This window comes from Ceratotherium simum, chromosome 9 (assembly GCF_057802395.1).
Source record: "Ceratotherium simum simum isolate JZ-2026a chromosome 9, ASM5780239v1, whole genome shotgun sequence".
Taxonomy (NCBI): domain Eukaryota; kingdom Metazoa; phylum Chordata; class Mammalia; order Perissodactyla; family Rhinocerotidae; genus Ceratotherium; species Ceratotherium simum.
In genome coordinates, this window is record NC_141908.1 from 14,257,318 (window position 1) to 15,410,750 (window position 1,153,433).

The 1,153,433-nt window shown below is 36.2% G+C and overlaps 1 protein-coding gene and 3 pseudogenes across 5 annotated transcripts; 2 read left to right on the plus strand and 2 right to left on the minus strand.

Annotated features, from left to right (window-relative positions):
- Nucleotides 1–92,062: 92,062 nt before the first annotated feature.
- DPP10 (dipeptidyl peptidase like 10) lies at nt 92,063–922,579 on the minus strand. Of its 5 annotated transcripts, none has more exons than XM_087435067.1 (26): nt 921,810–922,579; nt 585,643–585,757; nt 562,779–562,874; nt 422,397–422,491; nt 389,547–389,621; nt 233,048–233,100; nt 232,866–232,947; nt 203,387–203,507; nt 192,861–193,015; nt 186,176–186,273; nt 178,440–178,563; nt 162,142–162,180; nt 156,881–156,988; nt 141,207–141,298; nt 140,758–140,805; nt 137,362–137,483; nt 135,970–136,017; nt 127,337–127,435; nt 127,161–127,230; nt 110,008–110,202; nt 109,275–109,329; nt 98,966–99,065; nt 98,654–98,712; nt 98,469–98,541; nt 94,708–94,781; nt 92,063–93,090 (listed from the first exon to the last, which is right to left on the minus strand). In XM_087435067.1, the coding sequence occupies exons 2-26, from the start codon at nt 585,665–585,667 to the stop codon at nt 92,956–92,958; spliced, it is 2,241 nt and encodes a 746-aa protein (XP_087291193.1). In that variant the 5' UTR covers nt 585,668–585,757; nt 921,810–922,579; the 3' UTR covers nt 92,063–92,955. The 5 variants fall into 5 exon arrangements, with proteins under 5 accessions (XP_087291193.1, XP_087291190.1, XP_087291192.1 ...); XM_087435064.1 differs by lacking the exon at nt 921,810–922,579 and adding an exon at nt 727,284–727,521; XM_087435066.1 differs by lacking the exons at nt 156,881–156,988; nt 921,810–922,579 and adding an exon at nt 727,284–727,521.
- LOC106800812 (protein FosB-like) lies at nt 436,228–464,944 on the plus strand (annotated as a pseudogene).
- On the minus strand, nt 504,308–507,241 carry LOC106800811 (small ribosomal subunit protein eS4, X isoform-like; annotated as a pseudogene).
- A 167,197-nt stretch (nt 922,580–1,089,776) lies between the features above and the next one.
- On the plus strand, nt 1,089,777–1,089,877 carry LOC147916240 (U6 spliceosomal RNA; annotated as a pseudogene).
- The last annotated feature ends 63,556 nt before the right edge of the window (nt 1,089,878–1,153,433 follow it).

Here is a 1,153,433-nt window from a genome sequence, read left to right on the forward strand (position 1 = left end):
TCCTCTACTATCCCATGAGGAGGATCATATACTAACTTTGAGGTTTCTATACCATCCTATGATAAGGATCATATACTATAATTGATGATTCTTCTCCCAACATATGATCGTCTCTTTAGGCATGTGCTGGGAGCATATAAAATTCTACTGCAGACTTAGCAGTACTATCTCATGAGCATTCCCATCCATCACTCACTTACTCTGAAACTTCTTTCTCTTAGTTTCCCCTGTTTTGTTTTACTTCATTTTTAACCTACCTTTATCCATCTCCGTATCTCCACCTTTTTCTGGACCTCTGATCTCTCTGGTTTGGATTCAGCATCTATATGTTAAGCCAGCACAGCCTCTGTATCACACCATTAAATGCTTGGGGTCCAATTGCATCTCTGTTCTCCACAAGTACGAAGAACTCCGCAACCAGTCTGACCTTAGGTCTCAGGGGGCTCACGGGTGGGGCCTAGTTTTCATCTCTCCTCCATTGCCACAGTTTTACATATTTGTAAACATTGTTTTTAATTATATCTTCTTGTTAAGCTCACTTACTCTATCATGTGCTATGAGAATTAGTCTCAGAAATGTTTAGTGCACAGAATTAAGGCATCTGGGCTTAATAAGAACTCTGCAACTGATTTGCATGCTAACTCAGATAAGCATGGCCTTCTTGGTCTGTCTCTCTCAAATGAAGCAAGGAATGCTTGTCCTACCTGTCTGCAGGTACCGTTTGGTTCAAGTGACACAACATATGAAAGGTCATATTGAAAACATCTTTTAGGCTCAAGGTGAAAAATAAAATCAGAATATTCAAGTACCTTATTCCCATGAATTGAAGCAAGCTCATCTTCTTTTATATACAGAAAATGCATCTTTAATTAATAATGTGATCAATGTTGAAGTCTTTATAGGTCAATTATAGAATTAAATAAAATAATAAAATAAGTATAGGTTAAAAAAAGAGTGAAGGAGGGGCCTCCCAGTGGCGCAAGCGGTTAAGTGCATGCACTCTGCTGCAGCGGCCCAGGGTTTGCCAGTTCGGATCCTGGGCACGCACCAATGCACCACTTATCAAGCCACGCTGTGGCAGTGTCTCATATAAAGTGGAAGATGATGGACACGGATGTTAGCCCAGGGCCAGTCTTCCTCAGAAAAAGAGGAGGATGGGCAGATGTTAGCACAGGGTTGATCTTCCTCCCACAAAAAAAAAAAAAAAAAATGAGTGAACGGGGCCACCCGGTGGCATAGTGGTTAAGTTTGTGCATTCCGCTTCAGCAGCATGGGGTTCGCTGGTTCGGATCCTGGGCACGGACATACTCACCGCTCATCAAGCCATGTTGAGATGGTATCCCACGTAGAAGAGCTGCAACTGTACAACTATGATACACAACTATGTACTGCGCATTTGGGGAAAAAAGGAAAAAGAGGAAGATTGGGAACAGATGTTAGCTCAGGGCCAATCTTCCTCAAAAAAAAAAAAAAACAGTGAAAGAGACTCTCCCATATTAAATTTCAACTCTTAAGGAATTTGTTTTTCTTATAGAGCCCTTGAAACCAAAGATATTTTTTGGTACCTCTCACTACTGATTGGAATTAGCCTTAACCTAACGGGAACATTGAGAACTGAAAGCATTTATTAATTTTTCTCTTTTAATTGATAGAAATAATGAATGTAACTTTATACTAGTATTTATATACTTACAACTGTCTCTTTAGTGTAGTATAATTTACCTTTTCCTTTTTATTAAATGTAGCGCATTATTAAAAGGGAATTATTATCAGGTAAAGACTAGGAATTCTAATAGCTGGAGTTCAAGTTTTATGGCTTAGAGCTTAGTGGCTCAAAGCTTGGTAAATAAGCACCTCTCTGAGCCTTTTAAATAGTATTTGAGCTGAATTAAGTTTATGAGTTAGCTATAAAATTATAATTTGCTTCTGAAAAGGAAACCTCATTTAGTGGCACTCAACAAACTAATATAGTGACCCTAAATCCCAACCTGACTGTTTAGTTATTACCACATACCACTATGAAGACTATTAACAGGCCTAATTAAGGCATCAATCACCTATCAGAACTTCAATAACTCTACAGTAACTCTTTTTATGGCATTTTTAGCAATTTGCTGTAATGCACGGGGGCCATATACAAATGAATTGGATATTAGGGACCCTGATAAGACGAGGGCATTTGGCAAGCATTCCCAGCCTCTGCACTTTCACAAGCTGGCTGAGAAACAGACCAAGTAACTTCTAAGAAGAAGGGAGTGGAGCCTGAATTGGTATCCATTTAACACAACCCAATATGCTGCCAGGTTTTTAGACTCATGTAGGCATTCAAAGAGAATAATATAGGCCATTGGGCATTTCCAGGTTTATAGACTCTTTTTTGTTCAAACTGCACTATCCAGAACAACCATCTATGTGGAACAAATCACCTACACAATAGCCACTTTGTATGCGGCTGTGTGGGCAAACTTTCTGAAGAGCACATTAACACTTCTGACCTACTGTGTTAATGGACCTGACTTTCTCAACTGAATACCTCTCTAATAAATCAAGTATGGTTTAGTAAGACAGGTTTAAGGGCAGGGCATTATATGGTAAATCTCCATGAAGTCACATACTTTGGTTTATTCTAACGTAGGCTTTAGTATTTTCTAACTAATTGGTAAGCTAGGAAATTCACAGAAGATGAATCCACATCCCCCAATAAAATCACCCCGGCTTCCTGTTTCATGAGTCAGTAAGGTATCAGTGAGGGGGGAGGAAACAAGTTGGGAGCTAATTTTCACACAGGAAGAGTACCAATTTCAAAATCTCCAGAGAATGTAAATTTCATGACTGGGCAGGCAGTGGAGTGACTAGATTGGAGGATGATAGCAGAGAGGAAATGATTGATATAGTGAGGATACATTCCCTAACCTGGTACCACCAACTGAGTGCTAGGCTGAGGGGTCACTGTGCACACTGTTAGATAGGAAACACACTATGAGATGTGATAGGAAGGACCAAAAATCTTCCTAAATTAGTATGTCTTCCAAGAGTTGGTCACTTGGTTTATCTTCCTAATATTAGTCACTCATTTAAATTAGTGTATTGAAGCTCTTAAAATATAAAGGTGTCAGCATTTGAGGAGCAATGTTTAAGTCACATTAGGTATTTACACATTTGAGTGAATTAGTTAATTATTTTTCAAAGAAAAAAGTCCATGAACACATGAGGCAGGGATAGGTCAGTTTTGAAAGAGGGAATAAGTTGGGGTTATTGGAAAAGGTGTAAAAATCTTGATCATAGGCAAACATGGGTGGGGGCCGATTTAATATATATAACTAAGAAATGAAGAGACAGGTTGCCTAGAGAGAACTTCAAAATGAAGAGGATATCACTGAGATAAAGGAATACTAATGATTCTTTTTCTGCTCACTTAGTTAAAGTAATTTTAACCCGTATAACAAACAAATCCCCACAAGTGTAAAGGCTCAAACATAACTGTTCATTTCTTAAACACATTAAGTCCAAAATGGTTGCTCTGAATTGGTGGGCAGCTTTCCTCCAATTGTTAATTTAGGGACTCGGTTTTCTTCTAGCTCATGTCTTCATCGTCTTTGAAAACATGACTTCCAAGTTTACCAAACCCATCTGCATCAAGTTTGTGGAAAGGGAAGGATGTGTTAACACCTCTAACTGCAAAGAAGTCTGCAAAATGGGCTTAAAGAAAGCCAACTGATCTCTGACACACTGGCATTTTCCTGAGCACTGCTCCTGGCTCTGTGATTCACAGTCTCCAGCTCACTAAAGTTGGTCATAATAAGACAGAAAGAGCCGTATGAAAAGTGAGGGACAAAAAGAGAGAAAAGTTTTTGTAGTTGTTCAACTTTGGTGAAAATAAAAACAAAAACATGCCTGTTAATGTAGGAGAAATTGATATTTGGGTAAAGAGGGCTGGCAGAACCAGATTGGAGTCTTCTGCTTCGTGGACATTCATATAGTTACTACGGGTGGAACTAAGGCTACATAATCCTATCAAACAAGTAGAAGATGGCAAAACAGTCTTGGCACTCCTGGTCCTCCCCCTGTCCCCAGCTATGCTGAGTTCATCAGTAACAAAATTTAATCAGTGGTTTTCCTAGTTAAAACATCAAAAATATTGTCTACTTCTATCCTAATCCAAAATATCATGGAAGTTATTGTGGAATTCCTTAATTTACTTTTCGTTTGGGGGACTTGCCCAGGATTTGGGCTCAGTAGTGTATTCGAATTGCAATGGTCTTTAAAGACTAAATAATAATCTGGAAAATGTGTCCCAAAGTATAGAGAGAGATAACCAAACTGAATTTTCACTAAGTTCTTAAAAAATGTTCTGTGTTGGCTGCAGCCCCAAGTTTACACGTCTGCTTTTAGCAAAGGCATTTTTGAATATTGTCAAGCTAGGATCTCATAGCTGCACTACAGACCCACAATATGCCCCCAATATCTTAATTTAAGAACCCTAAACTCTTGTGTCCACATCCTCCAGGTATTCCTGGGATTGAGAGCTATACCAAAACACCAGAGTCACCATAAAATATTGTTCTGTATTAGAGGAAACAATGGGAAAAATAACATTTCTTCTATGGCTAATTCCTTTTCTTTGTTAATAGAAATTGCTTTTTGTTGATATTGTTTTCCTTGAGCACTCAATCTCTATAGTGGGATATCGTTACTGTTGAGTAATGTTAGATCAGGGCCTAATGTTGCATCCCTAAACGCTTGCGGAAAACATTATTGTAAAGTTGATCATTAGAGCATGAGGATCATCATTAATTTTAAAACAAAGTGATAAAAAGAATGAAATGTCCACAATGATGATTAGGTCCTTAAAAAGATGTGAGGATAATTGTGGAGATTTCTTGCAATTGCTCAGTCAATTTTAAAGGAGAAACATTGTTCGTATTTTTCTCATTCTTCTTCATAAGGGACATGTCTATGCTCATAGCATAAGGTGACTCATCACAACTTTGTCACAGTGAGTGGGCAGAAGGCATAAGCCAGAACTCCAGCATTATCCAGCAGCTGTCACTTCCATTTAAGGGACAGACTCATCCTTTTATGGACACTTCCTGGGGCAGTCTTTTGCAAATTGCTCACCTAATAATTGGGAAAACCTGGAAGGAATTTTCTCCTAAATAATTTTGGGAGTGGACATAATGTGAAATGGTAAGCTAGTCTTATTAGCACTGTGAAATAATGAGGTTTTTCTCTTACTTAAAGAATTAGTTCAGGTTTTGAGGATATTGTAATGCTACTTCTTCCTTTAGGTTCTAAAGAGTGCTTTTTCCGGCTGTTGCTTGGTCTGCAGTTTGGTGCAGCATACATTTATGAGTCAAAAGACTTTATTGGCTGTCATTAAGGAAAAAGAAAAGTACTTACACCTCCATGCCAAACTTTTGTCTTGCCTTATAGAAAAGGGAACATACTTTTTTTATTTCTTCCCTTGTGGAAGAGAGTGTCAGTTAGGAATTACAATTCTCCTCCAAGTAGAAGAGATACCACCACTACCTCTAAAAAAAAAAAGTAGTTTAAACAAACGAGGGAATTTATGCTTCCCTCCAGTAAGGATAAGTCTCAAGATAGACTATCCAGTCCAGGTACCATGCTTCATATCGTTGTGCATAACTCAGGCCACCAACCCTCATCCTCGTTCTCATGAGATGGTTGCTGTACCTGCAACCATCACATCTGAGTTCCAGGAGAGTAGAAACAGCAAGGCCAAGTATAAAAGCTGGTTTGTCCTTAAAGTAGGCCACTCTTTTATGGAAACTTCCTATAAGCTCTGCCCCACAACTGTCAATAACGTCACACAGGTCAGAATTCTGTCGCATAGACATCAACAGGTCAAATGGGTCTGGTAAATGTTGCTTCTAAACTGCACACATGTCACTCTCAACAAAATCCGGGTTACGTTATCAAGGAAGTAGAGAATGAACATCAATAAGGAGCTGGTGGTCTTTGTCACAGGAGAACTGGGAGAGAAATCTCAACTCTTCTCCCTCTTCTCTGCCCCATCACCCACTTTCAATCAGTTTCCCGAAGAAGAAGGATTGGCCAACCTGGTTGATCAGAGATTAAAATTAATCACATCCTGTTTTACTCCGAGGCAGAGCTGCTGGTCCTAAAAGATGCAGACTTGCTTCTTGAATCCTCTTGTGTGTCCCATGCCAGACTAATAGACCTTTACGCGTATACTCTAGTAGTCAGAGCTCCAAAGGGGAGGAGGGCGAGGGGCATCATGAAGTCCCCAGGGAAAGCGGATTACGTCTTGGGTAAATCTTGACATTTGCACGATTTCGAATATTGCCTACTCCTAGTTAGTTTGCCCTTTTCTTACCTCTCTAACACACTCCTTTTCTGTCTTGGGCCACCCAGAGTCTGCTCCTTATCTCTTCCGTCAAGGAAACTTTCCCGCCTGGTTTCTTTGGGCAGCGTTGTTGACCTTCTTCCTGCCTGCGCTAGCACAGTATGATCCACCCAGCTTTATCAGAGCACTTAGCCACGGCGTTGTAATTATTTACTTGTTTTTCCGCCACCAGGTGGTGGCTCTTTAAGGACTAGGACCATGGCTTGGCTCTTTTTGAGTCTTCAGGGACTAGCAGTATCTTTTCACACAGCTCTTAATGAATGGTAACTAGAGTTATTGTTTACTACAGAGATAGAAACTAACAGCGCTAAATCATAAGTCCTAAGCAGGACAAAGTATTTTCTTTCATAAGAAGCTTGGGAACTCAACAGAAGTCAAAATCTTATTTGCACTGGTAGTTTATAAAGTATATATTAGGGAGACTCATGGCAGTGTTTTTTAAACAGGAATGTGTATCAGAATTACTTAGGCTCTGTGCTACCTTCAACACTCAGATTCCTATTCAATAGATTTGGGGTAGAACTGAGGCTTCTGTACTTTTGTAAGTATCCCCCAGAGATTCGGTTTCACGAACTAGACTGAACTGGTGCAGAGACAAGCAGTGGTCCATAGGTTCTTCTACTCCCCTCCCCTCTGAGCAGCTCCACTGTGGTCAGCTTTACATATGCAGAGTTCTCAACCTGGGCTAGCAGAATCGCCTGGGGAGTGTCCAGAACTCCAGATGCCCAGACTACACTCAGGAGAGTTAATTTGGAATCTTGGAGAAGCAGTTGGTTATCAGTCAATTTTAAAGCTCCTCAGGTCATTCATATGAGTAGCCAAAGTTGAGAGCAGTGACATAGAGAGATTCTGTAAGAATTTTCACCTGCTGCTACAAAACAACAACAACAAAATAAAATATGAGCAAATAAATTAAACCCTACAGCGACATTTCAGTCATTAGTTTATGCATGCCTAAATTCATACCAGCTTGGCATTGCCTGGGCTTTAAGTTACTATTTCATTCCAGGTGCCTCCTCCTGGCTTTCTCTGCTCTTTGCATACGTGTTTCCCTGGTCTTTGAACTGCTCATCCTTCCTCTGCACTCCAGAATTTGTGAACCTCTGCATTTTGTTCTCAAATGGATTCTGACCCACTTCTTTCTCTGATCCTTGTACATTACCATCTCTCTGGCTATTGCCTGATTCTTTGATTCTTGATTTTTTCCTGGATTCTTTCCTGTGACTTGCTTTACCTCTGCTACTTATCCGATCCCTTGAGAATTTCATCTTTACCATGTTCAGCTCTTTCTCCACATTCTCAATCTTGATCTCAATGTTATATGTGATATAACATCACATTTTGATGAATATTCACCAAAAATCTATACGATCCCAAGACCAGATGCAAGTAAAGTAAAGGAAATTAGAGTGAATTTTAAAAGAATTAGAACTCATTCTGATTTTTAACACATTCCATTCCTTTGTCTTGTTTTGCTTTCATGCACATAACCAGCCAGAGCACAGATGGGATTTGTGCCTCTTGATGTCTCATCTTCTTGTATTTGTCATTGTCACTGTGGTCAGCCCTCCCAATGCTTAAGAATGCTACAACATCAGTGAATGTTTACTTACGAAATATAGTGCTTAAATAAATAAAGACTTACATCTCGAATGGCCCAGATCACTCCTGTGTGATAGTTCTCATTTTTTCTAGCCCATTAGACATCTGCACATCCACGTTTCAGTCTCTACTTTGTCATTAAATTATCTTTCCTCTCATAAAGTAGCTCCTCCCTCAGCCTCTCATTCTCTTTTTAGAGATTTTACCAGCCTCTCAGAATGGACATTTGATTTTTCCTGCTCCTATATGACAAACATTTGGTTGATTTTTTTTTCACAATGTCTTTTGCATCCTTCACAAGCTTTCCCTCACCTTAACATGGCACTACCATCAGTCTTCTTCCAATAATCATACAGTACTGTGCCCCTCCAAGAACACTATTCTGTGATGTGATTTTTGTGTTCAAACATTGTGAATGATCCACCTCAACCAAGGACTAACTCCTGGATCCTTTAAGGCCCTTCACAAAAAGAGGGTGCCCCTAGCGCAGGAGGCCCTCCTCACAATGGGCATCATTTCCTGCATCCAGTGGGGACTTTCCCAAATCTGAACTATTGCTCTCATTGGCTGTGGCACTCTATGTTTAAGTCTTATTCTTTTTTTGTGTTTTTCTAATATTTCACTTACTGCATGAAATCTCCAATCATCACAGCTGAGTGCATTCTCTCTCCTCTGAGTACAAAACACTTTTGTCCTTTCTTGTGGTACTTACTACTTTCTTCCTTGTCCTATAGTTATTTATGTATAGCTTGTCTTCATTAATAGCTTAAACTTTCCTTAATATCACAAAGCTTACTCATTTTTACGTCCCCCTTCCCTGCACCTTAATCACTAGCTCATTGGCCTTGTCCATAGTAGTTTCTGAATAATTATTGAATTATTTTCAACAATTGAATATTTAATTAACTCACTAATTAGTTCAATTAATTAGTGAACAAAAATATATCCTCTGAACAGAGTTACATGTTTGTATTAGAAAAAAAGTACTTCTATTTTATAGGGTATTTTCATCTCTTTTTATAGTCTCTCAAATATAGAACTGTTTGAAAACTGAATCAAATGCTAGCCTCCCAGCAGGAAATTATGGGGTTGCAATGGCATAAAAGTGAGGCTATTTAAACATTGAAGTTCTATAGAGTCAAATAGAACTTCTAGACAACAGCAATTAGCTGTGAGACACATTTAAATATGAGTGTACTTGGAATATTTGTGCAAAAATAATTCAGACTGAATGCTGATTTCTAGGTAGGATCAATATGGAAGCATTAAATGCATCATATTAAAGAAAGCAAGATGTGCCTTTGGCAGGAACTTTGGGATTCTGGTATGAATATAATATCTTGGGGCCAGATTTTTTTCTAAAACAAAAATGTGTTGCCTATATTATAAGGGATGACAACTGGAAAATATGGTGCAAATACACATTAAATAATCAGTGCAGAGCCAAGTAGTTGAAGTAAGTAAAACTCTCTATGGTAAGAAAAACAATTTTGAAAAACTTAAGTTCTTATGGGAAAATACAATTTGAGAAAGATTTCACGTGAACCTATTGAAAACCACACATACACATTTACACTAAAAAGAACCAACAATATACTTTAAATTACTTAAAATTTGTGACACTCTGGTCAATTTCTGTTTTTTCATCGCTGCTGATTTCAAGTAGATTTTTTTTCTTATATAATATGCATTTTCAGTGGCTATGTTTCTGGCAATGGGCCATCACCCAAAGATGAAATCCCTTTTTCCCATTTTAGGAAAACATTTTCCTAATGCATGTTAGGTTTTAGAACATTCCCAAAAGCACACATTTTTCCAAACTGTTTCTACTAACAAGAGTTCAATATTAGATTTGATTTAATATTCTCCAGCTTTTAAAAATAATAATTTTTCAATATTATCTCCTCCTTATCAACTTTTAACATTCCTTCCTATTCTTTTTTATCATATCATGTTTCTAACAATTCATAGGTGATGTGACTTCACTTATTCTGAATTTGCAATTCTTCCAATAGAACCACATATTCCAGAACTTTGTGAAAGGAAGATCCCATTGTCGTGGATAGATTTCTGAATCTGCTTTATACCTGAGTTAAAATCTCATGTCTGTAGATAAAATTAGGCAAAACTCTAGTGCTAACTCCATTTTAAATCTATCATGATTCAATTAGAAATAGAACCCACTATTTTCCTAGAGTTCTTGTAGAGAAAAGTTTTTACTTTTCCTGAGTTATTACAAATACCTTTGGTATTTGACTTAGGGCTTAGCAAGAAGGTTATATACAATTTGCAAAAAACTGAGATACTTTAATATAGAACATTTGTCACCATAAAATGTTTTCCTGTAGTTGAGATTTTATTGATTAATTCTTGCAGGTCCTGTTAAGCTAAGTAGATATTGACAAATAGAAGTCCCAATTATATTTTCTATTGAAACAAAGGTAGTGGAAACATTCCTGGGCAGGATAATAAAATTTGTTTTGTTGAGCAAAACCTTTTAAGAAATATGAAGAAAGAATTCAAGGGGTCAGACAGAAACACTAGATTACTCCAAAAAGAGGAAAGAAATCTTAGCTTTATATTAGTTTCACGTTTAACTGCCAATAGCCAGAAATATATATATTGTATTAAAGCCTTGACAAGGAAAATGTTTTATGTCTCTATAAGCATTACAGGAACTAGCGTTCTAGTTTCAAATGTTTTGTTGGTGCTTCATGGCTATCTAGGATTAACTGGGAATGATCTCTTCTCAGGATATAGAGCAGAACAGTTTCATGCCCAGGGCATCCAAATTGAAGTCAATGCACTTCTTCTGCGTTCCTTGCAGCAGGCAGTGAGAGGAGAAACAACAGCTAAAGTGGTGCCATTAAAATGGCCTCTATTTTCTTTTTTAACTGATTATAAAGGCAACTTGGTAGAGGAGAGGATGCCCTACCAAATAACTTTGTAGCATTCTTTGCAGCCATAATGCTATCTCAACCAACTATTCTACTATGGAGGAAAAAAAAAGAACTTACTCTGTTCTCATTCTAAAAACTCCCAAATATACACTGCAAACGTCCCTTAATATTTGTGCCTTTTATATATTTTTTGCCATTGTTTACCTATCAAATGCCAAACAAATTATGTCCTAGAAGCAATAAAAGTCATTGTGTCCTGCAGAAACCAAGGAATAGGTTGAGACGATTTCAAGACATACAGTGCTGAGCAATAGGTCTAATTCTTAAATGTAAGCAATTTGTTTTGGGAAAAGGCATTGTCTGCTCTGAGTTTTCATCACTGTATTATATAAGTTCTCTTCTTTCTCAAAAATACCATCAGAGCAGTGAATGTTTTACTGGGCTAGAAAGTAGTAGCATTTTTCTTGGATTTTGTATCTAGATATGGTGTAGACCTACTAGACACATGCAGCTATCAAGCCCTTTAAATGTGGCTAGTCCAAATTGGGATGTGCTATATTTATAAATTATACTCCAGATTTCAAAGGCTTAATACAAAAAATAATGTAAAATATCTCACTAATAATTTTTATATTGTTTAAGTCTTGAAATAAAAAATTTGGATGTGCTGGGGTAAATATATCATTGAAATTAATTTTACCTGTTTTTTTTTTAATGTGGCAACTAGAACATTTGAAATCACATATGTGCCTTGCATTGTATTTCTACTGAATGTTGTGGAGAGAAATTGAGCTATCCTTCCAAGAGGTTCTCTTTCTCAAACTGATATACACAGACATTTATAAACAACTCCTGATGGGAGCTATCATCAAAAGAGCTATAGCAAGGTATTGGCAAAATCTAAGTTGGCACAATTTACAAAAATCTCCATAATTACCTCATGGCTAGATTTCATTAATATTATTATTAATTGTCACATAATTTGTCACTTCTCCCTTGGTCTGAATTTAACAAATCGCTCTTAACTTTGTCCATATGAGGGAGAGGGAACATTGTTATGTAGTGACTTCTTTGAGATTAACACAAGATCCCTAGAAAAAACTGAGAGCCTTTCTCCTCCCTGTTTGGTTTTCCATCTTGTGTGAACTGCAGCCATGTTCTATCCAAATGTGCCCTATGTTTTCCTCATGGTAAACCAAGTTTGTGGGTCAAATGAAAATCAGAATACCTAGGAGTCAAGAAGAAACAGCTACAGGAAATAGAAAGAACTCAAGTTTAGTCTTCCTGTAAATACCAAATCCTGCAGTGCACGTATCAGAGTGAATGTGTAAGAGGAAAAGGTAGCGGCCTCTACTAAGGTAGGGGCATTAGGCTAGCTATTGGGAAGATGCTCCAGCAGAGAAAAAGATGGAAATGGAGAGAAGGGGGAAGGGGGCTTACTAACCCAGAGCTATCTTAGGGATATGGTCTCTGTCCTCTGTCCTAACTCTGTTTGTTCTGGCTCATAAGAGACAGTGACTCTGAATAACAGCTTCTAACACACCGTGAAACAATGCATTTATTAGAAATGCTTACAGCAGGCAAAATTTACATACTTATTCAAGAACCATTTTGCCTTCTTGAGTGGTAATTTCTGATTCTTGAATCTACAGACAGAAAATGCGCAAGAAAAAAGAATCTGGGAGATGCTGAACCACAGAGAATGCACTGTTGGCTGTATTATTTTAATTTTTCATAGGTGGAAATACTGCTTTAGGATACTCTTAATTTTAAGTAGACTGGTGACCTACTTATACAGTAATTAAAGTTTCCAGTAGGTCTTCCTAACGTCTTTGCTTGGAGGATCTCAATATCAAGCCATGTAACTGGCAGTGGACTGTTGAAACCAAATGCAAATCTGTGGTCCTTTGAGAATTGAGCTTATTTTTCTCTTAAAAGTCTTTTCAGGATTGTGGATGTCTCAGTAATGCTAGTGGGTATAAAACCAATATAAATTGGCAGATACAACTCTCTTTTTGCCTGAAATAATGTCCTATCAACTTTTCTCTGTGGATTCTGCCTTTTTTTTTTAGTCTGGCACCCACTGCCTGCTGTATTCCCGTAACTGAGCCCAGTGTTGAAAAAGAGATGATCTCGTTTAGCATAGAGGAAGCAATGAAGAGCAGGTGTGTTTTGTCTCAAGCCCAGTGGGCTGTCCTTCTACAGTGGGCTCCTCCAGCAACCTGGCCAGCTATGCAGTGCATGTGGAGAGGAGGCCAGAACTATGGCTCAGCACATGTGCCCATATCACTAACTTCAACTATGAGCTACTGCTCACAGCATCACTTGCTTCTTGAAAATGGCTGCACCAGAATGAGTCTTATTTTGTTATATCCACTGAAACACCCAAGCATTCCCTACCCAGCTCAAGCAGAGATTTCAGAGATCCATTCACCAGACTAACAGGTTATTTTGTGGTAGCATCTTGTAATAAGAGGATTTAACCGAGATATATTTACAGTGTATAAAATAACTTGCTCAGTTGATTTTTGCCTTAGTTTGAGTTCCCTAGTGGTAGACTTTGAAACCAGGATCTCTTACAACTAGTTTATTTGAAAGGTGAAGGAGACACCTGGTAGGGGTTGGGAAATGAGACAAGGAAGGGAAGTCACATTATTAAGCCAGCTACCACTGGGGATCACTGAAACTTAATTCTACATGGGAAACCATAGAAGCCAGTGTAAAGATCATGCCTCTGTGGGAGATCAAAATTGGCCATCCTGAAATATATCTCTTTACCTTGATTATTTTCTGACAGACATTTGACCTCCACCACTAACTGCCTAAAGGAATTTAACTCTGGGTATGGACAGACTGGCAGGGTCCTCGCTAAGCCCATTCTTAACAAAGTTCTGTTTACCAAATATTTACATTTGTAAAGGTATCTCCCTCTGTGTGCTGGGAAGGGGGAGCATGGCCTTGTCTCTGGAAACTCTTATCAGTACAGAAGGAGAAGACTTAAATCTACATACTCTTGATTACTATAATTCCTGTCTCTCCGGCCACATTCTCTATAGGTGGCCTTGCAAAGCATTGTCTGACAAACATTTACATTTCCCTCTTCATGTAAATTGTCTTCTTCACCTATGAAATCCCAAAACACCACCCACCCCCAACATCCTCCTTTGTCTTTAGCTGAGGATGGTATTTAAGACGAGAATCTCTGCTATTGTGTTGAGAACCTCAGTTTCCCTGGTTTCTCCCATGTATACATGTTATTAAACTTGGTATTATTTTCTCCTGCTAACCTGTCTTGTCAATTATTTGGCCAGCCAGAAGAACCTTAAGGGAAAGGATGGAGGGGGATTCTCCCTCTTCCCTGACAACTTCAAGTTATCCCACACAAGGGACAAGGAGATTGGGTTATTTTTTCACCAGCTCCCTTTAGTCATTGGTTAAGCACTGCTCCCAAAGGGTCCTAATTCCTCAGCACTGCTGGCCCCATGCTTAGTTTGATGAAGCTTGCTCACTAGCCAGAGAAAGACCTCAGTAAAAGAATGCAGGCTCTAGCAGCTACATGTCAGGTGAGCTTGCACCAAATTAGTAAAGATAAGGGGACATAGGTGGGCACATACAACATCTGTGACAGTCTATTCAGGAAACATATGGCTTAAGATTGTTTAATTTTTTAAACTTGACTTTGCTGCCAAAGTTCTCACCTTTTCAGGATCAAATTAAGTAGCCTTTGGTTTCTTTTAGAATCTGATTCAAAACTAATAGCAACATACTCTTAATTCTTATAGCCGGAGCTATATTTTGTGAAATTTATCTGGTATCTCTCATTTAACTATTCTGCCACTTCCTCCCCTCCTTGATCTCATTAAAGATGCCCATATTTTGGCCTTGACTATTCATTACAATGCTTTTATAAAATTTTTTTCATCTTAAAATTCCCCATTTTTTGGAGCTCTACTGATCTAAAACAAACAAAAAAACACTCTCCATGTGCAAAACTTAATGATGCACAGATGCTTACACAATTTCTCCCATATATGCTTGAGGATTCGAATATATATATGGTATACTTTAATATTTAAACTTTGTAGTCACATATCTTGGGGAGACAGGAAGCTTCTCTAGCATCTTTCAAATTGTGTTATGTAAGTGTTCCCTTTCACACGAGGGACGCCAGAATATACTTCTTTGATCCATTCATCTCATACTTCACCTTCACATGACCTTGTATTGTCCACTAGCTGTTTCATGCCACACATTTTATATCTCACATTTCTAAATAAGATTTTTGCAAAATTAAATTTTTAGAATGCTGCTTCCTATATGAAAATCTTTGTTTCCTTTTTTGAATTCCTTTTCCAAAATGATTTATGGCTCAATTTTGAAAGCTTCACATCGAATTAAGATTGAAATGGGTTGATAGGTGCATACTGCTCTGATATAGATTAAGCAGTGAGACAGCAACAATAGAATGCCACCATCTAATTTATTTCACTTTCAGGTGATCAAAGATATGTCCACACAAACAAGGCAATCACACTGTTTTAAACAGCTCTTTCAAGTTTCCTGAGGCACTTCCATTGAATCATTATGGCCACATGGAGTTAAATATAAAGAAATCTATGAGAGTGATAATAAACAATCCTATGAATGAATCTTTTCTGTATGTCTTTTTAGCTCTGAATTATAATGCAACCTTGGTAGATCCTAAAGTACAGTGTCTGTTATATTTGTTCCAAGCACTGTTCCCCGAAGGTTTACAAATCCGTGGCAGAGCAGTCATAGAACCTAAGAGTTGAATAAAAAGATGTCTGAGCCCTTAGCACTAAGGGTAGGGGGAGCAATGCCTGAGGAATCACATGTATGGTCAACATAGGATAAGATACACATTAATCTCAGTGTCATGGAAAGGAGTCTTTATATTCATGATGACCTGAAGCACATTCTCAAACTTAAAATGAAAGAAACCTCATTAGGTAAATAACATTTTCTAAACTTCCTCAAATGCCCCATTAATGTATCATTGGGAAGGAACAACGAAAAGCCCTAGGCATGCTCTGGAATCTTTAATCTCTTTCTCAAAAAATAAACACACAAACAAAAGACTCAAAATGAAATATTTTATCTTTTGAGACAGCAAAATTAAAAATATATTATAAATATGTTCAGATTAACTTCTGCAAGGTGTTTACGTCCATAATTAACATGCCTATACCTATCCACATATTATAGCATAGATATGGCAGTATAAATAATGTCAGAAGAAAAGTTGAATTTTACCTGAGCCCTAAGAGCCTGGAAAGCAGTGAAGATTGAGAAATCCTCCCACCTTTTTGTGTTCCTAGAAATGACTTACTGCAAAGAACCATGTTTTGCCATATGACTTAGATAAGATTCTTGGATGTCTCTCTTGTATAGCTATGACGAGCTCAGACACAGACCCTCTGAATTCCCGTTCTTGTCCTAGCAAATGATTAGCTGAATTGTTTTGTCCTTACCGATTCATTAGAAGAACATGCTTTGAGACGAGGAATATATGAACTAACAATGGCTGGCCCTTTTATAAAAATAGAACCTTTGACCCACAACTCGCAGCAACCTGCTCAGAAGACCAACCTCTGATCTACAACAAACAATCCAGGAAGCCAGCCTGCTCTAAATCAGAATTGCAGGAAGCCAGATTTCTATCTCTAGTGACAATCCAGGAAACTAAACAATAACTTCTCTAACAATCAGCCCTAAAATGGCCAAGGCTTGATTAATAACTGACAGCTTTCCTAATTTTTGTTCCTGCTTTCAATTTAAGACCAACGAGAGGAAACAAAATATGCACCCTTCACCAATCACATAGGACACCCCACTTCTAGTTAGCCTACCTACAGCTTCCCCAGGGCAACAGCCTTCAATGAGGGCATGCCAGAAACCTTTCCTTTTTCCAGTATAAAGCTTTCTCACTCCTTGGCTGTTTTTGAATCTCTGCCAAACTCAAGTGATAGTGGCTGACTCCCTTGCTATAGCAAGCTCTTGAAGCCGGGTACTTGAGGGTTACTGTAGATATTCAATAAGAACACGATTGCCTTTTGACCTTGTTCCCAACACAGACATAGATGAATCTTGTCAATTTGCTATTTTCTTGTTTAACTTGAGGAGTGACTCAGGGGTCAAGAGGATTTTTGAGCTTGTTTTGGAAAAGAGAATGCCTTTAGGGAAGTTGTGATGGCCGGCCCCCAGCTGCAATTGATGCCCAGGAGTCAGATTGCCTAGGAGCTTGTAGGGAGTGACCCTTTTGTTTCTCTAAAACTCCTCCTGCCAAGTCCCTTTACTCTATAAAACCCCCTCTTTTTGCTCTGGTGAAGGCAGATTTGGAGAACCTATGCTCCCACCTCCTCATTTTGGCCAATTTGAATAAATCTTTCTCCATCTCCAAGCATTGATGTTTCAGTGTTTGGCTTACTGTGCATCAGGCACACGAACTTGACATTAAGGGCTTCAGTACCACTCTGAATAAATAACCTTTGCTTATCTCATTTAGTTGGTCTTTGTTTATTTCCACAGCTTGTTAATGAAACTTTGGTTAACCTTCTGTCTTTCCCCAGGTCTCTGAACTTTGGCCCAACCTCAGCCTGAGCCAGCATCCAGCCCCTCTTAGCAGCCCCTCTTGAGAATACTGGCCTCAGAGGAAAACATTCTCTGATGTACTTTTGTACAAAACACCTTTTCATCCCACTTTCCCACACCCAGTTCTTTCTAGCCTTATTCACTCCTCTGTATAAAAGAAAAACTGTCTTTGCCTAACCTTTGAGACGCTTGCACATCTTATGGCCAGATTGCTCTCCCTATTGCAGTGGTTCCCCTCTCCCATTTCTTTTTTTATCATATCATGTTTCTAACAGTTCCTAGGTGATGTGACTTCACTTATTCTGAATTTGCAATTCTTCCAAAAGAGCCACATATTCCAGAACTGCTGTTGAGACCTACGTTCACAAAAAAAGATTTATTTCAAAATATTGACAATGCACCTCATCACCCGAGAGCTCTGATGGAGATGTACAATGAATTCAATGTTGGTTTAATGCCTGCTAACACAACATTCATTCTGCAGCTAATGGATCAAGAAGTAATTTTGACTTTCAAGTATTATTATTCAAGAAATTCATTTTGTAAGGCTATAGCTGTCTTAGATAGTGATTCTTTTGATGGAGTTGGGCCAAGTAAATTGAAAACCTTCTGGAAAGGATTCACCATTCTGGACGCTATAGAAACCAAGGACAAAGGAGTTACAGTTTCCCTGGATTAGGATGAAACTGTGCCTGTGCCCACAAGGTTAACGTGGGAAACAAAGTAACCAAAGCTTCTGAGCTTGCCTTGCATAACAGCAAGAGGACCACGGATGAAGAGAGTGCTTGCTGACAGCCCCCCACCTGACTAAGCATCTCCCAAGAGTATTGAGAAGCTAAAATGACTGATTGTAAGCTTTACATGTCACAGACTGAAAATCCACCACATGCAACATACAGAACCCGCCCTGAATTTGCACGTGACCCATGAAGAAATGTGAAAGACAGTCACCCTTGCGCAGAGGAATCTTAGAACTTCAGCCCATGATGCCACATGCTCCCTCTCCCTGTCTTAGTCTCACAATGTGCTTTGGAAAAAGACTTAGAACTGCACATAGGCAAGCTAATCTGTAACCAGTAGAAAGAATAACCTGTTAGCCAAAAATTTATGTCCTCTACCCAAACAGTTCCTTCTGTCCCAGATAAGGAAGTAACTGAGGGTTTCTTAGATTTCAAAGGAATGTTGCATTCAGCAGATCTGCTTAGGAGAGGCACCCAACATTCTGCAGTCATCCATCACCTGACATTTCTGAGCCCCCCAACCCCATTTGCCTTATATAAGTCATTTCCAAGTCAGTGGCCCTTTAGAATGGATTTTTTTTGGATGATAGTCCACCATCTTCTGATTTGCTAGCTTATTGTTTATTGGAGTTCTTTCTCTACCACCACCTGCTTGGCCTTTTGTCTTGCGATGAGTAGATCGAGCCCTTGCTCAGTATCACTATTAAGATCATTCGTGATTCATGGGAACAGCTCAAAATATCAAGATTAACAGGGGTTTGGAAGAAGTTGATTCCAGCCCTCATGGATGACTTGTGAGAGTTCAAGACTTCAGTGGAGCAAGTAACTACAGATGTGGTGGAAATAGCAAGAGAACTAGAATTAGATGTGGAGCCTGACGATGTGACTGAATTGCTGCAATCTCATGGGATAAAACTTTGACAGACAAGGCGTTGCTTCTTGCGGATGAGCAAAGAAAGTGGTTTCTTGAGATGGAAACTACTCCTGGTGAAGATGCTGTGAAGATTGTTGAAATGACAACAAAAGATTTAAAATATTACATAAACTTAGTTGATAAAGCAGAGGCAGAGTTGGAGAGGATTGATTACGACTTTACAAGAAGTTTTATTGTGGGCAAAGTGCTGTCCAACAGCATCACATGCTGCAGAGAAATCGTTCATGAAAGGAAGACTCAATCAAGGTGGCAAATTTCATTGTTGTCTTATTTTAAGAAATTGCCACAGCCACCCCAGCCTTCAGCAACCACCACCCCGACCAGTCAGCAGCTGTCAACATCGAGGCAACACCCTCCACCAGCAAACAGCTTACAACTTGCTGAAGACTCAGATGATGGTTAGCATTTTTTAGCAATAAAATATTTTTCAATTAAGGTATGTACATTGTTTTTTTAGACATAATGATTTTGCATACTTAGTAGACAATAGTATAATGTAAACATAACTTTTATATGCACTGCGAAACCAAAAATTTTGTGTGATATTCATTTTATTACCACGATCTGGAACCAAACCCACAATATCTCCAAGATATGCCTGTATACTAATGAAGAGGCAGTCAGGATATAAAACTACATTATAACATAAAGATGGGAAAGTGCTTTTTTTCCGTTATGTATTACTGTCGTCCTAAAATTTTTGAAGTCATTGCACACAGTGGAGTGAGGGCAGTAATAAGAACATTAATTCAGGAAGTAGGTAATGTGTGATTTAAAGTAGAGTAAAATGAGAAAATAAGGGTTAGAATTGAAGAAGGTCAAAAGAATAGAGTAATTTATAACAGACAATAAGGGGAAATTCAGAATATTTGAAGTATCACCAAGATACTAAGTGCCAAGTCAAGTGGGATCAACCATTGAGCAAGCAGGTACCAGGTGCCCTTCACTGTGGTAATAAAGCAAAAATTATCAGGAAAATTCTCTTCTTTCAGGCAACTTATACCCATACACTAAAATTCTTCTAACAAATATTCAGTGGTTTTAACTTGGGGAAATATATACCTATACGAAGCAGCAGCAAAAGTATTGAGAATTCTACAATTTATCCTGTCCACCAGATAGGATATGCATTTATTTTCAAATACTTACTGCTTGCCTTCTGTGTGTGAAGTACAATGCAATTCTCATTCTAGTAAAAAGTGAGACAATTAAATAATAATGTATACATGTAGTAGTGGCTGGATTAATTCAACCTAATCTACTTTCCACGTGTTAGTGATAAAGGAAATAGAATTATGCAAGTAAGTACAGCAGAATATATAACAGTTTCAAGAAATTAAAGAGTTAGTGCATTTGTCTTCAGAGATTATATACTACAAATGCATACAAATACACACACACGCCATTAACAGTTGGAATAAATTTCCTTGGATAGGCTGAATTTTTTATTAGTCCTCATTGATGACGTGAATGCTCAATGTAAATAGTTGCATTGTTACAAAGCAACATTATGAAAGAACAAGCTTTTTGCCCTGGCCTTCGTTAATAAAAATAATTTGGTTCATACCACCGTGTTTGGACTTTCTATTGCCAAGCATTTAGATAGCTATACTTAACACATGTGTATCAGAGTCCGGTCAGAAGATATAACCATACTGGGAATTTGAAGAAGGAAAATTTTACCTACAGAATTATAAAGTAAGTGATTGAAGGTTAAAATAAAATTACAAGGTGTACAGAAGTAGAAAAGGCATAAATCAACTACTGCTATCCTGAGAGCTGAGGGAATGAAAACAAAGAAGGAACATACTTAGTATATCTCCCTGCCCCCTTCTTAATTTCAGACCTCTTTAAAGAGTATGTGGCCTCCACAAGAACACCAGCCTCCCGGGGGTGAAGAAACTTGCCAGAGAGAGCAAGCAGGAGCTCTATATGCAAGAGTGACCTGCCAGGTGGGACAAACTTGCTGGCTGGGGAGAGCCATAGCTAGTCTAAAGGTCCCTGAAGTGAGTACTATTAGGCCTCCCATAGACTGATTTTCTGGCTTTCGTGCCCTCAAACACAGTACACCAGAGGCAGGAAACTCCTTTTTCCTGCAGTGTCCCTTCAGCTCTTTCTAATGACAAAGCCTAACATTGAGACAGCTGCAAAGAAGACATGTCTACAGGGTAGAGTTTCAGTATTGCAAAGTAGGACAAAGAAAGGAGATTTGGGGCTGAGGCAATGAACTATAAGTGGCATGGTCTATATCAGGTGGATCAGACATGCCCCAGGGTATATTTCCCACTTCCAATGTTCTCTTGTTTGGAACAGAATCAAATGTAGCCTCTTCTGTTTCACTGTCATATTTTAAACAAGTCAAAATTCCATGGAGAAAAAAAGAGAGAAGTCAAAAATCCTGTCAAAACTTGGCTGAGAGGCAACTCCAGCAGTCTCATTTAGTCCTCCTGCCTACAGCAACTTCATAGCGATGTCTCCCATTATAGGGGGTGTGAGCCTAATTAGTTGAATAACTTTCCGTGAAGTTATCAGAAAGACAAGGTGACATGAATGTCTTATTTAGCCACATATTTCAGGAAATAGTGACACTTGAATTTAATTATACACATCTCCATAACGAGCAAGATGAACGAAGAGAGATGGGGTATGTGTCAGTGTTCTTCAGCCTGCTTTCACGGAATAGGGAACATTTCAAATAATTTAATGTCAAATTAACTTTCTGTTTGCCTTATTTCCCTATGATTAATTGTATGATTCTTCGCTAGAACAGTTTATGCTATATATCATGCCACAAGAATCAATATAGATATCCAACTAATCAAGGTAATAAACACTTTTTCAGTAACTTAGATTTTAAAAAATTGTTTTCAAATTCAGTTCAGCTCAACAAAAGTACTCCTTTTTTTATTTTCAAATTAATAAACTTTGTTTTTTAGAGCGTTTTTAGGTTCACAGCAAAACTGAGCAAAAAGTTCAGAGAGTTCCCATGTACACCCTGTCCCCACACACACAAAACCTACCCCACTACAGACATCCTGCATCACAGTGGTACATTTGTTACAACTGATAAACCTACATTGACATATCATTATCACCAAAAGTCCATAGTTTACGTTAGGGTTCACTCTCGGTATTCTACATTCTATAGGCTTAGACAAATGTATAATGACAATTCTCCACCCCTGTAATATTATATAGAGTATTTTCACTGCCCTAAAAATCCTCTGTGCTCTGCCTATTCATCTCTCCCTCCCCATAACCCCTGGAAACCACTGATCCTTTTACTATCTCCATAGTTTTGCCTTTTCCAGAATTTCATCTAGTTGGAACCACACAGTATGTAGTCTTTTCAGATTGGCTTTTTTCATTTAGTAATATAAATTTAACGTTCTTCCATGTCTTTTCGTGGCTTGATAGATCATTTATTTTTACCACTGAATAATAATATTCCATTGTCTGGATATACAATTTATTTATCCGTTTACCTACTGAAGGACATCTTGGTTGCTTCCAAGTTTTGGTAATTATGAATAAAGCTGCTATAAACATCCATGAGAAGATTTTTGTGAGGATAGAAGTGTTCAACTCAGGCGGATAAATACCAGGGAGTGTGATTGTTGGGTTGTATGGCAAGAGTATGTTTAGTTATGTAAGAAACGGCCAAGCTGTCTTCCAAAGTGGCTGCACCATTTTGCATTCCCACCAGCAATTAATGAGAGTTCCTGTTGCTTCACGTTCTTACCAACATTTGGTGTTGTCAGTGTTCTGGATTTTGGCCATTCTAATGGGTTTATAGCGGTATCTTCACTGTTTTATTATTTTTGAGTTTTATCAATCATAGCACTTTTGTATAATTAAATAATTGTCTCTGGTGTGTTCTACAAAAGTGTAATTTCCTTTTTATTTCTCCTGCTTTTCACAAGTATGTAGACAAAAAGAAAATAAGGAATAGATAGGGATAAAATACATAGTGTATCAGATCAGTCAACCCAAACATTTACAGACTTTTGCAGAGACCATATTAGTAAACACATACTAAGCATCAGGTACAATGATTAGTAATAATAACAATAATACTATTAATGATAATAATGGCAGCTGCTGCTGTTTATTGAATAGTTATCTTGTGCCAGGCATCATACCAGGTGCTTCTTAATCATCAACTCATAAAGTAAGTGAATATTAGTATCCCTAGTTTTACAGATCTAATAAAGATTCAGATACTGTTAAATTACTTTCCTGAGGTCACATATATAGTAAGCAGCAAAATTGATATTCCACTACAGGTTTGTCTAATCTCAAACAAGTTCATTTTTTCACTATGCTACACTGCCTAGTCAAGCGTGAGATTCTGTTGTGTAGATTATTCAGGCCCGATGAGTGACATGAAGAGTTTATAGCAGCCACACTTGGCCCCTGCCCCTATTTTTCAGGGAACCATTTGAAAGAGGTACATAATGCCTTTTCTCATATCAACTCCTAAGCTCCCTGTTATCATCAACTCCTTGCTCCTTAGCTTATCTTTCTCCGTTTCCAAATATCTATCTTATTTTTCTTTCTCTGTTTAAGTGTTCTGCTCAGGCTTTGGGTGTGATGCATGTCTTGATACTCCCTTGGCATCGGTGGCAGAAGCAGCAATATTACAGCAGCAGGATTCAGCTAACATTTAGTCTGATCAAGTGACAGAATGTACCCACCAATATTTGTGTGTCCTCAAGCCTAGGGTGCCATTCTGAAAGGAGATAGGTTACTGGACTTACTAGATTTAACCTCCTGCCACTTCTCCTCTTTCATTGTGAAGTGAATACCCAGGTAACCACTTACCAGATGAAGACACAGAACTTGCTGGGACTTTGGAAGAACCTCCTATAGTATACTGCTCCTACATCACATGCTTTTTCTTCCCCACTCAGAGGAAACATCTCAACTTTTATGACTATTATTTTCTATCTTTTATTTCTAATTTTCCAATTACGAATGAATCCTTAAAATTAATGTTTTACTTTTGCTTGCTTTTGAACTATATATAAATGAAACATACCATATGCATTCATACTTTTAACTTGTTTCTTTTGCTCAATATTTTGTTTATGACCTTCATTTGTGTTACTCTACATAACTTTGGTTTATTTTTGTAGATTATTTTTATTTATTTATCCATTATACTATTAACTGGTATTTAAACTGTACTCAGTTTTATTTCTGTTTGTTTGTTTGTTTTTACTATTTATTAACAATGAGATTATTAACATTCTTGAACGTATATTCCGATATAAATAAATGAGTTTCTCTAGGGCAAGATTTTTCAGCCTCAGCACTATTGAAATTTTGGGCTAGATAATTTTTTGTTGGGAGTGGGAGCTGCCATGTGCACTGTAGGATGTTTAGCTATATCCCTGGCCTCCATCTACTAGGTGTTAGTAGAATAGCCCCCTTCTACTGTGACAACCAAAAATATCTCCACACGTTGCTAAATATCCCCTGAGAGGTGAAATCACTCCAAGTGAGAACCACTGCTGCAGGGTACTGTGATTATCATTAATTTTGCTGACCAGATATTTCAGAATGGTCATCATCTAGATACATGGGCCAATGGTACTTGCTAACCCCATATGGTTGAGTGAGGTATGTGACTAGTTATGACCATAAGTTGTAAGAACAAATGTGTCTCCCCTGGGTTAGAACATTTAATTGCCTGTGCCAGACCCCCAACCCCCAACTTTTTTCTTCTTTTAGCTCAGTGTCCAGCGACATCCAAAATGGTGGCTGATTTGTCTGCCTAGTTGTGAAGAGATCACTGGAAACAGAGCACCCCTACCAACACTCAATAGACATATATGATGTATGAGAAAGGAATCTTTGCTTTAAATAACTGAGATTTTGAAGATTGCTTGTTGTAGAAACTGTTACAGAGTGTGTTATATAAACTGGTACCTAGAATTAGGGCACTATCATAATAAAAAAACCTAAAATATATGACTGGCTGCAAGGAGAAAGAAAACCATTATTGGGAACTGGAAACATGGCAATCCATGGAATGGAGAGGCAAAATATTAGATAATAGTTTTGCCTGTGGTTTGAAAGGCAGATAATATACCTAATAAATATTATGGCTTTAGGGATAGAGGTTGGAAAATAGAATGGTAATAGAGTGTGTGTATTAGCTTCTGTTTGGATGTGTTGGATACAGTTGCTCTAAAAAAAAAGATAAATCTCCCATTTACAAGAAGGAATTAAAGGGAACAGAAAGAATTCAGGAATTTAGAGGCTTTAAGAGTTGGGTGTAGCAACTTATTAATCCTAAACAGTAAAAGATAAAATAGAGAAATGCTATGAGGAACAAAGGCCAATTAGAGTTCAGCATAATGGCAAATATCAAATCTAGAGAAAATCCAGACACCAATGGTTAAAATATCTGAATGGGTTGAGACACCCAGGGAATCTTAACAGTAGAACAAATTTTTTCAGGGTAAGGATATTGCTCTCTTTCCAAACTGATAGGCTCAGAATATCCACATTAAATCCAGAAAAAGAGATCTATGCATATGGCTAATGACACACGGAACTATATAGGATCAAATAGGTAAGAAGCTACGTTTTTGAAACTGAGTTTTGAAGAGTTTGTCTGCCAAAGACACAATAGTCCTAAACTAAAAATGGTTCTGATTGTATGAGATTTACAAAAATTCTTAGGAAACTAAATCTTTTTCAAACAGGAAACAAGCTAAAAACTCTCCCCAACTCCCTGTCCTATCCATCCTCCCCCCGACGCCCGCCCTGAGGACTTATTCTTCAATGCCTACTTCAGAAGTAGCCAAGGAGGAGGATGAAAATGCAAGAATTAGGTGACAATTCTCTACAGGTTTCTCATGTTTCAGTCTGTCTTGCTAGCAGAGGCATTAACTTGTTTTGTTCTGGACTATCTTTGCAAAAATGTTTGTATAGTGAACAGCTTTGGAGGATAGAAATAATGTCTCTTCAGGCCAAAGTCTGGAATGTTACTCTCCGGTATAATAAAGATAATATTTCCCTCTGAATGAGGTATTCTTACTCCCTATTATAAAAGACTTGAGTTCCCTAAGTTCATATTTTGTCTTCTATAATGCAACCCACTGTGTGTTAAAGTATCATCTGGCCCTCTTTGCAACACTCTGTGGGAATTGGGGCTTGGGAGACAGACACAAGAAAATGCTGAGATTCTGACTGGTCCTATAGCTGCAAATAATAAAATTCTTTGTCTCTGTCTCAGGAGTCTCAGGTTCTCTGCAAGTATCTATAGAACTGTGGCAGGCTAACTTGTTAAGTTGCAAGTATGGTAGAATCTCAGACCCTTCACGGTTTTTGATAGGCAAGACTACAGAGGATGATGTCAATACAACACACACACACACACACACACACGCTATACTAGGGAATTTTTTTTTTTTTTTTTGTGAGGAAGATCAGCCCTGAGCTAACATATGATGCCAATCCTCCTCTTTTTTCTGAGGAAGACTGGCCCTGGACTAACATCCTTGCCCATCTTCCTCTACCTTATATAGGACGCCGCCACAGCATGGCCTGAGAAGCGGTGCGTCAGTGCGCGCCGGGGATCCGAACTGGTGAACCCCGGGCCGCCGCAGCGGAGCACACGCACTTAACTGGTTGCGCCACCGGGGTGGCCCGGGATTTTCTTAAATGGAGTGGAATTCAGACCTTAAAAGTTTATTCCTAACCAGTAATCTCAGGGTAGAGGGTCCCTTGGAATGTCTGCTCAACATGATTTTAGAATTGTTACAAACTAATGAATTTTGTATATTCTCTATTTTTCTCTTTCCCAAATAGCAGTGTTTGTTGCAGTTAGACTTTTCCTAAACTACAATTGTATTTTAGGTGTATGGAGAGTACCTAACTTGTCCTTTTAGTTCAATAGGATCCATACCTGAAATTAAAGTTATAGCCTACTGTACCTCACCCAGACAGAGATAATGGTGCTTGAGTTTGTTGCTATGACTGAACATTTGGAGTGAGTATATTTTGTCACTGAGAGAGACAGCATGTCAAATATTTGGTGACTTGAACAGAGACTGTGATAGACTTATCAAGTGTCTGTATTTATGTCAGTCAGCTTCTATGTCCTGTTTTGTTACATTTTTCTGTTTATATTCCTTCATAAGTCCATTTTATCTTACTTACTATAGCTTTATGATAAGTTTTGCAACTAGTAAATTCTCCCGTTTTTTTTTCCTTCAAATATATCTTGATAGTAGTGGTCCTTCCCACTTTATAAAAATGTTGGAATTAAGATTGTTGATTTAAAAACATACACACATACACAAACAGACACTCTCCCCCCACAGATGACCCCCAATTGTTGGAATTTTTATTGTGATTGCTTTGTATCCAGAGATCAAAGTTGGAGAACAGTCATCTTTATACTATTGAGTTTTCCAGCCTAGAAACGTTGTATATTCCTTCATTTATTTAGATCTTCTTTAATGATCCTCGATAGTTTTATATTTTTTCCATACAATTCTTTTGTATCTTTGTTTAGATTTATTCTTAGGTATTTTTATTTTGATGTTATTGAAAATCAGATATTTAAATTTTTGTTTATTCCTTTTATATGGAAACACGATAATTTTTTTAAATATTGCTTTAATATTTTTCATGAACTTTCTTACTAAAAAGAATATTTAACTATAGAATCCTTTAGATATTCTTTCATCCATATCATATTATATGTGAATAATGACTTGTTTTTCTCTTTCTAATTCCTTTACCTATATTTGGTTTTCTTGCCTTTTTCTACCTATTAGTGACTCAAAAATGTTAGTTGGAAAATGTTTACAGTTATAATAGTAGGTCAGTTTATATTGTTCATTTTCTCAAATGGAATATTTTTAACATTTCGCCTTTAAGTAAGACAGTTGTTGTAGATTTTTATACTGCTAAATTGTTACATCCCAATCAAGGAGGAATAGATGCCTTCGAGTTTGTATGAATAAAGCATAATTTAACTAAATAATTTGGTCAAAATTAATTAAAATAATATAGAAATACTTCTTGGCTAAAGCCATATCTAGAAAACTACCTCTAGCAAAGCTCTCTGATAAAACTTTCTATGATGACGGTAATGTTCTATACTTGCTGTCTATACTGTGGGTATTGAGCCCTTGAAATGTTGCCAGTGCAATCGAGGAACCAAATTTTTAATTTTATTTATGTTCAATTAATGTAAATAGTCACACGTGGCTATTGGTTTTTGTCTATTGGTCATCACAGTTTTAGAAAAATTATCATTGCCAAATAGAGGCCATATCTAGCACAAACTTACATCTGGTGCCAAGATTTAAGAAAACTAAGAGTAAAAAGAAAAAGTCAGGACATGTTTTAAATCTCTTCACTATTCTCACATAAATTCCAAAATTTTTGATCACTGCAAAAGTAGGAGGGAAAAGTCTATTATTATTTTTAATAGAACAAGACATTGCTTATTTCCACGGTGTGCCAAAGACCCCAAAATGCTTTTCTTCTTAAGTGATTTTATGTGGCCATGCTTTCACCCAATATAAAATATTTCTTCCCTCTCACACATTCCATTAGAAAAACCTCCAGATTTTTTAGGTGACAACTAGGGAATCTGATAAACTGATGTGTTCACGAGTTTTAATATTTATTGTGGTATAAAAGGATGCCACTCCAGATTTATTTCTATTGGTTGGAACTCCTAGAAATATTATCTTTTTTTTTTTTTTTTTTTGGTGAGAAAGATTAGCCCTGAACTAACATCTGTTGCCAATCCTCCTCTTTTTTGCTCAGGAAGATTAGCCCTGGGCTAACATCTGTGTCCATCTTCCTCTACTTTATATGGGATGCTGCCACACATGGCTTGATAAGCAGTGCATAGGCCCATGCCCAGGATCCGAACCTGCAAACCCCAGGCCGCCGAAGTGGAGTGCGTGAACTTAACCACTACGCCACTAGGCCAGCCCCCAGAAATATTATCTTTTAACGAAAAAGGATGGATTTCAGATGGCCTTCAGATAAATAAAATTCATTTATAAAAGGCTAATCATATAAAATGCTGTAAGCCCTACCAAGTGCTTGGGGCCCTTGGCAACCTGACCTTGAGTATCAGAAAGGCCGCATTAAGCATGGTCTTAGTTCACGCTGCTGTAATGAAATACCATAGACTAAGTGGCTTAAATAATAAACATCTATTTCTCTTGATTCTAGGGGTCAGGGTGCCAGCATGGCCAGGTCCTTGGTGAGGACCCTCTTCCTGGTAACGTTCTCACAAGACCTTCCCTGGTTCAAGCATGCAGATAGATCTCGCATCTCTTTCTCCTTTTATAAAGGCACTAACTCCATTGTGGAGGCTCCACCCTCATGACCTCATCTAACCCTAACTACTTCTCAAAGGTCCACCTACAAATATCATCGCGTTGGTGATAGGGGCTTCAACGTCTGAATTTCAGGGGGACACAAACATTCAGTCCATAGCAGAAATAAATCATATATTGAGAAAGGCCCTGAGAGGTGGAAGAAAACAAAAAGAAAGGGAGGCAAAATCATACACATTTGCCAATATCCAAAATTCAATGTGGTGTACCACACACTGAATTCTGTTTAAAAAGGGGAATACGGTGAAACAATAAGATTAAGCCTCATGTAGATATTGATGACTGAACGTTCACTCACCTCTGACTCTCGAGTATGATTTCTAGTGTCTTTTGATCTCCGTGATATTTGTTCTCCATTAATTTCCCATTTTGGACTTCCACTTTTAATAAGATCAAATTAATGGGTCATATCTTATTCTCGTTAAAATCACTTTTATTAAAATTTGATTTACTATCTTGTTTTCTTCTGCCGCTTGCTATGGTAGAAAGGGAGCTTTACACTGTCCATCAAATTAAGTATGAAAATAATGCTCTACAGAAATTTTGTGGGTTCTTGGCATTTAGCACTTTGCCAGTTAGCATTTTGGCAGAAACGTATACAAACCACTCAGTCTAGTCAAGACTTTCTTTGAAAGGCTATATAGTGAAGGAATATAAAATTTGATTTGATTGTTCAATCTCCTTTTAGTTTTCCTCACCACACCCATTTGCTTGTAGGATACTAAACGTGTATTTAAGATAAGAAGAGATCTACAGTGACACCAAGTATAGCCTGTCTTCAGAAAAAAAGGAAAAAGTCTAGAAGATATTTCTATTAAAGTAGTTATTCATTTTTATAAGTTAATTGAAAAATAGAAAAGAGAAGTCATGATACTGTGCAAGAGTTAACCCATTTTCACTACAATGTTTCCATTTCCACACTGAAAGTGGTACTTTTTTACTGCCTGAAAGATTGAAGGAGGCATGTAGTACACTGTAATGTCCTTGAAATATTTTGACTACATCTTGGATTCCAGATATTTCATGACTGCAGTGGGTGATTCTTAAAGCAATGCTTTTATTCTCTTCATAAATTAGGTAAAATCATACTGAGTAGAGATCGGGATGGGGGGTGGCAGGTGAGGAAGGGGGAAGGAAGTGGTTTGACTTTTTAAAAGAAGTTTGGAAAGAAAAATGGATGTTTGCTGACACCAGAGTAACAGCCAGGCCTCCATCAAGCACTTCTGATTATATTTCGTAGGCAAGAATCAGACAAGCCCAGACAATCTAATGGAAGACAGACAGTAATAATAGTTTGTTCACAGGTATGGAATATGGCAAGCAAAGATGCATGTGACACAGACAACATATTGAATCTCCTTGTACTTAGATGCTACATTTTCCAAAAATACTTTTAATGATTAAAAAATGAATCTAATGATGATGACTGAAGAAAAAAAGTCAGGTGAACGTATGTTCTTGAATGGGGATTAAAACCTTGGCAACAATATCAGGAATTTCGGTATGGTGTTAGAAAAGAATGAGTGGTGAAGTCTCTTCTTGGCTCTGTTTTGCTTCACTTTGTTTAGGGGAAGAATGACCTTGGTTTCTCAATGCTTTTGAATAAGTAAAGAATAAAAAATGTCTTACGTGAATTAATGAGACAAGATCAAAAGTTATTCTGAATGTTGTTGAAGGAAGAACGACCTAAACTTAACTTATCATTACAGTGTATGCCATGAAACTGCTAACTATTCAAGGCTGCCAGCGAGTAACCCTGCTACATGAGGGAAGGATATAGTGGTTGTAACAGCTAGTAGGCACCTGGCTGCAAACAAAACAACTGATAAAAGTTTAGCTAAGACAATGAAAGTATAATAACAGCTGTCATTTACTGAGTGCTTGGTATAATAAGCATTTTTATAAGTGTTTTCCCTGTTTTATTTTACTCATCCTCACAATAACTCTCTAAGGTAGATACTTTTTTGTGTGTGTGTGAGGAAGTTTGGCCTTGCGCTGACATCTGCCAATCCTCCTCTTTTTGCTGAGGAAGACTGGCCATGGGCTGACATCCATGCCCATCTTCCTCCACTTTATACGGGACACCACCACAGCATGGCTTGACAAGCGGTGCGTCAATGTGCGCCCGGGATCCGAACCAGCGAACCCTGGGCTGCCGCAGCGGAGCACATGCACCTAACCACTTGCGCCACCAGGCCAGCCCCTAAGGTAGGTACTTTTATTATCCCACTTTACAGATGAGAAAACTGAGGCCAAGAAGAAGTCAAAGTCCATGGGACAGAAAATCTTCACATAACACGAAGACCACAGGTAGATTTTCAAGGGTTGGTTAGTTGAGCAATTAAATGATTTCAAGGCAGTTGGCCAGCTTCTCTGCAATTTTCTTGGATTTCCTCATATGGTAACAGGATGGCTTCCATAGCTCTAAAAATTGGGTTATCACTCAATCCAACAACAAAAAAGGCCATGAAGTTAGTTGAGGGTGTTTGTGGGATGGGGCTCCTCCTCAAAGGTCTATTTATTTGAATCAAGGAGGAAAATTTTTCCTAGAATTGAGCAAGCAAATTCTTCTTTTCATCTCATTTGGAAAACTGGGTCACATGACGGTCCCGAAAGCTTACTGGCAAAAGAGAATGGGCTTACCGTAGTTGATTTAGATCAACTACAACGCATTCTCTGGGAATGGACACTTTATTTCCTGACTCTTGACAGTATCTAGATTATTTTAGCAAGGAAGAAGGGTGGGATATCTGTGGTTTGGCAACCAACATATCTACCACGTTTGTCATACATAAACATTATTAACTGGATAAATTAAATAAAACTAATAATGAGATTAACTTGTCATTAATAGTGTTGAAAATAGCATCTATGAAAAGATATTTTAGCTAAATGCAGTAAAGAAAGCACAACTATAGCAAAATCAAATTCAATAAAAAATTACCCTGGTCAAAGAGTGTCTTGTCTTCTGATGTTCATAACTTTATGAATCCTTATGAAAAATTCTAAAAATTTGTAAAAGAATTATTAACATGCAATGTTTTGCAGATTTTACCATACTTCTTTGAGATGGTTTAGATAGATGACACACATAGATGAATGGATGATAGACAGATATAAATTGATCTTTCTGAAAGATAATACAAATTTATTTTAAAACATCATCAAACATTTACAAAATAGACTATATATTATGCTATAGTGCATATAAATAATCTGTAAAAAAGAGATGTCATGTTATCTAAACACAGTTTATAAACAGATTGTGCATTAAATTAAAGCATTTTGAAATGACAACAACAACAAAAACTCTAACGGAAGCAGAATGAATTAATAATGTTAAAATCATATTTACATGCATTGGGGCAGGGGTAGGGGGATGGCAGAACCAATGAATAAAACCAAGACTAGTTGCTTAAAACTGGAAATCCCTCATTTCAAATCAAAAAACCTGTGATATAAACCAACTATGTTTTCTTATGTAGTGATAGAGAATACCACAGAGATAAATCTGAAAAGGTTTTGTTTGAGAGGAAATGAGCATGTTTTTATTGGTTTGTTGACTTACGGTTTGGGCTCAGAAGTTCATAGGACAGAATTACAGAACTAGGGTGTGACTTCGGCTAGATGAATTTCTTAAGGTGATTAACACCAGAAGAGAAGTTCTGGGTGAAGCATTATGTGGGTCACAAAACATTCTGCAGTTGTAATTCCATAATTGATAGGGTTGTGGTGCCAGTTTTCAGTCTTTAGCATCCGATGGAAAGAGTTGTTCAGGGGCACATGAAACTACCACAATGCTTGGGGTGTGGGGCACAGGTGCACGGGCTGCAGTGGCGATGCCAGAGCCTAAGGCACAGCGTACGCAGACAGCCCACGGTGCTGGGTAGGGACTCTGGGTTTTACTGGGATGATTCAGGCTGGGGTGAGGGGGGTGGCGAGGAGGAGTGGTAGGCAGCAGCAGCACAGGCCAAGGATGACAGGTTGCAGTGCTGCCTGGACCCCAGGGGTCAGGGGCAGAGGCAGCATGCGCAGCCCTGGGAATGGCAGGTCAAGACCAGACTCAGGCCCCAGGGAGCGGGGTGCAGAGCAGTGGCAGCTCTGGGCCCATCGATGGTGAGGTGCTGTGGTACCTTGAGCCCACAGAGCAGAGTGCAGTGGTGACTTGAGTCCATGGGGCAGTTCTCAGCACAGCAACAACACCAGCCCTGGGGAGGGGACACACTGGTGGGGGCTCTGGGCAGCTTTGACGGCTATGTTCAGTATCAGTGAAGACTGCAGGGGTCCTCAGTAGCAAAGACTGCTGATGTCCATGACAGCGAGGAGGATTTCTGAATCCTACTGCTCTCCTTTTCCCTGTGATGTGAAATCTCTCTAAGGGGATCCCTGTTAGCACTGAGCTGCTCTGGACTGGGGGCTGGGGTGATCCAGGTAAAATGCTTCCTATTCTTTTCTATGTGGCCATCCCATTTTTTTATGCTTCACAGGGTTTCTGCTGCTTCTTCATTGTTTTCTGGAGTTTTCCCAGACGTATTTTTATTGGCCTGTAGTTGTTTATTAGTTGTATTTGTTGTTTTCGGGGGGGTGAGACTGGCATTGGGAAGTTGAGATCGGCCATTTTACTCTTCTTCCTCCAATTCTACTATATCTTAAGGATCAAGAATAATCTTCTTTGTCTAGATGCTCTGCCTTCCGTGTCCACTGGGACAGCAGTCACCCCCATGACCCTAGCAGTGGCGCCACATCCACAGCTATTTGGGGTGTGACTCTGCAGGCCCCATCACCATGACTCCGCAGGGTGGCCCACCCACTGAATCCAAGGAGGAAACAGCCTTACACCCTGGGCCTGTGTTCGGAGTGGCATCCCCGATGATTTCTGACTCGCCTTTGGAGTCATTCTTCCTTTTTATTGAAGAATAATGCATGTTTGCAGCCACATAGCTCTATTGTCCCTTCCTGTAGAATTCTAGAATTCCGACAGCCTTTCTTCGTTCTGTTCTATTTTATCTGTCCCCTTTAGTTCCAGCTGGCAGTATTCCTGCTGGTATAATCCCATCTATATTCCTGGCTTCAGCTGAAATGAGTGATTAAATCTGTGGGTAATTTCTTTATGGAGAGATTGTGCAGCCCCGTCCTTGGTGTTCTCTCCAGAATGTACTTTCTCATTTTCTGCAATATTGATAGGCTGAGAATTTTCCAATTGTACAAGTTCTGGTTCCTTTTGGCTTAACAATTCCTTCAATTTATTTCTCTCCTCTTACATTTTACTATTGGCAATAAGGAGAAATCTCCTTCAACATTTTTCTTAGAAATACTCTCAGTTAAATATCCAAGTTCATCACAGAGTCTACTTTCCCCACATCACTAGAACACAATTTGGCTCAGTTCTTTGCCACTTTATAACAAAGGTCGCCTTTCCTCCAGTTTCCAATAACGCGTTTCTCATTTCCGTCTGAGACTTCAACAGAAGCACCTTTGAATTTCATATTTCTACCAGCATCTGTTCATAATGATATGTGTATTTTCTAAGATGATAAAATCCTTATCTACAGCTCATCACTTTTCTTTCTGAGCTTTTACCAGAAGCGCCTTTTACATTCTTATTTCTACCGACAGTGCCTTCAAGTCAGCTTTTTCTAACATGTGCTTCAAAATTTTTTCAGTCTCTACCCTTTACCCAGATGCAAAGCCACTGCCACGTTTTTAGATATTTGGTACAGCACCCACGTCTCACTACAATCCGTGTTAGTGTACTTGGGCTCTGTATACACACACACAGAGGAAAGGCCACATGAGGACACAGTGAGAAGGCAGCCATCTGCAAGCCAGGAAGAGAGACCTCACTGGAAACCAAATCTGCTGTCACTTTGATCTTGGATTTCCAGCCTCCAGAACCTGGAAAATTAATTGTATCTTGTTTAAGCCACTCAGTCTATGGTATTTTGTTATGGAAGCCAAAGCAGACTAATACACCAAGTATAACACAAATTTTGACAATAGTACATATGCTGTCTTGGCTAGCTAACAGAAACCCTAAAGTTATTGAAATATCCATTATCACTTGATCCAAAAAGTTTAAACTTGTCCGTCACTTCTTGAGAATGGTAAAATTATCATTTATAAAATTCTAAGGTTAATGATAAATTTCTTACCATATTTTTCAGTTCTATTACTTTTATTATAGGAATCACTGCTTGGATGATGTGCATAAAATTCAATTAATTACATCTTTGGGTAATTCTCCTGACTAGCTTATGCTGTTTCATCTTTAAATCTCTGAGTACACAACTATGTTTCTCAAGGAATGTGGAGTTCTTGTTTACCTGAAAATCTCTAACAATTACTCCAAAGTTACCAATAAGGTTTTTTGAGTGGAAAATAAACGAAGACTTGTAGCTCCCTTATAAAATAGGATTTTAATAGAGGTATGGAGTCAGTTGAAGTATACATGTCATTAAACATCAAAGTATGCCCGTTTTCTCTTTGTTGGGGAAGACAAATTACTTGGATGTAATTGATAACTCATATAAAGCAGGTTGAGGATTCTCTGGGCATTACAAGTGGACTGCTGACAATACAATCGCCCTAAATATTGTATTTAACATTGTTGTGTCCCCAAATGCCATGGGCAGTGCTGTATTTATTCTTGCATAAACATTTTCCCTTTCTGAGTCCAGTTTTTACATGACTGGAGTTTAGAGTTAATGATGTCGTTATTTCAAGTACCAGAAAAGTCCAGAACAAGCTAATGTCAATTCGATTTTCATCCAAAGATTTAGGTAATGAGTATAAAATTCAGTGTCTGTAAGGTATAGCAATGTGGCCACAGTCAGTGAGACTCTAATAAGAGAGTTGTATAATAACTTAAAACCCTTTTGGAAATAATAAAGAAGAGTGTAACAATGGTTTAAGGAAAGTGTCTTCAACAAAGTCATACCGCAGGTGCTGTCTATCAGCAATCTATGAATGTAAACTGGCAAAAGTGGAAAGAAGTATGCAAAAATAAAATTGGAGGGTAGGAAGAGGAGAATATGTTAATCTGGGACTCCAGACATTTGTCTTGTTTTGAAGATCTTTGATGTAATCTGTTAGTTTTGTGTCATTATGTACTTGATTAGGAGGAGAACCATCTAGAAGTTTTTGGGCTACAGGCAGAGGATTGTCACAATTCTATTTGGGACCTCTGTTTCTGACTTCCATAACTGTTATTCAAGTATGACATGTGTCTCTTTAGTCGGGAGACATGGATCCAAGGATCAATTCTTCGGAGTTTTATTGGTATGTCAATTGTTAAAAGTACCTTTCAAGGTCCTTTCTATCAAGGATCAAGGACTGAACTTCTCTGATATCTTTTCCAGAAAACCAAGTCTCCAGGTTTTAGGTTTTACAAAGTTTGCTTAGGAGGATGTCAAGGAAAAGATGCTCATACCTCTTGATGATAAGGCCGGGGGTATTGCAGAGTCCCTTGCAGTCTTTGGCCATTCTTGCAACATGGCAGTGTGCAAGACCAGGGATGATATTCCTAGTTGCAAGGCTGGGCCAGTTACTAACTCAGAAGGAGAAAATCAATGAGCTCCAAAAAGAATTGACATTACTTCCCTTAAAGTCAAGGGCAGGAACTTGAGCCAGAGAAGTTCAAGTTTTCTGAAAGCTAGGCTAATTTTGAGAATTCCATTTGTTCTTTCTTCTTTGCCTGAATATCAGTGATGTTATGAACAGTGGAGTTTTTGAGTAAGTGGCAATACGTTGCAGAACTATTTAATGATAGTCTCAGTACAATGAATACCTTTATCACTAGAAAGACAGTTTGGGATCCCCAAGTAGAAAACACAAAATTTAATAGCTGTTCTGTGTCTGTAAGAATTGTAACTCATTGACAGGGAAAGTCTTTGTTCTACCGTTAAAAGCATCTAACAACACAATAAAAATCCTCCAGCATGGGTTAATTATATAAAGATCTTTTGATGTGTTTAAATTGGCCTTGATATGCTGGCCCGGTGGCTTAGTGGTTAAGTGCGTGCGCTCCGCTACTGGCGGCCCAGGTTCGGATCCCGGGCGTGTACCAACGCACCACTTCTCTGGCCATGCTGAGGGGGCGTCCCACATACAGCAACCAGAGGGATGTGCAACTATGACATACAACTATCTACTGGGGCTTTGGGGAGAAAAGGGGGAAAAAAAGGAGGAAGATTGGCAATGGATGTTAGCTCAGGGCTGATCTTCCTCACAAAGAAATAAAAAAATTAAATAAATAAATAAATAAATAAATTGGCCCTGATATTTTGGCTGTCACTCATGTCTCGTGTTATAGTTTTACAAGAATTAAATTGTTGGCAGATAACGTTACAGGCTGAAGTCTGTCTTAGAGATTTTGTCAAAAGTATCCACTAGTGTGGGTCAAGAATGCTGACCAATTTATCTTTGTTGGGTGGGTGATTTCATGTAAGAACTTGAGATACTTTTGCACTACCAGGTAGCCATCAAATGATCACTAGAGATGGTCTTCCCGTAATTTACATCCAGACTTTTTCTGAGAATTTTGTTTGTTTTTATTTTGAGGCCAATTTTGGCTTCTATAGAGGGCGTTATGAATGGCCAGCGTCAATATTTGGGGCAGGGGGTGCATATCATGGGGCAAAAGCCTTTGGCCACCTGCTGGTCACAATAAGTAAATGGGAACATTCTCTTAGTCTCTATGTCACTCTTTCTTTGAGTGAGCTTCAATCTTTAAAATAGATGCTTCCTTTGCCCAGCATTAGGGCATCCAGACATCCTTAACCAGATGCCCATTTTGAATTTTATTTCTAATTAAATAGTCATTTTTTCAATCATTTAAGCATTGTACATTTGTTTATATTTTATATAATATTCATATTGCTACACGTTTTCTTTTATCTCCATTGCCTAGTATGTTGTTTTTCCTTTCCCTTTATTTTCAAATTTTGCTGTCATTTAGCGTCACATGTCTCTGTATTACTGTGTAGCTGCGTCTTAAAAAAAAATGTGTATCTCATCTTTTAAATCTTTTGACTACTGATAGATTTAAACATTTTGCCACCTTCTTCCTATACTTTTTTATTGCTTCCCTCCTCTTACTTTCCTGTTTTTAGTTACATTGACATGTGCGGAGTTTTTTCCACTTTTTGTATGTAAATTTTTCTCCTGTATAAGCTTTTATGGTTACCATTAAATTCTGAATATATCCATTAAAATTTTGGTAACATCTCTGTAATAGTATAAACTTTATCTTCTTTCATCCCAAAGTACATAAAAAATACCTCTGTCTTGTCCTTAAAATTGAATGCTATTTGGGCTGAACCTAGGACTCTAGGTTTATAACTTTCTTCCTAGAGAACTTCCTGATATTGTCTTATTTACTTCTAACATCTAGTGTGTCCAATGAAAGGTCTATTACCAATATGATTCTTGTTTCTTTGTAAGTTTCCTCTCCTCTTCTCTCTCTCTCTCTGGAAGCCTTTATTACTTTCTCTTTTATCTTGAAGTTCAAAATTTCACCAACATCTGTCTAGAAGTGTCTAGAAGTGAGTATCTCTACATCCATCTTACTTGTTACTCTGTAGGTACTTTAAATCTCAAGATTCAAATTTTTCTATAGCTTTGGATTTTTTCTTTAATTATTTCCTTCTCTCCATTTTCTTTTTTTTTTTCTGGATTCCTATTAGACAGATGTTGAAGGTTCTAAAACTATTCTTTATATCTTTTAAACTCTTTTTATTGGTTCTGTTTAGCCATTTATATTGTGTTATAAGATAATTCTTCCATTTGATCTTCTCTCTTGTTAGTTCTCTCTTCAACTATGCCCATTCTACTACTCAGAGAAACTTTTGAGTTTTTGATTCCCAAGAGCATTGGTTGGTTATCTTTTGTTGTAGCAATCTTCTTTTGTATCTCTATGAAGATATTAATTACGATTCTCAAGTTTTCTGTTTCCTGTAGTAACTCTGCTTCTTTAGGTGTTGGTTCTTTTATTTACTGAATTTCATGTCTCTCATTTTTTTTAAAGTTTGGCATGGTAAACCCAAATTTGTACATAGAAGGTCTTTATGTATACCATAGCTGATATCCAGTGATTGTGAGGGAAAGACCAAACGGGAAGTAGGAGAAAGTATGCTACGTCCTCGTATTTTGGGTCTGGCTGCCCCCTGTTTCTTCTGGGTTTGCTAGCCATTTGGGAATCTGCTCTGTTGATCCTATGAATGTTCTAAAAATCATGGTGCTAACTTAGCACAGTTTCCTGATTTTGAAGTTAGGCTTCTTATTTCTCAGACTGCATATCATCTCTACTCCTTCTACCTCAGAGGCCTCACTCTTTCTTAACTCTGAAGCTTCTTCCTTCTCTAGTTCTGGGGCCTCTTGCTCTTAGGCATCTGAGATCTCCTCCTGGCCTAGCATCCTTAACTTCTTAAATGGAAAAAAACCCAAAACTTGTAAGTCATATTTGTTGTTTCCTTAACTCCACGCTCTGTGTCCACTACCTTGTATCCCTGTGAGTTTGAGGCCTTTTCCCAATCTACAACTGAAGTCTGACCTTCCAATAATGAAGCCTGATACTTACTCCTAACTCCGAGGCATTTCTGCTTCCTCAGGGGCTACTTCTTTATCCTTCCACTACGAAAAGTGTGCCCGCTGAAACTCTAAGATTTTTCACCTGTCAGTCACAAATTTTACTCCTAAAAAGAAAACTTAATCACTGGTTGTTTCCTCAGCTTCATGCCTTCCATCTGTTAGAGTTTGACTTTCAGGAAGAAGAGACTCAGGGAGATAAGGACTTAAGCGTGGAGAAATGATTCTATTTCAGATAGAGTTTTCAGCTTTGGTTTTTGCAAAGCATCCCAAAGTCATAAGCAAAGGCTTAGCTATTTTCTGTGTATATATAAATTTTCTTTTCTTTGGCCAAGTGACCAGCTCTAATGAGAGCAATCAATTCTGCCATCTGGGCTGTGTTAGCCTCCTTTAGTGAAGATATCCTAAGGGTGAATTGAGACCTATTATGGCAGAACCAGCCTGATAATTTCCTAAATTTCCATATGCTCATGTATATACCCCATAATGTTGTTTATTAGTGTTGAAAATATGTTGTTAAAATATCCAGTGAATATATCCTTTCTTAAGATTACAAGTCCAATCAATCTTTATTGGAAACTTAACATGTGTAACCATCAGCAAAGATTTTCCCACATCTTGGGCTTTCTTTAGCTCCTGTTCTGTTCATTGTACCTCAGGAAAAGCTACATTATGTTCCAAGTCTTTTATTTATGTTTTGCTTTATTTTTTTTCTAATCCAGGCTTTAGAATCAGAAGGACTTATTTATACAGTATTAATTGATATTGGTCAGGTAAATTGGGATTTTAGATTCCCAGTACTATCCAAATCCATCAGTAAATTTATGCCCCTCACGTAGGGGTTCAAAGAAATCTTAATAATTGTCTGTAACTCAGACCAAGATCATGTCTTAGAATCTGCCTACCAAGGCTAGTATCCTTTTCTTTGGCAGTCCAATTTTAAAGGAAATTGTAATTTGGGAACATAATCAGAGGAGGAGGATGGTTGAGGTATCGTGGTATTGTGGGATAAAGACGATGTTAGGAGAAACAAGAATGGCAAATTAATAAATGAGATAGTCTTTAAATTTTCATATTTTTAAAAATAACCATGGCCAAAGAGTCCTTTAATAGTTATTTTAGAGTCAGAATTGTATTTAAAATCTTCTTATACCATTTAAAAAATACATACCATTGACTAAGAAGTTTATTTTTCTCCAAGTTACTTCTAAGATGAACATTTGTGCTTGTATTGAAAGTTTTCAAATTGGCCCCTAGAATTCCAAATTATTTTTATATAATTGCTACATATTGTAGGATATATGAATAAGTTCTATGTTAAGGATATATATATGAAGCAGATGTCTAGCCTGGCAGAGACAAGACTTGGACCAAAAAGTACCGTTGAAAGGTTATAACTCTCTGTTGAAATTGTTGCTTCTGCACTTTGTTATCTCTTATCCCTGTCTAGAGATTTTGCCATCTATGACCTGAGTCCCAACAATCCATGATTCACAGAAGATAGATTTGTGAGTGTGTGTATGTGTGGGCGGTGGGATTTTGTTTCCCAAATCAGCTCTCAGGGACACAAAACCAGGATAAAATCAATAGAAGTCATATAAGGTTGTTGGATGGTGACCTAGAGAAAAGTTCATCCACTAAAGGATGCTGGCCTGACAAAACCTGAAACTTGTTAGCACTCAGGGATGGTTTTAGTCACAGATTTGTTAGGACTCTCTCTCTGTTGTTTGTTCTATAGTCGTTTTCTTTCTTAGGCAAACAATATTTTTGACAAAATAGGATGAGGCAAATATGAGGTTAGATGAAGAAGATAATATCACCAAGAGTTTTTAGACAGACAATTCTGATGAGAATAACAAGTACTCTGACAGGTGAATCTCAAGAGATATTCCTAGAAGTTGTCTTGATAAAATGTCCTAGCCCATGTATTAAGATTTCTTGCTGACTCTCAAGGCCTCCTCCAAATTGTAAAAATCTCCCTCCTCTAGTAAGGTATCCTGTTATGTTACAATAACACCGAGGTTTATTGACTTCCCATAGCATGGAAAACACCACACAGACAATTCAGAAATTGTGTTGTGTTAGGGAAGTGAATATAAAGTTTTTCTTGCTTATGAGTTGGGCTCAGAATTTCTTCAAGTAAAATAACATAAGAAGGGATTGGTTGATTTCCTAAGATGAGGGTATTTGCAAGTGAGGAGAGGTTCTGAGAGAAGAAAGTTTAGGCAAGTGAAAGGCATTCTATAGTTGGGATTGCATAGCATATGATCACACTTCTTCAGTCTTGCATTACTGGTGAGGGTGTTTGCTTTGGTATTCAAAACAAAGATATCATACAAGTCATATCAAGAGGTAGCCAAACTGTAAAAACAGTTACAAAATCTAAAAAGGAAGGGCAGAAGAAAGGAAGGAAACAAGGAAGGAAAAAAGGAAAGGAAGGATGGAAGGAAAAATAAATTAGAATAGAGAGATTAAAAAATATATAAAATAATAATTTGTCCTGGATGAGTTCTAGAAAAATATAAATTACTAATATTTATTTCAAAAAGAATGAATGAGAAAAATAAATACACCAATATTTGTGAAATAAAGTTAGAAATTTATAGAATGGCCAGTCCAGATGGTGTCTTAGGAGAATTCTTTCATACTGTGAGAATAAATAATCCTTACGTTGATGAAGATTATAAGTGATAAAGAAAAAGGGATCTCCATTTTTCAAAAGTCAATGTAACTCTGATTCCAAAAGCTGAAAAATAAAGCATTATAATGTACTATAGAGAAAACTTTTTCTGAATATATATTAAAAATATGTGTTAGAAAAACAGTATTTCCCCTTTGGGATGTCATATAATCACATATGTTTATTTGTTCTTTTCCAAATTTCACTGAAACAATAGGAGTATCAAGATAAAAGCAAATGTAGAACATTATTTAAAAAGCTGGAAAAAAAATAAACTAGATGTTTAGAAACATTGAGAAACTGAATATAGAAGGCAACAGAAAAATCCAAAAGGGCCATTATTAACTTCTAAGTATACACAGTCTTTCCCCAACCGTCATTGCTTTGAAGGATTCTGCCTGCGTTCTGACTGCTACACGTCATTAAATTTTTTTTTTTTACCTGACCAATAATGTATAGCAAAGATAATTGGAGGAAGGTGGGAAAGCTAAATAAATATGTTTGAGAAATGAAATGGAACTATTCTCAAAAGAAAAGAAGTGTCTTGGAGGAAAGGGAGCAGAGGGCTGGAACGTTTTGGCTGGGGGTACATTGGTGGCTGGTGGTAAAACTTCAGTTTGTTCCTTATCACAGAGCACATTATCAAATTTTTTTGCTTTTTTCCTAAACTAAGTTTTATTTACTTTATATTCAGCTCTTTTGAAGACAAAGGAGAACTAGACAAAGGACTTTGTCTAGGACTGCTGGGCTATGGAAAAAAAGAGGATAAGAGGCATGTAATAATATGTACCAGATACTTTGCTTGACACTTTATAAACATATATATTGTCCTGTTTAGTTTTTATAGGATCACTGCTAAACAGCTATGTATTTTTAACTTTTTATTAAGGTTTAACATATATGCAGTAAAGTACATAAATCTTCAATGTACACAAAGTAAACATATCCATGTAACCATCACCTAAATCAAAGAACAAAATATAACCAGCACCAGAGACCCCACTTCACATTGCTATCCTTGACTGATTACAATGAATACATAATCTTTGTTGATTTCACAGGTAAGAAACATGAGATCCAAAGAGATAATCCAATGTCACAAAATTATTGAACAAGATATCTAAATATTGGTGAGCATTGTATGTAGTCAAGTTTCATGTCCTTCTGTGATCTAGCCAATGGCTACCCCTTATCCAACCTTATTTGCCCCCAAATCCTTTCTGTTTTCCAAAATAATCAGCAAAGACTCTTACCTAGAGTCTTTCTAATTGAGTTCTTTCTGCCTGGAATATATTGAGGTATTTGTGTGGCTCACTGACTATTCTCACATGGGTCTTTCATCAGTTGTTGTTTCCTCAGAGACCTCTGTATATAAAACTGCATAACCTATTGTTCTCAGTCTATCTTCTAAAACTAGTTTCTTTCTTCAAAGTACTTATCACTTCCCGACATTGTATTATATTTGTATGTGTTTGTTTATTGTCTGCTACCTCCCTAAAACGTAAAGTCCCTTATGGACAGTTTGGGCAATTTGGACAATTTGGCAGTCTTGTTACCGATCTAGCATTTTGTAGAATATTGCCTGGTGCAGAGTGAGCTGCTCAATAAATATTAGTTAATTGAATTTCTTAGGAAAGAAGAGTGGCAGCTACAGATCAAATCAAAGTCAAGGCAAATGAGAAGAAATCATGTAAAACTGCTTATAAAATTTTGGCTCTAAGCAATTACCTAAATTCAAGAATGGGACCTGAGTGTGACCCTTAGAATCTCAACCTAATATGATCCTGAGGCTAAATAGCAAAAGAAAAAAAAATTATGCTTAAGCATCATCGTAAAGAAAGCAAATACAATAGCATTCTTTGTTTATAAAAGTCTTTCAGTACACCCAATGTTGTTTCTGCTTAGCATACATTAATGTAAACATGGCAAAAGTCCAGAGAATATAAAGGAAATCTCCAAGGAACGGCAATGGAAAACAAAATACCTAAGCCTGGAAGGATGTAATTTAGGTTAATATAATTCAGACTGCTTTTTTCTGCCCTGTTGGAAACTAATCATCATGTTAAAGGAAAATTACAGGGGAACACACAGTTTCATAGACCTTATAAGAAGACCTAATTCAAATTTGTGATCTAGTGACATGGCTTGAATGCAAGGACCAGCAAAAATCTCTGTCCTCGCTGTTCTCTTGAGGCACTGGACTCTTCCAATTCTCCAGAGCAAATATTCCCAGTATGGAAACCTACTATGAACAGAGGGAATATTACACACAGGTGAGGATGGTGAAGGAGCATGGCACCTTCAAAATCAATGTATTGAGGGGTCAGCCCCATGGCTTAGCGGTTAAGTGCGTGCGCTCCGTTACTGGCGGCCCGGTTCCAATCCCCGGCGCGCACCAACGCAGCGCTTCTCCGGCCATGCTGAGGCCGTGTCCCACATACAGCAACTAGCAGGATGTGCAACTATCACATACAACTATCTACTGGGGCTTTGGGGAAAAATAAAGGAGGAGGATTGGCAATAGATGTTAGCTCAGATCAGTTCTTCCTCAGCAAAAAGAGGAGGATTGGCATGGATGTTAGCTCAGGGCTGATCTTCCTCACACACAAAAAAATAAAATAAAAAAATATTAAAAAATCGATGTATTGAGGACATAGAAGAAAAGGTGAAAAAGTAAGAAATGGGCTGACTGTAATGCTTGCATTTGTCTCCTTCTTTTGGACTTTTCTGTTATGTCTGCCCTCAGGGTGTGTTTTTAGTTCTTTGTGAAAAGCTGACTTAAGGAGCATCATCGAACTTTCCAAGACTGACCAATGACTAAAAAGAAGAGAAGCATTTCCACTACTAGTGTCAGATTAACTCATATCTTTCCCTAAAGCAACTGCGTTTTACTCCAAAAAAGAATGGTTCATTTCTCGTGTGTGTTTTATAAATAGTCTGGGTTTTTTTTAGTTTAGATTGACAGAAAAATTGAGCAGGTAGTGCAGAAAGTTCCAATATATCACTCACATATAGTTTCCTCTATTATTAACGTCATATATTAGAATGGTACATTTCTAACAATTAATTAACCAATATTGATACATTATAATTAAAGTCTTTAGTTTATTCAGATTTCCTTAGTTTTTACCCAGTGTCTTTTTTCTATTCTAGGATCTTTCTAGGATACCACATTACATTTAGTCATCATCTTTCCTTAGACCCCTCTGGGTGTGACAGTTTCTCAGACTTGTTTTGTTTTTGATGGCCTTGACAGTTTTGAATAGTACAGAATACTGGTCAGGTATATTGCAAGATGTTTATTAGAATTTGTCTGATGTTTTTCTCCTGACTAAACTAGGGTTATGGGTTTGGGGAGGAAGAACACAGAGGCAAAGTGCCATTTACATCACATTATATCAAGGGTACCTACAATCAACATGATTTATGACTGTTGATGTTGACTTTGATCACCTGGCTGAAGTAGTATTTGTCAGATTTCCCTACTGTAAAGTTATTTTTTTCCTCACTTCCTATACTGTACTCTTTGGAAGAAAGTCACTGTACACAGCTCACACTTCAAGTACAGAGTTATGCTTCCCCTTCTTTAGAGTGGAGTATCTACATCATTAATTTGGGACACTTCTGCATGGGAGATTTCTCCCTTCTTCCCTATTTATTAATTTATTCAATGGTTGGTACTATTTTCCTACCTCTATATTCAACAAAAATTACCATGAATTTTTAAATTTATTGAAGTTTAACTCAAAAACAATAAATAGTTAAACACATAGCTGAACTCAAAAGAAAGACAAAGCCTGATTCCAGGAATAAAAGACAAAAAAAAAAATGTCCCTTAACATGTTGAGGAAGTTCTCTTCTATTCCTAGTTTTCTGAGTGTTTTTATTATAGAAGAGTGTTGGATTTTGGCAAATGCCTGTTCTATATCAATTGAGATGATCATGGTTGTTTGTTTTGTTTTAATTTGTTCTGTTAAAGTAGTGTATCACATTGTTTTTCTTATGTTGAATGACCCTTGCATTCCTGGGATAAATCTCACTAGGTCATGATATATAATCCTTTTAATATGCTGTTGGAGTCAGTTTTCTGGTATTTTGTTGAAGATTTTTTCATTTATATTTATAAAGAATATTGCCTCACAATATTCTTTTCTTGTGCTGTCTTTATTTGGTTTTGATATCAGAATAATTCTATGCTAATAGATGAGTTATGAAGTGTTCCTTCCCCTCTATTTTTTTATTTTGAAGATTTTGAGAAGGATTGGTGTTAATTTCTCTTTAAATATTTGAATTGTTTAATAAAATTCATCAATGAAACCAGTTGGTCCTGGACTTTTCTTTGTTGAGACCATTTGATTACTGATTCAATATCTTTACTTCTTTTAGATCTGTTGAGATTTTGTATTTCCTCTTGGGTTAGTTTAAGTAATTTATGTGCCTAGGAATGTTTCCATTTTATCTAGGTTATATAATTTGTTGGCCTGTCACTGTTCATAGTATTGTCTTATAATTATTTTTATTACTGTAAGGTTAGCAATAATATTACCACTTTAACTTCTAATTTTAGTTACTTGTGTCTTCACTCTTTTTTTCTTTGTCACTCTAGCAAAACGTTTGTCAGTTTTGTTAATCTTTTTAAAGAACAACTTTTGGTTTTGTTTGATTCTTGACATTACTTTTCTATTCTTTATATTTTCTGTAATATTTATTTTTCTTTCCTTTTGCTAGCTTTGAGTTTAATTTGCTCTTCTTTTTTCTAGTTCCTCATGGTTTAAAGTTAGGTTATTGATTTGAGATCTTTCTTCTCTTTTAATGTCAGAATTCACAGCTCTAAACTTCACACTGTACACTCTCTTGGCTGCATCCCATAAATTGTGGTATATTATGTTACTGTTTTAATTTATCCCTAAGTACTTTCTAATATTCATGTGATATCTTCTTCTGCCCAATTGTTGTTTGTGGGTATGTAGTTCAATTTTTAGATGTTTGTGAATTTTCTAGTTTTCCTTCTTTTATTCATTTCTAGCTTTATTCCATTGTGATCGTAAAAGATACTTTGCATGAATTCAAACTTTTTAAATTTATGAGAATTTTTTTGTGACCTAACGTATGGTCTATACTGAAGAATATTTCTGTGTACTTGAGATGAATGTGTATTCTGATGTTGTTGGGTGGAATTTTCTTTACATGTCTACTAGGCCTAGAACACTTCTAGTGTGGATTATGACCTCTGTTTTCTTTCAATCTTCTGTGTAGATGTTTTATCCATTATTTAAGGTAATGTATTGAAGTTTCCAACTATTATTCTAGAAACATGGCTCCTTTCAATTCGGTCAGCTGTTGCTTCATATATTTTGGGGTTCCATTGTTTGTTGCATATGTGTTTATAATTGTTGTATCTTCTTGATGAATTGACACTTTTATCAGTATATAATGTCCTTCTTGTCTCTTACAACAGTTTTTGACTTATAATCTATTTGTCTGATATTGATTTAGCCACCTCATCTCTCTTTTGTTACTATTTGCATGGAATATCTTTTTGCATCCATTCTCTTGCAATTTATCTGTGTCCTTGGATCTAAAGTGAGTGTCTTATAGACAGCATATAATTGGATCATGATTTTTTTGTCTTCTGCCAATATTCACTTTTTGATTGGAGAATGTTCATTTAAATTACACGTGAAGTAATTACTAATAAGGAAGAAATTACTTCTGCCATTTTACTGTTTGTTTTCTGTATGCCTTATATACTTTTTTTTTATTTTAATTTTCTCCATTGCTTTCTTTTGTGTTTAGTGGATTTTTTGTAGAGAATTATTTTCATTCCCTTCTCATTTCTTTTGTGCATATTTTTAGACATATTTTTGATTACCATGAAGATTATATTTAGCACCCTAAATTTATAACAACCTAGTCTGAATTGATACCAACTTAACTTCAATAGCATACAATAACTCTGCTCCTATACAGGTCCTTCCACACCCTACTTATGTTGTTGCTGTCAAAAATGACATCTTTATATGTTTCATGCCCAATTACATCAATTTGTAATTATTTTTATATACTTGTCTTTTAAATACTGTAGTAAACAAAAAGTGGAATTACAAACCCAAAATACAATCATATGTGACTTTATAGTCTCCCATGTATTTATCTGTAATGGAGATCTTTATTTCTTCATATGGCTTTGAGTTATGGTAAGGTGTTTTTACATTTCAATCTGGAGGATTCATTTTAGAATTTCTTGTAGGACAGGTATAGTTCTAGCAATCTGTCTCCTTTATTTATCTTAGAATGTCTTCAATTCTCCCTCATTTTTCATGGACAGTTTTGCCTATATAGACATAGAATTCTCGGTTGACCGATTTTCATTCAGCACTTGAAATATGTCATCCTATTCTCTTCTGGCTTCCATAGTTTCTGATGAAAAATCAGCAATTTTTCTTATTGATAATTTCTTGTATAAGACAAGAAACTTCTCTCCTGCTGATCTCAACATTTTCTATATGTCTTTGCCTTTCAACAATTTGATTGTAATGTATCCGGATAAGGGTGAGTTTATCCTACTTGGAGTTGGTTGAGCTTCTTGGATGTGCAGATTCATGTCTGTCATCAAATTTGGGAAATTTTTGGCCATTATTTCTTCAAATATTTGTTTTGCTCCTTTCTTTGTCTCCTTTCTTTCTGAGACTGAATAATGTGTATGTTGGCATGCTTGTTGGTGTCTTACACGCCCCTTAAGTGTGCTCTTTACTTTTCTTAATTTTTCTTTCTGCTCCTCAGACTAAATAACTTCAGTCATCCTATCTTCAAATTTGTTGATTCTTTTTTCTACTTGCTCAAATCTGCTGTTGAACTCCTCTAATTTTTCATTTCAGTTATTGTATTTTTTTAACTACAGAATTTCTTCTTGGTTCCTTTTTATAATTTCTCTCTCTTTTTTGATATTCTTATGTGGTTCATATATCATTTTTCAGATCTTCATGTTTTTTATCCATGTTTTCCTTTAGCACTTTGAACATATTTAAGACAGTTATTTTAGATTCTTTGTCTAGTAAATCTGATGTTTGGACTTCCTCAAGTACAGTATTTATCAATTTATGTTGTTTCTTTGAACAAGCCATATTTTCCCATTTCTCTTTATGACTTGTTAATTTTTGTTGAGAACTGAACATTTGAATATTATAAAGTGGTACCTCTGGAAATTAGATTCTTCCCCTTCCCTAGTGTGCTTTGCTGTTTGGATTGCTGAAGGTAGTAGTAGTCCATTTGTTTGGTGACTTTCTCCAACTATTTTTGCAAAAACTATAGTCCTTTTCATGTGTGGTCACTTAAGTCTCTTTTATTTAGCTTCTGTTCAGCTAATGTTGTTGTACTTTTACAAAGTTGCATTTTTACAGAGATTGACTTGAACACCAGGAACTAAAATTAAAAAAAAAATCCCCACCATTTTTGGTAGATATTCTGTATTAAGTTAAGTAAATTTCTCTTTATTCATAGTTTGCTGAGCTTTTTTACCATGAATGAGTGTTGGGTTTTGGCAAAAGCTTTTTCTGCATCCATTGATACGATCATATGATTTAGCTTGTTATTGTGAAGAATTATGTAATTTATTTTTGAATGTTGAAATAGACTTGCAAATCTGGAATAAATTCCAATGATACTTGGGTATATTGCTGTTTATACATCCATGGATTTGATTTGCAAATATTTTGCTGAGAATTTTGCAAGTACATTCATAGGAGATATTGATCTGTAGCCTAGTTTTCTTGTCATTTTTTTAATCTGATTATACACTATGGCAATTTTGGCCTCATAGAATGAGTTAGGAGGTGTTCTTCAGCTTATATTTTCTTGAAGAGATTATGGAAAATTGGAATAATTTCTTTCTTACATATTTGATAGAATTCACTATCTTGGCCTGGTGCTTTCATTTTTGGAAAATTATTCCTTTTTGATTAAATTTCTATAATAGTTATGAAATTATTCAGATTATCTATTTCACTTTGTTTGGGTTTTGGTAGTTTGTTTCTTTCAAGAAATTAGTCCTGTTCATCTAATTTGTGACATAGAATTATTCATAATACTACTTTATTATCCTTTAATGTCCATGGGCTCAGCAGTGATTACCTCTCTTTCATTTTTGATGTTACTTATGATGATTAATATCATAACTCAACTTGACTGGGCCACAGGATGCCCAGACATTTGGTCAAACATTATTCAGTGTGTGTCTGTAAGGGTGTTTCTGGGTGTGATTAACTTTTGCATTGGTAGATTGAGTAAAGTAGATTGTCTTCCCTAATGTGGATGGGCCCCATTCAATTAACTGGAAATTGAAATAGAACTGGATAAAGGCTGAGTAAGAGATAACTGCTGCTTGATTGCTTTGAGCTGGGACATCAGTCTTTTTCTGCTTTGGATCCAAACTGGACATAAAGTCTGCTGGCTTTTGGACTGGAACTTATGCCACTGGCTCTCCTGGTTATTAGACCTTTGATTTTGTGTTTTCTTTTTTTTGCTTGGCTAGAAGTTTGTCAAGATTATTGATCTATTCAAAAAGCAAGGTTTTGATTTTATTGACTTTATCAATCATTTTCCTATTTTCAATTTTATTGATTTTTGTCCTTATTTTTGTTAATTTCATTCTGATTCCTTTACGCTAAATTGCTATTTTATTCTGGTTTTCTAAAGTAGAAGCTTAGATTATTGATTTTAGACTTTTCTTCTTTTGTAGTATATATTTTTAATGCTATAATTTCCCTCACATTTTGCTGTTCCAGTAGCCACTGCCCAAGAAGCCAAAGAAATAAAGCTGGCTAGCCACTTTTTAGCCTCAAGCTTTATACAGCTGTCCTTACTTGCTAACATTTTTTTGTTTGTTTTTTTGCTGAGGAAGATTAGCCCTGAGCTAACATCTGCTGCCAATCTTCCCTTTTTTTTTATGTGAGCCACTGTCACAGCATGGCTACTGACAAACGAGTGGTGTGGTTCCACACCCAGGAACCGAACCCAGGTTGCCAAAGCAGAGCATGCCGAATTTTAACTACTAGTCAATCAGGGATGGCCTTGCATCTTTCTGATAAAATTATTATGTTGTCTTCTTGTTTCTCATTTTGATCTTTAAAGGATGTTCAATATATTGTTTGAATGTGCTGGTGACTGCTTTGCTTTTGAGCAGAGCCAACACCACCACAGCCCAGCCAGATGAGTGCTCTTTGGGCTGTAGCCTTGGTTGAGTGTGACTCCAGAAGCCATGGTGAGCTCTGTATCCAGCAGAACACAGAGGGAGGAAGCATCTGAGAATAAGACCATGGTTGTTACAGGGATTGTGTAATCCTGCTGTATTGTGTTTTCCTGCCAGGTGTTGCATGTATGGTGATTTATATTTCAATGTATTGGAAACTTTCCATATATTCAATAAATCTGTTCCATGTTAAAACCTGGATTAAAGAGGAAGTTTTCATAATCTAAAATAAAAGCAGTGCTTTCTTTGAATCCCACAAATTTTGGTAAGATATATTTACATTATAATTTAACTCAAAAAGTTTTTATTTCCTCTTAAGATTTTTTCTTTGACCTATGTGTTATTAAAAAGTGTGTTTTATAATTTCTAAGTATTTTTATGATTTTCCAGCTATTTTTCTTTTATTGATTTCTGGTTTAATTCCATTGTGGTCTGTGAGCATATATTGTTTGAATTCTATTCTTTTAAAATTTAAAGTATATTTTATGATCCAGAATCTGGTCTGACTTGATAAATGTTCCATGAGAATTTGAGAAGAACGTATATTCTGCTGTTGTTTAGTGAAATCTTCTATAAATGCTAATTAGATCCAGTTGATTGACAGTGTTATTCAATTTCAACTATATCCTTACTGGTTTTCTGACTACTGGATCTGTCCATTACTGATAGACGGATGTTGAAGTCTTCAGCTATATTAGTTGTCTATTTCCTCTTGCAATTCTATTAGATTTTGCCCCACATATTTTGATGCTCTGGTGTTAGGCACATACACATTAAGGATTGTTTGTCTTCTTGGAGAATTGACCTGTTTATCATTATGTAATGCCCCTCTTTGTCTCTGATAATTTTCCTACTCTGTAGTCTGCTTTGTCTAAAATAGTTACTCCACCTTTCTTTTGATTAGTGTTAGCATGGTATATCTTTCACAACATGTCTTTACTTTTAACATAGCTGAGTTCTTATATTTAAAGTGTGGTGTTTTTTTGGATAGTATATAGGTGGATATTATTTTTTATCCCTCTCTGACAATCTCTATCTTTTAAATGGTGTATTTAGACTATTCACATTTAAAGTGATTATTGATATAGTTGGCTTAATATCTACTGTATTTGTAACTGGCTACTATTTGTTGCAATTTTTCTTTTTTTTTCCTTGTCATGCCTTCTTTACTTGCTTTCTAGAGTTTTAATTGAATATTTTATATTATTCCATTTCTATTCTCTTACCGTTTCAATTAGACTTGTTTGTAATTCTTTTTTAGTTGTTGTCTTAGAGTTTGCACTCTTGGCTGCTGGTGATGAAGTCGATGCAAGACCATTGACTCTGCATCTAGGTCTGAAGACACTACAAGTCAGCAAGATTAGCAGACAGAAAGAAGAGCTGGATATGAAGCGGAGGAGAGGGGGGAAAAATGGAATCCATAAAGATAAACTGAAACTCATGAGGACAAATTGAAATGTGCATCTGTCTCCACTTTGATTACTCTGATGACCTACGGGAAGAGTTGCTACCTTTCATTAAAGAACTGCACTTGTGCCTGGCACAGAACTAGGAGAAGGAAGAGGTTGTGTGGGAATTACAAGGACTAGCCGCCAGGGTGCTTCCCCATACAAGCAAAATGAGCCAGAAGATTAGCAACATGCCTGAGTCACAACAGTACCTGCAACTTATACCAACCTCCAGAACACACAATGGCTGCTGCTTCCTTTTCACCTTTCATATCTTACACACATTTCTCCTGCGGGAAACTCTAAAGTGGGACTATAAAGGAAGGTAATACTAGGAAATGCAGTTTCTGTTCAGCAAGGTCAGATATGTATAAAACTACAACACCTTAGCCTTCCAAAATACATATGGAGAAATAACTAACCATGTAAACCAGCAAATAAAGGATGAGAAGAACAGCACAGATAATAATTCTTACAGGTGTTGAGGGATGGAAAGTTTCTTTGGGTTGGGGCAATATAAGAAGGAGAAACATAGAAACACTTTTAAATTGAAGATTAATGCTTGACACAGTTTTGATAGGGAAATGGGAACGGAGTGGGGAAGAAGCTTTGGTTACATTTATAATGGGTAGGAAAACTAATGTGAACAGAGACGCGGACATGAGAAATAGGACTATGAGTAGAGGGACATAAATAGACTAGTTTAACTAGAGTTGAAGAACCACATATGGGAGCAATAGAAAATAAACCTGAAAAGGAAATGCAAGGCAGTTTGATAATTGACTGGAATTTCCATATAGAAATTTAGACAGTTTTCAGTAGATGGCAGTGTTTTGAGCAGTGGTAAAAGCAGTATCTTCAGAAAATTATTCTAAACAGTAATTTTCAATAAGTTTTTTTTTTTTTTTTTTTTTTAAAGATTTTATTTATTTATTTTTCCCCCAAAGCCCCAGTACATAGTTGTCTGTCATAGCTGCACATCCTTCTAGTTGCTGTATGTGGGATGCGGCCTCAGCATGGCTGGAGGAGTGGTGCCTCGGTGCGCACCCAGGATCCGAACCCGGGCCGCCGGCAGCGGAGAGCACGCAGTTAACCGCTAAGCCACGGGGCCGGCCCCAATAAGTTTTAAAAGGAGATAAGTGTAGAAATAAGGGCTTTTACAATATTTCAGAAATGAGGGTAGATTGCTCCAGCAATAATTCCAGAATGAATTTTTAAAAAGTGAGAATGAGCCAACAAAAGAAATTTTTCTAAGCAGGAAAAATAGGATTTATGGACTAAAGGCTATCAGGATGGGAGGGAAGAAGTCAGAAATAAACTCCAGTGTATGGCTGGAAAATGATAGTTTTGGAAGAAAGAATGAGTTCTACTTGCTATGTAAAGTGTAAGGAGAAGGTGCAAAACCAAGTCTCCTGCTAGCCAGATCCCAGCAACTTCCACTAGACTGCAGAGGTGGAGTAAATCTGAGTCTTTTTAACTGTAAGCCTGCTCGACTATTGAGAAAGTAACCAAGTTGCTGGGATAAAATCTCCCAAGCTGCACTCTGCAAACAACATCATGAAACCATTTTTCTTAAAAGCTCAATACTCTACAATATGCTCCAATTAGAAATGAATGCCCAGTAAATTATCCTGTGAGTTTTTTTCATCTAGGTGATAAGTTTATCATAAAATATATTACCTGATTTTCAAAAATGCCAATCTTCCTGGACAAGTAACATAAATCATTTCTACTGTCTCTACTCCAAGAGATCTTGGATGGAGTATTTCCTTGGAGATTTTCATGAACACTGCATTTAACCTTGTGACTAAAGCCAAAAGAAATAATTTGAAATTTCTTGATTAAATTATTTTCTTTTATATCATTACTGTAAATGTCACTACCTTCACTTGAAAGAAGTGCAGAAATTAGATGAATCTACTCTTCTGAAAGAAAGGAAAGAAAGAGAGAGAGAGAAAGAGAGAAAGAGAGAGAGAAGGAAGAAAGAAAATATAGGAAATAGTGCATAGAAAGGATTTTTAAACCTCTTATGACATAGGGTTAACTCATTACTGCTTTTATTAGTGTGTTTCTTGTAAGAAAAATGAAAGAATTTTTGTAAAAGGACAGAACTTATGAAGATGTTGAACCCAAATATATGCCAAGATCAGTTTTCATTGAAATGGAAGTGATCTTGTCCAGTTTAAAGTTGATTAGAGTTTGAATTTAAGTAAACAATTTATTTAGGCAGCAAGAAAATAAATATTTAACAAAGGTAGAAAGAGTGTAAGGAAGAAACATAAGAATTATTAGAGAAAAAAATGCAATCAGTTAGAATGAAAGTCAGATTCAGATGTCCCCAGAACATATGATATCAAATCTATTAATTTGGAATTTTTCATGTAAACTTAGTCCATTGTGAAAAAAAGAGGGGTGTGTGTGTGTGTAAAGTACAATTTTTGAAAGGTGGGACTTAGTCTTATTTAATTTCCATTTTTTTTTCTTTTCCTGTTGAAGACATGATATCAAGAATAGAACAAACAATTGCTAACTGTCATATGCCCTTTAGAACAAAAGTACCTCATACTAAATTTGGAGGTCCTGTCCCTCTAGTTTCCTTTACTCCGGAATAGTTTCTCAGTCTTTTTCTTGATTTCCATGAAAGAATTCTCCACGTTTTCAAAAGTTAGAGACCAGTAATTTCATAGAATATTCCTCAGTGTGAGTTTGTCTAATACCTTCAGTTCCAATCCAACACCATAGTCTTCATTCTATCTTCCCCTTCCATTTTGCACTTCACTTCTCCAACAAACGAGAAACCTGGCTCCTATTATTCGTGTGTTTAATTGTTTGACCAATCCCCTTCACTGCAGTCAATCTCTAGTACGCCTTCTTGCTCTGCTCTGAAGTCGTCCTTCTGTGGGTCCCAGCTGCCACTGCTGCCTTGTCCTAACATTCTCCCTGCTTGCGTTTTGGCCACCATTAGGTACCCTGTTTGAGCTGAATAATGGCTTTTAAAAGATCTCCTAAACTTTTTTTCATTTTACAATAGATTTGGATTTAAAAAATAAAATTTTGAGGATAGTAAAGAGTTCCCATATACCTCACACCCCATTTCCCTATTACTAATATCTTACATTAGTATGGTCCATATGTAACAATTAATGAACTAATATTGATACATTACTATTAAGTCCATACTTTATTTAGATTCCCTTAGTTTTTATCCAGTGTCCTTTTCTTGCTGTTGTTGTTCTAGAATCTCACCTAAGATGTCATATTCCATTTAGTCATCAGTCATGTCTCCTTAGATTCCTCTTGGCTGTAACAGTTTCTCAGATGTCCCTTGTTTTTGATGAAATTGGTAATTTTAGAGTATTGGTCAGGTATATTGTTGAATGTTCCTCAACTGAGATATATCTGATGTTTTTCTCATGATTATATTGGAGTTATGATTTTGGGGGGGAGATCATAGAAATAAAGTGCCATTACCATCACATCATATCGAAGGGTACATACTGTCAACACAACTTACTGTTGTTGATGTTGACCTTGATCACCTGGTGGAAATAGTGTTTGTCAGGCTTCTCCACTGTAAAGTTACTCTTCCCCCACCCCCTTTCCATATTGTACTCTTTGGAAAGAGTTCACTATGTGCAGCCCACATTTCAGGGGTGGGGAGTTATGAACCACCTCCTTGAGGATGGAGTATCAGTATAAATTACCTAATGGCATTTTGCTTGAATAGAAATGAAAGAAGGAAGGAAGGATGAAGGAAATTCTCTTAAAACAATTATTAACAACATAACAAATGTGGTAACTGGAAACAACTTATTTCAGTTATCTATTAGAATAGTGTGTATTGATCCTTACATCATGAAAAGCATGCTAAGTTACTTAAAATATGCAACCTGCTTTAAATAATTTCTCAACTACTAAAGGAAAGAAGGTACATGCTCACATGTCTAAAATACAAGCTAAGACATTAAAAATTATGAAAGCAATTCAGATAAAATGTTTTGGGAGTTAACAATTTGAAGTTTATTTCACTGGCAAATTTGAAATACTGCAGACTTTTGAGTAGTGTTGCCTTATTAAGGAAAATATCCATTAAATTTGAAGCCAATAATACCCCTGGCCTAGAATCTTGATGAGACTGGACTATAATTCAGAGAAAGGAGGTCACTGCACTGGCCAGGATATTGATCATGATCCCAAGAGGACGGTTGTGTTCTGATACACAATGGTGGGAAGGAGGACTATATGTGGACCCAGGGGATTTGCAAAGGATCCCCTTATACCTCTCTAACCAATATTTCTGGTGAAGAAAACAGTAGCTTCCCAATAAAAACAGAACCTATCAAGGACTTGGATCATTACGTATGGAGTATTTTGTTAAAATGTTGGATATTTGCCAATATGGCAGTTGAGAAACAAAATTTTAGAGTCAGTTCTAGTATAAGCAGAATGGAAATCAGATTTCAAGGGGCTATAGGGTAAGTAGATATTGAAAAAATTTGGAAAGGGACAATAAACAGTACTTTCTAAAAAAGAGTCGCAAGTTTGAAAAGTTTGCCCATTCATGAGGCTGGATAACAAGAAATCATCAGGCGTGAGGTCTCGATGCTGCTTGTTTTCCTTCTGCCTCCTAATTCAGCTGTTTACTTCTCCTGAACAATGAGATCATGAAAACTACTGCAGTCAATGTGTCAGAAAAAGGCTTGGGCTCTTTGGGGTCCCCAACAAAAATACTAGAAAGAATGTATTAAAAGTGTAGAAACTACATGAGGTTCAAAGTATACAGGAAGTAGAAGGGGAATAAAATGAATGGCAAAGGGCACCAATCTCCTATCATGGAAGTAACTGAACACAGAAAAGATTTCACAGAGTGTGTAGATCCTGGCATAATGCATATAAATAAGGACAAATAGCAGAAGGGCACAGAGAAAGCAGGAGTAGAACTGAGACAATGGCTTAGCTATTCCTAATGAGCATGAGACTTGTGCTTAATGAAGAAAAACTGCTGTTCAACACCCAACTCACACTTCCTTTTACTTATGGTGATTAATTGTTGATATTGAATATTAAAGCTTGGTAAGAATGCTCGTTAGGGGCCAGCCCAGTGGCATAGTGGTTAAGTTCACGTGCTCTGCTTTGGCAGCCACAAGGTTCACCGGTTTGGATCCCGGGTGCAGGCCTAAGCACCATTCATCAAGCCACGCTGTGACAGCATCCCGTGTACAAAATAGAGGAATATTAACTCTAATATTAATAGAGCTAACAGATGTTAGCTCAGGGCCAATCTTTCTCAGCAAAAAAAGAGAATGTTCATTAGACCAATAGACAATAAGATCTTCAAGAATTGGGACTATATTATTTGAATTATAGCATCTAGCAGTTATTATGTAGATGTTTACTTAAAATGTTCGCTTAAAAACCTTACTTGTTTTTCGGGCCGGCCCCATGGCTTAGCAGTCAAGGGTGCGCGCTCCGCTACTGGCGGCCCGGGATTCGGATCCAGGGCATGCACCCACGCACCGCTTCTCCAGCCATGCCGAGGCCACGTCCCACATACAGCAACTAGAAGGATGTGCAGCTATGACATACAACTATCTACTGGGGCTTTGGGGGAAAAAAAAAAAAGGAGGAGGATTGGCAATAGATGTTAGCTCAGAGCCGGTCTTCCTCAGCAAAAAGAGGAGGATTGGCATGGATGTTAGCTCAGGGTTGATCTTCCTCACAAAAAAAAAAAAAAAAACTTACTTGTTTTATTTAAAATGAGCACATACATTTATTACAACTGCTGTTCTCTTTCTCTGCAACAATCTTCCATGTTACTTGTGTATGTGTTTGTGTGTGTGTGTGTACCCTAGATCTTTTTCATCATTCAGCTCATTGTTCAAATAGCTTCTTAGAGAGGTCTTTTTTGATCTCTACATAAAACGGGTTTCCTGTCACCCACTGCTGTCGCTCTCTATCCTTTTACCCTTTTGTATTTTCTTTTAACACGCAACATATCTGGAATTATTTATTTATATGTTTCTTTATTTATTGCCAACTAACACGTTAGCTTCTTGAAGACAGGGATCCTGTATGTCTTATTCACTGCTGAGTCCTTAGCATCTATTGAGCACACAGAAGGCACTCAATAAAAATTTGATGGATAAATTAATTAATGAATCCATGGTATTTTAGTGATATTTCCAATTATTTGGCAGGATAATGTGTATAGCATTAAGTTTGACCCTGGCTAGACTTTGTTACCAAATAAGCATTAGACTAAAGCCTGGTCAGAAGAAGGTTATCCCAGATTTTCTCTCCACCTTCACTCTACATATGTGAGAAAAAAATATAGGGCTATATATTTATTCTCCTGAATAGAAGCACTTATAATGTTACCATATTGCAAATTATTTCATACACAAGTATTAATAGAAAGGATTTTTCTTTAAACACCAACTTAAATTAAATCTTGACTAATTCAGGCTCTTCTCTTCCAAGTAATCCTAGTTAGATTAAAAAAAAAAAAACCTCCTACCAGCTCTGTTCATTCCCTTATTCATTGAGTCTTTCTTCCTTTTCATCTTGCTCTATTCATTTAACAAGGATATTTATGTCCCTATTATGAACAAGCACTCTTTTTATTGCTTGTTTTATAGTGATGCAAAGATGGACTCTCTTGCTTCAAAGAATTAGAATATGGACCCTCTTCACTTATATTTTGTTTTGAAAACTGCAGTCATCTTGGCTTATCACAAAATGGTATTCAGAAATATCAACAAAATTGACTTGATAATCTGGAATTATAAGATTGAAAAAGTGCTAAACAAACATGATTCAGAAAGTCCATAAAATCAGTAAAGTTAAGGATTTAAAAATTCACCAACACCTAAAAGGGAGATATGCTATAATTGACTTAGCCTTAAAGTGCACTTTTTGGTGCAATAAATAAAGATGTAGTTTACAAGTAAGGAAATAAATGTCCAGAGTTTTTCTATAGGGTAGTTTGGGTTCAATATATGAATAGAATCAAAAGCATTGAAGTAATAGAATTGACAATAACTTCATAAAGTTGCTGCATCTAATCAGAATCTCCAATTGTGCCACATGGCTCATCCCCTGAATTTTTCCTCTTACCTATCTACACATCCTTCTTTTGTGGTATCATCTTTTGTGGTTGCTTTAACTATCTTCTATTTACTGACAACTCTCAAATATTACGTCCCATCCTCTCAATTCCAGACTCAAATATCTAGCTACCCACCCAACATCTCAACATAGATACATATTAGATATTTGAAACTCAACATGGTCAAAAGGGAACTGCTTATTCTCTGAATTGCCTCCAACATGTGTGTTCCTTCCCACCTAGTTCATCTCAGTTAACGACAAGTCATCTTTACATTTGTTCAGATAAAAAATCTTGGAGTCACTCTTAACTCCTCTCTTTCTGTCATCCTTTATATCCAACATGTCAGCACATCCTAATTACTCTATCTTCAAAATATATCCAGAACCTGACAACTTCTCAATACCTCCACTACTATGCTCCTGATGCAAGCCACCCTCACCTCTCTTGTTGGTTACTGAGGTAGCCTCCGAACTGGTCTCAATGTCTATTCCCTTGCCTTCGTTCAGTCTATTTTCAAAGCAGCAGCCAGAGTGATCTTGTTAAAATGTGTCAGAGCATGTCACTGCTTTCCTCAACACTTCAATTGTTTCCGTCTCTCTGAGGGCAAAAGCCAAGTCCTTCAGAAGACAAGGACCCACATGATTGCCTTTCTTATCTCATCTCCTACTGCTTTCCCCTTCATTACACTCCTCCAGCCACATCTACATCCTCGCTACTTCTTAAATACACCCAACACGCTCTCAGTTCAGATTTTGCATTTGCTGTTCCCTCTGTGTAGAATAATCTTCCCCTCAGATATGTGCATGACTCTCTCATACTTATCAGGTTTTCTACTCAAATGTCACCTTTGGTTAAGTTGGAATTCTTCCCACCAAAATCTCCTTTCCAATGTGATAGTGTATGTCACCATGTAGCATATTAGATATTTAGCTTATTTATAATGTTTATTGCCTGCCTTATCTTACAAAGCTCCATGAGGGCAGGGATTTGTGTTCATTTTGTTGAATAACCACTCCTCAGCACCTACAACTGTGTGTGACATGGTAAGTGCTCAAAATTTGTTGGATAAATTTAGTAACTACTATTAAAATAGGAAAAATTTTATTATTTAATAAAACATACATAGTTTTAGACAAAAGCTTTCCAAAAAAATGAAGCAGTGAACAAATAATTATTACATATATTGCAAATAGCAGGGGCCATTGGTCCATGTAATTACCTCAATTTTCCACATCAGCATCCATGAGGATTATTAAAATACTGATAACATTCACATTTGCTTAGTGTTTTTAATTTGTAAAGTCCATGGATTGTCTTTGTTGATCTTCTAACCATTACACTAACACAAGCTGTGAAATCAAAGCAAAAAGAAATAAAGCGGTAATTATTTTGTGAAACAAAAAAATTGGGTCTTAAGACAAAAGAAAAAAAGAAACAGGAGGCATAGTGTGTTGATACCAAGACATATCCATCATAAATACACACCATATTAGTCTGCTCAGTCTGTCATTAGAAGATACCACAGACTGGATGGTTTAAACAATAGAAACTTATTTTCTCACAGTTCTGGAGGTAGAAGTCCAAGATCAAGGTGTTGCCAGGGCTGGTTCTTTCTGAGGCCTCTCTTCCCGGCTTGTAAATAGCCGACTTCTCACAGCGTCCTCACATGGCCTTTCTTCTGTGTGTGTGCAGAGAGAGAGAGCTCTGGGGTCTCTCCCTCTTCTTATAAAGGCACCTATCCTATTGAATTAAGGCCCCAACCTTCTGACTTTATTTAATTACCTTCTTATTGGCTCCATTTCCAAATATAGTCACATTTGGAATTATGGCTTCAACATATGAATTTTGGAGGGACACAACTCAGTCTATAACATGCACATACTTACTCTTTGCATGAGTCACGGTCTTTCATGTTGCAAGGAATAGAGACACTTTACCTCAGTAAATGGAGATTTATTATAAAATACATCTCAGCATAATAGTGACCTTGTTGTCTTTTAATGTTTTGAACATGAACATATTTATTCCTTACTCTAGAGTTTTGTCAATCAGCTCACTAGGTCACCCTTTTTATCTACCTATCTATTTATATATTTTTGCTTCTGTGTTTCCTGGTGATAGGCTCTATCTCTTTGTCTTATATTCAAAAGTCCCAAGAGGAAATAAGATTGGGCTGGCGTCGCAATACAGCACTGAGGGTCCTGTTGGACAGAGCTATTTTATAGGAGCTTCTTTTACTGAATGATCCACCTATAAATATCTACCTTTTCAGCTTGAACTGTTCTCTGTCCAAAAGGCTATGATCTTTTTATAAGGGACATGTACTAAAATACTATTCCAAATGAGAGGATTTCCTTGCTTTATTCTCTTTCAAGACATTCCCGATAGCAAGCTGATTCTAGCTGATGAGCTATGAATACAGTTTATCTACTATACTATATCTAGTTGTTAAATAGGATTCAAAGTTCCCTAGCCACATGACCATGACCACATGCCTTCTGACTCTTAAAAGACACCACATGAGTCCCCTGAGAGAGAGACTGTAATGCTTACCAAATATTCCATTTGCATCCCTAAATTTTCAACCTCCTGGGAGAGCAATGAGACTTGGCCCTTGGTCTGTGTAGGAAAGCAAAACATATGGCTGAGTCAGTAAAATTAAACCTACAGACAGATGTGCGTTGTTCTCTAGTTTCTTTTCCCTTTTATGACAAGGAGGTCAAATACGTTTTGCTTGTGTGTGTGTCTGCGTGCGTGTTTTGATGGTGGAGGCATAAAATGGCGGCGTATATAGCACAAGCAGGGGGAAGTCCCCTTGCTGGCCATAAATGCCATGTATCAATTTGTTTGTAAAGCTTCCGATATTTGGGGGTTATTTGTTATCACCCTGGTCGCTTAAAAAAATCAAAGAAGAATAATTTGCAGAAATAAACAAACAAAAGCCTAAAATGTATGGCTTTAATTTAATAGTTAGGCTTAGTCGTTGGGAGTAAGAGAGAAAAAACTAATGTAAGAATCTGAAAAGGTAGTGACCCAGGTAATGAAATGGCAAAATATTAGGTAATATTTGTAGTAACCTGGAAGGTAAGTCACACATTAATGAACTTTTAGCTCTGGACAAGGAGGTTGGCAAAGTGGTGGTGAACCTGAGGGTTACCGTAAATATTCAACAACATGACTACCCTTCGACATTTTTCCCGACATAGAGATGAAGAGAAGTTAATCTTGTTAATTTGCTGTTTTCTTGTTTAACCTGAGGATTGACTCAAGGGTCACAAGAATTTTTACAGAGGAAAGAGAATGCCTTCAAGGATCACCAGATAACCAGCCCCCAGCTGCTGTTAACGCCCAGAAGTCAGATTGCCCAGGGGCTTATTGGGAGTGAAAGAAACATGGATTACCCCTTTGTTTCTCTGAAACTCTTCCTGCCTTACCCCTTAGCTCTATAAAATCCCCTGCCTTCTTCTCTTGTTAAGCTGATTTTGAGAGAACCTATGCTCCCACATTCTTGTTTTGGCCAACTCACATAAACGTTTCTCCATCTCCAAGCACCAATGTCTCAGTGATTGGTTTACTGTGCATTGGGCGCATGAACTTGAGATTAAGAGATTCAGTATCAGTGGGCTTTGCTTGTTTTCAGTTGCCTCAGGAAGACACTGCAGGATAGAGCTGAGCTCAGGAAAGGGCTATATTGATTTTGTGAGAAGAAATGAAAGGGAATGGAGAAATCTCAGAAATTTGGGAAGTTGCAATGTTAGAAAAGCCAATTTTCAGCTATAAACAAATACTAGAATGAGAAGGGAATGGAGTAGCAAATATCTAGCAAAACCTTTCAATTGATTAAATTGCCTGAGGGCAAAGATTAGACTAAGGTGTGGCACCCAACAAATCCTTTCAGTTTATAAAATGATTAAAGGAAAAGCTTATAATAGTGATGTCACTCAACTAATCATATAAACTCAAGGTACTCATTATTAAATTCATTAAGTGAGTAAGAAGAGAAGGGGGAAGAAGGAGGAAGAGGATAATAAAAACAGCAATGAATTATATTCATTATGAGAAATATATTTGGAATAGAACTGTGGGCAGGGTAACTGTCACATGATTCAGATGAAATACAATACATAAGATGCACAGGAACCAGGTTTTAGAGTCTAGATTAAAAGAGACTGTAACTTATATTCTTCTTGACTTAAATCTTTCCTGGTTTCTTTCAGAAGAGTCTATAAAATCCCTCATAATCCATATCATTTTGTGTTAATTCGATTTTTTTGACATCGTTCCTAGGTCCACAGGGCATTCTGATAGCATTTGATTTACTTGTAGAAATAAAGTAAGAGCTGATTTATATGGTTTTGGAGTGTTGGGATTCTCCTCAGGCACTTTCAATTCTTCCCAAATAATCCCATTCAAATTCCTGGGTGCTGACTTTTGACTATTGGGGTCCTGATCTTGACCATGAAATTCTATCATGTTTAGACTTCAGTTTTTCTTTAAAATACACTGTAAATATCTCAAGATCTAGGTTTAAGTTATGTCAGAGCATCAATTACAAGGAGAAAATATCACTTAAAATAAATTTATATGATTTTTTTTTTGTCTTTTTTTCCCCTTTTGTGTTTTTCCTATTGTAGTCATTTACAGGTATGAGAAGCAAACCTTTACTTCTACCGTGCCTACGTTGCTTAACACATTTAAATAGAAAATGTTTAAATTCTTAAAACACAATGACAGTTTCACAAGTTGTTTAAGCAAGGATCTTGAATTGGAAACTTATTCAGGTCACAATGTCCCTAGCAGTCCTCTATCCCAGGAATGCAATGTCTTAACTTATTTTCTCTTTCTTTCTTAACAGTCACATCTACTTATATACTTCACACACACACACACACGCGTGTGCACGCACAAACTTCTCCTGCTCTGTAGCTTCTTATTTCATTTTTTGTGTGTGTGTGAAGTTGCCTAGATTCTGTTGCCTCTATTCTTGACTTTCTAGCTGTCACTTTTACAGTAAACTCAGTGAGTCGTGATTATGTTAGCCAAGGCTGTCACGATCAAATATAGAGTACTTTTATTAAGCAGAAATGTTAAGACACCTCTTAATTTAATTCCTGGCCCAAGTATGAAAATAGCTGATTTAGGATTACTATCATGTGATGCAAAATATGACGATCAATACAAAACGAACCATGGAGACTGCTTTCCTTAGACGTAACACGTTGAGAGGATAAAAGTGAAAGAAGAGAGGTCTTCTTAAAGTGGTAAAAGTGAAGGTGGTGAAAAGTCACTACATTGTAGATATATTTTGGGATCTTGCTGGTGAATTAAATGAGAAATATGAACTAAAGAGAAAATTAAAAGATGAATGACAGATTTTTGACCTGAACAACTGGTGATTTACAATTCTCTTTATTGCAAGGGAGAACAGGAGTAGAAAAAGATTGGAGGAACAGCATCAGATTTTACTTTGGGCATATTAAGTATGAGAGGCCCATCAGATGTCTTAGTGGATCTGTTAAATCAGCAGTTGTACGCATCTGAAGATCTGAAGAGAATTTTGGACTGAAGATATAAACTTATGGGTTATCAGTATTCATTTAGAGGCTGTGGAGTGGAATTTATGACTATTAAGATTGTAAGAAACAGGTATGTGTTATATAGAGAGAAATGTGGTAAAATTGTATAAAGTAATAGCAAGAATAATAAAATGCTACTTTAGATTTGTATAATACTTTATCATTTTTCAATGAGTGCTCACGGTGATAGTCTACTCTTATAAGAATCATGTCATAGAGATAGGGGAGTTATCATCTTTTAGTATGAAGAGACTGAAATACCAATGGTTAAAGTTACTTGTACAGGGGTACCTGTGTAGACCATAGGAGATAGGAGACTAGTGTTTGGATTGTCCTCACAAGCCTACACTTGCTACCTCTACATCCTTTGTTATTAGTGTCGTTGAGTTGATTCTGACTCCTAGCGACCCTGTGTACAGCAGAGGGGAACCCAGTCTTTTTGCACTGCTGTCTCAACTTCCAGCACTATATCAGACAATGCTCCATTGCTTTTTATAGGGTTTTCATGGCCACTTTTTGTAAGTGAGTGGCCAGGTCCTTCTTCCTAGTCTGTCTAGTCTGGAAGCCCTGCTGAGACCTGTCCCCCATGGGTGACTCTGCTGGTATTTGAAATACCAGTGGCATAACTTTCAGCATCCCAGCAACACGCAGCCACCACAGTATGACAACAGACAGACAGGGGGTGTGGTTCCCTTACCGGAAAACGAACCTGCGCCACGGAGAGGAGAGCCAAATCTTAAACACTAGACCACCACCTCCACAACTTACACTTAGAGAAAAATTGACATTAAGGGAGGAGACAAATAAATCTCCAAACCTTATCAAGACTTCATAATCTATAAACTTGACAAAAATGATTTTCCTAGCAGTTTTCTAGTAAAAGTAATGAAGATAACATGGGAAACCCCCTCAAAACACTTAACCTAGAAGAAGATTTCTATGAGGAAGAGGTGTCTATTTATCATGCAGCTTCAGAAGGTGTGATATTTGCTTAGATATTAAGGTAACACGTTGAGGTTATATTCTATTTTGTTTCTAGAATTGATTCTCCACCAACACACATTACCAGGTTTCCTTTTCTTTGCAAATGGCCAATCCAATTCCTGTAACATTTACACTGATGTTACAAAGACACAGGCCAAAAGCTGGGAAAGGTGAAAACATATTTATTGAAATTATGCATGGGCCTTCTCAAAGGCAATGCAAAGGACGGTCTAGGTCCCAGGGATAGGAATTGAAAAAATCTTATAAGTAGAAATTTAAAATTTCTTTTTTCTTTATTTTCTTATTTTTCCTTTTTCTCCCCTATCTATTAATAAGACAATGCCTTGACTAGTAAAGGTAAAGATGAAGACACTGCCCAAGGGTTTTTATCAATACTGGTGAAAATAGGTTGCCTACCATGCCTTACTACTTTTTTTGGTATGTGTGTACCTTGGTTTTCCAGTGAGAATAACTTTTTCCTCTCTCTCAGCTCACGTGGAACTCCTACTGATTTAAGGAGAATCAGGCCTACTCAGTCAGGACTTATCCTTCCTCTGGCCACAACAGTTGACCCATGGCTGACCAAATAACCCGAAAAGGCCAATGGTACTCATTGTCAGGTCTTTGCTGGAATTACTAGGAAAGAGGAATTCTATTCTCATTGAAATTGCTCAACTGGTAGGATATAAGCTTTGAGATGAGGCCCACAATGTTGAGAGATGCTATCAGAGAATGAAGCCAGGATAGAAGATAGAAAGTCCATCCTGTAAAGAGATGGACTGTATCCCAATGACTTTGCTTGAATCTCTGCGCATTGCAATTACACAGCCTTTGTTTTCCCCTGAAGTCTGCTTAAGTAGTTTCTATGTCACTTGCAACTGAAATATTCTTTTCTAACAAATTGATACCCAACTGTAGTTAGTTGTTTTTGTAGCAAGGTCTCCTAGCTGTGCCAATACTGAAAGGCAAAGTTTGCCTATTTATAAAATAGTGGAGATTTTTGCAAGAGATTGTCATGAAGGCTTTCACTTTGAAAGAAAGAAGGATAAAGGAATTGGTAGGGGATTGGGTTTGGGGAAAATCAGTGAATAGAGTGAGTTTCGTTCCTTACCAGATCTCATGGAATGGTTTCAGGCTATCATGAACTAAGAGGTCAGAGATCTAAGAGGAAGAAACTGTTTCCATCGGCATAGCTATGGCAGTGTGTGTGTTTACATGCATGTATGAGGAAGATAGGAGTAAATATTGAGGATTGCATGATAAAATGTGGCCAGAGACTCTACACTTACTTACACAACTGTTGGCAACTTTTGGGTAATTGGGAGGAAGCACAATCGGTGGTCATAGGTTGTCCTTCGGAGAGCACTAATGGCAGTGAGAGCAATGAGGCGTCGTCTTTGTTTTCTGAGTCAAAGGCATCAACAAGAGGAAACCAGAACTAGAAAGGAAAGCCTGTAGGTGCCTCTTGGTTTCTGTATCTGATGGATATTTGTTAACATAAGTCTGGAAATTTCAAAAAATAGTAAGTTGAGAGTACAGATTTTAGGCTGTATGCTAGCATCTTGGGGAAGGATCATGAAATTTAGATTGTTAGTATCAATTTGAGTTTACCTCGGCTAAGTGTTTGACATGAGGACATCATGATGACATTTATTTGAATTCCCTTTTCTTTAACCCAACAGTATAACTTTTCTTTGCTCTTAGAAAGATTTGTTTCTGTTCTGCTGATATTTAAAAATATTCTATTTCTTAGAACTCTGGAATTTAAGGGTTGGAAAAGATCTCAAAAATACCTCTAGAGTTCTATTTACTTTATCCTTATTTGGAAAGGGTAGGGCCATTTTAGAGATTCAATGGTCCTCAGAAATTACCTCTATAATCTTAATATCTGCTTTATTTTACATGGTTAGGTAATGGGTATGTTTTGTGGATTTAGCCTTCTCAGGGGTTACTTTTATAATACTAACATTTTTATCTAGAATGTTTGGGGAATGAGATATTATAGTTAAACAAGTGTTATGGGAAATTGTTACTAAATACTTGTATTATCCAAGTGTAAGGATTTGCTTACTTACGTATTCCAGGAGCCCTCTATATGCTCACTTTTAAATAAAAGTCACTATAAAATTAACCATTCTGTATAAACTCCCAGAACCTCTTAATGTCAAAGATTTCTTTACTGAAGATTCTTCTTTACCTACTGAAGATTTCTTTACCTGTGACTTCCTATCATTTTGGGCTTCCTGTCATACTTGACCCAACTATGAAGTTAAACTCTCATCTTATTCATCTCAACTCCAGTCTTACCTATAGCTAACAATGCCTTAGTTACCAAATCTAAAAAGTCAGGAGTAATAAAACATGTATTAGCACTAAACACTTTTTGAAAAAGTATAGCTTAGATTTCAAAATACTATGGAAATAATTTTAGCAGTGGCCATTCTTTGCTTTTATCCTTTTTAATTTTTTTAACCTTATTTCTATTTTTTTAGCACTTAAATCTTACTAGTTCTTATTAACTTCAAATGTTTACATCATTTTCCCAGGGATCTTGGACAGACGGCATTAGGAATATTCAGCATATGACATTAATAGATGATAGGAAAAATTAAAACATATTAAGACCCTACAGAAATTGATATCTTGCTCAGAAAACCAATACAAAAAAATCTATGATGTTTTTGAATACACCTGATCAGCCTACATATACTCTTTACCTTTTATATTTGCCAGGTATTATCTTAAATCCTAGAGACATTCAATAGACGCATCAAAATCCATGCTAATCTCAAAATCAAAAATGAAGACTTTTGGCTGAAGAGATCAAAAATATAATAAACAATCATATAGAGAATTATTTATTTCACCACTTCGTAACTGATTTCCTGGATCACTTATATAAGAGTAAAAAACAACACCCCAATCACTGTGCTAAATCCTTTGCATGTCATATCTTATCTCTTTTAGTATTACTGGAATTCTTATTATCAGATCACTAAAATGTTGTATTGTACCATTTATCACTGAACATTATACCTTCGGTTCATTTATTCAACAAATGTATATTGAATGAGATAATATATAAGGTCCATTGCTCAACACCAAAAGATCTGGTAACAAGAAATAGATAGAAAGAAGTTATTGCAAATCCTGGGAAAATTTTTATGACAAAGGAGTTGGCTCCTAGGTAGGTAAAATATTTACAAAGTAGCCTCACGTGTTTGGAAGGAAAGAGAAGAGTTCTGTTCTCGGCAGTAGGAAATCTTCAAAGTTGAACTGAAGGAATTTAGAAGAGAGGTGAAGGAGAGAAAAATAGCTAAGGAGACTGTTAGCAATGGATAGCCAGAGCAACTAGACACTTAATAATCTCTATCCTCTAATAAATGAATGCTAGATAAACCCAGATTTTTGTTTTCTTCTGTTTTCAAAGCACTCCATTTCTTCTTGCTGTCATAAAGTCTATCATCTGACACCAGCTGGGCCTTTCCTGCCCAGACAGACTAGTTTTATTGCAATTTTCTGGCAGTCTCTTGCCACATATTCTTGCTCTATTTCCTATTACCTTTCTATTATATATATAGAAATATCAATGCTTTCATGTTAATGTAAATGTGTTATCTTTTATAATTATGTTTTTCCTTTCAGTAGAGGTCTTCTAGAGACAATGACAATCTAAATGAAGTTTCAATGGGAGGAATTTTAAGCATCATTCCAGAGAAGCCAAAGAGACATTTTTATCAGGACGGCCTTTAGCATTCTTCAAACCACACTGAACAATCATCTGCCTACTCTTCTTCAGTTGATATTGGCTTTCTTTTCAGAGCCTTCCACTCTAAGACAGCATCTGGACACACATATGGAAGTTCTAAAGAGTACTTTTAACCATTAAGATAAGATAATCACACTCATTATTCACCACAAGTTCAGACAATAGGAAAACATGTTCACATTGGTTAATATAGTTTGGCAAGATCACAGAGATGGTTGGTCTAGACGTGGATGAAGAACCCAGTTTTCACAACACCAAACACTTTTCCCTGCACACTCCCAAAAGGTTTCCACAAACTTATGATCTTCTTTTGCCATCCTGGTCCATAAAGTTACATTGTCTATGCCAATAATGTGTCTTTGTATTACTCTGATAAGGAAAAGAGATACTTTTGGCATCAGTTTATCTTTTCAGAAGCACTATACTGTAGGAGATCAGAATATGTCACCCGAAAATATGCCACTTTGGCGTAAGGATTATTTTGAGCTGAAGACAATTGAAAAGCAACAGATGCCAAAAAAAAGCTCTCTGCCCACCCCACCCCACCCTCAAATTTCATAAAAACAGGCTTGACTCTTAATCACTGGAGAATCTTAGTACCCCAGAGAAGGCACAAAGAGGAATCTATGTAACAAACCTAGCTAAAACAACTCTTGTCTTCCATTAGTTTTCCATATTTACCTTCTCTCAGTTTGCCTCTCTTAGAGGCCTAAAACCCTTTCTTTCGTCTTGTCATTTCTTTACAAATGTTTTGTTCTTTGTTAAGATGCTGTATAAGCCCAAGTTCTAACCACTTCTTTGAGTTACTCATCATTGAGTTTCTTCTGTATGTATGCACACTGCATGTATTAATAAATTGCTTGTTTTTCTCTTGTTAATCTGTCTTTTGTCAACCTAATTTGCAGGTCCCCAGGCAGAGACCCTAGAAGAGTAGAGGAAAAAAGTTTGTTTCCTCCCTTACAATGCAAAATACAGAGTTTAAATGAGATCATAGTGAATTGGTTAACCTTATTAACAGAAAAATCTTACCCAGATTATCAGTAACTCTCATTTGTGTAAAGTAAAATTCGAATCTCTTCCATAAAGCTGGTCTCCTAAAATATCTATTTGGATATATTTTTCAAGTATAGTTGAATATAATCCCTATTTATGTTTGAAAGGAATATGATTTGGTAAAAAAAAATCTGTGGTAGTTAAAATGGTTTCTGTGAAGGAGTAAAAGTGAATGGAAAAGACTTTGTTTTCAGGTAACTTTTTGTGGAGATACGCTAAGAGGAGGTTAAGGTATAGGATAAACCATAGATTTTGGACTTTATTTTTTTCTTTTTGTAAATATTTTTAAGGGTTTATCTGGCCAATCTCTGAGATCTCTTATATTCCATCTCACTTATGGCTTATTTTTGCTGCTTTTTCTTCAATCTCCATCCTTTCCTTTACTTATTAACCTATGAAACATTTTCATTTTATTTTTGCTTCATTTGACTGAAATATTTTCTTTTCTTCCTTCCTTCCTTCCTTCCTTCCTTCCTTCCTTCCTTCCTCCCTTCCTTCCTTCCTTTCTTTCTTTCCTTCACATTTTGCACTTATTTAAAAATTTAGACATATGAATATGCATATAAAATGTAAATTAAATCAGGTACAGCCTCAACTAGAAGGTACTAGTACTATTTACTCATTCCTTTAATATTTTAGATTCACAATGATGAATGTTTGTTTTATAAAAACTTGGACTTAAATAATTGCCTTTGACACCTGATCTGTTTTTGTAAATTCTGTGCTTTTACAGATCTATTTTTTAAAAGAAAGCTTGCTCACATAACACATCACATTTTCCAAACTAAAGTGTTCCATTTGGAAACTAGGAAAATAGAGCATCTACTCTTTTCACATGCAATCAATCAATGAGCTCAGTTGCATTTCCAATGACGTTTTTAAGAGGTGGGATAAAGCTATCCTGCTGCAAATCACAAATTTTACTGCAATTCTAAACTTTCAGCTGCACATGAAAGTATAAATCATATTTTTAGTTTGTATGTTTGAATGTAGTTTTCACTAATTCAAGTAGGTCTCTCACTTTAGAAAATCAAGACATCTTTTTGGAGTGTCTTCTAAATGTCATTTTCTGCTAAATCTCAGGGGTTCAAAGATATACAAAGATGATGTCTTTACTCAAGGATTGTATTTGCATATTTAAGTTTTCTTTTGGGCTCTAGGGGAAAATAGGCTCTCACAATTTAAGATTTATGTTGCAAATTGAGTAGTCTTTTCATAATGTCTGATTGGATAACGCTATTTCTTTTCCAAACAAATTTTTTTGCTTGAATAGGGAAATTTGTGGATGAGGCAGCATTCTGATAATAATTTAATCTCATTAATAATGAAGGAAAATACTCATTTATAGATAGCAACAAGTCAGGCTGCTTTCAATCCTTTTATCCTGTCTTTTCATGCCCCCTTCTGGGAGTTAAACTTATCAAACTTAAAAAGAATAACATAAAGGCAGGTTTTTACAGGAATAATATTAAGAATATTTAATCACAAGTAAGGTATGCTCACTAACTAGTCAGAAATTTCTCCTAACCAAAAGAGCAGATATCATGTATAACTAGTAGTAATTATCAGCTAAACATTAGCTCTAGTTTTAATAAATAGAGTTTGGGCTATCAATATATCATCACTAACAACAAGCGGCAGAGTCGCATAACAAGTTATTTCTTCTAATCAATGTTACTTTGGGAAGGAAAATTTTGGGAAGATGGCAGTAACAGTTTTCGAATGTTGCTGAACATATGCACAAAAAGGAACATATTTGTCAGGACAGCAAAATAATAAACATATGGACAACATCTAGAACAAAATTAAGTGGCAAGGTACATCCATAGTTCCCAAAATACAAGTGGAACAAATAACCAACAACAAAGACCTGTGTAGTATTAGCAGTAGAATAGAAGGAAGCAGAAGGTAGAAAAAGAGGATTGGGAAGTTTCTTTGGACAGCTTAAGAGATCAACATGAGAACAGTTGCAGACAATGGGAAGTGGTTTTAAATCTTTAATGAGTGGGTAAATTGACTGTTCTGAGGTAAAAGCAAATGGTGCTGGAGTATTTTGGGATCTCTGAACTCTTGAAATGACTCACTAAAAATTTCCTTTCAAGACAAAGCCCCCTAAAAAGAGAAACTGTTGGGATCTACCAGAAATGGATCTTTTACCCATGTATGATTTTGCAACAACATGAATTGATCATTTTGGAAATATTGGTTCACTAAATTATGCAATTCTTCCAGATATTGACACATTTCATCATAAAATATCAAAATATCACATTTTTATATACTAATAATCTCACCCCAAAATTCTTAAATGTTGGGAAGCCCTCAAGATCAGTCACAGATACTAAGTTCTCCTATTTTTAAGGTTCACTTGAAAGTACAGATTTTTATGGGTAACAAATACAATCATTTTTCTTGAAATTAGGGGCTGACTTTTTAATTTTCAAAAATATTTTTTTCAAATATCCAAGTCTGAATAACTGTAATTTATCTGTCAGTCATTTTATTTTTCAAGTAAAAATGGTGTGCCAGTAAAAAAGTAACTAGTTCAGCTTTCAAATCACACAATGGAATAAGACAAATACTTTTCCTCAAGACAACCATTATTCTTTGGTATGCAGGAAAAGTGGTTATATGCATAGTGCTTATTTTATCACGTTGAGTATTAAAAAGGAATGTACTCATTGGCGGACATTTAATAAAGTTAATATTTTTGTTGCTTCATCAAAAACAGTCTTAAGTGAAATTGGTTTTGTTTGTTTGTTTGTTTTCCTATAAGTGTACGGCAATGGAGAATAAAATGATTACTAGTTGGGAGTTGAAGCCAGGCACTTGAGGGTTACTGTAAATATTCGATAAGATGACCTTTTGACCTTGTTATGAAAAGAAGTTAATCTTGTCAATTTGCTGTTTTCCTGAACCTGTGGGGTAACTCAAGGGTCACAAGGATTTATGAGCTTGTTTTACAGAAGAAAGAGAATGCCTTCAAGGATCACCAGATAACCAGCCCCCAGTTGCTGTTGACACTCAAAAGTCAAATTGCCCAGGGGTTTATTGGGAGTAAAAGAAACATGGATTACCCCTTTGTTCCTCCAAAACTCCTCCTGCCCCACCCCTTAGCTCTATAAAACCCCTGCCTTCTTCTCCTGTTAAGCTGAGTTTGAGAGAACCTATGCTCCCACCTTCTTGTTTTGGCCAACTTACGAAAACCTTTCTTCATCTCCAAGCACCAATGTTTCAGTGATTGGCTTACTGTGCATTGGGCACACAAATTTGAGGTTAAGAGGTTTAGTATCAGTGTCACAGCCTTGATTGTTGCTAAAATGCCAGTGCTTTTAATGCCTCAAGCCCATTGATTTTGCATCATCAGTATAAATGTTACCATGGTTATTCTTGGATAAATCATGAGATGAATATATATAGAGAGAGAATATATATATAAGAAAATTATATATATATATATATGAAAATATATATATACTTCAGCACTACTTGTGTTTGTTGCCAAGCATTCACATAAAAGAATTCTTCTAAAACTAGTTAGTGCTGATATTAGAAGAATATAAGCAAAATAAAAACAAAGTAGATTAAGGCTACAATATAACATTTTTAAACAGGTTTCAAGAAATAAAGAAAATAACAAAAATAGAATTATATAAACTTATAATGAGATGATTGGAGAAAAGGAAGAATTATTGTAAAGGGTACTGAATTTAAGAAAGTTTGAGAAAGAATTTAAGAAAGTTTTAAAAATTAAAAAGAAGTTGTTTCAGAAATGAATAAATGAAACACAAAAGTGAATAAACAACATGAATAGCTGCTTAAGATAAATAGATGATGTAAAAGAGGGAAATTTCAAAAATAGATTAAAAATATAAAAATAATTTGAATAATAATATAAGCAAAGAATATTCACTTTGTGTTTAATAATAATCCAGGAAGAAGAAAACTAAAGCAATAGAAATTTACTGAAATTACACTACAATTGATAATTCAAAAAGACTTTACTGAAATAAATATGAAAAATGGTTTTAAACTATTAGTTGAAAAGATACGCTGTGTATCTGGAAAACATCAATTCTGAATGGCCAACATACAGACACAAATTCTAATTAAATTATTAAACTTTAAATATATAAAAGGAAAAAATATAGTGTGGACTTTCAGGCCCCCAGTAACCTAGGAAAAACTTTTATAAAGCAGAAATTACAGAAGATGTAAGAAAAAATAGACATACAGACTAATAATAGGAGACTTTAATACATCCCTCTAAACTCAAGACTGAGGAAGTAGACAAAATATTACTTATAAAAAAATGTAAGAACTGTGGAGTAGCAGAATGTGTCACCCCAAAATACGCCACTTTCACATAAGGATTATTTTGAGCTGAAGGCAATCGATAAGAAACAGATACAAGAAAAGCTCTCTCTTGTCCCCCTATTTGCCTAAAACAGGACTACACTTGAAAAGGTCTCCTCCCCTCCTCTCTACCAGGGAAAACAAATGCTAATCACTGGCTACAGCTTTAGACCCTTATCAGCCTTGAGACAGAACCAGAGGAATCTGCTTAACAAACTTTACTAACTAGCCCTTATCTTCCATTAGTTTTCTCATATATTTGCTTTCCCATAATTTGTTGCCTTTAGAAACTTAAAAGTCCTGTTCCTTTGTCTTGTCACTTATCTAAAAATTGATCGTTCCTTTGCTTAGATGCTATATAAGCCCAAACTCTAACCAACCCTTTAAATTACTCATCTCTTGGTATTCCCATGTGCATGTGCAGTGCACATGTTCATAAATTTCTGTTTGTTTTTCTCTTATTAATCCATCTTTTGTTAGTCCAATTCATAAGACCTCAGCCAGAGAACCTAGGAGGGTAGTAGGAAAAAGAATCTTTCCCTCCCTTAAACAACATAATCAACAAAGTTATATATATATTTATATATTATATATACATAATATTTATATATAAAACACTGAACTCCAGTTCTAGAAGTTGAACCTTATTTTATAAATGCAAGTGAAACACTCATTAGAAAAAAATGACCTTAGACTATATCTTAGACTACAAAGAATATCTCAAATCCCAAAAAATAGAAATAATTCAAATCGTGTTCAATCACTATAGCATAATAATGCCAGAAATTATTGTAAAACAGGTTTTTTCTATTTGTAAATTAAAAAAACTTTACACATTCTATTCAACAATACATTGGTTCAAGAATAAATTAAAATTCTGAAATTTATTGATAATAATAATTAAAACTTGACATAGAAGCAAAGAGTTAGAGCAAAAGGGCTTAGAAGAGAAAAATTATCAGCATTAAAACCAAACAAAAATGAATGAATGGAAGAGTCAACTCAAAAGTCAGAGAAGAATAATGAAGTCTACAGAAATAAAGTACAGGAAATAATTTAATAAAATAAAGAGATAAATTAATGAGTTAGAAAACAGAAAAGCAACAGGAGAAAAAAATAAATCCAGGGGCTGGCCCAGTGGCTTAGTGGTCAAGTTTGCATGCTCCACTTCCGCGGCCCGGGGTTCACAGGTTGGGATCCCAGCTGCGGACCTATGCATTACTCATCAAGCCATGCTATAGCGGCATCCCACATACAAAATAGAAGAAGATGGGCACAGATGTTAGCTCAGGGCCAATCTTCCTCAGCAAAAAAAAAATTAAAAGAAAATCCAAATACTGCTTCTTAAGGGGGGAGAAAAACTAAAAAATATCATAAGTAATATAATTAAAAAAAAAATGACAGGGGCCGGCCCTGTGGCATAGCGGTTAAGTGCGTGTGCTCTGCTGCTGGTGGCCCAGGTTCGGATCCCAGGCGTGCACTGACACACCTCTTGTCAGGCCATGCTGTGGTGGCGTCCCACATAAAGTGGAGGAAGATGGGCACGGATGTTAGCTCAGGGCCAGTCTTCCTCAGCAAAAAGAGGAGGATTGGTATGGATATTAGGACAGGGCTGATCTTCCTCACCAAAAAAAAAAAAAAAAAGACAAACACAAAATCAGAAATAATAAATGTACTGTCAAAATTATGGAAATTAAAACAAAACAACAACAAAAATGTAAGAAGCTATTTGAACAAATTTATCCAAATAAATTTTAAGTCCTCAGATGAAATAGATAATTTTAAAAATAACAGGTTATAAAAATTTGACTTGAATTAGAGAGAAAGACTAGAGACCAATGGCTATAAATAAAATAAAGAACCCCACACAAACATGTGCAAATAAAAAACAAAAATAAAGTATAAGTCTTAGCTGTGTTCACGAGGAATTTCCAAAAAACTTTTTAAGATCAGTATTTCCAGTGCTACTTAAACCATTTCAGAACATAGAAACATAAGAAAAAAGGTCCACCATTTTTTTATGAAGCAAGTATAATATTGATTCAAAATGCAGAAAAAAAAATAAGACCCAGGAAAGAAAACTATGTACCAATCTCATTTTCAAAGATCAATACCAAAAGCCTAAATAAAATATTAGTAAAAAGAATTTGATATTATATTTGAAAATTACATAGCGTTATTCCAGCATTGCAAGTATGCTCAATATTAGGAAATTTGTTCATATAATTCATCGTATTAAAATATCTAAGAAGAAAAAAAATGATCTTCTTAATAGGTGCCACAAAAAGATATGACAAAATTCAACACCCATGCATGCTAAAAATACTCAATAAAATATCTTAACCCAATAGCCATCCTCTTTCTTAATGGGGAAAAACCAAGTGCTTTCCCATTAGAATTAAGAACAAGACAGGGACCTCTATCCTCAACCAATGCAAATAGGCTAGCAAAAGCAATGAGAGGCATAAGAATTAGAGGGAAAGAGGTAAAAGTATCTCTATTTGTATATGATATATCTGATAATTTCCTGAAAGAATCAAAGAAAACCTATCCTGAAAACTAAGTGAATTTTGCAAAGGAACTGGTTCAGAAAACAACATACAAAAATCAATAGCCTTCACATATAAAAAGAAAAATTAGGGGCCTGATCAGTGGTGTAGTGGTTAAGTTTGCTCACTCTGCTTTGATGGCCCAGGGTTCGTGGGTTTGGATCCCAGGCACAGACCTACGCACCACTCATCAAGCCATGCTGTGGCAGTGTCCCTCGTACACAATAGAAGAAGATTGGCACAGATGTTAGCTCAGGGCCAATCTTCCTCACCAAAACAAAAAGAAAAAAGAAAAATCAATTATAAGAAAGAGAAAAGCCTATTTATTATGACAAATGAAAAGAGTAAAAATAAAAATATCTAGGTTAAAATGAGACGTGTCAAGCCATATGAGATAAACTAAGAAATGTTTCCGAATGAAACATAAATCCAATGACATGCTGTGTTCTTACGTAGAGAGGATCAGCGTTATAAGAATATTTCTTCTCCTGAAGTTAATTTATAAATTTAATACCATACCTCAAAATAGTAGGTATTATTACTATTACATTATTGTAATATGCATCAGTAATATAGTGTGAAGAATACATCTTGATAATCCTATGGAGTGATCTCTAGAATTAATTTTGAGTGAAACATTTACATGGAGAAATGTGTCTTAATATAGCACTATTTATTTAAGAAGCTAGAGGTGAGTACCAATATATGCATATTATGCCAAACCATACTATTTAAAATGAATACATAAATCATATGTTTAAGTGCTATGTGGGGGAGGAGAAGAAGCAGAGGGAAGAAGAATAAGATTTAGTTTTTATTCCTTTTTGTATAGATTTAATTTTTGAATCATGAAAGCATTTTAGATTATTATACAACAAAGTTGAGTCTAATAAGTAGATCTTAAACATTGAAAGAAAAATAAAACTAATAATTCTAACTTTATATTGAGTATAAAGTATAAGCATATTGAGATGATTTTTTTTCCTCCAAATTATTATTATTATTTTTTTTTTTTGTGAGGAAGATCAGCCCTGAGCTAACATCTGATGCCAATCCTCCTCTTTTTTTTCTGAGGAAGATTGGCCCTGAGCTAACATCTGTGCCCATCCTCCTCTACTTTATATGAGACGCTGCCACAGCATGGCTCAACAAGCATTGCGTCTGTGCATGCCCGGGATCCGAACCTGCGGACCCCGGGCCGCCGCAGTGGAGCACGCGCGCTTAACCACTTGCGCCACCGGGCGGGCCCTTCCAAATTATTTTTAAATACAGTAATTTGTCTCTATACACCAAGGATTGGAAAAAAGAAAAAAAATCTTTAAATAATATAATTTAATAATTATATTAGTGATGGTAAGGTTGGCATGTTGTCCCTGAGATTATAATGTTGAAATATGGGTTAAAATAATTGATAATTATTTAGTTTTATTAAGAACTGAAATAAGTAAAGAATTCATGACATATTTTAATTTTTTTTTACAAAAACATATTTTCTAGCTCTTTCCACTGAAAAAGCCTTGAAACAATCATCAACCCAGTAGCAGTGAGTACTTCTATTCTTCAAATTATAACCTATAAATACAATTTTACACCATAAAGGACCAGAGCTCCAAGTCTGGGGCAAGAAATGCAAAGGAAGCACAGAATATTTTGTCACTCCACAAAGAGAAGAAGCCACCATGCGCCACCTGCATCGTGCCAGAAGGGCTCAGGAACAGCTTGAAGAGGCTGGAACTGTATAACAAAGGCACGCATTGAGTGTCAGTTAGGATGATAACTGCAACGGATTAAAACCCATAGAATAGGGCCGGCCCCGTGGCTTAGCAGTTAAGTGCGCACACTCCACTACTGGCGGCCTGGGTTCGGATCCCCCGGCGCGCACGGACGCACTGCTTCTCCGGCCACGCTGATGCCGCGTCCCACGTACAGCAACTAGAAGGATGTGCAGCTAATGACATACAACTATCTACTGGGGCTTTGGGGGAAAAATAAATAAATAAAATTATTTAAAAATAAATAAATAAATAAAACCCATAGAATACATTTAAATTCATAAATTCATAATACTTTTAAAAATTAAAAAATTCCTTACTAAATTTGGAGAATGATAGGGAATCAATTCATCATTTTTGAATATTCTTAAATGCAGAGGAAAACTGAGGCCTTTGCCCTGCCTTTCTTACAAGTACTAAAGGAAAATGTTAGATGGCAATCATTTTTCTTTACAGAAATTTTTAAGTTAACAAAGAAGGAAGAGATTAAGAATTTCAAACTTTGAAACACCTAATAAACAAATGGATCTAGCAAAGGTTCATAAAAAGTCTGTAAGAGCACAAAGAAACAATATCTTATATGCCTTCTGTGAAAAGACCCATATAATGGGAGAAATTATTTGCAAATCATATATCTGATAAAAGATTAGTATCCAGAATATAAAAAAAGACTCTTAAAAAGCCAAATAACTCAGTAAAAAAAAGAGGCAAAGATTTTGATTGGACACTTCTCTAAAGACGATATACAAATGGCTGGTAACTACATGAAAAGATGCTCAATATTGTTAGCTATTAGGGGAATGAAAATCAAAACCACAAGATACATCACAACCCACTACTATAATTATAATTAAAAAAACATGAAAAATATCAAGCATTGGCAGGATGTGGAGAAATTGAAACCCTCTCACACTGCTGGTAGGAATGTAAAATAGTGCAGCCACTTTGGAAAACAATTTGGCAGTTTCTCAAACGTTAAACATAGAGTTTCCATGTGACCAAGTAACTCCCCTCTAAGGTACATAGCCAGGAGAGTTGAAAACATATCCATATAAAAACTTGTACATGAATGTTTATAGCAGCATTATTGATAACAGCCCCAAAGTGACAAAACCCCAAATGCCCACCAACTGATGAACAAATAAAGAAAATGTGGTACATCCATACAATGGGATATCATTTAGCCACAAAAAAGAATGAAATATTGATACATGCGAAAACATGGGTCAACCTTGAAAACGTTATGCTAAGTGAAAGAAGACAATCATTAAAGTCCACAAATTGTATGATTCTATTTATATTAAAAATCCAGAATAGGGGCTGGCCCCATGGCTTGGCGGTTGGGTTCACGCGCTCTGCTACTGGCGGCCCGGGTTCGGATCCTGGGTCTACACCGATGCACTGCTTCTCCAGCCATGCTGAGGCTGCGTCCCACATACAGCAACTAGAAGGATGTGCAACTGTGACATACAACTATCTACTGGGGCTTTGGGGAAAAAAAAAAAAAGGAGGAGGATTGGCAATAGATGTTAGCTCGGAGCCGGTCTTCCTCAGCAAATAGAGGAGGATTAGCATGGATGTTAGCTCAGGGCTGATCTTCCTCACACACAAAAAAACCCAGAATAGGTAAATTCACAGAAAAAGAAAATAGGTTAGTGGTTGTCAGGAGCTAGGGAAAGGGAGGCATAGAGTGTGACGGCAGAAGATTTCTTTCTGGGGTGGTAGAAATATTCTGAAAATAGATAGTGGTAATTTTTGCATAACTTTGTGAATATACTAAAAATCACTGAATTGTACACTTTAAAATAGTGAATTGTGTCATTATGTGAATTATAGCTCTTTAAAAGATAAATTTAAGAAGGTCACAGAAAAAGTCTAGATACCTGGATCTTTTCAGTCTTCAAAACGTCACAGTTTATTGATCATAAATAGAAAGTGACAGGATTAAATAAGGCTCAGAACCACAAACATCTAGTAAAATCTTTCTTTTGAATAGAAGATCAAGGTCAAGATCAGATTAAGGATGTGATCTTCTACTACTACAGATGATTTTAAATTAGCTACCAATATTTTGAGTGATAGGGAAAGAAGCTCTCATATTCTATCTCTCAAAAGAGTGTGTGCATTCTTAAATTATGCTTTAAAAAGTAAATAAATAAGAAACCTACTAATTTTTTAATATTAAAAATAAATGAGTTTATTAACGTAGTATTGGAAGTTCTAGCCAGAGCAATCAGGCAAGAAAAAGAAATAAAAGGCATCCAAATTGGAAAGGAAGAAGTAAAGCTATCACTATTTGCCAATGACATGATTTTATATATAGAAAACCCTAAAGAATCCACCAAAAAACTTTTAGAAATAGTAAATGAGCACAGTAAAGTTGCAGGATACAAATCAAAATACAAAATTAAGTTGTGTTTCTAAATGCTAACAACAACTTAGCAGAAAGAGAAGTTAAGAATACAATCCTATTTACAATTGCAACAAAAAGAATAAAATACCTAGGAATAAATTTAACCAAAGAGGAGAAAGATCTGCACACTGAAAACTACAAAACATTGTTGAAAGAAATTGAAGAAGACACAAAGAAATGGAAAGATATTCTGTATTCTTGGACTGGAAGAATTAACATGGTTAAAATGTTCTTACTTCCTAAGAAATCTACAGATTCAATGCAATCCCTATCAAAGTTCCAACAACATTTTTCACAGAAATAGAACAAAGAATCTTAAAATTTATATGGAACAACGAAAGACCCTGAATAGCCAAAGGAATCCTGAGAAAAAAGAACAAAGCTGGAGGTGTCACACTCCCTGATTTCAAAATATACTACAAAGCTATAGTAATCAAAACAGCATAGTACTGGCACAAAAACAGACATATGAACAGATCAATGGAATAGAATTGAGAGCCCAGAAATAAACCCACACATCTATGGACAGCTAATTCGCAACAAAAGAGCCAAGAACACACCAATGGAGAAAGGAAATTATCCTCAACAAATGATGTTGGGAAAACTGGACAGCCACATGCAAAAAAAAAAATAAATAAAAGTAGACCATACTCAAAACCCATAAAACTCCTAGAAGGAAATAGGCAATATGCGCTTTGACATTGGCCTTAGCAGTATCTTTTTAAATATCATGTCTCCCCCGTCAAAGGCAAGAAAAGAAAAATAAACAAAGGGAACTACATCAAACTAAAAAGCTTCTGCACAGCAAAGGAAACCATCAATAAAACGAAAAGACAACCTAACAATTGGTAGAAGACATTTGCAAATCATATATTCGGTCAGGGGTTAATATCCAAAATACATAAAGAACTCATACAACTCAACAATAAAAAAACAAACAACTCAATTAAAAAATGGGCAGAGAATCTGAACATACATTTCTTCAAAGAAGATATACAGATGGCCAAAAGGCATATGAAAATATATTCAACATCACTAATTATTAGGGAAATGCAAATCAAAACCACGAGATATCACTTCATGCCCATCAGAATGGCTATTATTAAAAAGACAAGAAATAACAAGTATTGGAGAGGCTGTGGAGAAAAGGGAACTCTCATACACTGCTGGTGGGAATGTAAACTGATGCAGCCACTATAGAAAATAGTATGGAGATTTCTCAAAAAATTAAGAATAGAACTACCACATAATCCAGCTATACTAATTCTGGGTATTTATCCAAAGAACACAAAAACACTAACTCGGAAAGATATATACGCCCCTATGTTCATTTCAGCGTTATTCCCAATAGCAAAGACTTGGAAACAACCTAAGTGCCCATCAATGCATGAATGGATAAAGAAGATGTGGTATGTGTACACAATGGAATACGACTCAGCCACGGAAGAGATGAAATCTTACCATGTGACAACATGGATGTACCTGGAGGGTATTATGCTAAGTGGAATACATCAGACGGAGAAAGCCAAATACCATATTATTTCACACATGAGGAAACAACAACAAACAAACACATAGACACACACAGACACAGACTGGTGGTTACCAGAGGGGAAAGGGGGAGGGGGGAGGGCAAAAGGGATAAAAAGGCACACACACAAAAAATGTGAGCCTATATTAAACAGCATTTGACTGTTTAAGACTTAAGAAGATATTTGGATTCTCAACTTCTGTAAACAAGAGACAGGTGAAGAAAGCTGTGTTACTCCCCAAAGCAGACTTATCCATTCTTCCCCTTTCCAAATAGGACTATTCGTTTTGGTTATCCCATCCTTGTTCCACTGTTGTGTATTAAGAGCCTGGAGGACAGAAAACTGATTGTTTTAAATTTCAAATGTCTTCAGACCAGAAGGAAGCTTATATGGACTTACTTTAAAGACTACTGCACAATACTCAGAAATCCTGGTTTGAGCTGAAAGAGAGTGGTGTTGTGTCTCTTAGGATGGGCCGGTTGTGCTCTGTGTACAGGGGAATCAGAGGAGCAAGTGAAATATTTGAGGTCCAGAATGACGTATTGTGTCAGTGACAGCTAGTGCTCCCTAATTCTCCATTTGTTCCCCTGCATTTTCCAATCTCTTTGCTATTAGGTTGGGACGCTGAGAACCGTCCTGAAGAATGGACTACAAGCGGATGTGACGGGTGTCACTTCAGAGAGATGGGAGTTGAAAGCTGGTATTGTGTGTCTCGATGAATCTTCTCGTCCCTCGAGGTTACAGCATAGAGGCACACATTCCAGATGGCAGGTGAGAGGAAAACAGCTCTCACCCGCCCATATATGACATCATGTGAGCGAGAAAAAAAAGCTCTATTTCCTTAACAATCCTGAAATTTATTTATTTTTTTTGTGACACTAACTAGTATGTCTTACTGTGACTAATCCACTGACTTTCAGTAACTCATTTAACTTTGTGAAGCTTATAGTTTCCTCATGTAACAATTGGGATAGTGATCATACTTAATTCATGTAGCTGTTCTGAAGGTTAAATAAATGTCTATTAATGAGCTTATCCTAGATCCTGGTACAAATTAAAGAACTAGTTAGTGTTAGCTATAATTATAATAATTATTATTATTATCTTTCATTTCCCTAGCAAATTACAAACAGGTTAGAGTAGAAAATAAATTATACACATCAAAAAGTGTACACGAATGAGGCATTAATTCAATGAAATAGAATAATGAGAGACAGTTTGGTGTTTGATGAGAATTGAAAATAATTGGGAGAAATATTAAAATTTGATATAAAAGTGAAGGATAAACTAAAGAAAGTTTCCAAATACTGTACCAAGTCCAGATGAAGTTAAAAAATATAATTTCATACACCCAAACTTTTAACTCCCTTCACTAATACCTATCAACCTGGGGACAAAAGAAAAGCATGCAAATTATGTGATTTCCTGGATTGGGGAAAATGAGAAAGCACGCTGAAAGAAAGCTAGTAAATTACAGAGAAAAAGACTGGATCTGGGTCCAAGCTGACTAGAGACTCAGCTGAGATCCCAAGGCAGGTAGTGAGCTAAGGGCAGCAGATCTTTTATTTATTACTTTTTAGTCCCTGGAAATATTTATCTTTCCATACGATGTGAATTCGGTCCTTCAGTTAAAACAAAGCTAACACACCACTGAAGAAGAAAACTTAACTAAACCACATGTTTTTAATCAATGTCCCTCTGCCATGGTGATTTGGATTGAGAAATAACTGTGAGAAAATGGCAGGGCTTTACTACCAATTTCTCTAAAATTGAGAGTGGGATAGGAAGTTGCATACAGACCAACTGCTGTTCAGTGTGACAATGGGCTATGGAGCCCTTTTGACTTGGATAAAACAAGTAGATTATTATGGGATATCTTTTCAAAAGGGGTGGGTCCAAGGGAATAGCATGAGCAGTAAGGGAAGCATTACAAATGGCTCAACAAAAATCAAAATATGATTGAATAAGTCTATACTTTTTAGTAAATGATGACCCATTTAGCTATAACATTTGAACTAAAATATCTGTTTATATATCGGATATGTTAATTAGATTAAGTGTTAGAAAGGATCTTAATGCTGTATCAAACAGTACAGTATTTGGCACACAGTAGGCACAAAATGTCTTTGAGATATTGCATGATTTGAAGTCAACTTTGAAGCTGAAATTTTCCATTTATCTGGGCAAGTGAATTTACAATTTGTTCTCCCCAAAGGCTCAAAATCCAATTACGCCATACAGCTAGTTAAAAGTCACACAGGGTGTCCCAAAGGGATAGAGAGTTGGAGTGTAATGAGAATTACACCCATTAAGAGTGCATATGAATGAGAAGCCTGTGTTACCTGTGTTTCCATGTCGGGCCTTTTCTTTTCCCATTGGAATATGCCTTATGTAATCCATCAATCAGGACAATTAATGGTATGACTAGCAATTCAGGCCATACGAAGATAATCTAGGCATCATAAATCGTGTTAGAGCAAATAAAGCCTGCAAAATGGGGCTGCTAGCACAGTAATCAAATTTCCAAGCTGCCTGCCAGCACTAGAAAATATGTTAACGATAAAGAACAGAGGGGAAAAGAAAAAATGTTGGCCAGGGAAGAATGTACTAACTTGTAGGAACGGAGGGTGGAGCAGATGGTTGGAGTCTTCTGGGAGGAAAAATGAGACACCTTCAAATGAAGGGTCTTCAAATAAAACACCCAGCCGTCAATATTCAGTGCCTTGAGCTATGTCTCTAGCTGAAACGCCAGCATTCCGGACCGTATCACCATTGGCAGGCTATACCTATCTCTTCCGTGCCGCACATTGGGCACCTATCTTACATGCATTCTCTACCATTCTTACTTGTTGCACCCTCACTAAGGAGATTGCGATTTCAGATACATAACTTCCCAGCCTCCTTTATATCTACGTTAGGGGCTTGCAACCAAAGCCTGGACAAAGGGACTTGAGGGGAATTCTGCTTAAGATTTCTGGAGAAAATTATCATTCCTGATTAAAAAAAAATCACTCTTTGCCTCTCTCTCTTTGGATATTGCTGTGAAAGGACACAAGGCGTGAGGCAGCTGCCGTTAACTCGAAGCCAAGGAAAGGGACAAAGAACAGACTGAAGCCGGAGAAGTGGAAAGGTGTGAGCAGACGGGGATTTGATTCCCTCATTGATCTGTGAAACTACCCTAGAAGCACTCAACTTGAGCTCTCCTGTGATGTGGGTAAATAAAGGCTTTTGGCTTTTAAGCCAATTTACTGAACATGCAAATCACTTGGGGATCTTGTTGACATTCAGATTCTCATTTAGGAGGGCCAGGGTGGTGCCTGAGAGTCTGCATTTCTGACAATCTCTCAGATGATGTCCAGACATGCCTCCATATTGAGTCACAAGTCTTTAAGCAACTTTTAAGTTTGCTTTCAGTTACTTGAACTCAGATGCATATTAAATGGCAACATTGAACAGAGAGGGACTTGAAAGTTGAATTCAGTCTAAAGACTGCATGATGAACGTTAGAAATTCACCACCCAAAAAATGCATAAATAAGATAATCCATATGAGGGCTTTGAACTCCTCATGATCTGTGTTCAAATCCTGGTTCTGTCATTCGCACACTGTGTGACCCTATTGGAAAATTGTTTACCTCTCTGAATCTTGATTTCTTTATCAGAGTACAAACCATCTATCGCACATGGTTGATTTGAGGATTACTGGAGATTATGCGATTAAAAAGACTAAGTGTTTAACAAATGTGAGTTCCTTTTCTATGATGCTATTGGCACATGTGATTCTGTATTGTCAAGCTTCACTCACACCAAAGATTACTTAGCTAAAATGGTGCTCGGCCTGATAGAAAAGGACAGATTATGGCAATCAGCACAGAGACTTTCTTTGTAACCAAGTTGCTGTATGAAAAGCCTATGATGCTTGTATCACACTATCTTAAACTTAATTAAAAGTCTAAAAGAAAAATAATCAAAATTATACTTTGATATAACGTGTTTCTTCTTTACAACCCGTCTGCCTTGTCTTCGAAGAAAGGGAATTTTTGAATTCACAGACTCTCTCCCAAAACTGCTGGAATATTGCCAAATGAAATGAAAGTGTTGTTAGCAGATCTGATCAGTGGTAAGTAAAATCTATTGCCTGTAGTGATAGAAAAGTGGGGGGTAATGCAATTTTCCTCAGTCAGATTGCAAATAGGACTGTGGATGCCAGCTATGACTCAATGTCTCGATTTGTAGTGTTTGAAGACTAGGTGGTGGTTTCATGTTTGCAAGCCTGGGTGCTTTGATACACATAATGCTTTGAATGGCTCTTAGAATGTTTTGGGATGTTCTTGGCTTAATGCCAGAGCAAGGGAATTTACTAATGACTTCCCAGGCATATAGTCATGATCTTCTGGGCAAGGATTTCCATGGACAGGAATAACTCCTCTATATCTCCAACAGAAAAAGAAAACACATTTTAATATTACATACGTCCTCGACACTAGGGAATCCATGTAACTTCAAACATGGCTACAGCGGTACACTGGGCTATTGTTTACCTTTCAGTATTATTGCTATCAAATTATTCCCCAAATGTCCAGAACTATATGTTTAAATATTCAGAATCCTCTCTCAGATGGGGTGTACACGGGTTAAACCTCTCCTTATTTCAGGAGCACTGTAGAGCAGAATGGCTGAGAACATGGGCTTCTACGTTGGCTGGAGCTGGGTTCTAGGCTATTTACTCACTAGTTATGTAAATTTGGGCAAGTTATATACTGCCTTGAGACTCAATTTTCTTATCTGTAAAATGGGAATCATAATACCTATTGCACGGCATGTTGAGAGAGTCAATTTACTAATGAATGTAGAGCACTTAGCACTCAGTAAGAGTCTAATAAATTTTAGGTAGAAACACCTTATTCAAACCTGAAAAGAGACCACTTCTTTATTCTCATTTTATTTCTTCATCCTGTAACATTCACCGTGGTAAGCTCATGCGAGAAGAAAGGGTTTCCCCAGAAAGTAGAGCCTGAGTCAACAGCTGGGGTATGTGCAGTTTATTGGGGGAAGTGATTCTAGGGAAAAGGAGTCAGGGACAACGAAGAGTGAAAGGGAAAGAGGAAAATAGAAAGGTACGCGGCTGTGTGCAGCTGAGGCCCATGGAGCCTTCCAAGGACCACGGAGAATATCTGAGGGAAGAAAAAGGGGAACATATAGTCACCTGCTCCTGTCTTCCATTAACAGGGTTTCAATAGGGGTATTAAGGTCATCATATAGGTTTGTAGTGGATAAGGGATGAGCCTATTGGTTCTAGCAGATAGCCAACGTTAGTATCAGAGAATCCCCGGAGTAGAAAGTAAACGACAAAGTGCAGTTGAGGGGTCAAGTTTTACTTATGCAATGCTGGTTGCTGCAAGATGTGAAGGTAGTCAGAGCATTTGAGAAGGGACAAAAGAGGTATTTCACATGATTCTTTATAAAAGCCACGTACCCTCAATGACCCTTGAGACTTGAAAGCAATTCAGTCCCACGCACCTCTGTTTCAAAGCCCACCATTTGAGGAGAATGGCGTAAATAATTGTCTGTATGGTAAAGACCGATGTTTAAGTCACCTCATTCTAGTAGACCTACAACTGGCATCTGCAAGATCCTCAGTGGTGATTTCTATGCTAAACATCCAGTCAAAAAAGATACATTCTCAAGGTGAGCTGAGATTCATGTTTTGAAGAGTACGCTCTTTCCTTCGTTATGTCAGAAAACTCAAACAGATCAGCATAGTCTCTTAGGTCTCTAAGTGTTGAGTTAGAGACCTCCGTGGAGGCAATTAAAGTGAAAAAATACTTTTCCCTTTTAAAATAGTTTTAAAAGGTTATGTGCTTATCTCTAGATGATTTAATACTGCTTACCTGTTTTATTATAGAATTTTTAGTTTATCTTGAGTTTTTTTTAACTTTAGGGGGGAAATAACACTTGGAAATCTTGCTACTGGAGTTCCAGGAAACTCTAAGACTGCATAAATACATAGGAAATATTGGAATTATGACCAAGGGCAAATGTTTGTATAAAGGAGAAAATCCACTTACATGATTCCTTTAATAATTGGTGTCTATGTGTTGGTGAACATTCCCTTTATCTAAAATGGCCCAATTATTAACACTCAAAGAATCATGAAGATGAAAATTTTCTACCTTTCTATTAAACAGTTGTCTTCATTTGAGATCTATTTACCCTTTATGGTGAAAGCGGGTTGCAGACAAATGTCTTTCACATTAGAAACTGTATTAAATTAATTGAAAAATAGATAAACATTGATAATAACAATAAAGCAAGAGAAATGATGAACAGTAAAAGGTAAATACTTTTTAAATGTTACTCAGACATTCAATAAAACTACATCTTTCAGACAACATAATTATCTGCATCATAAAAAAACTCTAGTGATTGAAATTTAAAATATTGATGAAAAAGCTTCAGTTGGACTTCAAATCAGCCTAAAAAGAAATTTCCATCTTAATAAAATAGGCAAAACTTTCCTTTTAAACATTACACTTATTTTTTTAAAAAATGTGTTTACTATTCTTGAAAAAGACCTGAAATGGGTCTTTCAGAAAAGAGAGCCTTTCCCATTTTAAATTGAATCCATCAGAGCAGTGAAGACACAATTGCAAAGCATCCAGAAGAAAAGCAGAATATCTAAAATATGACTCAAACATTTCCAAATACCCAGATTTTGAGGTTGATCCTTCGACAAAACAAGAGGGTTACTGAGCAATTTCGTGATGTTTTTAAGTTTCCTCCTAGTGTTCTGATGTCATGATAATCCAGCTTGTCCTAAGGAATTTTTAAAAACACAGTGTACTGCTTAGATTCATCTGAACTTGTAAGCTTGATTACAGACTTTTAGATATCTTCTAGAAGATCCCTCAAGTGAAGTGAGAAGATACTCTTTGACTTTAGTTGCGAAAGTTAATATTCTCATGACTTAAATTGACTTCACATAGTCAAATGTATGTTACACTCTCAGTTGCTTACTACTGCAAATCAACACAGCACAGGAATTAATGCATTTTGTGCCTTCAACTCAAAGTAAATAGCAAACACTGCTGTTTGTGAGCTTTTCGGCCAATGAATAAAAAATGTTTCATTTCTAATTCTCACCAGAAGGATTTAAATTAAACAGTAACAGAGGAATTGGGCAGGATCAGAATACTAAACAGGAACTGGCAAATGAAATAATCCAGCTTTTTGCTTTTACAATGAAAATGAGAATTGCTTCTCCATTGAGAGAGAGAAGTCAAATACCGACCAAGTGTTTTAAAAAAAGCCTTCTCCACCAAAAGAGCAAAATAGCACTCAGTGGCATTGCATTGTTAACAAAATTTCTTTATCAGAAACTATAATTTAATATTTAAGTATCTAATTTACATGTGACAAGGTATCATATTCAAAAAATTAAATTGCAACTAGAAAACTATTAACCACTAAAAACAATACCAAACACAACCCAAACATTTATAGGAAAGCAATAGCTAGAATTTGAATTGGAAAAAATGTTTCATATTTGGCTCATTAAACAAAGTATCCATTATAGCCTGTAAAAGAGCATCTCTTCTAACTCATCAGAAGTTTATCCTTTGTAGCATGAATAACATGTAAAGATAGTGACTGTATATGCACACGTGTGTATATATATATTGTGAGACATACACAGGTGTGTTGATTTAAAGATATTGTATCTACTGATAACTGGCTCAACTTTGGAAGGTGCTGAAATCCATATTTCTACATGACCTTTGACCCACTTAACAATTTCTTTTTATAAACAGAAATTACATAAAATACTCTGTTTTTATTAACTGAATATTTTCTTAAGCATAATAATAGACAATGAAGGAATTGCACTTATCGTAAAGGTACAGTAAGGTGTTAGATTGCAGCTCAGCCATCAAAGACCAGGGACAGTAGTACTGACAAGTTGTGCATTATATGCAGATGATGATGGTCATTGAAATTAAAACGAGAGCAACTAGTTACAGAACAAATAAGGGTGTAACCGAAGAAAACATGCACTACTCCTACTTGAATGCAAAACTAATTTCTCCCAGGAAACCACCCATTTGACCTTCCTTACACAAAGAAACAGGTTCTGCACCCTTGGCAACACAGTAGACTTGGACTTCTGTATTCAAATTCTAGTTCATTGTCTCTGAGTGTGCTGTTCCAGTGTCATTTCCCTAAACCACCCTTGAAATCTGGAGCATCTACAATATTACAGTCTCTTGGTTAGGTTTCATTGAGCCTCAGTATACCCTTCAGTTCTATATAAATAGGGTCCATTATTCATCTTCTTCTGGTTCCTGTGGTAACACGGATATTTCTTCCTTTAAACAATCACTGAAGAATCTGAGGATTGTGCTATAGAGATGATACTTGCTCTTCTCAGATACATTATGACCTTCATCTGGGTAGACCTAAGATATTGAAGGGAAAGGAGATTTAAAGTTACCAAAGCAAGTACTGCCCCTTGGAGTTCATTCTTTTAGCTCCAATAGCAAGAGAACTTTGGAAAATAATATCTAACCCAAATCTCATCTAATTCAACTCTGAGTTCTTTATGCTAACCTTTTCTTTTTTATAATAATCATATCATAATCAACATTTGAGACAAAATACAATTTTTATGTATTTAAATTAGGATTTGTTAGCCAAAAGAAGTAGAGCTTTCCATGTTCATGATGACCAAGACGGCATTAACATTCCCCCTAGCTTGACTAAATTTTAGACAGTTTCTTCCTGACTATAGGACTCTGACCTCACTTTTCTTAGAGAATTTAATTTAGAAAACTTGCATTCTAAATTCATTCTCTGCATCTTTGAAATATAGGTGAATCTTCTTCCAGCCTCTCGCCAGTTGCCAGTTTTACAACTCAGGAAATGTCTTTCTCAAAGACCTGGGAATCATCTCTTTGAAATGTATACACGAATGAGATAGCACGGCTATCTCCCAGTCTCTGTGGGAAAGCAGGAGCCTTGCTCCAAGTTGTAAAATTATCTCCTCTCATAAAGATACAAGAGGCCAATTACCTTTTGGTCCTTTTGGTAAGGCCAGTTACCAAACACAGGTGGACTATGAGTCCTTCCACCTCAGCTCTTAAAAACTCTCCAGCACTGTTTCAAAAGAATTGAACTTAGTCTCTCTTCCTTATTGCAATAGTCTTGACTAAAATCTTCCTTGTCTGTTTAATCCTGTGTGGTACAATTTTTACTTTCACAATGTCCTTTCCAATATAAAGGACATTAGTTATTTTTCTAAAATACAAATACAAATATTGTCATGTCAATTTCTGGGTGTAAAGTTTTTAAATGGTGCCTCATTGCCCTCTGAGTAAAGCCCCATACTCCTTCGCATGGTTTATGACATGACCCACCATCTGTTTATCTCTGCATCTTCATCTTTCATCATCCTAACCGTGGTTCCTGTGTTTTAGATATGTTGAACTATTTTAGTTTTTCCAAATGCTGAGAAATTAAAACTACCTTTTTTCCCTTCTATGACTCTTCCCTCAGACTGAAAGTTCCTTGATGGTATAAAGTATGTCTTATTGACACATCTAGCATAGTGACCACTGTAAATTAAGTCCTTGATAAATGTTTATTAAACGTGGTTGAATGCATAGATGTAAATGATATTGTGCTGTCTCCTTTTTTTCTCATAATATTTACACAAACAACTTTTTTCCCCCACTTTTTGGGATAAGAGTGATGGAAAATGAGAAAAAGACAAAGAGACTAGGAGGGAAATAGGAAACTATTCTTTCAAAAGAATTAATTATCAGTGATATGAATAAAAGTCTGAGAAGAAAAAGACATTTTTGAAAGAGTTTATGCAGTTCACTTGTAAAGCATGAGCTGATCCAGGATGAATACACTAATTGGTGTAACTGGAAAAAAGAACACAATCATTGGTACCTAAAAAACACAGTAAAAAATAATAGCGTGGAGTATGGAGTAGTAGAGAGGCTGTGTTCTGTATGTGACAACTAAAAAACCAAGATAGGAAAACACGTTCTTCTGAAAAAGTGGCTTACCTGCATAGTATAATTCACTCCAGCTTTTATTAGGTGTTTGATTAATTCTGCTGAATGCTGGAAATGAATTTTTGCTGCAAGAAATTCAATTATGATATTTGAAGGAAATACGTTTATTAGGATCAGAACTTTTCTATACCATTTTTTCAAAGAGATTGAGGATTGTACTTTACATACACCGCACATTTAAAAGACTGATACCTGGCTTTAACTAGGAAACAGGTAGATACAACGGTAATAAAACTTTGAGCTTCACATTATAAAAAAATAAACTGAAACAGGAGTACTACTAAGGCTTTATTTATTACACAGGATGGTATTCAGATTTACTTTACTGGTTATCATTTATCGTTTCTCATTCACATATTTTATACGGTTATAACGATTGTAACATAGTGAATACCTGTCTGGATAGTAACACAGCAAACCAGCTTTCTATTCATTTCTGAGGATTACTAGGGCCTGGTCTCAGATAAAACAGATGTTCTGTTTTATTTTGAATTAGAAAAGAATACCCCACGTTGAGAAAATAGAGTACAATCTCATTTTTCAAGGGCTAAATATTTAATGTGGATCATACGTTTCCCCTGTTTCCTTCTAGCCTGCTTCTGCCTGAACCTAAGGTCCAAAACTCTGAAAGAAGCAGCATGGTAGACCGGGGTTGGGTGACAGCATTGGTCCTAACTAACTGTGAGGATTTGGACAAATCACTCAGATCTCTTTGTATAGCTCTTTGCTCATATGCTGCCTGGGCTATTCATTCCTATCTATGTGCATATTCAAATTTCTGTAAATAACTTTCAAGCTAACTTTTTTAAACTGTCTTTATAAAACTAGGGCAGCCTTATCAATAATTTAAGCTTGTTCATTGCTGTAATTCTATGATACTGATTAGTCCTACTACATAGCAGACAATAAGAGATTCCAAATGATTATTCAAATCTTTTTAAAATCCACCCTAGATCTTTTTCAACATCTTCCTATTGTACTTAATGGCAAAATTACCAGATCCTCTTTAAATAAGTTACAAATTGCTCTGTAAATTTAAGCCATTAGAAATGCTGGTTAATAGGGGCAATGAATGAGGCAAATGATCCCTTTTATAACTCATTTGTTTATTGTAGGAAAAAATTTGAAAAGAATCCCATCATTTCTCTGCATGGATATAGCTGAAAAGACAAATATATAACTAGATTTTCCAGCTGGGTTTTTTTCTGTTTAGTTTCTAGTACAAACTCTATTGATATTTGCCATTGTCCCCTTCCTAAAATTAAACAGGGACATTAAAGTGAACTGATTTGCTGATAATTTTGGAAGATAATATTAATAATGGTAATATTATAGTGTCATTGATTGAGCACCTATAATCCACCAGTCCCATATGGGGTGTGTGGTGTGTGTGTACGTGCAAACACACAGGTGTGCTTCCTGTGATCTGAAGTGACAAGTGCTGAACCTCTGTTTGTACTTGATCAAGTGGGTGAAGCCAGGCCCATCACTGAGTGAGTCAGATAGGAACAACATGATTTGCCTTAATAGCTACAATATATTGACAGAGAAATTTGAATAGCACTAATACATTCTAGGGTGATGGCTAGACATAAAACAGTTTAACCTCGAACATAATTTCTTCCCACAATTAAAGCTTCAGAGCACAGTGAATAAGGGCCTCGATGCTGAATTCAAATCCCCTTTCTACAAATCAACATTTATGTCTTTTTCCGCAAGTTATATAAATTTCATAATATTTACTTTCCCAATCTGCTAAATAAGAACAGCAATAATAATAATACCTACTGCACAGTATTTTTGTGAAAAACAGATAATATAAAATTAAAAGCTTTTGGCACATTTTCTGACATATAGTCAGTACTAAATAATTGCTACTTAATGTTATTACTTTAATATACATGAAAGATCTTAATACCTTAGAACAAAATTGTAATGTCCTTTAAAATGTTTATGCTCTCTTTCATCATGTTTCACCCAACACAGGTATTGTATCATCTAAGTCTTTTTGAAAATTTTATAATGGTTTTAGATTTTCAGAAAACTTGCAAAGACAGTACAGAAAGTTCCTCTATATCCCTTACCCAGTTTTCCCTCTTGTTAGCATCTTACACTATTATTGTACATTGGTCACAACTAAAAAGCATTTACCTTTTTTTTTTTTGCTGGGAAAGATTCGCCCTGAGCTGACACCTGTTGCCAATCTTTCTCTCTCTCTTTTCTTTTCTTCCCCAAAGCCCCAGTAAATAGTTGTATATTCTAGTTGAAAGTCCCTCTAGTTCTTCTATGTGAGCCACCACCACAGCATGGCTACTGATAGACGAGTGGTGTGGTTCTGTGCCCAGGATCTGAACCTAGGCCACCAAAGCGGAGTGAGCTGAACTCAAACTATCAGGCCATCAGGGCTGGCCCGACAACTAAGAAACATTTAGACATCATGTCTCCTTAACTTCTTTTGGTCTATGAGAATTTTTCAGACTTTCTTTGTTTTTGATGACCTTGACAGTTTTGAGGAGTACTGGTCAGGTATTTGGTAGAATGTTCCTCATTGGGGTGTGTCTGATATTTTTCTCATGGTTAGACTGGGGTTATGGGATTCTGGGCTAAGACCATAGCCATAGAATGCCACTCATGAAATCGTATCAAGGGAGCATCCTAGCAACATGACCTGTCGCTTGCAACCCACTCTACAGGGGAAGGGAGGAGAGGTAAGTTTTGCCTCCTAGAGGGGGAATATCTACATAAATTATTTGGAATTCCACCTAAGGAAGATTTTTCTCTTCTCCCCATTTACCTATATATCAGTATTGATCTGAGTTCTAATTTAACCATGGCCTGACATGCTCAAAAGTTAAATTCAAGACCTGGTATGATCTTTGCTGTAAGATCTCTTTAGTTATAGTCTTTGTAAAATGGGGTAAAAATACTGAGGCAGGGCAGGGTGGACCAACAAAAACAATTTCAAGATGTAGGAAATATTGATTCAAGGCTTTCACTCTCTTCACTCACTTGCCAGGTAGCCTTGGATAAATCAGTTTCCTCCTTGAAACTGATTTTTGTCATCTGTGAATGAGGCTATAAATACTCAGCCCTCTGTTATAAAGTTTCACATAGAATAATAAAAAAAATATAAATTCTCTGAGCCCTGAACAGTTCATGTGAATATAAAATGATATTATTTATTACTAGTAATATCAGCCACATCCATGTCCAACATTTAAAGTGATGAAAAAACTAGAGGTGATATGAAAGTGTTTTTTTAAAAGTTTTTGTTTTAATTTAAGTGGGTAATCTCATCAGAATTTCATCTCAGGGCTGGCACCTTTCTGCTGTCCTATTGTTTTCCAGGTTATTTTCCATTTGAGGCATGCCGAATAGCATCGTAGTAGCAGTCACTAGCCACAAGTGGTTATTTAAATTTAAATTAATTAAAAGTATTTAATGAAATAAAAAATTCAGTTTCTCAGTCATACTAAACACATTCCAAGTGCTTAAGAGCCACATGTGGCCAGTGGCTACTGTGTTTAACACCAAGAACATTTCCATCACCCCAGAAAATTTTATTGGACACTGCTGCCATTGAGGCTTATAATTCCCTCTCCTATTAGTCCTGACTTCCTTCTTCCCACTTCCCATCATGCATTGTCTTCTTTGTGCCACTGTTCTTGCTCTCTTCCTCAGCAGGTCCTTGGATGTACCCCTTTGTTCAACATCAGACCCCATTAACCAGCAGCAGCAAATATAATACTTACTGTCGGCAGTCCCATGAATTATTAATATATTTTCTTCTTTTAAGCCATGAACATTATGTAGCACACTGGATGCCTATAAAGGAAAACACAAAAATCTGAATATATAGATCTACCTGTATGTGCATTTTGACTGCATTTTTAGAACAAAAATATTCTTTTTTCTTCATTATTTTTAAATTAGTTACCTGGTATGTGCTTTCTTCTTTAGATGGCATACCAAGGTATCTTTCAGAGAAAGCTGAGGCTGTGACCCAAGAAAGCAGAAATTTAAGAATAAACTAAAAACCATTGAAGTAGCATATTCCATTATTTAATTTCCACATTTCACATTTAACTGTCATGCTCCAGTAAAATTGATTGAATCAGGGAGATGATAAACAGGGGAAAACATCTCCGATAACACATGATAAATGAGCTCAGTTGACCTCCTCTGCATTGGCATTTTCTTCTCTACAAATCAATATGTTATATTAGGTCAGTCTATAGGAAGTACTCACCATACAACTTCAAGTCTGTGATGGGTGCAATCACTGATCCACATTTAAAAAGCTTTTCATCTGATTTTAAAATCATTCCTGCAATATAGCCACCATACCCCTGGCAAAATAAAAAAATTTGTATCAATTATTCTTGGAGATATTTTTAGCTTTTGATCACTATTTGGTAATATGCATATCAGAATGTCTCATCATGTCCCAGGTTTAAGCAAAGAATACACTAAGATCACTTTGTACAGATGAAAATGTTGAAGAGTTGTTTAAATTTTTATATAACAAGCTATTTTAATAACTTTAGGTAAAATATAAAATGAATTAAATATCACCGTGTCAAATATTTGCTCTATGATTTCATACAGTGTATCTGCAAACAGCCACAAATAATTTGAAGCTACAGAAATACAGCACTTATTAAATTATATATCATTTTAGGAAAATTACATATATATATTTAATAAAACATTTAATAATGATTACGTAGAATTGGGAAAGGAGAATTAAATATTTAAAATCTATCATCACAAATATGGATTCTGTTTTCAATTCAACACAACTAAATATTTGCAGGATATGGGAATATGATAAATAATGTTGCTAGTTAGAGGAGCTGGATTATTGTTTAAATTTAATTTTTAAATATCCTCTTGCAATGTTTTCAAACTAATTTAATTATAAATTCTTAAAAAATAAGTCAAAGTGTCAGTTTTCTTTTGAAGCCTACAAGCTGACCAGAAAACTTCCAGAGGAAATTTTAACAATTATAGTAATACAAGGCTCAGGGAATGACCTACTGAGTTATCCATTCATTGTAGAAATTAACATTTAGCTGTGCCCTTCAGCTTGCTAGACATCAGAGTATCCTGGGAGATATTAAAAAATATTAACACTCAGATCTTAGCCCCAGAAATTCTGATGCAATTGGTTCACAATGAGGTCTACATTTGAAAGACTTCCAGATGATTCTAGTGAGGTCCAGTGCTATAGGAATCTGTTATTCTCACTAAACTCTTGAGATGAGAAATACAAAATTTCATTTATGTTTATTTGAAGCATCATTTAAAAATTGGTACATGGAAGTCCAAAATGCCATCAGACATTACTGATGTGGCTGAGAGAACATATGTGAAGAGTAGCAGAATATGCCACCCTAAAATAAGCCACTTTGGCATATTGATTATTTTGAGCTGCAGGCACTTGAAATACAGCAAATGCAGGGAGACGCTTTTTCTGAATTCCCCTTATTTGTCTAAAGACAAATCTTCCAAAAGGAACTCAGTTGCCATAGATCCCCTCCCCAGGAATTGCGTCAACCAGGAAAGATTGACTCTTGTCACAGGAGAGGAGACTAGAAGTCAACACCACATGCAGACAAACTTTGTCACGAATTGTATCTCCCATCTATTCTTCAAAGGTCCCATTCATCTTTCCCAACAACCATTTACTCTCTCCTAAAAGGCCTACATTCCTCTTTGTTTTCCCTATTAAAATGGAATTTAATCTTGAATTCTAAGCCACTTCAGAGAGTTACTCAGTTTCCCTGAGTATCTCTCGCTTATACATGAGGTATACACGTCAATAAACTTCTGTTGGTTTTTCTTGTTAATCTGTCTACTATAGGGAGTCTCAGCCAAGAACTCAGAAGGGTGAAGGGAAAATTATTTTTCCTCTCCTACATATGCCAATTTTGTACTGGTATATTTAGCTAGTACCCAGAAGCTTGAACAAAGCTTCTCCAACAATTAGGAACTGATGGAAAGAAAATTACCCTTTATAGAGTTAAGCCACCACAGAGTGCCTTTGCTCTGTCTCTTCGGGAGAGACAAAAATAGCCCTAGGTCAGCAAAATTTGAAAGGAACAGGCTTAAATTTGTTAACACTTCTAAAGAAAGAAGTGGAGGGGAGGAAAAATAATTTCCTTCTACCCTTCTGGGTTCTTGGCTGAGATGCCTTGTAGTAAAAGACAGATTAACAAGAGAAAAATAAACAGAAGTTTATTAACATGTATACCTCACACACACGGAAGATACCCTGGTAAACTGAGTAATTCCCTGAAATGACCCAAGCCACCACATTAAATACCATGTTCAGTTAAAGACAAAGAAAGATGTTAGAGGGAGGACAGTTATGAGAGGTTACCAGAAAAAGAATCATAAACAAGGGGGCTTGTTATACAAATTTAAGTCAGTGCCCTCTCCACTGATGAGTTTCTTATGATTTAGAGTCATCCTTCTCTTCTTGGTACAGAGGTACAGAGAGAGAAACAAATGGAGATTTCTTTTATAAATGTAAATGTCCCTTACAAAAGAGTAGCATCTATGTTTTCAAAGCTTCCCCTGTGTCTGCTCTTTCTTAAAATAATCAGTTCAAAATAATCCTTATACCAAAGTGGCATATTCTGGGCTGGCATATTGTGCTTCCCTTCAGAAGTATGAAGTGGTGGGGTGAGTCATGCAAAGCAAGCAAATAAATAACTGTTATAAAGCAAAAGTGGAGAATGCCCTTGAAAGTTCTGTCCCTAGAGGGAGCTTTTCTAGTGTATTATTTCTAGTTCTCTGTTGGGGAGATGAGATCAAGGTGTTCCAGCCAAGAGGTTTCAAATAGTTCCCATTGGGCACTACTATTCCCATGGTGAGAAATGCATTTTAGTTGATGTACATCTTGGTTGATAACTTTTCCAGTTCTAATTCCACCATGACCAAGCAAACTTTCAACTGATTATGATTTGTTTGTTTATATAACCTGACTGCTTTGAGAGAATAGTTGAATATTCCAATCCACGGAAAAACCGTATGTCACACTTAAATAATATAAATTAATAAATTGGTATTATTGGTAAAATGTTTTTTACCTCAGTTTCACATGATTCTCAGTCTGATTATCTCCAGGAACCAAGAAGAATGGTGCCTTCCAAAGGAGAGGCAGATCCTAAAACAGTGCTTCTCAAGTTGAACGTTCATTCAAACCACTTGGGAATGTTGTTAAAATGCATATTCTAATTCAGTAGATCTGGGGTGGGCCCCAAGATTTTGTACTTTTAACAAACTCCCAGAGAAGGCCTATGATGCTGGTCTACATTTTAAATAGCAAGCTTTTATAGCATAATACTATAATAAAGATACCTACCAGAACATCTTCCTAGCTTCGGCCAGCATTCCCTAGACCAGTGGAGCTTTAAAAACATACATCAGTGCCCACAAAAACAATTCAGTCAATCTGTGGAGAATGGGCTGTGGAGCTCTCCATATGATTCTAAAGTGAAGCTAGGGTTATAAATCATTGCTGCTGCGCAGGAGTTGTATTTTACCATTTTTTTTAATGTGAAAATTTAGGATTAATGAAGCTAAATACTCTTTAAGACTTAATGATAGTGAAAGCTGTTGAATAAAATTCTCTACAGCATTTAAAAACCTAATCCAAAATGCTGCTTTAATTTGATTTATTTCAGAGAAATAACTTCTATTTTTAAAAGAAAATCAACACTGGCAGGAATTAGAATAAATTAAATTTTAATTGCTCACCTTCCTCTCTATTATTTCATAATTATTCACTGAATGTAAGAGTAGATCATGAAAAAGTTCTTGGAAAATTATTCCAGAAGAGGGTAGAAATCAGATATAAGTTCTAGCTAGATATAAAGATGGGGATTTTAATTTTCAAAACAACTCATAACTATGAGGAAGATGCCAAAAACTGGGGGTCATCATGTTAACTCTGTATTCAATTACAGGATATTTTTTATTTGATTTAGATAAAAAAGAGTCAATAGTTAGCATAGGCTACTCTGTTTCAATTGTGCCGTGATTTCACTGGTTTCTCAGTGATCAGACTTTTTCATTCATTACAATTGTTATGTCATTTCCATTTGCAAAGAATTTTAGCATTACTTATAAACTTTTAATGAATTTATCTTATTTTTTTAAAAAATCTTGTTTACTTGTAGAATACTTGTGAAATATTGGAAGGAAATTGGATATAAAAAGTCAAAAGTTGTCTTCTATGCTAACTGTAGTTCCTCTCTTCTATTTTCCTCTAGTATCCATGTGATAATTTAAAAAGGTCATACATTCATTTAATCAGTGCTTTCCTGGTGTTCATAGGCCTATCATTTCAATAAGTGGAAAACAGGTAGTATTGTCTACAAATTTGTATTATTTGACACAAAAAGCATTCTTAGAAATACTATCATTCTCTTCCTTAATCAGCTTCCAGGGTCAGAGAGCATAGATTAGAATTGCTTTCTAAGTTCTGAAAGATTAAGCTAGAATAAATAATGGACAACACAAAAAGTATTGGCCAGTTTCTTGGAGTTCACTCTTTCAGCTTCATGGAGACCAACAGTGCAATGTACCTCAGCACTTCTAAGCAAATTTAGTTTCTCCTGGCAAAGTCAATTATAATGGATGAAACAAGTTAGTTAGCTAGAAAGATGTAGATGTAGATGTACCTGTGGATATAGATATGTAGACCATAAAAAACAGGATGAATTTGAGACCAAAAGGAGAAAAAGCAGGAACTGGAAATTCAATCAAATATTGATGAATGTAAAGAAAAGAAGTTGATCAGAGATGGTCAATTCCCGGCTATAGTGCTGCCATTCATCCTTCTTTTCCCAGAGGGAATATCTCAAATGAATCATAACACTTTTCACTTTGAATTCTAACTCAGCCTGGAGTCTTACAAGGTAGCCCTGCTTTAGCCTCACTGATTGTGAAAACAGGTGTGGCAATTCCATGCCTAGCAGTTCACGAAACTGATAATCCAGTTGACTCCTCAACTGAAAACAAAAATAAAACTAAGCAAAAACAAAAACGTAAATACAAAGTGCTGGTTTAAAAAAAAAAAGAAAGAGAACAACTAAAACTACAACTAAAAATAATTTTAAATACAATACTGAACTGGTACAAAGATAATGAATCCACAGAGGCCAGACATAAACTGAAAACTGGAAACCGGAGAGATAAACAAGCATAAAGCCTGGGTTTTTTTCAAATGCAAGTGATTCTAGCTTTCTGCTATGATGGCTCCTTCAGTGGATGGGGAATACAAAATGCATAGATTCCCCACAGTGGGTCTAAAAAGAGACTGCACAAAGCTAGACCTCTAAAGGGCTATCTAAAGATGACAAGAAATGAATATACTGCACAAAAAGGATTGGTGAAAATGTTTTTGTTTTTTCTTCCTGTCACGAACTTTTACAGAGCTAATAAAAAAAATTAATCTTGACTGAAAATTTGAGCCATAAGTCCACACTGGGGTTTGCAGACCCGTTGTACCATACCTGTGTGATTAAAAGAAAAACAAAACAAAATACAAAAATGCAAATGCAACATGAGCCTAAAAGAATTTCCATAGATAAAATTCCAATTGTGATGGAAGACAATAAATCACAGATTCAGAGAACCCATCAAAATTCATATATGATTAATAAAAAGATATCCCTAACTATACACATATTGGAGAAACTATAGAACACCAAAGAAAAATATCTTAATACAAATGTGAAAGATTCAATATTTCTTAGATGTCAATTCTCTCCATGTGATCTACAGATTCAGCACAATTCCCACGAAAATCTCTATGGGCTATTTTGTAGAAATTACAAAAGTTGAGTCTAAAATTTACAAAGAAATACAATGCATCTAGATGAGATAAAACAACTCTGAAAAAGAACAAGATGGAAGAACTTCTATCTCATTTCAAGATATAATACAAGGATGATTTGCAGTTTTTTAATTATATCTCAATTTAAAAAATGAAAGAAAAGGGAGGAATAGGTTTGTGGTTATAACATGCTTCCTGTGATTTAGTAAGCCTTAATATGAAAGTGTCTGTTGCACAACCTGAATGGTCAATAAATCAGTTGTGTTAAAAATGTATATATGTATGAATATATATGTACGTGTATATATGTATGAATATATATGTACACATATATATATATATGAATGGCAATAAACACATGAAAAAATGCTCAATATCATTAATCATCAGTGAACTGAAAATGAAAATAAAATGACTACCTCTATTCACCCATTAAAACGGTTTAAATTAAAAAGACTGATAATACTAAGTCTTCGGTGAGGAAGTAGGGCACCTGGAACTCTCATACATTGCTGTTGGTAAAATAAAATGATATAACTACTTTGGAAAAAGTTTGGCAATTCCTTGTAAAAGTAAACATGGACTTATCATACAATCTAACAATTTTACTCCTAGATTTTTACCAAGAAAAATGAAAATATATTTCTACTCAAAAACTTGCACACAAATGTTTATACCAACTTTACTCATAATAAGCAAAAATTAAAAACAACACAAATGTTCAACAATAGGTAAGTGGCTAAACAAATTATTTGGTAGTCATACAATGAAATACTGTTCAGAAATATAAATGAACAAAACAAAAAATATATTTACAAAAAGGAAAAAAGGGAAAGAAAACAAAAAACAACTCAATCAAAATGAATGGAAGAAAGAAGGAAAAATAGAAAAAATAAGATAGTCACAAATAATGAAAACAATAACATTTAAATATGTCAGTAATCACAATTAATATAAATGGATACAGACTTCAATTAAAATATAGAAATTGGCAAAAAATAAAAAATATTCACCTTTCTTCTCTTTAAAGGGGCATACCCAAAACACGAGGACAAGATTTGGAAATAATAAGATGGAAAAGTGAAAAACAAGCGTGTACTAATCAAAAGAATGCTGGTGCTGTTATTTTAATATCAAAAAACCATCATCTCTAATGCAAAAAAAATTAATAGAGATAAAAACTGGATCAGTGCAAAACAATAAGAGATTCAGTTCACCCAGAAGATATAATAATTCTGAACTTGGAGGGCCTAAATATAAATAGCCCTAAAATACACAGAGCAAATATTAACCTAACAAAGAGAAATTGAAGAATTCACCATTATAACGGGATATTTTAACCTGCCTCTCTTGGAAATTAGAGACAAAATAAATCAATAAGTAAATTTATGATTTGAATACCACAATGAACAGTTTGATTAAATGAACATGTATATAACACAACCTTTTAAGCACATATGAAAGTTTTACAAAGTATGGCCTTCCTTGGTCATAAATCAACTGATATTTCAAAGGATTTCTGTTATTCAATTCAAAGGATTTCTGTGGCCAATTCTTTCACCACAACTCTGCTCTAATCAAAGTCAATAACAGAAAACTACCAAAAAAATTTTTATTTTATTTTGAATAAAAATAATTCAGAGGGCATAGACTTATCTTGGAAATCGAGAAGTACTTATAAGTTTTTAAGAAGTACTACATACAAGTACTAGGGTGAAGTACCTAAGGGAGTATTTCAAAGAGATTTTATAACAAATGCTTACATTTGAAAGGAAGAATGCTAAAAATTAATAAGCTAGACATTTAACTTAAGAATTAAAACAAATTTAAAAAGTAGAAGAATAAAATAATGGTAAGAGTAGAAATTAGCGAAATACAAAACAAAGATAAACAGAGAAGAACTAAGCCAAAATACAGTTCACTAAAAAAGAGGGAGGGATGGAGGGATGGAGGGATGGAAGGGAGACGAGCAGAGAGAGCATCAAGAGAGAGCAAGCATGCAACCAAGGGCAAGAGAGTGCTCCAGCCAAAGGAGAAGGGCCCTCATAAGTCACACCGGGAGTCAAAATGAGACATTACCACCACCAGTGGAATGATTCGACATACAATAATAGGACATTATATGTTACGCTTTGAAAATATTCTTAAAAAATATATGATATGGAAAAAATCCTTTTCAAAGTACTAAAACTGACTCCAGAAGAAATGGAAAAAATCTTAATAGCTGTGCATTGATTAAATATGTTTAAACATTAATTAAAATTTTTCCAACAAAGAAAGCAAGAGCTCCAGATACCTTTACAACCTAAGTCCAATTCTAAAGAAGCTCTTCCAGACAATAGAAAAAGCAGGAACATTAGTCCCAAGCCCATTTTACGAGTTTAGCAGAAACTAATTTGATACTAAAAGGAAACATTTCAAGAAAAAAACATTACAAGACCTACTGAGTCATAAAGCTAATAGCATTCTTTGTATACTCAGAAAGCCACTTTCTAATTTATAATTCACTCACAGATATGCATATTTGTTTAATTGAAATGGAATATTTTTTCCCACTTAAAATAAATCCATTTATGTCTTCATTTGTTTATATCCTTTGTCAGTCTGTTTATATTTAGATTGCCAGAGTCAGTTGCCCTGAGGCTCATCAGCCCCCAATACAATGATAAATATGAGATTTTGAACTTCTAAATATGAGGCTTAGAGTTTTATTTTCCCATATTTTTAGTCTAACATCCAAATTTCCTAGTTAATATGGAGGACCCTTTAAGGTCTGTGCCCAGCCTTCCTCCCAGTCTTATTGTCTATCATTCCCTTATGTGAGCCTTAACTACAGTGACTTTATTTCACTGTATCTTCCCTTCACTGTATCATATTTATCTCTAAACATGCTCCCCTTACTGAAACGGCATTTACATGAGAGTATTCTCCTTGCTTTCTACTCGCTGAATGATTTTCACCATCCACTTCATGTTCCACTTTCTCCATGAGGCTTTTTACAACTTTCTGAATCTTTTCCAAATTTCCACAGTAACGAATGTTTGTATAACTCATTTGGTCCTTTATGCGTATTTGTGTGTACAGTAGGTAGAGCACTGAAATACATAAGCCCTGAGTCCTTTGTAAATTGTTATCAGGACCATTAAGGAATAAAATGTGCTCCACCATAAGCACTTTTTTTGTGGTAAAAAACACACAACATAAAATTTACTATCTTAACCACGTTTAAGTGTACAGTTCAGTAGTGTCAAGTGTATTCACATTGTTGTGAAACTGATCTGCAGAACTTTTTCATCTTGTGAATCTGAAACTCTATACCCATGAAATATCTTCTTTCCCCCTGCCCCAGGCCCTAGCAATTACCATTCCACTCTGTTTCCATGAACTTGACCACTATAGACACCTCATAGAAGTGGAATTACACAGTATTTGTCCCTCTGCGACTGGCTTACTTCATCAAGCACAATATCCTAAAGGTTCATCCATGCTGCAGCATGTGACAAGATTTCACTATACGCACTTTTGTAATGTATCTAGTTTCCACTTCTTTGGAATGATCACTTTCTTAGATATTTTCATTTTTTCACTAATATTTTTATCACTAATTATGGACTTTCATTTATTTATTTGCTTGCATTTATGTTGGATGAGCATTGCTCCCAAATATTTTTATTGATCTGTTGAATACTATTGACAACAAGAAATAATTACAACAAAGACATGGTGCGCTGCAGATATCTGAAGTAGGAGGAGAATAGTAGTGATTTATGCTGATTTTTATTTTACTCATTTGTTAAGTAGTTTCTCGTGTACCTACTCGTCAGTGTACACCACTAACATTTATGCCCCAGTCAAATTACCAGTTATTTCATGTCATGTAGCTCTGTGTTCACTTATGAATACCGGAAAATACTTCATGTTTAAATCCATGAGCACCAAGAATTTGCTTTGTCTAAATAGTGCAAAATCTCCTTCCTTTTATCTTAGTATCCTTGCCGTGTCTAGCCCAGTGATATTTATCAAGTAGGTGCTTAATAAATATCTATATGAGGTCTATATTTCTACTATGAAAATGATGTTGAACCCGACAAAAATTATTGCAATAAGAAGTAAATATCCTGCAGAAAGCAGAGAAGATATAATTATGCATATGGATATCTTTCTGTTTCTAAGCCATGTCCATCTTCCCAAAGGCTGTGGGAGTTGCTGTTCCTGCTGTGCCTTGAGAGATCTGTATGATTTGCTCCCTTTTGTTATGTAGGTATCAGCTTAGATATCACTAATCAGAGGGGAATTACTTGACCACTCAATCTAATAACATTGGCCCTTCCTGCAGTTAACTTTTATCCATCGATTTTGTTTGTTTGTTTTCCTTCTAAGATTTGTTATCATATGAAACTATGTTTTTCATTTATTGTTTACTATCTGTTTCTCCTCTCTAGAAGATAAGCTTCACAAAAACAGAGTCCTATTGTTGCTCTATTTCTAATACCAGGCACCATTTAGATACTCAATAAATAGTTGCTCAATTAATAAATAACTATATATAATATTAATTATAATATTACATTTTAAGGGATAAGACAGAGAAATTATAGTAAAATGAGGAAAGTAATTATATATGTACACATATAAATACATACTACACACACACACACACACATATATACACATACATATATGTACACACAACATTTCTACTATTTACCTTTCCGAAAATGCTTAATCTTTTGGAATCAATGTATGGCTGTTTCAGTAGAAATCTGCAATGAGAAAAAAATATACACTTATATCTTTTTGAGTCAAATGCACATGGAATTCATTCTTGGCACCAGAGTAACCAGAAATCAGACTAGAAATACTTCATTGGTTTCAGCTCTTTTCACGTAGAAAGGTCACGTGTCACCAAATCTTGCTAGTCAAAGTGAGAGTCCAGTAGTTTGAGTATTACCTGGTAGCTTCATACAAATGCAGAATCGTGGGCCTCATTCCAGGCCTCCTGAATCAACATCTACATTTTAACACTATCCTAGCCAATTTCTATGCACTGTTTTAAAGAACTGAATAGCTTTCTAAGGTCATTCTTTCATGGCAGTGTGGTAATGGTATCTGTGAAGCTCAAGAACTGTTAATTAACTAGGGAAATAATAGAATTGTGGATTATTGTAAATAAATAATGCAGTGGTATAATCAAGGTCTCTGTCATTTTCATAAATCCAAAGTGAATTCCAGTTCCACAGAGGACGTAAAATAATTCTTTTATTATGGCACTAAGAGAAAAAGGTACTTGAAAAAAAATGCAACAGACTATATGATTAACTTAGAAAATTGTCCAATCCCTAAAATACAAATCTCTGAGTCAGCATTGAGTAGTAGTATATATCATACACCTAGCTTCTGTCATTATAGGAAAAACAATAGGAAAATGTGCTCCCACTTACTTCACAGCTGCTATTTGGTCCTTTACTTCCACTGAACCTAACCTTCGATGAATTTCCTGCAAAATTTTCAGGCCCTGGAATCCGCTTCCTCTACCATCAAATCGTGCTAGGATGACATTATCTGTGTCGACAAGTACTGAATCCCAGTCAATATGGAATTTATCTGTAACAAGCTGGCCTCCTGGTTCTTCATCCCTGCAAATACCAACACGTTGGACCAAAACAAGAGCATTGACAATCCGGTAGAAATTTTAGCTTTCACACTTATTAGTTAATAAAATATATAGAAAAGATCTATGTTGGCTAATACAATTTCCGTTAATTCTTGATGATAACCTGAAACTTTAAATGCCATTTTTCTTTGTAGAATTTTAAATGACAATTTCTCTGAATTAAATGAAAATATGAAACAAGATTTAAAACTGTGCATGAGAGATTAAGTTAACTCATTTTTCAAAAGGGAAACATGAAGAAAAATGCATGCATTTTCCATAGGTATTTCTAAAGAATGACTGTCAAGTTGACACACAGGCTCATTTCTATTGGATTTCTTCCAGACAGTGTGTTTTAGAAATGTCTTGCATATGGTATACAAGGGCTAAAGGATCTGATAGAAAGCAGAATCAGTTATGGAGTCTTAGTAATAATTTATCAAGAAATGTACAATACTAAAGAATGTCAGACTCAACAAGAAAAACTGCATTAATATTTCCTGAATTGTTTTTTGGGGGATGGAATTCTCGCTGAAGGGAATTTAAGCAAATAGTGAAGAAACATTCTTTTTCATCACTAAAGCTGACAGCAAGAAAAGGAAGCAGAAACACATATGTTTGAAAAATTTGAAAGCTAGAAGTAAAGGACACACAAATTATAAAGCCTGAATATTCTCTCTAGAGGGAAAAGGTGATACAATTTTCAAATGTCAGATTTCCATGGCATTTATTATTTTATTTTCCAGAATATAGAAAAGGTAAAAAAGTTGACTCATAAGTCACACAGATTAGCTAGGTCCACACCTAGGTATATAGGTATAGTTCAAACATGCAGCTGTCCATGTGACAGACTTGAAGAGCATCAACACATCTCACACTCTGAAAAGATCTCCATTTTTATTTAGCCTACCTACCAGAAATCTTGACCTTACTCACTCTCCTGTAAAGACACTAAACTCTCTTGCGTTCATGTTTATCCAAATGTGTTACCTAGAAGCACCAATAAACAAACTCATCCACATTAACAAGCTTTTAGGTTCTCAGATTTGCTAAAGAAAATGACTTCTGGGAAGCAAATGGAACTGAGCAGATACAGGTGTTGAGAGGGGTCAGTGAGTCAGATAAAGGAGGAAGTAGGTAATAGGGCAAGACTTGAGACAACTGAAATGTATTGAATGCTGTTATGGGCTGAATTCTGTCTCCAAAATTCATGTGCTGAATCTCTAACGTCCAGCACTTCAGAATGTGCCTGTATTTAGAGAGAGGGCCTTTACAGTGGTGAGGAAGTTCAAATGAGGCCATTAGGGTAGGCCCTAATCCAATCTGACTGGAGTCCTTACAAGAAGAGGAAATTAGGACACACAGAGAGACTCCAGGAGCATGCATGCAGAGGAAAGACATTGTGAATAGGCAGCAACTGCAAGCTAAGGAGAGAAGGCTCAGCAGAAGCCAAACCTGCTGATACCTTGATCTTGGGCTTCTGGCCTTCAGAACTGTGAAAAAATAAATTTCTGTTGTTTAAGATACCCAGTCTATGGTATTGTGTTATGTCAGCCCTAGTAAACTAATACAAATGCCTTCTGTGGTCTAAGCACTTAAAATCTATTATCTTATTTACTACCAAATTCATTTAACCCTTTTGGGGAGGAATCTGTCTGTTGCGTGGCTTATTACATCTATTATTATTCCTACATCATAAATAGAGAAACTATGCCATGAAAGTGTTTTAATCATGACTCCTCTCCATGCCCTCCTAAATCACACATTTAATGGTGATCCTGTGATCCAGATCCAAATCTGCTTTGTTCTTCCAACATGTTTGCAATCTTAGATCTTTTTTTAATTTTATTTTTTAATTTATTTTAGTTTTTGCAACCTTAGGTCTTGATCAGATTATTGAGAATTGTTACTACACATATCCACGTGTCTAACCTAGAATTCTAATTGCCTAGTCCAGAATGACGTCTGGAATTGCTAGTTTTGTCCAGTTTTTCAGGTGATACAGATATAAATTGTCTAGCATTTGAGAAATAGCATTATGCCTAGCACTGTTTCTGGTGCATGGAGAGCACAGCAAATGCTTGTTGAACTAGACCATTTCAGAGAAAGTAGGCCCAGGTGATGTTTGAAATGGAAAGACCTTAAAAAGCCTTGAGTTTAAATAGAGACACTATTTTGAAGCTTGGGGATTTATTGCAAATATTAGAAAGCAAAACATGATGCATAGAGGATGAGCTACAAGGATTGACTTCATCCTTTAAGCTGAGTAAAAACATGACAGTTTGAGTCCCAACTTCACTACGAACATAGGCAAGATACTAAAACACTAAGATGCAGTTTCCCTATCTTTAATAATAGTAAAATACTGCTTGTATCCCTCAAAGAATTTTGTAAGCATTAAATGGCATAATGTATTTGAAAATACTGTATGAAATGTAGTAAGCGGTATAAAACCACTGTTAGATTCATCAAACAACAGAAACTGTTATTACTCTTTTTGTTTGAAACTACTTTTGCTTATATTCAGCATATTTCCTTAGAGTTCAAAATTGAGAATTATATAAAGGATTCTGGCCAGTTGTGCAGAAATTAAACTGGGAAATATTTATGGATAAAGGTATTATGCCATGTCATATGACCTGTTATATCAGGAGGACTTCCATTTTCTAGATGGACCAATGATTTGTAAAGCCTGACAAGAAAATAAAAAAGTGCAATCAGCGGATGCTTTGGAGCGATTATCAGAGTGTTGTTAATTATTCAGGCAGAATTTTCCAACTTGAAACACTGGCAGCAGCTCTAAGGTAAGTAAGATTTTAAAATGTTTTGTTAATTGGAAGGTATAATTTTCCAACTTACATACGACCCATTGCATTGTTCACAGCTATTTTAGGAGTTCACAGCTAAGTGAAGTTTAGACAAAATGTAAATAAGTCACAGACATTTTAAGGCAGGCAAATAAATTATTTTAAATTATAGTTTAAAAAAAGGCACATTTTTCAAACTTAAGATTAATAAGTGGTTACAGATTTTTCAAAACAAAAACCTTCAATCCTTTACTCATGCTTGCAATACCCAGGAGAAAAAACACAATTTCACTTCTCTGCTCTTTTCTCTTAAATTACCATTTTTAACATAGCCTTTACAAGGTTTCAATATTAGAACATAAAATATCAGTACAATATTAGCCAATAATTTTAACACATTTCTCCGTCTAGCTGGGTGTTTTGTTATTTCTTTTTTGGTGCATAATACAGGAATATCTATTTCAAGATGAGTTATAAAAGAACACGGATTATGATGGTAAGCATTGCTATTATAAGCGACAAGCCAGACACTTGCAGGAGCAGGGAGGAGATTCTTCACAAACTGTGGAGCAGAAAATAGTAGATTTTTTTCCTGCAAATAAAGGAAAGAATAGGCTACTTATTAGGTGAGGTAGGAATAGCAAGACACTTGGTGGTAGAGAGGACAACAAGGAATATACCATACACCAAATCATCCACCATAGAATAAGTGGGCCCCAAGACTCGTGTGAATACTGGCTGTGCAGAATTCATGAGGTCCAATTCATTTGGTTCCTTTTCGCTTTTCTGAGTGTCTTCCCTATCTTTTTTCCTACACTGTTTTGCTTTACTCTCTCTGTCTCAGAAATCTCTGGGGATCCATAAACAAAAGGATGTTTCAAGGTTCAGAATAGGGACACACAATTTTGTTGAAAGTTGTGGTGAAAGGAACAATTCCATCTGTTTTAAGCAGTGGAAAAGTCAGCAATATGAATTTTGTCTATTTCCTAACACAGGCAGTGAAATCAAACTAAGACTGTAAACTTTTCTTAGAAGTTCCAGTCTTTGAGGGAAGAATCCTCATCTGTTCCAATACCTTCAACACTGAACATGTCTATATGGATGAAGAGTTCAGGATATGAGTGTATAATAAAACAGAGAAAGAGATGAGTAAAACGCACAATATCCCTTAGATCTTTAAAATGACAAAACAAACCACCTTTTTATGACATAGCAAAACATCTATACCGAAACCGAGTTAAAACAAAGAGATTTATTCAGACTTCTTGTTTGGTCAGGTTCACAAAGTGGTATTTAATTTCATGAAAAGAAGGTTGAATTCATGTTCAGACGACGGTCCTGATTTTGTTATTAACATGCTGAGTTCCTTTGAGCAATTATATGCTCTTTTTATCTTCATTTATTTTTTTCATTATTAAATAAGATTTTGTAAATAGTTAAGATCATGTACATATAGTACATTTTTAAAAGCCCTTTTCCTTACCAGTAAAGTTTTGATTACAATAAATGGAAGGAAAACACTTTCTAATGAGAGCACTTTCCATGACTGATCTATTGCATGGCATAATTTTTTTTTCCTACATGGTAGAATTTAAAAACTGCTATATATCTGTGTACATTGAAGTGTGGAAGGAGGGGACATAGAGAGAATTGGTTATATTCATCTTAATTCTTTGCTCTTTCTTGGCCTAGAATAGATCAACTTTAGCTGCATGAGTGCTAGAAGAGAGCTAGAATCAATTTAGAACCAGGTGTTGCAATTTTATTTTGGATGTAATAAACTAAAAAAAAGTATGAAAGGAAGGGTGAAGAACAGAATGGAAGGCAAGATAAGGGAAAGGAAGCTGATGCTGCAAAGAGCCATGTCACCCTAAATTCTTAAGGAAAATCAATTGTCAATGCTTCTGATTTTGTTCTCTTGGAGAGAATTCATTTCATGATAGAATATGAGTTTGACATAGGATGGTAGCTTTAAACAATATTCGTCTTGCCTGAATCTGAAACTTACTTTGTAGAAATTTACAGTCAGTGATGATTTAGTTGTAACATATGTACATCTAAGCTTTAATGAAGCTTGCCCTCTTTCAAGCAGTATATACATACAGTTACATATGTTGGCTAAGGGCCTCAGGCAAATTGCTTCTATTTCTCATTGTATCATCCTTCGATTTCTTCTCATGAATTGATTGTCCTACATGCGGAATGGCAGAATGAGTTTTCTCATATATTGACTACATCATATGAGAAATAACATTATTTTTTCTGTCAGAGAACTATTTTTTTGTCCATATCTTCATCTTCTTTCATTAAGAATATTATAAATATAATCTGCAAACTTCTGATTCATGGTTTGTTTACAATATAATTTTTGGCCAAATTACTTTTCTTCTGAGTTATAACTAGGAAAGTGTTTGATATGGTCGAGATTGTTTATGCCTCTACCCAGACCCTATCTTATAGTTCCTAAGCCTATACCACATAATACATAGAAAATTAGGCTTATCAACCAAATTCTCAAATTTTATTACTCTCCATCACTTGTGTTCATATACTTGCATTCATAGATCTTGCCCATTAAAATCTTTTAGAATAATTGCCTGTATTAATGACCTGAACCTTATAGGGATGTGGGAGTGTCATCGTGGAAAGGGTACAGGTGATATGTTGATAAAACTAAACTGAGTTGAGCCCAGGTCCAATGGCTTTAGACAAGTCACTTCCCTTCCCTATGCCTAAGTTTGCTTATGTTTGGTGTGGAGGATGATAATAATAGTGTCTACCTAGTAGATTATGGCAAGGATTAAGTGAGATAATACACATAAATTGTTTAGCAAAGTGTTTGGTTCTTGGTAGATGTTAATATAACTAACCCAGTTCTGGCCAATGCTATGGGACTTGACCTTTTCATCTTCCATTCCTCTCATAGAAGCTGAGCTCCCAAATTTGGCTAACCCTAGGCAACTCTGCACTGATGATTCCTAAGCCTTTATATAATAACAGTCAAGTTTTCCTGTTTGGCTTAGTCTAAAGGAAGGAAAATTCAGTTGCACTAAAAATGTTCTACTTTTCACAGTGGGTAGGTCTTTCAATTAACTTCGAATGAAAAGATGTATATATGTATATATTTGTTTTTTTTGGTGTGTACTTGATCTTTCCACACATAGTTATGTGTGTTTGTGCATTTGAGTGTAATTTGTATGTCTCTGTATGTGTAAGTTCTCTCTTCTGCTTCCACAGATATATCTTCCTTCTGGTACCATAAAACAAAAAAATCTTACTTTGATACACCTTTCTGGATTATGGAACTTTGAGATAGAAATTAGGTCTTTTTTTTTCCAAGACATTATTTTTTTAAAGTTTTCTTTATACTCAAAAAGCTGCTTCGACAATAAATTCAATGTTTTTTTCTTGATCAGAATTTGGATCTCTGAATTTCGGAGGATATTTCGCAATAAAGCTGATTTTTTTTAATCCTTCCTCTACTTTTCTCACTTCTCCCCTTGTCCTCCTCTTTATAATAGAGTAGGCTTCACATAACAGGGTCCATTTCTGTCTACTAAAGGCACTCTTCCTTGTCCTGAAGGGAATGAAACCCTATTTTGGTCTTTGGTTTCTCTTGAATAGAAGCCAGAGATTGTCTCCTTAGTGTGATACAAAAAAATGTATAATAACCATCATTAGAGCAATGAAGAAAAGCAGAAGCCAGTTCTTTAAATCAAGTTATTTATATTGTCATAGGAAGCCACGAGATGAAAAGCTTATCAGAAGACAGGTAGAAATACTGAACAGCATGGATATTAATGAGACGGCTATAAAACTCAAAAATGGACTGTTAGTATTATCCACACAAAATTAACCTCATGATAAACATCATAGCACATGAAAACATCAGAAGAGAACAACAGAAAAAGACCTCAGGGATCTCTCACAGAGAGAAATTGTGCAATAAAACGGGAGGATGCGCCAATCTTCTAATCATCTCTGCTGTCAAAGTCTTACTACATTAATTCTTATCCATTGGCCAATTTCCATTTGGGATCATTTCAAACAGAGTGGATGAGGAAGTAGAAAGAGAAGGAGGTTTGGTGATCTTTATTTTCAGGTCCTGGGAATGGCTATATCATCACAGAGCTAGAATAACACTTGATCCATTCTCTTGCCTTTAGAGAGGGTCATGCCTAAATCACCCACAGTCAAAAGGAAGTTTAGCATATTGTATAAACAGATCAGTAATGGGAGAATCTACCTCATTCTTTACGTGTATATAACTGTTATGTAAATCCCTTATATAGCAGGTCTGCTTTAGATATTACAATGGATATTATATTACCTATGTATAATGGATATCTATAATGGATATTATGTTATATGGATATAATGAATATCATAATAGACACTGTAATGGAAAATATTCTACATGCTGGCTTAAAGAATATGGGAGTATTTCTAGATAAAAATAGAACAAAGTATGTGTGCCTTACAAAAGCAACTGATGACAATCTTCACAATGATCTTATATTTCTGCATATTTATCATATTTCTCTAGTAAAATTCAGCATGGGAATGTTGTGAGTATAATATCGAAGCATGCAATAATACATGGGATATATATCAAGGATTGCAACAGATTTATAATATAAGAATGGAAGCTAATTATATACAAACTTTGAATCTGCATTTCATCTTAGTAGGGCATCATTCACTTTCCATAACGCATGGTGGTGAACACTTTTTTCCTAACTACAGAATCTTTAGCTGGACTCTAGAAGTCAGTTAATCAACTGGAAAATGTGGCTATATAAACACGGAAATTTTAATCTTAGCTTACTTTGTTGTTTCAATTAAATAGCAATAATAATTATAGTGCTAACAATGGACAAGTATTAGCAGAACTATTTTACAGTTTAATAAACTGAGACATGCAAGGTAAAGCATACCAAAGTAAAGTGTATACCATAGATGAATAAAAAACCTCGCTCTTTGAGAGAACACAATCATGAGCTGATCTCAACAAAATTTAGTGTCTTTGCCATATAAGCAATTATATCCCCAAAGCAAAAGGAAATTGGAATTCTTAGCCAGAATAGCATCAAGAATTTAAGGTTTTCAAAGTCTCTTTTATTTTTTTACTAAATTCTAATTCCAAGCCTTTTCTTGAATTTACATCATATCATTCCAATGACTTTATCCCTAGAATTTTTTAAGTACAAAGTAAAGTAAAGATACACGTCTAAAAATGTACCTTTCTGTGAAGTTTTCACCTCTTAGTAGATATCTGACAAGTGGCACATTACCTAGCACTTCTGATTACAATATCTGCCCTGTTGTACCCCTGGGAATGTGAGAAAAAAGTAAAATAATGTATACAAAGTGTCTTGTAAACTGCATGTTATGTAGATAACTTTTTTAAGAGTATCCTTATACATTAAGACATATATATGTACATATATATATATATATATATAACTTTTTACAATTTTATTTCTCAAAGATGCGGTATGTTCTGTTCAACATGTATTCATTTGGTATGATATATTTCATATGTGATGGATTAGGAGGGAAATGACGTGAGTATAGACATCATGGTGGTTCTTGCACAGCTTTTTCCAAGACATTAATGTTTGGAAGTAGTTGGGGACACACTTTCTCACAATTAAAGCCTTAGCACCATATTAAGACCACAAGAAAAAAGCTGAAAATCAGCAGAAGCACCTTGCTTTAGGGCAAGTTATGGCTGCTTTAGTATCTTCCAAAATCATTGGGTCCCTCCAATGTTAGGCTGTTTAGTGACAACTGAGAGTTTTGATTGTAAAGCCTGCAAAGACATGGACTAGAGTAAAACAGTAGAATAATGAAGAAGGCTACACCTAGATCAGGTTTATAATTTTGATAAAAATGATATGATAAAAGTAGCTGAAAGAGAATGCCCTGAAGGAGGAAGCGCAAATGCCCATTTCCAGGTAGAAAAAAACTAATTATAGATGAAAATGTTATTTAAGATTTAACCCTACTAGTATTTTAATAGAAGTATTATTGTTTGAATTGTGGTTTTGTTTAAAAAGTTAGTTTTGAGTTTCTTCCTCAGTCTCATTTCTCCTAGATACCTTGTAATTTTCAGTGTGATTTTGCATAATACTCGTTTCTCAGGAATATACATATGATGTTATAAGAGAAAAGCCTTACTTCTAGCATAGTTTCTCATCATCACTGACGTCCCTTAACTCTTCTTTGTTTTGCCTACATGCTACATAGCCTGATATGATTCCTAAAATAATTTTTCTATATACAAGGAAAGGGGAAGAAGATAGAAGAGAATCCTGAAATAACATAGTCACTGATGTTCTCCTTTAACTTGGGGAGTTAACACCATATCTTAGTATCTTTAGTTTAACCTTTCAGAGAAATGTTAAATTAGTAACATAGTTAATATTCTCTTCTATCATGGATTTTAGAAAAAAATAAATCACTAAAACAGGAAAAAAAGAATGATTTAAATATAGGTAAACCCTTACTTTTATGACCCAATATATGATCATCCAAACCTAAAAAACAGAGCAAATTGAGAAGTATTTCTCATGAAAAGCATTCAGTAGCATAACCTTAAACATAGAGTATACTTGTATGTTTTAAATGGGTCAGTAATCAATCAATATCATTCTTATGAAACCAGTCATATCTGAGACCTGTATTAACAGAGGAAAAGAGCTAAAATAGTATAAATACGTAAGTCATAGAAGTAATTTTACAGATTTCTCTACTATATCTACATAAATCTGTCAATTTAAAAGAATCATCAAAGAGAATATTATAACATATGCATTATATACACATTTGTTGTAAATTTAGAATTTTTTTCCTGTTACACTTTCTCAGTTCATCAAATTTGAGTTTATATAATTTTAAATAGTACTAAGAAATTCACGCTGACATTTAAGATGCATTATCTCTAATTTGTAAAAGAACAAAGTCTAATTTGTTCAAGAAAAATATGAAAAGCAATGATCACCTTCTCCCCTTCTATGACCTAGATTAAATGCCACTGTCTTTTCTATTCTGAATCATTTCTTATGTATTACAGTGTGGATACATTTTCCATCCACTGGAAATGAGGAAGATTAACAGAAACGAGAGAAATCGGAAACTTAAAATTTAAGTTTTGACCCTCGTTACAATGGCAAAGCAATAATAATCCCTCTTTGAGGCAAGTACTAACTCTCTCTCTTGTCCATATCAGACAGTATATGTGTTAATTATTTAAGAAATTGAGAGTGAAATAGATATATATTTGGCATGAACACATGGAGGATTTAATAAGGTTAGAGAAGTTTTGGAATATATGTGTCTTTAGTCTTGGGAAACGAAATAAACTTACCATCGATAATCTGATCCGCTCAAAAGTCAATGAATCCACAGAATAAATGAAGAGGGTAAAGACTTCCCATAAAGTGAACATTTTGATTAGAATTTGAAATTTTATGAAATAGTCCGGGCTGAGAATTTTATCTCTCATATGGAATATCTAGGACCTTACTCATGATATCTATAATCATTATTTTACAACAAAGCATTAATGTTACGTTCTAGAGGTTATTGCAAACTGCTTAGTGAGAAAAACAAAGGTCATAAAAATTTGGTTATAGAGAAGTCTCTACTGATTCTGGTCAGCATTTTTGATAATTTGCCAATAATAATTCTCATGCAATGGGCTAGGTAGGCAGACAGTATTGGGTAATGGAAAGAGCAGAGCTTTTTGATCTAAAAATAAATAAATGAAACTTGAGTTCAAATCCTAACTGTGCTCCGCTCATGATCTTGGAGGTAACACACATGACATATTTTAGTCAGAATTTCCTTGTGTAAAAATGAGGACAATGATATTTATCCTGCATGGTTTCTGTAAGGATTAAAGATGGTATCTATACATCCTTAGCATGATGTCCCTTATACAAGAAACACTCAATAAATGGTAGTTATTATTAGATCTTATTATTTTAACATGATAAACTCAATAATCAAATGTAAAAGAGAAACAGCATGAAAATCAATCATTATTTAGCATTATCCAGAAAAACTGTAAGAGAAATGAGAATCTTACCTCACATTTTTCTAAGTGGGAAAGTAAACTGCAGAGAAATGGACTCATCCAAAAGGCTGAATTTAAATACATTATAAACTCTCAATCATTTATTTCTCTTTTTCCCACATCTTGGCTTAATTCACTCCTGATGACTAATTTAGGGCTGATTGATTTCTTTGCTTACTCATTCACGTAACCAATATTTCATTCATTCATTCAACCAATATTTACTGAACACAAATAATGCTCTAGTCACCGTGTTAAGGCACAACCATACATAAGGAGTTCTTACAGACAAGGAGTTCACAGTTTAACAGAAGAGACAGCAAAGGAAATACTGTAATCGAGTGTGGTTACATGTTACAACAGAGGTGTGCATGGAATTATGTGAAAATACGTCTTGAAGAATTAATAGAATTTTTCCAGTTGGAAAAGGAAAATAAAGGAACTGTAAGACTGTGTAAAAAGACACAGACGAATGATTGAGAAGCTGATGTTTCCCATAATAAAGCAGTTTTCCAAATTTTCTAGAGCACCGAATCTCTCTTTAGGGGATAGATGGAGTCAGATGAAGAAGAGATAAGTAGGAGAGAGAAGGAGAAAAGAGATGACGACTTTTGTGTGCCGTGCTAGAGAATGTGACTTTTCAATCAATTGAAGAAAAATTAATCAAAGCATTTTAGCCAGGAAAGCCACATTTTCAAATATGAATATCATGCAGTTTACCTAGTGGCAGAGTGAAAAAGCAACTAAAAGAGAGAGAAGAGAGCAATAAACTAAGAAAAAGAAGAGTAGGTAGAGAGCAGGGTGGCAGATTAGAATTGACTCATTCGGAGATTCAGATATGATGTTTGCCTGGTATGGAGCTTGAAGAAGGAAATCGTCGTGGGCTCTTGGATAACCCCATTGGTTCAAAGATCAAGGCAAGATATTATGGTCCCAGGAGCATGATGCCATTCACAATTTTAAACAACATCCATATTGTTTGTTGACAGGAATGTGTACGTGTGAACAAAAGTGATGATGCTATCTTGACTGTTGGAGATGAATAGCTGGCTAATTTCACTCTCCGTGAATGTATCAGTTAATTATATCCTGCCATTTAACAGAATAATTATACAGAAACGAGCTGGTAAACAGCTCACTTCCATAAGATAACCAAGTTGTAGGACTCTGACATGAACAACATTGATTGAATGATGAAAACATCTAGATAAAAATGAATAATGCTTTCCAGTTAGAATGGCTTAGTACAGAACTGTAATAGTAACCAGGTTCATCTGGTTTCTGAACATCATTCATTTATTCATTCATTCATTCAACATATATTTGTGGAATTAATCATTGCAAAAGCTAGTTGTTATTAGGAATACACAAATAAATTGTTTAATATATGGAATGCATAAAATAAAGATTTTAACATCTCTATTTTCTTGAAATGCTGAAATATTCCATAAGCCATTCTATAAATTATTTCTGTAAATACTCACTTCTAGACTATGCATTTGCCTTCAGAAACATTGGTCCAAATTCTAGTGGAAGTCAGAAATTCCCTACATAGCACATAAAAACATCCTCACAAAAATTAGGGTGAAGTGGAAAAGTGACGATATGATTGATATGGTTCAAGATATATGGAGAACCTTTGGACGGAAGGCTGTAGCTGTAGGAGGAGGCATGGATTTGGGATTGTAATAGGATATAGATGGACTGATGAGGAGGGTGAAAGAAAGCTTCAGGAAGATAAGACTTGATGGATGACCACAAATTCATTAGGATTTCAAGGAAGATGAATTCAGGAAGCGGGAACGAAGTCATAGGGGCATGATAGATAATGTTGCCTTCTGGAAATCAATGTAGTTTGTTGAACAGTTACTGACTCCCTGAGTTGGACCTTTATCAAGTGTGGCTTGAATAAGCTGGACATGAAAGAGTAGAAAATGGGAAAAGGTAATTCCTTGGCACTGAACAAACCTCCTCAGCTTGATATTGCATCTGTTCCTGGATACAGCAAACAAACAAACAAAAAATCTTTTATTTTTAATACTAGTACATCTGTCTGGATTGCTTCATACCAGGGTCTAGCCACTTAGATGCATATTTATTTATTTATCAAATAAACATCTGTAAGTGTAGGCTATCTCCCACATAATCTTCAGTCTTGCACTACTAAAAGAATTACAGGCTAGTCAGGAAGTTTTCATAAGGTTCCTCTATGTGCGCTAGGCATTGTGGAGATACACTTAACAAATCTAAAAAATGATTACAGATTTCAAGACGCTTGTAATCTTTTTATCTCCCGACTCCATTAGCTCAGCTTCTTGCACATAAAAGCAACATGGTAAATGTGTATTGTACTAAACTACACATAATGAGCAGAAAATAAGAATAACATAAAAAACAACTCTTCAAAGTGATAAATGTTCAAATGGATATAGATGTATATAGTACAGGTATAAAGATGAATATAGACTCCTGGGATTATATTCCTAGAATCTTAAGGATTCCCTGTAATGTTAAAGAGAAAGACTGGAGAAAGACAATTAGGCATCTGGAAGGAGAATAGGATGAGTAGGAAAGGATAAGGGGGTCATGATCCCATAGAGACCACTGTAACTCGAGGCCACTGAGGTACAATTGTAGTTGCAATGCTCCTCAGATTTTCTATTACAGTAAAATATTCTGTCACCACTGATTCACTTGTACTTTCGATATCTTGGAATTAGGTTTGGGTTTCAGAAAATGTGGCCACAGAGAGGTCCTCAGAGGCCCATTTCTTCTGAGGTTTCCTAATGAAAGTTTAGCAGAAAGGGGATTCCAAATTGCCAGAGGCTGCTTTCTTCAAGGACCGTCTTCCTTCCAGCTGCTCAGGTATTTGCTGCAGCCTGCCTCCAGCTCCTGACTTCATCACAGAATTTCCTGGACGTAAACCCATCTGCGTAGGTGAAGAAACGACTCCCAGTCTGTCAGGTACTAGATACACTGCACAGAATAGCAATAAAGTAGTGATGCCAAAATCACCAAATCATCTCTTAGCCTCATTTAAATAATAGTCACTTTATTTATTATTCCTCACTGTCTAATTGCTGATTTAGGGAAAAAAAATTCAATTACCATTATTTTCTTTTTTACAGTGGGGAGTCTACTTGTCGCTGAAAACAAGGTTTAATCTTAAGAAAAAAAATATGCCTTAACATTATAAGTAATGTAAAAAAACACTTAAAAACACTTTATCCTTAAACCATTCTGAGCCATATAGGTTTCCAAGCATAAATATTTCAGGAATGATCATGCAGCTTAAAGCAATAGATCATTTTACAAATATAAAATCAAAAAAGAAAAAAATCCTCAGTTTGGTTTTGTAAAGGATACTCTGCAGAACTTCTGAATACTTATCTCTGAAAACCAAGGAGTTTGGATAAAGTAAATTAATACTTAGTATAGTCAGCATACCAAAACTAATGAAAACTAACATATTAATACTCATTTTCCTTCAAGTACCAAAGTAAATTCTATGGACCTGACTACATTATTTTATCTGCTTTCATAATGAGTGCCTATTAAATAACTTTATGGATGTTAAATTACATATTACATATATATACTGACAATTTTAAATATTACTTTAATTAATATTTAAATATTAATTTTAAAAATACTACTACTAATAATAATAACTATGATTATGGTTACAATTTATTAAACACTAAGTGCAAATGTTTATGCTCTATCAAGCACTATGCTGACATGTTTATATAAATTATCCCATGATATTATTTCCAATTTATTTACAAGGAAACTGAAGTTTAGAAAAACTAAACAACATATTAGTAAACCTTGGAGCTGAGATTTGAAGCCGGGCCTACCTGACTCCTAAGCCAGTACGTTTACTCTACTATCCTGCCTCTAAAAGACCTGATTATCCCTTTCTAACAAGGGAAAATGAGTCTTGTGCCAGTTCTTACATTCCTCTTATGAACTAAAAATTAGCCAGACCAAAACACAAATCTGATGCCAAGATAAGCCAGTTGGCTTCTCTGACTCAAGCCTACAGACAGAATCTGTAACTCTTCTCTACTTTTTCCCCCAAAGTGTGACACTCCTCTGGAGCCAGTGGGTATGCAAGTGAGAATTACTGTCTACACATCCATCTGTGTAAGTAGTGAGTAGTGCTTCAAGGAAAGATGCCTAATAAGGTTCCTCTCCCTGAGAAACTTATTTTTCAGTGAATAAAAAGAACAATCAATCCCTTTTCCCAAAGGGAGATATGACTGAGACAGAAAATGACACTGAAGTTTTTTTTTCCTCTTTTGTCTCATTTTAGCACCTTAAATATTTTCCTGATTAAATCACACATATAGCTCAAAAAGGAATTGAAGAAAACTAGGTGAAAGAGAAGAGACAAAACCAGGAGTTAAGAAAGAGCAAATAAGAACTGCCTCAGGAAGACACCAAGAACTTTCTGTCTATTAGGGACAAAGGAGAAAGGTCTGGGCATGAGAAACTAAGTGAGGTCAAGGCATTGGAGTTAGGAATAAACACTGGAGTGAGGAAAAATATTAAGTATTATATTTTCTGTATTATTTGGCTTGTTAAAATAAAGTGACAAATTGCTTCTATATATTAAAATATCTAAATAAAATTAATGCAATATATATAAAAAATAATGAACTATAATCACAAAATTGTAAAGTGCTGGGCACTTGAGATGTTGTATTTCATTTATCCTAAAAAGTAACCTTAAAATCTAGGCTGTGTTTGTAATGCTCATTTTATATTTGAGGACACTTAGCCTTACAAGAGGTTAAGTACCTTGCTAAAGGACACACAGCTAGCAAATGACAAAACTGGAATTTGAAGCCAGGCAGTTTGATTCCACGGACTAAATACTTATCCTCCACATTCAGTAGTCACAACAAGTAACGTTATTTTAATTTCTACTGTTCCTGCTAAGGCTCAGTAATAAGTCTAGACAATTCAAAGCACTGTCATAGCAATATGCTAGCTGGGTTCTTAATAAGAAAAATAACTAATAACTCTCAGGAGTACAATGTTACACCAATATCCAGTTAGTTAACCACTAGATGGTAGGGGCCTCTGTGCCCAATACTATGTAGTCACAATATAGTTTCACAGAAAGTATGAGTGAATCCAATTCCAAGTTGGAAAAATCTGACAGTCAGGTTTTCTGAGCATGGGAGCTACTTCCTGCTAGACGTGAATCCAGGAAGGAAAATTGATAGGAGTGATATACATATAACCAATTGTTTCAGCAATGGAGATAAATGTTTCCTCAAGTTGCATAAACAACTGAAAAAGAGCATAGAGCTTACATGTGACAACACAGATGTACCTAAAGACATTATGCTAAGTGAAATAAACCAGTCACAAGAGGACAAACACTGCATGATTTCACTTATATGAGACATCTACAATAGTTGAACTCATAGAAGCAGAGAGTAGAATGGTGGTTGCCAGAGGCTGGGAGGAGTGGGGAATGAGGAGTTGCTATTCAGTAGGTATGAAGTTTCAGTCATGCAAGATGAATTAGTTCTAGAGATCTGCTGTACAACACTGTACCTATAGTTAATGATACAGTATTGTGTGCTTAAAATTTATTAAGAGGATAGATCTCATGTTAAGTGTTCTTAACACAATAAAAAATTGCTTTTATAAACCTAGCATAACTTTGATATGACAAATATATCCCCCAAAAAGAAAATTATAAACCAATACCATTTATGGGGGGAAAAAAAAGGGCATAGGGCTTGAGTAATTGCTAAGCAGACATCCATAAACCAAACTATATGTGTCACTATTCCCAGTAGTAACACTGAGTTCTGTTTGGGATACAACAAGTACAAAAAATTACACATCCCTCAGTATTATTTAGTGGTGGTATCCTTGAGGAACTCATAAAACAGACAGTTGCCCGGGTTAACTACACACAATGAACTTCTTCTGTTGTGTTTTTAATCAGAATGTTGTCATGTGAGGCATAAGAAAAATTATGAAATCTTTAGATTCCTTTATTTCAAAAACAAATAAAATACTTACATTAATAACAGAAGAGCATACTGGTTTCGGTCCGTAAAATCTTTGGGAAAGGACAACTGTAAAGGAAGTTCTTTTAAAGAAAGAGCAAAATATTAAAGATGGAAAGTCATTTACATGTAAAAATATAAGATGAGAGAAAGTTGTTCTTAAATAACGTAGCATGCACAGAACTTTACCATAGTCGTCAATATGAAGCATTTTAATTTCTGACTTTGCTATCTTCTTCTTCAGGATAGCTTCCTTCAGCATAGAATTGTTTTCCAATATAAAATATTCTATAAATCAAAAAGAGTAGTGTAAATGACTAACTGCTATGTGTTGATCAAGAATCAATGCAACACAACAAATAATTATCCAGCTGCTACCATTTGGCGGGCACTGTGCTGGGCACTGATGAAACTCTCATAATTTCTCTCCTGAATTACTACAGCAGTTTTCTAACTGGGCTTCCTTATCCCAGTGACATTTTCTCCAGTTGCCCCTATACTGGGAATTAGCATTTACACTTTCAAGATGAAATCTGATCATGTTCCTACTCTGCTTAAGAATATGTAGCATCCGATGAGATGAAATTCACAATGCCTGGATTCCAATAAGAAATTACCAGGCAAGCAAAAAATCAGGAAAATATCACTCATGCTGAGCACAAATTTAATCAATAGAAATAACCCAGAAATGACACAGGTGTTATAATGGATAGATAATGACATTAAAATACAGATTATTATATTATATCCCATAAGTTCATTAAGGTAAAAAAAAAAAAAAGCATGAGTGCATTAAGAAGAAATATGAAAGAAATTTAAAAAAAAGACCAGTTAAAATTCTAAAAATAAAAACTTCAAAATCTGAGATACATTAACACTTTAAGGTTTAAGATGAAAAAATACTGGGGGAGATTTATAGCATATTAGATACTGCAGAAGAAAAGATGAATGAATTTGACAATATAGCAATAGATAAGATAAAAAATGAAACAAACACACAAAAAAGAGAAAGAATTGACAAAACATGAAGGCAGCAACAGTACCTTGCTGGAATTTTGATTGATATATTAAATCAATAGATTTATTGGGGAGATTTCACATACTAAAAATAGTGAGCCTTCTAATTCATAAATATGTATGGGTGCATATATATCCATTTGACTCTTTAATCTCTCCCAGGAATGTTTGCTTTTATTAGGGGATTTATACATTTTTATTAGATTTATTATTGGATATTGTATGATTTCTATGTTATTTTAAATATCATTTTGAACTACTTTCAAATTTTTCATTGCATTGTAGTTTACAAAACAGTTGATTTTTGTATATGGACCTACACCTGTAATGGGCGATAAATTCACTCATTATTTCTAATAGTTTTGTGAGTGTGTATGGATTCCATATTTTTGTTTGTTTGTTTTCTGTTTTATTTACAAGTATGTCCTCTTCTAATAAAGACAGTTTTTCTACTTTTATATTTCTTTTTCTTGCCTCATTTCACTGGCTATGTCCTCTAATATAATATTGTCTAGAGGGGGTGAAAGAAGACATTCTTTACTTTTTCCCAATCTTGAGGGAAAAGCACTCAGTCTTTCAATATTAAGTATGATGTCAGTTGTAGTATTTTCACACCTACCATTCATTAAGTTAAGGAATTTCCCTTCTATTCTTGCTGAGTTATGATTATTAATTTATTATAATTATTGTTCAAATTTATCAAATGCTTTTTTCTGAATCCTTTGAGTTGACAGTATAATGTAGTGAATTACATTGATAGTTGAATATTGTAGCAATCATGGATTTCTCAGGGAAACACCGCATAGTCATAATACACTATCCTTTTATAAATTGTTAAATTTTACTTGCTAGTATTTAGTTAAGGAATTTTGCATCTATATTCATTAAAATATGGAATTTTTTTTGTCCTTGTAATGTCTGTGTTGGATTTGGAATCTAGTTAATGCTGGCTTTATATATTCTGAGAGTTTATGTAAACTTGGTATTAATACATTAAATATTGCACAGAATGCACCAGTGAAGCTAACTGAAGCTGGAGTTTTCTCTGTGGGAAGAACGTTTATTGTGAATTAAAATTTTTAGTAGATAATGGGATATTTATATATTGTATTTCTTCCTGTTTGAATGTTTAGCAATTTATGTCTTTTAAGGAATTTACTGATTTTATCTAAATGTCAAATTTACTGCCCTAAAATTACTTATAATATTCCATTCCATTGCATCATTGATCAATGTTACATTACATCAAATGTTACATCTGATTAAACATTTGATCAACTGTTACATGACATCAATGTTCATTGATGAACATTACATCATTCTAATGCCTGTAGAATCTGTTATTAACATCATTTATTTCATTAATGAAAATGGTAACGATAGTGTACTTTTTCTTTTATGACTTTATCTAGAATTTTGTCAATTTTATTTATCTTTTCAAAGAAAAATCTTTTGATTTTTATATATTTTCTCTATTGCTAGTCCATTTTCTATATCATTCCCACTTTTTAAAAATTTGATTTAATTAATTAATTTATTTTTTCTCACCCTAAGCTAACATCTGCTGCCAATCCTCCTCGTTTTGTATGTGAGCCCACCACCACAACATTGTCAATGACAGAAGAGTTGTGTAGGTCGGTGCCTGGGAATCGAACCTGGGCCACTGAAGCAGAGCATGCCACACTTAACCACTATGCCACCAAGGCTGGCCCCATTTCCACTCTCTCTATATTATTTCCTTCCTTCAATTTACTTTGTGCTAATTTGCTCTTCTTTTTCTAGCTTCTTAAGGTGAAAGCTTAGATTATTGATTTTAAAGTTTTCCTTTTTTACAAAGTAATAATTTAGAGCCATAAATTTCTTTCTAATCACAGTTAGGTATTCCCAAATTTGGATTAGTTGTGTTTTCATTTTCATTTGGTTCAAAATATTTTCTAACTATTTTTCTAATTTCTTCTTTGATCTATGTGCTACTTAGAAGTGCAAGTCTGAGGCAAAACATTCTTAGCTTCTTTTCCTCTTGATTCTTTATGTTAGCTTCACTTTTGAAGGATATTTTCTAAGTTTGTTCTAGGTTGAGGGTTTTGCTTTGTTTTCCATCAGTATTTTAAAGATTTTGCTCTATTGTCTTTTGGTTTGCATTCTTGGCTTTGTTACTATGTGAGTAATGTGTCGATGTAATGTGTCTTTTTATTTTTGATAATTTGTTTGTTTTTTTTTCCCCTTTATCACTGTTTTCCTATTGGGATTTATCCTGCTTGAGGTTTGTTGAGCTATTTTGTATTTTTCACCAGATTTGGATCTGGCCATTATTTTACTAAAGATTTTTTATGCCACCTCTTTCTGGCTCCAATTAAAATTATTATAGATATAGAGACTGGCATAAATTATCTTAAGCTCTGTTCATTTCTTTCATTCTTTTTCTCTCTGGGTCTGGAAGTTTCTATTGATAATGTTTCAAGTTCACTGATCTTTTCTTCTGCAGTGTCAAATTTGCTTTTAGTATTTTCCAGTAGTTTTAATTTTATTTTAAGTTCATGAAGTTCCTTTTAAAAAGATTATACTCTATTTTCTCCCTATATTCACTTTTTCTTGATTTTTTAAGTATATTTATAATCATTGATTTATTGTATTTGTCAGTGGTTTTCATCATCTTTGTCATTTCTGAGTTTGTCTCTATTCACTGGCTTTTTTCCTGGTTATGAGTCATATTTTCTGGCTTCTTCACATAATCAGTAATGTTTTATTGGATTCTGACCATTGTGATATTTACACTGTTGAGTTCTGGATTTTGTTCTGTTCTTTTAAAAATTGTTGGACTTTGTTCAGGCAGATGTTGAAGCTAATTGCAGGTCAGCTTCATGTTCATGAATTCAAAGCTTATCAAAATATCTTATTCAGTGTAGGATTGAGTGACCTTTGCTGTATGGCTAGTTTAGCTCTACTCCTAAGGCATGACTGTTCTGAGATCTCTCCTAAATGTTCCAGTATTCTACTTGGCTGGAACTTTATCATATCCCAGCACTGTGTGAGCTCTGGCTTTTCCCAGGCTCAAAAAGTGTCTCCCTACACGTGCTCAGCTAAGTATTTTCAGCAACTGATTCAAGACGATCCCTTGCAGCCCTATGCAGATTTCTGGGGTCCTTTTTCCATGTCTCTTCTTCCTCTTCAATATCTGTCCACTGTCCCAATATTCCAAAAGTTTCAATCTTTCTGAACTCAATTTCTATCTCCATTCTGACTCTGAGATACCATTATACTCTTTTTGAATTGTTCCTCATTGCACTAGAATTCAAAATGATTCCAGCGAGAAAACCCGAGCAATTACATCATTAATCTCACTTGTTTCCCTTCTTTAAGGGATCAGAGACCTATTCTGACTGTTGTCCCATGCTTGAAAATTGTCGTTTCATATATTTTGTCTAGTTTTCCTTTTTTTCTTTTCTCTTTCTTTCTTTCTTTTTGGCAAGAGGCCATGTCCACTTCCAGTTACTCCATGACCAGAATAAGATTTTTTTTTTTAAATTGTCAATGGTTTATCATTGATACTTTATTGTTAAATCCAAACTCCTTAGAATGAAACATAAGACTTTTATGATCTGCCTCTAGCCTGCCCCTATAACCTATATCTTTTTACCTTATTTTTAAAATGTTTTATTCCAGCCATGTTGAACAACTTTTATCTTGCCAGTATAAAGATTTTCATTCTTTCTTATGTTTGTACATTCACACTCCTTCTTCCTGAAATGTCTTTCCATTGATTTCCTCTTTTTCGAACTGTGTCTACTTCTACCAAAGAAATTATCATATTCTATTATAATCATTCAATTTTCTGTTTCCTGCATTGGACTATGAATTCTATGTGTGATTTCAGGCACACCAATCCACCTCTCTTGTAAATAAATGTTATCCTCTATAATATAAATTTGGAAAATTAGATGTTCTCAGAGATTATTTTTATACCCAAAATGTAATAAATTTTAGGTTACTTAAATAGTAGTATATTTACTATAAATAAAAAAGTGTTAAGACATGATTTTAAGTGTGGAATTGAGGAGGAAAAGAAGAAAAAGAGAACAGAATATTGGGAAGAAGGACAAAAGGGAGAAATAAGAACGTAGAAGAGAAACATAAAGAGGGGTGAGAAGAAAGAGATGGACTGGAGAGAAAGGAAAAAGGAAGGAAAGAGAGATGAAAAAATAATTAAAGTAAAAGAAAAGAAACATCATATAAGCAAAAGATGAAAATATAAGAAGAGGAAAAGGAATGATGATAACATGAGATCAAGGACTTTAGAAATATTAACTAAGTAAAATTTTACATATTTGTACTGTCTCAAGTCACTGAACATTTTAATGATGGGTTTCTTTTTCATTATAAAAGTAATATATGTTCTTTGTAGAGCATTAGGAAAATACTAAAGAAGAAAGAACAAAAAAAATCACCCGAAGGCAGCCAGGCAAATGTAAGAATTTTAATTTTTGCGAGTATTGTCTCCTTGAATTTTTATATGCATTTTCAAATAGTTTTGTTCAAATGACATAAACATTTGGACTCCTTAATCACTTAGAAATATAGCTTAAACATTTTTGAGTAATTGGCTTTTGTAAACATTTTTATTTTTAATCCTAGCGAGAAACTGATGGAAATTTTATTAGAATAATTTGATGCAATTTTAATAAAGGACTATTTACAAATATATGGACAATTGGTAGGGGAATGATAAGCGATAGTACAGGATCCCTTGGCTGGTGACAGTGGCTAGGCCTGCAGGTCAAGGGGAGAGAGCAGTTACTTGAAGATGGTTGTGTGAGAGCTCCACAGCGACATCCAGCCAAGAGTCACAGCGAACTGGGGTAACTTCACAGGGACGGGGCTGGAGGAATAGATACTCCCAAATCACTTTTCTCCCTCTCTTCAGTCACCTACGGGATTCACTCTAGGTGACTCCAATTGGCAGCCAAATGGCGACAGAACCTAAGTCATCTATATAATCTACTTCTGGAGCAGAGCCATGGGAGAAAAAAACTGAGAGTTCAAAGTGGTTCTGGAAGGACAAATGGAAGACATTCAGTGCATAATTAATACCATTAAAGTGTATTTACAAATTCCCCTCTTTTGTTATTCATATTATATTTTTTCACTATTATCAATAGCGCTGTTATGATTTTCTCTATTTAAAATTATTTCCTCAGTATAAACCATTAAAAGAAAAAATACTCGGTAAAGAGATATAAAAGATTTAAGGCTTATGACTGAGTTGTTTTTTCCAAAAGATTTGCTATAATTTATATTTCTACCAGCAAGTTATGGGAGCCTCATTATATCCTCATTAGCCATGTAAATTTTTTAATGTTATTAATCTGTTAAGAAGAATTACATGGCAGTGTTTTACTCTCCATTTCTTTGATAACCAGTGACTTTAAAGGTTTTCCATGTTAAATAATTTCATTTTTCTTTTTTCAATTTTCTTTTCATGCTCTATTCTACTTCATGTTGCCCCAAAATGAGTATGACTGATTCATTAGTATAACAAAGATTAATCCAAGGATCCATTAACCCAAAGATTTACTTACAATTGAATATAGATTTTATCTCAATAAATAATTGTCTTTTGAAAAGAAAATTAAGCACCTGACCACTGTTTACAGCCCTCTTTTGTTTTTTCTAAACCCTGAGATGATCAAAATTGGCTTAAAAATGTGAAAATCAAAAAGATTTTCCTTAGACAAAAATGTTTCCCGATTTGCCGCAGAAGTTAGAAAAGAACATTGTCTTATTGCAGTAGAATAAAATTAATTAAAATCAGATTGGAAATTTAAAAAAAAAATCATCATTTTGGCAGAATATGCAATATAACACAAATAATTGTTTATTGAGTACATCCCATGTTGCAAATATATCTCATCCTCACAAAAAATTCATTTGCTAATTTGCCTGCAAGGAAATCGATCCTATGAGATATTAACTTGTCTGAGATCCCACAAAAGGTATGTGATGGACTCATTTTATACACTGATTTTTCTATCTATGAAATTCAACCTTCTTTCTATTTTATCAAATATACTATCTTTATTATCATTATTGTTTCTGTGAGTGTTAATACTGAACAGATTTCCTTTGCTTACCATAACCTTTTTAAGGTTTATACTAATAAGTAGAAACTAAAAGCCATGCTAATCTATTTCCAACCACACAAAGCTTCATTGCAAATTTAGAAATTTTGTCTTTTTCTATACAAGGAAGGAAGTCTCCATATGGTGGTATTTTTAAAGATTTTATTTATTTATTTTTCCTCCAAAGCCCCAGTACATAGTTGTCTGTCATAGCTGCACATCCTTCTAGTTGCTGTATGTGGGACGCGGCCTCAGCATGGCTGGAGGAGTGGTGCCTCGGTGCGCACCCGGGATCCGAACCCGGGCCGCCGGCAGGGGAGCGCACGCACTTAACCGCTAAGCCACAGGGCCGGCCCATATGGTGGTATTTGAAGAGTATAAAAGGTCTTTTTCTGATCTCTAAAAATGACGTTTGTTATTCAACAGTACACTTTTATGCCAGCATCTCCTTTAAGTCAAGGCATCCTACCTAAACATAGGCATGTGATGCGAGAGACGAAAACACAATAGAATAAGGTGCCTTCATACAGTAGTGATTACAAACTCTATTCTGGAGTCAGATTGTTCCATTTGATTCCTGGCTCTGCCACCTGTTAGTATGACTCTCACCATGTTATTTAACCTCTCTGTGACTCAATTGCCTCATCTGTCAAAGAGGATAACAAAATTAACTATCTCAGGGCGTATTCTGAGGATTAAATGAGGTAATAAATGTCTCATTGATTAGATTATAGTATCCTATGTAAATCATTATAGCATGAGTATTGATTAAATAAGTTTTTAAAATTGAAAGAAGGAAAAAAACATGGAAGAAAGCAAGCAATCTGATTATTCTTTTTTAAAATTAGCTCAACCATGTATTTACTTATGCACTCTACTATAAATTCTTTTTTTTTAAATTTTATTTATTTATTTTTTCCCCCAAAGCCCCAGTAGATAGTTGTATGTCATAGCTGCACATCCTTCTAGTTGCTGTATGTGGGACGAGGCCTCAGCATGGCCGGAGAAGCGGTGCGTCAGTGCGCGCCCGGGATCCGAACCAGGGCCGCCAGCAGTGGAGCGTGTGCACCTAACCGCTAAGCAACGGGCCGGCCCTAGTATAAATTCTTAAACACGTTGATCAGATCTTACTAGCAACGTACACCCAGCCTCTGCTATATGCTTGATAAATTAAGTGCTCACTCAAGAGATGATAGACAGTTGAATAAATATATAAAAGAATAAATAAATACATAAAACTAGAAGCCCTAGATGTCTGGAACAAACACGATATAAAATACATAAATTAATATATTTTTCATAATTTTCCCACAAATTCATAAAATCTGTTGCTCTGGAGGAATAATCCATACAAGACCCAGAAAAGAGTGAACTAGAGCACTAAGGGGCCAATAGTCTGAAATGTACTTAAATGAACCTCATCAATCACTCTTCATTCAATTTAGATACTGTAGACATCCTATTTCAGGCATATGTGATTCAACTCCAGCGGTAACGTGGCTCAAACCACTTGTTTTACTGTGTCTTTTACATATACGAGGTCAAGTTGATGGTGCCTACACAGCTTTCCCCATGCTGGGCACTCTTTCTAAGAAGGTACTACAGAGTACAACACTCAGAATAAATAATATAATACCTAAGACGAATGCCAACCATGACTATTCTGCATTGTCTTGCTTGTGTACTTACTCGCTGGATTGTCCATGCTATGTAGGCTGACCACAGGGACCCCTGGACCTGGATTTTAAAAATATATATATAGAAATATTTTAAAGACATCTAAGTAATCATTACTGGAAAAGCTACATGACAAAGTTTTGTTTTATTTTTCCAAATGGAAGCATTTTACAGGTAAAACATAATGAAACAGAAACCAGATATCTAGATTTCATTCCTTTCATGCACATTTTATTCAGAAAAGTAAGAATATATGGGGAAAAATCTATTCAGAAAGATTACTGTTACAATCCCCCCTTCTCCAAAGTGCCCTATACTTCTGTATTTCTATAGTTTTAGTCAATCTTATGTGCCTTACTCTCTGTAGTCTTTTATAGAATAGTCACTGATGTTCAGTAAGCTGATTCACTACCTGGGACCTCTCATCTGCTCATCCAAGATCAAATTCTGTTTACCTCTCAGTCAAGAAAAAAAGAATGCATGCATATTAGAAATATTTCATCCATGAGATAAATAAGAATTGAGGGCTAAAGATATATTAACTTAAAATATACATATTAACTGGACTCTCCAGTTATTTCAAATATACTGGTTAATGCAGATGTAACCAAAGATGTTATCTTGAAACTTCATTTCTCGAAGGAACTCTATCTGGAGGTCGAATGGTTTTTCCCTGCTGTCAGCAAACAAATACTTCTCATTTTTGGTTACTTCATTTCAGATATCAAGAGAAAAAATAACTAAAAAGAGCAAGTGTTGGTCTATTCGTGGTGTCTTAAAATAAGAAAGTTTGAGGTAGTAGCACTTCAATCCATCACATTATATGAGGGCACATGAATCCCATTTCATCTCTGGGAATTACAATATCCTATTAAAGGGACAATGATTCTTATCAACATAACCTAGAGATCCCATACAACCATATAAGACCGCAGCATACTGCGGTCATACTGTTACCAGATAGAAAAAGTAATTGGGGTGAATGTAATTTCTCAGAATTGAAGAGGACTATACCCAGGGATTAAATTTCTGTAGATCCTAAATCTCTTAACAACCAAGCCATTACTTTAATAAGAGGATTATTGCTTATCCTAAAGACTAGGTAAATTAGTTTATTATTGTAGCATGACTTTGCTAATGTAAATATGTTTATTCACTTTTTTAAAAGGTCCATTTCACATAGCCCTTATTAATTGTGTACATGTTAACTTACTCCCAATTCTATTTCTAAATGAAGTATATGAACAAAATTTATATCTCAGTAAATCCATAATTTATAATTTTTTAACAAAGACATAAAATAAAGAGTATCAAATCATATAGCTAGAGAGTAATAGTTACTAATGATAGCAATAGGTTCTGATCAAATAAAATGAATAAATTTCATCAGAAATCATCTATTACCTTTGCAGAATAATATGAAATGTTGATTCATGGGACTAAAACTGGCACCAAAATATGTACATTGTTCTTTCATAAAATTACATGAAATGCATTGACGATTCAATAATCCTTCAGTAGAAGCACTGGGGAAAGAAAAAGTAAGTTAGAAATGTTACCATCCCAGATACCTGAAGATGTGGCATCTATAGTTAAAAAGAGGAGCTACAGCATTCTTACATTGAGGTTCCTTGTAAATTATGACTTACCATACAAACGCAAAGTTAATTTCCGTTACTGAAGTTAAGACATACAGGTTTCTCTTCTCTGTAATAATATTAAAATTATGTACACCTGTATGTATAGTAATATGTACAAATGTATGCTCAAAAATAAAGAAATTGATTTCCATGGGACCCAATATAATTTATCTATATTTTATTTATAGATATTTCTTTGTAAAGTCTTAAAAGGAATTGACCTCAGAGACTATCATAAAGTCACCCTCAAAAAATATTAGTTGAAAGAACTAATAAATGTTTTCACAAGTCACACAAAAAATCAAGCTTATGATTTCCTAAATTCAACATTCTAAATATTAAAATTTAATATCAAGGCCAAATTTTTCTCAGTAAATACTTGCACTGAAATTTTTGGTAAAGAAAAATTATTTTTGTATGATAATATATATAATGTTGACGATCATACCTACTCTGAGATATTGGCGAGGTAGGTAAACAGAAAAGCAATGATCTCTTTATTTTACAAATAATGGTGCTTAAGGTCAGAGGGGTTGAGATATTTACCCAAGGTTACATTTCATGTATAGAATCATTTATTTTATAAATAATGATGAATCATAAATTATCTATGCTGATAGATGAAAACACTGTTGATGATACATTTAATAAAACTTGATTGGACAAAATAGTCTCAACTTCATTTTGGAACGACACATGATTTTGGCTATACATTCATAAATGAATCATAGTAAGGTTCATTTTGATGTGCAAGATGCTACAGGGATGGGGATGGGAACAGGGGTGTTGATGTGGGCATCAGAAGCACAAGAAGCAATTGAGAAGAAATGTGAAGTAGAGTTCACAAAGTCACAATTTCACATATGAAACATTTTGAGCCGATTATAAATCAAACTTTTGCTTTACTAGTCAAGGCAATTAATATACACTCGACACTTAAACACTTTACCCTCCCCTTATGAAAACTTACAAGGTAATCATACTCAATTGTTTTCTCTTTTAAATTATCTATAAATTTCTTTTTTAAGTTATGATACATATAAAAACCATAATATTTGTTACTGTAATCTTTTTTTGTTTTTTTTGGTGAGGAAGATTGGCCCTGAGCTAACTTCTGTGCTGCTCTTCCTCTATTTTTTTATGTGTGGGTTGCCACCACAGCATGGTTTGGATGAGTGTGTAGGTCCACACCTGGGATCCGAACTGTGAACCCCAGGCCGCCAAAGCGGAGCACGCTGAACTTAAACATTACCAGGCTGACCTCAACCATTTTTATGGAATATCGTTCAATGTCATTAACTACATTCAGAATGTTGTGCAACCATCACCAGAGAGAGACTAAGAATGCATGCCAGTTGCACACAGCTATTTAGTAACATAACTAGAATTTAAAACCTCTTGTCTCTCTACTCCTTCAAATAACTTTTCAGATCCAAGTTTCCTAGGGATTTATGATGATATTTTCTTATCATTTAGATTATGAAATTGCTGAAATAAAGAGATGCAAATTTTGAGACAAAATTGTAACCCTGAATATGGCAACAGTTCCGATTCTGGAGGGGTATCTAATTCCATAAATTAAGTCAACTAATGATTTTTTTATGGCCTGGGCAAGACATGAGTTTTCTGTGTTTAACACTAACATTATCTTACAGTCAAGCCAACTGGCATTTGATGAGCTATTTAAGGGGAAATGTATCGGTACTACATTTTCTTTATAACACAGCCTGCTACACTCGTACAAGTCATAGCTATATTGACTGTTCTGCCTCAGTCACTAGAGAGATAAGTCAAGCATACAAATCTAAGGAGTCATTGTGATTCAAATCACATTTTAGGTAATAAAGGGAAGAGATCTCGAAACAGTTCCGCTGGCTGAACTTGGCCCAGTCTAATCTTCTGACATTGTCATTCTTCTTTAAGACTTTTATAAAATGAGAGAAATAAAACATTGATCGAGTGTTTCCATGTCTCTAAAGTATTGTTAACAACTGCAAATACCAATTATAGTATATGTTTCAAGAAAAATAAGCTTCAGGTCGCCAAAAAGAAAAAGTAACCAGTACTTTAGTCAAGATCTCTAAACCAAAATTAGAATCAGTTTCTCTAAATAAACAGCTGTTCTTCCTTTGGAAGTCATTACCATTGAGATTATGGGTTCCAGGCTCCAAGAGAAAAAACAAAGAACATGAAAATGACATATTGGAAGAGGTGATAAAAAGGAGAGGCTTGCTCTAGATGAAAGCAATTTACTCATAAATAAGTGTGTGGGTGAATTAGAGGGAGTTAGGGTACTTTAAACATGCATTTTTACTCTCAAAGAAAAGTCTAGGCTACTTGGTAAGAATCAATGGTGACACTTCTTCAAACATGAATTTCCACTGAGACTATGCCATGGCAGTTTTGACACATTAAAAATGGATCTGTGAAATGAAAATTAGAAAGTGTATGTAAAGTCTAGAATTAATAAGTTGCTTGCCAGACAAAAATAAAAGTCATTCTTGTGAGGTTGTGGTGCAAGTTTTCTGAGTAGAGACATTTTAATACTAAACAGGTGTGACCTTAGCCCCTTTTGTGAATATAACTTTCCACCTGGGAAAATTGGGAAATAGGAAAATATTTCCTATCCATTGCTTTATTTCAGTAAGGAATGAGCATGCCAGGCTTAAACAACAATCGTAGTGGATTTCACAAACTATAAGGAGAGAAAGAGAAACTTCTACTTTACCCACTCTACTAAGTATTCACAATGCTTTTATTTTGTTTAGGAATAAATTATATGGACATGACATTAATGCACTGAAAATTCAAAATGAGGCTCAGCAGAGGAAAAGGCCACAAGGGAAAATATGTAAATGCCTGTGATGTGGGTAGTTGAGAGAAGCAAGCCTTAAAAAAAAAATTTGAGACTGCAAAAGCAGGTGAGGAAAAAAAATAAGGAAAGAGCAACAAGACGGTCTTCACTCTGGTTCCAGCGTTCGGCTCACAAAGGTCCAGAGCCAAGGGACTGGACCAAGAGTGTGAGGTTTTGTCACATAGACGTGGCTCTCCCTTAGCCGTGTCAAAGATGAAATTTCAGACTTTTCCATCCGATCATTGTGCTGTGTAGATAGCCACTGAGAAATCAACTTGTGTAGGGAGATCCTTGCACGTTGCTTACCTGTACAACTGCCTCCCTCTGGGAGAAGTCTCTGTGCTCAGAAAGTAACTGCTCAGGGAAGAAAACAACACAAATATCAGGCACAGATCAATTTTTGGCACTCTGAGATTTCGCTGGAATTTTCAAACCGTCAAAGAACAGGCAAGAGCTGTTCTGTTATTCAACCACAGGACTTTGATCCATTTGGGAAATATGTGTTTTTTTCTTAAAATATCATCACACTTTTCCAAGATCTCTCTCAATTTATCTGGGTGTGCATGTGTCTAAGTGTGTCTGTGTAAGTGTGTCTCTGGGTGAAATATAGGGAGAGTCTTTAAAAAAAAAGATTGTTCTTTACATGGCCAGGTTGTTTGGACTAGGACCGTGGTAAGCAAAACATAAATCTGGCGGAAAAGATTGCATTTGACAACCCTGAATTCCAATCTGACTAGAGAACCAAAAACGCTCACATTTTTTGCGTCGTTTCATCGTATGCCAAGATCTTTATCACTTCCCAGTTTCCTGATGTCAGATGCCGCACGGTAACCTGCTCACTTTTACTCTGCAAAGAAATAGAAAATATTGATTTTCTTTTTATTTAAACAGCATCTCTCTGGTCAACACGACAGTACTAACTGCCTGTGTCACTTTTAATTCTTTAATTCTCAGCTAACATTAGGTTTCTCATTTTCAATTTTAAGAATGCACACACATTCACATAAGCATAGATCCAGGTAGGAGGGTGTCTTTATTCCTGTGTAGGAAAACCATGCAGAAAAACACCTCTGGGTAAGGATGACCTGTGAATCACCTTGACATAGGATGTTGTCTTGGCATTTGGTACAGACATAGGACTTTGATAACTCTCACATAAAGAATCAACAGCTGTGTAGCTTGGACATCTTTAAACAAGACATTTCAGAATAAATTTTATTCCAAATAAACACTAAGTGGTATATACTTTTAACCTTTACAGCATGTGCATTACTGTAAGATTTGCTATTTTCACTCAATAATTTATTTCTGAGATTAATCCATGTTGATGCTTGTAGCCATAGTTTATTTTCATTGCTAAATGGCATTTAGTTGAATGAATAGAGCATAATTTATCTGTTTTTTTGACAGCTGAGTTGTTTCCAAATTTTTGTTCTTAAAAACATGTTGCCTATGAACAGTTTTCTTAATGTCTCCTGATGCACATGGCAGTGTTTTTCTGAGACAAACGCCAAGAATGGGAATGCTTGGTCAGAGGATGTACGTGTATTCTACTTAACCAGATAGAGACAAAGTATTTCCCTAGGTTGTCCCAACTTTTAGTCTACTAGCAATATGAGTTTCTGGTGCTTCACATCTCCCCCACTTCCTCACCAACAGTTAATATCCTCAGACTATTTAATGTTTTGTGGAACTAATGAGTATGAAATTGTATCTCATTTATTTTCTTTTTATTGAGACAATGTTCAAACCTACAGAAGGGTTGAATGAATAGTGCAATGAATACTTATACAATCTTTACTTGGATTCAACATTTCAAATGTCAACATTTTGAATATTTGCCCTCATCAATTTTTTGTTTGCTGAATCATTTCCAAGTAAGTTGCAAACATCAGGCTATTACAGCCCTAAATACTTCAATATATCTTATCCAAGATTAAGAATATTTTCTCCCATAAGCAAATTGCATGTCACACCTGTGAATATTAACATTAATATCATCTAAATACATAGTCTCTATTCCAATTTCCACAACTGCCCCAAGTAACCCAAGTAACTCTCTCTCTCTATATATAAATATATATTACATATGTCTTATATATTTTTTAAATACAGAACCCAATCAGCTTTACATATTGCATTGGGCTGCCTCAGTCTCTTTTAAAGTAAAACAGTTATCCTATCTTTTTTGATTTCTATGACATTGACCATTTTTAAGCCTCTTGGTCCAGTGTTCTTACAGAATGTCCTGCATTTTGGAGTTATATGATTGCTTTCTTATGATTTAATATAGGCTAAACATTTTTGGCAAGAATATTATATAGGTGATATTAGGAAGCACATATAGGAAGCACATAATTTCACATCTTCCCACTCATGACAATGTTGTTTACATGGTAACTGTGAGATATATTTCTTGTAAAAGTACATTATGCCTTGTAATTAAAAGTGCAATGATACTTGCAGTGTATGTGAATAACTTTTTTCCGTGAACTTTTCACTCAGTAGTTTTGGCATCCATTCACAACCTTTCCCTGAATAAATTATCATTTCAAAGTGATTTTATAATTCTAACATCTCTTCTATATTTATTAGGTGGCATTCGTCTGTAAAAAGCACTTCCCCTACTTTTTCCCTTCACATATGTTCACTCTCTCCCTCTCCTCCTCATATTACTATAGACATAAACATTTTTAATGAAATATGTTATATTCCATTACTGTTGATATTCTTTATGATGCTGAAATTGTCAAATTTTGGTTAGTGGGAACCCCTTCAAGGCAATCCCTTTATTCTTTGGATGTGATTACATTAGTCTTTGAGCACTTCCTTGTTTTCTGCACAATAAAATGTTCTAAGGTCATTTTACTTCCTCTGTCCCATATCTGTAATCAATCACTTCTCCAAGGACTTTTTCCTACCCGATTATGGTACTAGGATCAAGATCTAGGGTTAGATGTGCTCATTGCTACTCTGTTATTAGTTCTGGGCCTTTTCAGAAGAGGTAGATAGATAAATAGATAGATAGATAGACAGATAGATAGATAGATAGGGAGATAGATTTCCATACGTTCTCTCTTTGTGTGTGCATGTGTATGTACACACATGTATGTGTGTGTGTTCTTAGTAATATCTCCAATTTAAATTTATATCATTTGATTTACATTTAGGTGCATTTCCTTCTCTTAATATTTCAATTTAGACTTTGATGTCCTCATTCTTTTTATTTAATTTTCTTTTAAAAATACGTACAAGTTTCAAAAATATACTATATATATGTATATGTACACTGAGAGAAGACTTGGTCTCATCCCATTTTCACTCATCACTTACAGAAAATAAGAACCTAATGAGGTTCTTATTTATTCTTCTTTTCTAGGGGAGAACTTTTTTCGTGTGTGTGTGAGGAAGATTGGCCCTGAGCTGACATCTGCCAATCCTCCTCTTTTTATGCTGAGGAAGACTGGCTCTGGGCTAACATCCATGCCCATCCTCCTCCACTTTATATGGGACGCCACCACAGCATGGCTCGACAAGCAGTGCGTCGGTGCGCGCCCGGGATCCGAACTGGAAACCCCGGGCTGCCGCAGCAGAGCATGCGCACTCAATCGCTTGCGCCATAGGGCCAGTCCAAGGAGAAATTTTTATAACTAAAATAATTAATATTTTATCGCTGTAAACATAAGTGTAAACCTAATCACACACATATATATATATAATTTAGAGAGAGTGTGAGATATGCTTTATATCCATTGTTATAGATCTTCTTCCATCTTTTTTATTCTTACATATTTCTCCGTTGTGTGGATGTCCCAAACTAGCCTCCAATGATGCCCGTCTCAAATCATGCTGCAGCGATTAACCCTGTGTATATGTTTGTTGTTTAATGTGCAGGGAAATATCTTCGGGATATACTCCTCCATAAAGAAAGTACCATTTTGCACATCTACCAGCAGTGTATAAGGTGCCTCTCTTCCCATGGACATGTTACAGAATATGTTGTTCAGTGTTTGAATTTTTGCCAGTGTGGTAGGTGAGAAATGGTGCTGTGGTAGACACTGTGATATGCCAACCAGAACTCCCTACTGGAAGGAAGCACCTACTTGGCCAGTAACTAGAAGTTCTGCTGGAAGAAGGTGCCCAGCTGTCAGTCTTCTTGGGGTATTGCCTGGACTGAAGACAACGTCCTCGCCAAAGATCATATACCTCCTTTCAGAGGCAACTCCAGTCCAAGGACACCCTGGTCTATGTTGTAGTATAGAAGCCCAGGCCTCTTACACTAACTTGGGACTTCTCTGAAGGGCCACCCCAGTCCAGAACTCTCTGTGGGGTCAGCTGAAGCCTTCACTCAGATGGCATTGCAGCTCAAACTCTTCTGGCCAATCTTGCTACCTTCCCCTCCTTTCCAAAGCCATTGATCTCCTCTGTAATAGTTGTCCTGCAGGCCAATCTTCATTTCACAGTTGGCTTCCTGTGAAACTCAACTTGTGACAGGTACATTGTCTAATTTCATTTTGCATTTCTTTTAGAAGAAAAGTTGAGCATCTTTATATGTGTATAATATAACATATATATAATATGTCATTTACATAGTTGTTTTAGCTTACTCTCTGTTAATGTTTGTCTACATTATCAAATTTTTTTGTCTTTTGGTCTTCTTTTGTTTATTTTGGTTCTTTTTTTGCTGAGGAAGATTGGCCCTGGGCTAACATCTGTGCCATTCTTCCTCTACTTTATGTGGGACGCCACTACAGCATGGCTTGACAAGTGGTGCATTGGTCTGTGCCCGGGATTTGAACCTGTGATCCCCGGGCCTCTGAAACGGAGCGCACAAACATAACCACTATGCCACCAGGCCTGCCCCGGTCTTCTTTTATTTTTTAAGAGTTATTTATGTCTTTGTATCCATTTATATGAGCTATAAGCTGCAGATAGCGTCTCCTGGTTTGTCATTTTATATTGACACCAGTTGTGGTACTATTCTTCCTCCCGCATCCAATTTTTTTCTAATCTTTTTCTAATCAAATTTACCAACATATACTTACTGGTTTCTAGGTATTGACGCATAGTTTAAAGGGTTTCTTCAAACTAAGGTTACAAAGCATTTACTGATGTTTTCTCCTAGTACATTCAGGTTTTATTTTTTAAAGTTAGAGCTCTGATGGTAGTATGGAACTACTTTTATCTTTTTCCTAATGGATATTCAGTTTTCCCAAAATTATTTTATAAAACATTTCATTTTTTCCAGTGGTTTGAAATGCCATCTTTATTATATATTAAATTTCCATATGTACCTGAGTCTATTTCTGTACTGTCTATGCTGTTCCGTTAGTCTCTGTTAATTCATGTCCCAATATCACACATTTTTAGTTATAGATTTTATTTTTTTATTTTTTATTTATTTATTTATTTTTATTTTTTTGTGAGGAAGATCAGCCCGGAGCTAACATCCATGCTAATCCTTCTCTTTTTGCTGGGGAAGACCAGCTCTGAGCTAATATCTATTGCCAGTCCTCCACCTTTTTTTTCCCCCAAAGCCCTAGTAGATAGTTGTATGTCATAGTTGCACAACCTTCTAGTTGCTGTATGTGGGACGCGGCCTCAGCATGGCGGGAGAAGCAGTGCGTCGGTACGCACCTGGGATCCGAACCCAGGCCGCCAGTAGTGGAGTGCACGCACTTAACCACTAAGCCACGGGGCGGACCCCTATTTTTTTTTAACATCTATATTATTTAGGACTCATCCCTGCTCATTGCTTTTTTTTCAGGATTTCCCTAGATATTACTACATATTTATTTTTCCAAAGGAAATTTAAAAATAAGCCTATCTAGTTCAAGTAAATAAAAACTTGTTGGACTTTCTTATTGGGATAATATTAAGTTTGTAATTAATACTGACCTCTTTATGATCTTCAGTCATTCTATCCAAGAACAGGGAGATTTTTCCATTTGCTCAAGTCTACTTTTTGTCTTTCAGGGATGTTTTATCACCGTCTTCATATAGGTTTTGTACATTTCATTTCATATATATTCAATTTTCAAATTAATTATTAAGTATTTTATATTTTTTGCTATTGTCTATAGGGTTTTCTCTTCCATTATACCTTCTAACTGGTTAATGTTTGCATATATGAAAACTATTGATTTCTGCATGCTAAATATATATCCTGCTGTCTCACTGAATACTTTTGCAAATCTTATGGCTGGTTGTTTATTCTTGTCTGGTTAACATTGACCAATACCTCCCAAACAATACTACATAGTAGTGGAGATATTGTGCATCCTTCCTTGTTCCTAACCTTAAATGGGAAGGCCACTAGATTGGCTTTTGGGCTAAGGTATGTGTATTTTATCATGTTAAGAAATTATTGACCAATTTCATATATTTTTTTAAACCAGGAGTTGGTATTAAATTTTATAAAAGGCTTTTACAGCAACTATAAGGAAAATCCATGCTGTAGAATGATTTAAATTATCTTGGCATTACCTCTGAAAGTCTGGTTAGATTCTCCTACGAAATCGTGTGAGACTGGTGCTCATTTGTGGTGTAGTTCTGAGATAACATTCTATTTCTTCTATGTCATTAGTCAGATTAAGCTCTCTATCTCTCCTGAGACAGCTTTGGCGAAGTGTATTTCCTCATGAAATTGTTCATTTCATCTAAATTTTCAAACTAACTGGCATGGAGTTCTGCAAAATACTCTTTTATGATTTATTAAAATGTCCTTTGTTTATTTCTCACTACTCATTTCTAATTTTGTATGTTTGTTTTTTCCCTCTTTTTCTTTGATTGGATGAGCTGGTGCTTTGTTTCATTTGTGTGTGCCTTGTGTGTGTGTGTGTGTTTTCAAAAGGTAAGCGTTATTTTTTTCATTTATTAGTTCTACATTTTTCTGCTTATAACCTACTTCATTTTGCTTCACATTTAGTTATTTCCATCTTTCTGATTTATGTTGCATTTTGCTGATAATTTTCTGTCTGAGTTGGGAATTCAACTCATTTCATTCTTCTATTTTCATTTTTATAAGTTGGTAGAGTTATGACATTTTTTCTGACAACTGATTCTCATATAGAGTGTTGTAATTATTATTATTATTTTATAAATTTTGCAGTTTTCATTTGAATTCTACAAGGAATTGTTTAATTGGATTTACTTTTTAAAAATTTCTAGTTGAAAACCCATTAAAATGTATTATTGATTTCTAGGCTTATTACATTGTGATTATAGCATATTTTTATATAATTTCTAATTTGTAGAAATTATTGAGCTTTTTTAATGACCTGATCCAATGTATGTTCAAGTTTTGTCAATATTCTATATGCATATTATCTCTTATTTGGGTATGTTAAACATTATATATTATAAGTCAAACACATATATATATGTGTGTGTTCAAACATTATATATACATAATATTATATATATATATAATTTATCTGTCTACCTATCGCCTTAATTTTTTGTCCATTTGATTTGGTTTGGACAGAGAATGGTACAATAAGGTTACCACACATTAAGTAGTTTCTGTGCATTTCTGCCTTAGGAAGGTGGCTACTTCACTCTCTGGGGCATAGATATAGACATTTTTAACTATTATATCTTCCTTGTGATTTGGGGCATGAAAGCTCTTCTTGTCTGGTATCAGAATTTTAGCCTTTCTGAATCATCTTATTTTAGATGTGTAATTTGTATAAAAGTTTGAATTGGATTCTATCTGTTTCATGAACCAATCTGAAAAACCTTTGTTTTAATTTTAGTACATAAGTTAAGCCAATTTACATTTATTGGTATGACTGAAACCTTTTAAAAAAGTCTATCATATTTTGGGGCTGGCCCAGTGGTGTAGTGGTTAAGTTCCCGCTCTCTGCCTTAGCGGCCAGGGGTTTGCAGTTTCGGATCCTCGGTGCGGACCTACACACCAGTTATCAAGCCATGCTGTGGCAGGTGTCCCACATATAAAGTAGAGGAAGATGGGCATGGATGTTAGCCTGGGGCCAATCTTCCTCAGCAGAAAGAGGAGGATTGGCAACAGATGTTAGCTCAGGGCTAATCTTCCTCACCAAAAAAAAAAAAAAATCTATCATATTTTGTATATTTATTACAGATATTATGGTTAATTAGGTTTTTTTGTAGGTAGTTTTTTAGTAATTTTTTCTGTAGTATTTTGAAATCTGGTGCTAGGTTTTTATTTTAGTTTTACATGTTATCTTTATATTAATAACTTCAATAATGTTCTTACCATCTCCCAAAGGTATCTTTTGTTTCTAGAACATTTTGGCTTTTCTGGTTTGTTCTTAGATTATGGTTTTAAATGCTGCTTCTCCTCCATTATTTTGCTTGTTTTCTTTAAGACGTCCAGTTACATATCAGGTGATTTTTATTTCCCTGTCTGTCTAACTGTCTAACTCTGATCTGTTCTCCTTCTTTATTTCATTTCTTTCCATTGGCTGTTTTCATTTCTCTTCTTGATACTTATTAGTAGATTTTCAGCAATATCTATTTACCCTTTGTCATCTTTCAATTAATTGATTTGTTATTATTTTGTATTATTTTTTCAATTTCCTTCCTGAAATCTGTCACTTTTCGGTTATTTTTCTTTCTACTTTATGAGGACTTTTCTAGGTTTTGAATTTCTTATTTGATGAATTTTATATCTAAAAATGCTTATTTAATGATAATTAATTCTTGTTGGAGTATTGTTTTTACAGTATTCCTCTGTTTCATGGTTGTTTTCTGGAGAGGAGTATCTTTATCTATTGGAAATTTTTTATTCTACTTTCTGTTTTCTTCATATGGTCATTTTGTAACTCTATTGTCAGCCATATTCTGTTCTTTATAAATATCTTGGATTTGCCAGGATATAGATGCATAAGAATGGTGAAAGATTAGGTGACTCACTAGATTTCTATTACTAGTACCCTAAGGAGGTGTCCCTAAAGAGTACTATTACTAGTTCCCTAAAAACTCCTCAGTACCCCAAGAAGCACACTAAGGTGGCACCATTAGGAGTGGATCCGTGTATTCTCATAGTTCACAAACTTTTTTTTATTATGTAGAGTTCTTAATTTATGTCACTAGTTTTCACCTTTCCCTTTACCAGCAATATTCCAAGACATACCTCTCCCTATCAAACTTTTTTCCTCTCCTTCTTAGGTGATAATTTTTTTGAACTGTCATGTCTGCTTTGTGCATATTTAAGCTACTTCATTTTGCTTCCTTGTCTCAATGCTGATTATTAAAAGGAATGTAACTAACATTCCACTATAGATTATGTATATTACCTAAGCTTTTGGTGAATGCCTTTGTCAGCTTAAAGAAGTTCTCTTCATTCCTAAATTTCTAAGATTTTGGAATATGGATTTTGTTGAATTTATTGGGTCCTTTTTCTACATAAATTAAGACGATTAAAATTTTTTTACATACATGAAAATGTAGTGACTCATATTATAGATACTCAAGTAGTAAGCAAATTTACCAGTACAGTGTGGAAAATAACTTAGTAAATTTTTTAATCTATTGAAACATTAGATTTGTCAATATTTGGTTTAGGAGTTTTTAACGGACCTGTAATTTTCATTTCTCATACAGTCTTTCTTTGGTTTAGGTTACAAGATGATACCTGTATTATAAAATGTATTAGAAAATATTCTATCTTTTTCTCTTTATTGAATATGTTTCTACAAAATTGTGTGTGCTTCTTGAATATCTGGTAGAACTCAACTTTAAAAACCACCTGTGCCTAAAACCACCTGTGCTTGATGTGCCGAAATTTGAAAACACTGATTTCATTTCCTTAATATTATGGGACAATTAAGATTTTCTGTTTCTTAGATTTGGATTGTTTTCTAGAATTTATCCATTTCACTCAAGTTTTCAGATTTATTGACATAAATTATTCATGGTATTTTAAAATATATTTTTAAATGTGCAGTTATGCCTCTTTCCCACTATTTATACTTTGGAGGCTTGCCCACTTTTTAAATTAACCTTTATAAATAGTATAGATTTCATTATTTTTTCCAAAGAACTGATTATTTATTTTGCCAAACCTCTTTATTCTATTTTTGCTTTCTAGTTCATTAAATTCTACTATTGCATTTCTCATGTCCTTCTTCTACATTTGAATTTATTATACTCTTTTTTTAAATACTAACATTAGATGCTTATATACATATATATATATATATATATTTCTTATTGAACTCATGAATAATGTAGAAATTATATTTTACTACAAATGTATGGTTTTTAAAGAGTTATAACTGTTGTTATTCATTTCTAATTCAATTGCATTGTTTTCAGAAAACATAATCCATTAGCTGAGCAACACTTCAAATGCATTTTTGGTATAAATATATTCAGAATTTAGGGTTTTTGGTGTGGGAGAGTTTTATTAAAATATCTACTTTCCCATGTTACTGGAAGCAGATACTAAGAGGCCATTCTATACTCCACATTTGTATAAACAGTATTAGAATCTTCCCTCAAAAAATCCTCAATATCTTATTGGTACACATCTGTATTTCGACATCTCCCTAAATCATCTATGCCTTATTCTTAAAGGGAGTTCACTAGCCGTCTAGCTGTGTAAGGTCAACAACAAGCATATGACTTCTTTATTTTAACTTCTTTGTATACTGTCTGATGCATTATAGCTCTTTACAAGTATTTGCTGAATAAAAGTATAAATGCAAAGATGAAACTGAATTTTTGAGCTTTGAGACCGGCACAGACTACAGGCTGACATGGATTTCTGAAGTCACATACTTTATTGCCAAATTCCCACAGGCCAGTGGATGGTTTCCCTTACTCATTTCCAGATTCTGCTTTGAATTAGCCAAAGACAAGATACTAAGATCTCAAGGTTTTAGCGCATTTTTGGTGCCCAATTTCAAGATGAATAAAATCTCAAAACATTAAAAAGTAAAGAAACTTTACTCAATATTTGTACATATCTGGAGATGCTTTTTCTAGGTTAATTATATTTTCTCTGTTTTTCAGAGATTTCTGTCGTTTGTGTGCGTGTGTGTTTTAAGGACAGAAGAGTGGCTGCATTAAAAGTGATCATGAGCAAAAATCCAATGCTTTGAAAAATGTTTGAACACAGTGTACACAAAAACAAAAATTGCACATTATTCACTTCAATGATGAATCTGGAATCAAAATATTATGCTTCTAAATGTAGAACCAAAAGATCTCTTGTTGGAAGCCGTAAAAACAAACCTTTCGAGTTTACTTCAAACATCTGTAATGGCCCTGCTTGCTTTATGTCTACCAAGGCAAATCTGGGCTGGGGAGTAAGTTGAACCCCCCTTTCACATATAACAGCATAGAGTATCTTTTATAGTTACATAGTTATAGATATAAGACTCTTAAGCTATTATCCAAAAATATCTATCAGATTATTTCGTAGTAGTGAGCATATTAAGTTTTATCTGGACTCTAGGTAAGTAATCCCAATGCCAATCAGAATACGGTAGATGACTATACAGTAAGTGCAAAATAAATATCAAGGGACTTGACTAGGTTTCACGAGGGGATTTCTGTACTTCAATTGGTTTTCCATCCACCTTCAAGCAGAAATGCGATCAGAGGCAAGTTAACTTAACAAGGCAGGAAAGAATAATCATTTTTACTCCACAGTAATAATTCTTTCTTTCTGTGAAACCAATGATCTCTATTCTATTAGCTTGGTAGAATAGAAACAATGATTATGAACATGAAACCATAATGGACTTTGACAAGGGTGATATGGCAATATACTTTAAATTGAGGTCATATTTTACTTTTAATTTTAGAATAAACAGCAATAAAACTAGTGATTTCATTCATTCTCATAGGAGGGCTGAAAATCTAGGATGCAGATAGAGTATTTTTATTTGGGACATTAGACATCAGACACCTCTCCTTGACTTGGTGAAGATTTTATTATACTCAAGAAAGTTAAATATTAATTTTACATTTCTATTTGCAAAGTGGAAACATTGGTATCAGTAAAAGTTTAATGACACACATGCTTTTTACCTGATTACACACTGTTCACTCAAATTTCTTATATTCAATTCTGTTTAACTTTTATAGCTTCTAAATAAGGGAAATATTGTAGCACTTAAAAATAGCATGCTTTCATTTACCGTCTATTCATCACATGAGGTGAGCTAATTGTTTTCAAACAATGTCCTAATCAGATACAGCAGTGAAATGTAATGAAAAATTTTATTGGGTTGATTAGGTGATAGAATTGTGAATTGGGGGCATGCTATTTTCTACAGTATTTGTAATGAATAATGACATTCAAAATTGTTCCCAGTGAAATCATCAGCTCTCATGAGCAAAACTTTGTACTGCTGAATAGAGAAAGTGAGTGGATTCACCAACATACATAATTTTTCATTTAACACAAGATGACAGGGCAATTGCTTATGTTTATGAATCTGAACCACTTAATATGATTAAAACTCTGTTTATCCCATATTTGAGAGAAAAAGATGGCCATGTCTTTGACAAAAACCCTTCTCTTAACTGCATCCTGCATTGTCGGATATGAGATGTTATAGTTCCAGAAATGGGAATTCAGAAGTTAGAAATCTACAGAAGGAATGTTGTGGGAGAGGCAGAGGGAGAAATATGTGGAGTAAACAAAAGTTTAATGGTTTGAGGTAAAAGAAGTTTTGCATGATTGTTTGATTCAGGAATTATATAAACTGATATTAATACTGCATACTGCTCACTCTACTCAGAAGAACAATTATTTTAGCTATATAAATTTTTGGACAAGTCAGTTTTTATTTTTATTAATATTATCTTTAATGAAATATATAAAAGTAGAGAAAATTCTTACAAATTCTGTTTTCACATATTCCTATTGAAAGTAATCTGGAAATATATATATACAAGGGCTTAGAAATATTTTACTTTTGACGCAGGAATTCCAGATCTGTTAATCAAAACTGAAAAAATAATCCAAAATAGTATAAATAAGCTTTCTGCACAGTGACATCTATAATTACAACACATTGTCACTAAATTAAACATTGAACCATAATGGTTAACTATGTACATCCAGTCAACTAAATATTAACCTTCTAAAGAATTGTTTTTCAAAATTATTTAGCATTATGGGAAAAGTATGCTTTAAAATTTAAACTTAAGATATCAGGACATAATGCTGTAGTTTGACTAAAATTATAATCATGTTTAAAAGGAGAAAAATGGAGGAAAGCATATGAATTATTTCTACCTTTATTTTTTGGAATTATTTTAACAAGGATCGCTTTTGTAAATGAGAAAAACAACACTAAAATATTTGTAATGACAATGATCACTTTCTATATATGAAAATGGCCTGAAAGCATTAATTTTGTAGCCTGGTCTCTAATTACTGGGTTTTATCTACATACTGATTATGTAAGAGAGCAAAATGTTTGCAAAAATTTACTAATCCCATTTAATAAGATACTTCAAATGAATGCATATATTCTCAGTCAATGGGGAAGTTCTCAAGTAGCTAAGCATCAAGTACAGCAAAGGTGGTCTTCCTGACTGTCGCCTGCCAAGCTCTCTCTGCCTGTCATTTCTCACTTTCCAGGCACGCCAATTTTAAATGGAATCCTCTAGCATGTCAAGGGAAGAAAGAGAGGGTAAAAAGTCATCAATGTTGGAATGCATTACTGTTTAGACTGTAAATTATTATACTATTTTTGGAAAGCCAATTTGGCACTCCATATCAAAATCTAAACAAATACATACTTACACGTATGCTTTGCAAAGATTTCTAGGTATCTTTTGAGATCTAGAAATATATTTTAGTGATAATAATCATAAATAAAATAAGTATGCATGGGGTGTTTATCTGTGAACAATTTCTAGTATCAAAAAATAGAAATAACTTTAATGATTGATGAAAACTGATTCACTTAACTACAGTATAGTATATCTACCTGAACAGAATGTTGAACAGCTATTAAAATCAAATTTTAACATAATATTAAATATTAAGAATGCAGTTAAATTATGTGAGAAAATGCTCATTAATTATTCTTTAAATGTTACAGATCTATGTATGTGCTTTGATGGCAATCTTTGAGAAAATGACATATTTTTAACATAAAAAGGAATTGGAAATATATACAGTAATATATTTATAGTGTGAGAGTGTGGGGTGATGAGATTGTGTTTGATTTTATATACTCCTTTATTCAGTTTAGAATTTTACAAATTTTTATAGTATATATATGTCAGTATGGCAATTATAAACAATTCATAAAAGAGCTTTTTTGTTAGCTGTTAAAAAATTGAGGCAAGGGGACTGAAACTATTTACTAAAGTCGTGGGTGTGTGTAAACTTAGGTATAAATTGTATTTATCTAAGCACTGCCCTCTGACTCATTAACAAGGTAAATTAATTTTAGCCACATTGCCAAAATATCCATAAGTAATCAGTCATGTTTATTTCTCACAAGTTCTCTGAACTGCAACCAGAAAAGATCAAAATGTTTTCTACTTCAATGAAAGCTTTGTTAGTCTCCATATAGAAGAGGAACAAAGTAAACACATCTGCTCTACAAAGTTGTTCTTCCGAACATTTCAGAAGTAATGAACTACTGCATGTCAAGAGCTGATTTCATTGAGGGACAGAAGGTTTTTCTTCCCAAGACTTATAAGGAAACTTTTGTTAGGTGCATAAATATCTCAATTCCTACATGCCAACATCATCACCTCCTCGCTCCGCCCGGGCCAATCCCACTTTGAAAGACACATTTAATTGTTGACTACATTGTCTTACTCTTGGAATTGTATATATAAAGATGTACTCTACATCCTTCCCTATCCTTCACTATCTTATAAATATTCACAATTTGTATGTAATTTTGACGACCTGGGTTTTTACACAGCTTCCTGAATATAAAATAGTGGGATTCAAAAATTCAGTAGAATGTCACAGTCAATTGTAAGATTTGGAAAGTGTGGTTTATTTTTTTGGCCAACGTATCTCCCTAGTATTTATGATAACAAAGTTTACTATTAACTAGCAAAAGTTAATCAGAAAAGCAATTTGCTGGTGAAGTTTCCTCCAGTTCAGATTAAAAAAAAAAAAATTCCCTCAATCCCCCCTGTCTGATATAATAATTTTAATAGTTGGATATCGAATTACAAAAAAATTTTATCCATATAGAAATGCATAAATCTATTTATAACATAAATGAGATCATGCTATACATTGGTCTATAACCTGCTGTTCCAACTTAATGATATACTATGAGAATTAAGCTACATCTCTATTGTGGAAATTATATATGTTCCAAATAATTTATTTTAGCTTTGATTAAAATTAAAGTTATAATCATGACAATTATTTTAATAGTACAGAACTTGGACAAATGTTAAATTTTAAGCTATTGATATAAGATTTTGAGAATTCAAGGCACTGAGCTGCCCAATATAAATAAGTATATAGATAATGATACAAGTTTGAGAATATGCGCAAGACTTGAAAGTTCTCAGAACATAAAAAGTAGCCAGGCTGCTTTGGGACATTTTGCCAATTCATATTTACTCTATATTTTGTAATGAAATTGATTCTTGACTAGTTTGTTTGTAAAACTCGCATAGAAGATTCTAATTTATTCACAATGCTTTGTCTTTATAAATGGTCTCCTACCTGTGAGACTAAGATGTTTACTTATTTGATTTTGAATAAAACTTCATTTCTCATGAATACTTGTTATTGGCAATTAGATTCAAATTAACTCATTAACCTTGTCAAATTTAAACTACTTATTGTGAATTTACTGATTTTTTATAATGAGACAAACTGTATAAACTGCTAACATAATCTGAAGTTTAGAGAAATAATAACCTTTTCCCCTATTTTTATCAGCAAGTCCATAAAAATATAATACAGACACTGTGTCTTTGAAAACACACAAAAAAATCTATTTTATCTTGGTTTTTAAAATCTGCATTGTATTTCCTTGTGTCGGTATATCATGCTTTATTCAACTATTCAGTTTTTGATGGACATTTAGGTTGCTTCAAGCATTTAAAACTTTTATAACACCTCAAAAATATTACTTGTACGAAATAGGTAATACGTATTTGTTGAATGAAAAACCTTCTCTATATTGCCCTCATGTCCTTGAAAGTAGGGGTCAGGTACTTTTCATTTATTAAATTCTATATCCCAAGGCCTTCAACTCATAGCACACATGTGAGGCTCACTAAATTTTATTAAGTGTTGAGACTGTTTTGTGGGAAGGTACACCTTGAATTTACGGCTATGGATAGAGATCCTCTTCCTAAAATGTCCCTGAGTTGGATACATGACTGGACTTCACCGGCATTAACTGTAGGTTCAGAATGCACAAGACTGAACCTTCATGAGCACGATGGCAATGAAACCAAATCACAGGAAGAAGCCAGTACTTACCTGGACAAGAAACATAGCTATGTGGTGAAATTCTCCACGGCCCCCTTGCTTAACAGGAACTGTCATAAAGAATTTGCTGCCATCTCTAGAAAATACAGGCTCCTCATTCTAAAATACAGAAGTGCATATAACAATCTCAAAATGGCATGTGAAATTTGTGCTGTAAACTACTGCTAATTCATGCATGGATTGGATTAACTATTGATTTAGAATTTGTTTGGAAAATAGTCAAATTATTTAAAAAATAAATGTATGATAGTATTTTTTTAAAGTAAATTCAGTGCTGCATTGCATGTATGTGTGTGTTTGAGTGGTGGGAGGGATGGGGAAGTTTCTTAAAGACTGGATAGGAACAACTCACAATTAGACTAAAGACACTTTTTAAATTGGTTCAAAAAAGAACTTTCGTTATCTTTACAGAAGATATGATTGTGTTTAGCAATTTAGCCTTCAAAGATAGGAAAACTGTGAACATCTGTACCAGTTTATCAACAGAAATTTTTTTCAAATTTAGAAAATTTTATAACACACAATATTTAATATATTTTTCTGAAATATTGCACTCAGCAATTCTAGTTACTTGAAGATACATTTCTGATGACGTATACATAAATTTACTGAACATACAAAAGCCAAAAGGCCACAAAATTGTAAGGAATCCATTGAAAATCATTTAATTAAAACTTCCCATCCTCACTGCTCACCCCTCCACAAACACACAAACACAAATGTCCATTTGATGATTTTCTAAATTAAACTCTAGTGGTATATTAAATCAACAGGATTATTTTTGAAAATTATATGGAAGCCACACATATAGCTTGCTTTCTCTTGCTCCAGGGGAAACATTAAGAAAATGGATTTACCTAACAAAACATTGAGGTTTTTCCTATTGGATTAGTGATAGTGATTACACATATGGTATAAAGAAAGGCTTTGATACGGTTTGCTCTATAGGTCTTTAAATGGCTTACAAGTCTTTTTAGATGATCTGGCCCTCCACTCTCTTTCTGATATCATCGTCTTCCTTTCTCCTGCTTCCTCATTGCACATGTTTCTGCTCCAGGGCCTGTGCACTTTTTATTCCCTCTGTCTGGCTCTTTCGTTTATCTCTTTCATATCTCTGCTCTATGTCACCTTATCAGTGAGGTCTTACCTGATTGCCCCATGTAAAGGGTGATCAGAGAAGCCAGATCATCCAACTCTATCTGAATCCCTCATCCTCTTTTACTTACTTTCTATTTTTTTCCATAGCAACTAACACTATCCAACATACTATTTCTTATGTAAGTATACATTTGTTTGTATATGAATGAATGCATGTATATATGTATGTAGGTAGGTAGGTAGATAGGTACGTAGGTAGTGTTCCTCTAGAATGTAAGCTCCAGGAGGCAGGAATCTTGTATTCTTCATGGCTGTATCTCCAACACCTGGACAGTGCCTGTCACATCAATTGTGTTTAATAATTATTTACTGAATGAATAAGTAAATTAATAACTATTTTAATAATCTCACATCTGATACTAGCTTCATTAGTGAGAATGTCCTTTGACAGAAATATAAGGATAATATTTTCCTTGTCTACTTCATGGACACTCATGAAAATATAAAATGACATATGTAATAAATTTAAAACTCTAAAGTAACACAATTCAAGGATGGGAAAATTGCATTACTGGGCATATAATAAATACTGACAAGATTCTTGACTGAAGGAATCACATCTTTCACCTATGATAGAGTCAATAATTCTCTATGTTCCATTTCTTGCCCCTCTGGGATATCTCTTTCTTTACTTTTGCACATGGGGTTTCTTCTTTTTTTTTTTTTCCAGAAGCATTTTATTTATTTATTTAATTTTTTTCTTAATTTTTTGTTTATTGCAGTAACATTGGTTTATAACATTGTAAAAATTTCAGGTGTACATCATTGTACTTCTATTTCTGCATGGACCACATCATGTTCACCACCAAAATACTAATTACAACCCATCACCACACACATGCACCGAATTATCCCTTTCATCCTCCTCCCTCCCCCCTCCCCTCTGGCAACCACCAATCCAATCTCTGTCCCTATGTATCCGTCCATTGTTGTCACTATCTACTACTTAATGAAGGAAATCATACGGTATTTGACCTTCTCATGGGGTTTCTTCTGTCTGGACCAATCTTTCTGTTTTCCTGTTTGTGCCAAATCCTATCAACTTTTTTAATTGTTTAAGTAAAAAACATTTCCAAATTTCCCTAGTTAGAAGAATCTCTCCTAGTTAGGAAATCTCTCCTCAGAGATTCTAAAAAGTACGCTGTATTTATCTCTATCACGGCTTTCAATGCACTCTATTATATGGTCGACTTCCTTCAGTAGGCAAGGAATAATTAAACTGTTTGCAATTTTATCTTTTCAGCTCTATTTTCTAGGACACAGTAGGTGTCCTACTCATAATTGAATAGATGAATGCATATGTACAATTGGCAAAAATAGTTGTTATATGTATCAATTTAGCCACCACATTCACTCTAGCTATTGGCTCCTCCTTTACTCAACATTCTCCCCTGTGCTTTGCTCTAAAAATAAATTGCTTTTCTGTGGTGTGAGGACATCGGAGCATTCTAATTTTTATATTAGTTTCCCCTCCTCCAATTCTGGTACCTTAGAAATGGTTCATTTAAGGGGCAGATGGGGGGAATATAATCTCAAATGCATAGCAGGGCTTAAAAACGTTCACCACTAGACCATAACTGGCTATGAACATGCAGCTCTAATCAGACGCTTTCCTACAATCACAGAAGGTGGGCCAATCTCACTGCCCACTTTCATGACCTTAAGCACGTCAGTGTTTGTGACACACAGGGCCATGAATTGGGGCTACCGAAGTTTAGCCCTTGACCAAACATTTTGTACATGGTTATCCTTCTCTCTTTTCTTCCTATTATCCAGAAAGTGAGCATATGATGATTATATTAAATTTCTAATTGTCAGAAATTTGCTTCAACTCATTACTACTACCACTCTCATCCTTCAACTTTTATCAAATTCTGAGTATTTCATGAAATTCTCTTAGAGCTGCTGGCGAAAAAGTCAACTGTGACAAACCACCATCTGCATTTTCTTACTGAATAATTGATAACTGGTTTCTTTGCTTAAAAAAATTCTATTAAACATTCATAAAGTTGGGATTTAAAATATAGAGAGCATAATCATAAAAGAGCATGCATTATGTTGATATATGTTAGACTATTATGAATGTCACTGGCAACAAAAATGATAGCAAAATAGGTTTACACATGCAGGACAATTCAGAATACATCAATATCTATTACGCTGTTGTTTTTCATTGTTTTCATTTTCATATGTAACCTAATTTTTGAGAATCCATTATTGGCTATGAAATCAAGGGTTTTTTTCCCAAATTCATCTTGCACATTGACTAAGATTAAATAGTTCATATTAAAATGTATTGATAGATAGATAGATACATAGATACATAGATATGCCTATACTTCAAACAAGCAAAGGTTTAGCCTATTCACCATCCTTCTTACTCTTTTTCTTTATTTATTCAACAAGTATTTATGGAGCTTTTCTTATAACCAGACTCTATATTAGGCATTTGGTTTACAATGGAGAACAGAAAAATAAATATACTTCCTGCCTTTGTAAATTAGTAAAAAAACACAGAAATAATTGTATAAATGTTACTCAAAGATTCCACTTGATTTTAAAATAACTTTTATTTGAGGATGTGATTTGGTTAGAGTGGTTGGAGGAATTGACTTCTTCAGTAGGTGATTTAAGCTGAGGTTTGAAAAATGAGCAAGCTTCACCTAAGAAAGTAGTTGAGAGAATTCTGTTCAGGAGGAACAGTTCATACAAAGGCCCTGTGAATATGAGTGCTAATGTGCCTAGAATGGAGAAAACTGGTGAAAGGATGGTATGGCACACAGCTGGAAAAGCTTTCAATTTAATTCCTTGTAGACCCTTAAAGAATGTTGGTCCCTATCTGTAGAACAAAAGGATAGATAAAAATTGTTCTAGTCATAAGAGTGGAGTGTGAGGGTGATGTGGGTAGTGACAATCAAATACATATCTCGAAAAGGTCACTCAGCCAGCCTGCAGTGTGGAGAACGAGCAGACTGGCCGGTGCCTAAGGCGTTAAGAGTTCACCAGATGAGGAGGAACTGCAGCCCCTGTAGTTTGATCCTGTGCGGCGTTTGTGAACTGGAGAAAAGTAAATTGACTTGAGATCTTTGAAAGTAAAATCAAAGAACTTGGTGATGAATAATATATGCAGATAAAGATGAGAAAAAGTTCAAGAATGACCACTAGATTTATGATTTTAATAGCTGGATGGATAAGTATGGCCTTGACTCCTATGATAAGAAGATATAAAACTAACTAGAAGAGGGATATGTTCAGTTTGGACCTGTGGACCGTGCAGTTACTTTTAAAAATTTAGGAGGAGATGCCAAGCATGAATTTGGATGTTTCAGAACTCAGAGAAGTGGGTTGCCTGGGCTATACATTTGGAGGTCTCAATACATGAGTGGTAATTGAAACCCCGGAGGCGCACGACACCTAGGCAGAGAATATAAAATAAAGGATAACTGCAAAGAACAGAACAAATCACAACCAAACAAACCAAACAAAACACTTCCCATTGTGAAAAGTAATGATGAGTTAGTAATAAAATGGGTTCAGCTGTATTTGGATAATCCACTTGTGCGTCCTAAAATGTCCAGTATGAGACCATGTTGTGGAGATGTTTGGTAGTTATTCTATTGTGATCGCCTGTATTCCAGCAACGTTTATGTCACAAACTAACATGAAGAGCTAGGATATATCTAAAGAAAGAAGTGTTCATCTGAATAATCTCCACATAATCAATTTACGTGGAGGTTTGGTCAATTTTCTGGGCAATTTGAGCAATGCTGATGGTTTCTAGTTTTACAGGTCACAAATTTTTCTCTTGCATCTACACACGAGTTTACTTATATGAATGATCCTGAAAATGGATCCTGGTGGTTATTTTGCAACTTATGTCCTATTAAAACCAAAAGTAATCTTTTCACCAATGTTGTCACAAAAAGCCCAAGTCATAAATACTTTAACGGAAAAGACTCACTTAGTCAAACATACCAAAGCCTTAAAGTCATATTACTGAAATAGCTTTTGAGAGAAAGTTATACATAACAAATGGGTGAATTTGTTGGGCACAATGGCCAAAATGTGACATAAAGAGACCACATATACTATACCTGTTTAGAGAGCCATGTATCTGATGTCATCTCGTATTTCTGAAACAAAACAATTAGCTCCATGAAGCATCTAAAGACCAAAATGAGCATGCATCAATTTAACTTTTTTTACATTGTTATCCTTCAAGCATTTTTTTTCTGTCTTTGCTGGTGAAATACCACCACGAGAGAGCCCATTGTCATTATTGATTTAAACTGAATGAATAAGTAGAGAATTGGGATTAAATGATAATTTAATTACAAAGTCTTTTCTTCAGTGAACTCCCTCAGAATTCCCCGTAGTACGTCACCAGGGATAGAAGATCATTTTCCAGCTCTGTTTGATTACCTCATTCAAACTGTTCTGAACAACTAGACATTGTCTCTTTTCACCTCTAAGCATTGTCAGGAACAAAAATATTAGGTCCTTCAAAAGAACTGGGCAAACAGCCATGAATAAAATTAAAAGGTGAACATTCTGTCAACATTCAATTACTCTTCATCATAGTTATTTTTTTTCCTTTGGGAGAAAGAATTAAAAATTTGAAATGACAAAATTTTATATTTCTTTAATCTTGCAAAGGATAGGACGAAAATTATATTTCAGAAAGCAAAATTAGACTAATTTAATCTCCAGTTAAATGTATGCAGATAAAATAAATTTTAGTCTAAAATTAGGCTAAAAACTAAAAGTAATAGTTTTAGTAATAACTTTACATGTAGTAATTTTTGGAATATCTTGTAGTTTTCTGGAAAAAAATGATTCTATAGTAAAAGTATCAAATGAAGAAACCAGTTTTCCTTTTTAAAGCCATATTATTATTACATTATAATTGACCACTTTCTCTTTTCTGGATCTTTTTTTTTTAAATAAATTTTCTCTATATGTAGACATCAGGGAAACATCTAACTAAATCATTCCTTGATTTTCAGTTCACACCTCAGCAGTGACCATCCTTGATGTCTATACAACACAGACACAAAAAACATATTGATGCTACTGCTCATTAGTATCACTAAGTTTTGTTAGAATCCATGAGAGTCCAAAATTTCACACGCAATTATTTGTCTTGTTACTTCAATTTTAACAGAAAGTAAAATCTTTTTAACTTCATAAATGGAATAGAAATATGGTAGAATATCAATAAGGTATCAAATCAAGAATATGATAGAGTTCCTATATCTATTTTCTATTGAAGCATTTTAATATATCAATGCAGTTACCTATACAGATTATCGTTATAAAGAGAAGATCACAGGCTTTCTCTAACTAGAACATACATATGCCAATTTTTAGACATCAGAATAATCAGCTCAATAAGAAACCACCCAGAACACTTTAACAAATAAATGGTGAAATCCTAGTCAGTTTATAAGCTGGCCAGATGAAAGAGGATGATGGAAATAAATTTTCTAACAATACAAACTAAATGTGAAGAGTATCAGTCAAACCCAATAAGTAAATGGCTGACTCATCTGTCCATTTCCATGTGATTCCAATCAAAGAGAAATTTTTTCCTCCATACTTCTTTTATAGGCCATTTAAAAACTATGTTTTAAAAACATTGAAGTATAATCTGCATATAGTGAAACGTACAGATCTTAAGTGTATGTGATGATTTTTCACAAATTTATTAACATTCTATCAAATATAAGACCTTTCCATTTCCTCACCCGTTTCCTCACAGCCATTCCCAGAAGTTCCAAAAAGGCAACCACTCTTCTGAACTCTTTCCCCATGGATTAGTTCTGCCTGTTTTAGCAATTCAGATTACTGAAATCATGTATTATGTACTCTTTTGTGTGGGGTTTCTTTCACACCACATGTTTTTGAGTTCCACTCATATTGCTGAGTATATCAGTATTCTCTTTCTTTTTAAATTGCTGAGTAGAATTCCATTGTATAGATAGGCCTCATTTTGTTCATCCATTCCTTGCTAATATACATTTGGATAGTTTCCAGTTTTTAGCTATTGTGAATAAAGTTTCTCTAAAGATATTTTTAAAAATTCTTTGGTGGACACAGGTTTTTATTTCTTGCGCAAATGTCAAGGCACATAAGGTTATTGGGTATATATATAATTCATATATATATATAAAATATGTTTATATATGTGTTTAACTTTATTTGAAACTGCAAAATCATTTTTTAAAGTAGTTGTATCACTTTATACTTCTACCCACAAAGAATGGGAATTGCAACTCTCCACATCTTCATCAACAGCTAATAGTCACCCTTTTTGTTGTTGTTGTTTTAATTTTAGTCATTTTAATGGGGTAGTTCATTTATGAGATAGTGTTACCTCATTATGATTTAATCTATATTTTCCTAATGTCTAATGATGCTGAATACTTTTTCCTGCATTTATTACTTCCTTAAAAGAATCTTTTCACATTTTGACTTTTTTATTGGATTGTCTTCTATTATTGAGTTATATATATTTCTTTGTCAGATACACATTTTGCAGAATATTTTTTCCCAGTCTGTGGTTAGCTGGTCAGTTTCCTAACAGTGACTTTGATGAGAAGTTTCTAATTTTGATGATGCCTAATATATTGATTTTTCCTTTAAGATAAATGATTTTTTGCCTATTCAATATAGTGAAGTTATATCCCACATCTTCATCTAGAAGATTGACAGTATTAGCCCTTAGATTTAGGGCTGTAATTTATTTAAAATTAATTTTAGAATAGTATATGAGATAGATGTCAACCATCCTTGTATTTTTCACTTGGTTATTGACTGTTCCAGCACCATTTTCCTCCACTGAATTGTTTTGGCACCTATGTTGAAAATCAATTGATTATATAAATATGGATCTATTTCTGGAAACTCTACTCAGTTCAATCGATCTATTTACATGTCTTCGTGCCTCCACTACAATCTCTGAGTTTTTGTGGCTTTCTAGTTATTGTTGAAATCGTTTAGTGCAACTCCTCCAACATTTTTTTTTTACAAGATTGTTTTGGCTCATCAGATCTTTTGCATTTCCACATACATTGCAGAACCAGCTGATCTGTTTCTACCAAAAGAAGTCTGCTGGGATTTTAATTGGTATTGTATTGAAACTATAGTTCAATTTGAGTAGAATTGACATCTATTATATCAAGCTTTTCAATTCAAGAAATAAATTCTATTTATTTAGATCTCCTTTAATGCCTTTCAGCAATGTTGTAGTTTTCAATATTGAAATTTTGCACATTATTTGTTAAATTTATCCCTATGTATTTAATGTTTTAAAGATTTTAATGGTATTTTTATTTTCCATCATAATATTGTGAGTATATAGAAATATATTTTTTCTTGCCATTGAGTTATATGAGCTCTTTATATTTTGGATATTAACCACTTATGAGGTATATGATGTGCAAATATTTTCTTCCATTCCATAGGTTGACTTTCCACTTTGCTGACTGTTTCTTTTACTGTGCAGCAGCTTTGTGGTTTGATGTAGTTTATTTTTGATTTTGCTGCTTGTGCTTTAGGTGTCATATCCAAAAATTCATTGCCAAGACCAAATCAAGAAGCTTTTCCCCTATGTTTTCTTCCAGGAGTTTTATGATTTCAGGTCTTATATTTAAGTCTTTAATCCATTTCGAGTTAAATTCTGTGAGTCGTGTAAGATATGGGTCCAATTTCATTTTTCTGCATATAATTATCCAGTTTACCCCAAACCATTTGTTGAAGAGACTATCCTTTTCCCATTTGATGTTCTTGGCTCCCTTATCAAATATTTATTGACCATATATGTGACCGTATTATTTCTGGGCTCCTATGCTGTTCCATGGGCCTATGTGTCTATTTTTATGCCAGTGTCATAATGTTTTTTTTTTGTTTGTTTTGTGTTTTTTTTAATTTTTTGTTTATTGCAGTAACATTGGTTTATAACATTGCAAAAATTTCAGGTGTACATCATTGTACTTCTATTTCTGCATGGACTACATCATGTTCACCACCAAAATACTAATTACAACCCATCACCACACACATGTACCGAATTATCCCTTTCACCCTCCTCCCTCCCCCCTTCCCCTCTGGTAACCACCAATCCAATCTCTGTCTCTATGTGTTTGTTTATTGTTGTTATTATCTACTACTTAATGAAGGAAATCATACGGTATTTGACCTTCTCCCTCTGACTTATTTCACTTTGCATTATACCCTCAATGTCCATCCATGTTGTCACAAATGGCTGGATTTCGTCGTTTCTTATGGCTGAGTAGTATTCCATTGTGTATATATACCACAGCTTCTTTATCCATTCATCCCTTGATGGGCACTTAGGTTGCTTCCAAGTCTTGGCTATCGTGAATAAGGCTGCAATGAACACAGGGGTGCATGTACCTTTGCAAATTGGTGTTTTCAAGTTCTGTGGATAAATACCCAACAGAGGAATAGCTGGATCATATGGTAGTTCTATCGTTGATTTTTTGAGGAATCTCCATACTGTTTTCCATAGTGGCTGCACCAGTTTGCACTCCCACCAGCAGTGTATGAGAGTTCCCTTCTCTCCACATCCTCTCCAACACATGTTGTTTCCTGTCTTGTTAATTATAGCCATTCTGACGGGCATGAGGTGATATCTCATTGTAGTTTTGATTTGCATTTCCCTGATAATTAGTGATTTTGAACATCTTTTCATGTGTCTGTTGGCCATCTGTATATCTTCTTTGGAGAAATGTCTGTTCAGGTCTTTTGCCCATTTTTTAATTGGGTTGGTAGTTTTTTTGTTGTTGAGATGCATGAGTTCTTTATATATTTTGGAGATTAAGCCCTTATCAGATGTATGGTTTGCAAATATCTTCTCCCAATTGTTAGGTTGTCTTTTCGTTTTGTTGATGGTTTCCCTTGCTGTGCAGAAGCTTTTTAGTTTGATGTAGTCCCGTTTGTTTATTTTTTCTATTGTTTCTCTTGCCCAGTCAGATGTGGTGCTTGAAAATATGTTGCTAAGACCGATGTCAAAGAGCGTACTGCCTATGTTTTCTTCTAGAACTTTCACAGTTTCAGGTCTTACATTGAAGTCTTTAATCCATTTGGAGTTAATTTTTGTGTATGGTGTAAGGTAAGGATCTACTTTCATTTTTTTGCATATGGCTATCCAGTTTTCCCAACACCATTTGTTGAAGAGACTTTCTTTTGCCCATTGTATGTTCTTGGCTCCTTTGTCAAAGATTAGCTGTCCATAGATGTGTGGGTTTATTTCTGGGCTTTCGATACTATTCCCTTGATCTGTGTGCCTGTTTTTGTGCCAGTACCATGCTATTTTGGTTACTATAGCTTTGTAGTACATTTTGAAATCAGGGAGTGTGATACCTCCAGCTTTGTTCTTTTTTCTCAGGATTCCTTTAGCTATTCGGGGTCTTTTGTTGTTCCATATAAATTTTAGAATTCTTTGTTCTATTTCTGTGAAAAATGTTGTTGGAACTTTGATAGGGATTGCATTGAATCTATAGATGGCTTTAGGAAGTATGGACATCTTAACTATGTTAATTCTTCCAATCCAAGAGCACGGAATATCTTTCCATTTCTTTGTGTCTTCTTCAATTTCTTTCAGAAATGTTTTATAGTTTTCGGTGTACAGATCTTTCACTTCTTTGGTTAAGTTTATTCCTAGGTATTTAATTCTTTTTGTTGCAATTGTAAATGGGATGGTATTCTTAATTTCTCTTTCTGCTACTTCGTTGTTAGTGTACAGAAATGCAACTGATTTTTGTATGTTGATTTTGTATCCTGCAACTTTACCATATTCGTTTATTACTTCTAAAAGTTTTCTGGTGGATTCTTTAGGGTTTTCTACATATAAAATCATGTCATCTGCAAATAGTGACAGTTTCACTTCTTCCTTTCCAATTTGGATCCCTTTTATTTCTTTCTCTTGCCTGATTGCTCTGGCTAGGACTTCCAATACTATGTTAAACAGGAGTGGTGACAGTGGGCATCCTTGTCTGGTTCCTGTTCTTAGAGGGATAGCTTTCAGTTTTTCACCATTGAGGATGATATTAGCTGTGGGTTTCTCATATATGGTCTTTATTATGTTGAGGTACTTTCCTTCTATACCCATTTTATTCAGAGTTTTTATCATAAATGGATGCTGGATCTTGTCAAATGCTTTCTCTGCATCTATTGAGATGATCATGTGATTTTTGTTCTTCATTTTATTAATGTGGTGTATTACGTTGATTGATTTGCGAATGTTAAACCATCCCTGCATCCCTGGAATAAATCCCACTTGATCATGGTGTATAATCTTTTAACGTATTGTTGTATGCGATTTGCTAGTATTTTGTTGAGGATTTTCGCATCGATGTTCATCAGTGATATTGGCCTGTAATTTTCTTTTTTTGTGTTGTCCTTGTCTGGTTTTGGTATCAGGGTAATGTCGGCGTCCTAGAATGAGTTAGGGAGCTTCCCCCCCTCCTCAATTTTTGGAAGAGTTTGAGAAGGATAGGTATTAAGTCTTCTTTGAATGTTTGGTAGAATTCACCCAGGGAAGCCGTCTGGTCCTGGACTTTTATTTTTGGGGAGGTTTTTGATTACTGTTTCGATCTCCTTACTGGTGATTGGTCTATTCAAATTCTCTACTTCTTCTTGATCCAGTTTTGGAAGGTTGTATGATTCTAAGAATTTATCCATTTCTTCCAGATTGTCGAATTGGTTGGCATATAGTTTTTCATAGTATTCTCTTATAATCTTTTGTATTTCTGAGGTGTCTGTTGTAACCTCTCCTCTTTCATTTCTGATTTTACTTATTTGTGCCTTCTCTCTTTTTTTCTTGGTGAGTCTAGCTAAAGGTTTGTCTGTTTTGTTGATCTTTTCAAAGAACCAGCTCTTGGTTTTATTAATTTTTTCTATTGTTTTTTTGGTCTCCATTTCATTTATTTCTGCTCTGATTTTTATTATTTCCTTTCTTCTACTGATTTGGGGCTTTGTTTGTTCTTCTTTATCCACTTCCTTTAGGTGCATTGTTAGATTGTTTATTTGAGATTTTTCTTGTTTGTTGAGATAGGCCTGTATTGCTATAAACTTCCCTCTTAGAACCGCTTTTGCTGTATCCCATAAATTCTGGCATGTCTCATTTTCATTTTCATTTGTCTCCAGGTATTTTTTGATTTCTTCTTTGATTTCTTCATTAACCCAGTCGTTGTTCAGTAGCATTTTGTTTAATCTCCATGTATTTGTGGCTTTTCTGATTTTCTTCCTATAGTTGATTTCTAGTTTCATACCGTTGTGGTCAGAAAAGATGCTTGGTATTATTTCAATCTTCTTAAATTTATGGAGACTTGTTTTGTGGCCTAATATGTGATCAATCCTGGAGAATGTTCCATGTGCATTTGAAAAGAACGTGTATTCTTCGGTTTTTGGATGCAATGCTCTGTATATATCTACTAGGTCCATCTGTTGTAGTGTGTCGTTTAAGGCCAATGTTTCCTTATTGATCTTCTGTTTGGATGATCTATCTGTTGGTGTAAGTGGAGTGTTCAAGTCCCCTACTAGTATTGTGTTATTGTCTATTTCTGTTTTTATGTCTGTTAATAATTGCTTTATATATTTAGGTGCACCTACATTGGGTGCGTAGATATTTACAAGTGTTATATCCTCGTGTTGGATTGTTCCCTTGATCACTATGTAATGCCCTTCTTTGTCTCTTTTTACAGTTTTTGTTTGAAAGTCTATTTTGTCTGATATGGGTACTGCTACCCCAGCTTTCTTTTCATTGCCATTTGCGTGGAGTATCTTTTTCCATCCCTTCACTTTCAGTTTGTGAGTGTCTTTAGGTCTGAAGTGTGTCTCTTGTATGCAGCATATATATGGGTCTTGTTTTTTTATCCAGTCAGCCACCCTATGCCTTTTAATTGGAGCATTTAGTCCATTGGTCATAATGTTTTAACTACTATATCTTTGTAAAATAGTTTGAAATCCAACGGTGTGATGTCTTCAATTTTGTTCTTCTTTCTCATGATTGCGTAGGCTATTCAGAGTCTTTTCTGGTTCCATACAAATTTCAGGATTCTTATTTCTATGTCTGTAAAAAGTGCCTTTGGAATCTTGATAGGGATTGCATTGAATCTGCACATGGCCTTGGGTAGTATGGACATTCCAACAATATTAATTTTTGCAATCCATGAACACAGGATATCTTTCCATTTTTTTTGTGTCTTCTATTTTTTTCATCAATGTCATATAGTTCTCAGCGTTCATATCTTTCACCTCCGAAGTTAAATTCATTCCTAAGTATTTTATTGTTTTAGATGCTCTTGTAAATGGAATCATTTTCAAATAATTTGTTGTTAGTGTATAGAAACACTACTGATTTTTGTATGTTGATTTTGTATCTTGCAACTTCGCTGAATTCATTGACTAGATCTAAAGGTTTTTGGTGGTCTTTAGTATTTTCTATATACAAAAATCATGTAACCTGCAAATAGAGACAGTTTTACTTCTTCCTTTCCAATTGTGATGCCTTTTACTTCTTTTTCTTCTCTGATTGCTCTGGTTGTGACTTCCAGTACTATGTTGAATAGGAGTAGAGTGGGAACCCTTATCTTGTTCCTGAACTTAGAGGAAAAGCTTTCAACTTTTCACCATTGAGTATGAAGTTAGCTGTGGATTTGTCATGTATGGACTTTATTACGTTGAGGTATGTTCTTTATTCACTTTGTTGAGTATTTTTATTATAAATGGATGTTGAATTTTGTCAAATTCTTTTTCTGCATCCATTGAGATACATTTTATGTTTCATTCTGTTAATGTGGTATAACATTTTTATTGATTTGCACATGTTGAACCATCCTTGCATACCGAGGGATGAATCTCACTTGATCATGGTGTATATGATTCTTTTAATGTGTTGCTGAATTCTGTTTGATGGTATTTGTTGAGAATTTTTACATCTATATTCATCAGGGATATTGGCCTGTAGTTTTCTTTTCCTGTAGTGTTCTCATCTGGCTTTGGTATTAGGGTAATGCTGGCCTCATAAAATGAGTTTGGGAGTGTCCCCTTATCTTTGATTTTTGGGAAGAGTTTGAGAAGTATTGGTGTTAATTCTTCTTTAAACAGTTGTAAATATTCACTAGTGAAGCCATCTAGTCTTGGGCTTTTCTTTACAGGGACGTTTTTGATTACTGATTCAGTCTCCTTACCAGTAATTAGTCTGTTCAGATTTTCTATTTTTTCATGACTCAGTCTTGGCAGGTGGTATGTTTCTAGGAATTTGTCCATTTATTCTAGGTTGCCCAATTTGTTGGCATATAATTGTTCATAGTAATCTCTGATGAACCTTTGTATTTCTGTGGTATCAGTTGATATATCTCCTCTTTCATTTATAGTTTTTATAAAGTTTTAGTCCTGTGTCTTTTTTTCTAGGTCAGTCTAGCTAAAAGTTTGTCAATTTTATTTATCTTTTCAAAGAACCAGCTCTTGGTTTTATTAATTGTTTCTATTGTTTTCCAGTTCTCTATTTCATTTATTTCTGTCTAATCTTTATTATTTCCTTCCTTCTGCTAATTTTAGGCTCAGTTTGTTCTTCTTTTTCTAGTTCCTTGAGGTGTAAAGTTAGGTGGCTTTTTTGAGATATTTGCATTTTCTTGACATATGTGTTAACAGCTATAAAGTTCTCTTTTAGAATTGTTTTTAATGATTCCCATAAATTTTGGCATATCGTGTTTCCATTTTTTTTTTGGCTCAAGATATTTTTTTATTTTCCTTTAATTTCTTCTTTGATTCATTGGCTGTTGAATCAATGAATTGCTTAATTTCCAAGTATTTGTGAATTTTCCAATTCTCCTCCAGTTATTGATGTGTAGTTTCATACTATTGTGGTCAGAGAAGATACATGGTATGATTTCAATCGTCTTCAATTTGTTAAGATTTGTTTTGTGGCCTATAACATATGACCTATCCTAGAAACAGTTCCATATGTGTTTGAGAAGAATGCGTATTCTGCTGCTGTAGGGTGGAATGTTCTGTTTATGTCTGTTAGGTCCATTTGGTTTATAGTGTTGTTAAAATGAACTGTTTCTTTAATTCTCCCTCTGGATGCTCTACCTATTGGTGAGACCATCAAAGTCTCCCAACTATTATTGTATTGCTGTTTATTTCTCCTTTTAGTTCTGATAGTATTTGCTTTATATATTTAGGTGCTCTGATGTTCGGTGCATAATATTTACAACTGTTATATCTTCTTGATGGATTGACCTCTTTATCTTTATATAGTGACCTTTTTTGTCTCTTATTGCCATTTTTAGCTTAAAGTCTATTTTGTCTGATATAAGTACAGTTTCCCTGCTTTCTTTACTATTTGCTTGAAATATCTTTTTTGTTCCCTTCACTCTCAGTCCGCATATTGTTGGATCTTGTTTTTTTCCATCCATTCAGCTATTCTATTTCTTTCTTTCTTTCTTTTTTTTTTTGTGAGGAAGATTGGCCCTGAGCTAACATCCATTGCCAATCTCCCTCTTTTTCCTTGAGGAAGATTGTCCCTGAGCTAACATCAGTGCCAATCTCCCTCCATTTTGTATGTGGGATGCCGCCACAGCATAGCTTGATGAGCAGTGTATAGGTCCAAGTCCAGGATCCAAACCCACAAACCCAGGGCCACCAAAGAGTAGCGTGCAAACTTAACCACTACACCATTGGGCTGGCCCCATTCTATTTCTTTTGATTGGAGAATTTAATACATTTCCATTTAAGGAGTTACTATTGTCATTTTTTTAATTGTTCTCTGACTGTTTTATAGATCTATTGTTCCTTGCTTCTTGTCTTGCTGTCTTCTTTTGTGATTTGATGAATTTTTGTAGTGGTATGCTTTGACTCCTTTTTTATAATCTCTTATGTAACTGCTACAGGTTTTTCATTTGTGGTTACCATGAGGTTTACATAAAATATCTTATATTTACAACATTGACTTTTAAGCTGATAAAAATTTAACTTCAATAGATCTCTGTTTCTTTAGGCTCAGTTACTGGAGCTTTATTAATTTCCTTTGGTGGTGTCATGCTTATCTGACTATTTTGCAATCCTTGTTCCTTACATTGGTATCTGGGCATTTGAGCAAGGGGTCTCCTCTTCCAAACTTTACAGGTTTGGTTTGGCAGAGACAGTCCTTCACTAGTCAGGGGTTCTAGACAGGTCAGCAGGTCAGCTGGTAGGGTCCTTAAGAAGGTGGGGCTTGCTACTGGGGTCTATTTTTGGGTGAAACTTCTGCCTGAGCTCTGAGGTGGGGGAGGGTGCCATTGACAGAGAATAGTTAGGACTGGCTTGGTTCTTTGCCCAAGCATGGCTATAGAATAGGCTCCACTATTTCCTGGATTCTCTGTTCAGGCTTCTTAGTTGGGTGGGACTGTGTAGCATCTTCAGCAGTAGGCAGGACTATGAATTAGCTTCCCCACCTGAGCAGCGTGGCAGAATGGGCCCCAAGCCCAGCACAGCTCATTGTTTGGGGACTGAATCAGGCAGAACTGCACACTGAGTTCCTTGGCAAGATGGGCCACCAAATTTGCTCTGCAGATGGGCAGAGCCACTGGCCAGGCTCTCTACTCAAGAGCCACTGTTAGTGAGGATGTAGGATGAGTTACACAGCATCCTGGATGCTCTGGTTAGGTTTCCTGTTTGGGCTCTGGTTAGGTTTCCTGCTTGGGCAGCCCTGGAGGCAGTGTATTCAGCAGTGAGTGGGGCCATCATTTAGCTTCCCTGCCTGGGTGGGGCCACAGAACAGGTACCAAGGTTGGCAAGGCTTTTCATTTAAAGACTGAATCAAGACAAACTACACACCAAGCTCCTTGGCCAGACGGAGATGTTGGATTTGTTCTGCCGAAGGGGAAAGCCACTGGCTGGGCTCTCTGCTCAAGTGTTGCTGGGCTACGCAGCTTCCTGGGTGATCTGGCCAGCTTTCCTGGTGGGGCAGTGCTGATGGCTGTACTCAGCAGTAGGCAGGGCTATCGATTAGCTTCCTTGTCTGGGCAGGGCTGCAGAACAGGCTCCAGTGCTGGTCAGGCTCACCTTTGGGGTCTTGTCTCTGGCGGACTACATATTTAGTTCTCTGACCACATGGGGCCACTGTCAATGGCAAAGCTACTGGTTTGAATTTCCACTCTGGTACCACTGGAGGATGAACTCTGTCTGCCAAGATCAAGCACTGGTTGCTATAAGCTCTGTCCTCCTTCTCCATCACAATCTGATCTCCCGTGGATAAACCTGGCAGATTTCCTCCATGATCCAGGATGTGAGACCCTAGTGGGCCTCCCAGGAAGCGACCCACAATGCTGGGGGAGCTGGATGGTCATCTTGGGTTTTCTTTTTCTCACTGGAGAAACTGTAGGTCCTCTTGTTGTGGCACTGTGCTGGCCTGGGGGAGGGGCAACGTGGTCAGAGTGTACCTGCTCCTCTTACCCTTCTAATGGGATTCTTCTCAGTCTCTGTGGTCTAGAGGATGCTTCAGTTTCATTCCGGAGTTCTAGGCTTTTCACAATGGTGTCTTGTCTATGAATAGTTGCTAGTTGGTCTTCTTGTGAGAGATCTGAAGCCTGGAATGACCTATGTTGCCATCTTGTCACTGCTTTTATTCCTTAAATTGCTGATAGAACTCATCATGGAAGCCACTGGATCCTGGTGTTTTCTTTGTGGGAAGATTTCTAATTATGAATTCAATTTCCCCAATTGGTATAGAATTATTCAAGTGTTCTTTCTCTTCATACTTTAGTTTTGGTATTTGTGTCTTTCAAAGAATTTTTTCATGTCTACTTGAGAATTTATTGGCATACTACTCCCTTACTAACATTTAAATAATTATAAACTCTACAGCAATGTCCCCTGTCATTCTTGATATTGGTGATTGGAGGGTTTTTTTTTTCTTCATTAGTATAAATAAGGATTTATCAATTTTATTTATCTTTTAAAGAAATAATTTTTGCCTTCATTGATTTTCTCTATAGATTGTTTTGTGTTTTATTAATTTGTGCTCTTATTTTTATTTCATTCCTTCTAATTACTTTGAGTTAAATTTGCACTTCTTTCTCTAGCTTTATAATTTAGAGATTTATCATTGATTTAATACCTTTTTTCTTTTTCTAATATTAAGCATTTAAAGATATAAATTTCATTTTAAGCACCATTTTGCTTCATCCATATATTTTGACATGTTATATTTTCATTATGTTTGAGTTTAACATAGTTTTTAATTTCTCTCAAGACTTGTTCTTTGACTTATGAGTAATTTAGGAGCATTTTTATTCTCCAAATATTTGTTGATTTCCCAAATATCTTTTAGTTACCGATTTCTAATTTAATTCCCTTGTGGTCAAATAATATATTCTGCTTGATTTCAATTTTTTGTACTTTTAGACTTGTGAATATCCCCTTTGCACTTCAAAAGATTGTTTATTTTGAAGTTGTTGGATGAAATGTCTTCTAAATATCAGTTTAGTTAAGTTGTTGATAGTATTGCCCAAATCTTTTGTATTCTTACTGATTTTTTGATTACTTATTTCATCAAGTACATTAAAAAGAACACAAGTCTCCAAGTATAATTGTTTCTATTTCTTCCTTAATTTTGTCAGCTTTCGCTTATGCTTTTGCTTAAGTATTCTGAAGCTTTACTATTAGACGCATGGGTATTTAGAATTGTTATATCTTCCTAAACAATAGATACTGTATCTTTATGAAATGACTCTATTAATATCTCTACTATATATTGCTTTAGTTTGTTTATCAATTACCTTTTAGAAAAATTAAAAACTAGAAAGTATTTTATTTTACTCACATAGCATTTGTGGTACCTTTCTTTCCTTCCTTTAGTCTGAGTTTTCATCTGTCATTTTTTTCAGTATGAATAATTTCATTTCAGGTGTGTGATACATTATCTTAGTTTTCATTTATCTAAAAATATTTTTTGTCTTCATTTTTGAAATATATTTTCACAGGATATAGACTTCTAGTTTGACATTGTTTTCCTTTCTGTCCTTTAAAAATGTCCTTCCATTGTTTTCTAGCTTACATTGTTTCTGATGAGACACAGACTGTAATTCTCATCATTACATTCTCCTATATGTAACTTATTTTTCTCTCAGCCTTCTTAAAATTTTTTCTCTTAATCTTTGATTTGCAATAATTTGAGTATTATGTGCCTAGGTATTTTTTCTTTGTCTTTATCCTATTTTAGATTTGCTAACTTCTTGGATATATGGGTTAATGGCTTTGCATCAAATTTGGGATATTTTAAGTCATTATTTTGTAACTTTTTCCTGCCTCAATATCTCAAACCTTGTCTTCTGTGAACATAAGTTCACATATATACTGGTTCATGTTATTCTACAGGTAATTGAGGCTTTTATAAATTTTTCCCCCTCAGGACTTCAATTTGGATTGTTTCTATTTCCCTGACTACAACAGTGTCCAATTTGTTGTTAAGCCCATCCAACGTTTCATTTCAGAGACTCTATTTTTCAGTTTCTGAAATTACATTGTTTTGTGTTTATAATTTATATTTATTTACTAAAATTTCTCATCTCTTTCTTAATTAGAGCCTGTTAAATATCTTTCTAATAGCTTTAAAGAAAATTCTGTGTCTGTTAATTCTTATATCTCTACGCTGTGTAAGTTTTCTTCTATGGACTATTTTTGGGGATGTGAGTGGGTTATATTTTCTATATCTCTACATATATAGTATGTTCTTTTTGTTTTTTTTTTTTTGTGAGGAGGACCAGCTCTGAGCTAACATCCGATGCCAATCCTCTTCTTTTTTCTTGAGGAAAATTGGCCCTGGCTAACTTCCCTGTCCATCTTCCTCTACTTTATATGGGACGCCGCCACAGCATGGCTTGACAAGTGGTGTATTGGTGCACGCCCCGGGTCCAAACCTGCGAACTCCAGACTACCGCAGCAGGGCGCACGCACTTAACCACTGTGCCACTGGGCTGGCCCCCTACATATATAGTATGTTTTGATTATTGATTGATATAATAAATGCTACATTTTTGAGAGTTAATTTTTTAATTTTTCTTTTAAAAAGGTAAACTTTCTTCCTGCAGGCAGCTAATTTACAAGCAGATGAACTGGATTCCTTCAAGGTTTGATTTAAAGGTTTATTTGAAGGAGCCTAGAACAGCTCTATTCCTAATACAATTTTTTTCTGGGCTCTGAGCTGAATTCACAGGATTTTCAGTGAGAGCACTCTATTTTTGCAATGCAGAACTCCAAAGTCTCCAAGCTTTATGCAACCCACAGATTCTCTGTTTGCTTCTCTCTCTCTGTGGCATGTCCAGTACTTGCACAGCTAAGCATTGAGCTAAACCCTTAAGAGGTCCTGTATATAGATTGCTGAGATTCTTCTCTTTATAGCTCCAAATCCTGTAGTACTTGTGCTGCAAATTTCAGCCCACAATAGCCTCAAATCCTGATTCTTGCTGCCTTCTTGGATTAGTGGTACCACTGTGCTTTTCTTGGGCTCCGACTCCTTGCACTGTGGTCTCAAAAATATCACCAATAGGAAGTCACAAATAGGCTCATCTTGTGCATTTACTTTATTTCATCATTTATGTCCTGATCCTTCTGTTTTCCAACATCTGAAGATAGTTGTTTAATATGTTTTGTACAGTTTTATAGTTGATTATAGCAGAGATGCTCGTCTAGTAACATTTATTCCATCTTGTCCAGAAGCAGAAGTTTTAAAATTCTGTTGTTAAATAATCGAGACTCCTTTACCAAGTACCAAGTATATAATATAACAATGTAAACTTATTACAGTATTTCCTCTACTAAGAACCTTAAATATGGCATATATAGAATTTATTGCAGAGTTTATAAAAACCGGTTATAGAAATCAAAATACAACCTGCTTTCAAAACACAGTGGTTCAGGAACCAATTTTTTCTTACTGTTTTTACTTAATTTAAGGACTGAGACGCAGTTTGTTATTTTAGAAGACTAGTCTGAACTACAGAAAAAAATTGAACTTTTGGAATGTGTTTAAAGAAGATAGGAAAGAAGCATTCCATATCCACAAGTTAATCAAAGTCAAAATACATAGAGCAAGCTCACGTTTTAGAATATAATTAACGTGGCTTGGATTACCTTCTGTAATACATAAGAATTCATTTTTTTAAAGCTCAATTTGTTTTCTTCTGTTTATCCTCTATATTCTTACTTCAAAGTTTGGAAGCTTTATGGATTGAAGTATATACTCCTAACATAATGACTCTTTTTCTACTACCTTTGGAAGTTAAATATCAAAGTCTTTGCACAAAAGATTGCCTGACTTCCCTTTGAAAGGTAGCATAAACTACTTCATTTTAAGCATAAAAAGAAAGTAAATTATACTCACTCTACTGCAAGCACCAGTAGTGGTCTCACAGACTGTGAGGACGGAGATGTTCTGAGGTCGATTTAACCATCTGACCACTGTCTTGGTATTGCTTACCCATTTAACCATTGTGATATAGTATTCTCTAGTTTGGAAACAAAATTAAAATTTACATTTTAATGTAAATTTTGCAGACATAGAACCTGTATAGTACCAATAACATACACTTGTTATTTTACATGCAAGAATAAATGAAAAACTCTTAGGATGTCACATCATATTAATTTCTACTTATGTATATACACACACCTGTTTTTTCAAATATAAACACAAATATATGTGTATGTATATATGTAAAACACATGCAAATATACATACATATACAAATATACAAAAAATTTGAGAATAAATTTGAAAGTGAATAATTTCCCAGAAAGAGGATTCTCGGAAAAATAAAAATAATCAAGATGCTGGATATTTATGAATAATTTGTTATTTTCTATTAATTAGTACTAACACATGTGCAAAATAAGTATAAATTTCCTAAGCGTACTCTATTTTACATATTTAAAAATACATTCAATAATCAATTAAAAGGCAAAGTTTATTCTAGACAATATTTATGTCTTATGCATGACTTCCATGTCATTTCACTTCACCCATAGGGACTTCTGCTACAGAGCTATGAGTGGTTTGTTTTTGTGTTTGTCAGTTGTGGGCCAAGGGCCAGTCTCAATCTTATTAACAATATTTTTTTAAATCTTGTTTATTTGGAGATCATTTAAAACAAAGAAGGAATTAAACTGAAGGAAACGAGGGGCTACTGAGTGTTTGGTATAGTAAGGATGCTAATTAATGGGCCTATGATGTCCCCAGGCTGCTTGTAGATCGGGAAAGTTTATATTTTTTCTTTATAGTTTTTATTTCTTTCATTGTAGATTCTATGTTTGGAAATTTACATAATATATCACAAGCCCCCACCCCGACCCACACAGGGCAAAATGTATTTATCAATTTTGATTCACTTTATGATAAAAAGAGAAAACAATGTCTCAACAAATTTGCCCAGTTTTGGAATAGATGAAATGCTTTAGAAATGGCTTGAAAAACACCATCCCTGAGTATTGTCTTAAAATTAATTCACCCAGTTTTTATGTGACTTAGAGAAAATCACCTATGGAAGGAGAACCTTGTGATACAAATCACCTGTCCTTAGACACATCTGGATTAGACATTCAGCTACATGAATCTCACATTTCTAACATGACTGAGTAGCCACCACTTCCTCTAGGAAACCCGGTAGCCTGTCAAAGTGAAGATGTCAGTAGAAGGGCAAGCATAGCTTCTCATACAGTCATCCTGCCATATTTTCTTCAACAATGTTATCTAGACATCTGGCAGCTTTCACAACCAGCTGAGTCCCACTTGACAATTTCCCAGAAACTCAGTGAAAATCATAGCATAAAGTTCTCTAAACAGAGTTAACAAGGCAGCTGTGAATCAAATATGCAACTGGTTTAGGATTAATCTTTGGCCAAATCAATGAGCCTCTTGATTCTTCAAAGAACAGTGTCCTGTTCACTTTCACAGTGTTTTGTTTAAGCTGATTTATTTTGCATTCTTATCATATTTGGCCGTATGAATAGTAAAAAGAAGAAAATACAAGTATTAACCATCAATAGATTTGTCTAGAGGATTAGCGTGGAGAAAAATGATAGTGAGTACTATAACTAATCTGGAAAAAAGTGCTGAATTCTGACAATACACATTTTTGATAAATTGGTATAAATGTTGTTCAAAATTGAAGTAAAACATAATTTGATTATTGTAAACAACTGACCAAAGACTGCAAAATTAAGTAGGTCATAGTTATGGAAAAAATCTAGATAGAACTGGTATACAGAAGATTTTCAATCCCAATCAGAAATTTGTCTCAATTAGCTAAAATGAGAAATACTATATTTGTTCCAAGTGAGATGAAAAACTAATCTGAATGATTTTTAAAATAAATAACAACAACAGCAACAACAAATAGAATATAAATACTCATCTTGAGTGTTTTCCCTTTCAAAGTAGCCCTCAAGTAAAATGTTGTAAGAACATCTTCTTTGCAATGCCTTTACAGACATTGACACATTTATTACCTATGATGGAAAATCTTGACTTTTAAAAAGTATTTTATATTTGAAAACAATTAAAATTCAATCAGGCAAACTGGTGAATAAATGATCTTTTATAGGGAATACCAACTCAGGTGTAAAATGAAGTCAAAAATCATTAATTTATAGTCATACCACATACATTTATCTTTGACTAAATAATGTGATTATTTTGTGTTTGTGCATAATGTATTTTACGTTCATAAGCAAAATTTAGTCTTATATGAAATATCTTAGTATATATCTTATTTATAAGAATGAGAGTTCTTCCCAAAATTGAATTTGTAAAGTCTTTCAAGGGTAATTTCAAATCGTTGAAATTTCCATGATAAAGTGTTGAAAATATCCAAAATGAAAGTTAAAGTACAGCCTGACACATAAAAAGGGAAGAAGGATACATTCACTAACTAAATCACATCCTGTATTCTTTCTCTGTTCCAGGATCCTAGGCGCACATCTCCTTATGATTCATATTTATTCAGTTTGCTCATAAGTATTCAGGCTTCCTCTGAATGAGGGAGTGGGGAAGTGCCCTTACCTGGAAATGTCCCACTCCTTGGCCTGCCTGCTGCAGATGTGGTTGTCCTCCTGGAACTCCATCTCATGAACACATTAGATCTGGTGTTCCACGACCAGTGGCCAGCGAAAGTGTCCCTTCCTTATAACTGGCTTTCCTGCTTGTTCCTAGTCTCCATGGCTCTGGATTACCCAGGAAGTCCTCGAGGATCTGGTCCTCTTGAGCCACAGAGACAGAGACAAGCGGGTTAGAAGGATTGCACTCAAGAAAGACTTTCTATTAGCTGGGTGGTCTGGCACATGAGATCTAATTGTTCACAAGGCTATGTGGAATGGAGGTCTCAGCATCACCAGCAGATAGGTATGTTAGCAGTTACACTTGTGTTTTCACTGGCTTCCTGTCCAATCACTACTGTTTGTTCACAACAATTTTTGCACACATATAGTTACTCTGAGCTCATTCTCTTCCAGATATCTTCTGCTAAGTGTATTGTGATGGCATCCATGATGAACTCATAGCTAGTGTTCTCCAAAGACCTCTGTTAACAACTCTGCATTACTTGTAAGAAGGGTCATTTAGGACAGTCCCATGAACACAGATAAATTTGTTAATTAGATTTTATTAGAAGGCACAGATATTCCTTGGCAGAATAAGAGATGTAGACTAGACATATTTCAATGAAATAGGCAGAAGAAGCATAGCAATGTCAAGCCCAGAGTGACAGGGGCAATATGACAATGTTGCATCAATGATACAGGCTGAGAACTATGGATCACAAAGGGTGGATGACTAAAGAAAGATATATAAAATAATGTCAAAGACACAGAGTAAGGAGAAACCAAAGACAAATCACTACCTCTACTCCTCAGCCTGGAGAAGTATGAGCACAAAGGATACTCACTTCCCCAAAACAATATGACAATTGCCTGGCTATGAAAAAATCTGCATAATTCATTATCATTAAAAAAATCTTTCCTCTAGAACTTAACTATGTATTTTTAAGTTCATATCTAAGTTTTCCAGTAAAGGTAATGAATGCTTGCAATACCTTAGACTCATAGTGTAACAGTTTGCAAAATGATCCTTCTCCCTAAAATGAGATGAGTCATCTAATTCTCACTAGGTCTGGGGATATTCAAGAAGGGCCATTATCTTAGTTCCTACCTTGCTACATTCTGAAGAATCAACACAGACCATAATTTGAATAAAGATAAGAATGGCAAATAAAAGTTGCATTCATAATCTGAACTTCTTTGATGAAGGATCTTTGGCTGAATCATGAATATATATTTTTTCAAATGAAGGGGATGTGGAAGAAGGAATTAGGAAAGAAATCATGCCTTTCTCCAAGTTAGTTACCTTATTCTTTTAATTTGTTTTTAAAAGAATATAAATGAATTGAAATTTACTTTACAGGCTTTGGCTAGAGTATAAGTATCTGATTGAACAGAAGTTCTACCAAATATGAGACTAGTTTGGGGATCTTTATCTATTATAATTATGAACACGAGTTGTTATAAATAAATAAATCAACCAATCAAATAAACAATCAACAGACTGAAACAAATGACTAACATCTTCAAATTCAGAACAAATCTTGTTCTCTAGTATGAGGGTCAGGGAATACAGTTTATAAAGTAGCTCAAGTCATAAGAGAATATTTTTCTATATTTATCTTATTAATCTTCCTCCCTGTACAGTCATGCACTGCATAACAATGTTTTGGTCATTGAAGAACCATGTAAACAATGGTGGTCCCATAGGATTGGTACCATATAGCCTAGGTGTGTAGTAGGCTATACCTTCTAGGTTTGTGTAAGTACACTCTATGATTGCACATTGATGAAATTACTTAATGATGCATTTCTCAAAACATATCCCCGTCATTATGTGATGCATGACTGTGGTTACATGATCTACAATGCACATGAGAAAAATATAACAGGTTTTCAGGAGAAGCACAAATATTACTTAGATAAATCATAGATGTGTGTTTGTGTGTGTATAGAGAGAGAGAGACAGAAGATTGAAAGACACACACACACACACACACACACACACAAGAAAGAGACAAAAACAGAACCAGAAACAGAGACACAATGCTTCTCACATGGCTTCAGAAAAATCAACAGGAGGTCTTGTGGACATCTCCAACACATCCCAAAGGAATAACAATGATATATTTCTTAAGGCAAATATTATCCTTAAATTATTTGTGTTGAATATTCTCCATTTGCCAGCTCCATTCTTCAACTCGCCTCCCAGCAGTTTCTAGAGGCCGGACTCTACAATGAGGCTACTTCGCCAAAAGTAGGCCTCTGCAGGAACTCAGAGCTTGAGAGGAGAGAGCTCAAGGTATTGATTCCCAGGACCCACTCCCTACTAGGGCATGGTTTGGCAATGACTGAATTGCTCTATTTGTGGACAGGTCATACTGGTCCATTCTGTTGTTCAGCTACAAGCCTCTTCAGGTTTTGTAAGTGAGCGTGCCCCTTGCTCCTTCAGTCCTCAGTCAGTAATAGCTTTCTGCTGTTGCAAACTCTATGTTGCTTTTCCATCCCTTGTGAGTGCACCCTTAATCCTGCCCACACCTTTGTTAATAGTCCCTTAACTAACGGCATTTCAATTACCCCTCTTGAGTGTGTCATCTCTTTAATTTCCAGGACCCTGACCAATAAATTATGAAATATTATATGCTCTTTTAGATCTCAAGCATCTATCTAACTAGAGAGAGCACAACAGTTTTCCAGCAAATTTCCATATGGTTAAAGTACTAAGCATTAAATATTAGAGATACGGATAATCCTAAAATAAAATCAAGGAAAAAAAAGAGTTTAGCTTCCATCTGATGTGCAGCTATATGAATGCAGCTTTCTTTGATTCACACCATAGCTATTTCTACTTTTTTCATGTTTGTGTGTTTCTGGACCCATGCAGATAATACCTGTGCTCAGAGTTGCTAAATGCACATGATATAAAATTCATTGATTATCCTTCTTTTCTGTGAACTGGACTAAAGCTTTCACCAGGAACAAATGAGGGAGGAAATGTATTGCTGTAAAACTGAAGCATGGGGAATATTTCAAAATATCAGTTTTGAAGTAAACTTTGCTCCTGAGTTTTCCAACAAAAAGAGTAAGTCATACACTTTGGTGCATTTCACATACCACAGTTGGAACTTACATAAGACCACAAGGCAGAAGAAGCAAAATTGTCAGGTACATTGTGTAGATAAAGTATTACATGACTTTCTCCAAATTGAGGACCAAGTTCATTGCTAAACCAACACACCTGTATTACATTTAGGGGCTTTTTCTTTATAGGAGTCTTCCTTACTCTCAGTGGAATCCATTACATTGTTTTGTGTACTGGACTTCCAACACCCAATGATATGTGATATCTTTTTGCAATGAGTGACTAATTTTATCATATTTCAAATATTAAAGAGATACATACTTAACTAATATTATAATAAATGACAATTGATTCTGTCTTTAGAAATTTTTGTGTTTGATGACAGTCTGCTATATATTAACTGTTGAACTCATTAGAAATCCTTTTTGGTAACAAAATCAAGGTCAGGAATCACTACTTTCTGTTAGAAAGAAACCGAGATATTGTAAAATGGACCTCCATTTAAAAGATTTTAAAAAACTGATGAAAATTAGAAATTGTTATTTCAAGATTAGGGTATTCAGGCCCAGAGAGAAGTAAAGTGACTTGTCCAAGGTCACATAATGAAATGGTAGTAGAGATATGATTCAAACATTCTAGTCTAGTGCCCTTTCCTGTTAATTCTGAGCATGGAAAAAATCAGGGAAAAAGATAAGAGCTAAGGACCACATAAAGTATCAATAGTTTCCATAATTGCTTTATTTGTGACTAAATCTTTCAGGGCTGGCAGAACGAGGGCAGATACTGCATTATATATGTCAATTCTGATGTCCCTCAAGGTCTTCCATCACAACCGGGGAGAAATGTTCTGTCGCTTGAAACAGGCTCTACCTGATTTTCTATCTCTGCTATCAACTAACCCTGAGGTTCTATCTCAACCATTTTTTTCTCTCTGGGCCTCATCTTTTCCATCAATAAAAGGAGCAGTTTACATTAGGTAGTCAATGGAGGCTCTTCCACTGTAAGCAGTCCATATATTTTTATTGCTTTGTCAAGAAGGAAAAATTTCCACACATTGCAGGCTACACTATCTGTGAAAATCTCCCACTGTGATGAAATTTTCCCAAATATATCAATGAAACAACATATGAATGAGATTTCTATTTGTTTTGGTCACCTTGTGTTGATTGCTTACGTCATCAAAACAAACGTTGAGCTTAGCCCCATATCATTCAATATAGTGTGAAACTATTTTCTTAAATGAGCTGCCTATCTCATGTCCAGGACTGCTGTAAATTTTCAAAGGGCTGTAATAGTTGAAAGAATCACCCTTGAAGTTTGACACCACTCTGAATTTCAAAATCCACATGGTTTTTTGATTAGTTGTTCATTACTGGAGATTTTTCCAATATTAAAATTATGTTTCGGACACACAAAATGTGTTTCTTTTGTCCCCTCTCAAACTTCTTTGATAAGAAGGCTTCTTATATAGGATATTTTAAAACAAAATCTCATTAAATTTCCCTGCCCGGGGAAGTTAACGAGGGAATCATTGGCAAGATGCGGAGAGAAAGTTGGGAAAACTTCACAAATTTTAGGAAGATTGTACTATTTTAAAGAGGACCATTCAAAAAAATGGAGTGACTATTTTCAGGCAGAAAATTCAACAGAAAATTATCCTTTGCCCCCATCTCTCTGTCACATCTCCTGCAAAAGGTCCAGTTCTCAGTATCAGTACATTAGTCATTTTGTGGTGCTTCTGATCACCTTGAAAATTTAAATGGTTCCTAGGAACAACAAGACATCAAGAATGAGTTCACTCCTTCACTAATGTAGGCAACCTCAGCTTTACTTTCAAGTGGATTTGTTGAGCTAATCACGTCTCACATCTCTCTCTAAATTGCAACTAAAGGATAATTGGAGTTAAAATATCTATTGCCTGTAAAAGTGAAATTGAAATTGCATACCTTGATTTAAAGCTGTCGGGTGGCATGAGTTCCAATGTATGAGTCGGTCCATATAGGTTTACAACATATAATTTGATTGTTGGGTTCACTTGACCTGCCTTTGAGAAAATGAACGTTGTAATGCAATTACACTAAGCACTAGAATATATTGAGAAAAAAAGAAAATGCATTTCGATTCTTTTACAATTTTGTGTTAGACTGGGGAAAAAAGTTTAATTTCTCTGAAGCAGAAATGATTTTAAATTCAACAACTTGATTGCTTTCAATTGTTTTTGTAGATTGCTGCTTCTCAAGCATTTTAGTCAGACAATTAAAGGTGATAGAAAATCATGATGACTTTATTCATTAGGCAGTGCTACAGTTTTCTTTCCCCAGAATGACACCAGAAGGGCTGGCTTTACAAAACAACTAGTATATCAAGCAGCTACTCACATTATAGGATATAAATGCAATGGGAATAGAGTTTGGCTAATTAAAAAATAAAAAAGAAGAAGAAATAAGAAAAAAAATCAACCCAATTCAGGTGCCACACACTTAAAATTTCACAATACTTAATGTTCTCCACTGCATTAATCATCCTAGGCTTTCTTTTAAATTTTAATGAATACTAGATAGGGTGTAAGTGATCCTTGGGAGGTGGGCCATGAAGTGGACTGCCCTCACTAAGTTCCTGGCATGAAGAGTAGAAAGATAGTAGTAAGAACATGTAATTTGAACTTAGTAAATCAAAATTTATGAAATAACAACTAGCCTGTATAGCAGTTAATATGTTTTTGGCTCGTAGTATGTGTTACAGGCATTACATGAACTATATTGTTAAATGTTTCTACTACAGTCCTAAGATATAATTAAAACAATTTTCCAGATGAAAATGGAGAAGCTAAGCAAACTGTGCAAGATGAAATATCCAATAATTGAGGGATCCAGTATTTAAACCCGGGATGCTCTTAACTACTGTAGTTTTGCTTCAGTTCATTCCTAGGCAATGGCCTCCAAAGTTTTTCTAAATATACTGTGAACTCTTAGGGGGCAGAAATGGAAACTTTCACAATGTATCTCAAGGAGTTTGAATGAATGAATGAAAGAATGTTTACGTGATAAATGATTTACAGAATCAGTTGACTCCTTGTGGCTCAACGTGTTTCTAAATAATACACTGGTATCATTGTGGTGTGGCTGATGCTTTAAGAGAGGACTATATGAGACATACAAAAGAGAACAAGGAAATTAAAAGTGAGTTGAATTAAAAGACCTGACAAAAATCTAGATAATGATAAAACTGATTTAAAAATGACAAAGAGGGGCCAGCCCGGTGGCGCAAGCGGTTAAGTGCGCGCGCTCCGCTGCGGCGGCCCGGGGTTCGCTGGTTCAGATCCCGGGCGCGCACCGAGGCACTGCTTGGCGAGCCATGCTGTGGCGGCGTCCCATATAAAGTGGAGGAAGATGGGCACAGATGTTAGCCCAGGGCCGTCTTCCTCAGCAAAAAAAAAAAGAGGAGGATTGGCGGATGTTAGCACAGGGCTGATCTCCTCACAAAAAAAAAAAATGACAAAGAAAGATCCATGTTTAAGGAATTGGCATTGATACAACCCAGAGTTCAATCAGGACCAGAAGCAACATAATAAACTCCATCAATAGTCAGTAATAGCTCCCCATGACCTGTTTTCTTAGGTTATTAAAAACGGCTAGCACAGAGAGGAGGGAAGAGGGATGAATGGGCAGAGCACAGAGGATTTTTAAGGCTGTCAAAAATACTCTGTATGATACTATAATGCGTTTGTCCAAACCCATAGAATGTAAACACAAAGAATGAACTGTAGTGCAAACTATGGACTTTGGTTGATTATGAGGTGTCAATGTAGGTTCATCAATTGTAACAAATGTATGATTCTGGTGGAGGATGGTGATAATGGGGGAGGCTATGCATGTGTGGGGGCAGGAGGCATGTGGGAAATCTCTGTACCTTTTTCTCAATTTTGCTGTGAACCTTAAAATGCACTAAAAAATAAAGTTAATAAAAAAAAAATGACTAGCACATCTATGGAAGTGCATCACACACAGTCAGAGATTTTGAGCCAATGAAAGGAGTCCGACAGGCTTTCACTACAGAAATGCAGTGGATCTTAAGAGAGATTATAAAAATGTTCATAGAGTAAAGGCTTCCTGGAAGCTAAGCTATGAGCTTGACTCACAGAGAAGGCTCTGGTGTCAGATTTTGTAAAGCTTTTCATCGCTCTAAAACCTGCAAGTGCCTGAGCACATTCTCGGGCAATTTAGCCTTCTACTACACGTAGTAGTAGAAGGCTACTTTTACTTTCACATCACTCTTGTTTTAATTTAATTGCCATGTTCCACCCTGAAAATATTCGCTTTATCTATATTTTTTTAGTCGAACGATTTCTCTAACTGGATCAGGTATGTTAAAATTTAGAGCTGGGACGTAGTATTTAGTAGTGCCATTCAAAGTGTTGTTCTTTGAGAAGCAGCATCATTTGGAACCTTAGAAACACAAATTCATGGGCCCCACTCAGACCTACATTCAGATTCAGAATCATTCTGCATGTGGGCCTAAGAATCTGTGTTTTAACAAGATTCCCAGGTTAACTATAATTAGTATGCAAATTTTGGTAACACACTGATATTTATATACATTTATGGTGCAGCTAAGTGGTTATCAAAGGTTAACCTGCACCAGAATCCCCCAGCGGGCCCGGAGGGTTTATTTAACCACTGATTGCGGAGGCCCACGTTCAGCTTTTCTAATGTCTAGATGTGACGTCAGAATTTGTGTTTCTAACAATTTCCCAGATGAGCCTGACACCGCTGGCAAAAGGACCACATCTTGAGAACCGGTTTAGTTTAATCTGTGACTCAGAGAAACCTCAGTTCAAATTGTAACTGTTATTTACTGGATATAGACCATAGACAGGATGCTAAGGATCCTCAAGTATTATTTTATTTGATTAGCAAAAATGAGACAACACTTCTCTGAGAGTATGTCACAAGTCACAAATATCCCATAGTTTTGTTATATGGACTAACAAAAATGATGATTTATAGAAGTGCCATTATTCATGTCCAATGCACTGTAAGTTGATATGTGTACACCATCACTGATATCCCAATTAGCTTCTACATGAAAACAAATTAAAAGTTGTGTACCCATGTGGTCAGTTTTAGACAAAAACCAAACATCAGGCTGTTTCCAAAATTCAGCTGTCCGGCATTCTATAATCTCAATTAGATTTTTATCTTTCCATGGAGTTCTGAAATTAAGTGCATTTTGCAAGTTCATTTGTACCTTTTAACATTTGAATCATTTCAATAGTTTGCAAATTAGAAGAGTTCATCTATTTCCTTTTTACAGTCTCACTTGCCACAAAGACTACAAATCCACAAAATCCTTCCTCTATGATTCTGAAACACAAGCCTCCAATAATAATTAACCTTATTTTACTGGCAACTAAATTGTCATTAAGTGAGATAATGTTTTAATTAAGAAGATTAACCTGAGGTTAGTGACATAGAACTGTGCATCTTTTTTGTGCTGAATTGCTAATGATAGGGTATTTTATGAGTTCTGAATCAAGCTGAATTAAGTAAAATACAAATATATTTGTTTGGTGTAAGTATTTCATTAGCAAATCTGACCACATTGGGTATTTGCAGCACTCATTTTAATCTAGTTTAATTTGAAGCACAATTTAGTGTGAACTCTATGCATTACTTCAATGTCTAAAGTACCACTTTTTAAAAGTTTATTGCATAAGAACAAATCAAAACAATCCATTTGTTAGTGGAATAACAAATTTTTTTTTAAAACCAGAGTAGAAAATAATGAGACTTTGAAAATTAAAGTAATATACCCAAAATGATACTGAAATTTACTCTAGGAACAAGGACCAAAACCCATACCTAGTTTCTTTGAGTCCTGTTGTCTTAAGTATCTGGGCAGGTATTCCTACTGAAAACCACCTGAAGACTAGGGATTCTTTCTATCGGTTTTGGCCACTAGACTATCTGTCTTTTCTGTATTTTTAATAACAAAGAAATAACAATAAACTCCTCAATGGTAGTCATTAGCACACATTTAGGACTTTCATCATGTATTACATACATCACATATTACACATAGACATATATACACATATATGCATATATGGCAGATGTGAGGCTAAGAATGCTACTCATACACAGCTAGGTGATTAGCAGTAAATGGAGCAAACAGAGCTCCACATATATTTGTTAACTTGACAAAAAGATGTTTTGATCCCAGCTGTGTCTTCTAAGATACAAGTTAACCTCTGATGGTTTTATAGAGAGGGACAGAATCAATAAATTTGAGTTATTTCCCTGCTCTTAAAATCACCATGACTTTTATAAAAGGATTTAGCCTTTTAGAAGCTCAGTTTGTCCATCTGTAAAATAAAGGCAATTGTGAAGAGAACCAAATGAGAAAGAAAAAAGTGAGAAGTCTCTTCCTAAACATAAAGTGTATTATTAGCACACCTAATTTATACAATTAATAAATAAATATTATTATGACTTTATGTCTAGCTTTACTATTAAGAAATATTAATTAATTAATAACATTAAATAATAACAAAGTGTCTAGGTTTGTCAACCTAGTATCTTCTAAATTATTGCTGACATATTTAAATTTTCTCAGGTGCTTCTATTTGTCCATTTGTTTGTGTCAGTCTTGTTAAAATTATGAGGCCTAGGAGTGTCCAAGTTCAAGCATCAAGAGTCATAACTGAGAAGGCAACTTGAAGATGCAGCTATTGCATATGGCTCTTCTATGGGAATCCTAAAATTCCCACTCCTCTTGGAGAGTGAATTACAAAAAGTTGTCGCCTCCCTGGGGCTGATTTTATTTCCTTTGTGCAGTGCACAAACTGAACAGTCGTGTTTGAATATCTTGCCTACTGACATGCGCTTTCCACAATATGCCATTAGTTGTTCATTTTGTATTTAAATTGTCAAGTGAACTAACATTACAATAAATACATCAAATGATGTGAGAATTAATATATTGGAGAAGTCTTTTCAGTTTTTCTCTGCAAAAAAATAGGTGCAGGTATGCTGTACAGGCACAAATTATCATCTGTAAAACATGGCTAAATCTATAATTGGAGAAGTCATAAGTACTTTTTTGGAGTACAATAAAAATCTCTTGATGAATATGATTATTTTGTTGTTAGGTCAAATTGCCATTTCCTCCTGAAGAGCACTGAGTATATGTGCCTTCTAATGTATGTCCAGAGAAGACCTCAAAAGTAATATTTCAAAATCATGGAATCAGATTCCTCTCAATTTGTCCAGTACTTGCCCCAGTTACATTAAGGCACAAATTGAAGGGTATAAAACCTATTGTGCTTGATAAACACAAAGTACAACTCACTAAACGAAGGGCTTCAAAACAGCTTTTAAATGAAAGCAGCAGCCAGCCATCTCTTACCTAATTAAGAGCTAAAATGTGTAAAGTGGAATTTAAAAAGTTTTCTATAAGACATCTTTACATGATTAATGCATAGGGGGCTTCAGTTATCATGAGCCTTTTTCTTTGTTACGTAAACATGGGGAAAATAAATTTTAAAAAAGACAACTAAAGTAATTAAAAATGGCATACAATAGAAAAACCAATACACACCAGATGTTTTTGCAACCTGTTCCCAGAGGGCTCACCCAACATTTGAAGATAGTTTTCTATCCAGGCAGGATTTTCACATTTGCTTCACTCACTAAAACAATTCTATCTATTCTAGTTATGCCTGGCTGTGGCTATTCCCCAGCATTTTATAAAGTATGTTCTAGAGTATGCTCTGCCAAAATAATACTGATAAAATACTGATGTTAATACTAGTACTAATAAATTTTTTATGCTTAGTCTATTCTTTATTGGTGATTCCTTATGTTTAGTGTATTCTTTATTGAGATTCTTTATGCTAAGTCTATTCCTTACTGGAGCTTCTTTATGCTTAGTTTATTTTTTATAGCAGATTTATAATACACATTAACATATAGCATATTAAGTGCTCTAAGAAATCACCTAAAAGAAGTCAGATTTTTTTTTTAACTAAGAATTTCTGGTCCAGCCCCAGTGGCCTAGTGGTTAACGTCGGCATGCTCCACTTTGGCGGCCTGGGTTTGCTTCCCGGGAGTGGACCTACACCGCTCATCTGACAGTAGCCATGCTGTGGTGGTGGTTCACATACAAAAAGAGGAAGATCGGCAACAGATGTTAGCTCAGGACAAATCTTCCTCAGCAAAAAAAAAAAAAAAAAAAAAAAATTTCCAACTTTATTCGACCTTGGCCCTTTTTGCTCCTTTATAACACCTATTAACAACTCAAAGACTATACCTTAGAGAAACTCTTGCCCTGGATTCAATGCTGATCCTTATCTCTTCTTCCCCTCTTTTTAGCTGGGAAGGTGAGCATAAACAAGAATGAGATCATCAAAGGGGAAAAAGTACACCAAAAGTGAAAGTTCCCACACCACCGAATCATCTTTACCTCTTCCTACTCGAGCACTGTGTACAGACTACTGCAAGCTTTAAAATGATAAGTCTGTCAGCAAGTAAGGGGAGCTTCTTTTTTTCTCCAGACAATTGTTCACAATACTATCAATCAATTCACGGGTGCACAGAGAGAGGGAACAACTAGCACTTCCACATTACTTACCTTAGGATATGGATACTGCTTTCCTTTGGGATACAATGCTCCAGTAAACCGAGGGATAACCATGTTAGGCACCAATGAGTCATTTATCATCAGGAAGGCAAGTCTTTCTCCATCTGGTGACCACCAGTGGGCGATGTGAGAATGTAGAAGTTCCTCTAGAATAAATGAGTGTTATTTGAAACCAACTGTAGAGCTGTGGGCTCAGTCACCCACAAACATCTGTCCTTGAAATCTCCATTGTACATATATATTTTCTATACAGTATGTTGGTTTTAATCAACTTCATGGATAATTCTCTATCTCTGAGTTACCGTTTTAACCCCGGGAAAAGCAGATGCAAAGAAAGGAAAGAATGAAGCAATGAAGTCAGGGTTTCATGGACTGTCAGCGACATGAACAGAGATGAAAGCACTATCAGAGTAAGAAGAATAAGAACATTAAAAGAAGACTGAAATGCGGCATAAAACCATATTCATGTCGCCATTCACTCATATTTGCATTCAATCATATTTCCATCCTTTCATCATCAAACAAGTTCAATATCCACTAGATTCATTAAACTATTTTAAGCTCTATGGAAATAGAATAAGAAATATACTAGATATCTTTCATGTGACCCCAGACCCACTAACCACTTTTCTACACCTGCTTTCTGGCCCAGAAAATTAACCTGTATGAACTACATTAAAAGGACTGCCCTGCCCTCTAAAATATGGCCATTATGATAATTTGGCATGAGATTAGAAGGAGAGTAAAGTCTAATTATTTATTGCCTTGGTTCTATCCCAAAATATCACCTCAAGTTTGCTGTGTGCTTCAAATGATGTCACTACTCCTGTCAATGCAGCCTCCTCTACACAATTTTCTCCTTTTGTATCTGGTAATGGTTCATCTCTGTGGTCATAGGGGTGGTAATAGCTTGGTTGCTACTAGTCTAGATTATAGCTCTGTCCTTTGTGGTTCCCCTATACCTTCACCTTTGTAAATGGTCTCTTTGTAAATAAATCCTCTTTAAATTATTGACTGCATGAACTCTTTCATTTTGGGATCCTAACTGATATAGTGATTAATATCCACAGTAGACTCAGAAAAGAGACCCTCAAAATTAGACTTTGAGATTAAATTAGAGATATATCTATTATATCTATATCTATATCACCTTTGATGTAATAATAGCCTTTACGGGGGGAATTGGAGCATATATAATACATAGCAAGGGATGTAATCATGAGTAATCAATTGTCACTGGTGGTGACACAGAATGAAATGTAGATAGAGAGGAGAGGCGTTGGGAGGACAAGTGGTTGTGGCACTTTGTTGCTACAACAATGGCAACTGTAAAGATTCTAAAGTGAAGTTCCCGTAGTTCTTATGACAACTTGGAGAGATTACTTAGGAATAAACAGAAACTGAAACCACGACCGCAAAATTAGAAACACACACAAGGCTACCATGGCATCCTTGAAGGAGTCCCTCCCGCCTGTAGTTGCGGGGCAGATATGGCTGAGTCCAAGAGAACACAGAAGGGGCTGCAGAGCTGGGACACAAATTAGCGGCTCGACTCCACTTGCTTTTTAAAGCTAAGGTAGAGATATTGGTGGACAAGTACTGCAACCCTGACACAAAGGCTAAAGATGCTTGGGTAAACACGTGCAGTATACTCATGCTTTCTGGACCAGTCTCATAGACAACACATTATATGTGGAAAGTCGCTATATGTGTCTAATTTTATGGCTGAAGATTTTGAACCTCAAAATTCCCACATATCTTCATACGGATAGAGGCAACCTTCATCCAAAGAGCTAGATCTCCTTTGCATAAAGCAAACTATAAGATGAATTTGTGTAAAATTTAAGAGTCTGCATTCCTAAGGAAGAGTTTAAAGATCTAGAAGCCTGGGATACACTGGGATATTTCTTCTAAAGTGAAAGAAAATTTGTTGGGACTGTACTTATATAAAAGGGAGACTGGATTCTTTGGATTTTGAAGAATGACATAAACCACATTCACGTGTGCTGCCCTATTCTATTTCCCAGGTAACCTGTAAAGCTGCCAGTTCTGAGTAGAACCTGAGCAGGAGAGGGCTATGCAGCAGATCAAGGCCATGGTACAACCTTCCTTACCATCTTTATCTTGTGACCCAGCAGATACGATGGTAATGTAAGTATCGCCGCCAACAGAGATGCTATGTGGAGCTTCTGACACTCTCCATATGACAATCAAAGCACAGGCATTAGAAGCTTTAGAGATAGGCTGCTTACTCCTGTGCTAATAAATATTCTCTGTTTCAAAAGCAGCTCTCTACTGTTTCTGGCAGAAACAATTAGCCTGACCATGGGATACCAAGTGACTATACAAGTGAAACTGTCCATCATGAACTGATTGTTATCCGATTCATTGACCATAAAACTAAACACATACAGCAACATTCCACTGTAAAATAGAAGTGGTATATATAGGATTGGGCCAGAGCCCATAAGTGAACTGCTCATAGTATTGCATTCTCTGCTTTATCCTCTCCTTCATCTCACATCTATGCTTCAAGATAACACAAGTTGGCAGAGGAAGAACAAATGCAGGTCTGGTCTGTGGGCAGGTTTGCATCATGTACTTGAACACGCTGGAACTGGATAGGGTTTGCACTACAATCTGACTTGGGAGTGGCACTAAAAGACTACAATAAATGTAAATCTTCTAAGTTGGCAGAATTTTGAACAAGATATTTAGTTTTCCACTACTTGTGGAAAGAGCCTTGGCTGGAAGCATGGATTCACCTTGACTCATGCACAGTAACAAATAAATGACCATCTGATCAAGGATATGGGAAAAGTAAAATTAGAAAATTAGTGACAAGGGAGTTTAGGGAAAGGTATGTGCATGGACTTAACAGAAGAGGTAAAAATGTGAAGACATTAGTGTCCTACTTAATGACCACCAGAGCACATCCACAGCAGAGGAGGCTCTCAATAATCAGATGGACAATATGGCTACTGAGTGCATGTCAGTTTGCAGCTCCCACCATTACTTGATAATAATAGTGATTGTCACTAAACTCTTGATATGGCATTATTTCCCAGCAGGACCAGCTGACTGCCTGCTGGCAGGTGAATTACATGGGAACCCTTCCATCAAAAAAGGGTAGCATTTTGTGATTACAGAGATAGACATATATTCTAGTTATAGATCTGTCTTTGCTGCCTGCAGTCCTATCAGCATGCTACTCATGGACTTACAGAATAACTTATCCATTACCATGGTAACCCACACTATTTCACTCCAAACAGGAAATATTTTATAGCAAAAGCAAGGGCAGTGGGCTCAGATCCATGGAATTCACTGGTCTCATCATATTCCCCATGTACCTGGCTTGATAGAAGAGTGAAATAACCTGTTCTACCCCAGTTTTGGCACTATTTGACAACAGCCTTGAAGTTGGTATGTCATCCCAAAGCATGCATGTGTCCCTCCTGCATAGCCAGGAAGCACAAATTTAGGAACGAAGGGGTGGAAGGTAGTGTTCTCTTTCACTATTGCACCATTGACTCACTGAACACATTTTGTTTCTTGTCCTCATGATAATGAGCTTGGTGTGTTTAGAAGTCCTAATGCCTAAGGGAGGATTGCCTCCAACAGGGAATATGGTCAAAATTCTGTTCCTCTGAATTGGAAATTGAAATCTCCCCCTGACCATTTTAGGCTCAACATGACTGGGAAAAAAAAAAAAACTGATAGAAAACGTCATCACTGTGCTGGGTCTAATGATTAATCTCATCTGCCAGGAAGAAAATGTATCTTTGCTATACAAAGGAAGGCAGGGAGAATATATTTGGCACTCAGAAGATTCAAATTCTGCTTTGTCCAATTCCATCTCATTTTCCAATTCCACATTTCTACATTCCAATTTCCATTTCAATGGAAAACTGAAATTGTAGCAACTTAATTAAGAAAAAGAAGCAAAGAGATAAGATTTGGAGGAATAAAGGTTTGGTTTGATCCACCAGGTAAATAACCTGTGTAGTCAAAATGCTGGCAGAAGGTAAAGGGAAAAAAGAATGAGCAGTTGACAAGGGAGCTATGATTACCAATTAAGGCCACATAAACTTATTTCTTCTCTTAATGAGGGCATTTTCCCTAAAACCTTATATGAAAAACACAAGTTATAGTTATAGTTATAAATTTAAGACAGGTATATAACTGGACTAATACCACTCTACAATGAAACAGTAGCAGATGGGACTTTGTGTGCTTTTCTTTTGGGGACACAAACTTTTTATTTGAATAATAAGAATACTTTTCTTGAATAATAAGAATTTCTTGAATAAAAAGAATACTTTCATGGTGTCTGAGTTTTTGCTCACTATGATCAATATGAAACCAGCTAATCAAATGAAGGGAAGAAAGTTAGTGCATGGTATTTATTTTCTTAGTTCCCACTTGAAATCATGTTTCTTAGTTCCCACTTGAAATCATGTAGGACTGGCTGTGTTCCTCAACCCAAACTCACTGCTTCTATTACTGTGAAAATTACAGGATTCCCTCCTTCTAGGTTCTAGTAACAGCTGCCTCCCCTTCCCATTTCAGATGTTAATGGCTAAACTATTACTATCCACAGGTTGCTGCATATTCCTTGTCTTTGGTAAGTGGCTCTTTCATATATAAAACTTTGAATACTATTTTGAATGTGTCATTTTTTTCCCAGTTGTGATCCTGACCCTGATTTATACAAGTAACTTACAATTCAGATCAGGAGACACATGTTATCCACATGACACACAGAGGGAAAAAATGCTAGATGCCAATTGAGTGTAAACTCTAAGTCTTATGAGATTTGAAGGTACAGAGAGATTGTATCACCCAAAATGAACATTCAGGGATTCTAAGAAGTGGGTTCTATCCTAGGTGCTGAAGAATGTGTGCACAAGTACTTCCCAAGATTAAGAATGGCCCAGATTTGAGGGCACCATTCAATAGAAACTAGATATCATATACTCTCATTTATCTTAGAGGGATCTATGCCTCAAGTTTTTCTCTCAAAAATACTAAAATAGCAAAGTAATACATATAAAGAGTTAGTGACTTCCTTCAGCTACAAAAATTAAGCTAACTGAAATGGGAAGGAGATAAATAAAACAATTTTTAATATGTATTTGCTTAGGGGCCGGCCCCTTGGCTTAGCGGTTAAGTGCTCGCGCTCCGCTGCTGGCGGCCCGGGTTCAGATCCCGGGCGCACACCGACGCACCACTTCTCCGGCCATGCTGAGGCCGCGTCCCACATACAGCAACTAGAAGGATGTGCAGCTGTGACATACAACTATCTACTGGGGCTTTGGGGGAAAAATAAATAAATAAAATTATTAAAAAAAAAATATGTATTTGCTTAAAAGTCCTCTTGGATAAGGCACATGCTTCTTTAATTGCAACCGACAGAAACTTTTACTCATGGATTGAAACTTCCTGTGTTAATTATATTATTTACAATGTATTTTTATAAATTGCATTCCATTTCACTTTAATGTAGGTTTGGCCCTTCATCGTCTTTATTACACTGATTTAGAAAATCTAACCTTAGAGCAGATGGTTTTCAACAGGTTGTTTTATATCACAGACATTTAAAAACACAGCCTCAACACAAAGCACTTAGAGAAAACTATCTAATATGCAACCTTTGTGTTCATATTAACACACTATTCTGAAAAGTAAGCTGATTTTATCATCGATTTGTAGCTTATCAACTTAGAAAGGATTTACTGAGGATGCTGCTGTGGGTCTGTGGTTGATTTTTTTCCCCTTATTTTCTGTATCTCACTGTCAACTTTTTTGAAAGAACTGTCTGTATTTATAACCTTCTCACTTCCCATTTACACCTTCACCCACTGCAATCTTGCTTCTGAAACCACCAATTGACTGATTTTTCTCTTGCCAAGTTCTAGTAGCAAATCCCACAGTAACTTTGGAATCCTTATCTTGTTTGACCTCCAGAGACTCGGCATTGTTGATTTTCCTGTCTTCTTCTGGCTTCCATGGCTGCATCTCTAATATTTTTTAACTGTCACAGTACAGTTTTACTGGAATTTAGTAAGAGCTCAATAAATATTTGTTGAATCAATGAACAGACGAATGTGACTTCCTATGTCCAAGAGAAGGCAAAAAATAGAGAGAAAACAGGTATTTTGCATTGCTGCCATTAAACAACAAAAAGTAACAACCCCAATCTGTTGATAAGGATATTGTTTATCCTGTAAATTTTTTCTCTCACTTCTTTACTGTTGCCATTCTTAAAGCTTAAGGCAAAGCCTATTTCTTCTACGGAGCCACCCTATATTCCATCAGAATTAATTCTATTTACACTTCTATTTAGTATGCTGACATGTAGTTCTATTTATATTTCTCTTTACCATGCTTGAAATTGTTCCTTATATAATAGTTGCTTACAGTTTTTCACTCCACTAAGTTAGAAACACCCAAAACATAGAAACCCTTATTCCTCATTGTATTACTCTCAGATAATGCCTGACAGATATATGTGCTCAATAACTGTTGGATTGAATTTCAAAGAAAAATTCCTTAAAAATATGAAGTTCTAAAATATATTTATAAATCATTTAGGCACATTAGTTCCATTATTCCGTATGCTCAAATAATTAAAAGTGACAGTCATTTTTTGTTTCTGTTTAATAGAGTCAACACTTCATGGAAATTTTCAAAGTTGTAAACTTGACAAAACATTGATCTAATATTTTTTAACAAAACAATGATCTAATATTTAGTTAAGCAACCATGTTAAATTTATATGAAAATATATAAATTTATATTTACATCAATTTATATGAATAACATTGGGTGTGCTTTGTGTGAATTATATTTAGAATGATGTTTCATTTTGAACATGATGTTTTACATTTCTTTTGAACTTCACCAACTCTTTAAAACATATTTTATTTGCTGTTACTTTCCTTAGGAATTGAATAATGCTAGAAATAGAGACAAAGAGGCTTTAAAATGACACTTTTAAAGACTTTTAAAGACTCGACATTAGTGACTGTGATTGGGAGCAATAGCCAACATCACAAATTGGCCTGGTACTAAAAAGATTAAGCCATGCCCTTAAAATTTGCCATAAAAACATTTTATTATCTTTTATGTGACTTCTCTAATCTTTTTTTTCTATGACATTTACAGAAGGGAAATTTCAATAAAAAAAGTAAGTGGAAATGTTACATGTTACGTCTTGAGTCTCCCACACATACTAATTCAGATCGTAATTGATTTCTGTGAAGTAATAAAAAGGAAATCTCCACACATAGAGTACTACACACATAGTGTTGAAGGCTATATGCATTCCTAGTAGGTGCTGCTGTGTTTTGGTAAGTATATTGAAGGGAAAAGAGAAAGTCTGGAATCTGGGAGCCATTGGCACATTGAACAAGCAAAGTGATAGTAGGAGATTAAGGTATCTGTGGGACACTTGAAACATAGGTTGGGGATGGCAGGCAAAATGTTGAGAGAAATTCAATGACATCTGAATTGTCTAAATCTCTCTGCCAAACGTTAACATTGATTCCCTTGGTAGGATCCCTTCTCTTGGAAATGAAGCAAGAATTGATGTAAGCCCCTGGATGGTAGGATTCAGAGTCTTTGGCTAAGGAAACAGACCAGAGGAACCTGACAGCTTAGGTTCATGATGTATGTCATCCCTTAGGGAACAATGAAGGGCACTGTTCTGCAATAGGTAAGAGTAGACTAGGACTAAGCACTGGCTTTGAAGACACACATTCAAGTGCCAGCTCTGCTGCTCATGAGCTCTGAGGCCATGTCCAAGTCACCTATAATCCCTGAGTCTTGGTTTCTTCAGTAAGTGATATACTAGCATTGTGAGGATTAAATCACATAACACATCTGGAATTTCCTAGTATATCTAGAACTTAAGAGCCCAAAGGATTGAGTTTAATTTGAGTACAAAAACTATAATTTTTCCATTTTTCCTTTGGAATGTGTCAGACCTAGAGTGTCATTACAAAAATTCTTGTTACTTGTTTGTTCTGCCTATTCCTCAATACAGTGTTCACTCTCTGCCCCAATATATAGATTTTTATTGCTTAATTAAGAAAATATTCTTACTCGTCAGATAATGGTCTCTAACTTCTCCCTTAAAATTTCCTTAAAAATGTAATGCCATAAACTATATGAAGCCTTCCCTAAAGGACAGATGCTCAAGTCATCTTAATCAGTGGTCAAGCCAGCACATTCTACATTGAGTATACCCCTAGTTGACTTAAAAATTCATCGGTGTTAATGATCACATTTTGTTCACCCAACGTGGCATGCCAGCTCACTGTGAAGCTCCAATGTTCCCACTAAATTATTTTTCACCTCCCTGAAATCCTCTACTCCTTGGGAATGCCTGCTCACAAAGTTTGCCACCACTATTTATTAGTGACCCAAACCAGAAGCCAAGAGTCATTCTCAACTTCTTCTCATCCACCCCATTCATTTAACCACTAAGATCTGTCTATTTTACTGCCTCATCAATTTTAGACTCTTCCCTCCTTCTTACTGCTTTAACCCTGTCCTATTGCTCATTATCTCTTGATAGAACATAGAAAAAGCCTTATCACTGCTCACCAGTTCTTTCTGTTGTTCCGTCCCAGCTTCACACTGTAGCCAAAATGATCTATTTATATGGAAGATCTATAATCTTGACACTCCTATACCTGAAAAGCTCTATTAGTTTCCCCATTTACTGGTGAAAAAATAATCAGAATCCCAGATTATTTTTAGAGTTACTATCACTTGGTTCTTGCTGTCTTCCTTTTTCTCAAATTTTATGCCTCAATAATACCAAGCAGATTTTAGTTCCCTTGGCACACACCATGCTATTTAACCCTTCTACACTCTTTGCAAGCTCTTAACTCTTGCTTAGATTTTCCTTTCTAGTTTCTTCTCATGTGTAACACATCTTAATCTTTCAGGCTTAACTCAGAAGGTCTCTCCTTTAGGAAAATGTTTGCAAATCTCTAGAATCTCACTCCTTTCTTCTTTCATAGAAACTTGTGTTTACTGTGATTTGACTACTTACCACACTGCATTGACGTGGTTTCTTCACCTGTCAGGGTCTCACATAGTACCAACAATATTTTGAAGATAAAGGGCATATCTTACCTAGCTCCTCTAGGTAGAGATGGTTAGCTACTGTCACCTAGATTCCCAGAACTACCCAGGTTCAACTTTGTTTCCTATTTGTCTCTTCAATTAATTGGGCCACCCAAGAACCCTCCAATAATTTATTTTTTTGAAATAAGAAAGTCAGAGTTATCTTCTGACACTCTTAACCAAAGAACCCTACTATTTCAGTATTTTAAAATTTCATAGGATAATTTATGCTGATATTTCCACAGTAGCTCCCACTATGCCCCAGAATTAACTATGGTCTCTAAAGTCTTCTATTATTTGATGCTGGCATATACACAAAAATATATTATAGATATAAATATACATGCACACATATACATATAAATGTCAAAATCTTTTCCTCAATAAAATAGCTCCATCTGGCAAAATTTCTCTCTTAATGTAAGGTCCTGAAAGCAGTATTGTGTTTTGTTCCCTGATGTATCTCAGCATCTAGACAAGTACTTAGAACATAGTAGGTCTTCAATAATATCTGTTGAATGAGAGAATAAATTAATGAATGAGCTGAATGATTTACTTTTCTTACAGAATTAAAAATATCAACTCTGAGGACAAAAGATTGCATTCACCAATATTGCTCAAGAAATAAAATTTATTTTCTAGATGATTCTTAGTTTTATAATTTCTAATCAAATAGACTAACTTAGTTTAAGTCTTGACATATTTTGCCAAGATCAGTTGCAGAATCTGAAACCCAGGTATTAAACTGAAGCTTTCAGTCCTTCCCAGGCAATCTGTACCTATAACTCAGCTGACAATTGATACATGATCAAACTGGACAGAGGTTTTCATCACCTGATTCTTTTTATATTCTCAGCTATTATAAAACTTGATTCAATAAATACTATAAATAACTCTTTAGGTAGGTTTTATTTTACTTCCTATGCAATGGTTTTAACAATGTGATGGAATGTTCTTAACAGGAATGACTAAAATCATGTGGCTTTCGTACACTTTTTGAACAGTCAACGTTTTTATTTCTTATTTCCAGAGAGTCAGAATAATTCAGCGTCTAATTCCAGAGTGAAATAAGGTAATCATTCACTTTCATTAGTTAAGCATCACCAAAAATAAAGTCTATCTAGCCCGAACAAAATGTGTGTGCGTGTGTGTGTGTGTGTGTATACCAAATGTGGAATCATACAAATAGATGTAAATGACAACCAGTTGAAATATGAGCACATGCAAGGATGTGAAAGCATGAAGGCAATTTTGAGAGGAAATGAGGAGAAGAAATAGTGCTATAAGTATTGTTCTGGAATGAACAGATTTTTCTTATAGATTTTGTATAAAATATATCGTTTGTGTTCTTTCGAAATCAAATCTATTCAACTCACCTTCATATAACCAGTCAGCAATCCCATTAAAAATAATTCCTTCTTTTCCAGAAGATGTCAGTCTCAATGAACTGCTCTTTATATCAGGTTGATAGTAGATATTATTTTCAAAAATATAAATCTGGATCAGGAAACATGTAAAACAAACAAACCAAAAAATCTGACATGTTAGGAAGCCTTTTATTTTTAACTTTCATATCACAGAATAATAGCTGAAGAGCTCAGTGTTTTATTATTTGCCTGCTTTCAATTTGTTTTTATTTAATGCATATATTTGTATTGCTTTCAATCATTAATGGTTGTTTTTTTCCCTATTATATCAATACCAAGTTGTCATTTGGAAATTACATGGTACTCAGTATTGAAGTTTTTAAATTCATATTTTTAACAACAATTTTTTATCTACTTAATCTCTTTCTCATACCACAAAATTGGTTTGGGTTTTAGATAACATTTTGCATACTTAAGAGACTGATAACTATCCTAGATACCATTTTAGTAACTGCCAAGTGACTGCTTGAAAAGCTTCAATTTGGGGTCTTTACTTTTACGAAAATGTATTTAGTGATCAATAAATCTAAAGATCTAATCTTTAGAGAATCTCTCTGATTCTATCCAGCTCATCTCACAGATTTACTGATGAAAGAAAAGAATGGAAAATCCTTTAATTTGATAAGTGGAACACACTTCCCTATGCCCCAGTCTTCTCTGGCAATTCTTTCCTAAATAGCATGGCAGTAATGATAACCTTGTGCCTGAGGGTTCAAGAAAGAGTTTTAATTTGAACATATCACAGAGTCTTCCAAAATAATATCAACAATAGCTCCAACAACAGGAACATAGTGGAAATTAAGCTAAAATGTCTGTCTACACAAAAGGATGTGTCTTTAATAGAGATAATTCAAGATAACATCATGTATAATCCACTTTAAAATATTTTTAAGGCCAAACATTTTAAACTGCTGGCCTGTGTGATAATATAACTTTCACAGAACCACATTTTATCCACATGTTTGGAGAAGTATAATATTGTCCAGTGCAAGCCAAATAGCTACTTAGATTGAACATTCTACTAAGAAGGTGAAAGATGGACTAGTGCCCATGTGTTCCAGCATGTTACAGGATCATTACACAATAGCAAATAGAGCAAATACAAAAACTTCTGAGATAATTTGCTGATTAACTATGAGGTCCTAGATTTTAAATCTTGGTGTACAGTGATGAAAGCAATCTTAATATCTAGAAAATTTCACTGATATTCTATTTTGATTCTGGTGACTTGGCAAGCATTTAACAGTGAGTGTATCTAATAAATAATTCCACCACTACTTGTCATTTACATTACAGGTGAGAACGCAATACAAGAATAAGAATTTTGTGGGAAAAAAACAGAAAGATATAGCAGGATGTTTAAAAGCATGAGCTTTATAATCAGGCAGCCTATGTTTAAAATCTGAGTGACTGATAATTTTCTTAACCTTTCTAAATCTCAGTCTTCTCATTTATAAAATGTGGATAAGTCTCACACCTACCTTAGAGATCTGTTGTGAAGAATAAGTGAGAGGATGAATATAGAACATAGAGCACATGTGGCTATTACTAGAAGTGGTGCTGAGCTCACATAAGATAATTTGGTTCAAAATCCTAAGCTTTTAGGATGCTACAAACTCTAAATCAAAATAAAATCTCTACGGTTTCAGCCGATGTGTAAACTATCCCCAACTACTGAGCAGCAGTACATATACTGTTGGTTAAATATATATTAGGAGGACAAGTAGAATAGTAATAGCCGTAGTGGTAGTACTAGGAGGAGGTGCAGGAGAGGTATTAACAAACGACATTTACTGCTTTCACTTCACTTAGCAAGTTTTCAAGTGATAATAGGAAATAAGCTTATTATTGAAAGTATGGGGGTTGCACTTTGGCAAAAGTTTGAGAACTATATCTCAGGTGTCTTAAAACTGAATGGAAGTTGGGGTGGGCCTGGTGGCATAGTGGTTAAGTTCGTGCACTCTGTTTCGGCGGCCCAGGGTTCGCGAGTTGCGATCCCAGGCACAGACCTACATACCACTCATCAAGCCATGCTGTGGCGGTGTCCCACATACAAAATAGAGGAAGACTGGCACAGATGTTAGCTCAGGGACAATCTTCCTCAAGCAGAAAGAGGAAGATTGGCAACAGATGTTAGCTCAGGGCTGATCTTCCTCACCAATAAAATAAACAAATAAAAACTGGATGGAAGTTGGTTTTAATGACTTTCACAGGCCCTCATAACTGAGAAAAAATATTAACTTTATTCTAACCATCTAAAGCTTAAGCTTTACATTTTTTGTATATTACCTCCTTTTGCCTTTCACAAACAGTATATGAAATAGGCACACGGAGTCTTCCTTACTTGAAGGGAATCCCCTCTTCTACCTGAATCTTCTATTAGGATTTGTGAGGAATAACAGTTCAGGTCATCCACACCCAGGCTACTTAAGCACATGTGGCTATCATTAGGAGTAGAGGTGACTTAACGCAAAGTAATATTGTTCCAAATCCTTAGCTTCCTGAAGGGAAAAAAATTCTAAGTCAAAGTGATTAATAAAACCTCCACGACTTCAGCAGATGTATAAATTATCCAAAACCATTGACCAGTAATTACATTTATATTTGAAGAACAGATTGGGTGGTATTCAGAATCCATATGAATCTGACATCTGCTTCAATATAAAAGAACAAGCAATATGGAATCAGAATTTTAATGCCATTCACTGAAAACTGCAATGCCAGGAAATGTCCACAAGATATTTCTTCTATAGACAAAGAATTAGTGGCTGCCTTCACGAAAATGTACATTTATAGTCTCCTAATCCTTTTTCAATTACCAAGGTTTTTCCTTGAATTATATGAGTTTCAAATAATAATCACAAACTATAAGCACTATGTTAACAATATGAGAGCTGCAAATATTCCCGAGTACTATCTGGGCACTTTGATGAAATTAAACTGGATCCAAATGGCAATCATCAAGGCCTGCAACTAGATTTAAATCACATTGAAATTATGGCAAATACTAATGCCATTTACCCTAATCTTACTGATTAAACTACCATTACCATTAATCAATTCCTTCAATGAGCTATGTAAACAGTATAACAAATAGAAATGGATAGCTATTTGACCATTTAACTATTCAATTTATACAGCAAGCCAAAGACCCAGTTTTTCAAAATCAATGGTCTTAATACACTCATGAAATAATTCAAAATTGGTAAAGTCATCTCAAAGGGAACAGGAAGACAAGTGAAATATTATGTGCTGAATTATGACAAGCTGAGAAATATGTAAAAAATGTTCCAAGAAATTATTCTAATCAATGTGTTAGTCGATATTGCTCATTACCAAGGGATTGAACACAACGTATGTCATTGCTGGGCAGGAGTCTTCCAACTGCCACAACCACCAGCAATGCTTCAGATGGTCGACACCCCAGCAGCCTGGACTGCTGGATGAAGAGACGTGAGGCACACTCCCTCCCCACCCCAGCCAACTTGTGATGGACATATAGCAAGAAGTGAACGTTTGATGTTAAAAGTCATTCAGATTTTGCGGTTGAGAGTAATCACAATGTAAATTAGCCTGCTGTGACTGATTCAACCAGAGACAATGCCTGATACAAACTTATAATAGCAGTCTCTCGTGAACTTTTAGCTAGCTTAAAAGAAAAAGAACAGCAAAATAAAACAGAAATATGATTGAATATTAGATCTATTTTAGCTGAAATATTACTGAAAAGCTATTCCATCTTCAGTGGTTTGAGTGATTTTCATTTTAATATTAAATTAGAAAATTGTGAATGATTCAAAAATCCCTGCACATTCTAATGATGTAGATCTGTAAAGTTATAGTCGAGTTAGGATAGTATTTGGATTGCCTTCCCCTGTGGCTTGCTTTCTGGGAAAAAAATATTGTAATTAAGAAACTATCCCAGGTAACATGCATTGCTGGCAGGGATGTGGTGAAAGGGGTTCTTTCCCATGTTGACTGTAAAAATGTAAAGTGTTATGATCATATGGGAAAGCAAGATGGCAATTGAAAACAAAACATATTCCACCCCACCAGCAATCCCAAACGTAGGACCTTGTCTTGTAAGAAAGAAACAAAAGCACCAATATGTGGAGAATGATGAAGAATGGTATTTATTTCAGCAGTGTTAATGATGGACAAAAAGGAGTCAAAGTGAAAATCCATCAAAGTGAATGTCTAGATTATGATTCACCTGCCTTATGTAATAACATTCACGCTTTGAGGAGAATAAATTAGTGCCACGTAAGTTGACTTGGAGGAGTTTCATTGAGATATTGTCGAGTGACAAGAGACCCAAAACAAAAAAAATGATTTCAACGTAAACCCATTTTTGAGCACCAGATAATGGTAATACGAATACAAACTTATATTAGCAGGAATCTCACCAACAGATATGCATTGGATACTGTCTGTTGGTACTCAACCTCACACCCGCCCATCTATAGTCTTTTATTACTATGGGTCGTTAGAAGCCTGTAATCTACATTTCCGAGACTCGCTTGCAAACTAGTCATCTCAGCTTCTTTGCTAGATGGATTCTAGTTACTTTCTGCAAAAAGGAGAGAGTTGCTAGTTAGGAATTGGAAGACATTTGCCACTGGCAGTGGCTCTAGCATGCCAGCTTGAGCAATAGTGTCTCGGTAGTAGTTTAAAATATAGATAAACATGAGGAAACTATAGTAATACATATATATATATGCATGTGTATATATACATATATATATACATAAACAATGACTATAGAAGGATATATGCTTGCCTTTTAATACGGGTGTATGTGTTGGAAGGTGAATGTACAGTGAGATAGAGAAGAGTGAAAAACAGATAGTCAAATAGAAAAGATTATGATAAAACACCAAAAAGGCTTGATTACATCTATGCTTGTGTGTAAATTACACAGGTTAGTACATGTATAATTAAAGTACCAACATTAACTTCAGTGATAATAAAAATAACCACAGTGATTCAGAAATTAGTATGGCATGTGGGCTACACGAACACAAAGTGCTTAATTTTTTTTTTTAATTTGAAACTAACGGTAATAGGTTGTTTTCTTAACCTAGAGCAGGGTTTTTCAACTTTGGCACTACTGACATTTACAGCCGGATATTTCTTTGTTGTGGAGGATGGTCCTGACACCGTAGGATGATTAGCAGCATCTCTCGCTTCTACAGACGACATACCAGTAGCAGCCCCTTCCCTCAGTTGTGACAACCAAAAATGTCTCCAGACATTACTCAATGTCCCCTGGAGGGAGGGGCAAAATCACCCCCAGTTAAGAACTACTGATTTTGAGTAAGTTTTTTGCGTTTATATGCTTCATAAATGAAATAATTTAATTCCCCAAACTTTTAAAAGCTAATTTGCAATTTAGCTTTTGTTGTTAGAAAGTACTCTGGGGTTATAAAGATTTTTAATGTGTAGTCTCCATCTTCAGAAAGATTATAATTTTATGTGAAACACAGGTAGGTAAACTTCTAAAACCCAATGAAGAAAAAACACATAATACAGGGCTTAGCCATGAGTGGCAGGTGTCAGGATGGTTCATGGAGACTTTTAAAAGATCCTGAGTTTAACTAGTGTCATAAAGGACAAGGAGTGTGTCCATGGGATTAGGAAGGGGGAGAGGAAGAAACGCCAGGCTGAGGGAACAGAATGAGCTAAAGCAAAAGCTGAACAACTATGGAAATATTAGAACAGTTCTATCAGATTCTGGACCTTCTATATACTTATCGCTGCTCTGAAAGTTATGATGGTGTCAAACCATACAGCAGCCTGAATGCTAGACCAAACAGTTTGAACCCCATTTTTTCAGTAATTGACAGCTTTAAGTTGTTTATGAGCAGGTGAGTGATTAGGAAAATAATTGGTGGCAATAAAAGAAGGGAAGGTGGAAATTGGAGACTGCCGGCAGAGGGAAAATTCAAATATTCTGCTTAATAGTGACGATAATTGTCAAAATGGAATCATTATTCCTAACGTATGACTTCCTGCTTGTGTCTAAAACATTTGCAAATTCTAATGCCGATGTTTTATTATCTCTCACTTGGATCCTTTTAAGCTTCACTCTCCAGAATCAATCATTGCAGTGTTTAACACTAGTATCATACTCTTCAAATCATATGCAAATCTCACCTTTTGCCCTGCCTAATAGCATTTGGGCTTTCAGACAACCATTGCCTTGGCTCCTTTTGGCTCCTGACCCATCAACCATACTCCGATCTCATCACACTCCCTGGTCCAACATTGGCTCCAAAATTTGTGTGGAACCTTTGCTTTTGCTTTACCAGGATCAAATTTTAATTTTCAATCATGCCAACTTATCAATTTCTTAAATAAATTAAGAAATAAATATTTGTTATTAAATGTAACCAAATATTTATTATTAAAATGAATTTAATGTAATATTATTTTGGAAATAAGTGACACCAAAGAAGATTTTGCATTGATTTAGAACCATTATTAGGGACAGATGTTATCATTTTTCCATAAACAAGAAAGTTTCATCATACGGACAGTTAAGACATACAATTATGGGGCTGGGCAAATGGCCAAATGGCATAGTGGTTGGGTTTCTGTGGTCTGCTTTGGCAGCCTGTGGTTTGCGGGTTCAATCCCCGGCCCAGACATACACACTGCTCATCGAGCTATGCTTTGGCGGCATCCCACATACAAAGTAAAGGAAGGTTGGCACAGATGTTAGCTCAGGTCCAATCTTCCTCAGCAAAATAAAAAACAAAACATATAATTATGTATATAATTTTTTTTAACAAGAGAAAGAAAGATTGTATGAATAAGCTCCCTTGTACTTCATCACACACATAAGATGTTGCAAGACATTTAAAATTTTTTAATAAATAAAAATGTTTGAAATATTGAAAGCATATTCCATTAATGGGCCTGGTTCCATGGAATTTGGTAAAATTTTCCCCTTTAAGCCATACGCTATATTTCAATCCAGGAAACATTTTGAGGAATAATTCTTTAAAGCCTTTAAGTATAAACTTATAAATAAAAGTCCTTGTTTTGATTTATAGGTTAGATTCTTTTGGTAATGTGAAAGAATATAAGCAGACAAAAAAAATCTGAGTATTTTGGCTTTATAATTAGAATGGCTAAAATGAAAATGGGCGCCAGAATAAATGTTGCCAGGGATGTAAAGCAACTATAACTTTCACGGACTTCTGGTGGAGAGTAAATTAGTGTAATCACTTTGTAAATTTCTGTAAGAGCATTTACCAAAGCAGAACATACGCATAACTATATGATTGAGCAACTCCATCCAAGGTATATATCTAACAGAAATATATATGGATAGATAGAGAAATTTATATATATATAATATATATAAATTGTAAATATATTTATAATAAATATTTATATTTACTTATCCATTATTATATATTTATTACTTGTAATATAAATATTTATAATAAATATTATTATGAATATAAATATATAATTATATATATGAGACAGATTTATATAGAAATAAATAAATATAAATATATAAATATATATATATATATATATATAAAACTCAAGGAACATATACAAGAATGCTCACAGCAGTGCTATTTATAATATACAACAGTGATGTTGCAAGTCAGGATAGTGATTACCCTTGGAGGGGAAGAGTGACTGGTAAAGCACAGAATAGCGATCTTCTGGGATATGAACTATGTTGTGTTTCTGCTCTGGGCACTGTGTAGATGGGAGTGTTCACAAGGATCAGCTCTGCATGTATGTTAAACTTAAAGAAAAAATGTTATGCAGGACTTTTATTAGTAATCATAACTCATTTAAAATATTACCATAAAGAATATCAATATTTCACTGAAAGCCTCAGTGCATTATTCAACTTTATAAAAATTGTTTCCTTAATTTGCCAGTATGTAATAAACTCTGAATGTCCATTTATATAATGCAAAGTAAGCTTTGAGCACAAATTAAATAGTCTGATTACCTCTGACATTTTGGCTCTGAATAAATCTCTCTGTGGTTTATAGAGGACGGTTTTCATTTCCCTGCAGGACCATCTCTGGGATATAGAACAACTCACTCAAATCATTCATGTCACCTTTGTACCAGTACCTGACATTCTAGAAATAGAATCATTATCAGAGAACTCCATCCTTGACATTTGCAATTATTCATATCAGGAAGCCTTTTAAAAGAGTTTTTATTTCTTAAAACCTTTAAAGAACATTACGCATTTTCAAAGAAGTGAAATATATCCCTTTGTCTGAAATTCATAATTATGTAAGTCACTTCCCAGTTCCAAAGCCCTTTTTTCCATGCTTTTTTAGGAGAAAAATGGATACCAGATTAAAGCTAGAAAACAGATAACTGAAGACTAACTCCAATCAATGAAATGTAACAGCAGACTACTTTTGGCTACATCAGTTCAAAAAAACATATTTAGGGTAAGAGAAGATCTTATGATAAATAGATCATTTTGATAATTGAAAAAATTTACAAAAAGATCTATGAGCCTCAAGTAATAAACTGGGACCCATAGAAGACAGTCATCAACATTGTTATATTATTAAAAAATATCCTTATGTACTGACTTATGTGTGTCAAAATGCTAGAGGATGGTATTATCTAGTCATTGTATATCCATTTCCTCCTGTACTCCACCGTCTTCTCTTGAATTTTTCCTTCAGTACCCCATCTTCTTGCCTTATTTCCCTTCTTCTAGTCCTCCATCATAAACCAAATACGTACCTAGCACCATTTATATGTTAGGCACTGTGCTAAGCCTTGGATGTATAAAGATAAGATCTTATGATCTAATGTGACTTTCCAATACAAGCACACACAAATTAATGTAGCTGTGGCAGGTAAAAAAATAAAACCAATGTATAAGGACATTAATTGAGGGGAAAATGTTACTGTCTCATATGTGTCATGGCAGTAGAACTTGAAATGGAAAATAAAAATAAAAGCAAAAATGTGAAAAATGGGATTTCTATTAGAAAGACATGGGATCTAATCCTGGCAGTGCTCTTTGTAAGACTGGACAGTTAAGTTACTTTACCCCTCTGATACTTAGTTTCCTCATCTACAACGTGGTGATATTAACACTTCTCCTTGTGGTATACAGGATTAAAGAAACCAAAATCAGTTCATGGATGTAAGGTCTATGAATCTATACAGAGATGCTCAATTTCTAAAAAATTAATTGAAGCTAGTAAGTAATTTGCCATAAAAGATATTATCATAATTTGAGGAGAATCAAATATTCTTATCAAGTTGTCCTAAAAAGAAGCTTAAGCATCTGAAGATGGTAAGTTAATGACTTTACTCCCTGTTTCTCTATATCAGCTACATAGCGTACATTTTTTCTCTTATTTGGCCACTCAGATCTGACTTCCTTTCTTCTTTTGGAGGATTCTTGCATTACGTGAGTACTGGGGGGAAATAGACCCTCGTCTCCAATCATAAAAACAAAAGCCAGATGAAACATCCCTAAGTCATGACCCCGCCATAACTATGAATCTTGAAGGAATGGAGTTGCAGTTGAGAAATTATTCACAAGAGGAACAGTGAACCCTCAAAAGTCCAGCAAGGGCTGAGGTGAAATGCTGACTGATGTAGCTGCCAGCTGAAGCATCCTAATCCTATTTTCCTGTAGCACTCTAATCAAATTTTCCTGAATATATTCAACAATGTGTGGCTCCTCATGACTCCTGTTCATTTTCCAGTCCTGGAGTTCCAATCTTCTCATTGATTCTGAGAGCTTTCAGAAATCTTTTTAATGAATTCATTTTCTCTTGAAATGAACCTGAGCCAGTTCTTTTGCTAACTTCCAGGAATCCTAATTGCCAGGCGGCATGCAACTGTTTAACCTTCAAACCTTCATGGGTAAGAAAGTCCTTCACTGTCATTTATGTTGGGAGCAAGCTGAATTAACCCCTCTTTTTTCCCAGCTAGCTGTCCTCCCTCCCATCCATCCAAAGACTAGCAAAAAGCACGGTGCAGATGCACTTTAGCCTCTGATGTTAAAACAATTTGTTTTTATATTTGTATCGTAACTCCTTCTATTTAAAATAGGGACTCCAAAATTCTTAAAAGAGATTCCATGAAGACGGGTTGATGGAGACTGTAAGAAATTCTCATATGCTTATCAATGAGTCTGTGCCTAATGCTTTCCAGTTTATAGGCAAGCTGATAGGAAAACAAATTGAAAAATGCAGAAGGTGGAACCAGCCTTGGCTATCTCCCATGCACATTTTCCCCACAGCTCTAGACTCTTTATTCCACTTCATGCAATTTCAAGGCATCCGTGGCCACAAATGAAGAAATATAGGTTTTTTTTTCAATACAAAGACATCCAAACATTTTTTACTATATCCTCCAATAATACTGGATATCAGTAAAATAACCATAGAAAAGTGGACTTAGTAATGAAATGTCTATGTCTAGAATTAATTTGTCTATTCTAGTTAATGTTCTTATGAACTTAAATTTACTTGAGCCAATGATGAACTGAGGATGAGAAGCATTTAAATTCAAGCATAACTTGGAATCCAGAATAAACAGCACTTGAAATATTTCCCTGTTTGTTTTTTCCCTGTAGGAGTCTATAGAAATGGCATTCCCTTGTGCTTTAGTTGGTCTGTCTGCTACAATGGGGTACAATTAAACCCTACCTATGATGTACGTGTAACTGCAACACAATATGCCCTAATAACTTTTTATTTTGTGGATGAAAGCATGTGAGAGGATGAGAGTAATTTCTGATTCTCAGTAATTCATGTTCGGATGTTTGCAGTAGATTATTCACTGCCATCCCCCGATCAGTTCTCACTTGTATCCATCCAAGAAAATGACAAAATAGAATCTTTCTGTCAGTGCTTTGACTGTGACTTTGCCCAATTAAAGAAGTATTCTATTACTCAGCATTCCATAAAGAGTAAATGCTACTAAATTCTGTAGGCTAAAATTCTAAGCAAAGTGCACTGTTTAGGTCTTATGTATTAATCCACCTATAAGGCAACCTCTGCCTTAGCAAATCTCATCCACTTGCCATCACATATTTATGTATTTTGTCTGTATTTGTTTAATTTGCTTCTTCCTTGGAGAGGTATTGACACATAACAGAAAAATCTACCTTCGACAAAACAATTTTATGGACTTCCTGTGAAATAATACTTTTTTCAAATGCTGATGTCAGATGATATTGTACATTTAATATTATTATTATTATTTTATTTTGTGAGGAAGATGAGCCCTGAACTAACATCCATGCCAATCCTCCTCTTTTTGCTGAGGAAGACTGGCCCTGGGCTAACATCTGTGCCCATCTTCCTCCACTTTATTTGGGACGCCACCACAGCATGGCCTGACAAGCAGGATGTGGCTGCATGCCCAGGATCCGAACCCAGGCCGCCAGCAGCGGAGCGCACGCGCACTTAACCGCTACGCCATGGGGCCGGCCCCCTAATATTATTTTTAAAAATATGTAAATATATATTTACTATTGGGGAAAATATTTTTAAATTTTTAATGAAGAAAGTTTAAAGATGAAAAAAGATGGCAAGTTATGTGTGTGGGGGTATACATGGAGGTGTGATAGTTACACAGTTAACTCATTCATTTACAATTCTACTTCATGCCTAATATGTACCATGTCCATGAGACAGCATTGTCTAAATCTTAGCTCCTGTTGTTCATGAATTCACAGTTTAAAATAAGAAAGATAAGGGAAAAGCTAATTATTTACAAAATATGGTATTTCTATGATATAGTGGTGACAAGGCATTATTGGCGTGTGAGTGAAAGATATGAGATAGTCTGAACCTGATTGAAGAATAGGAGGGTCAAAAAAGGCTTCAGATGAGACATGAAATTCCAGCTGAGCCTATAAGTTCCAGGAGATTTTGCTAGACAGAGAAAAGAAAAACAATATTCCGGGCAGAGGAAATAGCATAGGCAAAGGCAAATTTAGATGATCAGATGCTGGACACAGAGTGCATAGAAAAAACAGACAGGAAAAGAGGAGAAATGACAAGGCAAAGAGATGTGTGTGAGACAGTGAATGGGGCCAGACCATAGATATAAAAGAGTTATTGGACAACTGGGAAGAAGTGGGGGAAACAAACAGAGATAAGAAGAAGACGCTTTCTTAATAATTTTCCTTTTACTGGTTTGAATGATCATTCTGAAAACCAGTTTCATCCAGAAATTGACTAGAATAACATTAATCAATTTGTGGAGAAACAAAGATGGATAAAGTGTCTTGAAAAATTTGTAGTCATGATCTTAGAATCTTTCATTTCACTTTGAATTAATCTGAACGACTATTTTCCGTGCCCTTGGTTCTAGCTGAGAAGCAGGGAGTGAAATGGGATTTCAAGGATACTGTAGTTTTAGCAACGAAGGCAAAGGACATCTCAGACTGAAAGCTCCACCTTTCCTATGTGGGTCTCCTGATTCTACAGGTATTAATATAGTAAACAAATAATATGCCCTCTGTTAAAATTGACTGCTTTTCACATTAGCCTTTGGTGGGAGGTGGGTGTGTTTCCAAGTTTGATGCATATAATACATTAATGTTAGAACAGACAACACGAGATTAAAAGAAATAGAAAAACAGATGTTTAGACAGATAGCAAGATGCTGTTGGGGAAAGTCCAAATTCAGCCTCCACTGATGACTTGGTATCATAAGTCTTAAAGAGATATAATATGATCAAGGAGCAAATGAACAGCGGGATCCTGGGGTGGATATCGCCGTTGCATACACATTTATACATGGAGGAAGGGATAAGAAAAGATGAAAAGAGATGCTTGATTTGAGCTAACTTTCAGAACAGTTTCCTTGAAAAGACTTTTCTGGGAATTTAAAAGTAATAAGAAGAAGGATGAAAAAGAGAAGGAGGGCAAAGAAGAGGAGGAGAATGAGAATTGAGAAAATACACCCAGAGTTTATTTCCTCAAAATCATTTAGGCTGCATAGGCTGCAAATCTGCTGTCCAGAATCCTTTGTCACACAATCTAAGCAACAGGATATCTTATAATAGCATTTATCCTACCAAAGGAGACCATCAAGCTTCCTATGGATCCCATCATCGCAGCGATTAAGTCTCCTTGCCCTGGCCTAGGGATCACCTCCCTCACATAGACTTTATTGACTAAATCTATGTCACTTATTCCTATTTGCATCAGTCATCTCAAGATTATAACTATTTCCACTAACAACTGATCCTCCACCATGCCATCGGCCCTATAATAGTGCTCGGTACCCCCTGGCCCTTTACCAGCTCAACTTTCCTTATTCTTTCCCCCTACACATGAAAACTGGTACTCTGAAACCAACCAGCTTCCCTCTACTCTGTTTCTTCCCTCAAGGTTCCTTCTCCCTCTTCACCATAACTGAACCCCAGTCTCCCTTGAGGACATCACTACCCAGCAGCCCTCTGTAGTGACTTCTGCTTATTATCTCATACCTCATGATGCTAATTGCTCCCTATTATTCCTTTAGAACATAATTTTTCCACCTCATTATAAAAAATCCTTGTCATATGAGTCATGCCAATCAGCTTTACCGTTCTCTGGCTCTTCAACGTAGAGAAGTGATATTCTAAAACACTAGTTCTAGTAATAGGGGGGCATTATATGAAAAAAAGAGTTCCATGTTCTAGGGCAAGGCTTAACAAACTGTGGTGAATGAGCAAAGTCTAGTTTGCCCCTGTTATCGTATGGCCCACGAGCTAAGAATGGTTTTTGCAGACCAACATGTGTAATCCATTTGATGAGAGGGAACACTTACTTGGAAACTCAATTAAGTAAAAAGTTTTCCCACAAATCATAATTTCATTCTTCTCTTTAGTAGGCATGTATTACAAAACAGTGTACTTAATTATTATTTTATTTTGAATTACCTCAATAAAATTTTGTGGCAATTTGTTTTGTCTTGTTATATAAGTGCCTACATAATACCCTCAATTTTGCCTCTTGTCCTGCAAAACCAACAATATTAACTATCTGGCCCCATTCAGGAAAAGTTCACTGACCTTTGTTCTACGGTAAAACAACTAAGAAATACTGAATTAAACAAAATTAGAGAGTTTCTTTCTTTCTTTCTTTTTTGTAAATTCAGGATTCTTCAAAGCTTTTGCTAATTTCATCGTGAATCATTGATATCCATGATATTATATTGCATTTCCTAAATCATTTGACCACGACATTTTTTAAATCAGAACAGCTTGCAGGCCAAATACTTTAAGAAAAACTTTCATAAATGCATTTTAAAATAGGTCCTATCGCTTAAAACATAGGAACTGGTTTATGGATCATTATATGCATCCTTAAGGACCAATTATTTCCACAGCTGTCAAATTGCATAACACTTCCCCAAGGTGTGGGTCAACCCTATGTCAGTAACGTTCAGTAGCAATAACGAAACACTTCTTGAAGAATTAAATATTAAGGATTAACTGGAACTAATGTGATCAACTTAGAGCAATATTTTCATATTTTCCTTAAAAACAGGGGTGAGGATCTCTCAAATCAACTGATCCATATTTACACATTATCTTTACTTTAAGTGTATGTCTACTCAAATACATGATACTTAATAGGGAAGCCTTTTTCCAGACTGGCTTCACCTGTCAGCTTTCCATCCTTTTCCCCCTGGATCCACCATTTTCTTATTGCTTTAGAGTCATACATAAGAAGTTAACTCTCATCCTTGTTATTTTTGGGGCCTCCTCACATGCCCATGTTTTAATAAAAAGCCACAGAAATAATTCTTATCCATACTATTTACAACCTATGCAGCTTTTTTTTCAGACCCATAAGTGTAACGGGTTAGCATTTCAATCTTTATTAGTGGGCTTGTCACTTCAGTGGATTCCATACCACTCCATCTTCCCCCACTGGGACAAATTCATCTTACATCCTACATACACCTGCTGGAGTAATCTTAAACTCCATTTGAAATGCATAAGAATCCAGACTGACTCTCAGTTTACAATTCCATCAAATATTTACCCCGCATAGCATTCCAGGCCAATCAAGCCAACCCCATTCTGTCCTAGAGTATCCCTCATTGTTTTTCATCTTTTAGATTCTTTGATATAACAAGCCAAACATCCAGCATAAATATATCAAATCTTCCCCAAAAGTCTTTGCAAGTAATGTTTTTCTTTTGTAAAGTCTCTTTTTATTTCCTGCAAACAGACACATATCACATTCAAACCTCAACTCAAGAAACCATGATTCAAGAAAACAAACCCACTACCCTCCCCTAAAAAAAATATGCATTCAATTAGCCTTATGTGCATGTTATTGTGCTATATCCGTTGCAAGTTTGCCCAAAGTATTTCTTTAATTATCCCCTTCTGCTTCTAGATTTTAAATGTCTCAGTAGTTCTTTAATTTCACTCTAACTGAATTCTCTAGAGTGACTAACACATAGCAGATTTTAAAAATAAACATTATTCTTTAAAACTCAAGTGCCTATTTTTTTTTACAGAAAATATTTTCCACATTTTACTAACTAAATTCTTGAAGGTCATGACCTTTGGGAGTAATATATGCTACCAGGAAAACTGAATACTTAATAAATATTTTATTAACTGTATGATTAAAACTGGATCAGCTACCAAGAGAATACATCTTAGGTTTAGAAATAAGACTAAAAAGAACCAAAATCTCAGAAGTTTACAATGTTCTAGAAAAAAGTTAAAATAATTATATATCATTAATCATTTAGGAGGCACTTTCAGAATGACTTGTTTCAACTTTTCAAATGTATTAGGAACAAAATGTTAAAAAATAAACATTTTTATGAATGCATCATTCCACCTCTTGTTTCACTGATGAAAATAAACCACTATATACCCTTAAATTCTAAAATTATTTAACAATTTGATTTTTATTAGTCATCTGATAACTTGAAGTGCCTTATATGTTATCATTAAGAAAGTTAATATGCTCATGTAAAATATAGAAATGTTGTAAATGTACAGTTCTCGTACTCCACTATTTTTATTGTTAGAGTTGTCAATAGCACCACACATAACTACATTATAAGCCCTGAAAGCCATATTATCACTTTTGCTTTTAATAGCAGTATGTTTTACACAGAAATTAAGAGAAAATTTAATGCTTGGTGTTTACGCATATATTTAACATTTCTAATGTTCTTTTTTCCTTCGTGAAGATCTGAGTTTTCCTCTGGGATCATTTTCCTTCAGACTGAAGAGTATTTCTTATAGCATGGGTTTGGTGGAGACAAATTTCTTTATTTTTCTTTTATCTGAAATTGTCTTTATTTCACCTTGATTCTCCATGGTTTCTGACAAGAAGTCTGTAGGCATTCTAATTGTTGTCCCTTTGTATGTAATATGTTATGGTGTTTCTCTGGCAGCCTCAACATTTTATCTTTATCGTTAGTTTTCAACAGTTTGACTAATATGTGCTCAGGAGTGATTCTCCTGGAACTCACTGTTTTTTTGGAGGGGGGGAAGGGGTGTCACAGAACATCTTGAATATGTAGACATATGTCTTTTATTAAATTTTAGAATTTCTGGCTATCATTTCTTCAAATATTTTTCCTGTCCCATTTTCTCCTCTCCTTTTAAAATTCCAGTTACCATAATATTAGATTTTTTTCAGTTTTCCTACTAGTCCAAGGGGCTCTATTTTTTTCTTTTTTTAACTTTCTCACTATTTTTTCAAAGTGAATGATATGTATGGATCTGTGTATCAATGACTGCTTTGTCATTTCCATTCTGCTCTGAATCTCATCCAGTTACTTTTTATTTTAGATATTGTTTTGCAATTCTAAAAATGTCCATTTTGTTCTTTTTATTATTTTTGCATATACATATATAAAATATAGTGTGTATAGCGTGTGTATATCTATCTATATATAGGATAGATAACTAAATAGATAAATGGAAAGCTGGAGCTAGTTGGATATACATATATTTCTATGTGATATATCCTATCTTTTCATTCCTTCATGCATTTATTTTCCTGACTCTCAAGAAAGACAGAATAGCAACGTTAAAGACCTTGCTTGAAAACTCAAGCATCTGTAGTTCAGGTTCAGTCTGAGACTCGGCTGAATTTATTCAGACAACTGATTATACTTCTTCTCTGACTCTCTCAGGGTTGCCCCCGCACTCTCTGGCAGTCATGGTCAACCAGGTGCTCTTCTTCTTGCTCCTGTCTGAAAGACAGTGAGTTTTCCTTTCAGAGATTCAGTTTCCTACACATCCACCTCCGTCTCAAATACAGCAGCCCTTAGGGAAAAACGCTCAACCAAACAAAAAACAAAATGGAGGACTCACCCCTTGCTGGTCACTTTACCACTAATTTTTACTCTCTCCCATAATCCACCTGCTTTTGTTCAGGCTCCAGAATCCTTAGGTAGTTTTGTTTGTTTTTGTTTTTTAAAATATTTTGCCCAGAGTTTATAGCTGAATTTGCATGAAGACTGCTTTGTTAGCAGTTGACTCTTCCGTATCAGAGTTGAGAAACCATTTATTCAAATTTAGTCAAAGTTTTTTTTTAATCACAGAATGCCCTGGAAGTGGAAGGTTATTTTCTAGTATGAGATTTATTATCCTGGTGTAATCTTCTTTTTCTTTTTCAAATTGAATTTCTTGATATCAGGCAAATGGCATAATTTCAAAAAGTGATAGTGGTTTAAATCTGAGGATAACTTGAGTTCTAAGAATCCGCTTACGATCTGATATATCAGTAGATATATGTCATTATGATTCTGGGAATAGGATAGGACTTTTTTAGAGACATAAAACTGGTTAGAAGATGGCATAAGTTTTCCAAGGGAAAGTTCTTTTGGAAGACATTGAATTTGGATAACATAAGAAATTAGTGAATGAGTTTTTTTACTCTTAAATAAACAGCGGAACTTAGGTATGTTCAGCCCATGTTCTAGTTTACTTCTGGGACATAAAATGCAATTATTAGGATTATTTTGAATGAATAAAGTTTCAGGTACCAATTTTTAATATAATTATCTTCATTCTACTTTACATATAGCAGCATATTAGAAACAAACAAGATACTGACCAAGATTTTTTAACATTCATCTTCAATATCAGCAACTTTTTTATAACAAGTAGAAGTGAAGTTCTGAGCCATGGTTATTTTCTATTTAGCTTTAAATATGTAATTCTTTATGTCCCTTGTTCCTTCTCAAACTATAACTCCTCTTCTATCATTCAAACAATATAATAACATCAAATTTTTTTAAAGACTAAATTACCAATTATCCTACTACTCTAAATCAGCAATTATTTTTACTTTAATATATTCCCTCCCCATCTTTGTCCCTGATTATGTTTCACTTTTGTAGCACAGGTAAAATTTCATGCCATTTTATATGACCATTGCTGACACATACGTCAGAGAACAAGATGTGTATATATTTATATACATAAACTGGTCGCCTTTTCTCCATTTTGGAAGGTCCTGGGGTACTTCGGCTTCCACATGCTGCGTTACAAGTAATCAATTTTGTCTTTTAAACTTTTGTTTGTTATTTATGATGATTTTTTAAATATATTTTATTTAAAATATAAGACATGCTCGTGAAAAATTATTAAATTAGGTAATATGAAAAATCTCTCTCAAATCTGTTCTCTCCCGGGGGACAACTACTCCTAACAGTGTCTTGTGAATTCTGGAAACATTTAAATTATATATATATGTAGTTGCTGTTTTGATTATTACTATAATGAGAGCATACTGATTGATGACATGAACTATTATTGCCGGAAGGCATTGCATATCTGCACATGTAGAAGAATCATATTAATTTTAATGGCTTCTTAATATTTTATTATTTTATGCACTCTGATTTACTTTTCTAGTCTCATAATGATGATTTATTTACGTTGTTTCTCTTCTTTTATTTTGCTTTTTAAATTATAAATAATATTCCAATGAATTTTCTTTTTATATGTCTTTAGCCACATGTGTAATATATCTATAGGATAAATTCTACATTTGGAATTGCTAGGTATATAATACAATATTTCTTATTGGATATATTCTTAGTCCAATAAAAATGTGCATGTGTGTGTGTTTATATGTGTGTGTGTAATTTATGTTTGTTTTTGATTTCTAATTTAATTCCTTTGTGGTCCAAGAACATACTCTGTATGGTTCCCATTCTTTTATACTTATTGAGACTTGTTTTATGGCCCAGTGGGTACTTAATATGCCATGTATTCTGTAATTGTCAGGTATAGCGTTCTATAAATGTCAATTACATTGGTTGATTATGTTGATCAAATCTTTTATATCCTTACTGATTTTCTATCTACTCCTTCAATCTTTTACTGTAAGACAAGTGTTGAAATTACCAGCTAAAATTGTCAATTTGTCTATTTCCCTATGTTTCCCCAATTCTGCTAAAGTACATATTGTTTTCTATCTTTTCTTGGCTCCAGGGAATTACTACTTCATGTTCCTTAGAGATTACAGTTTAGGCTGTGGTTGATTAATAGTATCATAAAAGATAGTTTCTTTTCACATTTTCATTTTCTCTGTTGTTCTTAAGAAAGAGATCAAGGGGAGAGCTCCTCTACCACACTGTCTGAAGGATGTCTGGAGTTATTTCTGACATGAAGAATCTTGACATTAATGCAGACCACAGTTACCCTCAGGGCGTTCTCTTCATGCCATTTAATAAAACACAGTAAATCACTAAAATGCTGAACTTTTCCTAATTGGGATCTTTTTACCTCAGGGATTGTGTAGGATGGTTCACATCTTGCAATAAACATTATGTCTTATTTTTTAAGTTTTTATTTAGACTGCTGATGAAATATGACTTGACATCACTGTAAGAAAACCCTGTATGGTCAAAAGTAAGAATAATTGATAGGCAAAAGCTTAGTAACAAGGAAACAGAACGAGTCTAATATTTAGGAACTTTCACTGATTATCATTTACGTTGTTATTCGATTCAAATGGTTTGCTTAGCAGGAACTGTCCAAAGTGTTCAGTACATTGGATTATGCATGACCTAGATTTGTAGTTAAAAATCTGCAATCCTGGGACCCTGATGGCTTTTACTCCACAATTTATTGCTTAATTTAACCTTAGGAGTAACATGAGACAAGAAGTACCACAGAAATTGCTATTTATGTTGGAAAACGAACAAACGGGAAAAAAGATATAGTTGCATTTACTCATTATTACTAAATAACTCAAAATTGTGTAAATATAAGTTAAAAAATATAATGAGTTTTTATTAGAACTAGGAAATAATGGTTATTCTTTCTAATATAAATCTGCTGACATTTTATATTCCTGGTTTAGTTGATTCTTTTTATCTTTTCACATTTGGAAGTAATATCTAAGTTATAGTTTTCTGTTATTAAAAATATAAACAAAAAGATTAAAGCATGTGATTCCATATAAGTCTATTCTATTTCTTTTCATATTGAGAACTTCCTTATAGTCCAGAGGGATGTCTTTAAATGAAGGTCCACATCTTGCCCCGATATGTAACTCCAAAACTCAGTTTACAGGTCACATCCTCCAGGAAACTGTCCCGTCACCTCAGAGAGAGATCCCCCTGCAAGGCGAGGTACATGTTAGGATCCTCCTATCCTCCTATTTTAGGTGTTCTAAGAGGTGGGTATCCTCACCTTTAACTCTATTTTCTATGAGTTCGTAGAATACAGAGATTGAGCCTTTTATATCCCTAATGAGTAACATGTTCATAACACATAGTTAGAACATCTATAACATTGTATCATTCATTCTGGATAAACCAATTGAAACATTTTAAATAATGATAAAGACTATCCCCTCCCCCCAAAATAGATAAGTAAATCAGATGTCCCATCATTAATATTGGTACTTTTTATGATAAGGTATTAATTTCCATTTGATTTTTCTAAATGTTGAATAAAACATCACAAACATAGTATAGGTAAAAGGTTTTCTCAAATAGCGTACAGTGGATTGATGGATTTCTTTCTTTTTTTGGATATAAGCCTGGCAATATTTCTACTCACTCTCTAAATCTCTGGGGCTGACCTGAGCTAGAAACTGTCAGCATCTAAATATCTTCCACCTTCACATGCTGGCATAGGTTGCAACATCTTTCCTGAGCAGCTCGTCTGTTGTTACTTTCAAGGGAAAACCCATGCCTGCTACCCCCATATCTCAGTATGCAGTTATAAATGCTGTGAGGATTACAGAATTCGAGCTCCTGCCTTTGGAAAGTTTATAGTCCAAGGCAGTCAGCAAGATCAAGTCAACACTTATTTACCAAGTGACTTATAACAAGGCCAGTGCAAACACTTGAAAAGCAATATAAGTATAGCTAACAGTCTGCAAGTTTCTTAGTTTTCTCCTTACATTGAAATATGCAACCCTTAAGTGAAGGGAAATAATCTGAAACGTGCGCTTCTAAAGGATCAGAATTTCATTTTCTATTTCTTTTGAAAATCTCTGAAATTAGGTAGAAAATTTGCAAATATGCTATTTAAATAATTACAAGACACTAAGGGGTTTATGGGAGTGCTTACCTGATGTGTGGGTGATTTTCACACAGCAATGCAAATTAATTTTCCTTTAAATTGTACATTGTAATTACATGTTTTTTTTTCTTCTCGACATATATATATGTACACTGTTATAGTATTCTATTTACGTGAGATTTTATTTTCTGTCACATTTGCATACATAACATATTAATGTAAATATATACTTGAATACATTGCAAATTTATCAGTCAAAATGGTTGAAATATTTTAAAAATGTTTTTGTTAAACCCAAACATGGTTATCCTATTATGGTTCATCAGGTATTTCCAGTCTAAATATTAAATAAAGAAATTATATGAGCTTCTTGATATTGATTTTCCTGATGTCAAATTTGAAGTGAGACCCATTAGACCTTAAGTGTGCCTAGTACTAGAATGTAGTAAGAGAGATTGCTTTTATTTTCTGGAACTAAAACACAAACATTAGATTTTGTTACAGATGAAATGAAAAGGTAACCTGTTTCCAATTCTCTCCATTAATGAAGATGAATGAGATAAAAAAAAAATATATTTACGTGGGAAACAGTCATCACTTCAAGCACTTGAGGATCTAACGGTGTAAATTTCCTGGCGTCACTCCCTAGCGGTTTTCCTGCACCAACGTACTAGCTAGAAACGAGCGCCACACACACTACACTGAAGAACTGACTTGAACTAGAACTTGACTTATACTGGCCCCTTTTCTTTATGTACTTCTTGACACCTCTGGTGTGCTAGGACTCTAAGCCCAAGGCTTTCATCCCAAAATGTTCATGACACCATCAGCAGGGTGTGAGTGTGTGGTGTATGTGACTATGTGTGTATGTGTGTAACTGTGTGTGTGTGAGTGTATGTGGCATGTGTATCAGTATATGCATATCTTACTTTTGCATATGTTTATAATATTTTTCTTGAATATATCAAAGATAATTAATTTCTTTTATACTGAAAAAATATGGATACTTAATGGAATGTGAAGCAAAGTCATATTGATTTTTAGCAGGAAATGAGATTTCAACATGTTTCAAAAATGCTACCTTAAAACATCTACCTTAGACCAACAAGGACTAAGGTCATGTTGGAAAAGTCAAAGAAATTGTTCAAAATTTCCGTTAACGAAAATGTAAGCAATTGCTTTAAGGAAATTGAAAACTTCCTAGAGATATTGTACCTAATCACTTGAGATTTTAATACAATTTTAAAGTAAATTGCTAATCATTTAAGATTTTAATACAGTTTTAAGGTAAATCTCTAGTTAGAGTAAAAATGCAAGTGATAGGAAAATTTGATAATTTTATTTGTATTTGGAGAATTACCTAAATGTTACATTTTCTTGAAAATATACATAATAAAATGTAGAAAAGTGATTTCTCCAACCACCTAGATTGTGAGAAGTTAAACACTGGATATTTTTAAAGCTTTATGCCACTGGAAGGATGGGTATAGTGATTTTATTTTGATCTGAATAGACTGAAAAAAAATTAGCAATATCAAAGAAGAAGTGTATCTTATGTTAAGTATTCTTATTACACAAAAATAAAGAGGTCAGTATGAAACTTTTGGAGGTAATGGATATGTTTACAGCATTGAATGTGATGATGTTTTCACAGGTGTACTTATCTCTACCTCATCAAGTTTTATACATTAAATATGTACAGTCTTTTGTACGTAATGCAAAGTACAGCCATTTTTATGTATGAGTCTTTTATTTGTACTCAATAAAATGGTTTAAAAATGAGTCTAAAATGAGATTGTTTATTAAAAAGATTGCAGAAATACATTGATATAATATTTGCATTATTTAATTTACTTGCATGAGTATTTATAAGATAATTTTTATTGTTGGACTGCAATCAAATTTTAGATCTGTTTAAAATGATTTATCTCTTACATATATTATTTATCAATTCATTTCTAGATTATAATAATAGCCTCTACACCTAGCTCTCTGCCTCTAGACTCAATTGCTTGCAGTCTATCATGAACTCCCCTACCATATCTGTCTTTACATCCATGATTTCTTTTTCATATTATGCCATCCTCAAAATCTTCTTTGGTATCTAATTATGGTCAGAAATAACAGCCTTTCATTAATTTCTCAATGCATCCAGATATTTATTAAACTTACATTTTTCCTTGTGGTAAAATGAGTTTTATGAAGAAAAAGGAAGTGAGAGGAAGAGGAGGAGGAGGGGAAGAGGAGGGAAAGACAGAAAGAGAGAGACAGAGATGTTTAGCATATTCTGTTTTCTGCCTGCTGTGGAAATGACTGTAGGTCAGTGGCGGAGGATAGCAATGTAAATAAATAATATAAAACACCCAATAATTTGAGATAAAATAGAAGAATGTTAGAATCCTAAGAGGTAAGCAATTCAGTTAACAGGAAGAAATGTTGGGAATAAACTATTAGAGAAGAGGACGGAAAGTATGTGACAAAAAGTTATGAGGAAGAGAAAACAATGACTGGGTATACAAAGGGGAAGACTCAGAGGCAAAGGAGCAGCGTGTCACTCTCTGGAAATTGCAAAGAGTTTGGTTCAAGTAGAGAAAAATCTGTGCTTCTACTCTGCAATGGAGTGGCAGGAGCTAGATGATGTGTCACTTCAGTCACATCTTGTGTGTCACATCAATGACATTGTGTGTCACTTCAATGACATTTCATAACCTTGTGAGAGCAGTTAAGGATCTGTATTTTTTACACGTCTCTGCAGACAGTGGATGGATTAGAGTGGCTAGGAATTGGATACTTCTAATATTCATTAGCAATTGTCTTGCAATTTCTAATATTCATTTAGAAAATAAGCTGCAAAAATATTTAGTGAAAGATGATGAGACTGAATTAAGTATGTTATTATAGGAAAAGACAAGTGGAAATCAAATCAATAGCTATCACTTATTGAATGCTTACTATGCTGTGATGGTTAATTTGTGTGTTAATTTGGCTAGGTTATGGTGCCTGACTATTTGATTTAAAACTAATCTTGTCATGAAAGTAGTTTGCAGATGCAACTGACATTTATAATCAGTTGATTTTAAGTAAAGAATAATGTGGGTGGTCCTTATCAAATCAGGTAAATTCCTTAACAACAAAAACAGGTTTCCCGAAGAAGAATGACTTCTGCCCCAAGACTGTAGCTCAAGATTGCAACATTAACTCCTATCTGAGTTTCCAGCCTGCTAGACTGTCCCCATAATTGCATGAGCCAATTCCTCAAAATCTCCCGCGCTCTCTCTCTCTCTCTCTCTCTCTCTCTCTCTCTCGAGAGAGAGAGAGAGAGAGAGAGAGAACACACATATATACATACATACACTATTGGTTCTGTTTTCTGGAGAATCTTGACTTGTGTATATGCCCTATCTCATTTAAACCTCAAACAAAACTGGGAGTAGTTATGATTTTCTTTCATCTTCAATATACTTAAGCTTAGAGCTGTCAGCCTTCCCTAAGTCACAAAACAAAAAAAGAATCTGGGCTTGAGCTGAGGTTTTTCTGATTCTAGATATCATGTTGTAATCAGTGAAATGTTTTTCCCTTCTCAAGCTCCAACTTCTTCATCTGATTTTCAAAATCTTTTAATTCTTGTGGTAGAATTATAGATGAGTATATTTTATTTTTTATATATGAATTTATATAACTATATGAATTTTCAATATGTCCTACGAGTGATTTTTACTTTTATATGACAAAGTTAATTTTAAAAAGAAAAAAGACATACCATCTTAAACCAGAAGCCTTTTCAATTCAATTACTAATATATTTTTCCTGTTTTAGGACCCACTGTGTCTTTTTATAATACATTTACCACAGCTAAAGTGGTCCACTCACCACCTTCTCTAAATAATGCATGTTGTATCGTGTCAGAGATTTTTCCCACAGTTTGCCACATCCAAATCACCTTCCCCCGCACCTAGTGTTACTGAAACATTCTCCATTCTTTGTGTTCTAATTCAACCCTCTTTACCCAGAAATTATGTCAATCTCTTACCTCTCTTCTCTACAGCCAGGGATCTTTTACAGCAAATAAAATTAGAAACTGAAAATTAAGGACGAGAAATTAATTGTCCTTAGTTTGTAAACGCTACAGGACTCTTTAATCAATGTAATGCAAAACTAATTAAAGTATTGTAATGACTCATCTCTAATAAAATCATATTGCTGACTTTGCTGATGGCTTCAAATATGGATAAAGCCTGTCATATTCACATAAAATGGACCATTAGCCATTCGTAAAGAAGTGTGCTTAATTTATATTGAATTTATGTTTACAGGCACACAAAAGATAACCTTGAAAAATATGGAATTTACCCCAAAACTTTCCCAAAGGACTTTGGAAAATGCGATTACAAAGAATTTAGGATTAGTTCTTCCCAAAACTGAAATTAAAATTCAGGCTTTTTAAAATCTTTTTTAAAATAATAAAAATTAACACCCTAAAATACTATATGCCAAATACTTTTCAAAGTGCTTTATATTTATACATTAAACACCAGAATAGCACTATTAGTAAAGTACTGCTATTGTCGCCACTTTAAAGATAAGGAAATTTAGGCACATAGAGACTAAATAATATACTCAAGGTCAAAAGCTAGTAAGTAGTGGATTCAGGATTCAATCACCTGCAAAATGACTGCTGTGAGAGGACTTATGATTTTTGTAAACTTTAAGTATTTTTATAATTTTCTAAAATATATTGAAAAACAGGAAATCAATAGCAAATAGGAATCATTAAAGAAAATGCAAGCAACTGATACTACTTCCTTGAGTGTATTAAACTATTATTTTGGCATAGGTGTAGGTTCCTCTCAAGCTTGAAGAATAAGAATGTCATTTAAAACCAACCAAAGTTTTAAAGATTTTCTTGAGCACTCTCTAGTGTCATAAACATGAAGTTATCTCGGGTTTCCGGGTTCTGGAATTTTGTGTGTTTCCAATTTGCCTCTGCCCCAATGGACTAGCTGTCCTGTCGACAGCATCAGAGTGAAACAGGTAGGCTAGAGCACCCGCCCACCTCTTGGTGCCCACTCACCACTGTCCGTGGACACATTGACTGGTGCCTTCTCTGAACCAAACCTGCCATCTTAATATCTAGCATATCCTATGCAGCTTCTGCTGTCAATCTTCAGGAATATCATAATGCAATGGATCTAGACACAGTCCTACATAAGTATATTAAATACACCATTTTAAAATTTCTCTAAATATACATATGATAAAGGCAAACATATCATTTATAATCTATAGTATCTGAACCATTGCCTTATTTTTTCATTTTAAATCACTGTCTTGTTTTCGTCATAATTATTTAATCAACTATTCAACCAGTTAGTGCGGATATGGCAGTGAAAACAGGGTATTACGTCAGATTTCTTTGTGAAACACAACCATAAAGATGTTTAAGCAGCTTCACGTCTAATGTCTGGCAACTTTGTATACACTTCTTTCAATATTTCTGGGTAAACCTTTGTTTTCTCAATGTCTGTTTTGTCTGAGTCCATAAAACCATGTTAAACATGTGGAGAATTAAAGACCAGGGATAAGAATTTATTTTACTCTTGAATCTTTTCTATATTATAAGTAGTTTTTCCTTTAATCCTTTCATGTTCTCCCTTCTTCTCTGTCCCAATCATTTTGAAAATAAAAATTTTAAAATAATTTCAATATTTAAAAAAATATAATATAATATATTATATAAATGAGGCCAATAAGCAGAGTCAAATGCCCTCATGTTACTGATGATGAAAATGAAGTACCAAAAGGAAAAATGCCTTGGCCAGGGTCACTTGACCAACCACTGGCAAAGACCTTATCTCAGGTGTATTCACTTCCAGAATATTTCAGGGTCCAGAAGTTTTTCCAGTGAAAAGAAGCACTGTTTAGTAACAGTATATTATTCTACATCCTTCTTGTGATATGAAATATCTAGTACTACTTCCTTATTTCATCAATCAGCTTATGAAAGTATTTCTTAGATTTACAAAATGAAATAAAAATAATAATTTTATGCTCCTTCTTAAGGGAAATATTTATACTTCCCAAATTAATTATCATAATGAAAGAATAGTAGAGATATTTCTATTTTATATCTGAGGAACTTGAGGTCCATGGGAAATAAGAGACACACCTCAGCCCATCCAGCTGTTGTTGAAGCAGCAATTCTAATTTAAAAAAAACATCTAGAGGATTCTAACTTCTGTTAAAGGATTCTGTTAAGAGTTAGAGTTAGGGTTGGTCAATCAGAATTATTATAGGTAAATAGGGTAAACATATTGAGAAGAGTTTCAAGAATTTCAATTTCAATTCAATTCAAAACTGACAGAACTCTAAAGAAAAAGATCACATACGCATCATCACTAGAAGAAATAAAAATCTTCAAAATATAATTATTAAGGCTGATCTAAAGGACACATGTAGAACACTGTGCCTATCACATGCAAAACATTTATAAAAGTTTATATTAAGCCATAAACAAGTCTTATCAATTTCAAAGTCACTATTACAAACATTTGTTTTTGAACTCTACAAATTAGTTTTAAAGCCAATTCCATATTTTTACAAATTTAAAAACAAATACCAAAATAACCCACCTGAAATAAGAACATACAATAAAAATTGAAAAAAAAATTCAAATTAAATTCTATTAAAATATTACCATCAAATTTGTTGAATGAAGTTTAAGCAAAATTTAGAGAAAAATATATAGTCTTCAGTATTTATATTAGAAAAGAAAAATAAAACACTAATATTATTATAGAAAGTATCAAATAAATTTAAAATTTGGCTTTTTGAGGAGACAAATGTGAAATTTACAAATATCAAACAAAATTGATCAGGAAAAAAGAGAGAAAGTACTTACAAATAATATTAGGAAGGAAGAAAAATACAACAAATGCCAAGATTAAAAGAATACTTTTTAAGTTATTACAATATCATGCTAAAAATTGGAAATTTAAGTAAGATGGATTTTTAGAAATGTACAGATTACCAATACTAATTCAAATGTAAAACTTAATCTTATAGCCATAATAGAATAAGTTTTTTAAAATATTCCCACAATAGACCCCACATCATACCTACATACATTCGTCAGGTAGCTAGGGTAAGAAGATTTTAATAAAATAGAAAGTATAAAAATTGAAATGGAAGTAATAATGTCATTATTAACAAGTAATATGATAATCTGGAAAAATTAGGTGTTGGTGATGCTATGGAACAAAGGGAACTCTCACAATGTTGCTGGTAGGAGTATAAACACAAACAATTTAGAAATCCATTTGGCAATGCTTACAACGTTTCATCACGCACATGTCATATGAGCAAGCAGTACCTCTTCCTGAGCAGTATTCCCTTGAAGTCCTTATATGGGCACCATGAGACATGTACAAGAGCATAGTGTTGCTCAAACTTCTTTTATATATCAATAATTCTCTTTTTGAGCTTGTGATAATTTCAAAATATGATGAAAAATCCTCTTAAGAGAATATTGTCAAGTGTAAACTTCTGTCTTAAATTTTTACCCTGAACAATGCTTTAAAAATGCATAGTCTGTTTTTTGAGTTTTGCATGACAAGCGACATTATTATGTAATGGAAATTTCACAAAACTAGGTCCTAGTATTCTTGGATCTCTTCAAGCTTTCATTATTAACTAGCAGTTTAATCATACATTACTCTATAAACTTGTTTTGTGTTTTAATTAATTTATAATACTAGTATTATTGGACACATTCTTCAGTTAGAATACCAAATAAAAGATATAGAGTTAAATTTAAAAATATCAAGTATAATAGGGCAATTTTTAGAACAAAGTAGTTTCCGTAAACATGTTCCATAGGGCCATGGTGGAGAGTACTTGGTGCCCATCAATGTCTGTCCTTACCAGCTGCTGCCCTTGGACTCCCCAGGCTGCATACTGCAAGACGGAGTCCTCTACTTCTGGAGGATTTAACTCCCAAACTTCCCTTGAAAAAAGGTAAATATTTTTACATGAACAAATTGACATCTACACCAACAATTTAGTTCAACAATTGCTCATGAAAACCAGAAAATCAAAGAACTTACCTAGTGTGTATGTTGTAAATCACATATGAAGCAGTATACGAATAATGAAAAATCTGAAATTTAAAAAAAAGAAGAGTCATCAACTCTAGTTTGGAATACAGGCTGTATCTTAATGTGTATATATGTTCTTGACAAAATCCAGGAAATCCGAGAATTGGTTTTAGAGAAAAATTAAAATGTGAAATATTCCAGTCCTGGAGTTTATTATCTTCTCTGAGCCTTACTGGAATACCCTCCTAACTCTTCTTCCACCCTCAATCCCATGCCTTCTTCAATCCACTCTATACTTAGTATAATTGTACTATATTGATTTCTAGTTCACAGTTTTCAGTGATTCCTCATTGCCTATAAAATAAAGTTTAAACTGCTTCAGTGTTCCAGAATTTTGGTATTTTGGGTCTACATGCTTTTCCACCCTTATCATCCACTACTTCCCTTTACCTAGTCTATATTTCAGTCACAGATGAATTTCCCTTGTATATCCTGAACTTCTTCTGTGTTATTTTCCTAGGACATCTTACCGTAACTCAGGTGGAAATTTTCCCTCTTTCTAATACAGCTTCTGAATAAAGCTCATATTCATCCTCTCAATTGAAATCCACCTCTCTCGCAGTTTACTCTTTGATTCTTAGGACTCTTCTCACCCTGTAGTATGAGCTATATAAATATTTTAACTATATGTCTCCTTTTCCCACCAGAATGTCGTCAGGTCCAGATGAGTATGACCTTTGCATCCTCCACATTACCTAGTACAGTGTCGCGTTTGGATGCAACACATCACAGATATTTGTTGAGTAATGATTTTGATGGGGAAAAACTCTTGCAGCTTGAAGTGTTTGTTGGTGGAGACAAAGAAAGATAACACTCTCTACTCATCCATAGTAATAGTTGAAAACCATATATTACATAGTTGGTTGCAAGTATGTGATCTTCAAGAGATTTTAGTACTATCTTATAAAGAACTCTGTTTCTGTCTAAAGGCCGTCTTCCCAAGGATCACAGCACCCGTGACAGGGTGACATTAAATCCCAAACATAGGACCACAGTGGATAATGCAAAAAAATCTCTATAATTTGGTTCTTACTAGGTAGAGACAATGAAATAGTGGAATATAGAAGAACTGAGGAAAACTGCAAAAGATGGTTTAGGGAAAAAGATGATGAGTATGTTATATTTCAGTGAAAATTATTTTACTCTAAGCTATGTGGATATAGTGAAAAAAATTCTCTTTCTAGCTATAATAAGTTATAATATTATTTCTGGGATTTACAGAACATATATTGATATTTTCATTTTTCAGTATGCAATTATAAAGTTTCTTTTATTCCTGTAGTGGATGTACATTATACAAATATTATAATACTGTCAATTAAAACTCCCTAGAAGTCAACTTGTTATTTCTTCTCACTGCAATAACAGCTTCAATTAAACATGATTAGCCACATATTTGGTAAAGCAATACTAGCGTTCTCTCTTTGTATTGAAATTACAATCCTTTCCCCATTTGTTATAGTATTGTGTTTTACAATGCAGCTTTATTCTCCCATTCCTTTTGGAATAACAATTAAATCAGAGATTGCCTTCACTATAGAGATATAGAAGCAAAAATAATTTTTCCTGGTGTCTATTTTAGTATTCACATTTTATTCTACAAAATTCCATATTTGACTACAAATTTTAAAGCTTGAATTTACTACTCTAACTGACAAAGAGGTGAGAAATGTGATCACTTCTATAAACATTTTTCTTTTTTATCTCAGAAAGTTCTGTTGCCAAAGGAAACTGCCAAGTGAGCACTTGGTCTTCAAAGCAGACGAATGTGTCAATGATGTTATGGGTAAAAGGAGATTATTCTTTCCATCTGTTAATCACCTAACACACTGTACCTGACTTCTAGGCTTACATCCATCTTTAGAGAAAGAGTTCCTGTGCATTACTCTTTTGGTCAAAGCAGGCCAAAACAACCACTGAGACAAAGCCAGATATAAGCATTGAACTTTGTTCTCTTTCTATAATATTTGTTATAGAAGTTGCTGGCTCTTCTCAGTCTATAAACCAAAGAACTTAGATGTCCTCCAAATGGTGTGATTTGGAAAGGGGGATATAGAAATCCACTTTCTGTTTTTTTAGTTCTTAGCTTGATAAAGCATTTGCTTCTCTCACCTGGTGTGTTGAAGTGGAAGACCACAATAATGAGTTAACCTTGACGTGCCTCAAACCCGTGGCAGGCTGAAGTGACAAGTTAGAGGGCTTCTTCCTCATCTATAGGTGTCCTACAGAGCCAGCAGTTTGCCATCTACAGATAATTAGAATCTAGCTCTTTTTCCTAGCTTAGCACTCTTTCCTCTAAATCCATTGTCCTTTGATGTGTGTGTGTGTGTGTTTGCGTGTGTGTGAGCGCGCGTGAACTCCCAGCAGATCTCAAATATTTCTTGTTTTGTAACTTTCCATAATTAAAATAGCATTCTATGCCCACAACAGAACATAAAGAGTACTGGGTAGGAGGTATCTTGAACAGGGTTAGAGGTAGAGGTTTCTCTTTGTGTGTTTACATAGTGTTGCAGAGATTTTAAAAGGGGGATTTTTCAATGAGAATTGGATTTAGCTTTACTGAACATCTGTATTAAGGTAGACTGGTCTAAATTCACTCTGTGTTAATCTGTATCTCTCTCTCTCTCTCTCTCTCTCTCTCTCTCTTTCCCTGAGTAGCATTTTTATTCTGCTTTAATATTTCTCATTTCCTTTTATCTTAGGATCCTCTTCTACATTGCCTAGGTAGGTCTGGTTTCATGTCCCTAAGGCTGAATAGTCTTTTTCCTGTAATGATTGGCTGCTGCATAATGAGAGTCAAACTGAGCATCTGATGAGATCCTTGGGGAAAAAAACATTTCACAGTCAAAAGTTACATATTCATCCCATCCTTGCAAATGATGTTCCACTGCTTGTTACAGAGTATGAATAGTTATGGCCAAGGTAGTGGGAGTGGGGCAAAACTGAGCTACACTGTATAAAACTTGATCCAAGCTTACTCCTGGAAGCGGGTCTTGAGATGTCCAATCACTCAATCCCATGATGTCAAAAGGTATTGGGAGGTACAGAGAGCATCATAAGATCCTGCAACCCAATCTGATCCTCATCATCTCTACATTATTTTGGGAATCCCAAAAAGAGGTTGATTATTAAACGTTGATTACCAAGACTGGTATAATCAATTCTCATTACTTGCTATAGTTATGTTACATAAAGTCATTATAAATACTGAATTAGCAAATACTGAACCATTGCTCCTAGGAGGAATACAGGATTAGGTTCCTGTGAGTCTCCAGTCACAACGTCTCCATCAACTGATCAATATATAACCTTGTTTCATATGTGTTTCTTTTTGAATACATTATATTTAATATTTAATATTGTTGATTCATTAACATTGAGCTCACGGCCAACAGCATTATAACTCATGCCTGAACGAAGCTTATCTAACATGTGTACTTTCCCTGCAAAGCACATCACAGCCTTCTCGCACCTAGGAACACGAGACAGCCTTTTCAGCACTATGCTTGGGAGGCATTTTAAAGAGCAAAACCATCAAGAAAAAGCACAAACGTGAAAAACATAGTGCTAAAAGGATCATGATAAGGACACTAATTTACAACACGAAAGCTGAAACAAGAAGGCAGAGTGTCGCTTTGTTTGATCTTAGCCGGGAAAGTGTACACCAGGAACTCAACTGTTCTGCTGCTCTGTACTCGTCTGTGCATGACTGAGAAGGAGCAGTGAGTATAGATTTTAAGGTTACAACTAAATTTTAGAAAGTAGGCAAACTTGTAAATCCAGAATCTACAAATAATGAAGTTCGACTGTACTAGTCACACAGACAGAGCATGAGATATTACTGGAAGAAAGAAAAAGCAGGCATATTTAAGGTCTGCCAGAACTGGAACACAAGAAAACTATAGAAGTTATCCAGAATGATGGCATTCATGCTCTGTAAATGAAAACTAGCTACATCCATTCATTGATCAAATGTCTGTTAAGCAACATCTTTGACACAGGCACTGCAACAAGTACCATTTAAAAAAATTGAGATAATAAAAATTATTTTTAAAATAGGATAAAATACAAAAGAGAATCAATTGACAATTTTTACTTACTCCTATATATTGTCTATCTCTCGTTTTATAAACATTTATTGAATACTAATCGTGTTCAAGCTCATAAGTTAAGTACCTTGCCAAATGCAAAGATCGTAATAAACATGATCCCTGTCCCCAAGGAGCTCTTGATCCAGTCAAGGTGACAAGGTTAAGAAACAGTACATTAGTATAGACCGCTCTGTTACAGGTCATGGTTAAATTAAGACTTGAAGATTATAAATCTATAGGATTTCAAAGAAGCAATTAATATTTTTGGTTTCAAGATTGCATTATAGAGAAGGTAACAGTTGACTTAGGCATTGAAGGGACTGATATAGTTGAGAAAAATGCAGCTAGTGTATCAAATTTAAGGTAATGCTACATACAACACTAACAATTCTTGAATTGAGCATTTACTGTATATCAAACTCTGCTGAGTGCTTTACATATATTTTAACATTTACTGTTTAAATCAACTTGAAGAAGTAGATACGATCATTCATAATTCACATGATAGGTTCTGGAAGCACTGTGGGGAGACAGACCCACAGTCTGAGCTCAAGTCTGCCTGATTACAACCCATATTGTGACTTAATCTCTGAGCACATTCTCTTTCAGGGAGCTGGGGCGGGAAGTATGACTCCAGGTTTGCAAAAGATTCATTTCTGAAAGACCTGTTACACCACCATCCGAAGATTTATTGACAGGAGTAGGCAGGAATTAATTGTGATTACCACAGTTAAGAGAGCTTTCATTTTGGAAAGATGATCTACTATATCGGATTAAAAATGCAAATCCCCTTCTTCTTTAGCTGTTTTTCACAATTTTTTCTTGGAATATCAGTTATTACCTAAGACATCTATGGGGATTCATGTCAAGGAGAGTTATACTTACAAGAAAAAAGAACAGGGTATTTTAGTAGTTTATGTTTAAACAAGAGGTTTATATCTCTGGGTGCCAAACCTTTTCTGCACTGCAATTCATCTGCCGAATTGGTACAAATAGCATGCATTTTCACAGCCTGGAAAACATTTAAAATAGGACTATGGATTTTCTATTGTCTCAAACTGTTAGAAAAACTAAACTTTGAGGAAGTAAGTCTCTGAGTAAATAGCATTTACGAAAGAATGCCGATGAGAGAAAAGACAATAGAGGCAAGGCTGTTAGTTTCTCTGGGAAGTAAGTGGTACGATGAGGCCAAGTTTGTTCTAGGATAATGGAATACCTTTTAAGATGAGTGAGTAATGATTCTATTGTTGGAAAAATTTTATCTTTATTATGCAGTGAATAACTAGACTATCAGGTAAGATACTCTACATAGTAAATACAATTCACAAAATTACAAGCTGCAGCTCTATAAAAATCCTTTTAAAACATTGCAAAAAAAAGGCTTTGTGAACGCTTGAACAACAATTATTGGTTGAAAGGGAAAATAAATATGGGAGGGAATTAAAGGTATAAGTAATATTTGTCAGTAACTGGCCTGCCTATTAACAACAGCCAGCATGAGAAGAATACACGTTATTATATCACAGGAGATCTTAGACTGAGCAGAATAAATCATTTTCTGACATATTCCTTGTTAGATAAATTAACTGATCATGGTAGACAACCCCTCCCCCCAAGTTGTTCTTGAATTCAGTTCATGAGATGTTGTCTACGATGCAAAATTTCATTTCAAAGACACTTCGTAGCATCAGTTTTTCAATTATTCACATTTAACATGTAACTTTCACCATAATATACAGCCTCATTGAGAATGCCATTATTTGTAATAAAATGTTTTCATGTACCAGTCTTTTCTCTATTTTTTTTTTTTTTTCGAGGAAGATCAGCCTTGAGCTAACATCCATGCCAATCCTCCTCTTTTTGCTGAGGAAGACCGGCTCTGAGCTAACATCTGTTGCCAGTCCTCCCCCTTTTTTTCCCCAAAGCCCCAGCAGATAGTTGTATGTCATAGTTGTACATCCTTCTAGTTGCTGTATGTGGGACGTGGCCTCAGCATGGCCAGAGAAGTCGGTGTGCGCTGGGGATCTGAACCCGGGCCGCCAGTAGCAGAGCGCACGCACTTAACCGCTAAACCACGGGGCCGGCCTCAGACCTTTCTCTATTAATTAATGCAAATGAGCTACTTACCAATTGGCATTCAACTATTTCCTATGTACCATCATTGAAAATATCTGATTTGATAATCTGAATAGCACTTAAACGTTGATTTCTGACAGTGGGGCAAGTAGGTTTTCAATTTGCACTGAAATAAGTTTAAACATCATCTAACAAACTATAAGCTAGTTTTCTTTCTAGCACGTCAAAGCAGAAATATGTTCCAATAGGACAGAGTGAGAGACAAACTCTCAACCCTGTTTCTAGTTAGTGCTAGAACTAGAAAGTAGAAAGGCAAGGACGAAAATTACTGTTTCAACCTACAGGTGTTTGCAGGCCCTCTAACTGAGCCAAGAGTGTAAATTAGGAAAGTGGTCATTTCACTCCACAACTCTGAGGGAAAGGTGCTTTCTTCACCTCAATGGCATCAAGCCCTAGCTTGTGCTTTCTCAAGCAGGTTACTTAAAATTTTTAATTTACTCATCAAGAAAATCAGAAAAAGCCAAATATATCCAACTGTTTTGTTATAACGATTAGAGGACAAATTATATGGAAATTATTTGGTTATTATATGAGGCTAGGCCAAGAAAATGGTGTCAGGAAAACTCAAATCTATTTCAACTGTAACTTGTTAACTTCTTTAATAAAAGTCCTACTATCAAGCAGGAAAATAAAAAAAAGCAACTTAAAATTAGTTGTATGGATTTTGTATTAGTCACTTTTCACAACACTATACTCCCATAGATAATTAAAACACACCTGTGTTGAATGATTTTTTAAATTTTAGAAAAATTATAATAAATATAATTTTCAAAAATGTATGATAATTTATGTGAATATTTACATATTAAGAGCTATTTAGGATGATCGTATTTTTCACATATTATACAAAATTCATTGCATATTTATGCATATCCTTAGAATATATTCCCAGAAGTAAAATTTATAGCAGAAGATACGCACATTTTACATTTTGATTCATATTACCAAGTCATTTTCCAGAAAGGATAAAAACAATTTATACTGCTATGTGCTACACAAGTATCTTTTTTTCTTTAATGCCACAATAAAATAATGTTACTTGTTGTGCTGATTTGAATTGTTTGAATAGCAAAAACAAAAACAAAACATCATCATTTAGACTTGCCGTTTGATTGTGATTAAGCTTGCATATCTTGTTATAAGCTTTTAATGCTTTGTATTTCTTCATCTGTGACCTGTCTATCAATGTCTTTTCTATGGGATTATTCATCTTTTTCTTGTTGATCTCTAAAAACTCTTTTTATCTTATGAATTGTAACTTGGTTTTCATGAATGCAACAAGTATTTTACCCAATTAATATCTGCCATTTCACTTTGTGTGTGTATGTATTCTATAAAGAAATTTTAAATCTTTATATGATTATTTCTAAAAGTTATTTCCTATTTCAGACCCTAGTTGCATGTCAAGAGAATGTTCACTAACTCAACCTTATAAACTTTAAACAATCATTTTTTCTAGGATTTTTTAAATCCATAATCTCTTCAATCCATCTAAAATTATTTTTTGTTTAAGGTGTGAAGTATAAACCCAGTTTTATTTTTTATTTCCCAAATAACTTGGCAGTTTTCTAACACAATTTGTTCAGTAACTTATCTGTTTTGCTTATTTTAAGGTTACTCCTAAATCCCATATAGAACTTCGATCTTTTTCTGGACTATTTTGGTTTTATTCATTTATTTGCCTTTTTCTGACTAGAATCACCACAACATAACTTTAAAATATATTTTAACATCTGAGAAAATTAATACATTTTCATCTTTTTTGTGATATATACACTCTAAATCTTGTCTATTTAAGCACAGGTCTTAATATGCTGATTAAATTCTAGTTAAACTGTGAAAAGGATTAAATATTGTCAAATGAAAATTTTATTGTGTGTTATCTTAAAAAACTCTTGAGTCATTTCTTAAAACATATTTTTATTGGTGATGAACATCATTTACTTGTTTATGTTTTTATTTAATATCCTCCATTAATGTATTAATCTAAGTCTGCAGGGTAGTGTCATAGTGAAGACTATGGGTTGAGTGTTAAAATGTCTCTGTGGATTATTTGTCTGGCTCAATATGGGCAAACTTGGACACGTGACATAACTTTGCCTCAGTTTTCTGGTGAGGATGACATTGTCAAGGAAAATCAATGATTTTCTTTTAAAGGAAGGGAGGTTACTGGAAGAGTTAATAAAGAAGAACTTTTACTAAGGGCAAGTGTTGTGGGTTGAAAATGTCTGAGAATAATTAACTTTTTTTGGAGACCTGATAATATTTTTAAATTCAAATACAACCAACTATGATAAGTGTTCTACAGTATGGCATAAATTAAACATCAAATATATACATATCATATCAGAGACTTAGCTTGAAAAACCAAAAATTACTCTAAATACAGTAGTGAGGATGAACAATGCTCAATAGTGGCTGTGGGAGAAAAAAAATAATAAATAAAAAACAAAGATCTCCCAAGAAAGTCTTCAAAGACAACCCCAAGGATTTCATGGAAAGTGTTTTCTGGAGTTTTATGTAAAAGTTCACTTCAAAATAACTGGATATATACATGTATGAATTTCTAACAAATATACACATGAATATATACTGATATATATATATATACATATATATATATATATATATATATGGATATACATGGATATTTCTAACAAAGGTTCCACGGCAATTCAATGGAGAAAGGAGAGTCAGACTTTTCAACAAATGGTGCTAGAATAATTGACTACGTAAATGTAAAATAATAAACATTTATCTATTTTTTGCAGTATACATTAAAATGAACCAAAATGAATCAGAGACCTCAATGTAAAATCTAAAACTTCTAGAAGAAAGTCTTTGTGACTTTTGGTTAGGCAAAATTTCTTAGATAAAAAGCCAAAAGCACCATGAATTAAAAAAAAAAAACAGAATTTGATTAATTCAAAATTAAGACTATCTGATTTCCAAATAAATCACTTATTTTAAAATGAAAGGTCAGCCACAGACTTGGAGAAAAATATTTGAAAATCAAATTTGATAAAAGGTTTGTATCCAAAATAAAGAACTCATAATTCAACAATAATAAAACTAACACCCCCCCCCAAAATAGTGAAAGATTTGAACAAGCATTTATCCAAAGATGATATATGGATAGCAATTAAGCACATGAAACCATTTTCAAGATGATTAGTCATTAGAAAAATTCAAATACCACCACACAGTTATTAGAATGGCAAAATAGGAGCTGGCTTGGTGGCGCAGCATTTAAGTGTGCGTGCTCGGCTTCGGCGGCCAGAGGCTTCGCTGGTTCTGATCCTGGGCGCGCACCAACGCACGGCTCATCAAGCCATGCTGTGGCAGCGTCCCATATAAAGTAGAGGAAGATGGGCATGGATGTTAGCCCAGCGCCGATCTTCCTCGGCAAAAAGAGGAGGATTGGCATGGGATGTTAGCTCGGGGCTGGTCTTCCTCACAAAAAAAAAAAAAAAAAAGAATGGCAAAATAATAATAATAATAATATTGATGATACAAAGTGATGATTAAATGGAGCAACTGGAAGTTTCAAACACTTCTGTTGGGATAGTCAAATGATACTCCAGAAAATAGTTTCACAGTTTCTTATAGAAAAGTTAGATTCATACTTAACCATATGATTCAGCAATTCCTACTCTTAAGTATTTATCAAAGTGAAATGTAAATCTATCTTCATACAAAAACCTATCTCCAGATGTATACTAGCTTTTTAGATAACCATCAACAACTTGAAACCACCCAAATGTACCTCAACTGGGGAATGAATAAATAAATTGTGGTATATCGATACAATTAAATACTATTCTGCAATAAAAAGAAATGAACTACTGATACACACAACAACATGAATGAACCTCAAATGCATTATGTAAAGTAAAAGAAATAAAATTCAAAGGGCTACATAACTGTATGATTTCATTTATATGACATTCTAGAAAATGCAAAACTGTGGAAACAGAAAACAAATCAATAGTTGCCATGGGTTGGGATTAAAGAGAAGGGTTGAATACAAAGTGACATGGCGCAATTTTTAGATGTGAAAGCGCTATTCTATATCTTGATTGTTGTAATGGTTCCGTGACTATATGCAGTTGTTAAAACTCACAGACCTGTACACTAAAAAGGATAAGTTTTCTTGTATTTAAATTATATCTTAACGTTTTTTAAAAAAGATGAACTACTTGTCATTTGAGATAAAGTAAGATTCATAAAATAAATTAAGGAATGGAGGGATATTTTAAGAAACGTCTCAATCCATTAAGACACTACCAAGTATAATTTTCTGTATTTAATTTGTCTTATTTTCTCCATGTTGCAAGATATAATTTTGTAAATGAATGAAGAATTGGCTTTTAATTTTACCATATTTTAATAAATTTAAGATGTGCATTTTTTTTCACATTTTAGTATCTCCAAAATTAAGATGACTTAAACAAATAGAAGATCATAATTTAATTGCTTAGTGGAACACAAAACAATGGTACATCATTCAATTGAGGATATCTCAGGTTGGATGAAATACAGTAATTATTCTACTTTAGCAAACAAGTTGTGATAAAGGGAAGACTATCCTTCTCAAAAGGGCTAAAGGCTGAAATGCTGTGACCGCTGTGCTATGCTGCCCTTCATCCTACAAGACGCTGTTAATTACCTAGAGGCAACTACTAAATGGAAAGAACACGGTCAATATGGGAGTGAGACTTTTAGAGGGTCATTGGCGTATTCAAAGCAAGATTCCAGGGAACTGTAAGCTAAAAATGAAAATTAATTTCTAAGTAAGTGCTGAGGCCAGCATGGTCAATAGAACTTTCTTCAGTGTTGGAAATGTTCAGTCTACACTGGCCATAAGCCACACGTGAGTGTAGAGTACTTGAAATGTGGCTAGTGCAACTGAGGAAACAAACATGTATTTTTATTTAGTATTAATTTAAATTTAAATGACTACATGTGCCTAGTGGCCTTGTATTGGACAGCACAGGCTTAGACATTGGGTTGGAGCCTTTTTAGGATTAGGATAGAAGGACTGGCAGGTGGTGGCCCTACCCCACATCTCTGAAAATATCAGAGCTGCTTTGGCCTCCATGGTCCTGCATCATAGTTGGGAAAACTAAAAAACCCAAGATGGGGGCTAAGTGTCTAGCTATGTTGGCTGAAGCTACGTCATGAAACTTGCTGGTGAAGACAAAGAACATTGCTGCTGCATGGAGCCCTGTAGAAACTTCCATCTCCTTCACCCAGCAAAAGCCATTTCAGTGCTGGGAATGTGACTTGTAACAACTGACACCAGTGAAAGCCTCTGAGGCCACCGACATAGCAAAACTTAGAGACACCACAGAAAGCCTTCTCCCTCATGCTGATCAATTCAGTTAATCCGTGGTTACATGCCTACATTCTAACTCTAGATTTCCAGGTTGAGAACATAAAAATATGGGAGCTATAGAAAGGCTAATCGAAAGATGATGGGAAGCTAATTGAATTATGTTACTCAGTACAGAGCCAATTAGAAATATAACATTTCATGTAAAAAAATAGTTAGAGTCTATAGCAAATGAATTATTAACTGAATGCACACTTATTAATCATTATGATTATTCTTGACTTTGCTATGAAGACACAGAAAACTCTTGGTTTTAGGAACTGTCTCAGAACTCATGTTGGCCCAATAATTAGTCAAGAAATTGGTATAAACATGGTACAAAAAGGATATTCTTATTTATAAGGTACATTTTATTAATTCCAAAAATATATAAAGACTCTCATGATTAAAACAAAGCAAAACAGAACAGAACAAAAACCATACATCTATGCAACTATGAAAATAAAATTAGAAAAAGATATACAACCAGACAGAGAAAATGAAAGGAAAACATAAGAACAAGAATTATGATGGGATCTGGGATAAGATGGTAATTTCAATTAGGCTATTGAACTTTAAACAGATTGAAGAGCTGTTTTCCAAGGGATTTAGATTATATAAACAAGCAATCTGAATTATTAGGCTCCAAATACTTTATTTATAACTAAATGAATCCTCATCGCCCAGAGACATTTGTATAATGAAATTTTAGACTCAGAAATAAGTTTATAACTTATTTAGCCTAAGCCTCTCATTTTACATCCAAATATTTGATTTATTACTTTATTTTAAAATGACTGTAGAAATGGTCACAGAAATGTGAAAAACGAGGCAAGTATCTCAAAAACAATTAGCCTTGACCGTGCTAAACACTGGGGAGATGAAAGAGAAAAAAAGGCACAACAATTAACCGTAGCTGGTTTTTATGGTCCAGAAATCTGTAATGTAGCTGTGAACATGAGAAACATACATCTGGAGTAGATGATGTAAGAAACACAAAATTAAATAATAAAGCGAAAGGTACTGATTCAGAGAAAAACGAGATGAATATAGGCTACAGAAAGCAGAGAAGGCCTCATGGAACTCTTGCTCCGGGCCCACCCTTAAATAGACCTCTAAAATACACTCCTGATTTCTCCTTGAAAATTTTTCTGTTTCTAGGATAGCTTTCTCTTTGGTCTGATTCTTTCCTTGCAATTTTGAACAGCTCATCAAGAAATCTCAGGGGTTTTTTTCCCCCCAACTTTCTGTATTTTATCTTCAGTGGCATTTTCAAAGGCTCCAATACATATTGCCCTGATTTTGATTTATCTTCCAAAATTATTTTTTAAGACACATAATATATTAATAAGGAGATTTTTCCTCAAGTGTTGTAGAATATCTCCAAAATGTAAAAACACTTAGCTATAATCTATAAAATGTCTATTGTGTCAAATGCCATATTCATCTGAGAACCATGATTAGAACCCTCTCTTTGTTATCAGAGTTGGTTTTCACAAAACTCCAAGAGATGGGTACAATCATCCACATTTTATATATGAGGTTACATAATTTACCTGTTACATATTTAGCATGTAGAAGTATAGATTTTCTGATTCTAAAGCCTGTGTTTTCTCCCAAGACTAATACAGCCTAAATTCCAATCTATCTTAGAGATATTGGAGCCGCCCAACAAAAGGATGCTATAATTAGCACATTGTTAAATGTAGCAGGTATTCTCTTAACAATTTCCTGACTTCCTAAAATTTCTCAAATTTCAAAGGGATATTCTTGCAGAAAAAAAAAATCTCCTGAATGGAAAAGTCTTTCCTTAACTCCCCTTTACATAACAAGTATTCCGACGATGTAGCATGTTCTTACCTTTTGAGGGTACTGCTAGCTGAATTGGCTTTATTGGCATGTGACCTGAGTCCCATATATAGAAAGGCCCTGTGCTTGGTTTTCACCATCTTGAAATTTTTAACAGTTTTAGTTATTTAAACTTATCTTTTGTAATTGACGTCCATTAGGACAGCAGAGCATGCATGTGAGCAGAGAAGATATGCACAACAGGCATGTCCATCATTGCTTGCCATCCTATTCATACATAGTATTTATGATGCTCCATAAGCACAGAATTCTGGTAAACCCATAATGTGTGGGAGTTCAGTAATACTCAAATTGAGCACAAGATAAGTGTGTCATGTTTACAACTAAGTGGGGATGCTGACAGCTCCAAGAGGCCATGTTCTCAGTTTGAAACAGAACTTATTCGAGTAAATAAAGAAACATGAGTGACCAAGGACCCACATTGTATTCTTTTTGCTTGCATTACTTCTCTGTGGTAGTCAACCATTTACATTGAAAATGACGTCATTGAAAGAAAGGGAAAGAGGGAAACCCATAACTCCTTTTCATTTTAAGTCCTGTCTTACTCATCATTAAGCCAAAGGCAGAGATTGCTGGCAGAATATGTGCGTATCAAAAAGTGAAAAAAAAAAAACGCTGAATTAATTTTGTTCAGCATTTCCATTGTCCACTAAGAAAGAATTACGTATGCATATATGAGCTAAGAAATATGAGTTGTATAACTTCAGCAACTCAACTATAAGATCTCTTATATTTTCATTTAAACTTGGCCTAGTACAATACAAGTACAAATGGTAAAATTCATGCTAATAATTAAAATTTTAATTTTTCTTTATTTAGAATCACATTAAATGGCAAATATTAATAATAATAAAAACCCAACACCATGACATGTTGAGAGAAAGAGAGATCATGGAAGAAAGAAAGCACTTTCTTCCTGCTTCTTGAACAAGGGATCTCACATTCTCATTGAGAATGAATGGGCCCCACAATTTTTGTAGCTGGTCTGATTACCACCTTGACAGTTAGACTGCTGGCATTATTTACTTTGGTGTATTTCTCACATCATATTTTCTTCAGACATTTATTTAATTAAGTTCCATTTCAAACCACGTGAATAGAAAACCAGCTTTGGTGTCAAAATATTTGCAACAATAAAGTAATCTGCTATTCAGGAATGACCAAATTATCTACTGAAATGGTTTTTGATTAGTCCAATTATTTCCATCAACTGATGATGACTTAAAAGGCCAAAGTCACTACCTCTAAATTCTCAGATCTGTAAAATCAGACTGGGGAAGAAGTGAGAATACAAGACCCGGAATCCAGAGACCAAGAACTAACGTTGGCTTTTCCACTCCCCAATCGTTTAACCTTTGGCAATATGCTCAGATTTGCTGAGCCTCAGTTTCTCATTGTATAAAGGAAGAGATTTTAATTAGATAATGCTTAGGAAGTTGCCAGTAAGAAATTGGAAATGATATATGAAAAATGCCCAGGACATTGACTGTCACGTAGCTGGGCTTCAATAAATACAAGCTATTATAAAATTTTAGGACAACCTATTTCTTAAATTAACCTTGACGTCATGGATTTATATCCTTAGATGATATAATGATTAATCCATTTGTGGCTTGTTTGTGAGTACAAAGTGGCAAAACTAGAAATGATGACATACAAAAAACCGAATTTTAAAAATGACACATTGCTTTTAGCACTTAGGATATGGTTAATTAATAATAAGTCAAAACAGAAGGAAATTTGCCTGGGGCTGGTAGAACTGATAAATGAATGAAAACTGAAGAATTCTTCCTGGCTACAGTTACTGACTGAATTCTTTACATCAAACAGACAAAGACTCAATATCTTTGGAAATTTCTCTGTATAGTAGACATATAAGAACTTATTATTACAATTATATTATTATTAATTATTAAGGTCATCATCTTACACTTGCATGCATGCTATAGAAGTACTGTCTCAACATCAAATTCATAGTCATTTGGGAAAAAAGTGGTGAAATCAACACAACTGACGCAAATTTTATTTTTTCCCATATTTGAATACAGCCTTAGGGCCTTGGCTGAAAGCAGCTTTTTACAGATATATATTAAAATGGACTCTGTTTGCATTTTTAAGCTAATTGGAAATAGATTTAATCCTAAACTATGTTTTCTAAATCACTTTCAGTGTAGAAAAAAGAAAAAGCACTTCATAAGAGATGGCCTGGGTAGCCGGTCAGGAAAACAGGACTCTGGTCTCATGTTTGCTGAAGGTTCACTGTATGACCTGGGACAATTCCTCCTTTCTGGTCCTCGCATTTATATAGTTTATTCATAAAATGGGAAGTTGGACAGTTTCTTTCACGTCTAATATTTCCAGCAACTTTAACTTAGTCTGTGATTCCACAAAAGGAAGACTAGTAATGATTCTTTGCAGAGCTTTTAGACCATCCCATGTTATGAAGAAAGGACTATTCAAAGACAAAAGTCATTTTTATTTTTCTGAATTAATGAAAATCTGCCTTCTTCAGTTATCTTTAAGATTCATTTCCTACAGATCTAACAGATTCGTTGCACCCGAGTTAACTGACAAGGTCATAGCTTTGCGAACATCACATTTATTTGATTCAGTGGGCATCAGTTCCTCCCTGGTGATTGATAACAACCAGTGCCTACCATGGGTCATAATTTATAGGCGATATTAACACTTTGGGGAGTGAAATATAGCAAATCGTAACTAACATTTTCTGCCAAACTAAAATAAATATAAAGAGAGAGAGAGACATGGTAAGACACGTAATTCATCCTTAAGAAAAAGGGTTGCCGGGGCGGGCCCAGCGGCACAGGCCGTTAAGTGCGCACGCTCCGCTGCGGCTGCCCGGGGTTCACTGGTTCGGATCCCGGGCGTGCACCGATGCACCACTTGTCAAGCCATGCCGTGGTGGCGTCCCATATAAAGTAGAGGAAGACGGGCATGGATGTTCGCCCAGGGCCAGTCTTCCTCAGCAAAAAGAGGAGGATTGGCAGATGTTAGCTTAGGGCAGATCTTCCTTACCAAAAAAAAGAAAGAAAAAAAAAAGAAAAAGCATTGTCAAGTAGACCTAAACTTGTTGGGGAAAGATTTGGGCAGAGAAAGGACAAGTGAACGGGTCAAACCCCAGAGCATTATGCAGGATTAACAAAAAGATGCTGATGAGATGGTGGAAAGGAACCTCTGTAGAGTGCATATCAATTATTAATCAATTATGTTCATTTTAAGCAGCTACAGTTGCCTTTTTAAGACTGCTGCTGCATTTACTAAACATTATTGATAGGGATACATTGCTAGCATTTGGATATGTGCTTATAAACACAGCACAGCAATCCAGGACAGGTGAATTCTTTCCAAAAAAATAGTTTATACAATTTATCTTGAAAGATTAATATATCATTGTCACATAAAATATCATTATTTTACTATCTTGGGATAACACAACAATTTAGATATCACATATTATGCATCCAATATTAAAAGAAAAAAGGGCACCATGAACATATGCTCTACTGAGAGCTGCTGAAGAGGGTTCTCTTCAGACATGCAGCCCTAAATATTATTTTTGGAAAAGTTGTTCCCTATATTTAAAGTCTTCAAGATAATTGTTTAGTCTTATTTATTTCTGGTAGCCATTAACATGGGAAGAACATAGACATTAAGCACCTAACGCAAATTAAAACATATCTATCATTTTTATTTTTAAAATCTTGGGATTATATATCTTTTGTACATTTAGATTGTTCAAAAACATTAGAAAACCAAGAACTTCGAAAACTAATAATCAATAACCACCCACAGTATTAATGTAAGTCCTGAAGAGGCCTTTTTGGGATGGTGGTGGAGAATTAGAGGCAGAACATAAAGCAGAGCAAGTGGATAAGATTGGGGGAAAAGGAGAGAGAATGTAGACTGAAAAGGGAAAAAAAAGAAGAAAAATAGAGATAAAGATCAAATAATGTGTTGAAAAAAGAACTAGAGAAAATAACCATATTTTTTAAGTTTCATAAATTGAAAGATACGTACTCTTGTTGATTTCAGGTTCACATGCTGCAATAAATACTGAATTTGACATGTGATTGCATATTTTGAAATGGCTGGTTGGAAAGTCATGCGAAGTTTGTTTCAACATTGTTATCATCATCTGTTAAGCAGGTTTGCATGTAATTTTCCCAGAAAATCCATTGCTGCCATTGTTTTATCTACTTTTGGGTTTGTATAAATGTTAACTTTTTAAAATAAACAAACAAAAGAGGTTTACCTTAAATTCATTTCTGATACATAATTATGTTTTAATGCCAATCGGAGCAAAAAATGTTAATTTAATTTTCTGGGATGGACAAACATAATTTAAGATAAATCTAGCACTATTATCACGGAAAGATGGTCATGATAAATTATACGAAAAAAGAACTTTGTAAATTTTACATAGAATGATTACATTTCTATAAGGTAAATAAATATGTCAACATTGTAATTGTGCTTATATATATTTTTATGTATGTTCTTGAGGAATATATGCCAAATATAATTGCCATTTTCTTCAACTGGTGCATTTCAGCTAATTTTAAATTTCTTCTTTATAACATTCTATATAATCTGAATTTTTAATATAAACATCTCAAATCATAATAAAGATTTTTTTTGCAATATTGAAATAAAAACCAAATGAAAAATAAATCCCTAATTAGAATTTATAATTTCCCTCTCTCATAACCACAGATTTATTTTTTTCTCCTTTTTTATGCAAAGACGCAAGAGAAGGGGAAAGCAAGATTCTTTCCTACATTTTGCCTGCATCACTGTCTTACTGACTCTTCCCTAGTAATTAGCACTCAATTGCCAAGGCTCTCCTCTCTCAGCCTTCTCTCCCAGTCTTCTCCTAGAAACTTAGAGCTAATCAACTTAGTAGAAAGACGTTGAGCAATTATGTGATCAACCTCTTAATAATTTGTATGTTTATTAATTTTTCTTTTGTTATTGATTTAAGTAAGTGATAAGAATTGTAAATTTGAAAGAAATTTACCAAAGGAAAAAAAGGATAAGAATCCATGTTATTTGACAATTTACGTCTTTGTCTCTGAACCAATCACTCAATAGAGCCATCTAGAAGGAAACAAGATGGAGTAGACGAGGTGTCAATAATTATAATCAATGAGCACAGTAAGAATTATGACTCTCACAGATTCCAAATTTATATAATATGATTTAATTTTTACATCATTTGATGTGAAAAGTTTTCTAAAGGACTTGGTATACTCTGATTAAAGCAAAAAAAGTTTATTCTGATACAGATAAACCTTCCATAAGTGCTTTTTAAACATACAGCACACAAAGAATACATATTATAGGGGTACTGAGTAGTTGTTGTTTTTTCAAATCTGGGCCCCAGAATCTCAATTAAAACTTTCAACTGTACTTATTTGGTGAAATATTTATAATTAAAGACACAAAGAAATTATTTATTTAGAACACTGTAACATTACAAGAAAGGCACTCTATACTTTAGTATGAAGTGATAATGATGTTCAAATTTCAACCCACCTCTTTCTTCGGTTGAATGCATTTACAATACAACTACATGGTGAAGTTCCAAAAAAGCATTAGTTGCCCTCCAATATTGGAGGGAATATTTACAAAGAAATCCTGAAAAAGACAAGGGAAACTAGAGAATAAACATAGAATTTTTAAAAATTAGAAAAGTCAGGCTGAATTCCATGAAGAAACCCATTCTAAAGGTCAAAGTTGTGGGAATTAATATTGGGAGACAGCTTTCTCTCTCCTTGATAATTACTCCAATGAGTCTATCAGCTACTTCGTCTTGTCCATGCTAACATTTATTGCATCTCCTTTGCTCTCTGCTGTCTTAATGGTGACAAAGAGGTTACATATTGGGACTGAACGATATTGATTGGTCTATAAACAATAAAGACCATTATCCTGCTTCTTAATGGGCAACCGCACAAGGGATTCATTTAAAAAAAAGAAAAGAAGCATGCTCTGTTTCCTTATGACAGGATTATTTAGAGCAAATTATTTAATTTTTGTGCTTTCTGTCACTAATGCAAGAACACCCCCACCCCAAAATAATGATTTATAGACTGTTCTGTTTGCTTAGATAATTATTGCCAATTTAGTACATTTTTTTCTTGGTCTTTCTGTTTTTATATCCTTTGGTACTTCTCTTTCCAAAGACTTCCCCCAAATAAAAATTAGGAAGAAAACCCTAACTTCTGTGCTCATTTTCATTCAATGCATGTATCTGTTGACATTCTGGTAGAGGGGAATTTTAATAAGGTTTTCCCTCTCCTAAATTTAAAACAGCAAAGGCAGTTTGCTTTGATATCTTTTTTTTACTATTGGGTTTGTAGCCTTCATTTGGGTATATTTAGCATTTGTTTTCTTAAATATTTCTTTATGTTAATAAAAGGTTATAAAGTGCTTATCATGAACTTAACATTGTGGACAGCATGGGGGAGGCAGGCTGGATGGAACTCATTCCTAGATTCAAGGAAATCAAATCAAGTATACTGATGTGTAAATCATTCTAATATAATTAGGTACAATATAAAGAGAACTTACTGGAGGACTTTATGAATTTTTAAATTTTATTATTAATAAAAGGGTTCTTAGAAAAATCCATTTTGATAGTTTGCTGAGTAGATTTGGTATTCAGACTGAATTAAAATTGTTCATTAAGTGAGTGACCTTGAACAAGTCATTCAATCTCTCTACGCTATAATTTCCACAACAATAAACTGTGAATAACAGAACCTAGGTTTGTTGTAAGAATTAAATGAAATAATGCAGTTAAAACATTCTCTACGGGGCTTGGCTAGAAATAGATAATAAAAGAGAGCTATAGTCACCAAAACTCCTCTTCTTCCTCATGATATTATCATTTCCATTATTGTCATTATCAACATAGACTTGTCTTTCAAGGAACAGGGCTCATCAGTTGGAAAAGGGGAGATAGAGTCATCTAGGCAAGAGAAGGACATAAGTAGTGACTTGTGGATACCATTTAGTGTATATCTGGGGAACAGTGACAGAAAATGAGGCTGGAAATGAAAAGTAAGACAAATTGTTAGGAGCATTTATGGGATACAAAGGAGTTGGAATTTCATTTAGATAGTGGGGATTCCCCAAGACATTTTTAAGCACATGGATAACAGATTTATAGTTTTAAAAGCAAACTACGGATACTAGTGAGGATGGATTGAAATAGAGCACAGCAGGAGAAGCTAGAGCTTGAGATTCTTCTCTGTAATAATTATTTGAAATTATTTTTTCAATTTCTATTAGACAAATTCTACTTTATGTTTTGGCCAGCTGTCTGATTCCTAATATCTGTATCTGGACTGTAGTTATCTCAAATACTTGAGCTCAGTGGATATACACTCTGCCTCATTTCCCTTGCTCTGCTTTTCCTATATTGTCTTCTCTTTGGACTTCCTTTTGTACTTTGTCCTTTCAATTACCTGTAACAAAATTCTAAATTTAGCATATCCACCTCTAACTAACTGATGATCTCAATTGATCACTGAATAAACATTACTGTGTGTGAAATACAGCCCAGACTCCACTCTGATTTGTGCTTCCCTCCCTTCCTGTGTCCCTTATAAACATAATTATAACCTTCATTTTGAGAATTCATTTTTAAGAGAGTCCACAAATGTTTCCTTCTTTTGAAATTTATTGTGATGGTTAATTTCTTGTATTAACTTGACTGGACCATGGGGTGCCTGGTCATTTGGTTAAAGATTAATCTGGGTGTGTCTGTGAGGGTGTTTCTGGAAGAGATTAACATTTGAATCAACAGACTGAGTAAAGCAGATTGCCCTCCTTATTGCGAGTGGACCTCATCCACTCCATTGAGGGCCTGAATAGAACAAAAGGCAGAATGAGAGAGAATTTGAGATTTCTGCCTGTCATCAACCTAGGACATTGGTTTTCTCTTGGCTTCATACTCAGACTTGGACTGGAACGACACCGTTGGCTCTCCTGGGTCTTCAGTGGCCAACTGCAGATCTTGGACTTCTCAGCCTCTATAACGGTGTAAGCCAATTTCTTATAATGAATCAATCTCTCTCTCTCCCTCGCTCTCCATATGTATATTTGCATGAACACAGGAATAATAGAAATAGAATAACATATGAATAATAGAAATGAGCAATATCTGTTTCCAGCTACTAGCTACCTATTATACGTCACGCCCTGTGCTATACACTTTATTTACCAAATAAGTCATAATTTCCTTGGTTCTCAGTTTCTTCATCTGTAAAAATGGGTACAATAATTATACATAAATTATAAATTTATTGGGATAATTAAATGTATTAATTTGTATAAAGCACTTGGAAGAGTGCCTGGCACATAATATGCACTGAATTAATATTAGCTATTTTTATTACCCATTTTATCCTCATAAGATTCCACCTCTATATTATAGCTGACAAAACAAGGCCTTGAAGATAGAAAATAACCTGTCCAACATCATAGACAAAGTCAATTCTGGGGTCTGGATTTGAATTCACATACATCTGAGTCTCAGGGCACACTCAACCTACAGATGTCAGTAAACCAACGTATTTCAGAGAGGCTTTGAGAAAGGATCATTATTATTTATAGCTAGCAGAGCCCTAAAATTCAATTCAGTTTGACTCTGATAGCTCAAAGATTTGGGTATGCCACTATTTGTTGGTAGAAAGACTGAAAATTTGCTTAAAGAACTTAAAGGCTGTTCAACCATGGAAGCTATATGTTCATTCCCTTTACAGTAAAATTTTCAGTATAAATGGAAGCTAGAGAATATGATTAAAAGAATGCACCATATCTCTCTTTTTTCCAACCCCTATGTAGTCTGATCAAAGTTGATGTAGCAGATCCATATCTCCTTACCCTACTGCCAATATTGCATTACCACGTGGATCATCCTCGTCATATTCATCCTTTTACCTTGGTATATGTACGACACCTTTTGGCCTTTAAAATAGCCATTCCTAAAAATCAGTCAGTTCTTCTCTCTCTTTCCAATTATTTGACTTGAAAGTGAAAATTACTTTTCTTCCTCTAATTGCTTAATAAAAATTAATTCACTTTCTACTTGGGTGAACCATTTTAGAAGATAATTCATGGCAGACAGCGAAAGGAGGACAACAGAAAGAATGGAAAGTTATGTTCTTAGCTCATAGTGTGGCACTCTACCTTTCATTTTCAGGATCATTAATTTTCTTCCAATTTATCCACTAGAAAGACTAATTTAGATGTCTACTTCTTTTATACAAATAGAGTTGGGCGAATCAATCTGTTTTGTTGGTTTGTTTGTCTGTTTCCTCTTTTTTTAAAAAATATAAACTTGTAGTTTCTATTCACTCTTTCTTTCAAAAAAAAAAAAATGTTTAGCCCTAGTTACTACTAAGTGATAGGGGCCACAGAGATAGACAAGACGACTCAGACCTTTCCCTCAAGTGTCTAATCATCCACAAAGGAGGAAAAAAATGTGAAAATACTTTACAATATCATTTGAATTTGCTAGGTGGTGATGCAATACAGGGTATGGTGGAATAGGGCCACCTGTCAGGGGGTTGTGGGAGGCCTGAGGAGGAGGGGACGCTTGAGGTGAGTCTTGAGAAATGAGTAGGAGTTCTTCCTTTTTCATTCTTCCTTTTCTTCTTTTTTTTTAAAGTGCTGCTAAAAAATAAAGACTATGGACAAAATCACGGGCACCCAGGTGATCAGGGAATGTCTGAGGATTAACTTAGATCAATATTGCCACAGCAGAAAATACCATGGGGAGAGGAGGGTAGACGAGGTGGCAGCCAAGGAAGCACCACAAGGTGAAAGAACTTGTGTGTCATTCTAAGAGAAAAAAAAATCCAAACAGTGGAAAGATACTCCTTTTTTTTCAGCAAATGGGTTATATGCCAAAATATATGAGATACAACAATCACTTTGGCAGCAATGTGTAGAAGGGATTAAAAGGAGAAACTATGGTCATAATAGGCTTATAAGTTAACACTTCATTTATTAAAAAGCAGGAAAACTACAACTATCCTTACTGGAAGCCAAGTGCACTACGCCCTCATCACCCTATGCCAGTGAAGAGGTTCAGCACAGGCCTCCCCGAGATGTGCCCCTTTAGCATGTGGACTATTTTGAGATAAAGGCAATCAAGACCCTGTAGGCTCAAGAGAAACTTTTACCTCTCCCTTAAAGAATTTAAACTGGGGCCTTGTCTGTAATAAGAGTTACTACCAGAAATAAATTTTTATGACCAATCTGTACAGCAGGGCAAACCTCCAATTACCGAACATCTGTTCTTCTTGTTGTCCTGTGAATTACCCTCCTCCCCTGTGAAGCCTCAGGCCCCTATCCCTTTCCTTAGCCCAAGATGGCATGTACTCCTCATCCTACCTTTATATCTCTGAACCTCTCATGTATGTGGGGTTTCTGACCTTCTCGTGTATGTGGGGTTTCCCTATATAGGAAATTAAACTTGATTTTCTCCTATTAATCTGTCTCAGTTTAATTCTTATACCAGCCAGAAAAACCTAGAAGAGTAGAGGAAAATTTCTTCCTCCCCCACAGTTGGTGTAGTCAACAGGATAAACTTCCCTGGCTGGACTCTGTTTCCTCCGAGGCTGCTGCTGCTGAGAGATCTGGGGACATTTGACAAGTGGTGGTAGAAGGTAAGAGTTCTTGCCCCATAGTCTCCTGGATCTCTGCCTACGGCAAGGTCTATTGGAAGTGAGAATGGAAGAGTCTTTTTTTCTCTTTCCTAAATTTAGATTAGCAGGAGAAAATACTTGTGAAGTTACTTTCTTAGGCAAAAGCAACTGTGGTAAAGATTTGGGACTAGTACTCTTGTTTTCTATTGATCCCATTCCTCCCCGAGATGGTCATTATTTTCTCTTGCCTCAGCCAGCCAGAGGATGCATATGCATCTGGTGGGCAGCCAAGTACAAAGTGGATCTGAGCTTAGGGAACCTAAAAAACCACCCTATTCTGTTTAAAAGGGAAGAAACACATGATTCCCTGTGTTTTGGAATGGCTGTTTAAAAACAGGGCCCCACAAAGTTACTACCTTTACTTTCTTAGGCTAACTCTGGGAGTGAACTTGTTGGATCTTGGGAGAACTGCATCCTTAGCACTCTCCTTTGGGGATGGCTCTTGCATCCATTGTTAAGCCATAGAAAGGCTTATTGCTTTGAATCACTATTAAGATCCTACTTGTCAATGGCCAAATGATGCATCCTTTAAATTGGAAACAAAAATTTTTTAGAGAGCTTTCATATTGGTAAAATGGCTAGCCATTGAGAGTCCCTTAATAATATGGAGGGACAGAAATCAGAACAAAACTCAAAGTTCACTCAGACCCTTTTCTTTTTTTTTTTTTTTTATAATTTTATTTATTTATTTATTTTTTCCCCCAAAGCCCCAGTAGACAGTTGCATGTCATAGCTGCACATCTCTCTAGTTGCTGTATGTGGGATGCCGCCCCAGCACAGCCGGAGAAGCGGTGCGTTGGTGCGCGCCTGGGATCCGAACCCGGGCCGCCAGCAGCGGAGCGCGCGCACTCAACCGCTAAGCCACGGGGCCAGCCCCTACTCAGACCCTTTTCTATTTGCCTTCAGACATTCACAGACGTCATAAAAAATCAGGACATTGGAAATACGATTGTCGGACACTTAAGAAGAAAAAGAGAAGAAAACATAACAGATAGACTTAGGGACTCCCTAACAAGACGAAAGAACAAAAATTTAGATTTAAAACAAAAATCCAGTATAAAACCCTCTTCTCAAAATCTGGCCCCATTTGCCTGTTCTAGCTTCCCTTTTTCTACAAGATTTACAGAGAGCACTCCAGCCTAATCTCTAAGATTATGTAGGTTTCTCATGTAAATACTGAAGGTCGGAAGATGAATTTAGCAGAAGCACCTGGGACAGGCACTAGGGCTCACTTTGCTGGATTCTGTAATCAGGCTCTGCCAGCTTTGGGCCTTCCTATACAATGTCTTCTGCACACATATCCTGGATGTCCACCCAGGGATTTGTGTCCCTAGGACAACAACAGATCTTTTGAATTATAAAGTCTTTTTACCTCCACTTTCAGAAGATCCAACCAAATGTAGAAAAAAATCAGAAAGATCAATGGCCATTCTGTAGTGCCCAGTCAAGAGACGAAAATAAAATTTCTGGTCGTCCATTCCTTTCCAAAGCCAGACCCATTTGTTATTGACCCTTTTTCTCCCAGAGATCGCTATTGCCTTCTGGCTTGTCCCAGTTTGTGCCCTAAGTGCTTGGCTTGGCTTTCTGCCTGCCGGGGACATGCAGGCTCTTGGTTCTTTCTTTTAGCTATCTTTGGAGTGACTCTGGATCTCGGGAAGGTAGTAACCTTTAAGGATGCCTCTTGGTTCCATGGAGTTGTTTAATACTTTCAAAAATATTTACATGTTTGTCACGGCTGAAAACTGGCAAGATATTTAGAAGGATTTTTTTAGTAGCTCTATGGTGAAAAATTGGCCAAATTGGAAGCTGATATTCAGAGCCTGACAGGAATTTTTTATAGGCCTTTTTCTCTAAGATAAAATAGAACTACACACCCAGAGGGAAAGAAGTAAATTAGGACTTGGATTTGGACAAGTACATCAACCCATGATGTCATTTAAATCACAACCCGGTTTCTGGGGAATTGAGAGCAACTATCTTTATCCTACAAACCTTTGCAAAACTGGAAATGCAGCTCTAGAGGCAGTTCAGATTCCATCCATTCCCTTTCTTCAATCCCCAAAACCTCCTCTATTTATCTCAAAAGACTTGTAACCTCTCCAGTAACTCTTATCTAGACCAACCCCAATTCCTAAGACTAAAGGGAAAAAAAAAAAAAGAGGCAAACGGCTATAGAAGCACCCTTGCTCAAAATCTAGGATCTTAAGTGTCCTCTCCACAAATACTAGTGAAAAAAAAAAAAGGCTTCAGCCATCTAAGCAGGTGACCTTAATTTATTCCATCTGCCAAACACACAATTTGGATCCAGCTATTCTTTCATAACTAGTTAGCTTCGTATTATCGCACCTGATCCATGGCAGTAATTTAAAATAATAGCTATGGGGTCTCCATGTATGTGTGTCTATATATATATATATTTTGTAAATGTGTGATATTTTTTCTACCTCCAGATGGTATTATCAAATTTAATTTATAATAGAGCTCTATTTAACTGGCTTAAAAACAAACAAGCACTGTATAAATTGAGTATACTCTCAAAAATGTAACAGAAACTAACCAAATGTTTTCAAGTTAACATGATATAAAATAATCTTTGGTAATAAAAGCTTGTTTAAGTTTGCTGGTTTAATTAAAATAGGTATGTCGTCAGAGTTATCAGCATTGGATATAACTTTTATTATGCAACTTTTATTCTACCTAGGTTATTAGTCAAGTAAGTTCATGTTATCTCTGTTACAAAATGTCAGAAAAAAATCACTTAAGATGACAGTTAACTGTTTTAATGTCTCATGAAATTTTCATGAAAAATCTAAGTATGATTGTTAAAAACAAATGAATTGTATAGATTTTAATGAAATAAGAATTTTTAGGTTCAATAATTATATTTTATGGTATATGTACTTAAAAATAGCTTACAAAATCTTTTTGGTAACTTGAAACCTAAGAGTTTTGCTAAATTAAGCTAAATGATGGGAATTAATTGCATGTCTAGATTATTTCCAAACAAGATAAAATACTAAAACATTAATTGCTAAGCAAGGCAAAGTTTACCTACTTTTGACCTCTTATTACAGAGAAACTAAAAGAAAAATTTGAGTCTGTTAGTAAACATATATTGTGCTTTATTGAAAGATAATATTAATGAAGAAACACATATATTTCTAGAAATTATGAAATGAATTCATAAATTTGCCTATCTAAAGACTGCTGGTATGGCAGAGAGTTCACAATTGCTTACTTCTTAGTTTTTACTGGAAATTAACATTTCTGAGGGTTAAAAATTCTAATTAATGTGTGTAATTAAAACACTAAAATAATAAGGGAAAAATCTTAGTATAAGATGTATGTTTTCAGCAAAAAAAAAGAGAGAGAGAGGGAAAGCACAGGATAAAATCTGAATGCAAAAAAAAAAAGTTATAGAAAGTTTATGGAAAAGGAACTCTGAGAATAAAGTTTTATGCATAGTCAAGCTGGCTAAAATTGGAATGAATTTAATTAAGTAAATGAGTTTTAATATCAAAAGTAAGCTGATGCAAAATTAGAATTTGGTTTTCTCTCTGTTCAAAGGACAAAGTTTCTTGAGCTTTTAGTCTGCTCTTTATAAAGAGATTATCAAAACTTTTTCTTTACCTTTCAGTAGTCTACCTAAAAGGCAAGGATTTTATGTTTTATCAAAATAATTTTCTGTATTGTTTTTATCAAGTCTTTAATTACAAGTGCTAAGGTTTTTCTTATAACTATTTAAGTTACCATATTCGCATGGCAGTCTTTAGTTGTCACCACTGTTAAATGGATAACTAAGAATTGTTTCACAGGTCAAATATGATCCCATTTGATCAAGTGTTTTAAAACTTTTTGATATTTTTGACAAAATTCCAAAATAAGATTCTAAATGAAGTATTTTTGATCTGGAAATAACTTTGAGGTTTTTCAGAAGACTCCCAGAGCACCTCAAAAGATTTGTTTTCTTTGTAAAAAGAGGGATGTTAATCAATTAGGCTTATTTGATATGTTAAATTACATGGTAAACATTGTCAAATAAATGATGATAAACCTTCTTAGGTGAAAATGGGTGAAAATTATTAATATAAGTGTTATAGAAATTATGTGAAATTCTTAAAATCTGATATGTTCTGGTATAACATTATCAGTCATAATTCTAGTTATTATCTTAAAATGTTGTATGTCACAGAAATAACCAAGTTTCTTTGTCAACTGTATTATAATGTCTTTTGTCATTAATAGATAGCTATTATTTTACTCTGACACTTCATCTTCAAAAAGATTCATAGAAAGGACTTTTTGATAAGTATAGGTTTCTGATAACTTTCAGATAATACCACTAAAACTAGGTAAAAAAATTACAGAACTAATGGAAAAACTGATGGTTTCATAAAACTGCTAACAAAACATCAAGATCAATTAGAATTAATTACATAGGACTGAATAAACCGATAAATATGATTATAATTGTTATGAATTTTTGTCTGAAATATTACTTTTTTAAATCCTTTTTATCAGATATAAAGAAATCTTTTTCTCCTAAGCTAACTATGACTGCAGCAATTGGTAAATTGTACCTTTGTAAGCAGAATTGAAACATTTCTCTTTTTCTCTGTACCTAATCCCTCCAGACTTCAGAAATTTAGCAAGTATTCTTATTTTCATGGCAATATAGTTATTTTCATAAGTTCAATAAAAATCTGTTCTCCTTGTAGCAGGGCACAATTGGCAACCAGTTATATTAACAAGGCTTTGACTGGAATGTCATATTTGAGAGAGAAAGTGCATTGACTCAGATATGACCAGACAGCTTTAAGAAACCAAGATTGACTTTATGGAGCCAATAAATCCCTTTGGAGATATCAGCCTGGTACCTTGCTTGTAGGGATCCCAGAAGCCTTATCAGGTGTGTTAGGAAGGTCACTTCCTGGCAGGTGCAGAAACCTCGGGATATCTTGGGAACATTCAGAAGAGATGAATTCAACCACATCTATAGGTACTGCAGGCAAGTCTGATGGCAAATCCTTGGCTTGGTTTCCTGGCCTCAAGAGGCCTTTAAAAGTTCAAGCTGAAGATTCCTTATGAAAGATGCCAGTAAAGCAGATGTAAAAGAGCCTACATGATCAATTGATATTTTTGCTGCTCTTTTGAAAATAACAGGCAGAAGTAGTTGAAATAAGACTTATTTTACAAACAAATTAGTTTCACTGTGATTATCTTTGATAGAAATGGGGATAGTTTTAGAGACAAAAATTATGTTTGAATAGAAACTATAATACACCTTTGTGGACATTAGATTCTAGTGTTCTTTGTCTTTTAAGGTTTTGTTTACTATCAGTAAACTGGACTGGATCCTGAATTCTTCCAGTTTTCTCCAATGCCTGGCTACAACCCTCCAAACTAACATATCCAATTTTATCCCATCTTTTGACTTGCAATCATTGAGAACTAAAACTGCCCTTTTTCCTGGAACTTTGCAAACTGAAGCTGAACAACTTGATATAAATTTCAGACAAATCACCACAACAGCTTATGTATGGATAATCTTTATACCTGTTGCTGTATGGGCCACTCAGAAAGATCATCAGAGACACTGGAACTGCAAAGTAGGAAAATCTGTCAGATTGCCACTGCCTGCCATCACTCCATCTGAAAATGCCTCAAACTGGACATCTAGAAATCTCCTCGACTGACCGCTTTCAGAACTCAGAAGCTGGGATTATAGTCTGTTCCAATCATAAACCACTGTTTTTCTTTGTTTCCATAGAAACGCCTCTTATTAAATACATGATTGCTTCTACCATAGGCCTAACTGTAGGAGCCCACCTGCATTATTGCCTCCTGAAACTGGACACGACTGTTTAATTGTACTGACCTGTTCTCTAAACCAAAAGACTGGTTCATTGAGATGGAGCACTCTACCAACCCAACTTCTGGAATGTGAAACTTCTCAGGAAGTTACAAAGGTAGGACTGAAGGGGTTCAGAACAGGCCTCCCCAAGATGTGTCACTTTAGCATGTGGACTATTTTGAGCTAAAGGCAATCGAGACCCTGCAGGTTCAAGAGAAACTTTTACCTCTCCCTTAAAGAATGTAAATTGGGGGCTTGGCCCATAATAAGAGTTATTACCAGAAATAAATTTTTATGACCTGTGTGGCAGAGCAAACCTCCAATTACTGAATATCTGTTCTTCTTATTGTCCTGTGAATTACCCTCCTCCCTTCTGAAGCCTCAGACTCCTATCCCATTCCTTAGCTCAAGATGGCATATATACCCCATTTTACCTTTTTGTCGCTGAACCTTTCACGTACGTGGTGTCTCTGACCCTCTCATGTTTGTGGGGGTCCCATTAATACGTACAAAATTAAATTTGATTTTCTCCTATTAATCTGTCTCAATTTAATTATTAGAAAAGCCAGAAGAACCTAGAAGGGTAGAGGAAAATTTCTTCCTCCCCCACACCAGCATGCACCTTTATCTTGACACGGATTTTTCAAGATCAAGGAGATACAAGTTGTCATGTCAAAAAAGTTACTCAGTGAAAACTTTAAGATATTCCCTGCAATGATCGCATTAATAGGAAATCTTTCAGCAGCACATGGATTCAAGCTGAAATGAATAATAGCCACTTTTAAATAGCTAATAATTTCTGAAAAAAAAAAAAGAACACCTGAACGACTGAAATTCTGTGTGGCTGAGAGCTCTTGATTCAAAATATATTCTAAATGTGAGGCCATCAAAGAAGAAACTGAATATCATTCATACTATAGAAATTCTTCGTGCCAACAAATTACTATTGGTCACATGGGAAATACACACTCTTCTTTTTTTTTTTTTTTTTGGTGAGGAAGATTGGCCCTGAGCTAACACCTGTTGCCAATCTTCCTCTTTTTTCGCTTGAGAAAGAGTAGCCCTGGGCTAGCATCTGTGCCAATATTCCTCTACTTTGTATGTGGGCCGCCGCTTCAGTGTGGCTTGATGAGCCATGTGTAGGTCTGTGGCCGAGATCTGAACCTGCAAACCACAGGCTGCCATAGCGGAGTGTGCGAACTTAACCACTATGCCACCGGGCCAGCCCGTCATATACTCTTTTTCAATCTCTGTTTTCTGCCAACAAATCCAGAAGTTCATTGAATTGACACATCTGTCACACTGTAAACAAAAAATATGTCTTAGGTCTTCCATATTAGAAGAAAGGTGATATTTGCCAGATGACCTTAGTAGCAGCCAACCTTCTTACTAGGTATTAAAGGAGGAAACAAAGTCTGGTGGCTGCTTAGAAGCCAAATATAAGGAAAAGATGTAGAGGAACGGTGGAGTTATATTTATTTTCTCACTATTTGAATTAATATGGAAAACTAAGGGAGTCCATATCTGAAAATATGGGGCAAGTTTCCATTTTGATTAAATAGGATAGGGCATAAAAGACAGCACATGGTACTTTAAAATCCACATGGTGAGGGAATGTAAAATTTAATTGAATTCTCTCTTTTTTCATCATTGAAAGTAGAACATTGTTAATCCCAAAGATTATTTTCAAGTATTCTAAAAGCAACTTAATCTTATTTTAAAAGGTAATACAAAATAATGAAAATATTAGTAGGACTTGGATCAATGGCTTCCTAAAAATCATTTTCCTATATAAAGAGCATTTTGAAGGAGGAATAAAGATTGAAATACAAAAATATGAGTAGAGATAAATTTAATCTTCAGTTTCCAAAATGTATTTTGTGAAATTAATATTGACCATGGAATATAATATTTTACATAATAAACTCCCATCTTACTTTGTTGATTGTCACTTAATCCTGTCGAAGTCCATTATAATCTTTTTGGTTGTTAATGAACTCAGAAAAAGTAACATAAGAATAGCTCCCCTAATCTATATTGAACGTTTGACCCAAGCACTCTGGTCATATATAAGCATTAATTCACTAATCCTTCCAAGGAAAGATTCATTATTTCCTGTCATTAATGCTCTCATTCTTGCTGTTGCACTGTTTCCTCTCTTCTCTCCCCATGCCATTGAATTCTCTTTAGGTTTCACTCTTTTCTTCCCACCAATGCTGGGAAGACACATTTTTAGGAGAATAATAAGATGGACTCACCTTTACCAGTACCTCTGCCTGGTCTCAATTATTGCTTTGCTCTGCTTTCCAACTGGGTTTGTGTCTCTACTCCATTAATCTATTAAGTCCTGGCTCATTCTACCTTTGCTAGGTGCTAAGAGAATAAAGATGAATGGTGAGGATCCTCCACGTGATTTCAATTATTGTGCTTTCCAACTGGGTTGGAATCTCAACTCCATTAATCTGTGAATTCTCGCTTTTCTCTATCTTTGCTTCTATAGGTTCATTCCTTGGTATAATTGATGTAAATGTTAGGACATCCTAGGCTACACAAAATTGCTATGGAGTACTTTTAAATAAAAAAATTGTAAAGGCTCATCGTTCTTCTTGCTTTGGTGGATCCTTTTCATTGTCCCTTAAGTGAGAAATTGCTTTTACTTCTCTGGGTAAGCTAGAGTGGGGGAGGGAGGTCATACAGACAAAGTAACAGTATAAAATAAATTCTTCCTCCTTACCACAGAATAATAGTCATGAGAGAGTTTTACTGGGTGTATTTAATCATATTTTTACCCAAGTTATCACAGTCCTTTGTTTATTAATTTATTTTTTGTCACGTACTATTTCTAACACAGCACTTATCCTGTTATATTTTAATTATTTGTACCCTCTATAGAAAATGTATTGCGTTGCATAATTCTATATCTGAGTACAATTATTTGCACTCTCTATAGCAAGTGTATTGCTTTGTGTAATTCTATATCTATTCTATATCTGAAGTCCTTATCACAGCGCCTGGCAAATACTAGCCACCAAATTATTGTCTGTAGAAAGAACTAACGAATGAGTATAATCGAATAGCTGCTTGGAGAGGTTTAGAAAGCTTCCTATATGCCGGTATTTCATCCTCAACTGTCTACTTCAATGTCTGAAATTCTAGCATTAGGAATACATTTCTGTGTAACGCCTAGAGGGATGCTCATTAAATCGGTTGTACCCACGAGACAAGCAGTCTTCCTCCTCCGACTGCTCCACACTAAGGAAAGGAAAGGTCCTGATATGCCTTCAAATTTCTGTGTTCCCTTCTTCCTTCTTTCTGTCCATGCATTTGGAGCTCATAGGAATTGCAAATATATAGATAAATCTCTAGTCTTCAGAGTGAGGTGACATCATTTTCCTTCATCTCAATTTGATGGGGATAATTTTTTACATTTACTATAAAAGGAATACGTCTGTCTTACTTCCTATTCATGACCTGACCTACAACTTCTGATTAATTTACATACAATGATCTCCTTCATCTGTTGAGACTGATCCAGGAGCAAGCAATGTGCACAGGGTGGCAGAAAAAAAAATACCCTGTGTTAGGAAGTGACTTTATAGAATTTTAAAAGTGCTAGATCTGAAAGGAATTTAGTAATGGCACAATTCAATATCTTCAATTTAGAGAGGAGCAAGTTGAGGCTCAAGGTTGTCATTTTCTCAGAACTTGTTTGAAAACAATTTTCTAACCTGCCAAAGTGAAATATTTTGAAAATAAAATGCTTCAGAAGACCTAAGAATATTTTAAACTGGTGTAAAACAAAATCTTTCAGTATAACCACCTACACAATATTCTCCTACTTATTAGTCAAGGTTGGCAAAGGAAATATCTAAATGTATGCTAAACACACACACATATGCATAAAAACACACATACAGACATACACTCGCCCTATGTCTTAATGGTACTGCATCTTACATCCAATATATGGGACACTGGTGTTTCAGCACAAATAGTAGTGCAGATGGGACTGACTGAACTACCACAGCCCCCCTGAGAATCAATTTTATTTTTTGTTTGTAGATGTTTGTTCCCTTATTTCTTAGTTTTGTTTATGTATTACAGAATCTCCCATATGTTAAGTCCTCAATTGTTTTCTTAGCAAGAGTCAGGCTATGCTTCCATTCACAGTGCTAATAGCCCCACTGTAATGATCTTTAAAGATCTAAGTAGGATGTGCTATTTTGTCTGATCTTCTAGGTCTTCATAAGCATATTAGACCCAGGAGTAATATGCCGTTGTCTGATCTCCATTACTCCCAGACAGAAGAGGGACTGGTATAGTGACGACTTATAACACACACTCAGTAAGTCCCTGTTGAATAAAGTAATAAATAGGAAGAGGAAAAGAAAGTAAAATGTATTTGTGTGTTTGTGTGTGTGTGTGTGTGTGTGTGTGTGTGTGTGATGAGAAGGGAAATATATATGTCTATCACTTATCAGTTAGGGTTATAATTGGTCCAGTTGACAAAAGCCAACCATAATGGCTTAACATATTCAAGCTTTTATTTTTCCTAACTATGATACTTATATTTTGCCTTTTATCCCAATAATTGTTGCCTCATGATCATAATATAGCTGCTCCAGCTTCACCTTAATGTTTTATGTAGGGCAAAGGAAAAGGAAGTAGAAAGAGTTGTCAAAACTTTCCCAGAAATCCCCAATAGATTTCTGCTTAGGTAATATTGGAACACAATATGTCACAGGGCCAACCATCTTTGCAAGAGAGGCTGGAAACTTAAGGGTTTTGTTTATTATTAATTTTTTAAATTAGACATATAGTCCCCTGAATGATATAAAGTTCTTATAGTAAGGAAGAAAAGCATATGACATGATGGCTTAGTACAAGTGAGTTTCATTTTCCACAATGTCAAACAAATTATTTCCCCTTCATAACCAAAATGTTTACATGGGGAAAAGAAAGGGTTTACACTAAATAAGGGATGGCAAACCCATATGATTACAGAGTCCAGGCAGGTGACATAAAAAGAAAGTGGCTGGTAGTGATCGTGAAGCCCTGGGGATCACAGGACTCATCTAAAAGGGGATGAAATTTCTCAGCTTCAGCTGATCATGGTCATGCAGGAATCTGCATGAGATCTTCTAAATTTTCCAAATTAATTGAAAATTACCATCTTTGTGTCAAAAGTCACCATTTTCAATGTTGGTGACTAATACAAAAGTTTTAAAACACAGTGCAACGAAGCAAGACATATCTTGGAATGGGACTTGGCCTACCAGAAAAAGTTTTAGACTTTAAGACAGTATCAATTCTCAGGGATCTTTTAGCTAAAATAATCTGTGCCTTGGCTTCCTATCTGATTCCATTACAGGATACTTTCCACAGGACACCAAAGTGAACACTTAAAATAACGGGAGGCAATACTGTAAACCCAAAAGGCAGATTCCTGTGCAATTTGCCTTTGGAATCTGACTTTGCTACTGTGTAGATTTTCCTCTGACTTGTTCACCATTGCGAAGAAACACAGAACCTAATTATGTTGTTGGACATGTTTATGTTTCAACATAAATAATTACATCTTTGTGACATACTTTCCACAAATGCATTAAATTATAGGGATTATTTATACTGGCTGCTAAACTCCACCCCACACAAACACTCCTAATAATGAATAACTATCCTAAGAAAATACTTCTTTCCTATTGGTTAGACACGGTTAAATTTTTCTAATTTACAGGATGGTTAACCATGGTTGGTGTACAGTGTGCAACTGGATTTAGAAATGTTAAGTGGATCACAGAGAATCAAATTCAACTGACCTGGTTGGCTAGTCAGGTGCTGATGGTGCCAATGATTATGACAATGACAGGAGAATGCCAACAAAGATGAGCACAAGAACTACATGAAGCTTCTCTAGGACTTCTAATACATGTTTTCACCAAATATTCCAAACTGGAGTGTTTAGAAGATGACTTGACTTGTCCTGAGCTAACTGTGACCACATACAAAATAACTGACTAAGCACATCAGTACCTGGTACATAGTAGGAACTCATAAGTGTTTGTTAATTTAAGGGCTACCTTAACAGAAGCAAAAACCTGGGGGCTTGGGGACAGGACTGATGGCATTTTATGGGGATGCACACAAAAAACCCCTGTTATCAGGTTTCTAAAACTATCCTGAATATGGCTTCATTTGCAAGAAAAAGTAATGCTACTAAGAGTACAAGTAATTCTTGTAACTTAAAAAGGGCCTTGGAGAACAATCCTGTGGATAAACTTCATATGTGCCCTATCCCCTCAATGTCGCCCAGTGTTCTGAGTCAGACACCTTACTTTTTATACTAAACCATCATATCATGGGCTCATATTTGTTCACCTTTTCAAATCATTGTGCACAATATGTATTTTACAATCTGCACAGGTAGACCCCTTGAGCCTTCAGTTTTACTGTCTCTGCAATTTTTCATGTTACCACTGTTCTTTATTAGCAATCATGTTAACTATAAAGTACAATGACTTGATTCTTTAAATTCTCTATGCAGCCAAAATAGCCAATGTCACAGTGGAGTGTCTTGAGCAATTAAGAAGAAAAATTGTGCTGAGCATAACTTTGAACTACAGCGACAAGTTGTGCGTATTATAACAGCTTGTATGAGACTAACCCACTAAGGCCAGCAATTTCACTGAATACTAATATTGTCATACTTGCTTGCTTATCTTTCTATTGCTAAGGCCAAGACTGACTTTAATTGCTAACCCAGAAGAAATGAACTAAGTTGAGTTTATTCCTTCATTTTTCTTTCTTAATGAATGTTAAAAAATTTAAATGACATCATTTTTCTTGGGGCATTACTTATCATCTTTTGATTCTTAGTAGTAACTTACTGATAGCCTTTCAAAGCAACAGATGGGGCCAATATGTTTAATTGAATTAATAACCAAATAAATATTTGGACAGGTTATGTAAAATTTTCTCAATAGAATACTTTAAATCTATAATCAGAAACATATCTGTATTAGTCAGAGTTTTCCAGAGAAACAGAACTAACAGAATGTTGATGAGACGTTTATTTTAAGGAATTGGCTCACACAATTGTGGAGGTCTGGCAAGTCCAAAATCTGATGGACTAGGCCGGCAATCTAGGAACTCAGGGGAGAGATGTAGTTCAAGTCCAAAGCAGTCTTCTGGCACAATTCCTTCCTGATCAGGGGAAGCCAGTCTTTTTTCTATTATGGTCGTCCACTGATTGGATAAGGTCCACCCACATTACTGAAGGCAATTTACTTTCTCAAAGTGCACTGATTTAAATACTAATCTCATCCAAAAAAATACCTTCACAGAAACATCCAGAATAATGTTTGACCAAATATCTGGGCACTGTGGTCCAGCCAAGCTGACACATAAAATTAAACATCATAGTGTCTTAGCTGTTGAATATCACCAAATTGCATTTACAAGGCATTGCCTCATTTCTATTTAAATTTGTACCCACTTTGAAAACAGAAACCATATTTTGATTAGAGTTATAGTAATGTATAACATGTAAATAATATATTTATAATTCTTTTATCTAACCATTGCAAATCCAATGACTTGGAAACTAATGTCCTATCCATCCTTTCTCTATGTGTTGAAGAGAATTTTTTTAAGTGATCAACTTAAATTCTGCATGAACTCTCTGCTCATTACTTCATCTACCTAAGGGAGGAGTTGGTTCTAAGACCAACTAGAAGGCTCTGTTTCATCATTTCAGACCCTGTGACTAAGAAGTATGATACTTTGTAAGACTATGAGATATGGAATTACATAAAAAGGTTTACTTTGGAGCCAACCACATCCCATAATTTCCTTCAATCTGGCCAATTACTGAGCTATCATACATAAGTGAATCCCTCCCATCTGTTCATTCATTTATTCAACACGTGCATTGAACCCAGTATATGACAGACACTCTTTTAGGAGCTAGGGATACATGACAAAGACATCATCCCTATTAAGCTTACATTTTGGTAGCAGGAAACGAATAATAAACATATAAACCAGTTTGTAAATAAATTCAGATAGTGATAAGTACCATGAAGAGAACAAAACAGGATAATGGTAGAGGGAGGGAGTTTCTGCTGGTTTAAGGAGGTTTCTCTGATGAGGTGATATTTGAACAAAATGGGAAGAGCAAAGGCAAAGGTGAGAATGTGTTGGGCACATTTGATGATTAGAAAGCAAGTCTATGATGTTGGAATGTAGAGAACTACAGGAACACTGTCAGCAGATGTGGCATGGTAAAACAGGTGAGGACAAATCACGTAGGGCCTTGAAGCCATGGCAAAACTCATCTGAGGTACTCTCATTGCAGGGAATCACAGGATGTAAATTACTCTGCATAGATAATGGACTTTTGAGGAAGCAGGCAGGACACAGTGAGCTTGTTTAGGAGACTGCGTAGTAAGCCAATGAGAGAGACGATGGCTTCGGATAGCAGAGATGGTAAAGAGCAGCTGGATTTGGGATATTGGAACCCATAGAATTGTTGCTGATAAAGGAATGTTTCCCTACATGCTGTATGTACATCATATAATATCTATTACCTATTTTCAAAGCTATTTTGCAATTTTTATCTTGCTAATCTTAACAAGAATTCAGCAAGATATGGGAAGATAGCTTTACTACCATTTGGTGACTGAATAGCTAATAGAATGAAATTAAGGTTGAGGGACTAAAACTTTGTATTTTGTAAATTAATGGTTTATAAAATCCTTGTATAAAGACCAACCCCTGCAAAATCATCTTTCATATAGAAGAATCATCTAATTCCCAAGGCAACTCAAAGCCAACTGGGCCACCTCTGATTGTTAGAAAGGGACCCAGCAGTCTAGCAGTCCTTGTATGGCTTCCCAGTAGAGCCCAAATTAGAATGCAAGGATTCTAGGTACATTTCAGCTGCAATCTGATTCCACAGCTTTCTCACTCACACTCAGCTACTCCTTTGAAAACATGATTAAATGAACTTGACAAAAGTCCTCAGTGTTGCTCTCAAAAAGATAGGAAAAGAAAGTTAGGTTTCATTTATTAACCATAAAATAAATATTATATACACAAGCCAGAGATTTTTTTCTGAGAAGAACTGTGAACACTCAGTGTGCTAACGACACACCACATTCAGCAGCCCAAGGATACACTTTGGAGACAAACAGATCTGAATTGGAATATGGACCCGATCACTTGCTAGATATGTGACATGAATAATTTATTTGCCATCACTATCTTCAATTTTCTCTTCTCTAAAAAATAGGAACATCTACTTTATTCATTAGTTTTGTTTTGTTTTTTTAATTTTCATTTATTTCTCTGTGCTTCTAATGCAGCCTCTGGTCTCAGTGCTGAAATATAGCAGCGCCTCTAAAGGACCTGACATGCCTTTGGCATGAATTAGCCACTCCACAAGCTGAAAGTTTCCAAACTATATTGCACAGAGAACCATCTGACAATCTTGTTAAAAATGTAGATCCTTGAGTCCAAATCCCAGAGATTCTGATTCCTAGGTCTGCAACGAGGTTCCAAAAATCTACATTTTTAACAAGCACCACAAAAGTTGTTGAAATTAATTTACTGCTAATTATTTTTCGACAAAAAAGAAAACTGCAATAAATTTGAGCTTCCTTCATCTATGACCCCTTGTCTTCTCAGAAGTAAGTCTCGCTTGACTTTGGCTCCTAGCATAAACCTTCTGACCCTGGACCTCCTACATACTGGCAAGATGGATAAGGGCAGAAGTCATCTGTCGGGACTCTTTTCTTTCCTGTCTGCCCTCTTCTGGGGGATTGACTCTTTGTATACAGCGCCTGACTTATTTCTTTGTTACTCTTATTTGTCTCTTTCTTCCTAGTTTGTCTGCTGCTTTAGATTCCTAATTGTCCTAAGTTACATGGAAATCACCAGCTTCTCACTAGAGTTTCTGGGTTATATGTCAGGCTAATACTGTGTATTACATATCCCAAATACCCTTTTACTTAGAGTTCCAAGTTAGAGTTGGCCAGGAGAGAAAATTTTGTTAGATATGGAAGGTAGAAGAAAAACAGAAGCCACTACTTTTAGGTGATCAAAGAAAAGACACATTGATGGATAGACACAGAGGCGCAGGCCCATCTCAGCTTATCTACATTATTCTCTTCTTTGAATCCAGCGCATCTTTCCAACTGCTGGCCCTCATGACCGATGGCAGCCCCAGACCTACCACTGAGTACATGGCTGTGGACCCTTAGAGGTGGTAGCTCCCAAAGGCACCGTTTTCTTATAGATCTTGACTCAGGTTCCCCATTAGAGTTCCACTTTGGTAGTTGACATGTTTGGTTTTCTGCATTTTCCTGCAAGCTCTTACCTGTCTACCTGGGCCAGTGCTTCAGACAAATCTGTTAGATTCTTTTTCTAATCCTTCCACTCCCCCTTAAAGACTTTCACTTCGTCTGCTGCTCCCATATTTCTGTAAGGTCTAATTCCTCTAATAAATCTCTATGCCCATGGTGATTTAAGTAGCTCTGTTCTGTTGATTGAAATCAGAGGCGTACACTCACCAAACAAACTCAACTCAGTCCAGACCCTTCATATTTTACAGTCCAGAGGGGGATAGCAAAGCCAAACTCAGTAGGACAATTGAGACCTAACCTATTTTTTAAATAGCATTCCGGGTTATTTTGAGTGATCTATGGGGAAAATATACAGAATCCTTCAAGCATTCTTATTCTATTTCTAGAAATCAACATTGACATTTTAGCCACAAAACTTTTACCTGACATTTTGACCTAGAATCCAAGAATTAAGGGAGGAAAAGCGAAACTCTCTCTCCTGAACTTCTGGTTTACATGCACTTGCATCTGGCCTTAGAGATAAATGCCAAGGCTGATTGAATTGTATAGATGAAAGAGAGATTACCATTGCAAATTGTGTTAACCTTCTTACTGCATGGTTGGTCATCACCAAAGGAGTTCAGCCTTCCAGATTGCAATCACACATAATATCAGAGAATTAAATCACCCATTACCAACCCTTCAAGTACAGTCTTAGTAAATGTACACTTAGAATTCTAAGTAAGTTTTGACTGAACAAGATATGTGCAATCAACTGATAGATTTCAAAGTCTCATGATACTTCTCTTTCCCAAGAATCACAAGTAGTACCCATTAAAATTAAGCAGAACCACAGATGCATTTGAAACTGCATACATCAGAGGTTTTCACAAGACTTATTCAGAGAAGGAGTGATCTCTGCATTCCAACGATTTTATTAACCCTCAGATTCTCTTCTTGGTCCTATTGTTAAACCTAACATGGAATCATATTTCTGGCTATTATTCTACACGCCACCCTCTTACTTTACACGATTCAGTGCCTTCACTCTTAACTTACATTTGAGTTATACCAACTGAATGTCATATATGCAAGGGTCACACGAATTATACTAGAGGTCACAGACTTGTAATGTTCAGGCTTAACCAGACTTCACAGAAGTTTGGTTTGACTGGCACCGTCGCCATTCACGTCAATCAGTGAAAGCTATGCAAAGACTTGCCTTAGGTAAGAAATATGGGCCTCCCTCCCTCCAGAAAAGGAAAATTTACTCAAAGCCTTATGCCTATGAAACATGTTCTATTTCTGGGGTCACTAGTAAATTCAATGACATTTTTAGTCTCAATTCTCAGGAAATAAACTTTATTCATAATTTGGAGCTGCTAAATTTCTTCAGCTCTTAGAAATTCTCTTGATGATATACTGCATTGATTCTTCTAAATGCCCCAATCTTGATTCTGTCATTGGTACACCATCTTTCTCCATCAATTGTATTGTATTTTTGATGTTTCTTGAGGCTCAGTTTTCCACCTCTTGTTTTCTTATTCCATTTTTCTCCTCTAGTTTTGGATGTTTGTGCTTTACGTCTATCTTTTTAGTAGTTATCCTAATTTAACTGAATGAATTTAAAGATAATTAAATTACCCACTTTCCATAAAAAGACTATGGTATATTACTACTTTACTCAACTTCCTGTAGGTGATTTTATGAGCAGGTTTTATTTATTTATTTACTTATTCATTTTTAAGTTCTAAGAAGTTTTTCTCATCTTCACAAAATTTCAAATTATTATTGTTTTATACAGTCATTTGTTTAGCTTTAACTACATATTTACCAATATAATTGCTCATAATTTCTTTTTGCATCTCTGCCTTTCCATATGGGTACCATTTTCCTTCTGCCTATATTATAACTTCAGAATTGCTTTTATTGAGTTTTTTTCATTTATCTCAGCTTGTATGTTTCAAAATATCTTTTTTTCACCCTTGCTTATGAAAGGTATATTGCTGGGTATAGAATTTTAAGCTATCTCAGCTCACTGAAGATATTTTTCCAGTATATTTGCGTTTCTCCTGGTTGTTGGTGAGAGATCTGTTTAACTAATTGTCCATCTTCAGTAGTCTGTCATTCCTCTAGAATCTTTTGATTTTTTCAATTTTATTATGATATATATGACATGGGAATAGAAATTTGTCTCCTCTTTATGTTATTTCTCTACAATAATTGATCTGTTTTCACAGTCAGGTATGCCGTAAGTTAATTACGAGTTTTAATTTTAAGAACTTCAATCTTAAAGAAAATTTGTAAGAACAGTATAATGAAGACCTGAATAATCTTCACTTTGATCAACATCTTGCCATATCTGCTTCATCTCTATGTCTGTTTCTACACACAAACATACCAAAGCTGTTTTGTCAATCTAAAGTAGATTGCATACATCATGGTATTTCATTATGTCTCTCTCAAGAACAGATGACCACAACACCATTGCCATACCTGAGAAAAATCAATCTTAACTTCATAACATTCTCTAACACACAAGCTATTTCAAATTTCACCAGTAGTCATATAGACATTCTTTATTTTTTTAAACCATAATGCAATAAAAGTTCACACATTGCACTTGACTGTTATGTCACTTTAGTCTTCTCTAATTTAGAATAGTTGATCTGATTTCCTCTATTCTTCCTTTATTGAATCCTTTGAAAAGTCCAGGCCAGCTGTCCTGAAAAACACATTATTCTATTAAAAGTGAGCCCTTTCCCCCATTTTTTTTTTTTCTTCTTTTTTATCTCTTATGTCACTACGGGCAGATGCATGGATTTTTTTTTTTAATTTAACATGTTATTTTGTATTTTTCTAGTGGATGCTACATATCCCAAATTAGGTCAATAAATTTCCTATACACAATAACTGTACCCTTTTAAGCCTACCCTATTAATCTTTGAGCATTCCTTTTCTTTCTGGTATAATAAGATTTTCCAGACTCACCTTGTTCTTTCCTGTTTCAGACCTAAAATCAGCCATTTCTTTAAGCTTCCCAGTTTTTAATATGTGTGTGGTGAACTATATTTAGAAGTCACGATATTTGGGCATTAGATGCACAAACAGATATCCTTTAACCAAGAGGAAAAATATATGATTGGAACATAGAGTAGTAAGATAGATTCAAGATGGATGAACACGTGCTTGTGTTTGAAGGATATATTAAGTATATGTGTATGTCTGTATGTGTGTGTGTGTATGTGTATAATGGGGTTGTATTGATTGTTCTAAATAAAATCCAATACTACAGTGTTTTTCTACACTATCTCATTCCATGTTTGTGTCTCCCTTCTCCCAACAATATCTATGTATTTACTCATTTGTTCTTTCCTACAACACAGACACAAATGGTTTCAGAATGACCATACCAATACAACTACCAACAACAAACCTACCAAAAAAGTTCATATTTGTGCAGTTCTTTGGGACTTCATAATACATCTTTCCAGGCATGTGTTTTATGAATAACATTATGTGAATTAAATATTTTAATTAATTAGTATGTTCATTAGTAAAATAATTCAAGTACAAAAGTTAATTGAATTAATTATTTTCTCTGCATGGTATTTATTAATTTGATAATCAGTTAGGATCATTTATTTCTATTTGAGTCAATTGCTTTTGCCATCTTTTTTAATTTAGTTTTTTTAATATACAAAATATTTTCATAACTCAAACATCAAGCTATATAAAGAGGGATTTTTAGAGGAGTCATACTCCCATTCCTATTACCTCCCCCCCATTTTCATCTACTTCTCACAGGTAACAATTTTTATTAGTTTCTATTTAGTCTTCCGGTGTTTCTTTTTACCAAAAACGTATAAACAGATAGACAGATAGATAGACAGGTATAGAGATATTGAGAAAGAGAGAGAGAGAGTAAGAATCATATTTTCTTATTTCCCCTTATTTGTTACACAAAATTTAGCATACTATAATTATTCTTTACACAAACTATCCCGGAAATCACTTCACATCGGTTCACAGAAAACTTCTTCATCCTTTTTTATGGCAAAATACTGTTCCATTGAGTGGTTGTACATAAATTATTCAACCAGCACCTTAAGTTGTTTGCAGTATTTTGTGGTTACAACTAATGGTGATATTTAAAACCTTGAGTATACGTTGCTTTTGGGTGTGGAGGACTATCTTCAGGATAAATTCCTAGACATGGGGTTGTTGGAGCAAAGGTAATTTTGTTAGATATTGATATTTCCAGTTATATAATTTTTGCAGTTGATTTTCAAATCTACATCACTACTCCTAATGTCTTAATCCTTTTATCAACAACTGCCACCAACTACTTAACTTTTCTTGAATACATTAACATTTATCTTTATCCCTCAGAGTGGAGTGACTACAATTGAATCCAACACTCTAAAATCAAGTCCAAGTTTAAGGAGGCAATAATCACTATTGTTGCAGAGATTTTGTATCTATTTGGGCTAGCCCTCATAATCATAATTATGTTGGCCTGTTTTGGCGCATGCATCTCTTTATCACATCATTAACCCTTATTTTGCTTTTGTAGTCATTTTAAATCCCTTAGTATTTTCCACACTTACATCTTCCATTTCATAACTTATAAGATGGCATTTTTGATCCCAACAAGAGTGTGTCTCACATTTCTTTATTTTAAATTATTATCTCATAAATTGGACACATCATGCCATCTGTCATTAGGGTATGGTCATCATTCTGTTATCCAGTATATTATCAAACCCTTTCAGCTTTAAATCTGTGACAAATTTGGTTAAATTGCCTTCATATCATTGACTAAGACACTGATGAAAGTACTCACTGAACCAGACTGAGGACACTAACTAACCCTCAGTGGACCCAGAGGAACTTCCTTCTAAATATTAAACATGTCTTTCAAGTGTAGGTTTATTGAGTTTTGAATCTTTCTAAGTCTTCTAGGCTCTGGTCCATTTTTCCTTCATAGTCATAACAATGTCAGGATACCTGTATTCATTAAGTCCTTTCATTGCACTGATTTATCCAGCAGATAACTGACACAATAAGGCAGACAAATCTTTCTTCAGGACAATATTAGTGTTTTCACCAAAAAAAGTTGTCTTTCTAACAGATGTTTCTTCACTTGCTAGACCAATGTTATGGATTAGTAATCCAATGTTATGGATTAGTAATTACATTTACTGCATGCCAACTATCTACTTGGTGTCTTACGATAGGCTGAGATAAGTATTATTAACTCTCTTGATTATACAACTGAGGAAACTGAGTCAGGGAGGAAGGCAGTTATTCACACAAAGTACACAAGTACCAAATGGCAGTGTGGGTATTTGAGCTCGAGCTTCCCACAGTCCAGAACTGTAATTGGCTACGCACAGCAGAAGCTAGGATACTCTCATAGATGGCTTGCTCTCGGCACTTCAAATCCCTCTAATCCTGCTAAACTGAACCTCTCTGACAGCGCTTCCTTTTGCCTTTTCAGGTGCTGTTTCTGAGGAGTTTGACAAAAGATTGGCAAGGAGATTGATAGTATTTTTGAGACTGTTATCCAGCCATGAATTCAAGAAAGAAAAGTATTAGAAAGGAAAAAAGGGGATAAGAAGATATTCCTAGCCTTTGACAGCTAAACACTTCACTTTGAAAAATTTATCTAAGTCAATTTAACAAAAAGGTAAGGAATAATCTTTTTAAAAGTGTTATAGCCCAAGGAAGAATAATCTATTATATTATATTTCCCTGAACTTTCTTCTCCATGATCTTAAAGTGCTTTAGAAAAACTCATATGAAAGACAGGTATTTAATAAAGGAAAAACTTAACTTCAAAGACCCTTTGAAGGAGGCATTACCATAACTAATTTACAGGCCTAATACCTACACAAGGGAAGGTTCCAAGATCTAAAAGGTCACACTGTCTAGGAAACCAAAGGTGTTGAGTATATGATTTCATTTTGCTTCTAGGAGCTTTTACGAATCTTTTCCATATTCAACTCAATTCTTGAACAGCGAAGTTCTAAATCGTTTTTTTTTCCAGAAAATGTTTCATGGAACCCTGACTCCTGTAAAATACTCTACCAAACTAAAAGGTGATAGGTAATTTTTGGAAATCCTACTAGAGATCTGTGATGCACATTTCACACATTAAAGCTATGAGAAATGATATAGAAAGAGAAATCTATTCCTCAGACCCAGAGATATTGTACCAGAGAATTTTTTTTCTTTCACACACTGAGAAATCTTCTCACACTTTGGGAAACACTGTTGTAACAGTTCCTGCCATTAATCCTTATCCAGTCTCACTCTCCATCTTCCCTCAGGCCCTCAGCTCCATGTGCACCCTGCACCTCATCACTTCCACCCCATAAGAGGCAGACATGCCATAAATTGTGAGCTCTGTTAGGGCAGTGGCCTTGTGCATCTTCACTGCAATATCTCCAGAGTGTAACACAGCTATAGGCACATAGTAAGACTTTAATAAGTCTAAGGAATAAGAATAGTTGATAAGGGGCTGGCCCGGTGGCACAAGCGGTTAAGTGCGCGCACTCTGCTGCGGCGGCCCGGGGTTCGCCGGTTCGGATCCTGGGCGCACACCGACGCACCGCTTGTCGAGCCATGCTGTGGTGGCGTCCCATATAAAGTAGAGGAAGAAGGGCATGGATCTTCCTCAGTAAAAAAAAAAGAGGAGGATTGGCAGATGCTAGCTCAGGGCTGATCTTCCTCACACACAAAAAAAATAGTTGATAAACATGTTGAATGAATGTGAGTGGATGAATAAATAGAAACTGAACACCAATCACAGGTTCATAAGTGTATCCAAACAAAGTTATTTCCACTGTCCCCTCCATATATAATTGGATATATATATACTTGGATTGTATCTCTCATTAAGTACTCTGATGTATGGAAATTCACTTGTAAACAAAACATAGTTGAGGATGTGAATTTTTGATTTGCTAAAGCAGGGGTTGGCAAACTCCTTCTGTACAGAGCCAAGTAAATATTTTAGGCTTTGCACACCATACATCCTGTGTTGCAACTACTCAGCTTTGCCATTATACTGCAAAAACAGCCATAGATGATAAGAATAAATAAATGAGTATGGGTGTGTTCCAAGAAAATGTTATTTATCCAAACAGGCAGAGGTGCTCAATATCATTAGGTCAGCCACTAAAATGCCTATATTAAAAAAGGATGGACAAATGTGGGCAAAGATATGGAGAAATTAGAACCCTCATCCGTTGCTGATGGGAACATAAAATGGTGCCACCAGTTTGGAAAACAGCCTGATAGTTTCTTAGAAGGTTAAATAAAGAACTACCATATGACCCAGAAATTCCACTTATAGGTAGAATTCTACCAAAGAGAAATAAAAACATATGTCCAAAACAAACAAACAAAGAACATTTGCATTAATAGCAGCATTAATGATCAAAAGTAGAAACAACCCAAATTTCTACAAACTAATGAATTGATAAATAAAATGTGGTATATACATGCAATGGATTATTAGATAATAAAAAGGAATAAAGTATAGATACACGATACAACAAAGATAAACCTCAAAAACATTATGCTAAGTGAAAGAAGCAGACACAAAGGACCACATATTGTATAATGTCATTTATATGAAATATACAGAATAGGCAAATATATAGAGACATAAAGTAGATGAGCTTTGTCTATGTCTGGGTGCCTGGATGAGGGGTGGACAGTGGAGGGAATGGGGAATGATTGCTGGTATGCTCAAGGTTCCTTTTTGGGGGGATGACGAAAATGTTGTAAAATTAGATTATAGTGATGAATGCACAAGTCCGTAAATAGACAACTATTGAATTGTGTCCTTTAAATGAATGAACTTTATGGTATGTAAATTATATTTAAATAAAGTTGTTAAAAAACACAGAATTTTTTTAAAAGTAGGAGAGTGTTTCCTACCCTTACTCTAATTGATTTATAAGACTTTCTTCTACTAGAGAAATAATTCAACTTGCCAAAATCCGAGTTATGCCTAATTTTTCAGAACCCATATATTTTATGAGAATGCATACCTGCATGGACAAGGAAGCAGATGAAAAGTTTTTGGTCCACATTTCAGGCAAATCATTGACATGAATTTAGGAAAATATCTGGATGCAAATTAGCGTGTCATTCTGCTCCTTGACAATAGGGAAACTGGTGTAACTCTGTTAGCCTGAATTAGCCATTGCCTCTGATAGGCATTGTACACTTTCTTGTTTGAGTCCTTCCTGTGATTTCTGGATTGATTCCACCAGTTTCTAAGCTTGAAGAATTCCCACTCTTCATCGATGCAGTCTCTAGAGCTTGGCCCAGTACCTTTCAAAAATTTCATGCTCAACTGTTATACTTTGCAACTAGGGAAGTAACAAGTGCTTAGTATTCAGAATTAGAAAGAGCAACTTTAAAACTTCTAGGATCCTGACCTTTGGCATGTGGCTGATCCCTTCTGAGCCTCAGTCAGAGAAAACGGAATGGAATGATAAAAATCTTCCTACCCAACTCACAAAATACATGTGAAGGTCTGTGTAAACTCTAAAAAAAGTGCTATATAAATATCCAACATAATGATTACCATGATTATTTTAGACAGATGTGTCTTTGTTCATTTCTCTTTGCATCTTTTAGGTTTATTTTTCTTGGAACTTACGAGTGACGTATGTGAGTATACACACATAAAAGTAAAATAAATGCATTCAAGAGTAATTATAGACACACCTGAATGTGACTGGGAAATCTAATTATGTAGAAAAATTCAGTTATATTTAGATTATGGTTATATATAGATTGTGAGCTGCCAAAGGCAGGTGTTATATCATAGTAATCTTTGTAACCAGATTGCTAGAACAATGCTTGACATTTGGTTGATGTTCCATAAACATATCCTGAATTGAAGAGTTTGCTCTCTGGTATTAAAATAAGTGTATTTTAAAAAAAATGACAAACTCCTTGTATATTGATTTAAAAAGAGAAAAAATTAGAGCATGTCACTGGTTCATAAAGTATATTTAATCAGAGATGACAAACTTGATAATATCAGATCCTATAAAACAAATGAAAATCATTTTTATGAAATTCCAAGTTGAGGTAATGATTTATAGCCATTTAATAGCAAGAATTCTTGAAAGAAGAAACTCAAGCCTCATAGTAGCTGGGTCTTAATTTGGAGACCATGGACCCAAGGATAAATTACAGGAGTTGTTAGCTCTGGAATTATGTGCAAATATGTGTGTTTATGTGCTTATTTACATTTTCCGGGTCATTCATTTGATCAGATTCTCAAAATGGCCTATGGCTACCCACAATGTTAAGAATCATTTTACCCAACTGTTATAACCTCATCAACTTCAGGAAAAAAAATACAACATTCTTGGAGCACAGGGAACTCATCTTATCCTTTTCTGATACTAATTACAACATAAAGACTAAACCCAAGGAAAGTAATCACTACACACTTACTGGATGATGGTAGATCATGTACACTCCACACATAAAAAGCAAGCTCTTATAATCAACACCTACTGGACAACTTTTTTCCTCTAGTGGGAATAGATTTTCCTTCAGTTGACTTGAAGATCAATGGGATACATTTGCTAGCAGCTAGTCTGGAATGACTTACGTAAAGGATTCAAGAAAGGCCTGAATCCATTATCTCAAAACTCACTGACATTTGGCTGTAAACAGCTTTTATAAAGCCTCATGTGCTAACTTAACAGTAGGAGTAACAGTAGGAGTAATTATTTGGTTCATTTATTAGAGTTTCCTTTATGAGATATTTTTGAAAATGCTCCTGGTCCCTTTAAATCAGCATTTCCCAAAAAGTGTTGTGTTTTACACCAGTTCCAGACAATGCTAATATGAAAAACACATTTAACATTTCCTAAAGGTGATTGTTCTTGGAATCCTTGAGAGCCAGTTGTTTTTGTATTATACTGTACTTTGAAATGCACAGCCCTAATTCAAAGGTGAGAAATGCAAAATTATTCATAAGTCAACCAAGAAAGTTAAAATTAATTTGCTCTTAATAGAAATAAGAAAGAAATGTCGTGAAAGTCTTCTTAATACAAAAAAGAAAAAAATAATAACAAAAAATATCGAAAATTTAAAGAAATCACTCATTCTTAGAAGCATTCATTATCTTTGGCAACGATCTTTTTTTCTCTAGAATAAAGTTTACAGAGTAGAAAGGAAAATATCCCAGAACAAATAGAGTATATTCTGTTTTCTTCCAAAGAGGGCCAAGGCCATGCATCTTAGAGGTGTAAAGGAATATGAGGAAAATAATCATGCATGCTCAAGAGGCAATCCAGAGAGAAAAATATGAGTCAATTGATCTCTAGTGTTTACCAAATGACTGCAGGTAGATGGCACTCCATATGGTACTAATGCACTTAAGAAACCATGTTGAGGTTGGGACTATACCCTCAGAATTATTTTTTCCATTCTGAAATTTACATTATAGATTTTACATTATGGAATTCCATTATAGAAATATCCCTTACATGTTTAAAATCCTGCTTACACCATCCATGAAGCTTACAACCTACAGAAACAGAAAGTAAAGTCAAGGAAAAACAATCTATCTCTAAAGTTAATGGAGTTCATCTTGTCTTTTTTCCTATTTAGATATGTTCCATGTCAACTGTGTATCACAAAGTATTGCCTATTTATTATCAAAGATAAGTAAAACATCATGCATTTGAATATTTATAGCTAGAAATAATTACTATAATTAAAAATGTAATATTTTATAATAGAAGGGTAAACATAATTGCAGTATTTATGCTTATTTCCACTTCTCTGAACACTAGCATTTAAGTTAAAAGATGCCCAAAATAAAAAGTGTTGGAAATGGTATCTAAAATAGTTTAAAAGTTAATTGTTACTCTATGATCCAAAAAGAGATACTCGAGGGCTACAGTTCTCTGTATGTTTTTTTTTTTTTTTCTGCATTTGGTGTTTGGACCCAACAATCGGAAGTAAATACAGAAAGGATTTCATGTCATACATCAGTGTTGTCACCATCTCTCTATCCTTGGATGATAATCATGTCATTTTGAAATATAAAGGGCAAACTATGTTTTCAGAATGGGCTTTAAATCTCTAGAAGTGTTTAAGATTTGTGTTATTTGGAAATATTTCCTTCTATAAGAAATGACCCCCATACAGTAAGTTGACCATATATTCCAATTTATGCTTGCCATACTGACATAATTATGAATAGAGCTTGCTTTATTCTCAAAAAGTCACCTGACTTGGACAATAAATTATAGGGTCACTCTACCCTAATACTATATTTCTCATGGAAATTATCTAAATAACTGGGCAAAGAACTATTAGAGTAGAAGTTTCTGGGAGAGAAGACATTGCTGATCTTTATTATATATGAAGATATGAAAATTTTAAAAAGACATACTCTTAAGAATAATGGATAGAGGATTATGACTTTCTAAGCAGTCCAAAAGTATCAGTTTAACAAGAATTGCTAGTATAGACGAGCAAGAATTATGGTTTCTCTATAAAATATGACAAACTTTCTGTCTAGTTGACAGTGTTTTACATGCTTGATTTCTAACCATAACATTTTATCTTTGTTTTGCTTTATTCTTCTAGGTGACAATGTAAGATTTTTTAATCTGAAAAGAGTGACAAACTAATGTTCTATAAATCCTACTCCACATTTCCAGTGGTGGAACTAAAATTGGTAGCTACAAGCTTCTGAATCTGGACCGTCTTAGCTCTCTAAACTGAAATGTTCCTATGTATGCTAAGACTTAAACATAACATTATTCTTTTCAACATAAATAATGTGTGGACGTGTATGCAGAAAGTGAAGAGAGATAAAGTGGAAAGGCAGGCTAGTACAGAACACAATGGGTGACTAGATTCCAAGTTCAAATCTGGCCCAGTGTTCTGTTTGGGAAGCAAGGCTTCATTTTCAGGTTGTACCAGCCATTCTCCTGAAGGATAGTTGATGTACATCAATGGTAGTGAGCAAAGAATTCAGAAGATGAGAACGCCCATCAGTAAGGCAAGAGTGGCAGAACATTCCAGCATGAAATATAAAGCTGCTTCACTTTGAGGGCAAAACTGAAGTCAAAGAAGAGTTCTTCCTTAATTTATGCTTATTAAGAATATGGTTTCAACTATGAGCTCATTTCAATATCCTCTCCAAATTTTTAAAATTGATCGTTCATCTACTCAATCACATAGTAACCAACTCTCAGGTGTCTGCTCTATCCATTGTTGAAAAGCAAAGTTAGCACAAAGTCCCATCTTCAGAGAGTTTATTGAAAAAAATAGAATAGTAATAGTATTAGTAATAGTTATCAATAAATGATAACAGCTGTTGTCATAGAGGTTCCCACAGAGTAGAGCAAGGGCACTGGGAAAGTCAGTTATATGCATGGGCCAGAAAAAGGCTCCCAGTGTAAGTGACATTGGACTGAGTCTTGAGAGGAGAGCAGTGACTAGAATAGCAGAGGATACACAGAGGAATCAGCAGGGGTAATGGAAGGAGTATTAGAAACAGCTGGGTCTATTCAGAAAATTGTGTCTACACTTGAATATTGATCTTTTATAAAAAGGATGAGAGAATATAAGGAGATATGAAGCACAGACAATGCCTTGCTAAGGATATTAGACTTTTTATTATAAATAATAGGGACACGTGAAGTATTTTAAGCAGGGAACTAATATGTCCAGACCTGAATTTTAGAACTAGAAATAGTATGAACAATTGAAATACAAATGAGCAGGGTTGCAATGCAGGTATTTAATCTAGACTTGGGAAGGCTATTCCACGTAGGTGATATCTGAGCTAAAGTTCAAAGAATGAACAGGAGCCAACCAGACAAAGAAGTCGTTACAGAGAGGAGGAAGGATATCAGAGGTACAGAAACATAAATATCATGATGGAACTTAAAGTTAGTGGTAGGAAAATGTGAGAAATAGAACTGCAGGAAAAGATACAACAAGAAAAAGACTGAAAAATAATCTGCACTAATACTGCAAATTGTGACTAATATTTTTTTTTAGATGAATAACTGCTGTTTTAACATTAGCAATGTGCTTTAAGAGGGTTTTTGTTTGTTTGTTTCTTTGTTTGTTTGTTTTGAGGTTGAAATATATTTGTGCTGATCAGAATATCTATAGTCTGACTGAGGTTAAAGCAGGGACACTAGAGAGTTAAAGTGGGTCCCTTACATATCAGCTACACAGCCATGGTCATGATACTTAATTCTCTGTGCCTCAGTTATCTGTATATAGGAATAGGAATTCAGGATGAAATTTCTAATTCCATGTTAAATAGTTGACTGTTCTATTTTTCCAAAATGTTAGGTTTGGCATTAATTTTCTTAATCCCTGTAAAAAATTGCGATGATCTTAAAAAGGTCTGACTATCCAATTTCAAGCAGTGGTTTCTAGATTTTTGTTTAAAATAAAGTTAGCTGTTTTCACCTTTTATTTATATTTTTAAATATATTGTACCACCCTTTTTCTCTAACAGTTATCCTTCTGCTTGAGTTTATATTTTTATAGATCAATCAGATGAGATAAATAGTCTTTTTTTTTTTCAAAACGTGTGCTTCTATTTTAGAGGTAGAGCAGTCTGAAATGAAAAAAAAGCACACGTGTGTGTGTGCGTGCATGCATATGCACGTGTTTAAAATGACTGAATTAATATAATAATTGGTCAGCAAATTTTCAGGTATAATAAAAATATAACCAGTTTTACAACTGTGATGTTACTATTAAATATTTGTTTACTTTTGCATTGCTGTCTTGCTAGTTTTTATAAATTTCAGTATTTGCTAAAATTATTTAATTTGGTTTATTCCTTTTTACAGGGGAAAAGAAAACGTTTAAATTTTTATTCTCATTTTTCTCATTTGTTTAACATCAGAGTTATTCAATTTTATTTTTTTCTGATCCTGATATCTTCTCAATTTCTCCTTTAAAATTTTATTTATTCCTAATTTTCCCCAGCCATTTTGGGGTTATTTATCCTGATGGCTCTTGGCCTTTTTTTTGAATTTTTACAGATCTAATAGAATACCACCTCTTCTTAGGACCAGTGATCATTCTGAAAGCATCTATCTATAGAAGGGATAGAGAACACAATAAGCCATGAGGAGGGAGAAATATAATCTGCACTAAGAGGGGAGGGATGTGTTGTTTTAAAATGCCCTTATTCCCAGTATCTCACTTCTTTCTCAACTAGATTCCATACACTTAAGAATCCATGAACAGAAAGATCACCCACTCATTCAGCTGGACAGCACTAAGCACTTGGAGAGTGTATGACTGAAGAAATGAAGCTACTCAAGAGAGCAAGCATTTTGTTTGTGATGACATCCTGGAATTACAGCAGGTATCATGTAAGATTCACTGGTCACAATAAAAAGGTTGTTCCAACAAAATATATGTTTTTTAATATGCAAATATTTTTGTTGACTTGGAATAATTTTAAATGGATTCTCTCATTTTCTCTGCCTCTGCCTCTGTGCATATACAATAATTATTTATACTTAAGAAAAGAGGTGAAAAATATCAGATAGAGAATTGCAGGGCTATTGGACTAGTCCACATAATAATTTAATATTTGTAATCCACTCACACTATTTTACACTTGTATGTATCCAGTATTCACTGTTACTCAGGTACAAAAAGATCTCAGACATTGGTCTCCTTCTAAGAGATGACCTCTGTCCTGCAGCACTGACATTCAGGAGACTTGCACTGGTTGCCAAGTGCCTTTAGCAAGTCATTTAACCTCTCCAAGACAGAATTCTCCTGTAAAATTGTGATGTTCAGAGAAATTGTTAACCAACAATCACACTACTGTCAGGAGGTACTTGAAAACGTGTGAAAGTGATTCCTGCGGTCAGAATAACTGTGGGCCTGTTTGGCACTAAATGGGTAGGTCCTGCCATGTGCATGACAGCTCCACCCAATGAAGAATTGCCCCACCTAAAATATTCTCAACAACCTTCTTGAGAGACATAAGCTGGGAACTGATCTCTAAAGTTGTATCCAATTCTAAAATTGCATAAGGGGTAAGTTTTAAAAGTGATTGTGGTCAACACTTCCATTCTCTGCTCATAGCCCTTTGGCCCTTATTTCAGTGCATGCTCTGAATTCCAGCTGATAATACGTGTTTTGCTCTGCCACAACAATTTATTGAACCTCCCCTAAGCAGTCTTTAGAAGCGCTTCTAACTAACGTCCCTGAGGTCACCTTTAAATCAAGGACTGAGTCCACCCTTCTCCCTCCTGTGGGCAGGCATGGCAGTAACTCTGAAATTTGTGTTCTATACCATTTCTCACAGTTTCTCAGAGGGATTAAACTCCAGTTGAGCATAGTGCTAACATGCTAGACAATGTACCCTTTATTGTACCTTTCCTCCCTGTCCTACTTTCTCACTGGGGTTTCTTAAGATCATCTCCCAAATAATCTACTTCTACTCAAATCCCTGCCTCAGAATCTGCTTTTGTGGGAATGCAAAGTGAGACAGTTACGTACTGGCTCTAGGTGTTAAAGTGGCTCAGAGAAGGAATGTATCTTAGCAGTATTTGTTCAAGCTATCAGGAAAGGATCTGCTGAAGATGGAGGCTTATGTTAGGGAACCAAAGTGAAAAAGAGAGGAGAATTTTGGAAGATTGAGCCTGCTCTATGCAGGGGGTGCTTTTGAACCACAGTGCAGATTTTACATCACGGAGAGGCAATAGTTATGTTGGATAAACAAGCTGGAGGCACTCAGCCATAAATAACTCATGGACACTGAGGCACAGAACTGAGCTCATGAATCAATAATATAAGAATTTGTATATACCAAGAACCAAAAGACATTCTATCAACATATATAAATCAGAAACCGCAGATACCTTATGGCAATGTTAGTGCTTATTAAATAAATACTGGGCTAAGCATTGAAATTTTCTAAACTTCATTCATGAATATGATACTCCCACCTAGTCAACCACCAAATTAGAAAATACCATGCCAAGAACTTCAAATAAATGGAGAAAATCCCTTTCTGTCTGTATGAAAATAGCATCCAAGCATCTGGATTTCCTCGAAATCACTTCAGCAGCAAGTCACAGAAACAAGTCACTGAACACCATGAGAATGTAATTCCTTGAGCTCTTGGCTAAACATGCATTCTCTCAGCAGGGAAGTACGAAAGTCATGTAACAGTTATGGTTACAATCATTAAAAAAAAATCACATTTTTTGTTTTATGTCCCATTTTATGCAATTGATTCATCAACTCTGCCTAGTGGTAAGATTATTCCTAAAATTACCAGTTGTGATACTTTTGTTGTGATGGAATGGAAAGTGATAGAAGTGGTAAAAAAAAACAAGATATATGTGTCCCCGCATTTTTAATGCACCTAACTGTGCTAGGCATACCAATACCTCTATTTCAAAATTTTATATAATTTAACATATATAGTTAGAATATATATCAATACACACAGCTTTATGAGAGAAGTATTATTAGTCCCATTTTACAGAGAAGGAAACAGGGGCTCAGAGACATTACGTAACTTTCCCAGGATCACTATCACTATGAAGTGCAGAAATGAGATTCCAACCCAGGTCTCTCTGCCTGCAAAGCATGTGCTTCCCACTTGCTATACTTTGGCAGAAGCATATTAGAATTTTAGCATATTAGAAGTTTGTTGGTGAGAACTAAAGACATACATTCTACTTCAGCATACATGTGGAAGAAATATATAAATGAAATTATGGTGTAATGATGCATTTTCTGGTGGATTTCAAAGAAAAATATAACTTTAGACTTGAGGTCATTTCGTCAAATTACATTTGTAAAATAATCCTGCAAGTAGTTAACTAGAAACTCATAAAGATAATCATCCTACTAAACTACAGCACTGCTATATTCTAATCAAATTCTCTTGATTTCCAGAATGGCTTTCCATCTTTAGTCCAGGGGAAAAGATCCTGGCAAATAGTCACCTAATACTTATAGTACTGGGTCTTATTTTTGTAAATGAGATTCTGTTTGGAATATTTCATGCTTCATCAAGATGTTAATTTGGTCATATCAAGAAGAAGTTAAGTCAAGTACATAGAAGCTGTTGGGGATGTAAAAATACAAATCTTGGTTAGACATGTCCCACTATTTTTGCACACGTAGTTCCCTGATGAAGGCTATAAGGAAGCGTCACAAGTGGGTATCATTTTCCTTCCATATTGTAATATATCTCATCTGCCTGGAAATATGTTTTGAATAGTTATGTTTTCTCTACCATATGATACAGCAATCTCACTTCTGGGTATTTATCCAAAAGAATTGAAATCAGGATCTCAAAGAGATATTAGCATTCCCATGTTTATAATAACCAAGATGTGGAAACAACCTAAATGTCCACTGATGGACAAACGGATAAAGAAAATGTGGTATACATACAATGGAATATTTGTCAGCCTTAAAAAAAAAAGAAGGAAATTCTGCAGTATTTGACATGGATGCACCTTGAGGACATTATGCTAAGTGAAATAAGCCAGTCAGAGAAAGACACTGCAGGATTCCACTTATGCGTGGTATCTAAAACAGTTAAACTCTTAGAATCAGAGTGGAATGGTGGTTGTCAGAGGCTAAGGGTTGGAGGAAATGAGGAGTTACCAACCAATGGGCATCAAGTTTCAGTGAAGCACGATGAATAAGTGCTACAGATCTGCTGTACAACATTGTACCTATAGTCAACAACACCCAATTCATACACTTAAACATTTAAGAGGGTAGATCTCGTGATAAGTGTTATCATAATAAAATAAAATTAATGAAGTGAAAAAGTAAAGACAAAAAAGAAAAAAACATCATAAATCTAATATCTGTGAAGATACGAAACTGAGGGTCATGAGATATGTATGCTAGATTTGGTTCAAACTTAACTCTGTATTGAACCTTGAGTAATGTTAGAGCCCAGAGAGAGTAGAGGCCATCAAGTTCAGTGTTCTCATTTTACAGACTGAAAAAAAAATTACAGACTCCTGAAAGTGAAGTGACTGATTCGAGGCAACTCTACCAATAAGTAGCTAGGCTAACACAGGGTTTCTGAGTTTAAGACTAACGCTTTTTAGACATCTATGGGCTGCTTCCCCCATATGATATGGCTTCAGCAACATGATTGCAAAGTTGGGTTCCAAAATTCAATCATTCTATGATATTCTCATATTTGAAAACTACGATAGATGAAGCATGAGAGAAATCTGGAACCATATATATTTTCTTTGAAGAAGTTAGAAAGTCATATTGTTATAAAGGAATTTCACTGGAAGAATAAAAAAATAGGTCAGCTTTGTATTCAAAGCCTGGATAGACACTAAATTCTGTCATCAACCAGGCTGGGAGGGTAGGAAACAAAGTTTCAGATCAGGCTTTGCGCAGAAATGTTAGCAAAGTCGTAATTACAGTGGTGTTGGACTCGGCTCCCCTAGCATGCTATATTTCATTCCCTTGAAGATATTAATTTACTTTTTGAAATGTTCATTGCTTAGATTAAGATTGGGTTTTTGAAATGTGTTCCCACATAATTTATGCAGGAGAAAAATATGCTCTTCCCCTGAAGTGCAGAATTCTAATTTGAAAATGATCTATTTTCTATAATCATTTTACATTTCATTCCCCTACTGAAAAGTTAGGATCTCAGTTATTTTTTTTCTCTTTCATTTCCTGCATGAAGATTTTTTATGCACTACAATTCAAGAATATTAGTCACACAATCCAGCTTTTACTAAAATTCTATTTCCTTTTTACTGTGAGAATGTAAGCTACATCAATCTGATATAATATAGATATTAGGGGAAAAGACCTATGTTAAGACACTAATTTCCAACCATTATCAAGGGATGGATTAATTTCCTGACATGCTCAGGAATATCAATGTTCTACTAAGAAGTATGCTTTCTAAAGATATTCATTTTGGCCACTATTGTTGTTGTTGTTTTTTTTTCTCTTTCTTTGTATCTTTTCTTCTTTTTTTTCCTAGTAGCTTTTCTCTACCATTGTACTAGTACTTGCAGTTTTGCAGTTCTCTTAAAGACATTAATACAAAACAGTCAATTCCAACTACTAATATCCTGCTTGCACCACTGTAGTGGTGCTGGGGAGAAATATACAAATATACAGAATGTAAAGGAAGCATATAGCTTATTTTCAGGTAACTCAAGATCTCCTTCAATAATTAAGCTGCTAAATAATTACAAGCATTTCAGAAAAAGAAGATCCAAGACGTAGTTTCATTCACACAGATAATTAAAAAATTTGTTCTTTTTCAAATTCTGGGGTCTCTATGTCACTCTTTTTTAGGGGTATTATAGTTGGTTCCAGAATTTACCTAGATCCTTGAGCACCAGTCAAGCCTTCATAACTGCAGCCCTGGCTATCATTTTAATTCTGACCTCATGAAAGACTCCATCCACACAGTTAAGCCACTCCCACATTCCTGATCCACAGAAACTATGAGATGATAAATCTTTAATGTTGTTTTAGGCTACTAAATTTGTGAATAATTGGTTATGCAGCAATTGATGACTATTACACAGCATTTTCTTGATTTTAAAATTTACATATACTCTATCGACTTCCCACTAAAGAAGATGAGGGTGTAGCTCTCAGATATTCACCCTCATCTCCACCAAGAATCACTTATTATTCCCCATCCATCCATCCATTCAATATAGCATATTATAATTTTTTTATAAGTCAATATTCAGTAGTTTCACTACTAATGACTACACAAATATTATCCAGAGCTGAGCCATTGATTACATTTTTTTTTTTACTTAAAACAACTTTGGTTTCACTAAAGCAAATAATTCCCTCTTTAAATTTTTTTTTTTTTTTTACTATTCTATGTAATGAAAGCTAATTTAGCCCCCAACTCTCCAGATGGATTGTGAATGTCACAAGAGGCTCTGGTAGCCTATTAGAGTGTCTCCTTATTTACTTATTTATTTATTATTATCTCATCATCTCTGAATCATTCACATTTAAGAAAGAGACACTAAAGGCTGATTGAAAATTCTTATCACAGACATAGTTTGAGGAATGGCGATCCTCACTGTAGAGTGACCAGAGTCATTTTATTTGGGATAACTGTGGAAATATCTGTGTATCTTTTCTCTTGGATTCCTCCATTTTCAGATAAGAGCCTTCCAAATTCCTTCATGAGACAGGACAGTTAGCAGGCAGGGGTTTTGGACCTCAACTGAGGAAAGGAGTTGGAGATGTCTCATCATTTGAGACACAGACTCTAACCATCACTTCCTCCCCATTCAGTAAGCAATTGTGCCCTCAGCTGATGTGGCATCTCTAAGCCCAGAGATACAAATGTGTTTTTTATTCTATCATCTTTAATCAGAAGTCCAGGCTGCTCCATTTTGGAATATGTCTAAGCTTTAGAATAGTTACAATAAAATATATTGAATTTAAATTAATCTCTCCATGATTTCTCCATATTGATTCTGGGCCTGTTTCCTGGGCTGCAATATATGATATATCCACCTGGGCCCCAAATTTTCTACATTACACCCATTAAATTGTCCTCAAATACCATATATCAGACATTTTGAATATATACCTTGAGCCATGTACTATACTAGGCATAGGATGAGCATGTATTAGTGAATAAAACAGGTGTGATGTGGAGATTACAATCTTGTGGAAAAGGTACATATTAAACAAGTAAGGAAATGAATTCATAATATTAAGTTGTAACAAACACTGAAGGATATAAGAAAGGAGGAATGCAATGGAAGCATTATCTACTTTTATTTTTATACATTGCTTCTGAACATGCTACCTAAAATGACTTGAGAATATTTTTAACAGTCACATCAAGCTGTTGGCTCATGTTGTGCTAAAGCTAATCCACTAAAATGTTTGTGTGTTTTTTCAAATAGCAACTGTTAAATAATATCTCTCCCTATATAGTTGTGTAAATCTGTTTGCTTCCGTTTGTTTTTACTAAATGTGAGCTTCTATATCTATCTACATTAAATTCCTTTAGTGAGGAAACATCTAATTTCCTATACTATTGAGATATGTATTTGAAATAATTTTTTTTTAAATATAGTAGCCAAGACTCCCACAGTTATGTTGTCTCCAAACATGATGAGCATACCTTCTAGGACATTTAAAGCCCTAAGAGTACTTCATCTGGGCTAACATCATTTCGTTAATCAGCTTTGGGCTTTATTTTTTTAATTTTCTGTGTATCTTTGGTTTTCCTTCTTGGGACTCTTTTCTTCCCCACTTTTAGAGAGTTTGGAGTCACAGACTACTTCAGAGCCATCTTATCTTGAGATGTTCAGGGGCACTGGATTGCATTTGACCAGTTCTAATCGACACAGAAGGGGGAAATTAAAATCTCTCATTCTTTCTCTTCTTTTTGCCTGACATGCTTTTCACCACTTCTTAACTCCCAAAGTAGCAAAGCACAAGGATTTTTATAGGCTAATAAAATAGGAACACAGCTTCTATTTTTGTTGTAGGAACACTTACATCGTCAGGCAAGTGGAAACCTCCTTGAGAACCCGCCCAGGAAATCAGCACTAGCATTCACATCCTGTGTTGTTAACTTTGGCTTTTGCGATAACTTTATAACAAGAATGAGTCTAACAAACAGGCGAACCATCTTTCCTCACTGCTTGAAGGATATTCCTTCAGAAATCCTAGGTTCATTTGAACTCAAAGTCCTTTGCTACAAGAGAGGTTGAGAGTCCTTCAGCCAAGTGTTTATGAGTAGCTGTGATCTTCTGCCAGATCCAACAATCCAGCTCTTAAGAGGAAAGTGAGAGAAACAATTCAAAGGAAATTAATCAGTACTCAGTGACAAGTTACACAGGATGAAGCAGATAAGAAAAGATAAGAACACGTTTTGGCTTACTTATATTATTAAGTAGTGCTATTTGATTCAGCTTCCAGATGCACAGTTTCAATTTGAATCTATTCTTTGAGATAAAATAATGCTTGAGATGCTAATGAAAACTTCTATTAATTATATTTCTTTTCTTTGTAGTTTTCAAAAGTAAAAAAAGTGTGTGAAAGTGCATATTGAGAAGTAAATGTCTAATGCTTGAGTTTCCCCTGTAGAATCTTTTTTTTTTTTTTTTTTTGTGAGGAAGATGAGCCCTGAGCTAACATGCCAATTCTCCTCTTTTTGCTGAGGAAGACTGGCCCTGGGCTAACATCTGTGCCCACCTTCCTCCACTCTATATGGGATGCCGCCACAGTATGGCTTGACAAGTGGTGCGTTGGTGCGCGCCCGGGATCCAAACCTGGGCCGCTGCAGCAGAGCGTGCACACTTAACCGCTACGCCACGGGGCGAGCCCCTCCCCTGTAGAATCTTAAAAAATCATTTTTTCTTTCAGGAATTAAGATTGCATCTCAAATTGTTATCAATGCTTAAAAATAAACTTGATTGAACAATTCTTTCTTAGACAACAGAATTTTAGTTTTGTGAGCTAACATCAATAGGAATATGTTAATTAAAAATACTTAATCAAATTTTGCATTAGGAATCAGTACATTTTTTTAACTTGTATGTCAATTTAAATATTAGCCAGAGATCATCATATTACCAATGACTCTACACCAAGAATTTGAGAGACACAATATCATCTAATGCCATATAAAATAGCAAAGGCATTGAACTTGGAAGTCATGAAGTCAGGGTTTAAATCTCTGTGTGACTTTTAATCGGCTACTTAACCTGTCAGAGCTTAGCTGCTGATTCTGCATATTACGCATAATAATTTCCATTTGCAGTGTTGGGCAGATGAAAGAGAAGGGGATGCTATGATATAGCAGGTACTCCACAAGCGTGGATTGAATTTGAGTTTAAAAGGCAAGGCAAAAGTTCCTATTTTTAAAATAATTTACTTGGGTAAATTTTACTTTCTTTGATCACAAGATGGGAATATTCTTGGCTGGATTATGAAATGATTTGACAATAGGTAGAAATTTTGCTTATCTGTTGGTTTTCTCTCCCTCTTCTTTCCTTCAATTTCTCACATCCGCAGTTGATTCTACACTGAGAAAAAGGGAAACTAAGCTCAAATGCCAAGTCCTTCACTTAAATTTGAGAGGAAAATACACTTCTGCTCAGCGTAGACAGAATCTGGATATGAGAAAGCTAGAAAACATGCAAAACCACGGAAATATTTACAAAAAAATTTTTAAAAGCCTGGCGTTAGAAGCTTTTGGTTAAAGCAAAAAAGCTGAAGTCATAATTTGGAAGGTTATTCAATTGCTACATAGTGTCATTAAGTGACTGGATTTTGTAGAACTTCAATCATAGTCACATTAATTACCAATAGAAGTATAATGATGTACACCTGAAATTTATACAATGTTATAAACCAATGTTACTGCGATAAACAAAAAATTTAAAAAAAAATCAAGGGAAAAAAATAAATAATTACCAATATGGGTGAAGAGCCTTCTAGAAACCATGGGTTAAACAAATGGCAAATCAAGTAATATACATCCTAATTCCTAGAAGCAAAAGATGACTAAGAAATATCTAGACACAAGGTGATAGTCACAATGTATTACAAATTCTGTAACATTTATGAAGATTCTTGGCAAGAAAAATGGGTTTAGGAAATAATAAATCCCAAATCAAGTATTTTTCAATAAATTTCAATTACATACATGCCAACTTCAATTTCTATGAAGATATTTAGAAAAGAAATAAAAAATGGTATTTTATTCTAGGAGCACGGAGCATGTGAGAGGATGTCACGTGTAGTTTTCTTTGTTTTTTGATTTGTTTGTTTCCTTTCACAGATACCTTGCACAGCTGGTCAGTCAGGACTCACCATGCTTACCTCTGGATATTTGAGAGTGGAATAATTTCCTCCTCCCATTTCTCCCCTTCTAACTCTTCCTCATCTCTGTTTTATTTCTTGAGTTATGAAATTTATTTATTTATTTATTTTTTAAAATTTATTTATTTATTTTTTCCCCCAAAGCCCCAGTAGATAGTTGTATGTCATAGCTGCACATCCTTCTAGTTGCTGTATGTGGGACGCAGCCTCAGCATGGCCGGAGAAGCGTTGCCTTGGTGCGCTCCCGGGATCCGAACCCGGGCCGCCAGCAGCAGAATGTGCGCACTTAACCGCTAAGCCACGGGGCCGGCCCAAATTATGAAATTTAAATGTAAGAAAGAACTGCTCCTCTCTGGAACATCACAGGAGCAGTTCCACAGAAGATTACCCAGGTGCTAATAGAACTTATTTCCCGTGACTCAATAAGTTTGTAAATACTGAAGTATATACTATATGGTTAAATGCATACTGAGACAAAAATAGAAATGCTTTGGATTCCACGAATGGGCAATTAACGAGGATTTGGGTAAACTAGAAAATATAAATTGAGTTTATTTGAGAAGTGATGACTTTTTAAAACTTTTATCTTCAACATTCAGGGAGATAGAGTGGGATGATAGAAAAGTTTTAAATTTTGACCCTCCAGCTCACAAATTGTGTTACCTTAGAAAAGTTATGATACATAATCTCTCTAACTCATAGTGTTTTCAATTTCAAAATAGGAGAAACAATGTAACTAGTATGTTTCTTATCAGCATTAAATGATATCAAATATGTGGGGTCTCAGACACTGATTACACCCAATAAATGCCTGTTACTCATCTTCTTCCCCAGAATACAATCTCTAAATTCCTTTATTTTCCAAAAGTATAACTACGACCTAGTTCTTCTGCAAAGCAGATGAATATTGGTGATTATTCTTCTCTGCAACTTTGTTATCACCTACACATCCCCATATTCTCTTGTAAGATCATGGAAAACTCTATACCACTCATTTTTAAGCAATAAGTTATAAAAAATTAGTAGTGGGTCATAAAGTCGCTTATTGAATTACAAAAAGCATTTTAAAAATTAGAATGAAATGCAACAGAAAATATCATAATTCATTGGCTAATTAATGCTTCCTGAAATTTTTGTGGTAAGAATCAGAGAGGAAATAGGAGACTTTCAGATTATAAATGACCTTAAGAGTCTCATAAAGGACAATGTGGTAGAAAAGAGGTGGTTACTTAATATTTTCAAAAAATAAATGACCTGATGAAAAGCATAATGGACAACAGTATTGATATTGGCACACTGGAAGAGAGTGAGAAAATAGTTAAGAGACTCTTGCACATGTAGGGTCACGAAATGAAAAAGGCTTGGATTTAGGTGATGGTATTCAAGGTGAAGGAGGTAGGATAAATCTGAGTGACGTTTCCCCGGGGGAAAGAGAGAGTGGTTGTGAATCATGATAGCAATTACCTTGACAGAACAGAACTACGGTGGTTGACCAGTTCAGGCTCAGAGGGTGTAGTTTAGTTGCATTGAGTGGACAAGTAGTCTAAGTTGAGAGAGTTACTCTGGGGTCAGAGAAGAAATGGCAGGTATGAGAATTGCTCTTAGGCAGCTTGATTCTAAATCAGAAGCTGGATAGTTCCTTATATAAGATCTATTGTTTTAAGACTGATGCCAGGAGACTAAAGTTTCTGGGGGATGTACAGGGAAGGCTAGAATGTTGAGAAATTCTGAAAATGGAGCCCAGGCTACCGTCTCAGGAGGACAACCTTGAGAATCAGCTGTCATCACCCCATTTTACAAAAAAAGCAGTTGGGTCACAGAATATCAATTTGTTAGAAAGGGCATCTGTAATATCCTGAAAGATTGTACTGTTTCAAAAGCTACGATCGTCAAATAAAATAGCTTGAATTTTATTAAAATTGTGGCTTGTCTCTTTTTTGGTGTTTTCTCCATCAACCTAAGATACATTTACTTCTGCTTTTATAAACCAAGTCTTTATAATTTATGTTCTTATTCAGCATTCAGTTGCTGATGCACTTTATATCTTTTTTAAGAAGTAAAATCCTGGGTGTTTACCTTAGTTTAAGTTTGTATAGATAGCTCTACACCAAGCATAGAGTCTATAAAGACTGTTGCTTAATAAGTGCCTCCTGATAAAAATCACCTCATAAATATTTTACCTTACAGAAAAAATGAACCCTGTGTTTATGCCACCTCTTGGACAGTGGACTAAATTCATTCAGAGATCCAAATTCTGATGAAGAAATATCACTGCTCTGAAAAAGTTAACATTTATTTTCACAAAATGCAGCTTTAAAAATACGGCAGCATTGCACATAGCAGGACACTGATGCCTTTTCTCCTTTTCCTGTTCTTAGGCTGACATGGTAATACCTGTCAGGAAAACCAAAGAAAAACATCACTGACAGGAAGCCAAGTTCTTCCAGCCAAGCTTTGTTATGCGTAAACATTACACAGGAGCCTGAGCCAACACCCTATCTTACCTGCCTCCTCAGACACTGGGGGGAGCACAGAAAGCTGAGAAACACATCTGTTCTATTTTCCTGGGCCAAGCCACTGTCAGAGTCGAGACTGGATTCCTTTTTGTGCCTTTTCCAAGTCACAATTTGCAGACAATAATGTACCCTTGTCACCAACTAAAGAAAGTATAAAACAATGACAGGCTGTATCTTGACCAGTAAATTTTGATGTGACTCTAGACTTTTTTCCAGTAGAATATATCTGATCATCAGATGGGAAAATTTATATATGGATTTATTATTTTTTAAGTGACAATAGCTAGAATGTTGACAAAAATGAAGGCAAATACGACTCAGACATTCGAGGTAGAATAGCCAAAGTAACACTTTTCTGAAAGGTAATACGTCAATGTATATCAAGAACCTTAATAATAATCATTTTTCTTAAATTATTTACTTTTAAGGTAGTTAATAATAATTATATTTCATGGAGAGAAGAGAGCCATATGCCAATTTATATATATGTATATTCATTGTAATATTATTTACAATAGCCAGTGACTAAGAGGTTTTTTTAGGGCTCTAACCAAATCCCTGGCAGATACCTATGATTAAAGCAATTTGCAAAGCTCTGACTTCCCCGCAGCCATTGTTATATGATCTATGTACCTGGGCTGTGTAATGGGTGACCCCTGGGAGAGCTGTCACTTTGCAAACAGATGCATTTGTTTTTCTCATATAGAATATCTGCCTGTGAGGAAACCCTCTTTTCCTTTCATAAAAATCCCAGTCTCTTAAGATCAGCAACTTCACATGAAAAAATAGAAATAAAAGTAAAGACAAAATTTATATGGCTCAAAAGGGCAAATAGAAATGCTAAAGAAAGTACTTTTGAAGAGATGCTTTTAGATACTGAATGAGATCATCTCTTTCCCTAGACACAGAAGTAACGATAAACAGAAAATAAGGGGTTGAAATGAACTATTTAATGTGACATAAATTTGATTATAAGGTTTTTATAGAAGTCTGTATTAAAAACACACAGTGACTTTGGAAACGTATACACTCCTGTAGGACTTTTTAAAACATTCATTATGTTTCCATATGCATAGCATTGTCATTCCATAAAAATAGTCAGCTCCGTCAGACAGAGACCATGTCTAATAGATATTTGAGTCCTCAAAATATATACAGGTGAACAAGATTATGAGAAGCATCGTTGCTTGGAGCCTTCTATCCTATCTACAAACAGACTTTTACCTAGAGACTGTTAAATTCTTGCCTGCACTCAGGGGTGTTACTCATGGAAATGCTAAATTTTGAGAAAAAAGAAAACTAAGAGGTGATTTAATATAAAATAAGTCTAATTTCACAGTTGAAGAAACAGAGTCTTTGAGAGGTCAAATGATTTGCCTAACGTTATACAATTAGTTAGTATTATCCAACCAGTTAGAAATTAGGCCTTCAGTCTCCTATCTAATGCTTATTAACCCAAGTAATAATTCTTTCTTTTGCCTCTATAGATTCCTATTTAATGAGATAGAACTTCTGCTAAATGGTCAGATTTTACCATTATGATTAACTTTAATAGGAATGCACTTAACATTATTTATCTGCATTACAGATTTCAGGAAGTAAATCCCAGACTTGACTGTATTAAGTAAAAAAGACATAGCCTTTAATCATTGATTTATACTTAGGTAGTTGGTGTTTGTATTGCTGCTCTTACCAGAGTGATAGGGCTGCTAAAAGAGGAAAAATTAAATCTTAGAATATGTTAATAACATTTTGATGCCCAGATAACAGGAGAAGTAAAATCCATCATATTTTACACTGAACCCATTCTATTCGAATAAGTTCTGTGTTCAGTGCTAGTCAACACTTTAAAATGGTCTTTGACCAATTAGAACACTTCCCATCGATATCAGCCATAGTTCAAAGAGTTCAAATGAATGAATGATTTTCTCTTTTAAGAAGTAGGTAAGTAGGCCAAAATTGAAAAATATTCTAGCCTCATAAGTGCCTAGAAAGGACATGGAGAAGATAAGTGAATGAGGGTAAAACAGAATGGCTTAAAGTAAAGCTTTTATTGTTTTCTCTATTCACTAGGCATTAATATCTAAAAAGGCCAGTTCAAATCCAGGTGACTACAGGTTTTGCCTATACACAGAGGATAGGGGGTAAAGAGACCAGGATTGGTGTCACTGTTAAATTGTAGCAATTTTTCAACAGCAGTTAGGCTTTTGTGTAAATTTAAATTAGATGGTATCTGCTCATAGATTATTAATCAAACAGAAATATTCAACTGAAGGTTCCCCTCATAATTAAACTTTTATTTTGCATAATATGCCATTTGCACTTCATCTGAAATTGCAATCTCATTGATATAAAAGAAATGTCAACTTCAAAGTTGCCATCTTTTACAAATTATAAATTCAGCTTTGTGGATTTATGTTATAAGTGGCCTACTCTCATAATTAAATGTGAATGAACCATGCTTTAGAGGCAATCAAGCAGAAATCATTTCCCCAAAGATGAACAAAAATAGATTACCTGAGCAATTTAGTCCTATGCATTTCAATAAATATATTGAAATCAACTAACACATTTAACAGGATTGATATGTAAATAAAAATTTCAGGAAAGCACCATTGTTATTGTTCTTTTTCAAAATATAAGTTAATGTATCTGAAAAAATTTATGAAAATCTGTGTCATTCACTTGAGAAAAAATTTATTTCATTACTCTTTTAGTTAAAAAATTATTGAACATGAAGTTTGTACATTTGAGATGGAGAAGTGGGCTCCTAACCAACCTATCCTCACACAAATAACAGCTGTAAGTGTTGAATAAAATACAAAAAGTAAGTAGCTGAGGGCTTCAGAGACTGAAAGAAGCAGAGAATTTCTAGAAGGGAGTCAAAACTTGGAGAAAATGATGAGCATATAGTAGATCCCCATTTTATTGTTGCTTTACCCTTAGAGTAGATGGAGTTTCAGCAGAGGCAGGCTAACATGATTTCCGGTCTAGGGGACGAAGCTCTGGGGTAACAAGGGCTGCCAAAGAGGAAGGGGCAAAAAAGAGAGAGCCAGGGAATGGGAACCATTAATTTGGTGCATAAACTCAGCCCAAGTTCCTGGTTGACCACTGAATCACTGATGTGGGGAGTGGGGGATGGTGAGCAGAACTGGAGCAATTACAACCGAGTTACTCAACAAGGAAGATGTGAATCACTCTGCGCTGCGGCTGTGCGATCTGAGCCTAAACAAGAAAATTGCCTGCTGAAATCAAAAGCATAAACAATATTTGGGAAAAATTAGAACAGAATCCACAGTCTATGCAGCATAACACTTACAATGTCCATGATACAATCCAAAATTACTAGATAGAGGAAGGCCAAGAATATGACCCAATTTCAAGGTAAAATATAATCAACAAATGACAACCTGGATGGCTCAGAGGCTAGAATTATCAGACGAAGAGGGTAAAGCAGCTATTTTAATTATGTTTTGTAAGGTAAATGAAAACACATTCATAATGAATGAAAATAGGAAATCTCAGCAAATATATAGAAAACCAAAAAATAAATAAAAGGAAATGTTAGAACTGAAATAAATAAACATCTGAAATAAAATCACTGGATGAGCTTAATGGAATAGGGATGGCAGAGAAAAGGGCCAGTGCACTTGAAGACCTATCAATATATTTCATTTAATCAAAAGATAAGGAAAAAAAAACATGCAAAGAAAATGAACTGAGCCTGAGGGAACTATGGGATAATTTGTAGCTCTAAAAGCCACCTAAGGATACAGAAAAAGAAGAGCAATGTAAACCCATAATAAATAGAAAAAAAGTATATATTAATAATGATAGAAAAATTAACAAAATAGAAAACACAAACAGTAGAGAAAATTAATGTTGCCAAATCTTGTTCACTGAAAAAATTAAGACCAAATATTCAACAAAAAATAGAGAGGCTACAAATCACCAGTATAAAAAATGAAAGGTCCTTCAGATATTAAAAGAATAATGAAGTAATATTACAAACAACTTTATGCCAAAAAATTGACATCGTAAGTGTAATGAAAAATTCCTTGAAAGATAAGAATTGTGAAAGCTCACTGAAAAAGAAGTAGATAATTTGGATAATCCTATATTAATTATATAAATTGAACTAATAAACACCTTCCTACAAGAAATATTACAGGTTCAGATGGCTTCATGAGTAAATTCTGTAAAACATGTAAGGAAGAAATAAAATCAATTATTTGCAAACACCTGCGTAAAATAGAAAAGAATACTTCTTAACTCATTTTGTAACTTTGACATTACCTGTACAATGAAAATAGACCAAGATATTACAAAAAACAAACAAACAACAACAATAACACACACATACAAATAGTGTACATGAACATATGTGTACATATCCTTAACAAATTATTAACAAATCAATCTTGGGGAATGAAATATTGATTTAATATGTGATGATTAATCGTCATTTATCATGTTTATAAAATAGAGAAGAATAACCATATGATCTTTTCAACAGATGCAGAAAAAACATTTGTCAAAATCTAACATCATGATGAAAAGTTACAGCAAACTATATATAGAGGAAAGCATCTTCAATCTGATAAATAGTATCTATTAAAATAAAACTTCTACAGCTAAAATCATATTTAATGATGAAATACTAAACACTTTCCTCCTAAGAACAGAAACAAGGCATGGATGTCTACTCTTACAGTTTGTGTTCATTATTATATTAGAAATTCTAGCCATTGCAATGAGACAAGGAAAAAAAGAAGTAAAACTCCCTTTATTTTCAGATGACATGATTATTTACATAGAAAATCCTCAGGAATCTACAAAACAACTTTGACAGTTAGTAAATTTAGCAAAGTCAGTGGCCATAAAGTTAATATACAAAAATCTATTTTTATATACTAGTAGCAAAAAATAAAATAAAATTTAAGAACAGTTCTGCTTACAAGACCACCAAAAATAATATATATAGGAATACATTTAACAAAAGCTGTGCAAGACCTTTATGCTGAATTCTATATAAAATTGCTGAAAGATTAAAGAAAATCTAAATAAATAGATATACCATGTTTATAGGTTGGAAAACTCAATACTCTTAGGACGTCAGTTCCTGAAAATTGAAATATAAATGTACTACAAACAAAATTAAAATTCCAACAGACTATTTTAGATTTTGAGAAATGATTCTAAAATTTTATGGAAATGTAAATTACCTAGAATAGCTGAAGTAATTTTTTTAAAAAAGCAAAGTTTGAAAACTAACACTATCAATTCTAATAGTTACCATAAAGTTATAGTAGTCAAGGCGGTGTATTTAAAAAAAAAATTCCCCCAAGCTTTATTGAGATATGATGGACAAATAAAAATTGTACATATTTAGGTTGTACTATATGATTTTTTTAAGGTATACAATGTGGTAACTTAATATACCATGAACTGATTACTACAATCAAGTTAATTAACACACCCATCACCTCACATAGTTACCATTTTTCATGTCATGAGAACACTTAAGATCTATTCTTTTAGAATATTCAAAGTATACAATATAGTATTATTAACTACAATCACTATGCTGTACATTAGATCCCAAGAGCTTATACATCTTACAACTGAAAGTTTGCACCCATTGACCAACATCTCATTTCTCTACCCTCAGCCCCTGGCAACCACCACTCAACTCTGGTTCTGTGAGTTTGACTTTTTTAAATTCCACATATAAGCGTGATCATACACTGTCTTACTGTGTCTTTCTTATTTCACTTAGCTTAATGTCCTCCGGATACACCCATGTTTTTGCAAATAACAGGATTTCCTTCTTTCTCATGGCTGAATAATATTCTCTCGTGTATATATGTGTACCACATTTTCTTTATCCATTTATCTGTCAACAGATGTTGGATATATTCTTTCTATATCTTAGAAACTGTGAATAATGCTTCAATGAACATGGGAATGCAGATATCTTGAGATACCAATTTCATTTTGTTTGGATATGTACTCAGAAGTGGGATAGATCATATGATAGTTCTGTTTTTAATTTTTTGAGGAACTTCCATACCATTTTCCATAATGGCTGTACTAATTTACATTCCCACTAACAGTGTACAAGTGTTCCATTTTCTCCATATCCTTGCCAACACTTATCTCTTGTCCTTTTGATAACAGCCTTCCTAACAGAAGTGAAGTGATATCTCATTATGGTTTTGATTTGCATTTCCCTAATGATTAGTGATGCTGAGCACCTTTTCATGAACCTGTTGTCCATTTGTATGTCTTCTTTGGAAAAATTTCTACATAAGCATAGAAAAATAGATCAATGGAATAGAATAAAGAGCTCAGAAAAAAAGTTATTATGAATAAGGGATTCAGGTGTCAAGGTAATTCAGTGAAGAAAGAATTTTTTAAGATGGTGCCGAATAGCTATATAGAAAACAAAAAATGATCCTTGATCCCTACCTAACACCACACACAAAAAATTAACTGAAAGTATATCATAGACCAAAATGTAAAACCTAAAATTATAAACCCTTTAAAAACATTTTAAAGAAACTATTTAAGATCTTGTGATTAGTAATAATTTAATAGATAGGACACAAAGAATCAAACAATAAAAGAAAAATGAGATAAAATGAAATCTGTAAGAATTAAAATCTTTTTTTTTTCTGTGAGGAAGATCAGCCCTGAGCTAACATCCATGCCAATCCTCCCCTTTTTGCTGAGGAAGACTGGCCCTGAACTAACATTCGTGCCTATCTTCCTCCAATTTATGTGGGAAGCTGCCACAGCATGGCCTGACAAACGATGTGTCAGTGCGTGCCTGGGATCCGAACCTGGGCTGCCTGCAGCGGAGCACGTGCGCTTAACCGCTACGCCACGGGGCCGGCCCCAGAATTAAAATCTTTTGATTTTTAAACACTATTAAGAAAACAAAACGGCAAGCCACATAATTGGAGAAAATTTTTGCAATGTATATATAGTCAGAAAAGGGCCAGTATAAGGAAAAAATACTCTTACAACTAATAATAATAGTACAACTTGTGCAAGAAGATGTGAACAGACACTTCACAAAAGAAGATATATGGATGACCAATAAGCAAATGAAAAGATGTTCAACATCATTAGTCATGAGGGAAAAGCAAGTTAAAGCCACATTGAGATACTAACGCATACACATTTGAATGGCTAAAATTAAAAAGACTGAAAATTCCAAACAGTAGCATGAATTTGGAGGAACTGGAATATATATAAACTACTTCTGCAAATGTAAAACTGTACAACAGCTTTGAAAAATTTTAGTGGTTTTTTTTAAAAATGAAAAATGCAATTACTATATAATCCAGCCCTTCCACTCCTAAGTGTTTACTCAAAATAAATGAAAATACATCTCCATCAAGGACTTATACATGAATATTCATAGCAGCTTTGCTCAGAATAGTCCACATCTGGAAACAACTCAGATGTCCATCAACTAGTGAACAGATAGATTGTGTTACATCCAAACAATGGAATACTACTCAACAATACAAAAGAATAAACCACTGATGCATACCACATGAATGAATCTCATAAATCAATATTCTAAGTAAAAGAAACCAGGCACAATAGAGTGTATTCTGAGTGATTCCATTTATATAAAATGCAAACTAATTTATAGTGATAAAAAGCATACTACTGGTTGCCTTGGGCCAGGGATAGAAGAATGCATAGGCTGCAAAGGAACCCTAGAAATCTTTTGGGGTGTAGGAAGTGTTTTGTATGTTGATTGTGGTAATTGTTTCAGGAGTGTATATAAACTGTCAAAATTCAGAAAATTGTACACTTTTAAAGAAAAGCTACTTACTCTGTGTAAATTATTCCACAATAACAAGTAGTTATACACGTTGTAATTCTATAGAATAGAAGGATCACTTTCAGTATAGGGAGCATGGCACACTTCTTACAAGAAAGGACCGTGCTTGGATGGTACTTGAGTAGGCAGAGGGAACAAAGCAAGAACATAGAGTATTTCAGATAAAAGGAAAGACTGAGCAGATACCCTGGGAAGAAATTAGCATCCAAGTTATCATTTTCCTAAGTTGATAGTTTCTTCTTGATTACAGCTATGTGGAACTGTGATTATATTTATTAGGGTGCCAGCAACGGACAGAATGTAAGGTCTAACCTTTTGGGATAGTTCCAACCCCCTTTAGTAGGTAGGATTAGAAGATCAGGGGAGCTGCTTTTGCACTGTATGCTACTTATCTTACCTTACCTGTGAGGAATGGCAGAGAGAGTAGCTCACTCTAATCTAAGACTCTGCAATACACTACTGCTCCCATAGCTATCTAAGGTAAATGAGAATGAGAGAGAGACTGAGAGCAGGAAGAAGAAAACAATTAATTTAGTCCACAGTGAAGAGTGTTACAGTACAGGGGAAAGTATCACGCTTTATAGGATATACCTTCTGACCTGCTGAATAAAGGAGCATATAAAAGTAAAGACACTCACTTGCATATATGTCTGTTGAGTGAAGCATTTGGCAGAAATAGTCAGGATACTGGTAAATATTTTGGCAATTACGAATGGAACTCTCAGGAAATTACTTACACCTGGAAATTGAGAGTACCAGCACAACTTGAGATTTTGTTTGATTAAACATTTTTCCTGAGCTTCTGCTATTCTCTGACTCCCTGCACGTGTACTTTTAGAATTGCTTTCCTAAAACATGCAATGCCAACCAGTCAGATTTGGGTTGGATTTCATTTTGTTAGATTTAATGTGACATTTCAGTCTTTTGAATCTGAGTATTGATTCTAGAATTCATCATATTTGCTTCCTCTTCTAGATTTAAATTGTCTATCAATTATATTTTTAAAAGCTATTTCGGTGTTATTAAAGTTATTGACAGAGAGTAAAGAAGACAGAATTCTGAAAATGATCTCAAGAGTTCTCCCTCTGCATTGACCTCAGACTTTAATCAGTATTTCTGTCGTGGTTGTCCACCTTGCTGCACATTAACCCAACAATTTTAAAGTCATTGCTCATCTCATTTATCCCCCAAACACCACAGAAGACTTTGAATCATGCACTACCAGAATAAAAATGTATTATACAGTAATATTTGATTTCTGTGAATGAACTAATAAAGCAATCATCAAAAGAGAAGACAGGGTTGTTTGGGATTTCATGGTTTCAGTGACTTCAAGTGGGAGCTTCCGGATTATTAAATTATTATTCCTTGAGTGCTCAAAGAATTTTTTTCATTTAGAGAATTCTCCATAGACTTTTGCCTACTATGTAGCAAGTATAACATGCACATTGGTTGGTCAAATGGGAATGTCATTTTACAATTTGGAATGTCATTTTAAAATCTCTTTAATACTTAATATTCAACTGTAAAGTCTCTTCCTCACATCTTTCGTTTCATAAATATTAATTTATTTTATTTAATAATCATATTTGGACATTTTTCCAGTTCAATCCAGTCTGAATCATTTTTTGGGACTAGACATATCTGAATATGTTTTCTTATTGTTAGTTGCCCAAATTACAACTGTACAGAAAAATATTATGCAAATTTGAGTGCATAAGTCCCTTCCATGGTTCACGGAGTTCATTCTTTTATTCATTTATGTATACAGCAAATATATACTGAGTTCCTGAAATGCATCTTTCCTCCACCTCCCAAATAAGAATTTTGAGAAAAAACATCAAATTAAAAAATCAAGTTCTGCTACTGGAAGCATTACCTTTGTGTCTTCTGATGTGAGGTTGATATTTCAAAGTACTTTTTGTTTCTTGTGTGTGCAACATACTTATTCCATGTGGCGTGTCCTAGTTATTTGGGACTCTTGCTTGTCTCAGCTTCATCTGCTCTGAAAGATGATTTCTATGTCCCCTAGACATCCTCTTCATGATTATATTCTCATATTTTACATTAGATCCCAAATTTATCTCTGAGTTTGGTGAAAATTTGCTCTCAGTTTTAGCTGAGCTGAAGGAAAGCTGCTTATCTCCCTCCCTGTGATGCCCACTATAATTCCCAACTCTAGCTGAATTTTACAACATAGAGCATATATTTCAAATCATATCACACCACTCCAAAATTGGTAGATATCCAGCCAATCATTTTTATTAAAGGTAAGAACATGGGAATATACAAATAAAGATTTTATTTTAGATAATAGCTAGATAATCAACTAATCATATATATGTATATGTACATAGAGACACAGTTAATCAGGGTAGAAATATATTCTTCCAACAACCCTAAATCATTGGTATGTTTTCCTCCATTCTGCAAGTGGAAAAACTGAGGCTCAGACAGTTGAAATGACTTGTAAAAGTCACTCATCTAGACAAATCCAGGTCTGGCTGCATGTGGAATTGTAATTGGATAGATTTTAGGAAAGTTTCAATGGTAGTCTAGGCAAATACACTCTCTTAACATAGATGGTTGTTATTGGTAGATTATGTCAAATATAGCTATTATAGATCTCCTTCCAAGTGGACTACAGTATCGCCCATATAGCCATCTTCTAAGAAAGTTTTTGGTGCCAAAATATTAGAACACCGCCAACTGCTTATGGTTATGTGTATTATTTTGGTGTTTAAAGAACACTGATGAGTAAAACATGCTCATATGTGTCTAAAAAATATTTCCTTTCAAATGTCAAAAAAACAAACACTGCAACGGGATGTCAATTTTGTAAACTACTCATTTTGCAGAATATCTAGTTTGTGTAAGAGAAATAAAAATTCTATCATTCCCATGATGTAAAATATAATGTTTAACAAATTTTTTTAATGGTAAAGTTCTAGATCAGAAAATGACATATTGAAAAGTGGCAAAAGAATAATTTTGGCAGAGTTTGAAGTTCACATTCATATATGATATGAGTTATTATTAGTAGTATTATGTATTCAATATATTTAACTATAGTAGTTATTCACTGTGGCTCCATTGTTGATATACAACATATTTTGAGAAGGACAGAGTTAGCAGCATGCTCTCAATGCATTCTCTCCCTTTACTAAGGCATGATTGGGAAAGTAAGGTGACCTGTCAATGTCCTTGTAATCATGATAACGACATAACTGCTGGCCAACTCACTAATGATATGTACTAGCAGGAGATCTTTATCTACGAAATGCTTTTATCAGGATGTACCTGGTCTGACTAGCATTGTTTATGGAAAACAAACCTGGAATCAATTGCACTCAGTATATAGTTGTTAAATAAAGACAGACATTTAAAATATATATTATATATTTTTTCCAAAAGGTCAGCATCTGACTTATTGGGGAAATGCTTGGGATATTATTGTTTAAGTAATAGGAAAGGATGCTGAATATCTCCACAACTACCGCAACTAAGTAGCCATGCAGTAACAGTGTCAGCCAACACAAATAGGGGGAAAAAAGCAACTGGAAGCAAAAAAATTGGTTGTGAGGGAGTAAAACTATCTCTGTCTGCAGATCATATAATTATACATCTGGAAAACACCAAAGAATCAATGAGAAAAATCTGCAACAAAACATAAGAAAATTAATAAAGAGAAAAAGATAAGAATATAAAAATAACACACAAAAATCAATAACGTTTTTAAAAACAAATACGATGTTGGAAACTATAATAGAAATATCCATTTAAAGCAGTATAAAATAATTATAATAACATAAAACCTAGGAATAAAATTAGAAAGAAATATATAAAACCTATGTGAGGAAAATATAAAATGATCCTCAAAGACATGAACCAGTGGAAAGGCATACCATGTTCTGGTATGTCTTCACTAACTGAATTTATAAATTTAATGTAATCCTAAAATTAGCTTTAGTTTTCCCCCTAAGCTAGCCAAGTCAATTATAGAATTTAGTTTGAAGAAGCAAGACTAAGAAAAAAAGCAAGACTAGCTAAGAAGAGCAATGGTATTTATATATATTTAATATATTTATATATATATATTTATTATATATTAAATAAAACATTATAAAAGCCCTGTGTTTAAAAAATGAAACAAAACTGAAGTATTGGTTCAGGAATAGGTAGGCCAACTTTTGAACCCGAAAGGATCACTAGAAGGAAAGATATAATGTATCAATGAATGATAAATGTGGTTTTGCAAATTGCTAAAAAATACATGGTAGGAACAACTGGTTAACCAAATTAAAAATTGAAAAAACATAAACTACTCCTTACACTGCATACCAGAATGAATTCCCGATGAGTCAGAGATCTAAAACAAAGATGAAATTATTCAAGTATTAAAGAAACAGTGGTTATTTTCTGTATATCCTTAGATATGAGAAATTCCATATGCCTAAAATTCCAAAAGCATTAATGGAAAAGATCAATAAATCTGATTATATAATTTTTAAAACTCTTATACGTTTTAAAACCTAACCCCCCCAAAACCACCCCCCCAAAAAACCTTCAGCAAAACATGACAAACTGGGACAAATATTTTTATTTTATATCATAGTTTAATAATTGCAACATATTTCAGAAAATACAGATGGAAAGCAGACAAAAGTTTAATATACCTAATACATGAAGAGCTTCAAAGAATTGAGAAAAATAAAGTCAGCAAACTGAAAGAAAGATGGGCACCAAATATGAGCAGACAGTTTACAGAAAAAAAAATTAAAGTGTCCTTCAGATGTATGAAAAGATGTTCAAGTTCCTTATAAGACCAGGGCAATTAAAACTACCCTAAGAATCATTTTTCCCCTATGAGAATAACCAAAATTCTATGTTGGGCAACTTGATAAGCCTATGGGAAGACAGGCACTTTCTTCCATAACTGTTGGGTATGCAACATGAAACAGAATTAGACATTTCTCAAACACATTGTATATGTATTTACCTTTTGACTCAGTAACCCTATATCTGAGAATCTTTAAAAAATATGCAGAAGAATATGAGATAATGTATGGCAATGGCTATTTTTTTTTTAAATGTGATATTATTTTTAAGAGCAGAAGATTGAAACAACACAAATGTATATCAAGAGGTGATTGTTTTGTAAACGATATTACATCCTCATGATGGTTAATAAGTGATCGTAAAAAAGCATGAAGGTATCTTTATATATTGCTATGCAGTAATCTCCTGGATTTATAGTTAGGTAGAAAATCAACAAGCAAAAACAAGATGTGGAACAGTGTTTAGAGTGCTATCTTTTGTGTAAGGAAGTGAGGACATGGACAGATAGGTGGATTTATACACATATATTTATTTATGTTGAAAAAAGGAAGCCACTAGACTAGAATTATAACCAAAAATGAATTAAAAGGTTAATCAATTTGGGGAGAGAATGAAAAGGATGAGGAAGACAGTAATGAAAGCTAGAATTTCTCACTTGACTCTGGATAAGATACTTTACAGCACTGCATCTTTGTTGCTTTGAAGAAAGAAAGAAGGAAGGAAGGAAGGAAGAAAGGAAAGAAGGAGGGGGAAAAGAAGAGTGGAAGAAAACTGGATAAAATTTATTTACCTAGTTTCTTGTGAGGCTTAAGCGATATCACACATGAGAAACTGCAGTGTTTTGCACAAGGAAGTCACTGCAATTAGCAATAATAAGCAAGAATCTTGACGAATTGGCTAAGTAATAAAACATATTCTTATTTTTTTCAGTACTGCTTAGGTTATTTTCTATTATATCTCTTCAAGATGTTATTTGTCTGGATTATTCACTGCAACTGAAATTAATGTCTGGGTTAATCATGCACTTTATTAAAATGAAAATCATTGGAATTTTGGTTAATAGTAATCCTAACTGATTAATTTACTTTTCAGTTCACACCTGCTTTTGGGACTTAGGAAATATTCCCTGAATGAATTTGATAACCAATATGTTGCCCCCATAGTTCTCAAAGGAATATTTTTCTTAACTGAATTCTGTAGCATATAGGCCCATTTAACAGTTACTCTGTAACAATGCTATTGCTACTATATCTCTGCCAGTGTAGCTATTTTGGTATAATTATGGCCATTGGGACATAATAAAAATTAACGGCCATGTGTTTATAAAGCTGAAAACTGTTGATCAGATCCCATACTACAGGCTGAAAAATCTCTTATTTTCTTAAACAAAGCATCAGACAAAAGCAATTGGCAGACAAAGGCAAGAGATGAAAAAGATTGTGGAGGATCAGGTGACCAGCAATTAACCACCTTGAACCCAAAATGAACATCCATCACTTTTATTCCCTAAAGGAAGCCATAGGCATGAGTCTACAGAAGCTGAGTAGGGCTGTTGAGGACAGGATCTTGTGGACATCACTCATTCATAGGGTCACCAAGAGTTGGAGTTAACTTGGCACGTAACATAACAACAACACTTTTGCTTATCTTCCATTAGTGAGAACTATTCTCATAGCCTCACTAGATGCCAGGGCGTGAGGCAAGGCTCAGAGTTATGATCCCTAGCCTGGACAGCTGCTGATTAGCAACAACTCTATACCATGGAATGGGGCCATGGTTTTTAGTTGGTTACCAAGCAGTCTCAAATGTAGCTTTCTCAGCAGGCAGCAAACACAGCTCATAATACTACATTGGAAAGACAAACAAGAAGAAAGCTGTGGGCTCTAGACTGAGGGTCAGAAAACTTCCTCTGTAAAGGGCCAGATAGTAAATATTTTAGGTTCTGCACTTAATATATGGTCTCTTTCTTTCTTCCTCCCTCTCTACCTTCCTCCCTCCCTTCTCTCCTTCCCTCTTTTCTTTCTCCCTCTCTCTCCTTCTTTCTCTCTTTCTTTCATCCTTTACAAAAATTAATATTCTTAGTTTGCAAGTCATGCAAAAATAGGCTACTTTGGCCAATGGTCCATAATTTGCTAACTCCTGATTCAGAGCAAGTCTGTCTAATAGAAGTTTCTGTGCAATGAAAGGGTTTTATTCTACACTATTCATTACAGTAGCCATAGCAACATATGGCCACTGAGTACTTGAAAGGTGACTAGTACAAAGGAGGCACTGAATTTTTACATTTACTTAATTTTAATGGTTTAAATTTAAATAGCCACATATGGTTAGCAGTTACTGTATTGGACAGCATAGGCACCCCAACATTTTCCAAAGCAGTGTCCCCATCTTATTTCTTGAAACTACATGTAGCCTCTGGGTTACACCAAAATAAGTTGTTTCTCATCTAGCTGCTTGATCCTGACTAACTTAGATCTCCAAATAATATATATTTATGTAATACTCAGTATGAGTATGTTTTCTTCTTAAGATTTTCATTCTTAGTATATTTATCTTGGTTGTATGGTCATGTGGGTAATATTTGGCTCTCCCACTGCCTTGTAAGATCTTTGAGGCTAACATCTGCTTTGCTCACTGCTCTGATCCCAAGGTTTAGCACAGGACTTGGCACAACAGAGGCATGTAATAAATATTTGTTGAATGAAACTTGGGAAATCCACGATAAAAGCATTCTAGGATCAAACAGTCTGGGAAACACTGAGTAAAACTGGTTTTCTTAAGACTTTTATATTTTAACAAGACATTGTGAAGTTTCAAAATTTGTTGTCAATTACAGCATTCCCCAGAATAAAGGAAGTTTTTGTACTTGTTTTCAGAATATTTATTAACACCTTGATGAACACTAATTCTTCATAAACTACAACTTGAAAAATGCTTTTCTAGGTCTTACACTAGAGGAATAAAAGTAGTTCTTGCAACTCACATATGTTCTAGCCCAGTTCTGGGCTTGCACTCAAAGCCTTATAATGGTAAATAGTGTGTGTTTTTCTAAAACTGACTCAAAGTTAAAAATAGGCAAAAAAAATACTACAAGGAGGACCCTGATATGATTAAAAAAAGAAAGTCAGCATGATAGAGAATTATAGCAATTTAGAAACCATTGACTTAGGAAACCTCCTAGATAAGGCTGTAGCAGGGATTGGTTGCTGGAAAAGAATTCAGTGATTGAGTATATTTGCCAAAACCTTCACCCCACAGACAAGATTAACACCAAAAATGTTAGGAGAATAGCAAAGACCAACTTTAACCACTTCTACTTTTTTGCCTAGGGAGATCTTTCTCCTCAGAGACAAGAAGCAACTTCTAATGCTTACCACTCTCCATATTTCATCTACCCCCTTCCCTATTCTGAATAGCCTAGAGTGCCCAGGTCAGATGCTGGCCTGCTCATCATCTCGGGCTAGAAACATACAAAATGTGAAGACTAAAGAAGGCCTCAAATTCTGTGACATTTTTCTCATTGAGAGGTGATGTTTATATCTCTAACCCTTGAACCTGTATAGGCCCTGACTGCTTTGACTGAGAGTATACAGCAGAAGTGATGCTACTAGTTTTGCTCCCAGACCCTAAGGCACTAGGAGCTTCCTGTCTCTTGGAACACTCTCTATGGGAGCCCTGAGCTACTAGGTAAGAAATCCAATTACTCTGAGACTGCCATGTTGTAGAGGCCATGGGTGGCATAGCCCCAGCTGAACCCAGCCTCCTAGCCATCTACTCCAAGGCACCAACCACTCCAAGAGACTATCTCCTCCAAGACACCAAAGAGAAGCTTTCTTGGACCTTCCAACCAGCACATTTGCAATTGAATAACATCAAGTAATCTCTGTTGATGTCCAACGGAAGAGAATAATCTCCTTACACAAATTCCTGACCCATAAAACCATGATGTATAACGTAATCCTGTTGTTTTATGCTAGTAACCTTGGAGGTGGTTTTGTCGTGCAACAATAAATAACTGGAATAGTATGAAAGAATTAAGTGCAAATAATTCTAAAAGGGCCAAAAAGGAAGTAATTTCCTAGTAATTCTGACAACTAATTCAGAAATCTAAGAGGAAGGTCACTTTGTTTGGAGTGCAACATTGAACATGTAAAACCTAATGCAAGTACTCAGTGTACTATGTCCCATTCTTGGTTTGTTGGACTTAAATCTCTCTTCTACTTAGGATCAGTTACTGTCTGAAGCTTTCTGAGCCTCAGTTTCTCATTCATAAAAATGGAGATTACAATGCCTGATCATCTCACAGAGTTGCAAGATGGTAAGATAATTTAATTACAGAGCAAGGAGAAAAAGAAAGAGGAAACTAATGTTGACTGAGTGCCTAGTATAAATGGCAGGCATATACCAGTTATTTTCTGTCCCCATTGCAGATTGGTGACAAGAGGACAGACTTGGCATCAGGAGATTGAGTAATATTAACTGGGAGATATTAGATAAACCATTAATGTCTCTGAGAAATTCTGTTACAATTTGACAATGAGGGAGATTGTTAAACTATCTAATAACCTCACTGGGTGATTTATACTGGAATTCAAAAATGGCAATTGCTATTAACAGAGTTTATGAAGTTAAAATCTGCTAGGAAATATGAAATATTAATATTGGCCACTGAGGATGACAAGGAGTCTATTATTTTCCTGTACTGAAAAATTCCAGATCCATGTTTCAGATTCAAGTCCGTGTGATTTGTGGTGAGCACAATGGTGGCACCTACAGGGAAGATGTTCCTTGAATTCCACTTCCCCTTAGTCACTCAAGAAGCCAGGTTCTGGGGTCACAGTAAGATTCAAGCCCTAATTACCACTAAGTACCTATCTTCACATGACCAGAAGGTCTTGCTCAGCTTCCTAGAACCTTTTAGCACCATCTAGTAAAATTAACTCCAAATAATGCAGTCATCTGCAGGAACCATTGAGAACCTCCTTCTTACCATGCCTATAATTTTGTACAGATCCGTGGTTTGTTTATTCTGATTTGCAAGGTTATTTTGTACAACAGAACTTAGTAGTATGTGTGGTTGAGCAAAAAAACTTAATAGTGAAAAGATCAGGTCAGAAATTGGGAACCTGGGCTCTAGTTCTGACTCAATCACATTTTTGTTGTGTGACCTTGAGGAAATCACTCACTCTTTGAGCTTCGACTTCTTCATCCATAGAAAGGTAATAATAAGCCCTGATTCACTGGCCCATTATGAAGTAAAAGGACATAATGTATAACAGTACCAGGAAAATAGGAAAAAGGCACCTGCAAATGAAAGACACTTTTATAATACTACTACCAAGAGTACTTATTGAGTCAAATTTTTTTTTGCAGTGGAGCTGGGCACCGTGACCGTAGGAAGACAGAGACATTCATGTGTGAACATTGAGCTTTTCCACTAGGAAGATAGAAGCTCCACTACTTAAAACTCAAAAACATGAGCCTTAGTCCTTATGTTTCTCCCAGGTGATTAGACGCATAGTAAACAAAAATTCAGGCTCTACAACCAACTACCTCCATACCCATCTTTGCTTTGCCACTTTTCAGATCTGACTTTGGTTAAGTGATTTAACCTCTTTGGGCTGCCTTTTACTTATCTGTATGATGGATATTTGTTCAACAAATATTTATTGAGGACTTCCATATGTCAGGTACACTTCTCAGGGCTGGGAGACAGGAGTGCACCAAGGGAGAGAGGGAGGGAAGAAAGAAGGGAGGAAGTTACTGTACAAACATCAAAACTAATGAGGTAAAATGTTAATCATGGGCAATCTTGGGTGGAGGATATATGAAGGAGAGTCCTTTATAATATTCCTTATTCTTGCAACATCTCTGTGAGTTTGAAATTGTTTCCAATTTTGTTAAAGATAAAGAAAAAAATAAGTGCCAATTCATGTCATGTGCTGGATGGAGCAGAAGTTGTATCCAGTATCAGATGGAGCATCTGGAAACAGAAACTTTGGCTTTCGCTTTGCTACATGGTTGGAGTCACTCATTAGAACCACAGAAAGACTCAGTGGGGTTGAGCAATGTTAACCGAGACTTCTTTAGGATTTTTTTCTGTTTTTAGCATTTCTCTTGTAACATTTTAAAAACCTGTCTGGCTACCAGAGCTCCTGACATGAAGTAGGTATTCAATAAATGTTTGTGTTTTCCTTTTGCTCCAACAAATATACATTATTGATAGGAATCGTTTACTTCATGAGGTCAGTTATTATATCTGTGTCAATACTCTTTACTGTGGCGTTTCTCAATGTGCGACTGCTAGAAAATTTGCTTCAAAATGAGGTGGCAACATAACATAGTGGCCAAGAGTACGGACTCTGGAACAAAACTGCTTGAGTTCACATCCCAGCCCTGTCACTTACTAGCACTATGTCCTTGGGTAAACAACTTTGCCTCCATTTCTGTCTTGTAAAATAGAGATAAAAAAAATGTAGTGTCTTGTGACTTTGAAGAAGTTATTTATAAAATGCTTATAACAGTGTCTGGCACGTAACAAACACTACATAATTGTTTGTTAGAAAAATTACCTCAGGGAAGGAAGACTTGATACAGGGCAGGTTTCTGGGTCCGACTCATCAGTGGATGAATCAGAATCTCTTGAGCCTGTGGAATTTTAAGAAGCTCTCCAGATAATTCTTAAAGACATCAAAGTTTGAAAGCTGCTGCTATGGTTATTACGAGCCTTGATGAACTGATTCCACGGGGGCAGCTAATATAGCAAAATCCAACTTTACTTTTTATGTCAGTGTGTTAGGTCTGAAAAATCCCCAAATCCTTATGGGAGATTTCTCCTCAAATCAAATTAAATGGACCAAGAAAACACACTTCTGGAATGATTAGCATCTCAAATCACGATTCTGAGGATGCAGGTTTCCTTGACTAGTTTTTCCAGGTGGCTTCTCTTCCTTGATCAATTTCCCCAGGATAAATGTTGCTCACTCTCCATGTCTTTGCTTGTCTGAGGACTGGATATAAATGGGGCTCCTGGGAATTTGGGATACAGACCTTCTCCCCAAATTACTCAGTGCAGTCTCTGTGCCTACTCAGAGAGAAGCTGTAATAGGAAATGCCAATTAAGCATGACAATTTTTGTGGTGATTTTTTTTCCCCAGAAGGGAATTTAAAGTTGCAGCAGAAAACTTGCTACTTCTATATTTATTTTGTCATTGGAGTCAATTTCTATGGTCAAACTGGATGCCCTTATGTAGTACAAAAATGGGAACATTGTTTGAGGACAGTCTTTTATGACAAAGCTCACAGAGGCCAAGGTATTGGCTTCAATGGCTTTTTGAACAAAGGGGAGGCACTAGAGCCATGCTACCCATTTTTATTGTCCCTAAGAAGCAGTGACTTTGTGACCCTAAGGCTTCAAAGGGACCTGAAATAGGCATTCACTACTTTTATAGACAAAGTTCATAACTGACATAATATAAAAAATATTATTTAATTAATCTTCACCATCATCATCATCATCATCATCATCAAATAATAACTGTTATAGGCTGGACTGTGTTCCCCCTCCAAATTCCATGTGTTGAAGTCCTAACCCCTGGCACCTCAGAAAGTGACTGTGTTTAGAGATAGGGTTTTAAAGAGGTAAATAAGTCAAAATGAAGTCATTAGTGTAGGCCCTAATCCAATATGCCTGGAGTCCTTATAATGGAGAGGAAATATGAACACACAAGAACAGAGAGAGGACCATGGGAAGATACATGGAGAAGAGGGCCATCTACAAGTCAATGACAGAGGCTTCAGAAGAAACCAACCCTGCTGACACATTGATCTGGGACTTCTAGCTTCCAGGACTGTGAGGGATTAAATTTCTGCCCTACATTGCTTTCTTGGGCCACCTGCTCTTCAGTGTCTTTGCTCTATAGGTCCCCAGGTAGGAAGAGATACTAGATGCAGTGTCTGCCTCTAGACTGCCTACCTTTATGTCTAAAAGTTAGTGAGCAGCTGGGGCATCTTCAGGGATAATTTCTTATAGGTGGGGGCCCTCCACTGCCTTGATCATCATCCCTGTTGGGGCAGAGGGTGCATTAGGGGTTGTTCCAAGAATTGTGTTTGTCCATCATAAAATCTCCTTGTTCCTTTAGTACTTTCACATTTGGCTGGAAAGGTGGCATCACCTGAGGGTTTCTCCTAACTTTCAATGACCTGTTTTGGGTTCCAACTTGAAAGATGTTAGGAACCAAAATGATAGTGGCTCCTTTTCCTAAATTTCTTACAACTCAGGCTCTGTGTCTGTTGGGTTAATGGAGGATGCATAAAAGATTCCTCTCTATTCTCTCTCATTTTCAGAAACTGCGTATTCTCAACTGCTCAGGTGAGGGAGATATATGTGTGTGATTGCGTGTGTACCCAGAGTGGGAGGATGCAATCAGATTTTTTGGGTGGTTTTCAGCAAATGTGCATTATCCTTAACATCTCCTGAGGTAATGCAGACAGACCTTGTCCACTCTGAAATGCTGATCAATTTGTTCTCTCCTGGAAAGCCTCTTTCTGTCTTCTCTCTCCAAATCAATTCTCCCTAAACATTCATGATTGGTTCCTATTCAGTCTCCTCAATATTTTCCTGAAAATGTCAATTGAATACTCTGAATACCTATATTCAGTATCATAAAATGTTCAACTTAATTATATAATGTAATTTTACATTAAATAAAGCAATGTTTGTCAAGTTATCTATCAACTCTGTGCTTAGCCTCTAGTATATACTTGAAACCACGAACCTGAAACTCATTTCTTTTGACCTCTTCATTAAGACTCTGCTAAAAGCTTAGAAGAATTGATTTGGCAATTTATCATGCACTTCTATATGTCACTAAACCAATTACTGTCTCAAAATATTGCCTTGTTCTCTCATTGCTGTTGAGATTTCCGTGTATTTATACATTTCCTGGCAATTAAATTGCAATCTTCTTGAAGGCATTTGTGTCTCTATCAAGAATAAGGTGATCAATATTTTTCATAGATAATTGTATTGCTTTTCCATGCTGCAGTATCAAATTGTCACAAACATAGTGGCTTAAAACAAAACAAATTTTTTATTTTACACTTTGGTAGGTCAAAAGTCCAACACAGGTTTCACAAGAATAAAACCAAGGTGTGAGCAGGGAGACTTTCTGGAGGTTCTAGGGAAGAATCCAGTTCCCTGCTCATTCACGTTGTAGGCAGAATTCAGCTCATTGCAGTTGTAGGGCTATAGTCTATGTGTCCTTTCTAGCTGTCAGTTGAGGGCATTTCTTGCTTCTAGAGGTTTCTAGGAAGCCTGCATTTTCTGGCTCATGTCCTTTCTCTATCTTTGTGGTATCTCTTTGAATGACTTTTCTTTCTTCCTCTTCTGCTTTGAAGGGTCCATGTAATTACATTAGATCCACCTGGATAATCCAATATGATCTCTGTTTTAAGATCAACTGATTTGCAACCTTAATTCCCTTTTGCCATGTAATACAATACATTCACAAATGTGGATTAGGATGTGGACATTTTGGGGGACCATTATTCTGCCTACCACAGTCACCAACCATGGCTAACCACAGGGATAAGATCCTGTGCTACTGAGGTCTGAAATTCTGTTTTAGGCAGTTCTGAAAGCAATTTTTTTCAGCCGCAGAACTGGCTCTTTCTGAGGACTTGGCAAGGTCCTCGCTATTGTATGTAAAAGGAAAAACTACTTTTGATCCATTAGGAACAAGAACATAAGTGCAAAGGAGCCCACCGGGCTGCTCCCCTTGACACTAATGATGGTGCCGATGAAATCTCTCCAGAGGACACTGACTCCTCACACTTGAAATCCTTTTCAAGTTGAAGCTCTAAAATATACCAAACTCTCATCTCCTTATGATGCTGTTTGAAGATATATTTTATCTAAAAAATCAAACTAAATCTAGTAAAGTAAGAGTAAGCATTTATTATTATTTATTTTTACCCCAAACCTGAGTATGCAGTCTGATCCCTGCTGTGCCTCTTGTTTCTCTGCACTTTGTCCTAGCTGCTCAGCCCCTTCTGTTAGTAGCAAAACATATCTTCCTAAAAGAGCAGATTTTCTTATCTCGGGGCAAAGGTAACAAACAGGAACTGAAGAGTTCTAGATGCATGGCCAATCACAGGAAAGTAAAGGTGAAGTGCTTTAAAATAAAACCGAGAAGGAAAAAGATGATTTTAGTAAAACCAGCTCTCAGGGAAACCATAAGGGTTTTCAATTATCCTACAAAGGCTTCTTTCTAAGCCTCTCTGAGGCACAGTGCCAGCCACAAACTGGGTTTGGCATAGCAGGTAAACAAGCTGCCATTGACAATCCTGCTGCAGACAAGAGTGAGATCATGTGGACAGTGAGAAGGCTCTGGAGGCCATTTAATCTAAGGGACTGCAAGGCCTAGGATAAGTTTATTCAAAAAAAGTGTATTGGTCACTGGCATATTTCAGGCATCGTTCCAGGTTTTGGGTGTAATATAAGCAGTTCTCACCATCGACAAGCTTACAGCTTAGTGAAAAACTAGACAATTAATTTATTTACTCAGCAGACAACGATACGTGCTAAGTTGGAGGTAGCATAGCTATGGAAGCTCAGAGGAAGGTCCAACCAGCATGTTATAAAAGTCTTCCCGGAGAAAACGATCATTCAGTTCAGTGTTGAAGAACAAATGGGAGATACCCAGGCAAATAAAAATGGGACAGGCATTTAACTCAGAGGCAATGGGGCAGGAAGTATTGTAGGAGGTAAAGCTGGAGAGGAAGAAAGAACCAAGTCATAGAGATGTTAGTATAAGAGGTCAAGAAGCTTACGACAGGGCTCTAATCAGAAAAGCAAATAGTCATATTTACGTCTCACATCAATTACTCTAAATAAAATGTGGAGGATGATAAAGAAACTAGATCAGTGGGAGGGAAACAGGCTCTCACAATAGTTCAGGGAAGAGACATTACTCTGGTGAGAGAGTAGTATTAAGCAGGAAGAGGGTTAATTAATCCTGAGAATTGTCTTGAGCAGGACAGGGAGGTGAAGTGGAGATGGAGGAAGGGAGGAAGTGGGTGAAGAGAAGAGAAGAGTGAAGTATGACTTCCAGGCTCTTAGATTATGTGGATGAATGGACGGCTGGTGACAGAATTAGCTTACAGTACCTCAAGAAAATTATGGTTCCTGGTATAAATTGTGTTTAGGAAAGACAGTTTTAGTTAAACTTCAATGGTTCAAGATGTAGAAACTCAGGCTAGCTCAAGTAAAAGGAGGGGTTACTATAAGATATAGAAAGCAATAAGAAGATGAGAATCACACTGGAAAGCGAGGAGTTTAAAAGTCCGAGGAGGCCTGGGCTTCATGCAGGCCGTATGTCAGGCACGGCTAGCACGCAGCAGTAAGAGTTTACAGATCTTCACTTTACAGCTCTGCTCACTACACAACTCCACCATACTTTGACGACTGGTCTATTTCCCATTTGCTACTAACAGGTTCTCTCACTCTCTACCTTGCGTACCATTTCAGCATTCTAATATTTCTGCTTTCTTGGGAATCTGGCTAACAAATTCTGTTGAAAGTACCTCCAAAGGACCATGAGTACAATGCCGGCCTTTTTTTCAAGACTCTAACACAGCATTTAAGTGTAGCTTAAGCAAGAATGCATATACCTTCAATACGCTGTTATTACAGATGGAATTCTAGACCCACTCTCTTCTTCTCTCTCTTTCCCGCCAATGGCAACATGAAATAGTCATGACTAACACAAGTCAGTTATTTCCCATAAGACCCAAAGTTACCCTCAAAGCTTTCCAAAGACAGTTTAAGAAAACAGAATAATAATGGTAAACTTTGGTCTCACTAATAATTGAGTGATTTCTTAAGGACTATCAAATCAACAACCCAATGCTAAGGTTCTAGGTCCCTGGAGAAATATCCTCTTCAAACTCTCAGGCAATTTCAAAAAAATGAATCTGTATAATGGTTCTTATGCTGATCAGATGACCTTGATTCTGTCCCATGAACACTATAAGAATCTTCATGCTAGTGCTATGTTCACACATACACAGAGACAGAAGAAACAGAGATATGAATTAACAAACACATTTGCATGCACATATCACATCTGTATGTATTTATATATGCATGTATGTGTGTGTGTGTTTATTCTCCACTCTTCACACTATCAGTTTGGCAGGTCAAGATTGGAAAGTTTGAAGAATATAACTTTTTCACTGATAATTCTAAACTGAGGAAACATGTCAGTGGAGAGGATGCATCAGAAGACTAAAAGACATGAGATTGGAAAATGTAGCTAATTAAAAGGCACGTAATATCTTGCACCTGCATTTTTCCCACAAAACTGATGCAAGAAATGTTTGTGGGTGTTTAAGTTATGATAAGTCTTTAGCATACTTATAAAACAAATGCATTGTTAATTTTTTTAATCTTGATAAAATTTAGACATTTCTATAGCAAGCCAGGTGTTCTGTTACATGCTTTGACCTGTAAATATATCAAGCTTTTTACACAGTACAATATATAATAGTGTAATTAGACAGCTTTGGTTTGTTCAGACAATAGGTGGGTAAAATAGTTTCTATTTAAATTGAGTGATATGATTGTCCAATAGAAGAATGACCCTTAACAATTTAGTTTGGAATGGTGAAAATGATTTACTTTGTTTCCCCTCTAGGAGTGCACAATTTTCCTTATAAAACACACATACACACGTGTGCACATGTAGACACAAAGATATTGGAGGAAAATACATCAATGGCCATTCAAGGAGTTCTTTTTGGGTTTTGAAATTATGAGGGATTTTTTTCTTCTTTTTAAATTTTTCTCCATTTTTCATGTTTTCCATAATGAGTATATATTTCTTCTAAAATCAGAAAAAACAACAAACAACTATACAGGTTGTTTTGAAACAAAAGAAAGCTAAGCTCTCTTAGGCAGGGTCCTTGTGATTAAGGGAGAGCAAAGTGAGACAGTACACTGCTATTCTTAGCATATTTCTACACATTGCGTGTTTGATTAAAGATATTAGCAAGAATCAAGGCGATATAGTGACTGAATATTTTGATAGATTTTGCATTTCACTGAGTCACACTTACTGTCATCACAGATCTAATTATTTTGCTTCCTTAGTGAACTGAGTAAAAAGAACTAGTCTGAGAGTATAGTGACTTGGGAACTAGTCCTGGCTTCCTCAAACATTAAGTAGGTGTGTGAGTGCCCAGGGCAAATGACTGACTCTGAATCTTCACATTGGGATTTACACTGTGGCTGACACCCACAACTCTTCTCTCAACTGGGGGGTCAGTGAGTCAGCACAGGCCGTGTGAAATGCTGCAGTAACTGCGAAGCACGATACTAGGCAGTATGCGAGACACTAATATTCTGAGGGAAAATTTTATCTCATTATTATGTTACTATATTTACATTTATGATATCTGTTTCCTCAAATTATTGTCTTCAGTCATGCAGAATTAATGCATCCACTTCAGTAGCTTGATCAAGCAGTATACTTAAGAGAAAAGCATTTCTAAATCTACGCTTTTAACATAAGAACTTTATTATCGGGTCCTTTTCTCCTTTAATTGGCATTTTCCTGTTAGGAGATTGGAATAACTATACCACAGCATTAACACAGAGCAAATATTTGGCATACACTTGAAGATGACAAAGCAAGTTGGCAGATGGATTAGCAGTGACTTCTTTAAGTTATAACCTCTACAATAGATTCTGAACTTCTCATGAAACATGTAGGCATAGAAGGAGAATTGTAGGTACAGATTCTAGGTGTGATCTGAAGTGTAGACTCCATTTGAAATACCAAAACATTTAATACTAGAAGTTCCAATCAAATACTTGACTCCTGATGAAATATATGGAAAATGTTGAGTACAGTAGAGAATGACTTTATTTTTTATTTTTGTGAGGAAGATCAGCCCTGTACTAACATCTGCCAATCCTCTTCTATTTTTGCTGAGGAAGACTGGCCCTAGGCTAACATCCATGCCCATCTTCCTCTACTTTATATGGGATGTCTCTACAGCATGGCTTGCCAAGCCGTGCGTTGGTGTGCACCCGGGATCCGAACCGGCGAACCCCTGGCCACAGCAGCGGAGCACGTGCACTTAACGGCTTGAGCCACAGGGCTGGCCCCGAGAATGACTTTTTACAAGTGTATCATTGAAACTGTTAGGCCAGTTTAGATAAATGTGGATTTCAGATTTTCTTCCTTTATTCTATTTGGCTATACTGAGTTCATGGGATTATTTTAAGGCCTCTTGCTTATTTTGGTTCTGCAGATGTAGTTTCAGAATCTCTTTTATTGCTCAGTTTCTATCAACTAACCTATGATGAATGTCACTCGTATAAAACAAGAAAACAGCAGGCAAGAAAGGCAAAAGTTTTCCAGTTGTCTTGATTTCTCCACAGGAATAAAGACTCCAGAAAGCAACGCTTCAATGCTAAAAGAACTATATCACATAAAATTTTCTCCTGAGACTGCTGACCTTAGTTCCTGTTTCACACAGATCACGGTAAGGTAATTTCAACCGCAATGAGCCTGATTTAAATAAAATTTGGTGATGTGAAAATTCATTTTCTGATTATCTTACTTTAAGTTAATTTTGAATAATTAATACTTGCGCATGATACATTATCATTTATTTCAAATTAATTTTAGTTGATATTTATGTTAAAATTAATTCGTAATAATAATAAACTGGGTCATGATCATTAGCCAATATCAATTGAGCCATTTAGGTTTTCCTTGATTTCTGACTCAGATGACTTCACAGTGTCCCCAGCCTGGGTTGGTGTTTATTCAGTATGCAGTCTGCACATAAGTGTAGCTATGAATGCATATTCACAGTGGTCTACGCCAGATATAATTATTTCGGTTAAGTAAATTCACCAGGTGAAAGTGAACTTCCCCACTGATCATTTCTTGTTGGATCATGTAACTCTTGCACCAAATAAACCAAAAATATCCCTCAATCATGTAGACATGATCTAAATACACCTTAAAATAAATCAATGCAATCTCCTATTAATGAATTCTGTATTAATCCCTCTCCCTCTACAAAGTTTAATTAATATTTGGATATACCTCATTAAGTATAAATTAATTTTCAAAATCACTGACAGTACAGAACTATAATTATTTAATATATGAACTACAGCATACTATAGCCATTTAATTAAAATCAGATACCTCATCTACCGACTTATTATAAAGTAAACTTTGTCATTTTAAAACGTAGGATACAGTATTATATTTCTTCAAATTTTCAAAATCAATGAAATACATTCATCCTATGTAACATATGGATTATCGGTTTTGAGTTCAGCTCTGAAACCAGGCTACTTGGGTCCAAAACCTGGTTGTATCAATTACCAGCTATGTGAACTCTGTTACTTCATCTGTCTATAACTTGGTTTCTCTTTTTTATCTGTAAACTAAGTGTTAGTGAAAGTACATACCTCATATTGTTGTTGCAAAGTATAAGTGATATAGTACAAAAAGAGGATTTAGAATATTGCTTGAACACATCTAGCAAATGAAGGACCTTTACAGCGTGGACAGAAGAAAGAAACCAAGGAAGACGGCTAAGTATCCACATTAAAATATTGATTCTCAATAAAGAGAAACACAGCATAAGAAAGGACTAAAATGTCACAAAAGGATTAACGGGGCTTCTTATTAACCAATGCGGCCAGTGCGGAGTCAGTTTACTTGGCAATGCTCACTCAAGGTTATTCTTGAAAACTGCTTTCTAGGTGACAAGGTAACAATGCTAGCAGAAAGGTAGCAGAACGGAATGAATTGACTGACGGCTTAGTCTGGGTGAAATATAAGTGGAGAACACACCCAGGTTAGCTTCATGGGAATAAGCAGAAATAGGGAAAAAAAGTAGGCAACCTGGGATCCCACAAAACTCATGTGCAGAATTTTAAGTTTATTTGAAGATGAACAGTGATACCACTGAGGACTTCAGAGTAGGGAAGTGATATTACTAAAATGAGCTTTCTCTAGTAGGACTGAAGGGGAGAAGTTAAGGGATTACAGACAGGGAGTTCAGTTAAAAATATTATTTTAAGCAGTTTTGCAAACTCATGTTTTCATGAGTTATTGGAAAAATAAATTAAATGACAGCCAAACGTATGTGTGTATGTATTTTTTAGACTTTCAAATAGCAAAGAATAATGACTTTTCCCACATATTCTCCAGAAATAATACACAACAACAAGAAAAACAAAAAAACTATAGAAAAATCCCAACCTGCACATGATTAAAAGATAGGAAAAAACTCAAACCCAAATTACCTCTACGTAAAAAAGAAAAAGAAAAAGACCAAATCCAGTGAGCTGTCTATTATGCTCTTACAGTAAACCTTTGCTAGGAGTGAAGATGTCAGGAAAGAAAGAAGAGAGGAGCCACTGGCATATAAAATTGATCTAAAATCATGGCCAAAAAGAGAAAGAAAGTTCACTCTGAGTGTACAAAGCCCAGAAAAGAGTCATGGTGGTTGAGAAACTTACTACAGGAAAACGCATGCTATTTGAGGTCTCAATCTGAAAGCAATACCTCTGGGACAGAAGGTAAAGAGGAAGGGAGAAGTGCTTTTAGAGGTTGTTGATGAAGAGAAAAATAAGCAAACGGGAAATTTAGGGTCCTATTGTAAAAAAGAGAGGGAACAAATTAGAGGTTACACAATCCCTCTCCCTCTCTAAAAAATAAAAACAAAACAAAAGTAAATATGAGAGTACCATTAAACACTGAATCTCATAAAACAGCAAAAATCTTCCAAATGACTACCTGAAAACTACATACACACCTACACAGCACAATTATAATAAAACAGAAAATCATGGAGCCTGCCCCGTGGCGTAGTGGTTAAGTGCGCGCACTCTGCTGCTGGCAGCCCGGGGTTCGATCCCGGGTGCACGCCAACGCACCGCTTGTCAGGCCATGCTGTGGCAGCATCCCACATAAAGTGGAGGAAGATTGGCACGGATGTTAGCCCAGGGCCAGTATTCCTCAGCAAAAAGAGGAGGATTGGCATGGATGTTAGCTCAGGGCTGATCTTTCTCACAAAAAAATAAATAAATAAATAAATAGTAAAATAAAATTAAAAAATGAAAATCAGAACCAAGGCACCTGAGCTGATGAAATCCCACTTCCTCACATAAGACTACAAAAATTAACCACAAAGCAAAAGAAAACTAAAACTCAACACCTCAAAATGAGTTAAACATTTGAAGATATGAAAAAACACCTTAATTCAGAAATTAAAATGTAAAAACTAATCAGACAATAAACAGGAAGACATTTGTGAAAAGAGAGATAGTTGATGAAATGAAGGAAAAAACAAAAATCATCTCAGACATGAAGATTAAATTTCATAAATGTCAAGCGAGAATAGACTCAAATGAAAATCTAATAAGGAGTTGAAAAAAGGCAGAGAAAAATGCCAACAAAATAAAATGAGATAAAGATATAAATGAAAAGATCAAGAGAAAGTAGCTGAACACAGGCAAAGAAATATAATATGGAACATTACTAATATTTAAAACTGAAATCTAAGAAAAGTTTTAGAAAAAAATAAATCTGAATTTGCATACTGAATAGCTGGAAAAATTGACTGAGAATGAGCAACTAAGTGCAAGACATATGTGAGTAAATGTGCTAGACTTAATTAATAAAGAAAATATCCTTAATGTTTAAGGCTTTTTAGATGATATAACTTACAAGAGCAAAAGGAATTAACTAGGCATTATACTTCTCCAAAATATATAAAGTAAGGCAACAATGGAGCAGGATTAAAAAAAAAAGAAAAACTCATGGAACAAAATATACACTAGATAGGAAATCTAATATATGATAAAGAGGATATCTCAAATAACTGGGAAAGATAGATTTTTTTCCCCCTAAGGGAGATTGGCCCTGGGCTAACATCCGTGCCCATCTTCCTCTACTTTATATGTGGGATGCCTACCACAGCATGGCTTAGTGAGTGGTGCATACGTCCGCACCTGGGATCAAAAGCAGCCAACCCCAGGCAGTGGAAGCAGAGTGTGTGAACCTAACCACTGTGCCACTGGGCTGGCCCCTAAAGATGGACTTGTTAACAAATAGTTCTAAAACAACTGGGCAGCCATTTGTCAAAAGGGATCAAATTAGATCCGTACTTCACAATATATACAAGGATAAACTTCAAACGGACTAGAGGTCTAAATGTAAAAAAGGAAACCATATGACAAGAAAACATGTGTGAATTCTGCTATAACCTGTTTGTCCTGTTTGTACAGAAAGGTTTTAAAACTATAATTCAAAAGCCAGATACAGTAAAAGAAAATATTGATATATGTGACTACATTTTAAAAAATTAAACGCCATAAACAAATTCAAAAGACAACTGACAAACTGAATACAAATATTTATAAACTATATTACAGATAAAGGGTTAATATCACACACACACATATATATATATATATATATATATATATATATATATATGTAGTTTTACCAATTGATTGGGTTTGAAATAATGACCAACTACATGATAAAAAATGAGCAAAAGACAAAATCAGTTCACAAGAAAGATCCAAAATGGCCTTTAAACATAAGGAGAGTGTTCAGCCTTACTAGTGTAATTAGAGAAATGCAAATACCCTGAGAGCCCATTTCTTACCAATCATACCGGCAAAAATTCGAAGTATGACAACACATTCTCTGGGTGAATTTCAAGAGAAACAGGCAATATCAAACATTGCTATTGTGAACGTAAATTGGTGCAACCTTTTTAGGGGAGAATTTGGCAACATTTAATTAATAAAACTGCATGTGCATTTATCCTTGTCCCAGAAAGTCAACATCTAAAAACTTTTCTTGAAGATTTGTTTCCAATTGCTAAAAACTGAAATCAAGCCAAATGCCTATATATAACATTGAAAATAAGCCAAACACCTATAAATGAGAGAAGATGGGTAAACTTGCATACTTCCACACTATGAAGTTGTGGAAAAAAATGAGAAAATCTTTAAGAAGTGATATAGGGTGATATCCAAGATACAGTGTTAAGTGAAAAAAGCAAAGGACAAAAAGGTATCTAAGGTATGCCATGCTTCACGTAAGAGAGAAGAGGATATAATATACCGGTGTCTGTGCATTTGTGAAAAAAGACACTGGAAAGATACACCAGAAATGCATGAGGTTGGTTATGTATAAGAGCTGAGTGAGAACTAGAGGGAAGAATGGGGGTTTAAGAATGGGTACAGAGAAGCAGGGGCAATGAGAATTCCTTGGATATATCTTTTTGTATAATTTTAACTTTCAGAATTATTTTAATGTTGGACATACAAAAAATACATAAAATCTACAAACTGTATTTCAAATTAATAACCTAGATGTGCTGAAGGAAAAAAATTAATCCAATTAACAAATTGCTAATCCAAATAACATTGGAAATTGGTATTTTGACAAATGTCCTTAGATTAAAGTAAAAAACATACACATATATTTGAATCTTAGTGAGTTGATTTCCTGTTTGCAATGGCATAATTTAGCAATTTAAAACTATCTTATGCATATTCTAAGGCCGAGGAAATAGCAAATATATTATGGATAATAAAATCTAGGTTTCTCTCTGTCCAAGCAAGAATATAAAAACATATAAAGGGGAATATAAAAACATAGAAATATTAAAAAAAAAATTTAAAAACCTGTAGTGTTAAATTGAAATTGGAATATCAGTATAAATTAATGGACTTTAATATAAAGCTAGAAACAGATATAGGACAGTGTCTATAAATATATATGTGTAGATGCAAGTATTTGTCATTCCAGTAGTAATGAGCAAACCTAAAGCTCGGATCTTGTTTCCTAAATATCATTCTTCACTAAAAGGAGGTAAACTGGATAAATGATTCATTCTTGAATTGGAGCATAAAACATTCAAGATGAGCCTGGAATAATTTGCACTGCCAAAAAGTAAGGAAATGTCTGTAGAATGATAGAGATTTTTTGAAAGGACACAAGCGCCAGCTTGAAGTGGATCTCATCGGCAAAACCTGGAAAATTGGATCACGAAAATAATCATAATGGCAATATGTTATAACCCATAACATAAAATAGAATCGGTAAGTCTACAGTAATATAAACAAATAAACAAATAAATGGAGACAAACGGAAGGTACTTCCTTATAGTAGAATTCAAAGTAATAAATATAGAAGAAATAAAGGAAAAAATCACCATTTAGAAATACCACAGTAATAATTGTTTCAGGTAAAAAAAGTCAATAGACACTAAAACATTAGATAAATTTGACAGAGAATAAACCATTTATATAGAGTCAAAGTATTCCCCTATATAAAATTATTAATACTTATAAATTACAAAGTGACACTAGTTTAACTAAATTATTAAAGTGACTGCCACCATGAAAGGGGCAAACACACACTAGGTGGTTCCTGATTTGTTATACTATGAAGGACACAAAATCACTTCCATGCTATTATTGCCAAAAATGTATAACCTGATCTTAAACATGAGAAAACATCAGACAAACCCAAATGGAGGAATATCTATAAAATAACTGACCTGTGCTCCATAAAAATGTCAACTCCATAAAAGACAAAGAAAGATTGAGGAAATATTACAGATAAAAGAATACAAAACAGACATGGCAAGTAAAAGTAATGTGTGATCCTGGATTGCATCCTAGACCAGGATTTCTTTTCCCCACGCTGAAGGACATTAGCAAAACAATTGGAAAAATTTGAATATGATCTGTAGATTTGCTGATAACACTGTATCTATATTAATTTCCTGATTTGATCATTGTAATTTGGTTTTCTGAGAATGTCCTTTTTTTGTAGAAATAAAGATTAAGGAACTTGAGGATAAAGGGAGATCACCACTTACTCTCAAATGGTTCAGAGAAAAATATCTAGGGGGCAGGCCTGGTGGTGTAGTGATTAAGTTTGCATGCTCCACTTCGGCGGCCCAAGGTTTGCACATTTGGATCCGAGGTACAGTCCTATACACTGCTCATTGAGCCATGCTATGGTGGCCTCCCACATACAAAATAGAGGAAGATTGGCAACAGATGTTAGCTCAGGGCCAATCTTCCTCACCAAAAAAAGAGTCTTTCTCTGCTCCTTAGAGAGAATAAAAACAAAAAAATCTATGTATGTGTGTATGTAAGTGTGTATGTACATACATATGTAGTGTAAGAAAATCTGGGTGAAGAGTTTATAGTATTTTTAAAAATAATTTTGTGAGTTTCTTATAATCTGAAATTATTTCAAATTCAACAAAAATTAAGTATTTTCAGGGATATTTGCATGTATCACGCATGCACACGTACACACACTCACAAATTTCAGTGCTCGCTACCTTCTTTTCAGAGGGTAGGCAAGAGTTTTCAGCTTTCTGCTTCTAGTATACAGCATTTTCATGGTTTTTCTCACAGTATCATAGGAAATAAGTAGGTCATTTGTTATTAAATTACCAAAATTCAGGTTGTCACTCACCCTGTCTCAAAGAAGACAGGGAAATACAGTTAGTTTCTCAAAATCAAGCATCATAGACCGTCTGCTTCTAGACCAGAACCTGCTTGTAGAATTCCAGCTCTTCTCCCTTTAACCCAACTGACTAAGACTCTTGATTCTTCTAGAAATAAAAGACAAATTAATACAAAATGTTATTTAAATTGGGAGTTAAAATTGCAAAAGAAACTAAATCAATATTTTTCATATGGGAAACTGGTTCAAAAGGACGTTTTACCATATGATGGGCTTTTCAAAATTTCTCTGAGTAAAACACTAGTGTGTGCTAAGTGTTTAAAGAGTTATGACTAAAAATTCATTTGATTTGAATCATTTCATCTCAAAGTTTGCCAAGAACATTAGTGAAATAAATTATATTATTTTATATATTATTTTATAGATTATATATGATATATAATATAAAATTATATAATATATAATTATAAATATATTATATATTATTATATATACTATTTTATATATATTTATTTATATATTATATATATTATAGAGTATTTATATCCCGGAATATTACAAGGTCATTAGAAAAGAATGATGACATATATATATGCTAATATATACATATATGTATAGACATAGAACTCTGTGATTTATCAATTAAAAAATATGGGTACAATTAGCATAAATAACATGATTTTATTCAAGTGAAAGTGCATTTGCATATGGAAAATATTCTGGAACGATGTTCCCTATGTTAACAGTTATTAATAGTTTATCTTTAAACATGCTTTACTGTCATAATTTTCTACCTGAGCATGCAAGTTCAGTAGAATCAGAAGAAAAACATTTGAAAGCCAATTAAAAAAACACATGAATGTCTATATGATGAAATTTGAGTGAAAAAATTTCAAGGAGCTCATTTAATTAAATTTATTATGTCCCATGTTTTTCCATGAATGGAGATGTACTTATTTGAATATTGAAGGCTTTGTATTTTTGAACAAGTACAATTTATGTTTCAAAAAAGTGATTGAAAGAAGTTTCCAGAGTGGGGCACAGATAGATGCTTGGAGTCAAGAAGAAAGACCAAATACTTGAAGGAAAATTAACAAATATAAACTTCACCTATTTTAAAATTTTGTCAAGTTCCATGTCTAGAAGTCACAACAACAAACATGTTTTATGTCAATCTTAGGCATTTAGATAGAAACTTGAACACAGAAGAGTAGCTTTATTTCATCATCTTAGAGTTTCGGATTGGATCACTCGGTTTTAGGGAAAATTTGTACTCTTGTTCTAGCTCTGCCATGGATAAGATGTCTCGAGTACATTTCCCTTGACCTATATAATTCAGACATTTTGCTATATCTTCTTGACATTTGCTATTTTTTGTCAAAATATCTCAAGCATTTTATTATTTGGATTCTGAATTTGATTCTATCTCAGGAATATTTACTAACAAAGGGGTAGGAAAAGGGAAAGAGAGAGAGACCAAAATAATTCGAGTGCCTACTATGTTTCAGATCTGTCTTTTTAATTATCTTAGAGAAGTTTAGTGTTTTTTTTTAACACTGTTACACAAGCATTAAACAGTAGAGACAAGACGAGAGCCCTCATCTGGCCAAAAAGCCAGCATATTTTTCACATCACTATTCATATCTGTAACAGAATCACATCCTTTTTTTTTTTAATTTCAATTTTTTCATTTTTTTTATTTTTGAGGAATAATTGACAAATATAATTGTATATATTTAAAGTGTACAACGTGATGATTTGATATCCATATACATTGTAGAATGATTACCAAAATCAAGATAATTAATATATCCATCACCTCACATAGTTAACCCTTTGTTTTTTTCTTCTTGTGGTGAGAATGGTTAAGATCTATTCTCAACCACTTTCAAGTAAACAATTCACAAATATTAGCTATAGTCACCATGCTGTATATTAGATACTTGGGACTGAATCTTCTCATAACTGAAAGTTTTTATCCTTTAACCAGCATCTCCCCATTTCCCCCCCGCCCCGGCTCAGCACCTGACAACCACCATTCTACCATCTGTTTCTATGAGTTCGGCTTTTTAGATTCAACACATAAGTGAAACCATGCAGTATTTGTCTTCTGTCTGGCTTATGTCACTTAATATAATGCCCTCAAGGTCAACAAGGTCCATCATGTTATAAATGGCAGGATATCCTTCTTTTTATGGCTGAATAATATTCCATTGTGTGTGTGTGTGTGTGTGTGTGTGTGTGTGTGTTTCCTTATCCATTCATTGATCTGTTAAAAGACGCTTAGATTGTTTCCGTATCTTGACTATTGTAAATAATGCTGCAATAAACATGGGTGTGCAAATATCTCTTCAAGAGAGTGATCTCATTTCCTTTGGACATATACCCAGAAGTGACATTGCTGGAACACAGGGTAATTCTATTCTTTTAATTTTTTGAGAAACTGCCATATATTGTTTGCCATGATGTCTGCACCAATTTACATTTGCACCAACAGCGTGAAAGGGTTCTCTTTTCTCCACATCATTGCCTACACTTGTTATCTCTTGTCTTTTTGATAATAGCCATTCTAACAGATGTGAGGTGATATCTCATTGTGGTTTTGATTTGTGTTTCCTGGATGATTAATGATACTGAGCACCTTTTCAATACCTGTTGGCCATTTTAATATCATCTTTGGAAAAATTTCTATTCAGGTCCTTTGCCCATTTTTTGACATTTGCTATTTTTTGTCAAAAAAATGTATTATTTGCTTTTTTGCTATTGTATTCTATGAGTTCTTTATACATATTGGTTATTAACCTCTTATCAAATATAAAGTTTGCAAATATTTTCTCACATTCTTTAGTTTGTCTTTTCAATTTACTGATTGTTTTCTCTGCTGTGCAGAAGACCTTCAGTTGGATATAGTTTCATTGTTTATTTTAGCTTTTGTTGCCTGGGCTTTTGGTGTCTTATCTAAGAAATCATTGCCAAGACCAATATTAAGGATCTTTTTCCCTATCTTTTATTCTGGGAGTTTTATGGTTTCAAGTACATTTAAGTCGTCAATTCATTTCTCATTAGTTTTTGTGAGTGCTATAAGACAGGGGTCCAGTATCACTCTTTTCCATGTGACAATCCACTTATCCCCACACTGTTTATTAAAGAGACTATCCTTTCCCCATTGAGTGTTCTTGGTGCCCTTGTGAAAAATTAGTTTATCACATATGCATGGGTTTATATCTGGGATGTGTATTCTGTTCACTCATCTAGGTGCCTGTTTTTATGCCAGTACCATATTGTTTTGATTACTATAGTTTTGTAATATAGCTTGAAAACAGGAAGTATTATGCCTCCAACTTTGTTCTTTCTTAAGGTTACTTTGGCTATTCAGGGTATTTTATGGTACCATACAAATTTTAGGATAGTTTTTTCTATTTCTGTGAAAAATATCATTGGAATTTTCATAGGGATTGTATTGAATTTGTAGAGCACTTTGGGTAAGATGGAAATTTTCATAATATTCATTCTTCCAATCCAAGAACACAGGATGTCTTTACATTTATTTGTGTCTTCTTCAGTTTCTTTCATCAACGTCTTGTAGTTCTCAGTGTACAGGTCTTTCACATTATTGGATAAATTTATTCCTAAGTATTTTATTATTTTTGATGCTATTGTAAACAGAATTACTTTCCTAATTTCTCTTTGAGATAGTTTGTTGTTAGTGTATAAAAATGCAACTGGTTTTTATATGTTGATTTTGTATCATGCAACTTTACTGAATTCATTTATTAGTACTAACATTTTTTGAGTCTTTAGAGTTTTTATATATAATATCATGTCGTCTGCAAATAGAGACAGTTTTACATCTTCCTTCTGAGTTGATGCCTTTTATTTCTTTTTTCTTGCCTAATTTCTCCGGTGAGGACTTCCAGTATTATGTTGAATAGAAATGGTGAAAGTGGGCATCCTTGTGTTGTTACTAATATTAGAGGAAAGGTGTTTAACATTTTACTATTGAGTATGACGTTAGCTGTGGGCTTATCATTTATGACCTTTCTTGTGTTGTGGTACATATCTAATTTGTTGAGAGTTTTCATCACGAAAGATGTTGAATTTTGTCAAATATTTTTTCTGCAGCGAAAAAATCGGGAGTCAAGATGGCGGCGTAGGCAGACTCTGAACTCACCTCCTCCCATGGACACAGCCAATTTACAACTACTCGTGGAAAAATTACCCCTGAGACAGAACTGAAAACTGGATAAGAGGAACTCCTGAAACAACGGACAATCCTAACTGGGGTAGAAGAGGCAGAGACCCCCTTCCGGAGAGGAAAAACGCCGCCTTCACAAGCCGCCAGCTTCACGGCCGCCGGGAGCAGCTCACAGGTACGCAGCCTCCCTGGAGGCGCGGGGCCCTGAGCCGGGGAGCGCCCCGGCTGTGGGCATTTTGTGGACCCAGCACAATTGAGACCAGCAGCATAATATCTGACTTTGCCTGCTACTAAAGCATTGGGGAGCACCCCCAGAAAACCCGGTTCACAAAGAAACTAAAACTGGCTCTTAAAGGGCCCGCGCACAAACTCACCCGTTCCAGAAAGCATCCTAAAATCACCAGAAAGAAAGGTGCACAGTGCTTCGGTGACAAGAGACTCACCTAATAGGCCCTGAGTGCATCTCGGTGAGGGGTGAGACCTCTCCAGGGACTGGGACATTGGCGGCGGCCATTGTTGTGGCCTGGTGTGAGCGTGCTGACACAGACGCCATTGGAGTTCTCCCTGAGACCTGCTAGCCCAGGGTCTGCTCCACCCGCTAGAGCACCGATTTAATCCAGCTCAGCCATGGCAGGCAGCCCATCCTAGAGACTAGCCCCACCCAACAACAAGCCCTCAGGCAACGTGTGGGCCTGCATAGATTGGTGACTGGATTCTCTGCAGCCTGGCAACTGAGCTGACTTGAGCAGGGCAGGGTGTGCACAAGGAGCGGGTGGAGAGTGTGGGGCGGTGGCAGAGTGTGTGGGGCTCCCGCCGTGGAGAGACTGGGTCCACTTGGGGAGGTCGGGGTGCTCACACGGGGCAGGACTGTGTTGACTGTGTGTGTGGACCTGTGGGCAACAGGGCTTGTCAGCTGCAGAAGACTTGTGCTTCTCAAAGACCCACATAGGAGGTTTGCCCCACCTTCCAAAGCCTGAAACCATTGGGTGCTCCTGTGACTGAGGCCAGCCCCACCCAGCTGCAATCCTCAGAGAGCTGACAAGAGACCTAATAGGCTAGAGGCTTACAGCAATTGTAAGGCCCTGAGCCTAACAACCTGCCAGGTGGGGGCCTACTCACTTAAAAGAAATACTGCAACACAAATGTGGTATTAGAACTTGCAGCCAACTGTGCTGGGGCTCCCCACAGCTGATAAAGAGACTGAAGGGCCCACAACAACTACAAGCAGCTGAGCATTACAACAGCTGGCCAGGAGCATAACTCAGCCTCCCTGGGTGCCTACAGGGAGAGCAAACAGGCCACAGCAGAAGGATACACGTAGCCCACATAGGGGTCACCCCTGGAACATTGAGAACTGAGGGAAGCACACTGGAAGCCTCCTAAGCCATCACTTACATAAGGTCACCTATCCAAGAGCAGGAGACGTAGCTGACCTACCTAATACGTAGACACAAGCACAGGGAAAGAGGCAAAATGAAGAGGCAAAAGAATACATTCCAAGTAAGGGAACAGGACAAAACCCCAGAAAACGAACGGAGTGAAACAGAAATGAGCAACCTACCCAACAGAGAGTTCAAACTAAGAGTGTTAAGGATGCTCACTGATCTGGGGAGAAGAATAGATGGACTCAGTGAGAATGTCAACAAAGAAATGGAAGATATAAAAAAGAACCAATCAGAAATGAAGAATACAATACTGGAAATGAAAAACTCATTAGAGGGACTCAAAAGCAGAGTAGAGGATACAGAAGAACGGATCTGTGAGCTGGAAGAAAGACTAGAAGAAATTACCCAAGGTGAACAGGTAAAAGAGAAAAGAATTAAAAAGAGTGAGGACAGTCTAAGGGACCTCTGGGACAACATCAAGCGCACTAACATCCGTGTTATAGGTGTCCCGGAAGGAGAAGAGCGAGACAAGTGGGCAGAGAATCTATTTCAAGAAATAATAGATGAAAACTTCCCTAACCTAAGGAAGGAAACAGACATCCAGGTACAGGAGGCACAGAGAGCCCCAAACAAGATAAACCCAAAGAGGCCCACCCCAAGACACATCATAATCAAAATGTCCAGAATTAAAGATAAAGAGAGAATCCTAAAAGCCGCAAGAGAATGTCAAGTTACATACAAAGGAAACCCCATAAGGCTATCAGCTGACTTCTCAGCAGAAACCTTACAGGCTAGAAGAGAATGGCATGATATATTTAAAGTGCTAAAAGGAAAAAACTTACAGCCAAGAATACTCTACCCAGCAAGGTTATCGTTCAAAATGGAAGGAGAGATCAAAATTTTCCCAGATAAGCAAAAATTAAAGGAGTTTGTCACCAAGAAACCAGTGTTCCAAGAAATGTTAAAGGGACTGATTTAAGGGGAAAAGAGAAGACCACAAATAGGAAAAATTATCTATTTCCACGATTAGAACGTAATGGATACAAATGCACAAAAAAGAGGTTGGATAAGATATCAAAAACATAAAAGGAGGGAGGAGGGTAGTTAAAGAGTACAGCTTTCAGACAGAGGTCAAACTAAAGTGACCATCAATTCTGTATAGAAGAAGTAAGGAATAGAGAAGGACTACTAAAACACTGAGGAAAAAAAAAAAAGTTAAAAAATGGCAGTAAGTACATACTTATCAATAGCTACTTTAAACGTCAATGGACTAAATGCTCCAATTAAAAGGCATAGGGTGGCTGACTGGATAAAAAAACAAGACCCATATATATGCTGCATACAAGAGACACACTTCAGACCTAAAGACACTCACAAACTGAAAGTGAAGGGATGGAAAAAGATACTCCACGCAAATGGCAATGAAAAGAAAGCTGGGGTAGCAGTACTCATATCAGACAAAATAGACTTTAAAACAAAAACTGTAAAAGCGAGACAAAGAAGGGCATTACATAATGATCAAGGGAACAATCCAACAAGAGGATATAACACTTGTAAATATCTACGCACCCAATGTAGGTGCACCTAAATATATAAAGCAACTATTAACAGACATAAAAACAGAAATAGACAGTAACACAATAATAGTAGGGGACTTTAACACTCCACTTACACCAACGGATAGATCATCCAAACAGAAGATCAATAAGGAAACATTGGCCTTAAACGACACACTAGAACAGATGGACCTAGTAGATATATACAGAGCATTCCATCCAAAAACCGAAGAATACACGTTCTTTTCAAATGCACATGGAACGTTCTCCAGGATTGATCACATATTAGGCCACAAAACAAGTCTCCAAAAATTTAAGAAGATTGAAATAATACCAAGCGTCTTTTCTGACCACAAAGGTATGAAACTAGAAATCAACTATAGGAAGAAAATCAGAAAAGCCACAAATACATGGAGATTAAACAAAATGCTACTGAACAACGACTGGGTTAATGAAGAAATCAAAGAAGAAATCAAAAAATACCTGGAGACAAATGAAAATGAAAATACGACATGCCACAATTTATGGGATACAGAAGAAGCGGTTCTAAGAGGGAAGTTTATAGCAATACAGGCCTATCTCAACAAACAAGAAAAATCTCAAATAAACAATCTAACAATGCACCTAAAGGAACTGGAAAAAGAAGAACAAACAAAGCCCAAAATCAGTAGAAGAAGGGAAATAATAAAAATCAGAGCAGAAATAAATGAAATAGAGACCAAAAAAACAATAGAAAAAATTAATAAAACCAAGAGCTGGTTCTTTGAAAAGATCAACAAAATAGACAAACCTTTAGCTAGACTCACCAAGAAAAAAGAGAGAAGGCACAAATAAGTAAAATCAGAAATGAAAGAGGAGAGGTTACAACAGACACCTCAGAAATACAAAAGATTATAAGAGAATACTATGAAAAACTATATGCCAACCAATTCGACAATCTGGAAGAAATGGATAAATTCTTAGAATCATACAACCTTCCAAAACTGGATCAAGAAGAAGTAGAGAATTTGAATAGACCAATCACCAGTAAGGAGATCGAAACAGTAATCAAAAACCTCCCCAAAAATAAAAGTCCAGGACCAGACGGCTTCCCTGGTGAATTCTACCAAACATTCAAAGAAGTCTTAATACCTATTCTTCTCAAACTCTTCCAAAAAATTGAGGAGGGGAAGCTCCTAACTCATTCTACGAAGCTGACATTACCCTGATACCAAAACCAGACAAGGACAACACAAAAAAAGAAAATTACAGGCCAATATCACTGATGAACATCGATGCAAAAATCCTCAACAAAATACTGGCAAATCGCATACAACAATACGTTAAAAAGATTATACACCATGATCAAGTGGGATTTATTCCAGGTATGCAGGGATGGTTTAACATTCGCAAATCAATCAACGTAATACACCACATTAATAAAATGAAGAACAAAAATCACATGATCATCTCAATAGATGCAGAGAAAGCATTTGACAAGATCCAGCATCCATTTATGATAAAAACTCTGAATAAAATGGGTATAGAAGGAAAGTACCTCAACATAATAAAGAACATATATGAGAAACCCACAGCTAATATCATCCTCAATGGTGAAAAACTGAAAGCTATCCCTCTAAGAACAGGAACCAGACAAGGATGCCCACTGTCACCACTCCTATTTAACATAGTATTGGAAGTCCTAGCCAGAGCAATCAGGCAAGAGAAAGAAATAAAAGGGATCCAAATTGGAAAGGAAGAAGTGAAACTGTCACTATTTGCAGATGACATGATTTTATATATAGAAAACCCTAAAGAATCCACCAGAAAACTTTTAGAAGTAATAAATGAATATGGTAAAGTTGCAGGATACAAAATCAACATACAAAAATCAGTTGCATTTCTGTACACTAACAACGAAGTAGCAGAAAGAGAAATTAAGAATACCATCCCATTTACAATTGCAACAAAAAGAATAAAATACCTAGGAATAAACTTAACCAAAGAGGTGAAAGATCTGTACACGAAAACTATAAAACATTTCTGAAAGAAATTGAAGAAGACACAAAGAAATGGAAAGATATTCCGTGCTCTTGGATTGGAAGAATTAACATAGTTAAGATGTCCATACTTCCTAAAGCCATCTATAGATTCAATGCAATCCCTATCAAAGTTCCAACAACATTTTTCACAGAAATAGAACAAAGAATCCTAAAATTTATATGGAACAACAAAAGACCCCGAATAGCTAAAGGAATCCTAAGAAAAAAGAACAAAGCTGGAGGTATCACACTCCCTGATTTCAAAATATACTACAAAGCTATAGTAACCAAAACAGCATGGTACTGGCACAAAAACAGACACACAGATCAATGGAATAGAATCGAAAGCCCAGAAATAAACCCACACATCTATGGACAGCTAATCTTTGACAAAGGAGCCAAGAACATACAATGGGCAAAAGAAACTCTCTTCAACAAATGGTGTTGGGAAAACTGGATAGCCATATGCAAAAAAATGAAAGTAGACTCTTACCTTACACCATACACAAAAATTAACTCCAAATGGATTAAAGACTTGAATGTAAGACCTGAAACTGTGAAAGTTCTAGAAGAAAACATAGGCAGTACGCTCTTCGACATCAGTCTTAGCAACATCTTTTCAAACACCACATCTGACCGGGCAAGAGAAACAATAGAAAAAATCAACAAATGGGACTACATCAAACTAAAAAGCTTCTGCACAGCAAAGGAAACCATCAACAAAACGAAAAGACAACCTAACAATTGGGAGAAGATATTTGCAAACCATACATCTGATAAGGGCTTAATCTCCAAAATATATAAAGAACTCATGCATCTCAACAACAAAAACTACCAACCCAATTAAAAAATGGGCAAAAGACCTGAACAGACATTTCTCCAAAGAAGATATACAGATGGCCAACAGACACATGAAAAGATGTTCAAAATCACTAACTATCAGGGAAATGCAAATCAAAACTACAATGAGATATCACCTCACGCCCGTCAGAATGGCTATAATTAACAAGACAGGAAACAACATGTGTTGGAGAGGTTGTGGAGAGAAGGGAACTCTCATACACTGCTGGTGGGAGTGCAAACTGGTGCAGCCGCTATGGAAAACAGTATGGAGATTCCTCAAAAAATCAAGGATAGAACTACCATATGATCCAGCTATTCCACTGTTGGGTATTTATCCAAAGAACTTAAAAACACCAATTTGCAAAGGTACATGAACCCCTGTGTTCATTGCAGCCTTATTCACAATAGCCAAGACTTGGAAGCAACCTAAGTGCCCATCAAGGGACGAATGGATAAAGAAGCTGTGGTATATATACACAATGGAATACTACTCAGCCATAAGAAACGATGAAATCCAGCCATTTGTGACAACATGGATGGACATTGAGGGCATGATGCAAAGTGAAATAAGTCAGAGGGAGAAGGTCAAATACCGTATGATTTCCTTCATTAAGTAGTAGATAATAACAACAATAAACAAACACATAGGGACAGAGATTGGATTGGTGGTTACCAGAGGGGAAGGGGGGAGGGAGGAGGGTGAAAGGGATAATTGGGTACATGTATGTGGTGATGGGTTGTAATTAGTATTTTGGTGGTGAACATGATGTAATCTATGCAGAAATAGAAGTACAATGATGTACACCTGAAATTTTTACAATGTTATAAACCAATGTTACTGCAATAAACAAAAAATTAAAAAAATATATATATATATATTTTTTCTGCAGCTATTGAAATGATCATGTGATTTTTATCTATCATTCTGTTAATATGGTGTGTCACATTTATTGATTTGCATTTGTTGACACACCCTCGTGTCACAAGGATGAATCTCACTTAATCTCACTTAATGATCCTTTTAATGTGCTCTTGAATTCAGTTTGCTGGTATTTTGTTGAGGACATCTGCATTTATGTTCATCAGAGATATTGGCCTGTAATTTTCTTTTCTTGCAATGTCCTTGTCTGGCTTCCGTATCAGGGTAATGCTGGTCTCATAGAATGAGTTTGAAAGTGTTCCTTCCTCTTTAATATTTTGGAAGAGGTTGAGAAGGATAAGTATTAATTTTTCTTTAAGTATTCGGTAGAATTCACCAGTGAAGCCATCTGTCCTGGGCTTTTACTTGTTGGGAGGATTTGATTTAATCTCCTTGCTTATTATTGGTCTGTTCAGATTTTCTATTACTTCATGATTCTGTCTTGGTAAGTTGTTTTGTTTCTAGGAATTTATTCATTTCTTCTCAGTTATCTAATTTGTTAGCATATAATTGTTCATAGTGGTCTCTTATGATCCTTTGTATTTCTGTGGTATCATTTGTAATATCTCTTCCTTCATTTATAATTTTATTAATTGAGTCATCGCTCTTCTTGTTTTTAGTTAATCTAGCTAAAGGTTTGTCAATTTTGTTTATTTTTTCAAAAAACCAATTCTTAGTTTCATTGATCTTTTCTGCTGTTTTCCTATTCTCTATTTTCCTATTCTCTATTTTCCTATTCTCTATTTATTTCTGCTCTGATCTTTGTTATTTCCTTCCTTCTGCTAACCTTAGGCTTAGTTTGTTCTTTCTATATAGTTCCTTGAGCTGTAAGATTAATTTGTTTCTTTGAGATCTTTCTTTTTCTTAATGTAGACATTTATCATATATATTTCCTTCTTAGAACTACTTTTGCTTCCTCCCATGTTTGGTATGTTGCACTTCCATTTTCATTTGTCTCATGGTATTTTTTGACTTCTCTTTTGATTTCTTTTTTGACGCATTGGTTCTTCTGATGTGTGTTGTTTAATTTCTACATATTTGTGAATTTCCCAGCTTTCCTTCTGTTACTGACTTCTCGTTTCACACCACTGTGGTCAGAAAAGACATTTGGTATGATTATAATCTTCTTAAATTTGTTAAGACTTGTTTTGTTGCCTAACATATGATCTATACCGGAGAATGTTTCATGTGCATTTGAAAAGAATGTGTATTCTGTTGTTGTTTGATGGAATGTTCTATATATGTCTGTTAGGTCCGTTTGGTTTAAAGTATAGTTCAAGTCCATTATTTCCATATTGATTTTCTGTCTGGATGATCTATCTATTGTTGAAAGTGGGGTACTGAAGTCCCCCACTATTATTGCATTGTTGTCTATTTTTGCCTTCAGATCTTTTAGTAATTGTTTAACATATTTAGGTGCTCCAATATTGGGTGTGTGTAGATTTATAATTGTTATATCCTCTTAATAAATGACATTTTTATCATTATATTATATCCTACTTTATCTTTTGTTACAGCTTTTGACTTGAAGTCTATTTGGTCTGATATAAGTATAGCTACTCTTGCTCTCTTTTGGTTTCCATTCGCATGGACTATCTTTTTCCATCCTTTCACGTTCAGCTATGAGTATTCTTAAAGCTTAAGTATGTCTCTTGCCCTGTTCATTTGCCTTTCCATACTCTCATTTGATTGTACCTGCAGTCGGGGGTCTGAAAGGGCTTTTGCTTTTTCCTATCACAAAACATATATGATATATTTCTCTTAGATATGTACCAAAAATTTAATAAACATGAAGTCAGACTTTTGTAGAGTCACCTCTTAGAATTCTGACATAGACTAATATTTATAAGACCTAACAGCAAAATAAAACATATATTTCAAATAAATACATATTGAGGACATCTACCATGAGTCAGGAATAGAAAAAATGCCCATGGTATAATGATGAATAACAAATAGTTCCTGCTCCAGAAACAGTTATAATGCCATAGTTTACATGTGTGTCATAACTGATTGACATGTGTAAGAGATGGTTGTTCTAAGTTTTCATGTTTTGCTTACCATATTCATTAAGAGAGAAATAAGTTAGTCCTGATACATACTCACATATTATATTCTAGGAAAGGTGTTGAATATTTCATGCCTTTATGCATGAATAACTGTCATATAGAAAGAGAGAGAGGTAAGTGACTTCAAACATTCATGAGAGGGAAGATTTTATTAGCTTATCTCTGATCACTCAGCTTTCTCATAGTCAACAAGTACTAATGAGTTGAAATGGACAGCTATGGAACTTATTTGACTGATATTCAGATCAAAAGGCTTTTTAGAAAGAGAACTTAAAGTTGTATAGACAATAGAAGGTATAAAATAATCTTAGAATGTGGGAAATTGAGTTAATTCTGGTCAATAATATGAGTGTACATTTGGGGAGATGTTATTTAAGGTGAAACTAAGCAAATGATTAAGTAACACTCAGATCTGACAGACGGACTATGATTCAGCAAGAAAGAGACAAAATAATTGAGGTTGTTTGCAAAGAAGGGGTTATTATTTTGGACTTGGGAACCTATGTTGATTAAAGAGAGAGGTAAAAACAGAGAAGGATGATGGAGAGTGAAAGGAATAGAAATAATTATAATAGGGGAGCAATCTAGAGGGATAAAAAATGTTAGAGTGTGGAATTTTTGGAATCATGATTGATCATAGAGGGGTGTTATTAACAGTGATGAAAAAGTGTAGGGTTCGAGCCTTGATAAGCTGAGTTAGGGAGAGGAAAAGATTTTGGACAGAAGTAAATCATGGGTTTGAAAGACCAAGGTTTTAGAAGCATTTTGATGGAGAAGTCAAGTAGAATAGAGGCAGGAGTGGAGACGAAGAGAAAGAGTGAGTCAGAATCTAAAGCCATAAATTAATGTCAGTGAAAGGCAAAAATGTTAAAAGATAATGACTACGAGGAGGGGGATGAATTTGTGTAACGAGGTGACTTGAGCTTTAAAAAAATCTGGGTTCTTGAAAGAAGAAAGGTGAGATATGATTTTGAAGTGGCAGCAAGGAGCAAGTAAAATGCCTACTCTATATCCTGGCCCCATAACATGGGAAGTAGAAGAAAAATTGTCATTCCCCATAGAGGCTTTAGAGATTGTGTTTTCAAAAAAACAACTGTCAGATTTCACAAAACGGAAGGAGATGAGAGATATATTCAGAGAATAGCTTAAAAATGTAGGGCAGTTTTAGGGATCAAAGAAGAATAATTCTAAAAGACACCACAGAAGTGTTTTGGTTTTTTTGTAATTTTGTTTTGCTTTGGGGAAGGTTGAAAAGTGGTATATTGATTCAGAGTATATATTTAAACTCCCAAAATGTAAGAAAACCTACATATAAACATTTATTTTTTCCAAATTATTCCCTTAAAACTTTAAAAGATTGAGAAAGAGATCAGTAATATGCATTTGTATATTTTCTTTCCATAAGAAAATTTAATATCCTTTGCATAATTTAGACAATTGTTATCTCAAATAGTTTAACAATTTTATTTCTAAAAGTGCTTTATTTTATATAAAATAATTATTTCTCTAATTTATTCCTTCATTTAAATACTTCTTATGCATACTAGAATAACTTTCTCATAAAATTATCTTATTTCCCTCAAAGCAATATATGAATATGCCCACTGTTTTGGACATGATAACTTGGCAATGGGGAGTCCATCAATCCTTGAGATTTCAGTAGGAAAATTCTATCAGCTCAGGGTAAATAACAGGCTACTCTCTGTAGGGCTCTTGTTATAAAAGAGTAATAGAATACTGAAACTTCTAGATTCCTTGTTGTAGAAAGAACACTGATGATCTGCTCTTTATTCTGTTCACTTTCACTGGGAGGAGTGCAGAGGCAGGAGTCTAAATGAACACAGGTGTCAATATTATGAGACACCAACATCACTGACTCAAAAAGGGCCTAGTAACACATTTATAAACATTTGGGCCATTTTTGAATGGAAGAGTAAATGGTCAAAATGACCAAGGTAAAATGAATTTAACAATGAACATTAAAACATCCATTTCTTATTTGCTCTTTCTTTTAAATGCTCAAGTGTCACTGTGCTTGATTTCTTTTTCTGTATGATCCTGGGTCTCAGCAGGTCACCATCACCTGCAGATGTAGGGTGAGTTAGGTAACATATTATTTTAAAAAGAACTACCTGGGGGCCAGATATCTGTAAGCACTTCTTTTTTGGTACTTGCTAATAACAAAACAATCTTTGAAGACTGTAAATACATCACCAAAAAGACAATTGGTAGCTTGTCTTATTATCATAAAAAGCATGAAGACATTGTGAGCTCTTTTGCAGCAATGATGTCTTTGAACAGAGACCTCAAGCCTAAGAGGGGAAATTCAAATCATGCAGTCCCTACCAGTTCACACAGAAGAAAGGACTTTTCCTTTTTAGATTAATGTATATGTGTCCATACATAGATCAAAGTCAGGATCCTAAAGCCATGAGATAATGCACCCTTTGTAGACACTGTGTCTAACCCTTTGTAGACACTGTGTCTAACAGAAAATCACCACAAACTCAGGTAAGAACATTAGAAATGATTTGATATAAGGTTTTTCATAAGAACTTGAAATGTTTTGACAAATTGTAATATTTGTTAAATGGCCTGCCCATCCCCCTCATTTGACCTTGCTTTGTGTAAAATGAATTTCACGGTGCTGTCTGAGCACTGCAGTTGTAAAGTTGGCAGGGCTCCTCTACTAGATTGCACATCATTTGGAAAATAAATGTGCAATTCTTTTCATGTAGTTATAAAAACAAAACTGAAAACCATAAACTAATAATTTTAATTTTTAATGAAAACTGAACTGAAGTCTAATGTACCATTCTATCATTTTAGTGTTATTTATATTACCCCAGATTAGTCTGAGCACCAAGGAGGCAGTCTCATTCAAGTTTGTAAAATACAAATGAGAGGCAGAGTCAAGATGGCGGCGTAGGCAGACTCTGAACTCACCTCCTCCTGTGGACACAGCCAATTTACAACTACTCGTGGAAAAATTACCCCTGAGACAGAACTGAAAACTGGATGAGAGGAACTCCTGCAACAACGGACAATCCTAACTGGGGTAGAAGAGGCAGAGACTCCCTTCCAGAAAGGAAAAACGCCGCCTTCACAAGCCACCAGCTTCACGGCCTCCGGGAGCAGCTCACAGGTCGGCACCCTCCCTGGAGGCGCGGGGTCCTGAGCCGGGGAGCGCCCCCGCTGTGGGCATATTGTGGACCCAGCACAATCGAGACCAGCGGCATAATATCTGACTGTGCCTGCTACTAAAGCATTGGGTAGCACCCCCAGAAAACCCGGTTCACAAAGAAACTAAAACTGGCTCTTAAAGGGCCCGCGCACAAACTCACCCATTCCAGAAAGCATCCTAAAGTCACCAGAAAGAAAAGTGCACAGTGCTTCGGTGACAAGAGACTCACCTAATAGGCCCTGAGTGCATCTCGGTGAGGGGTGAGACCTCTCCAGGGACTGGGACATTGGCGGTGGCCATTGTTGTGGCCTGGTGTGAGCGTGCTGACACAGACGCCATTGGAGTTCTCCCTGAGAACTGCTAGCCCAGGTCTGCTCCACCCGCTAGAGCACCGATTTAATCAAGCTCAGCCGGGGCAGGCAGCCCACCATAGAGACTGGCACCACCCAACAACAAGCCCTCAGGCAACGTGTGGGCCTGCATAGATTGGTGACTGGATTCTCTGCAGCCTGGCAAATGAGCTGACTTGAGCGGGGCAGGGTGTGAACAAGGAGCGGGTGGAGAGTGTGGGGTGGTGGCGGAGTGTGTGGGGCTCCCGCCGTGGAGAGACTGGGTCCGCTTGGGGAGGTCGGGGTGCTCACACGGGGCAGGACTGTGTTGACTGTGTGTGTGGACCTGTGGGCAACAGGGCTTGTCAGCTGCAGAAGACATGTGCTTCTCAAAGACCCACATAGGAGGTATGCCGCACCTTCTAAAGCCTGAAACAATTGGGTGCTCCTGTGCCTGAGGCCAGCCCCACCCAGCTGCAATCCTCAGAGAGCTGACAAGAGACCTAATAGGCTAGAGGTTTATAGCAATTGTAAGGCCCTGAGCCTAACAACCTGCCACACTGGGGGCCTACTCACTTAAAAGAAATACTGCTACACAAATGTGGTATTAGAACTTACAGCCAACTGTGCTGGGGCTCCCCACACCTGATAAAGAGACTGAAGGGCCCACAACAACTAAAAGCAGCTGAGCATTACAACAGCTGGTCAGGAGCATAACTCAGCCTCCCTGGGCGCCTATAGGGAGAGCTAACAGGCCACAATAGAAGGACACACGTAGCCCACATAGGGGCCACCCCTGGAACATTGAGAACTGAGGGAAGCATACTGGAAGCCTCCTAAGGCATCACTTACATAAGGTCGCCTATCCAAGAGCAGGAGACGTAGCTGACCTACCTAATACGTAGACACAAGCACAGGGAAAGAGGCAAAATGAGGAGGCAAAAGAATACATTCCAAGTAAGGGAACAGGACAAAACCCCAGAAAACGAACGGAGTGAAACAGAAATGAGCAACCTACCTGACAGAGAGTTCAAACTAAGAGTGTTAAGGATGCTCACTGATCTGGGGAGAAGAATAGATGAACTCACTGAGAATGTCAACAAAGAAATGGAAGATATAAAAAAGAACCAATCAGAAATGAAGAATACAATACTGGAAATGAAAAATTCATTAGAGGGACTCAAAAGCAGAGTAGAGGATACAGAAGAACGGATCTGTGAGCTGAAAGAAAGACTAGAAGAAATTACCCAAGGTGAACAGGTAAAAGAGAAAAGACTTAAAAAGAGTGAGGACAGTCTAAGGGACCTCTGGGACAACATCAAGCGCACTAACATCCGTGTTATAGGTGTGCTGGAAGGAGAAGAGCGAGACAAGGGGGCAGAGAATCTATTTCAAGAAATAATAGATGAAAACTTCCCTAACCTAAGGAAGGAAACAGACATCCAGGTACAGGAGGCACAGAGAGTCCCAAACAAGATAAACCCAAAGAGGCCCACACCAAGACACATCATAATCAAAATGTCCAGAATTAAAGATAAAGAGAGAATCCTAAAAGCCGCAAGAGAATGTCAAGTTACATACAAAGGAAACCCCATAAGGCTATCAGCTGACTTCTCAGCAGAAACCTTACAGGCTAGAAGAGAATGGCATGATATATTTAAAGTGCTAAAAGGAAAAAACTTACAGCCAAGAATACTCTACCCAGCAAGGTTATCGTTCAAAATGGAAGGAGAGATCAAAATTTTCCCAGATAAGCAAAAATTAAAGGAGTTTGTCACCAAGAAACCAGTGTTACAAGAAATGTTAAAGGGACTGATTTAAGGGGAAAAGAGAAGACCACAAATAGGAAAAATTTTCTATTTCCACGATTAGAATGTAATGGATACAAACGCACAAAAAAGAGGTGGGATATGATATCAAAAACATAAAAGGAGGGAGGAGGGTAGTTAAAGAGTACAGCTTTCAGACAGAGGTCAAACTAAAGTGACTATCAATTCTGTATAGAAGAAGTAAGGAACAGAGAAGGACTACTAAAACACTGAGGAAAAAAAAAGTTAAAAAATGGCAGAAGTACATACTTATCAATAGCTACTTTAAACGTCAGTGGACTAAATGCTCCAATTAAAAGGCATAGGGTGGCTGACTGGATAAAAAAACAAGACCCATATATATGCTGCATACAAGAGACACACTTCAGACCTAAAGACACTCACAAACTGAAAGTGAAGGTATGGAAAAAGATACTCCACTCAAATGGCAATGAAAAGAAAGCTGGGGTAGCAGTACTCATATCAGACAAAATAGACTTTAAAACAAAAACTGTAAAAAGAGACAAAGAAGGGCATTACATAATGATCAAGGGAACAATCCAACAAGAGGATATAACAATTGTAAATATCTATGCACCCAATGTAGGTGCACCTAAATATATAAAGCAATTATTAACAGACATAAAAACAGAAATAGACAGTAACACAATAATAGTAGGGGACTTTAACACTCCACTTACACCAACGGATAGATCATCCAAACAGAAGATCAATAAGGAAACATTGGCCTTAAACGACACACTAGAACAGATGGACCTAGTAGATATATACAGAGCATTCCATCCAAAAACCGAAGAATACACGTTCTTTTCAAATGCACATGGAACGTTCTCCAGGATTGATCACATATTAGGCCACAAAACAAGTCTCCATAAATTTAAGAAGATTGAAATAATACCAAGCATCTTTTCTGACCACAACGGTATGAAACTAGAAATCAACTATAGGAAGAAAATCAGAAAAGCCACAAATACGTGGAGATTAAACAAAATGCTACTGAACAACGACTGGGTTAACGAAGAAATCAAAGAAGAAATCAAAAAATACCTGGAGACAAATGAAAATGAAAATACGACATGCCAGAATTTATGGGATGCAGCGAAAGCGGTTCTAAGAGGGAAGTTTATAGCGATACAGGCCTATCTCAACAAACAAGAAAAATCTCAAATAAACAATCGAACAATGCACCTAAAGGAACTGGAAAAAGAAGAACAAACAAAGCCCAAAAACAGTAGAAGAAGGGAAATAATAAAAATAAGAGCAGAAATTAATGAAATAGAGACCAAAAAAACAATAGAAAAAATTAATAAAAACAAGAGCTGGTTCTTTGAAAAGATCAACAAAATTGACAAACCTTTAGCTAGACTCACCAAGAAAAAAAGAGAGAAGGCACATATAAGTAAAATCAGAAATGAAAGAGGAGAAGTTACAACAGACACCTCAGAAATACAAAAGATTATAAGAGAATACTATGAAAAGCTATATGCCAACCAATTCGACAATCTGGAAGAAATGGATAAATTCTTAGAATCATACAACCTTCCAAAAGTGGATCAAGAAGAAGTAGAGAATTTGAATAGACCAATCACCAGTAAGGAGATTGAAACAGTAATCACAAACCTCCCCAAAAATAAAAGTCCAGGACCAGACGGCTTCCCTGGTGAATTCTACCAAACATTCAAAGAAGACTTAATACCTATCCTTCTCAAACTCTTCCAAAAAATTGAGGAGGGGGGGAAGCTCCCTAACTCATTCTACGAAGCTGACATTACCGTGATACCAAAACCAGACAAGGACAACACAAAAAAAGAAAATTACAGGCCAATATCACTGATGAACATCGATGCAAAAATCCTCAACAAAATACTGGCAAATCGCATACAACAATACGTTAAAAAGATTATACACCATGATCAAGTGGGATTTATTCCAGGTATGCAGGGATGGTTTAACATTCGCAAATCAATCAACGTAATACACCACATTAATAAAATGAAGAACAAAAAATCACATGATCATCTCAACAGATGCAGAGAAAGCATTTGACAAGATCCAGCATCCATTTATGATAAAAACTCTGAATAAAATGGGTATAGAAGGAAAGTACCTCAACATAATAAAGAACATATATGAGAAACCCACAGCTAATATCATCCTCAATGGTGAAAAACTGAAAGCTATCCCTCTAAGAACAGGAACCAGACAAGGATGCCCACTGTCACCACTCCTGTTTAACATAGTATTGGAAGTCCTAGCCAGAGCAATCAGGCAAGAGAAAGAAATAAAAGGGATCCAAATTGGAAAGGAAGAAGTGAAACTGTCACTATTTGCAGATGACATGATTTTATATATAGAAAACCCTAAAGAATCCACCAGAAAACTTTTAGAAGTAATAAATGAATATGGTAAAGTTGCAGGATACAAAATCAACATACAAAAATCAGTTGCATTTCTGTACACTAACAACGAAGTAGCAGAAAGAGAAATTAAGAATACCACCCCATTTACAATTGCAACAAAAAGAATAAAATACCTAGGAATAAACTTAACCAAAGAGGTGAAAGATCTGTACACCGAAAACTATAGAACATTTCTGAAAGAAACTGAAGAAGACACAAAGAAATGGAAAAATATTCCGTGCTCTTGGATTGGAAGAATTAACATAGTTAAGATGTCCCTACTTCCTAAAGCCATCTATAGATTCAATGCAATCCCTATCAAAGTTCCAACAACATTTTTCACAGAAATAGAACAAAGAAGCCTAAAATTTATATGGAACAACAAAAGACCCCGAATAGCTAAAGGAATCCTGAGAAAAAAGAACAAAGCTGGAGGTATCACACTCCCTGATTTCAAAATATACTACAAAGCTATAGTGACCAAAACAGCATGGTACTGGCACAAAAACAGACACACAGATCAATGGAATAGAATCGAAAGCCCAGAAATAAACCCACACATCTATGGACAGCTAATCTTTGACAAAGGAGCCAAGAACATACAATGGGCAAAAGAAAGTCTCTTCAACAAATGGTGTTGGGAAAACTGGATAGCCATATGCAAAAAAATGAAAGTAGATCCTTACCTTACACCATACACAAAAATTAACTCCAAATGGATTAAAGACTTGAATGTAAGACCTGAAACTGTGAAACTTCTAGAAGAAAACATAGGCAGTACGCTCTTCCACATCGGTCTTAGCAACATCTTTTCAAACACCACGTCTGACCGGGCAAGAGAAACAATAGAAAAAATCAACAAATGGGACTACATCAAACTAAAAAGCTTCTGCACAGCAAAGGAAACCTCAACAAAATGAAAAGACAACCTAACAATTGGGAGAAGATATTTGCAAACCATACTTCTGATAAGGGCTTAATCTCCAAAATATATAAAGAACTCATGCATCTCAACAACAAAAAAACTACCAACCCAATTAAAAAATGGGCAATAGACCTGAACAGACATTTCTCCAAAGAAGATATACAGATGGCCAACAGACACATGAAAAGATGTTCAAAATCACTAACTATCAGGGAAGTGCAAATCAAAACTACAATGAGATATCACCTCACACCCGTCAGAATGGCTATAATTAACAAGACAGGAAACAACATGTGTTGGCGAGGATGTGGAGAGAAGGGAACTCTCATACACTGCTGGTGGGAGTGCAAACTGGTGCAGCCGCTATGGAAAACAGTATGGAGATTCCTCAAAAAATCAAGGATAGAACTACCATATGATCCAGCTATTCCACTGTTGGGTATTTATCCAAAGAACTTGAAAACACCAATTTGCAAAGCTACATGCACCCCTGTGTTCATTGCAGCCTTATTCACAATAGCCAAGACTTGGAAGCAACCTAAGTGCCCATCAAGGGACGAATGGATAAAGAAGCTGTGGTATATATACACAATGGAATACTACTCAGCCATAAGAAACGATGAAATCCAGCCATTTGTGGCAACATGGATGGACATTGAGGGTATAATGCAAAGTGAAATAAGTCAGAGGGAGAAGGTCAAATACCGTATGATTTCCTTCATTAAGTAGTAGATAATAACAACAATAAACAAACACATAGGGACAGAGATTGGATTGGTGGTTACCAGAGGGGAAGGGGGGAGGGAGGAGAGTGAAAGGGATAATTCGGTACATGTATGTGGTGATGGGTTGTAATTAGTATTTTGGTGGTGAACATGATGTAGTCCATTCAGAAATAGAAGTACAATGATGTACACCTGAAATTTTCACAATGTTATAAACCAATGTTACTGCAATAAACAAAAAATTAAAAAAAAAATACAAATGAAACTGCAAAAAAAATAAGAATGACCTCTATTAGGTCATTCAATGATCTCAAACTAAGCAGGCTAATTGTCATGATATTACAATTGTCACTATTATTTTCATAATTTTGAAAAATTATAGAGACATTAACATTAAAAGTCACTTTAAAAATGTTTTGCTCACATTAAATTAGTCACTTTTAGAGTATTTTGCATATTTTTATGAAGTAATTTTCATTTATACTTTTATACAGCTTTCATATTTCCATTAGAACATTCCTTCCATTTGAGTACATTTTTGTGAGATTGAACAATAGGCAAATGATCGAGTTCAAGGAGGTAGTGAATATTCCAAGAAATGGTGTCTATATTGAATTCAACCAATAGTTGGGGAACAAATTAAGGACAAAATACCACTTGAAATTCCACATAGAATGATATGTTCTAACGATTTTCTCTTTATCTCCCAAGAGATTTATCATGTTTCTTAGTCTTATCTAGGAAGCTGCCCTTCTTGACCTGGAAACCTTGATCAACTAAACTAGCTCAGTGTGGGCAATTCACTTGCATAAGTACCCTTCATTCACAAATACAGTGATTCTTTATGATTAAGGTAGATAATGGCACTCAGTGTAACAGAGAGATAACAGCTGAGAAGGGAAAATGAAGTCCTCCAAATGGCCATCAGTCTCTACTATCTTTCTGAACTTCCATAAAAATTGCTATCTATTGATGCCTCAGTTATATGATATCATACACCAAATACAATTTTCTGAATAAACAAAAATAACTCAATTCCCCAGAATGATTTTTAAACAAATCTAATCTTATTAAATAGAGTGTACTATAATCAGTGCAGTTTTATGTGTTCTATATGACTTAGGTCAGTGTGTTTCAGGCTGTGGAACGCAGACATCAGAATCCTCCTGGCGCTTGTTAAAATACGTATTGTTCTTCCTCATTGCCTATACACTGGATCATAATTTCTAGATTGGGACGAGCATTTTAGCTAACCCTTGAAATGTACTCTTATGTACCCTAAAATTTGAAAACCTCTGACTGATAGTCCTCATTAATAACTGCCTCTGCCCTCATTTAATAATGGCATTTAGCGAAATTCACAGAAATTTTTATAATGTACAAAGCTATCGTCTCTCATAGTCCTAAACTATTTGTGCAACTTCTAATTCACACACCATAGCACATGGAAATGTACCACTTGGATCTCCTTCAAGAGACCCTGCTGTGAGAGCAGAGTTGACTAATAGTCCCATTTGCTGCCCCTCTGGATCCACTTTCAGGTTCACACTGAGGCTATGTATCCCCCAAAGGCTGCTCTCAGGAGGGTACAAGGGCAAGCCCACTCCTGCAGGAAGTTGAACTCCTTCAAGGGCAACTTTGGCTCAGAGGATCCCCAACGGTGGGCCTGTCTGAAAATTTCTCAGATCACCCCTACAGTCTGAGACACTTCCCATCCACCTCATCCTTCATTGCCCCTTTCCTTCTACAACTGTCAAAACTGCATTGAAGTCTGAGGACCCTCACTGCCTGCCTCTGCTGTTTCCTTTTATTCTTCTCAAGCTTTTCCTTAATAAACCTTGTGCATGTCTAATCCCATCTTGGGTCTGCTTCTTGGAGGAACACAAACACACATACACCAAGAGCATAATGTATATATAATGTATCCATTATGTCCTATAAAGCACATACATTATAATCTTCATTTAAGCAACTTGTCCAAGATCCCATAGGTACTAAGTGATGGAAATGAAGAACAAACCCAGTAACATCTGATTTCTAAGTCTCTAAGTCCATGCTTTTTACTAGACAATGTTGCTTCCTCCTTTTGAGCATTAATCTTGTATTTAAGCAGACATTTGAAAACTTCACAATAAATAAAATTCCAAGAGTCCTCTCAGCACCTGAAAATGTCTTCCCGAATGAGCCTCCACATTTCAGAATAAGTGACAAATGGGAGCAGGCCATTCTCTATTTTCTTTCTGACCATGATCCATCTTTCTTCACCAAAGGCCTTATAATCTACGATGGACCTGTGACCTCTGGAACATAGGGAAAAACATTCTGGGTATCTGTGAGGATTTCTACAATATAACCACAAATCTTAAATCCAGTTTAATAGATTATAGAAAATTATACCCTGAGGAAGTGAGGTTTCTATGAAATTTAGAAGGGCAATTGCAAGAAGTAAGGGCTAAGGCAACAGAGAAGATCCTGAGGGAGGTAGTGCTTCAATTTGCAATCTCTGTAGAGGTGGAGAGCAGAGTTCTTGATGGAAAAACTTTCAATGATGGATAATTCTATGGTTGTCCTGTGCAGAGTCAAAATGGCAGCTACTGTGGTAATCTGTTTTAAAAGGTGCTTCAACCTTTTTCCTGCTGCTATCCAGAAACTTCTCATCAATTTTCTCATCATAAGTGTGGGGTTAAAAAAAAATTCTGATACAACTGGATCTCTTTTGACAACATTTTATAACATCAAGCAATCAAGCATACACACATGTTCTTCATGTGGTTAAATTTTAATTTTTAATATAATTTATTGTTCCTGGAATTCCTGGAGTACTTCTAAGTTGCAATTGGAAAACTACTGGTTTTCATTTTTACTTAGCAAAGTAGAAATAAAATTGTCATTGTAATAAAGAAAAATTTTATTTGAATCTTGAGTTTAGCACTGCTCTGTGACCTTGGGAAAGTGACAAAATATCTTATTATTCTCACCTGAAAATAGCATAAATATGTTTATATCACAAGGCTGTGCTACTTTACATTTTATAACTTCATAATAGTGTGTAAAGTGGTAAACAGAAAGCTATTCTATCAATTTTTGGCTCATTTCAAATAGTGAAAGTAGCTCTAAAATGCATATGTTACCTTGGAGGAGAAAACATTAGATATTATCACCTTGGTTTAAATCATTTATTAAACAAGATAATTTAACCAGAATGTCCTTGTAGGAAAGGATATGGAATAGATTATATTTTTTGTTTGTTAAAATATGAGAGCGTGTAATGTATAGAATGAATGCTTGAAAGTGAGAGCTGAGTCTTTTCGTAAGAGCAGAAAGATTCTAATAGTACTTTTCTTGGAACACAATTAGGATTCTGATATTGTTACTTGTGAGCAAGGCACATTTGTAAATGTAATGACACCTCTTTTCTCACCTTCTAGCCAGTTTTATTTTTCTAATATTCATATTAATAGTGTAAAAAGTGTCCGTCTATTAAGAAAAGTTTGCTCATCTTTTGTACAACTGAGTTAAAGGGATAATAGATAACCTACAAGTTATCTATAGGTCATGTTTTAATACTCAGAAAAATTCTTCCTATTTCAAAGATGTAATAGACTCTGAAGGCTCTCAAGTGATTATTCAAGAGTTAATGCATACTAATGAAAAAACATAAACACAAAAAAATATATAGCTTGGCAACAGATCTGAAGAAGCTAGAAATTACAGAGAAATTTCCCCCAAGTCTTCACTCGCCGCACCCCTGCCCCCCAACTCACTACAAAAAAAGATGTCCACATTTCACCAGTATCAGGCTTCAAAACTTTAGCATTTTCACTATTTCCTCAAGTGCTAATATGTAAGAAGGTGGGAAAAGTCAAGGACGATTTAAGGAATATAGTTGTTAGATAGGATAAAGGAACATAACCATGTGTTTCAAATTTCTAGGGAATGGTACATGAAACAGGAAGTAATACCTTTGAGAAGACTCATTTTTGCATCTGATTTTTAGATGGGGAATAAATTTCCACATCAATATCCACATGGAACACCAGATACCAAAGTAAAGGAAGCAGGAATGAGACCCTGATGTCAGGCCACAGCTACCTTCTCCTGTCTGTTTCAGAACTGTGAAAGCAAAGGAATCAGTGCAAAGATAAGACATTTTTCTCCCAGCACCCAACAGGAGCTGAAGAGTTAGCATTGTCTCTGTATTAGAGGGGAATGTGTCTGGAAAGAACATCAACAAAGAGCTCAACCCAATGTGTAGTGAGCGATTTATATAGTAAAATAGGCAGAAGTTGCATAAGGGGCAAAGACAATAATAAAAACCACAGGAATAATTTTTTTAAGAAGATGGTCTGTTGCAAAAGAAGAGGCCTGTATTTGTGTTTTGTCATGGAAAGATATTTCATAAAAAATTGTTAAATATAAATAAGCCCCCTGCAGAACAGCACGCAGTATACCAGTCCATTTGTATCAAGACTATGTATATGTGATTATACATGTGTTTATGCTAAGCCCCTGAGATATCAGGATTGATTTGTGAACACAGGATAGACTAGGGCTCCTCTGACCAATGCATGTAATAATTGAGTACAAATGTGTTTGAAACAAGAGTTATACATTTCTTGAGGAAGAACTATAAATTTGTGCAATGACGGATTTGAAAATAGTTTATCAATATATGTTAATACACTTATTAATCCTGAAAATAGTGATAATTCCCATTTACAAATGTAATTTACATTGTCTTTATACTATTTAGAAGAGCAAGAATAGCTATGAGGAAAGACACAATCTGATTTGAATATGAAGATTCATGGTAATGTTATGGTCTAATTTCATAATTCATACCAAGAATATCAGGTCTATGATATCTACAAGATATGCTTTGAAAGTCAAATGACTACAGACTTGCATAAAAAATGATAATATCTGGATAATACATGAATAATGCAAGAGTATACACTGAAATGTTCACATTAAATTTACCCGAATTGCTTTTGGCATAGTGAATTCCCTTTAAATCCATTCATTTTCTTAGGCCAGGCAACAATAACTACATGAGGGTTTTGTTTGCAGACTTCTACTTTCTTCATCTTCTTTTAACTCACAATAACTGGATCAACCTAGTTTCAAATTTTAAGCCCCCAAATCTAGGAGCCAGAAGTCACAGAGAAATTTTGGTCTTCCCTGCTTTGTCTCTCTGGTTAATCCATTCTTTAACACCTCCCCAGCCTAAATCATGATTTTGAATTTTCTGAACCAAAGACTTTTTATCAGTGATTATTCAATACACACATTACATGGTGTACTTTAAATCAACAAAGATGCTTTTTAAAATTATTTTTTGCCCCCTGACTTTATCACACCCTAAAACAATACTGTCTGAGAAGAATCTTCCACCTCCCTCAACATACGTATCACTTGCCAAGGTTAACTGCAATCCAACATAAAAGATGAAAAGTATGAAACCTACAGAGTGAACAGCTCAGCAGCCTCATCTATCAGAAAATATTGATTGGCTTGATAATAATTCTGTAAGTGCAAGACAACGATTATCATGGAAGGAGGCTTCCTGAAGTGCAAGACAAAATTTATAGTGAAGTTTTTGAAATTGATTGGGGGCATAGAAGGCTTGTGTGACATATTTTGTCCATTGCCTACACAACTGTCTTTTCCTCCTTCTCAGATTTTGTGCTAAGAGAATTCTAGGAGATACCTTAATCTCAGGTAGAAAAAGCCCTATGCTATCCCAAGGGGACAAATTATGATTGTTCTAAATGAATCATTGTAATCTCATCCCTCTTGACTAGAGATTTTGCCCTAATTAAAGTTAGCTAGGTGAGATTTCATGGAAATATTTTGCTTCATTGATAAAAAGGTGCAAACATAACTGATATAGCCCTCCACCTTTTTTATTAACTCATCTCTCTGCTTGGAATAGATATGAGATACCTGCTAGTATGGTAGCCATCTTATAACAAAAAGGTGACAAGCCTGAGGAGAAGGTTAAGAGCATTTAGAGAAGCAAGCCCTGGTATTGCAGAGCCACAGAACAAATAACATTAGCTGCCTATTTGCGAACCTCTTCTTATATGAAACTAATAACTCACAATTTTTTTAACCAATTTTTTTAACTGTAATTAAATTCTCTTTTACTTGTAGCTGAAAGCATTTCTAGTTTATTCGGTTAGTAATTTATTAGTCACTTCAATGATTTGTTCTTAAGCTTGAAATTGATATTGCACATGGAGCTCCTTATACTTTTTGGTCAAATCGTTTATTTTAGAGATTTACATTGTGATAAGTAATTGTTAGAATCTGAAATGTCTACAAAAGTTTGACTGGTAGTATAAATAAGTGAAGTGTGCAAGAATAGGAAAATACTAAACATGATGAGTACTAGGATTAACTGAAGAGAGAATGAATGACCTTTCCATGAGGGCCAATCATTGTTTGCCTGAGGAAATGCCATCTCAGTGTGCCAGTGTTGCCAGATCTTAGAATTTTGCAAGAGAAAAAAAAAAAGAAATATGGGTTTAACATAAAATTTCCCAAGTTTTAAATGGTGGCAACTAATTTTTTTGAATTTTTTAGTCAATATTTGAATCAACACTTTGAGAGTCAACCTATACACATCTGTAGGTGGTCCAGATTACTATTTTGGAGTTAAATTCTTTAAATAAGAAGACCAAGACAATGTCTTTTTTGACATATCTCACTGGCAAAATGATGTAACATGTAGCTTTCTTTGATTGTTTTTCCTACTTCACAACAAGTGCATAAATAGATCCTAAATTGTACTAGGCCATGAGAATTTCAATAGAAATTCTCTGAACCAGCTGCAACCCCATATTTAGCTTTTTCACATTCCTTTAAATAAGCTTTATTCTCATTTCAACTGAAAAGTTGAGAAGGAAAATAGGTCACAGCCTAAGCAGATGGCTACTGAGAACTTCATGTAAAAACCAAAAATGGGGGTCAGTTTCTGCATGAAAAATAGAAAATGAAGCAGATATTTTTGTATTGTGAAGTACACAAGGGAGTTTCTCTTCATCTGTTTCAGTAATGTTCTGTGCGTATTCTCACGAGCATGGTTTTGAGCACATTTTGTAAGTATCGTATATTTTATTATAGCTGTCAGGTCTGAAAAATGTTTTAGAGATGCAATGACAATAATGATGTTAAAGAGATTGGTATTATGAGAATGAAAACTTCTAACTGGGCTGAGGAAGCAAGCCAGCTACTTTAGCCATTGGACTGATATGCATATAATATGATGATGATTTTTCTTTATTTTTCACTCATATCTCATGATCTAATGCACTGTACTTCACAACTGTGTAAACAACCTCTGTAATTACATATTATCATAAAAGCCAATACTGACGGTAGTGGAGTTTCACTGTCGCCTAACTAGCATCTATTTTCTTTCTTTCATTTTCTTAATAGCATTTGGATTTTCTTTAGAAATTTTCTCTCCTTCTTTTTGTATGACTGAAATGATTTGAGTGGGATTAATTCCACCCAAGCAGCATAGGTGGGTTTGATTTCTATGTACTAAACACGGAATCGCATCCTCACAGTGTGATGGAAGAAAGGGAGCATTACAGTTGGGGAGGAGCATATGTGAAGACTGGGGCCAGAGGAAGTATGTATACTCAAAAATGCATTCCATCTAACGTGCCTGAAGCATAGATAGTGGAAAAAAACAAAGCCAGGGACATAGGCACAAGCCAGAGCTTGCAAATCATTGCAGACTTTGAAAAAGAGTGAGACTTTATCCTAATGTGGTATCATTGGTTGATTTTAAGCAAGTGATTAGTATGGTCATATTTGTGTTTTCAAAGTATTATTCTGCTTTCTGTGTGGAGAATGGACTAGAGAGGAGGTGAGATGACTTGGCTGTAGAAAGAACAATTGGGAGGCTGTTGTAGCAATCCAGGTAAAAGAAGATAAAGATTCTGACCAGAGTGGTGTTGTAGGGATAAAATTAATGGACATGGTCAAACAGCATATAAATGCTTTGAATCACACAAATCAATATTTAAAAAGTATCACAGGAGTGGTAGATAAGTTTATAAGATCTCAATGACAGAAAAGGTCATCTTGAAGTGAGGAGATAAGGAGCAAATGCATGGAAGATAAGATCTTTGGACTAAACTTTGAAAGATAAAAAAGTTTGATAAAAAGAGATGGAAGTCAGAAAAGCAACATCTATGAACACAGTTAGTGAAACAGGAAAGGACAAAGAGTGTTGGGCAGGGCAAAGAGTAATTACACACATTTGGCACACAAGGGGAACACTTAATGCAGACATAGAAAACAATGTCAGAAAGTCAGCTCTGGGCTTAGTGTGTCGGCCTTGATACCAGGTAAACTCATCTGTACATTATTCAACAGAAGTCATTGGAACATTTAAAGTTTTCAGGAAATCAATTTATCCAAACAAAGCTATGCTTTAATAGTATGGTTCTGGCAGTAATAGGGACATGGCTTCTGGAGTCCCAGATAAGGAGGGGACTAAAAGGGGCCTGAGTAAGTCTTTGCAGTGGAAATGTAGAGGAAGAATTAGTTGGGTTTGCTGATATCAAAACATGACTGGATGAGTGGTAATGATGGTAGTACAAAGATAATTGAGGCTTCAAGTTTTGTTAGTTAAGTAGGGAATGATACTATTAAGATAAACAGAAAAATCAAGAGTGTATCATATTTTGGTGAAAGAAGGATAACTGTATATATATTTTAAATGTTATATGATATCATTGTCAAATTTGCATAGAATCAAGTAACACTAATTGTAACTGAGATTGGAACAAATGCTATTTTCAAATGAATATATAGCTGCTTCAAAGTACACGTGTTTATATTGTGGACACATTAAATATGGTTATGTCATTTATTGATGGCTGTTTTTATGTGTCTAATTACTGACCTCCCTCCACCACCCATCACTGGATGGTAAATTCATGGAGGCCACAAACTGTGTCTTCTTTAGAATCATTAATGTTTGGAATAAGAAAGGATCTTGATTTCTGTTAAGGAAGTAGCTACAGCATCTTATACAAAGCTCCTCATGGCATCACTGATTTTCTACACTGAGGCTTGAAGAATATTCCCCTGCATAATGAAGCATTCTCTCTGCACTTTTGTGTCTTAACTTGTCTACTTGACTAACTCCTATATCAGCTCCTCCATGTATGTATTTTCAGAACGACACCAGCAAAGGCAAAAGTTCTGCTGGACCTCAGTTAACTGAGGAATCATCAGAAACTTTTCTTTTATTCTTTGTTGATTATATTATCATTATTAATTCCATTTTCCTGGTTTGCAAGAGGAATCTAATGCACAGAAGGAAACCTGCTTTTAAGAATCCCAGAAGACTTAAATATCTAAATTGTGATTTTAAAACCATAAAAAGCAAAGGAATCAGATTAGATGATTGTAACCTTCAACACATTTCCCGCAAATTTTCCATTATAGCTTTCTAAATTCCAGGTACTTTTGAGTTGCTTTATAATTTAATTCCTTCTGGTTAACTGATATTTCTTGTTAGTTTTGTTCTAGCTAATCAAGATTTTATTGTGCAAAATGACATTTATTTGAGTACTATTTTCAAGTCTAATTGAGTTGTTAAGTAAAATGCATTTGAACACCGAAACATAAAAGAAATAGATTTTATTCTAACAAGGAAAGATGCCAATTCTACTCAAGACTATTAGGCGAATGCTTTTTCTCACATGTAAAGAAATATAAAATATGCGCAATCCTCTAACATTTTGTCCTAATAAAACCATTTATAAGCCGTTTTAATAAAAGTATATCTGATGTGGACTGACGAAACAAATTTAGAATGGCAAATGAGATAAGGCATTGTGTTTTCTTTTTAATATAAGCAACTACTGTCCCGTGGAAGCCTTAAATATTCTCATGCACAAAGGACTTTTTCAAAGATCTTGAGGTTCTAATAAAAAAGATTTCAATGCTATAACTCTGCAAAAGCATCCTTCCAAAACGGCTTTATATGTTACAGCCAGACAGCTTTTAAAATAGTTCTCCAATTATTTAACAAAATGAAGGAAGAACAATGACCTCACTGGGAATTTTATAGTGAGTTATCATTCATGTCTTGCTTAGAGTTTTTCTGTATGGCAATACCGGGATGGAAATGGATATGAGGTGACATTTGGTGTCAGGGATAAAGGGTGGTATGCAGAACTAAAAATGAGTCAAGCAAAGGATATCAAATTATAAGCTTCTCAAAGGCTAGGGTCATAGTTTGTAAGGATTTCATATTCATTCCTCATCAGACTCAGCAGACATTAGTTCTGTTAGTAAAAGCCCAATAATTAATGTTTGAATTAAATTGCACTTGCATATGCGATGAGGCTGCAATGTTGCAAACAGAACAGGAGCTGGAAAAACCTGTAGTCCCACAATAGTGAAATAGGCAAAATTTCTGTCTTCCTCGACATTTTCATGCTGTCCACTATACCATCCAAGTTTGACAGGTCTCCCAAAGGATTTAGGCTTTTAGTTCCAAACAATACTCCCCAGGCCCTTTACTATCTGCAAAAAAAGGAGCTGAATGCAGGTGATATCACTGGGCTTTGAGAGGTTCAATTATCAGTGTCTTCCTTTTTATCCTAACCTTACACCTATATTTTATCAGGACCATGATTATTTAATTCATCCTAATGAGAGCAGATAATCCTCTTAGTTATCATTGCCAGGAAGCAAAATAAATGAAGAGTAAGAATGTTGAAGGAAAAAAAAAGGTAAATATAATGTGGAGAACCCAGAATGAATGGAAAGGGAAGGAAATACATCTCCTATCCCACGGTAAGGGAACAAGGGAATTTTTATAGGTTTTGGTTCATCCAGATTGAGGATGCCTCACAAATACAAGTGCAAAGTGGTCTACCTACATGAGAAAACATACATGAAAACATCCATATATGCACAAAATATATGTACTTAATATTGGGTTAGAACAGAGCTTGATAATCAATTTATTTATTTCAGTTTTAACCAAACAAATGTTCATCTGACTGGAAACAGCCAGTCAGGTAGGCTCTGGATGTTTTATCTTTGATAGAAGTTTTAGTGACCAACTGGGAAGGGAGGAAATGAATCCCATCAGTATTATTGCCTTCCAGAGGAGGAAAACCTAAAGAAGATGTTACTAAGCCCTGGTGCAGACTGCTATAGGTCTAAGAGGGTCATTCCTAACCTTAGGGGTTGCTCAGAGCTTCTTCTTGCCCCCTTTTCCACTCCCAAATAGAAAGGGTATTAGCAAAGTCAAGAGTGAATTAGAAAAGAACTGAGTATCAAGCACGAGAACATGGAAAATAGGGGACGAAGACACCCACTTTTACTGCTAGCTCTGGGTCAAAGGTGGAAAGAAGACTTCTAGTTTTCTGTGATCTTGCCAAGCTCATTAGGACAAGAAGTGCCATACAGAGGCAAACACTCTCAAATAACAAATAAGTGGCTTTGCCTGATACCAAAAACTCTTGTATTCTTTGTGAGCCTGTAAGTGATTGAGTATTTGGGGACTCAAGATTTTATTTCATCACAGCTGACTTCAGTGACTGAAAATAACTAGCAAGTAGATGAATTAAACTTCTGAGCCACTTCCACACTTCATTTTCCAGCATCCCTGTCACACCAAGTATCTCACTGCTCTGTACACATGCTAGGACTTTTTACGACTCTGGTTCTATACATGCCTTGAGGCATCTTCCCACTTTCTTTTTTAAACCTTGAAAACTCCTACTCAATCTTCAAGGTACAGTTTTGATGTCTCTTCTGGGAATTTTGAGCTTCCTCTGGCTCTTGAAGGCTCATCCTTGATCCAAGGTACTATAATTCTGTTTACACAAATTTCTGCACTAGAATGTGAACTCTTCAAATGAAAGGCAGGAATTATGTGTAACTATTTTTATTTCTAATTCATACCACATTTCCTGATATTTAATTATTTGAAAACGAATAAATAGATGTGTAAAAAATGCAATGTAATTAGTATTTGAAAGGGATTAAGATACATGTGTCTTTTTCTAACGTTTTTGGAGTGAATACAATTTTTTCCTCCCCCACTGATAGGGAATATTTTAAAGAATAACGTGAAAAAGTCCTTTACTTGAGAATTTGGAGACTTAATATCTAGGTCAAGCTCTGTCACTGCCTAGCTTTATGTCATTTGACTTTTCTGGGCCTTAATTTCCTCAGCAATAAATCAGAGTGTTCTGAAGTCCCTTCTAACATAAAAATGCTGTCATGTCTTGGTAACTCTCCCAGAGCACCTTCCTTTACCCAGAAGAAAAGAAATAACTTAGGCAACAAACAGTCAAGACAAACTTTCAGTAGGCAAACAATCTCACTATTTATCAAACAGAAAATACAAGATGAAATAAAGCAAAAAGAAATATCCCCAGATGATAAACAATACCATTTCCACCATTCAATTCACTTCTGGCAGCAAGTGAGGAACATTTTGCACCTCTTTCTAAGCGGAGTTCCAACTTTTAGGCAGAATATCCTGTGTTACATTGACCTTAAGGACAGCAAATGTAAGTGAGAACTGGTCTAAATACGATTGGCCTAAGTGGGCTTTGATTCTTAAAATAAGCCAGACCAGACCTAAACTGAGCCAGACCGAAAGCCTCTAACCAGAGTTCTACTCTTGATCAGCGGAAAGGATTGAATAAATAGTTTTAGGATATGCAGTTAAATTTTGTGCTGGAATGAATTCTGGGACAAACACAAAATAACTCTTATTTGAGGTTTACAACTTGACCAAGTTGTCTTGGACTTACCACGCCCTCTGTCAAGATTACACTCTCATATCTAATTTTTAAAGATACGATTACTTTGGAATTAACATGAAGTAAATGGGAAACTTGACCTCAGCATGAAAAGACCTGCAGAAATAGCAGTTATTTATCTTTCATCACATTGTTCGTGGACACCTGTGCAGCAGGGAGCCCAGGAGATTTAAATATAACAACAAGAAATTAAAACAATAACAACAAATACTTGTAATTCCAGAGAGCTATGTTGACAATTTCCTAAGGATTATTTAATATCCTATAAATGAACACCATAAAGGAATTTTTATTTTTATTGTTGTTTTTGTGACACAATTTTATAAATAGTTAAAAACACATTTTAATTTATTTCTCAGTTTTCACTATCTCGCACTTTTGGGAAGAAAATAAGCATGTGAGAGTTAGTGTTTTTTCAGTTTTGTTTTTTTCCTCTTACCTCTACAGTGGTGAGAAACGCTTTGCTTTGGATCCTGATAATTAGTTTTTCCCCCTCTGAAGGTACAATTGTTAAACAAAAACCCATTTAATATTAACGTAACTTGCACAGTAGGCATTCAAATCAACACAATGACTACTTTCCCCTATTGATTCGTGGCAGTTAGATTTTTCATCTCTTAATTCTTTGTGATAAGTAGGAGAGACAATAATCAGATGTTGGTGCTCATTGAAGGTATTGTCTAGAATTGTTACTTACAGCAGTAGTCACATTTCCACATGCACCTGAAATTCATAACATGTTCTTTGATGTAAGAGAAGTGTATCTTTTCCACAAATAGTGATTGAGTGCCGACTGCTTTCTGCTACATTCTAGGCATGGTACAGAAAATAAATGAAAGAAAAAAAACATAGTGTCTGCCCTCAGGGAGCTTATATTTGAAGGTGGAAATATAGCATATAATACTGAGAGGGGTAAGTTTCCAATTACATAATACAGAATAGAATAGATAAAATTTTCACTGAGAAGCTAGTATTTAGGGGAAATGAATGAACTTTTATGCATCTGGCTCTATTACCTGAGAATTTATTGTTATCAGCGTGTACGTGAATAAAATTAGAATTGCCAGCTCTGCCCAGCACCAGTTCAACTCAGAGTTTTCATTAATATGTACAACTTTGACTTCTTGAGCTTCGTTCATTTACTGAGCAGCTTTTGAGACGTGTCAAAGGGGCTTACACCCCTTATTCTTTGACAGGGTGAAAGAATAAGACTTGGCTCAGGTCATGTAATTTCCCAAATGGACGGGATTTTCTGGCAAGCCCACTTAGTGTTTGCCATCTGACATGACCTCGAAGAACACAGACATTGTCTGGTAAGCCTTCATCTCCATTTCCCTTGTCTTCCATGAGATTTTGCTCTGCTGAAGACTCCACCCTGATGCAATGTCCTCTGAGTCATAGGAGATGCCATCTCTGTTCTACCAGCAAATTCTTAGGACTTCTGTGTCCTCTGAGTGAGGTCTGCAGGCACCAGTGGGTCATGGATGACGAAAAGTAATAGAATATGTGTGCTTCCTACCTCATGCCAAAGTTACTTAAAGATTTGATAAAATCAAGATTTGATAAAATCAACACAAACATTTCATAAATGGACTATAAAGTTCATTTAATTCTTTTTAAAGATAAAATTCCAGTTAAGATATTTTGCTATTATAAAGGACTCATTTTTACTAGACCCCCAGAGAAGAGAGAATCCTTTCACACTTCCTGGCTTTTGGAAGTAACTGTATAGGAAAATATTGAGTCACTATAGCTATATCATCACTACAGTTACACCATCACTGCAATCACACTAATTGTGGAGGGTCTACAGAGACTTAAAGATCTGCCCCACTGTTAACCCTGACGCCATCTCTCTTCCACTGCTCTAGCCACACTGGGTGTCTTGGCTGCTCCAAACTTTTACTCAGGACCAAGGTCTTGATATTCCATCCACCTAGGAAACTCTTCCCCAGATATGCACATGAGCCTTTTCTCACATCCTTAACTCTATGCTTAGGTGTCATTTCTTCAGGAATGCCTTCACTAAACACTCCATTTAAAACTGTACTCTTCTTAATGGCATTTCCTTTTCTACTTTATATATCTCTGTCTACTACTCAGCAATACAAAGCAACAAACTATTGATACACAAGACAATTTGGATCTATCTTAAGGGCATTATACTGAATGGAAAAAAAAAGCCAATCTCAAAAGGTTATATACCGTATGATTGCATTTATACACCAATGTGGAGATAACAAAATTATAGAGACAGAGAACAAGTGGTTGCCAGAGATTAGAGATGGGAAGGAGGGTGTGACTATAAAAGAGCAGCATAAGAGATTTCCTTTGTGGTGACAGAACAGATCTGTATCTCAATTGTGTGTTGGTTACATGTGATAAAATGCAATAGAATGATACACAAAGCCATGCCAAAAAATGAGTGCACATAAAAACTGGTAAAATCTGAGTAAGATCTATAGTCTACTTAATTTTATTGTGCAATTTTTGATAAATTATTCCTGGTTTCGGTGAAGCACTATTGTTACACAAGATGTTACCAACAGGGCAAGCTTGATGATGGGTACAGAAAACAGACATCTCTAAGCTATGTTGCAACTTTGTGTGAGTCCATATTTAAAAGTAAAAGTAAATAATAATAAAATAAAAAATAAAAAAATTCTCCCTAGCACTTATCACCATCTAACATCCTGTATAATTTACTTATTTTCTTTATTTTCTGTCTCTCAGTATGCAAGTTCCAGGTGGTCAAGGAAGTCTCATTTGTTTTTGTTCAGTGCTGTATCCACGGCACACAGAACAATGCTGGGTACATAGAAAGCTTTCTATGAATAGTTATTGAATGAATTTATGATTAATGAATACAATATTTTACATTAAAAAAATCTTCTTAGGCCAGCCTCGTGGCGTAGTGGTTAAGTGCCCGCACTCCGCTGCGGCAGCCCAGGGTTCGGATCCGGGCGCGCACTGATGCACCGCTTGTCAGGCCATGCTGTGGCGATGTCCCATGTAAAGTAGAGGAAGATGGGCACAGATGTTAGCCCCCTCAGCAAAAAGAGGAGGATTGGCATGGCTGTTAGCTCAGGGCTGATCTTCCTCACACACACACACAAAAAATCATCTTAACACTGTGATTAATATCATGACCTTTGATTTTGACCCCAGATCAGCTGTAGGTCTTCATCAAATCTCTTGAACCTTTCATTCAATTTTCTCATCAAAAAAATTAATAATGTTTTAAAGGTTAAATGAAAAGAACACACACAATCATACATAGCTTCTGGAAGTGTTATTTGAGATAAACTTCTTGAAAATACATACAGTAATATGCTTCAATAACTCTTACAAAATTATTATCATTTGACCTAGTGATTTATCAGAAATGTGGACACAGTTTTAAGTGCAAGGATGATCATTACAACATTATTTATATAGTGGGAAAATTTGAAATAACATAAATGTCCAATAACAAGAAAAAGGGCTATATGTTTTTGATGTATTGTATAGTAACTTGGAGCATTTTTCTGAAAACAAAGACCTCATTTTATTTTATGAATGAATAACTAATCAATGCAGATCTAATCCACAATAACTTAATTACAGTCAGATTTTAAATTTCTACTCTTTATTAACATCATGACTATCAACAACATCCACTATTTAGAAAAATTCTCCTTTCACACTATCTTTTGCAACAAGCCTGTTGTATTACACTAATTTTGCATTACAACAATAAGCAAAAAAATAATTTTGTTTCTTGATTATAAGTAAGCATACATCTCACTATTTTGGTCTCATGGCATTATTGAATCTGCAAATAAAGGTAATGTAGTTCTTAATAAAATGCCCTCCTCCCAGAATGTGTAATTATATATGATAGGCAAACATATTAAGTGAAATTCAACTGTAAAATAAATAAAATAAAAATCTGCTGCTCAATTCCATTAATAGAAAAAAGTAATAATGACAGTGATACCCTTATTTTGAATATTATTGTTTTTGCATTTGAAATATTTTCCTATTCAGAAATAAAAATAAGTAAAATCATTGTCAATCAGATACTATTCATAAATTTGAATGCAAAATTATAGGTGCAAAAACTAGGTTCAAAATCAAAGGTGAAAAATATATGTGAAGAACTTCAATTATTTAATTTATCTTTTTTTTGAAGATCAAATTTCACATGAATACCACTGGCTTTTCATCATCTCTGTGAAGTATCTCTTATTTGGAGACAGAATCTTGAAAGATTAATAAAAGGGAGAAGCAAAGAATGTGTCCTCTCTCCCTGAGTGGCGAAGCTTTGTCTCCCCTCTTCCCTCAGTCATTCACTTATTCGAGAAACAAACAAATGACAGCAGGGCACACTTGCATGGTCCTTGGTGTTGGGGATGCCATGCAGATTAAGCTCCAGTTAGAGCCTTAAATCATCTCCAGGGCACAAGGGGAGAAAAATGTGTAAAAATTTAAATTAAACATAATTAAGTATAAATAAGTAAAATTAAGTACAATTATGCAATATTTCCTTATGTTTCAGGAACACTGGATTAAATCTCATATATAAACAAAAATTTTGCTCTTAAAAATCAAGTCTCCATTTTTTGACAGTAATCCTTGGTCATTTTCTGGCCGAGGTCTTTTAAAAATGCACGGCCTTATTACTCAATTTACATTCTCTACCCCCTCTTTATTCAGAAATGTAAAGTCTTATCCATTTGGCTAATTAAAAGGCCCCCCACACTAACACTGTCTTTGAGTTGGTTAATTTACTAACATACAATCTTTAACTGTCTTTCTTTTTCAAATAAGCAGTGTAAAAGCAATGAAAACTTGATTAGTGTAAACTCTGATTAGGAATCACAGCATTGAGATCTCTTGGTATAATCAGAAAACACTACTTCTAGAGTTCTATGTATGCAAAATTTCACTTGAAGTTTTCTATTTCTAGTAACAATTATTATTGTTACTCTTTTCCGAAAAGTTATCCTGTATTTGACCCATTTCAAAACATATATGACTAAAGAAAGCAAACTCTACTGCTTTTGGTTGAAATCTGTAGCAAGAAAAATCAGAGACTGTATAATGTGTAAGATTTCAAACAACATATTAGAGAGTCACACATCTCTTTCTTCCTGTGTTTATGATACAATATATTTCAGAGGGAAAACTGTTATCTTGGATTAATAAAAGACATTAAAATTTAACTATCCCAACACAGTTCACCTGTATAAGATTTCTTTGCACAATGCCTATAATGAACAGTTATCCTTCCACCTTTTGGAAATTTCTAAAGAAAGTAGGCTCGATGCCTCCCACACTGGCCCCTGTATCATTGAACAAGTGACTGCTAGAGGGGCCTTCTTTATGCTGAGCCAAAATCTGCCTTCTTGATGCCATTTGATAACATTGGCCTTAATTTTACACCAAGAAATACATCTAATTTCTATTTTTAGTAACATTCTTTCAATACTCAAGATATGTTATTCTCTCCATATTTTGCCAAGTTTTTTCTTTCCACAGCCACATATCTAATTCCTTAATTGTGGTTTCTAAATCTCTGAGAATTATGATTGTCCCCTATACAGTCTCCAGTTGGCTACAGTATCACAAGTGTTTCCCAGTTGGCACTTAGAACACCAGAATATTTACTTTCTGTATTCTAGAGCAGTACCCAGCAACAGAAATATAGTATAAGCCCTACATATATGTTTAATTTTTTGTAGCCATATTAATAACAAAGAGAAACAGATGAAATCAGTTTACTAATATATTTTATTTAACCCAATGTATCCAAAATTATTTCAACATGTCATGAATATAACACATTAGTAATATTTTACATTTTCCTTTTTTTTTTACTAAGCTCACAAAATCTAGAGTGTGTATTTCACATTTACAGCACACCTCAATTTAGACTAACCACATTTGTTTTTTGAGGAAGATTTTTTTTTTTCCTTAGCTAACATCTGTTGCCAATTCTCCTCTTTTTTGCTGAGGAAAATTGGCCGTGGGCCAACATCCATTCCCATCTTCCTCTACTTTATATAGGACGCCTTCCTTTATATAGGACGCCGCCGCAGCATGCCTTTGATAAGCGGTGCGTAGGTCCGTGCCTGGGATCCAAACAGGCGAACTCCGGGCTGCCGAAGTAGAGCGCATGAACTTAACTGCTATGCCACTGGGCTGGCCCCGACTAACCACATTTGAAGTGCTCAATAACCATACGTGGCTAGTGGCTACAGTACTGGATAGCACACTTATAGATAGTTTAATTTTATCAACTCAGCCTAAAAATGTATCATTGTTTTTAAAGTTTATGTGACAGTCTAAGGTCACACTGAGTTTATGGCTATAAAAATACCTAAGTTGGCACATCAGTAACTATCCCTCATCCTATATTTTTAAGAACATATTTTTCATAAAACACATGCTTAAATTGACTCTAACCATTAATAAGTTCAATTGTGTTAATTTGGGCCAGCATTCCACCTCTAGATTATCTGTAATCTTGATTCTGTAGTGTATTACATCAACTCTTCATTCTAGCTTGCCCATTCTAAACTTTGATAATTTTTTTTATCAATTCATTTAAAAACAGTTTAATCATACTGAAGAGGAAAAGATCATGAAAATAATACAGGGCTTGTGATAAACTGATAGAGGCTTTCACACATAGTATTAATCACCACAACTCTCTGGGTTAGCTACTCAGCCAACTTCAAAGCCACCTAACTTCACTAGCATTCAGCACATAATCTCCATCTAACTCGACAGTGATTTCATGATGTCCAAAGCCCTCATGCAATTCAGCACATAATCTCCACCTAACTCGACAGTGATTTCATGACATCCAAAGCCCTCATGCAATTCAGTCCCCTCATCTCACAAGAGAGTCGCGAATGAGTCTCATCTCCTGGTTTTCATGACCTAGTGCACTCCCTTCCCACCTGGAAACACAGCTACCCCTGTGTCACGAATAGAATACAGTGGTAATTCTGGTTTATGAGTTCCAAGACTAGATCAAAAAAGGCATTGCAGACTCCACCTTGCTCCCTTGGATCACCTACTCTGCGAGAAGCTGGACACCATGCCATGAGGACAACAAGTGGCCCTGGAGAGATCCGCATGGAGAAAAACTGGGGCTGTCAGTCACCAGTCAGTATTAACTCACCAGCTGCGTGAGTGAGCACCTTGAAGCACGTCCTCCAGCTCCGGTCAGGCCTTCAGATGACTGCAGCCCCGACTGCCATCTGATAGCAATCACGTAAGAGGCCCCATGTGGAAACTGGACAGCCAAACCCTGCCACAACTCCTGACCCACATAATCTATGAGTATAATAAGTTACTGTTTTATGTCACTAAGTTTTGGAGTAATTACACAGCATTAGGCCACCAGCATTAGAACAAGGTATTGACGCTTACTATGATAGTATTTTGCTAATACAGTATTTCTCAAAGTATTCTGATGATTTTATCTATCAACAGAATCATTATATCAACAGCGGTCTTCTCTAAAAGAGGTAAATACATGGTGATTATCTTCTTAATATTTTTCAATAGTTTCAGATTCTCTATACTAAATATTTATATATTGAAATTGAAAAATTTCTATTTTCAAAATCAAAAGAAAATAAATGCTATGTGGTTGAATTAGTGATAAACTGATAAATACCTTAATAGCTACTACAAAAAGGAAAAGTTGTAAATCCTATCTTCCAAAACTTAGTTTTTCTTCCTTCCTTTCTTCTTTTTCCTCCTAGAATTCTTCTGCTTTAACCAAGGGAAAAAAAATCCAAAATTAATATTAATATATTTTTCATCCCTTATAATCTCTTTCGTAAGGAGGAGGGTAACTAGGAAGGCAGTTGAGCAGCAGCAGCAGCTACAAGAGAACATACAAGGTGCATTCTGTGGGCACACGAAGACAGGAGGCTCTCAGGGGCAACTCCAAGTCCCCTATATTTGAATACAGTCACTTTTCTAGGCTGTGATTCCCTGAGTTTATTATTAATAGAATTATTTTAAATATTAGTGTGCCCCAAGTATATGAATCTTAGTAGTTTGGACAACCCCAGGACGGGATCATGCACTCCCACAGACTTCTTAAATGTCTATCTGTAATTGTAAAGCACTGAAGTATTAAGGCCCAGAATTTAATTAGATAATTCACTAGAGAAGAGTTACTTTTTCAGGTAGCAGTGCATGCAGGATTCATTTTACAGTGATTACTTCTTAGTTAAACTAGATATTTATCATAATGAGGGTCTTGTCTACAGAGTTACAGACTGGTAAGAACGTAAACTGAACTGAAGGTATCCAGCTCTGGAGAATAACAGTTCTGTTCTTTTGCAGAGCATCCACTTTGGAGGACAGACACCAACACAGCAACGTAGCACATGCATAATTGATTTGTTCCTTCTGTTAGACATAATTTAAAAGATTCATTCAGTTTTACTTTTCTATTCAGAAAGAGCTTATTCTCATGAAGATTTATGTCCCATCATGCATAAAGGACAGTTCTAATTATGCCAAAACAACAGGAAATTTAATTAAAGTTTCTGACCTCAAACATAAGACATAATAAGGAAGTTGACAATGTAAAATAAATAGGTAATTTAACTATTCATTAGTCCATTCAATATGTATTTTAAACCAAATAAGAAAACTATAAATGAGAATTAGTTGAGTTTTTAAGAAATATGGTTTCTACGTACTTCTCCTTTGTCTTAAACAAAGGTATATATAAGAGACTATCGACTTTTCAAAGATGGCTTAAAAATGCAATTGTTAAATAATTCAATTGGACCAATAATTTCAAACATATTGTGATAATATATAAAATAACTGATTTAAATGGTTAAATTCAAACACTATGATTTAGCATGACACAGAGTAACAGAAAAAATAACTTTGATCAAATACTATATGACAATTCTTAACCACAAATATTCTGATCATCAAGATTTCATAATATCTAGATTTCATCATATTTTGGAACACTTCTTTCCCCTTTAAAATATTTCCAGATTTATGGCATCAAAATGCATCCTACAATGATTTAGTTGGCTATTTTTGAGAAACAACTTCTAAGAAGCAGATACAAAAATAAAACGTATAACTATTAAGTTTGGAGAATTTTAATAATGCTACTTGAGTATAGCAAATAGTGATATGCAATACAAGTTCCATTTATCTTACAATTACTTAATTAGAATACAGTTGATATGATTTCAGATGAATGGGAAAATAATTATTCCAGAGTACAGAATAATCTATGAAGATATATAAGAACTTTTTCAAATGGTGGTATGATCAAAAGACCAATGGCTTTGGGGCTAGAAAGCAGGGCTTTTGTCTCAATGCTGTAACTGTGAAGTGGGGACCTTAAGTAAGTTAGTTAGCATCTCTAAATCTCCTCCCTCTGTAAAAAATGATATCACTGGCCAAGAAGTAAGGACTTCAGGGGGTTTAAATTGACAAACACACTTCCCACATATGAGGCACTGTTTGAGTACTCAGCAAAAGTTTGTACCCTCTACTACAAGCCCTTTTTTAAATAGTTGTCAAAGAAGACACAAGGTAATGGATAGGAAAACGAGTGATCAGAGAAAAAATCCAACACAAAAATCTATTATTCATATACATATTTTTTATAATCCAATCAGCAGTAGAATGAATAAACTATGATATAGGCAGTGGAATACCATACATTAGGGAAAATGAACAAGGGACTATCCATCTATTGAACAATATGGATATATTTCATGAAGTTATTGTTGAGTCAAAGAAGACATACACAAAATAGTACATACTGTATAAGTATATACATGTACAAAAACAGACGAAACGAATCTGTTCAAACTAATGTGTTGAAACTAATTAAGTTGAAAACTTGAACAGTGGTCTTTGTGATGGGCAGTAACTGGAAAGGAGCAGGGTAATATCTTGCTTCTTGATCTGGGTGATGGTAACAGGGATGTGTTCAGTTTGTAAAAATTCATCAGGCTATCCTCATCATATGTGCATGCTACTGTATGCATGTTACACTTCAACAAAAAATTTAAGATGAATAACCTGAACATAAACTCACATATTTTCCTCCAAATTTCATGTACTCCCCACTAAGCCACATATAATTAAAATATAATAGATTAAGCATCAACTTTGAAGGGTAAATGAGGACAGACCAGTGTCCAAGGTGAGAAAGGAATAGCTAAACATTAAATCCAGGATGAAATTTTGAAATGCTAAAGAAAAAAATGGTAGATCATCTTTCCTAAAGGATACTTTCTCTAAATCATTGTCATGTACATGGTTAAGTTCAGGTTCCTTAGGTCTTTTCTCAGGTAGAGCTCTTGGATTTTAAGGAATCAGTTCCTCTAAACAGGTGGTTCTCAATCTTGAACATGCATCGGAATCATGAAGGCCTGTTAAACCACAGGGTGCAGGCCCCATCCCCAAAGTTTCTGTTTCATTGGGTCTGGGCAGGGCCCCGGAATCTGCCTTGCTAACAATTCTCAGGTAATTCTGATGCTGCTATTCTGGAACCATATATTGAAAACTACTGTTCCAGAAAAAAAATTTTTCCATCTGAAGTCATATTATGCAAATTTGGGAATCTTCTTTGTATCTGTATTTTCACCAATAAAATAACATCAACTACTATACAGAGAAATTGTAAGGAATAAAGTATAGAAGTACAGACTTGGGCACAAAGTAGGAGCAGTATAAAAAAAGCAGGTTTTATTTTTATTTCTAGTCTTTTCTTTGTTTGGAGTCTGGAAAGTCTTCAATAGGTAGAAGAGACCAGTTCACTTAAATTCAGTGGTCTATAACCCCAGCTGCACATTACAATCTCCTGGGGAGTTTTTAAAACACCAGTGTTTGGGCTATATCCCAGACCAATTAAATCAGGATTTCTACAGGGTGAGTCCTAAGCATTAATAATTTTTAAAACTCTCCAGGTGATTCTGATCTGCAGCCAAGATTGAGAATCACTGCTTTAGTCCCACAAACACCGACTAAATGTTTCCTATGTGCCGTTCACTTTAGAAAACTCTGTGGGGGTTAAAATGCATGAAGCAAAGTTCTTGACTTAGGGTCTTATAGTTTAGTCAAGGGGATATACTTATAAATGGACATGTTTAATATAATGACAGAAATGTTAGGATGCAAGTATGAACCAGATACCATAAAGGCATAGAGAAGGGCAAACTACCTTCACCAGGCACTTTATGGAAAAGTTTGCTTGAGGTTCCGGGTGATTAATTCATACATTATGTTTTTTGAGGTTTTCTTTGAGCAACACTATGCCAGGAATTGTGTTAGACACAATTAGAATTGTGATAAATTCTACAAAGGGGAGAGAGAGTACCATGAAACGTATAATAGGGGAATTTGACCAAATCGGAGAAGACTGGAACAGTTTTGATGTTTGGGGGAAATATGATTGAGGTGGCCTCTAAAGAACAAGGAAAAGTTACCGATATGAAGGAGAGAACATGGGGCAGGAGTTTGTCTCCGGGAGAACAGTAGTGAAAGCCCCAGGATGGGAGGGAGCATGGTGTTTTGTGGTACTCTAGGAAATCCCACAAGTGCTGGAAACAAAGGGAGAGGTGTGGGAGGTGACGCTGAAAAGGTGGGCAGGGCCTTGTAGGCTGTGTTGTCACTTTTGGTCTTTTTCCCAAGAAGCCTTGGGAAGATTTTAAACAGAGGACCACAATCAGATTTTCTTTTTAAAAAGATCAGTTTAGCTTGAGTGTGTAAAACTGATTAAAAGGAAAAAGAATGATTGAAGGAAAATCTGCTAGGGTCACAGCATCCTCTCAAACAAGAGATGATGTGAGCGCATTATCCCTCCATTTACAGGACTCCTTTCTTTAACTGAAATATATTTGACATATAACATTGTGTAAATTTAAGGTGTACGTGTTAATTTGATACATTTATATATTGTAATATGGTTGCCATTGTAGCAGTAATTAGCACCTCTATCATGTTACATAATATCCTTTCTTTTTAGTAGTTGGAATAATTAAGTTCTAGTCTCTTAGCAAGTTTGATGATTATAACACAATATTATTGTCTACATTGACTGTACAGTGCATATCCCTAGGGCTTATTTACTGCTCATTGTAAGTTTGTACCCTAAGACAACATCTTTCCTGCCCCCCACCCAGCATCCACTGGTAACCATCATTTTATTCTCTGTTTTTACAAATTTGGCTTTTTAGAATTCCATATATAAGTGATATCACATGATACTTGTCTTTCTCTCCAGGACTCTTCATTCATCCTTACCCCATCCTTTAGACAAGGATGCAGATGTAAGAACGCAGGCTGGAAAACTCCTGCTGAGTTATTTTACATTCATCATTGTTCATAAAGACAGTCATGAGCCAGGGAGAAAAGTATTTAGTGGGTTCTCTTTTTTTGGTCTAATAATGCAGAAAATATACCATTTACTTTATAAATATTTATCTCAAATATTTTTATATCCTAAAAAATAGTTGGATAAACTCAACAGTCTGGATATATGAGGTGGAACTTATTTTGTTTTTGTCGATTTGTTTGACCTTTGATCATGCAAATTTAAGATCTGAAAACAGAGGGAAGTGTTAAAGATTATCTGATTTATTGCTCCCTTCTCCAGTATTTCAGGGGCACCTCCCTGGAGGTTTCTAGGTTTGCTTTGCTTTAGAGTCTGTTTCTGTGTAAAGAGGATCACCAACTAAGATGCCTACAAGGGTCATTCAGGCACTGCAGTTGTGAGAAGTAGGCTGGGCATAAAAGAATTGAACTATCAGAAATATGCCCACCTACCCCTAAGGCACTTCAGCAGAGGCAGCCAGGTTTAAGTTCTACTACTGCCAGTAGACTTCTTTTGGAAACAGGCAAAGCGAGTAAGGAGGAAGGAAGACTCACACAAGATTACCCCAAAGTGCCCCTGCAGCAGGGCAATCTTCTCAAACGTTGAGTCTCTACCTCCCTACATAAGACTCATCTTTCCTTTCAATCATAAATAATCTTTTCTTCCTCTCGCCTCTCCTTACCTACCTCTTTTTCTCTTGTAATGTAGTTAGTGGAGTATGTATGTTAGAGCCTTTACCACACTGTAAGAGTCTTATAGTCAGAAAGCATTCATCTTGACTTGTCCATAGATTTCTACTACAACAATCATAAAACATTCTGAAATACTACAGAGAAGAATGAGCTAGGAGCCATGTTATAGGCCCAAATGATGAGAAACATTAATCTGACCAAAGAAAAAGAAAAGCAACTTCTCACTTTGTTGAAATTAACTTTTTAATATTATAGAGCACAAACAATTTACATGGGGGGAAATAGTCTTCATATTATCATATTAGAATTAATTAATACTTATATATCTCAGAGAAAAGATTTAGCCCAAGTTTGATAGAAATTGATATCAAAACAAAAATTAATATTATTTTGGCTTCTTTGCAAAGTACTAAAAAATTATTGATTTATATTTTACATTATTTATTTGTGATGCAGTTCCTCATACAGAAGCTTCAAAAGCTGTCCATAAATCCATATTTGTAATCATACTTGCTTTATTACTATGGACATTATAATTGCAGTGTTTGTTAAAATAGCATAGTTAACATGTAAAAGGCTAAAAAAAAGTCAGAATCATACTCTTCATACTTTAGACACAACGATGATATCAACTCAAACTCTGAATAAAGCATTTCAACATTGATAACCCACATATTAGTGTTTCAACACCGGGACCCCACAGGTAACAGATAGGACAACTTAGTGTTGACCTATAAAACACCTTCTAAGTTTGGCCTACACTAAATAATTGATATTTGACGCAAATTGAGGACATTGCTAGGGAGAAAACACTAAATTAGCTCTCTTGAGCAGGCTATCCTGACTCCAAAAACCACTGCTAGATCCTTTGTAGTTGCTGTCTCACAGAATTCTTGAGGCAGAATTATTATCACATGCGTTTCTCTTTATACCAGAAAATTATTCAAGACAGAAAGTTTGAGCGAGTTTGAGAAGCATTCATATTTCCCTCTTTTTCATTAAAGCTGTGGGAAAAACTCAGGCTGAGGACAGGTGTGGCAGCCAGTTCACATCGCTCAGTTGTGCTGTGTGGTTTGCTAATACATCAAAGGTGTTCCTTTCGAGTCTTCCGAGGTGACTGGCTATGATTACATTCACTCATATAAAAGACAGGTCTTTTCCATTATTAAGATCATTAGGAAGATGGGTTTTGATCATTTGTCACCATAAACAATTGCAAATAAAATAGAATAAATATTTATGCATAAAAATATATAAAAATAGAAAACAGTACAGTTATCATATTGGTGGGCATTTTTCTAAGTTTAAAGACAAACGAAAACAAAACAAGGTAAAAGATAAATTTTATCAGAAAATTCAAACTTTTTCTAAGTCACAAAATAACTAAACCCAAAAATTGATGATATATTTAAAGGACAATAGAACCGATAATTAAATTATATAAATGGATTTTTCAAAAAATACCGACAATACAAAAGATAAAGGAATGGAGTATATAAATACGTTATTCAACAATAAAAATAATCAAACTGAGATATTAGTCAAACAAATATATATATCTAAATATATGTGTATCTTTACATTTATATGGATACAAATACATGAATATATTTTGAATATATTTAATTTTATATATGAATATATAAATATAGTCAAGGGACTATAATCAAGGAAGCATGCCTGAGGAGACTGATCTGCTTGATAAAATGCTGGACTGTGATGGATGAAAATTTGGGGGACCTTGGAGAGAGTGAGCATATTTTGCACATAGGATGGAAACATTTGGGGTCTATGTTAGCCAGCCTGTAAGATGGTCCCCCAAAATCCTCATCTCCTGATATTCCTCTCCAACACTGAATTACAGCTGACTTGTGTGACCAAAAAAAAAAACATACTGTGAAAGTAACCGTTGACTTCCAAAGATAGATCACAAGGCCTTGAAGTTTCTGTCTTTATTGTTTGCATTATTCACCCTGGGGAAATCCAGGTACCATGTTATGAGGACACTCAAGTAGCAATGTAGAGAGATTCATGTGAAGGAACCTGAACCTCATGCCAACAGCCAGCACCAATTTGCCATCCATGTGATTGGTCTACCTTGGAAGTGTGTCCTCTAGCCTCAGTCAAGCTGTCAGATGACCGCAGCCCCAGCGGGTACCTGATTGCAACTTCATGACAGATCCTGAACCAGAACCACCCACCTAAGCCAGTCCCAAATTCCTGACACATACAAACTGTGAGCAATAGTAAAGGCTTTTTGTAAAGTCACTAAGTTTTGGGCAATTTACCATACCATATTATAAAACTAATACTGACTGTGTGTGTGTGTGTTTGTGTGTGTGTGTGTGTGTGTGTGTATTTGATTAATTCTTAGGCTAATCTATCAAGTTAACAATTACTTTTTCTTTAAGATATAGTTCTATGTTGGTAAAGATGGTAACGTAACAGGCCATACATTGTCTAAGGGCAGTATAAACCAACATAACCATTTTGGAATGCAGTTTTTCAATATCTAACAGGAGCCTTAAAATCTGCTATACTTGGACCTGTATCTCACACAATACACAAAAATTAATTCAAAATATATCAATAACCTAAATATAAGAACTAACCCTATAAAACTCAGAAGAAATCATAGGGGTAAGACCTCATGACCTCGAATTTGGCAATGGATTCTTATATATGACACCAAAAGCATGTACAACAAGAAAGAAAAATAAATAAATCATACTTCACCAGATTTTTAAAAATTTATGCATTAAAGGACATTATATTATCAAGAAAGTGAAAAAACAATCTACTGAGTGGGAAAAAATATTTGCAAATCCTATATCTGATAAAGGTCTACTATCCAGAATATATAAACAGCTGTTAAACTTAACTACAAAAAACAAAACAAAACAAAACAAAAATTAAAATAGGCAAAGGCCTTGAATAGACATTTCTCCAAAGAAGAAATACAAAAGATCAACAAGCATTTGAAAATATGCTCAACATCATTAGTTATTAGGGAGGTGTGTCCAAAACCACAATGAGATACCAATTCATACACATTAGGATAGCTATAATAAGAAGAATAGAAAATAAGAACTGTTGATGAAGATACAGAGAAATTAGAACTCATAAATTCCTGGTGGGAATGTAAAATGGTGCAGCCACTTTGGAAAACCGTTTGGTGGTTCCTCAAAAAGTTAAACATAGAATTATCATATTACCCAGCAATTTCACACCTCAATATATACCACCAAAATTGAAAATAGGTACTCAAAAAAATTCTGTGCACAAATGTTCATAGCAGCACTATTCATAATAGCCAAAAGGTGAAAAAACTCCAAACATTCATCAATGGATGAATGGATAAATAAATGTGGTATATGCATACAATGAAATATTATTCAACCATAAAAATGAATGAAGTATGGATACATACTACAATGTGGATAAACCTCAAAAACATTATGCTAAGTGAAAGAAGCCAGACAAAAAGGTCACATACTATATGATTCTATTTACATGAAATATCCAAAATAGGTAAATCCATAGATAGGAATCAGATTCACGGTTATCAGAGGGTGGAGTAAGGAAGAATGAGAAGTGACTAATTAATGGGTAAGGGGTTTTCTTTTGGGTTGATTAAAATGTTTTGGAACTATATAGAGGTGGTGGTTGCACAACATTGTGAATGTACTGAATGCCACTGAATTGTTCACTTTAAAACAGTTAATTTTGTGTTAACTATTGTGAATTTCAGTTCAATTAAAAATTTGCTATATCTTTTCATTCAGAAATTCCATTTATGGATATAGACCTCAAAGAAATATCAAATTCAGGAAAAAAGGGGACATACACAAAAATAGTTTCAAAACATTTTTTGAACATGGAAACAACTAAGGTCCAACAATAGGGAGAATGTGTAAGTTGTTGGAATCCAGTCTTTGAGTTTTCTAGTTCAGCTCATCTGACTTACAATGAAGATAAAGACAAAAGATTGCACAAGCCAATTTGCTAGTGTGCAGCTATTACTTCCTACTTGAAAGATCATGGGTAAATTTCTAAATCTGTCTGATCCTGCATCTTCCAGCTTTTCTAAGGTCAACTTTTTCCTCTCTGAAATCAGAGTAACAGCGTTTGCCTAAAACAATGCCTAATATATGATAATTCCTGTTTCCCTACTTTTATATATAAAGGGAGATAAAAAGAATAAAATGTACAATATAATTTTAGTGGGTGTGTTTGGGTGGTCAGATTTTGTATGATTGTTTTTTCCCATGATTGTTAATGGGCATTATACCCATGTGCGTGTGCATGCACACACACACACACAGATACATACACAAAGTAATCATACCATTTAATTACTCTAAAACCATCAATGATCCCAAATTGCTATCTCAGTATAAACAATATAGAATCGAATGGGATTCAAGTTCTTTTATAATTTGGGCTCAATCAGATTTACAGGTTTGTTTTTTCTCTCAAAAATGTCAACCTGTTGGCTAGTTAGTCTGAACTGATGCTGTCCCTCAAAGACTTAATGCTGCCTCCATGAGTCCCATGTTGTCCATCCACCTGGAATGTTTTTCTACTCATCTTTACCTATTTGACCTTCAAAGTCCAGCATATGCTTCCCTGTCCAACACGACTATCTTGAACGGAATATTTCTCTGTTCTTTAATATTACCACTCTCAAGACACATGACTCAATGCTGTATTTGGTGGATATAAGTGTTTGTGTCATATCACCTCTACTTGATTGTATTTTTTTGAAGGAGATGGTTTAATCTTGTGTCTACATGTGTGCGCACACACACACACCCTGCATTATGTCTAGCCCAGTGGTTTGCACCTGATAGATGATGAATAAATACAATGAATAAGTGAATGAAGTTGTATTAGTTTGATCATTTTTTACATATTAAGGTAATAGCCTCCTCTCACTTCCAAAGATTGATGGGACATAAAGTATGTTTATTTTTCTTGAAGTTAAGCAAAAAAAAAAGACAAAATATCAAAATAGGTCCATAGGTATATATTTTTGGTGTTAATTATATTCTCATATAATCTGACACATTTTGGCCCAATATCCAAAGTTAATCTATCATTATACATTATATTCAGAGTAGCTGTACCATTATACATCCCCAACAGCAATGTATGAGTGTCCAGTTTCTCTGTATGCTTGCCACATTTGGTATAGTCACTGTTTTTTAATTTTAGCCATTCTGCTAGGTAAGTATTGATATTTCATTGTTGTTTTAATTTGCATTTACTTAGCGGCTAATGTTGTTGAACATATTTTCCTGTGCTTGTTTGCCATCTGTATGTCCTCTTCAATGAAATGTCTCTTCATCTCTTTGCCCAATTTTTGATTGTATAGTTATTTTGTTCTGTTTTTTGTGACTGTAGAGATTTGGGAGTTCTTTATATATTCAAGATATTAGTCCTTTTTGAATATATGAATTGCAAATATTCTCTTTCAGTCTGGAGCTTGTATTTTCGTCCTCATTATAGGGTCTTTCAGAGACCAATGGTTTTTCCTTGTATACACTGTAATTTTGATGTACAGTTGACGAATTCTTTTCCTAGTCCTAGATCCCAAAGATTTCCTGCTATGAGTTTTTACTAAAAGTTTTATCGATTTACATTTTACATTTAAATCCACAATGTATTTTGGATTTTTATATAATGTGAGGTTTAGGTCAAGGTATTTTTATTTGTTTGTTTGTTTGTTTTGCCAATGGATGTCCAATTGCTCCAGCACCATTTGTTGAAAAGACTATCTTCCCTCCATTGAATTACTTTTGCACGTTTGTCAAAAATCAGTCGGGCATATTCGTGTAGGTATATTTCTGGGCTCTCTAATCTGTTTCATTGATCTATGTGTCTATCCCTCTGTTCCAGAGTCTTGATTATTGTAGCTGCCAAAATCTGATTTTTTTTTAAAAAGCTCATTATCAGTTTTATGTAGCAGTCATTTTAAGTTAAAATTCTTTAGATAAATAATATTATTTAAAAACCTGTTAAGAATATTGTAATATTTTTGTTTATAAAAGTCAAGTATTTTTCTTACTATTACATGTGATTTTCAAAGTCTCAATGAATAGAGATAACAGAGCAAAACTTAAGAAAAAGGCCATGATTTACAATAGGAAAAGATGTCTTTGTTTACAATCTCCCTGACTTTTTCAGCATAAATTAATTATTTTCAACAAAAAATATAAACTTGTCTAAAAATATAGCACATAGATATTCCAAAAGACTAAAAACATCAAATAGAAGGTCCTTTGAATTGTGAAATTTCATGTGCTCAAAGGCTTTCAATGCATTATACATGGCTTCCTGCCTTAAGTCTATAAATTTTTATTGTGTGTCTTAAAGCACATAAAACTTTCTTGAGTGATTTCCGATCATTTATTTTCTACAGAAACTAATCTGCTGAATTGCCTTTTCAACTTATTTTGCTTTTTAACAGTGTGAAATATATCTAAGTACAAAATACCCAACAACCATACATATTGTTCTAATTGTGCTGTAGAGCTGACATGGAATAATGAAACACTAATTGCAATTAGAACATTTTATTTGTTCAGAATTGAATCCCTGATTTACCCTACTTTCAGAAGTCTCGATAACCACAAGGCTTATGCTCAAATACTACCAAAGAATCCATTAACCATAACCTGAAACAATGTTTTCACCAGTCCCTTTCCATTGTACACATTGCATGCAGCTCAGGGCACAGCCATTAGGAAACTCCCAAATCTATATATAGATGAAACACTCAAGTATATAGTAAGGCTTATCCTGAAAATGTCAAAAGCCCCCATTTGTTGGATTTGCTAAACTCTGCCAAACTTCCCTCTAAAAGAGATGGGACTTGGACCGCACAGGCACTGGGCAGATTGGTGAGTTATTTGCTAGCCAGGTGTGGAAGAAAAGACATCATCTCCAAACCTCTTTTGTGCAGTATTAGTTGTTAGTGTCCCCCTGCAGCTATTGAATACGCCAAATTTTCTCTAAGAGAGTAGATGATCAAGTAAAACGATGAACTACCACCTGAATGCATCACAAAGAAAAATTTTTTTCAAAGAGGATCTCTCTTTTACCTGTTTGACATCATATGCCAGAAGAACATATTTTAAATCTGGTGAAACTGAATATCTTGATGCTTTGAAAGTTACCTAGAAATAAAAAGAAACAGTTATCTTAAAAAGCTTAATGACAGAGATTAAAATGCATTTAGATATGCAAATATCAAAAAAGATCTCAATTCTCATCATAACACTGTGAAATAGGCATTCTCATTCCTATTATAAATATGTATTTGCATGTATGTATATGTGATTATACAGATGGATATGAAAGCTTGGAGAAGCTACATTAGACATTGCATTAAGAAAAAAATTGCTAGCATATCTTTTGTCCATGTTATCACTTAAAGACTATGTTTCTTAATATTTTCATTATAATAAAACAAAGCAAAAACTCTTTGAACTTCTTAAGTAACCAAAATGCTTTTATATTTGCATGTTGGATTAATCAAAAGGAAAAGAAATAGTGACATTCTGTGGTGTCATGATTTTCTATCTCTATGCTTTTGTTTTCTTATAGGTTGTATATTTATATTTAAAAGAAGACACATATTAAAGACAAAATCTCTTTAAAGGAAAATCTGAGAGTGAAACAGATTAAAACACAAATACATAACTGATCATACTTGATATATTTATACATATATTATACATATATATATATATATATATAACTACACTGTACCTGATTGATTTTGAGCCTATAGTTTTACCATTAAAAATAAAACGAAAGAGGGACCGGCCCAGTGGTGCAAGTGGTTAAGTGCACATGCTCCGCTCTGGCGGTCCAGGGTTCGCCAGTTCAGATCCCGGGCGCGCACCCACACACTGCTTGTCGAGCCATGCTGTGGCGGCGTCCCATATAAAGTAGAGGAAGATAGGAATGGATGTTAGCTCAGGGCCAGTCTTCCTCAGAAAAAAGAGGAGGATTGGCATCAGATGTTAGCTCAGGGCTGATCTTCCTCACAAAAAAAAAAAAAAAAGGAGAAATACATTCAGAATGGAGAAATGATTTCATTTGAAATAGATTATATTTAACTTCATATTTAAAGAGAAGGCAAGCAAATCGAGTCGATGCATGAAAGCCAAAAAAATACAAACAAAAAATAAAATAAACTGCATATGAATTTTAGGCAAACTAGTTTGTATGATTTTTGCAGAGAAATATGTATATAAAAAATTTTGTACACTTTACGTCAGGGCAGTTTCCACAAGACTGTTCTCTACGAAGAACAGAAAAGATTTCTTACTTAGAAATCCCTAAAACACAATGTAAAGGATAAGAGACTCAGACTAATTAATATTTGGCAAAGTTTGTGTGATATAATAAAAACATATTTGCTCTTACTGACACAGAACTCCTAAAATGCTTCCAATTTCCTGAGTGATAAGAGTGTCTTTTGTTATTAGTAACTAGTCCCTTCGACCACATCTGGTTCATGCTAATGAGATGACACAAAAAGTGGGGGTCGGGGGAAGGTGGCTGGATAGCTTCTGGATGGGGGCTGGCCACCAAAGGAACCAACCACCAGGTAAGAGAATTAGAACCTTCAACCCTACCTGGAGGTCAGTGAGGGTGGAAGGGCTGGAGACGGAGTTCAATCACTCGGTCAAGGATTTAACCAATCTTGCCTAGGTAATGAAACCTTGACAAAAGACTCTGAACAATGAAATTTGGAGGAACTTTCTTGTTATTAGTCATATCAATGTACTAGGAGGTTGGCACACCCCAACTCCACAGAAACAGAGACTGTGCTTGGGACTCTTCTGGATTTGCCCTGTTTACCTATACACCTGGCTCTCCATTTGTATCCTTTATAAACCAGTAGCCATAAGTATAGCATATTCTGTGAGTCATTCTAGCAAATTACCAAACCTGAAGTGGGATTGTGGGAACCACCAAATTTGTAGCCAAGTTGGACAGAAATGCAGGTAGCCTGAGGACTCAGGACTTGCAGTTGGTATCTGAAGTGGGGGCGGTCACTGAGTCCTTAACCTGTGGGGTCTGTATTAACTCTGAGCAGTCAGTGTCAGAACTGAATTGAATTGTAGGTCACTCAGTTGGTGTCAGAGAATTGTTGTGGCAATAACATAGTTTGTTAATCTCTGAGCCATATATGCAAGAGACTGAAGTGGTCTGGGAGAAAATACTATTATGTGGGCAGAGGTTTTACCTATATATACATCCATCTTGTACACCCCACGTATAAGACACTTTAGACGAAGGTCAGAATCGTCACTGGCAGTAATTCATGTAAAGGATTTTGTTTTTCATTTTTTCAAAAAGCCATTTCAATAATAATGAAAATAACAACAAAACAATAACAATAGAGCTGCCATTGATCTATCGTCTATCATCAGCTCTGTAAATTGCTGATAACTTTGTAGTTTTCAATAATCCTCAATCCTCTTCATGATAATATCGTGAGGTGGGTATCCTCATTCTTATTTTTTCTTTTTCTCTCATTATCTTAATGTATACTGAAACTTGATGGAAACTAGTCTGTGGGGAATTTAGGGTGACACTGAGAACACAAAGTCATCTGTCTCAACATTATAGTATTAGAAGATGTATTGTTAACACAATTAGAGGAGGTTTATTGTTATTTAAAAATTGGTTAAGAGGGCAATGCCATCATTCTTGTCCTATGGGGATTAGAAAACTCTGGTACCACAGTTCTTAAACTTTTCTCAAGGTCACAGGGAAGCACACATAACAAAAGAATAGAGAAGGAACTCTTTTAATAAACTCTGCATTATCTCAACAGCAGGAGTCTCTTTCTATCATTTTTTTTAAAGAGAGCTTCCCTGTCTGAATTATTTAAAGAAAATCTCAACTCCCTCGTCCCCATCCACTCTTGTGTGGTGTTCCTCACACAAATTAACTTCACACATTCACAGGTGCGTCTGTGCCTCCGGTAACAACATTTTAGAATCTTTTGCAGTTCCTACAATTATCCAGTCTGGCACTTTATTAATTATCACTATACTGCCTCCAGATTATACAGCACACAAACTGGGAAACTTTCCAAATACCTTTTCAGGGGCCCAAGTTGATGAACCTTCTCTCAATTTAGAGAGCTGTGCGCAGGTCACTGGTGCTAGAAAGAGACTTGCTGATGATACACATATAGAAAACACATCCTTGCAGCTTAGTCAAGGGACACTGGAAGTCTCAGGCAAATTTTTCTTAGCGTAAGCCATTAATGTTATCATCTGTTGCATCTAGGAGATTAATTCTTCCTAGCAGCCACAGGAGACCCCTTGGTATACATTGACCCTAATTACAGACATTAATATAGCTCTGGTTGAGTCTCAACTTGATATGGCTTCAAATTAGTGTTTTGGGAAGTTTATTATTGCCAATAATGCTATTATGTTACCTACATATTTAATCACTTAATTACTATCGAAATAATAGAATTCAGCAATGATGCTTACCAGTGCATTTTTTGACACCGAAGATGGTACAAAGGGCATTAAAATGCATGAACTCTGCCATCTAGGAACACTCAATTAAAGCCAAGCAAGGTAGGATAAACAGAGGAAAGTAAACATGCAGGTGGTTGACTAAACCAATTAAACAAGGAAGACAAGACATTTGATCAAGTCGAGAAAAAAAACGCATGCTTTCAGGCAGCTTGGGAAGATTTTGCACTACCTCATTTGTATGTATCATTCAATTCTACCAAAACTCATATATTGAACTTTCATGAGATAACAAGCACCACTGTAGACACTGAAAGTGCTAAGAAGTTGAGAACCCAAGTCCATTAGAATCTTTTCCATCCCATATTGGGCAGGAGAAAACAAGCACTGTGTTTCTCTGTAGTCCATGGTAGAGTAGGGGTCCAAAACCCAAATGCCTTAAGGGGCTAAGTACGCAGTGGAAGAATGAAGCCATCTGGGTAAACTGAGGGCAAACAGAGTAGTCAGGCTGTCCAGAAGGGGCAGTGCGCCCTCATCTCCAGACAATCGTTATTTCATATGAAAGTGTACACAGTATTTCTAGTTTCCCCCAATTTTTTTTTCAAGATAAGCTAGAAATTAATATTTTAATTTGTAATCTTATGATTTTTAAAATATAACCCAATGCTTTTAAATATATATATGGGAACCAGATTCTGCCTGGGAGCTACCAGTTTACTAATTTTTGGTAATAATTGCTATACGGATGAAGGAAGGGAAAGAAGACAATACTATGAGATTTAAAGAACAGAATGGTATCCTTTTCATATATTTGGTGGTAATGCAAGTGAAAAATTCATGATCCAGTGGTTTCCAGTTAAATGAAATTATAGACTACATTATGAGAATAACCTTCACGAAATGCACAAATAGCTTAACAAGGCTCCTGGAGAGGTGGGGGCCAGCCCATGGATTACTGCTAACATTAATAAGCATGCATTCTTATCATGAACATGGCAGAGATTGTTTTCTTGCATGGTGCAATTTAAATACAAGGAAGCAACAAAATCATATTTGAATTTAGAATGATTACTCTGGCAGTTGGGTGGAAAATGAGTTGAATCTGTTGACATTTGGAGGTCATGAGATCTGGTAAGAGGTTCTCATGACAATCCAGGCAAACGATATCAACAAGTTAAGGAAGAAACAACGGAATAGAGATGAGGGGACATATGCAAGAAAGCCTGTTGATAAAATCAAGAGTTTAATGATTTGTTTGGAAGACTGAGAAAGAAGGATGTATACAAAACATTTCTGCGTTTTTAAGTGTTTATCACTGGGTGAATGTTGCTACTGCAACCTAGGTTAGGAAAAAGCAAAAAACAAACATAATTTGAGGAAAATTTTAGACATGCCAATTTTAGATGTGTTATGGTTATAGTCCCTACAGGATAACCAATAGGGTATGTTCAGGATTTTTTTATAAAAGCCTGGAGTTTAAGAGAGAAATCTAGAAGCCTCATCATTAATCAGTTATACGGAGTATTAGATGAAAACTTAAGTTCAGTGTAAATCTATCCTCATCAAATAAAAGAGGCAAAACCCCTCAGACAACATGCTCTACCAGTGGTGGGTCAGTAACAATGCAGTTATTATTAGTATTGTTTACGACCACAAAGAATAAATTTAAACATGTGTGTTTTCTTCCTCTTGTACTTTTGTTCAGCCTGCTCCACCTGCTGTAATACTTTCATTCCCCCCGTTCCTTATTCAAACTGTATTTCTCAAAAATATCATTGTAATTGTCCCCCTTCAAGCCTTCCCTGTCCTTTTCAGCTCAAGTGATTCATCTGACCTCATATACATATAATTACATGAGCAGTTCATCTAATCATAGATCACTGTTTCATGATTCCTCTTCTAGGTTGTTTGGAACTGCAATTTACATCTTTTATTGCCACAGTAATGCCCCTATTAAGAGGTTCCATTGCAATGATTCACTCTTGTCAGAAACATTATAACTAGAGGTAGAAACAAAGATAATGATGGTGTTCCAAGATGTCAGATATTGAAGATCATGGCAAGAAATCATTACACACAAACTTAAATGTCAGAAGTGCCAGAAAATATAAAACATGCTTTTGTATGACTTGAGGCTGAGAAAGGACTGAGCAAGAGGAGAAGAATAAGAGATGGGGTTAAAATTAACAAATTGGTAAGAGGACTTGGTTGCCTTAAGATTGAGAAATGACAGAAGCACAGGAACTGTGCAGTTCGAATGAGTTCGTTCTAGATCTTGTAACAAGCTGGTGATAAAAATATGTAAAAGCATTTCTATTTCCAAAAAATTACTGTTCCAGGAACTTGAGCTGGATAATTCTCTAAGCCTTAAAGTGTAGGTGTGTACATTTTCAACAGATAGAGAATGATGAAAACAAGAAAGTAGGTCTTCACGGGCCCTATGTTCTTTTCTTCCTGCTCCCTACCCCTCCATCCCAACAAACTTCCTACACACAGACACACACACACATACACACACACATACACACACACACACTCCTTATGTTTAATTTATTTGAGCTATAATTTCCCTCATTGACCAATCTCGTTTTTAATTTACTGACATCTGACAAAAATGTTTAGAAAAGTCATCTCTTATTCTAGAAAAATAAAACATGAATTTTTCAAATATGTGATTAAGTATATATTATGAATAAGTTTCTTTTGCAGCACAGTTTATAAGTGATCATGAAATAAGCATGAGGACGGATTTTAAAAAGCCAGTTGACGTTACGTGCATGGGAGGAGGGAGAACGGTTACTGTGCAGTTGCTGAAGAGTACAAGGAGATCAAGAGAAGCCAGAAAAGACAACCCGAATTGCAGTCCATGCAAAGATGGGTTCCCTTTCATGCCTGGCTTCAAATGAAAGGAACAAGGCAGAAGCAAATAGATTTTTTTCTTTTAGCTCTAAACAATGCCCTGATTTGTTTTTTATAGCCATAATTGTGTTTACATGAAAAGAACTTTAAAATCAAATCTTTTATAACGTATTTTTTTCATGTTCTCTTTTCTTAGCTACCCGGTTACTTAGTATAGTGTTTGAATTATGTTTCTTCATGATATCCATGCCATCGCTGCTGCAAAAACATAATAGATGTCCTGTCTCTTTTTTTTTTCTTGGCACCACATTTTATTGATACTAGAATATTTTGTAAAACAATTCAATGCAGAAAGTGTCATGGTAGAAGTAAACGGTTTTTAAAACTATTGAATCAGTACCTACTAACCCATATAGAGTGCCTCACATATGTCTTTATTGATCAATAAATGTGAACAGCTAAATTAATATTCTATTGATTTGGATCATAGACCATACACTAAAACATTTAAAAAATAATTTTTATTTTTAATAGAAGGTGAAAACTAATGGTCTCTGAATTTTATTAATAACTTAAAAAAACCAGAGCAGACAAGGTGACTTTGAGGAGAAGAATGTCAATATTCCTCCAACCAAAATGTCAATAAATTAGAAAAGCTTTGGCTGGAGAAAGAAACAAAGGGATACTGTAACTTGCATATTTATGCAAATTATTTCTTTGAAGTTCAGTTTCTGCTGGTCTATTGACTCTTCAAATTGTCTTAATGCTTTCTAATCATATTTCAAACATATTTTTCTCTAAATGATGTTGTTACATTTAGGTACAGTGGCATTAAAGAAAACAGCATACAGACAGAAATTAAAAGTTTTGGAAGTCCTAAAAAATATAACATCAGAATTTCTGGATGAATTTTCCTCACCATGGCCTAATACAAGGTGTTCAGTATAACGCTTATAAGATAATACGGTTGGACTAGAGTTCCCCATTGGCAAATTACTTAAGTTCATTCTTGCTATGATATTCTATTAGGTAAATATTAGAGAGTATGATTTCATAGATTTAAATAATAGAGTTAATATTTTAAAATATGATATGCACATTTCAAGTACTTATATCACTAATGTGATTTTATTTCTGGCATAAGCAAGAAGCTGGCTGCTGAGAACTTTGCAATTCTGTCTTTTTTTTTTTCTTTTTGGTGAGGAAGATTAGCCCTGAGCTAACATCCATTGCCAATCCTCCTCTTTTTGATGGGGAAGATTGGCCCTGGGCTAACATCCATGCCCATCTTCCTGTACTTCATATGCAGGACGCCACCACAGCATGGGTTAATAAGCGACGCATAGGTCTGCACCCGGGATCCGAACCTGTGAACCCCAGGCTACCAAAGCGGAGCGAGTGAACGAACTTAACCACTATGCCACCAGGCCAGCCCTCCTATATTTTTAAAAAGGAGGGAAAATATAATGACCAGTATTGCTTTACAAAAAAAAATTACAATTTTTAACTTGGCTCACTTTTCTTTAAAAATGAGAGAGAAATAGGAAAATACTAGTGCTTTAAAGAGTAAATTTTCTTTAAAGCCAATTAATTTTTCTTATGGATCAAATGCCTATCTAAAGTCAGGATGACATCATTAGTTTAGCATTACCATTAATAATTCCAAGGAACAAAAGACAACATTAGTTTGTAACTAAAAGTAAACTTATTTGTTCCAGATTTGGTATGTTCTGGTATATTCCTCAATAATACTATGTTTGATGTCTACTTTCTCCTCTCTATTTTCTATCTTTGATGAAATTATTATACATAGATAGTATAATACTTAGTTGTTTTCTTCTTAATGGACTTTGGATGCACAGAATTAGATTAATCACAACTTTTGTCTCTTCACATAGTGTCATTCATGTTAGATTTAGTAAATAAAAATACAAGATGCTCAGTTAAATTTGAATACTGGATAAATAACAAATATATTATAATTTATGAAAATAATGGCAAACCACATAACCAGGAAAATAACGGGAAAAGAATGGAATATCCTATACTAGTCATGAAAATAAGTGAACTGCAGCAAGATGCAAATATTTATGAATCAGTAACAGAGTGCTGAATGATAAAGAAGTACAAGATCAGGGACTGCCTGATGCCTCTATTAAAAGTTCAAAGCCAACTAAGACTAAAAAATATGTCATTTAGGCAAATATATACATGTATATTTATGTATATATATGTGTATATACTCAGTTTGACATATACCCTATATATATCAAATTGAGTTAGACATTCACCAGAAACCCAAGGATATAAAAATAATTTCCAGAGTGAGTTAGTTTAAAAGTTGAGCTGTCATTTATTAAACTTGCACTTTAATGGTCCAAAGTCATTCTTTATTGTCTACTTTCTCAGAAATGTCCATTAATATACCCTAAGCTCCATTGAGGAGACCAGTGGTTGTTTGCAACTTTGACTGAATAAATCTTTGTGTTCTTATTTTCTGATACACATGTGCAACCACTTTCTTATGGTATACATCCAAGGAGGAATTTGTGAGTAGTAGGGCATGTGAATGTTCTACTTCACACAATAATGACGAACTATTACTCAAAGTAAAAAACAAATTACACTCCTGATAGCAATGTATAAGAGGCCCTGTTCTCCACATTCTTTCCAATACTTGGTAACATGAAAGTTAAGCTTTGCCAATGGGATAGGTACAAAATACTTTCTCCTTGTTGACCATCATTTTTCTGTTTTTAAATTATGTTAATATCTACTTATGTGTTTATCAATGATGTGTTTCTTTTGTGAAAAGTCTATTTATATCTTTAGCTCATTTTTCTATTGAATTAGAAGAGCTTTTCTATATTAACATTTTATGTTAAGATTATATTAACATTTTCTCAATTAATGCTTTTCACCATACCTTTATCGTTTATTACTTGCTGACAGTGCACTCTAATTTTAACATGAGATTATAATAGATACAGGATGCAAACCACAACAACAGAAAGATATGAAAATTAAAAGGAAGATTCTGAATACACTATTCATTTGAAAAACAAAAGAATAACAAGGCACAGATTTTCAGCTTTGAGCATCAATATTTCTTTTCCTTTTTTTTTTCTTTTTTTTGTTCTGTGAGGAAGATTAGCCCTGAGCTAACGTCCGTTTCTAATCCTCCTCTTTTTGCTGAGGAAGATTGGCCCTGGGTTAACATCCATGCTCATCTTCATCTACTTTATATGCTATGACGCCACAACATGGCTTGATAAGCAGTGCGTAGGTCCATGCCCGGGATCCGAACCCGAGAACCCTGGGCTGCTGAAGAGAAGTGCACAAACTTAACCACTACACCACCAGGCTGGCCTGAATATTTCTTGAGTATGTTAACAGGTGGACTATTACTCCTTATGCTCAGGTCTCATAATAAATTGATTCTCCACTTACTTCTAATTTGTCGATATACTTTTTGTGTGTGTGTGTGAGGAAGATTAGCCCCAAGCTAACACCTGTTGCCAATCCTCCTCTTTTTTGCTGAGAAAGATTGGCCCTGGGCTAATACCTGAGCCCATCTTCCTCTACTTTATGTGGGAGACCTGCCACAGCGTGGCTTGATGGGCGGTGCATAGGTCCACACCCGACATCCAAACCTGCAAACCCCAGGCCGCCAGAAGCTGAGCACGTGAACTTAACCACTACACCACTGGGCAGCCCCCATCATTTGTCAATATGCTTTTGATAAGCAGAGATATATATAAATGACCCTTCTCTGCCAAAGCAAAGAGCAGTAGTAAAGAAAAAGAGTAATTTCAGATTCACTTCCTTGGTGTCACAGCACTTTCTGCTTAGTTGAGGAAAGAAAGAGGGCTTGTAAAATCAAGTTAAATCCAATGTAATGAGAATAAGGAACAATCAGGAGCTGCCTCCAGATTCATTCTCTTGAGCCCAAATTCCCAGCTCTGAAGTAAAAGAGAGTTCTTTTTTCTCACCTCACAGTCACAGTTGCAAACACTGCTGCTCTCCACAACTGTGCTTAGGAGCTCTGTTAGACATTCACCAGATCCAAGGATGGATACAAAAATAATTTCCAGAGTAAATTAGTTTGGGTTGAATTGTCATTACTAACCTTCCAGTTTAATGGCCCAAAGGCAGAAGTCATTTCTTGTATTTTCCTCTTTCTCAGAAATGTTCATTAGTGGCTTCAATATTTTTATGAAATGTATAGAATGCTACGATCAGTCCCTTTCTGCACATTTTGAAATGTCCAGATGAAGGCTGCATCAAGCCTAAGGCATGAAGAAGGTGTTTAGTTTACATGTTTTTTTTTTTTTTTTTTTTAGTGTTAATTTTATTTCACTTGGAAAACTGAGGGAAAATTTGAGTGCATTTGCAACACCTTATGGGGCAGATGGTTTCTCTCACTTTTATTAAACAGGCATTTATAACGGAAGGTGTTCATTATAGATATTTACTCACAACTTTTGGCATTGTTCCTCCTTCCCTAACAATCATTGTTCATTCCTTCTTCCACCATAACAGATACAGATTTACTAATAGATGTGAGATACAAATGTTCCTTTTACTAGACTTTCCAAATCATGGTGAATGAATAACTCCACTGAAATTCAGGGTAAGTAGAAATAGCTAAAGAAAAACATTTGCTGCATATGAGTATCACTTGCAAAGTCTCAATTTAAAAAGCTTATGCAGGGACTGGCCCAGTGGCGTAGTGGTTAAGTTCACATGCTCCGCTTCGGTGCCCCAGGGTTCAGGGGTTCAGATCCCAGGCGTGGACCTACACACCACTCATCAAGCCATGCTGTTCCAGCATCCCACATACAAAAAATAGAGGACTATTGGCATGGAGGTTAGCTCAGGGACAATCTTCCTCAAGCAAAAAGAGGAAGACTGGCAACAGATGTTAGCTTAGGGCCAGTCTTCCTCACACACACACACACAAAGCTTATGTGAAGGAACTCATAGAAAAAAATAAACCAATTGCCAAAGAACATATGACAACATGATGCTCAACCTCACTCATAATTAAATAATTGCAAATCAATGTAACAATTAAGTGCTAATTTTCATCAGCCAAATTGATAATAGTTAAAATGTTGACAATACCAGTCACAGCAAGAGTAGACTAACAGGCAATATCATAGACTATTGGTGAACCTGGTTAATGCAATTTGATATTATCTATTAAGTTTCAAATTGACCTTGCCTTTGAGCCAGCAATAATACTGCTATGAATTTAGCCTACAAATATATTTCAAAAATGGTTGTCAAGTATATTTAAAGGTAGAAAATAAATGGTAGTGCATCATGCAAGGAAATTCTACATAGCCATTTAACATTAGAGGAAAACAAAAGAGTTGATATAAAAATGTCTTTGAGTTATATTATTAAGTGGGTAAAAAGTATAGAGCATCCATATTGCTGAAATTAAATACACACACAATACATATGAAGGGATATATTTTGAAATACATTGTTTAGGTACAGACACATGAAGTCATAGGGACATATTTCTGGAGAATTTTTTGATGCGTACAAATATATACATGGTTACCTTCCAAAAGGGGTACTGAGTGAACAGTGGAAAACTTTTATTTTCATTACTTATGCATGTATACCAGCTCTGTCCAATAGAACTTTCTATGATAATGGAAATGCTCTATATGTATATTGTCCAATGTGATAGCCACTGGTTTTATTTAGTTATTGAAAATTTGAAATGTGGCTGGTGTGACCAAAAGATGGACTTTAAAATTTTATGTTATTTCAATTAATTTAAAAATAAATTTAAGCAACCTAAAATCACCAGAAAGAAAGGTGCACAGTGCTTTGGTGAAAAGAGACTCACCTGATAGGCCCTGAGGGCATCTCGCTGAGAGGTGAGACCTCTCCAGGGACTGAGACATTGATGGCAGCCATTGTTGTGGCCTGGTGTGGGCGTGCTGACACAGACGCCATTGGAGTTCTCCCTGGGGCCTACTAGCCCAGGTCTGCCCCACCCACTAGAGCACTGATTTAATCCAGCTCAGCAAGGGCAGGCAGCCCACCCTAGAGACTGGCCACACCCAACAACAAGCCATCAGGCAACTTGTGGGCCTGCATAGATTGGTGAATGGATTCTCTGCAGCCTGGCAAGTGAGCCCACTTCAGAAGGGCAGGGTGTGCACAAGGAGTGGCTGGAGAGTGTGGGGCAATGGTGGAGTGTGTGGGGCTCCCACCGTGGAGAGACTAGGTCCAGTTCAGGAGGTCAGGGCGCACACATGGGGCAGGACTGTGTTGACTGTGTGTGTGGACATGTGGGCGGCAGGGCTTGTCAGCTGCAGAAGACTTGTGCTTCTCAATAGACCCACATACGGGGTGTGCCCCACCTTCCAAAGCCTGAAACAATTGGGTGCTCCTGTGTCTGAGGCCAGCCCCACCCAGCTACAATCCTCAGAAAGCTGACAAGAGAACTAAAGGCTGGAGGCTTGTAGCAATTGTAGGCCTTGAGCCTAACAACCTGCCATGCTAGGGGCCTACTCACTTAAAAGATACTGCAACCCAAATGTGGTATTAGAACTTGCAGCCTACTGTGCTGGGGCTCCTCACACCTGATAAAGAGACTGAAGGGCCCACAACAACTACAAGCAGCTGAGCATTACAACAGCTGGCCAGGAGCATAACTCAGCCTTCCTGGGTGCCTACAGGGAGAGCAAACAGGCCACAACAGAAGGACACACATAGCCCACATAGGGGTCACCCCTGGAACATTGAGAGCTGAGGGAAGCACACGGCAGGCCTCCTAAGGCATCACTTATTTAAGGTCACCTATCCAAGAGCAGGAGACGTGGCTGACCTACCTACTACGTAGACACAAGCACAGGGAAAGAGACAAAATGAGGATGCAAAAGAGTACATTCCAAGTAAGGGAACAGGACAAAACCCCAGAAAAGGACCTAAGTGAAACATAAATGAGCAACCTACCCGACAGAGAGTACAAACAAAGAGTGTTAAGGATGCTCACTGATCTGGGGAGGAAAATAGATGAACTCAGTGAGAATGTCAACAAAGAAATGGAAGATATAAAAAAGAACCAATCAGAAATGAACAATACAATACTGGAAATGAAAAATTCACTATAGGGAGTCAAAAGCAGAGTAGAGGAAACAGATGAACGGATCTGTGAGCTGAACAAAAGACTAGAAGAAATTACCCAAGCTGAACAGGTAAAAGAGAAAAGAATTAAAAAGAGTGAGGAAAGTCTAAGGGACCTCTGGGACAACATCAAGTGCACTAACATCCGTGTTATAGGTGTCCTGGAAGGAGAAGAGCGAGACCAAGGGGCAGAGAATCTATTTCAAGAAATAATAGATGAAAACTTCCCTAACCTAAGGAAGGAAACAGACATCCAGGTACAGGAAGCACAGAAGGCCCCAAACAAGATAAACCCAAAGAGGCCCACACCAAGACACATCATAATCAAAATGTCAAGAATTAAAGATAAAGAGAGAATCCTAAAAGCCACAAGAGAAAGCCAAGTTACATACAAAGGAAATCCCATAAGGCTATCAGCTGACTTCTCAGCAGAAACCTTACAGGCTAGAAGAGAGTGGCATGATATATTTAAAGAGCTAAAAGGAAAAAACTTACAGCCAAGAATACTCTACCCAGCAAGGTTATCATTCAAAATGGAAGGAGAGATCAAAAATTTCCCAGACAAGCAAAAATTAAAGAAGTTTGTTAACAAGAAACCACTGCTACAAGAAATGTTAAAGGGACTGATTTAAGGGGAAAAGAGAACACTACAAATAGGAAAAATTATCTATTTCCATGATAAGAGGGTAATGGATACAAATGCACAAAAAAGAGTTTAGATATGGTGTCAAAAACATAAAAGGAGGGAGGAGGGGAGTTAAAGAGTAGAGCTTTCAGACAGAGGTCAAACTAAAGAGACCATCAATTCTGCATAGAAAGAGAAAGGAACAGAGAAGGACTACTAAAACACGGGGGAAAAAAAAGTTAAAAAAATGGCAGTAAGTACATACTTATCAATAGCTACTTTAAACGTCAATGGACTAAATGCTCCAAATAAAAGGCATAGGGTGGCTGATTGGATAAAACAACAAGACCCACACATATGCTGCATACAAGAGACACATATCAGACATAAAGACACTCATATCTGGGAGTGAACAGATGGAAAAAGATACTCCACGTAAATGGCAAAGACTGGGAACCTGGGGGGGCAGTACTCATATCAGGCAAAATAGACTTTAAAACACAAACTGCACAAAGAGACAAAGAAGGGCATTACGTAATGATCAAGGGAACAATCCAACAAGAGGATACAACACTTGTAAATATCTACACACCCAATGTAGCTGCACCTAAATATATAAAGCAATTATTAACAGACATAAAAACAAATAGACAGTAACACAATAATAGTAGGGGACTTTAACACTCCACTTACACCAACGGATAGATCATCCAAACAGAGGATCAATAAGGAAACATTGGCCTTAAATGACACACTAGAACAGATGGACCTAGTAGATATATACAGAGCATTCCATCCAAAAACTGAAGAATACACATTCTTTTCAAATGCACATGGAACATTCTCCTGGATTGATCACATATTAGGCCACAAAACAAGTCTCCATAAATTTAAGAAGATTGAAATAATACCAAGCATCTTTCTGACCACAACGGTATGAAACTAGAAATCAACTATAGGAAGAAAATCAGAAAAGCCACAAATACGTGGAGATTAAACAAAATACTACTGAACAACGACTGGGTCAACGAAGAAATCAAAGAAGAAATCAAAAAACACCTGGAGACAAATGAAAATGAAAATACGACATGCCAGAATTTATGGGATACAGAAGAAGCGGTTCTAAGAGGGAAGTTTATAGCAATACAGGCTTATCTCAACAAACAAGAAAAATCTCAAATAAACAATCTAACAACGCACCTAAAGGAACTGGAAAAAGAAGAACAAACAAAGCCCAAAATCAGTAGAAGAAGGGAAATCATAAAAATCAGAGCAGAAATTAATGAAATAGAGACCAAAAAAAAAATAGAAAAAATTAATAAAACCTAGAGCTGGTTCCTTGAAAAGATTAACAAAATTGACAAACCTTTAGCTAGACTTACCAAGAAAAAAAGAGAGAAGGCACAAATAAGTAAAATCAGAAATGAAAGAGGAGAGGTTACAACAGACACCTCAGAAATACAAAAGATTATAAGAATACTATGAAAAGCTATACGCCAACCAATTCGACAATCTGGGAGAAATGGATAAATTCTTAGAATCATACAACCTTCCAAAACTGGATCAAGAAGAAGTGGAGAATTTGAATAGACCAATCACCAGTAAGGAGATTGAAACAGTAATCAAAAACCTCCCCTAAAATAAAAGTCCAGGACCAGACGGATTCCCTGGTGAATTCTACCAAACATTCAAAGAAGACTTAATACCTATCCTTCTCAAACTCTTTCAAAAATTGAGGAAGGGGGAAGCTCCCTAACTCATTCTATAGCCGACATTACCCTGATACCAAAACCAGACAAGGACAACACAAATAAGAAAATTACAGGCCAATATCACTGATGAACATTGATGCAAAAATCCTCAAGAAAATACGAGCAAATCGCATACAACAATATGTTAAAAAGATTATACACCATGATCAAGTGGGATTTATTCCAGGTATCCAGGGATGGTTTAACATTCACAAATCAATCAATGTGATACACCACATTAATAAAATGAAGAATAAAAATCACATGATCATCTCAATAGATGCAGAGAAAGCCTTTGACAAGATACAGCATCCATTTATGATAAAAACTCTGAATAAAATGCGGATAGAAGGAAAGTACCTCAACATAATAAAGACCATATATGAGAAACCCACAGCTAATATCATCCTCAATGGTGAAAAACTGAAAGCTATCCCTCTAAGAACAGGAACCAGACAAGGATGCCCACTGTGACCACTCTTATTTAACATAGTACTGGAAGTCCTAGCCAGAGCAATCAGGCAAGAGAAAGAAATAAAAGGGATCCAAATTGGAAAGGAAGAAGTGAAACTGTCACTATTTGCAGATGACATGATTTTATATATAGAAAACCCTAAAGAATCCACCAGAAAACTTTTAGAAGTAATAAATGAATATGGTAAAGTTGCAGGATACAAAACCAACATACAAAAATCAGTTGCATTTCTATACACTAACAACGAAGAAGCAGAAAGAGAAATTAAGAATACAATCCCATTTACAAATGCAAAAAAAGAATAAAATACCTAGGAATAAACTTAACCAAAGAGGTGAAAGATCTGTACACCGAAAACTATAGAACATTTCTGAAAGAAATTGAAGAAGACACAAAGAAATGGAAAGATATTCCATGTTCTTGGATTGCAAGAATTAACACAGTTAAGATGTCCATACTTCCTAAAGCCATCTATAGATTCAATGCAATCCCTATCAAAGTTCCAACAACATTTTTCACAGAAATAGAACAAAGAATCCTAAAGTTTATTTGGAACAACAAAAGACCCCTAATAAGAAAAGGAATCCTGAGCAAAAAGAACAAGCTAGAAGTATCACACTCCCTGATTTCAAAATATACTACAAAGCTATAGTAACCAAAACAGCATGGTACTGGCACAAAAACAGACACACATCAGTGGAATAGAATTGAAAGCCCAGAAATAAACCCACACATCTATGGACAGCTAATCTTTGACAAAAGAGCCAAAAACATACAATGGAGAAAAGAAAGTCTCTTCAACAAATGGTGTTGGGAAAACTGGATAGCCACATGCAAAAAAGTGAAAGTAGACCCTTACCTTACACCATACACAAAAATTAACTCCAAATGGATTAAAGACTTGAATGTAAGACCTGAAACTGTGAAACTTCTAGAAGAAAACATAGGCAGTACGCTCTTCGACATCGGTCTTAGCAACATCTTTTCAAGCACCATGTCTGACCGGGCAAGAGAAACAATAGAAAAAATAAGCAAATGGGACTACATCAAACTAAATAGCTTTTGCACAGCAAAGGAAACCATCAACAAAATGAAAAGACAACCTAAATATTGGGAGAAGATATTTGCAAACCATACATCTGATAAGGGCTTAACCTCCAAAAATATAAAGAACTCATGCATCTCAACAACAAAAAAACTTTCAACCCAATTAAAAAATGGGCAAAAGACCTGAACAGACATTTCTCCAAAGAAGATATACAGATGGCCAACAGACACATGAAAAGATGTTCAAAATCATTAACTATCAGGGAAATGCAAATCAAAACTACAATGAGATATCACCTCACGCCCATCAGAATGGCTATAATTAACAAGACAGGAAACAACATGTGTTGGAGAGGATGTGGAGAGAAGGGAACTCTCATACACTGCTGGTGGGAGTGCAAACTGGTGCAGCCACTATGGAAAACAGTATGGAGGTTCCTCAAAAAATCAAGGATAGAACTACCATATGATCCAGCTATTCCACTGCTGGGTATTTATCCAAAGAACTTGAAACCGCCAATGCGTAAAGGTACATGCACCCCTGTGTTCATTGCAGCGTTATTCACAATAGCCAAGACTTGGAAGCAACCTAAGTGCCCATCAAGGGACGAATGGATAAAGAAGCTGTGGTATATATACGCAATGTAATACTACTCAGTCATAAGAAACGATGAAATCCAGTCATTTGTGACAATGTGGATGGACATTGAGGGTATTATGCAAAGTGAAATAAGTCAGAGGGAGAAGGTCAAATACCATATGATTTCCTTCATTAAGTAGTAGATAATAACAACAATAAACAAACACATAGGGACAGAGATTGGATTGGTGGTTACCAGAGGGTAAGGGGAGAGGGAGGAGGGCGAATGGGATAATTTGGCACACGTGTGTAGTGATCAGTTGTAATTAGTATTTTGGTGGTGAACATGATGTAATCTATGCAGAAATAGAAGTATAATGATGTACACCTGAAATTTATACAATGTTATAAACCAATGTTACTGTAATAAACAACAAATTAAAAATAAACAAATAAATTTAAATAACCACATGTGGTTAGTGACTCTCATATTGGATAGTTCAATATACTATTTATATTTTTAACCATATGTTTTCATTTTCTTGGTCTTAAAAATATCAATGGAGATTAAGAAAAATATATATATTCTTAATTATACTATATTTTATTAAAATATCCATTAAATGTTATTATTTTAAAGGCTACATATAAATTATAGATAGTGGGATATAATCAAGGATAAAAAAGAAGAAAGGCATAGAATTGTAAAAATACTATTAAAAAAAAAGCCCTGGTTTACTCAGAGCTTATAAAAATAAATGCTTTGTTCCTAGCAAAGTGAATCTACAATGTGAATTTGTTTGCTTTATTTTTTTAGAAAGAATTAATATATAAGGCTATATATAAAGATGTAAGGTTATTCTGCGTATCTGTATGAATTATATCTTTATTTACTATTTCTTTTATAAAAAATAGAATGTGACTCTAAGTATTTTTCATCTATAATCAATACCACCATGGTACTGCCTGGATATAATGATGTGCATAAGCTTTTTCATTCTGCTTCAAATATGATTTTACCTTCTCTTTATGTAGAAATACATATTTTATCATAATATATTTTCTTAAATTAGGGTGCAGTTATTCATTTATCTTAGGTATTTTTTCCTCCTTAATATTTTGTTTAAATCAGTGACATAAACAATAGACATTTTTTCAAGGCTTTTTAAAATAGTTGTTAAAGTAAGCTCATTGTTCACAATCAACATCAACACCCTAACAAAAATATATTCAGAACATCTGTGCTCTGGATGACATTTATTTATTTATTTATTTATTTTTATTATTATTATTTTTTTGTGACAAGGACTAGCCCAGAGCTAACATCGCTGCCAATTCTCCCCTTTTTTCTTGAGGAAGAGTGGCCGTGAGCTAACATCCGTGCTCATCTTCCTGTACATTATATGGGATGCCGCCACAGCATGGCTTAACAAGCGGTTCATCCGTGCGCGCCTGGGATCCGAACCTGCGAACCCCAGGCCGCCGAAGCGGAGCGCATGCACTTAACTGCTTGCACCACCGGGCCGGCCCTTGAAGGACGTTTTTTAAAGTAGTATAAATAAAAGAGAACCTATTTAAGGATAGTCTAGGAGTTTGAAGGACTGAAAAGCTTCATAATGCCAGACTGTATAGCTGATAGAACGTAGGATTTTCATTATAGTCTTTCCTAATTCATGTAGTTATCCTTGACCATTCATTACCCACATTAAGGGTTGTGGAGTTGCAATGATTCAGTTAATACAAGGAGTCTATTACCTAAAAGAAAAAACAAAAAAGGAAGAAACAAAGAAAATAAAGTATTCAAGACAAAGTCATCTAAGCTAATATTTTTTCACAATGGAAATGAAGTTGTAATTATTTTACAGAGAACATCAATTAAAGTGAGAATAGACATACTTATTTATATTGTACTGGAAAATTCCTTATATTCCTTCCTGTTTTAGTAAAACTGAACGTAGCATATAAAATGCATGTAAGTATCTAAAGACAGAAGAGAAAGAGAAAGAAAGAAAAAATTTTTTAAAAATAATGCCTCGAAACTCTTCACTTTGATGAAAAATGTTAATGTACATATTCAAGAACCTCAACTAATTCCAAGGAGAATAAATTTAAAAAGATCTTCACTTTAACACATCATAGTGAAGTTGAGAAAAATCGAAGACAAAGAAAAAAACTTGAAAACAGCAAGAGATAAGTAACATCACATACAAAGGATCCTTGATAAGATTAACAGCTAACTTCTCTTAAGAAGCCATGGATGCCAGAAGACAGTCAGGATGACATATTTAGAATATGGGGAAAAAAAGACTGTCAACAAAGAATTCTATATTGAGCTAAACTCACCTTCAAAAATCAAGGAGAAATTAAGCTATTTCTAGATAAACAAAAAGAGAAAGCATTTGTTGGTACCAGACCTGTCCTACAAGAAACACTAAAGGAAGTCCTTTGGGCTAAAATGAAAGGACACTAGACAGTAACCTGAATCCACCTGAAGAAATAAAATGACCCAGTAAAGGTAACTACAAAGGTATTATGAAAGGCAGCATGAATACACTTTGTAACTCCTTTTGTCTCCTATGTATTTTAAAAGATAGCTCATAAATAATAATTATAAAATTGCATTGATAGAGTTATAATGTATAAAGATATAATGTGTATGACAATAATTGTGTAAAGAAGAGAGAAGTAATGACAATATGTTGGAAAAATTTTTGCATACTACTTCCATCAGGAAAATATACCAGTTATAAACATATAAGCACCTAATGACAAAGCCCTAAAATACATGAAGCAAAAACTAACAGAATTGAAAGGAAAATAGTAATAAATAGAGACTTCATGACCCCAATTTCAGTGATGGATAGAACAATTAGACAGAAGATCAACAAGGAAGTAGAAGACTTGCACAACATTATAAAGCAAGAAAATCTAACAGACAGAAAATACTAGAAGAATACATATTCTTATGAGGTTCATATGCAACGTTCTCTAGAATAGACCATATGTTAGGCTATAAAACGAGTCTCAATAAATGTAAAATAATTGAAATCATAGAAAGTATATTCTCTGACCACAATGAAATTAAATTAGAAATCAATAACAAAAGAAAATTTGGGAAATTCAGAAACGTGGATATTAAACAATACTCACTCAAATAAATAAAGAATCAAGGAAGAAATAATACTGTAAATACGAAAATACTTAGAGAAGAATGAAAATGAAGGTACAAAGTACAAAAATTTATGGGATGGCACTAAAGTAGGGATTAGAGGGAAATTTCTAGTTGTAAATATCTATATAGAGAGAAATAAAGGAAGGAAGGAAGGAAAGAATCTCAAATTAATAACCTAAGCATCCACCTAAAGAAATCAGAAAAAGACCAGAAAACCAACTATAAAGCAAGAAAAAGGAGGAAATAATAAAGATTACAGTGGAAATAAATTAAATTAGAATATAAATAACAATAGATAAAACCAACAAAACCAAGAGTTGGTTCTTTGAAAGAAAAAGAAAATCGACAAACCTCTAGCTAGACTGATGAAAAAAAAATGAGATGATTCAAATGACTAAAATCAGGCATGAACCAGAAATCAGGAGGAATCACTACTGACCTTACAGAAATAAAAACATGATAAGTAATACTATGAAAAAGTGTATTTCAAAAAATTACAATATTTAGGTCAAAAGGATCAATTCTTAGAAAGATATAAACTTTCAAAACTCATTGAAGAAGAAATAGATCATCAGAATAGACCTATAGAGAGTAAAGTGATTAAACTAGTAATCAGAAAACTTCCTTCAAAGAAACACCCATGACCAAATGGCTTCATTGGTGAATTATATCAAACATTTAAAAAAGCGTTAACACCAATCCTTCACAAACTCTTCCACAAAATAAAAGAGGAGGGAACACTTTGCACCCCATTCTATGAGGCCAGTATTATCTTGATAACAAAACTAGACAAACACATCCCTAGAAAAGAAAACTACAGATCAATTTCCCTTATGAATATAAAAGCAAAAATTCTGAAGAAAACACCAATAAACAGAATTCAGCAACATATAAAAGGATTATACACGATGATGATATGAGATTTATCCCAGAAATACAAGTTTTGTTAAATGTGTGAAACTCAATCAACGTAATACATCATATCAATAGGAAAAAAAAAGATTTTTTTTTAAAAAGACATGATCATCTCAATAGATGCAGAAAATGCACTTAACAAACTCCAAATACCTTTCATGATAAGACACTAAACAAACTAGGAATAGAAGGGGAAATCCTCAACCTGATAAAGGGTATCTATAAAAAAACACCACAACTAATACCATAGTTAATAGAGAAAGCCTAAATGCTTTCTCCCTAAAATCAGGAACATGACAAGGATGTCTGCTCTCACTACTTCTGTTCTACATTGTACTGGAGACTCTCACCAGGGCAATTAGGAAAAAAGAGAGAGAGAAATGCTTTCAAATTGGAAAGAAAGAACTGAAACTACCTCTATTAACAAACAACATGATGTTGTATATGGAAATCCAACAGCCAGTTCAATTTAGGAATCCACTAAAACACAATCTGAACTAATAAACAAGATCAGGAATGTGCTTGGATAAAAGATCAATATACAATAATCAGTTGCATTTCTATACACCAGCCGCAAACAATTACGATGAAAGATGAAATGAAGGAAGCAATTTCATTTATAATAGCCATGAAAGAATAAAACACCTATTGATAAATTTAACGAAAAAGTACAAGGTATGTACACTGAAAAATGCAAAACATATTTTTAAGAAATTAAAGAAGATCTAAATAAATTGAAAAAAATTGCATGTTCATGAATCAGAAGGTTTAATTTTGCTGAGATAGTAGTATTTCCCAAATTGATCTACAGAATCAACAAAAATCCCTACCAAAATCCCAGTCTTCCTTTTTTTGAAAAAAACCAGTAGACTTAAAATTCATATGGAAATACAAGGGACCCAGAATATTCAAAACAATCTTGAAAAAGAAGAATAAATTTCAAAGACTCACACATTTTGATTTGATGTCTTATTACAAAGCTACAGTAATCAAGACTGTGTAACACTGGCATAAGGACAGACACATAGATTAATAGAATAGAGTCCAGAAATGAATCCATACATTTGTGGTCAACTGATATTTGACAAGAATGCCAAAAACATTCAGTGGGGAAAGAATTGTTTTTTCAAACAATGTGGCATAGACAATTGGATATTCACGTGCAAAAGAACAAATTTGGACTCCCTACCTCACATCACGCATAAAATTACCTCAAAATGAGTCACAGAACTAAATGTAAGGACAAAAACTATGATACTCTTAGATAAAAAAAACAGGAATAAATTTTCACGATCTTGGGTTAGGCAATAGTTTCTTAGATAAAAAAGTGCGTAAGAAAAAATAAAAAAATAGATAATTTGACTTCATCAAAATTAAAAAATCTTTTGTGCATCAAAGAATGCCATCCAAAAAGCGAAAGGCACCACACTTGGGAGAAAATATTTACAAATTTTATATCTGACAAGAAACTTGCATTTTGGATATATAAAGAACACTTAAAATTCAGCAATAAAAGAAAAAGAGCCCAAATAAAAAACAGGCAAAGCATTTTAACAAAAATATCTCTAAACAAGATATGCAAATGGCCAATAAGCACATGAAAAGATGCCCAACATCATTAGTAAATTAAGGAAATGCAAATCAAAGCCACAATGAGATACCACTTCACACAGACTAGGATGGCTAAAATCAAAAAGGCAGACAAAGGCAAGCATTGACAAGGATGTGAAGAAATTTGGCTCCTCTTCTACTGCTGGTAGGAAGGTAAATAGGTGCATCCACTTTTGAAAATAATTTCACAGTTCTGCAAAATGCTAAACATAAAGTTACCATATGACCCAGAACTGTCCTCAAGAGTAGAAACATGTCAAGAGGAATGAAAACATGTGCCTACAAAAAACTTGTATACAAATGTTCATAGCAGCATTATTCATAATTGCCCAAAAGTGAAACAACTCATATGTCCATTAACTAATGAATGGATAAACAAAATGTGGTATATTCATACAATGAAATATTATTTAGCAATAAAAAAGAATGAAGTATTGATACTTCCTAAAACATAGATGAACCTTGAACACATTATGCTAAGTGAAAGAAGCCAGTCATAAAAGACCACATTGTATATTTCATTTATTTGAAATATATAGAACACACAAATCCATAGAGACATAAGTAGATTAGTAGTTGCTAGGGGCTATAGAGAGAGAGATATGAATGGAGAAGGACTGCTCATACATACGGGTTTCTTTTGGGGCCAATGAAAATGTTCTAAAATTAGATTGTGATGTTGGTTGCACAACTCTGTGAATATACTAACAACCACTAAACCGTACACTTCGAATGGGTGAAAATTATGATATGAGAAATATATCTCAATAAAGCTGTTACATACGAGAGAGAGAGAGGAGAGAAAGAGAAAGAAGGAAACTGGAAAAAAATGAAAGTGAAGAATAATGTGATAAAGTCAGAAGTTAGAATGCTCTAATTTCTTTCCTAGTTGTTAAAAGTAAACTTTAATTCAGCTCTGATTTTCCCATTAACCAAAAACAAGAAAAAAATATCAATTACAGGAGTCATTTTACTTAATATATAAATGTCAATTAAGAGATGAATAGATTTTTCAGAAACTAAGGTGTAAGACCATTTCTTTCAACGTCTAGTAAGCAATGAATAAATTTGAGGATGAAATGAAGCTGCTTCTTAAATTTATATAAATTTTTAATAAACAAATTAATGATGTTTCAAAAAATAATAAAGATTTGAAGAATCAAGTAATTATTTTCTATCCTTTGATCTTTGCTGAAAATAAATATTATTCATTTCAGTAATCAGAGCATCTCTTTACTTGCTTGCAATCTGATGGGCTCACACCTTTTGTGCATGTGGAAAATAATTATTTTGGTTTATTAATTACTGTGCTTTGTAGTGATTCAAATTTTAGAAGTTAATTAAATCCCCTTTTTATCCTACATTCTTTCATGGGCTTCCCTGAATCAAATATTTACATAAATAACGCTATGTGAGAATGAAAATAAATATGATTAATTCATAAAATGAGCACTAGGTGTCTAATTTGTGCTATGCCATCATTGCTCTAGTCACTGAAGACACAAGTTGACTAAGGCTTGGTTGGCCTCTTCTATTAAGAACGTTATAAACTAGGGAGAATTTCAGTTAAAGATGTAAAAATGTATCAATAACTACTCAATCAAAATATAATCAAAAATTGTCTTTGAATAAGCTTACATATTTCTGTATTTCTAAATCAATAAGGACTTCATTAATTATGTCAACCATCTATTTGATTCTTTTAAAATTAAAGTTTTAATTTTAACATTTTAATCAAGGAACTTGTCCTAAATAATGCTTGATAGATAGCTCCACTTATTTCCTAAATATGGTTTCATAGATATTTTCATCCAACCATACCCTCCAACCTGATTTTCGCTCAAGATTCCTCATCTCAATGGTGAACTCCTCTATCCATCAAGTCACACATCCAACATTCCAGGAATTATCCTTGATACCTCCTTTGTAAACTGCCCTCCCTGTACTCATTCTGTTGCTTTCTCTTTACTTTACTTCTTACTATCATTCAAATCTTTTCACTTCTCTCAATCTCCACTGCCACTGCCTAAGTCCATCTTCTTATGATCTCAAGCGTAGGTCACCCCAGTAGTGTCTTTATTTGTACTCTCCTGACCCACACCTTTCAATTTTAATTTATTCTTCAACTTCAACAGAGGGATCTTTGTTTCAAAAAGCAAATCTGATTATCTTTAAAAGTCCATTACTATGACTGCATGATCTGGCCCCTGACTATTTTTCCAAACGCATCTGGCTTCCATTTCCTTGTGTGCTCCAGCCACACAGGCATCCTCTCAGTATTTCTAATGTTCCATGTCTCAAGCTATTCTCACTACTCCCAAGCTCTATTCTTTCCTAGTCAACTTCTCTTCATTCATCTTCATTTCATTAGGGAAGCTTCTTATGACTCCTTCAAAGTAAGACAGGTCAATATATTACTAATTCTAGCATAGATGCAATATTTTACTTTTAGTTTTTTACTCCCATGCTTCACTTTTATTCTATATCATAGATTGTAAATGCTCATATATCTAATTATTTAATTAGTGCACTCCTCGTTACTAGAACATGAGGTTGTTATGGCCAGGATCCTTCTATTTTCTCACTATCATATCTTGAGCAGCTATAACTCTAGAGACATTCAAGTTGTTTTACTTATACCACACTTTTCTTTTTTGTCTTTTCCATTCATCATCTAGTGCTTTCTTCCTAATTAGCCAGTGGTAAAATTATATATATATACATATAGAGAGAGATATATTTAAAATAATATATATATTTTATGTATATGTACATACATATAAACACACGTATATTTAATTCAAGTATCTTTTGTAAAATGTTTAAGTAAGAAATATACATGGAAACTCTTATGCATAAAATATTAAAGACTTTTAATTTATTTGATATTTTTTAAGAGAGATTTTGAATAGAATACTCATCTAGGTGTATTTGAAGCAACATTAGACCAGGAGTCAAGAAATTTGTACTCTAGTCTCAAGACTAGATGCATTAAGTCACTTTATTTCTCTAGGTCTCCATTTCTTTTTATTTAAACTAAAGCGGGAGACAGGGAGAATGCTTTCTAGCTCTATAATGTGATGTCATTATCATTTAATATTTGCTGAAAATTTAACTTCCTTGAATGTTCATATATGTTCCATAAGCAAACTAAAATACTGATTTAATATATTTCTATTGTACTATGAAAATATCTGTACTCTGTAGTGTAGATAGGTTACAAAAGTTCTGCTAATACATGGCAGTCCATCCACAAAGCTGCACTTTGGGTTAGACTAAGATCTTCTGAAACTCCAGAAGAAGGGGAAAAAAAAAAAATCAAACAGATTATATCCATGTCATCAACTTCAAAACCTTTAAATGTCTCTTGAAAATGTATTTTGTTTGCTTAAAGTCTACCATTAATTAATAGAAGAATTTGGGTATTTTATTTTTTTGAATTTCTAATTGGCTAAGACTGGGAGATAGGCAAACATAAAAATTTTGGGAAAGAAAATGAAAGGCAGAAATATTCATCAGATGCTCAAGGGCATATTGAATTCAAGACCCTTGAATTGCTCAAAATGGACTGATTGATCCTATACAATTCAGATCAATGACCTCTCAGGAAGCTAAATTCCCAAACAATTGTAGTTAATTGCAATAAATCTGGCTGCCTGTTAGCTTCCATCATCATATCTGACACACACCAAAGCAATTTACACATTCAACCCCAAGGAGACTAAATAAGAATCTTTAAAGAAGTAAATACGGGAATTGTAATAATTTTATTGTACAAATTTAAGAGGATACATCAGAGAAGATTGAAATAAGCTCTTGCTCAAATGGTTAAGTACATGACATCTAAGGAAAAAGTAATATTTATGTCAGTGTTTTATTTCTATCCAAAGGAGACCTTTCGATACATTATTTAGGTAATTTTGGTTTCTCTCAAGGATGACTTATTCAAGAATCTACATAATGATTAATATAGATGTTGATTGGTGGTTTTATTAGTAACAATCAACACTATTGAGGATAAATATGGTTATACCATCTAAGATACTTTGTCCCAATGAATAAACTTGTTAGTGGCATGTGTTTCCTAGATCATTCACAGTGGTAATCTAGAGTGAAACATAATATGGAGTGGTCTCTTTTATAGTCTTTTTCACCTCAGGGGAACTGTATGAAGAACTGTATGGAATTATAGAGTAATCATGTCACACTTGTAAACACATAGAGACAAGAATATTTCTTCCCCCACTTTAAATTAAATTTGTCCCTGAGTAGACTTCCAGGGTGAGGATCAGAACTTTTCTTTCTAATTTTCGTGTTTTGACAACCAACACTTTTAAAACTATGCTGGAATTCATTTTCAAATCCATCTAACTTACAAAAAATTTTAAATAAGCTAAATATTCATGGTAGATTCACTGTTTTCTTTCCTAAATGAATAGATATAAAAGAAATATTCCAATCTTTGCTGAAAAATGTATTACTTCATTTCTATTTCCCTGAGTTTACAGAGATGGTATGAATAAAGTTAGATACTTCTTTAATGACTAATTAAATTAGCCATTATTATCTAAATAATCTAAATAAATTATCTAAATAATCTAAATAAATATAATAATCATTTTCTAAATGAATAATATGGATGTAAAAAGTATCTAAATATTCTTAAGGTGAATAGTAAAAATGAAAGAAATATGAATGCATTACAATAATAGGGAGTGCTAATTGCTATTGGTAAGGGGAGAGATATACCCAATATAAAGACAATTAAATTCAATTATTTATAAACAAGGTGCCAATGAAAATATTTATGCTAGCTGGAGTCCCAAGGGGCCATCAGTTTTTATCCTCTACCTTAAAGAGGATCACCTGCTTCCTGGTCAAAGGAGTTGATACTAGCCAATAAGTGATATTAACTTGTCTGAACAAAAAATGTCTCAATTAGAAGTATCCTCAGAAAATTATAAGAAAATGGGGGTCATACTTTTTAGCCTGTACCTTGCACCATCCAAAGGAGAGAAGTCCAAGGCCAAATGATTCTACTCATGCATGCTGGTCTTCCTTGTCCATAAAAGGAAGAAACGTGTCTCAAGACAGTGAAGCTGGAAGCCACTACTTAAGATCCTCCCTGACAATTACCCACTGAAGAAACACTGCTTTGATCCCACCTAGAAAAAAACTACCTTCTAATCATCACATGGTTTTCCTTTTGTCTCTGACTAGAATAGGATTTCTCAAACTTGGCACCAGTAACGTTTTCCGCTGGATAATTCTTTGTTGTGAGGAACTGTCTTAAGCATTGTAGAATGTTTAGATTCTCTACTCACTAGATTCGCACGGAAAACTCCTCACCTCCAGCCATAACAATCAAGAATGTCTCTAGAGTTGCCAAATGTCTCCTGATAGCAAAAGAGTTCTACCTGAGAAACTCTAGTCTGGAGAAAGGTTATACTGTACCATCATGCACACAGCCACATGCATAAGTATACAGTTCCTGTGATTTCATGATCAATCCGCATTAGTTACAGTATCGACATCAATCACTACTGGGGTACCGACATATACTGCTAAGGACAGATTTTTAAAAAATAACAAAAATTCTCCATGATTCTAGCCAACATGTGAGGCCACTTGGTAAGTCAGAAATTTCTGATAACCTTTATTTATGTCAAATTTTAAAAGGTGATATTTTGGGAGCCTTTAACCATTCTTTACCTGTTCTAGCACATTTTTTCATAGGACACCTATTTCCTCAAACATGAATCAGAAAATAAGTTCTTTGATTTCATGGTGGTACAAAAAGTTGCATCTATCCTCCCTCCCCCACATACCCAGTGGCAGAACAAATAAAAAATAAACAAATAAAAATACTATGATGGTATGCAAACCAACTGATGCCATCTCCATGCATGATATGTCAATAAATATCCCCTGGTTCTAGTCACCTAACTATTTTGTAATGGCCTAGTAATAGACAGTTGAACCAAAAAATGTGTAGCTAACATTTCCCTTGGGATCATTCTGCAGCCATATGTGAATATCCTCCCTCTGTTTTAGGCTATTTTTATAGCATGTTTTTAAAAGCTTACCAATTTTCAGAATCAAAGAGATGTAAGATTCTTATCTATCAGTCATCTCTTTCCATATTAGTGCATGCACTCGTTTTTATAAACTTAATGTTTAAGCACATGGCTCGGACCCATGTTTCCAATTCTTTTCTAATTTCAAAAACTGATTTGATGGAACTAATTATGGCTGCTGGTATTTTCTGCCAAGACCACTGATGATATTCAATTTATTGACAGCAAAAAGAGTACAGCTAATACTTATGAAACATTTTCCTCATTATGTCATTGTGAATGAGCTTTTGTTTGAAATAGTTCTGGCTTTAAGAGATAACATTTCCAAACAGTTAGAAATGATTAAGAGCAGTTTTGGGGCTAAATCACTTCTTTCACATAACTCCTCTTCAAAAAGTTATATACCCTTTAATTTCCTCCTTCATTAGAAATCCACCTACCTTCGAACTAAAAGAATGCCTTAAGACAATTATTTTAGAAAAATGATTTGCTTTTGTTTTATTTTTGACAGCCATGCCCAATATTATTGTTGCTCATAGAGTCTGCTAACTATGATTACATAGCTAAAAGTCCCCACTGTTCATATTTAAAATGTGCTTAAGCAGGGAGATGAAAACGTAGTGTTATCTTAATTTTTAAAATGACAGTCACATTTTAGCAGACTATGTCTTACTAAATAATAGGCCATTCTGTTATTACATTTTTATCAATAATATGTTTATTTTTTCAATTGACTTGGCACACTGTATTACAAAGCTTTTTATAGTGATCTGATCCAATTAATTATGCTTGTAATTGATAATCACCCAATGAAAAAACTGCAGTATGAATAAAATTCTTATGCTTTGATAAGAATGGCCTGGGAGAGAAAGTAAATCACATCAAGTAAATCAAGACTTTAGTCTAAGATGAACTTTAAAAACACAACTGTATTTAATAATGCTATCTTGGAGTTGGGAGGCAATGATTAAGTTCTTCTAAAATCATCAGGAATCATGGTAATTTGTATTTTTGTTTGCAGTTTTGGGTTAACTGGTTGCAAATATATGCCACCCCAATCCTTTATCCACCCCACCGCTGCCCCCATTGAATTATGACACCTCTAGGAGTTATAAATTGCTTAATTATCTGTGTTGTGAGATAAATGTCTTCAGGGAGCCTGTGAATCTTAGAAGATCAGTAAATTAGAATATTTGCTAAATATGACTCTGTGGTAATTAAGAGTCATAGCCTACATAGAGGAGAGTAGAAATAGACCTCAAAAGGATTTAAAAAGATTAAGCACAAGCCCAAAGATAAAATGGTATTAATTAGCACATGGAGAAAACTATAATAAGATAAGACGGAAGCGGTGTGAAGTACCAACAAAAGAATTGGGATAATGGAATAATAACCAAACAGTTTTGCTTGTTTTTGTTTCTTTTTTTTTTCATAGAGGCTAAGAAAGCAAGGAATAAATGCTGAAAAAAATACATAATTTGCGAGCAGAGGGAAGAGCTCACGAGCCTGTGTAAGGGAATGATCAGTAAGGAACAGTCACATAACCAAATATTCCTGTATTGAGTATTTATGTCTAACTTAAATGCGTGGCCACTGGAGGCCTATGCTCCCCATCAGAAATGATACTTCATGATAAAGGAAACAAAATCAAAAATGGATTTAATTTTGTTCCCCAAACTAATTTTATCAAAAGTCAATTCACATTGACTTTAATCAGCAAACCATTAGCATGCCCACTCATCATTAACAATTCCTGTGTTCTGCCTCCTTTCCTATCTTCTATTGAAGATAGGAAGATAGGCTTCTTTTCCATTGATTTCAGCACCTCTCAATGATTCTATAGCCTCTTTTCTACTATCTCTGAGGACCATCCAATCAAGAAATAACGGATAGTGCTCTATACTGTTTATTGAACTTTTCAGGAGGGTTAATATTGTCTCTTCCAAAGAAATCCATTATTCTTAGAAAGTGAGCAATATGCCTTATACAACCTTGGCATTCCACAAGTGCTATAAAGAGCTGCATTCAGAGTAGCTGTTCCTCTAATACCTGTGAATTAACCGATTAGTTTAAAAACAAAAATGCCATTATTCTCTGTTACTTAATGACCTAATTGCTAAAGTACATCAGCTGGTCAGTTTATTTTAGCTTAATAGATACATACCTAAATAATTGCTTCATGATTTCAATGACCATTTTTTCTTAATATATAAAAATACTAAACAACAGAAGGTTCCAGTCCACGTCTTCTACCTGGCCATCCCACAACCAACACAAGGACTAAATGTCTATTCCAAATGTACAAGTGGGAATAAGTAAAAAAAGTAGCTGATGATTTGCTCATTGATTTAATTTGTGTAGAAGGTCTTCTGAGGCCTTGTACTGTGTTTTTGTCCGTATCATATGAACTCATCTAATAGGCAATATACTAAACCTTTGATTATATAAAACTGAGCAAATATTTGTGCACTCTTTTTCAGTGGTGTTTGATAGCTAGAATTTGAACATTTGCAACAGTTAATTCATTATCACTTACTCAATACATAATCATAGCTAACTCTAACCTTAAGGGGACTGAATTTACCAGCAAGTGTTCATTTTTTTTATAAGAGCAAAATAAATACTTTCAATTATGTGAACATTGTTAGGCTAAACAATGATTCTGGAGTAGGAAAATGGTACTGATAGAATCCTAAATTATTAAAGTAAAACACAACTACCTCCGCAAAAGACCAGTTTTAGAAAGCCTGCTTTCTGCTTGATCCGGAAAACCATAGCAGAATTAGAAAGAAGTTGGGAACAATGAAAAGTAAAGGGAAGAAAATGTTAATGATAACTTGTGTTAGACTAACTATTTTTTTTTTAAATCTTGGCATTTGTATGACTAATCTTACACAGAAAATATTGGAAGAAATATTCATTCTAAAGAATTATTATTTTTGGAAACGTGTTCATTTACTAAAACGGATAAATGGGAAGAAAATGAAGCAGATGGTCACACAGATATTTTCTATCAATAGATCTACTGATTCTAACGATACTCCAGACTTAACTTTTCACCTGAAATGCTTTGCAAGCGCTGGAGCTGAAGAAAAGAAAGTTATGTACACCTAGAGAGCATTCTAAACAATACCGAAATGCATAAAGTAATTAATTATTCATTACTTACAAAAGTTGTGTTTTCCAATAATAATGTGGTAGCATTTGTTTCTATATTCAGTTTAATGACATGTCCATTCTCGCTTTTATACACCACATCTGTATCTGTAACAACAAAGATATTAACAATAGACAAACACATTGACTAGGTAATATAATAATTGTAGAGGAGAAAATGTGTGTAATAAACAGACACATTAAAACAATCTTTGTTAGCTTTTAATAACCTTTGCAGATTTCTGTACTTGGCTCACATTAATCCTCTTCAGTGATCAGGAAGCCCATCTAGCACATAGTCTATTGTGCAATGAAAACAGGGTTAGTGAAAGGACCACCAGATTCCTGGTTTATTAAATTGAAATTAATTAAACTATAGGCAATCTGCTGCCTATTCTGAGATGAAAAAGAAGGGACAAAGAGAAGTGCCTCTAGTTTCCAAAGTAAGCTGTTATTGATTAGTGATCTAGTTAAACTTACAATAACGTCTGCTAGTTAACCATAACTCCACACAATTCTAAGGGTAATCATATTGATCCACCCTCGGGAAGACTTTTTCATGTATCCAGTCCTACCACCACTCAATTCCTACTCAACCTCTCCCTCCTTTGGGCTGAGAATTTTGTCTCTGGTATTTTATTTAGCTTGTGTGGTCACAGATCAAAATCTCTGAACTGTTAGTATACTGTTGTGCCTACGTTGTTAACTTTAAGAGAATTATGTCTTCATTTTAAATAATTGCATTGCATCTGGCCAGCTGTAGATTGTATATACTTTAAAGTTAAATTCAGCTATATTCATCAGGAAATTAAATCATCTTAAGAATACCTCAGACTGCAAATATCAACCTGAGGGAAAAGTGCCACAGAGGATACTCACGAGTTAAATATACATATATATATATATATATAAAAGGGAAGATACCCAAAGAAAATCAGTTGTAAGTGTTTTCCTTTTTTTTTTACTGAGGAAGATTTGCCCTGAGCTAACATCTGTTGCCAATCTTCCTCTCTTTTTGCTTGAGGAAGATTAGCCCTGAGCTAACAGCTTTGCCAAATCTTCTTCTACTTTGTATGTAGGTCACTGCCACAGCATGGCCAATGAGTGGGGTATGTCCGCGCCCGGGATCTGAACCTCTGAACCTGGGCTGCAGAAGCGGAGCATGCTGAACTCAACCACTAGGACGTAGGGCCAGCCCCTTCCTTTTTTTTTTAAGTGATAATCTCCTTTCTAGTTTTACTCAATTTTAACCTTTTCTGTGATACTGCACCTCCCTAACCCCCTGCCCATCCTTGGAAGAAAGGCAAAAGGGGATTGGGTCCACTATTTATAGTGAATGAAATTATATAAGGTACAGTCTCTCAGAACCTGAATGTCTTCATCTGTGTAATGGTAAACAAGTACTGCATGGTGGGTTATGAGGATTCTTGGAAATGTCTGACATTTTTGGCAAAGCAAGATTTTCTGGTCTGTTCTCTAGTTATTTCAATATTATAAATAGTAACACCTAGAAGTTATATGATGATAAGCAATCAATACCAGAAAAAGTGAAGTTTGTTTTTCTTTAGTGTCTCATTCAGAAGACTGGAGTCCAATGTGACTCTCCTCTTAGTCAAAAATGGCACAAAAGGCCAATAGTGCTTCTTGATCTTAATCACATGGGGACAGTAACATGTTTGGACTGTGGCCTGGAGGATAGGGAAACACAAATGGTGTTTTATGAAAGAAGAAAAAGAGACAGAAAGATTTCCAAGTTACTATCTGAAGTGGACTGTATGGATTGAAAGATAGTTAGATGATTTTTAAAATTAGGCCTTGTATTACCTTCTGAACCTGTGTTAGTCATTTGGCCTTGCCAGTTGATTCTGGTCTCCTGCCTTTCTGCTCTCAATTAATGCTTGCTCGAATTAATATCCCAACCCCAACCAATCCCTTCCGTTATTTTCCTTGATATTTTCAATTCTGGACCACTTCTTGATATTGACGAACATTACCATCATAGATTAGCAAGAAAAGCCAAATAGCACGCCTCAACAAGTCATCCTTATAATATTTTCCCAATAAATTAAGTGAACAAGAATTTTCCCCCTTCTACTGCAGCAAGGAGATAAATATAGCAAGAAGCCAGTCAATGGGTCGTTCTCCCAGAGGGCAAGCACACTACAGAATTCTAAATAGGGATGAAGCCTGTGGGCTTAGGGAGAAAGAAGAGTTTAGAGAGCAAGGTTTTATTATAAATAGTGGTTCCTCTTCATTGGAAGAGATTGAGTAACATATAGCCCCTTAATCTCTTCTAGTAAGAGGAAACCCCAAGCAGGTGATGGGTTGTCTTAGGGGTGGAATAAGGGAAATTAGTTTTTATTTCCTTTAGAACCAAAGTAGAAGAAAGTGAAGATTGTTTGAGAAGATCAAGATTACATTTAATATTTTTTAAAGTAAATTTTGTTGGATAATTATTTAGACTTGAAAAACATCTACAGAGATTTGAGATTTATAAACACTCTTAGATCTACACTCCTGCAAATTTTACCATTAGACTCTCAATGTTGAGTTAGCAGGAGAAATTTTTTTTTAATTCAAGTGTAACTCTCTAGCTTAATATTTAATACAGATTTCTGCATGAATTATTTTAAAAGCATCTAATATCTGCCTTTATTAATTCTCTTTCATTTTTTTCTGGTCTTAAAAATCTGGTCTTCTGGGTCTCATATTTATCATACTTTACTGTTTGATTTATAATCACTGCTGGAATCTCCCAGTTTTGAAACTCCTATTATTGCATTAATAAATGACTCTCTGGAACTATACTTCAAAACTGTCACCTCGTATTTTGTTTAATATTAGGTAATGAAATATGAGTGAATTAGATCAATGAGTAAAGTGCATTAACACAGGAAGATTAAGGTAGAATCATTCTTAAAACACAGTATTATGTGTGTCTATACAGTACTTTGATTAAATAATCTTTCTTCCTTTTCAGCTCATTGAAAGTTAAGAGCCAATTATCCTAAACACATATTCAATTTAGTCAGTTTTTCAGAAGAAAAGGCGTGACAAGATAGAATCACTGTCTAGCCTCTGCATCCTGAGCTTCAGAAATGTATTTTTAGTGTCTGTCCTCCTAAATGATTATCCCTGTCATTTCTGTCCAATCCCTTTCTCCATAATGTGTCTAACAAAAGGGAAAATATCCTAGTTTAAGATCTTTCAGGTAAATGCAACCTTTTATTCCACACCCCTTCCACACAAAGCAGCTAGCAGAGCACTTCACATTACAGTTCAGTTCCCAATTTGCTATTGAAATTGAGAACTGAGGCCTCTGCATCCACCTCAACCATCAGGACCAAGAACCAAAGCAGCCTACATCCGTAAGATTTTACGTTTAGTTCTTGCCCATAAAGATAAGGCTGTAAATCAGTATAAAAACTTAATCTTTTTTTCAGGAACTTTCTGAAAATTAATTTAACTGAACCATAAGCTCCTACAACTGGGCAAATTTCTTAATCATAAAACAGCTGTTTACTTAAGACACTTCAAGATGCTTGCCTCTCTGTGTCCACCAATCCTGAACAATCTAAACGATCTAAACAATACCTGTCTAAGCAAAGACATCCTTCAAAGCTCAGCTCTGAGCTTTAATTTTTTTTTCCAGCTGCTATTCTATGAGTGATCCTTTCCACTCATACCTTCCTATATTGATTCTTAAACTTTCAAACTCAAGTCCTGACCTCTCCATATGCCAATTTTATATTTACATTTCTATGCTAGATCACATAAATGTCTTACAGATACATAAAACTCAGTAGATTAAAATTAAACTCCTTATACTTTTGACTACACCTTCCCTCAAAGTTCCATATATATACACACACACACATACTTACGTTCATTATATCTCCTCTATCTCTTCATCTCCTATATTAATATTGTTTTTTATAACCTCTCACTTGGAAGACTGTTTTAGTTTTTTAAGCGTTCTCTATGCCTCTAGTTTATTCTCATCACACAGCATAACATATTCCACACAACACTTCGTATTCTCTCACATGCTCCAAAAAGACTCATGGCTTCCTAATAATAAAGTATAAAATCAAAGTCTGGCATTTAGGTTTCTCACTGTGTGGCTTCAACGTATATTTCCATAGTTATTATCTCCTGATACTCTATAAAATAGCCCAGGGCACCTGTTGTTCACAGTTGTCTGCATATCTCATACTTCACTTCCACTCAATTTTGCTTATGATACCCACTAACAAATGGCCAGGTACTGTTCAGATTTTTCATCTTTTTCAAAGCATTATTAAATTCCCAAGACTTCTAAAGTCCTCACTCAATCTCTCTCTTTTCTGAACTCCTATACCAGTCATTTAATATTTAATCATACAATTTCTTTCAAAAATTTTACTGTCTATTTTTATTTAGTTTTGATGTGTTTGTTTTGGGTTTTCATTTACTTTATAAACTCAAGAAAGGGCTTACTTCTTGTTCCTTTCAGAATTGAAACTATCCACACCCACACGTCTTACTGTCTACATTAACATGAGTTTACTATTTAACTGTCTGCATTAATATGACTTTAATATTTCAGGAAATTCTTGCTAGTTAGATGAGGTTGCAAATAACTTCATTTTTCTCAGGAACTTTCTGAAAACCCATTTACTTGAAAAATAGACTACTCAACTAATGCTCACTAAAGTAAATATCGCTTTTTCAGAACGATACATAGCTCAGCCAAATGACTGTGTACTATTCAAGAGCCTCTTGCAAACCCCCACCTCCCAAAATTCACCAATCCTAAACTCTTACAACACAAACTTCACGCAATCCTAATCAACACTGCTTATTGAGAGACCTGTCAAACTAGATCCCAAAAACCTCATAAACATCTCTCCTTGCCCTTCCTTTCCCATGCAGTGCTCACTCTTGGTCAAGACAGTGACCTTCTTTACCAAAGTGAGCAATGAACTCAGCTGTGCTTTATGATGTTTAGCAGGTTATTTGATGGTATTTTGGGGGGTACCAGCCTTCAGCTGTTCGTAACTTCTATAGTATATAATAGGACACCTATCCCATCAAAGGAGCTCAACAAATATTTTTCTCTGCTACAAGATTAAGTCTTTTCACCACATTTATCATTCATATTTCATTTTTTTACTGTTATAATTTTATTTAGAAATACATTTAGCACTATTGACAAAGACTCCCTCCTTGACCAAAATTGAATCAGGCTCTTCTGATCCCTCTTCTTGACTAGGCCTCCACTCTGGCCCACCTTTAGCAAGAATTCTGCTACGTCAATTTAGTGAGAATCCCCCTACCCTTGATATGTCCTCTTAGTGATTTTCCATCCACTGTTCCCCTCACTCTGCTCCTTGGCTACGAATCCCCAGGTATCTGTGCTGTATTCAGAGCTGAGTTCAGTCTCTCTCCCCCTATTGCAATAGTCACCTCTACTATAACAGTCTTGAATGAAATCTTCCGTACTATTTTAACAATGTCAGAATAGCTTTTCTTTAACACAAGCTTGCAAATCTAAACCTAGATAATCTACTTTCATAATATTCTGGTGGTAAAATATAAATTATATTACAAACCAGCATGAATTAACCAATGCTGACTAAATTAATATAAATTATGAGTGATCAATTTTAATAATTTAATTAAAATATAAAATAGTTAATATAATTTTAATAATTTAATATAATGAGTTATGTTAAATTATATATATATATAAACTATATAGAGAGATATAGGTAGAGATAAAGAGAGAGACAGAGTTAATTTAGTTTGCTAGACCAGAGATTGGCAAACTCTGGCTATGGCTGTGGGCCGAATTTGGGCCACAGCCATGTTTATTTATTTATTCATTTACATATTGTCTGTGGCTGCTTGTGCACTACAATGGCAGATTTCAGTAGCTGCACCAGAGACCACATGGCTCACAAAGCCTAAAATATTTACTCTCTTGTCCTTTAAAAAAAAAGTTTACTGACATCTCTGTTAGACTATTAATTGTTTGCTTCATTCAAAGAACATATTTTTTACTTACTATACTTATAAATGTTAGTTTAGTCAGTGATCACTGCTATGTCACTAGAAAAATGTTCTTTTGGATCTCCAAAATATTTATATACTCAAAAGAGTTTTTATTTTCCAACCTGGCAGGAGAAATATATTTGCCTTACAATGATTTGAATTCCTGGTAAATAGGATAAAGTTAGATTTACAAAATAAATGAATTTTCCTAAAAAAGTAACCAGAATAGGGCCGGCCCCGTGGCTTGGCGGTTAGGTGCGCGCGCTCTGATGCTGGCGGCCCGGGTTCGGATCCCGGGAGCGCCCCGAGGCGCCGCTTCTCCGTCCAACGCGAGGCCGAGTCCCACGTACAGCAACTGGAAGGATGTGAACCTATGACGTACAACTATCTACTGGGGCTTTGGGGGGAAAAACTGAATAAATAAAATCTTTAAAAAAAAAAAAAAAAAAAAAAAGTAACCAGAATAAAGGCCATCTTCATTTAAAAGTCATTATCATCGTACGTAATCATCATTAATTCATATGTAAGTGTCAATCCTATGAATGCCGCTTCCTGCGATGAAGAGCCCTTTCCAGGCTTGATAATGGAGCCGTTGATGGCCACTCAACTAAATTATGCTTTTGTGATTTGTAGCTAAAATGTGAATAGCATCAATTTTTGCATGATCATTTCATTCTTTAGATTATTCACGAAAAAATTCACATAGGAGGAAAATAAAACACTACTCTTGAATTTCAAATGTCTTTTCGCACCAGAATGTTTGTTTGCACAGCAGTAGCATAAGTAGCATAAGTACCACTTGTAACTAGTTCTTAACTTTCTTCACTTAAAAGCTTCATAAGTCACTAGGGCTTTACCAAAAGCTTTCTTAACTTCAGACTCATATACTCAACTATCTCTGCTAGAGTGGTCCAGTCTACTGAAGTCAGCAGGCAAAGAGAAGATATAAACAGATTCATGCCTTTGTTTCACTGAGCATCTCATGTAAAATGAGCATAAATGTTAGTTGTGTTTCCATGATCTTAAAAGTCTAGAAGTCTACACTGCAGTGACACATGCAGAGAATAGAGCTTATTTCAAAGTAGCATGTAAACTGCAAAATATAGAGAAAAAAATATGTGGCTAGGCAAATATCTAAATGACTCCTCTCTCCTCTAATTTTGTTTTTCTTTTAGTCAGCCACTAACTTGTTGCCACTCTTTCTCATTCTGAAAAGATTAAACTGGGCTGATCTCAGCCTCCAAATGTACTTTTGGAGAATGGGCAGGTCAGCAGCAATCTTATACAAGATGAGAGTTTTCTTATTTTGGACTTTCACTTCTGTAAGTCACCTCACTGTATGTGAAGGTAGCATCAGGACCTCACCACATTGTCCTGTGGTGATTTGTCTGTTGCTGTGAGTAATAAACTCTCTTTGCCTCTGATCCAAAGGCCTCATGTTTCTATATACGTTAGTTTGCAAGTAGAGTGAAATCTCAGATCCTTCACAGTTACTCACTCAAAAGCTATCCTTCTTTGATTCTAAACATCTCCTCCTTTGCTTGAAGGTTTTAATTTTAATATTAATTTCTACATTACTAATAAAATGGCTTCAAATTTCATAGAGACATTTAATTAACTTAATCATAAATCAAATAAGCTTTCATTAAACTTGTAAATTAGAAATTGAAAACGAAGTTAACCCTACACATCCAATTTGTGCTTTGATCCTGCATCACTGACTGTCTGTTAAATCTCTGAAATCCACTATTTAAATATCAATCTATGCGGACTTAACCATCCATCACTTAGCCATTTTGTTATCCTCCTTGCATCCTTCCTGGCCAATCTATGCACTTTAGTCAATTTCCATTAACTATTGACATTTTCCTATTGACAAACATGTTTACTCTCCAACATCTTTGATAAGGCTATGTCCTCATCAAGATGCAATGTCTTGCCATTGGTCTTTCAGTTGAATAGACACATGAATCCATTACCTTTGCCTAACCAGTGACAGCTCATCTTAGGTAGATTTTCCTATCCTATGGAAATGATTTCTAGTCATGCTTAATATCAACACACTCAAGATGACAAAACAAAAAGACATATGGGATCAAAGACAGTAACTTTCTGTTTTTTTTCTTATTATAAAGTAATACATATATATCATAGAAAATTCGTATAATGTGAACATATCAAGGAGAAATAACTGAAAATTTTAAAGTTTCCTTATAAAACACACAGTTGAGATCTCAATGTATATCATGATTTATATCCTTTTATCTTCTTTTAGAATCATAGATTAGGCATTTTACCCCGTCATTAAAAATTCTCCATTGGTTATTTCAAATGCCTAATACTTTTAGCCCAATTCACATTATAGAAAGAAAAATAAATTGAAACATGATAATTGGACATACAGAAGAGAAAATGTGGCAATATTTAAAATGCAGAAAAAATGAAATGTAGATGTTATAGCCCTGAACGTAGTTTCACAGAGTAGCACTGAGAAATTTTGTTATCTGACAAACTAATTTATACATTTAAACAACAGGTGCTGTGACTCTTCCAAAGCATAATGGCAAACCTTTATCAATTTCTGCAGTTTTTAATTAAATCTCTAGAGAATAAAATTGATCACTGTACTCCAATAAGTATATAATTGAACCATAAGATAAGAATTGAATAGAAAATTGATTTAGTTGAATAAAATGTAAGTATTGCATTGATTTAAACAGAAACAACAATGAAATAAGTGACAAAAGGAATGTTTAAAAATTCATGTACTCCAAGACAATCAGATCCTGGGATGAATAAGGGAAATATAAAATACATTAAAATACTTATAGAATCAGAAAACTGTAGTTAGTTCTATGGCTAAATTTCAGTGGAAATAAAGCAATAACTTTGGGCAATAGGTTATTGTTTTTGAGTTTGGATGAAATCTCTTCTTAAGCATATTTGGGCTTTTTTTTAAAACAGTGTTAAAAGTCATAAGAAAAACTCAGTTGATTAAAGAAAAATGCTGATAAGTCCAAGTTGTATAACGGGTTTAATCATATTTTGTCATATGCCTAGGCTATAATTTATCTAACTATAAACAGCTATTATACAAATTTATGTTCTTAGAAGAAGATCGATCAGATAAGAATACATGGATAAGTCATTGTTACCATTTTCTATTTCAGGGGAGGATGTGGGAGAAAAGTAAAAGACTATGTCCATTTCAAGTATTGGAAGCCTCCACCCAAATGAACTTAACCCAAAAAAGGATTGTATTGTATGTTTGGCTTTAGGTACAACTTGATACAAGGGCTCAAGTGATGTTATCAGGGGCATAAGTGCTATTTTATAGTTTTCTTTTAGATTGCTCCATTCAGACAAGCTTTCCCTTCACAATCAAAAGATAACTATAGTACCTAGAAACCTTACAGCCTCTCACTTTCAAGCCCAATAGGAAAAAATTAAGATTCTTTTTCCAGGATTCCTAATCAGAGATTCGTTGCTCTCATTGGTCCTGATTGGGCCAGGTAACCATTTTTGCCCTGGGTTGGGTATATGCAATGTATTAACAGGCACGGGACTAAATCTCATGCCCAGTCTGGCTGAGGGTTGGGTATGTGTTGATTTTTAAGAAAGAAATTATTTAATAGATGCCAGAAAAGGGTCAAGGTTGGCTAAGTGAAATAGACTATAGATCTATTACACAGTGTATGTGCATTTATTATGATTGATTTTACTTATGAAGGGTGTTATTTACAACAAAAACAATTTATTTACCATAAATTGGCATTTCATCACGCAGGAAAGTGCAGTATAATTGATTATATCTGTGTGTGTGTTTGTGTGCACATGTATGTGTATATGTGTGTGTAATTGGTACTTGGTGGCAGAAGAATGGGTTCATAAAAGGAAATATATTTTAGTAATTGTTAAAATTCTGAGAAAATTTTCCAGTTTGTTTGGAGTGCTGCCATATTCCCAAGTCATGCTTTCCCCAGACAAAAATGACTTTGCCTGAAATCATAAGACTTTTGTGGCCCATTGGGGAAGTCTGCCAGGAGGAATATGTGCTCCTGCCAGGATGTGTAGTCAGAGATTCATTCTACTGAGAGGGGAAAAACATGTTGGCAGGAGATCAGTCTGAGACTGCTGAGGAGATGTAGACGTACGCCCTGGAAGAATCACAAATCTCCATCAAAGTTTCAAGTCTCCTGTTGAGTTGTTAAGAGTTACCATATTTGCCAAGGAACAGACTGAATTTATAAATAGTCTTGCCAATAAGGATAAACTCTAAACACACTATTTGAAATCAATCACTTAGTGTTACAACATCATTGCGGTAAGTATGTTTTTATTACTGTGGTTATTTTCCTCAAACTACTGACTCCAACCCCACCTCTGATCATGATTAACCAAATCTTGAATACTAAACATCATGGGTAAGTTCAAGGTCCACCTCTCCACAGTGAATCCTTTCCAAACAATAATACATATATTATATACATATATAATATATAGTGTATATATGTATATATAAGCATCTATAGTGTAATATATATACAAATGAAAGAAAGAGTATGTTATAGAGATTTGAAATGAAATCTGACTCTTCTACTTCCTAAGCATTTAATTTTTGGACTGGTTACATTAGCTATCTGTAATTTACTTTTGTCATCTGAAATATGAAAAAAAAATGCCCCAAATAAGTTGTTTGAATATAAAATGCTCTAATGCATGTAAAAAATGCAATATCTTGTACAGAGTATGGGCTCAAAAAGTGATCCTGGATTTGTTGATGATGGAGGCAGCAATGTCGATTATGATGATTTAGGTAGCATTGTTTTAAATTCTCCATTTGACCTATATTCCATCCTTACTGCTATCAGATATTGTCACTAACCATTAAAAAGTGCATGTACTCTCTTGAGAAGGAAATATTCAAATTTCTTTATTTACTACATTATGTAGAATAGAACTATGTATATAGTTTGTATTTATGTGTCTCATTGAATTAATGTCTAAATCCCCCCATTTTGAGCATTGTGTAATCATATATACTTGATGACAACTAGGCAAGAAGAATAGAGTGAAGTCACAAGGGTTAATTACTCACTCAATAATGATAAGAAAAAAAATTAGAAGAGATTAATGTTCGAAGCCAATGATGAACGGAAACTAACTCAATGTCATGAACTGATAAACAGATTAACAAAGGTAGTAAATCTATACAACGGAATATTATTTGTCAATGAAAAGGAATGAAGTAATGATACATGCTACAAGAGGGATGAGCCTTGAAAACAATATAACTGAAAGAAACTAGTCAAAAGAGCCGTATATTGTATAATTCAATGTATAGGAAATGTCCAAATAGGAAAATCCATAGAAACAGAAAGTAGATTAGTGGTTGCCAGGGGCTTGGAGGAGAGGGGAATGAGAAGTGTCTGCTGATGAGTATTGGGTTCCTTTTTGAGGGCAATGGAAACATTTTGGAAATGGATAGTGGTGATGATTGGACAACTCTGTGAATATACTAAAAACCAATAAATTATACACTCGAAAAGGGTGAATTTTATGGTATGTGATTTTTATCTCAATAAAGTTGTTATTAAAAATAAATAAATCAGAAATAAAGACAAAGTTGTCCAAGGAGGAGAAGAAAGCTGAAATGACAAAAGTTTAAAATACAAATTTTTTTATTTCTTTTGGTTATAAAACCAAAACTTTTGGTGGAATAGATAAAGAAATATATGTGCTATTTACACTGATATTTATTCCAACTACTCAAAGTAAAGCTAAACTCTTCACCATCTTTGAAATAAAAATGGTTTGTTTTTGTGTTATGGTTGCTATCTGCAATTCTTCTTCTCCTGTACTTTCCACTTCTCCATCCTTACTTCTATTAATGCAGGGCTCTACACATAGTAGATCGTGAATAAACCACGAATATTTAAGGCATTAGTCATAAAGATACTATACTAGCTTATTAATTGCTTTATCAGTAATTTTTATGCATTGTTTCTATAAACGAGTCCTTAGTATGAAGTTGACAACACAATTGGCTTCAAAATTGAAAAGCTGAGAGGAACCAAGGAAATCATTTTGTCCAATCCCTTCATTTTATCAATAAAAAAATAAGGCCACAGAAAGGTGAACACAGTGAGGAATCAGTAACTGAAACTCCTGGATTAGGATTCCTAAATCCAGTCCAATTTCTGCAGCACAGGCTATCTTTTAAACTAATGAATGAAGCTTATACTGCTTCCTTAAGCTGGCCCTCCAATCTGTGTCTTCTTTTCCCTTTCCACTCAGCTTCAAGGTTTCAAGAACCTCTTCTATGAAGCTAAAAGAGTCACCACTAAGTCATAATTAAGAATTAAGTCACGGGTGAGCAATACCTTAGGTATGTTATGACATAAGGTGTCTTCTCTGCTCATGTTTCCAAGATGGCCTCAGTGGACCCACAGTAGTCTGTTGAGGGAGGCACAAATGTAATAGTGCCCCATCTGCTCCTTGGGATGAGCACACTGATGATAGAATTACTACGGGAAAATATGAAGCTTGCAGGTGCTTAGAGCTTTTTTGGACAAATATTTCCACGCTTTATTTTCTACCTTAGACATAGTTGATGGTTCACATTTCTCATCTTACTGAAGGTACTCTGGTTTTTCTTAAATTCTCCATTCCTTGCCATCCCTCCAAATATGATTTCTAATACTCAACATCTTTTTTAATTCAAGCCACCTGTTTGCACAGATGGCAGCTTGCTCACTTTTACGCAAGAGCTAAAGACGTAGGCCTGACAAAACACAAGAGTTAAACTGTCACTTTGCTTTGCTTCTCCAAGTTGAAAGTGAGTTAAAGAATCAGAGAGAACAGATGTCTCTCCGTAAGCAGTGTATTTCACCTTTTTTTGTCTCCCACGATCTTTTAGAAAACATGATATGAGATTCTTTGCACTGAACATTATGTTTCTGCTTCAAAAAGATGAATCTTCCTGTCCCCCTTCCTAATATGACACTTACTGTACACATCATTAAGCAAATAAGATCCACACTCTGCAGATCTTGCCTCACTTCACCTATGTTTTACTGTCATAAGTTTTGCTCTGGGGCACAGCTGGAAGCACAAATACAATAAACCAGTAGATAACTGTGTTCACAGTACAGATATGATAAAGAAAATAAGCACTATTATTTTTGTCCTTATCAAAGTGTTCTGATAAAACAAGTAACAAGATAATATGCACAATTTTTCAATCTATGATTAGAATAGTCAATCGACTATTTGTTAAGTGTTTACCACGTTCCTAGGAAATATGAAGAGGGATAAAAAGGAACCTAAAGTCTACTCAGTAAAATAAAATAAAGTTGTTATGTGGTACATTAAAAAAAAACCAACCATTTATTAACATCTACAATAGGAAAGGTATTTTGTTAGGCATTTATACTTATTTAATTTTCACAATAATGACCCTTTCTACATAAGAGAAAATTGAGCCTCAGGGAACTTAATTAACTGGACTAACATTACACAATGAAGAGAATGGTGGAGCCAGAGTTCTAGTGGGAGACAGACTTGACATACAATTTGGCAATGAGAGTTGAAATAGCTGCTTCAGGGGATGCTGCTACCTGGTCTATAGCTCCTTCCAGCACACATCCTGCCCAGTGCAGGCTGGTGTCCTGACCTGTGGCACACAGGAGGCAGTGGTGAAGGGGCAGCTCCTGAAAGTCCTTGTAATGTTCCATTATGGGAAATAACTGAGGTCTGAACATGGCAAATCCAGGAGCATATGCCTCCATGTCTATTCTGCAGGGTGCATGCTGCTGCTTCTTTCAGGCTTGTCAGTGTCAGCTACCAGAATATTGTCAGAAACCAAGATAGCAGCACAACAGCATCTGGCTAACAGTACAGCTAGTCCCTGCTTGACGGGTGCAGACAGACCCCCCTCTGAAGCTCAGCAAGGATGGGGTGATGACCTCCAAAGGGTGAAGGGAGACCATGAGGCTGAAGAAAGCTTGACTGAGTCCTCCGGCTCTTACACTAGACCCCAAGTCATCATATGGGGTAATTATGTGTTTTTTTCCTCAATTTTTTTATTATGGTGAAATATTCATAAAATTTACCATCTGAACAATTTTTAAATGTACAGTTTACTGGTATTAACGACACTCATATTGTTGTGCAACCATTACCACCATCAATCTCCAGAACTCTTTTCATCTTGCAAAACTGAAATTCTATATTCATTAAGCAACGACTCTCCAATCCCCTCGTCCCCCCGTCCCTGGCAATCACCATTCTACTTTCTGTTTCTATGATTTCCACTATTCTAAGTACCTCATGTAAGTGGGATACAGTATTTGTCTTTTTGTGACTGGTTTATTTTACTCAGCATAATGTCTTTAAGATTCATTCAAGTTGCAGCATATGTCAGAATTCTCTTCCTTTTTAAGACGAATGATATTCCATTGTATTTATATACCCATGTTTTCCTATCTATTCATCCATCCATGGAAACTCAAGTTGTTTTCACGTTTTAGCTGTTGTGAATAATGCTGCTATGAACATGGGTGTACACATATCTTTTCAAGACCCTGCTTGCAATTCTTTTGGGGATATACCCAGAAGTGGAATTTCTGGGTCATATGGTAATTGTATGTTTAATTTTTTGAGCAACCTCCATACTGTTTTCCACAGGGGCTGTACCATTTCACATTCCCACCAATAGTGCACAAGAGTTCCAATTTCTCCACATCCTTGCCAACACTTGTTATTTAGTACTTTTTTTTTTTTTTTGATAGTAATCATCCTAATAGGTGTAAGGCGATATCTCATTGTGGTTTTCATTTGCATGTCCCTAACATTTAGTGGTGTTGTGCACATTTTCATGTGCTTATTGGCCATTTGTATACCTTGGAAAAATGTCTATTCAAGTTCTTTGCCCATTTTTGAATCTGGTTGCTTGGGGTATTTTTGTTGTTGACTTTTAGGAGTTCTCTAAATATTCTGGATATTGATCCCTTATCAGACATATGATTTGTAAGTATTTTCTCCCATTCTGTGGGCTACCTTTTTATCCTCTTCATAGTGTGTTTTGATGCACAAATGTTTTTAATTTTCATGAAGTCCAATTTGCCTATTTTTCCTTTTGTTCATCTATGTTTTTGGTGTCATATCTAAGAAATCATTGCCAAATCCAATGTCGTGAAGCTTTTGTACTATGTTTTCTTCTAAGAGTTTTATAGTTTTAAGTCTTCAATTTAGGTCATGGTTCCACTTTGAGTTAATTTTTGTTTATGGTATTAGATGTGTCCAACTTCAATATTTTGCACGTTGATACCCAGCTTTCCCAGCACCATTTTCCAAAAAGATTGTCCTTTCCCCATTGAATGTTCTTGGCACCCTTGTCCAAAACCATTTTACCATATATGTGATGGTTTGTTTCTAGATTTTCTCCTCTATTCCATTGGAATATATGTCTGTCTTTATGCCAGCACCACACTGTTTTAATTACTATAGCTTTGTAATAAGTTCTGGAATCAAGAAATGTGAGTCTTCCAACTTTGTCCTCCTTTTTCAGGACTGTTTTGGCTATTCAGAGTCTCTTGTGATTCCATATGAAATTTAGAGTGCGTTTTTCTATTCTTCAAAAATCACTGCTGGAATTTTGGTAGGGATTGCATTGAATCTGTAGATCACTTCAGGTGGTAATGACATCTTAACAATATTAAGTCTTCCAACCCATGATTATAAGATGTCTTTTCATTTATTCATATATTCTTTAATTACTTTCAGGATTGGTGATATTTCTTCTTTAAATATTTGGTAGAATTCACCAGTGAAGCAATAAGGTCCAGGGATTTTCTTTGTTGGGAGATTTTTGATTCATTCCTCTTCCTAGTTATAGCTCTATTCAGATTTTCTATTTCTTTATGATTTACTGTTGATAGGTTTTGTGATTTTAGAAATTTGTACATTTCATCTAAGTTATCCAATCTATTGATGTAGAATTGTCCATGGTACTCTCTTAAATCCTTTTTATTTCTGTAGAATCGTAATAATGTCTCAACTTTCATTTCTGATTTTAGTAATTTCAATCTTTTCTGTTTTTTCTTAGTCCATCTATTTAAAGGTTTGTCAATTTCATTGATCTTTTTAAGGAATTAAATTTTGGCTTTAGATTAATAGATGACCTTTAAATGTATTAATCTCTTAAATCATGTAGAAAATGAAAAATGAAGTTACAAACCATTGTTACAATAATTTTAGATTTTATAATTGCCCATGTATTTACTTTTATTGAGATCTTTATTTCTTTACATGGTTTTGAGTTACTGTCCTGTGTTCTTTCATTTCAACATCTAGGATTCCCTTTAAAATTTCTTGCAGAGAAGTTCTAATGGTGGTGAACTCCTTCAGCTTTTATTTACTGGGAATGTCTTAATTTCACTTTTGAAACAGTTTTGCTGTATATAGACTTCTTGGTTGACAGACTTTTTTTCTTTCAGTACTTTGAATATATTAGCCCAACGCCATCTAGCCTCCAAAGTTTCTGACGAGAAATCTGCGATAATTATACACAAAGGATCCATTGTATGTGATGAGTTGTTTCTCTCTTGTTGCTTTCAAAATTCTCTTTTCTCATTTGCTTTTGGCAGGTTGATTATAACGTGTTTCAGTGAAGGTCTCTTTGAGTTCATCCTACTGGAGCTCATTGAGATGCTTGGATATTTATATTCACATATTTCATTTAGTTTGAAAAGTTTTTGGTCATTATTTATTCAAATATTCTCTCTGCTCATTTCTATCTCTCTTCTCCTTTTGAGACTCTCACAATGAATTATGTTGGTCTGCTTGATGGAGTCCCACATTTCCCTTAAGCTCTGTCCTCTTTTCTTCAATCGTTTTTCTTTCTGTTCCTCATACTCATTAATTTCCATTGTCTTATCTTCAAGTTCACGGATTCTTTCTTCTGCCTGATTAAATCAGACTTTGAATTCCTCTAGTGAATTTTCCATTTCCGTTATTACACTTTTCAACTCCATGATTTCTTTTTGCTTTCTTTGTAGGTTTTTTCTTTATTGATATATCCATTTTGCTTGTACATTGTTTTCTTGACTTTTTCTATGTCTTCCTTTAGATCTTTCAGTATCTTTAAAACAGCTGTTTTAAATTCTTGGTCTAGTATATCTGCCATCAGGTGTTTTTTTACGGTTGGCTTCTTTTTTTTTTTTTCCCCTTTGAATGGGCCATACTTTCTTGTTTCTTTGTACACCTTTTGATTTTTTTGTTGAAAATTGTTCATTTGAATCTAGTAATGTAGTAACTTAGGAAATCAAATTCTCCCTTTTCCCCAGGGTTTGTTGTTTTTTGTTTTTTTGATTGTCATAGGCTGTCTCTGTGCTGAAGATCAGCCTGAGGTGTAAACTTAAAGACTTTTCTGATTCTGTGCCTTTCCCTGGGCACGTGCAGTGACTTTCTAATTGCTCTGTATATGCAGTTGATTTTAAATGTACTAGTTTTCAATATCTGGCTTCCAAAAATGGATAAGGGGGTAGGGAGTGCTGACCTTTTAAATCTCCTGGAAGTCACTTCAGTCAAATGGGGAGAAGCTTACAACAGTGGGGAGAGAGGCAACAACAATGACCACCACCTCTTTGCCTACACCTCTTTGATCAGAAGCAGCAATCAGCAATTAGAGCACAGATACCCAGTATTTGGAGGACAGGGTCCTTTTTGTCCACCTTGACTCCTACAAGCTTCTCTAGGAACACGTGCACTGCTATCTGCCCCAGGCTGGGATTGGAGGGAGGGGTAGCTGCTACTGTGCTAAGAGGTGCTGTTCACTGATATTATCTGCAATTTACCATTCAAACCTTCCCCTGAAGTTGCAAGCCTTCAAGAGACTCCCGAGTTCCAAAATAGTTACATTAGACAGATTCTGCCAGTGCAATTGTCGTCTAGGTGGGGAGACAGATTCCTGCTGCTACCTATTCTGCCATCTTTCAAGAATCCTTTCCCCTGTTTTTACGACTTAAATGGTAACACAATTCACTTTAGACATTATAGAAAATGTTAAAAAGGAAATTAAAATTCTATTAGTCCTTGTGATAGTTAATTTTATGTGTCAACTTGATTGGGCTAAATGCTGCTTTACCAGATAGCTGGTAAAACATTTTTTCTCTGTCTGCCTGTGAGGGTGTTTCTGGAAGAGATTAGCATTTGAATTGGTCTACCGAGTAAAGAAGATCACCAATGTGCGTGGGCATCATCCAATCCTATGAGGGTCTGAATAGAACAAAAAGGTAGAAGAAGAGTAAATTTGCTCTTTTTGTTTGAGCTGGGGCATCTATCTTCTCCTGCCCTCAGGCATCAGTGCTCTGGTTTCTTTGCATTTTGGATGTAGACTAAATTATACTGCCAGCTTTCCTGGTTCTCCAGTTGGCAGATGGAAGATTGTGGGTCTTCTTGGCCTCCATAACTACATGAGCCAATTCTTATAATAAATCTCCATATACATATGTATATGTATCTCCTATTGGTCTTGTTTCTCTAGAGAACCCTCACTAATAGTCCTATATCCAACGATAATGCTCAATTCCATTTTTTGTAGGATTTATGGAGATTTTTAGATGTATATATCACAATGCCAACTAAATATAAAAGAACAACAAAAATGTTATATTTGTCTGTGGTTTCCAAGTCACTCTTATCAAGGACCCCAGTTCTACTCTTTTTAAAGTGCTGAAAATCCTCTTGGAAAAGCACCGGGGACCCTCAGGTTGGCCAGTGTCTCCCACCATTTCACAAAGTGCCGCAATTATCTCCTTTCAAACACTCATCAGAATTCCCATCAGATTCCCTCAGGACAAGAGATCTCCTTCAATTGTTAGTAACTGAAACTGACTCATAGAAAGATTAGAAGATATGATGTATCTCAAAATGTTCTTCAAGGATGCTAACACAAATTCCACTAAAAATGCTCCATAGGTAAAAAGTTTAGAGGATTGTTAAACAAAGCTAAAAATATTTTCCTGTTTATGCTTACTTCAGTGGTATTCAGATTTCTTACTATGATGGGATATTCACAATAACTCAATTATGATTACTCCTATCCTGTTTTTTTTGTTTTTATTTTTCTAGTAATGGGGAGATTTCTTAACATCTCATAAAAATGATGGTGCGCTATTCTTGGGACATATTGCCAAACATAATTTGTATTTATGTAAAGAGTTGTGTTAGCTCCTTGAGGACCCTCCATATTTAATAACTATATTTGTATAAACAAAATTAAAACATTACCAATGTAAGGGGTCATTGTGTTCAAAGGTCATGTTTGGAGTATGGCTATTTCTTACCCTTCAAGAATCTCTGTGGCTGAACTTTTACGGAGTCAAAGTGCACGTGGTCTCTGGTATCTTTTTAAATTCCTGCCTCTGTGGGTTGAACCCATTAGAACCTGGCTGAGAGGCAACAGGACCCTTATGACTTCTCAACCTCCTCTCTTCTCTTAGGAAGACTTTATTTTAGTTTTTAGAGCAGTCTGGTGCTAAGATTTAGATTTTCAAAAAAAAAAAAGTTTCACTTAAACCTTGAGAACAATCTAGGTGCCCTATTGCAATTTAAGAAAGAATTTCACTTTTGTGTTTATGGACATTCAGTGAATAATAGAGTAGTATGTGTTTATATTGGTATTTCCCTTGTATAATGATCTACCTGAAGTCACAAGGTATAAGGAATGCTGGATAATGACAGAACTTAGCCATTCTTGTATTTAAGGAATTAATATAATTTCACAGCAGCTCGAATTCCAATTCTACTTCTAACAGAAACTTCAACCCCAATACACACACACCAGCCCCCTGTGAATCCAAAGATTCCAGGTTCTTATTGAGCCTACAGCCCATCAGTAAGATGCTTTCTCTCTTTCTTCCACAATAGTTTTATGAGGGAGTCAATGATAGGCCATCCTCCAAGAATTACTAGATAATGTTCACATGCACACACACATGCATACACACACACACACACAGCTGCAGTTCTGTATATGAAATATCAGAGGAAAATTATCATTTTCCATATTTCACAAAAAATAGTACACTAAAACAACATTAAATAGTTTAGGTTGATAAATCTTTACAATCTAAGTAAATATAAAGTTAGCTGATTTCTAGACTGTTACATAAAACTGCACTCTTCATGCTCCTACCTATTCTCCATGGCAGTTAGCCAGAGAGAACCTTTGGAAGACAGAAAACTCAGCCTGGAGCCATTGAAGTTTATTCTTGCCCATTCTGAAAAATTGGCTGATATTGATAATTGTTATAAAAAGTTTACCCCATGAGCCTCATAGGCTGCCAAGAATGTAATTGGGCTGAAACGGAGGGCTGGTATTAAGCTTGCATCTGGTTCCGAGTCAAGGAGCCCTTACTCTTTGACTGGCATCAAGGGAATCTTCTTTCATTTAGGGAAAACAGATGGAACAATTTGACTGTAATGGAGTTCATTCTGAGGAACTGTCCCAGCTTGTCCAAATTAATGGCAAGCTGGATAGGATTTCAAATAAATAATGAACACCTGTAGGAGTTGAAGTTACCACCCCTGGCTCAAATAAATCGAACTACAAAATATTTGTTAGGCATTTACTATGCATGAGCCATGATTCCACTCATGATTTCACCAAACATGATGTTACAGTGCTAATTCTGACCTCCTTTTTCACTAAACAAATGTAACAGAACCTAGTATTCTATAATAATAAGGAAATTTTTCAGAACACTTTTAGACCATGTTGTAATTTATTATTATTAATATATGGTTTTAGTGAAATTCAGTATTTACATACATTCTTCAAGTGGAACCTTAACCATATGTTGTTGTCTCTGAGAGCTACAACCATCTTCCTGGATGTCTTCCGAATCTTCTCGCATGACCTGCTCAAGAGTGGCAAATACATGCGTTCTAGAAATCTGGTCAAGTATTTTGGATCTCTTAAAGTTTCAAGTCAACAATGACAAAAAATTGTATTCACAAATCCCTAAACTCTGAAGAAATTGTAATACTTTTCAATAAACATTTATTAAATTTATATTATATATCAGGCACTAACCAGCGTATGAGCTAGTGATTAAAAAAATATGAATTACATATCTTCGCTCAGTAAAGAAGCTCAGAATTCAATGGGGGACACACGAAAATAAAACTAATTCAATACAAAGAGGAGTACTGTGATTAAGAGTAAAGACTTATGTTATCAACTAAAGGTAGCAACTGGCCACATGTACTTTAAAACGCTAGCCGGAATTGATATATATTGTAAATGTAAAATATACACTGGGTTTTGAAGACTTGATATGAAAAAACATAAAATATCTTATTTTTAAATACTGACTATATGTTGAAATGCTATTTGGGATATACTGTATTAATCAAATTATATTAATACAATTAATTTCATCTGTTTCTCTTTACTTTCTTAATGTGTCCTTTAGAAAATTTAGAAATTGCATCACATTGGTAAATCACTTTAGATTTCTGTTGGACAGCACTGGTATGGACTCTGATGCTACACCTCTTGTCTTCAAAACTCATTCTATCACTTACTAGAGACCTTAAGCAGGTTACTTATTTCTCTTTGCTTCAGTTTCCTCCTGTATAAAAAGAGGCTGATAGTAATTATGGTTGTTTACCGAATAGGGTTGTTGGGAAGAGTAAATGAATTAAAACACGTAAAAAGCTACTATTATTAAATAAGTAAGCAAAGAGCATTAAGTAGACACATAGAAAGAGTACCCATCTCAGCCTGGGAGAGGTAAACTCAAGGAAGAATTCCAAAAAGAAAAAAAAATTAATAGCTTCACTAAACCTTAAAAGAATGTTGCAAAACTGTCCAAGTGTAATAGGAGGCAAAGAGTATTCCAGGAATAGGGAAAATACAAATAAGGTCATCGAAATGTGAATGAACCGTGGCCCGTTTCAGGAACTAAAAGAGCTTTTCAAGATGTAAGACTGCAAACTTCTTTGAAGCAGTGGTTGGAAGAGAGACTGGAGAGGTGGCAAAAGCCAGGTCACTGCACTGCCCTATACTAGTCTAAGGCATTTATGGAATTAGGACTTCTCTCTATAAAATTAATCATACTGTCCTAGGAGAGTCAAAGGAAGTATACAAAGAGAAGAACTGAAATGTGAATAAGTGATGTCATGTAGGAGATTACTAAAATAGTAAAAGAATTTCTGAGGAGTAAGGCATACCTTCTTCTCCGATTTGCTGATTCTCAAGGCAGGATGCTTTGATAGCTAGCCAGTTATCTTTTTTCTACTAATTGAGTCTATTAAGCCAACAAGTCTCTAAAACTTGTACTAATTTAATATATCCACTGTAAGCTAGGTTATGAAAATAAATTTTGGAGTTTGCAAACTGGGCATGCCCACCAAAATAAATATTAATGCTCAGATTCTATTATGATAATGGATAGATACCAACACTCACAAGTCATTTATAATTATAAGGAAAAAATAAAATCAGAGAGACCCAACTCCAGGTGAAAGAGAGAAGACTGGAAGCTCTACGAAAAGGGTTCCTTTTGTCTTAGAGATATAGGTAGTGTTAAAAGAAAACTGAGGCACATTAAATATTTTAAGAGTTCATTTGAGCAAACTGATTCGAATTGGACAGTGCCAAACCAAAAGTGGTTAGGAGCTCTCTGCTGACAGAAACTAGGGCAAAGGCTTTTATAGAGAAGATGCAGAAACAAAACAAAGAAACGATTTGATTGCGTATAGCTTAAGCAGTTTCCCTATTTGAGAAAGCCCTGTTGGCTGTTCATGGTTAGTTGTTTTTAAGTTTTCTTTTATCAGATTCTAGTGCATTGACTCTGGTTTAGGTTTTGTTTTACTTAGAAGGCTGCCAAGGCATTAGAGCTGCCCCAGTCTAACAGCCTCCATGTTTAATTATTTTAACAGTAGTTACAATGGTATGTCATGAAGATAATAAAATAATAAGAAAGGTGACACTTCTGGAGGGAATATGGTGGATTAAATTTTAAATATGTTAATATAACATTATAAAAAGTGAAATAGACAAATATATGTACACACATTATGTAAGGTATATACTAAATTTGTGATAGGAGAACCTATAACAATAAGTAACAAGCAATAATATCTGAAATAACTTTTAACTTTGATTAGAGTCATTTTTTGTCTTCTCCTCTAGTAAGATTCACTGCTTTGTTGTTAATGTTTTAAATAACTAGATACACAGAGCAGGTTGATGCCAACATTCTACGATAGTACCAAAGTGCACATTCTCAGTTGATGATATCACAATAATACTTTAAATATTTCTTGGTAGCACGTTATTAGCATAATTCTCAGAGTCTGTCCATGTCCCATCTCTTTGTCACATCCCACTTAGTGTTGAACGTGTCACTGAAGATGCCCAGCACCTTTTCTCTTGTGTAAGGCATGCTCTCTCTCTCATGATAGCAGTGTCACCTTGTACAGTCTCATCAACAGACTGTATTTATCATTCATTCATGGCTTAACACTACAATCTTCCCTCCATTTATGTCTTTTCTTCATGTTAGATTTTTTAATTTATTGTCCTTCAAGTTTAAAAATAATGACACAATCAACATTAATTTTGAAAAGAATAAAATTCTAGCTAAGACTGAGATGCATCTTCAGATGAGTGAGAACTAAAAGGAAAGAAAAATGTAAAAGGAAGTAAATATTACACTAAATTATTTCTAATGTTATTTCAGGACCTAAGCTCCTAGAGGTCTATATTTTTACTGACCATTTATTACATTGCAAATCTAACCGAGACAGTTTGGGAGGAGAGAATAGACAACTGAATTTTGAAAACAATGAGCAATACAGAGAAAAGAATGATGCAGAAATGGCCTCAGTGTTAGGAAAGCAGATTGGGAAATGCTCAAGCAAACAGTGATGGAATGTGACAGAAGCTATTAAAATCCAGATCCACACAAACATTCAAATTGTTTCTCATCTGGACACAGTTTTTTCTTCTAGTCTGAACTGCAATTACAAATAATGGGCTTCAACTCTCTCAACCAGTGCCCAGTGAGAAAGGCATGTTTATGCTCTCAAATATTTGGGCCATCGACTTGTTCACATGCTGTTTTACGCCCAGGTTTCTTTCTGTGCCATGAAATCCTGGTGCAGGATGAAAATGGAAAAAGATGGTGCAGGGACAGGATGATAAATGAGGTTCACCAAGGTAAAGGTTGGGTTGTCCTCTTACATTCTTGGCAGCAGAAACATATTTAACAACACGCCTGCCCTGAAATAGATTCTTCCACAAAGTTTTAAAGTCAAACAGCCAATATCCACAATATATAAAAACACTAACAGGCAAATCTTCTCTTTTCATCGTTATATAGATACCCAGATTCAAAATTCCTGCTTTAGAACGGCGGACTTGTATAGATAAGAATTTTGTTTGTTTGTTGTAACTCCAACCCAATTCATATTTTGAAAATTTAAAATTAAAAGGACATATTAGAGTGCAATGGTTCTATTTAGTGAGTATTTATTTTCTTCCCCTTAAAAAAAGGTTTGTCACATCTCATTTTAAAATTGTATTCATCCAGTGCACTTAAAATGAAATTAAATGTACAGCCCTTACTGATATCCAAATTTTTAAGAAACTACTCTTTTAAATAAAACCTAGAGAAGCTAACATTTTCAAAAGTAATTTCAATCTGTGGTTGTAGAACTTTTGAAAGGATGTTAATTCTTTGAAGAGAAATAAAATTAAAGTTGAAAACGTCTTAATTGTAACAGTAGAGAGGCCATGCCTTCTAAATACCAGACCTTTAAAACTGACTACAAGCTAAAATCACAAAGTACAAATGACAGCCAGCAAATCTGTTATGTGGTTTCCTGATCTCAGTCTAATACTTTATACACTGTCATCTAAAATTCAATTAATAATGTGTCACTAGATTCAATTGACTTTGAAAACATTATAGAATACTTTTAATTTGAAAATTGATTTAGTCTTTTCTTACCCCATCTAAATAATTTTAAGAACCTTTATTTTTTTTATTTATTTATTTTTTTAATTTTATTTATTTATTTTTTCCCCAAAGCCCCAGTAGATAGTTGTATGTCATGGCTGCACATCCTTCTAGTTGCTGTATGTGGGATGCGGCCTCAGCATGGCCGGAGAAGCGGTGCGTCAGTGCACGCCCGGGATCCGAACCCGGGCCGCCAGCAGAGGAGCGCACACACTTAACCGCTAAGCCACGGGGCCGGCCCAAGAATCTTAACTTTATATTTCATTTTTCTTTACATTATTTTCTTGATCCTCCTTATTCCTCCAAATTCTTCTAACATACTTTTAGCAAAACTGGAACACAGTATTCTAAAAGGCCCTGATTCTGTTACCTCAGTTTATGTTTGCAATATCTCCTGATCGCTAAGGATTATAATTTTTGTTTCTTAAGGTCCTGCCTGTGTTCAGATTGTTCTTCATAATGAAGCTTGCTACAGAAATTAAAAGTAAGCACTTCAAGTGTCATTCTTCTAATAATAATTTTAAAAATTTCATCAAAAATATCTTGTGTCCATAAGTTTGCCATATAAAATAGCAATCTATTTCAATCATTCCCACAAGCATAGCGAGTATTATAGTCTATTCTCTTCCATTTTTAATGACTTATTCCATTTGTGAGTGTGTTTGTGTTTTATGGGCACATGCGCATGTGTGTATGAGTATACATGTATTTCTACCTTCTCTTCTTTGCCACCAATGCTGTTTACATTTTTGCTTTTCTCATTATCACTACTATAAATTTTTCCCTAGGCTTTCTGAGTTTCTGAGGAAACTTTAACATCTTATAACAAAGCTAGGTACTTTCTCACAATAATATTTGAAATTTAAGAAAATGGATGGAGAAGAGAGGTTAACTCTAATCAATGTTCCCACCATGGGCCAAGTACTTTCTATATATAGGTCATCTATTTAATGTCACAACCTTTTTAGGAAGATAACATTACCACCATTTTATCTACGAGTAAACAAACCCAGAGCGATCCAGTAACCTGCCTCTAGTCATACTGATAATAAGTGAAGAACCCAACATTGAACTAGATTTCTGACAAGAGTGTCTATGCTTTAGTGTTACATTACATTACAGTGTTTCAAGCTTGTATATAAATGAGTAGTTACATAGTTAAAAAAGCCAATCTTAGAAAACTAAGGTTTTATTCTGTAGCCTTTTCAATTTTTCACAAATGTAATATGATTTAGATTATTCTGTCATCTCAAATGTTAATTTCATTATAAAAATTATTAGCACTATAGATGGAATACATTATGTTTATTACAGGATGTTTTTATAGGAAACGAATTTTGGCAATAACCTTCAAAAACTAAAATAACATATTGCTTTATTATTGATACATCAAATAACAGTAAGTGTTTAGTATAATTCAGGGAATATTAATATTCCTAGAAATTTTCCTTTTGTAGAAAATGTTTCCATTAAAGCATTTTTCTGTGTTCTGAAGAATACTAGCTCTGTAAAATGTTACTCGGTGCTCCAAATGATGAGTTTCACGATTTCAAAAGTTCAGAAACACTGCATTATAATTCTCATCTTAGACATTTGAAAATGCATTTTAAAGAATCTGAAAGGTCCCTGATGGGAGGCAAGAGGATAAAGATTTGTATGGATTGATATTCCCACATTAGTTTGTAAAGCATAGGTCTATTATCTTTTTAGAAGTAGAAAATAACTCTATCGGGGATTTGTAGTCAAATATTTTGGTGATATTGATCCAAAACAATGCTTACCACACTTTTTTTTTTTTTTTTTGTGAGGAAGATCAGCCCTGAGCTAACATCCATGCTAATCCTCCTCTTTTTGCTGAGGAAGACCGGCTCTGAGCTAACATCTATTGCCAATCCTCCTCCTTGTTTTATTTTTCCCCAAAGCCCCAGTAGATAGTTGTATGTCATAGTGGCATATCCTTCTAGTTGCTGTATGTGGGACGCGGCCTCAGCATGGCCAGAGAAGTGGTGTGTCAGTGCACGCCCGGGATCCGAACCCAGGCCGCCAGTAGCAGAGCGTGCGCACCCAACCGCTAAGCCACGGGGCCGGCCCTCCGTACTTTTAAATTAGTAGTTACTTAAACAGTTAGTAAAAGTGAATTCTTTAAAAATACAGTTAACCATAGTTCCCTATAATGGAATTTTGCTCTATGTCTTTAAAAAGCAAATTATTATGAAAGTAAAACAATTTGGGAATCCAGTATTTGACTCAGGGCAAACTCAAAACCTATGGACATACCAGTTAAATGGCCAAAATGTTCGGCTCATTATTTTACACTTTCTATTTCAAAACATTTAGCGTTTCCTCAAATCTTAAAACAGAATTTCCCATAGTTAGGCAAGGATATTCCACTATTGCCATTAATCCTTATATTCTACACTAAATATTTTGACATAGTACAATTTATTTCAATAGCTTTTCCCCCCTCACTGTGAAAAAACATACTAGATCTTTTAAAATATAGCACTTCAACAACTTTTATGATCTGTTCTCATTTTTAGTCATATTTTATGTACTTTTAGTTCAAAGTTCACATTGCACAAGAGGATAACCACATTCTTTAAAGAAATGATCAACAGCATTATTTGCAGAGCTAGAGGAGTTAACTGCTGAATTTATGAGGGCATGTTACTGCAACCTGGAAAGAGTTAAGTGCAATACTCACAGTTAATAGGGAAAATGTACTGTAAATATTAAACATCACCTATTAATTTTATCTTTATATTGTTGTTTTCTTGAATCTTTTCTCCTCTAAGATGGGGGCCCAAAATTTATTGTTCCCAGGTGGATTGTGTTGGTGGTTTTCCTCTTTAGGAATATAAAAGGAGAACTAGAGCATGGGCTGGTTAAACAGAAGACCATGGAGAGTTACATAAGGGCAGTGCTGGGTAGGAGCTCATAGCTTTTCCACTTGAGATTGTAGAAAAACATCTGCACACTGATCGAGTACTGCCCTTAGATGAAGGACACTTTGGCCTCTGAACTTTATAGGACTCTCTATCCCAGCTCTAGCTGCATTGCTACTCATGGGGCCAAGATACCATGAGGCATAGGGGCTGCCATAGTTTTCTATCAGTAATATACTCATCTAGAGTCCATAGCTGCCCAGGACTCTAGAAATTCCTATCTGAGCCCGCTTCCAGAGCCTGTGAGAGTTCATTTTTTGGGTCTTTCCCCCTCATGATGGGTTGAGCCACCTGTATGATCATGTCTGGGCCTAATGAGTAGTAAGGGATAAATGTTTATAGGAGGGTGTAGACATTTTCAACATGTAGGCTGGAGTATCCACGCATGTTTGTTTGAGGCTCCTCAAGGCACGAAGTAAAGGGGTTGGACACAGGGCCAGATGCCAGGTGCTATACTTTCATGCCACTGAGTTTTGGTGCAGAACTCTAAGGAGTCTGAGAATTCTAAATTCAAACTTGACTTTCCAGATCATTAGGGAGATATCTTTGTCAAGGTAAGAGGATAGAATGTATTTTATTTAAAGATACATCAGCTTGATTTATGAATTAAGTATTTAATGTGAAAAAGTATCTCCATTTATATTCTTGCTCTGGCCCCAAAAACATTATGACTGATCCTGTTCTGATCATATCTTTCTTGCTAGTGGGGAGAGGCACATTATATCTTTTGAATTATTTGAGAGAAATGTTGAGTACCATTGGAAAGGCAAAGTGGCCAGGAGGCTGAACAGCAAAGATCTGGCGGAGGCTGAAGTCATGATTCAGAATGTCTATAGAACCATCATGAGCCAAGAGAAGGCTGAGTAGACAAGGAGTACCACCAGTCTCTATTTAATGCAGATAAGAAATGTCAGTCTGGGCTCCATCAGTTTACGAACTCAGCCATTAAGATCAACAGAGAGAGCAGCAACCACAGAAATACAGGATAAAAATGGTTGAGTCTAGAGATGCCAGAATGCACGATAATGCATGGGTCTTATCTCAACCAATCCTTCCCCAGATGCCGCTTTATGGTGAGAATCAGGAGAGGGGGGACTAGCTGAGAGATGGAGCATTTTTAACATGGGGAGTCAGCATTCCCAAAGCGACAATTGAATCTAGTGTATTAGAGGTTAATGCAATAGATTAGGCACAAATGAACCAAAATAAAGCATGTTTTCCCACTATTCAGCATGTGGTGGTTCATAAGGAAGGTCAAGTCGGTTAAAGAAAAAATAAATTACATTTTCTCTGTATATTTAAGGTGAAGTATTAGCAATTTTGTGACAGCACTATGCACGGATAAATGTTTGTTTACATATCACTCCTATATATTTAAAGAGATGGCTGCTGGCAGTATTATGATCCTTTATCCAAGTTTCTTCCATTCTAAAAACCTCAGAAAGCAATTCTTCAAGTATCTGTTTTGGGTTTCATTGATCTTAAAAGCCTGATGTTCAAACTCTTGAAGCATCATAATTCTTTCAGTCTAAAGGAATCACATAAAAAATAAATAGCTATCAGTACCTTGCCAAGGTTTGGTGTTTCCCATGTGTAAGATGCCAGGCTAGGTGTAGGAACCGCTGAGATGAATCAGTCATGGATGTGGTCCTCAAAGAATTTACAAAGGTAGGTATAGAAACAGGATGCTGTGGTGACACAGGGAAGGAGGATTCAATTCTCCCTCAAAGGAATATGAATAATTTCCGAATGTGGTTGACACTGGACCTGGCCTTGTTTGAGCAAGGCCATTCAAGGTAGAGGAAACAGCTTAAATAAAAATGCAAAGCAGTTAGACAGCTAAACATGGTTTAGGGACTGTCTTAGTAAATTCAAGCTGCTATTACAAGTTCCCATGGACTGGGTGGCTTAAACCACAAACATTTATTTCTCTCAGTTATGGAGGCTAGGAAGTCAAAGATCAAGGTGCCATCAGAACTCGTGTCTAGTGAGAGCCCAAGTCCTGGTTGGCAGATGGCTTTCTTCTCATTCTATCTTCTCAAGGAGAAAAGCAGGGACAGAGAGAGCAAGCTCTCCAGTATCTTTTTATAAGGGCACTAATCTGATTCATGAAGGCTCTACCCTCATCACCTAATTACCCCCCAAAGGCCCCACCTCCTAATACCAATACATTGAGAGTTAGGACTTCAACATATTAATTTTGGAGAAACACAAACATTCACTCCATAACAGGGACCAAACTACTAAATACTGTCAGGTTCTATAATTGTTGAAGAGGTGGGCAGACTCCATATCATGGGGGAACTCGTGTGTCATACCAAGGTATTTGGATTCTAACCTAATAGGCAATAAGAATTCAGTAAGAGATTAAATTAGGAACTGATATAACCAATTTGATATTATAATGATCATATTGCTGCTGCAAGGTTCTGGATTAGAGGAAGGCACGACTCTAAGGAGAATACATAGAAGAAGCAGCAAGCTAGGCAAAAGATGAGTGGAGTCCGAATTAAGGTGGAAGAAAATGGATGAATACAAGGGAACTAGTTCAAGTAGTCATAAGGAGGTAGAACTGATTGAAATCGGATGCCATGTGAACGTCAGGGATTAGGAAGAGGGAGTCAGGGAGGAATTCTGCATGATTGGCGGGTGATGGTATCGTTCACTATAGTTTGGAAAACAGTAGAGTTAGTGAGGAACAATAGTGAGTTCAACTTCGAATATGCTGAGTTTGAGGTGCCTGTGGGTAAAGTCTAAATTCTTTAGTGGAAAATCAGTAAAGTGAAACAAAGTGTTAAATTCTCAAAATATTATTCAATATCTGATAGACGTAATTAAATAAAAGAAATTTCAAAGCACCATGGGCCAGAGAGGCCTATAAGAAAGAGCACTCAAGAATGTCTATTGTTTATGTGGTTGAAAGAGAGAAAGAGAAAGGGAGGGAAGAAAGGAAAGGAGGGAAGGAGAATGGAATTGACTCTATAATTAACAATTATTCCACAATCAGAGCATCAGAGCAAAGGGGACATAATCTATTAGCGCATAAATAAATATTGGAAATTTCCTTATAATAATACTTCCACCTGAAATAAATAACATACAGAATTGTCTATCAGAGAAAGATAAGCCACTATTTTTAAAATCAGCTTTCTTTAGGTATAAATTATATATAATAAAATTCACCAATTTTAACAGTATAGATCAATAAGTTTTGACAAATATTTATAGGCATGTAACCATCATCACAATCCAGATATAGAACATCTCAACTACTCCAAGAAGTTCCCTTTTAGTCATCAGGTTTTAAGTCTTACCGAAAAAGAAAAAAAATGAAAATAAAATACTACTCTAAGAGCATTTTGGGCTTTTGAGATGACAAGATATAAGGACACACTTATTTTATTCACCTTTTTATCCTTTTGACATAGAAGGCACAGAGGAGCTAATCAATAAAAATTGGCTAAATAATGAATTTTGCATTCATGAATACATCTCTATTGCATTTAATTTCATCTTTCTTTGGGGATATGTATTCAAAATGCATTCTACAGTTAATCCTCCATAACTCTGAAATTTAATCTGAAATGGTCACTTCCCAAACCCATTATGAGAAAGATTCCTGCTCTCATATGGAATCACCTCACGTATAAGCAGACTTTGGTTGGGCCTGGTAATATCTCCTGACCAGCACTCCGATTGCTCATCACGAACATCAACTCCTTTCTCTCCCCATTCACAAAACTTAGCAGTGGACAAGTCAAATTGATGTTCATTGCAACCCTTCAGTGACCCTTCTCTGCCGTTTCAAGGATTCTGATAGAGCAGCGTGAGAGAGACCTAGAATTAACCAGTATGGTCACAATTAGGTAACGGCTACCTTGTCAAGATGATGCAAGTTTTCTAGAGACATGTACAGGCAACTTGCCAAGAAGAAAAGCTAATTAGAGAACTTCAGAAGCCTGAATATATTTGCAAAGAGAAATGACTAACTTGGCGTTTATTAAGCATTTTCAAATTCCTGCAAGAAAAGCACCATCTAAATCTACATCTAAATAAACGTGTTTTAAAACACAAAACCAAGAAGACTGCCTTTTTAGCCATAGAATGTCACCTTGGGAGATATTACTTGAGTCAAATAGATAAAACTCCTGGTACTTCATAACGTCTCTTCCACTTATGTGCCAAAAGAGAATAACTAATAGGGAGAGAAAGAAAGGTTTTATATTTTCAGGTCATTTTGAAAAATGTAATCCATTCATACAACAGAGTGTGTGATTACGTATGTGGACACCAGGTAGAGTTAATGGGCCTCTGAAACCTATAATATCGGTCACTAGAAAGTACTTATAAAGCTAAAATTTGAAACTTCCACCACCACTGAATGTTCAAATGAATCCTATGGATACGAATTCTAAAAAGGAAAATTACTACATTTATTGCCATATGCTGAGAAAAAAAGAAAAATTAAATGTACTTTTCCATCCTTGAGGACAAATTCCATACCCTCCTCAGCTTTATATCCACGTGATCTAGCATAGTGATGTGAATAAAGATGCTCAATGTATTTGTTTTCTTATGTAACCCTTGCGAGTAATAATACCTAAGGGTGGCCTGATGACATGGTCATCCTTTCCCATTTTTTCTTTAAACTCTAGTTGTAGGACTAAAATTAAATCTCAGAAGTTAAAAATAATCTCAATTACTCAATTGTTAGAAGCTGGGAAAATTTTATTTGGAGACATACATACTAACTTGAATTGATTTTGTATTCAGTTTTTGTTCTTCAAATTTTCTTTTTTTTTTTTTGTGAGGAAGGCTAGCTCTGAGTAACATCCTATGTCAATCCTCCTCTTTTTTCTGAGGAAGACTGGCCCTGGGCTAACATCCATGCCCATCTTCCTCTGCTTTATATGGGACGCCGCCACAGCAGAGATTGACAAGCAGTGCGTCGGTGAGCACGCGGGATCCGAACCCGCGAACCCCGGGCCGCCAAAGCGGAGCGCCGGCACTTAACTGCTATGCTACCGAGCTTTTGTCCATCACTTTCCAGGGTACTTCAAGGCTCACCTCTCTTCAAGTTGCCTTTTTCATCTTAGAGAGCAGTCAGTTAAGGGAAGGGCTGGTAGGCACTCCAGGAGAAGTTTAGTACCTATTTTATGTTTCATAATGCTAACACTGCCTGCATAGAAGAATAAAAAGATCAATTACAGCCATGATAATGAAATCATGGAAACTGCCTCTCATGTACTTAGAAAATTTTAAAATCAAACTTGCAAAATGAAAACTGACTTATCCCAAACTTTGACAACTGACTGCCATATGTCCCCCAAGTCATCAATGTGGCCTCCAAGGAGTTTATCACAGGTGCTAATCAATGCCAACTGTTGCAGTGCAGGTTGTCAATTGCAAGCTTCTACCATAGCATACACCAGGTCACTGAGACTGTCCCTTTGTCTCTGCTGTTAGAATGTAGGCATAAAGGAAGGGACTACGTCTTAATTAGGTTAATATTCCTTGTGATTAGAGGAGACCCAGCAAAATATAAACCAAGCATATATTGTTTGTATATTTTACATTTAACATTATTAGGATGTTCATACTATATATGCAATAAAAATAGGTACATAAGTAATATACGCAGACAGGAGACATATATTTGGGATATGCACGGTACAAATACATCTTATCTCTTTCATTTTAGAAAGTTATTTTTCTTTTTACTGGTCCCCTATACCACAGTTTACTTTAATATACCTGATAATTCCAAAAGTCTCAATATTCTAGCAATGCTCACAACTGGTATGTAAGTTAATGATTAGAGAGCTTGATTGCACACGCACATACCAAAGTCATGGGTGCTCAATCAATACAGTTTGATCAGGACATCTCAGTTTCTACTCTATATGACAAAAGAAGATAAGCCTAAATAAATCATAGCACTCAGACCTTAAAATGACATTTTCTTATGTAGTTTTAAAATGTAGAAATTGAAATTAATGGAGAGAAGTTAAATCCGTAGCAACATTACTAAGGTAGGAATGTGTGTGGTCTAAGTGTTGGAGTGAATACACTGCTGTGAGGAAATCTAGGGCAAGGCTACAGTTCAGAAAAAATGTGGACTCCTCCATGAGCTGGTAGGTCTTAACTGATCACTAGGGCCGGCCTGGCGGCGCAAGCAGTTAAGTGTGCGTGCTACGCGGCAGCGGCCCGGGTTCGCCGGTTCGGATCCCGGGCACACACCGATGCACCGCTTGTTAAGCCATGCTGTGGCGGCGTCCCATATAAAGTAGAGGAAGGTGGGCACGGGTGTTAGCCAGGGCCAGTCTTCCTTAGCAAAAAGAGGAGGATTGGCATGGATGTTAGCTCAGGGCTGGTCCTCCTTACAAAAAAAAAAAAAATCATCAACTGATCATTAAGTTGAAATGCATTATTTTGCCCTACTAATCACCAAATTTACCAAAATTTCTGATTTTATTAAGGTGATAGGTAGGATGACATTAGATACTAATTGGGTCTTCTGATTAACTCATAATCTATTTCAAACATATTAGTTAGGCATCTCTAAAATGAATATTAGACTGTACTTTTGACTGAGTAAAAGCTTATAAGCACTGATACAATATTTCTCATGATGGTTCTTCAAAATTGCCTTGTTGAATATTCATTCTCATTAAACAGGACTTGATATATATATACACACACACCCACACACAATTGATCAGATACTGACTTTAACTGAACCCAAAATGTACCAGGTAAAAAATAATTACTTGAATAAAATCTCTTCTCCCACGATGTTTTCCTCTTCACTTTCTTTCCTTTTAAGAATCAAGATGGGAATGTAGGGAGTGGTTGAAGGTTTCATTCAACTAGATGAAGCTTTCTACGTCCGTCTGTCTTTTTTTTTTTTTTTTTTTAAGTCCAGTCTAGGTACATTGTTTCAAACAAAAGTTTGGTTTTCTTTTTCTAAACAATTGTCTATGAATTTAATACATAAATGGAATCAAAGCTCATCCTTAAAATGTTTTCTCTATTCTTTAAAATTCCCTTGTTCTCATTCCAAGTAAAATAATCATGTTCCTAAGACTTTCCTCTAATCAAAATCTTTCTCATTAAAGTTAAGAAGCTGAGGTTACATCTGGAAATGGCTCTGATGGCTCCTTGCATGGTAATAGCTTCTCTCTCTCTTCTCTTTCTCTTTCTCTCTTTTTTTCTCTCTCTCCGTCCCCACTCCATCTCTCTCTCATTTTTTTGATATAATGTACATCTTTAAAATTTATCCATTGTAAGCATAAAATTCAAAGATTTGTAATGAATTTAGAGTGTTGTGCAATCATCACTATAATCTACTTTTAGATCGGTTCAATCATCCTCCCTAAAATTCTCTTGAGCCAATTTGCTGTCAATCTCTTCCTCCCCCACCCCCAAAGCACCAGACAATTTTCACTTTGTCTTTGTTAATCTGTTTTTTCTGGACATTTCAAATGAATGGAATCATATAATAATGTTTTTGAAGTTCATCTATTTTGTAGCATGTATCAGGAGTTCATTCTTTTTATTAATTTGTAGTCTACTGCATAGATACATATATTTTCTGTTTATCTATTCACCAGTTGATAAATTTTTGGATTGTTTTCAGTGTTTGGCTATACAAAAAATGCTCTTATGAACATTCCCATACAAGTTTTTGCATGAATATATGTCTCATTGTGCTTGGGCATATATCTAGTTGTGGAATTGCTAGGTCACCTGATTAGCATATGTTAAACTTTTGAAGAAACTGCCAAATTGTCTTCCAAAGTGTTGCACTATTTTATTTTCCCACTAGCAACATACGAAGGCTCCAGTCTCTCCACATCTTTGACAACACTTGGTAATAACTTTTTGATTATACCCATTCTTGTAAGTACATGGTGGTACCTCACTGTAGTTTTAACTTTCGTTTCCCTAAAGATTAATAATGTTGAGCACTTTTTCCATTGAGCTTATTATCCATTCATATATCTTCTTTGGGGAAATATTTGTTAGAATCTCTTGCCCCTTTCTTAAATTGTCTTTGTTTTCTTTTTTTTTTTTTGTGAGGAGGACCAGCCCTGAGCTAACATCCAACGCCAATCCTCCCCTTTTTTGCTGAGGAAGACTGGCCCTGGGCTAACATCCATGCCAATCTTCCTCTACTTTCTTTATATGGGACGCCGCCACAGCATGGCTTAACAAGCGGTGCATCGGTGTGCACCCGAGATCCGAACCGGCGAACCCTGGGCCGCCGCAGCGGAACGTGCGCACTTAACCGCTTGCGCCACCGGGCCGGCCCCTGTCTTTGTTTTCTTAACATTGAGTTTTGAGTCTTCAAATGTATTCTAGATATATAAGATAGAAGCTTTGCAATATTTTTTTCCCTGTCTATGGCTTGTCTTTTCATTCTCTTAGCAGTGTTCAGTCAAGTTAATCGATTTTCACTTTTATGGATCATGCTCTTGGTGTCATATTTAAGAACCTTGCTCTAAACCAAGATAATAAAGATTCTCTTGTAGGCCCCCCATCAAAAGTTTTATAGTGTTAGCTCTAACATTTAGGTCTTATATATGATCCATTGTCAATTTAAATATATATATGTTATATATGATCCAATTCTCAATTCGCAACCCTCAAAGGGTCCAAATTCACTTTTTTGCACGTGGCTACACAATTGTCTTATCATCATTTCTTGAAAATGCTACCCTTTCTCCCAATGAATTGCCTTGACACCTTGGGTTTGTAAATCAATTCACCATAAATCTCAAGGCCTTATTTTTTGATGTGCAACTGTATTCCACTGATTTATATGTCTATTGTTATGATAGCACCACACTCTCTTACCTTTAGAAAGTTATTATTAACTATAATCACATCAGGACTAATTTACTTTATGACCGTAAGTTTGTACCTTTTGACTACCTTCACCCATTTCACCCATCCCACGCTCTCTTGTCTCTGGCAACCACCGATCTGTGTTCTCTATCTATGAGTTCAATTTTTTTTTTAGACTCCACATATAAGTGAGATCATATGGTATTTGCCTTTCTCTGTCTGATTCCTTTCACTTAGCGTAATGCCCTCAAGGTCCATCTGCGTTGTTGAAAATGGCAAGATTTCCTTCTTTTATTATTTACGATTTTATATTTTATTATTCTTTATTATTTTTGATGTTAAAAAATCAGAACATTTAGAGTTTTGATGCAAAAGTCTGTATAAGTGCAAACACTTAGAGAAGTTCAAAAAGAAGGAAAAAAAATGTCTATGGGAATAAGGAAGGTGTACAGAAAACTTAGAAAGACTGGGAAATGTTGGGGAAGAAGAGAGGCAGGCACAGAAATGTCGCAGGTGGAATCACAGCCCATTTCCACGTCTAAGAATATGGAAGAGTCCGGTCATCTCGTGTGTCATCAGTACCCTGAGCACTCACACCCAAGAGGCAATTACAGGGCAGTCCTACTCATAGTGAACCAAGTTCAATCAGCCTCGACTTACATCAGGACAGAAGAGAAAACCTTACAGATTAGAAACTGTAGGGCTCAGGCCCTAGCTAACCAACTTGTTTAAGCTGAAGGACCAGCTTTTTGAGCACGCTACAGCATTTTCATGTGGTCTTTGAGAGTCAGCATAAACCCATGTTACACCTAAATGAAATTTCCTGCCTTTAGTCAAGTCAGGTGTGCCCATATAACAACCCCTCCAAGATCAAGCATAGAAGGACAACAGAAGCCTCATAAGCATATCAGTTCAAAATGAGTGTAAATTAATATAAATAAATCTAAAGAGCAAGCAGAGTAATGAGAGAGGAGAATTGAATGAGAAGATCTGTGTTCTGGTCCTGACTCTGCTACTAACAAACTGTGTGATCTTAAATCGTTGACTTGAGCTCCCTGGTTCCCCTTCACTAACCATTAAAATGGTCTAGGCAGACTGGATAGACTCTAATGTCACGTCTGCTTCAACCTTTCTGGGATTTAATGAATATCCACCACACACACACACAGCCCCCCTATGTAGTTGATACTCTGTTCCTTCAAAAAAATGATATATTTATTCTAAATTTCTCTGTACAGAAACATACAATGTTTAGCATTAAATTATATATGGATTTTTGTCATTTTTTTAGTATTTAATACATAATTATTCCTTCTTAAGTAAAAAATATTTAAAACTAACCAGTACACAAAGCAAATATTGTTTATTGAATATGAATAAAATACTTCTTAAAAGATATAGTTGTCACAGTACTTAAATCCAAGAGGCTAATTGTGCTTTCTTAATTTTCAGCTGTTTTCCATTGACAACATTTTTAACTAAGTAATTTCTTTCAAATATAATGCAATGAAAACAGTAAAATGGAAATTACAATTTTGTCAACACGTCTCCAAACATTTTACCATCTGAAGGAGCTGGAGGACAAGTGGCAAGACGCTTTCAAAGAGTTTGATGTACTGATGAAATCTTTGAGGATGCTTATTTAACATTTACTGAAATCTTGGAAGTTACAGTCTTATTGAAATAAAGCCTTCTTGATTAGAAGTTTCTTAAACAATAAATTATATATATTCAAATTCTATATCTTTTTAGCCTTTCCCATCTAGTTCTAATTATTCTTTCTCAATAATTGAAAAGTTTATGTATTAAACTGCCACTTTTTTCTTTCTTTTTTTGCTCAGGAAGTTTTGCCCTGAACTAACATCCATTGCCAATCTTGCTCTTTTTTTGCTTGAGGAAGATTAGCCCTGAGCTAATATCTGTGCCAATCTTCCTCTATTTTGTTTGTGGGATGACACCACAGCATAGCTGATGAGTGGTGTAGGTCTGTGCCAAGGATCCAAACCCACGAACCCAGGCTGCCGAAGCGGAGCGTGCCAAACTTTTACCCACTTGGCCACAGGGCTGACACTATACTGCCACTTTTTAATGAGCATTTTTTAATTGATAATTTAAACAGATGACAGGTTTTTTGAAACAACAACAACAATGCCTGTGAATAGAAGCTGCAATCAATACAGTAGCAAAACCCCTAGCTTCCAAGTTAGACATCCCTGCCCCATGCTTTGTCATTTAGTAAGTTTATCATTTGTGTAAAATCACAGTCTATGAGCCTCAGATTCTTCATGAGTAAGGTGAACACAAGAACAGTGGTCCTTATTGTACAGAATTTGATATTAAATAATATTTTATAAATTATAGAAGTCTATGTTCATATTTTTATTATCTCCCATTTTGAATATTACAACAAACAAAATCTTCTACAAGTGTGCCGAGATGTATGGTTGAGTTAAGAAAGACAGACAGAGGTAGATAACTTGGAAAGGATTGTGTCTTCAGAACTCAGCACAATTGCCTGACCACACAGAGTCAGCAAATGGTTTAGCAGCCTCTCCCAGCTAAAAGACATACATTAAACAAAAAGCAAATATTCAGGGCTATGAAGAAGAGCAAGTGTACATCATGTTTTATCTTCTGTTTTCCCATCTTGGTCATCCCAATAACATGGTGATGGAAAAAACAGAAGGGTGATGTTGGCTATATCTGGCCTTGGAGTCTTAATGTTCAAGTTTGCTTTTTTATTATATCTTAAGTATTGGCTTGTATCTTTGTGTGTCTTATATTTTAATGTTTCTTTGTTTTGTTTTTTCCTCAAAGTTTTACATTTAAAAAAAATCATAATTGAGGGCTTTATTTAATCAGATTCCAGATAATTTTCTACAGCCTAAGTGTCACATATTTAAAAGTCTCAAAGAATTGGGATTCAAGAGGCTTCAATCTATGCCTTTATTATGCTAATAATTAATCCTTGGGCTTCCGAAAAATAAATTCACTTCTCTGGGTTTTATTTAATTTGTTCCTGAATAATGAAAGGACAATTCCAGACCTAAAATGCCCCAAATTTAATCATAATTTTTACATACATATTTCTTGACTATAATATAGACTAATTTTCATATAATTTCTGTGACTGCCTCACTATTTACAGTCATAAATTCCTATTACATATGTGCCAAGGATCTGATGGAAGGCCTATGACTTACACCTTTGCAGTAATGTGGGAATAATTTTGCAATCTATATTGCAAAATTGGTATGGAGCTTAACGCAAAGTGACCATCAAAATCTTTGTTTACCCTCCAAAGGATGCACTCTCTTGATTCTGATCTCAGCATTTAGGGCAGAGGCTGGGATGTGTTCTTCACAGGACCCCAAATCCGATGTCCAATGCAATAAAGTCTCTAACGCTTTGCTGTGTTACATGTTCATGTGTCAGACATATGTAGGGATAACATTCAACTGGCCCTAACCAAGAGGGAAAATGAAGATAAACGATTCTCACTTCATGTCACATACTGTGAAATGTCAGGTTCAGCATCAATGTTAAGAGTACAGTGAATGCTCAAACCAGAGCTCTGTTTTTCTTTTCCTAGTGCTAATAGAATTATCTCAACCACTAAGATCAACTAAATTTTAAACCCTCATTCTTGTTTATCCTCTCAGCATATGTTGCTCTGATAATTTTTCCTAACAGGAAGCGACATCAACAATCTTACTGTTTTATTAAAATTTCCAGCAGTAAAATGAATGGTCTATTGGCCTGATCTCAAGGCTCTCTCCCAGTACGTCTTGCACCAAATGTTTTCCCAAATGTACTCGCTGACTCATTTAGAAATGTTTTTCTCCTATACAATTATAGTATTTAAAAAATTCACAGTATTTTTACAAGCCAAACTTAACAAAGCAGAGGAATTAGCTCCAACTCAAGTATATGATTTAATTTGCTGAAAATCGCACCATTTCATTTTTCTTTTATATAGAAATTCCTTCAAAAATATTTAATGGATTCATTCATTCATTCATTCAACAAATATTTATTGAGTGCCTTCTGTGTGGCCAGCACTATTCTAGGTATGAGAGAGAAACTAAAACAAATAAATTTGCTGACCACATGCTGCTTTTATTCTAGTGGAAGAGACAGAAAATAAACTAATAAAAACTATATAGTAAAACCTCAGGTAGTGATATTAGCTATGAAAAGAATGGTGGAGGAGAACTATTTCAGAAAATGTGGTCTGAGAAGGCATTTACTTGGATGTTTCAGTTCAGCAGAGCCTTGAATGAAACAGAGTCAGCATTTTTTAATTTACCCACGCATTTTCAGAGCACTTCTGAATTGATATAAAATTGAGGAATTCATTCAATAAACATTTGAGTACCTTTTCTTCATGTAGTAATTTTTGTGAATATTGGATTCTTTTCTAACAATGAGGATTTCATGAAATATCTTGAACTTTTCTTGTCCAGCAACAGTAGGTGATACTTTTCTTCACACGGTATATTTTATGAATACTGGGTTCTATGTTCTTTATGATCAGGATTAGGTCTCTAATTAGTTTTGCTCTAGAAATAGCAGATAATACTTGAGGGATGGGGTTGACTCCACTGGCTTCTTAGTTCAAAGGTACATATTCTTTGTGATGTCCTGAAGTACAGTTGTGAAGTTTCTTTAATACAGGTCCACTTTTCTTGTTCTTGTCTTGTTGTCATTGGCTTGTTTTTATCTGACATCTTCTTATTCTTTGATGGCATTTTAGACAAATAGGGCCCTATTCTGTTAGTTGCTTCTTTCTTTCCTTACCCACCAGCCTCTAAGGGACATCTTCACTTTCCAATGCACCTACTTCTCCCTAGAATGGAATTCTTCAAGTCTGCCACGTCTTGTCCTGTGCATTTTCCAGGACATCACCCTCCCCAGTAGCCAATCATTTGATTAACCACGTGGCAGACCTGTTCTCAGTGTTCTTCACACAGGGTGGATTACCCTCTTCTGTCCAAAATCTAGATGATGTTATGTCTATTCCGATACCAGCCACATCTTACATCCCTCTGCTCTCTTTGAAACATACCATTGGACCTGGGTCTGCACGCCCAACCGAGCCCTGCCTAGGAGACCCCGGGAGGAAACTCTTACTCAAGAGGAGGAAGAGAAGCCAAGGTTCCCTAGAAGGAAACAAACTGGCAGCAGCTAATGTAGGAACCGTCAGAGGGAGCTGACTGACTCCAGGTGGAATAAGATCAACTGAAGAAAGAAAAGGCAGAGCTGGAGTCCAAGATCAGGAACCTCAAAAGGAGAAGGAGTGTCTGAAGTTTGTGTTGGTGGCCCACAAACCAGGCTGCAGGATCCCCCACAAAGAGGCGCCCTGGGCTGGGCCCACTGGGGAAGGTGAGAGGTTTGTGGGGGACAGCATCCACTGAGGAAGATGGCTTCAGCGGCTGCTGCTGCACCCCCCACCGCCCCTGTCCTTCCAGACCAGCCAAGATGCAGCCCCCAACCTGACAGCTTCAATCTTTACACACAGTGAAGTTCAAGTCCTGGGCAAACCCTTCCTTGTTGTTAACTCTTCCTACATTTCATCATTTGTCCTCAGAGGCCTGGAGATAGAGGGCTCCATGTTCAAGGGAGCCCAACGCTGTGGCAGTGACCAGCCTTCCGACCCCCTGAACTCGCCCTCCCCTATTCTTGCTCTGTGAACTCTTTAGACATAAAACAAACACATAAGGGAGAGAGATTTGGAGGAAGAGGAGGAAGAGAGAGAGAGGAAGAGACTAAGTGGGCACGTGGCCTCGCTGCCTCTCCTGTCTGACCCTCTGCCGTCACAGCCATCAGACAGGAAGCTCTCCTTGTGTTTTGTGCTGTCTCTTGTTTCTGTGGCCCAGAGAGGCCAGAGAGCTGGTGACTTTGGGGGTGTGGGGGGTGGATACCCCCAGCTGCCTGTTGGCTGTCTCACCTCAACCCAACCTCTGGGGATGAGTGGCTGGGGATGATGACCACTTTTGGGCTGGAGGAAAAGGGGTACAGGCGGTGGGCTGTGGGGTGGGCTGGAATCCTTTCTAGAGAGACCCAACAAGGAAACGCCACACCCCCCACAATGTCTCCCATATCCACCCTTCAAGTTGGTGACTAGGCTGCTCCTTCCTGCTCCCCTGACCTTAGCTGATTTACCCAAATTTTCCATGTGGTTACATCCTTCTCTGATTTGAAGCCCATTTTAGAGGGAAGTCGATGCCCCTGTCATAATCTCCTCCCCACAACCCAGACTTATTCTGAAATGGGAACCTCCTTCCTTGACAGTCCAGTAGCTCCCTCCCAGCAAAACTTGCTCTGATTCGAATTTCTTGCCTCCTAAGGATCCCTCCAAATCAGTCCCCAGCCCTCCTTTCTGGTTACAGATTATTCCAGCTTCCTCAACCTACCTTCAGCCTCCTCTCCTGGCCTTCCTTGTTGGGCCTCTCTGATTCAGGCAGCAGGGGGCGCTGTGAAGCCTGTCCTGCTACAGTGTTTTATACTGTGAAATGAGTTGGCCTGATTGTGCGGTGGAGGCAGAGGGACAGAACCCTTCCATAGGGACTGCGCCCCCCACTCCTCAAAGCCTTTCCTTTGTCTCTCGTCCCTCCACTACCTCCTTCCTCCCCTCAGCAGGGAGTTAGACTCAAAGAGGTAACAGAATCCAGAGGGGGTGACAGTTACCTATCTGTTATCTGTGTGCCCTGTCTCCCCTGGATGCCCAGCCCCAAGCCTTGGTCTTTTTCTTTAAGGCCAGTCACCCTTCCCCAGCCTAAGATGTCAACTTTTCCCTCCCCTTGGCCCTCACAAATCCTTTTTAGAAAAAAGAGCAAGAGGAGGTTGCCAGGGGGCTCGACATTCTTCTGGAGAAGGTTTAAGGGCTGAGGCTTTGACCTCCACCCCCAATATTTTGGGACTGGCAAACTAGAGAGGGCTTGGCTCCCAAGATCCCAACTTCTCCTTTGACACCCGGAATCCTGGTTTTAGCTTCCCTACTCTGCCTTTCCTTGTGCTTCACCTCATGAGAATTTTATCATGAGGCAAATTGATACTTTTTAACATCAGAGGGTGGGCCATGCTGCTTTCCATGCAGCAAGGAAAACATTCCACTTGCCCGGTCCCTCAACTCCGGCTCTGAACCCAGACCCCTCCAGGAGCTATTTACCCCTTTCCCGGTTTCCGAAAGGCGCTTATATCTACTATGTATAAATAAACATATTTATTTAAATATATTAAATATACTAATTAATTATACATAGTAAATATATATAATATAAATTTTATATAATAAACATTTATAATTATATTAATTAATTAATAATATATATTAAATATATATGTAATAAATGTATATTAAATCCAAGGCAGATTCACCCTGAGCTAACATCTGTGTTAGTTTTCCTCTATTTTGTATGTGGGTTGCAGCCACAGCATGGCTGCCGACAAGTGGTCTAGGTCCCTGCCCAGGAACTGAACCTGAGCCACCGAAGTGGAGCACACTAAACTTAACCACTAGGCCACGGAGCCAGCCCTTTAAATATATAGTGTACATAAATAAAAACATGCTCATGTGTGTGTGAGTGCTTCTGTAACCTCAACCTAGGTCACGTTGGCTTTCAAAGCGTGCCATTGAAATGGAAGCACTGCTTCTGGAAACTTTGAGTTAGCCTGTCTTATGCTGTCTTTTCTCTGGCTGTGTCTATCTGACTGTCTCTAGCTGTCTCTTTTCTTATTGTCTCAGCCCCTCTGTCTTTTTCTGACAATCTCTGGCTGTCTCTTTTCTGAATGTCTTTCCCCCTCTGTCTCTTCTCTCCCCATTTTTATCTGACCATTTCCACCTGTCTCCTTTCTGACTGTCCCTGATCCTCCAGGTATCCTCTGACTCGGGGTTCATTGGAGACATGACATTTTACTATTGTGAGTAAGCCTGAGAGAGCACAGATTTTTACAATCTGTACCTTTGAGAATTCTGGGTGCTAGTATGAGACTGTGAGCAGGCCCTTCCCCTGAAGACCTCAATTTATTGGATACCTAACCCCCTTATACCATGCTGTATTTGTGATTCTCTGTTTGTATTTTGCACTTCACCCCTTGGGAGTTGGAGCTGGATGGCAGTGGGCCGCTACCTGTCCCCCCCACTATAGTTATGCACTGTCCCAATAAAAAGCAATTAAAAATGCAAAAAGAAAAAAATCTAGCTGACTTTATGCCTAAAATCTTCTGTCCAAAATCTAGACAATATTGTATTTATTCCAATACCAGCCATATCTTGCAATTCTCTGCTCTCTTTGAAACTTACCTATCTGAAGCTTGTTACAACTACATATAATTTATTATCACCATGATCATCATCATTATATCCATCATCTTTTAGTATACAACTGTATTACTACCATCCTGCTCAAGAATCTGTCATTAGTGGAGATAAAATATCCTTGACCCTCACCATCAGTTAGCATCAGCCAATGTAAATAAGAATCAAATCCTGTAATGAGCCTGCTAACATAACTAACCTGTGGAAACATGCCACAAGTCCAGGTCTATCTAAGGATTTTAGGAAGTGTACATATGTTTATGAGCCTATCAGAACGCATTAGTACTACACCAGCAGTGATCTCTGCTTTTTAACTAAAACTACTTTATCTACTTGGCTCCTAGCAATGTGTCCTCAAACAGGACCTCCTATGATCTGAAAACCAGAAAACTAAAACACTTTGGAGTTTGCTTCAGAAACATAAGAAACTGGAACATCTTCCCCCTCCATGACTAGGGCCTAGGAAAAGTTTTTGAAATACAATGAACGAGTAACTACAACAAAAGATTTGGAAAGAAAAGAATTCCCAAGGAAATCTGTGATTGATAAAGGCTTCCATATAACATGTCACCAATGAGAATATTTTGATTTATTATTAATACAAGACACAGTGAAAATTACATCCTTCACTTTCTTAATTATGTTCAAAGGTCTTAGGAAAGACCAGGTGGCTCAGTCTAATTTAGGTGAAAACAAACCCCAATTTAATTACATGAGACTCATTAAATTGCTAAGTTTAGAACATCAACAGAATGAGTTACTATTTAAGGTCAAAATAGGACTAATCTATAAGAGTATGTATTCACTCCTTACTTTGAAAAAGACAGGAGGAGGAAAAACACTGATGGGGGAGTGGGCGGGAAGTGAGAGGAAAAAGAAAGAGGTTGAAAGGAAGAAAAAAAAGGAGAGACTGAAGGGACTAGAACTCAGATTCTCTCTGTTTGGACTTGAGATCAAATTCATTTAGGATTCCTATATTGAGTAAACGTGGCGGAGGCCCTTTTCACTTGTTTCAGAGCACTTGACCACACGCTATAACAAGATAAAGGGCAGAGCATGTTATTTGAACATTATCTGGTGTGTATGTGTGGAGGGGGAGATGGGGGCAGGGACAAACTGGCACCAAGAATTTTTCCCTAGGGAATAGTTGGCAATATGTGGTGACATTTTTGGTTGCTACAACTGGGAGATGCTACCGGCATCTGGTGGTTAGAGGCCAGGAATGCTGCTAAACAGACTACAATGCACAAGATAGGCCCCACAGCCAAGAATTGTTTGTTCCGAATCTCGATAGTGCCAAAGTTGAGAAACCCTGACCTAGATCAGTTGTTTTTAAACTTTAGCTATCAGAACCATGTGGAGGACTTCTTAAAAACACAGATTGCTAAGTGCCATCCCCCTATTTCTGACACAATAGGTCTTTGTGGGGGCCCTAGAGATTACATTTCTAAGAAATTTCTTGGTATTGCTAACGTTACTTGCGTGGGAACCACATTTTGAGAACTATTGTCTTGACTGAAATCATTTTGACATAACTACTTATAAAATGCTACAATTCTCCTTATATAATATCTAGAATCACAAATGCAATGTCCATCTTCCCTTCTAGACTCTAAGCTCAGTTAGAGCAAGGGCAATGTCTGTTGAGGGCAGCGCTGCTGATTCACATAACAGGTACTCAAATTTTCAGTGAATAACAAATTCTTGAATTTAAGTGTTTAGAAAACGGCTACAAAGTTTCAAAGTCTAAGGATTTGAAGACCATCTCCTTCATAGAACAACAACAAAATGCTTGTTGATGATACATTTTTAACATTGAGATAGAAGTCTGGGAGGCCAGCATTTACTGCTGTTTGTATATCTTCTGCCTTGAAGGTTGAAAGCATCAACAAAACTGTGCTCAAATTGTTTTAAGTCTTGAAGAATTCACTTTAACATATCTATACAAATCATTGATACTAATGAAAATCATGTGACTATCTCATGATTACTCTTAGGCTCACCAAATCAAAGAAAGAATTTATTAGAACATAATGCTGAACTTTTTTTTTAATTTATCTTTTTGTGTGAGGAAGATCACCCCTGAGCTAACATCCATGGGAATCCTCCTCTTTTTGCTGAGGAAGACCGGTTCTGAGCTAACACCTCTTGCCAATTCTCCTCCTTTTTTTTCCCCAAAGCCCCAGTAGATAGTTGTATGTCATGGTTGCACATCCTTCTAGTTGCTGTATGTGGGACGCGGCCTCAGCATGGCCAGAGAAGCGGTGCGTTGGTGCGCGCCCGGGATCCGAACCTGGGCCGCCAGTAGCAGAGCGCACGTGCTTAACCGCTAAGCCGCAGGGCCAGCCCAATGCTGAATTTTTAAAAAGACTTTTTATTAGCTTGAATGTAAAATAAGAAAGACGAACTAAAAAAGCATAAATCAGTAAAATAGTTTACAATACAGAACAATAGCCTGGACCCTTGTTAAGCCCTCCCCTCTCATCCAGACAGTGCTATCCCTGGTTTTCTAATCCTGTATTTTCAGATGAAATTAAAGCCACGCGGTGTACAGAAACGTTAAAGACACCTGTCTTCAACAGATAATGGACCAAACGTTGACAATTCTGGCAAGTGTTAAATGCTCAATTTTTCCCCCTTACATTTCTCTCAATTGTGAAACCCTCTTGAGAAAAAGAAAAAAGTCTGTGATGTCAGTTTTTAATACAGTTGCAAGGGGGAGCTACTCTATATACATTCAAAAAAACAGACTACATTTAGTAATTTTTTTCTTTAGGTTAGTGTTCAATCTAAAACCTGATATCTCTCAATAATCATCAAAGGCGTTAAATAAATGGCATGTTGATTTACTGTCTTCTCTCCTGTAATCTATTGACATGTGAGTAACCAAAATAATCTTCCTAAAACAGCACTTTGATCTCCTTCCTCTCTTACAAATCTTAAGCAACATTCCACTGAACACTGAATACTATAAAAAACAAAAAACTGATTCCAGAAAATCAAGAATTAGGCTAACTCAGAAATATTCCCATAATAAACCTAAAAATACTGGATGAAATACACACACACACACATGCACACAGGCTCACACAAAGCTATAGTACAGCTGAGCTTGCAAGATTGAAAGAAAATAGAAATCTAGAGCAATAGGCAACCAGACCGACTGGGGAGAGCCCTGGTGAGAAGGGGCAGGAGGTCTGGACTTAGTTACAATAAAGGAAGCAGATTTTGATGTTCACACAAGGCAGAGCTGAGGCTACTACATTAAATCTAAGACTTTATGAGAATGCAAAACTCACAGAGAAAAAATCTTCACTTCCCAATGCAAGAAAATAAGAAGAAGCTTGTCTCGACCTGGCTCTGGGAATGATTGAAAAAAACGAAAAGTGCCCCATGATAAATCAAATTACTACATCTGTGTTGTTGTACAAATTTGGAGTCTAAATTTATACTAACCATGTGCGATTTCAGAAACTCAAAACCAAGAAATAGTCACATTTAAGTGCTCAATAGCCACACGTGTCTAGCAGCTACTGTATTGAACATTACAGGTCTAGAGTATGAGACAGGTAAGTGATTTTGCGAACATAACCACAGGGCATCCTAGAAAATCATAGTAATCATAAACATGAACAGGTGGAAGTAGAAAAGTTTCTTAGAAGAGATAATAATTCATCTGCCTTCAAATTGCAAATAGACATATATTGGTCACATACCAAAGCCTTTCCCAACTTTCATCCCTCACGACTCCACATAAAATCTTTATCTACTATCAAGTCCCGCAACACAGAGCTAAAGCTAAGTCATATAAATCACAGCATGCTGAAGCACCCAGCTGGCAGTGTGTGTTCCTGTCTCCGGATTCACACAGCACTATTACTCAGCTACACCTTTGGCTCTTAACACTACATTTCTTTATTTTCCAATTTTCTTCTTGTGACTAACTTTATCATTTTATTTTATTGGATTTAGTTTTATGAGTTACCTCAAAATCTTGCTGGAGTTAAAATAAGAAACTGAACTGGGAAATAATAAAATATGTATAACACTAAATTAGAAAGAAGAAGAATACAGATAAAAGAGAAATACTTTAAAAAAAGGAAGGAAAGGAATAAAATATATAAATGAAGCTCTACGTGGCTTTTATAGTTGAATATGCCATTGAACTTTCTAAAAACCAATGTAACAGAAAAACAATGTTAGTCCAGTAATCTTTATTATCTTAACGAAAGAAACATATTTTTTCTTTATAGAAGGAAAATTTTCTTGTCACTAAAATTCACTTTTCATTTAATATATGGAAATATTATACACACACACATACAATACCTATCTTTCTAAGTAACAGATTCCTCCAGGGCGAGTAGTTTATCGCATGGTCATAATGCCAAGAAAAAAATTGATGATAAAAGAAATAGTTGATTCGCAAAATGAAGAATTAGAATAAGTAGCACTAAAGTATTTCTTTTTGAAAGTGTGCAATTACTACTATAAAATCAAAACCAGCAACTCTGAAAATCAATAGTGGTAACTCAGCATAAACTAGAATTTAGAGGGGCAGCATAAAAATTATAATATCGTCTAAAATGTTTATCAAGCTTTATATCATTTCTTTTTTTATAAAGTTTGGTCTATAGATTTCATATGTTTAAATGTAATTTATTTCAGATCTTCAATAACAGCTCAATTTTATACTCAATTCAGAACAGCTATCTGGATAAATATATACATTGTAGTTTATATTTTATTTAAGGTTAATAAATAAAGTCATTTTGTCCAACTGTATGGAAAATCAGATATATTTTAATAAGAATTTCGTTTAACTGTCACCTAGGAGAAAGACAAAGTATCTAGATTCAGGGAAATTGATTTACATTCCTTAAACTCCAAATAAAACTGAATTTATTTGTATGTATGAGAAGTTCCTGAAATTCTGTTTTGTTTTATATGTTTTGTGGAGTATATTTTTCAAGATTAAAATATTTTCACTGATTTTTATTGTGATAAAATACTCACAACAGATTTCCCTATTTTAACCCATTTTTTAGTGTACAGCTCAGTCGCATTAAGTACCTTCATATTGTTGACAACTATAACCACTATTCATCTCCAAAAGTTTTTTATCATCTCAAACTGAAACTCTGCACCCATTAAACAATACTCCCCATTACTGCCTACCCCCAGGACCTGGTAACTACTGTTCTACTTTCTGTCCTATGAATTTGACTGGTTTAGATACTTTGTATAAGTAGAATCATATAATGTTTGTCTTTTTGTGTCTGACTTAAAGTTAGCACAATGTTTTCAAAATTCATCCATGTTGTAGCATGTATCAGAATTTCATTCCTTCTTAAGGCTGAATAATACTCCACTGCATGCATATATCACAGTTTTTTATCCATTCATCCATCAATGGACATTTGAGTTGTCTCTACATTTTGGCTACTGTGGATAATGCTGCTGTGAACATGGTGCACAAATACCTTGAGTCTCTTCTTTCAATTCTTTTGGGTCTATACCTAGAAGTGGAATTTCTGGTTCATATGGTAATTTTGTGTTTAATTTTTTGAGGAACCACCATACTGGCTTCCACAGCAGTTATACCATTTTACAATCCCACCAGCAATTCACAAAGGTTACAATTTCTCCACATCCTTGCCAACACATTTTCCTTTTTTTGTTTGTTTTTGATAATTGCCACCCTAATAAGTGTGAAGTCATATTTCATTGCAGTTTTGATTTGAATTTCTCTAATGATTAGTGATGTTTAGCATCTTTTCATGTGCTTATTCCCACTTTTTTTTTTAAATAATATTATTTACTTTATTTTACTATTTTCATTCTCATAGGAAATATTAAAATAGTGCCATGTCCCTTACATTAAGTGGTCTCAGATGACCCAGATATGTGAGACTTGGTAATTCTTGAACACTTGTCTATATTATCTGACAGCCATTTATCACTTATTCCTTCTTTTTTTTTTTTTTTTTTCATTGCCAACAATGTACTTATTTGTTTATTGCAGTAACATTGGTTTATAACATTGCAAAAATTTCAGGTGTACATCATTGTACTTCTATTTCTGCATGGACTACATCATGTTCACCACCAAAATACTAATTACAACCCATCACCACACACATGTACCGAATTATCCCTTTCACCCTCCTCCCTCCCCCCTTCCCCTCTGGTAACCACCAATCCAATCTCTGTCCCTATGTGTTTGTTTATTGTTGTTATTATCTACTACTTAATGAAGGAAATCATACGGTATTTGGCCTTCTCCCTCTGACTTATTTCACTTTGCATTATACCCTCAATGTCCATCCATGTTGTCACAAATGGCTGGATTTCGTCGTTTCTTATGGCTGAGTAGTATTCCATTGTGTATATATACCACAGCTTCTTTATCCATTCGTCCCTTGATGGGCACTTAGGTTGCTTCCAAGTCTTGGCTATTGTGAATAATGCTGCAATGAACACAGGGGTGCATGTACCTTTGCAAATTGGTGTTTTCAAGTTCTTTGGATAAATACCCAACAGTGGAATAGCTGGATCATATGGTAGTTCTATCCTTGATTTTTTGAGGAATCTCCATACTGTTTTCCATAGTGGCTGCACCAGTTTGCACTCCCACCAGCAGTGTATGAGAGTTCCCTTCTCTCCACATCCTCTCCAACACATGTTGTTTCCTGTCTTGTTAATTATAGCCACTCTGACGGGCGTGAGGTGATATCTCATTGTAGTTTTGATTTGCATTTCCCTGATAGTTAGTGATTTTGAACATCTTTTCATGTGTCTGTTGGCCATCTGTATATCTTCTTTGGAGAAATGTCTGTTCAGGTCTATTGCCCATTTCTTAATTGGGTTGGTAGTTTTTTTGTTGTTGAGATGCATGAGTTCTTTATATATTTTGGAGATTAAGCCCTTATCAGATGTATGGTTTGCAAATATCTTCTCCCAATTGTTAGGTTGTCTTTTCGTTTTGTTGATGGTTTCCTTTGCTGTGCAGAAGCTTTTTAGTTTGATGTAGTCCCATTTGTTTATTTTTTCTATTGTTTCTCTTGCCCGGTCAGATGTGGTGTTTGAAAAGATGCTGCTAAGACCGATGTCGAAGAGCGTACTGCCTATGTTTTCTTCTAGAACTTTTACAGTTTCAGGTCTTACATTCAAGTCTTTAATCCATTTGGAGTTAATTTTTGTGTATGGTGTAAGGTAAGGATATACTTTCATTTTTTTGCATATGGCTATCCAGTTTTCCCAACACCATTTGTTGAAGAGACTTTCTTTTCCCCATTGTATGTTCTTGGCTCCTTTGTCAAAGATTAGCTGTCCATAGATGTGTGGGTTTATTTCTGGGCTTTCGATTCTATTCCATTGATCTGTGTGTCTGTTTTTGTGCCAGTACCATGCTGTTTTGGTTACTACAGATTTGTAGTATATTTTGAAATCAGGGAGTGTGATACCTCCAGCTTTGTTCTTTTTTCTCAGGATTCCTTTAGCTATTCGGGGTCTTTTGTTGTTCCATATGAATTTTAGGATTCTTTGTTCTATTTCTGTGAAAAATGTTGTTGGAACTTTGATAGGGATTGCATTGAATCTATAGATGGCTTTAGGAAGTATGGACATCTTAACTATGTTAATTCTTCCAATCCAAGAGCACGGAATATCTTTCCATTTCTTTGTGTCTTCTTCAATTTCTTTCAGAAATGTTTTATAGTTTTCGGTGTACAGATCTTTCACCTCTTTGGTTAAGTTTATTCCTAGGTATTTTATTCTTTTTGTTGCAATTGTAAATGGGATGGTATTCTTAATTTCTTTTTCTGCTACTTCGTTGTTAGTATACAGAAATGCAACTGATTTTTGTATGTTGATTTTGTATCCTGCAACTTTACCATATTCGTTTATTACTTCTAAAAGTTTTCTGGTGGATTCTTTAGGGTTTTCTATATATAAAATCATGTCATCTGCAAATAGTGACAGTTTCACTTCTTCCTTTCCAATTTGGATCCCTTTTATTTCTTTCTCTTGCCTGATTGCTCTGGCTAGGACTTCCAATACTATGTTAAATAGGAGTGGTGACAGTGGGCATCCTTGTCTGGTTCCTGTTCTTAGAGGGATAGCTTTCAGTTTTTCACCATTGAGGATGATATTAGCTGTGGGTTTCTCATATATGGTCTTTATTATGTTGAGGTACTTTCCTTCTATACCCATTTTATTCAGAGTTTTTATCATAAATGGATGCTGGATCTTGTCAAATGCTTTCTCTGCATCTATTGAGATGATCATGTGATTTTTGTTCTTCATTTTATTAATGTGGTGTATTACGTTGATTGATTTGCGAATGTTAAACCATCCCTGCATACCTGGAATAAATCCCACTTGATCATGGTGTATAATCTTTTAACGTATTGTTGTATGCGATTTGCCAGTATTTTGTTGAGGATTTTTGCATCGATGTTCATCAGTGATATTGGCCTGTAATTTTCTTTTTTGTGTTGTCCTTGTCTGGTTTTGGTATCAGGGTAATGTCAGCTTCAGAGAATGAGTTAGGAGCTTCCCCCTCCTCAATTTTTTGGAAGAGTTTGAGAAGGATAGGTATTAAGTCTTCTTTGAATGTTTGGTAGAATTCACCAGGGAAGCCGTCTGGTCCTGGACTTTTATTTTTGGGGAGGTTTTTGATTACTGTTTCGATCTCCTTACTGGTGATTGGTCCATTCAAATTCTCTACTTCTTCTTGATCCACTTTTGGAAGGTTGTATGATTCTAAGAATTTATCCATTTCTTCCAGATTGTCGAATTTGTTGGCATAAAGCTTTTCATAGTATTCTCTTATAATCTTTTGTATTTCTGAGGTGTCTGTTGTAACCTCTCCTCTTTCATTTCTGATTTTACTTGTTTGTGCCTTCTCTCTTTTTTTCTTGGTGAGTCTAGCTAAAGGTTTGTCTATTTTGTTGATCTTTTCAAAGAACCAGCTCTTGGTTTTATTAATTTTTTCTATTGTTTTTTTGGTCTCTATTTCATTTATTTCTGCTCTGATTTTTATGATTTCCCTTCTTCTACTGATTTTGGGCTTTGTTTGTTCTTCTTTTTCCAGTTCCTTTAGGTGCATTGTTAGATTGTTTATTTGAGATTTTTCTTGTTTGTTGAGATAGGCCTGTATCGCTATAAACTTCCCTCTTAGAACTGCTTTTGCTGTATCCCATAAATTCTGGCATGTCGTATTTTCATTTTCATTTGTCTCCAGGTATTTTTTGATTTCTTCTTTGATTTCTTCGTTAACCCAGTCGTTGTTCAGTAGCATTTTGTTTAATGTCCATGTATTTGTGGCTTTTCTGATTTTCTTCCTATAGTTGATTTCTAGTTTCATACCGTTGTGGTCAGAAAAGATGCTTGGTATTATTTCAATCTTCTTAAATTTATGGAGACTTGTTTTGTGGCCTAATATGTGATCAATCCTGGAGAATGTTCCATGTGCATTTGAAAAGAAAGTGTATTCTTCGGTTTTTGGATGGAATGCTCAGTATATATCTACTAGGTCCATCTGTTCTAAGGTGTCGTTTAAGGCCAATGTTTCCTTATTGATCTTCTGTTTGGATGATCTATCCGTTGGTGTAAGTGGAGTGTTAAAGTCCCCTACTATTATTGTGTTACTGTCTATTTCTGTTTTTATGTCTGTTAATAATTGCTTTATATATTTAGGTGCACCTACATTGGGTGCATAGACATTTACAAGTGTTATATCCTCTTGTTGGATTGTTCCCTTGATCATTATGTAATGCCCTTCTTTGTCTCTTTTTACAGTTTTTGTTTTAAAGTCTATTTTGTCTGATATGAGTACTGCTACCCCAGCTTTCTTTTCATTGCCATTTGCGTGGAGTATCTTTTTCCATCCCTTCACTTTCAGTTTGTGAGTGTCTTTAGGTCTGAAGTGTGTCTCTTGTATGCAGCATATATATGGGTCTTGTTTTTTTGTCCAGTCAGCCACCCTATGCCTTTTAATTGGGGCATTTAGTCCATTGACGTTTAAAGTAGCTATTGATAAGTATGTACTTACTGCCATTTTTTAACTTTTTTTTTTTTTCCTCAGTGTTTTAGTAGTCCTTCTCTGTTCCTTACTTCTTCTATACAGAATTGATGGTCACTTTAGTTTGACCTCTGTCTGAAAGCTGTACTCTTTAACTCCCCTCCTCCCTCCTTTTATGTATTTGATATCATATCTAACCTCTTTTTTGTGCATTTGTATCCATTACGTTCTAATCGTTCTAATCGATTGAATTTCTCTAATGATTAGTGATGTTTAGCATCTTTTCATGTGCTTATTCCCACTTTTTTTTTTTACCATAGTTCTTGTTTAATTTGAAATTCCATCCACATTAATAAGCCTATCTTCCCTCTTCTTCTCATTTGAACCCCTAGTCATATAAAGGAACTTATTATTATTTTTAATATATACTATAAAACAAGTAAGACTTTTAATCCTGAGGTGCATGAATGTCAGCTGTTTGGCACCATGAGATGCATAAAATCCATTTAATAAAATAAAATACATGTTATAAAAGACATTAAATTGTTTTTGAATGAAAATTTAGACACAACAAAAATGCTGTATCATTATTGTTCATTTTTTTAGTGACAGCTGTTAAAATACCACAAAAAAAGTCATTTATCACCTTCAAAATTCACACCTATTTCCTACTGAGTGAACTTAAACATATTAATCAAATTCTTAATATGTTTCACACACTGTAGTGCAAGCTGTTATTTACTACATGCTTAAGGTACAGGGACACTGGATTTTGAATATTTGTTGCCTTCTGCTTTCCTATCCAGTATCATTTTCCATTTTTAAAAGCACCACAGAGACATTTATCTGTGAGATTGCTGTGGTCATAAATAACTTAAACAATACTAAAGCTGTGTTTGCCAATCCAAACACTGGGAAATGAAACTCTGCTCTGCTCTCTTACACTCAGCCTAGCTCATCTATTAACATACTTCATTCACTTCACTCACACAATTAACGTGACTGAGGCAGTTCCTCTTCTAATCACTTTCACTCCACTTGGAATCCATAGGCTTCCTTTTTGAATCTATGTCATGATTTGAAATCTCCAGGGAAGAAGTGAGATGGCATCTAGCTATTTGGGCCAATAAATATTGTATCACAAATAAGGAACGGCTCTGGAAAAAAGTGTCTGGTATGAGATGAGGGTGGGTAGAACACAGAGTCAACAGCTTCAATCTGCCCTATAGAGTGTAGAAATTGGCAGAATATGTTTCTTCTTTAAAGCAGAAACCTACCTAGGTGGTTCAATCGAAGGGTGTTTTGCATTTGTACAGGAGCCACATGGCAGAAACAGAGAGTTCAGTTTGCTGCTTGATCTACACGCTAGAGAAGAATAATTCACAAACGGTCTCCCTGGCAATAATAGGGAATGTTTTACCACCATTTTGGGTCAATTCAAACATCATCTTTTCCATGGAAATTGCCCACCAGATGAAATCACATAGGGAGCTGGCTTACATGACATTTGACGTCTCATACAATTCTAAAAAGTCTGCATTTTGATACAATTATCAATAAATTATATTCTATTTAACTTCATGCAGTCATGTGTTTAATCACCAATGAGAATCCATGCTTCCTTTAGAGAAACATTGTATCTTATATTTTATGAAACTGCTGTATTTTACAGATTATTAAACTTAAATTTTTATTTGGCTATTGATAGAATGGATTATTAATTATTATTTTGCTGGAAAAATTAACTGAGCTAAATACAGCTCGTTTTCAAAGTGCTTCATATAAATCTCAATCCTTATTTCCAGACATAATTGGGAATACAAATGGAATGAAGTTTTAGAACTAGAACAAGGAAACTTCAAATTAGACAAGTAGCTTTCCATGTTGTTAAAACTAAGTCTTAGTTTTTGTCATTTCCATTTTTCATTGTTGTCTTTTTTTAGTACTCATCGTGTCCTCTGCTGTATCTAAACATCAATACCATGCCAACGTTCTAAATGGGCCTCAATAAGTAGTGTTTAAAGTGATTGATAGATTACATCCAATATTTGAGCACTGATGAGTGTGCCCTAGCCTCCGCCAATTATCAGAAATCAAGTGTTTTCTAATTGAGACCTACAACCTAGCACTTAATGTTTAATCTTTATACCACACAAACATTCTGCTACAGTACTTATGCCAGTTGTACTCAATACCATTTTAGAAAAATAAATTAAAATAATCAATTTGCATTTTATTTGTCTCAAGGTGAAAATCATTGAATCACATCAAACCCCTAAGGCTTTATAGTTAAATCTGTAGACAGGAACTTAAACCAAATACTATCAATTTTATCCACTGCATTTAATTTACATGTAATACTGAACACAGAGGTAGGTACACAGAATATGTTCAACATGTCACTGTAGAGTGATCACTTCTTAACTGAGATTCTAGATTTTTATCAACATTCCACACCTAATATATTCATTTTATTTTGCATTGCAATAAACTTTTTATTGACATCTCTGAAAAAAATTCTCTTTTGTTGTCTGATTTTTCTATTACTAGAGTTGTTACCAAAAACAAAAAATAATATTGCACTCTCAATAACATCTATCCAAATGCTTTTACCTAAAGAAAAATTAAAATTCATCTGCTAGATAAAAGGAACCCCAGAATTTCATCCCCTTCAATATTTCACCTCTTATTTCCTGCAACTCTGCCCACCAACATTCCCTGTCCTCAAGCCACAACGATGCGATTCCTTTCTCATTTTTGTCCATCTGTCTAGAATGTCCTTGCCCCATAAAATCTCAAAGTTTGGGATCACTGCTAACAGACACATTCTGGCACTCCTGTTTTTTACTGGTTCAAAAGATTTCCTTTACTTTCTTGCAAGCTCAGTCACATCATATAAAGAATATACAGGCAATCCTCACTTTACATAGCATATGGGACTGCAAAAATGTTCATGAAAGCTTCAACTGTGCAAAGTGATCTTAATCAATGGGAAAAATTAGGATTGTTCCGTGACATTTGAAAAATTTCTTCAAAACATTAAAAATTCTCTTGTCGTTGGTTATAAATGTATAGGGAAATGAAAAAAAAAAACTAATATTTACTTAGTATGATGTAATTTTAAACATTGAGATTTAAAGGGTTTTTTTTGTTTTATATAGGGAACTTATTGAGTACTTTGAACAACGCTTGTCTTTTCTTCTTATTGCATAACAATGATATAAAGTATCTTTTCTATGCCTTGGTAAATTGTCACACTACTTTCTAGGTTTGGATCTGTTTCCAACATTTTATCTTTTGTGCCTTAAATGTTGTTCAGTATTTCTGAGAGTTCGTTTAATATGTAGATTTTTAGGTTGCGTCACTTCTCCAGGACATCCTCGTTGGTTTGTCAAAACCACTTTCCTCATTTGTGTCAATAAGTTCCCCTCACTAAGTTCCTCTGGCTTCATATCTACAGACTTTTGAATAGCAGCAGTGTCAACACTCCCTCCTCAGCTATGTCTTCTATAAGTCCATCTACATTCCATTCAAATGTCACTTCCAGCATTATCACTCTTCATTTGTTTGATGCACTTTCATTTTTGTTGGCCTGTTCCCTCTTTTGATTAGTTGTTTTGTAAAATGTCACATGGGTTTATCAATTTCAGACAAGAAGACAACACAAAGTAAGTGGTTTGTTGTCTGTACTGAATGAGGGATACACAGTGATCAATCACAGACTTTGAAGAAGTGACATGATTGGTCATTGATCATGACACACATCCTTTATTTATGTAGTGATTTGTGGACTGAAGAGCTAGCAATAAAGTGTGGATGTTATGCAAATGACACACAGCTAATAGACTATGATAATTGAAACCTGAACCATAGTGTTGGAGGACTGATGCTATTTAGCTTAACCCTGGTAACTGAATTGATGCATATCAGAACTGTGCAAAAGAGGACTAACTGTGTGTGAGTGTATGCATTCCAACATTTTTTGTGTTTTGTACCAGGATGACTACTTATCCATTCTCACTGCTGAGAGGAGAACTGCAGGGACTTTTCTGCCTCTAGCCTCATGCTTTCTTCTGATCCAAAACATCATCAATGAGGCTGCTTTCCTCTTATTAACTTCATCTAATAAGACTTATCATTAAACATGTGCCTCACCCTAGGAGGTAAAATTGCAGTTTTCTTTCCATCAAATTAAAGATATAAACAGTAAAAAAATAACCTGAATTGTTTCCTTAAAATCAGCTATATTCAAAATACTTTAGTTATTACCTGTAGTTAGAGATAATTAATGCATAACCTCAATTCTCAAGGAGTTTCCAATATATCTTAGAAGAAATGATCCATAAATATGAAATAGTTGAATCAATATACAACTAAACTATGTTAAATATAAGAGGCCAGTGGTCAACTAGAATATATATAGTATAGTATATATATTTATTGACCATCAACCTAGCTGACCATCAAAACCATTTGGAGAGCTTTATAAAGTTAGGCATTCCTGGAAACAAGCTTAGACCTATCAAAATCTAATCTCCATGGATGTAGTCTAAAACTTTGTATGATTAGATGCCCTTAATGATCAGTGGGATTTGGAAACCACCGAGATACTCTGTATACAAAGTCTGACAATTGGTGAGGATTGAATGGTAAGACAGCTGCCTAGCTACTGCTTTAGTAAGGAAGTAGAACAATAGGAAAAATTGAGAGAACGGTCAAAGAATAGCAGAGCATTCCAAGCATGTAGAAGGAACGGGGAGAGGGGATTAAGGTTAGTAAAGGTTATTGATACGAATGAGTATGGATATTTAGAGGAATTTAAAAAACGAAAAATGGATAATTGATATGAGTACGCTTTGGAAGCCAGCCCTGGTGATTTAGTGGTTAAGATTCTGCACTCTCACCGTCACGCCCAGGGTTTATTTCCTGGTCAGGAAACCACACCTCCATTTGTGGATTGTCATACTATGGTGGCTGCATGTTGCTGTGATGTTGAAAGCTAAGCCACCAGTATTTCATATACCAGTACGGCCACCCATGGTAGACAGGTTTCGGCAAGGCTTCCAGACTAAGACAGACTAAGAAGAAGGACCTGGCGACCCACTTCTGGAAAAACTGGTGTGAAAACCCTATGAATAGCAGTGGAGCATTGTCTGATAGCATCTGAAGGTGAGCGGATGGTGCAAAAAGACCAGGCAGGGTTCCATTCTGCTGTACACAGGGTCGCTAGCAGTTGGAATTGACAACAATTGACAACAATAACAACAATCATGCTTTGGAAAGACAAAAGAAACATACTTCTACAAAGATGGGAGTGATAATAGAAGGCTGTCTTGTGCAGGGTGTTAACAGTGTAAAAAAGGGAAAATAAGACTGGATCAAAACATATCTTAAGACTGGATCAAAACATATCTTCTCTTATTATTGATGCTAAGCATAACCCTATTCTCAATGCCAAAATCAACCTGCTATATGCACTTGTCTTTTGTAAAACTGTCCTTAGGTTTCTCGACCATTTGTAAGTTTCAAAATTCATCATAACTCCTAAGGCATTCACAGTCAATTACTTTCCCTGCCTCCTTAAACCCAAATCCCTTTCCATAGGGCCTAAGTAAATGCTGCAGTGGCGAAGCCCTCAGCATTTTGTGTGCTGAACACAGCACACAAAAATCTATTCCTTTTCTAAGCCCATGAAACATGTGATCCTAGATTGCTGTTTATGATATTAGAATTAGAGTCATGAATCCATCCTCAGAAGGGTCAATTTATTTCCTTCAGAAGAGTGTTTCACTCCAGTTTATTCACATCAGTGCATGCCATTGGGTTTTTAAGACCACAGAATAAACTGCTGGGCTCAGAGCCAGTGATTATGACACGTTTTCTGATAGTTTATTCTAATGGCAGAAACATCTCAGTAGTATAGCATATAGAGGCCACTATCCTAACCCAAGGAAACTTGATAAGCTGCAGCAATCAGACAGCTTCTGTTCATCTCTCATGACACAGAAAGTCTGCCATATTCATTCACACACCAAAATTGTATGAAATTCCTATAATCTACTAGATTCTGGAGATACAGAAATAAAACCTGGAAGGATTTACGGCCTATTAAGAGAATATATACATATACTTAAGACTCCACTTAAGAATTATCATCTATTACATGCCAGGCACACACTAGAGACAGCAGAGTGGGGGTTCAAGGGAGGAGTGGTCAGCTCTGCAGGGCTGGGGATAGAAGGAAGGTGCAGGAGGATGAAAGGCCAAAAAAGGTCTAATCAAGAAAATGATGGTAAGCAGAGTCATGACAAATGAATTGGCGCCTATCAAGTAGATAAAGAGAAGTAGGCCATTTCAGGGAGCGACAGCCATGTGAACAAAGGTGTGGACTGATTTTTCAAATAAAGGCAACTTCTCTTCCCCATCTCTGCACACCCCTTGGACATTGTTTCATCTTTATGTTGGCATATCCTTCCCTTCAAGGATATCTTAGATATTCATTTCAAACAGGTGACATTTGTAGATATCTGGAGAAAAGAATGAGAAACCTTCACAATGTATTACCTCTGCCCAAAGACATGATAATAACAACAATGAAACAATAATAAGATAATAACAGTCAACACTAATCAAATGCTTCTTATTTGCCAGCCACTTTGCTAACCATACACACACGCGTGCGCACACACAGACACAATCTTGTTGGATTGTCTCAACAACCCTTTTCGAAGGTTTTACTTTTAGTCTGACAACATTGAGGAACCTATTAAAGTTCTGAGAGGTTAAACAACATGCCAACACATAGCTAATCACAGACATGGCAGAAATTCAAACCTAGGTCCATCTACCTTCAGAGTCTGAGCTCTTAAACACTTCACCACACGGCCAGAGAAATAGACTGAGAATTGAAATCCAATCGATGTTCTTGGCTCTAAATAGGGGTGTCTCAAATACTTCAGACTATACTTGCAGAGGGTTTTTTCTCATTTTAAATTATTTCCAAAGAGCTTTTATCTGCTAAAAATATCATTTTATGCACGTTACTTCTTTTTACAGTAAAGTAAAAAGAAAATAATTTGTACTTTTGAAGTTGATGGTAAATTTATTCAGGCACTTGGAAAAGAATTTTAACATGCAATTATAATCTCTAATCTAAAGAAAACTCTTGAAAACTTTTTGTACAGCTTTTCAAATTGTGCCTGATCATAACAATGGTATAGGTAAACCCACAGCCCAGAAAGCATTGGCAGACTCTACTCCTCTAGAGTCTAGAGGCCAACAGTAGCAGTATCAGTCTTGTCCATGAATAGTCTCTATAGTCTTTACCTTTGCTTCAAAACAGGCCAGAGCTTCAAAGTAAAAATTGCCTTCAAATATTCATACATTCTCCAGGACAAGCACAAATACATAAAATACCAATTCAAACATTTCCTCCACTGTGAAGTGTGTCTTGAGCCCTCCTACAGAGAAGAGTTTATCTGTCTTCTGTTTGCTCCACTCTATGTCGTATGGCTCTATTATTGCATCTGTCACTCCATTTCCCCTGAACCAGCTGCTTCTTAACGACAAGGAACCAATTTGACTCATCCTCTTATTTCCCAGGACATAATTCAATGTGTGGTAAGTAGTAGGTGTTCAATCAACTTCGTTTAATGAAAAAGGACACAATTTACTTGGCCTTGAGATAAGCCAGTGTTTCAGAAGCTTTGGTAATAAAGATTGAAGTCATTATTCAAATTCCAAGTTAAAAATGAATAACGTGATCTAAATGTAAAATTACCCAGGAACTTTCATACCATAGCTTTTTATTTACCCTGGTCCATTTTATGTTTTTGTTGCTCTTACCACTGCTATCTAATGTCTAAATTATAGCACCACCATCATCCATATACATATACATATGTATATATGAATATATACATATATATATATAAAGTAGCCATTAATATTTCTGAGTCCCTTAATATTTATTATCCCACTCTATTTCTGAGACAAATTGAGCAGAAAGCTATGACCAGATTATTAAAAAAGAAAGTGAGCCACAGTATATAGACGTAATTTATCTAAAGATACATTGAAAATGACTGTTAGAGCCAGGAATTCAAGTCTCCAGAAACTTATGAAATCTCATAAGGCAGAAATCTGAATTTTGATATGAGCGTGTTAGTCACGACATCTGAACAATACATGAAGGGTGAATCTTTATTAAAGTTAAGTGAGAAGCTCACTTAGACAACTTCATCTTTAAAAATACCTGTCCTTTTGTCTAAGAGAAATAAAGAAATAAATGGAGTTAATAAAGGAAAAAGGAGAAAATACTGGGTGTATTCATTTTGTGAGGCCCTGTGGGCATATGTAGTGTGAAGGACAGCCATATGTTAGCCTGATATTCTATTTTTAAAGTGAAATTAAGAGAATATAAAACATTTAGTAAATGTCAATCTTAACTAGAAAACAAAATGTTACACAGAGAAAAACAATCTTGCTAATGGAATTAAAGATATCATAGAAATAGAAAATTTAGTTTTTATTTTATTTTTTATTTATTTATTTATTTTTTTGTGAGAAAGATCAGCCCTGAGCTAACATCCATGCCAATCCTCCTCTTTTTGCTGAGGAAGACCGGCCCTGAGCCAACATCCATCGCCAATCCCCCTCCTTTTTTTCTCTTTTTCTCCCCAAAGCCCCAGCAGACAGTTGCATGCCATAATTGCACATCCCTCCAGTTGCTGCATGTGGGATGCCGCCCTAGCATGGCCTGACAAGTGGTGCAGCAGTGCGCACCCAGGATCTAAACCCAGGCCACCAGCAGCGGAGTGCCCGCACCCAACCACCAAGCCATGGGGCCGGCCACTAGTTCTTTTATTTATAGATGTCCCTTTGTTTTTATATACATATATATTGCCACATATACACACAGATAGCCAAATCAGTCTCGCTCAAATATGGAAAATCATTAAAATTACATAAATCAATGAAAATCTCTGTATTGGTTTTTAGTTGGCTATAAATATACAGAAAACCTAAATGACAATCCATAATATCAATTATATTCATACATTTATATTGCTATAACATGAAAAAGGAAAATGCATTTCTTTCATAGCCCATGAAACATTTCTAAAAAATTATTACATTAGGACATAAAGAATATATTAATTAATAATAAAAATTCTCTAATCATGACTGTTAACTTCATAATGAAGTGGAATCTCAACCAAGGAAACAAACATGGCCTCCAACGCTTAGTGCTTGAGACAGAAAATAGAGTGATCCTTTCCTTATGATAAAAAAAAAAGATTCTACCTCTGCAGTGCCTGATTTAGATGACAAGCCTCTTCTGGGCTAATCACAATATCCAGAAGAACAGGATATGCTGTCAGTCTAAGCCATAAGTAGTTGTAGGATTTCTCAACCTTGATGCTATTAACATTTTGGACTAATTAATTATTTGTTGTAAGAGGATAGTACTGTGGATATTAATATGTTTAGCAGCATGTGTCGTCTCTACCAACTAGAAGCCAGTAGCACTCCCATCTCTGTGACAACCAAAAATGTGTCCAGACATTGTTCAACGTCCACTGGGAGGCGAAATTGCCCCTCATTGATAAGCACTGACTTAAAAGATACACACACACACACACACACTCACTTGTATATGCCTTTTTTTTTCTTTTTTTTTTTGTGTGTGAGGAAGATCAGCCCTGAGCTAAAATCCATGCCAATCTTCCTCTTTTTGCTGAGGAAGACCAGCCCTAAGCTACCATCTATTGCCAATCCTCCTTCTTTTTTTTCCCCCTTTTTCTCCCCAAAACCCCAGTAGATAGTTGTAGGTCATAGTTGCACATCCTTCTAGTTGCTGTATGTGGGACACCGCCTCAGCATGGCTGGACAAGTGGTGCGTCAGTGCACGCCTGGGACCCGAACCCAGGCTGCCAGCAGCGGAGCGCGTGCACTTAACCGCTAAGCCACAGGGCCGGCCCCTGTATATGCCTTTTAAAACAAAGATCCCTCAAAAGTAATTCAAATGATTTCAACCATTCAAAATTAGATTTCAACCAACCAATCATTTTGTCCACCCGTCAATAATTACTTATAGTATGACAGAAAGGAATGGTCCCTCTACTTTATCAAGTCTAATCCCCTAATGTCACAGATGAGAAGCTAAGACCCATATTAGTTGAACAGCTTATCTAAAGACCCTTATGTAGCTAGCCAGTAGCAAAACCAGCAGACCCACCCTTTCTATTGACATATATCTTTCTCATTTCAAATCAAGTCTTTAATTTCAAGCATTATTTCCTAGAGGAAATTGCCTGTGCTTTCATTCAGATGTTAGTGAAGTCTATAACCGCTTAAATAAGAGACCAGTCAACTGTTGAGCCCTGTCATGAAGCTGAGCATTCCAGCTAACACAATTAAGTATACTTTGTCCATAGACTTGATGTTTGCTGAGGAAAGACAACTGATAGAAAAAATCAGTTTTTTTTTTGAATGAAACCCAGGTTCGAAACAATGAATCCCAGGTTCGAAAATTGAGTACAAATGTTGACTATATTGTCTGAAATCCCTTTTTTTGCATAATGGTGTTTTGTTTGCTCTTCTATTTAGAGTATGGGTAATTTATACAGCTTTGATTATTATGCTTACTGGCATGATTTTTCTCAGAATAAAGTATATGGATTTCCTGCTTAGCTTCGAAAATCGTTTATTTGCCTTATTAGCAATAATTCTGCCATTATTCTAATCAAATTCCAAATCCAACTTTATAGACATCCTGCAGTAACGACGACTCAGAATACTAGCGCTCAAAATAGAGTTCTCATGAATATTTAGGCAAACACAAGTGCCTGTGTGTCCTATTTTTGAATTCAGACCTACAAGGAGTGAGGAGATACTGTTGGGCCTAGAATGGAGGGTCGATACCCAGAGCATGTGCATTTGAGGCAAGATGGACCACAGACACAGAGAAAGCGAGCCAGTTAGACCACCAAAGTTTTAGAGACCAGTAGTGAATACGATTAGAATGATAGAGAGGTCAAGGTTTGTGGAGGACTAAGGAATTTGCTGTGATTTTTCTCTAACATATTTAGATCCCCAGTCTGAAAGCTATAAAGAGCCACTTTCTTTTCGTCCATTCCCTCACAGAGAGCACTGGCCTCAGGCGGAATGGTTTAGGTAGTACCATCTCTACATAACTTCAGTATCAAAGCTTCATCCTTGCAGTCCATGTATATTTTATACTAATCTAGATTCTGGCCTACTAATATGCAGAATTTTTTGTTGGGACTCCTGATTCCATGATGTGGTGATCCTGTGTTAGGAACACTGACCCCATGGTAGCCACCGACCTTTTATACCTGGGTCCATTCAAGTCTACTCTTTGTTGCCTGAACCCACACCTGAGTGCTAGTATTTGCCTATTTCTCCATGACCTAGTGAGATTCTGGACCTGTCCTCTAGGCTCCCGCAAGCCTCTGATGCCTACCTGGATCCCTTAGATTTCTGGTCAGGACAGGCCATCTACTATTTACCACAGCATTCCTGGATTCCATTCTTTTGCAAGATAGTTCATGAAGAATCATAGCGCATTGGCATGAATAATAGCCCTGAATCTCTCCTTTGATGTCATCTGATTTTTATTCTCTTAAAAAGCTAGTATAATATCTGTTTAACCAACCTAATATAATGTGCCTGGCAGAATTTGCATGCAGATTGGATCTTAATAAATGAGGAGGGAAATTTATACCACCTTACTTCAATATGTTTCATTTAAGTTTTCAGAGTAATTGCCCTCTCAAGAAAAAGAAAAAAGAAGAAGAAAAACATGTTTCCATTTAAGTCCTACTTGTCAAATACTACGAATGCAGGAGTTGAGTGAGCAGTAAAACACAGAGCAATTAGCTCATCTACCATTCCAGGGATCTTGGCAGTGTGCTGTCTTTATTAAAGTTATATATGAAAAGAACACCATTCTTGAAAAAGTACTGCCCAAGGATTTTCAGTTAGAATGCTTCAACAGAAAGCAAAAACCTGCCATTATCAATTTAACTGTTTCTTCATACATGTTATAAAAGGAGTGCTATTTTCTAACTTGTTTCTCCTAGAACATATTAAATTTTTGTTTGTTTGTTTGTGTTTTTTTATTACTTGGTCTACCCTATTTCTGGTAAATAGCTGAATTCTACAAACACTTGAAAACTGATTGACAAAGACCTTTAAAATTTACCTAGATAAAGACAAGTCACAACATTACTGTTATCCATTTTTTTCAATGTTAAATAATCTCATTTTCCTATTCTACATTAATAAATAAAAATATTATGCTTGTGTTTTATGTGTGTGCTTCACATTAGTTTCATATCTCTCAAGTACTACGCAAGGAAAAAAGAAAATCTGACCATAGATCTGGAAACACTTTGGAGATCTTAGAATTGTTTAGTCCAGGAACTTTTCCAACAGTTGATCCCTGATCCTGTAGTCATTCAGTTAAAGCTAAATAGCAAACATCACTTTGTGAAGGAGTTAATTTCACCAGTGGGCAGATCTACACATTAGAAAATCTTTTCTTCCATCAAACTCCACTCTACCACCGTCTAACCTCCAACTGCGAGTCCTCGTTTACTCCTTCATTTAATTCATTTTCCATGTGGCAGTGTCTTTTCAGGTATTTGAAAATGGACATTCCATAGTCCTTGTGCCCTGCTCTTTTTTTGAGACCTCCACAACAAAATGCTTTCTTCACCTCTTTGTCATATATGGTGACTTTACTCTTCCAGTCACACTCCTCCGAACATGGTCCAGGTTGCTTATAAACATATTTAAAAAATGAAAACAAGAACTGAACACAATACTACAGGCATGGCTTTTTCAACAGAGCAGAGTATGATAATCATAAGAGTCATTCATGATTCTATATGACTGTTAATAAAAACCTGTCCCATCATCTACCTTACACTGTTAATGCTCTCAAACTGTTTCTTTGTTTTTCTGAGGGGAAGGTTATATTTCTATATGTATTATGACAAAGTGGACCAAGTGAAGCTTCCAGACAAGATCTGACGCTGGGGAAGTGGGCATACAAGTCAGTCTCTCAGTTAATGTTTATTCTAAGTGCAAAATATGCAGGAGCTGTTTTAAAGTCCTGGAAACACTATGGATATTGTGTCTGAGAAGTGTCATTTGGCTTTTATTAGTATGCACATAAAATAAACCTCTCCTCTTCGGAGCTCTTCTTATATGCCAGACAGCATGGAACCACATTTTTGGACATTACGTTATGCATTTTTAAGCCTCATTACTACTCTATGATCACATCCTGCCTAATCAATTATTTTTCCCAAAATTTTATTTATGCTAGCTTGTTGAATTTTATGTATGCTTGTAAACGTCAAATAAGGTGAGGGGTATATTAATAAATACAATTCAGTTTAGATATTACAGTAGCCCCTAAATAAGAAAAGCATTTGCATGCATAAAATATTTAATTTTTTTAATTTAATATAGTTTAAAAGTAATATGAGAAGTTTGGGAGGAAAAGCAAAAAATGAAATTTCCTCCCTTATTCACTACAGTTTTATTCATAATAATAACCACAGTTAAAATTTAGTATGTATCATTTCAGTTTCTTTTTTATGCATCTTTCCGTTCTTCCTTCTGTGCATTCATCAGCACTTCCTATCTTCTTCACCTTTATTTCTCCCACCTAACCTACCTATCAATTAATCAGTCATCTATCTTTCTAAAAGAAAAATAAAAGAAAATTGAGCTACTTTTCATCTTGTTATGTGCATGTACTTCCTTTTTAAGGCTGAATAATACCCTATTGTAAGGAGCCACCTAATTTTTTTAGCCACTTTCTTATTTGCAGAACTTTAGTTTGTTTCAATTTATCATTGTTATAAATAATGCTGTAAGAAATATCATTTTGAAAGTTCCTAAAAGTGGCATTGCTGGTTAAAAGCTTGTATGTTAAAATTATGTTAAAAACTGCAATATTAGATCTTTCACTCCTCAAAAAAAAAAACCATAAAAATTATACTTTCACAAATAGTACACAATAGTGTCTTTTATCATATATACTCCACAACTATGGGTATTCTTCATATATTCCAAATCAGTCTTAAATGGCACCCCTTTTATGATAATTTTTATCACCTCAACTTCTCCTACAATTCATCAGATGAATGAGAAGATTCAAGTCCCTTCCCCGTTTACCACTTAGTCTAGTCAGGTCTCACAGAAAGATGTGGCCCGCAGCAAGCCATTGGTGATAAAATAATTCCTCCTCTCCTTCACCGTAATCTCTCTCTATCCAACACTCCGGGAAGAACAAAACTAGCACTGATGCAAGACAGAGAATCTTTATTTTAGTTTAGTTTTTGGTAACAGTATTTTAAGAGGCAAGAGTAAATAATCTTGAAGGAATTATGTAGTTTCCACAGAGGTTTTAGCAGAGAGAGAAAGATGATCGTTAATGACAGTCACTATTTTAGGTATTTATATCTTAAGAATTTGAATTCAATTTCAAAATCATTTTAATACCTAGAGTAGTTTCTAGAATTGTCCAACATATGTTCATATAACTACCCTTCCCTTATGCCACTTGTCATCTCATTCAATTTGGCAAACTCATTATTCATCTCCTGAAAGCAGTTGATTAGATCATAGAATAAACTCTTCAGGGCCAGCACCTCCTGTCAAATTCTAGTTTCTCCTGGAGACCTTCTTCCACCTGGGCCCTGTGCTCTCCTCAGAACTTAGTCATGGAATTTCTTCCCCACAAAGCATCTGTGCATTTCAAAGGCACCATCTTCATCCTCCATTCATTCCCCAGCTATAACACTTCTCTTTTCCAGTCTGCTGAATATGAGCATACTTTGCCTTTCAGGAGTGTTAGGCAAGGAAGAGTGCCCCTAATGCAGACTCAGCCCATTAGCGCAGACTCAACACAATCTTCTTCTACAGACAATTGATTATAACCTATTAGTCCTCAAATTACTTAAATTGCCCTTAGCAATAAATAATACAGCTTTTGTCTTAGTGACTGGTGCCAACGAAGCCAAGACCCAGGTCTCAATTATTGTATGAATCTCTTCTGCCATTAAAATGCATTTTTTTGATTCTCCAACTTATATTTTGTTTAATTACTTCTAATTTTAATTTATTTTTATTGTTTATTTATATTTAAAAAACACATCCTACTAGAAAAAACAAGATAGAAAATTGAGGGAGGGCCGGCCCTGTGGCTTAGCGGTTGGGTGCACACGCTCCACTGCTGGCGGCCCGGGTTCGGATCCCAGGCGCGCACCGACGCACTGCTTCTCTGGCCATGCTGAGGCCGAGTCCCACATACAGCAACTAGAAGGAGGTACAGCTATGACATACAACTATCTACTGGGGCTTTGGGGGAAAAAATAAATGAAATTATAAAAAAAAAAAAGAAAGAAAATTGAGGGAAATGCAAAATAACAAAGTGACTAGAAAGCAATAATTTGATGAAACAGACCTCTAGGAAATGTCAATAGTTTCTTTTCCTTTTAACGTTATTGAGGAATAACTGACAAATATAAATGCACATATTTAAAGTGTACAACGTGATAACTTGATATACATATATATTGTAAAATGATCATTAAGAACAATATAATTAACATGCCCATTACCTCACATAGTTAATTTCATGTGTGTGTGTGGTGAGAACGCTTAGGATCTACTTTCAGGAACTTTCAAGTATACAATAACATATTATTAACTACAGTAGCCATGCTGTACGTTAGATCCTCAGAACTTATTTTTCTTATAACTGAAAATTTGTACACCTTGATCTACTTCACCTCATTCTCCACTCCCCCGAGTCTCTGGCAACCACCATTCTATCGTCTATTTCCATAAAATTGGCTGTTTTTTGCTTTTTTATAGATACCACATATAAGTGATATCATACAGTATTTGTCTTTCTCTCTCTGGCTTATTTCCTTTAGGATAATGCCCTCCAGTTTCATGCATGTTGTCGCAAATGGCAGGATATCCTTCTTTTTAGTGGCTGAATAATAGTCCATTATGTGGACATGTATGTAAATAATCTGTATATATAATATATATATATTTTTTTTTCTTTATCCATTCATTCATTGAAGGACATTTAGCTTGTTTACATATCTTGGATATTGTGAATAATACTGCAATAAATATGGAGGTGCTGATATCTCTTCAAGATACTGATATCAACTCCTTCTGATATATAACTAGGAGTAGAGGTCCTAGATCATAGGGAAGTTCTATTTTTTTAATTTTTTGAGGAACAACCATACTATTTTCCATAATGGCTATACCAATTTATATTCCGACCCACAGTGTATAAGAGTTCCCTTTTCACTACATCCTTACCAACACTTACCTCTTTTCTTTTTGATAACATCCATCCTAACAGGTGTGAGGTGATATCTAATGGCGGTTTTGAGTTGCATTTCCCTGATGATTAGTGATGTTGAGCATCTTTTCATATACCTATTGGCCATTTGCATGCCTTTTTTGGAAAAATGCCTCTTCAGGTCCTTTGTTCATTTTTAAATTGTATTATCTACTTTGTTTACTATTGAGTTATATGAGTTCTTTATATATTTTGGATATTAACCCCTTATCAGATATAAGGTTTGCAAATATTTTCTCACATTCTGTGGGTTTCCTTTTCAATTAATTGATTGTTTCCTTTGCTGGGCAGGAGCTCTTTAGTTTGATGTAGTCCCATTCGTTTTTTTTTTCTAAGCTGTAGTTGCCTGTGCTTTTGGTTTCTTATCCAAGACATCATTGCCAAGACCAATATCAAGGATCTTTTTCCTCATTTTCTTTCAGGAGTTTCATGGTTTCAGGCCTTACATTTAAGTCTTCAATCCATTTTGAGTTAATTTTGTGAGAGGTGTAAGATAGTGGTCCAGTTTCATTCTTCTGCATGTGGATATCCAGTTTTCCCAATACCATTTGTTAAAGAGACTATCCTTTCTCCATTTTGTGTTCCTACTGCCCTTAACAAAAATTAGTTTACCATATATGCATGGGCTTATGGCTGGGCTCTCTACTCTGTTCCATTTTACACAAATACCATACTATTTCAATTGTTATAGCTTTGTAATATAGTTTGAAATCAGGAAGTGTTATTCCTCTAGCTTTGTTCTTCTTTCTCAAAATTGCTTCCACTATTTGGGTTCTTTTTTTATTCCATATGAATTTTAGGATAATTTTTTCTCTTTCTGTAAAAATTTCCATTTGAATTTTGATAGGGATTACATTGAATCTGTAGAACACTGGGTAATATGAATATTTTAACAATATTAATTCTTAGAACCCAAGAATAGAGAATATCTTTTCATTTATTGCTGTCTTTTTCAATCTCTTCCATCAGTGTCTTATAGTTTTCAGTGCACAGGTTTATCACCTCCTTAATTTATTCTTAAGTACTTTACTGTTTTTAATTCTATTGTAAATGGGATTGAGTTCTTAATTTCTCTTTCAGACAGTTCATTGTTAGGGTATAGAAATGCAACATATTTCTGCATGTTGATCTTGAATTCTGCAACTTTACTGAATTCATTTATTAGTTCTAGTAGATCTTTGGTGGAGTCTTTAGGGTTTTCTATATGTAAGATCATGTCATCTTCAAACAGAGATAATTTTATTTCTTCCTTCAGATTTGGATGCCTTTTATTTCTTTTTCTTGTGTAATTGCCACCACTAAGACTTCCAGTATTATGCTGAATAGAAATGGAATTAGTGGGCATCCTTGTCTTGTTCTGGATTTTAGAGAAAAGGCTTTTTACTTTTCACCACTTAGTCTGATGTTAGCTGTAGGTTTATCATATACGGCCTATATTATGTTAAGGAACATTCCTTTTATACCCAATTTGCTGAGAGTTTTTATCATGAAACGATGTTGCAATTTGTCAAATGCTTTTTCTGCATCTATTGAAATGACCATATGATTTTTATACTTCATTTTGTTAATGTGGTGTATCACATTTATTGATTTTCATATTGATTTTTGAACCATCCTTGCATCCCAGGGATAAATCGCACTTGACCATGCTGTATGATCTTTTTAATGTGCTCTGAAATGGTTTGCTAATATTTTGTTGAGAATTTTTGCATCTATGTTCATCAGGGATATTGGCCTGTAATTTTCTTTTCTTGTAGTGTCCTTGTCTGGCTTTAGTATCAGGGTAATGTTGGCCTCATAAAATGAGTTCAAAAGTATTGTTTCCTTTTCTATTTTGGGGAAGAATTTGAGAAGAATTGCTATTAATTGGTCTTTAAATGTTTGGTAGAATTTACCTGTGAAGCCATCTGGTCCTGGGTTGTATTTATCGGGAGATTTTTGATTACTGATTCAATCTCTTTGCTCATTATTGGTCTGTTCAGATTTTCTATTACTACGAGATTTGGTCTTGGTATGTTTCTAGGAATTTATCCATTTCTTCTAAGTTATCTAATTTGTTGGCACATTATTGTTCATAGTCGGCTATTATGAGCCTTCGTATTTCTGTGGTATCAGTTGTAATGTTTTCTTTTTTATTTATAATTTTATTCTTTTGAGTTATCTTTCTTTTTTTCTTAGTCTAGCTAAGATTTGTCAATTTTATTTATCTTTTCAAAGAACCATCTGGAGAATGTTCCATGCGCAGTTGAGAAGACTGTATGTTCTGCTGCTGTTGGAAGGAATGTTTTAAACGCAGGCATACCCCAGAGACATTGCAGTTTCCGTTCCAGACTAACACAATAAAGTGAATATTGCAATAAAGGGAGTCACACAAATTTTTTGGTTTCCCAGTGCATATAAAAGTTATGTTTACACTATACTGTAGTCTATTCAGTGTGCAACCGCATTATGTCTAAAAAAAAAACGATATACATACCTTAATTAAAAATAATTTATTGCTAAAAAATGCTAACCATCATCTGAGCCTTCAGCAAGTCACGACCTTTTTGTTGGTGGAGGGTCTTGTAAAAAACGCAATATTCACAAAGTGCAGTAAAGTGAAGCACAATAAAAGGAGGCATGCCTGTATGTCTGTTTGGTCCATTTGGTCTAAAGTATAGTTCAGTCTATTATTTCCTTATTTATTTTCTGTCCAGATGATCTATCTGTTGTTGAAAGTGGGGTATTAAAGCACCTGACTATTATTGCATTGCTGTCTATTTTTGCCTTCAGATCTGTCAAAAATTGTTTAATATAATTAGGTGCTCCAATATTAGGTGCATATATATTTATAATTGTTCTATCCTCTTGATGAATTGACCCCTTTATCATTATATCATGACCTTCTTTGTGTCTTGTCATAGCTTTTGATTTAAAGTCTATTTTGTCTGCTATAAGTATAGCTACCTCTGTCTTCTTTTTGTTTCCAACTGTATGGAATATCTTTTTCAATCCCTTCATTTTCAGCCACAGAGTGACCTTACAGCTTAAGTGAGTCTCTTGTAGAAAGCATATAGTTGGGCCTTGATCTAGCCACTCTCTTTTAATTGGAGAATTTAAACCATTTATAATTAGAGTAATTATCAATAGGTAGTAATTTACTATCACCATTTTTTTAATTGCTTTCCAATTGTTCTGTAGTTCCTTTGTCCTTTCTTCCTTTCTTGCTGTCTTTCATTGTGAGTTGATCATATTTTGCAGTGGTATATTTTGATTCTTTTCTCTTTACCATTTGTGCATCTATTATAAATTTTAGCTTTGTGTTTACCATGAAGCTTTCATAATACATCTTACAGTTATAACAGTCTATTTTAATGTTATCATAACTTCAATTGCATAAAAAAGTTCTACATATTTATTTTCCTTCCACCCAATTTATGTTGTTGATGTCCCAATTCACACCTTTTTATATTGTGTATCCATTAACAAAATGTTGTAGGTATAGTTATTTTTAACACTTTGTCTTTTAACTTATATGCTAGAGTTCAAAGTGATTTAAACACCACCATTGCAGTATCAGAGTATTTTGAATTTGAGTACATATTTATTTTTAGCAGTAAATTTTATGCTTGCATATGTTTTCATATTACTAATTATTTTCCTTTCATTTCAGCTGGAAGTTCTCCTGTTAGAATTTCTTGTAAGGCAGGTCTAGTGGTGATTAATTCCCACAGCTTTTGTTTGTTTGGGAAAGTCTTAATCTCACCTTCATTTCTAAAAGATAATTTTACTGGGTAAAGTATTATTGTTGACAAGTTTTTTCTCTGAGTACTTTGAATATATCATTCCATTCCCTCCTGGCCTGCAAAGTTTCTACTGAGAAATCTGTTCATAGTCTTATCAGGATTCCCTTATATGTGACAAGTCTTTTCTCTATTGCTTCTTTCAAAATTCTCTCTTTGTCTTTGATTGTTGAGAACTTGATTACAATGTGTCTTGGTGAAGTTCTCTTTGGGTTGAATCTTTCTTGGGATCTTTGAGCTTCATATACCTGGTAGACATACCACTTGCCAGATTTGGGAAATTTTCAGCCATTATTTCCTTAAATAAGTTTCCTGTTCCTTTTTCTCTTTCTCCTCCTTCTGGGACTCCTATAATGCAAGTATTATTTTGCTTGATTATGTCCCGTAATTCACATAGGCTTCTTCACTCTTTTTCAATCTAATTTTTTTTCTCCTCTGATTAGATACCATCAAGATATCTGTCTTCAAGTTTGTGGATTCTTTCTACCGACTGTTTGAACCCATTGTTGAAACTTTCTGTTGCATTTTTCGTTTCAGTCATTGTATTCTTCAGCTCCAGAATTTCTGTTTGCTTTGTTTTTATGATTTCTATCACCTTTTTGAACTTCATTTTGTTCAGGCATTGTTTTTCTGCGTTCATTGAGTCGTATCTTTGTTCTCTTGAATCTCAATGAGCTTCTTTAAAATATGTATTTTGCATTCTTTTTCAGGTAACTCACATATCACCATTTCTTTGGGGTTTATTACTGGAAAATTATTGTGTTCCTTTTGTGGTGTCATGTTTCCTTGCTTTATAGTGTTTCTGATAGTTTTGCATTGATGTCTGTACATTTGAGGGAGCATTCATCTCTTCTAGCTTTTTCAGACTGGCTTCAGAGTGGAAAAACTTTCACCTGAAGGTGGCTGGGAGGGCATCAGCTGGGTGAGGTTTAATGTCTTTGGTTCCTGGGAGCACACTGCAGCATAGTCTCCATGCATCTTCATCAGCTGAGGTCAACTTCAGCACAGACGGGTGTGGAGTCTTCTGTAGCCAAAACTGTGGAGGCCCTGCAGGTGTCAGTGGTGGCTAGAGCCACTAGAATCCTCAGACATGATGTTGCTGCAATCCTCCCGCACTCCGTTTTTGTCCATGGGAGGAAGTTTTAGCCAAACGGTGTCCTCTTGGTGCTCAGTCTAGCAGGCTGGCACTCAGAGTGGTAGCAGAGCTGGGTCCTGGAATTAGGCACACATAGAGCTACCATATTGCCTGGGTCATGGGGTACAGGTGCATTTGCTGTGGCGGTGGCACTGATTTCTAAGGTGCAGGCATGTGCAGCTCTCCTATGGAACCATGGTCTGGGTTTCTGGGGTTCACTGCAGTGACTCAGGCAGGGTGTGTGGGGGGAGGCACAGCAGTGGCACAGGCTCTGGGATGACAGAGTACATCAGTGGCTTGGAACCAGGGTGCAGGGTGCAATAGTAGCTCAGGCTGAGGATGGCAGGTCAAAGTCCCAACTCTGGCCCCTGGAGGCAGTCACAGAACAGCAGCAGCATGTCCCTGGGGGTGACCCTTTAAAGTCAGGTGTTGGGACCCAGGGACTCAGTTGCAGAGCAATGGCAGCTAAGCCTGGTCATAGTGGGTTAGCACCATGATCTAGGACCTAGGGCCAAGGCTCAGAGCAGAAGTGGCCACCCCAATAATGGTAGGATAAAGCTATGATCTGGGACCTGGGGTGGGACACAGAGCAGTGGCAGCTCTGGTCCTGTATATGACAAGGCACCATGGCATCTTGATCCTAGATTGTGTGGCACTGGGCCCTGGGGGCAGGTCTCACCACAGCAACAGTTCTACCTGGAGTCGCTGATGCATAGGTGGGACTCCAGGCAGCTCAGTTAGCTGTGATCAATGTTGGGGAACACTGTGGGGTCCTTGGTAGCAAAGGCTGCAAACGCCCAGAGCAGTAAGACTTGCTGGGGTTCTCCTGCTCTCCTTTCCCCTCTGAGGGGTCCCTTCTGCCACCAAGCTGCTCTGGACTAGGGGATGGGGTGACACAGACAAAATGCTTCCTGTGCTTTTCTATGCAGCCATCCTTAGTTTTTGAGTTCTGCAGGACTTTTGCTCCTTCTTTGTTGTAGTTCAGAGCTTTCTGTGAGCTATTTTCATCAGTTTGAAGTTATGTACTGTTTTTGTAGGAGAGACAAGCATTGGGGCCTCCTAGTCTTCCATCTTGCTGATGTCACCTCTCTCATTTTCTTTAATTTTTTTTTTCTTCATCCTACCTGCTAAGAATTTATCTCAACTCTACACCAAAGGAGAAAAATCTGTGGTAAAAATAATCATATTCTAGAACACAACAACGTTAAATGTTTGCAAGCCATTAAGCTACATATTCTAATTCCAATGAGGTGTTTCATGATAAAGTAAGTTCTGTACTTTAATATTTTCACAAAAAATGAATTCTGGTTAAATGTAAAAACTACTGCCACACAAAACTCAAATTTTGAATACAGTAATACTACTGTTTTTATCATATTGACTAGTGAAAAAATTGATTATATTTAGAATTTTGTTTAAACTTCTGGTCACTGGCTGTTTTGGCTGTCTTTGTAAGGGATATTTCCTATTGCGATGTCCCAACACTCAACTGACTATGGTTCTGGTCAGGTTGGAGTAAAGTTATGTAGATTCCACCAAAGACTCTGGTTAAATTCTGAATCTTCAGGTCCTGAAGGCACTTGGTCCCAGAAGGTGCTGGTATTTGACAGCTGTGCCTGGGGAATCTTACCTATCCAGGAATGAAAATTATAGATTTGTTTTTTAATCAGCTTTTGCTAAAGATAAGCTCATGCAAGTTAAGTATAAAACAAAGCTAATCAAATATAACAGGCAATATGTAAAGTTTCCTTGAAGATAAAGAGTTATAGTTATAATAAAACAAAACAATCATACTTCTCAAATATTATTTTCCAGTTAGTATCAGAGAGCAATGCCACAAGGCATTGCCACTTCGTTGTATAATGTAACATTCTAATACTTCTCTCCTTAAATGCTCCTTATGTAATTTATGATGTCCAACATCTAAGTTAAAATTTGCTTAACTAGCTTTGGGACATCCTTTTCCTCACACAGTTTTGTCTGCCACTATCCCAGGCAAAGCCATTCTTTTCCTCATCTCTTAGTTCTTTCTTCCACAGAAACTTCCCACAGACAGGGACAACTATCTATATAAAAAAAGCATCTGTTTGAAAGACATGGCTTTGTTTTGTTTACATATATTATATAAAACATGGCATGTGTCATGTGAATTTTTAACATTTTGAAAATCCTATTTTTTATGGTGCCTTCTCAAAAATAATAGTTTTCTATATCAATAAGAAAACATACCCTAGAACTTCTTTTTCCAAATAGAGTGGACACCCTCGCCACATTTGACTATGGAGCACTTCATATGTGACTAGCCTAAGTTGAAATGTTCTGTAAGTATAAAATACAAATCATATTTTAAAGAATGGAAAATATATCTTTGATAATTCTTATATTGATTACATGATGAAATGTTAAAATTTATATTGGGTTAAATGGATTCTTTTATTAAAATTAATTTTACCTATTTTCTTTTTTCAACATCATATGCTTGCATTTGTAGCTCTCATTATATTTCAATTGGATAGCAAAGTTCTAGAGAGAACTCAGCTAGGATATTTTCAGGACTGTGGCTATACATTGTAAGGGAGTGGAATTTGAAAGAATCTCATTGTCTCTTTCAACACTAGATGATTAAAAAGCTTGCCATATATATTAATGAATCTGAGCAAATAGTCCCAACACTGAGAAAGTCATGGGGACATGAACAAATTTATATAGTTTTAATTCATCCTCCTTAATTGAACTAAGCCGCAATATCTGAATTAACACCACTGGAAATGATTTAGTCTTCTCCTTATCAACACAACTTTATTTAGGATTAAAAAAAGAAAATAAAGTTAAGAATATGATGTGTGATTATTTACTAAAAATATATCAAGCCATTCTCTAATCTGTAAGGACAGAATGAAAGTCATGGGAAATCAAGATCCATGGGTAGCAGAACTTGCATCATTTGCAATTTCAGTCTTCCAAGAATTTTTTTCTTATCTGGAGTAAATAATTTTGTTATTTGCTTAGAAGAATGATGTGCGTTTGTATCACAAAAAATATGCTACTGGCGTAGGCACACAGACTTCTTACCTAAACTGTCAAGCTAAGAACATCCCTCAAATGAAACAGCTTTCTCAAACACCCCTGGCTGAAATGAATACCTAATACTAAAATTTATTTATTGGGAAGAAAAAACTAAATCAAACCCGAGAACTCTATGTTGCCTGTGCTATAAATATCAGTATAACAATTTATAATATTAAGGAGTTTCCATTCTGCCTCTCACAGTGAACGATCCTTTGGAGGACTGATTTCACCTCAAGGTAATAGAACTCATTTAACAGACTTGCATCAGCAATTTTATCCCTCGAATCCATTTGCGTTTGCTAAGGAATCTCCCATAGAGGCTCGCCACAGAGCAGTCACTTCTCATCTGCTCCAGGAATAAAACTTAGTGAGTTGAAGTTCCTATTTATATCACCCACGTATAAAGAGTGTTTGGGGTAGGGAGGGACTCTAAAATTGTTTAGAGATGAAAGGGAATTTTGAAATAGAAAGCAGTCCCTGAACTTGACATCCTTATATTTAAAAGGTGTAAAGAAAAAAATTACAAATGTATATTTAATTTAGTCCTTCATGGAATTCCCTCCTATATTTTTCACTATTTGCCTAAGTCTAACTGATTCAAATTAATATAAACAAACTGATGTTGAAGATCATTTTCAGTCTTGATATTCTATGGATACATACAGGTATAAAGTTCTTACTGGTAAGAACATGGTAAAGATTTCATAAATAATTGGTGAATTAGATGCAATTGAGCAGGAGAGACAAAGAAAAAAGAAAAGTGACAAATTGAAGTAGGGCCACTACATTATAGACTAAAAGTGTGACTGCTGCCCCTGGGATTTGGGGCAGCAGCAGCCCCGTGTATTTGCCACCAGTTCCAATTTCAGATGAGCCCAGGGAGAAAGGTTACAAATTGGGTCATACTAACAGTAACATTAATTATGTATTTCTGGCTTCTGTTTCCACACGCTATCATTTTATCTCAGTATTTTCTGACTCATTTCTCAGCCATCTGATATTTTTCTAGGTAGATATTTCCCCCTATCCTCTACCCTGATCCTCCTACTGATGTCTGCCCATACAGTTCCTGCTGCCACAGAGCTGCTTGCTGATGCTTCTTGATAACCACTGCTACCACTGACACTTGGAAAGGAGCTAGGACCATCCTTCTTTTGGATCACAGATGAGGTTTCTATCTCAGAGAAGGTCCCTAGCAGTTTTTGCTTGCAGGAATTTCTGATTTCCTCATCCTTGATAAACCAAAGTTGTAACGGCATGATATTTTTGGGATCCCTCAACGTGTCTAAGCCACATGATGTCTTGGGCCAAAGAGGAGAGAATTGTACTTTGTTTCTATTAAACTGTTTGACAGAGACCCAGCAGTATAGTTTTTGAGTCCTATGTCTTACACTATCTATAGTGAAAACAGTTCTTTCATTCTGTTACACATAGCTTCTAATTCCTTGATCTCTAGTCCATGTGGGCTGTGTGAGAGCAATAAATGGGCATCATATTCAGCTGCTTGGACAATTCACTTCCTGAGCTCACTCCACTCCCTTTTATAGAAGGCTCTATCAAACTCAGATTTAGTTAATGTACAAAACCACAAAAGAACTTGCCTTAGGTATAATTCTCTTCCAGAACATATCTCAGTCTTTCATGTGAAACAGACTCCTAGTGGTATATTTCTACCAATTGGCCAGACATCTCTGAATCCTATGAAAGCAGTCAGAGATTTTATATATGAACTGTGTGAATTAGAAAAATTCACAAAGAAAATGTCAAATTCTGGTGCTGGTTCTATTAAGTTTCTCTGAAACTCTGGACAAGTCATTTAATCTCTCTTGATTTTCATTACCTCATTGATACTCTCAGTGAGTTAACGTAGATGTCTTGCAAAGTAATTGCCACCCCCCAAATTATATCAATTGAGGTCAAAATGTGAAGAAGTCCAACATCTTCAAAACATTACATTTGGCTTCTGGCTTATTTCTAAAACTATTCCTGGCTCTACACAGCCCTTTTCCAGATCTTTCTGTAAAACGTGAGTTGCAAATCTCATTGGTCAGAGTATAAGGTATATATTGGGATACAATAGTACCTTAATAAGCAATCATCTGCCATTCATTTCCTCTTTGCCCTTGCATTTCCATTTCAACTCTATTCTGTTGTACCTATATACAGCAATCCCTCTTATCTGCGGTTTCACTTTTCACGGTTTTAGTTACCATGATCAACCGCAGTCTAAAAATATTAAAGCGAAAATTCTGAAAATACACAATTCATAAGTTTTATTTTTTTCATGCTGTGTTGTCTTTAATTAAGTACAGACTCTTCCGATCACATCACCTAGAGATCATTTCACTCACTGCTCTGTTTGGTTGCCAGTCTTTTGTTTCTCTCTTCAGCAATGGTGAGGTGGATCCCTTTCCACGGGCAAGAGAAATCCATGGTGTGTTGCCTTTGCCAAAAACAAAAATATTGGAGAGCCAACTGGCAAAGCTGTTGCCGTTGGCATCTTTCATATGAACCACATCAAAAGAACCAGAGTGTCTCTCTCTGTTGGTGATCATACCAATTTTTCCCAGGTTAACACCTCTGGTCACTATACACAGGTTACCAGTGTCAAATTTGATGAAATCAGTGATCTTGCCATTCACCTTGTCATTCACCTTGATGAGAGAATCAGTGTACCGGATGGTGTGAGCATCACAGGTCCACCAGATAAAGGGTTCCTTTCGTGCCCACAAAGATCTTTCTCACTTTACACAACGTGTACTTGGCCTCCTCAGGTGTAATATGGTGAACAGCAAAGCAACCCTTGGTGACACAGATCAGATGAAAATTCTCTCCAGTCTTGTCAATGCTGATGACATCCATAAAACCAGCAGGGTAGGATATATCATTTCGGACCTTGCCATCAAGTTTTAAATTGCGTGCTATTCTGAAATGAAATCTCACCCGGAACTTGAATCAGCCCTTTCTCCGGTGTATGCATGCTGTACATGCTATCCAACTATCCAACCTTTAGTCACTTAGTAGCCATCTCATTTATCACATTGACTGCTGTGGTATCTCAGTGCTTGTATTCAAGCAAGCAACCCTCATTTACTTAACAATGGCCCCAAAGCACAGGAATAGTGATGCTGGCAATTTGGATAAGCCAAAGAGAAGCCGTAAAGTGCTTCCTTTAGGCAAAAAGGTTAAAGTTCTCAACTTAGTAAGGAAAGAAAAATATTGTACCTTGAGGTTGCTAAGATCTATGGTAACTTTTATTATAGTATATTGTTATAATTGTTCTATTTTATTATTAGTTATTGTTGTTAATCTCTTCCTGTGACTAATTTATAAGTTAAACTTTATCATAGGTATGTGTGTATAGGAAAAAGCATAGTAAATATAGAGTTTGGTACTATCTGTGGTTTCAGGCATCCACTGGGGGTCTTGGAAGGTATCCCCTGCAGATAATGGGGGACTACTCTGAATGGATTTTTTTGTGGCTCAGTCATATCTCTCTCTTTCCTGCAAGCATGCTTGTGTATTCCAGTAACAAGACACATATTAAGGGGAAAATAGAAAGTTCTCCTCAGGCCTTGAGTCTAGGTCAGTTGTGCCAACTTATTCTTTGTCCAGATATCTGCATTGCAGCATAAGACATTTACATGGTTATTGTTATGGTGATACTTGGATACGCAAATCTACAGCTTCTCAGGAACTCCATGGGTAAAATTCATGATTAGCAACACAGGATTCGAGTTTACTAAATATCGGACCAAAATATTCTGGAAAAAACACCACGGTCTCACCTTTACCTCTAATAATTTGCATTTGGCATTTTACATAAGGTATGTTAACCTGAGTCAAGAGTACTTTCATGAGTCATTCTTTATCTCTCAGTTAACAACAATATATGTCATCTATGAATATATGCAATTGCAAGAGGAAAGTTCCAGAACCCCAAGAGGAGAAGATTCAACAGATTTCCACACTATTAATACACTACTTAAATAAGTAGTGCCCTATTTCTCACTTTAAATATCACCAGGGGACATTTTAATGGCTTTAGATTTTTTAAATGTATTTTAGTTCTTTCTTTTCCATAGAATTCAAGAAGTACATATCTTTTTGGGGAAAAATGAAGTCATTTAAGTCATAAAGAGCAGAAAACAATGGCCTATTTTTAAATAAATGTTTGAAAGTTTCCTTTAATAATTTGGACACTGTAATAAATTGGGCAGAACATTAAATAATGAAGCCAGTGGTGGGCTTTATCTCTTAATCTCACTCCTAATTTTGGTATACCTCAGAGAGCAAGCTATATGTATAACCTTTGTCACCCATCTTAAATTAAATAGATCTCATTAATTGCTTTTTAAGGGAATTATTATCTATTTTATGTTTATTCAGTCAGCAAATGAATACTAGACACTCTCACCATATTTTCCTAGCATTATTATTAACATGTATTTTTGCAGCACTGCTCAACTATAGAGGGCACCATTTACATTCATAGTCATTGTAGATTTGTGTATTTATTACAGCAATTTTCTGGCAAATGACAAAAAAGCATCTTTTTGAAGGAATAGCTGTTTCTAAATTGTACAAATGTACTACTCTCTTAGGCAATCAACTTATATATTTTCTTCTCTCCTCAAATACACAATACTTCCTTCCTCTTCTTTATTTTCACCAAATGGCATTTCTACACAGAGGAAACAGAAGCCATCAGAAGAGTGCTGTCTCATTCTCCCAGCACCCTATCTATACACCTAACTGTCAATTTCTATGTGCTCTGCCTTTCCTGTTACTATGGATCAACTATCATGCTTTACTCTCTGAAAATACCTCCTTTTGAGACCTAAAGCCTAACTTTTTCATCTCATCAAGAGCAGACCTCCGGCAATTGCATATCTCTTTCTTGCATCAATCTTCCCCTCTTAACTAGATCATTCTTATCAATACATAGCATGCTAAAATGTATTTCATTTAAAAAAAAATTCAGTTGATCCCATATCTCGCTTCACTCATAGCTACTCTCTCTTTTTTTTTGTTCTTTCTTACACCAAAATTGCTTGAAACCAGTTTATAATTCATCTCCTCTCATTCTTCCTTGGTTCCACTTCAAGCAAGTTTATACCTTTACTACTCCATGGAAACTGCTCTTGTCAGGGACAACAATGACCTGTACAGTACTATAACCAGTAGTCTAATCTTCAAACTCTTACCTGACCCATCAGCTGCATTAACCACTCCCTCCTTGAACCACTTTCTTCACTTGGACTCTGGAACAAGTCAGCCAGTGGCAAGGGTTAAATGACACCTGTGTGCTGATGAGTCAGGAATTTATGTCTCCTGCTTGGATTCCTCGATAATTAGATGTGTATATTTAACTGGCTATTTGACATTTCCACTTGGATATCTAATAGGCATTTAAAACTCAATATGTTGTGATGGTTAATGTTATGTGTCAACTGGCTAGGTTATGGTGCCCAGTTGTTTGGTCAAATGTAAGTCTAGATGTTACTGTTAAGGTATTTTTTTAGATGTGATTAATATTTAAATCAATAGACTTTGAGAAAAGCAAATTATTCTTCATATTGTGCATGGGCCTCACCCAATCAGTTGAAGGCCTTAAGAGAAAAGACTGAAGTTTTCTAAAAAGGAAGGAATTCTGTCTTTAGACTGCCTTCAGACTCAAAACTGAAATAGAAACTCTGCCAGAATTTCCCTGAAAATTTTAGATTTGCCAGCCCCACAATCCCTTGAGCTAATTCCTTAAAATCCATCTATCATCTGTCTGTCTGTCTATCTATCTATCTATCTGTCTATCTATCTTTCTGTCTGTCTATATATCTATCTATCATCTCCTATTGGTTCTGTTTCTCTGGAGAACCCTGACTAATACATATGTCAAAGAAAAAGTCCTGATCTTTCCTCCAAACTTGCTCCTCCCACACTTTCCACATCTTGGTAGGTAGTGCATTTTTTCTTTTCAGTTGTTCAGATGAAAACAAAATTGGAGTCATCCTTGAATCCTCTATTTCTTTTTCATACCATATCCAATTCATGAGAAAATCCTACCAACTCCACCTTCAAAATGAGTCAGACTCTCACTATTTCTCTTTACACTACTAGCTTTCACTTGGGTTACTAAAGTTGCTTTCTCACATGAACCTAAATCTTATAGAACCTATTAGGGGAAACAACTGAAGTATTTCCACTAAGGCAAAATGCCCACTATAACAACTATTATTCTGGAGGTACTGGCCAACACAATTAGATAAGAAAAAGAAATTAGAGAGAGAAAAATAAAAATTAATGGTATAAAAATACACTGGTGGCACTATTGAACACCTGAAAAACACCAATGATTCAACTGAAAAATTAACATAAACTACAACAAACACCAAGCACAGCATGGGAGAAAGAGTGAAGCATCATAAATTCAGAGGCAGTATAATGTTGAAGAGGTTAACACCTAGAACCAGACTGTGACACTTATTAGCAGTGATCTTGGACAACCGTGACCTCCTTTTGCCTCTATTTTCTTATATGTAAAATGGGGTTATATAGAAAACTACATCATAGAGTTGTCATAAGGATCAAAAAAATTAATATGTTAAACATTAAGAATATTGCTTATATATAGAAGAGTTTGCTATAATAAGTATATTGTTATGATATTTATTATTAATATTGAAGTAACTTATTACCAAAATTTATATAAAGTAACCCCTTTTCCAAACTGCAAATCCTTTCCCAATCCCCTCCAAATTGTACTCCTCTCCCATCACCATAGTAACCATATCCCTTAGAAAGAAGCTGACATCACTACCTAAGAGCAAGAAAAGTGATATTTTTATATTTTGAGAGTTTGCATTCACTGATCTTATCTTTTTCTAGTGGGCTCTTGGCAACCTATAATATACAGTACCAAGAAATTAATATTGAAAGACTTGCATCTATGTCAGAGAGCTCTGAAATATTTGTACGAAGGACCTCTTAATGCCCCTGTGTCCAATATCCATTCTTCATAAAAAAGGCTAACACAAGATTACATCAGCCTTATATAGCAAGCATTAGTGGAAATGACAGAATTTCGCTCCCTATATATGAGTTACAGAAAAAGTTTCTGAAATGTTATAAAATAAAAAGACCCAGGGGATATCACCAGGAAGTGATAACACAGCAAGTGATGCACCATCCTGTAGTGAAGTCCTTTGACTTGATCAGTCCTTCCCAGGTCTAAATTCCATAAATCTTCTCATAGATTTCAATCTCTTTGCGTAAATTGCTATTTATGAAACTGGAACACAGCCTTATAATTGCCCATTTATTGGTCTGACTCCTGCAAAATCTTCTGAGCTCTCAGTGGCCAAAAATGCTTTATTTAGTTTATCTCTTATAAGACCAGAACTAGTGAAATGCTTGCCTTATGGAAAGCATACAAATAAATTTTGATTTAATCAACTGATGGATTGATTAATCGATTAATGGAATTTTGAGTATATAGGTGTCTAGGAAAGAGTTCTCAAGCTCCTATTCTTCATTATAAGCTTAAGTTAGCAGTTAAGTACTCGACACAAGGAAGAGGAAGGACAAGGAAATGCTACAGCGTAGCATAACTCAAGATCTTCCAGAATGTATTATTAATTTTTAATTCACTTGTTTTGGCTAAATTGAGCCAGGGTTTCAATGTTACTTATTCACCTGCATTAGCTACCCACTGAGGAAGCTATCAGTTTAAAGCTGATTTGTTTTCTACTTGAAATAGCCATGAAACCAATACCAGCAAATTGTGAGAACACAGGGAGGAACACCCTTATTAACTCTCCTCTGAAATCCCAAAGTGCACTCCACTGCACACTAGAGAACCGGGAAATGTGGATTAGCTTTTGCATTCTGCCAACATTGTATCCCCCTTGTTACTTCCCTCTGTGACTTGGCAAAGAAAAATGTCTATTCCACAGTCATTGGAGTGGCCATTCTGCGGCAACATATTTTGTAGTACAATCCAGTGGCAAGCAGCAAAGTATAATTTCAATTTGAAGGATAGCTTGCAGTCTAACTAATTTGATATTCTCAAGAGATAGAGTAAACACAAATGATTTCAAGTTTACTGTTTTGTTTCCAGATTTGTGTAATGATTCCTTTTGAACCTGTACAAAGAAATAGCAACAATCTTAGAATTAGAATACTATATTAAAAACTCACTGTAAATACACTCAAATATTTTGGTCATTAAAATAAAAATGGGAGGCAGAGTCAAGATGGCAGACTCTGAACCCACCTCCTCCCGTGGACACAGCCAATTTACAACTACTTGTGGAAAAATTACCCCTGAGACAGAACTGAAAACTGGATAAGAGGAACTCCTGCAACAACGGACAATCCTAACTGAGGTAGAAGAGGCAGAAACTCCCTTCTGGAGAGAAAAAACGCCGCCTTCACAAGCCGCCAGCTTCACGGCCGCCGGGAGCAGCTCACAGGTACTCAGCCTCCCTGGAGGCGCGGGACCCTGAGCCGGGGAGCGCCCCCGCTGTGGGCATTTTGTGGACCCAGCACAATCGACACCAGCGGCATAATATCTGACTTTGCCTGCTACTAAAACACTGGGGAGCGCCCCCAGAAAACCCGGTTCACAAAGAAACTAAAACTGGCTCTTAAAGGGTCCGCGCACAAACTCACCCGTTTCAGAAAGCATCCTAAAATCACCAGAAAGAAAGGTGCACAGTGCTGTGGTGAAAAGAGAGTCACCTGATAGGCCCTGAGTGCATCTCGGTGAGAGGTGAGACCTCTCCAGGGACTGGGACTTGGCGGCGGCCATTGTTGTGGCCTGGTGTGGGCGTGCTGACACAGACGCCATTGGAGTTCTCCATGAGGCCTGCTAGCCCCGGTCTGCCCCACCCGCTAGAGCACCAATGTAATCCAGCTCAGCCAGGGCAGGCAGCCCACCCTAGAGACTGGCCCCACCCAACAACTAGCCCTCAGGCAACTTGTGGGACTGCATAGATTGGTGACTGGATTCTCTGCAGCCTGGCAACTGAGCCGACTTGAGCAGGGCCGGGTGTGCACAAGGAGCAGTTGGAGAGTGTGGGGCAGTGGTGGGGTGTGTGGGGCTCCCGCTGTGGAGAGACTGGGTCCGCTTGGGGAGGTCGGGGCGCTCACACTGGGCAGGACTGTGTTGACTGTGTGTGTGGACCTGTGGGCGGCAGGGCTTGTCAGATGCAGAAGACTTGTGCTTCTCAAAGACCCACATAGGAGGTTTGCTCCACCTTCCAAAGCCTGAAACAATTGGGTGCTCCTGTGCCTGAGGCCAGCCCCACCCAGCTGCAATCCTCAGAGAGCTGACAAGAGACCTAATAGGCTAGAGGTTTACAGCAATTCTAAGGCCCTGAGCCTAACAACCTGCCACACTGGGGGCCTACTCACTTAAAAGAAATACTGCAACACAAATGTGGTATTAGAACTTGCAGCCAACTGTGCTGGGGCTCCCCACACCTGATAAAGAGACTGAAGGGCCCACAACAACTACAAGCAGCTGAGCATTACAACAGCTGGTCAGGAGCATAACTCAGCCTCCCTGGGCGCCTATAGGGAGAGCTAACAGGCCACAATAGAAGGACACACGTAGCCCACATAGGGGCCACCCCTGGAACATTGAGAACTGAGGGAAGCACACTGGAAGCCTCCTAAGGCATCACTTACATAAGGTCACCTATTCAAGAGCAGGAGACGTAGCTGACCTACCTAATACATAGACACAAGCACAGGGAAAGAGGCAAAATGAGGAGGCAAAAGAACACATTCCAAGTAAGGGAACAGGACAAAACCCCAGAAAAGGAACGAAGTGAAACAGAAATGAGCAACTGAGCCGACTTGAGCGGGGCAGAGAGTTTAAAATAAGAGTGTTAAGGATGCTCACTGATCTGGGGAGAAGAATAGATGAACTCAGTGAGAATGTCAACAAAGAAATGGAAGATATAAAAAAAGAACCAATCAGAAATGAAGAATACAATACTGGAAATGAAGAATTCATTAGAGGGACTCAAAAGCAGAGTAGAGGATACAGAAGAACGGATCTGTGAGCTGGAAAAAAGACTAGAAGAAATTACCCAAGGTGAACAGGTAAAAGAGAAAAGAATTAAAAAGAGTGAGGACAGTCTAAGGGACCTCTGGGACAACATCAAGCGCACTAACACCCGTGTTATAGGTGTCCCGGAAGGAGAAGAGTGAGAAAAAGGGGCAGAGAATCTATTTCAAGAAATAATAGATGAAAACTTCCCTAACCTAAGGAAGGAAACAGACATCCAGGTACAGGAAGCACAGAGAGCCCCAAACAAGATAAACCCAAAGAGACCCACACCAAGACACATCATAATCAAAATGTCCAGAATTAAAGATAAAGAGAGAATCCTAAAAGTTGCAAGAGAATGTCAAGTTACATACAAAGGAAACCCCATAAGGCTATCAGGTGACTTCTCAGCAGAAACCTTACAGGCTAGAAGAGAATGGCATGATATAGTTAAAGTGCTAAAAGGAAAAAACTTACAGCCAAGAATACTCTACCAGCAAGGTTATCATTCAAAATGGAAGGAGAGATCAAAATTTTCCAAGATAAGGAAAAATTAAAGGAGTTTGTCACCAAGAAAACAGTGCTACAAGAAATGTTAAAGGGACTGATTTAAGGGGAAAAGAGAAGACCACAAATAGGAAAAATTATCTATTTCCATGATTAGAACATAATGGATACAAATGCACAAAAAGGAGGTTAGATATGATATCAAAAACATAAAAGGAGAGAGGAGGGGAGTTAAAGAGTACAGCTTTCAGACAGAGGTCAAACTAAAGTGACCATCAATTCTGTATAGAAGAAGAAAGGAACAGAGAAGGACTACTAAAACACTGAGAAAAAAAAAAAAAAGGTAATAAATGGCAGTAAGTACATACTTATCAATAGCTACTTTAAACGTCAATGGACTAAATGCTCCAAGTAAAAGGCAGAGGGTGGCTGACTGGATAAAAAAACAAGACCCATATATATGCTGCATACAAGAGACACACTTCAGACCTAAACACACTCACAAACTGACAATGAAGGGATGGAAAAAGATACTCCACGCAAATGGCAATGAAAGGAAAGCTGGGGTAGCAGTACTCATATCAGACAAAATAGACTTTAAAACAAAAACTGTAAAAAGAGACAAAGAAGGGCATTACATAATGATCAAGGGAACAATCCAACAAGAGGATATAACACTTGTAAATATCTAAGCACCCAATAAGGTGCACCTAAATATATAAAGCAATTATTAACAGACATAAAAACAGAAATAGACAGTAACACAATAATAGTAGGGGACTTTAACACTCCACTTACACCAACGGATAGATCATCCAAACAGAAGATCAATAAGGAAACATTGGCCTTAAACGACACACTAGAAAAGATGGACCTAGTAGATATATACAGAGCATTCCATCCAAAAACTGAAGAATACATGTTCTTTTCAAAGGCACATGGAACATTCTCCAGGATTGATCACATATCAGGCCACAAAACAAGTCTCCATAAATTTAAGAAGATTGACATAATACCAAGCATCTTTTCTGACCACAATGGTATGAAACTAGAAATCAACTATAGGAAGAAAATCAGAAAAGCCACAAATACATGGAGATTAAACAAAATGCTACTGAACAACGACTGGGTTAACGAAGAAGTCAAAGAAGAAATCAAAAAATACCTGGAGACAAATGAAAATGAAAATACGACATGCCAGAATTTATGGGATACAGCAAAAGCGGTTCTAAGAGGGAAGTTTATAGCGATACAGGCTTATCTCACCAAACAAGAAAAATCTCAAATAAACAATCTAACAATGCACCTCAAGGAACAGGAAAAAGAAGAACAAACAAAGCCCAAAATCAGTAGAAGAAGGGAAATCATAAAAATCAGAGCAGAAATAAATGAAATAGAGACCAAAAAAACAATAGAAAAAATTAATAAAACCAAGAGCTGGTTCTTTGAAAAGATCAACAAAATTGACGACAAACCTTTAGCTAGACTCACGAAGAAAAAAAGAGAGAAGGCACAAATAAGTAAAATCAGAAATGAAAGAGGAGAGGTTACAACAGACACCTCAGAAATACAAAAGATTATAAGAGAATACTATGAAAAGTTATATGCCAACCAATTCGACAATCTGGAAGAAATGGATAAATTCTTAGAATCATACAACCTTCCAAAACTGGATCAAGAAGAAGTAGAGAATTTGAATAGATCAATCACCAGTAAGAAGATCGAAACAGTAATCACAATCCTCCCCAAAAGTAAAAGTCCAGGACCAGACGGCTTCCCTGGTGAATTCTACCAAACATTCAAAGAAGACTTAATACCTATCCTTCTCAAACTCTTCCAAAAAATTGAGGAGGGGGGGAAGCTCCCTAACTCATTCTACGAAGCTGACATTACCCTGATACCAAAACCAGACAAGGACAACACACAAAAAAAAGAAAATTACAGGCCAATATCACTGATGAACATCGATGTGAAATCCTCAACAAAATACTAGCAAATCGCATACAACAATATGTTAAAAAGATTGTACACCATGATCAAGTGGGATTTATTCCAGGGATGCAGGGATGGTTTAACATTCGCAAATCAATCAACATAATACACCACATTAATAAAATGAAGAACAAAAATCACATGATCATCTCAATAGATGCAGAGAAAGCATTTGACAAGATCCAGCATCCATTTATGATAAAAACTCTGAATAAAATGGAAGGAAAGTACCTCAACATAATAAAGACCATATATGAGAAACCCACAGCTAATATCATCCGTAATGGTGAAAAACTGAAAGCTATCCCTCTAAGAACAGGAACCAGACAAGGATGCCCACTGTCACCACTCCTATTTAACATAGTACTGGAAGTCCTAGCCAGAGCAATCAGGCAAGAGAAAGAAATAAAAGGGATCCAAATTGGAAAGGAAGAAGTGAAACTGTCACTATTTGCAGATGACATGATTTTATATATAGAAAACCCTAAAGAATCCACCAGAAAACTTTTAGAAGTAATAAACGAATATGGGAAAGTTGCAGGATACAAAATCAACATACAAAAATCAGTTGCATTTCTGTACACTAACAACGAAGTAGCAGAAAGAGAAATTAAGAATACCATCCCATTTACAATTGCAACAAAAAGAATAAAATACCTAGGAATAAACTTAACCAAAGAGGTGAAAGATCTGTACACTGAAAACTATAAAACATTTCTGAAAGAAATTGAAGAAGACACAAAGAAATGGAAAGATATTCCATGCTCTTGGATTGGAAGAATTAACATAGTTAAGATGTCCATACTTCCTAAAGCCATCTATAGATTCAATGCAATCCCTATCAAAGTTCCAACAACATTTTTCACAGAAATAGAACAAAGAATCCTAAAATTCATATGGAACAACAAAAGACCCTGAATAGCTAAAGGAATCCTGAGAAAAAAGAACAAAGCTGGAGGTATCACACTCCCTGATTTCAAAATATACTACAAAGCTATAGTAACCAAAACAGCATGGTACTGGCACAAAAACAGACACACAGATCAATGGAATAGAATCGAAAGCCCAGAAATAAACCCACACATCTATGGACAGCTAATCTTTGACAAAGGAGCCAAGAACATACAATGGGGAAAAGAAAGTCTCTTCAACAAATGGTGTTGGGAAAACTGGATAACCACATGTAAAAAATGAAAGTAGACCCTTACCTTACACCATACACAAAAATTAACTCCAAATGGATTAAAGACTTGAATGTAAGACCTGAAACTGTGAAACTTCTAGAAGAAAACATAGGCAGTACGCTCTTCCACATCGGTCTTAGCAACATCTTTTCAAACACCACATCTGACCGGGCAAGAGAAACAATAGAAAAAATAAACAAATGGGACTACATCAAACTAAAAAGCTTCTGCACAGCAAAGGAAACCATCAACAAAACAAAAAGACAACCTAACAATTGGGAGAAGATATTTGCAAACCATACTTCTGATAAGGGCTTAATCTTCAAAATATATAAAGAACTCATGCATCTCAACAACAAAAAAACTACCAACCCAATTAAAAAATGGGCAAAAGACCTGAAGAGACATTTCTCCAAAGAAGATATACAGATGGCCAACAGACACATGAAAAGATGTTCAAAATCACTAACTATCAGGGAAATGCAAATCAAAACTACAATGAGATATCACCTCACGCCCGTCAGAATGGCTATAATTAACAAGACAGGAAACAGCATGTGTTGGAGAGGATGTGGAGAGAAGGGAACTCTCATACACTGCTGGTGGGAGTGCAAACCGGTGCAGTCACTATGGAAAACAGTATGGAGTTTCCTCAAGAAATCAAGGATAGAACTACCATATGATCCAGCTATTCCACTGTTGGGTATTTATCCAAAGAACTTGAAAACACCAATTTGCAAAGGTACATGCACCCCTGTGTTCATTGCAGCGTTATTCACAATAGCCAAGACTTGGAAGCAACCTAAGTGCCCCTCAAGGGACGAATGGATAAAGAAGATGTGATATATATACACAATGGAATACTACTCAGCCATAAGAAACGATGAAATCCAGCCATTTGTGGCAACATGGATGGACATTGAGGGTATAATGCAAAGTGAAATAAGTCAGAGGGAGAAGGTCAAATACCGTATGATTTCCCTCATTAAGTAGTAGATAATAACAACAATAAACAAACACACAGGGACAGAGATTGGATTGGTGGTTACCAGAGGGGAAGTGGGGAGGGAGGAGGGTGAAAGGGATAATTTGGTACATGTGTGTGGTGATGGGTTGTAATTAGTATTTTGGTGGTGAACATGATGTAATCTATGCAGAAATAGAAGTACAATGATGTACACCTGAAATTTTTACAATGTTATAAACCAATGTTACTGCAATAAACAAAAAATTTTAAAAAAATAAATAAAACGCAAAAAAAAAAAATAAAGCTTTGAGGGAAAAAAATAAAAAAATAAAAATGAATGTGTACGTATTTACACAACCATATCAGGTATACAGACAGACCTATCTACATAACCTGATTTATATCCCACTGATATCGGGTCAGGAAACCTACTTTTACGTATACATATGCAAACTCCACTTATGGCACATGCATATATATCATGCAAATGGCAAGTACAAAGACAAGCAAGACCTTCACTATGCATTAGCACAAAATTAAGGGAAGGTCATATATTTGAGAACTACAGTCAATAGAACTCTTGCTAAAGAAAGGTGCAATTAAATTTCTGGCCCTGTGCACTTGGCAAACTTTCATCTAGCCAGCTTTGGCATTGAGCCCTTAATGGACCTTTTAATTAATACAGACCATGTTACTTCCTATTTTAATTTTAACCATAGATAAATACACAAGGCTGGACTTTAGAGGTTAACCCTTTAGAAACAACCATTGATAGAATATTAATGTACATGGGCAAAGATGCCAAAGATAGATATAGAAGCAGCTGTTAGTGTAAATATCTGGTCCATGATGGGGCCATGCAATTTTCCAGCAGAGCTAGGTCTTGAATCGAAGACCTACCTAGGCATCAAAATCAAATAATCATAAACAATGAAACTGGGCCAAAGTACAGCCAGACAAACAGAGGCTGAGACAGAATACTCATAAACAGAAAGAAAATGTAAAGCCAGTTAAGAAGGCAAGAGGAGAAATTTGAGCAGGATTAAACACCTCACTTACTAGGCAAATAGGCTAGTCGGGCTAGGTCAACAAGAGGACCATGGATCACAGGAATAAGTGAGAGCTCAAGAGAAGAAAAGGGCACCAGGAATGCTAAGATCTGAAATAATGATGGAGCCTCCCGATGACCCAGGAAGGCTCAAAGTTGATGTTGGCAATTGCACTTCAGAGAAATCTGTCCCCATCTTAACAAACTGGCTTATTAGTGGGAATCTGGACATTTGGGGTCAATAGCAGTGCTTTCCTTCCCGGGCTTTTCCTGAAGACAGTGTAAAACCGCGACATTGACTTGGGAAATGGTGGCTCTGCAGTTTGGCCTTCGATATTTGCTTTGCCTGAGGATTCAAGAGCTCAGCACTTTTCTTGAAGTTTTATTTTCTCTTTCTTTTTCTTTTTTGGGCTTTGTGTGAGAACATTAAATATTTAGAAAGACAAGGCTAATTTTATATTATTTTCTTTGAACAGATCCTGGCAGAGATCCAGGCACAAATTCATATATATTAATGAATGCTATTTGATGTTAAATATATATCAGTCTCAAAAATTGCCATAACAATGTATACTGTGGAAATAAAAGCTTCTTCGAAAACAAATTATATACGTCTCTGATAATTGTTACAGAATGTACTCAGTTATTTATTTAAATGACATTAATTGATCTCCTACTATGTGTCAAGAATGATATTAAGTGTTGGGATAAAAGATGAATGGGAATGTGCCTCCCTAGAGCATAAATGGCAAGAAATAGGAAGATATAGATCTAGACTATTCTCTGTCATGTAATTTTTGTATAATCTTGGCAAGTCACTTTATTTGTCTTAGACTACATTTATTCATTACTACAATGATAGAGTTCAATTAAATTACTTTTAAAGTCAAGGATTGAAAGAAGATTCTGAAATCTGATCCCACATTGATAGAGTTTTAGGCATGGTAATTACACGTTTTTATTAATCACCCAGGTAGCACCTGGATAAACCTGGCATAAACCTAGTTGATACTAATGGAAGGAAGAAGCTCGAGGCTCTTCCTCAGAATAAAATGTGTATCTCTAACACCTTGGATCACTGAATCAGAAGCATTATCAAATCCCTTAGGCTCCAGCCAGAATGTCAAAGATATCCATATGGCAGAGAAAATTAAGCGAAAAAAATCACGGAGAGATGTAGAATTATCTTTCACGGACAAAGCCAAATGGTTCAAATAGGCAGCTGGACAATTAAACTTGATGACTAAGATGCTAAAACCCCACCATCCACAACTGCCCCTGAGCTGAAACACAGGGTAGAAACCTATGTCTGGCTTTTACTCAGAAACTAGGTGTTTCACAGTCGCCTAAATGTGAGATCTGGAAAACTGTATTCTGGCTTGCCCAATCAGTATTTCATTCATAAAGCAACAGATGTGGAAGCTTTAGCAGAGTCATGACGAGAAACAAAAGAAAATCTAGTTAAATCAAACTAGTGATTTTTTTTTCAAAATTTTAGACGCATTTATGTTATTTAAATATATTGTTCTGATCATGAAAGTAACATTTTCTTATTGTAGACTATCTAAAAGATAGAGAAAATACAAAAAAAGAAATCTAATTTACAGAAACCTCAAAACACAGAGATAAGCTACTCTAGAGTTCGACTGTTGTGGGGGCTCTGCCACTATTTGCTTTCTGACTTGCACTTCACTGTTTCACGAATTTTACCAACTCATGGTCTCTGTCTACTGACTTTTTCCTCTGTTTCTCTTTGCGTCTGTTTTCTATATATTTCACATTCAGACACCATAAGAAAGTGTAGCTGAATGGCTGCCAATTACTATTCAGCAGAGTAACCTTGTCAGGCAGAGCTTGTGGACTGGCCACTTTGTAAACTCCTGGCCAGTCTACCAAAAGCAGCCTCTTCCTCAGATGCCCTTCACTGGTCCAACTAGCTGTGTTCCAAGTGGGAGGGCTCCGTGGCACACTGCTGGGTGGCCCATATGTAGGGAACCCCCTCAGAAAATGGGACATAGCCAAGGCACACACAGTGAGGCATCTCAGAAAAGAGAAATAGCGTGGCAGAAAGCTCGATGGCATTAGTATTTTAAGGGCAATTACTTATGGTATTAACATAAAAAAATTATCCAATAATTATGAACACTCTGCTTATCATTTACTGCCACCTTTTCTGTTACACAACTATTTTTAGTTTACCATTTTAACTCCTCTGTTGATTATGTGTGTGTATCTGACTGTCTGTGTGTATGTCTGTTTCTGTGTGTGCATTTGCTCTAGAGATTATAACAAGCAATTTTAATTTATCACACTCTATTTCACTATAATGCTAGTTTAATTTGGCTCCAATAGAGTATCTTCATCCCTCCTCTTTTTGTACTATTGTTAATATATATATAGATATATATTGTGTATGGTATGAATATATGTATTATATATGTATATAAATATATGTGTATATATAGAGTTATACATACGACTAAAAATGCAGTGTCATAATCCTTACTTTAAATTATCTTATTTTTAAGATATCAGGGAAGAATTTTATACACACACACACACACACACAGTCTTTTATATCTGCTGCCATATTTATCATTTACAGTGCTCTTCATTCCTTCCTAAGGAATTGACTATCACTATAGGTGAGGAGTTGGATTTTTCTTGTTGCTTTCAACATTTCCTCTTTTTCTTTATTTTCAGCAGTTTGTGTGTCTAGGTGTGGATCTCTAGGTTTATCGTATATGATGTTTGTTGAGCTTTTTTGGACCTGCAGATTTTTGTTTCCTTATCTAATTTGGGAAGTTTTAGGCAATTATTTCTTCAATTAATTTTTCTTCCCCTTTCTCTTTCTTCTCTCCTACCAAGGTTCCCATTATTATATGTGTGTTAAGGATGATTGATGTATCACATGTCTCAGAGTCTCTGTTATTTTCCTTCAATATTTTCTCACTCTGTTCTTTAGATTGGATAATTTCTATTTAGTTGTCTTCAAGTTTCTGAACATTTCTCCTGCAACTTCACATCTGCTATTGTACCCAACTGATGAAGTGTTCATTTCGGTAATTATACTTTTCAAACACACTATTTTTATTGTGGTTTTTAAAATATAGTTTCTATTTTCCTATTGAAATTCCCTATTTGTTGAACCATTGCCATTATATTGTCTTTACTTTTTGAACACAATTTCCTTTAATTCTTTGAAAATTTTTATAATAGCTGTTTTGAATTTTTTTCCTGCTAAATTTGACTGGTCCTATGTAGAGTTCCTTTTAATTGACTCAATACATTTTTTGAGTAATGGTCACACCTTCATGTTTCTTTGAATGTCTCATAATTTTTGGTTGAAAACCTAACATTTTAGAAAACATATCATATCAACTCTGGGATATATTTTATGTTTCTGGGGGTTATTGTATTTTTTAATTAACTTCCTTGAACTTACTGTAGAATTTGTCTCCTCCATGATATGCAGCCATTGATTCTCTACTTAATTTTTTGAAAATTTTTATTAGTATTATTTTCACTATTGTTGTACCCGGTTTTCTAGAAATCTCCTCTGTATCTTTATAGTTTAGTCATCAGCCAATTATTTGGACAAAGATTGTGCTCCAAGTCCCTGTTCCCATAAGGTGCCAACCACCCTCTTCAGATTGATTAGTGAGTGGTTTGGGAAACACATTTAAAGTTACAGCTAGTTCTCAAGTCTTCTTCAGCATTTATCTTTCTCAAAGCTCTCTCAAGTCTCCCTGACAGATGTAAATACTTTTTCATCAGCCAGTGATATGTGGAGAACTTATGTCAGACCTTCTGTGGCTCTCTTATTTCTAGGATCTGTTGGTTAAAATCGGGCTGGCACATTGCTCACCCCAACCAGGAGGATAACCTTGGACTAACAAAGTTGTGAGTTTTTTCCATTTGCTTCCATCTAAGTTCCCACCTTTAGCTGCCAAAGCCACAGGTTTTCACTTATTACTCCAAATTGAGTCAGTTCTCTATGGTCTCAAAGCTGTTGGTTTTGAATGCCAGCTGTTAGGACTACTGTTCTTGCTGACCCTATTGAGGCAGGGAGTAAAGATGGAAGTCTCGTAGGCGAGTGGGCCACAGCACTCAGTCTCTCACCCTGCAGCTCTTACGCTCATCACAAGAGTAACTTATGAACCTGCTGCCTGCGTTTGCTTGGTGTCCAGCTCTCTGAAACGTTGCTTTTGACAATTTTTTCCAATATTATACTTGTATTTAGGGAGAATGCGACAGCATCTCCATGCTGCGGGAACCGAAAGTCCATTATAAAGTAATTTAAATAGAATTTACTTCTAGTTTCTTAAAAGAATGAATCTGAAATCCATTTATTTACTGGGATTCATTCACTTCTTTCCATTCACAGTTGATCTGGTAAATTCAGCCAGTCAAGAGAATCATCTAAGAATTTCTCATAAAGTACTTAGATGGAATTGTGATGAAATAAAAATTTTCTTTCCTGCCTTCAAGTCACATTTTTACTCAATATTAAAACTATACACAGACAGAACTTTAAGCATATAAATATACTACAAACTTCAGAAATAAAAAACAAAGAAATGCATAAAGCTGCAGCAAGTAGTACGTGAACTGATTCTGAGGCAAAATTCCAAGACTGTTCTGGATGTAAATAATGTAGCTGGAAGAGCAGAAAATAATTTTAAAATTATTCTAACAGTTTAGGTAAATCATAAATAACAAAAATTAAAGTGTTCCTATCACATTATAAGTGCCCAATTAATAAGAGTTTGAATAGTAGTTTATAATATTATCATTGTATATTCATATGTGGATCACTAAAAAAGGACTTATCCTCCCAATACATTTCCTTTGTGCTTTAGGACATGTTATTTAAAATTGCCGGATCTCAGTTTCTTTATCTGCAACATGATTAAAACAAAAAAAGCGCTTTTCTTGGTGTCAGTCTCAGTGTGAGTACTCAATAAATTGTAATTTTTACAGATGATGATACTGGTAGTTACAGTAGTAATGACACAAGGAGTGGTACCAATAAAAAGGTCGTGGACACTGATTCAGAATATAGAGTCAAAGTATGTAATGCTTAAGCAATAACACAAATCTAAACATGAATAAGTGCTAAAGGAATGGAAAGCTGCAGTTCTTAAATAGTTGTGCTCTCCATGTGACTGCAGCCATAGGGAAATTATATTGGTTATTGAAGCAGGCTTACCACTTTGATTCAGTATATCTCAAAATGTGGCATAAGTAGAGAAACACTTCTATTTCAGATAACACAGGAAATAGACTTTTTTTTTTAATAGCCTTTTTGTTTTGAACATATCTGGCTAAAAACTCAGGAAAATTAAAATTTAAGATCTTCATTCTGCAACCAAATGATTGAGCTTGGAGTCCAATGTGCACAATAAGAAATCACAGAAGGTTTCCATTGCAATGTTGCTTTAAATCTCAAAATAGAAAGGCAGCTATGTACAATGTAGAGAATATGTTCCAGGACATCACAGCCTATTGAGCAGTTTTAATAATGCAACACAGCATTTTATTAGATACTCACAAAGTAAAGCCTGTGACTATTTGCATTCAAAAACAAACCATGACCCTATGTGAAAAATACATTCTGTTATTTACTCTATATATATATTTGTCTTAAGAACAATAATTACAAAACCCCATAAAAGAGATTCATTTCAAGCAATTTTGTTAAACACATATTTATCAGATGAATGAGCTCCTCTAAAGCACTCTCACTGGGTTAAGGACATGTCATGAATTTTTTAACTACTTAATAATGCATTTGCTTCAGGGGTGACTCAGTTTAATAAATCATATAAGTGCAATAAATTTTATCACATATTCATACAGAAAGATATTCTAGTTTTTTAAGAACTGCTTTCCTAACTATTAATAAGCAGCTTAATATAACCAAAGGAAAAAAGAACAGGGAAAAAAATTAACATATCATGAAAATATCCAAGGAAATGCATTCAAAGGCACATGTAAACGAGGAGTTCTAAGGTCAAGTTCATAAATGAGTCTTGAAATCATAGGCAACTGTTTGTGTGATGAGCATTTTTATGAGGGAATTAACCATAAATTTCATCACTTTATCAAATTACAAAATGGTCATGAACATTTACTCTATGTGTTACCAGATCAACTCTCACCCTAATAACCCAGCAGTTTGCTGAGGGGGCAAATCCGGGACTGGCCAGAGGTATGGGGACAGAAGCAAGGACCATTGGTTAAGAATACAAATAAACATATGGGGAAATACTGACGGCAGTAGTCTTCCCAAACCTGAAAATCCTAGCTCAAAGGAGGCAGACTAGTAATTTGAATAATCTCTATAAACTCTATTTGCTTATAATTCACTTATAATGACTGTTGTACACTATCTCTTTTTGGAATGATGTAAGAAATGCAAAATATATTATCAATGAATGTGCTTGAGCTGAAATAAAATGTGGAAACTAGAAACAAAGAAAAAATAAAGATAAAATTGCCTATGCTCCTAATTTATTTTTCACAATGAGCTTACTGAAAAAATTAAATTAATATCCCTAACCTTGTCAGAATTGTTTTTAGGTTACATAACCCAGCAAGGACACTCAAACATGACCAATTTACATTTTTCTTTTACTTCGTGACTTTATAGATGGATCAGATTCTGTTGAAATAATCCTATTGGCATTCCTAACTATGATCTAAGTAGAAGTGATAAAGTCACTGAGACAATAGTAAATTTCATCTAAAATTATCTAGGTATTTCTGTCAATTATTCATATCATATTTTCTTGAATAAATACATATTTTAAAACTAGAAAACTGTTAATCCATTTAAAAGTAGATGGAACAGTACTTCCATTTGTAATGTTAATCTTATATATTTTTATTGTTTAGTCAACATGATGGGAGTACCTTTCCTCAACGAAAATGATGAAAGTTTTCTCGCATTGCAAATTCACTTTTGAGTCTTGGCACTTTCCTTGGTTCATTTTTCCTTTAACAATAAATGAGAACAATGGCTAGAGATGATTGTGCAGAAAGGATGGAAAAAAAAACTGATGTGGCTCTGACTTCTGTGGGTGACTGACTGTGACAACCAAAGCTAATGACTGTGGAAGCAGCAAGCTTTTATTGCTTTTTAAGCTTTAGGACATATGTTGGGACAGTAAAAAGCTAACACAGTTGGGAGCTATTGACATTGTATGCTATTTCTCTCTCTTTAAGTGACTGACTATGCAGCAGTAAAGAACAAACAATAAATAACAGTGACTACCGAAAGCCCTTTACTCATTCTGACATTTTGTATATTATTTCAAGGTGAAGGAGCTAGATTACAGGATCTCCATTTTAAGAAATCACAAGAGGGAAGTGGCTTGAGTTATTGGATACTTAGTTCAGGTATCAATTTATTTCCAAACAAATTTTTTGAAAACAAACATTGATAATTCATGGAGATCAATATGAATCTTTCACCTAACACTGTGATATAGTTCAAAAGTGTCTATGACTTTGAAGATTATCACAAAAAAGCACAGACGCTCGTATAACCTTGACTAAAAAGAAATAGTTCTCTATCAAACACGGTCATCTTCTTGAAAGGACACACAAGAAAAAATGAAATATGATGAGTACATCTAGATAACCATTCACATCAGTAAAAGCAAGCCTGACAACCCATGAGGCACTAGATGTGCACTGAACGCACACTGCATTGCAGTGTATTGAGGTAACCCTCATGCATAGAGTACTCTCTAATGCATTTATTTAACAGTCAGCCCACTCAAGCATTGTAGAGAGTTATAAAGTAACATGGTGAATGAAAGTTAGTGCTGGGAATTCACAAAGTCAATTAAGGTAACATTGAAAATAAACAGATTCAGGTAGCTTCATAATTCACTAGTCAGAAATTCAATCAAATAGGATTATTTGAGAATATAATATGTACACAACAGTCTATTGGACACTATGAAGATATAAAGTGAATATAAAGTATTATTCCTGTCTTCATCAACTACAATCTAGATGGGGAGTCAACAGAAATATATAGAACAATTAGAATCCAATTAAAAGAATGAAAAATTAAGTGGAAAATTGTGTATCAGGGGCCGGCCTGTGGCGTAGCAGTTAAGTACAGGAGCTCCGCTGCTGGCAGCTCAGGTTCAGATCCCAGGTGCACACTGACACACCACTTGTCAGGCCATGCTGTGGTGGCATCCCACATAAAATGGAGGAAGGTCGGCATGGATGTTAGCGCAGGGCCAGTCTTCCTCAGCAAAGAGGAGGATTGGCATGGATGTTAGCTCAGGGCTGATCTTCCTCGCAAAAAAAGAAAGAAAGAAAGAAAGAAAGAAAATTGTGTATCAGCTACCCATGAGTTTTATCTACAGCAAAGATTTTTATTTACAAAATAATTTGGGAAGGTTTTGAGCTGAGTTGTAAAGACAGTGCTAGATAGGATTTAGAGATAGAAACAAAGGTATAGACATTGGTGAAAAATCTCATATGCAAGGATGGGTATACTTTAATTAGTGGAGTAGAGGAAAGTCTAGAAGGAAAGTCACAGGTATTTTTGAGTTGGTAATAAGTGTCACTGAAGTCTTTGGATGTTGTTATAGGCTGAATTGTACCCCTCCCAAATTCACATGTTGAAGCCCTAAGGCCCAGTACCTCAAAATGCCACTGCATTTGGAGATAGGGTCTTTAAAGAGGTGATTAAGTTAAAATGAGGCCATTAGGGTGGGCCTTCATCCTGTCTGACTGGTGTCCTTAGAAGAAGAGGAAATTTGGACACACAGAAAGAGACCCCAGGATGCACGTGAACAGAGGGATGACTATGTGAAGAAACAGCAAGATGGCAGCCATCTACAAACCGAGGAAAGAGGCCTCGGAGGAAATCCACCTTGTCAGCACTTTGATCTTGGACTTCCAGCTTCCAAAACTGTGAGAAAATACATTTCTGTTGTGTAAGCCACACAGTGTGTAGTATTTTATTATGGCAGCCCTAGCACACTAATACAGAGATGAAGAGTGTATTATGTGAAAACAGTTTGAGAATATGAGTATTTTTTTTTCTACGCAAGTAGAAGGCAAGCATCAGGAGAGAAGGATAAAGTAATTTCTTTTTTCATGGCCAAAATTATCATTCTTGATCTTTAACTCTCTTGTGATGCCCTCATCTCTTGATAACATCGATACCCTTATTCTTAGCAAGGAATTCTAACACTGTTATTATTTATGGAATCCTCATGTTGAAGAAAGATAAATACATTACAAAAACCGTCTATATTCAGAGGAGAAGAAGATGGTCATTTGACCTGTAGAGTAATAAAATCCAAGCCGCCATGAGCAAATGATAGTGGGGTTACACTTCAGAAAACTCCTTTGATTAGACCCCTATCTTATAACAGGCTTGTAACTCAGGAAAAGGATTATATCTGATATGAACAATTTTGATAGTTGTTTTAATTCTTCACCTTGCTCTGGTAGCAGAAAATTGTATCATGCTAAGATAAATGTTTTTTGTTTTTTTTTAATTTTGTCCAATCATTTCATTAGTATTATAGAGAAGTAACATTTAGTAGGGCTTTCTTCCCTTCTTTGCTTCCTTCCCTCCTTCCTTCCTTCCTTTCTTTCTTCCAGTGGCCTGGATTTCATCAGTCGTTCCACTTACATTTCAAGAGCAGTGTGACGCTGAGGCAAGCTGTTTCACTTCTTTGGGGATGTGTACTCTTATCTAAAATGTTTGCAAGCCATCTTTTGTCCTCTAGCTTCAGCAGTTTTAAGACACCAGGACACTAGTAATTTAAAATTTCAATTTTTAAAATGGAAATTTGATTGTGTCACTTTTCACTTAAAACACTGTTGTGTCCTCACGGCTTTTCGAGTCAATTGCAAAGTTTTTTGTTTGAGGAAACCCTGGGTAAGTCAATCTCTGTGTGACAGTCCAACCTTATCCCACCTCCCTCCACCAATCCTCACCTCCAACATATAATAAACGCTATGTCTATATTCCATTAACTACAAACTTCTTTCAGGTCCTAGAATAAACTCTACTCTCTCATCTATGGACATACAAATATGCTGTTTCATTGGCCTGAGTACTCTTACACATCACCTTCGCTTACTTGGCCTGGCCAACTCCAATCCATGCTTCCTATCTCAGCTTAGATTTTGCTGCCTTAAGAAACCACACCAGACAGATCAGACCTGAGAGGCTGTTCTGCCTCTTTATTAGGTCCTTTAACCAAGCCAGACCAAAAAAAGGCTGGCCTCTCATGAGCTATAAATTGGAAAAAGTAACAAGTTCTAAAGCTCTCTCTCTCTCTTTTTCCGTGAAGATGCCCAAAGACCTGGAAAGCCAGAAAGCTTAATTGACCCTTAAGGAAGTCAATATTATCCTTTCTCCGCATGCACCAAATTACCTGACATGCGACTTCTAGCAGCAACTGGAATTCAAGGGTTATAAATATTGTTTTCATTATACTGAAAAACTCATTTAATGGTGATTATGAATATAAAGAGTTAACCTCTATAAAACAATGTATTTGTATGAAAATGTTAGATTCATTATAGTTGAAATCATGACCACTGAAATTAAAAAACAAACTATATTAGTCTGATTAAATTGCTCATCTAATAGACTCTCCTGTATCCAATACTGTGTTGAAAATAATATCCTATATGATTAAATTCACTTAGGATAGCATTTTTTCACCCATACTCTGAAATATATATAAAATATTCTCAAGGTATGAGTGCAATTATATTTTTTTCAATGAAAGCACACAGTTTTATATGTGAAGCATAAAAATTGAAAATGGAAAACTAGAAATAATAAAACACAGTCCAAAAATTTATATCCTTAAGGCTGACACTTTTTTGACCTTTCTATTAACATAGTATCAAAGTGACCACCTGTCCTTAAAAGAAACTAGTTATTGACAATAAACCCCAGCACAGCTTGTAAAACAAAAGGTCACCAAAGATTAGCACCTCAGTATGTTTTACTGACTCTACCGCTTTCCAGTATTTCCAGGCTTGAGGGGAAAGAAAATAAAATAATCTAAAATGACATTAAAATGTGAGGCCTTGAGTTCATTTCCCATTTGACAATGCAAGAATAAATAAATTTAGAGTGGGTATTATTATATCAGCAAGTAGAAAATACGGATTTTCACAGAACCATGGAAATTTGTGTCTAGAAGGGACCTTAGAGATCATCAGGACCCTCTCTCTATTATACAGGTGAGAAGATGGACACACAAATAGTTGACTTGTTCTGGGTTGCCTAAACGCTTACTGGGAGAACTTAGGTCCCCAGTCTCCTAGGTCAATACCATTTCTGTTATGACAGTAAAGTTCTGCCAACTAATAGATAATCTTATTAGCCAGCTCTTTAATTCACTAAGATCTACTTACAATAAAAATGAATATTAAGAAGTGAACTGATATAATTGTAAAAACATTATGATTTCCTCATCTAGCACCCCCACAACTCACCTTGTACTTTTCTCCCATTCATTTGGAGAAAGGAGGGGAGAAATTTTTTTTTTAATATTTTCTTTTTGGTCTCAGTTTAATAAAATGAATATTGGATGGATTATTAATAGATACATATCTATAGTTATGATAGTGGATTATTTATTATTTATATTATATGTGCTAAAATCACATTAAGTGATTACACACACTTCATTGCATATTCATGGTTTACATATTGGTATCCCAGATTTCTAGATTTGGAAACTGTAGTTTAGAGAGGGTGGTTGACAAAGCTCATAAAGTTCTTAAGATGAGGTCCAAGTTTCAAACGTAGATTTGTCTGACATCAAATCTCTGTGCTCCTAGCCATTTCATACACCATTTCAAAATCTCTTCCTTATAGATGCCAGAATTTACCCTGAATTTTCTCATAGCACTTTGCACCATATTTTAGCCACCAGGAGATAGAATGATCTCAGAGTGTTACCACTCTCCATAAACAACGTGACCATGTAAGGGTACTACACTGGTTACATGTTCTGCACCTGGTAGTCAGGTCTTCATATTAATTAGAATCATAAGAAAATTTAGATATAAACACAGAGAGGTCCCTGTTATTAATCATTATACCACCATTGTATATCCATGCTTTGGAAGACTTTGGATTAGTAATATTTGGATTTCCAAATATTGCATGCTAACCAAAAATGATAACATCGATAAATCACATTAGGTACATGTTGATTTCCACTCTGAGTTCCAAAAGAATCCAATACTTTCATATGGCTCCTAAAACTCACAGGGATCAGCCCTCCCAAGCAGCTCTCCTCTTTCCATACTCTTCTCCACTTTTCCTTCTAGCACCATAAGCCTTTTATCTGATAGTCCTCACGAAATCAATACTAGGATCTCAAGTAAAGATAGTCAGAAAGACAGTGCAATATTTTTATGTGTAGGTTATTTGTGAGGGAAAAGATAACTAGTATAAGATGTTATTGACTGTGAAGATAGGAGAAAAAATCTGAGATGGAGTCAATAATCCTGGTACTTAGCTCTGGACCTCAAATGATTTAATCTCTCCTAATTCAAACTTCTTCACTAAATGAGGCACTTACATTCCAATTTTTACTGAGGAATGAGTTTTGGCAGTCAGTTTAATATGTTTACACCTTGTACATAGTGTGAAATTTTAGCATATGAGTTATCATATAAAGTCTTCAGGAGGAAAAAATGTTTATTAATGCAACCATCAAGAAGATTTTTTTTTTCTTTGACACATTTCGCTTCTCTCTTAAGATTAAACTTGAGCGTTGAATGGAACAATTGATGTGTTGAAGGAAAGACAGAAAAAAGATCATTTAAAAAATGGCCAGTACTCCTATTTATATCAAGCAGAGAATAAAGACAGAACAACGACAAAAAGAGCAAGATCATCTGACAGTTTATTCCCATTGCAAAGAAACTTTAGAGAAAGCCTGCTGTGCCATGAAGAAGCAGCTATAGAACACATGCAACTTATCATCAACAGAAATATCATCTCCCCTTTGGCAGAAAATACCAGTTGGATAACATATAATTATTACTGACTAAAAAGAGCCTTTGTGGGAATTATTTCAGCTTAGCTTTATTTCTTCGGATGATTATATTTCAGCATGGTGTTTGTGTGTAGTCAACAAGCTTCTACAGGGACGCAAACACAAACCGTTAAAAGTTGCCTTTGCCTAGTTTCAACTCAAGCACTGTTTCTCCGTTCAGCTTATAACAAACAGTACTTCAGTATCTATAAGTTTCCAGTCACTGCAATAAGAACTAGAGAGGCAAAAATAATATAACAAAATGAGGGACTGGGTTTAGGAAAGAATCTTGCTGGATGTAGAAGTACTTTATCCATCACTAACAAAGGAATTTGCAAGTTCTCTCTACCTATGTGGCACCAGGTGTCAATTAGCTTTGACGTCATAAGAACTTAATTTCAGGATAGACTAGAGGTTGTTTTACAACAAACAGGTTGCGCTAGATAATGAAACACTAATCAATTATAGAGAAGCCTTGTTGGGTAATTCTATAAATTTCATACGTTAACCAAATAAGTATTCACACAGAGGCCCTAAGATAAATAATTATATATTGAATACTACTCGTTTGTGAATGGCCCTCTCGAGAATTTGTTGAGCTACCCTGGGATGGGAGTGCTGTCTTGTTGCTAGTTGATGCTGTAATTCATGGGCATTTCTGTAGCCAGGACTCTTCTCACCCTCCTACCCCCTCAACACTCTTAGGAGATAACCACACTGGACTTCATAACATAAAGTTCAGAAAGGTTATTATTTAGTTCGTTCTATCAGTTACTTATTCATGAAAAATCTGTTGAGTTCCAAGTGTCAAGCACACATGAGGCAAAGTGGATAGAAAGTTTAACAAAATAGAAATGACTCCTTCCCAGAGTGTTAGGGCAAGGCAAACAAAATTAAACAAATTATTACACAAATGGTTAATTAATCATAATTTGTAAAAGAGCCAAGAAGTTATGTTGCTTGCCATAAGAGAGATGTAGTAAACTCCATGTAGTTGAAATGCAGTAGAATGAGAGAGAGAGTGTGTGTGTGTGTGTGTGTGTGTGTGAGACTATTGTGAGAGCAGATAACCGCAGGCAGTGGGAATGTTGCAGCAGGGTGCATTTTATTTGCTATGATAACATTTTGAAAACTGATTTCATTAAGTTGACAGGAATCAAGGTATCACAGATTATATTGTTTACCAAGATAAACTGGAAGTGTCCTTGATCGAAAAAGGAGCAAAGGAGAAAAGATGAGTTCAAATATCAGTCGTATGACTTGGTAATGGAAAATTGAGGAAGTTACAGCTGGTTTCTCTCAGGAGGCTGAAAACTTTTGTGTTTAATTACTTTTGCTATGACTCCATGTAGCTTACAAACATATTTTTCCAAGCTTAGCTTTCAAGGGTTAAAAAAAGAAATAGGCCTTAAAGTTTCCATAATGCTATAATTATATATCATATATAACATATTTCTGATATATAACAATATAGCATATATATTGCCTTTATATCATATATAATGTATATAATGTTGTATATAACATGTTATATATTATGTCATATATGATATAATGTATCAAATATAATAATATTTTATGTTATATATGTTATATATAATATAATATATATCATACATAACAAAATTTATCATATGTAACAGCCATAATTATATATCATATATTTATTTTGTTTTTTTAATTAACAGAGTTGCAGAGCCACATTCATTGAAAAGCATTTATAGAATGTGAAGCAAATGTCCATTAAATTAATATCTCTCTACAATATGTACTGAACACTGAATATGAGCAAGATGCTATGAAAAACACATTTATTTTGTCCTCGAGAGGTTTATAGCCCAGTAGGGGAGAGAAAAACATAATCAGGAATTTCAATGTAGTATTTTAGACGCGTGATAGTGGTTCACTCATGAGCCTGTTGAAGTTATAAAGAAAGTAGTAAGCAGAGCTGGTTGAATCATCCTGGAGGGCCATGAAGTACTTGTCCAAGCAGTTTTTGGAACAGATCCACTTCTCTCTATCTCCACTGCTACAACTCTGGGCTGAACCACTTTCATCTCTTACTGATCGACCACAATGACCCCCTGCTAACCATTCCAAGATTCTACCCCTGCTCTCAGACAATCTTCTGCAGCCAGGTTGATTTCCTTCCACAGGAAGACATTCCATGTTGTTCTCCTACTTTAGAGCTTCCCATTATACTCAAGAATAAAACCCAAACACCAGCCCACGTCCTAAAAGCCTCTAAGTAACATGGAACCTCTCTACACCTTGACTTTATCTCAAAGTACACTCTTAGTTTACTCAAGACACCCCAGAAACAAATATCTTATTGCAGTCTTCATAAAAAATGACATGTGTTCCCACCTCAGGAAGTTTACATCTTCAATTCCTTCTTAAAACAACATTTTCTTAATATTTGCACATGTGTGGATGCTTTCCATAATTTCACTGTCAGGTTGATGTCGCTTCCTCAGAGAAGTTTTCCCTGAGTGTGCATTAGTCCCCATCCTCCAGTCACAGTCTACTACTTTCCATTTTTCTTTCTTCATGGCACTTGTCAAGATCTTGTTCATTTAATTGTTTATTGCCTGATCACCATCCTTAGTTGTATAGCGCAAATGCCGTAAGACCTTGGCGATCTCATCATATTTACTACCTGCAAATGGTAAAAACGCCTCTGAACCAGAGCTTGGCAAATATTTGTGACCTATAAAAACATAACAACCAAATGTAATATGAGCATGATTGCTAGATATACCAAATAAAAACACAGAAATCTAGTTAAATTTGAGATTCAGATAAACAAAAAAATATTATTTTAGTATAAATATGCTCCAAATATTGTATGAAATATGCTAAAATGTGGGGATCCTCATTGCAGCATGGTTCAAACAAATCAATTTTAAAGGACAATTTTAGGACAATTAGTTATATTAAAAAAGTAAAAAAAAAAGTGGTATTATGGAACTATTGCTAATTTGGTTAGTTGTCATAATGAGGGTTTGGTTTTGAGGACAATGTCTTGATTTTTTCCAGATGCATACTGAGGTATTTATAGGTAAAACAGCATGATATCTGTTATTTATTTTAAATTATTTAAGCAAAAAAAGTTGATGAAGGAAATAAGACAACATGTTAACATGTTTGAAGCCATAAAGTGGGAAAGGAGGGGGAGAAAACTGTGAGGGTTCTCTTGTCCCATCCTTCATGCTAGAAGAAGTGGGAAGGGTGGAGAATGTTGAAATCACAGCCGAAGGGGTCTGCCTCCCTTAGCATGGGGCACAAAGGTGAGCAGGCAAAGGTGTGGAATGGATATGAGAACAAACAGACCCAGGACCTGTAGGAGTTTCATTATACTCTTCTCTCTACTTCTTTGTATGTTTGAAATTTTTCACAATAACAAAATAAAGAAAATTTTAAAATAAAGAAATTAAAAATACACACACACACACACACACACACACACGCTCTACAGTTGAATTTGAAACTTTTTAAGGGGGTGTACTGTGCCCTTCACATTTCAGTATTCTCACATAACTTTTTTGAGAACTTAACATGTAATAAATTATTTATTGATCCGTGAAAAGAGGTTAAAAAATGAATCTATCCTGTGACACAGAGTTTTCTACTTTTACCTGGGGTAGAGGAAACAAAGAGGCCTGCTTCTCTTGTTCAGTTGATCTTTACCATTAATAATATTTCAATTACTCTTGTCTCCTTTATAAAGTTTGCCTAATACAATTAATTTCCTAGGAGATTTTGGGTAACAAATATAAGGTATACAAGTTATCTAACCACTAATTATTCCACAGAATGACAGACATCTAAAAGATAAATTTAATAAATCCTAATGTTCAGTTCTACCTGTGTGGTCAAGCTAAACTGCTCCAGGTGGCAAGTTAGTCTTAGAATATCATTTCAGCTCATCTGTTTGTCTTTGGTAATTTTGTTTACCAAAGAAGAAAATGTATATCATACCTAGTATAACATAAGTATGTAGGCATCAACAAACAGAATTCTAATTACATTTGTCTAAGGATTAGATAAATACCCCACATTTGATCATGTATCTTGGGCTCTATTTATTCCTCTGGGTTAATGTTAGAAAAATAGGCAAGGTTATCTTTCAGCGCAGCAGCTCTGCATTGCTGAGAAATTATCCTACCTTACGTTTTCCAGTTAAGATATCAAATGCAGGAATAAAAAAAGAGTAAGCGATTATAATATGTTCAAAATCATTACTCTATAAGAAATATAAATTTTAAATCAAATTATTAAATGTGTTTTTAGTACATACGAATTGATAATGCTATGGCAAAACAGGCATGATCACATAAAACTGGTAAGTAAAAATTAGGACAATTCTCAGGAAGATGAATTTGGCAAAGTTGCAAATGGCAGAAACCCAGCTTGAACTACTTTAAGCATAACAGGATTTCCAGGTTCATGTAAGTGGATTATTTATTCCACTCAACATTCAGTGTGATTCTCTAATCTAAGGACTCAGATTGTCCATTCTGGCCAAAATCACTGATTAGTTCCAGGAGTTATTTTGGTGATTCGTTTAGATTTTCTTCATAGATGATCATGTCATTTGTGACCAAAGACCATTTTTTGTTTTTTTTCCCAATCTGTAGACATTTTATTTCCTTTTATTGTCTTATTGCATTAACTAGGACTTGCAGTGTGATGTTGAAAAGTAGTGGTGAGAGGGAACATCCTTGCCTTGTTCCTGATCTTAGAGGGAAAGCTTCTAGTTTTGACCATTAAGTATGATGTTGTTTGTAGGTTCTTTGCAGATTTTCTTTACGGAATTGAGGAAGTTCCCCTCCATTCCTAGTTTCCTGAGCATTTTATCATGAATGGATGTTGAATTTTGTCAAATGTTTTTTCTGGATCTATTGATAGGATCATGTGATTTTTCTTTTTTAGCCTGTTGATGTGATGGATTACATTAACTGATTTTCGAATGTTGACTCAGCCTTATACAATTGGGATAAATCCCACTTGGTTGTGGTGTATGATACTTTTTATTCATTGTTGGATTTGATTTGCTAATATTTTGTTGAGGATTTTTGTATCTATATTCATGAGAGATATCGGTCTGTAGTTTTCTTTTCTTTTAGCGTCTGTCTGGTTTTGGTGTTACGGTAATGGGGGCCTCATGGAACGAGTTAGGAAGTATTCCTTCTGCTTCTGTCCTCTGAAAGAAATTGTAAAGAATTGGTGCAATTTCTTCCTCAAATTTTGTAGAATTCACCATCTGGGCCTGGTGCTTTCTGTTTTGGAAGTTTATTAGATGTTAGGTAAATTTCTTTTGAATAAACCTATTCAGATTGTATATTTCTTCTTGAGTGAGTTTTGGCAGATTGTGTCTTTCAAGGAATTGTTCCATTTCATCTTGGTTATCAAATTTGTAGGCATAAAATTGTTCATAGTATTCCTTATTATCCTTTTAATATCCATGGGATCTGTAGTGATGCCCTGCTTTCATTTCTGTTATTACTAATTTTTGTCTTCTCTCTCTTTTTCTTAGCCTGGCTAGAGGCTTATTGATTTTATTGCTCTTTTCAAATAACCAGCTTTTGGGTTTGTTGATTTTCTCTATTCATTTCCTGTATTTTATTTCATTGATTTCTGCTCTAATTCATGTTATTTCTTTCGTTTTGCTTTCTTTGGATTTAATTAGCTCTTCTTTTTCTAGTTTCCTAAGATGGAAACTTAGACTGTTGATTTCCTAACACATTTTGTCTACATTCTCTTTACTTCCCCCATTATTTCCTATAGCCTCTTTTAAAATTATAATTGAATAAGTGGGAATAAATGTGGACAGAAAGTAGAAGTGGGGAAAAACCATTCCAGCTCATTTTTTTTTTTTTTTTTACATCCAACTCAAGCTCTGCTTGACAGTGAAATATACCTACTTTTACTTCATATCTCTTTTCTGTTAAAAGCAGTTTGAGAGAGGAGACCTAATAATAGAAACTAAACACAGACATAGCATTGGAAAGAGACCAATAGAACCAATGAGAGCTCATTAGTGAAATTCAGGTTCTGAACACCAGTCTGAAAGAGCACAGCTGAAGAAAAAAAAGAAAAAAAAGTGGTAGATTATCTCCTTGGTAATATTCTAAATGCCAGTCTTTCTAATCCTTGAAGGGAATACTGTGAAATCACACCTTTTCCTAACATTGAGGACAAAACTCAAAATACTTCTAGGTGTTCATACATAAAACGCACACATTATATTTTTAATTTTAGAATTCATACTCTAGGGATATAGCCCCATTCTCATCAGATCTCACAAAATTTAGGACAAAATTGTGTAACAGTAACAAGAGAAGCAATTTCCTTTAAAAGTCTCTAGTCTGCACACACAAACAAGCAAACAAAAAATATTTGTTTTACGTGTTCCTGCCTCTTCCTATAGCTCCACCAATATGTTTTCAGCAAGAGTGGGCTTAACTCCCTGCATTTACTCCGTCTCTCAACATTCACCCACTCATGCCTTGTTTCCAGGCTTTCACCCTCAACAGTCTAATGAATTTCTTCCATCAAACACTAGCAAATTTGGAAGTGTTAAATCCATAATAATTTTGTTATGTTCCTGCTACGCTCTTTTGAAACATTCTTCCCATTCCTAGTTTCTCCACTTATTTTTCTGGCTCCTTTTTCCTTTTCTTACAACCTGTCGGGGGGAGTTCCCCAGGTATAATGCTGTCTTTCCCCCTCATTCTATTATCAGTTAGCATTCTAATCCATTTCCATAGCTTCAATATAAACTTTACAGAAAAGACTTACAAATCCATTTGTCTAACACTCTGCACAGTATTATACAGGGATTGATAGCATTACCTTTGTTTCACTTCCAGCTCAGCTGCAACAGGCTGTGGGCAAGTAATGATCGTATATAACTTCCCGAAAAGTCTATGCTCTCATGTGGAGGAAGAGGCATAATAAGATCTCCTATCTCATTGGATTGTCTTACTAAACTAGTAAATTTAAATTTTTATTATCTGAGTGTTTAACACAAATAGACAAGCACTCAATAAATATTTACTAAAGAGTTATTACTTCTACTTTTCCTGCCGATTTTAGCTAAGTTGTTCCTTCCTCCAGAAAGCTTTCCCAGATCTCCTTATATAATCAGTCAGCTCTCCTGTGGCGTTCAAGGGCTGACTGTACCACCCTTATCATAGCACTATCAAATTCTGTTATATTTATCCACATGTCCATTATATATTGTAATATCAATAACTGGACTACATTAATAACTCGGTCGGTCATAAATTCCTTGAGGGCAGGCAGATACTATGTCCTGATTGTGTTTATATCTCTAATGCTGAGCATAAATTAAATAATTGACATAAGGTCAAAGTAAAGGTCTAGGCTAGGATTCCCACACAGCCTGACACCAACGCTGTGCTCACTCCTCATACGCTGCACTGCCTCAGGTACAGTGCTTAAATTACTCTGACTTCAGTGATGGTTATGTTTACTCCATATACCAGATTATAAACTTCAGGGACTGGTCAACTAATCTGGTCTCTGATCAGGGTTCATTAACAACTTTTTTCTCTGGTCCAGTTGCTGAGTCGATAGCTGGTTATCACCAGTAATGGCCTCTGACTGTGACAGTAACACTGAAAGGATGTGGGCCAATTAGAAGTGTTGCATACTTGCTACGAGTTTCATCCTGCTGAGCTCAGAGCAGAATCAATCTTGGCTCTACATTAAATGTGAGACACTGCAAAATTACAAAACCTTTAAATACTTATTGAAATCAAGTAGCTTCTATAAAACCTGCAAAGATTTTCTTACCTCTGATGGGTAGTGATTACCTTTTCATTTAGTGTCTTAAGTGATACTCAGAAACTAAAGAAATACCCAAACAAGAATTGCAAGTTTCAAAAACTACCACCAGAAATTGGTTGATCATATTTTAAATCCAAAAGATCTTATATGTACTCTTTTTCTTCTTTCTTTTTAAAGTCTTTTTCTCAGCTATTTTCCTTACATAATTGATGTTGAGGATAGCATTTCTCCAGCTTTTAGCTCCATGGTCTAAACAATATGATTAACAAAATTGCATCTATTAATGAAAAAATATTTCTGGAATGCAAGACTCCAAGGAATTTTATACTCTTAACTACATGAATATTAAAAAGAGTTAAAAAGCTAGTTAAATTGCACAGAAAACAAGTATTAGGGAAAATTAACTTACATTATAACAAGGTCATTGTTAGAGCCATAAGGAAATCAGGACAGCATTCAGACTAACATTAATCCTATTCAAGACCATTTTGTACAATATTTCTCAAAAGTATCCACCCTATCATAATTTGAAGACATTTATGGAAAGTATCATCACATTATTTAATTGCTCTACCACTTTATTTGTTTAGATGCTTTATGTTATATTAGGATGAAATGTGTTTCCCTATAACTCCCTCATTACACTAGCTAAATTAAAATCTATACCCTTTTTCAAATGTTATTTCTTAAAATATTTGAATATCTCCCTTTGAATAGTCTCCCTTTAGTACTTTTCTCTTCCACTGTGAGGATCACAGGAGTCTTAGTAAGTTTGGGTTTGTTCTCAAATGAAAATATTCAGAAAAATAATACTCAGAAAGAGAAATATTAATTAAATAACTCTGAGCACACTTTTGCAGCAAGAAAAAAAAAGGATATTGAAAAGGGTAAAACAACCTATAGCATTGGAAATCTTTAAGGAAATGAAAAGGGGTGTGATAAGGTGAAATTAGTTTGTTTGAAAACTAATCATCTTTAAATGGTATTTCATAAAGAGGTTCGGGTTTATGTATTTTAATGAAATGGCTTGGCTTGCTGTATTTAAAAGATGAGTTTGCAAATATTTTCATGAGATGTTTATTTAAGTGATTACTTCTGCCATCTGGTGGCATGATACTCAAATTACAGGAAAAGTATTTGAGGGACATGAGTTCAATTTGAGAGTTCATTTTGAAAATCTTAATGTAAAATTTTAAATGCACATGATGGGCATACTATGAAAGCAAAAGATGTAGAATAAGTTAAACTTATGAATCGATCAAACAGAGCTCAAATTTTGTGAAAAATATTAATAGAAAGGGGCTGTGTGAATCAAAAATTGAGTTAAAATAGAAGTAGCAGGGCCGGCCCCATGGCTTAGCGGTTAAGTGCTCGCGCTCTGCTGCTGGCGGCCCGGGTTCGGATCCCGGGCGTGCGCTGACGCACTGCTTCTCTGGCCATGCTGAGGCCGCGTCCCACATACAGCAACTAGAAGGATGTGCAGCTATGACATACAACTATCTACTGGGGCTTTGGGGGAAAAATAAATAAAAAAAAATTAAAAAAAAAAAAAAGAAGTAGCAGACATTGTCATACTCTTTTGTGCAAACTTTTTAAACTTTTACTATCCAAAACAAAATCAATTTTTTCAAACAAAGTCTCCACAACTCCTCAGGTGGAAGAATGGCCATTATTTTGTCTTCTTATTTAAAGAAGACAGAATTTCAGGAATTCAAGTTTATATAATTTGTTTATCTTATGGGTTCTCTAAGTGTATTCCAGGGACCAGCAGCATCACCTGGCACTTGGTATAGATGCAAATTCTTAGGCTTATCCCACACCTACTGAATCAGAAACTCTGGGGATGTGGCCAAGCAATTTGTGTTTTAACAAGGCCTCCAGGTAATTCTGATACACGCCAAAGTCTGATTTATCTGATATTTTCTGAGCATATATGTTTGTAGTAGGTAATACAGACAGACGAAGGGTTCCAGGACACACACCGTTGTTTAAATTTATCTTCTTTTATAAATCTATCTGCTCATTTTACAAAGTTTGTAATCTAGGAATTAAACCTTAACTTTCCATTGTTCATTTTGTTTACAACAAGTAGAACTGGGACCAGCACACCAGTCCTTAACGTTGTACAGTTTTGGCTCCATGTTTATTCTCCTTTCTCCATGACTTTATTTCCTCTTTCTCTGCAAATTGTCATATACTACTGTTTGCAAGATCAAGCTTTTAATTCTTCATGGATTAACTCCATCCTAATGTGATCAATTATTGTGTCTTTTTCCCTGACACTTTCTAAAATCATCAGGGGGCAAAAAATAAGTGACCTTCAAATAAGTAAATATGGATTTCAGGAATGAGTGTTTCCAAGTCTATAAACAAGCTCTCAATTATCCTGTCATCTTGAATAGATTAAATAAGAAAAATGACCACAAGGCTAAGTCTTCTATAGGAGATTTCAGTTAAATGTATCTTGCCAGTGCATTCTCTTTTCGCAATGAAATTCTTTTTTTTTTTTTTTACTGAGAAACCTCAATATTAAAACCAGTTTAAAGTGAGACTGTTTTGGTTAAAGCAGGGAGTCAGGAAAGATTTTCATGCAGCTGTTCCTTCCATAGCTCCAGAAACACGTCTTTGGAACCCAAGTTTTTACAAGTCTGAAAACTTTGATCTAAAACATTTTCTTTTCTAGGTATCTTTGTATGTATTACAGATATATTTCTAAGGATTACCATAAACAGAAAGTATTTTTGGCTCGGGCAGAATAATCAGCCAATAAACTGAACAACAGAAGAGAGAAACAAAGAATTTCTCAGATATTGAGTAGGATAGCATTCAAGCTGCATCTCTACATGTATTGACACTATTATTCCCTCAATGTGAAATGCTCTGTGACCCATCCTTGTTTATTTAGCAACTTCTATTCATTCTTGAAAACCTTACTAAAATTCTACTTCTTTTATAAAGGCTCCACCACAGAAAGTCAATCATTGTACTGCTATAATTTTTATCTTGAACAGATTTCTAGCACTACATGATACTCAAACATTTTACTGAAATTATTTGTCTACATCTCTATCACATCCTTGAGTTAAGTTATAATCCCTCATTCATCTTTCTAGTCCCAACACCAAATATAGGTGTGGTGCATGATAGGCACTCAAGAAATGTATGTTTAACCGAAACTACAGAGGAAAATTAAGGCAATTATTCATGTAAAACTTTTTAAAGACTGAAAGAAAATCTACTTGATTATACTTGAAGCAAATGCTTTTTTGTTCATAATAATCCAACCTTCAATTTTCTGCTTTATTGTGAGCATATAGACCAGTTTATAAAATAATCTTGATTTTTTAAATACTTTTGAGAACATTTTCTTTTCATCAATGTTTGTTATAGATTTATTTGATTATACTTTTAGTCTAACAAGGCTACAGATAAATCACACTGTCTGGATAGTTGTCTGATCATTTGCTGTTAGACATAGATATATCGAAATGTGAATTTCCAGCTCTTATGGAAAAAAATCGCCATCAAGTATGCAATCAATTCTTAGGAAACCAGTTCAATGAAAGCTTTAACTCAAACTACTCTCTGTTAATATATGCAGAGCCTATGCTTATTTAAAGTGACTGATATAATTAGCGAAAACAGTCAATTTTCATCAGCAAGTAAAATAAATGAAAGGGTATATTTGACCAGATAGCAATCACAGAAATAATGAGATATAAACTTCATATTAAAGTACTTTGTTAATATCATATAAATTTTCATAATGGTATCAAATTTCACTCAAAGAAAATAATTTGAACCATTTCAAGGTGAAACAAGCAACAACCATTGCACCATCATGTATCTGTACAAATGCATAATACCGTGCAACCCTTCAGTAAGAACACCATATTGCATTAAAGTATATCCACACATCCACTTGACCATGAAAAAGACTAGAATTGCCACACTTTATTTAGTAATAATTACATTTCTACAAATTAATATATCTTCTCATCTTTCTTGATCAAATTCCATTCAAATTAGCGACAATTTGAATACTGTGAAAAACAGATTTAAATCAAGAATAAATATGATATGATCTGCTGTTTCAAATGTTTAAAAGAAATAATGAATTTGAAAAAGATGGATATGTTGTAATAAAATGAATTAATAGAAAAATAAAATGATGCTGAGCCTAATATTTGTAGGCTTTGCATATCACTTGAAATGTTCAAATACGTCTTTTGATCTCAAAATAACACTATGTGTCCTGATTTCCACCCTGTGTTCCTCAAACCCTGGAGATTTCACAAAGGCCTCCAGGGGCTTCCAGGAAGAAAAGACAGAAATATGGTGCACTCCAGACCTCCTGTCCCTATTTTAGGCTTTATTCAGAGGAGATATCCTTTCTCTCTCTCTCTCTCCTTCCATGTACAATTTTGTTAGAATAAAATCTCATGAGAAGAAGAGATGGAAAACCAATACTATATGGAGTTCAGAGGAATCTTCAATAATTATCACAGACCTTGATTTACTGTGAAGGCTAAGAAAAGGTATGGTGAACACATCAATGATCTCCAAATAATGACATCCCTGAGATTAAGGAACTTTCCCAAACTTATGCACGAGATAAAGGCAGAGCTAGGACAAGGTTTCTTTAATTTCTGAACTGTTTTCAATTAGAAATCTTAAAATTCAATCCAAAACCTAGAATGATGACTATTTTTTTTGTTTGAACTTCTATCAAATATCAACTTCTGTTTTCATAAATATTAAAGCTAGTTTTATTAGCTTATTGTATAGAATTTTAATTTTACCATAATTTCAAAACAAAGATATATCAAGTGTATATTTTACAAAAAGACGTAAAACTTTGTTAGTGTTTGTTATTCACTGATCATCGTAATTCCTTTCTGGTGAAAAAGACTGTTTTGATACTGCACCTCGTTGAAGTTTCAGTGTTTTATTGATCCTCGGGTCTTTTTAAATTATAAGAAATGTTTTGATGATTTGAAGCATTTTAAAATGAGTTAAGACATAAATAAAATTGAGAACTTAGCAAAAAATGTCATAAATTTATTAATACTAAATGGTACCAGTTTAGCAGTACTTTCTACATGCTTTCCCAAAAGGCTACTAAATTATAAATGGAAACAAATTAAATTGTATTTAGCAGATATCATACTATACTGAAAACTAGAACTGTCAGCCCTTAAGAAACTGGGAAAAATTTCCATCACCTATAATGCCCCTGGAGTTACGTTAAAGGCACAATATTTGGATCACCAGGCTATGTTGCCAAACAATAAGTTAAAACAACCACACACACACACACACACACACACACAAACAGTCTACATTCTGCCACCATTGTCTGTCCCTTCGATATAAAATGCAAGCGATTGAATCAATGAGATAATTAGGCTAGCCATCTGTCTGCTGCTTAGGTGCTACTTAAAGAATCCCACGTGCTGTTCTTTATTTTCCAACTCTTTCCTCCCCACAGTATCACTCTTACAATATCCATTAGAGATGTCAACTTCCAGAAAATATCTTGGTATAGGATGGGTTGGGGAAGAGAGTGATGAAACCTATGTGTTATGCAATATGTTGTCCCTATAAGTAAAGAGTCATAGGTTTGGGCATAAGCAAGAACCTTCCTAAAATGGTATTCTTGGGAATATAATGTGATTTTTCATTAACTCTGTTAAGACCACAATAAACAAACACATAGGGACAGAGATTGGATTGGTGGTTACCAGAGGGGAAGGGGGGAGGGAGGAGGGTGGAAGGGATAATTTGGTACATGTGTGTGGTGATGGGTTGTAATTAGTATTTTGGTGGTGAACATGATGTAATCTATGCAGAAATAGAAGTACAATGATGTACACCTGAAATTTTTACAATGTTATAAACCAATGTTACTGCAATAAACAAAAAATTTTAAAAAAAATAAATAAAAAATAATAAAAGCTTTGACCTTGAAAAAAAAAAAAAAGAGTGTCAGAAAGGTCAGAATTGAAGAGATGGGAAAAGATGTGATATCAATTCTCAGAAGATTTCACTAGCTAGAGTCTGCTTAGACACTGAGAAGTGATCCGGGCACTAGGCAACTCCACCTGTCCTATAGCACAGTCTTGTGTTTATTAAGAAGTCTATAAGTCTTACATATGGGTAACTTGATACAGGAGTTTGCCCATCAGTAATCACACCACACTCTATGACAGTGTTGGTCACGATAATTTAGTTCTTTTGTTAAGCTTTAAACAAACTGAAAGTTTTCCTTCCTTTTAATTATTGAAATTAAGAAATAATGTCCTCTACTATTTACAGTTCATCTAAAACTATAAGGAAAATAAAAGTTTACCCTCACTATTGTGTCTGTTTTCAAATTAAAATGAGGGTCTTTGGCACCAAAGTACTAATTTTCATTTGCTGAAGAAACTACATCCTGGACATTATGATGCTGGAAATACAGAGACAAATTGTACATCCCGGCTCTGAGGAAACTGAGTTTGGGAGTGTGGGTCTCAAACACGGCTGAGCACAAAAATAGTCCAGGGAGATTTTTTAACACTAGAGATGCCTCAGAAAGTCATGGTTGATTTTAGAGCAGAATTGATGTTTCATAAGAAAAAGCAAGAACACAATTTGTTTGGGGACACAAACCCAGGCACTGGGGGACATTCAACAATGTACACTCTGTCCATGGTTTGAACACTACCCCTTGGTATGGTAAGTCTTGGAGAGCAGAAAGTGAAGTATGGTGAGATAATATATTGGCATGAGAGAAAAATACCAGACCTGTGTCACCAGGGCTTTTAATCCCATTCAATGAGTTATAGGATCTTTAATAACAGGAACTTCAACATGGCAGGAAGTGACAAATGTACCTCAAAAGTGACAGCAGCAGTTGGAATTTCAAAGCAGATAAGAAGGTAAGTGCATATAGGCTGTTGAGCAAAGTTGGCCAAAACAACAACAAAAACTAAAGTAGCAAATGTTTCTTTCTCTATCTTTTATTTTTTTCCAACCCACGCCCTACCTAGGCAAAATTTTTTGGGCTTTTTAAAAGTATTTTTTTATTTTCTTTTTTCTCTGAGCTTTATTGAGGTATACTGATGAATAAAAATTGTATATATTTAAGGTATATAACTTGATGTTTTGGTGTATACATTGTGAAATAATCACCACAATCAAACTAATTAACATATTCATCGCCTCCCTTAGTTACCATTTCCTTGTTTTGTGGTGAAAACACTTAAGGTCTACCCTCTCAGCAAATTTCAAGCATAACACAGTATTGTTGACTAGGATCACACTGCTGTATATTAGATCCCCAGAATTTATTCATATTGCATAACTGAAACTTTAGATTCTGAATTCCTCCTCGCTTAATGACAAAGCATCTCCTTCCAGCTCTGCTACTTACTAGCTACGTGAGCCTAGGCAAGTTACTAAACTCTCTGAGCTTACTTTCCTCAGCTCTAAAAATCATAAAAATAATTCACAGCGTTGTTGTGAAGATTAAATAAGCTTGTACATTAAAAGCATTTAGCCCAGTTCCTAGCACATACTCAACACCCAATAAATAACTAGTTGTTATGCTGCTGTGATTCTCACTCTGGTGCTTTGACAAGAGTAATGCTCAGAAATCTTGGTGGACCTGCCAAGGCCATACAGTCTATTGAAGTGAAAATCAACTCTCATTTAATAAGAAAAGAGACAAAAATTTTTAAGTGGTTTAAAATTTTTAGAGAGCGTGTATCCCCTGTTATGCTTACAATGACTTTAGAAGGAAGGCATAAGAGGAATTGCCTTCTTATGAGAGAAGACTTGACCACTTAGAGAAGTCAAGTGACTTGCCCATGGTGTCAACCAGAGACAGACCTAGAGCTCTAACTTCTGCAGCCCTAATCCTTCCCTTGCCAGACACTCCGCCCTATATACAGATAGGCTGCTTCTCTGCCTTGATGGTGGGCGTGGCCTTCGAGAGCAACACATCTGAGGGGCTCAGAGCAGCAGTCACTTAATCACCAGCCTGAGAAGATTATTCAGTACTTATGCTCTCCAAGGCCTTACTCATTTTCTAAATAAGAGATTTTATATTTTTTTAATTGTTTGAATATAAGAGGATCTTGGCGGAATTAAAATCTAAAGAATGCAATAAAAAAGATTTCATCATGGGTGTGGCGTGACAGAAGAAAAATTAAACAATTAGCAAAACTGGTAATGACAGAAAATCAAGTGAACATTCTCTCTCCTAGCAAATAAGGAGAAACAAACACACACATCTAATTAATGTGTGTATTTTTTTTCACTTACAAATTGAATATCATCAGAGACCAGGTAGGTACAAGCTATCTGCTTTCAGCTGCTGTTTGCAAGCACATGGCAGTGACAGGTTAATGGCTTGGGTACACAGCCCCAGTAATGAATGTTCAAGCTCATTAAAACCAGCATAGGTATTGACAGCACAAAGGAGTATACCAAGGTGTTATCAACTGAAAGTGCAAAATGAGACTAGCTTTTAAATTATTTTTCAGCAACTCCATATAGTCAGCCAAACCAAAGAGAAAAGAGCTTTATGTCATTTACTGGAGGTTTCTTGTGCAGAAATGAGAAGCAGAGAAATTTTTGTAAAAGTTGGCATCATTCCCTAAGAACTATTTTAGACCCAATGTGCCAAGAGGTTTCCTAAACCAAGGAACTATTAAAATAGTGGTTTAAACCATACCTTTATATTGACTTGGAGATAAAATGATAAAATATTAGAACTAAAGTTGGACTTAGAAGTCATCTTTTATAATCTCATATGAATGATATGAATCCTTTTAAAGTATCCTTATCACCCAACCTCCCTACATATTAGTAGGGATGAAGAACTCACTATTTTCTACTTCAATCTAACCAAACGTTGGAAAGCTACACTTGCCAGATACCTCTTATTTCAGGTGAGCAGACATCTGTCCCCACTGACGTTCATTTTAGTTAATTCTAAAATCTACATGATAAATCTAACCCCCTACTCACAAGATGACCTTTCATATCCAATGCTGGTTCTGATAACACCTCTAATTTTTGCTTCTCTAGGGTCTGACTTTCTTGAACCATATTTCAAGAATTCTAGCTCATAATTCTGATTTACTTCCTTGCATACACTCTTAATGATAAACTATCATTCAGAATTAGCACCATTCCAGAAACTAGCTATGACAGCCTAGAACGCTCCCCTTGACCACGTCTCCAATAACTGCCCTATTTTTTCTCTCTGCTTCATTTAGATTTATCCCTTTAGATTTTCCAACCCTTAGTATTCCACACTTACATTTGTACCCTTGGATGAAACAAGATTCATAAGACATTGGTAATCAGTCACAAATTGATGACAATTTCATAGAGTTTCATTACAGTATTCTTTCCACTTCTGTATAATGGAAAAAGTTCCATTATAAAAGTGGTATAAAAGAAGCCATGACCAGAATATCACCTTCTCAGTCTTTCCACACTGCAGTAAACTCTCAATTCTCATTTGAAACAAGCCATAACTAATATTTCAACTAATAAATAAATGTGTAGGGCATCAAGGGCATTAAGTCATTAGCGATGATAAATAACAAATGTGGCTTCTTACCTGACAGCATAAATTGGATTATCAGCTTAACTCATGTCATTTAGCAAGTCCATTAGAAGTTGGAAAAGAATAGAATCAAATTTTGAAAGTGATAACAGAGAACTGTAAAATATTAATATTAGTGGTACTACTAGTAATAGTAAACTTCCACTTGAACAAGGTGATATGAAGTTTAGAAGGACATACTCTAGCCCCACTGCCATTTGCTTTAGGGCCTGTTGTGCTACAACACCCAGACTTAGATAATTCCAAAATAGGAAAGCTGCAGAGATCTCATGTGTCATTCAGTCAAACCTTCTAATTATGCAGATGAAGGATCTGAAGTATTCCCAAGGTGAATATTCAACTACTGAGCAAGTCTCCTGAATCCTAGTATAATACTGCTTTCTATTTCACATTGTTTCAAATTCCAGTTCTGTGTGCATCTTATTTCACAGTTCTTGTATAAATTGATTCAAGTTTCACTTTTTCCTACATTAATTAGAGAGCATATGCTTTTCTCATATCTAAAAATTAATTATTTTCTCTCTGTTAATTTGTCTTTCTCTTAATATTCTTTTCCTTAAACTTATATTTGTTTACAGTTACTGTGCTCATCATCATCTGCAGTTAACAGTAGAATATATGAATGTAAATTCTGATTCTGCCATCTTCTAGCTGGGTGGCCTTGAGCAAGTAACCTATTTTCTTTAAACCTCTGTTTCTTCACTTATAAAATGAATATATCTTTACTTAAATTAGAGAAATATTAACATTAGACATAAAAATTTAAAAATGCAAAGCATAGTTCCTGGTTACTATTAGACGCCCTCTAAAAACATAACTTTTATTATTACCATTAATAATAAATTGATGACAGCAGATATTACAACTTCATTTTTCTGGCATTCTTACAGCATTATATGAAAATAGTATTTAATTTTCATCAAGAGCAAAAATAAAAGATAAATATGTAAAAGAAGTAGAATTAGTCTGCTAGATCTGTTATTGTGTGTGCCTCTACAGACACAGGAAACCAAAGCACTGTGAATAGGATGGAACGTTTCAGTGGACTCAATGCTTGTACTTAAAATGAATTGCCATTGAGAATCTTAACCACTTAAAGATAAACAACATTATCTCTAGCAATTCTTCTAGCTAAAGACTTTCTGAAATGTATCTACATGCTAAATATTTGTTTATCCAATAAAACATAATGGAATAGTTGATTGTGTGTTACCTTAAAGTCTCAATGGTCTTCAAACTAACTATATGACCAGGCTGATTAAGTAACAGTAGCCCTTAGAAAGATATGCACATACACACATGCACATACACACACACACACAAGCAGAAAATGTGACTCAAGCAAAGCAAGTTGAATTAAAAGCTTAATATGTAAATGTGAGTTAGTTATTTTTGATCACCGGAAGAATTTGTTCTTTATGAATAAAAATGATTAGATTTTCTCAAAATCCCTATTAACTCTAGTCAAATTCAAACAATTGGATATGTGTCAAAGGAAATCTTCCCTTATTATTATCTGTCTTTCCTTTAATATGTCTTTCCTTAATCCATAGATGTATTTTTATTAATTTATAAACATTATTAAATGTTAGTTCAACGACATCAAAAAAAATTCCCTTTAGATGCTTTCTCTATGCCAGTGTATCCTACCCAACACCGAACATGAAAGATCTGGATGGATTCTAGCCAGAACTAATTACTGACTTTGAAATGGGAAGAAGTGAAGAAAATCTCTTTGGGTCTCAACTTACTCATCTATAAGAAAAAATGAATGCCCACCTTGCCTCTCAAACAAGGTTTTTCAAAGACATGCAAATAAATAACATGTTGAAATGTCCTAGAAAGGTAAATGTAAATTCTAATGTACTATAAACATATTAGGTGAAATTCCTGTTACCAACATCTCCCATTTTAATTCTAAGAAAAATAAAATAGCTGATAATGATCAGAGCAACTTCAAATTCTTCTGTTTCAAAATTATGATCTAATAATAAGAGACTACTACAAACAATTATATGCCAAAAAATTGGACAACCTAGAAGAAATGAATAAATTCCTACAACCTTCTAAGGCTGAATCATGATGAAATAGAAAATCTGAATAGACTGATTCTAGTAAGGTGATTGAATTGGTAATCAAAAACCTTCCAAGAAACAAAAGTCTAGGACTAGACGGCTTCACTGATGAAGTCTACTAAACATTCAAAAAAAGAATTAATAGGGGCCGGCTCCACGGCCTAGTGGTTAAGTTTGACGTGCTCTGCTTCAGCAGCCTGTGTTCAGTTCCCGGGCGCAGACCTATACCACTTGTCAGTGGCCATCCTGTGGCAGTCACCTACACACAAAAGAGAGGAAGACGGGCACAGATGTTAGCTCTGGGAGAATCTTCCTGAAGCAAAGAGAGGAATACTGGCAACAGATGTTAGCTCAGGGTGAATCTTCCTCACCAAAAAAAAAAAAAAAAAAAAAAAAAGAATTAATATCAGTCCTTCTCATACTCTTCCAAAGAAAGGAAGAGGAGCAAAGGTTTCCAAACTTATTTTACAAGGCCAGCATTACTCTGATACCAAAACCAGACAAGGACATCACAAAAAAAGAAAATTACAAGCCAATATCCCTGATAAGCATAAATGTAAAAATCTTTAACAAAATATTAGCAAACCAAATTCAGTAATACATTGAAAGGATCATACACCATGATCAAATGGGATTTGTTACAGGGATGCAAGGATGGTTCAACATTCACAAATCAATCAATGTGATACCACATTAACAAAATGAAGGATAAAAATCATATAATCATCTCAATAGATGCAGGAACAGCATTTGACAAAATCCAACAACAATTATGATTAAAAACTCTTAACAAAGTGGGTATAAGATGCAACACACCTCAACATAATAAACGTGATATATGACAAGCCCATAGCTAACATCATACTCAACAGTGAAAAGCCAAAAGATTTTCTTCTAAGATCAAGAACAAGACAAGGATGCCCATTCTTACTACCTTTATTCAACATGGTATTGGAAGTCCTGGCCAGAGCAATTACACAAAAAAAGAAATAAAAGGCATCCAAATTGGAAAGGAAGAAGTTAACCTGTCACTATTTGTGAATTACATGATTTCATATATAGAAAATCCTAAAGACGCCACCAAAAAACTGTTAGAACTAATAAATGAATTCATTAAAGTTGCAGGATACAAAATCAATATACAAAAATATGTTGCATTTCTATACACTAATGATGAACTATCGGAAAGAGAAATTAGGAAAATAATCCCATTTACAATCGCATCAAAAAGAATAAAGTACCCGGGAATAAATTTAACCAAGGAGGTGAAAGACTTGTACACTGAAAACTATAAGACACTGATGAAGGAAATTGAAGAAGACACAAATAAATGGAAAGATATTCCATGCTCATGGATCAGAAAAATTAATATTGCTAAAATGTCCATACTACCTAAAACAATCTACAGATTGAATGTAATCCCTATCAAAATTCCAATTTTTCACAGAAATAGAACAAACAATTCTAAATTTGTATGGAACCACAAAAGATCTCGAATAGCCAAAGCAATCTTGAGAAAGAACAAAGCTGGAGTCATCACGCTTCCTGATTTTAAACTACATTACAAAGCTATAAAACAGTATAGTATTGGCATAAAAACAGACACATAGATCAATGGAAAAGAGAGCCCAGAAATAACACCATGCATATATGGTTAATTAATTTATGACAAAGGAGACAAGAATATACAATGAGAAAAGGACAGTCTCTTCAATAAATGGTTTTGAGAAATCCGGACAGCTACATGCAAAAGAATAAAACTAGACTACAATCTTACACCATACACAAAAATTAACTTGAAATGGATTAAAAACTTGAAGGTAAGATCTGAAACCATAAAACTCCTACAAGAAAACATAGGCGGTATGCTCCTTGACATCAATTTTGATGATGATACTTTGGATCTGACTCCAAAAGCAAGGCAACAAAAGCGAAAATAACAAGTGGGACTACATCAAACTAAAAAGCATCTGCACAGCAAAGGAAATCACCAACAAAATGAAAAGGCAACCTACTGAATGGGGAAAATATTTGCAAATCATGTATCTGATACAGGGTTAATATGTAAAATACATAAAGAACTTACACAACTCAATAGCAAAAAAACCAAACAATCTGATTAAAAAATGGCCAGAGGATCTGAAGAGACATTTTTCCAAAGAAGATGCACAGATGGTCAACAGGTACACGAAAATGTGCTCAACATCACTAATCATCAGGGAAATGCCAATGAAAACCACAATGAGATATCACCTCAAACCTGTTAGAATGGCTGTTATCAAAAAGACAAGCCATAACAAGTGTTGGTGAGGATGTGGAGAAAAGGGAACATTCGTACACTGTTGGTGGGAATGTAAATTGGTGCAGCCACTCTGGAAAACAGTACCGAGGTTCCTCAAAAAATTAAAAATAGTATTACCGTATGATCCAGCAATTCCACTTCTGGGTATTTATTCAAAGAAAATGAAAACACTAATTCAAAAAGATATATGGACCTGTATGTTCATTGTAGCATTATTTACAATAGCCAAGGTATGGAAACAACCTAAGTGTCCATCAATGGATGAACGGATAAAGAAGATGTGGTGTATATACATATATAATGGAATACTATTCGGCCATAAAAAAGGATGGAATCTTGCCATTTGAGACAACATGAATTGAATGGACCTTGAGGGCATTATGCTAAGTGAAATAAGTCAGAGAAAGACAAATACTATATGATCTCACCTATAGGTGGAATCTAAAAAACAAAACAAAGGAACAAACAAAACAAAAAAAACAACCTCATAAGTACAGAGAACGGATTAGTGGTTGCCACAGTGGAGAGGTGGTAGGAGGTGGGTAAAATGAATGAAGAGGGTTAAAAGGTACAAACTTCCAGTTACAAAAGAAATAAGTCATGAGCATATAATGTACAGCATGGTGACTACAATTAATAATACTGTATTGCATATTTCAAAGTTGCTAAGAGAGTAAATCTTACAAGTCCTCATCACAAGAAAAAAAAATTTGTAACCATGTATGGTGATGGATGGTAACTAGACTTACTGTGGTAATCATTTCACAGAGTATACAAACATCAAATGATTATGTTGTACACCTGAAACTAATACAATACTATATGTCAATTATACCTCAAAAAATTATGATTTAATAAAAGGGTGACTCTGCTAAAGGAGATCAAAGTATAACAAGTACAGTAAAACAATCAAGTATTAATATTCTGATTAGATGCCAATACTGAATTGATTCATTTTTCCCCATGAATTTTACACACACATGTGCACACATGCACACACACACAGAACATTTTTGTTTGTTAATCTTACATACCATGCTAATTTCTATGATTCTGTCATAATACATTTTTGTTCTCCTAGCGATGTCCTCTTTCTTCCCCTAGGCTGATCTGCCCTCTACAAAGAGACTGAACTTCGTCTTTTCCATAAAGACTACTCCTGTTATTCTTAATTCAAACTGATCTCTTACAGTTCCAATGTATTTTTTTAAAATTACAACCCAGAAATTTATCACCTAATTTTTGTCTAATTATTTCAGGTCTGTTATTACACAAATTCTCTGGGTACCATAATTCTATTTCGTTTCCTTTAACCATGTCAGCGGTCTGGGTGTATATTAGTCAGAACTATTAACATACATAAGTGCAGACTGTATCAAAGAAAAGAGGCAAAGAGAATTAAAAGGAGTTCAAAATACAAATTGTGCTGGTGTGTGTCCTCCATCATACTGGAGAGAGAGGTATGGGACATGAGATATGTTTTGGATTCTGAGGAAAAGAAGGTTAATCAAGCCTCATCACAGTCTGGATTTAATATTTCTTATAACTCTCCAGTTATCTCTACTTCATGCCCCAATCATAGCCTTCTGATTACTAATTTCACTTCTTTAAGCCCTAGATATGAGAAAAGATACTGTGTACAATGGGGAAAGAACTTTTATATTCATAATTTCCTTGAGCAAAAGGCTGAGTTTACTCCTCTTTATATCCTCATATCTAGAAGAAACTTTGGCTATGTTCAATAAATAGATGTTGAATGAATAAAAGAATAGATGATAAATAGATGGAAAGATAGATGGAAAAAATAGATGGAAAGTGTCTATTAATCTATATTTGTGCTAACAAACCCAATTCCTGAGCCAACAAAGCCAAGACGAACCATAATTGTGTAGAATGCACTATGACTATGAGAACACTAATTATCTTACTGCAAACCTTTCAAATGTCAACAGACCCCACCTGGAATATACAAAACTCTGTGCAGAGCACACAGTTGGAACTCAATAATCCTTGTTGATGAACTTAAGTATAACTGTTTCATCCCACTCAGTCTTTTTTTTCTTCTTTTAAAATCAAAACATAATTTTCTATTTCAAAAAGTAAGTTGTAACGTGAAAGTTTAACTCTCTTAGTCTAAAGTTTGGTTTATATTTCCAACTCCCTTTAAATACTCTGAAGTAATCACTGCATTTCTAAAACATAGAAATATTCTTTTCCACAAAACTTTTTTTCCCTGAAATGCTAACATTGGATTTTATTAGTAAATTTTTTTTCCTATTCTCTCTGGTGTTCAGCATAAATATTGTCATTTTAAGACACCCTGGAATCTTAAAAACATTTCTCTAAAGAAAACCGCTTAAATTCAAATTTCAAAGAAAAGTTTGAATGTTTGCAGTTAGTATATAAGATTGCTATAGTATGATTTCAAGTTCTTTTAATGTAGATTAAACTTAATTTAAACTTTGGTAAAAGCACAATGTAACATATAAATAGTATAGGAATAAAGAAAACATTCTTGGCAATCTGGAGAAAAGTAAACGTTTTAACGATATATTTTTGTAAGGATTTATGTAATTTTGGCAGGAAATGATCCACTCTTGATAGTATGATATTTTGACATACATTACTCTAAAAAAGATGAAGGTTAGCCATGATAACAATTAACTATAGTCTTAATTTTCAATTATCTAAGCTATGAATCAGGAACTAGGGAGGTCATGATTTCAATAGCCCTCTACATATTTACATTACTGGCAGAAAAAAAGAACATGGTAAACTATAGGAATATTCTGCTTATTATAAGACTCCATGTCCCTTAAGGTAGCCCAACACTGCTCTGAATATTCTCATTCTCCCAGGGTCAGAAACAACTCTGTGCTCCTCTCTGTCCCTCTCACTCCTGTTGGTCTTTGGACAAAAGGAGCATAGTCTGTCTTTCATCCCAGCATTGGGGGGAGGGGGAAGGCTTTTTTAGGCCGACTGTAGACGAAACTGTATTTGTAGTGTCCTCTTTCACATCTTTTAGGGCTCCAACCTCCTCACTCCATGCCAGACATCCTTAACTCTCATCATTTTAAATCACATCCCTGACTTGTTTTCAAATAATAAATAAGTCCCCTAAATAGTAACAAAATAAATATTTGGCTAGCTGAAAGTATTTACATTTTAATGATAATTTTAGTAGTTCTTTACGTGTTATAAATAAAATACTTGTTGCAAATTTGGAAAAACAGACAAAAAATAGAAAAAATTAAAAAGTTACCTCACTCTATCAGAAAATTATTTAATATATTGGCATATTTAATTCTGATATCACTTTCTTTGCATCTACAGGTGAGTGCATGCATGTGATGCAATTATGAATATACTGTGCATATAATTCTGTATTCTACTATTTTCACTTGACATTTTATTCCAAGCATGTTCTAATGTCATTTTTTCAAAAGGTCATGTTTTAATGGCTGTATAATATTCCATTAAATAAATGTAAAATAATTTATCTAACCATCTACCTACTTTTGTACATTTAGTATCTATTCAATATTTTGTCTTTATAAATTATGTTGCAATAAAAATATAAATTATCCTCAAAAATCTCATAGTCATGAATTTAATTCTACCTTGTTTAAATATCAGCTTGGTTGATGGTTATAAAAAATAAAAAGTTTTGGACAAGAAAATAAAAAATAAGAGTTAAAATTCTGACTCAGGGTTAAGTACAGACTAACAGGAGAGTGATCAAGATGTCAGAATTGTAACCAGCTCCCCATGCACAAAGAAATCCAACAATTTCTGCAAATAGAATTGAAGACAAAAATTCTAGCATGATAAAGTAGTGCCAAACAAACATTATTTGTTAGATTCCCCTAATTATGAATCTAATTCCTCTAATTATGAGTTCTCTTAATTATTGTGAATATTACTGTCGTTATTTACAAGAATTTGTTATATTTTTCATGAAAATTTCAACAATGGCTTTTCAATATCCTGGATATAATTCATCAGGATTAAATATCCATAGGCATTGATAAAGAAATATTAAGTGTCCAGAGCATCTCTAAGAGAAGTTATCAGGAGCACTACCATTTGAAGATCTATAGGTCTCCAGACTTGTTTTTTTTTATTTATATACTTTCCTACATTTGCTTTTTTGCCTTTACCTTTTTTATCTTTGCTTTTTACACATTTTTTCTTATTTAATGTTCACTATGCTTCTAGCTATAAGAACTACTATCTCCAGTTGGGATGGAAAAAACAAGCCTCAGAAGGCTTAAAAAATTGCTGAAAGGCTCTGGATTGTCTTGTTTAATGACTTTCCTATTTCAACGTGTCATACTGTCATACATCATTTAAAGATAACAGATTTAAATATCTGCGTTGGAATATCACATGGGAGATGAGCTCACTCATCCCAGCTAGCCATTTTTCAAGAAAAAGTGTGCAGCAACTCACATGCTCGATGGACATTGGGAAGAACAGGTTTGTATAGATCAGAGAAAAATCTATGCACACTATGAGAAAAAGAACTGAAATGAACCCTCTACTGATAGTGGATCAAGGGGGCTCACCTTTGCATATTGAGGAAAACATAATAGTTTATCTCAGTAGGCTAACTAAACTATTTATCGAGCACTAGTTGAGTCCAGGCAGGGTATTAATTGCTGGGATGACTCAAAAGTGAATGTGAACAAGTCCTATTCCTCAAGGTTTACTGTCTCTTTGAGCAGAACTGCTCTAAGAGTGATGTTGGCAGTTGGGAAGTGTTGGCCACTGATCCACAATGGGATATGTTTAACCAAGAGTAAACATTTAGAAAGAAACTTTTATAGCAATTTGAAATTGTTGCAAGATCCAAATGCATGATAAGTGGACCAATCTCACTAAGCAGATGAACTAGTGGGTGAGCCAGTAACCGACTAGCTATATATGGCAGAATCTCATTATATGATGTTATAATTTAACGTTAGTTTGTCCACTGTAACCCAGATGTACTTAAAATCCAAAATCTATTTTTTGATCAAAAGATAATTTAAATGATTTCTACTCTACAAGATAAATTTTGAAATTGGATAGTGGTAAAGAGTTGAAGATAAAGTTTAAAAATACCATATCACTTGATTCATTTTGGCTAAAAGCTTAAAATGAATTTCCTGAGATTACTAAAATTGCTTTAAAATTTCTTCTTCCCTTACCATCATCCTCATTTTGGAGACTGATTTCTTCTCTACTATGAGTTTTATTAAAAGAAAAAAATAGAAACATTCTAGACATACATTATCCCCCCTGAGTAGCACTGTCATCAATCTAACCCTAGATTAGTTAACTTAACAAGAAGGAAGCAAGCTCATTTATTAAAACCTTTAAATATTGATATGCCAGATCCCGTTCAAAATCTGAAAATAGGCATTTAATGTGAATAATCACTATTTCTCTCAATATTTGTTTAATTCTGATTTAGGAATAACAGAAGGTTATGAGTGTAAGAGCAATCCTCTCTGTTAATTGCCTGTGATACACTCCCTCAAAGTGATATTTTAAATTCCTTTATTTATTCCAATATTACTATTGTACTTATTATATTTTAAGTGTAATTTTAGAACTATTGAATATAATAAGATAAAATTTGGGGTTGTATTTGGAATATCTATTTATCATTTTATTTTGCTAGCAATTTATAATATTTTGTATTTTTCAAAGGTATTGATTCATGCCAAATTGGAAATAAAAACAAACAAATTAAATTTAAAAATAATAGTCTTTCACAATAGTTTTAGAAGCACTGTCTTAGAGGAGGTTAGACAAGTTATAATTATAATCGAGGTAGAAATTCCTATATGAGAGAATCAAACACTAGAGTGTAGAGAAGGATGCTGTTCCTCACAGCTGGCAAGAAGAAGAACAGTCATTGGCTTTGCACCTGGGCATCAGGTTTCAAGTGGGATAAAATTTGGGCTTTGAAATTGGGGAAGGGATTCCAGGTAGAGAAAATAGTCTGGGCAAAGGCACAGAGTCAAGAAAGGTTTTGAGGCTTTTGAGGAATAACAAGTAGTTCAACGTGCCTGAAACATAATGTAAAAGAGAATAGTAGGAAAGAGGCTATCTTGATTCTGAGAGGCTTGAAATACAAAGAGAGGGGTTTGGAATTTATTCAATTGGCAAAGGGTTTCCTTTGATGTTTTTTAAGAAGTGTATTAATCGTTTTTAGCTAGGACTTATAAAGTTGTATTTGACAGCATACTGCTGGAAGAATTAAAGATCCAGGAGACTAAAAAGGGGGAGAGCAATTTTTCCTTCTTAATTAACTAAAAAAACCACACAAACATAAACATTTTTGTGTGTGTGTGGTGAAGAAGATTGGCACTGAGCTAACATCTGTTGCCAATCCTCCTCTTTTTGATTGAGGAAGATTGCCTCTGAGATAACATCTGTACCCACCTTCTGCTATTTTGTACGTGGAACGCTGCCACAGCATGGCGTGATGAGCGGTGTGTAGGTCCTCGTTGGGAACCGAACCCTCGAACCCCAGGCCACCAAAGTGGAGCACAGGAACTTAACCACTATGCCACCAGGCCGGCCCCAAACATAAACATCTTTTGAAGAAAGTTTAGAAAAAAAAGGATAAGCAAAAATAAAAAAACTCAAGTCAAAATCCAGCCATCTGGAACTAATCATTATTATACAATACAATGTGATATCACATACTATCAATATTGTTTTGAAGACAACTTACTTCACTTTTTATATCATGAACATGTCGATAAATATGCTTCTACATCTTTATTTTGGTGACTGTAGAGTTGCCATTATATGGAGGTACTTGGAGAGATGACATTATTGCAATATTAAAGATGAAAGGATTATTAACAACACGATCTGTAACAATGACATTGTCCAAGAGATAGCTGATATATGTGTTAGCTACTGCGAATGGCATCTAAGAGTGTAAAAATGAAAGAGGATAGGTTTATACTTAAACACAGTGACCAAAGCAGGCTCCACCTCTTATCAGCTGTGTTTTGGGATAAGATGTTTTGTGTAAGCCTCAATTTTCTGGGGTTAATAATTTTAACTTTTCATGCTATATATAAAGCATCTAGCACAAAGCCTAACGTAGAAGGCACTCAATTCATGTTAGATCTTTCTTTGATGATTGATTGATCATCAAATGTATGTGGAGAGATGAACAATGTTAAAGAAGATGAATTTCCAGGTTTCAAGGTGACTTAACTAGGAAGAAGATGCTATAAAAATGGAAATTTCAAGGATATGAGCAGATCTGGGGGAAAGCCGTCGTTAAGCTAACCATGAACACGAGCACCCATCCAAGGCTGCAGTGACATTCACAGATATATTATTTGAGAACCACCATAATGAACAGCACTGCTGCACCACAACCTGCACATGTCAGGGCCATCTGGAGCCCCTCCTTCCCCTTGACCAGTAATGCACTAAGTGTTCCTATGATGACCTCCAAGAACTAAATGAAGCTTCCAAATGAGCCTAGCTTAGACTCCTTCAAGCTACTCATATACTAAGAAAACCTGGTGAGACACCTCATGAGAATAAAGAAAGAGCTCACATTTTACTTTGGGTATAATCTGTGGTAATGAGGCCGAGGTTACACATTTTATTCACTTAGTTCCCACTGCATTTTCTGGCTATATGAGAAATAACTAAATAGGCCAAGTATCCAGTGACTGCTAGAATGGAGATCTGGGTTGGATAAGAGGAATGAATGAGCACAAATCTATTCCCCTACTCAAAAACCAACCCCGTGCATGCAATCTACTGACAGTGAGTCAATTCCTTCAGTGGTATTTATAAAGACTGCATTCTTCTGAGAGCTAGATTCTGTGTAATCCTGTTTAAAGGGTTGTTTATATGTCAAATTTTTTTTATAAATATCATAGATCTTAGGTTTTGCTTAGAATATAACGATAACATTGCAGCTTTGTCCCAGGATATTTTCTCAAGATCAGGTTTATCAATGACTGGTAAAGAAACTACCAGAAAATTATCAAAATGATTAGCTCAAAATATATTATTTTGGTATCTTGTGAAGTGCTAAGAGTAAAATGTGTGTCCTAGATATTGAAATGTGGCTTAATTTAGCATGCAGTTCACCGCTTAAATATCCATCCAGTCCTTTGGCACTTCAATATCAAAGTATCACTAGTACACATGAGTAAATGCCTGCTTAAATACTCTAATCTAACCTGAGAAGGGAGATGAGGCCCATGATTTTTTCTTGCTTTCCAAAGTCAAAGACTACACAAATTTCTATAGTTCGGCCAAAATCATGGCAAATAAAACAGAATATTATTCAGCATTTCAAATCTAATGACTCACAGTTTTTTCATGTCATCTCCTTCAATAGAAAATGCTTTCTGGCAAGTAAAAAGGTGACTTATGAAATTATGATGGCACACTGGGAGAATGATTTATGAGTGATCCAAGTATTAGGACTATGTTTGGTAATAATATATATATATTTTTGTGTGTGTGTGAGGAAGCCCAGCCCTGAGTTAACATCTGCCAATCCTCCTCTTTTTGCTGAGGAAGACTGGCCCTGGGATAACATCCATGCCCATCTTCCTCTACTTTATATGGGACGCTGCCACAGCACAGCTCGACAAGCAGTGTGTCAGTGCGTGCCCAGGATCCAAACCGGCAAACCCTGGGCCACCGCAGCGGAGCGCACGCCCTTAACCACTTGCGCCACCGGACTGGCCCCAATATATATTTTCTATTAACCTTCTTTACTCATAGTTCTCATCTGAAATAATCATAGTGCAAAGGCAACAATATGGCAAGTCCCAAATTTATGAACAATTTAAAATGAAATTGTTCAATTCAAACAAAACAATTCAATTTCAAAATGAAAATATACAAATAGACTAATAAAATGGCTATCTTGTTTTCTCTATCTCTTATACCATCACCAAGATACACACTCATCTCCCAACCAATTTCAATTGAAACTCGACTTTACGGAAAAATAACACTGGACTTCAATTAAATGCATTCATTCATTTATTCAAAAAACAAATCTTGAGTGCCTGCTGATCTCCAGGAACTGTGTCAGTGCTGGGTAAACAAGTATGACGTGGCCCCTGCCATCACAAATTAAGTTACATTCTTTTTATAGCTTCCATAAATTAGCATTTAATTTGCAGGCACAAATGCACTTAATTAGAAAATTAGAGAAGAAGGGATGTGCTATAAGTGAGATGATCTTTATCAGATAAAAAAGCAAGCCTCCTTTTATCTATCATACCAATATTCTACTCTATGCCTTGAAAACAAGTGAAGATTTTATGCCTAAATAAAGTGAAGGGCGAGGATTAACAGTGACCTAACCACAGTAATTAGCATGATCAGGCAAATTGGAATATTCAAGAAATGAAAACCTGACTTCCTTTTCACCAACACATTTTTTTTTCTGCTTAGATTAGCCAGTAACTCCGCCTATTAATTTCCATAGAGATGAACCAAATCCATGGAACCACTCAGTGGTTTTACTGTTGGTTGTTTCTTATTTTAATCTAAATGTTCTTGTTTCTTTTTTAATTTTTGAAAATAATAAAATCAGAAATTAACCTAAGGAAAGCTGAAGTGGTTTCTTTGCCAGGCCAGGAAGAGACAAAGTACCATATATTTCCATGTCATTTCCAAGTTATTTCGACTTTGTAAAGTCTCCCTAGTTTGTAGCACTTAAGCTTAAAAAGAAAGAAGGAGAGAAAAGAAAGCTAATTTAATTGACAAATTTGAAGCACTTACATACACATACAGGATCCCCAAATCTATACTTCTATATCAAGAAGAATTATTTAGGGAAATGCTAGAGATGGAACACATCCTTAAAGCCACGTAACTAATGATCATGAGGAAACTGCAGATACAGAACAGTCAATCTAACGTTTGGAGGATGATTTTACTGATGACCTATCTTAGGTATGAGTTTTCTGTCACATGAGCCAAGGTATTAATTTCTGATTAAATGATATATGTAATCTTTAAAGCATAATGTCAATTAAAATATTAACTACAAATACCTTTATTTATTTTAGTTTTAATAATACAGAACTCAAAATAAATATAGCAACGTAAAAAGGTATTCACATACCATTGATCCATCGAGCTTCTGGATCATGAAGCACAAAGTCTTTCCTGAAGAGGTCTTCTAAAGACAATCTGCTTTCTGATGAATTTGTGAGTTCATCTAAAATAAAATAAAAATAAATCTTAGATTAGAGTTATCTCATGTTAGTCTTTAAAACTAATGTACTATAAAATTCGGAATATTTTGCTTCAAAAATATGTTAACTAGATGACAATATAGAGTAACCATTTTAACATGATTTTAGGCATTTGAAGTTTGTCTGTTTCATGACCTTTTTCAATAAATTATTTTTAATATTAAAATTGTCTTTATCTGGTATAGATTTAATAGATCAATCCCTTATTATGTAGTGATATATAAAATGAAAGCAGTTAAGAATTCCTATTGTGCATTGTGCCCAAAAGGGTACATTTTTCACTGTTTAACCATAATCCAGCCCATTACTTTCCAAAACCACTTTGACACATTCTCTTTGATAATAAATTTATAGTTTTGCTATAAACCCCAAAGATGAGAGAGTTGAAGGCCCTGAATATACATGATAAAGAAAACTTTTCAATTCGGAGGGAAGTTCACCAAACGAAGAGAATGAATACCAAGTTCCATCAAACAAGTATCACCATATAAATACTAAATGCATTTAAGAGTTAAATATAAAAATTCACATATTACAATGCCAGAATATTAATAAAAAGCACACATTTATATTAGTCCCTGATATATACACTAGGTATATTCCCCTTTTAAATTCCCAAATCTAAAAAATGGATGGACAACACAGTTTAACTACCAAAATTAAGCATAGTAAACACACTTTTAGATGCAAGAGGCTCGAGACAAGTTAGCAATATTTCATTTTCTTGCAAAATAATAGCATTGCTTATTTACTGTGTAACATCATCTTTGGGACCTTTCAGCTGTGACTTTCACTCCGAAGTGAAAGTAAAATGTCAGACACATACTAACCTCAATAGATATTTTTTTAAAGGTCCAACACTTATTTCAGCAAGAGCTTTGTTCCAGCGGGAAAGTGGGGGCAAAGAATCAACACCTTCAAATGCAATTTCCTTTCACATGAATCAACCAGACATTTAACCCACAAAATAATTGCTGAGAAACAATAGAAAAAATATTACTAGTGGTTACAGTGAGAATTGTTTGATTCCAACCTTAGCGTAAGACATTGTGATTATATACGGATTTGCAAAACAAAATGCTCTTAGGCAATGATATACATTTGATCGTTTGCCTGACAGTCTGAAGCACCAACGTTTGAACTTTCTTTAATTCATTCCACAAATACTGAGACCCTTAATTTTCAAAGTGTTAAGTGAAGCATTGTAAGGTGCCAGGGACTTATCTATGCCCTGCCCCGAGGGGTTCACAGTTGCAAAACAAGAAAGAATATGATAGATGTCAGAATAAGGATGCAGAGAGCCATATGAGTTCAGAGAAAAGAAGGAAAATACTTTGCAAAAGAATCAGAGAAGGCCTAAGTTAAAAATTAAATGACCAACTCTCATCTATTGCTGAGGGGAATGCAAAGTGGTACAGACATTTTCAAAGACAGTTTAGCAGTTTCTCACAAAACTAAACATACTCTTATGATACAATCCAGCAATTGTACCCCTTGGAATTTACCCAATGAGTTGAAAATTTCTGTTCACACAAAAACCTGCACGCAGACATTTATAGCAGCTTTATTCATAATTGTCAAAACTTGGAAGCAACCACGATGTCCTTCAGCAGGTGAAGGGATAAACTGTTATCCCAGACAATGGATATTATTCACTAATAAAAAGAAATAAACTATCAACCATGAAAAGACATAGAGGAAACTTAAATGCATATTACTAAGTGAAAGAAGCCAATTTGAAAAGCTTACATACTGCATGATTCCAACTATGTAACATTCTAAAAAAGGCAAACTATGGAGACAGTAAAAATACCAGTGGTTGCCAGGGGTTAGGGGCAGGGAAGGATAAACAGGCGGAGCACAGAGGACTTTTAAGGCAGTGAAACTACTCTGTATGACACTATAATGATGGATACATGTTGTCATACATTTGGCCAAACCCATAGAATGTACAACAGCAAGAGTGAACTCTCATCTGAAGAATGGACTTTGGGTCATAACGATGTGTCACTATAGGTTCATCAATCGTAACAAATGTATCACTCTGGTGTGGGACGTTGATAATGGAGGAAGTTGTGCTTGTGTGTGGGCAAGTGGTATATGGGAAATCTCTGTAACTTCTGCCCAATTTTGCTGTGAACCTAAAACCTCTCTACAAAATAAAGTCAATTAAAAAATTTAAAAATTAAAGACCTGGGCCTTACAGATTTCAATAAGACAAAGAAAGGGAATGGCAGGGGCAAGAGAAGGAGTGAGAGCATTTTAGATAAAAGGATGAATGATTACTTTTTGACAAACCAAAGAAGCCTTGATTCTAGAATTCATTTTTTGTCATAAGAGTCTTGGATTTTAATTATATGAGCTAATTTTCTTAGGGTTTTAATACTTGTTCTATGAGGTATCTCAATAAGACCAGATTTTGGTATAGATAAGTTTCAACATTTAAAATTTCCCAAGATTATATAAACGCACCTTCATTTTGTCTAATCCAACCCCTTCAGTTCTTAGAGAATTAGATTTTACCATCTCCATTTGATAAACATTTATTTATTTGATCCAATAAAATTCATATAGGTAAAGGTGAGGGGTAGGAGTCTAATGTTATTTCAGTAGGAGAATAGATTATGCTAACAGAATCTATTAAATAAATAATCCTTATCTACTGAATTGAAAAATTAACTGTATCATACATGAATATCAATTATATACATTCATCTATTTCTCTTCAAAAAAGATATTTTTCTGTTCCTAGGTAAATTCCACATATTTTGTTTGCCGTATCTTTTAGACAGATGTTAATACAAAATATACCTTGTAAGGCAAGTGCACCACACCAAATAATCTTATTTTCAAATCATATGTTATTTTATTTTATTTTTTTTTGTGAGGAAGATCAGCCCTGAGCTAACATCCATGCTAATCCTCCTCTTTTTGCTGAGGAAGACCAGCTCTGAGCTAACATCTATTGCCAATCCTCCTCCTTTTTATCCCCAAAGCCCCAATAGATAGTTATATGTCATAGTTGCACATCCTTCTAGTTGCTGTATGTGGGACGCGGCCTCAGCATGACTGGAGAGGTGGTGCATCAGTGCGCGCCCGGGATCCGAACCCGGGCAGCCAGTAGCAGAGCGCGCACACTTAACCGCTAAGCCACGGGGCCGGCCCCTCAAATATTTTAAATTATGTTTTGATAATTCTCAAACATACGTTCTTTTATAGGAGCTTTAAAATCATATTTCAACTCATCAAATTGAGAATCTTATCAAAATAGCACTATGTATAATAGTAAGTTGGAAAACTTTAAACATTTTGCAATATTAAGGCTTTAAATTCAGAACTACTTATTCCACTCACATTTTATGTACATCAATATTTCATCTTCTATTTTTCATATAGATCCTTTAGTTTTCCTGTTATATTTAGTCCTAATTATATATAGCTTGTCATTATTGTGAACAGAATACTTATCATTTTTATTCTAAATTAATATATATACATTCAGGTAATTGCAGATTCACATGCAGTTCTAGGAAATAAGACAGAGGTAGATCCTTTATACCCTTCATCCAGTTTCCCTAATAATATGATAACATCTTGCATAATCATTATCACAAAAAGAAACTGACATTTATACACTCCATCAACTTTATTTAGATTTCACCAATTTTACATGTATTTTTTTGTGTACGTGTGTGCATGTGTGTTTAGTTCTATGCACTTTCACACATATGACCAGCACCAATCAAGATGCAGAACAGTTCCCTCACCAGGATCTCCTGTGCTGCCCTTTATTATCATAGCCTCCCTCTGCAATCATTGGCAACCACCAATCTATTTTCCATCTCTATAATTTTGTAATTTCAAGAATGCTATATAAGTGGAATCATACAACGTGTAAGCTTTTGAGATTTGCATTTTCCACTCAGCATAATTCCCTGAGACCCATCTTAGTTGCTGAGTCTATCAACAAGTTCTTTTTTATCGCTGAGTAATATTCCAGGGTATGAACGTACCACAGTTTGTTGAACCATTCATCTGCTGAAGAACATCTGGGTTATCATTTGTAGTTTTGGGTTATTGTGAATAAAGCTGCTCTGAACTTTCCCTACAAGTTTTTGTGTAAACATAAATTTTCCTTTCTTTGGAATAAATGGAATAAAAGTGTGCAATTGCTGGGTCACATGGTAAGCACATGTTTAGTTTTGTAAGAAAATCTCATGTTTTTCTAGAGTAGTTGTACCATTTTACATTCTCACCAGCAATGTATAAATGATTGTTTCTCTGCATTCTTGTCAGAATTTGGTGTTATTTTTTAAAATTTTTGGCTCTACTGATATACGTGTAATGATATCCCATTGTGGTTTTAATTTGCATTTTCCTAATACCTAAAGAACATCTTTCACTGTGCTTATTTTTGATCTGTATATCCTCTTCAGAGAAATGTCTATGTCATTTGCCTACTTCCTAATTTTCTAGTTTGAGTGTTTCTTTGTTTAACTGCTGAGTTTGGAGAGTTCTTTATCATCTCTAGACACAAATCATTTGTCAGATATATCAATTTCAAATATTTCCTCCAAGTCTCTACCTTGTCTTTTCATCCTCTTTAAAAGGACATTTGCAGAGAAAAAAATTAATGTTGATGAGGTCTAGTTTATCAATTTTTCTTTTTTATAAATCATGCTTTTGCTGTTGAAGACTAAGACTAATGGGCCGGCCTGGTGGCGCAGTGGTTACATGCCCACGCTCCACTGCGGCGGCCCAGGGTTCGCAGGTTCGGATCCTGGGCGTGCACCAACGCACCGCTTGTCCAGCCATGCTGTGGCGGTGTCCCATATAAAGTGGAGGGAGATGGGTATGGATGTTAGCCCAGGGCCAATCTTCCTCAGCAAAAAGAGGAGGATTGGCATCGGATGTTAGCTCAGGGCTGATCTTCCCCACACACACACACACACAAAAAAAAGACTAAGACTAAGTATGCTTCACCTAATCCTAAATACTGAAGCTTGTCTCCTATATTTTTTTCTAAAAGGGTCATAGTTTTATATTTCACATATAAGTCCCTAATCCATTTTGAGTTACTTTTTGTATATGGTACGAGGGTTAGTTTGAGGTTATATTTTATTTATTTTGTTGCTGTCTAGTGGATGCTTAATTGCTCCAGCACCAATTGTTAAAAAGTATTTATTTCATCTTACTGAATTATTTTATTAGCTTGAATGTCAAAAACAATGTTGAATAATAATGGTGATAATGACACTCCTGTCTTTTTCTTCTATTATGGAGGCAACTTTAATATTTTGTTATTTAATAAGATATTTTTTCTTGATTTATGGTAATGAATCTTTACCTTTTTTTTTTTTTTTTTTTGCTGAGGAAGATTTGCCCTGAGCTAACATCTCTTGCAAACCCTCCTCTTTTTTTTCCTTCAAGTGAGCTGCTGCTATAGCATGGCCACTGACAGATGATGATGTAGGTCCATGCCCAGGAACGGAACCTGGTCTGCCAAAGCAGAGCGTGCCAAACTTAACCACTAGGCCACCAGGGCTGGCCCAAATCTTTATCATTCTTATGTAATTTGTTGTTATTCCTATGTCAGTTATAATTTTTATTTGAAATTATTACTATGTCATCATATACTTAGGTCTTTTTATATAAAAATATTTTTTCTCCTTTAATGTGTTGATAAAATAATTTGTACAAATGAAATTTCTTATTTCCAACCACCATCTATTTCTATAACAACATTCAACTGGTCATGGTGAATTATTATTATTTTTATGCTGCTAGATTAATATGCTAAATGTTTATTTAAATGTTTAGATGCATTGACAAATGAAATTACATTGTCCATTGTTTTCCCATTTTGTATTATATTGATCAGTTAACATTTTAATATTTTTCTTAAATATTTTTGAACTTTCACTCATTTTCTGTGAACTGAAATAGTTTAAAAATATTAATAAAATAATTTTGCTTTTAACTCCAGTTGTTCCTGGACCTTATTTTGATATCAACCTATTAAAGTAATTCAAATTATGGTAATTAGATCTTCCTCTTAAACAATAATGAGAGAGAGATACATGTATTACGGATTAATTTCTTTGACTTCATTCATTACTGAAAGAGTAACTTATATATCTCATTCCTTTCTCTCTTTTTTTCCTTCTTTCTTCCTTTGTTCATTTCTTTAAATTTTCTTTAGCAGTTAGGCACTATACCTGAGGTCTCTTGAATTTTTCAGTCTCAGGATAAAGACTTTTTCCTTCTACAGATAATGAATAATTAAGCTTCTCTTTTAATAGCCTCTGAGGCTGGCTTCTATCCCCTATGTCCTTTTATCTCCAAGTCTCATCATAATCTTTGGGGTGCTCATCCTTTGTAATCAATCCTCCCTTTCCCAAATGCCCTCAAAACCCTCTTGGGTATTATTATCTTCACTTGACAAGGGAAACTTAGTCTTGGCATATTTAAATATCTTGGCAAAGGTCACATGGTTAGCAAGAGGCAGGACTGAAATTGGAACCTACATCTCTCTGACTTATTAAGCATACTGTCTCTCAAAATGTTTTCTTTCTTTATTAGGTCTTTTTAAAAAGACAATATACAACTTTACAAATGATATTTTTAAAGTATTTTTTTCTTTTAATTTTATTTATTTATTTGTTTTCCCCCCAAAGCCCCAGTAGATAGCCGTATGTCATAGTTGCACATCCTTCTAGTTGCTGTATGTGGGACGCGGCCTCAGCATGGCCGGAGAAGCGGTGAGTCGGTGCGTGCCCCGGATACGGGCCGGGCCGCCAGCAGCGGAGCGCACGCACCTAACCGCTAAGCCACGGGGCCGGCCCTACAAATGATATTTTAATAACATTCTTATTGCTGGGCCAGCCCTGTGGCGCAAGCAGTTAAGTGCGTGCGCTCCGCTGTGGCGGCCCGGGGTCCGCCGGTTTGGATCCCAGGCACGCACTGACACACCACTTGGCAAGCCATGCTGTGGCAGCATCCCATATAATGTAGAGGAAGATGGGCACAGATGTTAGCCCAGGGCCAGTCCTCCTCAGCCAAAAAAGAGGAGGACTGGCAGATGTTAGCACAGGGCTGATCTTCCTCACAAAAAAAATAACCAAAATAATAATATTCTTATTGCCTTTTAGCCATAAGAATCCCAACTGAAATTCAGCTCCTCAGTGTACATCCCTCTGGACCTCATTAGCATCCCATTCTGTTCCAACTTGCCCATGAAGGTACAATTGCCACAGTCCCTTTCTTTTCTCAAATAGGGTGGTGTCACAGCATTCACTAAAAAGTGGGGCTTTTTGTTTGTTTTCTTCAAGAAAACAGTTTATAACATGCCAGCCTAAAATTCCAAATTTACCCTCTTCTCATTGTTGTGTGGTGTTTGGTATTACAACATCAGGAACATCCCCTATTACATCTCATCAGCAAGCGTTTATAACACACAGCGCAACCTCATTTCTCAGGAACTTAATTTATGTTAGAATCATCTGGAGAAATCTTACTATTTTATATATTTTAATAATTTTCTCTGTACTTTAACTCCAAGGGCACACTTAGCAAACAGAGAATCCTGGATACCACTCATTCATCCTAATCACTTACATTGAACACTGAGAAGGTCGCTCAGGCAGAAACTGGTATTAGATTGTAAATAATTTTAAGAGATGATCCTCCATGTAAAGCTCCTTTCTTATAAATCTTCAGAGGAGGAAGTTCTGAAATCATTACCTATTCCCTAATATCAACAAAATATTACTTAAATTTAAGATTCACCTCTCATAGACCTTATTCTTCACTAGTAAGTTACTGGGTAACATGTCTTATCTCTAGTTATTTTGCAACTGAATATGAGATACCTCTCTGATGTGTGTGTATATATGTGAGTGTATATATGTGTGTGAAAGTCTGAAAACCTAATATATGTTAATAGTTGCTATTAAAAGGCTAAACATTTGTTAACCAAATAGGACGCTGTGATTATGATTATAATTATGAATAGCAGCACAAAAATCCAATGAGATGCACAGTATAACAATAATCACAATTATTTCAAATTGGAAACAATCATTTGTTAAACTGTTGCAAGATATAAAATCTTAGCAACATGAACATAGTAACAGAACTATTAACATTAAACATTAAACAACATTAAAGAATTCATTCCCTGTTTTTTGTCCTCTTTAGTCTGTCATTTAAGATCATATATTGCCATTGGTATTTCTGTGCTTTTTTCTAAAAATCCAATCTTGCTTTTAAATGGCCTTTGGAAATAAGTTGGCTGCATAATCTTAGAAGAAAAAAGAAAGTTCTTCAGTATTGAACTGAAGAGAAACTAATTTACATCTTTCAGTTCTTGGTTTCTCTTTACTGAAACTAATTGTGTTACTTTTTATCTAGTTTACTCTTGACATCAGAGGTTCAGAAATATTTCTTTTAATTTAAATTCTATTTGAAATAATTTCCTGTTAAAACAGTAATAAAAAGAAAAATATAATCAGGTAGTTATTCAGCATTTCCCAGAAAAAGAACAAAGGCATTTCCCCTTTCTGTTCACATGATTCTCTCTTCTTTCTGGACGCCCAACGTACTACCACCTCTCTTTCCCACTGCTGTGTTTAAATCTCTATTTATTCTTAAAGTTTATTCTCATTTTCCATGTTTAGTGTCAGTACAGGCTAGTCTTCTACTGAGCTTCCGTTTAAAACATAATTGGATGTTTAAAGTTCATTGAAAGGATAACATCTCTTCTGCCCCTCCTTATATAACTACTTGAAGACAGAACACAAATCATAGTAGTCGTGGCTGAATTCCAGATCGTTTCAAAATATTTGCTGTTTGTACATCCCCTAACCGGTCAACAGACCTTTAAAGTTTTGTTTTACTACTTAGATGAAGCATTAATTCCCCTCTTATTTTTCATCTTTTTTCTTTTGCTAGAATGCTGAAATACTACACAACAGACTAAACATTGTCAAAAATTTTTGTCATTTGAGATCAGATATAAGATCCCAAGTTGTTTTTAATCTTTCCTAATTTATCACTAAGAAAATGAACAAAGGTTTACTATTTCTCACTTAATGAATTATATAGTTCATAAGGTAAATTTGATGAATAAAAGTGCATATTATTGGAAAAAACATCACAATATATGTGCTGGTACAAGCTACAGTTTTTTTTAAATAAATGAGGTCACATATGGAAATCATTAGGCAAAATACTCAGGTCATTTAATGTCAGCCATTGTCATTATTATGATTAAAATGTATAGGTCAACATGAAACACCTTTGAATTTTTCAATTTCAGAACCACAAAAAAAAGATGGCTTTTGTTCTTTTGGAATATTCATCTCTTTCATAGTTGGTCTCTTCAGCCAAAATGTTTCCATGTATGTTCTCAGATTTACCCTATCAGAAGCACAGTGTTGAGTTGCTTCTTATAATTAATGGAAAAATTTGGTAAAATTCACTTAGAAGTCTCCTTTTGAAGGAATGGCATTTGACTATATTGAATTTGTAAGGTCAAAAGTATGAATCACACAAATAATAAATTACAAATCAGTCTAGTCAATGAAAGAAACTTCAAGCGGCTTGTCACTTAGTATTGTTGTGAACACCAATTTACCAACTCAAGAAAGAACACAAAAGGAATTAGTGTATCAGGTAACATCTGTTTTATAGTCCCAGAAAATTACCTTTGTTCTTCCTGGCATGCCGGGAATTTCCTCTTGTATTTCTTTCTTTTGCCTTTTCTTACTCTGTCTAATATCTTGTTATGGTAAGAGCTAAGTTTTTTGAACAAAGAGGTCAATTCCTCATCAATTCTACCACCTAGAATTACTTTTGATTCAGACTAACCTGATATCTTATAAAGTCTCATAATATATATTGTTCTAATTGAATGTATTTCCTAAATCAGATTATTTTCCAATGAATGTTCTTTCCTTCTTGAGTGTATTTCCAGCATGTGGCTTTCATATAGAAAGCCATATTTTAATTATAAAAAATGCATTTTAAAAATTCAGCTGTGTGGAAAGTTAAATTATGCCCAAAGTTGTGTCTATACTGAATAGAATGAAGAGGATAGCTGGCAAATAAGGTATTATGCATTTATTTTGTATCTCTTTCTCCACTATCCCCCTGCCCCTTTTTTCATCAAACGTGGGAAGAATTTCTAGAAAATTTACATTGAATACGAAGTACTGAAATATGCACTGCAAGAACAATGCATCCGTCTTCTCTAAGGTTCCCAACAGTCGTGAACCTATTCTTCCATTCTCTATTCTCAAACAGGAACAAGCAATAATGTTGGAATAATAGTGATCAGAGGTAGGAGGTAATATTCTAGTCCTAGTTCAACCCTTAACTAGCCTACATGCCCTTGTCTAGATCACTCATTCTATTTAGGCATCAGTTTCTTCATTTGTACAAAGAAAGCGTTGGACTAAATTACACTATTGACAGCTGTGTTCTAGGGACTCTCACAAGCTCTCTGAAGACAGAGAAGTGAGGGGGAAGGATGGGGTTAGAACTCTCCGACCAGAACTGATCTGCTTTGGCATGCTCCACTTCTTCAGGTAGAATTTTATCGGAAGTACACACATGCACATACACACACACAATGGGCCATAAAGTAGCTTACATCTCTAAGATCCCCCAGTTTCTGTTATATTTTCTACTAGTTCTTGTTTTCCACAGAAACTTTAAGTGCTCATCAAATAAGGAATGCATTAATCTCTTGAATAAATAAATCAAGAGCTTTAGGATTTACTCAGAGGTTTAATTAGTCAAATTAGTCAATTATTCAAAATGCTAATCATTCTCAAACTTGTTTCTGAGACCTTTTTCAAATCAACATCTCCTGAATTTGAGTAGTAAACCTAAATATGAGGAGTGTACTTGCACAAAGGCCTTTCACATTGCGAAAAGTAAAGGAAAATTACAATGATACACACACGCACACCCTGGAATGATGTCTTCTTTTTACCCTAAAGTGTTATGATTCTACTTGGAGCCTTTGAGCTCTTACATAACCATGTTTAAGTTCCTCCCTCAGGTATACTATTTGTGTCAATCACATCAGCATAAGCAAATTTTTGTTTCATATCTTTGTTTAATCCTACAGAAGAGGTTTGTAGAGTGTGGTTCATGAACAACTGGTAGACGGAAGTCCTAAAGTCTAAATTATATTCATAATAATACTAAGGCATTATCTTCCTTTTATACTGGGTTGAAATTTTCACTCTTGGTGCAAAACCAATGGTGGATGGAAACTCCAGGCATCTTATTGTGAATCAACACTGTGGCATCAAACCATTGTCATTCTATTCTTCACTGTCATAAACACTCAAATTAAAAAAAAATGCAGTTTCACTTAAGAATTTCCTTGATACAGTTCTAAAAATTCTTAACTATAGTAAATCTCAATACTTCAGATCTTTTTAATATCTGTGTTGAAATCCGAAGTATGCAAAAACAAAAACAAAACCACTTCTGCTGTATACCAACATGATGCCTGTCTCAGGGAAAACCATGTGGGCAGTTAGCTGAGTTTTGAACTGAACTAACTGCTTTTATTCATGGAACACGATCTTTAGTGGAAGGAATGAATAACAAACTATGATTATTCAGATTTAAGTATTTGACAAATGTTTTGCTTCAAAATAAATGAAATGAGCCTCTCATGTAAAAAGAAAAAAAAAAAACAACCAAAACTGTATTTGTTACAAATTATAAAATTCAAGCTTTCAAGCAAAAAGCTGCATTTTGGAAAACTTGTGTTCTCCACTTTGAATTTGACGGTTTCCCTATATTTTTCTAGTGAGAATTTTCCAGTGGTATCATCATGGATGTTAACTGTGTTTTGTTTTGTTATGTTGTATATAAACTCCACCAACATTTGGAAGATCTGCATAACTCAGTGAACTAATATTTTTCAAATGACCAATGCATGATGTAACAGAATCATGCATAGGTTAAAGATTCTTTCGAAGTAAAAGATGGACCAATGGATTTTAATGTAGCAGAGTACTGATATTTTATTAACAAGGTTTCAGATTCCACATTGCAACTAATCTTCAAGAATCTACCACCTGTCAACTTCTCAAGAAGTATCAAGGAAGGACATTAAAGGATATTAAAATATGTCTTTCATTTCTAACTACATACCTTTATGAGGTCAGAATTCCTTCATATACTTAAACCAAAACAACCTATTGCAAAAGAATTAACACAGGAGAACATATGAGAATCCTGATGTCTTCTATTCAGCCAGATATTAAACTGATTTGCAAAAGTATAAAATAATGCCATTCTTCTATTTTTTCTGTTTTGGAAAATATAGTTATTTTTATTATATGTTAGTATATTTACATGTAATAGTTTTATTATTCCCATTTTAAATGAATTAATAAACATTTTAGAAAAGTCTCATGAATTAATTTTTAATTTCTAATCCAGTAAATATTGATAGGTATAATTGAACGCCCAAAAAGCACTTTGGGTGCTCAATAATTAGAGTCTTTACACCAAGCTCTACTGTGTGCACTTTATTGTGTATTTTATTAAGTTTATTTTCACCTACATTTCAAATGGCTAAGGTTATAGTAATTATTATTCTAGATCTCTATAGACGTGAACTTTCTTTTTGATTTGCTAACATCTCAGATTTAATGATCATACTCTATTATATTACTATCATGTTCATCATCAAGAACTTTCACAACATACTTCACTGACATATATATGGTCTGCTTTTAATAGTGTTATTCAAGTTCTAAATTTCCTTGTTAGTCTTCAGTCTAGATGTTGTCTACATTCTTGAAACTGAATTACTGAAGTTTCCAAAGACTTTTGAGGAAATTAACATCCAGAATATAGAACTCCTACAACTCAACAACAATAAACCAAAGAACTCAATTAAAACATGGGCAAAGGACTTGAATACATATATCTTCAAAGAAGATATACAAATGACCAATAAGTGTATGAGAAGATGCTCAACATCACTAATCATCATGAAAGTGCAAATTAAAGCCAAATGAGATACCGCTTCACATCTCTTGGACGACTATCGTAAAATGAATAGAAAATAACAAGTGTGGGTAAGGATGTGGAGAAACTGGAACATGTGTATAGCTGTTGAGAATGTAAGATAGTTCAGTTGCTGTAGAAAATAGTTTGCAGTTCCTCAAAATGTTAAACATAGAATTATCATATGACCCTGCAACTCCTAGATATGTGGTTGTTATGTGCCATCAAGTTGGCTCTGATGTCCACAATGTCCTGCCCTCAACAGCCCTACTCAGCTCCTGTAGACTCATGCCTATGGTCTCCTTTATGGAGTCAATGCATCTCATATTTGGTCTTCCTCTTTCCCTGCTCCCTCTACTTTTCCAAGCATTATTATCTTTTCCAAAGAATCCCTCCTTCTCATGATGTGCCCAAAGTAGGACAGCCTCAGTTTTATCATTTTTGTCTCCAGCAATATTTCAGGCTTAATTTGCTCTAGGACCCACTTGTTCATCTTTCTAGCAGTCCAAGGTATCTATACTCCAACACCAAATTTCAAATGAATCCATTTTTTTTTTTTGCTGTCAGCCTTCTTTACTGACCAGCGGTTGCCCCATACATAGTAACTGGGAACACGAGGGTGCGGATAATATTAGCCTCAGTCTTTTACGACGCTTCCTTACACAGGTAATCTTTCCTAATTCTTTCATTGCTGCCTTTCCATTTTCAGTCTTCTCTTGATTTCTTGGCTGCAGTCTCCATTGAAATTGATGACTGTACCAAGGTAAACAAAATCTTTAACAATTTCAATGTCTTCATTGCCTTGCCTACGTTAAAGTTATGTAGTTCCTCTGTAGTCATGATTTTTGTCTTCTTGATGTTCAAATGCAGCCCTGGTTTGGCACTTTCTTCTATCTCTTTTGTCAGAAGTCATTTCAAATCACTGCTGCTTTCTGCCAGTAGGATGGTGTCATCTGCATATCTTAGATGGTTGATATTTCTTCCACCAATTTTCACTCCTCCTTCATCTGAGTCTAGCCCAGTTTTTCATATAATATGTTCTGCATATAGATCAAACAAATAGGGAGATAAAATGCATTCTTGTCTGACATCTTTGCCTACAAGAAACCACTCTCTCTCTCTCCATATTCTGTCTTAACGGTGGCTTCTTTGTTCACAATACAGGCTACTCATCAGGACAATCAAGTGCTGAGGCACATTCATTTCTTTCAGAGCAGCCCATAGCTTTTCATGATCCATGCAGTCAAAGGCTTTACTGTAGTCTATAAAATGTAGACTAACCATCTTCAGAAATTCTTTGGAGCTCTCTAGTAGCCAAGAAACAATCACAATTAGATCTCGTGTGCCTCTCCCTTTCCAAACGCACTTTGGACATCAGGTATTTTTTGCTCCATATAAGGTAAAAAAAAAGTCTTTGTTGCAGTACCTTGAGCAGCACTTTACTTGCATGGAAAATTAGAGCAATGGTCCTATGGTTACTCCACTCCTTGACATTTCCTTCCTTGGGGACTGGAATATATATTGAGCTTTTCCAGTCTGTAGGCCATTGCTTTGTTTTTCCATATTTGTTGGCAATTCCTATATATGCATGTGTGTGTGTATATATATATATATACATATATATATATATATATCCCCCAAAAAATCGAAAATAAGGACTCAAAATTACATGTACATACGTGTTCATAGCAGCACTATTCCCAATAGCCAGTAGGTGAAAACAACCCCAATTTCCATCAGTGGATGAATGGATAAACAAATTGTGGTATATATATACAATGGAATACTATTCAGCCATAAAAAGGAATGAAGTACTGAAATGTGACAATGTGGATAAACCTCGAAGACATTATGCTAAGTGAAAGAAGTCAGATCCAAATGTCACATATTGTTTGATCCAATTTATATGAAATATTCAGGACAGGTAAATCTATAGAGACCAACAGCACACTGGTGATTGTCAGGAGATGGGGGAAGGGGAAAATGGGTAGTAACTGCTTAATGGGCACAGGGTTTCCTTTTGGGGTGATGAAAATGTTTGGAACTAGATAGTGGTGGTGGTTGCACACATTGTGAATGTACTAAATGTCACTGAATTGTTTACTTTAAATTGGATAATTTTAGGATATGTGAATTTCATGTCAATAAAATTAAATCAAATTGTTATCAACACCAGGCTTTGAATCAGAGAAGAAAAATAATGAATGTGATAGAGAGAGGTAAGGTAATGTGAGTAAATAGAACTCCTGAATGCTGCATTGTAACCCATATAAAAAAGTCAATTCATTGGCCTTGTTCCCCTAACATTATATAATTACAGATGACGCCCCAGAAAAAGCAAGGTAAGCTGTGAGTCTAGGATCAGAGTCTTCTACGCCCCATGCAAAAGCCAAATTGTGATGCTCAGATTTATGGCATAGTACTTAAGGCACATTTAAGTAAGAGTGTTTCTCAAGTCTAGTGTCACTGATTCCAGTTTTTCTAAAGAGTTCACTCAAATGGACTTTGCACTCAACTGAACAATCTTAGACCAAGAGAAATAGTGTGGAAAAACAAGCAAAAACAATGAACAAAAATTGAAATTCTTCTAGCTAAATTTTCATTTTCCAGAACAAAGGCAGAAACCAGGATATTATTTAATTTTAACTGTTGTTTAACTAAGGTAATTCTTTTTTTACAGATAACATCTCTTCTTATACCTAGTGAAAAAACTCTGGAATGGGGTGGCTTAAGTTACAGCTCAAAGTCAAGGAATTGGATGTTAAAGTCCTCGGCAAATAATTGCGTATGAAAATATTCTCTTCCACAAACACAGGGGGCAAAATTTTTTTTTCAGGTCGAGGGGCAATTGGATGCAATTCCCTCTTTTAAGGATACTTTACTTCTCAAGGATCAGGCTGTCTTGATACTCCATTTTTAGAGGCCAGGCTATCATATTTCTAAAGTAAATATTTCTATTAGGAAGAGGCAAATAAGATATATGACAAACGATTTAAAGTTGTAAAGTGACATATAAATAATTTTTATATAATGTAGTTTAGGAAAGAAAACGTGCACTTATATTTTATCACGGGTATTTGAGGTTCCAAAAAAAATATGATGGCTGAATTAAAATTTATACAGAATTCACATGCATAATTTTCAACTGCCCACTTCTGTCACTTCCTCTCTATTACCCCTTGTCTACCCCAGCTTAATTCCTTCTCTGCTGTGCATTCTCTTTAAGGAATAAACAGAATCAATTCACTCATTAAAAAAATCAAGGGGCAGAATAAAGCAGAGCTCATTTCTCCTTTTTTTTCTGAAATGTTTCTTGCCCATATTTTCCATGGGTGCGATAATATATCTTAGGCTATATTTCAAATATTAAGACACATGCTAGAGCTAACAGGGTCTGGGATAGTAACCCAGATTCTCTGTGTTCTAGTCGTGTGCCAGGCAATTTATTTAACTTGTGAGACTCAACTGAATAATGTAGAATATGAATAAATTAATAGTATCTATTTCATGTTAGTGAGGCGAGGATAAATAAAATAGAACATGCAAAGCACTGAGTACAATATCAGGCATGTAACAAGCAGACAATAAGTAAATATTACTTATTAAAACAGATTCTATTCCAACTCTTGTAAAACTGAACACATTATAATGTAAACTAAATGCATTATTTATCTGACTGCACAATATGAAAAGATGATAATAAATGAGGAAATCAAATCTGTCTTAAAAATAGAAATGTAACTAAAAAGCAGAGACAAAAAAATGTAACTACTCTTACATTATTACTGCCAGAGAAAATTATTTTTCATGCAACATCAGAGATAAATCTAATAGAAAAGCAACAACAATCCATGTTATCGGGGGTGAAACTGTGAGAATCTGTCATTGTTTTCTCTTTGGCAGCCTGATTGTGCCTGGAAAATACCATATTGAAATATGTTCATCTGTGCCGTTGTTGGAAAAAGAAGCAGAGACCATTTAGTTTATGCTTATCAATATAACATATCTCCATTTTTAATTCAACAAAATAAAATAAACAATTTGCATCTTGGTTGATGTTGATGTTTGCAAGTGACTAATGCAAATCTCAAAATCTGTAAAACATTATTTCCCTCTCATAAAAGCATAATGGGATAGTTTAATTGTTGCTTTGACATTTTAAAACACAGGTCAGATGCTTAAATGACACCTTTTAAATTACAGCTGCCAAGAGATTGCCTGCAACATAATATAACATGGCATTTTAACTACCTATAACCAGGAGCTATTATTTTTGTAGAACATAATAGTAACCGGAATAAATTCATTTTCAGTTTTTGCATAACAATAACAAATCAGCTGTCACTAGTCCAATAAAGTACTTAATTTTATCAAATGCTTTCTGGAGAAGTATCTCTTTTTTTATAAATAGGGAAAGATTAATCCTTTTTAAGCCTTGTTTCAAAGGGTCAAATCACTCTTTATAAAAAACCTGGTGTCTGAGACAATGGGAACAGAGAATCCTTTACCTTTAAATCATATTTGCAGGCACATGTTAAGGCGAGGGCATGAACTCAAGTCAGTCTGAGGTCAAGGCCAATTTAATCACTCTATCTGCTATACTTTCTCCACAAACTAGGTACCTAAGTCAACCAAATTCTGCTGGGCTTGGATACATTATCTAGAAAACTTCTCTTCTTTCTTTAAATTGATGTGTTATAAGGAATAAATGAGATGACTGTGCACATTCTTTGGAAAATATGTGTAAGTTAGTATTTTTTCAAAGAAAGGCATACTTCCTTAAATGTTAACTTCCGGTTTTGTTTTGCTTTGTTTATTTTTCTGGATAGGGTTGCCTAAATTTCTCTGGTTCCCTCCAATTCCTTAGTTCTAAATCTCGGCTCAAATAAACTCTTTGAGCATAACTTCATGGATCAAATCCTTATCTGATGTTAAAGATTTGCCTAACCATCAACATCACAGTGGCAATCTCAATCTGTGTAAATCCTTTCCAACACAGCATCTGAAGCTCATATAAAATTCTTACCATTAGAGATACTTCTGGAAGTGAAAATAAAGGCATTTATATAGTAGAACTGGAGGATCCACATTAAATTCTTATTTAATTGAGATCAAGCAGAGTTCTGACAGCTTATACATGAATGTTGATTGCTTATACATGAATGCTTGGCTTGTTTTATACTCCGATAGATCTGTAAAGACCAACGGAGGATGCTCACCTAGAGAAGTTACTAAAAGAATGGCAGATTGCCTAAAGAAACAAGAGCTAGAGATAATGATGAAGAGACAGTATCAGTGCTTTACAATGTTGTCTTTAGTCAGCCATGATAATAAATTAACCCGATGACCCTGTTTTGACACTGACTGATTACAGACACCAATCAAAGGGCAGCAGGCCACTGTTGCTGAAGAACTGGTAGAATATACACAGTCCATGGGTGGCTATTTCAATATGGTAACCAACTGAAGGACTTGATGAATAGTCTCTACCAATACATTCTAACATAAAATGTACAACTCTCTTCTCAAAATAGGTCAAAATGGGTAACCATATTCCACATGAAATATTTCCTAACCATGTTCTACATTATCATTCTGCATATTAAATATAAAATGAGACTGCAAAGTAAATGCATAACTACATAAGACTGGTTTCTACAACTTTAAGCATGAATGTACACTCATATATTTGTAGAATATGATTATTGATCTTATAGTTACATATTCTTAAAATAAATGTGGGTACTCTTTTTCCTTTAAATGAATTCAATACAAACAAAAATAATATGTGGGCTTGATCAATGCATCTGCATAAGTCTGCTCTTTAATCAGAAAAAAATGGAGTGAATAATTAGTTCCTTTCAGAAATGGTTATTACTTATTAAAAAAATACTTGAATGGTTAACCCACTCTTCAAAAATAATTAGGACTTCTATTCACAAGGCAGTGAAGTTGCTGACAATCTTGGAAATTAAGACACCTGTGTCAAATTAGTTCTGTAATAAAATTTGCAATCAAACTAAAATTACAATGAACATGTGTTTCTCTGGTTATAGGCTTGCATTCCTTAGTACTTACCCGGCAAAATGTGATACTATTTTGAGTAAAACAGTTTCTAAATAATTTCTTACACTAGATAAAATTTTGTGTGCTTCCCTCCCCCCTAAAAAAAACCTCACTAAATATATTTTCCAGGTAGAAAAGACTTAGTAAGAGATCTTACCAGATTTAATCTGTTACTATATTTGTTACCAAACAAGCTATTATTATTGCTGTTATTGTTATATTAGATCATAGACATTAGAGCTGCAATAAACTTCAAGAGATCACTTCACATTCTGGCAAACCAAAGATGCCCTTTTCTTCAACTAAACACTTGTCAGAGAAGGTGATTTGCTGAAGGTAATTTGCTATAAAAGTCATGTGAATTTCTGACCTCCACCTTATTGGAAGGATTGTTCTAGGGTTAGCCCTTTGCCTAAAAGGTCCAGTATCTTGCTGAATAATTTCATGATGAGAACTTTCCTCTCCTGACATGGGTTCCCTTTCCTGATTGAAAGTTTCCATCTGCCTGAGTGGTTTCACCTAGAAAGCTGGGCCTTGGGAACATACTGGTGAACAACCGGAAGATTAGCAGGAGGGTGTTACATGTTATCTTTTCAGTTGAAAGTTTTCCTTTGTGGATCTGTTCTAGCACAGCCGAGGGATCTCAAGCCTGAGGGTTAAAAGAGGAAGGCTTGGTGCAATTAGAGCCCTAGAGTCTGACTGCAGACATGCACAGGCACACACGTGCTAAATCAAAAGTCTACATAACGTTCTTGATGCACATTTTAGTCCTCAGAACCAGAGGTTAAACAAACTCAGGTATTTTTCCTGTCTAAGGAAGGAGACAAGACTAGACAAGACAACTTCTAAGAATGCTTCTAGGTTTATGACTCAAGTCTTAGGCCACAAACTATTAGTCTTCTGGCCTTATATTTCACTTTGCTATGTTTGATTTGAGCCCACGATGAAGGCTATGTAACTAGGTTGGTATTTGCTTGTTCATAACTCAAGCAAATTCCTAACCACTGTCATTACGCCTACCTACTTCCCCAATTTATATAATCTTCCAGGCCCCTGGGCATTGAGTTTACAGAGTGTAGAACACAGGTTGACTGCTTCCTATAGCAGTACCTTTTCCATGCCAGCACACCAACTTTTATTTTTCACTTCATAATATCCCTGCGAAAAATAATAATGAAATCCAAAGACATTTGAACATGTGGTATGTGAAATGCACTTAGTAAACTGTAAATCTGAATAATAATTGCCACTTCCATTTGTATGATTAATTTCATATACAATTAAGTCTTTGGCTTGGGGATGTGTGGGTTGCTGTGTGTTGGTGTAATTGGGGAAGAAGGGGATTGGAGGTGATAGATATAAAGCAGAGGAGTCCAGGGCCAACTGCCATAGCACCTAGAACATTGTAAGAACTCCATAATTATCTATTGATGAATGAATAAATGAATGAATAGCCCACTGTAAGACTGACTCCAGATTAAATATTAGTCCTTCTGCACCTGCTGTAATTTAAAATTGAAATCACAGAAGATCTTTCTTCCTGAGAGACTTTATCCTTGTTCTTGGAAATATCGCTCATGTAACACAGTGTCTGGCATTGTATCTGGTGGTCAATAAGTGCTGAATGACAGCAATAAAACGAAGAAAAGCAGCAGCAGTGCTAGCACTACACTAAACACTCAGACTGTATGATCTCATTTATCCCTCATAATAACACTGTAAATTTGGCACGATGTGGTATACCCATAACAGAGATGAGTGACGTGAGAGACAGGGTTAAATAACTTGCCGAGTTCGCAAAACTAGTACATCATAGAGCCAGAACTCGAACCAAGGTGGGTCTTGCCCAAAGCCCTTGATTTAATAAATAAGTGCATGACAAAATGAATGCAACTGTACTGTGTTTTTATACTAGGGCAACTTGGAAAGGGTTGGGTAGAGGAAGTTTAATTTATTGAGTGGACAAACACTATGAGGTCTTTGTTACACTAAACTCACAAGGACCCCAAAGTATCACTATGGCATCAGAGAGTAACAAGAAAATCTGAGAAAGTGAATCACCGGGAAAAAGATAATAGAAATAGGATGGAAGAAGGTGCAAGAGAAATACAAAGATGTCATGGCACTAATTTCCTCCATCTGGTTAATAGTCACCCATAGAAGAGAGTAAAACTGAGTCATTCATTTTTTAATAATGCTAAAATTCTTATATTTAAGTGAAACACTATGTAGAACATAAGCTCATCCTCCTTTAATAAAGATTCTTGGCATTCTGCAGCAACTTATAGCTATCAGATTGCTCGATTACATTGTACTGCAGATGTAAAAATGAAGCAGTTAAGAGAGGTTGCTAAAGAGAACATTGGATAAGCCAGCTCTTACCTTCAAATTTCTTTTCTTTTTTTTTGTTAAATTCTCTTTCTCTCCCCTTTCCTCCCTCGTGACTCCCTTAATTTCTTTCTCGATCTCTTCAGATGTTAAGTAACAACTACAAACTATATTTTTGGCACTGTATACATTTCAAAGCCAATATTTTTACAAAGATAGTATATTTCACAAAGTACCACTCTGCAACAATTGATATTGCCATTTGTATAATTAATCACCATACTTAATTGACTAAATGACTCTGAAAGTGAGTTACTGTTAATCGAATTTTGTACATGAGGAAATAAGTTCAACATATTTAAGGGGCTGATAAATAACAAATCTAAGGCAGAAACTGAAGTATCAATACATAACATTCAACAACAGGCTATAACTTTACATTATCAGCTGATTTTTGGACTAAATCAATCCTATCCCAGGAATGACTATTTGTTATAACACTGAGCCATATATGGGTGTCCAGTCTTTGAAGAAGCTAGTTGGTGGGTTGTAGCAGCAGCCCAATTTATTTGTTCCTGGAAGACAGTTTGAGAAATTTAAAAAGTGAGCAGCTTTTCTCTGCCTTCCTTATTAGCACCTACTAAAGAAGAGTAAAAATTCTGGGTACTGAAATAATCGCCAAAGTAGAATTAAGCCTACTGATAATTTATATTTTAGTGTTAAACATTTTAATCTAAAGACTATAGCCCAAGGATCATTCCAAGGGCAAGTTGGAGAGGTTCTTTAGACAGAGAGACACTGGGAATGTAAAAACTACAGAGAGAGAAAGGAAAAAAGAAAGAAGCATTTAGAAGTGTCAGCTCTTTCTCTTTCGATCTCATCCTCCATCTCTCAAATTCTCTCTTATCATTGTCATTACAGTTGGGCTGTCACCTACATATGGTAACTTCCAGACTCCACTCCCTCATCTTCAACCCACAATAAAAGTCAAATGTTCCCTGCATTTATTAAACTGACAAACATAGTAAGTGTCTAAGTAGCAATGGAAACCAAAGATCGCCTTGGCATTCTCAATGTATATATTTTACATTTCAGCTTCCCCAAAATATCTTTCATGATATTTGAACCACAAAATGACTGTGCCATTTGCAAAATGTCTAGTTATGTCTTTTTTTTCATTCCAACCAATGCTAATGTGTACTAAGATACCACATATGACTATCCTCTTAAGGCATTTGAGTGTGAAATTATCATCCACAATACCATCATAAGAGAGGAATAAAGACAAATTACCTGGGGTTAAGAGGATGACTGACATAGTGATGAGTGAGCATACAACTAAAATCACCAGCAGGGCAATAGCAATTCCCTTCCAGTTTCTCTGTGGAGGGCTGTTACTTCCCAGTTCCTACCGAGATAGAAAAAAAAGAAGTTTCATAATTATACACGCTCCAAGAGAAATATATTCATAAAGGAATGATTCAGTGCATGACACAATCACAGTTTGAAAGCTGATTAGAATCCTTTTATTGTTCGGTAGCTCATTTAATTATTCAAAGGTGCTTACATTATAAATGGCTATCTTTTGGGGGGCAATCTTATTTCTCTAAGAGACAAACCAGCAGAGCTTTTTGCCTGCTGTCCAAAATGTAGATGGTGTTAAAATGCATTGACTATAAACACTAGTATGATAGCCAAAATACTCTGCAAAATAATTATGGAACTAAAGTATACCCATTTACATTTTCTCTTGCTACAATGGAACCTACAATAAAGATTTAAATACAAATATTTCCGAAGCACTATAGACTACTTTTCTAACTGGTAAGGGGAAAAAAGATTAGAGATGAGAAAATGATTCAAAATGCCACTCACTGCAGAGCAGTGCACATTTGTCAACACTACAGGTCCTTTTTAAACAGTTCCCCCACCACTCATAAAAATCAACAGGATGTAGTAACTAAATTAAATGAGTGCTTCTATATCAACGGTTAATGGCATCCTCTCCCTGGGCAGCATGCATGACATTGGCAAGGAGGTAAGATTGATGGGGAAGGATAAACCTGAGCATCTCTCACAATACATACAGTAAAGCTTTTCATTTTCCAGATGATCTGTATTCTACTCTGTCGACTAGAAATGTGTGAGCATAATTCACCAAAGCAAAGCACAGACCACACTGGTTTGAAATGAATGCCAGATTTTCTTTGTAACAAAGTTTATAAAACATTGAGGGTCTTGTTTCTTTCTTCCTACTCCAATCCCCAATCTCTTTTTTCTCCTTTCCCAGTAAAGCCTTCTTTATTCAGAAATAGCTAAGCGATTTGAGGACAAATGAAACAAACGTAAAGGTAGCCAGTTCACTATGTGTGCACAAAGCACCCATGAAGCCACAAAGCAGCCCTGCTTTAAACAAAGATAAACAGAATAGCCAACACTTAATAAATTATAAATGGGTTCCCACTGCTCACAGATTAAAACATTGAAGCAAATTTTCACATAGTGATATTGGCTTTCAATTCTGCCGTAAACACTTTGGATTTAAAGAACTAGGTCCTAAATAAATGCAAGGAGAAACCACGCACAGGAGGATTTTGCTCTTGTTTGTTTTTCCTCTTCTTAGATCCACTACTTTAAGTTTGTCTTTTATTCTGATAAGCCAAATTCAGCAGAGGTCAATTCCACTCTTTTTTTTTTTTTTTTTTTTTTTTGCTGAGGAAGATTTGCCCTGAGCTAACATCTGTTGCCAATTTTCCTCTCTTTTTGCTTGAGGAAGATTAGCCCTGAGCTAACACCTGTACCAATCCTCCTCTATTTCGTATGTGGGCCACCACCACAGCATGGCTGACAAGTGGTGTAGGTTGGCACCTGGGATCTGAACCCACAAACTGAGGCCGCCAAAGAGGAGCATGCTGAACTTACCCACTAGACCACATGGCCAGCCCCAATTCCACTTTTTTTTAAATGACTTACTCCATACCTCTTTTTCATGCTCATTATCCAACATCTCTATTCCTCTTGCACTTTGGTTAGAATTTCCAGTCATATTTTCCATATAAATCAAGACAGTAGGTCCTCAAATCATCAGCATTATAGTAACAACATCAAGACAAGCAATAGTTGTCCTAAGAGTGTAAACCCTTTTCTGGAATGCAATGCTACTGCAGGTTTGTAGGTGAGTTTCTTCATCAGAATTCATGTGGTGTGATAGTCAGTTAGTCTCCATATTAAGGTTCTACTTCAAAACTACTCAGAGCCATAGTGACAGATTAGAGAGGTCAACGCTGTAAATCAAAGCCTGTGATGGTCAGAGAGTTGTGAAATACTCATCTTAAGAACTAAGAGAGGATGAAAGAAGGGACAGCAAATGCTAGAAAGCAAGTATCTGGGCCAAGAATCATAAACACTTTCAAATTTACTAACCCAAAGGGAGGTAAGCCAGGTATTATTGCTTCATAGTGTAAAAAAAGGAAAAGGAATGAATATAAGTAATTATAACTAACTTCTTAGTCCAGTAAAAGAATCAAGAGTAAATTATAATTTTAAATCTACTGATTCTGATCTTGATTTATGGTCACTAGAACTCAAGGCAAATTATTAGAGAAATGACTTTAGAGTGTGCTTTTCAGTTTTTGAATATGATGTAACCATGTAATGTCTACCAGACATTGTTTAGCAGTAGTAATAGCTTAAATATCTTACTATGTGTTTGGTATTATACTAAATACTTTATATTCATAATCTCACATAATCTTCACAAAAATAAGGTGATATTTCTATTATTTTGACAAATCTGCAGATGAGAAAAATGAGATTTAGGGAGATTAATAACAAATCCACTTACTGTTAATAAGTGGGAGAGCTCAGAGTCCAGTCTATGAAGTCTGGTTTCAGAAACCACACTATATCAACACCATAATGTGCTGTTCTAAAAACAAATATTTCTAGAATAAGTCCATGACTCAATCAATAAATCAATGAATCAAGGAATGACTCAGATCCCTACATAATAAAAGTTGTACTTTAATACCTTTTATTTGACAAAATTCACAATTATATAAAATCTATGCTGAATTCTGTAGTGCTTTCAAATAAATCTATATTTTCCTAGTCTACTGTGACAATTCTAAAAATGGTAAAACATGCTTGAGTAAAAAGTACTTTTCTGCTCATAAAATGATGTGCATAAGAATGTGTGTCTCCTCTAAAATGACTCACCAACAGCCAAGGCATCTACAAGTCCCTGTTTGGGAACTACAGACTTAATGAGCTCTGAATATAATTCTCTGCTTTCCATCCATCTTACATTCTAATACTATAATAATATTTCTGAAGCATGGTTTTACTTATGTCATGTTATTTCACAAAGTGCTTTAATATCCCTACATTATCTAAAGAATCAAATGCAAATGTGAGAATCTAGAATAACAATTGTCTATGGCCAAGCTCCAGTATTTCAACCAGCTTGATCCCTTTTGAGAAAGAAATACTACCCCACACTGCTCTGATTACCATTTCCCACATATGCCTCAGATGCTTGAACCTTCACATCACCATTCCATTCCTAATTCTTCTCCATCCTATCCCTTTCATATGCATCAAATTAGAGACACTCATAGTATCTATACATAGCCAATCATTCAACTGTCACGCTCAGATGTCTCTTCTTTCTGGAATTTCCCCAATTATGCAAGCCAGATATGATTTTCCTTTCTCTGGAAAAAAAAAATGCCTAAAATACATTGTACCAATGGGTTGAATCCAACTCTGCTACATATTAGCTATGAGGTTGCAAAGACGCTTCTACATTTTTCTGAGTTTCAGATTTTTTTTTATCTGAACAACCAGAATAATAATGATAATTATTTTTAAGTGTTGTGAGGATTAAAACAAATTATTCAAACAAAACTCTTACTTAAATATACAGTAAGAAAGCTTACACTAAGTGAACTGCTTGGAATGTTCTCTCTCAATATGCCTGCACAGATCACTCTTTCTCATCATTTAAGTCTCATCTCAAATGCTTCTTCCTCAGGGAATCCTCGCCTGACCACCCTCTCTAAAATTTCATTCCATATCCCCTTCTATCTCCTCATTCCACTTTATTTTTCTTCATAGCATTATCATTTTTAGGTATGTCATATGCCATGTTATATTTAATCATACATCTACAATAACATATTAAGCTGTTTAAATGTCCATTTTATCTGTCTCAGCTCTCCAGAATAGAAACTTCATGGTGTAAGTAACCTAGTTCATCTTGTTCTCTGCTATATTCCCAGCATTTTGAACAGTGTGTAGCACATACTGTGTATGCCATAGATAATTTAAAAAATAATGAATGAATGATAGCTATAATGATGATGGTGATGGTGGTGGTTGTGATGGTAATGCTTAAAGCCATATCTAGGGCTGGCCCTGTGGCTTAGCAGTTAAGTGCACGCACTCCGCTGCTGGCGGCCCAGGTTCGGATCCTGGGCGCGCACTGACGCACCGCTTCTCCGGCCATGCTGAGGCCGTGTCCCACATGCAGCAACTAGAAGGATGTGCAGCTATGACATACAACTATCTACTGGGGCTTTGGGGGAAAAAATAAATAAAATTATAAAAAATACTTAAAAAAAAGCCATATCTAAAGAGTCATCATATCCCTGTTGAAGTTACTAGTAGTCTCAAAAAGTAATAACATTTAGAGGAAGATACAAGGAGAAAAATCACTGAGATGTTGAAATTATGTCTGTAGATTGGATGTGGGTGTGTTTTAATAAAAATAGACTTTTCTTCAACCACATGTCTACTTTCTAAGCACCACAGGGAAGGTTCTTTAAAATATCTTTATTGCTACTTGAAAAGGTGAACTTAGATTTCCAGGCTTAGAGTATTAGCATTTAATACAATGATTCTTAGTTGGGTTCTCAACACAGTCACATCAATCATCTAAAAACTCAACTCTTCACTTTTCTTTTCTTTCCTATCTATACTTATTTTATTGCTTCAAAATCCTTCTGATGTGCTTAAGTCTTCACAAAAATAGGCTGCTAATGATTTCTGAAATAAATTCAATAAGTTCTTCAAATTAAAAAAATAGGACAACACATTCCATCAGTTCATTTTCTGTTAAATAGCTCAAAAGTTTGAATTATTTTTTATTTAAATGATTTTACTTTATTCAAGGTGTTTACATTCTCAACTGTAAATAGTTTTAACTTTGAATAGGTCAGAAATAGTCCCAAGACATTTATACTGAACAAGTAGAAAATATCTTAAAGGAAATTAAAATACTTTAAACGTTCTATATTGCTTCATGATACTAGGAAAACATAGCGTTTTAGAGTTAAGACTTTTAAAGACACCTGGGAAAAATTCCACATTGATAAAAAATGCTTTTATATCATTCCTAAGAAATGTTTATCCAGCTCTGGCTTGAAAATCCTTGAGATATGGGGATTCAACAGTTGGCCAATTCTCTTTAAACAATCCTATTTAACAAAACGTATTGCAGTATTTTAGGGTACTGGATACTACACCAGATGCAGCTTGGAATAAAAGTTAAAATATGAACTGCCTCCAATGAGTAGATATTCTAATGACGATTTTGCTTACCACTAATATAATATATAGTTTTATAAATAAGAGTAAAACAGGAAATCACAAAATTTTTCTATGGAAAATGAGAGGGGAAGTTATTAATTTCCTTATATTGATATAAAAACTTTATTTTGAACATCCAATCAGCATTTTCTAAAAAATGAGATCCTGGATGTGGTGGGATTATGTAACTATACAAAATCTGGAATGAAAAAGCAATCAGAGGAGATTTTGTTTTTTAAAGTAGCAGAAAGTGTGCATAAAAACACAAACTTGGGTATTTGGAAAGTTCAACAAGGCATGCATTTTTTCTTTCTAGCAAAAATAATTGGCAAAATTTACAACCTGGAATAAACGAACAAACATAAAAGAATTTGGGATAATTTTTAAAGATCTCCCCAAAGGTATATGGCCACTGATGTTGCCTCCAAGAAACAAATAATTCCTGTATGATTTAAAACATTTTAGAGTATATTGAAAGAAAAAAAAAATCCAAATTCTTATTTATTTATTTGTTTATTTATTTATTATGAGGAAGATTGGCCCTGAGCTAGCATCTGTTGCCAATATTCCTCTTTTTGCTTGAGGAAGATTGTCCCTGAGCTAACATCTGTGCCAATCTCCCTCTATTTTGTATGTGGGATGCCACCACAGCATAGTTTGATGAGCGGTGTGTAGGTCCACACCTGGGATCTGAACCCTCCAACCCGAGGTGCCGAAGTGGAGCATGCGAACTTAACCACTATGTCACTGGGCTGGCCCCTCCAAGTTCATATGGTCTCAATAGTATGTCTGAAAAATATAGCACATAAAGGAATTTTAAACTTAATTTAAATAAGGAAATAAATGCAAATAGACTAAATAAAATTTTGGTAAATTAAATGCAGCAGCTTGATATAAATGATAATTAAATATTATGAAATATTGTCCACTTCTAGGAGATATAGTCATAGTTCTCTATGATATACACATTAAGAACATCAATAAAGAAAATATAATCATAAAGATTGTTCCTCATATTTGATTTGCAGTTAATAGTTATAATGTCTACCACTTCTTAAAATTACCCATTATACTCATGGCCATTCATTATTTCCTCATTTGTCATGCTTCTCTGATTAGAGGAGTCTATGCTAAATAAAGTGCATACTTTTGGTAAATGATCATAAGTTATACATCTTTCAAAATTATATTTATTATATTTATGCTGTCAATGTTTCTGAATCAGTGCTGAATTAGTGCATTCATCGTATGAGCTATAGACAGTAGCATCAGCATCACCTGGGAGCTGTTAGAAATGCAAAGCAAGAGTTTTTTATTACTACTTGCTTTATTTTTTTAATTCTGATTTCATTTTATTTGTTCAACATTAATTTGTTTATAAAAGAACTAGCAATTATCTCAATTGTAATTTGACATTTATCACTCCCTAGTTATTATGATTATTGGTGACACAGTCCCAGATGAATCATCATTCAATTAAAACAAAACAAAGATGACAGCTATCATCAATACATTATGTCGTAATGGTTTTACATTTCTAGTGTCATGATTAGAGGTCTGACTGAGCATCTGTGATTCTGAACACGTTTGGGGTTCAAAACCACAACTAAAACCATAAAAAAGCAATTAAAAAAACAAACAAATAGATCTGATATCAGCAAGATGGCAGACTAGGAAACTCTAGGCCTTCATTCCCCCACAGAAACATCAAGTAAACAACTAAGGACTAATTAAAACAGCTTTGTAGGATCTCTGGAAACCAGTCAAGGATCTGCAGCAACCAAGCATATGCCCAACCAAGGAAAAGCCACACTTGAAAAGGTAGGAAAAGTCATCGCAGCATTTTTAATGCCCCACCCCCTCTCTGACACAGTACACCATGGTCAGAAGGAAGTGGACCAATTCCCAGTTCCTTCTCCCAGATGAAAGAAAATGAGTGGAACTTGTTTGCACATTCTGGCCTGTATATAGGCTATTCAAGGGACTGGTTTTTGTCTTGCCTGGCTTGGAGATCAGACAGAAATGCCTGCATAGTTTGTATCTCAGGTTGGAAACCATGAAAGGTAGCTGCATCTTCCATTGTTCATGAAAATTGCAGGGTGACCGCAGACACGGAGAATCAGAGGGCAGGAGGGTACGGGCAGAGCAACATAGTAGAACACCTAAGAACTCAAGAAGATGTGGGGGTGAAACTCTTAGGGAAATTAAGACATTTAAAAACAGCCATGTATAGAGGGAATTAAGGGGGGAAAGTGCACACACAGGCTCAGGGAAGACAAATGCTGCAAAAAGACCTAAGAATGTCTTGAGCCTTCATTAATTAATGGACTGATTAATTAATGAACATCTTCCTCCACAGGGAGCCAGTCTACAAAGACTGGGAAAGGTGGCTATTTTTTCAAATGCCCTATTTCCACCAAAAGACCACAAGGCATAAAAAAACAAGGAAACATGGTCCATTCAAAAGAACAAAATAAATCTGCAGAAACCAACTATAAAATAGCAAAGGCTTCAGACTTACTAGAGAAAGACTTTAAAACAACTGTCTGAAATATGCTATAAGAGCTAAAGGAAAGCACGGAGATAGAACTAATGGAAATAAGGAAAATGATATATGAACCAAATAAGAATATCAACAAAGATATAGCAATTATTTTAAAGAAAAAAAAAACAAAAATGGAGATCCTGGAGCTGAAAACTACAATAAGTGAATTGAAAAACTCACTAGAGGGGTTCAACAACAGACTCAAACAACAGAAAAAAGAATAAGTGAACTGAAAGAGAGGACATTTGAAATTATCAAGTTTGAGACGCAGAAAGAAAAAAGAATGAAGAAAAGTGAACAGAACCTAAGGAACTCATCGGATGCCATCGAGTGGATCAATATATACATTAGGGGAATCCCAAAAGGAGAAGAAAAAGAGAGAGAAAAGGTCAGAGAGCTTATTTGAAGAAATAATGACTGAAACATCCCAAATTTGAGGAAATTATATATATAATATACATATAATTCCAAATATATATATGGATATATAAACAGAAGAAACTCAATGAACTATAAGTAGCATAAACACAAAGAGACCCACTCTAAGACACATTATCATCAAACTATCAAAAGTCAAAGACAAAGGGAGCATCTTGAAAGAAGAGAGAGAAAAGTGATTCATTGCTTACAAGTATCAGCAGTAGATGATCACCAAATTTCTTAGCAGAAACCTACAGGTCAGAGGTAGTAGGATGATATATTTACAGTGCTAAAAAAAATGTCAATCAAGAATTCTACATCCAACAAAACTGTCCTTCAAAAATGAGAGAAAAATTAAGATTTTCCAAGAGAAAAGACAAGGGAGGTCATTGTCACTACACTTGCCCTATGAGAAATGCTAAAGGAAGTCCTTCAAGTTGAATTGAAAAGATGCTAGACAGTAACTCAAAGCCATATGAAAATAAAAAGTTTTCCCGTAAGAGTAAATATGAGGGCAAATACACAAACCGGTATTATTGTAATTTTGGTTCCTAACTCCACATTTTACTCTTTTACAGGATTTAAAAAACAAAAATATAAAAAATAATTATGTCTATGTTAATGGGTACACAATATAAAGATGTAATTTATGACATTGATAACAGAAGTAAGAAGGATGGAGCTGAAAAGGATTAGAGTTTTTGTATGCAATTGAGGTTATGTTGGTATTGGTTTAAAATAGATGGTTGTAACTTTTTGATGCTATATATAATCCCCATGGTAACCACAAAAAATATCTGTAAAATATACACAAAAAGAAATGAGAAGGGGATCAAAATGTGTCACAAAAAAATCAACTAAACACATAGAAGCCAGTAAGAGAGGAAGAAAGGGATAAAAAGCTGTAAGACATATAGAAAACAAAATGGCAATAGGAAATCCTTCCCTTTGAGGAACTATTTTAAAAGTAAATAGACCAGGGGCCGACACCATGGCTTAGCGGTTAAGTGTGCGCGCTCCGCTACCGGCACCCGGGTTCAGATCCCAGGCACACACCAACGCACCACTACTCCGGCCATGCTGAGGTGGGGACCCACATAGAGCAACTAGAAGGATGTGCAACTATGACATACAACTATCTACTGGGGCTTTGGGGAGAAAAAGGGAAAAAAAGGAGGAGGATTGGCAATAGATGTGATCTCAGAGCCGGTCTTCCTCAGCAAAAAGAGGAGGATTGTCATGGATGTTAGTTCACGGCTGATCTTCCTTATTAAAAAGAAATGTAAATAGATCAAACTCACTAATCAAAAAACACAGATTATCAAAATGCATTAAAAGAAAAAAAAACAGGATTCAATTAAATGCTGTCTACAAAAGACTCATTTTAGATCTAAGGAGAAACATAGGTTGAAAGTGAAAGGATGGAAAAGATATCCCATGCAACCAGCAATCAAAGAGAGAGTGGCAGGGGTGGGCGCTAAGAATATCAGACAAAATAGTCTTTGAGTCAAAAACTCTTGCAAGTGACAAAGAAGGATATTATACACTCAAAAAAATAGGCAAAGGATTTGAATAGACATTTCTCCAAAGAAGATATACACATGGCCCATAGCACATGAAAAGATGCTCAACATCACTAATCATTAGGAGAATGAAAATCAAAACCACGTGATACAACTTCACACACATTAGAATGGCTATTATCAAGAAAACAGAAAATAAATGTTGGCAAGGATGTGGAGAAATTGGAACGCTGTATACTGCTGGTGGGAATGCAAAGGATGTAGCCCCTATGCAAAAATAGTATGGCAGTTTCTCAAAAAATTAAATACAAAATTACCATACAATTTAGTAATTCCACCTAGAACAGCCAAATTCATAGAGATAGAAAATAAAATGGTGGATTCCAGGGACTGGGGGGAGGAGAGGATGGGGAGTTATTGTTTAGTGAATATAGAGTTTCAGTTTGAGAAGATTAAAAAAGTTCTGGAAATGGATGGTGGTTATGGTTGCACAACAATGTAAAGGTACTCAATGCCAGTGAACTACACAATTAAAAACTGTTAAAATGGTAACTTTTATGTTATGCATATTTTGCCACAATTAAATAAATGTACAAATAGCAACATTCCCAAAGCAATAGATATATTAAATTGAGAGAATTTAGTGTCCAAAGAAAGAAAACCACAAAACTTTACCAGAGGATTATAAGACTACTTGAAGAATGTAGAGAATCACTGAATTCCTGTTAAGGAAGATTCAATATGGTAAAAATATCCATTTTTCCTAGATTAATCTAAAAATTTAAAGTAATTCCAATGAAAATCCTAACAGAACTTTTTTTGCTTAAACTGATGATGTTGAAATTCATGTGGAAAAATAGTCATATGAAAATAGAATAATTTTGAAAAGAGAAAAATAATGCCAGATGCCAAATATTGAAATGTAATGTAAATCTGTGCTAATGATAAAAGTGTGATATTAATTAGAAAGAAAAAATTTAGAAACAAAACTAAACTTCAAAGAAAAAAGTTTCATTCACACAAACACATATAGACAGAGTTGTTTATATTTTACCTCCACTTTCTCATTATGCTATCTTTTTCTGTAAGGAGTGACAATTGGGATTTCACACAACGCTCCAGTGAGATGTCGTCATGATCTCTGTGGTGCCAAACCAGAGTCAATTTTTCCATTATCTTACATGACTTCTTAGCAGCACTCTAATCCATTAACCGCTCCCGGGAAAGTCTTTTCTCGGATCCTGTAACACCACACTCTCCTGTTTTTTATCCTCCATTGCTAGCCACTTCTCTCCTATCTTTACTGGTTTCTCCTTAGGCTTACCTCTAAACTGTGAAGTTCCCCCAGGCCTTGGCCCTGGCCTTGCCTTCTTCTCTACGTGAACACTGTTTCTAGTGATATCATCCAATACCACTTTTTATATCATTCAAATTTTCTGTCAATACGTTAATATTAAAAAGAGAATGCAGGGACAAGCAATTAAAAAAAGATTGATCTCCAAGTAAATATAGCTAAAGGTATCATTGTATCCTTCAAGCAGCCTATCTTCTCCCTCTATACATATAACATCTTCCTTAGGTATGTATTATCATCAGTTATTACTTATAGTACGTACCGCTTCTTAAAATTGCCCATTAGATTCATGCCATTCACAGTTTCCCACTTTTTTCTGCTTCTCTGATGAGAGGATTCCATGTAAAATGGAGTACAAATTTGATCAAAGGTTTTACATTTTTTAAAATTGAGATTCTTAGTAGGTTGCTTCTGTCAACCTATTTAGATAGTTCCATAGCTCAGTGCCTTCCATGAACCAAAAGAGCCTAAAGGTGACCTTTAGATGCTGCTGAGCATCATCTGAAAGCTTGTTTGAAATAAAAATTATTCAGCCCCATCCCAGACCTCCTGAATCTCCATGGCCAGAGCGAGCCCAATAATTTCTCTTGGCAAGCTCTCCAAATGATTAGGCTATATGCTCAAGTTTGACAAACATTCCCCCAGGTCAATGCTACGCAAAGAATGGTCAGTGTCACTTCTGAGATTGTATGAACGCAAATTATTCAGCTCCACCACAGACCTACTGAGTTTCTGGGGAAAGGCTGAGCAATCTTTGTTTTAACAAGCTCTCCAGATGGTTCCTGTGCACACTAAAGTGTGAGAACCTCGACCATAGAGATTAAGCCCTGAGTGATATACTTCTGGAACTGCTAGAATGATCCATCTCAGCCTCAGAGGAATTTGGTGGACACATTATGGTTTAGTGGCTTTGGAGTCAGTTTTAATCTCCAGTTATCTACTTACTGGCTCTATTACATACACGATTGACCTAATCTATTACAATTATAAACCCAATTATAAACACAATGATCACTTTTATTATCTTCCTCTGTATTTTTTATTTACCAAATCAAGTTTTAGTCTTAACTGAGTTCCACCTGGTCAGAGACCATTTCATATTCATCTTTGTATCCTCAACACCTAGTACAGCATACAGCAACTGTTCACAAAATGTTTGGACTGAAGCACTATGCTCAGCTCTATGCTCTTGATATAAGAAATTTTCACATATTGAGGTATATGGGGAAGCTATTCTGGTTTAACCCTGATTAGGCCTGAACTATATATGAACTAAAGAAGCCTCACTTATGGTCTGTCAAACATACATTGTCCATCTTCTTTAACTATTAAAGTAAAGAATGCATTAAACGTTATCCCAAGGTAAAGAATGCACTCTTGAAGATAAGGATACACACCTGCTTACCTATGATGCCAGTATCAGTACTCCTTTGAAGATAAGTTTCCTTTCCCAGACATCAGGGTCATGTTGACCTGCCAATCTGTAACTAAATATCGCTTTGAAATTTTGAGGAATTTGTATCCATGACACGTTTGATGTATGTTCTTTGTTCTCAAAACGTATAAAAACTGTGCCGGAAACCCAGCTTCTTGGGAACGCTTTCTTCCTTTGTGGAAACTGCATTCCCCAGGCTAGTCCTCAGCTTGGCTCAAGTAAAACTCTCCTTATCTTTCCTGTCTATAAAATGGTTATTGGTTAGTTGCGTCAACACTCTAAGAATTAAGAATAGGGTCTTTAACGTTGAGGAATGCATCTCCGCCATGTGAAGACTAGGACGTGAACTAGCTATCTTCATCTCAAATCTAAAGAGAAGAGACACACCCAGAGTGTAGTTGTCAGCTCATTTCAGGAGCTGTATGTTGGTGGTTTAAAGGGCACTAAACGAATCTCAGTGATCTACAAACTGGATCAATAGTCCTAAATTTCTGAGGTTGATTAGCCAGCATGAATTGCCAGCAAGCCAGTCATCTTTCAGCCTGATTCCAGGAGATGAGCAGGCTGCAAACGTAATCTTCTGCTAAGTCTTCCTAAAATTCTAGTATTTTAACAAACTAACCTCTTGCCTATGAGGAGGGCAGGGATTCTAGTCATTTCTTATTGTATTGCAATGCCCAGCATAGTTTTTGGTCCATGGTGCATCCACCCATATTTTTTGAATATATGAACATAAACTAAGAAACTATTTTTTGGTTTTGTATAATATTTAATCTTTATCTTTACCTTGAAGTTACGTTCAGAATTTCAATTCTTAATTTTCAATATTCTTTTAAAACTAATATTATATCAAAGTGTGATATAAAACAAACATGACAACAGATTTTCCATGTCTAATGTGGAATATTCATTGCAGAGAGAAAATAGTAAATCTAGCAGCCTAATCTGCCCACATTAATAATTACTTGTGTGATTTAAGATAAGGCTTTCATTCTCTTATGCATCAAACAGAAATAGCAGCGTATGCCCAAATAATGCCATTGGGCATTGTCTGACTCCACAAGCATGTCACAAAACCCATCTCCACTTTTGTACCTCCTAGATAAAACACAGCCACGCTTTGCTCATGTACAAAATAAAGGTGACATTACCAACTTGCATATGGTATTTGTGAGCCTTCCAAGAAATAATGCAACTACAAACTGTTCCTAAACTGTTTACTATATATAAAGTTAAGTTTTATAATCATGTCTCTTAAATTTGAAGAATAAAAACTATACATAGTTATTCATGAGTATTAACTGTCATTGAGTTGAGAAAAGTAATTACTTCGAAACAGTTTTAAGACTTCTGCAAACTCTTAACGAACATATACATTTACAAAGCCTAAGTATGACCTCAGCCTGTTGCTAAGGTAGATGTTAATTTATATTGGACGAGGGAGGGAAGGAAGGAAGCAAAAAAGGGAGGAAGGGAGGGAGGGAGGGAGAGAAGAAGGAAGGATTAGGAAGGAATCCAGAAGAGCTCATTGCACTCGAATAAACGACAATCTTGTTGGGAAGATCAATAGTTCATTAAACGTTAGGAAAAACATTTTTTTAATTCAACATTGTAGTGTAAGATGCTACATGTGATGGGAACCCATTGAAGAGAAAGATCTGGTGGTACTAAACGTTAGGTATGCAAAAGACCAAATCTATTTTGATGCTTTCCTAGTTAAGTAAGACTTGATCAGGAAGAGCTTAAATGTTGAAAGACAGAAGGAGGTCATCCCAGGCTGAGGGAAACCTCATTCCTTGTTATTTCTTCAAGTTGAACAAGGTGTGTTTAATTTGCTTCCTTTTCTAGTGATTAGTAAAAGGTTGCAATTGCCCAGGAGTCAAATAAGATTCCAAACAAAGGTTAGAAAATAGTAAAGCCATTGGCAAAATACCATGACTGCTTGAAAAGAACAAGAGTTGCCATAGCTTCAAGCTAAGTTCAAAGCCAGCACTATTAATTTGCTCTTTATAACGCAGCTGACCTTTAGATGCTGCTGTGCATCTGGGGAAAAATTTGGCAGTTTACCAGATCTCCTTATTTTAACTAACTACACTTCTACACGACCACCACCACCTCCCAAGCCAAAAACCTTCCCCGTCAGTTAGCATTGGATTGGATCTGGCAATCCGTCTCCCCCTCAGGAGCAAATGGTCTTTTTCAGTAAGTCTCACCAGAGGAAAAGATGGTGGCTCGGTAGAATTCACCTCTTTCAGTAGAAGAACCTTAGGGTTTGTCAGGAGTCAAAACCAATATTGAAATAGAAACAGACACATTTGATATAACTCAAAGCTCAATTTTTTCCATATATTTATTTATTGAGCATCTATTACTTATTAATTCTAAAAAAATAGTTATAAAATTTGAAAATTAAGCATTCACTTCATTGTAAAAATTTTCAATTCTGCCTTTTACAAAGTAGGAATGGATGTAAGCCACTTTTTTTTGAAGTTTAAAGTAGGAAAACAGATTTCTAATTCCTTCTTCACATACAGAAATTTAATATCATAAAGCGGCAGCTATGGCTAAGATATCAATTTTACAACTTTTTCTTCAAAAGAAAAAAAAGCCGAAATTAATGAAATGGAGCAGAACAGGAACTAAATGTGCCTTTAATTATTTTTATCGCTTTTGCCATTAAAAATGTTAATAAGTATCATACAGGTATTTAAAAAGGAAAGAAATAACAAGTTATATTTCCACTGTGGTAATAAATATGCCTACACTCCTTTAACTAGAAATATTAAGAATATGTGTGTGTTTTAACTTCTCTACTACTCTGTGATGGTTATAACCAATTCTAACACATATATACTATGCATACACACTGTGCAATGAAGAAAAAAGAAATTAACATAGATTTGAACCTTTTATTTAAATCTGTAGTAAAGTAGGATCCTGGCTATTTTTCAGAAACGCCATGGACCAGGAATAATTAAATAAATCTAAGGTAAGTTACATTCTATCTGCATAAGTGTTCACCACGCATCATTTGTGCTCTGCTTAAAGGAGAACTCTGGTCGAAATTTTTGTGTGGATGAGTAAGGCAATTACTCGCCTCAAAGCCAGTCAGTGTTTCTATTCATCTGCTGAAGAGTCTGCTTTTTTCTTAGTCTTTGTGAATATAGTCGCCAGTATCTGCAGCAGTCTTCAGAATGTCCCCTCAGTACTACTCGTTAAAAATAGACCATCCTCTACTTTCAAAAGAAATTTGCTCTAAAGGTTTATTTTGCTTGAACTATTAGATTATGGGTAGTTTAAATCTAAATTCAAATTTTCTTTTATTTTGCATGTCTTATATTTTCATTCTCCAAGATAAGGGAGTAAAATTCTATCACCTTAATGTCTGAGTGGAGGAGGAAGAGATGGGGAGTGACAATCCACCTGCCAGGAAGAAATAACCAATTTCATGTCTCTCCCTCCTGTAAAATCATCACAGCTTTGGCCACATGATAAACAGCAACTCATTTTCTGGTGATACGTATGAGCATAATAAAAGTATTCTGACAATTTGGGGTAGTTGTGTCAAACCAATCATAAGCTGTCCTTTCATAAAATACATTGATGTAAGGATTCTTTATTAACAGTCACAAGTGATAAGCTTACCAACACCGACCTAGTCATTTTTCATTTTTTAGAAAAGATTTACGAGATAAACTTAAGAACAGTTCTTCAAAGAAGAAAAGCTGTAAATACTATTTTGGAAGCACCCCTCCTCAAAAAAGCAAAAAACAAAGAGGGGTGGGGGTGCAGGGAGAGAGAAAGAACAAAACAAAACAATAATAATTCTTCCAGATGTGAATTTAAAAAACTTAGTCCAAAAATAAACACAATTTATCTACTAGTATATGAACTCCATGTGAGCTGACTCTTGTTTCTTTTGTCTACTGTATCCACAGTGTGAACAGAGCCCGATGCGTAGCAGGATCTCAATGTATGTTTGGTAAATAAATAAATGAATCTCTAAAAACAGAAGCATATTTCCTTGATAGCTCAACCTCCTAGTCAATGTATGCTCACCATATCATGATGGTCCTGTGGGACTCTCCAGAATGATTCAATGATGCCCCAAGGCTGCATGTGGCCCCTTTTCCAGTTTTCTGTGTCTCTTCCACTACAACATATACTTAATCAATACATATTTATTGAACAGGGTGAGAATGACTGGCTTAGAATACACACTAATAGTGAGATTTAGTGTCTTCCTTTTCAGGAAAAATATATTTCCTTTTCTTCCCCCAGCTTTATTGAGATATAATTGATATATAACATTATGTAAGATTAAGAAGTACAAAGTGATGATTTGATACATATATACTGTAAATAAATACCACAGTAGAGTTAATTAACACCTCCATCACCTCACATAATTACTATTTCTCTTTTGTAGTGAGAACATTTAAGATCTACTCTGTCAGCAACTTTCAAGTATATAATACTGTATTGTTAATAACTTAATTCATCTTATAACTGAGTTTGTACTCTCTGACCATCATCTCTCCATTTCTCCATCCCCCCAGCCACTGGAAACCACCATTCTACTCTCAGTTTTATGAGTTTGGCTTTCTTAGATTCCACATATAAATGCTATCGTACAGTATTTGTTTTTCTCTGACTTATCTCACTTAACATAATGCTCTCAAGGTCCATCCATGTTGTTGCAAATGGTAGAATTATATATATTATATAGACATACCACATCTCCTTTATCTATTCATCCAAGGATGGACATCTTGGTTTTTTTCCATATCTTGGCTTTGCTATTGTAAATAATCCTTCAGTGAACATGAGAGTGCAGATATCTCTTCAAGATCCTGATTTCATTTCCTTTGGATATATACCCAGAAGTGAGATTGCTGGATCATATGGTAGTTCTATTTTTAACATTTTGAGGAACCACCATCCTGTTTTCTATACAGTCTGTCTGTACCAATGTACATTCCCATCCACGGTGCACTAGGATTCGCTTTTCTGCACATCCTTACCAATACTTGTTAACTCTGATCCGTTTGTAAGCTGTTCTACAAATGAGAGGCGACATCTCATTGTGGCTTTGATTTGCATTTCCCTAATGATTAGTAATGTTGAGCATCTTTTCATTTACCTATTGGCCATCTGTACATCTTCTTTGGAAAAACATCTACTCAGGTCCTCTGCCTATTTTTTCACTGAATTGTTTGGTTCTTTGCTGTTGAGTCATATGAGTTCTTTATATATTTTAGATATTAACTCTTTATCAGATATATGCTTTGCAAATATGTTCTACTAAGGCAGATATATTTCTTTTGTTGTTTCTCACATTAGGTAATTGCTTATTGCTTTTCTCTTTCCTTTGATTTGGCTGTGAGGGGAAGACAATGGACTTCAAAATCAAGCACTTCTCTAAGCCTTAGTTTGCTCCTTCAGAAGGAGCAGAGATCAATAGACCTCCATGTTGATTTAGATTTCAGTGATCAAAAATGAACTTTCAAAGGATCACTCAGGATATATGAATCTAACGTTAACTGTCCTTCCTTGTCTCTCTTTCCCTATTTTTGTCTTCTTTTTTAAAATCATTTCCAAATCCCCATTCTGCCTATCTCTTCACATATTGGATGCATTAGTTTAACCCTGCTCTGTGTTATTAAGTTCCACAGTTTCTGAACAGCTGAGCATTTCCCTTTATCCTTTCCTTACCAGAAGCTTGTCTGCACTACATGGTGGTATCACAGTGAATCTGAGGACTAAAAGGAAGCACTGTTTTCTCAGGGTTGAATCATAAGGAACAGAACTAGTCCCAGTCTACAGAGAAAGACACTGCCTATATCCTGATTGCATTATTCTATCTAGAGAAGCTGTGCAGCAATCAGAAGAAGGTAAATGCTGGCAATGCCCTCTTAGTTCTTGACCACTCTGATGCCCAAGACACATAAATTCCTATTGAAGAAATGAATGTTATAAGGAAATAGCTCAGACTATTAAATATCTTAATTGTAAAACTGATTTTCCTTACTCTGATTCCATATTCACCAAGCAACTTCTAGATGTTCATTTAGCTTCCCTGAAATGCCTGCCAATAGGGACAGAAAGGCCTCAGGACGCTGACCTGAGTCTTGCAGGCTGCAAGGCCACTTTTCTTATCTTTATCAATTTATACCTTAGCACTGTGGTTTATTTGCCAGTCTTTTGCCCTCAGTTAATGTGAATCTGCACCCAAGAGATGGATCCACGTAGTGTGATTATAAACATCAAATTATCTGTGCCCCAAACCTGAGTGACAGATCTTGTACCTAGGTGAATCCATCAAAATAAATGGGATGTTATGAGAAATGTGGCAGATAGCCAGTTAGACTTCGCTGAGTGCTAGCCTTAACTTGGCATTCACCTGTCTTTCAAACTTTCACAATAGACACATTTCTAGGATTTAGTCACCATCCCCAGCAGTGTATTCAGCAACAGCACATCCTAATATACCACGTGACAATGCTCAGACCCTCAGTAAAAGTAAGTGCTTCAATTTGATATCTACATGTATAGTGGCTGCAAGAAACAATTTTTGGTAAAACAACAATAAATACATTATAGTTGTGATCTGCTATGCTCCCCAAATCTGGACACACACCACTTTGGAGGACACAGCAGCATGCCAAAGATATGGTAAGCTGAAGAACAAATTCAAAGTCCATTCACAGAGAATCCATTCTACCTGAACATTTGATAATAAATTAAAATGCAGTGTTTGAAGGTAAGCACAGATGAAGTATGAAGTAGTGGGCAAAAGTTATGTGGTATGTTTTAAAGACAGACCATTTATATCTCTAAGATATTTCAAGTAGTAGTTTTCATTGAGTTCCTAGGCTTCCTTGTTACTATTTAGCAGGAAAGTTTGAAGAACACTGCTCTAAAATAAGCTCATAAATTAAACTGTGTATTATAGATAAAATATATATAGAAAATATAATTGATTTATATTCAGTTATTTAGTTTTATACATATATGAAGTCTACTATGTGATGTTACCAGGAGAGATTCATTTCTATGGAGGTGAAGGTTAGATTAATAATGGTTTAAACAGCACTAAAGAAAATTAGACAAGTAACTGGACATAATAAAGGACTGAATACTTACAGGGCATTACTTAAATGGAATAAAGATTTTCTCCAGAAATATTTTACAACAGGACCTGATACTGCTTGTGTCTCGGATAGTTAAAGAAGAGTTCTATAAGGAAGCAAATGTTTGACCTAAATGAATGCTTAATACACTTTCCCGTTCTAGATTTTACTGCTCATGTAAACTCACAGGAAAGGCAATCAATTTCTCTAGTTTTAAGCTTGGGACATCATAGTACATATTATGTAATGAATTTTTCTGGAGTGCACAGTGGCACAGTGCTATAGATTTGTAAAGTCTAGTCACTATCAAGGTCTTGGTATTGACGAATGTGTTGAAAAGTAATGAGTCTACGATGAAGATCTGGTAAGTGACCATTTCATCGTCATAAAAGATCAGTTCTGAAATTCTCATGCTTATATAACTCACAAAAGTTTCCAGATAGTAGTTGTTTCTTTCTTATTGATAAGTGGGCTTACGAGTCAACACATCCATCATTCAAGTAAAGGTACTGGTGTAAAAAATATGTGAATAAATAAATATACTGATACAGTGGCCACATAAATTGTTCAGGAAGACAAGTATTATGACATCGGTATATAGCAAGACTGTGCTTTATCCATTACTTAAAGAGGGAAAACAAAACACACCATTAATTTACCAGCTATTGGAAATTTGTGGTGAGTAAAATTCAATATGTTATGTTGGTTACTAAAGCTTAAAGTCATAATTTTTATGTCCCTAGATTTAATAACATTTTATTAATGGCCTTGAATATTTAGTCTGGGGAAGATTAAATATGTGGTATGTGATAAAGGGGCAGTGTCTGATCTATGGTCATATCAAACTTGAGCCTCTCCTTTGTGGATTAGAGATGGAAAGATGGGAAGATCAGCAGTAATTACTCTGCCTCAGAGACTGTAAAGTTGATTTGCCTTATCTTCATTTCCTTTAAGGAGAGAAATGAGTTTTCTTTGTTGGCCAGAAAGAAGAGTCTCTCTCATAAGTAATATGGCAGTGTTAGAGAAATCAGAGACACTCTTACTGCATGTGCATGATTATTGGTGTGTCATGATTTAGGGAACAAAAGGAAGTGTCTTTCCCCAAAACATACTGTATCATCTTAGAGAGATGCTGACTACTCCAGTGTCAGTGATATCTTTTGGGTTAAGACAATGATCTCTACTTAAAGGCTATTTTCAAATTTATCCTCATCCCTGCTTTAGTTTAGATCCCAGATACATTCATGAATCTGTAGTCTCGAAAGGTTTAGCAAGATTTGAGCCAATCTTCACATGGAGGTCCTATATGCTCAGAAGCAGGAAACTTAAATATTAAGTATTTCTACTGTATATATGCTTTGCAGAAGATCATATGACTTAAGGAAATTTTCTGCAAAATATTGGCATACTACAATTCCTTCTGTAACAAAGGTATATCAAAACTGGATACTCTTGATAAAACACATGGTTTATCCAGTCCAGGATGCCAACAAGGTGAGAAGACCATTGGGGACTCTATAGAGGTGAGCGTTGTTTACATAATCCATGACTTTATCAAAACACTTGTTTGGAATAATTTCATTTTCAACTATCATTACCTGAATAGGTATTATAGATTTTCTCACCATTATCTCAAGCAGTTTTACTTTTTTTCCCCAACATTTTGTTATTAAAATTTTCAGGGCCAGCCCTGTGGCTTAGCGGTTAAGTGCGCGCGCTCCGCCACTGGCGGCCTGGGTTCAGATCCTGGGTGTGCACCAACGCACTGCTTCTCCGGCCATGCTGAGGCCGCATCCCACATACAGCAACTAGAAGGATGTGCAGCTATGACATACAACTATCTACTGGGGCTTTGGGGGGAAAAATAAATAAATAAATAAAATTATAAAAAAAAATTTTTTTCAAACATTCAGAAAAGTTGAGGAAAATGCACAATGAAAGGCCATGTACCCAGCAGCTAGATTCCAGAATTATCATTTTGCTAGATCTGCTTCATCATGTATTTATCTATCCACCCATACATACACCTCTATCCATCCTTTAATCTATCTTAATTTGAGATACATTTCGAGGCAAGTTGCAGGCATGAGTACACTTCACTCCTAAACACGCCAACATATATAGCATATATAGCATTAATGTTTTTTTTTTTTTAGGTAAAATTTACATAGAGTAAAATGCACAAATTTCAAATGAATTAGTATCATTACTTTCCATTTGCCTTGATATTTGTCTCTTTCATGTTTCAGTGAAATTTCCACTGGTTCCCACTCCTACTCCATTTCCTCATACACTGCAACTTGATTAATCCATTGCTTTCTTTATCTATATTGTTAATAATTTCATGAATGCTGACTCTACAGTCCCACTTTTTCTACCTTTTCAAAGTGAAGAAATTCAATTATTAAACTCTCATCAATTCTTCTAGATTAAAATTCATGCTTCAAGTTGTACTCTTGAATGTTTCAGTATGATTTTAGCCACTCTCACATAGAGATCTTGTGTACTCAGAAGCAGGAAACTTAAATATGATAGACTGCTACTGTACATCTGGTTCAGAGCACAGCAGTGTCACGTGACTTAAGAAAATTTCCTGACAAGGATCTGCACATTGTAATTCCTTTGCTATCAGAAGTACATCAAAATTGGCTACTTTCTTAGTTATCTTATTCATTTTTAACAGGGAGTCAAAATAACAGCGAAATGATCATTGAAAATAATAAGCATCTTTTATAAAGAAGGATTGAACAATAAACTTTCCTTCTTCCTTCTCTATCGCCTCACCCCACCACTCCTAATTAGCACCCTCACCTCCGTCCTCCACATGCCCCCTCTGTTCTCTTTCCCAAAGCCTATTCTAATTGCTATTGTCAAGAATGAGTCAATACTGGTTCAATTCTCAGCCCTCTGCTTATATTTTTTCTTTTTAAACTCTAGAGGCTGACACAAGAAAATAAATTATATTTAAAAATTGCAAAGTGAAAAAGATGTCACTTTACATGCATACCTTAAAGAGAAATTTAGTTAAATACTTCTAAATCTATACTTATGAATAACACCAGCATTTCCCAGGAATCTAGGAAGAATTAAATCCAGTTTCTTTTATCTTGAAGCAGAAATATTAGCACAAAAACTGCATCAGCCAAAATCTCTCTAAATGTTATTAAAAGCCATTGCTGTGTAAACTTTAATGATGCTTGCATACCAGTATTAGGACCCATAATAACTCTTTCTCAGAGAATTTTATTATAAAAATAAAACACTGGGGCTCTTTCCTCTTGCAGTAATAAAAAAGAGTAAATACAAATAAATTAAACAGAGCAAAGACTATGATTTAAAACTTAACATTTTACTTATTAGAGCTAATGTAAAAGTTTCCCTAAATAATATATAGAAACATAGCTACAGCATGCATAAAAATTAACATAAATATGTTAACTTGTGGGAAAAAAAATAAAGGCAATGAAGAAACAACCGATAGAGAAAATGCTTCATTAACTACAATATATCATTACTTTATTTCCACTAATACTTTAATCACAAATTGCAAACTTGACTATAGGGCAAGGAGAAGCAGCTATAATGTAATTACACACAGAAATCACAACCCAAATTGTTCTTGCATTTTATTTTCAGCAATTGGAGCCCAAGGTACAAGGCTCTGAGACAACAGAGAGCAAGGCCTTCTCTTTTTCCATTCCTGGCAAAATGAGAAAGCCAGAAAGGAGAACTGACCAATTGAACAATGTTCTTTGCTTGCTGAGTCCAATCGATCTTTAATCCACCAAGTGCCATGTTGCTTACATGCTTGAAATGAAAAGTGTTTCATCTAACAATGGGATGCCTCTTCTCATTGGAGTTTTATGTAGAAACGGCACTGGCGTAACTTGCACACATTCCAAAGTCTTAAAATCTCCTGAAATAAATTTTAAAATAAGTCAACACCTATAGAATTATCCCTCTTACTATACCCTCACTTTTACTCCCTATTATATGTTCTTCATGAAGAACTCATATATCCTTTGGATATATGATGAGTTACATCACAATTCCAATATTATAAACAATATGTCTTTCAGCTTATGAAATAGCAGGTGTTAATTCTCTTTTTAAAGACAATCAGCATAATAATGACTTCATAGATGATGTGTGAGAGAGGAGTAGTTAAGGACCCTGGTGTCACTGTGGAAAGACATGAGCCCTGGACCTGCTCTGTCACTTGCCTACATTTATGACTAAATTCCTGAAGCTTCAGTTTCTTTATTCACAAATAGAGTTCATAAGACGACCAATTTCAGAGTGTTGCTGTGAGATTTAAATGAGGTAATGAGTTTTAAGCCCTTAGCACAGTTCCAGGTATGTTATGGGCACACAGTTACTGTTAGTTAGCTATTATAATTAGTTACAAACTCAAACTTCAGATGTTAAAACACAATGGATAAGAAACACCATTGAGAGCCAGCCCTGATGGCCGAGCAGTTAAAGTTTAGCATGCTCCGCTTCGAACCAGGTTCGGTTCCCAGGTACAGAACCCCACCACCTGTCTGTCAGTAGCCATGCTGTGGCGGCAGCTCACATAGAAGAACTTGAAGGACTTACAACTAGAATATACAACTATGCACTTGGGGAGGAAAAAAAAAGAAACAACATTGAGAAGCTGAGATTTTGATATAATTATGGGCAATGGTTGCAATTTTGGAGAATGGTAAATTTTAACGGAAAATGATCTAGACCGTAAAGTAGAAATTAATCTGATGATGATTTAAATCTCTTTACCCTGTTGGTCCTAATGGGAGCCTCTTCCTCTGCCTCCATGTGGTACTTTAAAAGTACAGATTTATAAACCATACGTTTTAACTCATATGTTTTCTCTTCCCTGCATCTATTTCAGAAGTATCTCATTTTTCTTTAGCAACATTATAACATAGTTCATCTTCTAACAAAAAAAAATACACTTACATTTTTCTTCCCCACTGAGCTAAAGCTAGTTTTGTCTTGTTTTATCATAACTAGTTAACATATCTGCTTCACAGATAAATTTGTGTGCCATTAATTAAAGGTTCAGGAAAAATTACTTGGTGCCTGTCTGACAGGTTAGAATATAAGGTTATGTTTGACTTACCGAAGCCACTCACAGATTATAAACAAAAAATTAATAGGGTTTTTGAAAGACAAGGTATTATTTATAAGCTGATGAGCCCTCTCTGTTCAATTGGTTTGACAGAAATATGACCAGATTAAACAAATCAGAGAGTCACAGAGAACAGGTATATTGTGAAAGTAATTTGCATTTGTCACCAAAAATTAATAGGCTATGACATTAAGATATTAACACATTAACAGTCACGATTACATAGAAACTACACAGAATTTTTCATCACCTTGGTGTAGATACTCCTTTCCTGTGAATTCTTTACTTAGAATTGCTTAAGAGTTTGATATTGAGAAGAATATTGATAGTTTGCTCGTAATTAAGAAATAATCACAGCCCAACATCTTATTTTACACACTCACGGAACCACATTTCTAGCCATGGTCAGGTGGATTAGAAATCAATGCTAGTTAGGGCCGGCCCCGTGGCTGAGCGGTTAAGTGCACGCGCTCTGCTACTGGCGGCCTGGGTTCGGATCCCGGGCACGCACTGACGCATTGCTTCTCCGGCCATGCTGAGGCTGCGTCCCACATACAGCAACTAGAAGGATGTACAACTATGACATACAACTATCTACTTGTGCTTTGGGGGACAAAAAGAAGGAGGATTGGCAACAGATGTTAGCTCAGAGCCGGTCTTCCTCAGCAAAAAAAAAGAGAAGGATTAGCACGGATGTTGGCTCAGGGCTGATCTTCCTCACCAAAAAAAAAAAAAAAGAAAGAAATCAATGCTAGTTATTTGGCCCCTCCCCTACCTGGTAACAGCACCCTTCAAACTGAGTTTAAACACTGAGCTTACAGTAAAAACCAATCATCTGAGCCTCTAATAAAACTGTATCATATACTTCACTCCTGAGAGAAACAAGCAATAGTTATCAAGAGTGACTACTTATTATTTGGAATTTAAAAAAATAACTCGACCAATATAAAACAATAAATAATAAATAGTTAAAATAATTAGCTTGAGGAGATTCAGCCAACATACACCTTCAACAGATCTCACTTCCTAGCTCTAGAATTTCAGTAAAATTGTCCATCCAAAGACGTAATGCTCTAGATCACTAGTTTTTCATTGACTAACTCCAATCTGATTATGAATTAAATTAAAGTTTAAGTTATTAAGGTAGGAATACTGTTATTATACGCTTCAAAGAGATTATTTATAATACTATAATTGCATGATCTGCATCAGCTCTGGGAAGCCCTAAGATATAGAAAACCATACTATCTTTGTACTTGGAAAAGAGACCAAGACCAGAAATGAGATTAGAATAGGAAAGAGTCAGCTAGTAACATAGCTGAAAGGAAAACCATGGCCAGATTATAGGATCCAATCCAAGACAGGAACATAAATGGGGTTCATTAGAAGTTAAGAAATATTCAAATGTCCAAATTAGATTGTAAATACACATGTAAGTATGATCCTCATCCCAAACATGTCAGTAGGAGAGGAGCAAGCAAAGTGTCCTTATTTAAAGGATGAGTCAAGGCTCTGGTGCTCAAAGTGAGAAAGAGGAAACAGGACAGGATTAGTATTTTGCTGAAGGGACAAACAAATCAAAAAAAAATCTCAAAATCTGCAAATGCTGTTGGTTTAAAACAATAGCTTAAAAGTGAATATTATCTTCTAACCCCAAACAAAGGATATCTAGCCTCTTCTTTGATATTTAACTAATCTCTGGTACATTTTAAGGAAAGTGAGAAACTACTGCTGTGGATGAGGGTTATTTCCTGGGTAAGATCCTCTGAGGAGAAAACCCTCTTGGCTCTAAATACCAAATGAAAGACCTGGTCTTTTGGAAGGCCCTATTATATAAATTTTTGTACGTGGGACACTATCAATATAAAATGTTATAAATATAGCTCTATAATATTAGTTGGAGTGGGATTCAGGGAAAAAAAAGATTTCATGGCTTTTTAATTCTTGCAGAAACCAAGAACAAATATCATTCACAGGAAAAAAAGTACTAAAACTAGCCATTCAGATATTAGAAAGGAAAATATAAAACTGTCTCTGTTTACAGATGACATGGTTGTCTACACAGAAAAATAATCGCGGTGAATACAGAGAAAAAGTCCTAGAACCAGTAAGTAGATTTAACAAGGTCATAGGATATTCATTTACTATACAAAATTCAGTTGTGTGTGTGTACAATGTATATTTATATATATTTATAAGTATTTAAAAATATTGTCATTTACAATAGCATCAATAATATGAAATAGGGATAAATTTAATGAAATATGTGCAAGACTTGTTATCTGTAAACTACTGTTCACTGAGAGAAATTAATGGAAACCAAAATAAATGAGATGTATAATGAGATATATACCATGTTTATCAACTAGGAAGACTCAATATTATTAAGATATCATATCTTCTCACATCAATCTATAGATTCCATGCAATCTCCATCAAATTACTGGCAGACTTTTTTGTAGCAATTGACAGCTGGTTCTAAAATTTATATTTAAATGCAAAGAACCTAGATAGTCAAATTAACTTCAAAAAAGAAAAACAAAGCTGAAGGACTTATACTACCTGATTTCAACACTGGCTATAAAAACTAAAGTAATCAAGACAGTGCTGTACTGGGGTCTTGATACACAGATAAATGGAACAGAATATAGTGCAAAAAATAAACCCACACATAAATGGCCAATTGATTTTCAACAGAAGTGTCAAGGTAATTCAATGGAGAAAGTATAGTTTTTTTTTTTAACAAATGATCCTGGAATAATTGGCTACCTATATGCAAAATAATGATCCATAATCATGCTCTTATACTATGTAAAAATAGTAACTTGGAAGGGTTATAGACTTAAATATAAGAGCTAAACTATAAAACTTTTAGAAGAATACATGGAAAATCCTTGAATGATGGAAATGCTTTATAAATGATATGATTATGATTATATGATTATCTACATTTGTCAAAACTAATCAAATTGTCTTTAAAATTGGTGAATTTTGTTGTTTGTAAATTATACGTCAATAAAGCTAACCATAAATGTGTCATGCAGTTCTGTTTGATGTGTGTTTATCTTCTTAAACTCACTTATTAAAGTATATGTTACAAGTCAGTAGGATTCATATTTCTCTTTAATAAGTACTAAGGTTTTTCAGGTTATTGCTTATTCATACAAACTCCTTAGCATGAGGGAAAGTACAAAAATGGATTCTCTTTTCCTCGTTTAAACTTCAAAGTAAAGAATATTGATCATGTATATTTATATCCTACGGCTTACACTATGTGGACTACAGTATTCATTAATTCAACTAATATTTATTGAGCACCTTCTCTTGCTAGGCACTGACAGAGACAAAATACCATTAATAACAATCTCAACGACATTAAAACCACAAAAGTTGTAAGATCATGTGTACTTTTTAAAAATAAGAAGTTATGTTACTCCTACAGGCACATCCTATTTCTGCTGGGCTCATGTGATTTTACCAAGAGGTACAGCTATACTGGGTATTCCATTTCAAACCAGCATCAATCATGCCACATGGCATCTACTAGCAAATGAGCTCCACTGAGGAAGAAGCATTCTTCTCTGTGAAGTTTTTATGTTTGTGATGTCTCAGATACAATTACTCTATGGGAATTCTGTCTCACTTCTAACTAGTAGAAACAGTAAAAAAAAAAAAAAAAAAAAAAAAAGAAAGAAAAAATCTGAAACACACACCAGCAAGCACAGGGGTTTACCTTTGCTTCTGAAATGGAAAACCAAAGTTTTACCCAGTTTTGAAATGGAGTCAGAAGTTGCCTCATTAAGGCACCTATTTCTAGTTCCTATTGAAATAACAGAAGAACCTCACTTTATGCTAAAAGAGTGAAGAGTAAGAGAAAACTAAAGTTTAGGGGATGTAATGGAAATCTGTTATAGAAGCAACCAATAAAAAGTAAAAAAGTAGAATTAAACCTCTTGTTAATGGTCTAGCTAAGAAAAAAAAGCAAACACAAAAAGTATACATAATATCATTTATGAGTGCCGAATTTCAGTTTCATTTCCATATGGTTAACCTTTCCACTTTTTATGGACACAGCTATTTCAATTATAGCTTTCGTGGGGAACAGGATAGAATTCTCATGTTTAAATGAGTATGAAAGAAATCAAATGAGAACAAAGATATAAAGTTAAACATAAAAATAGATTTAGGATATTCAAGGCATTCCCTCATATGACCTTTCCTAGATAACCTAGAGTAAAATAGTTGGTAGTTCTCTCTCACAAATCCAAGAGGCAGTATCTGCAATAGAACACATTTGGAAGTGGGAAAAATCAAGACCTTGCCACAAAGGCTAATTGTCCAAGGTTAACTAAACAAATCTTTGAGAGATACGATTCTCAACACATGTGGACTACATAATAAGAAATGTGACATCTTGCTTTGAAGTGGGTTAGTCTCGCAGTGCAAATTATTTCATGAGTGTCTAATTAGCTTGATGTTGCTCATGTGTGAGAAATCATAAAAGGTGACCACTGAACCACGAGATGGACATTTACTTATTGTTTATAGAATATGTCAAGAAGTCACTGTTCTCATAGGAAAGGCCTGAATTCCTAAGCCTTAGACTCAAGTCCTTCTGTATTTTTACCAATATTTTCACTATGTGCCTGAAAGTAGAAGACATAAATTTTAAGTTTTTGTCCATATATTAGTAAAACAGTAATAAAGTTTTCATTATTTCATTCAATAAAGTTAGTATTTCTAAGACTATTATAAATGTCAGTTTCCACACAGGCCTGCTGATCCTAAAGACACAACTTTCACCATATCACTTTTTTTTCTTACTTCAAAAATAATATCATCCCAAATTCAAGATCTCGCACCCTATTCACTCTTCCATAATTCATTCAACCAATACTCATTGAACGCTATTACGGCAAGCAACCTGCTACCACTGGGCATAAAATTGTAGGAAAGACACAATGAGTACCTTCAAAAAGCTTAATGTTCCAATAATCTAGAAGAATGACACCCAAAAAGCTGGTCCCTGACAACAAGATTGTATAAAATGTAAGTCAACAAGTGAGTTTTTAATTAGGCAAATCTTGCCACCAAAAGGAACTGTCTACTGAACTATCACGTTCCAGCACAAGCTCCTTATCATGCAGAGACGAGTAATCAGCACTTCATGGTCTGGTACCGATTCACAATCAATGTTTCGAGTAGCACTCTTCTAGACCAAACTCTCCTCTACTCCTCCTCCTCTTCCTCATCCTCCTTCTCTTTCTTCGTTGACCTTCTGGATCCTTATTCCATATAGCAAGTAAAATATGGTGAATGTAGTTTTCTAAAGTTTACAAGTTACAGATCCACAGAGATTCTCTTCATGATATTTCCCTGTGTCTGTCTCAAATTCCTACATGAAAAATCTGTGTTAGCCTACTATGGGTTACCTGTCCATTTCCAGTCTAATCAATTATAGCCACGGGTCAGTCACATGGTAAAAGAACAGAGGGGAAGGGTTACCAGAGGGGAAGGGGGGAGGGAGGAGGGTGAAAGGGATAATTCGGTACATATGTGTGGTGATGGGTTGTAATTAGTATTTTGGTGGTGAACATGATGTAATCTATGCAGAAATAGAAGTACAATGATGTACACCTGAAATTTTTACAATGTTATAAACCAATGTTACTGCAATAAACAAAAAATTAAAAAAAAAAAAAAAGAACAGCTTCTGATGGTGCTCTTTGAAGCATGACAGTTTTTTCATTTTGACAACATCCAACTTACTATTTTCTCTTTTATCGCTGGTGCTTTTGATGCCAAATCTAAGAAATCATCGTGTACCCCAAGATAACGAATATTTACTCTTTATTTTCTTCTAATGGTTTTATAGTTTCATATGGTGATGGCAGCACAACTCTGTAAATATGCTAAAACACATTGAATTGTACAGTTTAAACTGGTTGACTATATGGTATGTAAATTATCTCTAAAGCTGTTAAAAAAATAGTGGCTTCTGAGTAGTCAGATTCAAAAAGGCATCTATAACAATGAATTTAATATGCAAATAAGTGGTGTAATTAATAATTGTTCCAGAAATGAGGCAAGAGCTCAGCCTCTAGACAGAGCACACAGGGACAGTTTCACGTCAAAAGCAGTGAGTAGCCTGTGGTTTGAGTGATGTTATCATAAGGAAGCAATCATGATATTTAGATATGTGGAATACTTTGTTATGCACATGCCTGATTGCACTGAATTCTCATAACCTTACAATACTAGGAAAGTATTATTTACAGATTGACAGAGTAGGGAAATGACCCTTAGACAGAATAAGTGGCATGCCCAAAGTTGTACATAACTAGAAATGCTTGAGCCAGATCTGGAATTCATGTCTGCCTCCCAAGCTACGGTCTTAACCACCTCATCAGACTGTACAGCAATGAAACAATCATTTGTAAGTATGAATTAAGGACACTACTAGAGGCCTTTAGGCTAATACATTTCTTGACTGCAAAGTCAACATTGTCCTACATCTCTGCCAACCCTAATTTTTTATGATAATGTTAACAACAGAAGTTGTAACAACTTAAAGTGTCAATTACATACACTTTATGAAAGATTAAAAGTCTGTGCTTCAAAATGGTCACAAACATTACACACAGTATTTTGTGTGTGTGATATATTAAATAATAAAAATTTTTAATTTACTTAAAAAAATACCGTTGGGGCCAGCCCTGTGGCCTAGCAGTTAAGTTCAGAGATCTCTACTTCGGCAGCCGGGTTTGGTTCCCTGGTATGGACATACACCACTTATTGGGAGCCATGCTGTGGCAGCATCCCACATACAAAATAGAGGAAGATTGGCACAGATGTTAGCTCGGGGCAAATCTTCCTCAAGCAAAAAGAGGAAGATTGGCAACAGATGTTTTCTCAGGGCAAATCTTTCTCAGCACACAAAAAAAATACTGTGATATAAATTGTTCTCAAGTTATACTATATTTTCATTGTTTCAACTACTGAAAGAGAAAAATATGAGGAATTCAACAAAGTATGCATATATCACTAGAACGGCCTTTATTACAAAACTAGTTATTCTTTATAAGTATTTGAGGGAACCGAGTGACAGAAGTGCCCAAATGACTGTTATAAAATATTTCTCCTATAACATAATGTCATGCATGGAGTACAAGAAAAGTGCAATTGAGTACAGAAAAAAAAAAACTAGCAGGACTTAAGTATCATTATCATTCTCTTAGATCCCTAGAGTAATATCAAAAAGTACACTGTGCTAAAATATAGTGTAGTATTCCAAACTGACTGCCCTTAAAGGCTAGAAGTTTTATAAGGTTATTCATTACCATTGCACTTGACTGTCTGCCTAGTTCATGGGTTTCACTGGTCTCTAGGAAATGGGGGGTCAGATACCCTAGGATCCCTATTGGTAGAGAATTGAGAATGCAGAATGCATCAGCTACTTTAGTTTATAGTGGCTGTTTATTCCAATTGAGAGACAGAAAAAAAATGGAAAATGTTATTTCTTTAGGAATTTACTTCTTGATTTTTCTTAATATCTAAGCTATAAGTATTTGATTTTATTGTAAAAATACAAGATTTATAAATTTTAATCTTACTGAAATTGTTCAAGAAATTCATTTTAGAATCTCTTTTGGAAAAACAAAAAGTAAACATAACCTTTTAAAAACTTAAACTTTAAACTTTTTTTGGCATGTACTTCTGTGCTGAAATATCTTTTGGATCCACCTAGAAATGGAGGGGCATAGGTCAATAGCAAGACATCTTAGCCAAGAGCTCTATGAAAATTATCCTATTAGTGCAATCCTGGGAGTATAACAGCAGTGAATCAGAAACCTTATTAGCACCTACTTAATAAACGAGAAAAAAAAGAAAATGATAAATGTGCCTCTAAAAAAAGACGATCTTGCCAAAATCTCTCATGCTTGCCTTTATAGTGCCACCAATAAAGGTGATTGTATCTCATTGAATATCTTACAGAATTCTCAGAGTAATTCATCTAAATGAGGGCTGTGCCTCAGAGCACCAGGAAATAAATGGCATCATTAAGTTCCTCTGAAGTAACGTCTCCTTTCTCACTAACGTACCAACTCTTGTCTCAGTCTCCCCTTGAACACTCAACTTAGCATTGTTCTCTCCCCAGTATGAGTGGCTTTAATTCTTAGATGTAGCCCATATTTAGGAAAAAAAATGCATTTGCCAGTGGAATTATAAAAGCATCTTTTTTTAGACAAAAATGCAGAAAAAAACTAGCTCAATATAATGTGTTTTCTGCTTTTTAGAAAAGAAAGTTTATTATGGCCTGTGATTCTCCACCAGCCATTTACAAATTATCCTCTTGAGTGGTACCAGTGACAGGATTCATTAGCAACCTTAGTGAACGCTCCATTTCTTAAAAGGTGATTGTCTCAAATTTGGATTGGCCAGGTTCTGTGTATCATTATTCCCTCTTCTCCAACTGGCAACCGGCCATCTGAGTGTTTTCTCATTATCAATAACTATGACAAAAGCCAAAAGAAAATTAGAACTGTAATTGGTCTCTCTACATATCCATTAAGGACAAAGAGACGATTATACAATTCACTTCCAGGTGAGATTTGAGAGAGATGTTTCTTTCCCCAAGAATATGAAGAAAACTGAGGAATTGTTCTTATGGCACAGGTTTAGAAAGAAACTTGTCTACATAATGTTTATCTAACACCCAGAAAAAGAAGTCTGTCATTTGCTCTTTTTTTTTTTTTAAATTTTTTGTTTATTGCAGTAACATTGGTTTATAACATTGTAAAATCTTCAGGTGTACATCATTGTACTTCCATTTCTGCATGGACTACATAATGTTCACCACCAAAATACTAACTACAACCCATCACCACACACATGTACCAAATTATCCCTTTCACCCTCCTCCCTCCCCCCTTCCCCTCTGGTAACCACCAATCCAATCTCTGTCCCTATGTGTTTGTTTATTGTTGTTATTATCTACTACTTAACGAAGGAAATCATACGGTATTTGATCTTCTCCCTCTGACTTATTTCACTTTGCATTATACCCTCAATGTCCATCCATGTTGTCACAAATGGCTGGATTTCATCGTTTCTTATGGCTGAGTAGTATTCCATTGTGTATATATACCACAGCTTCTTTATCCATTCGTCCCTTGATGGGCACTTAGGTTGCTTCCAAGTCTTGGCTATTGTGAATAAGGCTGCAATGAACACAGGGGTGCATGTACCTTTGCAAATTGGTGTTTTCAAGTTCTTTGGATAAATACCCAACAGTGGAATAGCTGGATCATATGGTAGTTCTATCGTTGATTTTTTGAGGAATCTCCATACTGTTTTCCATAGCGGCTGCACCAGTTTGCACTCCCACCAGCAGTGTATGAGAGTTCCCTTCTCTCCACATCCTCTCCAACACATGTTGTTTCTTGTCTTGTTAATTATAGCCATTCTGACGGGCGTGAGGTGATATCTCATTGTAGTTTTGATTTGCATTTCCCTGATAGTTAGTGATTTTGAACATCTTTTCATGTGTCTGTTGGCCATCTGTATATCTTCTTTGGAGAAATGTCTGTTCAGGTCTTTTGCCCATTTTTTAATTGGGTTGTTAGTTTTGTTGTTGTTGAGATGCATGAGTTCTTTATATATTTTGGAGATTAAGCCCTTATCAGATGTATGGTTTGCAAATATCTTCTCCCAATTGTTAGGTTGTCTTTTCGTTTTGTTGATGGTTTCCTTTGCTGTGCAGAAGCTTTTTAGTTTGATGTAGTCCCATTTGTTTATTTTTTCTATTGTTTCTCTTGCCCGGTCAGATGTGGTGTTTGAAAAGATGTTGCTAAGACCGATGTCGAAGAGGGTACTGCCTATGTTTTCTTCTAGAAGTTTCATAGTTTCAGGTCTTACATTCAAGTCTTTAATCCATTTGGAGTTAATTTTTGTGTATGGTGTAAGGTAAGGATCTACTTTCATTTTTTTGCATATGGCTATCCAGTTTTCCCAACACCATTTGTTGAAGAGACTTTCTTTTCCCCATTGTATGTTCTTGGCTCCTTTGTCAAAGATTAGCTGTCCATAGATGTGTGGGTTTATTTCTGGGCTTTCGATTCTATTCCATTGATCAGTGTGTCTGTTTTTGTGCCAGTACCATGCTGTTTTGGTTACTACAGATTTGTAGTATATTTTGAAATCAGGGAGTGTGATACCTCCAGCTTTGTTCTTTTTTCTCAGGATTCCTTTAGCTATTCGGGGTCTTTTGTTGTTCCATATAAATTTTAGGATTCTTTGTTCTATTTCTGTGAAAAATGTTGTTGGAACTTTGATAGGGATTGCATTGAATCTATAGATGGCTTTAGGAAGTATGGACATCTTAACTATGTTAATTCTTCCAATCCAAGAGCACGGAATATCTTTCCATTTCTTTGTGTCTTCTTCAATTTCTTTCAGAAATGTTTTATAGTTTTCAGTGTACAGATCTTTCACCTCTTTGGTTAAGTTTATTCCTAGGTATTTTATTCTTTTTGTTGCAATTGTAAATGGGATGGTATTCTTAATTTCTCTTTCTGCTACTTCGTTGTTAGTGTACAGAAATGCAACTGATTTTTGTATGTTGATTTTGTATCCTGCAACTTTACCATATTCATTTATTACTTCTAAAAGTTTTCTGGTGGATTCTTTGGGGTTTTCTATATATAAAATCATGTCATCTGCAAATAGTGACAGTTTCACTTCTTCCTTTCCAATTTGGATCCCTTTTATTTCTTTCTCTTGCCTGATTGCTCTGGCTAGGACTTCCAGTACTATGTTAAATAGGAGTGGTGACAGTGGGCATCCTTGTCTGGTTCCTCTTCTTAGAGGGATAGCTTTCAGTTTTTCACCATTGAGGATGATATTAGCTGTGGGTTTCTCATATATGGTCTTTATTATGTTGAGGTACTTTCCTTCTATCCCCATTTTATTCAGAGTTTTTATCATAAATGGATGCTGGATCTTGTCAAATGCTTTCTCTGCATCTATTGAGATGATCATGTGATTTTTGTTCTTCGTTTTATTAATGTGGTGTATTACGTTGATTGATTTGCTAATGTTAAACCATCCCTGCATACCTGGAATAAATCCCACTTGATCATGGTGTATAATCTTTTTAACGTATTGTTGTATGCGATTTGCTAGTATTTTGTTGAGGATTTTCGCATCGATGTTCATCAGTGATATTGGCCTGTAATTTTCTTTTTTTGTGTTGTCCTTGTCTGGTTTTGGTATCACGGTAATGTCAGCTTCGTAGAATGAGTTAGGGAGCTTCCCCCCCTCCTCAATTTTTTGGAAGAGTTTGAGAAGGATAGGTATTAACTCTTCTTTGAATGTTTGGTAGAATTCACCAGGGAAGCCGTCTGGTCCTGGACTTTTATTTTTGGGGAGGTTTTTGATTACTGTTTCCATCTCCTTACTGGTGATTGGTCTATTCAAATTCTCTACTTCTTCTTGATCCAGTTTTGGAAGGTTGTATGAGTCTAAGAATTTATCCATTTCTTCCAGATTGTCGCATTGGTTGGCATATAGCTTTTCATAGTATTCTCTTATAATCTTTTGTATTTCTGAGGTGTCTGTTGTAACCTCTCCTCTTTCATTTCTGATTTTACTTATTTGTGCCTTCTCTCTTTTTTTCTTGGTGAATCTAGCTAAAGGTTTGTCTATTTTGTTGATCTTTTCAAAGAACCAGCTCCTCGTTTTATTAATTTTTTCTATTGTTATTTTGGTCTCTATTTCATTAATTTCTGCTCTGATTTTTATTATTTCCCTTCTTCTACTGATTTTGGGCTTTGTTTGTTCGTCTTTTTCCAGTTCTTTTAGGTGCATTGTTAGATTGTTTATTTGAGATTTTTCTTGTTTGTTGAGATAGGCCTGTATTGCTATAAACTTCCCTCTTAGAACCGCTTTTGCTGTATCCCATAAATTCTGGCATGTCGTATTTTCATTTTCATTTGTCTCCAGGTATTTTTTGATTTCTTCTTTGATTTCTTCGTTAACCCAGTCGTTGTTCAGTAGCATTTTGTTTAATCTCCATGTATTTGTGGCTTTTCTGATTTTCTTCCTATAGTTGATTTCTAGTTTCATACCGTTGTGGTCAGAAAAGATGCTTGGTATTATTTCAATCTTCTTAAATTTATGGAGACTTGTTTTGTGGCCTAATATGTGATCAATCCTGGAGAATGTTCCATGTGCATTTGAAAAGAACGTGTATTCTTCGGTTTTTGGATGGAATGCTCTGTATATATCTACTAGGTCCATCTGTTCTAAGGTGTCGTTTAAGGCCAATGTTTCCTTATTGATCTTCTGTTTGGATGATCTATCCGTTGGTGTAAGTGGAGTGTTAAAGTCCCCTACTATTATTGTGTTACTGTCTATTTCTGTTTTTATGTCTGTTTAGGTGCACCTACATTTGTCATTTGCTCTTAAAGTGACATATATAGAGACTTTTTTCCTTACTATGTGAACATGCAAAAACCCCTAAGCTCTTTGAACCTTGGTTTGCTATATATAAAATATTAATAACACTATTTTTCTCATAGATTGTTGCAAAGTATGTATGAAATCACATGTCTAAGCAAGTGCTGGATACATAATAGTTACTCATTAATATACATCAATAGATACATTATGTAAAATATATTTGAGTGTGTATGTATACACACATATAGATGGATGACTAGCTAGAGAGAGATACATTATACAGACAGTGCATGATTTATCCCAGAGTACTTCCCAAAGGCACAAAGCAACTCTTCTTCTGCAGTACAGGTCAACCTGCAGTTTTTGAGTGTCCATTTTGGGTAGCATCCTGCATGAAGTGCTTTCAATTATAGGTGGCTGTTAAAATTCATTTCAGAAAGTCAAGAAACAACTTCTATATATATGCTTTTACTAAAGCTTGTTTAAATCATTGACCTTTCCTCTTTGGTTCATAACACCTTGTCAAGATGCAATGGACTATTTCTAATATATATATATATAAATAGGATTCTTTTCTGGGAATAGAGCTCTGCCTGCCCAAAGTGCTGAGGACTAGAGATCTTACAGAGGAATGTTAGAGTTAGAAACCAAACATGCTTGTTCTACACATATTATTATGCTTGACAAGGGGTGAGAAAGACAAGAAGAAAGGTGCTACAACTGTTAATTGGCAGCCAGTTATATGTTTATCAAATAATGAGGTGCACGAACAGTTTGCAATCTGTTTCAATATTTTGCATTGTCTTTCTATGTGCATGGGTTTCTGTGTACATAGAATCTGAATTTCTGACTTTCCCATTTAAAAAGTTGGTGATTGGTAATTTTTCTTTCTATTTTCCACAGCTCATGTTGCCATAAACTTCTAAATCCCTGATGGATAGTTGTCAATGAATAATTCACTTAACCAATGCCTACACTGTGTAAATTGTTTGTTAGATCTTTTGTCAGTGGACAGACTCTATGAGTCGTCCCACTGGAGCTCTGGAGGGTCTCAGAACTTCTCTGTAGGTTAAGCAAACATGAAAAAGATGATAAAACAAAAGAAAAGTACTCTGGCCATAGCACTAGAGCAACAACAAACCAGATCTCAAATTTCACTTCAGAATTAGACAAAAAGAGAGAGGTGATAGCAATGTAATAATTTTAGTATTCAGAGTTGGCTTAATTCTGCAGGTTCTAGTGTTAAAGAACTTCAACATGAAGTGGCAGAGTTATATACTGAAATTTTAAAATCACCTTTAAAAGTAAAATGGATAGATAAAACAGGCTGCATTTTCAAGTAGAGTTATACAATTATGTATAATAGGAATATCATTCAAATGTAAGACTGATTTGGATAATAACTATTAATTGGGGATCTAATGTGTATACAAAAGAAAACTGGTTCCTTGGTATACTCTACACAGGGAGGAAAGAGTTCCTTCTCCTTCCAATCAATTGACTTATCATATTGCACTACCTTTGTGAGAAGCAGAAGCATGATGCATCTTAGCACAGTAGACTCTAAGAAGTCCTCCACAGGACAGCTACGAGTGGTTTAACTCTGTTATCTCCAGATTTATTTGGCCATGGAATCCTAATAAAAGAACATAGCAGTAGTATTCTACTCAAAATAGTTTAGGGAAGCTACTAAATTGGCCTCATGTTCCAAATTCAAACTTCAGAATAAATGTTCCCTATTGAGCTTCAGAAAAATATCAATAAGTTTAATGATTTTTAAGAACATTATTTCAAATCTCTAGTAGTATGTTCTGAAATATCACATTTTAGATCAGAAGGCAATCAAAAATGCTAACTGTTTGTGAGAGTTCTTTAAAAGCAAATAGTCTAAAATAACTGAAAAATGTATAGATAATCTTGGTTGGATAGGAAAGTACTAAGAGTAAATTCAAGTGGATATTTAGAATGAATAAATCAAAAAACAAAACTGGAAAACTTTTGCTGTCTTTTAGAAAACAAATGTACTCCACTCTTGAACATCCAAACAACTTACATTGAAGGAAGAAAGATGAACATTTCCCAAGAATCTAGGGAAAAGCTAAAATTCGTACAAGTTCTTTCTCCCTCTGTCTCTCATTTCTCTGTCTCTCTGTCTCTCCATATCTATCTATCTCTATCTTAAAAACGCCATCTTATATAAAAGAAAAAATTGGTTTTAATAATGGGATTGTTTGTTCATTTTTAGCCAATAAACCTAAGTGGTAATAGTACGTTAGAGCAGAGCAAGCCCGTCTTTCAGATACTTCAATACCACAATGCAAATCTGACAGGTAGTTTTGTTTCCTACCACCATTTGGTTGCATAGCTGAGTTAAGAAATATTTGTATCAAGAAACATATCACATCTATAATAACCTTGATTCTAATCTGTTTTCCTTTCAATGGCTCAAGGTAAAGACTAGTTTAAATTAGTATAAATTTGATATACTTATTCTTTAATGAATTCATATATTCTAGGTCAAAAGGAGAGTTTTCTGTTCATTTGTAGTACTGCTACAAACCACATAAATAGGATTTTTTTCCTAAGAAAAAGCTGGAATATCCCATTTTAGGCACGAAGAGCATACGCCAGTATTTCTGTCAGTCTATCAACATCTATTACTATGCCCATCCAGATGCTCATTTCTTCATCTAATAGCCCATTCTCAAGCTCCTAGTGCATGTTCTAGGTGCTGAAGTTGATTCATTTCACAGAAAATCATACAATAACATAATATTATAGGAAGAATAATTTACAACAAAACCAACTGTCTCTACAAGAGTAACATCAATTTACTTGAGAAGCTTTTTTGTTCAATTTTATTATGAAAGTATTTATAAAATACATTTCATCATTAACAGATTATTTCCAGAACATGTGAATATAACTAGTTGGTTGAATATATGTGCTTACATTGATTGCATCTTGTATTAAAACTCTAAAAGGATTATCAAGCTAACATTTTGTGCATATATTTGATTAAATAAAAATCTTGTTCTCAATACAAATGGAACTCATGGAAATTTTTAAAAATACTGCCAACTTCATCTTTCTCAATTAAAATATCTATCCCTAATTTTTATGTGTAAATTTTTGTTAATATTTTCAAATTTTAACAAAATCAACTACACTATGAATTCTTCTACTGGAGCCATAAAATTATCATCTAAAGTTTTTGCCACTCTGTTTCACATTTTCCTATTCAAATGTTTTTCACCTGTGGTTTATTTAAAACCTGTTTTTGTTTTCAACTTATCTTTTAGCTTTCAGGTATATTTTTGAAGTTTCTAGTTCAACTGAATAAATATTTTCAAAAGATATCACAGCTGTTCAGTGGTACCTACTATTTCTACTGCTTCTTCTTTCTGGGAGAATTTAGAGCTTGTCACTACATTTCAGAAAGCAGTAAGAGAAAAAAAATGCCTGATCAAGAGAGTGTTCAATAGTAAAGAAAAAACATAAGAGCCTGCAGAACAAAGACTCGAGAAGTCAATTTTCAGCCTGATCCCTTGTGTGACTTTAAAATTTACTCTTAGGAAAGTGCATAGTTTTCACAGTTTGAAAGGATAAAGAATACACTATTCAAAACTTCAGTCAAGATTTCTTTATCCCAAAACTGCATCAGCTAGTAAAATACCCAACTATCTAAAAACTGTCAGCAATAGTTTATAAATACAGGATAGAGTTAATATTTCTTTTAATGTTGTCCAAGTCAGTGTAATCAAATCAATTTCCTCTAAAAAATAAAAATATAGCTGTACCTGTAACACCAATTTGTTGATATATTACACATACCAAAATGCAAATCCCCTTTAACCTGCAATAAAGTGATAGTGGAAGCACTACAATGTGGTGGGAACAGTTTGAAAGAGCTTTTTCAATATGTTGAACCAGGTCTAAGAAGAGAGAATGATAGGCTAAGTACTGTGGTAGGCAGCCTCTAAGATGGCTCAAATCCCCTTCCTGGTATTTTTGCCCTTCTATAATTCTCTTTTCTTGAATGTGGGCTGGACTTTGCTTCAAACCAATAGAATGTGGCAGAAGTGATGGAATGTTACTTTCAGTTTAAATTATAAAAAGACTTTGGCTTCCATCTTGGACCATCTCTGTCTCTCTCCCTCTCTCTCTCTGTCTCTCTCAGTCTCTCTCTCTCTCGGATTGCTTACCTTGAGGAAACCAGGTTCCATGTCACTAGAAAGCTTTGTGGAACAACCTACATGGAAGCAACTGAGAGAAGCCTATAGGCCACAGCCAGCAAGGAACTGAGACTCACATGAGTGAATTTGGAAACAATTCTCCCCTAGTCTGGTGATGAGACCACAGCCCCTGCCAACAGCTTCACTGCAACCTCATTAGAAAGCTTAAGTAAGAAGCACTAGATTCCCAACCAAAGAAAGAGTGAGATAACCCATGTTAGTTGTTTTAAGTAATAAATTTTGGTGTAATTTGTTATGCAGCAATAGATATCTAATATAGGTGCCCTATATTCTTACTCCTGGTATCCCACAATGCCTTATATAAATGGTAGCCTCTGTTACTTTTCAAAGCACATTCTTAAGTTGTCTAAAATCTTGAGCTTTAAACCAGCTAATGCCTTCTCCCAAATAACATGTAATGAGCATCTATGTCAAACAAGACACTGTCTACAAGTCTAGCAGACATGAAGATGGATAAACAAAGTGCCCTGACTATATGATTACATGTAATAAAGTCACAATGAGAGATTGACAAGAAAATAAAATTTTAAGTATCCATAGCATAGAAATAATGATAATTCACCTAAATATATAATAAACAGACCCACTGCCTCTCTCACACTCCATTTTTCCACTAACATGTTTGTCTCTCATTAATTTGTGATCAGAGAACCAGCATCTTTCTTTCCAGGGGCCACAGCTCTACACTTCATACAGCCCAAGATCATCCTTCACAGAACTGCTAAGCAGAGTGTACTTACTCAAATAATTGTTGATTAGAATTAATGCATCATATTTTCAGAAGCCGTGTGGTGGTTTCTCTCTCCTGCTGGACACATATTATAACTGTGAAGTCATATTTGTTCATTCATTAAATTGTTCAAGGTTTGCAGAAGGTGATGAAACTTTCAAATCAGAATTCCTTGAGTTTTAATCCTGGTTCTGTCACCTATTGGCTCTTAAGACCTTAGGAAGTAAATTAACCCCTGACCCATAACTTTTTTCTTCTATAAGTTGGAGATATTAGCACCCACCTATTTCAGAGGGTTATTCTGAGGATGAAATAAGATGAGTCAAATAATGTGCAAAGAACCTAGTAATGACTCTGGAGTATCATTAGAACTCAATAAATTGTAGCCTGGCACATGGAGACACAAAGATGAATGAGACATACCACCAGCATCAAGGTCCACATACCAGCATCAAGGTACACATGCTGACTAAATGACAACATCAATAAAGTATACTTAAACCCACATATATGATTGGAAACTGATTAATAGTCAAAATTCAGTTTAAATAGCTATTGAGCGACAACTTTGTGAAGATTTCTATGTCAGTCACTAAGATGAGTGTGAGCAAAACACAGCCCTTGACCTACAGTAGAACATTATGAAAAGAGTAAGTGGACATACATAAGTTACTCTTAAATAAGGCAGAGAAAGATAACTACAATTTAAAAAGCACAAGCTACAGTGAACATAGGGACATAAGAATAAATCTGATGGGGGCTTTGGGAAACTTCTTGAAGACTCTGATTTGAGATGGATTTTTAAAAACGGTTAGGAATTATATTTACCTACAGAAAGAAAAGAAGTATGCAGGGCAAAGGAAACTATATGAGAAAATGTCCTGAGGATGGAAAGTGCAGGAAAAGCAATTATAATAATATTAAAAGACAGAGAACGGTGGTGAGGGAGAGGGGGAGAGAGGGAGGAACAGAGGGAAGAACACAGAAAGAGAAAAAGAGAGAGAGAAAAGAAAGTTTCCTCGGAGTACATCGCAGATTGATGAAAAGCACTGTTGAAATGCAATTATATGGTAATGAAGCTGCCCTCATTTTCAAGAATTTGATCCTTTATATGCCTGAAGAAGTGCTTGAAGTGATTTCACTTTTAGATATAATAGTTCTTGCTAATGTATAGCAGATTTCCTTCCTAAAGACAATTCTCTGCTGTTGCAAAGTATTCCTGTTTGTGAAATGAGAAATTTCTTCAATAATTATCTCTCAAGGCACAGAGACATACCTTTCTGCAGTTATTATTTAATATATTCCATACAAGTTTATATGTTAGAAATGAATTAAGCTAAATTCCCCCCCATCCCTACCCCAGAGTTAGCCCCATGAAAGCATAGCCTTCTACTCTGTCTCTGATATAGGCACTAAGGGACATCTGAAGAAAACAGGATTTGCTTCCAAGATGATAATCTAAAAAACACCGGAATAGTTCCTCCAAACATCCGTTGATTCCCTTTAGTGTATAAACATTATCATCTTTCTAGACTATAAAGCAAAGTTTTTCAAACAAACTTATATGGCATCTAACATGTTCTTAGCTAGCGAAGCCCAATAGGGGTTGATAGGGAAACCACTCAGTAGCTCCCTGGCATTGACAGTGGCCAGAACTCTGAAGAGTGAATGTGTCTTTGCCTATAATAAAACAAAAACCAGCACCTTAAAACATAACGTAATTAACCTAATTCACCCCCCTAAAATGAATCAAAATCTTACGGGTTTTGTTTATACCCTCTGCAAAACACTTTATAAGGATAGAAAAATCTCTCTCACTATTTTTCACTAGATGGTCATTAAGAATATTTCACGCTATTTAGTCTCTCTAAATACTCCTGTTAATTAATTTCTTAGAACATGAAAGGTGAGCAAATTATTTTCATTCTTATATCTGTAGCTGATTTACATAGCCCTCAAAAAAATTAAGACCACAGACAAAGATAAAACCATTCTGGACAGTAAGGAACAAATTCAACATATATTGAATACTTGGAATAATGCTTTTAAGAACATGTAAAATTCTCAGGATAAAACTTATAATCTGAGAGATGAATATATCATATCCCCATGGACACCTTTGCAATATTGTACCTAGACTCTTCACCAGAGTTAAACCACTATTCAATTTAACTCCTGTGAAAATGAAAACAAGCCCCAGAAAAGTGTGGTAGATTAATCTTGTTCAGTAATTAACAACCTCAACACCAAAGGGTTTATTGGAAAATCTAAGAAAAACACACAAAAATGCTGTTGCAGGAAAGTGACCATGCTATATGTCACCTACCAAATTCTTCTTCTTAAACACTTTTTACATCATTCCAGCCGCCAAATTAGAAACTCAAAAAAACTCTCAATTGCCCAAAGGATAAGGTTTAACATCCTTGGCCTGGAATTCATGTTCAGAAATAATTTGGAATGAATCCTTCATTTCATGTTTATTTCACACTAATTCTCCAAATGAACTTCTCTATTTAATCCATCTCGTCTAATTCACAGTCTTCAAAATATGTCTTGCTGATAGCCTTGCCAATCTAACAATTAAAATGCTTTTTCATGTTAATCTTCTTGAAACACATATATGAATCCAAGTCCCACCTCTTCATCCTTAATGAGGTCTGGTATCACTATTTTAACCAACATTAGCTTCTTCCTTTTCTAAACATTTTTAGCACTTATAATGCGCACCATTTATTTAGTATTTAATGATACCAGACAATATATAATGTGTAGCAGTTTCTTCCTCTGTCCTTTAACTCTGGTCACCAGTTGGACCTAAAAATTTTAAAGTAGCACTTTACAGTGAATTGAGACATATTAGTGGGTTCTACCAGCCCTTACTTCCAATGAAATAGAATAGGTCAGTACGTACCACATGTAGCAAGGGTAACTATTATGTGTGAAATTTTTCTTTTACGTTATATGTGTGGATGTACATGTTTAGCAGGTTGCAATGAATATCTATTTCTTGCTGAGCTACAAGATTTTTTTTTTAAAGTTTGAAAACCACCATCCCAGGAGAACGTCTTCTACTTGTTTAAATATAGAGTATCTAATAAAGAATTCTATGTTAAATAAATACTTAAAATGAGTAGGACAGGAGACTGAATGAAATTAAGGAAAGAATGCAGACAATGGGAGCATCAATGAATGTGTATTGAATGAGAAAAATGGGGAATGTAAAATTGCCAAGCTCAAATTTCATTTTCACTGCCGCCTGGAGTTGGCTCTGATTTGGCACAAGAATATGAGGCACATTGACTACTATGCTTCATTGAGGATATCTTTGTGGATTGTCATAAAACTCAAGTGTCATCTACAGCAGGTTATAATACCAGCAAGTTGTACCACCTAGCAATATGAAAGAAGGGCTTATTTTTCTCCAATGTGTACGATGGAATATTTGGCAGCCTTAGTAAAATCCATCAATGGTGTTTTTCTAAATTCATAATTTTCTTCTGACCATTTCCTTTCTTGTTTATTACACAGCCCAGAATTTGGTATCCATTTTTCACATGCATTATGTAAATAGAGCTTTATATTTTAAAACAAACATGACATATGAATAAACATTAAATAGCTTATAGAACTGAAATAGCACCATCTGTCTAAACAATGTCATCCCAAAATACATGGCATCTTTCTCTACTATATTTCCCAAAGTACTTTTTGAATTTGTTATGTGAAGTATCCAAAATGATACAAAATATTACCAAGCACATTTCATGTGGCAGGTAGTCTTGTTTGTCCACAATTCTTTCTTCCTTCACCATCTTGAAATGGCTTCATTGTGATATATACACTGTGTATGTATACCTCTCCTCTTCACTGACTTTGGGCTTGACCTTGTCACTTGCTTTGATTATTGGAATGTAAGTTGATATATGAACCACATCCAACCAGACTGTAGATATGCATGTATGGTTTGGCTTGCATATCTCATCCTGCCCTAAAACATGCAAACATTACTCCCCAGGTAAGCATCAGTCTCAGAATGTGAAATCCATGGGGGAGACATGACCCCAACCAATAGTCTGAAGCAGAACCATACGAACCAGCGTGCAGTCATTTCAGTGAAGAATAATTTTATTGTTGTTAGTCATTGAGATTTTTGATGGTTTGTTATGCATTATTTTAGAAAAAACTGACTAATACAGTTCATAACTCAGAATATCATAATACCACAGTATAATAACCAAATTAAAGACTCAAAAATATATCACAAAAATCCATTAGCACTCTTGAAAAGCCTCAATAGTTTAAGTTTTTCAGCATATTATTCTTTGTGTATATACCCTTCTTAGTTTATAATCCTTTTTTTTTTTTTTTTTGTGAGGAAGATCAGCACTGAGCTAACATCCATGCTAATCCTCCTCTTTTTGCTGAGGAAGACCAGCTCTGAGGTAACATCTATTGCCAATCCTCCTCCTTTTTTTTTCCCCCAAAGCCCCAGTAGATACTTGTACATCATAGTTGCACATCCTTCTAGTTGCTGTATGTGGGATGCGGCCTCAGCATGGCCAGAGAAGCAGTGCATCGGTGCACGCCCAGGATCTGAACCCGGGCCGCCAGTAGCAGAGCGCGTGCACTTAACCGCTAAGCCACGGGGCTGGCCTTAGTTTATAATCCTGTTGAGTATTTAGTATGGAAATAATTTTTGACTACTTTCCATTCTCTCTTTATGAATTAAGACCCATTCTCGTAGTCCAAATGTAACCTGGCATAATTCATAATTACTTGAAGTTTGGACATATAACCAGCAAAATATGGAAATGGACATAGACTTATTGGCTGCAATCCAATGTATTTAATAATGGGCTTGTGTGTGTGTGTTTTGAACATGTTCAGGATGTTTGCATTATCAATTTTCAAAGAAAAAACATAGTTTTGAACCTAGTCTCGGGGAAAACAACTATCTAACATGTATGTAAGAAAATCATTTGGAAGTAAATACTAAACAAATGAAGCAACTCCTGACTTAACAATGAATAATTCTACTAAAACAGAATATTTTGTAATGTCTTTTTATACAAGGGTAGGACATCTATGGATTTGTAGTTGTGAGGAGGATAAAGCTATTAAAGTGGCCCACCCAGCTATCATTTTTAAAGATGCCAAGTCTGTCTCTGGGAAGATTTTCAAAAGAAAAAATATCACATCTTGTGTATAAGTATTGTCATGAATTTAACTTAAAGGACAATGCTTGACCAGGCAAGCTCTGGTGAAAAATTCAATGCAAAGGCAGCCTTAAGTACTCATTGGATAAAGAATCATAGATGTAAAGGCTAAATATCCCCTGAAAGATCATTCTACGCCAAGGACCAAAGACAGGCATCTTACTAAAATTGGTATTTTAGTAAGACAAGAGGTGTATGACTTCTGTTGTAGATAAACTCTGTATAATATAGATAAATCAGTATAAGTTGCTTATGCAATTAATTATTCCATGTATCTATATGGAGAAAATTATCCCTACATCGCACTATAAACAAACATCCAGGTAAATTAAAACATAAATGTAAAGATGAAATTATAAAAGCTTTAAAAAACAATGTGGTGACATCTTGAAGACCTCAGGATAGGGAAAGATATATAAACAAGACATAAATAATATAAATATTAAATTAATATTATTAATCTTCTATTGGTTAAATTATACTACCAAGAACATGAAAAGGCAAGCCATAAACTGAGAAAAGACATTTTCAAGACATATAACTGACAATGATTAAGATTCATATTACATATAAAACTCTTACACATAAAATTCAATTAAAAAACATTTTGAATAAAAACTTCACTGAAGAGGAAAGTAGGGATGGCAATACGTATTCCTCCTCATTAGAAATAAAAAAAAAAATGTGAACCAGAATTTCCAAGATATATTGCACACATCTATCAGACAGGGGTAAAGGGAATGACATTATCAAATGTTGAAAAAGAATTATGGACACTGAAATTCTTATTCTCGTCATGAAATGGTTTGGAATTACCTAGAAATAATCTATATGTCCAAACAAAGGGATAACGGATAAATAAATTGTAGTATATTCATTCATACAGTGTGACATTCTATCACAGTAAAAAATAAACTACAGCTACACACCAACATGAATGAATCTGAGGAACACAATGTTGAAAAGCACAATACACAGACCGAATATTATGTGTGAGTGTGTTAAAAATATGGAAAAGACCGTCCTTAGTTTTAGGGGTATATCCATATGTGGTAAAACTAGAAGAAAAGCAAGGTAAATATTTACTCAAAATGTAATATCGAAGAACTCAAAAAAATGAATAAAAATATTTAATATCTAAACAGTATAAACATCTTGATCTATTACATATATATAAATATATATATATAAAACTCTTCACCAAATTAATTAAAATATACACATTCTATTCAAGTAGACATTAACATTTATAAAAAATAACTGACGTATAGTTAATTTTATATCCACTCTAATCAAACGTAAGTAATATAATACAAAAAAAAATTTCTGTTGGTGTTGCTTAAAATGAGTAATCAGTAAAACGATAAAAAGCAAAAACCATGATTTGGTATTTAAAAAAATTATTAGAAATATATCTAGGGAAAAGAAGAAATAATAATGGAAATTAAGAAACTTTTAGAATTGAATGAGAACAAAAATACCACATATCAAATACTCGGAACACAGCTAAAAGAGTACTCAGGCAAATTTACTAACTTAAATGCATATTTTAGAAATGATGACAGTTAAAAATTAGCGAGTTAAGCATTCAGTTCAAAAAGTTAGAGTGAAAAAAGAAAGAATAGAAGCAAAGGTAGGGAATGCTTTTTCTTATATCATACTACCAGTAAAATGAATCTTGTCTCTTCACTGATTTTCTGCTATAAATATGTAACAAATTAGTTAAATGAGATACCAAAAACCATTTAGACAAATTGTTCAACAAAATGTGCTACTGAATAATAAACTTGGAGACTATTTCCTTCAATCTTCCTTAAGATGAAGGTAAAGGCCTCCACCATTATTTCCCCCCTTGCCTAAACTCTTATTCCCAGATACATTTTTTAATGATAAAGAAAATCATTTAAGTACAATTTAATTAAGTAAAATGGAGAGAACTAATAATATGATCTACTGGGTATCATTTGGCTTATTCCATCATTTCAATCTTTCCCAATGTGAGGATTGAAGGGGTATAAAGAGTTTGAAATGAAATCATAATTAATTTTTATTTAAAATATAATGAGGAGTACAGCTTCACCAACTTTCTCTGAAGCTCTGACCAAACAGATCATCATTTTCCCCAACATAAAGGGAAAGATAGGAGTTATCTGTATCTTGATGGCTTTGAACTCTTTCTCAATTTAATGGGATTCTGCGAGTTCTCTCTATTGAGCATCAATGTGATCTACTCCCTCACTACAATGGTTTCATACATCATATGGATTTGCTCTGGGTATTTAGTTTCAAATCAAGGTCAGATGAGAGGATGCTATTACACACCCGATGTTATCACCTCCGCCTAAAAAAATACTGAAATCAATTCAGTGACCCTAAAATCTTCCTCTCCATCCAGTGGGGCTGGGGCTGTCCTATATAAAGCATATGCATGTTACTTAAGCACCAGAGGAATGCATCCTGGCTCTAGTTTCTTAATTTATATTCCAAACCCACTTGTTTTGTCTTGATTCCTTTGCCTCACACCTGGTTTCTACCTTACTGCTCAGCATTTTCAGATCAATGTTTCAGTAAGAGAGTTTTATTTCAGCTTCAGCACTGAAGCCCTCATTAAAATTTCCCCCAGCATTAGTTCCGCAGGCTGCTTGCGGGGCCTCTCTAATCCCTTGTCAATTGCTTATAGCTGAGATTCCAAACTGATAAAATACCCTAGACTTGTTTATCTGGGGTCGAGTTAAGACAGCCAATAGCTATTCAGTAAAACCTGATTGGGAAATGTTTTGCGAGGACTCCTGTACCACCAAGATGAGTTACAATAATATAACCAAATGTTGCAAAAGACGTGACAATATGGAGATAAGAAAAATATTTCTGCTATATAGCCAGCAGAATGTGGGAAAGGTTAAAAAGAGAGACAAGAAAAACTTTATATGACCACTGGATGTAGTACAAGAGAATCATGTGCGTTTCAAACCATTCATCACCTTTAAACATTTGCTTCTGATTTTACAACAGAAACAAAATGTTGGCTTCCATACAAATAAACTCTCCCTTTATCCTCTCCAACATGTGTACTCAAGAAATATGTGGCAATTTTATTTCTTTTAACGAAAAAAATGAGTGATAAATTGGATTATAGAAAGTGTTGGGACAGAAAAGCCAACGTAGTTAAAAATGCTCGAGGCTGAATGGGAATTCGCCGTGATGCCAAGGCAAATTTCCAACCTTCCGGGTCCGCTTAACCCTGCTTCTTCACCACAGGTTCCCCTGAAAACGTTCATAGGGTGCACGCTAGAAATATCTGAAGTGGAAATGACCACCCAAAGTAACTATATAACCCACTGCTTTTTACGTTCATCAAAATTGGGTCATGTAGAAGACTTTTTTTTTTTTTTTAATTCCTATACAGCTTTCAACTGGCGGCAATGAAATCCTGAAGGGCATAGATTCAACTGATTCCATGATGCAAGTTAGAAATGTAGAATGATGTGTTCTGCTTTTTTTCAAACCACGGAGATTATAGACCCTTCTCTTAATTATATTCTGCTAAGGTGGTTGGAATTTATTGGCTATGAAATACACTGTTTCCAGCCAATGCTTCTATGCAGTATTTTCCACTGTTCCATTTCTGCTAACAAGGACAATTCAAGGGCAAATACTAATTATGACTTTGACACAGTTTTATTTTCGTGTTTAGCTTTGAAAGTAATTCTATGGTATGCTCCAATTCCCTTGTCAGTTTCCTCTACTTTTAATTTCTAATTTAATGAACTAGTGAACTCAAGGAGAGGCTCTGACTTGAAAAGTATTTTCCTTCCCCGAAATTTTAGTTTCAGTTTTTAACAGAACACTTCCAATCAAGATATAAAGAATGAACAAAGAAAATTTAAAACTCTCAAGAACAGCACTACAAAAGGGCTTCAAAATATCATACATTTATACTCAAGAAAACAACGGCATTTGTCACTGAGATTTTGAAAACTTGTAAACCTACTCTCTTTAGACCTGGCAGGTGTCTTGGGTTTATGGAGTCATTTCATAGCACAATGATTTATCTCATGCCTAGCCTCTGTTGAGCTGCACATCTGACCCTCAACTGCAAAGCAAGCACATTCACACAATCTTCACATTTCTTGGTTCAGGAATGATAAAAAGTAAACAAGCAAACAGAAACTGTCATACCTTTAAAGAGAAAGTAAGTCCAAATTACCACCAACAGAATGATTTGAACCCATTTCCAACTTCCTAACTGCCATATAAGACATTCTGATATTAACAAAAGATCTGAAAATAATACCCTGATGTTTTATGCATATATACTTCATGAAAAACACTGATTGATGTTAGAAGGGTTAATTTAGGAAACAGCAATGAACATTATGAATTTCCAAATTATTATTAAAAAAAGTTATTTTTAAAAGGATCACATACAAGGTAAAAATATTTTTAAATTGTATAAAAAGAAAATAAAACGTATGTTCCAATGATAACCATTATTAAATATACTAAAGCAAGTATAACTAAATTAAAATTTCTAAATATAGGAATATGCATATAGATAGTGCAACTATAATATATATCATATATCATACTCAGTTTGTGTATATATGTGTGTATGTGTATTTTTAAAATCATTGTACATTCAAGGAAAACAGGCCAGGACAGAGACTGCTGTTTGGCCACCCAAGAATTATACTTAAGGCACGTTAAGTCTACATATATTCATTAAATCAACCTTACTTTTTGCATTATTCCTCACTAATTTTGTGTCTACTGAACATGTCAATAATTGAGAGAGTCTATTGAAAGAGTCTATTACAATGAGGGATTTGTCAATATCTCCTTGAATTTTGAGCTAAAAAATATTTTGAAATTATTTGTGCATGTAACTTTATATTTTTATATCTAACAATACACATTTGTAAGTTTATATTGTTAGACATACAATGTCAAATAGGAATTGGACTTTTATCATTACACAGTTACTTTTTATCACTAATGATGATTTTTGCCTTAAACTCTATTTTGTCTCATATAATATAGCCAAAAGTGATTTTTTCATTTTGGCTCTTGTTAATATTTGCTTGGTGTATTTTTCCCATCCTTTTTATTTTCTTTTAAATATCTTTGCTGAGGTATAATCGACGTTCATATTAAAAGTGTAAAACAAAAGAAGAATTATGCTTAGGGCAGCAATATGTCCAAGTACCAACTATGCCTTTCCTAGAATCTCGTAGCTAAGTGTTGCCATGTGATAAAATTCTTGGCTAATGTACAGTAAGGAAAAGTTTTTTGAGGTTGACTCTCAGTAAGATCTTTAAAAGGAGTACAGGGGTCAGCCCAGTGGCACAAGCGGTTAAGTGTGCACGCTCCGCTGTGGCAGCCCGGGGTTCACCAGTTCGGATCCCGGGCGCGCACCAACGCACCGCTTGGCAAGCCATGCTGTGGCGGCGTCCCATATAAAGTAGAGGAAGATGGGCATGGATGTTAGCCCAGGGCCAGTCTTCCTTAGGAAAAAGAGGAAGATTGGCAGATGTTAGCTCAGGGCCGATCTTCCTCACAGAAACAAAAGGGGGGAGGGGGTACAGATAGCTAAACTGCTTCCTTTGTTCGTCTTTCCTCCCTTCTGCTACCTGAATGCAGGCAGGGGAATTGGAACTCCAGCAAGCTGGAAAAGAAGGATGCCGGAAATAGACGACCACTGCCCATACCTGCCCTGGAATGCCAACCTCTGCATATCTTTTCTAAGAGAGAGAAATAAAGATCCACTTTACTTAAGCCACTGTTATTTGTGGTGTTCTGATAAATGTGGCTGAACCCAATATTCAGTGGTGATGTACATATATAAGCACACTCAAAAAAATAGAATAATTCTGCCTACAGTGTGAAATCCATTTTTTTGTATTTAAAATACTGAGTAAATATTTATTTATTATTAAGTATTATTCTCTATTCAATTTAAATTCATCTTTAATTTAATTATAATATATTTAACTAAATAGAGGTTTAATTTGCCAAATTGAATTCTAGAGGTTTGATTTGAACATTTTTCAAATTTTATTTATTCCTAGATTCTTGTCTTTACTCTCTTGCTGTCTAATCAGTTATTTAAACTTCTGAATAGTTTTGTTATCTGTATAATAGGGATGGTACTTGTTTCAGTGGGTTGCCATGGAAATTAAGAGACAGAAATGCATGCACACAGTGAGTGTTCAGTTAACAACAGCTACTGTTAGCATCTTCACTGTTGACCTGCTTAAGTCTCTCATTTCTAATCCTTTTGCATAATATATTTATTTCAGACATGTAAAATAGAATAATTCTATTTCAGTGTATCACAAAAATAACAAAATTACCTCAAAAGTACTTTTTTAATTGATGTTTCTGGTATCAATAAATCATATTTGCTTTTTAAACAGAAATGTTTTCAAGTTTTAATGACAGCCGTTTCCATTTATGGATTAAGAGTAACAATAAGAGTAGAAAGAGAAAGAAAAGGCAGGCTACACATTTTTCAGTTCCAACTGAAATTCTACGTGCATTCTCTCTCTTTTCACAGTTTGACTGCTTCCCTGAACAGAAACCTCTTCTAGAACTCTCCATAACTTTAAATTCAATTCCATTGATGTTAATGTCTTGAAAACATCCTATTAAATCATTTTAAACCTGAATACAACATAGATTATCTCATCAAAGCAAATATATATATATGAATGACTAAACGTAGACCACAAGTTTATGTAAGTTAGAAAAAAACTCAACGCCGATTTAAAAATGATAGAATTTCTATTTTAGTTTTTCACCCTTTCCAGATAAAATGCCATATTAAGTCATATTGTATTCACATTAACTATTAAAATGAAAACAAAGTTGGAAGCATAGGCCAGAAATAAAAATCTTTGTTAACAACTTTGCCTTTGGCAAACTCCCTGTAACTAGAGGGTTGAAAGAGATATTTTTCATTTCAAAAAATGCAATTGGGAAAGAGAAGTATTACATCAGAGACACCAATTAATCTGAGACATTAGAGATTTGAAGAATTTAGGCAAACTTCATTCAAGTACCTAAAGAAAAATCTGACAACTCTTTATTTTTAGGACTAAATTTAAAATAAAAATCTTGATTAAATATTTAAGACCAACAACTACAGTGAGCATCAAATCCATCAGAGTTCCCCTCCTATAGGCTCTGCGGACTGAAGTAAACTCAGAGAGGAAAAAGCCTACTCTCAATAAATCATGATTAATCAGATGAGAAGAATCAGAATACAGTTAACAGACATAATTAAGCATCAGTATCTCTGAGTTAAACTAGGATTTAACTAAGCAATAATCTTGACAATTATTTCAGATATAGTCCTCAAGGCTTACAGGTCAACAGTCCATAGGGATCAGGTTTGAACAGATGCAATTACCCAAATAATTTAAGTAAAAGTCACTCATTGGAATTATTTAGATAATCAAAAGCAGCGACTCTTATAGGGAGAAAAAATGAGATTTTATTTTCTGTTACATATTATGCCCAAATGTTATATATTTTAACAAATCTTTTATTGAACAAATTAGTATTAGAGGCAAAGTTCAGATCATAATATCTAATAAATAATAATCCAAATATATTTTTATTAAAAAAAATTCATGGATCAGACAGAAAGTTGGCTTCCTTAGACCTATTAATTCTACAATTTATGGGATGATGTCTGTTTGAGGAGGTTCTACTGGAATCTGCTTAAGGGTATCATACTAATATATACAAAGTTCATAGGCAAGGGAATTTTTTAGACATGGTCAACAAAGTGTATCGCCTTATAGCAATTTTCCGTATAGGTTTCCTGATACTGGGAGGGTTGGACTACCCAAGAAAATCTATCCAAAATCTTTTTTCAAAGGCTACTCTTTTTCCACATTCTCAATTCTAACTCTTTAGAAATAGCTTGGAACATTTTACAAATATATACTTGTCTTTCACTTGGTAACCATCTGGAAAGTTAAGAGCCATTTCTATTATGTGTGTGACCCCTCACTCCCTCCGAGTTCCGCACAGGTACTATACTCATTAAGAATGATATTTAAAAACTGGACCTAGAGAAGCATGTACTTCTTCACAGAGTAAATAATCAATTTTCACATTCTATTACTTTTCCTAGTAAGTAATTCTTTTCCCCTCCTCATTTTTTCATCCCTAAATATTACCATATATTTCTGAAATACAAGTGAAAACCATAATATTCTTGTCAAATTCAGAAAACATAACAATGATAAAACATTATTACCTATTCCATGGTACAAATTCAGATTTCAATTCAGATTTCATCAATTTTCCAGTAACATCCTTTATGGTTTTCATTATTTTCCAATTCAAGATTCAATCTTGTATTTTGCATTCTACTCAGTTGTCATAGCTCCTTTGCCTTTTTTATTCTACAATAGTTCCACAAACTTCCTTTCTTTTCTTGACATTGACATTCTTGAAACGTACAGGCCAATTATTTTGTACAATGATCTCAGTCTGCATTTACATGATATTTTCTTATGTTAGATCCACGTTATACATATAGGAATGCCACAGACTCAACGTTTCACTCTTGGTGCATCGTTCTCAGCAGGCAGCTGATATCAGTTTATCCCAATTATGGTGATGTTAACATCAATCTCTTGGTCAAAGCGATATCTATTAGATTTCTCCACTGTAAAGTTAGCATCATTTTCTTTGTAATTCAAAAATATTTTGTGAGGAGATACTTTGAGGTTATGTAAATAACACATTCCTCATTAAACTTTCTCCTACTAGTTTGAGACCTCGATTTTTGAAAAACATCATTCCTTCTACATACAGTATTTTAACTTCTACAGTAAAGAAGAGCTCTTCTTTCCTTCTTCTTTTTCTTTCTTTCTTTTCTTTCTCCCTCCCCCCTGCCATTCCTCCCTCCCATCCTTCTTTCCTTTTTACTTTCCTTCCTTCTTTTCTGTCAGCATTGACCCATGGATTTCTACTTTATTCAACATCTTGGGAAGTATTCAGCCATTATTTCCTCAAATACTCTTTCTTTTTTTTTTCTTTTTTCTCCAGCTTTATTAAGGCATTATTGACATACAACATAGTAAGTTTAAGGTGTACAACGTGATGATTTGATACATGTATAAGCTGTGAAATGATTACCACAATAAGGTAAGTTAACATCTCTATCCCATCACATAATTCTTTTCGTTTTGTAGTGATAACATTTAAGATCTACTCTCTTAACAACTTTCAATTATATAATAAAGTATTGTTAATTAGAGTTACCATGTTGTACATTAGATCCCCAGAACTTACTCATCCTATAATTGGAAGTTTGTGTCCTTTGACCAACATCTCCCCATTACCTCCATTCCCCAGGCCCTGGTAACCACCATTCCACTCTCTAGTTCTATGAGTTCAGCTTTATAGAGTCCACGTAAAAGTGAAAACATAAATATTTGTCTTTCTCTGTATGATTTATTTCACTTAGCATAATGCCGTCAAGGTCAATCCATGGTATTCAAAGAAAGGATTCCTTTCTTTTTTGTGGTTGAATAATATCCCATTGTATTTATACTTTCCACAATTTCTTTATCCATTCTATCATAAATGGAAACTTAGGTTGTTTCTATGTCTTGGCTATTGTGAATAATGCTGCAATGAACATGGAGGTACAGATATCTCTTCAAGGTAGTGATTTCATTTCCTTTGGATATATACCCAGATGTGGGACTGCTACATCATGTGGTAGTTCTATTTCTAATTTTTTGAAGAACCTCAATACTGTTTTCCATAGTGGCTGTACCAATTTACATTCCCACCAACAGGGCCAAGGGTTCCCTTTTCTCCACAGCCTCATCAACACTTATCTCTTGTCTTTTTGATAAAAGCCATTCTAACTGGTGGGAGGTGATATCTCATTGTGGTTTTGATTTGAATTTCTCTGATTAGTAGTGATTTTGGCTATTTGCATGTCTTCTTTGGGAAAATATCTACACAAGTCCTCTGTCCATTTTTTAACTGGATTGTTTGTTTTTTTACTATCGGGTTGTATGAGTTCCTCATATATTTTGGATATTAACCCCTCATCAGAAAGATGATCTACCAACATTTTCTCCAATTATATAGATTGCTTTCTCATTTATTTCATTGTTTCTTTTGTTGTCCAGAAGATTTCCAGTTTGATATAATCCCACTTATTTATTTTTGCTTTTGTGGCTTGAGTTTTTGGTGTCATATCCAAAAAATCATTGCCAAGACCAAAGTCAAAGAGCTTTTCTACTATGTTTTCCCTAGTTTTATAGTTTCAGATCTTACATTTAGGTCTTTAATCCATTTCAAATTAATTTTTGTGAGTGGTGTAAGATAGGGATCCAATTTCATTCTTTTGCATGTGAATATACACTTTTCCAAATACCATTTATTAAAGAGACTATCTTTTCCTCATTGAGTCTTCTTGGCTCCAATGTCAAATATTAGCTGACCATATTTGCACAGTTTCATTCCTGGGCTCTCAATACTGTTTTATTGGCCTATGTGTCTGTTTCATGCTAGGAACGTACTGTTTTGATTACTGTAGCTTTGTAATCAAGTTTGAAATCAGGGTGTGTGATGCCCCCAGCTTTGTTTTTTCTTCCTTAGAATTCCTTTGGCTATTTGAGGTATTCTGTGTTTCCATATGAATTTTAGGATTGCTTTTCTATTTTTGTGAAAAATGCCATTGGAATTCTGATAGAGATTGTATTGAATCTGTAGATCATTTTAGGTAGTATGGCCATTTTAACAATATTAACTCTTCTGATTGATGAACCTGTGATATCTTTTCATTTATTTGTCTCTTCTGTTTCTCTCATCAACGTCTTGGAATTTTGAGTGTACAGATCTTTCATCTTTTTTGATAAAACTATTCCAAGTATTTAATTATTTTTGATGTGATTGTAAATGGGATTTTTCCCCTTGATTTCTGCTTCTGATAGTTCATTGTTAGTGCATAGAAATGCAACTAAATTTTGTACGTTGATTTTATATCCTACAACTTTATTGAATTTGTCTATTAGTTCCAACAATTTTTTGGTGAAGTCTTTAGGAATCTCTATATATAATATCACATTATCTGCAAACAGAGATCATTTTATTTCTTCCTTTCCAATTTGGATGACTTTTATTTCTTTTTCTTGACTAATTGCTCTGGCTAGTACTTCCAGTACTATATTGAATAGGATCAGTGAGAATGGGCACCTTTGTCTTGTTCCTGATCTTAGCAGGAAAGCTTTCAAACTTTCACCATTGAGAATGGTGCTAGTTGTGCATTTGTCACATACGGTCTTTATTATGTTGAGATACATTCTTTCTATACTCAATTTGTTGAGAGTTTTTATCACGAAAGGATGTTGAATTTTATCAAATGCTTTTTCTTCTTCTATTGAGATGATTTTATCTTTCATTCTATTAATGTGGTGTATCACACTTATTGATTTGCATATGTTGAACCACCCTTGCATCCCGGGGACAAATCCCACTTGATTGTACTGTATGATCCTTTTAATGTGCTGTTGAATTTTGTTTGCTAGTATTTTGTTGAGAATTTCTACATCTATATTCACCAGGGATATTGGCATGTAGTTTTCTTTTCATGTAGTGTCCTTACCTGGCTTTGGTATCAGGGTAATGCTACCCTCATAAAATGAAGTTGGGAGTGTTCCCTCCTCTTCAAGTTTTTGGAAGAGTTTGAGAAGGATTGCTGTTAATTTTATTTAAATGTTTGGTACAATTCACCAGTGAAACTATCTGGTCCTGAGGTTTTTTTTGTTCAGAAGTTTTTGATTACTGATTTAATCTCCCTACACAGTACTGATCTGCTCAAATTTTCTATTTCTGTGTTTTTTTGTAGTTCACTGAATTTCTTTAAAAGAATTATTCTGAATTCTTAGTCAGACAACTCATAAATCTTTTCTTTAGAGTCAGTCATTGGTGTTTTATTAGTTGCCTTTGTTAGTGTCACGTTTCTTTGATTATTCATTATCTTCGTGTCCTTGTGTTGGTGTCCACACACTGGGGAAGTAATCACATCTTCCAGTCTTTGGAGACTGGCATCAACAGGTAAAGTCCTTCACTAGTCAGCCCATCCAGAGATTCTGGGTGGGCCATCTAGCAGTGTCTGTGTTTGGGCTTGCTGCTGGAGTCCTTGGGTGGGCAGGTCTGGTGCCTGGATCAGCAGGTGGGCAGGCTTATGCTTGTGTACATGGGGACCAGCCTAGTGCTTGGATCTGTAGGGGTGGGCTTTGAGCCTGGGTTCACTGGGGCGGGCCTGGTGCTTGAGCCTGTGGTGATGAGCCTGAGACCTGTGTCTGGCTGGGAAAACCTAAATCTTGGGGGTCAGAGAGGCCATCCATGTGCTGGCGACCACTGGAGTGGCCTGGACCTGACATCTGGGTCAGCAGGAGCTAGTCTGCTTTTAGGATGGGCCAGGACCATGGTTTCACAGGAGCGGGTCTAGGGGCTTGGGTGTTGGGGGCTGAGCTAACACTAGGGCGAGCCTGGAGCCTGGGGTCATGGGAGTAGGCCTGCAAACTGGGACCAGGGGGGCCAGCCTGAAGGTTGGGTCTCCAGGTGTTGGTCTGACACAGGGATGGACTGGGACCCTGGGTCTGTGAGAGCCAGCCTCGATGCTGGACCATGGAGCCTGGCTTGGTACTGATGTGGGTCAGGAGCCTGTTTCTGCAAGAGCCAGTCTGGAATCTAGAACCATAAGGGCTGGCCTATTGTTGGGGTGGGCCAGTGGCCTGGGGCCATGGGAGCTGGCTTGGTGCTAGGATGGGTTGAAAGCCCGGGTCTATGGTGGTTGGCATAGAGCTGCTCTTGGCTAGAAGCCTGGGTTCATGGGGGCTGATTGGGAGCCTGTGGCCACAGAAGCTACCTGGGTCTGTGGGAGCTGGCTGCCACTGGGATGTGCCAGGAGCCTGGATTTGCAGGAGTCTGCTGGAATCCTAGTACCACAGGAGCCACCTCAGGCTGCAGGAGCTAGTTGGCACTCTGCTGGGCAGAGACCTAGGTTTTGGGATCCCACCAGAGGCCTGGTGCCTTGGAAGCTGCCTGGTGCCATGGAAGCTGGCAAGAGCCTAAGTGAACCGATGGTCTGGGTTTGCAGGAGCCTGCAGGGAGCCACCTAAAGAATCAGGAGTTGGCCAAATGCTGAGGTGGGCTGGCTCAGAGGTCTGTGGTGAAGTTGGGCACTCATTTCACTCTCCTTCTCCTACAGGAATGGAGTCTCTCTCCATGCTGGGCTGCCTAGGCTTGGGGGAGGAGTGAAAGGGGTAATGTGAATTTATATTCCCTACCTTCCTCAATGCATCTTTTCTTATTTCTGTGCTTCATCCAGGTGCTATAATCCCTCACCTGGAATCTTTAGCTCTTTTGAAGGTATTTTCATGTGCTCACAGCGTTCAAATTGATGTTTTCGGGTTGGGGGGGGGGGCATGAGCACTAGAAATACCTATGCTGCTGTTATGCAGACATCACTCCCCTTTTCTCATTTTTCTCTCCTTTCTTTTTTCTTTTATACTTTTGCATGTAAATTAGCCTCCACAGATATTTGCTGAAGAGACATAAAGCTAAGATTTGGGGGATTTGGGGTTCAAGTAAAAGCCTTCTAATAAGAAGATTATATTAAGCTCACTTTTCGCCAGTGATTGAATTTATAGATCAACAGAGACATTGGTGACAGCTAAAAATGGGGCAGAAGAGTGAGACGTGTGTGTATGTGTGAAGAATGGTGTTTAGGGAAGAGAGGTGGTATGTTTAGCAGTGACAGCCTCAATCTCAATATGCCTTAAAACCATCATTAATAAAATTAGGGCAATCACACCTACTTCTCAAAACTTTTCTTAGAGAAAGCTGTGGAGCTTTCCTTAGTGAAGCTGTTAGAAATGGGGAAAAAGTGTTCAGACAGTTGTGGATTCCAATCAAGATAACGGAGCAATACAAGTACTTCAGTTCCCAAAGTACAGACCCGCCTTCAGTAGGTAGCTACTACTGCTGCTATTATTTCCAACGGTATTTCCTACAATAACTGCAAAGACATATCCCACTGGGGAAGAAAGCCATGGAACACTTTCCCAGACCAGATCCCTGACTCTCTCTCACTCTCATTCTCCTGTCCACTGTTGCCAGACAGGAGTCCCAGCTTGTGGAACATTCTCCAATAGCACACAAGATTGTCACGAATTGGACTTACAGGATGTTGGCATTTCACTGGAGTTCAGTACACATTTCCTCATAGAAATCATGTTTGAAATAGCTAGTTACTACCATTCATTAATATAATTCTAGAAGTAAGTTATAACAGAAGACTTTGCTAGGCCAACATGAGCACCTCAATGCCACATAGCACTTTTTCTGAAGTAAAAATTTTCTTAGTTGTCAATAACTGTCTATCAAATACAATTTTGGAATATAAGCTATTATTACATTGGCATCCATAGCAACACTATTTTTTTTCCGGGAAACTCCTCCAGGAACCTAGGAAGAGTGCATAGTATAAATGTCTCGAGGCTATCATCGCTACACCCCATGGCCGCATATTTTTCCCCAGTGGTCATACTCCTTGATTCCCTACTCCCTACATGCCCCACACACATACCTCTGTTCCATTCTTTCTCCCTGTCTGCTCACATCTTGTACATGGTCCAATGTGTCCTTCAATGACTTTCTCTCCTTAACACAAACTTTTAATTTTAACCTCTGCCACAAAAGGCAGGATCTGAGTCTCGGTTCCAATTCATAGTAGACAAGCTGCCTCGTCAATTGCCATGCAGTAGATTCACTGATGTTGGGGTATGGGGTCTGTCACATTGCAGTCTCTCAGTGTATATCTATTTTACAAAAGAATTCAACAATGGACATTGTCTGTAGAATCAGACATTGCCAGGAAGGTGTATAAGAAAAAGATCTGGGTCGTGTGATATATTCTAACATTAGCAATTATCCCATCCAAGGACAGTGAACAGAGAGTGAGCAGGAAGGAAAAAAAAACACCCAGTGCCTTTGGGGCATACTTAAATAGTGAATTCAAGAGCCAAAAGCAACACACTTCTGTCATCCTTTCAGTGTTTGATCAGCTTACCAGACAGATTTCTTTACTGCCAAAATTCAATAAATACAAGATAATTACAGTAATACACAATAGCTATAATCACTACCATTCAGGGCTGTTTCATCATTTTTATGAAGCTATTCATTCACCACAGCAGCCTTCCTGACCCCAGAGATTTACTGTTCCTCTCCTGGAACCGTGTTGACCTTTATCTCTTCTGCTAGCAGCTCTTTAAGAAAGAAAAAGAAGGTCCTTTTCCTTTGATGGTTTGTCCATGGACTTGAATTCTCCTTTTTCTGTAATAGGTATTTTTAAAAAATACATCCTTAAAAGTCTTAATATCTGCAGTAACTTCTTTCTAAAATCCCAGATCAGACCACATAGCCACTTGGCTTAAAAACATCCAAAGAAATTCTTTAAGATAAAACCCAAACTCCTTAGTATGGTATGCAATAACTTGGTCTCAAACGACACTTTCAACCTCATTTCTCTCAATTTCTCTCTTAAACCACTGGACTCACTACAAATGAGCAACTTCCTATGCTCACTGCTCACTTACTTCTGTCATTTTGTCTATGCAGTTTCCTCTACTTGGCATGCAACACATTTTCCCCTGCATTCCTAAGCACTACCTATTATTAAGGTCCAGCTAAAATGTCATTTTTTACAGGGCTTTTTCTGATCACTTCATATAGACATAATCTGTTTGAACTCCTCCAAAAATTTGCTTGTTATAATACTTAATATTTCTTACAATGTAATTTATATCAAGACATTAGTAAATAGGAAAGACACATTAGATTCATCTGTGTATCACTACAGTACCATTTATTTTACATATTAAATGCTAAAAAGCTATCTCTTCCCTGAAAAAAATGAGTTTATGAACAACTAGTTTTAATCACCAGCATATGAAGGTACCAAAAATTATTGATCAATCCCCAAGAAAATATACTACCAAAACTTCAATATAATTTGGAAGAATTTTCATTTTCAAAACCATGAGTCAGGTTTGCTTGGAAAAATTATGGACCACAGCTCATGGTCTACACTTAATACATCGGCCAGCGCTTCTCCTGTGGGACTCATACCTGAGTCCTGGAGAGAGGGAATCGCATTAAAACATAAAAGAGCATATAAAACTAAATGCTGCTTTACAGAAATATCTACCAGACAGTGAAAGCACAAGGCAAATCTGAATACTGCCTGAAGTGAGATTATACAGAAATTTCTCCTCATGGAGATGGCATCACCCACTCAGCAGGCATCAGCACCTTTCAGCGGAGGCATATTTCCATCTTTGGTATCTTTCTTGCAGTCAATAACATGCAACTTGCATTGCAACTCTCAAACTGGAATAAAGAAAACTGACAAAGGAGATATGTTATCCAAAGTGATCTGCCATGTAATGCCCTTCTTGGAGACAACCTGAACTAACTGGTGAGGCATATAAGGAGACAAAGAAGCCCCATTAGTTAGCTGGAATGGGACCAAGGGAAAAAACGAAACAGTGTATTGGTTTATTTTCTTGTCTTTGCAAGCCAACCCTACAAGGACTCAGTTTTCTTCTCAAACACTATCTCCCTCCTTTCCTTCATCATCAAACTTCTTGAAAGAGTAAACTACATTTCTGTTTCTTTATACTTACCTCCATGTACTCTTTAACCTCCTGCAATCTGATTTCACCTCCTATCACTCTACTGAAAATACTCAAAGCAAGACATCAATGGCTTTTTGGGAATAAGATCAATCACGTCTTTTCAGCTCTCATCTTATTCATTTCCCATGCAGTGTTCATATCATGGCATCTTTTTGGATTTTTTTTACATCTTTCCTTCCACAGTTCCCTTACTTGCTGGTCAACCTCATTTAGCTCATTTAAGTGTCTTCTGGTTCTCTTCCGGTGGATATTCTTCACGAATTTGCCTGGCATCATCTATTTGCTTTCTGCATTCAATATTCAAGGTTCAGCTCAACTTCTTGGACATCACATTCCCTTCCATGAGTGTAAATGCCACCTGTACATTGTTGACTCCCAAAATTATATACCTAGTTTATATATCTTGGTTGACTTAAAAACAGACTTTGGGCTCTATGGTGAGGGCATACAGACATTTCACACTCAAACCATCAAAAAGCAAAATTAGATCCTATCTGAAATCACTCCCCTCCTTCTGTTCATTTTCCTCCTCCATTTTTTGTCTTGTTCATAGCATTACCATCCACCAACAATTCAAATAAAAAATTGGGGCAATTCTCAATGTCTCCCTCTCCTTTTCCTACTTCTAGTCACTCATTCCTAATGATAATGACAAATTTTTACATTTTCCCTAATTTTATCATTTTTGAATTCAAATATTAGCTTTATTACTGGCAAAGCTGTTTGGTAAAAGTGGTCTAGGAGTTTGGCAATAGCAGGCTTTCGAGTGCTTTTTTCTCACTCATTCGGGCAAATGCAGCTTCCTTCACCGAGCAGTGCCTACCTGGCTTAGTTTACATCATGGCACAGAAGAAGCTCTTAGACAGGTCATGTGGTCCTATCAACTCTCTTCATGATATAAGCGTGATAGATATAAAATGATTATAATTATAATCATTTTACTATCAAATTATGCAGTATTATATAATAATAAGTAAAGTAAGTATAAATATAGTAAATATATATAACTATAGTAAAATAAGAGTTCAAATCCAGGTCCAACATCCTACCCAGCAAACTCAGTAACATCTGTGTGTGTCTCATGTATCAAATTCACTCTATTCCAGTCTGAAGTGTCTCCTCTATCACCTCTTCTCCCTTCTCCTTGCCACTCTTCTAGTTCTGTTTCACTTCATACTTCACCTAGTCTATTGCAATAGGGTCCTAACTGGTGGCCATTTCTCCTGCCCTGCCAGGCCGCTTATGGTCCACGCATTTGTTCACACTGATCATTCAGTTTAGAGTGCTCTCAGCAAAGTCTCTGCTTGGAAAGATCCACCAACTTTTTCAAGGTTTAGGCCAAGAGTTACCACTTCTGAAAAACCCTATTGATGTCTCTGGGCATAATAAAGTCTGTCTTTCTCTGTGCTACCACACTTTGGTAATGCCACTGGTAGATTGTTCAGCAAATTATCTGTGTCCCCAACTGTACCATGAATGAGCTTCAGCATCTTTATATAGCTAATATGTAGAAGTGAAGGCTTTATAACTATTCAATGAACTGAAATAAATCTTACCAGTTCTGTGGACAATTAGGAATGGGGACTCACACAACCATTCACCTGAATTAAACATCCAGTGAGAGATGGGCTTTCAAACCTATTAAATGTAAATGAATTAGAACTCTCTATTCCAAAAGTAGTTTTCTCTAGGTGTACATCTTTCATTTCAATTTTCTGTATTCAATATCTACATTTTTCTCACAATACATGTAAGCATAATTTTTAGATTTCATTGAGTGTTTTCATAATAAAAACTAATATCAGTACAAAATTCAATTAAAAAACATAAACTATATCTGAAATAGTTCATATATTTTTAGATCTAAGATTCAGTTAATATTGCAACTTTATTGCTGGTCTAATTAAGATACTTATAAAGAGGTCACAAAAATCATTTCTTTTGTGAGTGACTTACATGAGAGAAAACCTATCATGTATTAATATGTCAACTATTCCTACTACATCACAGAACACTTACAACTCTGCAAAATAAAATCTGAGAGCAATGATAAATATAGCAGTAGTCTTGGGATACAGACTGGAGAAAATAGCATGTATATATTATGCATGCTAATACTTTATTTTTCATATATTTTATTCCCATTAAAATGTATTCAGAATTGTAAAAATAAAAATTTAAGATACACAACTATGCAAAATTTTTCTATGTATTTTTTCAGCTTTTAAATACAATGCCTTCTCCCTTGTGCTATAATTTTATGAAGTGTTCACAATCAATACTTTCAAGAATTAAGAAACATTTTATATTCCCAGGCAAAAATTTTACCACAGACAAAGCTATTTTTTAATTATGTAAGCTATTTATTTTGGCTTTAAATTCTAACTTCTCCATTGTAATTATTATAATGCCAGAAACATTTTTATATTCCTTTCATCTTGGAGAAATATTTTGCTATGACTTTGGCTTAATTTTAGCAATTGTAGAAGTAATTCAAAAAAGCCAATGTATCATACTGGGCATTCATATATATACTATAGTTACCTACATATTAATAGACTGCCAGGGCTTTATTTTCAGTTCTGATACTAATGTACACAAAAATAAATGTCATAGAACTTCCTTTTAATATCAAATGGGTTTCTCATATACTTATTATGATGAGAATTTAGTTTCTTATTTTAAGATGCCACTTTCTCTAAATCAGTAAATAGCCAACACACAAAAAGATTTAAATCTTAAAAGATGATAGACGACATATAAAATAATTTTGGATTTCAAAATAATGACAAGACAGATTCTATAAGTAGTCTACAAACTCTACTACTATTTTGAACTGTAGAATATTCATTTTAACCAACACATTTAACTACTTTTGCACATATCCTCATTCAATCAAGCATAGATATTGTTTCAAAACACTGCCTAACATTTATTTTAACTGCCCATAAGCATTCTCTGGTGGTTATGAGGAGAGAAATGGTTAAAAGAAAAATTGCAAAACGGGAAAAAAAAGAAGAGAGAAGTCAACATCTTGAGCCAATGGACAGTTATGATACAGATTTAGGTAAGTCGAATACTTGGTGGTTGCCTATTACTTTATGTCAATTGTTTTCCATATTTATCATTAACTAAATCAAAGATCATGGTGAGATTTTCAACTTAGTTATTTTCTGTTATCAAAATAGAACTCTAGCAAGTGACTAGTTCTACAGTTTTTATAATTATAATACAAAAATAATATATGAAAATGTGAGGAAATAAAAATACAGAGACATAAATAATTAGATTTTATGCTGATCCTTATTTATTTATTTTCTTTATCTAAGCATAGGTTTATTTTCAGACTTTAAGGGAACTTCCAGCCTTTATGTGTTCAGTCACTGAGATGTTCTGTCCACAGGGTTAAAGTGCATATCACAATTGAGGTTAAAACTAATAGCAGGGGGTTGGCGCAGGGGTTAAGTTGGGTGCGCTCTGCTTCGGCAGCACCTGGGTTCACAGGTTTGGATCACAGGTGCAGACCTACACTACTCATCAAGCCATGCTGTGGCAGCATCCCACATACATGGCATCCCACAAAATAGAGGGAGATCTGCACAGATGTTAGCCCAGGGCCACTCTTCCTCAAGCAAAAAGAGAAAGATTGGCAGCAGATGTTAGCTTCAGGGCCAATCTTCCTCACCAAAAAAAAAAAAAAAAAAAACACCAAATAAACTGATACCAAAAGTGGTGTCGACCTAAAAATAAAGCAGTCAGTTATTTTGCCAGCAAAATGGGTTTATTCAGGAATAGTAAAGGAACTGCAATTTGGGACAAACAAGCCATAGCAAAAGCCATAAGAAAGTCTAGCAAGCAAAGGAGAGGAATGTTACTTTATAGAGAAAAAGGAGAAAGCTGGGAGGGGTTGTTTTGAACAAAAATCTATTGGTGGAAAGTGAGAGTTCAGGGTAGTGATGGTTTCTCATTGGGTGAATTGCTGGGGTAGGCAATTTCTTGTTGGGGATGCAATGTACATCTCTTCCTCTTGGGGTCTGCAATTGAGAATTCTTCCTGTTGAGGTCTGTAATTGACTATCCTTCCTGTAATTGACGTCTAGTGGTAGCACATGAGGGCTCCCCCTTCTGGCTTCCCAAGTTTATTTTTAAATGAGGTTTCCCTTTATTAATTTTCACAGTGAGATGGTGCACCAATTTAAATAAAAATAGTTGTCATTGCCTTTGGAGTTAGGCACCTGGTGCCAAGAAACTAATATTAGAAGCTGACAAGATGATTTTCCATATTATGCTGAGGCAAAACATTTGGTAAAACTTTTACCTACAGTAAATTGGAAGGCAAAATATATGTATAGTACTTAATAAAACACAAAAAAATATACACACACATGCACTGTATACATATACATACAGATACATATATAACCATTTTTATAATTTATTTGGGAAATAAGGGAAGTTCATATGAGGCAATAGAAACAACACCAAATATCATTAAGGACTTACACAATAAACATTAATATTCACTTTTCTGTTACATATTTCCCCATCAAGCTGGTTTTCCAAATATGGCACTATAGTATGGCTTATTTTTTTTTAAATAACTATGTAAGATTTACACATCCAAGTGTTGTCTACTTCAAAGTAGCCTTTGTGATAGTAATAACAGTCAACGAGCACTCATAATTTCAAAGGAATTTCTCATGAGTATATCAAAATCTTTATGACAACCCTCTGAGTTAGATTTATCCCCACTTTCAAGACAAAATTCTAAGGCACAGAAGGATTGACTGATTTGATCAAAGTCAAACAATTAACAGAGATAAAGACTAAATCCAAGTCAGTACAGTTCTACTCTGAAGTATGAAGTGTTTCTGTATTGTATGAATCCAAAATGAGTCTAATAAAAAAGTAAGGGATAACTGGAAATGGCTTGTTGACAGCAGAAGACTAGCTTTTGTATCCCTCATTATGATGCCATGGCTGAAGAATTCCCAGCACAAACATCATCAAGGCTCGTGGGGAAGGGAGGGAGATCAATGTGCTATTACTGATTCATTGTAAATCACAATATCTAAGTATGCATAATATTTTAGGAATTAGTCCATTACCATTTTATATCAATAATCTGTACTAAGCAAGATTCTGAGAATGTCAGAAATATGATGGATTGTGTTCTTTCAGAGAAAGAGTAAGAAAGAAGATATAGGAAATTTGCAGCTACCAAAGACAATCAAAATATTAGCGTCTAACAAAATGTTTAAACAGGCAGTTTGTAAAAAGGTAGTCTTAGAGATACTGGAAATGCTACTTATTATTGTCATGTTCGCTGTGAAAAGTCACAGCTATCATTAAGTTCCCTGTTGTATCACAAGCTTCAGAGATAGAGGCAGATCTGGTATTCAGCACAGGATTGGCCAGTTATTAGCTGTGTTGTCGATGAGCAAGTTACTGAAGGGTGAACCATAGTTATTTTGTTTCTATTTATAAAGAAAGACACTATTTCATAAGATTTTTGTGAAAATTGCATTTCAATGTATAGAGAGTATCTTGCACAGAGCTTGGCTTCCCAGTAGGAAGCCAGAAAAGTTTTATTATTATCGTCCTGATGGTTGCTGCTGCTGTACATTAAGGGGCTGCAAGGAAAACAATAATTTTTAAGATCCTATCTTGAGTACAAGTTGTTCATGTCAAATTCCAAAATCTGGGATGTAAATGTAATGCCCTTCCCTAAAATTCTTAACTCACTGTAACACTAAGATGTTAAAATTATTTTCATTAATAAGGAAAACCAATTTACTTAAGCTCCCTGACAGAGGGTATTATATGAGTTAACCAGCTTATTCTGCACAGTGCCTCATATGTGCCTCTTGCAAATCAACATATCTCTTAAGAATTTGAGTTAAAAATTCAAAATTGTCTTTTCAATCATCAGAGTAGGAGGATGGAATAAGGTCAGAATGGCACAATGGTTTCAATTTTGAGGCCATCAACAATTGGTTGGTGGTGGCTGGGTAGGGTACTGTTTGTGAAGGATTCTGCTGACCAACTTTTGTTCCACTGGAAAGAATTCTATGATCAGTTAGTAACGTGTGCCATAGAAGGAAAACAAGCAGATGAGAATCCTTGACGTTTGTTTAGGGAGCTTGTTACTAACACAAAAATGGTGCTTGGAAATAAGATGATCAAAGAAAACACTACTTCCCACCTTGATCTTCATTATTAATAAACAGAAGAGCTACTGGATTCCCACCAGATGTCTGAAAGAGTCCCTACCATTAACAAACAAAGGGCAACTCTACACTAGCAGATTTGCCTGACAGCCACGTCCAGAGTGTATTCTTAAGGACTTGGGTTAAAAGCTTTACCAGCATGATGTTAGATCAATAAGAAACTTCTTGAATCTTTTGTATTTTACCTGTAAAACAGTGATAATATTCACCTCAAGCTTTAGGTTTGAGGACAATGTTTATCACAGTGTCAGACACAGACAAAAAGCACTCAATGTGTGGTTACAATTATCACCATGAACATTAAAAGAGAATGTGTGTGTGTGTGGAGGGGTGTATATAGGTTTGTTTTGGTTGGTTGTTTTTGCACTCCTTAGCCAAAAGTAAAGCTTTAATTTTAGTCAAGAGACAAAGAACTCAGGTTGGGACTTAGAGAGCAATTTAAATATTTCACAGAAAAATTGCCCATGTGGCCAACTCAAGCACAAAGCCATCCCACAAAATGTACTTCTCAGGGTGATAGCCTCAAATTTCAACTTTGGGACAAATTGGAGCACTTCAAGAAACAGCATCACATACTCAGCTTTGAAGTAATCAAGTAAGGCAACTTCATTTTAAAATGGAATTATATCGTTTTTTTTTTTTTTTTTTTATAATTTTATTTATTTATTTTTTCCCCCAAAGCCCCAGTAGATAGTTGTCTGTCACAGCTGCACAACCTTCTAGTTGCTGTATGTGGGACGCGGCCTCAGCATGGCCAGAGAAGCGGTGCGTCGGTGCACGCCCAGGATCCGAACCCGGGCCGCCAGCAGCGGAGCGCACGCACTTAACTGCTAAGCCACAGGGCCGGCCCCGGAATTATATCGTTTTAAATGAATCTGTACCACAAACAGTATCTTTCCATATATAGTTCATTTTTTTTTTTTTTTTTTTTGTAAATTGGAAAGCAGAGACCTCCACCCCAGTAACTCAGAAAACAAATACTCAAAAAACAAATAGTTGAGGCAAAGTCTTTATTATTGTTTTTACCATCCAGATCATTACTTCTACTCTCCTGCTCTCTTGCTATGTGCAGGGATTTTTGTGCCCCAGTAAACCATTTCCAGTCCATATTATTCTTACAAAGAGAAGTCTATTTTCTGAACTTCCTTGCAGAAAGGTTTTCTAGAGCAATTTGCCTTTCCCTGTGGATATCTGAGAGGTCATACTGAGAATAAAATTAGCAAGTGTACAATAAAAGCTAAAAAAAAAGTTAAAAAGAAAAACCTAAGCATTTTCCCGTTAAATGAGAGAGAAGCTGGAGAAAAGCTAATAGATTCTGAAGATCATGTTCCCATCCCAGAGAGATCATAAATTTACCCTTCAAGGCAATAAGGAGGTGCTAGTTTAAACTTTCAAGCAAAAGCTGACTTTCATACCAAGGTCATATTGTCTATGATGATCAACTTCTAGAATAAATAAAGCCCTGGTGGAAACGAAAATACTACTGAAATATAAGTATGCATGAGTGTGTATGTGTATTGTGTAGGGCCTGAAAATGATCTGAAATAGTGATTACTCTGCAGGAGTGAGAAAGACTGGGTGATTTTTAAATTTATATATTTCAAAGTGGTTTTTTAAACAGCGTATATTATTGTCATATTCAGGGAAAACAATAAAATTGCACACACACACCGCTATGTTCTAGCCAAAGTGAACACGATGAGCAGTTGACATGACAAACTGAATGCTATCTGTCTTGCCTCCAATGTTCCCCAGTAGTGCAGGGATTACAGCAAGAAAACTCCTGTTGAGAATTAAGGTTCTAAAACTTTCAGGGCCAATTTTAGGAAAATCCATCTATTGATCTGAGAATCCATTGTACCAGGGAGAGAAAGACCAATGTGTTTATTAGTCTTTACCTTCTACAGCAGTGTTTTATAAACTGTGAGACTTAGCCCATTCAAAGGTTATCTAATCATTTTAGCGGGTCATGAAACAAATGTCTTGAAAACTGACAGGACTGAATAGAAGAAAAATAGAAATTACAGTGCAGGGTAGGTAGTATAAAAAAGTACTGGATTTAAAAAAATTATTTCAGGTGTGTGTGTGTGTGTGTGTATGAGAGAAAGAGGAAGAGAGAGACAGAGATCTTGATTATGATGCAAAATGTATTTCTTATTATGGGCTGGAGAAAAAAAGATAAATGCTGATCTGGATAATAAAACTGAGGGATAACTGAATTTGAGAGAAAACAGCCATTTCCTGAGCTTATGAGAATTCTCCCTTTTTCTTTAAGATTGAAGTGACCTGAAAAGCTTTTCCCCCACTTTCTTCACTCAACTTCCTACTGATTTGAGGACTAGTTTATATCCTACATCTGGAATTTCTGTTTTAAAGTCACCTGATACTGCTGGGGCAGGAGAAGCGTCAAGAGATAAGAGAGAGAGGAAAACAGAGATGGGATGTACGTGTCAGGGGTAGAGAACAGCAGAGCCTGCGTTCCCACATTTGATGTGGCAAAGATAAGTAAGTTTTGCATCAGTCAGAGGATGCTGTGGAAGTTATGTTGGGATTAGCATCCTGTGCATACCCATGAGAGGGCTGCAAACTAGGGGAGGAGTTCCCATCTGGGACAGGAGTTCTCATACCTGCTGTGGATTGCTCTTGGAGAAACTGAGTCTCTATGCCAGGAAACCCCAGACGGGAGACCCAAAGTCTCTAAGAAGAACCTATCAAATGTGCCCTCAAAAGGAACTCATATTGGAATGTCCCCTATTAAGTGGAATACAGGGAGGAAAAGTAGGGAACAGAGGAAGGGGATGGAGAACTAACAGATTCCTCCAACCCAAAAGATGCCAATGGAGTCAAGTCTAGCCTGTACTGGGGAGAAGGTTAGAAGGAGAGAGCTAATAATCACACATGGGACTCTATCTTTAGACTACATTCCAGAACCAGGTCTTCAAAAAAATAGATGATAGGGCGGAGTCAAGATGGCGGCGTAGGCAGACTCTGAACTCACCTCCTCCCGTGGACACAGCCAATTTACAACTACTCGTGGAAAAATTACCCCTGAGACAGAACTGAAAACTGGATGAGAGGAACTCCTGCAACAACGGACAATCCTAACTGGGGTGGAGGAGGCAGAGACTCCCTTCCGGAGAGGAAAACGCCGCCTTCACAAGCCGCCAGCGTCACGGCCGGCCGCCGGGAGCAGCTCACAGGTACGCAGCCTCCCTGGAGGAGCGGGGCCCTGAGCCGGGGAGCGCCCCCGCTGTGGGCATTTTGTGGACCCAGCACAATCGACACCAGCGGCATAATATCTGACTTTGCCTGCTACTAAAACACTGGGGAGCACCCCCAGAAAACCCGGTTCACAAAGAAACTAAAACTGGCTCTTAAAGGGCCCACGCACAAACTCACCCGTTCCAGAAAGCATCCTAAAATCACCAGAAAGAAAGGTGCACACTGCTTTGGTGATAAGAGACTCACCTAATAGGCCCTGAGTGCATCTCGGTGAGGGGTGAGACCTCTCCAGGGACTGGGACATTGGCGGCGGCCATTGTTGTGGCCTGGTGTGAGCGTGCTGACACAGACGCCATTGGAGTTTTCCCTGAGACCTGCTAGCCCAGGGTCTGCTCCACCCGCTAGAGCACCGATTTAATCCAGCTCAGCCAAGGCAGACAGCCCACCCTAGAGACTGGCCCCACCTAACAACAAGCCCTCAGGCAACGTGTGGGCCTGCATAGATTGGTGACTGGATTTTCTGCAGCCTGGCAACTGAGCTGACTTGAGCGGGGCAGGGTGCGCACAAGGAGCGGGTGGAGAGTGTGGGGTGGTGGCGGAGTGTGTGGGGCTCCCGCCGTGGAGAGACTGGGTCCGCTTGGGGAGGTCGGGGCACTCACACGGGGCAGGACTGTGTTGACTGTGTGTGTGGACCTCTGGGCGGCAGGGCTTGTCAGCTGCAGAAGACTTGTGCTTCTCAAAGACCCACATAGGAGGTTTGCCCCACCTTCCAAAGCCTGAAACAATTGGGTGCTCCTGTGCCTGAGGGCAGCCCCACCCAGCTGCAATCCTCAGAGAGCTGACAAGAGACCTAATAGGCTAGAGGTTTACAGCAATTCTAAGGCCCTGAGCCTAACAACCTGCCACACTGGGGGCCTACTCACTTAAAAGAAATACTGCAACACAAATGTGGTATTAGAACTTACAGCCAACTGTGCTGGGGCTCCCCACACCTGATAAAGAGACTGAAGGGCCCACAACAACTACAAGCAGCTGAGCATTACAACAGCTGGCCAGGAGCATAACTCAGCCTCCCTGGGCGCCTATAGGGAGAGCTAACAGGCCACAATAGAAGGACACACGTAGCCCACATAGGGGCCACACCTGGAAGGTTGAGAACTGAGGGAAGCACACTGGAAGCCTCCTAAGCCATCACTTACATAAGGTCACCTATCCAAGAGCAGGAGACGTAGCTGACCTACCTAATACGTAGACACAAGCACAGGGAAAGAGGCAAAATGAGGAGGCAAAAGAATACATTCCAAGTAAGGGAACAGGACAAAACCCCAGAAAAGGAACTAAGTGAAACAGAAATGAGCAACCTACCTGACAGAGAGTTCAAACTAAGAGTGTTAAGGATGCTCACTGATCTGGGGAGAAGAATAGATGAACTCAGTGAGAATGTCAACAAAGAAATGGAAGATATAAAAAAGAACCAATCAGAAATGAAGAATACAATACTGGAAATGAAAAACTCATTAGAGGGACTCAAAAGCAGAGTAGAGGATACAGAAGAACGGATCAGTGAGCTGGAAGAAAGACTAGAAGAAATTACCCAAGGTGAACAGGTAAAAGAGAAAAGAATTAAAAAGAGTGAGGACAGTCTAAGGGACCTCTGGGACAACATCAAGCGCACTAACATCCGTGTTATAGGTGTCCCGGAAGGAGAAGAGCGAGACAAGGGGGCAGAGAATCTATTTCAAGAAATAATAGATGAAAACTTCCCTAACCTAAGGAAGGAAACAGACATCCAGGTACAGGAGGCACAGAGAGCCACAAACAAGATAAACCCAAAGAGGCCCACACCAAGACACATCATAATCAAAATGTCCAGAATTAAAGATAAAGAGAGAATCCTAAAAGCCGCAAGAGAATGTCAAGTTACATACAAAGGAAACCCCATAAGGCTATCAGCTGACTTCTCTGCAGAAACCTTACAGGCTAGAAGAGAATGGCACGATATATTTAAAGTGCTAAAAGGAAAAAACTTACAGCCAAGAATACTCTACCCGGCAAGGTTATCGTTCAAAATGGAAGGAGAGATCAAAATTTTCCCAGATAAGCAAAAATTAAAGGAGTTTGTCACCAAGAAACCAGTGTTACAAGAAATGTTAAAGGGACTGATTTAAGGGGAAAAGAGAAGACCACAAATAGGAAAAATTATCTATTTCCACGATTAGAACATAATGGATACAAATGCACAAAAAAGAGGTTAGATATGATATCAAAAACATAAAAGGAGAGAGGAGGGTAGTTAAAGAGTACAGCTTTCAGACAGAGGTCAAACTAAAGTGACCATCAATTCTGTATAGAAGAAGTAAGGAACAGAGAAGGACTACTTAAACACTGAGGAAAAAAAAATAAAAAAGTTAAAAAATGGCAGTAAGTACATACTTATCAATAGCTACTTTAAACGTCAATGGACTAAACGCCCCAATTAAAAGGCATAGGGTGGCTGACTGGATAAAAAAACAAGACCCATATATATGCTCCATACAAGAGACACACTTCAGACCTAAAGACACTCACAAACTGAAAGTGAAGGGATGGAAAAAGATACTCCACGCAAATGGCAATGAAAAGAAAGCTGGGGTAGCAGTACTCATATCAGACAAAATAGACTTTAAAACAAAAACTGTAAAAAGAGACAAAGAAGGGCATTACATAATGATCAAGGGAACAATCCAACAAGAGGATATAACACTTGTAAATATCTACGCACCCAATGTAGGTGCACCTAAATATATAAAGCAATTATTAACAGACATAAAAACAGAAATAGACAGTAACACAATAATAGTAGGGGACTTTAACACTCCACTTACACCAACAGATAGATCATCCAAACAGAAGATCAATAAGGAAACATTGGCCTTAAACGACACCTTAGAACAGATGGACCTAGTAGATATATACAGAGCATTCCATCCAAAAACCGAAGAATACACGTTCTTTTCAAATGCACATGGAACATTCTCCAAGATTGATCACATATTAGGCCACAAAACAAGTCTCCATAAATTTAAGAAGATTGAAATAATACCAAGCATCTTTTCTGACCACAACGGTATGAAACTAGAAATCAACTATAGGAAGAAAATCAGAAAAGCCACAAATACATGGAGATTAAACAAAATGCTACTGAACAACGACTGGGTTAACGAAGAAATCAAAGAAGAAATCAAAAAATACCTGGAGACAAATGAAAATGAAAATACGACATGCCAGAATTTATGGGATACAGCAAAAGCGGTTCTAAGAGGGAAGTTTATAGCGATACAGGCCTATCTCAACAAACAAGAAAAATCTCAAATAAACAATCTAAAAATGCACCTAAAGGAACTGGAAAAAGAAGAACAAACAAAGCCCAAAATCAGTAGAAGAAGGGAAATAATAAAAATCAGAGCAGAAATAAATGAAATAGAGACCAAAAAAACAATAGAAAAATTAATAAAACCAAGAGCTGGTTCTTTGAAAAGATCAACAAAATAGACAAACCTTTAGCTAGACTCACCAAGGAAAAAAGAGAGAAGGCACAAATAAGTAAAATCAGAAATGAAAGAGGAGAGGTTACAACAGACACCTCAGAAATACAAAAGATTATAAGAGAATACTATGAAAAACTATATGCCAACCAATTCGACAATCTGGAAGAAATGGATAAATTCTTAGAATCATACAACCTTCCAAAAGTGGATCAAGAAGAAGTGGAGAATTTGAATAGACCAATCACCAGTAAGGAGATCGAAACAGTAATCAAAAACCTCCCCAAAAATAAAAGTCCAGGACCAGACGGCTTCCCTGGGGAATTCTACCAAACATTCAAAGAAGACTTAATACCTATCCTTCTCAAACTCTTCCAAAAAATTGAGGAGGGGGGGAAGCTCCCTAACTCATTCTACGAAGCTGACATTACCCTGATACCAAAACCAGACAAGGACAACACAAAAAAAGAAAATTACAGGCCAATATCACTGATGAACATCGATGCGAAAATCCTCAACAAAATACTAGCAAATCGCATACAACAATACGTTAAAAAGATTATACACCATGATCAAGTGGGATTTATTCCTGGGATGCAGGGATGGTTTAACATTCGCAAATCAATCAACGTAATACACCACATTAATAAAATGAAGAACAAAAATCACATGATCATCTCAATAGATGCAGAGAAAGCATTTGACAAGATCCAGCATCCATTTATGATAAAAACTCTGAATAAAATGGGTATAGAAGGAAAGTACCTCAACATAATAAAGACCATATATGAGAAACCCACAGCTAATATCATCCTCAATGGTGAAAAACTGAAAGCTATCCCTCTAAGAACAGGAACCAGACAAGGATGCCCACTGTCACCACTCCTATTTAACATAGTATTGGAAGTCCTAGCCAGAGCAATCAGGCAAGAGAAAGAAATAAAAGGGATCCAAATTGGAAAGGAAGAAGTGAAACTGTCACTATTTGCAGATGACATGATTTTATATATAGAAAACCCTAAAGAATCCACCAGAAAACTTTTAGAAGTAATAAATGAATATGGTAAAGTTGCAGGATACAAAATCAACATACAAAAATCAGTTGCATTTCTGTACACTAACAACGAAGTAGCAGAAAGAGAAATTAAGAATACCATCCCATTTACAATTGCAACAAAAGAAGAAAATACCTAGGAATAAATTTAACCAAAGAGGTGAAAGATCTGTACGAAAACTATAAAACATTTCTGAAAGAAATTGAAGAAGACACAAAGAAATGGAAAGATATTCCGTGCTCTTGGATTGGAAGAATTAACATAGTTAAGATGTCCATACTTCCTAAAGCCATCTATAGATTCAATGCAATCCCTATCAAAGTTCCAACAACATTTTTCACAGAAATAGAACAAAGAATCCTAAAATTCATATGGAACAACAAAAGACCCCGAATAGCTAAAGGAATCCTGAGAAAAAGAACAAAGCTGGAGGTATCACACTCCCTGATATCAAAATATACTACAAAGCTATAGTAACCAAAACAGCATGGTACTGGCACAAAAACAGACACACAGATCAATGGAATAGAATCGAAAGCCCAGAAATAAACCCACACATCTATGGACAGCTAATCTTTGACAAAGGAGCCAAGAACATACAATGGGGAAAAGAAAGTCTCTTCAACAAATGGTGTTGGGAAAACTGGATAGCCATATGCAAAAAAATGAAAGTAGATCCTTACCTTACACCATACACAAAAATTAACTCCAAATGGATTAAAGACTTGAATGTAAGACCTGAAACTGTGAAAGTTCTAGAAGAAAACATAGGCAGTACGCTCTTCGACATCGGTCTTAGCAACATCTTTTCAAACACCACATCTGACCGGGCAAGAGAAACAATAGAAAAAATAAACAAATGGGACTACATCAAACTAAAAAGCTTCTGCACAGCAAAGGAAACCATCAACAAAACGAAAAGACAACCTAACAATTGGGAGAAGATATTTGCAAACCATACATCTGATAAGGGCTTAATCTCCAAAATATATAAAGAACTCATGCATCTCAACAACAAAAAAACTACCAACCCAATTAAAAAATGGGCAAAAGACCTGAACAGACATTTCTCCAAAGAAGATATACAGATGGCCAACAGACACATGAAAAGATGTTCAAAATCACTAACTATCAGGGAAATGCAAATCAAAACTACAATGAGATATCACCTCACGCCTGTCAGAATGGCTATAATTAACAAGACAGGAAACAACATGTGTTGGAGAGGATGTGGAGAGAAGGGAACTCTCATACACTGCTGGTGGGAGTGCAAACTGGTGCAGCCACTATGGAAAACAGTATGGAGATTCCTCAAAAATCAACGATAGAACTACCATATGATCCAGCTATTCCACTGTTGGGTATTTATCCAAAGAACTTGAAAACACCAATTTGCAAAGGTACATGCACCCCTGTGTTCATTGCAGCCTTATTCACAATAGCCAAGACTTGGAAGCAACCTAAGTGCCCATCAAGGGACGAATGGATAAAGAAGCTGTGGTATATATACACAATGGAATACTACTCAGCCATAAGAAACGACTTAAATCCAGCCATTTGTGACAACATGGATGGACATTGAGGGTATAATGCAAAGTGAAATAAGTCAGAGGGAGAAGGTCAAATACCGTATGATTTCCTTCATTAAGTAGTAGATAATAACAACAATAAACAAACACATAGGGACAGAGATTGGATTGGTGGTTACCAGAGGGGAAGGGGGGAGGGTGGAGGGTGAAAGGGATAATTCGGTACATGTGTGTGGTGATGGGTTGTAATTAGTATTTTGGTGGTGAACATGATGTAGTCCATGCAGAAATAGAAGTACAATGATGTACACCTGAAATTTTTGCAATGTTATAAACCAATGTTACTGCAATAAAAAATAAATAAATAAATAAATAAATAAATTATACTCATATCTTAATAAAAAAAAAAAAAATAGATGAGATTCTTTAAATAACAAAAAGTGCCTGAAATATGGAATCAAACCTTTTTCTTTCAGAAAGCACAGTGAGAGTAGTTATTAGAGAAGATAATACAACCTAGCTAGCTCAACTGAACTGCATGTAAACAAATATTACACACACACATACACACATGCTCCAATACAACTGCAACACTTCTCTAAGTTGTTTGAAAGATCACCTTTGATTTTGCATAACAGAATAAATTCTGTCATTGTAAGCCTTTAAAATACAACAAGATAGTCACCTATTTGCTTTGCCACTTTCAGTTCATTTTTCTAAAGAACGACAATCTACAGTCAAGATTAAGATTATTACGGACACTACCAATAAAGTTGCTAAGAGTTTATATTTATGACTTAGCTCTAGTCCCTACCAGCTATTGTAGCATACTAAGTTATTAAACTTTCCTGAGCCTCAAATTGCTCTATATATGAAACGGAGTTAACAAACCTACATCTCAAGGTGGTTGTTCTAAAAACATCTAGTGATGAAAATATGCATAAAATACTTAGTAAGGCTGCTACATATTAACTACTGAATAAACAACAGCTGTTACTATGATTGCTAGGAAATATTAATGCCATACAGATTAAGAGCTCAAAATGAGTGTATTCACTCCATTCAATATGCATTTTAGGGAGCTTGTCATGTGCAGTGATTATGAAAAGGAATAAAATTAGCTCCCTTGCCATGTGTGAGGATAATGCACAATGCACACTGACACTCACATATGTCAGAATGTCTTCCCTAACACAGGCTACAACTGTACACATGTGCAGATGAGGAAGAAATCACATCACACTGGGGAAATCACAGAAGGCTTCAGGGAGTCTGTGAAATCAAAACTGAAGGCTGAAGTGTGTGCAAGTTCAAAATGGAGGGTCAGTTGAAGTACTGTAAGCAAAAATAATTAAATGAGAGGAGACAATGTGGCACTTTTGGGGATTAGTCTGTTACATTAGCATCTCCAGGTTTGTTCAGAGCCTTCTTCCCTATGCTCAGTGTTGTATGTAAATTCTACTTAAAGGTCACTAAAAAAAATTTTTTTTTTTCTAGAAAAAAAGGTGAAGTCCAGGGTAGTTCTATTAAGAGTAACCGTGAGTTTAACTCAAGTCTCAGAGAGCAGAAACCACACTTTTAACACTGCCTCCCAGAGGGAAGGAGTTCAGTGGTGATGGAGTAAAGGGACACGAGGCTAGAAAGTTAGGGGGGAGTCCTTGAATGCTAGGGTGGAAAGTGTGACTCAGTCCAGTGGATGCCAATGACATAGATTTAGAACAAAAAAATGGACTAGACGTTAAGAACACTGTGCCAGCCAACGTTTGTTCTCTTGATTAGAGCGGAGTGGAAAGGCTGGAAGGGCCCGTGTGGAAGCACATGCAGGACTCTAGACCGGTGATTCTAAACTTCAGTGGGCACCGAAATCTCACACAGAATTTGGTAAAAATCTTAAGGCCGAGCATGTGCAAGCCTGGGCCTCTGTGTGCGTCAATTCTCCAGACAATTCTCATACCTACCAAAGTTTGAGAACCACTGGTCTGACAAGAGACAATGTGGGACTGATCTAGAGTAATGGCATGCAAGTAGAAGGAGGGAGCAAGGGAAGAGTCACAAAAAAGGCTGAACTACAAAACTAGTTTTATTTCATTTGTCTCTACTTCTTAAATGAAAGGTTTGGGGGCTAGTTGTTCCAAAAAGAAGTACAGAAAATCATTTCTGGTGGAATTCATTGCATCTTCGTGATGCAATGAGGAACAGGGGAAATTGTTCTGAATTAAGACTTGGAGCTCTCATAACTTTTGGAAGTCTTCCATTCACTAACCGCACAAGAGATGGTTTCTTCTCCAGAAAAACTAGATGCTTGAACTAGGATGATTTCTAAAGTCCCTTCCAAATCTAAATGTAGGTATAATGTACCCAAAACTTAAATACTAATATGAATCATAGTGTAAAACAGGTATTTGAAATTCTTCATGGGCAAATGTGAGGAAGATAACAAAAAAAAAAGATTATAAATATACATACCATAAGATAAACATACACATTTATAAGTAGAATGCATGTTATTATATTTTCATATAGAATGAGATAATGGTAAAAGAATATACACATTCTTATTTTAAGCTATTGAGGTTAGAATTATGTTTCCATATTTCATAACTTTAGATTGGTAATCATAAATTAGTAATTTATTTTTTAGTCTATAAATCTATACTACTTTTTTTCTACTAGAGAATTTAAAGTAACTCAATTTTAATTCTACTTCAAACACAGTTCTATGGATTAATAAAAGTAGAGAACTTCCTAGAAGGATATGGGTTAGTTCAAATAATAAATTACAACTTTCTCTCTTCTTCATTTTTTTTTATTTTGAACACTGAAGCATTTTTCCTCATCCACACTCCATAGACTCAGCTTGCTTTCCCTAACTCATTTAACTAAATTAACTAATTGTAGTTTCACTTCTAAAACTTCCAACTTGAGTATAAGTCACTAGTTCTCAATCTTTGAGATTAAAATTACAGACATTAGAGACTGAAAAAATACTTATTGTATTTATTTTCAGTGAATTATAAGCAATGTTAGAGCATCATAGATTTTCCTCCTTATATTCTTTTTGTATGTGTCTTTAGTTCGAATTTTTCACGATTAATTTGGTACCAAAGAAAGTATCCCAAAAAGTACAACAAATAAATTAATACTAGATCTTGGAGTTTTAAAAGAATCTTTCCTAATATGATTCATTTTTAATTAAATGCAATACTTATTAAAATGTAAATGTTTAAAAATAATATAAGTTAATAAAAAAAGCTTCCTCTTTCAAAAGCCTAAAATCATGAGAGCTCATTAGAAAAATCCTAAAAGAAAATAAAAATACACAAATTGATAGTTAAAGTGCTAATAGAATGCTAAGTGTCCATGGCAGGAACACTACCCACAACATAAAAAGAAAGGATAAGATGGGTGAACACATTGTGGTATTTCCATACGACGGAGTGTTCTTTAGCAATAAAAGGAAACGCACTACTGATGCACACAACAGCATGTGCGAATCTCAAGTGCATTATGTTAAGTTAAAGAAGCCAGTCCCTAAAGGCTACACATTGCATGATTTTATTTATATGACAATCTATAGAAGGTAAAACTATAGAGACAAAAACATACCAGTGCCCACCAAGGACCGAGAGTCAAGGAGTGACTGAAGAGGGGCCAGAAAGAGTTTGGGGGACCCTTCCGTACCTTAATAGTGGTTGTAGTTACATGACTGCATGCATTTGTTAAAATTCAGAACTGTTCACCAAAAAGAGTGATTATGCTGTATGTAAATTACATCCAATAAACCTGATAAAAGGAGAGGATAGAAAAAGAAAGCATGAATCCCAACTGGAAGTTTCAGCGTCTTCCTGTACTGCAAGCTAAATACTTTCTATATGATTTCATCGACTCTGAAAACTGACCTCAGTCTGACAAACAATTTATTGCTACAAACAGTAGTCCATACTGAAATGAAAAGTACAATTTCTTTATTTCATTAAGAATCTTACATGTTTACATAATTTACACTATTCAGAACATTTTATTTTATGTAACTTAAGAAGAAGGAAGCATATGGGTACTTCAGATATAACTCTAAGCAACAATTTAAAATTAAATCTGGAGAAGATCAGTCCCATCCAAATGTCTTGATGTCATAATAATGCAAGACGCAATGTCTGCCTGCATTCAGAGACTATAAGAATGCCCTAGGAACATGGCTATTTATATGGAGTTTCCAGATTTTAGCATAAACTTGAAATGTCTACAGTCAATGCTTAGGTGCCTTGGTTTGGTGATTTCTTGTTTTGTTTTGATTTACTTAAATTTTTTAGTTCTTCAGACAGGAACACATTCATTATGCCACGTGGAAAGCTTAATCTATTACAATTTGTTATACAAAGGTAACTCCATTAACAAGCAAAATCTGAGGTCCAAATAAGTAATTTGGAATAGTGACTTTTGCTCTGAAATCAATTTCCTCCTTGCAGATATTTAATTAAATTGTGCTTCCTCTAACTACTGTTGGGAATACTGAATTGATACAACAGTTATAAGTAGTCAAAATGAACATTTTAATAAACTCTGTTATAGATAGAAGTGTTCAGTAAAGTGTCTTTTCAAAAGTATTAAGTATTTCATAGCTGAATAAGATTACCCGACACAATATTACATGACAGTTAAAAGATTTTGTTCATGCTTAAGTTTTATTCTGCCATATGGATAACTGACAATATATTTATAAGTATTACCTTCAAAAATATGGGTTTACTATGTCTCAAATGATTTTCATGGAGATATAGAATAGAACCACTGATGACTAAGTGACAACTTTTCTGACTCAAAATGGCAGCAGAAGATCTTACTGACTTCTTTTTCTCACAGCGTCTTTGTGGAAATGCGTCAGATTCAACAAAACAGTTTGGCATACATTCACACATATGTACAACTCATAAAGCATATATAACTACAGCTCAAAGTAATTAAGTTGCTTAATAAACTTACACTAAACAGGGCACGATAAACATACTGTGATAGAAAATAATACTTAGAGAAACTAGCTCACCTACTACCAGAATTTGCTCAATGCAAAATATGCAAACCAGACAAATGTCAACAGCATTCTAAGTGACAAGATGTTTAGCATATACATTCTACTTGTTGAAGAGTAAGTAAAACTGAATTTAAGCTTTGTTGACAACTTCTGACAACAGCTTACAATGCTGTCAGATGAAGTATTTGACAAAGAGTTTTGATGGAGATGATACCTTTAGAGAGAAAGAGAAAGTGCTCATCCACTGAGTTGGGCAATCAGTACAAAAGAATGAGATGAGAAATGCCTCTTTATCCAGACATAAAATCCTGGCTCCATCTTTGATCTCTTGCTTCCACTCCTTGCAACACGTACAATGATATCTTATTCTATCATTACAAGCTATAACTTTTTTCCTCAATAATTTTTTAAAATTCATTCACCTAAAAGAATTTATTTACCTAGATGAAATGTATAAATTCCTAGAAACATACATCCTACCAAGATTGAATGATGAAGATATGGAAAATTGGAACAGACCAATTACTAGTGAGGAGATTGAGTCGGTAACCAAAAACCTCCCAACAGTGAAAATTACAGCTCCAGATGGCTCACCGGTGAATTCTACCAAATGATTGAAGAAGAATTAACATCAATCCTTTTCAAACTCTTCCAAAAAACAGAGGAGGAGGGAACACTCCCAAATTCATTTTATGAGGGCAGTATTACCCTGATACCAAAGCCAGATAAGGACACTACAAGAAAAGAAAATTATGGGACAATATCCTTGAAGAACACAGATGCAAATCTTCAACAAAATATTAGCAAACCAAATTCAACGGTACATTAAAAGGATCATACACCATGATCAAGTAGGATTTATCCCTGGGATGCAAGGATGGTTTGAAATACAAAAATCAATAATTGTGGTACATTATACTAACAAAATGAAGGATAAAAATCATATGAGCACCTCAAAAGACGCAGAAAAAGCACTTGACAAAATTCAACATCTTTTCACGATAAAAACCCTAAAACAACTTGGGAATAGAAGCAACATACCTCAACACAATAAAGGCCATATATGACAAGCCCATAACTGGCATCATACTCAATGGTGAAAAGCTAAAAACTTTTCCTCTAAGATCCAGAACCAGGCAAGGATGCCCACTCCCACCACTTTCAGTCATCATAGTACTGAAAGTCCTAGCCAGAGAAATTAGGCAAGAAAAAGAAATAAAAATCACCCAAATTTGAAAGGAAAAAGTAAAATTGTCTCAGTTTGCAGATGACATGATATCATATATAGAAAACCCTAAAGACTCCACCAAAAAATTGTTAGAAATAATAAACTCAGTAAAGTTGCAGGATACAAAATCAACATACAAAAATCAGTTGCATTTCTACACACTAACAGTGAACTATCAGAAACAGAATTAAAAAACAAATCCCATTTAAAATAACATCAAAAATAATAAAATACTTGTAATAAATTTAACCAAGGAGGTGAAAAAGCTGTACACTGAAAATTACAAGACATTGATAAAAGAAATTGAAGAAGACACAAATAAACGTTAAGCTAGTCCATGTTCATAGGTTGGAAGAATTAATATTGTTAAAATGTCCATACAACTCAAAGTGGTCTACAGATTCAATGCAATCACTATCAAAAATTTCAATGGCATTTTTCATAGAAGTAGAAAAACAATCCTAAAATTCATGTGGAACCATATAAGACCCAAATACTCAAAGCAATCTTGAGAAAGAAGAACAAAGCTGGAAGCATCGTACTTTCTGATTTCAAACTATATTACAAAGCTATAGGAATCAAAACAGTATGGTATTAGCATAAAAACAGACACATAGCTCAATGGAACAGAATAGAGGGCCCAAACGTAAACCTACACATATATGGTCAATTAATTTTCCACAAAGAAGCCAAGAATATACAATGGGGAAAGGATAGTCACTTCAATAAATGTGTTAAGATAACTGGACAGCCACATGCAAAAGAATGAAACTGGACCACTATCTTACACCATACACAAAAATCAACTCAAAATGGGTTAAAGACTTGAACATAAGACCTGAAACCTAAAACTCCTAGAGGAAAACATATGGGTTAAGCTCCTTGATGTTAGTCTTGGCAATGAATGTTTAAATTTGACACACAAGCAAAGGCAACAAAAGCAAAAATAAACAAGTGAGACCACATCAAACTAAAAACCTTCTGCACAATAAAGGAAATCACCAACAAAATTATGTCCCATCCCTATGGAATGAGAGAAAATATGTGCAAATCACATATCTATTCAGTGTCAGGAACTGCTGCAATTCAACAGCAAAAAAGCCCAAACAACCGAATTAAAAATGAGCAAAGGACTTGAATAGACATTTTTCCAAAGAAGACATTCAAATGGTCAATGGATACCTGAAAAGGTGCTCAACGTCACTAATCATCAGGGAAATGCAAATCAAAACCACAACAAGATATCCCCTCACACCTGTTACGATGTTGATTATCAAAAAGCCAGGAGATAAAAAAGCTGGCGAGGATGTGGAGAAAAGAGGCCCTTTGTGCACTGTTGGTGGGAATATAAACTGGTACACCCACTGTGGAAAACAGTATGAATGTTCCTCAAGAAATTAAAAATAGAGTTACCATATGACCCAGCATTCCCACTTCTGGGTATACAATCAAGAGAAACTAAATCATTATCTTAAAGAGATATCTGTACTCCTACATTCATTGCAGCATTATGCACAATAGCCAAGTTATGGAAACAACCTAGGTGTCCATCTATGGATAAATGGATAAAGAAAATGTGGTGTATATATACACACAATACATACATATACACAGTGGAATATTATTCAGCCTTAAAAAAGAAGGCTCCCATCTGCAACAACATGGACAAACCCGGAGGGAATTATGCTAAACTAAATAAGCCAGAGAAAGACAAATATTGCATAGTATCACTTAATATGTGGAATCTAAAAAAGAAAATAAAGTCAAACTCAGAAACAGATCGTAGAATGGTGGTTGCAAGGGGCTGGGGGTGGGGGAAATAGGGAGAGGTTGGCAAAAGGGTACTACAAACTTTCAGTTATAAGATGAATAAGGTCTGAGGATCTAATGTATAGCATGGTGACTATATTTGATAATACTGTTTTGTATAATTGAAATTTGCTAAGAGAGTAGAACTTAAGTGTTCTCACCAAAAAAAAAAAGGTAAATGTGACGGAGGGAATCCTTTCACAATATATATGCATATCAAATCATCATGTTATACACTTTAAATATACTACAATTTTATTTGTAAACTATATCTAAATAAAGCTGAAGAAAAAATTATTCAATTTTGTCCCACAAAAAGGAATATATGTTGATTAAATTTAAAAAATACACACAAGTAGTGCCAGCCTGGTGGCGTAGTGGTTAGGTTTGCGTACTCCGCTTCAGCGGCCCGGGGTTCGCAGGTTCAGATCCCGGGCGTGGACCTACACACTGCTTATCAAGCCATGCAGTGGCGGCGTCCCGTATAAAGTAGAGGAAGATGGGCATGGATGTTAGCCCAGGGCCACTCTTCCTCAGTGAAAAAGAGGAGGATTGGCAGCAGATGATAGCTCAGGGCTAATCTTCCTCAACAACAAAAAACTATATACACAGGTAAAGAAAGAAACATATAGAATACTTGTAGCAACAGAGAAAAAATTACTGTTAATATTTGATTTATATTCATCCATATCTATTAATGTATTTCCCTGGGTAATTTCATTCTTGCCCACAGTTTCAATTGCCAGCTATTCACAGGTGACTCACAAATCTGTATCTCCAGCCTTGTAATCTCCACTGAGTTCCAGATCTATATATTCATCTGCTTTGGTTTCAACATTGACGTGTTTCAAAAGCACTCAACAAAACGAAAATCAAACTCATGGTCATTGCCCCCACTTGGTCCTTGCTCAGTGTCACCCATCTTAACGGAAGGGTCTCACCTCCATATAACTGATTAGTCATAAACCTGACGCCTCTTTACCGCTCCCTCCCTCGCCCTTCTCTTCTCAACAAATCCATCACAAAGGACCATCTGATTTGCCCGTTAAACATCTGTGAAATCTGTCTCTTTTTCTCCATCTCTACTGTCCTCTCCCTAGCACAAGTCATCATGATCTGTCATCTGTCTTATTTTATAGCCTTCTGACTGGCCCCACTGTCCCTCTGTTCCATTTGAAGATTCCTCCCCACAAATGTCAGAGGAATATATCCAAAATGCCGACGTGCCAATGGTTTGTATCTTATTTTTAGGATAAAGATCAAAGTCTGGAATATCATAAATAGACCTGTGGTCTATGATAGAACATGGGTCTATCATAAGTAGACCTGTGGTCTGTCTCCTGCCTAAAAGTTGAGAATAAGGCAGTGATTAAAATTCAGTCTGGATTCAAATCCTGGTTCTGCCAGCCTTGTGTGGCCTGGGATACATTTCTTTATTTTAGTGTTCTCATCTGTATAAATGCAAAAGACATTCATATCTACCTCAAAAGCATGTAATATTTGTATAATGCTTGATACACAGTAAGTATTCAATATTCGTTAGCTATCAATTTTTCATATTACTTTTCCTTATTCAACTTCTCCCACATTCACTGTTGTTCTCTAACCTCTAGCAACATGTCTTATTTCAGTTTCAAGTTTAAAAAAAAAGCCATATAACCTTTTTGTAAAAATTTTTTCTCCTTCCCGATATTCCTACCCTCTGACTTGCACATAGTTAACTCTTAATTTTCCCATCCTTCAGATTTCAGGAAAGTCAATTCGAACTCTCAATTTGATCAAGTTCCCTTTCTGCATACTTTCGTAAGACAACACTTTTATTTTCATAGTGTTTTTATAGTTGTAACTTTGCATTCTTTCATTTGCATATTCACTTGATTGATGCCCATCTTTCATTTAATAGACCATTATCTGAAAGGGATAGACACCTTACTAGCTTGGGCTCCTCATTGGATCTTCAGCACCCATAATACTGTCTAATGCATTGCAGGGGCTAAATAAATGTTTACTGAATAAATTCAGTGTGAATTTTCAGCTTTGATATTAATGGATACAATTTCACAAGATCACTTTAATGATTTCTTAAAGTCCCAAAGTATTTATATGGCATGATGTATTAAACAAAATATTTTGATGAAAGTGAAGTTTCCTTCCAAATTCTATGACTCCCACTGGTGTGATAAACATTCTGGAGCATCTCTGTGCATGTTATTAATCATTTTCTTAGAAAAGTCTCCAAGTTTCCCTTCCAGTATTTTTACCCATCAGTCTGATCCCAACATCTTTCTATTTATCTGGGTTGCCTCAAACTTTTTAGTATATTGCTGCTGTTAATTTTTCTTTACAAGCTCTTTTTTGATTTCATAGTTTTCATTTAATCTTTTTCAGCCTTTCAGTGGGGCATGTCGTATGTACAGACATCTTGGGCATAGTCTATGAAAACTATTCAATCTTTTTGATTTATCAAAATGCTCATATATGCATTATCTAATTTTTGGCTTCTTATAGACTTCGTGGTATGCACCTAGGACTGTTAGTTTATCCATTTTCAAGAAATCTAGCTGGGTTCAGAATTTAAATTACTTGCAAAAGTGAGAAACGAACAATTGGCACAGGCATAATTACACCCATAGTACCAAACTCTTTCATCGGTCCTTGTATCTCTCCCCTCTACACCTTGACAAAGTTATATCCTATCCTAACGCTACGTGTTAAAAAAAAATACACACATACTTATATATACACACAGATAGACAGATATACATACACACTTAAAATTTTAATTTTAAGGGAGCATATTTGACTTTTGAGGCCACTGTGCCCTTTTGAGGCCACTGTGCCACTGTTTTCATTACAATGATCACTAATTTGCTATTTTTTTACACAACTAGAAGCATACCAAGGAACACACACACACGCATACACACACACACTGTTGCCGTGCAGCCCAATAGTGCCAGATTACTGTCACTTCAGAAGACTGAAAATCTGCATTTTGTGAAATCTCCTGATTTTTAAATATTATCAACAAAATTCTAACAACAACAGAGTATACACTTTGCGCAAAAAAAATACACATTGGAATACACATGCCATACATGATGCATTTGGACTGGGTTGGACAGTTTGTAGCTTCTTTTTTTTGTGAGGAAGATCAGCCCTGAGCTAACATCCATGCTAATCCTCCTCTTTTTGCTGAGGAAGAGCGGCTCTGAGTTAACATCTATTGCCAATCCTCCTCCTTTTTTTTTCCCCCAAAGCCCCAGTAGATAGTTGTATATCATAGTTGCATATCCATCTAGTTGCTGTATGTGGGACGTGGCCTCAGCATGGCCAGAGAAGCGGTGTGTCGGTCCGCGCCCGGGATCCGAACCCTGGCCGCCAGTGGCGGAGCGCGAACACTTAATCACTAAGCCACGGGGCCGGCCCTGTAGCTTCTGATGTAGTTAATACTTTTTGATGTTTTGGAATCAAAATAAACAGTACAATTTTGGCACTATCATTCATTAACTGTATAATATTTTATTTTTATTTATGGATAAGTAAATAAATGATACATATAAAAATGTCAATCTAGATATGTCTATGCATATATCTATACATATGTACCATGCACTGCATTATGTATTTCCCATAATTTACTTCTTATTTTCATATCCATTCTTCAGGATATAGATCAATAGATCTATCTATCTATCTACCTACCTACCTACTTATCTATCTAATCTTGAAGAATGGATATGATAATCAGAAGTAAATTACGGGAAATACACAGTACATTGCTTAGTACAGCAGTAGTGAACTACTGTTATATTTCCCTTTTGAATTTCTCAAGAATCATCAAAGGCACAGTGTATTTTGGGTATTTTTTGTGTGAAATATCAATTAAATGAACTCCAAGTTAAGGCAGGTGTAATAATTTCTCAAGCTCATTTGTGTTGGTGACATATTGCTCCCCTCTCAAAGATTGGTTATGTCTACACTATACATAGTCATCTGCAAACAAATGACCTTGTAGCACGATTCTTCCTGAATGCCTTTTTCTTGGAATAATATTAAACTCAAGGCATCCTTCACAAGATCACATGGGAAATCTAGACAAAGCTAACTAGTTGGAAATATACTTTTTCTTATCACTGTCTCACACAAACTCATAAAGTCTTTGGTAGTGTTAATGTCTACAATTTTGATAGCTACCATCAGATATAGTGGCGTATGAAGTAAAGTAGGCAATATAGAATAAAGATTAAGAATATAGACTTTGTTGTGAGATAACCTGGCTTCAAACATTCACCCTGCAACAATGTGAAGGGAAATGGGCAATTAAACCTCCCTGAGTATCAGAATCTCCATCATCGTAATAGGAATTTTAGTTCTTATGGGGTTGAAGTGAAGATTAAATTGGATGATGCTCATAAATATCACAGTGAGCACTCAATAAATGCTAGTCACCAGTGGTATTATTATAGGCACTGCCATCACTCTACGGCAGCAAGTGGTTAGGTGGGCTATCTGGCTCGCTCATCTCTAGTTGTTGATGACAGATGATAAGTTCTGATAAAAAAATTCAACCATTCACATTTTTCCATGGCAAATTTTCTCTTTGTTGACATAAGAGCCAGGCAAGGTAGCATCATTAAAGGGTATAAGAATAGGCAGTATAGTTATGTTTTCCTCCAAGTTCAATTTCAAGCTAACTGTGAGACTTTGATCAGTTTCTTTAACTTTCTGCTCCTCACATCCTGGTTAATGACATTTAAGATCATTTTATTCTCCTATTGCTAAGTTTTCAGAACTTTTAAATTGAGAATTTAGGGTAAGATTTCAAGAAATACAAACCTCCCTGTGTTTTGCCCCTGTGTTACATATGATAAACATCAATCATCTGATGGTTGATGAAGACAGCACCTTTTTATTATTATTATTACTATTATCATTCTTCATGGAACAGCTTCTTGGCTTCACGAGCATGGACAGAGAAAAATCTGTAACAAGAATGAAGGTATATATTTGTGGCCTGAAATGAAAGTTAAGTGAATATGAAAAAGTACTTAGAATAGAGCTGGAAATCTTAAACCATGTAATTATGAACATATACTCCAGACTAGAATACAAAGATTAATTGCATCCTGATTATGTAATAAATCATGGGGAAATAAATACAATTTTGCTTATTTTCAAGGAGTTCAAAGTCTAGAAACTAAAATTATTGAGCCTAGAACCTCAGATACAAACAGGTAAATGCAAGCCTGTGTTATGAGTGTTTATTATCTTAGGCTGAAGAATTGAACCTTGCTTCCACTTTGTTAAGCTATGTAACTTTGAACTCTCTGTGATCCTGTTTATCATCTATAAAATGGGGATAATAATAGTTACCTTAGATAATTTGATAAATAAGATAATGCACGTTATCACTAAACACAGTCTAGTGTATAGTAAGCACTCAATGTGATTTGGTGGGCAATGATCATGGATATTAGGATGTGTAATGTTAATGTTTCTAAGACCAATGGGTTAATTGATTTAAATTTGCACAGAGAATACTGGCCTCCTTCAGTAAAAAAAAGAAAAGAAAAGAAAAGAAAAATTAAACTACATTGTGTTTCTCTCAATTAAAACACAATTTAATTCAGCAGTATTTTTTGTTTAAATTATGGTCAGAAAAACAATCATCTCAAAACTGATTTGTAGTTCATAAACATTAAAGAATCAAATGTTAGACATGGGAAATCAGAAGCATATTTTATTATAATTATTTCCAGTACACACTACTCTACAGAGGATTTCCTTGGCGTGGGAAGAAAGCCACAGATTTTACTCATGGCACCCTCAAAGAACAAGTTTAGGTGGAATATACAGCCTGATGCAATGGAGTGAAAGGGAACAAGATTTTCCTGCCTCCAATTAATATGTTAAAAGGAGACCAGAGTCTTTATAGTATCAGAATTATTCACATTATGCTGTGCTTTTTTGGGGGGTGGATGAGAGAGCTTAGGAAAACCTTCTAAGAAATCAATGCATTTCTTGGTTTATTAAAGGATATTTTCTTTATTCATAAAATTTGACATGCCCATTGTTTTGAATCTTTTCTTTTCTTTATTTTTTTCTTTTTTGTGTGAGGAAGATCAGCCCTGAGCTAACATCCATGCCAATCCTCCTGTTTTTTTTTGCTGAGGAAGACTAGCCCTGGGCTAACATCCGTGCCCATCTTCCTCCACTTTATGCTGGACGCCACCACAGCATGGCCTGACAAGCGGTGCGTCAGTGCACGCCCGGGATCCGAACCCAGGCCGCTAGCGGCGGAGTGTGTGCACTTAACCTCTATGCCATGTGGCCCGCCCCTGCTTTGAATCTTATGCCAGTACAATAACTGGAAACCACATAGCTTAAAAGAAATGTATGTTTCCTAAGGTATACATTTCATTCAAATGTCACGCTCTAAGGAAGCCAAGTAGAAGTAGAAGTAAGGGAATAAAGTTTTTCTAGAAAATGTAAGGATCCAGCAGAACTTTCTTGCTACACACTGATTAAAATCACAGGAAAGATACATAAAGCTAGAGATCATGCTTCAAGAAGAACCAATTCTTTTTTTCTTTCCTTTCCCAAAACCTCAAAGCTACTTATCTCTTGAGTTCATGTTTTTACATATATTTGACAGCTAAGATACAAGGGCCTCAAAGTAACATGCTACACAGGCAAATGCAAAAATAGGAATTGTATCCTTTTGAATGTAAGTCAAGAAGCTGTATTCAGAAGCTAAAACTATATAAAGCATCCAGTTCAGCTCAACACATGTTTACTGAATTCTTTTAAAGAACTAAGAACTAACTCTCTGACAAAACATTCATAATTAATTAAGACACTGAAATTGTGCTTGCCCTTGAAAAGAATACAATCACATGGTGAGAGACAAAAGCTAAAAACAATTAATAACAATAAAGGTTAAGTGACACATGACAACTAGGCAAAACAGAGCATGGAGGAGGCGCACCTGAACCCAGGTGGAGGTGTGGGAGAAGGTGATGCTTAACTTGAGTCTGGAGTAAGTAGGTTAGACAAGTAAATAAGACAAGGACAATTCTAGACATAAGTAACCAATAATAGTGTGAGGAAAGGCAAAACGACATGTGAATCAGTAATGTGTTTTAGGAGACAAAATAGTTCAGTATAGAGTGTCGGGCAGAGTGATCAGAATCAGTAGCTTGGTTTCAGGTACAGGAGATCAGATGCTTTCCGATGGATGATTGCTCACATTGAAGTAAAATAAGATCGAATGTATGTCTGGTAAGTTCTTTTGGCAGGAATTTGTGAAAGAATGGCATTCTTTCTTTATTCATTCTAAATTAATTAAATATCTACTATGTTTAGGACACATGTTAGCTACTGAGAAAAACCAATACATACCAAATTATTGCTGTCTGGAAAGAGTCCCAGGATAATAGAAGTAGTTACTCAAGCAAAAAGTTAAAACAAAAATGTCCAAGTCCTAAGGTAATAATAATAATAACCATCTCTCACAAAAACAGAATTAATATTAAATGAGACTTATGTGACAAGCACTCTATATATGTTTACCATGCATTATGTCATTTATCATTCACAAAAGAGGGCCAGTTACTATTATCAAATATCTACTATTATCAAATTTTACAGAAAAAGAAATTAAGATTTAAAGCCATTAGATGATTATTCCAAGGTCAAACTGCTGGGAGTTTGCAGATCTAGGATTCAAAATTAAGTTGTTTGATGCCAATTCCTTGCTCCTAATTATGAAATGTCTTGGTAAAACTGTGAAGTGAAAACAATTCACCTTGGAGAAGATGGGAAATTAATATGCGAATTAGGTTTTGAGGATGAATAGAAGCTTATCAGACAGATAGGGATAAATCCAAACCGATGATACATATCGATTTGAAAGGTATATTGCAATTAAACTCTGAAATATTTTAATGCATGCTTTTGATTATGCTAAATCAGACACATGTATATTTATAAAGTCAATCACCGAAATTTTTAAAGTTCCATGGTCTCTCCGTGGCTCCTGAGGGATTTAAATTTTTCCATGTACACATCAGCTACAACATGTGGCCTATTTTAAAATTTAAACTTTTTTTTCCCATGAACTTCACAGATGTATGAAATCATATGGCACATTTTATAAAGCTTCTCTTTTTTAGGGTTAAAATAACTTAATCACATTTGTCAAATTTTCATTATTGAAAAAAATTATCTGAGTTCCTATTAGATGGGAATAAAGATGTTTCCTCATTTGGTCCAATATTATAACAAGGCACTGTTTGACACCACTTAAATAGAAGTACAGTATATTTACCAGCCTAGAGGATAACATCAACACATTTCATCTGAGGCAACTCTGGATAATCGACATTGAAAACATGCACAAAATTCTTACTATATAGGTATATCATAACACAAATTGCCTCATATGGAATAAAAACACAGATTTAAAAAAACAAATCTACTGGGTAATGGAGAGGGTTAAAATTTTTTCCCTAGTCTTTTTCTATTTGTGCCACGTCTACACCACAGATAGCAGTTTAGCTATCAATAGACAGTGATCTCAGTAACAAGATGAACATGTGGAAAACAAATGAGGGCCAGATATGGGAAGAGTCAGACTGAGTGGATTGGAGACCTGAGGTCACAGGGAAGCAAGGGGGGTCACAATTCTGTCACGCAAGAGAGAATGCAGGCAGGAGGGGGGTATGGGAATGGCAGTGTCTGTGAGAATTGATATAGAAAATCAGGCAAACCTCTTGCATTTCTCCAGAGCCAGAAGACAACCTCACATTAAGACCAATGTAGATCCACTGAGTGTTACTGAATAAAGAAGGAAGCCAGTAGTCAGAAGAAGGACAGATTCTGACATTCTCATACTTCCAGACACACACATGTTCAGTGGCACAAGTAACTATTTCATATAGAAACTGCACACCACCTGACAATACTGATCAATATTTCCCTATCAGCTCCCTCTCAAAGTAGGCTGAAGTAGAAATTAATCAAAAATGAGCTCAGTGTATCTTAACATCTCTGCTGTTGATACAGATGATTTTAAAAGGCTATTCAAAATCCACAGGGTTTAACAATTTCATACCATCTATCAGGACCTGATGCTTAGACTTGGAAATGAGGTAACACTCTTGGGTAAGCTTAACCCCCAAAAGGATGCCTGCAACTGCAGCAGAATTGGAATAATAAAGCTTTTCATCAACTTGCTGAAAGCCAGAGTTGTCACTAAACCATCTTCATGGGATGTAGCTTTCATTCCTTACATTGACTTGGCACCCAGACCAAACCCCCATTCATTCCACATCCACAACCGCTCTAAATTTGCATGGCACTCTCCAACCCACTGGCCACATTTGCCAGGATGTTATGTTACAGTGTCAAGTCTGCTTCCCAACTCCTGTCCATGGAAGTTTTGCTTCTCAAACACAGATTTCTCTGCAAAACCGAGGTTCAAATGTTAAATGCTGTTTAAAAACATTATTTTACCCTATTTTTTAAATTTTAAAACAAGCATTTTGCTGATTTTTTTTCATCTGTAAATCCTACCCTTATTTCAGTAGAACAAACAGTACGTTAGAGATCTGAGTCAGTTTATTAAGCTCTTAAATATGCCTTAAAATCTATTGACTATGGTAAGTACTGAAATAATAGTAGTCTAGGTACTATAGACCTAAGCTTACCATCATAGTACTTAGGACACAGGTATCTGCCAGTCATCTTGACATATTGTGCACTGTAATGCATCATATTATTATTCAGTTAGGATCAAGCACATGGATGTTAGCAAACATAAATATTAATTGCAGCAATACAACTAAAAACAAAATCAAGGTATAATCAGGGAGAGATCACAAACAACAATGTAGGCCTTATTCTCTCCTACTAAAAATCATCAAACAACAAAATTACATGGAATAAGAATATCAGAGGATCCACTTTTGTTTTGAGTAACAAGAAAAAAAAAAAGGAAAAACAATAAGATTTTAGTCTGAAAAGAGGAAAGGTAAGCAGTATATGATCCATGAGGATGGATAAAGCAAACACACATAGATCTGATATCAAACAAACCCCGAAGCCTTAAGAATGAGTATTGATCACTCTTATAGCCCCTTCACACTGTAGGTGGGTGAGGCAAAGTAAAAACACAAAGAGTTTCTTATGAACGAGAGATTTGCAAAATGGTCTATAGTAGGTTTGAGTTTACAATCTCAGTCTTTTCTAAATTGATGCTTGTCAAGAACACAGCTTCCTACTCCGGGTATCTCTTATTGATTCTGACACAAAATACGTGAGATGAAAATGCTTTGCATCCTGATAGGTCCAGGGGTGGATATACACCCCAGCTATCCAAAATGAGTCCTCAGTGAAGACTTTCCCTTCATCTTCTTGGATATTCTACTCTACTATAATTGCTTGTCATCCCTTCAATTATATTCTATAAGCCTTACATGGGTTATATTTAAGAATTCATTTAAAGGATAACAGAGTGACAAAAATTAAATACTAATGGACATGGCTAGTCATGCAAATATCTCTATTTTGTACTTAGATAAATGAATTGTTTATACGGATCTGAAAGAGAAGTGAAACAGACTCTTGCAATTCCATATGTAACAAACCCAATGTGCATAACTCATGCATTTCTCATAATGAAATACTGAACTCATTGAATTCATTTCAGACAGCGTGTATAACCATGTTATCTTCAGGATTTATGGACAAACATACCCAGATATGTATCTACACAGTGATATAAGTTATATTATAATAAGAATATATCAAGGCAAAAGGCATTTTAACATACTTGTGTATGTAATTGAAGAAAGGCAGCAATTGAAGAAAACTGGTTTCACGCTATTGTTACATAGATTACCATTCCAACAAACACAAAGATATCATTTTGTCTCATATGTTAAAAGAGCTTGTAACTATATAATGACCTCCAGTACCAGTATGGACTTTTCAAAGTTATGCTCCACAAAAGTTTATGCTGAATCAAAGAAGATGCAGCTCAAAGTTGGGTATTTCAGCTATAGAAACAAAAGGCAGTCTCTGATCTGACTAGTGTGTGCTCTTTGACAAAGGGAAATACTGGCACATGTAATGCATATTGGGCTGATTCTTTTCATAAAGCAGGCTGCTCTGATCATCTTTTTTTAATATAAAACTGCCTCACATCTTCCAAAGAGTCTGTAACAAAGGGTCATGACATAACAGATTCAGGCAAGGAGGTTCATTCCAACATCTTTACTAAACACCTAAAGTGCTTAAGGGAACAAGAAGTGTTTAGTTTAAAGGTAACATAGATAAAGATTAACCTCACAACTTGAAAATTAGCTAATTTGTGGATAAAGTACAAGTATTTGACAAAGGCATCGGCCGAGCTTCATTGAGAAGTAATTGCAGGTTGAGGGCAGAGCTAAGCCATGCATCCTGTGTTATTGCTTTTGCATAAGGCTGAACGCACAGTTAACTCAACAAATCAAATGGTTTTGACCTGGTTTTTGCATAGGAAGTTAAACAGCATCAAATAGCTTTTATTAGCACTTACTTGTTAATCAAGACAAGAATAATAAATGGAATAGGAAAACATTTCAACTACTCAAATTAAGCATTCCCTGCTTCCCACACACCAAAAAAAAAAAAAAGTAAATAGCTAACAGTTTATCTCCCACTCTAACCCAAACACTGACATCGTTTGTTTCTTAAAGAGATTCCAAGCAATATACAGACAAAATATTTCAAAATATGAATGCACTGAAGTGGTATTAATTTTATTGCTTCTGATGATGTATATGACAGACAGTTGCTATATTACTGTCATGTTAAATGAAAGAACATAAAATGAACGTCCTCCAAGTGTCAATATTCTAAGGAAAAAAAAAAACATTATAAAGAGGGATTCCTTGAATTATATATTATATAATATATGTTATATATTGAATATAGTTCAATAGGCAAAATGAGCCAATGTTTTTAGATTCAAAATTTGTCTGCATTGATGATGGATGCTGTGTGACTAATTACATAAACGGGAACTAGTAGAACTTACAGAAAGGGTAATGACACTATTAACCAATGCCAATTTATTCAGTCCTTCCTGGGGCTTGGCTCTGCTAAATGATTCGTGTTGTCTCACAACTGTCTTCTCAGGGGGGCAGTGGTATTTGTGACATTTTACAAATAAGAAGGCTGAGGCCTGCTTATCTAGTATCATTATCCTTCCTTATCTAACGTCACACAGCTAGGAAGGAGAAGGCCAGGCCACTAAGTCTTGGCTGGCATGTTTCAAAGTCCATCCTCTTAGTTACCACACCAGGTTGTTCCCTGTTCTAGCAAATCCAGTGGTTTTAAGAGCAATTTAGAGAAATACTAGAACACACCCACAAAAATCTTTATTTTTCTTGTTCAAATTGGATCTTTCTGGCTGATATATCCATATATATTCAAATTTTAGAATAAGTAAGATCACTTACAGAAAACAATTTATTGACTGTGATTTTGGTTACAATGTTTAATTGCGGATATGTTATTCAAACGTAAAGAAAAATGATGGATTCTAAAAAAAGGGAGGTAATAAAAATATTGCTTTAGGAAAAGTCAAATATAATATTAAATTTTCCATGTCAGATAAATCAGAAAAGAGTATTGATTTTTTTAGTCAAACATTTTTGAATATGTTGGCAAATTGAGGCTTTTTGTGGACGACTGATATTATCATTTCAAAAATACGTTCTCATAGGAAATTTTATGGTTTAAAACAAAAGGATAGCAAAACATTAATAAGATCAACAAAAGAAACTAAGCAAGCAACTCATCTTTCTGAAAAGCATACATAAATTGAGCAAAATGATGGTAAAGTTAATAAATAACACTATTCAAGTCAAGTCACATATTAATCCTTAAAGTATGGTATAAAAATGGAATCAGATTTATACCCTTGCTCAAATAGTTGTGGATTGCTGTTTGCAAGATAAACAAATTGCATTAAAATATAAATGTCTTGAGTCTTTCTTATTTGTATTGCTTGGATTTATTTAATCTTCCTCTCTGTATCGTTAGCATCTGTGATGAATATATTGTAGAAATGTAGTGCTTTTTATCTGCATTACTATGTGTTACTAAATCCGGGAATTATAACCTTTGAGACATCTGTAGCTCTGTCCTGTACCTGCCAGAGCAGATGCTTCTTGGCTCTGCTTTGGCATGAATTCATCTCCAGGAAACACAGTTTAGTCCTTACAGTTACTGAGTTATTTATTTTTTCTTTGCTGTTCTGAGCTGCAAGACCACATTGCCCAGAGGTTTGTTTGCTTGCTCAGAAGATAAGCAAAAGCAACAACAAGATGATTAAGAAGAAAGCCATAAAAGAGGAAAGTTGGACTGGACAAAGAAAAGTGATAAAAAAGCAATACTAGAGAAGAAAATCCCAAAGAGTAAAGTCTACTTTAGCAAGAAGGCAAATGAATGAGATCATTGCAATTTCACATGCCAAGGCTTTTCAAGTTTAAACCTACCTATAGAATACTTCAAATGTATATATATTAAAACAAATGTGCATATCTTAAATTTTGCTAAGTAAATTTGCCCAATAAAAGCAATTAAGGAATGAATGAGTATAGAATATAAGATTTGTAAATAGCTTCACTTTCAGCCAAGATGCTCATGTCACCTTTAGAGGCATCTTTGGCCTCTTGGACAGAATGTGGCTTTTATGAATGCAGTAATATTTTCCTTAAGATGAAATTGTTTGACTTTTATAGCTCAGTCACAGCTTAATGTTGGGGAAAGGTGTTCAGGATCAAGAACGTCTTCCCAGGATCAAGATGGTGTAGTATAGGAACAGAAAGGAATGCCTCAGAGATGAGTATTATTGTCATTACAACTAGAGTGAGGGCTGGCCCAAGTAATTCAATATGGTACCAGTTTACAACAACTCAGCTTTCTGGTCTGAGACCTGATCTGCTGTCCACAAGGCCAACCCCAGAAAGGGTTTTGGAATAAACACATCACAACCAACCACGAGGGTCAGGTACAAAAATGAAATATGAATATTAGTTTTATAGCTTTGTAAATGTGCTCCTAAACTTACATTTCCAGGCAATTTGAAACTATGATTTTGGCACTGCCCTAAATCAAGTTGCATGCCCAGGGAGCCACTCTTAACTCCCCAGAAAAGCCTGGATGTCCTGCTACCGCGGATGCAGAGCAGCCTGTTCTTCCTATCACCTGCTGCCCTGTGTATCTCTCCTGTGCTGCAAGAGCCTCAAGGACAGAGCTTTACTCATAACGTACAGCCAAACCCATTACAGTCCCTGGACCATAGGTGGTGATCAATACTTGCTCGCTGAATAATGGAGACAAGTGAGAGTGGTGGAGTAAAGAATATAAAGCAGATTTTGGAGCTAAATGAATGCATTGCTCAAAGTCAAGTAGCAAGAGGCAAAGGCAGAGGCAGCTGCCATTAAACACTTCCCTTCTGCTATAGGTCCTCATTATAGCAATCTATAATTATATTAAAAGAAATTACTCTTTTGCTCAATACTATGCAGTTACGTCTAAATGAAGGTAATAAAATACAAAACAAAATCAAAATAGAGAGGTGATAGTTTCCCTAGAGATGTGGATTCTGATACTTTGCCACTAACCAGCCTTAAAAGCTTTAGCAAGGTGATTTAATTGCCGAGACTTATTTCCACATCTTAAACCAAGGGCTTGGATTAGTGGATCTTTCAGCTCTAAAATTCTATCTTCCTCTAGCTCATAACTGTATATATCAGCTAATAGATGCATATAAGAAAACTACTGGGACTCTCTCCACTGGCTGCCCCCTTCTGGCCAATCCACTGTTATACAACTAGGCAATAACATTCTTGCTTGATGTTATTATAACACCCTGCATCCTGACTCTCTTCAATTTGTCCTTCATACTATACTGAATTGTCTCTGCCTAGAAACACAAATCTGACTTTGGTTATCTCCCTGCTGAAAATCCTTCAAAGGCTTTCCATTATCTCAGGCTCAATTCCAAGCTCTTTATTATGGCCTTCCACAATCTACCTGCTGTGTTCCAAGTTTTACCCTAAGAAATTCTAATTTTGGACTCTTTGCTCTAGCCTCATTGAATTTCCTTTTGTTGTGTTAAAGTGATATGCTCTCACCTCCGGAATTTTGGTATTCCTTAGAACAACCTTCGCATCTACTCTTTACCCAACTAACTTATACTATTTACTGTTCAACGGCTGTAAAACACTTAGCAGAGGGCTTTAAACACAATAGGCACTTTAATATTTGTTGAGTAAATAATTTTAAAATGACTCAAGCCAGGATATAGCATTTTCCTTTTTTTCTTTTATTTTTGTATGGTAATTACTCTTTAAAAACCTGCAAGTCGTTACCTTGGTTGGTAAATGGTTCACAATACAGGGTACCTATTGCACCGAAGAAAAACTGAAACTAGGAAAGCACTAATTGCCAGGACTGTTGGAGGAAAACAAATACTCTTCTGTAACTGTACACAAGTTACTCTTCAAAAAGCAAAGCAAGGCTAACTGAAGAGACAGCTGCAAAACACACAATGATATAATGTGTTTGCAGATCTGCAAAATTATTTGAAAGTTGCTACTTCAACAGCTGGTATCTGGAAAGTGTAAGCATAGTTCAGTCTAGTTAAAATTACACAGAGCAGAAATGTTTATTATGCACACAAAAAGGAGGTTCAAATGTTGAAGTTACAGCATTTTTAAAAGTCTGGAACAGTCAACAAAACACTTGGCAGTTGGAAAAATCTCTCATATCAATATTTGTTCGGTCATGTTCTCTTTCTAGATCTACAAATCTTATGATCACATCTTTGAAGATTGTTAAGAGGTGGCACCCTCAGCCTAGTTCATGTCACGTAATTCTTTGAGCCTTTTCTGCACATGCTTATATCACAGCATTATTATTTAACATTGGTTAGCATTTATAGATTAAATGAAAACACAACTAGTCCTATTACCCTAGAAAACTAGATAATTATACCCTCTCAGTACCAGACACTACTAAACAGAGGTATATATCTGGCTGAATAGTGTAGCAATGTAGTTGCCCCCAACCCATCACCTGCCAAAAATGTCTCCCTAATCCCACTATGATGCCTGAATTTTCCATATCACTCATTCCTTTAGTTTGATGAAACATTTTTCAAATGCGTTCTGCAGAAATGATAGGTTAATAGGTTGACTTTGAAGGAGGAAAAAAAACCAACATGATTTCATTGCCAAATGTGGGAAGAACTCTTTTAAACAAAATCAAGTGTTTTCTCTACTGTAGTACTTCCCAGAGCGTTGAGTAAGAAGGGTCTAGTAGGCAGTTTCTCCTACATGTACCTGTAAATAGAACTCTTTGCTGATGAAACTCTTGTTCAGAGAATACTTATTAACAACATGTGGGAGACATATTAGAAATGCCTAGTGAAGGTGTTATAGATTCTTTAATAAATAAAGTTGATTTCCTATGGTCTCTACTACATTATCTCACATTAACATATTCACCTACTACATCCAAGCAGCAGCCCAGTCACCTGTGAGGGGGACACGTTTCCTCGTCCTCATATTCCCACAAGGAAACGTGTACACTAGTCTCCTCGAGGAGTGAAAAGTTGCTGCTTTTCGGCTTCCTCTCACCGACTTAGTCACTGCCGCCCAGAGGAGGAGCCGTCACTATCTGACGGGGGAGGCAGGGAGAGGAAACCAAGCCGCTTCCTCTTTGTTTTAGGACCTGTTTGCCCTGAGAGCATGGACACTTTGTTCTCTGTTCCTGCACCCAGGGTCAGGGCTCGAGAGGCCACTTCCCTGAGCCTTAACATTCTCATTTGTAAAATGTAGCTGGTAACACTTGCTTTGTGGGTTGTTTGCAGTTTAGAGTTTATATGAGTAAAATGCTTTGTGAAGTCCTAGCATTGTCTAAAGGCTCAATAGATTTTTCTCTGTTACTATCATAGAATTCATCACAGTTGCATGCTGCATCTATGTAGTATCTATTGCTCCTGTCAGCTGCAAGAGACTAGAGGCTTTGTCTTTTCCATTCCCTGAATGCTGAGGCCAATGTCTGACACGTGGCCAGTTCTTGGTGCATGTGCAGAGAATGACTTCCCTAGAATGAGTTAAATTACCTTCTTTGCTACTTCTGTTTTTATACCCTGCCTGAATTAGAAGCGGTCACTTAGTGTTTTAAGAGGCCACCAGCTTATGCATAGCTTTATAGCAGAGACAGGTAGACAAGGCATAATGCAGATGACAATTTCACTACTTAACTTTCTTTTTCTTTATGAATAGCTTAAAATCAGGTCAAATCAGGATAACTGAAGAATATCATAGTAGGCAAGGGAAATATTTTCTGCTCAGTCACCTCCCCTGCAGAATTCCATCATTTAGATGTTCATTTGAATAACAGAATTTCTCTATGATATTTATTCTTAACCTAGAGAACTTATTTACAACTGAGTATGAATTACTTTAATATGATAATTAGGTAAACTCCTATAGGCAGAGAAAGAGTTTTGATGCCATAGGGAGAAGGAAAAAAATTTAACCAGAGACAAACATGGTAAAATATATCGTATAATATAAATAATATCATGTTTGGACAGGGAGGTTGAGGTAAGTCATACAGAGGTTTAAAAAGAGAAATGAGAGGCCAAAGGTAAAGTGCCAACTTCAACGTGTTGTGTACGTGCACGAGTGTGTGTGCCTTTTTTATATTTCCAGAGCAGGAACATTACTACACTAGTTGGATGAGGCTGAAAGTAAAATATTGTAGTAGTTGGGAAGGATACCACTCTTAGCTCTGATGAATTCAGCTCTGCCCAATATGATGTGACTCAGCATCTCCCTCTCCAATCTGTTCACCCTGGAACAAGGGGGGGAGAAAAATCATATAAAAGATAAAAGACAAGCACATATGTGCATAACCCTCCATCTCCTCATCTTAATGGCACTTCGGCACTTACAGAGCTGACTCTTCAGTAGAGATTTGAGAAATGCCACAGATCTTTTGAATTTATATGCTCTAGCATCAACTTAAGGAAAAAAATAAGGTTGAACAGAAAAAAAATTAAGACTAGACTGCAAGCCAACCCTATTTCTTGTACTGAAGACCCAGGTATTCTTGCAGAAAACATGAACTTGGTCACCACAGTCGACTTATTGTCACTGTTGGTTGTCATCAAGTCCTCGGTATCCCTCCTTCCATATCTTCCTGACCCAGTTCTTCCTTGATCAATTACCACATAGTGTTGGCTATTTTCTAAACTTGAGTTGGAAATATACTGAAATTTTCCTTATGCCTTTATTGCTATGCAAAAATAAGCATTAAATTTGTGAAAATATATTATGTGTGTGATATATTGCCTGTAAAGCGGTAATACAAAAGAACGATATTTTCTTCTCTCTGCCCTTGGTCAAAGCAATATTTCTAGACCCCCACTATCCAATAAGGCAGCCACTAGCCATGTGTGACGATTTTAATGTAATTTATTTAAAATATGATTTAAAAAATTCAGTTATTTAGTCACACTAGCCACAAATCCATATTGGACAGACAGAACATTTCGTCATTACAGAAAGTGTTATTAGACGGTGTTGTTCTAGTGTTAAACAACATCTTGCTCTGAGAAGAGGAATAGGAAAAGTAAGTAAAATTATAAGGGATCCACTTTAGACTTAAAATAATTAAACACTCCCAAATAAAAATACTGTCAGAGATATAGACTTTCCAAGAAAAAAAAAAAATAGAGGCAAATAAGTCCACTAGCAGTGTTTAATCAAAGCAATGTAATTAAAAAAAAATCCTCAATAAAAAGCTGAATTAGACGAGTTTAAAATTTCAAGGGTGTTTAATCAGAAAATTGAGATCAGTTCAACTCCACAAAACCTCAATTTTCCCATTCTTAATTAGCAGGTATTTTTCATTTAGCAACAAACCAAGGAAGGTTGTACTTGAAGTTGCTAGGTCATAGAAAATTGCTCAACTTTAAAATCAGCAGCTTTATTTCTTGAATTTCTAATTAATTAAATAACTGAAATGAATTATGAATCTGTGGCTGAGCTTTGATCAGATGTAAAATAATCTTGGGAATTAGCATTCTAAGAATGCACAGGCACTAATTTAACATAAAATTTAGAATCCTTCTTAACACGGGAGTCACATCCTAAGACATAAGAGCATTACACTTGAAAGAAAGACACTAACGTACTAGGAAGTGAAAGACATTCTCATACTGTAATTCCCTAATATTTTCCTTCTTCAAATAAGGACTTTTAACCTCAATATTTCCTGATGGGATAACAATTCTGAATATTCAAAAATATTGCTCTTGGGGACACATCAAAGCTTCACTCTCCTGTTATTACTCTACAGGGTGGGGAGGGGCTAGGACCAAGTGCAGAGCAGAAAGTGGAGCCATTTTTTTTTTTAAAAGTATTGCCATACACTTTGAGGATAACACAGGCTTTAAAAAAAATAGTCTACTTGCCAATGATTCCTTCTTGTTTCCTTTTCCTGGACTCACCTCTTATGCTGTTTAGGCAGAGACACAATTAGTAGATCCTAGTTCAAGATTTCATTCACTTAGAAGTGACATGAAAAATCTGAACTGTCTCCAGAGTGACCACCAAAATGGCTCTGTGTTTTGAAAACTGTGAGACGTGTCTAGGTGAGCACTGATAAGACACGGTTTCGAAGTAGGTTTTTTTTTAACCTTTTACATTTTTTTAATCTTTTAGATTTTATAACGGCTGAGGTCTCATTTATTTTCTTAATAGGATTAATAGGATGATCTAAATAGGACTAGGTCAACGCTATGAATTGAGGAATGAAGAAGTCTCTCTTGTTTCCAAATATAAACTTCCTGCTTTCTCCCTTTCCTAATGAATGACAAGCATGTCTACTTCCCCTCTATTAGAGTTATTTCTTTGGGGTTAAGCACGGAAGTCCTCAGGAAAATGCAAATATATTAGGCAAGTCAGTCAGCGGCACCTGAGGTAAAATTAGTATAAAAAATAAGCTCCCATTATGTGGATTGACTCAAGTACACAAGTATAAAGAATAATGAAATCATGATACATGAAACAGGATTAGGAAGGGTCTAGAGCCTGACTTGAATTCAGCAGGGTAGTCCTAGGTGGAGTGTTCTATGCCAAAACGGCAAAAGGCATTGACAAGAGAAATGGCACAGAATTAGGTTAGCAGAACAAACAGATACTTCATAACCTTCGTAAGTGCTGTACCTGCTTAGGGAAATAATATTCTTATAAAGTCTTATTCTTCTGCATAGTAAATTAGTCATTTCCACCAAAAACACCAACGAGTATGCCGCAGTTTTTTTCTGAATGAATCTTCCTTTGTTGTTAGTTAATCAACCTTCATTTTTAATCTGCATACAGAAAAGATTAAATGCTAGGTGCTTAATGACTTTAGAAAAAAACATTAGCTGAATGCTTAATCTCACTACAGGGCTTCTTGTACACTTATGTGAAAATCCACAAATTACAGCAGAGATTGGCAGTCATAATGGTTATTTAAAACTCTGCTTCTGTACAACAAATGATCTCTCTCAATGCTTTCATTCTTCAAATATAGCACTGCTCTGGTTGGAAAAGACGCCCAACCAAACCATCTGTCAGAGAAGATAGAGTTCAGCTGGAAAAGGCAGTTTGTTTTGCTGTACTCTTAAATTTTCTTGCTTCAAACTAGATGAACTGTGGGGGAACAGAAAGTACTCTGCTTCTCAGATGTAACAACTGATGCACAGAAACAGTGATGGGACCCAGAGTTGGTGTCATTTCCCTATAATCTAAGTTCAGAATACAATCATTCCACTCTAGAGACATTTTATGTACTTCCTGTTAACTAAAGGTCAGGTATGTAGGAAACCAGCCTCCTGCCTTCTGTAAAACACTGTAGGTGTTAGGACAGCATTTAATCTCAGAAGTGTCAAGCAGAGGGTTTCATATACTATTTGACGTACTCAAACACAGATCTACAATCTGTAAATTATGCTTTATGAAATCCAGATATTTTTAACCATTCCATGAAGACAATGAATGGAAAGGAAATCATAACACAATGACTATCTTCTTTAAATCATCTTTCAGTCTAAATACAAATTTCAAAGAGCACAGTGCAATAAACAAAAATAATGAATGAAAAAAGAGTATGGACACAAAAGGAGAACAAAACAAACACTGGATCCAAAAAATGTCTAAACCTAAATGAATCACAAATTTCTTCTCAAATACACTTGGGAAGTAAGTATGATATTAAAATAAAGATAGAGCTCCATGGTTCTGTGTGGACAAAAAGGTCCTCTCAGCTATTTGTTACATTCAAACCCAAGATCTAGAAGTTTAAATGACTAATAAAGGATGACTCCTTTAGTGCAGAAGCAAAAAAAAGTCAATGACAACAACTTAATCATTATTTATAATAGTTTTTGTTTTCTAGTGCTTAAAGGGCAATAGATTCAAAAAGAAGTATTAGAATTCACTTGACCCTGATACTGTCCATACTACACATGGTTGCTGTAAAACCCACATACAAATGTACAACAGATCCCAAGTAGGAAAACTACATATATACATACAAGCATATAGATAAATAAATAAATAAAATAGAAAAGAAATTAAAGAGTCCTGTGTGCCCACACAGCTAGACTCCATCAAATACGGTAGTGGTTGATACTGGTCCATAGCAAACTGGTTCAAGTCACTCTGAGGCAGGTCCTTGTTTGGTATCTGGAATCTACTCTTTACCAGCTGTCTAATCTTGGGCAAGTTACTTTAAGTCTCTAGGTATCTCTATGCTCATATTTAAAATGACCATAATAAGATCATCACCTAAATTGCTTACCAAAAAGTCTGTTAAAAATTTAATATTTTATTAAATAATTTAGTAAAATTTGTATAAAACTTAATAAAAAATTGTACCTGAGATTAAATAAGTCCTTAATAAATGTTAGCTATTATTATTGTTACTACTATTATTAATATTATTATCTATATCATCATAATTAGCCTCTGGCATATTGTTAGACAGCACATGTTGTTTGGAGATGTAAATAGAAAGAAATCTAGAAATTTGATTCCTTTTAATGTTTCAAGTATGACAAAGGCTTCTGATTAAAAGAAAAAGTAATGGGGGCCGGCCCGGTGGCAAAGCGGTTAAGTTTGCACCATCCGCTTTGGTGGCCCAAGGTTCAGATCCTGGGTGTGGACCTACGCACTGCTCATCAAGCCACACTGAGGCAGAGTCCCACATAGAGCAATTAGAAGGATATACAACTATGACATATAACTACCTACTGGGGCTTTGGGGAGAAAAAAGGAAAAAAAGGAGGAAGAGTGCAACCGATGTTAGCTCAGGGTCAAACTTCCTCAAAAACAAAAGTTTCCAATGTTTAAACAAAAAAAGAAAAAGTAAGAAGAGTTTTTCCATCCTTTTCCATCACATGACCTACTTCTTGAGAGGTGATAATAATGGTTGACTCTTATTTCGAAGAGGCTTCCATTCATTCATTTAACATGCATTTACTAAATGCTTACTCTTTGCCAGACTTTGAGTTAGGTGCTGTAGATTTAGTAGAGAAAAGGAACAAAGAAACACCTTGTCCTCACTGAACTTATATTCGGCAACGGGTGGGGAGGGGATACAAATAACAAAGAGAATAAATAAGTAAAAATATACTATATTAGAAGATGGTAAGTGCTACGGAGAAAAATAAAGAGTGCTTGGAAGGAAAGTGGTGCAATTTTAAATAAATCTTTCTAGGGAAAGAATCACTGAGAAGTAATTTGATCAAAGTCTTCACGAAGCTGAAGGAGTATTTCATGAGGATATCTGAGAGAAGATAATTCCAGACTAATGGAGCAGCAACAAAAGGACAAAGGCATGAGTGAGGAACAGCAAGAATTCCAGGGTGTACTTACAGAGTGACATACAGTCATACTAATGGATAAATATTTCCCAAATGCAAGAGTACACAGTTACGCACACATACACACACAGACACATGCACATACACAAAATAAATCCAGACTGCAGACATAATCCACAATAGCAACGTAAAGCTGAATAGCATGAGTAAGAGAGAGATTGAGGAGATGAGTTCAGAGAAGTATCAGGGTATTAAATTACATACGTTCTTGTAAACCATTAAAAGAACGTTGGCTTTTACTCTGAGTGAGATGAGGAAAAGTTGGAGGATTTTAAGCTGAGGATTGTTCATTTAAGTCTCAGCCTGATCATTTAGGATAGATATATCTATTTTAATTAGTTTTGATGCAGTTATATGAATCATTTCCAGGAAAACAAGGTTAATACAATCACTAAGTTGTAATGAGAAAGTATAGTGAATGAGAAATAGAGAAACATATTTGAGGGGAAATGCACTAAATCAATTAGCAAATCTCAGTAAATATTTCAAAGTGAAAAGCACTGCATAGATGAGCTAATACATATCATGGAGAAATAGCAGCATTTATCATGACCATAGGTACACCACAAATTACTAAAATTACTGTTTGAGAAGTGCTATAAAAGTTAGTAATAAGATCCTAAAGAATATAGACACATGCAGTTTATTCAGTTGAATTCTGAATCACACCAACTACTAACGCCATAGTACATTCATTTTCTTAAGCATACTTCAAGACCCCAATGTCCTGCTGCTTCATCCAAACAGGAGATAGATTAAGCCAATTTAATCCATAAATCCATAAATCCAGTTATATAGTCAAGATCTACCAACATTCCAAATTCTGGCGATGAATCAAGTCACCTTTTAGAGTTTATGGTAGGCTTTAAATGCAGTATAGAAAATAAGATGTTAACCCCCAAAGAACTTGAAGATATAGCCAATAAGATCTCTTACCCTAAAATTTGAATTCTGAGCTGAATTACAGTGACTAAAAATGGTTAAAGCTGACCAACTTCCAGTAGGGGTATCTTGACTAGACCACTTCTAATGTGAAACTGTTCTAGTAACTTCTAAAGGTAAGTTTATGAGTCCATATTCCCAACTCCACTTATTCCAGTCTTTTCTCTGTTTCCCCAGTATTCCATGATTAAACCTTTGCCCATGTCATATTTACCTGCCAGTACTGTCCTTCATCTCACCACTACTGGGCTAAACCTTATCCATCCATGTTCAAGCTGTGACTTAAGTTTCACTGTTACAATAAAGCAACTCCCAACAGGAAGCTCTTCTCTTTTCAGCTCCACATATTTCACCATAGTTTGTGGCTATATTTAACCTTATGCTTCAGTTTTATTGTGCTTTCTCCTCCAAATGTACTCTGATAAACTCCTTCAGGACGGTTACCTTGCATACCATACTCACACCTCCTATGTCCTAGCAAAGTGAGAGGTACAAGCAGAGAGCTCAATCAAGATTCATGAATGCCTTAACAACCTCCAAGAGGACATGGTCAGAAGTCTTGCCTGATTTTATTTATAGTATAATAAATGTAAAAGTCAATCTTCTAAAAAGTGTTCTCTTTCACACGGATAGCTACCCATTAAAAGGAAACGGAATATAACTTTTTAATGTAGCTACAGTTTTAGCTATTGTGGATCAACAAAATTAAAACAAAACTACAAATCTATTTCAAAACATGAAACTTTGAAACCTTTAAAGAGTGTTTAAAATAAATTTAATCTTATATTAATCTTAAAACATGCTTTCAGAAGATAGAGGAGAGGAACAACTATTCTAGTAGGTCATTGTCAACATACCAAGCCCCAATAGGAGAAGCAGGCAGATCCAAGATTCAAGCAAAGCGGACATTAATATGTTCCGTTAAGCATTTGACATCTGAGGGAAGAATATGCTCCAATGATCAAATATATGTAAGGTGAACTCTAATTCTTCTGCTGTTCCCAGCTGAAATTTTTCTGTTCTATATTTCAAATAAATTAGAAAACCACAGGGAGGAATCTCTGGGAAAATACTGCTGTGTTTTATGTATTGCCCACAATTCATAAATAAAATGAACATCTGGTCCTTGAAAAAATGGCACTTCAATGACATATTTCTTCCTCAATGTTGAAGACACCTCAGATTGACATGAAATATTGCTCCTGTGTTTTTTTTAAGGTGTGTTCTTTAACTAAGCATCTGTTCCATTAAATACTTGGTTGTCATGGCAAATCCACTTTTTCACCAAACTGGAAGTAATACAGTAAGTGATGTACTGCATGTTGGCACACAAGTAAATGTGAAAGAGAAGCGAGAAAAAATTAGAGTACCCGCTGAAAAGGTGCCTGTTGATCTGTTTGGGATGGAGCGCCACAAAATACATTGCCACGGTCATTAAAGGAAGAATACTGTACAGCAAAACCAAGGGAGAAGCAGCTGTTAAGAATTCTGACAAAACATCAAAAAGCTTTTACTGCTTCTAAATTAACAATTGAGGCCCCACAGGTTTGAATTGTTATCTAACTAACTGTACTAAAAAACGTAATAATAATTTCTGGGTACACATACCCAAAAGCAGTATTTATCATGATAGAACAATCACATAAACACATTAACACAAGCAGACATGAGAGTGTGAACTTGTGCAGACTCCTTGAGTGCAGAAGTAAATAACTGAGTAGATTTTAAAGCACAAGCTCAAAGTAAGATCTAGAAATAAATTCATACTTTATAAGACAAATGTGCAAAATCAGCCTCTCCCTTCCACAGTCGCAAATTCAACAAAATTCACCTCTACAGGTGTGTGTGTGCGGGGGTGGTCTTTTTCAGCCTACAAGAACATAAATGATATTTACTCCTAACATCTTTAAGAGAACACAACAAAGATAAAACATGAGAGGGACAATAATCACATGATCTTACAGACACATCCTTCTTGAAAGCCACCATGAATTAGAAGCAGAATCCACCACAATGTCTCATAAGTATAAAACAGGCTTTTGAATTACAGAGCACCCCTCATCTTCTAATTACATGTTGTTTCTTCAACATAAGTTTGCCCAGTGAGTGATGATGATTAACATGCACTGAATGCCCAAAATATACCCCCAAATCTGCATCAGACACTGTCCCAATTTAGATTTATCACACAGGCAAAACCAACACTAGAAAGTTGACCATCACAATTCTCCTACGCTTAATACAGAGAAGGCTTTTCAGGAAGTGCTGTCTTCCCGGGAGGACTTGAGACACTGCATCTGCCAAGACTAACTGACAAGAATACGAAACATCGAGTCATTTCCTATTGTGTTAGACATCTTGAAGTGGTGTATTAAACTTTACACATAAATGCCTATTCTGGTCCCCTGCCATCTAGACTACAGCAAGTGTTCACAGCCTGTTGTAAGGCAGCAGATAACAGTGGCTTGAAAATCACTCAGGCTCTCACAGAGCCTGGAAAAGCAGAGAAGGTACTGGTCAGAGAGTCAGACTTTTGGAAGGCCAGTTCTGCCAGTGTATTATATTCAACAAGTTGACAAACTTCTCTAAACCTCAGTTTCCTCATCCACATGTCAGGGATCATAACATCTAGCTCACATCACAGAGTCCCAGAATAACAACAGCAATACATTAAAAATACCATAACTGGAAAGAGTTACTTTTCTGGCAAGTTTTTTTTTTTTTTTTTAATCTAAGGATATTCCATTAGGCATATAATATTCAAATTACTGTTTTTTTGAAGTCACTTGGAATAGCTCTTTGCTGTGTGACTACGTTACCTACTGGATACATGCTTAGGTCTATTAGTATCTTTTCCTTTTAATTTTTAGGGATTCCTTTATTAATTTAGTTTGTCATAATTAAAATTATATATATTTAAAATTATGTATATATAAAATTTTTTATAGAGATCCAAAATCACTTCTACAAGATAATGTATATTCAAAGAATAGGTAGCTGGCCCCATGGCCTAGTGGTTAAGTTCAGTGCATTCTGCTTCGGTGGCCCAGGTTCAGTTCCCTGGCGTACACATACACCACTCATCGGCAGCCATGCTGTGGTGGCGACCCACATACAAAATAGAGGAAGATTGGCACAGATGTTAGCTCAGGGCAAGTCTTCCTCAGCGAAAAAAACAAAAAACAAAAAACATATGCTTCTTTTCTTGTCACCCTCCACCTTATTTCCTTCTTCCTGCTACAGGTAAATATTTTTAAATGTCATGTTTATCTTTTCATGTTTTTTTAAAAAATGTAGAAACAGATTAGTGTACATATGTGCATCCACTTATATTATATACCATTTATCCAAGAAAATACAGAATGCCCCTCTTGGAAAAATGGTAGTATACAATATACACTTCACTTCACTTTCTGTTTTTCTCTAAATATATATATATATTTAATATTTATTTGATATATTAGATATTATGTATAATATATGATATGACTATACAGTATTAAATAGATATATTTCTTAATCATTTTTATAGCTGTAAACTACTACATTTATAGATGCACCACAATACTATTAAAGGAAATTTGGAATGTTTCCAGTTTTTTGCTATTGTAAATAGACTAAAAGTAAATAGCTTTAGGTGTACTTTTTGGATATTTTTGCCAATGTATTTTGAAACAGATTTCTAAAAGAGTTATTACTGGGTCAGAGGGCAAAAGTATACATAATTTTACTAGATACTACCAAATTCTCTCCATATGAAATTGCACTATTTTGCATTTCTACCAGCAATTCCCACAGCTTGATCAACAGCATATATTACCAAACTTTTTGATTTTTGCAAATCCAAAAGGTGATAATTGGTATTACAGAGTAGTTGAAATTTGTGGTTCTCTTTTTATGAGAAAATATGAGCATCTTTATATCTGGTTAGAAACCATTTGCAATTCCATTTTTCTGCCCATTTTCTATCATTGACCTTTCTTGGATTTCCTGTATTTTATGACTTATCCATGAATTTTCTGAAGAGACACTCAAGTACTGCCTGTTTTCTTAATACGTCTCTGTAGGCTTAAAATTACTTGAGTAATGGTTTTTTTTTTAGTTAAATTCAATATGTTTAACAACCATAATGTAGTATCTAGACATTAGCCCAAACTTTTCTTTACATGGAAAGATACAGTTATCTGACATTCCCCTAAGACCCCGCTTTCTTCATTATCCCCTTTTCTCCTGTACGTCCAACCTTAGTCTCAACAGACTCTTTCCCTGCAGTCTACAAACATTTTTCAATTATCTTTATCCTAAAAAATAAGAAGGGAAATCACACAGATTATATAAAACAACATTTATAAAAGAAGAAAGTCTGCTGAATCCCATGCTTCCTCCACTCATTAGTCTTTCTCCTTCCTTGTTTAGCAAAACTCTTGAAATTTTACTTCCCATCTGCTCTTTCTCACGCTTCAACCTATTGCATTGCTTTTCACTCCTGTTACCCAAAATACTACAAAAACTGATTGATTCCAATTCCAGGCCTCTCTCCTGCCTTTAACATTGAAATTCCTCCCTTGTCACAGAAATCTCATACTTCCTTGGTTTCCATGATGCCTATATCCTGATTTTCTGCCTATTGCTCTGGGCATTTGATGTTGGTGGCCCTCGTAGACTTCTCTGCTCCTATCTGCCCATTAGATTTTTTTCCTTATGACTCTTTCAGTGACCACCACTTTCCCATATATATACACTAAAGCCTAAAAAGTCTGTCTACTTTCATAGTTTTCACAAATATATATATATACTGGTGTCTCCCAAATTTACGTCTTCTTTCGTCTCTCTTTCAAGATTTTGTCTCAGATCAACAACGACCATAAGATTCTCAAACTTCATACATCAAAAACTAACTTCTCCTCAATGGATTTGTTTCTCCTTATACATTCTAAGTCTTCACACAATCTCCCTAAGTCAAAAGAGCTAAAAACCTGGGAGCCATCCTGGACTCATGCTACTCCCTTAAAGTAGTTCCATTCTCAAATATCCAGCCCTGATGATGTATCATCCTACTTGATTCACAAGCCCTGATGAACTGAAACTATGTTTTCAAACTCCTTACTTCTGTTCTTTCCTTACAACCACAATTTTAGTCCAGGTGCTTTGTTATGGCATCTGAACTTTGTCGGCAGCCTCTGGCTAGACTCTCTACCCTAGAGGATTACTACTCTAAGTCCATCCTACGGACTGCTGCCAAAATGAAACATCTAAAATCAGCCATGCCAGTCAGCTATTTAAAGCCCTCCAACAGGCTCCCCATCTTCCAGGGTAAAGCCCAAGCTGCTGAGAATATCCTATAAGAACAATAATTTTCATGACATGGCTCCTCGAACCTCATCACATATCACTTCCTTGAAGTTTACATGACAGTCACAAAATTACCTGTAATTCCTCCATAAGTACCAAGCGGTTGGGATCTATACAATTTGTGCATGCTGCTGCCTACTTCTTGAAATGACTACCATCCTCCCTTCTTTGTTCTATCTCCTACGCATATTTCAAGTCTCAAGTCAAAGGTCACCTCCTCCAGAAGGTCTTCTTTGACTCCACTCCACTTCCATCAGCAAGGATGAGCTAAGCAAAGCCTTACAAGGGACCCATAGCATTCAGTGCTTACTTTATTACATTCACCAAACCATTGTGCTGATCTGTTCCTGCCTGTTTTCCACTTTGGGCTCTGAGACCTGTATCATGTCTTCTTTAGAGAGTAAATCCAGTAATTAACACAGCTCCTGGTGCATAAGTTTCAATTTGTAAATTTTTGTTGCCACAAGCATGTAAAATATACTCTTATTCTCTCTACATAGAAAAACATCCATGTAAAAACGAGTTTACAAGTAAAATAGAACCAAGCAAAGAGAACTAAGGCTAGGAAAGAAGATAATAAAAGCAATGGAGTTACTGAGTGGTGAGAGAGAGAGAATAGGGGAAAAAATAAAATAAACTTTCTATTCAATTGCAAAAGGGTTAGAAATAATTAAGTTAATATAATAGACTTTTAAAAAATTCAACCAATTAATGAATTTTGTGAAATTCCTAACTAACAAAATAATGTGAGGTGTATTTATTGTAAGGTAGAGGTGGTGCGGAGTTGCTCTGTTATACAGTAATCAGCTTTATTCTTTAAAGTAATTTTAATATTTTTCACCAGAGAGGTGAGGATAATTCCTGGAGAACTCCAGTAGAACACACTTGAATTACAATCTATACTAATAGGTTTATAATTATAGTAATTACCTCTAAATATAGTGACTTGCACATGTAATATGGTCCAGATTATATCCTTTTGTTAAAATTAGCTTTCTAGAGTTCCTCCTACACTGAATTAGAGCCACATCCATCTATGCCCAATTAGATAACATTACACATCTATATTTATGTTATTTTCCTGTTGGTTTGTTAATCATAACTCTAAAATATCCATACATTTTTTTTTTAAAGATTTTATTTATTTATTTTTTCCCCCCAAAGCCCCAGTAGATAGTTGTGTGTCATAGTTGCACATCCTTCTAGTTGCTGTATGTGGGACGCGGCCTCAGCATGGCCGGAGAAGCAGCGCGTCGGTGCGAGCCCGGGATCCGAACCCGGGTCGCCAGCAGTGGAGCGCGCTCACCCAACCACCAAGCCACGGGGCCGGCCCCATACATTTTTAATGTGATTTTCTTCAGAAATTAACAAACTTGCACTTTAATATAAATTGACATACAGTTAAAATATTTCTCATCAATAACTTAAATTTTACATGTTTTTATTTTTGAAAATATCCATCATTTTTTAGGACTCTAGTGATAATTTTTCTGCAGAATGAATTTGGTAAAATGGTTAGTTAATATCCTATGAGTTCCTTTTTAGTACAGACTCTTTCATAATACTTTAAAAGTTTTGTCACCACATTTATATCTTTATTAAAATGCTCTAAATATATGTTAATGGGTGTTGAAAATTTAAATTCTTGACTTTAACTTCTCCCTCATTAATACCATGCAATACAAGCTTCAAAGTTTTTCAAGTAGGTCAGAGGCTCCTATAATTCATTGTATGCTTACAGTCTAAAAGTTAAAAAACACAACAAAACAAAAACCTCCCTATCTATAAAAGCAAACCTTTGGAACAAGCCAGTTGACTTGCTGTGAATTCTAAATGTGGAATACTTTTAAAACAATGTCATAGCATTTATAAGACTTGAGAACTCAAAAGTTATAATCCTACTGTGCTCTACCTCATTTTACAGTCCTGATCTAATTCTAAAAATGAAAATATCAAGCAATGCTATTTTCCTATTATAATTTATTTCATTATTTGATTAATATAGCAACAAAAGACTGCTATATAAAATTTAATTTTTCTCAAGCTTAGCAATAAAGTATCATTTAAGGTTTTCAATATCTTCTTTGACTTTCATATTATGCATTACTAAAAACCATTATTCATTTTTCTTAACTATGTTTTGCAGAAAATATTACTTAGGAAAACAATAGCTTCTACTAGATTATTCTGTTTCATTGCAACTACTTAAGGCAACCTGCTGTCACTTGTCACAATTCAGAGATTCTGACAGTATGTGAGGCTGTAAATGTTTACACTAGGATATCTATCTCTTGTACAAATGTTTGAAAATGTATTGGGTGAAGAGATAAATAGCTGCCTTTCTTATCTAACATTTATTAATATCCAAGTACTTCAAAGACCAGTACTGGCCTCGGCCATTAATTACAGCTGGCTTGGCTTTGTCTGTTATAGCTCTCCCATATACGACTTCTGTACAGCTGTGATAAATGGGAACATTCCTCGAGGGCAGCCTCCAAAGAGAATGTTACTCTTGTCAAGTTCCTGGTTGCTGCTGCCATTATCTTGTAAAAGTCCAAGACACAGAAGAAGTTCGACTTCATACATATCTACAGATGTTCACAAAACTTTTCCCTCCTTTCTCCTTCTTTTTGAAATTTCCTCTTCTTCTACCCTATCCAATGCAGTCAAGCATAGTCAGCTCAGGTGCACAGTTAATCCTCAGTAGGCAGTACAAGAATTCCTCCTGATAAACGATATTATGATGAAAAAAAATAACCAAAGTTAACGTCATTCAGATGAGTGGACATGAGTTTAAAGTACTGTTTCCTTTTTGACACAGGATGTCCTTCAGAATAGGTTCTACCCTAGGGGCCATTATTCTTCTTATTAGGTTTTATAGACTTTCTTGCAATTGCTTATTCAGAAAAGTCATTGGGTTGTTTATTCCCTCCCCCTGTCTGGGCCTCAAGTCCAAAGACATTGATTGGATTTAAAGTTAAAACTAAGGTTGCAATGCACTCCCATGTCAGTTAGCTTGGGCTCCCTGCTGCCTAGTCCCACAGGAAGTCTTCAACTGGCATTACTTCCGCAAAGACCTTTAAAGACTGACATAAAACACAGCCCCTCCCAGCCTAGTACCCTCTGGATTCTGTTTCTCCCCGGTTTTCTCTTTCAAGTTTCTTTAAAACTCTTTTGATCTAGTTTTTGGAGCTGTTGTCCTTCCACTGTGCATCAACTCACTCTAGATTTTCTGTGAGATTATATACCAAAAGGCTAAATATCATTCCACCTATCAAAAGGAATTCACCCACGCCTCATCGGCCCACCTCACCTAGTACCCTTAAACTGATCCACAGATTGGACCCACAGTATTATAAATACTAACCAGCTTAATAAAGATTGCCATGGGCCCCTCTCCTAAATGCCAGACTCCTTTTTCTTCAAAGCATTTCTAATACAAATGCAAATTCACAAATATTTTTTGAAACCTCCTCATTGATGATTCAAAATTAATAAAGCCTGGTCAATGCCCTCAAGAAATGTAGCTATATGGAAAGAGACCAGTAAACAGGCAATTTCAAAGTCTGATGGAGTGGAGAAAAAGGTTCTATGGGGTTATTGCTGAGGGCGCTTAGCCCAAACCACCAAGATAGGAATGCTTAAAAAGCAACACATAACTTAATTCCCAAGGACCACAAGTCAGAACCAATTTGGAAGAATAGGATTTTTTTTTCACAGAGTTTGGAGTGTTAATAAAAGAACTCACCTCTAAGAAATGCAAGGCAATTCTTAGGGGGCATTTTGGGGTAGAATGACATCATACTATAGCAGTGGGTAACTTTCCTCTAAGTTCTTTTCTGCTTTGAGTAAGAGAGAGTGGGTTAAAATGTGGCCACAATTAGTTCTGCAGGATTTATGTTACCACACCGAGAGAAATCTTCAAGTCAGTTATTATTTTTTCCTTAGTTCATGTGTGTGAGTATATGTGTGTGTCAATTTTTCACATTCTATAAAAGACTTGTGGCAGCCTGTGGTCCATGTGGTATAAGCCACACCACTCTCCTCACATGGTAAAATTTACCACTTGGGACATTTTGGTTTCTACATTCCCATCTCCCCTGAAAATGAAGGAAGATGGAGGTATGAAGCAGTATTTCAAACAGAACAGGCAGTATGGAGGAGAGGGGAGCACCAGAAAGGAACTTCTCATCACTCAGGTTATATATAGGTCTTCCTTCTGAGATAGACTCCCCACTTTCCCCCTCAGTTAAATAACTTTTGCTTGATCCAAGGGGTAACTAAAGGAGAAATTTATCATAATAGGGACATACACCATAGACAGGAGTATTTACACTTTGCATTGGAGTCCATTTTAAAAAGTTATACCACTGAGAACAGGGTACTTTTCATGCACTATTAATGTCTGAGAAGAGACAGGAACAATTTAAGGAGATATTCCACGGAGAATTATATTGTATTCCTCAGATCCCCAAAGCTTTTTTCCCAGATCATTTTCTCTCCATCTGAAAAAGCTAACTTGATGCAAAATCTTTGGAACCCCACCAATCCCAGCTTAGATGCTTCTCCAGCATGAAATGTGACAGCATAAAATATTTCACAGTGGCAGAATTCATTAAGGTAATTATATCTCAGAGTTAAAGTATCTTTATAGCCATAATAACCAACTTCTATATACAATGTTGTCCCTTCCTTTGTAATGTAAACCTTCTCAGAATTCTAGATATATGTTTTGCTTTATAGCACCAAATTACTCTAGATGGTCATAATTTCCCTGAAGTTAAAAGTTTATTTAGAACATACCATATTTTCAACCAAGCAGTACATTAAATTTATTCCCAAATAAATGTATTTCACGACCATACCTAGATAAAGGTGAGTGTTTTATATCTATATCTCTTTCACAATGAAAATATAAATTCTTATCCCTTTAAGCACCATTGCATTTGAAAGACTGTTTTCTATCAAGTATAACTTACCTTCACACTCCAAAGGGGCACACACTGATCGATTATGGCTAAGAACAGCATTGTCACCAGGGCATCACTTTTATCCTTATAATATTTTCATCATTTAAACACCCTTAAATTCTCCACATGCTCGTATAGTGAAAATTTATACCCAGATAGGTATATTATTTTTGCCAATGTTATTTGAGTCTTGAGATGATTGCAAATTCTTTACACATCTCTTATGGAGACAAGGAGTTCATTTTTTCCTCCCTTTGTATTTGGGTTGACCTGTGTCTTGCTTTAACCAATAAAATATGGCAGAAGAGAAGCTCTATAACTTCTAAGGTTGATATTTAGGATATCTGCAATGTCTGCCCTCACTGCTTGGAATGTTCCCTTTTGGAAGACAACTGCCTGGTAAGAAGTCCTAAGACTCAGGCTGTGAAGAAGCCCAAGCTGTCTACGTGGAGAGAGATAATGGCCATGGGAAGGAGCACCCAGGTACCCGACACGAGTGAAGCCGTCTTGGCCTCTCAGCCAAGCCCAGCTACTAGCTGAATTCAGCTGAGTTAATGACACCACATGGAACAGAAGAGCTACCACCAAGCCCTGCCTGAATTCCTAACCAACAGCATCATGAGAAAATAAAATAGTTGTTGTTTTAAGCCACCAAGTGACAGAGTACGTGTTATGAAGTAAAGATAATTAAAACAGAATCTGCCTAAGATACTTTTTGAATAATTCCAGGTTAGCACAATAATTTACCAGACTTTCCTTTATGAAAGTGAATTCTTAAAAACAATGAAAGCTGCTCATTTTAAGCATTTTTGTACCAAAACCGTTTGTCTGAAAATCATTTTTCAAGGTCCAGGATAAAAGGAACAGATGTGCCTTGCAAGTCTTAGTGTAAAGCAGTTTCACATTAGAAAATGGCTTTTAAATTTCCTGTATTCACAAATAAAAACAAAGGTGAGATGTTTTTCTTAAGTGATACATATTTTCAGGAAGAGAAAGATTTTTATTCACTTCTTTATTCCCTCTTATCTCATTACTTAAAAAAGAAAGAAAAGAAGGGAGGAAGGAAGGAAGGAAAGAAGGAAGGTTGGTTATTGTAACCAAGAGTTTCTGGGGTTACTCTCAGACCTTCCAATGTAAACAACTCCATAAATATTAAGGCAAATAGGCAGAAACATCACCCCCATCCTAATTTAGAAGACCTTTCTTGGAGCATAATCCTGGGTGTCTATATACATATGCATATTTCTATTGACAGTATGATAAAGTTAGATTTTACCAGGAGGAAAATTTATCATTCATCCATGGAGTATGTCATGAAACTCTGACAGTAGCTGGGGAAACAGAGGGTTTGGTGTGCCACCGAACACACTAACATCCCAGGGCCAGGAGAATCCTGACTTTCTGATAAATTGCCCTGTCTCACTGTAATTATGTTATCTGATCTAAGATTTACAGGTTAATTTGGAAAAGCAATAGGTCTAACCTAAGAGACGTTGGATTAAAACACACAGGAGGTTTGATTCCTCATGAAAAAATCAAACAGTCCCACAACCCAGTCTTTACGTACGAATATGTAAGTAGTAACATATTAAGGTTTATTTTAAGTCATATTCGTTCAGTATTTACAAGACGAAATAAGAAATCCTTCTTGAATTGTTTCATATATGTTTTCTGTCTTGGTCATTTAAAGAGTTCAAGAAAAAGAAATTATAAAACCTCTACTTGATTTCTGTCAATGTACCCCCAAACAGTGACCCCACTCTTCATATCCCAAGCAGAACGTCAAGGATTAATGCGTGATCTAAACTCTAAGAACTGCCTCTCATTCAGTAGCTTGAATTTCCAGAACCATTAGAAAGTAAATGCTTTTTCTTAGTGTGTAAAGATTAGCAGCTACCAAGTATGTCCTACCATAATTCAGCAGGTGTATTATAAAACATTGATTTTTCTTTAAAATTTTTCAGAGTAAAGAAGTTATTTCATTTTAAATAGCTCTATAATCTTTATGGAATCTTAAAAGAAATTTTTTAAAAAACTTGTTTTTCCTATTGTTAAGAATAGTTTAACTAAAAATTCCTCCTGTGAAGGTAGTTGGAGTATTGGAAGAGCTGTTCATCCTTAACGGATCGATAAAACATTTCATCACTGCTATTTTTCTTCTTGGTGTTTGTTAACAATTTTCAGTACCACTTGATGGAATAGAGGGGAATATTTTGACCAAATAAATTTTCTGAGCTTGAAATGGTTCTCAGCTTCGTCATCACAGGAGGTGTAAGGACATAAAAATTCATGAATTTATAATTTATGGAAGTAATTTATCTGTGAAAATAAAAAAGAATTCTGCCAAGGCCAAGGTCATCCATTTATCCCTCTATTTTGTTATTCTCCTTCTGCATTAGGAGAATAAGTAACTGTGACTGACAGCAACATCCTTTTTAGGCTAAATAAGAGATGTGAATGAAGTATATAGTATACTCCTTAAAGAGATGCTTCCCATTTTCCAAATTTGGCTAACCCCATAGAATATAAGAAAATGCAACCACAACATGCATTCATCATCACGTACTGAAAGTCTCTTTATCCCTTAATAAAACTACAAGAAACAATATTTTCACAATGCTAGGTCCTGTCCACTAGCAGACTTCAGGCTTCACAGTACCATTCATTCATCTAGTAATATAAAAATCTTCCTTATTTTTACAAAAAATACAAGGTACTTTTCATAATTCTATATTAAAATTCTAAATATTGTCTTGTTTCCTTAACATAAATAACTCACAGGGTATAGAACTGTCTTTAATAATATGACAATAAAAGTCCCTTTCTTTTCATCTATCCACTGGGAAAGGCTCATCAATTATCTCCAAATTTTTAGAATATGAAAATTCTCGCACTTATTTCTGAATCTAATGCTGGGGTGGGGAGGAAGCTATCTTCTTTTCAATGTGTTAAAAGAATCTCATTAACATATATAGACTAATGTTATATAGATAAAGATATACATATACACAAGTGTACAGCAGTGAAGTGATTGCCAACAAATTGAATACCTTTACTCCAGTTTTTCAAATGAAGAGCTTAAGTTTAGAGAGGTTAAGAGATTCCCAAGCTAGCACAGCTAGTAAATGGAGAAAGTATCATTTTGGTCACATACGGTCACACATATTATAATAACCACCAATTGCTTTCCTTTATTAAATTGAAGTTAAATAATTTATTAAATATTTAAATGATATTAAACGATTTAAATGATATTAAATGATTTGCTGTGTGTGCCTGATCAATAAATCATATACGATTCTCTTCCACAGATAATAGTAGCAATAGTCAGACTAGTAATTAACATAATAATCCTCCTTAAAACTCTGTGCAATTTACTAATGTTATCCTTATTTTAAAGATGAGGAAACTGAGGAACAGAGAGGTAAAGTAATTTCACTAGGGCTGTATAACTTTTAAGTGGCAGAACCAGGTTTTGAACCTTGGCTATCCACCTTTAGAGTTCATGCTCTTATATGCTCCATGAGACAATTTCTTAGGTGTTTAGTGAGTCCCTGTTGCGTGTGAGGCAATGTGCTAAGAGCATGGTTCCTGTCTTCTATATGCACACAGTGCACATACACATAGATGCACCAAGACTGGTTATCCATTTATAAGACACATAGAGATCTAATTCATCATGAATAAAGGAGGAAAATTTGTTAAAGAAGCCAACTGTTAGAGAATCTATTTTGATACTGTTCAAATTTTTATCAAAAAAATAAACAACATAAAAATACTATGCACTTTAAGATATATGTTGATGCTAACATTTACATAAAAGGGAGATGGAGAAAGACTTGGATTAGCTTGTATATGCAAAAATTTCTCTGGAACAAAGAAAAGAAAAAATGAGAATAATAATAGTGGTGATCTATTAAGAGTATGAAAGAATGAGGAACTGAGTAGCTAGGGAACAACTGTATGAGGCAGACACTCCACTGGATATATTTGTATGATATTTGATGTTTGAACTGTGTGAATATATTACTCAGAAATTAACAAATAAGACTGTGTGCTTTGTTTAAAATCAGAAAGTACAAAGAGACTCAGTTAACATTGGTCATTGCACTGAAAAATGACAGGAAACTTGAAAGAGAAGGCTTAGATCTGACACTTGGGTTACTGAATAACCAGAACCAAAGCATTCACCTTTTCATTCATTAAAATGATGAAGACAATTCGTTGCTCAAGGGTATTGTGAGAGACAAGGAAGACAATTTTAAGCTTTTCTAAATTATGAAGTTTACACACACACACACTCAACACATCCTACAGTCCTCATCACTTTTTCACTAATAAAAAAAGTAGACATAAGATACATAACATTTAAAAGACTAAAATTAGGGGGCCGGCCCCGTGGCGTAGAAGTTAAGTGCGCGCGCTCCACTGCTGGCGTCCCGGGTTCGAATCCCAGGCGCACACCAACACACCGCTTGTCAGGCTATGCTGTGGCAGCGTCCCACATAAAGTGGAGGAAGATGGGCATGGATGTTAGCTCAGGGCCAGTTTTCCTCAGCAAAGAAAAAAAAAAGACGAGAATCAACATGGATGTTAGCTCACAGATGATCTTCCTCAAAAAATAAATAAATAGATAGATAAATAAATAAATAAATAAAAGACTAAAATTAGTCTATACATAATTTAAACCTTGGCTTCATAGATCACACAAATTGAATTATATATTTTGGACATGGAAGAGTTATTTTTCTCTTTTAAAATAGTCTAGATAAACATGAAATTATGCATGATTAGAATTTTCAAAGTAAACTACATTTACCATTGAACATATAGAAGACAGGAACCATGCTCTTAGCATACCACCTGACACACAATAGGTACTCAATAAATACCTCGGAAATTGTGCAGTAGAGCAGACAAAAGCATGGACACTAGAGGCAGACAGTCAGAGTTCAAACCTGCTTCTGTCACATAGAAGTTATGTGGTCCTCGTCAAATTACTTTACCTCTCTGTCCCTCAGTTTCCTCATCTTTAAAATGAGGATGACATCAGTAACTTGCACAGAGTTCTAACAAGGATTATTACTTTAACTACTAGTCTGACTATTACTACTACTATCTATGGAAGAGAATCAAATATGATTTATTGATTAACCACATACAGCAAATCATGACCTCAATGTAACAAAGGAAAGCAACTGGTGATTACTATAATTGTGTGATTGTATGTGACCAAGAGAGAGCTTCACCAATTACTAGCTGTGCTACCTTGGGAATCTCTTAACCTCTCCAACCCTCAGCTTCTCATTAGCAAAACTGGAATAAAAGTAATATCTAACACATAAACTTATGGTGAAGTTTAAGTGAGATATAGGCACTTGACCGCTGCATGATACATATGAATAGTATACACTCAAAATTTTAGCTACTGTCAATGATAATGAAAATGCCAATAATTTTATCACTAAAATTATTTTGCTTTTATAATTCTAAAGTTATACTTTGTAATTTTGCTACAGGCACATCAGACTTATCTTCTTTGACAGGTGTGAGCATAGGCAAAGCCACAAATTAGAATCCGTGAATCTTTGCTGTTGAGAAATAAAACCTTACTTAGACTGTGATCCACAGACTAGGCATCATGTCATAAATGCGGAATCTTCAACCTCATCCCAGATTTACTGGGTTAGAATCTCTTTATAACAATATCTCCAAGTGGTTCATAGGCATGTCAAATTTTGAAAAGCAAAGGCCTAGAACTAACTGTCTAATATAGCAGCTATTGGTCACATATGGCTATTTAAGTTTAAATTAATTCAAGTTAAATGAAATTAAAAATAAGTTCCTCAATGACACTAGCCACAATTCAAGTGTCCACAGCCACATGTGGCTGGTGGCTATCATATTGGAAAGCACATATATAGAATATTTTTACCATTCCAGAAGGTACTATTGGACAATGCTGATCTAGAGCATCTTTCTTAATATTTGGTAAGATAACTTTCTGTAGATAGTAAAAAGTATTTCAGGAAAAGAAATTTCAATAATCCAATAAGATCTTTTAAACCCAAAATTATTCACCAAGCTCCTTTGTACACAGTACACAAATATTCATCTAAACTTATTATTATATTGTTTAACCCAGATTAGAAAACTGAGGGTCAATTAAGGGAATCAGCTTGCCCCATGTGCAGGTCATGATTCTCTCTTGAGATCCCCAGCTCCATTTCTAAGTTTATTTCCTTCTGCCCCCACTCCCTCACATTCGCAAAGTCCCCATTGTCTCTGGCCTCCAAACTCAGTTCTTAAGACAGGGCATACCAAGCAATCATAGAGACATAAATAAATGCAAGTTAGACACAAACAATCAACACTCCCTGCTCCGCCTTAAGTTAAAGGAACAGAGAGTCATGGCGGAATTCCAGATATATGCAGACAGAGGAGATGAGCGTTTTCCTGACTGGCAGTCAAGAAAGTGAGTGACGAGGGAAGGAAAGCTTATCATATGTCTTAAATCAGGCTGTGTGGCTATGCTCTCTCTCTCCTCCTGAGATCAGCTCTGAAAGCAGCCATCTCCAGGGACAGCTACCACCATAAAATTTTATCTGAACCTTATTTTGCTAAATCCTTGAGAATGGCTTTTCACTTCTTGTATGCAATTATGCTACTTCATCTTCTCCACAAAGAGCTATTTGAAATTACCAAATTGTCCTCTTCTATCCTTCAAAAACACCTGGACCAATTTGCTGGAACGAACCTGACAAGCAGTGTTGGCTGACTGGCTGCATTCCAGGACCTCACTGCTGGTGAATCAGATGTGACGTCTGAAGCTCCACAGGGCTTGTAGAAAGCTTTGAGAAAATTGCTTAAGAAGTTGGCTGTGACATCAGGTAGAGGCCCAAACTGCACCGTTTTTGTGAGGTTGGGGATGTTAAGAAAATTTTTGAGAACTTAGAAATAAAATGTTAAGTATGACTGCATGTCCATCTTTTCAATGTCAGACTTGGGCATTGTCTAACTAACCCACACAAGGATCATACAATCTTAGGAGAATGCACTTTTCTTGGGTTTACCATTTACTATTCATGGGCACAGAGTCTCTAAAGTTAGATGTTAAGTGTAGAAAATAGATAAGTTGCAAAAACTCTCTGTCTGCTATAAAAGATAACCACAAAGGTTATGATTTAAATGTCCTATTGAATATTAACCAGTTTTGTATCTAATTTGGCAAATGTTATATGTCATTCCTTTCCTGACTGGCTATATAAATCTCTCTTCCTCAAACGCTTTCTGAATCTGCTTTACCATCTTGATGGTTCCTTTACTACTGAGTTAAATCCTTAACATATGTTCACTATATATTCACAGGAGAGCCAGGATTTTTTACTGGTAAACATATGCTTTGATAGGGATCAGTGCTGTCTTACAGACCTTCATATATGATCTGCAGCAGATCCTCCTATTCTCTGCCACTTCATCTGAGAAATGAGAAAATTTAGGCTTCACCCAACATCACACATGTGACCAACTGCTCCTTGTTGCTTCCTGATAGGATCTACATAATAGATCTAATCTTGTTAAACCTACCACCGGGGAAAAAAAATTAAAAACTAAAAGAAAAAAAACTTTTAAACTAGCTAGGACTTACCCATTTTAATTCTTATCCACTGTTTCTTTATCTGACATCAGTACAGACAACCAAAAATGATTTCTACCATCCCGATGACTGAGTGAGGCTCCTTCCACCAACTCCCAACCTAGGAGCGTGGAGCTCTGGTTTCTAATCTACCAAATGCATCAGTCATATGACCTTGAGCAAGTCAGCCTTTATCACCCTCAGTGGTCTTATTAGTAAACCAGCTGACTTAATCACCATGGTTAGTTCTAAGATCCTTTTAAAAGAATTGCACCTTTTAAAGGGGAAAAACTGAAAGAAAATTAGATTCTATTGTTAAATTTCTCAGAGTCAGAAAACGGGGCATACAGTGCATGTTACTAATAAGCACCATCTATGGATTTTATGCTGCCAATTTGACCATGACTTTCCAGGCCTAGGCCATTTAATATGTGGCTACCTACAGCATACCCATAAGAATGGATATTTTCTCCTTAAAAATTGCCATTAAATGGAAGTCAGCAGATGGTGCTGTACAGCAGTCCCATGTTATGATATCTGCTCAATTTTTTATCCCCTGTATGACCTCTTAGTACTTTGTGCCCTCCCTGGTACACCTTTTCCTTGCTACAGAGTGACTCATTTTTGGGGTTTATACAACAATTATGAGTTCGTTATGTTGCATAGCTCCAAACTAGCAATTTTATATCATGATGCTTTTGTGCTGGGTTTTCCCTTAACTAAAATTGCCTTATGTGACCAATAAGTAACGTGAAGCTGACATTTCTGAGCCCAGGCAGCTAATCCTAGATTGTATTTACCTATTTTCAAATATTTGCACCATCTGTGATTCTATATTAGTTTTTTTGGATTCGCCATTACAGCCCAAGGACTGTAGCTCTGAGTAGAAACGAAGCAGCACTCCAAATGTAGAATGTATTATAACCATGAGATGGAATTAACCATTACATGGGACAAGAAAAAAACAAATTAAGGAAAAGCAAACGCATATTCAGTTCCCCACCTTCAAAATGCAAACTTTGTTGATTTTCCTGCACTTATAAGGACTATAAAAATGGATGACATATATTTTCTTGACCAACCCTAATCCATGTTTCCTTGGATTCCCTATAACCTCCATATCAGCAAATATAAGAGCTGAATATTAAAGGTTCTCTGAAGTTTGGTCAAAGTAATGGAGAAAGATGTTGGTGTTCCCAACAGATGGGAACCTCAACATCCAGTGTAGTTTGATTTCCTAACACTTTGTCTCTGTGTGGTATAGCAACCCAAGACGCATCAATAAAAACCACAACAAAAAAAGCATCGTCATTTTTCAGCACCTCCTGGATAATAAACCTATCTCGCTGCTAATCCTCACACAGCTCTGCGAGGTAAGCAGCATCCCATTTCCAGGTGAAGTGTTGGATTCAGAGAGAGACTGAGTAACTCGCTCAAACCAGTCAGTGGAGTTTAAACTGAGGTTAAATGAATAGAAAGCCTCAGTACTTTCCACTAAAAATAATTCTGTGTAACTCAAAATTTTTTCTTATTTATTTATTTAGTGTATAAAAGTTTCTCAGGTCTGGTATTAGAACTTGATATTCTGACAAAATTATCACAGCTTCTGGAAGCAGCCTTACCTTCCAAGAAATCCAGTAAATCAGAAGCCTGTCATTTCTATCAACTTCCCAAGAAAGCTCTAAAATTCACCCGCATGCTTTCCGGATTTCCTAACTGCATCCCCCCTTTTCTTAGCAAGGGATTCACCCAATCACTAGTCCATCCACTACTAAATTGCCATTTCAAATGCTGTGTGTAGAGATCAGTGGGTGCTCACTCATGCTGAGGGGAAGACAGGAGGCTTAAGAATGCCAGTGTCTGCACGTATGGTGGAAGGCAGTCATTTACTCAGATCAGTGAATCTCACGGTTTACTTTCAGAATGGCTTTATGGCTCTGGGGTGACTTCTTGCCACGACAAGTGGGAGAAGATGTATATGTAGTTCTGTGAAAACTTGTGGTCAGGTTCCAAAAGCCTAAGGACCGCTGGTCTGGAACCAATACATCACAAAGGAGAAATCAAGAAATGTCAAGTGAGTTTTGCCTATAGATTCAAAGCTTTTAAGAACATGAATTTTTTAAAAAGTTATTCTGATGTCAAGTGCTAAGGAAGGCAGATGTGCCACCAAGGCACCATCAAAGGCTCTACGTTAACAGCTGAATCTGGCAGCGCAACACCCAGAAAATGGTCATAAGTGAAGAGACCCAGAAGTACTGCTTCTGATTCTAACAAACTGTGTGACCTGAGATAAGTCACTTCACCTCTCCATTGTCTGTCTCCTGATTTGAAAACAAAGGCAGTAGATTCATCAATCAGAAAAGTTTCTCAAAATGCCATCATCATTGATGACTTTATGACCATTTGAAGGAAGAATTTGGAAAGGCAAGGCCACTGTGGACATCACAGTAGTCTACATGTCAGGGAATCAATCTTGGACAGAGACTGGACCTCAGAAATGTAAAGAGGTAGAAGGAACTAGATTTGGATTTGGAGATGGCACAGATGCAAAGGGAGACAAAGGAACCAAAAGTACTATCCTGGAACACAAGAGGCACTGACTCTGTGAGCAAAGAGACATTTTCAAGGAGTGGCAGATGCAGAAGAAACTACTCATAATGCCACTGTGGCACTAATGTTGGGTAAACCTCACTTTAGAGCAATTGTAAGCAACCTCCATAGATGTGAATGAGGGTGGGTCCCTTCCATTTCAACTCCAGGTTCAATTCACACCCACCCATCACTGCCATTTTGATTGTCAAGAAGTGGAATACACATAATTCCTAGGATCAGGAAAAAAGAATAACCCTGACAAAGATGCCAGACATAGCTTCAAAACATACTCACTTTATTTCTTGGAACACTTAAGTTTCATAGTACTCTAAAAAGAAACAAACAAATGAAAAGTACAGCCTTTTCCCTTAAAATCCTTAAAAGCTAATGGAGTAGATAGAAAATCTACTCATAAATTCACAAATCCTAGGAAATATAAATTATATGCTAACCTTGCCAAACAAATTACCTATATCTTCATTTGAGAAATTCTTTATGAATTTCAGATTTTTCCTCTAGAACGATATGTTTTTGACCTCTATTCAAAAGGATCTTGATTCCTAATCTTTGTTTCTGTGTCTAAGAGAGAAGAATCATTATGCGTGTGTGAAACATTGACTTAAAAGTTTACTTTATAAAAAAAGACTTTCTAGCACATGTTTCAAAATATGTGAAATGAAAAAAAAATGGCCATGTCTTGCATTCCTTAACTCATATTAAAACCTTTCCTGGAGGTGAGATGTGATCTATGGAAGCAAGAGTATCAGAGTTTTCACTTACTCGATTCCCCTTGCCAAAAGTAAACCCATGTACCAATAACAGGAAAGGCCTACTTCTACCCTATACAAGCATTATTAATGCAGATTCAATGGTCTCTCTGGTCCATTGTTTGAAAATAAATCACAGGAGAGCCTGCCACTCAAGTGCTCAATTATATAATTCAGATTTGTCATATTTATGTTTCCAGAGCAGAGACTTCCAGATGGGATAAGAAATTGAATCTTCATTTAGATCTCTAAAAGAAGGTAGAGAGAAAGATAATAAAAATGGCTTTGTTCCTCACTTTTCTTCATTTGCTATCTTGTAACCTGATACATAGGTTTTTGTATTGACCTGAGAAAATCGATAAGTATGATAAATTACAATAATATTGAAGTCAAATAATACACAGCTTGGCTGGAGAATATATAGCTTGGCTTGGCTCTCTCAGATGCACAGTCAGTTTTGATTGCGCACTCCACTAACTTTTCTTAAATTTCAACTCAACGTATCATCAGCTCTCACATGCAAAGTACATCTAAGTCAATCATTTCTGGAAACCAAACTTCTGGAAAGAGAATATTAAACCATGAACACTTCAAAGGAGATCCTAAGTCTTTTGGGAAAATAGGGTATCATCTAAAAATAGTAGAAATCAATTAGGTTGTTATAAATTGATTTTTACTTAATGCCCTCTAATAATATAACTGTAAAATACTCAGTATATTTAGATCGTAAATAGAGATCATTTGGTAATGTATTACCAAATGTATATTTGTATATACATTTGTATATGTATAAATGTATGTATAAATGTATGTATATGTATAAATACATATACGTATATGTGTAATATGTATGTATATATGGTGTATATATGTATAAATGTATGTATATATATAAATATGTGTATGTATATACGTATGTATATATATATTTCCACATACACACACACATATATTCAGCATTTTCACTAACATAAATGCAAAACTACCCTTCAAAAGAATGAAATAATCTTCTCAGATGATCTAGAATCACAGTAGCAATAAGAATAAAAATACTAAGATCTACCTTGGGTCAGATGTTATACAATCCCATTCACATAGACTATCTCTTAACCCTTGCAACACTCTCACCATCCTCTGCCTTTAAAGATGAAGGAATGGTTTTAGAGGGGTTAAATCCTTTGCCGTAGATTGCACAGTAACTGGTAGAAGGATTCCACCTGAAATTTGTTTGACTCTGTCCTCAACCCTACATCATGTTGCCTCTCCCAAAAATATAATTAAATCTGGAAATCATTTGGCAATTCCAAAAATATTGTAGAATATACTGTTCTGGTTAATGGAATAAGCATGTTATCTGAAAGTGGGTTTAAAAAATTATTAATGTTTTAACAATTTTCAAATAAACCACGGCATGACAAACTTGAAAAGAAAATAAAAAATCTTTTTTTATTATGTAGAAGACATTGCGAAGAGTATTGTTAATGTCAATTCCTTAATAGAGCAGTTTGAAATAAAATATTTATTTTATCAATTTGGAATAAAAGTGAGTTTTCTGTATTTAGCCTGGCGGCGGGTATTTACCATTACATATGGATATGTCTGAAACTCTGAGAATTCAGGACAGCTTAACAAAAAGGAACCTACGATAGAAGAGCTCTCTCTTAAGTATCCCATTCTTCCCATTGAACCTACTTCCCAGCTTTCTCTACCATCCTGGAAATGACAAGTGTTCCTTTAGTTAATACACAATAAATGATGAGAATGTCTGCCTGGTAGTGGGGTGCTAGGTGTACCGTTTAAAAGCCTTGGAGAAGGAGTGCCGTCTAGATAGGAAAAAGTAAACAGTGATTGGTTATTGTCAAAAAGCTTGTGGATCAGGTCAGTACAAACTTCAAAACAACAATGTGCCGGGAATAATCAGTACTGAGCTGTATGACTTCCCCAGGCGAGGCACTAGACACTAGGGCAGAATCATTTCTAACTTTACATGAGGACATGTGTTCAGGAAGAAGTTTACATTCCCTCCATTATTTATTTGCCCCTTTTTGGTCCTTTTTCAAGTCTTCAAAGAGGAAAAGCTCCAAACTTTCCTAGCTGATGTATGTCTTAGCATATGACCCCTTTATAATGTTCCAGTAATACAGGAACTTGGTTAGAACACATATAAAGTCACTCAGCAAGTATGAAAATATATGAAGGTAATTTTAATAGTTGGAACATCAAGAAATGATGTGTGTATTTAAATACTGCATAGGAATAGCTGTAGAAAAAACTGGGTGAAAAAGTCTTTTGAATTATGCTGAGCCCAACATTGGATCACTCATTCTCACCTCCAGTGACAGTAGGCACACCCACCCTGGCATCCTGGGGGCTTCATTGTTATGCACATTCTCCTGTCACATTGACTGAAATCTTATTTCCTGAGATATGTCTATAAATTACACCTCTTTTTTCTTCAAACATCCTCTTTCCCCATGGTAACTACTTTATGAAGGGCATTACATTGAAAACAATATGCAACATACTCGGTAGCTATTCACCTGTTAGTGAGGATTAGCCAATGTTTACTTTCAGCCTGGCGCCTTACAGAGTAGGGCAGTAAAGAAGTGAATTTTGATTGGATGGAAGTAGGGATGTAACAGAATATTTTGAAGTCTGCATGTCTGACAAATCATGCCCAATGTCCAAACCAAATAACATATTGTTGTTAGTTCCATGGAGTCGACTTCAACTCCTAGTGACCCTGTGCACAGCAGAGCAGAACCCTGCCCGGTCTTTTTGCACCATCCTCTCACCTTCCAGCGCTATATCAGACAATGCTCTGCTGCTATTCATTGGGTTTTCACTGCCAAATTTTTCAGGAAGTGGGTGGCCAGGTCCTTCTTCCCAGTCTGTCTTAGTCTGGAAGTTCCGCTGAAACTTGTCCACCATGGGTGACCCTGCGGTGGCATAGCTTTCAGCATCACAGCAACATTTAGCTACCACAGTATGACAACCAACAGATGGGGTGGGAGGGGTTGTAGTTCCCTGACTGAGAAACGAATCCAGGGCGGCAACAGAGAGAGCACCAGATCTTAACCATTAGACCACCAGGGCTGGCTTAAATAATATATATTATATTATTAATGTAACATTTATATGCATGAGCAAATTCATATGTAATCATACGAATATGTGTATGGGACAATACAATATTCTGTAAAATGTTAAAATAATATACCAGCTGTAGGTGGCTCAATGATCCTCTAAGCTTTTCTTTTTTCTAGGCTCCTATTCCCAAACTATGCATTTGATGAGAGCACTTGGTATGAGATAGGCATCATTCAAAAGCTTTTACATATTATTTAATTTAATCCTTACACCAAGTGTGTAAGGGATCAATAGTCACCTCCATTCACAGATGACATACAGAAAATGAGTTATTCTGCCCAAGAAAACATAGTGATGCCTGGTGGAGCTGGGATATGAACTTGAATCTGTGGTTTCCAGTGCATAACCCATAGACAATAGTAAATAAATATTTGTGGTCGATGGCACAAAAGCTCATAGTCCTAGTTGCAATATTCTAGTACTGTGTATGCTATATGGTACACTGTAGATACATTTAAAAATATGCCAATAAGTACTAAAGCTTAAAACACTATGTAATCATAAATGATTCAAGGAACCAAAATTTTGAATAGCTTTATTTTTACTCAGACTGGAAGAAATTTGGTTTGAGTGTTTTGTTTCCAATGTAATGTACTTCATAAGATACTGTAGCATTAATATTTAACAATACAATTTTCTTTAACTTGTTTATATATAGTTTAATCTTTCTTAAATGTGCAATTTGCTCAGTCCCTGAAATAAACAGATAGAAATACCCCTTGTAAGCAAGGGATGTTTTGTGGTATGTTCTAAACTCAGTAGATAAAACGTCATATATATATGTAATAACATACACATGAAAAATATATATGTAGTAAGAAATTAAGGAAGAGTAGGAAATGTGTAATATCTCCTAAGACATAAAGACTTCTACATAACACCTGTATCCAATCTAAATTATCTTTTATAACCAAATCATATAGAACTCTCCCACCACTTAGATACTATATATTTTTGCTGAATGCTTAGGAAAAAAGTAATAAATCTTCTACTAAGTAAAGTTTTTTCAACATGATTTCTAAAAGTTATTTTTGAGGTTCTGTGTTAAAAACAATAGTTTAAAGACTAAATTATGACATGTTTATATATTAGTCAGAGAAATGTGGAAGAATAACTTTTTTGTAAGTTTTCATTAAGTATACATTTGAAAATTTTAATTAGGATTGCTAGATCAAAGTTGAAATAAAAATAGTGGATCCTAATTTCTGTATGGAAGCATTTTGGGTTAATATTATGGAAAGGTCAAAAGCATAATAAATATTTTACAAAAGGCATTTTACACATTACATATTTAATCATAATTTTGAACATAAGTTATTTCATGAAGATGCCACTACATGTGGAGCTGTAAAAGATTGATTTTCTACCAGAATTTTTTAAAAGAAAATGCATAACTAATGCTGTCTTTGCAGCCAAATAGTTGCTTATAAAAATATATTTTTTAGCCATACTTCAGAAAGCAGGGTTGTAGTTTTTCTTTTGTTTAGTTTTTTTGTTTTTTGTTTTGGTTTTGGTGTGGTTTTTTTGGAGCTGAGAAGACCATCTAACATTTTAGGAAATAATTTACCCGTTGGATTCAGAAGAAGGGTGCCACCTGGTGGAAATGTGGGCAAATTCTAAACCGGGTCTAAGTATAAAAATGTACTCATTAAAGAAACCTTGAAAGTCTCATCATTACCAAGGGCAAATGACACAAAGATACGTTTTTTTAAAAGTTCCTATGTACTTACCAAGACCTATCTGGTTATTTTTACATTATTTCCATTAGTAGAAGAAATATTAAGTTAACTTTAAAATTTCAAGAGCTATTATTTACATTTATAGTTGAAGCTTTAAACAAATTCTTCATTTTACATTCAAGGTAAATTTGTACATACACACACACAGTATTTGCAATTATTTTGCATTCTGCTGTTAGGAATGTGTTGAACTGTAATTGTGTAGAAGTTAGAAGTTGGGGCTTTAGAGTTAAAGGAGCTTATTTTATCTTAAATGCCATAGACTAGGGCAAAGTCTCATCTCCACCACTTAGGAAGACAAGCTTGATCAAGTTGCTTAGTTTCCTTAATCCTCTATATTTTCATCTCTAAAATGGGAATAACAACAAGACCTACCTCAAAAAGTTGCTTTGAGGATCAAATAGAAAAATGCATTCAATAAATATTACCTTATCAGCCCAGAGGACACTATTCTGCACATGGCAAGAATTCAGGAAATGATTTTAAAAAACAATAATAAGTTACAACTAGCCACTCAAGATTTTGGATCCCTCAACGTAAAATGGGAAATTGATCACGTTAAGTGGGAATGACTGTACCTAATCATATCAAAGCATTTATTTTTAGACATCTTGTAAACATAGAGTGTTATGAAAACAACACAAAATAACTGTTATAAACATTTATTTAACCAACGACGTCTTTCATTTAAAGGAAAGACTACTAAGATGATAAAAACATTTCCAATGATTCAGAATATTAATAAAAGTATACAGTCCCTACTATTCTTGCTGCTGCTCCCTGGGGAAGGAGTGCCTCTGGTCATGGCACCCAATGCCAGAGGACAGTAACAGATAAGACGAAACAGGGAGGTCGAGCTCTCTAAAGGACCATAACAACAACCAGGTTATATGGTCCAGGGCCATTTCGCCCAGAGGAAAGACTATACGCTTCCACTGTGCTATAAGTGGAAGTAGGTGTTTGAAGGCCTCAGGACAAGGCGTTTTTGAGGTTTCGTAAAAACCTCTATCATGGAAAGAGAAAGACCTCTCTGGCAACATTCAAAAGCTTAAATTACTCAAAATCAATACATATTGAGTGATTAGCTGGAACATGCCCCCTATTTAACCATTATGTAGGACTTCATAAAGCTACATTTTTATTTAAATTTGTGATTTTTTTTCATAAATATCATAGAAACCTGAACAATCAATCATGTCTATATGAAGGTGTTGCCCCTAGCACCACATGAGGGTTGTGTGGCAATGGCAGAATTAGACCACAATGACTAATATTGTTAATAAAAGCTTAGCAATCTTAGAACAAGCAGTTGAAGAATTCACAGCAATCGTCCACATTATCTGGCCATCATTTCGTAAATGAAGCTTTTGACAAGAAATATACTAGATATAGGTATTTTCTGGGAGTGCTTGAGAAACCCCCAATGGGATGCTGCCATGTATATTTCAGGCTGACTTTCCCTCCCTTTGCAAAATCAATCTCCTTCATTTTAACTCAAGCATAACATGCATACCACTGACATTTTTAAATCATGCAAATGCTCAGAAAGGCCCTTAAAAAAAACTCCATTAAAACAAGAGTTCTGCAAATGGCCACTCCTTGAATATTTGAAGTGGACATAAACAAAAATGCACATTAACAAGAAAAACGGATTCAAGCTTGAATCTATCTCATCATATGAATTTTCATTTACCAGATTCATCCTGACAAAAGGCTTTGCTATAATATATACAGCTTGTCCACTATCTACAAAAACATTTTCAGCTTCTGTGTGCTCTGCTCTGCTTCTTCCTCCTCGCCTCCACCATCACTGAACTGTTTGCAGCACCTCAAGTAACCAGCTGGTGTCACAGGTTAGTGAGCAAGGATGCATGTGGGGACTCTCACCTGACTAATCCTTCTTATTGGTAACATCATTCCAAGAGCAGTAGAGAGGCTCAGCGGCTTGTTAATGAAATTTAAGGGCTGTCAGCCTGAAAGAGGATGTTCAAGCCATGCTCCTCTCCTGAAATTATTTTATAATCTGCTAACCAGTTGCTACCTTGTGGTGTGTGTTGGAGGGGGCAGGAAAAAGAGATATAAGGGAAAAGGACATAAAATATAATGCAATATCAATGTTTTAATACATATTTTCATAGTTAACTCAGGGTAGGGAGCAAAGAGGATGGTTTAAGAAAACAACTGCTTTGTAAAAACTGCAACATTCACCCCAGTAAATGGAGGGGGAGCTTTAAGGCATTCAGTAATCCTCACCACCCGTGTGAAACATATGTGAGGGAAATGAGAAGGGGAGGGAAGGAGAGAAGAGAAAGACCACAGCCAGGAGAGATGACCAAGACTAGAATATTAATAACAGCAGCCCTGGCATCGCCTCCTCCGCCTCGCCGCCACTCCTTGGCGATTTGGACAGCTCCCCTTCACTTGCTCCTCAGTGCTTAGAATATGCGAGAGCAGAGCCGCTACTGGAGCCTCGCTGCTTGCACCCTCTTCATCCCACTTTCAGCAATGAGCTAGGAGTGTCTCTGCCAGAAACGCCTCTGGAGGCCTTCGACAGTGCACTCGGGGCAAAGAGCTCGTTTCCGGTACCCCGGCGCCTCTGTCCTCCAGCTCCGTAGTTACCGCTGACCTAAGTGCAGCCCTCTCTGCTCAGAGCCTCTAATTGATGTAAACGTGACAGCACCTCGAGCCGGCTCACCTGCTCATCATTGCCTCCCTCCTCCTCGCCAGGGCACCTAGGCGCTCCCGACCCTACAAAGTTGAAAAAAAGCGACAGCGAACTCCCGAGTCATCCCAATCTTGGAACAGAGACTAGATGGAGATCCACCGTACGGTTATGCTACAGATCCCTAAACACCGAAGCAAAAGGGGGGTGGCCGGTGCGGAAAGACGGAAAAGGGACAGAAATAACCCTCAGGCAGCACAGAGCACCTCATCTCTGCAGACACAACACATCTGGACCCAACAAATCACTACAGCCAGTATCTTCCCAGCTCCTCAAAATAATTAATGCCTTTTTTGCACCCAAGCTCTACTCCACTCAGCACACCACAGATGACTGGTACATCCTCTTCTCCCATTTAGTCCCCCCGCCCCGTCCCCGTCCGGCTCTCCTCAAAAAAAAAAAAAAAAAAGAAGGAAAAACTCTGCCGGCCTAAAGGTCATTTGTCTACTCCGGTAGCCGCGGCCAGCGCTTCTCTCAGCTATGTGAAGACGGGGCTGGAACCCTGCAAGTGGACGCCTCCAGGAGCGCAGCAATTCCTCCAACGTGCGTTAATAGGAGCCAAGAGGCCCCCATTCCTTGGCCCCGGCCACCTCTCCCTCCCTCGGCAGCCCGCCCTCCTGGGCTCCCCGGGCCACCCCCAGCCTTTACCTCTCGCCCCCCTTCCCCGCGGCTCTCCGCCTTGCGCATCCTCTCGCCCGGCCCCAGAGCGCACTCCGACGCTCTAACTTCCTGCAGAGTCCATGGACGAGCGAGGAAAGCTTGGAACTGGGGCGGGGGAAGGGTGGGGAGAGGGAGGCGTGGGAGCCGAGCCGGGGAGGAGGGGCGGGGGCAGCACAGACTGGAGCCTTCCTTCCCGGGAGGGCCTGGCCGCAGCTGCCAACTCTCACCTGGTCCGCCGGCTGCGCCTGGCTCGCCCTGGCCCCCGGGGTGGGCTGCTGCTCCTGCTTCATGGCTGTCATCGCCGGCGGCCCGCGTTGGCGCTCACTTCCTCGCGGGCACTTCAGACTCGGGGACCGTCACTTGGCAGCGATCGCATGTCACAGGCACCCGACGCTCTCCGAATTGGCGGAAGAGAAAGCGGTAGCGACGGGGTGGGGGGAGGGGAGCGATAGGGAGGGGAAGAAGAGCGGCACCAGGCAGGCTCCCCCTTGCAGAATCCCTCCTTCGGCTACCGCAGACCCTCTAACTCCCCACTCCCCCCGCCCCCCACCTCCCCAAAGCGTAGAGAGCCTCGGAGACCAGACACGACCAAGTGGCAAGTTAGTGGAGCGGCGAGCGGCGGGCGAGCGGCACCTGACCGCGCTGGAGCGACGTCTCGCAGCGCCGGAGGAGCCCGGCTCGCATTCTACCGCAGTCTGCGCCCCCCGCCCGCCCGCCCGCCCCCGGGGGCTTCCCGCGCCGCGCTCAGCGCGCCAGGTGGAGCAGCCGGGCGCCGCGCTCCAGCATCTCCCGAGCAACCGCAGCGCGGGAGAGAGTCCTAAGCGGTGCGCGAGCTCCCAACACTCGCTGCCCAGGCTGCCCGGCTCCGTGGGTCCCCTCACTCCCACTCCGCCCCCCGCGGGCTCCTGCTAAAACCCGGAGAAGCGGAGTGCGCCCGTGCAAAGCGCTCGGTGGCTCCAGCGCTGCCACTGGGCATGCTCCAGCGCTCGGACAAGGCAGGGGGCTGCGGGGGACTGGGGGCCCAGAGCCGCAGGGGGGCCGCCAACACCTGTCGGGAACCAAGAGGTTGTCCCAGATTATGACCCGAGGCTCTGCGCCTCCTGATTTGTGGGCAGTCCTCTAGTCTTCAGCTTGGATTCCCCTGCAAGCTGCCTGGTTAATGCCGGCGGAATTCCTAAAGGTTGATTAAAAACGGTAATAACTAATCATGGTATTCCGGTACTCACATTTTTTCTCTTTTCTTTTTTCTTTTGTTCTGAACACGTAGAAAAATCTTCAAATTTTAAGTCCCTTTCCAGCCTTCCCTTCACTCAACACAACCCTGTCCCCTTCAGAGTTTATTGAGTACCCATCATGTGCCAAACACGCTGTAAGGCTCGGAGGAACTGCAGGGGAGAGAGACGAAGTACAGACCCAAATCCCGAACTCCTCGCCTTCGGGGAGTTAACGTTATGGTGTGGGTACCGGCAGCCTGGAGCGAGGATAGGAATCAAGGAGACAACGCAGCTTTTCGGAACTTGAATTCGTGTGGGTGTAATAGACAAAGTCCACCAGTTTCACCCAGACGCCCTAGCACGTGGCTTTCCGGGGTGCTAGAAAGGACCTGCTCAAAGCAGGTGAGCAACAAGCAGTCCCCAAGTCTCAGGCACGGGTTGTTGGAGATTGCTCACCAGAAAAAGGCAGGAGGGAGTTAAATATCCAGATGTTACTGGACTCAGCTCAAGGGTTCTGAGGAGGTTGCTGCAGAAGGACCAGAATGTGGAGGGGGAGGGGAGAGAAGTAGCCTTGAGTTTGTTTTTATTGACTAAGGACTGGCTCCCTCCTTATCTGAGTTACTTGGTCCGTGATCCAGCCACATGGTAGCTGAGGGGCTGCTGTGGGAGCTGTGCTCCTGCCTTGTTAATTCCTAAAACATGACCTGTCTCACTTGTCCTAAACATTCATTGTAACAATAGTTGCCTTAAAATACAATTTTTAAAATAAATAAATCAGTGATCACTGGCTTTGATTAAATTAGAAAATAAAAATATAATGATTTTCTCTTTAGAAAAGTAGGATTTGGGTGATGAGAGAGCTTGCTTTCCAAAAATAGGTAGTCAAGTGCATATTATGAGTGACTTCTAATAGCGTGTTGGTCTGTTCAATAGAAATAACTTTTTGATAGAAATTACTTTTTGATAGGAATAACTTTGCTAGTTGTAAGAGTACAAAACAAATTTAAAGAATGAACCTCTGGTAAAATAGCTAGTAGGCAGTTTATCCAGTAAATGTGACAATCCAAATTTTCCCTCGCATGTAATTTTTGGGGGAGAAAGACATCTACATTATTCAAAAAATATTTATGTCTTTATATTTTGGTCTTATGTTCATTGTTTTAGTGAATTCATCCTTTGAAAGTGTTTCCATTTTGGACAATTTACTCGACTTGAAGGAATTTATATCATATGCAAAGATTTCTATCGACATAGGACAAGTATAGACAAGAGGGAATTATCCTCATCCTAGTTAAGATTACTTATTTGATTGAATTCAGTAGTTCAACTGCACCTATTTTCAGTATAAAATCCACTCTGGTTACAAATCAAGATGTAAGTTGTTATGTGTTTCATGTATAATGTGTATATGTGTGTGTATATCATTTTTTTTTAAAGAAAATCTTCTTTGATTTAATTTGAGTCTTTGTCTTTTTGGGTGGGTCGTTATTTTGTCTAAGCTAAGAACATTATTTTACAGCTGTTGAGATCTAAGTAAAGGGCATTAATTAAAATTTAATCACATGTAAACTGAGTTCCCAACTTAAATACTCTATTTTTTTGAAATGTGGTGCACTTGAATTGCAATGTAGGATTTTCTACTTTATTTCTTATTGAAGGAAAATTTCTAATGTCCAAGAAAAAATAAAGAAATACTTCACATTCTAAGACAGCATGTCTGCAGCTTGGTTTTCTATGGTTTCTGATTATAGGTTATTTAAGAAAATAAAACACCAATTTACAATCAAACATCTACAAAGTTTTAAAACTACTCAAGTCGATATAACTCTAGTGCAGTGTAGACAAGAGGACCTGTGTAGACTTGGAGTCAGCAGATTGGTGCTTTTGCCTGCCTCCCTCACTCAGGGAGAATGGGCCAGGGAAAGTCACTTTTCTCCTGCCTCTGCTTCCCTACCTGGCAAAATTAAAAGTTTAGACTAAGTGACCATTAGGATCCCTTCTTTCTCTAAATTTCTATGATTATACACTGATTTTATGAGTAAAAAGACTATCATCTGAATGATAAATTAAAAATTTCTTTAATTTCTGAAAATTAAAGCTCTATTTAAGGAGAGTTTTGTAGAGATATAAAGAATATTTTTGAGTACTTCGTCTCATATATTATTTTTGATGAGCTAACTCACAGACAACTATACATTTTATAATATTCATACAGTTTTCATAGAGTGGAATCAGACTCATAACTGCAAAAGACCTGGAGAGTTGTCAAACAAAATTCCTTCTATATGGAGTTATAAATATCTAAACCTTACAACACACAGCCGTATTATTCAGGAAGATTTCTAGGATTCAGATCCCATCACTTCCTACTGAAAATTTTGATTGCCTCATTTCCTAGTTTCAGGATCCTGTGTAGACATAACCTACTCTGTTACTCCCTCAATAGATTGATTGGAGTTTCTGAAGTCATTCAAAAACTTTCTCACAAACAGCACTGCAGACATCAAACATATCTTTCTTTTCTTGATATTTGATTCTTTAAAAGTGAAATGCCAATGAAGTACTTTTCATTTTACCTAGAATTATTACATGAATAATTGATGATAGGTTATGAAATTTAGAATATAATGAAATTCATTCAAGATTATCATTAAAATGTTTAAGTGTCAGTGGCAAGCATGGGTTGTTCCCAAAATGTTTAGGTCGTGTGGGCTGTACTCAATCTTCCATATCAAATAGTAGAGCCAGGACCAAAAAATCTAAAATCCACTTTAACAACAACCAGTAACAAATAAGTCCTGGCTAAACTCTGATAAGTTAGGGAAAGACAAAAGTCCCTTGAGATTTTATGAAGCAGGGTAGCCTTTAGAGACAAACTCTTCATTTTCAGATAAATTAGATAAGGCAAATAGGACTCTGTAAGCAGCTAGTTGCCTGGAATCTCTCCCTACTTTTCCCTTCTCTTCTCTCTCTTTCCTGAGGTGAATCTGCAGTGTCGCGGAAAGGCCACCTTGATGGAGATTTCCCCAGCATTAACCAGTCCTCTGTTGGGTGTCCGTGATGAGCACAGCATCTGGAAGACAGAGTTCATGAGCTGTACCTTCAGAGGGGTGGCCTGAAATGTGCCCAATTAGCTTTTCACAGATCAAGAAATAGCTTTAGTTCACATCTTCTGCTATCATTTGCTTTCGATTTATGAATCACCCCTACTCACCTCAATTGGCTTCTTGAATTCCCCAAAGTGCATATCATGTCATTGGGCAGAAAACCAGTATTTTGAGGAATCCTCAGAAAAAAAGTTATATTTTAGAAGCTCTAACCAGTAACTATCCCAAAAATTTATTTAAAAAATAAAAAAGAAAGAAAAAGTAAAGGTCCTATCTATTCCAGTGATATCCATGTACATTATTCACACTGTTCTGAGATTCTTTTGGCATTAATTTAACTAAACTTTTTGTCAGTCTTTGTCTATGACAGGAAGACTTTCCTGTTGTAAAAATTCATAGCCCAATTATGATCTCTGGTGGAAGCAGACAGAGTTGCAATATCCTAAGAGCCATTTTTGTTGCTCACTGGAGACCTGAAGTTATAGACAAACTGCTCATTCATACTGAGATCCAGTGCTATAGTGTCTCCCTGGCTATTATATTAACACACCTCACATCTTCCTTTAACCTGACAGCCTTCTATGACATATATAAAGGTATAAAGACAGGAAAACAATGCATAAGATTTTTCCCATGTAATATTTTCTTTCCGTATGTATAGCTGAATCGCAACACCAAAACAACTTGAGAATGTGGAAAGTTCATCTGTTGTCATTATTAGTTTTACCTACTAGATATTTGATAAGAGGTCTGCGTTTATTTGATCTTTTTTGAAGAGTAATTATTTAATGAATTGGTTATGTTGGCATAGTAAAAAAAAGTCCTTCTATCTTTTTTGGCTGATATTAGTGGGCATTTTTTTTCTAATCTTCACATTTCTTTAGAAATAAAATCAAGTCCCCTGAATCAGATTCTGTCTGAAAATGACAGAAAGGTTGTCAGATGTGGAAGAGTGTTTAGAAACATTGGCTTAACATTTGTTCTTTTCAGATAATGAAACTGAATTTGATGAATAAATTTCTCTGAACTTAGTATTTCTCATTTCCTTGAGCAAGACTAGATTTTCTAATGATTCAAAATAACCTCTTTATCTCTGTCCTTGGAAAGTACATTATTACCAAGACTTTTACACTCAGACTTCATAATGGTTACCTGACTTCTTTCCTCATATACTTCTTAGAACAGCACAAAGCGCATTTCTCATTCAGGAAAATCTTTCATGAATTGAAAGAGAAAACTCTATTGTGAGGTCTTGAGTAATTTTGGAGGGAAGGGAGACTATCCATCTTTTGTAACTATTTCACCATGCTTAATTTATTTTTAGGAATTTGGTACTACATTCAGACTCCCTCATGAATTTTCCTCTTGGAAACAAGAGATAGTCTAAGATTTAGGTGAAACAGCTCCACAGCATCCACTGACATTAAAGAGCCCCTGGCATTTTTCTCCACCAATTGACTTTCTAACACGGGGAATTATTCTTCTACCATCTCCAACAAAATTGAGGCCAAGTCCTTCTATTCACAGCCAGTCCTTTCACCATACAGAGTCATCTGTTTAGATTACGCAAATATAGTTTCAGGCCATCTTGGGATGTGACTTCTATTGTAATGAGGCACATTAAGATACATCTCTCATTACTGAACACTGTTTAACCTATTAGCCTAGATGAGTTGCTGTTATTGATGTAGATCACTTCTTATATTTTTATATTCATCTATCTGTTTACCTCTGATCTATCTGTATCTATTTGGGAGAATAATTGAGTCACTCATTATTTATCTTGTAAATCTAAATATTTACTAAATGTAATCTTTATAAATCTTTATCCAAATCACAAAAGGAGAAAAAAGAGGAATAGATTAAAGGAGGAGTGGGAAAAGAAAAAGAGAGGAAAAAAGCCAAAAGAATGCATTCTGAAGCTATTTGTTATGTTAGGGTGTATTAAATCTTTTATTATTTTGTTGATGCTCTCATAAGAATTATGAAATACCTTAATTCCTATTGGTTAGGTCCTAAGTATTACTTCTGCCCGTGGCTATATTCTATGTATTTATATAATTTTAAAAAGTTAAGTCCAACTTTTAATGTCCTTGTTCCTCTCTAGGTAATTTATATGTGATATTTTCAATCAGTTTCAAACTTACGTTTTCTTGTAATACTTTATCATTTTTGCACTTAACAATTAGACAGTAAGCATCAGTGGAGAAGGCAGAAAGAATCTATAACAAATATCACAGTTTATACAAATCACTGACTAGAGAAACACCTTTTAATTAGCTATTTTCTATTTTATTGACTCAGCAGTGTTTGTATGAACGCTTAATCCTAGTTGATAGGATATCAAAATAGCCTCACAGGCTGGATGAGCAGTTCTCTTAAGTACCCCTTCCCTTCCCTATGGAAAAGCCTCCACTTACTTTTCCATCCTCCCAAATATAACTGATCTGTTAGGACCCAGCTCCCCTCACATCCTTTCCTAACTCAAGTTCACAGGGACTCTCTTCGTTACCTCTTCTTGGAGTGTATACCACACTACACAATTTTCCTTCTTATTCTATACTAGCTTGTTCAGCATTCTAATTGTCACAGTGACATCTTATCATTCTTACTAAACTGTAAATTCTCGGGGAAAGAAAGCCTGTTAGGGACTGAGGCACAGTGTGTGTGTGTGCAGGGGTGTGGGTAGGGGTCTGTTTCAGTCTCCTTGCTTAAGTCGAGGAGGTCTTAGAGAAAATGAACTTGGAAGAAAAATTATTCTCCTTACACCCTCAATATTAAGCCCTCTCAGAATTTACTATGAATTTGTATTTATTTTCCTTTAATTTATTGAACAGGGTCATCCAGAAGAAATACATATTCTCTGCCTCTCTATTGTCTTAGAATATTTCATTTTTCTCTATTTGATGTGTAGGAATTACATAATCTTGTTATTCCTCTAATCTGCTGAAACTGGATATGAGTAAGGGCTCATCAGATATTGCTGCGTTCTAAAATATTAAGTAAAAGCCAGATAAACTTGGAATTTTCCACTGCTTATGAGCAGATATTATGTGTTGTAAAATACTAAGCCTCTAGTGCTGAGAACTCACAGGGAGAAATGAATTTGGTGATAACAGTTACATTGGCAATGCCACTTCTAATACATTCTATTTTCCCCCTAATATATAAAATCTTATACTGAATTTGAGGGAGGAGTAGCTATGCTGCCTAAAACGACGAGGAAATGTTGACATCGAATACAATGTTTTGTTGTCTTAAATATAATGCCAAAGTTATCACAAAGTCAATAGAATCTTCTAGGATCATGCCCAATCCCAGAGCATAGTTATTTTTGCTTTGCGTCCTCTGCACACTTTTTAAATAAGCTTGTTTGTCTGATTCACCAGTCTTTGAACCACATATTCAAAAAGAGAGTAAGAGGAATTGCTGTTGGGTGGGATACACAAATAATAGCAAGAAGGGGAAATATATAATGTTATAGAAAGAAAAAATTGGACCTCTACTTAAAATAATAGAACAACTTATTACCACTTAGTGTGGCAGAAGGGGAAGACAGGCAAACATTCCTATGCAACTCAGTAGGATCTTAGAGTATAACCATGTAATAGCATAGTAAAGTTTATATTCAAAATGAGGACTTCAAAAAAAGTGAAATCAGGCTTGGCATACTTTTTGTAAAAGACAAAGTTATTTTGGGAAGATGGACTGCAGTGATGCCAGCATGGGTTTAGGCTATGTAGAGAACTAGATATCAAAACCAAAAGTACAACATTTACAACAAATCTAGATAATAAAATACCTCTACAAATTCCTAAATACCAAAAGCCACACAGCCTGATTGCCCTTGGTAACTATGTGGGGAAAAGTAAAGGGAAGCAGTAGGGCAAATGACGCACATGACGATCCCAAAATATTCAAGCAGAGAACCCCAAAATAGTTAGCAGATATTCACTAGAAAGCGTCGTGGATCAATATAAGAATATCCGACAGAACTAGGAGAAGTTTTGTGCATTCCAATAGTGAGTGAAAGAGGCCCTGTTGGGAGTCAATTTTCCATTGATCTCTCACATTTCTGCGTGTCTTACTAGTAAGAAATAGTCTTTTGTTCTAGGATATATTTTAATGGATATTTATGTAGCAGTTATCCTGGTGAGAGGGAATAGTGTCTTCTTCTGGAGCAAAAGGCAGGTTTGTTCACAGTCTTGAAAGACAGATAGTGAGTCCCTTCCAGGGCAAAGGGCAGGCATGCTTACTCTCCAGTACAGAAAGGATACTATCGCCCTCTGGAAGAAAGGGACAGCATTTTTATTTCCCATTATAGAAGATTTGAGTTCCTTCAGCTCAGATTTTCTCTTCTATACTGCAACCCACTGTGTGAGCAGGCATCCATCTGGGCCCAACCATTCACCCTCATGGCACTTGAGGACAAGGAAAGCTCACGCAATTATGCTGATGTTCATGCTCTTTGCTGTAGCACGAGCAGTAAAACTTTTCGTCTGTGACCCAAGAGTCTCATGTCTTTTGAAAATATCCATAAAACTGGTAGGATGATTTATTATCTTGTAAGCCTTGTAAAATCTCTGACACTTCATAGTTCTTAATAGGCCAATGTGAAGGTCTAAGTTGGCCGGGGGCAGTCTAGATCCTGTGAACTCTTGAAATTGACCTGCCAGGGCTTCTTTCCACCACAGAACCCATCCTGGGGAAAAACTACTAGAAGTGGAATCAAAATTGAGCAGAATATGGACAATAGGGATCAAAGAAAGAGAAAATTGAGACAAAAAGTGAACAGATCCAAGAAATCTAAGAGCATAAGCCATCATATTTTTTAAGACTACCTGAAAACAAAGAAGATCTCTTTGAAGTTGGAAAGCCTATCTGAACTTTTAACTATCTAAAACTTCCAGAAAACTAAATTCACGTAAAAATGAGCAAGAGAAAACTATCACAGTCAAATTCCATATAAAGTTTAGCCTGAAAAACAAAGTTGCCACAAGAAAAAAGGAGAATAATATCCCAACAGACCACAGATTGGCAAACTACAGCCCATAGGCCAAATCCAGCCTACTCCCTGTTTTGATAAATAAAGTTTTATTGGAACATAGCCATGCTTAATCATTTACATATTGCCTATAACTGTTTTCAAGCTACAGTGAAGTGTTAAGTATTTGTGACAGAGAACATATGGCCTTCAAAGCATAAAATATTTACTCTTTCACACCTTACAGGAAGTTTGCCAACTTCTGCTGTTGACAAAGAAAACTTGCCAAAAAGTCATCCTCAAAAAATTTTCAAAACTGTAACTTACTATTTCAAAATGAGCTAAAGGACATTACTAAAATTATACAATATGTGAAAAAACAACATTAATCAGAATTTGAAAAAGTCAGAAATAAAGGGACAGAACTCAAGAAAGAATAAGAAATTTTTAAAAAGTCATGTTAGAAATAAAGACTAATCTAGGAGTAATATAAGAGTAAATAAGCACAACAAATGAGACTCTAAAGGAAATCCAAGTAGGAAGGAGAAAAATGTTACAAATTAAAAAGAAATGAAGAAAGAAACAAAGATGTTCAAGAGAAAGCAACAAACATTGCAGACAGCAAAGAAGATCCAACATATAAATTATGGGAGTTCCTGAATGGGAGAACTAACTAAGGGGGCCGCAAGGTGGGGGGGACAAGGGGCCGGGAGGTGGGAGGGGACACAAATACTAAAAACAATAATTCAAGAGAGCGATCTTGAAATTGACAGGGAACCAATCTATTATCATGAAAACCAAGTAAAAGAAGAGAATCAAACAGATTCTGTCTTTTTTGGAATTGTACCACTGGGTAACCAAATTGTAGATGAGAGGAACCCTCTCCTAATAAACGAAATTATTCAAGCTAATGTATAAAAATAATGGATTGAATTAGAATACTGCCATTTTGGAATCTCCCATAAAATAATGGATTGATGTGTTAAGCATCAGTGTGCCTCCTGATAAAAGAACACAACACTACCTATAGTATTGCCAAAGACATCAAAGCTGATCTGACCGAGGTCCTCTGCCCCTTTGTAGGATATACAGGGAAAAGAACACGTAAAGATGCACCATGAGTATACAATTGCAACGCCACCCGGGGGCACACTCAACAAGGCAGGTGACCCAAGTTCATCACCAGATACATTTTAAGGAAGAGACAAAGAGGAACTCCTCCTTGGTGGCAGGTGAGGGAAGGGATGAAATGTTAATTAAAATGGAGTTAAAAAAACAGATGGATTTGAAAATTGATTACTAAGCTATAGTGTCCCAGGACGTACACTCAAGTGATAAATCATAAAGAAATACAAGGAAATGATTACTATAAACATCAGGATAGTGGCTACTTTTGGAGGGAGAGAGGACAGAGCATACAAAGAAGCTTCTGGGTAGCTAGCATGTTTTATTCTTTGATGTGGTTGATAGTTAAAACAGTATTTGCCTTATAATAATTCTGTGTGGTTTTCTGTATCTGTGTTTTATTTTAAAATAAAAGTTTAAAAAGTGCCTAATAGAGTTCTTGGATCTTAAAAAACACTCAATAAAGGGTAGCTATTAAAGAATATAAAGTAAAAGATAGGGACTACATTTAGAACAATTCCTTCCAAATAGTTTTTTTTTTTAAGTGAGGGTAAACCTCCAGCTCTCAGGGTCATGCTCTCTCTCCAATGTACGCACAATTATAAAATTACTCTTGCCTTTCCAAAATGTGTTTATGGCACTTAAAGCAGAATGCTAACCTTGTTTGTGCTATTAGAACTCCTCAGAGATAGCAAACACCAAGACAGTCTAAAGAGGTTGTAAGGAGAAAGGTACTTTATGTCTCACTGGGGATCCTCATTGGGATCCTCATCTCAAGGCCATTAACTCATTTGCATACTGTTAAATACTGTATCAATTTAGCCTGCATTCAACACCATGGAGAAAATTGTAGATTGAGGTCTATTTGTTCAATTCCAAATTTACGTGGAAAAAGGAACAAGTCCCAGTCCGAGCCCACTCTTTCTTATTGATTACAGAACTACACAGGCTGTGTGATGTAAAGAACAATTAATGCTCTTCTTAGCAGGATTTGTGGCTTCGGGCGGCTATGCCTCTTGCCTTCCCAAACTCAGTGGCATGCTTTTTAAAGGGCTATAGTCCTTGGTCTGCAATTTTCTAGCTATAAATGGGTGTGCACTTGCTATTCAAGCTGAGCTTCGATTAGTATTAGCAGGATGCCTTCTCCTCACTTGTGTCCAAGCTTCTTTCTTATGCAGCACCTGACTTGAAACTATGTCTGCTCAATATGCAAAATCTTCACAGAGTAGACTGTGTCTGAGGGTCCAAATGGGCTTCTTCCATCTGCCAAGAAGTGCTAAAATCTCTGAATTTGCACATCCCTGAAAAGACACCCCCTCCAAATGTACATTGTCTCTACCTACAATCATTTGCAAATTCACTTAGACTCCTCATGGAAGCCATCCCTGCCGACTCCAGTGAACAGTGATTTCTTCTTCCATTCCTAGAATACTCCATTTCTACGCCATGCGTTTGTCACATATCATTTATTTCCTTACACCATTAGCTGTCACACTAGCATCCTAGCCCTCTTCCCATTCTACGACTCTATCAAGTCCATTCTCATATTTGAATTTTTCCTGTGAATAATAATAATAGTGAAAATAATAATAACTCACATTTATTGAGTGCTTAATGTGAATAGGGCACTGTGTAATGCTTTTAATACAACAAGTCTATGGGGTAGATGTTATCCCTACCTCCATTTAGAATCATGTAAACCGAGGCTTAAAAGATGATATCTAAGATTCCACAGCTATTTAGAGGCATAACAGGAATTTGGACACAGGGGATGCTATTGCAAATATCCTTTATAATCCCCTGTCTTAGATCAAAAGCCACAAAGAACAAGTGTCTGTTTAATTTAATCCATAAGGTTTCATAGAATGTCTGCTATGTTGATTTTTTGACTGGCCTGAAATTACTGTGTCATATACTATAACCTTTATATGTATGTATGATTTATATATATATACATATTTTATATATACATAATATATAAAATTATTATAAAATAAATTTATATATGTAAATAAATATATATATATGCATACACTCAATAAAAAGGCAATAAATAGACTTATATAGGTAGATAAATCTATCGTAACACTAGAAGTATTTTGTATGATCTTTGTCCAATTTATCTAGCACAGATGGAAATATAGTAGCTATACACTAGGACTTGTTTTTTTTCCTGTTATCAAAATTATCTCTATGCTCCCATTTATTCTTATAACTATTAGTTTCATTGTCTTCCTCATTCAGATATATTATTTCAAAATCCATATCCAAGTGCTTGTACTAGTAATAAGAATCTTTGGTAGAAATTTTCAGATACAGTGTGGAAAGCTGTGGGGAAAAAATTTGATAGTATTCTCTAGTCAGGGGACATAGTGAAGAACCTACTCACCTACATTTAAGATCTTCTCTTACTGATTCCAATATAGTTTATTTTATATAAGTAATTGTGTTTTTGTAAATATACTTCAAAGAGAAATACATGAAGCAAGATACAAACAAAATATCAAAACTTCTATTTGGACTTTGAGTAATCCTAGTATGATAATGCTGTAGTTCTCAATCTTCAGTGCACCTCAGAATCTCCCACTCCACATCCCCACTGTGAAGATTCTGATGTAATAGAGTGGTGTTCAGGAGTCTGAATTTCTATCAATATACAGTGGATTCTGAAGTAAGAGATTCAGGGATCACACTTGGAGAAAAAAAAGATGTAGTAGTTAAGAGATGAGATTTGGAGTCAGAAAAACCGGACAGTCACAGATTTAACATTTACTTGCAATGTATTTAACTTCTCTAAACTTTAGTTTCCTTTTCTGCAAAATGCATAATCATAGTGTTATCTGGCTCACAGTGTTGTGAGAAAATACATGCAAAGTGCTTAGCCTGGTATATAGGAAGTGATAATTGAGTGTAAGAATGTAACATAGTGGTGGTACTAGTTTTTGTTAAAATGTGGGTGTTCTCAATATCATATGGCATTAGGGAATTACAAATTAAAACAGCAATGAGATACCACTACACACCTGCTACAATGACGAAAATCCAAAACATTGACAACAACAAATGCTGGTGAGGATATGAAGCAACAGGAAGCAACATTCATTGCTGGTGGCAGTACAAAATGGTACAGCCACTTGGGAGAGAGTGTGACAGTTTTTTACAAAACTAAACATACTCATCATATGATCCAGTAATCACACTCCTTAGTATTTACTCAAATGGCTGAAAACTTATGTCTACACAAAACCTGCACACAGATATTTATAGCAGCTTTATTCATAATTGTCAAAACTTACAAACAACCAAGATGTCATTCAGCTAGCAAATGGATGAATAAACTGTGGTATATCTATACAATGGAATATTATTCAGTGATAAAAAGAAATGAGGTGTCAAGTCATGAAAACACATTGAGGAACCTTAAATGCATATTGCTAAGTGAAATAAGCCAATCTGAAAAGTCTACATACTGTATAATTCCAACTATGTGACAAGCTGAAAAAGGCAAAACTATGGAGGCAGTAAAAAGATCAGGGGTTTGGGAGAGGAGGAAGAGGAATGAGTAGGTGGGGCAAGAGGAATTTTCAGGGCAGTGAAACTATTCTATATGATATTGCAACAGTGGCTATATGTCACTATACATTTATCAAAATCCATAATATATACAACACAAAGTGTGAACCCTAATATAAACTATAGCAGTTAATTAATAATAATATATCAATATTGGCTCATCAGTTATAACAAAAGTAGCACATTAATGAAAGACATTAATAATCGAGGAAACTGTGTGTACAGGGTGTGTGAGGGATATATGGGAATTCTGTACTTTCCACTCAATTTTTCTGTAAACTTAAAACTGCTTTTAAAAATAAAGGCAGTGGGGGCTGGCCCCGTAGCTTAGCGGTTAAGTGCGTGCGCTCCGCTACTGGCGGCCCGGGGTTCGGATCCCTGGCGCGCACCGACACACCGCTTGTCTGGCCATGCTGAGGCCGCATCCCACATACAGCACCTAGAAGGATGTGCAACTATGACATACAACTATCTACTGGGGCTTTGGGGAAACAAAAGGAGGAGGATTGGCAATAGATGTTAGCTCAGAGCCGGTCTTCCTCAGCTAAAAGGGGAGTATTAGCACGGATGTTAGCTCAGGGCTGATCTTTCTCACAAAAAAAAAAAAAACAAATAAATAAAGGCAGTGATTACAAAACAAAATAAAACAATAAGAAGGTGGGTGTTATTTGTGTGCCTAAATACAAAAACATGATATCAAAGAAAGAATGCTGATTTTGAACTAAGTGCTCTAGGTGAAAAATACACAACTGGATTTTGAAGACTTAGTACAAATAAAAAAGAAAGGTGAGCCAGCCCCCAGGCCTAGAGGTTCAAGTTGGGCATGCTCTGTTTGGACACAGAACCAGTTCTGCGTCCAGTTCCCAGGCACAGAACCCCACCACTCATCTGTCAGTAGCCATGCTCTGGTGGTGGCTCACATAGAAGAACCAGAAGAATTTACAACTATATACAACTATGTACTCGGGCTTTTGAGGAGGGAAAGAAGACAAAAGGAGGAAGATTGACAACAGATGTTAGCTTAGGGTGAATCTTCCCCTGAAAAAAAAAAAATAATAAAGAACCTATCTCGTTAATACGTTTTATGTTGATTGTTAATTGAAATGATGATATTTCAGATTAAACAAAATATATTATTAAAATTAATTTCACATCTTTCTTTTTACTTTTTTAGTGTGGCTACTAAAAATTTTTGAATTATATATATGGTTCACATTATATTTTTATTGGATAGTGTTCATCTACAAAATGCTTAGCAAAGTTTCTGGCATATAATAGGCCCTCCAAATGTTTGCACTGTCTGTCTCTTAGATACTCATCAATGTCCTGACTTTCTTGTAATGGTCTTTCATTATTTCTCTTAATTATAGTCAAAATTTCTTTTCTATTCTTAGTCTTCCCTTGATGAGTTCTAATAATCCTCTGGACCTCACCCCATTTCTCCATCCCCTCTTACAACTGAACTTTCCTGATTACCACCTCTGGACTGAAGTCACCTCCAGAGCCCCGATGGGTTACTTGCAGGTATAAGCTTGAGTCAGAGTCGGTGCTGCTTGGTCCCTCTGTTGCATGCATTCTTCCTCCTATTCCTGGGTATCCTGATCGGATAGCCATTTCCCTGATCTCCTTTGAGATACTCTGAACTTTCAAGAACAGTGTTTTTGCCTTATACCTGATATTAATTTTCTATGCTGTATAACAAATTACTACAAACTTAGGGGCTTAAAACACATTGGTTATCTCACAGTTTTCATGGATCAAGGATCCAGGCACAGTTTAGCTGGGTCCTCAGCTTAGGATCTAACACTGCTGAAATCAAAGTGTTGTCTGGGCTGTGTTCTCATGTGGACACTGGACTAGCGAAGAATCGGCTTCCAAGCTCACTCAGTTTGGGTTAGAGTTCATTTCCTTGCAGCTGTATGAACAAGGACACGAGTTTCTTCCTGATTCCTGGCTAGAGGTTGCCCTCAGGTTCTAGAGGCCACCAACAGTGACTCCCTGCCACGTGACCCTCTTCATAGGCAGTGATGCTTGCTTCTTCAAGGTCAACAGGAGAATATCTCACTCTGTGTCTGCTAAACAGGGCCTAATATAACATAACATGAGGGTGACATCCCGTCACCTTTGCCATAGTCTATACATTAGAAACAAGTCATGGGTTCAGCCATCACTCAAGGGGAGGGGATTACATAAGGGCACAGTCATTGTGTGTGTCTGTCACATACCTCTCACTACTGCCTGGGTTTCTTCCTTTCCCACTAGCTCACTTTTCTCTCTGGTTTAGGCTCATACAAGATGGTTGTTCCATCTCTTAGTGTCATTTACCCAGATGGACTGGATCTCAGGCACCCACTCTCAGGTCTTTGCATGTGCCCACTACTTGCTTGGAAATCTTTCTCTCTGATTTTCCTTTTCCTTCCCTTCTTTCTTCTTCCCTTCTCCCATTTATTTTTCTTCCTACCTGTCTTTTATTACTGGAATAAGCTTCTATCAGATGCCTTTCCAAAAGTAATAAGTATAAACTCTGGACAAACTACAAAAAACAACTACCTGAAGGCACTGAAGAATGACAAAAGCAGGCACATTCTGGAAAGAAGCCAACACTTGGAAGAAGGGAGCAGCAATGGGTGAGTTTTCCATTTCACAGCATCTGGCCCGAGGGAAGGCTTCAGCCTGCATCTTGCAGGATAGTTAAAGCTTCATTTAAAAACTGCTTTATTTTCTAACTGGCCCATAAACTATACATATTTAGGGCAGATTCTAATCAGGTGACCTAAGAATATAAGAACTTAGCTGAATTTTGAGCTTCTACCTAAAAAATGAATTTGCAGTTTGGGTGCAATCAAGTTATTCGCCTCATAAAACAAACAAGATATCAACACTCTTTGGAAGACTATAATAGAATGCAGAGTCTCCATTACATAATATTCAAAATATGTAGAATATAATAAAAAGTTATTAAACATATGAAGAAACAGAAAAATGTGACATTGAGGATAGAAGACAATCATTGGTGACCGACCATAGCAATAATAACAGTAGATGTCAATGGACTAAATGTTTTAATTAAAAGGCAGAGATTGTCAAAATGAGTTAAAAAAATACCCAACTGTGTTATGTTTATAAAAGATTCACTTTAAATATAACGACACGAATAGGTTGAAAGTAACAGTAAGCATAAGAAGAACGGAGTGCCAGGATTAATATCAGATAAAATTGATTTCAAGACAAACGGTATTATCAGAGATGAGGAGAGGCGTTTCATATTGTTAAAGTCTTAATTCATCAAAAGCTCAACAATCATAAATTTATAACTGCCCGTATTGTTTTTGAGGGCTGTCATAACAAAATACCATAGACTGAGTGGTATAAACCATATAAATTTATTTTCTCACAGTTCTGGAGGCTAGAAGTTCAAGATCAAGGTGTCAGCAAGTTTAATTTCTTCTGAGGTTTCTCTCCTTGGCTTGCAGATGGCCGCCTTCTCTCTTTGTCTTCATATGGTCTTCCCTTTGTGTGTATCTGTGTCTACATTTCCTCTTCTTATAAGGATACCGTATTGGATTAGAGCCCAACCATATGACCTAATTTTACCCTAATGACCTCTTTAAAGGCACTGTCTCCAAACTCAGCTACATTCTGACATACTGGGGGTTAGGACTTCAACATATGAATTTTGAGGAGACACAATTCACCCTATAACAATACCTCATCTTTCAAAACATATGAAGTAAAATTTGAAAGAATTTAAGGGAGAAATACATAATTCTAGTCAGAGATTTTACCAGCCCTCTTTCAGCAACTGATTAGACAAAAAAATCAGTAAAACATATATGAGCTGAAAAATGGCATCAACACCTTGATCTAATTGGTATTTATAGGACATACACTCAACAACTGCATATTAATCTTTCCCTCTCTCCTTCTATATATAAACAGTCAAAATTTGCTTTAAAAAAATCAAATTTAAGTTGGCCGTGCTTTTAATAAAAAGCCTACATAGGAATTTTGGTCCAGGATGAATATTAAAGTTAAAAACATCAAGGTTCTGGACTCAAATATGCTACATGGTAAGAGCTAAGTAACTCCTTGTTCTGAACCCTAACCTGTGCATGGGGAGGGAATAATCCATGTACATGAGAATGGTCAAAAAGTAAGGTACAATTCATAATAAAGAGAAATCCTAGAAAGAGGGAAGGTGGTCACACCAACACTGGAAGTATCAGTCAGAGTGAGGTGTACTGGTCCCAGGGTAATAATATTTATTTTCTTTGCGCTGGTATTTCTAAGAAAATGTTTTAGTTCCCAGGTCCCAGAATTGTGGGGGCTGGATTTGTAAGTGTTTCAGAGGCTTCCCACCTTCTTGCAAGTAACTGAGTGGGCCAAATAGTTTTATGTTAAAAAGTTTTACTGTTTTAAATGTTGAAAAACAAATCAAGTGAATTCTACCTTATGCTGTATACAACCCTTATGATAACACTGCCATAGTGTAACATAGAGGATCTCAGCCTAAAGGGTGTCTATATTTTCTTCCACTACTTTCCTTCATACGGTGTGAAGTGGATCTGGAGCCAGGCTATGGAGAAAAAAAGACCACCCCTCTGAGACCACATGAAGATCTGCTGAAGGAATCCGTGGATTGGCAGAAGCTGCATCTGAGAGGCTCTCTGCCCTCTACTGATACTGGGATAAAAGAACAGAATGAGATGTGCTAGGGGGCTCTTGAGTGTCTGGGAAGATTGTTCCAACATGGTCACACTTCATTCCATGGTGTCAAACACCTTTACGCCATCAGATCGAATAAATGATCTGAGGTTCAGAAGACTAAACTCTACTGAGGTATAACCATCCTCAGCAGGATCAAGCCTGTTGGACTCTGCAATGCGTTTGACGTATTTAGGATCCCAGTGCATTTTAAACGTTTTGTGCTTTTCCTGGCATTAACTGCATATCACAGAATTCATAGTCTTGTGGAAATTATTCTATATCTTAACTAGTGCTTCATCCACTGATGAGATCCATTCATTCTCTGCCATGTATTTCATCTCATATTTTATTAATTTTTCAGGTCTGTTGATTAAGTCTGTTCTAACCAAGCATCCTACAACCTTAAATATCTACTTAGCCTGGGAAGTCTTACTGTTGTTTTAACAATCATCATGAACCATCACTTCCAGCTGCCTACACATTTTTTTAGTTTCATAACTAATGCTTCAACTTCCAGCCTCTGAAAGGAGCTGTAGTTTATCTGCCCAGCCATGTGCTAGCGAAGAGCTATCCCACTAGGTATAAACGGTACACCCCTCTGCCTGCTGTTCTACTTTATCCAGGGCAACTCCAGCCAGCCTCACAGCACTCGGCTCATCTACAGCTGTCATGGCGTGGCCTGTTGTCCCTCCCAGGACCAGGCAATATCCTAAGCCAGGTGAATGCAGGAGGGAGAACTAGGCTGAGTACCTTCAGAAATCTCAAACCCAGTTATAGAAAGCTCAACACTGGATTTTGTCCAGGAGTAGCAGATTACCAAAGAAAAATAGATGAAGAGCCCTGCTCCTTAATAAAAGTTCAAGTTCAATTCCAAAGTCCAGCCCTCAAACCCAGGCAACTAGGCAGATCTAGCACACATACCACCACCAAATGTGGCAGGCACTCTTGGAAAGAGAAAACACTACTCAGAGTGAGGCAGCTTTTAAAAAGGGACTGAAGTAGACCAGGGACTCTCAAGGAACTTGAGCTGGGGACTGGGGGGACTGTAGCCCTCTCCTCCTCCTGGTGCAGCAGTAAGCACTCCCAGGCTCCTCTTTCCCTGAGTGCTGATAAAGAAAGTTGAAGAGCCCACTCAGAAGAGTGTGAGACCTAAGTGAATCTACAGAGGGGTTCCCCAGTCAGCCCTTTTTCTCTGGGAGCTTCTGAGCCCTGCCATGCCCATCCCTGCTTTTTAGTTAGTTTCTGCCATAATTCTCCTCTTTGAAACAGTTGTACTTCTGAGCTAGAATTTCTAAACATAGTCTGCCTCTATTTAGATCAGCACTGTGGGCTTCCATCTGATCTCCGTTCCTGGGGCTAAGCTCCCTGGTTCAGGTTACCTAGGAGCACATATTGCTTTATTCTCAGCCTCTGACTCTGTCTGTATTTAGAAACCTGGGCTCTGGCTAGCAGGGGCTTTTCTTGAATTCTGGAGTCCAGACTTCTACCACCCTTGCTTGAGCCCCTTTGTGGCCTTGCTTGATTAACTGATCACTGCAGAAAGCAGTGAATGATTTCTGCAAAGCCCAGGATTATAGGCGGTTGATGAATATTAAACAGGCAAGAGGAGTACAGCCTTTAAAGCAGAAACAGTGTGCTATTATCTGCCTCTCTGGACAGAATAGGAAATCCTGGAGAACAAGAACTGCATCTTATTCAGCTATGGAGCACATAGCTGCTTGCCTATCATAAGCACTAAATGAATGTTGGATGAATGAATGAGTATAAGAATATACTTGTAGGGCCGGCCCCGTGGCTTAGCTGTTAAGTGCTCGTGCTTCGCTACTGGGGGCCCGGGTTTGGATCCCTGGCGCGCACCGAGGCACCGCTTCTCCGGCCATGCTGAGGCCACGTCCCACATACAGCAACTAGAAGGACGTGCAACTATGACATACAACTATCTACTGGGGCTTTGAGGGGCAAAAAAAAAAAAAAAAAGAGGAGGATTGGCAATAGATGTTAGCTCAGAGCCGGTCTTCCTCAGCAAAAAGAGGAGGATTAGCATGGATGTTAGCTCAGGGCTGATCTTCCTCACAAAAAAAAAAAAAAAAAGAATATACTTGTTTACAGGACAGTGTGGTCTCTATCCTCATGAAGCTTACAGTCCTTAAAGTGTTTTTTTCCAGAACCTAATATATTATTGTATAGATAGTACACACTCAAACAAGTTATTAAACCTCTATCTTATACCAAAATACTTGGAAGCATCTTTTCAACTTCTTCAGATAGAAATGACTGCAGGTAAGACAAAATCCTACTTTATCCCAGGCTAGCTGTGTTAACTAGGTATAATTATTTAACCTTATTTTCCTTACCCTTAAAATAGAGCTGGGAGTCTCCATCTCAAAAGCATGCTGGCAGGAACAATTAAGATAATAAGTGAAAAGCAGCAAACACAGCGTCTGGGACATAACATATTTTTGGTGAATTTTCCTTTGCATCCTTTCATAAATTTCAAATTTCTGAGTATTAGTCTGAGAATGCTCCTGAAAGAAGCTAGAAAAAACTTCTCTCCTACATTTATGTTAGTGATTTCCATGTTTAGAAGAAGCTCTGAGAGGCAACTAGGGAACTTTTCTAAGCCACACAATGTGCAGCCCCTCCCCGCAATACCACCCCTATAATGTGTAGATGGCAAAATATTTCCAAATGATTTTGATAGCCTTAACCACTTCACCAAATATCCGTACCCTCTTGTCCTACTCAACAGTTTTTATTCCTGGCTGAACATTAGAATCCCTTGGGGAAATTCACAAACTCTGGTTGATTTTTAGTGCTGATAATCTTACAATATTGTTCTATTCCATTCATTGTCCTGCTTTCCAAGATAAATACATCACATCTTGTCCTCTGTCCTTGAATGTCTACTAGTCATCTCAAAATTATCATGCCCAAATATGGATTCCCGGTTTATCTCCCTCCCATAATCTACTCCCATTTTAGTAAATGGCAGCTCCATCCTTCCGATTACTTGGATTAGAAAACTTGGAGTCATCAATTACTCCTCTCTTCACTTTTCTCTCCTCTCACATACCATATTCAATCCATCAGCAAATCCCATTGACCCTCACTTCAAAATAGATCCTGCATTCAACCACTTCTCACTACACTACTTCTGCTGGAAACTTGGTCCAAGCTATTAGCATCTTTGGCTGGATGGTTGCAAAAGCTCACTGTTATCCCTTCCTACACCCTTGCTTCCCTTAAATTTCCTCAGAGCAGCCATAATGAGCTATTTAAAAGAGAAGCCAGATCACATCCTTCTTCTACTCAAAAGCGTCCAATGGCCTCTTGCCTCAGTGAAAGCAAAAGCCAAATTTCTTAGAGCAGCCCCAAATGTTGTCAGTGATCAAGCCCTTTTACTGTCACTACCTCTGGGCCATCATCCTCCATCATCGTCCATCACTCTCCCCCTGCTCACACGCCTGCAGCCTTACTGGCCACCTTGCTGGTTCTTAAATGGAAACTCTCTGAGCTTCCCTGCTGTTTCCTCTGCCAGGAGCACACTTCCCTCTGAAATCCACATAGGTCATTGTTCACTTTCCCCAAGTCTCTGGCAAATGCCACTGTGCAAGGATGATCTTTCCTGACTACCTTCTTCAAAATAGCATCCTTGTTACTCTCTCTCTTCCTTACTCTGGTTCATTTTTTTTTTAATGAAAACATCACCACTGGAACATGTTTATTTATTTGTTTATTTGCTTATCATCTCTCTTCTTCTGGTATAACATAAACTTCAAATCTCAAGGCCTTTGTCTACTTGGTTTACTTCCATGCCCTAAGTAGCCAGCATGGGGTCTGCCACTTGGGAGGCATTTATAGATATGTATCATGAAGTCTGAATTCCCTGGTGGCATCTAGTCTTGTAGAGTTTAGATTTTCTGGCCTAGAACCATTTGTCTGGGGCAAAGAGGTTTCATTAGAGAGAGATCAGTGTCTTGATGGTAGGAGATTGAGTCATGTGTCATTAACACAGAATCAAGTTATTTTATAACAAAATAGTCTCAAGATTTTGTTTATTATTTTCACTTCTTAGATCTATCTTTCAATTATAGGCTATTCTGTTAGATCCCCAGATGGATCACAGAAGCTAGTTCCCGTATTTGCTTCTCACCTCTCGGCTGCTTTGAAACACTATTCCCTCTTCTGCCTGACAAAGCTTAATTTGTTAAACCTTTGATACTCAGCCCAAAATGTCCATTTTATAACTGATCTTTCTAGATGATTATGGTTAGATTTACAACCAGATGCTTACTATATATTTCACCGTCTTAGTAGTATTTGCTTGGCCTTTTAAAATGTGAAGCTTTTAAGGTGGGTGTGTATGTGTGTGTGCGCGAGAGAGAGAGCGCAACAGAGAAACTGAGAATGTCTTCCCAGAGTCCTTTGATGATTTACACTAAGTAACTTAAAAATTGAAAACAAAATCTATGAACTTCCTGTTATTTTTGTCTCTGACACCATCTTATAACATGAGTTCTATAACAGCAATATATTTTTTTCACTCATGTGATTAAAATTTTTGAACACTAAGTCCCCTGAGTTCCTTTTCAAAGATACTGTAATATACCATAAATTAAATAGGATAGTTATTCTGTTCTTTTTATGTATATTTTAAAGGTCTCTGTTTTAATTACTGGACTAGTTGCTATTTTAATTGCTATTATAATGTCTTTGCAAACACTGTCTTGGAAAATGGAATTTTCTAGAAAGAATATAGCTCTCAATCATATTTGAAGAAGAAATAAAGGCTTATTTATATAATAAATCTGTGTGCATTACATGTAGCAGTTTGTTTTCCTTTACCATCAATATGAAATTCATTTTTTCTACTACCTGGAAGTTATTGATAATTTTAAAGACATTTTGCCCAGATCTAAGCAATAAGAATTTACTGTAGATTGTGAATCAAGGAAATACACTTGAATTAAACATAGTGCAACAAAGTCATGGAGCTTAAATCTTAATAAGCAGATATTGATTGAGGATCCTGAGAGCATCTACAAATGCAACTCTAGATGTGAAAATGAATAATATATAATGCTTCCCGATGTTTTATAAAACTGTCAATTAAAAAAATTAAATCACCTTGGTATATTTACTGGGGTATCACGTGTGCTCTAATTAATAAAAAATACATTTGTGTTTTATTTTACCAAATGAAATATATAGCAATAGCTCTCACTCATGAGTTATTTTCCTTGTGAGTAATTATATCCATATTCATTTTATCTTTTAAAATAATGTTGAGTAAAAACATTGAGTTAATATAAATTAACGAAAACTAAATGTGCTCTAGAAGAAAAAAAACTATTGTTGTTAAATGCATGTGCAACTATTTCAACACAAATGCAAATCAGCCCTAATTTTAATTTCAAAATGCCACTCTTTAACGAATATAATGCACAATCAATTTTAAGTACCAGACAGGATGCTTTATAATGCTGCTCTAGGGAAGACACAATTTTTCATTTCATCAACACAGTTAAATTGTATCACCAAATAATCTGTGTACCTCTGATTAACCAGATGCCGTTTTTCCACCCTCTGTCCCAGATTAAAACACAGTGGTCTGTTCAATAGGGTACTAAAAAAAATAATTGATAAGATTTTTCTTTTTCCTCCAGATAGCCACCCCAGCCCCCCCATGTAGAGGAGAAATGAAGCATGGCAAGTATTTATTTAAGTAACTTTTGGAAAAACAAATTAAAATAAACAATGTATTTGTTCCAGTTTTATAAGGTCCATCATAATGCAGTGTAATGCATACCAGTGCCTCTGCCAATCTCTACGTCATATCCTCTACTTTTCCTTCTTAAAAGCTCTGAATATCTGTATCTCTTTACTGGTGACTCTCATTTCTCTGTGGAAGGCTGGCCTAGCCAAATGTGACATACTGGGAAGTATTGCAGCCTAAGTCTCACAGCTGAATAGAACTTTGAATTAGCTCTTGATCTAATAGTCTAATAGCATAGATGTATCTGGAATGTAGTTGGTTGCATAAGCCCTAAATCACAGCATTCCCCATACCCTGCCTTATTGACATTTCTACTTCTCTTGTCCTTCCATAGGTTTTCTTAGTTGGAGTCCCATCAATCTCTTAATCATTCTTCCCGCTGGAGGAAGGTTTCTGCCTCTTGTAGCACCCCTTCCTGCTCACTGTGAATGAACTTCTCTCCAAACCACAGTGCTAGTCAGTGTCCTCTTAACTAGAGCCTGACTTCCCTTCTTGCCTAGCCCACCTGCTGTTAGACAATTCCTTGGTATTGAGCCTGGGCACCTTCCATGCCTGGCCTGGCCAAACACTCTGGACAAAGTGATATGGACCACTCATTTATCTTTCTGTGTTGACAGCCTCTACAGCCTTGTAGCTGACCAGCCTCAGTCCTGCCACATCTGGCGCTTTCTCACCAGCCTGTTTGCTGAGGGGCTATCCTGCCTCAAGGCTACACCCATTGCTGTGCTGATATGCTGGTTCCCTGCCAGATGGCTCAGTCAGATAGATGTGCTTGAGCAAATCAAATCACTGCCAGAGTTGGGACTCTTATTGCATTCTCTAAAGCTCTATTTATTTATTGTATTAGTTGTGATTCTATCACTCCCTATCAAAAAATGAAAGCCCAAATAGATGCCCTTCACATACAAAGGCGATGCTGGATATGCCCTTTGAGTTTATTTTCCCTTAGTACCGATAACCTCCTCTTCACACCCATTCCTCCCTCCCACCCCACACACACCCACTCACGGTTTGCACGCTAACTGCTTTGGCACTGCCTTGTTAAGAGAGGGTGAAGTCATCTGGGCCATAAAAGGGAGTAGCCACCTCTTGCACCTAATGCTAAAAACACTGAGCTAACTGAATCTCAAACCCAAATGGAATAACATCTCATTTATCCCACATCATTGGTAAGGGAAATGTTCTCTTTAAGTGAAAATATTTTAAAATATTGTGGATAGACAGTTTTCTAAAATTATTACATTGCTCTCCTCTTTCTTAGACTAGGGATTTTAAATATAAAGACTTTGGTCAACATTTGGAACAATTTCTGTGCTATGCCCCCAAAGATTATTAGCCTACGTGCAATTGTTGGCTCCTAAAATAGGTGTCCTCACACTGCTTGGCTGTGTAAATCTCTATGTCTGCTTTACGGTTTTTCCATCTATCCCTTCATTTTTCGTGATTGCTAGCAGCATTTCCCCTTCAATCTGTTTTGACCTGGGAGGTGAGATAGCCACGTTTGGTAGAATAGGTCATAACACAAAAATACATTGGTTCTGACTGAATGCCTGAGGACATCTCTTGAGAATATATACATGAGCTTTTAGGGAGAATAATTTTTGAAATATTATGGCCTTACTTTCTTACTCATAACTGCAACTCTGACCAGTTGATGTGTCCCTGAAAATACTATGAGAATACATAAAAGCTAGAAAAACATTGCCAGTCGTTCCAATAGCACATCCACATTGTCACAGAAATACTGAGACAGAACTCACACAGGTGCCCTCTTCCAGTCATGGACTCCAACCCGTGTTCCCTAATAGATAATCTAACACACATAGATATGCTTAGAAGGTTTTGGGTGCGTATAAAATCCTCTTCGGAGTTTTTGCTGCATCGTGATCTGTATTCACATTTTTTTCTTTTCAGGATAAAGTGGTTGTTGTTTTGTACCCTAAACATTCATCCATGAAAGACTTCTTAAAGACACAAGACATCTCTCTTTCTTCTCAGTTCTTTCCACTTCTTAAAAATAAATAATTAAAGTAATCTCCTTCCCTAAGTGCTCTGCCTTTTGCTTCTTAAAAATCTTTCTGGTGGAAGATTCTGAACGACAGTAGGAGGCCAAATTAGCAGGCCCAACTGCTCAAGCTAAAGAGGGAAGTGAGAAAAGCTTTGTGACTTTCCTACACCTTAATTTACGGCATAAGAATCACAAACCCTGAGGAAATTTGCCTTTGATCCTTGAAATGGACGTCAAGAAGCTTTTTTTGCAGAATGATCTGGGATTACATGTAAAACATTAAAGATTGAACACCCAGCCTCAAAGACTCACAGGAAATTATCTCCTGGCCTAGGCTGGAGGTTTGGTATCACCACTCACTATCACTAGGAGAACTAAGACCCCAGTTTACCATATTCAGGTCAACTTTCTCAGGAGGTAAGAGAACAAATGTTCATTGTACTCGGGACCAGAAATGATTTCACTGAACTTTAGAATGTTCCATTTTAAATCATGAACAGTTGTTTACCGGGCAGGCCATTCAATCTAGCAGCACTCTCACAATGCTGGTGGCTTCTTTTTGGGGGGGTTGTAAAAATGAAATGTAAAACCTGAGCTTTTTTTTAATAAAACAAATGAATTGGATGCTATTGATAAAAAATCGATAATATTAACAATCAATATATTCTCCAAACCTGGTCAGTACATAAGGAGGTAAGTGGGGCATTCATGCAGGATGCAGACATTTCGAAGGAAGGAAGGAAGGAGTAAAAGCCATGTCGGAGAAAGAATAAAAACTACTAAATTCTATTTGCTGTCATTACTATTCTACTCTCCTCTTCACAATCTCTGGATTGTGCTTCGTGATCAAAACTGTAAGGAGAAGGCACGTGAATACAGTGAGATGGAGCTCACGTGCCCCTTCTCAGGGGAGCTGTAAAGGAGTAGGACCCTATAGGAGTACGGCCATCCGCCCCATAGGATGCTGGACTTACCTACATGATTGCTTACCTTTCTGTCTCCAACATCTAGCATTCTGCCTGCCTGATCAGTTTTGTGCCTGCTGGCCTGTTCAATAATAAGCAGAAGCCTTCACCATTGTTCTCTTCCTTCATGTTCTCACCCAGCCATGACTACTCTCCTACCCTGGGTTTGAAAGGAAAGTGTAATTTCACAAATTAGTGCTGCCATAGTCTGGCAGAGCAGCAGTGTGGAAGGTTCCTTCCCTCTGCCCAAGCTAGACGATGGCATCGCATGGCTCCTCTCCTAGAATTCTTCAATTTGATGTAAAGCCATGTCCTAAAATGCACTTATCCTGCTTTATTATGAGTTCACATTTTTCCATTACTAAAATAACAAAATGTAATGTAATGCAGTGAAACCACTGTTTACATTGTGGTGTGTTTCCTTCCAGTCATTTTTTTTCCCCAAAAATGCCCTTATCCTTGACCCTGTAGATACTGTAAATATTTTATTATCCCTCACACTTTTACTTTGATCCTCTTGGGTGAAGGCTCTATTTGCATCACTGTGTCTGCCTTGTATTTTTAGTTATTGGAGCTAGCATACTAAAAGTAGAGTAAACAAAGACTTTGGAATCAGAGACGCAGATTTAAATTCTGGCCTTAACAAGTAAGGTGTGTGAGTTGGGTAACAAACTTAACCTCTCCTTGACTCAGTTTCCCCATCAAAATGTGATTAAGACATATTTTATATGATTGTCTTGAATATCAGCATTAGGCAGTCTATGTATACTGCCTAGCCAGCTGCCTAATGCAGAGCAGACATAATAAGTAGTAGCTCCCTCCCTCATGTCTAGAGGATAGGTTCCAAATTGTTACACTCATTTGGAGTATACTGATGAGTAACATATATATAAGAAATTATCTATTCAGAGATATTTTATTGGATACTCAAGCATAGGACAGTAAATCAGTTATTTCTTTATAAGGATTTCTGTGAATTCATACTTAAATCTATATATCAAATAATTATTATTCTTTATCATATCTCATAAAAGAATGTTTTTTCTAATTCTATTCCCATTGTACTACCTATTTAACTGTATTTAAGGTCTATAGTCTCAAAAACAAAACAAATAATAATAAAATTTTCATTTTTACTAAGTATGTTTCCAGAGGAGGATAATTTAATTTCCTTTAAAAGATTCATCATAACCATTTGTTTATTACCATGGGGACAAAGCGGTTCTTGGCTTTTCTTGAGTGTTCCTTAATGACACACTAAAGATCATCCATCAGTTTGGCAAGAAGTTATTGACTGTTGAGTCTGGTAGAACACAGTACTAGGCATTGTGGGAGAATACAAAATAGCTGGAAGCCACCTTTGCAGACAGACCTGATTAAAAAACAAATAGATAAGCTATTTAGTTTACTTGTCTCCAAAATGGTCTTCACCGATCTTAAAAATCGAAGGTGCTTATAATGAAAACAGCTCGGGGAGCTTGAAATCAAGTAGGCAAAGCTTCATATTCCCCCTTTACCACTTGAGTGGCATTTCTATAAGCAAGTCACTGATCATCTCCGAACAGCATCCCCTATCTGCAAAACGAACTTTAGATAATAGATACTCCACATGCCTAATAACGTTTTTGGCATTAAGTACTCAGTTGCTGTTATTTTCATTTATTTTTCCTCATTCTTCTCTATTGATAATACCTACTTATAGATTTTTTACAATCAGATGAGAAAACCTATCTAAATATCTATGAATAACAGATCTTGGAATCTAATAGGAACTCGATGTTAGTTTAGTTCCTTGATCTTTAATTTCCTAAAGAGAAAAGTCTCTGATCAATCTGTGTTTTTAAAGAGTATCCATTAATATCACTTTTCATATCTGAACTTATATATACATGTTAGCACTGAAGAAAACAAAATAAAGCTTAGCTTCTGTATTTGAATACAAAGGAAACAGTGCACTATACATTTACTTTTGTGGAAATGACTCTGGATTCTTTAATAAGTCTCATAACTCTTCTGACTGATAATATTTTGAACATGTCCCCAAATCTCTCCACATGGAAGGGTTTAATGAGTGCATATTAAAAATATCAGATTGTCTACTGGTTTGATTACATGGAATGTTTCTAACAGCTCAAGTAGTCAGGTAATGAAATTTCAAGTTTGCGTACTAGTTTTCCTATTGGTCATGTAGTTCACAGTTACATTTAGAAATTTTTCCATTTACCAAATGGCATCCAATGAAGCAATATTTTTGATCCATGAAAGCTCCACTAACTAGATGAACACCACCACAGTAACGGGAGCTAAATCTGCACAAGTTTCATCTCTATTCTATTTGTTTCAACTGTATGGTCATTCATATTGGTTTCAGCATTTATCCCACGTTTCTTACTTGGTAATTGCAGATACATAGAATTTGTCATTACAAATGGTAGACTCACCTATTAATTCATTTAGAGGGTATACTGTGTGACAGGCCCTGAGAAGACAGTTTTGAATAACATAGTTCCTCACCTCCGGGAGCTGCCAGGCTCTCTGCCAGGAACTGCTGTCACCTTATTATTAACCTGGAGAACACCTAAGCATCCTTGTTTAGGTTGGGCTTTCTCACATGGATACATTTCTAATGTAGAAAAAGACATACAATGGTAATAAAAAGAATATGCTTCACATAGCAAAGGTATAGGGGACAGTGCCTGCCCCATCCAGGTCCCGTAAACACTGCAGGCTGACCCCTGCACTACCAAGTGTTTGAACGTGGGTTCTGGTCCCAGGCAGCCATGCTCATTCTAGGCAAGTTCCCACAGTAATTACAAGTGATCGATTTTGCTCTTGTCTGGCAGGATCTTGGATGGCTGGTTTCATCAGGCCCATGATGATGGGCCGTTTTGCTGATTCTGACCCCCTTCTTTGGCTCATATAGTGGCGACTTTTGAGGTTTCTCTCTGTACAGATTCTGGAATCCCTCACAAACTCCTGGAATAATTCCCTTTTCCTGATCCTAGCCCATGAATTCAAACTATAAGACAATTTCCCAGACTTCCCTTCAGAGAGGAAGGTTTAGGAAAAGAAAAAGAAAATTAGGGGTAGAGAATTCAAGAATAAGAGGCCATCCCTAAGCAGAGTTTTTAGGTATAAAGCAAAGATATAAATGGCGAAGAGGTTTCACATATATGAATGAACCATACTTAAATTGGATGGGTACTTGGTGGAGTTTATTTTAATAATCACTAGCTAAAGGCTAAGATAGGAAGTATTAAGAACAATTTGCTGACATATTTTTGACGCAGAATCAATTTGAACTTTTTCCTTAGTTTCATTTATACATAGTTATCAGAAGGGAGGGTTGCCTGAGAAACCACATCTCATTCGGATTGTTTACCTCCTGTCCCTTTCACATTGTTGTAACCTCAGGAGACCTTCCTTGCCTCTTGTGGCCCTGCAGAGAAACACATTGAGGTGACTACAGTTTGAGGAAGGAAGCTCTTTCACTCTGGAGGAAGTGAGAAAGATTAATTAGAAAGAACCCTGCAGGTGAGGAATAAGAAAATCTAGTAGGGGATGATTATTATAGTGCAAGTAAGAATAATAAAGAAACACTGAACTGAGTCAGTAACAATGTGATAAGAGAGGTCAGATAGATCTGAGAATTGTTAAGACAGTAGAATTGGCAATACTCAGAGATAACTGGATGTGGAGAATAAAGGGAAGGATGAGTTGAGAAAAATGTTTCAATTCTACCCGCCCCGCTAAGGAATATAGAATGGAATAAGGAAGGAGAAGATAAGTTTAGTTTGGGGCATATTTACGAGGAGAGATATCTGACGTGCAGAGAGAGACATGAGTCTGGAGCTCAGGAGGAAAGGCATGGCCATAGAGAAAGTGAGCCACTAGCACTGAATTTGGTAGTTGAAATCTGAAATTTGGCAGTAGGTAACATTGCTTATAGAAAGTGTGTAGAGAGATAAAAGAAGAAAGCTGAGGATGGATGGCTGTATCCAACATACTTAATATGAAAGTAGAGGCGGGGAAATGAGAAATGAGAAATGGGAAAGATCTGAATTTTTGTAGAATCAGAAAAGGATTATGCCACAGAGGCTGAGGGAAAAGAGAGTTTTAAGAAGTAAGGCATTGGGGCCGGCCCGGTGGTACTAGCAGTTAAGTGCACGCGCTCCGCTTTGGCGGCCTGGGGGTTCGCAGCTTCGGATCCCGCGCGGGCACAGACGCACCGCTTGTCAAGCCATGCTGTGGCGGCGTTTCATAGAAAGTAGAGGAGGATGGGCAAGGATGTTAGCTCAGGGCCAATCTTCCTCAGGAGAAAAAAAAAAAGGAGGAGGATTGGCATCAGATGTTAGCTCAGGGCTCATCTTCCACCCCCCCCAAAAAAAGAAGTAAGGCATTGACTGAAGTTTGGAAAATGCTCAACATGTTCAGCAATTTTAAGTAATTGTGACTTTAAGAAGTTTCAGGAGAATGATGGAGCAGGAAGGCAGACAAGGAACTGAAGAATGCCTAGAAGTAGGCTACTCTTCAGAGAATCTTGAAGGAGAGGGAAATTCTATCTGAGCTAGCTAGCTCTAGAGAAGGCAGGTTTGAAGAAACTTTTATTTTTGGAAGGCTAGTGGAGGATACATGGATAAGAGGGTTTTGATTCGGCGGAAGATTAATTGTGAATATGGTTCAGAGGGTCCCAAGCAAGTTGACTTGCTGAAAGGAGAACATAGAGAGAAAAGTTGAAGAAATCTCCCAGGACAACAGGAACAGTTGAGAAGGAGAGAAGTCCATAAGCCATGTGCCTGAGACCACAGGGGAAAGCCAGAAGAGACTTAGAAGATAGCTTCTCAAACGTGAAGGAGCATAAGAACTACCAAGGGATTTTGTTTAAAGGCATATTCTGATTCCCTATGTCTGGGGTTGGATCCAAGATTCTGCATTTCAAATAAGCTCTCAGGTGATGCCCATGTTACTGGTTATCTGACCACCCTTTGAGAAATAAGGACATAGAGGAAAGTAGCTGCCTGAGGCAAATGGGTTTTGGGGTGTAATCAGTCTAAGTTCAAAATAAGGGCATAATTTGACAAAAGACAGAAAAGGTGATAGTTAAACATGACAAAGAGGAACTACAAGAATGCATTCTACAAATAGTTCATGTATTCATTAGGAATGTACTAAATTCTTATCTAATCTGCGTATGCCTCTCCTTAGCAGAATGTAGAACAAGGCACATTAAATCCAGTCTCTGAAAGTTTAAGAATATCATAATATGTACAAGAAAACATAAACAGAAATGCTATTAATTAATACATAGATACGTAAGCACTTCAGAAATAAGTAATAGTCCCACCTGTTAAAGACAGTAGGTAGACAGCTCAAATATTTCTTTGGATTAATTTCTTTGTATGGAGGCTTCATTACGGATTTTCAACTTGCCACTCATTTGGAAACTGAACAAATATTGAGTGCATTGTCATCCACCTTCCTTACATTCATCTTTAAAAGAAGACATGACAGATGTAACGTTCCTATCAATGTGAGAATAGTAAAGGGAAAAATGAGGCTGCACCTTGCTTTGACGTGATCCTATCTCTTTAAGCCTCTTTCACAGCGTAGAGCTGCATGAAGCATGAGTCTGAAATCATTTGGTCCAGACAGAAGAGACACAAGGAGCAAGTATCATGAAAAGAGAAACAGTGTTAGATGTTCAGAGATTATCTCGTGCTCCTTTAGGCATTTCCTCGTTTACTGCATCTGGGACACCCCACTCCCCACCTCTTGCTACTGCTCCACTATCTTAGGCAATGGATAACACATCATTACTGTCATTCTTAGCTCCATCGGGTTGTTGTACACATACTATGTGCTCATAGCTGTTCAAGGACTTTAGAGCACAAAAAGATTGGTCAGAACAAGTTCAGCGTCTTTAGAGACTTGCTAATTGGCTTGGAAGAAAGGAATAAACATAAAACTATATTATGAACTAGTGTTGCCCAAATAGTCTTCTGCAGGATAGTATTCCATGAAAATCTACTAGAAAATATGAACAAAAAAAGGAGTTTGATACTAAGAGTTTGTAAAATACCATGTATTAAAACTTCTCTTCTTCAATATGAATAAGAAAGCATGCACATTTTAATGATTCTGAGAATTACTGTAGTAAATAAATCTGGTTAACTTTGTTTAAACCAAAGCTTTCTGAAGATTTTTGTTTTGTTTTTAAACCTTTGAACCTTGTATATCATAAAAACTATTACTATCTCAAGGACTTAGTATTCCTCAGAGGACAAATAAGGAAATATTATGGTAAAGATTAAACTGTTTGCTATAGTCAGTCTAGTGCAATTAGGGAAGCAGGTGATCATTTCAGGAATCTAAAGAACGCATCAATTAGGAGTTTGAGCTGGTGTTGAATGACATGAGTATTTTGTGCATTGACAAAATAAGGTATTCTGGGTTGGAATGGAAGTCGAGAGGGTTAACAGAATAAATAAAAATGTAGAGAAAGAAACAGTTCAGGGTTCAGTTGTGTTTAAACGAGAAAATCAATATGCCTGGAGAGGAGGGTTTTGATTGAGTGAAAATCAATTTGGCAAGACTGATTATAAAGACCCTTGTATTTTGGGTTAGGTTCTATGAAGATTGAAATATGCATTAGTTCCATCTGGAGGAGAACAAATAGAGAATATGTTCTTAACATTCTCACCAAATCATTTCTTCAAGTTTTTAAAAATTTCATTGTTGTTTCTGTTTTCAAAAATAACACAAGCACATGGTGAAAAATTCATGACATAAGAAAGTAAACAGAGGAAAATTAAAATCACTTATAACTCCACTGACCTGATATAATGCAGTTGACATCAGGACTATCCTTTGTCAATTTTTCCTAAGTGTACACATGCTCACACACTCATTTTACAAAAGTCAGCTCACACTATGTCATAGTGGCTGTAAAATAACCTCCTATGAGGCAAATAAGTTAATATGAATGTGTGTAGCAAGGTAGGGTGGGTGAGGTGTTGAACATGCACTCTTTCACACAGACATCATTACAAATTAAATACATGGAATGTTCTCTGCTTCCACAAAGAAATATACTATCTCCTTGCACGACACCCCTTTTATTTAAAACATACAGCCATCTAGGTCCATTCTTAATTTTACCACCCTTGATGGAAATACAGGTATAAGAAAAATTTTATTTTTCCACTCTAACAGTCGGAAAATGATAGATAAATGGTACCTGACTCTAGGCCTCAGTGTGTGGGAGGCAGAGACAGACAGGGAAGGGTGTTGAACCAGAGATCCCAGGTCCCTCTGAGGGTACAGCCACCACTCCGCAGCAGCTGCCGCACAAGCAGGAATGGGGCCCAGAGTTGGCAGATTTTCAAGAGAAGACAGAAATCCAATACTTGTGTGATATTTCTTGATTTTTTAAAAACAGGAATTAATCATTTTAGCAAGAGAGTCAGAATTCAATAGAAACAAAGCACACTCAGGACTCTACAGTTTGTGTATACGTATCCACAAAACAAAACAGAAACAACAGCAACAAAACTTTCTGGTTCTTTACAGTTAGGAAGTGATACTACCGTGCATCCTCTCTGGCAGAAAATCTCAAAGCCCCAGGGTAATGGGCATTTTTACTTACTAGACTTTTCTATCTTTAGATGTGACCTGGTACAATATTTACATTTGTATTAGCATATTATGAATCTTTCATTATAAAAAGACTCATTTGGAAAGTCTGTAGCGTTTCAGAAATATGCTTACTGAATGTATATTTTGTTGATTTGAATAGGTATTTACCCACTGGAGGAAGATCTATTCCCAAATGCCATTTAGGTTGTTTTCAAGAACTCCCTACCGAATATTGATGCAGCTGTGTGTCTTTGCAGCAGTGGGAACAAAGCCAGCTTGCCGAACCCTGGAATCACAGTGCGTAATTAGCACAATGTCTGTAATCAGGGAAAGGTTAGCTCAGAAAAAGAAGAATATAAATGTCTGTGACACACAAAAAGGAACAAGAGAGAGATCATCTGAACAACAAGAACAAAAAGAAAGTTGAACTTTAAGTGTAAAAAACAACCGATTTATATATATACACCATATCTTCTTCACTTCAAATATAAAGTTTTCTCTTGCCTGGTAATTCCTAACCAGGTGATAGTATGCTTTTATATATTTATATCATTAGTATGGCTTTTAAATAAATATGCTTCAACTACTCCAGGTTGACAAAAAGAGAGCATTCATACTCAGTCAAGATTGCCTAAGCACAGAAAACACAAAATAAATCGGAAATGTCATTTTTTTTTCCATATTGGCAAGAACAAGAACAGGTCAGATTTTAAGGCACCTGCCAAGATCTGAATTTCTACCATTTATCTTGCCTTTCCTTGTTTAGAATTAGCGTGAGAAATCTTTAACAATATCTATCACGGTTTATATTTCATGCCCAGGGATAATTTTAAACAGATGAGGTAGGGGAAATACTTGTTTATGGTCCCAAGACTTTTTTTTATCCTAGTATTTTACTGATCTCATTACTTCTACCATTTGAATTTTGGACCTTTGGATTAATACTCTTAGCAATGCACAACTTTATAAATTGACCAACTCATCTCCACTAATGCCCAGGTTAATGTTTGGGATTTCTTCCACAGTAACAGTAGACAGGGAAGCAAGTGAACTTTTGACAGGAGAAAGCGAAGAGAGCGTTATTCATATTGCTGCATGGAGTTGGTGGGTTAATCTGTAAAATGGGGTTTAGGATGGATTATCTCTAAGGTGTTCTCCTTCTGGTAAGTAGATCCAGTATGAAGCCCTTAGAAAGTCAAAGAACAGAATCAGAGTAACTGTACAGTTATTTTTCTAATTGGTTGGTTGATTGACTGATTTAATAAAGATTTATTAAACAACAGCTAGATGTCAGACACTGCTTAGACACTAGTGATACAATAGTTAACAAGTAGATGTTGCCCATTTCACCATAAACTTAATGTAATAAAATTTACATGATAGGAAGGTACAAAAACATATCATTACACATGTAATTAATTAATTATAATTCTAGGTATTATGAAATTGCATATAAAAGGGAACTTGATCTAGTCTTGAGTAGTCACACAATCATGTCACATAATAAATGTCCATAAGGAAGTGCTCTTTAAATTGGATTCTGAAAGAATATTAGGGAAGATGAGACACGGTCCAGCCAAAGGAAGGTGGAAGGAAGCTGTACATGTAAAGGCTTAGACTAAAATGATTCCTGTATGTCTAAGAAATTTGAATTAAACCAGTAGTGCCAGAGGTCAGATAATGAACACATGAATGGCAAAGATATGGCTGAAGAGGTATCTGTAGGTGAATCAAGCAAGCTCATTTGGAGCTATATTGAGAATTTTGGAATTTATTCAAAAAATAATGTGAAGTCATTGAATGGTTTGAAGCTAGAAAAGAGAATGATCAGATATTCATTTTATATATCACTAGATCTGTTGGGTACAATAATAGTGACCAGTATTTGCTGAGGACTTCCTATTCACCAGGTATCTTTAGGAGTGTTACATGAATTAGCATACTAATATTCATAACAACTTAGTGAGGTGGATATCATTATTTCCATTTTACAAAAAGGTTAAGCAATTTGCTCAATGTCACAGAGCTAATCAGTGAGCAGTGTGACTTGAAAGCTAGCAATCTTAACCTCTATACTTATTTGATGGTAGAAAGGGATGGAAATTAGTTTGAAGGAGTAGATAGACTACGTAAGAGATGGTGTTGGTGCAGACTATTACAACAGTAACAGACTGGAGAGAAGCGGAAAGAATCAAGAGATATTTAGAAGATAGAATCAACAAAAATTGGTGGTTGATTGGATGTAGTAGGTGAGGGAGAGAAAAGGATAAACGGTAACATCTAGGCTTGGGGCTTGATCATCTGGGTGGATAGTGGTGCCATTTATCAAAATTGGACCCTATCCCAGGTGTAGGTGAGAAGGCTTTTGCTAGGTCAAAAGTTATTATCATGCAAAATCATTCCTGAAAAACTATCTTAGAAGACCCTTGCATTCAGAAATCTGGTTTCACTTCCTATTCCAGTATTTCTTCTCTCTTCGATGTCCTTCTGCTCTCCTCCCAACATGGTTACACTGAAGGTGTTTGAGGCAATCATTATGTGAGCGAGAGGATCAAAAGGGAAAGACGGCATTTAAGTTCTTTTTCCCTCTCTTAAGCTCCATTGTCTAATTGTACCTATTTATTTCTATACCTTCACGAATGTTTTCAACAAGATCAGGTCAGTCCTCATCATCTTTCTTTTTATCATGTGTTGAGCTTACAAACCCTTTTCAGGAATCTAGGCACAAGTCAGTGCTCCAAAGGTGTGAAAAAATATGTAAAATACGGACACATTTTGAAATATGAACACTAGCAGTTATTTTCAGGCAACTCATGTTAAAATACTGAGCTCATTGGCCTAGAAGCACACAAAAGGAAAAGCTGGCTGGTAAAACTGCTGTTTTGACTTTCCACCTCCAAGGTAGCAGGAAGTGAATTTCCAACTTCCGTAATTCTCTTTTCCCTTTTCAATGATAAAAGCACATATTATTTGACTTGATGTACCTTGCAAATGAAATAAACTAAACAATTCATTCTCTGTCATGACCAAGTATCAATCAAGCAATCACCAAATACTAATTGAGGGCCTAACATGGCAACGTTAATACACCGGAAGAGGGAGGAGCTACAAGGAAGTGTACAAGTTCTTCTCACAGCACTTTCTATCTAGCTGGTGGGACAAGATACGAACATGTTTAAGAAAAGATGAGTGATTATCAGGAGAGAGAAATAAAAGATATAGCAAGTAAGAAAAGATTAATTGTACCATTTGTATTTTCTGCTGGTTCCAAGAAAAGAGAAAATTTTGTGTATTGGAAAATTTGATAAGGATTTGCAGAAGATGAAAGTTTTGAGCTCAATCTTCCAATATGTATAGATTTTAGCTAGAAGAAGAAAAAATAAAAGAAAAGGATGGTATGATATTCCAATTATGAGCAACTCAAGAGGAAAATGTGATGTTGTAGAAATACATCAACAATATTAAAAGTTAGGAAATTTGTGTTTTAACTCAGCTTTAACAATAAATATATATATTTTTGCAGAGCAGTAACCTTCTCTGAATCTCTGTTTTCTCACTTAAGTGCTCTCTATGGAATCTTTGAAATTTAACATTAATTTAACATTAGTTTATATTATAAAGAAAGAGTAATTTCTTCTTACTTGTCCAGCATTATATGAAACTAACAAAAGGTGGAGTGTTTGGAAAGATGCACATTATAGTCCTGACAGTCTAGGATTCAAATCTTGGCAGACCCATTTGTTATCTAGGACACTTGAGCAAGTTACAAAGCCCTGATGAGCTTTGATTTCCAGATAGATAGATAGATACATAGATAGATAGATAGATAGATAGATAGATAGATAGATAGATAGATAGATAGATAGATAGATAGATGGATGGATGTTATAGATATAAATATAGATAAATAATCAACCTTTTCAATAGTGAACATAGTATGTAACGGTACTGTGTATAGTAACTGGTTGTGTAGGAGTCGCTGAAAAAATTTGGTTACAGCTTTTACCATCCATGGATGAAATAGCCCTGGGTTGCAGTCATGAGATCTGAGTTCAAATCTCTGCTGTGCAATAGACTCTGTAAGTGTCTTTGAAAAAAATAAGGTTTGAACTTGATCATTGTTTACACATATTTCAGTACCACTCAAATATTTTGGAGAAAAACAAAAAGATCAAAATACATATGGGGCAATATGAATTGTGTAGAATGCAGCAATTGAGGATGCTAAACAGCTAGAGAATGCTGTAGTTACCCCCAGCTTCACATTATTTTTATCTTTTAACTAGGCAAATATTCCCCTCACACCATTCCCCTGCTGATGCATTTGATAACTTCCAATTTCTTTTCAATGTGCTTTGAGATTCTTGGATACTGTTTAGGTTGCACAACATTTTCACTCCTCCGTGCTAATTAACATCACAATGAATAATTATCAGCAGCTTCACGATTGTTTCTAGCATACTGTTTATTTTATTATTTTTGTAGATTATGAGGAGAGTGACATAAAACACACCACCAATTTTCATGCCAAGAATATTTCATCTAAGAAATGCCATGCAGTGCATTGCAGGGATAAACGCCACTTATAAACACGGCATTCTAATGTGTATTGAAGTTTCATGTACTGAAGATTGGAGTAGCTGTGGTAGTCAATGAATAATGGATAGGAATGATTAATGACTTTGTGAGATAAGGGATAATTAGATTTGGCATGTGCATCCACCATTTAAGCAAATTGGTATGTGGAATGCATAGTTGAAAGATACAGACAAATGACATTAAGCTTCAATGATTCAAACAGGTCTCCTGAGAATGGATGATCCAAATTCTTTTCTAATTTTTCCCCAACTCAACACAACCATAAAGGTAACCATGGATCTTATTTTTACGCTGGCAATGGTTGCCTCAGCAACAGAGTGACAGACTCTGAAGCCCAGGCAAACCTCTTCACACCTTTCTGCCTTGAGGTCATTTACCCTTTTCCCAGAGCTCTGTCATTTACTCGAATAATGTTCTACAGTTTCACTACCTCTGGACACAGTGACGTTGGGGGGCAAAAAAGAGCCCTTGGCAAAATTATGAAGAAGGAACAGTTTTCTATAACATGTCCAGCAAATCTCCCCCCAGCTCCCCAGTGCACATATACCACCATACACATAGGCAAGAATACCTGTACCTTCATAGGTACTAAACTAACATACTACACTATGGCTGCTCCCCTCTTCTCAAAGTGGCACATTAATAAGGTCTACCCTTTGCAGATAATGGAATGCTTTGGATCCTCTTGATTCTTAACAAACCATTTATGTCCCACTTCCCTTGTTTGAGTTTTCTAGTTAAGTTAAGAAATTAATCTATGCCAATGTGTTAATGCTACCCTTCTAAATCTCAAAGTAGAAACACATTGGAATGTCATAATCAGGAGAGAGGCATGTCAAAAGTAATTTCTTACTACTTCTAATATTAGTTCCCAATATTAGATAAAATGCAAAAATTATGTGAAGGAAATTTTATTATTTAAATTAAGCTTTCTTTAATGTTACCTGTATAAAAAAATACTCACTTGTATTAAAATGTGCTTCTATTTTCTCCTAGGAGTGAAATAAGTGGAGTTACAATTAAAATGCAGTATCCTCTGCAGGCTGGGGAGTAAGGTAGGGGGAGAGTCTGGTGGCACACGAAGAGAATCTAAATTGCGAACATAATCCTTTGAGAAAAAAATTTTGGTGGAGGCTAATTGATAAGTGGGTTTTATTCTTCATAAATATTTACAATTTTAAATGGATTCAGGTAAACATAGCAGAACGTATGGATGATTACTATTAGGAATTAGGGTTATGTATTTATTAAATCAAATGCCTGCCCATCATACATATTTTATTTTGTCTGTGTTTTCAGTACGGCAATATACAAAAGTAATAATAGTTAAATAAGAACCAAAACCAGGGGTCCGGCCCAGTGGCGCAAGCGGTTAAGTGCGTGTGCTCCGCTGCGGCAGCCCAGGGTTCACCGGTTCGGATCCCGGGCGTGCACCGACGCACCGCTTGCCAAGCCATGCTGTGCTGGCGTCCCATATAAAGTAGAGGAAGATGGGCACGGATGTTAGCCCAGGGCCAGTCTTCAGCAAAAAGAGGAGGATTGGCAGATGTTAGCTCAGGGCCGATCTCCCTCACAAAAATAAATTGAAAAAAAAAAGAACCAAAACCAAAAAAATTATTTGGAAAAGACAATAAGGCTGGGAAAAGCAGAAGGCAGTAGGAAAAGAGGAAGACCAAATATAAGATGGATTGACTCCATAAAGGAAGCCATACACATGAGTCTACAGGAGCTGAGTAGAGCTGATGAGGACATTGTGAACATCACTCATTCATAGGGCTGCCAAGAATCAGAGCCGACTGGCAGTATGTAACAATGATAAAAAACAAAAACATAATACTCAGGGCTGCACATAAGCCCTATATCTTAATATACAACTCTCAAAAAGTCTACTTTTGAGTGGTCTATATGGGACCTTATATGTTGACCAAAAATCTTTACCTCAAGGATTTATCAATCTTAGACTGGTTACACAGATAAGGGAAGTAGAGATGAGATGAAGCATGAGGTGGCCAGCTCTGGAAACCTAGCCCTTGGTGAGTTCCTCCACCTACAGAGAAGAGATAGAAGAGGAATAGAGATGGAGAAGACGGGTGTGCGTGATTTAATGCACATTCAAAGTTAGTGAGAATGAGTTCATTATGGTTTGATTGATCACTAATCAGATTTGAAGGGTCTTTCTTGGGCCAACGTGTGGGATTGGGGATGAGGAGTAAAAGCTAGGAAGGTTATGGGAAGAAAACAGCAGAAGACATGATCAAAAATATACCTTATGAAAATAATGAGAATTTGAGGCTAATAGAGGTGACATTTGGGGGCAAAAGAACCTTTCAGGACCTTTATATTAAAATAAAAGAGCACATACACAGGGTATGTATATATGTATGTATTTGTATTGTGTATATGTATATACGCCCCAGAAAACTTGTATTGTGTATATGCATATATGCCCTTTAAAACTTTGAAATTTTGAAATAATAATATAAACAACAAACTTTAGCAGAGGAAGGAAAAGAGATATATAGTTGGGTAAGTCACTATATGATTAATCTTTTGAAGAGTGGAATCAAATGATACTGTCTAATATTAGTGAGTCATGAAAAAAATCAAAATATTTACTACCCGAAGAAATATAACTCAGAAACTATAAAAAGAAATTAACTATCCAGAGTAGAAATGGATATGAGTGTGTGAGGAATTTTGTACTCTTCATTTGAGACTCATGTCCACATATTTTAAAAAATTTTGTAGATAGTTCTTTAATTTAAAATATAACTTTAAAAAATTAAAGAGCACCCTTGTCAACACAAGACTGGATAAATAAATTATAGTGAAATAAATTTTAATGGCCACTTAAATCCCTCAATTTAGATAATGTTCATAACTTCTGAAAGTGCTTTCACATGTCGAAGTAAAAATCATTTATTGATCATTTCTTCTGGGCAAGCCATTGATTTTCCTATTAACTCATTTATTTTCATCCCTGAGACAGGTAAGGGAAAATGTCTTTTCATCCTTTTGACAGTTAAGAAAACTAAAACACAGAGAGATTAGGTTGATTTGCCTAAAGTCATAAAACTAATCCTGATGGTACTAAAACTCTGTTCTCTGTCTTCCCTACCCTAGATTCTTGTGGTTAGTGTCTCTTCCCAATCACTGGGAAATGGGTGATAACCAAAAGAGTTAGTCCAGTGGAGCCAATGTGAAAAAATGGAAAGAGAATTGGGAAATGAATAAGTAATTAATATTTTCTACCTGACTTTCATTTGCCAGGCACTGTGGTAAGTGCTTACACAGATTTTGCTTCATTAATCCTTACAACAATCTGTGTGAAATAAATAGTATTGTCCCCAGCTAACATATAAGGAAACTGAGGCTCAAACTAGCTAAGTTACTTAAGAGAGTCCACATAGCCAGAAAACGGCAGAGAATTTTCTAATTCCAAACTTGTGGTTTTTTCCCCCAAGCAGAGTTTCTCAACCTTGGCCTTATTGAAAGTTTGGTCTGGATAACTCTTTCTTGCAGGGCTGTCTTGTGTCTTGTAGGATGTTTAGCAGCATCCCTGGGTTCTGCCCACTAGATGCCAGTAGCATCCTCACCTCCATTTGTTGCAACCAAAAATGTTTCCAAATGTCCCAGGGAAGGGGTGAAGGGATCAACTCTAGCTGAGAACTGCTGTCCTACAGGTATGGATTATCTTCTTGAGCTGTATTAGGGAACGTCCCTCCAATGGGATTCTAGCTCCTTGAACGTGGATTCGTTTTGGCTTTCTCTTTGTACCTCACTGTGAAATTCTTATTCACAATGTTGAATTTTATGAGCTCTGTAGTTCTGGAAAGCAGCAATAGCAATCTGGAAAGCAATCCCTCCACCCCTTTGTGTTCAGCAGAAGATTTACTGCAAGGAACCACCCCTCCCATTGACTTTGATAAGACTATATAAGTTCCTCTTGTCTACCTCTGACAGGACCAGACACAGGCCCTCTAAATTCCCATTCTTTGCCTTGTAAACCACTAGATGAACTGTTTTGTCTCCACTGATCAATCAGAACAAAATGCTTGTAACATAACTTTGGTTAAATTTCTGTCCTTCTCCCAGGCATCTGGAATTTGATCCACCCTCAGCCTGAGCCTGCAGACAACCCCCCCTTAATGTCCCATCCTGAGAATAGACAGACCTCAGGATAAACATTCTTTCATCTACTGTCCCACCACTTCACATTTGCTCATCTACTTCCCCACTCCTAGTTTTTTGTAACTTTGTTTACCGATCTTTATAAAGAAAAGAACTTTTCTAGCTAACTTTTTTTTTGTTGTTTGTTTTTTGTTTTTGTTTTTTTTTTGTGAGGAAGACCAGCCCTGAGCTAACATCGAATGCCAATCCTCCTCTTTTTTGCTGAGGAAGACTGGCCTTGGGCTAACATCCACGCCCATGTTCCTCTACTTTACATGGGACGCCACCACAGCATGGCTTAACAAACGGTGCGTCGGTGCGCGCCTGGGATCTGAACCTGGGAACCCTGGGCCTCTGCAGCGGAGCGCGAGCACTTAACCACTTGCCCCACTGGGCCGACCCCTTTTCTGGTTAACTTTTGAGAAGCCGGCAGATCTCATGGTTAGATGTTCTTCCTATTGTGTTAGACCCTCCTCCAACTCCTTTACAATAATTTTGTTGAATAAAATTTCTTTTTAACTCTGATTCATTTTTTATTTGACATTATAATAACATAATATAATGTAATATAATAAAGCATAAGCAACAGCAACAAAAATGAATGACAATGTCCTGATATCTCTGCCATTTAGGACAGAATCAAAATACTACATTTAACCTAAAATAGAATTTCAATTAAAAAAAAGCATGTAGAATATGCGCTGTAAATGTATAACTGAGTAAAAAAATGAAGGCATTGCATTCAATGACTTAAAACATTGCTAATATTTTGAGCCTTCGTGGGCTTGTTTGGATCCCTCAGGCCAGAAGCCAGAGAAAACAGCTGCCCAAGAACTAACATCTATGCATTTGTCAGCATGGGCCACAACTGACATGTCAGTTGAGTATTAAAATGGCCAAGGCATTGCTGGCTGGAGTGAGTGACTCTAAATGAGAAGCCAGCATGATAAGATTCATCGCCTGAGGCTTTTTTTGCTTAAACTTCCCCTCCAAGGCCTGGATTTACGAGATGCCAACTTGTCTCCAAAGATAGTCTCAATGACAGAGAAATGGCTCACCTTTGACAAGGTTAGTTCAAGGGAGCAGAGGTGGAACAGAAATAAAGTCAAAACGTGATCTGTCATGGAGAAGTTACCTTTTGTAGCCATATCAGTATTATCCCTTGTGTGTGTTTCTTCCATCCTGAAACCATTTTAATTCATTTTATAACTTAACAGGGAGCAGAGCCTGTGTGGGAGTGGGGGTGAGGGAGGGAGAAATGGGGGAGCAAAAGCAGTTCCACCAGTAGCTGAATTGTTGCCTTCAAATTTTTTAGCTTCTCAACCCAAATTTTGGACTTGGCTCCAATTTTTTTTCTATTTCCTAGGACTGATATTCTAGATTAGAATTTTCAGTTGCTATTTTGACACAAAAAACCGTTAACATGAATTCATGTTTTTCCCACATAACCAGAGATACTCAAATGGATGAAGAGGTGCCACGCCTGAGAGAAGAGGAATTGCCTCAGTTCCCTGACGCAACCTGTCAGCCAGTCTCCTAAATCTCTCATCCCCATTTTTCAACCATACGTCCATCCTTTCTTCCACTTATGAGTGATCACACTAACATTGTCATGGAGATTTTTGGAGCAACATTGGTTACAATCATAAGGGTATTCAGAGGTGTAAAAGCAAGTAAATGAATAAGGATAACAGTTATGAGATAATACGAAATTGTAGGACCCATGACTAAATAGTGTTGAAAGGCATTAAAATTTAATTAAAAACTTTTTTTGCAGACTTATGTTACAGCAAGTTTGTAACTTCTACATAAGATCTATAAATAGGTTTAAAATCTGCTGTTGGTAGGCCACAGAAATGTGTTTTGTATGGTTTGTATGTTGTTCAATAATTTGAAATAGATACCTTCATTTAATTGAGACTTGACATAAAAAAATGGATTTCTGACTTCTCTTCCTAGGCTGGTAGTATCTAATCCACATTTCAGCAAGGAAACAACTGCTTGACCTTTATAGAAGTTCTCCCTTTTTGAGGGGGCATAGGCTTTCATGTTTACCAGTCTATTGGATTACACCTGCCTGTTCAGTCCATTTATATTTCTTGCCAAGCCTCTGTGGGCATCTAAGTTTGAAAACTCTAGTCTAGAAGTGCTATGATTCTTTGATCCTACTCCAGATTCACAAATCCACAATCTCCTTCTTCTGCACATTTCATCTACATTAGTTAAGATATGCACCTATTGGGAATGGGTATATTTTTTTTTCCAGGGATAAATATCCAAGAGGGTCCATATATCACCCTGGGAAATAGCCCAGTGAAAGAGAAAACAAGGATCGTGAAAAATAATGAGTGAATCAATGTTATCCTGTATGATCAGATTAACAATAATGATTATGAAAAGATTAATCTTGTATGAAGTAATCTCAAAAGCTTATGTGGATCAAGATAGGTGCATATTTAATAATTTGCAATAAAATAAATGTTCTTCAATTTCTTTTCCCCTGCAAACAAAGATAAGAATATATTAATGTATTCTTTTCAAAAAGAGAATATCTTGTTTTAAATTTTGCATGTTCAGGTTTTCTGAAAAAGACTAACTAAAAATGTTCTATAAATCTTTTGGAATTATAATAAGTCAGACAGTAATGGGACAAATTACAAGTACTGTAAAATTGCCTTAGGTATTATATTTTCTAGAAATTAGCGTTTTAGAGTACATTTTGAGTTTATGATTAAATGGTAATGCATAAGAGCATTTTGATTTGAATTGAAAAAGATGTTGCACTATGTATGTATGTAGCATAACATATATATGTGTGTATATCTCTATCTACCAATTTATCTATCTATCTGTCTGTCTGTCTATCCATCCATGCATCTATCTATCTAATCTGAGTCATGGTTAAAACAGTATCTGTCCAAATTTATGGGCCTGGCTTTTAAACTATAGGCTTTAAGTTTCTAGCCATCTGACATATAGTCAACCTCATGAATAGCCTTTAAAAAATAAAATAAAATAAAAGTAAATAAAGCTGTAATGAATCCAAAAACCTTTTTATTGCTCCTTCCTTATTGTATTTAACATCAGCTTCTTTGTTTCTCCTTTCTCTTACTAAATAATTTATTTTTAAGCCTAGAGTTTTAATATTTTAAGGAAATTCAGCTCTGTAGATACTTAGTTAGACCAAGTAATAGTTCAAATAGGTGCTTTCTATTCCCTTCAAGTTATAATGCACAAATAAAGTAATATAAAAATTATCAACACAAAAGGCTTTTACATGTCTCCTACCTCAAAAATTTTGTATTTGGAGTTATGATAATCTTTGTTCATTAGAGATTAGATGAGTTTAGGAATGTGTTATGAGAGAATGCATCTTCCAATGCAATTCTATTGTAAGAAACTTTTTCATCCGTTTCTAATTTGCTCATACAGTTTTCTCTTGGGACTGGAGTCCTTGCATTGGATGCCAAGAAAGCCATCTTGTAGGAAATCAGTCACTGTAAGACACTTGCACAGAATAGAAAAATATTCCTTTACTATTTCACTACAAGATGCTATCTGTGGAAATTATCAGTAATTCTAAGCATTCGCACAATGACTGTTCAAAGTGACATTATCAGAGACATGGCATTGACAGGAAGAATTGCAAAGCAGTAAAGGAGATAAAGTAATCTGCAGAAGTACAGTAGGCCATCACAATGATGCCAAAATAGCTTTAGGTGATGGAAATTATATGTATGTTCATGTCTTTAGAGCTAAGAAACAAAATTTAAGAAATTAGGTTATGTCAAGAGTTAATCTGACCTATGCTTGAAAACATCTAAGTTACACTAAAAAAGAAAAATGGCACATATATATAGTGACAGACAAAAACTAGACTATTGGTGGTGAAAATCTATACAGAAACTAAAATATAATAATGTACACTTGAAATTTATACAATGTTATAAGTCAATACGACCTCAATAAAATAATAAAAAAATAAAACTTTTGTGTTGCCATCAGTAAGTTATATCTCTCCCAAGGACTCTCACTTGTTTATTTGGAGTTTTTGCCTGTGTATTTTTCAATATAATCACTGAAAATTTGTGTAATTAAAACGAAACAGCAAACAGAAGAGTGAATGATTCATCAGATGTGTGTGCTTAACTTCAGTACATGTTTCATTACAAAACATAAAGATTTTGTTTGCCTAGGCTTGATATGAACTTAATAGACTTTGGACGTAGTCAATGATCTACAACTGTGCTAACCCATTTTGATGTGTTAAATCATATGGATTTTTAGAATCACAATGTAGCAATCTAAGAGAAAAATTATAAGAAAACACAAATGATAGAGAGGTAGACCTAGACCTGAGTAAGTGTTAAGGACAAATAGTAAAATATAAAATCATTTCTATGTCATCTTTGGTAAACTCAATTCTTTCCTTTTAACCATAGGGAAATTCAATCAATTCAGGCAAACATTCATTTTATAAAACAGATTTTTTTTCTAGCAAAAGGAAAGATTGAGTAAATTTTTTCTTAGTTGATCAGATATTTTTGTTGTTATATAACAATTTTGGAGAGCAGTGGTGTCTCACTGAATTATTGACAAAGAAAAGAAAAAAGAGACTACCTCTTAATCACACTGATGAGACTTCACTTAGTGTAAAGAACCAGGGAGATCATTTACACTGTTACTAAGGGTACTCTACATTGCTATGTTTATATATATAACTATATATATATATATATATATCACCAATATCTTATACTATGGTATGAAAAACATTTGCAAGACATGTATTTAGGTCTAGAAGTATAATCTTGGCTGTGAAACAGAGCAAAGCCAAGCAAACTACTTATTTATTCATATGTTAAATGGGTATGTATTGAGTGTGTGCTATGAGTCAGGCACTGTTCTAGATACAGGGGATAAAGTGCTGAAAGATAGACAATAAACCCATAAAACTTATATATTAGTAGGAAATGGCTGGTAATAAACAAGTAAAAACAAGAAATAAACATGATTATTTCTGCTAGTGGTAAGCAGCATTGACAAGCCTAAAGCAGAGATTGGTACCAGAACACAGGGTACTGTCACAACGTCTAAAATATGCTAGAGTGGCGCAGTGCTTGGGTAGCAAGCAGCAAGGGAACTGATATTGGAAGCAGGCCGGATGGAGACCCAGGTTATGTACTTGTAAACCGTTTGGTAAAATTGTCGTCCACAGTAATTTGGGAAGCAGATCAGGTGCCTACTTAGCCTGTACCTCTAGTGAAAATGGTTGGAAAGCGTATGAGTAATTGTGCCTATTGAAATAGTAATATAAGAAAATGTTTATTCAGGAAAGAATTGGCTGAATTGCTGAAAGAAATAAAAAGAAATTAAAAATAGTCCAGATGTGAGAGTGCCAAATAGTGACCAAAGTTTACTGCTTAGACCACTAACAGTAACAGATAAGAGGAAAAGACACTTTGATTGATAAAGGACAATTCATATGAATCCCTGAAGCGAAGATCAGATTAAGGCTGTGCTCATCTCACCCAAGATTATTGTGCCAGAAAGCCCAACATCACCACCATTAACTGAGGTATAAAGTGTGGAGGTAAACAAGTAAAGAAGTCAATCAGGCTTGAGAACTATGTCTAGGAAAGCTTTGGATGTGATTACAAGTGCATGGAACATGACTGGTATAAAATAGATCACATGCCTACTAAGTTTTTGAAGGAATTGTATTGCCAAAACTTCCATAAACTTAGTCTTTAAAAAAGCCTTCGGCATTTGGAGCCTGAAAAGAACTCTTGGGCTCACAATTTTCCAGGAGAAGGAAGCATACAGTGAGAAATATTCTTCCTTACATGTTTTTTTCTAAAAACACTGTAGATGTCATCCTGGAGAATAGAATCAGGAGCCACAGAGAACACTGGACAAAAGGAATTTCTGAAAGAGAGCAGAATCGAGATTTGATCAAGAACTTTCTCCACTCCTAATTTAGGAAGCCTTCATGGCTCATACAATGAGATTTCATAAATGCTATGGACCAAGGATTGCTTTGTGTTTCTTCCTATCCTGAATCAGAATTTTCACTTCAGTTATTGTCTGCTGGGTCCATTATTGGTTATTAGGTCAGGATGCAGATAAATTTTAGTTTGGTTGATAATTTGCTACATCATGAAGAGCCAAATCTGGATCTGAATGAAAATGTTGCACCTCACCTGAAAATTCTGAAATTTGAGCTACAGACAATAGCTGGGTGGGACTTTGGGTTGTCTCTAGAGGGAATGAATGTGTTTAGTACACGGAAGAAGGCAGCAAAGGGATATTTGAGGCACATGAAAATGAACTGTGACATCTCAGCTAATCATCACACCCTTTCTACTTCTTCCTGGAAAAATAATTTCTCATTCTCTTTTCCAGTTGAAAGTAATAAATGGTTTAGAAAATGCAGGGAGAGTAATGTGCACTTGTTCTAGGCCTAATCCATTAAAAACTCTTCATGCATGAATTGGCCACATCAAAATATGTCTCTTTACCTTGAATATTTTCTCTGAAAGAAACTTTGACCTCCCCCACCACCTAACTGCCTAAAAGAATTTAAGATAGAAGGCCTGTCCCCAGGACAGGGCATCACCATAGATAACTCTGGGTATGGAGAGACTGGGAGGGTCCTTCCTAAGCCCATTCTTATCAAAGCTCTGAAAACCAAGTAAAAGTAGAAGTTACCCTTTGTAAGAAACATTTACGTTTGTAAGGGAAATCTCCATTTGTAAAGATATTTCCCTCTCTGTACTGGGAAGAAGGGGGGGTAACTTTATTTCTAGAAACTCTTATCAATTGCTGAAGGCAAGGACTTAAATCTGCATATTAACCTCCTGTTTACTGTGCTTTTCTGGTAAGCTCCCATAGCTGACTTCCCCCACCCCCAACATCCTCCTTTGTCTTTACCTGAATATACTATTTAAGATGAGAACCTCTGCCATTTGTCGTCACTCAGTTTCCCTGGTCTCTCCCATGTATATGTGTTATAAAGCTTTGTTTGATTTTCCTTTGCTATTCGGTCTCATGTCAATTTAATTTGTAGCCCAGCCAGAAAGGACCCAGAGTGGGTAGAGGATAGTCTTCCTCCCCTTCACATGATCTTCCATATTCTTTCCCCCTTTCCAAGTGTGGAATTTAGGTGATCCCCAGATGGAAACCAAGTTTTGAAGATTGATGGAGCCAAAATTTGAAAGAAGGCTTGTTTCCAGAATCATTGTTTGGAGGAGAATCACTCAACTGGAAACACCTGTTTTAACTGTTATGTGAGAGAGATGTAATTTTTATGGTATCAAGCTATCGATGTTTTGGAATTTATTTTTATAGCAGCTATTGTTACATTAACTAATTTAAATTATTTCAGCTCCAAGTAAGAAAAATCTTCTTAACATAAAAATTCTAGGAAGATTTTGCAGCTCAAGGTTATCGTCAATATCCTGGGAGACTATCATCCTTCCATCATTTTCAGTGCACTGCCTCTTTTGTCCTTATGTTTATTGTCATATGGCCACAAAGTGGTTGCCATAGTTTTAGGCACTATAATCATATGTGACAGAAAGATATGGAGGTGGCAGGATGTGGAGGGATGGTGACTGGGGCTGCAAAATGATCTTTTTCTTTATGACTCTCTCTTTTAGTCAGTGAATGAAATCTTTACCAGCATTCCTCTATGATGTGTATTGAATATTTGTGTCCCCCAAATTCATATGTTGAAATCCTAGCCCTCAAGGTGTTGGTATTTAAAGGTAGGGCCTTTGAAAGGTGATTAGGTTTAGATGAGGTCATGAGGGTGGGGCCCTCGTGATGGGATTAGTGTCCTTAAAAGAAGAGGAAGTGAGATCAGAGCTCTCTCTCCCTCTCTGCCATGTGAGGACACAGAGAGAAAGCAGCCATCAACAAGCCAGGAAGAGAAATCTCATCAGGAACCAAATCTGCTGGCATATTGATCTTGGACTTCCCTGTCTCCAGAACAGTGAGAAATAAATGACTGTTGTTTAAACTGCTCAGTCTATGGTACTTTGTTATAGCAGCCAGAGCAAACTAACACACCCCACCATACCTTTACTGTTTTGACTCAAGGCTATGTTAACTTCCCCATTCCTCCTATTCATAATTAGTCAAAAGAAATCTGGACCATGTAGACATTCTGCAGAATTGGTTCAGGTACCCAGATATTTTTGCATATTGGTCCTCTTAGTCAATGACATTATGTTAATTAGACCAGAATAGCAAGAAGTTACAAATGTGTTAGGGGTCTTGGAAAGACACATGTGCCCCAGAAAGTGGAAAATAAACTCTATGAAGATTAGGGGCCAGCCACATCAGTGATATTTTTAAGAATTCAATGGTCTGGGGCATCTTTGAACAATCTAACCAAATTAAAAGACAGTAGTACTGCACCATTTTGGATTCTAGAGATAGCATATTTCACACTTAGGAATACTTCTTTGGGGGTGACAGAAAGGCTGTCAATTTTCACTGGGAACTAGAGCATACAATTGCCCTGTAGCAAGTCCAGAATGCATGTGGTTCTACTACTTGGACCACATGACCCAACAGATTCTGTATTACATGTATCAGTGGTGAGAGAGGATGCCACCTGGAGTTTACCATAAGCTGTAGTAGGAGAATCACAACATAGACGTCAAGGGTTCTGGTATAAGATTGTGCCACCTGCAGTGGAGAATTGTACTCTATTCAAAAAACATTTCCCAGAAGATACAGGTCAGCTGACTATGAGATATTCAAGTGATCATTCAGCCAGTTCTTTCCATCATTAATTGATTTTTGAGAGACTCAAAAAGTCATAAGGTGAGATGGGCTCAGAAGAAATTCATCGTAAGATGAAATTGCACATTTGGGTTGAGTCAAAGCAGGGAAAGAGAGTACAACTAGATGCACAAGCAGGGAGCATAGCCATCCATCACTATTACACCCATATTTCTTTCTCAACTCACATCTATGGCTCATAGCTAGCTGAAGAGGACCATCATGACTAGCTGACAGAGGAGAAAAATGACTGAGTTCAGCCATATGTGGTTGGCTCATTATATGGATGCAAACTAAAAACGAAAATATGAAAAATATCTGTATGAATAAATTTCCACAGTGGGCAGAGCTTCAAGTGTTGCTTCCACTTGGTATGGAAAGACAAGCAGGCTGAAATAAGAGTATATATATATATATAGACACCTGGGCTGCGGTGAATGGCCCGACTAATTGGTCAGGGGCCTGGAAGGAGACAGATTAAATGACTAAGATAAAGAATGTGTATGAGGGGCCGGCCCTGTGGCTTAGCGGTTAACTGTGCATGCTCCGCTGCTGGCGGCCCGGGTTCAGATCCCGGGCACGCACCGACACACCACTTCTCCTGCCATGCTGAGGCCGCGACCCACGTACAGCAACTAGAAGGATGTGCAGCTATGACATACAACTATCTACTGGGGCTTTGGGGGGTAAAAAATAATAAATAAATAAAATTTCAAAAAAAAAAAAAAGAATGTATATGAGGAATAGGTATGTGGATGGATCTATGGGGGTAGTCACAAAGTGTGAACACCTTTGTGTCATGGGTTAACACTCAACAGAGAGCATCCAACATAGAAGAGGCACTAATTAACCAAGTTGAAGTGAGTCAGCTTATGCCAGCTAGCCTCTCTCAACTGCTATCTCAGTGCTGGGACAATAGGCAAATAAATAGAGCAGCCATGGTGGCAAGGATGAAATCTGTGCATAGGCCTAATAGTATGGGCTCACATTTACCCAGTTTGATCAAGTTACTGCCACTTTTGAATACTCAACCTGCCAATAACAGAGACCCATGGTGTACCTCCAATATGGCACCAATCTTTGAGGAGACCAACAAGCTACTTAGTGGCATGTTGAATGCATTCAATCCCTTTCACCCTAGAAGGAACAGAAATTCATCTTGATTGGAATGGTCCATATACCCAAGAATGGATTTGCCTTTCCAGCCCACAGAGCTTCAATCTGTACCATTATACAATGGACTAAAGAGAGTTTGATATATCAACATGAACCCCACATAACATCATATTGAACCAAGTAACCCAATCCGAAAAGATAACCATAGGATCCACTGATCCATCACATACCACAGCACTCAGGAACTGTCTGCCTTAGAGAGCAACAGAAGATGTTCATAAAGGCACAACTGAGACTCCAGCTTAGAGATATACACTCAGAGGACGGGGCCCCATCCTCCATGATAAAATGTGCACTATGTCTCAATGACCATTATGTATAATTGTGTCCTCAAGAGGTATAATATGTGGTATGGAAACTAAGGGATTGTCTCACTTACCATATCTCCCAGTGACCCCCTAAAGAAATTTGTGCTTTCTGTCCCCACAATTTTTGATTCTATATGTTTAGAGGTCCTGGATTGCAGAGGGTCACAAGTGCCTCATTAAAATTTAAGCTATAGCTGCTATCAAGTCACTTCAGGCTTCTCGTACTGATAGACCAGCAGATGAAGAAAGAAAGTCATCTTAGGAAGGCAGTTTACCTTGATCATCAGGAGAATGTAAGGCTACTGTTACACGATGGGGACAGAAAAGAGTTTGCATGGCCACCACATGATTTACCGGGTGACTCACCAGGCATCTCTTGGTAGTCTCTTGTCAAATTTTTAGGGTAACCAGATAAGTGAAACAGGAAAGGCCTGAGAAGCTTATAGTAAATAAGCCCAGACCCATGAGGTATGATGTTCTACAAAACCTAGTTTGTAAGCTACTAGATTAGCAGAGACCCTAACTAAAGGTGAGTGGAATCTAGAAATGATAATGAGGAAGGGAAACAATGAGTATCATTTATGGCTTTGGACTAGCTGCAGTGCCTGAGCTGTAGCTCATCTCATTTACCATTTGTGTGTTTTCCCCAGAAATTCTGGAGGAGCTGGTCCCAGAACATAATACACAAAGCACAAGGATCTGAGTAGCACAGGGAGTGGAAGGTAGTGGATGCTCTTGTACATCATCATTTCGCTGGTAGGACTGAGGCTCTTACTCTCGCAGCTTCTGGGAGTATTTTTGGCTGACAGCTTGTAGCCAGGACGTTCCTCCGAGAATTACCCTCAGCCAAGGAGAGCTGAAACACCCAAGGTTAAGCTCACGCCCCTCATTCAACGACTGGCTGATGAGGAGGTACAAATATCTACTCCTTTGCAGCAAGTTGGGATAATTCTGTATAAAATCCCAGCACCAGAGCTCCTAGTGGGAAAGATGGATTCGCTGAGGCCTTAATGTTGACTGCATTCCTCTGGACAATTCTGTTCCCTTCACTCCTCCATGGGTGTTAATTCCAAGGATATTGCCCAGTAAACTTTCTACCTGCACATCTCTGTCTCAAAGTCTAATTTCTGGAGAGCCCAAACTAAAACAATGGTCAAAATGGTCTCTCTACAAATGTGGTATTTAGACTGAGACTTGAGTGACAAGAAGAATTCGGCCATAAGAAGAACTATCTAAAAAAGGTGGCACGATAAACTTTATTTTTTAGCTATAGTCACTCTACCACTCAGGATGACTCAATCCTATCTCTCTTTCTTATCCTAGGAAAGTCAAATATGGTTTCTAAGAAGTTTGGAGCCTTACTGTACCTTAAAAGTTATGCCCATATGAATTTTGAGCAAGAATTGGACATTTCATTAATGCCATACTTTAATCAATTACAGGCAGAAAGAAAAGGGATACTTTTATCATTTAGAGATTTCAGGTCATTTTTATCGAGGGATTAATGTATTACATGTTCATGATATAGTTTGTTAACTAGCCAATAGGAATCATTATCTAAAGAAATTCTTCATTAGTGAGATTTTGGTGATCTAAGAGTATTTAAATGAGAATCAATATTTCTAATTTCTCTCAGAGCATTTTAGTAAAGATCTTCACATTAGAATTCAATACAGATACAGATCTGAAGTATCCATATTTAAAAAATTTGATCCTTAATTGGGATTAGAGACACAATCTTTAACATGAAGTTAGGAGAACATTTATTAAGTGGAAAAGATGTTTTGAGGGTCTCTGCCAGGCAGATTGCAACAGCTTTATTACTATTATCACATTTAATTATATAAAGAAATTGTTACAATATCTTGGGTCTTGATAACAAGGCCAATTGAATGTCAGCCACACAGGCACATAGCTGTCTCAGTTTAATCTCTACCAGACTGTCTATCTCCTCACTATCAAAGTGGTTATGTTCACAGGAGTATAATGTCTAGATTAGGCAGCCATTCGGCCTGAGCAAAACCTTTTCTTACTATTTAAGAGACAGCACCAAGGGAATGAATTTAAACTTGAGAAATATCAGGTTTAAAATGGATATTCATTGATTTATTTATCCTAAAGCTTTTTACAAGTTTCACGGTAATATGAATTAGGTATCTATCACATCTGAAATGAGCTGCTGCCATAAAAAAGAATGAACTTGCTAGCAATGTGTCTTAGAGAAACTGACAATAATACATATGTATATACATGTGTATATTTGTATATACATAAATATACATTTATAAATACATAAATATGTGTGTGTATATATATATGTGTGTGTATGTGTATATATATATATACTGAACTTAACTGAACTTATTTAGCTGTTCACTCTGACTGATGGTCTTCATTCCTTTGGAGCCAGGCTATCTCTAATCTACCTACTGTCTTCCTTCTCCCCATTCTCTACTTAAATATTTACTTTTTATTCTAACATTATTCACCAATAATGAAACTCTTCATATATGTGTAGACTTCTTGAGAGCATATAAACACACACATTCAATGTGCACATAAAAATATATATATTAGAGCTCAAGAAACTACAACTTGTGTGCTGGCCAGTTTTCTTGTAAAGTTTTATAAGAACACAGCCACGTTCATTTGTTTATATACTATCTACGGCTGCTTCCACAATCCAACAGTAGAGATGGGGAGTTGTGTAAGAAACTGTATGACACACACACAAGCCTAAAATATTTACTATCTGGCTGTTTAAGAAAAATTTTGCTGACCCCTGATATATACACATTCTATTAGTTATCTTTTGCTGTGTACCTAACTATCCCGAAACTTCACGGATTGAAACAATAGTCATTTATTAGCTCCAAATCCTGAGGGTTGGCAGTTTGGGCTGAGTCCATTTGGATAGTTATTCTGCAGCTCTCTCCTAGGCTCACTCACATGGTGGCAGTCATTGGTTGCTCAGCAGGAGGTTGATGGTTCGAGAGAGCCTGTCTCCTGTGTCTAGTGGTTGCTGCTGACTGTCACCTGGGACCTCTCCCACTTGGTCTCTTATCCTTAAGAAGACTAGCATCAATTTTTTCTCAAGGTGCTTTTAGGGCAGCATTCTAAGAAAGCAAGAGCAGAAGCTGGAAGGTAGCTTAGAGTCTTAAACTTGTAATATCACACCCATTAAATTCTAATAGTCAAAGCAAGTCAGGAGACCAATCAAGTTTTAAGGGGCTGTAAGAATCTACTTTTTGGGAGGATTAGTGAAATCACGTTTTAAAAGGGTATCATATGGAAATTGAAGCAATTTGTGACCATTTTTTTGCAATGTACTCTAGATTACATTGATATTATATTATCTGTCAATTTCAGGAAATGAAATGTTCCATGTATAAATGCTTCCCAGGACTTCAAATACAAATCTTTTAAAACTTGAAAATATTCATGGTAGAAATTTTTCACTGCTCTCTGGCACTTTATCCTGTCTTCCTATATAGAATATGTGGATTATAACTTAACCTATATTGATGAATAGCTTTGTCATTCTCTAGTGTTACTTACACAGGCCTCTAATACAGCAGTGCTCTCTGGGTTATTGACAAGTATAGTTGTATGGAACAGCTGCCCCTAAACCAACTGATCAAATAGATTTTTTAAAATTCTATGACTGTTTAGAAACATCCTCAGATTTTATTTTCTCTTTCTAATTTTCTGCTTCCAGCTATTGGCTGGAAAATTACATTTAAAATAATGTGAGGATTGCATATAAAGCAAAAGTATATAGTTTCTTTATGAAAGCCTTGCTCAAACAGTCTTCTGCTTTAATGCAGCTTAATTTGATTACATCACCAAGACTTCTCAGAAAACAGTTGGTCCAGTTTCAACAGCCAGCCGAGAAACTGCCATCCCTCTAACAGGTAGCTTGGAAGACATTTGGAATAAAACCAAAATTTTCTAAATGCTATGACCTGAATGTCTGTGTCCCCCCTAAATTCATGTGTTGAAATCCTAATGCCTGATGTGATGGTATTAGGAGATGGGGCCTTTGGGAGGTGATTAGGCCATGAGGGTGAACCCCTCATGAATACGATTAGTGCTCTTATAAAAGAGATCCCACAGAGGTCTGTGGCCCCTTTAACCACATGAAGACATAACGAAAAGTCAGCAGTCTGCAACCTAGAAGAAGGCCTTCACCAGAACCTGACCGCGCTGGCACCCTAATCTTGGACTTCCAGCCTCCAGAAACGTGAGAAAAATATTTCTGCTGTTTATAAGCTATCCAGTCTGTGGTATTTGGTTATAGCAACCCAAACAGACTATGACAATAAATATTCGTGATAAACCAGTCATTGTACTTGCTCTCTCTTACTCTGTTTCTTTGTACACACACACACATTATATTTTACATAATAAAAAACCTGCTTATCAAATAAACATTAATCTATACATGCTAGGATTGGTGAAGTCTTTTAGCAAAAAGTATACAAAACCAAAATTTCACTTTGGTCTACACATGTTTCTTTGATCTCTATTGTATTCAAAATTTTATTTTTAATTAATTGTCAATATATTAAGATTAGTAGATTTCACATAAAAATCTAGATTTCTGGCTTATCTGAAAAGTTAGAAGATCTGACATAAAGGTACATCTTTCCTGCCTGACGATCACCCAAAAAAGCTCGAAAGTTGCTGATACATTTTGACTAAGCAGCAGTCTCTAGTTCACTGCTCTTTCATACAACCTACATCCTCTCATTCTTGCTGCCCACCCTGGCTGTGTGTCATTTGAATTTGGGAGTCTGGTTTTATAGTAACTTTTCTTTGGATCTGAATTTGTCCTCACTGGACTGGGTGTATTTATTAATGCCGTAATCATATTAATGCCGTAGGAATTGACTTTCTATGGGAATTCCTCTGACTTTCTGCATGCAGTTAAGATCAATTCTTAAAACACCGGCCTTTCTGCTGGTGTTGATTTCCTGTTTCTGTGCCTTATTATGCACTAACATCTGTTCCTTTGCATCTGTACTCTGCATTGCATCATGCTGCTGAAAAAGAGATGTTTTTCTCCTTCTACTTAGGAAAGTAATGACCCTTCTTATTGTTTTTTTGGATTTGTTACTTTGGGCCATATTTTAATTCGTGCTGAGGTCAGTTTCCCCCTGCAACCTGGGTACAATTATAATGTTAGATTTGTTTCCAGTAGGAAGCTCAATTTTGTCTTTCACAACTGGCACATAAAGATAAGTCTGAAGTTTTCCTTTCCTTTAAAGGATTTCCCATACCCTCGTGGAAAGGCCAGTTTTCTCCCTGATCACATCTGTTTTCTAGTCTTACTGACCACCTGACCAGAATCATATTCACTAATATGACCTTCCTCTAATGATTTCATGTATATGGGCCATTCAGATGTTTCATCCTCAATGATTTCTCTCTGCTCACTTTCTTTCTCCACCCACCACTCATCCCACACTTGTAAATTCTCCTTGTATACATAGGAATACATAGAATTATAGCAAAGGATTAAAAAGAGCATAATGAACACAATGTTTCCTGAGTATAACTAAAATTCTCTCCTTTCCCCACCATACTATTACCATGTTATTGTGGACAAATTGTGTTTTTGGGTGACACATGATTCTTTAAGAACACTTACCTCTAATAGGCAGTGGATAATTTATTGTACACCTATCTGAGTTTGTTGTTAGAACACTGCAGATTAAGAGCAAATGTGATTGTTTTTTGAATCACAATTACTATGACATATATACTTAATATTTGGGTTAATTAGCTTTATGATGACATATATACTTAATATTTGGGTTAATTGGCTTTAGAAAAAATCAAATGTACTAGAAAGATGTAACCTAGAAATAATTTATAGATAATCACAGAGGTTCCCAAACTTTCTTGGTTCAGAACATGCTTAGTGTCTTAGTAATATTTTCATGATGTCACCAGGACAAACAAAATACCTGACATCCTTTTATTAAGTAGTTAAGTTCAAAAACTCTCAATAATTGTTTATGTCCTAACAACCTGTTGGTCATTGTGCAACTTCTCACATCTTGGAATCAGATTGCACACCACTATTCTCATTTCCTGTTTCACACTGATTTTCACATGGTACTTGCTGTTTGTCACAGCAACTGCCGGAAAGCCGGTTCATAAAAGATATGACATGGTTAAAGGGAACGTAGTGATCTTATGCTGAAAATGAATTCCCTCCATGTAGTAGGTTGCACAGTGTCTGACAGGGGTTGCTGTGAGTTCCCTGTGGTGCCCTGGGGCACTTTGACACACAGTTTGGGAACTATGGGTCTAGACGTTGAACGAATGCATATGTATACATCTGTGTACCTTGGGTGGTTCGGTGAGTAATTTTGCACTTTAGATATTTAACTTATAAAAAGTTCATGGCTTCCTGGCACTTTAAAGATAGGTCATTAGCAATCATTTTGTAAAATCTCTCTTGACCCAAAAGGAAGCTAAGGCTCGGAAAGGTTAAGGGCCTCACCCATCTCCATACTTTTTCAGCTTTTCTTTTAAATTTTACTATCATGCCACTCAGAGGTACTATATGTAAAATATTTTACAGTTTGGAAAATGGCATGCGGCTTCTTTTATAATGCAACGCTAATATACCACAAGTCTAATCTCAGAAATACAGAGATGAATTGATTAAAGTTAATTTCCATTGTTTGTGTGTGTTTTATGGCATGTTTTGTTCTGTTAGAAGTGCAGAATTCCTTTTGGCAAAGTGCAACACAGTTTCCTGAATAGATCTCACTTGGGTCTAAGGTTTCCCAGTGCTGGATGCTCTTATGTCAAAAGTCAGACCTTAGGGACAAGGGCCTGACGTGTCAGAAGAGGGAGCAGTGACTCCTGCTCCAACTAACTCACCCTCACATTGTTCCCACTGCCCATTTGCTTAGGAACTTCCTCCTACTGCCAGGAAGGATATTTTCCCTTTATCGAAATCAAGCCTTTTTCTAAGGTGCATTTTCAACTCCATTGATTATGTTTCTCCTGACGAGATCATTCTCAGTAGACTCTCTACACTTATTGAAGCCCCATTATCGACATCACTCACTTGTCCCAGAACTTGCTAACTTATATGGCGAAATAAAGGCATAATTAAACAGTTCATTTCAATTCTTTATTCCAAATTCACAAGAAATTGATTTCAAGCCATCACCTGACTAACATTTTGTCTATAAATGTGCACATGAAGGACCAAATCTATAGAAATATTTAGGTCGATTATGTAAGCGAAATCTTCAAATTTATTGCACAACGGTCTACTTTAGGGGTTGGCAAACCCCTAAACAAAAACACGCAGCAGGTGTCCATGGACCAAATACACCTGCTGCGTGTTTTTGTTGGGCTGTGAACTAAGAATGGTTTATATATTTTTAAATGGTTACATTTTAAATAGGTATATAAGTACCACATAATATCCCTGATTTTGCTTTTTGATATTCTTAGCTTAAAATATTTACTACCTGGCCCTTTACATAAAACGTTTGCAAAACTCTGGTATACTTATTTCTGTGCCCATTTTAATCCTATGTTTGTCACTTTCAGCTAAGTAGAACTACTTCAGCTAATTAATTGCGTGGGTAATTCAACTACATTTAGATTCAAATAATCAAATTCTATTGACTTCAATAAACACTCATGGAGCTTCTCTTTCAAAGTAGATATTATGCTAGGTTCAGGGCTGTAAAAATTAAGACAAGAAGCTCACAATTCAAAAGAATCTCCTCATTTTGCTTGTAGCATATCACCTTTACATTTCATTTTATTTATACTATTGAAGTAGTTTACAACCTGTTTGTTGTAAGTTAGAGGACTGAGGATTGCCTTTTGACTCTTGTGATCAATGAGAAAGTTTGCTGAAGGCAAGAAAACAATTTTTCTATTTCCCAAAATATATACTGCAGTCTGGCTATTTGACTTCTTTTATCACTTTCAGTCAATTCACACTGGAAATTGAATAACATCTGCAGAGATTTTGTCGCAGTAAAGCATACCAACAAAGGTCAGGGGCTGTCACATTTCTAACTCTGAATAGACGACTCCTACTGAAATGACACATTCCAGGTTGTAATTTGCATGTCACCACGTAAAGTAACAGTGAGTAACCCTACTATATGAACGTGTTTCTCTTTACATTGAACAGAAACACGAACTCCATCATTCCCAATTCACTCTTTAATATCTCAAAGTTACTTGATACCCCCAAAAAACAGCAGTTGAGTCTTAAATGCTTCCCACTCAGTTTTAAAAGAAATCACACTGTGATATATATGACATTTTTTATCCCTAAATTACCCATTCAGTTTCATAAAATATCTTTGAAACTGTATATTTCATGGACACAAAGAAGAATTTCTCCATTGTTAGAAGGTTAAAAAGGAAAAGATGATCTATTTAAAGTGGTTGACAAACATGTCTACACAAAGAGACAAGATGCAATAATTACCCTCTCATAAACGACAATGAATTCGTTTATAGAACAATGAAAATATTAGGTGACATTTTATGCATTTCTCTAAAGTTTATTTTTTTTAGAGTTCTATTTTTGAAATATAATTAATGTCTCAGCACTTATGAGTCAAAAGAATCATTGTTTTAGTCTTGCATTTTACCCAAAAAGGCCGTTTAGCTTGTGTGCCAGTGGCTGCCATTCATTGTTTCTCTCAACAAATATTTATTAAGTACGTACTGTTTTGTAAGCATAATGTGACACCAAATTATTGCTGTTTCTCCAAATTTGTTTCCCTTCAAAGCAAAATAAATATTTTATAACTACCCATTTTAATTCTGGATTAAAAAATGAAAATTTCTTTTTTAATTTCAACTATTCATATAATTGGTGAGTAATAGTATAAAGTATAGTGTAGTCCTTATTATAGTGTATTTTTTATTTTAGTCGAATCAACATTAACTCATTGTTGATATTTACAATATTTTTCATGATGTATACAATTACGTAAATGTAACAATTCACATCAGCTGATTCAACAGGAGCACCTACTTTTCACATGTTTTAAGTAACTCTATTTCTCTGTATAGTCACTCACTTTAACAATTTTCACAAATCTTCTACCCCATCTCCAAGGTGCGTCTTTACTTATCTTGGTTTGCTTCATTGAATTCTAGCTAGACTTTAACCTTACCTCTACAATTTTTCCTGGTTTTTATCTTCTAGCCTTTTATCTTAATGGCTGGTGAAAAAGGCCTGAGGCAAGGCAGAACCAGGTAACTTCAGCTGAAGGAAAGACAGTATCAATAACTACTACAACTATATTTTAGGTTCACAGTCTTAGCTTTGAATTTCTTTTACTGCCCACTATGTACATGCCTAAAAGTCAATTAAATGAGAAGTCAATCAACTGTTTTTTATTAGCAATGATAAAATAGTTACATAGCAGTTTATGAGTTATAAAACAGTTCCACATCCATTATTTGTATTTGATGTTCTCTTAAAAACACAATGGAAGGTAAAACAAGGAGTTTTATTATTATTACCATTTTCCCAAATGACAATACAAGGTCCAGCGGCTCCTGTTGCATTTTCTAATATTACACAGCTAGTAAATGCTAGAATTGGACTTAAGTTCTCTTGTATCAAATCCTACATTGTGTTTTCATTTTGTCATGCCTCCCCTTTTCACACTATTTATTGAGATCAAGTACTGAAAACAAAAACAAAAACCAATCCTGTCCTAGATAGGGTGGGAGATACACAGTACAACTCCGAGAACTAAGCTGATAAGTGTATTTCTACCATGAACAGGTACATTAAAAATAAGTATTAGAAACAGACATACCTTAGTGGTACAGTATAGAAGAAGAAACAGTACTTCATGCTGGGATAAGCAGGGGAAGGGCAAGATAAAGATGAGATATGAACTGGCTCTTTAAGAATAGATGGGCTGTTTTATGTTAAAAAGAGTGGCAAGATCATTCTGGAAATGAGCAATAAAATGAACAAATTATTGAGGCGACAATGTGCGAATCACATGAAAATGGACACCGATTGTTTGGAAAGTGAGTTATTTGGTATTAGTTTGGATGGTGTTCAAGAATATAGAACAGAGTTGAACAGAGAGAGTCCACCACCTACTAGTGTGATGAAGTGGTGCAAATTATTTAAGCTTTCTGAGGTTCAGTTTCTTTTTCTAAAATGTGGGTGTAGCAGACAAGTCCCAGGCTGCTGAAGTGATTAGAATGTACAGAAGCCCTCAGCAGAGTGCCTGGCAAGACAGATGCGCTCACTGGCAGCAGCAGCAGGTATTATTATTGGTAGGATCCCTAGGTTGCCAGAGTCAGGAGGACTGTTTAATGGCGTTGCCCGGAAAGGATCAGAGCACCATGACGACAGTGTTCAGTTTACCCTTCTAACAGGTTGTTACTGTCAGTGCTAAATGACAAACAAGCTACAACACCAGACAACACAATGCAGAGGCAGGTGGGCTAAACATGTATACTCAAAGAAGAGAGACACTGAACTGCGGGTCAAACGAAAATAAAATAAAGTCTTTCCCAGAGGACAGTAGAACTAACTACAAACAGTTTTTTTCCTCCGTTTGTTAATTTTGCCTCTTTAGTACATTGTTCGTAAAGACAATTTCAAAGCAATTTGGTAGGGCTTCCGATGAAAAAGGGCAGACTCAAGCCATTTTTATTCTACCCTCTTCCCTTAAGCCTCATTGAACATATATATATATATACACACACATGGGGCAGGGGGGCGGAAGGGGGCACAATTAGCTTCAACACGGCAAGAAAGGGTTCTAACTGCAAAACTAAAACTAAAAAAATTCCACACTAAAATTTGGACAAAAATTAGGGAAGATGCTTAAAGCTGATATTTATCTCCTCAGACTTTGTGGGCAACTGAGATTTCTCCAAAAATGAGTGACATGGTCCTGAAAAGACAATTGAGTACTACTTTGTGGAGAGTGTTGACAAAGTCTAGAAGTGTGCATGGTCCAAGGGGGGATGGGAGAGTGACCCTGTGCAGACCCAAACCTGCAAGGCAGAACATGACAGAGTGTCCTAAGTGGACCCCTGCAGATGTAGCATTTTAGGGTCTTCAATCCTGCTTTTTAGCACAGGGAGATGATTGGACATAAGAGGGTTAGGAGGAAGAGGAAGCAGTGACCCTCTGATCACATCATAGGACTTCACTGTGAGCCGCAGTCTTGCCCTGAAAGCCAAAGGCTGAACAGAGAGCTGCTCCTAAGTCCAAAGACATAACAGATTTTGTGAGAGGGTATTTGAAACAATTAACAGGAACTGAAGTTTTAGGTTATTCCAAGGCAAGGGCCCGCACCCTCCCACACCCGCCCAACTTTAATCTCCACTCTGTTCATCTTCAAATAACTACGCCAGGTAGAATTTACCACCATCCCACCACCACTTTCCTTGAAAGAGACATAACTGAAAAGACCAGTGTAAGACCCAGGGACTGCAAGTTTTAAATACGCATAGAGCTGTGTCCAGAATGTCACTTAATGAATGTCAGCAAAGATTACCTCTGGGCGAGAGGAATTTTTCATTGCACTTTTAGGTCTTATATATTTTTTAAATAAAATGTAAACATTTGGCTAGTGGATAAACAAATGAAACATAATACAAAAAGTAATAGTCAAGTAGAGAAAACTGAGGGGAAATAACTATACAGCACAAAGTGAGGGTCAGCGGAAATTAGACGATGAGAAAAGAGGAATGCCCCACTGATTCATTTACTGAGCAGTCCCTGTGATGTAGTATCAGGTCGTGAGCTTATGGTGACAGAGATGAAAGGCAAGAATCACAGGGAATGAAAAGCTCACAGTCTAGTTTAGGAGACAAGCCAGGAAAGAAAGGATTTCAATAGAGTGAGTTTTTGTCTTTGTTTCTGCTCTTTTGATGGTAAACAAAAGTGCAGACTGCTATGGAGAGGCTTTGTTTCGGAACATTTAAGTGCTGTCTACTTGCCCAGGCCCTCCTCTGGTGATAAGACACGTAAAGTGAAATGGGATACTTATTCAACATCACCTTTGTGCTGGCTCTGGCTTCTGCTCTTGCTTTCCTCTGAAGCAGAAAACAATGAGGCCGAGATTAGTGAAGAGGTGAGTACCAGCCTAGGAAAGGGGGAAGGAAGTCCAAGGGGAAAACTGGCTGTTGGCCATTATTATTATTATTATTAACTTGGGTGCTTTCGGAGGAAAAATGTTTTTCCAGAGTGTGAGGGAGAAGGTGGTGAGAAATGGACTTCAGTGATGAAAATCTGAAATGGAGATTGTGGAAAATGGCAGAAAGTGCAAATTAGGGACATGTGCAGCTACTGCCCAACTCACACTGGAGTTCAGCACATTTTCAGTTGCAAATTCACTCGGTGGTCTTACCATATTTTTTTAGCAATGATTAATAATGTAGAAGTCAAATGGAAAAAGATCATTAAATTGGCTTATTTTGCCCTTATGCGTGAAGGACAAGAAAGCAAGGATGTTTCTAATAGAAGAAAGAAATGGCCATTCCTTGACGATTGTGATAATTGCCCATGAAGGTCTAAGTGTATTCAGAAAAACAAAGAAGGCCGAAGAGAATGAATTGAGAAATTGAGAAAAGAGGGGAAAAAAAAGAAGAGGAAATCAAAGTCTGCAAGCTTCGAGGAGGTTGTGAGAGGGTGGTATATCAGAATTTAAGGCATAAGAGGTAGAGCAGGTTTGGATGAGGACAGTTTTTCAGGATGTTGCTCTGAGGGTGGGTGGCTAAAATGAGAGTGCACTCAAGAGTGTGGAAGTCTACCATGTCCAGGAATCCAGATCATGCCAGAATTAAGATTTTTTTTTCTTAGTTAAATTTGGCTACAAGCTCACCTAACATTTTACTAATTGTTCAGTGGAAAAGGAATATGGAATTAATATAATCCCCATTATATATACATTTACATTTTTAAGTTGTTTTTTATTCCTTGTGTGGAAATTATGTAGGTAGCACCATTTTTGTTTTTCTCAAACAATTGTCAAATAATATTTTAGTAATTCTGAGGAAATCTAGATTGAAGAACCCTCCAGGTATTTCTCTGGAAGAATGATTCAAAAAGTGTGCTCCCCAACAGCATCAGCATCACCTGGGAACTTTTAGAAATCAGTATTCTCAGGCCCTGCCCTGGATTTACTGAATAGCAACTCTGGAGGTGGGGCCAGCAATCTGTGGTTTGATCAGACTGCTATGTGATTCTGATGCATGCTTGAGTTTGAGGACCACTGCTCAATAAGTTTTTATACCAATTGATGGAGTGGTGTTATTTTGACACCCTAAACTATTAAAATATTTCTACCAATCTCTGACATTCATCTCCTCTTTCCACCATCTCCTTGACGATACCTACAGCCATCATAGTACTGCTAGTTTAACATCCAGCATATTTAGCTGGGTGTTTTGGTTTGGTGCGTTCAGCTTCTCTTAACCATTATGGATCAAAACCGTTTACCATAAGATAAGATAAATGGCAGCACCACTGAGAGAGTGCAGCAAAATAAATAAAATACATTAAAGAATGCACTCAACTTGGAACACACAAAGCGCTTATTGGCTGAGCATGTTTGTACTGTGACTGGCTGATATTCATGGGATTAGAACAGGCCATATATCCTGTGCTGCTTGTCCTCATGTGTTGAGAGCACAGTTTGGAAGATGGTATATGTTGGGGGGAGGGTAGTATATGTGTGTAATGTGTATATAATACATTTATTTATGTAGTGTAAGGTAAGTTATTTTAAGCTGTTTATAGAATAGTTTGGATATAAACAGCATTTACATAAGCCAGGTCTGGGAAGGGAGATTTGAATGGCATATGTATATATTTTTTGGAGTAACTTTTTTTTTTGATGGTGTGGCGGACAGACTTTGAGATTTCCTACCCTATAGTTTAATGGAATTGGCCAAATATTCACATACTTCAACTTCTGATTTTTCAGTTTGAAATTTGGCTTGTTGTGAAGTACTATTTTATTAGAATGTTTCTTTTTAACTACGTGTTTTCTAAATATAGTACTACAAATTCATTCATTCAGATTAGAGTAATGTATTATAATTTGGAAAAGAATGGGTTGAAATGATCATTTTTATTCTTCCTGAAAAAGGCTTTCTAAATGTATTAATATTTAAGGGGAAATATTTAACCTGCTCCAGCAAATGACATACTTTCAGTTATAACACAATAGATGTGAACACACACACACACACATCCCAAAATTGTATTATATACAGAAGAAATCAGGATATCCTTGTGTACAGAACATGCTTCTTCTGATAAGCTAATTAGAAATTAGTGTTATGAATGTATTAAAACTAGTCTTTACTCTGTCAGCCTCTTTAAGTATGAGCTATCTAGATTGCAATAAAACTACTTTTAAAAATCATTAAATATTTAATCAGAATATTTTCTCATTTCAACCATTCTCCATTGTTAATCCACTATTATAACTAAACGTGCAATATTTATATACCACCATTCCTCCCAGAAACATAGCAAATTCTTTTTGCCCTTTTTTAATTTGGTGGTTTTTCTAACTTTTTATATGCCTTTTACTATTGCCAATATTTTCTTAAAACTTCCTCCCCTGAGTATGTAATATTCACATGCTTACTAACCTATCTTTCTCTCTAAGTGCTGGGAAACTAACATTTACTCTTCTGTGTGGAAGTAATCTGAGTGTATGAAATTCAAGTCATGAGGTCTGTTGTATTCACTCAACCAGACAGTCTCATTTATATTAATATGCATATATGCAAATAGTAAATAATTATATATGCATATATCTACATATAACTATGTATTTAATTTACACACACACACACACACATAGAGAGAGAGAACAAAAGAGAATAGGGGAAGGGAAGGGAAGAGAAGGGAAGGAGGAGCGGATGGTGTGGGGGAAGGGATTGCCTGAGTAGACAAGCAAACATTTCAAAAGAGCACATAAATAAGTAAGATTTTTTTATTCCCTGGGAAAACTTTGTTGGCTCAAATTAAGACTATCATAATGAAATAATAAATCACGGGGTGAATACAGACTGAATTCTCAGTATGTTATTCATTTCAGGTGGTCTTAGCTCATTGCAGACTCTTCTACAAGAGATAAGCCAGGAACAGTTAGCAATTTTCTCTGTTGCCACATTAGGTGCTCTGTGCTCTCTTCAGAGTAAATGTTGCGCCCAGCTAAACATCAGTGTGGTGCAAAAAGAGAACTCTTTCTGAACAAGCCAACTTGCAACTCTGTAACCAGGAAGAATAAAAATAAACTCTTTTCTTAGAAGTGCAAATCCCTTTCTCTAAGGCTGTGTTTTCTAAGGGAGTGCATTTAGGTATGCTTGAAACTGAGGCCTCTTGGGAATCTCAGCCTCCCGCAACGCGAGGCAATCATTATTAGAACTGAAGCAGCTCTCCGGGTTCAGCATATGGATCACAAACTGGCAGAGAGCCTGAGCTCTCCGAGGAAGGGCGCCAGTGCCCCTCCGTCTTTTCCTTAGCTGTTGGGAGAGATTTCAGCTTTTCAGCAGTTTCTCTTCCTGACCAGCTTTTCCCAAGATAAATCTGAGCTAGCACCATATGTTTCAAGAACAAAAAACAGCTTCTGAATTATTATAGCCTGGTGTACTCTTGCCCAGGAAATTCAAGCTGCTTGGGCACTGTAATCATAGGACTAGGCAGAATTTGAGAGAGCAATGAACTTGATTTCACAACTCTTTGTCAAACAACTTTTGTCCACAAAGAATAAGTCTCTTCAGGAATTTCCCTGAGATACGAGAAAATGTTGCCTATAGCCCATAGTCATTTTGGAATCATAATCCTGACTGAATGACCAAGTCTCAGATGACGTTGAGTCCACAAGTATTATTGGAGTTTGAGGAGGTCAGTGTTTTCCTTCTTTTTTTCTTTTTAAATCATTGAGTGGCTATAATTGTCAGGTACTGTACTGAATGCTGGGGATATAAGAACACTAAAGATACTATACTTGATTCACAGAGTTCTAATGTGGTAAATGAACACATCACCAAAAAGCTTCAAAATTGTATACAAGTAGATTTATAGGGATCTATACAGGGTTTGGCAGAATCACGAAGAGGAGCATCTAAGCCCGTCTAGATGTTTTGTAAAAGGATACCTGAAAGAAAACTATGCTGAATCCTAAAAGACATGTAATGGTATATAGAGTGAATAGTAGAAGAATGGATGGACGTTGTGGGTAGAGAATATCTTATCAATAGAGACACAGAGGCAAAGAAAGGAGGATATAAGAGGAGGACAACAAGTGGTTGGATTTTTATTTGTTTATTTTTGCATAAAATATTCAGGAAGAAATGGAAAAATTAGTTCAGGAGATACAGAGAGAAGAGTTAGTAAAAAATCTTTCATTGAGTCCATTCATTCAGGCATTCAGCATGGTAGATTAAAAATGGGCACACAATCTTTGGCAGTCTTCTCATCAACAGAATCCCTTCTTCTTGAATCTGGGATGGCACTAACACTTGCTTGATCCATAAAATATGATGAAAGTCGCCTTCTGGAACTTTCCAGGTTGTGTCCTAAGAACTGCTATATAGCCTAGGCCTTTCAGAATTCTTGCTCTTGAAATCTAGCCACCATTCAGTGAGGAAGCCTGAGCAACCCCATGCAGAGACTCACATAGAGAGAAATAGACGTTCCTCCTCACCAACTGCGCTGGCTGAGCATCCAGCCTACAGTCAGCACCATCTTGCCAGCCACGTGAATGACTCATCTTGGAAGTAAATCCTTCAGCCCCAACTGAGCTGCCCCAGCTAATGCTGCATGGAGCAGAGATGAGCCTTCCCCTCTGAGCCCTGCCCAAATTATAATTTTGAGTAAAGTAAATTATTATTGTGGCTATAAGCCACTGAGCTTGGAGGTTATTTGCTATGCAGCAATATAATTAACTGGAACAATCAGTACGTATTTATTGAGCGCTCACCCTATTCTTACAATAGAATGTAAGGGATTGTAGACTTAAATCCTGACAAAGATTCTCTCCTTGACCAAACCCTACCCAGGCTCCTCTGAGCCCTCTTATTGACTAGTTCTCAAACTTGGCATATAAAAATCAGACTCCACACACAAATGAACATCCACAAATGATTTCGTCCACTGTCTTCCTTGCACATTAAAAGAATTAAACAAACACCAAGATAGTTTCTAACAGCTCAAGGCCTTATCCCTAGGATGACTCTAGCCTCCCTTAAAGTTCCTGCTTGAGAAAACTTAAGGGTCTCAAAAGTTTACTGCTTGTTTTAGCCAAGGTCTGAAGTCAGGCCCTCGAGCACCCTTTCTTAGAGCATTTACTAAAAAGGGCTTCCAATTGAGAATATTTCCTCTGTCCCTTTGAGATGTATATGTATCTCCTACACTCAGGAATATCTTTCTCCAGGACCTGAAAGCTATTCGTTTGAAACGTAATCTCCATGAAGGATAGGGCCTCAGTCTCCCACACTCTGTAGGAGGATAGAAGCCTAACTTCATATTTGCCAGCTAGCAGACACAACTGGCCTATGCAGCATTTACACTGACAAGTCCTTTGTTATTTTTCACTTCCCTGGTTCTACAGAGGCCCTGTTTGCCCCTCTTCCTGCTTCCCCATTCTCCATCTAAAATGCCCAATCACCTCCGTACCAATCGAAATTGAGTTCGGTTCATGCTGGGCTCTTCTCTATTGCAATAGTATATTGCTGATTAAAATCTGCCCTTACCACTTTAACTAGTGTCCAACTTTGTTTATCTTTGACAATCCTAAGGCAAGTAGATTTCAGCTTTAAAGCCATCTCCTACCCAATAGTAATGACTGCCTGTGCAGAGTTGGATTCTAGGATTAACATGAAAATAATACAGGAATGGCTTAGTGATGACTGTCAGCGGCAGAGAAAATAGTTATGGTAGCATATGTGCTTATCGTTTGCCAAATTTGCTGCAGTAAATGCTAAGCCCCTGAGAGGTTTTTTTTTTTTTTTTTTTTTTTTAAATAATGTATTTTGGCAGCTAAGTTTAAAATGACTATAAGAGAAATAAAGTGAAGTTAGGGAGAGTAGTCAAGAAGCTACTGGTGTTTCAGGAGAGAGAAAAGGAAGGCCTGCACCGGGGCAGTGTGATAGAAATAGAGAAGACACAAATGTCATGAAGAGGATGGAGTCCAGCAGAGTCCAGGGTTATGCCCAGGTCTCTCTAGGAGGTTGCTGAGTGACTAGCTGTGACACTATGTGAAATAGAGGAGTAGTCACCCAACCAGCAGATGGCAGAGAAGAATACTATTATACAGTTTGAGATATGTTGACTCTGAGGGCCTAGGGACATATATCTATCTGTCAGCTAACTGTCAGATTACATATTCAAGTCTGTAATGCAAGAAGAGGTTTTGTATAAAGATATAGATTATGTTATCATGACCATACAGATGGTAGTTGAAAGAAAAAAAATGGAGGAGAGCCAACAGGAGAGTCTACGGATGGAGAAGAAGTGGGAAGAAGATGAAAACTTGGCAAATGCTAGCACTTACAGGAAAAACCAGGAGAATAAAATCCACAAGGGATATGGAGAAAGAACAGTACTGACGTTCTAGTACAAGCAAGAAGGTATGGTGTCACAGAAACTAAGAAAGTACAGATTTTTAAATAGTAATCAACAGTGTCAGATGATGTGAAATGGTCTCATTAGATGAGGACTGAAAAATGTTCATTGATTTGACAATTAAGAGGTTATCAGTGACTTTAAAAGAATAATATTAATAAGGTAATATAGCTATATAAGTTAGCTTTTTCTGCAAATGAAACCTTTTCTAGATTTAGTAGCTTAAAACAACAAACAGATACTTAGTTTATGAATCCACAGATTGGCAATCTTGGCTGGGCTTGGCTACCTGGTTCTTCTAGTCTGGGCCAGACCTGACTGATCTCAGTGGATCTCAGGTGAGATTGTTCATGGATCCGTAGTCAGCTGGGAGGTTCCCTGGGCTGAGTGACTGGGGCATCTACTCACATGGTCTCAAATCCTCCAGTAGTCTATCACTGGCTTGCTCATGTGAAGTTCACAGGGTTCCAAAAGCAAGAGTTCTTGAAGATTCATGAAATCCTGCTCAGAACACATATAACATCCTTTCTGTACCATTATATCTACTAAAGTAAGATATAAGACAGCCCAGATTCAAAGGGTGGAGAAATAGACTCCATATCTTGATGGGAGAGGCTGCAATGAATTGCCGTTCTATCAATCTACTCAGCACCAGCAAAAAGTTCTTGGAATTCTGGTTATCTGCCATAGCCATAGCCATTTGTGAACACAAATGCCTTCAAGTAGTTATTTTAGCATGAGCTTTGTATAATGTCAGAGCATGAAGGTTGCTACAGCCCTTTAAGTCCACAGAGAGCTAAAGAGTGAGAAACTTTTCCTTGCCCCACGAAAGCAGCAGCAGCAGAATTCTCTTTAACAGAAAGCTAAGGCCTCATTTAACCTAATATCCTCACCTTTAAAATGCATATTCAGAAGACTTTCTTTTTTTGGTAAGGGAAGGGCCAGATTATTGGCATACACCCTCCATTGAAAACAACTGAAAAATCTTGATAAGATATTACAAAAGAGCTTCTTAGAAGCCTCACACAGACAACAGGACAGTAAAGAACTATCAGGCCAAAAAAGGAGGACTAATGAAAACCCAGAGATTTATGCCAGCACAGAAACTGATTTTGCCCTGAAGGTATTTGACTTCCTGGCAGAGGCCTTCTGAGAATGAGATCAAAATCAAAGCCCAGAATTCAACTAAACTGAGAAGTCTAATGGGATTCCTTCTTCTTGGTAAGCCAAGACCCTGAAGAGTTTACCCTCAGGCTAAGGATGAACCAGAAACAGCAGAGCCTGGGTAGAAGGACAGTCATGCCTTGAATTATCTGTATCAAGTCTTGAGCTTGATGCAATAATGGACTTTCTCTTTGAAAAATCATTTGTCAAAATAATCCTAAAACAGTTTCTCAAATAGAATATTCATCAGATCAAAAATGATAACTAGGTGCATATACATGCTAGACTCTGTGAAGATAAGCAGAAAAGGCAGAAATAGAAACCAGAAACCCAGCAAAAGGCAAAAACATTAGATACTGAAATAATTAAACACCAACTATTTTTTTTTAAATGTTTATTTATTTATTTTTCCCCAAAGCCCCAGTAGATAGTTGTATGTCATAGCTGCACATCCTTCTAGTTGCTGTATGTGGGACGTGGCCTCAGCATGGCAGGAGAAGCGGTGCGTCAGTGTGCGCCCGGGATCCGAACCCGGGCTCCCAGTAGCAGAGCGCATGCACTTAACCGCTAAGCCACGGGGCCGGCCCCAAACACCAACTATTAAACAACTATGCTGACAATGTTTAAATAAATGAAAGACCAACTTAAAGATATCTGCAGAGGGCTGGGAACTGTAAAAACTGACAGCAGGTTTGAAAAGAAAAAAAATAAAACTTCTAAAAAAATACATAATAGAAATTAAAATCTCTGTGAGTGGGCTTAACAATAAACCAAGGAGAGCTAAAGACAGACTTGGTTGAAAGAATCTAAAGAAGATAGGTTGAAAAGAATTATCTAGAGTTCCATCCAGAAAGACCAAAGTAGGACTATACATGAGAGAGACTAATAACTATAGAGGACACCATAACAACGTCTGGTTATGTATTCAGAGTCCTAGACGGAGAGAAGAGACACTCTGGGACAGTGGATATATCTGAAGAGATAATGACTGAGAATTCTCTAGATCTGAAAGACAGTAATCTGCAGATTCAAGAAGCCCATAAATCCCATGCAAGATAATTAAAAAGAAATATGTAACTAAATATATTACATTGAAACCGTAGGGGAAAAAAAGACCAAGAGAAAAATCTTAAGAGAGGCCAGAGGTAAACAATGAAGGAAAGATTATCTTCAAAGGAACAAAGATTAGACTGACAGTTGACTTCTTCACAGCAATGAAGACAGATGATAGAGGAAAAAAAATCTCTTTAATGCTTAAAAGAGAATGATTACAACTCACAAAACATTTCATGAATGTTGGTGAAAAACCGATGTTTTAGTCAAACAAAAGTAGAGGTGTCATCATGGCAGACTTTCACTAAAGAAAATCTAAAGGTCGTACTCCAGGTAGAAAGCAAATGATCCCAGGTATGTCTGAGGTGTTAGAAGGAATAAAGAGCAAAGAAAGTAGAGATATGTGAAAAAAACACACGTTCAGGGCTAACTGATCTCTTAAGTCAGGGGTTGGCAAACTTTTTCTGTACAGGGCCAGAGTGTAAGTATTTTAGGCTTCGCCATATGGTCTCTTTTGTGTATTCTGCTGTTGTATTGCAAAAATAACTATAGACAATATGTAAAAGTATGGGAATGTGGTTGGATTCCAATAAAACTCTATTTATAGAAATAGGCAGTAGGCTGGATACGGCCTACAGGCTATAGTTTGCAGACCTCTAATTCAAGTGAACTTCCAATTCTATTCCTGAGCTCTTTTGGTTTATCTCTATCTTTAGGAGGAAGAAACAAAAGGACTAAACAAGTTCACATCCTTTCCTTCATTGTTGTAGTTTAACATATATGGGGCCAGTACCCATAAATGTAGCCCAGGCTCTGACTCCTCCCTCTACAGTCACGATTAGAGCACTGGGAGATCATCACACAACTTCCTCTCATAGCCACTTGACTCTTCTAATTGTAGGAAATACTCAACGATGAGGCAATTAGAATGAGCTTTCTGAAACACAAATCTGATAATGCCTTTTCCCTGTTTACATTTTTTTAAGAACTCCTTTGTCTGGTCATCAAGTGCCATGTCCTCACAATGACATGAGAGCCCTTGCGATTTGGTGTTGACTTTTCTCTCTAGCCACTTCTCTCCCACTCCATCTAAGCTCATCTCATCACTTAAATTGAGCACCATGGTCTCCTGACTACCGAGTACTGGCTGCTGCTGTGTGGTTACCTGGGATATTTTTACTGCCCCCTTCATCCCCACTGTGTCCAGCTGGCAAGTACTAATCTTTTAAGATGCAATCCAGGCAATGCTCTTTCCAGAAAGCGATGATGACCGAAATTCAGCACACACAGCTCCTCTGGGCTCCTAGTGCTCCTTTAACGTCCCCAAGCTCAGCAAGCCACACCATGTGTCTTTGTTTGTCTGTCTTCCCCATTAAGCTGTGATTTCCTTGAGGATCTCTTATTTCTGTACCCCCAGCATGCTATAGAGTGGGTGCTCAATTAAGTCTGTGTGTGTCTTAATGAATTATTGGATGAAGCAAAAACAAGGATAACAACAACAAAACCCACCAAAAGAGGATAACCTTAAGTTTATCTTAGAATTAATCTAAATCAAAATCACCCATTAATCAAGTAACCCCTAACTATCTATTGAGCATGGTTATAAAGAGGTCAAATTATTCAAAATATTATTGGATAGTAATTTTGCTGTTACACTTTTAGCAATTTAACTTATCACTTGAGTAATTTAAATTATCTGTAATATTTAAACACATCTTTAATTGAATCCAAATGTGAAAATAACGGAAATGGGTATAAAGACAAAAGAAACTTCTTTTGTATCAAGCCCATCATTTGAAACAATTTAAATATTTGTATCAGTTGACCAATCACATGTGTATATTACAAATTCAAGACTGCTTAGGTTAGCAATACCTTTGGTTAATTATTTCAATTTTTAATTTTGAAACATAATTCTAAAAGTTAGCATTTGTATACGCTATATGTTCTTTAGATTTTCAGTGTACTGCTTAAATAAACTTTAGTAAGCATTGCATTGTACAAATAGCAATTTGTTTATGCCTACCTACATTTTAGTGTGTTTCGTTTATTCATTGATTTAGGACACATAATGGAACTACTGGTGTGATGTTATTTTCTCTTAATTATTTTAAAAATAAATCTCTTTAGAACGGTTTTACAATATTTGCTCTAATCATTTTTTTAACAACAAATTTCCAACCTTGATGTTTGTGAGATTACAGCATAATTTTCTTTTATTGCTTATTTCAGTAATGTTTAACATTTTCGTGTAATATGGAGTTAATTTAATATTGACTAGTGTGACATGAAATCATTTGTTGTTCATTTGAATGTCACATATATTTTCTTAAATGTTTCCTTATAATTTAATATTTAATAGGCATTAAAAACAAATTGTTACCTATGTATTTGCCTTAGTTCCATTAGCATGCTGTGCTAATGTCTTTGAATATAAGTGGTGAGTGGGATTGTCTCAGACCTTTATGGGGTGGATGGTGATAGAGGAGTTTTCTTAAGGGAATCTAAGTGAATTAAAATAAAAAGACTCTAAGATTATTTCTGTTTCACGCTCCGCATTTCAGAAGCTTAGTGTAATGCTTATAGAGTAGTATTTTGAGAGACTTAGGAAGAAACTGAATGAAAAATTTCTCTCTTGGGCAAATATTTTCTAGGGTGGATATGACATTAAGCCCCTATTAGTACTGGTTTAATGAGTTTACCAGATTAGTTAGCAAGGAGGAAAGTCCTGAAATAATAGGTAAGACGTGAGAGTAAATAAGTGGGCAGCAAAATCTTGATCACTTGAGCTGTTCTTTAGGGCAATAGGGTCAGCATGTTTTGGCAGGACTTCACACCACAGGGACCTAGGTGGCCTAAAGATCAGGTAGAAGAGGTAAAGATTAGAGGTTGTTATGTAACTTTATCAAGGCATTTCACCTCTCTGAGCTCGTAATTTGAAAAATCACTTATAAAGTTTAAATAAGGAGCTTGGGTAAGATTGTTAGTATATTCTTTTTAATTCTAAAGTTCTATGATATTAAGGGATTTTGAAAAGGGAATTAGAGGCAGCTAAAGAATGGTTTGATAATTTGACCAATTTCCTAGTTTACCAGTAGAGTCAGATGCCATGTGTCTGACCCAAGCAGGAGCATAATCTTTTGTATCCTTCCTTGAAGTTCAAGGTCAACCTGGTACGTTTTCATCAATGATTGCATAATACTTTTATTGTTTATTAGTGAATCAGAATTATAATTATTATCATCATTTAGCTAAAACCTGGTGAATGAAAGATTAAAGATTTTACTCATGTTTTGATTATGCAGTTATGTATTAGATTACAGCAGCCATTTACTTCACATAGTATTTGATCCATTCCATTGTACATAAGTGTTTAAGAACTGCACATATGAAGAGAATCAGGGAGCTAGTGGTGTTTATGGAGAACACAACAGTGACAATTTTATTGAATACCCCATCTGGCTACTCAAGTCAGATATATTGGTATCACACACAGGCTTCTCTTTCAAATCCTGTTGATTTTACCTCTAAAATAGTATATACAGAAATCCTCTCTATGTGCAAATCCTGTTAGTTCTCTTTCCCAAATAGTTCATACAAATCCACTATTCTCTATCTCCACCATACCACCCTAGTCCAGGGTACTATCCTCTCTCACCTGGACAACTTTGGTTACCTGGGAAACAGTCTCCTGTTTCCATATTTGCTTGCCTCCTATCTGCAGCATTTTATTTGTTCCAGTTACCTACAGGATTATTTGATCAAAATATATCTCCCTCTAAAAACTAAACCATGGAGTCAAGAAACTTGCTTGTTTTTCTCAGGTTCAAATCCCTACAACTATACAATTGCATTATATCGTCATCCTGCCTTATGTGCCCTAAATTCTGGAAAACAATTTCACATGTGTGGTTATGAATTGTTTTTCAGCAGCAGCAGCATCTTTGGAATAACCTCATAGCTCTCATAGGTAACCATTTTAAATTGAATAGCACTTATTAAGACAAAAACGTTCTGCTTTGTGTGTTTTAAAAAATCATTTCCTTCCCTTAAAACTTAAAAGTGCCAACCTTCTCCCCAGTCTTTACAGAGATATTGCCAAAGTAGTAAATGAGCTGATTTGATTTTGATCACTTTCACTTGACTTTGCCTATTTTATACTAAAGGAGCACCGGAGGATATAAAAGGTTACAATTCAGTAGTAAAGGAGAAGAAAATTATACCCTGAATACTCCCTGTGTGCTAAATCTTACACATATTATCTTTCATTTAATTTGAACAGCCTCTGGGTTGTTGAATTTTTTTTTTAATCACCTCTGCTTTGTAGATGAGGAAACTGATGTTAGAAGAGATTCAGCCATTTTCCAAAGTATCTCAGCAGGTACATAGTACATGGCAGAGCCAACACCCCAGTTGAAGTCTCTGGTTCTCAAACCCCTGTTCTTCTTTATAGACTATGTTCTCTCAAAGTAGACGTGGCCCAGGTTAACTCATTACCAGCATTATTCAGTGACAGAATTGTAAACTGAATGAGGTTGATTTCATATCTAAAGTTCAGAAGGAACTTTTCTCCAACGTTGTATTTTATCATTAGGTAGGTTTAGAGAAGAGACTTTCTTTTCAGTCACAGGCAGACCCTAATACAGTGATTTTCTATCGTGATTATGCACGAGCTTGACCAGGGGAAATATTAAAAATCAGAATTTCTCAGGGTGAAATTCAGGTTTCAGTATGTTTAAAGCTCTCCAGGGGATTCCAATGTGCAGATAATGTTGGGAAGTGCAGCTCAAATTCTTTTTGGGAATGTATCATTATGTCTTTAAATTTAGTGTACAGATGAACATTAAATTTTAGTCAGACAATAATTATTATCTAATATGGGAGGCAGAATCAGGAACATGATGCTTACTGATTCTATATGAAAGAAAATATATGCTTTTACTTTCTATTTAATATGTATCATGTCCACTCATTATTAATAAATCCCTGCATCTCCCTGCAACTCAGGTAACAGACACTTGAAATGCTCTTCATAGAGAGTATGCCTTTTTTGCTGTTCTAGAGTTATTTACACATTTTCTCCAAGATGTGTGTATGTCTATGTGTCTCTATACATTGAAGCAAAGTGTTAATTCAATAATAGCACCAGAACACAATTTTCTGAAAAGAAGAGATTCATAATAGGCTCACAAAGAAGGCAGAAGAGCAGCACGCAATGTAACAATGTTGAATGTACTACGGCTGCTGTTTCAAGGGCACAGGTGAATTTAAAGCTACTAACATCTACACACAGCCAAAATCACTCAAGGCAGTAAAGTAAAGAATGGCTCTTATGAATAAAATATAAGCCAAGATTGTTTCTTTTAAGAAAAAAGACATATCTATGCTAAATCGTAAAACCTGTTTCTAGGACTGTTCCCTATAGCAATGCTACTTGTCTGCTTGGCTTAGTCTGATTGTCAGCCTCTTCAGTGAGGCTCTCGTTCAGATAACCATCAGGTGATGTATGTGCTTTTTAAAAAAACAGCTGGGAAAGAACACATAAATGTGCATTTATTCCATTTCCAATCTGTGACTCATTTCTGCCCTTCTCCAACCTATTGCTGAATCCTGCAGCATCTTTCTTCTTTGTAGTCCCTCTATCTTCCCTGACTTTTTCGGATCCACTCTCATTAGCTCAGCTATGAGCTGAACTTCTATTATATCCACAACTGGACAATTTCTCCTTGCTGTTCTTATTCTTTCTGGCTCTTCACTTTCTGGCCTTGTCTCAGTGTCACTGCCAATGACATTGAGCAATTTGAGCGTGTTGTCTTCTGTTTGTTTGAGAAAACGTAATGGAAACTTTTTTTTGAGTCCCCAGATTGTGGGCCAGGAAACTTCCTCCCTCTCAGCTTCTAAATGTTTTAAACTAAAGCAATCAGGCCTTATGAACATTGCTTCCCTCCTCTGCCTCAGCTACTCCCTCCCCTGCTGCTCCCTACATTGCTTTGTAGGAGTTCATCACTGGTCCCTCACAGTGTTGGAGGTGGAGGAGGAGGAAGAAAGGGAAAGAACAAGGAGTATAGAACAAAGAGGACAAGAAAAAATAAAGATGAAGAATAAGGGAAAAGTAGGCAGAAGAAAGGTTGTAAAAAAAAGGGAAAAAAGAAAGAATTCTCTCATGCTGACTCCTTGAAGAGCAAGGATATTTATGAATTCTAAGATAAGTGTTTAATTGGCAAGCAGACAATTGCATAAACATTGATTTATTAATTTCTATTTATGAAGAGAAAATAGTCATTTAATTGCAAAGTTAGGAAAGTAACCTTTTGTCCTTTATAAATATTAATTTTCAAGATACTTAGAAAATTATTGGCATTGATTTGGCAGATCTCTTTTCGACTATCTGGGAAATTTCATGCCTGAAGCCAAATACACATTTTTATTAGGTGGAGGCTAAGGCCACTGATAAATAAATTTAAGAAAATTCTAAGTTGTTTAATGCACTTTGTATTTAAAACTCTGGGAGGCAAAGAGAAGCAGCCAGCAAGTGTTAACAATAGTGAATTTAAAACACATTTAATTAACAAATGAGTACTTTTACACTTATCTTTATACTTATTCCAAGACTAAATGAACCCATATGCTGTGAATAATGTCTACATCTTTTTTATAATCATACACTATTATCTGTTTGATAGCCAATACTATGGTAATTGGTAGCTTAGCATGCTAATAAATGTGTCTGATGGATTATTATAACACTGTTTTACACTGAGCATTAGAGTTCAGGTACAAAACATCTGTATGCTTTTTTATTGTAATTTATCATATCTGATTTAGTTTATGTGGTTTGACATGGTACTAAATAATCTATTGCCCTCTGGAAAGAGTGTGCTTGAGGTACTGTTTAATAATTCTCTGCCACATATTTGTTCTGAACATTTATCAAAGATGATAGTGTGATCTAGTTCTTTTTAGTTTTATCTAAAAAATTACAATACTATAATGTACTAAATGAGCAAAATGTAGAAACTGTTTCTGTGTGCTGTTTAAGGATCAGAGTCTGTTAAGAAATAATGACTAGCGTTTGCATAGCTGACAAGCATATTCTTAAATCTAAGAGATATTTAATGCCACATTTGCATGATGTATTTTCTCTTATCACTAAATAATATATTTCTCATTATACTTTTATGACCCTATGGGTTTTCATTGTGTTTGTTTGTTTTAGAGCATCCACATTTATCCTAGTAGATTACGATGACATAAATCTACCTACCAGGGTATTAAGCTCAAATCTATTTTATTTTATTTATTTATTTTTATTATTCATTTATTTTTTCCCCCAAAGCCCCAGTAGATAGTTGTATGTCATAGCTGCACATCCTTCTAGTTGCTGTATGTGGGACGTGGCCTCAGCATGGCAGGAGAAGCGGTGCGTCGGTGGGCGCCCAGGATCCGAACCCAGGCCACCAGCAGCGGAGCGCGCGCACTTAACCGCTAAGCCACGGGCCGGCCATCAAATCTATTTTATTTAAATTTGGACACCATATAAACATATACACTCGATTTGTTAACAAACACCACATTGAACACTTACAGATAAGAATGGTTATTTTATGCTGAATTTTATGTATATATGTATACACACACATTGATATATATATAATATATATATATATAATCCTCAAAGAAACTATTAGATTTCTGAGATTATTATGCTCATTTGCTAAATGAGAAAACACAAAAAATTCTCAAAGAGGTTAAGTAATCTGCCTATATTCACCAACATGTAATTTAAGAGACTAGAAATTAAATTTGGATCTGTCTGATGTTAAAGCCTGTACACCTCATGGCTATGCTAAACTGAGTAAAGACAGAGTTAATGCATTTCCAACAAAAGCAAAAATTACTGATCCTTTAGTTAGCTTTTGCCATCTTATTGGGAATATTGAGAGTAAAACTGTGATTTCTGTAAGGAAATGACTGAACACTCTGGAAAACACCCATTATGATCTTCAAAGATCCCTAAGCTTCCTGGACCTGGTTGAAAACGTTGTTTTTGACATCCTTAAGTACTTTGATAGTTTCACATTGTATTTGGACCGTGAGACCCAGTGTTTAACAAAATAAGAATACTACTACTGTTCTTTCTTATCTCACTAATTTTTTTGAGAAATGCAACAATAGAATGATTCTGGCTTGTTATTTTGTTCCTTTATCCATCTTCATACTTTTATTGCCTAACACAGTGCTGAACAGCAGGTACCCAATCATTATCTGTTGAGGAAATTATAGATATTAAGAACAGGTGGCCGTTTGGAATCAATTTGGTTAGTGTCATATGTTATTCTAGCGCTTTGTTGTTACCATTTGCTTTAAGTTGAGGGTAATTTTTAATTTTCAAAATTTGAGAGAGATTATAATTTTAAACCAATTGTGCCATGTAATGGACCCAAGACCTCATTAGATCTCTGAAGCATGCTCTAATTCTGTATTTAGGTTGTGAAAATAATTACCTTAACTTTTTTCATATATTTATTTTTATTTTCCCCTTTTTTTAATATCCTTGAATGTAACCCCTAGTAATGAAATAATGTATAAATACAGGGATATAAATGTGTACATATGCATATATAAATATGTACATATGCAGCCACATGTATGACAAAAATTGCAACTGGCATTCAATTCTAAGAACATATAATCTGTAACATGATTGACACAGAATGAGACATTTAGATATATAAATTAATAAATTACTAATTTATGATGTCTCTACTAGATTAAACTAATGTAAACAGTTTATACTTTATAAAGTTTATGCATTTAATGTTTGTCTTAGGCAATAACATGCAACTTGTCAAGATACATAATTTAGAATGATGGTAGATCTAAACACTTTTTTGTTTATCAATGTATCAGTTTAATTAAGTATTATCCACTACAGGATGGCAGACAATATCTGAGCAAACGCTAAGGTAAACATAATTTAAAATTAAAAAGCTTATCCACTAAATATATTCAGATGCACTAACTCAATTAATCCAATTTTTTTTCCTTTTGGTAAATATATTTTAAAGAAAACTAAGAGTCACAAAAGTGTATGCTTAATTAGAAAGCATACTGAAGATTGCACCAAAGGGGTAGACTGAGTACACAACTCTACTCTATTTTTCAAAATTCCATAAGATGAGAAAAAGCCAGAGAACATAGTAGGATGGAGGAGAAGATGGAAACGAAGAGAGAGAGAGAAGGAGGGGATGTACCACTGGACAAAGAGGCTTCACACACACACACACACACACACACACACACACAGATCTTTAAAGTGAGCACAGGAAACTGGAGAGCGTTGTCCGAGAACCAGAAATTTTGAGGAATCCCTGGAACTTAGAAAGGAGCTTACAAACAACTATGAAGAAAATAAAATAAACATGAGAAAACAGAGCCCCAATCTTTTGTATTGTAAGATCCTCTGCTAAGGGTGTAGCGGTCTAGGAGACCTTCAGGATCAGCATCATTGGATGCTAAACAAGGGGAGGCCACTTGAATATTCATCAGGGTGATTATTGGAGCAGATGGGCCACTCTTCCTTTATCAGTTTATACCAATTTATACCAACCAGCTACCATTAAAGACAGTTTCCTTTAAACTTGTAATTTCCAATTGAAATAAAATAGAAAACTCAATTGATGGGTTGAATTGAGCAGTGGATAGAGCTAAAAAAGAAACTAGTAAACCCCAAAATGGATTTCTCCCAGGAATTCAGAAAATAAATATGTACCACAATTATGTTTAATAATCCAGGAATATTGCAAAACTTTTGTTAATACTAAATTAAGCCCTGAGAATGTCAACGTGGGGTGACTGGTGGAGATGGAGCACACGGTATAAGGACGGCAAAAGTATGTGACAGTCATTTTCTAAATAGATACTAATTCAAATTATCCTTCAAAAATTATAGTATAAACGTGTGTATCGAACATTTGTAACTGTTAGACATATGATGCATAATGCTTAAAACTTGAAAAAAAAAGAGAAAAGACAATTCAATTCAGTAAAGTAAAATAAAAGAAACCCAATTAGATGTCAGGAAGAAGACCACATTAAAAACATCTAACGCACCATTCATTTACCTTCTCAGACCCACCTGCTCTTCTCTCAGCCACCTCTGTAATGACCAGCTCCAAGCAGACTACGACCAACATCTACAGGTGTGACCGCACAGCATGTCACCTCGATGCCCTTGCTTGTGCCTCATTCATGCCTCCTGTTCCCAGTGCTTTATCTTTCACATACAAGTGCAGGAAGCTAAGGATCCTTGCTGAGTGCTCATCTATGTCCGTCCAAAATATGAGGAGGGGGGGAATTAATACCCCATCAGCCAGAATTTTGAGGAGTGGGTGTAGAAATTCTCACCTCTTTCCCTCAAGCATACTGTTCTGAGTCATACAATTTCCGAGAGAGTGATTCTGAAGTCAAGCATCAGTTTTCCTTTGTGGTAACCAGCTCAATAACACGTTCTCTACCGCCTTCCTTCCTCCCACCGCTTGACCTCACTGCTTCTCCCTGGGGTCACACTCCCTAATTTTGCAGAAGCACATAAGCCTTCGACTCTGGCTCTGCAGTCTGGAGAACCCAACCTAACAAACGCTAAGTTAGTAGGTACAATAAACACAAATAAGTTATGTTTCCTTGTTATAAAACAAAGATCCTAACATCAGGCAAAAGAAAATAAAAGATAAAAGAGAGAAAGAAGCCAAATTAACAACAGTCCCAAATCTAGCTATATGCTGTATGAGAGTGAGACAGTTAAAATATGATAACCTAAAGTATGAAAATAAAATAATGGAAGAAGTATAGGATAAATTTTAACACAGAACAAGCATTGCACCAGCACTATGAAACCAATTATAAAATCAGAAAACAAAATGATGAATGGGACAAGCTAAAAATATGTCATATTGGTGAAAGTAAAATCATGAAACCTTATGTGCCTAAAATATAATATCGAACTATATAAAACTAAGCTGATAGAAATATAAGGAAAAATTTACTAATCCTTAAATTGTAGAACCTTTGAGATATTTCATTCCAAATGTATTTAATGATGATATTAGATTCATCATTAAATAGTAAAATCATTCATAGTAAAATTCAAACAATTTGATTTAATAGCTATACATATATATGTACAGAAAAAGAGAGAGAAAGAGAGACAGAGAGAGAGCTGCACTCTTAAGACAATAATACAATTTTTTCAAACATACATGAAAGACCATTTAAAATTTTCACTTAATAGATCACAATTAAAATCAAAACAAACTATACAACAGAAGGCCACATTCTCTGAACAAAATATTTAAAAAGTAAAATTAAAAAGAGCCAAAAATAGCCAATAAGAATAACAAATATCTTTTACTTGGAAATTTTAATATATTTTAAAATAACTCATACTGCAAAGAAAATGAAAACAGAAATTATAAAATATTATTATGTGAAAGATACAATTATCAGCATCTGACCTTCATTTGGTTCCTCCAACACTCTGTGCTCATTTTCACCTCAGACCCTTGGCACTTGCTGTTTACTGCCTAACATTTTTCTCAGTTTCCAATTAGGATAATCATACTATCTGCCTCAAATGGTATTTGGGGGTATTAAATGGATCAATTTGTATAAAGCACTTATAAGGAGTGCCTAGCAAACTTGTAAAACTGTAAAAACAATTTTACAAGTGCTATCCAGCTACCATCATTACTATCATCATCATCACTATTATTATTTTTCCTAATTATAGATACTATGCATTTTATTTAATTAGCATGCGTTTTTAAATTTCTTAAGTTTGAACTCAATGTAAGTCTATATTTACAAATTGCCAATGGCTTAGCTTTTGCATAGAGGGTAATAAATTTGTGATTTGTGTGCAAATTATTGCTTAAATTGCATTATTGGATACCACCATAATGCCTCCCTCTCAATAAATTGGTAGCACTTTTCCATTGCAAAGAGCAACTGGAAACTAACAGCTTCAAAAGCCATTTGGTTACTTTTGGCATGACTGAAAAAAGTAAATGAGTCATTTTCATCTGTATTTGTCTATGAATTTTTAATAACAAATAGAGAAAACATAAAAGTTTTCCCAGAAACTTCTGCAGAGGTCAGAGGCTTCTTAAATAAGTGTCTAAATAGGAGGGAAATCTCTATGTTTCCTTTTCTGTTATTTTTATGAGGTTGAATAATGATTTCTGTCATTTAACAATATTATTAATTGTGGTAATTCATAGCCTTCTAGCTGTAATGGCTAGGGAGAAGACAAATAGAATTTTAAGAGTCTTAAAACGTCTCCGGAGCAACCAAAAAGATCCTGGTTTAATTGTTTAAAGGGAAGTAAGGAATTTCTAATTCATTTTGAAATGCAGCAGGAAGCCTGGACCCTCTTGGAGGCAATGTATGGTTGTGGATATACTGAATCTGTTCTCTCAAATGGGGTTAGCATCATCTCTATACATTACCAGGAACATTTTCTAAGGTTAAAGAATTTGAGGAGCATCCCACCAAGTTCAGCTTACTATTTACATAAAATGAACATTCCTTAGAAAGGAAAACTAATAATCCATGATGAAGTCAGAAAGGAGAAAAATATTTCAGGAGAGCACATGATCAGAAGATGAAACCTGTTTGAATAATACAAGATGTCACGAATGAGTTCCCAAATCATACGCTACTAAACTCTGAAGAATGGTAGAGAATGGGAGAGTTGATTCATTTAATTTCATTTCTTTTTTAATGTTCATTTAATTATTTCTTTCTGTCTATCTTAATATTTATGGTATTGTGTGTTAATTAAGTGCACACAAACTCAAAAGAATTTGTCTTATGGGAGAAGATGTATCAGAATTTGGGGACTAGGAAAACAAAGATTAAGACCAAAGCTAGGAGTGATTATGAAGAGGAGGTAATAATGGAAATATTTACAGAGTTGTCTTACAGAAAAAGTCAACTACTTTTTCTGTACTGCTTCAGACTACAAATATAGGATAAGAAGTTGGAAATTTAAAAGATGGATTTCACGTCTCCATGAAAGGAAGATTCTGCTAACAGAGCAGTAGAAGCTGGGGGTCTTTAAGGAGTATATTTCTTGCTGTTGTAAGATTCATACTCAGTCTTGATTTCAACATGAAAGCTAGAGAAGAAAGGCTGACAATAATGTTTCCCAAAATGGAAGAGAAAATTCTATGGTGTTGTCACCTATCCCTTATGGGGGATGTTTTTACAGAGTCTGGGTTATTTCTTGTGTTAGATCATGAACAAGCCTGCCCATAGAAAGCCCTGACTGAAGAAAACAGGAAATCTGCTAAGCCCTCCAGAGTAGGTGCAGATAAGAGAAGATTGCCCCAGTAAGAACAAAGCAAGAATTTTAAGACCCGAAACCTCCTTGGCTTCTGTATAGTTTTTGCACTGCTTATTTGCTGCTTAAAGAGAAAGCAAGCTTGCACCGAGTCCAAGTGAAAATTCTCACCCATATTCAAACTCAGATGGGGAGGTGTGGCCTTGCCCACCTTATCTCAGAGATGTTGGGACACTATTGCGCCTTGGGAGGGGTTGCCCTGAATGACCTCAAAAGCCCTGTCTAACTCCTAAATTCTATGAATCTTATTTATGCCCATTATCTATTGATCTATGAGGTTGCTATCTATAAAGCAGATGCTTTTTGAAGTCTTACAGTGAATAATTTACCATATCCTTACATCTTTGCTGTTTCATTTTTTTCCATCACACGCAAATTGACTAAAAAATAAAACAAAATAAACAAAAAACCTATATCCCTTCTGTCTCTTCCATAGAAAGAGAATCTCACGCACTACAAACAGCAACTCCACACCTTCTTGGCAAGTCACCAAGTCCTGGTGACCTCATCTCATAAAGAGGTCTGGTACATCTACCTACTTTTATACTTGAAATATTGAACGTGAAAAAGCAAAAATCTTATAAATCCTTAGTTAAATGTAAAGCTTTGTTTTCATAATCCCTCCATGCCACCATTCAACTCTAAAATAATTTTTCTCGTGTATAACAAATGAAAGAAGAAGAGAACATTTTACAGAGAAAACTCGTTTCCCATCTCAGGCAGCAGAACAAGTAAACTGGCACATGGAGGGGATAAGGGGGATATGGGATACACTGCTGGGATAAGGTGGTGTCCTGGCATATCTTCTTTTATCTCATGTCTAAGGGAGTCAAGAATAGCAGCTTCAGTTGTAAAACACCAGATATCAGTTTTGCTAGAAAACATTTAAAGAAGATACAGTTTCATTATTGTTATTTTTTGTGGGGGAGGGTTGTCCACTTTTAAACCTAAGGTGAGAAAATAACACCTGTAATTGAAGTGATTTCTGTTATCAAACTGCTTTCATTTGTGGAGACACAATGTTAGATGTCATAGTGGTAAGAAAAGAAATGAAAACTTATCCTGTATTCTTGGTTATAAACTGTTTTAGGCAATTTTGTTGTGAGCGAAAGGGATGAAGGCTACTTCAATGAGCAAGGTTGTTGGAAAGGTAGGCATGACTACGAGTCGATGTCCCCATTTTGGCTACCTCCGTTCCTCCTCTTCCTTCCATTCACCCCCTTTTGTCTCAGTGTCCCACTCCTTTACTTCCATTTTAGGCCATTTGGAGAGAGAGGATGAGCAACATTGGACTTACGTTGATATCGTTCTTAGATATCCAGGATCTGATAACCATGGTTCTCCTCAGTGACCCACATTTTTCAGACTCTGGACGTAATCGTACCTCAATGACATCTTGGGTCTATTCTGCTCATGCTGGTCTGCACACTACAGTGTCCTTGACTCATACGTTCTTTCTGTGAATTGTAGCCTCTATGCCCCACTGTCCAACCCCAGGTTGTTGCTTACAGATCCATAAATACGCAGTAAACATGTAGGGAAATTCAAGGAAGTCATATAGAGAATTATATTTACCTCTGGGGGAGATGTTCTGGAAGCAAGAAATAAAGGAGATTTGACTTTTGGCAATATTTCATTTACTAAGCTGGACTAAGTAGATGTGGCTATTCATTGTATTCTTGATAAATTCTGTACGTCTTAGATGCTGCATGATAGACTAATTTTTAAAAGAGTGAGTCTAATATGACACATTTTTAGTATTATATCAACAAAACCCTACATTTTTATGTGACAGGAAATGCCAAATAGCAAATATTTGTGAGTAACGTTATAAAATATTAAAATATGAATTTATGAGCAAATTCTCCCTTAAAGTGGCTTGGGTGCAACAACATACAGTCAGACCTCCATTCTAGAAGCAGGTGGCAGACAAATTATGCCAGTTCTACCAGCAATTGTGAAGAGTCACCTTGAAATCCCTCTTGGACGACTGGCTGAAAATAAACATTTTCAGATAGTTTGCTCTTCAAATACCAATTTTATTTTTGACGTTTAGTATAAAAATTACGAACTTGGGAGAATAATAGAATTTCAAGTTTGAAAAGCTCCTTAAAAGTTACCTGTTCAAGTGCTTCTTAGCCTGCTGTTTATCTTCTATCAAACACTTTGTCAAGGAAAGTGAGTTCTCCTATCATCGAGGAAAAAAACTACTTTTTCCAAGAATGACATTGATAAGTTATTAGGAATTCTGTTACATTTATCACTTCTTATAGTAAGTTTCAAAACAACAAAAATTTCCAGTGGTAGTTTTGGAGTAAGTTTTATTTGTATTACTTCTTTTGTTGAGTTGCATAGCTCTACAACTTATAAAAAATAGATGAAAACCAGGACGGGCTCTATGGAAATTCAAGACAATAATGGAAAACACAGTTTCCAGGGGCCTGGAGGAGTCAAGTCATTAGTGGTTTGTACCATCTTTTTGTTTTAGTAAAAGCTAGACTCACTGAAAGAAAACAAGTTATATGAGAAATGGCAGACAAGGCAGACCAATTGCATAGTTTTATTTCAAGCACCGCAAAAATAAACAGCAGCATTATTATTAAAGGAGAGTGGGCAATTCAAAAGTAATGCTGAAATAAAATAATAATACGTTAGCAAAGAAACATAGTTAAAGTAGAAGCCAAACACATTATATTTTGAAAAGAAATTATGTGTAGCAAGTATGATACTTATTTGTAATAAAGATCAGGCATGAGACTATCATAGACCAAAAGCTAAATTAAGAAAGTGAATTTTAACTTTAGCTGTTTAGTTATAACTGTAGTTTAACTTAGATTGCTACAAGAAACTACAAAAATAAATCCAATAGTGCATGAATGCTATTGAAGAGACAGTCCACTGTGTCACTTGCAATGAAGAACCAGGTATGGAAACGATGCTAGAACTGAGTTCAAGAGACTCACGCTTTTAAAAACGAATTGCCATTAGGAAGCAAGAGTCAAACATGACATTCATTGTTGTCAACTACATAAAGACTTAAAATTCTCAGTTACTAGAAAGTGGACTTTCTATCTTCTTTTACATTATTCTAGGACTCTGAGAAGCCACAAAGCATTTAGTACTGAAATCAAAGATGATAATAACTGATCACACTATATAAGGTAAAGTTTTCCAGAAAATTAAGTTAACTCAAATGTTAGCATTATGTTCATCAATTGAATGATCTCCATGAATCTAAGATGTATTGGCTGTTCCATTCTATTTGTAACTATGACAAGAAACCATATTTTTTGTATTTGAATCTAAAGGCAAAAGTTGGGTAACGCACTGCTAATGATAATGTGTTAGCTTCCTCCCTCCAAGCCAGAACATTGATTAATTAGTTCATTCAACAACGATTTATTGATATGCCCATCAATTGTAAGTGACTAAGCTAGTTGCAGACAGTAAACTAAATTGAACAAAAAATGGTTTTTGCCCTCAAGGTGCATATAGTCTAGTAGGAAAAATAACATACTCAACAATATTCTACAAATGGATATTGGGAAACCCTAACATGAGATGCTACAAATTTCAGAGGAAAAGTCTAAAAGAATGAAGTTTTCACTCAAATAAACCTTATATTGAATGCACAATAGGCCATGAGATACACAGTTTTCCATATTTGTATTTATTTTGAAAATTTCTATTAAAAATTTCTTTTTTTAATTTTTGAAAATTGAGATACAATTTACCATTTAAATCATTATAAAGTGTGCAGTTCAGTTATCTTTAGTAAAATCACAATGATGTCCAACCATCACCAGTAATTCTAGAACATTTTCACTATCCTTCAAAGAAAACCCATAATCGTTAAGCAGTCCCTATCAATTCTCCCTAGCCCCAGTCTCTTGCAACCACTAATATACTTTATGTCCCTATGAATTTGCCTATTTATTTTGGACATTTCATATTTATGCAGTCTTACAATATATGGCCTTTTGTGTCTGGTTTCTTTCACTTAGCATAATGTGTTCAGAGCTTATGTACATATCGTACTTTGTTCCTTTTTATGGCTGAATAATATTCCATTGCATGGATATACCGCATATTGTTTACCCATTTGTTAGTTGATGGACATTTGGGTTGTTTCCACCTTTTGCCTATTGTGAATTAAGTTGCTATGAACACTCATGTACAAGTTTTTGTGTGAACATATATTTTCAATTCTCTTAGGTATAACCAGGTGTGGAATTGCTGGGTCATACGATAACTCTATGTTTAAGTTTTGGAGGAACTGTCAAACTGTTCTCCATAATGGCTGCATCATTTTATACTACCACCAGCAATGTACACGGATTCCTTTCTCCACTTCCTCAGTAACACTTATTTTCCATTTTGCTTTTGTTTTTTATAGCCATCCTAGTGGGTATGAAGTGTATCTCATTGTGGCTTTGATTTGCATTTCCCTAATGACTAATAATGTTGAGCATCTTTTCTTGTGCTTATTGGCACTTTGCATACCTTATTTGGAGAAATATCTATTCAGATCAATTGCTGATTTTTCAATTATGCTCTTTTTTTTTGCTGAGTTGTGAACGTTCTTTATGTATTCTGAATACTAGACCCTTATCGGGTATATTATTTGCAAATATTATCTCCTGTTTATGAGTTGTCTTTTTACTTTCTTGATAATGTTCTTTGAGGTATAAATTTTTAAATTTGATTAAGTTCAGTTTAGCCTTTTTTTCTTTTGTTGCTTGTGCTTCTGGCATCATATTTAAGAAACTATTGCCTAATTCAAGTACAGAAAGATTTACAGCTATGTTTTCTTCTCAGAGCTTCATAGTTTTAGGTCTTACATTTAGGTCTTTAATCTCTTTTGAGTTAATTTTTGTATGTGGTATGAGATAAGTGTCCAAATTCATTCTTTTTCTTGTGGATATCCAGCTGTTCCAGTACTATTTATTAAAAAGATTATTCTTTCTCCAGAGTGAGTGGTCTTAAACTGTTGTTGAAAATCAATTAGCCATAGATATATGGATTTATTTCTTGACTCTCGATTGTATTCCATTGATCTATATATCTATTTTTATGCCAGTACCACACTATTTTGATTACTGTAGCTTTGGAGTTAGTTTTGAAATCAAGAAGTGTGAATCCTCCAACTTCGTTCTTTTTCAAGATTGTTTTGACTATTTGGAGTTCCTTGCAAGCACACATAAATTTTAGGATGAATTTATTCATTTTTGAAAATAAAAAAGAAAGTGGGATTTTGATAGGGATTGCATTGAATCTGTAGATCAATTTGGAGAGTACTGCCATCTTAACAACAGTATATCTTCCAATCCATAAACATGGATGTCTTTTGATTTATTTAGATCTTTAGCTTATTTCAACAATGTTTTGTGGTTCTCAGTGTACTATCTAGCACATCCTTAGTTAAATTTATTCATAGGTATTTTATTCTTTGTGATGCCATTATACATGGAAATATTTTCTTAGTTTCATTTTTGAATTGTTCTCTCCAAGTGTATAGAAATACAATTGAGGTTTTATATATTGATCTTGTATCTTGCAACTTTGCTGAACTCATTTATTAGCTTTAATAGGTATATTTGTGTATTATTTAGGGTTTTCTTTTTTATGTGTGTATGTAAAAAAATAAACTTATTCAGTTTATTTATATTAAATTTAATTAAACTTAATTTTACTTAAACTTAAATTTAATTAAACTAAATAAACAATTTATTTAACTTATTTAAACTAAATTCAACTTATTTAAACTAAACTAAATTCAATTTATTTAAACTATTTAAACTAAAAACAAAACAAAACAAAAACAGTGCACTCATTTCTATAGATAAGACCATGTCATTTATGAATAGATACAATTTTGTGTCTTACTTTCCAAGCTGGATGCATTTTATTTGTTTTTCTTGCCTTATTGCTCTGGCTAGAACTTCCAGTGAATGTTGAATAGAAGTGGTGAAAGCAGACATCCTTGGCTTATTCCTGATGTTGGTAGAAAAATTTTCAGTCTTTTACCACTAGTATGAAATTAGCTATAGGTTTTTTATAAATGCCATTTATCAAGATGAGAAAGTTCCATTATATTCCTATTTTGCTGAATATTTTTATCATAAAAATGAGGTTGGATTTTGCCAAAATTTTTCTGGGTCTATTGGAATGATCATGTGGTGTTTTTTTCCCTCCTACATTCTATTTATATGATGTATTACACTAATTTATTTTCAAGTGTTGGACCTCCCTTCATTTCCTGGGATGAATCTTATTTTGTCATTGTGTATAATCCTTTTAATATGCTGCTAGATTCAATTTGCTAGTAATCTGTTGATGATTTTTCTGACTATATCATAAGGTTTATCGATCCCTAGTTTACTTTTGTTGTGTTGTCTTTGTCTGGCTCTGGTACCAGGGAATTATAAGTCTAACATAATAAGTTAGGAAGTATTCACTCCTATTGTATTTCTTGGAAGAGTTTGAGAAGTAATGGTATTTTTCTTTAAATGTTTTATAGAATTTACCAATGGTCCTGGGATTTTCTTTATTGGGAGATTTTTGATTATTGATTCAATCTCTTTGTTTGTTATAAGTCTATTCAGATTTTCTATCTCTTAATAACAAACAAACACATAGAGACAGAGATTGGATTGGTGGTTACCAGAGGGGAAGTGGGGGGGAGGAGGGTGAAAGGGATAATTCGGCACATGTCTGTGGTGAGAGGTTGTAATTAGTATTTGGTTGGTCAACATGGTGTAATCTATGCAGAAATAGAAGTATAATGATGTACACCTGAAATTTATACAATGTTATAAACCAATATTACTGCAATAAACAAAAATTAAAAACAATAAAATAAAGTTGCTGCTATATGAAAAAAAGATATTTTATCTCTTTTTGAGTCACTTTGGTAGTTTGTGTGTTTCTAGGTCTTACTCCATTTCATCTAGGTTATCTAAATATATGGCATACTTTTGTTATAGCATTTTTAAAATCATTTTATTTCTGTAAGTTCAGTAGTAATGTCCCCACTTTCATTTCCGATTTTAGTAATCTGACTTTCTTTTTTGGTCCGTCTAGCTAAAGGTTTGACAATTTTGTTGATCTTTTTAAAGAGCCAACTTTCGGTTTCATTGACTTTTCTCGGGTTTTTTCCTAAACTCTTTTTCATTTATCTCTAATCTTTATTGTTAACTTCCTTCTGCTTGCTTTAGGTTGAGTTTGATCTTCTTTTTCTAGTTCGTTAATGTGGAGTTTAGGTTATTGAGTTGATTTTTTAAAAAAGTGCATGTGTTTTCAGCTATAAATTTCTCTCTGAGCACTGATTTTACTGCATTCCATAAATTTTGGTATGTTGTGTTTTTGTTTTTGTTAATTAAAATATTTTCTAATTTCTCCTGTGATATTTTCTTTGACACTCTGGTTATTTAGGATTATGTTGTTTAATTTCCACATATTTGTGAATTTTCCACATTTCCATCATTTATGAGTTTCTAATTTCATTCTATTGTTGTAAGAGAACATGCTCTATATGATTTAATCTATTTAAATTTATTGAGACTTGTTATGTGACCTAACATTTTCTATCCTGGGGTATATTCCATGCGGGCTTGAGAATAATGTCTATCCTGCTGTCGTTGGGTGGGGTGTTTTATACATGTCTGGTAGGTCCAGTTGGTTTGTAATGTTGTTCAAGTCCTCTATTCCCTTGCTAATCTTCTATCTTATTCTATCCATTATTGAAAAGGGGGTTGAATTCTCCATCTATTATTGCTGAATTGTCTATTTTCCCCTTCAATTCTGTCAGTATTTGCTTCATGTATTTTGGAGTTCTGTTTTTAGATGCATATATGTTTATAATTGTTACATCTCCTTGAAGGATTGGCCCTTTATCATTATATAATGACCTTTTTTAGTTCCTACACAATTTTTGTCTTAACATCTGTTTTGTCTGAAATTAGTATAGCCACTCTAGTTCTCTTTTAACTATTATTTGCATGGAATATCTTTTTCTATTCTTGTAGTTTCAACTTATTTGTGTTTTTAAATCTAAAATATATCTGTCACAGCCAGAATATAGTTTGATCATGTTTTATTATCCATTCTTCCAATCTCCAATTTTTAATTGGTGAGTTTATTTCTTTTACATTTAATGTAATTATTACTGGTAAGGAAGGCCTTCCTACCCTCATTTTTATATATATTTTCCATATGTCTTTGCTATTTTATTCCTCAATTCCTCCATTACTGCCTTCTTTCTTGTTAAAGGAATATTTTCTAGAGGACCCTTTTAATTTTCTATTGTTTCTTTTACCATACACTTTTGAGTTATTTTCTTAGTGGTTGTCCTGTGGATTACAATTTAATGTCTTAATTTTTAACACTCTAGTTTGGATTAATAACAGCTTAGTTTCAATAGCATACAAAAACTTTGGTCCTATAACTCCGTTCACCACCTTTATGTTTCTGTCATTATAATTTATATATTGTGTTCCCATCAACATAGATTTATAATTTTTTTATGCTAGCTATTATGTTTTAAGAGGAGTTACAAACAATAAAGGCATTTATAGATTTATAATTACCTATTTATTTACATTTACAAGTGTTCTTAACTTCTTTGTGTGGATTCAAGTTATTGTCTAGCGTCCATTTGTTTTAGTCTGTAGGACTTTCTTTAGCATTTTTTGTAGGGCAAGTCTATTAGTGAAAAACTGTCAGTGTTTATTTATCTCGGAATATCTTACTTTCTCCTTCATTTTTGAAGTATGGTTTTGACACATATAGAATTCTTGGTTGACAGATTGTTTATTTTTTGGGGGGGGGGTTAGTACTTTAAATATGTCATCCCACAGTCTTCTGATCTCAGTGATTTCTGATGAGAAATCAGCTCTTAATCTTATTAAGGATCGCTTGTACATGATAAGATACTTCTTTCTTGCTGTTTTCAACATTTTCTCTTTGTCTTTGGCTTTTGACAGTTTGGTTATAATGTGTCTCAGTGTGGATCCTTTTGTATTTATCTTATTTGGAGTTTGTGGAGCTACCTACATGTATAGATAAATATTTTTCATCAAATTTTGAATGCTTTTGACCATTACTTTTTCAAATATTCTTTCTCCCTCTTTAATTCTCTCCTTTTTTTCTGGGACTCACATTATGTGTGTTAGTATGCTTGAAGGTGTCCCACAGATCTCTTAGGCTCTGTTTATTTTCCTTCAATCTTTTTTCTTTCTGTTCTTCAGCCTTTATAAGCTGAATTGACCTATATTCAAGTTTGTTGATTCTTTCTTCTTCCTGCTCAAATCTGTCCTTGAGTGCCTCTAGCGAGTTTTCCATTTCAATTGTACTCTTCAGCTCCAAAATTTTTATTTGATGCTTTTTAACAATTTCTATCTTTTTATTGACATTTTTTATTTGGTGAGACATTGTTCTTATTGTTTCCTTGAGTTCTTTAGATGTGATTTCCTTTATCTCTTTGAATGTATTTGAAATACTTGATTTAAAAGTTTTGTCTACTAAGACCAATGCCTGATTATTTAGGGACTGTTTATATTAATTATTCTTTTCCTGTGCATGAACCATACCTTCTTATTTGTTTGCATATCTAATTTTTGTTGTTGTTGTTGGAAACTGGCCATTTCGAATATTATAATATGGCAACTATGGAATTCAAATTCTTCCCCTTCCCCAGGGTTTGTTATTGCTGCTTGTTGTAGTAGTTGTTTTTGTTTGTTTAGTGGTTTTTCTAAAATAATATTGTAAAGTCTGTATTCTTTGTCATGTATGGCCAATGAAGTCGCTTTTCTGTTATATTAGTAGTCAGCTAGTGATTGAATAGAGATTTCCTTACACACCTGGAACCAAAAAAAATCTACCAGACTTTGGAGATAGACTATCTGTGTGTGTTGGGCCGTTCCTTCAATACCAGCCAGACAGTTTACATCTCTGCCTTAGTATTTACTTCCTGCTGGCACAGAGCCTGAAGTTTAGCCAGAAGTCAGATATTAAGGCCTTTTTAGGTCTTTCCCGAGCATTTGCACTGCCCTGTGCCTATGTGTAGCCTTCTAGATTTCCTAGAGTATGTTGGAGCTTTTCAAAGCCTTTGTTCCTCAAAACATCTCATTCTCCAGTCTTTTATACCAAGCTTTTGTTAGTCTATTGTTTGCCCCAACTGTTACTCATTGCCCCATGCAACAGTAACTAATATGTTTGCCTGTAAATGTTTTTGAAAAATTCCCCCTTGATAGCCACCTCAGCACTGGGAGAGTTTCAAGTTATGAGAGACTAAGGCAGCCTTTTGAGCTAGTCCTCCAGGGAGCTACCAGGCAGGTCAAAACAAGCAACTACAGTTCTTTGTGAATGGGGTCTGTTCTGCTCCCTCCAGTAATGATACCTGTACTGGAAATAAAGGATGTCTTTTTCAGTGCCACCATTACGTTGAGAAGTAAGAGATGGAACCAGAGCAAATTAAAACACCACAAAAATCACTGTCCTTACCAAGATTCAGCTGGAGTTTCTTGATTAAGCATTTCCCTGATTTCTGAAGGATTTTGGCTAGTTCCCAGTGTAGTGAAAAAGTCCATTCAGATAGCCTTTACCAGGTTTTTTATTGTTTTTATGGAGAGATGAAATTTTGAAGTTCCTTCCTCTGCCATTTTTGCTCTGTTTGGAATTTCATTCATTCATTCATTCATTTATTTAGTGAGGAAGATCAGCCCTGAGCTAACATCCATGCCAATCCTCCTCTTTTTGCTGTGGAAGACCAGCTCTGAGCTAACATCTATTGCCAATCCTCCTCCTTTTTTTTACCCCCCAAAGCCCCAGCAGATAGTTGTATGTCATAGTTGCACATCCTTCTAGTTGCTGTATGTGGTACGCGGCCTCAGCATGGCCAGAGAAGCAGTGTGTTGGTGCGCGCCCGGGATCCAAACCTGGGCCACCAGTAGCGGAGCGCGCGCACTTAACCGCTAAGCCACGGGCCGGCTGGGAAGTTCTTTTGAAATAAGTCACTCTATAGAGTTACTGGAATCGTAATGTGGTGGTTAAAAAAATTAATATAACCTGATAGCTAAGAAAATATGTTTTCCTTTCCAGTTATCTCATAACTGGAATTTTATTTTCATGATTTCTGGCTCACTTTTTTCCCTACCCTACTCCAAAAAAGATTTGAGATGACTTAGATATATCCATATGTCACTTAAAAAAATCTATGAAGATAAAGAAAAGGGGAACTATCAGAGCCAAATTGTCAGTTGAACTCAGGAGGAAGAGTGTAAAAGTGCACACTGTTATAATGCCTTCACATATGACATCCAGGACTATTTGAGATATAGTAAGTGTACCAGATTGGCTGGAATGAAAGATTCAGATTTGGAGTGCTCTTCATATTAGCAAGGGTAACATTATTTTCTGATATTGGAAAAACATAAATTAAAATCGAGAAAAAGGATGGCTATGTATCAAATTTCTGTAGTCTAAGAGTTTAAAATCATTTCCAACATCTTGCTTCACTTCTCATAACTATATTGCTATAAAATCAGCAAATATTGTCTTCATTGCATAGATAAGGATAAAGAATGAAAAACTATAAGTAGATAGTTTTGGTGGTGAAATGGAAACTAGAACTAGCTTTCTGCTGTCTAATATACTCTTTTTCCTCAAGCTTAGTTAGAAAATCAGCAATTAGTGGCATTTTTGATGTTGGTATAAATGGACATAATGCATACAATAAGTTTTCAATGTTACTTCTTATAATCTTTGATGCCCACCTTCATCATTATCATTATTTATATAATACTAAAATTAGTGAGTATTAAGTGGATTTAAGATACATTTTTAGAAAGAAAATACATAATGTGTCATTGTATCTGTATTACATAAATTTCATTGCTCATTCCTTTGACACGTATTTATTATTATTAAAACTTATTTATCTAGCTTTTTATCTATCCAACCATTCATTTTCTCATTAAAAATATTTATTAAACATATTCTTTTTAATTGCTGGGGCTAAAACTATGGAGAATACATAACTCTCTGCTTTTAATTTACTTGCAGACAACTGGAGGAAACAGAAAGCTTGAAGTACACCAATAAAACATTGATTTATTGGACTAGGGAAGATGACTTCCGTTATCTGATTTGGCCAATGACAGGCATGCTGGAGCTATGCAGTTGAGAAACATAGAAAAAAGGAAGAGAGCTGGTGATGGATAGAATTTTAGATGCGCTGGGAACATCTAAGTGTAGACATACAATAGGTTGTTAGCCATGACACTGTACCGGCTGTCCTGGGCATTCCAAAAGAATAAAACATACTCCCAGTCCTCTATGGCTTTACACTTTGGTTAAGGTAATAACACATGTATATATAAAAGTAAATTTAAAAGATGAGATATCACTAGAGAGTAAGAAAATTATGCAGGGCCGGCCCCGTGGCTTAGCGGTTAAGTGCTCGCGCTCCGCTGCTGGCGGCCTGGGTTCGGATCCCGGGCGCGCCCCGACGCACCGCTTCTCTGGCCATGCTGAGGCTGCGTCCCACATAGAGCAACTAGAAGGATGTGCAGCTATGACCTACAACTATCTACTGGGGCTTTGGGGGGAAAAATAAATAAATAAATAAATAATTTTTTTTTTTTTTTTTTTTTTTTTTTTTAAAAAAGAAAATTATGCAACTGAGCTACATACATAGAGGCTATTGCTATTTTCTAGGCATAGAATAAACTGTGGGCACAGTAGAGAGGGAACAATTCATGAAGGATGGAGGACTGAAAAGGATGGTGAGTAAGAAGTCAGATTTGGGTAACCAGGTGGGAAGTAGTTTGAGAATAGAGGAATTTATTGGGGGCTGGTAGGGGATATTTGAGAGGTGAGGATCATCAAGAAATATTCTAGCCTCTCTTTAGTTGCTGATATCTATGATAAATATTACTTTCAGATTTTCTAATTTTAGAAACTGTCCTTATTAAGCATTCATTTCTTTAATCTATGTTATTTGGAAGATACAAGTGAGTATTCCTTTGCATGTCTAATGTTTCTTTATTATTAATTTACTGCTTAGATGTGAAGGTTGCTGCCCTTCTTGTACATACTAAATGTGTGTATGAATCACATTGATTACTGTTGTTCTACAACAGTTAGACTCATAAAACAAGAAAGGAGGAAAAATATTGAAGTTTTACTGATTTAAAAGGATGAAACAGAAGTGGTTAAAATCTGATTGGAAATAATTATTACTAATGAAAATGTGACCATAGACAAATATTTTCTGAAGTTGAGAAACATTAAGATTAGACTGAATCCACAGTGCTTTTTCAATCACATCATAATAGTGACTGATACAGTGAAAATTTAATTAACATTTACTATTGCTGGCAAAGAGCAATGACATTATGAATGGACTTAGAGGGGACAGTGTAAATATATTTGTAGAAATCAGATAACTGGTTAGAAGAATCAAGAGAATGATAAAACATTTGATTTATTCAACTTTGGCATAAGAGTCACCTATCTATTCAGCATATTTATAATTTATAAAGTTTTCAATGTATTCTGTGGATCAAAGATCATCTTAATTGTTCACTAGAATGATATACACATGTTACAACTGTTAAAATTGTTAAATCTCAAATGCTGTAAATAACAAATGATTAAAAAATAACATAGAGGGATATCACTTCAACTTTGGTTTCTGAACATCAACCAGATTGAAGGAGGATACAGTCCATGTTTAATATGAACCAGATGGTGTTTTGCTGATGAAGCTTATAGAAAAAAAAAAACAAAATTAAAATACTAAATATAGCCACACACTCGAATCTGCAATAATATTAAGGAAATGGCAATTCCGATTTTAAAAAAAGATCACAAGAGACAAGAACAGAAAGTATAAACTAAAATAAAAGTTATATATAGTAAATTTATGCAAAGATTGAAAAGAACTGGGGAAATGATAATAAATTCAGCCACAAATATAGTGTCATTTTATGTTTAAATTAATTATATTTGGATATGTCCTTTTCTCCATAATATTTTTGGACAATTGAATGTTTTGGTCTTCAGCCTTTACAAAGTATCTTCTAATGTCTCCTCTATCAAAATAAATTACTACTGTGAAACATTCACTATTGAACTTACAAATTAAGGTGGATTCTCTGGTTGAAAACTACAAACTGTTGTCACCCACTCTGATTTACAATAACTTCACAGGGCCAGCACAGACCTAATTGGATGTAATATACATAACGGTGCTCTAGGGAGAGATTCCTATTTTATTTTCTCACCCAAGTTGAGAATCATACTATGTAGCTTATTAAAAATGCCCATGGCGTGTGAAAGGTAGGAATCTTTTTAAGCTTTAAAGTTTCCAAGAATTCAAATGGTATGGTTTTGAGTAATTATCTTTATTTCATTAGATAATAATTTATATCTTTTGTAACCAGAGCTGTATTCTGTCATTGCTTTAGACAATATCATTTGTGAAAATGATGGTTTTACAGATGAGACAATTTTAAATTGCTAACACCTTGATTAATTGCTAGAACCTTACGTTCTCTTTTTATCTCAACAAAATGTCTATTATCCTTGCTTCTGCATAAAAACAGCTGGTCAATTCAAAATTACCAATGGTTTGAATTTTTTTGACATTAAGCAAAATACACAGACATGTGTGTACACACATACACAGTTTTCCAACATACACCAAATGTTTCTCTTGTGCAAATACAAAATTGAGAAAATACTCATCAAATTAGTAAAAGAAAAAAAATGAAACAAAACAAAAAACCATGAGCTAACAGAACTGATAAATCAAAATTGTTACCTGTGTCCTTTATCTGATCAAAATATATATTTGATGACCACAGAAATAGTGAGGAGGAAGAAATTTGATATATTACATATGTATTAAAACCAAATAAAAGCCAATGTTTCAAATGTTTTAAATGTTTTCTCCACAATTTTTTATTTTATCTTTTTTAATATTTTTTTAATTTTTTTTTTTGTTATTATTTTTTTTGTGTGAGGAAGATCACCCCTGAGCTAACATCCATGCTAATCCTCCTCTTTTTGCTGAGGAAGACCGGCTCTGAGCTAACATCTATTGCCAATCCTCCTCTTTTTTTTTCCCCAAAGCCCCAGTAGATAGTTGTATGTCAGAGTTGCACATGCTTCTAGTTGCTGTATGTGGGACACAGCCTCAGCATGGCCGGAGAAGCGGTGCATCGGTGCACGCCCGGGATCCGAACCCTGGCCGCCAGTAGCGGAGTGCGCACACTTAACTGCTAAGCCACGGGGCCGGCCCTCCAGAATTTTTAAATTAAAAAGATAATTTGCTAATAAAAAGATAATAATTTAATTTGGATTTTCTTTAGTTTCTTTTTTTCATTCTATTTGAGTTGCTAATGAGTTCTGATGTGACCACAAGACAGTTAGCAAGGAGAGAGAGGGAAAAATCAAGAACCCAGTTAATATATCAATTGACTGGTCAATTCCTGAATAATTGAGAGTTCACTATATTATCTTTGGTAGTCATATATGATAGGTGTTAGTCATTGAAAGTTATGAAGCTTGATGTGTTTTCTATGGAAGAAGACATTTTAAAACAATAGCTACACGAATTGTTAATATTTGTATTTATACATATTGTGATAAGGGTGCTTACAAAAACAGCTTAGCAAAACAATGAGGTTTCTCAAATTTTGTGATCTTGGAAAGTGAGTTCATTGAAATCCAATCAACTGATTTTTCAAATAAATCTGACCTTTTCAAGATTCATGTGATTATGCATCATTTTCTGGTATTCAAGAGTGGCTAGATCAGTCATGTAAATCACATTATATTGTAAGGAGAAAAAAATAGACACAATAAATTTTTCTCTATTAGCACATGAAGTATCAGTTAGAGATTCTCAAAAAAATAGTCCAGCCCTCAGAACTCCTTAAACAAAATATTTTAATTAGTTGGGCTAGAAAGGCTTAAATATATTCCAGCATCGTTGAGCCAGAGAAACCTGCTCTGTCTCTCTGTTGTAAGTGTAGCTTTGGTCAGACAACACTCCTCAGTGAAGTAATTTTGTGTATGTCATTCCTAAAATAAATTCTTAAAATTATGAAATTATTTAATATGCAAAATATCATAAAGTCCAAGGTTTTCACCTAAAACATTAGGCAGAGTCTAATGTTTAGTTTTAGAATTAAACAGAGTTCTTGATTATTAGATTCCAATTCAAAATGGTTCACAAGTGCATGCTATGAAGTGAGAAAAGGAATGATACTATTGGTAGGAAAATATTAACATGGGGCAGACATTGTAAAATGGATTATGGCAAGAATTGAAATTGAAGTATCAAGATGGTTTGGGCAAAGCTAGTTCTGTTTGTGTATCTGCCCTTTGGGCAACACATTTATCCTTTCTATGCCTTGCTTTCCTGATCTGCAACACGAGAGGCTGAAATTAAGAAATGTTTCAGTTCTAACACTCTGTGAGCCAACAATCAAGAATAAAATGTGTTCAAAATATTATGATAGCAACAATACTAGGTTTTTATGAGAATTTAGTCTTTGACTGATAAAATCTTAGCATTTTACTTGTTTTACATAATTTAAAATTTACAACAATCCTTTGAGGTTGGCTTTATGAGATGTGGAAACTGAGAATGGCTTAGCAGGTAGGTGACCACACCAGAATTCAAACCTGCATTTTCTTGATTTCAAATGCTCTTTCTACTAAGTCATAGGTTCCTGATTGAGAGAAAAATAATGAGACAGCAAGAAAAACACAGCTTAATTTGAGAAAAGGAGGTGGGAGCTTCATAATGGTAACTCTACTACTAAAAAACCAACAAGCAACAGGATGGCCTGTTGGCAGAGGACCAGTAGGCTCATGGCATCCTCATTGTGTAACAAAGGGCACCACCTATTTATATAATGTGTTTTCTTAAAACATACCATTACTCAAAGTCATACCAAATCCTCATGTGAAAATGATGAAGGAGAAGGTCAGGAAGAGATTTCCAGGTATATGGACACTATAGATTTATAACTCTCGTTAAAATTCCTGAGGCAGCAAAGGTGTGACCTAGAAAGATATACTGTGTGGAAGAAACAGAGTGAAGGAACTCCTCTGTGATACTAAAAGGAGAAAAGTAAAGAAACAGCAAGAAAAAAACAGCACTGTTACTATGAAAAATGTATAAAGAACATAGCTTGTTAATGCATAAGGGCAGAGATCCTAAAGTTCATATCCTTACTTGGGTCATAAAAAACATCATTAAGCTGGAAATCTTAGTTTTATCTTATCACATGAGCAATATCTCATAGTTAGGAAGAATGATGAACAACCCTTCTCTCCTGGGTGAATGCCAGACTAAACTCAAAGTAGGAACCCAGTGATTATTTGTCTCCTATGATTCAAGTACCAGATATTGGAAATCATATCAATGGAAGGAAAACTGGTATTCCTTGAAATTTACTTAATTAAAAAAGATTGCGTCAATAAGTAATTTTATTCTATTGGCCCAGTGATCAAAGAATACTAAAAAAAAAAGGATGAGTATTTGTTATAGACATGACCATCTGTTGGTAAAATCTTCTCCTTTCCCTTTGATTTGTACCCGAAATTGTAACTAAATTTACTCAATTAAAAAAGTTAGTCAATTATGAGTTAGTTCATTTTTAAATCAAGTTGGAATTAGAACCTTTAAAAATATTTATTTATTCTTTTAAAAGAAGATATATGTGTATGTGGCTTGAATAGACCTGAGGGAGGTTGAAAAAATAAGATTCTAGCATCATCTGTGTTTATATTTATTTGGTCTTTGAATGGTTACTTGGATGGCTTCATCAGATGGCTTCATCAGTTTCTAAGTATCATGTTTTTGAATACTAGGAATTGGTGGTGTTAGTAAAATATTGCTTGAAATTGCCCTATAGACACTTGCTAACAGATAGGTACATTTGTACGTCAGTAGAGTCTGGCATTATTAGTTAGTGTGCCCAATAATATGTAGTCGCTAGGACCCTAAAGCACCAAACAACCTAGGCATTATAAAAAAAAAAAAAAATGATGCCTTAAACACCAGCCATGCTCATGACAGTAAACACAAAATAAGTTTTTTGAATGCACCTGACCTATAAGAAGAGCAACTGAGTTCACTAACTCATGGGGAAAAAAAGTGTACACACTTAATTTGCCAGGTCAAAAAACTGCTAGGCAGGTCTTGCCCTCTGGTATAAAAAATCATGTCATGCTTACCCTTTCCTCCTGGCCAGAATGCCTACAAACTCTCTCGGCAACACAGCTGTTTCCTTTATGTCTTACCCAGAAGACTAAAAAGTACAATAACAAACCGTTTGGATTCATTATTATCTAAAAGTTTAAATGATTAATTACCATTCTTTAAAAATTAATTTCTCTGAAGTGAAAGCTAAGGATTTATCTGTTCAAAACTACTCAATAGATTTGCATCTTCTACAGGATAAATCAGAGATTCTCGATATGGCACACAATTCTCCTCAGTATCGGCGCCCTTACGTTCCTGTCCATCATTTTCCACTTCTCTCCCCTCTCAAAACTTACACTCCAGCAAAACCAAGAAATTTATATTTGCCTACACATGGCGTGTTCTCTCACGTTTTATGCTAGTGTACATACCGCTCCATAGGCTCCCCTTCTCTGTGCATGTAACAAGGAAGCATCTTCTGGCCTTCTCTGACTCCTCCAGGTAGACCCATGAATTCTTGCTCCCTCCTATGCTTCCACTGAACCTCCTAAATGCCTCATATGTAGCATATTTGTCATTTTTTTCACCTGTGTGTCTAATTAAGTGCTTTGATGATCTAATTGCTGGCACCTTGTGCAGTACCATAGCATAGAGGCTAAAAAGGAAGGGCTGTGATTTGGATTCAAGTTCCAAATAAAATTTATTTTAGCTAGATGACTTTGAGCAAGTTACTCTACCTCTCTGGGCTACAGCTTCCTCAATTGTAAGACAGCAGTAATCACAGTCCTTCCTTTATAGGGTTGTGATGATTAAATGCAACAACCCTTGTGATAATTAAGGAGTCACTGATACACAGTAAAAGTGGTCTATAATGTTTGTTTTTATTAATACTTTAAATGCTATTTAAATCCTTGGCTCATAGAAGAATTTTAATAAATATTTGTTGAATAAAATGAATGAATGGATGATTAAAGACAGGTTGCACTAGCTCTGATTTCTGATATTTCTCTTAGTTTTGTAATACATATCTTCTATCTATATTCATTGTCCATATACCCCTGTGCCAGGCTGATAACAGGTATCCAGGCTTTAATGGACCAGCCCAACCAGTGCATCACTATTCTTTACATTTTCCTTGCCAGTTGGAACTTAAAAACAAACAAGAAACCCAAGTAAAGTGTAGTAGTTTAAACAGGTTCACCTGAGAAATTTTTAAAATAGGATAATGGATAATGGTGGAATTCAAGTTCTGGAGAAAATTTAAGTCATGTCTCCTACATCACTCCTCGATCAGATCACATGACTTCATCTCATGGTTGACTTCAGAAATCATATAGACTAGACCAGTGCCTCTCAATCTTAAAAGTGCATGTGAAACACCTGAAAACAGGTTAAAATGCAGACTCCAATTCAGAAGGTATTGGGATGGGAAATGCTGATACATTTGTTGTTTCTCAGACCATATTTTGTACAGCAAAGCAGTAGATCAGTGTGCAAATTTTTAAGAGCAAAAGAATCAACTGGGATGCTTGTTAAAAATGTAGACTTCAGAAGCCCATACACAGAAAGTATAATTTGGAGTGAAGCCAGATATCGACCTGGTTAACAAATACCCAAGGCCCTTCTCTTAGGTGGTCTAAGGGCTACCTGTTGAAAATCACTGCACAAGAAATATAAGCTGCTTTAAGGCAGTCTTCTTTGCCTGAAGTTTCTCTTGCTAGCAGAATTCCTGGAAATTACTGGCTGCTAAATATATATTCACATTATAATTGAAAGCAACAAAAATGAATGAATTATCCAGGATTTTACTAGAAATTTTAGAAAGAATGTGCACAGAAAGCAAAAAAGTATTTTTGTCACATGCGTGTATATGTAATATGTGTGGTAAGTCTGCAAAGATTTTCCGTAACAACCTGAGGATATTCATTATTTATCTCTTTCCTTCATAATCCTCTAGTTCTTCATTATAGATAAGCAATAATATTCAGGAAGTACAAACTAAATGATAAGGCATAACTGTTAAGAAAATTTGTACTCAGACAAGATTATTTTTAAGTTTGTCAACACACACTCCTCTGAACGTTGCTCACTGCATCTCACATGATATGTGTTTGGCTAATGAGTTCTGGTCTGAGTTTGGTAGACAGATGACTCTCCTGGCACCTTAATCCACTTGGAAAGTGAGAAGAGTGGCAATGGCTCCCACTGTTCTTCCCTCTCAGAAAAACATCACACTGTCCTCTCTCAGAGCTAGTTTGATCCCGAGGCTCAAAAAAGGGAGTGATGAGAGGTAGTCCATATCTTGCAGATTTGGGGCAGCTCACTGATGTATCTTTGTTCTACATTTTAATGTGTTTCTATTATAGAATATTGGGAGTTTCTTTAATTCACCCCCAGAAAAACTTGCAACAAGACAACTTTATGTCCAGATATTTCATAGTAATTTACATATAGAAGATGGGTTAATGAGGATAAAGCACTTTGAAAAAATAAACAGCGACGTAAAACAACAACAAAAAACTAATTGTGGTCAGATGTGGCGTTAACTGAGGAGAATCTAAAAAAAGCAAAGTAGTTTATGTATTTAGGCACTAAGGTGGAAAATAGAAGCGAGCATCTCAATGCCTTATCCACGTTTCCTTTGTTATCCCTTTAGAGTGTGTGATAACTAAACGTCACTTTTTTATTTTTTTAAGTTTTTTAACAGGAGGTTGTAATAATTTGACTAAAAGTTTCTTGTTCTTATAATAACAATGATAATGGCAGAATAATAATAATAGTAATCCTTATTACTCTGCTATAACTCTCATTTTTCACCAAAGAGCATTAGAAGGCTTAATTACATATATCTCTTTTCATTTAACAGAAATCACTAATCTCTCTCTTTTAGGTGAGAAAAACCTAAGACAACATTAATACCCATATATAGGAAGCATTTCACACAAAGTATCAGAGGAAAAAAGAATAGGAAAATAATAATAGTAATAGTTAATTTTGTTAGATGCTAATCATGTGCTAGTTATACACTATCATTTTATGTATATAAACGTATTTAAATCAATGACAACCTTATGAAGTAGTTTCATCATTTTATAGTGGAGGAAAATGAGATATAGAATGGTTCAGATTTCCTAACAATTCACACTCCAGGTGTTTGAATTTTAAAGGACGAGAGGAAGGATGTGGATTATAAAGGAAGTATCTACTGTAATTACAGTTCAACATTGGGTTGGCTGAGGAGGTGAAATTTAAAAGTCGTTTAATTTTATTTGTTCCATAAACATGTTTTGAGAATTTTCTATATGCCAAATATGTGAATGGTTCTGAAAATACAAGGATAAATAAAACTGAATTTTCTCCTTCAAGATATATTGTAATTATAATTCATTATTACACAATTAGTGTATAATAAAAATAACATATTGTAAAAGTATAATATTATAGAAAAAATTGGTTAAAAATTTGTGTTATAAAACTGATTTCTAAAAAATTTGCATAGAAACTCTGAAGAGATAACACTTCATTCTGCCTTATGGGGGTAGGGGTGGAAGTGGATAGAGAGATAGGTAGCGAAAGATTTATGTTTAAGCTTATGACTAAAATTAAGTAGGAGTCTTCCAGGCAGAAAGAGAAAATATGGAGTAAATAATGTGTTAGGGCATTGGAGAGGTTAGTCTCAGGTTTGCAAAGCAATTCTGGCTAGAGCACAGCATGGAATATGATATGGAGTAAATGACAACTGGTGTTATTGGCACAGTAGCTTGTGTTTAGATTGGGAAAGGCCTTACATAGTGTGATTAATGAACTTATCACATAGAGTACCTGATCCCACTTAAATTTTAGCAAGATAACTCTGTAGGCAGTGGGAAAATGGAATGGGCATGGTTAGAATCTAAAGTCAGCGAGAGCAGTTCAGTTGTTTTAAAATTGGCAGTGAGAAAGAACTAAAGCAGTGGCAGTGAAAAGGAGGGAGAAGGAGAAATTCCAGGGACTTACCAGTCAAGACTGGAGATCAGTTTGATATGGGAAGTGAGGAAGAGTGATAAGTTAAAGGTAATATTACTATTAATTAATAATTATTGAGAGCTTACAATGTGCTGGGATTGTTTTGAACATTTTAAGAGTTTTAATTCATTTAGAAAGGTCTTGAGTTTTGAGCTTGGATGACTGAATGATGCTTCCCATTTCATATATAGAGAATAAAGGAGAAGGGAGAAAATATTGAGAACAGTGGGAGATAATGTGTTTGGTTTTAGGAATTTTTGAGAAGCCTACATAGCATTCAGGTGGTGAAGTCTACCATGCTATTGGTAACATGGTTCCCATGTTGAAGACAGAGATCAGGGCTGGAGATATAAATGTAGGGCTCTTCTTGTCCACGGATCAATGACGCTTTGTAGTACATGAAGAGGTGAAAGTAAATCTTGGGACATAAATACTTAAGAAAAGGGAGAAAGGACAAAAAATAAAAATGAACAAAATGAAGTAGAAGGAAAATTAGGAAGAAAAAGATAAGGAAGGAGAATGTTTAAAGAAGGATATTGTGGTAAGATTGCCAAATTTTGCATAAAATCTAAGTAGTATGTAAACTGAAAATAAAAATTTGGGTATTAGGAAGTTGTTGGTAAATTTTAAGAGTACATTTCAGTTGCATGATCAGTGTGATAAAGTGAATGGGAAGTGAGAAAATAGAGGCCAAGCGGACTATTGATTTGAGGACGTTGACACAGGAAGGAGTTGGAGCTGGAGGGTAAGAACCATGGTAATACTAAAATTTTGAAAAAATGAAAAAACTTTAACATACAATCAGGGCAGAAGGAGCCATTGAAGATGGAGAAACCAAAGGTACAAAGTAAGTGACAGAAGGTCAGCAAGGTGCAGAGAGTGATTATTGATGGAGCAAAGTCCCAAGGGAGGCGACAAAGTGAGAGAAGGCAATATTTCACAGTGTTTGTGACTTCAGGGTTTGGAGTCAAGCAGTTCAGTTTTAATCCTGGCTCTCCTACTTATCAACTGTATGAGCTAAGAAGTTACTACACCTCTTTATTCCTCAGTTTCATATCTGTCAAATGGGAAAATAATAGTACCTACCCTCAGTGTTACTAGAAGAATCAAATGATATAAGACTTGTAAGAACAGAACATACTACTATTGGTCAACTGCTCTCCAAGAATTAACTGTTATATTCAAGAGAAAAGCACAAGAAACCATTATGGAAAGGAGCAGAATCACTAATCTTTGTGATAAAACAAGAAGGAAAAAGAGACCAAAAGCTTTGTGAAGGCTACCTAGCAATGAAGCTATATTCTAAATATACATGAAGAGTTCTTTTATTATTTTTATATTTTTATATATGGTAACATAAATATTCTATATCTCTAAGGAATATTAATACTCAGTCATTTGTTGCTATGGTAAATAAATATCTTTCTTCTTATTCTGAATCACACTAATCACAAACACTTAATTTCAGGGGTTTTTTAGTCGTTGTCTCTGCAATCGTTCAAGCTACAGACTTAGAGAATGATGATCAACTCTTTCTAATAACTACATAGAAATGTATAATATTAAAATTTTAGGTTTTTACTTCTTCATCTCTTTGTGCAAAATGCCAGCTGCAGTGATACACTCTGGGAATGATTTCTCAGCTTTGCAAGGTCTCGGCTCTGCTATATGGATACTCATGGCATTTTAATAGGAAGAAAGGCAATTTCCAGAGTAAATATGACTTAAAAAGGTCTCTGTCCATTGCTAAGAAAAATGAATTCCAGGATAGTCCCTTCTGATGTTAGCAAATACCACCTATTTGTTTTATTTTTTAACCACTTTTGTCTCACTCACATGCAGACTATATTGACACCAAAGAGTAATTTGTTCTCCTATTCTGACTCTCTAAAAGAGAGTTTTATAAGAAAATTGTATATGACAGATTCAAGCTTTGCATTTTACTGGTATAGTAAGCATTTATAAAGGAACAACTCCGCAATGACACATATCACTGTGGTTGTACACTATGTATGTATGTAATGGGTAGCCTGTGTTTCAAAGTGATTTTTACAATGATTATCTTATGTAGTCCATACAAGTAGTATGGACTACTTGTAGTCCATACAAGAGCAAAACACATTATGGCTATATTTCAGGTGAGAAACCTGACATGAAGAAAGCCAAGAGATTTTCCCCTAAGTCAGATGACAAGGTTAGAAATGCTAAACTGCTACAAGCTGCATTGTTCACATTATAAAAAGCCATTCATAAGGTATTTTTGAGAGCTTTTGTAAAGATTTACTCTTCCATGAAATCACTGGAGAAAAGGACAAACAGAATAAATTCTCACCTTTTCTATTTGTTTCTTTTACCAGCACTCTAAACATCTATAAAACTGCTTATATTTAATATTCAATCTGCATGCAGAAGAATGACTTCAATTTATAGAAAGCAAAGATTCAATGATCTAGGAAGTTTCCTATGGTTATTTTCTTAAAGGTCAACAGAGGTGAGGAAAAAATTAATTAATTAGATTTCAAATGCATCCTGACTGAACACAATTAAACCAAGCAAACTCTCGTCATCTTCTCTTTTTTTTTTTTTAAAGATTTTATTTATTTTATTTTTTCCCCCCAAAGCCCCAGTGGATAGTTGTATGTTGTAGCTGCACATCCTTCTAGTTGCTGTATGCGGGACTCGGCCTCAGGATGAACGGAGAAGTGGTGCCTCGATGCGCACCCGGGATCCGAACCCGGGCCACCAGCATCGCAGCGCACGCACTTAACCACCAAGCCACAGGGCCGGCCCTCGTCATCTTCTCTGATAAGCCAATTAGACATCCTGTAAGACTCATTAGCCATCAACCAAGTGAGATCAATCAGTGCCATGATACCACATAGAGGTTGTCCAGAGTTTGTATCTCATCAAGTTATTTCAGGCTATTTTTCTCTACCTTTAAATGTATATTTAATTGACAGGAGAAATCATTCTCCCTAAGTGATTCTTCTAAGTGTAAGCTCTTAGGATATTTTCTTCTGGAGAAAAAAAGTTATGAGACATTTTGGGACTCTTGAGTATCTAAGAAGTCTGTTGCATGGTGTTTAGACTGCTTCTGAGTGAGAAACATCTAGGTGACAAAAGTGGCAATTTCTTTACACCAAAGGAGCCTCCAGTTAGGGACTGTATGTCAAAAAGTTTTCAATAACAATGAAATCCCAAGAATTGTGGGGCTACATTCTGAAATGACATCCTAATCAAGTATTAGAGAATAATTCCTTACATTATAAATTGACTGTCATACTTGGAAAATTATATTCTTAAGTAAACCCCACCTTAAGAGGCAAAATGTAATCTAAGGTCAATATACAATTTCAATGAATTCAGATATCCACTTCAGGACAAGACTGAGTAACAGGACAAGATTTACCATCATGCCTGAAACAACTAAAAACGAAACCAAATCCAAACCAAACCAAAACCAAAACAAGAAACTAGACAAAATACATAAAACAATGGTTTTCAAGACATGGGATATCAGGCAATGAAGGAGAGTGATTTTGAGAGATGGAAAGTAAATTAAGTAAGCCCTAAGATTGCCTGACCTTACTTTCTAAAGAGACTCTAAGACATGGTGCACAGAAGACAAATTAGGCAGAACACTGAAGTCTCCCTGAGCTGGAAAAATAGTTGTTAAAAGTCATAGAAGGGCAAGGCTGCATGAGTTTGTGTGACAGAGTATGGCAAAGATGAGGGCTCTATAAACAGAGCCCTCCAGAGATCTACAGAGGGTCCCTTTAAGTTTTCAGCTAAAGAAACTTCCTGAGTCAGGGAAAGAAGCACTCCTCATAATATACAAGACATTGGATGAAGCACTCAGAGAATTTTGCCTCAATAGTGGGGTAAACTTAGACCAAGACTAAACACTGCTCTGGTCTGCTAAACAAAGCTTAAAAGTAAAATGGAAAGGGATCAAACTATTTCCAAATAACTTTAGCTGTATCAGAAGAAAGCTTAATCATATTTATATGAATGCAAAAATATCCAACACCCCAGAAAGGTAGAATTCACAGTCTCTGGAATCTAATAAAAAATTATCAGACATTCATAGGAGCAGGAAACTATGACTCATAATGAGAAGAAAAATCAATTGAAATTTTCCCAGAAATAACACCATGATAGAATAGAACACAAGGGTATTAAAATAATTTTTGAGCTGAAAAATACCGGATAGGACTAACAGCAGATTAGCACTACAGAAAAATAGATTAGTGAACATAAAGACAAATAGAGACTATCCAAAATGGAATACAGAAACAAAAAGATTAGAAAAACAAATAAACAGAGCATCAGTGAACTGTGGGATAATTCAAGTAGCCAAATATACATGTAATTTGAAGGAGAGAAGAGTGAGAACAGAAAAAATCTTTAAAGAAATAATAGCTAAAATTTTTCCAAATTTGATGAAAACCGTAAACCCCCAGATCCAAGAGGTTTGAAGTACTTCAACCACAAGAAGTATGAAGAAAACTGTACCAGGGCATGTATAACCAAATTGCTTAAAATCATTGATAAACATAAAATCTTAAAAGCAGCCAGAGTAAAATGATACTACATAAAGGAACAAAAATAAGAACGACAGTCAACCTCTCAGCAGAAACAATGGAAGTCAAAAGGCAGTTAAGTTATACCTTTAAAGTATCGAAAGAAAAAAGAAAACCTGTCAATCTAGAGTTCTATATTCAGTGAAAATATTTTTCAAAATTTGAAGTGAAATAAAAAAGTTTTTTAACACACATCAAAGCTAAATTTCATAACCAGCAGACTTGTACTACAAGAAGTATTAGGGAAATCCCTTCAAGCAGAAGGAAAATGATACCAGATGGACACTTGCATCAGTTAAAAGGAGTAAAAAACAGCAAAAAATGGGAAGTATGTAAGAAAATAGAAAGACTTTTTTTATTATTATTTAATTCTCTGTGAAAGGCAGTTAACTTTTCAAACTAAAGTAGCAACTGGGGGGCCAGCCCAGTGGCACAAGTGGTTAAGTGCGTGCTCTCCACTGCGGCGGCCCGGGGTTCGCCGGTTCAGATCCCAGGTGCGCACCGACGCACCACTTGTCGAGCCATGCTGTGGGGCATCCCATGTAAAGTAAAGGAAGATGGGCATGGATGTTAGCCCAGGGCCAGTCTTCCTCAGCAAAAAGAGGAGGATTGGCGGATGTTAGCTCAGGGCCAATATTCCTCACACACACAAAAATAAAATAAAATAAAATAAAGTAGCAACAACATACTGAAGAGTTTAAAAAAATTGTTGAAATAAAACTTATGACAACAATAGAGCAAAAACTGGGATGGTATAAATGGAAGTATACTTTTGGAAGATTCTTATACTATATATGAAAATTGAATTAAATTAAATTAAAGATGTATGAATACTAAAAATCCTAAAGCAATCACAACAAATAATTTTAAAAAAGTTAAAGCTTACAAACCAAAAAAGGAGATAAATTGGAATAGTTTTTAAAAATCATTTAATCTAAAAGAAGGCAGAAAAGAGGGAAACAGGAAAAAAGATAAGCTCCACTACTGGAGGCCTGGGTTTGGATCCCGGGCACGCACCAACGCACCGCTTGTCTGGCCATGCTGAGGCTGCGTCCCACATACAGCAACTAGAAGGATGTGCAACTATGACATACAACTATCTACTGGGGCTTTGGGGAGAAAAAGGGAAAAAAAGGAGGAGGATTGGCATGGATGTTAGCTCAGGGCTGATCTTCCTCACAAAAAAGCAAACAAAAACAAAAAGATAAAAATAGGATAAATAGGAAGCAAATAGCAAGCATATTAATATTCACATTACATGTAAACGGCCTAAAAATGCCAAATGAAGATAAGAGATTGTCAGATCAGATTAAAACCAAGACCCAACTATATACTGTCTACAAGAAACTCACTTGAAATAATGTATGCGAGTAGGTTAAGTAAGATAATGAAAAAAGACATATCATGCTAACACTAAACCAAAGAAAGCTGGAAGGGCTATATTATTATTAGACAAAGTAGATTTCAGAACAAAGAATATTAGCAAAGATAAAGAGAGTCAATTTATCAGGAGGACATAACACTCCTGAATGTTTGTATGCCTAATAATGAAGCAAAATACAGGAAGCAAAAATGATAGAATTATAATGAGAAATAGACAAATCTGCAATTATAGTTGGAAATTTCAAGACGCTTCTCACAATAATTGACAGAATGGAGAGAAAATCAGTTGGATATAAAAGATGTAAATAACACTAGGGTTCAACTTGACCTAATTGACATTCATAGAACACTGTACAAAAGCAGAATGTACATTGTTTTCAAGTACACACAAGTACACACAAACATTTACCAAGATAGACCACATTCTGAGCTGCAAAATGTCTCAATAAATCTAACATGTTTAAAGTCATACAATGTATGTTCTCTGACCATAGGAAGATTACATTAGAAATGAATAACTGAATGTAAACAGAAAATTCCCAAATATTTGAAACATATTTATTTATAAAATATGTCTAAACACACTGTTAATTAAACAAGAAATCAAAAGGGAAATTTGAAAGGATTTTGGACTGATTAAAAATGAAAATACAACATCTCAATGAGTTTGGGCCCATATTTTTCTCCAGAGTTACTATCTTAATTATTCTTCTTGTAATGGCCATCTGTACATCTTCTCCATTCACTCTCTTTCTCTCCATCAAATTTTCAGGTGCTGCCTCTCCTGTCTGGCACCTACTGCTTATAATAGTAGAAGTTATGTGGAACATTGAGGGGTTGGGAAAAATAAAAGGATTCAGCTATGCCAAGTTTATTGACATGAACTTACTAAACATATATTAAGGGATTTTTCATTGACTAAATGATGGATTTTTGGAGCTTCTGTTGAAAAAGTCTCTCAGTGCAATTTACAGGAATGATATGCATCTCATTTTCAATTCTTATCACAGCATTTGAGCCCTTTAGACTTATTTTAATTATGCAGAATAATTTTTATTGGTGATCATGTTCTACAGAGAGTAGTATATATCAATTTGACCTTTTAATTTTCCATTCATTCACATTAGATACTAGAGAATGGTAATGTTTTGTGACTGACACCTAGGCATTGCCACATCTGTTTTTATTCTCAGCAATGAAAAATGCATCATTCATGTTTAAACTATACCCATATTTTCTAAAAATTTTCCCTCTGATTTATATGATTAACTTATTTAATGAGGCAGAAAGAAGGTCTCACACTTTGTGCTTAGTCACAAACAACGAGCGACTGGATAAACAGCAACTGCACATCAGTCTGCCTGACTTCCTATTATTATCTACCAGCAGGAATAAATTAAAATTCGATTCTGTTGTTACATCCATGTGTACACATTGTCATGATGCGTCACCATCTATTACAAGCTTGGCGCTTAGGTTTCTGGATTACCTTTACTTGACTGGACATAGAATTTTTAAAATAAGATTTATGAAAATCATAAAGTTGTACACTTGCAGAAATCAATCATGAATGGCAAAATCATCAAAAAAATACAAAGATATTCAACTATATTTTATTTTAACAAAATGAAGAAGTAGATGGCATACTAAAGGTAAACTGGAAAGTTTTAGAGAACCTACTATTCACTATCAGAATACTTACCACACTACATTTTAAATATCTATTTTATTTTCTTTAAAATAAAATTTCTTGAGGGCAAAAAGTAGCCTTGCCAAGTTTTGTACCCTAAGCGCATAGCACAATTCCCTACATACAGTAAGGGCTAAGCAAATATTTGTTGGACTGATGAATAAACTAATAATATATAATATGTAAAATATATTATATATAAAGAATATATATATGAAAAACGTTGGTGAATATTTACATAAAATGTTTGCTTTTTTCAATAATTTGTGGTTGTTTTGTGAGTTATTCATGTTACATAAATGATGTAATTGTTTTAAAACTCTCCATTTCTTCTTGTTAAATATTTAACTTACAAATTAAAGATGTAACACAATTCACTTTACAATATTTTTAAAATTCTTCAAAATATTTCAAAATGTCAGAATCGGACACTAGTTATTTAAATGTTGATGGTTAACATTGAAAATGAGGAAAGGCAGATCTTGAATATAAATAGAAGTAACATTTTTATTGATATAAAAATACAAAGAATGTTAATTTAGCTCTATAGAAAGTGTAAAGGTGGAGTAGGACGAATCAATGGATCTCAAAGTTTCATTGATGGATTCTACTTATTTTCTTGCTCACCCAAAGTCACACATGCCACAAACCAAGATCTGAAATATGTATTCATTTTCTCAGCTCTGAAACAATGGATGGCAGAGAGAGCTACCAGGTATTAATTATTTTCTTCCTGTATAATGGCAATGATTGGACTGGTTTTGGAATTACTCATAAGCATGAATGAGCTTAGAAGAATTTCGGATATTTTCAGGTGTGAGCATATTAGTTTTTTTGTTTTTTTTTTGTGAGGAAGACCAGCCCTGAGTTAACATCTGATACCAATCCTCCTCTTTTTACCGAGGAAGATTGGCCCTGGGCTAACATCCGTGCCCACCTTCCTCTACTTTATATGGGACACCACCACAGCATGGCTTAAGAAGCAGTGTGTCGGTGTGCGGCGGGGACCGAACCTGCAAACCCCCGGCCTCCAATGCGGAGCATGCACACAACCACTGCGCCATCGCGCCGCCCCGGTATTAGTTTTTTTAATGCTTTTAGAAACATTCAACATATGGGTGGGAAATTAAATTATTTTACCTCAACATTAAAATTGTTTAAATATCCACCAAAGATATTGTTTTATAGTGCTGTTGTGTGTTTAAAAACTGTTATAGTAGTGTATTTTATAACCATGGTAGCAACAAACAGAAATGAAGACCTACTTACAGAGCAAGTGATAAACACAGATCAAATGGGTTTTATGAGCAACAGAGTGGCTATATCCAAGGCTATTTACTGTAATGACAAAAGGAACCAATATAAAAGATACAAATTTATTCTTAACTACAGGTACTGAAAAGTCTTCTAAAAAAATTAACTAGATTTGTTTTTCTTTTCCACATTACAGAACACAGTTATTTTGGAAGAATTTTTTTTTTTTTTCTGGTGTTGTTAACACTCAAAAAATGAAAAATGTTAATGGTAACAATTCTCAACTGCAGGACTCATATCTCCTAATTTGTGTGTGTGCATGTGTATTTATTTCTATCTCTTTATGTCCCAAGCAGTCCTAGATGTAAAACAACAACTAAATTAAAGCTTGATGAATTAGATTTTTAAATTGTATGACTTTATTTTTCTACAAATTATTTTAGGCAATTTATTTGTTAAAAGTACATAGAGTGAATTAGTAAAAACAAGGAAAAAATAATTAAAACGGGGGCTCAACACCAGGTCCTTGCATATAAGAGATGAAGAAGGTATAAGAGAAAACACAAGCGTGAAGACCATAAAATATACTAGCTTAAATGTAATTGAGCTGGTAATTTGTCTCTGAGTTTAGGGCTGATCAAGGGGGAAAAAGGGACTGATCAATTACAAAAAAAAAAAAAAAATTCTTGTTCAAAATAGCAGTAAAAAATATACATATATACATACAAACGTAACATTTTGTCAGGGAAAATTGGACTGAATTGTTTAGAAGAGTAATAAATGCAACACTCACCCTTTCACTCACTCTTTTACCTGCACTGAAACAATTCAAAGCAAAGAGAACAAAACTTCCAACAGCTCTTGGGACACGTGTAAGTGTGGGGGTGGAGGATAAAAAAATAAATCCTTCTATAACTCCTTCCCATTTCATTTTAAAAATATACTTTCTTGAGGTATAATATACATACCATAAAATGCACCTATTTTAAAGGTATAATTTGATGTTTTCCTAAATATGTGCACCCATGTAACTTCTACCTCAGCCAAGATAAAGAATATTTCTATCACCCCCAAGATTTTTCTTATTCCCCTTTTCAATCAATACTCCCACATCTAATGAATTTTAGCATTTTAAACTTTATTCTTAAACTTTATTTGATTTTTTATCAGGAAGTATTATATGCTTTTGAAACTGCAAAGTATAACTGATTTTTTTTTAATGAATAGTATTTCTTCTAACATTCTACTCTTACACTCATCCACTGGGTAACCCAACTGGTAACCCAAATTAGAAGTTCGAATGTATAATTTTCCAAACTTATCATTGTATTTATTTAAAGACTTATCACATATACGAAATTTGTATTTCTTTAAATGTGATTTTACCACTTATGTTACTCTGAAACTTGCTTTTGTTCTTTTGCATTTCTATTTCTCTCACTTGATACCATGGACATCTCTCCAGAAGAATACTCATACATTCTTATTCCTCTAAATAGATGTATCTACTTTAACTTATCAACTTTTTATTATTGATGAAATATGCTTGATTTTAGATTTTTCTCTTCAAATAATACCACAGAAATGTCTTTTAGGGCCGGCCCTGTGGCTTAGCGGTTAAGTGCTTGCGCTCCGCTACTGGCGGCCCGGGTTCGGATCCTGGGTGTGCACCGACGCACCGCTTGTCCTGCCGCGCTGGGGCTGCGTCCCACATACAGCGACTAGAAGGATGTGCAGCTATGACATACAACTATCTACTGGGGCTTTGGGGGAAAAATAAATAAAAAAAAAATAAAATTATAAAAAAAAAAAAAGAAATGCCTTTTATATAAAATTATTTATTTGTGCTTATGTTGCCATAAAATAGATTCCTGATTGGAATTGCTGGGTATAAAATACTCTGTATATTTTTAATTATAACTGATATCACCAGGTTATAGCAATTTACATTTTCACCCAAAGCTAAAATAAGACTTTGGACTCTAAGTACTGAAAATATTATAGCATGCTTTTACTCCTACATATGTAATTTAAATTAAAACAAAACTAACAATACAATAAATGAAAGAAAATCCAATACCACTCTGACTTCTTGTGATAACTTTGTACATCTTTTAAAATGTTAAGTAGCAGAATCTTTAAATAAAATTTTGGAAGTCCTGCTTCTTTTAGAAATGTTGCAGTATTGTTCCCACCTGCAATAAACACCTGCTTTTGGTATAATTTTCTTAATAGCACCAGATGATATCAAATTTCAAAAAATTTGACAATCTGAAGGACAAAAAAAACATATCTCATATTCATTTTAATTTATATTTTTCTGACTGGTAGGTAAGTTTGAGAATCTTTTCATGGATTTAATAGCCTTTTCATTTGTGACTATGCTGTTTAAAAATAAATTTCAGTAGTTATATGCATATCATATGAAGCTAATAGTTGAGTAAGTATTCTTAGCTGTCATATCATATAATCCTATCACTATTCTGTGCAATTAGATATTATTGTTATTTGGCAAATGAGAATACCAAAGCTCAGAACATTTACCAAATTTTCCCAAGCTGACACTGTTAATTGATGGTCATTCTGTGCCTAGAATTCATTCTCCACGAATCTTGAGTCATTGAACAAATACAGCCTGACTTCCATCTCTGAGACAGGCATAGGTTAGGCCCCGAGGCAACAGAGGGGAACAAGAACCATTGTCTGCAATTAAGGATCTTACAGTCTCAGATCATATCATGCTTTCTAGAACATGCTTCCTCTCCTAACTTTGGCTGTCAAATTTTCCGATTTTACAGTAGCCCTTCAGCAGAATAGTGCTGAATACTGGGAGAGAGGAGAGAAGGAACATTTGTTGCTAGACATTTTTTCCCTCCTGGGGAACACCTTACGTATATCAAAGGGAAAGGTTCTAGAGGTTAGGTTCAGCTAGTGGGTATCTCACAAAATTGCAAAGCAGGGAGAATAAACTTATCTTTGTCACCCTTCCCCACTTGTGTATGCTAGGGGCACTAGTATGCAAACTCAAAGTAGAAATGTGCCCTTTAAGTTTTTAATGTCTGGTTTTCTTAACATCTGTTTATGCAAAGTGGGATATCTGTTGTTTGATAGTTGTTAGCTCATTAATTGTTTAGACTCTTATCATGTGCTGAGTATAGAGGGACAATGGAAATATAAAGAACAAAATAAAGTTTTGTCCCCTGTGAGGACTTGATAGAAGAGAGAGCCAAGTGACTAGATGTAGCATCCTCTGGGGTGGGAGAGAACAACACAGAAGATGCTCTAAGAGTGACACTGGAGTTCAGGTATTGGGAGAAGAGGAGTATATAAAGGATAGAGGGAGGAGTACATAAAGCAGAAGAATTGGCATGGACAAAGGCCTCAAGATAAGTAGCGACAAGAGGTGAGCAAGGAAAGAGCAAACTTTTCACGCAACTGTAGAGCCAAGTATGAGGAAAACGGTGGCCAGGGCCAGATCTTCAAGGGTGTTGTAGCAACTTGGTTTTATTCAACAGGCAAAAGGAATCCCCAGTTGGAATTTAACCAGGTAAGTGAATGATGAGATTTGGCTAAAGAAATCTCATTCTAGTTGTAAAATGAAGGATGGCCTGGAGAATGGAGCAGTTCAGAAGAACTCAGAGGGACTTTTGGAGGCAATCTGGGAGAGGGACAAGAGTCTCAAGAAGTGGCAGTGGCTATATTGTTGAAGTCTGCCTCTCTCTTCTCCCCAAAACCAGTCACCCATTCTCTCAAGGTTGCTCTCCCTACTCACTCACTTACACATTCACTCTCACGTTCATTCAACTAATATTTATTTTGCTCCTTTTATAAATAGTGAGGATACAGCAGTAAGCAAAACAAAGTCTCTGCTCTCATGGAGGTTACATCTTTACAAAACAACTTCCCCATACTTCATGAAATGTCTGTTTCAGTGCTTAGTTATTCCAGGAAGATTTTCATTTTTCAGCACCCAAAGGAAAACATAACTTTTGGTGACATTTCAAGCACTAAGTCAAAAGGTGAGATATTTTGGATCAAAAAAACACTTCACTTTCTTGAAATTATATCACAGAGGTAGCTAACTGCTTTCCTACTCATGACACTACATGTACTGTCACAGTTTCAACATTTGTTGACAATCTATTTTCTTCAAACCTTTTATCCTGAATATTTTAATGCATTTTCTCATTTATTCATTATAATGACATAACGAATTCAGGATTGAGATAGCCAGAATAAAGACTCCTCAAAAGATGTCCACGTCCTAATACCCAGAATCAGTAAATATGTTACATTACATGACAAAAGTGACTTTGCAGATGTGATTAAGTTAGAAATATTGAAATGGGGAGATTATCCTGAGTTATCCAGGTGGGATCAATGTAATCACAACACGAACTCTTAAAAATGGAGAACTTTTCCTGGTTGTTGTCAGAGAGATGGATGTGACAACAGAAGAAAGGTCTGAGAAATGACAGCTTGGGAAGGATTCCTATTGCTGATTCTGAGATACGGGGGGTTTTGTGTTAGGAACAGAGTGAGGTCTCTTGGGGCTTTCCAAGCTGAGAGCTAGCAAGGAAAGAGAGACTTGGGTTCTACAACTGCATGGAACTAAAGCTGCCAAGAACCTGAATGAACAGGAAATGGATTCTCCCCTGGACCCTCCAGAAGGGGAGGCAGTCTTGCCAGCATGTGGATTTTAGCCTGTTGAGACCTGCACTGGAGTTCCTATCTACAGAACACATTTGTGTTGCTTAAGTCACTAAATGTGTGGTAATTGTTTTACAGCAGTAATAGGAAACAAATACAAGGATTATGATGACATTGTTTAATAGATGAGGAAATGGAGGCTATTAATTTATTATTATTAAATTAAGCTATTGTGTCCATTTGAGGCAGTGAAGTGACTGAGCTAGGATTTGAACCTAGTGTACTCTGATTTTAGCGCCCCTACTATTTCCTCTATCATAGAATTTACTTGAGTTTGAGCATTAGGTTACTTATGTTAATAGCTGACAGCTTAGAAAGTATATTTTATTTGAGAAATTAATTTGTAGACTGTGACATAGGATACCATGAGATTGATGTGTTTCAAGGAGATAGAACAATTTTGAAATCAAAGATAATTTACAGACGTTAGACGGGGGAGCAAAAAAGGGAACTTTGTGTCTGAAAAAAAAAAGTTACAGGGAAATTGGTTCATTAAAACCTTTACTGAAAGATTCCTCTTGGTACAGAAGAGAAAATTGAAGCCTAAGTTTTAAGCGACTTGCTCATGGTCATTGAACAATTTGGCAGAGCAGGGACTAGAATCCAAATTTACTGTAAAGCAGAAAAGTTCCCCTTAAGAAGAGATGAGAAGATGACAGATGTATAGGAGATGTGTGTGTCAAGGGAGTTGGGTTGGGGAGCTGGTGAGATATAGGGAATCATGGAATTCTGCTTGTCTCTGTGTGTACGCACATATCTACGCTCACCCTTAATCCAAGATAATCAAAACGTGTTTTCTCTCTGGATTATAAAATGCGTACCAGTTTTATACAGAATTATTGGAAAATATAATTTAAAAATATAAAAAGAATGATGAGTTATAATCTATAGCATTTTTTTTATTTGTGCATCTAAATTACTCTTCACCCTTTTTCCCTTAGTTCTGCACCCTAAGAAGCTGACCCTTACAGATGTATTGTTAGGATCTTTGTTCCACCGGCTTCTGATTGGTTTCAGAGAATGAGATCAGCAGGCTCACTCTATCTGCTGGGGATCCACCCCATGAAGCTTCCTTCTGTAATTTCCCTGCTCTGTTCTTGCTTCTTCAGGCCAAGATATGGTAATAATTCCTTGCTCTTAGTAGCCCCAGAGTGCTGCACTATCCCTTGTTGGTACCACAAATTAGCTCTTTTTTTTTTTCACTTGCAACTTAAAGCTTGCTGCTCACTATAGCAAGAAATTTCATTAAACCTAGAGAGTAATATATTCTTGATGTAAGAGTCTGCAGCAACGTATCCAAAAGTACTGTGGGGGCCCACCCAGTGGTGTAGTGGTTAAGTTAAGTCTGCGTGCTCCGATTTGGCTGCCTGGGGTTCCTGGGTTCGGACCCCAGGTGCAGACCTACGCACTGCTTATCAAGCCATGACGTGGTTGCGTTCCATATAAAGTGGAGGAAGATGGGCACGGTTCTTAGCCCAGGGCCAATCTTCCTCGGCAAAAGAGAAGAGGATTGGCAACAGATGTGAGCTCAGGGCTAATCATCCTCAAAAGAAAAAAAAGTATTGTGAAGAAACAGGAAATAGAGTTGGTAGTATTCAGAGAAATAAATCATCAAAAATGCAAACAGGATTATTTTGAAAGTCCTAAGTTCTTTAATATATTTATTAATTTTTTATTCTAACAATATAACTATTAGGACAGAATTTATATGAAAGAGAAGTATTTATTTGAAAATACTATGAACCTCTCCAATGGGCACAGTAAAGTAATATATTCTAGCATACACCCTGTCAACTCATCCATTGTCCATGTAAAATGCCGTATTATTTTCAAGAAAACCGGAAACTGTGTCTTTTGCTGAACATGAGGGCAGGATTCTCTTGCAATTCACCACTACAGATAGTAGCAAGCAATGTTCTTAATATTCTATCCAATTAGATGTTGACAATGGAGGGAGAAGGCTGTTATTCGACTTAGCCTTGGCAATAGACTAGAGAACAACTTCCTACCTTGGTCAAGGCAATTGACTATTCAGCCTTAGTTTTCTCATCTTTTAAAACAGTTATAATTTTCTGTGCCCTAACTACTGCCTTATAAAGTTCCTGCAAAGCGCAAAAGAGGAAAAACACATGATACTACCTCAAAGTTAGGTATTCTTAAGGTAAGACACCTATGGAAGACAACAGATTTTGGTTTGGATTATGAATTTGCCTACTGCTTTATGTGAGCACCATTAAGGCTATATTTGTCAAACCTTAGACGCCCAGATTGGAGTTAAAGTTGCTTTCATATTATCAGACTGTAAAGAACTCCTGCTCAGGTTGGGGCAGCCTTTGGCTACTAGACTCTCAAGTACTTTCTATGGAAACATGTGAGGCATGGAGATCTCAGACTGAGTCCTTTTTGTGGTTTTCAAAGTAAGTACTGTCAGCCATATAAGTAATAAATAGAAATTCAAAAGCAAGGACTTGATAAACACATGCATGTGGTTCTTCCAAAGCCAGGATCTGACTAAATAGACAAATTCAGTCAACTCATTGTAAATATAGACACAGTTTCAGCCTGCTTTTGCCAAATATTAGAAATTAATAAAATTGCTTCATGTCACTCTTCCTATGTAATTTTGTTGGTTTGGATCGCTGTTACAATTCTCTTCTGTAAACTCTCATAAATTAGTTGTTCTGAACCCATTCAAAACTTAGAATTTTCTGTATCAGTGATTATTGCTCCTATTAGAGAAAAGAAGCAAGCTGTGACTTGACAAAGAACCTCCATATTTAAAATCATTCAGCAGAGTGATAGCAAATTCAAGATTCTTTGCCCTCAAGATTATAGAAGCAGACACCACTTTCCCTTTTCCCTCCAGATCTCCTCCCTCATATAAACAGAAGCTCTTCCTTCCATCCCACCATTCCCATTTCCAGAATTTATAATTTATGCAGCCAAGGTTGTTTTCATATTGACTTCTTTTGTTTACCATTTTACCAGTTCTTGGTTCTTTGTAAAATATATATATAAATTTGGGTTTGTTATAATTGTAGTGTTACAATTTTTCAAAGGAGAAGTTTCTCAGAAATGTGTCCCATCTGTGACCTTTATCCAAGAAAGCTGACATCTTTTTGCAATATTTAAATTTCTTATAAACGATGTAATGATTATATTGACTAGGGGAAGCAAAGGTACCCTTTTATATTGGAGTAACAAAAATTATTGTTCTACCTACCACTTTTCCTAACATAAACTAATAGTGCAAACTAAATTCAGTGATTCCCTTAGGAAATTTGTCGTTAACTAAGACATGCTACTACAAATTAAAATATTATTAACGTAGTATATATCTAGAAAATTTCAATTTGGACTATGGATCTGCCCAGTCGATAATCTGAATACTTAAGCCTGTACATTGAAAACCACAGAGTTATAGATTTAAGTACCAATATTGCCTAAAATATAAAGCCAGTAAAAAAGAAAATGCCTGGTGTCTTTTAAAGACATTAAAAGCTGTCCTCAACCTCTATTTCATACAATTTCTATTTTTTGGTAACTGAAGTCAAAAAAGAAGGAAAAAACATAAAAAAGTGAATGTCTGACTTAATATTTGCATGTGTTTTGTCTCTCAATCATCTTTTAAATGGATAAACTCTCCACCCTCTTGGGCAATTTATAATGTCATTATTATATTTATACACTACAGTCTATGACAAAAAAAGAAGAATGCGATTTACAGGTAGGGAGATCAAAGAATATTTCAGATGTGAGGGTATAGGATTTAACTGAAGAGTGACAGATGATTACACCTCACTTCAAGCCACCTGTGATATTAAAAATAAATTAAATCCCTGGAAGCAAAGCAAAGCCATTCAGTTTCCACACCCATCTGTAAGCTTGATGTTTATTACTTTTGCACTAGCAGCTTAGAGAAATATCCTTACATAGATTGATTCTTTCAAAGCTTGAAAGAAAAGGCCTTTGTGAGGGGGCTAAGAGCAATCTTTCCAAATAGCTGAATCCTAGAATTCTTAATCTTTTCACATTTGTATCTTAAGTGTATAGTTTTCATTATTTATATAAAAGTGAGAGTTTTATCTATTTGGTTATACCTATCAGACTTGCAAATTTACAGGTAATTTTTATTCTAAAAATGTCTACGAAAAATAGTATCTAATCAAGCACAAGGAATAGCAGAGACACTTAACTTATACACGCAGTTTACATTGAAAATGGACAGAATCTAACGTGTACACTAGAGGAAAGACGAGAAAACACTGATGGTGTTTCTAAAGTGTGTCTCCCCCTCCCCACCAGCCAGGCACAATTTTCACAATCAGTTTTAGAGAAAAACAGAACATTGCGTGAAGACCACTGAGGAAAAATATATAATTTTGACTCTCTTTGACAAGCTGAAGATTGGCTATAGAGGTAGGTGAATTAGTCATCTGCATATGTTGATTACTTTAGGGAGATTATACAATTCTCTTCCCAGTATCTTTATTTTTGTTTAGAATCTCTTTAAGCAGAAGACCAAATTTTTTATTTACCTATTAGAAATAAGATATAGAATTCACTTCCTTTGGGAAAGGGAAAATAATGGCATTTAACAAGTTCAATCCAACCAAAATATATTAGGTCAACTCCTGTTCTACGTATGAAAGAAACAGAGTTAATCAAGGCATAGAGTCCTCACTCCCTAGTAGTTTACAGAGTGGAGTCAAAGTTGTAATCATATGGGTTATGTTTGCCACAATAACATTGTGTAGCAAACATATCTGCTGGTCAGCTGGTTGTCAGTTTGTCCAAGATGGCCTGACTGAGATAACTGGGACAACATGGTTCTGTTCCATGTGTCTCTGATCTTCCAGCAGGCTAGTCTGAGCAGGTTCTCATGGCAATGGCAAAAGGCTAGAGTAAATAAGCTTCAGTCTGCAAGTGCGTTTCAAGCCTCATCTTGCATCATATTTGCTAACATTCCATTGGCCAAAGTGATTCACATGGCCCAGCTCGGAGTCAAAGTGGGCAGATACCACAAAGTAACATTGCAGAAGGAAACAGAGAAGGGTAATGAATTTTACCAACATTTTTTCAATCTAACACAAAAGTTGCATACAGAAATAAATGCAGTGTAGTAAGTACAATATTAGACTTGATAAGGTAGACAATAGATGTAATTCAATTTGTAAAACTGCTATGTTGTAAGAGGAATCTTTCTGGAGCCGGTAATCTCTGAGGAACTGAGATTTAAAGATAAAGTGTCATTTCCCAGGTCCCCAGAGGAAATAATAGCATTTCAGATATTGCGAATATGTGGAATGTGGATATATGGAAAGAGTATAATTGGTAAGTGTAGCTATAAGGAAAGCACACGATAGTATGTCAAGTGCAGATGTGGGTGACAAGGACAGCATGAGTGCTGAAGAATGGCAGTTGGGGATCTAAGAGACAGGAAATTGGGAGCCACACTCTGGAGAGTGTACATGCCATGGTGGATAATTCTCCTTAGAGTAAATTTTAATAGGGTGGGAGAGGAGGAGCAGTGAGATAGCCAGAGGGCACCAGGTGCGTGAAAGGGAAGAGACGGCTGTGAAAAGGCAGCCATGGAAGTTCCCAATATACATTCTACTGCTTCGCAGTATTTTTGAGACTTAGTCCTGATCACAGTCATTTTAAATTAAAAACATATATCTAAAGGATTTTTCCCTAGATAATTTTCTCACGTAATTTGAGAATACTATGCTACTCTACATAGTAATTACACTTACCCCACTTCTTGTACCCAGAGTTTTAATGCACTTTTTCAAGTGCATTAAAAATACGCTTTTATATTTTATACATATACACTAACCACTAGATTCTGCAGAGGCAAAGCAAAAACATAAGATTGTAAGTTAACAACAACAGCAAAAACCAGAGTCTAGAGAATTGGGTTTTCTAGTTTGGTTTAATGAAAATGAAATCACTGTCCTGAAATAAAGCCTAAGTTAGTCCCATGAAGAGTCAATTTAATGGCGGGAAGATGAGGTACAGTAGAGGTGCAGATCAGGAACATGGAGCAATACTCAAGATGATGGTGATGAGGGATAAGGCTAATCAAGGAGGAAATGGTGAGACTGATGAGTCAGCTGCCATGCAAATATATGGAGAGTCAATTTGGATTTCATGTGCTTTGCAATTGCTTCTTAAAATCCACTCACATGTGCAAACCCATGTGCACACATGCATGTGTATACACACACACACACAAAGACTGTCAAATAGTCGTACAAACTGTGAGTAAATTAAAGGGAAGATAACATGAATTTCCAAGCACATGCATGCTATACAAATCATGTGCATAGGATAAAATTTGGCTTTATGTAAAAAGGAATGGATACTTTCATTAAAACATTAATCACACTGAATAAATACACAATCAAAATTCATCTAATATCTTCATTGAATTTACAGCCTAAATATAATAAGACAGTACCATTTTCAGTTTATTGATTTTATTTAAACTTGATTCTTTAAAGCTTTGAAAATCTGTGTGTACATGTTATCAGATTTTGACGTGGAAAGATCTTAAGGGTAGATCACTGATTTATTCGTTCATCCCTGAAATAAAAAAAAAGTATTACTCACTCTGGCTGTACTAAGTACCAGGGAGGCAATGAAGAATAAGTCACAGCCCCACTTTTAGGAACTCATGGTGTAGTAGAGAGAGTAGATGCAGCTAAATGGTAGACTGCAACGTGACAAATGGAATATTAGGAGCAGATCCCAGGAACCGTAGGACGAAAGCAGTGAATGATTATTTCTGCAGTTGTTCTTGTTGATTCCGAGGGTTCACAGAGTGACAACTGATCTAAGAAGTAAAGGATAAATGAGAGAGAGAAAGACACTCCAAAAAGGGCGAAATAGCTTGGGTACAAATGTCAAAGGGCATGACATATTCAGAGAACTGCAAATAGCTGGGTGTAGTTGGAAAGTGACCTTGAGGAAAACTAACATAGGAGAGAGAAAGGAGCCGCAGGCCCCTTCTTCCCTGTGGAGTTGTTGACACAGTAACACCCAAGTTTATGGAATAAATAAAGTATTCATGCATGGATACCACTGACTATCCATAATGAGTTCACAGGCTAATGCTCTGTAATTATTGATGGTATCACAATACCTTCCAAAGCCTTCAATTTTAAAACTCTTTTTAGTTCCATTTCCTTTTTCTGTTTTTTATTATTTTCCCCACTAAGGCAACTCAGTTATCAAACTCTGCTCATTTCTTTTTTGGATGTCTCTTGGATCTGCTGACTAGCCCAGGATCTGAAACCTGCTATTTATTTTCAGACGCTTCTTAGTTACCCTGGGTGCAGAAAATCTCAGCTGTCTGTGGGGCAGGGAGGGCAGAACTTTTAGGTGTTCTCTGTAGGAGGCTGACATTAATGTATTTCACGTTCAAGAACTTCCCATTAGGGAGCTCTGAACAAGAAGCCAGGGTTGGTTATTTTGTGAACCAGGCAAATGCCTAAAATTTTACTGACTATAAACAAAGATGAACCTGTAAGCTGACGTGCGGAAGAAAGCATTTTTACTCTGGGCACTCCTAGTGGTCCTATTAGGACCTCAGAAAGTCCTTCCTCTTTGACACTTCTTTATTTCCTCAACCAAAGTTCCTTATTCACCCCAGCTTCCACAATAGCCCTATGCGGCATGAGTCAGCTCTCAGGCCATTGATTTTGGACTCCTATTTGTTACATTCGACCTGGTTTTCACTCTACACAGGTGCTGGTGGTCTGTTGCTGCATACCTCTGCAGCCCATTCCTTGTTTCTGCCCAGCTAGGTCCCTGCTGTCTGTGGACTTGCCTGAACATGACTATATTCAGATACTGTCTTTTGGTGTTTTTAATAGTCATCACCAAGTCTCCACACAATTTCTCCCATCTGCTACCTGTTTCTCTTTTCTTCCCATGCTTATCTCCATAAAGTTCTCAAAATTATTTCTGTCCTCTAGTCAATATAATCTCTTTATTTTCCTTGTATTTGCATTATTTATTCTCGTTCCAGCTAATTTATGTATATATATCAAGCTTGGAATGCTTCATCCATAATAAATTTTCTCTGTTTCTTTTTTTATTAGTTGCTAATAATTCAATCTACCTCCTGGGGTTTGTAGCCATGCAGTCAAACAAAGCTAATATGGTGCCAGCACTAAGATAGAGGTCCACTGTAAATGTCGTGGTAGAAATTTCTAGTCATTACCCATTCTCAATTTCTATGACTACTCAAGGATATTATCCTTCCTTGTCCTTTTTGCCATTTACTTAAGTGAAAACCAGTGAATAATTCTAGCTAATGGCTTTTCAGGAGAAGTAACTTTAATCACTTGCAGGCCAATGACTTAAATTATTGGTGTAAATACTCCAGAACTCTCCACTTCTCCCTTGATGATCATGGAGTCTGGACTACTGAGTCACAACTGAGAAGACAGCTGCCCTGGACAGTTGGCCAAGCCTATGGTTGACTTTGGGATAGAAGTAAAATGTTCCTGCTTTAAGAAACTGATATTTTGGGGTTGATATGTTACTGCAGCATAACCAAATCTACACTTACTGATAAAAATATGGAATATTCTGAAAAATTTCTAAATAATCTCAGTTTGTATGATCGTGATTTGGTCTCATCTGTTATTCATTTATAGAGACATCATAAAAGTTTATCTTTTAACAAATGTATTCTTCAATGTATAGAAATTTTATTTGTTATATAGTATATGCAACAGAAGTGCCATTGGTTGTTTGCTATTTATAAATGTTAAGTGCTAATAAAAGCCTATTAAAAAATGTTTTGAGAAATAACTAAGAGCTTGAGTCTCCACAGAGCAAGAGAAACAGTAACAGAATATTAGTAGCAGCAATACTAGAGACAGCAAATTCAATGCATTATTGAAGGCTGGTCTGAGGTCAAAGAATATGAGGAAGGAGCAGAAACTATCTTCAGGAAAAAACAAGATGTTAACTTCAAAAGAGCGTCTGAACTATGAGGGGAAAGATTCTCAGATTGAAAGTAGTCAAGGCTCTTACATAGAAAAGTGCTGAAAAGAAAAAGAAAAAAGGTTACTGCTTTAAATACTTGAATGTGGAAAAAGACATTAATAGAAGGAAGTTATCAGGTAACTCTTGGGCATGAAAATAATTGTATTTAGAATGATAAAGAAATCAGAGCAAACTCAAGTGTAAAATCTCCACTGTTGATAAACGTAACATGTAGAAAAAAAGGAAATTGGAGAATCACAAACAAATTTAAAGTCAGGAAAGTAGTAAAATAGATAGATGGAGAGCTGAAAAGAGATAGAAAGGTAGATAGGTAGATAGATAGATAGATAGATAGATAGACAGACAGATAGACAGACAAACATATATTCAAGTAATTTTTTCTCACATTCCAATTTAGATTTTAATAGAATGTCATCAGAGAAGATTTAGCATCTCCCCATTTCCAGTTTCAGTATGTGACTGTGTTGAAAATTGCACTGTTAATATGTCCGAACTATGATTATATGGTCATACATGTGTTAGTTTTACAAAGAAAGAAGCTGTTTCTTTTTATAAGACTTCAGTCTATTTAAATTGTGCAACAAAAGAAAACTAATTAGCTTTGGCACAAGGAACATGAATAATTAATGCAGGTTTGTTTAGTTATTCACCTTGATAGCAACTAATTCAGAGAAAGGAAGGAGAAGTACAGTTTACAACAAAACAAATACAAGAAAAACACATCATTAGTGATGATGAGAATAATTTTGATGAGATGAAGAAGAAGAAGAGAAGGAGGGAAGAAGGAGGAGGAGGAAGGAAAACATGTCACAGAAGATGTATGGCAAGTTAAGAAAGTTAAGTCTTCCACTCTACAACTTGATCCATTACGGTTTAGTATTAGAAATGAATAAACTGATAAAGTTTGCTCTATATTTCTGAAAACAACCAAAAACTCCGGTAGTAGTACACGTTTGTAGTCAAAACCAAGCATTTTAGAAAGAATTTTAGTACAAAGCCTCTAGGATCAGTGAGAAAAGATTAATTACAAGTAGATCGCTGCTTTATTTTCAACTACTGTACCAGTGGGAAATATTACCTTAAATCTTAATTGTGATTATGATTTCCATAATGGGCCATCTACAAACTAGTCTCTCTAGTTAGGTTTCTCAAATAGATTTTCTGTACCTCCGTTAGAGTGATCTTACATGAATCTGATCTAGTAACCCATCTGCTCAAAATTCTTTGATCATGCTATTGTTGTGTTAACACAAGATACTAAGCCCTTTACAACTTGGCTGCAACAATCTTTCCAGACACATGTTCTATCACTATCCCCAGAGTTAAGCAACAATCAATTCTTAGTTCCTACGTTCACCTTCTCTCTTCTTCTGGTGCATCTTTCACTTTCTCTACCTGTGGACTTCCAATTCATCCACCAGGTCCAGATCACACATGATCCCCTTTATAAAATTTTCCTCAGTGGAGAGTGAATTTGCAGGGAGTAAAAAAATAGCTAAAGTATAAGAGAGCCTTGCATAGATCCATGATGATAATGTTCCATAAACTGACAAATGTGATTAATTCAACCTCAATAAAACTAAAAAAGAAAAATAAAGGAGAAAAAGGAGTAAAAAAATTGCCACCACCAAACCTCCTGTCAGAATAACCCATTTCTCTGATCTGTAGCTCTCTGTCTTCTATCATCACAGTCTGGTTAGTAATATAATTTAGTTTATGTTTGTTTTTGCCACTATATAACAATCTTCTTAGGGAATAATACTATTTGGTTTATTAGATTATTGTTGTATGTCTGCTACACCATTAATATAGCAAGGGGTTAATAAACATCTTTGGATTTGAATTGACTAATTCACTGTCAACTCAGGCTGAAGTTTGCTTGCCACTGAAAATGAACGAGTCTGAAAATATCACAGAGATGTTAGCTCTATCCCAATTATTACAAATTCTAAATATTTATTGGGTTCAAACAAAATGTAAGAAACAATGTATTTTGATAGACAGAAGGGCTAATTATACAATTTAACCATTGTACAATACCACTAACCATTCAACCATTTAACCGTTTAGAGGTCGTATGTGACCTTTTCACAAGAATATTCATAATGGCGATGTAGAAAAAAGCCAGACTGAAGCTGATAGATGAGAAAGTGTAGACAATATTGGTGGTATGTTATTGAGAAAGAAAAGAAAAAGGAATGTATCTTGGGAAAAGGAGTCAAAAAAAGATTTTTTATTAAGAAGCAAGGTTTTGAGTATGAATGCATGCTTAGAATATGGATTAAGTAGGAGTGTACAAGAAAAAAATGATAATTTATGGTATAATGTCCTGAAGAATCTGGGACCAAGGTACTAGAAGAAAGGATAGTCTTGGCTTTTTGCCATCTCTCTTTCTCACACATATGCCGTCAGCTTATTACTCTTCTTGGTAAAGGGTTATATAGCCAGAAATAAAATAATAGAAAAAAGGAAGAAAGGAAGGGAGGAGAGGAGAGGAGAGAAATCAAGCAGTGAAGTTATATAAAGTTATAACTTAGAAAAACTTGCTCAATATTGGAGAGGTTATATCAAGTGTAAGGCCCTAGAAGAGAATTAATAATTTAAACAGGTGATGAAATTTGGGTTCAGGAGAAGGTTGGGAAGGGAAAGACATGATGAGTATGAGAGAAAGTGTTTATGACATAGAGTGAACAAAGTTGATGATGTGGAGCAGAGATGGAGCTGGAAAAAAGTTCTAGGATTTAACTTTTCTAGTAGCTCTACTGAAGTATAATTTGCATCACATAAAATTCATCTGGATATGTGCACACTTCAATTGAGTTTTTGGCATGTAATTTTTTTCTAAAATCCTTAATGGCAATTAGAAAATCTATCCCATAGTAATGCATTTGTAAAAGTCATCTTTAGCCTTTTGTAGATACTCTTAAATGCCTAGATTCTCATTACCTCTATTTAATTATGCTATTTATTTGTATTATTTACCTTTTTGTTGTTAAATGATGAGTTTGGTAGTTTTGTTGTTATTTTTATGGACTTGTGTTCATTATAAATAAGTTGCTCTTTAGATCTGATTGGTCGTGGCAGTTAAAATAAAATCATGATCACTCTTTTGGAGTAATTTGCAAATTCTTATACTCCCTACATAATTACATCCAGAAGGGTTTATGAGATGGAACTTCAGGGAAGCAGGGTGTAAATGATATTACTGAGAATCCTGGAAAGAACATGAATGCAATGACCTCCTCCTTAAAAGCTTGCTAGGCCTTAATTAAGTTTTGTGGTGATTACTGTAAACTCAAGGCCTGGCTCAAATTGAAAAGAAAATCTACACTTAACAAACAATAGCCATTTTGATCTCAGTTTGTCACACCTTTCAATGCTTTTAAAGTTTCTGGAATAGGCTTATTGGACTTTAAATAAAAGGAAAATAAAATATAAATATGACATTTATTAAATTGTCATATTTTACTATTTAATTATTTTAACTTCAAAAAAGACAGGTTCACTTTTAATCAAAATTATTTCAATTGCTGCTGTAGGTTTATCATCTCAAACTATGATACATGAATTACGTGCACACATTTCAATTATAAAGACTACTTAACCATGCACTCTGACAGCTACATCACAGAGTATGTCTTTAGTTAATCTAACACTGAGGATCAAGGCATCCTTTTAAAATTTTCAAATTCTGAACGCTCAGAAGTATGTGCATTAATTTTTTTAGCTAATTTTATAAATCTATTTTCCTATTTTAATTATGGCCATGTTATGATTAAATTTGAAGACTCATATACAACGTGCATTTTCATGAAAGGATAAAACTATATATATTACACACACACACTGTTATATATATATAACAACAGTCATTCTTTTACTATGTCCTCAACATTTAATACATTTGCGGGGTTCAGCTCCAATGTGACTTCCTCCAGCCTGTCTTTCTGTTCTAACAAACGTGCAAAGAACACGTTCATCATCCATTATATCAGTCCTGGGCTATTTCCCTCGACCTAATTCACCACCTATTTCATTCATTCAGTTGACATTTACTGCATGCCTGCTCTATGCCTGGCATTGTACTCAGCACCGTCCAAAGGAGGCAGACTGAGTCCCTGCTCTGGTCAAGTTTACATTCTAGTGGAACAGACAACACATATCTAATCAAATAAGTAAGCAAGATAGTTTAGACTGTCCCAATTGCTGTGAAGAAAATATACAGGGTGATAAGATAGGAAGTAATTTAGGAGCCCTCTTTTAAATAGCTGCCCAGCAAAGTCTGCTTTGAGGAGGTGATACTGAGTGGAGACCTGAAGGAGATTGAGGTAGACATTGAAGGACTTGGGAAGAACCTTCCAGACCAAAGGGAAAAAAGTGCAAGACCCTGTGAGAAGAAAGTGTGTGGGCTAATTGGAGAACTAGAAGGAGAATAGTATAACTGGAAATACTAAGTGTAGGGAGGGGAGGGGAAGTGTGAGAATAAATGAAATGAGGTTAGAGAAAGCCAAAATTATTCAGTCATTGGGCCTTGAAAAGCAGTTTGGATTTTATTCTATGGTCTGTGGAAATGCACTGATTTTTCTCTTTTTTAGTAAAATAGATTTTATGCAGGGGAGTGATATGATCTCATTTCTAATTTAAAAATCTCTAGAGTGTGTCATGGAGCACAGTTTGAGCAATGGCGAGAGTGGAAGCTGTGCAAATCTACATACGGCTGGCTGTGGCGGTGCTCTAGGCGAGAGAGAGTCCCACCTTGGACTAGGAAGCTGGGGGAAGGGAAATTGGGAGAAGTGGTTACATTCTAACTTTATTCTCGGTGAAGCTCAGGGCTTCCTAATGGCTCTGACATCAAAGCAGGGAAATGAGGGAAAGAAGAAACTAAGGTAATGCACAATGGTGACTAACATTTTTTTTTTCCTTCTTTTTTTACCCTCTTATTTTTTGTACACAGAGAAGAATATTAGCAGAAAAATACGTTGGAGAATACAAAAGTTACTTAAAATGGATTTGGTATTACTAGCAATTGAGAGGTCTTTTCATTACAATTAACAGATATTTTAAACTACAGACTGATAGGCTTTTTACCAGTAATTTTTGTGTTTTTATTCTTAACATGCCCGTGGGATTGATACACTGTGCTAACTTGCAGCTATGACCATTTGTGTTCCTTTTTTTTTCCTTTTTCTTTTTGCTCAAATCTGTTACAAACTGCAGTCACCTTAAGTACTATTCCTTCTAGTCCAATCTGACCTTTTGAACCCAAAAGCAGCAGTCACAAATGTGCACCAGGTTCACCCCACTCCACAGCCCAGGGTTTGTATTTTAAATGAAATATACACATTCTAGCAAAAATGCAAGAAAAATGCGGCTCTTAGAAGAAGACCAAGCATCAATGATTCTGGTGAGAAAGCTTATCCTTTTCTGCATTAATTGTCAGGCAGGAGTTTAGAAGCAACCAACTATATCTCTTTAGAGTTTAACACTGAGTGGCAGCAAAATAGAACCAAATCAGATTTATTGGTATGGCCTATTAAAGTATTAAATAAATAGAGGAACCAGAACTTCCAAGTTCTGGCAAATGGGTTTGTGGTAGCAAATTAAAGTTATGAAATCTTGGGTCCATCTGTTTCTGCAGTTTATATGACACTTGATTATCCCAAGTACCTATTTCAGTCACCCAAAGGTAGTTTGTACAGAAAGGCCATGGAGCCTATTGGTTAGGTCAGAGCACATGGTCTGTGGAGCTACACTATCTGGTCTCAAACTCTAGCTTAGTTCCTTGCTACCTGTATGACACTGGGGAAATTACCTAACATCCCTTAGCTTTTTCAACTCTAATATGGGCCTGATAATAGGATTAAATTCTTAGATTATTATCATAATTGAATGATTTAATATGGGTGAGACAATTTAAAAAGTGCATGGCTAGTGTAAGCTCTATATATGTATTATCTATTTTTAGCATTATTTTGCTTTTTCTCCACTTTTCTGGTTATTCAGTCTACTAGGCAGTGCCCTACTCAATAGTAAAATTCATTGACAGCACTCCATTTTATATAGTGGATGAAAGCCTTCAACCATGTGTAAAGCCTAAAATGACCTTAGGGGAATGCAATTTATATTATAATGGCTTAATGGGACCAATTATATTATATCAGCATAAAAACTTTTAAATAGAAAAAGGTATTCACCACTAAAACTGTCCTATATTTCAGCAAGAATGTTCATATGCCAACTGTTTATTACTTAAGATTCAAGAAATATTCACCAGTTAGTATTAAGTTTTATGATTTTTAATTCAATATCCATTAATAAGTTAATTCAAAAGCAGGAAGAGCTTTATAATATGACATTTAATTATAAAATAGTCTTCCATATAAAGCATCTAGGAACAACGTTAAACTTTTCAACAAATGTAATTAATTAAATCTTTCTAGGGAGAAATTGGATCATTTGGTAACTCTAATTTAAAATCATGGAGAGGGAGTCTCTGCAGCAATGAGAATCACTGGCATTCTCTTCATATCCAATTTTCACACACTAAAAAACCACAAAATTAGTAGTCAAGTGTATACTGCATTATTAGCTCTGATTAGTGTCATTAATATTGTTTCAAAGAAAATAGGTTTTGATATCAAACCTAAAATCACTAGAGGCTAGATAATGTACAGAAATAATATTTTAGTAGGATAATAATGCTTAAGTAATAAAAGTGCTCTTTTATATTTGAAAGTTCAATCTGAAAAATTGTATTATATTTGAAGTAAAAATATAATTTTTATTTTCCTTATTATTTTGTTATTTTGCTGAAACTTCATTAATTTTAAAAGAAAGCTTGTAATTACCCCAATTAGTCACTATTTCATTACAATCACCCCCATGACAACAATAAAATCTGTGGGATTAGAACAACAGGAAAGTTATAAATGGTTTCATCACAATTTACTGGCTCTGTTCCTATGAGATTTTCATAGATCGTTATAAACTGTGTGGAGAAGGAAGAGTTAAAGAATCTCTAAAATAAATTAGCATAACTAGTTGCAATAGAGCAATATGAAATGTTAATGGTCTACAATGCTGTAAATTAAAATCTATTTTATTTATAACATTTAAAGAAAAGTTAATAATTTAAATTATTATATTACCCTCCCCACCCCAAAAAAGCTTCTGCATGTTATTGAAAGTTTTCTTGATATGGCATATATAATCAATTGGCCTGGCTATGTTATTCAGTTCAGGCAAAAAAATGACTTTACATATTTAGATAAACTGCATTTATTTAAATAATTTTTCTTGAAATAAAAAGCAGTAAGAATAATGTATTGTTCTACACTATGGAATATAAAATGTTATTGGCATTAAGTTAAATAAAAAATTACAAATATAACACATGCTTATTGTAAAACAAACAAACAAAAGAAATTAATTAAGAAAATCAAAGTCTCTGACATAGCTACCCAGTCCCAGTTCTCAGAGGTTAGCATAGTTGACAACTTGGAGTGTAGCCTTGTAGACCTTGTGGGACATCACAATTGGCCACCCCAAAATGTGTCTCTTTGGCATGAGGATTATTTTGGGCTTGGTTACTTTTAAGAAACTGTAGAAGGGAAAGAAGCTCTGAAAAGTAGAAGTTACCCTTTGTAAGAGACATTTATATTTATAAGGGAAATCTCCATTTGTAAAGGGATCTCCCTTTCTGTACCAAGAAGGAAGGATGACCTTATCTCTAGAAATTCTTATCAGTGCAGAAGGCAAGGACTTAAATCTGCATACTCTTGTTTACTGTGCTTTCTGATAATCTCCTATAGCTGACTACCCCCCGCCCCCAACATCCTCCTTTGTCTTTAGCTGAAGGTAGTATTTAAGATGAGAATCTCCGCCATCTTGTCGAGATACTCAGTTACCCAGTGGGTCTCTCCCATGTATACATGTTATAAGCTTTGTTTGATTACCTTCTTCTATTTGGTTTCTTGTCAATTTAATTTGTAGCCCAGTCAGAAAGGACCCAGAGTGGGTAGAGGATAGTTCTTCCCCTTCAACCTTTTCCTTACACTTATATGGGTTCATACATATATATTCATACATGTATATATCTTTTCTGTAAAAAAAGTAAAAGAATTGTAACTAGATCTGCTGTCTTTCAACTTGCTTTTTTCAGTAAATGATAAATTTTTACATAAATTTTCTTATTTCTTAATGGCTGCAAGTCATCCATTCTACTGATTTCACATAATTTATTTCACCGATGATTGACCTTGAGGTTGTTTCCCATATTTTACTGTTACATACACTGTTTCAGGGACCATTTGCACAGACATGTTTGAGCACCTGTTGAAGGTCTTTGCAGGACTGATTCTTAGAGGAAGAATTAATCAGTTAATGGATTTGAGCATTTAAATTTTTGAGAAATACAGACAAATTGCTCTCTGAAATGGTTGGGCCAATTTACTCTCCTATCAATAGTATATGTTAGTGCCTGTATACCTCATACTCTCTGAAACACTAAATATTATTCATCTGTACATTTTGCCAATCTTGTTGGTTAAAAATTGCTGAGTCGTCTTGTTAGGACGTTCACTTATTTAATTGAGACTGGGTTTGGGTTTGGGCCATTTGGATTTCTATCTTAGGGAATTTCCTAATCACATTCTTTACTTTTCTATAGCATTCCTTCGTTCTTTCTAAATTCTAGGAGCTCTTTATAAAATGTGATTTTTCTCTTTTTTTTCAATGTAGGTTAAAAAGAATTTTTCAAAATTTGTCATTTGTCCCTGAAATTTGTTGATGGAATCTTGGCAACTGTAGAATAAAGCCCCTTAACAGCAATATTTAAGGTATATTATGAGTTGCTTGTAGATATTATTAGAAAGCATAAGATTGTGACTATATTAATTATTAAAAGACAAGAAGAGATTCATAGTTATTCATGTAATGTTACTCTTTCCATTTGCTTCCATCTGTTTTCCTAAATTTTGGGGATAAAGCAATAAAACAGACACACAGACACACACTGCATTCGTGTCACTGCCCTCACAGAGGGGCAGTGATTGAGGAATTAAGAAAAATGATAGAAAGTAAAGGAATATAGTTAGTTAAAAAAAAAAAGCACCTAAGAGAGATTATCCTCATTACAGTTGACTAATGGAGATCTAGCACACACAAAAAATCATTAGGTTATATATTAGTGATTACAAAAGATGATAGAAATTGATAACATTTTCTTGGGAAGAAATCAATTGACATTTATGCCAGAAGGCAGAAAATTAACATGTTTGACTATGCCCACCTATATTGTAAAAGAAATATGTCTAAACGCAGTTTATATAATTAACATTGTATTTTTTTAAGTTTTAATGATTCTTCTTTACTAAGCTTCTAATATATTTACTAATGTAGTTAATTAATTTTGACTGTTTATCGTTTATTCTTCAAAGTAGTTCATGCACGTATGCTGCAAAAATTTTAAATGAGCCCTAAATAAATCTCACTTCATGATTCTTTTCAGGGCTGAAAGTGTATCTTTTGTATTAAAAAGTTTTCAAACTATGAGATTATATATCCATAATATTTACACATTATTAAGTATGACAGACTGTTCAGTAAACACCACCAAATATCAAGTATGTTTACTCAACTAGTGATAGAAATTTAAGGAAACTGAGTACAAATCCATAGGTAAAAGAGGTAAAGCCTACTAAACATGAAACTCAAAAAATAATAACAATAAACAGGATAGAAAACAAACAATAGGGCTCAGCCCCGTGGCTTAGCAGTTAAGTGCTCACGCTCCGCTACCTGTGGCCCAGGTTTGGATCTCGGGTGCGAACCGACCCACCGCTTGTCGGGCCATACTGAGGCAGCGTCCCACATACAGCAACTAGCAGGATGTGCAACTATGACATACAACTATCTACTGGGGCTATGGAGAGAAAAAGGGGAAAAAAAGGAGAAGGATTGGCAATAGATGTTAGCTCAGGGCTGGTCTTCCTCAGCAAAAAAAAAGAGGAGGATTGGCATGGATGTTTGCTCAGGACTGATCTCCCTCACACGCACAAAAAAAAGACACTCGACTTAAAAAACAAACAAACAAAAAACAATAATGCAAGTGATAAGAAACATCAAAACTGGTGGAAAGAACTGATAGGATACGTCATACAATTAAAAATAAAAATTTCTAAATGAAACCATTACAATCATCTTGATTCTCTTTCTTCATGTGCATTGTTAACATTTTAATAAAGTCATAAAAAGGAATTTCCCACTTTAAATATTAAAGCTGGAGCAAATCTCTCTGAAAAACACTACTGAAAAATGGTTCCCCAAGCCAACTGATTTACGAAAAATGATAATCTGTTGGACCAATAAAACTACATGATGAGATTATTTCAGTGGAAGAAAATGTGGCCAAGTTTATTTATCTAGGAAATACAGGGCTGTGTTTTTCTCTGTGTATGAAGGTGACAAAGTGTCCTCATTTGTGTGAGATGAGCCATACTGAATTATATAGTCCAGCAACATGGAAATGTCAAGAGTGTATTAGGGGTAGATGTGAAGGGAGGAAATAATTACAATCAATACATTGCTGATGGTGATGAGCGTGTATGAAATAAAAGATCCGCCATCCTCAAAAGATTTACCTTCCCTGGATTAGTGATAAAATGATCTAGCAATGTCATAGAAGAATCATTTGAATATATATCCATATTAAAATATTAGTATCATTATTTTCTATTTGCAAATAAACGCAATTCTTATTTTAAAAGGTCTTTTAAAACTCAAATCAGGACTTGGAAGATTGTGTCTCTACTATCACAGGACACCAGGTAAAAACAGAAAGCCATGGGAAACAGTCAAGGCGGTTATTTTCCGTGAGGAGAGAACAAAGGGTAGTGTTTTGTTTTTTACTGGAGGCTAGGTATGGAGATTTTTGAGCATCTCTATATTGTTAAATATCACCATTTTGTACCAACTTCTACTTTTCCTGTGACAATTTTATGGATCATGTGTTCTTAATCTACAAAGAAATCTTGGTTACCTACAGCAGTGCTTTTCAAAGTGTGGTAACCTGGACAGGCAGCATCAGCATCACTGGCCATATCCCAGACCTACTGAATGAGAATCACTGGTGTTGGAGCCCAGGAATCCATACAAAGGGACTTGTTATACATGCCAAAATGTGAGCACCACTAGCTGAGCTGTCCAATATGGTAGCCACTAACTACTTGGGCTATTTAGATTTAAATTTAAATTAATTAAGATAAAATAGAATAACTCAGTTCTTCAATTACACTAGTCACATTTCAAGCGCTTAATAGCTACATTTGGCTAAAGACTACCACATTGGAGAGTAAAGGCACAGAACATTTTGATGGTCATAGAGATTTCTATTAGATAACATTGCCTAGGTCATGGCAATGATCCAAACCACTGCTGATTTTGTCATGCCATCTTCAGTTATTCCAAAACTTCTAAGACCCTCACTCTGTTTACTTTCTTCTCTTTAGTTCATCTTTGTCAGGATCAGTATTACTTTAGGGAGCAGAGAATTTGGGGTTAAGATGTCAACGGGAAGTAGTATTGCAAAATCTTTCTCTTCCAAATTTTCAAAAAGTAAAAAACTAGTTAAATATAAATTGGCAAGATTCACCAACAGCAAATAAACATCAACATCCCAAAGTGGCAACCAAAGAAAGAAAAGAAGAATCTAGAACTGGGTAAAGTACTACTGAGGAAAGAAAGGGAGTTAGAGCGGGTTGTTGATTTGGGGGATGCCTACCTGGAGAGGACAGTTCACTCTAGTGCAAAACATACAATTTTAAAGAAGAGAATAGAGCTCTGCTCCAGCAAGGAATGGCCTCAGCTTCATCCAAGACCTCCCCCTTCCTGGTTTTCATGACCCCAGGTATAGAAAAGTAGATTAAATTCAACATCCACCATTCAAATTATAGTTCAAGAGAAAAACAAGGTACTAGATAAGATGACTAAAATGTGAAGAAGAATTCATTCATATTATATGGAAGTAAATAGAGCTGCCCAATTCCAGATGAACAAGATTTTAACAATGGCATGATAATTATGCAAACATATTTGGGCAGGGGTGGGGTGTGTGTTGAGAGGAACATAACAAAAGACATAAAACAAAGGAAAGAGGCAACTGCATAAGACAAAAATAGATTCAATATAAATATAAATTCAATAAAAAGGGAAAATACTAAGTTAACAACAGAATAAAAACTATCAAAACAAATTGAATATCAAAACAACTCCACTATAGATTTGACAAATGAATGAAAGCCACAATGAATGGAGTAGGGAATACTCCATTCACAGTATACTCCATTCACAGTAGTCTGTGAATATCTGGCATGGAGGGAAATAACCAGAGTGAATGCAAAGGAAGAGACAGAAAGATCAAAACAATTAGAAGATGATAGATATGGAAAGTGGACAAACAAGATTGAACATAAAGATCATTGATGTTCTTGAAGAAGAAATCCAACAAATGAAACTAGTACTGAGGAAGGTAATTCCGGGAAAAATTTCCTGAAATGAGAGAACATTGAATCTGCAGACTAAACAGATACAATGAATAAAATACCAGGAAAATTTATCACTGAAGAACCAGTATGCATATATATCCTAGCAATTTTGTTTTGTTTGGTGAGGAAAATTGGCCCAGAACTAACACCTATTGCCAATTCTCCTCTTTTTGCTGAGGAAGATTGGCCCTGGGCTAACATCCATGCCCATCTTCCTCTATTTTGTATGTGGGACTCCATCACAGCATGGCTTGATGAGTGGTGTACATCTATGCCTGGGATCCAAACCTGCAAACCCTGGGCCGCTGAAGCAGAGTGCGCCGAACTTAACTACCATGCCACCAGGCTGACCCTATCCAAGCTAATTTTTTAATGGACTTCAAAGATAAGTAAATATATTTTGCAGTTCTGTAGGCAGAAAAAAATTCACTTAAAAGGGACAAAATGTCGATTGTTTTTAAATTTCTGCACTGAAATATTCTATGCTAAAAGACAATGTAAAACTATCGACAAAGTTCAAAAGGGAAAGTATGATTCAATAATTCTGTGTTAATCCCAAATATATTGTCATTTGAGTAAAAGGCAACAGGCAGACATTTTCAAATGTAAACAAAAAAAGCCTTCAGGGAGCATTGCATTCATGTTCTTTTTGGAAAAAAATAAACTTCCCAATGGTGAAATTCAGCTAAGAGATAAATTACTCAAAAATTGAGACGCCATGGTAGAAAAGCTAGTAGTAAGCATTGAATCTACTTAAACATAACACGTAGACAAAGTGGCAGGAAAATTATAGACACGGAAAGGTATATAAATGCTAAATAAAGCAACAAAATTGAGAAGAAAGGTGGGAGAAAGAAGTTGCAAGAGAAAGAGTCCTAATCACCATATCTTTCACAGCAAAAACATCAACTAACATTGTAAAAATGAAAGGTTTAAATTATTTTAATAATTTTCATAATTTTTAAAAACTTTCTGAGCAATTTTTCAAAAGTTCCTGTAATAAAAAGTGTTTACGTAAAGTTCAGCAATTTCTTAGTTTTACTTCCAATCATTTTACTTCCATTAACATCAAGTAAAATTTACCTGGCTTATTTTACGTTTCTAATTTAAAATTAGAAGTACTCTCATTTAAAGCAAATTATTTTTTTAATTAATTAATTTATTTTCCTCCCAAAGCCCCAGTAGATAGTTGTATGTCATAGCTGCACATCCTTCTAGTTGCTGTATGTGGGACAGGGCCTCAGCATGGCCAGAGAAGTGGTGCTTCAGCGTGCCCCCGGGATCCGAACCCATGCCGCCAGCAGCGGAGCGTGCGCACTTAACCGCTAAGCCAAAGGGCCGGCCCTAAAGCAATTTTTTAAAGTTAAAATAGGAATGAAAAGCATATCTTAATATTTTTATGTTAACCTAAAGATATTTTCACTTGTCAGTGTTCACCGGTTATTTGATGTAGGATAAAGCTTTCTTTTTGAGTACATGTCCATTAATTGAAGTTCAAAATTTTCCTTTCAGAGTAATCATACCACAACATATTTTCTACAATTTTATTTTCTTTAAAGAGCAAGACATTCGCATTAAAAATGTTTGCAAAGTAGTCTGATTGCAAATCTTTCTAGATTTTTTTCTTGTCTTATCCCAATGTTTTACAGTTGCCTTTCCCACATTAATTCTACAAAAATTTTTGAAAACTTAATTGTATTAGGTCTTTCAAAAGCATTCCATTTAGTTTTCATAGATACAAGTCATATTTTTTCAACTTTGTGTTTCATGAGTTCACATAATATTTCATTAAAATATTAAATTATACACCTGAAATTTATACAATGTTATAAACCAATGTTACCAAAATAAACAAAAAAATAAAATAAAATATTAAATTAAAATAACAAGTGTAACTTGCATAAACAGGTTTGGGAACAAATCTATCTGACTCTTAACATGTAGCTCTACTGGTAGGAATCTAAGCGCATGGTCAGACTGGAGACGTGCCTACCAACCATGAGTATCTATTGTCTCATAGGCACGGAGTTAAAGGGTTGTCAATATAGAGAGCCTCCACTGTACTCTTTGTAAAACATAGCATTTAAGGTACGACCTTGTTCTTATAAATTACTTCTTTACTCTATTTTTCACTATACATATACCTATCTAGTCATTCTTATATGCATATATATGCATAGAAAGAGGTTTAAAATTATATTCAATAAAAAATAAACACATGTTAATGTATTCAGTAATCTATTTCATTTCTTTATCTTTCTATGATAAGTATCTATCATTTTATTACTATATTTTGTTACTATATATTATATATTACTATACATATTTTCACTATCATTATATTACTATTCATTAACTACAAAATTAAAAATAAGTAAACAAAATCACAAAACACAAAACAAAGATGCAATGAAGAGCAAAGCCTGATTGAGTCTGGGATGCTAGTCAATAGGCTACAGTGGATACTTCTGGTTGTGTGATTAGCATATATTGACCCCTTCCTCCTTCCAAAAGAACCTTAAGACCTCTCCTCTACTGCCATGAAGCCCATGTGCTTCAGAAGAATATAATCAGCAAATTATGTTCCCCTAACCACAGTCAGTATTAAACGTGGACATGTGACTTAGACAATTCAATCAGGTTAAATCACAGAACTCTTTGTTAATTAGAATGCTGGACAGAAACATTCTTTCTCAGCTTTCAGATATAACAAGGAAACATGTGGCCCTTGTTGTTAATGGTAACCATCCTTTAGCCATAAGGAGAATCAATACAGGATGAAACTGGTACCGTGAGGAAAATGTGATTGATTTTTAATAGCAACGACTCAATGAAGCCACCAACCCTGTGGCTCACCCTATCTCATTTAATTCCTGCCAGGTGAGCAAATAAGTCTTTTTGGGTGAAGGCTGGGTTGAGTACGATACCTAAATCACCCTTATTAACACATTTATTTATTAGTCAAGAGCACCAATCCTTTCTACTACATAAATAACACACAATAATCAAATTTGTGCTTGAGTATATTTATAAACTACTCAGGAATAAACATGAAATCTGTGAAATTCAGAAGTCTATTCTACCCAAATGTTTTCCTAACTTCAAATTCCATACAGTTTTGGTCAATGATGGACCACAGATACCATGCTAATTTTATGGTCCCATAAAATTAGTACCATATAGTACAGGTGTGTAGTAGGCTATACCATGTAGATTTGTATAAGTATACTCTATGGTGTTTGCACAGTGACAAAATTGCCTAATGACACATTTCTCAGAACCTATCCCCATCCTTAAGGAACACAAGACTGTATTTCAGTCAAATTGGTTGTGTGTGGACCTATTTCTATGTAAACTAACACTTGTTAGGAAAATGAATTAGAACAAGTTCAAAACTGACGACTCTCCAGGACAATAACAAAAAGTGAATCCCAAAGAGGGACTAGCGATTGGTTGTGATTACCATCTAAGTCAATCTCATTCTAAATGAGGTTTTAACAAAACAGTGACTAAACTCTAGAGAACCAACTTACTCATCATAGTCAAACTTGGTTTTTAATTGTGCTGCTATAGTGAATGATACCAATGAATCCAAGTTTGCAGACTTGATTTTCATAGCAGGTCATGGTTAAACCAGAGAATGTCCTTCAGCCATTTTACTACTGCAAATTATTAGCATGAAAGTGAATGAGCAAAACTTGATTGTCTCAAATAAAAAACAAATATAAACATAATTTGGAAAAACAACTACTTTTAAAGGTTGGTTATCTTCTTCAATAATGAAAGATTAAATTTCTAAATAGGTTATGCCTTAAAGAAAATGAGAATTGTCTCAGAATTTTATTCATGGCTCCTTGCCTCTTTTTCCTCGTGTTTCTTGTAAAACTTCACAGCATTTTTCTCTGTTTCTTTGATGTCTACTTGCTCTCTCCAACTTTTACTTTTCAGTTACAATACAGCTAAAGTATAATTTTGCTTATGTCACAGCAAACTAAACGAAGGTTGGCACTCATTTATATCTCTGTGCGAATCAATTTTAATGTGTCACTTTTTCCAATGGTGTTTTTACACCTAAGGCTATATCTCTAATAATAGAAGGAAAGTCTTATTCCTTCTAAAGCAGATTCAAAATATAAGTGAGCGCGTGGTCGTGGTTTTAAGAGGGTACAAAAACCCTTTTCCAAGAGACCAATAATGGTACCATATGGTTATAATCTAGTTCATCTTTTTGCCAAACAATAGGTAAATAGATAGATGAAGTAACCTAGCAAGTTAAATTATGGCTGTAAAAATTCAGTTCCTTAAAGTGGCTAGCATACCGTAAATCTGTGGTACCCAAATGTGACCTCAAAATCTGAATCAATCTCCTTATCTCTCAAATTGAGTGTCAACTTTGTGAGTTCTAAATGTGTTAACACACAGGAGGTGCTCCAATTTCACTCTTTTATTCAAATTGAATATGTATTGAGCCACAAAGTCTGGGTTATCTTTACAAAATGCATGTTACGCATGCATTTGTCTGAATTATCTGGTCGGTTGTCTATCGTATGCTAATGATCTCCTAAACAAATCCTTCCCTTTTCTGTCCTTTAACTTCCTAGTGGGGGTTAGATGCACATCCTACGTGCTATCTTAATAGCCTGTGTTTTTCTCAGTCATCTATCACTTTCTGTCTACTCCATTAAGGTTTGAATCCCTTGAGGGCTGGGATCCAGTTACTAGAGATCAATAATCTTGGGATTAGATGAAAGAACAAACAAATTGAATCAATTTATTGTTAAATTGTAATTTAATTTGGGGTGAAGTAAGCAAAGCTGCATTAACACATTGTTACTAAGAAGCAAATATTTGCTAATATACACAGTCAAGAGAAAAAACTTTGACTATAAGGAGTTCTGTTTAGCTGCGTGGTTTTAGATAAAACTCAGATGCCAGGACTTTATCCCCTGTCCTGAGAAAATAATCTGATGATGATAATCCCCCGTGCTAGGAGATGAGCCACTATCTGGCCGGTCTATGATATATCTCAACTGCCAGTTTCTCTTCAATGTGCCAAGACAACATATAACTTTCATCAAATGCATATTGCAAGAGTTTGAGAAATGAGAACACTACCAATATAGGAAACAGTTTTCATCCTTATAAGAGGGGCTTTTAAAATATGGTTGAGCTACATAGGATCTGAGCTGCTAAAATATTGCTTTGATCAATAAACTGATCTAGTACAAACCTCTAGAAAAAGTTCCCCTCGTTGCCTCTGTGATATTGTGATATAAAAAGAAATATATATTTGGTCTTCGTCCCTGGTTCCTAGCACTGAGCTCCTTGTGGAGTGATAAGGGTGACGGGGTATCTATCTTTTGTTATTCATAAGCCCCTTTCAACTATACCTGAGTTTATGCTAATGAGGTGACGCTTGGTGGCCACCTAGTTAGCTTCAGGATGAGGGCTACTTGCCGGAGGAAGCAACTATGTGATTAGAAGGTTGGAATTTTCAGCCCCACCCCTCAAACTCCAAGGAGGAGGGAGACGCTGGAGGTTAATTATCAATGACCAATGGTTTAATCAACCACGCCTATGTAATGAAACCTCCATAAAAACCCCAACAAAGGGGCTTGGAGAGTTTCCAGGTTGGTGAACACATTCACGTGTACCAGGAGGATGGTGTGCCCCCAACTCCTGCACTTGGGACATTTCCAGACCTCACCCTATGTACCTCTTTATCTGTCTGTTCATTTGTGTCCTTTATAATATTCTATATAATAAACTGGTAATAGTAAGTAAAGTATTTCCCTCAGTTCTATGAACCATGATAGCAAATTATCAAATCTCAGGAGAGAGTCATGGAAACTTCAGATTTGTAGTCAAATTGGACAGAAGTGTGGGAAACCTGGGGACCCTCTACTTGCAATTGGCATCTGAAGAGTGGGACAGTTTTGTGGGACTGAGTCCTTAACCTGTGGGCTCTGGCTAACTGTGGGTAGTCCATATCAGAATTGCTTAATGTGAGGGAAAACCCCACACATTTGGTGTCAGAAGTATTGTGAGTAGAGAAACAATTTTTCCTTTTAGCCTCCAACTTCACCTTCATTTAAGCCATATCTAGATTCTTAAGTTCTGATTTATTTTCCCATTTTAATTTTCCACTCATTTCATCATAAGGCCGTAACTAAGCCGGCCAGCAATCATGTTGAAAACTTGTGCATGCTCCAGGCAAACCTTGGTCATACTCTGCCTTGATCTCTGCCCAAGTTTTCAGTTTTGCTCTTTTATTCTCTAAATCACCTTTGCCAAGCAGGGCCCGGACATTCAACCACACTTGAGAAAGAGTCAAGGGTGGGAGAAGACTGACTTTTGGCTACAGAGAATAGATTCCAGTGACATGAATTAATACTAGCTTATAAAGATAAATCCTGAAATCTGAGTGGCTTAAGACAATTCAAGTTTCTCAATCACACTGGCATTCAATGAGGGTTGGTGGGGACTGGGAGGGTGGGTGGTTTCTGTTCCCTGGAACCAGTTCAGAGCCAGGTGCTCCCCTAGGTCCTCGGAATCCTGTACATTCAGCCCGATGACAAGAAAAGAGGGCTAGAGATGCTTTTTGGGCCTTGCCTGGAAGAGGCATATATCGCTTCCACTCATACTGCATTGACCAGAACTCAATCATGTGGTCACACATCACTATCAGGATGCTAGAAACTGTAGTCCAGCTTGTGCCCAGAAAAAGAGAGGACACAGGCATCAGTGAGCAGTGACATAATCTGCCATGTGCAAGATCTCAGAAAGTCAAGCAGAAAATCCTCAGAAGTATCAATCTGAGGGGTATGTAACTCTGTAAAAGGATCCTCCATAGGTTCACTTAATTTAGTGTGTACGTGTATGTCTGTATATCCTGGCTATAATCTCTGTACAACTGAGGCAAACTAAAATTTAAACAACGAACTTATATTGTAAAAATACTACTTGAGGAAGCTATATGAATCCTTTTGTAAAGTTAGTAGTCCTCTTCCAAAATGAATAGTTGCCCCATAATTTACATATGCCTTTAAAATAGGAGTATTATGTAGTTTGATTTCTTAAAGTAGTCACATATTTGCTGTAATAATTCAAGGCTAACATGAATCTGCATTACTATTTGAAAAGTATATTCCATGAGCCAGAAATGCTGAAACTAAACCAAAATCTTTGGTGGTTTACCTGTCAGATTCTATTAATTCACCAACAATAAATGAAAAGACATCACTTAAGTTATGCTATTAATTATAGATATACCTAGATTAATTATTTTGTCATTTTATATCTCCATTGCCCAAGAATATTTTATCATTTGTTTAAACGAGTCAGTGGCCCATTGGATGGAGATTAATAGTAAAGTGTTTGCTTAGTATGGTCCCACGAAATGAACTGCGTAAGAAATCTGAATGAGCCTGGCTGGCTTAGTTGTCCAGAACATAAAATTTATGAAGTCATTTTCATGGATTCAATCATTGTTCCAACTGAAAAACCTTGTTACAAAAGCACGAGACTAGTTGTATTGCCCTGACAAAGGAATGAACAAATATTTCCAGGGACCACAAGGGTACTCTTGAGGAAAGAATCTGAATACTTGGAAAAAATTCTATATAGTTCAAGAAAAATAATTCACTCAAATCACAAAGTCTTACTGAAAAATTAGTAAACATTTTGTTTTACCATATGACGAATAAAAGTATTATATTTTATTTAATATAGTCATAAGTGACCTGGTACAAAGAAATGTGTTCTATAAACAGATTGTTCATTATTTCTGAAATGTACAACACATAATAAATTGTTGTGAATCAGATTTGGACATGGCACAGCATCTGAATTCAGAAGCCATTTACTTTGAAATAGCTTAGTCAGTCACTCATCCTCCAAGAATATATAGTGAATGCCTAATCATGGTTTTAGATGCTGAACTACAAAGATAAAAGAAAAATAACCTTACTATCAAGGACTCTTCTTTCTAGTAGAGAGTAATAAATGCAAAAAATAATGAGATTATGAGATGCTTATAAAATTCAATGGAAGCAAAGAAGGAAGGTCACCTAAGCTGACCTAGGGGAACCAGGAAAGGTCTCAGCTTAAAAGTAAAGACTGAGTAATATTTGTTTCTGTCTGTGTAGCAAGACATGGAAGACCATTCAGAGCAAAGAGAATAAGAGAGGTTAAGGCATGAAGATACAGAAAAACAGAACTAGATCATAAGATGGGTGTAAGGGAATAGACTAAGTAAGGAATTTTAGATATTATGCTTTAGGTAAAGAGAACCCAGTGAAAAATTTTCAGAGGCAGCATAACATAACGAGGTTTGCTTGTTTGGAAAATCCTTTGGGTAACTATACAAGAATGGATTGCAGCAAGGGCAGTAATTTCCACATGTTTTGTGCATAAAGAATTATGTGAGCCCCATGCCTAGAGATTCTTATTTATTGTGTGCCTAAATAGAGGCCCAAGAATTTGCATTTCTGATACACTCCCAAGTGATGCTCCTGCTGCTGGTCTGTGAACTGTACTTTGATTAGTACTGGATTAGAGGCAAAGAAAATGCCCCAGGAATAATGATAATGATAACCTGAAATAAGGCAGTGGCAAAAAGGATAAAAAGAAGCTGAAGATGTTTTAGCAGATGGAATAACTAAGACTGATGCGTCTTAGGACAAATAAGTTTTGAAAATATAGAAATAGTCTTTCTGCTTCACTGGGTTGTACAAATCTCTCAGCCTTTCATTATCCTTCATTTTCTTTTTTTTTGTGAGATCAGCCCTGTGCTAACATCTGCCAATCCTCCTCTTATTTTGCTGAGGAAGACTGGCCCTGGGCTAACATCTGTGCCCATCTTCCTCCACTTTATATGGGATGCCGCCACAGCATGGCTTGACAAGCGGTGCGTCGGTGCGCGCCTGGGACCTGAACCTGTGAACCCCGGGCCCCCGCAGTGGAGCATGCACACTCAACCGCTTGCACCACCAGGGAAGGCCCCTCATTATCCTTCATTTTCACTCCCTACTCCCTCCACCTCTCACTTTCCTTCCTTCCTTGCTTAAATGATCAGTCAAAATCACTCCTTTGCATACATTCCCACTCCTTTGCCACCTACCCCACATTTCATTGTACTTGTTTTGATATACAAGACTCCTGATTAAACTTAGCCCCCTGACTATATCTACATTTTACAGCTGAAAATAGATGACTGGAGAAAAGCACAAAGCAGTAATGATTGGGACTCTAAATTTACTGTTACTAACTTTCATTGGGTCCACAGTGCAGTTTGGCAATCATACTATATTCTTCTAGTCCATTCTCACTCTCACACTATCTGCTATATCCTTTGACCCTCAGTACCAGCCTTAGTCTCAGCTTCATATTGTAGTGAGCACCTAAAACCACTCAGCAGAGAGCCTCTATAGACTCTCTCACCACACCCATCGCAAGTGCCTCTGTGCCCACACCCTCTGCTGGCTCTCCTGCTTCCCCAGTGCATGGAACACAGCAGAAAGATGGCCACCTATGAATCCGGAAGCGGGCCTTCATTAGACACAGAATCTGCCCATGCCTTGATGTTGGACTTCCCAGCCTCTAGAACTGTGAGAAATAAATTTTTGTTATTTATAAGGCACCCAGTCTATGGTATTTTGTCATAGCAGCTCAAACAGACTAAGACAAAGGCTGTCTGCAGCTTCCACTTCTGAAAACCCCTACCCTGGTTGAGCTCTGCTAGGTCTCTGTTTTACACCCTCCACTTCTCATTTATCTATGGAGCTTTGCTGCGTCCTCAGGATTTGATCTTCAGGAAATCCTTTGCCACCAGACCGTCTGGGTGAAGTCGCCCCCTCACTGCTTTCTTGGAAGTCTCAGTTGGTTCTGCAGACCCTCCAGCTCAGCCCAACTCCTGCTGAGGCAGCCGCTGAGAGCTGCGGGAAGCATTTACTCTGAATCCTTTCGCTTTTTGCTGTACCAGGAGCTTTAATAACTGCATATTTATATTAGCACAGAGCATCACCCTGGTTACGAAGGGAAGGGAATCTATAATGTGTTTTAGTGCACCACAGAAATTTTACATCTCTGGTTGTATGTGTGTTATAAGCTTTTTTTTTTTTTTTCACTTCTTGTATATTCAATCTAATGATTGGATCCCTGGGTTTTGTCTTTTTCCTTAGGCAATTTTCTCACAACAAATTCTCCTTCTTATTTTTTTTTCAGAATACATGATAAATCTGGATTCTCTCAATGGTCTTTTAAGTTGTGATTTTAAATACCATTTACTAAAATAGTCTGGATATTATTGATACTTTCAGAAATTTTCATCTGATGTTTTAACTTTACTAACGAAAGACAATTTTTTTAACTGAGATATTTTAGAAGTCTCAGGAATATTTTAACTCCAGGTTACACACGGTTTAGAAAAATGTTATTTTACTATTAAATAAAGTTAACTAAAAAATAACATCTATTTTGCTTTTTAATAGGGAATGAATAAATAAAATCAGTGTTTTTACTTGTCAGGATCAGTCCAACACTATTTTAATACGTTTAACATGTAGCATCTACATTAATCTCCACAACTATCAGTTGTTAACTGGATTGTACAGACTAAGGAAAGAAGCACAGAGTGGTTATATGACTCCAGGCAAACCCTACAGTCAGTAATAGGGCAGTGACTGGAGCCTAATGTTTCTATTCTTGGTCCCACATGCTCAAATACTATATTTGTGGTAACTAGGCTGAACCACAATTTTCCAGAATTCTCTTTCCTGTATATTTTCCATTAGAAGGGGCCACTAGTGAGATTCTTCTGGAGATTTAGACAGTAGGAGGGAAGGAGCAGCCCTTCTGCAGCTCACACACTGCTGTTGACTGGCTGGTTCACCTCGTTGGCGTGAGGCAGCGGTTGGGCCTACAACTGCCCCGCCTTGTCCTGAATCCTCCTTCAGCTTTCCCAGTTCCTGGGCCAGGTATGCGATTAGGTTGTCATAAAAGACTCTAGCTTCTGCAGATATATATGCATATTTTTTCCATACATATTTTCCATACATAGATTACAAATATAGATTCTATATATTCCATATATAGATTCCATATATAGAGAGTCCATATATATAGATCTATACATATAGATTCCATATGTGGAATCTCTCTCTATATAATCCATATACATATCCATATATGGAATCCCTATGTATAATCCGTATATTGTATGTAGATATATATACAAAGATAAAATCTGCTAGTGGTTCTGCTTCTCTGGTTGAACACTGACTGATTCAATACTGCAGTATAAATCTGATTCCACTGAGATAATAAATATCATATGGACTTTTATTGATTTTTTAAAGTTGAATTCTTCCAAAGAGACCCCTGTTTTGAACCAGGCTTCCTTTCTTTACTCCTTTCTTTCAAAGAAAAAAATGAGTGAGTGAATTTATGAAAATCTTTGACATTTGAAACAAACATATTTTGTTAATATATGAAATGCTAGTAATTTGTTATTTTACTACATCATGGGCAATATTAGTCCTTTCAATTTAGAAGAGTAATTTAAATTATAGTCTCTCATTTTCCATTTTCCTTACTAATACGACTCCAACGAGAGGTCAAGAGTCAAAGTAAATCTTGCATAGCCTTTCTCTCCTCTGCTCAGCATCTAACCTTATGTGTTCCTAGCCCCTTATCCTGCCGTAAATTTAGTTTCCTCAAGGGAACTATGTAACATAACATTGTTTCACCTCTGCAGTGGCAGAAATCTGTTGACTTTCCCTCCCTTTATTGTGTAGACACCACGAAGACCCAGGAGCTGCCAGAGTGTTCTTCTTCTTGGACAATATTGTACACTTTCCCTTTAAATATACTTACAGCAGCATCAATAGACCACAAACCAATCTAACCTGAAACAGTCTTAACAAACAAAATCGAGGAAGAATGGCAAGGATGTTAGCTCAAGGCAAATCTTCCTCAACAACAACAACAAGAACAACAAAAAACAGAAAAACTACAGTGCCCTTGTGACTATGGTGAAACGTTTGCCTCTAGATAAAACAATGACACTTAAAATGAACCTGAAATCTGGGTCTCAGTATTACCAGGTGTTAAGTTAAAATTTCAGGAGTGCCATGCTGTCCTCATGTGTAAATATATGCAAAGATAATCCATGGATTTTGTTTAAAAACTATACTGGGCTTAAGAATGTTTTTAAATTCTAAGGTTGTTATGCTCAGAAATATATCTCATGACATTTTAATTCTTTCTATTACACAAATTTGTAACAGCATTGCTCGAAGGAACTTAACAAGACTCAAAGTAATTATTCTCATCCATCTCGCTGAAGATATATAAATCTTACATTAAAGATTTTGCAAGTTACGGAAATATATTGTCCCTATGAAGTACATCTAGCATCAGAAGGATTCAGATGAAGCTTTGGAAGAATAATTGAGAAAACCAAGTGATTTAAATTAGAGCTCAACACGAGTGTCCAGCAAATCATTTTGCAGGCCTTTTGCTCCTCGTTTCTGTCTCTTCCATAAGTAGATTATGCAAATAGGTGCCAAGAGATCCATATCTCTGGCAGGCTAAGATAGACTGTGGTTACTTTAAATTCTCGTCCTCTCAAAGGGCAGACATCATAACCCAAAGTATTTTCATTATGATTCACTCAACAAAATGATGTGTGTCAGGTAGACTGCCTATCAATACTATTTAGTGAGTATTCATTTTGGACAAGCTTTGTAATGTGGTTTGGAGCAGAAAGGCAAATAAAAGAAAAAGACATGATCTTTCCTCTCAGATGCTTAAACTAAAAAGTCACGTGTATATCCCCACTCTCCTTCCCCTAGCGACACACGAGGAATAGAGCAAATCCTCATGTGGCCAAATCGCACAATCACTTATCCTTGAAACACACGCTAGATCCTATCTCCTTACCTCCGCATTTTCTGAAGAAACTGGATACGCAAAGCACACAAAAGAGCCAATACACAAACACAAAAATAAACAAAATAATCCACCCTGATAAAAGGATATTAAATATCTTTCCAGCATAATTTTCTCTGACTCCATTTTTTTCCTTGATAAAATTGAGATAACAAGAGTACCAATATTATACATACATGTAAAGATTGAATGAAATAAAGTAGAAAGATCATAGCATGTAATCAACATTCAATAAACAATAGTTAGGGCCGGCCCGTGGCTTAGCGGTTAAGTGAGCGCGCTCCACTGCTGGTGGCCTGGGTTCGGATGGGGCGCGCACCAACGCACCGCTTCTCCGGCCATGCTGAGGGCGCATCCCACATACAACAACTAGAAGGATGTGCAGCTATGACATACAACTATCTACTGGGGCTTTGGGGGAAAAAATAAATGAATAAATAAAATTATTAAAAAAAATAGTTAACAATACTAGGGAAAGTGTTAATAGCAGCTGCGCAGCCACTCAAACAGCAGCAGCCTTAATAATCCATTCATGAACTAGAATTGAGTACATTTTATATGCCAGACGCTGTACTAGGTGCTGGCAAAATGAAGGTAAACCACGCATTCCACACCCTTAAATATTTCTCAGCTTTTAGTGGAACACACAGCTACATTCAAACACACAGACACAGAGATACAGTTATAGTGTGGTCAACGCTCTCGTTACATTTCATGAGGTGTTATAAGAGCGTGTAGAGGGTCATTGCTTGGCAGATGTCACATATTTTCTGGCATTTCAATACTGTCTGCTTAAATCCAAACAAAAGTTTAATTAGATTTTATTCTTGTCTATTTTTGGTAGGATATCAACCACTGCTACCTAGTGAACTCGTTTGAGCTGGATAGCCAGCAAAACACATGGGTCAGCTACCACGTGTAGAATCTTTGTCAAAGTCACCTGTACTTCAACACATGTCCACTTGACAAAAGATTACAATTCACATTGGTTATACAAATGACATTCCATTACAATGAATGTCCAGTGAGTGAACAGCATATAGTATTTTCTTAAAATAGGATTGCACTGGAGCAGAAACTGTATGGGTATAACCTATCACCACTGTGCAGAGTGTTATGATTGCAACTGGTTTTTCATTTAAATGGTCTTGAGACTAAATGATGAGATTCTACCTGTATAAGCTAAAAATGTAAAATCATATTTTAGTTTTCTCAATTATACTTGAAATAAATGTATGAGAAAATTGTTTATTTCTTTTTTTTTTTATTTTTCCCCCAAAGCCCCAGTAGATAGTTGTATATCATGGTTGCACATCCTTCTAGTTGCTGTATGTGGGACACGGCCTCAGCATGGCCAGAGAAGCGGTGCCTCGGTGCGCGCCCGGGATCCAAACCCGGGCCGCCAGCAGCGGAGCACACACACACAACCGCTAAGCCACGGGGCCGGCCCTATCTTTTCTTAAATTAATAAAATTAACAGCTGTAAAAAATATTAACTTTGCAAAGAATTTTCCAATACTCTAGTTTTCCATCAATTATAGTCACAGATAACTCATCATATCCCATCCAACAAAAGTGTATATATGAACAAAATACATTCTGTACATCCAGAGACACTGGCAGTATTTACTAAATGCATACACCTCTATTATCCATTGCAAACATTTTCTTTTGGAAACAGGCTTTTGTTAATGAGAGCTATGATAACAACATCTTTGTTTTCAACTTCCTTCTTCTTAAGATTGAAAGTTCATAAAACAACAATCACCTTGCCTTTGTGAAGGCACTAAAATAGCAGCTGACAATTTGGTAGGAGATGGAGTTATATATCTTCAAATAGTAGTATCAGCAATTGATATATTCTTGCTGGATACTCGCATATATGATGAACATTGCTTAGCACCAGAGGCCTGGTTAATTTTTTTCCTAATTAGAAATGAGGTTACACAAAAATGATGACCACAGTTTAAACTGGCCTGTAGAATTGTCATATAGTGCTGGTCTTGCAACTCAATAATAAAAAGATAAATAATTTGATTAAAAAATGAGCAAAGGATTTGAATAGACATTTCATCAAAGAAGATATAAAAATGGTCAATAAGCACATGAAAAGCTACTTGATATCATTAGCAATTGGGGAAATGACTATCAAAGCCGTGATGACAGACCTCTTAGAATAGCTATAATAAAAAAAACAGACAGAATAGCATTGTTGATGAAGATGTGAAAAAATGTTGGTGGGAATGCAAAATGTACCAGCCAGTTTGGAAAACAGTTTGGTAGTTCCTCAAAATGTTAAACATAGAGTTAACATAAGAGCCAGCAATTCTGCTCCCAGGTAAATACCCAAGAGAAATGAAACCATATGTTCAAATGAAACTTATACATAAATATTCATCACTGCATTATTCACAATGGCCAAAAAATGGAAACAACTCCAAATACCCATCAATTGATAAATGGATAAATAAAATGTGGTATATAGTAACAATGGAATACTATTTAGCAATAAAAAGGAATGAAGTATTGATACATGCTACATGGATGAACCTTGAAAACATGCTAAGTGAAGGAAGGCAGATACAAAAGTTCACGTATTATGGGACTCCATTTATATGAAATGTCCAGAATAGACAGATCCACAGAGGCAGAAAGTACATTAGTGATTGTGAATATACTAAGAACCATTGGACTATACACTTCAAATGGGTGAATTGTATGGAATGTGAATCATGTCTCAATAAAATTGTTAAAAAATGACAATTAGTCTGTAGAAGACTTCTTGAGAGTCTCTTTCCCCATCTGAACATCACTTGCTTTCCTTCTTACATGGCTGGGAGGAAGACGAGGGTGATCTAGCTCAGTGATTTATAAACTTTTTTAATTGTGCAAATTTTAAAAAGCATTCCTTAAATGAAACTCAAATATATAAAACATAAAAGCAAAATTTTAAACTACAAATTCATCTCATAATGTCAAATTTTTACGTTTGTTAATCTGAAAACATTCAATTAAACAATGAGGCTATCCCAATAACCTCAAAATTTAAGAAGTTGTGAATCACCACTATGCAAAATTGAAAGTTATGAATCACAGTAACAATTATATCAGCATTACGAATTATTTTATTTCTATTTTGTTTGGGTTGAACAATTCCAAGAAATCCTGACCCATACAAATAAATAGTTGCAAATGGTTTAAACAATTTGATTTATAATTAATATACCTTTTCAATTAAATGATTCCAGAATGTGAAAGTTTTGTTGCTTCAAAATTCTAAAAACGAATCACATTATTTATCATAAACATAAAAATTGAATCAAAGTTTATCAAATAATAAACATTAAAACTTTCTGGAGTATAGTCTTATTAAGATGATCAGTGTTTTGTATTTATTTGTTGTTGAACAATTTATTTTTAACTATAATTATAGCACATACCAAAAATTTGTGTCCAAACTTTACCTCGAATTCAATGAAGCATGACATATACATGCTATGAGAGGATATTTATCTTCATAAGTTTGTGGAAGTAGGCATGTGTAGGCCTTGATTTGGGATAATACCAATACTGAGTTGCAACCTTTCTAAATAAAAATTAGTTCTAAACACGAAGTATGTGTGCACACATATGCACATAGATGGGAGAGCAGGAAAAGCTTTATTCTCAAGTCCTCACACTCAGAAAATGAAGTCAAATTGGAGCAAAAGTCATCATATTGATAGTGTCTAATATGTTAAAATTTGTGTTTATAATTCATTTGAAGTTGCCTCTTTTTTACATCACAATTTTAAATATGATGAAAAAGATACATTTTATTAATATAATTTTAACTAAATGCTTTATGGGATTGGTACACTGAGCCTAAGGGCTCCATAGTGCAGACTTTGAAAACCAATGGGCTACAGTTATGCACATGTCCCTCGCAGGTCTAAAATTCTATTGTTGTATTATCTTAAGCAAGATTGCAATGTTTTTTAAAGTTTGCATAAATTATTTAACATTTTATAAATAACATGTTATTTATAAAAGATTTTTGGATTGCTGGGCCCTGATGCATTCTCTCTCAATAACCTACAGAGACATAGGACAAAACAACCACCACCACCACAAAAACCTAGCAAGCTCTATTCTACCTCATGCACTTGTAGTTTCTGTTTCATTTGCCAGAAACGCTTTACCTGGTACCCAGGAATGACTACTTCTATCCTTTAAGTCTCAGTTTAGATGGCACACTCCTCCTCAAAAGGCTATGCCTGACCAGAGAACCTAAGGAACCCCAGGCATGTCCTAACTATTTATTTATTGCAAGTCCTATGCACCTAGATTTATGCCAGCAAAATTGTAGCTCCTGAAGGACAGAGTGTGTCTTGTGGGTATTTCCTGTCTCACTATCCCTTTACACGTGTTGTCTCACACACACGTCCTTATATACGTAGACACCGGGAGCTCCTAGCACAGTGCTAATAACATGGTAGCCTTAGAGACAGATTTAGGGCCAGACCAGACTTTTCCATTTGGCACAGATATTTCAAAAGATCAGAGAGTTTCATACACTAATTTTACGAAGCAGGATATCTCAGACTAGAGAAAATAGATCACTTTCTAAATGACTGTTGTTGTAGCTGAGACTAGAACTCAATTCTCGAATCTTATGGTAATTACACTAACACGTCATACTGTCTTTAACATGTTTATGTTTTATCATGGAAACAATATAGGAATGTGTATTTATGTGTATTTGTATGGGAATGCATTGCTGAAAATAAAAAAGTTTTGTTTTGTGTGTTTCTTGTGAATGTATTTCTATTTTTCTATATATGTATATGAATTTATATAATGCAATTTATATATATGCACTTATATTTATAAACTTATGCATGAGAACTTTACCATATACAATGCATATTTATTATTTATTTAGATTATTTTATCATTCCAAAAAAAGTCTTCTATTGAGATGCTAGTATGTTAGTTTGATAACCTAATACTTTTTTTGTGTGTGTGAGGACGATTAGCCCTGAGCTAACATTCATGCTAATCCTCCTCTTTTTGCTGAGGAAGACCGGCTCTGAGCTAACATCTATTGCCAATCCTCCTCCTTTTTTTTTTTTTCCCCAAAGCCCCAGTAGATAGTTGTATGTCATAGCTGCACATCCTTCTAGTGGCTGCATGTGGGATGCGGCCTCAGCATGGCTGGAGAAGCGGTGCGTCACTGCGCGCCCGTGTCCCAACCCGGGCCGCCAGTAGCGGAGCACACGCACTTAACTGCTAAGCCCCGGGGCCGACCCAATAACTAATGTTTATATCTCTAATCACAGTAAGCTACTTACATCAGTTAATATTTAAGGAATATAGTTCTAATTTAATAATTATTACCATGTCAAAACATTCATTTGATAAGATTTTATTAAGTCCTATATTTAATATCAGATAAATATTAATTTACTTACAAAATATATTGAAGATTTAAATGCCTGTCAGTGTATTAGGGAAAAGAGAAGGTAGAATTCAAATTAATGTGGTGTGCTTCTTACTCTCAACTGGCAAATGCAACAGTGGGATAGATGAGTATGTGAAACACTCTAATATGAGCCAAATGAGTAAAGAGCTCTGATAAATGTAAACCAAAGTAATAAAATCCAAAAGAGTGATATTAATTCAGCTTACAAAGACCAGAGAAGTCTTGATACAAGGAAGTATTTGAGCTGGAATAGTATAAGAAAATAATATTTTATTACTTAAAAAAAAAATCTATCCGCTCATTATTAAAAAGCTACATTTTCAGTATAGCTTTAGGGTATTTTACAATATTTAGATTTATTTCTAATAACCTAGAGTAATTACTTATGGAAGCACCCTGGGAAATAAATGCAAAGTTGGTTGATTACAATCACTTTTTAAGCATTTATAATTAAAAGTCAAAAAAATTAAATTTATTTACCAAGCACAGAGGAAACTCAATAGAAATCTGCTAGGACCATCTTTTTATCACTCAGTTATCATGTACATCTTCCTTATAAAGTTTTCTGCACAAAAACTAAATATAATAAACATGACAATAGTATGAAGCAAATTATAAAATGAAATACTAACCCAAATATGATGGAAAGTTTAGCTTTCTTGAGCTAAATCTTGTAAAATATACGACTGCTCCTTCCTGTGAGTGTTGCGTACTAAATCTTATCTTGATTTATGGTTTTGGAAACTTACAAAGGCATGCTTTCTAATACGTACGCTCAGTCATGGCTGAAAAGTTCACTAATGTACTATATTCCCTGATGAACCAACCAATTTAATAACTTTGCCAATGCCAGATTTTGAACAAAGCAGCCTCTCATTGACATTCCAGTGCAGTAGCTAATAGCAATTAGATTTCATTGTAGCATTGTATCTTGCTATTGTCATCCCAACAAGAGATGCTTTCCTTATAATCCATAGAATTGACATAAATGTAAATGTTAGTCCAACCCGCTGAATAAGTGGTCTATGGACCCTCATTACCAGATATGAGCTCACATCTGTCTCATCGTCATATATTGTTTTTTCGTGTCATTTATTTTCCAGTCTTTGAAAAGATTCCAACATATTTCAGTTTTTGAAACCCTGTCACCGATTTGGCAAAATCTTTCAGGTTCTGGAGAAACATATCTTTCTTTTGTTAATATTGTCCCTATAGAACCTAAGTAACTAAATAGGGTGCTAAAGGCACATTGTATGGCTAGAAAACTCAGAGGTTTTCTAAGAAGTACAGATGTTAGAATCTAAAAATTACTCAAAGTGCTATGTTCAAAAAAATTCAAATCATCACTCCTCTGCCCACATAGAGCAGTAATCTTCCAATTTGACATCAATGACAAAAGGATGTTGAAGAAAGTAATATCATTGAAATACATTGTTTGGTGTAGACAAGAAGGTATTGAATTTACATTACTGTAGCTACAGATAGCTAGGAAAGATCATTTTAAATTCAAGTGGTTATCAAAGTAATTGAATGGCATATGAATATATAAACATAGTGTTCAACGGCTTTTTCAGGATTTCCTTTAAATTACATTAACCTTCAGATTTCTGAAAAGATGAATCAACTTGGGCTGCTGGCTCCCTATCCTAAAATCTACTCTAAAGGGAGATGCCACAGGAAAACAAGACATTTGATGGATCATATATACTAACATTAAAACGGTGAAAAACTCTTTGGGGAGATTAAAGATAGTCGAGTGTCAACATGAGAGAAACTATCCAGTGGTCCAGAGCTGAGGCTGGGGGGGGATTCACACATTGCTTTCTCCTTCTCCCCAACCTCCACTCACCATTGCACTGGGTGAATCAACACCTCTGTCATTAGCACTGAGAGAGAGAAAGCAACCAGAAAGAAAATCAGTAGGACTAGTCCAGCCCAAACTAGAAAATTTGGGATAATACATTAGAATGCAAACTCCTGGGCCCCAACCAGATGGGCCTTTGTGAGTCAAACTTCTGAGGGTGGGGCTAAATAATCTGTATTTTGACAAGCCTGCCTGGTAGTTCTGATAAACACTCACGTTTGAGAAAACCTAGAGCCCTGCTGGGGTGGAAAGTGGTTAACAACAGATGTGCTCCCTGCAAAACTCGCTCCTTCCACAGAAAGAACAGCAGTACTTGACAGGGTAGTACAAAAAATAAAATAAAATAAAAACATCCCTGAGGGAAAAGGATGGTCAGTAGTGGGTGGAGGGGGAAAAATGGAAGTGGTTCAGCTCACATTTTCATATTCCAGGCCCTCTGTCCTGAAGTGTTTAACTCTCTTCCTAAAATCACAAGAAACATTGTAAATATCCTTGTGGAGATAAGAAGGAATATTGGAAAGATAAAGTAAAAACAAATCATTTTTACATTGAGTATAAAAACATTGAGTATAAAAAAGAAGAAATGAAATTAAGAAATTAATTGAAGAGTTAAATGGCCAGATGGACTCAACTAAAGAACAAACAAGTGAGCTGAGCAAGTAAGTCCAGAAACTCTCCCAGGAGGCAAAGATAAAGAAATAGAAATAATAAGAGAAAAGGTAAGAGATATGAAGAATATCAATAGAAATGTTAATATTCATTTAATAATAGTCCCAGGACACAAAAAATAAGAAAAGAATAGTTGAAGAAATAATGACCAAGATTTTTTTGGAACTAAGACCTCAGATTAAAGGGGTTCATAATATACTGCTAAAAGCAAGTCAACAGGCCCCAAATGAAGTCCCTTATGCTAACACCCATGTCACCAAATCTAGATTTAACTTAATTATGGTTTCAGCCTCTCCCAGGAATGGAATCTTAAACCAGTCAATCAGGATTCACAGGTCATCACTAGTGAGGTGATCTATCTGAGAGACCCCTTCCGACCCGTAAGGGAAAATGACCTTGTCATAACCAATCCGCTTTTTGCTAGTATAACTTCCTTTTCCTGCTCCCTTCTACTTATAAAAGTCTTTCATTTTGTACAGCTCCTTGGAGCTCCTTTCTTTCTGCTGGATGGGATGCTGCTCAATTCATGAATTGTTGAATAAAGCCAATAAGATCTGTAAAATTTACTCAGTTGAATTTGTTTTTTAACAATATTGAACCAAAAAGATAAGGGGGGAGGGAGAAGATTTATGAACATACTAAATTAAATTTAATAACATCAAATGCCAAAAGAAAATTCTAAAAGCTTCCTGAGGGAAAAATCTTACATCTACAGAAAAAAAAATTACATGTCATGGGGTACAAAAAGGACTTTGAACCTAAAGTGTATTTCTACCAGAATTATCATTTTAAAAAAATAAAGAGATTTTTCCAGTTACACAGGCTCAGACACTTCATCTGATTAAAATCTTCTTTGAAAGGATTTTTCAAAAAGTTACTGCAGTAAAAAGCAAAGAAATATGGGAATATGAAAAAGTAAATAACTTATGAAATTTTAATGTTAACCAAAGCAATGATGAAAAGAAGATATCCAAAAAAACTTGTTTTGGAATGGGGATGGCAGGCAAAGGAAGGAGAATAAGTGGTGAAAAATGCTAAAGAACTTTCCTTATTTGGAGGGAAAAAGATGATAGATAAACAGATATATAGTTATAGATAGATAACATGTTTATAAATAGATTAGGAAAAATAAATGTATGTATGGGCCTGTAAAAGTTGAAAGAAAAAAAGGAGGATAATAAAAGCAGAATATATAAATTAAAACTAACTGAGGAAAATTTGTTTTAGTTAAGAAAATATAGAGAAGATAAAAATAAAACTATAGTATAGAAAATAAAATACCTGAAACAAGCTAACAGAAATAAATATGACTATGCAATTTTAACAGAACTGAAATCCAAAGTCACAAATATAAAGTTTATCTCTCAGTTTTATAAAAGGTCCATTAAAAATTATCACCAAGAGATTTATTAATTGGAAAAAATTTGTATGAGGTCAATACTACAGAAGATAATGTTAGGATATCAACTTTCTTATCAGGAAAAAATAGAAATTAAAGTTTGCAGTATCAAAGTGGATACTATATTCTGATAAATAGAGCTAACAAAAAAAAGGAGGATCAATAATGAAAATATATGCAGATCTAAGTAGGCTTAAAAAATATGACAGCAAATGATGAACTAAAAAAGATAGAATTAAAAAAAAATTTCACTTGACTATTTTGACACTCATGAAGTGATTAAACAGACAAAAATCGTGCAATACATTTGAACTTTTAGATGAAATGTTCATATTCCTTGAAAAAACTACTTACCAAAACTGGCACAAGAAATGGAAAATCTGAATATTCCTAGATTTCTTTATCAAATTTAATTTGCATTTAAAAGTCTTCCCAGGAGGAAAAATACAGACTCTTAAGGCTTCATTGGAGAATTCTTCTAAACATTTAAGGAAGAAATAATACCAATTCTATATAACCCTTACAGCGAAAGGAAGAGTGTGCCAACACAATTGATGAGGCTGGAGAAAGCCTGATACACATCCCTGATAAGACTCTTAAAAAAATGAGAAGACAATCCCCTATATCTCACTAATATAGATACCAAAAAAACAAAACAAAATACCTAAACAAACATTAGCAAACTAAATCCATCAATATATAAAAAGGTTAATAAAACATGGATTTGTTCCAGAAATTCAGGGTGGGTTTAACACTCAAAAATCAGTCAATGCAATTCACTACATTACCAATATGAAGGAGAAAAACTGTATAAATGGGGGGAAATTTTGAATTCATTTAAGTAAGCTAATAAATTCTTGATTTGAAAACTGATAAGAATATTACAAAAATACAAATCTAACAAAATATCAAGTAGTTATTAAACTTTCTTCAGCCTCAACATCTGTTGTAGAACATGTATTGTACAAGATATTATATGTAAAGTGCCTAGTAAAAACCTGAGTGCTCATACAGTGGTAGTTATTATTGTGTTATATATTTCCAGTGGAAAGAGGGGCATCTGTAACGCTGTCTTAAGAGTCAAGAAAGCTTCAGGTAACGAGATAAATAATTCCTGGTGCAAAGTATTATGCCCATATATTTGCCACAGTTGGGTAAGAAAAAATATAATCTAATAGACTTAGTAAGGAAAGAAATGTCTGAAGTGTAGGTAAAGGATGTAAACAATAATAGATTAAAAAAATGGGATATAAATATTTAACAGTCTCATGAGGCAAATTCACTGATATTAGAGAAAAAGAAATGCTTATGAAATGGAAGTACCATTACTCTCCTGTCAAATTAGACAAGTTGTCCAAGACTGGTAAAAACTGAAGTGGAATTGGAGTCTATTCACTACTATATACGCATCACTATACTGATGTGATAATGAATCAAATTATTAATAGTATAGTGTCAAGAATGTGATTACAAATTGCATTATTAATAATACCAAGAAAATAATCTTCTCCCTAAATTTACATACTCAGTGAAAGCAAATTGTCACTCTGTGTTCAAAAATATTTTTAACGTATAAATGCAAAATATTCTACTCATGGAAAACTATTACACAGAAATTGAAATTAACAAAAAATATTTTAGGGTCCAGCCTAGTGGCATAGTGGTTAAGTTCACGTGCTCTGCTTTGGTGGCCTGGAGTTCGCAGGTTCTCATCCCAGGTTCAGACCTATGCACCACTCACCAGGCCATGCTGTGGCGGCATCCCACACACAAAATAGAGGAAGATGGGCACAGATGTTAGCTCAGGGCCATCCTTCCTTGGCAAAAAGAGGAAGACTGGCAACAGATGTTAGCTCAGGGCCAATCTTTCTCACCAAAAAAAAGGTAAAAAAATATTTTACCTTAATATGTTTATTATAGAACTATATAATGATAACAAAAAAATAAATGTTATAGCATACTAACACAATGGAATATTGTGCAGTCATAACATATTATGTTGAAAGCAAAATAATAACAACATGGGAAATATTTGTGCTATAAAGTTTTATGTAACTACAGTGAGGAAATTTCCTACATACTGTAGTCTGAACAATTTTTTTAGAAAAGAAATATGGCAACATCTTACTGATAGTTTTCTTGGAATGATGGCTGATTTTTAAAATATTTTTCAAAACTTCTATATATTCTATTATATTCATGGTTTAAATAATATTCAGAAAAAAAGTTTATTTTACAAAGAGTGAAAGAAAATAATTATTTCAATTTAACTCAATTATCTTCCTAATTGTTAGAAAACATGACTTACTATGATGTTTCTAAACAAATGCCCTGAGGACCTTGCTCTTTAGCATATAGAATTTGTGTTACATAGACCAGGATATAATGAGCACAGATGTATTTATAATAAAAGAGAATGACAAGAGCAATAGACGTTGAAGCTGCATGAGGGGCAAATCAATTAATTTAGAAATATTTGTGGGAAATAATGCTGGAGTTGGGACATAAAAGCAGCAGAGCCTAAGGCAGCTGTGGAGGCATATTGACTAGCAAACAATAACTCTGAAAAATAATTAATTGATCAATTTAATCAAAAGACATATTTGGCTCACTTCTCATGGGCCCAGTCCTCCAACCATCCTCCCTATGTGGAATTGACCAATCGAGTTGGTCAAAATATTTAACAATTGTGTAGTGATATAATCTTTGATTTGACAAAATGCCCAGAACCAAGGTCATCTGAGCTACATTTCTCTATGTTGATTCCATTTGGTCCCCAAAGCCTTTGTGTACAGGTATTTCTAAAATTCTACCACATCCTTCCATTTCTCAGCTCCCCCCCGCGAGGTCATCATGGGTGTCACAGAATGAATACAAACAATAATTAATGATAGCTAGGGATGTGCCTTTTTAGGCAGCTAGAGATGTGTTTATCAACCTTGAGTCTATTACCCAGTATCAATGGTAAGTGAATGATAGCTATTTGTCGTCTATTAAGATTGTATTTTCATGACACTGAATTGATCTCAAGAATTTAACATCTGTTGCAATACAATATGGCAACTTTTAGGCCCACTGAACCATATTCTTCCTATATACAAAAATCAAGTATTATCTGGAGAATCATGAAATACTCTCGACATTTTAAATGTTATTATTGTGCTTATGATTAGTGTATCCCTTATAGTCTAATACTTAGAAAATAATCTTTTCCCTAACTTGCAATCACTGAGGAATAACTAATTTCCTGGGGACATCTGGTTTGTTTTTGGAATAAACAGTGATTGCTCACGGAGAGGCCACTGTGAGTATCTGTTTGATATTGAGATTTTAGAACACAATGATATTTAATTGAGGCAAAAGAAAATAAGAACTCAGAGTCATTAAAGATCCAGCTATTCCACTTCTGGGTATTTATCCAAAGAACATGAAGACACTAATTCAGAAAGATATGTGCACCCCTATGTTCATTGCAGCATTATTCACAATAGCCAAGACTTGGGAACAACCCAAGTGCCCAACAACGAATGAATACATAATGAAGATGTGGTATACATATACAGTGGAATACTACTCATCCATAAGAAATGACAAAACGGTGCCATTTGCGACAACATGGATGGACCTTGAGGGTATTATGCTAAGCAAAATAAGTCAGGCAGAGACAAATACTATGTGATTTCACTCATATGTGGAAGATAAACAAACACAAGGATAAGGAGAACAGATTGGTGGTTGCTAGAGGGGAAGGGGGCAAGGGGAGGAAGAAAGGGTTAAAGGGGTGCATATGTATTGTGACGGATAAAAAACAGACTTTTGGTGGTGAACACAAAGAAACTGAAACATAATAATGTACACCTGAAATTTACACAATGTTATAGACCAATATGACCTCAATAAAAAAAATAACATTAAAGCACAAAAATTAAATAAAGGGGCCAGTCCAGTGTTGTAGTGATTAAATTTGGCATGCTCTGCCTTGGTGGCTCGGGTTTGCAACACAGACCTACACCACTCATCAAGCCATGCTGTGGTGGTGTCCCACATATAGAATAGAGGAAGATTGGCACAGATGTTAGCTCAGGGCTAATCTTCCTCACTAAAAACAAATAAAATAAAATAAAAATAAATAAATAAAAATTTTAAAAAATGAAGGAAATCTGAACCTTTTAGCCAATGTCCTGGGAGTGGGCAGTTGACAACAGGATTGGTGCTTAAGACGTGTGCTGCCCATTGAGATTTGAGTAGTGTCACGTAGTCTTTGATATCTCACACACCACAGGCATCATCACGTGCTTTTAAGCAAAGCAGCTTTAAATTTGCTTGAGAAAACGGAACAAATTCTTTGGATTCCCATTTAGCACCTTGACAATTAAACCTTTCCCGAGTGGTCAATAAAACAAGCTCCAAGAAAAAAATATTTAGTAATGTGATTTAGCATTGAGAGTGTGTGGCCTTACCTGGCATTACAGCTAGATTGTTGAGCTGACAATAGTTCCACTGTAAAACACAAGCGATGGTCACATGAATAAGGATGTAAGAGTCTAGAGAATGTAATTAGTGACATAGGAGATATATTTAAGGAAAAATTACAGCTTTTAATCATTTTAAGAGGCCAGAGACCGGAAAGCACGGGCAGAATAAAATGTGTGTGACACAGAAGTAAACACAAGTCATAGTACCACACAATACTGTTAACATAATGGCTTTGCTGTTCGGCAGTTCAGTTTATCATTTAATGCTATATTATCAAGGCCTGACGTTTTAATTTCTTTTCTACTTAATTGATATCCCCTTAACACAAGGTAAAGACAAAGTTTCATACCCTGGTCTGGGGTTTGCTGTGCTGCTGCTAATTGGCTGAACCAATGCAAACATGCAACAATCTTATTAAAACAGCAGTTTTTGTGAGTGGTTTCTGGTGAAGATTCCGATATTTAGATGTAAATGGACTGTCACAACACTAAGTGCTCTAGCTCACACAAATTTTCATTTCAGGCCAGTCTGGTTTTAGAAGTCTACGGCTGTCAAATCTTGAATCTCTCTCTCTGATCCCTAGAGCAGACGCACTATTTTGCTCTCGTAATAAACATGTGTCTGGTTCTAACTGATTACTGTATCAACTAGAACATAACAAGATAGTCTATCCAAAGGGTTGTGTGTCAAAGAGCAATTTAAGTTTCTTGGTGGAATAGAGCAATTTCTGAGAGTTTCACAGTGCAATAGTTACAGGCTTGATCCAGAAAGGACTATATTAGATTGTGCATTAACCTTTTTATTAATCACGCTTCTAGAAAAAAGGCATTTCAGAAATAATTGCTTATACGTATGTTATGAATGTTTTCCCAACTGCCAGGGATTAAAATAAGCTTAAAGGAGTTGCCAGACTGCATAAACAAGGTGAGTAATTAAATGTCACAAGAGACCATGGGTGAGTCTTTTACCATGAGTGCCAATTAGAATATTTTGGACATGTATTCCATAATCTATTGCAGACCTACGTGCCTCAATTTCTGCAATAATGTATTCCAGAAAATTTTGCTATGAATTACATTTTGTATATAAGGTAAAATACTGATTTCATTAAGAATTATCTGGTGTTATGGCCTGAATGTTTTTGTCCTCCCCAGCATTCATATGCTTTGAAGCCCTGACCTCCAGTGTGGTTGTGTTTGGAGATGGGGCCTCTAAGGAAGTAAAGTTAAATGAGATCATCAAGTTGGCATCCTGATCCTATAGAATTAGTGTCCTTATGAGAAGAGATACTGGAGAGCTCGTTCTCCCTCTCTCTCTCTCCCCATGCACACTCACTAAGGAAACATCACGTGAGGCACAGCAAGAAGATGGCCTTCTGCAAGCCAGGAAGAGAGCTCTCATCAGAAACCAACCCTGCTGGCACCCTGATCTTGGACTTCCAGCCTCCAGAACTGAAGAAATAAATTTCTGTTGTTTTAGCCACTGAGTCTATGGTATTTTGTTATGGCAGCCCCAGCTGACTAATATTTCTGGTATGAGCTATAGATATAAAGTATTTTGTCAAGTTAACAGTTAAGCTCTAAGCAGAGAAGGTGGAAAATGGATGAAATCACAGAAATTATCCTAAGATAACTAAACACAAGTTCCAGGGTGTTTATATAATGTGAGTAGGAGAAAGTGAAATATAGTAGTCCCTCCCTTAACTGTGGGGATACGTTCCAAGACTCTCGTGGATGCCTGAAACATGGATAGTACTGAACCTAATATATATTATGTTTTTTCCTATACATACATACCTATGATAAAGTTTAACTTATAAATTAGGCACAGTAAGATATTAACAACAATAACTAATAATAAAATAGAACGATTATAACATACTGTAATAAAAGTTATGTGAGTGTGGTCTCTCTCTCTCTCAAAATATCTTATTGTACTGTACACACCCGTCTAGTGTTGATGTAAGCATTGTGATGTAGCCTTAAGCTACTACTGACTTTCTGATGATAGGTCAGAAGGAGGATCATCAAGCCGTGGTGATGTCAATGGTTTTATATCAAGAGCAGACGATGTTGTGGTGATGTTAACACAAGCACTAGGATACCGTGAAGGTTGACCTGATAACCCAGACGGCTAAGTGACTAATGAGTGAGTAGTGTTTACAGCCTGGATACGCTGGACAAAGGGATGATTTATGTCCTAGACAGGACAGAGCAGAATGGCGGGAGATTTCATGACACTACTCAGAATGCCAATTTAACTTATGAATTGTTTATTTCTGGAATTTTCCATTTAATATATTTGGACTGTGGTTGACCAGGAGTAATTGTAACCACAAAAAACAAAACCATGGGTAAGGGGACTACTGCACTTCAAAATTAAAAGGGGAATCTGAATTAAATACTGTTGGATAGGAGTTGAAATTAATGATGGATTTTATCTGTATTGAGTTCACCTTTTATTGTCTCTAACATCTTAAGTTTTGCGAGAATTGTTTAAATTTATTATAAGAGAGAATAAGGTAGGGCTTGTGCTAAATGTTATTCACATGCATTATGAAATTGAAATCATTTAAACAGTGTGAAATGGGTGTCAGGATAAACTGACAGAGCAATTACACAAAGTAGAAAATGGAGGGGAAAAAAAGGTGTAGAAAAAATTCAGTATATGATAAAAGTAGTACACAAATTAGAATAAGTAAAACTATTTTTAAGGGGCCGGCCCGTGGCTTAGCAGTTAAGTGCGCACTCCGCTGCTGGCGGCCTGGGTTCGGATCCCGGGCGCGCACTGACGCACCGCTTCTCCGGCCACACTGAGGCCCCGTGCCACATACAGCAACTCGAAGGCTGTGCAACTATGACATACAACTGTCTACTGGGGCTTTGGGGGAAAAAAATAAATAAATAAAAATTATAAAAAAAAACAAAACTATTTTACTATTTTTAAATTGGTGCTGAGGGAAATGGATAATTATTTCCAGAAATGAAAAAAAGATGTCTAGCTCATTTATTGCAACATGTTCTACAAGAATTAAAAGACTCACAGTACACATATCTATTTATGTATACATGGTGACATGCAGGGAAAATTATATTCTGTATATGAAGGCATAAGAGAATTAAAAAGCAAATGAATAAATAATTATCTGAACTTGGATTAGGAAAGACAAGCATAATATCAAAATCAAGAACCTCGAAAGAAATGATTGATAACTTTGACTAAATAAAGCTTTAAAAATCATGAAAAATTAAAAAAAAAGCATAAGAAGAAAAAAGCACGATAAGAGAAAAAAAGGGATGATAAACTTACCAACATTTGTAAGGAACTCATACAAATTAATGGTTAAGAAAATTACTCCTCCTTCCAAAAGAAAGGGCAAAGTATAAATAGGCAGTTCTCAAAAGGAATAACTAGACAAATGCCTAGGAAAAAAATACCCAAAGTCACTATTCCTTAATCATGCAAATTAAAACAACTAGGTACAAATTTAACTGGAAAATCAGCCGCTTAAATATGTTTCTAAGTAATTGTGTTAATGACAGCAATAGACACAGGTAATTCCATGCATTTTTGGTAAGCTGCTATCATATTTCTGAAAAGAAACTCAGAATCATATCATCATCTTTTAACTCAGAAAGCCACTTCTAGTTATTTAAGAAATAATCATGTTTTACTATATGATAAAGAGGCTATAGTGTATGGAAGAGGTAACCTCTTCCATAATACCAGGAAATGATCGGTGGTGTATACAAAGTTTTATGTATAAAATATTTACGGTGGCATTATTTATAATGGAAAAACATATGGAAAAAAAAATTTCAGCTAAACAATTTCTTACACCCATTAACGGCAGGCATTCTTTAAAATTATACCTTAGAAAAATACAATGATGTAAAAATATATACTTTATAATAGCAGAAAAAAAGGTATATTAAAATAGTATCTAAATATAAAACTAATTTTGTTACTAACATCCAACAGAGCAAGATGTCTATCTATCTATCCATCTATCTATCTATCTATCTATCCGTCTATCCGTCTATCTATCTATCATCTAACACCTATCTATCTATCTATCTATCTATCTATCTATCTATCTAAATATCTATCTGGATATCTATCTATCTATTTATAAAATATAAGAGGAAACTGGCTAGGATGAAATAGACCACAGTGTTGAATGCTGACTTTATGAGTGACTTTATATACTTTTCTATATTTTCCAAAATAAATATTTATTACTTATATTATCAGAATTGAATTGACAATTAGTATTCTTTTAATTTAAGGATCTTCTCCCTACATCCCCTGTGGAGGAAATATATGTGGCTAGATTTTGTGCCAAACTCCCTGTTTCCACTGACTGGCTTAAATTAGATGGTACAGTGGTTCACAACCCTGGCTGCCTATTGAGACACCTCAAGGAGCTTTTAGAAAATACTTATGCCAGGGAAATTTCACTTGCAGACATTCTGAGTTAATTTTTCTGGGATAGTGATGTCTTTTATACACTCCCTAGATTTTTCAAATGTGCAGCCTGGAGGTTCACAAACTTGCTTCTTCATGAAATCCACTGGAGGCTCTTGTTTAAAATATGGTTTCTCAAGCCACATCATTTGGAAATTTTGAGAGAATTGGTTTAGAGTTGGCACTTGAAAACACACACATACACTTAAACAACTCGGATAATTATTTCTGATCAGCAAAGTGTTTGAGAATGACTAAATTTCAATCATAGTGCCTGTGAGGAATCATTCAGCTTTAAATGACACTGCTGCAGAAGGACAATTCTATGAAGGGAGAGCAAATCTTATCCATAATTCCAATGAATTAAAATTGCAAGAGGAGAGTACTACTTACACATAACATGGTTCAATATAAATTCAACACTGCATACATTGAAGTGCCTAGTGGGCACATTAAGTCCTAAAGAAATTTGGAGAGAGAGAGTGCTGACTCTGGGCTGAAGTGGAGGTAAGAGACTTCAGTAAAAAAGGCAGTTTATATGGACCCTAAAGGATGGAGAAGGGTGAGTTGGGCTTAAAAGCAATGAGAGGATCTTTCTTTTCAACAGGAGAGAAGGAATGAACAAAGAGCAAGCCAAGTGGCATATTGATCAGGACAGTAGGGAGAGATGAGAGCAGAACAACAGGTTGTAACCAAAGTGGAGAGACTAAAATGAGTGACAGTGGGGCATGATGACAGGAGAATGAGTGACATGATTAAAAGACTGTAGTTAAGAAAAATATCCCTATAAGTTAAGTGCCTGTGGTATTCGTTCATTAGTGTATTTCCAAAATCTGTACCAGTGATTAGCACTCATTAAAGGCTCAATAAATGTCTTCTTATGAGTGAATATGATTATAATGATGATGTGATAATTTATCAATTGTTTAGGGCTAATAGAAAAATACATTAAAGTATTATTTTTTAAGGGCTTGGGGAAAAGATATTTGCAATGTGAAAATGATTGCCATGATATTACTTAGCTATTCTAGCCCCACTATTTTGCTAACCTCCCTTCTTCACCACTAGAGGTCCTAGCTTCTGCTTCAGGAGGGCCTCCATGACCATCTGCTATGTGTCATCTTCTATAACTGGATCCAGCTCTGGTCTTGTGGTCCTGGACAACAGGTTGCCCTTTGCAGTATAAACCCAACAAATACATTTTTTTTTAAAGCACGGCACTTCTACACAATGAAAAAGAAAATAATGGCTAACAATGTCTTTGTAGTGGGCTCAAGGAAGACCCAGGACAGTATGAGGCGTCACTGTCACCACATCCCTACATCTTAATGACGGAATTTGGAAAAATAATAGCATTAGCAGGTAGAATTTTTCAGTTTCCTGTTTTAGAATAAAAGCAGCTTGTTCAAAGCAGGGAGAAAGTGAAAGCAGTTCGATTTTACATTTTCTTCTTCTAGGTCAGTGATTCTCAAAGTGTGTCCAGGGACTAGCAGAATCCGCAGGACCTGAGAATTATTAAAAATGCAAAGTCTTAGGCTCCTGTCTGGATCTACTGAATCAGAAACTCTGGGTATAGGGTCAAGCAACCTGGGTTAACAGACCAGAATCAAGTATGAGAACCTCTATTCCAGATGTTTGATATTCTTCTGGCTATTTTCTTTTTTTGTTTTTTTTTTTGTGAGGAAGATCAGCCCTGAGCTAACATCCATGCTAATCCTCCTCTTTTTGCTGAGGAAGATCGGCTCTGAGCTAACATCCATTGCCAATCCTCCTCCTTTTTTTTTCCCCAAAGCCCCAGTAGATAGCCGCATGTCATAGTTGCACATCCTTCTAGTTGCTGTATGTGGGACGCGGCCTCAGCATGGCCGGAGAAGCAGTGCGTTGGTGCGCGCCCAGGATCCGAAACCAGGCCGCCAGTAGCGGAGCGCCCGCACTTAACCTCTAAGCCATGGGGCTGGCCCGTCTTCTGGCTATTTTCTATCTCACCTTTTCAGACCTTTTGTTGTTCTTCTGGCTTCACATTCCTCTACCTTCCACTCTTGCAAATGTAGTCAATTCTCCAGAATATTTTGTTGGATTATGTACTTTTTCAGCAGTGAATGTTAAGCCCTGTTAGACTTTCTTGTGCCTACTCAATTATTCTGATTCTGCATTCAGCTCCTAATGCAGTTTAGAATCTCAGTGCCCTGCCCTAAAGACTGGCTTGGGCAGTGATACTCTTTGTCTCATCTATGGAGCTGCTGACGACTCATGTAGCTGCTGGAGCGTTGTCCAGAGTGCGAAAGGATGGTTCAGAATATATCATGCAAACCTCAGCTGGTGCTGCCTGATTACAAGAGAGGTACCAGGTCCTGAAGAAAATGATCAGGGTAAGTGGCCAAAGTGCCATTGCACCTATCACAACTCTAATTAATTGTTCTCATAATTTATTTGTAATGTCTTTTTTCTAACTAGAATATAAGCTCCATAAGAGCATGACCATTCTATCTTATACCAGATGCCTAACAAAGCACCTTGTTCATAGTAGTAATCTGTAAATGTTCGCTGAACAAATGAATATCAGAATGAATGAATGAAAGGATGTCTATTACACAGAATTCCAAGAAGTAAATATGTTGAAGTCAGTAGGGTTATTCACACATGTTCTGCTCTATCTCTCCCTCCGGGAAAGATGCACTTCTCTGCCCCCTTGTTAGCGGGTGTGGTCAAGTGACTGGCTGGGCCAAGTTAAATGAGAGGCAGCTTTAAAACCATGTAGCAAGAGTGAGGTATAAGTATTTTCTTTAGCCATCAAAATTTGTTATACTAATTATATTTTATTTTTTATTTTTGTGGTGTAACATACATAAAGTGCATTAATCTTAAGGTATATTCTATAAATTTATGCACATGCATACACCAGTATAACCATGATGAGATCAAGATGTAGAATATTTCCAGCACCTCAGAAGGTTCCTTCATGTTCCTTCCCAGTCAATACAACCACCCACCCACACCCCACTCACTACTATTCTGATTTCTATCACCATAGGTCAAATTTACCTGATTTAGGAATGCTGTATAAATAAAATCATATAAAACATTTTTATTTGTATCTTATTTTTTTCACTCAAAATGCTGTCTATGAGATTTTCCCAGATTGTTTCACATATAAGCAATTTGTTCTTTTTATTATTGTATAGTGTTCTATGTTATAAATACCACAATTTACCCATTCTCCTGTTGATGGATGTTTGGGTTGTTTCAGCTTTAAGCTATTAAGTATAAAGCTATTAGGAAAATTCCATACATGTATTTTGGTGGAAAATGCATTCATTTGTCTTGGTATATACTTAGTAATGGAATTGTTGAGCCACAGGACAGGCATGTGCTTAGTCTTTAGACATTCTGAAAATCTGTACAGTGGTTCTCCAATTTCAGTTCATCAGTATCACCTGAAGGACTTGTGGAAATACAAATTGCTGGGCCCTACCCCCCCCCAGAGATTCAGTAGGTCTGTCTGGGTCCAAGATTTGGCATTTCTAAAGTTTCCAGGTTATGTTGAAGCTGCTGGTCTAGGGACCACACTTAGAGAAACACAAATGGTTGAATGGAATTTGCCATTGAAATTTTAGAGTTAAACGCACTGCAGCTTAAACTAGAGTACCATACTGATTCTAAGGTGGTCAGATTTAACAAACAAAAATACAGGATGCTCAGTTAAATTTTTATTTCAAACAGTCAACAAACAGATTTTAGAATAACCATGCCCTCATGCAATATTTGGGACATATACTAAAACACTATTTGTTGTTTATCTGAAATTCAAATTTAACTGGGTTTCCAGTATTTTATGGATTAAGCCTATCTGATACAGATATTACTTTCTTTTTTCACAGAAGACCCTGACATGCATCTTGGTTAAGTTATGATCCAAGGACATGCAGTAATAAACGGGAGCAGCAGATTTCTTCCCTCGGTCTGTCTGACTACAGCCCATGTTCCTTCTACTCCCACCATACTGCCTTTCCTGCTACCCAGTTGCCTAGTTCTAAGTGCGAGACAAACTTAGTTTCCAGGGCTGTTAATCCAACATCAGACGGAGTGGTGCATTCATGTAGTCATGCTTTAGCCTGTGATGCTACTCAGAAATTTGTCTTTCCCAAGTCGAAGAAGAAAATTATTTCATGTCTTGGTTTAAGCTCTCACCTGTCTTTGCGTCTAGACCTCGCTGCCTTGCAGATCTGACCTTAGTGATCAAGGGTTCACTTGTTTCCTCCAGGGCTGTAATTCCATATTAAGTCACCTACCAGGGAGTCCATGCAGGAGACACATGGCTTACCTTTCTCTCCCAGAGGGAGAAAAGGACCTGTCACTTCTACAAATCACTCTTTTGTAGTTGAACAGGGCAGCAGGCAGTTAGAATTTCCCTGATGCTTGTCTCTAATCCCGACATCCAAGGCCAGGCCGGGTAAATGAACTCAGTCCTGGAGGAGACATCTTGCTCCAGGGAAGGGCTTTCCTGGTCTGCTCCAGCTTCTAATTAATGTCAGCAATCATCCCAGTTGTTCTAGAATAGACCCCTCGCTCCAAAATATTCTCCCTTCCTAACAGGTGAAGTTCTATTATTATCAATGCATTCCTTGATTTTAAGAATAGCTTGCAGTGGTGAAAATCTTTGGAAATGCACGTTCATTATCAGGACCAAGTATCAGAGGATATGCCACCATCAGTAATACCAGGTAAAGGAGTTTCCTTAGACCCTCTCTTCTTGACAGCAGAGTTCTTGGGCTGCATAAAGACTCTTGCAAGGAAAGAGAGAAAGGAAGGGACACCAAGTCCAATCACTATTCCTGAGTTTTCTGCCTGCAGAGGCTGAATTGGACAGGATTCCAACCTGCGCTTAACTCTGTTTTACCCCCCTAATTACTATGTTGCCATAATCTATTTAATTGTCAGTCTCCCCATCAAGCTGTGTGATTCTGAGAGTAGAAATGGTTAATCTCTGTCCCTCAGGACATCAACAGTGTGCTTAGCATGTGCTAGACATTCAGGACAGTTTGTCAGACTGTCTCAGTAGTTACCAAGGACAGACTTAGATTTTACAATTGGGCCTTAGACTGGCCTATGGATACTTTTAGTGGTACATTTGAAGACAGCCTTCTCCATACAGGGAGCTTTAGTATTTGTGGCAGGGTCTAAAATCTAACTCCCTACACACACACACACACACACACACACAGCCAAGGTCTCTGGGAGGAGATAGTTTCTGGACCAGAGATGCAATCTGAAGTTACCTTTGCAAGCTTGCCTGTTAAGAGTTTATTTGAACCCTTGAGTGTGGGATGCTATTGGAAGGGTTGTTTTCCAAGCTATTTTATAGCTTTTTGGTCCACTTAGGTAATCAAACCTCGTACAGGAACTGCAAGATGAGCAATTCCCACGCAGCTGCTAAGAAGAAAACAGATCTAACCTTTAAATTTGAATGCACGCAAAAAAGATCATCTCCATAAACAGAGCCTGATTGAAAAGTGAAATGTTGTCCCCTTCCGAAAGAGTAAATTAGCTCTTTGTTCCCTTCTGCCTTTTATGGCTTTGAGAGTCAAAGTGTGGTCCCTAAACAGCGGCATCAGCATCCCATGAAGCTTGTTAAAAAGGAAGGATTTCAATCCCTACCCCATACTTGCTGAATCAGAACCTGTATTTGTAACAGGTGATCTGTGTATACATTAAAGTGTGAGAAGTGCGGCTTTTCAGAACAAAATGATCACAATTAATTTCACTCCTGGGGCCGGCCCCACATCTTAGCGGTTAAGTGCGCGCGCTACACTACTGGCGGCCCGGGTTTGGATCCCGGGTGTGCACCGACGCACTGCTTCTCCGGCCATGCTGAGGCCACGTCCCACATACAGCAACTAGAAGGATGTGCAGCTACGACATACAACTATCTACTGGGGCTTTGCGGGGAAAAAATAAATAAATTATAAAAAAAAAAATCAAATAGCGTTCTTAGATATGACACCAAAAGCACGTGATAATAGAAAAAATGGATAATTTGGACTGTATCCAAATTTTTAAAAATTGTGCTACAAACTAAACAAAAAGTGAAGAACAATCCAAAGAATGAAAGAATATATTTGCAAATCACATATCTGATGAGTGACTTGTATCCAAAATATAAAAGGAACTTTTACAATTTAACAATAAAAAGGCAAATAATTCCATTTAAAAAATGAGCAAAGGATTTGACTAGACATTTCTTTCTCCAAAAAAGCTGTACAATCAGGCCAGTAAGTCCAGGAAAAGATACTCAGCATCACCAGTTATTAGGGAAATGCAAATCAAAGCCACAAATCCACGAAGATGGTTAAAATCAAAAAGGAAAACAATAACAAGTTTTGGTGAGGATGTGGAGAAAATGGAAAATTGTACATTGCTGGTGGGATTGTAAAATGGTGCAGCCACTTTGGAAAACAGCAGTGTCTCAAAGTGTTGAACATAGAGTTGCCCCATGACCCAACAATTCTGCTCCTAAGTATTGTAGGGGTCAGACTTTACCACTCCAAAATGTGTCTCTCAGGGCTTCATTATGTTTAAGAAAAAAAGATTCAGAAAGAAACTTTGACCTTCCTCCTGACTGCCTAAAAGAATTTCAGATAGAAGGCCTGTTTCAGGAAGAAGCTAATACCATGGATAACTATAGTATCATATAAACTAGGTATGGTACACAGGAAGGAACCTAGTAAGGTCCATTTGATCAAAGTCTTCTCTACGTCTCATTGTCTTTGCAAGGCATGGCAAGCATTTATTTACCAAACATTTCCCTCTCCATCTCCATGTGAATTGCCCTCCTCCCCTTTGAAGTCCAAAACCACTACCCCCAACATCCTCCTTTGTCTTTAACTGAAGATGCTATTTAAAGTGTTGGCTTTAGCAATTTTAGCGAGTTACTCCATTTTCCTGGATTTCTCTCATGTATACATGTTATTAAATTTGTTTGATTTTCTCCTGTTGTTCTGCCTCATGTCAATTTAATTCTTAGACCAGCCAGAAGAACCTAGAAGAGTAGAGGAATAGTTCTCCCTCCCTTACAGTATATATCTAAGAGAAATGAAAACCTATGTCCATATTAAACTTCTACATAAATACTTAGAGCAACTTATTCATAATAGCCAAAGAAGTGGACACAACCCAAACGCCCATCAACTGGTGAATGGATAAACAAATGTGGTATATCCATATAATAGGATATTATTCAGCAATTTTTAAAAAATGAAGTACTGATACACGGTATGACATGGATAAACCTTGAAAACATGCTAAATCAGAGAAGCCAATCACAAAAGGCCACATATTGTATCGTTCCATTTATATAAAATGTCCAGAATATGCAAATCTATAGAAACAAAAAGAGATTAGTGGTTACCTAGGGTGAGAGGAGAAGTGACTGCTACTGGGTATGGAGTCTGTTTTTAGAGTGCTGAAATTTTATAAAATTAGTTGGAATAATCTCACAATTCCATAAGTACACAAAAAAACCACTGAATTTTACACTAAAAATTAAAAGGGTTAACTTTATGCTATGTAAATTATATCTCAATAAAGCTATTATTAAAAATATTAAATAGTAAATCAAATAACATATAACCTATACATTGTTCAGCTATTATGTCTAACACTTTGGAAAATGGATAACAACATCATGATAAATGAATTAAATCTCAAAAAGTACTGGAGTATGTGGCTCAGACAAAAATCAATACAAGTATAAATAAAGAAAAACCACTGCATCCTATATATCTGTCCTTTTGCTCATTTATCCATTTATTCCTATGTACATTGAATGCATTCATTGAATGTGTACTAAATATGAGGCATTATGGTAGCTGTAGACAGATAGATATACAGTATCTATTTATTATATATACATCTATATATCCGTGCGTTAATGTGACCTACCGTCCAGAGTAAAGTTAAACTAATAGCAAATAATTCAACAATGCCTGATAAAAAAATGATAAAGTATAGAGCAAAGGTAGTCAAGTCATTTTGTTCATATAACCCCCAAACGAATTTTGATAAACTGTGTATTCCCTACACATTTTTAAGTTGACATCTAAATATTTCCATTATGAGTTTAAATTAATATTCCTTATTTATAGCAGCTAGAAACTATTTTAAGATGAAATAATATGAGTGAATATAACTGGGATGAATATTTCTTGATATGATTCGATAAAATAAATTTTAACTATGTGTTGAATTAAACACATGATATCTGAAATACATTATTTAGATGTTTTACACAATGCACTTTGAAAAATGTAACAGTCCTTCCATGCATTCCAACTACATTTCAAAGAATCAGCTTCACTAATCTACAGCTTCAGCTGTATGAATTACATGCATCCCCAAATAGGCCAAAATATTTCTCTAATAGCAAGCTTCAACCTTCTCTCATTGAAATATACAAGGCAAGAAAAGACAGGAAATCCTATGAATTTATGTTGCCTAAATTAAATATTAAAATATACTTTCCTTAAGCCAATATTTCAATTTCTCCTTTGATGCCCTAGTGGATTTTACAACCCAGGGAAGGCTTTACAACATCACAGTAAGATTTGGTATGGGTGAGGAGTTTTATTTGTTTGTTTATTTGTTTGTTTATTTTTGGTAAATTGGGAGAAAGGCTGTTGTGAATGCTGATTTATTCCCAAATTAATTGGTTCTAGCAACGATCATATCTGAAAGTTGAGGATACGGAAATGAGTTCCCTTAAAACTCTTGGTGGAAACACACCAATGGAAAGTTTTTCTTTTGTCACCACAGGTTCATGTATTGACATGGGTACTCAAATATGGTGCGAAGATCACTGTTCTAGAGTAGACTGGAGAGTTCTGAGCTCTGTGGAATTACCAAAAATAAAGTAGAGGTGTGAGGAAACAAGCAGGAATTGAGGAAAGAACAGTGAGTAGAGTTTGCATTTCTTGCAACCATAGCGGACAGCATATGTGAAGATGGGAGAAGGAATGACCAAAGTAGGATGCTATCAGATACATCGGCCTCTTAGTACTTGTAAGGACTATGTGTCAGAGGTGAGTGAGAGCACAGCCTTATAAATTGTTACTTTAGAACCTCCAATTAACAATATTCTTTTCCATTCAAATCAGGCTATGCTCAGGCAGATGCGGTAGATTGTTTCCAAGATAGGTGCTAGCAATCCTTTCCATCTCTCTACAAGCAAGCCATTCTGCCCTGGAGATATTGCATCTATTCCTTCAAACCCTTGAATCTGGGCTGCCCTATAACTGTTTTGACCAACTGAGTATCGTGTAATCAATGCTGTGTGATTAGATCAGAAGAAACATTACAGCTTCCCCTTAGGTCTCTTGGACCACGTGCTCTGAGAAAAGCTAGCTGCCATGAGAAAAGTTGTACTCCGAGATCTCCATGCTGTTAGGAAGCCCAGGCTAGCTATATAAAAAGGTCGTGTGGAGAGATGCCTAGCTAGCACCCTTCTCTTCTAGCCATCTAAGATTCTGATAACCAATTCCAATGTATGGGGGTTTTCCCCCATACATCCAAGCAATTCTTGGACACCAGCTGGGTATCTTACTCAGCTCAATTCAATTCAACTCAATTTTGACTCTCTCTACCTGAAGATAGTATCAGATCCCATAGATTGAGGACTCAGTCCTACAAGACTTCCCTCCTGACTTCAAATGCCAATTGCACGCCCAGGTTGTCACCTGTGCTTCTGACTGACAGGCTACAGATCGGAGATTCTAATGATGCCCTTCTTGGGTTTGATTAATTTGGTAGAGTGGCTCACAGAACTCAGAGAGATATTTTACTTTGTATATTACTGGTTTATTATAAAAGGATATAAATCAGGAACAGCTAGATGAAGAGACACATAGAGCAAGGTACAGGGAAAGGTTGGGGAGCCTCCATGCTCTCTGTGCATGCCACGTTCCCCACATCTCCATGTGTTCACCAACTTGGAACCTCTCCAAACTCAGTTTTTTGGGGCTTTTTATGGAGGCTTCATTACATAGGCATGATTGATTAAATCATTGGCTATTGGTGACTGATTCTATTTCCAGCCCACTCTCCTCCCCAGAGGTCAGCGGGTGGGCCTGAAAACTCCAACACTTCAGTCACATAGTTGGTGCTCCAGGCAACCAGCCCCATTCTTAGGTGCTTTCCAAACGTCACATCATTAACATAATGAAAGACACTTTGATTGCTCTCCTCGCTTATAAAATTCAAGGGTTTTAGGAGCTCTGTGCCAGGAATGGGGACAAAGGCCAAATGTATATTTCTTATAATACATCACAGTATCACATCATCCCAGCCCAAGCACTGAAAATGTGATTGAGGTGTCTTCAGTTGACTCCAGCCCAAACACTATCTGACTGCAGTTACACAGGAAATGACCGAGCTATGCCAGTCAACCAGCAGAACCATAGCAGATAATAATGGTTATTGAAAACCAGAGAATTTTGGGGTAGTTTGTTTTGAAGCAATAGTTAACCAGAACTGGTGATTTTTGCAAGATTTGGCTATATTATCTCTTGTTAAGAAGAAAGTCTAATGGGCTCAGTTTAACCTTCCAGGAAGATTATGGATGTAGTTGCAACTGGAGTTATCAACATGGATTCAGTGATGAAAATTTCATAACACTAATTAGAATCACAGAATTACAGAATTATAGACTTGATCAAGATGTTAACCGTTTACTGGTCTTGCAGCTTCAAAGTCAAAAGACTAGTTTGTGGGCTAGTTCTTTGGAATTCTGTTCATTCTTTCAGATCTCTTTGACCACATTAAGCAACTGGAGTAGTCACTGAACTGTTTATCTTTCAGGAAGCATACCCTGCCTGTGAATAACTGAGGACCTGACACCAAACCTCTTAATCTCAAGTTCGTGTGCCCAATGAGCAATAAGCCAATCACTGAGACACTGGTGCTTGGAGATGGAGAAAGATTTATTTGAATTGGCCAAAACAAGAAGGCAGCAGGATAGGGCCTCTCAAATCTGCCTTAAAAAAGGAAGAAAAAGCAGAGGGGATTTTATAGAGCTAAAGTGCTTGGGAGGTGGAGTTTGGAGAAACAAAGGGGAAGTTCCAGTTACTTTCACTCCAAATAAGCCCTTGGGCAACTAGACTTCTGGGCATCAGCAGCAGCTGGGGGCTGGTTACCTGGTGGTCATAGTTTCCTTAAAGGCATTCTTTTTCTTCTGCAAAACAAGCTCATAAATCCTTGTTACACTTGAGTCACTTCTCAGGTTAAACATGAAAACAGCAAATTAACAAGATTAACTTTTCATCTGTGTCTGTGTTGGGAACAAGGTCTAAGTGTAATCATGCTCTTATTGAATATTTACAACCCTCAGGGAGCCGGTTTCAGACTTATTAGATAAAAGAGTGACTATGTGATTTCAAATTCCCTCAAAACTACAACATATTGTGATTTCTCCTAGACATAGTTGCGCATGTCCAATTGCATAATTTGACAATTTATTTTTATGCCTCATACGTATCTAACACTTAAGTTGGCCAAATAGAATTTTATTGTTCCACCCATAATGTGGTCCTACTTAGTCTTTCTTCATCTCAATAAATAATGCCATTCATCATTCAGTTGCTTAAATAAAACTTGGGGTCATCCTTGACTCTTTCCTTTCCTTCCCCAAACCTCATTTAATTCACCCCAAAGTCTTTTCATATCACTACAAAAATATATTTCAAGTCCACCTACTTTTCTTTATCTCTACAAACCTAGTATTGTTTTTTTAAATATCTATATTTATTAATATTACGTTAAATGCAAACATGAGGTTTCCTGGAATATAGACAGATTAATTATTGCTTATTCATAGAAATACCTGCACTGTATCCTCGTTGCTCCAATTCTTGTAGAGCTGGATGTCATGCTATACTACAGGATCACTATGGTAAGTGAGGAATACTGAATATACGAATCTGGGTGGTTATATAAGAGAGAGAAAGCCATCCTGACTTCTCTCCTGACAGATGGAGAGAAAGCTTTCACTCCCTAGTATAAACAAATTCAGCGTAGGAAGGATCCTCGGTTCTTACCCTTTGGAATGTAAATATATGTCTATAGGAGAAAGATAATTCAAGTCTATCCAACTTTATAACGTAGGATTATCTCTATGGTTCCAGGGCCTCATCCCTCCCTTACAATGTAAATACACCCTTCTGAGGCGGTAAATCTTTCTAGACGGTCTATCACTATCTAATCAGTCATAATTTAATTTGTAATGCTTGTTCTTTTAAGGCCAGTTCCCAAGTTTCAGTAAAGTTTGCTCTGAAAGCCCTAATTATGTGGAAATATTAAAATACTCTCCCTACAGCTCCACACCTAGTCAAAGCCATCACCATCCCTCACGGAGGCTGCTCCTATAGCCTCCTAAGTCCTCTCCCTGCTTTCACACTGTCTCCTCCATTCATTCTCCACAGAGCAGAAAGCTTGATTTATATAAACATTAATCTCGCTGTCACTCATCTGCTTAAAACACTTTAGAGGCTTCCCGTTTAGTAGAATGAGTCCAACCTACTTACTGTGGCCCACAAAGCCCAGCGTGATCTAGCCGCCTCTTAGTTCCTTGACCACTAAGCTTCCTTCCCACACAGAGCCTTTGGCACTGCCATGTCCTCTGCTGGGATTGCGCTTGCAGGCTCTGGCATGACTGGCTTCTTCTTTGCATTTGGGCCTCAGGTTAATGTCACTGCTCTAGAAAGGACTTTCCTGAACATCCTATCTAAAACAGCTGCTCACCTTTCCCCTAGTCTCCGCCACAATACCAAGTTTATAACCTTCACCAAGATAGTTCAATTGTTATATCTGTTACCTGCTTATTGTTTATCTTTCCTACTGTGATCCAGGAGGACAGAGATCTTTGTCTTTTTTTATGTTTTATTCTTAGTGTTAAGCAACATGCCTGGCAGAGAGTGGGTGTTCCATAAATTTCTATTGAAGAATAGATGAGTAAATGGATTCCTTGGGGCTATACACGGAAAATCAATCAAAAACAGATTGCGTGTCCTCTTGGAGGCTATTACTTGTCACCTTGACACTGAAAGGATATCCAAGACAACTTTTAGAAAGATAAATTCAAGCAAAGTAGAGAACATAAAAATATCAGAAAATTTTAATTCAAAAGTGAGAATTTTCTATAAATGGGGGACAAAGGGAAGTCTATTGATTTCAAATTTTTGTTTCACTTATAGCATGTGCTTAGATCCATACTAGTCTCTTGAAGGAATAAAGAGAACATATTAGGTATCATCTTTGATTTATCAGAGCTTCGCATCTACTGAATGAGGCATATACACAGAAATACAAATTGCTTGTCTATAGTTCAGATAGTAGCCACATTTGAATGTTAAATAGCAAGAAAAAGCCATACATTTCTTCAAAGGTCTACTTCCCTTCATGGAGGGAAGAAGTCAAAGGAAATGAATCTCTAGATTACCTTAGAAAACAAAGCTCAAAGCAAAGTTGAATAAACTTATTAAAGTTTAAGTGCTATATTCCAAATAGTATTTGATTTTTTTGAGCATGAACAATTATATTTTGAAGGATAAATTTTTAGAGTCTATTTTTAGAGATTTCCTAGGCACAAAACTTTTTGGAATTTCCAAACTGAAGGTGATATGTGTATATAAATATCTCTCTCTATATACATATATATATCTCTTCTTCTGTATCTCACCGTACCACACAGCACACTTCTAGGTACAAAATAAGTGACTAATGCCCACAAATTGCCCAGTAGGGGAAAAAAAAATCAGAATGTAGTGGAAATATTATTAGATTGGAAATGAGAAAAAGTGTTTTAAGTTTGGATATGCCCCTGAAATACTAGATGACCTTGAACAAATGGCCTTGTCCTTCAGATTTTCAGATGTAAAATGAGAAGGCTATACTACATTATTTCTGAGATCTCTTCTGGATTTAAAATTCTCCAAATAGGTAAGAGCATGCTAAAAGACAGGGGATTCTATGAACACTTTTGACTTTTAAAGAAATTATCAGTTTTCAAGGAAAGAAAATATGCCTATTTGGAACTTAGTAATTGTCAAAAGCGTAAAGAATGCTGCGATGCAGAGCAGATGTGCTCTGCTAAGAGTAACAACAAGATATTAATTCCAGAATAAAGGGCAGACAGTTTACTCAGAGGCTTTTGGTAAATCTGAAGAGATGCTTTAAACAGAACAGAGCTTTGCACCATCCCAAATAGGCAACAAATGAAAATATATTGAAACTACCTCTGCCAAGAAAAGTAACATGACTCAGGCCCACAATAAACACCGAAATTTCAATAGACATAAAAAAGATTTCAGAAAACCTGGCAAAACAAATCATCTCAATTTTCATACCAATAAATCGTGGTTAATATGTCTTATTTGCTCTAAAGTCAGTCACCAATTCTTTCTTAGATTACGTACAACCCCTGGTTATTATCTGCCAATGATTATCTAAGAATTGTGCCATGTTGAATTTTTAATTCTAAATAGAATTGATTATTCATTTTGCTGACCAACAGTTAGATTATCAAGTTGTATTTGTTAGTTCTGGCCGTTTATGTTTCCATTTAGGGTCTCTGAGAAGACTAAGGACATCCTTTACTTTCAGTTTTTAATTAATTATTTTTTTATTTTAAGAAATTCAGCTTTGCATTTATCTTGAAGGGATCATCTCTATCTTAATTGAGGTCCACTACCACATTGTAGGGCTTCATTGATATTCCTCACTATGAGTATTTATTTCTTTAATTAATTCTGGAAAATTCCTGGTCATTGTCTAGCCCTATTTTCTCTAGTCTATCCTTTTGGAACTTTGTTGAGATGTATGTTAGATATTCTTACTCTTTCTTCCATGTCTCTTCATTTCCTATTTATATTTTCTTTCTCTGCTGCATTTTAGATATTTAAAAAAAATCTCTCAGTTTACTATAGTTTCTTTCTTCGGTTGTGTCTGATTTGCTATTAGGCTATCTATTAAGATTCTAACTTTTATAATTGAATGTTTTAAAATCTAGAAGTTCTATTTTGTTCTTTTCCAAATCTGGCTGTTGATAGATTCTTGTTGCCTCCTCCAGGGCCAGATTATCCATTAGATACAGTAGGCACAGGCTTAGGGCTCATGACACTTTCAGGTTAGGGACCTATAAAAATGTTTTACTTTTTATTTTAAAATCAGAAGGGGAAAAAAAAGGACTTTTAGGTTGAAGAAAATGTTTTGATTTATAATATTAATATAGTTTTCTTTATACTAGCATAGAAATAAAGTATAAATTTATACATATGTATGTTTATGTATATGTATACACACATACACACACATAAACACACATATGGAGGAAGGGGCCTACAAAGGCAAAAGCAAGTGCCTAGGGCCCATCAAAATCATAACATCATTCTGCTTTCCTCATATAGTGTTTTAATTCTTTAAATATATATTTTATATTCAGTATTGGATGATTCTACTATGTTCTAGTATATGCGGTCTCTGTAGCCTGTAGCTCTGATTCTGTAGTTTGTTGTGTTTGCTGACTCTTGCTCACAGTGGCTTATTTCCTTAGGTGTTTCCTGATGTGTGTGTGTGTGTGTGCATGTGTATAAATTTGTGTCCTTTAGAAATTTCTCTGTGCAAATTCATTTAGGCCTGACTTGAAAGTACGTCCCTACAAAAAGGATTTTTATTTGCTCCTGCGAAATACCTAGGACACTACCAATTCAGAACAACTTTAAACACAAATTATGACTTGAGATTTTTTCCCAAGACACAAAAATGGTGTGAATTCTGGCTCTGACTCAATGACTGTTGGCTTGTAGTTAAGCCTTCTCAGAGAAAACTTTTTTTCCTACCTTCCTCAAGATCTAGACTGAGAAAGATATACATCTCCACACACTTCCTCAAAATGACATGATTCTTCCTAGAATTTCATTGATGGTATTACTTTCTGGGGAATCTGGATTTTTGTGTGGTCCGTGATTTGAGTTTTCATCCTCCTTGGTCTCAGGTTTTATGTGCCCAACTTCTAAGCCTCCAATGATTCACAGATGCCTCAAGGTCAAAGCCACCCCTGTATTCTTGAGGTTTTAGACTGTTTGAGGATTTTTCTTACTTTTAGCTCAAGACTTATTTACAGATTTAAGCTAGAGTTTTAGATAATCTGTACCATCAGGGGTCTTCTAAACAGACAACCTTCCATCAGAAATGCAGTAGGTACTATTAATTGTCCACATGTCAGTGATTAGGAAACTGAGGGTCAGAAAGAGAAATCAAATTTTCTAAGTTTCATAACTGATAGGTGGCTGAACCCAGATTCATACGCAGGTCTGCTTGACTACAATATATTTTATTGAGAAAAATAGCCTTACGCTAACAGACAGAGAAAAGACTAGCAAACTATTAACAACCACTAAATACATTATTTAAAAATCTTTTATCAAAGAAAATTTCAGGCCAAGATACAAGCACTAGAGCAGTCTTCCAAAGATTTAAGAAAGAAATAACACTGTTCTTAAAAATATCCCTTAAGAAGCTGTTAAAAAAAAAAAAGAATAAACCCCAATTTTGTGGTAACATATACTAAAATATGACAAGAATCATTCAACCAAACTTGCTTACAAATATGATTATAAAATCCTGAGTAAAATATTACTTGACTAATTCCAACTTTATGTAAAAATAATAGTACATGATGGTTAATATAGATTTATTTCAGAAATGCAAGGTTGATTTAGCAAAAGAATATTAAGCCAGATAATTCACCACATTAATGGATTAAAGGATAAAATTATACAATTATTTCAATAGATACAGAAATAGCATTTGGTAAATGTAATTTCTATTCCTGATTTTTAAAAAAAGAAAGAAATTTAGTGATATGTTTATCTACCAAAGAAAAATCCTTAATAGAAACATAATAGACGATAAAATATTGAATAGTAGCACACAAAAGGGGGAGGAGAGAATAGAGCTTTATATGATTAAAATGTATTTATCTCACTAGAATTAAGATTGTATAAATCTGAAGTAGATTCTGATAAGTTAAGATGTACATTGTAAGCCCTAGAGAAACTACTAAGAAAGTAACTGAAAAGTATAGTTTAAAATCACTAAAAGGGGAGTCAAGATGGCGGCGTAACCAGACTCGGAACTCACCTCCTCCTGTGGGCACAGCCAATTTACAACCACTCGTGGAAAAATTACCCCTGAGACAGAACTGAAAACTGCATAAGAGGAACTCCTGCAACAATGGACAGTCCTAACTGAGGTGGAAGAGGCAGAGACTCCCTTCTGGAGAGGAAAAATGCAGCCTTCACAAGCCGCCAGCTTCACGGCCGCCGGGAGCAGCGCACAGGTATGCAGCCTCCCTGGAGGCGCGGGGCCCTGAGCCAGGAGTGTCCCCGCTGTGGGCATTTTGTGGACCCAGCACAATCGAGAGGAGCGGCATAGTATCTGACTTTGCCTGCTACTAAAACACTGGGGAGCACCCCCAGAAAACCCGGTTCACAAAGAAACTAAAACTGGCTCTTAAAGGGCCCGCGTGCAAACTCACCTGTCTCAGAAAGGATCCTAAAATCACCAGAAAGAAAGGTGCACAGTGCTGTGGTGAAAAGAGACTCACCTAATAGGCCGAGTGCATCTCGGTGAGGGGTGAGACCTCTCCAGGGACTGGGACAGTGGCGGCAGCCATTGTTGTGGCCTGGTGTGGGCGTGCTGACACAGACGCCATTGGAGTTCTCCCTGAGGCCTGCTAGCCCAGGGTCTGCCCCAACCACTAGAGCACCTATTTAATCCAGCTCAGCCAGGGCAGGCAGCCCACCCTAGAGACTGGCCCCACCCAACAACAAGCCCTCAGGCAACTTGTGGGCCTGCATAGATTGGTGACTGGATTCTCTGCAGCCTGGCAACTGAGCCGACTTGAGCGGGGCAGGGTGTGCACAAGGAGCGGGTGGAGAGTGTGGGGTGGTGGCTGAGTGTGTGGGGCTCCCGCCATCGAGAGACTGAGTCCGCTTGGGGAGGTTGGGGCACTCACATGGGGCAGGACTGTGTTGACTGTGTGTGTGGACCCGTGGGCGGCAGGGTTTGTCAGCTGCAGAAGACTTGTGCTTCTCAAAGACCCACATAGGAGGTTTGCCCCACCTTCCAAAGCCTGAAACGATTGGGTGCTCCTGTGCCTGAGGCCAGCCCCACCCAGCTGCAATCCTCAGAGAGCTGACAAGAGACCTAATAGGCTAGAGGCTTACAGCAATTGTAAGGCCCTGAGCCTAACAACCTGCAACGCTGGGGGCCTACTCACTTAAAAGAAATACTGCAACACAAATGTGGTATTAGAACTTGCAGCCAACTGTGCTGGGGCTCCCCACACCTGATAAAGAGACTGAAGGGCCCACAACAACTACAAGCAGCTGAGCATTACAACAGCTGGCCAGGAGCATAACTCAGCCTCCCTGGGCGCCTACAGGGAGAGCAAACAGGCCACAACAGAAGGACACACATAGCCCACATAGGGGTCACCCCTGGAACATTGAGAACTGAGGGAAGCACACTGGAAGCCTCCTAAGGCATCACTTACATAAGGTCACCTATCCAAGAGCAGGAGACTGAGATGACCTACCTAATACGTAGACAAAAGCACAGGGAAAGAGGCAAAATGAGGAGGCAAAAGAATACATTCCAAGTAAGGCAACAGGACAAAACCCCAGAAAAGGAACTAAGTGAAACAGAAATGAGCAACCTACCCGACAGAGAGTTCAAACTAAGAGTGTTAAGGATGCTCACTGATCTGGGGAGAAGAATAGATGAACTCAGTGAGAATGTCAACAAAGAAATGGAAGATATAAAAAAGAACCAATCAGAAATGAAGAATACAATACTGGAAATGAAAAATTCATTAGAGGGACTCAAAAGCAGAGTAGAGGATACAGAAGAACGGATCTGTGAGCTAGACGAAAAACTAGAAGAAATTACCCAAGGTGAACAGGTAAAAGAGAAAAGAATTAAAAAGAGTGAGGAGAGTCTAAGGGACCTCTGGGACAACATCAAGTACACTAACATCCGTGTTATAGGTGTCCCGGAAGGAGAAGAGCGAGACAAAGGGGCAGAGAATCTATTTCAAGAAATAATAGATGAAAACTTCCCTAACCTAAGGAAGGAAACAGACATCCAGGTACAGGAAGCACAGAGAGCACCAAACAAGATAAACCCAAAGAGGCCCACACCAAGACACATCATAATCAAAATGTCCAGAATTAAAGATAAAGAGAGAATCCTAAAAGCCACAAGAGATTGTCAAGTTACATACAAAGGAAACCCCATAAGGCTATCAGCTGACTTCTCAGCAGAAACCTTACAGGCTAGAAGAGAATGGCATGATATATGTAAAGTGCTAAAAGGAAAAAACTTACAGCCAAGAACACTCTACCCAGCAAGGTTATCATTCAAAATGGAAGGAGAGATCAAAATTTTCCCAGATAAGCAAAAATTAAAGGAGTTTGTCACCAAGAAACCAGTGCTACAAGAAATGTTAAAGGCACTCATTTAAGGGGAAAAGAGAAGACCACAAATAGGAAAAATTATCTATTTCCATGATTAGAACGTAATGGATACAAATACACAAAAAAGAGGTTAGATATGATATCAAAAACATAAAAGGAGGGAGGAGGGGAGTTAAGAGTACAGCTTTCAGACAGAGGTCAAACTAAAGTGACCATCAATTCTGTATAGAAGAAGAAAGGAACAGAGAAGGACTACTAAAACACTGAGGAAAAAAAAAAAAGGTAAAAAATGGCAGTAAGTACATACTTATCAATAGCTACTTTAAACGTCAATGGACTAAATGCTCCAATTAAAAGGCATAGGGTGGCTGACTGGATAAAAAAACAAGACCCATATATATGCTGCATACAAGAGACACACTTCAGACCTAAAGACACTCACAAACTGAAAGTGAAGGGATGGAAAAAGATACTCCACGCAAATGGCAATGAAAAGAAAGCTGGGGTAGCAGTACTCATATCAGACAAAATAGACTTTAAAACAAAAACTGTAAAAAGAGACAAAGAAGGGCATTACATAATGATCAAGGGAACAATCCAACAAGAGGATACAACACTTGTAAATATCTACGTACCCAATGTAGGGGCACCTAAATATATAAAGCAATTATTAACAGACATAAAAACAGAAATAGACAGCAACATAATAATAGTAGGGGACTTTAACACTCCGCTTACACCAATGGATAGATAATCCAAACAGAAGATCAATAAGGAAACATTGGCCTTAAAGGACACGCTAGAACAGATGGACCTAGTAGATATATACAGAGCATTCCATCCAAAAACCGAAGAATACACGTTCTTTTCAAATGCACATGGAACATTCTCCAGGATTGATCACATATTAGGCCACAAAACAAGTCTCCATAAATTTAAGAAGATTGAAATAATACCAACCATCTTTTCTGACCACAACGGTATGAAACTAGAAATCAACTACAGGAAGAAAATCAGAAAAGCCACAAATACGTGGAGATTAAACAAAATGCTACTGAACAACGACTGGGTTAACGAAGAAATCAAAAAATACCTGGAGACAAATGAAAATGAAAATACGACATGCCAGAATTTATGGGATACAGCAAAAGCGGTTCTAAGAGGGAAGTTTATAGCAATATAGGCCTATCTCAACAAACAAGAAAAATCTCAAATAAACAATCTAACAATCCACTTAAAAGAACTGGAAAAAGAAGAACAAACCAAGCCCAAAATCAGTAGAAGAAGGGAAATAATAAAAATCAGAGCAGAAATAAATGAAATAGAGACCAAAAAAACAATAGAAAAAATTAATAAAACCAAGAGCTGGTTCTTTGAAAAGATCAACAAAATCGACAAATCTTTAGCTAGACTCACCAAGAAAAAAAGAGAGAAGGCACAAATAAGTAAAATCAGAAATGAAACAGAAGAGGTTACAACAGACACCTCGGAAATACAAAAGATTATAAGAGAATACTATGAAAAGCTATATGCCAACCAATTCGACAATCTGGAAGAAATGGATAAATTCTTAGAATCATACAACCTTCCAAAACTGGATCAAGAAGAAGTAGAGAATTTGAATAGACCAATCACCAGTAAGGAGATCGAAACAGTAATCACAAACCTCCCCAAAAATAAAAGTCCAGGACCAGACGGCTTCCCTGGTGAATTCTACCAAACATTCAAAGAAGACTTAATACCTATCCTTCTCAAACTCTTCCAAAAAATTGAGGAGAGGGGGAAGCTCCCTAACTCATTCTACGAAGCTGACATTACCCTGATAACAAAACCAGACAAGGACAACACAAAAAAAGAAAATTACAGGCCAATATCACTGATGAACATCGATGCAAAAATCCTCCACAAAATACTAGCAAATCGCATACAACAATAGGTTAAAAAGATTATACACCATGATCAAGTGGGATTTATTCCAGGGATCCAGGGATGGGTTAACATTCGCAAATCAATCAACGTAATACACCACATTAATAAAAGGAAGAATAAAAATCACATGATCATCTCAATAGATGCAGAGAAAGCATTTGACAAGATCCAGCATCCATTTATGATAAAAACTCTGAATAAAATGGGGATAGAAGGAAAGTATCCCAACATAATAAAGACCATATATGAGAAACCCACAGCTAATATCATCCTCAATGGTGAAAAACGGAAAGCCATCCCTCTAAGAACAGGAACCAGACAAGGATGCCCACTGTCACCACTCCTATTTAACATAGTACTGGAAGTCCTAGCCAGAGCAATCAGGCAAGAGAAAGAAATAAAAGGGATACAAATTGGAAAGGAAGAAGTGAAACTGTCACTATTTGAAGATGACATGATTTTATATATAGAAAACCCTAAAGAATCCACCAGAAAACTTTTAGAAGTAATAAACGAATATGGTAAAGTTGTAAGATACAAAATCAACATACAAAAATCAGTTGCATTTCTGTACACTAACAACGAAGTAGCAGAAAGAGAAATTAAGAATACCATCCCATTTACAATTGCAACAAAAAGAATAAAATACCTAGGAATAAACTTAACCAAAGAGGTGAAAGATCTGTACACCGAAACTATAAAACATTGCTGAAAGAAATTGAAGAAGACACAAAGAAATGGAAAGATATTCCGTGCTCTTGGATTGCTAGAATTAACATAGTTAAGATGTCCATACTTCCTAAAGCCATCTATAGATTCAATGCAATCCCTATCAAAGTTCCAACAACATTTTTCACAGAAATAGAACAAAGAATCCTAAAATTTATATGGAACAACAAAAGACCGCGAATAGCTAAAGGAATCCTGAGAAAAAAGAACAAAGCTGGAGGTATCACACTCCCTGATTTCAAAATATACTACAAAGCTATAGTAACCAAAACAGCATGGTACTGGCACAAAAACAGACACACAGATCAATGGAATAGAATCGAAAGCCCAGAAATAAACCCACACATCTATGGACAGCTAATCTTTGACAAAGGAGCCAAGAACATACAATGGGGAAAAGAAAGTCTCTTCAACAAATGGTGTTGGGAAAACTGGATAGCCATATGCAAAAAAATGAAAGTAGATCCTTACCTTACACCATACACAAAAATTAACTCCAAATGGATTAAAGACTTGAATGTAAGACCTGAAACTATGAAACTTCTAGAAGAAAACATAGGCAGTACCCTCTTCGACATCGGTCTTAGCAACATCTTTTCAAACACCACATCTGACCGGGCAAGAGAAACAATAGAAAAAATAAACAAATGGGACTACATCAAACTAAAAAGCTTCTGCACAGCAAAGGAAACCATCAACAAAACGAAAAGACAACCTAACAATTGGGAGAAGATGTTTGCAAACCATACTTCTGATAAGGGCTTAATCTCCAAAATATATAAAGAATTCATGCATCGCAACAACAAAGAAACTACCAACCCAATTAAAACATGGGCAAAAGACCTGAACAGACATTTTTCCAAAGAAGATATACAGATGGCCAACAGACACATGAAAAGATGTTCAAAATCACTAACTATCAGGGAAATGCAAATGAAAACTACAATGAGATATCACCTCACGCCCGTCAGAATGGCTATAATTAACAAGACAGGAAACAACATTTTTTGGAGAGGATGTGGAGAGAAGGGAACTCTCATACACTGCTGGTGGGAGTGCAAACTAGTGCAGCCACTATGGAAAACAGTATGGAGATTCCTCAAAAAATCAAGGATAGAACTACCATATGATCCAGCTATTCCACTGTTGGGTATTTATCCAAAGAACTTGAAAACACCAATTTGTAAAGGTACATGCACCCCTGTGTTCATTGCAGCGTTATTCACAATAGCCAAGACTTGGAAGCAACCTAAGTGCCCATCAAGGGACGAATGGATAAAGAAGCTGTGGTATATATACACAATGGAATACTACTCAGCCATAAGAAACGACGAAATCCAGCCATTTGTGACAACATGGATGGACATTGAGGGTATAATGCAAAGTGAAATAAGTCAGAGGGAGAAGGTCAAATACCGTATGATTTCCTTCATTAAGTAGTAGATTATAACAACAATAAACAAACACATAGGGACAGAGATTGGATTGGTTGATACCAGAGGAGAAGGGGGGAGGGAGGAGGGTGAAAGGGATAATTGGGTACATGTGTGTGGTGATGGGTTGTAATTAGTATTTTGGTGGTGAACATGATGTAATCTATGCAGAAATAGAAGTACAATGATGTACACCTGAAATTTTTACAATGTCATAAACCAATGTTACTGCAATAAACAAAAAATTTTAAAAAATAAATAAATAAAAATCACTAAAAGAATTTAAATGTTATACTACAAAATATTCATTGAATAAAAAAGAAAGCAGTAAAAGAGGAACAATGGAATAAAACGAGACAGACGTATAGAAAAGCAAAAGAAAAATACCAGATGTAAATTCAACCATATCAATAACAACAGTAATGTGAATTGATGAAATAATCCAATCAAAGTGAGAGATTGTTAGACTGGATTAAAAAATCAAAATATAGTTATATGCTTTGTATGGGAGACACACTTTAGATTCAAAGAACCAACTAGTTTGAGTAAAAGCATGGAAAAAGGTATACTGTGCAAGGAGCAACCATAAGAAAGCTGTAGTGTCTATACTAATTTCAGAGAAAATTGACTTTTAAACAAAGAATATTACTAGGGGTAAAGAGGGATATTTTATAATAATAAAAGTTTCAAACTCCATCAGGAAGATATAACAACTACAAATGTATAAGCACCTAAGAACAGAAACCAAAAATACATGTAGCAAAAACTGACATAACAGAAGGCAGAGATAGAAAATTCAACAATAGTAGTTGAACACTTAAACACTCCATTTCTAATAATGGGTAGAACAATTAGACAGAAAATCAGCAAGGAAATAGAAGAGTTAAACCATACTGTAGACCAACTAGATCTAACACGTATGTATAGAACACTGTACACAATAAACTGAACATACATTCTTCTCAAGCACACACAGAGTATTCTCCAGAATAGACTACATACTAGTCCATAATTCAAGCCTCAAAAAATCTAAAAGAATTGAAATCATACATGTTTTCCAACCACAATGGAACCAAATTGGAAATCAATAAGAAGGAATTTGAGATATTCAGAAATATGTGGAAATTAAAAACCATGCTCGTAAACTACCAATGCATCAAAGAAGGGAAAACAGAAAATATTTTCAGATGAGTGAAAATGAAGACATAACATACAAAAACTTATGAAATGCATCCAAAGCAGTGCTTAAAGAGAAATTTATAGCTATAAATGCTATATTAAAAAAGAAGAAAAATGTCAAATGAAAATCCTAATTTTCCAAGCTAAGACACTGGAAAAAAGAGAGACAAACTAAATTCAAAGCAATAAAAAGAAACAGAATAATAAAAGAGCAGAAATTAATGAAATAGAGAATAGAAAAAATAGCAGAGAAGTCAAATAAACCAAAAGTTGGTTTTTTGAAAAGATCAACCAAATTGACAAATACTATCTAGAATGACCAAGAAAAAAAATAGGGAAGACTCAAATTACTGAAATCACTACTGACTTCACAGAAAAAAAAAAAAATGATTATAAAGGAATACTATGAATAACTGTTTGCAAAAACTTAGCTAAATTAGACAAAATGGGAAAATTCATAGAAAAAGACAAACTACCAAGACTGACTCAAGAAGAAATGAAATATCTGAATAGACTGATAACAAGTAAAGGGAAAGCATTAGAAATCTTATCACTTCCCACAAACAAAAGTCCAGACCCATATGGCTTTACTAGTGAATTCTACCAAAAATTTAAAGACAAAACCAATCTGTCACAAACGCATCCAAAACATAGAAGAGGAGGGAATGCTTCCAAACTCCTTCTATAAGTCCTTAATATCAAACAAGATGAACACCACAAGAAAATTACAGACAAATATTTCTTGTGAATATACACATAAAACCTAACAAAATACTAGCACACCAAATCCAGCAACGTAGATATAAGATTACATACCATGACCAGGGATGCAGACAAAAATCAATTGATGTAATGCACCATATTAATAAATAAAAGGACAAAAACCACATGATCAGCTCAACAGACACAGAAAAAGAATTTGACAAAATTCAGCACCTTTTCATGACAAACATATTTAACAAGGTAGAAACAGAAGAGAACTTATTCAAACTAATAAATAACATCCATGAAAAACTCAAGTTAATATATCATACTTAAAATGGTGAAGGACTGAATGTTTTCACAAGAACATCAGGAACACGACAAAAATGTCCACTTTCACTACTTCTATTCAACATTTTATTGGAGGATCTAATGAGAATAATACAACAGAAAACAAAGTAAAAGACAGATTGGAAAGAAAAAAGTAATCTGCATTGCAGATAACATAATATTGTAAATAGAAAAATCTTACTAAATCCACTAAAAACTATTAGAACTAATGAACAAGTTTAACAAGGTTGCAGGATACAAGATCAATATGTAAAAATCAATCATGGAGATGGTGTCAAGATGGCAGCAAAGGCAGACTCTGAGCTAACCTCCTCCCACAGACACAGCAAATCTACAATTACTCTTGGAACAATTACCCCTGAGAGAGAACTGAAAACTGGACAAAAACAACTCCTGCAACAAGGGACAGTGCTGACTGAGGTGGAAGAGGCAGAAATTCCTTTCTAGAGAGAAAAATCCACCTTTGAGCCACAGCACTTCACAGCCGGCCAGGAGCAATCTTAAGGTATGAAGCATTCCCTGGACGAGTGGGGGATCTGAGCAGAAGAGCATTACCACAATAAGCTGCTTTTGGACTCAGCACAACCAAGACAAATGTCATAATATCTGGCTTTGCTGCCTACTAACTATAATGGGGAATACCCTCAGCAAAGCAATCAGACATAAAGGAATAAAAAACCTACTCGTAAAGGGCCCATGCACAAATTTACCCGTTTTGGAAAGCAACCTAAAATCACCAGAAAGAAAGGTGCACAGTCGTTTGGTGAAAAGAGACTCACTTGGTAGGCTGTGGGTTCATCTCAATGAGAGGTGAGACCTCCCCAAGGACTGAGACATTGGCGGTAGCCATTATTGTGACCTAGTACAGGCATGCTGACACAGATGCTGGCAGATGCCATTGGAGTTCTTTCCCTGGCCTGTTAGTGCAGTGGTCTGCCTCACCCACTAGAGTACTGACTTGAGCTCAGCCAGGGCAGGCAGCCCACTCTAGGCACTGGTCCCACCCAACAGCAAGCCCTTGGGCAACTTGTGGGCCCACATAGGCAGGGTGCCTGGAACCTCTGCAGCGAAGTGAGTGGGTCCACCTCTGTGGGGCAGGGAGTGCAGGAACCTGACAAGGATGCCCACTTTCAGCTGTCTCATTTAACATAGTATTGGAAGTCTTAGCCAGAGCAATCAGGCAAGAAAAAGAAATAAAAGGGATTGAAATTGGAAAGGAAGAAGTGAAACTGTCACTATTTCAAGATGACATGATTTTATATATAGAAAACCCTAAAGAATCCACCAGAAAACTTTTAGAAGTAAATGAATACAGTAAAGTCAAAGCATACAAAATCAACATACAAAAATTAGTTGCATTTCTATACACTAACAACAAAGTAGCAGAAAGAGAAATTAAGAATACCATCCCATTTACAATTGCAACAGAAAAGAATAAAATACCTAGGAATAAAGATAACCAAAGAGGTCAAAGATCTGTACACTGAAAACCATAAAACATTGTTGAAAGAAACAGAATACACAAAGAAATGGAAAGATATTCTGTGCTCTTGGATTGGAAGAATAAACAGTTAAAATGTCCATACTTCCTAAAGCAATCTGCAGATTCAATGCAATCCCTATCAAAGTTCCAAAAACATTTTTCACAGAAATAGAACAAAGAATCCTAAAATTTATATGGAACAACAAAAGACCCCAAATAGCCAAAAGAAGCCTGAGAAAAAAGAGCAAAGCTGGAGGCATCACACTCCCTGATTTCAAAATATACTACAAAGCTATAGTAAACAAAACAGCATGGTACTGGCACAAAAACAGACACATAGATCAATGGAACAGAATTGAGAGCCCAGAAATAAACCCACACATCTACGGACAGCTAATTTTCAACAATGGAGCCAACAACATACAATGGAGAAAGGAAAGTCTCTTCAACAAATGGTGTTCAGAAAACCGGACAGCCACATGCAAAAGAATGAAAGTAGACCATTACCTTACACTATACACAAAAATTAACTCAAAATGGATTAAAGACTTGAATATAAGACCTGAAACCATGAAATTCTAGAAGAAAACATAGGCAGTACGCTCTTCATCATTGGTCTTAGCAGCATATTTTCAAGTACCATGTCTGACTGGGCAAGGGAAACAATAGAAAAAATAAACAAATAGGACTACATCAAACTAAAAAACTTCTGCACAGCAAAGGAAACCACCAACAAAATGAAAAGACAACCTAACAATTGGGAGAAGATATTTGCAAACCATATATCTCATAAAGGGTTAATCTCCAAAATATATAAAGAACTCATACGTCTCAAGAACAAGAAAACTAACAACCCAATTAAAAAATGGGCAAAAGATCTGAACAGACATTTCTCCAAAGAAGATATACAGAAGGCCAAAAGGCACATGAAAAAATGTTCAACATCACTAATTATCAGGGAAATGCAAATCAAAACTACAGTGAGATATCACCTCATGCCCATCAGAATGGCTATAATTAACAAGACAGGAAATAACAAGTGTTGGAGAGGATGTGGAGAGAAGGGACCTCTCATACACCGCTGGTGGGAATGCAAACTGGGGCAGCCACTATGGGAAACAGTATGGAGATTCCTCAAAAAATTAAGAACAGAACTACCATATGATCCAGCTATTCTACCGCTGGGTATTTATCCAAAGAACATGAAATCACAAATGCATAAAAATATATGCATCCCTATGTTCATTGCAGCATTGTTCATGATAGTCAAGACTTGGAAGCAACCTAAGTGCCCATCAAAGGATGAATGGATAAAGAAGATATGGTATATATACACAGTGGAATACTACTTGGCCATAAAAAATGATGAAATCTGGCCATTTGTGACAACATGGATGGACTTTGAGGGTATCATGCTAAGCAAAATAAGTAAGAGGGAGAAAAGTCAAATACTGTATAGTCTCATCATAAATAGAAGATAACAACAACAACAAACAAAACACATAGAGACAAAGATTGGATTGGTGGTTAACAGAGGGGAAGTGGGTAGGAGGAAGGGCAAAAGGGGTGATTAGGCACATGTGTATGGTGATGGATTATAATTAGTCTTTGGGTGGTGAACATGATGTAATCTACACAGAAATCGAAATATAATGATGTACACCTGAAATTTAAGAAAAAAATCAATCACGTGTCTATATACTTAAATAAACAATCCAAAGCGAAAACAGTTCTATTTAAAACAGCATCAAAAGAATAAAATGCTTGGGCATAAATTTAACCAAAGAAGTAAAGATGTGCATGCTTCTTTAACCAAGGAAGTGAAGATGTGATACTGCAAAGTATCTGCATAGAGATCTCTCCAACAAAGATACACAAATGGCCAGTAAGTACATGAAAAGATGCTCAACAGCATTAGTTATTAGGGAAGTGCATATCAAAACCATGATGACTTACCATTTTGCAATCTCTAGGATGCTTACAATAAAAAACAAGAGAATAGCAAGTGTTGGTGAAGATGTAGAGAAGTTTGAACAATCATAGAATATTGGCAGGAATGCAAACTGGTGCAACATTTTTGGAAAGCAGTTTGGCAGTTCTTCAAAAATGTAGAGCTACTATATGACCCCCAAATTCTGCTCCTTTGTTATACTCCTCAGTGAAATGAAAACCTATGTCTTCACAAATAGCTTGTACACAAATATTCCTAGTAGTACCATTCAAAATAGCCAAAGTGGAATCAACCCAAATGCCCATCATTGATGAATGAATAAATAAATGTGGGGTATCCATAAAATGAAATATTATTCAGCAACAAAAAAGGAATGAAGTAGTTACATTTGCTACAAAATGTATGAACATTGAAAACATTATACTAATTGAAAGAAGCCAATCACACAAAAAGAATATTGTGTGATTCCATTTATAAGAAATGTTCAAATTAGGTAAATGTATAGAGACAGAAATGAGATAAGTGGTTGCCTAGGGTAGAAGTGGAAATGACTGCTAATAAGTATAGAGTTTCTTTGGGGGATGCTGAAACTGTTCTAAAATTAGATTATTTTGATGCTTCCTCAACTCTATGAACATACCATAAAATATCAAATTTTACAGTTTAAATGTGTGAGTTATGTGGTAGGTGAATTATATCTCAATAAAACTATTTAAAAGTAGAAAGGAATTTTATATATGTTTTTGTAAAAATAAAAAAAGTGAACATCATACTTGATGAAATGTTGAAGGCTTGTATTTAACAAACATAATGGCATCCTCTATCACCACTTTTTTTTTTTTTTCAAAATTTTACTGGAGGCCTTCGTCAGAATGGTAAAGCCATAAAAAGCAATGAAAGAAAAATAAAACTAGTTACTACTATAAGATGATAAAATTATTTGGATATAAAATATAAAACAACTTCAGATAAATTGTTATAATTTAATAAGAAAGTTTGGCAAGGTTGCTGGATACAAAGTCAATAAAAAAATTCCATTTCCATATTCCAGCAATAAACAGAAAATACGATTTTACCAAATATATATAATAAGATAAAGACATCAAATATCTAGAAATAGAAACCCCTGGCTCTGCTGAGTGATCCCACCTCCAAGATTCCATGAGGAGGCCGTCTGGCCTATTGAAACTGAGGTGGTGGCCCTGGTGATATCTGAATCATCTTTGAGGTCATTTTTCCCTCTTCTTGAAGAAAAGCATACTTCACAGCTACATAGCTCTATCAGCCAGTCCTGTTAAATCTAAGGAATTTGACAGCTTTCCTTCATTTCCTCCCGTCTCCATCCCTTCCAATTCAAACTGACAGTGTTTCTGCTCACTTAATCCCATGAACTCTTCATCGAGTGATAGTCCAGCCACATCCTTAGTGTTCTCTTCAGAACATGCTTTCTCATTTTTTACAATATGGATAGGCTAAGAATTTTCCAAATCTTCAAGTTCTGATTCCTTTCTGCTTAACAATCTCTTTTTCAATTCATCTCTCTCTTTTCACATTTTACTATAAGCAGTCAGCAGAAATTATACTGCTCCTTCAATTCTTTGCTTAGAAATCTTCTCAACTAAATATCCCATGTTATTGCTCATAAATTCTACTTTCCACAAAACACTAGAACGCAAACAAAATTTATCCAAGTTCTTTGCCGCTTTATAGCAAGGATCACTTTTCCTCCAGTTTCCAGTAACATGTTCCTCATTTCCATTTGAAACCTCATTGGAAAGGCATTTTTTTTTTTAATTATTTATTTATTTATTTTCCCCCAAGCCCCAGCAGATAGCTGCATATCATAGCTGCACATCCCTCCAGCCGCTATACTCGGGACGCGGCCTCAGCACGGCTGGAGAAGCGGTGCGTCGGTGCACGCCCGGGACCGAACCCCGGCTGCCAGCAGCGGAGCGCGCGCACCCAACCACAAAGCCACGGGGCCGGCCCTGGAATGGCTTTTAATGTCCACATTTCTACCAACATTCTGTTCATGATCATGTATATATTATCTAAGAAGATGGAAGCTTTCTCTCCAGCTTTCCTCTTTTCTTTCTAAGCTCTCACTAGAATTGCCCTTAATGTCCGTATTTCTACTATGCACCTCAAAACTCCTCCAGCCTCTACCCATTGCCCAGTTCCAAAGACACGTCTGTATTTTTAGGTATTTATTACAGCAGCATCCCACTTCTGATACCAAAATCTGTATTTGCCAGCTTAGGCTGCCATAACAAAAATACCATAGACTGGGTGGCTTAAACAACAAGAATTTATTTCTCACAGCTTTGGAGGCTGAGAAGTACAAGATCAAGTTGCCAACAAGATAGGTTTTATTCTGAAGCCTCTTCTCTTGGCCTGTAGATTTCCACCTTCTCACAGTGTCCTCACATGGTCCTTCCTCAGTGTTCACATGTGGAGACAGAGATCTCTCTCTTCTTCTTCTTATAAGGTCACAATCCTATTGGATTAGGGCCCTTCTTATGACCTCATTTAACCTTAATTACTTCCTAAAGACTCTATCTCCAAATATGGTCACATCAGAGATTAGAGCTTCAACATAGGAATTTTGAGGTGACACAATTCAGTCCATAATGTATGCCCATTGATTAGACTGTTTAATATTATAAAGAGCACAATTCTCCCCAAATTCATGGAGAGATTCAATGCAGTCAAATCTAAAATATAGGAATGTTTTTTATTTGGGGATGGAGTGAAACTTAATAAGCTGATTCTAAAATGTATGTGAAAATAGCTGGCCAATAATAGCCAAGATTCTTCTAAAAAGAAGAACGTGGGAGTTTCTCAACTTGACTTCAAGACTTATTTTAAAACAATGGCAATGAAGAAAATGTGGTATTACTACAAGGATTGAAAATTGATAACTGCACAGTTACGGAGTCCAGAAGTACCTCATTTCATTTGTAGACACTTGAATTATGACCAAGGTGGTGTTGTAGAGCAGTAAAAAAAAAAGACAGGGTTTTTCAGTAAATGGTGTGGGAACAATTGGATATCCATTTGAAAAAATTAAATTTGATACCTGTATCACATCATACACATAAATCAACTTCATGTGTCTATAGGCCTAAATTTGAAAGACATTTTGCTACAAAGCTTCCAGAAGATGATATAAGAGAATACCTTTGAGTTTGTAAAAGAAGTCTTAAACAGATCTCAAAAAACAATAGCCATAAAAGAAATGTTGATAAATCATATATTAAAATTAGGGACGTCTGTTGATCAAACCAAACATGAGGAGAATAAAAAGATAAGCCACAGAATGAGAGAAAATATTTGTAGCATATAAATGAACAAAAGACTGTATCCAAAATAGACATAGCACTCACACAAATGTATAAGAGATAGATAAACCACCTAGTTGTAAAAGAGCAAAAACTTGAAGAGGCACATCACAAATGAGGAACTCCAAATCGTTAATAAACATGAAAATGTGATCAATTTCATTAGTAATCAGGCAAGTGAAAATTAAAACCACAATAAGATCACACAACACACTCACCAGACTGCCTAATTAAAAAGATTGACAACACCATGTGTTGGCAAGGAAGGGAGCCATTGGAGGCCTCGTAATCTGTTAGCGGGAATGTAAATTATACACTTCTGAGCTAACAATTCACTTCTAGGCACACATCTGATAGAAGGCATACACATGACCATTAGGAGACATATATAAAATGTTAATGGCAGCACAATTGTAATAACCTCAAATTGAAACAACCCAAATGTCCATCAATAGTAAAATAAATATAAAAATTGTGATCTCTTCAGCGATGAAAATGCATCGACAATGGCTATGTGAATTAACATGGATGAATCTTATAAATATATGCTTGAGGTAAAAAAGAAAACAAGAAAAAAATAGGGGCCTGCCCCGTGGCTTAGCAGTTGGGTGCTCGCGCTCCGCTGCTGGCGGGCCAGTTTCGGATCCCGGGCGCGCACCGACTCACCGCTTCTCCGGCTGTGCTGGGGCGGCATCCCACGTGCAGCAACTAGAAGGATGTGCAGCTGTGACATACAACTATCTACTGGGGCTTTGGGGGGAAATATAAATAAATAAAGTTAAAAAAAAAAGAAAAGAAAAAATTAACAGTGATGATTCCATTATGTAAGCTTCAAAAATCTATAAAAATAAAACTATAGTGTTTAAGGATGCATAGTTCGGTGGTAAAAGTATAAGGAAAGTGAGGAATTAATTACCATGAAAGTCAAGAGAGTGGATTCATCTTGGAGAGAGGGAGGAATTTTAATTGGGAGGGGCATACGGAGAGCCTCTGAGGTGCTGGCACTGTTGTATTTCTTGTTCTAGGTGGTAGTTACACAATAGCTTATTTAATAGCAAACTGTTAAGCTTTACATCAATGTTTAATGCATTTTTTCTGGTTGTATATTTTATTTCCTAATAAAAAGTTTAAAAGAAAAAAAAACTAAACTTGCTTTTAACCACTGTCTAGCTGACTCTAGAAAATAGATGACAATTAGGTGTGAAATGCATGCATACATAAAAGTATATTCATATATAAAATTTCTGTATTGATTAAGCTACTATATATAGCCTGCCTTGGGTAACTATCTGTTCATGACTGTTTTGAAGAGAAAATGATTTCCTGAATTCCTAAAAAACAAACAAACAAACAATTCATCTAAATAGTTAACATGCATTTTTCCTGTCACACCTCTCTCCATGTAATAAATTAGATGAAATTCCCAGTTACCAAAACTACATTAACATTCTAGTCCACATCCAGAGGATTGATTTAGGAGAGACTTAGAGAATTAATGACCTGCCATTGTTGTGCATATTAAATGCAGGCTAGTCTACTAGAGAAGAGATTGGGCAAATTGGTACAAAGACATCAGGAAGAAAATAAAACTCTGCTCTTTTCTTCAATATGTTGATACTATGTATCTGAAGAATGCAGTTGGAGAGCTGCATCTATGTGAAACCAACACATACTATTGAAAAGTGAACCTTTCTGCCAAGTAAATAGTCGTATTATTGTTAAAAACATGATTTAACCAATTGTTCTATGTAGTATAGATAATGCCATTGTTGTGTAAGTGTTAACTAAGTTATTGTTAAATCTAGATTTAACTACCATTTATAGAGGCCCTTCTCTATTCCAAACTCTATAACTATACTCTTTAATTCTTGGAATTTTTATGAAGGGAGTTTTACTGCAAAAAAAAAAAAAAAAAAATCAAAGAGATTAAACAAACTGCCTGAAGTTACACAGCTAGGAAACGTTAGAAGTACAGTTTGGACACAAGTGTTCTAAATCCTGTTTGAATAATTTTTCACTACTGTATCAGTTGCAGTAGACTAACTCCTTTGACAAACAACTTCAATACCTAATTGGCTTAAAACAATAAATATTCATGTTTTATAATACAATCCAACATTTAGGGTGCCAGGTTGAAGAGCGCGGAAGCTGTGCACTCCATAGTCATTAGGGGACCCAGGCTTCCTCTAGCTCCCGGCTCTCCAATGCCTCTTCCACTGGATCGTTTGGCATCTGTCCAGGATACGAAGGAAGAGAAAGAGCTTGGAGAATCCTGTAGGAAAGTGTGACATTTTTACAGCTGGAAACGGCCTACATATCTCTTATTCCTATTCCATTGGCCAGAACTCAGACACATGGCTTCACCTAACTGCAATAAGGCTGAGAAATGAAATCCTACTTTGTGCCTATCAAGAAAATGAAGGGATTTGATGAGTTTCTATTTATTACCATAGCGCATCTCTCTATTCTCGAGTCTATTGCCAGCCTCATTTGCATAATTTTTCATTGATTGTGGATTTTGCACGTTTGGTATTTTAGCATCCACACTCAATTATTTTATTTTCAAACAATATGCTAAATATTCATAGACTTCATTTTCAGGTCTTTTAGTAATAATGATAGTAGTCAATACTTATATGGCTCCTACTACATATTAACACTTCCTCCGTCCTTCACAATCATTAACTAGTTTTAACTTCTCAACAACTATATATGAAGTAGGAAATATTACATCTCTTTTTGTAGATTAGGAAACTGAGGTACAGAGTTTAAGTAACTTGCCTAATTGTTATATTTCTAGTAAGTGCAACACAGAACAACTAGATTTTTACCCTACTTAATTGGCATCACATTATTCCTTTTCTATATTTAATCTCTCTTTGCCATAAACTACATAATTTCCCATCTTTTGCATATTATTACTTACTCATTTATTTTGTCTTTTTACATCTTTTTATGAATACCTAATTCAAGCTTTTAAAAAATAATTAAATATGTAATCACAAATTTATTCTGAAGTTTATTCTGGTAAATTGTAGGTAGGTTTTAGACTTGGTTAATTTCTTATTAAGTAATTTTGATAACCATATAAAGTCAAGTATTAAAAAATCTGTTAAGCAATTGTTAAGGAAAATTGCCTGGACTCATGTTACTTTAAAAAGTAATGCTCTATTATAGTTACTATTCTGTTGTTTTGATACAGTGTACTTCATAAATATCTTTTAGGCAAAAAAAGAACATTTAATGTTTTCAATAGATATTGGTCATAGGGTGAATTTAAGTTTAGCTAATTCCAAAGTTACTTAGCACAGTGGTCCTTTGCATGGAGGGACTAGGTCAACATTCAAGGATTTATGGATTTTCCTAAGGCTAAATTTAGATCCTTAACCTCTTAAACTTTGTTATTGTTGTTGTTTTAATTAGAGTTACTTAAGGGTTAAGCAACTTTGTTTCTGGAGACCCAGCAATAAATTGTTCTCAGAGAATTAAAAGTGTGCACAGACGTTGTAATCTGGCAGCCATGAGTTGGAATTCTTAGATTATGTTGTACAACATACTTTGACTTCCCTCACCTGCAAAATGGTAATATTAATGTGTACTTCATGGAGGTCCTTTAAAGATAAAATAAATGCATGCAAAAAAAAATTGCCACATAGCGGCACTCATTACATAAATATTAGCTATTATTAAATAAAGTGCAGCAGCTGGACACTCTTCTCTCATGGGACTTTGTTAAATATGTGGAATAATTGAAAAGTGGACAGGTATGGAGAGAATAGCAGAGAGAGATGGGAAAAATGAAGATATCCACAGGGAAGTAGGATTAGGGTAGCAAAGATTTTTAGGTGGCAGGGTGCTAAATTGTATCTGGTCGGAGAATAGGGCCAGACTTAACCCTGGCAAGACTGCAAGGGCAGGAGCAAAGGACAATGCTAAAAAAAAACTTTTTTTTGTTTCACAGTTTTAACTGGAAGGTTGACTTTATATTACTCATGAATGCAATATGAGAATATTTTTATCAATAATATGTTAATTTGATGAAATGAAGTTCAAGCTTTAAAAGTGTTACTAATATGTTTATAAACCTGGAGAATGTTGTCATTATTTCTACCTGGTAAAGATCAAATTTCTTATTCTGGAAATCACAACTCTCCATATTTGGTCCCAGCCAGCCTCTTCCACCTTGATATCTCTGTTACGCTGAGTTTCTAATTCCACAGCCAAGATAAGCTACTTATTCTTCCTCCTGCTGGTTCTCCTTGCCATGGCTGTGCCTATTCTTGTGCTATTTCCTCATCCTGGCATAACTTCCCTCTGCCCCCACACACCCCCAAATGTCAAAAAGCTGACTGATTTTCAAGACCAAGCCTCAATGCCGTGTCACTGAAACCTCTGCCATCTGCCTTGGCTACAAGGAGATTTCTCTTCTTTGAACCTCCATAACATTTGATCTGAATCCCTGTTAAGGCTCACAATGCTTTCTAGTTCATTATTTTAGTTTTGTGTTTAACTCATAGTAGATGTGCAGTATATTTGATGATGAAATATGTTTTACAAATTGCATTACGTGAAGCACTAGTGTACTGTGAGACTGGTGTTTTTTGAAAAAGAATTCTATGATCACTTAAATTTGCGAAATTGTAATTTTTCCCTAGTATATATTTCTTGGAGCCCTGACACATTCAAAGAGGTATTTAGAATATGAAGTATTTGAAAGGTTGTTTAACTATGGAATTAATAATTTTTAATAATAAGCACCTTTTTATCTTACAGTATATTGGTGGTCCATGGAATACATTTAAGGAAACACTCACGTCCAATGGGCATAGGTATTACCACTGCCTCAGCTCAGTAGAAGATCTTTAGTTGGCTCTGCTAAATCCCATCTTCCCTAGTTGTGGGAACTTTTTCCTTCCTTGTCACTACCATTTCTCCTGGTGTTCAGGGCTCCATCCTCTGTGCTGGATTCTGGGAAGGGGACTTGTCCACATGGAAAGAATATGGTGGGGGGGTGGGGTGGGAGTTTGAGCAGTCTGAGCGATTACAAGGCTACATGCTGCAGTTGGTTGGCCGTCTGCATCAAATGGCAAGATAAGATCAACTAATATGCCTCCTTGTCATAGACAACGTACAGGGTTTATCTGCATAAAGACATGAGGTTCTCGAGGAGCCGAGCAGTTCCGCTGGCTCTCGAGCTGTTTGCTAACGGCGCCCGTGGAGCTGTGCTCAGAGGGCTGTCCTGATGGACCCCATTCCCCTTTGTGTGGTCCTCGGCCTCGTGCTCTCACCCAGTCTGTGGATCCTGTCTAGTTTTGGTTGAAGATAATAAATTGGATCACAGATTTTTTTCTTTTTTAATTTTTGTCTAATAACTCAATGGATCATATCATTTGAACTTAAGAGCTGAGGGTTTCACTTTGTCTTCCCTTTGTTCTCCTTTGAGAGCTTCCATACTAGGTAATTGGTATATTAAGTCAAATTGGCTACACTGTGGGGGCCAGGACAGGGTTTTAGGGTACAAGGAAGATTGGAAGGGGTAGCAGAGGCAGATGGCTAATACAAAATATTATCTTGACATACTGATATACATGAATTCTCTCTCCTACAAGTTGATACATTCCTTGAGGCTTATCCTTATGTGGTGTGTGGTCCATAGTACTTAGCAAAAAGAGTTAGTGTCTAATGAATTTTTTCGTTCATTCACTCATTTTGTTAAATGAGTATGAAATTTTTCAAACATTAGTTGTGGGGAGAGTTTTCCAACCACATCCAACCATTTGGGTGGGGTTATTAGTTTCCAGTGCAGAGAGATGGTAAGGAGGTTCTAGTTCTAAAGGAGGTTAAAGATTCTGCCTCGTGGAGACTTGATACTAGCTCCAGACAAAAAGACATATGTTATTCCTATAGACAGACAGACATCCTCAGCAGGAGGCACATCCTGCCAAGAAAGGCAAATCATCATGTAACATATGGTATGATATTGCAAGATAAGAGCAGATTTCTTCTTCTTATCTAAATGGTAGTTTTGACTCAGTGTCCTTCAATCACTCATAGTAAAAGGAGATTAACAGCCTATTTAATCATTGATCAGAAAAAAATGCATTTAAAGATGTTGCAAAATGACTCTTCAGCAAGGTCACATGATTTTCTTACCTTGATTTGAGATTGTCTGCTAATGACTGATTATGTTCCTTTTTGATAAAAGCACTGCTGGTAGTAATGGCTTTATGTGTGGGCACAATTAAGACTAATGTTTCATCCTTGGTTCATTCACCATAGCCACATACTTGAGGACAGTCCTTCTGCATGTCGATCTACTTCTGGCATTTCTTGATGCAGTTAGGCTTAATTTTAATAATAAACCTTACAATTTATCTGGTGTTTAACATTTTTAAGGTGCTTTAACACCTGTGTGCCACATCAAACTCATTATAACCCTGAGGCTAAAGAGAGCCAGAATCACATTTCTAACTGCACATTAAGTATAAGTGACACACAGCATTTGTCACGTAATTTGTGACAAGGTTTATTCTGAGACCCGCTAGTGCCTTTTTTCCCCTTGAACTTTAGCATGTCCTTGGAATATCTATTGTTTGTGACACTTGCCTCTTTCCGTGCTCAGATTGCTTCACTGTTACACAGTTACTTGGATGCTTGGCTGCCAGTCACTCTCTACAGATATCCCTCCCACGGAATTGGTTGGGGTGAGCATTCCTTTAGGTCTTGGAATTTGTCTAGGACTTGTTTTTCCCTCTGTCTCTTTAAAAAAAAAATTAGTTTTGATTTTTCACAATAGTGCCTTTCTTTATGATGTGATTTTCCAGAACTACTGGCAGCAGAAAACACGTGCCAGATATAACTTGGTGTGTTTTCTTGAGCAGAGTGACAGCATTTGTCCAAACTGTACTCTGCTACAGTGCTCTACACGTAGAATATACTCAATAAATTGGGGAAATTCAGATATTGTTATTTCTAAGTGGATATACATTGTCAATGCCTCACTTGGCTCCAAACTTGATTTAATTTGTCATTGAATTATTGGGACTTAATAGGCACTCAATACATGCTTTAGGAATGAAAGATGCTAATAATTATCCGAATGTTGGCTGCAACAACAAATGGGTGATAATTCAAATTGCTCTAATTGTGGTTTATTTTTATAAAATTTTGAGAAGTTGGCTTGGAGATATTGAGGGCTGCTCTGCATTTGTGGATCAAATTCAATTTTTTTTTCCCCTTTGTGTATGTTCTATTTCAAGCTCTCCACCTTCCAAGGCTCCTGCCCTCTACCTTCATTGAGGGGAGCGGGCGGGTAGTTTTATACTTTATTTCCTATCTTTATTTTCCCCCACAATATTGCTTCTTGTACCTTTCATGATCAAATTGCCTTTTTCCAATTATCTCCTTTTTCTAGGGCAACACATTTTCTCTTTGCCTTGTAGGACACAAAATCACTTAGAAAATGTGCTCCTGCCTTAAATCTGTTTTACTACCAGCTAACGCCATCAGTCGACCTGAGATTACTTCTTCTAGCTTGTTGATCAGCACTGGAATACACAGGTACCTCTCTTAGCTCATATTGTGCTAAATGACATTAAACCATGTTTATCTCTCCACCAGGCTGTGAAATCCTTGAGGAAGGATGACACGGTGTATTCTTGTGTTCATCCATGCCTGATGGCAGAGCAAGTGCTACCATGTCAGCCCAATAAGCCCTGGTGGAATTCTATCCATAGTCTTCTCAAGGTGGGCACCGGTCACTGGACATTTGCAAATGAATGCTGACTTTAAGGACATCTGAACACACACAATAAAGATGTATAGTGTGTATTTCTCTTTTTGCCAAATGTCTTAAAATATTAGTCATTCTTACTTTCAACTGCAAAACATGAATAAAGAATGGAACAATTTTGACAATCATCTGTCAAATTTCCAGATGTCCTAAAGCAATATTATGATGACTTCATTCATAGGTTTTAATTTGGACATTTTGGAGTTAGATAGAGACAAGTTGAAAAAACCATTTTTTCCTAAGATAATGATTTTCTTTGGGCTTCCCATAAAAACTCAAATGCTATACAGAAAGATAAAAAGAATGGCTCTATAAAACTGCCCTACAAAGTTAACTGCTTGGAATGTTATATGGAAGTTTAAAAAAAAAATTTGTACATTCAAGCCCAAAGCTTATATTATCATGAGTAAAAATGACAATGACGTGATCTTAGGTTCAAGTCATAGTTTTATTATTAGCAACATATGTAAAAATATGTGTGAAATTTTTAAAGTTTACTTAGAGTCACACAAATCCAGATCTGAAGATTCTTTTTCAGACTGAACAGTTTAAGGAATAAAATAATATGGAAGATTTTTCTAAATCCAGTGCTAGAGACAGTATGAACAAGGATACGTTACCTTACCAGGGCTGTCATAACAAACACCACAGACTGGGGTCTTAAACAACATTAACTTATTTTCTCACAATTCTGGAGGCTAGAAGTGTGAGATCAAGGTGTGGGCAGGGTTGATTTCTTCTGAGGCTTCTCTCTTGGCTTATAGATGGCCTTCTTCCCTTCGTAACTTCACATGATCTCTCCTCTGTGCGTGTTTGTGTCCTAATCTCTTCTTGTAAGAACACCAGTAATATTGCATTAGGGTCCACCCTAATTACTTCATTTTACCTCTTTAAAGACTCTTTCTCCAAATACAGTCACAATCTTAGGTACTGTGAGTTAAGATTTCAACATAAGAATTTTTGGGGGACACAATTTATCCCCCCAAAAAGATTATGAGATAACTCCCAAAGCAGATCTTCCCTAGGTAAGGCTGATTGCACAGCATGTGTGTAAATGAAGAGATTCTCGGTGTGTTGTCTCTGGTGGACTGTCTCATGATGACATCCCCATCACAAGAAGGAATTGAGAAGAGAAATATGCAGATCCTGTGTGGGTTTTAATCTAAAAAGGAAATTCTTTTCAGTCTCTCAGAACATTACAGAAGGAGATGCTTTAATATAGAAAAAGTAACAATAATTTTTTAAACAGGAAAATTGTCCTTCTTTGATTTCCATATTGAGGACCTTAATCCAATCTTAAATCACTCTCAAAATGAACTTCAAGTTCTATCTGAAAATAATTTCAACATTAAATCCTTTGTGTTAACTAGAGCTTCCTTGATCAACTTATATTTTCTGTTAATATAGTTACCAAACTTAGTTTTCAAAGTAAAACTTTCTTTAATCTTAATCATTGTACAGACACATGAACATTTTTGAGACTTGTCACTTTGTGTCAACATCTATATTAAAGGCATTTTCTTTTTCTTTTATCTACTACAGTCTAATGACCTAGTGTTTTTTTTAATGATGCACTCAAAGATATAGGGATCAATCAATCAACACATTCTCTGTACTGGAAAAGTATGCTCAAAAGGAGAACTAGAGGATGCCACTCTGTGCTGAACACTGGTTTTGATGTCTTATAATACAGAGGTAACAATTATGATACTCATTTTCTAGATGAGAGGCCTGGTCATGTGGCATAAATGACACATAAAGGTCAGACCACTAGTATGTCCCATGAATTAAACTCAAACTCAAGCTTTCACTGACACCAACTCCTATGCTTTCCAATACGCCATACAGTATTTTTCTCCAAATGGTGAAATAGGGATGGCAATAGCATTTATGGTAGTGCCTTGATCTTGATGCTGTGATCCTCAGAAGACTCTCTGAAGTACATATAATTATCACCCTTTTACAGATGAAAGATTTCCACTCCAGAGGAGGTGAGCAACCTGCTACCCATGATGGCACAAGTGTTGAAAGACAGAAGATGAAACAGGTCCCAAGACTTATGGGGATCTTCTCAGTATAAGGCATTAACCTTGCTCTTAAGGAGTTTTATATTCGTAGTTATAAAACTAGAAAAAATCCATATTTACATCCAAATGGTGTCCAAGGAAAAGTGAACATTATCTAAGAGGACATAATCCCACGGCAAATTTTTCCTAGTTAGGTTATACCTCTTCCCATTGAGCCTATCTTGAGTGATCTAAATTTTAGTCTTCACTGCGTCACTAACCCAAGCATTTTGAACTAATTTCTTTATTTGTAATCATACAATAAATCCTCTTTAACTTGAAATCCCAATATACAAAGTGTTCACTAGTACCAGTCATTACTGAAGAGACCGAACATTCAAAGGAAATTTATTTAAGTTTTCTAGCAAAGTAAGGGAGATCCTGGGCAATCTGTATATGGGGAGAAATTTGGGAACTGGGTGGAAACAACGAAGAGAGAAAGGAAGAAATCAAGGAGGAGAGAGAGAAACAGAGACTACTATGAGTGTCAATTAAAGCAAAATAAAATAAATAACCCGTACTAATAGAGAGAATATGAAAGAAAATGAGTCAAACCTAGATATAACCAGACTGGAGGAAATGGCAAGTAGCAGGAGAGGAGGAGAAAAGCTAATGAGAAAACATTCATTAAAACAGCTCAGTATTATGTGCAACTGAATAACTCATCATATATCAGTTGTCAGTATATCTAGGCTTAGGCATCTGGGTACATGACTGCAGAATTTGTATTGCACGACAAAGGGAGAAAAGTAGTCACAACAATTTCCAGGGAAGAAAATTTATACATGTAGATGAAATTTATACATACAGACTTTTGATAATTTGTGAAAATAAAATAATATTTGAAAATTTAAGGAAATGGCTGATGCTAACACAGGTGTAATAAATATATCTAGGCCTATATCTTCAATAGAGAAATACTTTTATAATCACTGCCAAAGTTATTTCAACCTGCAGATTGTGATATTTTTCAGAATATAAACTACAATACAGACAGATTCCATGAGAAACTTAATCTATCTTGTAGGCACTATTATGGGGTTTTCTATATCATTATATTAATAAAAAAACATATAATGTTCAATGGCAACCTGAGATTCAAATTTTTGATAAAGTATCAAATAGAGCTTAGAAAAGGTTTTACTGTCAGTGTTATGTTTGAAAAAAATGATGTCTATAATGAATTGCTTTTTTATTCATGAGATGTGAGAAAGAGTTAAAATTGAAGGTAGGTTGAAGGAGAACAAAGTTGGAGGACTTATCCTATCTGACTTCAAGACTTACCATAAAGCCACAGTAATCAAGACAGTATGGTATTTGTGAAAGAATAGACAAACAGATCAATGGAACAGAAGAGGGAGCTCAGAAATAGACCCACATAAATACAGTCAACTGATCTTGGACAAAGGAGCCAAGGCAATACTATGGAACAAAGATAGTTTCTTCAACAAATTATGCTGGAACAACTAGATGTTCACATGCAAAGAAATGAATTTGGACACAGAACTTACACCCTTCATAAAAATTAGCTCAAAATGGATCACAAACCTAAATGTAAAACACAAAACTATAAAACTCTTAGAAGATGAAACAGGAGAAAACCTAGACTACCTTGGGTATGGTGATGCCTTTTTAGATGCAGCAGAAAAGACATGATCCATAAAAGAAATAATTAATAAGCTGAACTTCATTAAAATTAAAAACTTCTGCTCTGCGAAAGACAATGTCGAGAGAATGAGAAGACAAGCCACAGACTGGGAGAGAATATTTGCAAAAGACACATCTGATAAAGGACTGTCATCCAAAATGTACAAAGAACTCTTAAAACTCCATAATAAGAGAACTAACAACTCAATGGAATGGAAAAAGAGTATAATGAAAGCAACCTCAAATAAGTTAAAAAGTCATGTTATACCAAGTGTGCATAACAAATCCATCATATTTTAATAAAAATAAAGATTTTCTAATGGAAAAATCAATTTCTTCTCATGTCTACTAAATGTTAAAAATACAAAAGTGAAGGAGTGGCCACAGGTAGGGAATATTTGCTTGTTGACTCCAGCTTCAACCCACTCTAGCAGTAGCACTGAGTTTATAGCACTGGATTGTCAACATTCTGTTGCTTTGTGCCTTCTGTGAGCAATGGTCTTCCAGTTCTAAAAGAATGGTTAGTAGCAGTAAAGTTTCTCTTTTACAAAATCTGTCCAACCTGTAAAAAATTTTAAAACATTGACAGTGTGGGGGAGCAGAATTGGCCACTCCAAAATGTATGTCTTTGGCTTGATTATTTTTAAGAACACAAGACTCTGGAAGAAACTTTGACCTTCCCCCTAACTGCCTAAAAGAATTTAAGATATAGTGGCCTGTCTCAAGACAGAGCTATCACCATAGATAATTCTAGGTATGATTCACAGAAGGGCACCAGCATGCCCATTTTTATCAAAGTTCTGTCTCTTGGGTCACATTGTCTTCAGATGGCCCAGCAGAACACTTAACAAACATCTGTCTTTCCATCTCCATGTAAATTGTCTTCCTCCCCTTTGAAGTCCCCAATGACTACCCCCAACGTCTTCCTTTGTCTTTAGCTGAAGATGGTATTTAAAGTGGTGGCTACATCAATTCTGGCAAATTACTCAGTTTTCCTGGGTTTCTCCCATGTATACACATTATTAAACTTTGTTTTATTTTCTCCCGTTATTCTGTCTTGTGTCAATTTAGTTGTTAGACCAGTCAGAAGGACCTAGAGGATAGAGGAATTGTCTTCTTCCCCTACAGCAGTAATCTCATGATCTGGTCAAGGAGACCACCACATATGATAAACTAATTGAATCATGTAGGGGCCCTTTTTAACCTCCCCATATCACTTAGTGTGTTGCCCTAAAAATAATGGCTCCTCAATACATTCTTATTCATTTGATTTATAAGATATCTTTCATACACTAACAAGAAAAAGAGCCAAGTCAATTTAATAACTCATTTGTGTCTTACAAGGCAATTATAAAAACCTGAAATGAAGCTAGCATTGTAGGAGACTACAAAAAAAAAGGACCACGATGATTCTACTTCCTCCCAGTAGCAAACGTTATGCATGCAGAGGCTTGTAAAGTACTTGGTTTTGTTTTACTTTTTCATTTTTACTCTCTTGATATTTTTGGAATTCAAATGCCATGTGAAGAAGTCTAAATATCTGCTTGATGTTTAAGACATGGGTTTCAATTTCTCCCATTATCCCAGCCAAATGTCAGACATGTGAGTAAGGTCATCTGAGACTTCATCCTGAGCCTAGGTGAGATCAGGCTGGCTCTGGCATATCTTAAGGCATCATTTGATGTTCAGCTACTTTATAAAAGCAGTGTCAGCATTGTAAATATACCTCTATTTTTTTATTTCCCATCAAACTACTGCTCTCAGGAATATTCTATCATCAACCAAGTGAATAAAGAAGGATTTTACTAATGCATTGAAAAAGGCCAAGTAAAATGAGCCAGGTCACGGCCAAATGAACTGAAATGAGCATGTTTAAACGATTAACAATATGTTTATTCAGATTTATTTACTCCTTGCTCACTGAAAATGAAAGTCTAGCTGCTCATGGGAAGAATGATATCTTTTCATGGTGTCCCACCCTACTAACTTGTTTTGGAAATTATGAATGCTGCTATAGGAGGGAAATTAGTCAATCAATCAACAAATACTTGCTGAGCCTCTACTATCCTCTGTGCATTATGTGGGATACTGTGAACACAGCCTATAAGAAATAACAGCGCAGGCCTATGTATCTTTGACCATCTCTGTATCACTTGACCTTTGGGAAGCAAAATTAGGCTCCTCTAACCCCAGACAACATGTAGTTGCTCCTCATCTAGTCTTCAAGCAAAGGATGAATTTGGGAGATTAGGAAAAGTGTCCTTGACCAGAAGCCAATGTACTTGGTCTGAATCCCAAAGTTTTCAGTAAGTAATTGTGTGATTCTGGACTCAGCATCTAATTTTTCTGTGCCTGCATTTTTTTCATTTACAGTTTGGGAGGTAAGAACTTGACTTCCTGGTCTCAAAGAATGATGTGAAAACAAACTTTAGCATTTTAGAACTAAACAGCCAAGATAAAAGTTTATTAACTGAAACAATAGCTATTTCATTTTTCTATACTTAAAGAGAAGACTTAGATTGGTTTATTCTTATCTTTTAGTTTCATCCATCAGGAAAGTAAACTATAGCAACTGTGTGGATTTGACACTCTTGAATAAGTTTTACATTTTCTCTTTTCTTCTACTTGGTTTTTTATTATAACTCATATTTTTCCTGATCTTGATTTTTAGATATTTTTCCTTTTTATTTTAGGTATTTATTTTATTTCATTATATGCATTATTTATAAATGACTCCAAATCTTTTATGAAAAAAGATAGTAAATAAATTTTAAAACAAACATGCATATAAACACTTACTTGTTGCAGGGGAAAGAATGGGCCACTTGCCTGCTACAGCTTTAGGACACTGTGAACGATCTGGTCAATTGCTATATATCCCAACTCAGTTTATTTGCTTTCAGCACATGTGCTATGGACTGTTAAAATCTCTGGTGCCTCTCTGAGTTTCCCTGAAGAAAAAATATTCCCTGGACAAACAAGGGCATGATATCCAATGACCAAAGGACTGGTTTCTTAATCTCTATAATTTAATTTGGCTGTAGCCTAAGTCACTCAATTACTTCTTATCTTTTATTAAATTTGCCTCGTTAACTGAACATATTAGTTCATAGATAGGTAGGTAGGTAGGTAGACAGACAGACAGACAGATAGATAGATGGATGGATGGATGGATAGATAGGTGACTTGTCCGATGGCTCAAAGCAGATTCAATATAATCAATTAGATCAAATGCCCAAAAAGATCCTGATTTTTTTGGAATCCAAATGCCATGTGAAGAAACTTAAGCTTCTTCAAGATATTGGAGAAAAAGTATCTGCTAGACATTGGAGACAAGGGGCCCCATTTTCTCCCATTACCCCAGCCAAATGCCAGATACGTAAGTAAAGAATGTTACCCATCATCGATGGCACAACGGGCCACTCCTCCTCCTCTATATTGAAGTTTCTGATTTAATTTTGAAGTCAAAATAAATTATTTTCTAGGATCTTTAAGCCTATAAATATAGACACAGAAACCATCCACAAAATATGCAGGTAATGTCGGCTCCATTTCCAACACAGGTGATCAGATGTGAGGTAAAGCTAAGGTGAAGGAAGCAAAACCTGTGTCAGAATTGCAGTCACATCAACATCACAAAGATAAGCAAAGAATGACCTTCAGCGAGCTGTTAGCACACGTTTCTGCTCCAGTCTTGTCCTTTGCCTAAATCTCCTTTGAGAAACCAGTTTCTGATTTTCTCATTTTCACACCTTGTTCAATATGAATGCATACAATTCTACAACATATGCATTGTATTTGGTTTTGAAACTGATATGTCTGTCTCCTTCATGTCATTACATCTTTTACTTTTACAAGTGCTTCATTTTATTTTTTTAATGTTTGAAAAACCTGGCACATTTTGTGTACTTTGTTGCTATTTTATACAACTGTATTTATCAAAAATTCAGTCTTTGGAACGTTCATTAAATAATATTGCTCGTGGGGCCAGCCCAGAGGTGCGAGCAGTTAAGTGTGCACGGTCCAGTTTGGTGGCACAGGGTTCGCAGGTTTGGATCCCGGGCACGCACCAACGCACCACTTGTCACCCCATGTTGTGGTGCTGTCCCATATAAAGTAGAGGAAGATGGGCACAGATGTTAGCTCAGGTCCAATCTTCCTTGGCAAAAAAGAGGAGGATCAGCGTCGGATGTTAGCTCAGGGTTGATCTCCCTCACCAAAAAAAAAAATAATAATAACATTGCTTGTTAACGACTGACCATAGCACTTAAAATCCAAACAACAAAGTACACTGTAGGATTATTTTTCCCTTTTAGTGAGAAACTTATTTATTTTTAGAGAGCATTTTCATTAATCTTATCTGGCGTGTCTCTTTGTGTGTGTGTATTTCCTACAGTTAAAAGTAAACTCTGCCCTCCTAGATAACGCTCACAAAATTATATATGACAGTGCTGAGGCAGCTCTTCGTTGGCATGCTGCCACCTGCTTCATTAATGAATATTTTTTAAGCTTCTTTGAAGTCTTGAATATGAAAATAGAATAAAATGTGATTACTGTCACTATAGCACTGCCAAATTTGTTAATGAGTCAATATTATTTTGTCTCAGGCCAAATTTGGTGGTTGTTTTGCAAACAGCACAAAGCAATGATTAACATGTAAGCTGAGCTCCTCAACTTTATGCTGTGGATGTCTTTTATGCAGATTTATTCACCATTTTTCCCTTAGTGTTTGGGATGGATTAAATTTCATAGCTTCAACTACCTCACTTATTCAGTACAGATCCTAAGAGTAGGTAAAATGGAGGTGAAAAAGCTCCTTGGGGCATAAGTACAGTCTCTTCTATTATATGTTGTCATAAAATACTTTATGTAATGGCGTTTGTCATCTAAACTGGGATTGCTAAAATCCTGAAATCCTGTTATATACAATCATCTTTGTCTTTATTAGTCCTAAATTCTCTAAACTACTGAGCATGGTCTCTTCTGCCTAATTCAAAAGATCCCAGCATCCCACAGCCTGCAGAGAAGTACATGGACAGCACAGCATGGGGAACCTCCGCCAATGAGAGGACATGGTCACCTTAAGCCACAACCTTTCCTGCAAAATTATTTAAAAGTCCTCTTGAGTTATTTACCCTCTTAAATCAAGTCTAAACCACATTTCCTGTTTTTTTTCCTTCTGTCAATTATTTCAGTTACCACAAAGATACCCACCCACCCACCCCCATGGAGACTGTGAGTTGTAACATTTTTCCTCAGCACATTTGCAGCTTTTGCATTTGGGCTTCGAAATCATTTAAGAATTATGCAAACTGTTTGCTTTTTTAGTGATAGAAAAGGTACATTGCACATCTAGAGTCTAATTTTCATTCTTTTCAACTCCTAATATTCCTCAGAGATCGCTAAATTAGATAATTTTAAGAGTTTAGATAAATTGGTCAGGTTTATAATGGAGTGCTAAGGGGAAATGAAGATATCTGTGAGATGATGATAATAATAATAGTAATAACAGCAGACAGTTTATTGAGCAGAAAACTAGTGAAATAACAAAAACATTAATCATTGCTAGACAGTAAATTCCTTGAGGGCAGGGACTGTATGTTGTAAAACATTTAGAGGTGTGCCCTGCCTGTACTGTGGTTAAGTGGTCAATAAATATGTGTTAACTTCAGTTTAATGTCAGAGAAGAAGTGGGGAGAGAGACAAATGTAGAAAATAAATGATAAAACAATTCACCTATAAAGTCATCTACTATTTGAATCATCTTTAAAATCCAAAGGATATAAATTACTCAGTACTCTAGATAAGAAAATTATTTGCCGAACTTCCAATAACTCCTAGGGCAGAGAATCACACACCTTCCTGGTAAATCCTGTTCCTTCAACATGGAAATATCAGTCATATATGTTGCAAATGGAGGAATAATTGACTCAGTATATTTCATCATGAAGAGCATGGTATACAACGCATCTTTTAGACTGTGTTCTCAAGGAAGTAAGTTCAACTGTCTAAGTGAATCCAGCTAATTAATCAGTTTGAGTGACTTTTTCCTCTCTTGACAAATGTCTGACTAGTCATTTTAAAATCATCTTGATTGTTTCCTATTCTGAAGTCTTTTTTTATTTATTTTTTCCCCCCAAAGCCCCAGTAGATAGTTGCGTGTCATAGCTGCACATCCTTCTAGTTGCTGTATGTGGGACGCGGCCTCAGCATGGCCGGAGAAGCAGCGCGCCGGTGGGAGCCCGGGATCCGAACTCGGGTCGCCAGCAGTGCAGCGCGCTCACTTAACCACCAAGCCACGGGGCCGGCCCTGAAGTCTTTATTATTTTTTTTTCTGCTGAGGAAAATAGGCCCTGAGCTAACACTTGTTGCCAATCCTCCTCTTTTTACTTGAGGAAGATTGGTCCTTAGCTAACAGCTGTGCCCATCTTCCTTTATTTCGTATGTGGGACGCTGCCACAGCATGGCTTGATGAGTGGTGTGTAAGTCCACACCCGGAATCCGAACCTGCAAACCCCAGGCTGCCGAAGCAGAGTGCTTGAACTTAACCATTACGCCACTGGGCTGTCCCGTGTTGATCAGTTCATGAAGAACTTTTTTCATTCCTTTGCTTGTCTTTAAAGTTTCTTAGTAATGTCATTTTTATTTTATTTCTTCATGACAACAACAAATAAGGGGGTGGGATATTTAGATAACCAGTGGCCTTCTCTCTCTCCAGGTTTTTCACTATTTCATTATTAAATATGGCCAAATAGACAATTGGAGTTGTAATACTTTTCTTCTTAAATGTTAATCTTGGGTCAGAGATACACATGAGCAAGCAGAGATGGGAGACAATATGAACAAAAATACTTGCAAATACGTACAAAGGAAGAGGGAAAGAAACAGCCTGGTCACTAAATAGTTATTAAAAGAAGAATAAATTTGATTTTGTTAACCTGTTAGCGGGTACTTAAACTATAGTAACTCTTAAATACATGTAACATACAAAGAACAGAGACTATGGTAACAAAAGTCTAGAGTTTAAGAAAATTTTACAACTAATCAGCTAATAATAATTATAAAAGTAATGATAATGATTTTGCTAATGATGATAATGACGATAATTTTCTGCATCAAGCACAGGTAGTTCTATATACTTTAAATTGATTGATTTAATTTAAATGTCACAAAAGACCCATCAGGTCAGTAAATTTATATCCTGATTTTATAGATAAGGAATGGTGGGCTCATGGACGTTAAATGACTCAACCAAGGACATATAACTGAAGGATCTAAGATTCAAACTCAAGATGACTGCAAAGCTTCAGAAGGGCTCTTAGATCCTTGGCCTCCTTGGTCCTTTTCTGTGTTCTGCAAGCTGGAAGTGCAAATGAAATGATTGGAGCTCTAGTTGCCACCTTGGACCCTGAGGTACTCTTGGGAATGGGAACAGGGATAATGGAACCATAAGGTAGAAGGAGCCTCGCTCCCTGACCCTGTGCCTAACTATCCTTGAACAAACAATCTCGGAACATTTCTCTCGTGTTTAAACCACTATGATTTTGAGGTTTTCTATTACTTGTGGTCAAACCTAATTAAAATATGCCAACACAGTACTGATCTTGGCCCAATAACTGAACTTGTTTGGTTCTCTTTTATACTGTCTGATCTCTTACCTTGTTAAACTGGGACTGAGGCCATGGGCCTCGGGCCTAGAACTGGCCCACGGGTGTTAGGAGAGGTCTGCAACCCGCATTTAAAGTCCCATGTGAGTGCCAGGGGAGATCCAATACAAATGATCCAAAACCAGAATTTCCGTTTATACGGGCTAGTTAAAGAAATGAATCAAAGATTTGAGGCCAAAGGGGTTTGGGAAAGGAGGGGTGTCAGTGCATTCAGAGGATCAGAACACGCAGAAGGGAAATTGGACCTGGAAGAATTTCATGAGCCGGAATTCAGATGCCTGGAATGCTTTGTATACATGGCAATACTGTGGGCAGAAGGAGAAGAGTTTTTAAAAAGAGGATAAAGCAAAACCCACACAGCAAAATGAGGATATTGATGGCGCTGACTCTACCTACCCAAAGATGACTTATAGTATGAATCCAAGGAAGAAGGGTATGTGAAAGCAACTTTTACACATAAATCTGTAGTATATAAATATCCAGCTTTTTCTCTAGAAGTATTCAAACGAAATCATAACGAGTAATTAAGGCTAAAGTTTTTAAATGTATTATTACTTAATGTTGTCTATATTTAAATAAGGAAACTTCTGATCCAGCATCCCCTACAGTTCACTGTTATCTCATAGACATTTTATTGGTTGATTCCACAAATGACTTAGTAATTTATTCATCTAACATCTTTAAAGGGTAGTTTTTGCTGTTTCCTCCCTCATTCTCAATGGCAAAGACATCCATTCAACAGAGTAAAATCATCAAACAGCCCCTGTCTGGGACGGAAAGTCTAGCCAGTAGTCTTTATCATATTCACAGTGCCATATTCCCCATGGGATCTCAAATTATTGACATTAATAAAATGCATTCAAATAATTTTAACTCTATATGGTCTCGAATTCTTTCATATTCCATGACCTTTATGAATTGTTTTATTATCAGGTCAAGCACAGGAAAGGAAAGTACAAGTGAGCCTCCTAAAATCTATCTTTGTCTATACTAAGGTTTCTGCTATTTCTCCTCATCCACGAACTTTGAACTCTAAACCCATGAATAGTAGTTGAAGAAAATACATTTAACTCAGAAAAGACAAAATTTGGCTCTGATGTCATCAATACTTAGAGGACATTGGCAGGAAGCCTCTACAAGTGGGTAGGCTGGGGAGTACAGAAAAATGGTTTAAAATTGAGGCAAACTGAACAGCCCATTTCCCCATCTAAATGTGGATGCTGGTCCTCACTTCCTGTAGTTTTCTTGCCTTATGGGACTGTGAGCTCAGTATAACTAGAATATCTCATGCTTCAAGAAAAAGTAGAAACCCAGGTTACTCTATAAAATGTTAATATTTTGAAGGGTACAGCTCCATTGCTGACTTGCTGTTTGTGCCTCAGTTTTCTCATTATTATAAAGGGGATAATTTAGATAGAATAATAGAACTCTATCTCAGAGGGCTATTATGAGTAGCAAATGAGTTATTATTTGTAGAACATTTTTAAAAATGACTGACATAGTAAGCATATATATGATAGCTAAAATGATAAATGATAGCTAAATAAAAATATATCAATCAAACTTTGAAATACAGAGTAGGGGCATCATTATATAAGCCAAATAAAGTATAATTGTGAATTCATTCAGGCTGCATGACACGAGTTTTGAACCCCTGATTTAGGGGAACATGATAACTAATGCGACACCTAGGAAAGAAGGAGTAGTCTTTTTTTTTTCCTAGATGTACATCATTATATTTTGATTTCTGTGTAGACTGCATCATGTTCACCACCCAAAGACTAATGACCATCCATCACCACACACATGTGCCCAGTCAACCTTTTTGCCCTCTTCTTTCCCACCCCCACCCCGGTAACCACCAATCTAATCTCTGTGTCTCTGTGCTTGTTTGTTGTTGTTGTTTTTATCTTCTATTTGTGAGTGAGATCATACTGTATTTGACTTTCTCAGTCTGACTTATTTCACTTAGCATAATACCCTCAAGGTCCATCCATGTTGTCACAAATGGCAAGAATTCATCTTTTTGTATGGCTGAGTAGTATTCCATTGTGTATATTTGCCACGTCTTCTTTATCCATTCATCCCTTGATGGGCACTTAGGTTGTTTCCAAGTCTTGGCTATTGTGCATAATGCTACAATGAACATAGGGGTGCATATATCTTTATGCATTCATGTTTTTATGGTCTTTGGATAAATAACAAGCAGTGGAATAGCTGGATCATATGGTAGCTCTATTCTTAATTTTTTGAGGAATCTCCAAACTGTTTTTCATAGTGGCTACACCAATTTGCATTTCCACCACCAGTGTATAAGAGTTCCCTTTTCTTCACATCCTCTTCAGAGCTTTTATTTCTTGTCTTGTTAATTATAGTCATTCTGACAGGCGTGAGGTGATATCTCATTGTAGTTTTGATTTACATTTCCCTAGTAATTAGTGATGTTGAACATCTTATCTTGTGCCTGCTGGCCATCTGTATATCTTCTTTGGAAAAATGTCTGTTCAGATCTTTTGCCCATTTTTTAATTGGGTTGTTTGTTTTTTTGTTGTTGAGATGTATGAGTTCTTTATATATTATGGATATTAACCCCTTATCAGATATACGGTTTGCTAATATCTTCTCCCACTTGTTAGGTTGTCTTTTTGTTTTGTTGATGGTTTCCAAGAAGGAATAATCTTGTTCTGTGTTACTTCAGATGGGATAGAACTGAGATCGGTGAGTGGAAGTGAGAGGAAAGTCTAATTTGAGTCAAGATCAGAAGGTACTTTCCGCCAAATAGATACATCTAACAGCAGAATGAACTACCTAAAAAACTAGTAAGTTCCCTATCACTGAATGTGGTTCAAGCAGAAACTATAAGATAGATTATCTTTTGGAGATATAATAAAGAGAATTTCTTCAGTGGATAAGGCTTTAGAAAAATGAACTCTAAAATGCTATCCAGGGCCAGCCCTGTGGCTTAGTGGTTAAGTGCATGCGCTCCGCTGCTGGCGGCCCAGGTTCGGATCCTGGGCGCGCACCGACGCACCACTTCTCCGGCCATGCTGAGGCTGCGTCCCACATACAGCAACTAGAAGGATGTGCAGCTATGACATACAACTATCTACTGGGGCTTTGGGGGAAAATAAATAAATAAAATTATAAAAATAAATAAATAAATAAAACGCTATCCAACTCTAAAGTCATGAACCTAATATGACAAATATCAGAGAATCATGGCAAATAGACAGCACAGCAACAGGGGGCACTGCTGACCCTATCAATAACCCACAAGCAGTCGTCAGTTACATCGCTGACCAAGGAGGCAGAGGAAAGGGAGATAGCAACGGATAATCGTAGGTGTTTGTGAGGACTGAACGAAGATCCACTATGGGATTTCCATACCCAAAGTCGCAGCAGGGTGCTGATATCAGAACCAGGTGCACAGTCAGGGGAGGGGAGAGTAGAGTGAGATGACCAGAAGGGCAACTTGCCAAATAATACCAGCTACCTCCCTCTGTCTTTCTCTTCAGTCCCTTCTTATGTGATGACTACGGCCCTACAGCACCTTGAAGAGGCTGCTTGGCTTCTGACAATTGTAAATCTTTTCCCTCAAGTGGAAATTGATGGTGGGTGAATGGAACGTAGATTGGGGTGATAGAGAATTGACAGAATGTCACCAAGATGAATGGTCAACCACAACTTTGCCAAGGGCAAGTACTACATCTTGTCTTCATTAAGGGTTGAAGGAATCCATTTGTATGTACACTCTCCCGACCCTTCTCCACACACGCAGAAATTGAAGAACTATACTGGAGATAAGGTTTTGTTTGTTTAATTTTTGGAGTTTACTGTAGCAAGATCAATTCTTTTCACATAGCCTTTCCTAACAATATGGTCATTAAAAAGGAGATGATTTTTAAAGTCAATTAATTTGCTTTTACTCTGACATGTCTGACATATTTTAATTAATGTTTTAATTTTGGGTACATGTTTTTTCTGAAAGTTTCCCAAAGGTTCAATTTTTAAATAAGATTATATACCAACCCTAGCGGATTTTATAAAATAAATATAGTACCAGAGACTATTTCCTATTATTTACCTGCCATAGCATCTCCCTGATAAATTTAGATTTCCTTATTCTAAAACAATATTTACAAGTTTTCTAAATGCTATATAGTTTTAGAACTTGGAGAATTTTAAAGACTCTGCCCACATTTAAAGATGAAAAAGGTGAAAGCTAGAGAAGGAGTTAGTACAATTTATAAGGCTAGTTAGTGGCAAAACCAAGAATTTAACCTTAAATTTCCTGGTTCTCAGTCTAGTATCCTTTCTATGCCACAATAACAACAAAAATGTCTCCAACGACACAAACATTAGCTGGGTTTCCAATAGAGTAAGCAATAATGAATTTTGTGTTGGGGACACAGAAGAATAGCTTCTGGCCTCCAAGATTTGTGCAAGCTGAAAGGTGAAACAAAATAGCCTTCAAAGTCATTAATAATACATATAAGGAGTGACTGTCATAGTCTGTTGAATAAAAAGGGATTCCAGGATGAGCTGGGTTCAAATTTCAAAGTGGTAAGCCTCAAAAAATTATGTTATATGAGAAGACAGAAAAGAGATATTATGACCCTTTAACCTTCCATATTTTCAACAATTAGTATGTAACAGGCATTGTGCTTATTCCACAAATATCTAGCAGTGATTTCTTGAACACTTGCTCTGTACCAGACTCTCACTGCTCAATGTACTAGGGGTATGGAGAGCAACAGCAAATAGATAGATTTCGGTTTTTATATAATTTTATTTCAGTGGGGAAGGAAGATGGACAACTGACACATAAATAATTAAGTGAGAAAAAAATAACAGAGATAAGAGTTGTGCAGAAAATACAAATGCAGTGATATAATAGAGAATGACTGGATAGCTATATTATTTTGATGGTCAAGAAAGCTCACTTTGAGGAAGTAATTTTTAACCTCTGAAATGTGAAGAGGAGTCAGCCATGCAGAGATCAGTGGCGAGCATTCTGGCACAGGCAAAGCTGGTACACGGGTGCTGATGTATGTATGAGTTTGGCATGTTGAGAAACATGAAGAAAGCTGAGGGAGCTAAGTGAGTACAGGAGGCAAAATGAAAGTAGAGGTACACGAAGAAGAGGTAGTTGGGGATAAGATTTAAAGAGGGCTTTTTGAGCCAGGGTAAGGAGTTTGGATTTTATTACAGATGTGGGGATGGTTGTGGGTGTATATGTGTGTATGTGTTTGCATGGGAGGGAGGTGTGGGCTCTGATGTGTTTTAAGCAGGAGAATGACAGATCTTTTTAAAGATCACTCTCGTATGCAGTAGATCAAATGTGAGATGAAAATCTTGGGATCCAGGGAGGCTGGTTAGACAATCAGTCTGTAGCCCAAGCAAGAGAAATGATGATTTGGTCTAGAGCAGTGTTGGTCAATGGAAGGGAAGAGCATTTCGCCCCGGAAATATTTGCAATGTCTGGAGATGTTTTCGATGATCATGACTGGGATGGGGGAGGTTGTTACTAGCATCTAATGGATAGAGACCAAGGCTGCTGATAAACATCCTACAGTGCACAGAACAGTTCCCACAAAAAGAATTATCCAGTGTTAACAGGGACAACTTCATGGGCTTGTGATCTGTGCAATCTCATAGGTGACAGCCCACACTCAGAAGGTACCCACACTAGATTTATGGTTCTGCTGTTGCTGGCTTGAAATTCTTAATAATTTTATCTTTGAACTTTTAATTTGCATGTGAAGTCCATTGGGATGATAAAGCATGCCTATAGCAGAGGAAATATGTCCAATAGGATTATTCTCCATTCCTTGCTGGCCCATTGATACATAGGGTTTGCCGTACTTGATGAACACAGTGTTCCAGTGGATTCATGATCTGTGGAATTTTAATGAGACTCAAAGTGAGTATAAGGTAACCATGTTAACATCTACAATTGAGTAAGCAGAGCCTGAAAGCCTCAAGTGACCATACTTTGTGTTTGAAATTGTTTCCAATGCAGAAAGAAGGCAATGACTTTCTCAGCAACATACAGGACCAAGGAATATTTTATATCCTTTCTTACTCAATACTCCCCTGTATTAGCCAAGAACTTATTTGAAAATGATGATATTGCGGGCCGGCCCCATGGCTTAGCGGTTAAGTGCGCGCGCTCTGCTGCTGGCGGCCCGGGTTTGGATCCTGGGCGCGCACTGACGCACCGCTTCTCCAGCCATGCTGAGGCTGCGTCCCACGTACAGCAACTAGAAGAATGTGCAGCTATGACATACAACTATCTGCTGGGACTTTGGGGGGAAAAATAAATAAATAAAATTATAAAAAGAAAATGACGATATTGAAGGACAGCGAAAGAAAGATAGGACAATCCTTGTTTCCTTTTTTTTTCTTCTTCTTCGAAATGAATTTCAAAATTGCACACATCAAGAAGTAAAATAAAAGTAGTTGAGTTAATTTTGTGCAGTGTTTCCACTGTTCTGGTAAGAACAAAACACATATGCATACACAAGCTATGAAATACTAACTGTAATTTTGATGATTCTGCATATGAGTTAAACGCTCTTATATTTGCATTTAAAACCGGCATTGTACAATATAAAGATGAATGGTAAAATTCATGCCAATAATTTAACATTTTAGTTTTTCTTTACTAGAACAACATTAAATAGAAAATTAACACCATGACAAGAAAAGAGAGAGACTTCAGAAGAATGGAAAAAGCTTTATGCTTTAGAATCTTTTTTTTTTTTAACTTTATTTATTTTCCCCACTAAAGCCCCAGTAGATAGTTGTATGTCACAGCTGCACATCCTTCTAGTTGCTGTATGTGGGACACGGCCTCAGCATGGCCAGAGAAGTGGTGCGTCGGTGCGTGCCCAGGATCTGAATCCCGGGCCGCCAGTAGCGGAGCACGCGCACTTAACCGCTAAGCAACGGGGCCAGCCCCAATGCTTTAGAATCTTTAATGTCACATTTTCCCTGCATTTTGAACAAAGGACTCCACATTTTCATTTTGCACTGGGCCCTGCAAATTATGTAGCTGACTCTGGCTCCAAACATCAATAACGCCAAGGTGGAGAATTCCTAGTCTAGAAGGTGTCAGGGAAGATGGAGAAAAGTGGGCAGATACAAGATTTGTTCTGGAGTCAAAGTTAACTGGACTTTCCAGTGAAAGCCTCAATCAAAGGTGAGGGACCAAGGATAGCTAGTTTGGGGCTTGAGTAACTGGTAAAATAGGGTGGATAGTCATGTGATGCCGTATATCATCTAATTTAATCCTCGCAACAGTAATATGAAATATATGCCTTTTTCTCATTTTATAAAAGAAGAATGAAACTCCTTGACAAAATCCCAAAGCTGATAAAGAGCAGAGCCATAGTTCAAATCCAAAGTCCTTGGAGTTCACAGGGCGCATGTCCTTCCAGCTGCGCTGCATCCCATAATCAGAGGGAAACTGTAGGCTGAATGAGTCTCCCCTACAAATTAGGGAGCAAATTGTGAATGGAGGCCTGTTGAACAGAGAGAGTAAGAACTTTATTCCTTGTCTGCTCTGAACCGTGGATTTTCCTGCTCTGCTTGTTATGCCAATAACGAATATCCCTTTCACTATGTCTTATCAATTCATCTGTCTCCCAATATTGCATAATATCTTAGAGGATAGTTATAGAAATTGAGAAATATGAGTGTATAAAACAGAAAGTATTTGCTGTGGTTTTCATTATGCTATGTTCTGTATTTTATATCATTCATATTTTTCTTTATAAACTCCTTGTCAAATATTTGAACATTTACTTTATCTGTAGTTTGCAAGAACACTGAATATAGTATCAAAAACCTAAAAAATGATTCCGATATTCTACTCTATAAAAATTCAAAGTATATAAGTATAGCGAAACTTTGAAAAACTCATTCTAAAATGTCATATTCCACTAGACATACAGTGATGCTGAAATTTACAGCTTTAAAGATGTCCTTGTCTATTTTTTTATTATTTATATATATATTTGAAAATAATTGATATTCTAATTAAAGTATCTCTTTAAATTATACATGAATGAATCCCTTCTACTAGCAACAATAAAATAACATATGACATTGAAATGTGTTTATGCCAAGGATTTCAGTAATTCAGTTGTGCAATAATGAATGTTTCATTATTTAACTTATGCTAATTTCTTAACTGTCTCCACCTGCTTATTTAGATAACCAGATCCTGAATTTTTCTCTGAATATTTGGATCAAGTTCTAGTAAGCTGAACTGCCTTACTCCTTTTCTTTTCAAAATTTGTTATTTCTCATCAAGCATACTGCTGAGAATTTGGGTTGAACTCATTACTTTCTCAACAGAGCTTTCACTGTCCCAGGAGGCAAAGTAAGATTTATTCCAAGTCAGAGCCAAAATAAAGATATTAGTTTTAGTTTGGCAATAAGCTGAAGTAAGAAGAAAATCTAGCAACTTGCATTATGGCACTCAGTGTGCAATGTTGTAATTTATTCATGTACATGTCTCCTCTCCCAACAGGCTATGAGGTCTTTGTGAGTAGGAACCAGGTCTTATCCCTCTCACCATGTCTCCTCTCCTTTATAAGGCTCCAACACAGGGCTTCAATAAGTGTCTGATACATGCATGAATGTTGAAGAAAAGCATGATATCGCGGGCATAAATAACTCCCAAAACTTTAATAGTTACTTCTCCTGACTCAAGTTGATTGAGATGAATATGAGTTAAAAGCAAACTACAAAATTCCAGTTTGTATTCCAGAGCCACACTTTCTAACAATGCTCTTGTGGAAGAATAAGACCATGCCCAGATTACAGGTAGATTGTGTCTCAATGTTTTTGTTTTTGTTGCTATTGTTTTATAACGATGTGACTTTGAGGACTCTTTGATCTGGCATATTTGAATAGCAAAGAAACCCCCTGCCTTCTCTCTTTGCCCAAGATCAAAAGGCTGCTCCATGATTTGCAAGCTGGGTGGCAGGGGACAAGTTGACAATACTGAGTCTCCATTTCCTCACCTGTAAAATATAGGTTATAATAGAATATATATCACAAAGGTGTTGTGATTTCCAAAATTTAAAAGTAAGTACTGAGTACAGTTCCAGACACGTACTAAGAACTCAGTAAATGTTAGCTTTTATTAGTTTAGTATGACAGGTTAGCTTTTTTATCTTTCAAGGTTCAGAGTGAACTCCACCTCCTTTATTAGATCTTCCTTAGGACTCTTCCATCCACTTTAATTTCTCCCTTTTGTGATAAATATAGCACATTTTAATTGGAAAAGAATTTGGGGCACTTAGAATTTTTAAAACATCTTGAATTTCTTTGTTATTGCTTCTTAGGCCTAAGTCTTGTTTCCTCATTTTTTTTCCCTATTAAAAGGAATGATGGAATTTTTTCCGAAGGGGGTCATGGCAGCAACTTCTCCAAAAAAGGGCAATGGCTGGGTGGGGTGAGGTGATTATTTGACATGGTCCAAATATGGAAAGCTAGAAGGTAAATACCAGTCGTCTTCCACGGAGCACCAATGACCATAACTAGGGAAGCCATATATTTATCATCTTCAGTAAGACAATAAATGAAAGACAAAGAAAAGCATATGAGTGCTGCTTAAATTAAAAGAAAAAAAAAGAAAGAGAAGGTCAAAAGAGAAGGAAAGGAGAGTGGATATTGCTGGCATTCCTTTTTCTCTGATCCTGTGGTGATGCTGCCTCTGCTTTTGAGGGTTCACAACTATTTAATCAATAAGTTCTACAACAAACCTAACTAAGCTGTAATAAATGTCTCATTATCCCCCCCAGCTATGTTCATGGAAAGATCCTGATGGATGTCATATGGCAAGAGAAAATATACTTAAAACAAGCATTTCAGGCTGGCCCTGTGGCTTAGTGGTTAAGTGTGTGCTCCGCTACTGGCGGCCGGGGTTCGGATCCCGGGTGCGCACCGAGGCACTGCTTCTCCGGCCATGCTGAGGCCGCGTCCCACATACAGCAGCTAGAAGGATGTGCAACTATGACATACAACTATCTACTGGGGCTTTGGGGGAAAAATAAATAAATAAAAAAAAAAACAAAAAAAAACAGGCATTTCATCTGAGACAAAAATGCACTTTACATTAATTCCATGAGTTAATAAAGATGTTTCATTATCTCTAAGTCCTACCTTTACCTGATCATTGAAGTCCATTTTCAGCAAAAATGGAAACCTACCCTCTGTTGTGACAGTTATCAAAATCTCATATTTTCTTGAGATTCTGTAACACTCACTCCTAGGGAGATATCTTCACCTTTTAATGTCTCTTCAGCCTTTGTATACTCCTCCAGTCAAGAGTTTCCCTTCCACTTTCCTACTTTCTGTAGTTTCTAATTGCCCAAAAAATAGACCTTTTTTTCCACTTAAAATATTCTATTGCTATATGAAGTAAATTTTTTAAACTACACAGTCTCCAGACATTCTCATCCCTACATAGAATCACTGTTGTGTGTTCTGTGCTAAAATAGGAAATATAATTCATTGAATGTTTACTCTGGGTCAAGCATGTATTCAGTGTTTTTCATGTATTATACCATTTACTTCTCACAAAACACCCTATGAAAGAGACATTATTATTATATCTATTTTACTAAAAAGAAAACCGAGGCTTTGAGAAGTTTGCCTAAGGCCACAAATTAATAAGACAAAACTGGATATTGAATCAAAGTTAACTGTTATGCTATATTTCTATTGTAAAGAACAAAAAATCATGTGTTCAGGGTGACGTTCTTTGTTGAGAACCATGTCCAAGATTAGAGGAGGAACAAGGAAGCTACAAGTTTGAGTTAATATTAATTCAGATTCCTACAAATATCAGGAATGAGTTTCATTCTGACTGTTCTTATGTAACTGTGACTTTCTACCTGTCTCTTTTCCTGTGGCTAAAAACCTTCAAAGAGCTGTGGGAGGAGAGAATAGCCTGGGTGGTGACCTGGGGACCACTTGGGAGACTGCAAGTGTCCCCAGATGTGAGGAACCAGAGGAAAGTCCTTGGGTTTCTACCTTCCCTCACCCTCTCCTTCCTCAATTCCCATTACCCCTCTTCCCCAGTCAGAGTTAGGCTCCCATATTATCATACACTTATTAAATCTTCATACTTATCACACTATGTGATAATCACCCATATATTAGTCTGTGTTATGGACTAAAATGTACCTCCAAAAATTCATATGTTGAAGTCCTTACTTCCAGTATCTCAGAATGTGACTGTATTAGACATAGTGTCTTTAAAGAAGTAATTAAGTTAAAATGAGCTAATTAGGATGAGCCTTAACCCAATATTACTGGTGTCCTTATGAGAAAAGGAAATTTGAACACAGACAGGTACAGAGGAAAGACCATGTGAAGACACAGGGAGAAGACAGCCATCTACAAATCAAGCAGAGAGGCCTCAGAAGAACCCAACCCTGCTGACACCTTGATCTTGGACTTCTATCCTCTAGAATTGTGAGAAAATAAATTTCTGTTGTTTAAGCCTCACAGTCTATGGTACTTTGTTATGGCAGCCCTGGCAAACTAACACAGTTGGAAACCCTCAGAGACTTGGAGTCTCTCCAGGGAAAGGGCTGTGGCTTCTATCTGTCATTCACCAGCCAACTGGTGCAGGCTCTGGAAGGTGACCAGTACATATTTGTTGAACGAATGATTGTATAAATAACTATCACAGATATTACTGCATCCTCCCCCACCACTACCAACTAGTGAACCCACAAATATAGTTAGTTATCAGTCCTAGAACTTGGTGATTTCCTGTTTGCTTGCTTGTTCTTTCCCACACTTCCTCTTTCTCTTTCTTCTTTTCTTTCCTGTAGATACAAAATAGGTTCCTACAGTGGCAAAGATAGGGTACGGGGTTGGGTCACGGAGACTGCAGGATTCCTGAGTTTATACTTGGCTACTTCTTCACATATGATTGTAGGGTTTCATAGGAAAAGCAACTTGGAAAAGTCCCAAGGAAATTGCAGAAATATGATGGGCAATTCTGTTTTGGATAGAAGAGTAAATGAGACTTTAGAGTAGGAAGAGTAATGGGAGATCCAATTTATAGTAAAAACTGATGTCTACATATTGTTTTGGTTAACTAAAACCAACCACAAGGTAATAGCTTCCCTTATGTAGTGCTTATTATGGGCCAGATACTCTTTGTGGTGTTTTATGTTTATTAACTCATATAATTCTCATAACTCCTGGAGAATTACAATCATTATTCCTATTTTATACTTACAAGGAGGGTACGTAACTTGACCCAGTCCATACAGACAGCAAGGGAAGAAACCAGCATTAAAACCCAGGGTTTTGGGCTCCAGGATCTGCGCTCTCAACTGTTTCATCTCTATGGCATATATGTTTGTTACAGCTAGTCCTGCGTATCAGTTAAGCGAAATATGCTTTTAAATTATGGATTTCAAATTAAGTATGAAATATATACATATATCATCTCATAGTCCAATAAAAGCCCAAACTCATTCCTTATTGTATATACTTATTTTGTAAATAAAGCAAAGTGTTACTCTTAAGCCATTGACTGATAATCCTTCTCAAATAAAATAAAGCCAACACCTAAATCCAATAAATGCAACAACAGGGCCGGCCCCGTGGCTTAGTGGTTAAGTGTGCGCGCTCGGCTACTGGTGGCCCGGGTTCGGATCACGGGCGCGCACCGATGCACCGCTTCTCCGGCCATGCTGAGGCCGCGTCCCACATACAGCAACTAGAAGGATGTGCAGCTATGACATACAACTATCTACTGGGGCTTTGGGGAAAAAAATAAATTAAAAAAAAATAAAAAAAAAATGCAACAACAGCTTTCATTTATGAGTGCTCTCTATGGTGCAGACACTGAACTCAATCTTTTCATGAACTCTATTCTTTAACCCCCCCAACCCTGTGGGGAGGCATTATTATTTTCCTAGTTTTTCAGCAGAGGTAACAGAGAGACACAGATAGGTTATTTAAGCTAATCAAATTCACACAGCTAAAAAGTGGCAGAGCCAGCTCTGGCTGACCCTAAAACTCTTGATCATAAACACTTCACAAGATTCATTTAACAATTCTTTTCAGTTTACATCCATTTTAAAGTTTATCCTGAGTCCCAGATCAAGTGTCCTTGAAATTCCTGTCAGATCCAGGTGTAAGTTTTTGTTTTTTCCAGGGGGTCCATCTTCCAGATCTACCTTGAATCCTGGGAATCATCCCAACTTAACCTAATAAGAAGGTAGATGTTGTATGATTTGTCTGACCATATGGAGTATGTGCCTTTGGCTTATTCCTTGTCTCTTGGAGTTAGCCTCATGAATGCTATGTGATAAATCGACCATTTCCCGCACTCCGTCATGGACTGAATTGAATGTGAAGGTAAGTGCCGGCCCTGTGGTTTAGTGGTTAAGTGTGCGTGCTCCGCTGCTGGCGGCCTGGGTTCGTTCCCTGGCGCACCGCTTCTCCGGCCATGCTGAGGCTGCGTCCCACATACAGCAACTAGAAGGATGTGCAACTATGACATACAACTATCTACTGGGGCTTTGGGGGAAAAAAATAAATAAATAAAATTATAAAAAAAAAAAAAGGTGAAGGTGATACATCAGGGAAAATAAAATCGCCCTTGGAGGATTAAACTACAAATCAACGTCTTATGAATGAGGTCAGAATCATCTTAAGATATAATGGTCCTTTTTACAAAAACCTCTTAAAATATAATGATCCCAAGGCTAGTAATAGTTAACCGTGACCGCATCAAAAGCTCTATTTTTTAATCAAGTGTCCATCAAAAAAATGGATTGGTTAATGATAGAACTTGGGAATAGTAAGGAGGCAGAGACAAATCTTGGCACTGCTCAAGCAGTGCCCTGGGAGAACAGGTCCTCATCACAGACTCAACCTGTATGGTTTGGGTAGCAAGTAGTTCTTGAGATAACTGCATCAGCCTATACTATCTTAAGGCTCTTGAATATTCAAATCATCATGAATTCACCCTGTTTTAATGTTAAGCAGATTTTGACCATAATTTGGCTTTAACGTGCTGGGCCGCAAGAAGAAAATATTGACCAGGAGATGTGAGTATCAGATTCCTCTAGCAGTAATCTTTCTAATTGCAAATTAATAGCTGGCCATTCTTGTTTCGAATATCATTTCATGAGAGTGGTGTTAATTTGATTCAGTGTTCACATCTAATCAAGTCTGGGATACTCCCAACAAAATTGGGTTTCTGAGCCTGGGGAGCTGAGGGTCAGTTGTGAAGCCTGAGAGAACACAATGCAAGGGCCTTTACTGGTGACACAATTACCTCATTTTCCTTTGGATGCCTTCAGCAACATCTCGCTGTGCTCTTGGACTTCTTTAGAAGGGAAAAGAGCAATCTGTCAGGAGAGCCTTATTTCCTTTCATGACATAGTGTAGGCATAAAAATTGTTTCAGTTTTAGTAAGCTGTAGCCTGGTGCATAATGAGACATACAGCCATAAATAACTAGTCTCAAAGTTTGTGCAAGATCATATTAAGACAGATGCCAAAGCTCATAATTGCAATACACTGCATATTACTGAAACTTTTCATAAAATCTAATGAGATTCTAACTTATAAGGAAACTTGTAGAAACATAATTGGATGAAACTTTTAGCCCAGAGGGCAAAAGAAGCTAAAAAGCATGACTAGTATATGTGTTCCTAAAAGGAAGGTGTTCAGGAAGATGTTTAAAATCCAATAAGTCCAGTTTGATTGCATTATCTTTTGAAAAGTAGAATAAAAATTTTTGAATAAATGGTTCCAGGAAGGGTAATTAAAAATTCCCACCACTCAAATTGCATTGAATAAGATATTCAAAAGATGAGGATCTTCTGTGATGCCAGTGAGAAGCAAGAGTGAGCTAAAGGGACTGTCTAACCCAGATTTCTAACTACGTGCCTGAGCTCCTCCAAGAATCTCCCTGTTTTAGAGGAGGCAATAAGACCTTGGAGGAAAACAGTTCACTTTAATGTAAGCCAGAAGTAAACAAAGATCTTCAAGGAAGCAAAGAAATTTAATGAGTCCTGAGTTTCATTTTCTGTACCTTGTTCGTTAACACAGAACACAAAATTCTTCATGGAAATGAGTGACAGTTACATGTTGGGTCAAGGAGGGAACCAGTGACAACTTCCTGTAACATAGAGAGCTGCTCCAAGTGAATGTTAATGAGCCAGTAAAGAACAAAGTGTGTTGATGTGCATGTGATCATATACGAGCTTTTAATGAGCCTTGTATACACTTAGGGGAATCTCCAGTCTTCACGTATAACCAAAGAGGTCAGGGAAAATTCTAGACTTTTAGTGCAGCACATTTTCCCCTTTCTCTAAGACACAGGCTACTAAACGCTGGTGACAAATTTACGGAAGAAATCACTCATTCCATTTCTTGCATATATAACTAAAGTACAGGCTTTAAATTTTGCTTTTTGACTTCACCATTTATTAGTTGTGTGACCTTGGGCGAGTTACTCAACGTCTCTAAACCTCAGCTGCTTTGACTATTAAATAGGGATAAAAATATTTACTTCCCAGTGTCGTTGTTAGAATTAAATAAGATCAAGTTTCTAAAGCTTCCAACGCATTATCATTAATATTTCATAAAGCTTCATATTTACTAATAACAATCTATTTAATCTTTCAACAGGCAACCTAAATATTGTAAATTACATACAGCCTTTCTTATATTACACTTTTCACATACAAATACTTTGCATAAAATATATAGAACATAGGGGATTTTTCACATATATATTAACTTATTAGATAACAATATAAAAAAGCAAGTGCAGAGCCCAGCATGAGATAGCAATAAATAATTTTCTTTTTCATTTCTCATTAGCTAGCATATGCCCCAAATGTGAGTGAAAATCTAAGATGAAATTAATGACCATTCTTCCTTTGTCGTGATTTATGTGTGATTATCTTTTGAATAAACAAATATAAAATTTTAAATAAGAGATTTTATACATTAAAACTGTGCAGATGTCAGGATGGGCTTTCTTCTGGTTAAGTTTTCCTAATGGTTCAGAAAAGACTCGGAATAATGAAGCCGAAATAGGTGTATCAGAAAGTTAATCTTCCTTTCTGTTTCCTCCCCATCATGCCTAAGACAATGCCTAGTCAAATGGAATTACTATCTGGAATACAACGTGTCCCAGCATCTTCTCTCTCACTTGAATATTAATATGAAATGATTAATGAACCTGTTGCTCAACATATTAAATTAAGTAACAGTGAAGAGATTAAGAATGCCTTTCCCATTATTGAGTGCTGCATTTTAAGCCCTAATGTGTAAAGTAGACCATTAGTCTTCAGTCAGGCTTTGTAATAGATTTATTCATGAATTTATCTCACCTTTTTTGCAAGCAAGTCATGCAGCAAATATTTATTTCTTCATTCTACTTAAAGAATTGAAAGCTTGTTCCACCACTAAATAATGCAGATCTCTGACCCTGAGATTTTTACATAACTGTCATTTTTAGACCAATTAGTATGGATAGCTAAGATATTCAGGATTTAATGCTTCACCCTCCTTCTGAGACTCCTGCAGTGAAACTGCTTTCTCTTAGGGTATGTAAAAACCTAGAAGTCCTCAATATGAAAATATAATTTATAATCACAGCACAACTTTAATATCATCTGCCTCTGTTTCCATAGTATCAATATTCAGCAACTTTTGCTTACAATTAGAATAGATATACAAAGTGTCCATCCCTACTTCTCCAGTCTAGGACGAATTATTGTTCTTTGTATATTTTCCCAGATTTTAGTATTTCTTAGAATGACCTTTCACATTAGAAAGAAACCTTTCTTTTTTATAGAAAAAGATCCTCTCATTTTATTTCTTAGGATGACCAGTTGTCTTCCAAGAGGAAACTGTGAGAATTGTTTTGTAAAGATTGGGGCAAGCAGTTACCTATAGAGAAGTGGATCTAGAGACCTGCCATTTATTTTTGAACTGATATCTATAAGGAATCTGATAAAAATAAGATGTAATAGGTGTGTTAGATGCTTTTCAATACAAGAAACAAAAGGATGCATAAACAAGACTAATACCTATCAGAATGTGTGTGTGTGAGAGAGAGAGAAAATATGAGACATTGCTAACCTCATTTTGAGAAATTTTAAAATGCTTCTCCAGGTAATGTATTTTAAATTAAGTACTAGGTATTTGCCACTTAAATAGGGCTTTTCAGTGCATTTTAGTCATTCATTTACTTAACAAGTTACATGAGGTGCATATCTTCAGAAAACAGAATATTGTTACAGCTTCTACGTTGTCTAAACTAATATATCAGGGAAAATTAGTTTAAATGGACTCTCATGCCACTTGTCTAGGTAATGCCCGGGCCAAATTCCAGTGGTTAACAAGGAGGACTTTCATAACTACCTGGTGGATGGGTCACTGTGCTGTCGGACCACATCAGAATGTAGCTCCCTGAATGTAACTTGAGTGAATATCTTTGTAATTGTTCTGGGAGCTCTTTCCAGTGTTGATATCTTTATACCAGTCTTCGGAATTTTGTGTTTGAAGTGCTGAAAGTAGAAGAGTATGTCCACGCAGGTCCTAGGCTTGATTTCAGCCATTTTACTTTGGGAGTTCTACTAAATAAATAAAGATGTAGTGATTTTGAGTTAGCTGGATGCTAGCTGCTGTTCATCCTTCACTTCTCTACCCTAACTATCCAAATAAATACTTTCTTAGAAAAGAACTGCAGAGGAGAAGCAAGTTTGTTGTGCTGAATGTCCCCTGTGACTACCTCTCTTCCACTTTGAGCAACAAGCTGGATTAGCAGCAAGAGCCACAAGGTTTGTAGCCGATACTGCACTGGCACGCACATGACCCTGCCAACCGAGGTCCAAGCCACGGATATCGCTCTTTCCAGCAACGTGTTTCATAGGCTCGACAGCTCCTGTTGTTACACGGTTGGTTGACTGCATGCTCTCTGACTCCTCCCAAGATCTCTATCAGTAAGTGCAGCAGCACAGGAGTGGGTTCCCTCTCCTAGAGCACAATCCATGGAGTGTCTAGCTATGATGCATTCAAGCATATCTCTCAGTGAGCTGTTAAGAGCTTGTGGGACTGTGTGCATTCTCTTGATCTCCTTCCCTATTTCCTTTAATAACTTGTATTTTATGCTTGGAATGTGAGTTTCTAAAGATGTCCCTCCCCTCAGTCTTGACTACTGTAAGGCTGGTAGGTAGGGGATGTGTTCTCTTAGTCAGCATCATATTCCCTGTGCTAGAACAGTGACTGGATAAGCACTCAAGAACTGTTTATCCATTTTTGTATTCACAATGCCAATGTCACATTGATAAAGTAAATCTATCCTACAAAAGAGTGAGAAATGTTGATTTTATTGGCTTCCATAGGAAAATGAAAGATGGAGTTTATGGGCCAGCCCCGTGGCCTAGCGGTTAAGTGCACACGCTCTGCTACTGGCGACCTAGGTTGAGATCCCGGGCACGCACCAACGCACCACTTGTCTGGCCATGCTGAGGCCGTGTCCCACATACAGCAAGTAGAAGGATGTGCAACTATGACATACAACTATCTACTGGGGCTTTGAGGAGAAAAAGGGAAAAAAAAAAAAAGGAGGATTGGCAATAGATGTTAGCTCAGGGCCAGTCTTCCTCAGCAAAAAAAAAAAAAAAGATGGAGTTTATATCTCATAGAATACTGCAAGCAACTTAATAAAAATCTCTATTGGTCTTTTCTGTTCTTCCTCTATATTTCTCTTCTAGCATTGGCTCTTCCTTTCTATTTTGTCCATTTTTTTCTAAATCAATATTTTTAATATCCTCTATTGTCTTAGCATTTTAACTCTGTCCCCAAATTTCTTGTCCCCTGAGAAAAATAAGTCTTTCTATCAACTGAACTGACATTCTCTAAAAGGCAGATGAGCAACCAGCTGCACAATGCAAACATGACTTTGAGACATTCAGCCCCTGAGCCAAGCAGTTTGTCAAATTATCCATCCACATCTTCCCCTTAATGTGTAAAGGAGAGGCACAGGGATAAGGTAGGCATGGCCGGGGGTGGGAATTGTACTGCTAAGAAAAATAATTTTTCCTTTTTTTTTTTTTTTTGGTGAAGAAGATTAGCTGTGAGCTAACATCTGTTGCCAATCCTCCTCTTTTGCTGAGAAAGACTGGCCCTGGGCTAACATGTGTTAGCCCATTTTCCTCTACTTTATATGGGATGCCACCACAGCATGGCTTGACAAGCAATGCATTTGTCCACGCCTGGGACCTGAACCTGGGAATCCCGGGCCGCTGAAGTGGAATGCACGCAATTAACCACTGCACCACTGGGCCAGCCCCATATTTTTTCCTTTGAATTATAAACAAATGAATGAAAGAGGCCAGCCTGATGGCGCGAGCAGTTGGGTGCACGTGCTCCGCTGCAGCGGCCTGGGGTTCGCCGGTTTCGATCCCGGGTGCACACCCACGCACCACTTGTCGAGCCATGCTATGGCGGCGTCCCATATAAAGTAGAAGAGGGTGGGCATGGATGTTAGCTCAGGGCCAGTCTTCCTCAGCAAAAAAAGAGGAGGATTGGCAGATGTTAGCTCAGGGCTGCTTTTCTTCACAAACAAACAAAAAATAAATGAATGGAAATGCAAATGTGCTGTCCTCAATCACGGCCATAGCCATGTATTCTTTCCAGTATCTAAAGAAGTAGTTGAACTTTGACTTGATTTTGTCTTGCCTTAAATCACACAGCAGTATAGGCCATCCTGTATTCATGTATTCTTTATTCTGTATTCACAATCTTGTCTGTATTAATCAGGGTTAATTCAGGGAAGCAGGACCACCATAATTTCTATGAAATTATAAATTAATTTTAGTAATTAGAACTTATGCAATTGTGGGAGGAGCCAGGGAAGTAAAGGTCCAAAAAGGGGAGCAAAATCACCAACCTGTCCTCCTGCTGGTGAACAAGCAGCTTGCAGGGAAACACGTGTATTGGGATCGTGAAAGAGGCTGATGCAGAAGTCTGTGACAGGTTTTGGTGCTTTGTGGCTGTCAGCCATTTGTCTGGTGTTGGACCTGAAATCCATCTCTGTTGGTCAGCAGGGATGGTAATCAGAAAGGAAAGCTGAGAGTGGAGAAGGGAAGAGCGAAGATAAACCAGAGCCCATCCATACCTCCCTGTCTGTCTCTCCCCACCGCTAACAGGGATCTTCACACGATGGCTGCTGCCGCACTTCACCTTCCCAAACTCACACGACTTTACTTTCAATCAACTCTAACCCTTCAGATAAAGGAGACCATACAGAAAAAGGATCCCTAGAAATGTAGTTCCCGGAATAACTGAGTTGACGATAGAACAACCCAGCATACTGTCCCATGAGGAATCAGATTCTGGCTAACTTACCCAGGAAGCTAGTCAATTATCTTCAGTTGAGAGTTGGTAGCCATCAAGGCACAGAATAACTGTTTCAAGGGGACACATGGAGCACTGTGAATGCCTAGTTAACCCAGAATATTAACACACATATGTTGATTTTGAGATGCTCTTTAGATGCCTGAGCATGCACACACACACTCACACACCCACGCTCTCACTGGTAAACCTACTTATCTACTATGAATCCTACCACAGAGTCTGTGGAACATACGAATTGCTTAATTTATTGAATAACCAAGAAAACCACACCAAATCTACAAAATAAAAGTTGGTGTTGTTCTGTCCTAAAGTAAAGACTCTCAATGTACGCTATCACATAACTGGGCTTAAAGCAGGCAGTAAAATGAGAAATTTGTTTGTTACAAAGAGTAAATAAACTTCACGCATCATAGCCTGACTTTTGTCAAATATCATTGCTTCTTCTACATTGCTCCTGTCTGAATAATCTTCACCCTACATTTCTCTTTCTATACTTTCTCATCTGAATGGCTGCTTTGTAGCTTTCACATTTATTTCTGATACACTTTTCTTATCTGTCTTTATCTCTCTTTCCCTTTTTCTCTTTTTTTTTGTTTTAACTTTTCTGTCTGCTCCTCATGGAGCTTCTTTTTCCTTTTATCATTGCTCCAAAATCAGAGAACCATTTTAATTAGAGTCTTTGATTTCATAGGAGAGAAAATCACAGTCCATCTGCCAAAAAGTTGTCAGCACCTCATTCCTGAGTGTGAGATTTAGGTTTTTTCCACTCGGCCAGCATACGTCACCAATATTGCATCACACTGTTCTAACATTGGGGAGAAAGTAGCAAAATGCAATTCCAGCATCTTATGGTAGAGAAATTCTTTTTATCTTACATGAGCAGTGAGTTCTTAGTCTTTTTAAATTTTGTTTTCCACTTGGACAGTTGTATGTGATAGGTTTCCAGATGGAGTTGTATGTGTAGAGTTTTAAAAGTTTATTTTGTTTTGCCTTTGTTTTCTTGGACTTTGCATCCTAAGTCTGGTGTTGCTGCCTATAAGAATGCTGTATCGAGAAGAGGAATTTTGAAATAGGTAATAAAATTCTGAATTTGACTATCTGCAGATTTGTAGGCATTTTTTATAAAAGACACAAAGGTCAGTAGACCTGGAATGAAAATATTAATCAAACTCTTGGTTTCCTACTACATGCACATAAAACTATTTGAGTTGATTGACTTTTAAAAATTGTCAGCTAGTTGCTTTGCTTTTTTTGTGGAGACAGAATCTCTCTCCTTTCAGAATAGCATACTGCTAAGTAAAAGACACCCATCTCTATATTTTTTTTTCCTAACCCTATATCTAAGTATCAAAGAGTGAACTTCCAGTCTCTTCAAAACATACTACAGATATCTAGTTCAAGCACCTTATATTATAGATGATAAAAAGAATGACAACAGAAGAGTGGTCGTAAGAAACTTGTTTAGAGTTACTTAGCTATTTTCTGTAAGAGCCTACATCAGGAAAAATAAGAGCTATAAAAATCACACCCTGCTTAGTGAGGAATATCAAACTTGCCAAACTATGGCCCAAACAAAGCCACTCAGGGACTGGCCCCAAAGGCTGGACAAATCTGTCTGCTAGCTTGTTCATTCAGCCTTATCTGCTACACATTTCCATGTGTCGTAGAGTTGAAATTGTTTATAAATTTAGTTCAAGAGTCAACTTGTTTAAACTTATTCACTGAGTGTTTTTGATACTTGAGTGAAAAATAAATTAGCACCATTATAATGATATTTTCTTTATTTACTGGTATATCTAATTGGATTTTTTTGTGGTTGTTTGTTTTGTTTAGAAAACATATTTCAGTTAGTTGAGAATCGTATTTTTAACTTTTGAGAAAAAGGGACTTCCAAGTATTTGGCATGGTCTTTGTGGTATGGACTACTGACTCACAATACTCAAGGTTAGGTGCCTATATCCCGTGGGAAGGGGTGGAATCACGTCCCTGAGTTTTGCTGCGTCTGTTGTCGCAGACTCTGGTGCCATGTTGCCACGAGGAGTTTGGCCATGGGAAGTGTGCTGATGGGGGAGGCATACGGCCTGCCTGCTCGCTGGCTCCAGCAGGGCTGGGGCTCTCTGCAAGCCAGGATCTCAGGAAATAACGGAGTTCATGTCAGGCAGTCTTTGGACCTACATATTTTCCTTTTGTAATAAAATATTTACACAAATCGTGTATTGAAAAGAGGGAGGTGGTAATGTTGTAGAGTTTGAAAGCGTGGGCTTTTGATTCAGAGAGACCTGGGTTTAACTCCTGGCTCCTCATGAAGAAAACTTTAAATAAATAAACAAATAAGGAAAAATGAGAAAAGATCTTTGCTTATATAAGCATGAGATATCTCAGGAAGAATTTACTAGTCAAATATTAGTTGCCTCTGGGGAAGAGAATCCAGTGGCTCAGAGACAGGACTGGGAGGAAACTTTTCATCAGATACCTTTTACTGTACTTTGAATATTGAATCATGAGACTGCATTACCATAAAAAGTTAAAAAAATATAGGGAAAATAAAAACGTAAGCTAAAGCAAAAAGAAGATATAATATTACATATAATAATATTCAATAATTTTCTCACTAAATAATGAAGCTTATCTTCCGTTTTGTTATGCAGCCAAAGTCAAAGTTTGAAAATTTCATTTATAATGCAGAATTTCAGCTTTTTTAATTAAAAAATTGTGGCCAAGATGTTAACAAATAAATACGTGCCACTAAGGTCAAATACACGTGCTTATACAAAAATATCCTTACAAACTATACCAAAAAATCATATAAAATATAATTTTAAACAGAAAATTATAAATTACGAAAATAAAATTCTAGTTATAGTAGCAATCACCCTGTGGTAAAGGAAAAGATATTTATTCTGTAATCCTCAATATTCCTTTTTAAAAGTGAGACTATAGTGTTTATTTTGTTGAGTTTTTGTGAAGATGAAAATGAAATAATGTATATATAGCTCCTAATGCAATGCTTGGCGCTTGGCAAGTCCTCAGCAAGTTAGTGTAACCAGTAGTGGTGTTATATTTAATATTATGATTGCATGTGAGATCAGGGAAAGTGGACAAGATAGGGACAACCATGAAATCATACAACCACATGTAACTTTAAAGAAATCAAAACCTAGAGAATTTGTGACTTAGTTAATTCATGTAGTTAATTTCTGTAAGAGTTAAGATAAGAAGCCAAATTTCCCAGTAACAACTCAAAGTTCTTTCGAAAGAATCAATCTGTTATTTAATGTGGTCTACATAGACTCTTGCCTCCCAAAGTGTGGTCCAAGGACCAGAAGCAAGGCTGCATATAGGACCTTATTAGAAAGGCAGAATCTTAGGCCCTAGGCTAGATCTACTGAATCAGAAGCTGCATCTTAACAAGATTTCCAGATGATTCACTTGCATAATTAATGTTTTAGAAGCCCTGGTATAGACTAAACCTGAAATTGTGGTAATTGAAGGTAAAACCATAAATAAACTCCAAGAATTCAGTTAAAAATCAATAAGGTTATGTCAAACAACTGACTGAGAAGTGAAAAAAGCCCCAAATCACTGTGAGGCAGAGATCCTAGATAGATGGATGGACGGATGAACTGAGAGACGATAGACACAAAGAGAGCCACTGTGAGACATATGTAGATACATACATTTCTGTGTTGTGTGAGAAAAGTATTGCACTAACTTTAGAAGATGTGAGTTCTATTTCAAATCAACTATAATGTATTTTTGCTACAATAAATCAAATAACTTGTTTGATTATTTCTTCTCTTGCATAATTTGTTAAAACAAATTGACTGATTGTTAGAATATAAATTTAAATTCACTTTCTTTTTTGTTGTTGTTGCTGGGGAAGATTCGCCCTGAGCTAACATCTGTGCCAATCTTACTCCGTTTTGTATGTGGGTCACCTCCACAGCACAGTTGACGAGTGGCGTAGGTCTGCTCTCAGGATCCGAACCCATAAACCCAGGCCGCCGAAGTGGAGCATGGGGAATTTAATCACTACGACCTGGGGCCGGCCCCAAAATTTGCTTTCAATTAAGTAAAATATGAAATCTGTCAAAAATATAGTGTGTTCACATGAACATTTAATAAACTACTGATTCATTAAATAATTCATTTCTTAACCAGTTATTTTGACATTCTGTAAACACAAGTTGAGTCTCAGATGCTATTCCTGTTAAGATTTGTAACAAACAAAGGAAAGGCTATGTAGATAGACTCTGTGTAGGGACAAGAACGAAGGATTTGGAGTCACACAAATTCAATATAAATCCCAGGTCTGCCTCTTAGTAGCTGTCTAGTTTCCTAAATTCCCTTGGACAGATTTCCATAATTCTCCACTCATATATAATGGGAATATTAAAAAGCACCTCACAGGCTTGTTTTGAGGCATAAGAACACCCATAGAGTGCATCATCAACATCCTACTATTAGGTAGATATAATAGTAATTCTGGAATTATTATATGTGTTAACTGAAACCTTAACTGGAACTCAACTCACAACTGCAACACTCGTGACATGATCTGATCATTTTCAGAGTTTCAGTGGATAGTGCACATGTTTAATCACTGCTCTAAGTGAAGCACAAAGGACGCTGCCATTTTTGCAAACCACTTTTTAAAAAAAAAGCTTAACCCTGACACAGTCGATGTACATTTTTGTAGTAATCTATTGGATAGGAGATAGTGCAATCAACTTCATTGGGTAGATCATGGTGAATTAACTCAAATCATTACTCCAAATTATTTTTTTAAAAAAGGAAAAGAAGTGAAGATACAAAGGTACTTAAAATGTAACATCGTATCCTAGAATTTTCAGGGATGGGGAGTAGATTTAAAAACTAAATGATAATATTAATCAAATCTCTATATTTTCAGAGTTTTCTGTAATTCACAAAGCACATTTACATACTTTGCCTCATTAAATTAAATTGTCGTGAGCTATGAGTTGGCCTTCCTTATTCTCATTTTATATATGAGGAACTTGAGATTCAAAAGGCCAAGTTACTGGGGCTGGCCCAGTGGCACAAGAGGTTAGGTGCGTGCCCTCCACTGCTGCGGCCCGGGGTTCGCTGGTTCGGGTCCCGGCTGTGCACCGATGCACCGCTTGTTAAGCCATGCTGTGGCGGCGTCCCATATAAAGTAGAGGAAGATGGGCACGATGTTAGCCCAGGGCCAGTCTTCCTCAGCAAATAAGAGGAGGATTGGCATTGGATGTTAGCTCAGGGCTGATCCTCCTCACAAAAAAAAAAAAAAAAAGGCCAAGTCATTTTCTCAAGGTCTGTGGACAATAAGGAGGTAGAGCTTACTACCCTGTACCTGCCTCACAAAAACTCAGGAGCCAGCTTTCAACCTAGTGTGGAATGTTAACCCGGTAAATGCTGATTAAAGTAAGGACAACTGTTTCTTAGGGACTGTTTATCTGTTTCATCTCGAAGTTTCTTTATGGACTTAATTTCGGTCAGATATCTTACTTTTTTCTTAACAGCTAAAGTCTTTCTATCCGTGAGTCTTTATAACATGAGCATTACTACTAATACTCACCCCAAATTCCCCCCTAGAAAAGCCCAAGGAAGATTTCCAGGGCCTGGAATGGCTGTGAGGAGACAGAGGAAGTGAACTCCAGAGAATGGAGCCAACATCCAAAAATAGGGGACAAGAACTGGAAGAAAAACGGGGCCCAGCAGACAGTCTGCCTAACCCTTCATCCAAAGAGGCTGGGCCGGAGACAAGTCAAGACAGCGGCGGAGGCAGACTCTGAACCCACCTCCTCCCGCGGACACAGCCAATTTACAACTACTCGTGGAAAATTACCCCCGAGACAGAACTGAAAACTGGATAAGAGGAACTCCTGCAACAAGGGACAATCCTAATTAAGGTGGAAGATGCAGAAACTCCCTTCTGGAGAGGAAAACGCCGCCTTCAGGAGCCTCATCGCCTCGCGGCCACAAGGCAGCCGCCCACAGGTACGCAGCCTCCCTGGAGGCGTGGGGCCGGAGCCAGGAGTGCCCCTGCTGTGGGCATTTTTTGTGGACCCAGCACAATCGAGACCAGCGGCATAATATCTGACTTTGCCTGCTACTAAAACATTGGGGAGCACCCCCAGAAAAGCTGGCTCACAAAGAAACTAAAACCAGCCCTTAAAGGGCCCACGCACAAACTCACCCGTCTCAGAAAGCATCCTAAAATCAGCAGAAAGAAAGGTGCACAGTGCTGTGGTGAAAAGAGACTCACCTGATAGGCCCTGAGTGCATCTCGGTGAGGGGTGAGACCTCTCCAGGGACTGGGACATTGGCGGCGGCCATTGTTGTGGCCTGGTGTGGGCGTGCTGACACAGATGCCATTGGAGTTCTCCCTGAGGCCTGCTAGCCCAGGTCTGCCCCACCCGCTAGAGCAGCGATTTAATCCAGCTCAGCCAGGGCAGGCAGCCCACCCTAGAGACTGGCCCCACCCAACATCAAGCCCTCAGGCAACGTGTGGGCCTGAGTAGATTAGTGACTGGATTCTCTGCAACCTGGCAACTGAGCCGACTTCAGTGGGGCAGGGCGTGCACAAGGAGTGGGTGGCGAGTGTGGGGCGGTGGTGGAGTGTGTGGGGCTCCCACCATGGAGAGGTCGGGGCGCGCACACGGGGCAGGACTGTGTGGACTGTGTGTGTGGACCTGTGGGCGGCAGGGCTTGTCAGCTGCAGAAGACTTGTGCTTCTCAAAGACCCACATAGGGGCTTTGCCCCGCCTTCCAAAGCCTGAAACAATTGGGTGCTCCTGTGCCTGAGGCCAGCCCCACCCAGCTGCAATCCTCAGAGAGCTGACAAGAGACCTAAAGGCTGGAGGCTTATAGCAATTGTAAGGCCCTGAGCCTAACAACCTGCCACGCTGGGGGCCTACTCACTTAAAAGAAATACTGCAACACAAATGTGGTATTAGAACTTGCAGCCGGGGCCAGGCTGGTGGCTCAAGGGGTTAAGTGAGCAGGCTCCACTGCGGCGGCCCAGGGTTTGCCGGTTCGGATCCTGGGCCCGGGGTTTGCTGGTTCGGATTCCGGGCGCTCCCCGACAAACCGCTTGCGGATCCCAGGCGTGCACCGACAAACCGCTTGGCAAGCCATGCTGTGGCAGTGTCCCATATAAAGTAGAGGAAGATGGGTATGGATGTTAGCCCAGGGCCAGTCTTCCTTAGCAAAAAAGAGGAGGATTGGCAGATGTTAGCTCAGGGCCAATCTTCTTCACAAAAAAAAAAAAAAAGGAAAGAAAATTGTAGCCAACTGTGCTGGGGCTCCCCACACCTGATATAAGAGAGTGAAGGGCCCACAACAACTACAAGCAGCTGAGCATTACAAGAGCTGGCCAGGGACATAGCTCAGCCTCCCTGGGCACCTACGGGGAGAGCGACCACACCACAACAGAAGGACACACGTAGCCCACATAGGGGTCACTCCTGGAACATTCAGAACGGAGGGAAGCAGACTGCTGGGCCTCATAAGGTATCACTTATATAAGGTCACCTCTCCAAGAGCAGGAGATGTAGCTTGACCTACCTAATACATAAACGCAAGCACAGGGAAAAAGGCAAAATGAGAAGCCAAAGGAATACCTTCCAAGTAAGGGAACAGGAGAAAACCCGAAAAAAGGAACTAAGTGAAACAGAAATGAGCAACCTACCTGACAGAGAGTTCAAACAAAGGGTGTTAAGGATGCTCACCGATCTTGGGAGAAGAATGGATGAACTCAGTGAGAACGTCAACAAAGAAATGGAAGATATAAAAAAGAACCAATCAGAAATGAAGAATACAACACTGGAAATGAAAAATTCATTAGAGGGACTCAAAAGCAGAGTAGAGGATACAGAAGAATGGGTCTGTGAGCTGGAGGAAAGACTAGAAGAAATCACCCAAACTGAACAGGTAAAAGAAAAAAGAATTAAAAAGAGTGAGGACGGTCTAAGGGACCTCTGGGACAATATCAAGCACACCAACATCCGTGTTATAGGTGTCCCAGAAGGAGAAGAGCGAGACAAAGGGCCAGAGAATCTATTTCAAGAAATAATAGATGAAAACTTCCCTGAGGAAGGAAACAGACATCTAGGTACAGGAAGCACAGAGAGCACCAAACAAGATAAACCCAAAGAGGCCCACACCAAGACAATCACAATTAAAATGTCCAGAATTAAAGATAAAGAGAGAATCCTAAAAGCCGTAAGAGAAAGACAAATTACATACAAAGGAAACCCCATATGGCTATCAGCTGACTTCTCAGCAGAAACCTTACAGGTTAGAAGAGAGTGGCATGATATATTTAAAGTGCTAAAAGGAAAAAACCTACAGCCAAGAATACTCTACCTGGCAAGGTTATCATTCAAAATGGATGGAGAGATAAATAGTTTCCCAGACAAGCAAAAATTAAAGGAATTTGTCAGCAAGAAACCAGTACTACAAGAAATGCTAAAGGGACTTATTTAAGGGGAAAAGAGAAGACCACAAATAGGAAAAATTATCTATTTCCATGATAAGAGGGTAATGGATACAAATGCACAAAAAAGAGGTTAGATGTGATATCCAAAACATAAAGTGTGGGAGGAGGGAAGTTAAAGAGTAGAGCTTTCAGACAGAGGTCAAATTAAAGAGACCATCAACTTAATATAGATTCCTATATATGTAGGTTACTGTATATGGACCCCATGGTGATCACAAACCAGAAACCTATAATAAATACACAAAAAACTAAGAGAAAGGAACCCAAACGTAATACTAAAGAAAGCCATCAAACCACAAGGGAAGAGAGCAAGAGAGGAAGAAAGGAACAGAGAAGGACTACTAAAACACTGAGAAAAAAAAATTAAAAAATGGCAGTAAGTACACACTTATCACTAGCTACTTGAAACGTCAATGGACTAAATGCTCCAATCAAAAGGCATAGGGGGCCGGCCCAGTGCCGCAAGTGGTTAAGTGCATGCGCTCTGCTGCGGCAGCCCGGGGTTCATCGGTTCGGATCCCTGGCACGCACCAATGCACCGCTTGTCAAGCCGTGCTGTGGGGGCGTCCCATGTGCAGTGGAGGAGGATGTGCATGGATGTCGCCCAGGGCCAGTCTTCCTCAGCAAAAAGAGGAGGATTGGCAGATATTAGCTCAGGGCTGATCTTCCTCACACACACAAAAAATAAAGTAAAAGGCATAGGGTGGCTGATTGCATAAAGAAACCAAAGGGGCTGGGCCAACAGGTACAGGAAATCTTACATGCAACAGCATCACTAGGGGATGCGGTTTCCTGCTGATTAGTAAGTTCAGGTGTGCAAGAGGCCAGTCAGCAGGTGAGAAGACAGGAAGGCTTTGAAAAGGACACTGCCATCCAAAAACTTTCCTGCCAGGGTGGAAAGACAACTTCCTTCACAAAAACCCAGGGACATTTTCTTTTTCTAGACTACAATAGGGAAAAGGATGCAATATTTTTATATAGTGTATAAATGGATCTTTTATCAATCTAGAATCTCTACTGGACATACTAGAGGCCAAACTTACTGAAAATTTGGCAGGTATAGAAGGAAAAATTACAGGCTTTGAACTCAGATGGACCTAGATTAGAATCCCAGTCTTGCCAATTTCTAGCTCTGGGAGATTCTAGATGGTTACATCTGCTCTTTGATTCTTAGTATCTTTACTTTCAAAAGGGAATAATAAAATGTGTCTAGCAAGATTAGTGTAAGAATTAACTGCTATATTATATTTATTATAATGATAGGCATAAGGCACTGAAAAATAGTAGTCATTACTACTATTATTACTATCATCATCCATTGATTTTTATAGTTTGACGTACAGAAAAGTGCACGTCACAAGTATATAGCTAGAATTATCACACAGTGCACATACTCCTATAACCACCAACTAGATAAAAATAGAATCAGCTCTCCTGTACCTTCCCCGTCAACTCAGATGCAATCACAATTCTGACTTTTAATGCCAGAAATTAGTTTTGTATGTTTTTGAAATTTCTACAAATGTAGAAATTTGTGCAACTATGTCTTCTTTTGTATTTAGCTTTTTTCACAAAATAGTACACTTATGAGATCTCTGTTATTGCGTGTAGCAGTAGTTCATTCATTTTCATTGCTATATAGTATTTTATTTTTAATGAATATTTATACTGTTGAGGAACATTTGAAATATTTCCAGTTTTTAGCTATTTACAAATAGTGTTGCCCTGAAAATTCTACTTGTCTCTGGTGACATATTTACATAGTTCTATTCTATACAATCTTAAGAAATTGCTGGTCAAGCGAGTGTGTGTATTTAATTTTAGGAAATGTTGCAAGACAATTTCAAAAGGGATTCTTCCCATTCACCATCCCACCGACATCTCATGAGACTTCCTATTTCTCTGTGTCCTCACCGACACTTGGTATTTTCAATTGTTTTAAGAAGTCAGCCATTTCTAGTGGGTGTGTAATGACATCTCATGGAATTTTAATTTGCATTTCACTGATAACTGATAAAGTTGAGCTCCTTTTAAAATATGTATTTGCCATTTCAATATTTTCTTATGTGTTTATTGAAATATTCAAATCTCTTCCTATTTTTCTTTTTTTTTCTGCCTTTTTCTTGCTGGTTCATTAAAAATTTTTATATATTCAGGATGTAAATAATCTGCCAATTGGAGGAAAATATTAACAGTTTGTTCTGTGGCATTTCCTCTAACCTCAGGGGTGTCTGAAGATGTGACCTTAGTCAAATGCTCCTTGCAGCACTAATATTCAAGAAATTGCCCGGAGTGTGCTTATGTCAGATCTAAGATAACAGAGCATCCTATCTAAGACTATGTACTAAGATAAGCCACTGAAAAACTAGAACTGACAAAAAGAAAATAGAATCCATAACTTGCATAGAGGTATGAGATTTTAAAATTTCCTCATAAATTATTTCTATGATGTAAGACGCTGATCTTTGGGTGTGGATGGAGTCCCTACTTGTCTCTACAAAGCTTTGTATGTCATATGTAGACTAGATAACAGGAACACCTTGGTCTGTATATGAGGAAAACACAAAAACATTCTGAGATTTATACAATTTTAATGTCATACAGAGAAGGAAGTTGTGCTCATATACAGACTACAGATAGTTTAGGGAAGTTTCAAAGAATACGTTTTAATTTGGATAACATATATTATACCAGAGATTTCTAAAATGTAAAATGTATGCCTGTCTTATGTCAAATGGTGTTTTCAGTCAGGTTCTACAGTGGAGATCTGAATTACTACCATTTACTCTAGTATGAATTTCTTAACCACTCTCTCTCTCTCTCTCTCCCTCCTTTCTTTTCTTTTTCTTTCTTTCTTTCTTTCATTCTTTCTTTCTATCTTCCCCTTCCCTCACTTCCACCTTCCTTTCTCTTCTCTTTTCTTCCCTGACATACCTTCTTCTTGACCAAATTTCAAATTGAATCTACCTGAAACAGAAAAGGAGTTTCTATTGTATATTAATAGATAATTTTCATCCTTTTTCCTCTCTGTGGATTCACTGAAGGTTGGAGGGAGAAGCAGACCAGTGATTTCACCCAGATAGTAATCTTTTTGCATTAAATTATTTGTGGATTATCTCACAGCATACACAAAAATTAACTCAAAATGGATTAAAGACTTGAATGTAAGCCCTGAAACCATAAAACTCTTAGAAGAAAATATAGGTGGTAAGATTCTTGGCATTGGTCTTTGTGATGATTTTTTGAATCTGATACCAAAAACAAAGGCAACAAAAGCAGAAATAAACAACTGAGACTATATCCAAAAAAAAAGCTTCTGCACAGCAAAAGGAAACTATCAACAAAACGAAAAGGTAACTCTACAAACGGGAGAAAATATTTGCAAATCATATATCTGAAAAGGGGTTAATATCCAAAATATATAAAGAACTCATTCAACTCAACACCAAAAATCCAAACAATCTGATTAAAAATGGGCAGAAGATCTGAATAGACGTTTTTCCAAAGAAGACATGATGGCCAACAGGTACATGAAAAGATGCTCAATGTCACTAACCGTCAGGGAAATGCAAGTCAAAATCATAATGAGATATCAGCTCACACGTGTTAGAATGGCTATTATCAAAAAGACAAGAAATAACAAGTGTTGGTGAGGATGTGAAGAAAAGAGAACACTTGTACATTGTTGGTGGGAGTGTAAATTGGTGCAGCCACCATGAAAAATAGTATGGAAAATCCTCAAAAAATTAAAAGTAGAACTACCACACAATCCAGCAATTCTGCTTCTGAGTATTTATCTGAAAAAAATGAAAACACTAACTCAAAAAGATATGTGCACCTCCATATTCATTGCAGCATTATTTACAATAGCTAAGACATGAAAACAACCTAAGTTTCCATTGATGGATGAATGGATAAAGAAAATGCGGTATATATACACAATAGAATATTATACAGCCATGAAAAAGAATGAAATCTTGCCATTTATGATAACATGGATGGACCTTGAGGGAATTTGCTAAGTGAAAAAAGTCAGACAGAGAAAGACAAATGCTGTACAAATTCACTTATATGTGGAATTTAAAAAAAAACAAAAAACAAAAAACAAAGCTCATAGATACAGAACAGATTGGTGGTTGCCAGAGATGGAGGGTGGGGATGGTCAAAATGGGTGAAAGGGGCCAAAGGTACAAATTTCCAGTTATAAAATAAAGAAGTGTTGGGGATACAATGTACAGCATGGTGACTATAGTTAGTAATATTGTATCGCATATTTGAAAGTTGCTGAGAGTAAATCTTAAAAGTTCTCATCACAAGAAAAAAAGATGATGGATTTTAAGTAGACTCACTGTGTTGATCATTTCTTAGTGTATACAAATATCAAATTATTATGTCATACACCTGAAATTAATATAATGTTATATGTCAATTATACCTCAATAAAAAAAAGAAAAAGAAAAAATAAATTATTTATGGATTGAAATAGGTTTATAAAAATACACACACACACAAATGTGTAGATACTCTCACACTATGAAATAAACAGATATCCACTCCCAAACTTCTGCCCCCCAAATTAAATATGACAAAATATGAATGTTTTTCCATGACAAATTAAGGAACATAAAAGAAATGAAGATGCCATATATCTGATGCCCCTACAGGTTAGCGAATACCTAATTCTATTTTTTGACTGCTCAAGAGCAATATTAAAGAACCCTATCCTTCAAATCTTTACAATTTCCATAACAAAGGAAAAGACAGCTTTTCTTTCTCGAGAGCTTCTTCAAACCTTATTTCTTTATCTCTCAAGGTCATATCTGCCCTCTGGCACCTGTTCCTCTTCCTCAGAGATTGTAAAGTCTTCTTGAAGCTTGTGAGCATCAACAGGCTTCTCTGCCAAAGGAGCTTGACGTTTTTCATCAGTCCTCAGACAAATTGAGAAGTCTTAGGCTTTTGAACACTGGAGATGGAAGATCTCTTTATCTATCTTTCTGTGCAAAATACCTAATGACACTTGAGTTAAGGTGAAGGCATAAACTCTTAACATTTATTTTATGTTGGATTATACCTGGTAAAAGTCAATTGTGAAAGAGAATAATAATTAAAAAGCTAACATTGTTGACAACTTGCTATGTGTTAAAACTGTTCTAAACGCTTTACAAAAATATCTCTTCTAAGATTCACAACAGCTCTAGGAGTTAGGCAGTATAAGAGAGGAATCTAGATTCTAATCTTGATTATGACAATCTCCCTGTGTGATCCCACACAAGTCACTTAATTTCTCTGGGCCTTCATTTCCCAATATATATTAGTTATCTATTGCTGCATAACAAATTATCTCAAAACTTAATAGCTGAAAACAACAGATACTTCTTATCTTATAGAGTTTCTGGGGTCAGGAATCCAAGAGTGGCTTTGCCAAGCCTGGTTATATTGAGATGTTGGCTGGGGCTGCAGGCATCTTGAAGGCTTGACCTGGGCTGGGGAATTCACTTCTGAGCTCATTCACGCGGTAGTTGGAAGAGTGCTTCAGTTTCTCATAAGCTGCTGTGGAAGCCTCAGTGCCTCACCACGTGGCCTTCTCCATAGGGCCCTTCACCACAGAGCAGCTGGCTTTTTCCACAGTGAGTGATCCCAGAGAGAGTGAACAAGACAGACGCCTCTGTGCTTTCTTATAAACTAGTCTCTGAAATTGCACTTCATCCTTTCTCACTAGCTTTCTTTTCTTCAAAGAAGCAAGTGACTAAGCGCAGCCTACACTTAAGTAGAGGGAAATTAGACCCCGCTCTTGAGGGGTGGCATATCAAAGAATTTGATATGCAGACATATTTTAAATGGTCACATTATTTATAAAAATTAATAGGATGAGAGCCATGGGTCGATTTCAGTGGGTCCTTAAAACCCCTGAAATTTTGCAAAAATGGTTTCAAGACTTCTCTAGCTGATTAACCATGTCCTCCTTTTAATGCTGATTCAGATGGCGGCCTTGCTGATGTATATCACAGTGCAAGTCTTAGAGCCAGCCTTACTTATGAAAGTCATTACTAGTAGACGTGGTAGTAATGATATTTCACTGACAGCTTGACGAATTTTCTGATATATTTACATGCATGTAACTACCACCTAGATCAAGTTATAGAACATTTTCAACACCCCAGAAGGCCATCTCAGGCCCCTCACCAGACACCACGGTCCCCCAAAGATAACCACTATTCTGACTTCTATCACCATAAATTAGTTTTTAAACTTTAATAAAATAGAATCATACCATAAATATTTATTTATCTGGCTTCTTTAGCTCAATATGCCTTATTTATTTTATTTATTTATTTTTTTGTTGAGGAAGATTGGCTGTGAGCTAGCATCTGTTGCTGATCTTCCTCTTTTTGCTCAAGGAAGATTGTCCCTGAGCTAACATCTGTGCCAGTCTTCCTCTATTTTGTATGTGGGATGCTGCCACAGCAGGCTTGATGAGCAGTGTGTAGGTCTGCGCCCAGGATCCAAACCCTCAAACCCCAGGCCGCCCAAGCGGAGTGTGCAAACTTAACCACTATGCCACCAAGCCAGGCCTTCAATATGCCTTACTTTTAAGTGTAGTGGAAGGTTACCTTGAGTCCAGACAGAAAGCCATCTGATCACAAAACAACCTGTACAGATGTTTGGAATTCTTATCACAAAAAATTCACTTAAGAGATCAGGTGTTACTTTCTGGAAGCAGCATGGAGTAGCATGTTTGAGAACTAAAGTAAACATCTGGATTTTTTTCAGATAGAGAGCCTTGTTTATATCAATTCATTAAATAAATATTTATTGTGTCCTTCCTATGTGCCAGGCATTTGAATACATGACTAGAATATAAATATAAATAGGCACAGTTTGTAATCAAAAGCAGCTTCAGCTGACCGATTCAGGGATGATTATAACACAGTATTACTAGTCCTGTCATGGAAGTAAGCAGACCAAGAATGGGAATCCTAGAAGGTCCAGAAAGGTGATGCTTGAACCAAGCCTTGTAGGCTCAATAGGAGTGACTAGGAGTTCAACATAGAAACAAGAGGTTATACTCAAAGAAAGGATAGAGGAGCTGTAAAAATTTGCAGAAAAAATAGGCATAGCATATTTGGGAGATGGCATGGCTGAAACTATGAGGGTGGAAAGTGAGGCTGCAAATGTGAGCAGTGTCCGCATCATGAATCCCTATGCACACCTTGGTTATGAGCTGATAGTTTACCCCATGGGCCATCAAGAGCCTTTGAAATTTTTAAGAAAGGAAGTGGCAAGATCAGATTTGCAGAAAAATAACTCCAGCAGCAATTTAGATAATGAGTTGGAAAAAGGACAAAATGGGAACAGGAGGGCCAGAAAGGAGGTAAATGATGTTATAAACGAGAGATAATGAGGGCCTGGACTCTGGCCCTGCAGTGGGCATAGAATGGAGTAAAGGCAGTTCTGAGATGTCCCTGAAGGTTGCACAGTGGCCCAAAGGGATCATTTGTCTTCTCTGGGAAAGTTCACAGGCACAACTTTCATTCTCATTGATGTTCTTTCCACTCATCTTTGAACCCTGAGATTTCCCAGATGGCATTCTAGAGGTCCCCAAGTCTCCTGACACTGTAGGTACACTTGTATTAGTTGTTACAATACTATTACAATTAGTTATGGGCATGTGCATTGTGGGGCTGGGGACATGCTTTTCCTGAGCTGAGGTTTATGACCCACATAGCTTAAAACCATTGCATTAAAGGATCATTAAGGCAGATTGAGTCAAAGTATAGAATTATGTAAATTACGGTGTAACTAAGCCCAACAGTTGTTTACCAAACAATTTAGGTATATTATAATATCTAAATCGCATTTTGTATCATGCCAATAAACTGAGAACCTTAACAGTAGGAATTTTACTCATTTTTATTTAAACTCTTAAAATCTAGCACAGTGCCTGACACATATTTGGTGCTCAATATCTTGTTGAGTGTATGAAAATAGTAACCCAAAATACAAACAGCTTGTGTAGAATGGGGATGTTAACACTTACAGTGTTACAGTGAGGGTTAAGTCCAAGTAAACTACAGATTAACGTACTTGGTACTTCATGATACAGAATAAGTATTCAGCACATGGCAGTTTAATTGTATTAGCCTTGCCTTCAATAACACACATAAACTCCCATCTAACAATATCTATAAGGAAATCATTAAACCCTGAATAAGGATAAGGGTAATAATTTTCCAAACATTGATTTTTAAAAACGCTACAAATGATATTAGCCAGAATTGCCATCAGGAATAAATGTTAGAAAGAAAAGTTTTTGATTACTTTTAATTAGCTTTTGATCTTCCCTTCACCAGCCTTTTATCCTCTCTATAATAAAAAAATAATGAGGGAAAAATGAGTCAAGGTACTAAATCAAAATGAAGCAGTGATATAAAATTCTGTCTAGAGAATTCCTTCACATCACATAAACATTTCTGATTCTAAGTGTTATAAATGGTATATCTTCCTCTCCTGCAAAACATTCTAAACAAAACAGTCACTGGAAGGTTTCCAAAGAAACTAAAAAGCATATGGAAAAAAATACACTAATATAACGTTGCTGGTTAGAGTGCAGGAGGGAAACATACCCTTAGGACTAAATGCAATAAACAGTAATGTGAAGTGTCTGGCATGTGAGTCTTCTGGAATTCTTCTCGTCTTGGGGAGAAGAGGCCCCTGCGTAGCGTGTACTTCCTCCTCCTTGAACCTCTATGGTGCCCACAGGGAGAAGCAGATCCCCCATTCTCAAGTCTGGCAGCAGAAACTGGGGAGAAGCAGCTTGAGCATCCTCCACAAAGTTCTTATTCATCTCCTCCTTCTAGTTCTAGTCTCCAAGATCTGCATTGAGACATTTAGCAGCTTAAAAAAAAAAAAAAAATGAGTCATTATTGGAAACAATGATATGTTTTCCTCATAAAGTAGGATAATAATGACTTTAAAAATGATTTGTGTCAGGGCCCGGCCCGGTGGCGCAAGCGGTTAAGTGCGCGCGCTCTGCTGCGGCAGCCCGGGGTTCGGCGGTTTGGATCCTGGGCGCGCACCGACGCACTGCTTGGCAAGCCATTCTGTGGCGGCGTCCCATATAAAGTGGAGGAAGATGGGCACAGATGTTAGCCCAGGGCCAGTCTTCCTGAGCAAAAACAAAAAAGAGGAGGGTTGGCAGATGTTAGCACAGGGCTGATCTCCTCACAAAAAAGATAAAAAATGATTTGTGTCAGGAAGTGCAAATTTTTAAAAAGAATAAGCAGTAGTTTATTTAATCCCCAATATTTATTATTCATATTAAGGGATTCTGTTCATAAAAAGAAAGAATGTGACTTCAATAGCCTTTCAATTAGTCTCTTATTTTAGGTGAAGATTGATATAATTTTCTTCAAAAGTGTTAGGATAAGGCAACTGATTCCCTAAAAATAAAAAGTGCCTGGGATTAGGGACAAGAATACTAAGATAAAAATGATGTATTATTAGATTAACTTTAGGAATATTGTAATTACACAGAATGTTGTTCCTGAACTGCCTCTTGGCTATTGCTATTAGGAGAAAATATTTACTTGTGTTTTGATATCCACTTTTCTGTGGAACATGGATCTCTTTTAAGAAGTGAATTTAAGCAAAAAGTGTTTATAAGTCCTCCAGCCCCACCCCACATACATAAAACATGGCAGACACAGCAAAGTAAAGACAAAGAGACCCAGAGCAAGTATTTCAGGGAGGCTAGGGGCTGGGGCATCACTCAGCCACATGGAACTCAATCAATAAAAGTCTGAGTAAATGTATATGTGAAGAATCAGACTGAAGCCAGATCCAACGAATCCAGGACCAAATGGGCAACATGAATATGGGCACCGAGAGATTTTCACTGAATCCAATAACTTGTAGCTACTATAATAAAGTGTCTTCAAGGTCATTCATTAGTAGGCACTTATTCTCTAAAAACTTTCTGACCTTTAAAATCTTTTCCCCCTGAAACACAAGCCTTCCCAATATTTCTCAAATCAAACAGACCTCTGCTAAGATAAGACTTAGGTAGTCATTGTGGCATGATATTTATCACAGTGACTTCATTTTCTTTAACTTCACAGCAAGTTCATCTTTGATGAAAATCCTAGTGGTATCTATGTGACCCCATGTATTTGAATCTCAAAACTTTGGAAGGTCAAATGTTTCCTTATTTATAGTCCCTGGAGCATCATTTTTCTATCTTTTGCATCTTCTGACTCTTCCTTATTGTTGTTTATCTCCTCAAGGGGAGGGTAATTTTTATTAGAACTCATTTTTGGTTGGAGCTAGTTTGTTTACTCTGAGTACTATGTGCCCTGGATTGTGGATGTGTCCCAGGGACTACTTTTATTTATTTATTTATTTTATATTTATTTATTTATTTATTTATTTATTTATTTATTTATTTATTTATTTATTTATTTATTTATTTAGAGGAAGATCGGCCCTGAGCTAACATCTGCCAATCCTCCTCTTTTTGCTGGGGAAGACTGGCCCTGGGCTAACATCCATGCCCATCTTCCTCCACTTTATATGGGACGCTGCCACAGCATGGCTTGCCAATGGTGCCTCAGTGCGCGCCTGCGATCCCAACCTACGAACCCCGGGCTGCTGCAGCGGAGCTCGAGCACTTAACCACTTGTGCCAGGGGGCCAGCCCCAGGGGACTACTTTTAAATTTCCCTTGTTAAAACCCCAAGCATTTCATGAATCTTGGATACATATCTATATTGTATTCTTGGCTTTGGCTAGTGTAGAGTAAATCCGGCCCCATTTCCATGCACAGCACCAGACAGGGAGTTTCAGTTTCTCACGGCAAAGTGTCTTCTCCACAAACAGTGGGGTAGATGGCAAGCTTCCTGGTCATTATGTTTGTTGGCCAAGTTCATCTAGATTCTGTTTTATGGACTTGAGCTACCCTTTAAAGGTCCCAAATTGGTTCTAGTTCCCCATCTCACCTGGGTACAAGGCCATGTATCTTGGCCCCTTTTGGGCTTTGTTATTCTAGACATATAACACCATTTCTCAGGTCTGATACTTTTTGGCTGCATGAGTGAGGTTAACCACTTTGACATCGACTTTATCACAACACCTATCAGTTTCCCTCTCATTGTCTTTAAATTCTTTCAATTGTTTGTATTGTTGTTATTATTATTATTATTATCATCATTACCATTATTGTGCATTAATGTTAGTGGATACAGGCAAGGTTAGTTTTCCCTGCTGCCTGAACCATGGTTTCAATATTCTTTCCCTATCTATGACATTGGCCTACCATTTATTTTGTGCATTTTAGCTAGTGAAACCAATGACTTTACATAAAGAAGACTATTGTAGCAGGCCCATTAAGAGATAACTTTCATACAGATGAGCTTTTACCAAGACTATTAAAATCACACAAAGTAAGTAAAGGAGGTAGTTACTTATTTCACTTATGTAAAAGGCTGTCCTTGGATACACTCACGTAATATCTATTTTCTATGGATGAACTGTTTCTTTGCTCATTCATTTATTAGAACAGTCTTTCTGGAAATATTTATCTATAGTCTTGAATGCGTTAGGTACTGTTTTGGAGGTTGGAAGTACAGAGAGGAATAAGAATGTGTCCTATTCCCAAAGAATTTACAAATGAACTGGCTATAGATTCAATGATCAAAGACAGCAGTTAGGACACAAAGAGGAAGAGAGATGGAAGGTCCTCAAGAAAGTCAGACATCGTTCCTGCACTGGAACTTAAAGAAAATGGGCGGGAGTGGATCAGGCTGACCAGTGTTTGGAGGAGGGGAATAGAGAGGTAGATAGTCCAAGTGTGAAATTGTGAAGGAATCTGTGATTGACAGAGCTGTTAGAAATTGGTATGCAAAGAACAGAGTTTGAGGCAAGGCCCAGCAAGAGGCAAGGTTCTGAAAGCAAAGAGGGACCATACCGTGCTAAGGTTTGGGAAGCAAGCAGCGATAGCAATGCTAATGAAAAAAATTAAGCAGGGAATTGTACAATCAGATTTGTGTTTTAGAAAGATTTTTTGGCACCTGTGACAATCAAACTCATATAACTGATCGTTTGACCACATGTAATCAGTTCCTTTCCTCATATTGACCCCTGTTAAGCACAATTTGAAGACAACTTAGCCAGGAGTAACTAGAGTGGTCAACAGAGACATTTTTTCTCCTTCACACTTTTCCAGTCTACTGATGGACAATGTGGTGTCTGATGAAATCAGGAAGTATTATGAGGTCTCAACTATAATCAGGTTTGTGCTGGTACAGAAAGGAACCCAGAGGACTAACACTTTGGCTTTCTTTGAATTCTCATCTTAAAACAGAAACATCAGAATCTGAATGTGGAGCTTATATTTACAAAACAGTAAAACTGCACTTTATCTATTATGGTCTAAATTACGGAAGAGAAGGAAGAGATAAAAACTTAACACAATTAAGTTTCCCTGCAAATTATTCTGTCGTGGACTTTCAGATCTGTTTTTGCAGTTGAGAGATGATTTTTGTTTCTTAAAGACTCATATTTCCCACACATTGTAATCAAGCAGATCCTCACAGCCTTCCTCTAGGGTATTTGTTGAGTAATTGATCAGCATATTTAAATTCATGAAAACAACTTGAATGGCATGGCTTGGCATTTTGATTTTTCAATATAATATGTCATAGGAATGAGCAAGCATTAGAGAAAGTGGGTTCTTAGCCTCAATTCAAGGTAAATATATCCTGTTGAGAATTTTTTGAAATTAATAACTGATTTTATTAATACACCTTCAGAGGCACATTATTCCCATGACATATTATGCTAAAATTAATAGTAGAACACTGAGCTGGGTTGGTCCCCAGCTTGGTTATGTTAGCGCAGCTTGTTCCTTAAGTTTGTCCTTGGTTAGATCCAGTATATAAAAATATGTTTGCACGAGAAAAAAATATCTGCAGTGAGTCAGAAGGAAGATGCCATGATGAAAAAAAAAAAGCAGTTATCTCCCCAGCCCCTCATGGTCTATTCTTCAAGGTCTCAGCTAGAGAAATAAACAGATTCGGATAGAGTTTGTCTCTTCTAACACCTTAAACATGAACCCTGCCACAAGAGAGAGGGAGAAACAAGAAAGGAAACATGTTTCCTGAAAAAATGTCAATTTAGAAGTGATTGGCAATATTCCAATGGCTGGATTTTTCACACCTCTTGACAACCTAAAGATATTTCATCACATCTTTTGCAGATGTCAACCTGCAAAGCTACTGTAATTCATTTTGTGGTTCACATACCATCCAGCTGAGTGAGGCAACACTCTGGGGGAAGCTACTGACACAAAAGTTGCTAAGAAACAACTAAAATGCTGTTAAAAATTGCTTAGATCCCAGGCCTCTTCTTGGTGGCCCTCTCTGCCTCACAGAGAGGTTTTATATGCATTAGGTTGGATTAGTGATTCTGGTAGGATCCTTACTCTGGGAACTAAGAACTCCAAGGAATCCTCAACTCTGCCCATTTTTTTTTATTAATAAACTTTACTTTTTAGAGCAGTTTTAGTTTCACAGCAAGATTGAGTGGAAGGTACAGAGAGTTCCTATATACCCCCATCTCCATATAAGCACATTGTTAAGTTATTATGCAGTGTTTATTAATCATTTCATATCTGTTATTCTTGTTTTCCTAATGAGATTGTAAGTTTCTTGATTAGGAAGATATGTCTTGTCCTTCTCAGTATCCCATATGTGAGAGAAGTCTATGCACTTTGATTGACTGATCTAGATGCCAGGGCCTTGTAGAACCTTGAGGTGATGTCATATGTGGAGCTGCCTTATCACATAAAGCAGCTTGATGTGGTGGGAATGGCAATGATTTTGGAATCGGACATACCTGGGTTAGAATCTTGCTCCTTTAATTTACTAACAACTAAATTTACTCTTCAGAGTCTCTTTCTGATTCTTGTAAAATAAGTGATATGCTATCATTGCTGCATTGCACGAGTGTTGTAAGAGAATGTCTACTGAGACTGTGCCTGTGATACAGCTGGTACAAACTTTGGTTAGTAACTGAGTAAACATTGTCTTCCTCCTATTATGCTCTCTCACTCCTGACTCTATTCAAGATTAATTTTACATCAATTATTTTCTGGAATTCATGTACTTTTATCTTACCTAAGTACTCAATTTATATGTATAAATATATAAATTAATAGCATATATCACTGAAGCTAGGAGGGAAAAGGAAGGATGATTGATAAAGAAGGATCATAGAGAAAGTAGAAACAGGATTAAGTTAGGGGCCGGCACCGTGGCTTAGCTGTTAAGTGTGCGCACTCCACCACTAGCAGCCAGGGTTTGGATCCTGGGCGAGCACCACCGACGCACCGCTTCTCTGGCCATGCTGAGGCCACGTCCCACATACAGCAACTAGAAGGATGTGCAGCTATGACATACAACTATCTACGGGGCTTTGGAGGGAAAAAAAAAGGAGGAGGTTTGGCAATAGATGTTAGCTCAGAGCCGGTCTTCCTCAGCAAAAAGAAGAGGATTAGCATGGATGTTAGCTCAGGGCTGATCTTCCTCACAAAAAAATAAATAAATAAATAAATAAAAAATAAAAATTTAAAAAAAAAAAAAAAAAAAAGAGGGGCCGGCCCGGTGGTGCAAGCAGTTAAGTGCGTGTGCTCTGCTGTGGCGGCCCGGGGTTTGCTGGTTTGGATCCTGGGCACGCACCAGCACACTGCTTGGCAAGCCATGCTGTGGCGGAGTCCCATGTAATGTGGAGGAAGGTGGGCATAGATGTTAGCCCAGGGCCAGCCTTCCTCAGCAAAAAAAAAAAAAAAAAAAGAGGAGGATTTGCAGATGTTAGCATAGGGCTGATCTCCTCACACACACAAAAAGAAAAGCAATAGAATTAAGTTAACTTTCACACAATGAGAAATGTTCTTGGACACTCCCAAAGGCAGCTCTTAGGAGAACCATGAAATAGCTTTACTGGATTTCAACTAATGTACTTGAATATTGGGGCCTCTGACATGATTATGCAAATATATGCAAATCTAATTGTTCCTATAGTCATAAAAAGGGACTCTGCTTTATCAAGAACCTTGTAATACCCCCATACTAGACTCAGATGTCAAAAACATCTCTAATTTTCAGGTTATCGGTTTAGTGGGAAAAGTAGGAGAGGGGAGATCTGGTCTCGCATTCAGGCTCCTGTGTAACCTATTACGTAATCTTGGTCAAGTCATCCAGCCTTTGAGGAAGCTTCATCTTTTGGGAGTTAGTCACCATGCTGCCTCTTTCACAGAGTTGTTCCAAGGATCAAGTGTAAAGCATACAAACATCACACCAAGATTATTATGTATGGCATACCAGGGGCAGGGGGCAACTGCCTGTTTTAGGTTACAGGAATGTGCCCACTCTAATGAATGAAAGAAAGATAAAATAGAGAAGAAATTGAGGACCAAAGGGGACTGAAAGGAGATCAAAGCAATACTTCCTAATAGGAAGCCCAAGAGGAATGATTTCAGAGAATATACAATGTAAAGTAATCCCAATTAGACCACAGAGGCTGAACAGTATTGTTTACACCAAAGACATATTTTACCCTGGTTTTTGATGAAAAGGGGATTGGGTAGTTTCATTGTGAAATTAGGTTTGCTTTTAAGAACAATAAATTTATGAAATAGGCTACAAACATGTCTTGGGAAGGCAGACACTATAATGGTGGCTGATTAAATACACTCAGTGACTTACATTTTGAGACAAATTTCCTCAGTGGGGAAAGGAATAATGTTGCAGGAAAGACATCGAGGAGGCAGAAGGGATTGACGGGACCAGAGTGATAAATGGGAAAGGAGGTTATATTACTTCTGGGAGCTAGAAAAACTGATATTACAATAGTTGAAGAAAAGACATTGAAGAGCAGAGATATGATTGAAGCTTTTAAGATGTTAAAAAGGATAGTAAATGTCAATATAGATAAGCTTTACGAAGGATAATGACAAACACTGCAGTTTAAGAACAGATTCTAAAAATAAGCATGGGATAGAAGAAGATTACTTTTTTGGTGTCCCCTGCATACTCTGTCCACTCCTAGATTATCTTTATTTTGTTGATCATAGCTCAGGAAGGCATGGAGTCAAAAACGTTGTGCGTCATCGTAAAAGACAAGGATTCAAACCAGAATTAAAATAGCAATTCATAAAATATTCTTGAGGCTGTACATTAAATTCTCCATAGAACCAATGATAGAAACATGAGTACTATGTAGATTTGTTTAAAAGTCCTATGGACATTGTTCTTCCAACAAGGTTTTGTGTTGGTTTTGGCCAAGAATCATGTGGGCATTACCATCCTGGGATTACTTTTTTTTTTTTTTTTTTTTTTTTTTTTATTTATTTTTCCCCCAAAGCCCCAGTACATAGTTGTCTGTCATAGCTGCACATCCTTCTAGTTGCTGTATGTGGGACGCGGCCTCAGCATGGCTGGAGGAGCGGTGCCTCGGTGCGCACCCGGGATCCGAACCCGGGCCGCCGGCAGCGGAGCGCACGCACTTAACCGCTAAGCCACGGGGCCGGCCCCTGGGATTACTTTTAAGTGCACTTTTCATCTTGGAGGATTCAGAGTCATGCAAGGGATTAGTGTAAATAAAAAACACAAATGCTGTGAGGATGTATTCATTGTTTGTTCCCACCCTAATCCAGACATCCTTATTATCTCTGTCAGTGGGCAAATTATTTCAAGTCTACCCTATTACTGAGCATATCACTCTTTCAGGTCTCTGCCTAGTCTACTGTCACTGTGTGTCTCAGGTGTTTAATTATCTCTTTATTTTTGTCTCTTGGGATTTCCCTTAATTTCTGGCAATTTGGAATTGCATTTAAAGGATATTTGTGATATTTTATTAGGCGTTCCTAGATTTTTTTTTAGCAGTCTTCCATACAGCTTGGAAATACAAGTTGTTGAACTTCTATGAACCTTCCAGTAAATAAGACAAATAATAAAACAAGATTGATACTTTTATCCAATTATGTAGATTTATTACCTTCATAGGAAATCCACGAATGTCATTGCCCCACATGTGTATGTGAAAAAAACATGTTCTTGCATCGTCACTTCAGAGATTCTCTTGGGGAAGGGAAAACCTCTATCTACTTGTATTCTGATCTGTATGCATTGGTTTCATGGGAAGTTACTCAGCATCTTGACTGATCTCTTTCTTCTTGTCCTGTAGGCTCAGTCACTCATCTCCTGGACATCTAATTCATGACTGATTCAGAAATCCCAAAGGATATGGCCATGAAGAATTTCCTGCCGGCTTTCCTCCCATGGGCCCACTACAACCCTCCAAGACATCACTGGCAGAGTAACGTTAGCTCCATCTCATCTAGTCTAGTCATTAGTACCTTCTGGGGAGGAAGACCAAATAATCTTTACATGTAGATAAGATATAATTGTTGCCAAAGATAACCCAGTTTCTCATACTTCTATCACCTTCACTCCTCCCAGAAACATCCTAGAAACTCAGCTCCCACTACCTTCTGTCCACTCTGTTCTAGTTAAGGTGACAATTCAAGCTTTCATATGTGGTCCTGACATAATCATTAAAGTGCTTCTTTCCACACTCAAAAGTGAACCGGTGTGGAAAATAAATTGTATGGTCATTCTAGTTCTAGTCCAATTTATATGCAAAGCCTGACTAAGCAAATGATTTAACTGTCTTTTTCCTCCTCAACGAGTCAGTCTTGGAGTCAAGCCATACTCCTTTCACTTAGTGTACCCCAACATGTACTTCTCTTATTCTCTCCAACTATCTGAGACTCCTTTTCTGCCAGAGAGAACCTCAATCTGAGGCACCACAGCAATTCCTAGATTTCTGTGGAGCCTCAATTCATAGCTTTCCATGTCTACATTCTGTGCTGGTTTAGTCCATAGAATTAAATTTTCACTTTGATTCTTAATTCCTTAATTCCTTAGGATAAATGTTAACTTGTCTAATATTGTAATTTTTCTTCAATCCTGAAAGTTGACTCTGAACTCCAGGTGGTACCTGTCTTCTGGGGAAAGACTCCAATCTGTAATTTGGCTCCATATGAAAACTATCAACTCAACCCATTACCCATCCCTGGCTTTCACATTGAATCTCCATTTGAAATAAATTAGTTCCATTTGCTGAACCCAATGTCCTGGAGGCAATTCTTGACTGGATTATGTCCAAGTTGGTTTTGTCCAATGGATGTCTGCCTCAGACCACAAGCTACGCCCAAACCTCCAAAACCAACCTCACTGACTGCCTAGATTCCTCAGTCTTACTTGGTATCAATTTTTTTGGCTACCAGACCCATATGGTCAATGATCCAACTTGCTAAACATAAGCTTGCCTGAATCTCAATAATATTTAATCTGATACTACATCTATAAATCAATATCAGGGGAAAAAATATCAGAAATTTAATTTAGTTACACAATTGTTTTGATTGCTTTTCCCTTCTTGGTATGCAACTAGTTAATACCTATTGTTTCATGGTAAGTAATTGCTTAAATTCAGTGTAGTTTAAAAAATACAATATACAATCAAAACATATTATTGAATCTCTATTGTGTGGTTCTGGGTTAGGCTCAGGGTGGGATACAGGAATAAATGTGGCATATATCCTGTCTCCAGGACCTCCCAGTCTGGTAGAGTAGCCTGTCAGTTTAATATATTTTGCATAAGTAAGGCTGATTTTGTATGCCCATGGAGCAGATGTAGAGATGGATAAGAAAAGTCCATCCAGGGCCAGCCCCTGGCTTAGTGGTTAAGCGCGTGCACTCCGCTGCTGGCAGCCCGGGGTCGGATCCCAGGCGCGCAGCCGCGCACCGCTTCTCCGGCCATGCTGAGGCCGCGTCCCACATACAGCAACTAGAAGGATGTGCAGCTATGACATACAACTATCTACTGGGGCTTTGGGGGAAAAATAAATAAATAAATAAAATTATAAAAAAAAAAAGAAAAGTCCGTCTGCCCAGGATTCTAGTTATAATTAAATGAGTCACTTCTAAGGCTTAGGAAAAATCACAGTAAAACGACAAACTTGTCAAAGATGCTGTTTAATAGTGTGACAATAAATTTCCTCTCCCTTATGTTGATTAGTGGGGGAAAACAACCAGACAGCATAAATACTCTGTGACTGCTGGCATCAAACACAGTTAGAGGATGAAAAACAATAGTCAACCTCTAACTGAACAGTGACAACTGTTCTTGAATAAATCTATTAAATTAAACTGAAGGCTTTGAATTTTGACATTTAAAGGAGCTTTTCTTTTAACTTGTTTCCCTGTTTTAAATGGATGAAAAGGGAGTACATTTCTTAATTTTGGGGGGGTTTGAGCTTATTTTAAAATTTGAGATCTATTTAGTTAGCTGCAGAGAAGCACAGTGAAAAGAGTGTGGGTCTCAGAGCCAGAAAATTCTGAATTTGATTCCCAGTTCTGTGACTCAAATTCCACAACCTAAGATAACTGTCCGGATGTAATTCCTCTTTCCCTCTGTATGCACACCCCTTCCTTGAGCAATGGGTTTCCTTATTCTTCCCATTTTATTGATTGGATTCTTTCTTCCTTTCAAAAATTGTTCTTGCTGATCATCTCAGATGGAGAAAACCAAACCAAATGAAATCAAACAAAGAAACACTTCTCTCCATACATTCAGTCCCTAACCACTCTTCAAGGGCCAGCTCACAATGTATGTATGCCTTATGAATATTTTCATGGGATTTCATTAAAACTGGCACTGAGGGGGCTGGCCCAGTGGCATAGCGATTAAGTTTGCACTCTCCGCTTTGGCGGCCCGGGGTTTGCAGGTTCAGATCCCGGGCACATACAGACACATCACTTGTCAATCCTTGCTGTGGCGACCTCCCATATAAAGTGGAGGAAGATGGGCACGGATGTTAGCCCAGGGCCATTCTTCCTCAGCAAAAAGAGGAGGATTGGTAACGGATGTTAGCTCAGGGCTAATCTTCCTCTCACACACACACAAATAAATAAATAAACTGGCACTGAATACTGACTGACTTAGGAAAACATTGGTTTACTGTTTAAGAGTCTTATGTGAAGGCCTAAAAGGGATTTTCATAGAAAAGAGAGATATTGCTCTAATTCAGCTTTACATAGACTTGGGGAGAATCACCACACCTCCTGAAATGCTGTGTAGATCAGCAGATCTCTCTTGCATTTTAATGCATAAAATTGCCCAGATTCTCTTTTCGGTTGTGGGTCCTGAGTATGCAATGCTATCCAATAGTTTATTAAAGTAATTCTTAAAATCTTATATCCTTAGATATCTTCTTAGATTGGTTAGAATTTTAAAGCTTTTCTTCTAAAAAATTTACTATAAACAAGGACTTGGAATCTTTTAAATGTCCTCCTTTCATTCTCACAGTCCTAAAATTGATTTTCTCTCAATCTAGGTACAAAGAGAAGAGAAGAAAAATGAATAGGAAGAGAAAGGGCAATTTTGGAAACAAAATTGTAGAATGACAACAGAATAAAGTAGTTTTAGAAGAAAGATAATATGTCTGGTGGTTGACAAGCCTCAGAATTTCCTTGGAAGTCATGAAAGTAAAATCTTTGGTTAATTAACAAAAATCACTAAGTTGGCAGAGTTCATTTTCTTTATAATACTATTTTCACTCTGAATGGGCAATAATTATTTTTCAAATGTCTTTATTATTTTTGTCTTAATACCTTTTGTTGACGATCACTAATAGAATTTGATATACAGAGTAATTCATGGAAATACTGGATGAGTTTAGCTGAATGAAGTCACTTAAATTGATACCATCTTCTATGAGACCTGTTGTAGATTTATCTGATTATCAATCTAGAAACTCTAAGATCACAAGGAAGCTATTTTCCAATTTAAATCCATCTATTTCATACCATATTTTAATAGGATGTATTTAATTGCCTTTTATCTAGATATTCCCCATGTAACAACACAGATTATACAATTTTGCCATCCCAGATATAATTGGTAAGATAAGGCAAGCAACAGTTAAATTGCAGTGAAATGAAGTTAATATTTCTGTTAATTATGAGGATGATTTTTAATAGTTCACTTGTCAAAATTCTTATTAGAATTGAGATCATGTTGCAGCATTAAAATATATATCATAATATTTAAAAACACAGAGTATTGGTCTAAAATACAATTAATATTAACAAAAATATTCTCAAAATATTTTTTAAAACATAAAATTACATCTAAATGAAGAGGCATAAGTAAAGGCTAAGAATGTATGAGATAGGAAACAGCCAACCCAAGCCTAGAGAGATAAATGGTATGGAGAGGGGTGAAGCAATCTACACTGATGGAATATGGCAGGTTCCAGGACCCAGAAGAAAGCTGCTGTGATCAGATGCAAGGACGCCCCATGGTAACCCCTGAAATATGCCTTCAGCATCTGTTGGATTGACATAAGGCATGGTCTCGGGGAGAAATTGAAGGTGTCTTGCAGTAATTTTTGTGTGTGTGTGTGTGAGGAAGGTTAGCTCTGAGCTAACATCCATTGCCTATCCTCCTCCTTTTGCTGAGGAAGATTGGCCCTGGGCTAACATGCATGCCCACCTCCCTCTACTTTATATGGGACGCCGCCACAGCATGGCTTGAGAAGTGGTGCAACGTTCCGCGCCCGGGATCTGAACCTGCGAACCCCAGGCCGCCGAAGCGGAGCACGCGCACTTAACCACTGCACCACCAGGCCGGCCCCTGTCTTTCAGTAATTTTTAATATCAATCTTGTCTTAGGAAATAGAAGAACATTTAATGTCCCCATAGGATCTTATAGCAGAGGCTGTTATTGCTTCCCAAGTGTGTGCTCCTCCAGTTTTCCTTGAGTTAGGATGCACGTGACCAATGATTTGGTGAAAGTGTTATGGCCACTTATACGTCTGGCCCTTAAAAGTACTCCATGTGCTCTTTCAGCTCTCTCACCCCAAGTGTGGTGCCCTTAAGGCACATTTTTCAGATGGCATAGCCATAAGATAGAGGAGATCCACTGGCTCACTCACATTGGACTTACATGAATAAGAAAATACCATTAATTTATTGTGCCAGTGAGATTTTAGCATTTATTTGTTACCACAGCACTACTTATTCCACTCGGACTAAAACATAAATTGATATCATACGTGGGCTGCTATTGTACCCCAAAACTACAGTAGGTGGCATTATTTTAGGAGTTGGGGAACGGGGCATGAAGAAAATGGTATCAGAGGCTAGGAAAATAATGAATGTTTTATTCAACAGTAAACATTGGTAAAATTGTCTCCGGCAATAACGTGGGTGGCAGATGGTGTGAGAAATAAATATTCATTACCATTGAGGTTTAGGGGTTTATTTGTTGCCACAGCATAGACTAGCCCAAGCTGACTAGCACATAGCTACTTAGCTGTTCCTCTATTTTCTCTACTTGTTTTTTGAGATCTGCACTTCTTTTGATAGAAAACAGAGGCTTTCATTACACAGGCAGAGTGAAAGCATTTAACATTCCAGATTGAAGTACCGAAATTACTGAAATGTGTTCATGGGTTCACCAATATTTTTTAAATACTTGCTATCTTCAGGACTCTCCTAACTGTTGTGGGGGATAAGATACGAACCTTGCCCTCAAGAAGGACAACTAGAGAACTGTCATATAACTATAATTATGAATTAACTACAATGGAATGTACCATGTGTCACCAATAGGGCAGTGCCATGAGGAGCTGTGCAAGGCAGAGGAAAAAGGATTATTTCTCGGTGGGGATTCCGCAGATTCTTTATTGGGAGGGGGGGAATATTTTAGGTAGCCTTGCATGGAATTGCCAAAGGGCTGGGGGAAAAGTTAGGGGCGAGGTGGAAGGAGAGCATTCCAGATAAGAGCGAAGATATCACACCCACAAGTATCCAAACCCACACGTGACTGATAACAGCTCTTTTTCTACTTTAATCTTGAAAAGGGATAAAAGACAGATGGTGATAAAAATACTAGTCATGGAATCAAAAGGATTCTCTCAGCTATCTGGATTCAAAGTAAAAAGATTTCTGGTTCTATGCTTCAGCAGAAAACTGAGTATTAATTTTCTATATACAGTCTCCTTTTTTTTCCCTTTCCCTCTGATAGGATTGTAAACTCAGTGACAGGGACCACTTTTTTCTCCTACAGTTTAGTAGCCTGTTGGGGACATGACAGGTATTCGTATTTGTCAGATTGACAAGGATTTTCACAAGTGATTCTGAAGTCTGCTTTTACTCTAAGTAGAGGTAAATCTGATCCTCTGCTCTATTTACTAAGAGTAATCTGCTCTTAGTGACTGGGAAACAAGATCTTGACCTCAGCTGAGAACACGCCTGAGTCCCGCCAGGACCAACCAGATTAGATGGATTTGTGGAAAAAGTGACCAGCCTGCAGCTAGAAAAGCCAGAATGCACTGGCAGGAACTAAGCAAACGGATAATAAAACAAGCACATATTTGTTTTGTCATTAATATGATTTGATTAAATACTAATGTGAAAAAAATCAGTAAACATATATACACACACACACACGTATATGTGTGTGTGTATATTTATTTTTTCACATGTATACATATATACCTGTATATCTCCTAGCAACAGTTCTACAAACTCAATCATTGTGCTTTGACAGATTGGTTTTGGGTCACTAATAAGAAGAAAAGCAGTACCGTGTGTCACAGAAATTTCTTGCCTGTGGGCTTCCACAGGACAAAAGAGGATCTGTGATTCTGAGTATATCAATTCTTGTCCTTCTGTTTCTCTGTCTATAGATACCGTTTATTGGATACTTATTACGTGTCAGGCTTTGAACTAAATGTGTTACATGCAGCAGCTCATTTCATGGAATCCTCATAGGGGTGTAATGAGATAAGGAACAGTGGTCACATTTGCTGATGTGAAAATTGAGGCTTAGAGAAATCAACTGGCAGCTTCAGGATGCAAACCTAGAGCTGCCTGACTCTGGAGAGCATAATTCAAACAACCAAAGTTCAGTGCGCCAAATCATGTCACAGTCCTCGATCTGACATACTTTCCACCTGTGTGTGTGAAAGAGAAAGAACTATGGTTGCTGCCTTCAAGCTTTCCCTATTTTATTTTTTGGGGGCACGCCCATTGTTAAATAAAGATGTTTTGGCATTGAAGAGAAAGAATTTAATGATATAAAAGATTATTTACTAAGGAAAAGATATAAGGTAAGACTTGGGAAACATCTAGATAATTTAATTGAAGAAAGTTGAAGTTTTAGGCGAGTACACTTTTTAGCCTGATTCATTTAAATAGTTTTTTTAAAACAATTAACTTATTTGAATGTATAAATAACTCTTACATCATAGATTATTTCTTCCACAAATGATATCTAAAGTTTCTTTCAATGGACTTAGTAAATTATGTAACTAATATGATATGATTAAAAATTTACAGAAAATTATGCCAAATGAATATGCCATAGAAAAATCCAGCTGGAGGATTAGAATGCCAAGATTTTCATTGACGAGTCTAAGAAACAGTCTTCCTTGTTGCCACAATTTTGAATATATGAATTTTAGTTATTTGAAACAGAATTACAACTAGAATATTATATTTCCGAAGGATATAAAACGTGTGTATGTATAATAATGTGTGTGCCTGCATATATAGATATATATGTACACACATACACACGGTATATATATAAATATATGTATATATTATTTTCAAGGCTACATTTTGTTTTCAAGTAGAAATTACATTTTCAAAGTACAAATATTTAATCACTTGAAATTTCTTAGAAAACGGGAATATGCTTAGCTAGCCTTAATTCATGTCACCATTTTTTTGGCAAGAGGTGTATAGATATGGCGTTCCAGAAGTCCTCTAGATCACTCTCTGTTTATCCATTCATCTACACATCCATACATGGGATTACAATTTCGATTTCAAATATTTGATTAAGTTTCTAGATATTTCTGTAAGTAGGAAAAATAATATTTGCCCATTTATCCTAAGTTATATACGAAAGTTCTCACAATTTTGATGAAAAATTTTACATCGATTCAAAATCGTATTGTTAAGTTAAGGGTACATTTACTGCTAGGATTTTCTGTCTAAAACCAAGTCCCTCTTGGATGGATTCACAGACCAAAGGAAAAAATAATGTTAGCTACTGTTGGATAAAGTTCCTTTTATAAGTGATTAGTTTTAACTCTAAGCAGTAAGTGGGAGAACACCTGGAAATATCTTTTCCAGAGACTTTGGCAAGGACAGCGTGATGCAGTGCATTCTTAAAGTTTTACTCTCAGCAAGGTCTGAGAAAGTTATAATCTGTTTAAGAACATATCTTTATGTGACTTAATTTTCATTGTGAAATAAAAAGCTATTTCAAAATGTTCTCCCATGAACTGCTTTGTGTGTTTCATAACTGAGGACCAATTCAGCTCTGGAAAGTTAGAAAAAAGGGGAAATAAATCATCAAAAATAAATTTAAACAAAAGATGTCACTCATTTAAATGTGTCCAAATGAGCTTCTGAAATAATTTAAATCTTGAGTAGATAAGAATATGATAAGATGGCATCAACAAGATAGTCTCTTAGTTTTTTGTCTAAAGTCCCATTTATATTCAGGGATTCTCTTTTTTTTTTTTTAAAGAAAAAGCAAGAGAAAAGCAAACCTTATCTGGACATATAGCCAATCTATTTCTTTTTAGTCTTCTTGCTGCTGATAAACTATTTGAAGTATCAATGTTATATTTTACCTAAATTGTACTTCTCTGCATCTTAATTTCCAATTCCATTAAACAGAATTTTGATCTCTTCCTTTGATGAGCTTAAGGTTTTGCAAATTATGTGCAGAATGTCTAACTCTTTACATCTTATGTCCTTTTTTCTCATGCTTTCTCTGCAAACCCAGCTTTCCCAAATGATCTTTCATGCTAATGCACCACAAACTGACAGTTTTGGCTAGAGAAACTCAATGCCTGTAATTAAAACCTAGTAGATAACTCCTCTTTCCCACGAAAAATAAACGTGGTTTCTATAAATTGGGTCATAATTATTTGCTTTCCAAAAGCCTGTATTTCTGAGTTGGTCTTAGGTTGTGAAACACCCAAAGCTAATTTTCAGTTTGGTGGCTCTGTTCATAAATGTGAAATACTAAACTGCTGGGTATTTGACCTGTTTCTCATTCCAAAAGTATATTACAAACATCCCCTATGGTGAAATATGGGACATAAATGCACGAACCTATTATAAGATTTTTAAAGGTATATTCTATTAAAAAACTTTTAGTATAAAAATTTGAGAAAGCAGAGACAGTGGAGTGCTATAATTATAACATTAATATGTTTTATTTTCCCCATTTCTTCTACTACCACATAAAATATGCTTTATTGCCATATCATCTATTTTTTAATAAAATATTTCTGATGTCTTTGAAAAATATAGCAAAAATATCTTTGCATAGTCTAAATTTTCCACTGTAGATTGGAAAATGAAAGTTTTCATGAAAAGCTATGCAGATTGCCTAACACTAAACAAGTGGCTTGAGAAATGTTTGTTGCTGATTTTTTAAAAATGATCAGCTAACTATAAATTTAAAAATGACTAACCCATTTGGTCAATGCAATCTAAAGAGTTAATGCTCAAATCAATTGCTCATCTAATTTGACAAGTCGTTTGAGTTTGTTTCTATGTTAATGTAGTAAAAATGATTCTCTATCAGGCCTAATAAATAAATTATGAAATCTTTCTCTATATGTGACAGAGATATAGGAAAACATCCATTATGATGAAGAAATTGACAAAAGATGAAAGTGGTTTTAAAAAATAGTAGGTTGTTTTATCTGCCTCGATTTTAAAACAATCTCTTTCAGCAGTTCACAAGAATCTACTATGTGCCAGGCATTTTGTGTGCTGGGTGTAAGGTGAAGGGGGAGAGGTACACTCCTGTAAATAATTCAGTGTAATCAGTGGTATATAAATAGAAAAAGAAAAATTAAGAGATCACAATATTTTACAATGAGTGACTAAATAGAATGTGACATTTTACTTGAGTCATGAGAGGTGAATAGGAATTTTCCAGCCAAAAGAAGGAAAAGAGGATATGCTAGGCAGAGTAAGGGTATGACTAAATGCCACAGAGCTTGGAAAGCACATGGAATATTTGGGAAATGCAAAGCCGGTTGACTGAATCTCAGTGTAAATGGGATAAATGAATGGGAAAGAGTCTAGGTGAGGTGATGGATGGCCACCTTATAAGAGTTATAAATACCATGCTCAGGAGTTTGGCATTATCTTCTGGGCAATAAGGGGTGACTAAAGGCTTATGACATGGGACATTGTGTAGTCATGTTAGAGTTTATACAGAAAATTCTGATATGGTTGTGAAAATTAAACTGGACGTATGAGAGACCTAGCTAGGGTGAAGGGATTACAAAGGAGGCATTTTCGGTAGAGAACCCAGGAGAGGACAGCGGTCAAAGGCGGTGAGAGGTTGTAGTTAATAGGTTCCCACTATTCCCAAAGACCTTGGGAATAACAGGAAAATGGGTGGATTCAAGACAGACTGCAGTAGTAGCTTGAATTCAACTTGATTGCTTAGAAGTAGGAGTAGGGAAAGAAAGAAGGGATAACATGGATTCTGAAATGGATGTTTTTATTGAGGAGAGACATAGTTGCTATTTCAATGTTTTTAATAGGTCTTAGAAAACATAGTACCAAACTTCAACTGTTTTAGGGACTTTAAAAAAAATAACAAGGGGCTGGCCCCGTGGCTTAGTGGTCAAGTGCGCATGCTCCGCTGCTGGCGGCCGGGGTTCCGATCCCAGGTGCGCACCGACACACCGCTTGTCCAGCCATGCTGAGGCCGCATCCCACATACAGCAACTAGAAGGATGTGCAGCTATGACATACAACTATCTACTGGGGCTTTGCGGGAAAAAAAAATAATAAAATTAAAAAAAATTAAAAAAAAATAACGAAAATTTTGATGCAATTAAAATATATTTCTCTATTTAAGAAGACATATGTCTTCTGTCATTCTCTAAACAAGAATGTCTTACATGTCAATTTGTAAATGGCTACACTCATTAGTAATAGTCTACTTCTACTGAAGACCTTAGATATACACATTTTTATGTTCTGATTTTCCTCTATCTACAAGCCCCCTGTTCTTTTCAAGTCTATTTATTATTTTTCCCTTGAACATACTTTTTTCACTCTGTTACACAAAAGTTTCTATACCCTGGGTTACGTATTTTCTCTCTCTCTTAAAAAACAAACAAACAAACAAACCTCTTCCTTCTCTCTCTCTACTCAACCTCCCTGCCCCAATCCACACATCTGCATTCCAGCCACGTGCCTGTATACTACTTAACCTTAGACATTTCAATGGCCAACTTCCCTACGAAGACATCAAAGGATGCATTGATCTTCAGGCTTCTTTCACTTTTTTTTAAACTCTTGAAATTTCTATAGTGTTTTTAGCTCACCGGACAGTACATACAGCTTTGTATTTTTTCTGTTTTATGCACTCACTTATTCCACAAATTTTCATTGAGTTCTTTGTACACAGAAGGCACTACTCTAGGAATTTTATGTATATTATGTCACCTCCATCTAAACTACAAGGTCATTGAGGGCTGGCCCCGTGGCTTAGCGGTTAAGTGTGCGTGCTCTGCTACTGGCGGCCCGGGTTCGGATCCCGGGCGCGCACCAACGCACCGCTTCTCCGGCCATGCTGAGGCCATGTCCCACATACAGCAACTAGAAGGATGTGCAACTATGACATACAACTATCTACTGGGGGGCTTTGGGGAAAAAAAGGAGGAGGATTGGCAATAGATGTTAGCTCAGAGCTGGTCTTCCTCAGCAAAAGGAGGAGGATTAGCACGATGTTAGCTCAGGGCTGATCTTCCTCACAAAAAACAAAACAAAACAAAAAAAACTACAAGATCATTGAGAGAAAAAATGAATATAATACATCTTTGTAGTCCCACCACAAACAAGTCAGTAAATTCTTAATAAATATTGACTTCTTATCTGTGTGCATGTATAAATATGTGTTGTGTTTAGGTATATATTGATGGGGTTCAGGGAAAGCTGCCCCAAGATGTGCCACTGTGGTATGAGGATTATTTTGAGCTGAAGACAATAAAGGTTCAGAAGACTCTGAAGGAAACTTTGACCTCCCTTCCCCACTAACTGCTTAAAAGGATTTAAGATAGAAGGCCTGTCCACAGGACAGGCCATCACCATGGGTAACTCTGGGTATGGGTAGACTGGGAGGGTCCTTGCTAAGCCCATTCTTTTTTTTTTTTGTGAGGGAGATCAGCCCTGAGCTAACATCTGTGCTAATCCTCTTCTTTTTGCTGAGGAAGACCGGCTCTGAGCTAACATCTATTGCCAATCCTCCTCCTTTTTTTTTCTTCCCCAAAGCCCCAGTAGATAGTTGTATGTCATAGTTGCACATCCTTCTAGTTGCTGTATGTGGGATGCAGCCTCAGCATGGCCGGAGAAGCGGTGTGTCAGTGCGTGCCCAGGATCTGAATCCTGGGCTGCCAGTAGAGGAGCACTCGAGTAACCGCTAAGCCCCCAGGCCGCCCCACTAAGCCCATTCTTATCAAAATTCTGTTTACCAAATATTTACATTTGCAAGGGAAATCTCCATTTGTAAAGGTATCTCCCTCTCTGTACTGGGAAGAGGAGGGGATGACCTGATCTCTAGAAACTTGTCAATGTGGAAGGCGGGGTGTTAAATCTGTAAAATAACATTACTCTTGTTTACTGTGCTTTTCTGGTAATCTCCCATAGCTGACTCCCCCTTCCCCAACATCCGCCTTTGTCTTTACCTGAATATGCTATTTAAGAAGAGAATCTCTGCTATTTTGTTGAGTTACCCAGTCTTTCCTGGTCTCTCCCATGTATACATGTTATAAAGCTGTGTTTGATTTTCTCCTGTTATTCTGTCTCATGTCATTTTAATTCGTAGCCCACCCAGAAGGACCCAGAGTGGGTAGAAGGATAGTCTTCGTCCCCTTCAATATGAATATATATATATTGTTAAAAACAAGACAACAGGCCCCAAATGGAATTGCTTATGCTAAGCCTCACATCACCAAACTGTTACTTAAGTTAATTACAGTTTCCACTCTCCCAAAAAAATGGAATCTTAAACCAGTCAATCAAGAATCACTTGATCAGCACTAGTTAGGTCATCTGCCTGACAGACAGACTCCTGCCATCCCCTAAAGAAAGTAATCTTGCAATAACCAACCTACTTTTTTGCCTAGTGTAAGTTACTTGTTCCCGCTCCTTTCTGCCTATAAAAGTCTTTCTTTCTGGACGGCTCCTCAGAGCTCTTTTCTATCTGCTAGATTGGATGCTGCCCTATTGGAATTGATTTTTGTTCAAATAAACTCTTAACATTTTTAATATGCCTCAGTTTATCTTTTAATTATATTTTTAATTATATTGCTATAAGTTTCTATAATTAACAATAACAGAAAGAAGTGCTAATAAAAATAAATTAATTATAATTAATCTTATGTGGAATTATCCCATTATATATAAAATTTATGTTTTGTCCCTCTTACATCAAACTTTTTCATATAACTAGCCTTTTGAGAATATTTGACCATTATTAAAGGGTGAAACTTGCACTATTCTCCGTGTTTTCCCTCCTTTGTCTCTGAAAGAACTGTTCATAGAATTATACCATTATTTTTTTTCCAGAAATAGCATGTAGGCATTGAAATGTCAAAGTAAATGGAAAAAGCAAATTTCATTTTGACTGTGACAATAAAAATAAATAAATAAATAAAGGTGGCTTTTTCTACAAAATGAGAAAAACAAAGCTACTGTATGTGTGAGTAAAAATATGCTTGTTATTATTGTAAAATAGGAAAATGGTGAAAATCAAGGTACATTTTTTTTTTTCATATCTGCAAGTGCTATTGCCAGATGGGGAAGTAACTTTGCGTGTTGGTCTTTGAAAGGCAGCAATGCTCACCAGGAAACAGAAATGTTGAGTGCTTGGAATCCTCACAAATCGTCAGCTGTGCTTGTTCTAGACCCCTCTCCCACCCACGCACACACCCAGGCTAAATAGATTATATAGTTTTACATAAAGAAAATTTTTTGTGTGTATGAGGAAGATCAGCCCTGAACTAACATCTGATGCAAATCCTCCTCTTTTTGCCAAGGAAGATTGGTCCTGGGCTAACATCCGTGCCCATCTTCCTCCATTTTATATGGGATGCCTGACACAGCATGGCTTGACAAGCGGTGTGTCGGTGCGCACCCGGGATCCAAACCTGCGAACCCTGGGCCGCTGAAGTGGAGTATGTGCACTTAATGCTACACCACCGGGCCAGCCCCCAAAAGGAAAGTTTTGATATGCTAAGAGACCTTAATGGACTAAGCCCATGGGCAGCACACACACAAAATTGAATTAACAATTAAGTAGACCAAAAATAAGTGGTTTGAGGAGACTACTAGCAGTCCAGGTATAATAAGCATCTTTACTGGATGCAGACAACTATTAACCAGTTGATGGCCTTCAGTCATACTTAGATATAGACCTGCAATTGTGGCCTTGTCTCTTCTAGCCAGAATCACCAAGCTAGTGCCCTTCAGTGAATCCATAGACAAACCAATATCTACAATTGGTTTTCTCTTATGTAGAGCTTTAATAATTGGACAATCGCTGAATCATTTTCCATAAAACATCTGTCACCAAATGGCATTGATTATGGTTAAGGTGGTCTAATTCCACAACAGGAATGATTACACTCCTCTCCAGACTACCACATCCTGGTGATCTTCCTGTTCTCTGCAATCTTTCCAGTTTCAATTTTAATGACTGAATACTTATTTTTATTTATTTTATAAACTTTTGTTTAAATCAGATCAATGTAGATCAAGTTTCTACTTTTAGAGCCTGTTCAATTAAATGAAACTTGCTAATCATGTTAATCAATAGCCTTAAGATAATATTCTGGAAGGGACGTCATTTATGTAGCCTGTCCCTTCCAGAAACCATAATGCTTACCGTTTTACCTGGGTCAGATATGCCTCCTGTGAGAACATTTCCCAAAGTATATATGCAAAAACACTTATTCCTTGAAGCTTTGAGGAAAAATACTTGCTAATCTATTAAGTATGGGTACTCCTACATATTTGTCTCTATTTTAACATTTCCCATGCAGTTAAAAGCTCTGAAACATCATTTATCAATACTGTAACTAGGGGCCGGCTCGGTGGCGCAAGCGGTTGGGTGCGCGCGCTCCGCTGCGGCGGCCTGGGGTTCGCTGGTTCGGATCCCCGGCGCGCAACGACGCACTGGTTTGGCAAGCCATGCTGTGGCGGAGTCCCATATAAAGTGGAGGAGGATGGGCACGGATATTAGCCCAGGGCCAGTCTTCCTCGGCAAAAAAAGAGGAGGATTGGCGGATGTTAGCACAGGGCTGATCTCCTCACAAAAAAAAAAAAAAATACTGTAACTAAATACGTTGTTTTTATTATATATTAGTCAAGCTTAATTCACTTATTTTATTATCTGAGTTCTCCTAATTTATTTTCCTGGGATAGTTGTATCCATATTTGATCACATGTATTGTCACTTAGACTTCTCAGTCTGTTGTCTGTAATTTCACAAAGTTCAGAGTTTAAACGTTAAGTTTCAGTTACCATTTCAATGGCCTTTGCAACCTCTCTTCCTAATTAGTGCATAAATTTCACTCTATATCTTTATACACTGCAATAATGTCAGATAGCAGATTATTCATTGAAAATGTTTCTCTGTTTTCTGACATAGAATTTTGATTTGCTCCTTTCCAAATGCTCTGCTATCTGCCTTTGAGTTTGCCTGAATTACTGCAACAATTGGAAGATGTTTTATACCCTCCTTTTTGGGAAAGCAAGAATAACTACTAATTGGAAGACGGAAACAGTTATATAGAAAATAGAAATACCTTGATAATTTCTTTGTTACACTATTAATCATCGTCCGTCCTCACCAGTAGAAGTGACCACAATTTTAGTTGTTTTACCTTCTCATACTCTCCATTGTTTAGGCTATCCAGCGTCACATGCTAACCCTTCATACTTACAACTAAATACCTCAAGGTCACTAAACTGATTATCTATTCCATCAGATTCACCACTTATAAAAAAAGGCAAATCATATTAAACTGCATGCGTCTATTCATCTTGAATCCCAAGTCTGTGTTTGGGGTGGAGGGAACATAAAATTCACAGAATGCTTCAATGAATCATTATTTTAGGCAACATATAATTGAGCGTCCCTTTCATTATGCTTAAGCTGATAAGAAAGTAGTTTTAGGAAAGAACCAGGAAAGATAACTTCTCTTCTTTATGTTCAGGAAATATTCCCTAACCCAAGAAAATCCTAGACCAACCATATACATAATCGAAATAAGTATACCTGGTTGAGCAGTCACCCTGGGTCCCAGTTGGCCAATGACTCATCCAGTCAGCACTTTAAAGTAAAGGAAATAGAACTTGCAGGCATACAATTTATATCAAAGGCAAACCAGGCTAAATGTTTCCCTCTCAAATTTTATATGCTCCCCTTCCTAGCTCCCAGTACTTCTTTTTATTCTTCTTCGTTTTTTTTGTGTGTGTGAAGAAGATTGGCCCTGAGCTAACACCTGTGTCAATCTTCTTCTATTTTGTATGTGGGACACCGCCACAGCATGTCTTGACAAGTGGTGTGTAGGTCTGAGCCCGAGATCTGAACCTGCCAACTCTGGGCCACCGAAGTGGAGCACACGAACTTAACCACTACGCTACCGGGCCAGCACCCCAGCGTTTTTTCTTTCATGGCATTTTCTACCTATGAGGAAGTCACAGATATTAAATGTTAAACTAATTATATTCTTGGAGGGGGAGACATGTAGAAACTCTTGGAGCCTCCTGGGAAGACCCCTGATAGATTTTATGCCAACACATGAGGTTACCAAAGCTCTCAGCAGAAAGTGTGCTTCTTTGAAGTTCGTGAAAACTACTTTCCTCTTCGTGAGATTACTGTTGATTTGGTGATAACTTTTATACTTTCCACAGCATTGAGTTAACTGCACAGAGAAGATTCTTAATGAATACTTGTTGAGTGAATCAAACCAAAATCAACTCTTAGGCCTATTTGCTAGAGAATACCACTCAGAAGAGTTACCAAGATTTCATTTTTCTCATTATAGGAGCACCTCTCTCATTTAGCCACAACAGCATCTCTATTAGAGAGGATATAGAGCTTTCTTATTTTTTTGGAGGAAGATTAGCCCTGAGCTAACATCTGTTGCCAATCCTCCTCTTTGCTGCTGAGGAAGATTAGCCCTGAGCTAACATCTGTTGCCAATCCTCCTCTTTTTGATGAGGAAGATTGGCACTGGGCTAACATCCATGCCCATCTTCCTTTAGTTTATATGGGACACTGCCACAGCATGGCTTTGATAAGCACTGTGTAGGTCCGCACCTGGGGTCTGAACCTGTGAACCCCGAGCCGCCAAAGCAGAGCGTGTGAAGTTAATACTATGCCACCAGGCCGGCCCTAGAGCTTTCTTATAAGGCTATTTTCTCCTGGTCTTCTGAAATTTTATTAAATAAGCAGTTTTACATATTTCTCTGGCATTTGAATTTATGAATGCTAAAAGTCAAGGTTCTTTACACAATACTTCACTTTTAATTTATTAATGATATTTCCAGAGTCTTCCTAGCAAGAATATAATTTCCTAATATTCTTTTCATTGGCCAATATTCGAAGTAAGCTTATTTCTAATAATTAATTCTTGAAACAAAAAGCTAACATAAAACTGTAGTCTACCAAATATCCAAAAAGACTAAAACTTACTGAATGCATTGACTCTGAAAGCTATCTGAAAATGTCACAGAATCAGCTTTTGCCTAAATTTCACTCAAGGGAATCATGTATTTATTTCTTTGCCTTCCGTAGAACTGAATCAAAGTTGGAGCCAACAAAGAATCCTCGTTACCGTTGTCATTTTGAAATCTCATTTTCAGTTCTGATGGACTATCAATATTGTGACTCTTTCGCTCAATCTCTCAAAGGTACAGAGCCCTCGATGTTATCTATGAATTCATCATCAGTTATATGCTATTATCTCAGTAATTGAAGAGCAATGTAGGATTGGAAACTCTACACCAAAATTAGGAAGAACAATATTTCTTTCATTTCTCACTCTTAATACCTAGGTCATAAGCACAGATGGATTTGAGTTCATCCTATTATCCCTAGTACCATTTTTCCCCCTCAGTATTTCACATGTAAGGTTGCTCTAGTTAAAACTCCACAGAGATTTTTGATGTGTAGAAACTGGGAAAAGAAATCAATTAAAAACTGCAGGCAGTTACTCTGTTTTGAAAGAAATGGAAACCCGACTTTGTCTTTGAGACACACGACTCTTTTGTTTTGGAATAGCCTCTTCTTGTGGTCCTACATGCCTCCCTCAGTCCGTTTGCCACCATTCTTTGCCCTGCCGGGTCGCCAGAGGCTGACCTTTGCAGACTGGGTTTTTGCGATGGCTGATATCTGGTTGGATTCAGCTAATGGGAGGCATGATTGGAAGAACAGAGGACAGGAAAGAGCGAATGGGGTATTTCTTCCTCCCTCATTTCCAATCCTAGCATCTTCTTTTTGGAAATAGTTGAGACCTCCAGAAATATTCTTCCTATTGGATAGCCCATCATCTGTTGTTTCACTTCTTACCGAGCTCCAGTAACACTATTTTATTCCCTTATTCATTAAGATCTGGGCAGAGACATTAAGTACCAGCACCCCTAAATCGCCCATCTTTGGGTGCCTTATGATCCCTCATGTGTTCCCCTAACCCTGAGTTGATACATTCCTTGGCTGTAATCTACTTGAGGTAGGGATTTTGGTCTTGTTATCACTCTATCTCTATTAGCCACAGAAGAATACCTGGCACCTAATAGGTACTTAAGAGATATCAATGCTGAAAGTTTAATCTAGAATAAGACAATATTTTAAGATGTTTGCTTGTGTTTACTGCACACTAGATATACTTACAACTTTCAAAATTTAAAGATTGTGATACTCTGGAAAGTGCATAGACCCTGGTATCATACAGTCCTGTGGTTATTGCTGCCTCTCTCTCTTACCTTTGAAGTATTGTGGCCAATTCCCTGCACCTTAATTTTTTCATCTGATAATAATACTATCTCATAAGTGATGTTGTGTGGATTACACGAGAAAAGTTATATAAAACACCCAGCACTCTGTCTGACATATTGAAACTAAATACTACTACTCTTGCTTCAGAACGAATGTATTTTCAAAATCTGGCTAGCCTTCCTTTTTCCCACAGAGTAATAGAGCTGTTAAAAAGAACAGATTCAGAATGGCGACAATCAAAATTACCAAATGTTGAAAAGGTCAAAGCGGTATAGCATACCTTTATAATTCATGATTATTGAATACATTAGCATTCCAATCCCTCATTCTTAAAGAAAAGATTATAATAAGGACCCAAAATGGCCGCACATTAATCCTCTCCTATGACAATAGTTGTTCCTTTTCTGGGAAATGTACAAATGTAACCTCTGCTGACACTGAACTTCAAATTGGATGCCACACTGTGCTTCTGGTTTTGATAACAAATGGATACCCAGGAGAAGAGAAATAGGAAATATGCTATATGCTCACAAAAGAAAAAGGCTTTCAAATATGCTGTGGGTTAATTTCAACCAAACTGCTAGGTCTAGAAAATTATGTAATTGACATCCCTGTTTAAGAATATTTTGAGCTTTCACAAGGCTGGGCTGGGTTTTTACACAGGCTTTAAACAAGCAATCAAGCATCTGCTTCCCAAATTAAAGAGCCAAAAGACTAACTGATGTGAGTTCATGACTACAATGTTAAATATTTCTTTGTAACTGTTGGATCATTTTCAATTCAATCAGTTTTATTTTTATTTTTCATGATATTTCCAGGGATAACATAGACTCATAATCACTGTCTGTTAGAATTATAAAGGGCTTTAGGGACCTCTTAGCCCATCCCTCTCATTTTATAGATGAGAAAATTGAAGACCACAGAGGGTAAGTGTCTTGTCTAAGGTCACAAAGTTAGTTAGTGGCTAAGCCAGAATAACACTGAAATCCACTTGAATTTCAAATAGAAGCCTATTGAAATTATTGCATACAGATTCCTTTTTCTTCCAAATTTCTCTTTAAGAAAGAGCTTAGTAACATCTATGATGAGAGAACTATAAAACGAGTTGTTTGGATGACCTGAAGAAAACTATGAAAATCCTGAAGGATGAACACCTTGGTATTAAAGAGCTGTGTTCTCGAAATCCCCTAAGGAAATGTCCAGCACTTCATTTCCTTCCCCTCAGCAACAGCTTGGACCAAGACTTTGCAACAAGGTTAGACAATCTATCACTTAAGTCAATTCAAAAAGCAACTAGTTATTTTGGGAGAATCAAAGTTATCATTTGATAACAAGAGTTCAAAATATAGTCGCTTGAAGAAATTTGATGCAAAATAATATATTTTCACATATTGAGAAATGGCACTGGGGCCCGCCTGGTGGCGTAGCGGTTAAGTGCATGCATTCCGCTTCGGCGTCCCCGGGGGTCGTGGGTTCAGATCCCGGTGTGCACTGACACACCGCTTGTCAAGCCATGCTGTGGCGGCATCCCATATAAAGTAGAGGAAGATGGGCATGGATGTTAGCCCAGTGCCCATCTTCCTCAGCAAAAATAAAGAGGAGGAGTATTGGCATTGGATGTTAGCTCAGGGCTGATCGTCCTCAAAAAAAAAAAAAAAAAAGGAAATGGCATTGGCATAATAATGGAGGGTGAGAAGAATGGATGCCTATGGTAGAAAAGGCTCATAGGAATAGCCTGGCATTTATCCTCTAAGTAAGCATATAATCTGTAAAAGAGATGGATCGGCATCTAATCTGTATTCGTTTCAGTAGATGTTAAAGCAAAATGACCTTCTGTTAGATATCATAGACCTAAGATGCTGGTTTCAAAGATCAGTAATATGAACTGTAAAAGGATCTGGTTTTGTAATTTTTGTTTTGGTAAACTAAAAAGAGATTTTATTTTACTTAACAATAGTCCGAAAAAAAAAGAGGAAATATCACTTACAAGTGGTTAACCTTCACTACCAGGAATATGTCAGATCCCTCTCTTTTCTGTTTTAGGCAATAACAAGGATTCAATATTGTCCTGGTGATGGAGGATTTTATTCTGCGGTTTCTTCTTCCAAATAAAAAGATTATACTTAGTTCTGGATGTTTCTTCCCGAGGCATCAGGGTGGAAAGGTGTTTCCTAATCCCTTGAGACTCTGATTTCCTTCATATGAATTGGCTTGAGTTAGATAAACTCTGCCAATAATCCTGGAACTATTCTGACCTACTTCCTTAAGAATTAAAAATACAAACTTCTAAAAGCTTTTTTGATCCTATACTTTCTGACATTCACACATTGCAGAGTAAATAAGATCAGTAGAGTAAATGTAGATTTCCAACATGCAATCTCTTGCACCTAGCTTACCCACTCTTAGCTACTATACTAATTATTTTTCATTTGTTCTCCCCAGCTCCCAAAGCCAGATCAATTCTCAATCATACTTGGTGTCCAGGAAACCTGGGCTCCATAGACTGCATATGACATCTGTCTTACCCTCTGACTTCCTACTGGGTTTGGCAGAGTGAAAGGAGAGAAAGGCTGCCTTGTGGAGCTCCTTCTAAGAGCACATTTCTCTGTGGCAAGAGCTCCCGTTGGCTGGTCTGTCCTGCAGGCCCCAGCTCCTCAGCTCGGCCCTGGTAATATCATTCCTTTATTAATTCTTTCTGGTCAAAGGGTTGGAATGACTTTCAACTATTGCTAGTCCCTGAGTGCCTCATATTTCCCAGATGATTTCTTTAGCCTTGTCCTCACCTCTGTGTGTGGTACTGTCATAGCTTCATTAACTTCCCTTTGGTTAAGCCTTTTGGGAGAGCTATTTACTTTTTGCTAGGACACTGACTGATATGCCGCGATTGTTATGTATCTAATCTTTGTCTCCCATTACAATAATTACTCTTGATGGCAGAGAAGGCAAAGGCTGCCTCATTTTGCTGGTATCCTCAGTGTCTACTGCAAAGCCATGCAACTGGTGTTTGATTGGAACGCTGATTGATTGCATAGGGTATAGACTGTCTTATCTTATTAAAAGCTGCCTTTAAAAGCCTTCATCAAGCCATTTCAACACACATAGTCTGCTAATGAGCTAGAATCACTTATGCCTTTGATTTGAACCGTGATGACCAACGTATTTATTTCATAGCCAGGAAAAAAAATAGTGATATTCACAGTTTACACTGTGCCCAGATACCAACAATAAAAAATTACTTTGTTTCACATCGGTCTGGCTTTTTAGAAGTCTTGCCTGTGAGAGATTATATGGAGAGATTCATAATTTGCAACAGTCTCTGATCTTCATGTGCTCTGACTGTCCCCACAGTATCTTGACTTCCTACCGCTAAACTTTGGAATTTTACCTCTGGAATTCCATTCCTGTGGGTAAATTATTTATTCACTTTTTCAGCAAAAAATTTACTGAGCACCTACCACCGACTCTGTTCTGGACCTCGTTCTAGGAACTGGGATTACAGTGGTATGGAAAATGGACACGTATCATAAATCAATAAACAAATGAATAACTTAGATAATTTAAGATATAAATACACAGTAGGAAGGCAATAAAACCAAAAGATGGGACAGAGAGACTTTCGATAGAATGGTCAAGGAAGGCCTCAGATCCTACTCGATCTGAGACCGAAATGACCAGATAGACCCAGATGTGGAAAGTTCCAGGGCAGGGGTCAGCAGACTCTGGTAGCCCATGGACCAAATCTAGCTCATCACCTATTTTTGTAAATAAAGTTGTATCGGAACAGAGAAGGAGAGCCATGCGCATTGGTTTATGTATTGCCTGTGGCTGCCTTAAAGCTACAATGGCAGAGTTGAGTAGATGGCAGAGTTGAGTAGATGGCAGAGTTGAGTAGTTGCAACAGAGACCAGAGGCCCCCAAACGTCAAAATATTTACTATCTGACCATTTACAGTAAAAGTTTGCTGACTTTTGGTCTTGGGGAAGAACATTCCAAAGATAAAGAAGGGCTAGTTCCAGAGATTAAGGCAGGAACAAGTTTGGAGGCCCATTTGACTGGAGTGCAGCATGTGAAGTGGAGAGTGGATGGAGACCATGTCTATGTGTGCAGGGTCAAGACCATGCTAAGCAGATTGGACTTTATTCTACCTGGGGAGTGAAGACACTTTTCATTTTTACCTGAGAGTGAAGTGATCTATATTTACTTTAGAAATGCTGAACACATTCTAGGAGATATGCTTTCACAGATAACTTTTTATTTCGTTTCTTCCTAACAAATATCTAGCTGGATAAAATAATTGGTCTCAGTTTAGAGGTGAGAAACATAAAAACTAAGAGAGTTAAATAACTGGCCAGAGATCAAAAGGCAAGTGGCTGAGCTGGGACCTGCGCAAATCTAAGAGGTTGACGACTACATGGGAAATGAGAGACATTTGACTCCCAATTGCCGGTTCTCGGTGAGCCAGACTGCACACCTCAATTGCTGCCTTATATAGTAATGATATAACTGGGGGAGCAGAAAGACAGTCTGTCCCCCTGAATGCATCTTCTCTGTGTTTAGTGATGTCTGAAATTCCACTATCAGAAGGTCAACCATTTGGCAGCTCTACCTTGGTTACAGAATAATTGTTCCTATTCACTTTGTTCATTTAGATACAAACTTTACTGAAGGGCAATTAAAGATGCGCACAGCATTTGAGTAAAAATAAGGCAGGAATAATCGTAGCCCTTCTGCTACAAAGACACTCTCAATGAAGGAACAGACGTTTTTAGAAAGTTTCGGTTTGATGACACCCCCAAACTTTCTGTACAGTGTACAACAGAGACCCTTGAGAACAGGGACCAGCTCCTATCTTTCCCTGTGTCCCCAGCCCCTTATCTCAGTCCTTGGCATGCTTTAGATGCTGAAGGGATGATTTTCAAGTAAATGAATGTCTTAGATACAAATAATTTCAGATCAAGCAACAAAATAGAATTTTCCTTGTCTCTTAACTTGTATGCAAAATATAAGTAAAATTATGTGGTGTAATTGAAAATGCTCAAATCAGACTCTCTCTCCTCTTGACTCTCTGACCCTGCCACCTGCCAGCACCATGCCCATGTGGGGAAGTGGGATTTGGCAGATCACATTAATTGAGCACTGAAGCAAGAGGGAGCAGAAGGGCGGGAGGATCCTTCTGTTGAGGTTTGCTACCTTCTCCTGCCACTGCTTTCCTCTCTCTCCCTCACCCATGATCCTAATTAAACACCAGCCAAGTCTATCTGTCTGTCTGGGGCATGTTTCGTGCCCCAAGCCCCAACTACAAAGCCTGTGCTAACTCCTCTGAGGTGTAGCTCTGAACTCATCTTCAGTGCGACAGCAGCAGCAACAACTGGAGGAAGGAAGGAAGGGCTGAGAACTATGACAGGATTCTCACCTGGACCACTGTGGACAAACAGAGGAAGAATGAGAAAGGAAGGCCCTTGACAGGAGACAATCTCTCTTGTTGCTGCAAAGCCGAACCTCCATCAAGGAAGTCAGCAATTTTTGTAACATGAGATGTGGTGATGCTCAGGTCTCCCTGAGGTCTTTGGGTGGTGATTCTCTAGAGCTGTCATATCTAACATGGTGGCCACTAGCCATTGGTGACTATTGGACACCTAAAATGTACCGGTGTGACATGTTGAAAGGACAATATTTTGGATATATTGGATTAAATAAAATATATCACTAAAATGACTTCCAGCTGCTTATTTTTACTTAAAAATTGTGGCTATTAGAAAATTTTAAATTACATATTACATAAGAGGCATTGTACAGTGCTGCTCCAGAGGGAAACAAAAATAAAACTCGAGATCCAGAGAGGTAAAGAGATAAGATGTAAGTAGAAGGGGAATAAAAAGCCCTCACCCAATTGCTCAATTTGGACATAGAAAAGGCTCCAAACCTTAGTTCATTAATTCTCTTTTCCAAAGAGAATAACAGATTAACCCATTGACATCTTCTGAAAACTCACATCACTGAAAATCACCACCATTCTAAATGATAACTTGTCTTTAATTGGTATCAAGTGATTCTGTTTGGCTCCCTCAAAGACTCTATAAGTTCTTTAAAGGCAAGGACCGGGCCGGCCCCGTGGCTTAGCGGTTGGGTGTGAGCGCTCTGCTACTGGCGGCTCGGGTTCGGATCCCAGGCTCGCACCGACACACCGCCTCTCCGGCCATGCTGAGGCCGCGTCCCACATACAGCAACTAGAAGGATGTGCAGCTATGACCTACAGCTATCTACTGAGGCTTTGGGGGAAAAATAAATAAACAAAAAAAACAAAAAATTAAAAAAAATAATAAAATAAAGGCAAGGACCAAGCTTTAATATTTTTCTTTATTCACCATAGTGTCTACCAAAACAATGACACACATAAGCACTCAATAAATATTGATCATCTAATATTAACTAAAATAAGATAAGGAGTAGAGTTTTAGAATAGATAGCTATTGAGTTAATGGCCAGCTTGGGGGTTGTGTGTGTGTGTTTATGTATGTATGCCAGTGTAAGCCACACAATATTTAGCGTGAAGTTATTAAACACGGCTCCCTCCTCTCCAGCTATTGTCACTAGGGAAATATTTAATAGTAATAGAAAAGAAGTATCATGACAGCCATATTCCTGATGAGGATTTCATAGTCAGTTTCCACTCCAAGCCAAGAAAATCTCTTCCCACTGAAAGTGATTTCCTCTCCCTTCCACCCTAGAGCCATATGGTGAAGAATAATGTGAATGCCACAGATATAGCGCTTCTGCCAAAGACGCCGGGGACAACAAATGCTTGGATTTGAGTCTTGGAGTGTTACAGCACCATTCAGCCATACCTTGCACAAAGACTCAAGACTAGAATAAGGCATAAGGGCTTTGAGGGAAAAATGAACAGCATAGTGGCGGTGGAAGAGAGAGTGGAGCAGGTTGTAGGGATAAAGAACAACATAGGCTTGGAAATCTTTGTTTCACTTTTAAACTTCTCCAGGAGGTTCCTCTTCAGCCCACCAAGACTCGTCTCCGCACCAGATTTCAGAAAGAGTTGGTGTAAGTCTTTTGTCCACCACGATAAATGTATCTGTCATCAACAACTGTTACTCTAGCTAGAAATCACTCTTCATATTTAACGATAATCAAGTAAACCAAAAGTAAAGATTGATAGGAAGTAAAACAGATGGAAAAAGATTTAAATCTCTATAACATGAGAAACTAGGGCATGCTATTTACCAAGATACGGAAGGAGGGGATGGAGCTGGATTGCAGGGGATGTGCCCAAGGCCATAGAGTCTGAACTGTCAAAATCTCATCGAGCTGGAAATGTCTGCTGATCATTTAGAAATATGAGAGCTGCATTCCAAGGGAAGTTGGGGCTGGGGGTAAAACTGAATATTTATGTATAGGCCTTTGGAATCTTGGACAAGATTAAAGAGCAAGAATTCAGAGATTTGAGGAGAAAAGAGCTGCAGATACCAACCAGCAATACCAGACTTATTTTCTTAGGCGCCGTGCTGTTGAGGAGGAACAAAAACTCATAGGGGGACCCCAAGTATGTAGCGACACTACTGACTGAGTGCTTACTATGCATGGATCCAAGCACTTTGCAAATATTGTCTACAATACGGGTATTTTAATTCTCATTTTACATATTAAGAAAATGAATCACTGAGAAGCCGATTCATCAGAGTTCACATATCTAGTTTGTGGTTAAGATTTAAAATCAAATCTGTCTATGACTAGTTGGCATAATTCTTTCCTTTGCGTATATGCTTTTTTTTAACATGATCATTTGTGGTAAATTGTATATCATTCTCCTTCCAGAGTGTTTGTTCACTCATTATCAATGCATCTTTTTGTTTGTTTTAAGAAGCCCACAAAGATCCTTTCAGGGATTGTTGTGTTCCATATCCAGACTACTTGAATCGTGATTATGACACATCTAGCAGGAATCTCAGCTGAGTAGCCTCCTGTACGGAACTCAGTTTTCATGAGGCTTAATTGTGTATGAGTAACATGGTGCCTGCTACCCACTGCATGTACATAACACAACACTGACACTCAGGGGCACCGGAAAACCCTCAAGAAACCAGAACAACACAGGTGGCATTCTCTCCTGGGGCCTTACCCAAGCATGTAGTATTTGTTCTGTAAACGGGAGATCTGGCATATGTAACCCCCAAACCATATATTTATGAGAGCAGAGCTGTGAACTTTCTTATTTTGTTTTTGTGACAGTCACCCAGTTTCTCATCTTGGAATGTTTACAATAGAAAAAAATGACAACCCTAAAGGCTGTGGGGGTAGAAGTGAGAGTGGAGCAGGTTGCAGGGATAAAGAACAAAGATATTGCTGCCGCATGGTTTTTCATTTGTGTTATGTTTCTTGAGAGAAAGATACACACAGTCAATTTGAGAAAAACTGGAGATTTTAAAATACAGCAACTATGGTCTTGTAGCTTTTTAACTTCAAATTTCCCGCAGTGCTGACCAATGGTTCTTGCAAACAACAATCTTCGGAGTATGTAGACTTCCATATTTTTCTATAAATTTTTTAAAAGTTAAAAGCAGGTGTTATCTCGAGGCAAAAGGAGCGTCTTTTGATATTGTTCCTTCACATAAGCTTTGATTTTGTTTTAAACAGGTCTGATTTCAGTTTGGAAACCTGTGGAGAGGAACCCAGGGCGAAGCTGAATGGTGCCTGGAACAGATCTCACAAGGGTTGGAAGTGCAGAGCAGAGATACTAGGCCTCCAGACCTCCTCTCCTATTGAGAGCTTTTGTTCTTGAAAGCCCGACCTGAGAAAAATGGGGAATCTGCATCACTCATGTGAATCCAGAAGAAAATTGGATCTCTTCAATTCTATTGTAGAGAGAGCACATGGATCAGACCTCACCTATTATTTAAACTATGGTAGTAGTGAGATCTTTTCCCCAGAAGGGAGAATGGAAAGTGAGCAGGAAGGAACTGGAAAAATGGCGCAGTGGGGTCATGGTGGTAGAGTGAGGAGTGATGGTGGTGGCCTTGGATGGTGGTGGAGTTGGAATTGGAAGTTATCGTGATGATGGTGGTGGTGGCGGTGATGGAGGTGATAATGATGGTGTGGTCGTGGTGGTGGAGGTGGTAGAGGTGATAGTGGTGGTGGTGGAGACGCTGGTGGCAGTAGTGTTGGTGGAAAGAAGGCATGGAGCAAGAAAAATGTCACAGAGAGAAGACAATGAGAATGCTAAAGAAACACTTCAATTTTTCTCTAGTCATTCACTGTCTGACATATCTCCTCTTCACCATATTACTTTAGGTTTTTTGAAATGTTGTATTTCACTGATTAAATTGCATCATTTGCAGAATTTCTGTTTCCCCCTCTCCAGTCAATTGAAATCTGAATATGAGATTCTGTGCTGTTGTTGTTGGGGAGGAGAGGCAGAGAATGTCCTCCCAGCCCCTTCCGTGCCGTGAAACTTCACGACAGGCCACAGAGCTTTGGCTTGTTTTCCTCCCTGCTGGTTCTGCCTTTGAAGAAATCTCTGGAAAAAAAATGTGTCTAAAGGAGAAATCCAGGGATGAGAAAGACAACAGGCAGGGACAATCATTTTGCCTGGAAAATATTATCTATTCTATTTTTAACATGATGCCCTTTCTTTTGTGCCTTCATGTTATCAGAAAAGTCTTCTGGGGAAAACCTCTGGGCTAGTTTCATTGACAAATAAAGATAAGATCAATTATGTGAATAAACTGCTGTGGCAAACTTGAAGAATGCTAGCAAAAGAGGCTCAGAGGGAAACCCAAGGTGACGATCCTTCTCTGTGTCACATCATTATCCATGGTTTTTTGCATGCAGAGTTTCAAAGTGGGTATCAGCAGGGAATAAAGAAAATAACCCCAGTGCAGCAGCATAAAACTAACATCTATTTGCACACACCAAGTGAATGTTGGATAAAGAAGACTTGGAACTACTGATATTGTTGGAAAACGTGAGTTTCAACCTAGTCCTTTTGAAGGTTGAACAGGCTTGGATTACTCCAGACTTGAGCAAGTGGCATTAAAATACCTTATACCACCGTCTAAATTAGTGGTTTGCAAAAGTTGATCCAAGGTATACTTTTTAAAAATGCAGATTCTTGGGCCCCATCCTCACAATTTCTGGTTCAAAGCTGTAAACCTGGGATGGGGCTTGGAAATCTTTGTTTCACTTTTAAACTTCTCCAGGAGGCTCTTGCTCAGCCACCAAGACTCATCTGTGCACCAGGATTCAGAAAGAACCGGTGTAGGTGTTTTGTCCGCAATGATAAATGTATCTGTCGTCAATAACTGTTATCCAGCTAGAAATCACTCTTCATATTCATGATAATCAAGTAAACCAAAAGTAAAGATTGAGTGGAAGTAAAACAGGTGGAAAAAGATTTAAATCTGGATAACATGAGAAACAAGGGCACACTATTTACCAAGATATGGAAGGAGGGGGTGGAGCTGGATTTTAGGGGATGTTCCCAAGGTCATAGAGTCTGAACTGTCAAAATCTCATCCAGTTAGAAATGTCTACCGATCATTTAGAAATATGAGTTGCGCTCCAAAAGAGGTTGGAGCTGGGGATAAAATTCAGCGTTTATGTATAGGACTTTGGAATCATGGGGAAGATTAAAGAGCAAGAATTCAGAGATTTGAGGAGAAAAGAACAGCTTGTCTGAAAGCAGCGGTTCTCTTAGTGTGGCATCCAGACCAGCAGCGTGCATCCTTTGGGAACTTGTTAGAAAGGCTCATTCTTAGGCCCCACCACCCTCTGACGTACCGAGTGAACTGTGGGCGTGGGGCCCAGCAATCTGTGTCTTACCAAGTCCAGCGCAGCTGAAGCTTGAGCGTCACCACACTGAAGGAAGCACACTCGGCTGAGACGTGACTGCCTCCAACTAAGATGACCGCTTATATCTTTCTCCAGAGCAAGACAGTTTCTTCAGACATAGCTTCTCAACGGTCTTCATTTCAGAAGTTTTAAATTCACATAATTAACTGACCCATTCATGTGATGGTCACATAGAAAGGGACAAATTTGCACCAAAACCTTTTTTAAGTCTCCATTTATTGAAAAACAAAGAGCTACTTGCTATGTTGAAAAGACAGTTTTTCTACCATCTGCTACTTTTATCACAGTTTCAGAAATATTGGAGTCAAATTTCAGCATCTTAATAGCCTGCAGCAGAGGCTTGAGCATTATCTATCAAAGGATGGGGGAGAGACAACAGGAAACGCCTGAAAAAATTAAAAGGGGAAAATGGATAATGATGGCAGTCAAGGGAGTTTTATTCTTTTTTTTTTTTTAATTTTAATTTTAATTTTTTTCCCCCAAAGCCCCAGTAGATAGTTGTATGTCATGGTTGCACAGCCTTCTGGTTGCTGTATGTGGGATGTGGTCTCAGCATGGCTGGAAAAACAGTGCATTGCTGTGCGCCCGGGATCCGGGCCCGGGCCTCCAGCAGCAGAGCGCGCGCACTTAACCGCTAAGCCATGGGGCTGGCCCAGGAGTTTTATTCTTTAAACTGCCTTTTTACACTCAGGAAAGGGCATAGTTCGTAGTGATCTCTCAGACCCCAGGGTTACCAACTCAAAATTTTGAGACCCAATCTAGACCATGAGAGTTCATTTAATTTCAACATTAATTTTAGTCAAATTATTAATATTAATGAACATCTACATATCTCAAGCACTACATATAAATAAATATATAAGAAGAATATAAAATATAGCTTCTGTTTTCAAAAACCTAGGGAAGTTTACTCAATCATTTAGTTATTATAAAAAACAATGCACTAATGCAAAAAACAGTCTTTTACACATTTCAAGTCACTGTGGATTCTAATGGTGAGAGATACACAATAAATAAATAAATATAAATAAAGATAATTTTATGTGATGATATATAATCTGATAAAAATGGAATAGCATGAAGGAGAAAGACTCGGGGTTAGGAGAGCAATGCAATTTAGATCGGTGGTCAGACAGGTCTCTGAGGAACAGATATTTGAACTGCAGGATATGAGCTTTTCAGGCAGATGAAACAGCAGGTGCAACGATTCTACTTAGGGACTGAGTTTGTCTTGCTTCAGGACTAGAAAGAAGGCAGTGGGGCTGGAGCTTTATGGAAAGGTGATGTGCAAGGTGATGAGGTCACAGAAACGTGCAAAGACCAGAGCATATAGGCCATCATAGGCCATGGCAAAGGGTTTAATTTTTATGTTAAATGCTGTTGGAATCTCTGTAGGGCATTAAAGCAAACAGTATTACATTTTAAAGAGATCACTCTATGTTGGCAAGAGTTTCCCTACTTTTATGCTTGGAGTCAGGGTAAATTGGTACCATCGCTTTGATAAACATATTGACAGTATCTTGTAAAGTTGAAAACTGCGTACTTGAAGACCCAGCAATTCTACTCTTGTCTATATTTCTTCAAGAAATGCTTGCTGATGTGTACCAGAATACACACCAAAAATGTTTATAGGAGCATTTTTCATAATAGTCCAAAATAGAAACAACCCAAACGTCTATTAAGAATAGAATGGAGGACCGGCCCCATGGCTTAGCGGTTAAGTGTGCGCTCCGCTACTGGCGGCCCGGGTTCTCATCCCGGGCATGCACCGATGCATGGCTTCTCCGGCCATGCTGAGGCCATGTCCCACATACAGCAACTAGAAGGATGTGCAACTATAACATACAACTATATACTAGGGCTTTGGGGAAAAAAAGGAGGAGGATTGGCAATAGATGTTAGCTCAGAGCCGGTCTTCCTCAGCAAAAAGAGGAGGATTAGCATGGATGTTAGCTCAGGGCTGATCTTCCTCACACACACACACACACAAAAGAATAGAATGGATAAGTAAATTATAGTATATTTGTAAAATAGAATACTATTGCATTCTTTAAAACACAGCCAGAAATTATTTGATACTTCTCTAGTCAAGAGATGGGATCCACGCATCCTCCCGTTGAATCTAGTTGGGCTCGTGGCACCTCTAACCAACAGAGTTTGGTGGAAATGCCATGTGCCTTCAGAGCGTTGGTCATAAAAGGGCATGTGTTTCTGCCTAAAGCTGCTGGAAACGCTCACTCTTGGAGTCCTGAGTTGCCATGTAAGAAATTCGTCTACCCTGACACCACCATGCTGTAAGGAAGTCCAAGACATATTAGAGGACACTTGTAGGCTCTCTGACCTATTGTATTAGCTGAGTCGTCTTGGCCCAGCTGCCAGACTGTGAGAGAAGCCTCCAGAGGATTCCAGTCCCCAGACATTTGAGTCTTTCCAGCTGAGGCCCCGATATTTTGTAGCAGAGACAAGTCTGCAAGCTGTGTCTTGTTTGAATTCCTGACCTACAGAATCTGTGAGCATAGTAAAATAGTTGTTCATTTTATGCCCTTTGGAGTGCCAGTGGGAGTGGCTTGTTATACAGCAATAGAGAACTGGAACAACAATATCAACGAAACCACAGAAACACACAAGCAACATGGATAAATATATCATAACAGAAGCTAGACATAAAAATAATACAAATTATATGATTCAGTTTACATACAATTAAAAAAGAAGTTAGAAAATTTATATTATTTGAGGGTGCATATAAAGCAAAGCAAGAAAGTGATTACCATAAAATTCAAGATAAATATTACACGTAAGGGGAAAAAGTGGTTTTGACCAGGGATACCTAGCCCTGAGCCAGCCCTGATGGTCTAGTGGTTAAGATTCAGTGCTCTCACCGCCACAGCCCAGGTTTGTTTCCTGGTCAGGGGACCACACCACCAGTCTGTCAGTTATCATACTGTGGCAGCTGCATGTTCCTGTGACGCTGAAAGCTCTGCCACTGGTATTTCAAATACCAGCAGGGTCACCCATGGTGGACAGGTTTCAGCAGAGCTTCCAGACTAAGACAGACTAGGAAGAAGGACCTGGCCACTCACTTCTGAAAAAATTGGTCATGAAAATCCTATGAATAGCAGTGGAGCATTGTCTGATATAGCGACGGAAGGTGAGAGGATGGTGCAAAAACGGGGTAGAGTTCTGCTCTGCTGTACACAGGTTGCTAGGAGTCGGAATTGTCACAAGGGCGCTAACAAAAATAAACTTAGCTCTGATGCTTCCGGGTATAGATATTGTTCTATTTCTTAATCATATTGGTAACTATGTGAATGTTCACCTTACAATAACTGGTTAAGTGCTGTGTTTTATGTACTTTTCTGTATGTATGTTATATTTGATAATAAAAATGTATTTAGAAAAAGATCATTCTGGATTCTGGGTGAAAAATGACTCCAGTAAGCAAGTGAGGAAGCAGGGAAATAAGTTGCAAGGCTGATTCCATACTCCATGAGAAAGATGCTGGGGGCTTGGACTAGCTGCGCAGATGGTGAAAGCAGGTTGGTTTCCACATATTTTGGAATAAGAGCTAGTAGGATTTCCTGCTGGACTAGGTAGGGAAAGGACAGTGCAAAAAAGAGAAGAGTCTGGAAAGATTATAAGTTTTGACTTGAATTATTGGTTGGATAGTGATGGTTTTAACTGAGATTATTATGCATTTCAACGTTACCAACTAGTATTTACTTTTATTGTAATATGCCTAGTTTTCCTGATATGTACTTTTGGGATTAATAAATATGAAAAATTAAAAATCTGGTGACAACTTACTAAGATTATTAAGCAATTAATACCTTCATAATAATTCATTAAGATTTAAATATTACTTCTTCTACTCAAACTTCCACCTGTCATTCCCAGTAACTAAAATGAAAAAGTTTATTTTCATTTCATTTATTTATTCATTTCATTTCAAAATGCAATATAACTAAAATGAAAAAAAATTTCTCTATAGCCTCTAGCATACAATTTCACTTATTCCATTTTTTTTTTGAGAAGGAATTAAAATGGTCCAGAAAGAAAGGAATATTTAGGCCTAAAGTGGAAAGTTATAAACTAGACTTTACCATTAACTAGCCTGGTAGACATAAGTAAGCCACGTGACCTTTCTGTGATTTAGCTCCATACTGTCAAATGCGATTAACTTAATCTTCAATGCTTTTGTGAGAGTAAAATCAGCTTTTAAAGTAGCCTATAATGTGAACATCTTTCAGAAATAAGACTGTGTTATACTCAGATCTCCTCGCTGAGTCCAAATTAGATTAGTCTGTGAACCTAGAGAGTGGGGAATCTCTTCAGACGTCTTTTTGCATTAATTGATTTCCTGAGATGGATGGGTTATTTTGTTTATTTCCTGAAGAAGGGCTGGCCTGGTGTAGAGGTGCCTGGGTATAGGTTTGGGGAAGGAGATAGAAATAGTGGCGAATAATACAGGCAACAGGCTTTCAAGGGTCTTCCCTCAGCCTGGTTTTGAACCCATTTGCAAATTGGTAGTGCTGTTCATCAAATATTTCCAGTTCTCCTTTCATCAAGGTACATAGTAGGATAGTACTTCCCAGACCTCCCCCCTCCCCCGAGTGGAGTCATGGGAAAGTTATGGCCAATAACTTGTAAGTGAAAGTGACGTGTCACTCTCAAGTCAAGCATTTAATTGTCCATTAAAAACGAACCAGCAGAATTTAAGATGGGGTAATCATCCCGCCTTAGTCTCTGAGTGCCTCCAATAAGCAGAGCTCCCTTGCTGACCTGTGATAGACATCTTACAGGAGATAAAAAGAAACATATTGGTTTTAAGTCACTGAGATTTGGGAGTAGCATAATTTAGTCAGTCTTGATTGATACATAAGAAATGGGCTAGAGTAGGGACTAAAGGTGTTTGTTCATGTTGGATTTTGTATATGTCTGGGCCAAGCATCTGCTTCAGCGGGCAGGTAATCAAGAAGAATCCAATTAAGGGGAGGAGTTGCCCAAACCTCATTCCTATTGCCCTAAATTGCATAATACTGCATTGATACCCTTTGGTACCAGAGTGGTAGCAAAGAGCACTACTATGCCCAAAGGAGAAGGTAGCAGAATGCTTAGCACTTCAGAAACAATGCCCTTGAGTTCTCATGAAATTCAGAGAAAGACTGGGAGATGGGCAATATATTGATTGGACATATTCTTGGTAAGTTCTGGAAAATCTGGGGGAAATGTTAAATTCCTCAACGGTGAAGAGTTCTCGTACTTTGAACATTTATGTTAATGTGAGCACATTTGAACTCAGTGATAGGTGATGCTTAGAATAATTGGATTATGGTATTATCATTTGCCTTTGATAGAATTATAGACTCACTTAAAAGAATAAAATTCATCGTTATCTTCTTGGTGAGAACACAATGGTTTAAGGTGTAAGGAAAGCTAAGAAGAATATATGGAAAGTAAAAATGAGACAACTAGCAAATTCCCCAATCCCAAGATCTTTTTATTTCATTTATTTTCTTTCAGAGCTCATTGATCTAAAATCCAGGAGCAGTCACTTTTCATTATTGACCCACATCACTCAACAGCCCTGAAGCCCAGCCTTAGATATTCCATTCTGGACATTAGATTTCTAAATAGTCTGTGGATTATTCCAGATCATAAAGAAAGCAGGTAATAGTTAGGATACAATCCTATTAATGAGGTGATATTTGTACGTTTTATTTTTGATACAAGAGGTTAATTATCCACTGAGTAGACACATCTCTGATCTACCAGAATGCAAGGCTATATTTAGTTACACCAGACGACAGGGCAGAAAAAGTTGTTTTGGATTGTAATCAAACTGCATTTAAATATTTTAAAAGTTCAAATACTTTCATCCCTATTACCTATATTTATACTTGCCCTCTCCTTTTAATTTATGTACAACTGTGGAAACACCCTTCCTGGAACCTCATGCCTGATTATATTCTCTGCTTATATATTTAAGATATGGGTTACTCGATAATTTATATTCTTTTACTTGTTGAATTTACATAAAATATTTGTCTTCTCTAGGCTGACACCTTAAATGAGTAGTGAGTAATACTGGACCCATTATTGAGTTTATTTCTCTCCTATTTCTAACACCCTATTAATACCTAGAATTAGGGAAACAGTGAACTGCAGACACCAGGAGATATTTCCATAAAGATCTCATTCACATAGAAAAGTAGAAAGTTGGAAACTGATGATCTGGATCCACATGAACAAGCAATTCCACTTTGAATATTTCAGTCTTTGATCTTTAAGCAACAAGTAACTTCATGTACATTGTTTGTACATGCAGTACCTGCGCTGTTCATCAAATGTTTCCAGTTCTCCTCCCATGAGGGCACATGGTAGGATTGTACTTTCTGGACCTCACCCCTGGACAGGAGCATCTGGACAGAAAAAAAGAGTAGATCAATATCTGTATGCTTGATCCACATGATGCTGAATAATTGGCAGGATTTCGTAATTCTTCTTTGCCATAGGCAGCTCAAATGACCCCAGTCCTTTGCTGTCAGTTTCCTTCACTCTATTGAAGATAAAGTTTATGAAATGAGGAGGGAGTAACATTAAAGTGCCTGATGTAGTCTGGATACTATATTCAATTCATCTGTATCACCTTAGTTAATATTCACAATGAATCCCAATGATGTAGACATTCTCTCTCCCACTTCATAAATTAACAAACTGAAGCATAGAGGTGGCAGGCAAATTCACAAATAGTTGTGTAGAGTTAGACTCCAAACTGCAATAGGATGGTTTCAAGGTTTGTGTTTCTCTTTACATCCCAACGCTGCTCCTGAAGGAAAGAGGTGAAGTTGGGACCTGACTGCCTTTAGTTGCCCACTCTTTTAGGATAAATGGCACCCCCTAGTGTCACTTATCATTTATTTATTCTCTTCTCTTTTATCTTCTGTACCATCATAAGGCGTTTTCAGGAAAAGGATGCCATTTAAAAAAAATCCTCATTTTCTTCCTCATGCTTCTAAGTAAGTACTCAAATTCCCCTGAGACTTTTCTAAGACCTGTATTTTCACTGGTAGTCAATGAAAATTGACAGTCAGCAAAGTGTTGCACAAAAGCAGTAGTTTCAGGCTCACATAAGGCCCAGGTTCAAATTCTAATGATTTCTCTAGCTGTCTGGGCCTAAAGTTACTTACTTTTCCAAGTTTCAGTTATTTCATGTATACAACTGGAATAGTAACACCTATCTCTCAGCATCATGAGGACAAAATGTGGTAACAAAGGCAAAATGCCTATTCTCTCTAGAAGAACAATAACTATTAGTTCCCTTCTCTAATATGTGAGATGATAGAATACATATGATGCGTCTAAGACACTGTGTATTTTCATACACCTGTCAGAATGTCTTGCTCATAGATTCTTATGCTCTCACCTCTTTTTTCTCTATTTTCCATCCTAATTTTAGTATTCTTTGTATGTGAAGTGTTTATGTTTTTGGGATGTGTCTATTCCAAATACTAGTTGAAATAAATGTAAAAAATCAGTGTTCTGGTGAAATAAAGCACATTCTCTCAGATCTATAAGATCTGATCTTATATATATATATCTGATCTATCAGATCTATAAAGAGAAATTTACGTATTTCTGATGTTAATTGAATTTTCTTTTCTACGTATCATTCTTTTTTTTTTTTTTTTTTAAATTTTATTTATTTGTTTCTTCCCCCAAAGCCCCAGTAGATAGTTGTATGTCATAGCTGCACATCCTTCTAGTTGCTGTATGTGGGACGCGGCCTCGGCATGCCGGAGAAGCGGTGCATTGGTGTGCGCCCGGGATCCGAACCTGGGCCGCCAGCAGCGGAGCACGCGCACTTAACCGCTAAGCCACGGGGCCGGCCCCTCTACGTATCATTCTTAACTGATTAATTTTTACTAGTAAGATAACTTTAGTATTGATGACTATCTTTTGGGCCCAGCTTAATTTTTACATTTGGATATTTGCCTTTCAATCAATCACAAGTTCAAGGTTTTGTTTTTGCCCCTTGTATCAATAACTTCATTTAATAGTTAGGAGTCACATATCATGTGGGTTGAATCTTTTTTTTTTTTTTTTTTTTTAAAGATTTTATTTATTTTATTTTTCCCCCCAAAGCCCCAGTGGATAGTTGTGTGTCGTAGCTGCACATCCTTCTAGTTGCTGTATGTGGGACTCGGCCTCAGGATGAACGGAGAAGTGGTGCCTCGATGAGCACCCGGGATCCGAACCCGGGCCACCAGCATCGCAGCGCACGCACTTAACCACCAAGCCACAGGGCCGGCCCTCATGTGGGTTGAATCTTGCACTCACATCGTTTGTGCATCGTGCTGACGAAGAATAAACAACTAAAATATCTACACCTCAGTTTCTTCTAAGTGTAGTGAAAGGAAGTAAGTCCAATTGAGCTAGGCAAAATAACAGAGGTTTGTACATTCCTCATATTCAAGGCTTTCCTTTGCCTCTTCAAAATGCGAGAGTATCATCTATCCAGTTCAAATTATATTAAGTGCAGAATGATTCAGACAGTGCCAGCTGCCAATTTAAATTTTAAATGGAAACCTGCTTGTTTGCTGACTCTTCATTCACTCCTCCTGTTCCCCCTACCTTTTTTTTCTACTTCTTTTTCCAATTTATTTTAAAGCTACTTGATAGGTATTTCTCACGGGAGAGGCTGCTCTAAGTGAGTAGTAACTTTGAGTCAAAAACTGCTTCCATATTTTCCCCTGTGCAATAGCAATATTTTCCAGTTGCCTGACACTGTTTACAGACAGACCTCAGATTATGTTACAAAATGAATGCCCTATTCTCTAATTGAATGGCTCAGAAAGAGAGAAATGCCTTTTCTCTTATTTTTCCCAGGATAAGATAAATAATTTAAAAATAACTGAGGCTGGAAAGAAACTATATATGAATCCACGCAGGTGGACTTAGCATAGAGTTATTAGGAACTACGTCTTTCCTGTCTATGGCGGGTCTTGTCTAAATACCGTGCCCTACTCTTACCTGGAAGTAATCAGAATGGACTGTTGGCTCCCGAATAGTTAAGGTAGGATCCAGTGAATGAGGGGGTCCCACTGCAAATTCTGTTTTCTATTAGGATTTGAAGGGCAACATGTACAGGCTGAGTTATAGATCACCCTGAGAAGATGGTGGAATTAATTTTAATACAGTCAGTAGCATATACCAATTTGAAACTCAGAGGAGAGAGACCGTCTAGTCCTTCAGTGAACTCTAAACCTGTACTCTCCATTCCCCTCTGGCATTTATTCCTTAATATAAACTTTAAAAAAAAATTCAAGTATACTATCCAGGCAGAAAAACAGACAAATCCTAACTGTCCAGTTAGATAAATTTTTACAAAGTGAGCACATCCATATAACTAGCACCCAGAGCAAGAAACAGGACATTTCCAGAACCCAGGCAGTCTCCTCAAGCCCACTCTTGGTCACTATCCCCTCCCTCAAGGGTAACAGCCATCCTGACTTTCAACACCACAATGTAGCTTTGCTTGTCATTGACCTTTATGTAAATGCAATCACACAGTGTGTAGTTGGAGTTTGAGAGCCCTTGTTCTCAATATGGGTCAGCAAAAAGGAGAATAAAAGAAGTGACTTTTTGTTTCTGTCTCCCCTTCTCCTTGTCCCCCTCCTGCTCCTTCTTCTTCTCCTACTTCAATAAAAGTTTTATTTTGGAATAATTTCAGATTTACAGAAAAGCTGTAAAATTTGTACAGAAATTTCTCATAAAACACCCGCCAATTTTTCCAAATGTTAACATTTTTGATACATTTGTCAAAACTAAGAAATCAACATTGGTACATTACTTGAACTAAACTTTAGACTTTATTCATACTTCACTAGTTATTCCACTAATGATTTTTTTTCCTGTTCTAGGATCCCATCCAGAACACCAGATTTAGTCATCATGTCTCCTTGGACTCCCCTGGTCTACAACAATTTCTTAGTCTTGCCTTGCTTTTTAAGACTTTGACAGATTGAAAACTACTGGTGAGATATTTTGTAGATTGCCTGTCAATTTGAGTTTGTCTGATGTTTTTCTTGTGATAGGACTTAGGTTATGGGTTTGGGGGAGGAATATCAAGAAGGTAAAGTGCTCCTTTCTTCACTCATTTCAGAGAGTTTATGATATCAACATCACTTATACAGGGTGATGTTTACCTTGATCACTTTGGTTACAGTAGTACCTGCCTGGCTTTTTCACTATAAAAACCACCCCCCTCCCCTTGAATACTGTATTCTGTGGAAGAGACTAAGTCCAGGCCCCACTCAAAGAGAAATGAGGCATGTGAATACAGTTCACTTCCTGGAGGGGATAATACCTACCTATGTTGTTGCTTGGAATCCTCCTGGAGAGACAATTTGTTGCCTCTCTCCCATCTATTTATTTATTCAATCATTTGTTTATATCAGTATGAAGTCAGGTATATTTATTTTATACTTTGGATTGCAATCTAGTGCCATGTTATTAATTTTGTTGCTCAAATTGTCCCAGCTTTTGTCTTTGGGAACTTGTTCAGGTTGGTTCCTGTGTCCCTTTGACATGTTATCATCCTTTTTTACACATTTAGTTATTGACTGCTCCCTTACTTTCTGACACAGATGTTCTTTTGAATGGTCCAACATTACCTGGGAATGTTGACTTTCATTTTAAAAATAGAATTGAGGCTCGGAATAGTTCAGTAACTTGTCCGAGATCACCCAAGGAGTAAAAAATAGAACAAATATTTAATCCCAGAACTCTGGTGTCCAAGTCCCTAAGTTCTTGACAACACACCACCTGCTTTGCAGGAAAATTAGGGCTAATGAGAGGCCAGGACCCAAGTAAGGAGAACTTCATCATTAAACATCAGGTAGTGGACTCAGAAGGAGCTCTCTGGCCTCGATGCCTCTGGGAAGAATCTGGAGGCCACTGGATCCCTGGTGGTACATTAATTGTGAAAACTAAAATTAACTAAGGAACTGGGGAAGCTCTGGGCTCTGTTGCCAGTTTCGTGTTCTCATGAGCATGCTGGGGTCACAGAAAAGTAATCTTGACTTGCTCTTTGTTTCTCATTCTGTTTTACTCTTTTAGGTATCTGGATTGTTCAGCTATGAATCTGTTCAAATAGGGTTCTATGATCAAAGTAGCTAAGAATTTTCTTATTTCTGCCACCGCTATAGCATCTAACCAAGAGAAGGGTTATTAACTTTCAGAAAGTGACCTCCCATCTGGTGCATCAGTTACATATTGAAATAAATATTGCTTTTAGCTGGCCAAAGATTTCCAACTCAAGTCAGGTTGGCCAAACTGCTGGATTATAAATAGTCCTAAGGAAAACTCTTACTTTTACACAGGAAACAGACATTTATGTTTATAGTGAGTCAAAATACTTTTCCTAAATTCAGGAGGCAAAATGCTCATATTGAGGTACATATATAAATGTCTGCAATGGGCAAATTTAGAACAATGCGCTACGCTTAAATTAACATATGGACAAAGGACTTCTAATTACAATGAGATCACAATTCTTTATCATGCTCTTAGTGGTTCACTTAGAATTCTGAATAAAAGTTTCTTTACCTAAGAGAAGAAAGCTCTAAGTTTTAATAACTATAAATCCAAATTTTATTAAATCCCTAAACACTGGGACAAGTTGTGAAAAATAAATTTAAAAAATTTTCAAATCAAGACCAAACAAGTAAAAGATAGGTAATTGAATGGTATACAAAATACTCTGACAGTCCCATAGGAACAAAAATATGAATGATTACTATATAACTCCAAATTATTAATAGTGATATATGCCTCAAGCAATGCACTTAGAACTTACACTATCATTCTTTGACATATAATTAATTCATTTTATCATTCTGAGGCCAAACAATGTTTAATGATGCCAATAAAAAGGGAATTAAAAACTGTAATTTTGGCTTATGACTGAGAATATGTTTATAAATGTAGTCCAGTAAAGCATTGATTGATGTATGTATCCTATTCTAAAATACACTCATCTCGTTTCTCACCCAATGACATGGAATGACTGAAAAAGGGAGACAGTACCTGATATCATAATCTTTTGTTTGAGGATTGATTATTGTAGTCGAGAAATAGATTACTCAATTATCAGCAAAGACACACTTTACCCAATAATTGGGGTGCAAGACTCATCCAAATCACTTTGAAAAGCAACTGAAAGTCTAAATTCCCTCTGAGACCTTCACTCCCCAAATGCCCCTGCCACTCACTGCTGTCTTTTGGCTTCTCAGCCTAAAATTACTTTTGGATCAAGAGGGATATAAACAAGCAAGAATAATAGAGCAAAACACTTTCCTTTTCTCAGACGCTCTAAGTTCTATGAAGTCTGTGTGAGAGTTGTTCTGCCTCTGAACTTTGTCTCAACTTTCATGAGAGCCAAATGTCTGTGGTTCTTCTTCATGGCCATGTGACTGAAGTGACAAGTTCTCTGAGCATTGTGCATTGTTACAGATGCATGGATTGGTGATGACTCAGGAACTGGACCAAAACTCAGAGCTCGACAAAGACCAGAATTACCAGTCAAGGATAACTTAAAGCCCGAGGGGAAAATGCCATCCTTTAGTCACTGTTCTTTTGGAAAAATCCAAAAGTAAAATATAATATGAACTTGTTTTGACTGTGAGGTTAAAAGTAAAGCTCAAAAGTAGAAATGCAGCAACAGTTTTAATACATTGGAAAGATTTAAAAATTAAATGTTTTTGTAGTACATTTTGTCTGCAGGACACCAATCTGAGCAAACAGCATAAAAAAACAAATAAAAAATATATTGTGTTTGCTCTCAACTTACTAGAGAGATGAAACATACCCACATGAGGCACTGGAGAATAATTACAAAACAATCCAGGAAAAATTACATAGTTTGGTCACAATGAATAGGCACCAAAGTGATGGGGAATGAGGGAGTTAGCACGGCATCAGAAGTGAAAAGTTGTGTCTATGTGTGCAACAAGTGAAGTAGGATTTTAGGAATCATCTTGTTAATTTGACTGCTTGATTGTAATTTGTAGATGGCCAAAGTAGGCACTTAGAGCCCAAATAACCACTGCGTAGGACACCCTAGCATTCTGCTAAGACAATGTATGACATCCTTTAGTTTTGGCTGGGGCATTATCTCTTTTGAACACTACTGTACCCCCAGTACCAAGAACCAAGTCTGATGTTTAGTAGGCAATTGATTAATATCTGTTCTTTAAGTGAATATAAAAGAACACAATAATATAGTTGCATTGGTGGTCAATGTTACACTAAGAGGACTCACAGGACTCTAGTCATACTTATAGCTGTGATTTGTCACAGTGAAATGATGCAAAACAAAGTCAACAAAGGGAAAAGACACATGGATTGAAGCCCAGAGGAAATTAGATGCAAGATTCTGTGAGTCCTCCCCCAGTAGAGTCACACAGGACACGCTTAATTCTTCTAGCAATGAGCTATGATGACACGTGTGAAGTGTTGTCTACCAGGGAAGCTCATTAGAGACCCAGTTCCTGGGGTTTTTACTGGGGGCTGGTCACATAGGCACCTGCTGCCTAGCATCGACCAAAACTCCAGATGCCCAGAGGAAAGCAGGTGTTCAACATAAACCATATTGCTTGCATATACAGTTTAAGTACAGTGAGCCATTCTTACAGGGACTAACCCTTTTGAAATCCACGTTCCCAGGTGCCAGCCAAGGGCAAACCTTGCAAGCAGGCCTAGGGATAGCAGACATAGGCCTGCTATGTTAATTCTTTTCTGCATAATAGTTTTACCTATTTCCTTTTTGAGACATCTGATTTTGTGTATAGATGACAACTCTAAAGAGAAATTTGGCAGTTTCCTAACTAATTTTATTGTGCATAACTTTTCAAAGTGGGCATACTTCAGAGCAGAGCCTTATTTATGAGTCATCTCACCATCTCCATCACCCATACAAACCCTTGTGTTAGTTGCTAATGTACATCACATTCAAATGGTGCTCCATGCATTGTAGTCTCACACTGAACCAACATCCTAAAGATTTGATTGGTTTATTTACCCACAATCTCATAATCATAGCTCTTCTTTCATAGTATATAATGAAAACAAAATATAAAGTGAGATTAGATCTCAATTACCAATAAATGCAGTTATCTAAAACGCCTGGAAATAGGCTATGCTAATTTAAAATTGTCAGTTTCTTTTGAAAATACTCATATCTCATAAAGAAATCAGCAGAAGCATGACAACTTGAAGACACGATTGGGTGTCTTCAACTGCTAGATGCAAAGTGAAAATATTAATTCAATGATGTATTTAGAAACCTAGAGTTTAGCATTTTATCAGAGGAATTGTTTCCTAACTTTCTAAATAATAGTTATAATACTAAACTCTCTTGTGTTTTACAGTAAATATGCCTGCCATCTATTTATATTTGCACGTTGTAGCAGGTTTCCAGTGTTTTCCTCCACTTGACTACTAACCGTCCTTGTTTATTCCCTGTTGACCATGTTCATTGGTCATTAAACTAAGCCACAGCCTACATTCAACAATCTACAGGCATCTGCTTCTCCTCAACGAACACAGATAGTGGGTATATTCAGGAGAGTTGAGAACCTGGGGTGTTTTCTTGCATAAGATACTGAAATAAGTACTATAGTTTTCAAACTTTTTTTCCAGAGGAAATCTGTTTTCAAACAAACTCTCACCTGGAAGTCCAAGTAAAAAGTAAAAATCAGAGGTGCTGAAGAGCAAGTGATGGGGGAGGCCCAAAGCTGCGCTCGCTTCCTCTCTTCATTTTCCTCTCCCAGCAGCTCCTAAGTCACAATGGCAGCTTTTTAGAAAATAATCTGAGCACTGTTTACTCTATTCAGAGCCTAGCATTCATGCGTTTATTAATCTGCAAAGATATTAATTTGTTCACGGTCACAGAGCTCACTTAGTGGATGAACCAGATTCAAGTTGCCCTGACTCCAGAACAGAACATGACAATACTGGACTTCCCCACTGTTTCTGAGGTGATTGGACCTGACTCCAGTTTCGCCATTCAGAGATGGAGGAAAGGAGTCCCGGAGAGGTTAGTTTACCTGGAAGACTTCTTTGCTGTTTGGTGTGACCTCACACGTGAGTTTAGGTTTCTTTACTCCCAGGACATGAATTGGCTACTCAACCAGAACAGTGTTTTTGCTCCTCTTCAAGTCACTCTTCATTCTTCTTAAATATATGTTTTCTCCCCTCCTCTTTTTCCCCATATTTTATTTTATTTTTTTTTGTGAGGAAGATCAGCCCTGAGCTAACATCTGTGCTAATCCTCCTCTTTTTGCTGAAGAAGATTGGCTCTGAGCTAACATCTATTGCCAATCCTCCTCCTATTTTTTTTTCCCCCAAAGCCCCAGTAGATAGTTGTGTGTCATAGTTGCACATCCTTCTAGTTGCTGTATGTGGGACGCGGCCTCAGCATGGATCCAAACCCGGGCCCTCAGTAGCAGAGCGCGTGCACTTAACTGCTAAGCCATGGGGCCGGCCCTCCCCTTGTATTTTATACTCACGCTTATGTCTTTTGTCTGTAAATTTCAATCACCAGCATCATTACGTGAGAATCAGCAAGTCCCTTGTGCAGTGTAAATTAATACTCATAAAATGATATAAGGAGAAAAAGAGCCTCCTTTTATCTATACTCTGGTCTGATAAATATATGTTACAGTAAATTACCTAATTAAATAAGCATAACATGAAAATTAGATGTTTGTTTCTATATGTCTTTGAAGAAGTAACCATTTTCCTTTCTGTGCTATTTATTATCCCCTCAATTTGCAAAAGCTGAATAATCAGGAATTCCACACCATGGCTGTAATTGCAAGCATATCCACTAAGTGCCGATGTGGGATATTTTGTTGCTGAGCTTGTTAAAAGTGACAACTTTTTCTTTTGTTTTTTTTCAGTAGTTAAGTTGGCCTATATAATCATACCACACCCTTATCAGCACAGTATTGTTCTCTAATATGTATTGTTTCCTTTAGTAGTCCAATTACTTGACAAACAACAATGATGACAATGACAATAACCGTGATAATAGGTAAAGTTGATTGTCTGCATACCACGCGCCAGGAGTCATTGTTAGCACTTGAAGTGCATTGTTTCATTTAATGATGTCAAGAAAATTACTTAAACCTTTCTGAATGCCTCAAAGACAAACTAATCCAACTCGTGGGTACTTGCCCTTATCCAAAGTTCTGCATCACAGAAGTCTGGACTGCACACTCATTTGCTGTACACCATACTACCTTGGACCGTTACCTAACCTCTCATCTCCAGCCACTTGTGCAATAAACAATACATTTGTTTATCAGGAAGACGGAAACTCAGTGGTTTCTTTTCCCATGATCTCTCTGATTTACCACATATCACCTATCTCCAGGTTCTGCAAATTTTATCTACTAGATCAGGGCTTCTCACACTTTATGATGCATGTGAATTCCTCGGGGGACCTGTTAAAATGCAGATTCTGAATCAGCAGTTCCTGGAGTATGTCCAGAGATTCTTCATTTCCCACAATTTTTCAGATGATGCCACGCTGCTGATCCAGGGACCTCACGTTGAGTGAAAAGGTCTTCAGCAATTCTAGAATTGATCATTTACCCCCCATCCTTGGTTACTGTCTTATGTGAGAGGGAGTGAGGGCTAGGTCTGTGGATGAGTTCGTGGAATAAATCCCAACATGCCAATGTTTTGTCACTTGCTCAGTAATTACCATTACTCTTCCTTGTCCTTCTTCCCTATAAAGCTTGTAAAGCTCTAGTTAGGCAAGAAATGTACTCCTCTGTTACTCGAGTAGCAGAGCATAGACTTCCAAGTCCTTACTTTTGCGTGGCAGATCATGATCTCTTATGAGTTTTTCAGATAAACTATTCCCAAGTATTTGTATTGATGGCTCTTAACCCAGATGTCTGTATGTCTTAACCTGGTGAAGATTCTGATTCCAGAAGGTTTCTGAGGGGCTTTTAGACAAGAGCCTGATGAAATCTGTATGACGGGCTGGTTGATTATTAGTGACCCTCAAACTGCAGCTAATTTTCCAAATATATAATGGTGAACCCCCTCTGACCCCCACAGCTTATCTCACTGTCCCTTGGCACCTACTTAATCCACTTTCTTATCCTTAAGGATGGCCCTGCCTGGAAATGCTTTGCTAATAGAACAAAGTGCATGGATCCATGGCAGCCTGTGGAAAGATGCCATTAAAAAAAGATTAAAAGGGGCCAACTCCGGTAGCCTAGTGGTTAAGTTCAGCACACTCCACTTGTGCAGACCTATACTGCTCGTCTACCAGTGGCCATGCTGTGGTGGCAGCTCACATACGAAAAGAGGAAAATTGTAGCAGATGTTAGCACAGGATGAATCTTCCTCAGGGAAAAAAAAAAAAAGATGAAAGGGCCAGGTGTGGTGAAAAAACATTATGGAAAATTTTTAATTCTTTTAATTAGTAAGTTAAGGACATGCAAATGAAAAGATTTGGTCAATAAAAGAATAATACTCAGTATTGCTGAGGATATGAGCAACCTTTAGTATATTGCTGGTGTATAAATAAGTTAAAGGAAAATTGGAAATATATATTACATACATTACAAATGTGCTTGCTCTTTTCCATGCCCACCAGTTCAACTACTGAGAATTTATCCTAAGAAATTATTAGGCAAATGTGAAAATATAATTTATGTATATATATTTAGATAAACACAGGGTGTGTGTAAATGGCATTTCTCAAGATAGTGAAAACTTAAAAATAAATAAAACATTTAAAAATATGGAAATTATTACAATATTATGTTGAGCCGTATTGAAATAATTGGTATTTGATTACTTATGATCTGAAAAGAATGGCACTTTTGTATGGTTCAATTTAATAATTATAGTACATATAAATAATCGAATATCAGTACATCATTAAAATGTACTTGTATATGTGTTATGTACATAGAAAATATATGTGGAAGACTTTCAACGAAATGCCAGAGTTATTTATATCTGAGTGTCGGGATAATACTTACCTTTTTTTTCTATATTTTATAAGTTTTTTCTCAATAAACATGGGCAAATGTGTAATTTAAAAATAAATAAATAAAAAGGCCAGTGTTGAGATAACCAATTAGTAATTTTCTCACATTAACAATTTTAAGCTCACTTCCAGTAACTCAAAGTTGGGAGTACTTCAAAGTATTTTCTGCAGATGGTGACATGATAATATGTGTTATTAGAAAAAGTAATTTCAAGTTATTGTATTGGAATTCAGTAATTACTTTTTCAATAAAGAAGGTGAAAACTATTAAAGCAAAAATGTGAAATAAATTAGCTTTATATCTTACACTCAATTAAACTATCATAGCAAGAAGGTATGAATTAAGATAATTTGAGGATAAGAATAAGGCTTTACAAAGCAGAGATTTAACGCTCTTCTAAAATCCATTAAAATACTCCAAAAGATCATAGCAAAGCAGGTAGCCCACAAAAGAGTTCAGAGAAATTGCAAGTGAATGCTAAATAGGGAGAGAGAGAGTTTTCACCTCAGAAGTCTTAGGAGATCACGCACAAAGTAGCTCAAGCATGCAAAGCATAGCTTGGTGACAGTGGTCCTAACAGTAAAGCTGAGTGTTCCATTGGCTTCACCACCTTAGAGAACAGTAAGATAGTCCTGTTCCTCAGGTGTGCATTGTCTCAAGGAATCCTCATACGATTTGAGCAGTCACTGATATGTGAGCATTTAATTTATTATAAAAGTGTGCTCAAAAATAGTAAGCTCTTGCCACTCCCCTGCGAAAAACTCGCCCATGCCTTCCTACTGCGTTTGGAATAAAAATGAGATTCCTTACTGGGACCCAGAATGCTTTATAGGCTCCAGGTTTTGCCCGTCTCTCCAATGTCACCCTCCATCATTCACACTGGCTTTCTTCTCTCTGCTTTAGAATAGGCTGAACTCATTCCTGCCCCCATGCTTTTGTGCTCACTGTTCCCTCCACCAGGAATATTCTTTCTCCTGTTCTTTGCAGGGCTAGGTCTTTGTTATTCAACCTGGGCTCAAATGTCACCCCTTAGATTTCCCCAACCACCAAGAAAATCAAAATAATCCCCCACTCTTACCCCAGCCATTCCCTATCATACCATTATTTTTATGTTTAGTTTCCTTCACAGTACGCATCACCAACTGACTCTCCCTTTTATCTGTGAACTCCACCAGAGACAGTAGGATGTATCCCCAGTTCCTAGAACTATGCCTGGCATATAGATGCTCAACATGCTGTTGAATAAATGCCATGGCCACTATGGGAAAGGTCTAGATTGTTTCATTTGTGTGGTTAAAATGGTTGAGGGGAGCAGTTGTGAAAAGATGGAGAGTCCATGGATCCTGACTTTCTGCAGAGTCCTGCCCCAGGGGACTTTCTTGACCAAAACACCATACTTCTGTTTGGTTCTTCCGGGGTTTGTTTGTTTCACTTCACTTTGATATGAACTAAATTACCAGTAACCAGATGGGTGCTCAATGCTCTTTTGTGTCACTTTTGATACAATCAACATCTGGAGGTTCTGGAATGAACTTCTAAAGAGACATTTCCCTACCTGAGAATTATTGTGTTTTTTGCATATTTTCAATGGCTTTTTAAAATAAAAATTTACTTTATATAATCTGGGTTATAGAAATTGTGATTTTTTTTTCATTTTCTAAACATGATGTTACACTTCAATATTCCTTTAATTCTTTTCAAAACACACCCTGGCCCAATTCCAATACTCCTCACCATCTGCGGGCACCTTCTTCATGCTCTCCACTCCCTCACCTTGAGAATCACTGAAGCAGAGCAGTGTTTCCCCAACCATTATCCTCTTATCCTTGAGGGTGCTTAGATGTATTTTTAGGAGTCCTTCCAAAGGGGTATGATGCATCAAACAGAAGTTTGAGAATCACTGAGGGAAAAAGTTAAATAAAGGAGGACTTACATTTAAAATGCTAATATCTCTAGGAGAACAAATGTTCCATCAGCCATTTATACTATAGAGTGATTTAACTTAGCTTATTTTTCCCCTATTACACAGCTGAGACTAGCTACTCTGTGAAAATCAAAGCTTTGCTGGAAAGGAGAACAGTTAATTTCAGATCATGAAGCTACCGCTCTTGTTCTTCAAATAGGAGTGGCTGGGCACAGGGTATTGGCACGAGAAAGAAGGAGGAAGGGATATGAAAATGAAAGTGGGGTTTTGCGTGCTAAGACCAACTGTCCTTTTAAATATTATTTATTGGTCTTGAGTTCAGGAAAATAAAAATAAATTAAAAAAAAAAATGGAATTACCTTCTTCCACTTTTTTATTGCTGCCAGAATCTGAAATTTAGACTATTCTCCTTAGTGGTTTACTTAATTTCTTAATAGTTTAAGTCAACTTTCATAGGTTAACATGTTAAAACTAGGCTCCAAACGTAATGGCATTAGTAAAGCAAAATGCATTCTGAATTTCAAATCCAATCTACAAATTCTTTACCTCCTTAGACTGTAATCTCTCAAGGATGGGACTCCATTTTCTTCATTGCTGAACTCCCAGGGCCCTATAAATTGCCCCTAGAGTATATTCTCTTTGAACACTTTTGAGCTCAGAGGTTGCGATTTGGAGACACAGATGCTTGTATGTTGACACCTGTTTCAGGTTTTCTAATTTAAGGAGCTGTGCATGTCTGTGTGGATCATGTGGCTCAAAGATGGTGTCTGACATTCCTGTCTCAGTCACTGTCCTCTCGCCTGCATGGAAGAGGCTCTTTCTACACCAGAGAACAGAGGGCTGCATTGGGTGTCACTCTCGAAGCAGGCAACAGTAAGACTTAGCCATGAGCAGAGCTGCCAACGACAACTTACGTGATTAACAGGCAGAAGGACACCTACCATAGTGAGAGACAGCCATTTCTCACCTCAGACCAGGCAGCAACTTGGTAAGGGAAATTTCAGGGGGAGAAAAACCAAACACGCCCTATTTCTATCGCTTCCGCCAAATAAGCAGCATGCTTTCTATCCTTACGACCTTCATAAAACGGACAAAACTCAAAAATACAATAGGAGGTGGGAAGTGGTGTGGATAAAAAACTCAGCTGTGTATTTGCTTCAATCATTCAGCGACCAGTAAGGAGTCCCACACCACTCTCCCTAGAAGGTCACTAAGTTATTGCAGCTGCAAGGTGATTGGACGCAAGGGAAAATAAATGAAGCAACAATACAACTCCAAGGGTGGAAAAGACTTGTAAAAAGTTTACTAAGTCTCCCCCTCGAAAAGATTACTAGCTTTTCAGCCCTTTATACATATTGTAAGGGCAGAGAAGAGTACTGTGAATACTTTCCTTTTACAGCTCAATCTAATTTGGCGTGCTATTATAATTTCTGGCTCAGTTAGCAAATGACTGGAAATACTGTTTTCTGTAATTTTCCCTAAAATGTGACAGTTCTATAAGTTGTTCTATTGATGTACTTGAAACCAACCCAAGATGGGAGTGACTATTATTCTTAATTTTTATTACCAAGGAGATTTTATTGGTGCCTGTGTGGAACTACCTGAGTGGCTATCTACATACTGTGATTATGGATTTGGGGAAAGAATGACTTCACCAATTTTAGGAATGAAGATGCCTAGAATTCTACCATTAGAGATTAGCAAATTGGGATCAACCTTGTGTCCTCTGGAATAATATTTTTCTATGTGAATATACTTGAGAAGGTTTTAATAAGCAATCACTACTGATATCTTCACATTAGAAGGGGCATGATTATTTTGAAGTCCCTGGAGGGAAGGGAGAAGGGAAGGCAGGTTTAAGAAGAGATAGAAGAAAATTTTTAAAAACTGGCTTAAGTTTTGAAGAAAGGAATTTAAGACAGGTGTTGTTGTTCCTCATAAACAGAGCGACGTTGGGTAAATTACATGACCTCTTTGATGATTCTTATCTGTAAAGTGAGCGATAGAAGATGGAGTCAAAACGACAGGAAAGAAAGCCAAAAAGGCCACATTATCAGGTTGGCCATCTCTACAGATCTCTACAGGACGGTTTCCTGATCCCAGTGGGCCTCCTGAGAACCCTGCTATTGGATATCTCAGAAGTTCCCCCTCAGCTCCAGACCACCATTGTCAGTGATGGCCTCAGAGGCATCAACTTCCCCGCCCTGGGGTTGTGTGTCTACAAGGGTGAGGTGCTGTCAGTTTACCTTGAAAGAGAAAGTCTTCACACAGCAGGTCACTACAGCAGTGACTGGAGTAAGAGGTAGGATAGGGGGTATTTTAACTGGCACAAAACAAACGCCAGATGCGCTTATTTTGTGTCTATGTGTTTAGTTATTTAATATCTGTTTCCTGTCTCTATAAACGTAAGCTCTGTGAGAGCAGGCCAATTGTTCTCACTCATTCTTGTCATACCTATTCTTAGTCTAGACTTGCTGAATAAATGAAAGAACAAAAATAGTTGCCTTTATAGTTTAACTATGAATGTTTTTGTGTGTATTTTAATTCTGAAATGCTTATTTTTGTTGCTGTTTTGGTGTGTTTTATCATTGGTTGTTAGTTTACTTCTATTTAAGCACCTTCCCTTTTTCAATTAATTCTGTTTTTACCATTTTTGCTTTGACACAATTTTGTACTGCCAATAACTGAGTTAAAGGTCTTTTCAAATCTTGTTTACTTTTAGATGCTTTAATTTAGTTTTTATAGTATACCATTAAATTTCTTTAAATCCTTACTAAACTAGCTTTTAATTTTAATGATTTTGCTCACAGATCCTTTTTGTTTCCAATTTGTACTTTAATTTTCCGTGTAAAGGAAATGGTTTATGTTTTTGGATTAGCATATTTTATCACCGTTGTCTCGTTTAATCATTATATAGACACTGAATGGTAGAAATGATGGGGAGAACTACGCTCCCTCCCTCTTCTTGTGACCAGAAAGCTGAGGAGTGTTTTCACACTGAAGTCCACTGCTCCTCACTCTGTGTTCTTTCCACTGTGCTACGTGGGGGGCATTGAGTGAAATTAGTGAAACCAGCTAATTTGAAAATACTGAAATTATTCTCAAGAAAAGCTGGGATATGGTAACAGTTATTTTAAGGATGCAGTTAACATAAAATGCTACTATAGTCACTACCCACTTAATTACTTACTTTTGCGTAATCCGTTTACTATGGATCTGAATGCTCTAAATCTGTAAACATGACAATAAAATGAAAAGAGAAGTTAAACTGGTCTTGATAATAACTACACTCAGTGGATCATCTGATTTCCATGTCCCCTCTAAAGCAGTCAGTATAACTCTTGTTTTTCTCCCCTACTCAAATGGGTGCCTTCAGATTCTACAAACCCAATATTGTAATTCTAAGGCATTTTTTTTTTCTCTAACTTTTTGTAAGAGCCGAATGTAAAGATGAGGAACTGTGGCATGGTTAAATATATATATTTATACACACACACATATATATACACACACAATATAGTATATTATATAAATTATATATACATGCACACACACATATATATATATATCTTAACCTTTATCTCTCCTCATCTACAAAACAAAAAGGAAAATAGAATACTAGTAATTCTCATAACTAGTATGAAGATTTCATAGAAAATGTAGAACACACACACAGACGCACACAAATAATTTTAATTTAGTCTACTGAGGCTCAGCTGTCAGAGCTGACTTTGAAGAACTTAGTGACTTTGGGTCATTTTAATTCCTTTACTTTCTTCAGTTATGAATCGAGAGAATACCTGTTTTGGGGCTACATTTAAAGGGTTATTCTAAGGATAAAACAGGATAATGCATTTGTGACAAAGATTTAAAGAATGAAAAGTATCTTACAAAATTTAATGTCCCTTGTAAAAACAAAAAAACAATTGTATTTTCTTATTAAGAAAGTGATATATGAGGATTATGGGGAATTTGGAAGACGCGAGTAAGGAGCAACAAATGTGGATGGTCGTGGACACTCATTTCTTTCTCCCTTTCAGGTGTTGAGCAAGAAGCTGGCTCCACAGACCTGAGATAACTCAGTGGAATAGCGGGCAGATAGTGGAGGCTGAGCTCATGAGACTTGACCCTTTTTTAAAAGATCATGTTTTGTATCAAGATGCTTTCATTATTGTGTACTTACCTAGACATTCCCTGCTTCCCTTTCTCTACATATGTAGACTATCACAGCAGTGGGGTTCTCTCTACCAGGATGCTTTTCACAGCATGTCAAGCTCTGCTGGTTCCAGCATATCTCTTGGTGGAAAAACAATATGGGCTTCTGTATCATCTGCTCTGAAACTGCTATCAATGAATCTTTTCACATGCCTGCACCATGTCACAAAGAGTGGGTATACCTGTGCTTCTTTGTGCAAAGATAAATGAATACATGCATAAATAAATATTAAGCTGTGAATCCCATAATCCATAGATAATCACTTACTGACATTTTTAACAGCATTTTGAATTCATCTGGAAACATTCAAGCATATACTAAAAGCAACTTGCCTCTGTGAGCTTTTCTAATCCACTATATAGCAAACTGATAACAGTGATGTAAAAAGGAGATTTAGAAAAACCAGAACTTTTTGCCTCTGAAGTGTGTGTGTAGAGAGATTTCAGTGGTTGAATGGAAGTTTCTTGGTATTGTTATGCCCTCTCTGTAAAAAGTTATTTTGTGTTTATTCACTTGTTTTTTAATTTTATTCAACTATTTTTTGTTAACTACAAATAGATAGCACTTTGTGAGAATCTAAGAGTGGTTAAAAAAGGGGAAAAAAAAGATGTTAAACACATTCCTTGCCTTCTGAAACTTGTATCCTAGTGGGAGAGACAAGACAAGCACACGAGAATTAAATATTTCATTCTCCATTTTCTTTTTAGTAGTTGACAATGGTACTTAGAATATTCTTCGCAATAACACTGTAATGTTCTTGACTTAAAAAGTGTCTAATATCTGTCCTCAACATGTGCAAAATTCTCATTCATAATAACTCAAAATAAGAATTTATTAAAGTAATTTAACTAGGTAGCTCATTAATTTAAAATGTCCTTCTCTTATGTCGATAGATTAACCAACCTATTGCAAATATTTAAGACATCTTACTTGCATATAATCTAACAAAATTTCTAATAATTATAATAATAATGACTTTCAAATACTAAAGCATCTTTGTTGAGGAATATAAAATCTAGATAAATGTATTCATAATTTAATGGTGTGTTAAGGTAACAGTAGTTGAACACTGAAAGTTAAATGGCACTTCATACAACAACTGGCTAAATTTTGTTTTAATATATAAATATATTGTCTTTTGGTATTTCTTGAATCCAAATTCTCTCTTGTACCCTAAGGCATTAAAACAATGATTCTAACTTCTGAAATTAGATTGGTGCTTACTTTGACTAATTATAGGTCTTTTAGATTTTCCAAGGAATATACAGTTCACACATAAAGGAGGTTCCATGGGAAAAAAATGAAGTATAATAATTTATCACTTGCCTGTTTTCTCAAAGTAAAGCTATAGTAATGGCTAGTGGAGTTAGATGACAAAACATCCTGCATTATCTCATTTGATCCTGTGAGTTAGGCAGAACAGATCTTTCTTTCCTTCTTTCTTTCTCCCTTCCTGCCTCCCTCCTTTCCTTCCTTCCTTCCTTCCTTCCTTCCTTCCTTCCTTCCTTCCTTCCTTCCTTCCTTCCTTCTTTCCTCCCTTCCTTCCTTCCTTTCTTCTTTTCTCTTTCTCATGTTATCCTCAGGAGAAAATAGCTTTGGAATTATGGATAACCATGGTCACAAAAGAATGAATGGCTACATCCCACCTGATGAAATAACAATACTGGCAGAACTCCAGGGTGCTAATCAGATAATTTTAGTGCAGTTCTGAGTATCCCTAATTCCAGAGTATAGTAAGAGGGGAGTTATCACAGGTCAGGGCATGTCATTAACAGGCCATAGAATCAAATGGGATGTAAGGTCATTAAGCTTATGCTGGGCTATAAAGAATGAACAGATAGATTGGACAGTGTCAAAATTAACAGTGTGTTTGAAAGGATTCAGTCATGAGTTCAAGTTTCATAAGATATGAAGGGAGTAGGCCCTCTAAAAAACCCCTAGATATGATATAACTTTGATGAGAAGCTGTTTAGGACCTTGGCTAGCTCCCAGGAAGTGGGTTCTTATTTTGTTAACACTAAAAGTCATACTGGAACATGTATATCTATACATAAAGATCTTCAGACGAGTCTGCTTGTCTAAATGATTTTTCTTGTGAGTACTTGGCTTAATCTTTATGAAACAAAGAGTTCCTCATTCACAAGAAGAGTACTTAGTCTTCACATCCACGTTCAGGAGAGAAAGTTAAGTCTTTTTCCTTGCCTAGAAGTTCCACAAGAGTATATACTAATTAGAAGACCATCATTGTGGTTGCAACAGAGGAGCTGTGTACTCTGCAACACTGGATGTCTCAAGCCCCAAGGTATCAACTCCACTGGCCTGAAGATAGAGGCCAGGCGCATACACGGACTCCAAGACAGATGCTGTCTGCCATTGAATTAACCAAAGTCCTGCAAATTTTTACAGTAACATGTCTAAGAAAGGGGAGAACAGATTATACATTATTTTTAAAAATAATATAAGTAATTGTGACACTGTTAAATTGTGCATTGTCTTCCATTCAATTAAATTCATGATTTGTTTTAATATGCTAGAATCCTGTGGCAGAGGCTGTCAAAACCCAAATCTTCATTTTATCTTCCACCTGAGCAGCTCCTTTAGCATTAGGTGCTGCCGTGCGACCAAGTTCAGACCAATAGAACTTTCATGAAAGTGACATGTAACACTTCCGGACCTGGCCCATGCACTCTCCCATGCTATCTTCCATGATTTCTCTTCTTTTCTCATCTCCCAGTTTGGTTAATGCAGGTACAGTGGAACACTCCAAGACTATACAGCTTAACAAAGCCATTAGATGGAATAAGCCTAGAACTCTAAATAAGTGCATAGAGCAGAAACAACCTTCTTCTCTGTGCAACCTAGATTGACGATAACATGACTAGGAAATAAACCTTTATTGCATTAAGCCACCAAACTTGGGGTTGTTATAGATTTAGCCACTGCAACTAATGTGATATGACTTAATATATGTTTTTGAATATGAGTTATATGATCAAATCACATTATATGAAAGTGAAGGTCCCAAATATGACCTATAGCTCTTGCATTTTAATAAGCCAAACCTTTGCATATATAATACACTTGAGCATCTTGTACTTTGAAAATCAACTATGATCTTCTTGGTACCGATTTTGTCTGTTCAGGTTGTATAACAAAAATACCACAGACTGGGTGGCTTAAACAACAAATATTTATTTCTCACAGCTCTGGGAAGTTCAAGATCAAAGTGCTGCTAGATTTGGTGTCTAGTGAGGGCCCGCTTCCTGGTTCATAGATGGCTGTTGATCCTCTCACTGTGTCCTCACATAGAAAAAGGAGAAAGGGAAATCTCTGGGTTCATTTTATAAGGTCACTAATTCCATCCATGAGGGCTCCACCCTCATAACCTAATCACCTCCCAAAGGCCCCACCTGCAAATACTATCACATTGGGGTTTAGGTTTCAACTTAGGAACTTTGGCGGGGGACACAAATATTCAGTCTATAACAGATTTTCAGATCCTTTTTTCAAGTATTGCATTTGGATATACTATTCCTACTAAATTATATTTCTTCTAGATAAAGTTTAGGAAAGCTGGCAATTTTCCCATTTTAGTCTCTAATATTAAGCCACTTATTACAGTTATCAATGCAAGTAAAGAAAGATGTTTGACCAGAAACAATTGGCTGGGAAGAAGCAGCCATTTCAGAAATGCCGAATGACTTGTATTGAAATCCTTTATGACAGAGCTTGAGAAATAAATGTAAAATAGTGTTTAAATCGTCATCTCAACACGGCGAACAGTAATAAATATGAGACCAAAAGCAGTAAATATTTAAATGATGACTTTACATCTCTTAAATGCAGTATAATGTCCTGGCTATATGGTAATGACATCATTAAACAGAAATGCATTGATCTGCAGTACCAAGATGTTTTATAGTAACTTCTGTCAAGTGACATACCCAAAGAGCTCCCGGTCCTTTAAGTAGACTCATACACACCTACAATTTGGTGACAGGTTCTGCCTAAATAATTGTAGGGGAATGGTAAAGCATGGACTTTAGGGTCAATAATCTGAAGATCCAAATTTGATTTTTTCCTGTCTTTTATTAGTTATTTAACATTTTCTGGGTTTCAGTTTCAATACCTCTAAAATGGGAATAATAGGGTTTATTCTGAATATGTTCAAGAGTGATGTAATTAAATAAATGCAATATATTACTTATAGGGATGATAAATTCAAGAAGATATTATTGATATCATCATTATCACCATCAATCATCATCATCATCATATTTAAGCAATATTAAGAGATTATGTTTGTAACAGTAGACTTAGTCTTACTGTTGGGTTCAGAAGATCATAGTTGATTTTCAAAATATAAGATGCTAAAGTATATTATGTATGCGAAAAATTTGACTTATTAAAATGCAAGTTCCATTGGTCATGGTCAGGACCTTCAGTTTCATATAATGTGATTTGATTATATAAATCATATTCAAGGGCCGGCCGTGGCTTAGCGGTTAAGTGTGCGCTCCACTACTGGCGGCCTAGGTTCGGATCCCGGGCATGCACTGATGCACTGCTCATCCGGCTATGCTGAGGCCGTGTCCCACATATAGCAACTAGAATGATGTGCAACTATGACATACAACCATATACTGGGGCTTTGGGGAAAAAAAAGGAGGAGGATTGGCAATAGATGTTAGCTCAGAGCCAGTCTTCCTCAGCAAAAAGAGGAGGATTAGCATGGATGTTAGCTCAGGGCTGATCTTCCTCACAAAAAAAAAAATAAATAAAAAATTAAAAATAAAAAATAAATAAAATAAATCATATTCAAAAATATATATTGAGTCATACAACATTAGTTGCAGCAGATAATCTATAACAACCCCAAGTTTAGTGGCTTAATGCAGTAAAGGTTTATTTCCTAGTCATGTTATAGTCAATTTAAGTTGAATAGGGAGGAGGGTTATTTTTGATTCATGCACTTATTTAGAGTTCTAGGCTTATTCCATCTAATGGCTTTGTTAAGCTGTATAGTCTTGGAGGGTTCCACTGGACCTGCATTAATCAAACTAGGAGGTGAAAAAAGAAAAGAAATCGTGGAAGATAGCATAGGAGAGTGCATGGGCCAGGTCTGGAAGTGTTTTATGTCACTTTCATGCAAGTTCTAGTGGTCTGAACTGGGTCACATGACTGTACCTAATCCTAAGGGAGACTGGAACACAGAGTCCACCTATATGAACTATATATTACTCATGAAACTTAAGGTTATATATATATTTTTAAAGATTTTATTTATTTTTTTCCCCCCAAAGCCATAGTAGATAGTTGTATGTCATAGGTGCACATCCTTCTAGCTGCTGTATGTGGGACTCGGCCTCAGCATGGCCGGAGAAGCGGTGCTTCGGTGCGCGCCGGGGATCCGAACCCGGGCCATCAGCAGCGGAGCGCGCACACTTTTTTTTTTTTTTTTTTTTTTTAAGATTTTATTTATTTTATTTTTTCCCCCCAAAGCCCCAGTGGATAGTTGTGTGTCGTAGCTGCACATCCTTCTAGTTGCTGTATGTGGGACTCGGCCTCAGGATGAACGGAGAAGTGGTGCCTCGATGCGCACCCGGGATCCGAACCCGGGCCGCCAGCATCGCAGCGCGCGCACTTAACCACCAAGCCACGGAGCCGGCCTAAGGTTATATTTTGTTTGCCCCCTCAGGTTTTGGACTTACTTAGAATCCATTACCCCTTTCTTCCTTCTTCTTTCTCCCTTTTGGAATGGGAAAGTTTATCTTATGCCTGTCCCACCATTGTATTTTGAAAGCACATAACTTGTTTGGTTTCACAGGTTCATGGCTGGAGGAGAATTTGCCTCGGGATGAATTGCACCTTGAGTTTCCTCCATATCTGATTTAGATGACATTTAGATGAGACTTTGGACTTAGACTTCCAAGACAATTTTGGGACAAGTTAAAACTTTTGGGGCTATTGGGATGGAATGAATGTATTTTGCATGTGAGAACATGAATTTTGAGATGCCGGGGCTGGAATGTTATAGACTGAATGTTTGTCCCCACTCTTAAATTTATCTGTAGAAACCTAATTCTCAAGGTGATAGTATTTGGAGGTTGGGCCTTTGGGAGGTGATTAGGAAACAAGGGTGGAACTCTCATGAATGGGATTAGTGCCTTTATAAACAGACCCCAGGGAGCTCCTCTCACCCCATCTACCCTGTGAGGACGCAGTGAGAAGACAGCCATCTATGAACCAGGAAGTGGGCTCTCATCAGAAACAGAATCTTCTGGCACCTGGATCTTGGACTTCCCAGCCATTAGAACTACGAAATAAATGTTTGTTGTTTAACTACCTGGTTTATGCTAGTTCAGTTATAGTAGTCTGAAGAGACTAAGACAGAAATCTCTCCAAAGATGTCTGTGGGTAACATGTTCCTAAGGGTCATGATTTGTAGAGTACAAAACCCATGGAAGTCCTAGGGAGAGCTGAAGTGGGAAGAGAGGCAGCCACTTCTAGCACAGGGCAGTATTGCCTAGGGCATAGAATTATAGGGTTTGAACATGACTTTTTGGTCTTTTCCTCTTTTTTATATTAAGAATTTCAAAAAATAGATGAGAATACAGTCATTAAAAATTACCCATTAAAAATGGGTAATAAATTTACCCATTTTCAGAGAGTCTGTCCCATTGGCTTCTGAAGAAAAGAACATCTTAACATATTGTATAAAGCCTGTATCAAGTGATTTTAATCCAATAATAGCAACTATAGTTTATATACTACATAGCTTATAAAACATTTTCATATATATTTTATCTTTGTATAATTCTATGTGGTAGGAATTATTATACATATTTTTTTTAATTACATGAAGACTAATCTTTAAATAGTCTTTTTGGCTACCACAATACCTTCTACCATCACTCTATCTCCTTTCTGACAATTTAGATTCCTTTTTCAGAACTCACAGTTCTGAACTCACAGTTCTGAACTCACAGCCCAGAGAGGTTTATCTACTCACCTTCCTCTCTACTACTCATCACTCTTATATTTTGTACTAACTTTAATTAATTTAAATCATTGAAACTTGAATGTGTTGCTTTAAAACTTGCTCTAATATCATTTACTTTATTTATCCAACAAACATTCTTTTTTTTTTTAAAGATTTTTTTTTTTAATTTATTTTCCCCCCAAAGCCCCAGTAGATAGTTGTATGTCATAGGTGCACATCCTTCTAGTTGCTGTATGTGGGACGTGGCCTCAGCATGGCCGGAGAAGGGGTGCGCGCCTGGGATCCGAACCCGGGCCGCCAACATCGGAGCATGCGCACTTAACCACTAAGCCACGGCACCGGCCCAACAAACATTCTTGAATAATTTCCTGTTTACCATAACGAGTAAGACCCAGGAAATACAGTTATTGATTGTGGTAAACTGAACTTCTGAAAAAAAAAAGAAGAGATTCTGATTTGTAGTGTTTGCCAATTTCTATGGTATAAATAGTCCCACCATAGATGATCCCAAGCTGCCAAAGATTTAACAAATAGCTCACAAAATTCTCATTACATAACTATCGGTTCTCCTGAGCTTATATATGCCAACTCCATCACACCACTGGCGGTGTCAATGCAGATCCAGTCCCAGCTCCCAAGGAGCTTATGGCATGATAAGAAAGATAAGCATTCAATTTAAGAAAATTATATGATGTTGGGTAATAATTGCTGTAATGAAAGTATGTGCTAGAAACAGAGACATCACATGAGTAGGAATGATCAATTATTTGGGAGATGAAAATCAGGGAAGTTTTCTTTGACAAAATACTTGAAGCTCTGCAACTTTAAGTCTGTGTGGGCTTTTTCCTTCTACATAAGCAGCAAAGGTCATTCAAGCAGACTGAGTGGTGGGTTGAAAGGCATGGATGTGTGACATGCCATGACATGGTTGTTTATCTATGGTGCAATGAGAGGATCTGCCAAAAAAGGAGAGGAAGCCAGGCATCAGGTCACTGAGGACTTTTTGTGCTTTCTCTAATTGTCTTCTAGTTGTTCACTCAATTAGATGAACTCCATGACAGCTAACATGTATCTGCATCTAATTTTTCCTCTAAAACACTGTCTAACTCTTTATCTATATCCATAGCTATATCTACAATCAGTGTGTTTTCCCTTAATGTCATCAAAACTCATTTCATTGTCAACTCCTCTGGGAAGATATTCCTGATCCCTTCTCCCCTTGCTCCCATTCTGTCCTGCTTCGTGCATCTAATCACAGTCACCTTACTCTCCTTTGGGGTAATTCTCATGTGACTCTGTGAATTTATTACCAAGATTGTAAATTTATTCATTTAGATGTCTCTCTCTGTCACCTGAAGTGGTAGTTCCTTGTTATCTAGGACTGCCTAATTGTTGTTTTTATTGCCAGAGCCTAAAACAGTGTGTGATATATCGGAGGCACCCAATTTTTATGAATTGTGTTGAATTAATGAGATGCTTCTTGATTATAATTCAAAAGGTTAAACAAAGAGTGCTGGGATTCTAATTATTGGAAATGTGAATATCCTCTATTTTCTGGCTTCACCTTTCTAGTTATTGCTGCCATATACTCAGAGAGAATGAGTTTTAAGAGTTCATACTAACATTGCTTAGAGGACAAAAATTTACTAGGCCCTTTCAGCCTTCTAGCACTTTTCCTCAGACTAAAATCTATCCAGCTTAAGCAAGATTACAGAGACGCTGATAAGAAGGAAGGATTTCCATGGTGCCCAGAAGTGGGATAGAAACGTTGATCCTTGAATTTCTGTGCATGGCTTAGGACATTTCTAAACGTGGCACCAACATAAGACTATACTCACCAGCTGCAGAAATCAACTTCCTTTTAAAATCAATGAATTTCAGTGCTGGAAAGGACTTTTAGATATTTAGATTGGCACATCTCAACGTGAGCGATACACTAGCTTGAACTCTAGAGGTAGACTCTCCTGGTATAGGTTACTACTAATCTTTCCTTGGACATCATGACATGTAGCTGATACATGTATAAAATGAGGATAATAATAGTAAGTAAATTATAGTGTTATTGTGAAGGCTAACCTAGATGATGCATATACAGTGTCCATCCTCTAGTCGCACCTCTATCTATGCTCTTATTGTATCATTGGAATCAAGGATGGGGATCAGGACCCAGACTGGCTGAATTCAAATTCCATCTCTCCCATTTACTGGTTGTGTCACATTAGGTAGGTAAGTCACTTGATCTATCTGGGTTTCAAATTTCTTATTCCTAAAATAAGAATTACAATAATACCTACCACAAAGGATTGCCGAGAAAATTAAGTTATATGATATGAAGAGTTCAAAACAGGGTCTGGCCCATAATTAATAGGAGATAAAGTTGAAAGATAGGTGAGCATTAGATCAAAGAAGTAATTGAATTTTATGCTTCAGTAAAAGAGGTTAACCCCTGTAGGGCTTCTATATTTTATAAATTCATATGAAGATTTGGCCCACTGATGTTGCTCAGTCATTGCTATTACTTATTCATTACCGGCACATCAATGAAGATCCCAACGCACTTATAGAGCACATATCACTATTTGTAATCATGACAAATATAGTCATTTCTGCTTCACAGTTAACTTCTGAACTTCAAAACTATGTTCAACATTTTGTAAATGTTTCTTCAATTTCCTTGTAAAAATGTTAAGCTAGTGTTAGAGTGTAGATTTGTTTTCCTTAAAATAAAATTATTTGACTATAGCAGAGTTCCCCAAAACATCCTGCCTCTTTATTCTTTTTCTTCCTTTAATAGGCAAGTGTGCCTTAAGATCATCTTCTTTTTTTTCCTGTCAGAGGTCCAAATATGCTGCACTTTAACAAACATGGTAATACAAACAAAGGCTCAAGGCCCCACTTACTGTTATACGCATAGGCTGGCTATGGCATGCGGTGAATGAAGAGCATTTGCTTGCCCAGAAACTGTTCAGACTTCATGAGATTGTCAATTTCACCATACATGTCTCTCGATCATTATAAAGTATGAGCTCCTTGAGGACAGAAATTCTATTTATCCATCCCTGAGTCCCTAACTCCTAGCACAGAGTATGACCCACAATGGGTGTGTTGAATGAATAAATATATAAATATAAATACTTGATGCTTCTTAGCCATTGGGTTACTGATGTTCACTTTTCTATTTGATTTTGTTTTCTGTGCACTGGCAGTTGACTATTTAAAGAACAAGCGACAAAAAATGGGGATTGTATCTATATGAATCACTCCATGAGCTGATTGTATTTGGATTTCAGTAAATTTCAGATCTAGGCTTTTGCAGTGATTTTCAAGGGAACTTACTAAGTTCAAATTCCTAAAATCAGACCACAAGTCTGCACTGCTTCTTTATGAAAACACAAAGGGCTTAGAAATGTGCTAAGAATGAAAATGCTTGCTTTGGTTTCCAATTATACCTCACCAGATAAAGGACATTAATCTAAGACCTGTTAGGCTTAGCTCCTTTGGGGAGAGGGTGTGGAAGAAACTAACGTTTATTGATTCTGTATCATGTGTGAAACCCATTATATATGTTCATTAAAAAAAATCAGGTTTGTTGAGTTATGATTTACACAAAGTAAAAGTCCATGATGAGGTTTGACAAATGTGTGTAGACATGTAACCACCACAGCAATTGAAATAAACACACTCCACACAAATATATCATCCCCAAAATTTCGCTTGTGCCTTTTTCTGGTCAAACTCCTATCCATGCTAGGTTAACTTGGACCAGATCCACTTGGTTCTACATCTTAGCATTTAGCTCAACAGGTGCTTAAAAAAAACTGTGAAGGAAAGCAGTTAATGCTTAGCCACCCTGAGATGCCCCTAACGCTATGGTCCACCCTGCCTCTTAAAATGAGATTGAGTCAGTACAATAATGCTTGTTTTAGCTGAAAATAAAGTATGAGGGGGAAAACTTAAGAAACACATTGAGGGCCGGCCCTGTGGCTTGGTGGTTGAGTGCGCGCGCTGCGATGCTGGTGGCCCGGGTTCGGATCCTGGGTGCGCATCGAGGCACCGCTTCTCGGTTCATCCTGGGGCCGAGTCCCACATGCAGCAGCTGGAAGGATGTGCAGCTACGACATACAACTATCCACTGGGGCTTTGGGGGGGGAAAAAAAAAAAATCTTTAAAAAAAAAGAAACACATTGAGATAGGGAAAATTAGTCCACATAGTATAATATTTACAGAGAAACCTCCCATATTGTGAACGAGGACGACAATTGTTTGCCAGCCAAGGTATATGCACCCCTCTGTCTGATAAAAGCTTGACTAAGACAAATATATGTTTTGTTTTGTTTTTAAAGAAAATAGAATAAATAAGACAAAGATTTGGTGCAATGTACTGTAAAAAAATAATTTTATGTTCCTCTGCTCTAAAAGATTTACATCCTGGCAGAGACTATTAGGGTAATCCTGATATAATGTGAGAATTGGGGAAAAATTCTATAAAGAGAAATCATTTACACTCTAGAATGAAGAATTTTCTTTAATAGTTAATCTTACTTGATACGTGTTATTAACCCTACTGTACTGGCCTAGGGATGAAGGGTGTTATAAGAAGTAACCTGCTTCCTTGGAAAAACCAGAAGTATCTATTATGTGCTTGCTATATGTTCAGGCCATGGGACTTACATATTTTTAAAAAGTTACAAATACCTAACATTTTATTAGCCTTAAATCAGATTAAGATTATGCATGACTATGGAAATATGCAATTCTTGGACGTGTTATATGGACTAAAAGTCACATGCTCCCCTTTCCGGGTCAACTCCGAGGGTCAAGTGGCATTAAACAAGTGGATTTCCCCCTATGCCAGGATGCAGTCTCCTTTCCTTTATTGACATATAGGTGTCATCACTAAAAGGAAAAGAAGATCCTTTCAGAAATAATTACTCTTTTTTTGCATCCAAGATTTTATCTATCTAAAATCTATTGCATTCTTTGAAGAAGAAGCCACACACTGACTTTGTCTTTCTCAAGTCATTTATTCTTATGAGGATGGACTCTCTCTGATGACCCTGTCTGCTGAATCAGTAAATGGATGATGAACCAGACAGGCAAAACAGTGAGGGGTATTCAGGTGACTTAGCTGTGAGGGAGCAGTCCAGGTGAGGAATGACTTACTTCTGAGGAGGGACTGATGCCCCCTGAGTACTGGCATCAGTCAGCCATACTGCACACCACTGCAGTTGTACCGATGTCTTATGCAACCAAAATCTTCACTGAAACAAATTCAGGATGTAATAAGTTGTCAGCTTCCTCTAGGTTAATACATAAGATGTGTGGAATCAATTCTCTGACAAAAGTTCAAGAGTTCAATTTTCCTTAGTTATTGCTGCTCACAGAATTTCTTCTCAATGTATTCTAAGTGAATTAGCTCTGAAGAATGACACCTACCAGCCACAATCACAAGAAAGTGGGTAAGTGTTTAGATACCACATAAATAACATAACATTGATATCCAAAGCGCTCTAGTCTACCTGACACTAACACATCTTTCCCCTATTGCAGTCATTTTTTTTTCATTTGATTTTATAACTACTTCTTACTAAAGGCTGTCAAGGAGACAATGCTGAGGCAAAACATTTTTTTTCACAATTTTTGATTATGTGAGTAGTTCCTGGAAATTCTAATTATTCTTTGTAGAGAAATGACCTACAGATGAAAGAAAAACAGCAAAATTTCTATAAGTGGGACCTAGGTTATAAAATAAATTCAGAGATGAAGAATAGCATTGCTATTCAAGGCCAAAGCTATGCTTTATGTAAAAGATTTTTGTATCTTTTATAGTCTCTGTTCTCCCTCCCTCTCCAATGACATAAACTTCCAAGTTGTATGTCTTCGTTTAGTGTTTATTTTCTATTTAAATATAAATTAAACTCCTTTAAGTGGAATTACTAGAACAAAGGGAATGCACATTTTTTGGTTTTAAAATATACTGCTATTTTTCTTTTGCAAAAGTTGGGATCAATCCATCTTCTTACCAACATTGTGTGAATATTGTTTCTCATGTCTCTCCTGTCTCCATGTAGTTGAATCACTGCTACTAGCATGTATGTAGATTCCTACACTAACATAAAAATTAATGTCATCCCTAAAATAACAGTACTATAGCATAGTTGGGATTTTTTTCCTTTCATAATATAAATCCCCCCGTCTCTATTACAGGGGAGCCTCCTAGGAGTATGAGGTTCCCTTGGCTAACACTTATCCACTGCTCTAGAGTCCCACTCCTGCTCCTCTCCTCCCCTCTCTCTCTCCTCCCCAGGGAAGAATGTTTTCCATAGGATTTGCTGACTTTGGAGGAAGGAACCTGGCATGAGTGTTTTGGTATTTTTCCTCTGTCTTTTAGAACCAGGCTGCTAACAAAGACAGGTCACTGTGCTCTGGGCATGGCGGAAGGCTTCGCTTGTGCTGGGAGGACTCTGGTTTTTCAGCATTGTCTAAAATTGAGATTAGGTGGTTGTTTTGGTCTAATTCAGGGGTAGAGCAAGCTAACTCCTTTGGCCAAAGGTCTAACACCTTATTTTCCAATCAGCTCATCAGAATAACACTGGCATTTTAATCTCAACTTGTTCTCTTTTCCAGTCTCTTAATTGAATATCAGCTTGGAAGATCAAGAGAAGTTTGTAAGTCTCCTTAACCCCCTATGTGTGTGTGAGGGTATGTGCATGTCTGCATATGTACATATTTGCATACGAGGAACTGTGTTCTTTAACATATGTATTTATATTTCTATTTGCAGTTATCCAAATGAATCATACTCTAGTAATGAGAAAATGTTTTAGCTGCTAAAAATTATTAGCGACATAAAATTTGACCTGTGTTCTGTTCATAGGATCCTACCAGTTACTACTTTTCTCTGACTGCAAGAGCATCGAGACAAAGTTTAGCAACTTCTGACCACCTTGCTTCCTCACGTGTACGATCTCATTTTCATCTTGAGCCTTAATACAGCTTTATGAAGGGATGAGCAATGTTATGAGTTTCCCTGTTTAAAAGATGAGGCTTTTTCAATACCACTCCACCACTGGTAAGCTGGGAATCTGGCTCTGGGAGACCGAGAGAGAGAGCATTTGCAGATCTCCTGCTGTAAATACTCCCACCAGAGCTGATTTCAAACTGCCAACAGTTTAACAATCAGCTCACAGAATTCCTGACCGTGTAACAAGCAGGACCCACTGCAAAACAACCCACTAGTCCAACCAAGTTTTCGGACTCTGACTCCTAGGTTGTATTCTGCCACATCTCTCTGCTTCTTCATATGGTCCTCTTTCTACTCTAATTTAAGCCCTCAAGCTAGATTTCTTAATCCTGTCCTCTAGATTTCCACCTCTCAATCATTCTCTAAGTGGCAAGCAGAGAGATGGTTCTAATATGCCACTCTTGGGCTTGCTCTTGATGCCTAAAAATATGTCAGAGACTCCCCATCACCCTTATGAAAACTTGAAACTCCTCAAGTAGCTTTTAATGCCTGCCAGGATCTGGAATGTGATTCCCACTACAATCTTACACCAATGATCTGGTTCAGATAAAGTGAACTTTGTTCAAATATCAAAATGTATCATGATCTTGCCCATTTTGGAGCCCTCATTCAAGACAGATCCAGGTAAACGTGCATATCCTATATCTGTTAAATTAGACTCTTTGTTTCTGCCAGATGTCCCTGTGGTATGTGGAATAATAGCCCCCAAAGATGTCTATGTCCTAATCCCCAGGAAAGATGAATATGTTACGTTACATTGCAAAAGGAACTTGGCAGATGTGGTTAATGTCATGAACCTTGAGAAGGGAGGGTATTCTGGATTATCCATGGAGGTCCAATCCAATAATATGAATCATTATAACTAGAGAATCTGTCCTGGCACTGTCAGAGAAAGGCGATTTGAAAGGACTCAAACCACTGGCTTTGCTTTTGGAGGAAGGGGCCAGGAGCCAACCCACGCTACAGCCTCTGGAGGATAGGAATGGCTCTCTCTGGACAGCCAGCATGACGTCGGAAGCATGGGCCCTAGAGCTGCAAGGAACTGAATTCTGCCAACAACTAATGAGCAGGAAATGAATTCTCCCCCTGAGCCTGAAAGAATTCAGCCCTGCTGACAGCATGATTTTAGCCTGTTGACTTCTGGACTTCTGACCTCTGAAAATGCAAGATAATACTTTGTGTGGTTTAAGCTGACAAACTTGTGGTAATTTGGTATGGCAGTAATAGAAAACTAATACAGGCCCCTTCATCATATGCCAAGAATCAGCTCTGGCTATTCCTCCATATAATTCCCATCCTACTCAAATTCAACCCATTCCTCAGGCCCCAGCCCCCAAGCCATCTTTTCCCAGAGATCATCACTGTTCACTTTATCCCACATACTCTCCTGTATCACTTATCACTACTTTCTCGATTTATCTCTGTCATTCTTTTAGTCAATACTTTTATTTGATTGTTTGTTAGAATATGCTTTCCGAAGACAGTTTATAAGATTAACAAAACATTGTGCTATTCATACTTTTTCTTTATTTTGTACTTTTTCAGTGTTTTGTATTTCCTATTTCATCCTTACTGGATAAATCACATTTTCCCCTTTATTTCTATTCTTTTAGTGAGTGTTATGGACTGATTTTTGTGTTCCCTCCTCCAAATTCAAATGTTGATGCCCTAACCCCCAAGGTGATGGTATTTAGAGATGGGCCCTTTGGGAGGCAATTAGGATTAGATGAGGTCATGAGGTCATGAGGTCATGAGAGTGTCACTTCTCTGGGACACAATTTGACCTATGTTAGACTTTTTCAGCCTATCGTCCATGTCTCTTAACATCACTTTCATATTTTTATCTTCTTTTTTGTTATTTTCTTCAAGTTTATCTTTCAGTTTTTTAGTTTATTAACATTTTTAGCTGCTTTTAATCCACTCATAGAGGGTATTCTTAAAAATTTTTATTTTGATATAATTTTAGGTCCATGTTAAGTTACAATAAAAGTACCTGGTTTCACCAGTTTCCCCCAATAGTGACATCATACATAACTGGAGGAAAATGTCAAATCCAGGAAATCGACATTGGTATACTGTTAGATAGACTACTGACATTTTTCAATTTTCACCATTTTTACATGAATCCATTTGTTTGTGTGTGTGTGTGTGTTTTGTGTGCTCTGCAGGTTTATCCCATATATAGATTCATGTAACCACCACCACCACTATCAGGATACAGAACTGTTCCATCACCCAGAAGAAATTCCATTTATATTCAAATCTTACTCCCATGCCTGCCCTTGTCAACCATTAATTTGTTCTCCAACCCTATAATTTTATTATTATTTTTTCAAAAATGTTATAGAAATGGAATCATACAGTATGTAACCTTTTGAGGCTACATTTTTCATGAAGCATAATGTCTTTGTAACCCATCCAGGCTGTTGCATGTATCAGTAGCTTGTTCCTTTTTATTGTTGAGCAGTATTCCATTGTACAAATGTACCAGAACATGTTCAACCATTCATCTATTGAAGGACTTTTGGGTTGTTTCCAGTAAAACTGCTATGAATGTTTGTTTACAGGTTTTTGTGCAAACATAATTTTTCATTTCTCTGGGATAAGTGCCCAAGGGTGTGATTCCTGGGTCAAATGGTAATTGCGCATTTAGTTTTATAAGGTGAGGAACAGTCTTCCAAAGTGGCTACATCATTTTAAATTTCTACCAGATATGTTTAAGAAATCCAGTTTCTCTGCGTCCTTACAAGCATTTAGTATTATTACTATTTTTTGTTTTAGCTGTTCTAATAGGTATGTAATGACCACTAGAGTTTTTAATTCTAAGAGTTCTATTTGGGTCTTTTCCAAATCTATGTAATTATTTACAATAATTTTTTATTCTATGCTCATTTTTGTATTTCAGCTTTTATTTATGTAACCATTTTGTATGTATTATTTTATATTTTATACTTAATAATTTCAGTGTCTTAAGTCCTTGGAAGTCTAGATATGTTTGTTATTTCCACGGACTCTCAAATCTGGTGGTTTATATCTTATATGTTTATTACTTTGACTTTATTTGTGAGCTCACATTAGGTTGAATTCAATCAGTATAATTCCTGAGAGCAAAAAATGGAGATTTCCTACAGATAAGATTTTGATCGCTTATGCTGGGAGCCAGAGGTTGTTACTGACCTGGGACCACTTTAGCCCTCCTTGAGGGTCTGAACCAAATGCAGAGTCCCAGTTTCACCTCCAACATTTAAGTGAGACTCCCATGTTAGTTTCCCAATCTCAGATCTTATATAGCATAAATGCCTCAATGTAAACTGAGATTTCAAAATTGCTTAACATTATTTTTTTTTTAGTTTTAGCTAATTATTATTGTTGTGAATGTATTTAGTCCATTGGAGAATTTTCTTTTTCTCTTAAAATCTTAGGAATGTAGTAAAATATATGTTTGTTAAAATTGATCTAAGATTTTTTTTGACTATAGTAGGAGGATCTTTCTGAGCATCTCTTCTGCTATATTGCCAGAAGCATATGTTCTTGGCTCCATTTCTCATATTTGTTATGGTTTTCCCTTAGAAGTGCTTAATGATTCAAATAATGCTCAGTTAATGAATGAATGAAAGAATGAATAAATTAATGAAAATTAGTAAATAAATGACTCAATTCATAACCTCTTTGGGATGTATCAGGATCATATTTAGACAGAAGTTCCTTAAAAAATTTCCCTTCAAAAAACTGAGCAAAGCTGTGGTGTTTTTAACATCAAAGTTTTATACATACTTCCTAACACGCGTATCTTTTACCACAACAACAATAGGATTATTGTATGGCAAAAATAGATCAAAACTATAAAGTATAAATTTTAAAAGCTGATTATGATCAGAGGTTAGCCTACCTGTGAAACAATAAAAATGAAAAGAAAAAAAATGAAAATATGCCATGTTACAGGCCACTAATTTGCTGAACATATGGAGTTGGTGATTCCTGATTGAAATAATTGACCCAGTATAGACAAATCATTTGAAACCATGTTCATTCAAAAGCTAAAATCATACCTCTACAGTCTAGATAGTGTATTTGTTACATTACAAAAGCCTAACCCCTCAAGGTTATAGCAGGTAGCGATTTTTTTTCCTTCTAATATTCTTGTTATACTCATTAGAAGTGAAGTGTTTTCTTCTCTAAAATTACATATATAAGTTGAAAATTTAAGCAAAAGTGTTACATTAACAGGTATAGGATTGAAACACTTTCTTCCTCAATCTAATTGGTGGTTTATTGAACTGTTGTTTCCTTTCTTAACATATCAAAGTGTTATCTATATATGGCAACAATACTTTTTAAAGCAAAATAAATACTATAAATTCACCTTCTTTAAATTTTTTTTTGTAATTTCGATGCACTATTGGCCTTCATGAGGACAAATATCATTAATTAAGTAAACCTTTACATCATAAATAGAAATGTCAGCTCTTGTAATTTCCTGATCTCATACACATTAGTTGAGTGACAAATTTAAGCAATGGTAGAGACTTGAGGAAATTTGGTTCTGTAAAAAGTCTGAAAGCATTCTAATTCCTCTTTAGGCACAAACTTTAGGTTTTTTAATTGTATGGATGAATCCTAATGCCAGTAAAATTCAGATCAAAACTATTTTTTTTATTTCCTTGGAATAAATCGACTAGAAAGAAATCTGAATGTAATAGAAATGTGATAAAAAAATAGCAATTTAAGGGCCTGGCAATTGCAAGGAAATGAAAAACACAGTGAGATATGTCAAGCACTGCAGCATAAATAATATAAAAATATGCAGTTTTTCAGATTAAATGGACTATCCTTCCATTTTCTGATGTTCATCACAACATCATTTAGTAATACACTTTGAGGCATCCAGTAACAATTTACGCAGTATTTACCAAAAGTAGTTGCATAAAGAAACAAGCTTTTGGTCCTAACAAAACACAGTTTTTGGTATTTGATGTGCTCTGTGGAGTGTTCCAGATTTAAAGATGTCTTTCTGCAAAAGAGTCAAGTCTGTGGAGACAATATAGAGGAAAGAGGACTCGTAGCCAGGATCCAAGATCTTGTCAGAGAAGTGATAACAATGAGACCACCTGAAAGAATAATCTACAGGAGAAGGAGGGTGAAGGAAGGAGTTGTCAGGGCTGCCATACTCAAACTTGGCTGCAATTCATTAGGTTGCGTAAGGCTGGAGTTCACATGTGCCGGATCTTAAGGTATCTGCTGCCAATTATCCTGTCCCCATTCCCATTGCCACTGGGATACGTGGCGTCACTAATGTACCAATTAAACATGATCCTTTCTCTCGTTTTCAGGATTCTCTATTAATGCTACCAAATTTTTCCTGATTGGAACTTATATATAATTGACCATGCAATCCTCTTTCATTAGCTATTTTTAGTCTTTGTAAAATACAAAAACTATTGTCTTTACCTAGAGAAACATAATTTAAATAAGGAGAAAAACACAAATTACATCAGGATACAGTAACACTATATCCAAGAAAAACTTTAACCAACTTTAGAATTTATTTTGTCAGAAGTGTATACTTTGATCTATAAATTCTGAATTGGCCATTCAGCTAACCAGTGTTAGCGCCCCCTAAAGGCCATAAGAGGGAAAAAGAAAGATGAGGGCCCGACTGTGCATCACGTCAGTGGTTTCTTCTTAACTCTCAGGATGAAACCCAAGTCCCTTAGCATCATACGAAGCTCTTTCATGATTTTGCCTCTTTCTGGTCTCCAGATTCAATTCTCAATCTGTCCTCATGTGTTTTCAACACTCTAACCAGACTAGCCTACAGTATCTCCACAGGACCAGCCCTTTCACAACCTGATGCCCTTGAACATGCCACTGCATCTTCTTAGAATTTCTATTCTCTGGCTTTTTACCTGGAAAATTTTTACTAATCCAGAAGGACTTACATCAGGACTCAGGCCCTTCCTATACCCTGTGTCTGAGTGAAACACCTTTCTCCCCAATCTCCCAACAGCACATATACCTTGCTTTTATAACCCTTACCAAACCATATTTTATTAACTATTTTGCTCATCTGTTTCCTTTTCTAGATTTTGGAAAAGTCTGTGTCTCATCTCAGCATCCCTATACACATGAAACCATCAGACACATCAGAGATGCTCAATAAAGGAATATATTTCACAGAGTATTTTTACTATTTTGTGTAGGTCAAAAATAATGTCTTTTGCCTGGCACCATTTTTATTCAGACAATGGTTAAGGCTCCACTCAGAATGTTATGTTATGGATCTGTTCTGATGCTTCCTCATAGCATCTAATTGTTCGATTTGTCTGTCTGCTTATTGGAAGCCCGCTGTGTGTTAGGAGGGAAGCTCACAGCTATTTTAAGAGCTACGTATTGAGTCAGCCCTGAAAGTTTTGTTTATCATTTTTTGTATTCTGCTTCCTTTTATATTCCTTGGGACCACTCAAGAGCATTTAAAGCCATCTTCCAATTTATTTTTCCAATGTATATTTCCAGCTGAGTTTTTTCTGTTACTTGATAGATCTTCTCACAGAATTCTCAGACCGGCTTTGAGAAGAGTTCACATCACATTATTTCAGCTTCTTAGTTGTTTTTACCGTTATACCCAGAAATGCAACAGGAGGGAGAAGTAAGTGAGATTCTCTTTTAGAGGTTAGATAGCACTGCATAGCAATTAGAGTAAGCAGGAAAAAAAATGTAGAAGAAGCAGAGACATCCAGTGGATTCTTGATCTAATGTTTAAGGCTTCCTCCAGAGCTGCTGTTTAAGAGGAGAAAAATCTCTGTTATGAATTTTTCTTTACTTCAAGAATGTGCCAAGCCATGTAATTAAAACTAGGAAGGTGGTTGATACAGGAAAAGCAAATAAAGGCAGTGACTCAGAGGAGGCGTAGCATCTGCCTCATGAATTCTTCTGTTTGTGCTTGGAATGGGGAGAATCAACGTTCAAGTGAGACAGGGAAAGTAGCAGCTAGAATAGTGTTATTTCTGAGCCCTCAAACCAGCTCTGCCATCTGCCTTTCTGCCACTGTGGGCTGCATTCCATGTCAGTGTGCAATAGAGGAAAACGAGTCACATTAGGTAAAAGAGAAAATGAATGTCTCCTTATTAGAAGACTTCTTAGACCCCTTCCTTCGAGTTTTGAATTCCTGGGAGGGGGATTGCCAAGTGGTCACACAGTTCCTAAGCAGTAGCATTGTGGGAAGCTGCTAGATTGTCTTGCAGATTTCCACAGATTTGGCTGGTAAGGAGAGAATGAGCTGAAATGGATAGAGAGTTTATTATTCCCATCACAGCAGACAACATGAGTGCCATGCTTTCCTCAGTCCCTTTACCCCTCAAGGCCCCTGGGGGTGATAGGTGGAGGGCCCACGAGTCTGTGTCACATCTGAGGAACACTGAGCTTAGAAAACCCCCAATCTTAGAAGAGGACTGCTAGCAAACCCATCTATCATCCACCACAGAGAGAGATATTATCTTTGTTACCCAGGAATACAAGCAAATCTCTCCCGGGAGGTGAGGGAAGCGTCTCTACTTTATTATCCTGGAATGTTTCCCTTATACAAACATTCCTAAATTGACATTCTTAAATTCTTAAAATGCTTTTGCCTGAAAGACTGTATAAACACATGAGAGATCCAGGGAGAATTGTCTCTCAACAGGGGCATAATATGTAGTATTTTCCACATTTGCTTAAATCACTAAAACTATCCCTCCTCCTTTTTTTCTTTTTTTCTGCCTAAGCATTTTGCCCAGTTGGCGCTCCTTAGGATGCCCTTCGAAATACACTGTGGAGGGAAAGATACGAAGGATCTGGCGTCAGATACCTTGATTCAAAGGACAACTTAAGACTTACTAGTTATGCGATCTCGAGCAAGTTTATTAAGTCATCTAACTCTTAGTGTTTTCAGCTGTAACACGAGGAAAATAATAAAAAACTGAAATATTGTAATAATTTATTTTTGTATGTCATGTACCCATAAAAAGTCAAAGTAGCCAACAAGAATTCTTAGTTCCCTGCTTTACTTCTTGTAAAAAAAATCTTTTTTGTTTCTAAACAGTCTTCATTTTTCTCTCTTCATTTGTTCATTTTCAGAGTCTCTCAAACATTTTCCAAATAGAATCAGTAAGAAACAGGATAATATTCCATCTCTATGAAGTCAGAATTGAGTTATGCCTTTCTCTTTCAATACAAATTTCACTCATTTTAATGATATGAAATTTCTTCTCTCTAGAATGAAATTAAAAATACAATTTTGGCAAATCATATGTCATTATCCTAAGTTCAATACCTGTATTCACTTGTGCTATAGAGCACAAACATAAAGTCAGGGTATCTTATATCAGGTTTCCAAGATGCAGGGCCTGAGATAGAGGTACTTGTGCAAGTTGGGGAGAGCTCAGAAGAAAAACCTGTAAGGTAAGGAATGAGGAAACTGGAATACTGCCACGTTCGAAGCTCAGTGAGGAGCTGGTTTAGCTAACATCCAGCTGCACTCAGCCTGATTCCTCAGGAAACTCGGGAGCATGCACAGCATCACAGATTTATCTCACCTTAAGGCAAGTGAGCTGGTCTTTTGTATGTCAGCATCAGTCAGACATTGGCTGCAGGATACATGCGGAGGGAAGGGTGCACTCTCCCTGGTATTTCCCTATATGCTGAGGATAATTCTTAGTGGAGGGTGTAACTGCAGACCACTAGCAGCCCGTGCTCACAGCTGCTGGGGGTGGGCACAACTGCCTGGTAAAGAGGATCTGGGGGGCCAGCAACAGCAGCTCCTACATGAGGAGGCTAGTTAGAGAGACATCGATAGTAGCAGACTTTATGAAAGAAACATGATAGCTCAGATTAGGATGGTGGTGGTGCAGATGGTGAGAAGTAGGTGGATGCAGGATTTAAAACATAATGAATGTTGAAGCTAAGATCTATCAATTGCCTCCCTTTTTGTGTCCCTTCCTTATATCCAATTCCAAATATTGTTTCTTTTTTTCAAATTCTTCCATCTGTTTCAATTTCCGTAAATCTCTAGTTGCTGACTATTTTGCCTGGTGCTTTGACTTTTCATTTTGTTCTGACCCTCCAATTCTTGGCAATTTCCCAGGTGCTAACTGCATAAACTTTAGAGATCTCATTCTGCTCTCTTGATCTCAACTTATTTCCCTGGCCTCTGACCGACTGCTGCCTAAACACTTATAAATCTTTTGTGCTCTGCTTTTCTGGTCCAAATGACATGCCTTATCCCCACAACTTTCTAGTTGTGAAGTAGGACAGGCAGAGACACTTTCAGACTAGGATCCAAATAACTTTGTAGAAAATTTTGCTCCAGACTATAGTGGCACTCAGAGATAGCAAAAAGAGGAGATAAAACTAAAGAGTTTTCTGTCCTTTTCTTTTTTTCTTTGAGATTTACAGACCATTAGTCTGGGACTATTTAGTGTAGAAGCAAAGAAATATACTGAGTTCTACTGTCTGAAGGATGAGAATGTTTTATAGCCTAGGTACTACTGTATTAACCGTGTTCTTATGAATGATGCCAATGCTATTGGGAACATCTAAAGACAGTTGTTGTCCTCTGTTTGATCAGGCCACAAATGGTTTGACCACAACCAAAATGGTTAATATACAAAAGTTTTGGTAGATAATATGGAAAGTATCAATTATCTGGAAATTTTACTTTTCTGAATGACTCCCTCTTTCTCTTAAACATGATCAATACATGCAGTTACTGTAATAAAAGTTTGATTAAGGAGAACACTTGGAAAGTGGTCTTTTCGACAACTTCAAAATTAACTCAATTTGTCTCAATAGTCCTGGTAAAAATCCTTTGACTATGAGTTAGTCCATTTCTTGTCTTGCAAATGGAGCCTTTGAAAATAATCAACTTTTTGTTTTGTAACTAAAAATCCTACTGGACCACAAGGCTACCTGAACATTAATTTTTACTTAACTAGATTACATAAATGAAAAGCATAAGAGGTTGCTTTGAATGTTTTCTAAAATACTTTTTTAAATTTCATGATGAAACTTTATTTTTCTATCCTTTGTCATTTTCCAACAAGCTAAGTGCAGACAACATACAGTTAACTGAGGTTTATGCTATTTTCCAGTGTGATTAATCAAGCTTTTGCTGTAAAATAATTCATTTTTTCATGCATAGAAACATCTCTAATTTAGCTTTATTTTTTACAGGGTTAGAGGGAAATTTTGAGCCCATACATTTATTTGAAATACAATTAGAATAATGGAATCATCTATATCTTCTTAGCATTAAAGACTGTAGAATGGACAATTAAAAGCTATCCTAGATTAATACTATTAAAATGTCATGAGTAATATAGCCTGGCCATCTGATTTATCATTCATCATTACTACATAACTTACTCAGAAACTATGTAATGAGGAAGGATGCTAAATTAACACGCTATGAATTCTTAAGTAGAGGAAGAAAAACCCTCAGATTAGACTGCTTCTCAGAATAAGGATTTTAACTACCTAAAATCTGATTCACTGGAATGGTAGCTCAGGGATCCATTCAGCATGTGCTAGATTAACAGCACCTGCAGAAGCGTGGATGGCCAGTCATGAAGGTGACAGTGTTAGGAAGGAGTTGTTTGGTTAAAGGTGTACAGGGTTAAACTGGCTGCACATATCAAACTGGTAACAGCTTTAACTGAAGTTTTTTCAGGCAAAAGTTCTGATAATCATTAAACATGTGTTGTGTGAATTGCAAAAAGTCTACATCTAAAACTAACCATTAGAAATAACTCCTCTTAAAGTACATAAGCAGAGAACCATGAGAACTCTGGGGTCTGTCAACACCGAGAATTGTGTTTAACACAGATGGGGACCCAAACTTGCAAGGCCAGCCTGTTAGATTTTATTCTGTGAGAACCTGGGGACTCTATGGAGAGGGTCCCCACAGAACTGTATTTGGGAGTGTGTAGCACAGATAGGGTGTGGGACTGTCAGCTACTGACCAACCATGCTTCAACTGAAGTGGTTCTACTTGTATCTATGCCAGTGCTTCTCAACCTTTAGCACACATCAGAAACACCTGGAAAAGCTTGTAAAATCAGAATTCTGGGTACCCACGCCCCCCAAAAAATCTGGTGATTCAGTAGGTCTGTGGTGGGTTGTAAGAATTTGCATTTCTAACAAGTTCTGGGATGCTGTTGGTGTAGGGACCACGTTTTGAGAAACACCAAATTCTATTATTTATGTCAGACCACCTAATAAGAGTTTATTTGAAGACAGCATTCTAAAGCTAAAAAGATCACGTAATAAGTCAAAAATGTTGAAAACACTCATATAAGTAAAGTCTCTCTGGCATGCCTATTTTCCCTTTTTATACTCTTTCTCTGACGTCTCTGGTACCTGAACAACCCTGACTGCCAAAGGCACCCCAGTGTGCAAACTAGTTTATTCATTCTTATTTACTTGTGTCCCTTGTCCCTCTCTTCTTCCCTCCCTTTGTCCTTCCTCCATATATTCAAGACTTAATGTATTGTGGGCACCAAGCCAGATGCTATGCTTTTTAATACAACTAAGCTCTTGAAGAGTTTATAATCTGATATTTAGAGTAGTCAAATGGTGACCAGTGTGAGAGGTACTTCAACAGAGCTTTTCTCATACTGTTTTGCCAAGAAATAATTAATTTTTCCTAGAAGTATGAATAAATATTTCACCTGAGAGATAATATTTGAACTGATTCTTAAAGGATGAGCAGAATTTTCCCAATCATAAAAAAGAAAAAAATCTGGTGTGGTGTTTCAGGCAAGGAAAATAACTCATGAGCATACGCTTAGAAATTTCTGAATGTCTGACAGTGAACATGGAAGGAGCTAAGGAAAGTAGAGATGGAGGGAGACACTGTGTTCTTGCCATATTGCCGTATTGGATTGACACCGTTTATCATTTATAAAGACTGAAGCTCTGTGAGGGCAGAGAGGGCAATTTATTATCTTTCTTAAAAGTATTCTTAGTGTCCAGTGTCATTCCCTGGCCCCACCCATTGAAATTTGGATTTATTTGTCTGAGGTGGAGCGCAGACGCCAGGGCTCTTCTGAAGGTCCCCAGGTTACTCTAACATTCAGCCAGATCTGAGAACCACTGTGAAATCAGTTCTGAAGGTGAACTATTTTAGAAGCTCTCTGAGTGACAAATGTGGAGAGCTGAACTGAGTTGGTTCTCCAATTTTCTTATCTAGGTGTAAACACTTTTTTTCTATTTAAATGCATGTACTTCTTCCCTCCAACTTCAACTGTTGCCAACCAAACAACCTTGGATCATGACCGTGATTGCCCAGTCTACAGTGCCCTTCTTATGGATAAGTTCCTGCATGGTTCTCAGATCCCTAAGTAATGCTAGACACCTTCCTTTGCCTTTTTCTGAACCAACATACCTTCATATACTGTATGTAATGCCTCTCTTACATATAATTCTTCCTCCCACCAGATGTTTTTTCCTTTCTTCCTTGCATCTTCACAGCCTATCAACTCCTCACACATGGGAAATAATAAATGTTGACTTCAATTGATGCTAAAATGAAAAAAAGGCACAAAAAGATGTAAAGAATACAGCTGGAAAATAAGAGAAATGATAATGAAGGCATGTTTGTGACAACTCTCTATTTTGGCATGTATTTTATGTGTATGTGTGTGAGGAAGATTAGCCCTGAGCTAACATCCGATGCTAATCTTCCTCTTTTTGCTGAAGAAGATTGGCCCTGGGCTAACATCTGTGCCCATCTTCCTCTACTTTATATGGGATGCCGCCACAGCATGGCTTGACAAGCGGTGCATCGGTGCACGCCCAGTGGAGCACGCACACTTAACCAGTGTGCCACTGGGCTGTCCCCTGGCATGTATTTCTTTCAGAGCCTTGAACACCCTAAATCCTTCCTTGCTTTGGTGTCCTCTGCCCAGCAGCTCTCCTTGTCTGACAATTGGCTCCACCTCACCCTGCCATCTTGGCTCAGAAGGGTGGAGAGGACCTTGAGATTCTATCACAGTAAGGAACTCCCTCCCCGACACAAACACAGTTTCTTCTAATCACTATATCTCGTTTGTTTTCTTCATGCACTCAGTACAACCTTTCATTTGTTTCCTTATTCACTGTCTTTCTTCCATTAGATTGTAAATACTAAGAGATCAGAAACCAATTCTGTTTTACTCACAAATACTGTAACCCTTTCATAGTCCAGTGCTAGGCACCCAAAGGAAGGGATTCAATAAATATTTGTTGAATGAATGAATGAATGAGTAAATGAATGGATGAATGGAAAAGAAGAATCTGGACACTAATACAGGTTCATTTCCCAGTCCTGCTAACTAAAATAGATTTCTCCATTATATTTATTTAAACAGCTTACAACTTTAGCAAAAAAAACATGCAATTAGAGAGCTATTAATCATTTAAAAAATAAATCTGCATTAAATGACCTAATCCAAACTCAGTCACATCGATGTTTTTATTAGGCTGTTACTGTATCCACAATCTCTGTTTTTGCAAAATAACTTGTATAATTTACTAACATGACTGAAGTTTAACCATTTATTTAAATACGGTCACTCTGTTTGCCAGACTATTTTGCACCCAAATCAGAATACCAGTTTATATTTGAAAATCATGTTTTCATTTGTTATTTTATTTCATAATCCCATACAAGTATCATTCTTATCCATAGAATACTCACCGTCTGGTCAATTGCTGTTAATCGTTTCTAAATCATTCCTGAGAAAATCAATGATAGAAATGCCATCTCCTTGTAAAGGAGAAGGCTACCTTGGCCTCGAACAGAATTTCCTAATCCAGGATGCAAATTAGAATCATATGGGGAGCTTTTAAAAAGAATACAGATGCCAGGCTCCACCCTCTGAGATTTGAATTTCAATAATTTGGGGGGAGAGCCAAGGGATTTCTATGACTTTTAATGCTCCCAGGCGATTTTAATGTGCAGCCAAGGTTGAGAATCAGTGATTTAAACAAAGAAAAATAACTATACTCAAGCAGAGAATGGACTGCTTGCTCTCTAGACTTTGAGAGTTGCCTTGACATTCAAATCAATCGAGTCATTATACATAAAAGGCAGAGAAATTCCTGCTCCTTGTGCTCTCGGTACTGGCAGCTAGGATGGGCCATGGCTACAAAAGACTTGGGATGCGGGACCTGTTCACTCCGGTGATTGGCTCAGGACTCGAACTGGTTATGAGCAGAACAAATGATCACCCCATCCAAATCTGGATGCCTGTCTCACTGGCTCCTTGAACCTCTGTGCTAAGCCTCTGCCCACGTCATTCCCCATCTCTAAATTGTCCTTCCCCTCTCCTGCTATTAACAGCCTGCCTTTCCTCTGCAGCCAACCAAAGCCAAGATGCTCCGATGGGACCACTGCAAGACAACTCTAGATCCCTGAACTAGTCTGAACTATCTATCTATCTATCATCTATCTATCTATCTATATTTTATATTTTGAACTTAGAAACTATGTGCTAAGAGTTTCATTAGGCATTTTACATATTATTTCCTTTAGTCTTCTCTTTTTATTTTATTTTATTTCCTTTAATCTCTTTTTAGCCCATCAATACTTATGCTGTATTTAACATTTTTGTATGATAAATAAATGAAAAGCAGTAGTATATATTAGAGTATATGAGGAAGCTATTTGGTGTAAAACTAATTCAGCCTGACCTTGTTTTTCCAAAAGGGCCTGACATGGCCTGTTGAGCATGCATTGTACATCTGCTTTAACATTTACAATGTCCCAAAGCAAAGAATGATGCCCTTAAAGATAGGATTGTAGCTTCCCCTCACATCAGCATTTCTTTAAGGATAAGCATCTCTTCCTGGAAACTAAGGAGTAATTACTGACCTGCTGTGCTCACCTCGTGACCATTGACCTGCTGACCACCGACCTGCTGTGCCAGCTAAGTATCTCGTGACAGTAGTAAAAGAGATATTCTTGTCATATGTGATGTATGCTCTTTGTTCCAAGATGGCATATAACTACTCTGTATACCCCACTTCTTTGGTGCCCTGCCTTCCCTGGGCTAGTCCTTAGACCTGGCTCATAATAAACTCACCCCAATTTTGATTTATAGATTGGTTATGGATTATTTGTGTCAACACATATTTGTGCACTTTTCCTCAAGATTATGAGTTCTTCAAGGTCAAATACAATATGAAATATTTCATTGTATTAAGTCACAAGGCTAAAGGATGAAGAAGGAAGGAAGAGAAGGGAAATTGCTGTATAGAGAGTCCCTCCTAGATATAAATTCTCACAGTAATCTTTGGAGATTTTATTATTATCACCAATGTGTAGACGTAAAACTGAGGCACAGAGAGGTTAAGCAACTAGTCGAAAGCAGGATAGAACTTGAACTTAATTTAGTCACTAATTAAACTCACTGGGGGAAACATTAGCCTGGTGTTTGCTGTGGGAGTGGGTTGGCAAGCTTGAGCCTTAGGTTCTTTGTGGGGGGACTACTAATTAATTGCCCATTTCTGTTTCCAGAGGAAGGATATCCATTAACTTATCATTCCTGGTCTCCTTCTATCCCCTCATTTCCTACTTTCCTTGGGAGTGAGGAGTGATTTACCTGATTGATGAGCTTGACAGAAGGAACTGAGTTTGCTTACCTCCGTCCTTTCTCGCTTCATTTTCTTGAGAGCTAGCTGCCTGCAGAGAGCATGCATTGAGCTCTGCTTCCGCACACCGTCTATTTTCCAGGGGCAGGGCCCCATAAGGTGATGCTTGTGGGATTCAGTGCTGCCTGTGAAGGGATGCACATGTCCCTCTAATTCTGGAGGTCAGCCTTAGGAAAGCCACACAAACTTGAATTACGCCTATATCACAGTTTCCAGTATCAGCTTCATCAGCAAAAGTAACACTTTAGTTTCCTTTTCTGACTTAATTGGTGGAAAATTTACGCAAGTAAAACAAGGGAGACCTTTAATTTGTTCCTTAAAACAGTGGTTCTCTAAGTGTGTTCTGGGACTAGCAGCTTTAATAACACCTAGGAACTCTTTAGAAATACGAGTTCTCAGGACCCACCCCAGACCAACAATCTGTGCTTTCACAGCCGTCTAGAGAATTTTGATGCCTACAAAATTATGAGAACCACTGCTATGGAGAGGACATTGAGTCCTGTCTCTTTAGGCTCCATGACAGTGGGTAACAAAGTGCTGTTCTCTACTATCCAGCTCCAGGCACGAGGGGCTGTAGGATGATTGTTGAGCAGGCACTGACGGTACAGACTGAGAGATGACGGCAGTTAGACATGTCATCTGTCAGTTTTTTCTTCCAGGCTGTGACCAGAGTGGTTGTATGGTTTTATTTTGCTTTGTTTTGTTTTATTTTTCTTTTCTATTGCTATAGCCTGTCAGTGTCTAAAAGGTTGGAAGATTTTCTTTTTCTTTCTATTTTACAGATAGCTGAAGTGTCAGATTATTATCTTTCCATTCTCATTCCTGAATAAACTGCCAAAAAAGGAGGAAGGACCAGATCATCTTCAGGGGAAGGGGCAGCAGCCCCTCCTTCTGAGGAGTTACAGTTGAATTCAGTTGAGAGCAGCATGGTCTAAGGCAGTGGTTCTCAAAGTGTGGATCCCAACCATCAGCATCATTTGGGAACTTTTAAAATGCAAATTCCTGGCCCCACTCCAGACTGCTGAATCACAAACTCTGGGGTAGGGTCCAGCAATCTGAGTTTTAACAAGCCTTTCAGGTAGTTTTGATGCACAGCAACGTTTGAGAACCACTGCTGGGGCCTGGCTATTCGTAGTGTGGTCTGGCACAATAGTAGAGGCATCACCTGGGAGCTAGTTAGAAATTCAGATCTCAGGCCCCATGCCAGACCCACTGACCTAGTCACAATCTGCATTTTAACAAAATCCCCAGGTGATTGGTAAGCATATTAAAGTTTTAGAAACACGGGTGTAGAGTCAAGGATGCAGACACCAAATTATGGAACAGGGTAAGCGAACAGGATTTTAATGAGGTTTTCAGCATAAGCTATGAACATGTAAGTTACAACCTGGGGAGTGAGGCTGGAGAGAGGAAATGGATTGACACCTGGAGAGAGATAGCTGTGTGGAAATCTCCTAGGAGCCCACCACCTATTTCAATCTGGTTGCCCTCATTAACCTTATGCTAGCTCATTGGTTAACACCACTGCATCAGGTACTTGCTTGGGCTTAGACCACTGCCGGGGACTTACTGTATCTCATTCCGCTACACGCAACATCACAGGCCACGTTTTTAGATCTGCATTAAATTTCCAACCAAGCTTCTTTTGGAATTCTTCCCACAGAAGGGCAGGCCTCCCTAGATGTCCACAGAAGGTCATTTCTCAGCCCAAACAGGTAGCGGCCTAAGATCAATAAGGACCAAATGAACACCGAGCACTTAAACATGTGGCTGGAGTGTGAATAAGCAGTTGGAGAAATGGTAAAAAGGTCAGGTAGCAAGCACTAGCTTTGTAACTAGCAAAAGTACTTGTGCATATTTGGCATTTCACAGAACTGCAGGCTGAGTTTGATTAGTTATTAAAATTATGGTCAGCTGGTGGGAGAATCATGATAATTGGTATAGGTCATAGATAATCAAAAGTGTCTCTCCCAGTGGGATAAAACCTATTAAAATTTGTTATTTAAATATCTTTGCCATTTCCACATTCAGCTCACATGCAAAATGACTTGTCCCAGTCTTGGTCTCCAAGGAAGAAAGCAAACCTCTTCCATTGTTCTTTGTTTGGTGCTAATTAACATTTTCAAGAGGATTGACTTAGATGTAGCTCTGTATACCGGAAAGCTATCACTCCACTCAACTTCTAGATCATAGCTTTATCACATTAAAGAATTAGCTTTTAATATTTAGAATGCTTAGGTTATTTCAACTGGTATTTCCAAAATTTGTAATCACACACGAATAATCCTCAGCCTTATGCCCCCAGCACTGAGGGGAGACAATGCTTTCGTGAGAGGGGAATCTCATTATTTCCAGTCTTGGCCCTGTGCCTTGGAACTCCTGTTCCTGAAAGCCAGCTAGCCAACATGGACTAATTTGGTAGAATAGGTGAACTGGCATCTATCCCAATGGCTCTGAAACCTGATGGAACATTGGAATCACCTGGGGAGGTGTTAAAAATATTGATGCCTGCCCCTCCCTCCAAAACAATGATTCGTTTGGTCTGAGGTGGCGCCCAGTCATCATTTCTTTAAACAGCTTCCAGAATTCTGGTGTCATTGCACAGATTATTTTCCTCTTCTCCACTCAGCCTCCCACATACTTTGCCTTCATCACATCTTTGTCTTGCAATACTTGACTCCTGATCTTTCTCAGCGGCCCCATTACTTTCATCATCAACTTTCCTAGCTGCCCCACCCACCCAATTTCTTTCAGATATTTTAAACAAAAATGAAACAAAGAAAGCATATTTGATACAAAACACAAAAAAGCGTAAAGAAAAAACTCAAAAATAATACATAACTCTACCACCCAAGGATAATTATTGAGAACATTTTTTATGTATGTTTCTCTCTACATGAGAACACATATATTTTCTTTACCAAAATTTGTCATGCTAAATATACTCCTTTGTACCTTAATATTTTTTCTGAGCGCAACATTATGTAGAGTATCCATGACAAATAATGATTTTTTCCACAAGCGTTTTGAATGATTGAAGGTGTGTCATCATTGTATGCACCATAATTTAGTATACTAAACCCTTGTTCTTTGGTGTTTATGTATTTTAAATATTTTTGCAACTAAAAGCAGTGCTGGGACGAGTCCTCTTGTTTATATATCAATGTAAATCTCATAATTCTGACCCACCACTAATGAATCGGTAGTCGTGAGGCACAGAAGACACTGGTAAAAACAAACAAATAAAGCAGTCCATTCTTTCTACAAGCTGAGTCTTCGTAAAAGACATGGTTTGAATGCCAAGGTTTTCTGCTCAGATTGGAAAATTCCCATTGTCCTCACTGCAGAATTTTGGCTGTCCATGGTGCCTATTTCTCACAGGATCCACTAAGTGAAAAGTATTCTGCAAGCAATTTCTATTCCTTTACAGCATTGTTTTCCAAACTATCCTGGTGAAGGGCCAGATTTTTGCTTGTTTCATTTTGTTTTACTTCCAATTTTTCATGGATATATACTTTTGTAAAATAGTATAAAAATGAATTTCTAGAAAAGTAAAATAAAAATGACATACAAAATACAAGGCCCATTTTTTTTTTATTACTAGATTCAAGAGTCATAAAATTTCTTCGACAATTTGCCATAAATATTTTAAGAGCTTACTCTCAATCTCTATACCCAATTTCAGAGCAGGCCAGTAACTAACAGTTTACAGCTCAGCACTAATGGACCATAATTTGAGTGGTACTGGTTTAGAGCAAATTCTCAAGGAGATGCATTAGCTAACTGAGATAATCCAGTGTTTGAGTGGGGAAAAGTTCCCTAGCAAAGGCATAATAGAAGTGCAAAGTCAAGTAAGTATTTTTTGCTAGCAGCAAAATGACCAAATGAGAGTGGGGTGGCCAAGAAAAATAAAAAACACACAGGGCTGGGAAGCACGTGATCTACAAATGGAATGATCCAGAGAAGAGAGCACAGACTCTGCCCAAGGATAACGTGCAAACTCAGGAAGCATTCTATATTTTTCCAAAAATGTTGTATTTCTTGACCTAGCAATGGTTTTACAGATTTTCTTCTTAGAACCACTTATTAAAATGTACTCATAAGTTTTATGTGGTTTTGTATATTTGATAATTAAAAAATGCTATACATACGCCTACATGCTAATGCTTGCTAAGGCTGTAAGTCACAAATGTTTCTATGTCAACACAACTGAATGCAACTAAGTGTTGGAAAATTTACATTGGGGGTGACTTTGGTACATTCATATTCAAAAAGTACAGTGTTTGTATCTAAAATTCCTTTCAACAGCCCTTAAATAAAAGATCTCATACTTATCACCCTTACAAAGGATAAACAACTGATAAAAATGAAGACAGACCAAAGATTCATTTTTACTAGTGAAGGACACAGTTTATTATTCTTAAAGGAATGTTGTCAGGTAAGATGCATCTTAAAGGAATAAATCTGTGTGTGTGTGACGAACATCTAAATGCCAGGGCGTGGGGATGGGAAAAGGCATTCTTACCACTCTGCCCCCATCCCTCTCTTATTTATATTTTGGTTGCTTAATGAGGGAAAGAGAGAATACTCTTTCACTTAACCCTTACTCTAAGATGGCATAGAAATTCATTCAGAACTAGCTATGTGATATTTAGAGCGTTTTCTCACTAAGAATATGTATATAAACAAGTATATATTGTGACTAGCCTGGAAGTCTCTTTTATGTTTCAACTTGAGTTTCAGGAACAATGTTTCATTGGTGAATTAAACTTTGCTTTTCTGATTTTTACCTATTTTATGCTTAAATGACGAGGGGGCATGAGGCAGCTGGAGAAAGACAGTGGCACCTTGTTCTTTATGACATTCATTCACATTTCCATTTTCATTTTGTCACCGGAAAACTCCTAGAGCAGTTTGCTTCGATTCCTTTTTCAGAGTTCTAAGCAACGTCTCTCCTGGCTCCTGTGGGGTTTGCTCATCAAATACAATGGAGGAAAGAAGTCTGGACACTTTCTCCAGCATCATTCTCAGGCCCACCCTCCACAGCCCTCTAGAAGCCTTTGTCCTCTTCTCTGCAACCAGCCCAGGCTCCAGAGATATCAAGTCCAGTCCCGCAGGCTTCTCTCTCCTGAGGGGAGCTTGTTCATAACTAAACTCTGTAGCTATGGGCAGGTCACTTATCCATTTGAGGCTGTAGTTCCCTCGTTTCTTTGGTTGATTTTTAAATTCTCTTTTAAAATTGTTTAAAAATATTTTGATTTTTTGCTTTAGGAGCTGAGGAAGGAAGCAAAAAAGAAAGACTGATAATGGGGTCAGAGGAAATGAATGAGTAAATTAAATTCACTTGGCTCAGCAGAAATAGATCTTAGTGAATGAAGCCAAAGAGGACTCTGTGCTTTGAACCTCTGGGACATCTATCAAGCTTTGTGTCACCATGATTATTTTTATTGGCATTTCACAAGACATTTCGGTAAAGGATCAGAACAAGAAAAAATAGGATGAGAGAAAGAGAAAAGAAAGGAGAGTCTGGGAACGGTAGGCAGTTGTCCAGTTCTCTTTGGTCAATTTCCTGCTGGTGGAAAACAAGGGACAGAAATAAGGAAAAGGAAAGATAAAATCAAAGTGCAGCGGGAGATGGCACAGAAGTAGTCAAAGAACTGACAGCAAGGCACGTTGTCAGGGGCTCCCTTCTCTCCTACTAGTCACCAGTGACAAGTCTACAGTGCTTCTAAATCAAGGACTGCAGATCAATCGCTTTGAAAGACCAATGGGTGATATAAATAAGTGAAGCTGGCTCAGCATGAGACAAGAAGGAATGATAGGAATTGTGTGAATAGAGGAGCACATTTCCCACGTGAAGGGGCACCCACCACCCAGGGCAGGGCCTCCTGAATTGCCAGGTCAGCCAGCCCAGTGTTGCCAGACCTTCCGATACTTCAAGAGAAACCCCATATCTGGATTTTTATTTAAAATGCCCTGATTTTCAAAACATTATTTAGTTTCTGTGGACACTTGTCTTTACCCCTAACTTTAAAGAAAAAGGGAAAGAAGGAAAGAAATGGAAATTAATTCTCACATTAATTCTCCTTCTGTAGAGTCAATATTGCCTTATATTTTTTTCATTTGTTTTTCACATATGGACATTTGCTTATGGAGATTCAAAAATTCCTAAAGGGCAGTCACCATGCCCTGTATTTCTTTATGCTCTATATGAACTCACCTACAAAGACTAGAGTTCAGGTTTGATTAAAAAATTCTGTGGCTGAATTAAAATAATCTGGTAATGCATTCCTTTTATTTTTCTCTCCCTGGTGGAACAAAACAAAATCTATTATTGCTTATGTTTATGTGGCCACCTTTTGTCAATAAAGTAGAAAATACTGGTATGAAGCAGGTGTATCCTCCTTCCGTGTTTTTCTCTCCAAAATGCTAGTTCCCAAGCCTCTAATTAAAGTCTTTGAAATTTCAGAAACTGTTTTTAATACACCCCAAAAAGGAATGGCAAAGTGGTTACATGAGCTAATTCAATTTCTGAAATTTACCTCAATATCAGAATATTCCTGATTAGAGGTCAGCAAATGATTTCTGTAAAGGGCCAGAGAGTGACTATTTTAGGTTTTGTGGCCGTTTGGTCACAGCTACTCGACTCCGCCCTTGTAGCACAAAAGTAGCCAAAGACAAAATATAAACTGGTGAGAGTGAGTGTGTTCCAATATGACTTTACAAAAACAGGCAGCACACAGGATTTGGCCAGTAGACTGTAGTTTGCCCTCATGAAAAATCAATTTTTTAGCCTGCATTTTCCGGATAACTGCTTCTATTTCAAATTTATATTCCAGTGTAGACAGCTCGCTTTATTTAACATTTTCTCCTACTTCTTGCTGAGAATTGACTCCTTCCCTGATCATTATGTTCCAGTCTTAGTACAGGCCATTCTACTTCTGATACTTGCAAATCATTACTCCTTCCAACGCCAAATTCAACTACAATTCAGTCTTCACCGATTTTGTCTCTCATTTGATTGTTGGAAACAGCTTCCCAATTGGTCTCTCATTCTACAGCCTCCCACACCTCTGATATAGTCTATTTAGATATACTAATTTTTTTTTTTTTTTTTTTACTATTGAAGCTATAATCTTGTCACCCTTTGTTCAAACATCTTCTATGACTCCCTGTTGCCCATATAAATAAGGTTCAGACTCCTCAGCAAGGCATGACTGCCACTGGACCTTTCCAGCTATGTACATATCCAATTATTGATCTCTTTGCATCCCCCTCGGCCAACTGAGAATCGTTACACTGTTCTGTGCTTTGATTGTGCCAATCCCTCTCTGGATCTTGAACTCTGCTTGGCTAAATCTCAGTTTGCTTCAAGACCAGTTTAGATGCCACCATCTCCAGGAAGTATCCTAGGTTCCCCTCTGCTGAAGGTGTGCTTTCCTGCATCTGTAGTCTAGAACTTTGTGTCTTGCTTAGACTACGTATTATTCTATTATTACCTTCAGTTTTAAACTACCTGAGGAAAAGATCAAAGCCCCATCATGACCACCACCAAGACCTAGACCGAAAATCCTGCTATAGGAGACAGCATTATCAAAAGCTAATATTTAGGGGCTGGCCCAGTGACATAGTGGTTAAGTTCACGTGCTCCACTTCAGTAGCCCTGGGTTCACAGATTTGGATCCTGGGCATGGACCTACGCATCGCTTATCAAGCCATGTTGTAGCGGCGTCCCGTATATTAAGTTAGCTCGGGGCCAGTCTTCCTCAGCAAAAAAAAGAGGAGAATTGGCAACAGATGTTAGCTCAGCGTTAATCTTCTTCCTCTTCTTCAAAAAAAGCTAATATTTATCAAGCACTTTCTATGTGGCACTATAAAACTTCATGTTTTACACTTTTTATAAATGTTAAATCACTTAATCCTTACAATCACATCTTTTACAGATGAGGAAACTGAGGTGATTGTATAATATTTATTTTATAGGTGAGGAAGCAGGCAAAGAGAGGTTACACAGCTAGTTGGTTGCAGAGCTGCCATCCAAACCCAGCGGGAGGCTTGGGAGCCAGAGTCTTGGCTGCTGCATTGGACCATCTCTCAGTACACTTTTATAGGGTTTACATTTTGCAGAATTTGGATTATATCTTGCTTCTCCTCACTTATAGAAGTTGTAATAATTGTATCTATGCCTTAATGACATCTCCTGCATCACAATTATGAGGTATTTGAAGTTGAGTACATTTGTTCAAAAATAAAACCCTCAAGAATAGAATTGTTGTTGAAAACTACAATCTGTTCTACGTGTTCTACTTGATTATTACTAAAATAGTTTTTTTTTTTCAAGATTTAAAGATTCCATCTTACCTCCCTTTACTCCCGTTCTTAACTTTACAAGTTAAAATCAGTTTTTCTGTTTTCTTTCAGTCTTCAGGTCTGGATATGTGAAAAAATTTTTTAAAATATTAAAGCCAATTCCACTTTTCCGTGGTGCTCTCCTGTTCATCTATAACCTCACAACATGGCATTGCTCTCTTCCTGGAGAGGGGTGGGGAGCCCTAGTGAGTACCCTAGCAGCCATCCATAAGCATGGGTTGGGTTTTGCCATGTTTCTAAACACGAATCTGCTGAGCTTTTGGGGCGATATTAGCTCACTCACATTTTATGTAGCACGCCTTGACGCAAAGACCGCAAGAGCAAGCTCCAAAAAATCCACTCGGAGAGTCAGCACGCTTGCCTTGGTTTGTATGTCACTGGACTGGTAAGTCAGGTTCCAGATATTCCTTCTATGGCCAAAATAATCTTTCCCTTTGGTGGTGGCTAGAGCCCTCTTGTCCTTCCTTTCCCTTTGGCCTTGGGCTGCTCATGCCTCAGACTCTATCTTAATACTTCAGTAGGTAGAGACCAGGGTCCAGAATTAATAACGGGTGAGAAGGCGCTGCTGATGAAGAGTGTATCAGTTTCCTAGCGTTGCTGTAAAAAAGGAGAACAGACTGGGTGGCTTAAAACAACAGAAATTTATTTTCTCACTGTTCTGAAAGACAGACATCCAAAATCAAGATGCCAGCAGGGCCATGTTCTCTCTGAAGCCTTTAGGGGAGGATTATTCCTTGCCTCTTCCACTTCCTGGTGGCCTCAGGCACTCCTTGGCTTGTGGTTGCATAAATCCCATCTCCGCCTCTGTCTTCACATGACCATCTTCTCCCTGTGGGTCTCTGTCTTCTCCCGGTGTTCTCTTTTCATTAGAACATCGGGCATATTTGATTGGGGCCCGCCCTAATGACCTCATCTGCAAAGACTCTTTCCCAGTAAGGTCTCATTCACAGGCGCACATCTTTTGAGGGGACACAACTCAACATATAACAAGGGGTTAGACTCCTCTTCTTCCTTTCCTCCTGACCCCACAGGCCCAGGTGAGGGACAGAGAGAGGGTGGGCTGTCCTTCAGGAATGTTAAGCATGAGTCCCCAGTCCTCACTACTCCTTCCCCCTTGACACTCTCTTACAGCCTTCGGCACCAGTCCTGCTCTCCCCTTGTACTTCTCTTCTGGCCTCTGCTACTGCCCAGAAGTTACCTTGGACTCCAAGAATAACTATAGAAAGGGGATCAGGTCGTCCTTATTGCTCCTGAAACCAGATGCTCCTCTGTTGTGCTAGGTTCAGGTAAAAAAGGTTACAGATGCCTGGGAAGTAGCTTCTGTAGATAGGCAGAGGAGATAGGGCTTTGCCATCAAAGAAAACTGGATTCCTCTCTAAATCCGTTATTTATAAGCTCAATAATTCTTGCCTATTTAAGCTTCAGGTTCTTTATAACATAAAACTGAAGACAAAATTACCTTATAGAATTATTGTAATGATAAAAATGCCACAATATATAAAGCATCTGGTATCTAAGTGTCTCTTAGCAAATTAACTTTTTTTTTTCTGTGAGGAAGATCAACCCTGAGCTAACATCCATGCCAATCCTCCTCTTTTTGCTGAGGAAGATTGGCCCTGAGCTAACATCTGTGCCCATCTTCTTCCACTTTATGCGGGACACCGCCACAGCATGGCCTGACAAGCAGTGCATCAGTGCGCGCCTGGGATCCGAACCCGGGCCGCCAGCAGCAGAGCACGCACACTTAATCGCTACGCCATGGGGCCAGAACCCAAATTAGCTTTTTAATTTGGAACTCTGAGTAATTTTTCAAAAATTTGGAAACCTGAACAATTTTCCCAAATTCAAATAATGCAAGATGATCAGAGAGTGTCATGGAGTCTATAGAGTCTATGGTGGAGGTATGGTATATGCTGCAGAAACTAGCCCGTGAAGGAAATAGACCCCATATTTAAACAACTGGCCTAAGACCAAACTTCTGGAAGACAACCTGATCATTCTTTTGATAAAAGTTCTAATTAATTTATGGGAAGCTCATTGCCATAATCTGTGTCTGCCTTCAACATCATGCCTTTAAAAATATGCTGTATTTTCCTTAGATTTATCACTTAGAGTATTTGGTTGCAGGCAATAGAAATGCATTCTGGCTTAGAATGAAAAGTAAATTTATTGGAAGGAAGATGTTAGCCCATAGAATCAAAGGAATTGTTGAACAACCTGATAATAGAAAGGATAGGAACAAGATATCTCTGAATATCCAGGCAGCAAGACAGATGTACATCCAAGACTTCATGATGACCGAATAACCTGGTGCCATTTTGGCTCAAAACACATATTTTGAGATGAGATAGGCTGATTGAGCTAGCACCTCCCACCCCTCATCCTAGGACTGCAGGGCCCCAAGTTTGACAGTCTCAATAGGACTGTATGCATTGAGAAGAAGTTCCCTAAGGAACAATCTAAGTGTTATCACTAGAAGGATGTAAATGAATGCCTGGCAGGTAAAATTGACAGATGTCTACTGTGTTGTCATTTTAAGAACAGAAATTTACCTTGACTTTCAATTGTCATTCATACGAATAACCAAATGTATCAAGTGAATGAATGATGGCTTGCCTTGTTCCTAAAAGGACTTATGAATAGGTAGAAAAGGTAGTGAAAGGGCTGTTAGGAAAGAAAGACTCCTGCACCTAAATCTCTCAAAGAATTTCTCCTATGAACATTCCTCTATTTTGATTAGTGTACATTTTTGTAATATGTAGAAAACATTTTATAGCACGGCAACTATTTATCAGATGTCGACAAAGGATTAAGAGTCTTTGATGTTTTAATCCTGCTGGCAAACAGAGATCCTGAAACCTCAAGCTAGGAAACAGGGAAACTTAACTGGGAGTGAGATGAAGGGGAGATTGTATTTCTAAGACCTGTGGGAGATCCCTGTCTTGCGTTAGGCTAGGTGAGGGCTGCAGGTGGGCGCTCTTGGGCGTCCATAAGGCACCCTGAGCATCTCACACATATGGAAGGAAGAACAGACTCAGAAGAGGAGAGAGAAAGAAACAGTGGAGAGATCCCAGAACAATTATCACAAGCACTAATGAGTCTGTGCCTCCTCATCAGAGGTCATGGATGTGTGCTTCCTGGGCAGAGAAAGGGCCAGGACTCAGTGGGCAGTTGCTTGCCCTTCTCCTTTTCTATCTTAGTCCGGCTCAAATGTTCTACCCCACATTTCTACTGCCTTCATTTTACAGATAAGGAAACTGAGGTTCAAAAAAATTAGCTCACTCGAAAGTCCATACAGCCAGCTGATAGTGGAACAGGGATTTTAGCACAGGCCACCCAGCTCGAGTTCCCCTTTTAACCCTGTGCTATGTGGCCGCTCTGTTTCCCAGTCTTTATTTTTTCCACTAGGAGTGGAATAAACAGCTTGTCCCTCATTAAGCCATTTAAGCAATCAGCTGAGGAGCCATGTGCTTTGGGGTGTAGCATAGCAGTGAGGGGGGACAGCGGGTAAAGAGCTTCCCAGCCTTCCTGCAATCATCCAGGCAGGCAGCCTGCTCATAGACGAGAAAGATCTTGAACTATGATTGTGGTTTTAATTCTTATTATGTGCCAAGCACAGTGTTGGGTGCTTTTACATATTTTATCTCATTCTACTCTCACAAAAGCTTTGTCAAATGAGTAAGACAATCTGCATCATATTGCTGAAGAAACAGGTTTAAGTGTCTTGCCCAAGGTCACAGGGCTAGCCCTTGACAGGGCTGAGAGGAGAATCCATGTCACTTGATTCCCAGTCTCATGCTTTTTGCACTGCCCTGTGCTGTCCTTTATGGCTTCAGTAATTGCAAGTCACCAGGTGACTTTCTTGGATGCCAGCCTTCTGAAATAAGAGCGCACAGATCTCTGGATTTCCTGAGGTGGGAATAGGGATGCCTCCTATTGATTGTATCTCTCCACTGTTTCTCCTTGAAGTGTTACAGATTTCCCTTTCCATCAAGCTTTCTTTACAAATAGGGCTTAGGAAAGGCTGGAGGGATGTTTATCTGTCAGGCAGATTTCTGTCTATTGCAGAAATGTTAGCCTTTTCACAGACCGCTGCATCCTTCCTTAAACACTTGAGGTAAACCGAAAGATGTCTTCTGGGACCAGACTGATGGAGGGGATACCTGTATGCATTCTTCAGTCAGACACAAGTTCAGGCCACAGTCATGACCTTCCAACTAGGAGAGGACAAGGTCTGACTACATTTTTCCTGCTCCGTCGAGACTTGTCTGATTAAATTCCAGTGAGGTGAGTTACATAAGCAGGTAACAACTAACATCTAGCATATTATAAGCACCTGTCCCAATCACCACTAGGAGCAGAAAATAACAATACTATTTTGCTTTATTTTTTTCAGTTTGCAAAAATTGCTAAAGACCATAACCATCTCTTCTCTACTATTTCCCATTTATTCCACATCTATTGCTTTTGTTAATCAACGTAGATGACAACAATTATGGAAGGGACATTCATACAGGTTTCCATATTCTTTGTAGTATTTAACACAGTTACTGTGCATTTAGTAAGAGCTCAGCAAACACTTATTGATTGAAAGATTGACTGACTAGATAGTTATCCAGCCTAGGGTTACTGTTAAATATAATCCTGAAAATTCTAGGAGTCTCTCAAGGCCTAACTATTTCTCTATCATAACAAAAATCCAGGTTATCAGAAACAAACTGCAGTAAAATGCTTAGGCTTTTTTCCTCCCTTTGCACCATGTAGCTCACAGCCAGAAGCAAGAATAAAGTTGCATCCTCTTTGCAAATCATTTACGCCCCACTTCTATCCAAGTGAAATGAAGGGGAAAGTAAGCTTGACCCAAATTATCAGTATTGGATGTTTTTGAAATTTCATTATCCAAATAACTCACTATAAACTTTTCTGATTTTATAGACTGTCTTTCATGAAATCAAACATTTAATTTTATTTTTCTATATAGTATCCAATTATTTGGCATCATTAAAACATGTTCAACTGATTATTCAACTTTTCCCTGGATGTTTTGCCCTGTATGGATGTTCATTCATTCATTCATTCATTCATTCATCAGATGTTTTTTGAGGAGCAACAAAAAGCTTGGAAACATGCAAGGCAATGGGGACACAGGATAAATATGATAGTTTTTGCACTTGGTAAATGCAGAATTTAGCCAAACTTGTGGATATGTTACTGCCCAACATGGGGCCTTCTGCTCGCTGCAAGACATGCCAATAGTCAAGAGGCAAGGTGGTAGGAGAAAAGGACATTTTTATTACAGCTTGCTAGCAAGAGGGAAGATGGCTGACTAATGTCTGAAAAAAACCATCTTAAGGGTCACAAAATCTTATAGCAGTTATATAGGCCATTGGGTTATAGGGGAGGGGGTTAGGAATGTTGACCCTCGGGTCTTACAGACTGGGAGTCGCCAAACCAGATCTTTCAGTTTTCATTGGTGATGGCTATTAGCATAGACTCTCTGTTCCGGGGTCATCACATTCCTAAGGAACTCAAAAGAACAAAGTTATCATCTTATCGCAGCTGGGAGGTACATGCACAAGCAGGGGTCATAAAATCTACAGAGCAGTTAGATCTCCTGGAGGGTGCATATCCAGCTGGGTTAGTTTATCAGAGGTCATTCAAAGTTACAATAGGGTTTCTTTTCTACAATATGGCTTCCCTCACGTCAACGTTGTCTTGAGCCAGTATCAGATAGATTCATTGTAATATTATGCAACTGTGATGAGGCAGGAGCATGCTTGCAGTTTAGGAGGAGGAAACCATGCAGAGGTGTGGGATGATGCCTGGAAAGGGGAGAGTCGACACTGCAAAATCCTGGAGGAAGTGGGAGAAGAAGGAGTCCTGAGAATAGTTGAAGGAGACTTGGAAAAGACCTGAGATACCTCTTCCCATGCTAGGAGGGAAAACATAAGTGCACGAGTCGATCTAGAGAGGTTTGGGGAGGTGGCGATGTCTGTGGGAGTGAACCTTGAGAAGATTCTCCTTTAAAGTCCTAATGACCCCTAATAATCACTCTAATTAATCATTTTTTATCCATCTTAGAAAACGTTAATTAACAAACTGTTAATTATGAGCAAGATTTGTGTGCTCCTTTCTGAGAAATTCGGATTTTACATTTGGGAACTTGAATGCCTGCAGAGTTACTCTTGGAAGTTACAGTGAAAGATTATGAAACAGCCAGGATATTTCCCCTTTGATGGGGATGCGTGGTTATAAGCAAAATCCTCTGTTACCCTCGTGAAAAGCTGATTTGCTTGGACATTAAAAAAAAATTCATAAGTGGAGGGATGGAACCAGTGTAGATAAAAATCAACATGTTTAGGGGCTGGCGTGGTGGCGCAAGTGGTTAAGTGCGTGCGCTCTGCTGTGGCGGCCCAGGGTTCGCAGGTTCGGATCCCGGGTGCAGACCGACACATTGCTTGGCAAACCATGCTGTGGCGGTGTCCCATATAAAGTGGAGGAAGATGGGCATGGATGTTAGCCCAGGGCCAGTCTTCCTCAACAAAAAAAAAAGCATAAGATTGGCAGATGTTAGCACAGGGCTGATCTTCCTCACACACACACACAAAATCAATATGTTTATTATCTCTTAGAACAGAGAAAGAAAAGATAGTGAAAACTATCTCAAAGATTTTTACGTTACCTGGAGTCTTGAAACTTCTAGACACTTGCTTACTTTAAGGATACTAAAATAGAGCTAGCTCAAAGAAAAAATTCATTCCTGCCTTTTTGTAAACACTGAAAACTCTCTGGTCTCCAAGCCCGGAAATGTTATCACACTTGGTGTCATTATGTAATAGATCTATATTTTTTCTGAGCCAGAGCTCTTTTCCTTCTTTTTCTTTTGTTGTTGCTGTTTTTGGATAACAATAAAAATAAATACAAGGATGTGCTTTTACGGACTGAATTGCCTCTCCCACAAATTCATATGTTGAAGCCCAAACCCCCTGTACCTCAGAATGTGACTGTATTTGGAGATAGGGTCTTTAAAGAAGTAATTAAGTTAAAATGAGATTGTTAGGTGGGTCCTAATCCAATCTGACTGATGTCCTTATAAGAAGAGGAAGAGGTACCAGGGATGGGCACGCACAGAGAAAAGGCGATGTGAGGACACAGGGAGCAGACGGCCATCTGTAGGCCAAGGAGAGAGGCCTCAGAAGAAATCATACCCGCTAACACATTGATCTCAGACTCCAATCCTTGAGAAATGTGAGAACTTAAGTTTCTGTTGTTATGCCACCCAGTCTGTGGTATCTTGTTGTGTCAGCTCTAGCAAAGTAACGCATGCGCCATGCCACAAAGATTATTATTTCTATCTGCTCCAAATAATAGCAACAATTGAGAGGTAAAATATTTTAGGAAACCTTCTTGGACATGTTCTTGTGATAATCCTGCCTGCATCTGGGAAGAGATAGGCTTAATAAACTAATATTTCTAAAGTGTGATATCACAAGGCGTTGCCCATTTATGTCAGAAAATAATTTATACAAGTTGTTTCTCTGGAGGAAATGGAAGCACCCAGATCTTTCTCTGGAATGATTATGTTTGCTGCTCTATAATAATTCTATTTGAATAATTCTATTTGAAAATGGCAAAAGCTAGTCTTTCTGGCCCTAAATGAGAAAATAAAAATTGTTACTGGATATCATCACTATCAGTCATCTAAACTGTAAAGGAGAGGGTCAGACAGCCTGCTGCCATTTCTGGAGAAAGAAGTGACCAAGTCATATTCGCAAGGCTCTACTGTGGAGGAACTTTTTTTCTTCTGCTTATCTTTCCCTCCTGAGGCTGGAAGTCTTATCAGCTCAGGCATTGGAAACAAAAGAACAAAAGCCCTCTAGCAAAAGGCTGAGAAACCAGAGCTGGAAATAGATGCTATTATTTGATACTATTATGAGTACGAAATAAAGAGGTCTTGTTTTTCATTGATTCCTGTCTCTTCATACTATGTTCTAAATGTTTTGATAAAGAACCTGTTAATTAATTTGGACCCGGCAAAAAAAAGGACAGCATCACCAATCTTAGCCAAAGATCCAGAACAAGTAGGAAATGTAATCACCTACTGACATTGAGGAAAGATGGACTAGCACAGCATCCACAGAAGAGTGGAGAGGGTTTGAGATGGTTGCTGTGAAGAAAAAGAGATGAGGCCAGGGAATAAGTGCAAAGACTGTCCAAGGATAGAAAGGGTCCAACTGAAGTTGGGAGCAAAATTTGTAGTGACCCTGAGCCACCTTAAGACTTCTTCAGACCATCTCCCTTACCGGCCCCACCACCTACCTTCAAGCAATTACCCAAATCTGTTCTTTCTAGTGCCTTAATATCTCTCAGATGTGTGGCCTTCTCTGCTTTCCTGCTGCCACCAACTATTTCAGACCTCTTCTCCTCTAGCATGGAGGGAGTGATACAGCAGACAAGAGCAGAGACTGAGTTCATATCCTGACTGCGACACTTACCAGCTGTGTGACCTTGGGCAAGTTATTTAAACTTCCTAACAGTAAATTTTCTTATCCATACAATTAGGGTGATACTAGTATAAACTACCTTATAACATTATTACAAATATTAAATAGGATTCATGTAAAATGCTTGGCATATACTAAGAGTAAACAAACTATTAGCTGTTATTATTAGCTATCATAAATGATTATACTGAAAAACAAACAAAACAAGAAAAATTAATGCATTCTTCCCTCAAGTCTTACTCCTTTTCAATCCATAGTATATCTTATAGCCAGAATGAGCTTTGTAAAATACAAATTATATTGAGTCACTCTTCTGCTGGAAACCATTAATTGGCTCACTATCACCATCAGCATAAAGAACAAACTCCTTGGCAACGTAAACAAAATCCTTCTTGATCTGGCCCTAGCTTACATCCCTAACATGATCTTTCCCCATTTCACTCTCCCCCACTCCCTCTGCTCTGTGCTGAAGCTATATTAATGCATTTGGCCCGTCAAATTTGTTGTATTCTGCCTTCCTTTTGGAGTTTAGCATCTGCCACTGATTTTGCCTAGAACCCTTCTCCCTCCCTCCCCCATTCCCTTAGCCTAGGACTCAGCTTAGAAAGTACTTCCCTGAAGAAGATTTTCCTAATCTCAATATTAAGGTCAGCTATCTCTCTTATGCATGATAGCCCTCTATTTCCCCTCTCAATGCGTGTCCCACACTACTGAATTGTAGTGGCTTGTTAAATAGCCTGTTTTCTCAGATTGGAACGTAAAGTTCAAGGAGTCTACAACTAAGCCCTCTGGCATTCCAAGGTTCTAGCACCAAGAGGCACTCAACCGTGACAGCTATTATTAGGAAGAGTAAGTAGCACTACAGAGCTGTTAATCAGTGATGAAAAAGACAAAATATTTCCCAGCACCAAGGCATTCTTGGAAATTCGACTCCACTTAACTAAATCCTAATAAATAATATTCACGTACCCGAAAAAAGAAAACATCAACTGAGTGGGGAAGTTGAGCATAGAACATGGACAAATCAGTCAGAGAAGCAGAATACATAATGTCCAGCAGTAATAATGCTGCAACTCACAAACACAAATAACAAGTTTGTTCGACAACTCTATCTCCACAGCAGAGATGGATGCATTAGAATATCAAAATCCCCAGCTAATTTCTTATGATCTGATAATATGTTCATCAAGAGCATTTCTAATTTTAATGTGACTCTCCATTTAGATTTGCCAAGGAGACTATGGGTAGATCAGCTAACAGACTCTCTGGCTAGCTCTTTACTTCTGTTGCTCATAGCAAATTCAAAAAAAAATTGCGTGATAGGTAATATTGATATGGGTCTCTTGTGGGTTTGGTTGAAAAGAGACCATCTCTGAGGGACTGATCAAGTCTGGATGTCACGCTAAAATGAACTTTATGGATCTACCAAATTAAGATGGAACCTTGGAAATTTGTGGCCACAGCAAAAGACTTCCCTTCCTGAGGTCCTCTGAGAGTGGCCAGCCACCACTTTGAGTGTTTTGTCTGTGGTCCTGCTCTCTGTGGTTGTGTTCTTTTATTTAATGGAATAATGGTCTCATTATCTACCATCCACTGTAAAACCACACAACTAATGAATAAAACAGAAATGAATTTTTCTGGACTAGACTTCAGTTGATGCCCATTAAAGTGGCAAAATTACTTCTTCCAAGAGTCTTTATGCTTTTTAAGTATAATTGGCTATTCACCTCCAGCTTTTTTTTTTTCTGTTTGGACAATTAGCTTGCATTATATTTTTATTATGCATTTATTCTATCTGAGAACAATTAAAAATTATTTTCAAAGCTTTCTTTCACATTGTATTAAGGAATAAGTTATAAACATTTCTAATAGAGAAAATTAAAGTAATTTTCATGAAGATTTCTGTGGTTTTGACAAGTAGGCAGAAATTCAAATGATGTGGGGAAAAAACCTAGTTTCCTCCTACATTTTTCACTGATTGTTCTGGTCCAATTTTGAGGTATTACTTTATTTCAGGTTACCCTTCTTTGCCCACTCTTGCTATTGAAGCTATTTAAAGCTTAAAGCTATAAATAAGACGACATAATTGGTAAATCCTACAGCAAGTTATTGTGTGAAGATTTGCCCCACATATTGAAGTATGGATAACAACAGGAGTCTCAATACCTACCCCTTTGGTTCTCAAAGTTGAGTGTGCACCAGAATCACCTGGAAGGCTTGGAAAACCCAGATTTCTAAACCCTACCCCTAGAACTTCTGATCAGTAGGTCTGAGGTGGGGCCATAAAACTAGCATTTCTTACAAATTACCAGGTGATTCTGATGCTGTGGGTCTGGGGACCACATTTTGGGCCTTTATTTTTTATTTCTGATGGAAAGAAATTTGACCAAAGGCCAGAAATTGTCCAGAGCCTCACTCTTAGTTCCGGTAAGCTTCTGGGTTCATTGCATCCTTGGAGGTGAAAGCTATTCACAGCTGGGTCCGCATGGCAAACTCCCAAACATGCTCGGAGGTTTCAGGGGTGAATTTTACCAATAATCATTTCATCTTTAGCTATAAACTTCTGGCTGCTGCTTATAACCTACAAAATGGCTTATTCTCTCTGCAGGTTTCCTTGGAGCTTACTCTATGTCTATTCAGTGAGCAGTGCTGCCACCTTCTGATTGTCAATTGAAAACGTATATTAAAAAGTTGTGCCTTTTGTTCAATGATTATATACTCAGCAAGTATTTATTTTAATGTTCTTTTCTTTGTGAATTCCTTTTCTCCCTTGGGCCTCGTATTTCAAATGCGACTTATTGTTTCCTGTTAGCACATTTCTATACCAAGCCCTTGTGCTGTAATCACAGTTCCTCAGCATTTATAAACTCTGTCCCAGTGAAACCTCCTTCCCTTTATGGGTCTGGAGTCATGTGGCAAAGAAAAATACCAAAGATTACACAGTTTCTTGTGAGTGGGTTGTTTTTCAAAGACTATTTCAAAAGAGACTTCTGAACCCCAGTGCACAAAGTCTTTTTATAAAACGCATTTAAAAAATCTCTTTGTTTTAGCTATTCATAGCTACCTAACAGAGATTTTGCCTCAAAAAACCCCCCATATCTGATATTTTATAGAATCTAACTATATTGAGTAAAATGCTGGGAGGACATTTTCTTTCAGATGGAGTAATAGACTATTGGACCCTGTTGGAAGTAGAATATACTAGTAGAGATTGTTGGAATCATGGGAATCTAACCGAATCACATGATTTTAAACCTGTAGAGAAAGGTCAAATGGTAGATCAAGGCTGTGCATGTTTGGTGATAGAGCTAGGACTCTCTGCAAACACAGTTCACTTCTCTGGACAGGCCTGGCCTACAGGAGTCCAAAGGTCATCTCTGGACCCTTTCTGCATCCAAAGGAATGGGACACTATAATTGACCAAGCCTGGTTGATGTACCACCCCTGCGACCAACAGTCAATGTTTCTAACCACATGGAGGAAAAGTCATGCCTTTAAAACAACTGAGGCTTAGATAAAATAGCTCTCTTGGGTTCACATAAGTAGGAAAAGGAATAGTTGGGGCTCAAACTAGGTTTTGACTCCAAAGCCCCAGAGTTTTCAACAATCCTCCACTGCCCTGGGTTAGGAGTGTAGGTAGGGCATAAACACACAATCTTGAGGGGAAAGTGAGGATTTTCTGCATCTTCTCCTCATGACTCTTCCAACATGATAAGGGCCCCGTGATCCTTCTCCTTGCCTGTCATCCACCTCATCACCCTTCCGCCTTAGTAGACTGTTAGCCAGTAAGTCTATCAGGAGATTGTTCAATGCTGACTAAGCCTGTTCCACACTGTCTTCTCAGATTCTCAAGAAGATAGAGAAGAGAGAAAAGAGAAGACTGAAGATGAAAAAGACCAACTCCTATTTATACAATTGCCTCTTATCTATTAGCACAAACAAGCTCTTTGATCATGGGCAAATTAAGCTCTGTGTCTCAGTTTCACCATCTGAAATTGGATATTAGTTCTTCATTGTAGGATCGGTGTGATAATTAAATGAGGATTTATAAGGAAGTGCTGACCACGGTGACCAACAGATAATAGACAATAAATAGCGATTCACTGTGATTATTTTTATTGTTAGCATTATCACCTCAAAAAAAGGTGTTCCGAGCCTGACAGATCCTATCTGCAGTACCACCTCAGAACTACCTCAGCTCCCTCTTTGTAGCAGTACTTTACTACACAAACCCTGAATAATTTGGATGAAAAAGGCTGATTGAATTGGTGCAGCTATCAGAGAACAATATGTTTCTTTTCCTAAGAGTGAATATTTGATTGAGATCACCCATTAGGAAAAATACCTTAAAAACTGCCCCGTGTCCATTTGCTAAGCCAACGATGGCCAGTGGTGTGGGCGCCATGTTGGCACAGGAATAGAGTCTGCCACTTAACTTATCCCAGGGCTTTTTTAATTTTTATTCTTTAAAAACAACCTACTGGATCATACATGACATCCAATCCTGACTTATTAACTCGAAACTAAACGAGCATTCGAGAAATTTAATTGAAAGCAGGATTCAGAATGTTAATAAGCCCTTGGTCAGGAGGGGGATTGATGTTCCCGGCTGTAAAGTCAGCCTGGAGGAAGAGTCTCTGAAGACCTTGTCATCAGAGGCAGGCTAAGCTTCTATCTGCTGCCGCTGTCTTCCTCGCAGGCTTACTTCCACTGGCTCTCCCAGCAGTCCACCTGTTCCCCACATTCCTGCTTAATCAGTGTCCCCCAGAGAGGCCGCTGCCTACTGGCTCCATAGCAAATCAAGCACCAGGCCAACAGCACACTGTTGCTATTAGGAATGAAAAGCAAACAGTTTCTTGGAGTGAGATTTTTAATAAATGAAAAGGATGATGCTGGGAATATGGGAGTTCAAACATTTGAATCCCTTCCTATTCCATGCAGAAAACCTAGAAAACCATATATGTGCTCTGCTCTAAGAAATGCCTTTCTGAAAACATGCATGAAGATAGATTACGCTTTATTCAAACCATTTTTGCATATGTTAAAAGGAGAAGTTTCCATTCCCAGAGTCTCATAGTGTTAGAGAGTGCTAATCATACTTGGAGCATATCTTTTTATGAAATATTTCCAGGAATACAAGTATATTCTTGAGTTTCTCTTTATCCTTCACAATTCAAAACACAGGTGGCCTGCTTAAATCTAAAAGGTGTCCAGTTGAGGCTAAAGCAATGCTATTAACATCTCCAATGATTTCCCTTGTTGTTTCTGCCAAATATATGTTTCTGCATATTTATTTTCTATTTTTCTACAATTGACACCAAAAATAATTTAAAGCAAAAAATAAAGCAATGTAAAATTTTCCAATAGTTACAGAAACAAATATTTCATTACAGACAAAAATGGAGATAATGATAAAATAGAACTATTGATTGCAAGGTAGTGCCACCAGGTCTAACTTAAAATGTTTATTTGCCAGTGGCTTTTGGAAACCTGCATTTGGCCTACAAAAGAGGGGTTAAAAGTGTCATCCCAAAAGAGATAAAATTATGAATTGTATGAAAAGTTGAGGAAGTCAGTATTTAAAAGCACAAACCAATCCCAGTGCTGCTTGCTCTGGGGGTTTGAACATTGATTTAAGGATCACTGGCTTCTCCGAGCCACTTGGCTGGCTAGTTTAGCTTTTCCCAACTGAATTGTAGAAGGACTTTTGCTGAAAACACTTCTGTTCAGTTACACACTGGACCTCTTAAAAGGTAAAAAGAAGACTTTATTCCTCCTTATCATTTTGGTTTAGGAGAGGTAAGGAAGTGTAATATAGTAGCTATGAGCGCACACTCTAGGGAATGACTGCCATTAGATCAAATCTCTTCAACACTTACTAGCCAGGCAAACAAACCTTGAAAGTAGGTTCTTCTTCTATGAAAGGAATAATAATATCCACTCCAGAAGACTATTTTAAGGATTAAGTGTGGGAGATCAGAATTTTCCCCTCTAAAATGTATCCCTTTGGCTTGATCATTTTTAAGAACAAAAGACTCAGAAAGAAACTTTGACCTTCCACCTAACTGCCTAAAAGAATTTAAGACAGAAGGCCTGTCCCAGGAAGGAGGAACCACAAATAACTACCACAAATAACTCTACATGTGGTAGACAGGAAGGCACCTAGCAAGGCCCATTTTATGAAAGTTCTCTCTTGGGTCCCATTGTCTATAGATAGCCCAGCAAACATTTATTTACCAAACACTTGCTTTTCCATCTCTATATAAGCTGCCTTCCTCCCCTTTGAAGTCCCCACCCACTACCCCCAATATCTTTCTTTGTCTTTAGCTGAACATGGTATTCAAGGTGGTAGCTTCAGCCATTTTGGCAAGTTACTCAGTTTTCTTGAGTTTCTCCCATGTTTACATGTTATTAAATTTGTTTGATTTTCTCTTGTTATTCTGGCTCATGTCAATTGAATTCTTAGACCAGCCAGAAGAAACTAGAGAGTAAAAGAATATGCCTTCCTCTCCTACATAAGTAATATATATAAAAACATCTAGTGCAGTGTATCTGGCACATAGTAATGCTCAGTAAATGTTAGCCATCTTTATCATCTTCATCATCATCCTATCATCAAAAGCTTTGGATGCCTTGGAGAAGAGCTCAGAGTTTCTTCTACAGGAGATGTGGAGCTATTCAAGGAGTAGTTGTATCATCAGATGTGGCCCTTAAGTCCTGGAAATTGTGTGAAAGATGGATGTAAGCAGGGCAAAACTGGAGACAGGGATATTACAAGGAGACTGTTCACCTAATTTGAGTAGGAGAGAGCTTGATGCAAAGCAGGAGCTTCAGGGAAAGAATGGGGCAAAAAATGGATTCAAGAAGAATCCAGAATCAAAATGGGAAGAACATGGTAAGAGTCTGGATGTGGAAGATGAAGTGGATGAAGGAATTAGAGATGACTTGTCTTTCCAGCTTAGATGACTTTGTAGATAGTAGAGCCATCCATCAACCCATGTAGAGAGTACATCTCATATTCCTCATTCCAATGGCCATGATCCCTTTATAATGTCCAGATTCATCACTTTTGTTGGGCCTATATTTCTATATGAATATGCAGAGGGAAAATTTGTCTATGAGGTAAAGTCTGTGGCTTCTAGTATTCAAATGAGTACCATTATTGTCATATTGAGTTTAGTCATTAGAGATTTATTTATTTGGACATGACATATTAACTTATTTATGCTTATTATAAATGAGTTTGTAAGTTTTCTTCCTGAGGCTTTATAAATTCCTTGTTGGAGAGGATGGAGAAATGAACAAATGAAAGGTTAATCAAAGAAAAGAAAGAGAACACATATCAAAGAATGAGGAGTGGTAGATTGGGTCTCACTTCTCAGCAGGGATCAATAAGGACCCAATCATCATCCCACAAACTCTCAAATAGGCTGCTAGCAAATAGGAAAATAGATGGCTGTGCTTCAGTCCTCTTGACCAACTTGTTCTGGGCTAATGGACTCTTCTCTTTTTTCACTTTACATTTTGGAGCCATTAGGGTTGAACTGAACCAAAGGTTCACTGACTGGCTGACAGAAACCCTGCCCAGCCTTGGCCAGAAAAGAGAAGTTAACACAGTTGTCTTTGGTGCTATTCACCTCTCCAGCTACCACCATTCCCTTCCTTGCTCCTTTCTCTTAACTCTCTACCTCTAGACTCCAGAAAGGCTTACCAATTCTCAGTAAGGTACTGGCTGATAAAGTTAAATATTTGCCAGAAATTTACATTTTAACAAAGGTCTCTTGAAAATGAAAACTTTTAAAGTCCAAAGGAATTCTAAGTTTAGAAACATAGAATGTTTGTCTTGAAGGTCTTGTCTAACATTTCACGTCTTTCATGATGGAGGCTGGGAGGTTTGATGATCAGAAACCCTGCCTAAGTCCTGTGGGAAGCTGCCTAACATTAAAACTAGCCTGAAAGAGCTAGGGAACATCTTATCGGGAAGACTTACTTATTCTCCACCCCCATCTCACAAACGTGCACATGAACTCTGCCACCCTTGCTGATTTGGGTATCCACTGCTGGTTTCGCTAACAACTTTTGCTTATCTCCATTATAGTACTTATCATGCTGGACTGAAATTGTTTTTTTTTTTTTTTTTTTGATTTTCTTCATCAGATTTTCATCTCCTTCAGGGCAGAAGCTGTCTTGTTATTCTCTTTGTACCATCTAGTCAACACAACACAGGACATAATGAAGAGAAGGCTTTAAGGGTGGGAATAGTCTACTGACTTGGTTGTTTTAAGACCTAGGTTTTCCTTTTGGTTTGTATTCTAACTAGTTGAATGACTGAAAAATTTTCAGAATCCTCAGAGCTTATCTTTAAAATGGACTGATATTGGGCCAGCCCCGTGGCTTAGTGGTTAAGTGCACGCGCTCCGCTGCTGGCGGCCCGGGTTTGGATCCTGGGCGTGCACCGACACACGGCTTCTCCAGCCATGCTGAGGCCGCGTCCCACATACAGCAACTAGAAGGATGTGCAACTATGACATACAACTATCTACTGGTGCTTTGGGGAAAAAAAAAAAGGAGGAGGATTGGCAATAGATGTTAGTTCAGAGCTGGTCTTCCTCATCAAAAAGAGGAGGATTGGCATGGATGTTAGCTCAGGGCTGATCTTCCTCAAAAAAATAAAAAAATAAAATAAAATGGAGTGATATTCTTTCCATACCTCAGATTCTTAGCTCTCGTTTCCTAAAAATTCAGCTGGAAAAAATCTGTAAAAAGCACTGTGCCATTGTAAGGATTTTTAAATATCATGCTCAATAAAAATAGTTAGAGCTAGAGCCAGTTCAGGGAAAAATTATGAGTCTTCTTGTTGGCTTCTCCTCTCCATGTTCAGGGTCTATATGATATCCTCAGTCCTGCAGTTCTCTCTCTCCAGGCCTTTCTCTTTGGGAAGTACCATCTATTGTCTTCCTTTACCTTTCTCATGTAAAAGAAATGAGAGAACTGGCATTTGTAGCTATTTATGGAGCCATGCATTATTCTGGGTACTTTAGATAAACTGTCTTATTTTACTTTCCCAACTATACTGCAAAATATTTGCTATTAACCCGTATTACAAAGGAGACAGCTGAGGTTTAGAGAAGTTAAATAACTTGCCAAAAATTACCCAGATAGGAAGTGACAGATTCAGAACTGGAGCCTTAAGTTGTTCTGGATGCAAATAATTGGATATTCTCACCATTCCACTGTTGTTTTCTAAGCTGAGAGTTACTGGATTTCCAAAGTGATATTTTCACCTTTAGTCTCTCTCTGGGATTATCATGTGCTACTGAGTGTGGAGGAGTTAGCCACATCCTTCCCTATCCAGACCATACTTATGCATTATACTATAAGCATGCTTCTGCAAGTTAAGGCAATGACTCTCTAAGACAGGCAACTTTGGGCAGGGTTGACCTGTAGAATTAGAGTACTAGCCAAGGACACCAGAGGTAAAGTTCACAACTGTGCAATAGAGAAAAACAAGTAAAGAAGAGCCATAGCACAGCTAACAGACCTGCTTAATCAGTTATGGTTATCTGCACTTTCAAAATTGATCTTTCAAATTCTCCTTTCAAAAGGAGAAAAGTCTATTCAAATCTTCCCACTGAAAATGATAAAAACACATAGCCAAATTAAAAACTAAAATTGACGTCATTCCAAATACTTGTTTCAGAAATAGCAATATCTTTTTGGAAGCTGACAGCTTTGACAGCAACATCTTTTGTTTATAAGAATGTATTGGTAAGGCCCTTGTTATTTTCAAAGCATATTCTCAGTAAATCTGCAAGATAAGTAGGGTAGGCATTAGAAAAAAATTATAGAATGAATGCATAGCCTAGAAGAGTCATTGGAGGCAATCTCATCTAACTTCTTCTATTATATGCACGAGGAAACCAGAGCACAGGGAAAAGCAGTGGCTTCTTCATCTAAGCATTGCAGATTAGCATAGTCAGGATAAGATTGGTTACGCTGTGTAACATACAAAGTGCAACATGACAGTGGCTTAGCATTTAAAAGTGTTTATTGCTTATACAAACTCTGCTGCAATTTGGGCAGCTTGCCAGGGCGGTTCTCTTCTCATACACGACTTTCTTCTAAGACATGACATTATAAGACCTTTGCAGTTTCTATCTTGTGGCTTCATTGTCTCAACACGTGCCTTTTAGAATCACTGTGATAGATGAAGTGAGTTGATGGATTACCAGGGCTAGTCATGGCCCCTGCTCAGAAATGACTTGTGTAAATTCTGCTCACAATCTATTGGCCAGAACTAGTAATACGGTCTTGAGCAAGGGTCTGGGAAATGCAGTATTTCATGTGTCCAGGAAGAAAAGGAGGATCAGATGTGGGTGTGCATCAGTAATCACTACCATAGAAGTGGTTCAAAACTCAGGCTTCCTAATGACCTCTTTCTATTAGCACATGGCCTCTGGGTAATATTTGTAATGGATGCTGGAAATCAGAGAAGACTAATGAGAAATTTCAGAAAACTCTGATGTTATCTTAACCCTAATTTTTTTTTCATTAATTTTAGGGAAATAACTGTGATCTAATCTCATTCTTTCCAAATATAATTGACTACCTTAAAAAGAATTATAGTCATGTGCTACACAACAACATTTTGGTCAACGATGCACTGCATATAAGATGGTGGTCCCATAAGATTAGTACCATATAGCCTAGGTGTGTAGTAGGCTATACCATCTCGGTTTGTGTAAGTACACTGTATGATGTTTGCACAACAACGAAGTCACCTAATGACACATTTCTCAGGACGTATCCCCAACATTAAGTGTTGCATGACTGTACTGAGTTTCTAGGGGATGCCATCTTTATTTTCTCTTTTAATTTTGCAGCAAGCTATTAAGAGGGTTATTAATAGCCCTGGTTTAGATAGGAACATTTTGGTTGTAATTTACCTTTTGGTAAGAAAATTAATAAATTACCTCAAGTCAAAAAAACAAAAATCTTAAAAGGAGAAACTATATTAAAGAGACCCAGAGCTCAGAGAAACCCAAAAAGGAAATATTATCAGAAAACCAAACTTCAGATAAACTGGAATTGGGCCTCATTCAGAATTTGCAGCTGCCCTGTCTCCTGTGAGCAACTTCCAGCTTCTCTGAAGCAGTCTGTCCCTTCCTCAATCTCTCTCTCCACACGCCTCTCCTCCATCTTCGCCAACTTCTCTGCTTTCAGTTTCTGAACACTTGATCATTTCTGCTTGTATATAGCTCAAAATCATTCACCAATTCTCTCTGCATCTCGGCAACCCTTAATTATGGCCATTCCCGTCACTACTAACTAGCCTTGTCTCTTAACAGCCTAGTTGCAAATTTCAACTCATCCTCATGAACTAGGCCATGTTAGTCCTATGTCATAGGCCCGCTTATGAATCAGCTGCCTTTGAATCAGGCATCCACCTCTGCACACACCTGTGCACCTGTGACCTTGTTAAAGAAGTTGGAGAAGCAGTGAACATGGACACTCTGACTCAGCAGGACTAAGGGCAGGGCAGCTTACTGCAGAAATGGGGATGAGTAGGCAGGCAGTAATGGATATGCCTAATCTTGTGAAAGGTCATTGCTACGGTCCAAATGTTTGTGACCCCTCCACCCCCGCAAAAGTCATATGTTGAAATCCTAACCCCTAAAAGTGATGGTATGAATAGGTAGAGCCTTTGGGAGGTTATTAGGTCATGAGGGTGTAGCCGTCATGAATGAGATTGGTGCTCTTACAAAAGAGACCCCACAGAGTTCCCTAGCCCCTTCCATCATATAAAGAGACAATGAGAAATCTGCGACCCAGAAGAGAGCCCTCATCTGACCGTGCTGGCACTTGATCTTGAACTTGCAGTCTCCGGAACTGTGAGCAATAAATTTCTGTTATTTATAAGCCATCCTATCTGTGGTATTTTGTTATAGCAGCCTGGAGGAACTAGGAGTCACAATGCTAGTAAATGTTAATGTGAAATTTAAATGCAAAATTGCCTGACACTCAGTACCAAGCTGAAGGAGGAAAAGTGTAGGAGTAACACCGAGGCTGTAACTTAGTAGTTTCTTCTCTTGTTACCTTTTACTCTGCAGATTCTCAACCCTCAACCAGTCTCAAATCTAGCTCTACAGACACCTCACAAAAGTAAAATGTTTTTCGAAAGCTGAATAAAGTATTTTACAACACATTTAGAGGATATTCCAGATTGAATCAACCCAATACTAGAATAGTTGGAGTGGCTGGATGAAAATAATAAATCAACAATTCTCAGACTGGAACTTTGAATTTGATCTCTTGGGGGCTCATTGGCCAGGTTGGATCTGCTCAAGAGGGAACTCTACCTATTTTCAGTGCAAGAATTCAATCTATATCCTTTATTTCAAAATTTGTGAATGTGTATCACTACCAATACGGATGATTAAACTTTGTCACAAAATCCTAGGTGACATTACTGAAAACACTTACCCTCCCTGCACCACAGTTTCCACAACAGTAAAATAAGAGGAATTATATTGAATTACCTCCTAGAGTCCTTACAACTATAAAATTCTATGACTAGCTCACCTCACAAATTTTGCATGCAAATGTCTACATCTACTGATTACAACCTGAGGGAAGATCATTTTCCTCAATGTTCATTTTAAATAGCATTCAAGAATTCTTGAAGAGATTTCCTTTTTAACTAAACTGCAGCACATCCAGTAGAACTCTCTGTGATGGTGGAAACAGTCTATATCTGTCTAATACCATAGCCTCTAGCCACACTTGACTATTGAGCACTTAAAATGCAGCTAGTGCAACAGAGGAACTGAACTTTTACTTTCATTTCATTTGAATGTAAATAGCGACATGTGGCTAGTGGCTACCATATTGAACAGTGTAAGACTGGAGATGTACACAGTGTGATGACAAAAGCGAAACCAAGAGGTAATGATACTATTTGGATGCATGAATTAATATTTGAAAACCACTAGCTTTCATTTTTCTGTGGAACTGTGGACTCCTCTTTTTAGATTTTAGGTAACAATCTATTCTGGGATGATGCAAGCCTGCCCACAAGCAGGGAAAGAGACTGATGTTGCCTCAAGCTCTAGCTCTATGTGTCAGAATAGTAACTAATTCACCCAAACAAATTTCAAAACTTTCTTGAAAAAAATAACAATGGTCTCTTACACTATGTCTCATCAGAGATTTAAGACACTTATATAAGGTTCTTTGCAAAAGATAGGAGCAGGACAAATGAGTAGATATAAAAATCTTTAGTAGTTTACTGGATTTGAAATTTGGGGCCCCGAATTTCTAGTTCCACCTTTATCGTCAATTGATATTTTCTTTAATTCTAAATTACCATTTAATGTAAAATGAACCAACAATTTAATAACAGCTTTGGGAGAGGGAAGGTAGTGTTGGGGGAAAGACACGATTTCTTTAGCCACCTGATTATGGCATTTGTTCCATAGGCTACCGCTTTTATTTTCAGTAGCAAGATTTCAGCCTCTAAAACTTCTCTACATGTATAATCTAACAAATCCCATAAACGTTTTTGTCAACTACGGGTTTGTGAAGCTTCACAGGGGAAAGCTGTTTTTTCTTCCCCAAACTCAAGATCTTAACTTCTTCAACTCCTTCAGAAGTGATGGTATAATTGAACAAAAACAGGGTTTCATCTATACTTTCATTTCTTTTTCTTTGATTGAATTATATATTTCTAAAAATTAAGTTGAATAGTTTTTCTAGACTATCAGTAAGACACTTTTGACAGATAGATGTTCTATACATAAGTGATAGTCTTTCATGACACATAGATCAATCACAAAGTGGTCTTTGAGAATTCTCAGACTTACTCTGAAAGATCAAATACTTTCTATTGCCTTTAACTGCTTTGCTCAGTGTGTGGCATGCTGTCTACTTCATATGCAATGACTTTTCATTGCAAAGTGGTCTCCTAATAAAAATGTTAAAAGAAATCTTAACAGAAAGTTAAGAATATAAAAATAAATTAAGATATAATTGCGGTGCTACCAGGAAAATTAAGTATGTTGATGTGAATAAGCCCTTCATGCATGGCCTAGTGGCATAGACCTAGGCAGCAATGACTGTCAAAATTCTCTTCTCTGTTTCTCAACAGGCAGGTGGTGATGGTTGTGTTTTTAAATGTTTGTATGCCCTATATTTGAATAAATATGGATATGGTAGTCATTATTTAAGCAAGTTTCTTTAATATCTTGGGTCACCTCTAAAATGGGATTAATGATGCTAATTACCACCCTTCCCTAGATAGTGGATCCTTACACTTTTAAAATACTATGATTTTTTAGAGACCTTAGAAATTATCCACTCTAACCCATGATCTCTTGAGTAAGAAAGATAAACCAGTTCGGGACATAATTATAATTATAATTTTATTTTTATACAGTAAGACACTGCTTAGCCAGACTGCTCAAGAAGAAGGATTACCCTCAGCTGAAGTTGCTACATAACTGAGATGTGGTCCATGTTTCTTCTTGATTATATTATGTATTTTACCAAGTCTTATTTCCTATGTACAGTTCGGTGTAGAGAAAAAGTTCAGTTGGATGAGGAAAGACAACCTAGGACCGCATGATCATTTTTGGGGGGTGTAGATGAGGAATATTAAGGAAGAGATGACCAGTGTGTCACCAGGACACATTCTAGCTCCATGTCTTCATGTTAACTGTATTTACTGTTTGTACCAAAGAACACCAAACTTCTTTCACCAAGTCACACATACCAAAACATTAGTTCTTATGTCAAACACACTTTAGTGTATAATTCTAAGCAAACTAGTTGTAACTCCAATTTTTTTTCTTAAACATTTTGGAGACCACCTTAGTGATAAAGGATAATCTTAGCTCGAGCCTTAAGTTTTTTTTAAAAAAGGCAATCATTTCCATTAGGAATTTTGCTAATATTAGTGCACTGTTTTTGACAGTGCACTAATCAGACATCTACACCACTTATTTGGTAATCCAGTAGTGTCTAGAGTTATTTTCTAATTTTATCATTCGTATTTATCATCTCCATGATCATACTATAAGATGGAATATTCTCTTAAATTAATTGTGTGAATTGAGTACCTAGTGATGTATATGGATATTTACTGACATATTAGTAATCATCCATCAATTAATATACCAGCTTTATTTGTGTGTGTCTCTGTGTATGTTTGAGTGTGTGTGTGTTCTGCTTTTGTGTACCAGAAAAAAGTAATTTACTAAATTAACTAAAAATTCTGATTAGCTGCATTCTGGTTAACAATAGCTTTGCTCTAATAATTGCTTTCATTTTAATTTTTAACATGTATTTTTTATACTAGGAGTTTCAATATAAAGCTAATGGTACCTACGTTCTAATATTTTTCAGACTATTATTAGTTAAAAGTCTTAAAAATTTTTGCTGGAAGAATAAAATATTTGTCTTTCATGAGACATTCAAACTTATTTCAGAGAAATATGGAAAAGAATGTCTTAAACATATCAATATTGAATTTTTTTGCTTTCAACCAAGGAAGATGACCCTTTCTTATTCGAACCTTTTCAATGAATAAAGCATTAATTTTCCTCCCACTGACAACCTGGCCATTAAGAGATTATACATCACTCAAAAGAAAGTTGGGGAAGATTATTTATATCAATACAAATTGAATTACTGAGAATTTTCCACAGAGGACATTTTCTTCTCAATTGTTACCATTATTTTGGTGCTTAATTACTGTCTTAATTTCAAGCGGGATCAATGCCTTTTGCAATCCCTTTCATAGAGCCTATTTTCTGCTCACAGATAACAGAAAGATTTCTAGTTCCATATCTTTTTCCCACTATCAAATCTCTATGTGGTCTTCAGGAGCTTAGATAGGTAGAGGCTAGAGATGTACTATAATATTAATGAACTCATAATTTTTAAATTGAAAGGAACTCTTACAAATGACTTTTATCTTTCTAGAGGGACTGTTACCATTGTGAAATAAGATCAATATTTTTCTCTTCTTCATTTTTAGTTGCTGGTTTTTTGTTTCTTTGTTTTGTCTTCCCAATTATTGTTGATGGCAGATGGAGTATAGGGAAAGGCTTGATATTTCAGAGCACTCAGAAGTAATTTTGCTTTATTATTTTATTTTTATTTATTTATTTACTTGTGGAAGATTGGCCCTGAGCTAACATCTGTGCCAATCTTCCTCTACTTTGTATATGGGACGCTGCCACAGCGTGGCTTGATGAGCGGTGTGTAGGTCCGTGCCCAGGATTTGAACCTGCGAACCCCAGGCTGCCAAAGCAGAGAGCACAAACTTAACCACTACACCACCAGGCTGGCCCCTATTAGTTTATTTTTATAACAAGAAATAGAGGCTTACTCAGGTTGCATCAAACAATGGAGATAATACCATATCCAAATAATGAAGATTTACCATAATCCAGGTCTCAAAGAAACCCAGAGAAAACATTAAAAATATCTTCAGGAAAAAACCAAAACTCCAAATATGTCCGAGCTTTACAGAAACTAGAATATAGTTCAAGAACTTTCAAGGAGCCAAGCAAGGCCTCTGCGTGAAGAAAGCTCATCATTTCCTTCTTACGGGCATTGTTTTGGCTTTTCTCTGGGGCTCAACCATCACCACGACTGAATTACTCTCTGATCTTCTCTGCTTCTCTCTGTGCCTACTTTGGTTGGCACGAAGTCAAAGGTCAACTATGATACCATCAGCTGTGACTAGGGTATCAGGGCTACATGAACTAGAACTTGATTATTTTTTAGATCCAGAACTTGATTATCTATTTTTTAGATATAAACATTAATTTAATCAACTATAGAATTGTGAAATGTTGCTTAGAAATTAATTTCTGTATTTTAGGAAGTAGATTATTTTTCCCATAAAAACCTTTGGCTATCACCATACTGCTGAGGATATCATTGTACTCAGAATGCTTGTCATAGCCATAGATTTTATAAGACTTTAGGAAACTCCTGGGAATGCTCCACATCACCGTCTCCCCCCAACACACACACACACCACCTACAATTTTTACCTTTAGTACCTAGCCTTACCGTTTTTCTTTTTGGAAATGGTGGGCACTCAACAAATATTCTTTGAGTGAAGGGATAATAATTTGAATGATTCTATCTTGGATTATACATTTTTAGAAAGTGGGTAGCATGCTGTCTTAGATATTTTTGCACTGTTTAGTCCAGTGCCAATCATAAATTAAATAAGTTCCTGGTGATTACAGTGGGAATATTACATAGATGTTTCTGTATTTAAATAGGAAAGTAGATGAATTAACATTGACTTAACCGTGGTCTGTCTGGAAGGCAATTTGTCTATGCATATCAGCAGTCTTAAAATAATTTTATCCTTTAACCTAGCTATTCTACTTATAAGAATTTATCATAAGGAATTTATCAGAGAGTCAAAGACTGCATCAAAATTTCATTAATAATTATTCATAACTGTAAAAACATGAAAGCATTCACATATTGGGTTAAATGTTATTGTGCTACCAATATACAAATACACTACGCAAATATCAAAATAATGTTTTTTTTAAAAAAACCACACACCTAAAACTAATATAATGTTATATGTCAATTATACCTCAATAAAAAATAAAATAAACAATGACACATAAAACTCTTAATGTCAAATTCATTAAAAAATCTGAATTAAGATATAATATAGTAAGAAACCATTTGGAAGTATGTATGTGTGTATAAGAAGACAGAGGGAGAAGTTTAAAAGAATATATAAGAACGTTAATAATGAATATTTCTAGTAGGTAGGATTATGGTTGCTATATATCTTCTTCATAGTTTTCTAAATTCTTCAAAATTTCTATAGTAAATATGTCATGCTTTTATGATTGATAAATGATAGAAAAATTATAATTTGGCTTACTAACACCCTATTATTAAAGGAAGATATTTAGGTGTTCTTAATGTTACGTTCTCAGTTCTTGTGTCCTTGAGATTGATATCGGCTCAAGACAAGGTTGAGATAAGGGAAGCCATACTGTAGAAAAGAAGGCCTATTGTAACTTTGAATGACCTCTGACAAACTAATCCAGCTGGATATACACCCTCCAGGAGATCTAACTGCTCTGTAGATTTTATGACCCCTGCTACTGCATGTACCTCCCAGCTTCGATAAGACGATAACTGCATTTTGAGTTCCTTAGGAATGTGATGACCCCTGAACAGAGAATCTATGCTGATGGCCATCATCAGTGAAAACTGAAAGATCTGGTGTGGCACTCCCACTCTGTAACACCAGAAGGTCAACATTCCTAACCCCCTCCCCAATAACCCAATGGCCTATACAACTGCTGTAAGATTTTGTGCCCCCTTAAGATGGTTCTTTTGGACGTGAGTAGGCCAGCTTGCTAGCAAGCTGTAATAAAAAGTCCATTTTCTCTTACCACCTTGCCTCTTGACTATTGGCATGTCTTGTGGCGAGCACAAGGCCCCACATTGGGTGGTAACAAGATCATACAATTTAACAGGGAGGAAAGACCACACTCTTTGGATCAAAGTTTCCTGGGATGTGATGCATGTCTCATGCATTGCATGTGACTTGAGAACATCACGTTAGCTATCTGCCTGCCTGAGCTTTCTCATTTGAAAAATGTGGATACAAGCATTAGCTTTATAGAATTTCTATGAGCAAGAAAAAGAGTTAATAAATGTATTAGGGCAGCTTCTATGACTGGTATATAGTAGCCATTCAGTAAATGTTAGATGGCGATGATGGTTATAATTTGGTTTTGCTCTTCTTTGTATTTCAATGGAAAATTGCATGTTTTCAAAGGAAGTATTTTGGGACCTTCAAAAACAGCAGTGCTGTATATATGGAGTGAATTATTCCAGATGAAGTAGAGAAAGCATAGCACGTTGTTTAAATGATATCTTCATGCTAGCTTGATTTTATGATCCTAAGTACTTTCATTTAAAATATAAATAAAGAGCAAAACATTTATCTCTTCTCAGACTTATTCACTCATTCCATTAGAGATATCCCAAAAGATTAAAAAAATAACCAAAATGTGGGCAGTTTCAGAGTAAAAGCAAAGGGTTGGGTTGGTTCTTCTATTAATAAACACCACATAGCTCTTGTTATGTACCAGGCACCCACTCTTCCAGGAAATTTGCGAACACGCCCTCATTTAACCCTTACAACAATCTTACCATAGGTTCTATTATCATCCCCACTTTAAAGTTGAGGAATCTGAGACACAGAGGTATTCGATAACTTTTCCAAGGTCGTATAGCTGATAAAGGGCAACCTCATGCCACCCAAGGGAGCTTGAATCCTGAACCCATGTTCTTTAACTTTCAGCTCCCCTGAATCCTCAACACTATTATGCATTCTCCTTGTGTCTTGATTTGAAGATCCCCCTAAAGTCTTCCCTGTATTCAAATGGAAATCTTTGCCATTCTGCTGAGCTGGAGGTGTGTACAATACCTACCCACTAAAATGGAAGCTCCCTGGGGGCGGGAACCTTTTCTGCTGTGTTTATTGCCTATTTCCAGCACACAGGACAGTGGCTGGAAGAGAGGGCACTCAAACACTAATGACTAAATGGATGAATGAATTGATGATACTCCAAAATTACTTTTCTCTGATTTTAATCTTTTTTTTCCTGCTCTCCTTGGAAGTATGTGAGGTGCAACAAACTAAACTTAGAGCACAAATAACAGTTCCCAGTCTTTTTTTTCCTCCATATGCCGAGGAGGACTTGTGCCTTCCTGGTTTGAAAAGAAAGTAAAATCCTTATCCCTAATATTTGGCCTCCACTTTAGTTGGGAGCAATTTCTTTCTTTTCTGGAACAATCCTTATCTGCATCTGTGCTAGCAGCCATTTTACTCCCTTGTCTTACCTATATACGCAGGTGTCACCTTTTTCTTACTACCTGATGAATTCCTTAACTACAGTGATTACTCTTATCTGTGCTTTTATTGGGCATAGCATCTAGCACAGTACCTGGCATAGTAGGTGCTCAAGAAATGTTTTACCTGAAAAGAGAGAGGGTCAAAATTACTTTCTAAGAACAAGCAATTTATCCTATAGCAGAGGCTGGCAAACTTTTTCATAAAGGGACAGATAGTAAGCATTTGAGCTTTGCAGGCCACACTGTCTCTGTTGTAACCACTTAACTCTGCCTTTGTAACGTGAAAACAGCTGTAGACAATAAGCAAATGAATGAGCGTGGCTATGTGCTGATAAAACGATTTACAAAAACAGGCTCTCTTTGCCTTCTTCTATGAAAGGGTAGATTTGGAGGGGCAAGAGAATGAATGTATCAATAAAACCTTCCCCATTACTGGAAAAGATCAAGAGAATGTGGCCTCCTGAAAACAAGTCAGATGCTTCGTTTGCATATGCAAAGACCACACTATGGTTTACTTTATATATCTTTCTTTCCCAGCATGAAATCCTTTACTAATCTCATCTTCTTCTCAATTTCCCCTTAAAGTTCTCATCCTTCCAAATGTTTAAAAGATAATAAATAAAACTTTCTATTAAAGATAATGCGCTTTCAGGGATCTCTCTGCAAAGAGGAAATGAGGGGAAAAAATCTTATTAGGACCTATCTTCGTCATATAGATTGATCTGCAATTCATCAATTATAAATTTGGATTTTGCTTTATCAATCAACTCCATCTCTTTTCTTGTACTATCCCTTTAGGATATTGAAAATGAAATTAGTTCTTGGCAATTTCCTAAGGCAAAGGGGAAAAGTGTCTAGAAAATATTTTGGCTGAAAATAAAATCATAGGCAGATGCAAAACACCATGCAACTAAGTGGTAAAGTATAATATCAGTAATGATCACCTATTTACTTCTAATTTAAAGGATGTATTAGTGTCTAACCAGGGAAATAGAAACTAGTACTTCTATTTAAATAGAGGAAATTCAAGGCAGGGCATTGTTTACAGCGGTAATGAAGAAGTTGACAAGCAGAAAAGGAAAAAGGCCATGTTACCACAGCCCAAAGGAATCAGGATGGACCTGACTGGTAGGAGGTGGATCAGGGAAGAGAAACAGCCAGTGCTGAGCTGTCCCTAAAGCTTAGAGAGAGGGAGAAAGTACTTTGGTTTCTCCTTTCCTCCCACCTTCCAATCTCCTGCCAATGCCTCCTCTTAGTGGAGCCCAGTTGTAAAGCAGCTGACAATGAAGCCCAGGAAACAGCCTGAAGGGTCAGCTCCTTGTGATAAGGGGCAGAGTAGAGAAAGAGGAAAAAATGGATCTAAGGCAAACACACCTGGACGAGTACAAATGGAAAAGGTGAGAGGATAGATGGGAAGAAATACGTTGACACTGACTGTAAACTCCATGAGGCTTGGGAAACCACGTGGGACCTGTTTATATACGAATTCTCCCTGTATCTGCGCATAGGGATCACTCAGTAAATATCTGCCAACTAAGTGAGCTCAAGGAGAAAGCTGCTAGGGATTCTCACATCACACAGCTCGAGCTTCAAATTCCCCCTCTTCCATTTTCTTGCCTTTCTTCCTTCCTCCCTTCTTTCACCACAACTATGTACAGCTGAGCCATAGTTGCACTCAAACTACAGATAGTGGTCCTCAGGGCACTGCCTCCTAGAGCAGCAGGGTGATCAGTTTCTGTCTCTACAGTGCCCTTTAATAAGTGCTGGTGGTGGGGATGGGGAAGGGACTTTGGAGGTGGAGAGAGTGAATTGTCACATGAGTAGAGTCTGTGGGTCCACTACTCTGGCCTTTGCTCTGCTTGATTGACGTTGGACAACAGAACAGCACATTAAGCTGAGCACTTAATTCCTGACCTATCCCGGGCTGCTGACTCACGGTTCTGTTTTCCAGCTACCCACAGGGCTAGCCAGGCCCTCATGACCCATTTTTTTTCAGAGAGGTTCTCAAGCAGAGCTATCGGATCCCAAGCAGTGCAATTATTTCTGTTAAACCGTGGCCCCCAAACTTTATAAATTGTGTTCTCTATAATAAAACATGTTTGAGCTCATACTCCCATAATATGTATATTTAAATAACTATTGTCTCAAGACACATCATAGACCTAAGATAAGGGTCACAACTAATAACAGAGGATATAAATTCATGATACAAATAATTCCTGCCTAATAATTTAGAATTTTGTTAACTAATTGCTTTTCAGATCTGATTAGATTACCACGGTTTTACTTCATTTTGGGGCTGATAAGAGCCCATGAGAAGAGCAGAAGTGTTGGCTCTTTCTATTTATTGTATATCATTCATGCATTGTTAGTATTATCTTAAAATAGTAGCAATATTTCAAGGCACTTGTTCATTTGGTGAGGGTCATCTTAATTAAAAGAGGAAAATATTCATAACTCCACTTAATGGGGCCCTTGTAAACAACGATGGGTTACAATACACGGAAAGCAAGTAGATGAATGAAGACATGCCTGTCAGCCCCTCATCAGTATGGAACTGTAACCACAGGCCCTCCTGGACCAGTTCAACTGACCCCATCTCTTACCAACAGAGTGATTAAGAATTACCTTTCAGAAAATCTGTGAAGTCACGTAGCCAGGGCACATGCAAGAGAAGAAATCGTGACCTGAAACAACCTCAGAACCAAAGATCCTCCTTGCTACAGAACCAAAGAACTGGACACAACTGGAACTTAAAAGTTAGACTCTTATCAGAAGCGAGGGGTCCCTCATTCAGGAAGATCCGGTGTTAAAATTCCTCCCCCACCTCATCAAAAATGTTCAGAACCCCATCATGAATGTTTAGAACCCTGTCATAAATGTTTAAAACCTTACCATAAATTTCCACGTACCAGCCTGTTCTCCCTAACCTCTTAAATTTTGCCTTAAATCCTAAATCAGGGAGACAAATCTGAGAGCACATGCCCCCTGTCTCCCTGCAGATTGATCTCATAGAATAAAACTGATTTCTCTCCCAAAGGCTGATGCCATAATTAATTGGCTTGTTTATGTGCATCAGGCAGAGAACCCCAATTTTGAATGGTAACGGATCTCCCCTCCCTACTCAGGATGCCACTTGTACCATGCTGTGCCTGCCCGTGTGATCAGCAGACCTGGTGAGGGCCATGATGTCAAACTATATGCTCAATAGTAGAAAACCTTCATTCTTTTCTTACTTTCTTAGATGAACAAAATTATAAATAGAATTTCCAAGATATTCTCACCTCTCCTCACTTGGGAGACCAGTGCTTTAAACCACAATCCTCTCCTTGCCAGAATATCAGGCACAGACTCAAGACGTGCCCGGAAACTCTATACATCCCCCACCTGGATCTTCACTCATGGGGATTTTCTCCCAGAAGTCTGTGTGGGTTGAAGAGTGGACCCAAAAAGATATAACCAAGTCCTAACACCCATTACATCTGTGAATGTGCCCTGATGGAGAAATTGGGTCTTTGCAGATGTAATTAGGTTAAGGAGCTCAAGATGATGTCATCCTGGATTGAGAGTGGGTCCTAAATCCAGTGAAGAGTGTCTTGATGAGTCAGAAAAGGAGAAGACCCAGAGACCTGGAGGAGAAGGCCACATGAACACGAGGGCAGAGACTGGAGTGACGCATCTACAAGCCAAAGAATGCCAAGGGTTACCAAGATCTACCAGAAGCTAGAAGAGAGGCATGGAGCAGATTTCCCCTTGTGATCTCCAGAAGGAACCAATCTTGCCAACACCTTGATTTTGGAACCTGGCCTCTCAAACTGTCAGAGAACAAATTCCTTTTATTTTAAGCCATCAAGTTTGTGGTAATTAGTTGCAGCAGCCTTAGGAACTAACACAAGGTCCTATTGTGTCTCTTTACAGTTTAGCCTCTTAAAGGACACATCCTCCAATATACGCACTGCACCAAATAGGCTTGTATATCTCTAAACCAAATTGTGAACAGTATCTAGGTTGTTTCTTACACAACTCTTGGATCAAAGGATATGGCTAGGCATATTTTTCAGTGACCTAGAGCTTTCACTGACAGTTAAGATGCTAGTATCTTTAGGAGGCTAATCTGCACAAAGTTTAAAACATGACCCGTGGGGTCAGTGTGGACAACTGCATAAATCTACTTAACAGAGTTGCTCTCTCATTCCTCTCTACATGGAATATTCATATGAAGCCTTGAAACTGATACAGACATTTTGCTACCATGAGAGAAGCCAGCCTAAGGATGAAGCTGACACATGGACCTAAGAGAATAACACAGAAATAGAGTTGGCACCCTGATCAAACCATACCTGAAGCACACACACTTTCAATCTTCTTAGTAACTAAAGCATAAGAACCTTTATCATTTAAGTCTGCTTGTAGTGAATGTTTTGTTACTTGCCACCGAAAACACCCTAGCTGGTACACTCTTTGCTCTCTCTCTTGTCCTCTCAGTCTCTCTTTCTTTTTTTCACTTATAAATTCAACAGTTAAGTCATTGTTGAATTGTAGGCCTTTATACTTCCTGATTTTTTTATGTGTATTATTTTTAACAAGTTTGCCAGAGTTTTCTTAGTATAAGTATAACAAAATATGTTGATGTTTTCCATTTCCTTTTTCCAAATGATAGACTTTATGGTGATTAAGGAAAGTAAAACAAGAAGACTGATATGAGTTATAAATTATTTATAGAAAAGTTAAGACAGAACAAAGTTCTTATGTATATATTCTTCTTTTTCTCAGAAAGTTATGAAAAAAAGGGTTTAAAATGATGAATTTTGCATATATTTATAGCACACCTGGTATAACAAGGCTATTTAAAAGGTACTGAGAGGAAAATTATGTTAGGTTAGGATTTAAATTTTTCCAATCTGCTGACAAAGTCACAGTCCTCCAGCTGGATCCATGAAGGCATCTAGCTCAACTTGCCTTTTGATTTTCCATTTTGTCGTTGCTATTTGACCGTAACCCCCTGTATTAGTATGCTCAGGCTGTCATAACAAAATACCACAGACTGGCTAGTTTAAACAAGGGAAATTTATTTTCTCACAGTTCTAGAGAACAGAAGTCCCAGATCAAGGTGCTGGCAGGGCAGTTTCTGGTGAGGCGTCTCTCCTTGGCTTGCAGAGGGCAGCTTCTCTCTGTGTCTTCACCTGGTCTCTTCTTTTAGTGTGCATACTCCTGGTGTCTCTTCTTATAAGGACGCCAGTCCTATTGGATTAGGGCCCACCCTTATGACCTCATTTAATCTTACTTACCTCTTTAAAGGCCCTGTCTCCAAATAGAGTCACATTGGAGTTCAAGGCTTCAATGTATGGATTTTGTGGAGGAGAACACAATACAGTCCATAGCACCCATCTTCTTTTTTTTTGTCACCTACACCTCCTCATCTTGCAGGCATATTACATGCTTGAAAGCCACCATATACGCCCACACACACTTGCCTAAAAGGGAGAGGGGGGATTTTTAAATCTATTTACAAAAGAATATTACCACTTACTGAGGGACACCCATGGTAATAGTCCAAAGGTTTAGTCATAATGACCCTACAAATAGTTGAAATCAGTCAACATTCTCTTTTGAGATAGCCATTATTTGGTTTATATATTTAGGTCCAACTTGTCTTAGCCAATCAAACTCCCCAACACACACACACACACGCTGCCCATAGCAGATGAGGCCAGCCTCTACACAGCTCCAGCACATGGCATCCTTATCCCTGCCTCTCTACTCACGGCCATGCTTTCCAAGGCTTGGAATGATCATTCCAGCTCTATCAGCCTCTTCAATTCCTCCCCCACTAAGACCTACTTCCTCCCTTAATCCTGCATATACTAGTGCAGGCCACCCTGATCCACTCCATTTCCGATCCTCTATCATGAGGACTACTTCTGTCACCAGCACATGTATCACCAGCACTATCACAGCTCCAGTAGCTAATTCCATTTTTATCTGTTTTGTATTTATGGGCATGAATTACTTTCTCAAATACATCATGCCTAGTGTCACCTTATTCCTAATCTTCATCAAACCATAAAAGGACGAAACCTTGCCCCGGTGCCCTCCTGGTCCCCAGAACTATGTGGGGATCTAACTGAAAACTTGGAGAAGCTTGTGGTGTAGCCCCATTCTCGAACAGCAGCAGGCAAAAGCCCAAATCCCTTCTTTGGGATCTCCCTCTTCCAGGTTCTTCCCCTGCGGCTGATCCTCAGACATTATGTAACTACTCTGATTTACAGCCCAGACATGTGTTCAAGTCAATTTTCCCTCTCGGCATTGTAAATAATGAAGATTGAGAATTGAAAATGCTCCTATTAACCTAGCATCTAAGCAAGCAGCTCTTCTAATTTAAACATTTCTATTTTATGGAACCAGACAAATATGCTTTATTAACAATATTGTCTAGAGGACTTTAGATTCAGGTATATTTACTGTGCCTGTAAAACTAGTCACCATTTCCATTTCCCACTGACATCAAGCTAAACTTTGTGTGAACTTTAACAATGAATGAAAATTGATTAAAATCACACATGCTGAATTATTTTTTTTCCCAAGGATAGCTAACAATTTTCTAAATAAACTTGACCTTTTCACTTTCATTTATTTTAATATAAAGGTAAGTGGAAATTACACCCAAACAAGTATATCAATCCACTTGGGCAAGGCTAGAAACAAATTTATGTCTGTGAGAATGAAAAGTAATTTAGTCTTTTTATTAAGATGTATTGTAAAATCACAGTTGTGATCTAGGGCCTGTTTTGCAGCTCTGTGCACTTATTTACAATTTTCTGGATCTTTTTTTTTAATGGTTTATTTGCTTTTCTCAGAATGAGGAGCATAGCTCTTAAGGAGAAAAAGATTTAGATACGCCTTTTTTGTTTATTTATAGGAATAATTCTTTAATGTAAAACTCCTATATCAATAGAACCACCTAGCTCTGACACAGCTTTCTGTATAGCAATTTCTCAAAGTGATTTCACATATATTTTAATTATTTAATCTCACCAGCAATGCAATGACTTTTTTTTTTTTGCTGAGGAAGATTAGCCCTGAGCTAACATCTATTGCCAATCCTCCTCTTTTTTTTTTTTTTTTGTGCTTGAGAAAGATTAGCCCTGAGTAACATCTGTGCCAATATTCACCTATTTTATATGTGAGTAACAATATGGCTGATGAGTGGTGTAGGTCCTTGCTCGGGATCCGAACCTGTGAACCTGGGCTGCTGAGGCAAAGTGCGCCAAACTTAACCACTAGGCCACAGGGCCAGCCCCAGCAATGACATTTTTGGTGACACACTTCAACCTCAAGGAGAAGCTCATCTCTCTGCCGATGCCTGTTCCCACCCTCTTTTCCTGACACCCAGGTGCAGAGGGACTTGGATACAGGTCAAAGACAAAATGGGCTCCAAACTGCTCAAAGTACAAAGATAGTGGAGATTGTGGTGAGAAGCACACAGCTATAAGACTCCATTTTGTTTGTGAAGTATCTTCTAGGGGCTTCCTTTGGATTTACTTCTTTTCTTTTCATCTGTGCAGCTGGTTGGTCCGGGTCTGCCCCTCATTTTAGAGCTACATCCTGCTCTTGGCAAAGAGGGAGAATCCAGGATGGGTTCAAGGAAATAAAGAATAAATTAGGCTGCTTAGGCCTGCTAACTGCCAGAAGGGGGCCGTGACTCACATGTGACAGGCCACATCAGGGTTGAACGTGACAAGGGAATGCAAGGGTATAGTGCCAGCTAGTAAGACAATGGACGTTTGTCTTGAAGTGTCTTCATGAACTATGGAGCAGAAGCCAAGCATATGGGAAACCAGGGTAGCATTTTATCATTTAAGATCCAGGCCAAATATCTTAAACTATATAATAATGTCTGTTTTACTAATATCTAAGCTGAAGCTCGGAGAAGTTAAATGGCTTATCCAGTTTCACATAATAGGATAATTAACAGCTCAGAATAGAGTACAAGTCTTGATTATTCCTGTAGGGTATTTTCCAGGGTGCCTCATAGCAACCCTGGAGCCGTGATGAGACCCTCTAGAATCCAAGGTTCTCCCTTTCACCTATAACATCCTCTGGCACCTGTGTCCCATCTGCAGGGCCATTCTCAGATAGTAATGGCCACCCGCTACCAGTGGACCAGGAAGATGCTGGGAGCAGAGGGCATCCACTGTGATTCTCTTCTGACGCTATGAAGCGGCTCACATCATTTCATCCTCTGGAACACCTCCCCACATCATCTTAACCTATCAAAAACCTTTCCTCATTTCAAAACTTGGTTCTTCTGTTTTTTGTGACCATGCTCTCATACTTAGAGTGATGGTGGACTTGTGCAATAAATTTTTAGTGAATACCTATCAAGCACACAAATTGAGTCAAGTTCTGGGAATGAAAAAATATAACACTTGGTTCTTACCTGCCCTCAAGTAACTTATAGTCTAGTGGGGTTGATCTATAAAGAAATTGACTATCACATTACATCACAATGAGGTCACTTATGGGCTTTCAGATGAGTGGCTTCCTCACAGGGAGTGAAGCTTGAGCTCAAATCCCTCCCCCAAGTGCCCATATTTATAATTATTCATCCAATAGAAAATTAATCACCTTCTATCCAGAGATATCTTTCTAAGCTTGTGCTGAAATGCAATTTAAATTTTTCATTGGTATTTAACTTTCACATTATTTTCTTAGATGACCTCATAGTCATTCCGACTCTGAGATTCTATAATACCCTATTTTTCCATCTTGGCAGTGCTATAAATTCCAGCAATGCAGAGACTTCTTTTCACAACAGCCTCAGCTTTCCAGACACACACATGAAAACAATTCCTTGGATGTGGCCGGCACTCCACTTTCCTGGATTTGACTGAAAAGTGCCTGCATGCACTCGGGTGTCGAGCACGTCACTGTTCTCACTGTGTTCTGACTGTTACAGATTATGCTCTTTTTCCAAATTTAGTTATCTTTTTTAAATCTGAGTTTCCCCACATTCAAAATGAGAATAATGAGTCCTACATTGCAGGATTGTCATAAGAGTTAAAAAATATTTCATAATAAAATGTCGAGCACACAGAGAGCCTTAAAGTGTGGTCTTTGACCGATGTTCAAGGGCTTAATTGCGGCGAGAGAGACTTGAATTCAAATCCTGTCTTCTCTACTTATAGATAGTAGGACAGTGGGTGAATTACATATTTTCTGTAAACCTAAACATTCTCATCGATAAAATAGAGACAATAATCATAGAACCCACTTCCTGAGGTTTTGGTAAAGATCGAATGAAGTAACGTTTGTAGAGCCCTTAGCACAGGGCCCAGCATATAGAAAACACTCAATAAATGTCAACTTTTAAGATTCATATTTGTTAGCTAGACTTAGTGACATAATGTGTGAATTCCCAAGATCTTAAATGAGATTACATCATTTATCCAAAGATCTATCTTTACCATATCATCCTGTAGATACCTGGGTCCTAACCGAGGAGTGAGAAAAAACTCTCTGAAGTTAATAATAATAATGATAATAATAATAGTGCACCATCCAAAGCTCCTGCTCATTCTCTATTGTCACTTCACTGACAACTAAGCCTACCAATGGTCATGTGTTCACTGAATAAGGGTTTAACAAGCCAGGACACTTAATCTAAAGATGAATAGGAAAGACACAAATCCTGTGCTTAAATTTCTCAGGATCTTGTTAGGCAATGGAACATACAAAGAGTCCCAAAACTGTTGAGTATGTACTTATCATTATGGGGCACTTAGGGTACCAAAGAGAGGGATAGACTCTGCTCCCAAACAGAGAGTAATAAAGAAAAGCTCCACTGGAGAGGTTGGACTGGTAGTCAGTCTTGAAGGCAGAGTTAGTTAGGGTTTACCAGACAGAAGAGGTAAAAGGAAATGACGTGGTCAAACAACCTGAAGCATGAAATGCTCAGGTGACAAACGGAAAGGTTGGTGATGGTTTTGTGTTGGTGATGTGGGTGGAAGTGGGGAAACACTGGAAGAGACACAAGAACCAGCTTATACAGGAACTTGACGTAAATCTCAAGGATTCTTGACATTTTGGGATCACAGATTTCTTTCAATTTCCAGTAAAATTATGCACCCCCTCTTCAAGAAAATGTGCATACAAACACATTTTACAAAATATCATTAATACTGAGAAAGGTGAGAAGTAGAGTCTGTAGCCAGAAAAAAAAATCACTCAGTCCATCAGACAAGCACGTGGAGTCCCTACAGGGTGAAATAGTAATGGGTATGCTGGCTGGTTCTCCAGCATCAACAGCTTTTTGTTTTTGTTTCTTTTTTCTTGGAGATTTGCCCAATTTTCATCTCAACAGCTACACTTCCATATAACAGAAAAATGCTTTGAGAGAAACTGACTCAATCTTTAGGGTCTGTGGTAGGAGATATAGGTCCAGTTTAAGATATTCATCAAAATTCCACCTTTGGCCACAGTTATTGATTCAGAGGACGGCAGGAGACACTTATTTGACCAAGTGATTTACTGAAAAAGTTTGCTAAAGGCTTCTGAGAAATAAGCATCCTTGCTTTTCTGGGAGGGCTTCCAGAAGCAAATTGCACAATTTCTCTTTTCATCTGTATGGTTAAGGACCTAGTAGCCCCAGGGGTTACTGCCAGCCTTATTCTGTGATCGTGATGGGGAGCCAGGCTTTAGAATTAAGCTGGTACCATGGGAGGCAGGATAAAGAGGTGGAAAGGAACACGGCTCTTACTGGTACTTTTGAGTCAGAGAATCAATACAGCCCTAATGCCTACCTATCACTGGGCCTTCTTTTTATGGTAGCCACTAAGTCCCCTATGTGGTTAAACAAATCTGAATTAAATTTTGATTTGTTGTATACAACATTATCCTATACATACATTGTAAAAAATTAGATATATACTCTCCTATTTGTCCATACAGAGTCCAACACAGTGGTCCTTTTGCACTCTCTCCCCATCCCTCTCTCTTTTGGTCCCTCTGCTCTTCCCACACTGTATGGTCTCAGCTCACAGTTGCTTAATTCCATTCTTCAGGTCCTGCATTAACTCAGTTGTTTCATTTGTTTGCCTTAATAAACAAACCTTCTCCTACTAATACTGACTTCCTCTTAAGGCGTAATTCTAGGGTTTCAATGTTAACAACCTCTGCCTCTTTGCTCTGCCTATCAAAACTGCTAAGGTTTCCTTCTTCATACTTAGATATGAGCCAAGAGCTCCAGAGAAGGGTGGTAAATTCTCTAATGGGGATATGAGGATGAAGAGGAACAAATCTTCATTCTACTATAATAGTGCCTTCAGTGTGATCAGAAATTCCCCAAAAGACCATAGACCTTGCAAGGATCCATAAGTTCAGGGTAGGAATACTTACATTATGTGTTGAGGAGCTATTGAAGATTTTAAGGAAAGATATAATATGGTCATATTTGTATTTTTTCAAAGATCACTGTGGACCATTGTTGTTAATATATGGCCAAGTGGAAGTCTCCTACGTCTGCATTTTATTTTTATGCCTGGAAATTAATTTATCATAATTTATTCTTTGTTCTATATATATGTAATCTATATAGATAGTTAAACTAGATAGACAGATAGACATAGCTAGCTAGATAGATCTATATATAGAGACAGACATCTGTCACAAGGACAAATTATGATGAGAGAGAGTATATATGTATATATACACACATATACAATTCTCATAGGTTATCTTAGATTTATCACCATTTAATGATGTGTAGTTTTATGTCCTTTTTATGTCCTCCTACTTAAAACAGCCTGTATACTGACAGAATCATAGAGCTGTAGGTTTAAACTGGATCAGAAGGTCCAACTCATCCAATCATTTAAAAAGAAAAAGCTATTTGTCTACAAAGAAATACAATCTCTCGCAAGTAAGAGGTAGGATTATTGAACATATCATGAGAGCATTTAAAAATGGAAATTGATTATTCCTCACCAATGGAACTTATATTTTAAGGTAGTCTGATATATAGATCATAAACATGGTAAGATAGTAATCAGGAAATTTATCAGGAGGGACAGTTATCGCTCTGGAAGACACCCCTGACTTACTCAAACAGTGTTCAAAATATGCTATGACCCTCTTGCCTTCATTCATTTGAATGCACCAAGCTCATCTTTCCAAACGCATCCTGGGTACATGCAAAGAGCTAGGGGACAGTTGCACTTGGGACTTATTCAGACCGTATGTCACTCTTAATAGCCTTGTTCTCAACGTACCAAACTTTCACTCCCCTTTCTAAAATCCCTCGGCCGATTAAGTCTTACTCTTCTGACTTCAATTTAATCAAGCCTTCTTTTAGAGGGGCTGCTATTTCTTTTCTGATTTCATGTGTTGTGAGTATAGCAAGAAGCACATGATCCCTTGATCCCTTTGTATTAATTATGTATTGCTGTGCAATAAACTCCTCCAAAAGTAGTATCTGAAAATAACAAACATTTATCTCACACAATATCTAAGGTCAGGCATCCAGAAGAGTCTTAGCTCGGTGGTTGTGGTTCAGGTTTCTCATGAGGTTGCAGCCAAGATGTCAGATGGGTCTACCATCATGTGAAAACTTGACTGGGGCTGGAGGATCCACTTCCAAGATGGGTCACTCACATAGTTCTCGGCTCAAGGCTGCAGTTCCTTTCTGTGTGGGCATCTTTTTATGATATGGCATTGACTTCCCTCAAAGAGAACAATGAGAGAGAGACAGACAGACAGACAGAGAAGAAAGCTGCCCTCTCTTAAATCTAATCTTGGAAGTACCATACTATCACTCCTGGTATATGCTTTTGGCCACACAGACTAACTTGAGTACAGTGTGGAAGACGAATATACGGAGGATGCAGTCACCAGAAGATGAGGATCATTAAGGGCCTTCTGGGAGTTTGGCAACCACACACCCTCAGTGAGTTCAGGGGTCCTGCCACTGGGCCCACCATCCCTAACCCAACTCCTATGACCCTGTAAAGGAAGGGGGAATGGATGTCTCTGAAGGTGTTTTTCCTGCAATAATATAAAAATGTGCATGAAGAATGTGTTCATGTTTTCTAAACACCCTTGTGGATTTAGGTAGAAAATTACTATCTTGATAAGAGGCAAAATGTTGAACTTTCAATTGTACTATAGCAGTGGATAAAAGCAGAGTTGTAATCTGAATTGTAATATAAATGACACATCTAAAATGCTTTTAAAAATGTAAGATGATCTGTTCTTGAGTTCTGAAATAAAAAATAACTAATTTTCTTCTTTCTCTATTTTGGTACTTTCCAACTTTACTATTTTACATTTTTATAACAAAATTAAATAAATATAAATAAATAAAATAATAAGTGGGTAAGAGAGTTTGTTTGAACTATAAATATACTATCGTTAGAGCTATCTTGTAAGAAAGGCTGCTCATATCTAGAATTTTTGGCTATAAAATATATGAGAAAGGAACAGTAAGTTATAATATCTTTAAAAAATAACAAACGCTTAAAGCTAAAAGATGAAAAGTGATATTTTTTTTAAAAAATAATTGGCTATCTGGAGGAGGAAAAGAAAGTAGAGGACCCCAAAAGTGTGCACTAAGAGAGGGAGGTGGCAGTTTGACATCTTCTAAGCTAAATACTCAAGCAGACTAAGGCTTTGTGAAACCATAAATGAAGCCTTGATAAGATACCTGAAGACCACAGCATTAGAATGAACCCAAAAGGAACAAGAATACAATCTTCAAGGAAAAGAAACAAGGCTGAAGCGTAGACTGGGAACACATATCCAGGCTATGGTGAGAGGTTTGATTGAGTTTAGAACCTTCAACATTCAGAACTTTGTGCAGAGTAAAGTCTACCTCTGGTAAAGGTCTACCGTTGTTCATTTGGTTAATTTCATTTCCCAGGAGAAACATCCAGCACTGCTGGAGAAAGTTTGGTGGGACCCTGGGCACCATCAAAACTGGTGAAGCCAAATGGTAACATGAGTGTTTTATATCTGATCATTAATGGCTTATGGTGATTATATTAATGATGCTTTAGAAGCAGAGTCACAAAGCTACACTCACTCTGTAGGGAAATGAAAGAATATTTTTTTTTTTTTTAAATTTATTTATTTATTTATTTATTTATTTATTTATTTATTTATTTGTGAGGAAGACTGGCCCTGGGCTAAGATCCATGCCCATCTTCCTCCACTTTATACGGGACACCGCCACAGCATGGCTTGCCAAGCGGTGCGTCGGTGTGCGCCTGGGATCCAAACCGGCGGACTCCGGGCCAAAGCAGCAGAGCGCGGGCACTTAACCGTGGGCACTTAACCGCTTGCGCCACCGAACCAGCCCCGACTGAATATTTTAGAAGTTCATTGCACCCATCTTCACGTTAAAAAATGTCCCTCTTTTAATTCCATTTTGAAATCTAGGTGTCTTCACATAAGATGTGACCCTCAAGAAGAGAACATTTATAAGTATCTTAAATGTGATAGAACATAAAATATACAGTACATGAAATCAACTACATAAGTAGTGAAACAAGTCACAGTGAAATTATAAATATTTATATAATATTAGTAATATAGAAATCAAATCTAAAATTATAAGAAGTATATTTTGAACGGGTCTACCACTGCCTCTGCTGTAAGGGCTGGAAAGTGACTTCCAGTTAACAGAGAACAAAGTGGTATATTTAGGTTGAACTTACTCAATGCTGATTCAATCCTACTAGTCTCTCTGTAGTGTCCTCTCCATTTAGTTAATTATAACATGATCTCTTCTACCTACATAACTTACCATAAACTTATTAACTTAGTTTTATTTCTACCAACTAACCTTGATGTCTTTCCCTTTTCTGGTGCATTAGATTCCCTTTCTGCTAATGACTTCAAATCAACACCACTCAGTTCAGGAGTTACTGATATGCACCAACGAGTCCCTACTTGGGCAGTGAGGCAGTTTGGAAGGGCTATGTCTGGTGGCTTTTCTACACATCAGTTATAACCCAGAGGTTCTATTCATCCTAAGGCAGCTCGAACATATTCACCTGAAAGAGACATCAAACAAGAACCTGACCCATTATCTCAAGAGGTGGCTGGGGAGGTTGGGGCATGCTATCTTCCTAGTACTATACCAGGTAACTTTTGCTTTGTCAACAGCTCCCTTAATTAAAAGTGAGCACGAATGCCACTCCCTGAGTGCCAACAATGTGGCAGAGATCTTGATCTGTGCTTGACTGTCATTATCTTGCTTGGTTCTTAAAACTCTCTGAGCTATTAGTATGACCGTGTATTTTTTTCATTGAAGAAATTAATGCTCATAAATTAATAATACATTAAAAATGACATAATCTAAACCTAAACTTGCTAGCATCTGAAGCCTATTCTTCCTCCCCAATGCCATGCTGCTTTTTCAAGCCAAATGGCTTTTGCCTCTCCTCTGATGACCCTTTTCATCCACCTCTCTAACTTAGCTTACGGCACACACACACACGTACACACACTACTTAGGTTAGCTAAGCATTATTTTTTTCAGCACCTATAATTTGATTCTTTGCCAACCAGCCACAAAACAAACTGTTTGACTGAATTTTTCATATTGCATCTAGTTTGCTAAATGATAAGGGACATGTAGTAATAAAATAATGTCCCAGAGGACATTTTCACATTTTACTCGCTGTTTCTCTTTTAAAATTTCCATCGTTAAAAGCGCCAAACAGCCATAGGCTCTGGATATAATAGTTTAGCTGCAAATAAAAGAACCATCTTTATGGATGGAAAGTGTGAAAAGGACTATTACATCAGTCTCTCAGCTACTGTCCCACAGAACATTGTAGTATGTTCAAGCAAATGAGGGCAGCAGTTAATAAACCGGTCTTTTAAACTTGTGTAAGATTTTCCATGCCTGGATTTCAGATCATTTTAGAGGCAAGTATCGATTTACTCTTTCTTTTCTCCTAATTTTTCATATGGACAAATTTAGGCACGGAGGAGATAATGAGCTTGGCAGAGGGTGAGGAGCCAGACACTGATAGCAAGTGGGTGCATATTGTAGGATGCTCATTTCAGTGCTTCTTGCTTGCATTGCTCACAATGGAAGCACAGCCATCCTGTTACACTTGTATTTTATGGTTCACTGAACAGCCGCAATAACAAATTTTAAATACCCATCAAATGTCATAAAATGTCATTTAATATTGTTCTTGGTTTGTAAAGGGAAAATGAAAACTGATAAAGTTCATGTATATTTTGTGTTGGTTCAATACCCTAAATACCATATGATAAGACATTCAAAAAATATATAGTCGATGGTAGTAATATGCTAATATTAAATTAGAATGTTCTACATTTTTTCAAGAGAAAGCAGTCATATTAAAAAGGTTCTTTTAATGATGCTCTAAACAATGTCTTTGGCTGTGTCATGGCATAGGCTGAGTTGATAATAAAAATTGCTTTTGAACAGAGTACTCTAAATTTTTACAAGACTCCAATTCTCCTGTGCAATTATAGAATTTGAAATGTAATTCTCCGCAGGACCATAAAAGAATTAGACCAGAGAAACTCTGTTAAGAATAAGGCAAGATAAAAGGAATTGCTTCAAATATCCTTTTTATTTTGCTATTTCTTAGTGTCATGTTATATTCCAAGTCACCATGTTGTTATCGAAAAAGACAATGAGAAAATCCACTCTACACAATTGAACATTTCTAAAATGTTGACTCAGGGATATTTTTTCTCTTGATAATTACATATTAATTCACTATGGTCACCTGTCTATGAAATACACAAAGAATTTCCAGAGCAATGGGTGATCAGCCAACGTACCACTGTTTACCAAAAGTTTATCATAGACCCAACACTGTGTTAGGTACCATGGGTCATGCAAATGGTGTATAAACTAGTCCAAAGAACTGAGATGTGTTCATTCAAACTTGACTTCTATCTCTATTTCACATCCAATTAATCACCAGGTCCTATAGATTCCACCTCCTTAATAATCTCTCAAATCTGCCAGTTCTACATCTCTAGCACCACTATTAAGAATTATCACAGTAAGTTCCTAACTGCTCTTCTTGTCTCTAACCTTGTCCACTTTTAATTCATTCTGAGAAATATTTGGAAATAAAATTGTGATTATATCACCCCTGCTCTCTATACTATTTCAGAGTATTTACATTTAACTCATGAGAGAGTCCAAGCTATCAGCATGATTATGCAGTGTCCTCATGAGCTGACCCTTCTTACCTTTCCAGCTTTGATTTTTCACTCCCCCAAATATATCATCCAAATTAAACATCATGTAGTTTCCTGAGACAGAAAGACCATGTTCTCTTCCTTCTCCAAGTCCTTTTTTACATTTCATCTTCCTAGAACACACTTTCCCTCACCTTTTATCTGACCCACTCTACAAGTCTGTCAAGACAGTTCAGGAATCAAAGTTTCCGTTATGTCTTTCCATATCCTCTCCTCTCCTATGGCTTAGATCCTTTTTCTATGTAAACTCTTAGCTTAGGTACTTACATCTGATAGTGTATTTATATGGTTCTGCTGTCTTGTATGAGACATCTCTTAGGTCTCTGAAGACAAAGATCATGTTTTATTCATCTTTTATCTCTTTGATCTACACAGAACCTGGAACATGGTTATTCATTCAACAAAGAAAGGTTCGTGGAAAAATAAATGAGTAAACTCAAAATGGAGAGAACATATATTATTTCCACCTTCATTTGCAAATTTCTCATGTTTTTATCCTTCACTGAAAACTTTACCCAATGGGATAGTTGGTTTCTGATTCCATAGCGTGGGTTTCTAACATTTTTTAACTAAATGCTATGTTTCAATTATTAATCATATATTTAAATAATAATACTATACTTTATCAACTGTAAGATTAACTATAAGACACTATAAATGGTAAGACATATCCTCTCTACAGAGATATTAAAATGTGGGAGAAAATCTGTGTCTTATAATTAATGAAATAAAATTTCTTGAGGTCTTGTCATGCGCTTGGCCCTGTGCTACATTTTATATTCGTAATTGTCTTAATCTTCAGAACACTTCTATGAGGAGAGTACTTTTAATATTCTCATTTTAAAAATTATTAAGCTGAGTTCAAAGAAAGTTAGGTAACTCTCCCAAGGTTACACAGATTGTAAGTCGCAATGCTAGGATTTCAGTCTCTATCTTACTCCAAGGTGCATGTTCTGCTGTCTGCAATGTTCCTGATATTTGTTTATTTGGGCTCAGCTCTGAGAGGAAAACCAAAGAAAATAATGTTACTAACCCTCATTTTAGAATGTACTTTCCTTGGCTCCACCATACACAGACACACATATAGAAACACAAACACACTCAGAATTTCTATACAGTGTGGTAGATATCTTTCTTTAAATGTTATCTAGTAAGCGTTAAAGTTAGTTTTGCATGTATATTATCAAATATCTCCTGAAAAAAAATGGAGACACCTCAAGAATTGAAAGAAACACGGTTGGGCTAAGGAATGAGTAATACCCTGGAATGTTAATGACAACTTAGGAAGGGGCATGCTAGCCTCATTTAAGGGCGGGCAGATGTCTCCCACACAAATGTCAACACATGACAAAAATATGTTACATAAATATTGTACATTTTAAGATGCCAATAGAAGAATAAGCCCACCCAAATACTGAAGTAGAGGTAGTGCAAAAAAAATTCTAAATTTCAACATACTACAAGAGAATTGAACCCATAAAATGTTGAAATCAATACTGTGGATTCTGAAACTAATTTAACTCTTCCTGCTTATTATTAAGTGGTTCCAACATGATCCAGAAGTTCCAACATTGGAATAAAACATATCTGAATAATTTTCGTGCTAACTTCTCATTACTCTCCATTCCTCTATAAACACACTTGCACATGCACGTACACACTCATACACACACATTTTCCACATTCAATTACTATAATCCATGTCTTGGTGTCAATTCTCCAGAAAACTAAAGTAGATGAAGGTAAATTTGCCCAATTCACATCTCTTTTATCATGGTCCCCGGATGCTCAATGTCACTGTGCAATACCTGGCCCACCAGGACTTCCTCTTCTCTCGTCTTCCACCAAAGCCAGCTCTCCACCCATCCCCACCACACAATTGACTCATCCAGAGTCCCTTCTCTCACAGTGCAGATCTCTGCTAGAGCTTAAATCATCTAAATAAAACATAGGCTGATAATATTTTAGTGAAACATTTCTTTTAGTTACTATTTTTATTTTAACCAAGAGTAAAGCTGGCCAAAGTCAAAATTATGAGAAAAACAAACGTCATCTTAGAAACTTCCAAAATCCTAGACATGATACTTCATTCCTGGTCAGTGGAACCTCCTTTCCCTTCCCATCAGACACCCAGCAGCTTCCTTAACCTCCCTAGAATTTTTTCAAAACTGTATCTCACATATGTACATATTTTAGCAAATCAACCAGGATAAGACAACCGTTGAGCTGATGGCTTCCAGTCTTTCAGCAAAGTTACTCTGAGTTTAATTTACCAGAATATGTCCTTGATGACCCAGTACACCATCCAGGTTTCTGATGTAGCTAAGGTAAGAATATATATCCTCCTATAATTCTAGCTTTTTACTTTTGTTGATGTGGTAACTGTTAACAAAGCATCCTTTATTAAACTCAGCCCAGGCATGACTTCCTCTAGGGAGCCTTCCCTAATTCCTCTTCTCTGACACATTGCACCCTGTGCCCATCTCTATCACAGGTCTTATCTTCCTATACGCGCTTGTCAGTTCACCTGGACTGTAGATTCCTCATACACAAAAACTAGAGCATGTTTACTTCTATATACCCAGAATACAAAAGAGACTCATTGTAGGACTAACTTTTTCCCCAGCTTTCTGTACTAACCTAGTCCTTTAGCTGAGCAATTCTCAAGTAAAAGGGGAAAGCACTATTTCCTAGGACCAAGACTCCCCTGGGAGGCCTTTCCAACCAAGCACAGTTTGGTGTTTTTGCTGTATTTCCTGCAAAATGGTACATCCTCCTCCACCTCTCTTGGATGAATCACTGCTGCCTGAGTCATTCCACAAGGCAGCAACAAGGAATATGTTCTAATCCTCAGGTGCACGCAGGTAGGAAAAATAAACAAGAATCATTGCTCTGATTCTGCTGAATTGCGTGTATGTCTTGTAAAGCATTGTGCCTCTGTGACTTTCCACGTGTTGGGCCCCACCCTCTTCTCCATTTGACTAATTCCTATTAGTCCTTCACGTTCTAGATCAAATATTACCTCTTTCATGAAGACTTCCAAGATCTCCTTTTGCTTATTTATATAGACTTCTCAGGATTCTCCTCGTGCCTTGTGTATACAGCCATCACAGCATATTATCTATGTTTACTCTATCTGTCCAATCCATTCTCTGTCCCACCCACTAAATTATGAGTGCCTTGAGTTCAAGAACTGTGCTTTTAATATTTCTATCGCAAGGCCCTATCATAGTAACAGGCAAATAATATGTAAATGATAAATGATTTCTGATAGATAAATAACAGAGTGAGTGAATTAATATTCCACCTTGAACAGGGTGCCGTAGAAAATAAAAGAGAATTGCATAACGTGTTTCTCCTTTTGAATTTCTTTGAGGTGATGTGACTCACACATAGGAACAAAGAGTAGCACAAGATATTGTAGGAAAAAGTGCTAAATTTGTCATCTTTGGGTGTTCAAGTGGAGGAAAAAATTCCATTTTAGACAGAGTTAGAAAAAATATTTCCTTATAGGAAAAGAATACTTCAACTGGAATATGAAGTTGTGAATGACTGGAATAAACAGACAAGAGAAGAAAAGACATTCTGTGAAGACGGGAAACTACATATTCCCAGGTGTGGTTGTGGGAATGGCATAGTATGTGTGCTACAGAGGCCACACAAAGGAATTGGAAGAGGTTTGGGACATGGCAGCAGCCAGAGAAAATTGGGAGGCCCAACCCCGGGCTCCTCACTATCACTTCCTGGCATAGGCCTTATCTAAAAGAGATTATAGTTTCTTCAACAGAAATGCCCAGGTCTCAGGGATTCTTGTTGAGCTCAGGGCAGATGTTAGTTCTGCCTTAGTACCTCATCTAGGATTCTGAGGCTGGGATTGGGTTGATCTTTTAAAATGAGTCTTAGAAGGAGACAGCCCTGATGGCCTAGTGGTTAAAGTTCAGCACACTCCGCTTTGGCAGCCCAGCTTCAGTTCCCAGGCACAGAACGACACTACTCGTCTGTCAGTAGCCACATTGTGGTGGTGGCTCACAGAGAAGAACTAGAAGGACCTACAACTAGAATATATAACTATGTACTGGGGCTTGGTGGTCAGGGGGCGTGAGTCTTAGAAGAATGGACAAAACCTGAAGACTATTATGAAAGATAGAATTTACAAAGTCAAGGTTCAGATTTAAAGATTACAAATGTGGGGGATCAGAATTTGGCACCCCAAAATGTGTCTCTTTGCCTTGATTATCTTTCAGAACAAAAGACTCAGAAAGAAACTTCAACTTTCCTCTAAACTGCTTGAAACAATTTAAGTAGAAGGCCTGTCCCTGGAAGGAGAAACCACCATAGATAACTCTAGGTGTGGTAGACAGAAAGGCACCTACCAAGGCCTATTTTTATCAGTTATCTCTTGGGTCCCATTGTCTGTGGATGGCCCAGCAAACATTTCTTTACCAAATATTTGCTTTTCCATCTCCATGTAAATTGCCACTCTCCTCTTTGAAGTCCCCAACCACTATCCCCAACATCCTCGCTTGTCTTTAGCTGAAGATGGTATTTAAGGTGGTGGCTTCAGCCATTTTGGTGAGTTAGTCAATTTTCCTGGGTTTCTCCCATGTATACACGTTATTAAACTTTGTTTGATTTTCTCCTATTATTCTATCTCGTGTCAATTTAATTCTCAGACCAGCCAGAAGAACTTAGAAGGGGAGAGGAATAGTTCTTCCTCCCCTTCACAACTGAACAAGAATTCTGCCTTTGGTTTTTAAACAAAAGGACTATGCCCAAATAGAAACACTTAAATCAAGTGGCCACTTTGGCTTTTAAGTAATTGAATTACTAAAGGAATACAACATGTTTCAAAGATATATCTGTTAATATTTAAATTCTAAGGCAATTACTAGTCTCTGTGACCATACCATAAAAGGACTGCTAAAGAAGTACAGTTCCCAGGTAGTCCTTCCTGAAGTTCCTCTCAGTTGTGGCCAGAAAGAATAATGTTTGGCAGAAGTACCATAAAGGGCTTATGAGGAATCCAGCAAGGATGACCAGGAAATCAGTTGGAAGACCTTGAGTGAGCCAACTGTGCTCCTTACTATCCCTGTCCAGTAGTGTACACTATTTCCTTCAACAATGGACAGACGTGTGAAGATTCTGTTCTCTTTTCCCATATGGAAATTTTAATTGATGTTTTTCTGTTTCCTCACCATCGTTGTATAATAGTTGTCTGAGGAGTGTTAAATATACAGATTTTACTCATATATTGCAAATTAATGAGTGTGAAATCCACATATCATTAAAAAGATTACACATTACAGAGACCCCCTAAACTTAGGGCTAGTTGCAGTGGTTGGACTTGGCTTTGAGTTGTCTACTAATTGGCAGAGAGTGAGTGCATGTGTGATGCTTGAATTGTATTAGATAGAGGCTCCTTGGAAAGTGCTTTTTTGGAAAAGTGTGTTGTATATTGAGCAAACAGGTACCTGACAGGAGTAGCTGCATTCTTGCCCGGCTCATGCCCTCTACCACACGGGTGGGCACGTGACTCAAGATGAGCTCATTGAAGTGCCCCATACTATCAACCACAGGGAGGAGTCTAATGTTAGACACATGACCCAAGTTGGGCCAATCGAAGATATTATCCCAGCTTTTCTTATGGGGCTAACAGGGTAAATGCTATCTCTTGGAGTCATAGACGCTAAGAATCGAAAGCAACTGAGAGAGAAACAGAGATAAGAAATAAAAAGAAAGGAGGAATAAATCCTGGGGTTATGATGTTCTCATTTTTAGCTCTTTATATCTGTGGATCTATCCTTGTTTTGGCATTCTCTTCTTTGATTTTGTGAGGTCCCATAGTTTTGCTAATAAATCACTGTTTCTTGTTTTGGTCTGTCAGAGTTTAGCTGTTGCTGCTTAAAAAGTCCAAACAATAAAGAACTAACATATGTAGCTCAATCCTCACAACTTCTTAAAGTAGCTATTATTATTCTTATCTGTAAAACAGATAAAAAAATAGAAACTTAGCAAAGTTAGGTAATTTTCCAAAGCCACTTGGCTCAGAAGTTTTAGAACTGGGATGAGAAGTAAGGTCTGAGACTATACTCCGAGTGCATGTCTTTCCCCTCCAACTCCTTGTCTTCTGAAGATGACTGGGAGTTGATGAGGTAGAGAAGGAGTGCAGGGTGCATTTATTCTATGTGGGAAGAAACACATGTTCATGTCCTCTTCTGGGAACTGTAAATAGCACTCGAGGAAGACAGTGGAGTGCTCTAGTAGGGGCAGCTGCAAGAGTGGGTGATGTGGGTGACGGGGACAGTATCAAAGAACATAAGCAAGGGAGAAATAGGCTACATTTATGCTTTAGAAAAACAAGTTTGGTAGTGGTGGGGATAATGCACTGGAAAAAGGCAACAGTATAATAGTTACAGCTTGAAAGGAGAAATCTCTTTTAGGGGAAGAGTAGGTCATAGGAGCAGGGAAATGAACAGGCAGGGGGGCAGAGTTAGGGAGGGTGCAGTGAAGAAGGAACCTGGTAAATAATAATATTTCAAAGCTAAACAGAGGAAGAGGAATCCAAGGAAGAGTCTGAGAAAGGGCAACCAGATATTTAGAAGAAGGAAAACTAGAGTATCTGAAAAGGGGGAGTAACAATCTGTGTCAGGCAATGCAGAAAATTCATGTAAAAACAGAAATAAAATGTGTCCTTTTGATTCAGTCAGTGGGAAATTCTTGTTGACCTTGACAGGGACATACTTGATTAGGTGATGTTCACTAAATTGTTAATAATTTGATCACAATCAGCCACAAACTCTTAATAGGTTTCTGTGGGCTTTTTAGGTAGAGTCTGCTCAATTTTACAAACACAACATTAAGTATGCTGAAAATGTAACAGAAATTATTAAAAACTATACCTACACATATGAATCAAATATGCTAGCACAGGTATCTCATAATGGAAGTGAGGGTAGGTCCTTCTTGCATTCACTTGGTAAAAATGATGATCGTTTCCATCCACCAACCCCTTTCGTTCATGGAGCAGGTAACAGAGTGTCTGAAGCAAACTGGACTCCTCTGGCAAAATGTGGTGAATGGGAGAACAGAAGCACAGAACCCAGCTATGGGCACCTGGGTAAGACCAAAGGCTTGCTGGGTGTTTGGTGTCCCCTAGTACAGTCAAGTTTCTTACTCAGTCGGAGACCTTTAACAAAATACTGAAGAAGGCGGCCACCCTGGTGTGTCAGCATCGTAAAACCAGCCCAGAAGGAGAGACAGGAAGCACTGTCATGTGCTAACCTCATCCTGTTTGTCCCCTTTTGTCTTTGCCTTTTTTATTTCTCTTTATACTGCAGGATCCGCTTCTTTCCAACCTTTGAACAACATTTGAACACGCCACATTATGAGTTACAGTGAAGTAGGGATAGAGTGAAATCAACTCCTTTAACTGCCATTTCTCATCAAGTGGTCAGAAGGTGAAAGAGAAAATGCCTCAGAGCTGCCTCTCTATGTAACTGTCAGGAAGGCCCACTTGGCTTCCAACTCCCACAGGGCCTGACTCCAGGTTACGTGAAAAATAAAACCCATTAAAGCCAACCTGAGCTGCAAATAGCCTAAGAAAACATTTTCCTTACCTGGAATGTTATGAATGGCTTACAGGGTGCTGAGACAAGGATTCTCTCCACTCAGCGTGCCAGAAGAAGTTTGGGGCAGCTGGAATCCCTGAACCTATCATCATAGGCCACAAGTGGCTTTGGGCCTTTGGTACTATAGTACCCCATGGTCCTATACAAATATGAGCATTTGTATTTGTGCCATGATGTAGAAATGGCAGCACGGGTCACCTCTCACCTAGGCAGTGGGTTTGAACATATTAAGAACAGACTTTGGAAAGTGAGAAAATCTGCAGGATCCAGGGGAGTAAATATTGAAAGCTGGGATGTCACTACTAATGGGCCAGTGTTCTGAGCTTTCTGCAGGCGGGGTAGCAGGGGCAGGGAGTTTAAGAGGAGAAGAGCGGCATTGTCATCTAGGAGCAGACGGGAGTCAGTCAACTACAGACTAAGTTAGAGCTTCTTTTATACTCACTATCCCTATCACATTCTTAATTGAACAAAACCAAAAACTATTTTAAAAGAGGGCACACTGGGTAGTGAAGAGCTCATGTCTGGAGTAGAGTGGACCTGGATGAGGGTTCTATTTCCATCACTTACACAAATAGCTCCATAAAAACAGAGACCACTTCTGTTTTTGCCCACCTCTATATTCTTAGCATTTAGCACAGTACCTGGTACACGACAGGGACTAAATAAATATTTGTTATATATTATAGAAAGCCTAATAATGCTAATAATAATAACCTGACAATTGCAATTTAGAATTAATTACTGGGTAAACATCTGGAACTGTGGGCTTATGCAAAGTACAAGAAAATAATGTTTCACAATTAAATAGTTGATAGTGACTATTGCACAGTGAAAGTATTATTAGATTTAGAAGAAAAAATGGAATGATCAAGGTAAACTAAAATATCATGAAACCACAGAATCTCAGGATTGAATGAGTCTCTAAAACCATGTTTCCAAATTCCAGCTGGTATGTGAATCCTGGGAAGATGTATGCCAGTCTGAAGTCTTGAAGAATGATTTGGATTTGGCTAGATAGAAGAACAGTTGTGAAGGGGTCTTAATCTTCAGAGAGAGAGAAGGAGAGAGAACTAATCTAAAAGTCCTGTTGATTGTTCTAGGAAATGCCGATTACGTCATCTTGGACATGAGAACAGCAGGGTCTAGGACGTGAGCCTTAGTTATCAGCACTTCCACTGAAGAAATGGGACTGAACAATTGATAATGCTTTAAGTCATCTCTTCTAAGCTTTGCTTTTGTCAAAAAACCGGGTCAGCCTTTTGTTAAATTTCCCAGGATGTCGATAGTTGGAAATAATGTAATTATTTATATAAATAGCACCATAATGCTATTTATCTCTTCTTATCATTACAATAAAATGCCACAGCTCTGTCTCACAACATAGATTATAACAGGAGCATAAAGTACAACAAATTAATTGTTTCTCATGATAACAATGTTGGATGACAAAGAAATAAAAATAGGCTGTCCTTTTCCCAAAACAATTTTAAAACTTGAACATTGAGGCGTATTCAGTCTACTCTGATCTACTGTAGGCTTCAGTAAAATGTATTCTTTCAAAGCATGGGCTTTTTTTTTGTTTTTGCACAGATATTCCCTGCTGTTGCATAACAGAGTCAGCCCACACAGAACCTCCATTTATCCCTGGAGGCAATTCTTTTAAAAGGTTTTCAGAAATCAGGAATAGAGTTATAGCAATAAGCATCTCTGAACTAGATCTTACCGGACGAGCTAATGAAAAGTAACTGTTGTTTTGTTTCTCATATAAACTTATGAGTCTGTCTGGTCCCCACAAAATAGATGATAAATGCTATTTTAATAGTAGAAAATATGGAGAATCAGAGGAGAAGAGCCTTATCATATCCATAAGAAAAAGCAAATGGAATCTAAAAGTGGTTATAGAGTGAGAGTTCTTACTACACACAAGAGTCTAGGTGTGGAAGAGTCAAAATGAATCAGGTTCCATTGGTAAAGCAAGACTTATCCAGACATTAGACTGTAATGGACTTTGTACTAGGTAGTATGTGGTATTTTCAAAAAAACTGTATTAGAGCAGTTCAAAGAAAGCACCATTGGCTGATATGGTTGAACATTGAGAAAAGACTTCTGAGAAAAAGTAAGATTTAAGCTGGGACTTGCAAAATGGGTAAAACTGGAATAATTTAGGCAGGATTAAGATGGGTATTTTGGGAGAGATACATCTTAATTCAAGACTAATTGTTATAATCTAAGTACAGAACAATAAGGAATATAATTTATGATATGGACTATATGGAAAGAGACTGAGTCCTAGAATCAGAAAACATGGAATGACTTCTCCTTACATGAGGGACTCTACTATGTAGTAGTCAAAATTCATCTCCTCTCTAAGTAAATTCCTTTAATGCTGGGGCCATATGTTAGTCATATTTGCTTTTCTAGGGCCTAGCACAGTGCCTGGTTTGTAATTTTAGTTCAATGAAAATGTAGTTGACTGAATGGCCCCCAACTATATATTTGAATAGCCTATGTAAACAACCTTGAAGGAAATGAGTTTAACAGATTAAAAAAAATCAATTTGCTTCATTATTTTTTCAGGACTATATTCATTGGTACTTTATACTCTTGTACTCTACACTTATGGAGAATTATTTCATTGCATTAATATAACCCCTAAACAACAGATTTGCACTAACCCTTTAACACACATTTTTATTCAGTTGACCTCTTGTTGTAAGGACTGAAGAGATAAGCAATTAGCTTTTAAAGAAGAAAGGCAAAATATTGAATTCTTAAAAAGTAAGGATTTAGAGAATAAATTTCTACTTCTAAGACAGAATGGACGATGTGGAACCAGAGTGATGAGAGAACACATTATTGCAGTCTTCTCTTGAAGCTCTTATAATACAGAAGCTGAGTTGATAAAACTAGATGGGGTGGTTTTGGTAGTAAACACACAGGAGAGAAGCAAGTCAGAAAATAACTCTGTGGGCTGGAGTGATCACAAAATCAGGAAAACAATGGAATAATGTTGCACGAGTTTTCCAGAAGGACATCAGCAGCAGAAACATCAAAAGTTTTTATTAAAATCTGCATGTTAGCACTCCCTCATTTTAAATTTAAATGCTATTCATAATATCTTTTGCCTGGACACTGATGTTACAGTATTTGGAAAATATCTTCAAATATATAAACCTCAAGAGAAAATTAAATGAAAATATAAAGTACAGATATGCCAACAGATGTGTTCTAGATAAGACTCTGCAAGTTGATTTCCATCAATTATATCCTATTTTAAATGTCTTAGGAGAGTTGTTCATTTTTCAAAAATACCTGTGGAGAATCCTGTCATGAACTGCAGAATTGTTTCCTATAATCTGCACTTTGTCAACATATTTCAATATGTTGAGTGTACTTAGCTAGAGGTTATCTACACTGAGGCTCGTCCTTGCTCCATGAGAAACACTATAATAGAAAGAGAGATTTACCTTCTTGATTCTTAAAATTTTAGGATTGCACAGTATTAGAGTTTGAAGCATTATTGTAATGAGCTAGAGAGCCCTAGGTAAGATTTTATAAACCTTCTTAAAAATGTATTCTAGTAGATATATCTCCAAGAAGTAATTTATGATGCATTATCTAAATTCCTCCTGTTGTCCTAATTGGCATTATAAGCAGGACTGACAGCTTACTCTTCTTCACTCCCACACACTCAGAAATAAAACACACATAGACACACACACACACACACACACACACACACACGTACAACCCTTCAAGTGGTAAGTAGTGCTTTCATTTCTGCAATACTACCTAATAATCTATAATCACTAACTATACTAACTATGATGTACTGCAGTAGTCATGTGCCAAATATGGCCAGCCACCTGCTTTTGTAAATAAAGTCTTATTGGAGTAAAGCTAGGCTCGTTTCTTTACATATTGTCTATGTCTTCTTTCATGCTATTATAATGACAAAATTGAGTAGTTGCAACCACATGACTCACAAAGCCTAAAATATTTACTAGCTGGTTCTTTTAGATAGTTTGCTGACCCCTGACCTATAGTCTAAGTCCTATAATGCATCAGGAATTCCTGATCACGTATAGCTGTCAAAACTGAATGTTTCTTAATTAAAACAATGCAAAAAGATTTCTGAAATAGGAATACTTAGTGTTTTATTTTTAATTTACTTTTGGTGATAGTGCAGTAAACATCCCTTAATACCATACCACCAATGGCATACAGTATTTGGCCATAGAAGAGTAAATCATATTTATTAATATTTTAATGTGCCAGAGATAGGTAGGCTTTTTCGGGTATATATAGATTTTTAATCTTCAGAACCACTTAGTGAACTACTGTTATCTCCAATTTATAGATAAGTAAATAGAGGCCCAAAAGTTTATAAAAATTACCTAATGACATACAACTAGTATGTGGGACAGCTGTGATTTGATTGCAGACCCTTTTTCAAAATCCACATTCTTCCTAGTACAGAATAAAACCTTTTATTTTTATTTTTATTTCTTTATCTCTCTAGGAAGCTAACTGGACAAAATGTGCAGGCAACTCACATCCTGGATTGCCTCCTTAGCCCAAGAGTCCTCTACCATTTAGTTCTAAATAAATACTACAATATAAACAAGAGAGGCCTGAAGAATACCAGTTAGTGTCGTTACAATAACAGCAGGGCCTTTTAGAAAGCAATTATTCTCCTATCATACTAGGTAGAAAAGGAATCATTCCACAGACCATTTATGGTTCTCCCAGGAAATGTTCTCTGCATTAGAAGCCAAGATCCTTTTTCATATCACTGCAACAGATCTCAGCTCCGCCTCTCTGTATTTCAATCCCCGCTCCAAGCAAATAAAATTTAGAAATCTCATTTGAAGTCTTCACAAATAAAATGCTTTGAAACAATTGCCCTGCATTAGAGTTTCATGAACCAGTGGGGTGTAATCAGACCTTGTTTGAAAACCACGTTCCAGCTCCATGTACAATATTACTATGGCCACTGCTACGTGGAAAATCCACGCTCTAAAACACAATGAAGGTCTCCAGTTGTTTGAGGACACAAATGGATTCTTAGTCAGAAACAACCTGCTGAGAAATGACGACTTTTTTTTTTCCATATTTTTTTGTGAGGAAGATTAGCCCTGAGCTAACATCTGATGCCAATCCTCCTCTTTTTTGCTGAGGGATACTGGCCTGGGCTAACATCCATGCCCATCTTCCTCTATGCCCATCTTCCTCTACTTTATATGGGACACCGCCACAGCATGGCTTGACAAGCGGTGTGTCAGTGCGCACCCGGGATCCGAACCGGCGAACCCTGGGGCACCGCAGCGAAGTGCGCACACTTAACCGCTTGCGCCACAGGCCAGCTCTGAGAAAAGACTTCTTTTAAAGAGACATATCCATGTGTCTGATCCAAATGAAAATATAAGGAATTGCCCTTAAAATGACAACTTTTACCCTGCAGGGTTAATTTCCCTAGAAATCATATCATCATGATCAATTTGAGAGCAAAAGTAGAGAAGAAAAAGGAATTATCATTTTACTATTATCTAGCCCAAATTAGAGATAGTTTGTTAATAACATTCACTCAATTTTCTGCAAGGGCATTTAATAATTATTAATTCCACCAATATTTACGAGCTCATTGAGTGTTCACTATTGTGTTATGCCTAAATTCAGATTCAAATATTAAAAAAAAAAAAAGATGCTGCCCTCAAGTGCTTATATCTAGTAGAGAAAATTTGTAAATAATAATTACAATATGTGAGCAGAAACGAAATAAAGGCGGGCAAGAGGAGAAGAGAAGAGAAAGGATCATTCACCAGCGCACACGGTGGAGGCCAGACTCTGGTAAACTAACTCATCATCAGCTGGTGAAGTAAGGGAAGCCAGGATTAGTCA

Excerpts from the sequence above, each read along its gene's own strand:
- DPP10 (XM_087435064.1), bottom strand. The coding sequence starts at position 727,355 with ATGACAGCCATGAAGCAGGAGCAGCAGCCCACCCCGGGGGCCAGGGCG. Across the intron at positions 178,564-186,175 it reads CCCGACAGCTTTAAATCAAG|AGAATACTATATCACAATGG; the intron begins GTATGCAATTTC and ends TTTCCAAACTAG. Across the intron at positions 162,181-178,439 it reads CTACTGGTGCTTGCAGTAGA|AAATACGAGATGACATCAGA; the intron begins GTGAGTATAATT and ends GTTTTGTTTCAG.